At 44.8% G+C, this 1,082,585-nt stretch overlaps 1 protein-coding gene and 2 pseudogenes across 1 annotated transcript; 1 reads left to right on the top strand and 2 right to left on the bottom strand.

The window, feature by feature from the left end:
- Positions 1–157,292: 157,292 nt before the first annotated feature.
- On the top strand, positions 157,293–897,714 carry LOC147706607 (uncharacterized). Its single transcript, XM_086929638.1, is given in 21 exon segments — positions 157,293–157,311; positions 157,398–157,748; positions 190,829–191,107; positions 220,363–220,437; positions 222,187–222,368; positions 280,092–280,098; positions 593,818–594,093; positions 594,187–594,451; positions 634,610–634,746; positions 634,836–634,924; positions 654,031–654,618; positions 655,971–656,155; positions 660,841–660,873; positions 735,352–735,545; positions 795,182–795,532; positions 873,615–873,890; positions 873,986–874,250; positions 885,890–886,026; positions 886,129–886,217; positions 896,491–896,523; positions 897,667–897,714. Coding segments are annotated over 21 exon segments (3,879 nt in total).
- LOC147706608 (uncharacterized) lies at positions 268,317–269,180 on the bottom strand (annotated as a pseudogene).
- Positions 897,715–1,039,778: 142,064 nt separating the features above from the next.
- LOC147706606 (uncharacterized) lies at positions 1,039,779–1,041,827 on the bottom strand (annotated as a pseudogene).
- Between the last annotated feature and the right edge of the window lie 40,758 nt (positions 1,041,828–1,082,585).

The raw sequence follows: 1,082,585 nt of genomic DNA, 5'->3' as shown, positions 1-1,082,585 counted from the left end.
AGGTTGTTGCTTGCTTGTTACTTGCTTCTCCTTCATTCAAGCTTTAGCTTGTACCTTTATTCATTATTTAGCTTATGTTGTGCTGATTTTGATGTATTACACAACTTATATTAGCTTACATGCTGATTTTAATGTTACCATGCAGCTTATATTAACTTATGCCTTCTTGCCGATCTTTTGCTGATTTTAAATGTTCTTTGCCTTTTCTGGTCGCTATTCTGATCGTTATTTGGCTTCATTCACTGTGCCTTTCCCTTACTTTCTTACCCGTGGGTGGCACTGGCTTCCCCATTCCACCTCCCCTCCTAGGGACTTCCAATTTATGGTCGTCCCCCCTCTCACCTCCTTTAGGAGCCTTTTCTTCTCCTTTTCCCCCGTTCGCGCTTCCGCGCTGCTCCTTTCGTTAACTCTCCCATTTACCCGAGCTCCCTTCGCCGTTTCCTCACGGAGCCTCTAAATTAAAGGAAAGGACATTGGCAACACCCGCGTTGCGTGCCTCCTTTCCAAAGCAATTCAGAAAAGGGGGTGGTGATGGACAGAGCATCTGAATTAAGCAGACTACTCGTACCCAGTCAACAGATCAGGGCTTGATCCATCACCGTTTTTTAGCTCACTGCACCATCCCAGCTCAGAACTAGCCCTGGGCGTAGTGGGGCTTCGCGGAGCTACGTGAAGTGGGCGAGAAACTACGCCCACCTCCGCACTCCGCGTAGCCCCACTACGCACCACAGGCCTCCCTCCCGCCCTCCCTAAATACGTTAAATTATAAGTATAAAATAATTAAAAAGGCACTTACCTTGCCCGCCGCTGCCCGCCGCTGCCCGCCGCGTCCCCGGGGCTCGCTATTTTCTTTGTTGCCGTCTTGTTTACTAATGCGCATGCGCGGGCGGCCGCGCATGCGCATTTTCTCGTGAGAAATGCGCATGCGCGGCCACCCGCGCATGCGCGGCCACCCGCGCATGCGCATTAGTAAACAAGACGGCAGCAAAGAAGATAGCGAGCCCCGGGGACGCGGCGGGCAGTGTTTGGCAAGGTAAGTGCCTTTTAATTAATTTAAACGTTTAATTTAAAGTATTTAGGGAGGGCGGGAGGGAGGCGGGTGGCGGCCAGCTACGCTCCGTCTGCGGAGCGTGCGTAGTGCCGCCTGGCTACGCCCGCTACGCAAAATGCGGAGTAGGCGGCACTACGCACACTCCGTGCACGGAGCGTAGCTGGCCGCCCACCCCTACTCAGAACCTGGCTAAATGCAAATTAGTCTGTCCCTGGCCCAGTGCATCATGGGAACAGGGCAGACCAAACTACCAAGCCAATTCTTTAACTGGAAAGCAAACAAGCTTCCGGGGACCGGTTTCTGGCATTACAGCCGTCTTCGGCCCGGCTTGCTTGAATCCTGATGGTGCAGTGAGCAAGGGACTCACATCTGAAGCGACTTTCCTCTTCTCCGGCGGCTGGGCTCGAGCGTTCATCTTTTGACTTGTCAGTTGCTCCGCCTCAGCCGCCGGAGATACCTTACTTTGCTCGTTTTCTCACTATCTTAACCTAAAACGACCTAATCCCGATTACATTTCGGGCTGGCTCATTAGCTCATTAGCGTACTTGCTCATTAGCTCACTCCTCCACTAGGAGACTATATTAACTCCACCAGCTAGGAAAGTATATTCATTTCTCCCTATACTTTCCTCAACCTACCTTACATATGAAAAAAAAAAAGAGAGGAGCTCTTGGTTTATTTTGAATTTCGATATTTAATATATAAAAAAAAAAAGAGGACAGGGAGGAGTGATTTAAATACTTACCTTTTACTTTTAACTTTGTTTCATCCCCTTGATTTAAATCCCTTTATACCCCCGGGACATTTTATTCACCATGTCCGACATTGATTCAGATGACGCTACCGCAAGCTCTCCTGCGCCTATTGGCAATTCACTTAAAAAATTCCTTCAACAGGAGATTAAATCCTGTATGTTGTCATCCCTAAAAGAAGTCATGTCCTCTAAGAGATCCTCTGATTTACAAGACCTCCCTATTAACTCTACGAGGTCCAAAAAAACAAAACATTGCGAAAGCACTACAGGCCCTAGCGCCTCTCATAGTTCGGGAGGTCCTAGCACCTCACTTTGGATGGGAGGCCTCTGCGCCTCACTTGAAAGTGATGTCCCTCGGGCCACTCCCTTGATCGGTGTCCATGGCGGCACAAATATGAACGGTGTCCCTCGCGACACACTTTGCAGTAGTGCTAACTAAAAAAAGAATGTTGTATTGACTCCTCTTCCTCCTCCTATGATGGTGACTCCTCCAGAGATCCCTTAGATGAATTCATCTTTGACCTAGATGAGGTCCAGCATGACTTTAATTCTCAACCTGATTCAGAGCCCGCCTCTAAAAATACCATCCTTAACCCTATAGGAGAGGAAATGTTCTCTCCCCTTAATATCGCTCGCCCTAATAGCTCGAAGTGGTTCCCGCAGGAACATGTTTCCCAGTTCGTCACACGTTGGTTAAGGAACCTTCTAGATAGAGATACTAGAAACACAATGAGATCTGAAACTCCCAGACCCTCTATTGATGAAAAGGTCTGTCAGACTCCAAACTTAGATCCAGATCTTATTAAATTCCTATTTACATTAGGCAGAGACCCTAGAAAGGGCCTGGAGAGAGCTCTTAAGGGCTGCCAAGACAGACTTTTGGATTTCTTAGGTCCACTTGTTAGAATATTGGACATGGCGGAACAGTCCCACCTCTCCTTTACCCCTTTGGATGTCGATCTTATTCGAGGGTGGAGCCAAAGAGCCGTTGTTCTACTCGGCAATGCTAATTCAAGTTTAAACGTTGAAAGGAGGAGATCTATTTTGAATAAAATTAACCCCAAATGAGAAGACATAGCAGAGAGAGAACCCTCTCAAAACCCTAAGGGCCTCCTTTTCGGGGAAGATATTATCAAGGAGATTGGTAAATATGTCTCTACCTTCACTGCTCTCGATAGGGCTCAAAATAACCTAAGACGGGTATTTAACACCAACCTTTTGGTCAGGCCGGCAGAAGGGGTCGCTCTTCCGGCCGAGGCAACCAACGACCCTACTCATCATTCAGAGGAACTGGAAGAGGCTTCTACCCCCCTAGACAACCCTTCTTTCCCCAAAGAGGAAGGGGTCCAAGAAACCGTGGTTCCAGAGGTCGTGGTACTCCCAACACCTCCAATTCTACCAGTAAGTACTACTCCTTCTTCTTCTTTCCCTCCCATAGTAGGGGGCAGACTAAAACAGTTTTATCATGTTTGGAATTCAATCAGCCAAGATCCATGGGTTCTAGAAACCGTCATGGGCTTCAAGATAGACTTTTTACAGATCCCCTTCCAATAAAGCTTACCCCAACCCTTTGTCCTTTCACAGGATCAGGAAATGATCGTGGAGGAAGAAGTCATGTCTATGCTCAAAAAGGGCGCAATAGTGGAGGTTCCCTGGTCCGATGCAAGATTCATAAGCACACTTTTTCTTGTTCAGAAAAAGGACAAAGGGTGGAGACCGGTAATAAACCTTTGAGAAGTCAACAAATTTCTGGCTTATCGTCATTTCAAAATGGATGGTATCCACCTTCTAAGGGATCTCCTTCTCGAAGGAGTTTGGATGGTCAAGTTAGACCTGAAGGATGCCTACTTCACCATCCCTATGTACAAGGAACATCAAGCTTTCCTTCAATTTGCTTGGAAAGAACGTCTTTACCAATTCCAAGCTCTTCCCTTCGGCCTCTCTTCTGCCCCTTCGTGTTTTACCAAGATCATGAAGTGTATTGTTACAATTCTAAGAGAAAGGGGTATCCGTCTCATCATCCACCTGGACGATATTCTTATCATGTCCCAATCCCATTCAGACCCCTAAGAGATCTAAAAACTTCCATGAACTTAATAGAGAGTCTGGGATTCATCATCAACAAAGAGAAATCCATTCTCTCTCCCTGCAAGACCATAGATTTCCTTGGCTTCACTCTGGACACCATGAAATGTCTTCTCCTTCTTCCTACCAAGAAGATTGCCAAGATCCGGAAGGAGATCAGGTCCGTCTTGAAACAAGAGTCTTTAACGCTCCGCGAACTAGCCAGACTTCTTGGGCTTCTTTCTTCTTCCATCCAGGCCATTTTCCCCGGTCCTATGAATTACTGCACGCTTCAGAGAATTAAGAGAAAAGCGCTCCATTCAGGTCTATGGTATGGGGATCTTGTCTCTCTGGACCCAGATGCCAGAGCAGAGCTCTTTTTGGTGGCTGGAGAACATAGACGCCTGGAATGGCAAAGCTATCTTTGGCTCATCCCTGGATTTTGTCCTAGAATCAGACGCCAGTCTTCATGGCTGGGGTGCACGTTTGGAAGACCAGAACACCGGTGGGGTTTGGACCCTGACGGAATCTTCCCAACATATACATTTTCTGGAATTGACAGCTGGTTTATACGCTCTTATGAGCTTCAAACACTCCATTCAAGGGAGGTCTGTTGTTCTAAAAATGGACAACATTTCTGCTGTGGCCTATATCAATTGTCTTGGAGGAATGAGATCTGCAGATCTCTCCAATCTTGCCAGGAAACTTTGGATGTTCTGTCTGGAACACCAAATTTCCCTCAGGGCAGAATATCTTCCAGGGAAATCGAACATTTCTGCAGACTGGAATTCAAGATTCCTTCCTGACTTCTCAGACTGGAAACTCGATGTGAACATCTTCAATACCCTCTTCCACTTTTGGGGTCCCATAGATGTGGACTTATTTGCCAGCAGGCTTACCTTCCAGCTTCCCAACTACTTCAGTTGGATGCCAGACCAGGGCGCTCTTGCTGTGAACGCCTTTCTCCAACCATGGTCTCACTTCCTGGGTTATGCTTTCCCTCCTTTCGCCATGACTCAGAGGGTCCTTCAGAAAGTCAGATTGGAACAATGCCTTCTGATCCTAATTACTCCTTTTTGGCCGTCCCAAGCTTGGTTCCCGACAGCCCTGGAACTAGCATTCGACATTCCCTTTCTGATCCCAGCGTCTCCAGGCCTGGTCTCAAATGCAGACGGGGAAGATCATCATCTTATTCTCGAAGGGAATTTGAACCTTCTTGCTTGGAAAGTGTCAGGCAATGTAACAAATTGTCTGGACTTTCGTCGACAGCTCTCTCTCTTCTCAGAGAATCTTGGGCACCCGGAACACACCTTAGGTATAACAACATTTGGAAGAAATGGTTTCATTGGTGCCTGGAAAGGAGTCTCGATCCCGTGAAGGCTCCTGTCGACAATATCGTAAATTTTCTGGTCAAACAATTTGACAGAGGCCTATCCTATCGTTCTATTAATTGCTTTAGATCCGCAATCTCCGCGGGCCATTCCCCTATCAACGGTAAATCGGTAGGTAAAAATCCTAATATTTGTAGAGCCCTCAGGAGTATAAGGCTAAGGAGACCTCCTAGACCTAAGTATCAGACCTTTGGGATGTCAAGTGTATTTTAGACCTTTTTTGTTCCTGGCCAGATAACTCTTCCCTTAATAGAAAATTTTTCTCCTTCAAACTCGCCACTCTCTTGTGTTTAGTCTCCTGTAGGAGAGTATCTGACATCAAAAGCTTAGACATTTCTAATAGATGTTTTGATATTTTTGGTGTCAAGTTTGAATTACTAAGAAGAACTAAAACCATGTCAGATTTTATCTTTTATCCTCGTTTTGACACTTTCCCTAAACTTTGTGTGGTTGCTTTTATGAAAGAATATGACGCTAGGATGTCTCTCCTATGCCCTAGAGATGCAAATCAACTTTTAGAGTTTCTTTTGTGAAACCTTTTAAACCTGTTTCATTCACCTCCATAGCTAGATGGGTTAAGTCTACCATGAGCCTTGCTGGTATTGACCTCTCTAAGTTTTAAGCACATTCTATCAGAGGGGCTATGGCCAGTAAATCCTTCTGGTCAGGTGGTAAGTTGGATGATATCCTGAAAGCTGCTGACTGGTCAAATGCTAAAACCTTTGCTCGTCATTGTTGCAAACCTATCGAGCATATGTCTGATGTTGTCCTTCGGGGCTACGTACACGCATAATGTAACCTCCGGTCTTGTAATGAAATTGCGATTCTCCAATTAACATGACCAGAGAATCTGGATTTCATTAAAGACACGGAGGCTGACATTATCCCTCCCTCCTCCCTTTTACAACTTTTGATATGTCTTTATGATATCTTTTATGAACTTATTGATTGCTTCAATTGTTGTTAATCTATTATTATGCCTATGCTTCTGTTATCTTTCCGATTGTGATGAGGTCTTTAGCTCTCTAGGCTCTTGATTCTTAATCATTTCTTTCTTTCAGGCAATTCCGTTTAACCGGCTGTCTATTGAGATACTGAAGTTTGCTCCACGATGTTTTTCAAGCTCTTCTTGGATCTCTCCGTTTATGAAGTTCTTTCCTGCTGCGATTCTTTTAAACGAGGCAGATCATCTCTTAGATACATCCTTTGTTCACTGTGGATAACTCTAGAACTTTATCCTTTATGATGTAGTGCGGCTGTGTGAGTTGCTATTAAAGAATAATGCATAATGTCAGCCTCCCTGTCTTTAATGAAATCCAGATTCTCTGGTCATGTTAATAGGAGAATCGCAATTGTTCCAAAGGTTAATAGGTTGTTGCTTGCTCTTGGGGTATCACTCCCCAGTCCTGTAGAGTGTTAAACTGGTCAATCAACTTGAAGCACCCCCTAATAAGGGGATGTCCCTTAGGGCAGAGCGTTGGAGCCTAATAAGGCTTCTAGTTTATCTCTTTAAATTAAATAAAGGAAGAGTTCATAACCAAGAATTTGAATGCATATTTTAATAATGTTTGTATCTTCCAAACCTTCAAATTATTAATAAATCCATAAATCAATAATATTTCATTCTGAATTCAAAAACATTCCCGATGCATTTCGGGCATCTGTGTGCCGCCTCCCATTTGGCTGGTGTGGCAGATGGCCAAACTCAGAGCTGCTTAGAGGACTGTGTGCTGCTCCATCTATTATCTCCATAATCCCCCCACACATCCCAGGGGACCAGCACCTACCGGGGCTTAATTAATGTATAAGGGGGCCACTTGGCCTCACTCGTGGTTCTACAGAGGCACAAGATGGCTGCCAACACTTCCTGCTTTGGAGGGTTGACAGCCAATTAGAATACAGCTCGTGCACAGCAAGGTGCGCTTGGGATGCGCAGATCCTGCGCAGCCATAGATATATAATTACTTTTAAATTTCATTTTCTCAGGAACTACTGAACGGATTTACACCATTTAAGCAAAAAGCACGATTCTGAGCTAAAGACTACCTCTTTGCCAAATTTGGTGTTATTCTGTTCAGCACTTCGGGCTGTAGCTGCGGCTAATGGTCCCTATGGAAAATTGCATGGGGAATAAACATTTTGGGACCCCCTTTTTTCTCGGCCCCCTCTACACGAATCATCCCGAGACTTCCAGGATCGAAGCGGAATGGAGCGCCCCACCTGTTTTGATAATTTCGTGAAGATTCGCCAACCAGCGCTAAAGTTATTCCAAATAGAATGTTGCAGGTTTCCTATGGAAAATAGGTCTTAACTATAACTACCTACGGGCGACCCCCAGTAGGTAATAAATATATATATATATATATATATATACGTTGATATTGATCGCGCCAAGATTCTTGAAGAAATTTCAGCCCAGTATGAAGAATTAGAACCCATGGGTCCGGAGGATGAAAAAGAAAAATTACTAAAAGAAATGAAAATAGGATTAAAAAAAGAGGAAGAAAAAAAAATAGACCGAAAGACGTACAAGTTCCAAAGAGACCGCAAGGACTATGAACTGGGACAGATCTTTACATTTTCCAAACGGTATGATTCATTAGGCACAACTATGTCGGGAAAAGCACAACTAGCAATGCGGGAAAGGGGGACTCAAAATAAAGGCCGCAAGGATCAAACTGACTCAACAATGTCTGATTTCAGCTCGGAAGCAGGGAGCGGATCCGAGTCTGAACAAAGGGACGCAGCATCAAACGTAATGAGAAAAAGGCCCTCTCCTGGCGAAGAAATACGTTTTTTATGCCAGGACCGACTGCAGTCCCTAAGACCTGGGACGCAAAAAAACTACAACGAAAAAGGAAGAACTACATCGCAAGGAGGAGGCAGAGGACGAGGCAACGGAGGTCAGCCCAAATGGAGAGGTCGGGGCCAGTGGTCCAAGTAGCAGCAGCAATAACAGGTAAAACCATAATCAACCTCACCCCAATGAAACTAACAAATAGGGAAGAGGATATTTTGAAGTTGGGACTTTCGTTTGCGCCAAAAACCAACTTGAATTATGTGGCAGCACGTACTGATATCTATAAGGCAACGAGGAAGTTGAAACTGAAAAAATTCTATAAAATCAAAAATGCAAATAAGCGGACTGCTGACAGTGGTTTGAGTCAAGGAGTTCAGACATTGACCCTCTCACAGGAGTTGGCGGGTCTATGGGAAACCGAGGGGGCAGAACCAGTGGCACAGATGGAAAATGCGCTTACCTCGGAAAACAGGAATGAGAGTGGGATACTGTTAACACCCTTTAAGCCCCCTTCGACATTTTGTCCGATAATGCTGCGTGATGGATTGGATATCTTTCATGAAAATGTGACTATGGACTTAAAAGATTTACACAAAAGAATATGTAAAGGTCATTACAGGAATAACCAACTTACAATATATTATGAGCAACTGGTTACCAAACTTAATAAAGACAAGAACATCATAGTACGGCCCAGTGACAAAGGTGGTAATGTGGCCTTATTGACAAAGGTACTATATGAAAAGGAAGCATATGCACAGATTAATGATCGTAACCATTATGAAAGGGTAAATGCAACAACGATCAAGGGGATGCAAAATGAATATCATTCACTTTTAGCTAGATGGAAGAGCATGAAATTACTTTCTGATTGAGAATTTCAATACCTTGAAACAGATTATCCAGTAATGCCCTTTATATATTTCATCCCTAAAGTGCATAACAACCTCGAAAATCCCCCAGGTAGACCTATAATAAGTGCGAGGGGGGAATTACTTGAAAGTACATCAGTTTACATAGATTATTTTCTGCAAGCCCATGTACAATCTTTAGACTTCTATATTCAGGACTCAGGGGATTTCCGGTGTAAATTGAAAAATATCCAGTGGCAGCCAGGTGACTGAATGCTTGCCCTGGATGTTAGTGCCTTATACACTAGCATTCGCCACCAGGATGGGATCAATGCTGTTAGACATTATCTTCAAAGAAGGACTGATGCTTTTAAAGATCATAATGCCATGTTGATCAAGATGTTGACATATTGCCTGGAACATAAAGTGTTCATGTTCAATAAACTAATATACAGGCAGCAGCAGGGAGTGGCAATGGGGGCCAGTTTCTCCCCTAGCTTCGCATGTTTGCACATGGGGGCTTGGGAGGAACTGGTCCTCAAAACCGACTTCGAGAAAGAAATGAAAAGAAACGTCATTGCGTGGTACCGCTTTATTGACGATCTATTTGTGGTGTGGAGGGGCAGTCCTGAGGAAGCAGAGAAATTTGTGGAGGGCTTCGCATGTTTGCACATGGGGGCTTGGGAGGAACTGGTCCTCAAAACCGACTTCGAGAAAGAAATGAAAAGAAACGTCATTGCGTGGTACCGCTTTATTGACGATCTATTTGTGGTGTGGAGGGGCAGTCCTGAGGAAGCAGAGAAATTTGTGGAGGGCATTAACAAGAATGCGTACAACATCAACTTCACGGTCACGATGAGTCAGGAACCGGTCCCCTTCTTGGACATTGAAGTGTATGTCCATAACAATAGACTGGAAAGTAAATTATTCCGGAAAAGTACAGCAGGCAACACCACGCTACATGCGCGTAGCAACCACCCAGCACATCTAATACGAAGCATCCCGTATGGGGAGATGCTTAGTTTAAGAAGACTATGCAGTGAGGATGGGGAGTTAGCAATAGCTCAGGAAGCCAGCACAGATAGATTTTTGGAAAGGGGTTACCACATTAACACGATCAACCAGGCAAAACAGAAATCCATGGCTATGGATAGATCCAAACTACTTGCCCAATATGATGTCTCGGCCGAGACACAGAATCAGCAAATCACGGCAAGTAGCGGTGAAGTGGAGAAAATTGATCCTTTTCGGATAATTGTGGGCTATTGAAATCAACATAGGGAGATTCGCAAAATAATTGACAGGAATTGGCCAATAGTATGTAAAGATCCAATTATTGGCAAGACCTCCCTAGGAAAGCATCCATCACTTTCAGTAAAGCTCCCAATATGAAAGAGAGAGTGGTTGTCACATGCCCGGAAATACTGGACACTACATCATGGTTTAAAAACAATAGGGGGTTTTTCAGGTATAAAACCTGCAAAGCCTGCATCCATGGTATAAACAAACGGGTATACAAGGATGGCTTCAGTGATCGTGAACATCAGATCACTAAAGATTGAACCTGTAAAACAGAATATGCAATATACATCCTGGAATGCCCATGTAAGCTTAGATATGTGGGGAGCACTAAGCTCCCCGTCCATAGAAGAATACTTCAACATCTTAGGGCAATAACATCACAGTGTCGAATACAGGCCTCAGCCAGGCCTGTGAAAGCGAAAAGGGTTCTCCCTTCTGTACACAAGTCCTCAGACTACATAAGAAATTGGCACGGAAACTGGAAATACAAAGATATAGTTTAATAAACCTTTAAAGGTGGTACTACAACCCACACAACACCCTACAGCATTGTACAAGGTAGTACAAAGAACTCGAACATGTGGTCCCCTTTTATACAGAAAGAAGGGGCTCATAAGTGGGCGGTTACAGCTCAAGAGCATGATTTACAGCCATATATGGTCATTTCTCAAACATGATCAATACATGGGTGGAGTTAACGGTTCATGAAGCCCCCTAGAAGCACATTCCAATCCCCTCTAAACAGAAACAGATGTTGCACGTACTGGGCATGCGCTAGATAGGCTGGAACTATTTATAGCCTGTTGCTGGGAAAACTCCAGGGGTGGCAGTCAGTGAGGTAGGACTTGCCTCATGGAGAGCACGTGGCGGAGTGTAACATCTAAAATGGCCGCCAGAAAACAAGATGGAGTCCGGCCGCTTCGTCAAGTACGAGCGGGAAAACTATAACAAAGACATAATTGCATGTCTTCAGTAAATGCTTAACATTATCACTGTTTTATTTACAACAGACGACCCTTTCAGCATTTGCTGAAGACATTCGGTTTCCTGGGATAATCTAAATACTCATCGTTTATATTGATGCTCATCATATCTGCTATCTCTCTAGTTATAGTTTTCTTATGGGCGGCATCCGCAACAGTTTGTTTATTGGGTATGCAAAGTGAAACACATAACGAACATATCATAGGGCTACATTGAATACATATACAACAGGTGAATAATATGGCAACAACGATACATAGCCCAGTGAGGACCTTCCAACCCCATATAGAAATTAATGTCCAGAACCACCCAGAGAAAGTCCAAGACTCATTTTCTTGATGTATATCAGCTGCAATTTTATGCAACTTATTGATAGCCTTGTATACAGAAGGAGTATGGTCAGGTATAAAGACACAACAGCTACTTCCAATAATCCTACAAGCTCCACCTCTATCTGCTAACATAACATCTAGAACCATTCGGTTCTGTAATGCAACAACTCTAGTAATCTGTAGCTCTTCAGTAAGGTTTCAAAAAGCTGCTGCAGTTTGATTCGTAACATCCTCCACTACTCTTCTTAATCGCCGTATCTTTCTGCTGTTCAGAGCTGGTCCCACAAAGAAAAACAATCCTAAGTTGAAATCTATATATTGCTGTAGACTAGTGTCGGTTTGGTCCACATCATTTACAGTCAAAGTGCGTTTGAACCTATTTACAGTTACATTATTTAACAACTTCAAGTCTTTGTGATATGATGCTGGTGCCAGAAATACAGGTGGCAATATGAATGATACATAACATACTCCAGACCATCCGGCTGGTAATCGATAATAGCCCTTATTTCCACATACAAAATAAGTGGTATGCGAAGCAAGAAAAGTACTAATATTTAGGCCATCAATATTCAGAACGATAATACAATCACTAACACCTACAGGAATATGGCCTACACTTTGTACACATAAATCAGCTTGTGCTTGGGCCACTGAAATTACAAATGGCTCTTGCCCAACAGTGTCTCTAGTGTTCGTGAAAATATAAGGGGTTGACTCATTGTCCGGTCGATATTCTTCCCACTCCCATACAGTTCCATTGGCTTGTGGATAGCCGTCTTTATCCTGATGACATTCTTTATTCAATTTGAAAATCCATCGTCCTACTGTAGGCTTCCTTGTAGCGAAAAGCAAAGTGTACCATGCTCTACAAGAGCCATTATGCGAAAAGGGAAGTGGTATGAACGGTGTTCCCCCTTTCTTTTGATGTGCTGGCATCATCCCACATATCCAGCAGTCTGTAGCATTTGTAGCAACGTGGGTGTGATGCAGCATCTGAATAAAAGTGTTATTCAAATATGACTGTCGGTGTTTCAACTCTTGATATGGGAGTGTATAGAAAAAGTGCTCATCAGGGACTGGAGTAGAAACAATATACCGTTCACGGGCAGGAGTTTTCTCCTCAATAAACCACATGACTGTAGCAATGACTGCTATAACGAGAATGAACCCGATAGAACCAAAGACTTTTCTTCTTTCCATCTTAAACAAAGTACACAGTATCTTCCTGAAACTAAAGTGTTGTCAGAACTCTTACCCCATAGGTAGCCGTTGTTTTCTTCACCAGCGGGCCAAGACGGGTGTCACTACTCTAATGCATGGCTGATCCCCCCCCCTTGCCTCATCGGCTCTCCGTTTCACAAACCTAGGGACCGTTCTGACAACTTCTCATACAATTGCAGATTCTTTTCTTGATCGTAGATTATATCTTCTCGATGCAGGCGTTGTCTGGTCCGGGAAGAACTCCTCAGTATCGTCAGGTACCACAGCACGGCCTCTCTCCGTAGTCAAGATCTCTCGATGGTCAGTCAGTACAGCAGGCTCCACCAGATCAGGTTGCACCTTCCGGCAATGGATCGAATGGATCCAATTTTTCCGATTCGTCACCCGTACTGCTGTTCTCGTGGCCAGGAGGACTTGTTCAGGGCCACACCATCTCGGTTCCAGACTGTTCGACCTCTCAAAGGACCTTACGATGACAAAATCACCAGGTCGGAGGGCATGGCCTTCATCTGTGGACCGGTCAGGGAGTGCTTCTCGAACCTGTTGGTGAATAGAAACCAAACTATCAGTTAATTGTGCCAAATATTCATTCATTAAAACACAGGGTACATTATACACTGAACTCGGCTTGGGCATCCCCCATATATTCATGGGGCGCCCGAAAACTATCTCATAGGGCGTTAGGCCCGTCCGAGAGTGTGGTACCGATCTGATAGACAACAACGCCAGAGGCAGAGCATCTGGCCAAGTCAGAGAAGTAGAAGCCTGTATTTTCGCAAGTTTTAATTTGAGTGTGCCATTGTATCTTTCCACTAACCCTGCTGATTGAGGGTGAAATACTGCGTGGAACTTTTGCACAATGCCTAATCTATTCAGGACATACTTAATAACGTCCGCCACAAAATGGGGCCCGTTATCACTCCATAGCAATCTACAAACACCAAAACGAGGGAAAAGTAGTCATTGCAGTATTGTCCTTAGTAGGGTATGCTTCGATCCATTTACTGAATGCACAAACCACAACCAAGACGTACTTCAGATTATTACAGCGTTCCAGCTGAATATAATCCATTTGCAATACTTCAAAGGGTGCAGTTGGTGTTGCAAATCCTCCTGCTGGAGTTCGTGTCCCTTTTCCTGGATTATATTTAAGGCAAATCATGCAGGTCTGCACTACTCTTTTAGCCGTTCTAGCAATCTCTGGATGCTCCCATACTTGTGTAAGCAATTTCACAATCGTCGAAGCTCCAACATGTGCTAGCCCATGTGCCATCTGAACCATAGGTTGTACGAAGGCTGCGGGTAACTTCCATTTATCCATCTGCTTATTCCTCCAACAACCCTCATCGTCCAATTCTCCATCTGTGGACCATTGCTCTCGTTCTTTCTCAGTAGCAATCTTTTGCATTTCTAGCACTTTCTCCCTGGAATCATGCCATCGTTCAGCTTGTGACTTCACAACATACATAGAAGTGGAACCAGGCTGCATCGCAGTTTCACGTGCCACTCGATCTACAAAAGCATTTTCTTGTCCCACTTTGTCTGTCACTTTCTTGTGTGCACTACATTTCACTATAGCTATTCTCTTAGGGAGCGTCAATGCGATCAAAAGCTGGTGTACTAATTCTCCATACATTATCTGGGTTCCATGTGATGTCAAAAAGCCCCTTTCCTTCCAGAGCAGGCCAAAATCATGCGCTACTCCGAAAGCATAGCGGCTGTCAGTGTAAACATTCACACATAATCCTGTACTGAGCTCGCAAGCTCGTATCAACGCTATCAGTTCTGCCGCCTGAGCTGATTTCTGTGGTATGCGTGCTGTCTCCACTACCGTGTATAATGTGGTAATTGCATATGCTGCGGAAGTGGTTCCATCTGGTAATTTTAAACAGGACCCATCCACCCACAGTAAATCCACAGTAAATCCCCCATTGTAAATCAATGCGACCCTTTGTCTGTTCTTCGGTCACAAAGACACAGTCATGCGTCTCTTGTGCCTCAGGCTGAGTCACTGGGAAAGGCAACAATGTAGCTGGGTTCAGTGTTGCACATCTCTTCAAAGTTATGTGAGGAGCCAACAGTGTCAGATCGTATCCTGTCAGACGAGCACTAGTTAAATGCTGCGTCTTTGTCTGATTCAAAAGGGCATCAACAGCATGGGGGACCAACACCAACAACTTATGAGATAAGACTATCCCTTCACTCTGGTGTATTGACACAGCTGTCGCCGCAACTGAGCGAAAACACCCAGGCAACGCTCGAGCAACAGGGTCAAGTACTTCCGAGAAGTATGCACAAGGGCGTTGTTTATCGCCGTGCATCTGCACTAACACTGATAACACGCACCCATCTCTTTCATGCACATACAATGTAAAAAGTTTTGTGTAATCAGGGGTACCTAACACTGGTGCTGAACAAAGGGCCTGACGTAATTGGTGAAAAGCATTTTCACATTCATCTGTCCATGGAAGGGGAACTGGGATATCCTTTGTCAACAAACCCAACAGTGGTTTAACTATGTGTGAAAATCTTAATATCCATTGTCTACAAAAGGAGGTGAGGCCCAAAAAGGCTCGGACTTCTTTCTGCGTGGAGGGTACTGATGTATCTAAAATGGCTTGAATACGATCTGGTGTAAGTGCACGCCCCTCCTTAGACAAAAGGTGACCTAAGTATGTTACCTTTGGTCTACGATATTGAAGTTTTTTCTTCTATACTTTATGATTGTGGGATGCCAAAAATGTGAGTAAGGACAGAGTGCATTCTTCACATTGCGCAGGGGTGTCGGCGGCCAACAAGATGTCATTGACATATTGTATGAGCGCCACGCCATCAGGTAAAACAAAAGAATCTAGTTGTCGTTTCAGTGCTTGACTATAAATGCTAGGACTCTCAGTATAGCCTTGAGGAACTCTACAAAATCTGTATGATCTAGTATTCAAAGTGAATCCAAAAAGAAAGCGTTCTTCAAGTCTATAACAGAGAACGTAGTTGCAGTTGATGGGACCAAAGTAAGAAGTGTCGTAATATCCGAGACCACAGGATATTGAGGTATCACAATCTTATTAACCTCCCTCAAATCAATAATAAATCGATAAATCTTGGTGTCAGTGTCTTTCTTTAAAATTGGTAGGATAGGACTGTTGCACACATTATATGGAACCTCTTCAACCACTCCCGCCTTAATCAAATCCTGCACTATTTGTATAAGCGCCTCCTCCCCCTCCTGCGAAGTCCGATACTGAGGCAGGCGTGGCAGCACAGCTCCCTCCTTTACACTAATGTGCACTGGAGGAATAACCATCTGTCCCACGTCAGTATCAGACGTGGCCCACAAGGATTCAGGCAAAGAGGCCAATGCAGCTTCTACAGTAATCATGTATACCCTCTCCATTGATGGATAATTGATATTCAAAATAACACGTACTCCCTCAGGGGAGCACCGTATCGTGGCCCGAAAATATTTGAGCATATCCAGGCCGATAATATTATCAGGGGTGTTTGGGGAGAGTATGAATGGGCATGGTGCAGCAAACTGATCTACATAAAGTGAAAGGGGTTGTGACAATGGGCTAACAGAAGGAGTTCCATCGAACCCTATTGACGTAATCGATGAGCCAGACAGGGGAGCCCTCGGAACCAATTTTCTAGACAAAGCGCTACGAGTAGCTCCTGTATCAACCAGGAACCTATCAGTAGAGCCTAAAACATGTGCTGTAACATAAGTACCCCTCTGATCTACTGGCACTTCAACTGGTTCCTTACCCCATCCTACGCAATCCTACGCATACTGAGAATCATGTTGTTCGGGAGGTACATATTCAGACATTTGGTATTGGTTTCGTCGATCAAAAGCATTGGACCCCTCTCGGGATCGCACATTGGAGTCAAACCTAGCTCGATCATTCGTGTTATATCGAGGGCCTGAAAAATTTCCTCAACCCCTCACAGACCCTTGCCCACGCTCCTGACGATATGCACGTAACACCGGGCACTCGTTCGCCCAATGGCCTTTCTGTTTACAATACACACATTGATCCCGAGCCACATCAGTACGAATCAACAGAAGGGTAGAAAAATTCCTGCCACCCTGCTCGTTACCTCTAAGAGGCGGCCCATATACCTGTGCTAACATAACCTTCGTTTTTAAGTCTTTAGATTTCCTTTCCTCATTCCCTTTCGCTTCTAATTCCTGACGCTTGTAATACTGAGCCATCGTCAGGAGGGATGCTGGTGTCGACGTTGTCCAAGAACTTTCACTCGCTTTTAATCGAGCTGCTATACTTGGTAATAGATTTGAGACATATTTATCAACAAAGAGATGCCGACCCGTATCGTCCGTAAGCGACTGACCGCTAAAATCATGGAAAGTTTCCTCAAACCGCGTGAAGAAATCCAATACGGATTCATCTACTTTCTGTTTACAGGATGCTAACATAGTCCAATCAATCTTTTTAGGGGGTAAGCGTTTTCAATTTAACTAAAATAGCAGCAGGAAGATCTAGAATGGCCTGAGGTGGTTTCTGTGCTGGTTTCCTCTCCCTGTCCTCATCCTCAAGATCTTTCCATCGAACTTTAAATGCCTGGAGGTCATCTACCTTTCGGATTGATCTCCACATATCTGGAGGTAGTATAAGCCCAAAAAAAAAATCAATATCAGCCAGAGTCATAGTACAGGAATTCAAAGCCCCCTCAACTTCCTCATAAAAAGCTGCGGGATTCTTCCGGGGATCAGGTAGTGCTGCCTTCAATGCCATTTCATCCGCTCTATTCCAAGGAGTATACACCCAATTATAGATAAAATACACTTGAGCATCAGGTGATCCCCTATCCGTACTAGTACCCACTCTCTTAGGGGGAACATACAAAGGCGCTGCCTCCCGCATCGGTTTAGCATGCACTGCATCGATCTTATCTGAATAAAAGATGGGTGACTGCTTGACACCGCCACTCAGATTCAACTGGTCCTCGCCGGCCTTCTGTTTCCGTGCTTCGTCCCGTAGCCGAAACATCTCATCCCGTAACGCAAATAACCGTCGAACCGCAGCAGGGACCTGAGAAGAAGGAAAAAGACCTTTACGCAATTCTTTCGCATCAATTATCACTTCTTCTGGCTCAAGAACATCAGAATATTTTCGGAAAGCTGTTACTACTTCATCAGAGAGACTACCAACAAAATATAACTTCTCCCTATCTTCCCATGATTCTAGTTCTATCAACAAATCAGTGAGAGTAACCGAATCCTTATTAACCCGATAAACAATCTTACGAAGCTCAGCCATACGGTCAGTCTTTAACATAGACCGCGTATCCATTTTCTGGCCGGGTGGTGTAGAATCTTGATCTCCTCCACTCGGGGCTGACGGAGCGGCGTACGGTGGTGGTGAACGATCTAATAACGAAAAATCATCATCGGGTTTATTAAGGACAGGATAGAGAGGCTGGCGAACAGGGTACTGGCCAGATATTTGCAATCGACGTTCTTTCTCCTGTTTCTCTTCTAATTCCTTCGCTTCACGCTTTTTCGCTTCATGCGCCTTCTCACGCTCGCTCTTTCGCTGCTCTTTCTCAAGTAATGCTTGCTCACGCTTCTCACTCTCTCGCACCTCTTTCACCCACATTCGTATACATTCAAACATATCTTGCCTCACTCACCGCTTACACATACATTGCTCCACATACTCAATTTTTCTCAAATCAAACGAACCATACATAGGCCATCGCAACTCAGGATCCTTTTTGGTATATTTCCTCCACAACGTGCTGTACATTATGGGGGAAAGACCAAACTTTACATACATATCCCTATTCGGCATCCCCTCCGGGGGAGCCGGCTGTGATTCCTCAAGTACCAACCGGTCATTTCCAAAACAGCAGCACCACTTACAAAGTGCGCTAAAAACAGGCATGTCAATGAATAATGCAAAATATGCAATATTATAATTAAATGGCACTTAAAACATTGCGCCGCTCAAATTCATAGGTCAGGAGAAATATACCCACATTGCCCGCCTATATGGGTTGCAACTCATATATCACTCTCATAGGCTCACTCAAATATGACTAGTCATCATCACAAAACAAATTAGTCGGGGCAAGCGTATCCTAAAACTGCCTTGCCAGTCAAGACTATCAAAAGCTCGGAGCAAGTATCGTACAATGATTCTTACCAGTCAAGAGCGTCCAGATTCCAACTGCCAAGTTCTGAATTCGCCCAAACGGCCACTACGCGGCAAACAGACAGGCGAGATCTCAGTCGATGACCGGCGCCACCCAGATGGTCAGATCGGAAGGGAAGGAAGAATACCTCGGGATGCCAGGACTAAAGCGCCGCTGGCAGTGATCACGTCCCCGGCAAGGTTCCAATCCTTCGTCACGACCAATCCTTCGAGCATCCGAGTCGCCGATGAGCCCCACGTGACGGGCGCCAATTGTCGAATACAGGCCTCAGCCAGGCCCGTGAAAGCGAAAAGGGTTCGCCCTTTCGTACACAAGTCCTCAGACTACATAAGAAATTGGCACGGAAACTGGAAATACAAAGACATAGTTTATTTAACCTTTAAAGGTGGTACTACAAATCACACAACACCCTACAGCATTGTACAAGGTAGTACAAAGAACTCGAACATGTGGTCCCCTTTTATACAGAAAGAAGGGGCTCATAAGTGGGCGGTTACAGCTCAAGAGCATGATTTACAGCCATATATGGCCATTTCTCAAACATGATCAATACATGGGTGGAGTTAACGGTTCATGAAGCCCCCTAGAAGCACATTCCAATCCCCTCTAAACAGAAACAGATGTTGCATGTACTGGGCATGCGCTAGATAGGCTGGAACTATTTATAGCCTGTTGCTGGGCAAACTCCAGGGGTGGCAGTCAGTGAGGTAGGACTTGCCTCATGGAGAGCACGTGGCGGAGTGTAACATCTAAAATGGCCGCCAGAAAACAAGATGGAGTCCGGCCGCTTCGTCAAGTACGAGCGGGTAAACTATAACAGAGACATAATTGCATGTCTTCAGTAAATGCTTAACATTATCGCTGTTAAATACCTATCCGGTGGCACGCCACTTTGAAACGCATCATCAGAGTAACAACAAGGAACTAACATACTATGTAGTGGATGCCATTCTTGCAAGTAGAAGGGGAGGTAATAGGGAGGCCAAGTTACGTAAATTAGAAACCAACTACATATTGAAATTGAACAGCAAGCAGCCAGGGGGGTTGAACCTCACTGAGGATCTGTACACGTGTTTACATTAGGAGGAATAGTATTACAAATAATCAATTGCAGGTATTTGGTTTATTGAGGAATATACATATGGATGAAAACCAATGAACGTATTATTGTCTCTTATTTAATTGCATATTTTATGCTCTTTTTAGAGATTTTAGTATTTATTGTTTTAATTGTATAATATCAAAGGGTTAATATATATTCAACTGATGAATAGCCCAACTTAATACCAATAATTGTATTATTATCCAAACTTAATCCTCAGACTGGAACCACCTACATGTTGTATTATGAAGGAAATAGTATAGTCGGTTAGAACCACCCTATTATTGTTGTTGTTGACATTGCTAAACACAGGTAATCAATGATGATCAGCATGATTAAACATATGAGACTGTATTTCAGATAAGAAAGTAACTGGTGAATGGGAATGATCTATATAGGGTCTAAAAAAAATTCTACCTCGGGTTGATAATCAATAATAATATTCATAACTGTATTGAAACCTATTAGGGAACTCCAAGAGCATAATATGAACACAATGCAGAGGGAGAGGTCACTATAAGCAGTAACTAAGTAAATGATTGAAGGGTCTGGGCTCAGTCCAATTCAGTCATATCAAGTTACACATATTTTTAACAGCACAAAATGCACTTTTTTGCACATTTGCACATTTTGTCTTAGCTTAGTTGGTTGGGTAAGGGTCATAAAGTGATGGAGTGGAATTGTAATAGGATTTAACCCATCATTTGAACAAACACAATGATGAAAGCCATATCGGGAATAAACCTGTTATATTTTTTTAAATCATGAAAAGGTGTTTTAATCATGATTTTATACAAACATGAATGTATATGTATTTAACTGTATTATGCATTAATTCTGGTTACTTACATGATTAGAAATCATTGTGAGTCTTTCTTCAATATTCATGCAAATGATGAACCAATCAGGAAGTAGCACTGTGCACTTTAAATATTCATTGCATACGTTGATGCGCTGTCATGTGATCAAGGCTTTGTGCCGAAACATTATGGCGACAGCTGAATAAAAAATAACAGCATCCGAATTACCTGGTCCGTGTCTGTGTCTGAAAGGCGTAGTAGTGGGAGGACGATCGCGCAAAGGAGATGGAGGTTGTTCATATATATATATATATATATATATCCAAAGCTTTTGTTGCGCTCTGAACCCCTGCCCCTTGCAGCGGAGGGCCTGGACGGGGTAGCGACTCCCCAGAAATCCAAAAGTACAGTCCCACACAAGTAAAGAAGAAATGTCCAGGCCAGCTTTGCAGTTTAACAAGCTTTAATGCTTAGCTCCAACTCAACGCGTTTCGAGGAAATGTTCCTCTTGGTCACGAGCGTGAGTGAGGGTAACTCATTGGTTTAAGTATAGTCACATGGCTTACAGTGAAAATAGTGAAAAGACTCGTGAGAATAGTGAGTTGCTTTGCACGAGCTAATGGCAGTTCATGAGGTTAAATGCATTACATAATTACATGCATGTAAAGACATTACATGGCATGGAAGGTAACAAACAGAAACAAATGCGTTTTTCTCTTGCAAAATATAAACGGAGCCATTGCATTATAGTCTTCATTGGGCGCACCGAATCTTTGTGAGCTGGCTGAATGAGACTTAATTCCGTCACTTCCTTTGACACCCCGAGGCACATCACCCACATCCTAAAGCCACAATAATCATTTGTGCCTGACTCGCGCACAGTATTCTGATGCACTTGGGGCCGTGGCATGATGGGTGTAGGAATCTGCATGATGACCACAATGCATGTTTCCTCTCATATTTTAAAAAAACGTTATTGCTTTCGGTTAGTTATTATTCTAGCCATCAAGTGTCTTAACATGCGGTCAACAATAACCTTTGCCTGACACGCGCTAGATGCACGTGGGGCCGTTACATGATGGGTGCAGGAAGTTGCATGATGACTATAATGCAATGGCTCCGTTTATATTTTGCAAGAGAAAAACACATTTGTTTCTGTTTGTTACCTTCCATGCCATTTAATGTCTTTACATGCATGTAATTATGTAATGCATTTAACCTCATGAACTGCCATTAGCTCGTGCAAAGCAACTCACTATTCTCACGAGTCTTTTCACTATTTTCACTGTAAGCCATGTAACTATACTTAAACCAATGAGTTACCCTCACTCACGCTCGTGACCAAGAGGAACATTTCCTCGAAACGCGTTGAGTAGGAGCTAAGCATTAAAGCTCGTTAAACTGCAAAGCTGGCCTGGACATTCCTTCTTTACTTGTGTGGGACTGTACTTTTGGATATATATATATATATATATATATATATATATATATATATATATATATATATATATATATATATATATATATATATATATATATATTACCTACTGGCGGTCGCCAGTAGGTAGTTATAGTTAGGACCTAGTTTCCATAGGAAATCCGCAACCTTCTATTTGGATTAACTTTGGCGCCGGTGGACGAATCTTTGCAAATTTCTCAAAGAAGATGGCTCGCTCCGCTCCGCTCCTTCCCTGAAAGTTTTGGGGGGATTCGTCAAGTGGGGGCTGAGATAAAAGAGGGGTCCGAAAACGTGTTTTCCCCATGTTATTTTCCATAGGACGTTTAGACGCGGCTACAGCACGAACGGCTGAATGGAATTATAAGAAATTTGCCAAAAAGGTAGAGTCCGGCTCGCAGTTTACGCTTTTCTTTAAATTGTGTAAATCCGTTCAGTAGTTGCTGAGAAAATTAAAGTTGAAATCAACTATATATCTATAAGCGCGCACGGGTGCGCGCACCCGTGCGCGCACGCCTGTGCGCGAGCGGAATTCTGATTTGCTGTTTGACATCTGTCAACATACGATTCGGAGGAAATCAGGAAGTGTTGACTGCCATTTTGTCAGTGCGAGTCAACATATTGAAGAGAACAAAGGGGCAGAACATGTGAAGGGGACAATGTAGAGACTCCCTGACCCCCTAGGTTTTCTCAGGGGGTCCATTAAGGACCCCCAAGGCCCAAAAAAATATATATATTATTTTTACAAAATCGCGAGGTGCCCGCACCTTGCGTGCACCACGTTTTAGAAGACTGTGAAAAACTATAGTGGAGAGTGTGGAAAGGGTTTTTTTGCCCTTCGGGGTTCTTTAGGGACCCCCTGAGAAGCTCTAGGGGGTCAGGGAGTGTCTACCTTGCCTCCTTTTCACGTTTTGAAACTTTTATGTAAATCGGGCAAAACGCCATTTTCAAGCGTCGTGCGCAACCGGGTGCTTGCACCGCGTGCGCGTACCCGAGCGCGCACGTCAAGTCATGTGACTCGAAAACAACACTTTTCATTGGTTCATAGTAGTTTCTGTTCTAGAATCTTCAAAAACCCCACCCATTTCCCTCACTATTTGCTTTATTCTCCTGGAAGAAGGACTCTTTTTGGAGCTGGAGGCAGAAAAAACAACAGGATGGCAGAAAGACAGGAAACAACATCTTCTTCTTCTGACTCCCACATAGAATTTTTCCAGCAAGCCAAGAAGGGGAAATCTTCTTTAATTTGGAAGTTTTTCACTGTTCCTGAGGGACTAAAAAAGGTAAATTCCCCTAAAGTAACGTGTACCCTTTGTGGTACTGTTCTTTCAAGGGGAAACCCTCTTAAAAAATACTCTTTTTCAATCCATACTATGATAAGACATGTAAAAAGTGTGCACCCTGTGCAATATGCCCAAGCAGCCACAAGAGCTCTTTCTCAGCAGATTCCACCAGCTGTGGCCAGCACATCTACAGCTCCACCTCCATCGCCAGGAACAGCAAAAATGGACCTTAAGCCACATTTGGCGAATGTGCATATGCGATGCAACAAATGTTTCGATGTTATTGTATTTGGTAAACAGAGCCTGAATATAATTGAATGCAGCATTCAGAATCATAAATTCTCTGAAAGGAGATACATTCCACTCTAAAAAGAGTTATATTCCTAATACACTGTGTCGTTCATTTTTTTTAATGAAAGCGTAGTGCATAAATGAGTGATTGAAATGACTGAGTGAAGGGAAGGAAGGAACTAAGAGAAAGAGTGAGAAAAGGGGAGTATGGTGAGTGACAAAAGAGGAGTCGAAGAGTGAGTGAAAGAAGGAGACTATAGGTAGAGGAGTGAGTTAAGGGGAATGAAAAACTAAGTGAAGGGCAGTAAAGAAAGGAGAAAAAAAACTACTTTCAGTGTTTTAATGTTGTATTTATATTCATTACAAAAAAAAAGATTTACACACATATTTTATTTAGGGGTTAACATTTAAAAAACCTTGCAAATTCACTAAAAAAACATAGGCTTCACACACGTTATAGTTAGGAATTAGCATTTAAAAAACCTTGCGAATTCACTGAAAAAAGCATAGGTTTAACACATGTTATAGTTAGGAATTGGGTATATACGGGGGGTTTACCCAAACATAGTCACTGGGACCTGGGTGCAACAAGTACTGAGAGGAAGGGGTCCCAGTGTGGGTGTGAATTAATTTAGTACACTCAATCCAAATGAAAAACAAATTAATTAGGTCCACATTGTTTTAATCACAACGAGACTCAGTATAACAAATATACACAAGAATAAATCAATGGGTACAATCGGTTGTACAGTGCCCCGGGGGGGGGAGGAAGGGGGGTGGTGAGTGATCAAGTGAGGATCAGGTGGTGAAATAACGTGAGTGACAGTAGAATCAATGAATCGAGACAAAACTGTATTCGTGAATCAACTACAGTAAGGAAGACATAAAGTTCATAACAATGGTTCGGAAAATCATACTTCACATTTAACAATCAATGAAATTAGTAGTGGCGTGAAGTTGATGGATCAATGGGCAGTTGTCGACGTTTCGACCCTCTAAATGCAGGGTTGATTGTGCCCTTGCTGGGGGGTCTTCATCTGGACTGTAAGTAAGTAAGTAAAATATTTATTTGTATATGATTAATTAAAATCTTTACAAAATTGAAAAGTGTCCATAGTAATTTTTGCTTTAACGTAACAAACAAACAAAAAACAAAAAATAAGGTGCATAAAATTACAGTGATGTTAACAGTTATATGGTTAGCATCATAGGATTAAAAGTTCATATGGCATGGTTAAGTCTCTTTCTTATTAGGTCAAAGAACTTCACAACTTGACAGTTCAATTTAGTGTCGCTAGTAGAAAAGCACAATATGGCTGCCTGTCTGCAGGTCCGGACGGCATAAAGGTTAAAAAAAGGACGTAAGAGATTGAACCTCAGGTCCTTTATGCTAGGGCAGATGCAAATCACATGAATTATGTCTTCCTTGCCGGTTTTGCACATGCGACACTGTTGTGAAGGGTTATTTCTCTCCCAAGGTGGAAGATGTGGAAGTATGGGAATTACACCAAGTCGTAATTTTAGGAATTTTTCTTTAACATTTATTTTCATGCCGATACTGAAGTACGCTTGTGCCCGCAGTTTTTCATAGGCTCCCACCGTTAGCCATCCATGTGCTCGGTTTGCTAGGTCTTTCTTGTCTTCTATCGCTGAGATGATGCTAGCTGATTTTTTAGCTACTTTTTTAAAGGACAAGAGATCCATTGATGTTTCCCAGGTTTCAGTCAGGCCTAGAACTTTGAGCGATTCATATAAGTAGGCTCTCGGCGCGAGGACTGGACAGGGGGGCAGGCAACCTGAATATGACCTTTGATAAGTAGAAGGCATACGTCGTCCGACACTAGGAAAGAATCCAGAGGACGGTAACCTACAATCGTAATCTAATGCCGCACGTGGTTGCAGCAGATAGTGAATCAAGTTATTTAGAAAGCCGGTGTGTGGAGTATAATCGAGGACCAGCCAGTTTGATCGAATGTCCAGGAATTTCCGGTATGTGGAATAACGTCGGGGGCCGGCCAAATGGATCAGCGGTCCGGAGTATTTGTGATGTGCAGAGTTAATCGTGCATCGGACGCCACTCGGGGTAATTTCAATGGTTTTATATGAGTGAAATGTCCAGCTAACTATAACATGTGTTAAACCTATGATTTTTCAGTGAATTTCAAAGGTTTTGTAAATGCTATTTCCTAACTATAACGTGTGTAAAGCCTATGGTTTTTTCAGTGAATATATATATATATATATATATTACCTACTGGCCGTCATATGGAATATATATATATAAGGCACAGTGATGGCAATTACATATGACACAGACTGTTAGGAAGGTTGCCATTTACACAAGTACACTTTGACTTTGAGAATTCGAACCCACTTGGGCAAAATTGTGCACAGACTACGTCTCCCAGGAGGCCGTGAGGCCACGCCCAACCGGGCGGGGAGATGTTTAAAGAACAGGACGTGCCTTTAATCGTTTTCCCATTGCCTTCCAGATAAGCCACTGATGAAAGGACCTATTACCTGAAACGCGTCCGGCTTTAATCATTGGATGCTTTTGCCTGTCTGAAACTATGTTGTTGTCACACTGTCACTCTTGATTAAAACTGCTGCAAATGAAGTTGTCTCCGTAAGGCTCTTTCCAAAAGTTGGTTCTGCGAATGGTTTGATATATATATATATATATATATATATATATATATATATATATATATATATATATATATATATGTATATGTATATATATATATATATATATATATATATATATATATATATATATATATATATATATATATATATATATATATATATATATATATATATATATATATCTATATATAAATATATATATATATATATATATATATATATATATATATATATATATATATATATATATATAGATATATATAGATATAGATATAGATATATAGATATATATATATATATTCCATATGTAACTACCCTGCAATTGAGGCACCACACAGCAGCGTTTTTCGACTTTTTAATCTTTGTTTGACATGGAAAAACGGCATCTTCAGGCAGCAAAATCACAAATTCCACACGCGCTTCAGGCTTCTTCAGCCCTTGGTCACTGGATAGTTCAGGATGAAGGCAACTGGTTTTCGCTCCGTATTTGCAGCACTTTTTCATTGCTTCTCGCCGTGATGGGCGTGGCAGCTATTGCACTGTGGTTGTTGTAGTGTAGCTCTAGTAGCATACCTCCATACATCCTCTCATTATTAAAAAACCTCAAGTAGGTTTGCTGGCAATGTCAACACTGTGTCCCAGCCAGTATTCTCGAAAAGAAATGGTCACATTGCTATTTCCCATGCCGCAGTTGTTTCTGAAGCAGCATGCATGGTCTGCTCTTCCACGGCGGGGTGACTCTCAACCCGGGTTGGCCGCTAAATATTCCATATGTAACTACCCTGCAATTGAGGCACCACACAGCAGCATTTTCAATCTTTTAATCTTTGGGTGACAAGGAAAAACGGCATCTCCAGGCAGCAAAATCACAAATTCCATACGCGTTTCAGGCTTCCTCAGCCCTTGGTCACTGCTTAGTTCAGGATGAAGGCAACTGCTTTTCGCACCATATTTGCAGCACTTTTTTCATTGCTTCTCGCCGTGATGGGCGTGGGCGCATTTGCACTGTGGTTGTTGTAGTGTAGCTCTAGTAGCATGCCTCCATACATCCTCTCATTATTAAAAAACCTCAAGTAGGTATGCTGGCAATGTCAACACCGTGTCCCAACCAGTATTCTCCAAAAGAATCGGTCACTTTGCTCCTTCGCATGCCGCAGTTGTTTCTGAAGCAGCATGCATGGTCCGCTCTTCCGCGGCGGGCTGCCTCGCGACCCGGGTGGGCCGCTAAATATTCCATATGTAACTACCCTGCAATTGAGGCACCACACACCAGCACAGAATTTTTCGACCTTTTAATCTTTGGGTGACATGGAAAAACGGCATCTCCAGGCAGCAAAACCGCAAATTCCATACGCGTTTCAGGCTTCCTCAGCCCTTGGTCACTGGATAGTTCAGGATGAAGGCAACTATTGCTATTTCGCATGCCGCAGTTGTTTTTATATATATATATATATATATATATATATATATATATATATATATATATATATATATACATGGATATATATAAAACAATATTTGATGCTGCCCACTTGGGCTTTATTCAAAATGTTTTGATGTTGTGCACACCGTATCAGAGAGTGAGCAGAGCAACCTGTGATTAGTATGAATTGAGTAGGGGATTCAAATATGTTCCCACTTCACGTTACTAAAGTATTTATACAATTGTAAAAAGATAAAATGTGATACCAGGTTGTTTTTTTAAAATATTTAAATACTTATTTATTTATATATTTTTTATACCTTGTACGGTTGCACAAATGGAATGTATAATGCAATAGTATTTTTTGCATTCAAGCATGTGAAACAAAGTATTTTTTCCATGTTGTTTACTTCTTGTAAAAAATAACGCGCGCACTGGCACTTTAAATCTCGGCACTTGCTCTCAGCAACTCGCCATGTGACCAAGCTTTGCAAGAGGCGAAACGCGTAATGGCGGCGGCAGGCTTGCTGGAGAATAAACACTTCAATTGAGCACTTAATCTGGGTCTGTTCCTTCGTCATTTCAAGTTGTGTGCTGGGGCGGCTGCTTCAGCCAGTGTGACGAATTTACGTTCATTTATTTTACCGAAGAAAACTTCCACGGTACGAACAGAACCCCTCCTGACCTTTGGGCTATGCGGCAGGAAGTGAACCCTTGACTGGTTTCCGGACGAGGACCTACGTGACTCCTGGAGGAGTATGCTGCAATTGCCCCCGAGCCCCTGCCAGAGGTAATCTGCTGTAATAGCCCACATCGGAAGTGAAACGAACGCCGCTGGTGTTTGGATGATCGAGCGGCAGCGGATTTCAAACGGATTGCTCGGTAAGGAGTGTGCTGGTGTCTGAGACGGGTGATTGAGAGCTGACCGGACACCATATTGAAGTGGAGCGAGTTTTAGCTCCCAGCCTAAATTGCCAGAATGTCCGCTAACAAGTTGCGTGAGCGAGAGGAGGCAGCAGTGAATATGTTTCTTGACTCCCCGGCTGGGGGGTCGAATGCAGCTCCGCAGATGGCACAGACTATGACAGGGAATCCCACCACTCGAGATCTGTTAAAAAAACTAGAGAAGCTGATGCGCTCTGAGCAGTCGAAGTGGTGGGAGCACAGATCCCTTTCTCGGTACTTGGAGGTCAACAGCGTGCCGAGGGGGCTCAGAATAACTTTAGCCCCAAGCTATGAAAATCCCGACCCTGCAATGTTGAAAGACTGGGCGGAATCCTATCTAGAATCTTCGACAAAATTTATAAAAATCTTAGTTAAATATGCAGCAAGCGACCGCATAAAATTACAGGGCGAAATAGAGAAACTGGAAGAAGAAATCAGTGCCCTGGGCTCGAATGAGCAAGTCAAGAAGTTGCGTGATGATATGATGATTCAGCTAAATAAGGAGGAAGAGGTAATCAAGAAAAGAAAAGCATACAAATTTAAAAAGGGACAGACTTGATTACCTCAATGGCCAAATTTTCACCTTTGCCAGAAAATATGACGCTGTGAAAGCAAGAGTCAAGGGAACTCAAAATAGAAACCCTGTGCGACGTGAAACTTCAGTGTTTCTGGTTCGGATCTCAGTTCAAACATTGAGAGTGAGACAGAAGGTGATAATATTTCTGAACCAACCTTGGGGTTTACCAAATTGACTATGGCAGAGGAGGTAGACTGTCTCTGCCTAGATCGAAGGGATACGTTGCGCTCAAGAACCAAACAAACACCAGGCGCAACTACAGGCGGAGCCAACGCCGGAAAAGAAACCGGAGCCGCCAGAGGAAAACCAAGGGGAGCACCAAGGGGACGGTGGAACAGGTCTCAGAAACGCAACCCGGCACAAGGGGGAACAACTCAGTCATAAACCTTACAGGGACAGGTCTAACGAGGCAGGAAGAATCAATACTGTCCCTGGGGTTATCTTACTGCCCGCCATGCGATTTCAATTATGCGGACGCGAGAATGGACACTTACAGGTTTGTCCGCAAACTAAAATTAAATAAGTTTCATAGCACACAGTCCAAACAAAACCCTTCGAGTGTAAGCAGAAGTCCAACTCTATTAACTGTAGGGGACCAGGAAGCAATGAACGAGATATGGTCCCTACAGAAAGAAACCATTGGCAGTCAAACAGGAGAGAATAATTCAAACACTGATATTGCAGCAGCTGGTTTGACTCCATTTAAACCCAAGTCCACGTTCCAGCCAATCATGCTTCATGATAACATCGATGTATACCACGATCTCGTGGTTAAAGAATTGAAACAGCTATATTCTGTCACCAATGGACGGCGCAAACAAATGACGAAGCAGAATTGGAGTTATAATCAACTGGTCAAAAAAATAAGCACTGATGACAATATTGTGGTACGTCAGGCGGACAAGGGGGGTAATGTTGTTCTTTGGCCCCGGAAATTATACCTTGAGGAGGCCGAAAAACAATTGAATGACATTACTTGCTACAGGAAAAGCAACTGGCCCACCCTGAGGGCGACATGGGGAGATCAGAATGCAAAACTCCAGGCATGGAGGAGTGCGGGCATCATAACGGAGGATGAATTTAAATTCATGAGAAATGAGCATCCGGTGGTGCCTACGTTTTATCTGATCCCCAAAGTGCATAAGAACTGTGAAATACCACCGGGTCGCCCCATTATATCTGCCATTGGAAGTTCCCTGGAGAATGTGTCCAGGTATATACACTTTTTTTTACAGGACTGGGTAAAAGGGCTTGATTCTTATGTAAAGGATTCAACTGATTTTATTCAAAAAACGAAGAGACTAGAATGGAACCCAGAATTTCTATTCATGACCCTAGACGTATCGTCATTATATACATCAATAGGGCATAGAGATGGACTGAAGGCCATTGAATACTTTTTGAACAAACGTCCAATATACTTTGGGGTACACAACAAAATGTTGTTGGCAATGACTCAGATGTGTTTGGAGCAGAATTTCTCCCTATTCAACAACCAAATTTACCAAAAAATAAGGGGTGTTGCAATGAGGGCCTGTTTCTCCCCGAGTTACGCATGTTTGCACATGGGGCTTTGGGAGGAACAGGTCCTGTGGGGAGAACTGCGTACCACTATGGAACAGCATGTGGTAACATACCTAAGATATATAGATGATTTGTTCTTCATTTGGAGTGGAACGGAAGAGTTGGCGAAACAGTTTATTAACAATCTAAATGCTAACAGTTTAAACCTACATTTCACATCATGTATTAGTGCTACTTCTGTCAGTTTTTTGGATATGGAGGTCTATGTGGAAAACAATCGCATGCAGACCAAATTATTTAGAAAGCCCACAGCAGGCAACACCATCCTGCATGCCTCTAGCCACCATCCAAGCCACCTGATTCGCAGTATTCCCTATGGTGAGTTACTGCGGATCAGGCGGATCTGCAGCAGTGATGAGGAGTGCGAACTAGCGCAGGAAGCCAGTATGAACAGATTTCTGGCTAGGGGATACTCCAAAAGTGTACTTGAGAATGCCCAGAGGAGAACCAGGCTTGTATCCCGGGAAGTTGCACTATTACCGAGGGCTAAGGAAGTATACACATCCCAGGGTGGGGAGATAATTAGGCCCCGCATGATCATTGCATATAGCCGTCAGCATTCTGCCATCAAAAGAATTTTCAATCGTAACTGGAACTTGATACTAGGGGATCCGGTTATTGGCAACAAGGTTGTAAACAGACCACTCGTCACTTTTAGGAGATCAGTATCTATGGCTAGATCCCTAGTTAAAAACACTTTGGAACCACAGATGTCTAACACCTGGAAGTCTCTGGGGAGGAGTTTCAAAAAATGCTCGCAGTGTAAAGCATGCAAGCATGGGATCAACAAGACCAAATACACTGTCCCTTTCTCAGAAACCCCAAGAGAAATTTCTAAGCGCCTCAACTGCAAAACAGACTATGCAGTCTATGTGCTTGAGTGCAGTTGCGGGCTCAGGTATGTGGGTAGCACCCGCCTGCCGGTCCACCAACGTGTGCTCCAGCACATTAGAGCCATCAAAAACAAAGACCAGGCCTATCCGGTGGCGAGGCATTTTGAATCAGACCATAATTCCAATCCAGTTCATCTCACATATTTTGCAGTAGATACAGTTTGGCCCATGAAAAGAGGTGGCAATCGAGATGCGAGGCTTCGTTTACTCGAAACCAGATATATTCTGGAAATGAATAGCAAGCAACCGCATGGGCTAAACGCAACTGAAGATTTATACACATGTCTGTAAGTGATCAGAACCACTTTATATCTTTGAGCATATGCTTTATACTAGAAGGAAGAGAATCAACAACAAGACTGAAGGGTATGTTTAAAATGACAACCTGGTTTAGGATAGCATATAGCTCTGTAAGTTAGAAACATACTATCAGTAATGTCATAGAGAATGTGGTTACTATTACTTTGAAGCAGGGATTTTTCAAACATGAAATGTGAAAATACATATATATATATTTAATTTTTTGTTTGTGCTAACTGCTCTGTCTGCGAGAAATTCATTCTAAAGGAACATCTGGTTCAGCAATATATTCTGCCTTTTCTTACTGTATGTATTTTTGAGAGCAACATCATTCAAAGAGGGCAACCTTGGATGGCTATCCATGGAACTTTTGTTAAATCAATATCATATAGAATGACTATTTTTTAATCAGCACTTACACATGAAAAATAAGAAAAGAAAAAATATAATTATGCACTCACTGTTTTGTGCCGAGAATGTGACTAATAACCATAGAGTTCAGTTATGATTTTTACAATGAAGTTTATGCTCACATGAGCTCTATTCTTTCAAACAATATTTGATGCTGCCCACTTGGGCTTTATTCAAAATGTTTTGATGTTGTGCACACCGTATCAGAGAGTGAGCAGAGCAACCTGTGATTAGTATGAATTGAGTAGGGGATTCAAATATGTTCCCACTTCACGTTACTAAAGTATTTATACAATTGTAAAAAGATAAAATGTGATACCAGGTTGTTTTTTTAAAATATTTAAATACTTATTTATTTATATATTTTTTATACCTTGTACGGTTGCACAAATGGAATGTATAATGCAATTGTATTTCTTGCATTCAAGCATGTGAAACAAAGTATTTTTTCCATGTTGTTTACTTCTTGTAAAAAAATAACGCGCGCACTGGCACTTTAAATCTCGACACTTGCTCTCAGCAACTCACCATGTGACCAAGCTTTGCAAGAGGCAAAACGCGTAATGGCGGCGGCAGGCTTGCTGGAGAATAAACACTTCAATTGAGCACTTAATCTGGGTCTGTTCCTTCGTCATTTCAAGTTGTGTGCTGCTTCAGCCAGTGTGACGAATTTACGTTCATATATATATATATATATATATATTACCTACTGGCGGTCGCCAGTAGGTATATATAGTTAGGATTTTTTCTCTATGGGATTTTTGAAAATTCTATGTCTAATAACTTTGGCGTTTGTGGACGGAATTGGCTGAAATTTTCAGGAAAATGGAACATTTTGTTTCTGAGCAGCCCCTGACAATTTGGGGGGGTTTCATCAAGGGGGGGCCGAGAAAAAAGGGGGGTCCCAAAACGCGTTTTTCCCATGTTAATTTCCATAGGGCGGTTGGCCTCACTTTTAGCTCGAACGGCTGAATGGATTTGCACGAAACTTGGCAAAATTGTAGGGACTGTTAGCCCGATGTGCCTTTGCTAGGTCTCAATATATGTGCTCCAGTGGATTTTGATTAATTTAGGTTCAAAAAAAGATATATATCTGGGCGGAGCCTAACCACACATCTGATCTGATTGGCTGTCAGCACTTCATCCAAGAAGTGTTGGCAGCCATCTTGGGACCAATATACATGATAGCACCTCATTAAAAAGCATTGTAGTTAATAGAGGGTTTTAGGACTTTAGTTACATTATAAATCATTTGTTGATGGTACCATACTCGTTTTAGGAATTGTGGTGGGTTCTAAGGTGATTTTACCATGTGAAAAAACCTTCTGCTGTGATATCATGAATATTGTTTGAAAGAAAACTAATATCTCATGATTTTCCCACAGTGGTTTGGAAGGGGATCTATAAGCTAAACTGAAAGCATATTTTCTGTAAATTCACATTATCTTTCTCAGTCATGTGAAAATGAAGTCTGACATTCTCAGTAAAACATGTACATCCAACAAGGACAGAGACTGTCAGTTGATTCCTTTGTGTTCTACTGCAGCCTCCTAGAGTGTTCTAAAGAACAACTAGAGCGCTAACAGTCCTACTTATTACAAAGGTATGGCACACCTGAAGCCATCTTGATTGGAATAAAGTGGTAACTCTTAAAACATTTAATTTAAAAAGAAACAACATGAGGGGGTATATTTTGTCATAGAAAGTATGATTAGTGCTGCAGAATGAAAAATTAGGGCACATTTTGAGTGACTTCTCAAATCCTTTTCTATTTCATTAAAACATTCTGACATGCAGTCTCCCAAAATGGCCACCAGAGACAAAAGAGCCCAAATGTAGCCCAAATATCACCCAGATGTAGCCCAAGTATAGCCCAATGACAGAATGTCCCAGAGTGTTCTAAAGAACAACTAGAGCGCTAACAGTCCTACTTATTACAAAGGTATGGCACACCTGAAGCCATCTTGATTGGAATAAAGTGGTAACTCTTAAAACATTTAATTTAAAAAGAAACAACATGAGGGGGTATATTTTGCCATAGAAAGTATGATTAGTGCTGCAGAATGAAAAATTAGGGCACATTTTGAGTGACTTCTCAAATCCTTTTCTATTTCATTAAAACATTCTGACATGTAGTCTCCCAAAATGGCCACCAGAGACAAAAGAGCCCAAATGTAGCCCAAATATCACCCAGATGTAGCCCAAGTATAGCCCAATGACAGAATGTCCCAGAGTGTTCTAAAGAACAACTAGAGCGCTAACAGTCCTACTTATTACAAAGGTATAGCACACCTGGAGCCATCGTGATGGGAATAAAGTGGTAACTCTTAAAACATTTAATTTAAAAAGGAACAAAATGAGGGGGTATATTATGCAATAGAAGGTATTATTAGTGCTGCAGAAAGAAAAATTAGGGCACATTTTGAGTGACTTTTCAAATCCTCTTCTATTTCATTAAAAAATTCTGACATGCAGTCTCCCAAAATGGCCACCAGAGACAAAAGAGCCCAAATGTAGCCCAAATATCACCCAGATGTAGCCCAAGTATAGCCCAATGACAGAATGTCCCAGAGTGTTCTAAAGAACAACTAGAGCGCTAACAGTCCTACTTATTACAAAGGTATGGCACACCTGAAGCCATCTTGATTGGAATAAAGTGGTAACTCTTAAAACATTTAATTTAAAAAGGAACAAAATGAGGGGGTATATTTTGCCATATGAATTATGATTAGTGCTGAGGAAAGAAAAATTAGGGCACATTTTGAGTGACTTCTCAAACCCTCTTCAATTTCATTAAAAAATTCTGACATACAGTCTCCCAAGATGGCCACCAGAGACAAAAGAGCCTAAATGTAGCCCAAATATCACCCAGATGTACCCCAAGTATAGCCCAATGACAGAATGTCCCAGAGTGTTCTAAAGAACAACTAGAGCGCTAACAGTCTTACTTATGACAAAAGTATGGCACACCAGAAGCCATCTTGATTGGAATGAAGTGGTAAGTCTGAAAACACTCAATTTAAAAAGGAACAGCATGAGGGGGTTAATTTTGCCATAGAAAGTATGATTAGTGCTTCAGAAAGAAAAATTAGGGATCATTTTGAGTGACTTCTCAAATCCTCTTCTATTTCATTAAAAAAATTCTGACATGCAGACTGAAACATGCACTTTGAATACCAGCAGCAGACGTCCCTGGTGAGCAGTAGCTTTACTACAGTGATCTAATGTGCAACTAGAGTGCTAACATTCAGAATTTATGGCAAATGTGTGACACATCTGAATGCCTTCTTGATGGAACCAAAGTAAACAAGCATTGAAAATGCAATAGATCTCGCCCTCGTTTAAGTTAAAGCCATTCTGTTTGTAATGAGGTGGCTTTTTAGCTTTGCTTTTATTAGTGTTTTTTCAACTTTCATGTAAATAACATGCATCCGTATGCATACAAGTATATGTATGCATGCATTTATGTTTGTATTTATATAGATATACAGATGATATATGTTTATATATGTATGTATATATATATATTCACTGAAAAAACCATAGGCTATAGACCATATATAGTTAGGAATTAGCATTTACAAAACCTTGAAAATTCACTGAAAAAACCATAGGTTATAGACCATATATAGTTAGGAATTAGCATTTACAAAACCTTGAAAATTCACTGAAAAAACCATAGGTTATAGACCATATATAGTTAGGAATTCGCATTTACAAAACCTTATTTTACTCACACAAAACCATTGAAATTCCATATATAGTTAGTTGCACTAACTATATATCGCGCACCCGCAATCCACTGCTGATGATGTCACATATTACATCATTCATGACATGGTCAGTGACATCACTGATGACATCACTGATGACATCTCAAATGACATCACTGATGACATCACTGATGACAACATCCAGTGACTGTATGTTTCTGTAAAGTTAAAATATGTCTTACATATTGAAGAATGAGTGGATGTATAAGTGTCTGGATGAAGGATTTAGTAGGTGCATGACTGACTGTATGAGTGAGTGATTAAATGTGTCTCACTGAGTGCATGGGTTAGTGACTAAACTGTCTTAATTTGTGCATCATTATGTCTGTTGTTCTGTAAACTGTTGCATGTGTTGATAAGTAGCTATATGAGTAACTATATGGGTTATTGATTGGTTGCCCAAGTATTTGTATGGGAGACTGAGTGTGTGTGTGGGTGGCTGGGAGGTGTATGACTCTGTGCATAGATGTGTGAGCAGTTGATTCACTAGATGTATGGTTTCAAAAGTGCATGTGGAAACAGCTGTATGGGCGGTTGACTGTGTGCATGAGTGTATTGGTGAGTGAATGGATATCTCAGTGCTACATGTCAAAGTAAGTACATATGTAAAAAACATTACATGTGAGAGTTGACATATATAAATAACTGTGCATAAGAGCCAGTGAATGTGTGAGTGGCTGTATGGATCATTGTGAACTTGTATCAGGGATTGTCTAAGAGAGTAAATATGTGTTAGTATATGTTTGAATAAGTAAAGTTTGTATAACTGTATAGTTGAGGAAATGGAGGTGTGATTGATTATTTGCATGACTGACTAGGTGTGTGAGTAACTCCATGGATGAGTGACAGTCTGTGAGTGTCTGTTTACACTGATTGTATCTAAGGTTATATTAGAGTCTGAAGAGGTTCATCGTATTATCACATGAATGATATCATCAGTGATGTGATCAGTAATGTCAAATGAGATCTCATCAGTGATGTCATCAGTGATGTCATTTGAGATGTCATCAGTGATGTCATTTGAGATGTCATCAGTGATGTCATCAGTGATGTCACTGACCATGTCATGAATGATGTAATATGTGACATCATCAGCAGTGGATTGCGGGTGCGCGATATATAGTTAGTGCAACTAACTATATATGGAATTTCAATGGTTTTGTGTGAGTAAAATAAGGTTTTGTAAATGCGAATTCCTAACTGTATATGGTCTATAACCTATGGTTTTTTCAGTGAATATATATATATATATATATATATATATATATATATATATATGCAGAGCAAAACCTCAAACTTCCACGCCGACCGCGTAGCGAAAGAAGGAAGCAGACCCCACGACTTCAGGCAAGATGATTTTATTTAGGACCTTTCAAAATGACGCGTTTCGAGTACGATGTACTCTTGTTCACACACCGTTAGAACTGTCAGCCTGTTAATTTATATGCTTTCTTTCCCTGACCCTTCCTAAGGGCCACACCTCCTGTCGTACATCACATGACAGAGAAAATAAACATAGAAATGGGTGCTGGGTTGTGGGTGGGAAAACAGACGACTTTTCTGGTGTAATTACTTAATCACAACATTGCATGAAAAAAAATACAATATATACAACAAATTAATTTTGTTTATATAAAATGTATTGCGTCTTAAAATTTTAAAAATGTACATTATGACATTTATAAAATATATTCATTTCCTACCCTAAAACATTGCACAAATCTCATAAATGGCCTTAATACATATCTTGACTGCTTGAATGCAGATACCCAAAACAAGGGCTGTTTAAAGTGACTCGTGCTTAGTTATTACTGCTTGAATGCAGTTACCCAGAGGGATATAAAGTGCCTAATGCAAATTCATATAAACTGACGACCAATTTAGTACTATGCATTTAAAGCCTTGATTCACTTGGTCATGTGATGTAAACATATCCGTGACAACTCACTTTGTGATACCCACGAGCTAATGTATAAAATATTTATTAAAAATTCAAATTTCATGAATTTACATATATCATAAATATCAAGACCTATGTACAATTATATACAGAAAATTATATATGTAATATATAATGTGAAATAACCATTTGATTTGTGCTTATATGTACATGTGCAAAATGTGAGTGAGAAAAATTAAACAGTTTATTTTATAAGAAAATAAAACATTATATACAATCCTAAAAAAGAGAGAAGTTGCAAATTTCCAAAAACACACATATTGTCAAAATATCACCAGATGTATTTAAAGTGGTATATCTTTATTGTGTAAAATGGAATTATTAGCTCAATGGGCTATTTGGTGTTGGAATCGGATTGCACCATAAAACCAAGTCCCCCTGCCGGGGTGGCCAAGACTTACAAAATCCACTATCCAGAAAAACTCCACCTGCTAAGACAGTACTGAGGGAAACACTTATAAGAAATTATGTAAATCCTCTGTGGCGTTGAAACCGTATGGTTGTTTACTGTCCAACGCCATGATGTACTGGGTCTCCAACCTTCTGAGTATTTTGTCCCTGTCACCACCCTGTCTCAAAGGGGGCACTGCATCAATGACAAAATAACTCAGACACGCCAGATCCCTGGCGTGCACTGAGTCAAAGTGCCGTGCCACGGGGTAGGCTGAATCATGATTCACTATTGCACGGAGATGCTGCAATATCCTCACGTGCACCTGCGACCTGGTGCTACCTACATAGCTCAAGCCGCAGGTGCAGGTCAGGACATGAAAAGCAAACTCCGTGCGGCAGTTGTAATTGCCCTTTATTGCGGGCTTAGTGCCAGAGAACGGATTGTCATAATGGGTGGTGTTTTGCCCAAATTTGCATGCACGGCATGAACTACATTTAAAAAAAAACCTTCCTGGTGAGCCAGTCACTGCCACTGACTAGCTCAGGACTCGGTTTAACTAACTTGCTGTGCATGCTGTAGGCTTTTTTGAAAGTGACAATAGGTAAGTCTGAAACTCTTGAATTCAATACACCATCTGTTTTCAAAATGGGCCAATGCCGATTAATGATAGATTAGATTTTTCTTTGTTGGCGGCTATAGGTGATAATAAGCCTGGGTGTTTGGTCAGGATGTGCCACCTCTGGAGACTTTGGTGACAAAAGAGATGATCTGGACCTTTCCTGAGTTTTTGATAATGCCCTGGAAAGGGTAGTCTCACTGTAGCCCCTGGCCCTCAAACGTTCCATCATGGCTATTGCACCCTCATCAAATTTCTCCTCACTGTTGCAGATTCGTTTTAATTTCAAAAGTTCCCCCAACAGCATGCTATTAATCACATGCCGGGGGTGTCCACTGCTGGCATGTAGTATGCTGTTGCCAGCAGTGGATTTGCGATATAAAGAGGTCATGATGTTATTCCCAATGATGTCAATTTGGACATCTAAAAATTGGGCCGAATGTCTGCTTATATTGGAAGTGAAAAATAGATTACTGGTGTTAGTATTAGGAGCATCGACAAATTGTTGTGCACTTGAAATGTCACCTTGATATATACAGAAGACATCATCAATAAATCTCATCCAGTATAGAACATTGCTGTAACCTGGTGTTACTACAAGATCCCGCTCCTCCCACCAGCCCACGTGTAAACACGCGTAGCTGGGGGAGAAGCAGGATCCCATAGCAACACCTCGGATCTGTTTCCAAATGTCTTTGCCATACATGAAAAAATTGTTGTTGAGACACCAATATACTAGATCACATAGCATTTGATTATGACCATAGTACTCACAAGATTTCTGTCCTAAATAATGTTTAATGGCCTCCAAGCCCTTGCAATGTTCAATACATGTGTATAATGACTCGATGTCTAATGTGATTATACACCAGCCTGTATGCCATTGTATTGTGCCGAGTTTAGACAAGAAATCGCCGGTGTCTTTGATGTAACTGGCAAGACTTTGGACATGACTCTGCAAAAAATAATCAATATAACGAGAAACATTCTCACCCATACTTTTGATTGCAGAGATGATTGGTCTGCCTGGAGTTGGGTGGCGCATTTTGTGTACCTTTGGAATTAGGTATAAATGGGGCATCACCGGGTTTTCCACATGTAAAAATGTATATTCCTCAGATGATATTAATTGTTCCCATTTGTATGACAATAACCTGCGTTTTAAAGTATCCCGGGCTCGTTTGTACTCCATCCCGTTACTTGTAACATAACAGTTATTGTCACTCAATTGTCTTAATGCCTCAGTTACATCTTCTTTTCTTTGCCAAAGGACAATGTTCCCTCCTTTATCTGAGGAGTTAATCACTATGTCCTGATTTTTGCTGAGTTTCTCCATCAAATTATTGTACTGGACTGATTGGAATTTTTTTTCTTGACATGTTTCTGTCTCTGTATTTGTTTGTTTAGTGTTTTCAAATCTTCCACCACAAATTCGTGGAATATATCCACTGCATCCTTTGGCATGACCGGGACAAACTTACTTTTTGCTTTGAAGGGACTATCCCCTGCTCCTCTCTGTGTAATGTCAATAGCACGAAGCTGATCTTGGGTATTGGATACATTACTGTCATCATTTATGTTGGAGATAGATCCTGAACCCAAGTCACATAAAGTTAAAAGAGTTCTTGCGTCGCTTGCTGCTGCCAGTGAAGACTCGCCTGGCAAATATTTATGTTCAATACGATCAGTTTGTTTAATATTGGATTTGATTGCAAAGAATTTTTTAAGATTAAGTTTCCTGATGAAAAGGAATACATCAGCTCTCGTCCCTGTGTAGTTAAAGGAACTTTCCGGGCAATAATTTAGACCCAGAGACAGCAGCTGTTCTTCTGCCGTTGTTAAAGTGAGGTTCGATAAATTGGTAATAGTGCTTGCCATATCTACTGTTTTTTGTTGAAGTTTCTCTTTTTGTGCCAAGGCTTCTTTTGATTTGGCGGCTGATTTGGCGCGTTGCCTCCTTTCTTTGCGCCTGATATTGCGCCGCTTCCTGCGCCATTGTTGCGTGTTCTGGGTCGAAGTGTCCTGAGACGGTCCTCGACTAAAAAATCGATTTCCTCACCTAGGTCCAAAACTGCACGCATGTCGCTGTCCTGGTTGAGGCTTCCGACTGATCCCGCTGTGCTGCATGAACTGGATAGAGAAACAGTTTCCGGGTCTGAAACATTAGAGACTCCAGGCTCATTACTGGTACTAGATTGTAGCACAATTTTTGCTTGATTTGATAGTTGACGCTGTTTTCTGGCTTGGTCAAATTTTCGTGAGAAAATGTAGATACGACCCGCTTCATAATCCTCGAGGTCTCGTTGGAATTTATTGATTTTCCGTAATTTTATTTTCTCCTTGTGTTTTTTCAGTCTTTCCCCAATTTCTTTGCGGCTTTTTTTAATCATTATTTTATTGTCCGCCTCATCATAGTTATCCAATTCTTCATTTATTTTTCTAATTTCTTCCAGCAGAGTCGTTCTATCAAGTACTGCGTACTTGATTAGAATTCTGATCAGATTCATGGACGCAATGAGATTGCTCTCTCCCCACTCCTTTAACATAGCAGGATTAGGGTCCACAAAGCTAGGGGCAAGTAATATACGTAAGCCTCTTGGCACCCTCCCTGCTTCTTCGTATTTCATCAGGGACTTGTGCTCCCACCATTTTGTGACTTTGAACTTAGATTTTTTCTCTAAAGTTTTATATAATTGTTTTGCATCTTGATTCGCTGAGTTGGTAACCGTTACGGGCGTTTGCTTGTTTGATGCGCCCCGGGGCAAGTTACTATATAGTATCGCCGCTGCCGCCTCCCTCTCTTCATCGAGATTTGTAGACATTATTTTGCTGTGTTTGCGGTGTAAAATTGAAAGGGGTTGAATGTTTAAATCACAAAAAGTTGCCTCAAGGAAGAGCCACTCAGTAAGTGTTCATTACCATAGTTTATTCACGGAAGCTGTAGTCACATTGGGTGATGCTCTGATCATCTCGGTGTTCATGCCAGACGCGTTTCGGGTGTTAGCCCTTAATCATTGGTGAAGTGCAGGCAGCAACCGGAGAACATTCAACTTCCTTTTAACGTTATGCATCCTGCCCCAGTGGGCGTGGCCGCTTTTTGCGCAGCCTTCTGGGTGCCGTAGTTACAATGTTATTTACCTCCAGTGAGTTATCTGCACACATAAAAACAAGGTATTTCCCCAGTGGGATAATGTTCAGTTCAGCTCCACAACATGCTGCATTATGATGCCATCCGCGCTGGTACTTACTCCCGTAATTGAAGGCATCGGTTGATGTCTCCACGGGCCCACCCGAGTGGTGAGGCTCTCCCGCGGCTAGGCTAGCCGCTCAATCTAAATCACACAAAGTTGCCTCAAGGAAGAGCCACTCAGTAAGTGTTCATTACCATCGTTTATTCACGGAAGCTATAGTCACATTGGGCGATGCTCTAATCATCTCGGTGTTCACGCCAGACGCGTTTCGGGTGTCAGCCCTTAATCATTGGCGAAGTGCAGGCAGCAACCGGAGAACATTCAACTTCCTTTTAACGTTCTGGATCCTGCCCCAGTCGACCCGGCACCAGGGGAGCAGCGGTCAGAGATCACCGGCTGAGGAGAGAGTGGTGTGGGTCGTGGGCCACTCATACGTGAGGCGGGCCGGGGACGTATTCAAAGCAGGTGACGTGATTCACGCAGCTGGGGAATTCGGGTACAGAGTGACCTTCCATGGAAGGGGCGGGCTCTGTATTGACCAGTTTCAATGTTTTGTCGAGGAACTTTTAGGGCGGCAGAGGTCACCGCCCTCTGTAATCATAGTACACCTGGGGGGCAATGACTTGGTGACACTCGGTCGGCGAGTACCACTCGAGCGAGTTTTATCTACTGTTAGCTGGCTGGCGAGAAGGATCCCGGGGTGCACGATAGCATGGTCCCACATGATTCCCAGGAAGGTGTGGCGGGGGGGCCTCTCGGTGTCAGCACTGAACCATTCAGTGAAAAAGGTCAATAACAAACTTGGTAGGTTGTTTCGCTCGGCGCAGTTGCACTGTATTCCGCATGGATGTATTCGGGGGATCACATGTATCTCGATGATGGGGTCCATTTGTCCCGGGAGGGGAATGTCTTACTCATAGGAGACTTCATAGCATGGTTAAGGGGTTTGTAAAAGCATGACCTTTAGTAGGAGTTTGTGCGGGGGCCGGATAGCCGGTCAACTATCGGGCCTGTGGCGGTAAGGTCATGATCGGTGAGCAGTACTTTCAAGGTCCCTAGAGGGGGGCGCCACCCACTATGGATGGGAGCGCCCGGGGGGAGGTGCCATTGGCCCCTCCCACGGGGAGGCGGCACCCACTAAGTATGGGTCGCCTAGGGGGAGACGGCCAGAGGCCCCTTCCAGGGGAGGAGGCGGCTACATGCCCCTCCTACGAATTTCCCGGGGCCCAGATATCCGCGACGGCGGATGTGATAGACAGTGTGGGGTGGGAGGGGGAGTCCACGCTGCCTTCTTACAGACACCTCACACGGGTCCTCGGACGACCTTTAAGATGGCATCGAGTTAAAATAGGGGGCCCCCGCAAGACAAGGGAAATTGGAGTTGGCACAGAGGGTACAGTCCTCTGCGCGACCGCCCTCACACCGTTAGGGGGGAGAGTTTTGGTAGTAGGGATCTGACACCGGTTGCGACCTTGCCGTTGGCCCGTAATGCTAGGATGTACAATTTTAATTTAGAAAGTATGCATTTGCAGGATGTTAGACTCGGCTAGGAAAACCTTTGTACTAGAGATTTGTTAAGGTTAGCCAATGAACATGTCTTCATCAAAATGTAATAAATGAAAATTGTACATGATATGAAACTGTTATTTTAATGTTTTTAATTTTGTTTCATATTTTAATAAATACGGCCGGGAGGGTAACTCCCTCCCGCCTTCCAAAAATTCAGAACTGCGTCCGTCTTCCCATCCTTGGGGATTGTGTTGGGAGGGGGTGACAGGCATCCCGGCCATATGGAAAGGGGCGACCAATCGGTCCCCCCGAACGTATGGTTGGGGGCCCGGATCCTCCTGGGAAACCATTTTGGGCGGGGGCGTGTCACGGCTGGTATGCCCGAAGCGGCTTAGCCGGGGCGCGCCTTCTACCGCCCAAGAGGGGTTGTCCTAGACACCTACACCGATGGCCACGCCCAGTAGGCGTACCAGCGGAGGGTTCACGCCCTCCCGAAGAGGAATAAAGAGAGCAGGAATCCGAAGAAGCATCCTCTTGTTCCTGTGCTTGGAAGCTGCACCCACTCGTTGCACGTGAGCCCTCGACGGAACAAGGAGCAATTTTGACCCACCCACCAGCCCCTTATGGCAATGTTAGTACTGCAATAAAGTGATTTGCTTTGATAACATCTTCTTCCTTTGTTTAGCGGTTTATAACGGTCTAGTTTAGTGATATGACGAATGTCTGCAGGTACTGTTTCTGGTAGTATAGACAAATATTGCAAATAAACAGTATAATTTTCTCCCTTAGTAGGTAATCAAATGTCGTATTTATTTTTGGTCGGGCGGTAAGGTCATGATCGGTGAGTAGTAATTTCAAGGTCCCTAGAGGGGGGCGCCACCCACTATGGATGGGAGCGCCCGGGGGAGGCGGCCATTGGCCCCTCCCACGGGGAGGCGCCACCCACTAAGTATGGGTCGCCTAGGGGGAGATGGCCATAGGCCCCTTCCAGGGGAGGAGGCGGGTAGATGCCCCTCCTACGAATTTCCCGGGGCCCAGATATCCGCGACGGCGGATGTGATAGACAGTGTGGGGTGGGAGGGGGAGTCCACGCTGCCTTCTTACAGACACCTCACACGGGTCCTCGGACGACCTTTAAGATGGCGTCGAGTTAAAATAGGGGGCCCCCGCAAGACAAGGGAAATTGGAGTTGGCACAGAGGGTACAGTCCTCTGAGCGACCGCCCTCACACCGTGAGGGGGAGAGTTTTGGTAGTAGGGATCTGACACCGGTTGCGACCTTGCCGTTGGCCCGTAATGCTAGGATGTACAATTTTAATTTAGAAAGTATGCATTTGCAGGATGTTAGACTCGGCTAGGAAAACCTTTGTACTAGAGATTTGTTAAGGTTAGCCAATGAACATGTCTTCATCAAAATGTAATAAATGAAAATTGTACATGATATGAAACTGTTATTTTAATGTTTTTAATTTTGTTTCATATTTTAATAAATACGGCCGGCAGGGTAACTCCCTCCCGCTTCCAAAAATTCAGAACTGCGTCCGTCTTCCCATCCTTGGGGATTGTGTTGGGAGGGGGTGACAGGCATCCCGGCCATATTGAAGGCATCGGTTGATGTCTCCACGGGCCCACCCGAGTGGTGAGGCTCTCCCGCGGCTAGGCTAGCCGCTCAATCTAAATCACACAAAGTTGCCTCAAGGAAGAGCCACTCAGTAAGTGTTCATTACCATCGTTTATTCACGGAAGCTGTAGTCACATTGGGCGATGCTCTGATCATCTCGGTGTTCACGCCAGACGCGTTTCGGGTGTCAGCCCTTAATCATTGGCGAAGTGCAGGCAGCAACCGGAGAACATTCAACTTCCTTTTAACGTTCTGCATCCTGCCCCAGTGGGCGTGGCCGCTTTTTGTGCAGCCTTCTGGGTGCCGTAGTTACAATGTTATTTACCTCCAGTGAGTTATCTGCACACATAAAACATTAAAAGGAAGTTGAATGTTCTCCGGTTGCTGCCAAGAGGCTTAAGGATCTTCACATTACCAAATCACCCAGATACAAGCCCTGAAATGTTGGAGGAGTGGGGGCAAAACAACATGGAATGTTCCCAAACAATGATTCGAATTATCATCAAGTATGCCAAAAAAAGCGTGGATGAGCTATACATAAAAATTAAAGAATTGGAAGGCCAAATACAAGCTATGGGTGAAAGTGAAGAATCAGTTAAAAATTTACGAGCAACCATGGACAAAAACCTTGACATACAATAATGAAATTCAGGAGAGAACCAGCCGATGGAGTCCAAATAAAAGGAGTTAAGAACTTTGCTTGTGGAATCCTTTCTCAAGGGCAACCTTTTTTGAATTTATATATATTCACTGAAAAAAACCATAGGTTTCAGGCCTTATATAGTTAGGAATTAGCATTTAAAAAACCTTTAACATTCACTCAAAAAAATATAAGTTTTAGGGGTGTTAGAGTTAGCTGGACATTTCACTCATACAAAACCATTGAAATTGCTCCTATATAGTTAGTTGTACTAACTATATTTCGCGCACCCGTAATCCACTGCTGATGATGACACATATTACATCATTCATGACATGGTCAGTGACATCACTGATGCCATCTCAAATGACATCACTGATGACCTCACTGATGACATCATCCAGTGAATGTGGTTTGCTTCGTTATTTAAATATGCATTATATATAGCAATTTGCATTGAAGAATGAGTGAATATATAAAAATAAATATTTGGATGGAGGATTTAGTAGCAGTGTAATTGACTGTTTACTTGACCAATTTATAGTGTCTCACTAAATATAGTGGATAGTGACTAAACTGTTTGAATATCTGTATCACTTTGTCAGTTGTTGTGTAAACTGGCTCTCCAGTTGATTACTAGCTATGTGAAAGTCTATATTAGTTATTGATTAGTTAACTGAGTATTTGTATGGGAGACTGAATGTGTGTGTGGTTCGGTGGGGCGTGTGTGACTGCCCAAAGATGTGTAAATAGTTGATTCACTAAATATATGAAGTTAAAACTACATGTTCTAACAGTTGTTTGGGTGAGTGAATATCTTCATGGGTGTGGTGATGAGCAAATATATTTCTCAATGGTACATGTCCAACAAACTAGAAAAATAAAAGGCAGTGTATGTGTCAGTTGTTGTATATAAATAAGTATATATAAGACTCAATGATTGTGTGTGTGACTGTATGGATAACTTTATACTTGTAATAATGATTTTATAATTCACTAAGTATGACTTACTATCTAAATTAATAGATGGAGTTGTGTTTGTATAAGTGTGGTAGCTAAGTAAATATGTAAGTATGATCCATTGTTTGCATAAGTGAGTAGGATGACTTCATATGTGAATAGGATGTGTGCTGGTGTGTAATGTCGATTTAGGTGTATAAGTATTTTTGTTAGTGTTCTATTGTTCATTGACAGCATGTATGAGTGAATCTACAGGTAAGTGATTAGATGTGTGTATACATCTATGAATCACTGAGTGGGTTTTTAGATACTTGTATTGCTGTAACAATGGATTCAAATATGATACTCTGTATTTTACAAAGAGTGATGAAAGATTTTACTAGTGTACGAAAAGGTGTATGTGATTGTCATGTGGATGATGTCATCAGTGATGTCATCAGCGATGTCATTTGTGATGTCATCAGTGATGTCACTGACCATGTCATGAATGATGTAATATGTGACATCATCAGCAGTGGATTGCGGGTGCGCGAAATATAGTTAGTACAACTAACTATATAGGAGCAATTTCAATGGTTTTGTATGAGTGAAATGTCCAGCTAACTCTAACACCCCTAAAACTTATAGTTTTTTGAGTGAATTTCAAAGGTTTTTTAAATGCTAATTCCTAACTTTATAAGGCCTGAAACCTATGTTTTTTTCAGTGAATTTCAAAGGTTTTTTTAATGCTAATTCCTAACTATATAAGACCTGAAAGCCCACCAGGAATCTCCAGTATGCGTCAGGGGACTGCATTGCAGAGAGGTGTAATGAAGCCACGCCCCTTTTTACACCTCTCTGCAACGCAGTCCCCGTGCATGTTTGAAGAGGGGGAACTAATTCCCTTGCATACTGGGGGCCCATGGGGGCCAACTAGCCCACCTGGAACCTCCAGTATGCGCCAGGGGGCTACATTGCAGAGGTGTAATGAGGCCATGCCACTTGTTACACCTCTCTGCAACGCAGCCCCCTGGCGCGTTTGCAGAGGGGGAACTAATTCCCCTCATACTGGGGGTCCCTGGGGGCCAACTAGCCCACCAGGAGCCTCCAGTATGCGCCAGGGGGCTGCATTTCAGAGAGGTGTAATGAGGCCACACCCTTTTTTATACCTCTCTGCAACGCAGCCCCCGTGCATGTTTGAAGAGGGGGAACTAATTCCCCTTGCATACTAGGGGCCCCTGGGGGCCAACTAGCCCACCTGAAACCTCCAGTATGCGCCAGGGGGCTCCATTGCACAGAGGTGTAATGAGGCTATGCCCCTTTTTACAGCGCTCTGCAAAGGAGGCCTCTGGCGCGTTTGCAGAGGGGGACTAATTCCCCTTGCATACTAGGGGTCCCTGGGTCACATCTGCCCAAACGCCGATATTCCGAACGATTGAAAATGACTTTTCTTGAGAAACATTTGGATTTGGATTATCATGCCCTATACATTGGAATTTTTGCAAGACTGACTTTGAGGATGCTATAAATTACTCAAGTCTGCCCGAATTGCGTGGGTAAAATTGATACCTAGTCACTTTGAATAAGAATGTACTTACGTCTCGTCTAACATTTGGAAGAAATATCTAGTTATATGACAACAGGATACCGACATAACTTGAAGGAAATAAGAACGCCCTGAAGAAGTTCTGTTGTACAGTACAAAACGCGTCGGCTGGCTGTGGTACATAAACTTAAGGAAAATAAAAGCATTTGAATATACACCAAGATTCAGCGCTTCATTAAGGACTCTAAGTGATATGATTTGATTGTACTTATTTTACAAGTGGTGCTGTTCTCCACTACTCTCTACTACTCCACTACTCTGTAATACTCACTCTCTACTACTCATTCTCTACTACTCTACTACTCTCTCTCTACTACTCACTCCCTACTACTCACTATCTACTACTCTCTACTACTCACTCTCTACTACTCTCTCTCTACTACTCACTCTTTACTACTCACTCTCTACTACTCTCTACTACTCACTCTCTACTTCTCACTCTCTACTACTCTCTACTACACACTCTCTACTACTCTCTCTCTACTACTCTCTACTACTCACTCTCTACTACTCACTCTACTACTCACTCTCTACTACTCTCTACTACTCACTCCCTACTACTCTCTCTCTACTACTCACTCTCTACTACTCTCTACTATTCTCTCTCTCTGCTACTCACTCTCTACTACTCTCTACTACTCACTCTCTACTACTCACTCCCTACTTCTCTCTACTACTCACTCTTTACTACTCTCTACTACTCACTCTCTACTGCTCTCTACTACTCACTCTACTACTTAGTCTCTACTACTCACTCTCTACTACTCACTCTCTACTACTCTCAACTACTCACTCTACTATTCACTCTACTACTCTCTACTACTCACTCTCTGCTACTCTCTCTACTGCTCTCTACTACTCTCTACTACTCACTCTCAACTCTCTATTACTCACTCTCTACCTCGCTACCTCTCTCTACTTCTCTCTCTAATAGTCTCTACCTCTCTACTTTCACCTCTCCACCTCTACCTCTCTACCTCTCTCTACACGCACACATATACACATATATGTATGCATATACATTTATATATATGTATGTGTATATATATATATACATACATATATAAACATATATAATCTGCATATCTATATAAATACAAATATAAATGCATGCATACATACATATACATATATGCATACATATGCATGGTATTTACATGAAAGTTTTAAAAACACTAATAAAAGTAAAGCTAAAAAGCCACCTCATTACAAACAGAATGGCTTTAACTTAAACGAGGGCGAGATCTATTACATTTTCAATGCTTGTTTACTTTGGTTCCATCAAGAAGGCATTCAGATGTGTCACGCATTTGCCATAAATTCTAAATGTTAGCACTCTAGTTGCTCATTAGATCACTGTAGTAAAGCTACTGCTCACCAGGGAAGTCTGCTGCTGGTATTCAAAGTGCATGTTTCAGTCTGCATGTCATAATTTTTTTAATGAAATAGAAGAGGATTTGAGAAGTCACTCAAAATGTGCCCTAATTTTTCTTTCTGAAGCACTAATCATACTTTCTATGGCAAAATGAACCCCCTCATTTTGTTCCTTTTTAAATTAATTGTTTTCAGACTTACCACTTCATTCCAATCAAGATGGCTTCTGGTGTGCCATACTTTTATCATAAGTAAGACTGTTAGCGCTTTAGTTGTTCTTTAGAACACTCTGGGACATTCTGTCATTGGGCTATACTTGGGCTACATCTAGGTGATATTTGGGCTACATTTGGGCTCTTTTGTCTCTGATGGCCATCTTGGAAGGCTGCATGTCAGAATGTTTTAATGAAATTGAAGAGGATTTGAGAAGTCACTCAAAATGTGCCCTAATTTTTCTTTCTGCAGCACTAATCATACTTTCTATGGCAAAATATACCCCCTCATTTTGTTCCTTTTTAAATTAAATGTTTTAAGAGTTGCCACTTTATTCCAATCAAGATGGGTTCAGGTGTGCCATACTTTTGTCATAAGTAAGACTGTTAGCGCTCTAGTTGTTCTTTAGAACACTCTGGGACATTCTGTCATTGGGCTATACTTGGGCTACATCTGGGTGATATTTGGGCTTCATTTGGGCTCTTTTGTCTCTGGTAAGTATGGGCGAATTTTGCGAATCTCGCGTTCGCGAATTTTGCGGATTTGCAAACTCGCAATCTGCAAAATCCGCGAATTTTTGCGATTTTTTTTTTTTTGTGTTCGCAAGGATTTCTGCTAGTTTGCGAGGGTTTTGTACCAGTTCGCAATTGCGAACTTACATTTCGGCTCGCAACGGTCGCGATTATGTTGTTTCTACGTCTGGTTCATCATCACAGGTTCCCAGCACCCTCTGTTTCACCACTGCAACCCTCTGTTACATCAATGCCACCCTCTGGTTCATCATTACTGTAGATTATGGGGGGGAAAAGCAAGCACACCAGCCCTGTTTCAACTGAGATGAATTAATTTGGGGTTAGTTTATTAATGTGTCACTGTTTTAAAATTCCAGTCTGGCACCTGCTTCCTTATCTGTAATTTTGCTTTCTGTTGCAGTGCATTGTTTTCCCCAGGACCTTTGTGGCCTACTTGTAGCTATTCTATTAGCCTGCTGTGAGGGTCAGAGCAGGGTCATACAATTGTTGCAACTAGCAACTGAATTCTGGAGGGGCCCCAGTCAGGAAGCACTACAGGGAATTGTTACTAATGATGAGTTTGAACTCCTGCCCCTGCCGAGTGCTTTCAGTTTTGAAAAACTCGTTTTTCTGCAATTTCGCGGGGTTCGCGGGGCGCGAACACGCGCGAGATTGGATTCGGAAGCCGCAAATTCGTGCGAATATGCAATTTGTTTTTTTGCGGCGTGTTAGTTGGCAAGGTTTTGTGCGTTTGTGCGTTTTTGCGAGCCGCTCATAGCGCAAGGCGCGAAGTTATCCTCGCGGTCGTTCAAGGGCGCAGCCATCTTGTTTGCCTGACGTATTTCCGTTTCCGGGCGCGAAGTGTAATCTCGCAAAGTCTGCGGCTTGCCAGTACAGTTTCGCGTGTGTTCGCAAGGAAAATCTCGCGCGAACTTACCCGCGCGGTCGTGAACGGGCGCGGCCATCTTGTTTCTCATTCATTGCTAAGGTTCTGGGCATGGTCTTTGTATCCTCTGTCAATCTCTGCCATCCTTTGCTTGTTTGAAGTTTTTTTTGATCTATTTTACTTATTATCTATCCCTCTATTTTTCTAGCCCTATATTTTTGTGTTTACTGCTACTTTTGGTTAATTTTAAACTACTTTTGTAAACTCTTTTCTTTTCTTCTCTTCCCTATTCTATTTTCTTTATTCCTTTCCGCCCAGACCATGGTGAAGGGAGCCGGGAAGCATCCCGAGAAGGGGAAGGGTCCCGCACCCCGTGTCCGGCTCCCATGTGGGCGTTTGAGGGGGGAGGAGGTCATACCCAGGGAGATCTTTACCCCGGAGGAGGTGGGCCAACTCATTTTTTATGTTCAGCGCCGCCTCCCCAGGACCATCATGGGAGGCGGCAAGATCAGTGCCGGGTATGGGGCCCGGGAGCGCTGGAAGCGGTGGAAGAAGGTGTGCCAGGCCATTTACCACCACTCTCGGGTCTGGCGCACCTACAACCAGGCCACCCAGCGCTGGATGGATGTCCTGACCCGTGAGCGAGATCTGCTCGACCTCCTTGGCCTTGAGATCCCCGGGCTTGGTGAGTAGTAGTAGCTATGTCTTTACTACTATGTTTTCTCCTGCTGTGTTATTATATTGCAAATTTTTGTTTTTTACCAAGAGCAATTACATTGTAGGTAAATTATATTTCAAAATCTTCTGTGCATTTCAGGTACACTGCTCTCCTTCTTCTCAGTAGTGTTGCGACTATGCTTATTTGTTTTAGATTTTGTGTTCATTTCATTGGCCTGTGAAATTATGTATGAGTGTAGGTTAAAGAACTGCGTAATGCTACACACTAAGGTTCAGATTTTTAATTACCGGCTCATCCCTGCAAAGTAGCAGGGATGCGCCAGTAATTGTGCGTCACGCCACCATCACCCATGGTGCGCCGTATTTACAATGCGGCGCACCATGGGCCCAAAACGTCACCAAAGCGTTACGCATCTGTGCCGTAAAGGCGGCGCATTGCTGGAGTTGCGTCGCAACGATGGTGCAGCTCCATCAATGCTCTGGGGTGCCCTATCTCCCCAATGCTGCGTCAAGCCGTACGTGTGCTTCAAGCAGGCGCAGGGTTTGAGTCACGCGTCATTGTCCTCAAAGTGACTGATTGAAATCTTGTAGATTTCCCTCAGCCACTTTTAGGATGCGTTCCTGCGCAGGAATGCCCTCCCTGCGCCGGAACGCCCCCTATTGGCGCAGGGCTTTACAACGTGATGCATCTCCCATATGCGTCACGTTGTTAATATACGCTGGACCATTGCGCCTCTTTTGTGCTGTCGCTGCGTCACAAAAGTCACGCAACAATGGAGCAAAAGAGCCGCAAGGGCCTTCTAAATCAGCCCCTACAGACTCAAATCCAGTCCTTTCTTTGTACACATGGCGATAAGAAGAAATAGTGGTGGTGGATTAATAGTTTGAGTATTTTAATGACTGGTTAATGTAGTAGGAAACTTTAGTGTTGTCGCTGATCTTCAATCACGATGGACTTTGGCTGTCACTTTGCGTGCTGCGGACTGCTGCCTGCCAATCCTAGGCAAACCTTTTTAGTACTTTGTTTAGTGAGTTACATAGGGTAGTTTCCAATTCGACGGTCCGCAAATCAAGCAATACTAAAGTAATGACGTAGTCGACCACATGAGATTGGTCAATAATATATCCCGTGGAGTCGTTCCCTATTTGCTATTTCGCAAAAATATTTTGTTACTTTGTTAGTTCTTTTGAAATGTTTGATTTGGTTGAGAAATATCATCCATGTTTTCTGTTTTTCTTTCTTTCATGTTGTACATCAGCTTCCCCCAGGGGCAAGAGGAGGACACAGGAGGAGGAGGAGGGTGCTGTTGACGATGCAGGCCAGGACCGGGCAGGCGAGGGCTCCTTTGCTGGCCCCAGTAAGTTTTAATTTTAATATAGAGTACTTATTTTTTCCTAGCGTTCCTCATTCGATTTTTTCAAAATCGTCTTTGATCTTCTTGTAGACATGATCTAAATTCTTATCCTGCCTCAACTATGACTCCGTGTGGTATTACTAGATTATTCTTATTAGTCTGTCTGTGCAGCTAACTAAGATTGCACATTTGGCATTTCCATTGGACTCCCATTCTAGTCAGCAATAGCTCTATGCACTGAGTGCAGTCCTCTGGGATTGTCCATAATGTCTTTTCAAGTATTCTAAATGTTTATGCTTTGACCATTGCCAACAATAAAAAGGTGAATGACCACCAAGAAAGAATAAGATACTACTTTACTTTTGGTTTGGATAGGAGGACAATCCATTCTACTACTGTTGCAGGGACAAATCTGCACAAACAGAACTATGGACACTAAATAATGCATCGCTTCTTAGCTTATCAATTATAATAGGTGCTGTAACTGTTAGACTTTCCACATACCTCAGTGATAACAGACTTTGTAGTTGAACCCCCAATCTCCTTACTGACTAGATAGTGTGGCAGAGTCATTTAGCTCCCAAAGTCACCGATGGCGGAGGCACGGACTCATGCTTGCAAAAATTCGAAAACCTTTAGCTCATCCACTCTAGTCTGGAGGACCAAAAACCACAGAGTCTATTTAAGTTTAAAAGCTTTATTAAAAGTAAACACATTTTTTAAATTCAAGTTTGTCATAAAAGATGGAAAAGTGCTTAGTGCTGACGATTAATTGGACACATTTCTTGTGGTCGAGCCGAGCTCTCACCTGGTTTGAACTTGATCCTGCTCGTGTTCTTAGAAGTCAAGCTTCTGTCTGTTAGGAGAAAAAGTGGTGCGTGTTAAAAAGTAAAAAGCAAACATTCATCAGTTGTGCAAAAAGTGCAGCAAGACAGCAGCCTTCCCTGGAAAAAGGGACATTTTTACTCTAGAGTACACAGTCATAAATTATTAAATTGTATACTGTTTTTTTCACATTACTTTCTTCCTCCTAGACCAAATATTATATAGTAGTGAGTGGTGTATTCTAACATTATTAAATGCACTTTGTAGGTGGAACATCTGGAGACGGGGCCAGCGCGGAGGTGGTGGTGGCATTGGACGAGGAGGACAACTCTGGGGAGGAGGCGGTGCAAGTGCCGGACAAGGACATGCCTGTGAGGGTTCACACGGTGGTGGCGGGCAGAGGTAAGCTATACATTCCTTAGTCATTGAGATTGAAGACTGCAGAGTGTGCTTTCTGCACGGGTGTATTATAAAAAAAGCAGGTAGTAGCCTCCTCTAAATGTACTTCGACTTAGCTGTGAAGTTTTTGGCGAGAAGAATCCCAATCAGATCTGAGGTGAACTTGATGGATGGGATGAACGAAAAGCGAAAGAAGGGTGTAAGTAAGTGTGGAAGCACGAGAAATGTAATGATGACTGGCAAAGAAGAATGATATGTGTTTGCTTGGTCCCCGAGGTGGCTGGGAAGGTAAGAAAATGGTATGGTGCATGGCTGGGTGAATGATGAAGCAAGGATGGGTGGAAGGAGAACAGCCTGGGTGGGTGAGACAGAAACTGTATGTGTGCATATACTTTGAATGGATGGATGCCTGGATCATTCATGGTACTATCTGACTCTTATTATTATTATTATTATTATTATTACATTTCTTATATAGCGCCAGAATCGACCCCCGAAGGGGTATCTCCGCGCTTGCCTTGGGAACCCGTCCTGGTTTTTCCCTGTGAGATAGCCCCTACAGGGCATCCCCAAGGTAAAAGCCAGGCATCCCGCCGCGGGGGGGCCGTTGTGGAGATTAAGCAAGCTTAATGCCCAGAGTTGCAGAGTGTGAACCCATGATTAGGTCAGGCACCGAAGCGAGAATTATCGAGTCCGTGGACATTTGAGCTCAACACCCTGCCACGTCGGGAATTGAACCCTGGTCCCGGGTCTGACCTCTGCTTCAGGGTCTGCCTGCTCTAACTAGTGAGCCACACTTCTCCACTAGATAGCATATGTGTATCTAGAGAGAGTAGACGGTCACTGGATGTTACTTTGAAGAGCATGTAACACCGCACCCGCACGTCCGTTCCAGTGTAGGAAAGGCAAGGAAAAGAAGTTGTAACGTTGTCCAAATACTACCATGAATAGTAGCAGTAGTTTGTATTGCAACTGCAAGCACAGCATATATCCGGTTATTACGGTGGACACTCCCTACCTCTCTTAATAACTTTAGTTTAGTAGTAGTACGTCATTCATGTGTGGGGGTATCACTGTTCACTCAATAATAAGCAAAGCACCTAAAGTCATCCCATATGTCATCAAATACATCCCATGTGAAGTGATAGATAATCAGATAATTTAGCTTCTTCATTTTCTGGTGACAAAACGTACTTTGAAAGTAAAAGTAGGCCCAAGTACCCCCTTACCCACCGTGGATTGCATTCAAACCACTTGCAAGCAACCAAGCAAAAGTATCCATAGCCAGCATCGCTCCAAGACTCGAAACCCCCCCCACCCAAACACATGCAATAGAAATACTGCTAACCCTAACAAACCCTAAGTTAAGAATAGTGGCAAAGGCTTTCTTTAACTATGCCAAATCCCCCCTTTCCCACCATGGATTTTCTTCAAATGACTTGCAACCAAAATTACACATTCTCACGAGTGCTCTAAGACCCCAGAACTCAGTTGCAAAAATCTAGAACACCCCGAAACACATGCAATCCTGCTGCTAGGGCTAACCCTAACGAACCCTAAGTTACAAAAAGTGCCAAAAGGCTTTTCCGCGAGGATTTTGTCCCAACCACTTCTACCCGGTATTAGACCTTCCCAGGAATGCCCCAAGACCCGCCAACCCACCCGCCAAGAAGCATAACACCCCCAAACAGGCCAAAAGCAAAATCTCATACTTGCAATATTTCTCGGCCTTCGGTCCAAGCGCGCTGCGTAGCTAGGCCGTAAGTCGGGGTTGCCACCACGGATTTCCTGAAAAGCAAATGCAATCAAGATTAGAGTGTCCCAGCAGTGCTCCCAGACCCCGAAACTCACCCACAAACACCAGGAAGCCCCCCAAACAGGCCCCCGAAAACGCTACATTGAGCAAAATGTCAGAAATAGCAAAAAAAAAATCGACGTGGATTTTGTCCCAACCACTTTTATCCGGTATTAGAGCTTCCCAGCAATGGCCCCAGAGCCGTCAACCCAGGAGAAAACGAGTAGAAAACCCCCAAACAGCCAAAGAGCAAAAGTACAAAAATGGGGACTTTGTCATTTTTTTCCAAATTTCCCAAATCACTCCGCGCGCGCTCTGCAGCTAGGCCCTAACTCCCCTCTGCCACCATGGATTTGCTTCAAATCTCTTGCAAAGTAAAGTATATATAGCCAGCAGTGCGCCCAGACCCCGAAACCCACCCACAAACACCAGGAAGCCCCCCAAACAGGCCCCCGAAAACGCTACATTGAGCAAAATGTCAGAAATAGCAAAAAAAAAATCGGCCTGGATTTTGTCCCAACCACTTCTATCCGGTATTAGACCTTCCCAGGAATGCCCCAAGACCCGCCAACCCACCCGACAAGAAGCATAACACCCCCAAACAGGCCAAAAGCAAAATCTCATACTTGCAATATTTCTCGGCCTTCGGTCCAAACGCGCTGCGTAGCTAGGCCATAAGTCGGGGTTGCCACCACGGATTTCCTGAAAAGCAAATGCAATCAAGATTAGAGTGTCCCAGCAGTGCTCCGAGACCCCGAAACTCACCCACAAACACCAGGAAGCCCCCCAAACAGGCCCCCAAAAACGCTACATTGAGCAAAATGTCAGAAATAGCAAAAAAAAAATCGCCCTGGATTTTGTCCCAACCACTTCTACCCGGTATTAGACCTTCCCAGGAATGCCCCAAGACCCGCCAACCCACCCGCCAAGAAGCATAACACCCCCAAACAGGCCAAAAGTAAAAATCTCATACTTGCAATATTTCTCGGCCTTTGGTCCAAACGCGCTGCGTAGCTAGGCCATAAGTCGGGGTTGCCACCACGGATTTCCTGAAAAGCAAATGCAATCAAGATTAGAGTGTCCCAGCAGTGCTCAGAGACCCCGAAACTCACCCACAAACACCAGGAAGCCCCCCAAACAGGCCCCCGAAAACGCTACATTAAGCAAAATGTCAGAAATAGCAACAAAAAAAATCGGCCTGGATTTTGTCCCAACCACTTCTACCCGGTATTAGACCTTCCCAGGAATGCCCCAAGACCCGCCAACCCACCCGCCAAGAAGCATAACACCCCCAAACAGGCCAAAAGCAAAATCTCATACTTGCAATATTTCTCGGCCTTCGGTCCAAACGCGCTGCGTAGCTAGGCCATAAGTCGGGGTTGCCACCATGGATTTCCTGAAAAGCAAATGCAATCAAGATTAGAGTGTCCCAGCAGTGCTCCCAGACCCCGAAACTCACCCACAAACACTAGGAAGCCCCCCAAACAGGCCCCCGAAAACGCTACATTGAGCAAAATGTCAGAAATAGCAAAAACAAAATCGACGTGGATTTTGTCCCAACCACTTTTATCCGGTATTAGAGCTTCCCAGCAATGGCCCCAGAGCCGTCAACCCAGGAGAAAACGAGTAGAAGACCCCCAAACAACCAAAGAGCAAAAGTACAAAAATGGGGACTTTGTCATTTTTTTCCAAATTTCCCAAATCACTCCGCGCGCGCTCTGCAGCTAGGCCCTAACTCCCCTCTGCCACCATGGATTTGCTTCAAATCTCTTGCAAAGTAAAGTATATATAGCCAGCAGTGCGCCCAGACCCCGAAACCCACCCACAAACACCAGGAAGCCCCCCCAAACAGGCCCCCGAAAACGCTACATTGAGCAAAATGTCAGAAATAGCAAAAAATAAATCGGCCTGGATTTTGTCCCAACCACTTCTACCCGGTATTAGACCTTCCCAGGAATGCCCCAAGACCCGCCAACCCACCCGCCAAGAAGCATAACACCCCCAAACAGGCCAAAAGCAAAATCTCATACCTGCAATATTTCTCGGCCTTCGGTCCAAACGCGCTGCGTAGCTAGGCCATAAGTCGGGGTTGCCACCACGGATTTCCTGAAAAGCAAATGCAATCAAGATTAGAGTGTCCCAGCAGTGCTCCCAGACCCCGAAACTCACCCACAAACACCAGGAAGCCCCCCAAACAGGCCCCCGAAAACGCTACATTGAGCAAAATGTCAGAAATAGCAACAAAAAAAATCGGCCTGGATTTTGTCCCAACCACTTCTACCCGGTATTAGACCTTCCCAGGAATGCCCCAAGACCCGCCAACCCTCCCGCCAAGAAGCATAACACCCCCAAACAGGCCAAAAGCAAAATCTCATACTTGCAATATTTCTCGGCCTTCGGTCCAAACGCGCTGCGTAGCTAGGCCATAAGTCGGGGTTACCACAACGGATTTCCTGAAAAGCAAATGCAATCAAGATTAGAGTGTCCCAGCAGTGCTCCCAGACCCCGAATCTCACCCACAAACACCAGGAAGCCCCGCAAACAGGCCCCCGAAAACGCTACATTGAGCAAAATGTCAGAAATAGCAACAAAAAAAATCGACATGGATTTTGTCCCAACCACTTTTATCCGGTATTAGAGCTTCCCAGCAATGGCCCCAGAGCCGTCAACCCAGGAGAAAACGAGTAGAAGACCCCCAAACAGCCAAAGAGCAAAAGTACAAAAATGGGGACTTTGTCATTTTTTTCCAAATTTCCCAAATCACTCCGCGCGCGCTCTGCAGCTAGGCCCTAACTGCCCTCTGCCACCATGGATTTGCTTCAAATCTCTTGCAAAGTAAAGTATATATAGCCAGCAGTGCGCCCAGACCCCGAAACCCACCCACAAACACCAGGAAGCCCCCCAAACAGGCCCCCGAAAACGCTACATTGAGCAAAATGTCAGAAATAGCAAAAAATAAATCGGCCTGGATTTTGTCCCAACCACTTCTACCCGGTATTAGACCTTCCCAGGAATGCCCCAAGACCCGCCAACCCACCCGACAAGAAGCATAACACCCCCAAACAGGCCAAAAGCAAAATCTCATACTTGCAATATTTCTCGGCCTTCGGTCCAAACGCGCTGCGTAGCTAGGCCATAAGTCGGGGTTGCCACCACGGATTTCCTGAAAAGCAAATGCAATCAAGATTAGAGTGTCCCAGGAGTGCTCCCAGACCCTGAAACTCACCCACAAACACCAGGAAGCCCCCCAAACAGGCCCCCGAAAACACTACATTGAGCAAAATGTCAGAAATAGCAACAAAAAAAATCGGCCTGGATTTTGTCCCAACCACTTCTACCCGGTATTAGACCTTCCCAGGAATGCCCCAAGACCCGCCAACCCACCCGCCAAGAAGCATAACACCCCCAAACAGGCCAAAAGCAAAATCTCATACTTGCAATATTTCTCGGCCTTCGGTCCAAACGCGCTGCGTAGCTAGGCCATAAGTCGGGGTTACCACCACGGATTTCCTGAAAAGCAAATGCAATCAAGATTAGAGTGTCCCAGCAGTGCTCCCAGACCCCGAAACTCACCCACAAACACCAGGAAGCCCCGCAAACAGGCCCCCGAAAACGCTACATTGAGCAAAATGTCAGAAATAGCAAAAATAAAATCGACGTGGATTTTGTCCCAACCACTTTTATCCGGTATTAGAGCTTCCCAGCAATGGCCCCAGAGCCGTCAACCCAGGAGAAAACGAGTAGAAGACCCCCAAACAGCCAAAGAGCAAAAGTACAAAAATGGGGACTTTGTCATTTTTTTCCAAATTTCCCAAATCACTCCGCGCGCGCTCTGCAGCTAGGCCCTAACTGCCCTCTGCCACCATGGATTTGCTTCAAATCTCTTGCAAAGTAAAGTATATATAGCCAGCAGTGCGCCCAGACCCCGAAACCCACCCACAAACACCAGGAAGCCCCCCAAACAGGCCCCCGAAAACGCTACATTGAGCAAAATGTCAGAAATAGCAAAAAATAAATCGGCCTGGATTTTGTCCCAACCACTTCTACCCGGTATTAGACCTTCCCAGAAATGCCCCAAGACCCGCCAACCCACCCGACAAGAAGCATAACACCCCCAAACAGGCCAAAAGCAAAATCTCATACTTGCAATATTTCTCGGCCTTCGGTCCAAACGCGCTGCGTAGCTAGGCCATAAGTCGGGGTTACCACCACGGATTTCCTGAAAAGCAAATGCAATCAAGATTAGAGTGTCCCAGCAGTGCTCCCAGACCCCGAAACTCACCCACAAACACCAGGAAGCCCCGCAAACAGGCCCCCGAAAACGCTACATTGAGCAAAATGTCAGAAATAGCAAAAATAAAATCGACGTGGATTTTGTCCCAACCACTTTTATCCGGTATTAGAGCTTCCCAGCAATGGCCCCAGAGCCGTCAACCCAATTGAGAAAACGAGTAGAAGACCCCCAAACAGCCAAAGAGCAAAAGTACAAAAATGGGGACTTTGTCATTTTTTTCCAAATTTCCCAAATCACTCCGCGCGCGCTCTGCAGCTAGGCCCTAACTCCCCTCTGCCACCATGGATTTGCTTCAAATCTCTTACAAAGTAAAGTATATATAGCCAGCAGTGCGCCCAGACCCCGAAACCCACCCACAAACACCAGGAAGCCCCCCAAACAGGCCCCCGAAAACGCTACATTGAGCAAAATGTCAGAAATAGCAAAAAATAAATCGGCCTGGATTTTGTCCCAACCACTTCTACCCGGTATTAGACCTTCCCAGGAATGCCCCAAGACCCGCCAACCCACCCGCCAAGAAGCATAACACCCCCAAACAGGCCAAAAGCAAAATCTCATACTTGCAATATTTCTCGGCCTTCGGTCCAAACGCGCTGCGTAGCTAGGCCATAAGTCGGGGTTGCCACCACGGATTTCCTGAAAAGCAAATGCAATCAAGATTAGAGTGTCCCAGCAGTGCTCCCAGACCCCGAAACTCACCCACAAACACCAGGAAGCCCCCCAAACAGGCCCCCGAAAACGCTACATTGAGCAAAATGTCAGAAATAGAAAAAAAAAAATCGGCCTGGATTTTGTCCCAACCACTTCTACCCGGTATTAGACCTTCCCAGGAATGTCCCAAGACCCGCCAACCCACCCGCCAAGAAGCATAACACCCCCAAACAGGCCAAAAGCAAAATCTCATACTTGCAATATTTCTCAGCCTTCGGTCCAAACGCGCTGCGTAGCTAGGCCATAAGTCGGGGTTGCCACCACGGATTTCCTGAAAAGCAAATGCAATCAAGATTAGAGTGTCCCAGCAGTGCTCCCAGACCCCGAAACTCACCCACAAACACCAGGAAGCCCCCCAAACAGGCCCCCGAAAACGCTACATTGAGCAAAATGTCAGAAATAGCAACAAAAAAAATCGGCCTGGATTTTGTCCCAACCACTTCTACCCGGTATTAGACCTTCCCAGGAATGCCCCAAGACCCGCCAACCCACCCGCCAAGAAGCATAACACCCCCAAACAGGCCAAAAGCAAAATCTCATACTTGCAATATTTCTCGGCCTTCGGTCCAAACGCGCTGCGTAGCTAGGCCATAAGTCGGGGTTGCCACCACGGATTTCCTGAAAAGCAAATGCAATCAAGATTAGAGTGTCCCAGCAGTGCTCACAGACCCCGAAACTCACCCACAAACACCAGGAAGCCCCCCAAACAGGCCCCCGAAAACGCTACATTGAGCAAAATGTCAGAAATAGCAACAACAAAAAATCGGCCTGGATTTTGTCCCAACCACTTCTACCCGGTATTAGACCTTCCCAGGAATGCCCCAAGACCCGCCAACCCACCCGCCAAGAAGCATAACACCCCCAAACAGGCCAAAAGCAAAATCTCATACTTGCAATATTTCTTAGCCTTCGGTCCAAACGCGCTGCGTAGCTAGGCCATAAGTCGGGGTTGCCACCACGGATTTCCTGAAAAGCAAATGCAATCAAGATTAGAGTGTCCCAGCAGTGCTCCCAGACCCCGAAACTCACCCACAAACAGACGGAACCCCCCCTAAGAGCACCTCAAAGGCAAGCAAGTCAGCAAAAACACTAAAAAATTTGCGCCTCGGATTTGGTCCAAACCACTTTTATCCGGTATTAGAGCTTCCCAACAATGTTCTCAGAGCCGTCAACTCACCTGCAAAGAGGTAGAACAACACCCCCACAAGTGTTGAGTCTTTCTTCATTGGGCGTAAACCAGCCCTCTGGTTTGATGGAAATAGGAGTCTGAAGGAGGAGGATAGAGGAGCATGTTCTTCTGAACTTGTGAACCTGAGGAATGCAGACTGCGGCAACTTCAAATCAATTAGCAAACCAGTGAAGACAGTTCTGCTGATGGGCTTGTTTTTGTGATTATCTGATTAAAGTTTGAAATATATTAACTGTGCACAACAAAGAAAGACAGACACACAGGAATAAAAGTGAATAAGGACGAAAAAGAAAGTTATTGATTCGTTGTCTCATTTTCAGGGCTCGGTATCACGGTCCAGGAATGAGAATAAGGCTTCGTCATCATACCCTCCGAATTCAGGCAGGGTGAGCTCAGTGTCACCTGACAGAGTAGAAATTCCCTCATCTATGTTGCTGGCCACCTCGTCTTCATCCGGCGCGCTTTCTCGTACTCTGAAATCTGGTGGTATGAGGTGCTGATTCATCTTGATCATTGTTAACCTCTCCACATTTTTTGGGCGAGAGGCGGCTCCGTTTGGGAGTTACAATGCCACCAGCAGCACTGAAAACACGTTCAGAAGACACGCTTGCGAGTGGGCAAGACAAGTAGTTTAAAGCCAGGTTGGTGAGCTGTGGCCACAATTCTTTTTTCCCATGCCAATACGCCAATGGGTCAGAATTAACATAGACCTCTGTTGAGTCATTCAGATAGTCCTTCACCATCGACTCAAGGTCCTCATCCAAGGTTCCTCCACTTTGCTTAGCTCTTGCTGTGCCTCTGACCTTTTGAGAACCAAACCCACGCAGAGCTAGCCAATCCTCTTCAGCCTCCAATGTTTCTGTTGTGTCTGGTGCAGATGATCCGGTTGCCGGTGTCTTTAACGGCTGAGAGGTCACTTGTGCCACGGCCACAGGTGCAGAAGTGGATTGTTTTGACTGGGGATGGCCTGCTGATGTTTTGCCATTTCCTTCAATTTTCAGCCGTTCTCTTTCAAACCTCTTGGCTGACAAGGCTAGCCAATGTTTGTACTTTGGAACATGTTCATCATCAAAAGGAAAGAATGCTTGGCCTGCCAGCGCCTTTTTGTAGCGTGGATCCAGAATAGTAGCACAAATGTAATGCTCTTCTGAGTGGATCGCTTTAAGACGTTCATCACCTTGTAGGAGCTCTAATAATTTCTCAGCCAGAACAAAAGAGTCTTGGTTTTTTACATCTTTTTCAAACACAGAACACACCTCCTTCAGTTGGTCCTCCAGCATGTACAACAATGGGATAGCTTTTCCCAAATTACAGTCCTCCTTGCTGACTGCACGCGTGAAGAACTCAAAAGGACGAAGCATGCGTGTCAGGCTTTGAACTATGTTCCATTGCGCCGCACCCATCCTCAGGTCCTCTGTACCCTCTGTTAAGAAATATTGATCGAGTACCGTATACTGCTCATACAGACGCTCAAGCATGTAGAAGGTTGAGTTCCAACGTGTTACCACCTCCTGGATGAGTGCTTTCACTGGCATTTTACGTTGATATAGCAGGCTCCTCAGCTGCTTCCGGGCCTTAAAAGAATGGCTGAAATGGTTGCACATTTTTCGGCAGGTGTCCAATACTCTGTACGCTGCACTGCCTTTATTACCCAAAAATTTTTGGACAACCAGGTTTATACAGTGCCCAAAAACGGCACTCTGAAATAGCCACCCTGCCTCATGGCCTTAACTACATTGGCGCCATAGTCCGTGGAAACATAACCAACCTGGCGTTTTAGTGGGGACAGCCAGTTAAGGACCTTTGTGTTAAAGACATCCAAAATGTTTTCTGCTGTGTGACGTTTCTCCAAACCAAACATGGCTAGTGTTGCATGTTTCCGAGCAGCTTTAAAAACAATGTCCGTGTCAACACCTGTGTTTAGCTTTGCTTTAGCCCCTGAAAAAGAGACCCAGTGTGCAGTGATGCACATGTAATCAGCGCCTGCGCCACTGGTCCACATGTCTGTTGTCATATGTATAGTGTGAACAGCACTCTTCTGCAAAGCTGCCCCAATCACCTTCAGAACATCTTCATGTAGTGCTGGAACCGCAACTCGGGCAAAATAGAACCGGCTAGGAACCTTCCATTTAGGGCAGAGCGCTGCCACTAATTCTAGAAAACCAACCCCTTCTACAAAAGAAAAAGGGAGTAGGTCCAGAGCTAGCATTTTAGCCATCTTAGTGTTATACAGACGCGTCAGTGGGTGGTTGCGTTCATATTGCGCTTCTGTGAACAACATCTTTTTAATGTTGCCCTGGACCAAGGATTTACGGGATAATGATGATATCTTCGACCCAGTTACGCTCGCTGATGAACTTTTCCGCATTGATGTCTCACTCTCTCCCACACTCTTAGTGTGCCTCACATGGGGTGTGCTGCTGACAGGGGTACTGGGTGTAAGTGAAGTGTTTGAATCGTCTTCTTCCTCCTCGTCATCATCAGATGAAAAATCAACGTTTTCAGTACGTGCAATTCGGGCTTCCTTGACCGCCTCTAGGTGCGGAAACCATTGGACAGGGTGCGCTCTCCTCATATGACCTCTCTGGCCTCCGGTACCATAGTTGGTACCAAACTTACCACGACTAACTCGAAGCTTACAAATGCTACAAATGGCTACGTTTTCCATTCTTGGGCAAACACTAAAGAAGTCCCAAACTGGAGACTTGAAATGTCTTTGGGGGCCGGAGGAGGCGGCGATACTGGTGGTGGCGGTCCTGCTGCTAATGCCAGATGAAGTGGAGGATGTGGATTGCCGAACTTCAGTACGTTTTGCACTTTCACCACCACGAATTGAGGTCCAGATGGATGTAGGTCCCTTCTTGCGAGGAAGAAATATGGAAGCGGTAGGTGTTGGTGTACTAGTTAACTCCAAATCTAATGATTGTTGTGTTTCCATTTCCATTGCCTCCTCGTCGACATCATCATCACGCTCAGCAGCTTCTCGGGATAGGGTCAAAATGTCTCTTTGCTGCATGCCCGCTGGGGCTGCAGTGACATTTATGATGACTGGATCGTCGTCGTGAAGGGCTTCATCAGCAGCAGTATGCGTCACTTCTTGTTGAGCCTCATCACACTCCATAGGTATGAGTTTTTCGACGACCTTCCTTTTACGCTTAGGTATCTTTGTCAGATTATGGTGTGCCTCACTCTCAGACGGCCGTGGTGGTTTCCAATTTTCATCCAGATCATCAGAAGGAGGTGGGCTTGAAGAAGATGTAGACACCCCCCTTGATCTTTTCCTTGCTAGGGATGTGGAAGACAATGAATAATCATCAGGAGGAGTGGCTTCCAATGATACCTCGGCTTGATTGTCGATTTCCTGATGTGCCCCTACTTCGGGAGGGACAACTATTGTGGGAACTTGTTGTGACCCTCCATGCACCTCTACTTGCGCATCTCCTTGCGCTGCCTCTCCTTCCACATGTACTTGGGCTTGTAGTACATGCACATGTTGTTGTTGCGGCTGTGGTTGTTCAACACTTGTCAGATGAGTTACAACAACCTGTGTTGATTCTTGGACATTGCTGCTACTTTCTTGCGATGAGCCAACATCACTTGTCGATGGTGATTGGAGAAGTACACTGACTGCCTCTGAAGCACTCAAGGGCTTTGACTTAAGTTGGCGTGGTGGTGGAGGCACTGAACCCAATGGAGCGGGGGTGCTGCTCCCAGCTTGGTCCCCAGCAGATCCTGCTGCTGCAGGCGTACTTTTTTTTTTGCTCCCAAAAAACATGGCGGTTGGCACACCAGCCTCCTTGGTAACTTGCTTCTTCTGCTCCTTACTAGCAACTTTCTTGCTAGAGGAGCTATGGACACCTTTTTTTGGGGCCATCTTCTTCAGAGCAGGTCAGACAGCAGGCCGCAGTTGCACGAATCGTAGAGTTGTCTGAGGCCAGACGTGACGTCGCGTGACGTTATGCTGCACACACACACCGCTGCAGGACTTCTTCCTGGCACTGGTGGTTCTCTTGAGTCTTGTGCACCTAAAAACAATGGAAAACAGAGGAACATCAATTCAGTTATACACCCCAAAAAAATCGAAAAAAAACCCAGAAAAATCAGCACAATCCCATTCCATCCATGCCCTCCATGATGTTTAAGTTCAAGACACCCCACAGAAAGACTAGGCCCCTGCAAGACTCAATACCCCTGGTGAAAAGGACACAAGTACAGCCCCAAAAAGAGAAAATCACTGAAAAATCAGCACAATCCCATTCCATCCATGCCCTCCATGATGTTTAAATTCAAGACAACCCACAGGAAGACTAGGCCCATGCAAGACTGACTACCCCTGGGCATAAAGGTTGAAAAGTAGGCAAAATTGTTGCAGGCCTAACAACAATGCCTGCATTCAAAATGGCCACTTGCCTCCCAGCACATGGCCAGGGCCTGTAGCAGCACTCAAAATGGCCCCCAGCCACATGGCCTGTCCCTCCCCATGAACACCCCCAAAAATCGAAAAACACTGCAAAATCAGCACAATCCCATTCCATCCATGCCCTCCATGATGTTTAAGTTCAAGACACCCCACAGAAAGACTAGGCCCATGCTAGACTCAAATACCCCTGGTGAAAAGGCCACAAGTACAGCCCCAAAAAACGAAAATCACTGAAAAATCAGCACAATCCCATTCCATCCATGCCCTCCATGATGTTTACGTTCAAGACACCCCACAGAAAGACTAGGCCCATGCTAGACTCAAATACCCCTGGTGAAAAGGCCACAAGTACAGCCCCAAAAAACGAAAATCACTGAAAAATCAGCACAATCCCATTCCATCCATGCCCTCCATGATGTTTAAATTCAAGACAACCCACAGAAAGACTAGGCCCATGCAAGACTCACTACCCCTGAGCATAAAGGTTGACAAGTAGGCAAAATGGTTGCAGGCCTAACAGCAATGCCTGCATTCAAAATGGCCACTTGCCTCCCAGCACATGGCCAGGGCCTGTAGCAGCACTCAAAATGGCCCCCAGCCACATGGCCTGTCCCTCCCCATGAACACCCCCAAAAATCGTAAAAACACTGGGAAATCAGCACAATCCCATTCCATCCATGCCCTCCATGATGTTTACGTTCAAGACATCCCACAGAAAGACTAGGCCCATGCTAGACTCAAATACCCCTGGTGAAAAGGTCACAAGTACAGCCCCAAAAAACGAAAAACACTGCAAAATCAGCACAATCCCATTCCATCCATGCCCTCCATGATGTTTAAGTTCAAGACACCCCACAGAAAGACTAGGCCCATGCTAGACTCAAATACCCCTGGTGAAAAGGCCACAAGTACAGCCCCAAAAAACGAAAATCACTGAAAAATCAGCACAATCCCATTCCATCCATGCCCTCCATGATGTTTAAGTTCAAGACAGCCCACAGAAAGACTAGGCCCATGCTAGACTCAAATACCCCTGGTGAAAAGGCCAAAAGTGTAGTAATCAGGGTTCCCAAGGCCTACATGCTCCGTAGATAACCCACTTACATTCAAGAACTGTTGGCACGGAAACTGTAAAAGGCAAAGAACAAGTTTATTAAGACCCCATGGGGTGGTGGTACACTCATACAGCACCCTTCGGTAATGCAAGAGGTATCACACCGAACACCGGTGTGACCCCGACTGTTATACAGATTTGAGGTAATAAAAAGGTAGGCGGCACAAGTTACAACACATTTATGTACATATATGGTCATGTTTTGGAACACAGCCAGCTCATTGGAGGGGGCAGAACTCCGCTGGTCAGTTTGGCGCACATTCCTGAGGGGCAACTGGTCAGTGGGGACTGCGCATGCGCGAGCTTGACCAGTACTAAAAAAAGCCTGTTGCTGGGCAGACTGAAGTGGTCAGTGGTACGGACAACGGACTAAAGGGCACGCCAGCCACGAGGCCGCTTATGGTCTAAGATGGCCGCCGCAACATTCAAAACGGCATTTTCATGTATAGCCAAGTTAAGGAGGAAAACGTGTAGTTTCAGCTAATCGCTAACGCGGCCATGCCAATTACGACAGACGACCCTTTTAGCGTTTAGCTGAATCTACCTCATAGTGAACATAATCAGGATGTTCGTCCTCGATGTCTATTAACATTATTTGTGTCACCTCTTTATGAAGCATCATTTTGTCATGGGCAAGAGCTCGTCTTGATGATATACAAGCTGATAGGCACATAGAACATAAGGCCGGGCCACATTGGATACATAAACATACAAAAAACAGTGCCCCCACAATTATACATAGAATCGTTAACAGTTTCCAGCCCCAAGCAGTAAGCATTGACCAGAACCATCCTGAAAGTGTCCAAGTTCCATTGTCCGGATGTATCTCAGCAGCTATTTTATGGAGCTTTGATATGGCATCATAAACAGATGGAGAATTGTCAGGTATGTATACACAACAGCTACTTCCGATAATTCTGCATGCCCCCCCCCCCCCCCCCCCCCGGTCAGCTAAAACTACATCCAACACCATCCGATTTTGGAGCGTAACTATTCTAGAAATCTGGAGTTCCTCAGTGATATTTCCTAGGGCAATGGCAGTGTCATTCGCTACAGCCTCGACAACACGTGTCAATCGTCTTATTTTCCGGCTGTTCAACGCGGCCCCCATGAAGGAAAACAGTCCCAAATTGAAGTCCACATACTGTTGTAAGGCAGTATCAGTCTGGTCTATGTCATCCAGAACAACAGTCCGCTTGACTCTATTCAGGACAAAATCGTGATACAGGACGTAGTCATTGTGATACATTGGTGGGGCAATGAATACAGGAGGTAGCACAAACGATACATAACACGTGCCCAACCATCCCAATGGAAGCTGATGACAACCCTTCGTTCCACAAATGAAATACGTGTTTCGAGATGCTACAAACGAGATGCCATTCGGGCTATCAAAAGTAAGTGTGGTGTTGCATTCACTTTTCCCTACCGCAATCGAACCTTTATTTCTAATACACAAATCGGCTTTAGTAGCAATGACATTAATGACATGTGAGCTGGATACATTGATATTTCGTTGATTGCTGTACACACGCAGGGCAGATACATTGTCGGGCCTGTACTTTTCCCATTCAAATCGAGTACCCTCGGCCTGTGGAAACCCATCCTTGTCATGGGAGCATATTTTATTCAAACGGAAAAGCACCCCCCCTTTTGTTGGCCATCTCAAAGTAAAGAGGAGGGTGTACCAGGCATTGCATGATCCATTATGCGAGAACGGGAGTGGAATTAGTGGGGTGCCCCCTCTCTTCTGGTGCCCCGGTAACATCCCACACACCCAGCAATTGGAAGTATTGGTCATATTATGCGTGTGATGAAGAATCTGAATAAAACTGTTATTCAGATAAGTTTGCCGATGTCGTTCTTCATGGTAGGGTAAGGTAAAGTGAAAATGTTCAGATGGAGCCGGGGTAGTCGGCAGCAAATGTTCACGTGCAGGTACCACAAGTTCAACTACCCAGGCTATTACAGCTATCACCACAATAGTCAAAACAAAGAGAATGGCACCCAAGATTCGCTTATCTCGTGATGCTGATGATGCCATAGTTCAGAAAAGTTCTTGCAGAGTCTCAAATAGTTCAAATTGTTCACAAAGTCTCAAATACACATGCGTGTATACCTAAAAAAGAAAAATACGGTGCTGAACTCCGAGGTAGCCGTTGTTTTCTTCTCCGGGCCAAGACGGGTGTCGCTACAATGGCAGAACTGATCCACCCCCCCTTGGAATTCCCGGTTTCCGTTTCACAAACCTGGAGCGGTAACCAACCAGTCATATACAAAAAACCCAAAAAATCTTCTTATCGGGGACGCAGGTTGTAGTGCTCTCATCCAGCAACAGCGTGGTCCGGGAAGGCTCCCTCAACTTCGGCCGACGTCACAGCTGGGCTCTTTTCTTTCTCCAGAATCTCTTTGTAGTCAGTCAGCACAGCAGGAGTCACCAGATCCGGAGAGACACGGCGGCAGTGTGTCGAGTGCACCCACCGCTTCCTGTTGGTCACTCGTACAGCGGTCCGGGTCGCAAGGAGGACCTGTTCGGGGCCCTTCCACCTTGGCTCCAAACTGCTCGCTCTCTCAAACGATCGGATCATCACATGGTCGCCGGGGCGAAGATCATGGCCCTCTCCAGTAGAGTTGTCAGGGAGCGCTTCTCGAACCTGTTGATGAATAGAAAGCAAATCATTTGTTAATCGTGCCAAATAGTCGTTCATCATAACACAAGGCACATCATGTATTAATCGCTGCTTGGGCACCCCCCAGATATTCATGGGGCGCCCAAACACCACCTCATATGGTGTAAGGCCAGTTCGTGAATGGGGTACTGATCTAAGAGAGAGCAGTGCTAGCGCCAAAGCATCTGGCCACTTCAACGACGTAGATGCCACAATTTTGGCCAGTTTAAGTTTCAACGTAGCATTGAACCGCTCAACCAGACCTGCCGACTGAGGGTGGAACACAGCGTGGAACTTCTGCTGAATCCCTAACCCCTTCAGTACATACTCCACAATCTTCCCAACAAAATGAGGCCCATTATCGCTCCACAAAAATTTGCAAACTCCAAAGCGAGGAAAGAATTCCTTAAGCAACACCTTAGCTGTTGTTAGAGCTGTGTTGTCTTTCGTGGGGAAGGCCTCAACCCATTTGCTAAAGGCACATACCACCACTAGGACGTACTTCAGGTTGTTGCAGCGCTCGAGTTGGATGTAATCCATTTGGAGTACCTCAAATGGTGCAGAGGGTGAAACGAACCCTCCTTTCGGAGTATGGGTCCCCTTTCCAGGATTGTGTTGTAAACATACCAGGCAGGTCTGCACTACTCTCTTGGCTGTATTAGCAATCTCGGGATGTTCCCAGACTCGTGTTAACAGTCGAGTGATTGCAAGAGCTCCGACATGCGCCAATCCATGTGTCATCTGGACCATCGCCTGCAAATAAGCCGCAGGCAATTTCCATTTCTCCATGTCTTTGCTTCTCCAACAACCCTCATCATCTAGTACCCCATCTGCTGCCCACGCCGCAAGTTCTGATTCAGTAGCCGATTTTTGAATATCCAATATTTCTGCTCTAGCATCGCTCCATCGCTCAGCCTGCGATTGTGTCACATACATGGGGGAGCTAGTCCGGGACATAGCCGTTTGTCTCGCTATGCTGTCTGCGAAGGCATTTCCTTGGACCACTTTATCCGTAATCTTTTTGTGGGCTCTGCATTTTACTATCGCTACTTTCTTTGGGCAAAGCAACGCGTTTAGGAGATCACGCACTAGTTCTCCGTGCATAATGTGTTCTCCATGAGACGTCAAAAACCCACGCTCTCTCCAGAGTAGCCCGAAGTCATGTGCTACTCCGAAAGCGTACCGGCTGTCTGTGTATATGTTCACACATAGGCCAGCACTCAATTTGCAGGCTCTTGTTAAGGCTATCAGCTCTGCTGCCTGAGCCGATTTCTGTGGTATCCTAGCTGTTTCTACCACTGTCTTAAGTGTCGTGATCGCATAGGCTGCGGAAGTCGTGCCATCTGGCAGCCTCAAACACGATCCATCAACCCACAGTTCCCCCTCCACATCTGGAAGTGGCACATCCTGTAAGTCGACACGACCCTTTGTCTGTTCCTCGGTCAGGAAAACACAGTCGTGATGTTTTTCTTCCTGACCCTCCTCGACCGGATAGGGCAATAAAGTGGCGGGGTTCAGGGTAGCGCATCTTTTCAGTGTAATATGTGGCGCCAAAAGTGTCAGCTCATATCCTGTTAGCCGCGCACTCGTAAGGTATTGGGTCTTTGTTTGATTTAGCAGAGCATCTACTGCGTGAGGAACTAACACCAGCAGTTTATGTGATAACACTATTCCCTCACTCTGCCGTATGGCTACTGCTGTTGCTGCTACCGCTCGAAAACACCCAGGCAACCCTCGTGCTACAGGATCAAGAATGGCAGAGAAGTATGCACATGGTCTCTGCTTGTCCCCGTGTACTTGTACTAACACTGACAACGCGCACCCATCATTCTCGTGCACGTATAATGTGAAAAGTTTCGTGTAGTCTGGTGTGCCTAACACGGGTGCAGAACAAAGGGCCTGTCTCAACTGTTCAAAAGCCTTCTGACATTCATCTGTCCATTCAAGGGGCATTGGTGTAGCTTTGGACAGTAACGCTAGCAAAGGTTTTATGATGTGTGAAAAACCCATGATCCACTGTCTACAAAAGGACGTCAACCCTATGAAGGCACGTACATCTCTCTGCGTGCGGGGGACTGGTGTGTCTAAAATTGCTTGGATTCGATCAGATGTTAATGCACGCCCCTCCTTAGACAACAGATGACCGAGGTAGGTCACCTGAGGTCTACAGTATTGGAGCTTTTTCTTCGAAACCTTATGATTGTTCTGTGCCAAAAAGGAAAGCAACGCAATTGTACTTTCTTCACATTGTGCATAAGAGTCTGCAGCAAGCAGAAGGTCATCCACATACTGGATGAGGACAACGCCAGTCTGCAACTCAAAAGAATCTAGCTGTCTTTTCAAAGCCTGGCTGTAGATGCTCGGGCTCTCAGTATAACCTTGGGGAACACGACAAAATCTATACGATTTATTATTTAACGTGAAGCCAAACAAATATCTGCTATCAGGATGGACAGGGATGGAAAAGAACGCGTTTTTCAAATCAATAACACTAAATGTTGTGGCCGTCGGTGGTACCAATGTAAGCAAGGTCGTAATATCGGACACCACCGGGTATTGGAGAATGACAATTTTATTGATCTCTCGCAAGTCAATAATAAACCGATAGACCTTGTCGTCAGTATCTCTCTTAAGGATCGGAAGAATAGGACTGTTACAAACATTATAAGGAACCTCCTCCACCACCCCTGCAGCAATCAAATCCTGAACAATATGTGTCAATGCAACTTCACCTTCTCTCGAAATCTTATACTGTGGCACTCGTGGTAGAGGGGCCCCCTCCTTAACAGTAATGTGTATTGGTGGAATGTGTATTGGTGGAATACGCATCTCTCCCACATCCGTATCTGAGGTCGCCCATAACGTGTGCGGTAGAGAGGCCAGAGCTGGAATGTCTAAGATAGTGAAAAACCTATCTGGGTCAGGATAATTGTCATTCAAGATAACCCGCACTCCCTCAGGAGCGCACCGTATCGTTGCTCGAAAATATTTAAGCAAATCAATGCCCAGGATATTGTCTGGTGTATGGGGTGATAACAAAAATTGACCAAAACTGAAAAATTTATCAAGACATAGTGCAAGGGGCTTTGACAATGGGCTAGGGGAGGGTGTGCCATCGAACCCTACACATGTTATCATTTCGCCAGACAGGGGAGCCCTCGGAACCAAGTTTTTCGACAAAGCGCTACGAGTAGCCCCTGTGTCGACTAGAAATTGATCAGTAGAACCCAGAATACCCGCTGTTACGTATGGACCCTGCTGATCTACCGGCACTTCAATTGATTCCTTACCCCATCCTACGCAGTCCTATGCATGCACATAATCCTGGTGCTCCACATTCTCACCCTCCGAAATCTGATATTGATTCCGTCTATCAAACGTGTTTAGTTCATCCTGGCCACGGCCCCTTTCCTCAACCCTTCCACGATCACTTCCGCCACCTCTCGCTCCCGTATAACCTCCTCTCGACCTACCACCTCCTCGACCACGCTGACTACGCTGCTCACGAAGTACCGGACAATCATCAGCCCAATGCCCAAACTCCTTACAGTAGGCACACTGATCCTCCGCTATATCCGTACGACCATACGACGTATTCCCTCCACCTCGTCTACCTCTATCATTCCCTCTGCCCTGTGTTCCCCGAACCAGCGCCAACATCACCTTCATTTTCAATTCTTTCGCCTTTTTATCAACACTTTCTTTAGCCTCCAATTCCTGCCGCTCATAATACTGAGCCATAGTTAACAAAGACGCAGGGGTCGCCGTGGCCCAGGAACTTTCACTCGATTTCAATCGTTTTGCAATCTCCGGTAGGAGATTAGCCACATACTTATCGACGAACAAATGCCGACCCGTATCGTCTGTTAAAGATTGACCACTGTAATCATGGAATGCCTCCTCGAAGCGTGTAAAGAAATCTGAAACCGTTTCATCGGGCTTTTGTTTGCACGAAGCTAACATAGTCCAATCGATCTTTTTAGAAGGAACAAGCGTTTTTAATTTAATCAAGATAGCCGCCGGAAGGTCTAGAATCAACTGACAAGGCTTACATGCCGGTTCCCTATCTAAATCGGCAGCATTTATTTCTTTCCATGTCCCCCCAAGTATTGTTTCATCATTATTTTTACGAATTTGCCTCCACATATCAGGTGGAAGAATTAACCCAAAAAACAAATCTATATCAGCAAGAGTCATCACACAAGACGAAATAGCCCCTTCCACCCCTTCATAAAATGCCGCCGGATTTTTCCGAAGGTCAGGTAGAGAATTTTTCAATGCCATAACATCTGCTCTATTCCAAGGCGTATATACCCAGTTATATATAAAATATCCTTTTGCATCCTTTGACAATTTATCATCATCTGTACCTTCCCCTTTTGGTGGAACATACAAGGGTGCGGCTTCACGCATAGGCATAACATGCAATGCAGAACTCTTATCTGAACCCCGGAGAGAACACTCCTTAATCTGCTCGTTATTCTCCGGCTCGGACTCCTTTTGCTTCCTTTTCCGCTCCTCCCGCAATCTGGTTGTTTCATCTCGCAGATGGATCAGTTGCTTGAAAAGGTCGTCAACATCTGCAAGATCAAATAAACCTTTATCCAAATTCTCACGATGGACTGACACAGCTTTAGGTTCTAACGTATCTGAAAGTTGACGATACGCGGCAACAACTTCATCCGCCAAATTAGACAGAAAATACAGTAATTCAAGATCCGTCCACCTACTCCTCTCCGCAATCACCTCACCCTGAGAAACACAATTCTTATTCACTTTACGAGCCAAACTACGTAAATGTGCGGACCTCTCCGTAGTAAACCTGAGAGCGGATATACCCTTCTTTTCCGACTTATCCTGCCCATCATCTCCCGAATCTTCAGCTGGAGCCGTTGGCGAAACGTACGGGGGCGGTGACCGATCTAGCAATGAAAAATCATCAATTTCATTATTAAGGACAGGATAAAGCGGTCGGCGAATAGGAAATTGACCAGTCGTTTGCAATTTACGCTCCCGTTCCTCCCTCTCTCTTTTCTCCTGAGCCTCTTTTTCCTCAAGCTGTAAAGCCTTATCCCGAGCAGCCTTGCGCTGCTCTTTGTCCGCCAAGGCAACTTCACGTTTCATTCGCTCGCGCACCGCTTTCTCCCACATTCGCACACAATCAAACATGTTTTGTCTAGACCTGCGTTGAAACAAACATTGCTCCACAAACTGTACTTTACGTAAATCGAACGACCCATGTAGAGGCCATTGAAATTCAGGATCAGTTTTCGTGTAATGATGCCATATTTTGCTGTACATAATAGGGGGAAGGCCAAATTTAATATACATCTCCCTGTTCGGTGTTCCTTCTGGGGGAGCCGGCTGTGCTTCTGCTAACCTCATTGTGGTACCATTTCCAAGACAGCACATCCCTCGGAGTGTGCTGAAAACAGGCATGTTCAAAAAGTATCACGAAAGCGTGACACCGTATAAAATGGCACTTACAGTACTTCACACAAATGTGCCGCTCAGAGGAAAAAAACAAAGTTAGAGAAACATCTCTACATGCCTGCCTATGTGAAGTGCACTACACATATAAGTTCAAAGATCACAAATTCACAAACGTTAGCTAACTCGAATCAAATCATAGATCATAGGACTTCGGCAAGCGTCCGAAGACTACCTTACCGAACACAAATCTTACCCAAATTCTCAAATGTCCAGATTCCAACTGCCAAGGTCTTGTGATCAAATCAGCCAAACGGCACTTTCCCAGCAACGCAGACACTCGAAAACTCAGTCGGAGACCGGCGCCACCTGGAAGGTCAGATCGGAAGGAAAGGAAGAAACACCGTGGGAGCCAAGACTCGGGTCACTCAGTGGCAGCGCGCGTCCATGGCGAGTTTCCAAGCCTTCGTCACGACCTCTCCTTCGGGCATCCGAGTCGCCGATGAGTCCCTGGTCGTGGTCGCCAATTTGTAGTAATCAGGGTTCCCAAGGCCTACATGCTCCGTAGATAACCCACTTACATTCAAGAACTGTTGGCACGGAAACTGTAAAAGGCAAAGAACAAGTTTATTAAGACCCCATGGGGTGGTGGTACACTCATACAGCACCCTTCGGTAATGCAAGAGGTATCACACCGAACACCGGTGTGACCCCGACTTTTATACAGATTTGAGGTAATAAAAAGGTAGGCGGCACAAGTTACAACACATTTATGTACATATATGGTCATGTTTTGGAACACAGCCAGCTCATTGGAGGGGGCAGAACTCCGCTGGTCAGTTTGGCGCACATTCCTGAGGGGCAACTGGTCAGTGGGGACTGCGCATGCGCGAGCTTGACCAGTACTAAAAATAGCCTGTTGCTGGGCAGACTGAAGTGGTCAGTGGTACGGACAACGGACTAAAGGGCACGCCAGCCACGAGGCCGCTTATGGTCTAAGATGGCCGCCGCAACATTCAAAATGGCGTTTTCATGTATAGCCAAGTTAAGGAGGAAAACGTGTAGTTTCAGCTAATCGCTAACGCGGCCATGCCAAATACGACAAAAGTACGGCCCCAAAAAACGAAAATCACTGAAAAATCAGCACAATCCCATTCCATCCATGCCCTCCATGATGTTTAAATTCAAGACAACCCACAGAAAGACTAGGCCCATGCAAGACTCACTACCCCTGGGCATAAAGGTTGAAAAGTAGGCAAAATGGTTGTAGGCCTAACAACAATGCCTGCATTCAAAATGGCCACTTGCCTCCCAGCACATGGCCAGGGCCTGTAGCAGCACTCAAAATGGACCCCAGCCACATGGCCTGTCCCTCCCCATGAACACCCCCAAAAATCGAAAAACACTGCAAAATCAGCACAATCCCATTCCATCCATGCCCTCCATGATGTTTAAGTTCAAGACACCCCACAGAAAGACTAGGCCCATGCTAGACTCAAATACCCCTGGTGAAAAGGCCACAAGTACAGCCCCCAAAAACGAAAATCACTGAAAAATCAGCACAATCCCATTCCATCCATGCCCTCCATGATGTTTAAATTCAAGACAACCCACAGAAAGACTAGGCCCATGCAAGACTCACTACCCCTGGGCATAAAGTTTGAAAAGTAGGCAAAATGGTTGCAGGCCTAACAACAATGCCTGCATTCAAAATGGCCACTTGCCTCCCAGCACATGGCCAGGGCCTGTAGCAGCACTCAAAATGGCCTCCAGCCACATGGCCTGTCCCTCCCCATGAACACCCCCAAAAATCGAAAAACACTGCAAAATCAGCACAATCCCATTCCATCCATGCCCTCCATGATGTTTAAGTTCAAGACACCCCACAGAAAGACTAGGCCCATGCTAGACTCAAATACCCCTGGTGAAAAGGCCACAAGTACAGCCCCAAAAAACGAAAATCACTGAAAAATCAGCACAATCCCATTCCATCCATGCCCTCCATGATGTTTAAATTCAAGACAACCCACAGAAAGACTCAGTCCACCCACCACTGAGTACCCCTGGGCAAAAGGCCCCAAAACAGCCCAAAAATCGAAAATTCCAACATTTTAGTTGCAGCAACTGTAATGCCCCAAACAAACTTACTTGTAAAATTTCTAATCCAACAGTGATCCAAAGAAAGTCAAAAAGGCCTCAAATCCAAATATCCAGCAGCATCCACAAAAAGTAATCCTTCCAGCTCCAGATCCAAATGAAAAGTGACCAGGAGATGGACAAAGCACTGGGAGGAGCCTGCTGGACAGGAACAGGAAGTTGAAAACTGTGGGGCACTTCCTTCCTCCCACCCCCCTCCCCCCCTCCCCAAAATGGACTCCTCGCTAAAAAAGTGCAGGCAAATGTCAACCTAAGGAGTTATTCAGATTAAAATCATCATTTCAAGAAGGTTTATGCTGCTTGCTGGTGGATTTCTTGTGCAGAATTGCAAATTTTATATTTTCGCTTGTGCGAGATTGTTGCTGCTCGCCGCATCTCAAATCTCGCAATTGCGAAGTACCGCGAGACGTGATCTCGCCGTACTCGCGTTGACAAACTCTCGCTGTGCAAGTTGGCAAGTCGCGATGACGTAATCGCGCTCGCCAAATTCCCGCGGGATCACACAGAAAGATCCAAAATGGCGCAGCACTCGCAAAATATCGAGAAAAACAACTCGGCAAACGATGATAAACGCCGCGCGCCGCAAAAATTGTATCACCAACGCCGCGCGCCGCAAAAAAAATCTGCTGCGTGCAAATTTGAGGATTTTGCGGGAAATTCGCAAATCTCGCGGATTGCGAATTTACCGAAAATCCGCAAAATCCGCGAGCGTAACGGATTTTCCACCCATACTTAGTCTCTGGTGCCCATCTTGGAAGACTGCATGTCAGAATTTTTTACTGAAATAGAAGAGGATTTGAGAAGTCACTCAAAATGTGCCCTTATATTTCTTTCTGAAGCACTAATCATACTTTCTATGGCAAAATGAACCCCCTCATTTTGTTCCTATTTAAAATAATTGTTTTGAGACTTACCACTTCATTCCAATCAAGATGGCTTCTGGTGTACCATACTTTTGTAATAAGTAAGACTGTTAGCGCTCTAGTTGTTCTTTAGAACACTCTGGGACATTCTGTCATTGGGCTATACTTGGGCTACATCTGGGTGATATTTGGGCTACATTTGGGCTCTTTTGTCTCTGGTGGCCATCTTGGGAGACTGCATGTCAGAATTTTTTAATGAAATAGAAGAGGATTTGAGAAGTCACTCAAAATGTTACCTAATTTTTCTTTCTGCAGTACTAATCATACTTTCTATGGCAAAATATACCCCCTCATTTTGTTACTTTTTAAATTAAATGTTTTAAGAGTTACCACTTTATTCCAATCAAGATGGCTTCAGGTGTGCCATACCTTTGTAATAAGTAGGACTGTTAGCGCTCTAGTTGTTCTTTAGAACACTCTAGGAGGCTGCAGTAGAACACAAAGGAATCAACTGACAGTTTCTGTCCTTGTTAGATGTACATGTTTTACTGAGAATGTCAGACTTCATTCTCACATGACTGAGAAAGATAATGTGAATTTACAGAAAATATGCTTTCAGTTTAGCTTATAGATCCCCTTCCAAACCACTGTGGGAAAAGCATGAGATAATAGTTTTCTTTCAAACATGATTCGTGATATCCCAGCAGAAGGCTTTTTCACATGGTAAGATCACCTTAGAACACACCACAATTCCTAAAATTAGTATGGCACCATGAACAAATGATTTATAATGTAACTAAAGTCCTAAAACCCTCTATTAACTACAATGCTTTTTAATGAGGTGCTATCATGTATATTGGTCCCAAGATGGCTGCCAACACTTCTTGGATGAAGTGCTGACAGCCAATCAGATCTCACGATGAGATGTGTGGTTAGGCTCCGCCCAGATATATATGTGTTTTTGAAGATCATTTTCATAAAAACCACTGGAGCAATTTTCACCAAATATAGCAAAGGCACTTCTGCGTACCAGTCCCTACAATTTTGCCAAGTTTGGTGTAATTCCGTTCAGCGGTTCGGACTGTAGACTTGTCAGAACGTCCTATGGAAATTAACATGGGGAAAACACGTTTTGGGACCCCCCTTTTTTCTCAGCCCCCACTTCACGAATCCCCCCGAAACTCTCAGGGAAGGAGCGCAGCGGAGCTGGCCAAAATTATGGAAAATTACACGCAAATTCCTCAACCGGCGCCAAAGTTATTCCCAATAGAATGTTTCGGATTTCCTATGGTAGCTAGGTCCTAACTATATATAGTAGGTAATATATATATATATATATATATATATATATATATATATATATATATATATATATATATATATATATATATATATATATATATATATATATATATATATATATATATATATGTATATATTCACTGAAAAAACCAAAGGTTTCACACCAGTTATAGTTAGCTGGACATTTTACTGACATAAAACCATTGAAATTCCCACGTTATAGTTAGTTGGACTCACTATAACTTGCGCGTGCAATGCACTGCTGATGACGTCACATATTACATCACTCATGACATGGTCATGCGGGGGCCGAGATAAAAGGGGGGTCCCAAAACGTGTTTTCCCCATGTTAATTTCCATAGGGCGGTCAACCTCACTTTTAGCTCGAACGGCTGAATGGATTTCCACCAAACTTGGCAAAATTGTAGGGACTGGTAGCCCGATGTGCCTTTGCTATGTCTCAAGATATGTGCTCCAGTGGATTTTGAGTAATTTAGGTTAAAAAAAATATATATATCTGTAAGCGTGCCCCGGTACGCGCTTCGGGGAGCGCTCCGGGCGCGCCACGCGACTTGTGCGCAGAAAGCTGATTGGCTCTGGGTGTCTGTAAACATTCCAAACAGTCCGGAGCGGCCGCCATCTTGTGTCTCGGTAGGATCGAGACACAAGAGGTGGCCAAAACAAAGGGGGAAATGACCATAAGGGGGCAGGGTAGACCCACCCTGACCCCCTAGGTTTGATGTGGGGGCTATAAAAGGGCCTCGCGGGGCAAAAAAAAAAATTATTATTTTTTTCGATTGTCGCGGAGGGAGCGCCCGGTACGCGCACCGGGGAGCGCACCGGGAAGCGCTCAAAAGAGGAAAAAGAATGCCAGAGTTAAAAAAATTTGGCAATATTTTATAAATGGGAGGTAGTTCTGAAAATAACTTTTTTTAATTCTTTTTTTGTTTTATAATTTTTTTATTATTTTTCTGAACTTTTTTTATTTTTTTGTATTTTTGAACAATTTTATATTTTTGGGGGGTTTTTAAGGGGAACAAACAAAAAACAGGGAATTTGAAATGGCTCAACAGGAGCAAAAAAAAGAAAAGAATTACTGTTTTCTTTTCTTGCTGCATAGGTGGTTGTCTACAGCAATATTTATTAAGGGACGCTAAGTTCACCATAGCATAATGTTTTGCCACACAAAATGCAAACAAATTTGAGTTGGCCAAATTTTTGCTGAATATTTGGCACCATTTGGCGTTCTTCAGGACCAGAAAGTGGGGGTACAGAAGAGGAAGTGCTGGCCACAGGGGGTGGGTTATTTCGAAGTTCCTGGACTTCAGCGTGGGCTAAATTATTGGGATGCCACCTCTCCATGTGGCGGATCATGGTAAAATTACCAAAAGAATATTTCTTTTTGGGATTGCCCCTGGAGAGAACTTTGTCAGAAATAAGGTGACTTTGGGGGCGTTCACCTTTTTTTGGTCATCAGGAAAAGAGAAGAATTGCCAAATGAAGTGCACTTTATTGTGCCTTTGTCTTGGTTCTTCACGGAGGAAGCGCCTTGGTTGTTGATCCTCCTCCTCTTCTTCCTCCTCTTCTTCTTGTCCTCCAAGAAACTGTGGTGGTGGACCTTCTTGTCTTGGTGGTGGGGGTGGTGGTGGGGGTCCACCAGCTGCAGCAACAAGTGATGCCATTGTTTGCTAAAAAATAGCTCTTGCTCTCTCAATGAAGAAAGTAAGAATGAGGGAAAAAGGAGGGGGCTTTCATTATTTGGGGAAAAAAAATGATGAGAACCAATGAAAAGTATTATTTTCAAGTCACATGACCCGATGCGCTTACGTTACGCGCTCCGGCGCGCTTACGTTACGCGCTCCGTGCCGCGGAGCGCTTCCGGGTGCGTTTACGCAGCGCGTCATAAGACACATCGCGCGGCTACGCGATACGTCACGCTTACGCGACACGTCTCGATGTTGTTTTCGATCGCGACATTGGCGCTAACGGTACGCTTCCCGGTTCGCGCACCAGGGCGCTTCAAAATAATACGCTTTCCGGCGCGCTCACCGGTACGCGCACCGGGAGCGCTCCAGGGCACAAAAGTAAAAAATTTTTTTTTAAAAATGAACAATATACATACAAAAAATAGTATTACATAAATATACAATATAGGATTCATTATAAAAAATATTATATTTCATAGCTATGGAAATTTGCTATTAAAAAACCTTTGAAATTCACTGAAAAAACATAGGTTTAAGGCCCTATATATAGTTAGGAATTAGCATTTAAAAAAACCTATGAAATTCACTGAAAAAACCATAGGTTTCACACCAGTTATAGTTAGGAATTAGCATTTAAAAAACCTATTAAATTCACTGAGAAAACCATAGGTTTGACACCAGTTATAGTTAGCTGGAAATTTTACTGACATAAAACCATTAAAATTCCCACGTTATAGTTAGTTGGACTCACTATAACTTGCGCGCCTGAAATGCACTGCTGATGACGTCACATATTACATCACTCATGACATGGTCAGTGACATCACTCATGAGATCACTGATGACACCATCCTTGTGACAGAGTGACAGACCTCCTTTCACTGTAATGTAACCCTTGAAACACATATTCAAAAATAGAAACTAACATTTTCAAAAAAATGGAGATACCCATACCAGTTACAACAACCAATTCAGTAATTCCACCATCTGTATACACATCCACTCATTCACCAACAGTTCTATATAGTCACTCATACATATACTCACTCATCATATGGAGTGATACACCTATACATCCTGTTACACACCGACAGTCATCCAAAAGTTACTCACACACATACTCACACATGCAAATAAACTATTCAACATCCATTTATTTGCATATACAGCTATACACATACTACCACCTTACTTCTAAGGAAACTTACACATACTTACTCTCTTAAACAATCACTTATAGAAACACATACTTATTTAAACAGGAACTCTCACTCTCACACATACTCACTTATATACATCAATACTCACATATACTAGATTAAAACATATGTAGTTACTGACAGACACTAGTGAGACAGTCATTCACTCACTAACACACACATATACACACGCATCCACCCATACAGTCCTGCACATATGCGGTCTTCAAAACACATACCGTGAGTCAGTCATTGATGCATCTATGTGCTAAGTAATACCCCCACCAAACCATACAGACACTCATACTGATACTAAAAAAAACATCTAATAACCCATATACACACACATGTAGCTACTCACCAACCCATGCAGCCACTTATACACAAAGTGAAACACTGATACATATATTTAAATTTTTAAACATTATTCGCTAATATATGTATTCACTAATATACACTTAATAAGCCCGTTAACCAATCAATTTAAAAAAAAAACATTTAGACACTTATTTAAACATTTATTCTTCCATCAACCTTTACATATACATATATAAAACATATTTATTTTTCAGAAAGACACACATTCACTGGATGGTGTCATCAGTGATGCCATGAGTGATGTCACTGACCATGTCATGAGTGATGTAATATGTGACGTCATCAGCAGTGCATTTCAGGCGCGCAAGTTATAGTGAGTCCAACTAACTATAACGTGGGAATTTCAATGGTTTTATGTCAGTAAAATTTCCAGCTAACTATAACTGGTGTCAAACCTATGGTTTTTTCAGTGAATATATATATATATATATATATATATATATATTCACTTAAAAAACCATAGGTTATAGACCATATATAGTTAGGAATTCGCATTCACAAAACCTTATTTTACTCACACAAAACCATTGAAATTCCATATATAGTTAGTTGCACTAACTCTATATCGCGCACCCGCAATCCACTGCTGATGATGTCACATATTACATCATTCATGACATGGTCAGTGACATCACTGATGACATCACTGATGACATCTCAAATGACATCACTGATGACATCTCAAATGACATCACTGATGACATCACTGATGACATCTCATTTGACATTACTGATCACATCACTGATGATATCATTCATGTGATAATACGATGAACCTCTTCAGACTCTAATATAACCTTAGATACAATCAGTGTAAACAGACACTCACAGACTGTCACTCATCCATGGAGTTACTCACACACCTAGTCAGTCATGCAAAGAATCAATCACACCTCCATTTCCTCAACTATACAGTTATACAAACTTTACTTATTCAAACATATACTAACACATATTTACTCTCTTATACAATCCCTGATACAAGTTCACAATGATCCATACAGCCACTCACACATTCACTGGCTCTTATGCACAGTTATTTATATATGTCAACTCTCACATGTACTGTGTTTTACATATGTACTTACTTTGACATGTAGCACTGAGATATCCATTCACTCACCAATACACTCATGCACACAGTCAACCACCCATACAGCTGTTTCCACATGCACTTTTGAAACCATACATCTAGTGAATCAACTGCTCACACATCTATGCACAGAGTCATACACCTCCCAGCCACCCACACACACACTCAGTCTCCCATACAAATACTTGGGCAACCAATCAATAACCCATATAGTTACTCATATAGCTACTTATCAACACATGCAACAGTTTACAGAACAACAGACATAATGATGCACAAATTAAGACAGTTTAGTCACTAACTCATGCACTCAGTGAGACACATTTAATCACTCAATTATACAGTCAGTCATGCACCTACTAAATCCTTCATCCAGACACTTATACATCCACTCATTCTTCAATATGTAAGACATATTTTAACTTTACAGAAACATACAGTCACTGGATGTTGTAATCAGTGATGTCATCAGTGATGTCATTTGAGATGTCATCAGGGATGTCATCAGTGATGTCACTGACCATGTCATGAATGATGTAATATGTGACATCATCAGCAGTGGATTGCGGGTGCGCGATATATAGTTAGTGCAACTAACTATATATGGAATTTCAATGGTTTTGTGTGAGTAAAATAAGGTTTTGTAAATGCGAATTCCTAACTACATATGGTCTATAACCTATGGTTTTTTCAGTGAATTTTCTTGGTTTTGTAAATGCTAATTCCTAACTATATATGGTCTATAACCTATGGTTTTTTCAGTGAATTTTCAAGGTTTTGTAAATGCTAATTCCTAACAATATATGGTCTATAGCCTATGGTTTTTTCAGTGAATATATATATATACATACATATATAAACATATATCATCTGTATATCTATATAAATACAAACATAAATGCATGCATACATATACTTATATGCATACAGATGCATGTTATTTACATGAAAGTTGAAAAAACACTAATAAAAGCAAAGCTAAAAAGCCACCTCATTACAAACAGAATGGCTTTAACTTAAACGAGGGCGAGATCTATTGCATTTTCAATGCTTGTTTACTTTGGTTCCATCAAGAAGGCATTCAGATGTGTCACACATTTGCCATAAATTCTGAATGTTAGCACTCTAGTTGCACATTAGATCACTGTAGTAAAGCTACTGCTCACCAGGGACGTCTGCTGCTGGTATTCAAAATGCATGTTTCAGACTGCTTGTCAGAATTTTTTTAATGAAATAGAAGAGGATTTGAGAAGTCACTCAAAATGATCCCTAATTTTTTTTTCTGAAGCACTAATCATACTTTCTATGGCAAAATTAACCCCCTTATGTTGTTCCTTTTTAAATTGAGTGTTTTCAGACTTACCACTTCATTCCAATCAAGATGGCTTCTGGTGTGCCATACTTTTGTCATAAGTAAGACTGTTAGCGCTCTAGTTGTTCTTTAGAACACTCTGGGACATTCTGTCATTGGGCTATACTTGGGGTACATCTGGGTGATATTTGGGCTACATTTAGGCTCTTTTGTCTCTGGTGGCCATCTTGGGAGACTGTATGTCAGAATTTTTTAATGAAATTGAAGAGGGTTTGAGAAGTCACTCAAAATGTGCCCTAATTTTTCTTTCTGCAGCACTAATCATAATTCATATGGCAAAATATACCCCCTCATTTTGTTCCTTTTTAAATTAAATGTTTTAAGAGTTACCACTTTATTCCAATCAAGATGGCTTCAGGTGTGCCATACCTTTGTAATAAGTAGGACTGTTAGTGCTCTAGTTGTTCTTTAGAACACTCTGGGACATTCTGTCATTGGGCTATACTTGGGCTACATCTGGGTGATATTTGGGCTACATTTGGGCTCTTTTTGTCTCTGGTGGCCATTTTGGGAGACTCATTTCAGAATGTTTTAATGAAATAGAAGAGGATTTGAAAAGTCACTCAAAATGTGCCCTAATTTTTCTTTCTGCAGCACTAATAATACCTTCTATTGCATAATATACCCCCTCATTTTGTTCCTTTTTAAATTAAATGTTTTAAGAGTTACCACTTTATTCCCATCACGATGGCTCCAGGTGTGCTATACCTTTGTAATAAGTAGGACTGTTAGCGCTCTAGTTGTTCTTTAGAACACTCTGGGACATTCTGTCATTGGGCTATACTTGGGCTACATCTGGGTGATATTTGGGCTACATTTGGGCTCTTTTGTCTCTGGTGGCCATTTTGGGAGACTGCATGTCAGAATGTTTTAATGAAATAGAAAAGGATTTGAGAAGTCACTCAAAATGTGCCCTAATTTTTCATTCTGCAGCACTAATCATACTTTCTATGGCAAAATATACCCCCTCATGTTGTTTCTTTTTAAATTAAATGTTTTAAGAGTTACCACTTTATTCCAATCAAGATGGCTTCAGGTGTGCAATACCTTTGTAATAAGTAGGACTGTTAGCGCTCTAGTTGTTCTTTAGAACACTCTAGGGGGCTGCAGTAGAACACAAAGGAATCAACTGACAGTCTCTGTCCTTGTTGGATGTACATGTTTTACTGAGAATGTCAGACTTCATTTTCACATGACTGAGAAAGATAATGTGAATTTACAGAAAATATGCTTTCAGTTTAGCTTATAGATCCCCTTCCAAACCACTGTGGGAAAATCATGAGATATTAGTTTTCTTTCAAACAATATTCATGATATCACAGCAGAAGGTTTTTTCACATGGTAAAATCACCTTAGAACCCACCACAATTCCTAAAACGAGTATGGTACCATCAACAAATGATTTATAATGTAACTAAAGTCCTAAAACCCTCTATTAACTACAATGCTTTTTAATGAGGTGCTATCATGTATATTGGTCCCAAGATGGCTGCCAACACTTCTTGGATGAAGTGCTGACAGCCAATCAGATCAGATGTGTGGTTAGGCTCCGCCCAGATATATATCTTTATTTGAACCTAAATTACTCAAAATCCACTGGAGCACATATATTGAGACCTAGCAAAGGCACATCGGGCTAACAGTCCCTACAATTTTGCCAAGTTTCGTGCAAATCCATTCAGCCGTTCGAGCTAAAAGTGAGGCCAACCGCCCTATGGAAATTAACATGGGAAAAACGCGTTTTGGGACCCCCCTTTTTTCTCTGCCCCCCCTTGATGAAACCCCCCCAAATTGTCAGGGGCTGCTCAGAAACAAAATGTTCCATTTTCCTGAAAATTTCAGCCAATTCCGTCCACAAACGCCAAAGTTATTAGACATAGAATTTTCAAAAATCCCATAGAGAAAAAATCCTAACTATATATACCTACTGGCGACCGCCAGTAGGTAATATTACCTACTGGCGATAGCCAGTAGGTATATATAGTTAGGATTTTTTCTCTATGGAACTTTTGAAAATTCTATGTCTAATAACTTTGGCGTTTGTGGACGGAATCGGCTGAAATTTTCAGGAAAATGGCACATTTTGTTTCTGAGCAGCCCCTGAAAATTTGGGGGGGGTTCATCAAGGGGGGGCCGAGAAAAAAGGGGGGTCCCAAAACTCGTTTTTCCCATGTTAATTTACATAGGGCGTTTGGCCTCACTTTTAGCTCGAACGGCTGAATGGATTTGCACGAAACTTGGCAAAATTGTAGGGACTTTTAGCTTAATGTGCCTTTGCTGGGTCTCAATATATGTGCTCCAGTGGATTTTGAGAAATTAACGTTTTAAAAAATTTATATATCTGTGACAGCGTCCCAGATAGCGCTCCAGATCGCGTACTTTTCGCATCACGGAGCTTTGCGAAGCGATGCTGATTGGCTCTCCGGTGTCTGTCAACATTCTAAACAGTCCGGAGCGGCCGCCATCTTGTCTCTCAGTGGGATCGAGAGACAAGAAGAGGTGAAAAACGAAGGGGGAATTTAATGAAAGGGGGCAAGGTTGACCCCCTAGGAATGATGTTGGGGTTATTAAAGGGTCCCGTGGAGAAAATTGAACAAATGTGATTTTTCACAGTAGAAGCGTTTCTCGGTTCGCAAATTAACGGCTGAATGGATTTGCACGAAACTTGGCAAAATTATAGGGACTGTTAGCCCGATGTGCCTTTGCTGGGTCTCAATATATGTGCTCCAGTGGATTTTGAGAAATTAACGTTTAAAAAACAGGTATATCTGTGACAGCGTCCCAGATCGCGTACTTTTCGCGTAACGGAGCTTTGCGTAGCGAAGCTGATTGGCTCTCCGGTGTCTGTCAACATTCTAAACAGTCCGGTGCGGCCGCCATCTTGTCTGTCGGTAGGATCGAGAGACAAGAGGAGGAGAAAAACGAAGGGGGAATTTAATGAAAGGGGGCTAGGTAGACCTCTCTTGACCCCCTAGGAATGATGTTGGGGTTATTAAAGGGTCCCGTGGGGCAAATAATAAAAATTTGATTTTTCGAGGTAGAAGCGCTTCTCGGTTCGCAAACTGGTAGCGAAACGTGAATTCGCCATTTTGTGTTTCGATTTCATTAAATTACTAGGTATAAGGGGTACGGGAGACGTATACTGACCCCTTTTGTTTTCTGAGGGTGGCTGAGGAGGCTCATATATGTTGATACATGTCTTCCAGCGGCTGTGCGTGAGCGTTTTTTTTTGTTGCGTGACGTCTGTTAACGTTCGATTTGATGGAAATCAGGAAGTGTTGACCGCCATTTTGTCACTGCGAGTAAATATTTTGTTTTAAATAATTGTTATAAATTAATCCTTATTGATAAACATTGTCTGCGCGATCTTGTCTTTTTTGCAATGCCACACTTTTGTTGAGCACGGCAGCCATTTTAGATGCCTTGACCAGACCCACTCTCTGCACGCCGCCGATCCTCAGCATGGCTCCTCACCCTCGCAAGCATCTCCCCCACGCACTGGTCACCCCCGCTCTCTCTCTCATGCATGGGCCAGAAACCTCCTCCCATGTGCGCTGCTCTTCCCTGAGAATCACACCCTGTGCCCGCCCGACACCACCCTTTCACCCTATTCACTACCGCACCCTCTGACACTCTTCTTCCTCTGTGTCCGATTGTTCAGGCCGGTCCCAGGCTATCACCTAGCCCTGCAGATGTAGTTTATGGCCCCAGCTGTAGAGAATCACCCCTCTTCAAAGGAGTTACAGTAGATCTGTCACACCACACGCGTTCCTACTATCTGATAACCATCCTGTATTGTGCTTGGGGAGGGGATTCTCACTGTGAGGGTGTGTGGGACCGAGCCTGAAGCGGAAGATTCCAGGGATGCCTCTTTGTACATCAAAGTTTTTACAATTATGTGTCACATTATAAATATATAGTACTCCAACAAAGTAGGATTATAACACTTTAATAACTTTTAAATATATAGAACGCAACAAAAACAGTAAATACATTTAAACATTTTTTTGAAAAAAGAAGCAACAATGGTCAGTAGCTGTGTTTTGTGCGAATAGTCCCAAGGCAGCACAACGTGCTGAGTTCTGGAGGGCACCCAGGTGATGTTACCTGGGTGCCGCACTGGTTTTTGGTATCCTACAATGCAGCTCCGAAAAACGGCGTGGGGCGTCCCGGGGGGTGCGCGGGGAGGCCTCGTCAGTAGCGGTCTGTTGTGCGAATAGTCCCGAGGCAGCAGAACGCGCTGAGATGTGGATGGCACCCAGGTGATGTTCAGTAAGTTGTCGCACTGGTTTTGGCATCCTACAATGCTGCTCCGAAAAACGGTGTGGGGCGCCCCGGGGGGGGGGGAGGCGGCGTGAATGGGTCTCCCCAGGTGGAGGCTCGTCGGCTGTACTGGGGCGCCCCTTTACCATTTCAGTTGCCATTCCGCCCGCTTTTGCTACACTGTGCCTCATCCGCCATTCAGCTGTTTATCGGCCGCTCTTGCGGCTACAGCGTCTCGCTCACCATGTAGTTGAGTTGCACCCACTCTTGCGGTGCAGCGATAGGCGGCTGCCACAGGACTCTTAAAATGGCGGACGGCTCTTCGGATTTGGGCCTGGTCCACTAACATGGCCCTGGGACACCTTGGAACTCGGACATCCCCTGAGCCTTGAAGATTTTACAAAAGTCTTGGGGGCTCCCGACTCCTGCAGGCTTCCGGTGGGGAGCGGCTGCCATGATTGCTCGCGGAATGACCACGACGGAGCCACGAGATGGTGGTGCTCTCAGGCTGACACCAGCTTTAGTCTGAATCATCTAGAAACAAGGTGGGGCTTTCATCGTTTGGGAAAAAAAAATGTTTTAATCCAATGAAAAGTGATATTTTTAGGTCATATGATCAAGCCTTATATCATTAGGAAACCAAAAGTAAAATGAACCAATGAAAAGTTTTATAAAGAAGTCACATGACCTGTTATGCTTACGTTACGCGCTGCTATAAAAAGCGTAGAAAATCCGTTGGCACGTGAGGCGGCGTCAGTAGCGGACCGATGTGCGAATAGGCCGAAGGCAGCACAACACGCCGAGATCCGGATGGCACCGAGGTGGTGTCCAGCAAGTTGCACTGGTGTGGCCATCCTACAATGCTGCGCCGAAAGTCGGCGTGGGGTGCCTGGGGGGGGGGAGGTGGCGCAAACTGGCCTCTCTCGCCTCCCCAGGTGGAGGCACCTGATGTGCAGTGCGGCGCCCCTTATCTTTTCACTCGCCGTCCAGCAGAGTTGCGCCCGCACTTGCTGCTACAGTAGGCCGAAGGCAGCAAAACGCGCCAAGATCCGGATGGCACCGAGGTGGTGTCCAGCAAATTGCCGCACTGGTGTGGCCATCCTTCAATGCTGCGCTGAAATTCGGCGTGGGGCGCCCCGTTGGCCTGTGAGGTCGCGTCAGTCAGTGGGGGCTGTTTGAGAAAGCAATGTGATGCTGTGCGTCGCCCCCAGAGGCTCCTCGGCTGCAGTGGGGCGCCCCTTGGTGTTTCACTCGCTATCCAGCTGAGTTGCGTCCGCACTTGCGGCTACAGTAGGCAGAAGGAAGCACAACGCGCCGAGATCTGGATGCCACCGAGGTGGTGTCTAGCAAGTTGCCGCACTGGTGTGGCCATCCTACAATGCTGCGCCGAAAGTTCCATGGTCCGGCGGAACTTTTTACCTTTTCCTTTCTACATCTTGTCCCACAATCCGTTTAACCTTTAGACACGACCAGGTCCCTGAATGTGTGCAGGGGGACGCTATTGATTGAATCAAAATGGCGGCTTCACACAAAGCTGACTCAAGCGTTGCTGGTGATGCTATACAGACAAAAAATGGTTTTCAGTTTGTACATTCTTCAGGATTTTTCCATCCAAGTCTGCTTGAGAGTTTGTAGAACAATGGCTTTAGATCTTGCCCTCCCCTCTTTTGACTGTTGGTCTTGTTGCCTATGTCTTCTGTTGTCATTTAACTGAACCTTTTTTGACTGCCGAAAGGGGTTCTGGTCCGACCGCTGGTTGGTGGAGATATTTTGACTATATCCTGGACCTGCCCGGCCTCGCCCAAAATGGCGCCGGTATAAATGGGACTCGTACCTCCTTGTTGTGTACTGGTTGCACAACCTTGATATCACGAGATACGTATGCAGTTTTGAAGCACATGGTGGGCGGGAATGAGAATTGATTGAATATTTCGACATCCCTATTGATATTAAGTTCTGATGTGTTATTGATTACTGTACTATTGAAAGTTCGAATTAACGTCACCCATGGTACTTGCCCGCAAATGTATATCTAGATAATTTTATTGTAAGTGGCCCTGTCGTATTTTAATTACAAAATGTACGTCCACCGATTCCGCAACTGTTAGACACCTTAGTTCTTGCAACCTAATGGCCCGCTTGTTGCGTTCCTCTACAGTGTAAATGTCTCCTCATCATATACGATTCCAGTTTGCTCCGTGGCCGGCCCACGTGGTTATAGGCCCGTATGTGTATACTGACATTTTCACAATAAAGGTTTTTAACAAAACATGGTAGTAGTATTTACATTGGTAAAGTTTTTAATTTTAGTCACTGTTTTCGAATCAGTAAAAGGCAAGTGAAATAAAGCAGTCCAATTACATGACGGATAAAAGGTATAATACGCAGGAACGCAGTAAAGATAAATGGTCAAGGGCTGTTGTGTTTTTTACTCCTGCAACATAAAGTGATCGATAAGAATCTGATATTCGGGCGTATCGGCGACTAAGACAGCAGGCCGAGCATCTTTTGCTCAACGGCTCCATCATGGGACGAAGAAACGCCCTTTTGCTAGAAAAAGGAATATATTTTACTTGCAGGACAGTTGTAAATTTTCCGGGAAAATACATTAGCCTGGAACATTATAACATATATGTTTAAGAAAAAATAATGTTCGAAAGCAATAAAAAGCGTAATTTTTTTTAGGTCATATGACCAAGCCTTTCATCATTAGTATAACAAAAGTAAAATGAACCAATGAAAAGTTTTATTAACAAGTCACATGACCTGTTATGCTTACGTTACGCGGTGCGCGCCGCGCCCCGGATCCCTTCCGGGAAGCTGCGCTTCGCGCACTGGAGTACTTCCGGGTGCGCTAACGCGGCGTGTCATATAACGCATTACGCGACAACGTAGGTCCAGAATATAGTCAAAATGTCTCCACCAACCAGCGGTCGGAACACAACCCCTTTCAGCAGTCTAAAAAGTTCTGTTAAATGACAACAGAAGGGACAGGCAACAAGAACCATCAGTCAAAGAGGGGAGGGCAAGTTCTTCCCTACCGGGTCACGTCGGGGCGCTACCGGAACTGATCGAATTGGTAGTCTACAGTGTTTCTGGATGTTTCAGACTGAAGCTGGCGTTAGCATGAGAGCACCACCATCTCGTATCTCAGTCGTGGCCATTCCACGAGCAATCATGGCAGCCGCTCCCCACCAGAAGCCTGCGGGAGTCGGGGGCCCCCAAGACTTTTGTAGAATCTTCAAGGCTCAGTGGACGCTTTCGAGAATGGGGCCCAAGCCCTAGCAGACAAGCGTCCGAGTTCCAAGGTGTCCCATGGCCATTTTAGTGGACCACGCCCAAATCTGAAGAGGCGGCCGCCATTTTGAGAGTCCTGTGGCAGCCGCCTATTGATGCATCGCAAGAGCGGGAGCAACTCAACTACATGGTGAGCGAGACGCTGTAGTCGCAAGAGCGGGCGGTAAACAGCTGAATGGCGGAAGAGGCACAGTGTAGCAAAAGCGGGCGGAATGGCAACTGAAACGGTAAAGGGGCGCCCCACTACAGCGTGTCTTCAGGTCAAACGGATTGTGGGATAAGGTCCAGAATGGAAGAGTCATCAAAAGGCAAAAAGTTCCGCCGGACCCCGGGAGCCGGCCGCCTATGTCGGGGGCGATCTTAGGCCACGCCAGGGCAACACGACTTGGGGAGGGGGCAGAAGTCAAGTGCACCCTCCCAGTCCGCGCCACCACACCGTATGTTGAAAATCTGAAGCCATCGTTCTACAAACTCTCAACCAGCCTTGGATGAAAAATCTTGAAGAATGTACAAACTGAAAACCAGTTTTTGTTTGCATAGCATCAGCAGCAACGCTTGCTATCAGAATGCATGAGTTTCATGCTCGATCGATTGAGCTAGCCGGATCAGGCAACAAAAAGTATAAAATAGGTATGTAAATAGTTATTTAATAAAATGTTTTACCCTGTTACTTTGCTGGTGTGTTGTATATATTTATAATATTTGCATAGAGTTTATCGTTATTTAGGGCGGGGTGGGTGGCGGAGCCGAGCTGTCTTGCAGCCATCATGGTGTGGAGCTCAATTCATCTCACTAGTTTCGTATTTCTCATGAAGGGTTGTTCCTAATGTTTCTATTTTAGCGAGGTCAAAAAGAGATCCCATTAGTGGCCTACTGATTTTGCTCGATTATTATTTTTTTTTTTACACGATTTTTCACTATCTGCAAAGACTAAACAGAGTATTGCGGCTTTGTGCTTGTTAGTAAATAGAGAATGAACCAAAGAGAATAAATTCTAAAATAGTAAATGCTTGGATAACAATCAATCAAATGGAGAGACAAGCAGGCACGACGGATTACAACGGGGGCAAAGGCCTGCGTTAACTACCCTTCACTATCTGCAAAGAGAGAGTACTTCTAAGAGAAAAGAGGGGGGGGGGCAGCGTTCAAAGCACATCAGCGTGCATAAACACGAAAATGTTTTTACCTATCACGTACTTGACATTTGACAGCTTTTGATATTTGCTATTAAAAAACCATTGAAATTCAATGAAAAAACCATAGGTTTTAGCCCATATATAGTTAGGGATTAGCATTTACAAAACCTTGAAAATTCACTGAAAAAAACATAGGTTATAGACCATATATAGTTAGGGATTAGCTTTTACAAAACCTTATTTTACTCGCATAAAACCATTGAAATTCGCATATATAGTTAGTTGCGCTAACTATATATCGCGCACCCGCAATCCACTGCTGATGATGTCACATATTACATCATTCATGACATGGTCAGTGGCATCACTGATGACATCTCAAATGACATCACTGATGACATTACTGATGACATCTCAAATGACATCACTGATGACATCAATGATGACATCTTAAATGACATCACTGATGACATCACTGATGACATCTTATTTGACATTACTGATCACATCACTGATGACATCATTCATGTGATTATACGATGAACCTCTTCAGACTCTGATATAACCTTAGATACACTCAGTGTAAACAGACACTCACAGACTGTCACTCATCCATGGAGTTACTCACACACCTAGTCAGTCATGCAAAGAATCAATCACACCTCCATTTCCTCAACTATACAGTTATACACACCTTACTTATTCGAACATATACTAACACATATTTACTCTTTTATACAATCCCTGAGACAAGTTCACAATGATCCATACAGCCACTCACACATTCACTGGCTCTTATGCACAGTAATTTATATATGTGAACTCTCACATGTACTGTGTTTTACATATGTACTTACTTTGACATGTAGCACTGAGATATCCATTCACTCACCAATACACTCGTACACAGTCAACCACCCATACAGCTGTTTCCACATGCAGTTTTGAACCCATAGATCTAGTGAATCAACTGTTCACACATGTATGCACAGAGTCACACACCTCCCAGCCACCCCCACACACACACTCACTCTCCCATACAAATACTTGGACAACCAATCAATAACCCATACAGTTACTCATATAGCTACTGATCAACACATGCAGCAGTTTATAGAACAACAGATATAATGATGCACAAATTAAGACAGTTTAGTCACTAACCCATGCACTCAGTGAGACACATTTAATCACTCTCTCATACAGTCAGTCATGCACCTGCTAAATCCTTCATCCAGACACTTATACATCCACTCATTCTTCAATATGTAAGACATATTTTAACTTTACAGAAACAGACAGCCACTGGATGATGTCATCAGTGATGTCACTGACCATGTCATGAATGATGTAATATGTGACATCATCAGCAGTGGATTGCGGGTGCGCGATATATAGTTAGCGCAACTAATTATATATGCGAATTTCAATGGTTTTAAGCGAGTAAAATAAGGTTTTGTAAATGCTAATCCCTAACTATATGTGGCCTATAACCTATGTTTTTTTCAGTGAATTTTCAAGGTTTTGTAAATGCTAATCCCTAACTATATATGTGCTAAAACCTATGGTTTTTTCATTGAATATATATATATATATATATATATATATATATATATATATATATATATATATATATATATATATATATATATATATATATATATATATATATATATATATATCCTACTGCCAGTTGCCAGTAGGTAGTTATAGTTAGTTAGGACCTATTATCCATAAGAAAACCGCCACATTCTATGGTCGATACCTTTGGCGTCGATTGATGAATCTTCTTGAACAAGGCTGCGGTGACATTGCCGAAATGCGTCATGCTGGAGACGATGGAGAAATAAACCACCTTATTATAAATTTCCTGCGTATCTGTGGTCTGTACCTGGGAAGTCGTTGGTGATTGTGGCCGAGGTTCAGGATTCAGAAACTCTATATATATATATATATATATATATATATATATATATATATATATATATATATATATATATATATATATATATATATATAACCGACTGGCAGTCGCCAGTAGGTAGTTATAGTTAGTTAGGACCTATTATCCATAAGAAAACCGCCACATTCTATTGCCAATACCTTTTTGCGTTGATTGATGAATCTTCTTGAAATTTTCCAAACTATTGGCCAGCTCAGTTCCGCTCCTTCCCTGAAAGCTTAGGGGTGATTGGTGAAGCGGGGCCAAGAAAAAAGGGGGGTCCCAAAATGTTTTTTCCCTTATGCAATTTCCCGTAGGACCTTTAGCCACGGCTACAGCTCGAACGGCTGAACGGAATTACACTAAATTTGGCTGAGAGGTAGTCCTATGTTCAGACTTGTGCCTTTGGCATATCTGGTGTCAATCTGTTCAGTAGTTTCTTTGAAAGTTATGGTTAAAGTCATTTATATATATAAAGTTATCATTTCGCACAAAGAAAGACGAATAAAAAGTCTTATTTGAAAAAAACTCAACCACAACTCTTGGTAGACCAACATAATGTGGCGCAAAAAAGAGAACAATTTCTGATAAGACTTCAAAAGCATTTATACAAAAGATTACTAGACTGAGAAAAAAATTATCAATGTGCAAAGCAGTGAAAATGTTCCAAGCACAAGAAAAAGTGCAAAGAATAGGAAAGGCAAAAAAGACAATGTAAAAACAAAGGATACAACTTATCGTAAAAGAAGAGAAAATCAATATAGAGAAATCCGCCAAAAATTATTTTACAACAAAGTTGTGAATAACTTACTAAAAGACACAAAAAAATATAGAAAGAGAACACCATTTTATAAAAAGAAGAAGCATATTGAATCCATTGTTAAAAAGGCTTTTGAAGTAAAGAGAAACCTCGTCATTTTAGTACTTAAGAGAAATTGATCATTAGATAAACCAATACATTTAATGAACGCCAAAAGTAAGAGGAAAAGAGTAATTAACAAAACTAATTTTTGTGATTTTTTTTAGGACAATGGAAACAGTTCAAGTTCAGAGCCTTTTTTAAGGAAGAGAGTTATTTACGGAGAAATAATTTGTTGCATGCAGTTGACACCAGTGGTCGAGCTTATGAGGTTAGAGATGGTTGTCCAATTGAGAAAGAGCAAATGGTTCCTAGAAATGCAGAAGAAGTGATAGCTGATGATAGAATAGAATGCCTGCTAGAGCTGTGCATAATAATTTAGAGTTAGTAGCTATTCCTCCACAACTGTCAGATCTCAATACCTATGAGCCTATTCTCATTCAGTGTGTTCACCCGTGTCAGGCTATTGTTCGTATGGAGCCTAAAACAGGTAAATTGCTTCCTTCAGATTTACAAAGAGGATTAAAAGGAAGAGTGTTGTATTTACCGTTAGATTTAAAGAAAAATATTGAAACTATTGGTGTAGACAGTGTAGAAAGTGAACCTCTAGTTATTCTTGTTAATGGTGTGCCAACTAAGATGAAGAAAATCTGGCAGGAGTTAGTGGATGTTAGGAAAGTGCAAAAGGCAACATTCCTTTTGGACTTGACTTGACACATACCAGATGCGAGAGGCTGGTTGAGTCCGCTCTCGATTACGACGATGCCAGAAATGCCAGAACGCCAGAGTCGGCTGCTGCACGGCTCCTGAGGGGAGGGAGCTTTTCCTTTCCTTTGACCTCCCGGACGTCACAGACCCCGGACCTCAGAGACCTCCCGGACCCCCCCACGAGTCGCGTGAGCTCTGGAACAGCGATGGAGCGGAGGAGCCGAGGGAAGCAGTGGCGGGGGCCAAGGAGAGTAGCAGCAGGTACCGGAGGACCGGAGGAGAGCAGCTGCGGGAGCAGTAGGAGCCGCGAGTTGCGAGCGGAGGTGAGCAGCGGCTGGAGCCGCAGGTGAGCGGTCTCTTGTGCATTACAATCTCCCTCAGTGCACTTTCACCTCCCTCGCTGCGCGGGGGGCCCGGCAGGAGCCATGAGCTCCCCCACTCCTGTAGAGACAGCAGCAGTCTCTCTCCGCGGCGCTGAGTCACCCCTTCATGAGAGACGGAAGTGCTAGAACGTCACTCCAAGCCACACCAAGTCGGTCATACAGCTCATCACAGCAAACTGTCTGTCGGCATTTCATCATTGCTTGCTTGCTTGCCTGCTGTGAAAATCTTTCTGCCCTATAAGACCCCACGCCGGTGACCGCTGGAAGCTGCGGGAAACTGCAGAAGTCTACTGAGTCTCACCCGGTCCGCTGAAGCTGAAGCCGTAGAGGTTCCCCACGATATCTCCCCCTCCGCTGCTTCTGAACATCTGAAACCATCTGAAGCCACCTCAACTGAGCCGTGTGAGGGAAGGGGGGCCCGGTCCGGCCCCAGCAACCAACAACCAGCAACTACAGAGAAGCCGGGCCAACAGGGCTAATCGGGCTAACAGGCCACCGGCTTATAATATCGACAGTAAGGTCAAAGACAAGCGACCCATAGGACAGCCAGCACTATAATTCAGACCCCTTACTGCCTTGGTAGAGGTGCGTGACTACCTCTGACACCCTCGCAGAGGTTCAGCAGATTCAATATGAGGTCAGGCAAGAATAGGGTCCACCTCAAAAGCAAGCCGAAGTCCAAATTAAAATCTAAGTCAAAGACTAAGCTGGAGACCACATTGAGCATCAACGAAACAGAAATCAGCAAAGAAGTCAGTGGGAGTGGGACAGCCTCTCAAGGAGAACTTGGAGCGTCCAGCGATCGAGTCTCACCAATTGCGATCCCTCCTCCCAATCTTCGACAACCAAAAATCACATCTAAATTTAACTTCCTGAAAGATCCCTTCTCCACTATCTTTTCGTCCAGCGGCAAAATCCAGGGCTTCCAGTATTCACTTCTTCCCCTATCCCCGGGGGACCTGCAACCAGTTCAACCCTCGCAGCAAGTCAGCTGTACTCCAACTCTTGTTTCCACATCGCCCAGCCATCCAGCATTAAGTCCAGTGACAGTGGGTGCAACTGGGGCCTTGGCTGAAAGCAAGCTCTCCAAGCTCTCCAACAAGGCCACTTGCAGACCATCATCACACCTAGCAAGTGACTGAGGGGGCACGCCTGTCTTTCATCTACCCTCTTCTGTCACGGATCCAAATCCTCCACCGGCACCAGTAACCTCATCCCCATGTGCATTCAGTCAGTTACAAAATCATACCTTGCACCGCTTTCCCCCTAGCAGCGGCGCAGAGCTATATCAATGGCAAGAAGCCCCGAGCAGCGATGACACAGGCAATTCAAACAGCCTCCCGAATGCAGACAAAAAACATCTGGTCCAACTGGATAGTATAAGATCCCACTCTCAGCCCCCAGAGGGAGTAGTAAAAGATCAGTCCAATCACAGCAAGGAGGATTGGGGAAACATACCAAACCTTGGGAGCGACGGCTTCGCCAATACAACCTATTTGGGCTCACAAGAATGGGCCGATCTAGTTGCCGCATACATTCCATCTACACGCACGAATCCATCTTCGCCAATAGCGGAACCAACTAATAAAATCCAGGCCTCCAGACTGAGCCCAATCCGGGAGGGGGCTTTCTAAAATCCAATGGCCTTGCCGAACTCTTCACAGTTCTCAATTCCCAAAAAAGGGACCACCGACAAGGGGCTACCAACAGGACCACAAGCAACAGAAGCGTCAAACACGTGGGGCCTCCTGCTCAACACAATGCAACGAACTGTTGACACTCTCCATTTCCAAGCAGACAAAATGGACCTACAGTTGACTCTACTCGAGACCCAGGCTGTTTTTGTAGGGCGGATAGACGACAAACTCGGCTAATTAAATGCGCTAATCACTAGAGCCCAGCAGGAGGCAAAATTGGCATGCAGTTGCGGTCCCATTATTGACAAACTTGCAGCACTTCCAGAAATCATATCCTGCTTAATAGAAGGGCTGCCAAAAGGGACAAACGCATGGCCCCAGTGTACCAATCGGGGCGAAACAGCCTCCCACATAGCACCAATAGGAGGGTCAATTACACCAAGCACCTCCGACAAAGTCTCACTGCTGTCACCAATGGGGTGCCTGGCATCGGAATCGGTTCATACGACAACTTGTTCCACTTCTCCTCCAAAGGCCAGCAAGCTATCCCTTAATGCGAAAGGGCGGCGACAGCTAAAAAGGAAAGGCCGGAAAAAACAAACTATAATAAGTATGCCAGAAGTTTATCCACTCTTTCAGTCAGGAAAAACATCCGAGCAGCAGGTCAGGAGCCCTAATACAGCAAGCAATGTCAGAAGGGACCCAGCTCCTATGGGCCCCAGACTTTCCCCCAACGGAGTGTCCGCAAAGGCAAGCACAACAGCTTCCACGTTGGAGGACGGCAAAAACTCACTTGGCGGGAAGACTCGAATTCAACAAAAGTCGGATAAGCATGGCCTCTGCAAAGTGACTGATGAAAGCCCCCTTATTCTACTTCGAACATCAGAACCTGCAGCGGTACAGTTAACTCAGAACTCGGATCCTCCTCGGGACGAATAAACCACGTCCTCCTGTATAAGGCCCCGGCCGCAAGAACCGGCGGAACAACGGCTCCCGAGCCCTCAAACAAAGCTTCTACCCACCATTGCATGCATCACTGCAGCTCCTTCTGTGCCTGTTTCAATAACTTTCACCTCTGGAGAGAATCCTATGGAAATCCTGCCTCACTCTGACTATAACAATTCAAGGTCCCAAGTCCCAGACAATCAGCTAGTCCCTCTACCGTCCGATCCAAATGAGCTCCTACTAGCATCCTCTTTACTCCTGAGTATCAATCAAAGGGACCATTTGACATCCTGAACAGAGGGAACTTAATAGGGCTACTTAGCACCATACCAGCACTAAAGGACTTAACTTCAGCGGACCTTCTCTCCATAGAATTCATAAGAACTGACAGGTTGGATGGGAATGAGGCGACAAAAGCTACATGGATCTCCCCTGAAATAGCTAATAAAATTCTGGAAGAGAAAGGTCTCCTTAAAGCATGGGGGATCAATACAGCTGCCTACCACAACACAGGATACCCTTTGCCCTTGCTCGAGAGGCCCAAACAGCGGCCGCCCAATACAACCTCAATGACAAGGTCCGTGCTGAGGGGCACACTGGGTCGCTCTACTACAGCAGCCGAGGCAATTCCCATGGAAAACAATTCAAGGTTCACCAATATGCACCATACGATTGAACATCGGCTCTGTGAGAAGTTGGCCTTGTATATAATGCTCACTAGTTCTAGTGATCACTTTGTACCATGCCAAGCAAACCTTATGATGATTGGTTGTAAGTCAACCTTATAGACCAGTTATCCTAGTGGTAACGTGGACAAAGCAGTCTTAGGCTAAACTCTGAAAGGCATGTGAAGCCAGCTGTATTACCATACACAACCCCCTTGAATACCAAATGAAAGGACACCCCACAGATATATATTGAAAATATATATTGATTTATTAGCTATAAAATCCCCTGGACTCTTTATGAGCACAGAAGCACAAGCATTAAATCAGAAGAGAGTTTAAAATACACAAAAGTTGCACAATATGGATGAGCCCTCGGGGCCACCTAAACTATATACTCAGAAAGTGGTATAAGAGATACCAATGAGAACGGGAACAGGCCTAGGGCCTTGGGAATCGCTGGAGCTATTCGAGACTAGCAATGATTAAGTCGGGAAAGGCCCGCGGGACTCGGGTGCAGTGTCTAAAGTGCACGCACTTCTCAATGTAAAGTCTATGGTGCGTAAAAAGTACAAAGTTAGTTAGTTCGGAACCTTCCGAGTGACCTAGAATGCTGAAACTTAAGACACTGGCCCTTGAGATGTGTACCAGTGTAGGAACACCGGCGGAGCTGAGTTACCTCACCCACAGGAAGCGGGTGCACAGGGTCGAAGTAGAGTCGGGTTTCGTCACGCAGGTCGATGGTGCTTGGAGCTGAAGATGCTGCAGGCGGCTCGATGTGAAGAGTTCCGGTGGATCCAAGGGTGGATCTGAAGTTGTGAAGACCTGAAAGCAGAGGGGACAATGTTCAAAGTCACTAGCCAGTGACTACCGTGGAACCAGATTGGAACCAGGCGATATCATCCCCAGCTTTGTAGGGGGGCACAATCTTACTCAGGTTTCTTGTATCAAAAGACCTGTCTTTATCCTTTTGGATAGTGCTGCCACCAGTGGATCCTAATCCACTCTCTCTAGGCTGTCTTGCTCTAGCAAGTTTCTCTTGGGCCAGGGCAACTTCTAACTCTTGTCTCTGGATCCTCAATTCAGCCTCTCTCATTTTGGCCTCATGTTCCCTTCTCTGAGGGCTAGTCATCTCCCTTCTGGAGTGACCATGAGAACCTCTAGAAGCATGGGAGTTGTTAGAGTCACCTGAGTGAGTCCTTCTCCTCCTAGGCTTCTGGTTAAGTCCACCCGGGGGTCTGAATGGGTTGTTACCTGATTCAGTCCCAAATAGGCTTAAGTTAGCCTGGTTCAGTCTACTGACCAGCACCTGACTAGTTCTGTCATCCTCTGACTTACTGCTCCCCTCCTTCTGTCTCTTCTTCTTCCTCCTCTTCCTCCTCTGGATCTACCTGAGGAGCTCCAGTGATGGGAACTTCCTCATCTACTAGGATGATAGGGACAGGGGTGTCTACAGTGTCATCCTCAGAAGGATGGCCCCCATCAGCATCCCCTGTGGGGTCTGCCTTAGAGGTCTTTAGAGTCTCAGACTGATCCAAGATCAACAGAGACATTCCCAGTGGAACCCTCTGCTCCAGACATTGCTCTAGTGTGGGTGGATATGTTGCAATCTACCTACAATGGTGTTTACCTACTAAACCTATCTAGTAGTTGTAGTCAGGGTGTGCTACTCCCTTTGCTCTACAACAACTAAGTTCAGTAGAACTTAAGTATACTAGTCTTGTTTTATATGTACCTAGCAGGTACCTGTATGATATTTCAAATGATAATCTCAAAGATTGTAATGGTAAAACAACAGCAAGCTCAGATCCCAATCCGCTGCTCACCAATGTGAGAAGTTGGCCTGGTATATAATGCTCACTAGTTCTAGTGATCACTTTGTACCATGCCAAGCAACCCTTATGATGATTGGTTGTAAGTCAACCTTATAGACCAGTTATCCTAGTGGTAACGTGGACAAAGCAGTCTTAGGCTAAACTCTGAAAGGCATGTGAAGCCAGCTGTATTACCATACACAACCCCCTTGAATACCAAATGAAGGGACACCACACAGATATATATTGAAAATATATATTGATTTATTAACTATAAAATCCCCTGGACTTTTTATGAGCACAGAAGCACAAGCGTTAAATCACAAGACAGTTTAAAATACACAAAAGTTGCACAATATGGATGAGCCCTAGGGGCCACCTAAACCATATACTCAGAAAGTGGTATAAGAGATACCAATGAGAACGGGAACAGGCCTAGGGCCTTGGGAATCGCTGGAGCTATTCGAGACTAGCAATGATTAAGTCGGGAAAGGACCGCGGGACTCGGGTGCAGTGTCTAAAGTGCACGCACTTCTCAATGTAAAGTCTATGGTGCGTAAAAAGTACAAAGTTAGTTAGTTCGGAACCTTCTGAGTGACCTAGAACCCTGAAACTTAAGACACAGGCCCTTGAGATGTGTACCAGTGTAGGAACACCGGCGGAGCTGAGTTACCTCACCCACAGGAAGCGGGTGCACAGGGTCGAAGTAGTGTCGGGTTTCGTCACGCAGGTCGGTGGTGCTTGGAGCTGAAGATGCTGCAGGCGGCTCGATGTGAAGAGTTCCGGTGGATCTGAAGTTGTGAAGACCTGAAAGCAGAGGGGACAATGTTCAAAGTCACTAGCCAGTGACTACCGTGGAACCAGATTTGAACCAGGCGATGTCGGGTGCAAACATGCGTTGTCGGGTAGCTTCTCTCTGCAGCCCCGTGGACACCGGGGGTCGAGGACGTCCAGGAGTCGGTCACAAGCTGTCCCACGCAGGCTTCTCGCTGTTGGCGGTGTCGGCAACTTGATTGGAGCAAACAGGCCTTGGCTAATGCAAGCCACGCAGGAATCAAAAGATGCTTAATACTCGGACCAGCAAGGTCAGAGCAGGAGCTCCTTTTTACAGGAGCTAGGGCAAGTCTGGAGCAACCAAACCCGCAGTGTAGTTTGTCGGTTTTATTGCCAAGATGGGTGCTGACCACGTGGCTAGTGGCCGGGATGGCACGTCGAGTGGCACAATGCAAAAGGGCCCCACGCAGATCGTGGAGATGCTGGAGGGCTCTTCTTCGGTGCAAGGGCTGCTCGGTGGTGGGGGTTCACAGTCCCCACAGCACAACGTCGAGGATGCCTCAGATGCTGCGCAGTCAGCTTTTCAGGTGTCTTCCAAGAGGTCCAGTCCCACGTCACTCGGTGCCTCCACGGTAGGCATGGGCGGAAAATCCGTTCCGCTCGCGGATTTTGCGGATTTTCGGGAAATCCGCAATCCGCGAGATTTGCGAATTTCCTGCAAAATCCGCAAATCCGCGAGCAGCGGATTTTGCTCGCACTGCTCGCACTGTTCGCGTGAGTTCGCGCCCCGCGAATAAGTGCGAAATTGCAGAAATACGATTTAAGCAAAACTGAAAGTAACTACTTACCAGGTTCAAAAGTTCAGGCACATCATTAGTAGCCATTTCCTGTAGTGCTTCCTGAGGGGCCCCTCCAGAGTTCAGTTGCCAGTTGAAACTATTATGTGACCCTGCTCTGAACCTCAGAATAGTTACACATATGCCACAAAGGTCATGAATTACAGCTAAGGGAGACAAGCAGGAGCCAGGCTGGAAGTTAAAATCCATTAATCAGCCCCTAATTCATTATTGTCAGTTGGGGCAGGGCAGGTGTTGTAACTAATTTTGCAACAATGAAAGCACTTAGCAAGTGCAAAAGATCACTAATCAGGGCGCACTAAGGAAGCAGGTGCCAGCTAAAAAAATATTCTGTGACACATTAATCAGCCCCAAATTAATTCAGGTCACTTGAGGCAGGGAAGGTGTGCTTTGCTTTGCCGAAAATAATGTACACTGGACAACCAGAGGGTGTGGTGATGAAACAGAGGGTGGCATGGGTGGGCCAGAGGGTGGCATGAGTAGTCAGAGAGTGGCAGTGGTGACAGAGAGTGGCAGTGATGAAGAAGAGTGTCCCAAACAGGTTGGACACGTAGAAACAACAAGTTCGCAAAACTTGCGACCCGACAGGTAAGTTCGCAAATTGCGAAATTGTAAAAACCCTCGCGAACTGGCAGAAACACGGGCGAACACAAAAAAAAAAAAATCCGCAAATTCGCGGGAATTCGCGGATTTTGCGGATTGCGAGTTCGCAAATCCGCAAATTCGCGGATTGCCAATCCGCAAAATCCGCTCATGCTTACTCCACGGGTCCCTTCTTTGCAGGGACTGTGGATCGGGCGGTGAGAGGTCTGGGAGTCTGGTTCTTGTTGGGCTCTGGGCTCGGGCTCCGGCAGGAGGCAGCGTCAAAGCAGACATCGAGTTTTTGGTTGGTACCTGTATTCACAGGGTGGCCACTCCTAGGCCACAAGGGAGATTCTCTTCAGTCTTCTGAGCAGCAGAATGTCGAAGTCCAGTCTTCTTCTTAGTGTTAAGTTGATTCAGGATGATCTGCTGTGCAATGGCACTGCTCCCACTCTTATTCCCAATCTGAGGGGTGGATCACCTACTAGGTCCCTCCTCTGGGAGGAACCAGGAAGGGGGGCGGTTACACCCCCTTTCCTTTGTCCAGCTCCTCGCCAGGCCTGGGTCTGGAAAGTCCCAGGACCGGTTTGGACTGGCTTATGCACGGGGACACCTTGTGTGCCCCGGGCATGTCTGTTTCTATTCAGCCCTGCCCTACCCAATACACAAAACCCTGTCTGGGGTGGTGCTCGCACCTCCCAAGGCAGGAAACCCTTTGTCCAGGCCACCATCTGCCGAGTTTCGGTCAGCAGCAGGAGGCCAGACTCGTGTCTGTGGTGGCAGCATCCATTTTGTGATGCTGAGGCTCTGGTTAACTTTAACCGGGGTTAAGGCTACACACATGTCGTGTCCCTCTAGAAGGGTGGAATGCTATCCCCGTCGACAGAACTGTCGAGGGGATAGTATTCCAATTCGTATGACACCTTACTCAACATGTTTTGATAAAGCCAAACCAAAGATAGCAAATAACCGCGAGGATTATAATGCACTTAAGAGTATATGGTATGGCATTATCCCGGAACAGCTTAGGGAGTTGTTCCCGACAGCTGCAGACAGGCTCAGCTCATGCTAGAGCACCCTCTCACATGTAACCACGCACTCTGCCCCCAGGATTGCAGGGGCCTTCCATAGGAATGGCTTACAGGTTAACATGTGTCCAGTTTAAGGTTAGATATAGGGATACTATATCTAAGTAAGAGGTGATTACACCAACTTACCCCAGCTGAGTGATCAGCCAGTTGTGTCAAATATGGAGGCCAGGCCAGGGGTGGCACAATACATGCTGCAGCCCCTGGTAGGCCTTCGATGCACCTATGCCCTGGGTACCTATGGTACACTGTTACAGGGGCCTATAAGGTGAACCAGTTCCAATTATGTTATGCACCTAGGGTACATGGAGTCCATTTTAAGGAGAGAGCAATCGGCCTGGGGCCCTGAATAGCAGGATCCCAGGCCAACTAAGTAAAACACCAGCTAAACACCAGGCAAAAAGTTTGGGGGTAACCATAGTCAGATATCCACCTTCCTACAGGCTCTTCAGGATATTTAACTCTCAAACAAATCCTCAATGACAAGGATATCCAATAGAGCCAGTTATGTGCACGGAAGCACCGCACATGGAACTATGCTCATGGAATATCAACGGGCTTTACAATAAAGCAGCTGACACTGACTTCCAACAATACGTAAAATCGTTTGACATTATCCTCCTCCAGGAAACATGTCTGGAAGAGTCGATTCATCTAGAGGGCTACACCTGCCATCATTCTCCAGCTACAAGGAAAAGCAAGTTTGGTCGGCTGTCAGGAGGACTAGCAACTTACCTTAAAATATCAACTATCGGCTATGCGCGGGTTCTCACTACAAATTCCTCAGCCATAAACTCAGTAGAGTTATCACTTAACTTCGGGGGCAAGAAGAAAGAGTTCCAGCTGACCAACATCTACAGCAACCCTAAGAAGAAGAGGCAGGAGGGGAAACTCCTAATGGACCACTTACATTACGCTATGACAACTAGAATTCCACCAAAACTAATTTTGTCTGGTGATTTTAATCAATGCATCTTAGGGTCCTCCGTTAACAGTGACATTCAGGCCCAGTCATACTACTGGAATATACCATCCCAGTCATTTAGCAGCCAATGCAAGGCATTCAAGTCTGCAAAAGCGCTTCTGGAAGATCTGGAACACATGGGCCTAAGGGTCTTAAACGGAAGCTTCCCGGATGATTCACCATCTGTGGCCACATTCACCTCAGGCAAGACAACCTCGTCGATCGATTTCACGCTAGTCTCCTTCACGCTATTCCATCACGTTTTGGGCTTCAATCTAGGGGACAAGGGCGACAGCAACCATTGCCCTCAAGAAGTTAGTCTAGGTGCTCTTCCTGATACTATTCTTCCAAACGCAATAGGTCCACAGGATAGTCACACCATCAATCTTAAATGAATCAAAACTTCAGTAGCAAACACTGTGGAGGTACTTCAAGCTGCAAAAATCCAACTGAACTCCTCAAACTATCCTTCGGGCAACACAGTAACAGGTTGGGAACAATTCACGACGGAGTTTGCAAACAACCATTCAGCAACTGTACGGCATTTTCCGGCTCTTGCATCTGGTGTCACAAGGAAGTTCTCTGACACCCAGAAACTGGCCATGAAACCCCGCAAAAAAAGCGATTAATAAATCTTTAAGACTGTTGAAGAAAAGCCCGGGGGATGGAACTCTTCTAGCACAGCTCCATAAGCATCGTGCTGATCTCAAAAAACTGAAATGGGCAATCAAAAAAACAAATGAAGAAGACTTCTGGGCCAAACTCCATCATGCTTCCAAGGGCAATAATAGCGCCCAGTTTTGGTCGATTATAAACAAATTGTTAAATCCGAAAAACAATGGCATAACATCCTATATAACGAAATCGTCTTGGGAATCATTTCTTGACGAACACTTTAATCTTCAGGATGGCAAATCAAGTGAGCCTCATAATCTTTGGGATGGATGACAACCTCAAACAAGCTCACCACGTGAAGATGCCAAACTTGTACCTCCTGCGGCCCAAATTATGAAATTAATTTCCAAAGGTAGGAAAGACGGTGCAGCTGGGCCTAGCTGTATTCCGCCGGCCCTCTTTAAACTCGAACCGGAATACTGGGCTGACATGTTGATCCCCCTCTATTCGTCCGTCAACAAATCTGGGCGCCTTCCTGCCTCATGGAAGGGCTCAATCATTTCACCGATTTACAAGGCGGGGGATAGAACACTCCCAAAAAACTACCACCTGATTGCACTCCTTGACATTGAGGCTAAATACTTTGCAGGCCTCCTATTGATCCAGCTGCGAGAATGGGCTGCAAACCTAAGCTTTATACCATCCAGCCAAACAGGATTCTGTAAAGAGGCGCCGGGACGCCTCTTTGCTGGGGCAGCTGTTGCGCTTTATCAAATCCCTAACATAACATAAAGACATTACTCATTGACAAGGCTAGGGCGACCAAACAGGCTCTCCACCTCTGTTTTGTGGACTTCAAGGCGGCCTTTGACAATATCAACCGAGGAATCCTCTGGTGAAAACTGGCCTCCTGGGGGATCCCCTCGCCTTTACTAAGCCTCCTGATTGAATTGCACATGAACACATGGGTCCAGGTAAAGCTTGGGAACGGATCGCACCTCTCTGGGCGTATTCCTACCACAAAGGGCCTAAAGCAGGGGTGCGTGTTAGCTCCAACCCTTTTCAATCTATTCACAGCTGACCTGCCACCTCCCCTAGAGTCTTGCAATTCCCATGCCCCCCGGTTAGGGGGCAAAGTGCTGCCCAGCATATCCTACGTGGATGATGTGGTCCTGGTCAGCCACACGAAAGTTGGTCTTCAAAATCTTATTAACACGCTTCATGGTTATGCCGCCGAAAACCTGCTAGAAGTGAATATCAGCAAGACAAAAGTTCTATCCATAACTGGGAACAAAAAGTCGCTCACTTGGTCGCTTGGCACAAAAGTAATTTCAAACTGCTCTGAATATAAATATCTTGGGATCCTAGTCAACAAAGACGGCAGTTTCCTAAACCAACTAGAGGCCATCAAGAGGAAAGGCATGCTAATAACCACAGCACTGAAACAGCTCAAATCCAACTTGAGCGGTGAGACTCTACTGCCACTACTTCGAGTGGCTAAATTCAAAATAGAGTCATCAATTACGTATGGCAGCGAGGCCTTAAGAGGAACTGACGCAAAACTTCTGGACACAACTATTTCAAAGGCCTATAGACTTCTCTTCCATTTGCCATCCTATACTTCGCAAGCCCAGATTCGGCTAGAATTTGGCCTGACTTGCCAAACGCTTGCACGAAGAGGGTCATACATTAAGTGCTGGCATAAATTAAAGAACTCTTCGGAAAATACCTTGAACCGACAGCTCTGGCAAGACATGGTTAGTTCATCTAGAATGCCAGCGAAAAAATACCTAGAGGAGTCCCTGACCATCACAGGACTGAAAGAGCTATGGGAGAATCCTCTATCGCACGCGCAATTCAAGCACACAGTGAACAAGAGCTTAAAGAGACAGTTGCATGTCGAGGACAAAGCTGCTTTTTCTCAAAGGCACCATCCCTAGATGACCCTGTGCTCATATAAAACACCGGGGCTCCAAGCATATTTTGGCCTGGGGTATGGACGGAAAACTAAAGAAGCCTTTTTAAAATATAGGCTAGGGATCCTACCTGCCATCCCTCACCTACCACCGTGGCTGAGACTGAATCACGGGACCAAATGCCGGCTTTGCGGTACAGGGTCTGAAGACTTAGAACATCTACTATGCATTTGTTCGAGGATGAATGAGGAAAGAGTAGCCCTGTTGAAAACAGCCTTTAACAAACTAGGAGTACACACACGCAGACAAGCCAACCTCGCCTGTTTTGATCCTGGTCTCCCGCCACTAAACGGGAAGCTGGTGAAATTCCTGAAACTAGCAGAACAGAAACAAACAATCCAGGCACTTGGATAGGAGGAAACCTCAGGCTTACATCAAGCTACCATGACAACATGCCCCACCCGCATTTTTACTGTTTTTTACCTTTGTCATTCTTCTTAACCGAAATTCTTGCTTTTAAAGTTTTCTTTTAATATCTCTTATGGACACTTGTTTTTAAGTGCACTTTTTGTAACGGTTTTTATTAACCTAAAACAATAAAAATGTACTTACTTACTTAAAAAAAAGGCAACATTGTATTTGATAAAAAACAATACATACCATAAGAATGTTTATGTAGGAGAAGAAGAAATACTTTTAGAAGAACATACGGAAACGTCAAGTGGACAAATTGAAAAAGTGGACATGTTAAGATGTGCAGAAATCTATGAACATTATAGTGTGCATCCACTTCATTCAAAAGAAGTGATGAGAAACACAATTGATTTGTTCCAAATGAAAAAGGCAAAAGGAAGTCCCATGAGTGTATGGGAAGAGAGCTTGGAAGCTCGTTGTTTTCCACGGTTGTTCCCAACTGGAAAAGGAGGACCATATGATGAACGTCCGGTGCAGATTCCTGCATCTGAATATCGGACAACAACATTATATGCAAAATATCCAAGATTTGGACAATGTATCCCATATATGTTTCATCTTTTGTTTGAAAAGTGACTTGTCTGGACTTTCATATGCAGTCAACCATATTCTAAAATCTGGAATATATCTGCAAAATGTATCTGCAAAAGATTTTATGGATATAGTGCGCCAGAGAGATGATCATCTAGAATCTCACCTCATTAATTTGATGGCATGTAAGCGTGGGACTAATGAATATTGTACCGTCGTCATGGAGAACTGAAATGTATGTTACAGAACTTAGGAACTCCAACATGGTTCCTTACCCTGAGCTGTGCTGAGTACACTTGGGATGATTTACTAGAATTTCTTCGAGAGGCAAATTCGAATATAAAAAACATTGAATACAAGACACCAGGAGAATTGTACTCTTTGGATCCTGTTAATGTCTGCAGGTATTGCAATCATAGATTTGAGGCTATGATATCTTTTATCTGCAATAAAAAAATCCTCCTCTTTGAGAAGTTGTCGATTTCTTTTGGAGAAAGGAGTATCAGGCAAGAGGTGCTCCTCATATACATATGCTGTTATGGATTAAGGACGCTCTCAAATTGCGGATGATATTGTTTTGAGTTTTATTGAACAATATGCAACATGTGCTGTACCCAAAAGCACAGAAGAAAAGAACTTAAGAGCACAAGTGTTACGATTCCAAAGCCTCCGATGTGGAAATTACTGTCGATGAAAGTACAAATCTAAGGACAAGTTCTACACCAAATGTCGTTTTGCATTTCTACGACCTGTAATATCCAAAGGAAGAATGAACAGTTTTATGTCATCTTTACGACATACTATCACAAGAAAGTCTCCAAAAAATACCTACAACTTAAGAAGAAATGTGGAGGCAAAATACATAAATGACTACAACCCAGTCATTTTGTCCATGTGGAATGCTAACATGGATATTCAGTATGTTGCGGACAATTCCATTGCTGTTGCTCGATATGTAACATCTTATATTACAAAATCAGAAAAGACAGAATTGAAAGAAATGTGGGAAGAGATTTCTCATGAGAAGACTCTAAGTAAGAATTATACAGTTTCAGTTTGAAGATGTTATCGCATCGACAAATCAGAGCATATGAATGCTCGCATCGGTTATCATCGGCAAGTCTATACTCCAAATCTAGAAGAATCCTTTATGTGAGTCTAGGTCTTGCAGCAATGCAAAATCGGGTTCAAGAAATTTAATATTTAGCAGAAAAAGATTCAGAAAGTACAGATATTTTGAAAGTGAATATGTTGGACACATATTACCCAAACAGATGTCATCATCTTGAGAACATGTGTCTCTATGAAGTGCTGCAAAACTACACTTTTAAACAGAATACTACAAAGAACATCAATGATGGAAAATATGGAGTCATTGGTTCCGAAGAATGTTTGGTGAAACAAATGAAAGGAAATTTGATTAATCACAGGAAGCTGAGTTGTGACACTGCTGATTAAAGGGAATTTTACTATTTAGCTCTTTTACAACTATTCAAAACATGGCGTTCAGAACTGGAATTACTTGGAGATTTCCAGAGCTATGTAGATCCCTGAAATGCTTGTAAAGATAGCATACAATGCAGTGCTTTTGCAAATTATGTGAAAATGTTGAACAATGAAATTGATTAAGAAGCTATAATTGCAGCTGAGATTGCAAGCGACAGTACTCAAGACAGTCAATGTTCTGCTGCGCTGAGTCAAGATCCACTAGGACAACCAATTGTTGAAAACGAAGCAGCAATCGCCATGAATGAGGTGGAAACAGCAATGTATCAAGCTAAAGAAGATTTAACAAACTTAGGAAACTTGGAAGAACAACTAAATGTTGAGCAGAAAGAAATATATGAGCAAGTTAGACAACAGATTGGCCATGGGTTACTTCATGAAAAGAAAGAGTGCTCATGTACGTCATTTCGACCTATCCGAATGTACGTGAGTGAACAAACTGGAACATGAAAACGTTTTTCCATTAACGTAATTACAATTTATCTACAGAAAACAACTGAGTCGCATTTGTCTTGTGTTGTCACTGCTCCAACTGGGTTGGCAGCACACAACATTATAGGAATTACTTTACATTGTTTACTAATTCTACCAGTAGAGCATGAAAACAAATTGGAATACCACAAGCTATCTTGAGAAGCTTGCTGTGAAGTTTCAAGAGTCTTGACGAAAATTAAACTTCTCATTATTGATTAGGTAAGCATGCTCTCAAACTTAATGCTTGCCTTTGTGCATTTAAGAATGCATCAAATTCCTAAAACAGAGAATGACGTATTATTTGGAGGAAAACACGTCATAGTATTGGAGATCTACTGCAACTGACTCCTGTAAAAGGACAACATGAACATTTGGTCATATTTTGAATACAAAGAACTCATTACAAATATGCAACAGGTAAATGATGTTGATTATGGAACTATTCTCCAAGATATAAGAATTGGACTACTGACTACTGACTGAACATGGCAAACAAGCTTTGCAGACTCAATTACTTGTTTCCAAATGAAAAAGTAGTTCCTGAGAAAATATACATTAACACTGCAGATAAGAAATCTGTAATCTGCTTAATGCCAACACTGCATGAGTGTTCTATATTCAATGAACAACTTTTGAAACTGGAAAATGAAGAAATATTAAAAATGGAAGCCATCGATAAAATAGAAAATGAAGGAATCACTATTATTTTGACTGAAAAATTGAAGACAAAATTGGATTCTTTAGAAAAATCAATATCTACAACTGCTGGTTTAGAAAAGAATCTGTATGCATGTAGGAAGTGTTGGATAATATTAAGGCGTAATTTGGATGTAGAAAAAGGTTTAGTTAATGGAACAATGGGCAAAGTTGTGGATTTTGTTAATTATCAAAATAAAGATGGTATTGAATTCTTAAGGATTGCATTTGATCAGATTGAAGAAGTGAAACAAATTGGTCTTTATTCTTTTCGTTTTTTGCTTGTTAAAGATTTATATGCCCGTAGAAAATAGTTTCCATTTTCTCTGGCATATGCAGTGACTATTCATAAATCTCAAGGTTTAACTGTTGACAGTGCTTTGGTGAGCATTGGAAATTCTGTGTTTAAAGAAGGTAAGGCATATGCTGCTTTGTCCAGAGTCAGAACACTATCTGGTTTGTTTTTGATTGATTTTGATGATACCAAGATTACTGCAGATGCCAACTGTGTCAAAGAATACATTAGGTTAAGAGGTTAAGAGAACAAATACTCCTAATTTAGGTCAATACCCTGTATTTGAAAAGCGTGTGGTTGCTCGAAAAAGAAGGTATGAGAATATCTGTATTGAAGGTGTAGAGAAGGGAAAAAAACATGAAAATGTTGTGATTGCAGGCAAAAAGAAAAAGGACACTGTTGAAGAGATTGTTGGTTTTCAGTTTGAAAACAGTTCTGGTGTCAACTGCTATGCTAATGTAGTGGTCAATGTTGTTTTTTTTCTTGAATGTTTGCAACAGCAAATTATGGAGAATTGGGAAAAAAGATGTTGCTCCTTGTTACATTCTCTTTATGAAAAATTGAGAACAGATAAAAGTAAAATACAAAGCGTTTCTGATGTTCGTAATCTTTTAGATGTATGTTATGGTTCTACACACTATACACAAAATACCCAACAAGATGCTCAGGAGTTTCTAATGTATTTGCTTACAGAATTAGAAAATGAAGGTGTAGACATAGAGAATATTTTTGGCCTTTGTTATAAATGGCTACAAAACGGGGTGGCAATGGATGGAGCATCTGAACCAATCAAACACTCACACCCACTTGATCACTTTGCCACTGGTTTCAAGCAAGCCTGGCTGAAGACGGCTGGAATGCCAGAAACCAGTCCTAGAAGCTTGTTTCCGGTCCAGGGAAGGCATAGCTTGGCAGTTCGGGCTGGACTGTTCCCATGAGGCACAGGGTCAGACTGAATAGCATATTGCCATGGCTGAACTGGGGAGGCAGAGGGGGCCAAAGAACGGTGATGGATTAACCCCAGATCTGTTGACTAGGTGTAAGTGTTTGATTGGTTCAGATGCTTAGTCCATCCCCACCCCCTTTTGTACCACTTTGTTATAAATCGGAACATCAATGTGAACATTGTATGTATACATGTAGCACTAATGTAGACATGGAAAGATTTTCATATTTGACATTACTGTACTGTAAATCAGTGTCTTTCAGTAAATTAGTTAAAGCTGCAAACCAAAATATGGAGTGTAGGCAATGCAAATCAGAAATGTTATCAACATTATTTATCCAAAGACATGGAAAATATATCATTTTAATGATGCAACGTTGTACAGCTGATGGAAGAAAATTGGACACTTTAATAAAACATTTTGTTGCTACACAACTATCAATATCTTGAAGGACTTTTGTAGCAGTAGCAATAATTTTCCAAAATGGTCCTTCAATAACATCAGGACATTACACTGCATATCTCAAAAGTAAGAAAGGCTGGCGTCTTTGTAATGATGCTGAGTTGATTTTCAAACAAGGTTTCCCTTTCGAATTGCCAAATTACTATCTAATATTTTTAAAGCCAAAGTTTTGAGAAGATAAATCAGCCTCTGAGGAATTTATTGTTATCATTTTATAGGATTATCATTGGACAATTTACATAACAATTACTGCAAAAATACAATTTGGCCTCAAGGAAATGTATTTCTTTGAATTATGGACCTTTTGTTGCACATTGTCTCGGTGTATAATTTTAAGTGGCATTATTTATAGTGTTTATAAATTTAAGTTATAACATTTTCTCAGCAGTTATCATTTTATATACGTGTGATTTATATTATCTAGTATTTTACTATAGATGTATTATTGTTTTTTTTTAAACAATCTAATTAATTGTTTTTTTTGCCCGCTGTTATGTGGTGAGTACAATTGAAATCACTGTTTCTAGTGAAATTCAATATATTCTGACAACAGCAAAAAAGGCAAAGAAATTACTTTGTAAAATGTTAAAATTATGCTGTGCTGTTAAAAATGTATTATTACATATTATAACTATTTTTCTTTTTTTTACAGATCTTAATTTAAAAAAATCAAATTTACCACCATTTAGATTATAAAAAACAAGTGAATAAAATGTGTACTGTTTTTTACGTGTATTACTGTTGAGGTAAGTTTTAGTAAGTCTTAAAATGGAGAACGAACTGTGTTTCCACACAGTGGGAAGAAAAGGAACAAGGATGGACTAGATTTCTGTCGGAAAATTGCAATGCAAGAGCATATAAAATAGGGGACAGCTTCAGAACACCTGTCTGCAAGATATATGGTATACTACAGAATAGACTAATATGGTTCTTTTGCAGGTCTTGATAATTTCAGAATTAAAAGAAATGAAACTGTGTAATTTAAACCACATCAGTCAGTGTTTTTGCAAATGTCATATTATGTCGCATCTCTTCCCTTCAGTAATATATAAACATGTCCTATTGGTTCCCTAAAACGTAAGTAGTTGTAAATGTATCTTGTTCTCTGTTATCAGTACCAAAATTTACTCCTATAATAACAATTGGCCTAGCCATTAACTCTCTTTCATATTTAGAAGATGAGGAAAAGGCATTCTGTATACCTTTTCTTTTCCATTTAAATATAATCTCATTATACACAGTACTTTGCATTGAAAAGGTGTCCTACAGGTTTTGTTGTGCGTGTTTGCACAGAACACTCATAAAACAAGACACATTTCCAGATTTATCATAAATCATAAATCTGCATATGTTTGTGAATGTTACACCATCCTTCTATTGCTATAGCAAAGCACAATGAGGAAAATTGTTTTCACTTCTCATTTTTTCACTTTCAATATATGCTGGAATGCACAGCATATATTGAAGGAGAAAAATGCCTTTACTGATTGTTTTTGTGCAGGAAGGTGTTCCTTCTTGCACAAAGACAATCTCCACATGACACGGACATCCTTGCTCCATGGTGCAAGGGTGCTTGTGTCACCACATGCCTGCAGTTTCCGCAGCTGTGCAGAGAGAAGCACAGAGTTGCAAGATATTTATGTACATATGTTACATTCTTGTGCTTCGGAGGTACCACAGCTCGCTATAGTTAAACAGTTTACAGTGTCGTGCTGCAGCACTTCCTTATCATTCTGCACTTATGCATTCACCACACATCAGAAATTTATTTTTACAGTCAATTATGCACTACACATACATTCATCTCAACTTTCACACACTAGCATACTAGTTTAGATCTTTCTTTAACCAGAGTAGTTAGTTCTGAAAATAACTTTTGTTTTCTTTTTGTTGTTTTTTGGGGGGGGATTTTTTGAACGATCTAGATTTTTGTTTGTTTTTTTAAAACAGGGGAAAACATGAGAACTGGGAACAGAGAACTAAAAACTGGGAGGAGAGGAGAAAAGAAATCTAACAATGGTGGTGGTCATCAGCTCGACACACCAGATCCACGACTGCTCTCCATATGCTATCAGCCGTCCATATTTTACACAGCTCATTTTAAGTTTTCAAAATTGAGGACGAATATCGGGGTGTGCAGTAGAGGTTGATGGTGCTGGTCCACTCGTACTCGGGCCTTCTGATGAAGCAGGAAGAGCCTCTCTCAATCTCCTTAACTCCTCCTTTGCAAAGTTGACCAGATGCTTAGATTGCAAGTGCTTCTGCAGACTTGCAGTTCCGAATGAGTACTTTTTGTTGGGGTCTCCCCTTGAAAGCATTTCTTTGCATATTCGGCAAGTAACTTTTGTTGCAGCCCCCTTTTTTAAGCCTGGTGGAAAGGTGAAATATTTCCAGACAATGCTGGTATATTTGGGCTTTTGTGGAGGTTCAGAAACAAATTCTTGCTGTGATTAGTTCTCTGAATCAGAGGATGATGGTGGATTAGCAGCCATTGTATCTTTAAATGAATCTCTTCTCCAAAAAAGAAAGAGCAGCAGATCTTCTCAGGAGGTCTTTCACTCAGAAAAGTTTTAATAAGAGTGATTGGAATGGGTGGGGTCCTATAATAGTTACAATAGGAAGTGTAATAAACCAATCAAATCTCTGTTTTTAAAGTCACAAGGGGTGCGCGTAGGATGCGGGTAGGATGTGGACACTCAATACGCACCCTGCTTGTATCGTGCTCACGCCCAGCATGAGTTCGCGAAATTCCATTAAAAAGTGATGTACTTTTTAAGAAAGATAAAGAATATTATTTTATAATAACCTCAGAAAATCTCTTCTCTCAATATTTATATTAAATATATAGAAATAAGTTTATCAACATAAAAAAAAATGTGGAAGCAGTACACCCGCCGCGTCCGATACGCATATGATGTCACCGCGCGTCCGTCACGTTATACGTACATGTCGCGTATGCGCCAGGCGTCGCGCACAGGTCGCATAGCAACCGCGTTGGAGAAGTCGTACCTGTCGCACACCCTACTTGGATCCTACTCAACGACCGTAAAATGGCGGACACGTTTTGCGCAGTAAACGAGCAGGGTGTTCGTACGTTGCACACCTCCAAAAAAAATGAAAAAAATAAATACAAATAATGTAAGTATATTATGAACAATATATAATAATGAAAAAAAGATATGTTTATGTAAAAAATTGTAATAAAAAATGTGTAATGTAGTTTAAAAAATAACATCTAAAAATAAAATGATTAAGAAAAATATAGTTAGAAAACAATAAATATATTTTATTGGCACTAGGGTCGCGGGTTCCCACGTTTTTTTGTAATGAGACCTCTGGGTGGGGTAGGTCCCGGGGGTATTTGTTAAAAAAATATTAGCGGGAGCTTGCTGGGCCCCTGCAGGCCTAGGTCTTCACTTATATTGGGAGGGGTGTTCAGTAGGCTGTGGAAAACAACAATGCGTTGTATTGTGGCCTTCCTTTATTGTAATGCAGAATAATGTTTCCTTATTATGCAGTGTTCACTGTTATCACGGATAGAGTCACATTTATTAATATGTGGTAGGCAGTGTTCTGTATCCCAGCAGCATTTTTTTAAAAATATTAGCAGGGGCTCGCTGGGGCCTCCACGGCTGCTGGGCTTCACTCATGTTGGGAGGGGGATGCAGTAGGCTGTGGAAATTAAATTGGGAAAACAACAATGCGCCATATTGCGGCCTTTCTTTAATATAATTTGGAATAATGTTTATTTATAATGCAGTGTTCACTTTGATTACAGAGAGAGTCACTTTGTTACAGGAAATTAATTAATATGTGGGAGGGTGTGTTCTGTATGTGTACGTGGTACACAATTAACCTTTAATTGGCTGAGGTGTTCCAACAACAAGCTTAATGTTCATTGGCTGTGAACCATCGAAAGTAGAAGTGTTTCCTGCCATTCACTTCCCCTCTGCAGAGTAGCAAGGACATCTGATTGCTCAAATGTTGTAAGGAGGACCTTCCTGAGCCTATTGTTGATTGGTTGCAAACTATTGAAAGTAGAAGTGTTGCTAGGTATTCCCTTCTCCTCCGCAGAGTAGGAGGGCCATCTGATTGGCTGACGTTTTTTAAGGAGGAGCTTCCAGAGCTTCATGTTGGTTGTGTGCGAACTATTGAAAGTAGAAGTGTTGCCAGCCATTCACTTTCCCTCCGCGGAGTAGGAGGGACATCTGATTGGCTGACGTTGGAATATCAAGGTGTGATTGAAACGTGTGTGTCACCGATGAATAACCACCTTTTTACTGTAAAGAAGCCGGACGGCTCATATCGTTTGGTTTTGGATTATAGGCATTTGAACTTGCATTGCCGTAACTGTGCAGTACAGAATACTCACGGCTCTGCCCTAGTGAATAGTCTTGAGCGTAAACGGTTCAAAACCACGCTTGACATTTCCAATGGTTTTTATGCCCATAGATTGGATGGTCTAAGTTCCCAATGGACCTCCTTTACATGCGGCGGTGTGCAAAAAATGTTTCGGCGTCTCCCTATGGGCTATAAGAATAGTCCTGGAGTTTTTTCCGCGCGCATTGTCTTTCTTTTGGAGAGGATCGACCCAGTTGCTCGTTTGTATGTGGATGACATTTATCTCACAGACGACGAACTTGGGAGCATCTGTGTCGAGTTAATAGCATAATTTGTAACTTTGCAGACATGGGTTACAAGTTTAACTTTGCAAAATCGCACATTGCGGAGTACACAGTGTTGTTTCTGGGCTACGAGCTTAACAATGAAGGAGAGGGATTGGCTCCTCATTTCCTGGAGAAATGCGCCCAGTTGCGCTCTCCGACAACACTGAAAAAATTACAGTCTTTACTGGGCTTCTTAAATTTCGGGAGGACATACATTCCGGAATACGCCCAGCGTATCAACCCTTTGTATGCTTTGATACAACCATCTTTTTCCAAATCATGCTGGCTGCCTGAGCATTCAGCTATTCTACAATCTTTGCAAGCTGATTTGCTCACTTCTGAATATTTACAGACTCGTGATAACCAGACCAACCTGGTGATAAGGATTATCCCTGGGACAGTGGGTTTCACGTACCTAACTTTTAATGAAGGAGATACAGTACCTATTGCTTACAAGTCACACTTGTACACTTCGGCTGAAATGCGTTTTTCCACTGTGGAGAAAGTTTTGACGGCTGTGCAGATGGCAATTCTTAAGGTACGTGCCCTGTCACAGGGAAAGCGCACGTTGGTTGTTACCCCGTGTCCTGCCTTGGAGGCAGTTACGAAAGCCAGTGTACCAAATTCCAAAGCTTTACACCCTCGGTGGATTCAATGGGCTGCATCCTTGACATCCCAGGATGTCACGTTTATTTTTGACGCCACTTTACGATCGCAGGAGTATTTACAGTATGAGTTTGTTCATCCTGCTCCTTTAGCAATGCGGCCGTTGGAGGATTTCCATTGCATCATTTACACTGATGGTTCGGCGCAGGTTGCGCATGGCTCTAAACATGCCTACGTTTCCGCGTGCGCAATTGTGGTAGGTGCCATGGTGAACGATGAGTTCAAGTCCAGTGTTGTGCACACGCCGAAGCTTGGGGACTGCACCGCACAATTAGCAGAACTTTGTGCTCTGATGCTTGCATTGGAGTACGCTGATCCTTGTGTGACTACTTTAATCGTAAGTGATTCTTACTACTGTGTCCAGTCTTACAATGAGAACTTGTTCTTTTAGATTCAGAATGATTTCCGTGATTCCAAAGGTAGCACAATAAAACATAAAATGATCTCTGTCCGAGTGGCTGAACTTAAGGAAAAGTTACCACTCGTGTTTGTGATTTATACTCTTGGCCACCAGCGTGTGGGAGTCCACGCTGTCGGTAATTCTCTTGCTGATGAAGCGGCGAAGTCTGCAGTATCGAAATACTTTGTTGCAGCTGTTACACGGTCCAAAATTAAAATAGATGATGACATCTTGGCGGCTGTGGCTGCCACTGAGAAGGGAGGTAAATATCCTGCGGGGTTCCCTTCGAAGTACACATACAACTTAAGTCCCGATAAGGTTCCTTATGTGAAAATTCCTGGTGTTGGTGAACGTTTGATTCCCAACGAGGTTCGCAGAGCTACTTTGATTACAGTGGCGCATGAAGGTGTGGCGTCTGCGCATACGGGCGTCTCGGCCACTGTAACTCAGCTACAACAAAGGTTCCGGTGGCGGGGACTGTACAGACAGATGCGCGATTATGTCCTTCAATGTGACATTTGCCAGCAGAATAAGCCTTCCACTGCTGCGCGTCCGCCTCAGACACAGTTGTACATTTCTAATAAACCACTAGGTTGTGTTTATTTAGATCACTGCGGTCCTTTTTCTTCTGATACTGCGTATAAGTACATCTTAGTGGCAGTTGACTCATGCACACGCTTTGTGTGGGTATGGCCTCATCGCAGCGCTGATTCATGGACTGTCATAAGAGATTTGCGTGTCTTTGTAGGGATTTTTGCCTGTGGTACCTTCCATTCGGATCAGGGTCTGGCTTTCGCCTCTAAGGCATATAAGGATGCTATGGTTTCGTTGGGGGTCCAAGTCAAATTTTCGTCTCCGTACAGACCTGAGGGTAATAGTGTAGTGGAACGAATGAACCGTGACTTAAAGCAATCTTTGACAGCTCGAGTTATAGGCACTGGCAGAAACTGGTTGGCCCATCTCAATGGCGTGCAGCGTGCTCTTAATAATCTCCCTAGAAGGTCTCCGGGTGGGCGGACCCCATACGAAATGCTCTTTGGTATCAAGATGTATGTTCCTGACCTCGAAGGTCTAGACTGCAAGGCCCAGGCCGCGGCCTTTGACGTAAATGAACATTGCAATGTTTTACAGGATCTACAAAAGACCAGAAACAGTGTAGCTAAAGAAAATTTGCCCTCCACATTGGATGTTGCATTGCAGATCCCGGTAGTTGGCTGGCTACCACAAGTCGGAGAACTGGTTCGAGAGAAGATCGATAACAGGAAAGAATTTGGTCCTTCATATCGTGCACCGGTTCGGGTACTTGGAGTGAAGGGCACGAGAACAGTCATATTACCACCACTTCCAGGTCGTACGGAAAACAGATTTATCTCAATTGACAATGTCAAGACACACAGGGTGGCCGATTCTTCATAGCATGAGACCGGCAGTATCCTGTCCTTCCATGTTGAGACATTCTGTGTTGGCCATTACTTCTAGTGCTGAGCCAGTGGTGACCCTCGAGATGCCTGTTGTTTCCAGTCCTTTATTGAACACTTTTCCTATTAATGACGATGATGACCTGAATTATACCTGTCATACTGGTTTATCAATGCCCGATCTACAGACTCGTTTGGCCACAGAGTCCAGGTTCTCTTTTGACTCTACTTCAACACATTCGAAAAAACCCTCCCGTTTAGCAACATATGTCACCTTATTTAAAAAAAAAAATTGATTCCCCCTTGGACATATATTTGGCTGGTTCTTTTTTCAATTTATCTTTTCATGTCAATTGGTTTTGTGTTTTATTTTTTCCGTCTGATCGATGGACACTATGTCAAAGAGAGAACAGGAATCAGGCACCTTAATGGAACATTGGCCCCACTTTCCTCGTCACATTCAGCACACAGACTGAGAAGAGAGTTGAATACAGTTAACATCACTGCTTGGCCTGTCCTTGATGGGATTGTGTGGGATGCGGTTAGATTTCAAATCCATGGCCCCACTGAAGTGATTAATGTTCCTAATGTGCTTAGAGTGATTATGGGGGATGTAGTGAAACAAAACATCCGTTCTGATGATTGGGATATTCAGGCCGTGGAGGCATTATTCTCTAATTTGAAATATTATGCTGCCTTTGATGCTGAGGATTTATACTTAGATTCTGTTAATTATGGTGATTTGTTTTGCTTTCAACATTATGGTAATCATTTTCTGCATAAAACAAGTTCCAGGAGGGGTAATGTGAATTACACACAGTGGGAACATTGCCCAGCTCCATTACAAGGCAGCTCCAATATCTTTCTGGAAAAGTACACTTATTTTGCAGATTTTAATCAATCTAATCCTGAGTCTTTTTATTTTAAAATGACACAAAAGTCCATGTCCAAAGTTAGACTTACCGATACTAAATTGCTGTATTCGAAGTCCTTTCTAGACAAGTTAGCTGTAGATGGCTACGAGCTATGGAAGGAAGTAATTGACCTTAAATCGGTTTGGGGTACCAAAAATTGGCAGGTACAAGGCACTGAGGCTTTGCACCGTGCATGTCTCATCCCGAATCACATGTTGTTTCTAAATTCTACCATTTCACAAACAACATGCTTTGGATTGGCAACTTCTAAAAAATTAAATACACCAACCATCCCCGAATTGGAAGAATATTCAGGTTGGAGTAATTACACTAAATTGTCCATTCGTGATTTACAAGCACTATTGCACAATTCATCCTTTAATGTGTCCAGTTTGGATCCAAAGGGTTGGCCGATGTGGCACAGGAGCTCTGATTCTTGCCAACGTCGTTTTCTGGGTTTGTCTGAAGGTTTTACACAAATCAGACCTGATCCCCGTTTTGAGGCTGATCATTCCGTTACAACTTACTCAGTTGGCAAATTGTGTCAGAATTGGCTACAACATTCCACATTAGCTGCAGTTAAACTACATCTGTCCCAGTTGAGTGATAATGTAGATCTAAATGATTTTATAAAAGGCCCAGCTAAGGGTGGAACTAAACGTTGGATTTATGCCATTTACAATGAGATTTGGAAATTTTCACAGATTGAAGCTGCTAAGCGACTAAGGGCTATTGACCAAGCTAATTTGGAGAAAGTACTTGCAGTTGTCGATAACAGTATTAACATGCTTTCTTCCCGAATTTACACGTTAAATAATATTGTTTCTTCGGTTGTTGACATTGTGCATGATGAGGTGTCTGTATTATACCATGGTCAAAATCAATTGCGTTCTGTAATGCAGTTTGCATGGACACTACAGACTCTTAAGGCGGGCCGTGTGCCCTGGAGTTACATGAACGTGTCTTCCCACTCTGCACCATTTAATTTGACTGAAAAGCAGCGCATGCTATCAATGCGTGATGCATCATTTTCTATGTTACATATTGAAAAGTTAGAATCTTTACCGTTTTCTGTAGCTGAAGCCACTGCTGCAACGTGGCTTATCCATGAATTAATTACATTACCGTTTGCTTTGAACAAGTTCACTAATTGTATGCGGTATATTGCTATTGGCAGATATGAACCACTAGGCAGCGCATTCCTCCATGAGGCATGGTCTTTACCATACACATACAGATGTCTAAAAGATGGAAAAGAAGTGAATCTTAATGGTGAGGAATGCACGCAGTCGCCTGACCGCTCATTAATATGCCGACACATCCAGTTACATGGTTCTTGTAATCAGGATCGGCCTAATCTAGCCTGTGTTTTGAAAGGCACACCAGTTCCAGCGATAGTTCCCACATTTACATTATTGACAAATGGTAGTTATTTGCTTTTGAATAACGAGGAGTGTTGTGGTTTAATTATCGGTATCGCTTATGTGGTAACTGTATCGGAGCGTGTGGTGTGTTGCAAAAATGTTCTATATCCTCCCACACATGGGAATTGAGATGTTTCCATCTGGCCGCGCGTCCCAACCTTGAAAGCGGAGTTCAATGGTATGAGCAGAATAAGAGCCCTTTTGTCTCAAAAAGAAGTGGCCCTGAGCTCGGCCCGTGAAACCTATGTCCTTCACATAGCTAACACACGCACAGAGGTGCAGGCACTTTTAAAAACGGACTTGCCGTTTCATTTCTGTGAGCTAGTTCATTAAATCTTTAATGCCTCCTCCACGTCTGGCCTCGCACATTTTTTTAAATTAGTTAGCAGTGGTCTCGTGACTACCTTTGAAAAAATATTTGGTGTTATCCCCGCGTTCTTTCATTCTATATTTTCAAGTTTGTTTGGCGGATTCCCTGTTTTGCTGGCTTTGGCTGCAGGCGTTTTGATATTGTTTTGCTTTATAAAACATGGATGCCCGTCCTGCGCAAGAAGCCGTTCAACTGCTCCTGACACTGTTTCGTAACCGGATGCTTGATTACTATGGCACCCTGCCGCTTGCGACTTTAAGCACAGCTTTTGGATTATCGTTTCAATTTTCCTATTTTACATGTGTCCAGCCTGTGTTTCATTGCCTGAGCTGCGATTTTGACTGGGCCATTGATTTGTGTCTCTGCTTGACGACATCTCCTGACGTCGATTTTAATCACCTGATGAGCCCCGTAGTTGCTCACGAGTTGGTTTGTTCTGGCGAAAGGGTTATGGCATTGGCAGCCATGCATGGACTAATGGGTCAGTGGGACATACCCGCAGCGGCGCATGCCTTTCTTGCACATAGCGTTCTTGAGAACCCACCGAGTTGTCCTCTGATGTTGCTAGAGGATCCGGTGTTGGAGGAGCACGTATGTTCTTTCCCATTACTTAATTGGATGGCTGAACTGTTTTCGCATGATGACAGTGATTTCATGTTGGAAGCTGTTGCTGCATATTTTGCATATTCTGTCCAATCATGAGATGCCTTGGAGACTTTCGTTATTATGGCACGTGACTTTTATATTTTTTTGGGAAAAGTGCCCCTTTTTGTTATACACATTTGGATTTATATGGCCTAGTCCTATATCATTGTACTATAGAGGCCTTGCTTTGCAGTCTTTTGATAAAGTTTGTTTGGCCCCTTTAGGCGTTCATACATTTTTTTATATTTAGCTTAGCTCAATATTGTTGAACTCCGCTTTCATTTTATGCCTCTATTCTAGTATTGGCTTTGCTTTTTTGACCGTGCTCGGATCATTGGGGGGGTGTCATATAGATACTTCTTTATATATACTGTGTTAAGTTAGCATGAGCTTATTACATGTTTAAACACCATTTTTCCTTCGGCTTCAGTATGCACACGACACCTACTTGGTGTTGTAGCTTTCAACCTAGAAGGGCGATGTGATTTGAGAATAATATGTTATTACTCTGATATCAGTTTTGCTTGGTACACTGTCTGAACAGTGAGTGCTGAACCCTCTAAGAATAACTCGATACAAGGTTGCTGGGAGGTCTGATCTTCGCACCACATTAGACATAACATAACTACAGTTGCTGCCAACATTGGGCTATAAGCGGGTTTAAGATAGAGTTTCAGGGAATGCAAGAACACACTTGATGATGCTTCGCATGCAGAGAGCTGGTAGCTGATGATGTGATCCTCTCCTCTTGACATTTAGAGGTATGGGCCCGCCCTGATAAAACCCAAAAAGAGACCTTCATAATATAATATAATATGCTAAATAGGGAGGTGAGAAATAGGTGTTGTTAATTCCTATTCATTTCAGCATTATAATATGCTATCACCGTTTGCGTACTATGGACTAGTAACTATGCTGATAACTTTGATTCTTATAATCTGTTTGTTAGTATTGTACAAGATACTGCGTTTGAGAACATTGCATTGATTAATAAATATTTCAAATATGCACGTGCCCTCTTTACTCCAAGTTCTGGTTTGAAACGATCATAGAACGAAAGAGTGTTCATGTGTTCCACGATACCTGAGGTAACCTAACTTCATATTCTGGTTTGTCTAAGTCATTGGGAGTTTGATACGACCAATGAGACACTGTAGCTAGCTCGGTAAGGGGATTTTGGATACTGAGGTGAGTTTTGGGTCACCCTAATTCACTAAGGTTCTATATCTCTATGCACAGTTCTGTATGAGAACGGAATCCCTGCTACAATTCTAAGGAGGAGCTTCCAGAGCTTCATGTTGGTTGGTTGCGAACTTTTGAAAGTAGAAGTGTTGCCAGCCATTCACTTCCCCTCCGCGGAGTAGTAGGGACATCTGATTGGCTGACGTGTTCCAAGGACTACTTTCCAAAGCTTAATGTTGATTGGCTGTAAACCATTGAAAGTAGAAGTGTTGTCAGCAATTTCTTCCCTCTCCGCAGAGTATTAGGGACATTTCATTGGGTAACGTGATCCAAGCGGGATCTTCCGAAGCTTAATGTTCATTGGCTGTGAAGCATTAAAAGTAGAAGTGTTGGCAGGCATTCCCTCCTCCTCTGAGGAACACATGGACATTTTATTGGCTAAAGTGTTCCGAGTGCAAGTTTGCTCCTTATAGGGTGGGAACGGTTCACTGTTGTCAGTCATTTTGTGACGCACTTCCAAAGGAGTATGGGAAAACAAAGTAGTAGAGGGGAGGTAAGGAACATTATTAACTCTGTACATTTGTCACAAGGTGGTGGACAGGGATTGTGAAGATAAAAATAGTTTTTTATATGTTTTAAGGGCCATTTATATAATTGCTGTGGTGTGTACAAATCACAGCGGAAAAATGACAGTGTCTTGCGGTGTTTTTTTAATCAAATTTGCGGGTGGGATACTTCCCAGTAGCACTATTTACTTATAATGTGGTGTTTACTTTTCTGACGGAGGTGTGGTTGCGCAGCAAAAATTTCAGTCTAGGTTTGAAAGAGTTTTTATTTAGCAATTACAAATACACTTTCTTCGGAAACTGATGCTATATACTTCAAAGGGGTGACAAACAAAAATAGAATTTCAGAAAATATCAGTTAAGCATGGTGACACCCTCCTTTTTTCTGCTATTGTTTGTAAAAGTGTTGCCCCATATTCTTTTTAAAATAAGAGGGCATCAGTTACTTTTAGATAAAGTAGAATAGAAGTGCTACAACAAACACTCCCGCACTACATTATCAGAGGTCAGAAGAACAAGTAAAAAACTATTAAACACAAATGACTTCATATTAGATAGAAATGTATGCATTATAATTTTTCAAATTTGTATTTTGTAGAATTCGGGAACGTTCTGTCGTAGTGCTTAGAGGTGACACACTGTTCTGCTAACAAATCACATACTCATTTAAGAATATATAGGATAATACTAGTATAATATACAGTACTGGTCCTATATATTGTATAGGGAGAACATGAATAGGAACCGCAACTGAGAAGAATATAAATTAGAAAATAACATTCAGAAATGTTGGGTTTATCAAATATTTAAAGTATCAAAGTATGTATGAAAGCTATATTTTTTTATACTGCAATTTCATAAAATATGCTCACTGAAAAAATATTTGATAAAGTACGTTCTACTGTTTCGTAAGCTGTTTTACAGATGGGGCAGACAAAGCTCCAATTCCTCTTCTGTAACAATACGACAGTCTATTACACTATAACGAATGACATCATTATTACACAAAAGAGAAATGGAAAATAAAGCTATCTATAGAACAGAAGATACATAACAAAATACTTTCGAGCAGTAATTATTTTCTGAGCTTCTTTTCTCTGGGATGTCGAAAAGTTTGAACTTCGTGTCGATGGGTCATAAACTCCTCTGAGATCATTATGACTGTGAAAATTATAAGATACATATTCACAGTATATGACCAAAAGAGGGGAACAGACTAAAAACCAGAAGCTGGTGATGTTGGTTATTTATCTTTACTCTTTGTGCCGAAGGGTCATGACCTCCACTGAGATCACCATGACTGTTCATATTATAACATACATATTAACAGTATATGATCCTTAAGGAGAAAACAGACTAACAACTGGAAGGTGGTGACGTTGATTTGAAATGTTTAGGGTTTGCGCCGACGGGTCACCAACACCTCTGAGGTCAAGTACAGTGTCAATATTTTGTAAATTTATTATTAACTGTACAATTAATTAAAATCATTACAGTAAAAAGTGCTCATCATATTGCAGCTAGAACAAATAATTAAAAACTGTAATTTGTAACAGGGGTTTAAAATATGTTTTGATAAAAAAAGTTTGACTCCCCTCCCCAAGTTCCACCAAAGTCAATATTCGCCAGAGTTTGTGTTTATGGAGGTGATTCATTCCCCTTGGCCTCTAGACCAATAACAATGAAGGGGCTTTCCTGGACAGGATGTTGGAAGTGCAGACAAGCATCAATGCATGGACTAGGCCACCTCAACACCCTTGCGCTGGTTTTGTAATGTTCTTCTCCAGAGTTTTATTACGTTCATTTGCCAGTTTTAAGGCAGTCCTGATATGATGGATACATTTCCCCAGTCAAGCTAGGATCATCGTGCTGGTCTTGGAAAAACACATGGCTGACACTTAGCTACAGGATTTTGTTCCATTGGTGGAGCAAATCGGACACAGTAATCGCCTTCATTCCTTGATAAGATTGGGGCAACAACATAGAAGGTGGAGCCATGATTACCTCTTGTATGGGTAGAGTCTGCATTTAGTGGCTTCCCCTCTGCGTGCCCACGCAGGATTAAAATCTGCAATTCCTAGGGTGATTAGTTTCATGGACAGAATTTTACTTCGAGCTGATGGTGTAATAGCGTCACTTAAATAACCCTGGGCTTTGCCTGCTACAGTGTCAATATTATAATATACAAAGTCACAGTATATGAGCTCAAAGGAGTCAGAGAAGGAGCAATGTTTGCAGGAATCTGTCTGTTTCTGAAAACAAGCTGATGATGTTACAGAAAAAAAAGCCAAAAACATGGAATAACACTTTTTTCTACATATAAATGTTTAAATATTGACAAAAAGCTACGTAATATAAATATCTACAATGCCATAATCAAACAACTTACAACTCCGGAATATATTTTGTTGATGCAAAACAAGAATCCAATGCTAGAAAAAGGAACTTGCATCACAGATTGGGCACAGAGAAATAACTCGCGAAAACGAAACTAATCGCACAACAGGTGTGGTTTATATAGTTTTTGGTTGTTGAGCAGTCTATGGAATGAAGATGTGGCTCCGCCCATTTAGATTTCCATTGTAACAAGTATAAGGTCCTTAATATCTACATACGTTGGAGAGTTTAAAAAGTGTTACCCGGTAAACTGTGTCATTTGCATTCTCATGATTAAAAACATCTAAAAAGAAGACATAAAAAAAATGTGTTTACAATAGAAGAAAAAAAAACGTGCTAATATTTGTCATCGCTATGCTGTTAAATTAAAAAATTCCACCATTTGTAAAGCGTAAAGCTACCCCCGGAATGGTGTGCGGGTGCTCGGGGCGTTGGGAAGATTAAGCAAGGTGTTACCCACAGTGAGATGGTGGTGGGCTTAGATGCTGCTGGAGTCAGGAATCGAACTGTGAACGCTGTTGTTCGAAGTCAGGTATTATAGGTGCTGCGTCATACTTTTACTACACTTATATGGTAATTACTGCTAATAAAGTTGAAAACATTATTAAAATATAAGTAGGGCTACTTGTTTTCTGTTTTTATTGATTATTACAGATAAATACAGACAGAAAAGTCTTTATTTTCCTCTCTTTATTTATTTTAAAATGTAGATAAAAACTGAAATTGGGTTATTTTTTGAGCGATTCTAAATGCTGTCAATGATGAGTACCAGGCCAATAAGTCATTTTAATATCATGGTTGTGTATAGTTTATTTGACTGAAAATGGTCCGTCCTTCAGCCATGAGTACATATTTATCAGACAAATAAATGTGAAAATATACACATTTCAGAATAATTTTTTCACAAAACCCAAAATATATATGAGTAAATACAGATAAAATTATTTAAAAAAGTATGTGGATAAATACAGACGGAAATGCCCAAATAATAAATACCATAAAACCATGAGCCATAACTATAAGTTATAAAAGACTACTGTTAAGTTAGTTTTCCCTATAAAAAGTATACAAGTGTTTTTAAAATTTGCTTAAAAAACATCATAGGTTATAGGGATATTGTAGTTAGAAATTAGCATTTAAACAACCTTTGAAATTCACTGAAAAAACCATAGGTTTCGGGCCCGTTATAGTTAGAAATAAGCATTTAAAAAACCTTAGAAATTCACCTAAGAAACCATAGGTTTCAGGGGTGTTATAGTTAGCTGGACATTTCACTCATACAAAACCATAGAAAATTCACTGTTATAGTTAGTTCAGTTAACTATAGCTCGCGCCCCCGCATTGCACTGCTCATGACGCCACATTTTACATCCTTCATGGCATGGTCAGTGACATCACTGATGACATCTCAAATTACATCCCTGAAGACATCACTGATGACATCATCCATGTGATAATATGATGTACCGCCTCACACCCTAATATAACCTTTAAACACCCATTATAAAATACAGACTACCATTTTCGAAACCATAGACACCCCAATACCAGTTACTACATACCCACTCACTGATTCCTAGGTCTACGCACACATCTACTCATTCACCCATACAACCACTCATACATGCAGTCACTCATCAATACAACACTTTCATATGCAGTCATACACCTATTTAGACAGTCACATACCGCCACTCATCCATGGAGTTACTCACAGACCTAGATAGTCATGTAAAGAATCAAACACACTCCCATTTACTCACCTGTACAGTTATGCGCACACCACCTCACTAATTCATACATATATAATCAGTGATACAAGTACACACTCATTCATACAGCCACTTTCGTAATCACTCACTGTCACATATATTTACTTATATACACCATCGCTCATATAAACTGCCTTTTACATATGTAACTTCTTACATATAATAGTGAGATCTCCATTCACTCACAAACACACCCATGCATACACTTGCCCAGTCATAGAGCTGTTTCCAAATGCACTCTTGAACCCATACATCCAGTGAATCAACCAGTCGCACATCCATGCACAGAGTCACACACCTCCAACCCACCCACACACACACTCAGGCACGGCTACAAATACTCAGGTAAACAATCAATCACCCATATAAACTGTCATTTAGCTACTGACTAACCCATGTACTAGCTTACAAAACAACAGACACACTGATACAGACATTCACACAGTTTAGTCACTAATGCTTGCATTCAGTAAGACACATTTAATCAGTGACTTAGACAGTCACACACCTCGTAAATCCTTCATCCAAATACTTATACACCCACTGATTCGTCAATACACCTTGACATATATATAAAACATATTTAAGTTTTACAGAAATACACAGTCACTGGATGATGTCATCAGTGATGTCATTTGAGATGTCATCAGTGATGTAATCAGTGATGTCACCGACCATGCCATGAATGATGTAACATGTGACGTCATGAGCAGTACATTGCGGAGGCGCAAGTTATAGTTAGCTGAACTGACTATAACGGTGGAATTTCTATGGTTTTGTACGAGTGAAATGTCCAGCTCTCTATCTCTTTATCTATCAAATTCTTTATGTATAGGATTATCACAGTGCCTTCCATGCCAAAATAGGAAGGGACAAACACGCACTTGCATCAAGGCAGGATTTTGCGAGTCCTTAATTGCGATAATTAAGGAATCTCAATTAAGGACCCACAAAAGCCTATGCATGTAGGAATCGCTATGAAAATAGCGATTCCTACACATTCCTTATTTGCGACTCGCAAATTTCAAGTCGCAAATAAGGAATGGCTTCCCATTCATTCCTACGTGCCTACAGGCCCATAGGAATGAATGGGAAATTGCATGCACAATTTGCAAATACCAATAGGTCCTCGTAAATTGTGCATGCAATTTCAAGGTGCAAGGGTGTCAACAGGACACCCTGTTACACCCCTGAAATTGATCTGTGCATATATGTTGCGCACACACATGCCCCAAGGGCATGTGTGTGCACAACATGAAACTTTAAAAAATGCACAAAAGTGAATTTCTCAAAGTTTTTGCAATTTATCACGAAGTTCAACTTCAAGGTAATTTGCGCCCCCTATTAGTGAAATCACTATTCTCAATTGGTTCCTGCATTGCATTTAAGGAATCGCAAATTGAGATTCCTTATATGCAATCGCAATTTAAAAACTCGCAAATAATTGCGATTTTTTAAAGTGCGAGTGGCAAGTTGTTTCATGCATTGCAAAAGCTAATTTTGCAATTGCAAACGGCCGATTTTTGAGATTTGCACCGTTTGCGATTGCAAATAGCTTTGATGCATGTGCCTCTATGTCTTTGCACTTATGAAGCAATGTCTTTAAGCATAGGATTAGCACAGTGCTATCCATGCCTAGCTGTAAAGTGACAAAAGCCTTTTACTACTCCAGACACAGTGGGCCCCATGCATCAAACCAAAGACCGGTCGCCAACGGGCAGATTCTCAGAATCCGCCCCTTTGCCACCAGTATTTTTGCATTTGGGATACATCATCCAAACTGCAAAAATCGCATTTTAAGGAACCCCAAATTGAGATTCCTTAAATGCAATGCATTAAAGTTAAAAAATGAGTGATTTCGCTAATAGGAGTAGCAAATTACCTTGAAGTTGAACTTCAATGGAATTTGCAAAAACTTTGAAAAATGCACTTTTGTGCATTTTTGAAAGTTTCATGCTGCGCACTCACATGCCCTTAGGGCATGTGTGTGTGCAACATATGTGCAGAGATCAATTTCAGGGGTGCTACAGGGTATCATTTTGACACCCTTGCACCCTTGAAATTGCATGAGCAATTTGCGAGTACCTACTGGTACTCGCAAATTGCTCATGCAATCTCCAATTCATTCCTATGGGCCTGTAGGCCCATAGGAATGAATGGGACAGCATTCCTTTATTGCGACTAGCAATTTGCGAGTAGCAATTAAGGAATGTTTAGGAATCGCTATTTTTATAGCAATTCCTACATGCATAGGCTTTTGCGATTCCTTACAAATCGCTATTTAGGAATCGCAAAAGCCTACGTTGATGCATGTGCCACAGTATTACAGCTTTGGATTGGTAGAATGCCATCCAAGGCAATCTGAAATTAATAAAAGCAGTCCTTGACATGTGTTTTACTTTCATTAGAGATCTTCAGAGAGGTATATCTTTGCCCAGGCACAAGGGAGCACCCAGAATAAGTTAAAAAACACACTCTCGGGGCGTGGACGATCAACCGGGCAGCACAGACGTAAATCCCCAGAGCTCCACTCCGAGCCCAGGAGATTTATCCCCTGCAACACCCAAAAAGCGACTCACACCACACAAACCAATGCCCTATGATGTGCGGCATCTGCAGGGCACAGTGGAACTTGGAAGCACCCATTCTTTATTGCCTTTTGCCCCAGGGGAAAGACGGACCCATAAGGCAGAGCAGCTCCCAAGATAGCAGCAGACGAGGCTGCAGATTAAGAAAGACTGCAGACTTGGCGCACTTGGCCTAGCAGTAGCAGCTTAGACACGCCGCAAAACACTGAGTGCATCTACCACCTAACTGGCAACGGTATAGTCAAGGACCAGGGTGGTAAGGCGTGCTCCAACATTGACAGTCCCGGGATGCATGGCGGCTCCCAAGATGCCGGCTGCTATGTCATAGAGTAAAGGGAGACCTGAGCGGGGTGCGCTCGACAGCGTGGGGGGGTGCTGCACACCTCAATGCACATAGCACATCTCACCTTCATCTGGCCACACAAAGAAAAGGAGTAGGGCGGTGATGTGACCCACCATCAGAGGCCCCGCCAGATACCCCCTAATGCAAAGCCAACCACGGAGGTCCTGCTGCATCATGGCACTAAGGTAGTGGGCCTACATTGCAATGGAGTAAAGCGAAAAAGAAACCTGAATCCCCCAAGGAAAACTATTTTGGCGCTGCAAGAGTTTAAACCTAGGTCCTGCTGGTGATGCTTGATCTCAATATGGCACACAACAGAACCCTATCCTAACTAGAAACACTCAGGTGAACTGCTGAGCAGAGAAAACAAGGACCACAGTGCAACGCCCTGGGAGACGTCAGAAAAACAACAGCATGGTCTGCAAAGCAGTGGGACCCAGAGAAGAGAGAGTTTCTTCCACCTTAGTATAAGCAGCCAGGGGCGCACACTGGGGGCCAGGGAACCAGAAACATATTGGTTACCTGGGGACAACCCTCAGCACGTTGGTGGGGCCCCCTGCTATAACTGCGTTTAATTGAACAGAGGGCAGCTCCACGCAGTCAGAGGCCCACATCCATATGCCTCCAAAGAAAGCTCAAGACAATAGAGTTGCGAACTACTTCGTCCCATCGGATGCCTGGGTAGAAAAAGAGAACGATGAAGGAACAGGGAGAACAATGGCTTTCACTAGAGAAGAGCTAATGGCCTGACTTGGAGATTTAAAAATAAACTCCCGGAGGACATAAAATCTGACATAAACACCTCATTTGACGCATTCAGAACGGAGATAAGCACGAGGCTGGTGGCACTACAAGCCGATGTGGACTTGGTAGGAACTAGCACCCTTGACCCAGAAACAAAAGAACTAGAAGAGCGATTCGTATCTTTGGAGTAGAGATCAGTTACCTTGCACAACCAACTCTGTGGCACAACCCTCAATTGCGAAGACCTCGAGAAATGTTCTCATAGAGACAACACACAGGTGAGAGGCTTGGTGGAGGGAAGTGAAGGACCCAATTTAGATGCATTTATGGTGGGACTCTTATCCACACTACTGGGTGATGGCAGTCCAGAAGTTGAGTTAAAGCAGGTCCAGCGGGTTGGCTCATGACTGCAGAATGTCAACAGATAACCTAGAAACATTTTCCCCAAGTTCAGCTCTTTTAAAGTAAAAAAGATGGTCCTTCAAAAGACTAGAAGCAGTGACAAGGTCACCTTTCAGGGCGCGACAGGCTCTCTCTTTCAGGACGTTGCCCAGGCAACACTGGCCCAAAGACAACAATTTTGCCCGGTCACAGATGCTTTAAGGGGACACCAAATTAAATACAGATGGACTCATCCCTTTGGCATAGCATTTCTGTTCAATAACAAGCAACTCCACTTTACGGGTCTAGAGGAAGCAGTGGATCTGGTTGGCCTTAAGAACACTTCACCACAATGAGCAGCATCCTCCAGAGATGACAATGCCAATCAACCTTCGAACAGTGCTCACCAGAGCCTTGGTAGATGCCCAAGAGAGGTGACACAAAGGCAAAGGGGTGACAGTTGCTGTATTCGTAGCCCCCTGACATAAGACTCAAGATGAACACTGGGCATTATCCTTGCTTCTCCCTGAACATGACAAGGTAAAGCAAGGTCTGGGCAGAAAACCTATATGGGTGATCTCTGCATGCACCCGAACACTGTTAACTGTGGTGATGCTAAACCCTTAGCATGAGACTCAAAAAGTCCCCTAGGGGCTCCGGATGGTTTTCTTTGAATATGACAGAGTACAGAAAGGGGGGTGGGAATGAGGGAAACACTTTTTTCCTTGGGCTGAACTCTGCACACGCTTCAATGCTTTGGTCTCTAGCAGGGGTCATCAAGTACATTGGGTCCCATAAATAATCTCGTGAGGATGATCTCCTTCTGTTATCACTGGCGGGGGTTTTACGAGATTGCCTGTGCCCCATAGGGTACACTACTGGGGCTCTGGAAGCAGAAATGGGCTCACCCCTGGTGCAAATGTTTGTGAGGTTGCTCTATTTTCTTGGGAGCCTTTCATCTCAAATGGACTGTTTATATTTGTTGTTAATGCATTTTTCCATGGTGTCTCATGATGCAATTCTTATGCATGGTCTGATGGGGGTAGAGGGACTGGGGAGTGGAGGGAGTAATAGGGGCGGGCCTGGGGCTGCCTAGCCTGTGCAGAGACACGGGGTATCACACGCGCTATGGCGGTTAACTAAATGTCCCGGAATGTGAGAGGTCTTAACTCCCCCAATAAGAGGCAACGCCTGTGGAAATTCTTGGGAGATCACAATATTGGGATAGCAGTGCTGCAAGAAACACACCTGAAAAGACCTTTTCCTGAAACACAACACATATCTCTTTCGCTCCTTAACTACCATGAAACAGATGGGGGTTGCCCTTCTCTTCCACAACTCAGTTAACTTTCACCCCCACGACTGACAGATCAGGGAGGTTTGTTATGGTCGGGGGTGACTTGAGGGGTCGACCATGCACCGTAGCCATGGTATATGTGCCCAACACAGGGCAACTGGAATTCCAATCCACTTGTCTAGCAATACTAGTGGGATTTACCAAAGGCAACATAATTTTACTAGGAGACTTTAATCTTATATGGGATACATCAGTGGATACAACTCACACCCACACCTCAGCTGGAGGGGTTTTCAGCAAATCATTAAAAGCATCCCTGCAATGCATGGGCCAGGTGGACACTTAGAGGACCCAGAATACATGATCTCGGGATTTCTCATTTATCTCTCACTCCCACAGGACATAATTGATCACATCTTCATTAGTCAGGCGCTATCCCAAGCACTTCTAGGAACTCGTTTCCAACCGATATGCCTTTCAAATCATGCCCCATTGGAGATTTCGCCCAATTGGCCAGCCCGCGCACGAAACACGCTAGATGGTACTTACCCAACTCCCTTAGCAGAGATAGGATCCTCTGGGACGAACTTCAGGGTGCGATCAAAGAATTTTTTACCATAAACAATCCCATAGATACCTCCCATGCAAACAATTGGGACGCCTTAAAGGCGGTTATACTGGGAAATGCATATTCCTAAACACCACACTAAAGAAACAGCAGACTGAAGAGAGACTGATTTTAGAGAGGGACCCACAAAAAGAAGAAAGAGCACATAAAACTCCCCATCGGCACAGACCTTAAGGAAAATAACGGCAGTGACATCTCAAATGACATCACTGATGAGATCACTGATGACATCATCCACGTGACAATCAGATACAGCTCATCATACACTAGTATAGCCTTTCATCACTCACTGTAAAATACAGAGTACCATGTTGAACCCATTCACACAAATACAAGGTTCTAAAAAACCACTCAGTGATTCCTAGATCTACAAACACATCTAATCACTTACCTATAGATTCACTCATACATGCTGTCAATGATCAATAGAACACTATCAAATATATTTATACCCCTATATTGACATTACACACCAGCACACATCCTATTCACTTATGCAGTCATCCTACTCACTTATGCAAACAATGGTTTATACTTACATTTACTCAGCTACACACTTATACAAACACCTAAGTCATACTTAGTGTGTTATAAAATCACTATTACAAGTATATAGTTATCCATATAGTCACTCATGCAATCACCGAGTCTTATGTATACTTATTTATATACAACAAATGTCACATACACTGCCTTTTATTTTTCTACTTTGTCGGACATGTACCATTGAGGAATATATTTGCTCATTACCACACCCATAAAGATATTCACTCATTTAAACAACTATTATAACACGTAGTCTTAATGTCATATACCTACTGAATAAACTGCTCATATATCCTTGGGCAGTCACAGATCTCCCACCGAACCACACACACATTCACTCTCGCGTATAAATAGTCAGTTAACTAATCAATAACTAACATAGACTTTTACATAGCTAGTAACCACCTTATGCAGTAGTTTACACAACAACTGACCAAGTAATACAGATATTCATACAATATAGTCATTATCCAATATATTTAGTGAGACACTACAAATTACTCAAGTAAACAATCAATCACACTGCTACTAAATCCTCTAACCAGATATTTATGTATCCACTGATTCTTCAGTGCAGATTGCTGGATATATAATACATATTAAAATAACAAACCAAACCACATGTCATCAGTGATGTCTTTTGAGATCTCATCAGTGATGTCATTAGTGATGTGACTGACTGATTGATGTAATATGTGACATCATCAACAGTGGATTGTGGGCGCAAGAGTTACAGTTTGTGCAAATAACTATAACGGAGGAATTTCAATGGTTTTGTATGAGTGAAATGTCCAGCTAACTATAACACCCCTAAAACCTATGGTTTTTTCAGTGAATTTCTATGGTTTTTAAACGATAATTCCAAACTATAATCTGCTTGAAACCTATGGTTTTTTCAGTGAATTTCTATGGCTTTTAAAGTATAATACCTAACTATACCCTGCTTGAAAGCTATGTTTTTTTGTGTGAATTTCAATGGTTTTTTAAATGATAATTCCTAACTATAACCTACTTGAAACATATGTTTTTTCAGTGAATTTCTGAGGTTTTTTAAATTATAATTCCAAACTATAACCTGCCTGAAACCTATGTTTTTTTCAGTGAATTTCAAAGGTTTTTTAAAAGATAATTCCAAAGTATAACCTGCCTGAAACCCAAGCTTTTTTTCAGTGGTTTTGAAAGATGTATTCAGTAACAATTTTTAAATCTATTAATTGTCATATTTATTTCTTAGATACTGATTTACAATTTTTTTTTAAATATATTTATTTTTAGATATCTTATTTTTTTGATAACATTACTCATTTTTATTATATATATATATATATTTTTTAAATGTAATATACATATATTTTTTTTAAATATTTTCATATTTTCTTTTTATTACTATTTTTTGACCAGTCACACACCCAAAGCGCACCTCTCTCGATTGCGCGATGGGTGCGTATTTTCATGTGCGATTGCTATGCAACCCGTACATGTCATTGGTTACCTGTGGCCCAGAGGGTTCAATTGAAAATCTTGACCATGGCCCATAAAGCCTTGCATGACTCTGGACCTTCGTACATTAGGAAGCGCGTGGCTTTTTACAAGCCTTACCGCTCGCTACGCTCCTCCTCTCTTCGCCTACTGGCCATTCCTCGGTTTCGCCACTCTGGGATGGGCGGCCAATCGTGGTCAGTAAAAGAGGACATTGTATGGAACAGCCTTCCCGGCCTTTTGTGACATACTCAGGACCTCCGTATTTTTAAGAAGCTTCTTAAAACTCATCTTTTCAACCCCTCATTTAATTTCATTTGTACTCTTGAGTAGTTGTGCGCACTAAAAACTCATATATAACATAACATAACGTGACTTCAAGTGCATACGCAACATATACGTATCACGCCACACGCGCGCAAGCATTTTAGCATGATGTCATCTACGTGTTCAACGTGGTGGGTGCACGACTTCTGCGAAATTTTTCGATAAAAGAAAAGATATATATATATATATATATATGTATTTAAAATAATATTCTTTTAGTTTTCATAAACTTATATTACTTTTAAATGCAATTTGGAGAAGTCGCGCTAGATGCGTGCTGCGTGTACGCACCCAACGCGGATCCCATGTGACCAAAAAAAATAGATTTCATCGGTTTATAACACTTACTGTTCTAACTATTGAAGAACCCCACCCATTTCAATTACTCTTCTTAGACCTTCCTTAGGTGAAGACCTATCCTGAAAAAAACTGCACTTTTTGTTAATTGGAAACCTGAACTTCTTTTTTGGAGTAAAAAATGTCTACACCACTGCAAGAATCATCTGATTCTGATGATTTTGTTACTGAACAATTTCTACCAGAACCTCACCCTCCCAAAAGAAACACATCCATCGTATGGAATTTTTTACATTTTCCAGAGGGGCAAAAGAAATGTAATGCCATCAAAGTAACATGCAAGATTTGCCAGGCAGTACTGTCCAGAGGAGACCCAAACAAGAAATACTCCTGTGGCACTGCTAGTATGCGCAAGCAACTCCAGTCCATGCATCCTGTGAACTATGCTCACGAAGAATTTAGAAGACTGAGCCAAAATGCACCTCCACCACCAGCAATACCAAGTACCTCTGCGGCATCACCTTCAACATCACCACCAGACATAAGTCCCCAATTCATGAAAGTTAGAATGCACTGCGTGAAGTGCAATCGGTTAATTTGTTATGGGGATCAATCAGTAGACCTAGTTTGCAGAGCAATTGATAACCATCAATACTATTTTTTTTTATTCCCTCAAAGTTCATGGTTTTGTTCATCCTGTTGACTTTTTTTTCTTTAAAAAAAATAAAACTTTCTAAAAATCTAAAAATATATAAAAGTAAAAAAAACAAAAAAAAAAGTTATTTTCAGAACTTACTCCTCTGGTTAAACAAAGAGCTACATTTATATGCTAGTGTGTGAAAGTTTACATAAATGTATACGTACTGTAAAATTGACTAAAGAATGTATTTGTCATATATGGTGAATGTATAACTGCAGAATTATAAGGAAGTGCTGTACCATGACACTGTATGCTCTTTAGCTACAGCGTGCTGAGCTACTTCGGAAGCACAATATGTTGGAAGCCTGTCCTTCCCACTGCACTGCTGCTTAAACTGCAGGCATGTGGTGATACAGGCACCCGTGCACCATGGTGCAAGAATATCTGTGTCGTGTGGAGTTTGTTTTTGTGCAGGAAAACACACCTTCCTGCACAAAAACAATCAGTGAAGGCATTTTTCTCCTACAATGTATGCTGTGCATTGTAGCATATATTGGAAGAAAAAAATTAGGAGAAATGAAAACAATCCTGCAGCAGATTTACAAGCTCTCTGCGTCACCAGTACGACACTTTTTGTGACGTACTGGTTGCGCAAGTGGCTCCTCCATATTTACAAGGAGAAAAAAAGTTACTCTGCATGACTTTTCCATTCCTTCTAAATACGGCCCCTTCATATGCAGCTCTTTACGTATATATATTACATCATTCATGACATGGTTAGTGACATCACTGATCACATCACTGATGACATCTCATATGACATCACTTATGACATCACTGATAACAGCATCCAGTGAATGTGGTTTGGTTTGTTATTTAAATATGTATTATATATATAGCAATCTGCATCGCAGAATGAGTGGATATACAAACATTTGATTAACACCTTAATTGCTTCGAACGTTCAGCGCCAGTGTTGAACATTTGAAGAAACGGGTGGGACCGCGTCGGCTGTTGGACGTGCGCAGCACTACAAAGGTAGTGCTCGCAACGTCCAACGGCCGAAGGCAGCACTAAAGGGGTTAAAGGATTTAGTAGCAGTGTGATTGATTGTTTACTTAAGTAATTTATAGTGTCTCATTAAATATATTGGATAGTGACTAAAGTGTGTGAATATCTATATTACTTTGTCAGTTGTTCTGTACCCTGCTGCACCAGTTGGTTACTAGCTACATGAAAGTCTATATTACTTATTGATTAGTTAACTGAGTATTTGTATGGGAGACTGAATGTGTGTTTGGTTCGGTTGGGGGTGTCTGACTGCCCAAAGATGTGTGAATAGTTGATTCAGTAGGTATATGACATTAAGACTACATGTTATAACAATTTTTTGGGTGAGTTAATATCTTTATGGGTGTGGTGATGGACAAATATATCTCTCAATGGTACATGTGCAACACCGTACAAAAATAAAAGGCAGTATATGTGACATTTGTTGTATATAAAGAAGTATATATATGACTCAGTGATTGCATCAGTAACTGTATGGATGACACTATACTTGTAATAGTGATTTTATAACACTAACTATGAGTTACTATCTATATGAATAAATGAAGTGATGTTTGTATAAGTGTTAGGGGTAGTGTTTTAGGGTTTAGGGTAGTGTAGTGGTGTTTGTGTAGTGAACGGGTTGTGCTGGGGATAGATTTAGGGTTTAAGGTAGTGCATTGGTCTTTGTGTAGAGTAGGGGGTCGTTTTGGTGGTAGATTTAGGGTTTAGGGTAGTACACTGATGTTTGTGTAGTGTAGGGGGTCATGCTGAGGGTAGTGTTTTAGGGTTTAGGAAAGTGCAGTGGTGTTTGTCTACTGTAGGGGGTAGTGTTTTAGTGTTTACAGTAGTGCAGTGGTGTTTATGTAGTATAGAGGTTCATGCTGGGGGTAGTGTTTTAGGATTTAGGGTAGTGTAGTAGTGTTTGTGAAGTGTAGGGGTTATGCTGAGGGTATTAGCATTACACTATTACCACCCTAAGCACAATTATTAGTAGTAACCACCAAAAAATTCCAGGTGAAGTTATCAGCAGAATGCTAGGAAAACGTTTATCAATATTAAATGCTTCTAATCAAGTAAAATTCAAATCATCACATGCAGTGTGCCACAAATGGCATTACCACAGCAGTAAGTCTCCCCAACTTAGATTTAAAGTGGATAAACATGTTTCATGTGACAGACCCATAGGCCAACGCTACAGCTTCCACATGCTTCAACACCCTCCACATACTCAGCAAGACCTTCAAATAGACCCACTCCTGAATCAAGGAAGACCATCACCCAAGCACTCATCACCAGCAGTCTAGACTACTGGAATGCCCTCTATGCCGGAATCAACAAATGTCTACTCCACAAACTTCAGACTGTCCAGAACACCACAACCAGACTCATCCTCAGCATCCCACGACAAGACCACATTACCCAGCATAAACACGCACTCCACTTGCTCCCAGTCAAAAAGAGTGACCTTCAAGCTGCTCACACACACACCTATAAAGCCATCCACAACACCCGGCTCCAATACCTCAATCTCCTTCTACACCCCCAAAAGAAACCTCCACTCCCCTGACCAGGCCTTGGCCAAAATCCTCTGTATCCACAGAACGAGACAGGAGACACCCCCTTGTCCTACATCATGGCCAAGCCCTGGAATGAACTCCCCCTCAGCATCCGTTGAACCCCCACACTCAAAGCATTCAGGCAGAGCCATAAGACCTGGCTTTTCCAATGACCAAAGCTGCACAAATCCCCCTACATACTATCCCAGTGCCTGGAAACCCTTACAGGTGAATAGTGCTCTCTATACATCCCTTATTGATACGCCACCACAGTGTGTGTTTGAGTGTTATCGACAGGCCTTGCCATTTGGTTTGGCTGTCTGTAACTCTTAAGGGTAGTGAAATGAGCAGTACTACCTTCTTTAATATACGCAGAATCTCTGAGATTTACTTGGTTTGGTTTCACTCTGAGAGCTACTTTCAGGGTGCTGGTGAGCTATCAGTAGCTCCCGAGCTACTGGTTGGAGACCCCTGGTATGTATAGTGAGTGGGGAATTGTAGTCCTGTAGCACAAATGTGAAGGTTATTACACCACTACATGCATAATACCTAGCAGTTTGAATCACTCCATTACCTAAAGCCTGGCTCACTGCATGAGTACATGCTTACTGACTGAATGATTACATTACTATAAGTAAAGACACTGGGTGAATTCTTAATTGGGTGACTTTTACTTTAGTGAATGAATTACTACATGGTACTGAAAGAGTCATTTTGAAATTGCAACAGCAGTCACACTGTGTTTCCTGGAGTATATAGATAGTGGCTGGGGAATTGTAGGCCTGATTTACAAATGTGAAGGTGGTTACACCACTACATGCATAATGCATTGGAGTTTGAAGCACTGCATACCCTAAAGCCTGGCTTACTGCAAGAGTATATGTACTTATGTAAGTGCAAACACATCAACCAACCAAATCATTCTCTCTCAATTTTGCCAAATGGGCACTGATTTATAGTGTGATTCTAGACAAATAACAGTATCCCTTGCAGTGTATAAAGAAATATTAAAAACATTAGATAAATAAATGTATTAAAACTCGGAGTGATGGAATTAAATAAATTAATACTCGGATATAAATTAGAATACTCAAAGTTTAATAGAGAGTCTCTCTGGCATACGATGCAGGGAAAATAGGGGTTTAGGGTAATGAAGAATAATAAAAAAAGTTTTACAAAAAAATGGAAGTTACTAGAATAGTAAGTCGAGAAAAAAAGGGGAATGAATGTTAATACTCGTATTAAAAAAAAGTAACCTATAGAAATGCTTTAATAAGAAAAACAAGTTAAAATAAAGCATTTTAGAAATTATACGAAAGTTAAAAAGAATGGAAAAAGGCACGTTTACATAAACATGTGACACACTAAAACAGTGGAAATGAGAACACCTGTCAATTGAAAAACGTGAGTTAAAAGTGGGAGGAGCAATACATTGATCCAATAGAGTGTTAAGTAACCAAAAAGTATAAACCACAACCGTGGGATAATTAGTTTCGTTTCAGAGAATCAATATAGGCGAAGAAACTACGAGCAAGGTAATGATTCAGGGCTGCGGAAGCATCTTGAGAATATCTTTTATTTCCTCAGAGAGAACATATTGTTAATGTATATTTAAAAATACATAAAACATTACGTCCCCTCCAGAGGAGTTGGATGAATTTCGACGGAGGAAGGAAAGAATATCAAAGAGAGGTAAATTATCTGAATGGGTCTATGTTTGATATTTTTCAAAAAGAAAGCACAAATATTTAAATGATTATAGAATATGGTATGATTAAGTTTAAATGGAATATAATACCGAGTTGACGAAAGAACCATTACAAGAAATATAGGTTAATTAAGGAATTACTACGTGCAAAGTAATGATTAGGAGCGATGCCATCATCTTGAATTTAATTTTCACTTCCACAGAGGGATCATATTGTTAATGTATGTTTTAATTTATATATAACTTTATGATCCTTCAACTGGACTTGGATGACTTTCAACAGAGGATTTCAAACAATAATAAATAATATTTTTTTTAGTGTGCAAGTATTTCTTAATGATTGAAAAATGTAGTATAAATAAACTATCGATAAAAAAACGAAATACTTTTGAATGAAGGAGAATACTCTTTATCTTCTTGAGTGAAAATGGGCTAAAAGTATATATATTGAGTAGTGCTTTTACCAATTTCCACTCATGAAGAACAGGAGGATTATCTCTGCAAGCACTTTTTTGAAAAAAAATATATAATTGTGGCTTCAAATGTTAATAATTCTTTCCATTTTTAAAAATGATTGTTAAATGTAATAATAAAATGTACATAAAAAGAAAGATGAAGTAGTGAGGGAGTGTTTGTCGTAGCACTTCTATTCTACTTTATCTGAAAGTAAAAAAAGCCCAAACATTTAAATAAAGATGATGGGGCAACACTTATATAATGTAAACATAAGGAATGAGTGCTGATGATAAAATAAAAAAAATGTGGTCCAACGCATGAGACCAATGAACGAAAAAAAGATTTAGCATTTCACCCATGTGATGAATGTAAAAGACTCAATAGAAATATTTTGAAAACTTATGCATTTTTCTTTCAAGGATGGTTTGAAGAATTACACATGTAATGAAAGGACAAAGTACTCCACGCTAAAAGAGAAAAGTCAGCACAATTATGAAAATAGAATAATATTTTTAACTATCTTTACAGTCAACAAACTCGTAAGCAGAGTACAGAGTTTAAGTTAAAAACCCACTTCCACAACAAGTTTTTAAAACGCATTGTAAAATAAAGTGCGTCACAAAATGGGCTACGTACATGGTGAGGGTATCATAACGTCACATTGAAAAAACAAGCCAGTCAACGTTAGGATCAGAAAGGTAGAGTTAACCACACAACAGCCATACAAATTTTTTTCAAAATCTGCGCAAGGAAAGGGATTGGTTGGTAATACGTCTTCTTACAATGCTTCACAACCAATGAAAAAGAGGCGTAGAAAGTTTCTGTTTTTAACATTCGAGCAAATCAGATGACCTTGCAAGTACACGCGATGAGAGGCAATTATTAAAGATAACTTGCTTTCGCAAGACCCTAAAAGGCTTCTTGCAGAATAAGTACGCACTTATCTGCCAGACCCCATTTAATGATTAACCAGGCTCCCAAGCCTAAACACGTCGGAAATCATCTCTCGTCATTTTCTCTTCTTCCAGGTTCACTGTGAAAGTGCGTGTCTCCTTCTCCTTTAACTCTTCTTTTTCATAGTAATTGTTACTCATACACTATCCAGCAAATACCCCACAGATGTAACCCCCTGGATTTGCAATAGTAATTGTTACTCATACACTATCCAGCACATACCCTACAGATGCACCACCTTGGGGTTGGAATATTTTTTTTTACTGATACACTATCCAGCACATACCGTACAGATGCACCCCCCTGGAGTTAGACTAGTAATTGTTACCCCTACACTAACATGCACTTACCCTACAGATGCACCCTGCTCCCTCTTTAAAAATCCAAACCAGATTTACAACACCCTTGCACCACTTTAACGTCACTTTTCCCATCTTAAAAGTAATGCAATAGTAACGCAATGAACTTGTAAACCTACCCCTATCCACATTACGAGCAAAACAAGTACACAACTCATTCACTTCTTTATCGATCACAATTAGACAGTGTTTGTTATTTCACGATTCACAATGAACTTCAATAAATACGTCATGCCTATTTGAATGGAAGACGAGATTGTCGACATTTCAAAACTTAGTTGCCTATTTACAAAGACAGAGTTAAAATTGTTGTTGCTTTAACGCCTGCAAAGTACAACAAAAACACTGAAAATGGACTTCAAAATCCTTTGTTATCTTACGGGAAGATTTTCTCAACTTTGCTGTTTCCTATACAAGACTGAGAGTGACCCCCCTGAGCTGTAAAATAAATGATTGTGGGGGGCTCCAAGGCTCCCCCAGCAAAATTAGAAGTGTGGGGACAGACTGCGTGGCCCTCCGCCTGGAGCCCTCAAGGGCCCAGGGGACCACCATGCCCCAGGGTCAGCTCCTTCAGTGTCCTGGGGTGCCTACCCCCGGGACACTGCTGTTTGCTATGAGAGGGCAAGAGTCTCGCAGCTCCCGCCCTCCCATAGCAAACTTAGTTTGGATTTTGAAAGACACAGCAGTGAAATCTGTTCACACTTTCAAAATCCAAACCAGATTGCTTTTCCACATGCAACTTAGCATCTCCCCATGTGGAAAAGCAATTCGGGCTCTCGAAGGACGCGAGGAGTCGGCGGGACATTGGGGACATTGTGGCTCCCCCCACGGTCCCCAACATTTTTTATAAGACCCGGGGGATAGGGGATATTTTTTATGGTAAAATTAAAAGTTGCGCACCCAGCGCAGCGCTCAGTTGTGGTGTGCACGTGCAGGATGCACCACTCATGAACTGTAGGGTGCATGACTCCAGCGCCTTTGGTGCACAACTTCTATGCGTTTGGGAGCCGGCATTGCTTTTCCACATGGGGAGCTACTAACATGCAGCTCCCCATGTGGAAAAGCAATCTGATTTAGATTTTGAAAGAGAGAACAGATTTCCTTGCTATGGGAGGGCAAGATGGACACCCTGGGACACTGCAGGAACCCGCCCTCCCACAATACATAAAGCCCCGGGGAGTGGTGGTCCCCGGGGCTTTGGAGACATCACAGCCCCCCAACCATTTTTTTGTACCCCTGGGGGGTAACAGGCCCCTCGAGTGCTCCAGGAGGGGGACCACGCAGTCCCCCTCCCACAATACATAGAGCCCCAGGGGGTGGTAGTCCCCTCGATTTTGGGGACCTTGGACCTCTCCCCCCACCATTTTTTTCTTTTTAGCCCTGGGGGGTGATGATCCCTGGTACTGGGGGCCCCTCTGGGCCCCCTATTAAATTTAATAATTTTGCCACCGGGATTTACCCATCTGGGGGCTAATTATAAGGTCCCCCAATAAAATTTGATAATTTTGCCCCCGGTATTTACCCCCTGGCGGCTAAGTAGAAAAAAAGCTCTGTTTTATTTTATTTATTTTATGGCAGAGTCCATGCACCCTACACGGACCTGCCGGGTTTTTAACAAAAAAAAATTGTGGGACCCCCTAAGCAGGTCTAGAGGGTAAAAGTATTTCTACCCTGCCTTCTTTCTACGTTGTGCACACATATTCCACTGACTTCCTCATCCTCGCTTCTACAGAGGCACAAAATGGCTGCCAACAATTCCTGGTTTCGGATGTTGACAACCACTTGACAGCCAATTAGCAATCAGCACGTGATCGGAAGGGTGCGCTTATGGTACGATGACACTACGCGCAGACTCTGTGGATCCACTGCGCCCATAGATATATAATATGACTTTAACTGTCATTTCCTCAGGAACTACTGAACAGATTGACACCATTTAAGCAAAAGGCACAAATCTGATCTGAGGACTACCTCTTTCCTATGGGAAATTGGATGGGGAAAACAGGTTTTGGGACCCCCCCTTTTTCTCTGCCCCCACTTGACGAATCACCGTGAAACTTTAAGGATAGGAGCGTACTAGAGCTGGCCAAAAGTTTAAAAATTTCGCAAAGATTCATCAATCGGCACCAAAGGTATTGGGAATAGAATGTTGCGGATTTCCTATGCATAGTAGGTCCTAACTATAACGACCTATATATATATATGCAATATTTTAGGTGTCGATATTCTGTCGGTGAAGTGTTTCTACGCTTCAAAATGGCACCAAAACACTAACAGTACAAAGTACCACTGTCTGTCCTGAAATCAACAACTCGCACAGTCTCGAAATGCATAGCCTTAGGGGCAGCATTCTTAAGGAGGAGGAGAATATTTGTCTACCCCCACTTAGATGACTGACTCATAAAAATGTCCTTTCCGTCACAAATGCAAAGCCTTTATCAGATATACCTTAACACGCTGTACAATCTAGGTCTACAGATCACTTTCAAGAAATTGATAAACACACCAACTCAAAAACTAGCATTTTAATTTTTTATTCTCTGCATTAGTTCTTTGGCAGGGAATATTAGTATTTTTTTATCTTGATATATATCTACTTCTGGGTATTTCTGTGATAACCTATCTTGTATTCTAATGTTATTGGCACACAGTTGCAGCTGGCATGACTCGCTGGTGGGGGGAGGTGCGGGTAGGAATTCGCGCCTGGGTTCACGCAGGGGGTATTTAAAAATAAAAACGTACCTTACCTTATCGGGTCCGTGCCGCCTCCGCTCCTGGCTCCTGGCCCAGTCCTGCGTTTCCCTGCTCCTTTCCAGGAACAGGAAGAAAGAAGCCTCTCTCCCCTCCCCTAAGCCAATCATAACGCTGCAATGGCCGCATTGTGATCGATGAGGACGGGCTCCTATTGGTAGGCCATTTTCTATTATGTAGGCAGCATGCAACCTACATAGAGAAAATCCAGAGTGCACATGACCAAATGGTCAGGGCCCGTAACATTGGGCAAGCCACTCCTCCCTGATCCGCCCATCCGCCCGCCCCCAACCAGGCATACCATTCTGCTTTCTCGCAGTGCGAGAAGCAGTAACATAAAATGGTATTTTAAATACCATTTTATGTTTCTGCTTCACGCACTGCAAGAAAGCAGTGGGGCGACGCTCCTCCGCCCTAATGGAGGAGCCCCCCCATTGGTACACCAGTTGGTCTCTATTTTTATTTATTTATTTATTTGGAGCAAGACCCAATCCAGGTGACAGAGCGCTTTGCAGTAGTTTGCAAAGAAAGGAATATGAAATAAGGAAATATAGATTAAGTAATATTACAATGTATATATATTGATGAATACAAACTGACAAATGAATCAGTCATTCAATTTCCCAAGTTACACATTTCGAAAGCTAGTATTTCTTATATTTCCTATACTATACTTCATTACTAGTTACTCTCAATTCATCATGAGATTGGTGAATCCAACATTCCATGCAAAGAATAGGTGAAGCTTTTTTAATCATACTTGACAACTCTTCACGGTGAGAAATTTAGCCCTGTAGAAAGCAGTATATTTTACTCCATAATTTAGGCTCTCACGGCAGGAACATTTATGAATCACTCCCCAAACCAGACTTAACACAGGATGAAGAGGATGGTGAAGATGAATATAATACCTATATGAAATGAGAAAATCAGTTTGGGGACAAAATCATCATTGTTCTTGAACATCATACATTTTTCTGCTGCACTTAAGGCAAACACGAGTGTAAAAACTACATAGCTGCATTCAGAGAGGTGAGTAAATTGTACACCTTTGGAGAATCTAATGACTCATTAGAGACCAACAATACAAGAGAAGGTATTACAGACACAACCCAGTGTGACATTTGGGAAAAAAATAACAAGGAGTGAGAACAACTTTACATTATGTAGAACAGTTTTCCCTTCAACATGAATCATGGAGTTGTTGGTTTGCTGCTGTTGCTAAGCCCCTTATTCTACAAGAGAGTCATTGGATAGCCAATTTGGACAGGAAACTAGTCGGGGAGGAAAGCTAGAGGGCGGACATGGCAAAGGGGAACAGTTTGAGGGCAGTGACAACGAGAGTGTCAGCCTTCCGCACGAGGATAAAATAATGAGATCCATTAAAATGTGAGGGAAAGTACTGTGGTGATGTGTTTAGTGGAGAGGTCGCTCACCAGGTGGAGAATTTTGTGTTATTGTTTGTGATTATTTTTTAATGCCGTTTTGAAATTGTGGCAGAGAGTATTGTTTCATGTATTCCAGTTTGAGGGAAATGTAGTTATGCATGAGTAGCACTCAATACATTGGATCCCTGGTCCTTCAAGGTATGCAGTACAGGGCGAGAGTGTGTAGTGATCCTAGTCCTTCAAGGTAAGCAGTAGAGGGTGAGTGTGTGCAGTGTCCCTTGTTCTGCTAGGTATGCAGTAGAGGGTGGGTGTTGAGTTCCCCTCTCCTGCAAGAGTGTGCAGTAGGGGGTGAATGAGATGTCCTGCAACGTATGCAGTAGAGGGTGAATGTATAGTGTTCCTTGTTCTGCAAGGTACACAGTAGAGGGTGTGTGTTGAGTTTCCATGTCCTTCAAGAGTGTGCAGTAGGGGGTGAATGAGTTGTCATGCAAGGTATGCAGTGGAGGGTGAAGTTTGAGGTTCCTAGTCTTGCAAGAGTATACAGTAGGGGGAGAATTAGTTGTCCTGCAACATATGCAGTAGAAAGGGAAAGAAGACTTAGGGTAAGGTATAATGCTGAACTATTACCCTCCATAAACTAAGGATAAAATATAAAATGATTATTAGGAATAAAAAAAGAACCATTAAAGATAGTTGCTGGGCAAGCAGGATAGTCGTAATTGAGTCCAAGGATGTGAAAGGTTTTTGGAAGCTGGGCCAAGAAAGCTCCAGTAAAATATTAGGGTCTTTGCACTGTATGGTCCCCGAAGTTAACTGGGTGGGTTACTTAGGAGAAATTTATGGGAAATGGCCTATGCTGGAGAAAGTAAGTACAATATTATGCATAGGAGTGAGGGAGGATGTAAAGGAGCAATTTACCTCCAGTTATATTAGAAAAATAATATCTTGCCTAAGCAGGCCCAGATAATCTGCCGGCAGTGATTACAAAAAAGTAGCCCGAGTGGTGGGCAGAGTTTTTTGCAAAAATGCTTAACACAGGCATTGTGGCAGGAAACTGGAGAGGAGCTATCATAAGGCCAATCCATAAAAAAGGAGGTTTACAAGCCCCAAAGAATTTTAGATTTATAAATCTCCTTGATATAAGAGAAAAACTCTTTGTCAAAGTAATTTTAGGAATACTTAAAGACTTGGCAGAAGTAAATCGGATTGTTCCCCAGGGGGTTCAAAGAGAGACATTCAACGGTTGACCACTGTTTTGCCCTCTGGTCCATTGCACGGAAGTCAATTGAGCAGAGGGGAAGTCTGATCTGCTGCTTCGTGGACTTCCGGCCAGCATTTGATCTGGTGGACCCGGAGCAGCTGTGGGAGACTTTGACTGGATATAACATCCCAATGGATTTGTTAGGGCTGGTTCAAGCACTTCATACAGATAATTGGGCCCAGATAATTTTAGATGTAGAGGGGAGCTTATCTCAGAAAATCCAGAATGGCAACGGGCTGAGGCAGGGGTGCATATTTTCCCCCCTGCTTTTTTCCTTGTTCATTGCAGACTTGCCATCAACCCTAGGCAATGTAATTGGGGCAATCCCGAAGCAAGACAGGAAACATATCTTATGTCTACTATATGCGGACGATCTTGTAATTATGGATCAAATGGAGATTGGCCTGCAAAGAAAGCTAAACAGGTTCAATGAATGCTGCCATTTAAAAAAACTCGTTGTCAAAATGGATAAGACAAAGATCTTTTGTTTTTGTTGAAGGAAAATAGGGTTCACTTGGTTTCTGGGCTCGGGAATTTGGAAATGGTAGCAGAATATAGGTACCTCGGGATGTGGTTTGAGAGAAGTCTGCAATGGCATACTCACTTCGACGCACTAAAGCTGAGGGCAGTAGCATTGGTCAAGGGATTAAAAAGATTCAACTGTGCTTGTGGCGAAATGTCCGACAGGCCAGTCCTAAAAGCTTACTCAGCAGTGGTACCACCGCAATTTTTGTACTGTGCAGATTTGCTTTATTAGATTGGCAAAAACTGATGGGACATTGAGGAGGGAAACACTCTGAAAAATCTAATTTCATTGCCCAAGTCGTCAATAGTCCAGGCAGTGAGACTAGAATTGGGAATCACCTCATGGGGTATAACAGCTTGTATGGCCCGATTACGATTCTGGCAGTGCCTGGGATCGGGATAAGATTATAAAATCTCATAATGGTGCAAAAATGAGATTTTAAAGAGTGAGCTAATGTGGGCAAAACGGATCAGAGCTACCATCACTAAAGCCTGTTGCATGATGAAGGTTAGGCTGCGCCCCTGGACTCTCCAAATCGAGATCAATAAGAGGGAACTTAGGGCTCTGGGTAAAGAAATCTCTCGAGCACAGGATCGAGATTACCTCTTGAGGAAAATCTCTGTACGTTTCATGGCTTCTGAGTGGCAAAATGAACAACATTTCTCTTATATTGATAGGCTACCTAGCTGTCGGTTAAGAAGAACATAGCTAAGGCTAAGAATTGGGGTTAGCCTATGTTATGCGAATATCGGGGTAAAAAGATCTATGATAGACAGTAAGGGAAAATGCACCTGCACTTTGGGAACAACATGTGATATTTTACATACACCATTTGATTGTCAGAAGGTCTTAGTGATGCGAAGAGAGTTTTTATGTCTGATTTTTAAAAAGTACAATATTAAAAACACGGCTCTGGCAGGAAATCGTCTAACAGAAATGAGTGATTTAGACATAGCTTGTGCCATGGGGAAGTTCACCTAAAAGTCAAAGTATTTCTCAAATGTGATTAGAATTGATATGTTTATTTTATAGTTTTATGTCGCCAATGTTAAATGAAATGTTGAAAGGAAAGCTAAGTGTATATATGAATTTTTTATGAGGTGAAATAATGAACTTTGATTTTAGAAGTTTTATTAATGTCGTTTTTAAAACGTTTGAGGACCATCGATCTAAATAAACTTGTATTGAACTGAACTTAAGGGGAAGGGGAAACAAGAATGTACTGCTATAATGAAACAGGAAACATTGACAAAAATGCTGATTTTGTAGTCACTGTGTCTTGTTTTACAGAACTTCAATATTAAAAAAGCAGCAGATGAAACCCTTATAATCATTGCTCTCTCTTGACCCCACTTAAAATAGGAAACATGAAACTCCGAACTGCAGAATGCACAATACTGCGGTCTAGAATGTAGGCACTGGGTGACGACGCAGAGCCACTGGACAACTATAGACCCATGGCTCCGTACATTTTAACCATAATCTACATATTCAGTGTGGAAAGCTGTGTCTTGGCATTAACAACTCATAGGGAGAGAGGCATGATTTTACAACGCATGCCATTACAATGCATTTTTTAAAAACTATCATTACAACGCATACCATTACAACGCATACCATAACAACACATAACACCTTTAGGGTAGCAGTGGGCGAGGTGTTGGATAGTGTAGAGGTAAAAACTACTATTACCACTCCAGTGAGTGCAACAGTAGGGTCATTTTTGGATAATGTAGGGGTAAATATTACTATTTCTACTGCACTGAGTGCAACTTTAGGGAAAGTGTTGGATAGTGTAGTGGTTAAATTTACTATTCCCATGTACCTCAAAACACATACCCACCCAAAAACAAAAATACCTCTATTACTTACCCCATAATGTGTTGTAATGGCATGTGATGTAATGGTATGCGTTGTGATGGCATCTGTTGTAGTAACATATGTTGTAATGGCATGCGATGTAAAGGCAGTTGCAATATAACAGCTGCGTTGTAAAGGTAGTATGTTGTAATGACTGTGTTGTAATGGTTGTTTCCCCTCACAGTGACCTCTATTTGTCCCCTAGTGTCAGCTCTGGGAGAAGAGATCATAAAAAGGAAAGGTTGCTAAAGTCAGATAGTTTTTCTTGAAATGCTCTAAACTCAGTGAAAGGAGGGTGCATTCATGCCGTAGTTCACATGGTTCAGTCTGCTGACTAAGGGGTACTCAATTCTTTTTGTACTACTTACCTACTATGGGCCTCATTTATGAGGCTGTGCGTCACTTTTACGCAGCCGGTGCGTCACTTTTTGTGACGCACCAGTGGCGTAAAAAATGTGCCTTGTTGCGCCATATTTACAAAGTGACGTATCTAAGCAGATGTGTCACTTTGTAAACCCCTGCGCCACATTTTACCTATGCCAGGTATAATGTATGCAAGGGGGGCGTATTGACGCAAGAAAGGGTCATAGAAGTGACGCAGTGTAAATCTATGAGATTTCACTGCGCCACTTCTAGAACACAAATGCGTAAATTTCTTACGCCTGCCTCACAGCAGGTGTAAGACTGATGCAGGCCCCTTCACATGGGGCTTGCCCCATGCAAAAGGACACATTGCTGGAGTTGCGTCACTTTTGTGACACACTCCAGCAATGCGTCACTTTTGCGCCATTCAGCTACGTCAGAAATACTGACGTATCTGTAACTCCATGCGACATGTTGCGTCATATTAGAAATATGACGCATCCAGCATGTCGCAAGGAGGGCACAATGAAAAGTGACGCATCGCTGTTTTCAGGCAGCGATGCGCCACTTTTCATAAATGAGGCCCTATATACTCAAGGCTAGCTCCATCCTTTCTATAATTCTAGTGTCTCCTACTACCATGTTGTCTACCTCCTACTATCTTTGTGCCTCTTCTTTCTCTGGACGAATCATACTCACTGCAAAAAATGGGCTCCTTTGCCATTGGTAAAGAGGCAAGACTAATGTCTGAGTTTTTTTTTTTTTTACAAAACTATATTTTTAAACCCAGTGTCAACTCTCATTTCTCTCAGTCTGTCTCTGTGTCTGTGTTCAGCCGGCCTCTGCTCAGGGGGTAGCTGCAGAAGTGAAAAATGCCCAAGTGGGACAGACGGCCAACCTCACTTCCCCTGTCACTGCAAATATACTGGCGTTTGCCTGCTACAGAGGAAGAAAGGTGGCTAATCTACATCTGATCTTTGGTTATATCGTGTCACCACCAATACTGTTCGATGGCCCCCAATATACAGGTCGGGAGACTGGCAGCCCAGATGGGTCTTTGCAGATCAGAGATCTGCTGATGAACTTCACCGGAAATTACACTGTGAGGGTAACACCAAACTTTGCTCTCGTGAGGATAGCCACCAGAGAGCTGAGAGTCTATGGTAAGTGCATGATCTCTACCATGGAAGCCGATGTTTCCTCTTCCTCTGAGGGGAGGATTACATGTAACATTTTATCTTGGTTTATATAAGTTGTGGTTAGGTTGAACTGTTTATTGGATCATCAACAAGCTACATGATCCTCTCACATTACATCATTCTTTGCATTACTGATATTCTGGAATGGGGAACAAGATTAAATGCCAAAATATGCCCTGCAAGTCCCTCAGATATCTATACAACAACTTTGAATGTTAATAATGTTGCATGAGCTCAATCTCAACAAAGAAGACCCCATAACAGTCTAGTCCCAAACAAGAATTTTAAACACACTGCACCAGTAGTCCATAACTGAGAACATGCAAATTATGTGTACAGTAATCATCTATGAGTTATACCAGTAGCTTGCTGGGGTGTGGAGTTGGAGGGGGTTATTTGCTCTAACCTTTGAATGGAGGAGCTCAACATTGACATACTACAGGAAATTTAACTATTCCTGCTTCGCTTTCTCTTCTTAAGTTGAATATATTTGCATGCCTTGTAAATGTAAATGTAGGTATACTTATATAGCGCGACCTGTCACCACAAAGGGCATCCTGGCGCTTGCCTAGGGAACCCGTCCTGGTATTCCCCTGTGAGAGGCCCCGGCAGGGTATCCACAAGGTGAAAGCCAGGCATCCCGCCGCGAGGGGCCGTTGTGGAGATTAAGCAAGCTATTGCCCAGAGTCGCAGAGCGTGAACCCGTGAGTCGAGAAGGCACCGGAGCGAGAATAATCGAGACCGTGGAATTTTTAGCCCAAGACCCGCCAAGGCGGGGAATTGAACCCTGGTCCAGGGCCGATCTCAGCTTCCGGGTCTGCCGCCTCTAACCCCTGAGCCACACTTCTCTTTTAATTTACTTACAACACTTCAAAGAATGCTCCCATGTTCTGTTTAAAAGACTTTATTAAATTCAATATATACTGCATAACAATAACAGAATTAGATCAACAATAATGATCAGAAGTGCATATACGGTATTAAAAACAATCAAGAAAGCCATAAAAGTCTTTATAATTATAAGTGATAGAGGAAGAAAAGGGGAGGAAGGGAAGGGGAGGGAGGGTGAAATGGAGATCTTAGAACAAATCATAGGTGTTTTATAGAAACAACAACAAATTGCCTCAAATTTAAACCTTATAAGGTAAACATTATATCTATAAGCATATCATAAAAGTTACTAAAATATAAAAGAACAGAAAGAGAAATTCATGGAGGATGGAAAATCAGTACAGAAACAGTACATGATACACAACTATCAACTTGATTAAGATATGAACTAAGATGTAGCCATAACAGTTGTGGATTTTGCAAATAAGTACTTTGTATAGCAGGATACCCAAATTAAGCCTTTATCCTTCCAAGTATGCCAAAAAAGCCTATTGTTTATCTTGAGTAAGAGTTATACCATATGGGCATTTTCAAAAGCAAGGCTGTATCTAGAGTATTTGGAGGAAAAGTGGATTTGAGCGTTGATACTGTGTTACGTAATCAAGCGGAATGAAGAAGCGACGTCCTAGCAGTAAGAGATAGGACCTCTCTAAAGCTAGAGGGGAGAAGAGAAATAAGCTCAATATCTAGCTATTATGGAGAAAAGGACGAAGGTAAATCATGAGTCCAAAGAGCCGCTTGGCGCAAAGAAAGCAAAAGCTTTATGATAATCATATAAATGTGGAACATTAGCCCCCGCCAATTTCGGCTTTTGTAAACTGACTATTGCTACACTTGATTTTTTTCTGTTTCCATAGAAATTTAAGGAGTAGCGTATTGATATATTTTTTTAACTGTTTGAGAATGTGAACTGGCAAAATAGAAGGAATAACAGGAAGGGAGAAATCATCATTTTAATAGAGTCCAAATGGCCCCACCATAATAAGAATAGAGGATTCCAAAAGGAGAGAATCTTATCAATTCTGATACTAAGTTCCATAAAATTGATTTTAACCATGTCAGGGATAGAATTTGTGAATAATACACCTAAATGTTTAATTTTTGCAGAAGTGGGCCACTGATAACCAGTAAGAGAATAACAATTACTGAATGTGTATGCAGGAGAATTTCCGTTTTATCCTTATTTTATATCCAGAGGTAGTAGAAAATAGAGAAATTTCTTGTAATGGAGAAGGCAGTGAATCCTCAGGAGAAGAAATGATGAAAAACAGGACATTTTAACGCCTTCCATGCTGCCGGCGGCCATTGGCCGACGAGAGCACTACCTCGCTGGTGCTGCCTTCAGCCAATGGCCGACGAGGCCCCGCCCGTTTTGCGGAAGTGCCGCACTTCTGAAAAATCAGCGGCGCACCCAACGGGTTAAATGCTGATCTCCACATGGAAAGCCAAAAATAGAAGGATTAAGATGGATCAAAGAAAGAAAGGGCTTAAGAACTAAAACAAATAGTAAAGGAGAAAGTGGGCAACCTTGTCTGACTTCCCTATTAAGAGGAAAATATGCCATTAACCATTACTGATGCCTGGGGTGCATGATATAAGAAAGAGATGAGAGCTATAATTTTAGACCCAAACCCATACCATTTTAAAGAATAAAATGAAAAAATCTCAGTTTCCTCTATCAAATGCCTTTTCAGCATCAATCGTTATGGCGACTAGAGAAAAATTAAAAAGAAGGGGCTTTACTGAGAACATTCAAAAGGAATCTCGATTTATCTGATATAAACCTTCCCTTGATAAACCCTGATTATTCTTTACCTATACGGTGGGGAAGAAAAGATTATAACCAAAGACCTAATAGCTTAGCAAAGATTTCATAATCAACGTTCAATAAATAGATAGGCATATAAGTTTTACATTCACGAGGGTCTTTACCATTCTTATGAATATATAGCTTCTTGCAGAGTGCCAGAAGTAGAAGAACATTCAGTAAGTGATTAAGTGATTAAATAAACAATACATATAACCGCAATACATATAACCGCAACACCACCACCCTGCTGGACAAACTCGCCAACCTGGGACTCAAGCAGCTGGTGACCACCCCCACCCACTACGCCGGACACACACTCGACCCCGTCTTCTCATCCAGCAAGGACATCGCCTTCAGCCACGCCACCGGACGCCACTGGACGGACCACAGCTGCGTCCACTTCAGCTTCGGACGGACCACGATCCACCACCACCAGCAACTGGTTGCACGCAGGAGCTGGAACAAGATCACAGCCAACCAGCTCGCGACCTTCCTGAACATGAACCCTCCCACCAGCACAACGAACCCTAGCCAGGCGGCCACCAACCTCACAAAGTGGATCAGCAACTGCGCAGACGAGCTCGCCCCCCTGAGGACCCCGCCCAGCAGACCCGGTAGCAAGAAAGCCCCATGGTTCACCGACAAACTCAAGAGCTCCAAGAAGAACTGCCAGCCCTCGAGAGAACCTGGCGCAGAGACCCAACACCGGACAACATGACTGCCCTCTAGCTCGCCACCCGAAAACACCACCAACTCATCCACGCCACCAAGAAAACTGCATTCAGGGAACGACTGGACAACAACGCACACAACAGCAAGGAACTCTTCAACATCGTCAAAGAGCTCTCCTACCCCAACGCCGGAAACAACAACATCACCCCTTCGCAAAACCTCTGCAACTCCCTCGCCTCCTACTTCCACAACAAGATCGCGGACATACACAACAGCTTCAGCACTCAACCGACGCTCGCCACGACCGAACCACCGCCCCCCACCACCACCCTCCGTGCCTGGACTCCGATCAGCACCGAAGACACCGTTCGCACGATGAACTCCATCCACTCCGGATCTCCGACCGACCCCTGCCCTCACCACGTCTTCAACAAGGCCGATGCTGCCATCGCACCCCACCTGCGGGACATCATCAATACCTCCTTCGACACCGCTACCTTCCCGGAGAGCTGGAAGCACGCCAAACTCAGCGCCCTACTCAAGAAGCCATCGGCCGACCCCACCAACCTCAAGAACTACCGCCCCATCTCGCTGCTCCCATTTCCTGCAAAAGTCATCGAGAAGACCGTCAACAAGCAGCTGGCCGCCTTCCTCGAGACGAACGGATCCCTCGACCCCTCGCTGTCTGGCTTCCGGGCCAACCACAGCACTGAGACCGCCCTGATCGCAGCCACCGATGACATCCGAGCGCTGCTCGACAACGGAGAAACAGCGGCCCTCATCCTCCTCGACCTCTCCGCGGCCTTAGACACTGTCTGCCACCGTACCCTAGTACAACGCCTCAGCAACATCGGAGTCCAGGAGAAGGCACTGGAGTGGATCATCTCCTTCCTCGCCGGAAGGACACAGAGAGTCCGTCTCCCTCCGTTCAGATCTGAAGCCACCGAAGTCATCTGTGGCGTCCCTCAGGGCTCCTCGCTCAGTCCAACCCTCTTCAATGTCTACATGAGCCCCCTCGCAGAAATCGCACGCCAGCACAACCTCAACATCATCTCCTACGCCGACGACACCCAGCTGATCCTCTCCCTTACCAACGACCCCGCCACCGCCAGAGCCAACCTTCATGAAGGGATGAAAGAGGTAGCCGAACGGATGAAGAACAGCCGCCTGAAACTGAATTCGGACAAGACGGAAGTCCTCATCCTGGGATCCTCACCCGCCGCTTGGGATGACTCCTGGTGGCCCCCCGCCCTAGGCAGCGCACCCAAACCAACAGACCACGCACGCAACCTGGGCTTCATCCAGGACTCCTCCCTCTCCATGACCAGACAAGTCAACGCCGTCTCCTCGTGGTGCTTCAACATCCTGCGCATGCTACGTAAGATCTTCCGGTGGATCCCCACCGAGACCAGGAAGACGGTCACCCAGGCCCTCGTCACCAGCTGTCTGGACTACAGCAACTCCCTCTACGCCGGAACCACCGCCAAACTTCGGAAGAGACTCCAGCGGATCCAGAACGCCTCAGCACGACTCATCCTGGACATCCCCCGTCGCAGCCACATCTCCGGACACCTGAGAAACCTGCACTGGCTCCCGGTCAACAAGAGAATTACCTTCCGTCTCCTCACCCACGCACACAAAGCCCTACACAACCAAGGCCCAGGATACCTCAACAGCCGCCTCAACTTCTACGCTCCCAAACACCAGCTTCGATCGACCAGCCACGCCCTCGCCGCCGTCCCCCGCATCCGAAGAGCCACCACAGGGGGACGGTCCTTCTCCCATCTCGCCGCCAAGACATGGAACTCCCTCCCCACCCACCTCTGCCTGACCCAGGACCACCTCGCCTTCAGGAAGCAACTCAAGACCTGGCTGTTCGAGCAGTAGCGCACCCCCCTCCCCCAGCGCCTTGAGACCCTCTGGGTGAGTAGCGCGCTATACAAATGCGATTGATTGATTGATTGATTGATTGAGGAAGACTAATTTTGGAGAATTGAAGATAGAATTCCAATGTGAAACCGTCTGGACCAGGCGTTTTCCCTAATTTAAGCGCTCCTAAGGCTGAAGCAATTTCTTCAGTAGTAGAGGTCGATCTCTAAAGAATCAAAGCCTAAATCAGGAGCAACTGAATGAGGGGTATGGCGTAAATACTCCACAATTGTGGTAGAAGGAGGAATTGATTCAGGTGTATGAAGAGATTTGTAAAACATAACAAAAATTCTAAAATAGCCTGATGACTAGTAAATAGACTTACAAGTCAATGTGGAAATTGAACCAATAATGTGCCGCTCTTTTCTTCCCCTGAGATAATTTGCTAATAACTTGCCAGCTTTATTTCTCCCTCCATAGTAACAGGCATTTATCCGAAGAAGCAAAGACGAGGCTTCTTCAGTAGAAATAGAACTAATTTGCAATTTGGCTTTAAGCAGGGCATTAAGGTCGGAGGGCAGTTTAGTGGGGAAATACGTCCTTTCTATAGATTTAATCGATGAGAGAAGTCCAGTATGCTCTTTTAACTGCGTCTTCTTTTATCTAGAGACATAGTTTAAAATGAATTCACTTGCGGAGGCCTTGACTGTATCCCAGAAGTAACGAGTGAAACATCTGTATTATCATTAAAGGAGATAAAGTCTGTAACAAAAGCTATAAATGAACTAGAGAATTGAGCCAGGTGTGATAAATAATTTTTGAATTTTCATCGATGCAAAGGGGGACGGGGAGGAACCAAATCGAAGTCTGTGATAACCATAGTGTGGTCGGGAAGCACAATTGGAGAAATATGTGACTATGATAAACTGTGCAAGGGACATAGAAATAAATATATATATTCCAGTCATGAAAGTGAACCATGAGAAGCAGAGTAAAAAGAAAACTCTCGGGCAGTTGGGTTAGACAATCTCCAAGAGTCCATCCAAGGCTTCCTTATGAATAACATAGTGAAATTGCTTAATCAATCAATCAATCAAAGACATTTATAGAGCGCACTACTTACCCGTAGGGTCTCAAGGCGCTTGGGGGGGAGGGGGGGGTGCCGTTACTGCTCAAACAGCCAGGTCTTGAGCTTCTTCCTGAAGGAGAGGTGGTCTTGGGTCAAGCGCAGGTCGGGAGGGAGGGAGTTCCAGGTCTTAGCGGCCAGGTAGGAGAAGGACTTTCCTCCTGTTGTCGCTCTTCGGATGCGGGGGACGGCGGCGAGGGCGTGGCTGGCTGATCGGAGGTGGCTTTGGGAGCGTAGAAGTTGATTCGGTTGTTGAGGTAGCTCGGGCCTTGATCGTGTAGGGCTTTGTGTGCGTGGGTGAGGAGACGGAAGGTGATTCTTTTGTTGACGGGGAGCCAATGTAGGTCTCTCAGATGTCCGGAGATGTGGCTGTTTCGTGGGATGTCGAGGATGAGTCTGACTGAGGCGTTCTGGATCCACTGGAGTCTCTTCTGGAGCTTGGCGGTGGTTCCGGCGTAGAGGGCGTTGCCGTAGTCCAGTCGGCTGGTGACGAGGGCCTGGGTGACAGTCTTCCTGGTCTCGGTGGGGATCCACCAGAAGATCTTCCGTAGCATGCGCAGGATGTTGAAGCACGACGAGGAGACGGCGTTGACTTGTCTGGTCATGGAGAGGGAGGAGTCCAGGATGAAGCCCAGGTTGCGTGCGTGGTCCGTCGGTTTGGGTGCGGTGCCCAGGGCGGGGGGCCACCAGGCGTGGCCCCAGTCGGAGGGCGAGGAGCCCAGGATGAGGACCTCCGTCTTGTCTGAGTTCAGTTTCAGGCGGCTGGTCGTCATCCACTCGGCTACATCTTTCATCCCTTCGTGCAGGTTGGCTCTGGCGGCGGCGGGGTCGTTGGTCAGGGAGAGGATCAGCTGGGTGTCGTCGGCGTAGGAGATTATGTTGAGGTTGTGTTGGCGTGCGATGGCCGCGAGGGGGCTCATGTAGACGTTGAAGAGGGTGGGGCTCAGCGAGGATCTTTGAGGGACGCCGCAGATGACTTCGGTGGCTTCTGACTTGTACGGTGGTAGGCAGACTCTCTGTGTTCTTCCGTCGAGGAAGGAGACGATCCATTCCAGTGCCTTCTCCTGGATTCCGACGTTGCTGAGGCGCTGCACTAGGGTGCGGTGGCAGACAGTGTTGAATGCCGCGGAGAGGTCTAGGAGGATGAGGGCCGCTGTTTCTCAGTTGTCCATCAGGGCTCGGATGTCGTCGGTGGCGGCGATGAGGGCGGTCTCGGTGCTGTGGTTGGCTCGGAAGCCAGACTGTGAGGGGTCGAGGGATCCTTTCGTCTCGAGGAAGGCGGCCAGCTGTTTGTTGACGGTCTTCTCGATGACTTTGGCTGGAAACGGGAGGAGCGAGATGGGGCGGTAATTCTTGAGTTCGGTGGGGTCCGCTGTAGGTTTCTCGAGTAGAGCGCTGAGTTCGGCGTGCTTCCAGCTCTCAGGGAAGGTGGCGGTGTCGAAGGAGGTGTTGATAATGTCCCGCAGGTGGGGTGCGATGACAGCGTCGGCCCTGTTGAAAACGTGGTGAGGGCAGGGGTCGGTCGGAGATCCGGAGTGGACGGAGTTCATCATGCGGACGGTGTCTTCGGTGCTGATCGGAGTCCAGGCATGGAGGGTGGTGGTGGGCGGCGTTGCTGTGGTCGTAGCGTGCGTCGGTTGAATGCTGAAGCTGTTGTGCATGTCCGCGATCTTGTTGTGGAAGTAGGAGGCGAGGGAGTTGCAGAGGTCTTGCGATGGGGTGATGTCGTTGTTTCCGGCGTTGGGGTTGGCGAGCTCTTTCACGATGTTGAAGAGTTCCTTGCAGTTGTGCGCGTTGTTGTCCAGCCGGTCCTTGAATGCAGTTTTCTTGGTGGCGCGGATCAGTTGGTGGTGCTTCCGGGTGGCACGCTTGAGGGTGGTCATGTTGTCCGGTGTTGGTTCCCTTCTCCAGACTTTCTCGAGGGCTCGGCAGTTCTTCTTGGAGCTCTTGAGTTCGTCGGTGAACCATGGGGCTTTCTTGCTGGCGGGTCTGCTGGGCGGGGTCCTCAGAGGGGCGAGTTCGTCTGCGCAGTTGCTGATCCACTTCGTGAGGTTGTCGGCGGCCTGGCTGGGGTTCGCTGAGCTGGCAGGAGGGTGCTGGCTCAGGGAAGCGGCGAGCTGGTCGGCTGTGATCTTGTTCCAGCTTCTTCGGGCAACCTGTTGCTGGTGGTGGTGGATCGTCGTTCTTTTGAAGGTGAAGTGGACGCAGCTGTGGTCCGTCCAGTGGAGTCCTGTGGCGTGGCTGAAGGCGATGTCTTTGCTGGATGAGAAGACGGCGTCGAGTGTGTGTCCGGCGAGGTGGGTGGGGGTGGACACCAGCTGCTTGAGTCCGAGGTTGGCGAGGTTGTCGAGCAGGGTGATGGTGTTGCGGTCGCTGTTGTTCTCCAGGTGGAAGTTGAGGTCCCCCAGGAGGATGTAGTCAGCGGAGGGGAGGGCATGCGGGCTGATGAAGTCGGCGATGTCCTTGCTGAATTGTGTGCGTGGTCCCGAGGGTCGGTAGATCAGGGTGCCTCTGAGGGTGGTCTTCGGGTCGGTGTGGATCTGGAAGTGCAGGTGTTCGGCGGTTGTCAGGGTGTCGTCGGTGTTGGTCGTGATGCAGATGGTGTCCCTGTGGATGACGGCGATGCCTCCTCCCATCTGGTTGGCGGAGCGGTCCCTTCGGGTGATCTTGTATCCCTCTGGGATGGCGATGGCGATGTCGGGTGCTGAGGAGGCGTTCATCCAGGTCTCCGTGAGGAAGGCAACATCCGGGGATGTGGTGTCGAGGAGTTCGATGGCGTGTCTGTGGACGGAGCGGGTGTTGAGCAGGATGCACTTGAGGTGGTTGCTGCTGGTGTTCGGCTTGGCGGGTGCTGGTGCAGGGCAGGTCCGGATGCAGGTGAACTTGCAGGCGTGGCAGCTGAAGGGTCCGTGGGTGCGTCGTGGGGTGGCTCGGTAGCATCCTGGGATTCGGCCGGTGTTGAGAGCGTTGAGGGTGGCGGCGGTGTACGTCAGGCGGGTGGGCAGGGGTCCTCGAGGGCCAGGGGTCCTGGCACTGGGCGCAGTCCAGGCGCGGACGGGCGCAGACGGGCTTACCTTTGGCGCGCCTTCGGCGAACAATCGGCGCGCCCGCTGCGCGTGACCGCTGCGCGTTCGCACGGTCACCATATATGGCAAAGTGCGAGGGGGGGCGGAGCAGCTGGGAGGCGGGAGCGGGGAGGGTACAGAATGAAGAAAGGGGCGGGGTTAGCGGCGGTGGCCGGAAGCGGGGAGCGGGGAGGGAGGAGACGGGGGCAACCAAGAAAAAACAGGCAATCAGGCAATTGAGGGGGACAAAATTACAATTTACAACACTTTACAATTCAAACAAAAACAGTGGTACAAGGCAGGATAGCGAGCACAGACCACGCCGCTCGATGGCAGGGGGCGTGGTCACGCGGCGGCAGCCGGAGCAGTGAGGCAGGCAGGCGGGGAGGCACACGCAGCAGCTGGTGGCCGTGCGGCGCGGGGGGTGTCCTAAACTAGGTCCTCGCTCCTGCCTCGAGTGGTCGCTCCCCTGCCTGCTTGCTGCTGAAAGGCGATATCGTACTGCAAAGCTGCTTTTGACGAAGTGTTGCTCATTTATTTATTTATTTAAACAGCGCCAGAACTCCATAGCGCTTCAGTGCTGTTTACTTTCTATTTCCATAGCGCAAAGATCCTATAGCGTTTCAGCGTTTATTTATTAATTTAAACAGCGCCAGGACTCATTAGCGTTTTTCACCGCCTGGTCACTGCCTTACTGGATGCTTGCTTGCTCGCTCCAATATTTACCTGCGCATTGTGAAATTGACCTCGTGTGTTATCCCCCGGCGCCCTGCTCTGCCCTCCCCTCCATTTTGATTCTGTTGTTGTTGTTGTTCCCTTGAGCCCGCCACGCCTCCCAGCTGAGCCGCCCTCGCCCCTCCCCCCTCCACTTTCCATATATGACAGGAGTTCCCGCGTGCAGCGTTCACGCGCAGCGACCGCGCCTAATCCGCGCCGAAGGTGCGCCAAAGGTAAGCCCGTCTACGCCCGTCCGCGCCTGGACCGCGCCCAGCGCCAGACCCCCTGCCCCTCGCGCTGCCCAGCCCTCCCGCATTACCTACGATGCCGCCACCCTCCTAGCCCTTAACCCCGGTCGCGCCCCCAACTGCGTCCAAGCCGCTTCTGGACACACCCATGGACCTTTCTCCTGCTACTCCTGCATATTCAGCGGCACCGACAACATCTCCGCTACGACCACACCACAGATTCCCGACCCCAACCACCTACAATGCATCCTTCTCAACACCCGCTCGGTCCACAGACACGCCATTGACCTATGGAATCTACTAGACACCATCTCTCCGGACGTCGCCTTCCTAACAGAAACATGGATGAACGCTTCCTCCGCCCCTGACATCACCATTGCCATCCCGGAAGGCTATAAGATCACTCGCAAGGACCGTACCGGCCACACAGGAGGAGGAATCGCCATCGTCCATAAGAATTCCATCCGAATCTCAACCAGCTCTGACGCCAACCTCGCCAACTCCGAACACCTTCACTTCCAGATCCACATCGACCCCAAGACCACACTCAGAGGCACCCGCCTCTACAGACCACCAGGACCCCGCGCAAAATTTAGTGAAGACATCACGGACTTCATCACTCCTCACGCGCTCCCCTCCAAAGACTACATCCTTCTGGGTGACCTCAACTTTCACCTTGAAAAGATCAACGACCGCAACACCACCACCCTCTTGGACAACCTCGCCAACCTCGGACTTAAACAACTGGTCACTTCCCCCACCCACATCGCAGGTCACACACTCGACCCCATCTTCACCTCCAGCAATCATGTCTCCAGCCACACTACGGACCTCCTCTGGACTGACCACAGCTGCGTTCACTTCACCTACAACAAGCCAAAACCCATCAACCACCTCCAACCAACTCTGCAAAGAAACTGGAACAAAATCACCATCGACCAAATCTCGTCATCGCTCCTTCTAAACACCCCAGCCCACTCTTCTAACCCAGACCAAGCCGCCGCCAACTTCACCCTATGGTTATCCAACACCGCCGACACCTTAGCACCACTGAAAAAACGTCAAAGCAAACCTGGCAACAAGAAGGCCTCATGGTTCAACGATGATCTCAAGAAGTCCAAGAAACTCTGCCGCTCCCTTGAAAAGGCCTGGAAAAAAGACCCAACCACTAGCACCAAGGACGCCTTCAAAAACGCCACCCGCACTCACCACCAACTAATCCGAAAGGCCAAGAAAACAGCATTCAAGGATCGACTTGACAACAACGCCCACAACAGCAAGGAACTTTTCAACATCGTCAAGGAATTTTCCAATCCCTCGGCCAACTCCAACGACATCACCCCCTCTCAAGCCCTCTGCGACTCCCTAGCCTCATTCTTCCACAACAAGATTGCAGACATCCACAACAGCTTCGACAACCAACCCGGAGACCTACCCACCCAACCATATGCTGAACACTCTCCCTCCGTGAACACCCTTAACGACTGGAACCCAATCTCCACTGAGGACACCATCCGCCTGATGAACTCCATCCACTCAGGATCCCCCACAGACCCATGTCCTCACCACATCTTCAACAAAGCAGACTCCGTCATAGCACCGCACCTCCGAGACGTCATCAACTGCTCCTTCAACTCCGCCACCTTCCCGGAAATCTGGAAACACGCTGAACTCACCGCCCTTCTGAAAAAACCCACAGCGGACCCCACCGAACTCAAAAATTACCGCCCCATTTCGCTCCTTCCATTCCCGGCCAAAGTAATCGAGAAAGCTGTCAACAACCAGCTCGCCACTTTCCTCGAAGCCAACAAATCCCTCGACTCCTCACAATCTGGCTTCCGAGCAAAACACAGCACTGAGACCGCCCTCATCGCAGCAACAGACGACATTCGAACTCTACTGGACAATGGAGACACAGTCGCCCTCATCCTCCTCGACCTCTCTGCAGCATTCGACACAGTCTGCCACAGCACCCTTTTACAACGCCTCAGTAACATCGGAATACAAGGAAAAGCACTTGAATGGATCACCTCGTTCCTCACCGGAAGAACCCAGAGAGTCCGCCTTCCACCATTCAAGTCCGAGGCCACTGAAGTCATCTGTGGCGTACCACAAGGATCCTCACTCAGCCCCACCCTCTTCAACGTATACATGAGCCCCCTCGCGGCCATCGCCCGCCAACACAACCTCAACATCATCTCTTACGCGGATGACACTCAACTAATCCTTTCTCTCACCAATGACCCCAGCACCGCCAAAACTAACCTACACGAAGGAATGAAAGAAGTTGCCGAATGGATGAAACACAGCCGCCTGAAACTGAACTCAGATAAAACAGAAGTCCTCATCTTATGTACATCCCCCTCTGCATGGGACGACTCTTGGTGGCCGGAAGCCCTTGGAAAAGCACCCATCCCGACAGACCACGCACGGAACCTAGGCGTCATCCTGGATTCTTCACTCTCAATGAACAGACAAGTCAGCGCCGTATCCTCATCCTGCTTCAATATTCTTCGCATGCTCAAAAAAACATTTCGCTGGATCCCCACCGAAACTAGGAAAACTGTCACCCATGCTCTCGTCACGAGCCGACTGGACTACGGAAACACCCTCTACGCAGGTACCACCGCTAAACTCCAGAAGAAACTCCAACGAATGCAAAACGCCTCAGCCAGGATCATATTAGACATCCCACGCAATGAACACATCTCTGGTCACCTGAAGGACCTCCACTGGCTACCCGTCAATAAGAGAATCACCTTCCGACTGCTAACCCACGCACACAAATCACTCTACGACATCGGACCAGAATGCCTTAACTCACGACTGTCCTTCTACACCCCCTCCCGCCAACTACGTTCTTCCAGCCAAGCCCTCGCCACTGTACCTCGCATCAACAAGACCACCATGGGAGGCAGATCCTTCTCATACCTGGCTGCTAGAACATGGAACTCACTCCCCACTTACCTTCGCCTTACCCAGAACCACCTAGCATTCAGAAAGCAACTTAAAACATGGATATTTGACAAGTAATCCTCCTCCCCTTCCTAAGCGCCTTGAGACCCTCTGGGTATGTAGTGCGCTATATAAATTTTCTGACTTGACTTGACTTGACACTCACCTGCGTCGCACGGTCGCCATATATGGCCAAGTGCGAGGGGGGGCGGAGCAGCTGGGAGGCGGGAGCGGGGAGGGTACAAAATGAAGAAAGGGACGGGGTTAGCGGCAGTGGCGGGAAGCGGGGAGCGGGGAGGGAAGAGACGGGGCAACCAAGAAAAAACAGGCAATCAGGCAATAGAGGGGGACAAAATTACAATTTACAACACTTTACAATTCAAACAAAAACAGTGGTACAAGGCAGGATAGCGAGCACATGGGATGAGAAATGGACTGAGAATTATCTATCTAAAAATGGGTCCATTATTTGATTACAGTCTCCTCCTAGAATAGAGTAAGAGTCATGAAATTGTGTACATTTCTGTGCAATGGAGGGCCAACAAGCTGTCTCAGGTTGCATTGGGGCATAAACATTCATATTAGTAAGGGGGACATTATCTATAATGAGTCTATGATAATCCACCTACCCATATCATCTATTTGTTGAGAAACCAAATTAACATTAATGGATTGTTTACCCAGTATCATAACCCCATTCTTCTTATTTACCTATGGGGAAACAAACACATAACCAACCCAGGCTCGCTCAAATTTCAAAGCTTCAGAATGTGTAAGTTGAGTGTCCTGGAGAAGAACCAGATCAGGATTAGATTTCCTTAGATGGGATAGCACTGTCTGTTGTTTGATCAGATTAAGCGATCCTTTAGTGTTCCATGTGATTACTCTGAATTATATACAACAGAGAAAATAGTATTGGATAACAAAAAAGAGAAAGAGCAATGTAGAAGTGAGACAAGAAGGAGAGGAGGGAGGGAAAGGATGAAAGGAAACACAGGAAAAGGAAAGGTAGAAGGGAAAAGGGAAAAAAAGCCAAAAGAGGAGATAGTACATTTCCATAAAGGATGACTGAAAGAACATACCTGATAAAACAAAATATATCAGGGGTGGTGACGACACAAAAAACAATGACACTTCTAAGGGAAAGGAAGGACAAGCCACACCAGGATCAAGAAAACATAGGAAAATTAACCAAACATACGGAATTACATCAGACAAACCTGCAAGGAGATTAAAAACCAGCATAAGACTTATCATATACAGAATTTATTTTTAACCTTGGCTGCAGAAAGAACCAACACGTCAGTAAAGTTGAGTAAGAGAATGATAACCCCTATGGGTTTAACCAAAGACGTAGAAAGCGGAGGACGAGGTCCAAGCCTATGGGCTCTCTGAATATTGAGCGAGCTTGATGGAGGCATATCCAGTAGTTTAGGCAGAAAAGAGGTGAAAAAGGAGACAGAGTCATCTGCATCCAAAGCTTCCGGTAGGTCATAAATGCTAGACCTCTTTTCCAAATCCTCTGTATGTTGATGAAAGCTTGCACACCTCTTTTTCCAAGGAGTAAATTTTATGAGTTTCATTCTGGACCACCAGAAGTTGTTGCTCCATCACAAATACATGATTTTCCATTGATGACCATTTGTCATCCAGCTGCTGTATTCTATTATTAGTTTCTTCCATGAATGGGGGTAATGCTTGAATTTCTTCTAGCAACAGCTCTAAGGAGATAGGGAATCCTGATTTGTCAGATGAGGGCGGGTTTTGTTTCAGCCGTTTAGATGCAAAAGAGTGCTATGAGGCCTTGTTAACGACAGAATGTAGCGAGGAACTGCAAGCAGAAGCCGAGGTAGCCATTTCACCAGCAGCTGGGTATTTAATTCCTATTGACGAATAGAATGCCCCCATTTTTCTGACTGTTACATTAGCTCACAGTATGCACCTAATTCCTGGAGTGAAACAAATGCTTTGCATTTACTGGAAGGGAAGAGGAGTCTGCTGGTGGTAACAGGAATGTGGGGACAGAGGATTAGCCAGGGGGGCCGTACCATGCTGGCATCAAGCTGGACATAAATATTCACACTGAGGAAAGGCCGTCCAGTTGGGAATGGAGGCAGCATCACCATTGTTTTTAAACAGGAGCTGGACTACACCTCTTTCACACAAGACATTGTAGAGGGTGCAGAATGTCTGAGTTTCCACTGTATTTTATCACCCTGTCAATGCATTGGTGGATCCTGATTTAGAGATCCCAGGGGACGCCTGGCAATTTCCTCATGTCCCAAAATGAAAACATAATCTATCTCCCCCTCAGATACAACCATCTTCTCATCTTGGGGGACCTCAACTTACACATAGATAAACCTTTGGATTCTCATGTTACAGCTTTGTCCGAAATAACGGCAGCATGCAACTTTGTCCCTTTCACTTCCTCACCCACAAATAATTTGGGTCATACTCTGGATCATATCTTTTGTAATGTGGAGTTGGAAACCGATCCTCTGACCACCGTCACTTGATCAAATCACTTCCTCATTAACTTCAGCATAGGGAATGATATCCCACCCAATGTGAAAACAACAGAACATAACTAAAGAGCTTTCAACAAAATACCCCTGCCGGTTCTGGTGGTTGTTTTAGATTCTTCCGCCTGTTTGCTATCTGAAAATCCTGAAGTAGATGCATGTGCTCTAGAATGCTGACTCAGGATAAATGTTGATGCAGTAGCCCCTCTGACCTCCCGCAACTCCAGAAAGATTAGTTGCTCTGCCCCCTGGTTCAACGAATCCCTGAGCACTAGCAAAAGTAAATGCAAATGTCCAGAAAGAAAGTGGAGTAAACACTATACACTGGAACATAAGATGATCTAAGAGGCTGCTCTAAAATCTCAGTATCTGCATGTGAAAGAGGCCAAGAAAAGCCATCTGCAGACCAAAATTGTGTTCACTAATAATAGATCATTAGCATTGTAAAGTCTTTCACTTCTCCTAAGGCCCTAGGAAGGAAGCCCTGCACTTGGCCAAATGGACAAGCCAGCTTGCCCTATCCTTTGTAACAAGATTGTTACGATCCATCGGTCTTTCTCTAGGGAGACAAAGGGGGACCTTTCATTACATTTCTGATGGAAAAGCCAGGTCCCAGTCTCCCCTGGCACAATTACAATTCCCGGGTATAAAACTGGACAAATCACTTATATACCTGAAGGACCTTAAGTCAGGTTCCTCGGTGGATGCATGCCCAGCAAAATTATTGCCCTCCCTAGCCCCTTCTAGAAATCTCATAGTGAATAAGGTGCTAAACTCATCACTTTCCACTGGCACTGTGCCATCCATTTGGAAGCAGGCAAATATTCTGCCACTCCTTAAAAAATCAACTGCGGACCCGAAAGTTTCCGCAAACTATAGGCCGATTTCTCTCCTCCCGGCTTTCTCCAAGGTACTTGAGAAACATGTCAACAGAGTAATCTAGGAATACGTAGAAAGTCACAATCATTGACTCAATCGGGCTTTAGGGCAAATTACAGCACCAAGACAGCTCTGTTGGAAGTGACGAAGCACGTTAAGAAAAAGCTTGACCTGGGGGGCAGAGCTATTCTCATATTACTTGATCTTTCGGCGGTGTTTGACATGGTCCCACACAAGATACTCCTCAATAGACTAAGGAACATATGCATTGTGGTTTGCACTAGCCTGGAGAACATCTTTCCTGAAGGATAGAAATCAAGAAAATATGGATGCCCCTTTTTTCAGCCCCCATGCCCAAAATGAATGTAGGAGTCCCTCAGGGCTCCAACCTGAGCCCAACTATTTTTAGCTTGTATATGTCTCCCCTTGCATCCCTGGTGGAGGCCAACGGTGCTAAGATAATACCTTTTGATGATCATACACAGCTGATCTTTTCCTGTGAGAAGGGGGGCAGACTTTGATGGGGATGCAATTGGATCTTGTCTCATGAAGGTTTTTAATTGAATCAAGGCAAACCAGCTTAAATGCAACCCTGGCAAATCAGAGATTGTCTTTTTTGGACTGCCTTCCGTGAGCAATTGGAGTCATTGGTGGCCGGAGGAGCTACCCCCCTAATCTCAGCCCAAACCACTGTTAAGAACCTTGGTATCTAATTAGATGATGTCCTCTCTATGGGATCCCAAGTCCAGGCTCTGGTGGGTACCTGTTTTGGCATGCTTTCAATGCTTAAAAGATTCCTCCTGTTCCTTCCACCTGATTCCAATAAGATAGTGGTTTAGGCTCTAGTGACATCTAGATTAGACTATGCTAATGTCTTATCCTTGAGCCTGCTGGGCTACCTCTTCCAGTGCCTTCAGGTGGTGCAAAACTCAGCAGCCAGGGCGATCATTAGACTGAAACCCAGGTCGCACACGGCCCCTCACATCAAGGCTTTACACTGGCTTCCAGTGAAGGAAAGGATAAAGTTTAATGCCCTGGTGATATTCTTCAAAGCCCTCCATGGCAAGGGGGCGGGATACCTCAAAAGGTGTGCTAGCCACTATGCACCCATCAGACCCTTAAGATCATCCTCCTCAGACCTTGAATGCATCCCCAAAGTACGCTAGGTACACATGGGTGGCAGATCTTTCCGTTTCTTTGGTGCTCAAGCATGGAACCAACTACCTGCCACACTGAGAGTCACAACTGATTTGATGTCCTTTAAGAAACACCTGAAAACCTGGCTCTTTAAGAGCTAGTCGTGCCTTGTGTTAGCGCCTTGAGACCCTCCGGGTGAGTAGTGCGCTATATAAATGCTTTGATTGATTGATTGCCTCTGAGTGCTGTCATGCATGAACGCCCAGCACCGGGACACTCTTGTTGAGTAGCTGTGTGCTTTATAAGCTCACTTCATTTCATTTCATTCATTCATTCATTCACTGCACAGGTTTGAAAATACAGAGCAGCATCTCTACAAAAAACAACCTTTTCTTTTTGCTGAACAAGATATGCTGGATAATACACCATACTAAATCAGTGAAAGAGTTACAAATTGTTCAAATAAATTAGGAAAATTATGAATTCCAGTATATTTCCCCTTGTTTTATGTTATGTTATGTGTATCTGTAAAGAGCACTATGACCGACGGGAGTATCCTGGTACTACCCAGGTGCTTGTACCTACCTTGCCTGTGGTAGGCCGGTTAATTAATAAGACAAGTCTTCAGCTTCTTGTAGAGTCCAGGAAGAGAAGAAGAGGTTCTGATGTGGAGAGGGAGATCGCTACCCGCTTGTAAGCGATGTAAGACAATGCTCATCCTCCTGACCTGATTCTGTGTATGCAAGGGATGATATTGGATCAGAGATATGTAGGTTCTGCCCTTTATCTGTCACAAATATGCAATTATTTACTCATAACTGACATTATACTCACTGTGTTCCTTAACTTCATTACCATGTGTGAAGCACTTAAATGTTTTAACAAACTGTAATCATTGTAGGGATTAGAGATTTATATTGAAGTGTACTAATGTACATCTGAAACATGCAATCATGTACTCTTTTACTCAAATTTTACACTTATTCTTAAAGTTATAATTGTGTATGTATAACCATGTATTCAAAGTTCATATTAACTGCAGAATTAACTACAGGCCTCAAGTAAAGTGCATTTAGCCTTGCAGCATATTTTTTTTTTCGCCGGTGCATTATGAATGAATGAGGGAGTTACACAGTGCACAGCTATTCCAAGGAGTGTATTGACACTTATCATGCTTCTATTTAGTTAGAGAAAAACATATTATTTGCATTAGATTGCCGATAGTGAGGCCTGGAGGGAATAACTTGGCAGTAATCGTGGAGAACTAATGGTCGAAAGATGCCTTCTGTTCAACTTGTACCAGGACGGAGAAATGGTCACAGCTGTGAATTACTGTACAAGTTTCAATTACATGGGATACCTAAACGATGCTGAAGATGCTCCTCTCGAATAACAATTTATTTGGTTCCTAGAGTGAAAGGAGATTAGGAAGTTTCTAAATCGTCTGTTATTTTAATGGGTGTTCTCACAGTTAGAAGGCAGCTTCCCTTTAGACTTGTAGAGAGACAGACCTCATTGCCTGTTTATGTTCTTGCAAGTGTGAAGTTACAGGCTGAACAATTATTTCCTTTTCGAAGACTTTAGCAGAAGTCTATATCATGCTGACATCTTTTATGTCCCTTAAATAGAAACCCGGGGAACGTGGACCTGCAGTCGATCTATGTTTAGAAGAAGAAGGGGATTTTCTTTATGGAACTTAGAACAACAAACTTTCCCTTATGTGCCGTACTAATGACCAAAAGAAGAATACACTGATTCAAGTCCACTCAATCAAATGATACGTATCTAACAGTTCTCTTCTAGCAAAATGTATTTATTTCATGCAGCACATGAACAATTCCAGACAATTATATTATTAAAAATGTGTTAAAAATATGTAAAAAATATAATGAAGCAGTTCATCAAATTATCCACATTTCACATTTGTAAACAGATCTACTTGTCTATATCCAGAGTCCTACACAAAAACTATTTATTTCAGAACTTTTCTTAAAAAATTAGCAATTTTCTTATTGCAAAGTCCATTTCATTAGCATAGAAAAATTGTGCCATAGAACATTTTGTTGACGCAGCGTTTCGGCGGATATTTTGTTTTCTCTTCACCTTTTTCAGGACTTATTCAAAATTCACAACGTTTTCATGAAAATAATAAAAATCAGACATTAAATCTAAAAGTAAAAAAGATAAAATTCCATTTTTTTCTTCTATCAAACATTATCTCTGTTGGTTCAGTTCACATTCGAAAGTCAAATAATTATTTTAAATGTAAATATCATTTTAGTTATGAAAAATAGATTGGGATCGTTTTAAACTAGGAGACCTTAGTCAAAGCATGTATCTTTATACAATTTAAAATTAAAAATGGAATCTCACCTAGACAAACTTTAGCGGAGAAATTCCCAACATGCAAACCTTTTAAAATACTGTGCCCATTTTCAAGGGGATCTTATCTTCAATGAATATCCTTCATAGTATCCTATGAATATTAAACCCATTATTAGTATTCTCTTACTGTCAATCCATTTTCAAAATTGAGTGTCCCTTCATATAACTTACTTAGGAAAAGTGGATTTCACAGAATTAGCAGGACCCCTCTGAGTATTATTTCATGTGAATGAAGGATGATTATCTAATAAAGAAAATCCTATTGAGACAAAGTTATATTCTTATTATTATTTATTATCTTGAAAACAATGAGTCCATAGGAAAGGAAAATTTATTTTATTGGAAGTATTCGAGATACAAGACCGATATGTGTTCCTTTTTTCTATAGCCATTACCAGTCATTAAAATTGCGTCTCCATGTGTTATTCTATTTCACTTCCACCTACTCTCTTTGAAATTCATTCTCAGTTGTCTTTGTCTTTGTATTTAGTGGAGAACAGGGTATTAGACAATCTCATAGTGTAGTGTAGTGTAGTTCCGATAGTTCCCTTTCATGCAGGATCTATGCTGTTTACGGATAACATATTCTGTGGACTTGGTGGCAAAATGAGTCTGTAGACCCCCACCGAATATGTCAGCCTATGTTTTCACATTAGCTAGCTCGCAGTGCCACTAGAATCTCCTTTTATCAGAGAGATTAGTTTTTGGCAACCTCAGAACATAATATCCTCAGACTCATGGAAACAATATACTATTTTTCACCCAGTCACTAGTGCTTGCTTGTTTTACTCTCCGTGAGATACACAGAAGAAATACTTGAGCGTGTTTACAATAAGAATTTATTGTACCGTTGTTCTTCTCATGTAATATAAGTAAGGCTCCCTGTTTTATGGTATTTATTGTTTTCACATTTCCGTCTGTATTTATCCATATTTATTTTTTGGTAATTTTATCTGTATTTATCCACATTTATTTTTGACGCAAGAAAAAAAAACGCTAAAGCTAGTATTTTTCCACATTTATTTAAGTTGGCATGCACACTTGCACTAGGTTGTTATAGCTTGTTAAAGCACATTAACCTTGCAGAATTATATCTCATGGATGCGTCCACATCACTTCTGGGCCTCTCTCTGTCCCCATGGCACCGCACTTCCTCTGCAGCTGTTTCACTTTTGGAACAACGCTCCCTGAAGCTTTCTCTCCCATTGCACTTCACCCTCTGCACCTCTCTCTCTCCCAAAACACATCATTGCTTGCAACAAACCCAGCCTCTGGGGACATTCTAGCCAGCAGATGTCTCTACCAAGTCACCTCATACATGCAGTTCTCTATCTCTGCCCACATACCAGCAAGCATGCCTCTCACTCCTCCACTGAGCGCAACACTGCATGCAGCTTTCTCCCATACCAGCCACTCCATCCTCCATCAAGGAGCAAATTGCTGTCTCTGAACGACCCTCCCCCAATCCTATTACTGCTTTTAGAGCTCGCTCTTGTATCATATTCACCTTGCACAACTCTCTCCAACTATTTAGCACAACAGTGCATATTTTCCAAGACATATTTATTTGCAAATTGGTCCCAGTGCACATCGCAGTTCCTAAGAATCTCTTGCCTACGGCATATGTAAACCCCTGTGGATGTTTCTCCCTTGGCACATTCCCCCATGCGGCTCTAGCTCCCAATCTCTGCTTCAAATGGCAAGGCCCTAACTTTGCTCTTCCGAGCCTCTACTTCCTATGTGCCACAACACTTCGCTTATGTCCCCAGGCCTCCGTTTACATGTGACCCTCCTTTCTTATGTTTAAATGCAGTGCCCCTCCCTAGCTACAGTTTAGATTACATCGACTACACCCACGGCCACCTCTTTCAAAAAACGTCCTGCCTTTCATTAATCAAGCCACCCTTCTCACCGGCCCACTCCGATTTGTGGCAAAATACTCCCAATTCCAGTTGTGCCCTCAATCCTCCACACGAAGTGGCAGCTGGTGACTTTTGAAAGTGTTGTGGTGGAAACTAAACTAAAAATCTGTGCTTAGCATAGTGTGCCCTCCGCCTGGTGTTTTACTGCTTCTGTCATCGCATCCAGTTACATAATACAACAAGTAACAAGCCAGGACTATTGGCTTTGTCAATGTTAGTTAGTTGCATTAAATAACTAAGCAACAACTATGGCTTCGTTGCATATTTTGAAAATGCATCAGCTCTGAAATGATGAGGTTATTTTTTTTTTGTAAGGATACGCAAATGAAAAAAGATTCATATTTCCAATGGTTATTTAAATGCTTGATGTGAATAAAAGTGACATCAGAGTTTATTTTTTAATTTACGTGTGAAACAAGCATTTTTTTTTATGGAGTAGCTGACTTTGTAAAATTTTAAAACGTAGCCGAGAAGTGAGCAATTCCCGGATTTTAGTCAACAGCAAGCACACTTTGTATGCTTGGGTTTGGAAACTGTTAATAGCAAAACTACGTGCCCCGCAATGCACCAAGCTGGTGTTTTGAAGGGGAAAAAAAACGATGATGAATCCTCGGTCCTAAGGAAGAGGCGAGCTGGGAAATGCAAACTAAGCCTAGTGGGGAAGAGGCCAGACATCCTTTGCAGTCCAGATACATGTGAGGCTCTCACTGTTAATCGGCTCCTATAACACTCTTCACGGAGCCTGCAATGTGCGTCATTTACCAATACAATGCCAGCAGCAGTTCAATGTGTCTAAAATCACTCAGACAGGAAATATGTCCAGTCAACACTACCCGGAAATGTTCTCAGCATAGAACGTGGTGGGATTAAGGTGGCGTGGGATGTTTAAAGCACAACAGTGACGCCACACGTGAGACCTAAAAAAAACAAAAGGTTGCTGGAACTGCAGCCGATGTCCTGTGGTGTTTTCACACCTCTTAATGGACATCGGCTGCTTGCACTGCTACAATCATTGGATTGTGTGAGGGGTGCTGGAGTGTCTCTGCAGACACAGCGCTGCCAGTTCCCCCCGTCTCTGGAGCAGTTTCGGGGCAGCAGTTTCCCATTTATTTTGGCTGACACTGCTCACCTCTGACTCGATTTCACAGCACAAAGAGGCAGGAGGAGCATTGGTTTTATTAGTATTTTCCTGTTTTTATATATAAATACAGACAAAAACCAAAAAGCTTTCTGTCTGTATTTATATGTAAAAATCTGTTTAAACGGAGAACCGAGGGGCATATTACCAAGGGCCTTATCGCCGCTTTAGCGGGAATCTTTCCCGCTAAAGCGGCGATAATTTTATCGCCCTATTTCCTAGCTGTCGCTAACACCAGTTAGCGACAGCTTTAAGGAGATAGCGATCATCTTGGGGCCCACTTTGCACGTCAGCGATAATTATCGCTAATGACATGCAAAGTGGGCGTGCCAAGATGTTAGCGACTGGAAACAGTCGCTAACATCGCTATCTCCTATTATCTACTTTTGGAAATATTCGCGCTAAGCGCGAATATTTCCAAAAGCTAACGCCTGCCCTGAGCAGTTCTTAGCCATGTTATCCAATGGTAGATGGATAACATGGCTAAGAGCATTGTCACGATAATGCATGAATATCGCTGATTTTCCAGCGATATTCATGCATTTCGCAGGATTTTTACCACTTTTGAGATAAACCTTGATAATATCAAGGTATCTCAGCGGTAAAAATCGTCGGTGTGCGGCGATATAATTTTCCCGCCAACCAAGCAATAGCAATAATTATCGCTATTGCTTTGTAATATGCCCCCGAGACCCTTACATATAAGTGGCTGCTACAACTGATACACAGTAGCAGAGATATAGAACCAGCAGTACAGTGAAGGAATAGTATTGTTCTACCATTTTACAATAGTCATGAACACATACATGAATATGAAATGCATTTGTAAAAATAAAGTGTGTCCTCCTAAGATGCCTGTCTAGATGTACGTAAGTGTACCTAGCATGTGGGTAGGTACAAAAGAGCCTAAGCGTAAGAATCTAAGTCTAAGATCCTAAGTCTGAGAGCCAAGAATCCCATTAGGATTTAGTTAAACCCCATACCTGAATAGTGAGAGTGTGGGACTTCGTCCTGGACTTGAGCTGGATATCCCGCAAGGGATCGGCAGACCACTGTCAGCTGGAGCGATGGCATGCCGGAGCTGCAGCGTCTCTGGTCAGTGTGTCGGCCATGAAGTCTCGGTTCCCTCCAGCTTTCTGATAGCATGAGGTGCTTTATTTATACAGTCTATGTGCATGTGTTGACCATTGTTCAGTATGAGGATGACATTGGGGATTAAACCTTGTGCGTCGATGGTAGAGGTGAAGTGTACATCCTGGAGAGTATACTCATAAATTATTCATATGTGCTAAGGATGACGTCTTAGCAATATCGATTGGGAAAAAACCACCCTCCGCATGGAACCAGGTGAAAGGTTCAGTCCATAAAAGGCTATAGTCTTTATAAGCCGTTATGTCCATACAAGGCAGTCTGTCCTTATTTGGAGTTATGTCCCTATAACCCTGATATGAAATGACGGGGAGATGATGTAGGGAAAGTGTACAATGTTCCATGTACCTATATCAGGGTACCGATATGAAATATAACAATAGCACAGGAAGCATGGTCACAAGCATTGGGGATGACCTGCAGCTTCCATGCTCTCTCCAGCTTACTGAAAAGATTGAATGCAATAGGCATTGCAGCCTGGCCCTGAAGTGGCTCAGCTCCTTCTTGTCACACAGAACCAAGTCTTTCAGAGTCCTTCAGCTTGAATCGATCAGGCAGGGCTCCTTCTTAAGTCCACCCTTTTCAACCTCTATCCATCTCCTTCAGCCCTGCTTGTCCCCTTCTTTGGTTTCAACTTCTTGTCTTATGCTGATAATACTAAAATTCTGATCTCTATTCTAGAGGACCACAACCATTTTCTAACCATCTTCTAATCACTTGCCAGTTGGATGCAGAATATGTCTCAAGTTCAACAGAGACAAAATGGAGATTCTCAATTTCTGCAACAAGTCTCATGCTTGGATCGCTTCTGGGTGGCTGTTGAGGTTAGTCTTGCCTCCATTTTCTTTTCGTCTTGGTCAAAGACCTAGGCTTCGCCATTAATAATCAACTTACTTTTGGGAAACAAATTAATCCGGTATCTCGAAAATGCTGAGCACATATGTCTGCTCCTTCCACTTACCTCCCATAAAACTATGAATCATGGATTATTCATCTCCAAACTTGATTGCTGAAATCCTGTCTATTTATTGATTCCAGACTATTTCAGGTTATTTAGAACTCGGCCTAAACTCATCTTTAGAAATCGGTCATATCTCTCCTGCTTCTGAAAACTCAAAGCACTTCATGGGGTTTAAATTAAGAAGCCTACAAGCTTCAAAGAGCTTATATATTCCCTAAAGTTATCAGCATTGCAGGTCAAGGCTAGGTGAGACATACATTCACTCCACACCTTCTCTTTCACACGCTGTGGCAGTGGCGTAATGTGAAATGAAGGGCCACAGCTGCAGAATGTGATGAAGGGCTCCATCCGGAGTCTCTGATACCTTACAGATATCCATACATTGGCCTTGGGTAGTCCCCTTGGGGGCTGCATAATTGGGGGGCTGCTGAAGGGTTCAGGCCCCTTATGCCTCAAGGGCTGTAGGGGCATGTGTTACGCCCCTGCTCTTTGGTCTGCCTCTGCCGAGAGACTGCTGATCATCATTTAGTCAGCCCCTGAACTGAAGGCCACTCCTATCTGGAAGCCAAACTCTGGAATGATCCGCCCCTCACTCTTAAATCAATCAGCTGTCCTTCAAAGTACAGGCATAATCATAAAACTCACCTTTTCAGATAATTTTCTTCGCCTCTTGGTCATCTGATTCTTGATGCTTACATTCCCCTTTCTCTGGCCTCACTCTTCCTACAGCATTTGGGCCCCTCTGGGAATGTGTTACTCTATATACATGTATTGCCATAACCTCTCACATTGGTTAGTCTTGCATGACCTGGTTGATTATGGGATGTCTCCCTGGGGATTGATGCAGTGTGCCACCTCCTTCACATTGCTTTGTTTCTATTGGACAATTGATTGAGGCTGGTATTGTATGAGGATGCTTTGGCAGTGGTGACGAGGAGACAGAGTGTATATTGGAATTTATTTTAGTAAAACGCTTCTGTCTGTGGCTTTGATCCTTCTTCGATAATTGTTTTGTTTTATTTTACTTTTCCTCAAAATAAACAAATCAAGCCATTTACAACACTGTACATTGTCATTTATTGAAGCTGTGAGAGGTCCTCTGAGATAATTGTCCAACTGCACCTGGTGATTTGAATTTTTTTTTGATCAAATATGTTTTATTGAGTTCCACAGAGCAACAACATACAGCAGGAGAAGACAAAAAATAAAGGCAGTGCGAGTAAGACTATAATGCAAGTGCTACAAAAATAGGCATGTCCCCGGAAAGTCCAGCCAGTGAATAAACTGTTCGTCCATGTGAAATCGTACGGCAAGAAACAAGCCCAATGCCTAGTGCAAGAACTCTTTTCTACCCACCCCCCCAAAACTGTGCCCCCCCCCGCCCGGACCCCCAATCAACTCCCGTCCCCCAACAGAACCCTCCTCCCCCCCCTACCCCCCCCGGTGTGTTCCTAAGCACGTCCGGTGGAGGCCGAGCGAGGGCCAGATTAAACCTTACGTTCCGCCTTGGTCGTCCCACTGCGGAAGTCCTCCGCCAGCTTCAGGACCCTAAGGTACTTCGGGCAGGTGAGCTCCGTGAATTCCTGAGACAGTAAAGAGAGGAGTGGTTGCCATGTCTCGCGAAAAGCGTCTGAGGCCTGTGTGAGCGAGGCCTGGATCCTTTCCATCCCCATGATGTACCATAACCTGTGTAGCCACCCTGTATGTGTGGGTTTCCTCGGTGTGCCCCATAATTATAAGATGTGGTGAGTCGCCGCCCCCTTCGCCAGCCCCATCTGCCGTCCCCGCAGTGATTTGAGAGGGAACATGAGTTTATTGGGGAGCCCCAGGATCGCATACGCCGGGAAGCGTGGGATGTCAGTTTCAAAATAAGTGTCAATGTCCCTCAGCACCACCTCCCAGTACTCTTTAACTGCATCGCACTCCCACAGTATGTGTAGCATGGTCCCAGTGTGTCCGCACCCCCTCCAGCAAGTGGGGTCTTTGCTTGGGTTTCCCTGGTGTAGGCGCTCAGGGGTCAGGTGCCAGTAGTAGGCGATTTTCAACGCCGCCTCCCTGCTGGCTGTGTTCCTCGCAGTGTGGTGGGCCCTGTAAAATATGTCCCGCCACTCTTTATCCGACAGTGTGCGCCCCAACTGCCTCTCCCAGCGTTTCTGGCCTACAGATCTCTCCTCAGGAGGGGGTGGGGACAGCAAGAGGTACAGTTCGGTAATGGACCCAGAGTCAGACTTTTTAGTCATGAGCCATCTCTCGTACGGGGTCAGTGGGCGGCTGACCAGCGGAGCTACCTCAGGATGTGTCAGCCAGTGGCGGAGTTGGAAATACTGGAAGCGGTGTGGCTTGTCGAGAGCATAGTCAGCCACCACCACGTCCCACGGAAGGAAGCCTTCTGTGTCAAACAAGTTGCCCGCCGAGCGGCATTCGGAAGGCCGCCATTGGGGAAACGAGCCCGGCGGTAACCCCGGGGGAAAGGCCGGGTTGTCCAGCAAAGGTGTCATGGGTGATGGGAAAGTCGTGAGGCCCCTCGGGACAGCGGTGGCATTCCAGACCTGCATAAGGGTCCTGGTGATAGGGGATTTCTTCAGATATGCCGGCCTGTCCGGGCGCGCCAGGAAAGGGACCTTCCACAGTGACATGCCTGCCATGGCCCTGTCCTGGAACAACCAGTGTTTTTCGGAGGTGGGCCTGGACCACTCCAGCAGATACCGAAGTTGTGCCGCTTGGAAATAGCGCCGCAGGTCCGGAACTCCCAGGCCCCCTTCAGCTGTCACCCGCATAGCGAGGTCACGCCGAAGTCGGGGTCGCTTGCCCGCCCACACATAGTGGTTCAGGGCGTCCTGAAGTTTCTTGATCATCCCCAGTGGGGGGGGGTGACCGGGAGAGTTTGAAAGAGGTAGAGGATCTTGGGGAGAAGTGTCATCTTAACGGCCGCCACGCGACCCAACCAGGAGAGCGGCTTTTGCCTCCACCTAGCGATGTCCCCCTGAACCCGCGAGAGGAGTTTAGTGTAATTAAGGTCGATCGTCTGAGCAGTTGCGGGAGTCAAATCTATCCCCAGGTATGGTAAAGCAGTGCTGACCTCTAGCCCACCTATGCGAAGCGAGGATCTGTTAGCCGGCTTGGTGTTGCGACCCAGTGGGAGAACCACTGATTTCTGTACATTCATTTTAAAACCCGACACCGCGGCAAATGCCTCCATTTCGGACAGGAAGGCAGGCAGGGAAATCGTAGGGTTGTCCACCGCGACCAAGATGTCATCCGCGTACAGGCTCATCGTCTGTTCCACCCCACCGAACTTGACACCGGTGATAGTCCTGTTGTCCCGGACACGTTGAGCAAATGGCTCGATATAGAGGGCGAACAAGAGCGGGCAGCCCTGCTGCGTGCCACGCCAGATATCAAACGGCTTTGAGCTAATCCCATTCACCTTGATTGACGCCCTGGGTGCCGCATAGCATCCTGCTATCCAGGAGCGAAAACGAGGGCCAACCCCGAATTTCGCCAGTGTGTGGTCTAGAAATCGCAAATCCACTCTGTCAAACGCCTTCTCGGCGTCCACTGAGAGCAGCGCGGCATCCGAGGTGTTAAAGTGGGCTTTGTCGATGACATGTAGTATGCGTCGGGTGGGGACAAAGCCTGCCTGGTCGGGTTCAATAATGCCCGGAAGGCACGGGCCAAGGCGCGAAGCCAAGATGCCCATGAAGAGCTTCAGGTCGATATTGAGCAGCGATATCGGCCTGTATGCTGCACACTTCTTGGGGTCTTTACCTGGCTTCGGCAGGACCACGACGTCCGCCTCCAGCAACTCCGCTGGGATCGAACCCGGGCCCCCAAAGGAGTTAAAGAGCCTCGTAAGAACCAGCGTCAGGAGGTGGCAGAAGGTCTTGTAGAAAACTGCGGAAAAACCGTCGGGGCCTGGGGCCTTCAGGGGTTTAAGTTTGGCAATGGCCGACACAACCTCCTCCAGACTGATGGGGCTGTCCAAGGCGCTGGCGTTGGTCTCATTTAGAGCGGTGACGTCCACAGTCTAGAGGTAGGCCTGTCTAGCCTCACCCTCGATGGCCGGGTCTGCGGCGTGGAGTTGGGCATAGAAGGCTCGGAAAGCTTCTGCTATGCTAGTATCATCCCGGAGTTCCTCGCCGCCCTCCCCGTGTATAACGGGGACCCTAGAGCGGACTGTTTTAGCTTTGAGTGTGCTAGCCAGAAGGCGACCCGTTTTGTCGCCACCCACGTAATAAGTGTGGCGGAGGCGAAGCGCCGCGTATTCTGCCCTGTCAAGATCTAAGCTCGCCAGTTGGGCTCTGGCCGCTTTGAGTTTGCGCCAAATGCGAGGGGCGCCCGTGCGGCAGTGGACCCTCTCTAGCTCCATTACCTGCTCCTTCCGCCGTTCCTTGCGCTCCCTGTTGTCTGCCGCCGCAATTGCTATAATATCGCCCCTGACCACCGCCTTGAGTGCCCCCCATAGCGTCGCGTGGGCCACCTCCCCCGTGTCGTTCGCCCCTAGATAATCAGTGATGGTCTGGGAAAGCCGCTGTACCGCCCCCTGCCGAGACAGTAAGCTTTCCCTAAGCCGCCATCTACCCTTGTGTGGGGGTGTGTGAGAGACTGTCAACTGAAGGATCACCGCCTCGTGGTCCGACAGTGCCGCTGGTGTAGTGTCCATGTCTCTAAGTATGGGGACAAGGTCAGTGGAGCTCAAGAAGTGGTCTATTCTGGCATAGGTGCGGTGTACTGCGGAATAAAAAGTGTACCCCGGGGCAGTGTGATGTAGTTCCCGCCAGGCATCAACCAACCCCCTGTCTGTCAGCCATTGCTTCCCCGCTGTCGAAAGCGCCCCTGAGTCCCCAAACCTCTTTCCGGATCTATCCATTTCATTGTCCATGACAAGATTCAGGTCCCCCCCAATCAAGACATGCCTCAGGTCGCCCGATAGCGCCTCTGACAAGGCCCCCCGAAGGAAGGCCTCCTGGCGAGCGTTAGGCGCGTAGATCGAGCCAAGCGTGAAGGAGAGTGTGCCTATGTGGACAGTGTGTGCCAGGAGCCTACCCTTGATTTCGGCTACCTTGCTTCCCACCTGCCCCTTAAAATGCCTAGTTACCAGCAGGGCCACCCCCGCTTTCTTCTCAGAGGTCGCCGAGAAAAATTGTTGTGGGAAGGGCCTAGCTTTCGTGCGGTGCCAATCCTTTGCCAACAAATGTGTCTCCTGCAGCAAGCAGAGCTCAGCCCCAGAATGTTCTAGAAAGGAGAGAACTGCCCTCCGCTTGATCGGGTTGTTAAGCCCCTTCACGTTAAGGGATAAAACACGGATGCCATCAGCGGCCATGGGAAAGTGTGAAGATAGACTGCTGGAGACCTGGCCCCGTCCCGCCCCCCCCACATCTGGCTGTCGTCAACCCATACTGAACACACCGAATACCCAGCCCCGACCCCAAACACCCCCCCCACCCACCCTGAGCCCCAACCAACAATCCCCAACAAGAAAACATTGCCCGGGGCCTATCCGGCAATAGTCCAGGCCCCTGGTGAAGTCTCTGAAAGCGGGAAAACGTGGCAATGGTGGGCCCGGAGCCCCCCGTCCCGCCCCCCACACAACGTGCTGGTCGTTAGTCTACCTCTGTGCTCGTGGCTCTTCAAGGCCCAGCCGCAGTGTCCGTGGTGACCATCTGAATCGCTGCCGCATGTTCAGTCGTGATCTCCGTAGGGTCCGGCCTGAACCCTTTCTTAGGCGTGCGACGACTCCTCACAGTCTGCCAGCCATCCGCTTGGGAGCGGGGAGACCGTGTCTGGGAAGGCTCGAGGTCCGCGGCGTCTCCCTGGCCCTCCTCCTCCGTGGTGAGGCCCAGCACTGCACAAGTGTCTCGTAGGGACCGCAGCTGATGAAGTGTCCCATTCCACTTAAAGATCAGTCTAAAGGGGTGACCCCAGGAGTACGGGACACCTTTGTCTCGAAGGAAAGTGGTCGCCACCTTGAATGTCCGCCGCTTTTGCAGAGTGATCGCGGACAAATCTTGGAAAAGCTTGATGGTGTGATCCCTGAAGTGGAGAGGTTGTTTTTGGCGCGCCGCCTTCAGGATGCGTTCTTTGAGAGGGTAGTCCGGCAAGAAGGCCAAGATGTCGGGGGGGGGGGCTGGCGCCCTGCGTGCTAGGCCCACCCTGTGGGCCCTGTCAATTCGGATGTCGAAGTCATCCCCCTCTCCCAGGACCTCTCGGAACAAGTCCCGTAAATAGGCGGCAATGTCACCTCCTTCTGCCTTAAGCGGCACGTTCCGCACCCTGATGTTATTTCTCCTGTACCGGTTTTCCAGGTCTTCAGCATGGGCCTGGAGCTGTGTCTGTTGGTCGTGAAGCCGGAGGATTTCTTGCTGCAACTGTTCCACCTCTGCGCTCCTGGCCTGGTCTGAGGTCTCGACGGCCGCCACCCGTTCACCAATATCGTCGACATCGCGGCAGAGTTCCTTGTAGTCCCCCGCCATGTCTTGCCGGAGGGTCAAGATGTCCGCCTTAAGGGAGGAGAACAGCTCCTCCATGAAAGCTTTGGTGGCCGGGGCGTCTCCCTCATCTCGCTCCTTGACTTTAGGCGGAGGGACCGTCACCGGCTTATCAGGGCTCTTGTCCCCCTTGGAGGCCCCCTTCGCCAGCATATCGGGGATAGTGCGGCCCCCACTGCGATTGTTAGAGGACATGTCCCGGCCGACCCGGGGGCACACAGTTCGCGCCTTCCACCGGGCCTCGTGGAAAATGGCCGCCTAACGGCCGACAATTAGCGTCCTCAGTCTCAGGGCCCAAGCTGTGGTGAGCGCGGGGCTGGCTCACCGCCGCCTCCCCGCCGTCGGAGCTGCGAGCGGGGGCTCCGGGGGCTCGACCGTCTGCCCCCGAGGATTGGCGTCCCACGCCGGCGGCGCCCTGCTCCTCACCTCCTTGCCAAGCGATGGGGGAAAGGCCCAAGTCGGGCCTCGCATAGATTGTCAGGCCGCCACTGCTCTCTCCTCCGCCAGGCGCTTCACGGGGCCAACTCGGGGCCACCGACGCGGGTCACCACTTCCAGCGCTGCTCCTCCGATCAGACCTCGTCACCTTCCGGCGCCCGGCACTGCTCCGGTGGGCCCGGCCCCGCTGCTCTGCCCCTGGCTTCTCCGTCCTCTCCGGCGCTGTCGGGCTCGGGTCTGCTGCGCGCCAACGACGGAGGGGTCCGTCCGGGGCTTCCGGGGCTGAATCAGCGGACAAACGGCCGCGCCCTAGACTCTCTGAGCTTGGGGTGTCGTGGTCACCAAAATTGGGGTAGTTGCTGTAGCGTGGCTATGTAATGGGGGGATCGGGACGAGGAGCTCCGCGAAAACGCGTCCTATCAGACCGCCATCTAAGCCACGCCCCCCGTGATTTGAATTTTAAGAGGTGATTTAATGTATGTTGTAAAGAAGAGAGATTTGTATACAAATGAATGTAAATGGTGAGTGCAAAACCTAGTAGAAGTTGTTTGAAAAAAGAGATACTCTGGAGTTGGAAAAAGGTTGGTGGAATATTGTGGCAGGACGGAGAGATCCTGTATGGAGAAATGCATCTGAGAAATTGATATTTGCACCCTTTTCTTCTCTACAGAAAGGGTTCCTATCCCTGTTATTCAAGCTGTGACTCAGAACCCGGTAGAGAACGGATCACTGGTTCTGGTCTGCAATGCATTGGGTACAGACATCACCTATCAGTGGAACCATGATAACAAATTGATTACTTCTGGAGGAAGGATTACTATCACTAATAACAGCAAGACCCTCACTCTTTCACCCTGCACCAGGACTGACTCAGGAACCAGCTTCAGCTGCAGGGCGTCCAACGCTGTCAGTCATTCCACCAGCATCCAATACACTCTCACCGTCAGCTGAAAGTATGACCAGTAAACCTGCTTTTTTTGTAGAGTATAAAATTTGTAGCAACTTCAAATCTTGATTTTATCTGATTAAACTTTAGACTTTAATAAAAAGGATCTAAAGATAGATGCTGTATTATCAAGTTACTTCAACACATCTTGGAACATTAAAAGTAGGCTGGAAACCACAGCGTGCTGATAGAAGACCTCGACCCTCATTACAAATGGCCTCTTAATTCCTTGGTAACTCCTCATTTTTTATTGCTCCCTCTTGATGCAGCTGATAATGAGCGAACCACAGGAGTTAAAGATATCTGTGGTATCTGGCCTCCATGGGGAAATTCTGTCCCATTTAAGGCTGTAGTATTACCTTTAATGGGCAGTCATTTTGCAACTTTACTGGACCATTAGCAGTTTTGGTCTTGAATGAGGAATGTCACACAGGGGGTGAAAATACTGCACTCTTTCCTGCTTGTTTTTCCAAAATGTAGTGCTCCTTTGGGGCAGGAAGTCCAATAAAGCCACTTGTAATTCCCTTCTTGCTGATGGGGCCTAAAGATTTTTACTTTTAGTTTATAACTAAGCATGAGAAATCTCAGGGTTCCTTTTAAACAAATCACATTGATAACACATTACACACAAACAATGTTCAGAATCACAGAACTTTAAAAAGCTAATTACTGGATAGCCCATTTTCCGTGTGTATTCACCCAGTGATTGTAATCCAGACAGAGCTGAGTTTGACCTCCACCTCTGTATTTCATCTCCACTGTAACAGGGATTCTGCACAAACACAGAACTGTGCACAGAGACTTAGGACCTCAGTGAATTAGGGTGTGCCAAAACTCACCTTAGTACCCGAAATCCCCTACAAGACTAGCAATCAGTGTCACATTAGCTCTTCGTCCTATAGCAAAGAAACCAATGATTAGACAACCTAGAACATGCGACTTAGGACCATCTCAGGAATGGCGGGAAGTGAGAACACTCTTTTGTTATACGTTCATACCAGTCCACAGCAGGAGTAAAATAGAGACACAGTAAGGTTAAAATGTTTATTTTAATGACGTGATCTCAAGCGCAGTATTTTAATCAACATAAGCATACATATTATTAAGAATAATACTGTCAGCATGGTTACAATTACATAGACTACAAAAGGAGGAATCATATTACAATGATAGTGCAAACAGGTGATGAAAGTGCCTATGTAAAGCACCCTCCCTATCTAGGAACTATGTATTATAAAACTTTAGAAGGTCTCTAGATCTTTCTTAGGGGGACCCCATTTACCTGTCTGCTCAGTAAGTGTAAATTACATCAGGATCGGTTATTCTCTCTGCATGCCTGGAATCTTTCAAGTGGGTTCAATTCTGGCAAGTGTGCTATGATAAAGGGGCCAGAATCCTACTCGGCTTGCAGCTGCCAAATTGTTGTGTCTAGAATGTGTTACACGGACACGCCAATAAACAGGTTTGCACGTTATGATAACCTTGGCATCTCAGCACTCACTGTACAGACTGGGGACACGGTGTATGTCTAGAGATGTTGAAAAACAAACCTTTTCTCATGTATAGACCTTCGTGAAAGCTAACGCAGCAAAAACAGCTAAGCAGTGTCGTGCGCAAAAAGCAGCAAAAAGGAAAGATGGCGTTTAAACTTCTAATAAGCCATGCTAACTTAACATGCACGCAGAAAGAGGCCCACAAACCACACTACACCACTTTACTCATTTTCTCTGTCCATCTTATTGAAGGTAAGGCTGGTCTTTTTGCTCTTGATATTTCTAATAAGAGGTTAAATCCCCTTTTCAGTGTCTTTTCTTGGAAGGCCCTTGATTGTATACTCTTAAAAGCTTCTTACATTACCCTGTAATTTCCTTCTTGCCCTTATAGATGCAGTTACAGCCTGATGGTAGGACTTGTTGCCCAGGTCCTTAATCATTCCGGTCCACTACTTCCACTCTTCACAGTAACTTCTCAGCATATGTTACCAGTTGGACAAGCTTTGTATTATAGGCACAAAACAGCACCAACCTGACATTTATTGATAATATGGATTCATGTACACATAACCATACTTTTCCCAGGCTTAAAGAATCTCTTCATACTCTCTGATTGTATTTCCATGGGCTATTTCTGAATGCTCATTTGTGCATTAGTTTCAGATCCAATCTTTAACCAACAGTAGCATGTTAAGAACGTGGTTCACGAAGCAATCCACAACAGGTAAGCCTTCAATATGTGCTTTATTTAGGGAATAAGTACACTGTATAAGGGAGTTATGCCAGTTTGCTAACAGCCCTTCAACTGCTCACAGCCAACTGAAAACCCAAGAATCCACACAACATTCTGGTTCTCCCCTAACATTTTCTTACCTTCCTAAAATACTGAAACCAACATCCCACACATCTTCCCTCTAAAATATCATATAAGAAGAGGGTAAAGTTATTAAAAGGAAATGTAAGATTTAGCACTTAAGACACTCACAAAGTACAATATTTGGCTAACACAATCCTGATAGTACACATGGTGGAAATACAAATTATACATAACGCAATCTCACTGATGCAGAATGGAGAAAATGTCATCCCACCATATAACCCTGGAGATAACCAAGTAAGTGTTCTCCCTCGGACTGTGACAAACTTGTACCTCCAGGTTTTCTTGGACTTTCTCAACGGCTACTTCTTAGTCAATTTCTTAACTCCCCATACCTCTCCTGCACACCTCAGCTACATGTCCCAAAGTCCCAAGTTTGACATCTGGGCATGCATTATCACCCTCGTGTAACCATTCATGTCACCACTTGCACAACTCTTGCCACACAACTAATACCAGCATTATCACAATGTACACAATGTAGTTTCCAAACCTTCCTGTCCTCACACTTAACCCCTCCCAAAACCTTCACAATATTCAAGGTTTCGACCAAGGCGATCCCCTCTCTACACAAAGCCTAGTTTCTTCACTCGCACATGCTGACCTACACATATGTTGTGCTTCTTCCTATTAGTAATATGCCACGTATGGTTTGTGTTTCTTAAGCGTCCACTCTCCTTCTCATCTAATGATCACCATTCATTCCAAATATCACCTCCTTCTTGTTTCTCAACCACTAAGAAACCAATTTGGAGGAACACTTCCTTCCCCGTAAAAGCTCAAATGGCATCCTGCCAGTAACTAAATGAGGGGTGATCCTTTAATACAACAACATTTTCTGAAGAAACGTTTTCCAAGGTGAATCAGATTTTAATGCCAATTGAATGAATTCCTTTATGACTCAATTGAAGCGCTCAACCTGGCCATTAACATCAGGATTGTAATATAACACTCTCAGATGCTTAACATCACAGTCCCTTAAGAATGACAGAATTTTACTTGACGTCTGCTGCACTCCGTTATCTGAAACCAAAACGTTTGGAATGCCTTTCCTGGAGAAAAAATCTTCTAGGAATTCGATAACCCCTTCGGTGATAATGTTATCTAATTTGCATAATTCTGGCCATTTAGAATAATAATCAATGAGCACTATGAGATGCTCTTCCCTAGAAGGCAAGGTGGGAAAGGGCCCAATAAATACATAGGCTAATGTCCGCCTTGCATAGTTTGTAATGGTACAACCACAGGTTTAGCTTCTTTGTCACTTGTGCTACAAGCATCCAAACTCCTTACCCACTGGTCCATCATGGCAAGCACCGCGTCCTTTTCTATTTCCTGCATCAACGTCACTTCAGATAACTGTGGTCCATATTCAGATTCCACACTTATACCCAAAACAATATCATCATATGTGAAGGCCATATCACATTCACCTTCATAAATTACTCAGTTTTAGAAATTGGGTTTCTGGTTGTCAGAGGCATGCACCCTGACCAAGCAGTGACCACAATCTTGGTCAGGCTAAATGAGACACACACCCTAAATTAACCAGTGCTCACACTCGGTTAGCTTGGCACAGAGCAGTGAGGCTTAACCTAAGAGACAATGTGTAAAGTTTTTGTGCTATTATAACACACACTATGTACGTGGATGGGTGTGAGAAGAAGGAACTGCTCAAGCAAAAATGGAGAACTGCACTTTTTAGGACGTGAACCATCACTCACCCAAAGGTGGCACGCTTCATCATTGGATTCATTCCTCTCACTGGGACCAGTGTGGGCTACGACTTCCTTAGGGGAGGAGTGGAGGTTTGTTTGTTATAAAGATGAGCAATGTCAATGTATAGGAGTGAGGAGCAGAGTCCATGATTCATGAGAGAATAGTAAGAATAAGTGTGATCTAAAACTATCTCACGGTGGATGAAAATTGTACTTTATTCTGATGCCCCAGTTGGATACAGTGAAGATTAATGGATAGGGTTTTCTATAAATGCCCTATCTCATGTGGTCAACATGTTTCTGCCACAGAAAGTCAGTAATGTGGGCAGTGGACCTAAAAAACAAACAGCACCCAAACCATTGATCACCTTTACTGTTTGTGACCAAAAAGTACGTTCTTGTGTGCAAATCTTCCAAATGCACCCCGTGCCTGAAGATGCCTCTCTTCAAAAAAGGGAGAATAGAACAACAATGCCCAATAGGAGCTGACACACAAATAAATAGAAAAAAATTCAAAGGAACACAATCCAATGGGACACTTTCTTATGAATAACAGTGTCTAAACAGTTCATGGGTATCGTTTCTTCCTTTATTATGTTATATTACATTCATAAAAAACAATCAGCCAACATGCTTCATCCATTTAAACATTGGACTTCTTCAGGGTAGCTAAGACGTTAATCAACTATGCGAATCTAAAGGCTATGCACCAATGGTCAAGGCGCAATTCCATTACCAGTGCCGGAATAAGGCAAAAGTAGAAAAGGGATTCGAAGAACTCAGGCATAGAAATGCATGGTCAAAATACAATCCAAAGTTCGGCCACAAGCACATGGACAGCACCATTGCACAAGTTTACAGTAATTATTTGAACAAATCAGTGTCAAGGTGCTAAAGTCTTTAGCACATTGATACTGATTGGTTCAAATAACTACTGAGTTCTTAGAATAATATTTTCTTCTTTATGTCTTGAATACTGTCCCACGTTCTTTTTTAAAATTCATGATGGAAATAAAAGTATTTAATTTCCTGTTTCTTTATTGTATCACTTTGTTGACCTTTGTCTTTTGTCTATGTTGTAAGGGGCAATTGTTCCTGTATAACTAATTGTACCCTAGGTCCCTCCCTGATTACTTGAGTGCTCTTGTGCTTTGCAAAATATAACTTTCTAAAAGTGGCATTTTCAGATTTGCTACTTAAAATCAACTTCACCATAAATTGTGATTTCAAATTGTAAGTCCACACTTGAAATATCTATCTTTTCCTAATTGGAAATTATACTCATAAAATGTAATAAGGTAAGGCCATTGTTAACCTATGAGAGCGACAGGCCTGGCAAGAGTGAAAAGTGAATTTAAGAGTTTTTCACTATCGGAATAAGTAAAACTTAAGAGTACATGTCCTACTTTATAAATACACTAGCAGCCCGTCCCGACGTTGTCCGGGTATGAATTGCTGCCGGCCAGTAGTACATTGTTTTGTAGGATTTCGTTTTGATAGCATTTCTTATCTGTGACAGGCCTGTGAAACGCTCCGATTCACAGTGCACTGCTGATGCACTTAAGAGTGCGCGTTCAGTAGTGTGTGAACTCAAGTTTTCCTACTTTATTTTTCCTTGCAATATTATATAGCGCGAACTCGACAACATGGCATGAGCACAATTTACATTACAGAAAAACACATTAATTTGTGGTAGGCACGGGGAGACAAAGCGATTTGCCTGGAATCACAGGATGTTGAGCTGATGGCGAGATTCAAACGTAGCTCCCCAGCTCTAAAGTTCGCAATTCTAGAACTTGTGGCGGGAGGTGTGTCTAAAAGTTTATGTTGGTGCTGGCCATCAGTGCATTTTTCAAAAGGGTGGTGAAAAAATATGAGTATGTTACTGGAGATGTGGGCCGCCGTGCCACCAATGTACTTACCGGGGAAGGGTAAACACCCAGTATTCCGCAACTTTCTTTCCGCATACCATCACTCCGCATACTTTCATTACGAAAGTACCATGACTCTGCAATGCCATTATAACGCATGGCATTACATTTTATATGCTTTTACCACGCATACATTTACAACGAAATTTGTTGTAAATGCATGAATGGTAAAAGCATGTTTTTTTTTAAATGTTTGGATAAGGTAAGTATGGGGTATATGTTTTGGGGTACTGAGGTATAAGTTTTGGGATCTTTGGGTATTTTAAGGGTTCAGATATAGTTTTGGGTTATGGGGTACAGGGGTAGTTTTAGGGTTTAGGGATAGGTATGGGTTTTGGGGTACAAGGGTATTTTTAGGGTTCAGGGCTGGGTTTGGGTTTTGGGGTATAGGGGTATTTTTAGGGTTCAGGGGTCGGTTTGAGTTTTGGGGGACAGGGGTATCTTAAGGGTTCAGGGCTAGGTTTGAGTTTTGGGGTACAGGGCTATTTTTAGGGTTCAGGGCTAGGTTTGGGTTTTGGGGTACAGGGGTATTTTAGGGTTCAGGGGTAGGTTGGGGGTACAGGGTTTTTTTAGGGTTCAGGGCTAGATTTGGGTTTTGGGGTACAGGGGTATTTTTAGGGTTCAGGGCTAGGTTTGGGTTTGGGTTTTGAGGTACAGGGGTATTTATAGGGTTCAGGACTAGGTTTGGGTTTTGGGGTACAGGGTTATTCTTAGGGTTTAGGGATAGGTTTGGGTTTTGGGGTACAGGGTAAATTTATAGGGTTAAAATGGATTAGTGTTTAAGGGTGTTGAGGTATTTTAAGGAGTAAGGGTGGGTTATGATTATGGGGTGCAGGGGTATTTAAAGGGAGCAGGGTGGTATTAGCACACATTATGAGACATGGCATGAAGGGCGGAACGCCCCCAGCACACGCCCACAGTACAACGCAGACACGCCCACAAGGGACTACTTTGCTGGCACAGTTCTTTTACCTTTTAAATGTATATGGTGGGCCTCTGCATAGTCTATGTCCTTCTCCTGCAACTGCCCTTTCCAAAGCTGTATTGGGTGTTGTGATTGGTGCTGTGGTTCCTGAGATTACCCGCCTCAAAGGTTTGGGCTCTCTCTTTATTATATTAGTATGGATTACGCCCTGCTCTTAGGGCTGTCTTGGGCCAACCTTAGGGGTGACGTATATGTATTAAAAAGGGAAGGTTTGGGCCTAAGAGGGTTAACTTGCCCGGCGACATGGTCAACATGGCAGTTTACAACTGCACACATAGGCTCTGCAAAGGCAGGCCTGAGACACATTTAGAAGGCTACTTAAGCACGTGGCGCAATCAGTGCTGTAGGCCCACTGATATCATTTATTTACAGGTCCAGGGCACTTGTAGTGCATTTTACTAGGGACTGGTATGCAAATCAAATATGCCAATTTTGGACAAGCCAATGTTACCATGTTTTAAAGACAGAACACTTGCACGTTAGCATTGCTTTGCAGTGGTGAAGTGCCCAGAGCACAAAAGCCAGCAAAAATAAAGTCAGCAAAACAGGAGGTCAGAAGACAAAAAGTCAGGGGAAACCATGCCAATGATGCCAGGTTTAACACTGAAATTCAACAACAGGAGAGAGAGGGAAAAGTACACTCTCAGCCCCCCAGTTAAATATGTTTCAATCAACAGAAGAGTGTCAGTTTTTTATGTGTATAAGCACAGACACATGAGAAAGGTTAGGAAGAAATAAATCACATTGGATTTTTACAGGAAGCCCTCACTCACCACCCTGGTTGGTGACATGCTTCATCATTGGGCCCACCAGGAGAAGCCGAATGCCTCCCTGGTGTGCTGCAACGCCAGGTTACTGCAGAGCAGGTTTTTTTGTGACAATAGTGTGAAAAAGGTGATTTCAAAAATGTCAAGGTTGAATACCACACACAAAAACTTTATTCAGTGGTCAACTTGACATATTAAAATATGTGTGGGGAAATTACCAAGTAGATTGTTTGGATATTTCCACTTAATGTGGGGTCGACATGTTTCTGCCCTTTATGTGTGATTTACTGGGCTTTCTTCAGGACCATGGGGAGTGTACCTCGGCGTTTAACACTGAGCCATTACTGATTTTCAACAATACGCACCATAAATCATCTGCAACACAGTTATCGTTCCACGGAACATACACAATGTCGGAATGGTATATTTGCAGTTTCGAAACCAAACATGCCAATCGTGGAGTAACATTTTTCCGACCACCTTGTTTCAAAATATTTACCAATGGTTTGTGCTCAGTACAGATTTTAAATTTCCTCCACCATCCATACATTCTAAACTGTTCCACAGACCATGTGGTTGCCTGTAACTCCTTTTCAATCATGGAATAATTCCCTTCATTCTGTGTCAAAGTTCAAAATGCATACTCCACAATCCATTCAGTGCCATTCTTCCTTTGAGATAAAAGTGCACCAACATCATACACACTGGCAACCACCAATATTATGCAATCCACTCCCAAACGAAATTATTTAAAAAATGGAGCACACTATATATTTTTTTCTGATTGCAGTAAAACGTTCTGCTTGTTCCTGGCCCCAACAATATTTAAACATTTTCCTCAATAAGAACCATAAATGCTTTACTTTGGTAGTATCATTTTCTACATAGCGTGAATAAAATTCATTTAGCCCTTAAAAGGACATCAGTTTTTCCATACATGTAGGTTCAGAGACATTGATAATTGATTCGACTTGGCTAACTTTGGACAGATACCATCTTTCAATATCACATGACCCATGTATTCTACTTGCTGTTTCCCAAAATTACATTTCTCCCCTTCAAACTTAAATCCTTATGAATAAGAACCATTCACTCTTGTCATAAATTACCATCATGCTCACTTTTGTCCTTCCCAAATATTAAAATGTCATCCTGAAATTCCCTTGCTCTTTTACATTCTGTAAAATCCTAGACATTACTCTCTGGAAGACAGAAGAGGTACTTGCAAGACTAAAAGGCATCCAATTATACTGTAGCAGTCCTTCGAGTGTTATAAATGCTGTTCAATGCCTTGATTCATCATCCAATTCTTTTTGGTGGTACACACTAGTAAGATCAATTGTTGAGAAAACAGCAGTATCATCAATGGACAACACTAGCTCTTGTAAATTAGGTAACAGAAATTCATTAAGACAGATGGCTTCATTCAAACATCTCAAGTCTACACATTTTCTTAAATCCCCATTAGACTTCATCATCATCATCATTATTTTCCTTTATTTCAGCTCAGTTGAACTATCGAAGGGTACAAGATAAAACATTCTTTAAAAAATATAATAAAAGCAAACAAATTAAATACACAGAGGGACTACATAAGTCATTACAATGCAGTTTCTTTCAGTAATTGGATTATTCAATACAAATCGTTGTCAAAATGCAAATTTCCAAGAAGATTTATGTACACAAATGCTCATTCCCCTAAAAGAATGGCATCCTAAAAGGTCTGAATATGACAAAACTTAAAAACAAGGCAAAACAGTAAAAACGTGGCAATGAAAAAGGGTAATATCATGATTTAAAAAGATGACCCAGGCTACGTAAAATAGCCCATGTGCAAAAAAATAGACTTGCGTCTTATTTTTGTGCATTCTTCCTAATATGTCATTTTTGAAGACAAGTAACTCCAGATTGATTTTACATATTCTTGAAGCAGTATGGCGATCACTAAAACCAAAGAGTCGACAAAGCGGAATAGTACAATATGAGCGTTGTTTTCCATAGGCCGTACAAAAAAATAAAACATGTTCATCATTCACAACTATTTGGTAACCCATGGAATAAGTGTTGGATATAGTTTCTTTTTTGTTCTAAGAACAAGTGTAGGATCCCTAATCTGAAATTGATATAAAGTGCTTGTGTAACTGGAATAATAATAAAGTTAATCAATTACTCAAAATCAGGTAAGCAACATGCAGGAATCTACAAGGCTGTTCAAGGAGACAGCAGATATTTTAGCTTCTGTGACAAAATTCCAGTATCTCATTTTTAGTTTCTCATGAGCATCTCTAGCCAATTATGTAACCAAAAATCATTCAAACCCAGCTTAGGAACCTCGTTGTTTTATGTGATAGCCAGAAATGCTGTTAACGGATTGCCCATCTAGTAGAGCTCTAACACAATCGCTTTAGGTACCCAAAGCCTCCGTTGTCCACAACTTAATCCAGTATTGGATTGGCCTCAGGGTGGTAATATCAGAAACGGAGCTAAGATTCAAATCGAATCTTACTGGGGGAGTAGGGTGTTTTAGCGGGGAGTCTCAAGAGAGATGTTTCAAAAGCATTTTCAGCCTTTTTAGAGCATCAAGGTTTCAATGGGCCCACAAATCTGCCTCGTACAAGGCTTCCCACAAATGTGGATCTTCTATATCTCAATGGGGAGTGCGATGACAAAAGCAGACACCCTTTTGGTGAATCTTATAAATGCTCTTTGTTTTAAATATAACACAGTATTCTCAATCTGGGGCAGCCATCTGTGTGAATAATTCAATCGTGCACTCAAATTTTCAAATTATTCAACCTTACCCAATATCTGACCCTCTAGAATGACCTTACCCTTGGTTATTTTGCAGGCACTAAATACCAAATATTTGGTTTTATTACTATAAATCTCTAAGCCGGAGGGCGTGGCCACGGAGGCGACCAAGATGGCCGCTTCTGCCTGAAGCTCCGCCGGTCGGGCGCGTTTGCTTCTGTTTTGCCCGATGTAGGAGCGATCTGACTCTGCCGGTCACTGCCCATCCGTGCCCGGGGGTATGCGGTGCTCGGTTCCATGGCTGGAGGAGTGGCGTGACTTGCTCAGAGGGATCTCTGATGTCCGAGGTGCCCGGGACGATGCTGCGGCCTGATCCGTAAGTTTGCGGCGCTGCCGGGGGTGTAGAGAGCCTGCGCCCATTGCTGCCCTGTAGGCGGCCTTGCTGCCTGTCTCTGCCTTCGGCCCCCCTGCCGTTGCCCGCTCCCCGGCTGTCGCCCTCTCCGGTCTGGTCCCTGGGCCTGGGGTGGGCCTCGGGCCTCTGCTGCCTAGTGCACGCCTCGGAGCCGGGGCCTTGATTTCTGGGGCCGGCGGATCGGGGGATGGGTCCGCCGGAGGGTTGGGTCACGGGTTGGGGGTGGGTGCCTGGGGCTGCACTGTGGCGGCTAAGGCTGTCTGGGCTTCCACCCTCGGTGCCCGGGGGGCTACCTGCTGCCTTCGGTGTGTTGGGGCCCACACTAGGGGTCCCCCCTGATGCATTGGGTCCTGTTACCGTTTTGGTTGTGGGACTCCCTAGGGGCGCTTGCAACGGTGGTGCTTGAACTGGGTCCCATGCTGCCACCTCTTCACTGCCCGCTCCTGCCCTGCTGCTGTTGGCTGGCCTGCCTGCATCCCCGGGCCCCGGTCCCTGCCTGCAGTGACAATACCTCTGCTTTTGACTGGACATTGTTGGTGTCTCCTGCTTTATCTGCGGCCCTCTGGGCCTGGCGTATATGCCTGTGCTATGCCCGGTCCGTGCCTGGTCCTCCTTCTGTTGCTTTGTTTTGGGGCCCGCACCTGGACGATCTCTCTTAGCCTTGACCTGGTCGCTGTCACCTGCATCACTTCCTGTCGCCCACTGATTTGGTCTGCCAACCATCGATGGCTATAGCTGGGCTGCTTCGCTGTGGTGTATGGAGGCGGCTGCTCACCTCCTTCTGGATTCAATTCTTTACCTTTCTCTCCACGCGAGGCGACTGGCGGAGCCCCCTTTTTCCGCCCGCTTGGTTCACCTACGCTCATCGGGAGGCCTGCGCTGCAGAGCACTTATTGTTGGGTCCAGTGTTTCCTACTCCCCACTTTCTGTGACAATGGTGAAAAAGGACCCCAAGCAGCCCAAGCTCCAATTTGATAAAACCTTGGGCGCTGCGCTGGAGGCCCTGGCTGATCAATCTGCGGAGGTCACGCTTCCCCAGGATGCAGAGGGCTCATCCCCCTTGTTGCAGCCATGTTGGCAGAAATGAGAGAGGGGTTTAAGACTCTGGAGGGCCGGTTTGACGATATGGACACCAAGTTGGCTGGGATGAATACGAAAATCCAGGCTCATGACCGTAGATTGGATGTGGTGGCATCCAGGCTCTCGAACGTCGAGGACAGGGCTTCCTCCTCCTTAAAGCGGCTGGAACGGGTGGAGAAGGTCCTCAAAGAGGTCGCCATTAAAAACGAGGATTTGGAGGCCAGGAGTCGCCGCAACAATATTCGCATTCTTGGCATACCGGAGTCTACAGCCACTGGCCGCATGGACTCGTTTGTGGAACAACTACTCTCGGACCTCTTTGGCAGGGAATCTTTCACCCAGGGCTTTGTGGTCGAGCGTGCTCATAGATTGTTGGGCCCACGTCCCAGACCTGGTCTACCTCGAAGGCCCATCATCACCAGGCTCATGAACTTTCGAGATCGTGACACTGCCCTGCGCGCGGTTCGTGATCTGGGAGAGGTCCAGTGGCAAGGGAGCAGACTCTCATTTTTCCCGGATTTTACCATCATGGTGCAGGAGGCCAGGCGTAAATTCCAGGGGGTTAAGGCAACGGCGAAGAACTTGGGACTGCACTACAACATGCTTTATCCAGCTTGACTGAAGGTGGACATAAATGGCAGATCACAGGTGTTCCACACTCCAGCTGAGGCGCAGGAATTCTTCTGTGATTACAAGAAAGATCATATGACTGAGTCTGGGGGACCGAGGCCGTCTTCCCCACAGACACAAGTATCGCAGTCAAGTGTGGACCTCTTCTCCCAACCCGGGACTGGCTGATTACTTTTCATGTTTTCGTGCTACTTTGATGTGTCCTATCAATGTTTCTTCTTTAATATGTTCGCTCCGCAACACAAAGTATTTGATTGCTGCTTAGCCCGACCGGCGTGGCGTTGTCATGCCCCATGGTGTACACCACTGTGGTTTTCCTTATTGTTTGTATGTTGCGTGTGTTTCTGTTGCTCCTCTCGATTTGCTTAGATTTCCGTCACAATAGTGCAGAGTTAGCTATGTTTGGGTCTGCCTCTTTTTGGTGTGTAAGAGGTGGGGTGGGGGGTGGTGGTGGGTTAGTTCTTTGTTTAGTAATGGTTTTTGCAGCTTGCAGGTGTCGATCAATATTTTATGGTATGTATCAGATGCACGTAAAGTTTTGATTGTTTTGATGCAATTTTGATGGTATAGCGAGGGAATGTTCCCGGTCCTTCCGGGCTTTCACTGATGACATGGAATGTACGTGGACTAAATGACACCAGAAAGCGCAGACAAGTACTTATTTATGTAGCTCGACACAAGGTTGATGTAATTTTTATGCAAGAAAATCACCTGTCTGGTACAGACGGAGTCCCGATTGCCTCTAGCTGGGACCCCCATAGGTTCTTCTCCAAATACAGTAGATACACTCGAGGGGTTTGCATCTTTATACACAGAAGAGTTCAGTTCGCACTCTAAAACATGCATCAGGAGTAAGCATGGGCGAACTTTGCGAATTCGCGATCCGCGAATTTGCGGATTTGCAAATTCGCGATACGCAAAATTCGCGAATTTGTGCGAATTTGCGGATTTTTGGTTTTTTTGCATGTTCGCGGGGTTTTTTGCGTGTTCGCGGGGATTTTTGCGTCTTCGCGAGCCGCTTGCATAGCGAAGTTACCCATGCAGTCGTTTATGGGAGAGGGAGAGAGAGAGAGATAGATAGATAGATAGATAGATAGATAGATCGATAGATAGATAGATAGAGAGAGAAAGAGATGGAAAGAGAGAGGGAGAGAGAGAACGAGAGAAAGAAAGAGAGGCCGGATCTCTGAAGGGCCAGATTCCTGAGTTGCCCCTACAGAACATACAGCTTTTTATTTTTAGCAAAATGCATATGAAAATTGTGCTGTAAAGGTCTCTTTTAGTTTAACCCCTCCTGACAACTCAAAATGGGTGTATTTGCCATCCTCTCCCTTCTTCCTGTTTTTTATATCTGTAAGTGCTTCCTGATGAGGGTTAATTCCTTGGACAAGCGCCTCGTTGCCTACTTGTAACTATTCTCTGACCCTGCTTCAAGGGTCAGAGCAGGGTCAGAGAATAGTTGCAAGTAGGCAACGAGGTGCCAGGAAGCAATTAGCAGCAGGTGTCCAAGTTGAAGTTAATTTGTTTGTAACCCTTTTGTAAAAGGTTACAAAGAAATTAGGTTCAACTTTTGCACCTGCTGCTGTAACCCTTGCTTGGCTGAAAATTCGTCCCCGCTGATTCGCGCATTTTACCGCGATTTCGCGAGATTCGCGGATCGCGAAATCGTGGAAAATCCGCAAATTCACCCGCGAAACTGATTTTACGCGCACCCTTAATCAGGACCCCGTGGGCCGCTTTTTAATTGTTTCTGGAATGATGATGGGGCATAGGGTTACCTTGGTGGGAATATATGGCCCGAACACTGGCTCCCCTTCCTTTTTCCAGTCCTTATTGACTCGCCTCCTCTCGATAGATACCATGCTTTTTGCTCAAGGCAGGGGACTTTAATCTTCTGATGGACCCTACTAGGGTCAGCACCGCCACATCCCCAGACACCAAACCTCGTGCCCGACAGGCCCTCAGGGAAATTTGTGCGCAGTATTCCTTAGTTGACGTGGAACTCTAAATACATGCTAACCTCCCCGCCTGCACCCATTATTCTGGGTTCCACAACACTTGGACGAAGATTGACTATTGGTTGATTTCCCCTGGGGTGGCGGACTGGATTGGGACAGTCCTGACTCTCCCCCGCACCCTCTCTGACCATTCCCCGGTGGTCCTGCAGTTGCATATTCCCAGAGCTAGGGGCTATGAGAGGCAGTGGCGATTCCATGGCCGAGCCTTGATGGATCCCGTTTTTAGCGAAGAGATTAGACAGGCTATTGAAGATTATTTTGACTTGAACACCAGGTCGTTTGACACATGGGCGGTTTTATGGGAGGGCTTCAAGGCTTACATCAGAGGGGTTTGCATCTCGAAACACGCTGGTGTCCTGCGCGATCTCCGTTCCACTTTAAACAGTGTCAAGCGTGATATTTAGATCGCAAGTCGCTTACCGCGCCCTCTGAATCCATTGGGGTACGACGGTTGGAGTTGTTCGTGGAATTTAGAGAAGCCGCCGAAAGAGAGCTGTTGTTTCTTAGCAGGCATCATGTAGCACGGCGTTATGGCGAAGGCGAGTGCCCAGGTAGGCTCTTGGCCAACACATTGCGTTCTCCTCGTAGTTCCACCTATATCACTTCTATGGTAGGCCCTGATGGCACCCCTTTACACTCCACCCCGGAGGTGTGTGACCTATTTTTCTCCTATTACAAGTCCCTTTATAGTTCTCGACTGTCCGGTGATTTAAGCGACCAAGAAAATTATTTATCAGAGATCGCTTTGGTTTATTTGGAGCGTTATATACAGGACAGGCACTTGAAGTCGGTGTCCTCCCCCCTACGTTTCGGGAGGCGGTAATTATTCTTTTGCCCAAACCCGGGAAGGACCCCAAGCTCTGTGGACCCTACAGGCCATTATCCCCATTGAATCTGGACTATAAAATCCTGGCCAAGGTCGTCGCCATCAGGTTGTCACTATTGATGGAATTCATTATTTCTCCGATGCAGTCGGGTTTCGTCCCACATAGGTCCACCTCTCTTAACCTCCAGACATTGTTTACAGTGTTACACAGAATTGAGCCCTACACCCCAGCTGCTGCTATCCTTCTCGACGCAGAAAAGGTGTTCGACTCTCTTGACTGGCCCTTTTATCTTTCGGTCATGCGTCGTATGGGCATGCCAGAGTGCTTTGTCGCTACGGTTGCTTTATTATATACTAAACCCACAACTAGACTGCACCTTAATGGCTCTCTTTCTGATCCTTTCCCCTTGTCGCGTGGCATGAGGCAGGGCTGCCCCCTATCTCTTTTCATTTTGGCCACGGACCCTTTAGCTCGTCAATTCCAAGAAAAACACCTACAATGCGGCTTGCAAATTCGCACTGGTCCCCTATTATTATCCATGTATGCTGATGATACTCTTCTTTATGTCCGAATGCCTCAAATCTATCTCGCCCCTTTAATTTTGGAAATTGTTCGGTTCGGAGGGTTTTCTGGACTCAGTATTAATTGGCATAAATCTGTTATTTTCCCCCTTACGACGGGGACCACGGCCTGGCAGTGCGAGTTCCCATTGGAATGGTGGGATGACGCGATTAAATACCTCGGAGTCCACATTCATCTTGACACCGTCACTATGATCCGCCTTAATTATGGTAGAGCGATTACAGGTCGCGAAATGGTTACGTCTACCTCTGTCCATAGCAGGCAGAGTCGCCATTATCAAAATGGTCGTCCTGCCCTGTTTTTTTTACCTCTTTAATAATATTCCCATTCCTCTTACCAGGGCCTTTTTTTCGAAGCTGCGCTCCCTATTGTTACGTTTGGTATGGGGGGACAAGACTCCCCGGGTCAGCTGGTCTCACTTTGCCACCGGACGGAGGTGGGCTCGTGTCCCGGATTTTTATTTTTATTATTTGGTGGCGCAGTGTTGAAACGAGTTTGCTTGGTTCCACCCGGATGTACGTATCCCATATTTGAAGCCGGAGGCTGATCTTGTACTCCCACGCCAGCTTCTTACAATCCTTCCCTCTGGCTTCCCCCGAGACCCACGGGATGTTCAAACAGTCTCTACCACATGCAGGGGTTTGGACAGGCTACGCAGACTCTTGGGGTTAGACTTATTATACTCCCCTGCCCTACCTTTGCCTAACTCTTCCTTTTTCCCGATTACTGGGGAAACCTTGGTCAATCGCACTTTGGAGGAGTTCCAAGTGCACACGCTCGGGGACCTGTTCCCTGACGGGCATGCATTTTCAATGACGGAAGAGCCCCGCTTTAGTGAACGTACATTTATGGACTCATTTATCCTGACCCGGGTGCGATCCGCTCTCAGGGCCAGGTTTCCCTCTTTTCCTGCCGCCCCTGATGATGCTCCTTCCCTTACGCTGCTGATTCAGAGCCCGAATGGGGCGCATCTGAATTCCAAAATATACAGGCAATGTGGTGCGATCAGGCACGTGGATGATTCCAGGGTTCGGGTGGCCTGGGAGGCTGACTTGGGCAAATCTATCTCAGACGACCAGTGGGAGCAGTGCTGCAGGGCCACTAGTGAGGTCTCCTTGAACAGCCGACACAAACTACTTAATTTTAAGTTTCTCCGCCGGATGTATTTCACCCCGCCCATTCCCATAGAATTGACAATTCCAGACCACACCACCGTCAGAAATGCTCATCTCCCTTTGCGGACTTTGCACACCTTACTTGGACATGTCCTAAGATTCATCAATACTGGACGAGTGTGCACGTTGGGAGACATATTGTCCATGCAACTTCTGCCTACTCCTGAGATTGCATTATTAGGTTATGTGGTTAACTTCCCTAGGAAGGCTCGTAAGCTAGCTGCACTGGGTTTCCTTTTGGCCAAACGGGAGATTGCACTGCTGTGGGGCAGCAGACGCGCCCCCACACTACACTCCTGGTTGAAAAGCCTTGCGTTCTGTAATGTCAATTGTGAGGAATTCAGCACTCTGCTCCCCAGCTCATCCAGACTGATAGATATTTGGGGTCCATATAAGGACTACCTTTCCCGGTGTAGGGCAGCACAAGACTCACGGGTGCTGGCCGGCATTACTCCTGAGGGGGTGGGTTAGATCCTCGCTGTCACTGGGGTGAGATATGCATAGGATATACTCTTTGTTCCCAGAAGATGTGCTATTGTCCGAGTGGATTTCTCCCTCTGGTTCTTGGGCGATGTATTTTTATTTGTCTAATCATTGTGCTATGCTCTGTTTTTGTGCTTGGGTGTGTTTTATATTCTCTGACCACGATAAATTACCCTCAGCTGTTATTTTATGTGCCTTTGTTTTTTCTGATCTGCCATAATGCCATTTCACAACTGCTGATTCATTCCACTGCATTGTATCATTGCTGTTTTGTTTTTGTACAAAACCGAAAAATAAAGTAAATAAAAATAATAATAATTCTAAGCCATTCTCCTCACAAAAATAGAATTTTTCTAAGAGAATATCTAGACCCTTCGCAGTTTTAGACAGCAACGTGGTATCATCTGCAAAAAAAAGACCCCCAGTATTTTTTGTCCCACAATTTTGGGACAGTGATTTTTGCAGTCTAGATGGTAGGAGATGTATCCATTTATATATAAGAGAAAGAGTGCTTGGGCCTAAACGCACCCTTGTCTAAATCCTCTTCTGATGGGAATATCCTCTGTCAATTACCCTGTCAATTCCCCTGTTGGACCCCATCTAACTCTTGCAAAATTCTCTGTGTACAAGGCCCCTATTACAAACAAAAAACCGATAGGGAACCATGACCTCTCCAAGACCTCCCAAGTTTTGCCCTCGGGACAAGGTTACAAGTGGCATGGAGGTCCACAAAGGCAACAAATCGCCACCCATCGATCAATGTCTACAGTCTTCCATTTAATGGACAGAAACCATATAATCTGATCAATTTTAGGTTTTTTTGGGTCTGCATCCCACCTGAAAATGAGGAAGCACTTGTCCAGTGGAGATCCAATCCCACAAACTTGTTAAAATGTGAATGCTGTAAACATTTTGCATATTATCAATTAAGCTTAATGGTCTATAATCTACCTAGCAAGTTTATCTCTCTTTTTACATTTTTACATATAGGGATTGTTTATACCCTTTTCTAGGAGCTCAGGAGAGGTGCTTCTACCAGTAAGGTATATGACAAAGAAGTCACAAATGACCCAAACTTAAAGCTCTTTGCGTAATAATTTGGCTGAGATTCTATCCAAGCCAGGTACGTACCCAGGATTCAGGGCTTTTATAGCAGCATTTACTCTTTTGTCAATGGGCTTATCACATCTCCGGAGAATTCAGTAGGGGCGGTTGGGGAAATACCTATTTTGCCTTCACTTGGCTTTTTACCTGCATTGAGAACTGAAACATATTCGACCCAATCCTCCGTGGCAATGTGGTAGTCAGGGTGGGCTTTATCTTTGCGTTCATTATGCATAGGCAAGTGCCAGAAACACCTATTGCCCCCCTTGTTTAGATGCATCTAGCAGGTCATCTCAAATGCTAAAGACACACACGGAAAGACAATGAGTCAGAGCAAGACCACTGACTCATTGTCAGTGAAATTGCTCTCCCACCCTCGCAGCTCCACCATTAAGTGAGGTGCCCCTGCCCCTGCACTCTTGAGTGTTAGTGATCGAGGCCCTCCTCCACCCGCAGGTTTCCCTGCGCCTCATCCCTGGTGGTCCAGTGGACCTCTGTCTCCTTTCTCTCACTCTGCTCCTTCACTCGTTTTTCTACCCTTTCTATCGTTCACCTTTCTGCACCTTTCTGCTTCTCTGCTCTTTTGTGGCTTATTTCTGCCCATTTTCCCTTTCTCTCCCTCTGCTCCTTCACTCGTTTTCACTCGTTTTTCTACCCTTTCTATATTTCACCTTTCTGCACCTCTGCTCTTTTGTGCCTTATTTCTGCCCATTTTCCCTTTCTCTCCCTCTGCTCCTTCACTCGTTTTCACTCGTTTTTCTACCCTTTCCATCTTTCACCTTTCTGCCCTTTTCTGCATCTCTGCTCTTTTGTACCTTATTTCTGCTTATTTTCCCTTTTTTTTCTTTATCCCTTCTTTCCTCCCTTTACCTTTCCCCGCCGCTGCTGCCCCCGCGGCCCCTCCCCCCCAGCGCGACCGGCCCAATCCAGCTCCTCTCCCGCTCCCGCCTCCCAGCTGTCCAGCCCTCCCCGACCCCTACTTAATGGTGTGCACGCCGCTGGTGCATCGAAGGCGCATCAAAGGCAAGCACATCTGCGCCCAGCACCAGGAACCCTGGACCTCCGCCCCGCCAACGCTATGACCCAGCAGCACTCCACGCACTCAACTAAGGCTGCAACAACAACTGCAAGCTAGCATCACCAGCCGACACCCATGGACCCTTCAGCTGTCACCGCTGCCGGCACACCTGCAGCACCGCCAAGAACACGGATCCAGCACAACCCGCCCACAAGAACACAACCGAACCGAAGACCCTGCAATGCATCCTCCTCAACGTCTGATCCCTCCACAAACACGCCACAGAAATCTGGGACCTCCTCCACAGCACCACCCCGGACGTAGCATTCTTCACCGAAACCTGGACCAACGCCACCTCTGGACCAGACATTGCCATCGCCATCCCCCAAGGATACAAGCTCTACAGGAAGGACCGCCCCACCCACCCAGGAGGCGGAATCGCCAACGTCCACAAATCCAGCCTCCGCCTGAGCACACTCCCTGACGAGTCCACAGAACTGATGGAACACCTTCACTTCAAGATACTGGCCAGCCCCACTGCCGCCCTCCGAGGAACCCTCCTCTACTGACCCCCTGGACCCCGCGGACCCTTCGCCAACTCCATCACGGACATTATCTCCCCGCAGGCCATTGCATCCACCAACTACACCCTGCTGGGAGACCTCAACTTCCACCTCGACAATCAACTGGACCCCAACACCACATGCCTCCTGGACAACCTCCACAACATTGGACTCTGCCAGATCGTGACCGAGCCCATGCACTCAGCAGGACACACCCTCGACCCCCTCTTCACTACAGGAAACTCCATCACCTTCAGCCACACCACCGAACTCCCATGGACCGACCATCGTTGCGTCCACTACACCTTCAGAACACCCACCATCCACAGACACCAGCACCTGCTTCCACAAAGAAACTGGACCAAATCACCGACGACCAGCTCATCTCCTCACTAAACAACTCCACCCCAACCATCGTGGAAAACGACGACCCCAACACCGCAGCCCGAACCCTGCATAGATGGATCTCGGACAGCACCAACAGCATAGCCCCCCTAAAGAAAAACAACAATACCCGTGCCAAGAAAGCCAGATGGTTCACCACCGAACTTCGAGAGTCCAGGCGCACATGCCGCCGCCTCGAAAAGGCCTGGAGAAACACCAAATCCACAGAAGCCCACAACAACTTCAGAGCCGCCACCAACGCTCACCATCAACTCATCAGAGAAACGAGGAAAAAAGCGATTGAAGACAGAATCTCCACCCACACACACAACAGCAAGGTACTCTTCAGCATCATCAAGGAGTTCGCCCAATCCACCAGCGAGTCTACCGACATCCCTCCCTCACAAGACCTCTGCGACAAACTCAGCACCTTTTCCCACCACAAAATCAAGAGCATCTACAACAACTTTGACGAAGATAACCAACACACTGAACCCTCACCAACCATCCCCGACACCCGGAAACCAGCGATTGATGACTGGACAGCCCTCACCACCAAAGACACACTGAAGACAATGAAGTCAATCCATTCAGGGGCCCCCAAGGACCCCTGCCCCCACCACATCTTCAACAGAGGCGCTGAAACCATTACACCCATGCTCTGCCACACCATCAACCGCTCCCTGGCGACCGCCTCATTCCCCGACGACTGGAAACACGCCGAGGTCAACCCCCTCCTAAAGAAACTCCCAGCGGACCCCACCGACCTCAAAAACTACAGACCCATCTCCCTGCTCCCTTTCCCAGCGATAGTCATTGAGAAAGCCATCAACAGCCAACTCGCCACATTCATTGAAGAACACAACATCCTCGACTCCTCCCAATCGGCTTCAGAAAAACCACAGTACAGAAACTGCCCTCCTCGCCGCAACAGACGACATCCGCACCCTACTGGACAAAGGAGAAACAGTAGCCCTCATCCTCCTAGACCTATCAGCGGCGTTCGACACAGTCTCCCACCGCACCCTAATACGCAGACTCTACGACCCAGGAATCCAGGACAAGGCCCTCGACTGGATCTGCTCCTTCCTCTCTGGCAGGACGCAACGGGTCAGACTCCCCCCTTTCCTCTCAGACCCCACACCTACCACCTGCGGAGTCCCCCAGGGCTCCTCCCTCAGCCTGACGCTCTTCAACGTCTACATGGCTCCACTTGCCCCCATCATCAGAACCTACGGACTCAACATCGTGTCATACGCAGACGACACCAGCTCATCCTCTGCCTATCCAACGAGCCCAACACCGCCAGACGCAACTTTCGAGAAGGCATGGAAGCCGTCGCCAAATGGATGAAAAACAGCTGCCTACAACTAAACACCAACAAAACAGAAGTACTCATCATGGGCCCAAACCCCGACGCCTGGAGCGACACCTGGTGGCCCACCGCCCTCGGAAACCCGCCAACCCCCACAGACCACGCACGCAACCTGGGAATCATCCTGGACTCCGAGCTCAAAATGGACCGCCAGATCAACTCTGTCTCATCTTCCTGCTTCCACACCCTCCGCCTCCTTCGTAAGACCTTCAAATGGATCCCCCTCGAACACCGAAAGACAGTCACTCACGCCCTGATCACCAGCAGACTCGACTACGGCAACGCACTCTACGCCGGAATAAACAAAAACCTCATCCGCAAGCTACAGAACATCCAGAACGCTGCTGCAAGACTGGTCCTCAACCTGCCAAAACACTGCCACATCTCCCAGCGCCTGCGCACACTCCACTGGCTCCCCGTCGAGGCGATAATCACCTTTAAGATGCTCACCCACGCACACCAGGCCCTCCACGGCACCGGACCAGCATACCTGAACAGCCGGCTCAAATTACACGTACCCCAAAGGACCCTACGATCAGCCCAGCTCTCCTACGCCGAGGTCCCCCGCACCAGAAAGACCAGATCGGGAGGCCGCTCCTTCTCCTTCCTCGTGGCCAAAGCATGGAACGCCCTCCCGCTCCACCTCAGACAGACAACATCGCTCCCCATCTTCGCAAGAAACCTCAAAACCTGGCTCTTCGACAGACCCCCTTCTTGATGGAATGGAACCTGCACCCCCCCAACCCTAGCGCCTTGAGACCCTTACGGGTGAGTAGTTGCGCTTTAACAAACTCCTGATTGATTGATTGACAGGTGATTGACAAAATGCAAAGCAAATAAAGCATTCACCCCCAGTCAAAAGATCTGGGTTAAATCCATTGTTCTTTTGCTCACCATGCCACCCCAGTTTAGACCCAGCCATATGAAAATCAGTCCTGACCCTGTGCCTCATGGGAACAGCCCAGACCCAACTGCCAAGCCAGGTCTTCCCTGGACCAGAAACAAGCATCCTGGGACTGGAATCGGGGCATCACCCCTTATCAGCCAGGCTAACTTGAATCCAGTGGCACAGTGAGCTTGGGACCCAGTCTGGGCATACCCGGCACACTTAGCGAGAAAACAAAAAACACAGTGAGCTTTACTAAACTTGATGGTCTTATCATATTTTTATTTTGCTTCTCTGTTTTATGTTTACTCTTTAAGGCATTTTGATAGATCATATCAGAGTAAACAATCGAATGCTGTTGCCTGATGTGTCTGATCCAATGCAGAACCTTATTTTTCAAAGAATCGCTGTTTGAAAGAGTCAAGTGACAGCTTCGAGGCATTTAACTTGAAGGCTGGGTAGAATGTCTGATAGACAGGACTCTTCTGCATTCTCCTTGAGGGGACTATCACTAGAGCTTAAGGGAGTAGTATGATTGGGTACCAAACAAGCAATAAGTGAGTGCGGAGCAGGTCTAATGTCCAAACCTCGACCCAAACTACCATGGTGATTATTCCATTGACTATGAACAGATGTTTGAGGGATGGAAACAGATTCAACTGAAGCCACTGGTAGACTCGTAGTCTAAGTACATCTAATCTCCCACGGGGATTTGTGGAGCCTCTATGTTTAATCGCTAGTTGTTGATCACTCTGCGTTGTTTAGCGTGACGAAAGGAGTTGCTAAGGGAAGTCATCTTAAGCTTTACCCTTACCTCCCAAGTCGTCCCTGTAGATCTACCCATTTAAACTAGCGATTAAACATAGAGGCACCACAAATCCCTGTGGGAGATTAAATGTACTTAGACTAACTGACGAGTTTTAGTCATGATGCTGTATATAATAGAGGGCATTTTAGGGGGTAAAAGTGAGTAACGAACAGGAATTTGTAAGGGGGTTACAATCATTTAACAAATTGCAATGAGTATATCTAAAGGGTACGCCTTGGGAGGTAAAGACAAAGTTCAAGACCATTTTCCTCAATAAAAAACAATTTTTGTCACTCAAAGCAACGCTGTGTGACCAACAACTAGCGACCAAATATAGAGGCTCTATAAATCCTCGTGAGAGATCAGATAACGGGTGAGGGGTTTAGAACTTTGACTGAACAACTAGTTCCATTTATGATGTTGCACATAACAGAAGGCATCCTTGGGGGTATAAGCGAGTAACTAATAGGAATTTTTGTTTCACCCTCCTCATTGTCTCAACAATGATATAGCCACAAGCAACGACTACCCTGTGTGGGAAAAAAGATCAGGAAATACCGGCCCCCTACAAACCAGGTGAGACCTAATCCCAGCAAGGATTTGGTAGTTTTTTACGTTTGAAGACCCAATAATTAAATAAATAAATTGCCACAAGGATAGGCGGGGTTCTAGACTGATTTATATTTACATTCTTCTTTTCTTAAAGGTTTGGTGTTAAGCACCAGAGAATAATAATTTGTTTTATATGAAGAAAGAAAGGGTGAAGTGAGAGACACCTTAACTCAAGGTAATTGTTATAGCGTTGTGGGGACAAGAAACAATGTATTTTCGTTTGTAAAATCTATAGGATTAAAAATAATCCATTTCCTAACAGGGGCCAACCGGACTTTTTCAGGTCATAGTGTGACAGGGTACTACGCAAAATTGAGCCACGGTTTCCCAGATTATCAACTAATCCCGTAGGAATTATTTAGACCACTGAGAAATATGATAACTTCTAAAAATGGCTTGATTTATTACAACTTGCCCCATTGTGGTTTACTAGCTGTATTTTAATATATTTGACAGCTTTGGTCACAACTTCATTGACGAGCGGAACTCAAATAAGAGCCTCACCGATGTGCGATCGCACAAGTGAGTTGTTCCTTACTTATAAAAGAGGGATAAGTATGATTGAGTACTATTGTAATGTATGGTGTGTAGCAGTAGTAGTAAGGCGTGTAATAGATGGATGTGAGTGAAACATTTACAATGTAAAAATATGTACTCTAGGGAACAATTGACCCTTGTTTTGGTGATTAATGTGAAAACAATACAATTGTTCATTTAGCTAAAAAGTGATGTTGTAGAAAAGGCAACATGGAATTGTCACCAATATGTCAAAAAAATATGTATGTACTTTTGTATTGATAGGTAAGAATAACGTATCCACAATGTCTTGATAGAAGAAGAAGAAGAAGGAGAAGTGTGGCTCAGTGGAGAAGTGTGGCTCAGGGGTTAGAGGCGGCAGACCCGGAAGCTGAGATTGGCCCTGGACCGGGGTTCAATTCCCCGCCTCGGCGGGTCTTGGGCTAAAAATTCCACGGACTTGATAATTCTCGCTCCGGTGCCTTCTCGACTCACGGGTTCACACTCTGCGACTCTGGGCAATAGCTTGATTAATCTCCACAACGGCCCCTCGCGGCGGGATGCCTGGCTTTCACCTTGTGGATACCCTGCTGGGGGTATCTCACAGGGGAATACCAGGACGGGTTCCCTAAGCAAGCGCCGGGAAACCCACTGCGGGTAGCTGTGCGCTATATAAGCTCAAATACATTTACATTTAAAAAAAAAATGAAATATGCATAGAGTAAACATATTTATGAGGTAAAGATACGTCTTTATAAGGTCACACGATGGATGTGGAGAAATAATTACTTATTTTCCTGAAGAAGGTGGCTATAACCAACGAAAGCCTCCGAAACGCATCAACGCTTTACATATGTGTTAAATTTGGAGTGGTCAACAAGTGAAGGAGTAGAGGGGAAGGGGAGCCCAACCCTGTGTTGCCCAGATAGAGTCCAAATTAGCAGTGATAAGACAAGGTTGATTGTCTTTCCCTTTCTAGTGTGTAGTTTTATGATTTTTTATTGGAATTCAGTTTTTTAATATATGAATGTTTTATATTGAGTGTATATTCAGTGGAATGTTTTTTTAACATGATAATAAACAGTCTGGTTTGATATAATTGATGTTTTTCTTTGTAAGTGTTTCACAGTAGGGATTGGTTGGATTGAACCCCATGAGGAGAGTGATTCTGACCAAGTGTACTGACTGAATGAGCTTGATGTTGATGACATACGATTCACCCAAAGGGAAAACATTTTTTTTACTTTACAGTAATTTGGTTCTCCATTCCCTTTTGGTTGCAAAAGAGACCCTCTCATTTGTTTAAGATGACATCAGTTACAGCCAAATCCATTCCAGGCCACAACTTATCAAACATATCTTTGCTCATAAAGGTATGCCAAGCGTACAAATTCACCGTAACCTCCACCTGCACCCCATCAATACTTAACACACAACAATTTGTATTTTTGTATGTGTACTTAGAGCGTATCAATCATCCCGAGGAACATCACGGCACTTGGACGGATTAGAGTGCAGTGCAATTTGGTTCTTTGGTAGGTTCAGAGCCTAGGGAACAGGGTGGTTTTCAGTTTTTTCCTGAACAGCAGGTAATCGTCTGTCAGGCGAAGATCAGGGGGAAGCTTGTTCCAAAGGACCGCGGCTGATTTGGAAAAGGACTGGTCGCCCATTGGAACCCTGGATGTGCGCTTGACTGAGGCAAGAGCTTGATGGCATGATCTCAAGTTGCGTGAAGGGACGTGGAATTGTAACTTGTCTGGCAAAATGTGTGGTCCTTTTTTATGCAAGGATTTATGTGAAAAACAAAGGAGCTTGAAACTGTCTCTCTGGCGGACTGGTAGCCAATCTACTTCCTTCAAGCAGTGGGAAGCAGATCTGTATTTTGTAATGCATATTAATTTAGTTGCAGCATTCTGGACCACCTGAAGTCTGGAGAAAACATAGTCAGCCACGGCAACACAAAGGGCAGTGCCGTAGTCAAGTCTGCTCAGGAGCAAAGCCTGTGTTACCATTTGTCTGCACTTTAGTGGTACCCAGGGAAAGAGTCGTCTTATAAGTTTCAGTGTGGTAAAGGCTTTTCCGCACAGAGTGCATACTTGGTCTTGCATAGATAGGGTATTATCAAAGATGATGCCCATACTTTTTGCTGCTCGCTTAGATTCTGGGGCCGTGCCTAGTGCTTGGGGCCACCAGCTATTGTCCCAAATTGCCTGGGCACTCCCAAACAGCAGAATTTCAGACTTCCCGGCATTTAGTTTTAAGCTGTTCTGCAACATCCAGTCCGCGAGTTCAGTGAGACAATTTATTAAGTTGTTCTTAGTCTCAGTGTTGGTCCATCTGTTTATCAAGGGATCACCAATTGCGTGTCATCAGTGTATGAGCAGATGTCAAAACCCCATTTCCTACTGATATCTACCAGGGAAGAAACATATGCGTAAAAAAGGGTGGGACTTAAAGTTGCTCCTTGCGGAACTCCATACTTAATGGTCTTTGAGGTGGAGGTACAGGATCCCATTTGAATTGTTTGGGTTCGATCTTTCAAAAATGAGGCAAACCATGAAGGGCTTTAGAACAAATACCTTTTTGTGTAGGATGTGGAGAAGTTTATTGCGTGATACCGTATTGAAGGCCGCGGAAAGATCTAGTACAACCAGTGCTACGGCTCTGTCTTGATCCACTAGTGATCTAATATTGTCAGACACAGCCAGTAAAGTTGCCTCAGTGCTGTTATTAGTCCTAAAGCCAGTTTGAGAAAGGCAAACAAAATATTAGATTTGAGGAAGGTGGTAAGTTGCTTATTGACTAAGCACTCCAGAACTTTGGATACATAAGGAAATTGAGAAATGGGGCGATAATTGGCTGGATCATATATTCCAAGTCCTGCTTTCTTTAAATGGGGAAAAAACACTGTTTTTTTTCCAAATGTCTGGGAATGAGGCTTGCTCCAGAGATTGGTTGAGGATTTTGGTGACGTGAGGAGATAAAACTGGCACTAGTCTGGTAAAGATAAAATGCGGGCCAGGATCAAGTGGGGATCCTGCCTTGACCGCACTCATAGCTTTGGCCACCTCTTCCTCTCAGAAAGGAGTCACAGTGTCAAGGTGCATTTTTGTGCAGAGGGATGAGGTGCCAAGTTTTCCCAGTTAATATTAGCGTCTTCATCAGGGTTGTCGAAAGAAGCGTAGATATTTGTCACTTTGTCAGTGAAAAAATTATTAATTAGTTCACAGTTCTCTGTCGTGGGAGCAATGGCTTGTGATAGACTGGTGGGTTCACAAAGTATGCTAATAAAAGTTCCTTGGATGAGCTGCCGTTATATTCAATCCTTCTTGTATAATAGTTTGTTTTGGCATTTTTTATAGCATGATGGTAATTTTTAAGTTCGGCTAAGTAGCTTTGTCTATCTATGCTGTCCTTTGACAGTCTCCATTTATGCTTCAAAGTTCGGCATTTTCGTTTATTTGTTCTACTGCCCTTTCTCCCCATTCACAAAATCATTCTGTATACTCAAAACCACTGCTTGCATACTCAAATCATCTTCCTAAGCATACTCAGCAATACAATTAATTTGCCTCTCAGCACTCTTTCATACTCTGCTGCAATGCCCCTTCTTCTTGCAGGCCCTACACTTCTTGCTTACATCAGGACACATTTAAGAATTTGCAAGATGGCTACTCGACCCGCATCTGTAACATGACATCCCTGTGAAATTACTACTTGTTCACATTACTTCATACTTTCTCTTTTTCCTTTGTGTTCTTACCACTTCCAAAAGTACAGACAGACCCAGTCCTTTCATTCTCCTTCCTAACTACTGGTACGCATTTTTCTGATCCCTCAGTACTTCTCACAACATTCACCACTGCCTTCAATGACAATTCACCACGTGACTATAATTTTTACTGTATCTTCTTAGATTTACTTTTCATTAATAATTTGTCCCTTAACACTTGATCATATGACATATGCTCACAAGCATGTCACACTAACCCTCTTAAGGGTGCAATACATTGATCAATTGTGTCAATTGTAGGAAAAAACAGCACCAGCCTGATGGTTCACTGATAAAAGAGGTTCATGTGAAAAAAACATAATTTTCTCAGGCCAAAAGAATGTATACATACAGTCTTTTGTATATACTATTTTAAAATACTTATTTGTACGATTGTTTCAGATTGAAACTTTAATGAACACTAGCAACAGTCAGGATAGAAACAATTTGTTCTGTTGTTCTAAAATGTTCATTCAATGTGTTTGCTTCAGATGGACCGGACACTCCAGTGATCTCTGCCAGTCCTGAGAAGGCGGTCTACCAGGCCGGCTCGGCTCTAATTATTATTATTATTATTATTCTGAGTTTTGTATAGCGCCTGGTTACCAATAGGCATTCCCGCGCTTATCAGAACATAACACTACTAAAAGAATGAAGAGATTAAACAGAGAACAAAAAAGTTTTTAAAAGTTTACGGAACCTGAGAAGACTGGCTTCGGAGCGCAGTTGTAGGGGCAGTGAGTTCCACAAGGAGGCCACATTTATTGAAAACCTTCTGCCACCAGTTCTTGCCTTTTTCACCCTGCCAACCTGAAGGAGATGTTGGTGGTCAGAGCGAAGGGAACGAGAGGCCTTGTAGGGCTGGACCATCTCCTCCAGAATAGGTGGACCTACCCCGTGCAGAACTTTGTGGGCGATGCAGAGTGACTTGAATTTCACCCTGTCCCTCACAGGGAGCCAGTGCAGTGCCCTCAACGCCGGGCGGGCAGATTGACGCCTAGGGAGACCCGTCAAAAGCCTGGCACCCGCGTTCTGCACTTGCTGCAGTCTGTTCAGGGTAGATTCGGGTGCGCCCAGGAATAGCGCATTGCTGAAATCCAGTTGCGAGATGATAAGTCCCTGGATGAGAAGCCTTCGAGTGGCCACTGGGAGCAAGGGCAGAATCTTCTGGGCTGAACGGAGCAGGCCAAAGCACACGCCAGCAGTCTTTTTGGCGTGGGTTTTAAACAATAGGTCCTGCTCCAGCCATACCCCTAAGCTCTTGATCTCCTGCTTGGGGGGGGGCATCGGTCCCAAACAGTCTGGCCAGCTGCTGGGGGACAAAGATGGAGAGGAGTTCCCCAGCAGCATCAGATCCGTTTTGGAGCCATTTAACTTTAGGGCTGAGCTGCACATCCACGTGTAGATCTTTTCAAGACACGTGTGCAGCCGGTCGGGATGGTACGCCGACTGGGAAAGGCCTACCACCAGCTGAGTATCATCAGCGTAACTGATGATTTTGATACCCAGCGGCCGTACCACATTCTCCAGGGGGGCCATGTAAACGTTGAATAAGGTAGGGCTCAATGAAGAGCCCTGTGGCACACCGCACTGGAGAGGGGTAGAAGATGATTTTTCCTGGCCTTCCCACACCTCAAATGTACGACCTTCCAGGAAGGAGGCGAACCATTTGAGGGCCAAACCCGTGACCCCCACCCCCGACAGCCGTTGGAGAAGCACCTGATGGTCCACGGTGTCAAAAGCAGCGCTGAGGTCCAGGAGGATCACTGCCACTGATCCCCCCGAATCCAGCATGCTCCTCGCATTCTCCACGACCGCCAGCAGGGCGGTGTCGGTCCCCTGACCGGGGCGAAAACCCGTTTGGGAGTCGCCCAGGAGGGAATTGGCTTCCAAGAAGTTGGAAAGGCGGCTATTCACCAGCTTCTCAGCCACCTTACTGATACCCGGCAGCAAAGAGATAGGCCGAAAGTTGGCGAGATCGGCGGGATCGAGGTTAGGCTTTTTCAAAAGAGCCTTAACCACCGCCCCTTTCCAACTGGGGGGGACCACCCCATGGGCGAGGGGCAGGTTTATCAAGTCCGTCACAGGGCCGACGATAGTGGATGACACCTGTTTAAGATATTTAATAGGTGCTGGGTCTTTCGGGGAGCCGCTCTTCATAGATCTCAGCACCGACAAGACTTCCTCCTTAGTGACTGGACCGAGGGAGGCCAGCTCCACCAATTGTAACTCAAGTTGAGAGCTGGGATTGTCCTCCAAAGAGGAGATCTCACCTAGCCGGGGAAGGGAAGCCAATATGTTGTCGATTTTGCTCTATTGCATGGCTGCATCTCACCATCCTGCACTGTACACCTCGCTTCTCAATGGGCAATCCTAATCAAAATCAGGACCTGAACTACGCTTTGATTCTCTAACTCAGACTGACTCTGGAAACTATACTTGTAACACATATAACAATGTAACACACCTTTCTAATCAAGCGACCCGGGGGATCCACGTCCAGGTTGAGTAAACTTCTGCAGATTCCCTGAAGAGGTGGCAGATCTTCCCTCATATAGATGGTGCTGGAGATGGGCTTTTTCAACGGTTGTCTTTCAGTTTATGGATCTTTTCTTTTTTTCCCTATTGTCTTCTCCGCAAGTAGCTTCTTTAATTTACTCTTGGATATAATGTGCAATATTTAAGTTAGGTGAAAATTCCAAATTTTTAAGGTGCTAGTGTTTTTTGAGAACTACCTTATAAAAGTACTTTGGTAATCCACTAGCTAAATTGAGATGTTAAACAAGTTTTTGAAAATGAATAATTATACAACACCTTTGATCAGAGCATATTCGATAATGTGTGTTAGTACTGTTCCTCTAACTAAACAAAAAAGTGAGCTTAGTATCCTTTACACAACAGTTGTGTCCTACTCAGCGGTAGTGATGTATTCTTTACACAACATTTGTGTTCTTCTAAGTGGTAGTAAGGTATCCTTTACACAACAGTTGTGTCCTACTCAGTGGTAGTGATGTATTCTTTACACAACAGTTGTGTCCTACTAAGTGGTAGTAAGGTATCCTTTACACAACAGTTGTGTCCTACTCAGTGGAAGTAATTTATCCTGTACATAACAGTTATGTCCTACTCAGTGATAATAATGTATCCTTTACTCAACAGTTCCATCTTAATCAGTGCTAGTAATGCATCATTTATACAACAGTTGTGTCCTACTCAGTGTTAGTAATGCAGTGTTAGTAATGCACCATTTACATTTATTTTGCATATATAAATCAAGATTGGCAAATTGTATTTTTGCATTTAGACAAATATATTTTGCAAATCTAAACATTTCAAAAAACTGTGTAGAGAAACGTTTATTATAAATGATTACAAGTTGAATCAAGCTTTACTTTCTACATTGTGCAAATCTTTAATTCAACTCAGCTAGCAACAACAGCCATAAAGATAAACTGAATGTTACAAGAGATGACATCACTAAGGGCTTAAGACTCCAATATAAAGACACCACCAAAGGTTCTACCTTCTTTCTTGCTGTGATGTAAACATAAAAGGTGAAAACAGTGAAGATTACATTGGCTGCATTGAACTTAGCAACTTAGAGATGGGAAGATCAGAAATGTGAAGTCTAGCTAATGTGAATTTAAGAACAAGCAGCTGCAAATTAGAACAACAAAGACCAAAACACAAAAAGTGGAACCAATTAAAATGGATAAACTTTGCCTCTGTCTTTTTCTTACAATTAAGACTTCCTACCTGATAAGAGGAAATGTAGATTTTACTTCCAGCCAATGATGGTAACGTTATGCATTATGTACTGCTTGTACCTCTACCAATAGGAGCAAAAGGTTTTCAAGGTAGAACCATAACGCTAGGCTTGCACTTGTAGGGCGTCAGATGGACTGCCCGCTAAGAGGAAGACTATAAGTAACTGTGCCACAGGGAAAATGTGCAGCAAAGTGACCTCTCTCTAAACAAGCCTTTTGGAAGACACTGCACAGCCAGTGCTGAGACCTTCTGCAGATCTCACTCCCTTGCAGGCAAACCTGTGAGAAGACATACAACACAACTGACATCCACAAAGAGATGTAACAAACAGAAGGGTCATTCTAACTAACACTATTTAAAAGGTGACACATTACAACTTCCCACAGGTATACAGTCAGCCAGAAGGTGACCATTAGAAGCATCAGACTTCTAAAAATATATATATATATTTATAAAAAGTATGTGTTCACAATTGAATATTGAAATTAATGTTAGTAGACAGGGGCGTTACCAACTAACTTAAAACCATGTGGATAAAAAAAAAAATCCCCAGTACAGCCAGCTACGTGTTCACTAAAGGACAAGAGTGAATTGTTTTTCATATCTATAATCTATGCTTATTACTGGATGTAAAATAATTGGCAAAAGACCATCTTTCCATTTAGACAACGATTATGATTTGCATGGTAGGGGTGGGCTGAAAACTCCACACTTGTAACTACCAGTACTGTTCAGTAACACAAGCCAGATCTGTGCAATTATGTGTAAATACTCATGGGATGAGTTATAACTGTGTAGAAATGGATTTACTCGCATGAATTCCGCAAGAAATCCCAATACTGCAGGGTGTAACGAAGACATTTACCACTTGCTCTGAGCAGGAGGTTGTGGTTCATGTTCGAAGGAGTCATGTACAGAGCAGGAGGAAGCCATGGGGGGTGGGGGGGGGGGTGCTCCAGGGGAGGTACAAATACTAGAGGAGGATGCCAAGTCATCGATTTTGAAACAAGCAAATTTGAGTGCTAGTTAATCAAAGCAACAGTTAGCGATAGCTGGGCTGCAAGTCCAGTGTAAATTCACAATAGGCCTTTTGAAACCAGACAGCTAGCACTTTCTAAAAACAGGTGTGGTTTATAAAATCCATAGGATACCTATACAGTGGTGTAGATTACCAATTTTCTTGGTTGTTCATAGAACATTCCAACTACAACTGGTGTAACGTACGTCTATCGGTAAGAAGATGTGTATTTATGAAAAATTTAAACTTTTTATTTCTAGTTCTTAAACCATTTGTAGAACACATCTTTTCTCTCCACACATACTCCTGTGAAAACTTCTGTAATTAGTCAACTCTGCTATGCTTCCAGCATATATCATTAATTAACTGTGATAAAAATGTGCGAACTTTATATGCACATGCTTAGAAATACCCAATAAGTTACATCTCAGTGTGGGTGTTTATAATATTAGATAGAATGTCCTTGGTTGCCCCCTTAGTACACAGCTGAACACCTAAAAAAAATGTGTTTGTTAAGAAAGAGTAGATGTGCATTTTATCAATTTGGGAAATGGTTATTTTTAGCAAGTCTGTGACTTTGTTAAACAACGTGTTGTATTTTGTTGCTGTAATGAGGTGTTGTTTTAGTATGTTGTTACTTTATGTTGGGACTGTACTGCACTGCTAATGTATTATTCAGGTGTAGTGTTAAGCTGTTGTGGAATTGTGTTTAAGCGCTGCACAATCAATCAATCTGGTTTAATATAAAGTGTGGCTACTCGCTCTTAAGGGTCTCAAGGCGCTGGGTGGGGGGGTCTGCTGTTAAATCAAAGAGTCGGGTCTTGAGGTCCTTCCTGAATTGCGACAGTGATGGTGATTGGCTGATTTGCAGAGGCAGGGATGTCCAGGTCTTCGCAGTGAGGTAGGAGAAGGATCTTCCTCCAGCTGTGGTCTTGTGGATATGTGGGATGGTGGTCAGGGCCAAATGGGCGGGCAGAGATGTCTGGTGCAAGTGTAGAAGGAGAGGCGGTGGTTGAGGTATGCAGGTCCGATGTTGTCGAAGCATGTGTGAAGAGTTTGAAGGTAATTCTTTTGTTGACAGGTGGCCAGTGAAGGTCTCTCATGTGGCCAGTGATGTGGATGCAGCGTTGTAAGTTTAGGATGAGTCTGGGGCAGGCATTCAGGATGTTCTCCCACTACCACATGCTCACTAGGCACGGTGAAGGCTTTTAGGTGGCAGGGATGTATGGTGCTTAGGGGTGGGGAGTGATTAGTAAATTAAAAGCATCCAAAGTAATTGATTAACAACGTAAAATAAATAAATCCTAAATAATGTCCTTAGAAGTAAAGCTCTGAAATAAACACCTCTGTCAAAACTGTTTCTAAAAGTAAGACCTGTAGCCATTGCTTTTACACCTTAAAAACAATCATGCAAAGGCCAATTTAAAATCAAACACAAATATTCTAGGAATTGGTTTCTGGGGAATGGGCATTGCAGAGCTCTCTGTTGTGGCCAAGCCTTGCGTAGCCTTGCCTAGCCTTGCCGAGCCGAGTGGAGTAGAGACGCACGCAGTCCAGCTAATCGAGCGCAGAGGAGCGCTGAACATCGTGGATTGTGTGTGCCGTGAAACAGGAACCCCCTTTTCTGAATCGTTTTTGGCCACTATATGTGTGGCAGGGTATACTCAGACATGAGTCCCGTTCTCACTGCACCATCAGGATTCAAGCAAGCCGGGCCGAAGACGGCTGAAATGCCAGAAACCGGCCCCCGGTAGCTTGTCTCCTTTCTGGTGAAGAATTGGCTTGGTAGTTTAGTCTGCCCTGTTCCCATGATGCACTGGGCCAGGGACAGACTGATTTGCATATAGCCACGTTCTGAGCTGGGATGGTGCAGTGAGATAAATAATGGTGATGTATCAAGCCCTGATCTTTGGACTGGATAAGAGTGGTCTGCTTAATTCAGACACTCTGTTCATCACCACCCCCTTTTCTGAATCGTTTTTGGCCACTATAGGTGTGGCAGGGTATACTCAGACATGAGTCCCTTTCTCACTGCACCATCAGGATTCAAGCAAGCCGGGCCGAAGACGGCTGAAATGCCAGAAACCGGTCCCCGGTAGCTTGTCTCCTTTCTGGTGAAGAATTGGCTTGGTAGTTTAGTCTGCCCTGTTCCCATGATGCACTGGGCCAGGGACAGACTGATTTGCATATAGCCAGGCTCTGAGCTGGGATGGTGCAGTGAGATAAATAATGGTGATGGATCAAGCCCTGATCTTTGGACTGGGTAAGAGTGGTCTGCTTAATTCAGACACTCTGTTCATCACCACCCCCTTTTCTGAATCGTTTTTGGCCACTATAGGTGTGGCAGGGTATACTCAGACATGAGTCCCTTTCTCACTGCACCATCAGGATTCAAGCAAGCCGGGCCGAAGACGGCTGAAATGCCAGAAACCGGTCCCCGGTAGCTTGTCTCCTTTCTGGTGAAGAATTGGCTTGGTAGTTTAGTCTGCCCTGTTCCCATGATGCACTGGGCCAGGGACAGACTGATTTGCATATAGCCAGGTTCTGAGCTGGGATGGTGCAGTGAGATAAATAATGGTGATGGATCAAGCCCTGATCTTTGGACTGGGTAAGAGTGGTCTGCTTAATTCAGACACTCTGTTCATCACCACCCCCTTTTCTGAATCGTTTTTAGCCACTATAGGTGTGGCAGGGTATACTCAGACATGAGTCCCTTTCTCACTGCACCATCAGGATTCAAGCAAGCCGGGCCGAAGACGGCTGAAATGCCAGAAACCGGTCCCCAGTAGCTTGTCTCCTTTCTGGTGAAGAATTGGCTTGGTAGTTTAGTCTGCCCTGTTCCCATGATTCACTGGGCCAGGGACAGACTGATTTGCATATAGCCAGGTCCTGAGCTGGGATGGTGCAGTGAGATAAATAATGGTGATGGATCAAGCCCTGATCTTTGGACTGGGTAAGAGTGGTCTGCTTAATTCAGACACTCTGTTCATCACCACCCCCTTTTCTGAATCGTTTTTGGCCACTATAGGTGTGGCAGGGTATACTCAGACATGAGTCCCTTTCTCACTGCACCATCAGGATTCAAGCAAGCCGGGCCGAAGACGGCTGAAATGCCAGAAACCGGTCCCGAGTAGCTTGTCTCCTTTCTGGTGAAGAATTGGCTTGGTAGTTTAGTCTGCCCTGTTCCCATGATTCACTGGGCCAGGGACAGACTGATTTGCATATAGCCAGGTTCTGAGCTGGGATGGTGCAGTGAGATAAATAATGGTGATGGATCAAGCCCTGATCTTTGGACTGGGTAAGAGTGGTCTGCTTAATTCAGACACTCTGTTCATCACCACCCCCTTTTCTGAATCGTGAAACAGGAGCGGCACAGAAGAGCGGCGGGGGAGCGGACCTAACCCCTATCCTAACCCCGTGTTTCTCATTAAGCCAAAGCCCGCACAGACAACGTAAGCCCCACGGGAGCCCCAGCTCCAGCCGGGACGACCCAGCAGGGTGTGGCGCAACGGATCGGTGGGCGCAGAGGAGGACGCCGAGGAGCAGGAGCTCGTGGGACCCCGTAGCCGGGGCGGAGGCGGGTGCGGCTAGCCATAAGGAAGCTGCCGTAGTTTGGTGTGGCAGAATCGGCACAAACGAGCAAATGAGTGGCTAAAACCCAGCCCAGCTCACCTATAAAATATCAGGATACCCCAGCCTAGGGGCAGAAGACTATAAAGGGAGGTTACAGCTGAGAGATACCATTAACATGGAAAAAGAGGAGGAAGGATTTTTCCCTTCAATTTCTGGCAAGGCAGGCTGGCGGATAGGGGCACAACAGAGGTAAGTGAGCAGGAGTGCACGTAAAAAAAAGAAAATGGAGTGTATTAGCAGTATCCTTTTACCATATTTGATCTTATTGGAAAGTAAGGGGGAGCTGCAGAGATAAGTCAGGAACTCCCTCAGTTTAATATCAGCAAAAGGACATGGCCCCAAAACGCAAGCAAAAATCACGGAAGGAAGCTGAAGAAAACAGCCCGGAAATGAGCGAGATATTGGCAGGATCAAGGTCATGGGAAGAGAGCCAGGAAAGTCAGGTCTCCCATGAGGACAGAACTGAGGGGCGACGTAAGAAAGGGAAATGTAAAAAAGGAACTAAACAGGCCCCGCAAGCAAAAAAGGGGGGTACGTCAATACCAGATTACTGCTTCTTCTAATCCCGTAAAGGACTTTGTAGGTAAACATTACAAAGTCCAAAATGTATCTGCAATAAACATGGAATCTGAAGAGGATCCCCGCCCCGAGAACACAATAAGTACAGAGACAGAAGATGTGCTCCAGGTGGAGAAAAGCAAGAGGGGAGCGCCAGAAAAGGAATTGGAGGATGAGTTAGAGGACCCCTTGTTAATAAATCTATCCCTCCAGAGTCAAAACTCAAAAATGGTGGCACCGCGGCTTTCTTCATCCCCAAAACATTTTTCCCAGCAAACGTCGGGACATGAAGGGCAATTGAGAAGGGAAAGCCTCGAGCCTAGTTTTATTTGGGAGGCACCTGCTAACCAAGTGTTATATAGCCACAAGGATAAAAATAATTCAAAACAGCAGGATCAAGGAAGGACTGAAAGCCAAGTAACCCTAGAGAGAAATAGCCCACAGGACTCGGATTTGTCAGCAGCACCAACTTCGTCTATTATGGACCTATTATTAATGTTACAGAAAACCCTTCAGGGAATCCTAGAAGTATCACTGCTGAACAATGGTGTATTAAATACCCAAAAGTCATTCCTTAAAAAGATAGAAGATGAGCTGACAGGAATCAAAGGACAAATGCCTCTCATGCTAAGACCAGTAGGGTCCCCACAAACTATTGATCAAAGTATAAGAAGTGAACTGGAAGAGCCATTAGATAATGTGTATATATCTAGGCACCCGATGCTGGTAAAAAGGAGGTGTGAACATGTAAGGGTTTGTACTAAAGGCAGGGCAGGCAAAAAGCAGATACCACAGGTAGTGACAAGGGAAAATAGGAAGAAAAAGAAAGATGGGGGAACACTACATGTCTCGGCCCAGTCCTTTTTACCTATCGGACCCCCGGCAACGGAGGCCATAAGAAATGTGCAAAATACACAAAAGAAGTCTCAGAGTAGTAAGGACCCAAAAGAAAAAGTACTAAAAACCAAACCTATAAAGCAGAGATTAATTCCATCGCTGAAAACCCCAATTGCAGACCCCCCTGAGGCATTGCAACCTGGAGGGAACACCACAGCCACATGAGCCAGAAGTAGGAACCACAGGGAGGGAAGAGACTAGACAGATAAACCTAGCTTCACCAGAGAAAGGATGTGAGTGGGGGAACAATAAATGGGTCTTTTTGGAACCAGCAGAAGCAGGTCAATGGGGTAAGAAATCAAGGAAAATGAAGCCCTTAAATAGGGAACAAGTTCTGTCAGTCTTCTCCAAATGTATTAGCCTGAGTGGGATTGGTACAAAAGATTTGAGACAGGTGTGCTTCATAGAAAGTACAACAGGAAGGGAAGTAACAAAAGTACTACTATACTCGGACCTGGTAAAAGTGGCAATCATGAAAGCAGCCAGCGAGATACTCAAAGGGGGAGTAAGGGTGATCACAAAAAAAGATCTAAGGGGCGAATTACAACCTGGAAGGAATTTCCTAAAGTGCCATGCTGGACTGAGTAGGAGACAGGTAAAGCTACAAAAGGTTAACGAAGAAGAGTGTAGCCGCCTGAAGGTAGTAATAAACAACACTGTAAAAGAGGACCTGTGGGGTAACTGGAGCCAAGCAAGCTATCTAGAAGACCCCTCAGAGAGATATTTGGATGGAATGGGGGAAGCTGGTGGATTAAGTGAGATAGAATAGGAGGGAGGGGTGCCGCATAGCCTAAGTCTCATATTGTGGAATGTAAATGGGTTAGGCAATGAGTTAAAACAAGAACATATAAAGAGACAAGTAAACAAAGTAGCGATTGCCTTCCTACAAGAGACCTGGACATGCGGCGAAACCCCTAATTTCGAGGGTTATTACCAACTAAAACGATTAGCCAAGAGGCAAAGATTCGGCCGACCATCGGGGGGAGTCATGACACTTATCTCAACAAAAATACTAAGTAATGTAGTACTGTTAAAAGTAAAGTGTAAATGGCTACTGGCTTGCAGGTTAAAACATCTGACCCAGGATAAGACATGTGAAATGATGATCGTCATAAATGTCTATATGCAGTGGGACAATGTGGGTGATTATGTAATTGAGATGGGGAATTTTAAACAGGATATAGATGCTATTTTTGAAATGTATGCTTCAGATGTAATGTTAATTTTGAGGGATTTTAACCACAAGTTGCAACCAATAAAGGCAGATTGCTGGTATACAGAACTATTGGATACCTATGGAATTAATTATGCCAGCTTCCCAGTATGTGTGTCCTCGAAACAAGATTTGGACTTGGTCAACTATTTAGGGGAAAAGGGCCTTTTCTGCTTAAATGGCAGGTTTAAAACAGACTGCCCAGCCAAGAAGACCTTTAAAAAAGGCTCACAAAATTCCCCAATTGACTATGCCTTCATGCTAGCCTGGAACTTCCCCTTAGTGCGGGAATTTAAGGTACATCAAAATGAGAGTAGTGACCACAACCCGCTCCAATTGATATTAAAGGGGGGAAGGTTGGAACCAAGAGAAAAGGCGATCCCACAAGAGGTGGATTACCCAAAACGGGCGACAACAAGATTAACAGACGAGTACCAGGAAAAGCTAAAATCCTTTCAACTAAAGGTAGAACTAGTAAACCACGAGAGGGAAAACTTGGAGTGGTACGAGGAGAAAAGCCCAAGTAGTCCAGTGCCTTAGAATAGAATTAAAAAAGGCTAAAAGAAAAGGTACAATAAACCCGGTCAGTCGTCGGAAATGGTTCTCAATGGACTGCCAAAGCAAAAAATGAGAGATAAGGGCAGAAGCTAGAAAGCAAAGGAAAGAGTTCAACCAAGAGAGAAAAAACTATATTATTAAATTAAAAGCTGAGTTTAAAAAGATGGTCTCCGACGCAAAAAGGGTTTATAAAGAGAAATGCTGGAGTGAGCTGCGTGATATCAATCGAGGCTAAGAACTTGAGACAATTCTGGAAATTGATAAAATCAGCATCGTCCCCCCCAGCTGGAGAAATGTCATGCGTCGTAAGTGAGGCCGCCTGGGATAAATACCTAAGGGAACTGTATGGAGCCCGAATACCTTCGGCAGATACAGTACCCCAAGGTTGGCAAGAAATCTCAGAAGAATTCAAATTGGATTTTACTGAAGAGCGAGTGGAAGATACGATTAAGAAGCTGAACCTAACCCGGGCCGCAGGTACCAGATAATCTCCCAGCGATAATATTAAAGTCTCAAACAAAGTGGTGGGCAAGATTCCTCTCCCAATTATTCCAAGCAATTTTAACAGAAGGTAAAATTCCACTAAACTGGAAGGGTGCAATAATAAGACCTATCCACAAAAAGGGCAGTATGGGGGAACCTCAAAACTACAGACTGATAAACCTTCTGGCCATAAGGGAAAAGGTATTTTCAAAACTAGTCTTAAATAGACTAAACGATTGAGTCAAGGAGTATTCAATAGTTCCCATTGAACAGGGAGGTTTCAGAGAGGGACATTCGACAATAGACCACTGCTTCTCTTTATGGACAATGGCAAGGAAGTCAACGGAGCAGAACGGAAAGCTCTCTTGCTGCTTCGTCGACCTCCGAGCCGCATTCGACTCAATGGATAGGGGCTGTCTCTGGGAAACATTAATTAAAAAAAATATCCCAAGAGATTTGCTGACTATACTAAAAGAATTGTACCGAGACAACTGGGCCCAAGTAATTAGGGACACCGAGGGCTCATTGACGCCAAAAATACCCATAGAAAATGGTCTTAGACAAGGCTGTGTACTGGCCCCACAGTTATTTTCCATATTTCTATCGGAACTACCGGCTTGGCTAGAAGTGAAGGGTAGTGCCAGTCCAAGAATGAATGGCAAAAAGGTGCTGTGTCTGCTATACGCGGACGATCTCGTAATAGTGGATCAGACAGAAATATGCCTTCAAAGGAAGCTGAATTCTTTTAATGAATATTGTACAAAGAAATTTTTAACGGTAAATTTAGACAAGACAAAAATCCTATGCTTTGGGAAAAAAGCGACTACATTTAATTGGTTTTTAGGGGATCTTAAATTAGAATCTGTAAACGAATACCGCTACCGAGGGGTGTGGTTCGACAGAAGATTAAACTGGCTAACACACCTTGAAGCCCAAAAAGCGAAGGCACAAACATCAATCGCTGGTTTAAAAATGTTTAATCGTGATTATGGGGATAAGTCCCATCGATCACTATTAAAAGCTTTCAGTGCAATGATTCCACCGCAAGTACTCTATGGAGCAGAAATCCTTTATTTGAGCGGTAAGGGAGCCTGGGACCTAGAGGAAGGAAAATGCCTGAAAAATCTTTTATCCCTGCCCTCATCAGCAATGGTGCACGCAATAAGAACAGAACTAGGCACAACAGCTTGGGGGGTACAATCACAAGTAGCAGTGATTAGATTTTGGAAACGCCTTGAAAATGAAAAAGGACAAAAAGTTGGACAATGGTGTCGGAAAGAGACACAACTAAGTAGCTTTAATTGGGCAAAAATGTGCAGGAAGAAAATGGTACAGGCCTGCGAGAACATGAAAGTGGACATATGCCGAGTCTCCCTAATAGTAGAGTGTACAAAGAATGAGTTAAAGTTCAATGGACAAGTAGCTACTAGAAGTGCGGATAAGGAATACCTCGGTAAGAAAATATCAGTAGAGTTCATGATGACCTCATGGGCAAAGGAAAACTGGTTCCCCTACCTGGACACCTTACCAAACCTGTGGTTTAGGAAAGAGATCCTAAGGCTGCGCACTGGGATTAACCCATGGCTAATAAATAAAGAAAGTAAAACCTAAATGTTGGATCCTATTGGGTGTTGTAAATGTAGGCTGGGCACAAAAGGGGACGCCTTGCACATTTTGCTAGACTGTATAAACATCTTAGATCAGCGTAAAGTTTGGCTGCGCCCTATATTTGTAAAATATGGTATAAGAACTCGGGCGCACGCAATTGAGCTGATCACAGAATTACCTAGTATCGACATTGCAATTGCCCTGGGGAAATTCATAAAGGTAGTACAAAGTTTTATAATAAGTCAGAAATAATATTTTAAAATTGTATAATGAGGAATTTGAATCTTGTCTAGAGTTAGCTGTTTTTATCAATTTTAATAGGATAGGAACTAAATAAAGGAATCAATTATATGAGCACCCATTTTTAAATGTCATGTATCTAGGAGGAGATCATTTTATAACCAATGGTAGAAGATTTTAACTTTTAACCTGCTTGAGAGATTGTTGGGGAATATTTTAAATCTATAATTAATTGCTATGTTTTTGTTTAAAGATTATGATCTAAATAAACATACCTTTTGACTTGACTTGACTTTAAACTTAGCGATGGAAAGATCAGAAATGTGAAGTCTAGCTAATGTGAATTTAAGAACAAGCAGCTGCAAATTAGAACAAAAAAGACCAAAACATGAAAAGTGGAACCAATTAAAATGGATAAACTTTGCCTCTGTCTTTTTCTTACAATTAAGATTCCTACCTGATAAGAGGAAATGTAGATTTTACTTCCAGCCCATGATTGTAACTTTATGCATTATGTACTGCTTGTACCTCTACCAATAGGAGCAAGAGGTTTTCAAGGTGGAACCATAACGCTAGGCTTGCACTTTTAGGGCGTCAGATGGACTGCCCGCTAAGAGGAAGACTATAAGTAACTGTGCCACAGGGAAAATGTGCAGCAAAGTGACCTCTCTCTAAACAAGCCTTTTGGAAGACACTGCACAGCCAGTGCTGAGACCTTCTTCAGATCTCACTCCCTTGCAGGCAAACCTGTGAGAAGACATACAACACAACTGACATCCACAAAGAGATGTAACAAGCAGAAGGGTCATTCTAACTAACACTATTTAAAAGGTGACACATTACAACTTCCCACAGGTATACAGTCAGCCAGAAGGTGACCATTAGAAGCATCAGACTTCTAAAAATATATATATATATTTATAAAAAGTATGTGTTCACAATTGAATATTGAAATTAATGTTAGTAGAAAGGGGCGTTACCAACTAACTTAAAACCATGTGGATAAAAAAAACATCCTCAGTACAGCCAGCTACGTGTTCACTAAAGGGCAAGAGTGCATTGTTTTTCATATCTATAATCTATGCTTATTACTGGATGTAAAAAAATTGGCAAAAGACCATCTTTCCATTTAGGCAAGGATTATGATTTGCATGGTAAGGGTGGGCTGAAAACTCCACACTTGTAATTACTAGTACTGTTCAGTAACACAAGCCAGATCTGTGAAATTATGAGTAAATACTCATGGGATGAGTTATAACTGTGTAGAACTGGATTTACTCGCATGAATTCTGCAAGAAATCCCAATACTGCAGGGTGTAACGAAGACATTTACCACTTGCTCTGAGCAGGAGGTTGTGGTCGATGTTTGAAGGAGTCATGTACAGAGCAGGAGGAAGCCATGGGGGGTGTGTGTGGGGGGGTGGGGGGAGTGTGCTCCAGGGGAGGTACAAATACAAGAGGAGGATTCCAAGTCATCGATTTTGAAACAAGCAAATTTGAGTGCCAGTTAAACAAAGCAACAGTTAGCGATAGCTGGGCTGCAGGTCCAGTGTAAATTCACAATAGGCCTTTTGAAACCAGACAGCTAGCACTGTCTAAACACAGGTGTGGTTTATAAAATCCATAAAATACCTATACAGTGGTGTAGATTACCAATTTTCTTGGTTGTTCATAGAACATTCGAACTACAACTGGTGTAACGTACGTCTATCGGTAAGAAGATGTGTATTTATGAAAAATTGAAACTTTTTATTTCTAGTTCTTAAACCATTTGTAGAACACATCTTTTCTTTCCACACATACTCCTGTGAAAACTTCTGCAATTAGTCAACTCTGCTATGCTTCCAGCATATATCATTAACTAACTGTGATAAAAATGTGCGAACTTTATATGCACATGCTTAGAAATACCCAATAAGTTACATCTCAGTGTGGGTGTTTATAATATTAGCTAGAATGTCCTTGGTGGCCCCCCTAGTACACACCTGGGGGCACATGCATCAACCTATTTAGGAAGTGCAAACGGTGCGAATCGGTAAATTTGGCCGTTTGCACTTCCTAAATACGTTTTTGGGATGCATGAAACATTTTTTCAAAATTCGTTTTTTTTTGCATTTCCTAAAAATGCGAATGCATCTAAGGAATCGCATTTGTGCGATTCCTTAAATGCAATGCATCATTTATAAAAAAAATGCGAATTTTGAAATAGGAAGTGCAAATTAACACGAGGTTGACCCTCGTGTTAATTTGCGAAATTGTTTCAAAAAGCACAAAAATGCATTTTGAAAAGTGTTATGTTACAGACACACATGTCCTTAGGACATGTGTGTGTGAAACATGCACTTTAAAATACATTTCAGGGGTGCAGAGGGGGGTCCTTTGGACCCCCCTCTGCACCCTTGCAATGCATCAACAAATTGCGATTTCCTAAAAAAAGAAATGCAAAACAGCATTGATTCCTATGGGCATCTAGGCCCATAGGAATCAATGTAATGCCATTCCTTAATTGCAATTCGCAATTAAGGAATCGCAAATTCCGAAATGTAAGAAATCCTAAACATTTTTAGGATTTCTTGATGCATAGGATTTTGCAATTCCTAAATAGCGATTCCTTAATTTTCGCTATTTAGGAAATGCAAAATCCTAGATTGATGCATGTGCCCCCTGAACACCTAAAAAAATGTTGTTTGTTAAGAAAGAGTAGATGTGCATTTTATCAATTTGGGAAATAGTTATTTAAAGCAAGTCTGTGACTTTGTTAAACAACGTGTTGTATTTTGTTGTTGTAGTGAGGTGTTGTTTTGGTATGTTGTTACTTTATGCTGGGACAGTACTGCACTGCTAACGTATTATTCAGGTGTTGTGTTAAGCTGTTGTGGTATTGTGTTTAAGCGCTGCACAATCAATCAATCAGGTTTAATATAAAGTGCGGCTACTCGCCCTTAAGTGTCTCAAGGCGCTGGGTGGGGGGGTCTGCCGTTAAATCAAAGAGTCGGGTCTTGAGGTCCTTCCTGAATTGCAACAGTGATGGTGATTGGCTGAGGTGCAGAGGCAGGGATGTCCAGGTCTTCGCAGTGAGGTAGGAGAAGGATCTTCCTCCAGCTGTGGTCTTGTGGATATGTGGGATGGTGGTCAGGGCCAATTGGGCGGGCAGAGATGTCTGGTGCAAGTGTAGAAGGAGAGGCGGTGGTTGAGGTATGCAGGTCCGATGTTGTCGAAGAATTAGTAGGCATGTGTGAGGAGTTTGGAGGTAATTCTTTTGTTGATAGGTGGCCAGTGAAGGTCTCTCATGTGGCCGGTGATGTGGATGCAGCGTTGTAAGTTTAGGATGAGTCTGGGGCAGGCATTCAGGATGTTCTCCCACTACCACATGCTCACTAGGCATGGTGAAGGCTTTTTAGGTGGCAGGGATGTATGGTGCTTAGGGGTGGGGAGTGATTAGTAAATTAAAAGCATCCAAAGTAATTGATTAACAACGTAAAATAAATAAATCCAAAATAATGTCCTTAGAAGTAAAGCTCTGAAATAAACACCTCTGTCAAAACTGTTTCTAAAAGTAAGACCTGTAGCCATTGCTTTTACACCTTAAAAACAATCATGCAAAGGCCAATTTAAAAGCAAACACAAATATTCTAGGAATTGGTTTCTGGGGAATGGTCATTGCCAATAATCTTGCAAATTTGTAATGAACAGTTTGGGTGAAAAGATTTCTCAGTAATGATATTCCATGAAGTTGTTTATCGATGAAATCACGTTCGACCAGTTTGGAGCAACTTGATGTTCTGCTGTGAGAAGCTTAGTTAAAGTGAGCTGATCTTGAAGATAGATCATGTAGGATTCAGAGTTTCTCCTCCTCTCCTCGTCTCTACTGATCTTACAGGGATGGTTGTTTTCCATGTTGCTCTAGTTGCATATTTCCTTGCTCTTTAGTCATGTCATACTTTCAGTGTTAAAGAATAGCGTCTGATTCTGTATGCACCTGCAAGTATCAATGCAGGCTTTATAGTAAGGGATTTGCTTTTAGTACAGATTAAAATTATTTAACTTACCCCATGCAGAGTTTGAACATATATGCACAATTGATAGCTATCAGAGAAAGAAATATGCAGTAGCACCAATTTTAGCACATCTATTCCACATAATTCAAATGTGTATTGCAGCTGTGAGGATGACCCAAACAACAAATGTGTAGACAGTATATTCCTGAAGGGGGCCACCATTGGTTGGCAACATATATTTATTATATTGATTCTGCCATCCATTTGTTATAGTCGGAATTCATAGAGAGACTTAAACAATGTAAGAAAACGACTTGTGCTTGTGAACATATGTGTATATATTAATCAAGCTTATTTATTCACTAAAAAAAGGGGAGTATGTATTTTTATCTCCAACCAATGACCATGAACATAAATCATCATTGAATGGGTATTATGAAAAAAGAAAATAGAAAATGAATTGATTCAGATGTGTGACAAGAACCTATAGTGTATTTACGTTTGGATACTGCATATGATAGAACACTTGTTTTATCTTGGACACATCTAGAAACAATTGTCGTTTCATCATGGCTTCATCCAACCTTCGTGATACCATCACTCTACAATTTATAGTTATGTAAAATTTGACTCTATTTTGTTTCAAACACTTTTCATTTATGAAAATACATTTACCTTGAAAACATGAACATTTAGGGCTCAATTCCAATCCGGTAAAAAGCGCTTCGATTTTCCGTCCGAAGCGTTTTTCCCCGTACGAATCGAACCCGTAAACGTCTCCTTACGAATCTGCAAGTACGATCCCAATCCGAAGCGTCACTCCGTACGACTCGTAAAAATCTCCATACAAATCGAAAGTCCATACGAATGGCATTCGGCATACGCTTCACGCTACGTCCGAACGTAAATACACCGCGTCATCCGTACCAGGAAGTACGATCCATGTCGAAGACACTCCGTACGGCTCTTTTGCTATGAAAGTCAAAAACTGCCGTAAATACAGAGTCCGGCCCGACCCGCACCCCGGTAGGCGACAAACAAGACATGAACCCCATCGTCCGTGTCATACCAGTCCTGTACGCCCACCACCGCGTACATAGAAACCGGCGACGGCGCAGACGGTGAGTATAACAAAGTCAAACATACCTGTACGTTTTGGTATACGCGCACATCCCTATCAAACGCCAGAAATGTTAGGGTACGTAGCGACACACGCCACCGCATATCACTGGTGTGATATTCAGACGTGCCGCACCTATGTCATCAATCTAGGGGTACGGTATGCTGCCGCATATCACCGGTGTGATAGTCAGACGTGCCGCACCTACGTCATCGATCTAGGGGTATGGTACGCTACCGCATATCACCAGTGTAACAGTCAGATGTGCCGCACCTACGTCATCGATCTAGGGGTATGGTACGCTACCGCATATCACCAGTGTAACAGTCAGACGTGCTGCACCTACGTCATCGATCTAAGGGTACGGTATGCTACCGCATATCACCAGTGTAACAGTCAGACGTGCCGCACCTACGTCATCGATCTAGGGGTACGGTACGCTACCGCATATCACCAGTGTAACAGTCAGACGTGCCGCACCTACATCATCGATCTAGGGGTACGGTACGCTACCGCATATCACCAGTGTAACAGTCAGACGTGCCGCACCTACGTCATCGATCTAGGGGTACGGTACGCTACCGCATATCACCAGTGTAACAGTCAGATGTGCCGCACCTACGTCATCGATCTATGGGTACGGTACGCTACCGCATATCACCAATTTAACAGTCAGACGTGCCGCACCTACGTCATCGATCTAGGGGTACGGTACGCTACCGCATATCACCAGTGTAACAGTCAGACGTGCCGCACCTACTTCATCGATCTCAGGGTACAGTACGCGACCGCATTTCACCAGTGAAATAGTCAGACGTGTGGGACATAAGTCTGCAGTCTCAGTGCTAGTGTAAGTGATGTGTACAAAACATACCCACCAGTGCCCAGCATAACAGTGTGTGTGTGTGGCTAAGACCCCCACCAGTGCCTACCAGTACCCAGCATAACAGTGTGTGTGTGTGGCTAAGAGCCCCACCAGTGCCCAGCAGTGCCCAGCATAACAGTGTGTGTGTGTGGCTAAGACCCCCACCAGTGCCCAGCAGTGCCCAGCATAACGGCTTGGGAGGACAGTGGCAGTGTCTCCCCAATCCGCTTGGCGGCAGCTAGCGACCACAAGGGTAATTTTAACTGGACTAAGCATTTATGTTTGCAATTGGGATCTGATGTTTTAAATATTGCACAATTCAAAAAGTTTTAATAACAAATTTGTAGCGCCATTTTTAATAACGATCTCTCGTGTTACTGGGTGTCAGTAGGATAAATAATACTTGCTCATACTTGCTTATATTGAAGGAAGTCTGCTCGATGTTGTAGCCTGCCTGCCCCGGTCCGACTCGGCAATTAGCGCCGTAGAGCGGAGGGGGGACAGGTAAGAGCGAGACACTCACTCAATTTCCGCTTACACGCAGCAGGTAGCGGTCTAGTTGTTCAGAAAGAGGAGCTACTTAGGCAGCGAGGAGCTGCCGGCTGACCGCGGCTTGGGAGGACAGTGGCAGTGTCTCCCCAATCCGCTTGGCGGCAGCTAGCAACCACAAGGGTAATTTTAACTGGACTAAGCATTTATGTTTGCAATTGGGATCTGATGTTTTAAATATTGCACAATTCAAAAGGTTTTAATAACAAATTTGTAGCGCCGTTTTTAATAACGATCTCTCGCGTTACTGGGTGTCAGTAGGATAAATAATACTTGCTCATACTTGCTTATATTGAAGGAAGTCTGCTCGATGTTGTAGCCTGCCCGCCCCGGTCCGACTCGGCAATTAGCGCCGTAGAGCAGAGGGCGGACAGGTAAGAGCGAGACACTCACTCCATTTCCGCTTACACGCAGCGGGTAGCGGTCTAGTTGTTCACAAGGAGGGGCTACTTAGGCAGCGAGGAGCTGTCGGCTGACCGCGGCTTGGGAGGACAGTGGCAGTGTCTCCCCGATCCGCTTGGCAGCAGCTAGCGACCACAAGGGTAATTTTAACTGGACTAAGCATTTATATTTGCAATTGGGATCTGATGTTTTAAATATTGCACAATTCAAAAGGTTTAAATAACAAATTTGTAGCGCCGTTTTTAATAACGATCTCTCGCGATACTGGGTGTCAGTAGGATAAATAATACTTGCTCATACTTGCTTATATTGAAGGAAGTCTGCTCGATGTTGTAGCCTGCCCGCCCCTGTCCGACTCGGCAATTAGCACCGTAGAGTGGAGGGCGGACAGGTAAGAGCGAGACACTCACTCCATTTCCGCTTACACGCAGCGGGTAGCGGTCTAGTTGTTCACAAGGAGGGGTTACTTAGGCAGCGAGCAGCGGCCGGCTGACCGCGGCTTGGGAGGACAGTGGCAGTGTCTCCCCAATCCGCTTGGCGGCAGCTAGCGACCACAAGGGTAATTTTAACTGGACTAAGCATTTATGTTTGCAATTGGGATCTGATGTTTTAAATATTGCACAATTCAAAAGGTTTTAATTCCAAATTTGTAGCGCTGTTTTTAATAACGATCTCTCGCGTTACTGGGTATCAGTCGGATAAATAATACTTGCTCATACTGGCTTATATTGAAGGAAGTCTGCTCGATGTTTTAGCCTGCCCGCCCCGGTCCGACTCGGCAATTAGCGCCGTAGAGCGGAGGGCGGACAGGTAAGAGCGAGACACTCACTCGATTTCCGCTTACACGCAGCGGGTAGCGGTCTAGTTGTTCACAAGGAGGGGCTACTTAGGCAGCGAGGAGCTGCCGGCTGACCGCGGCTTGGGAGGACAGTGGCAGTGTCTCCCCGATCCGCTTGGCGGCAGCTAGCGACCTCAAAGGTAATTTTAACTGGACTAAGCATTTATGTTTGCAATTGGGATCTGATGTTTTAAATATTGCACAATTCAAAAGGTTTTAATAACAAATTTATAGTGCCGTTTTTAATAACGATCTCTCGCGTTACTGGGTGTCAGTAGGATAAATAATACTTGCTCATACTTGCTTATATTGAAGGAAGTCTGCTCGATGTTGTAGCCTGCCCGCCCCGGTCCGACTCGGCAATTAGCGCCGTAGAGTGGAGGGCGGACAGGTAAGAGCGAGATACTCACTCCATTTCCACTTACACGCAGTGGGTAGTGGTCTATTTGTTCACAAGGAGGGGCTACTTAGGCAGCGAGGAGCTGCCGGCTGACCGCGGCTTGGGAGGACAGTGGCAGTATCTCCCCAATCCGCTTGGCGGCAGCTAGCGACCACAAGGGTAATTTTAACTGGACTAAGCATTTATGTTTGCAATTGGGATCTGATGTTTTAAATATTGCACAATTCAAAAGGTTTTAATAACAAATTTGTAGCGCCGTTTTTAATAACGATGTCTCGCGTTACTGGGTGTCAGTAGGATAAATAATACTTGCTCATACTTGCTTATATTGAAGGAAGTCTGCTAGATGTTGTAGCCTGCCCGCCCCGGTCCGACTCGGCAATTAGCGCCGTAGAGCGGAGGGCGGACAGGTAAGAGCGAGACACTCACTGCATTTCCACTTACACGCAGCGTGTAGCGGTCTAGTTGTTCACAAGGAGGGGCTACTTAGCCCTCTCGTCGCTCTGAACGCGCAGCGGTCGCGCGCAGGGGAGCGCCTGAGGACGTGCCTGAGACAAGCCAGAGAGAAGCCCGTCTGCGCCCGTCCGCAACTGGACGGGGCCAGGGGCCATGGCATTAACATCTACTGGAGTAAGTGACCCAACTAAGGTTAGGGTGAGCTATTCTTCTCAGGCTTTGATGTATTTAAGGGTGAACCCACAGATAACTTGTGGGTTAGTAGAACATACCCCTCCCGAAGGGCCATTCTCGTGTAGGCAATGCCATTTTCAGGCTGCATGTAACCCAACCCCCCGGACTACAAATCCATCCCAATGTAAGATCACACATATGGTCACTGAAACCACTCAGGGTGGCAAGAACTTGCTATGTAATATAAGGTCTCTTCCCAAACACTATATTGAGGTTTGGGACCTTATCTCTATGCACAAACCTGATCTCTGTTTCCTCACAGAGACATGGCTCAAATCCCACTCGATCCCTGTTATTACACTTGGGATCCCGGAAGGGTATAAGGTCATTAGATTGGATCAACCGAAGAAAGCAGGAGGGGGCATAGCGATTGTACATAAATGTGGCATAGCTGTCTCTATTGTAGACCAATGTTGCAATTCCGCTTTCGAAATGATGGTTTTTAAAATTGGCACGTCTGCTAAATATAGCAGGAAGGGAGCGTTAGTGTATCGCCCTCCTGGCCCTATGGAAAAAGTTTCTAGTTCTCTGGTGGAAGCACTGGCCCCTTATATTGAAACTGACAAAGACTTTTTATTGGTTGGAGATTTCAATATCCACAGCGAGATAAAAGATAACATGGAGGCTCAATCTTTCCTGAATGATATCTCCCTGTTAGGGTTAAAACAGTGTAATAGTGGACCCACCCACTTGGCGGGACATACTTTGGACTTGATTTTCTCCAATTTTCCTGATATTGAGTGCTATGCGCCCAGACAGACAAACTGGACTGATCATTTTATTTTGGAGTTTTCAATGCCCTTTTACAGATTCCGGTGCGGCGGAGGCAATGGCATAAAATATCCCATGAAACCTTCAAGGAGGTATATACTGCCCCGAAAATCCAGCCTACTCAAGACATCGATACTGCTCTACTTAATTATGAATGTGCTATACACACCGCAGTAGAGCAGATTGCCCCACTTAAAATATTTAAGAGCCGCACTGCGAAAAAACAGGAAGTCTGGTATTCTGAAGAGTTGCGGTGTCTTAAGCGAACCGCCAGGAAATATGAGAAAATCTGGAGAAAGTCGCACTTGGAGGTGGATAAATCTAGCTACCAGATGGCAATAAGGACCTACCATAAAGCCATCCGAGCTGCACGTAAGAGCTATGTTACCTCACAACTGGAGGCGGCAGGCAATGCTCCTAAAGTGCTATGTCATATTCTAAACACCTTTTTAAAACCGGTGGCGTGTGAAAGCGCGGATATGTCGTCTCAACAACTATGTGACGACATTTAAGGTTTTTCACTGATAAGATTGACGTTATCTATGGAAAAATTGAGGCATCTATGGTACCTATACGTAATCATGGTATTCACATGCCGGTAGTAGGTGCTAATCCTGACATGTTTCTTAGATTTTTGAATATCTCCTTGTTAGAGGTAGAGATGTTGATCGATAGCATCAAACGTGGGAGCCCTTCAGATCAATTACCAGCAAGAACAATGGGAGTGGTGGGTAGAGTGTTGGGTCCGGAAATTCAGAACCTTGTGAACCTCTCACTAAACACGGGATGAGTCTCACGAGAGTGGAAGAAGGCTCTAGTTAGACCCATCCGGAAGAACATCTCCGTTCCATGGACTAATTTGTCCAATCTCAGACCCATTTCCCTGCTGCCCTTCTTGGGTAAAATCATCGAAAAGCATACTAATAAGCATTTGTCTAACTTCCTGGAACAATTTGGAAGCCTCGATCCCTCACAGTCTGGTTTCAGGCCGAAATATAGTACTGAAACGGCCTTGCTGTCGATAACTGATGATCTCCGTATGTACCAGGACAGGGGTGTTTCTGTTGTCCTGGTACTACTGGATTTATCGGCAGCGTTCAATACCATTTCTCATAGGATCTTGATCGAACGACTGACTGTGAATGGATTGGGTGGCAGGGCATTGGACTGGATAAAGAGCTTTCTCTCCGACCTCACTCAATGTGTCACCATGGGTGAATTCCGGTCGGATGAGGTTAAGATCACCAAGGGGGTGCCACAGGGCTCATGTTTGAGCCCAACTCTTTTTAACACCTATGTGGCCCCCCTGGCAAATATAACGAGAGCCTTTGGTTTCTGTCCAGTGTCTTACGCTGATGATACCCAGCTGCTTTTTCCATTTAAATCTTTGACCCCGGAGGTTAAACAATCTTTCTCCACGGGGATGAAAGCAGTATCCCAGTGGATGTCTTCCAACTTTCTACAGTGTAATGTTGGTAAGACTGAGGTGATGCTTTTCGATGAGGCCAGGATATCATGGTCCCCTGATTTGTGGCCTTTAGATATGGGGCCAGTTCCTGAACCAAAACAAGTAATTAAGAACCTTGGGATTCGCCTGGAGCCAGAGCTGACTCTGAAACAACATGGAAATAATACGGTGGGGTCCTGTTTTCATGTGATAGGACTCCTCCGTAAGGTATTCCCGCTCCTTCGGGACTCCATTAGAAAGACTTTGGTTCAGGCTTTAGTAATCAGCCGACTTGATTACTGTAATGGTCTCCTGGTGTCTGCTAACGAAGAGGTGCTGGACCGACTACAGGTGATACAGAACACCCCAGCCAGGTTGGTCCTCAATGCTCCCCCCAGGTCTCCATCCAAACCTCTGCTGGAAAAACTTCATTGGTTATCTGTTCGCCAAAGAGTGAAATTTAAGACATGCTGTATAGTACATAAAGGACTGCATAACCTAGGACCTTCCTATTTGGCAAAAAAATGTGTTCCCTATGTTCCCACACGTACCCTCAGGTCAAGTGATCAGTTGCTTCTAAGGGTCCCTAAGATTAGCAGGACTAGACAGGGTGGCAAGGCTCTGTCAGTGATGGGCCCTATTTTGTGGAACAGTCTTCCCCTTCAACTCAGGCAATGTTTAGATCACCTTGCCTTTAGAAAAAAACTGAAAACGTTTATGTTTCAGGTCTAACTAGTTAGGTTAAGAGGTCGCCAAATATAATTATTTGTCCTGTATTACTACTGCCCTGGTTTTTGCTTTGCTGTCCCTGAGCGCGGAGATACTCCTTTGGGAGTTTATTCAAGCACTTTATAAACACGCAAATAAATAAATAAATAACAGTGTGTGTGTGTGTGTGTGTGTGGTTAAGAACCCCACCAGTGCCCAGCAGTGCCCAGCATAACAGTGTGTGTGTGTGTGGCTAAGACCCCCACCAGTGCCCAGCAGTGCCCAGCATAACAGTGTGTGTGTGTGGCTAAGACCCCCACCAGTGCCCAGCATAACAGTGTGTGTGTGTGGCTAAGACCCCCACCAGTAAAAGCCGGAACATACCATTGTTAACCTCATTACCATCAGGAAATAGACACATGTTACTATACCCAAATTTCAACATCACGCCAGCTCCCAGCCACACAGCAGTCAAAGACATTAACAGACAAACTAAAGGACAGAAGCAAAAATAAAAAGCTTTATTCAGCAGGATCCTAAAATAAAATGCTAATAAGAGTCCTTGCTCTTTGAAGGTCAATGGCCAGTCCAAACAAGTGAGAAAAACAGATTGGGCCACAATGGATGTTGACACACCCAAACTTGCCTGCACATGGAGTTCAATCCGCAGTGGCAACAGTGGGGGTATCATCTGTGGAATACACCGGCACCGCAGGGACAGGAGAGGGAAGGACAGGTGTAGTGGGTGCAGGTGGATTCATCCACAACGCTGGTGCATTGCAGAAAGTCGCAATATAAACTTGGCTGCAAACTTCAGCCAGTTCTGTGAAACTACCACCTGAACCCGGGGACACATTGGGGGTGGAGGTAGAGGGATGTGAGTCTGTGGTTGTGGGTATGTGGATGCGTGTGTGATGTCTGTCCCCTCTCCCTGTGGGTGTGCCTACATCCCCTTGAGATTGGGTGCGTGGTGATTTGAGTTTTTTCTGCCGTGTGGGTGTGCTGGGTGTGTCTGTTGTTGTGTCTGACCTGTGGCGTCTGCGTGTACTTTTGGAAGGTATGGGAGAGGCTGAGGTGGATGGGTCAGAAGGAGGATGGGCAGATGCTGCTGGGTGGACAGAGCTGCCGTCAGTGTTGACTCTATGGCAGCCACACTCCGACGTAGATCAGAAATGCCAGATGACATGCCCTCCATGAACGACACCAACTGTGTAATGAGTTGTTTATGTCCATGGAGGACAGTCAACATGGATGTCTGACCTACTACAACCTGCCGGAGTAGGTCCACAGACTCAGCACTGAGGGCAGTAGGGGACACAGGGGCAGGTGCTGCGGTGCCGGGTCCAAAGGAGACACGGGGGCTACCACGGACCCTAGGGACCCTAACAACTGGGAGGGTGGAGATGGTAATGGAGGAGGAGAGGCCAGCCAAAGATGATGAAGATGCCATTTCTGCATATTCCCCCTCCTCCTGAGAGTCTGATGTTGAGCCGTCCGCATTGTAGGAGGTGTCGGTCACATGGGGTCCGGCTCGCAGACTCTCCTCACCCTCCCTGCCACTGCCTCCCTCCGACTCCTCAAAGCAGGTGGCACTGTCGCTGGGTCCCTCTGTGTGGTCCGTGTCCGTGTCTCCTCCAGATGGTGGTGATGATGCTGTTGGCAAGGAGCTGCTGGCTGGGGGCTGATTGTTATCGCGGGTTCCCAGCGGCAGCGGGCGCCATCTTTGCTTGGGCTTACCTTCAGCATAGTGTATCCCTGACACTCCACCCTCGTTCCGCCCCTATTTAGGAGCGTGAATCGCCCCTCGCTTAGTGTTTGCAGGCAGCCTGGTGGCAGTGGGCTGGCTTGTGGACATTGAGAGGGCTGAGAGAGAGAGAGAGCTTCTCTTACGCATTTCCTGCATTTCGCCCCGCTGATTGCGAGCGGTGGCGTTTTTATGTAACGCATTGTTTTTTAAATTGCATTCTCACCCTACCTTTTGTTATGCAGGTCACTAACTTTGTTCTTTAGTTCCAGAGGTGAGCTGCTGGCTGGGGGCTGATTGTTATCGCGGGTTCCCAGCGGCAGCGGGCGCCATCTTTGCTTGGGCTTACCTTCAGCATAGTGTATCCCTGACACTCCACCCTCGTTCCGCCCCTATTTAAATGGCTACTATGTGTCAGCGCAGCGGACGAGCACAGCGGGCGCGACGTAGGCGCGCCGGAGTTGCGCCTGAGTTAAGCCCGTCTGCGCCCGTCCGCAGCCGACTGGGGCATGGGGCATGTCACTCTGCCTCACTCCTCACGTATCCCCGTTCATCCCTCATTTCATTTCACGATCCTGCACTTCCCCATCCTGAGTCCTCCCCCAGGCTTGCACTATTCGGCCTGCTTACGGCCAGAAAACCTTTCCCTGAGATTACTTCCCTACCACCTACCTCCAGGCCTCCTGCCCTGGGTCCCAAGATCTGTATTTCTCCATTGGCAAGAGCTCCTAATCCTCCTCTATCTGTGATGTACCTTAACACCCGGTCTCTGGTCAGCCACCAGTCAGACATTTTCTATCTCCTGGGTTCGGAACAGCCTGACATCTTGTTTCTGACCGAGACCTGGCTCACAGATGACTCTTCTCCTGATATCCTGGCAGCCATCCCTTCGGGATATTTATTTTTATTTTATTTATTTTATTTATTTATTTAATTTATATGGCGCGTTATAACCACAGGGGTCTCTAAGCGCTGTCTGTCCAGATTTACGTGATGAGATATTACATTCACTTGAAACTAACTGTGCACCTAAGATCTGCTCCATGCTTGTTTAAACAATACAGTTTTTAGTTTTTTTCTGAAGAAAAGTAAGTTACTTTCCTTCCTGAGCTCTGGATCCAGTTTGTTCCATAAAGCTGGGAGCGTGTTGGAAAACGCCATATTACATATTGCAAGTTAACCGCCCCTCTGGCAAAGCTGGTGGCGGGGTTGCAGCCATCATTAGGCACTCCATTCGTTTCTCCCCAGTGCCCACTCCTAGCATCCCTATGACTGACTGCCTTGTACTCAGATTGGAGCAGCCTGGGTCTTCACTCATATGTGTCTTAATTTATCGCCCCCCCCCAATCTATGCCTAGTTTCTCAGTCCAGTTCGGCGACCTTATCTCCCAGCTTACCATCAACAACGCTAACGTTTTGGTCCTGGGCGACTTCAATTACTGGCCGTCGGACACCCATGAAACTTCTGACTCATTGGCCTTTTCAGACCTCATGTCGGGTTTAAACTGTATCCAACATATACACTCACCCACGCATGTTAAAGGCCATATTTTGGACCAGGTTTGGACCTCTTCCCTAGACATTTCTGCACCCCTCATACTTCCTTGCCTCTGGTCAGACCACTTTTTAATCACTTTTACTTTAGCCATGCCCTCCCCCGTCACTACCGTTCGAGAATCCAACTTCCTGGCACGCAATTGGAACAAGGCTGATCTCAATAAATTCACTTCCCTTCTTAGTTCATCTGCCCCACTCACTATGGGACCTACTATTTCCGCTGATTCTCAGTCAGAGAACCTCACCCAATGGCTTATCTCCGCTGCTGACTCGGTGGCACCTTTAAAACCAGTCAAGACGAGGCGCAGTCATGACGCCCAAAGGTGGTTCACCGAGGATCTCAGAGCATTAAAACTCAGTCTCCTTCAGGCAGAAAGGCGCTGGCGTCGGGGATACTCTCCCGAGACAAAAGAGATTTTTTCCTCTCCGCTGAGAGAGTATAAGTCAGCAATAACTCTGGCTAAATCTCGCTATTTCTCTAATAAAATCCTGGACTCCTCAAACAAGTCCAAAGACATATTTTCAATTGTTGAGGAATTGTCCAACCCGGCGAGAGTTACCATTGCTCCCCTCCCTTCCCAGTCCTTGTGTGACTCCCTGAACCAATTTTTTGTGGACAAGATCATTAAGATTAAAACTAGCATTTCTACCCAAGCCTCACCTGTCCCCCCCCCCCGCCCAGTGCCCCCTGCCACTCCAACACTCACACCTTAACCCAGATCCCCCCTATCTCAAAGGTTAATTTTCTCTCACTTCTGCATAAAGTCTCCTCTGGCTACCCTAGCGATTGCTGCCCCCCCTCGGCCCTTCGGGAAGCCTTCACTTCCTGTCCTGAACCCCCCCTAGCCCTCTTAAACAACTCTTTGACTACTGGGGAGGTCCCTGGATCTTTCAAACGGGCCGAGGTGGTTGCCATTCTGAAAAAACCTTCGGCAGACCCGTCCATCATGAGCAACTATCGCCCAATTTCCCTCCTCCCTTTCCTTAGCAAAGTTCTGGAGTCGCATGTCACTCAAACCCTCAGCACCTTTGTGGAAGACTCATGCGTCTTGGACCCCCAGCAGGCTGGGTTTAGACCTGCGCATTCCACAGAAGCAGTTATCCTTTCTGTGATGGACGAATTGCGCAGGGGGGCCGACTCTAACACCTGTCAAGCCCTGGTCCTCCTGGACCTGTCGGCCGCCTTTGACACGGTCGACCATGACATCTTGGTCGACCGTGTCAGAGAGGCTGGCATCCAGGGCACCGCCCTGGACTGGGTTCCGTCTTTCTTGACTAAACGCCATCAAGCAGTCAGGCTGTCCCAGTTCTCCGCTACTCAAGTCGAGCTGACTTGCGGTGTCCCACAGGGCTCTTCCTTATCCCCCCTCCTTTTTAATTTGTACCTGGCCCCGTTATCCCGTTCCCTCTGTAGGTTTAATGTCTCCGCGTTCAATTACGCGGATGACATCCAACTGGTTTTTACCATCGACTCCTCTGATGAATCTATCACCACTTTTCAAAATACCCTCTGTTTCATCAGTAATTGGATGGTCTCAAACCACCTGAAGCTCAACCCCGACAAGACCGAGCTGGTTCTTGTCGGGGGACCCTCCAATCCCTGGCACCCCTCCTTCTGGCCTGCAAGCCTTGGCAGTCCCCCCCGCCCTGTCAATTCAGCCAAAAGTCTGGGAGTCGTCATTAGCAGTGACCTCTCTATGACGCCCCAGATAAGCGCCGTAGTATCCTCAAGCCACTTCCAACTCAGGAAAATACGTAAAATCTCTCGCCTACTCACCACCGATGCCCTCATTCTGGCCCTGCTTGCGTTAGTCATGTCTAGGCTTGACTACGCAAATGCACTATATGTAGGCATTCCTGCTCATCAACTCAGGAGACTCCAGTTGATCCAAAATCAGGCCGCCCGCCTGATTCACCACCAACCCAGAGATCAACATGTTCGCCCCCTTTTAAAAAGTCTCCATTGGCTTCCGGTATCTGCCCGCTGCAAATTCAAGCTTGGCTGCATTATCTCTAAATCTCTTGCAGGTCACAGCCCCCTCTTCATCTCCTCCCTGCTTCACCTGTATGCCCCTCCTCGAACCCTTCGGTCATCCCAGATGGCCCTGTTATCAGTTCCCAGATTCAAGAGGAAGAAACATGGTGGTCTCAGGTTTTCATTTTTAGCCCCGTCTTTTTGGAACTCCCTACCCCTTCCTCTTAGGTTGCCCTCTCCTTACTCCAAGTTTAGATCCTCCCTTAAAACGTTCCTCTTCACTGAGTCTTATAATTAGCTGCTATTTTATGTCTCTCGTCCCTGCTCCCTCAGCAAAGCGCCAAGGAACCTAATGGTGTTAGTTGCGCTCAAAAAGTTTATTTAACATTTAACATAACAATAGGAAATGCATTTCAGTCACCTGTACACATCAGACAAATCAGCTAGAAAAAATTTGCAAACATTTCTAAACATGGCATGCATAATGAGTCCAAATCCACTGAACTATGCACAATGCCAAGTTCTTGGCAATCTGAAGAGAAACTACGTTCAATGTAAAGTAGGGTAGAAGTAACAGGCAAGGCAACAACTTGTATGAGAGAGACACATTGATGACCGACTGCCTGACAACCGGATAGCTGATGATCAGTCACTGTTCATTTTTCCTCCCTGACATACAAAACCAGACCTGGTGATGGTCGAATTGCTGCGACCCTGTGACACATGCTAAAAGTCCCTCATGAACTGCCATGTGATGCCATCCTGGGACATGGAGTCAAGTCTACCATCACCTCACACTGGCATGACAGATGTCTACACCCAAAGTCACATTGTCTGGTTGACCATCTATAAGAATTACTAGCAACATGCAACATATTTTGAGTATATGCACACACACACTGCACAGTGTGAATAGGCACAAGCCAAAATTATTATACATGTACAGTGTGCTCCTGTAGCTAAGACATTACAATTAGAAAGTACACCATGGACAAAGGCCCCTGAGGCTGACTCGTGCAGAAAATACATGTTGAGACTCCAGATCAGTGCAAAAACATGTAGAAGGGCAGACTCAGTGCACATGTGGTGCCACATGTAAGGTAACAAAAGGTGTCACAGACCTCCCTCCAACATGATGATGTGCTAAGGAATATGCATAGTAACACATAGCACCTTAGGAGTACCTGTGAAAGAAAAAGTGTTGGCACAGAGCTGGGCAAATGTTGAGTAGGGCAAGGCATGTAAAAAGCATCTGCTGCAACTTGGCCATTCTCATGCCAATGCATGAAGTGGCTGTCTGACAACACCACTGCAACTGTGGGAGTGTTAGCATGCCTGGGAGCACTGCAGGTAGCATGTGACACACATGACAACAAACAGACATGTACCTACCCCCTTCTTGCTGCTGTCTCCCCTGCAACTGCCTATGGGAACACCACTTCCAGGACCCGGAGCATGTGGGGGGGTGAGGTGGCGGGTGCCGCCATGCCGGCGTGGAGCTTCCAGCTTCAGCTGTACTCTTGCGATGCGGCGGGTCCAGCACCGGATGTCCTGCCACCTCTTCTTGATGTTTCTGAGCCTCCTGCGAGGCCCTCCCTCTCTCCTGACAGCCTTGGCGATGTCCAGCCAGATGTCACCCTTCTCATAGGCAGACACCTGTCACGAATGTAAAGATAAAGAACATCAGTACACCTGGTCCATGTTCCTAAGACACACATATGCACCAAAAATAGAGGACAACAGGGCATAGGATGATGAACACACTTGCATCAAGGTCCAGGACTATGTGGCCTGTGAGCAAACAGAAATGCACCACATGCCATTGAAAGGCTACAGATGGCATAAGGGGTGCAAAACACTCATTCAGCATGGCACTCACTGAGCAATATCTGCCACATCAGGGTGCACTGCAGCACGTGACATGCAGTCACACACCCCAATTCAACAAATAACCCTCTTCAGACAATTCTGTGCACATCCGCACTCACTCCAAACAACATTGCATCTCTCAGAAACATACATACACAATGGCTGTAGTGTCACACACACAACAGGTGCACACTCCAAGGTAATGCACACATCACTCACCTGATCCTCTGGTCTCCCATACAGCGTGCTGTAGTTGGGCAGGAGGGCATCCAGCAGGGCCTTGTTCTCACCATCACTGAATGCAGATGCCCTCTCCATGGTCAGCTAATCAGGGTCCAGAGGATACAGAGACAGCAGCTGTGTTTACCACTCCAATTGTGTGCATGCAAGTGCCCTCCCTCAGCCACATGCTGCCTTATATGTGCGCTGCTGAGGGTCTGTGAGTGCAAGGAGTAGTGTGTGATAGGCCAGAATAGTTAGCATCGAATGTTCCATCCAATCCGATGACACATAAGGCCATGACACACATATGCATGGTTTGAAAAGTGAGCCAGAGCTGAACAACAACTTTTGCAACATTGTATACTTTTGCCCAACTGAATTTTCATGATCACCTGTGGGACACTCTCAAATCTCTGTAACCATGACAACCTGGCTGCATTCTAATCCTACCACTATTTCTCTAGATGTTCTGTATGTAAATTTTTTGAATAAACACACAAGTACGGTGGGATTTCCATTGCAAATGCAATTCATTCAATGGGGAAGCGAGGCGTACACACGCACGTACCATTGGGGTATGCTCTTCTCGCGTACGTCTACAATGCATTGGGGAAACGAGGCATACACACGCACGTACCATTGGGGTACGCTCAGCTCGTGTATGTCTACAATGCATTGGGGAAACAAGGCGCACACACGCACGTACCCTTGGGGTACGCTCTGCTCACGTACGTCTACAATGCATTGGGGAAATGAGGCGTACACACGCACGTACCATTGGGGTACGCTCTGCTCGCGTATTTCTACAATGCATTGGGGAAACGAGGCGTACACACGCACGTACCATTGGGGTACGCTCTGCTCGCGTACGTCTACAATGCATTGGGGAAACAAGGCGTACACACGCACGTACCATTGGGGTACGCTCTGCTCGCGTATGTCTACAATGCATTGGGGAAACGAGGCATACACACGCACGTACCATTGGGGTACGCTTTGCTCGCGTACGTCTACAATGCATTGGGGAAACGAGGCGTACACATGCACGTACCATTTGGGTACGCTCTGCTCGCGTATGTCTACAATGCATTGGGGAAACGAGTGGTACACACGCACGTACCATTGGGGTACAGTGCGTCAGACATGCCAAAGTGAATGGTTGTGTAGGCTGCGTCCATTACCTCATTCATGTCAACATTGAGAGAGTGAACCTAGCAAATCACATGGCAGGGATGTAGTGTACACTCATGCTGACCATGTGGATGTATACATCAGCATGGCATCCTTCCATGAGCAGGCCCTAGGCGTGGCAGACAGTGATGAAGCACAGGAAATGACATCTTGTGGATCAGTTGATGTGTGAAGAGCTGTTGAGACATGTCAATTATCATGGTGCACATGTGTTTCACATACATACAACACGTATCACCAGAGTAACGTCTGCTACATATTGTGATGCACATCAACACTGGAAGGGCACACCATTCAGTACATGGAACTGTCACATCATGACATTGACATGCCCACTGTCACAGAAGTGAAATTGAAGCACAGCATGACCCTGTGTGACCGCGTCATGTGTGTGCCATGTGCGACATTGTGCATGCTGATAGCATATGAAATGAACAGGTCAGTATAATATTCCTCCCCTTACAATATCCACAAGCGTCAGACTGGTTCTGAAAATTTGTGCTTAGCAGTACCCATGAGCGTCGGTAGGGGACGTCTGTGGCTTTGCGTGTGTCGTCGGCGTCGTGTGCGCAGTAATGACGTTGTCTGAGTACTCCGACTCCGCCTATGTGTGCTGATGTCAGGTCCAATTTTTTCACACCAGCAGCGCAGTGCTGGTATAAGTGTCACCTAAGTTATTTAAAATCAAAACTTTGTACAATCACTTTTGCTGATGTTACTTGAATTTTCAACTCTGGACTGTGGCAATAGGGATGTCTGGTGTGAAGCCTGTGAGGATAGCAACCGATTGATGTTGGTGACTGACCCTCACCGTCGGTGTCTCCACTGTCTCCACTGTCTCCACGTCAACCACGACAACAAAAGCTGCTCCGACTGCCGGGCTCTGACTTTGGAGGCTAGGCAGGAGTGGTCCCGCAAGCGGCTCCGACTCCAGCAGTTGGCCTGCACTGCAAGAGGCCAGTGTCTGGACGGAGGTCGGGGGACCGGGCGTGGGGTTTGAGCCATCAGAGCTCCGGGAGTCAACATCACTCCTCTGTGGCAAAGACGTCAGCAAAACACAAGAAGTCAGAGAGGCCATCGCTCTTCCAAATCCCCACGATGCACGTGCAATGTGGCAGGGGATTTGTGTGACACCGCCCACACGGCTCCGGCAGAGTTGGGTGCATCGTAGCCTGCCCCACAACATCCGGTCCTGGGGCAGCATGCAACGCAGGATGAGTTTGAGCGCTTCCTCATGGCCATGATGTCCCTCACTCGTCCAAAAGGCAATGCCGCGGCTTTGGGCCCAGCGGATACGTCTGGGGTCCCTAGTGGGTCTGGTGCATCTGGACCAATTCCGACTGGTGCTTTGGCTCAGACGACGCCGGCGCATTCAGGCCTGGACCACTTGGCCACACTGGATCCATAACTTGATTCTGGTCCTCGCTGGTTGACCTCACACACTCACCGTCTACAGTCCCCCAGGTTTCACCCTTGGTGCCGTCCTCGGGTGGTGCCATCCCCATACCACACTCTTAACGGCTCTGGCGTGGGAACAACGCAGCCAAACGCCGCATTAGATGCCGCATGGGGAGTATAAATTAGACTAGCCGGCCACATCTGTTGACAACCCTGATAATCATGGAATTGGTGATAAGGAGTATTGGGATTGGTCTGAAGACCCACTGACACATGAGTGTCAGTCCCAAGACGAATGGACAGGTGGACTTGGGGATGCGAGTGGTCTGCACACCTTGTCACACACTGGTTTTGTCACAAATCCAACCGTGGCTTTGGAGGAGGGGCCAACCTACAGTGTGGTGTTGACGCAGGCGGCCAAAGCCTTGCCCCTTCGTCTCACTGTCGCGGCCGTGAGGATCAACCTACTCACTGAGGTACTTAAAGTGCAGTCACGCTCGGCTGAGCCTCTGCAGCCGTGTAATGAGGCATTGACTGATGCTATTTTGGGCACCTGGTCCAGGCTCGATACAGGTTTGGCTGTAGATAGGCACGTGGGCAGATGCCAACACCCGCCCCCGGCGGCCCATGTGTCCTGTCCTCCCACCCCACCCCAGAGAGCCTGGGCATCCAGGTCTACAATTCAGAGATCGCATTCCCATAGGCTCCGCCGGACAGGGTATCCAAGAGGTATGAGCAGTATGGCAAGATGGTATCATCCTCCCTGAGTCGGGAACTGCGGTCTTCCAACATCAACTGCCTCTTTGTCCGCTACACCCACTCTTCGCGGGACACGGTTGCGGAACTGCTGTCCGTTGTCGGTACGGGCAAAACTTGACCAAGCCCTTGTGGAAGGGCAATCTGTGGCATGGCATTTGATCCGGTGTGGGCTGGATCGCATCTACTCACTGAGCAGGGCGATGGCAACCACGGAGGCAATTTGTAGCAAAGCCTGGTTGAAGTCCGCCCAATTTGTACCCGATGTCCAGAGTACACTCATGGACATGCCGTTTGATGTTTGTTGCCTTTTTGGCAAAAAAGGCAGACCATGCGCTGGAGCACATTAAGGACTCCAGGGCTACGGGCAGGTCCATGGGCCTGTTGCCCCTGCACCAGCAAACTGGTACCTTTTGTTATTTTTGTGGCCAAGGAAGTGGCACACACACATGTGCTGGTAGCCACACAACGCTGACTAACATCCAACGTGGTGGCGGGGAAGGTAACTGCTGTGGCGGCGGTCGGGGCCAACGGGGAGGTCAGTCCACACCTCCCCTGCAACATCTGCCTACACAACCCCTACTCTGTACTGTCAGGTCCATGTGACACCAGTGGGGGGCATGGTATGCCAACACCTCCACCACTGGCGCACTGTCACATTTGATAGGTGGGTGCAGAAAATCATCCAAAGTGGCTATTCCCTCACCCTTGATGCAACCACTGAAGCCATGCCACCGCAATACAAAAGCGTATCTGGAGATCATTGGCAAGTGCAGCATGCAGAAGTTTCAGCCCTCTTGGGCAAGGGGCCATCATGCCCGTTCCTGTGGCCAAAATAGGGTGTGTTTGCTACTCCAACTACTTACTGCTACCCAAGAATGGCAATGGGGGCCTACCAACTATCTTGGACACATGGAAGGTCAATGGCTTCCTCCGGAAGGAGACGATCAAAATGCTGAGAGTGGCTCAGGTCCTACCTGCCCTGGACCAAGGAGACTGGATGGTTGCACTGGACTAGCAGGATGTTTATTTCTGCATCCCCATCCTGCCGGCCCACCGGCCCTACCTGCGGTTCACATTAGGCCACTAGCACTTACAGTCTCCCAGCTCCACTTTGGCCTTAGCAGCGCACCACGGATGTACATGTAGGTACTGGTATCCCGAGTTTGCATTATGTCAGTTGACCACCCGGTTCACCTGCCTCTTCTGGAGGACCTTATGTTGCAGCAGCAGAGGATGTCCCGCCACCAGTACCTATACACTCTCCACCTCCATGCTTGGAGATTGAGTGGTGACAGTAGAGGCCATTTGACTTTCATCCTCAAGTCTGTGATATCATCCGTGCTGACAGGCGTCCCTCCAGAAAGTTGGTATACGCCTGCAGGTGGAGCAGATTTGTGGCATGGTGTACACCAAAGGCTGTGGACCCTCTTTCTGCACGTCTTCATGAATTTCATCTCTTCCTTCTTCCTCATGCACAGCAGGGCTCTGCTCTGGGCACTATCAAGGCATCGTTCATGCCCTTTCACCCATACTAAGGCTACCTGATCAACCTTCTTTGTACTACTCCCCTATTGAGACTTGTATTCTGTAAGGCATCAGACACACATTTCATCATGTTCCGTATGTGATGACTCAGTGGGACTTCAACCTGGTTATTACATTTCTGATGTGTGCTCCCTTTGAGCAACTTCACTATTTACTTCTCCACCTTCTTACTCAGAAGACTGCTTTTCTCTTTGCCATCACCACTGCCAGGCGAGTGACTGAGCTCCAGGCTCTTTCTCCATAACCTCCTCACCTTTCAGTCCATCCGGACAAGTTTGCATTGCAGAAAACACCCTATTACCGGCACCAGTTTGACACGGACTACCACTTCAGGCACTCTTTCACCTTTTCCACCTTATTTCCCCCTACGCATCCCCCAAAGGAGATGGAGCAGCTACACCATCTGGACCCAAAATGTGTAGGGAGGACGGTGAGAGTGTCTCCCGACCCGCTGACAGCCTGGTATCCAGAAATGAATGATGCAGCACGTGTTTTAAAGGCATTGTGATAGATGTAGTTCAGTCCTGTGAATTAGTACAGCACGCTGAATATATCGATAATTTTAATAGCGCCGCACTGTATTTTAATAATTGTTTAATATTGCTGAAAGCGCTACTCGCTACTGTGTTACTCTGACGATAACATCTACTTACTTAGCCTGGGCTCGAATCTCCGCCCTGCCCGCCCCGGTCCGACGCGGCAACCAGTGCCGTTGAGCGGAGGGCGGGTCAGGCAGAGCCAGGACACTTCCGTGTAGTCAGAGCAGTCAGCGCTCTAGTTGCTGCACCTTCAGGGGTATTTCTCCCCCTCGTCACAGCAGGCGCGCAGCGGTTGCGCGCAGCGTCGCGCCTGAGACGCGCCAGAGACAAGCCCGTCTGCGCCCGTCCGCGACAGGACGTGGCTAAGGGCTATGGAGGAGTCTCTGGCCGATACTGATCAACCTAGGCGGGTCTACTCCTCACAGTCCTTACGGCACTTACGATACAACCTGTTAACATCACATTGTAAGTTATCCTTTAACTATCCTCCGGAAGGGCCATTTTCATGTAGGTTGTGCCGAACTCAATTTACAATAGAAAAACAATACTTCCGACCGGATTTAAGAAATCTTTCGGGTGTTAACACTCAGGGAGGAATTCTTTTAAATATTTTGCTGTGCAATGTAAGATCACTAGTCAAGCATTCCTTTGAGGTTTGGGATCTTATCTCCACTTATAAACCTGATCTTTGTTTTGTAACGGAGACCTGGCTTAAACCACATTCTACTCCCGCTATCACACTTGGTATACCGGAGGGTTATAAAATTGTCAGGTTAGATCGACCAATAAAAACTGGTGGAGGGATTGCAATTGTTTTTAAACAAGAGATCTCCATATCGGTTATCGATCAACATTCTAATTCATCTTTTGAAATGCTGATTTTTAGGATTGGCTCCTCTCCCAAATATAGTAGGAAAGGTGCCTTAGTTTATCGGCCTCCAGGTCCTTTAAAAAATATGTCCAAGGAATTAGTGGAAGCACTGGCCCCTCATGTGTGCCACAATAAAGAATTCCTGTTACTTGGTGATTTCAATCTCCATAGTGAGGATAAGCTCAATAGTGAGACTCAGTCCTTCCTCACTGACATTTCCTTGTTAGGATTACAACAATGTAATAGTGGACCAACGCATCAAGCAGGACATACTCTGGATATGATTATATCTAACTTTCCCGGTATAAAATGTAGTGCTCCTAGCCAACATCCTTGGACCGACCATTTTGTGCTTGCGTTCTCCATGCAAATGAATGACCCACGTCCCACTCCTTGTATCCATATCCAACCTAAACGCAGACAGTGGCATAAAGTTAATGTTGCTAATTTTGCACCTAAATACTCTTCATCTTTAATTGATGGCTCAGATGATATTGACACTGCCCTTTTGAATTGGGAGCATGCAGTTGATGCTGCAGTACAGCATATTGCCCCGATAAAAACTTTTAAACCTAGACTTGCCAGAAAACAGGAGGTCTGGTATTCAGAGGAATTACGTAATCTTAAACGCTTGGCTAGAAAGTCCGAAAAAACATGGAGAAAATCTGCCAGGGAGGAAGACAAAAACCATTATAGAATCAACCTCAACATCTATCACAAAGCCTTAAGGCTAGCACGGAAAAACCATATTACTACTCAGTTAGATGCTGCTGGTACTGATTCTAAAGTTTTATATCAAATTGTCAACACGTTCATAAAACCAACAGCTTGTGAAAGTGCTGACATGGCTTCACAACCCCTGTGTGACAGTATTTCCTGTTTTTTCTCAGAGAAAATTGATGCTATTTATGATAAAATAAAAGCACTAGGTCCTGACTCAACCAGCCCAGATAGTTGGACCCCCATCATGACAACTCCTATTAATACTTGTGCCTTTAACGAATTCCCTGAAATATCACTGCTGGAAGTTCAGAAATTATTTTCTGATATTAAAAGTGGAAGCCCGGCTGACTTACTACCAGCCAGACTTATGGGTCCGCTGGGGAGTTTACTAGGTCCTGATGTGCAGAGACTGGTAAACCTATCACTTGCATCTGGAGTGGTCCCATTGGCCTGGAAAAAAGCCTTAGTTAGACCTATTAGGAAGAATACATCTATTCCTTGGTCTAACATGTCCAACTTGAGGCCTATTTCCCTTTTACCTTTCCTAGGGAAAATCATCGAAAAGCACACCAATAAGCACCTATCTACCTACCTAGAACACTCTGGTAGTCTCGATCCCTCGCAGTCAGGTTTCAGACCCAAATTTAGTACTGAAACAGCTTTAATGTCGGTAACTGACGATCTACGGTTATACCAGGACAGAGGCTATTCTGTTGTCCTGGTGTTACTGGATTTATCGGCAGCGTTCGATACTATTTCCCACACCATCTTGATCGAACGACTGTCTGCGAGTGGAATCGGCGGAAGGGCACTGGACTGGATCAGAAGCTTTCTCTCCAATCGCACCCAATCCGTCACCATGGGTGACTTTAAATCGGAGGAAGTTAGCATTTCCAAGGGGGTTCCACAGGGCTCATGTTTGAGCCCAACGCTATTTAACACCTATGTGGCCCCCTTGGCGGATGTTACTAGAGCTTTTGGTTTTTGTCCAGTGTCCTACGCAGACGACACGCAACTGCTCTTCCCTTTTAAAACTCTTACCCCGGATATTTTACAATCTTTTTCCGATGGGATGAAGGCAGTTGCAAGGTGGATGTCATCCAACTTTTTACAATGCAATGTTGGAAAAACAGAGGTGATGCTCTTTGGTGAATCCAGGATTCAATGGTCCCCTGAATGGTGGCCCTCTGAATTGGGGCCGGTCCCTGTGCCAAAAACTATAGTCAAGAACTTGGGTGTCAGACTTGAACCAGAGCTAACCATGAAGCAAAACGTTAACATCACTGTAGGAGCGTGCTTTCATGTGATTGGCCTTCTTCATAAAATCTTCCCTTTCCTCCCTGATTCTCATAGGAAAACACTGGTTCAGGCTCTGATCATTAGTCGGCTTGACTATTGTAACGGGCTTCTGGTAGGTGCAAACGAGGAGGTTTTGGACCGTTTGCAGGTGGTGCAAAACACGGCAGCTAGGCTGGTGCTAAATGCACCCCCTAGATCTCCCTCCAGACCGTTACTTCATGAGCTTCACTGGTTGCCAATACGTCAACGAGTGAAGTTTAAAACTTGCTGTACTATACACAAGGGCCTCAACCAATTGGGACCTGAGTATTTGGCGAACAAATTTATTCCTTATGTTCCCATCCGTGCCCTTAGATCTAGTGACCAATTGCTACTAAATGTTCCTAAGATCACGAAAACCAGGTTGGGTGGAAGAGCATTATCTGTTGCGGGTCCCAAATTGTGGAACTCACTTCCACTGTCATTAAGGCAATGTAATGACCACTGTCAATTCAGAAAACATTTAAAAACGTTTTTGTTTGGTTCATTTTAAATTGCTCCTTGTTCACAGTACTTTTAACTATGTGCTCCCTTTTTCAGCTCTGCACCGGCAGTTACAGCGCCGAGATACTCCCTTGGGAGTTTATTCATAGCGCTATATAAGCCCATAAATAAATAAAAATAAAAAATAAATACTATCTGCATCGCACACACCAGTTCCAGGTGCATGAACAACTCTTAGTCTGTCACGTGTTTGCTGAAAAGTGATGGCCGGTACACGAGCAGACCATCTCTCTGTGTGTTGTGTGGTGTATGAAGGCTAGGTACCCCTTCACAAATACTTAGACTCCTGTTGGGCTGAGGGCCCATTCCACTCGGGCCACAGTGGCTACTACTGCCCTGGGTCGGGGAGTCCCCTTGCAGAACATTTGTCATGCAGCTTCGTGGGCCTCGATGCACACGTTTGGAAAAAACTACTGCCTGGACTGCCAAGTCCTGAGGGATGTCTCATTGGGCCGTTCTGTCCTCCTGGATTTTCTTGTGTAATTATTGGTTTCGATACCCACCACAGGCACTGGTCTTGCTGGGGTATGTATTCCAAGGTAGGAATCTGATACAGACTACTGTTTCTTACAGATTCTTCGTTAGAAAAGGTAAGTAACTTGTTCATACTGTTATGTATATCTTCTGTAGGAGCAAAGATGATGTGTCCTTGCTGTGATGAGTGGATTTCCCCTGTACGCACACCATGCCACTTGTGCTAAGGATCCACCCATATGTGTGATGGCATCATACACAAATGTGCACTAAAATAAATTAATGCTGTCTGATGATGTCCATGTTTGACTAATGGAAATGTCACACGGCAAAGAGAGAGATGTCTGATCAGTGCAAATGATGGCACATGTGATGTGGGTGTGTGCATTGCTGTCAGCTGTCTGGAGGTGCAGACAACCTCATAATGAAATTTACCTGACGTGTGTGACTGACGTCATACATTGTCCTGCTCACTCAGACCTTCCCATCAGATCTTTTGTATGCATGTCATATCCATTCCACAAACCACAGGTCTTGTACTTTTCATGGAGGAGTGGCTGCCAGCTGTCACATGTTTCCTGTGTGTGTAGCCCACGCCACACTCACAATTTCATTGATGTGTTGAGCAGTGTTGCTTGTGCCATGAACATTGTACATTTCTTTGTCTGACAGTTGTACACAATTTTTCTCCTGAATATGTTTTGCAGGGCACCCCCTCTGCCGAGGCCGTTGCCAGACTTGGATGCCATGAGGGAACGTGATTGCATACGGCGTTACCGCTTCGCAGGAGAGTTGATTCAGGACCTGACGGACAGACTGGAAGCACACCTGCAACCACGGCACAGGTATCCAACTGCGCTGACACCCAAGGTAAAGGTGATGGCGGTACTACATTTCTTTGCCACAGGTACGTTCCAATTTACCATAGCTGATGTAGGAGGGATGTCACAGACTATGTTCAGCCGGGTATTAAGTGATGTATTGGATGCAATGTTGCTGCACATTGATGAATTCATTACATTCCCTACTCCTGAACAGTTGACAGATGTCAAGGGGGAATTCTATGCACTGGGACGCATGCCACATGTAATTGGTGCAATTGATGGTACACATGTTACTCTGGTGCCACCACAGGCTCAGGAGCAAGCGTACCGCAACAGGAAACACTACCACTCGATAAAAGCCCTGGTGGTGTGTCTTGCCAACATGCTTATCTCACATGTTTGTGCTCGTTTTCCAGGATCGTGCCACGATGCATTCAACATGAGGCATAGCAGGATACCACAGATGATGATGCAGCTGCACTACCATCGGGCATGTCTAATTGGTGGGTATACTCTGTTAGCCATGTATGTCAGTATGTCATTACTTCATGAACTGCATCATATTACACTCCTTTCCATGATGTCAACTTGCAGGAGACGCAGGATATCCAAACATGCCGTGGCTAATGACTCCCCTACGCAATCCCAGGACAGCTGCAGACCAGCGGTACAGCAATGCTCATGGGAAGACCAGGCGGGTGATCGAGCGAACATTTGGACTCCTGAAGAGCAGGTTCAGGTGCCTGGACAAGACAGGCGGAGCACTCCAATACACCCCACTCAAGGTGTGTAACATCTTCATTGTGTGCTGCATGCTACACAACCTGGCAGTGGAGAAGGCTGTGCCACTCATCCTAGATCCTGATGAGCAGGAACATCCGCCCGTTGAGGATGAAGGGCTTGGACAGGATGCGAGCGACGATGAGGTTGAAGATAATATCCGGAGTCACCTCATCCGCAACTTCTTTTCATGACGGTGAGTCCTAGGTGAATTTTGACCAAATCTCAACTATAGAGTTGCATGGGTAGCATGCTGTGTATGCAGCTGACTGTATGCAATGTCACTTTGATGTTTGATGTGCAGTGTCACACAGGTGCAGATGTAATGCAACACACATACGTGCTATGTATGTACTTGGAATGTACAAGTGTACTACAACATCAGGCTACTTAACATGAGTATGTCAGAATGACATTCAACAGGACTTGACCCTTTGTGTGCCTCTCATCCCCAGCTCGCCCTGCCTGCTGTCCGCTGGTGCCATCTTGGTCAGCCTGCTATTGCTCATTATGATTGCAACGTCAGCCGAATCAACGGAGCATGCATGGACATGTGGAAAAGTCAATTTGGGTAAGCACTCATATGAGGCTGTTTATCGTTGGTATGTTTTCAAATGTGTGGTACATGTTCTTGCGCATGTTGTTTGACCATGCATACATGTTACAACATCATGTTTGCTATTACATGTAGGGCCACTCCCACAACAGGATACTCACCCCACCTGGCAGTCATCTGTAGTTGTTTTACACTCTGATGGAAGCATCAATGTGGATTGACATTGACACTGAGACATTGCATATACCATGGTTTGACATTGTGTGGGAGGTCACAACCACAGACTCTGTGGGAGTTTGCAGCCTCACTGTGTGCATTACAATGTATCTAGTTTATCACCTCCAACTTGTGGGCCAGTCCAGTTTGGTTCATAGCAACCATGTTGTGTAGGTGTGGCCCAGTGTATGTTCCACATGTTAAGACAACTGTCCTGTGATTCAGTTCGCATGGATGCATTACCCCTTGTTGCAATATGTCATGTTGCTGTTGTGTCGTTACCTCACTGCAGGTTGTGAATACCGCTACACCAGCCTTCACTGTGAGTATGAGTTCTGTTTACATTGACCTGATGCCATGTATGTTGGGCTGATGACATCACAATGGTGTGCTGATGCACATGTTAAATATTCAGTGCCACCAGTGGGGTGCGGTCATCCACATGATTCTCTTGTCCCGTCGGCATTTCTGTGCGACGGTCGGGTTCTTTATGTGGCTTGGCTCCTCATTGATTGGTGTTGACTATTATTCCAACAGCTTGTCATGTTTACCATGGTGAGGCACAGTTGCTAGAGCAAAATACTGGCTACAGAGTGCCTGTATTGCAATTAGGTAATTATATTCCTCATCATATGTGATGCTGACAGCTGTTGTGGGTGATGTACAGTTTGCCATCAAGGCCCTTACGGGTACACATCAACATATACAGATGTTACACTTTGCGTAAGTACTGATGTGGCACTAGAGGATCTCTAGTGTCATCCCTTACCGGGCACACAAATATATTTGTCTTCCCACACAAAGAAGACTTTCAATCCAGTGTTTCAATTGTTCATGAAATTTATTTTATATTTGTAGAAAAATTTATCATCATCATTTTATGTTGTTCGTTCAATATAATTCTCATGTTTGTGAATCAGACATTGTCATAATAAGGCATCCAATGCATTTCGGGCATTATATAGCATGCCCTTCATCAGGGAAATAGACACTGTAAAACAAGGAATAATAAAATCATATCATCAAAAAGGTTCTGTGTGAGTCTTATTAACATCAGTCATAACATAAACAATACAAGGTCTACTTGATGTGTGCTTATAAATCAATATGAACTGTGTGTGAATCACATGCTGTGGTTAGTATAAGTGAAAAAACAGAAAGAATCTTCTCAAAGAAAAATGCTCTAACTCACATGGCTGGGTCTCTAACAATACTTGTAGTTCTGCAAATCAAAAATAAAGCAGTGTTACAAAAACGGCCTCAAGTGGTGGGGCAGTTCAAAAAAGCATTCTAACATCCAGGCTGATGTTCTATAAAGTCCCTCACAACTAACCTTGCTCAAGAATAGGCGCGCGATTACGTCCTTCTCTCCTCGTGCTCCGCGATGGCTCAATGAAGTGCCAATCGCGTTCACCTATTTAACCTGAATTCTGGTCATGTGACTAGTCACATGGCATGGCCATAGAAGAAAGACTCATTATCGAGGGTAGCAGAATATGCTGTCTTAAGTAATACCTGAGACATTGATCTGAATGCTGGTTATCATGATGGGTGGCCTAAAGAGCCGGTTATGAAAGAATTCTAGAAAATGATTGAAAGGATATATATAAGCAAACGAGATTAAAAAAATATATTAGGTAAAAAAATGGAAAATGGTTAAAAAGAAATACCGGGAATCGAACTAATCACTACTGAGATGTTAGATGAGCTGTTCTATGGTTAGTGCTATTGTAGAAAGTGAAGAAATAGAAAAGAATATAAGAGGTGTAAGTGTCAGATGTGTATATGAACTCACATAGTATACACAAGGAACAGTCAGGGGAGCAATTCATTATAGGTAACATGCAAATTCAATTCTTTCATTTAACCCCGATGGTTTCTGGCAGGATAAATTTTGTATCCAATAGTTCTCTCTCTGCAGAAGGTATTTGGAATTGTCTCTGCCTTCTACTTTCTGGACCATTTCAAGGATGATGAATTTGATCTGGGAGATGTTATGATGTTCTTCAACAAAATGGGAGGATAATGCAGATTTCATATTTTTCAAACGAATGTTGGACTTGTGTTCAGTTAAACGTACTTTGATTCGACGTTCCGTCTTACCAACATACATTTTGCCACAAGGACATCTGATTCCATAAATGACATTACTCGATTCACAGGTGGCATTCACCTTTAGTTTAATGGGGTAACCTTTTGAAGGATGACAGAATGTGTTACCACGGATTACATTGTTGCAACTTCCACAGTTAAGACAAGGTTTCGTGCCAGAGAATTTCGTTGCAGATGTTGAGGTTGTACATATTTTGTATTGAAGAATTTCTCCAAGATTCTTTGATCTAGTGTAAGCAAAGATGGGAGGTTGATTAAACGACTGTTTAAAATCGGGTTCAAGATTCAGTATAGACCAATGTTTTAAAATGGTTTGTTTGTATTTCCTGCTGGATGTAGAATATCTAGATACCACCACTGTCCGTGTTTGCACCAAAAAAACGACTAACTGTTGAACTTTGAGAGATAACAAATCGCTGTGCATTTATCCAATTCCAAATATTGTAACACTTTGCGTAAGTACCACTTCCATATGTTTAAATGTGTTTGCAGGGGACACATCATCATACACTTTGGACAGAGTTACCTTGTCAGCACCACAGCAGCACACCTCGCCTTCCTTACAGTGACGTGGCAGTACACTACCTTGGCACACCTATTGAACATTTCCCTCACAGCCAGTGGAGTAGCCACTGGGTACTCACACTATAACCACGTCTCTTGGGTGTGGTGTGATGTGGCCGTTGTGGTGAAGAAAATTGTCACACATGGCTAGGTGTTCTGTAGGCGTTGCACACATCACATCAGTTGTGTACTTGTAACTCCATAGGGGGAGGTCACATGATCAGGTGTGCTTGTGAAGACTGATACAGCCCATAGCCCACAGTCTGTGCTGCCACCCGCCTGTGCACCATTCATCACATTCACAGTACTGCAGCATGCTGATGATAGTTCACATACCTGAGGACACAGTTGTACGTACTCCCAACGTGGCCACCTAGCTTTATAGCCCTGATCTATACACCTCCAAGTGACTCTCCTGTGCCTGTCAGTAATTGCAGTTTTGTGAGGCAAACCCCTCCAGCATTTACTAACCATCACCGGTGTGTGTTTCCATCCATGTATCTAGTTGTAAGAATATTGTTACCTATGTGTGTCCTCATCCAGACTCAGATCCAAGTGTGTAGATGGCTACAGTTTGTTGCGTACTCTTGCATTTCATACATTTGCACACACATATTCTTTATACTGTGGGTACAGGATGACTACACAAATGCGTGTGATGAAAATTATATTTATTAGGTGATCTTGTGCAGGAAACGTGAGTAGGTGCTGTACAGGTAGGGGGGGGAATCCAAAGTTCACTGCTGGAGATGAGATGCCTTACAGTTGAAGTCAACCGAGTCCAGCACACAGTGCTTGGCATCATTGGTCAGATAGTGACCAGCAAGTCCATGTGGGAGAGTGTGATGGGTGATGCTGTTGCACCCAAGGGCAATATGCCAGGCTAGGTGTCCTGGGAGTTGTGCATGACCCACTGCCTCTCAACGTCTTAGCCGTGGACGACCTTTCTTCCTTGGGGGGCCCTCACGTGCAGGCCTGGATGATGCATGGGACGCTATGTCAGACAGTTCCTCCTCCTCCTCCTCCCTCCCTGTGGCTGTTGTTGCACTTTGCCTTGATGTTTCTGGCCTGGTGACACAGGGAGGGTGCTGCATGTTGCCAGCAATCTGACGTAGTGATTGGCTCATGTCCCGATGCACCTTCAAGAGCTCAGCCAGTGTAGCCTCCACCCGTCCATAATGTAGTTGTTGCCTGGCATGTTGCTCAGCCTGCTGTTGTTTGAGCTCGGTGAGGGCCTCCACTACCTGGCTAACCTCCCTGGTGTCCCGCCGGTATGCCTCCAGGATGGTAGTCAGTTCAGTCATACCGGGGCCTGCAGCTGACTGGAAAGAATCTCGCCTCCGCCTTGCGCCACTCCCACCACCCTGACCCACACGAGCACGACCTGCGCTTGTGGGCACATCCGATCGACGAGACCCCTGAGTGCTGGCAGGGTGGATGTTGTCTGCCACCTCAAGGGTGCCCATCAAAGAATGTCCCTCATTTTCAGACTGACTCTCTGGTGGATCATGGGCAGGGCTCTGACCTGTCTGCTAGGATGTGGTGGGAATGGGTCCGATGGTTGGCACAGATGTAGCTGGTACAGTTGCTGCAGGTGGTTGGGATCCAGAGGGGCCAGGTTGGTTGGGGTCATCCACAGTGCGTTAAGTGGCGTCGCTGTCGGTGGGGTCAGGGTCCTGCTGAGCCTGGGACTGGGATCCTTCGCCCCCCTGGTTGGGGTGGTTTCCACATGTTGCCCTGTGTGTGTGAGAGACAGACACAGTTAATGCACTATCAGAAAACATATTTATTTCTTATCCATTATCAGCATCACAGTTCCACAACCTTGACATTGTTGTCATTGTTCAGTTGTGTATGTAGTGGTAGCAAATAGACATGTACTCATGGATTATTTCCTTCTTCTATTCTCTTGACAATGAGTGACACAGCCATTGCTGTGTCTTGTAATGCCAGCACAACACATATACAGCAATGCTCTGTGTCACGCAACATTCAGGATACAGTGTCAATCCTTATGCCTGCGTCAAGCATGCACAGGGTTTAGATGCAGCAGGTTCATGTAAGAGACAGATTTGATTTTTTACTGATAAATTCCAGTACCTTGGATATTTGTTACTGCTCCGTGATGGGCAAGCCATGCCAAGTGGCCTGGACCTGTACACCCACTTCTAGATCATGGCTTTAGGACGTGCCACTTGTCCTAGACGCATCACCTTGGCAATAGCCATGTCCATGTTGGTACTTAAGTGCATGCACAACGTCCATATGATGGGGCAAGTGCTTTGTGTGAGAGGCACAATGGACTTGAGCAACTGCACGGTGCATGTTCTAGTTGTATGTGTATTCATATGTGAACGTGTTTATTTGTGGTACATGACCATTGTGACAGTGTAGCACTCCATTGCCTGTCCCCATGGGATTATTTTCTGTACGTGGTGTGTGTGACAGGCCATGCTAGTAGTTAGTATGTGATTTCCAAGCTTCCATCCTTTGTGGTTTGGCTGTGCCTCATGAGACATGCTACCTTGTTCGTGGTTGAGGGTTCCTGCACAGGATGTCTGACCTTGTCCTGGTATTTTTGTTAGCAATGTTCACAGGAGTGCCTTGTTCTGCCTACACCAGGGCCCATTGTCTGCTACAGTGCTTTACAAACTGTGTGTCCTGAGACAGTACTGTGCCACCTGCAAAAGCTGGGTGTGTTGCAGGCAGTTGGCACATTACTGCTGGTAATTGAGTAACATCCATAGACACTCTGGTCTATGGTCTTTAATGGACCTATGAAGTGCTCGGGTGTGACTGTGTGTGCCCAGGTCGCTGGGGTGAGTTGACCGTGGGAGGATTACTGAAGGTGGAATACAGAGGGAGGAGGGTGGCAGGGTGTGTAAGCCAGACCTAGGTAGGGAGACAGACAGAGGGAGAGTGAGGGGGACGGAGATAGAGGGGGACGGAGACAGAGGGTCGGAGACAGAGGTTGCCAGACACAGGGAGACTGTCAGAGGGAGGGAGACAGACAGATGGAGGAGGGCAACAGAGGGATGGAGACAAGTGGTTTGGCCTCGCTCACTTGCTACACTGCCTTACTGTGTCACCAAATGATGCTTCTCCAAAACGTGTCTCAACAACATGAAAAGATTAGATTTCTGTGGTCCACTATCTTGTATGTACTTTCTCACTCCATGTGTGTGTACCTGGGACATATGGGATGAGAGCAGCCTCCTGCCCTACACCTTCCACCCTTTCAGCCTCCCCCTTGCAAATACCCCCATACAGTTTGGCACTGCTGGGACTCATGGCCACCCACCCCCATACTCCTGGGCACTGTTGTCATTTCACCCATGTTACATGTGTTAGTTGTGTACTCACCAGGCTCAATGACTCCTTCTATTCCGTGTACTCCCACCGGTGGCAGCAGGGTCATGAGTTTCTCCTCCCAGGGATGGTATACTGGAGGTCTGCGCGGACCAGCACCGCCAGTGTGGTGTGCAGTGGCATAGTCCTGGTCCATCTTCTTCTTGACCATCCTCTGCAGATCATACCACCTGGCCTGGCATTCAAGCCTGGTGCGCCTGATGGGTGCAACTGCATTGACCTTGTCAACGATCCTCTCCCACATGCAAGTTTTGTCAGCCATGCTGGTCTGTCTGACCAATGCGTGGCTCAACTCGGATGACTTCATCTGTAAGGATCTCATTTTTGGGGTTAGTATGTGATTGAGAGGGTGATGGTGTGTATGTAAGAGGGTGTGTGGGTCTGATTGTGAAGGGGGTGGTGTGGGTGTAGATGTGATGGGTTGTATGTGTGCAGGTTAATAGGTGCAGTTGGTGATGTGCTGGCAGGCTCTTCTTTTTGCATGTAGGTATGTTGCAAAGGATGTTGGGTTGTATGTGTGTACCCTTTTATTGGTCGATTTGTGGGTGTGGCTTAGTTTGAAATGTTGGTGTGTGTGTTATATGGGGTGGGTGTGACTTGTGCCCTCTGTTTGGCTGTTTGGATGTGGCCAGTAGTTTGTCTGTCAATGGTGTGTACACAGTAGACATGTTTAGTGGTGTTGTGCGACTCGTTTGAATGTTCCTTGTGCTGGTTTAGGGGTTTGCGTTATGTGTGCGTGTCGGACTTTTGCGTGCGGGTGACTTGTACGGGCCGTTGGGGGTGTGGGGGGGTTCGCGTTTGCTTGAGGGGGGTGTGCGTGTTGGACTTGTGCATGCGGGTAACTTGTACGGGCCGTTGGGGGTGTGGGGGGTTCGCATTCGCTTGAGAGGGGGGGTGCTTGTTGGACTTGTGCGTGCGGGTGACTTGTACGGGCCGTTGGGGGTGTGGGGGGTCCGCATTCGCTTGAGGCTGGGTGTGCGTGTCAGACTTGTGCTTGCGAGTGACTTGTACGGGCCATTGGGGTGTGGGGGGGTTCGCGTTTGCTTGAGGGGCGGTGTGCGTGTCAGACTTGTGCGTGCGGGTGACTTGTACGGGCCGTTGGGGGTGTGGGGGGGTTCGCGTTCGCTTGCGGGGGGTGTGCATGTCAGACTTGTGCGTGCGGGTGACTTTTATGGGCCATTGGGTGTGTGGGGGGTTCGCGTTCGCTTGAGGGGGGTGTGCGTGTCGGATTTGTGCATGCGGGTGACTTGTACGGGCCGTTGGGGCTGTGGGGGGTCGCGTACGCTTCATCAAGGGGTACACGGTTGGTATGTTTCGCTGCCGCTTGCTGTTAGGAGATGTTTCCGTACGAATCTTTCTTCATGCGCAACGACTTTGGCCCGTACGAATCGCGTACAGGCTTTCCGCACCGGATCGTACTAGTGTGGTTGTACGGCATGTTTACTAATCGTACGGAAGGATTTCCGAATCTAATTCGTACGGGTCTCCGACTTCGAATCGTACGGTTCGAGGATTTTCGTACGGTAATCGTCGGAAATGAATCGTACAAGGCAGGTCGGATGATACTTTCCCATTCGTACGGATTCGGGTACGAATTCGATTCGTAAGGCGGAATTTTTTACCGGATCGGAATGGGCCCCTTAGTCTCACAGCTAGTTCCATGTAAGAAACTGTGAAGTATAAATGATCAAAATGTTTAAAATGCCTATGCTCTTTGTAGGAAATCAGAAACCCGTACTATTTATTTGCATTCATTCATTTGCTAGCACATGGCTTCAATGTCTGTTTTTGCAATAGGAAAAGAGGGAAAATATGAGAAGAAGGACAAAGGAAGAATGGAGCTTTTTTGGTTAATCTCTTTCAAACACATTGTTTTTAATGTCTTTTAATTATATCTTGTCATATATTGTATTACAGCTGTCTGAGCATGGGGTTTTACTGTCACTTACTAATTAATCATGAGACTATCGTACAGGTCAATGGATCTTTGATGTCAACAGAGATGTAAGGAGCTGAAGTCAAAATAAAACATTATCAATTATTTAGAAAATGTGGTTATCTTGTTGGCAGAGGTATGCACCCTGTCCAAGCAGGAACCATAATCCTAATCATGGTAAGTCAGATGCTCACCATAAATTAACCTGTGCTCAACCTTTGATAGCTTGACACAGAGCATGCAGGCTTAAATTAGGAGGAAATGTCAAGTCAAGTCAAGTCAAAACATTTATATAGCGCACTACATACCCAGAGGGTTTCAAGGCGCTTAGGAAGGGGAGGAGGATTATTTGTCAAATATCCACGTTTTAAGCTGCTTTCTGAACGCTAGGTGATTCTGGGTGAGGCGAAGGTAAGCTGGGAGTGAGTTCCATGTTTTGGCAGCCAGGTATGAGAAGGATCTGCCTCCCATGGAGGTCTTGTTGATGCGAGGTACAGTGGCGAAGGCTTGGCTGGAAGAGCGAAGTTGGCGGGAGGGGGTATAAAAGGACAGTCGAGAGTTGAGGCACTCTGGTCCGATGTCGTAGAGTGATTTGTGTGCGTGGGTAAGCAGTCGGAAAGTAATCCTCTTATTGACGGGTAGCCAGTGGAGGTCTTTAATGGCAGTAACACAATGAAAATATAACAAGACCAAAACAACAAAAAGCCAATAAGTAGAAGTTTAGATATTTTTTTTTTAATTAAATGTAAAAATAGCCCTTAGAAGCAATAAGCGCTTATGGGCATTATCTGGCTGTGCTAGACCGAGTCAAAATCAAGAGTTGAAGCCAAGTGCGATGTAGCTCCGGCTGGATACAGGAGCCACAAAAGGCCTGCTGATCAAAGTGACTTGATCCTGGTTGCAAAAGTGTAATGTGGGATACAGCTGAGCGGTGCATTGTTGTTGATCTCGCAGTCGAGGTGATGCATCGATTTTCTTCACGCTGTCGTGGCAATACGCTGGTTCCCAAGACCATATGGTAAACTTAGAGGCAGTGGTTCCGTAGATTATGGTCTGGGTTTTTCCACATAGTTGAGGGAATTCATCGATCTTCCCACACTGCAGAGGCAACGCAGCAGATATGACTCATTGGGTCTTTTAGGCAATGCGCTGATTCTGAGTGCAATTTGATGATTCTGCTCTCGCTAAAGTGACAATGCGTTGGTTCTGCTTCCCGTAGATAGGAAATGCACCAGCTTGATTAGAGCAAGCACTTAGGTCCACTTGCAGTGGACCAGGCACAGGAGCAGGTGGTGAGACTGTCGTGTTCTATCTAAGACCCCGATCAATATCATGACCTTATTCCCCTATACGGCTATAATCAATAAATATCCCTACAATGGCATAATATCCTGAACCTTATTTCAGAAACTCGTCTCTGGCATAAACGATCAGAGCCACATTTCAGAACCTCGCCTCTGCAGCTCATTACAGTGGATGACACAGCAGAAGCCACTATCTTAGTTTCCTAGATTACACTCTGAGTTCTTCAACAAAATAAAACCTCCAGGAACCTGGGAAAACCCCGCTTGCTTTGTTTTTATTAGTAATAGAACTCTAATGAGCACTGTAAGAACGATCACTTCCTAGTGACATCTTTATTGACGTCTTATGTCCAAAAACTTACGTCAAACAAGGCACCTTTCAGGTATAAATATTACCAACGTTGCCTTAAGCAAACAGCGATGGTGTGGTGAATACAGGAGCAGAACAGCTGTCCCTTGCAGAGCCCAACAGATGCAAGCAGCCCACTGACGCTGCCCCTCCTCCTCCTTGACGCGCTGAGAAAGACGCTGTCTTTTCTCCTGCCGAGAAAATCCAGCTCCGGCGTTTCCAGCCTACTCTTGCGATTGACTGGGATATCGAGTCCTGGAAGGAGATACAAGCCCTCCAACATTCTATTCCAGAGGTATGGTGTTGACTAAACCCTTAGAGAGAATTCTTGAAGCAAACCTTGGCAAAACCAACTTAACTTAAACTGTTACTTACTCCCTTCCAAGTGTTAGGCTTAGGTCAGGTACACTGGGGTAGGCGTAGTTAGAAGCACCAGTTGAGTACGTTAGCAAAATGTATATATGAATGTATATATTTTATTCATTTTAACCATTGTATGGCTAAGAAACCATATCAATGCTTTTACAATATTATTTCGCAATACTGATCTTACTGTACGCACTTTTTATAATAACAAGTCTTGCAATTGTGGCAATTCATTTCTCTTGTATGAGAAGAAAGACTGTTCAATAAATAAAACCTTTTATTAAAGACGCCCGTCTCTCTATTCTCTGCATCTTGGTGAAAGTAATCTGCACAATTGACTGAGTAAAATAACTGTCTAATGTTTCACACGACTCTAGAGATTGACTCCTATTCTAAGGAGCAAAGTTGTCATGTTTATGCGGTTGTTGGAAAACTGAATCCCTTCTTGTCTGTGCCTGGGGAGCTGATCACTTCCTCTTCAGTCAAGAAAGTTTCCAGTGACCTCTGAGCTAGTTGGTACAAACCCAATTAGGTTTAGCATAGTCAGTAGAGACCTGGAAGACCGCACTTCTACGTCTACACTGCTGTTTATGTTATTACAGTGCGCAGGGCCTATAGGGAAAATAGGAACTACACTACATGGCGCCCAACGTTTGGTAAGGCGGTAAAACTAACGCAAGACGTTAGAGTAACTCAGTCGTGCTTTTTCACACAGACCCTTTCTCCCGTAAATACTCCAATAGACGTCTGGAGTGGGTGAAAGGCTAAAATCCGCCCGAACTTAGTAGGAAGAGATTCCTATGTAAAGCTCTGGTTTATTCAACGTTGAAGGATACAGTGTTCCAAAATATTGTGCACCTAATCTTTGTCTCCTTGGAGACCTGCTCTGCAAAACTTGCATTTATACAATGGCAACCAACGGAACTGAAGCCGCAGTAAATGCGACTCAGCAGACTCCCGATGATTCAGGAATTACTGAACCGGGTGCAATAGACATCCCGGTCAACATAAGAAAAACTATAACGTTAAAACTTATAGAAAACGGACTGACCACACAAGGTGGCACAGTCGTCTTCGTGATAGAGGCACACGAATATCGGCAGACAGAGGTATTCTATTCATGGATAAAATTTCCAGCGGCAAAAGCTGCAACACACGAGTTCCACTACTACATAGTAGGGGATCCACCGGATGAGTACGCTCCTTTCGAGGAGATTGAAATCCCATTAAAATACCAGGAGCACTGGTTCAAAGGCGCCCTAAAACATAATGATCATATTACCAGGCTCGGTCCACTAGGTAGACCAGGAGCAACGTGGCCGGTTCTAGCCAGCTACACACCACATCCGGATATTGCAAAAATGTCAAAAGAAGAGCTATTAGCACAGCTAAAAACCTTAATTAAAATACATAGACAGTTTGTCCAATATGTAATGCGGACTGCAACAGTCCAAACAGCTGCTAATGTCCCACAGCTGACCCCTCATCAGGGGAACACAAATAAAATTACACCACCGAACATACAATCATGTCTTGGTAAAACACCCATAAAACGGGAACAAATTCCTTTCTGGTTAGCGCAGAAAATTACTCAAATAGAGGCAGTATTTCCTAATACTACTCCTATTGAGAAACACAGAATTCTGACCATCTGCCTTCCAATGGGGGTCGCACCACACGTGGAGGACTGTGACACTTGGGGTACAGTCTTTGCTTCCATTTACACAAAAACACATGGTGTTCCGTCAATGGCGGTAATACCAGATGTGCTAAAACAGATTCAAAATGAATACGGTCCAGAACCTGCTTTAACTCTTGGTATGAAATTACTGAAAGACTTCAGGCAGGTCTCAGCTATATTACTAGCAAATATTAAAGGAGAAGCAGCATCTGTGGTGATCCGCCAGAAGTTGAAGGAAACAGATATAACAGATCAAACAATTGAGCTTGCCAGAATTATAGAAAATTGTTATGAAGAATTAGGTAGAGACAGCTTGGGTGGGAAACCAGTTAAACCCAAACTGCTCGAAAATCCTGAAAGATTATTTATTAAAAATAATTCAAACACTCCTAAAAAGAGCTGGGATGGAAATAAACAATCCACTCCCAAGGAAAAAGTTTTCCAGTCCAGAGGAAGGTCTCCTCGACGGAGGGAAGGAACTCCGACTCGAGAACACCAGTCTCCCGAAAGGGAGCCCTCTGAGAAAAGATATAACCTTAGAAATAGGGATAACTTGAAAAAGCCTGATAGATATCAAAGTATTGATACACGTCCCTCTCGATCTTTTTCGCAGAAATCGGAAAGAAGAGGACGATCAGACCCAGGAGAGCACACCAAGTCCAAAGACAAGGAACCTGCTCAAAATACAAAATCACAATTTCCAAGAAAGAAGGTAGCCAGTATTAGAGTAATCGAACATGCCGAGAATACTGAGGACACAGTTGAAAAACGGGGAGTGGGCTCAGACAAAGCTAGACAGTGCAGCAGAAATCAGCATAGCTCGCAAGATCCTGATGAGTCATCTGGAGACAGGGGACACGAATGAATACATTCAAGTTGAAACTGCCGACACCAGAGTTAGCGAACCTCATAAGATATACGAAATAACACTGCGTATAGAGGGAGATAAGACTAGAAAAATAAGGGGTCTATTTTGGGATAACCTCTCAAAAGGCTATGACATCCTGTTAGCTGAGAAAGATTGGCCCCCATAGTTTGTCAGGGAGTGCCCTTGTGGCGAAGAAATGATTATGCCTGCCTTCTCGAATCACATTCTGATTCACAAGAAATATACTTATGCAAGGAAATGGGCAGTTGCTCAAGCACCTGCATTGTATAAGAATCATGTAGGATGGGATGAGGACTCTCCTCCTCACAAAATCCAGTTAAAAAATCAACCGACTGCACAAAGGCAGCATCCCATTAAGCAAGAAGCTAATAAACAAGTCAGGGAGATTTTAGATCAACTTGAATATCAGGGGGTGATTGAAACATGCACCTCTCAAATGAACAATCCTTTGTTTCCTGTCTCCAAACCAGACAATTCATATCATCTAGTCTTGGACTACAGACACCTTAACTCATGTTGCAAAACATTTGAAGTGCAAAATTCGCATAGTGCTGCACTAATGAATAACATAGTTCGCAATAAATATAAAACTACATTAGATATATCTAATGGTTTCTTTTGTCAAAATATTGCACCAGAAAGCAGGTACTTGACCGCTTTATCAATAATGGGGTCGCAGAAAAATTTCTGTAGGCTCCCACAGGGGTTCAAGAACAGCCCAGGATTATTTTCAGCCAGAGTAACAGAGTTACTACAAATATATGATGATGAGGCATTGTCTTATGTCGATGACATCTATCTTACAGACGACGACTTGGATACTCATTTGAAAAGAGTGAACACCATATTACTTGGGTTCGCAGCAGAGGGTTACAAATTCAACTTTAAAAAGTCTCGAATTGCCCATCTGACAGTCTTATTTTTAGGATACAAACTATCAAGTGAAGGAAAAAGCCTAGCGGACAACTTCTTAGAGAAGTGCGCTGTACTCCAAGCACCAAAAACGCTGAAGAACTTACAATCGATTCTAGGCTTCCTGAATTTCGGAAGAACTTACATTCTAAATTATGCGGAGAGGGTTAAACCTCTCTACGAACTAATTAAACCTGATTTTAAACCAATCAACTGAACTCAAAAACACACAGAAATTTTGAGGTCACTGCAAACAGACATGTTAGCAAAAACGAAATTAGACACACGTGACAGCACACGCAATCTTGTAATCCGAGTCATCCCAGGAAGATGCGGATTCACGTACCTAACCTCTAATGAGGGAGAAACGGTACCAATTGCTTACAAATCACACTTGTACACACAAGCAGAAAAAACATTCAGTCTCACAGAAAATACTGTGAAAGCGGTACAGACTGCTATAGCTATAGAACGAGAACTAGCACATGGCAAAAGGATCAATGTCCTTACACCGGAATCTGCCTTCGAGGCGCTATTCAGCCCAGTAAACATGCCTACAGTGTCACTGGATCTGAAATGGATACAGTGGGTTAATTCTCTTGCTGCGGATGACGTGAAATACTATTTTGCTCCACAATTTGAAAAACTGAATGATTTAAAATATGAAAAAGAATATCCTCTGCCATTCGAAATTCTGTCTCTCCATCAGTACTCTTGTATAATCTATACAGACAGATTTGTACAGCACTACAATGTAGAAAACAAATCCTACGCTGCAGCATGCGCGATTGTTAAAGGTCGCTGGTTGTGTGGTAAATTCAGACCAAAGATAACAAAAACTGAATCAGTGAGAATCTGTTCGGCTCAGAGAACTGAAATCAGATCTTTAAAGATGGCGCTTGAAAATGCAGAACGTGAATTCCCGACACTAATCGTGTGCGATTCGCATTTTTGCGTCAACTCTTACAATAATAAATTACAGAGCTGGGTTAGAAATAATTACAAAGATGACACAGGTGCCACAATCAAGCATAAAATGCTTTGAAAACAAGTAGTTCTTTTACAGAAGGAACTACAAAAGACTCACGTGATACACACTCTGAGTCATCAACGTGATGGCGTTCACGTTGCAGGGAATTCATTGGCTAATACAGCCACAGCGGAAGCAACTAAACCGGCTTCCGTAGCCACAAAAAAGCGTTCAGAAAAATACATAGACGGGGAAACCATGCTGGCAGTGAAAACGTCCGTAAAAGGCGACTGTGCAGCACTACCCGTGAACTATTCACACAATTATGCATACGTAATTGATGCAAACTCCGTTCCTTTTGCTCGAATCCCTGGAGTGGGGGATAGAGTAATTCCAAACACGAACAGGAGAAAGTTATTAATAGCAGACGCACACATGGGTGAAGGTCCAAGGCACAATCAGATGAAGGAATCTCTGACTGAATTACAATCAGTATACTGGTGGCCGGGGATGAGCCTGCACCACTATAAATATGTAAAGAACTGTCCCGACTGCGACAGAGATCGCAGCAGCGAATCAAGCGGAGTAATGCCATGGCCTGGTATGTAGGTAACGTAATGCTGTCTATATGCAACCCAGCGTCCTATTAATAGTTTAAGACTAGAATTCACTTAAAAAAATGTGGCCCCAGCGCTCGGCTGACGCCAAAACGGTTATAAAAGATCTGCGAGTCTTTATCGGCACATACGCAATTGCCATGTTCCATTCTGACCAGGGTCCTGCTTTCAGCTCTCGAGCTTATAAGGAGGCCATGGCCAGCATGGGCGTTGAATTGCGATACTCTTGTCCTTCACACCCTGAGGGGAACAGTGTGGTTGAAAGAAAAAACTGAGACATAAAGCAATCTATAACTGCGAAGGTATTAGGTTCGGGTGATGGGTGGGTCAAACATTTAATAAGTGTCCAACTTAGTCTAAATAATTTGCCAAGAATTCTCTAAAAGGTTTCAGCCCATACGAACTATTGTTCGGAACTAGAATGCATGTTAAGGACCTCGACAGTCAGGCATCAGTGGTAAAAGATAAGAATAAAGAATTTGAAATCAAAGATCGTTTGGCTGTTTTACAGGACTTGAATGAAACAAGAAAATCCTTAAGCAACATAAAGTTAAAGCAACAGCCAACTACCACTGAAGAGGCACCACCAGCCCCAGCAAGGCCTGTCTGGATTCCAAAGATTGGGGATCTAGTCAGAGAGAAAATAGCGGTGAAGAAGGAATTTGGGCCTTCTTACAGAAAAGCAGTACCTGTCTTGGCAATCAACGGAACAAGATCAGTAGTACTACCTCCCCTTGCTGGTAAAAAGGAGAACCAAGCTGTATCAATCGACCTGGTAAAACCACAAACATGTGGCCTATAATCAACAGTAGGCCCAGTGGACTCCCGAGAAACAACATAATACCCAAACTAGCTTCAATCCAAGAGGTTCAAACTGAAAGACTAATCACATTTGATAAACCTGCAGTGCACAGAGAGGGACTATGCAATAATGCCATGGAACTCGTGCCTCTTGAAACACAGATTGAAACAGTTCGTCGTGAATCACCGATCTACAATGATGTGGCATCAGAATGTGCTACTGAAAGACAAATTGAGAAAACAATTCCAACAATTGACAGAACTGCCTCTGGCTACTTCATCAACTTCGATACCTTTTCTGAAGATCCAAGCATCCCTGAAGTAACGCCAGAACAAAAGACTTTTAAGGAAAAAACAACAGAACTCTTTCATCAACTAAACGAAATCTACCTCATTTCTCCATGGTTAGAGTTTTGGTTTGGGCTAGGTATGCTTTTCCTCCTGCTTTGGCTCATCATGGTACTTTGTTTGGGAAAATTCATTGAGGGAAAATACAGTTCAATGGACACAGCAAGTCAGAACATCAACTTAGTCCTGAAACCACACAGATCATCTCACGTGAAGAAAAGAGAACTATCCTCAGTAAATGTCACAGCCATTCCAGTACCCGGCGGGGTAGTATGGGACAAGACTGACTATGAAATATATGGCCCGGTCGAGATCTTAAAGTAACCTCACCAATTCAAGGTTTCATTAAGTGACTTTGTAAAACCAAGTACATTTTCGGATGATTGGGATTTTGAAAGTATAAATAATATGATGTCTGATTTAGTGTTGTCAGCAAGATTTACAGAACATAATTATTTACAAGGTTCGTCTAATTATGAACATATGTATTGCTTCTCACATTACGGAGACCATTACTTACATAAATCTGCACAACCTAGAAATGTTTTTAAATATAATCAATGGGAACATTGTGCTACTCCACCTAAAAGTAGTTTGAAAACATTCTATGAGAAATTCCAGTACTTCTCAGGGTTTAACATAAGTGATGCAGAAACGTTTTATTATAAACTGTTGGATAAAACAGGGATGAAAACAATGTTGACAAATACTAAATTGATATATTCAGAAGCATTTTATGAAAAAATTATGACATTTGGTTTTGATTTTTGGAAAAATAACATTGAAACAAAAACCATCTGGGGTACAAAAGATTGGCAGGTACAAGGCCTAGAAGCATTATTTCGAGCCTGCATGATCCCAGAGCAAATAATGTTCTTAAATTACACAATTCACCAAACAACCTGTCTTGGCCTAGCTAAGATTAAAGAACTTAACAAACTGTCTATTCCAAAGCCAATACCTGATAATGCAACCACAGATATTGAAATAGACGTATCTAAAATTTTACATCTAAACAGAACACATCCTGATTGGAAAAAGTGGTTAATCTGGCCTATTGACACGAATAACTGTCAAGATAGATTCCTGAATAAAACACAGGGGTTAACAATGACCAGACCCGACCCTAGATACTCCCAGAGACAACATCCAGGGATAGTAACAACATACAGTGTATGGAAACTGTGCCTTGAATGGCTAGAAACATCCACACTGGCAGAAATTAAGCAACACTTATCTTTACTGAAAGATGGTGCTGATTTGCGCAATTTCATACTGGGACCACGCAAACAGCGTCAAAAACGTTTCATAGCGACCAGTACCTATGCAGCTTACAACGAGGCTTGGAAAGTAACACAAATTGAAACAGCTGAAAAAATACGAGAAATTGATTGTATTAATTTGGAAAAATCACTTTCGGTTGTGGACAATGGGTTAATGACTCTGTCCTCCAGAATATATTCTCTGGACAGTATTGTATCTTCTGCCATAGATATAATAGACAAAGACTTGCTAATGTTACAGCATGGCCAGTCACAATTGCGTTCTATTGTACAGTTAGGCTGGACGCTGCAAAATCTTCGTTCAGGCTGTGTGCCATGGCGTTTAATCAACACAACGTCATTGTTTTCCATCTTTAACCTTACTGATAAACAAATCAGCTTGACACAGAAAGGAGCAGACTATACAATCCTGAGCATCGAAAAACTTGAGAGATTACCATTGACAATGTCAGAAAGTCCTGTCATTGAATGGATAATACACGGGATTATCGCAATTCCGATAACAACTTTCCGATTTAGAAAGTGCCTTGAATATATACTGACTGGCCAGTATGAACGTTTGGGTAAAGGGTACATTAAGTCAACATGGAAATTACCATATACACACACTTGCTATAGTGACAGCAACAAAAATGCATTTCTTAGTGGTGAAAATTGCAAACATTCACTAAGCGGTATACTTTTGTGCCAGGGTATTAATTTACACGGGGCCTGTGAAGGAAGTTCAAACAACCTTTCATGCCACCAACATGTCACACCTGCAACGCAGATAGAGCCTTTCTTTAAGCAGCTCTCTAACGGGAGGTACATTCTAATAACGGATCACAGCTGTTGTGGCCTCTTGCCAGGGAAAGCATATCTCGTCCATGTAACTTCCATGGTCACTTGTTGTATGCAAGCTTTGTTTCCAAACGGCCGTGAAGTCTCCGAGACTCCTTTATGGCCTCGTCTGAATTTCTCTTCTATACGAATTGATACTTTAAGCAGAATGAAGTCTGTGCTTCTACAGACAACAGTGCCCGTCACGTCATCAAAAGAGACGTATGATCTCCTAGTTGCAAGGACGGCTTCGGAGATACATGACCTTTTATCAACAAATTGCCTCGTGCATTTCACAGAAATGCTTAGCCAAATTCTAAACATGTCAGATGCCATAGGCATCCCAGGCGTATTTAAGACGATTTTTACGGGACTACTAACACCATTCAAAGCAATTCTGGGCATCATTCCCAATTTTGTCCATTCTGTCTTTGGAGGCATCCCCCTTATTTTGGGACTTGTAGCAGGCATTTTATTTTTGACCCTCCTGCTCCGATATGGCAAGCCAAGACACAGACATGACTCCGGCGGGGATGGAAGAAACGATCCTAGCAGTGCGCTACCGGGACCGGATAACTAGAGTCCTTGGATTAGCCAGACTGAGAGATCTGAACATGACCTGGTTTCTTTCATTCAGACCTATATGGCAGACCTGCATCTTACCTGTGCTTCGATGTATGCTATGCGGAGATGAATACGAGTTAGACACCTGTCTTGCACTTCCATCAGCAGTACCAATGGATATCGATACTTTGCTAAGTCCTGTAACGGCTCATGCATTGTGTTGTCGCCAGCGGCTACCAATCCTGATGACGGCATTCGTTGAGACTCCTTTGCTACGACTAGGTGGTGACAGTGGAGTGAGAAATAAAAGCAACATCACTCAGGTACGACCTTCTGTGAGCATTGCTGATCCAGACTTTGATGATAGCAATCATTCTCACACCTGCCAAGTTACAGCGTTATCGAACTTGGTCGAACTGTCACCTGATTTTGTAGACCAGTTCTTTGAGAGCCTGTCTGATATGATGTTCTCCCCAGGACAGAAACAATAATTTTGGGAAAACATTCCGACACACAGCGTTCGCATGAACTCTGAATTCGGCCTTCGGTTTTGATCAACAAAACTACTGAAAAACGTTGGAACTCTATTCCCCCGTTCACCATGAAAAAAATTTTGGGGGATTGAACTTTTTCAAAATATTTACTTTTTTTGGCACAAATTCTTTGCTTAAAGTAGACCTATTCATAAAAAACAGACATCTATTTTTAGTAAATCTAGAGACAAAATAACTTTAACTCAGCCTCTAGCACATTACAGCAAATGCATTTATATGTGATGAAATTATCTCGCCCTTCTTGTCTGTATAAAGAGATATTTCATGTGTAAATTCTTTCTAGCAAAATCGTTCAACTGCTTACATATGCTATACTTTTTGAATGATTTCTATGCTTAATGACGTACAGTAACTTTATTTTGATGTATTTCAAAAACACCATTTCAAATGCAGTATGATGTTACACGCGCATCTTATTGCTTTAGTTTTTAGTAATTTGATGGACATAAAATCGTGGAGTGGGTGTCGTGTTCTATCTAGGACCCCGATCAATATCATGACCTTATGCCCCTATATGGCTATAATCGATAAATATCCCTATAATGGCATAATATCCTGAACCTTATTTCAGAAACTCGTCTCTGGCATAAACGATCAGAGCCACATTTCAGAACCTCGCCTCTGCAGCTCATTACAGTGGATGACACAGCAGAAGCCACTATCTTAGATTCCTAGATTACACTCCGAGTTCTTCAACAAGATAAAACCTCCAGCAACCTGGGAAAACCCCGCTTGCTTTGTTTTTATTAGTAATAGAACTCTAATGAGCACTGTAAGAACGATCACTTCCTAGTGACATCTTTATTGACGTCTTATGTCCAAAAACTTACGTCAAACAAGGCACCTTTCAGGTATAAATATTACCAACATTGCCTTAAGCAAACAGCGATGGTGTGGTGAATACAGGAGCAGAACAGCTGTCCCTTGCAGAGCCCAGCAGATGCAAGCAGCCCACGGACGCTGCCCCTCCTCCTCCTTGACGCGCTGAGAAAGACGCTGTCTTTTCTCCTGCCGAGAAAATCCAGCTCCGGCGTTTCCAGCCTACTCTTGCGAGTGACTGGGATATCGAGTCCTGGAAGGAGATACAAGCCCTCCAACATTCTATTCCAGAGGTATGGTGTTGACTAAACCCTTAGAGAGAATTCTTGAAGCAAACCTTGGCAAAACCAACTTAACTTAAACTGTTACTTACTCCCTTCCAAGTGTTAGGCTTAGGTCAGGTACACTGGGGTAGGCGTAGTTAGAAGCACCAGTTGAGTACGTTAGCCAAATGTATATATGAATGTATATATTTTATTAATTTTAACCATTGTATGGCTAAGAAACCATATCAATGCTTTTACAGTATTATTTCGCAATACTGATCTTACTGTACGCACTTTTTATAATAACAAGTCTTGCAATTGTGGCAATTCATTTCTCTTGTATGAGAAGAAAGACTGTTCAATAAATAAAACCTTTTATTGAAGACACCCGTCTCTCTATTCTCTGCATCTTGGTGAAAGTAATCTGCACAAGTGACTGAGTAAAATAACTGTCTAATGTTTCATACGACTCTACAGATTGACTCTTATTCTAAGGAGCAAAGTTGTCATGTTTATGCGGTTGTTGAAAAACTGAATCCCTTCTTGTCTGTGCCTGGGGAGCTGATCACTTCCTATTCAGTCAAGAAAGTTTCCAGTGACCTCTGAGCTAGTTGGTACAAACCCAATTAAGTTTAGCATGGTCAGTAGAGACCTGGAAGACCGCACTTCTACGTCTACACTGCTGTTTATGTTATTCCAATGCGCAGGGCCTATAGGGAAAATAGGAACTACACTACAAGACTATGTTTTCCCTAAGTATCAAAAGCAAAAACCAACCCAGCAAGGCCTTGGAGATCGCTCTGGGTTCAAACAGAGTCCAGTTCTTCCTCAGCAAGGGCAGAGAGTAGCAGACAGCAAGGCAGTACAGCCTTATAGTGCAGAATTCCAGCAGAGCGACAATCCTTCTAGTGGCACAACAGTCCTTCTTCCTGACAGAGTTCCTTTACAATACCAGAAGTGTCTGATTTGGTGGGGTAAGAGACCCAGTACTTTTACCAAGTTGTGCATTTGAAGTGGGAGTGACTTCAAAGAAGAAGTGTCTTTGAAATGTGCAGAGGACCTTTAGTCCTAGCCCTGGCTCCAGACTCACTACAGGGGGATAATACCCATTCAGGTGTGTGTGTAAGTGGTTCTCTTCCATCCTGCCCAGGGTGAGCCATCAGGATGCAGATGGGCACATCTAACCTTCTTTTGTGTGTTGCTCTCTAGAGGAAATGCACAAAGTCTAGCTGTCACCGACCGAGACATGTATGGGAGAAAGGCTGCAGGCACAGAGAGCTTTAAGAACAGAGAAATACCAACTCCCTAAAAGAGGTATTTCTAAAATAGTAGTGTTTATAATTACCATTCCAATGATATGAAACATGACATAGCTACTCGTTCTTAATCAGGAATTACATGTTAAGCGTGTAATATGGAATTCACAATGCTATCCTATGAGATGAGTTGGCCTCACAGTAGTAAAGAATGAATGTGCGTGTTTTTCACTACCAGGACATGCACATAATAGAAATACATGTCCTACATTTTACATAAACAAGCACCCTGCCCTATGGGCTACCTAAGGCCTTCCTTAGGGGTGACGTATGAGTAATGAGAAGGGAGGCCTTGCAAGACATTTTAAATGCCAAGTCGACGTGGCTGTAAACTGCACATACAGGCTCTGCAGTGACAGTCCTGAGACATATTTAAAGTGTTACGTTCATGAGTTGCACAGTCAGTGGCATTGGCTCACTAGTAGCATTTAATTTGCAGGCCCTGGGCACAGGTAGGGCACTCTATCAGGAACATAAAAATAGATTTAATATCCCAATGGTGTATAAACCAATGTTACCATCTGTAGGGGAGAAGCACATGCACTTTCGCACTCGTCAGCAGTTGTAAAGTGTTCAGAGTCTTAAAGCCAACAAAAAGAATCAGCAAAAAGAGGAGGTAAGGAGGCAAAAGACTTGGGGGAAGACCACCCTAATGCTCACAGGTCCAAAACATGCCCCCCCCCAGCTGAGAGTTATCTTCATGTAGTTCCTCAGTGGCGAAGTTTACAAGTACTTCTCCAAGCTGACAGAATCCCACCCATCCTATTTAGGTATACAGGCTGAACCACCTTCTGCATTGACAGAGTGTTTCTCATCTCATCAATGGTTTGCCACTATCAATGCAGTAAGCATAGCTGTTGGCTAACATTACTCTATTGCTGCCAGGGTGGTGGGATTGCACCGAGTCCATTGATATTTCACAGTTGTGTTGGCAGTGATATAGCGGCAGGTTGCTGATGGAGGGATTTTGTTGAGAGACACAGCCAACATTGGACTAGTCCTGTAGTTGTAGGATGGATGTTTGCATCACACTTGGTATGTGTTTTGCCGAATTGTTGCACATGCATACCACCCAATAAATTACACTCAGACCGTGATCCTCTGCTGTTCCAGCACAGCACAACATTTTCCTGGAGAAGTTTGTGCTAGAGTATTCTGGGTTTATTTTTTGCTCCCTCTGTTACCTGTGCATTTTACATTTTATTGTATTTTACTTGTGGGTATAAAGAATCATTCAATGTAATTACATTATAATAGCAGGGAAGAGAAAAACTAATGTTACCACAATTGTTTGGAGCCCAAATTCAAAATAAAACCATATCTCAGAAGAGGAAAATGTGGGACAGAATAGTTGACGGAGTGAATGCTGTAGCAAATACCCTGCGCACATGAGGAAATTAGGACAAGGTGGAATGACCTTCGTGGGACAGTACATTTACTACTCTCCAATCATCACCTGGATGCCCAGGTTCTCCCAGCCCCACCTCCTTACAACATTTGCACTGGAAGGAGAAGGTCATGCAGATCCTACTTCCTGAAGGCTTTGCAGAAATCCCTGGAGTGAAGACTGGAAAATTAGACCTTTGAATGTACCACTAAACCTAAATCTCACTTTGCATTTCTATTTAGCTGTTGCTAAGTGTTTTGAACTTTTGTTAAACAAATAAACCAAGATATATCAGTATAATATTTTTTGTCTTGTTTGTTGGTTTGAATGTGTTGGGTTGTAATTAAGACTACAGGTTTCAATCTCTATTGCAGTTGACATAATGCAAGGTTTTTTTACACCAAATAACATATTTTATGTATGTGGTTTGTATTATAAATGTCAGTTTTTTGCTTTTTCTGCTTATTTTCACTAGGTATGTTTAACTTGCAGCTTTGCACTGTTGTGCATGTGTAGTTGAAATTACTACAGTTAACATGATGCCTTGTTTGTTATGTGAAAATGATATTACAATATTATTTTGCTCTTTCTTTTTTTTCAGTCAAATTTTCACATATGTTGAAGAATTTTGTAGTTGATATATCTTTATTTCATGCTATGTTTTTAGGTGTGCTTGTGTTTAATGTTCTATGTTGTCCTATCCTTGGCATCTCATTGAATTTATAGCGTTACTTTCACAAATCAATGATTTCTGACCTAAAAACGTGAAGGTATTGTATTTGTGTATTTGTGTACGCAGAATATCAGTTGGTTTTTTTTAAACACTTTTTTAAAATAAATGTACTCTGCAATGTGTATATGATGAGTATTGATACATATCCCCCTAAGTTGGGTAATTTTTAGAATGTTTGGTCTCGTTTCTGTCACATTTCTCCTCTCTTCAGTGTTGCATTGAATCTTTGGTATATCTTATGTAGACTTTCTAAATTCTTTTAATTTCATGTCATCTTTTTACCTGCTATTCTGAAGTTGTTTTATGTGTAATTTATTATAATACCACTGACTGAAAGGTAGATTCTGTATATTATTTAACTTTTTCCTTTGAATGTTCTTCAGTTTTAGCTTAAAAATCATTTGACATATAATCCAGACTTTCACAACTTTTACATTCATTATTGGCCTAACTCACAGATTTCTGGGCTGACTCCACTCATGATAGTCCGGATGATGAGAAGCATCCTTGTCCATCTGGTCTACCTGGGCAGGCAGCTCCAATGAGTCACACTCGGCCCACACCAACACCCCCCACCCCAGCTGTTACCATACCTGAGCCTATGGATACCTCCACTTACTGTATTCAAACTAACATCACCCCAATCTTGTGCCCCCCAGTCCTGGCTGCAGTTGAACAAACACCTCACCACCTCTCTTTTAGCCAGGAACCAGTGGGATGGGGCACTGTGGGTCAAGGCACATGGTAGGGGTATAGGGGTTGTGAGAGGGAATCTGTGGGCCAGCAAAGTGAGGCCACTGGGTTCACTGTCACCCAGGCCACCATCAACCAAGTCTTGAGATCCCTCCATCAGTCCAAAGACATGATAGCTTAGATCCTTACAAAGCTACGGGAGATGAAGCAGTTGCAGAAGGAGCACAATGTACAGATGGAGAATCCGATCTCCAATTTGAGCTCCCCGACTGGGGTGCTACAAGACATTCACACCCTTATGTGCAAGTCTTTTCCAGCAACATCTTCCGTTTTCTGTTGTCAAACATGATCTAACTACAAATGTCTCAGCCACAGAAAGGGAGGCCCTGCCAAAAGAGGCAACACCTGCACCTATCTCAGTCTCTGCTACTGTGGATCCACAAGCCCCCCGCAGGAGCACATGTTTATCTGGACCACCAGGGGAGGATAGCAAGACCACCATTAAGAGACGCAGAGCCTAGTTTTCCACAGTGTGTAACTACCATTGACTCTGTGGACTATTTTCTAGATACATGTGCCTTTCTGATGCCAATTGTATTTTTGACATTGTATTCCAAACATGTTTGGCTCGTCAATATTAGTTTCATTCACCAAGATTGATTTTTATCATTGTTTTAGCTTTTTTGTGTACATCCTGTTTTAGTTTAGTTGGATTTGGTGAATGAAAACAAAATTAACAAAGTCAAAGACTGCTAATGTATTTTGTTTCTCAATTTACTTATAATTTTTCCCTTACATCACACATCGTAAAATGTAAATAATGCTTGTTTATTCATAAATAAGTGCTTTGTAGCTAATGTTTCTCACAATTACCAAAACAAACTAATAGCACTAACCTAACCGATGGCTGTTATTACATTGTTAGAATTAAATGTTTGTCATTGTTTACAAAACCATTACAACCCATGCTGTATCCCAATTATCAGTGCCAGTTTAACATGTACAGTTCCAGACATTGCCAGCATAGAAGACTGTAATATAATCCAAAACTCAATAGACACACGTTCATTGATTTATATCATCACCTGGAGCCTGATCTTCTGAGAATAGTAATCAAACATCAATAACACCAGTAGAAATTACTGGCATTACTCCATTTTGTGGCCACAGGATCATTCCAAGACACTGTTGCAGTATCTGGTGCCATGTCACAAGCAACTTTAATTGGTGTGATACAAGAGTTTTTTTCTACAATGATGAGACACATCAGCAGCTTCATACACTTCACACAAATGAGGATTTAGCCAATGTGAAGGGAGATTAGCATGCTTTGGGTTGCAAACCTCATGTGGTTAGAGCAATTCAAGCACCACATATTTGCATGGTGGCACCATCCAACAGAAAGAAAATGTCTACTGAAATCCGAATAACTTCAAATCAATAACTGCAAGTTGGTTTTGTACAAAATATGTACACCTAAAGTGTGTGTCTTTCATAGAAACAATCCATGTTCACTTTGTACTTTGCAACAGCAGCATATTCCTGCAATTATCACAACTTTAAAACGTCCAAATGAAAATGACATGTTGAAGGGTCCTAAAACAGATTAAAAACAAAAAGATTCATTGAATTACATTGCAAAATAGACACCTTGCAAATAAATAATATTAAGGACACCTTTTGTGTTGATGATGATGCAGTAAAGGGGAAAAGAACAAGCTAATCACAAGCATAAATGTTTAAGTTATAACTGGACATCACACATATAATCAAACAACATAGTGCTTACATATTATCAAAAAATATATTTTTTATTTTTATTTTGTTTTACATTATATTTTGTCATTTTCTTATAGAATATTGAAAAATATATAAGTCTGTATGTTTCAAAATCACAATGCATCAACACATATTATGACATATGAGACATAATCAGGTGAATAAGGGATTGGAACTTAGAAAGGAGGGTCGGTATGGAACTACACACGTTTTGGCAAGATGCCTTCGTCAGGACACCGTCTCAACTTTTACTATTATTATGTCTGGGTACTCTTAAATCAATCAATCAAAAGCATTTATAGAGTGCGCTACTCACCCGTGAGGGTCTCAAGGTGCTGAAGGGGGGGGGGAGGGGAGCTGCTACTGTTCGAGGGCCAGGTCTTGCTGCTGCTACTGCTCGAAGAGCCAGGTCTTGAGGTGTTTCCTGAAGGTGAGATGGTCCTGGGTAGTTCGTAGGTGTGTGGGGAGGGAGTTCCATGTTTTGGCTGCTAGGTAGGAGAATGCTCTTCCTCCGGTGGTGGTTCTCTGAATCCGTGGGATGGTGGTGAGGGCTAGGCTGGAGGAGCGGAGTTGGCGTGTGGGAGTGTAGAATGAGAGGCAGTTGTTGAGGTATTCGGGCCTATGTTGTGGAGTGCTTTGTGTGCGTGGGTGAGGAGCCTGAACATGATCCTCTTGTTGACAAGGAGCCAGTGCAGGTTTCTCAGGTGGCCGGATATGTGGCTGTGGCAAGGGATGTTGAGGATGAGTCGTGCGGAGGCGTTTTGTATGCGTTGTAGTCGGTTCTGAAGTTTGGTGGTGGTTCCTGCGTATAGGGCATTTTCGTAGTCCAGTCAGCTGGTGACGAGGGCCTGGGTGATGGTCTTTCTGGTTTCGGTGGGGATCCATCTGAAGATCTTTCGGAGCATGCGCAGGGTGTTGAAGCAGGAGGACGAGACGGCGTTGACTTGCTTGGTCTCAAATGTCCCAAGGACAGTACCCGCTCCAATACAGGGTCTCACTCAACCATCTGTTATTACCCCTACTGTTATTACCCCAACTGTCAATCAACCACATAAGACGATGCCTCCCTTAGTTAATTTACCCCCGGAATCAATCCCTTATACAGTCATTTTAACAGGGGTCCCTGAACTTGGAAAAATGCTAGGGAGTCTAATTCAGACCTAAGAAGTAAGGTTCTCTTCTGGCTCAATAAGCATAGGAGTTTACCTCAGGGTATGAGGACTGACATCATGGCTGTAAGAAGGGTCCCCTGGGTGGGGCATAGCTCCAAGGATCTTGAGGGTGACTGCGTGATTGTCAACCTTCAGGATCCTTGGGCAGTTGAATTTATTTGTAAGACACCTAGGCTTGCTCGTGCAGGGGACATACAGTCTATTAGTTTGCATTACTTTTACCCCTATGTGAATAATAACCATTCACGATTGCCAAAGACCCCTTCATGGGGTAGTTGGCCTGGCCTAAATGGTGCAGGGAGGGTGCAGCATCACTTTTCTTATCTACATTTTCCACATTTCCTGCCTCTACGAAACCGGTTTGATCCCCTTATGGGCCTGGAAGGAGTGGACTGACTCCATAAGCCCTGTTCTATTAGTAGGGGGTTTAAAAGTCAAACGGAGAACGCTATTACAGTCACTATGGTTAATGGAAATGTGGATAAAGTAGTGTCTCAGCAGCAGGTTGGGGCTAGGAATACAGAAATTCTATACATAAATGAGGCTGAAGGAAAGACCATAATACGGAATGAGGCTGTGCATGATCTGGTTCATATAAGTAGGGAGTTTGTTGGACACATGAATATTAAAGCAACTATGAAAGTGTTGAAAACTCCGAATTAGAGTCGGTTAAGGTTGTCAACCCTGTAGTTTTGAGGGAGGGCGACCAAATCCCATTGGGGAAAATGTCTATACCAGGGAATGTGTACAAACGGGTAGAAAACGAAAGTGTTCGTCTGATTTCCTGAAATATAGCAGGTCTATCACGGAGATTACAAGACCCTGCATGGTTGAAATTTATTGAATCTTTTGATTTGGTGTGTCTACAGGAAACGTGGTCCACTGGTATAGCAAGTTTTGATGGTTTCCAATCATGGAACGTTCAGGCAGAACCCTCGCAGTCAGGGAGGGCAAAGGGGGGACTCCTTTCTGCCATCTCTGTAAAAATGAACCAAATACAGGTGAAACAATTAGCCGAATCCACTTGGTATCAATTGCTTATGGTTAGTGGTATATTCTTTCCCCCTATCCTTCTGATAAATTGGTATTATAATGTGTTTAATCACCATGAAACGTCTGTTATGGAAATGTTACAGGAGGAGATTGTTAAATTAACAAATACAGTTTTCCCACTTTTTATTACTTGATTTGGTTGGGTGATTTCAATTGTACCCTCTGCAAGCTCAGTGGATCAAATGCATGTGGGTTGTTTGATAATAGGGATCAGCCTTTGGCCCACTTTACTCACTCAAGTCAAGGGAATGCTTTAAATAATATTATTGTTAATAATGACCTATGCATTCTGGAAATGTCCAGTTTTTCAACTAAAACATGTATTCCAACATTTCAGAGGCTAGGGGATCGAGTCAGTATAATTGATTTTATTATTGTATCTATGGGTTATGTAGATTTGGTGACTGATTTTAAGGTTGAGGCAAACCCAGCTAGTGACCATAATCCTTTAATTGTGAGCTTTGCCCCTGCCCCCAGAAAAAATCGGCGTATTCATCATACGGATCATCAAATAAAATATACCAAAAATCAGGGGGTCCCGCTAAGATGGGATAAAGTAAATGTGGATAAACTAGAGTCGGATGTTTTTAAGGAAAACATCGGAGTGATAGAATTGTGTTTGAACCCCAAGACTGACCCTGAGTGTATTATTAAGAATTTTGAAACTCTCCTGGGTAATGTAGCTACACACCTAGTGAAGAAGGCAGGTAGGAGTAAAGGGAAGGGTTTTAAATGGTTTGACGCAGAATGTTCGGCTTCCCAAACCAGCCTAGCAAAAGCCTTACGAAAAGTGCCAGTTGACAGAGACTTGGTTAGAGCGGCCAGGAAAAAGTACAAGGCGGCACTAAACAGACGAAAAAAGGAGTTAAAATCAAAAGCTTGGGAAGATTTGAAGAAAGCAGCAGACATGAGGGATAATACCCTGTTTTGGAAAGTAATAAATCAACCATTTTTAAAAACCCAGGATAGCGAGTTAATGCAGGTGCAAATATCAGAAGATGAATGGGTTGCCCATTACAGTAAAATTTTTAATCCAAAAGATGTGTCCCTAGGAGCCTTACAGGGAATAGAGGATTTTGATAGTGAATCAGCTAAAGAGTTAGGGGCGTCCCTCACTCTTTCTGAGGTGAAGATGGCTCTGACAAGGGGTTCTGCCTTAAAAGCGCCTGGCTCTGATGCGGTACCGCTAGATTTCTTTAAATGCAATATGGATGTTTGGGTACCTGTCTTATTAAACGTCTTTAGAGCTATAGTTGTGGGAGTTATTCCTAGATCCTGGAAAGATGCAGTAGTGGTACCAATCTTTAAGAAGGGCAAAAAATCAGATCTGTGCTGTTACAGGCCGATCTCTCTAATTGATGCAACCTGTAATGGGCAGAATTATTTTGGCGCGCCTTGAAACTTGGGCAGATTCAGTTGGCATCATTGTTGACTCCCAATATGGATTTAGACGGGGTAGGGGAACCACCGAGCAGTGCCTGAATTTAGCACTAATTATGGGTAAGTACATGGGTGCCAAACATAGTTCCATCCATTTGGCATTCATGGACTTATCCAGTGCCTTTGACACCGTATGTAGGGACAAGCTGTGGCATATGATGGGGTCGATGGGGTTTGAGGAGCAATTGGTGTCCCTGCTCCGTAGACTACATGCTGCAACTACAGTAAGTGTGCATTATGACCCTGGGGGAGAAAGAACTAATCCTATCCCGTCCACTGAGGGTGTCCGGCAAGGATGCATTTTAGCTCCCTTTTTGTTTTTAGTTTACACGAATGGCCTAGAAATTTTTTTGTTGCAATGTGGGGCTGATTTCCCAAAGGCAAATGATAGAAGGATCCCTATGCTGTCATATGCGGATGATACGGTTTTAATGACTCTCACTGCAAATGGCATGCAGCTTTATCTGGATGCTTTTGATTTGTTTATGGGGGACTTGGATTTAAAAGTTAATTTTACCAAATCCTTTGTTATGACTTGCGGTCCTAAAAATGCAAAAACACGTACCTATAGGGTTAAGGACTGCATCATATTGAAAGTGGACAATTTTAATTTTTTGGGAAACCTTTTTAGCAAAAAATTGATTTGGGAACCATTAATTGCATTACGGGCCCAAAAAGTATCAAATATAGCGGAGGGCCTTTTTCGCTTTGCGAGTAAATTAGGTCAAAAACTATTACCCACATTAATAGCTCTATATAACGCCAAATGTGTTTCGGTAGCAACTTATGGTGCTGGCGTGTGGGGCACACACAATTGTGAAACACTGCAGCTGCAGGAAAATAAATTTATTAAGCGTCTCCTAGCTGTTCCGACAGGCACTTCAAACACCTTTTGCCACGCGGAGGTGGGCATGGAGTTTCTCAGTGATATTATACATCTGGCCCCCTTATTGCTATGGATTAAAGTTTGGCAATCTGAAGAATTAAAATTGACCCATGAAATTTTACAGGATTGCCTCAAGCTGGACCATACTAGGGAGATACCTTGGATTCAATATGTAAAGGATAACTTTTATAACATTGGTTTAAGCGATATTTTCGATTACCCTGAGTTAATTGGCAAGGATTCAAAAACAAAGACCAAAATTGCTTTCCGTAATACTCTGGGCACTTTAATTCATAGCAAGCATGCAATGTATGTAAGGGGTAAACTACAAAGGCCCCTCTACCAAACCTACATCATTCACACACAATGGCGTTTTTATTTGACACGTTTCCGTATTAATACTTTACATTTTCTTTTTGCTTTCCCAAAACAAGGTGGGTGGTGTAAGAACCTACCGCCATGTCCCTGTAATAATATAGTTACTCAGACTACTGTGCATCTAACCCTTTTTTGTGCTTTGTATAAAGTTCCTAGAAGCAGATTTATTAGACCAGTGTTGGTCTCCTTTGGATCCCGTTGTTACAGAGAATGTTATGAGCACTTATTATCTTTGTCAACCTCTCCCATTTGCAATGCAGTGCTGAATTTTATTAGATCAGCCCTTGTGATTAGAAACCGATATTAAATATAAAAAAGGGAATAGGATATTAGGTAAGGGGAATTTTTCTCTTGTCAATGAAATGAGTTCAGTGATGATCCAAAATGTCTTTTAATATATCTTGTTTTAACTGTAGATATCAACTGTGAATGTTGTTTAATTTTTTTTTTATTATGCATGTATACTTTTATGACTCCTGCTTGGAATCGAAATAAAGTTATTTGAATTTGAATTTGACTTGCTTGGTCATCGTGAGGGATGTGTCCAGGATGAATACCAGGTTGCGTGCGGGGTCCGCTGCTGCTGGGGCCAAGCCCAGTGCTGTGGGCCACCAGGAGTCATCCCAGGCGGAAGGGGATTGTCCGAGGTTGAGGACCTCCATCTTGTCTGAGTTCATCTTCAGGTGACTGAGTTTCATCCATTCTGCGACGTCTTTCATTCCTTCCTGTAGGTTGTTTTGGCGGTGGCTGGGTCTTTGGTGAGGGAAAGTATCAGTTGGGTGTTGTCGGCGTAGGAGATGATGTTGATGTTGTGTTTGCGTGCGATGGTGGCGAGGGGGCTCATGTAGATGTTGAAGAGGGTTGGGCTGAGCGAGGAGCCCTGGGGTACGCCGCAGATGATCTCAGTGGCCTTTGATCGGAAGGGAGGGAGGCGGACTCTCTGGGTTCTGTCGGAGAGGAACGAGGTGATCCAGTCCAGGGCCTTTCCTTGGATCCCGGTGTTGGAGAGGCGGGTTATTAGGGTGTGGTGGCAGACGGTATTGAAGGCTGCCGAGAGGTCCAGGAGGATGAGGGCGGTTGTTTCTCCATTGTCCATCACGGTCCTGATGTCGTCGGTGGCTGCGATGAGGGCAGTCTTGGTGCTGTGGTTGGCTCGAAATCCGGACTGGGGCGGGTCGAGCAGGTTGTTAGCCTCGAGGAAGGCAGTCAGCTGTTTGTTTACGGTCTTCTCAATGACTTTGGCCGGGAAGGGAAGAAGAGAGATGGGGGCGGAAGTTCTTGAGGTCTTTGGGGTCCACCGTGGGTTTCTTCAGAAGGGCGTTGATTTCTGCATGTTTCCAGCTCTCGGGGATGGTAGCTGACGTGAACTAGCTGTTTATGACGTTCCGGAGATGGGGTGTGATGATTGTGTCGGCTTTGTTGAAGATATGATAGGGGCAAGGGTCAGAGGGGGAGCCGGAGTGGATTGAGTTCATGATGCTGGTGGTGTCTTCAGTGCTGATAGGGGTCCAGGCGCTGAGGGTGGAGGCGGGGGTCGCTGGTTTGGTGGCTGCAGGCGTAGTCAGGGGTCCAAAGCTGTTGTGTATATCTGCGATCTTGCGGTGGAAGAACGTGGCGAGGGAGTTGCCGAGTTCTTGTGATGGTGTGATGTCGTTGTTGCTGGTGCTGGGGTTGGAGAGCTCTTTGACGATGCTGAAGAGTTCCTTGCTGTTGCGGGTGTTGTTGTCTAGTCGCTCTTTGAATGATGTCCTTTTGGTGGTTCGGATAAGCTGGTGGTGCTCGCGGGTGGTGTTCTTGAGGGCTGTCATGTTCTCTGTAGTTCGTTCGTGGCGCCAGGTTTTTTCAAGGGTTCGGCAGGATTTCTTGGATTTTTTAAGTGCGTCTGTGAACCATGGGGTTTTCCTGTTGCCGGTCCAGTCTGGGGGGTTCTTCAGTGGTGCGAGGTCGTCGGCTCAGTTGGTGATCTACTGTGCGAAGTTGCGGGCTGCGTCATTGGTGTCAGTGGTGTTGGCCAGCGGGTTCTGGTTTAGTGATGAGAGCAGTTGGTCTGTGGTAATTTTGCTCCAGCATCTGCGGGGGGTCTGTTGTGTACGGTGGTGGGATGTGTTCTTTTTGAAGGTGAAGTGGGTACATATGTGGTCGGTCCAGTGTAGTCCTGTGGAGTGGCTGAAGGAGACGTGGTTGCTGGCGGAGAAGATGGAGTCGAGTGTGTGGCAGGCGAGGTAGGTGGGTGTGTCAACCAGTTGTTTGAGTCCGAGGTTGGCCAGGTTGTAGAGCAGGGTCGTGGTGTTGTTGTCGCTGTTTTTCTCCAGGTGTAAGTTCAGGTCCCCTAGGAGAATGTATTCTGGTGAGGCTAGGGCGTGCGGGCTGATGAAGTCGGCGATGGTTTCCCTGAATTGTGTGCGTGGTCCTGGGGGTCTGTAGATGAGCGTTCCTCTGAGGGTGGTTTTGGGTCGGTGTGGATCTGGAAGTATAGGTGTTTGGCGGCGGGGAGCGTGTCTTCGGTGGCGGTTGTGATGTCGATGGTGTTCTTGTGGACGATGGCGATTCCTCCTCCGGTTTGATTGACGCGGTCCTTCCGGGTGATCTTGTAGCCGTCCGGGATGGCTGTGGCGATGTCAGGGGCCGAGGAGGCGTTCATCCAGGTTTCCGTGAGGAAGGGGACGTCTGGTGCTGTTGTGTTGAGGAGGTCCCACAGTTCGATGGCGTGCTTGTGGACAGAGCGGGTGTTGAGGAGGATGCACTTGAGGTGGTTGTTGTTGTTGTTGTTGCAGGGTTTGGAGGGTGTTGGGCGGGTTCGGGGGCAGGTGAATTTGCAGTGGCTCGGTAGCAGGCAGGTGGTCGGTCGGTGTTGAGTGCGGGAGGGCCGCGGAGTCGTATCTCAGTCGTGTCCTCTGGATCTGGTGGGGGCCAGGGTTTCTGGCGCTGGGCATGGTCCAGGCGTGGACGGGCGCAGGCGGGCTTGCCTTTGGCGCGCCTTCGGCACGCAATCGGCACGCCCGCTGCGCGTTGCCGCTGGGCGTGCGCATGGTCTCCACCATAAATGGCGAAGTGGGAGGGAGGAGCAGCTGGGAGGCGGGAGTGGGGCGGCGAATCGGAGGGGGGAGAGGGTACAGAAGAGAAAAGGGGGTGGGCCGCAGGGGAGCAGCGACGGGGAGCGGGGGGGTGCACAAAGCGGGAAAAGACGGTCGCAAAAGGGCGGTGAAGGAGCAAAAATACACAATTAGAGTGACAGGGGCACAGTACAATGACAGGGCACAAAATACAGCAGAAAGTACAAAATACTCAGCACAGGGATAGCGGCCAACTCGTGGCAGCAGCGGTGATCAGTTGGGCGCACTCACGGGGAGCCGTGCGGTGCGTGGAGTGACTGGCCCTGCGAGTAGGGTCAGAGGTCACAGCTCACCACCGCGCGGTCTCTGCCATAAATGGCCAAGTGGGAGGGAGGAGCAGCTGGGAGGCGGGAGCGGGGCAGCGAATCAGAGGTGGGAGAGGGTACAAAAGAGAAAAAGGGGTGGGGCCGCAGGGGAGCAGCGGCGGGGAGCGGGGATATGCACAGAGCGGGAAAAGACGGTCGCGAAAGGGTGGCGAAGGAGCAAAAATACACAATTACAGTGACAGTGGCACAGTACAATTACAGGGCACAAAATACAGCAGAAAGTACAAAATACTCAGCACAGGGATAGCAGCAAACTTGTGGCAGCAGCGGTGATCACTTGGGCGCACTCACGGGGAGCCGTGGGGTGCGTGGAGCGACCGGCCCTGCGAGCAGGGTCAGAGGTCCAAAGAGTTGGTTCCAGTTACAAAGTGTCACGCTGATAAAATGCACAGAGTCCCTGAGTTTTATTGAATGAACGTCAGCAAGTTAGTCTGATCAGTAGATTGTCTCAAGTTTTGTTATTTTATTCCAAAACTCTACAAGCCTGGACTAGAGGATTTAGTCCAGTTGCAATACATAACTGTAGTCGGTCCCTATATGGACAAGGGTTCCTGATGGTTGGTTTTCTGTGTGCTCAGGGCATCGTAGAGAAGCAATTGGGGTCTAGGTCTGATAGTGTGTCGGTAACATAACATAACAGGTGAATTTGTAAAGCGCACGATTACCCGTAGGTGTCCTGGCAGTGAATAACAGATGTTTATTGTTACCCAACTCAATGGTACTCATTTTATCGACCTCAGATGAATGAAAGGCTCAGTGAGTGGGAGTGCCGTGTTTTGAACCTGTGACCATGAGGTCTAACATAGGCCCCTGCAGTGGCTGCTTTAGTCCACTGAGCCACCAGACCTGGAAATATATAACTGTAGTCGGTCCCTATATGGCCAAGGGTTTCTGATGGTTGGTGTTCAGTGTGCTCAGGGCATCTTACAGCAGCAATTGAGGTCTAGTTCTGATAGCGTGCCGGTACCCCGGATGATGATGCAGTAGTCACTGTGTCAAAACTTTGACCGACAAAGATCTTTGCTCTGGACTTCACTTAAATTGGCCTTTCTAAAAGAAATGTCCAGCACAGCTATTTATCATTATTACATTACACGTTGGTTTGCAAATGACATCTAGATGTGCGTCAATTCCTTACTCTTCACAAGTATCATCTTCATTTGGCATTTCAATAATATCGCCCGGTGGCTCTTCATGGTCTCCTTCATCTGCAATGTATGGGATATTCTGTCTCAAGGCTATGTTGTGTAAAATGCAGCAGGCCATGGTGATTTTGTACACTGTGTGAGGTAAAGGAGGTCTCCAGCAATCTTATCCAGACATCAAAATCTGGCCTAAAGGAGCCCAAATTGAAACGGGCTTTCCCTGGAATTATTGGATTCCTCAATGTTGCTGACAACCATGGTTGGTTAGGATACGCTGAGTCTCCTATATAGAAAATGTTAGATCATTACACTTTAAATTAACCAAACAATATTATAACAGATCATACTTACCAACACACTGACCCTCTCAGGTCCAGGGTGTGACATTTGTTGGGAAATGCTGCTGTTCCGTTGTACAAAGGAATCATGGGTTGATCCGGGTAAACGTGCACATACACTTCAGTGGCAGGGAGTGTGAGGGGACTAGCCTGGAGGCCACCAGCTGTACATCATCTTCTGAGGTCTCCACAAGAGACCAGTCCCTTGTGGTGGCAGGCCCTACAGAGACTGTTCCATCTGCATCCTAGTCTGTCACCCAGAGGCGCATATCCACCCTCCCTGTTGCTCAGTTAAAAAGGCTGGGGTCTCCTTCTCAGCAGGCACTTCCCTCCTTGCCCTTGTCCAGCCAGCTGTACTGAGTGACGAGGTGAATGACCACCTATGCAGAATCTCTTTAGGCCAGACTGCACTCCTGAGATCCATCCAGGGCCTTAGTGGTCAAATTCAACAAATAGTAGCATACCTGGTAGGCTTTCATAGTGCTAAGTCTGGCCTGCAGAGATCATTTACAGGACTAGCCTCCTTACTGACCACAGCCACCCAATCAGATCAACCTTGAGCCCAAACTCATGCTCCATTCCAATGCCAATTCCCAACCATGCTCTCTCCTTTCCATGCACTGACTCCAACAGACACATGCAGCACACCCACACATAAACACATCAAGAAATACAAGCACACACCCAAACAACATACAGATACCACACCCAAACCCACCACCGCAACCACCGCCATGAGCAAACCCACAAGCACCACCGCCGGCACACCAACAAGCACAACACCCACCACCACACCCACAAGCTCCACTATCACACCAACCACTTCAACAGCACACTCATCCAAACACACACCTATATGCAAAACAACAGCTACCAAAAACAAATGCAGACACTCACCTGACCAACATACACCTGTCAAGAAATGAACACCCAAATGTTCACAACATATACCAGACACACATGCAACTACAACAGACCTCACATCACCCGCTGCAGATCTCTCAACCTCCCAAACCCAATCCTCTACCACCCATCCTGCCCTTTCTCCTCCTTCCAATTTTTTATTACTCTGGCCTTGACCCCTTCCAAACCTACCCCTCCGTGCGTGCAAGTTTTATGCTATTTTGGGCAAACCTAGGGTGTTTTGTTGTCTTTGTGCATGTCTGGATAGTCCTCACCATACATAGGGACTGTATATGCACAAGGCCATTTCTTTGGCGAGTTTTACCTCTGTTATATTATGCTGTGTTTTGACAATCAAAGAAAGACATTTAGACTATGGTGTGTGGCACACTGACGTTTCTGTTCTGTAACTCTACATAGGGCTTGTGTCTGAGTGTTTCAGAGGCATAGAAGCAAACACCTTCAATCTGGAGCAACATCCCTGTGTCTCTATGAACTGCCTCCAACCTGCTCTTATTTAGAAAGAGATGAAAATTCACACCGTGAGGCAGCTAAGGCTGTATGCGTCTACAAACGACCTACCCCTCCTATCACACGGTCACTTTGTCTTTTCCTTTGAACCTGTACAGCTTTCTGCTACCTTCCAGCTAGGTTTGCATTTTATAAATATACATACACATACATATGATGCAAATGTGTAAACATTTCTTGCAATGCAGCACAGCAAGTGGTATTGCTGAGTTGTGTGAAAGCACTAGCGTTGGGGCACTTCTGCATCATGTTGTTAGGGTGCCTGCATTATTAATATAAAAATCTTGTACAGTGCGTAGCTACCCAAGCAGAGTTTCCCGCGCTATTAACAACAGGTGGGGCAGCTCAGTCTAATGGCAGATTAAAACTGCCATGTTTTCAGGAAGGTGCAACTTCTCAGGGGCTCAGGGAGGGTATTCCACAGCTTGGGGCCAACATAGGAAAAGGAACAACGATCCATCTGAACATGTATGACTTTCGGGACGGTGTAGAACGATTGATTGCTTGAGCACAGCACGTGGGACGGATAGTAAGAAACTACCGGTTCTTGCATGAACCGTGGTCCATTGTAGGATCTGGTGTTATACATAAAGCATAGTGCCTTGACCTTGATCCACTGTGTGCCAGTGAAGGTTGCGGAGAAGACCTGGCACAAGGGTGTGTTTTGCTACGAGGAACCGAAGCTTGGTGGCAGTGTTCTGGACCACTTGAAGGCATCTCATGAAGGACATATCTGCTCCAAGATACAGAATATTTCCATAGTCCAACTTTGATAAGATCAGGGCCTGAATAAATACCCTTTGGCTGAAAAAGGGAGCATCCACATGATCTTTTCTAGCCACTTCATAACGGCAAAAAAGATAAAAACCACCTTGGCTGCCTGCAGTTTCATAGGTTGAAATCCAGCCTGCAGCCTAGGTTCCTTACCTTGAGGGCTGGTTCTGGAAGAGGTCTCAGGCCAGTGCTGAGGTCCCCAGAGCAGTGGATTCTTACTCAGCACCATTACATTGGTCTTATTGCCATTTAGTTTTAGAGAGCTGGGGTTCACCCAGCTGTCGACAAGAGCCAGGCAGGAGTTCATAGCCCCTGGTTTGTAATCCTGAGCAGACAAGAAGGAGGAGATGATTTGGGTATCATCTGCATTGGAAAAAAAGTGAGAACGCAGCTTTCCACAAAGTCTGCTTGTCGGTGGACATAGATGGAAAATAACATTGAGCTAAGGGTAGGAACTTTCTGAAGTCAGAGCATGTGGACGGTATGCCACTCTAGCCGAGAAACCTTGGAAGGTATGATTTGCCAGAAAAGAAGTCCGCCACAATACAGCTGCCTCTTGAAGACTCATAGCTGCCAGGTTTCACAAATGCCATGTGTGGCATTTTTATAATTTCAGTGTTATGATGAATTACATTTCAACAAGTATGAGTGACACTTTCTTGTGAGAAAAATCAAGCAATGAAGACGAGGGAAACATATAAATATAACAAATTACAAGCTTTTGCAGAACACTAAACTCTAATACAACTTAATGCTGACACAGGGTAGAAAGGCAAAGGGAAGTCACACCAAAAAATTGTCACACATAAATGAGGCATAAAGGTATGGGTGAATTGGCACTGACCATTACAAACACACAGTACATAGACAAAAATTGAAACTTAGAAAGACAGAAAATGAGATAAAAGCTTTACAAAATGAATGTGACCTTGTGTAATGTAACATGTGCTCAGTGGCACTTACCCCAACAAGGCATAGTGGATGCCACTGCTCCCCTCATGGCAAGTTACAGTTTCACTCATGGCTGTCGCAGCACATTGCTGGCTCATGGATCCACTACAGGTGAGTGTGATGCCCCCCAACTCTTCTCCACAATCGCCAATCACGCTGGTACTTGCCAGGACTGTGTTGTGTCACTGCTTACTGATTAGCAGCGAGGACCTATTGATGGTCAAGGAGCATGGAAGAAGGGCGCAGCCGCGATGTGCTGCAGGTAGTGTTGTCCAGGAGGATAGTACTATAGCGACTTGCACGACTGCATTCTCGCTTGGCTGTACTGGATGGCAGTGGCAGGGTGGCCAGGCTGCTGAGGTACTGGCCACTACTCTGTGGGGGCTGCAGTCCCCATTGACAGCAGATAGTGTGCAGCAACACTGTTTGGCTTCAAGCCCCAACCTCAAGGGAAGCTTCCAGGTAAGTAGGGAATACATACAGACTGTCCAAAGTATTCTGCTGACCCACTGGGACCCAGCGGTACAATAGGGGGTGGTGATGATGGACGGAGCATCTGAACCAGTCAAACACTCACACCCAGTCAACAGATCTGGGTTTGATTCATCCCTGTTCTTTAGCCCACTCTGCCACCCCAGTTCAGACATGGTCATATGGAAATCAGTCTGACCCTGTGCCTCATGGGAACAGTCTAGCCCGAACTGCCAAGCCATGCCTTCCCTGGACCGGAAACAAGCTTCCTAGGACCGGTTTCTGGCATTTCAGCCGTCTTCAGCCAGGCTTGCTTGAATCCAGTGGCAAAGTGAGCAAGGGACTCACGTCTGATCATACCCTTCCAACTTATGGCAAACAAAGCGGTACACAAGGGGGTGGTGATGGACGGAGCATCTGAACCAATCAAACACTCACACCCAGTCAACAGATCTAGGTTTGATCCATCCCTGTTCTTTAGCCCAGTCTGCGACCCCAGTTCAGACATGGCCATATGCAAATCTGCCTGACCCTGTGCCTCATGTGAACAGTCCAGCCCGAACTGCCAAGCCATGCCTTCCCTGGACCGGAAACAAGCTTCCTAGGACCGGTTTCTGGCATTTCAGCCGTCTTCAGCCACGCTTGCTTGAATCCAGTGGCATAGTGAACAAGGGACTCACGTCTGATCATACCCTGCCAACTTATGGCGAACAAAGCGGTACAAAAGGGGGTGGTGATGGACGGAGCAACTGATCCAATCAAACACTCACACCCAGTCAACAGATCTGGGTTTGATCCATCCCTGTTCTTTAGCCCACTCTGCCACCCCCGTTCAGACATGGCCATATGCAAATCAGTCTGACCCTGTGCCTCATGGGAACAGTCCAGCCCGAACTGCCAAGCCATGCCTTACCTGGACCGGAAACAAGCTTCCTAGGACCGGTTTCTGGCATTTCAGCCATCCTCAGCCAGGCTTGCTTGAATCCAGTGGCATAGTGAGCAAGGGACTCACGTCTGAGCATACCCTGCCAACTTATGGCGAACAAAGTGGTACAAAAGGGGGTGGTGATGGACGGAGCATCTGAACCAATCAAACACTCACACCCAGTCAACAGATCTGGGTTTGATCGATCACCGTTATTTAGCCCACTCTGCCACCCCAGTTCAGACATGGCCATATACAAATCAGTCTGACTCTGTGCCTCATGGGAAATGTCCAGCCCGAACGGCCAAGCCATGCCTTCCCTGGACCGGAAAAAAGATTCCTAGGACCGGTTTCTGGCATTTCAGCCGTCATCAGCCAGGCTTGCTTGAATCCAATGGCAAAGTGAGCAAGGGACTCACGTCTGAGCATACCCTGCCAACTTATGGCAAACAAAGCGGTACAAAAGGGGGTGGTGATGGACGGAGCATCTGAACCAATCAAACACTCACACCCAGTCAACAGATCTGGGTTTGATCCATCACCGTTCTTTAGCCCACTCTGCCACCCCAGTTCAGACATGGCCATATGCAAATCAGTCTGACCCTGTGCCTCATGGGAACAGTCCAGCCCGAACTGCCCACCTGGACCCTGCAGTGATACTCCTCTCTTCACAATAGCCCTCTATGGAAAGAGAGGATAGTCCTGGTGAGCGTGGTCACCAGGTTCTTCCACCTCTATCTGAATGGCAGATATGCCGGTCTTTGACAGGCAGCAGCTGCTTGTGTAACAGAGAGAGGGAGATCTGCTTGGTGAAGTGACCCTACTTTGTGGGATCAGTGGCAGGTGGACGACTGTCCAGACTGTCTCTGAATCATTACGCTGCTGGTCCCAGTCCTAGTCACCCGGCACAATGCAGTGAAAACTGCAGAGGCAGGCTCCCGCCTAAGCTACCTCAAGCTGGCTCACTCCACACTTAAATGTAGCGCGCCCACCTGTTTGTGTCACACTGTCTGCTGTTGCGATTGACAGGCAAGCCAAGTGCCATGCATCATTATTGGGGAACTGATCACATTAACTGACTCTCATGACAGGTATTGGGTGAAACACTGCAGCCAGCTGAGCCCAGAGCGAGCTGAGCAAGCCCCCAAACATTGCTTGCTGGCTGCAATCAGCACGGATGCGCATTCTCATATAAGAGCTGTGCTTATAATGTGGTGTTAATTAGCAGCGCTCCAGCGCTTGCAGAGGGGGTGCTATGAATGTATGACAATGCATATCAGTGCGGTGATGCGTGTCACCACACTGAAATGCGTTACTCTAACGCCTGTTGCATGGTACTTGGCAGACCGGGAGACCCAGATTAGAGATTCTATACATAAAAATGGAATGTGACACAGTATTGAATGCTGCGCTGAGATCAAGTCAAATCAGGGCAGCTGCACTGCATTTATCACTGAGCCATCTCAGGTGTTCCATGACTCACAGAAGGGCAGATTCCGCACTGTGTCCTGCTCTAAAGCCTGACTGTGAGGGATGTAGGACACCTTTGGACTCCACAAAAGTGGTCAGCTGCTTGTTAACATGTTTCTCCAAGACTTTTGGAGAGAATAGGCAGCATCAAGATTGATCTTAAGTTAGAATTATTGGAGGGATCCTGGTCAGGTTTCTTAAGTAACACCAGTATCATGGCTTACTTTTATGCTTGGGGAATGAGTCTGATGTGTAAATATGAAATCAAAAGTTCAACCAGAAGTTGTAAAAGGTGTGGACTCAAGGTACTCAGCTTAGTTGGAGGGAGTGGATCGCATGGCGAGCCTGACTTATTTGACGATAGTAGGGTCAAACTGAAAGAGGTGTCCAAAGAGACCAGTGACTTCATTATTTTAGTTGTTGGGCCTGATCCAGAAGGATTATCTTCACTGGTTGGGGGTTGTGTCCTTAAGCTGGTAATCAAGGTGTTGTCCTCCAGCTGGGATTTGTCCATCCATGCTGTTGTTAGGGAGTACTAAATGTGCATCACCTTACTGATGAATTAAAATGTCCTCATATTGTGACGACAAAAGGGGTGAAACTATGTTACCAGGGTCAGAGAGTTCTTGGACTGCTTGGACTGTGAGCCATATAAAGTATATCAGAATAAAATGTAGCTGGGGAATTTCTGCAGTGCATGTGATAGTGTTTTAGAGCTATTTTATATTTGAGTCTTTTCATTTTCGTCATATAACTTCCACCTGTATCTTTCCACATCATAAAATGCATTTAGGGTGATAGAAATTTTTTAAAAATAGATAAAAAATCCTGGTGTAAAACAATTTCATATCCCTTAAAAATACAAGATAAAAACATAGAAATTCATGATTCAATCATTGCTGGGCATCTTAATTTTCTGATCCGAACAGCAGCTACAAAATAGTTTGCGATGTTAAAAATATTCCAGGGGTTATTCAATAATTGCAGATATAATAGGGCGGGTTTAGCCTGTAGAAATGCCTTTCCTCTTAAAAGTGGAATTATAAACTTATTTCTAATATCAGTATAATAATCACAAAAAAATATAAAGTGCATAGTATCTTGAATTGAGCTGCTGTCACAATTACAGAGTGCTGCCTCCTTTGGTTTGCTCCATCCTTAAAAGTTTCCCAATAAAAGGTGAATCTGATTGAAGCGGAATCTGGTCAGTAACCAGCGATGATATGGCCTTGTGACTAACTTTAGATAGGGCTCAATAGATGGTGATGTAACTAATAAAAAATGGTCCCTAACCAGAGGTTTTTTTAATTCCTCACCCTCCCGTTCCTGGGCCCTTAAAGTCAGGAAATGTTCTTTAACCCATCTAATATCGCCTTTAACAATAACCTCTGGTGTTTCGAAAATGTCTGGGCGCCCAAGCTTCAAGAACATGGACTTAATATAGAAGAGCCACTGAATTTCATTCCCCCTTTCTAAAGAGACACATTCTTTTAAGATTTGGCGATTTAACGTAAGTTATGGGTTAAGCCATGTTTTTAACCAACAGATTAGGAGCGCCATGCTGAACAGGTCACTAACATACCCCATCCCCAGCTCCTGATGGGTAGCAAATGTTGGAGTAGATTGGGGGATAGACAAGACAGAGCGAAAAAAAATATGTTTGACCTTCTGGACCTGTTCCACTTGCTTATCCCCCTTATTGCTGCACCATATAACGCTATTGCCAAATATTTTGCCTTGTATATAGAGAGAATCGCCTTACAGGGCTTTCCCCCTAATCATTGGGCAAAACTTAATAGTGCTGATGACGATCTACCTAAGGTATTCTTTTTTGCTAAGCGCTGGGGGGCCCAGGAGCATCTGTCATCAAGCAGAACCCCCAGATACGTAAAGACCTTCACCCTTGTGACCTCGGCCCCCTTGCAATAAAAGGTCCTAACTTTGTTCTTACGTAATCCCATGGACATAACATGCGATTTAGCAATGTTCACTACCAGATCCAGAGAGTTCATGAACTCCCCAAAGGAGTTCAGTAGTCTCTGAAGACTAAGCGGGGTGTGAGCTAGTAGGACGGCATCGTCCGTGTGTAGGAGAACCGGGATGGTACTGTTCCCGGAACATCCAAAGTAGCAATATCCAGGGATTTATCTATGGCGTTAATATACAGTGTAAAAAGTAGAGGGGCCAGAATGCACCCTTGTCTCACCCCTCTGCCAGATTTAAAGTGTCTCGTGCAAATACCCTCCTGTGTCATCCTGACAGACGCAAGTAAATCTCTGTGGAGATCCGCTAAAAAAAATACCAAACAGGGATCAATCCCTAAATCTAGTTGAAGGGTCCACAGCTTTTATCTGTTCACCAAATCAAAGGCTGTGGATATGTCCATGAAGCCTAAATAAATAGACCCCTTAGAGGCTACAGTGTACTTATTTGTTAGTAAATACAAATTAAAACACTGATCTACGGTACTTCTGCCGGATCTAAATCCATAGTGGAGATCAGACAGAATCCCACTCTGACACCTTAGTCAAGATAACTTTTCCCAGGATTTTGACAGAAGAATCTATTAAAGAAATGAGCCTGTAACACCTAGGGTCCTCTCTCTGCCTTTTTTGAATACAGGAATGATAATAGAGTGGAACCATGAAGCAGGAAACCCATGGGAAACAGTAGAATTAAAAACATTTTAGCCTAAAGTTTAACATTGCCCTTATAGAGATTGGCAGGGACGCCGTCTGGGCCAGGAACCTTATTACTTGCCGATTCATCTATTGACCTCTCCACATCCTCAACATTAAACACTAGTGTGGGCAATGGAGAACTGCTGGCGGGAGCAACAAAAGGATCAAACACCTCGTTACTCGCATAGATACCTACAAAGTGAGTCAACCAATCAACTTCTGGGATATTAATTTCCAGTACACCATTCTCCTCACCCGAGAGCAGTGGGTTGTTTACAATAGACCAGAACTTCGAGCTATCCTTTAAGACTTCTTCCGACATTAAAGCGTCCCAAGCCTCTGATTTAATTTCGTTTTTACGTTTCTGGATATTTAGTTTGTATTCTTTTCTGAGGCTGGCTATAAGGGCCTTATCCCTAGCTATGATTTTTAGTGATTTTAATAGGTTTTGGTGGGCCCTAGAGCAATTAGAATCAAACCATCTTTTTTCTTGTTTTCGTTTAGGCCTAGAGGTAATAGTTAGATCTAAAGCAACTTGTTTACAAATTACTTCGAAAGCTGTGATAATTTCCCCCTCCGGAGTAGAGCAGTCAGCACATTTTGTAATATCTTCTTTAACCTTCATACTCGGGCTATCAAAAAAGTGCTCTGAAACTATTTTTGCCCTTTTTAACCTCCTCCCTTGGTCTTGAGTTATCACACTACTAGGCCCCTTGGTGTTAGCTGTAGCATCTATAAGGCAGAGGCCTTTGTCCAGAACTAAAATGACCGGATTATGATCACTGAAGGAAAAACTTAAGGCATTATAAAAAAATACATGCCCTAACAATGCAGGGGATAAAAATATATAATCAATAATCGTCTCGCTTTCCCTAGCTTTAAACGTTACAACCCTCTCATTGATATAAAAAAACTTGGCTCATAGAGGTCAGCATATGACAGAAGTTCTTCGAGGGGCTCCCCCTTAGAGGTATGTTCAAAGTGAGGTGGCGACACGAAGGAAGGATCATGAATTTCATTAATTCGGCAGTTAGAATTGCACAAATGAATATTAAAATCACCCAAAAGAATAATATAAACATAAGTGGTTTGTTGCGCTTTATATGTTTCTAAAAACTGTGTCAGGTAGCAAAGATGTTCGTTGCAATACTCTCTTTCCCCAGAATTATACAAATTTATTATCAGTGTTTTAGGGTTATTCGGGGTAGTGAGCTCCGCTATTAGACAATTAGGGGAAGCAGAGTCTAAGATCGTTACTGAGCCCTTCAATCTCACAGAGAGTAGGAGCATCAACCCTCCCTTCGCTCTGCAAGCTGGTGTTGGGCGGGCTGGCTGGAAATAGGATTTAAAGCCATCCACCCAGAAGTTATTGTCCTTGTCCCAGGTCTCTTGAAGGGCTATTACATCACAGGCTCTAATAAGCTTTAACCAATTCCGGTCCCCCCTTTTTGACTGAAGCCCTGCAATGTTCCAGCTCATTAGCCTAAAATTAACACCTACCTCTGTAATGATGTCAGGCTCAGGGGTAGGGAGTCGAGGAGTCGTAAGTAAAGGCCTTAGTCAATCGCTCTCACTTAACCGAGACAAAGGGGAAAATCTATTAGATAGAACTAAAGTACCCTTACCCTTGGTTACCTGAGTGCTTAGTGCTTTAAGGGGAAAAGTAACTCTAGAACTACCCCCGCCAGAGAGATGTTCCCTGTTTATGGAGTTATAGGGAAGCCGACCTAGACTCCCATGGGTATGTTGTAGATGAGGTCTTATATCACCTTTTACCCATCTAATGGGGGGGGTAAAAAAAAATGATAATGCCCTAATGCTTCCTTCCTCTCTCTCCAGATCTGAGGCATCCCACAACAGACGGGGGACAACGTGAGGATTATTAAAATTAACGATAACACAATCCCCTTTAACAACCTTTTGGGAGCTGCCTAAACAACCAACCCGCCTGGCCATTATAATGCTTGAGGAAATTTCAGTATCCCCCAAGCAATTATAGTCACACCATTTTTTAGTAACTGCTAATAGAGCATCTGTTGATTCAACCTCTCCCTCCACCAATGGAGGGACCCTTACAAGGACTACAACCAGCGGAGTTGCTTCAGGGGGAAGATTAATATTAGGTTGAATAAAAATGTTGCTCCTAGGTTGTTGATCCATTTCTTTCCCCCTGCACCTAGATGGAGCTAAATCGCTTCGCCTCTCTAAATTACTTACTGGGCTCCTCTGTGATTCACCAACCTCAATATGATCATTACAACCCCTAGTTATACCAGATCCGGATGTAGGGTTCTCAACCAATAGGGGGCTCACTGACCTATACCCTTCACCTTGCCCCATGTTTTTCTCAGTGCCTGACTTGGGGTGACATTTAGGGGGCCCAGATATCCGAACCGAACCAGGTACACAATTAGGTAAATTTAAAAACGCATTAATTTGATCACATTTTTCTAATAAACTGGCGACACAAGTGTTCAAAGTGTCAATAATGTCCTTGGCAATACTGGTTAGAGCCAACTTCAGCCGAGAGGTAAAAATGTCCTCCACCATGTTCCGTACAGTGGTCTCTATTTTATTAGTTGTGACTGGTCCTTGTATCACTATAGCACTTTTTGGCTCTTTATCCCGCTTATTGGTTCTCTTCGGGACTTTCTTTGACACAGTTCTCTGCTTCTTAGACTGACCTTTGGTAATCGGCGTCTGACTGGGGGATTTACTAGGGGTATTACTTATAGGTCGTGGAGCACTCTCCTCAGAGACAACATTAGGTGCCTCCTGTGGACAAGGTGGAAGGTTAATATTTACACGAGGCTCCAGGGGGATAGGGTTTTCCGTGCTAATAACCATGGGGGGGGGGTTCCCGCCACTTGAGCGGCGGCCAAATCCAGCCCAAGTTCCCTCTCTGCATTTTCAATTTCAGATGTCAACACGCCCACCGCCGAAGTTAGATAGGAAATGATAGACGTTGATTTCTAGGGACTTTGGCCTTAACCCCCCCGGTCTTGAGAAGTATGTAGTTTCCGCTTACCCATAGTAGAGTTCACGATAAAGACTGATGGGCCTGCCCGGCCTCTTCTGGCCCCTGACAGCCACAGATGGCCTGCCCTTTGCACGGGCTTAGCGTGGCACCACCTGCACGCATCCTGCGGGGCTGGAATGAGGTGATGATTATATCCTCCCCGATGTCATGGGGGTGGGACTGCTGGGCCGCTGCTTGCAGTCTCCTGGGACAGGTAGTCCTGCTGCATACCCCTCTCTCCCCAAACAAACTGCTACCTTCCAAACGATGATCTACCGCGAAGCGGGAGGTGCAAGGAGTATTTCAAGATCCCCGATGTCCTGGGGGTGGGGCTGCTGGGTCGCTGCTTGCAGCCTGCTGGGACAGGTAGTCCTGTGGCGTCCCCCGCTCTCCCCAAACAAACTGGTGCCTTCCAAACGATGTGTCTCCCGCGAAGCGGGAGGGGCGAGGAGTATTTCAAGATCCCCGATGTCCTGGGGGTGGGGCTGCTGGGCCGCTGCTTGCAGCCTCCTGCGACAGGTAGTCCTGCGGCGTCCCCCCTCTCCCCAAACAAACTGCTGCCTTTCAAATGATGCGTCTCCCGCGAAGCCGGAGGCGCGAGGAGTATTTCAAGATCCCCGATGTCCTGGGGGTGGGGCTGCTAGGCCGCTGCTTGCAGCCTCCTGGGACAGGAGCGTCCCCCGCTCTCCCCAAACAAACTGCTGCCTTCCAAATGATGCGTCTCCCCCTGAGGGTATATGTGCCCAATCCAAAGCATATGTTGCAGAACATGTCCTAGAGAATTACATTCTTCAGGTGCACCAGTATTGGCATGGAAAGCTATGTCATTGGCCGGAGTTCGCAAATTGGGTACTGGCTGTTTTGGCATTACCAATGTTGAGAGGGCCTTTTCACAGATAAACGTTTACATGGGAAGGAAAGAGCAAGCACGCATGACCAAAAACTCACTAAAGAAGTCTTGTATGGTGCACTACAATAAGTTTGATTTGTAAAAATGTATTTGGACCTCATATACACTGTGCACATGCACTATCAGTGCAGAAAGAAAGCAATAATGAAAAATAAATTAAAATTCCATAAACACCGGAAAAACACTATTTCTGTTGTTTTTAATGGCGCGAAAATATGTAACCACTATTTTTTAAGGTATTGCAAAAACTGAAAAGACCCCACCAGAATTGACCAAAAATAGAAACTGAAAACAGTAAAGCCTACTTATAGGCAAGCTTAATGTTGCTGCCAGGGTAATCCCAGCGGGCAGGGCATTTGCCAGACGTTGGACCCAATTGAGTGGCTCACCCAGAAACACCACCAAGTTAGGCTTGGGGCAGAAGTTAGGAAATTTCTAAAGGTGTGGGATACATTCCTGTCAAATCTCAATGGCATTCTGATTTGGAGGGAAGGCTGGGTGACTAACAAGCAGATCGCGCTGTACACAGACGCGTCCGGGAGCACAGGCTTCGGGGCTATACTGGGCAAGAAATGGTGTGCTGGGCAGTGGCTCCAGAGCTGGCACAAGGCAGGCATTACCAGCAACATCACCTTCATAGTCTCACACTAGGTCTGAAAGCAGCAGCTACAAAACATGAAGCTGAGATTATGGTCTGATAACAAGGGGGTAGTGCAGGCAATTAACAAGGGAACAGCCAGGTGCCCTGACACACTACGACTAATGCGCAGATTTGTTACCTTGCAGCTGGAAGGCAACATAGACCTCCGAGCATGCCACTTACCAGGGGTGGACAACGAAGTGGCGGATGCCCTTTCCAGAGCAAAGATGGAGAAGTTCAGGGAGTTGGCGCATTGCGCATAGCAGCAAATTACCCTTTTCCCGGGCCAGCTGTGGAACCCCGTAGGTTAGATTTTATGGAGCTGGTCAGCCATGCCCTGGCCCCGGAAGCCGCTAGACGATATAAAACATACATCGGCACGGTAATGCGGGCATATAGTCTCTAGGCGACATGGGGGCCACATGCAGAGCAGTTCATACTCTGGGCATTTAATTTCCATAGGTCCAGGTCATGGACACAGGCTCACCTGACCGCCGTGGCATAATATGCCAAGCTAGAGACCGGGTCAGACCCTGTGGCAACACACTACATCAAGGCGGCAATGAAAGGGTGGAAGCGCATGGAAGGCACAAGGAAGGACAGCAGGCGCCCAATAGGCTACACAAAGTTGAGTTCATTGCTGGGAGCACTGCAGAGCATCACGAAGGACAACTTTGAGCACCTCCTGCTCAGGGCAGCATTTTCCACCGCCTTCTTCGGGGCTTTCCGCATTAGCGAGCTAGTGGCACTATCAAGGGCAGGTCTAGCAACGCAGTGCCTGCAGGCTGGCGATATCACATCAAAAACAGGGGGGTTGGAGATCCTACTAAGGCGCTGAAAAACAGATCAGACCGGCAGAGGGGCGGTAGTGAGGCTTCGTTGTATTGAGGACCAGAGCTGCTGCGCAGTATGCTGCTTGCTCGCCTTCATGTCATTGCAGCCGGCCGGGGATGGGCCCCTGTTCAAGCACAGAGACGGCTCTCAACTTACCAGATTCCAGTTTACTGTGATCATGCACCTCTCCCTCAGCAAAGCAGGGCTGCCACCGGCAGGCTTCGGGTCCCATTCATTCAGGATCGGGCCGCCACGACGACTGCGCAGCATGGGATATCTGAGGCCAGAATACAGGCTGTGGGGAGATGGCGGTCACAGGCATACCAGACCTATGGAAGGCCTCAGCTACTTTGAACCACAGAACCTGCTGGGAGGGGAAGGGGGGATACAAATAATCTTTGTGAACCAAGCAGCAATGTGACATGTTATCCTTGTCCTGGCAGGACAGAGACCACGCTTGGTGTGGGTGGTGGGCCACTCATTCATAACGCGGATACAAGCCTGGTGGCGGCAGAAGGGGCACAAGCAGGAAGTACGACCGGTGGACACCTGCATATGGTGGTTTGGCCAACCAGGAATTAAATGGGAGCAGCAGCCGGAAACCCTTGCAAAGTTACAAGCGGAGGTGGCATGGCACCCGAATATTCTGTTGTATAGGATTTTAGGACCCTGGTGTAATTTTCCCGATTCAAGCCGTTATATAGGTATAAATCACCCTATCCTTATATAGGCATAGAAATCATAACCATATTTAGACATAGCTCATGCAGACCAAATATGGCATGGCGACTTCCACTAGTTCCGAAAATCCACCGCGATTTCTTGAAAAACTCGCCTTCAGCAGTCAGGGACTTACCCTTGCTTGAATATTGATTTGTCCAAGAACTCATGGAGTTTTTTAAGAACTGAGACTCTTTGATGACGTTATTATGTCCAACCTTACGTCAAACTCAGCACCTTCAAAGTATAAATATGCCCACACTTGCCCTACCAAACACACGGGGGTTTGGAGCAGGTCGACTATCTACTTGCCCGACGCATCTCGCTGCAGCAAGTGCCGAAGGAAGCCGACCCTCCAGCAGACTCACTGAGAGAGACGCTGTCTTTTCTCTTGCCGAGAAATCCAGCTCCATTGTTTTCAAGCTACCCTTGCGGGTATTTGGGTAATCAAGCCCTGAGACAGAGAGATACCAGACCTCCTTCATTCTAAACCAAGGTACGGAGCTGATAGAGCCTAAGAGAAATCTTGGATAGATTTTTGGCAAAAAGAATACTAAATCTATGCTACATATCACTAACTTCTTCCCTCGTACTAGACCTAGGTTAGGTACATCGGGGGAGGCGTATTTTACAAGCACCAGTTGAGTACTTTTGGTCCCTATTTATTTAATGTATGTATTCTATGTATTTTATGGCTTATAAACCATACCATGCTTTTACAGTATTATTTTATAATACTCTTCTTGCTGTACGCATTATACTTTATAGCCAGTATTACGATTGTAGAAGTTCATTTCTTCTGCATGAGAAAGAAGACTGATAAATACTTTTTATTGAAAACTCCCGTCTCTCTATTTCTCTGCACCTCTGGTGAAACGAAGCATGCACGACTGACTGAGTGAAATATCTACAGTTTATCAAAAGGAGATAGGACACTTGTGACCACTTATTCCAAGAGATTTGAAAAAGCCCTCATAAACGCTGCGTATCTCGAGAAGCGGTATATCTTATTCTCCGCCCCACGCAAGCGTTATGGCAACAGTCATTGGGCTTATTCAGTCAGTGTCTTGCCAGCCTCACCCGAGGCGATCTCTGGTTATTTCGTGGCAGTATCCAGAGAAAAGCGAGTTACCCCACTGAAGCTGAGTGATAGATAAAAAGTGAGCAGGTGATTATAGGTTTTATTCAGTTCACTTGACCACTTATTAAAAGATACTCGGTATGCTCTGGGGATTGTTAGGAATCCTTAGCATAAGTCATTTTGGACAAAAAAATAACGTCGACATGTTTCTGCTCTATCGGCCCGAGGGTCTAAGAGCTTTCGTCAGGACAAATAAACAGGAAAACACACAGTAAGTAAAAACTAATGTCACAATTTTGACATGAAGGGTCTCTATTATTTAATAGTCTTACCCTTGAAGGTTTTCAAATACCTAGGGATTTGAGAGAAAAAAAATGAAAAATGGGGGTAACTTATGGCCATTTGACAATTTCATATTAGAAGAGTGGTCTTTATAACATGCATTGTGTCGATATGCATATTGCATAATTTTTACAAACATTTGTGCAATTATAAGAAACACACAACAATAGTGACATTATGGTGAGTTAAAATAAGGGGAGGAAACGGCGATATCACAGCAGTGCACAGTTGACTTTATGGTATGTAGATTCATACCTCTGAATTTTGGCTTTATAACACGATTAGTTTACTTAGAGCGCTTCGATAGAAAGGGGCGGTGGTAATGCAAAGTCGCTCTTATACAGGTGTTGGTATTGTACCTCGTGAGGAGGTCTTACCTTGAAAAGAAATCATCCGCATTTCAGCAGGAGAGTCAGGCTGCAGAAACATCAAAACGGGGTTATGATTAAGCTGTGTGCCGGTAACTAATGCACGGCGGTGGAGATGGAAACACTCACCCGCTGTCGAAGCGTATTCCGCGTCTTGTGCTGGCTCTGCCTCCTGGACGCTAGGAGCACGCTTTCGATGGCGTTTTCACCATGTTCAGTCATGGAGAAAGAAAGCGGACAGATGTTGTGTTACAAACGGGGCACTTTCAGAATCATAAAAATGCAGTCAGCTCCCTTTAATATGACAAGAAATGATTTTTGGGTGATTAGCATGAATTATCTAAAATTACCACAACTTAAAAAAAGGTATTTATTATTTAAAGGATTTTTGAGAAATCGGCGAAAAAATTGCCGAACGAGGTGGTTTACATACTATTTGTTTTTCACTTTAGTTTAATGTATCTCTTTCATGTGTGGGGCTTGCAATTAGGTTATTAGGGCTCATATTTTGCAGGACTTCTGTTGTGCTTATAGGTTCAGCGTACAAAGTGATGCCATGAGATCTCGTCATTCAAACCAAACTTATTGGTTTTAAGACGGTCCACCCAACGTTGTTCTTTCTCATATAGTATTTTTTCTGCGTTGGGTGTTGCTTCCGATATCTTTTCTATTACCGTCCATCTAAGGTCTCCAATGCTGTGGTTTTGTTCAATGAAGTGGGAGCAAAGTTTGGTTGTATTCTTCTTGAGGCGAATGTTACTTTTGTGTTCCCCTATACGTAGTTTCACCTTCCTGCAAGTCATCCCAATATATTTTTTATCGCATGGGCAAGTGACCATATAGATCACATGGGATTAATTGCAGTTGCTGTGTTGTTTCTGTGTCCATTTGAGTGTAGGGGACAGTTGTAAGGTTTTTGTACTAGTGGTAGATTTGCAGGCCAAACAGGAACCGCATGGGTAGTGTCCTGTTACTGGAACCATGTGGGCATTTATTGTGGATTTTGCCATGGTTGTTTTTCTTGGGCGCGTGTGTACCAACATATCCCGTAAATTCTTTGTGCGTTTGTTTGCCATACGGGGTTTTGGCCATTTGAATTTTCCGGTATTGACAATATGCCAGTTTTTGTGGATGAGTTTATTCACCTGGTATGAAGCTGGGCAAAAGGTGGTTACGCATGTCATGAGATCCACAGTTTCACTTTTTTCAAAAGTTGTTAAAAGATTGTCTCTAGGTTGATTCATTGCTCTTTTTCTGCATTTTGCTATGGTCGATGTCTTGTACTCCCTTTGAAGCAATCTAATGCTTAGTTCTTTTGATTGTGCCAGGTAGTCCATTTTTTGGCTGCAGTTCCTTTTCAACCGTAAAAATTGACTATATGGTAAATTGTCCCTTAACGGTTGAGGATGATAGCTCTTGTAGGACAATAAACTGTTCTTGGCTGTTGATTTCCTGAATGATTTGGTTTCCTCTTAATATGGCATAACAACCAAGATCTAAAAATATTTGTGGAATGGCTGAATACCCGTGATCCATGGCTTCGCTTCACATATACGGCTGATAAAAAAAGCATTGACTTCCTGGACCTGACTATATACTCGAAAGAGCTGAAAATAGAAACCAAATCATTCAGGAAATCAACAGCCAAGAACAGTTTATTGTCCTACAAGAGCTATCATCCTCAACCGTTAAGGGACAATTTACCATATAGTCAATTTTTACGGTTGAAAAGGAACTGCAGCCAAAAAATGGACTACCTGGCACAATCAAAAGAACTAAGCATTAGATTGCTTCAAAGGGAGTACAAGACATCGACCATAGCAAAATGCAGAAAAAGAGCAATGAATCAACCTAGAGACAATCTTTTAACAACTTTTGAAAAAAGTGAAACTGTGGATCTCATGACATGCGTAACCACCTTTTGCCCAGCTTCATACCAGGTGAATAAACTCATCCACAAAAACTGGCATATTGTCAATACCGGAAAATTCAAATGGCCAAAACCCCGTATGGCAAACAAACGCACAAAGAATTTACGGGATATGTTGGTACACACGCGCCCAAGAAAAACAACCATGGCAAAATCCACAATAAATGCCCACATGGTTCCAGTAACAGGACACTACCCATGCGGTTCCTGTTTGGCCTGCAAATCTACCACTAGTACAAAAACCTTACAACTGTCCCCTACACTCAAATGGACACAGAAACAACACAGCAACTGCAATTCATCCCATGTGATCTATATGGTCACTTGCCCATGCGATAAAAAATATATTGGGATGACTTGCAGTTGCAGGAAGGTGAAACTACGTATAGGGGAACACAAAAGTAACATTCGCCTCAAGAAGAATACAACCAAACTTTGCTCCCACTTCATTGAACAAAACCACAGCATTGGAGACCTTAGATGGACGGTAATAGAAAAGATATCGGAAGCAACACCCAACGCAGAAAAAATACTATATGAGAAAGAACAACGTTGGGTGGACCGTCTTAAAACCAATAAGTTTGGTTTGAATGACGAGATCTCATGGCATCACTTTGTACGCTGAACCTATAAGCACAACAGAAGTCCTGCAAAATATGAGCCCTAATAACCTAATTGCAAGCCCCACACATGAAAGAGATACATTAAACTAAAGTGAAAAACAAATAGTATGTAAACCACCTCGTTCGGCAATTTTTTCGCCGATTTCTCAAAAATCCTTTAAATAATAAATACCTTTTTTTAAGTTGTGGTAATTTTAGATAATTCATGCTAATCACCCAAAAATCATTTCTTGTCATATTAAAGGGAGCTGACTGCATTTTTATGATTCTGAAAGTGCCCCGTTTGTTACACAACATCTGTCCGCTTTCTTTCTCCATGACTGAACATGGTGAAAACGCCATCGAAAGCATGCTCCTAGCGTCCAGGAGGCAGAGCCAGCACAAGACGCGGAATACGCTTCGACAGCGGGTGAGTGTTTCCATCTCCACCGCCGTGCATTAGTTACCGGCACACAGCTTAATCATAACCCCGTTTTGATGTTTCTGCAGCCTGACTCTCCTGCTGAAATGCGGATGATTTCTTTTCAAGGTAAGACCTCCTCACGAGGTACAATACCAACACCTGTATAAGAGCGACTTTGCATTTCCACCGCCCCTTTCTATCGAAGCGCTCTAAGTAAACTAATCGTGTTATAAAGCCAAAATTCAGAGGTATGAATCTACATACCATAAAGTCAACTGTGCACTGCTGTGATATCACCGTTTCCTCCCCTTATTTTAACTCACCATAATGTCACTATTTTTGTGTGTTTCTTATAATTGCACAAATGTTTGTAAAAATTATGCAATATGCATATCGACACAATGCATGTTATAAAGACCACTCTTCTAATATGAAATTGTCAAATGGCCATAAGTTACCCCCATTTTTCATTTTTTTTCTCTCAAATCCCTAGGTATTTGAAAACCTTCAAGGGTAAGACTATTAAATAATAGAGACCCTTCATGTCAAAATTGTGACATTAATTTTTACTTACTGTGTGTTTTCCTGTTTATTTGTCCTGACGAAAGCTCTTAGACCCTCGGGCCGATAGAGCAGAAACATGTCGACGTTATTTTTTTGTCCAAAATGACTTATGCTAAGGATTCCTAACAATCCCCAGAGCATACCGAGTATCTTTTAATAAGTGGTCAAGTGAACTGAATAAAACCTATAATCACCTGCTCACTTTTTATCTATCACTCAGCTTCAGTGGGGTAACTCGCTTTTCTCTGGATACTGCCACGAAATAACCAGAGATCGCCTCGGGTGAGGCTGGCAAGACACTGACTGAATAAGCCCAATGACTGTTGCCATAACGCTTGCGTGGGGCGGAGAATAAGATATACCGCTTCTCGAGATATGCAGCGTTTATGAGGGCTTTTTCAAATCTCTTGGAATAAGTGGTCACAAGTGTCCTATCTCCTTTTGATAAACTGTACCTTGTTTCGGGGAACCGATAGGACAGCCATTCCTCCTTCCTCCTATTGATAACTAAGTGAGTGAAATATCTATCTATTGTTTCCACGACTCTGAAGATACGTTTAATCTTGGGGAAAAAAAGTTGTCATGTTTATGCGGTTGTCAGAAACTAATCCCGTCTTGTTTATTCAAGAAAGTTTCTAGTGAACTCTGAGCTTGCTGGCACTCACAATTGAGTCTAATATATTCAATCTAGTGGACATAAGTCCTACGTCACATCTATAGGATATATTATTCCAATGCTCAGAGCCTTTTGGGAATATAGGAACTACACTACATGGCGCCAAACGTTTGGTAAGGCACTAATTTAACGCTAGATACTAGAGTAACTCAGTCGTGCTTTTCACACAGACCCCTTTTTCCCGTAAAAACTCCAATAGACATATGGAGTGGGTGAAAGGATAAAAAATCCGCCATAACTAAGTAGGACGAAAAATTCTATGTATTAGTTTTTGGTTAGTTCAACGTTGAAGAATACAGTGTTCCAAAATATTGTGCACCTTATCTTTGTTTCCTTGAAACTTGCTCTGCAAACTTTCAGTCAAACAAATGACTGAAAATGAAGCCCGTGGAGCCGCAACTGCAGCTCGACCAGGTTTTTACACTACAGGGTTTAATTAAGACGACGTGGATGCTATAATCATCCCGGAAAAAGTAAGGAAAATAATCACTATAAAGCTCATAACACATGGCGTATCATCGAGAGGTGGTAGAGTAATCTTTGTTATAGAGGCACATGAATATCGGCAGACAGAGGTATTCTATTCATGGATTCTGTTTCCTACAGCAAATCCAGTAACACATGAGTTCCACTACTACAAAATAGAGGAACCTCCTGCGGAATACGTTCCTTTCGAGGACATTGAAATTCCACTAACAAACCAAGAGCATCAGCTCTGGTTTAGAGGCGCCCTACAACATCAAAATCACATTACCTGGCTCAGTCCATTAGGAAGACCAGTAGCAATATGGCCGGTACTAGCCAGCTATACACCACAGCCTGACATTGAAAGAATGACAGATGTAGAACTATTAGCTCAGCTAAAACAATTAATAAAAATACATAGACAATTGGTTCAATATGTCATGCGGACTCTAACAGTCCAACCTGCTATAAGAATTCCACAGCACATCCCTCACCAGGGGAACACAAACAAAATTACACCACAAACTATACAATCAGTCATTGGTAAATTGCCTGCAAAAAGGGAACAAATTCCATTCTGGTTAGCTCAAAAAATTACTCAAATAGAGGCAGTATTTCCCATTAGTACACCTCATGAGAAACACAGGATTCTAACAATCTGTTTACCAATGGGGATAGCACCACACGTGGAGGACTGTGACACTTGGGGTACAGTCTTTGCTTCAACCTCAAAAACAGATGGTGTTCCGTCTATGGCGGTAATACCAGATGTCCTGAAACAGATTCAAAATGAATATGGACCAGAGCCTGCCTTGAATCTTGGTATTTTAAACAGGTCTCGGCTATATTATTAGCTAACGTTAAAGGTGAAGCAGCATCCATGGCAATCCGCCAAAAATTAAAAGAACTTGATATTACTGAGCAATCATATAAACTTGCCAGAATTATTGAAAAATCATATGAAGAACTAGGAAGCGATAGTTTGGGTGGGAAACCAGTAAAACCTGAACTGACAGAAAATCCTGAAAAAGTTTTTATCAAAAACAATCTCACTACTCCTAAAAAGAAGTGGGAAAATACTAGACAGTCACTTCCTAAAGAGAAGCGTTCTCAATCCAGATGTAGATCTCCTCAAAAGGAGCACTTGGAAAAGAGATATAACCTTAGAAATAGGGATAATTTGAGAAAACTTGATAGATATCAAGATACTGATACACGTTCCTCTCGTACCTTTCAGACTTCCTTGCAGAAATCCGAAAGAAGAGGACGATCAGAAAACAAAGAAGAACGCGTGAAGACGATCAGCATGTTCCAAAAAATTAGAAACAACAATTCACCAAAAAGAAGGTTGCAGGTCTAAAAATCAGACATGCCGAGGATCTTGAGGACACAACTCAAGAACGGGGAGTGGGCCCAGACAATGCTGGACAGCGCAGCAGAAATTACCATAGCTCGCAAGATCCTGAAGGATCATCTGGAGACAGTGGACTTGAATGAATGCAATCAGGTTGAAACTGCCAATACCAGGGTTAGTGTACCCCATAAGTTATATAAAGTAACGTTCCGGATGGAGGGGGACATAACTAGGAAAATAAAAGCGCTCTTTTGGGAGAAGCTCTCTAAGGGTCGTGACATTCTTCTAGCTGAAAAAGACTGGCCACCAGAATTTGTCAGGGAGTGCCCACACGGCGAAGACATCATTATGCCAGCCTTCTCAAATCATATTCCAATTCATAAAAAATACACCTATGCCAGAAAATGGGCTTTGGCCCAAGCTCCAGCATTATATAAAAATCATGTTGGATGGTATGGGGATTCTCCTCATCATAAGATCCAGTTGAAAACTCAACCAACAATGCAAAGGCAGTATCCAGTTAAGCAGGAAGCTAAAAAACAGGTCAGGGAGATCTTAGATCAACTTTAATACCAAGGGGTGATTGGAACATGCACCTCGTCCATGAACAATCCTTTGTTTCCTATCTCCAAACCAGACAATATGTATTGTCTAGTTTTGGACTACAGACACTTAAACTCTTGTTGCCAAACTTTTGCAGTACACAGTGCAGCACTGATGAATAACATCGTGTGCAAAAAATATAAAACCACATTAGATATTTCTAATGGTTTCTTCTGTCAACAAATTGCACCTGAAAGCAGGTACTTGACCGCTTTCTCAATCATGGGGACAAACCGTCATTTTTGCCGTCTCCGCCAAGGATTCAAGAATAGTACAGGGTTATTTTCAACCAGAGTAACAGAGTTACTACAAACGTAGGATGATGAGGCATTATCTTATATCGATGACATCTATCTTACAGACTATGACTTGGATGTGCACTTGAAAAGAGTGAACACCATAATACTTGAGTTCGCTTCTGAAGGGTACAAATTCAATTTTAAAAAATCACGAATTGCCCACCTCAACGTCCTATTCTTAGGGTACGAACTTTCAAGTGAAGGCAAAAGCCTAGCAGCTAACTTTCTAGAGAAATATGCGCTGCTCCAACCTCCAAAGACGCTGAAAACCTTACAGTCAATTCTAGGTTTCCTGAATTTTGGAAGAACTCACATTCTAAATTACGCAGAAAGGGTTAAACCTCGCTACAAATTAATCAAACCTGATTTCAAATCAACCAATTGGATTAAAAAACACACAGAAATTTTGCGTTCAGTGCAAACAGACATATTTGCAAAAAAACATTTACAGACACGCAACAATGTACGCAATCTTGTAATCCGAATCATCCCAGGGAGATGCAGATTCACATACCTAACCTTTAATGAAGGTGAAAAGGTACCAATAGCTTGCAAATCACACTTGTACACACAAGCTCAAATGAAATTCACTTCTACAGAAAAAATTCTGACAGCGGTTCAAACTGCAGTAGTAAAAGAGAGAGCTCTTGCGCAGGGTAAACACATAATGGTCATTACGCCTGTACCTGCCTTAGAGGCAGTGACAAAAGCGAGCATTCCAAATACAAAAGCTTTACATCCGAAATGGAAACAATGGGTTAACTCTGCAACAGACGTTGAATTCGTTTTTGACCCCTACTTGAAAACACAAGAATTTCTACAATACGAACAAGAATGTCCTCTGCCCATTGAGAGTCTGCCTCTAGAACATTATGGCTGTATTATATATACACAGACGGATCAGCACAGCCTGCTATTGGGGGAAAACAAGCTTATAGTGCTGCCTGCGTGATTGTTAAAGGTCGCTGGCGCGATGGTCAATTCAGACCTATGGTCACAAAAACTCAATCACTAGGAGACTGTACAGTTCAGCGAGCTGAACTCCAAGCATTCAAGATGGTACTTGAAAATACTGATCGTGAATTCCCAACACTCATAGTGTGCGATTAGTATTACTGCATTCAATCTTACAATGAATACTTGCGGAACTGGGCTCAAAACTGTTTCAAAGACGCAAAATGTGGCATAATTAAGCATAAGTTGCTTTGGGAACAAGTAATTCTTTTATAGAAAGAACTACAAAAGACTCACGTGATCCATACACTGAGTCATCAGCATGATGGCGTTCATGTTGCAGGGAATCATTGGCTGATGAAGCCTCGAAGGCAGTTGTGCAAATGGCTTTCGTAGCTGCAATCACTCATTCAAAAACAAAACTAGACAGCGAAATAATGCAAGCTGTCACTGCCTCAGTAAAAGACAGTGGTAAAACAGTTCCAAAAGGCTTTCCACTCAAATACTCATATATAACTGATGCAAATAATGTTCCCTTTGCTTGAATCCCCGGAGTGAGGGATAGAGTAATTCCAAACATGGAACTTAGATTAGGACTAATTTTAGCAGCACATGAAGGACTCACCTCTGCACACGCAGGTGTTTCCGCCACAGTGTCATTATTAAAACAAAGATACTGGTGGACGCGCATGAGGAAAAAAACTAGAAACTATGTTCTAGAATGTGAAATATGCCAAAAAATGAAAGTTTCAATTGTGAAACGTCCTGCGCAGACTCCCCTTCTTATTTCAGATAAAACACTAGCGTGTGTTTACCTGGACCACTGTGGTCCCTTACAAAGGGATGGTAACTATAAATATATCATGGTCGCAGTGGATTCATGCTCAAGATTCATTTGGATGTGGCCTCAGCGCTCGGCTAACGCCCGAACTGTTATAAAAGATTTGTGAGTCTTTATTGGCACATACGCAATCGGCATGCTACATTCTGACCAGGGTCCTGCGTTTAGCTCTCAAGCTTACAAAGAAGCCATGGCCAGCTTGGGCGTTGCATTGTGGTACTCAAGTCCATTCCATCCTGAGGGAAATGCGGTAGTGGAAAGAAAAAACCGAGACATAAAGCAATCTATAAAAGCTAGGGTATTAGGCTCGGGAGACGGGTGGGTCAAACATTTAATAAGTATCCAAAGTAGTCTTAACCTCTTGGCTGCTAAGGCAATATTTTACTATTCATTGAATTTCCATTGAAATCAATGAAAAGTGCATGACGAGTTACCCTTGTCATTAGCAGCCAAGAGGTTAACAATGTGCCAAGAAATTCTCTGGGTGGAATACCTCCATATGAAATACGTTTTGGTACTAGAATACTTTTGCAGGATCTTGATCGTCACACTTCAGTGTGGAACAAAAACCCTTTGATATCAAAGACCGTTTGTCTGTTTTGCAGGACTTAAATGAAACACGAAGAAGTCTGAGCAACACAATACAGAAGCCAATGACCACAGAAGAAAAAACACCTGTCCCAGCAAGACCTGCCTGGATTCCAAAGATTGGGGCTCTATTCAGGGAAAAGATCGAGGTCAAGAAGGAATTTGGGCCTTCTTACAGAAAACCAGTACCTGTCTTAGCAATCCACGGAACAAGATCAGTGTTACTGCCGCCCCTTGCTGGAAGAAAGGAGAACAGAGTTGTGTTCATCGACCTGGTCAAACCACAGCATGTGGCCGATAATAAGTTGTAGGCCCAGTGGACTCCAAAGATGTAGCAGACAACCAAATCTGGCTACAATCCAAGAGGTTCAAACTGAGAGACTCATCGCCTTTGAAGAATATGCAGTGCGAAAAGAAGGACTATGCAACAAAGTCATGGAACTTGTGGCTCTTGAGACCCAAATAACAGTTTGTCAAGTCACTCCTGTCTACAATGATATAGCATCTGACTATACTAATATGACAAGGGAACAAGCAGCTACAGCGAATTCAAGTAATCCGGTTGCAATACCAACAATTGAAAGAACTGCCTCTGGCTATTTTATCAAGTTTGATACGTTTTCTGAGGATCCCAGTGAGCCCGAAACGACACCAGTAAAAAAAACTTTCAAAGAAAAAATAACAGAACTCTTTCATCAACTTGAAAATACATATCTGGTTTCACCATGGGTTGAATTTTGGATTGTGTTAGGTCTACTTTTTCGTCTACTTTGGCTCATTCTTGTTTTAAGTTTGGGAAAGCTGATAAATAGAAAATACAGTAAAATGGACACAGCAAGTAAGAACATCAACCTACTCCTGAAACCTCACAAATCATCTCATTGTGAACAAAGAGACCTGTCATCAGTAAACATCACAGCCATTCCTATACCTGGTGGTATAGCATGGGACACAACTGATTATGACATTTATGGCCCGGTGGAGCTGTTGAACATTCCTCACCAATTTAAGGTTTTTTTGAGTGCCTTTGTATCACCCAGTACATTTTCTGATGATTAGGACTTTGAGACTGTTAATAACATGATGGCAGACTTAGAAATGTCAGGAAAATGTGAAAAACATGAATGCTTAGAAAGTTCATCAGATTATGAACAAATGTATTGTTTTAATCAGTTTGGTCATCATTATTTGCACATATCTGCAAACCCTAGAAATGTTTTTACTTATAATCAATGGGAACATTGTCCAACGCCACCAAAGGGTAGCTCAAAAACATTTTATGAGAAATTTCCATACTTTTCAGGTTTTAATGTCACAAATCCAGAAACGTTTTATTTTAAAAATGTTAATAAGGCAGGAATTAAAAGTATGTTGACCAATACTAAGCAAATTTATTCTGCGGCCTTTTATGCTCAATTGTCCACATTAGGTTTTACTTTTGGAAAGACAACATTGAGACAAAAACTGTCTGGGGCACAAAAGACTGGCAGGTGCAAGGTTTAGAAGACTTATTTAGAGCCAGCATCATCCCAGAACAAATAATGAAACTGTTCAACAGACATCTTGTCTTGGCCTGGCTAAGAGAAAAGATTTAAACAAACCGTCCATACCTTAGCCCACGCCTGATAGTAATAGTACTACAGATGAGGAGGTAGAGGTAAATTATATTTTACAACAGAACAGAACTGATCCTGATTGTAAAAAATGGTTAATCTCGCCCACAGACACAAATAACTGTCAAGATAGATTCCTGAATAAAACACAAGGGTTCACATTCACTAGGCCAGATCCGAGATATATCCAGAGAAAACATCCAGGGATTATAACAACTTACAGTGTAGGAAAATATGCCTTGAGTGGCTACATAAATCCACACTTCCAGAAATAAAACAACACTTAACTTTACTTAAAGAAGGCTTTGATTTGAGAGACTTCTTACTAGGACCTCGCAAACCACGTCAAAAACGTTTCATATACACCGGTATATACGCTGCTTATAATGAAGCTTGGAAAATCACGCAAATAGAAACTGCAGAAAGATTATGAGAAATTGATTGTATTAATTTAGAGAAAGAACTCTCTGTAGTTGACAATGGGTTAACGACTCTGTCATCCAGAATTTGTTCTTTCTTTGGGCAGTATTGTATCATCTGCCATAGACATAATGGAACAGGACTTGCTAATGTTACAACATGGCCAGTCTCAATTGCGTTCTATAATGCTGCTAGGCTGGACGTTACAAAATCTTCGTTCAGGCTATGTGCCTTGGCGTCTAATCAACACCACGTCATTGTTTACTGGATTTAACCTTACAGATAAACAAATCTATTTGGCACAGAGGGGAGCAGACTATACGGTGCTGGGCATAGAAAAACTGGAAAGATTACCATAACCGTTTCTGAGAAACCAACAGTGGAATGGATAATACATGGCACCATCACTATACCAGTGATGATTTTCCAGTTTCAGTATTGCTTGAAACACATACCAGAAGGCGTGTATGAAAGGTTGGGTAAAGAATACATTAAGTCGACCTGGGATTTGCCATACACACACAAATGTTGGAGTGGGGGAAAGGAAATATTTCTTATTGGTAATAATCGCAAACATTCACTAAGCAGTACACTTTTGTGTCAAGGTATTAATTTACATGGAGCCTGTGAGAGTTCTTCAAATAACCTTTCTTGCCACCTGCAGGGTTCACCGGCAGCAGTGATAGATCCAATTTTGAGGCAGCTCTCTAATGGTGGCTACATAATGTTGAACGATCACAGCTGTTGTGGAATGATGTCAGGAATTGCCTATCTAGTTAGTGTGTCAGCCAGGGTCACATGTTGTATGCAAGTATTGTTTCCTAAAAGTAAGACAGACGGGGAGTCGCCGCTCTGGCCTTCACTGAACATCTCTTCTATACAAATTGATACTTTAAGCAGAATGAAAGCCATTCTTTTGCAAAAAACTGTGCGACTGACCTCGTCCAAAAAGACGTATGATCTGCAAGTTGCAAGGTCCTCTGCGGAGATACATGCCCTATTATCAACAAACTGTCCCATACATTTCGCAGAAATGTTAGGTCGTATCTTAAACATGTCTGATACCAGTCTTATTGTACATGTATTTCAGGCAGTTTTTTCGGGACTGTTAGCACCCTTTGAAGCAGTCCTAGGCATTTTTCCAAACTTTGTGCACTCTGTGTTCGGCGGCCTGCCTCTCATCTTGGGACTCGTAGCAGGGATACTATTTTATTTTTTCTGCTTCGATATGGCAAGTCCAGTCACCAGTGATATCCAGATTACCATGGAAAATGCTCTTCTGGCGATGCAGTATCGTGACCGAATAACAGATTCTTGGCTTGGCTCGTTTGAGAGATCTGAATGCCATATGGTTCCTATCATTCAGACCAATCTGGCAAGATTGCATCTTACCTGTTCTACGATGCCTGCTTTGTGGATAGGAATGCGTGTTAGATATCTGTCTGACACTTCCATCAGCACTGCCAACGGATGTTGATGCTTTGCTTGGATCGGTAACGGCTCATGCATTGTGTTGTCCCCAACGGCTACCAATCCTGATGACGGCCTGCATTGAGGTCTCACCGGCAATTCCAGCTGAGGGTGAGATATGCAGACCAACAGGCACACAGGTACCATCAATTTCGAACATTGCTAATGCGGATGACACTGACGGCGATGCTTCTCATCTGTGTACAATTGATCTACTTAATGAAGTGGTTCAACTTTCACCTACTGTGGTAGACAATTTTTTTGCCAGCTTAGACGACTTAATGTTTTCTCCTGACACCGAGAATAACTTTTGAAATTTACACACAGCGTTCTATCAACTGTGAATTCGACCTTCATTTTTCAAAACAAAAAAACGTTTAGCTTTAGAATTCTATTTTTCTACTATTTGATTTGACTTTTCGCAAAACTTAAACACTTTTTGGCACAAAGTAATCTGCTTAAAGTAGAACTATTCTTAGAAAACAAGAAATTATTTTGAACACTTCCAAGAGACAATATTTAGCCTTGTCCTCAAAACAATAACAGTTTATATATTCTGCTATGGAATGGTCTCGACCTTTTCTTCTGTAACTTAGAGACATTTCATGAATGTTATTTCATGATTTATTCAGATAGCATTTCCAATATAATAAACATATGCTTTGAATGACAATTATTGCTTTTAGAATGTGTGCAGTACAAATACTTATTTTATGTGTGCAACCATTTTTAGATACATTTATGTATTTCTGGGTGGGATTGTAAACACATGCTTTAGATATGTTTTAGATGCTTATGGTTTAGTAATGTCGAACATAATAAAGTGGAGTGGGTGTTGTATAGGATTTTAGGACCCTAGTGTAATTTTCCCGATTCATGCTCTTATAAAGGTATAAATCAGCCTATACTTATTTAGGCATAGTAATCATACCCATATTTAGACATAGCTCATTCAGTCCAAATACTGCATGGCTACTTCCACTAGTTCCAAAAATCCACAATGATTTCTTGGAAAACTAGCCTTCAGCAGTCAGGGACTTCCCCTTGCTTGAATATTGATTTGTCCAAGAACTCATGGAGTTTTCGAGAGACGCTGTCTTTTCTCTTGCCGGGAAATCCAGCTCCAGTGTTTTTAAGCTACCCTTGCGGGTTGTTGGGAAATCGAGTCCTGAGACAGAGAGATACCAGGCCTCCTTCATTCTTTTTTTCTTTTTTTATATTTTTATTTTCATTGCAAGAGAAAGACAAAAAAATGAAAAATTCATTCAATTTAAACAGAATATTACGCAACTCATAGTAAATTAACAATACAGAGGTATCCTTTATAACAATAATTTCATAGGATAAAAAAAGCAGTTAGCCTAATTGCCTAATTGTACTAGTCTTAACAAAGTCATAGATTCAAATAAACATTCCCCAAATTCTCTCTCGTTTTTTCAAGGAGTGTGAGCCCCTTATTTTTGCGAGTGCTAATTCCATGGCATGAATTTCGTTGACTAAAGTCAACCACTCCATAACATGCGGGGGGTTCGGAGAAATCCAAGCCCTAGCTATTATCAATCTTCCACAAGCAAATAAAATAATGTTTAAATCTTATTGTGGGCTATTTACATCCTGTAAGTTTAATAAGATCAAGTGTGCTGAAAGGGGCGGGAAAATAATTTGATTCTTGATAAGAACCCTTCAATTCCTTTCCAGAACTCTACCAAAGCAGGACAAGAAAAAAGCATGTGCTCCAAGTCGGCAGCCACCAAATTGCATTTGGGACATTTAATACGATCACTAGAGTGGTTATTTGGTAGCCAACTGGAAATTCTTTGAGGAGTGTGATATAATTGACAGACGGTTCTATATGATAGAAGTCTTAAACTGGGGGATTGAACCACCTGGTTAATTTGACAAAGAAACGCAGAGATCTGATTTGGTGTTATGTTTAATCCCATTCTAGTGGTCCATTTTGCAGCTAATTTACCACAATCATCCTCTTTCACATGGATTAGGTGTTTATAGCCTTCACTAATCAGTGATTTAATCTGGTCAGAATAGAGACAATTTAAAATATCAGAATGGCCAACTTCGTTAATTTTCATTTTCCGGACTAAAAAGTCTCGAATTTGAATATATTTAAAGTACATACCGTCATTTATTATGTAGAGAGATTTAAGTGATGTAAAATCCAATAAACCTTCAGGACCATAAAGATCACCAAGAGTGTTAACACCACAGCTAGTCCAAAAAATTCCTGCACCGTCCGAAAAGATTCCGGGAAGTCCCGGATTGCCACAAAGTTGTAAATCTGCATGAAAGAAATTAATTTTACCATAAGTCATAATTTGATTCCAAATTCTAATGATATCCCTGGGAGTCTTAAACTTAACCCGCTTGTAATAGTTTGGGTCATTGACTCTAGCCAGGAATTGATTTCAATCAGGGCTCAACATAAACTGAAAAAAATAACACATTTTCTGTTTTAAGCAAACTTCAGAGACAGACAAAAAAAGTAGCAAAAAAGTATAATTTAAAATCTGGGAAGGTCAACCCTCCTTTTTCAATTGGAAGTTTCAACAGCTGAATCAATCTACGAGCTTTGTTGTACCCCCAAATATAGCTACTGCATATCCCATCAAGTTTTTTGAAAAAAAGACTATTGAGGCATAGGGGACCTGATCTAAATAAATAAAGAAATTTAGGAACTATTTTCATTTTAATTAAATTGATCTATCAGACTAAGTGGTATCTTATGCCATTTTTTTTAATGAGAGAGTTACTTCTATCAATTATGAGTTGTAATTAAGTGCAATTAATTCATCATTCATCAATATTTGCAGATAGTTTCACTCCCAAGTATACAGCATTTGTGCATATGCCTTGTACTGGGTCGGATGGTTTATAATTAACAATAATCTGTGTTTTATTTAGGTTTAATTTGTAGCCAGAAATACCCCCAAACCTTTTTGCTTCTCTAATTATCCCTGGCATAGATTTAACTACATCAGCAGTGAAGATCGCAATATAATCCGCGTACGTGGTTATTTTTAGAGTATTCCTACCATTTTGAAAGGGGATGATATCACCTTGAGAGAGAAGCGCATTTAAAAATGGTTCCATAGAGAGAGCAAACAACAAGGGTGACAAAGGACACCCTTGCCGAGTGCCCCTCGCTATTGGAAATTTAGATGAACTCATGCCTGCATAGCTAATTATAGCAGTCGGTTGATCATACAGTGGCCTAATCCAACCAAGATATTGTCCCTGAAACCCAAAAGCCTTGAGTGTTGCCCATAAATAGTCCCACCCCACTCGGTCAAATGCTTTCTCAGCATCAAGCATGACTATTCCGAGTGGGGTGGAGTTAATTGATGCAACATCAAAGGCAGTAATAGCCATATTGCCATGAGCGGTGGTATCTCTCCCAGTGACAAATCCATGCTGTTGTATATTAACCAGCTCAGGCATAAGGGGGGCTAGTCAAGTAGCCAAAATTTTCGTGAATGCCTAGGCGTCGGCATTTTTTAATGAAATGGGTCTATATGACCCACATTCATCTGCAGGCTTTTGTTTTGTAAGAAAAAATATGATTTTAGTGACCTCCTTCATTCTAAACCAAGGTACGAAGCTGATTAGACCTTAAGAGAACTCTTGGATAGATTTTTGCAAAAAGAATACTAAACCTATGCTACACATCACTACTTCTTCCCTCGTACTAGACCTAGGTTAGGTACATTGGGGTAGGCGTATTTTAGAAGCACCAGTTGAGCACTTTTAGTCCTTATTTATTTAATGTATGTATTCTATGTATTTTATGGCTTAGAAACCATACCATGCTTTTACAGTATTATTTTATAATACTCTTCTTGCTGTACGCATTATACTTTACAGCCAGTATTACGATTGTAGCAGTTCATTTCTTCTGCATGAGAATGAAGACTGTTCAATAAATACTTTTTATTGAAAACGCCTGTCTCTCTTTTTCTCTGCACCTCTGGTGAAACGAAGCATGCATGATTGACTGAGTGAAATATCTATCTATTGTTTCCACGACTCTGAAGATAGCTTTTATCTTGGGGAAACAAAGTTGTCATGTTTATGCGGTTGTCAGAAACGAATCCCTTCTTGTTTATACGAGAAAGTTAAGTCTAATATATTCGATAGAGACCATGTAGACATAAATCCTACCTCACATCTATAGGATATGTTAATCCAATGCACAGAGCCTATTGGGAATATAGGAACTACACTAAAATTCTAATTGTGCATCTGGGAGGGAACGACTTGGCCAGCCGAGGGAGGAGGGACCTACTGCAGGATATACAGAAGGACCTGTCGGAGGCAAGCAAGGTCTTTGGGGGCACTGCCATCATCTCGTCAGAGGTGATCAGCAAAAGCGAGTGGGGCGGGGCTCATTCGCTAAAAGCAGTGGAGAACTCCCAAAAAAAGTTGAACCTCACTGTCAGCAAGTTCTGCAGAACCAACAGCCTTGAAACAGTTAGGCATAGGCTCATCCGCATGGGTCACCCTGAGTTCTATGCAAATGATGGGGTGCACTTGTTCGAGGAGGGCATGGGTGTCTTCTGGAACAACCTGTGGGGCACGATGTCTTTGGCAGGCTGCAGTTGAAATACGCCCAGGACGGAGAAAAGGAGGGGGCCGCAGGAAGACGGAAGCCATCCTGGTGGCGTGGTGAGAAACTACGTGGATAATGGTTGGTACGAAGGCACACCGGAGGGTGGTGTACCGGAATAGGACCACTCACCTTGGGATGCCATACAGCTGGGAGAGCTGGACTAAGAGCGGAGTGCAGGACCACTCACTTTGGGATGCCTTACAGCTAGGTGAGTTGGCCTACCACAATGGGGGTAGCAAACAGAGATGGCGCTTGTGGCCCTGCCCCCGCCGGATGGCAGGGCACAACAAGAGTTGGACAAGGTAGCGAATTGTGGCCTAACTCTAAGACCAAAGCTACACCCCCTGCGCAAAGAGAAAGAGAACACAATCAACGTGCCAGTAGGGCCAAAAGACAATGCAAGCTGCAAATAACCTATGCAAACGAACTATCAGGATAACCTGCTATTGGACAAAGTACATTTGTTTATGCAAATGCAGTGTGTGATGTGATGCAAATAAGGCACAACGCAGATGACAGTTCACCAATAATGATTTACGGCATGATATACAAATGCAGACAAGATATATACGTGTATTCTTAATAAAACTGCGGCCAACAAATGACCTCCACAAGACAAAAAGAGTATGTTGGCTTATTTATGATAAGGAATGCATTGTTGGGAAATTTTGGAGTGGGCAAAGTGCGGGGGTTAGTGCACTAGGCGTGGGAAAGAACCTGGCTCCTGACCCGGCTCCTGACCCGGTCAGCGGCCATCTTAGGTTGGCCCCACTAGCTTTTAATTGGTTAATGTGTTGCTTTCTCACAATTTATTTTCCATTTTAGTTTTAATTGTAATTTTAGTCCCTGGTAGCTCCATCTGGTAGGGGAGCCTACCAGGTTAGTGCGGAGCATCAGGGCTTCAGTGTGTGTGTTGTTGCCTCCTCCGATTTCTTGGGATTTTAGCCACGCGCTCTCCAGAGACAGGCTATAAACACAAGGTAGATGCGCAGACCCGGTGGATTTGACAGTGTTAGAGAACCTGCCATGCTTACCTTGCTGCTCATCTTAGGAGTGTCTTTGATCCTGAAATATTAATTTCCTTGTATGCGCACTAGGTGCGGCAAGGTGCCTGACCCCAGCAGCTATTAATCGGTTTATTTTATTCAAATTTTTATTTTAATTGTCATTTTATTTCCTGGCAGCTCTACCTGGGAGGGGAGCCTACCAGGTTGGTGCGGAGCATCAGGGCTCCAGTTTGTGGTTTGCTGCCCCCCTAATTTCTTCATGTTTTAGCCACGTCCTCTACAGAGACGTGCTTTAAATGCATGGCAGCTGTGCAGACGCCAAGGACAAGTTCATCTGTGGCCTGGGCGTTAAACACCAGTTGCACTACACTACTTGGAAGCTGAACTGCGCTCTTGATCTGGGAATCAAGGTGAGTTGCAGACACTCTGTCAATCTGTTTACTGACCAGGCCGTATGAGGTGAATGTCACTTCACGGTGCCCACGGTACCCAATACAGAGTTGGATGGAAAGGACCATCCATGATAGCTTGGGGTCGGCTCAGTGTTTTTTACTGAATTGCCATTCCCTCGCCAAACACAGAATTGAAATAGCTGAATTCATGTCTCTCCACCAACCAACCACACTTTTCTTAACAGAAACACAGTTTCATGCACAGTCCGCCCCAAATATTCTGGATGCCATCCCTATGGGCTATGCACTTCTTAGGCTAGAGAGATCTAACAGGAGGAGAGGCGGGCTGGCAGTGGTCTTTAGACAACATCTTGGCTGTAACCTCATAGAAGGACAGATTAATGACTGTGAGGCAGCTTTCTTCTCCGTATCATTGACAAACAGTTGTCTTCTTACAGGTTTACTGATATATTGCCCTCCCTGGCCAGGCACAAATTCCCAACTGCTTTGTTGGACACCACACCATCTTTTATCCTGCACTATTCTAACTTTTTAATTTTAGGCGTTAGTAACTTGCATTTTGATGACCCGGCCGGCAACAGTGCTGCACACCTTAGTGTGGATCTGGTGTCAATCAATCTTCCTCATTTTTACGGGCCGCAACCCATACTCAGGGCCATACTCTTTACCCTATATTTGCTCAGGTAAAAGTTGCCTCTCCAATTCCTATTGTGTGGGCTCACCACTTTTTGATCCCTTTCCAGATTTATGGCTTACAACCTAAGCCGGGGTCACCTCCATCCCACCAGATCAAAACCTGCAGATGTTCGTTGATTACGTCATCTGCTTTCACAGCTGCCCTGAATCTCTTTCCCCCTCTCCTAGACATCTGTCCATAGGCTGTCAATCAGCAAGCGACAGCCTGTATGAATGAGGCCTTAGACTTCTTAGCCACTTGGAAAACCCAGAACATCACCAGCACTAGACCTACTGCAGAATAGTACACAGACGATCTCCTTCTTAAGAAAAAGGCTTGCAAGCGTCTTGAACGGCAATGCTGAAAGAGCTATCAGGCCACAGATAATAATTCCTATCTAAACGCGCTCAACAAGTAACAGAAAAGATCAGATGCTCCAGAACACAATTTTGTGCTTAGATTGAAGGGCCAAAAAAACTCCTCTAGAGAGATTTTTAGAATAGTTAAATCTCTCACATCACTAGAACGTGTCTCAGCTTCTGGGCCGCCGGTCATATTTATGCTTCTATTCTGAATCGATTGGCTACTCTAAGATACAGAAGTGTTTATTCACAAAGGTAAACATATACATATGTAATTTTGATGTCTCCACAATACGTTTTGGGACCTTCACTGCCGCGGGCACTGAGCACACCCACGGAAGTGAGTCCTAGGGGAATGGTGGGTGGTAGGAAAGTTTGTGGATGGACACAGATTCCAGAACTTTCCATTTGAGGTTTGCAGGGGATTCTGGGTAGGAAACTGTTGGGGGATCCATGCAAGCCATACCTCCCTGGACTCCCCAGGGTGTCTAGTTTTCAGAAATGTCTGGTTTTAGTAGGTTTCCCTAGATGGCCGCCGAGACCAGGGGCAAATACCTAGGTAGCTCCCCTTGCAAAACCAGGTCTTTTTGTGATAGGTAATTAGATGTCTCCACAATATGTTTTGGGCCCTTCAATGTTCCTGGCACTTATACCACCCACATAAGTGAGGTACCATTGCCCCTATCTGCCACCAGGGGGAGCAGAAAGACTGTGGCTAATTTTTATGGGGAGTGGGGGCATTGGCATGCCCATTTTGGGCAGTCCCCGCCCCTACGTATAATTAAGAAAATAATTCCTGCTGCCAAATGGGCTTTCTGGGGGCAGATAAGGCACTATTGACCCCATCTGCCTCCTGGGTGTGGCAGAAAGACTGTGGACATTTTGCTGGGGAGGTTGGAGCATTGGCAAGCCAAATCTGGATAGATGGCTCCTCACGTCCGATGCATCGAATGGGTTAACATCCAAATATAGCAATAGAGTAACAGAAAAATTATCAGGCCAGCTTTGCAAAGGGCCTTCCACTGCGCGGTAATATGTGTTGTTGCATTCTTGGTCACTTTTGAACTGTTTGAGCTCTAGAAACAATGTTTTTGGGTTAAAATCTGCAGAGTATGCGGCAGATGATGGATTAAGTGGCCAATTTGGCAAATCTATGATTATGCTAAAATCGCTGTGGCTTCACAGTCACATAATTGCAATGACCTTGACAGTAATATAAATAGAATATTACAGTATTAAACCTAATTAAAGTTACAAATGTAATTATTTTGAATATTTTGTTGAAATATTGTTTTTTAAAGATTACATTTTTTTAAAAACAGCTAAAGTAATGCTAGCATTATTTTTAGGGTAGGTTGTTGCAGTTCCAGTGGTTGGCCATGTGTGGTGATGAACATACACCAGCTGTGAGCTAGAGTACATCTACAACTGTAATGAGTCTCCTTGTGCTCCAGTAACTATATAAGGGCTGTTTGAGAATAGCAATAGGTCTATCTTTTGCAGGTGGGTGCATGTCCCTCCCTAAATCCCTCCTTAAGCTACTCTAACCCTCTCCATATTTCTCTCTTGACCCTTCCGCTTCAGTCATATGTATACCCCATTCTATATCCGCTCCCCTCTGTCTCTTCTTTATTTACTGTTGAAATCTCCACATTTGGAGTATAGATCTACTCACTGAGAAGATAGAAGAGGTGGGGACCTCCCCATGTAGGTATACGACTACCAGTTTGAAGTATGTTGGAAGTGCATTTGTAGTAATACTAAATGCACTACAAAATACAGCCTTGAATAGCCCCCATAGAGTTTCTCTCTCACTGCTCGGTCCTAAAACTTCCCTGCAAAAGTAATAGGTCCATTATGATCTCCTTAGTGAACCCCATTGTAGCACTTGTCCCTCACAGGGTAGTAAAGCACTGGAGATTTGAGGTTGTCTGTAAGATAAGCAGGGGTGCAGGTCATCGTCTCCAAACTATCTCTGTAGGATCATGCAACCAATCTACGTAAGTCCTATGTTTTGCCAACTCATTCCCTAATTAACCATTTCTGATACTAATAGATTAAGAACTGCTGTTTGGTCAGTCATTCAAGCTGAAATCATTTGTGAGAATTCTATCTTTGTAGGTCCCTCTAGAGTTCCCTCAACCTATAGAGCTATGTGCTACCTTCTGCATGGCAAGACCTCAAATCAACCACCTCTCAAAATGTCCTGATATAATGCAAAATCTATGCACCAAAGACATCTCACTTGCAAACAATACATACAACCTCTTCTTTGCAATGAATATTACACTGCAGGAAATCTATCCTCAATACATAATCCCCTGTGAGTCAAAACAGCATCTCTGAACTTTGTTTCTCTAATAGTCATTTAGAATGCTTCTAAAACCGAGAGACTACCTCTAACCATCGTGTAACCATGCTTATTCTCCCCACAGATCATGTTAACCAACTTGCTTCCCTTTTACATTTTTGCATGTAGGGTTACATGATTAAATATTGATGACCAAATAACCATATAGTATAAATGGGCAAAAAACATATTGAGAACACATATTTTAGCTTTATATCTTTTGGGGCATATTTATTATGGTTTTTCATCACCCTTGCACCATGCAAGGGGGTGCAAGATTGACAAAAAATCTAGAATGACATTTAACAAGCCAAGCAAGACCATTTTGCGTGGCCTTGAGTGGCTCGGTAAATGTGGAGTAACACAAGTCATTGCCTTATGTTACTAAACCACAGGAGATTTACTATGGATGGAACATGAGTGTTTTCACACATCCGCCTGTGGGTTTGGAGCATTACCAGGTTTATCATTAGTCGTAGACCTGGGACTGCATCAAAATACTACGCCTCCCCAGTCGAGGCGTAACAATGATAAGTATGCTTAATTCTCCCGTTATATGTGTGGTGCATTCCTTAACACATACAGGAAGCCTCACAGGATTGTTTTGTGTAGGAACAAGTACCTTCCTGCACAAAAACAATCCTGCCTACAATGTTGACACCCTTGCACCATGGTGCAAGGGTACATGTGTTGGCCCTAGTGAGCAGTTTGTGCGACAGAGAATGCAGAGGGCTGAAATGTGCCATTGGGTAAGGTCCAAATGGAATCTCGCTGCAGTTTTCTAAACTGTCTCCCCAGGAGTTGGGTGGTGATTCCTCGTAGAAATTGTTGCAGTAGCTCAGCAGACTGGTAACTAGAGCTTGAGTGATAATTGTTCTTGTGTTGACAGGGATCCAACTAAAGAGCTTTTGTAGCATGCAAAGGTGACTGTATTTATCTAGTATTTCATGGTAAGATGGCTGTCCAGGATGATGCTGAGGTAGCAGGTGTGGTCTGTCGGTGTGGGTGTAGGTCCGAGTTCAGAGAGCCACAAGTTGTCGTTCCACAGAGAGGTGTTGTTCCCAAAGATCAGCACTTACATCTTGCCTGGGTTGAGCTGCTGCTTGGTTCTGATAGCTTTGGGCCCTCCATGTGACAGGCTTCTGGGATAAGAAGAGGCTCTTGAAGTTAACTCTGGCATTAATGAGGAGTCAGTTTATAAGTGTGGTTTCCATGGAGGTGGTGGCAGGGAGATAGGGAGACAAGCACCTGGAGACCTTTTGTCTCTCTTACACACAGCAAGTGGACAAGAATTGTGTGCAAACAGAGAAGAAGTTCTGAGGGTTGTGTCAGTGGAGCTCAGTCCATAAATTCAGGATGATATTGCCTAAAATAATCCTGGAACTGAGTGCTTTCATTTTGGTATTTCCAAAATAATCCGCAGGCTGGTGGGCATATTTTATTATTAGCTTGAACTCAGATGTATATACCACATGTGTAAGGATGTAAGAACAATGAACTAGATGTAAATGTTCAAGAATGTGTTTCTCTTTTTGTGCTCTGACTGGTCCTTCTCACGATACTGCGCAAGATTAGGTCTTTCAGAAGGTTTTTCATGATCAATAGTATTGTAATGGTGCACCGCTGAACTTCTTTTCCCAGAATATATAATATATGGACAACAGTTCTTTATTTTGTTTCTCATTTTTTCAAATGATATCAATGCACAAACTCCAGCCAACACGTTTCGTTCAATTGACATTGAACTTCTATAGGGCTTCATTAGTACCGTTTATCTGAGAAGGAGGATCCAACACTACAAGTGTAAGGTTTTGCACTCCGCAGGATCCACGTGCAGCAACAATGCTCCACCTCCGGACCGACTGAACACCCTGAAGTATAAACACAGGGTGCTCAGACGATACGGCGAGGGAAAAAACCCCAAAAGGGGAAACACCCAGAAAGAATAAGGAGAAGAAGGAAGGGGCAGCAGGGATAAAGAAACTGGAAGACAAAAATACACAGGTTAATACATTACTTAATCCTACTCTCATTAGGTTTTACTAACACCATACCCACATGTATTCACCTGAAAACGATTGACTCTACACCACCCTTTTGCTGTATCTCCCGTCTTCCTTCCTGATCAATACAAGAGAAAGGTATTACCAACAAGCCTGGTTGTAATGAGTAAAAGCCTTAAAAGCTGACTTAAACATACCCCACTGAGATAACAAAGGAGTTTGTAAAGGAATCCAAAAAGTACAATGAAAAGGCACTTCCTGTGCTTCAAAGATAAACGATACTTCACACTGTTATTTGTTTTGAAAGGACACAGATGTGTTCCTTATTTCGTTGCACTCTCAAGAATACCCAAACACGGCAGTGTGTAGTTCCTTTACTACCACACTCCGCTTTGGTATTTATTCCACAAGTTACACGTTCAAAGTTAACTGTACCCTTGATGTAAAACCAAACACGGCAGTGCGTAGTTCCTTCACTACCACACTCCGCTTTGGTAATTGCCTTGCCACAAATTACACTCTGAATGAACCCTATACCATGGGTTCGTGACAGCAGTGCGAAGGTCCTACAATCCCCCCCTGCACTCCGCCACTTGAAGGTTCTTAGTAACACCAAAACACTCACACTCCATTGAGCTTCTTATCAATAGAGCGAAGCGCTCAAAATCCCACATGTTTCCTCGCAGCCGCGAGGCGAAAATTCAAACATCAACTGTCTCCGTGATTTCGAGATCGGAAATCACCCATTGTCAAAACATCGCTTAGCACGCTAGCCAGCGCACTATCAAGGAACAGAACAAACGGCTCCTGCAAATACCGGTCAATCAGGAACACAAGGAGCCTCTGAAAATAGCGCCGATCCGAGGAGCAGCCGCCGCCTCCGAATCCAGGAAGAATCACTGACACCGGACTTCCTGGTTGGCCCAATGATATCCCAGAATCCCCGCCGGGAATTCTGGGTAATGTAGTCCCGCGCCCAGGACAGTCGGATGATGTAGTTATTTGGGCAGGCGCATTGGGCTAGATCCCGACAACAAGCCCCAACTAGGCTTGAGGTCCTCAGGACAATCCCTCATGTTCATCCCCAACTTGCCCGCTCTCGGGCAGGGTGCCGCTCCTTTCAAGTTTTGGCAGGTCGTCTGTGGGATGATCTGCCTTTGCATCTTAGACAGGTCCAGGACTAACTGCTCTCTAAAAGATGGCTGAAAACATGGTTGTCTAAGCAAGAGTACCCTGGTAGGCAAGGTTTGAGCTCGTCTTGTTTGTGGTTTCTGGGGGTTTAGTGCCGGGACACTCTATGTGAGTAGCCGTGCGGTTTACAAATCCCTATTTTCATTTAATTTCATTTTCAAAAGTAAAATAAGGCAAGAACCCAATTTGGGGTTTGATTCCGAACTGACTGGAGACAGGACGCCACAATAACGTGGCTAAGGTATTGATGATGGTCCTACTCATCTGAGCCCTATCATGGAACTGTTCTGTATTTGATTCTAGCAGCTCTGGTTTTTATACATGAAACCAGGGGAGATAAAGCGAGGTGGGGCTTTGTCGCTGCTCCATCACTCCTGCCCCTAGTCCCAGGCTTCGGGCCTCACTCGTCAGCAGGTCTCCAGTGCTGATGGGTCTCCTAGTCACAGCCCTCCTCCACCTTGAGGGCTGCATGCTGACTGCCAAAATCAGGGCTGTTCATTGCTCTGGACATGGGGGTCCAGAGGGCTTCCATAGGTGCTTACCGGTGCTCCCTGGGCCCTTATCCCATGCAAGATTGCATTGGGTAGGGGACTCCGGCAGTAGCTGACCCTGTGAACCTCCCACCAGAGCACCAGAAGCTGTAGACCGCCAAGGGGCTGTGTGCACAGCACATAGTGCACAACCTATTCATCTGAACCTCCTTTAGTATTTCACTGCCATTTTGAAACAACATAAAATACGAGGTCTGGGCACAAGACACCTGACAACAAGGAACGTGAAAGCGGAAAGAGTCCACCACCAGCTCCACCTGGATAGCAGCAGGTCATCCCAATCACCCAGGAAGGAAAGAGTGAGTTACTCACCCGGGATGTGGATCCCTCACATTGCGTGCTTAGAGAGATGCGTGACACTGTTAGAGGAGGTACAATTGCAGTGTCAAGAGTCAGTCATAGTTTGAGAGTTAATGACCAGCTCAGATCCAGTATTCACTAAGGAGTGCCTGATTAGAAGCCATGTGTACAGTGCAGGAGGATGAGATGTAGCTGTGCAAGAGAGAGTGAGAACTGAGCTGGCTGCATAAGCTGACTCCTTGTGGCTGACAGAGATCATCAGAGTGTCTGAAGTAAACAAAGTAAATTAACATTTTATAACAATTTAAACCAACTAAGACAATAGTTGTGTTCCAGGAGGGTTTGTGTTCATCAATGCTGTGTATCTTGGAGATACATGATGTAATGAGAGTGCACAACCCACTCTTTTAGTCTGAGCAAAGTATGACACTGTTCAATGAACAGAATTAAAGAACTGGTCATCTTGTGTAAGCTGCTGTGTTTCTTCACTCCAGTAGCATGTAGTGAGCTGTAACAAAGAAATAGTGAAAGAAGAAATGCTTGAATTAATATCAGCAAATGCAGATTGCTTGGCCACACTCCCAGACCAGTTATGGCACCTACCTCAACCTCAGCTGAGTAGTGTGCATGAAGCCCACATCTGGACATACACATTGCACTTAGGGCATCAACTGCAACAAGCAACAAGGTGATTGAAGGGTTTCTTGATTTAATCTCAACCAGTGGTGAGAGCTCAAGGGTGTATCTCAGTCCATACTTTTTTACCCATTGTCATATTTCACACAGTGACCACCTGTATGCCAATCCGCCCTGGTCCTGCTCTAATAGGAAGAGTCCATACCTAACTGCCTGAGCAGGTAACCTCTAGAAGAGAAGACAAGTGACCAGAACCCAGAGACATTTCACAAGCATTCCACCCACCACTTTGTGTTGTCCTCAGTGAGTGGATGTGCGCAGACATGTTCCCGTGCTCACTGTGCCGCTGGGCTCATGTTCTATCTCCTTTACAAGTCCTATACAGGCCCAACCCAGTCTGTGTTTGTTTGTGCTCCCTTTCAGAGGGGACCTGGATTGGTAGTTAGAACCTGACTGCTCCTACTGGAGCAGGAACAAGGCTGATTTGCATGCAGCTGACCTCCTTCCACAACGGCACAATGGTTGAAAAATAATGGACTGGTAAGAGGCCCTAGCACAGACTTTTGATAAGTATTCCACCCATCATGTTTGGGTCATGTGAATGCGGTACAGGACTAGATGCATTCAGTTTGAGAAATTGGGGTTATGCTAAGTTAAATCATTTCTTTATCACATCATTAAAAAAAATGATGTTCCATGCACATAATGTGGATTGCTAGTAGCCCTCAGGGCATTTTTCACACAAGTGTGTAATAAAACCATACGAAATACTGTCACATGGTTACTATAGACGTTATCAACATTGTTAAGTTAGCATGAGCCCAGTAGTCATGATGCTACTTTTGCACACAACACTGCATGTCTTTATATTGCATAACTTTGTTTATGCTTTTCACATGAGAACTCTCTGCTGTGCTCGTTCTCTGCCTGTTCCTGAAGTTTAGCCTGAAGTTGCATAGTGTGCAAGGTCGATAAAACACTGACTGTTCTGGTCAGGCCCAGGCACTGAGACAAAACTTACCAACGCAGCTGTGTTTGCTGGAGAATTGTACTTGCATATTATGGGGATGCATGTTTAGGTAACACACACTTGGAGAGTGATCTTTCCAGGGAGAAGAGCAAAGCACACCTTTCATGTAGAAATACGATCTATGTCCTGAGGTGTGGGGTCTGCTGACAAAGCCTAGAGATCTTCTATTATATAATAATACTTCTGGTTACCAAGGGGAGGGGTGGTTAGGCCTTATAGCCCTTTATCCACTGTCTTTATAAAATTATATCTCCCTTTATGATGTATGGCCTTGCAGCAATGCTTACTGTATTGACATTATGCAATTTGCTGTTGGTGGTGGTTCGTATACTGCATTCCAGAGCACGTTAGTTAAAATAAATATTTTAAAGTATTCTCATGTCTCTGTCAGATCTTATTGTGGACAAGTACGAGAATGTGAGCAAAAAGGTGTGTCTTGTTACCATGATTCCTGCGAGATACGGGAGTGATGTGTTCTGGGCTGTCAAATCATTGGTTTCTCCATTTGTGATTAGGAGAGTGAAATAGCTAGTGGGTCCTGGTTTTGTGAGCACTAAGGTGGTGGAAAGGCTTAGCCCCTATACACAGAGGTCCCATTTTGCTGCGCCTATTTCTGTGTATGTGCAGAATCCCTGCAACAATACTTGCAGGAGCCTGGTGAGATATTTCCTTCATGAGCCAGTCTTTCATAGGCAAAACTCTCTAATGTTAAGGGTTTTTTGGTTCTTAATTTCCCATAATGGCAAATTTAAATTTTTTGCAAATTTCCCCTGCATAATTAACATTTTACACGGGGTTAATAATGAGGATTCACCGCAACAGGTATAAAAAATATACAGATAACTGCGTAATGTGAAATTTAGAAATGTTTGGTGAGCTTCCCGTAATCAAAATATGAGAATTTTGTGAATTTTGCCTGCATAATTAGTATTTCACCCTATCTTAACTAAGCGCAGAAACTGGCAAGGGAGGCGCTGCGTGGGACAGCACAGGGACAAGTCCTTCACCTGCTGTCCTCCTCGCATTCACAAGCTAAACTGTTTTGTAAGCAGACGTATGATGTGATGTTTGGAAAAGGCACACGGACCCAGGGAATGAAAGAGTTGGTAACAATTAAAATGATAAGGGTTTTGGCAATAGTAACTCAAATACCATATAGACTGTGACAAATGTATTTTAATTGTGCCAGCAGTGTGGAATGTGGTGTGTGGTTGGAGAGACTGTTAATGAGGATTATTAGAGCCCGATAATTTTGAATGAATAAGCACATTAAATATGGTTATTATGTATATATCATTCAAACCATGTTTAGGGGAGTGAGTACAGGCACTTTTGCACTGGTTAGCAGTGGTAAAGTGTACAGAGGTTAAAGGCCTGCATGAAGTGAAATCCAGCAAAAACTGGAGGTAAGTAGGCAAATAGCTTGGGGAAATACCACCCTAAGGCTGACATGTCTAACAAAATGTGTAGAGTGTTTATGCAGCACGTCAAACAGTATTAAAGTGAAAACACCACATAAAAAAACACACAACTTTGGAAGAATAAAGTGAAATGTGCTAAATGATATGAGAACAAAACAACAAATATCCAATCAGTACAACTGGAGATATGCAATTTCAAGTTTTTAAGTAAAAATGGTGCCTAGAAGCACAATTCGCCAACTGTGGTTATCTAGTCGCGCTAGACTGGGACAAAGTCACATGCTCAGGCCATCCATGATGGAGCATGGAATGGATACAGGGACCAAGTTTGGCTGCCTGAACCAAGTCCCTTAAATCCTGGTTTGGGCAGTGTAGCAAGATTCTGCGTTGAGGTTGCGTCACACATCAGCGGTTCTATGGAGCCGGAGTGCTTTGATGGCGAGGCCTCCTTCATAGTCGAGGATGCTGTCAGTGAAGAGCATGTGATTCAGAGTCCTGTGACAAGAATGCGTCACACAGTGATGGTTCTGAGGAAGGTGTGGGCTGGGATGTGGAGTCCTGCTTCAGGGATGCATCACACAGGGACAGTTTTGATGCGGTTGAGAGGAGATGCATTGTGCTGCTTGGTTCTGCTCACCGAACCACAACGGGCTGACAGAACACCTTCAAACCCACTTCCAAGGATCTAGGACTGGAGTGGCATCACTTGTGGGGTAGGCTTCAAAACAGACAGAGCCCAGTTCCTAGCTTTAAGGTGGTTAGAGCCTTTTATATCCCTGAGATTCTGATTAGGAGGCCAGACAACTAGCTCTTGGAGACACTCTAGTGGTCGTGGGTTCAAGATTGGACCCAGGAATTGATACGCTCTGCCCCTCCCGCAGACCCTGACCCCGTAAAAGCAGACGAAAACTTCACTAGATGGCTCACCTCTACCCTTGATGTAGTCGCTCCCAAGAGAAATCTAAAGAAAAAAAGCATGACCTTCAAATCCCCATGGTATTCCCAAGAACTAAGGAACCTTAGAAAATTGTGTAAAATCCAAGAGCGGAAATGGAGGAAAAACTGGGACCCCCTCATCAAAGATGAATACAAAAAAGCAATGAGGACCTACAAATTAGCCCGAAAAACAGCCCAAGCTTCCTTCTTCGAAGAAAAAATTAAAAATGCATCTAATTCATCCAGGGAGACTTATAAAATAGTCAAAGAGCTACTCAAAATTCCCAATCCTCCTTCCACTCAGCAACCTACAGTCACTAGATGCAATCAAATAGCAGCCTTTTTTCAGAATAAAATTACAAACATTCTACAAACCCTCCCACCTAAACCTGATAACAAACTCCCCTTCGAATTGGTACCCTCCACAATCGGCCCGACTCTAGACAGTTTTCACCAGCTGTCCAACGAAGACTTTTTGAAAACTCTTTCAGGCATGAAAAGTGGTTCACCCACTGACCCAGCCCCCATTCGTATACTTAAACAAGTCGGACCAACCATCTCATACCTGGCAACAAATCTTATTATTGCTACTCTTAGCCAAGGAGTGGTGCCCCCTAACTGGAAACATGCAATAGTCAAAGCTCTACAAAAAAAACCAGGTCAGGACCCTTCAGACCTTTCCAACCTTCGCCCAATCTCTCTCTTACCAGGCATGAGTAAGATCGCAGATAAGTTGGTCAACCAGCAACTGTCGGCTTTCCTTGAAACCAACAATCTCCTTCGCCCCTCGCAAACAGGTTTTCGTCCTGGGCAGGGGACCGAGACCGCTCTTCTGAAAGTAGTCGAGGAAGCCAGATGCATCTTGGATTCAGGGGGATCGGTTTTACTGATCCTCCTGGATCTAAGCGCTGCATTCGACACGGTTGACCATTAGATCCTGATCCAGCGACTACTCAACCTAGGAGTGAGGAACAAGGCGCTCGGTTGGCTCTCATCCTGTGGAAAATTAATACAGTTAGGTGAACATTATCTACGCCATCTTGCCTTTTTCCCGATGCCACACTTTTCGTCATGCACATCCGCCATATTTTAGCTGCTCTGATCAGAACCACTCTCTGCGCGCCCCTGACCCCCAACACGGACCTTTACCCTCACCAACACCCCCATGCACTGATCACTCCCGCTCCCAGATGCCTTGAGCGTAAGCGGCAGCCATTTTAAGCACCATGGCCTCCCTGCCCTTCCCTGATAGCCAGCGCGTCTCTCTCTCTCCTATCCTCGCAGGTATCCCCCCGCACGCTGACAACCCCCTCGCTCTCACATGCCTTGGGCCATAAACCCCTCTTCAGCGCAGCTCCACCACAGAATCCCATCCTGTTCCCAGCGCGACACCTCCCCTCATTCCTTTCATGGTCTCAGATCCTTTTTGATGCAAACCCCCCTTTCCCTGTGTCCCCGTTTGTCTTCCTTGTTCCCAGGCCGCCACCTGGCCCTGCGGATACTGTTTATTACACCGTACAGTAGGAAGCTTCCCCTCCCCATCAAAAGACCCTCGAGCCGATCAAAGCCCCCACCCTATGAGATCCGATCAACTCCACGCATTCCGTGAATCGGCGGAATGCCCTGCTGCGCGACAATCATCACCTGTTGTGACCGGGGTGGGGAATTCAACTGTAAATGTATGTGGGAACGGGCCTGAAGGGGAGATTCCGAGGATGTTCTTTCACATATCAAAGTGTTGCGAGAATGTGTTACGTGTAATAAAGGTCATAAACCCTAGTATAAGAGGCCAGGCCTCAGAGATGTGGTTAGAGCACCTCGTGACGATACTTGCTGTCCGAATTGATGTGTTCTCCTCCGGAGAGAATAAAATCCTCGTTTCCTGCCTTCCAGTCTCCAGCGCCTGCTTCTTCATTGATTAATATTGGTGGGTCATAGAGGCGATACCGCCGGGCAACATAAAGGGGTCTTTGGTTACTGGTTGTCTTTGAACCCCTTTTAACAATTGGCGTCCCAAGCGTGGGGCCCATCAGCGACTCGTGGATCCAGTGGGAGAGGTCCTGACGACAGAGTGAACGACTGCAACGATCGGAAGGTACCCTGTCCGATAGACCCTCGTCTGACAGCCGATCATCCGAACTTCACTGGTTCCGAACAGACCTCTCTCGAGCGATCTGCGGTCCTGACTGGGAACCATCAGGAGTGCCGCAAGGAGTACGAAGAGAAGAAGACGATCGGGCGCTGGATTCGGAAGGCAAGAAACTGTCCATGCGGTCCGGGTAAGGTCGTGTAAACACGACGAATTGCGAAAGTGATTGATAATTGATGAGAAAATACTAGTATTACTTTTTGTTAATTTATTTGGAGATTCACTGTCTGCAAACGGAGAAACAACAGGCTCTCCCTTTATAAACAGTGAAGGATAGGTACGCACCCGTCGGACCTATCTTTCTCCCCCACTGAACAATTGCCCCTCCCCCCATTGATTAACTGTTATAGATTGTTTTCTGGAGATTCTCTGTCTGCAAACAGGGAAGAATAGGTCCCCTCTTTGCAGATAGTGAAAGGGTAGGTGACGCGGACCTTTGCGAGCCTACTTATTCTCCCCATTGACCATATTGATTTTTTATTTTTGACCTAACATTGATTGCTCGAGATTGGTTCATGAGGTATTCACTGCCTGCAAACAACGTAGAATAGAAATATTCTGTCTAGTCTTTGCATGCAGTGATAAGATAGGTAGTGCTGACTATTATCCCCATTGTGATCCGTCATGCCTGTCTTCTCCCCACTGGTTAGTAGCCTGTTTTGCCCGGACTGCTTATTAGAGATGAACCATCCGGCTCCGCTGGAAGGCACCCCTAATAAGGACATGTTCATGAAGCATGGATTAATCGCTATAGCCTATAGCCAACTGTGGCATAAATATACGAAAAGGGATCGAGAAAGTCAGTGGCCACTGATAGGATCCTTCGATCTTGACAAAATAGAAACGGTAGAAATAGCCCTTCGTAGGAATGAAACAACACCTATTATGCTCGATAGTCTCGGTATGTGGCGCAAAGAAGCTGCACGACGAAAGGAAAGCGATGAAGTCAGAAAGGGTGAAGAGACACGACGGACAACCCTCCAAACGTCTAGTAGGCAAAGGGAAGGGCCAGCGATGGCGCAGTTCCGAGGAGTAGACATGCAAAGGGAACGGTGTAAAGGGATGTGCCGACAGGGCAACCCCGGGACACAACGACCCGAAAGTAATCCCCCGACACTATGCACAGGACGAACAGATTTAAAACAAAACCAATGTGCTTTCTGTAGATGCCTCGGGCACTGGAAAGCCCAATGCCCGACTCTACAGAGCATAGGTAAGAGCGGTGGGTCGACAGAAAGAACTGGCCGACAGAAAGGGAAAAGGCGCGAGATAAAAACCAATCAGACTAGCACGGACAGGACGGATAGAACCACCACGTTTGATTATGCTCGATGGCACAGATTTCGTCAGACCAATTTTAACGACATGTTAGAGTTCTGGGACTGATTGCCCTCTGTTGCTCCCCCACTCTGAAATACAAAAAACAATTACAGGCCAGTATAGACAACCCCCGTTAGAGAAAGGACTCAAGGAAGCCAAGCATCTGTTATATAATTTAGGATTTAATTACGGTAAAGATAAACACACAACCAACGGTAAATAGAATAAACTAGTAAAACACTCTCTAAAGCAAACTGTACTGATAGGAGAAACACAAAACATATTACGCTCACTCCGGAAGTCCTCAAAATGTAACAGTTCGACGGTCCCGCCCACCCGAAACACATAGCACGTGTGGGGCGGGGCCTGCCAACAGCCATAGGCCAAAAGAGATCGCCGGCGAGAAGGTACAGGAGTCTCCACAAAGCAGGCAATGAAATGGTCTTTCCATACTACCCTTCCAGGGATGGCGTCCCCCGGGCCACGAGTAGGGAGGGGGCGGATGCAAATGACCCCCTCCCTCGTACCTCCTGGTCCGGCCATCACGAATTCCTCCATCGAACTGATGCTGGGTGGGCTGGGAGGGAGAGGCGACGCGGACGAGCCTCTCCCACCTCCACAGGTAGGAGGTTTCCCAGCCCTGGCCCGGCGCCGATGTCCTCCAGCCGGGCGACGGCCATATATTTCCGCAGCACAGGACATACAATGTCCGACGGCCATATATTTCCGCAGCACAGGACATACAATGTCCGACGGGCATATACTTGCGCAGCACCGGACGTACAATGGTCCCCCAAGAGTCGGAATCAGGGGTGTAGGGTGGTCATCATGTGCACCCCTGATTCAACGGGACGGCGTGGGATGCGCCGGGAGAGGGAGGCGGCACGGACGAGCCTCCCTCACCTCCCCAGATGAAGGCTCCGCTGCTGCACCCTGGCGCCCCGAACCAAAATGTCCTGCTCCAACAGCATGATGTTCTGTCTTTTGTCGCCACAAGAAGTTTCTTCCACTCCTGAAGGATACGACGAAGGGCGGCAGCTGCAGGATCTCAAAATGGCGCCTGGGCCCTCTGGAAGGCGGGTCTAGGCCGCTGGAGTAACTTTGTCCGAAATTGCAACTCGGGCACTTGCCCACCTGGGCGCAAGCCCCCACCATCGACAAACATCCCCTCGACTTTGAAGATTCTACCAAAGTCCCAAGAGCCCTCAGCCCCTTCAGGCTTCCGGCGGGGAGCAGCTGCATTGATCACAAATGAAATAACCACGGCACAACGACAAGATGGCGGTGCTCTCGTGTCTGCATCAGCTTCCGTCTGGACCACCCAGGAACATTATGGGCTTACGAACTCGAGTAAGTTCCGGCTGAACATCAACATGACCCGGTAAGAAAGACTCTACCTCCCTCCCTCTTTTTGATTGACGGTCCACACCACCAGCCCCTCTGTTAGCACAGGTTTTTGAACTGCCGAAAGGGACCCTGGTCCAACCGCCAATCGTCGGAGACATTTTTTGCCCCTGATGCTACTTCCGGACTAGACCGGCCTCGCCCAAAATGGCGCCGGTATCAATAGGAACTAACGGATGCCTCGTGGTGTTCCTTAGCTAATGAAACTTGATGTACTAAGATTTATATATGAACCTGTGCGCACTTGATGAAAAAGGGAGGAGGGTTCACTTGGCAAACATTTGAAAGGGGTCCCGTAAAAATGTTGATTTCGATGAACGATTTGTTTTGATATTTATTGTAACTGGTACATAACGTCGCTTATGATGCCCACCCACGGTATACATCTAGGAAATGTGATTACAATGAGCTTAACTGTGTTTCCATTCATGAACTGAAATGCCCCTGATCCCTCATCACGCAATGAAACGTTTTTACTTGCAAATAATTAATTAGGCCTTTTTAACATGTTCTTGTGCCGCAAAATAACCCCCTACTGTATGTGCTTCCATCGTCGACATGTCCGGCCAAAATATGATTGCACTCTCACATTTTACGTACTGAACGATTATGCAAATAAAGGTTTTCCAAACTATGAATAGGCATCACATGCTTTTGTAAATGTAGGGATTGGTGGGAGGGCTTTTTCTGTGCGCAACCGTTCTGCTCTCTTTTTAAGGTTATCTGAAAAGAAAAATGGTTGTTCGGCCCTGGATGGATGATCGAATCAAAGGTATGATACGCTGCCTCCAAAATATGCGACTAAGCTCAGGAACTAACGTATGAAGAAGGACCTCGACTTCTGAGAATGGGTAAAGTAAAGCGGTGTGATTGATAGGATGTTATAAAGGTATGGTGGTCGAAGGTACTAAGGGGCAGGGTTGACCGAAGAACTGATATGCCTTAGAACATCACAGCTTTAGGAATGATTTAAGGATCCCGATGGCCAGATACTTCTACAAAACCAGGTACCTTGCGCTAGGCACCTCTGATTCCTCTTTTTTTTAGCGTTTCCCTACACACGATCCATAATGCCACCCTCGAACCCCCCATGAACCACCTATCACGCTGCCCGCCCCCTTGACTTCAGAAACCAAGACCCTAGGGATTATATCCCGAGGAGATAAGTACGAGTATGTGGTAAGTAAAGGTCTTTCGTGCCCGTACATTTGGTGTGTTCGGATGTTGTTCCCCCTCCCTTTTCCTCCTTTTTCCCTCTGCAGGTTACATTGGAGTCCCGATTAGGGTACCGTAAAGGATCTGGAGCCACGTCACGCCCGATGCAGGAAAACGGACTAACGCTGCAAGACGACACAAAAAGACACCCTACTCAATGCGCGACCTTTTTGTACCTGACCTAATGCTCTTCCGTCCCAAAACTGCATGCTTTCTACATCCTAACACAGACCCGAAACGTCTAACGTTGGGTAATGCACCGAATAGCCCAAACAATACACGGTCATTCTCCGTGTCACACGTGTACTATTTGGCCTATTGTTACTCTCTCTCTCTCTCTCTCTCTCTCTCTCTCTCTCTCTCTTTCTCTCTTTCACCCCTCCACACTTTCCCTCTTCCTAGCGACTGGCACCTAATTGGCGAACCTGGTGCACCTCCTGATTGGCCCCAAATACCACGAGTATTTGCACAAATTCATCCTAAATAAATTCATATCGATACCACGTTACTACCTCTCCTTTTCTGCTAAATATGGATGAAAATTAAATTGGCCAAAAGGAAAGGGACAGGTAAGACGACTAAGGTTCCCTAAATTTGACCCACAGTCAGGGAACTATTTGTCAGTGGCTTCTATGATAATGTCTGTGGTAACACGACCTTCCCCATTCCAAGTTGTCTCCATGCCCCAAACAGTAAAAAAAATGATCGAGACACCCCCGTCTTCCCAAAATGCCCCCCAGTTTGGTATCAGCTGCCCTGAACGAGAATCTGAAAAACGCCCCTTGCTCCAATTCACTGTGTTCCTAGTTGTTTTCCATAAGACCCCACCCACCCCAAGGATAAGTTTGATAATTATCGCAAGCCCCCCCGAGTTTTTGGTAGTAGCCAGGTTGCGAGAAACTATATAGAAAATTAGAAAGATGTGTGCAAAGTTAAAATTAGATCGAAATCTGAAGGAACTTGTTGCAGTAAACCTGTTGAAAATAAAATGTTTAGCAGAAAGATAAGGTGCAATGGTATAATGAAAAATCGTTTTAGCCTGTGTTCATCCCTCAGAAAGATACCTATCAGATTATGGTGAATAGCACGTTGCACTTTTTCATAAAATGCAAAGCCCTGAAGACCGATCTAGTCTTGCAAAGACTTGTACTAGGGAAATAGGTCTCTGCCAGAAGAACTGACATGACTGTAATAAACGAATGCAATAAATGGGTATCAGACCTCGTACCACGACAAATGAATGTAATGATCAACAAAACACCAAAGAAATAGCCACAAAGGAAAATTTTTGGGAATCCAGCGAGCCTATCATCAATTGTTTGCAAACCTCAATGTAGCGGATGTTTACCCCAGTTGCTTGGTGTTGGGAGAGAAATAGATTTATGTGATTACTTTCCTCTGCAAAATCTCTAAAGACTGTCTTTTCAAACTCATTCAAGGGTACCACTGTCGGAGGAGAAAGAGACCGGATGTGGGAGCACGCGGCCTGTCCGAAGATCGTGGACCATCAGCGACGGTGACCAAGGCGAGACTGTAACAGTAAGGAGTCGCAGGACGAGGCATTATTTCTGACAAAACGAAAGAAAGGGGCTGACCTGAGGCCCCTGCTCTATGATCGACGTATGCCGAGAAGTCCCCGCTCTCCGAAACTGGTTATGGACCCGTCTGTCTCAAATTCTCCGTCCCCCTGATCTGTTCCAGACTTGGCCCTGCTCCATCCCCTCCTCCTCCGACCTACCATAAGGACTGTTCACACACACACCTTTCCACCTGAACTTTCAAAATCCTCCAAATCCTATTGAGCTATCCAGAATGAGGTATTTCCTGCGTCTAAAGGGGGGAAGCTCCGACTAAGTAGACCACGAACTATGTTAATCTCAGAGCGGTGACCTAAACTCCACCAAGGGTCACCCCAAAGAGAAGATGTACGAAGTATGTGGTTCTGCCCGCTGCTGAACGCCTCGAAGATGACGGAAACAACAAGAAATACCCACCACAGAGACTCAAGAAACAAACAGACCCCACCACTCAAAGACAATTGCACTTTTTTTCACAATCCTTTCTGCCTCCTAATAACTATGCTCTGAGTTACGGAAGGAAAATGCACGTGCTCCGGAACCATGATGCATCCCTCTCAAGAGGTCTGGCGAAACAAAACAAAGATGCACTCCCGCCCGCAGACCTCCAACGACTCAATCCACATGAACATTCCTGTTGACAGAACGAATTGTAATCCAGGTGCTTAACAGTGCCAACAGAAGACGACAAAGACACTGAGACCTCTGATATTTACTATATCTCATTTCTCTCCCAACCACCATTGGACTGACTATGCTCCCGCCGAGTACAAAAAGGACTTACTTATATGATAACTTACCAGTTCCTATTCCAAATGACTATAAGTATCTATGATCTGTACCCAACGCCTTCGCTACATAATTCTAGTCTGATATTGCATTACTATGATTTTTTCTGCAACCAACTTAACGATGAACCCGCCTACTAGATGAAGAGATTTTTCAATGTGATGTTTATGTACAGTTCTTTTGCCTAAGTCCCCTCTCCCTTACTTATGACCGCTGCAATAGGTATAGATAGGAAATAGGCCAGCAAGATGTCTTGGAAATGTTAAAGTGAGGACTGTGGAAAATTAATACAGTTAGGTGAACATTATCTACGCCATCTTGCCTTTTTCCCGATGCCACACTTTTCGTCATGCACATCCGCCATATTTTAGCTGCTCTGATCAGAACCACTCTCTGCGCGCCCCTGACCCCCAACACGGACCTTCACCCTCACCAACACCCCCATGCACTGATCACTCCCGCTCCCAGATGCCTTGAGCGTAAGCGGCAGCCATTTTAAGCACCATGGCCTCCCTGCCCTTCCCTGATAGCCAGCGCGTCTCTCTCTCTCCTATCCTCGCAGGTATCCCCCCGCACGCTGACAACCCCCTCGCTCTCACATGCCTTGGGCCATAAACCCCTCTTCAGCGCAGCTCCACCACAGAATCCCATCCTGTTCCCAGCGCGACACCTCCCCTCATTCCTTTCATGGTCTCAGATCCTTTTTGATGCAAACCCCCCTTTCCCTGTGTCCCCGTTTGTCTTCCTTGTTCCCAGGCCGCCACCTGGCCCTGCGGATACTGTTTATTACACCGTACAGTAGGAAGCTTCCCCTCCCCATCAAAAGACCCTCGAGCCGATCAAAGCCCCCACCCTATGAGATCCGATCAACTCCACGCATTCCATGAATCGGCGGAATGCCCTGCTGCACGACAATCATCACCTGTTGTGACCGGGGTGGGGAATTCAACTGTAAATGTATGTGGGAACGGGCCTGAAGGGGAGATTCCGAGGATGTTCTTTCACATATCAAAGTGTTGCGAGAATGTGTTACGTGTAATAAAGGTCATAAACCCTAGTATAAGAGGCCAGGCCTCAGAGATGTGGTTAGAGCACCTCGTGACGATACTTGCTGTCCGAATTGATGTGTTCTCCTCCGGAGAGAATAAAATCCTCGTTTCCTGCCTTCCAGTCTCCAGCGCCTGCTTCTTCATTGATTAATATTGGTGGGTCATAGAGGCGATACCGCCGGGCAACATAAAGGGGTCTTTGGTTACTGGTTGTCTTTGAACCCCTTTTAACAATCCTTCCTGAAGGACAGAACCTTCCAGGTCTGTGAAGGGAATATGCGATCGGACCTTTTCCCCCTCCAGTGTGGGGTTCCCCAGGGCTCTTCATTGAGCCCTACACTATTTAACACATACATGGCCCCCCTGGAGGATGTGGTCACTCCCTTTGGGATAAAAGCCGTCACATACGCTGATGACACCCAAATGGTTGTGTCCTTTTCCCTTGAAGGCGAAAAGCTAAAAAACCTCCATGACTGTCTGGAAGGAATCCATGACTGGATGTCCAACTCAAGGCTGAAACTTAATGGCTCCAAAACCGAGCTTATGCTGCTGGGACATCAAATATCACCTCTTCCCTCCTCCATGTGGCCATCATGCTTAGGTCCCCTTCCTCAGCCCAAGACGGAACTCAAGAGTTTAGGCTTCTGGCTAGAACAAGATCTATCTCTGAAAACACAGGCAAAAAAAACAGCTGGTACCTGTGTGGGTTTACTTCGTTCAGCCAGGAAGATTCTCCCACTACTCCCCGCACAATCACAAAAAATGCTTATTCAAGGTCTAATATTATCTAGATTAGACTACAGCAACGCCCTCTTCCTGGCGGCCCCAGAAGCCACCATTAATGTTCTTCAGAGAACACAAAATGCCGCTGCAAGGATTCTGACAGGAACCCCTCGAAGAGCATCAGCCAAACCAGCCCTAAAGGCACTTCATTGGTTGCTGATCCAAGAAAGGGTCAAATTCAAGGCCCTATGCACCACCCATAGAGCCATGCAAAACCTAGGGCCTCCGATGCTGAAGACCATGCTCTACCCATACAAACCCAACAGGTCCCTTCGTTCCTCCCAAAGTAACCTGGCCACTGTCCACAGAGTAAAGAAAGCCCGCACTGGAGGGCGCTGCTTCGCTGTTACAGCTGCAACTCTATGGAACGCCCTGCCAACCCAGCTACGTGCCGAACCTAACCACATGAAATTCCGGAAGCTACTCAAGACTTACCTTTTCCCACAATAATTCTGTCCCTTCCCCCTCTGCCCCCCCCCACCCTCAGTTGTATATGCAATCTCAGCGCTGGGACGCTCCCGGGCAGCCATGCGCTATATAAATCCTGCTTTCATTTCATTTCATTTCATTTCATTTCATTCAGGTGCAGTCTATTTCACTGAGGCAGCAGGGCAGCAGAATACTAGCCTTTCTTGCAGAAAATCACAGCAGTCATTCTGACTTTTCCACAGGTCCAGAGGTGCACTGAAGAGTTGGGTACAGAGGTCCATTGTTTATACCTGGTGCCCACCATGAAGTAGGAAATGTTCTGGAGGTTTCCACCCCTGGAGGTGTCTTGAGTTTCCTGCCTTCCTCCCATAGGCCCAGCTTGTTTGGGATCACAAATGACTAGTGGCAAACCCTTTGTGAGTGTGGTCAGGGAGAGGCTTTGTGATGTGCAGGTGGGGTAGGTGAAAGCTCCTCACACTCATCAACTCAGAGATGGCCCAACCAGTCAAAACCTATACCCCCTTTATCTCAGTATCTGGGAGAAATTCACACAGATCAACTGCCAGCTACGCTTACTCACGCACCAAATGGTTAGGACAAGAACAGGCCAAATTGTGAAAAATAGCATTTTCAGAGTTGTGGCTTCAAATTCTACTTTACTATTAAAGAGGGTTTGAAATTACAATTCCATCAATACCAAACTCAGCATTAATTTCCTATCTGCTTCCAATTGAAAGTTTCCCCTTATTGGATGTAATAAGAGAACCCAATGATATCCTACGGAATTGGTAGTCCTTACAGTAGTGAAACACAAGTTTAGGAGTTTGTCACTACCAGGATATGTAATACGTAAAGGTACATGTCCAACCTTTTAAATACACTGTACCCTACCCTCTGGCCTGTGTAGGGCCTACCCTAGGGCGGACATATATGTGTTAAAAATGTAGATTTGGGCCTTGCAAGGAGTTTATCACGTCTGGTTGAGATGCCAGTTTGAAACAGCACACACAGGCTGCAGTGGCAGGCCAAGGGCATGTTTAAAGGGCTAGTTAAGTGTGTGGCACAATAAGTGGTTCAAGCCCAATAGTAGTTTTTAATTTACAGGAACTCTGTACAGGTACAACCACTTTGCTAGGGACTTACAAGTAAAAACAAATTGACAATTGGGTGTAAGCCAGTGTCACCATGAAGAGGAGAGAACAAATACTTTAGTACTGGTTAGCAGTGGTAAAGTATGCAGAATCCCAAGGTCTGCAAAGAGAAAGTCAGCAAAAACAAGAGGGTTGAAGGCAAAATGTTGGAAGTAAAGCATGCCAAGGTCAAATAGTCTTATAGAAATTAATCAACTGATTTGTCGTTGTCCATCGCAGTAACCACCTGCTCCTCAATGGCACGCAGTCTGGATTCAGGCCCAAGTGCAGTACAGAAACATCCCTCACTGCCACCACAGATGACATTCACATGAACCGTGAAAGATGAGACATGGCAGCCCTCATTTCCTTGGAGCTCTCTGCAGCATTTGACTCAGTCTCCCCCCATCCTCACGAGGTGCCTGCCCGAGATTGGCATCCATCGACCTGCTCCCCAATGGATCTGCTCTTTCCTAATGAATAGAACACAAGCTGTTAGCCTGGCACCTTTCTCCGTGAACGCCCGCACACTCATCTGCATAGTGCCTCAAGATTCATAGCTCAGTCTCACCCTCTTTAACAACATCAATACCCTCTCCTAAGCGGATGAAACACAACTCATGTTCTCTCTCGGACAGGACTCCCAATACAGGAAACAAGTTTGCTGCATGCATTACCTAAGTAACTAACTGAATGAAAGCCAACTGTCTCAAGCTTAATACCGACAAGATAGAATTAGTGATCACCATGGGACTCTACCTGGTGGCCCGCCAAATTCGAACCCACACCAGGAACCTTGAAATAACCATCAACAGCAAACTGGACATGACCACACAAGTCAACAACATCACTACATCCAGCTTCCAAACTCTGAAGATACTGACAAAGATCATCAAAGGACTCCCAAGCACCACTAAAAAACTATTGCTCATGTCCTTTTCACAAGCAAGTTGCACTACATGGACACCATCTACCCTGGGATCCCCAAGCAAGTCACTAGAAGACCCCAAACCATCCAGAACTTGCCAGCCAGACTCATACTGAACCTCCCATACAGGTTCCCAATACAAAATTGCAATCATTTAGAACTACTCAAGCACACATTGAAGGTACTATACAACTTAGGTCCCACCTACCTGAACAGTAGCATCGCCTTACAACAACTATACAGACAACTCCACTCCATATGACTCCTACTCTCCCACATCCAACGCATACACAGAACCAGAGCAGGAGGGCAGCTGTTCTCTTACATTGCTCCTAAAGTGTGTCATGAACTTCCAATTGACCTTTTTGAACTGGTAATCTTTGACTCAGCTATTTTCTGGTTCACATTATTTCTTTCAGAGAGTAATACTTGGTGATCCCACCTGCCTTCAAACACCGAGCCCCTATACATCACTACATCCACAAATATGTACTACTTAAATTGATCATCTACTCACTGTCCTTGCATACATGTGTTCACCCTACATTCATACTCAGACGGCAAACAAGTATCGTTTACAGTTTGCAAGAATCCATCCAGGTTTTGACAAGATGTCAAGTACACATGCTCAAAAACTAAAATGATGCTACAGGGACCAGTAACAAAACAACAAAGTAACATCTTCATCCAACCCCACTGCTAACGTTGAGCCCATTCAAATGCAGTAACTAACTAAAAGCAATATCAAATACTAATACTGTAGATGGGTAGGTAATTTTTTTTAAAATCTATCTATATCTATACTACTATTATAAAGAGAGAACTTGCACCTTTGAGCCAGGTAAACTCGAAAACTACACCACCAATCTGAACACCCAAGACATCTTAGAAAACCTCAGGGCAAGCAGAAGGGCATAGGCAACATAAAAATAAAAAAAAACGTTGTTTAAAATATTTACAAATAAAAATAAAGTAGTCCCTTGCAAGTAGCGCCGGCCGCGACGTATGCGTGAGGGGAGTAGCGTCGTTCACGAGCAACAGGAAGAGCGTCTGCGTGAGGGGAGGAGTGGAGTTCACCAGCAACAGGTAGACGGGAGAACATGAGCGCCGGGAGGAGCTGCGGAGCGGTGAGAAGCGGAGGAGCAGTGGCAGCGCGGGGAGGAGCAGCGGATGAGGTAAGTCGGAACCTAAAGCCGGGGCGGGAGGCTCAAGGCGCGAGGCGGGAGGCGAGCAGAATGATTAAATCCTTGTAAACATAAAACATCGCTGCGCATATAAGCACGTTAAAACTGACCCGCGCTGGAATAGAGAATTCTATTTACACCACACACAGAAATCTGCTGCTACGAACAAAAGAATGCGTGGTCTAGCGCTTCGCGAGCCATGTTGAGTGGAGGAAGCTGAAGTTCCTCGATGTGGTCAGCCGAGGGCAGGATTGTCCTGTAATGAATTTGAGGTTACAGCGCCTCCCAGCTCCACTAGGAACGTTGTTCGGTCAGGATAAGGGAGCGAGCGCCCAACATACAATCTCCTCCAGGGCGGCAGGCCGGGCTTTTGGAATCATGGGGGTAGTATTGGGGGCTGTGGAATGGTTAACAACTTCCGGGTGTTCCGCACTAGCTAATATGGACCCAGTCCTTTCCATACCGGAGTAAATACCGCAAACTTGGGGCTCTCCAGGGTATATTCCTATGAATGTGTATATACTAGGATAAGAGTGCAAGAAATGTAATGCAGAGTTGATGTCTTCTTACGTAACAAAAAGAAACTAACTTTTAAACAATTCATATGTAAATGAGACTGTCAAATGAAAGGCGCTCTGACCCCAATAGCCTTATAACTCACCTATGCTAAGCACCAAGGACCTGGTGTACTAACCATTCTCAAAAAATGTGCAGTTTGCACACGAGTGGTTTGTGAATGGAGATGCAATTTGCAATTAGAAATATGCACGGATAGGCCAAACTGCAAATTGTCCATTCACAGGAGGTCACAAAACATCCTTCCTAATGAATATTAATTGGAGAATGAGAAGGGGAGGGGGTGTCGATACGGCCCCTGGATCACAGCCAAAGCCTGGAATAGGCTTCCCATGGAGCTCCGATCACAAAGAACTACTTTCTTTTAGACGTCAACTAAAGCTTTTTCTCGGCATCCATAAGATCAGACTTCATTGCTGTGCCTCTTCCTGAGGAGCATTAACCCCCATCAAGAGGAACATTTCTTAGTGCTTCTGCAGGAAATACCTGCTTAGCGCTCAATAAAAGCATTAATCAATCAATCATTATTTCTGCAGGTCGCATTTGTGATCCTTGGCCAATTGCTGCTAATGGAGTGAGCGTCAGCAGGCCCATTGATTCCCGGCACTTTCCCACTGCAACGTCAAAGGCAGTCGCAAACTATTGATACCTCCCAAATCCTGAAAAGGAATGGGCCATTTTCTGTGTAATTCAGAAGTAGGAGTTGGTAGCCGAGCCTTAGGCAACACTGTTCGCCGTAATGGCCGGGACACTTTGAACATGTTCAGGAGAAGCACTCCCAGGTACCACCTTCTCCTAATGAACACAAAGAAACACATACAAAGATACATTCCGTCCCTCGACTTAAGGAGTATTTTGAAAAACCGTGACTCACCTGAGATAAGAAAGTGCTATAAAATCACATGTTAAAGGCAGGCACTATTTCACTATAACGTTTTGATAAACGAGCATTTATGTACAAGCCACATTTGAAACACTTATTTTATAAACTAGCTCAAGAATGAAGCCTTGTCACGCTGGTCACAAACAGCTATAACAACTGCTGGAAATCATTCAACAGACACAATAAACAGCAGAATGGCAAACGTTTCATTATTTCTGTGTATTTAGTGCAAGTTTGTCAAACCTGGGGCCTCATTTATGAGGCCGTGCGTCACTTTTACGCCGCCGGTGCGTCACTTTTTGTGACGCATCGGTGGCGTAAAACATGCTTCCTGTTGCGCACTATTTACAAAGTGACGCATCTAAGCAGATGCGTCACTTTGTAAACCCCTGCGCTACATTATACCTGCGTCAGGTATAATGTATGCAGAAGGGGTGTTCCCCCGCAAAAAGCCTCGTAATAGTGACGCAGTGAAATCTATGAGATTTCATTGCGTCACTTTTAGGATGCTGTTGCGTCAAAATCTTGCGCCTGCCTCACAGCAGGCGTAAGACTGACAGAAGCCCTTTCACATGGGGCTTTCCCCATGTGAAAGGACGCATTGCTGGAGTTGCGTCACTTTTGTGACACACTCCAGCAATGCGTCACTTTTGCGCTTACAGATACTACAGAAATATTGACGTATCTGTAATTCCTTGCGCAATGATGAGTCATATTTACAATATGACGCATCATTGGGGTCGCAAGGAGCTCACAATGAAAAGTGACGCATCGCTGTTTTCTCGCAGCGATGCGTCACTTTTCATAAATGAGGCTCCTGTTCTTTAGCAGATTAGCATGGGCGCGCATTTGTGTCCCGCACTTCATGCCATTCACAGGATTCAGACCTGAAACTAAAATGTCATCACCGGATTATTGCTGTCCTGGTTGCTAGAGTGTTCAAGGACAGCATGACGCCACGACAATGTGTCACATTTTAGAGTTCTCGCGGGAGTGGTCACAATGAGCATTTTGTAAATGTTCTAGGCACAGAACTGGAGAATCGGACACCTAGAAATGCTAATTTGAATTTTTGGGATTCTTTGGGTTGCACTCCAGACCCCAGTATACTGTTCTCCTCGGACTCAGATCCTTACATAGGGTTGGTCCTATAAAAAGTGCAAAAAATGCCCCACCCTGAATAGGTTTTGTTTTGCAGTAGCGCCAAGGCAAACAACCTTTGGCATCAAAATACGACATTTTAACAAAAAATCCTACTCCAGTGCGTTAGACTCCTTGAAGGTATATTTCACCGTTGAGGTTGAACAAATGCAAAATCACATTTCTAGATGTGCAGTGCCTACTTAGTGAGACACAACTGAGTTGCTCGCGCATGATCTCTCATACATTGGCCAACAGGAGGAACAATTTGCTACTCAATTCTCCTGTGAAGGCAGAGTTTGGTACCAAGTGTGTGAAATAAGAAAATCTCAAGGATGGGTGGGAGGCCATCCAGATAACAAGCCTATGCACAACACATGCGTTTAAATCCAGTGCCTAGCTGAAGACGTGTTTCTGTGCTGGCGTTTAACAGCTTTTCAGGGCAGCACCCAGTATGGAAACCAATTCATATAATAGCTGAATGAGCCAGGCTTTTATGTTTCAGGCTTGTATCTTCCAAGACTTGGGCCCATTTCCAATTGTTGCAATCAGAAGCAAAACATGACACTGAACCTGAAACTGAAGAAGCAAAAAGGTAGTGTGAAGGACTTTCGACATTCTTTACTTCATTAGCTACAAACCTGCAGCCTCTTTTCATGAAGACAGAGCCCCATAGACCAACATTGGGCACCCAATGCTGTATTGCACGTCTTCACCGGGGTGCCCTAGTGCCACTCTGTGTGACCTCTTGGTACTGCGTTGGACCTTGCCTGCCCTATACTCACCTTAAGTCCAGGGGAATGGTCTTGTAGGTCGTTGTATTTTACCTGTATGCTGTATTTGTTTTTCCTCCCTTAGGATAACATTGCAGCTTCTGAAAATTACACAAAGTGTTGACCTCTGAAAACTTGAACTATTTCTATCTCGAAACGTACTTACTGGATTGTATTGATTCTGCTGCATATATGTGTGTATATGTATATCTATACTACTATTATAAAGAGAGAACTTGCACCTTTTGGTCAGGTAAACTCGGGAACCACAGCGCCAATCTACACACCCGATACATCTATGAAAATGTCAGGGTGTTGTAGATGGACATAGGCTATATAAATTTTAAAAAAAAAGTAAATTAAAAAAATTACGTCTGTAAACAAAGTAGTCCCCTGAAAGTAGCGCCGGCCGGAACCTAGCGCTGGGCACGACGCGACGTGCATGATGACGACAAGGAGGAGGGCGGTGCAGTGACGAGTGGCTGTGCAGTGAGGAGCGGCGGCACAGGTAAGGAAAGGGAAAGTGAGACTGTGATGCAGGGGGAGGAAAGAAGGAGGCAGCAGTAAATGAAAATGTCGGGGCGGGAGGGGGGCGCAAGTGAGTCTGGCCGGGAGGGGGGCGCGAGTGAGTCGGGGCAGGAGGAAGTCGGTGCGCGAGGGGGTCGGGGCGGGAGCGGGTGTACTGCCCCCAGCCCCTTTCTGCCCCAGGCAACGCTGGGGCGGGCTGCTAGTGTACTTATAAAAGTGCATACAGTCACCCAGAGAGTATCATGGCTGGGAGAACATAAAACTAATATAACAGCAGCGCAGCTCTTAAAAGGAAGCAAGCCTTACCTGCCTAATCACATTCACATAATCTTGAAAAAGAGCCAAGTATTCAGGGTCTTGCTAAATGTACGAAAATTTGACTTGTGCAAGAGATTGGGAGTTCCATTTAATGGCCGCCACTACCAAGAAAGCTTGATTGTTGATAGCCTTCTAGGTACTCCTCAGCACTTTCAAGAGGAATTGATTTTAAGATCTTGGAACTCATCATGGATGATACTTTTTTAAAAGTAGGCACAGTGAGAAAGATCTTAACACATATACTCTTTTATGGACAATACCAAGATTTCCAAAGAATACATCCCTTAACTGGAAACCATTGCCGAGACATAGCCCGACATTCAGCTTGAGACTGAGGGCATATTACAGTAGAAGTGACGGAGCACAGCGTTAGCCTCAGTCACTTTAGAAACATAGGGCTGCAATTTATTTACAACATTACGGTGCAGCCCTGCGCTGGTGATACATTTAGCAGCCTAGCACCAAAGCAGGCACCCTAGTGCAAGGGTGTCTGCGTTGAAGGGAGCGATTGTTTATGTGCAGGAAGGTGTCCCACATAATAGCTTTTTGTAACTTCTATGAGTGATGTTTAATGCAGCACACATAGAAGTTGCAAAACATCATTTCTGCACATAAACAATCAAGGGTGTTTTGCTGATTCCATCTGTGCATGGAAACAGCAACAACGAGGAGAAATTAAACATTTCTCCTTGTTTCACCAGGGTAAGACACATTTTTTTTGGTCTTAATTATGGTGCTTCTCCATATTTACGCCACCCTTGTAAAAAGTGGGCTTAACCCTGCCTTGTAAATAAGGCCAGCCCCTATTGCCAACACAATGTCAATAAAAGTGATAGGGGCTTGTAAATATGCCACAGAGATTTTTCACACAAGACAGGGATAGGTTTGGGACCGAAAGACAAAGGAGAGTACGGTAACTCCCAGCAGGGGGTGGGGGGGCCTGATGGGACACAGTACTATCACAGTTGTGTCATCATTGAGCTTCAGGGTATAGAAGGACATGCTGTTTCCAAAAAAAAGAACAAAACCAAAAATGTTGACTAGTGTGAGCTTAAAGAGATCATGGAAAGACTATAAAGCAAAGGAGAGAGCGGGGATCTCCACATGTCAAAACCTCCATTAGACATGTAAAGATGGTTAGAGTCAACTGATACGTACTATCAGATACAAACTCAGAAAACCAGGTAAGAGAAGTGTTCTTCATACCCAGTACCTCCTGCCTGGGAAGCAAGGATTGGTGGTCCCCCTTGCCAAATACCAGCGAGAAATCTAATAAAAGTAGGCAGCAGGGATGATTCTCACTGCACTGTCACAGACCAGCCACCTCCCTCTCTGCGCTAAACCCCAGACAAAAGCCACCTTACAGGGCATGGAAGAGCTGATCATATTCAACATACCCAGATAACCTGAAGAAATAAGAATAAAAGAAAGATGAGAAATAGGGCGCTACCAAATTGTCAGGATCCATGGTGGATATATTCATCATCATCAATAAAACTTTATTTCGGTTTTGTTTGAAAACCATAAAAGCACAGGTACAGTAATATAAGATTCATTGTTCTTTTAAAAAAATAGACCATATCAGGATAGAGAAAGTACAATATACACAAGTACATATACACAGCAAAAAGAATACGTTATTTTACCTAAATCTAATAAATACAACCTCAGAAAAATTTGATTAAAAAGTCATTACAAGTCCTCGCATTTTCTATACTTAACAGTTGATTTTAAGAATTCAAGTACATGGAGAATACTGTCACTATGTAATAGTTGTAAATACATCATAGCTTGTCTAATCTGACAAAAATTAAGTTTTCTTAAAAGTGACACCAAATAGCGTTTGCGGGGATATTCATAAGATCTACATAAAAACATAAAATGCAGCATGTCCTGCGGAGACTTTCCGTCGCAGCCGCAGGGAGCTGCTTCTTTACTAAAAATACCAGTTCTTGGCCTATCAAGCAAATTATAAAATAGATTTAGCCAAAATCTGGTAAGTAAAAAATTTTCATGTGAGGTCTGAGCGCCCATTAAATAAGGCTCAATATATGCAGATGTTTTTACATGACATATTTTCTGACACTCGGTTTCTGAATCTCAATGGCTTCCCTCTGAATCTTTCTTTCAATGAGGAGAGCCAGTTTTATTGCCTCCGGGTCCTTCTTGGTAATGCAGTCAGGAGTATCAAACAACTCACTACGCCCTAATCTGAGGAAACTTGTCTTCAGATATTTCAACCATGGTATAGCGAGTGCATTATCCTGAGACAAGCAGTCTTTTACAATTAAGTGCGTAAGAGGGATATCAGGATTCAGCCATATATTTAACCAGCAGGTCAGTGGGCGTAAGGAGAAAATATCACTGACATATTGTGTCCCCAGTTCTTCATGGACAGCTAGATTAGATTTGCCCGGGGGGACACACAGAAGACGTTTCAAAAACGAATTCTCCACAATCTGGAGTTGCTCTCCCGCAATATACCCCCAAATTTCACTACCATATACTGCTGTAGCCACTGATTTGGCATTATATAATTGCAGCATGGCACCAGTAGGTTTTTTCCCCAGTTTGGATGCAAAGTTGAATATCGATGCGTTCACCCTAGCAACATCCCCTTTCTTTTTAAGAATATGCGGGCCCCAGTTTAGTTTGTTATCAAAAAGGACCCCAAGATAGGAGAACGTGTTGGATGTGGGAATTGTTGCATCACCAACTTTGAATAAAAAGTTCCTTCTTGGTTGCTGACCTACCTGCATGATAAATGATTTAGAGTTATAAATCGTTAAATCCCTATATGTCATGAAGGACTTAAAAGCAGTTAAAAGAGCTTGATATGAGGACTGCATCGTCTTGAGGTTCCGTGACGGTTCCGTGACAACTTGAACCCGTGTTTTCAAGTTTGTCGGAAATACATAGAAATGGTATCAGTGAACCGCAAATGATCCATTTCATATATCCTAGTGTTTTCGCTACGCTACGAGCAAGAGCACTCCTTCCATTGACATATTTCTGATATACCCACGGCATCCATCTTAGATCGTGGCCGCCATTTTGTGGTTCCTTGCCCTCACATATGCAATAGCCTCTGATCATTTCATTCACTTCACTTTGATTAAGGACACGTAGCCTTAGCCGGAGATTCACCTCTTACATGACACGTGCACCTTAAACCAGATCACGCTGAAGCTGCATGACTCGACAAAGGCTGCCTCCTCTGCCCGAGGCCAGCCCACCTGAACTGGTTTTCCTGTCCATTGTACCTGATCATGATTAGGCGGCCGAAGCCGGTAGCCTTGCCCATTTACAACCCACAAACATCTCTTATCCCGTTTTCTATCTTCTGCACCTGGCTCTGCTCCTTTCCTTCTGGGCCTTTATTAGGGGGAGGTAACGAACTTTACGATGAGGCGGTCCGGGTCTTGAATGCAATATTGACAAGGGATTGTGATGGACTGGTGGGAACCCCTCTTCGTGATGTTTGGTATCAGATATTATCGACAGTTCCTGTGTAACGCCAAATATTTATTGTTTAGAGACACAAAAGGTTTGGGAATGTACCGACATGTGAAATATTTGCCTAGAGCACAATTTTTAGTATATAAGGAGCAACCCACTTTATACAAATCGAACAGTCTCCTAGATTCTGCCCGTGTGTAGATTCTGTGACTTCTGTGTCCCTGCAGTAATAAACCTTTGGTCTTTGACGCCACCATCGAGAAGCCCGTGTTTCTGTTTATTTGTGCACCAAGGCAGGTGGGACTCCGGGGTCTTTGGGTGTTGTACCCTGACACCTCTGGACGGAACCAAAAAGTCCAGAACTCCAATTGGCGCCCAACGTGGGGCGACGTCATTCGGTACCGGTCCAAAAGCCTGAAGAGTTCGAGAAGCTTCGTGTGAAGATTCCTGAGGGAGGCGCCCCACTTCATCGATCCCGGCATATCGCAAAAGTGGCCCTGAAGTTCTCTTCCACGAGGGTTCCCGTTCAGGACGGCTGCAGTGGGCCGTTGCCTTGACCGTCGCCCTGTCTTGGACCCGAAGTGGTGCAGTCCTTAGTACGGCGAAACGTGACGGGTTTCTCCTTGGTGACGTCTTCAGTGCCTCAGTTAAGTATTTAGTGATAGCTAGCTGGTTACTTTTGTGAGGATTGTTAAAAATCCTTGATCGGTTCTTGGTTTGGTTTGGTTTTGTAAGATTATCACTAGTTGTTCTGGTTACGATAATCTATTTGGTTCAGTTTTGGGTATCGATACATCAGTTCGTTTTTGGTAGGCCTAAGTTCTTGGTTCAAGTGCACAATTTGTTTCGTGTTTTGTTTGTTTTGTGTTCCGGACTGAGAATGGTAAGTCGGAAAATGTTGTCTTGTTTTAGTTGCAACAGTGACTCACAATTAGAGGATTCCTGTCTGGTTCCTCCGATTGGGACTCCCCTATATGACCTATATTGTAAGTATGGTGTGGGTCCCATAACTTATAATGAGATATGGGTCCGTTATTGTAAGAAGGATGGTGTCCTTAGTTGGCCACTGCATGGTAGTTTTGAACAAGAGATTCTCGACAATTTAGAAGCGAAATTGTTTAGGAAGAAAGCCCGGCCGGCAATGTTTGACTCTTTTCGTTATTGGCGGAAAGAATCCAAACAGAGAGAAATGAAAAGGTTGAAAAAAGAGCAAAAAGAACTAGAAGAGTTAACTCTAGAGCAAGCGACTAAGCAGTTGCAGGCTAACGAGTGTGAGAAAGCCATAGATGTAGCCACTAGAGAGCGTAACTTAGCGATTGACAAGTGCTATCCTGCCTTGCCATCGAAAATGGCTAAGATACTGGAGGATTCCGAAAACGATCCTCTGCTATCTTATCTGTTACGGTCGCCTCCACCGTATGCACAAGGTGCTGCGGCTCCACTTATACCGGATGTTCAATTGCCGGTTGCTGGACAACCTGGTGCTCTTGTTCCTCAGAATCAAGCTCCTGTACTTCCTGTGGTGAATGTAAATGTTCCTACAGCTCCTCCTCTTCCTGCACTGCCCGCTCCTATACCTACCACTGTACCTATCGGTCCTCAAACTATTTTCCTCGATACTCCTACTGTTTCGTCATCTATTCCTACCTCTACTGCGTTCTCTATGTCTGCGAGTGTACTAACTCCACTTTCTGTTCGTCGAAGAATTACTGATTCTGTTACTAATATGCTGTCTCCTATATATAAAACCTTGATTAAGACTCCTACTCCTGACTCTGTTCAGAGACGGAGTCAGCTTCCAAGTACTGAGGAACGGGGAGTTTTAGACTCCACGGCTCTCAGATGGATTACAAAAGTTAGAAGATATAGTACGAAAGATGTGTTAGAGACATTTATGCAATGGGGAGAGCCAACACAGCGATACGTCTTCGACGAGATGTGCTCGTTGTTGCGTGAGGAAATAGAAGAAGACGATGTCGAATCAGATTTGGAAGATTTAATTAAGATTCAAAAAGAGTTTGCTGCTGGAATGATAGTGGGCGATAATATAAAGGAAGCGATGGAACTCATTTTGAGTTTTAGGAATGATCCATCTCTTCGTTCCCCGAGAGATTTAGAGAAAGGTAGAATGAAGCTAAGTCGCCAATATCCTATGAGGGAAGTTCCTCCAATTTGGCGCGAAGCAGTACAACGTGATGATAATGCGGGTATTGCAGCTGCTCCAGCACAGTTCCAAAGAGTATGGATACATATTCCGTGGAAGCGAGCAGAAGTGTTAGCAGTGAAACAGGCCTTGCCAGATCCACGTAAGAATCCAGCCGGATATTACAAGGAATTGACACAGACAGTTGAGGCTTGTATAATGAACTTAGCCGACATTGATATGTTGTTTGGTAATGTAGTTCCACAACCAGTGTGGGCTAAAATTCGTAGAGAGGATCATCAGGCTGCTTTAGGTGGTGATTGGGCAGCTATCACTGCAGCAGATGCTCAACAAATAGGTGGTGCGAAACCCGAACCCCTAATTGCTAATCTTCCTGGCAGAATAATAGATTTAATGAAGACTCTGATGCCAGCATTGCGTGTTAATTGGGATAAATTATCCGCATGCAAGCAGAAGAAAGACGAAAGTGTCTCCGACTTCTTCACGAGGTTCGAAGAGACTTTTGTAGACCATAGTGGTCAGGATATGAGCACTGAAGGAGGACAGAGATTGTTTGTCGATAAATTTGTGCATAATTTGTTACCCGAATTATGCAATAAATTGAAAGACTCAGAAAGTGCGTGGGCTGTATCTACGACAGCGCAAATACTTGCGACTGCACAGTACTATGAAAATAGGGATAAAGAGGAAAAGGAGAAATCAGAGAAGAAAACGAAAGATTTAAAGACTAAAGTTCTTTTACAGCAGGCGTATCCGCCTCGCATGAATCAGACTAATATGCAACAGAATTCGTATCAAAAGACAGATTATAATTCGACCAGGCCTCAATACCAGTGGAATCAGTGTGCGTACTGTAAGAAAGAGGGTCACTATAAAAATGATTGTCAGATTTTAGCGCAAAATAATGCGGCAGCAGCTCAGAGAGGTCGTGGTGGTTTTGCACAGAATTCTAGAGGTCGAGGACGAGGTGCTATGCCTCCACAAACTAATGATCGTCCTTCTAATCACTTTGATCAGCGAAATGTACAGTCAGCTCAACAGAATAGATCTCAGCAATATCTTGTTGAGGATTATTGTGAAGTTGAAGAGGGATTTCAACAAAATGGGTACTAGGACAGCCATAGACAGAGAGAGGGAGTAGTATCAGTTCCAGTGGATCAGAGTGGGCCTTATGTCGCAGTAGCAACATCAGGTGTAGTCGAACCGTTTCTGTTGGATACTGGTGCCGCAAAAAGTTCTATCATGCATGCGAAACTCCCTGGCGCACCTTTGTCTGGCTCAACAAATGTTTCCGTAGGTTTTTCAGGCGCCCCTGTGTACAACCCGATATCTGGTCCTTTGTCTATTTCTGTTGGACCGTGTCAATTGAAAGCACCCCTGATTTTGACGACAGGTTGTAATGAAAATCTGCTTGGTTTAGATTTGTTAAAACGACTATATGCGACATTGTACTGTTCTCCGGAAGGAGTACAGCTTACTTTGGGTAAAAGACTCACCTCTCCGATGTACTTGTCAATGGACAAACTCCCGCCGGAGCTACGTTCACTCCCTGATTCTCTTTGGGCGACTGGTCCCAACGATGTAGGTCTACTAGAGATTCCACCGTATGTAGTAACTTTGAAAGCGAATGTGAAATTTCCAAGAATTCCTCAATATAAAATATCGAATGAAGGTGAGCGTGCACTCTTATTGATTGTGCAAGATTTGATTAAAAAAGGTGTGGTTGAAGAAACGCGAGGAAATGTTTGTAATAGTCCTGTATTGCCGATTTTGAAACGAACAGATCCTACAAAGCCTCCAGTCTATAGGTTTGTCATAGACCTTAGAGAAGTTAATAAGATTGTAATTCCGCAGTTTCCTGTAGTGCCAGACATTACTGCTTTGTTAACATTGATTCCCGCTACAGCTACATGGTTCTCAGTTATCGACTTGAAGAATGCCTTTTTCAGCATTCCGATAGCCGAGGAAAGCAGAGATATTTTTGGCTTCTGTTTAGGAGGTCGCAGTTTCAGATTTAAACGCGCTCCACAAGGCTACTGTGAAAGTCCATCTATTTACAGTCAAGCTTTAAAAAGCCAGTTAGATTCTTTTGTCCTTCCTCCAGGTTCTGCCCTAGTACAATACGTAGATGATCTTTTGGTGGCTGCCGATGACAAGGAAACTTGCAAAGCAGCTACAATTTCACTATTGCATCATTTGTCTAATTTGAATCATAAGGTGTCACCTTCCAAAATGCAATATTGCTGCCAAGAAGTAACCTACTTAGGTCATCTCTTGTCAAAGGAGGGAAGGAAGTTGACCCCAGAAAGAATAAAAGCAATTATGCAAATGAGTGTTCCACGCACACAGAGGGAAGTACGTGCCTTTCTAGGTATTACCTCTTACTGTAGGCAATGGATCCCAAATTTTTCACTTTTAGCAAAACCGTTGGTAGCTTTGACTGGGAAAAATGTTCCGAGTCCGGTGCCATGGTCTGATGAATGTCAAGAGAGTTTTGCTGAATTACGAAAAGCTTTGTGTTCAGCTCCTGTATTGGGCACACCTGATTACAGTAAGCCATTCACGCTCTACGTTCACGAAAGAGAAGGTTGCGCGTTGAGTGTCTTGACACAGAAGTTTGGTGATAAACAACGCCCTTGTGCGTATTTCTCATCAACATTAGATCCGGTAGCTAGAGCATTGCCTAGTTGTTTGAGGGCTACAGCGGCAGCTGCAGCTTCCATTCGGCAATCTGCTGGTTTGGTGATGAACAATATGCTAGTGGTCATGGTTCCTCATGCAGTGGACACACTCATGAACCGAACGAAGACACAACACCTTACTAGTGCGAGATTATCTGGTTACGAGCTGACGTTATTAGCGAGTCATATTCAGATCAAAAGATGCAATGTATTGAACCCAGCAACATTGTTGCCGACTGATCAAGAGTCGAGTGATTCTGAGCCACATGACTGTTATTTCAAAACGGAGGAAGAGACAAAAGGTCGTATCGACTTGAGAGATACTCCTCTATCCGACCCAGATGGTACGCTGTATGTGGACGGGTCATGTTTTAAATTGGAGAATGGTGATGTGACTGCTGCCTACGCGGTAACGACTTTGAAGACGATTGTGGAGACTGCAAGAGTGAGTCAGAATTCTGCCCAAGCTGCAGAGTTAATAGCTCTTACGAGAGCGTGTGTTTTAGCTGAGGGAAAGAGAGTGAATGTGTTTACAGATAGTCAGTACGCATTTGGCGTAGCCCATAGTTTTGGCCGGTTGTGGAGAGAAAGGGGTTTCATTACGTCCCATGGGACTAAGATTCAACATGGTCAGCTAGTTAACGACTTGTTAGAATCTCTAACCTTACCGACTGAAGTTGCGATTGTGAAGTGCAGTGCTCATAAAGCAATCACGGATGATGTTGGTCGGGGAAATGCCTTTGCTGATGAAACCGCTAAACAGACAGCTAGAGATATGATGAGTAGAATGTATGTTGCTACGTCTGCAAGATGGATTGCTGAGTCTGGAATGTGTGAGGACACAATGGAAAGTGTGAAAGAGATTCAGAAAGAAGCGACTGAGGAAGAGAAACGCGTATGGAGAGAAAGTACGGGCAAATTGGACTCGAATGGATGTTGGATCGATTTGACAGAACAGCAGCGTTGGATGTTGCCTGATGCGTATGTGCTTGCAGTAGTGACGATGGCGCATGGAGTGGCGCACATAAGTTCTAAAGGGATATGTAAGATGTTAGCTCCGGTTTGGAAGAATGAGGGAATCAGTAAGTGTGCAGAGAGAGTGGTGAAAAATTGTATGGTGTGCTTGATGCATAATCCTGGCAAGGGAACTCCAACTCCAGCTGGTCATTTTGCTCCTCCTTCCTGTCCCTTTGAAGTAATACAGTTAGACTTCATTCACATGGAACGCTGCAACAATTTAAAATACGTCCTGGTGGTGGTTTGTGCTTTTTCTAGGTGGATAGAAGCATACCCACTAAAGGACAACACTGCTTTATCAACTGCCAAAATTCTTCTCAAAGAATTTTTCCCTAGGTTTGGAATGCCACGGATTGTATGGTCAGATAACGGAAGTGAGTTTATAGGGAAAGTTATGCAGAGTGTGTGTGCTGGTCTAGGATTGAAACAAAAATTTCATAGTGCGAACCATCCCCAGTCTGCTGGTTTAGTCGAGGGTTACAATGGCACCCTCAAGCTTAAAATAGCCAAAATTCAAGCATCCACAGGTTTGGCTTGGCCAGACGCACTTCCTTTGGCCTTGTTATCAACGAGAGCAACAGTGCATTCTAGAATAGGGCTTTCTCCATATGAGATTGTATTTGGCCGCCCGGCAAATGTCTGGGGTGTGCCAAGGCCTAAACAATTCTGCTCCATTGAATATCCTATGTTGATAGACTACCTTTACGACTTGACTGCTAAATTAAGTCTTATTCATCAACAGGTCTTTGATGCTTTGCCAAAACCTCCGGAGAGTCCAGGGCATCAGCTGAAACCCGGCGACCACGTGGTGGTCAGAAATTTTGCGAGGACAAAGAATCTTCAGCCTCGCTACATCGGCCCCTTCCAAATCCTGCTGGCGACGAGGACAGCTGTACGTGTTGCTGGTCGCAAGCACTGGATCCACGCTTCTCACGTAAAGCGTGTTCCACTGCCGCTGCCCTACGACGACTGGGTGAAGAAGGGAATTGGTGCCTCCGAATATGAAAAAACTCCAAAATTTGTCCCTTTCAGCGATGCCGATTTGATTTCTGACACTTTGAAACGTGACTCTCCTCTTGAAAAGACTGCTTTGAACATTGAACATTTGTCTCCAGCATCAGAAGAAACTTTGCCATCTGCGAACGTAAACTCTGCAACAGCTGCTAGTGATACACTATTTTCCGATCAAACAGTACCAGCGAAGAAAAGATACCACCTTAGAAGCCATAAAACGAACTTATAAAGCAGGCAACTGCATATTGTGATTTTGATATTTATATACATTGGACTTTTTTTTGCCTTCAGCCAGGAAGTTTGCTATTGTTTATTGTTTTTAATAAATTGCCTTGCCGTCTGGGTAGCCGTAGGGTCGTGGCTGTGTGCCTAGTTTGAATTTGCAGGGGTCTGACACAAGGTCGATCTTTCTGTTAGTACTGGGAACTCCCAGGGCTGACAGAGGCATTTTCATCTACGTACACATCATCAGTGGTCGCGAGCGGATTGTAGAAGATGGAACTTCCTGCGCTGCAACGAGAAAATGTGATTTACGTTCGCAGAAACAGACTAAATAGAATTCTTCATAGCAAATGTTTCTTGATGCAATGTGCCATTACATTTTTGATTGTTTTAGCAACACTGGTGGGTGGAATTGTCTTTAGCATAAATTTGATTTTTGTGCCAGTATCTACAGTACCTCCCCTTGATCCTGCTATTTCTACTGTTTCTTCTATACACTCTTTTCACTCGTTTCCGGAACATGAGCAAGCTCGACGCTCAGAATTCATTAATAATACTTTTGTACAGCTCTTGCACCAACACCAACTGGTAGTTAACACGACAGACTGTTGGGTATGTGGCTTGATACCCCACACTATGGATAAAGGTATTCCCTATCTGGTTTTGCCTTTCAGCTACAATGGATCATTTCAGGCCCTTCAAACCATCTTTGCTTATGCTCTTGAGACCTATCCTCCACGTCCACCACGTTCCACTAAATATAACTCTGCCAACAAAGCTTTAGTCCAGGGAATTATTGACATGATCAAAGACGTCAATAATACTCCATCATACCCTAGAGACGAATTACGAGTATATTTAAGTTGGAATACTTCAGAGTATCGCCTTAGTTTAGGAGAAAGCAAGCGTAAAAGCTCAACTCCAATCTGGGTCGTACCTCACCGAGGTCAGGTCTGTTTGCAAGGTAATGGGAGAAATCCGAGAGCTCAGCTAGGGAGGAGTGAGTGCGTAGAGACTTATGTGTTTCCGGCTAACTCTTCCCCTGCCTTTCTTACTGCTAGGGGTACCTATTTCATTTGTCGAGACAGAGCTTATACATGGTTGCCTGCCGACTTCTCAGGATCATGTTATATTGCTCGATTATTGCCTCCGACATACACTGCTTCACCTGATTACCACAGAACAAGAGTAGCGAGAGGTGTCTTCAGCAAGGAAGATACAGCTGGTCAGGAAGCTGGAGACTTCTTCAAAGGCTTCCTTCCGTTCTGGGGGCCTATGGCCAATAGTAGAAACATACGTCAGCTAACACGGGTAGTTGAATCTACTATTACTGAAACTGCTGGTGCCCTTAGCAATCTGACAGCTGAGCTTCAGGCGGATAGGCTCATGACATTGCAGAACCGTATGGTTCTAGATGTTATACTTGCAGATCGAGGTGGGGTATGCAGAATGATCCAATCGAGCTGCTGTGTCTTTATTCCTAATAATGCTCCAACAGTCTACGAGGCGATCTCTAAGTTGCACAAGATTTCGGACTCCATACATGTAGATGAGGGAAACTGGTCCTTTATGGAGTGGGTTTGGACTCTGATCTCAGCGTGGGGATGGAAGGTTCTAATGGTCATTGGTGTCATCTTAGTATTCCTATTCTCATGTTGTCTGATTATCCAGTGTGGTCCTGCTCTGTGTAGTCTTTGTGCTACAACCTGTTTTAGGAAACCACCTGCATTTGGAGAAAAGACACGAGAAAGGATGATGATACAACAACATGTCACTGACCTGATGAGCATAGAACTAGATTCAGACATAGATTGAGTAATTGCCTATGTAAGGGCAAAAGGAGGGTCTGAGGTTCCGTGACGGTTCCGTGACAACTTGAACCCGTGTTTTCAAGTTTGTCGGAAATACATAAAAATGGTATCAGTGAACCGCAAATGATCCATTTCATATATCCTAGTGTTTTCGCTACGCTACGAGCAAGAGCACTCCTTCCATTGACATATTTCTGATATACCCACGGCATCCATCTTAGATCGTGGCCGCCATTTTGTGGTTCCTTGCCCTCACATATGCAATAGCCTCTGATCATTTCATTCACTTCACTTTGATTAAGGACACGTAGCCTTAGCCGGAGATTCACCTCTTACATGACACGTGCACCTTAAACCAGATCACGCTGAAGCTGCATGACTCGACAAAGGCTGCCTCCTCTGCCCGAGGCCAGCCCACCTGAACTGGTTTTCCTGTCCATTGTACCTGATCATGATTAGGCGGCCGAAGCCGGTAGCCTTGCCCATTTACAACCCACAAACATCTCTTATCCCGTTTTCTATCTTCTGCACCTGGCTCTGCTCCTTTCCTTCTGGGCCTTTATTAGGGGGAGGTAACGAACTTTACGATGAGGCGGTCCGGGTCTTGAATGCAATATTGACAAGGGATTGTGATGGACTGGTGGGAACCCCTCTTCGTGATGTTTGGTATCAGATATTATCGACAGTTCCTGTGTAACGCCAAATATTTATTGTTTAGAGACACAAAAGGTTTGGGAATGTACCGACATGTGAAATATTTGCCTAGAGCACAATTTTTAGTATATAAGGAGCAACCCACTTTATACAAATCGAACAGTCTCCTAGATTCTGCCCGTGTGTAGATTCTGTGACTTCTGTGTCCCTGCAGTAATAAACCTTTGGTCTTTGACGCCACCATCGAGAAGCCCGTGTTTCTGTTTATTTGTGCACCAAGGCAGGTGGGACTCCGGGGTCTTTGGGTGTTGTACCCTGACACCTCTGGACGGAACCAAAAAGTCCAGAACTCCAGTCTGCATATAAAAGGACCGGAATTCCCCGGCGTCCGACTCTAGGACAGTCAGCCGACACCTCCTGAAGAGCGCTGTCTTGGTCATTAATATAAAAATTATACAAAACAGGAGCCAGAATACATCCTTGTCGGACTCCTCTTTTAATATTAAAATTCTTTGTCACACTCAGATCTTGGGAGAATCTAACATTCGCTCTGGTATTGCTGTGAAGATCTACTAGAAAGTCTACAATATCACCATCAACCCCTTCACCCTCATGGACTGCCACAACTTCCTTCTGTTCACACAGTCAAAGGCAGAAGACAAGTCCATGAAGGCGAGGTGGATGGTTCCCCTATGTGCCACTGTATATTTGCTTAGTATTAAAAAAAGATTGAGACATTGGGTTGTCGTTGAACGACCTCTGCAGAAGCCGTATTGGGAGATAGACATAATGTTGTTATCCTCAACCCAGGTTGTAAGTCTTTGCAACAGTACCCTTCCCATTACTTTCACCATAGAGTCTATGAGTGAAAGAGGTCTGTAACAATGTGCACTACGTTTATCCCCTTTTTTAAAAACAGGTACAATTGTGGAAACCCCCCAGGATTGAGGACATCCGCTATGTGCTGCAGCATTAAAAACTGACTTTAAAATTGGGGCCCAAAAAGAAGGCTCAGACTTACATAAATCAGGGGGGATCCCGTCTGGACCAGGTGCTTTCTCGGCTGTTAGTCCTAAAATTCCTTCAAGGATTTCGCCCCTTTCAAATATGATTTTGTTATCACTACAAAGGTGCCAGGCTATCAGTTTGTTCCAGGGGCAAACATACAAATGAACCAAGAACAACAGGAGAGAAAGGGTTTGGATGTTCACTCTTACACCCCTTTTCCTACTATTATTAAACAACAGAAGAGTGACAAATAAGTAAAGGACAACCTCGAGGTAAAACACGAAGTGTCTAGAAAAGTAAAAAGAAAACTCAGAGGGAAGGGACAATACAAAAGAAGTTTTTAAGAACCCTCACTCACCAACCTAGTGGTGACATACTTCATCACTGGGTTCCCACTGAAAAGACCTAATGTCTTTCCAGTGTGCTTCAACGCCTGTTTACAGCGGAGCTGGTTTTGTGTGTGTTAAGGGTGTTTTGTGAAGCCAAATAAAGCTAAGTGAGTGCCAAGAAATAGAAAAAAGTTAAAAAGTGCAAGTACGTGACTTTCAACTATTTTATTACTAGTCTGATTTGCACTGATAAAAAACAAGTGTGAATGGACCCATAGGTGTGGCCTCAATTATGATAGACCCCTAGTCCATACAAGTAAATTTGGTCGACATGTTTCTGCTTATGGCAAGCCCGAGTCGCTCAGATTTCTTCAGGACCTTAAAAATGTGATCCTCCGGTGGTGTACACGCCCTAAGGTGCACCCTGCCGTGAGGAATTTGTGTGAAAAAAGGATATATTTTCTTTTTGCCAAAAAAGTATGTTTATACTTACGGCTGTGAAGCCGTTTTAGACCCACGCAGCAATTTTGCTGGAGTCGTGTACCTGTGGGGAAGGAAAATTCCAGTAATTAGAGAGAAATATCCCCAGTAGGTACAGTGTTACACCAAGTTATTATTGGTATGTCCCATCACCCAAACAGGAGAAACACCTATATAGTGAACTAGTCATAATAAGTGTTTAATAGCCTTGGTCGCATTACATTAGTAGGCATAAGGTATCATTCCAGCCTATACGTGATTGTAAGCGCCACTGTGTCCCAAATTTCATGTGACATCATTATTCTACTCAGAAAATTACATAGATGGGTCTAAATTTAGTGTGTCCTCAAGACTCATGAGACGACAATTTCAGCCCAACAATTCAAAAATTGACGGTGAGTGAAATAAAAATTAACAACAACTACAATTTATAAAGCTGCACTAATCTCATCTTGCGCAGGAAACGGAATATTTACACACTCCGTGGTTTAAAAAGATGTCAAAACCACACCAACCACAGAACAAATGGAAAAACAGAGGTCCCTCTTAAAACTCACAGGAGGCACATCAATGCAAGACCTCATGGGCACATAACGCGGTGTGGGGTAATCTTCACGCTGCAAACTGTGCAAACGGAAAACAAACCGAAACGCTCTGATTATATACCGCCTGAAATTCGCATGGGGTCATAATGGCATTTTTAAGTATGGGCGTACAAGGCTCCCCCGGTTACTTACATTTTTGCCAGCGACTCCCCTCTCTGTACCTGATCAAGCACCACCGCGGCCCGGACTGAACGCCGAGATGCCAGTGTTCTCGGTATTAGTTCTTCCTGGTCTTACCACGTGACCTCAAGGGTCACGTGGTCTATCACAACAGAGTGCTAGAATTTTAAAGGAGACGCGTGCGATTACCATGCTTCTGATGTTCGTCTGATGATGCCTTACTGCGTATAAAGGGTGAATGAAATCCTATAATGTGACACCGACCCGGTTGATGACCAGGATTATCGACGAACTCTTCATTCCTAAATAACTTCTGAATATATTTGAGATGGCTTATAAGTCACGTTATATAATCTGTTTCCCGATTCGCAGGACGAACATCAGAAGCATGGTAATCGCACGCGTCTCCTTTAAAATTCTAGCACTCTGTTGTGATAGACCACGTGACCCTTGAGGTCACGTGGTAAGACCAGGAAGAACTAACACCGAGAACACCGGCATCTCGGCGTTCAGTCCGGGCCGCGGTGGTGCTTGATCAGGTACAGAGAGGGGAGTCGCTGGCAAAAATGTAAGTAACCGGGGGAGCCTTGTACGCCCATACTTAAAAATGCCATTATGACCCCATGCGAATTTCGGGCGGTATATAATCAGAGCGTTTCGGTTTGTTTTCCATTTGCACAGTTTGCAGCGTGAAGATTACCCCACACCGCGTTATGTGCCCATGAGGTCTTGCATTGATGTGCCTCCTGTGAGTTTTAAGAGGGACCTCTGTTTTTCCATTTGTTCTGTGGTTGGTGTGGTTTTGACATCTTTTTAAACCACGGAGTGTGTAAATATTCCGTTTCCTGCGCAAGATGAGATTAGTGCAGCTTTATAAATTGTAGTTGTTGTTAATTTTTATTTCACTCACCGTCAATTTTTGAATTGTTGGGCTGAAATTGTCGTCTCATGAGTCTTGAGGACACACTAAATTTAGACCCATCTATGTAATTTTCTGAGTAGAATAATGATGTCACATGAAATTTGGGACACAGTGGCGCTTACAATCACGTATAGGCTGGAATGATACCTTATGCCTACTAATGTAATGCGACCAAGGCTATTAAAAACTTATTATGACTAGTTCACTATATAGGTGTTTCTCCTGTTTGGGTGATGGGACATACCAATAATAACTTGGTGTAACACTGTACCTACTGGGGATATTTCTCTCTAATTACTGGAATTTTCCTTCCCCACAGGTACACGACTCCAGCAAAATTGCTGCGTGGGTCTAAAACGGCTTCACAGCCGTAAGTATAAACATACTTTTTTGGCAAAAAGAAAATATATCCTTTTTTCACACAAATTCCTCACGGCAGGGTGCACCTTAGGGCGTGTACACCACCGGAGGATCACATTTTTAAGGTCCTGAAGAAATCTGAGCGACTCGGGCTCGCCATAAGCAGAAACATGTCGACCAAATTTACTTGTATGGACTAGGGGTCTATCATAATTGAGGCCACACCTATGGGTCCATTCACACTTGTTTTTTATCAGTGCAAATCAGACTAGTAATAAAATAGTTGAAAGTCACGTACTTGCACTTTTTAACTTTTTTCTATTTCTTTGCACTCACTTAGCTTTATTTGGCTTCACAAAACACCCTCAACACACACAAAACCAGCTCCGCTGTAAACAGGCGTTGAAGCACACTGGAAAGACATTAGGTTCTTTTCAGTGGGAACCCAGTGATGAAGTATGTCACCACTAGGTTGGTGAGTGAGGGTTCTTAAAAACTTCTTTTGTATTGTCCCTTCCCTCTGAGTTTTCTTTTTACTTTTCTAGACACTTCGTGTTTTACCTCGAGGTTGTCCTTTACTTATTTGTCACTCTTCTGTTGTTTAATAATAGCAAACATACAAATGCTCAAAGTGGACTTCCCAGTCCTCCTTAGGTATGTGGCATTCAAGACCGTCTCCGGTCTCCTAGACAAGAAATGGCTTTTTTATTGTACCCCAAACTTAGAGCTATTCTTGAGAGTTTCAGGGTCCAGCAAGTCATTCCATGCCTCATCCCTTAAGGTCTCCTTGCGTTTGGCTAACACTGTCTTATAGTCCTTCCGACATGTTTTTACGAATCTCTGACAGAATATCGAGAGACAGGATATCGACAGACAGAATATCGATGCTGGAATATCGAAGGCAAGTATATCGACACCCTATCTACAACATGGTAAGTACAAAAATATTGAAACTAAAATATCAATGTTAAAAATATCGTAATTAAAAATATTGTTATTTTTTATGTAAAAAAAAAGAAATATAAAATAAATAATACTATTAAATAATTAAAACTTATGAAAAAATATTTTAGAATGTTTAAAATGAGTAAATAATACATATTTAATATTAAACATTTAATAAAAATTAAACATACAATATGTAATATATATTTAATTAATTATAACATTTATTCTCTTTTTTAATTAATTTAAAAATATTAACAAATACTATAAATTACAAATACATCAACACTCATAAAATAATAGCATAAATAAAAATAAATAATTAAATTTAATACATAAAAACAATTAAATATACTTTCAATATTAAAAAAATTAATCAAATACAACATTATGTAACATAATAAAATAATTATAAAATACATAAATAAATATAAATTATATTGGTTAGCGTAAGGGTAAAAATTACTATTCAAACTCCAGAGGGTGCAACAGTAGGGAAAGCGTTGGATAGCGTAAGGGTAAAAATTACTATTCCAACTTCAAAGGTTGCTACAGTAGGGATATTATTGGATAGCGTAGGGTAAAAATTACTATTCCCACTCCAGAGAGTGCAACAGTAGGGAAAGCGTTGGATAGCGCACAGGTAAAATTTACTATTCCCACTCCAGTGGATGCAACAGTAGGGAAAGTGTTGGATAGCGGATAGGCAAAAATTACTATTCTCACTCCAATGAATGCAACATTATGGAAAGCGTTGGATAGCGTAAGGGTAAAAATTACTATTCCAACTCCAAAGGGTGAAAAAGTAGGGAAAGTGTTGGATAGTGTAGGCGGTAAAATTAGTATTCCCACTCCAGAGAGTGCAACAGTAGGGAAAGCGTTGGATAGCGGGTGGGTAAAAATTACTATTCCCACTCCAGTGAGTGCAACAGTAGGGAAAGCGTTGGATAGAGTACGGGTAAAAATTACTATTCCAACTCCAAAGGAGGCAACAGTAGGGAAAGCGTTGGATAGTGTAGGGGGTAAAATTACTATTCCCACTCCAGAGAGTGCAACAGTAGGGAAAGCGTTGGATAGAGGGTGGGTAAAAATTACTATTCACACTCCAGTGAGTGCAACAGTAGGGAAAGCGTTGGATAGCGTACGGGTAAAAATTACTATTCCCACTCAAGTGGGTGCAACAGTAGGGAAAGTGTTGGATAGCGGATAGGTAAAAATTACTATTCCCACTCCAATGAGTGCAACATTAGGGAAAGCGTTGGATAGCGTAAGGGTAAAAATTACTATTACCACTTCAGTGGGTGCAACAGTAGGGAAAGTGTTGGATAGCGGATGGGTAGAAAATGGCTATTCCCACTCCAATGAGTGCAACATTAGGGAAAGCGTTAGATAGCGTACGGGTAAAAATTACGATTACTTCTCCAGTGGGTGCAACAGTAGGGAAAGTGTTGGATAGCGGGTAGATAAAAATGACTATTCCCACTCCAATGAGTGCAACACTAGGGAAAGCGTTGGATAGCATAAGGGTAAAAATTACTATTCCAACTCCAAAGGGTGCAACAGAAGGGAAAACATTGGATAGAGTAGGGAGAAAAATTACTATTCACACTCCAGAGAGTGCAACAGTATAGAAAACATTGGATAGCGGGTGGGTAGAAATAAGTATTCCAACTCCAAAGGGTGCAACAGTAGGGAAAGCATTTAATAACAAAGAATTTTATTTTAACATACTTCTAAATAATGTTTATATTTGAAATAATGTATAATTAATTTTTAAAATACATCAACATCAATAAAAACAAGTAATAATTAATAAAACCAATTACTTTTGAATAATTAATTGACAATAAATTAACAACAAACACCAATAAATAATAATAATTAAATATTACTCAACAAATAATAAATATAAAAGAATAAAATATTGATCAATACAAAAAAATATTATTTAAATTTTAATCACTATTAAAAATTAATAAACATTATACAAATTAAAAAAAAATTTTAAAAATGTTTAACAATTAAATAATTAATTTTTCTAGTTAATAAAAAAATATTTACAAATTAAAAATTGTTATTGACAATTAACAAAAATAATTATTTACCAATTAATAATAATTAATACATTAATTATCCATAACAAAAAATGTATAAATAAATAAATATTTACAATTAAATTACTTCCCACCAATACCCCTATAAACCCACAACACGCTCCGGTACTAAAACATAACATTTAATTAAAATTAACATTAATTACCAATTAAATAATTAATTTATCAATTAAAATAATTAATTGACAATTATTAATTAATTACAAAATAAATTATACATATAGAAATAATTTATTAATTACAATTAAATTACTTCCTACCCTATTCCCCTATAAACCCACAACCCACTCCGGTACTAAAACATTACATTTACTTAAAAATAACATTAATTACCAATTCAATAATTAATTTATCAATTAAACTAATTAATTGCCAATTAATAATTAATTAAAAAATTATTTATACATAAAAACATTATTAATTAATTACAATTAATTTACTTCCCATCCTATTCCCCTATAAACCCACAACATGCTCCAGTACTAAAACATAACATTTCATTAAAATTAACATTAATTACCAATCAAATAATTAATTTATCAATTAAAATAATGAATTGACAATTAATTGTAATTAATTAAAAAATTAATTATACATAAAAAAATAATTTATTAATTACAATTAAATTACTTCCCACCCTATTCCCCTATAAAACCACAACCCGCTCCGGTACTAAAATATAACATTTAATTAAAATTAACATTAATTACCAATTAATTAATTAATTTATCAATTAATATAATTATTTGCCAATTAATAATTAATTACAAAATAAATTATACATACAAAAATAATTTATTAATTACAATTAAACTACTTCCCACCATATTCCCCTATAAACCCACAACCCGCTCCGGTACTAAAACATATAATTTACTTATCAATAAATGTATTAATATATAAAAGTAATACACATATATTATAAATTAATTTAAATACATAACAAAAACATATAACACATACATAATAAAAAACATAAAAATAATATAAATATCGATATTAGTGTCATCGAAATTAGTTACATCGATATATATGCTATCGATATTACTAACTTCGATATTACTTACATCGATATAAAGAAATTCGATATTACTTACCTTAGGGTCGATATTCTGTCCAACAATATTCTTGACATCGATATTCTGCACCTTCGAAATTTCAAACACGATATTTTGGTAGGTCGAAATTTAAAACTCGATATTTTGACTGTGTACCGTTTTTACCTTAGCCTGCACTCTTGGTTTGGAAGCTAAGGCTACCCTTAAGTTCTTAGCTGCTTTTGAGCAGTGGTGATCAAACCACTTGGGGCCCTCGTTAGTCTGTTTTCTAATTGCCACAGACAACAGCTCCATAACCTTATCAGAGATCGTCTGAAATGCCAATAGCACCTTCGTATGCTGGTGCCCCCCCCCCCTGTGTGCAGGTAACAATTTCATCTGCACAAAGCGTTTTAATGTCTTTGTAAAATAATTCAGGAGTAACTTGGGTCCATTTAAGTCTGCGCTTTCCATCAGTTGTGCTTAATATCCCCTGTCTGGGATTTGACCCCACTTTTGCAGTCCAGGGTCCTGTTAAACACAGAGAGAGAGGATTATGGTCGCTAAATTCACTCTCCTCAATTAAAAAAGAATCAACGAATATCTGCATGGGGGATGAGATCAACGCATAATCGATAAAAGTCCCCTTCCCGTGGCCCTTAAAAGTAGGTACCCCAAATCTAGTATACGGGTCCATCAGAGCCATGGTGGGTGTCATATCACAATCATTCAACATATCATTGAGCAACTCCCCCTCAACCGAATGCTCAAAATGCAAACCATGGATTAGAGGGCAACTCAGTTCAGAAATACATGTGAGTAGGGGGTCGCCACAAGGATGTATGTTAAAATCACCCATGCCCACGAGGTTGTGCAGACTGTGACTCATGGACGAGTTAATAAAAGCATTCAATGCATATGTATGTCTATGATCCCAGCGTGAAAACAATGAATTATAAAAATTTACCAGGGCAGCTATACAATTCTCTCCCTTTAAAATTAGAGCAAGAATACCCGGGTTAGAGGACGACACTGTGCGTACTGTGCAAGACAACACTACGGAAATATAAAAACAAATCCCCCATTTGGTCTTCCCCTATTGGAGGCAGTTGCTGGGACAAAGTATGCCTTATATCCTTCAAGGAGATGGTTACATTCAACCGACCATGTTTCTTGGAAACAAATTATCAGGTACTGCTTAATATAGGTGATCCTGCTAGGATCATCCATTTTAGCAGCTAATCCTGCAATATTCCAGGAAACAACATTATTAAAACTCCCCTTATGTGGTCTGTCCTCCATGGCTCCCAGGTCATTCAGCCTCCCTCCTCCCTGATTGTCAGGTACCTTGAGTCAGTCGCAGGCTTCCAGACCGCATAGAGGTTCAAATCTGTTATGAACTGGAAGTTCGTGCCCATTCCTAATTGGGTCGCTGAAGGTATTCTGTTGTAACCTCGGGAGAGAACAGTCAGCGTGAAATCTCACCCTTGCCTGATCTCCCATGTGCCAGTTTCCACCCTGATGGGATCTTATCATACCCCTCCCACTCGTGGGCCTATAAAAAAACCCTAGGGGTAATAGTTCAATTGCCGCACCTGTCATCCGCTGGTGGCATTGACCACTAAGTAATAGCCGACCAGCGATGAGAGAGTTATCAAAATTAACAATGATACAGTCCCTACTACCTGTCTTGTTTGATCTGCCTTTACAGCTGACCCTGCGTACCATAATTATATTGTTAGAGATATTCATCCCACCTGAGGTATTTTGACTGAGCCAAAACGTAGTTTTATTCCATAATTGTTCATAGCTCTCAGTCTCTCCTGGAGGGAGAGCAGGAGCAAGGCCCTGTATGACCACATATGGGGTAACTTCTGGAGGGAGATCAATACCTACGGGTGCCACACTTGGTCCCTCACCAGTCCTTTGATGAGAACCAGGTGTAGGTGTTTTCCTCCCTGTGCTTGGAGGATGTAATGTGGGGGCATTCCTCTCGTGTTTCCACTGGGGTTACTGTCACCATCTGTATCCATAGGGCTTAGGTTACTTGGTGCAGGATCAGTCACCTTAGTACTATTACCGTCTGTCCTATTCTTCCTACTTGGAGGGGGGGTGTTTTTTGCATTTATATGTGTTGTGTCTATCGCTTTCAGGCAGTTCACCACTGAGGACTCCAAGAACGAAAGCCTTGACTCTACCCCACTTAGTTTTAACATGATAGGTTCCAATAGGGTTTGCATCATGCCTTCTAATTTCCCCCAGAAATCTCCCCACCATAACTGCAGTTCATTAATCCTCCATCGCACCGGACATTGGCAGTTGTGCTTCTATCATCTTTTTTTCCAGTGTCATGTATTTCCGCCATGGTTACCACCTTACAGCCTGCATCTGTGTGGTTCTGTTTAGTTACTCTACCTTTTTTAAAGTAATGGTGTTTTTTTTTGAAGGGTTAAGAGCTAGCTTTTGTTTCAATCCTCTAGCCCGTAGTCTAGACTTTACTGGGCTAGGTGCAAGCTCTGGCGACCCAGAACTCATACTGTTACTTACTGAGGAGATGTTGTCTTCTACCTGGGCAACCGTTGTTTGGCCTGGAGGGGGAGTAGTTTATAAGTGGTTATTAATTGGGGCAGGAGTAGCTGATATTCTACCAAATGTGGGGTCCATAGAGAGCCTACATTCTGTCAGAATGATTTCCTTGTTAACGGCTGACTCAGCCCTAGTCAAATAAGCATCTAGGGTCCCAGCCATCCCTGAAGCACCTGCATCTTTCCGTCGTGCCATTGCAGGATGCTCGTTAGTCAGGGTATCCTATTTAAAACAGAGGGCTAACCTGAAGTAAGGAAGTGAGCCTAAAGGATGGTAACGGTATTGTTAACACCACCTATTTAGCTCAACGCAACCATTTCTGATTGAAAATTAATATATAAACACAAATATAACCTGATACACAATAAGTAATATTACGACCAGTAAAAATAAAATATTATCTTTTTGTACAGTCAAACAGTATAAAAATATTCACTTAATGCTGAGTAGCTACAGTTCGCATTTTCCACGCAATGTCTTCAAGTCAGTACCTTACAAATGAATAAACTATCCTAGGTACTATGCAGTTACTCACAATGTTTGTGGCAAATTTTAGGGGGGTGGCCCGGCCTGGCCTCCTCTGGCCCCTGACGGCCACAGACGGCCCGCCCTTTGCCCGGGCTTAGCCCGCGCGCGTCGCGCGCTGCGGGAGGGCCGCTGATGTTTTATGCGCCGCATGGCGCAGCTGGTGAGGTAAAGTGAGCGCGCCCCGGGGACTCTGGGTGTTGTAGTCCCGGCGTGCTCAGTGTGCTGCTGACCCCACGTGCAGGCAGAGGGTGTCCCATGACTTCCTGAGGCAGAAGGCAGATGGTGGTAAGTGGTGGCAGTAAGGGTCCAGACGTGCCCCCAGTGAACATGCAAGTGTGCTTTCAGGCACGTCCAGTGCTGCGGGAGGGCCGCTGATGTTTTATGCGCCGCCCGGCGCAGCTTTTGAGGTAATCTGAGCGCGCCCCTGGGGTTCTGGGTGTTGTAGTCCCGGCGCGCTCAGTGTGCTGCTGACCCCACGTGCAGGCACAGGGTGCCCCAAGACTTCCCGAGGCAGAAGGCAGATCGCGGTAAGTGGCGGCAGTAAGGGTCCAGACTTGCCCCCAGTGAACAGGCAAGTGTGCTTTCAGGCGCGTCCCATGCTGCGGGAGGGTCGTTGATGTTTTATGCGCCACCCGGCGCAGCTGGTGAGGTAATCTGAGCGCGCCCCGGGGACTCTGGGTGTTGTAGTCCCGGCACGCTCAGTGTGCTGCTGACCCCACGTGCAGGCAGAGGGTGTCCCAAGACATCCCGAGGCAGAAGGCAGATTGCGGTAAGTGGCGGCAGTAAGGGTCCAGACTTGCCCCGATTGAACAGGCAAGTGTGCTATTAGGCGCGTCCCCTAGCAGGAAATTGGGTTGTTGGTTGAGGGGGGTAAAACCCTTCCCAAGCAGTAACCACAATTCTTCTGAGGGTGAAATCACAAACAAGCACTAAATTAACCTGTGCCCACCCCTCGGGTAACATGGCCCAGAGCACTCAGGATTAGCTCAGAGGCAATGTGTAAAGTATTTGTGCAACACCTCAAACATTAACACAGTCAAAACACACCAGAAACGGTGCCCACAACAGAGTTAGAAAAATAGAGTAGTTTATTATAAATAAAACTAAACCAAAATGGCAAAAATTGAATGTTAAGAAACAGAGATATCCATTTTTAAATATATTAGTAAAAATAGCGCCAAAAGTGGTTAAGCACCCACTGTGGATATCTGGTTGTGCTGGACTGAGAAAAAGTCACATGTTCAGGCCGACCACGATGGCGCGCAGGCCAGCTTCAGGGAACCAGTTAGGCCTGCTGAAAAAGTACAATCAATCCTGGTTTAGAGGCTCATTGCGAGGATCCGTGTCAAAGGTTGAGTCGTGCAGCCAAATTGATGCGTAGGTTCTGAGATGCAGAGAGACTGCGGTGCGAGGTCCTGATGCATCATCATCAAAGATCCCGTTGATGAGGGCTTGTGATGCAAATCCCGGAGTTGGGGATATGATGTGCAGTCAGGGCAATGCGTTGGTTCTGAAGAGCTGAGAAGCTCTGATGCAGAGTGTGGCATCATTGTTGAGGCTGCTGTTGATGACATATGCAAGGGCATGTGCTGAAGATGCATCACGCAGCAGCAGTTCTGTTGTGGCGACGAGCTGCGATGAAGGTCTTTGCAGCAGTTCTGATCCATGAAGCAGCAGCGATGCATAGGTTCCTGCTCAGGGTTGTGCCGTGCAACAGGAGATGTGTACATTCCGCTGGATCCACAGACGCTGGTAGAGCATCTTAGGCTCACTTTCAAGTGTCCAGGACTAGGGTGGCACAAATTAGCAAGTTAGACTTGCACATGGCTGAATCAAGGTGAAGCTGCAAGGTTATTGCAGTCTTCTGTCCCTGATGTTCGAATCAGGAGACCAGCAAACTAGCACCTGGAATCACTTTGGAGTTCTCAGTTCAAGGGCATTAGGTCCAGTCCTTCTCACCCAGGCAGGACGGAAGTGGGCAGACAGTCAGCACAACACAGCAGCAGAACAGCAAGGCAGTAGTCCATCAAAGTGCAGAGTAGCAGTCCTTCAGCAGCACTACAGTTCTGCTCACTGGCAGAGTATCCACGGGTCTAGAACAGCACTTAGGTGGCGGTGTCCGAGGTCGAGTATCTATAACCAGTTCTCCTCTGAAGTGGGAGAGAAGCTTCTAGAGGTTTCCCTTTGATGTCCCAAGGAATCCTGCCTCCCCTGACCTGGCTCCAGACTAACTACAGGGAGTATGCAGCCCTTTGTGTGGAGGCAGGACACAGCCCATTCAAGTGTAAGTGGGGCTATACCCAGCTCCTCCCTCCATCCTGTAAGTAATGGCCCATCCAGGCACACCTCAGCTCCCTATTGTACGTGGCTGTCTGGGAGGAATACACAAAGCTCAACTGTCATCTTCACCCAGTCATGTGACTCAGGTACAGGCTGCAGGCACATAATTGCTAAGGCAAGAAAAGATCAACTTTCAAAAAGTGGCATTTTCAAAATTGCAATGTAATTCCGACTCCACCATGAGATAGGTTTTTAAATTCCAATTCCAGAGATACCAAACATGAAATGGTTATCTAATCTCATTTAGAAATTAGACTTAAAAAATATAAGAAGGTAGTGTAACTCAAATGTTAACCTATTGGAGAGGTAGATTTTGCAGTAGTGAAAAACAAATAGAAGAGTTTTCACTGCCAAGATATCCAAAAACTTAAAAGTGCATGTCTATCATTTTACCCTGCCCTCTGGGCGGTCTAGGGCTTACCCTGTGGGTGACTTATATATATTAAAGAGGAAGGTTTGGGCCTGACATGGCAGGTCTCAGACATGTTTAAAGTGCGACTTAAGTAGGTCGCACATTCAGTGCTGCAGGTCCAATAGTAGCTTTTAATTTACAGGACCCAGACACATGTAGTACCACTTTACTTTGGACTTATAAGTAAATTAAATATACCTAATGGGTATAATCCAATGTTACCGTGTTTAGAAATGAGATCACAAGCACTTTAACACTGGTTAGAAGTGGTAAAATGTACAGACTCCTAAGGTCAATAAAAACAAATTCAGGAAAAATGGAGGAGTGAAGGCAAAGAGTCTGTGGATAAACCTGCAGAGAGGGCCAGGTCGAACATCCTCTTAGGGACAGAACCAGATTTCAACCTTAATAACAGCTTTAAGTAAGGAATGTTAGAACAGGAGAAGATTCTTTAAATTGTGGTGGAAGAAGGTCAGTGGCTGAAGCCAAGATTTTACAGTTAGGAACCAGCATGGAGAATTCTATCAAACTAAGAGAAGAGAAAATGGTACAAATGCACCACTGGGCTGGTCAAAGAGGGAATCAAAGAGGAAGAGGAAACAGGTAAATTATTTACGTTCATTTAATGAAAAAAAGATGGAGCTAGCTAGATAGAACTAAGGTTACATTAATAATTTGGGAAAGACACATCCACGTGTCTGGAAGGATCTCATAAGACCTCATTAATGCAAAATCAGCTGCTGCCAAATTAGTGGCATTGAAAACCTTATCAGCCACAACACTCCCCCTTCATTTCTAATAGCAAGGCTGTATGTGTGATTAAGTTGTAACCATTCCAGTTTCACTGAGGACTCATAGTCAGCAAGTCAAAAGCATTGTAGTCTACTCAGAGACCATTCAAGCTCTGCAAGGATTACAAAAAACAAGCACTGACAAAGCCAATTGATTTCGCCTTTGCGGCCTACTGACTTTGCCAAATGTCATCAGTGATGCTGGACAATATCCGCTGATGCTGTGCAGCCTGTCTAAAGAAAAAGAAGGAGCCTGTGACATGGTCAACCATGTCATTGTGTAGACATACGCATGACACATGCTCATGACTACACAACAACATGGGTACTTTTTCTTTCTTTTTAACTATACATTCAAGTTGGATCAGTACATAAAAATTAAAAAATAGGCTAAGGCATTTTTTTCCAAACTAGCATGAGGCACAACACGGGGATGCAGAAGCAATAGAGTGGGCCACAGAAGCAACAGGGAGGGCCGGTAGCAACATCTTGGGAACTTGGATGAGTTTGAAGCAACCTGGTGGGCACGGAGGAAGAACGCAAACAGGTGAGAGGAATAGTAATGTAGAGTTGGGGGTATAAACATACAGGCATGAAAGCATCGCAGGCAGAACCATGGGAGGACAAGCACAATGTGAAAGAGAGAAGCACAGGGGAGAGAGAGAGAGAGCAGTGCGTAGAGGGAAAGAGAAGCACTTAAGGGAGACAGCTGGAAAACACATGCACTCTTGAGGCGTGCTTTCGGTAAAAGAAAAATGAAGGACCCCAAAAGTGAGCATAGGGAACACAGAAGCTAGCCAATCAAAGAGATGGTAACAAGGCTGTACTCCATGGGAGAGAAAACACAAGAAAGACAAGGCAAGGCACTGGTCAAGAAGGGGGCAAGTGAGTGTGATAGGATGGCCAACAAATGGTAAGCAATGGTTGGGCTCCAAACCTCTGTAAACTCTTGGTAAATGCACAATATGTCTCTCATCAGGAGGGGCAAGCTCAATCTAATGAGGCCACAAGAGGGGTGAGCTCCTTTAGATATCTTTTTCTTTTTTTTGTGCTAACTTGACCAGTTTGGTAATTGTAGTCATCCAAAAGCTCCCGGGGATCAGCAACCTGCTCATTTGCAGCCATAGTGGGATGCGGAACCAAAGGGTCAGTGGAGACAAAACTAGCCTGCTGAACGTGACAAGAGTAAGGGACACTGAAATGGTCCAACCAGGAGACCAGAAAGAGAAGGTGAGGCTGACACAGCTCAGTGTTGGACAAATCAAATCTAAAACACACCCTATGTGGTGCAAAGGATGGGGGTATTCAGAGCAAAACTGAGAGCTAATTAACTTAGCTGTATGCTCCTTACTTGAATTCCATAAACACTCGATTTGCAGGATACTAGATGACTCCTCTCTGCAGCGGACTCTGACCGGTAATTGAAAGTCTCCTCGACAAGGCTTCCCGAGACTGCTCTCTTCGTGATCAAGGAATCCACGTCCCCTGTGCAGTCGCAACCAGGGAGTGCCGATCACCCTAACGCCTAGCGGTATGGCTTGCACGCGGAAAACGCTGAAACGCCTCCCGCACCCAGTTCCCCCTGCAAGATAACCGGGGATGGGTTTGGACAGGCGCGATCGGGCAACACCTATCAGATCCGTTGAGCGCCACATTGGAAGTTGGCGGTGCGCTCCAGTGCACCGTTCCCTGCGAGGACCACCTTCGCCTGACTCCCTTTTTCGTCAGCGGGCCTCGGACGGAGGTTTAATCCCTGGGCACGCCTTCAACGAGCTGTGGGAACATCCCAACACCCTGCCTCGGACTTCTGCTTAAGTACTTTTATTTGGACAGCCTGGTTACCCTCTCCACTCGGCCCGGCGCGATCTCTCAGCTGCATCCCCCACCTCATGTATACTCCCTCCTCCCCCTACCCCCTAACCCTCCCTGCTGTACTCTTCTCCACTTTCCTGCTACTGACCTTTGCCCTCACTTGTCCTGGCCCTTAGCCCCCACCCTGTCTATCTGTGAATTTTCCCTTGCCAATTTGAGACCTAGCTATTTTGTCTAATGCCCGATGGAGCTACCTGGTTTAGCTATAGGGGAGACAGATTGGGCATTTCCCTCCTTGGACGTCACCTACCCAGTCGGTCTTTAGACAGACTTCCTTTCGTCTCTCCTGTCGTCTCTTCCTGCATCCTCCCTCAATCTATGTCTCTCCTTCCCTCCTCTCTCAATGTAGTGAGACTGAGCTATTTTGTCTGATGCCCGATGGAGCTACCTGGTTTAGCTATAGGGGAGATGGGCCGTGGATTCCCTCCTTGGTCGTCACCTACCCAGTCGGTTTTTAGACAGACTTCCTTTCGTCTCTCCCCTTATCCTCCCTTTCCTATCTCCCCTGCACCCTCCACTACTTTTCTCTCTCCTTTCTCTCCTCTCCTAATGTATTGCCTATTTTTTGATGTATTTTGAAATTGTTGATCTTTTTCTGTTACATTGTTGATTTTCATGTAAAGCGCTCTGAAACCTTCGGGTCTAGCCAGTGCTATATAAAACTCTTTAAATAAATAAATAAATAAATAAATAAATAAAAGTGGAAAGAAACCATTATAATTGGTCGATATTAAAGAAAGGCTATCAAAGTGAAGGTTAAGGTCTGCTAAAATAACTAAATGGGTAGAATTCGGGTTCACTTGTGCAAGAGCAGCAGCTAGGAGCTCACAGGCCTACAGGCCCCCCTGAGGCCATCTATAAATTTTAAAAGGACCAGTGGGAGTCTTCATAGTCTGAGACTCGAAAATAATCATGTTTACAACAGAAAGAGGGCAGGCATCTACCTATAACATTGCAACCATTGTCTAACAGTAACCACAAGGCCCCCACCTTATGTATGGGCTTGTAGATTGCTAACACTGTGTAGTAAGGAGGAGTGTGGTTATTCAGGGTACCACATCTGTCCTTCTTTAGTCATGCCTCAGTCAAGATGAAAATAGCAACACTATCCTCCAAGACCTCATCCCTAATCGAGGTACAGTTCTTGTCTGCAGAAACATCAATAGTTGATAGGCCCAAAAGAAACAAACTGGGCCTAAGGGAAGGTTTGTAAGTAAACATACTTGAGGCAGCTTTATCAACAAGCGGTTGAGTGGGCCTACCATGCTATCACAGGCAGGTGACAGTGACAGGAAAAGAGAAAAGAGATTTATTCAAAAATCACATCTGTATCTCCTTGGGTGGCGGGTGTATTCCAGGTTTGGGCTCTGCACACGGTCATAAGGGATGACATTATAAAATCTTCTTCTGTGATACCGCTCCTCTCAATTATGAGAATGTGATAGCATCACAAATTATCTGAGAAACATCATCCCATCATCAGAAGCAAATGTGAATATTTCATTCTCCCCTAACACATTCATGGCAGGTAATGCAAAACATTTCAGCCCGAATGAATACTACAATAAGATATTGCAATTATTAACCAATACACTTCTAATCAAACTCAAGGTGTGTGGTCTAACCAGTGGCATACTAAGTCAAGCTTAGCTGCACAACGTTGCTGTGGTGTTGCAGCCTAGCCTTTTTCCCATATGTCATGCGCTCACTGTGCATTGTGGGGGAATGTGATACCGAGGCACTGGAGAGCCACTACTGGCTAGAGAGGATGTAAGCCCTATCTCTCCAATAAAAACAAGCATTGGCAAAGCCAATAGGTCTCGCCTTTGGGACCTTATACGTGTTTAATTATCCAGCACAATATCCTTGGTGCAACAACATCAACTGTTGCATGGCTAAACACTTATAAAGTCCCAAATGCGAGACCTATTGGCTATGCCAATGCTTGCTATTTAAGGAGCCAGGTGCCTTTCTTTACTTTTTGCACAGTGCGCACTGACTCATGCACACATTATGGTGCTTCACTGCCGGCCGCCTACCGCTGTACTTTTAAAGTTGCTTTATGCCACTGCGCGTCGGAGATGGAGATGCTCCCTCCCTGCTTCAAGGCCGCCGCAGCGCTTTCATCACACTGGATCGGATCCAAGGCGCCGGAGCAATGTGCTTCCTTAAAGAATTTTTTTTATAAAGTGCCCCGTGCCGCGCTTTTACTTTAAAGGCTATCACTTTTAATAATGCTCCCCCCCTCCCCGCTGCACGGAAACCGACGCTATGTTATTTTAAAAAAATCTGCAGGCACCATTGTTCTCCCTCCTCCATCGATCTACCTCAACTCCAGTTGCAGCCCAACTAACACCTTCGCCATTTTCAGGTACGCAGCCTGGCCATGGTCGAGGGGGAGCAGGAAGGATGCGTGGCCCGCCCGAGCTTGGGAAAGCACGCTCAACTACTGCACAGCGGGCTGAGTCCTCACGCACCAGGAGATCTCAGCGCTGTCTGCAGGACAGTGGAGCAAGCTATGGATTCTTGTAGACAAACAAGAATACCCGTAACTTTCAGGCTTCATTTTGGAAACTGCCGTGGGCCGAGTGCACGCAAAACATTCGCTTCTTTTATGTGTGAAAAGTAAACCCTATCCGAATACACTACTAAGTTAAATAAATACATATAGCCTGGATATTCATTACAATATTTTTTTTATGTGTTTATGCTTCTAGTTAGCATTATCTGTTGCATGTTTTTCAGTAGTAGATTACAGGAATGACTTTTGTTTCAGAAAGTGAGAGAGTGTACAGGTCAGCATATATTGCGTATAACTTATTTTTAGGAGTGATGCATCACCCCTTTAAAGAAAACCATGGTGTCTGTGATCGGACGGGAGGCTACGTCCTGATTCGTTAGCGGTTGTTCTCTCCAGTCTTTGGGTCGCCGGGTCACCCGGCGTCTGCAGGACTCTCTATATTTGGAGGCTTGGTTTTTTTTTTGTTACAAACTATTGTTATCTAAATGTCCATCTGGTTCCTCCAACTGAGCCAAAATGACAACTCCCAGAATGCATAGGTTCGGTTGTCAAATGAAACTTCAGGATTGAATACATGAGCCCGCGGAAATAGAGTGGACACCATTTAACCAGATTAAATAACCAGTTAGGTGGTGGGGGATAAAATAGTTTACATGTAGCTTTTAAAATGTTTAATCATTCCAGGAAGGGTTTAGAGTTGTAATAGCATTATTGTTGGCCCTACTTAGGGACCGGTATATTGTTAGAGTCTTGAACCAAGAACTTCACCAAGGCCACTGTAATTATGTGACAGTGGAAGATCAAAGTATGCCAGTCAATCAGAAAGCTTTATTATCGGTTAAAAACCATAAAAGCGAACAATACAAAGTTACATAAATCGGCCCTTTAACCAACAGTAGGCCACAATACAATATAGATGGTTAAACAATACACCTAAACCAATACATAAGTAACATTTAAAACAGATAAAAACAGGTAAAAACTGTTAAAAAAAACAGGCCACTCGCAAATAGTAATACAATTCCCTCGATTTTACGGGGAGGTGCTAGAACAGTTATAGCGGCTTACTTCTTGATTTTGGCTCCCCTGGTACACCACATGGAAAACAGGTATCTAGAGGTTGCAAACACAGTCAAGGGGGAAGAGTCGTATTTCAACAATCTAAACACATCCCTGTAATCCCTAAAACCCCTGGACTTGCATAACTGTAAGATCCATTTGGCTCTAGCCTAGGAGTACAAAGGGCAGAAGAGCAGAGCGTGCAGATCCGTCTCTTCAGCGTGTTCACACCCCGGGCATAGGCTTGGTGCATGATGAGCCATTGCCCACTTATTTGTTACTGCCCTCACTGGGAGGTATCCGTGTCTAAATTGGACGTATAATTCCTTCGCCATTGGGGGCTGAATATCGTCCAAGAATTTCTCGAATTGATACCTATCCTTGACTTCAAGGAAATTACTGACCAGCATCCTCCCAGGAGTCAAGGCAGAGGAGGGTCCCTTCCCCAAGGCCTGACATAGCTGTTTAATGTGCTTTAGCCAAGGGATTTTTCCCACACCCCTAACGATAATATGTGACTAAGCTCCTCCCGGTAGCTTGAAAGCTCAGGTGTAGACCAGAGTCTCCTCCAATACAGTAAGGGTCGATTAGGGATGACTTCATGAATGGGGACCAGACCCGAGTCAAGGCATAGCGGGATCAAGGGTGTGCTCTGTGGGCGTCTCATTAGGCGCCTGGTAAAGCTATTCTCAGTAATAGAGAGCGAGGAGGTGTTGGCGTGGCCCCATAGCTCTACACCATAGAGCGCCCCACCTCACGCCTGTGCTTTATACATTTCTACTGGTGGTCCCGAGATTTTACATGAGCACTCATTATGAACCTTTAGAATACCTCCCACGGCTTGGGCCAACTTCATATTTGCCTTGGCTATTTGGGTCCACCATTCCATCTTATCATTCAGAGTTACCCCTAAGTATTCAAAGGTGGAGGCTCTTTCGAGCACCATACCATCCAGATGAGGGAGGGGGCAGTTGGACGATTTGGAATTAAAAAACATAAATTTGGTTTGGGAGAGGTTAATCTCCAAATTTCTTAGCCTGCAAAAGGAGCAAAAGGCTTCCAATGTTCGCTGGATGCCGTTGAAGATTTTGATAACAAAAGGGTATCATCAGCGAACATCAGGGCAGGTATCTTATGAGCTGCCAAGCTGGGGGAGTCTAGATCCAGAGATGTTTGATCAGACCATTAAGGAACTGAGAGAAGAGCGTTTGGGCTAACGCGCACCCCTGCCTCACGCCCTTTTCCACCGGAAAAGCGGCCGATAGCTCCCCATTGCTCCCATACCTCACTCTTGCAAAGTATGCAGCAAGATTGATTGAATTATACAAGAAAATGCTAATTATTATGATGATTCAAAAGGGGGTGGTGATGGACAGAGTGTCTGAATTAAGCAGAATACTCCTACCCAGTCAACAGATCAGGGCTTGATCCATCACGTTTTTTAGCTCACTGCACCATCCCAGTTCAGAACCTGGCTACATGCAAATTAGTCTGTCCCTGGCCCAGTGCATCATGGGAACAGGGCAAACCAAACTACCAAGCCAATTCCTATACTGGGAAGGAAACAAGCTTCCGGGGTCCGGTTTCTGGCATTTCAGCCGTCTTCGGCCCGGCTTGCTTGAATCCTGATGGTGCAATGAGCAAGGGACTCACATCTGAGTATACCCTTCCACGCTTATGGTGGACAAAATGATTCAGAAAAGGGGGTGGTGATGGACAGAGTTTCTGAATTAAGCAGAATACTCCTACCCAGTCAACAGATCAGGGCTTGATCCATCACCGTTTTTTAGCTCACTGCACCATCCCAGCTCAGAACCTGGCTACATGCAAATTAGTCTGTCCCTGGTCCAGTGCATCATGGGAACAGGGCAGACCAAACTACCAAGCCAATTCTTTCACTGGGAAGGAAACAAGCTTCCGGGGACCGGTTTCTGGCATTACAGCCGTCTTCGGCCCGGCTTGCTTGAATCCTGATGGTGCAGTTAATTATTATGATGAGGCATACAATGGTACATTCTGCAGCAGTATTGCATTGTGGATTTATCATTTTAACAGCTATTGTTCCTGTGTGGGCAAAGTTCAACACAATAGCACCAGTTTACCACGTGCAATTAGCAATCCACTACTGAAAGGTAACCCGTTATCCTTTGGAAGGGATCAGTCACTATGTGGAGCTAGGATTCCCTTAAGTAACCTTTGATTTGTTTGAGCTAGAAACATTGTGTTTTTTTTGTGTGAAATCTGCAGTTTATGCAGTAACTACAGCTGGAAAACGCCGCAGCCACAGAAGCACTTAATTCATTTCTTTTTCGTCTCCGTGACTTGTAGTCATAATTTAGTTATAAAAATAAAATTAATAATAACTTACTTGTATATAATGCTGCATGACACATGTTGTTCCATATCTAAACACTTGTAAATACTATGTGTCACTGTTATCTGATTAAAAACGGCTTAGGTACCTTCACATCACGCACGTTTCAGCGAAAAACGTTCAACTCACTGAGCCATCTTTCCAGTTTAAAATGAAGTACCACAATCCAGTGAATAAAACAGTTAGGCATGCTTTTCACACGTATCATGGGCAACCCAAGAGGTATGAAAAAACAAAAACTGAATTATTTTGCCACCTTTGATTGAGGGTTTTATTACTACCTAACTCAGGACTACTTAATTGAGCGGTCTCTGCCCTTCAGCAGTTAAAACTCAGAACCTTCCGGCAGCAGGCATATCTCTACAGCAGTCCCTGAACCCTCTGTGCTATTCTGTTGTTTAAATCGACCTCAAGTTCAGTGGCTTTGCTGTAACGTGTTCGTGACTGCAGTTCCTTTTGACCTACCCCATGAGTCCAAGCCCCTATGAAACTCTTCATCCCGGTATTGTGTAAACGTCTGCAATTGGCCGATGTAGTACTGGTTAACACGGTGTTTTATAACTAGCCTGTATGAAGTACAAAAGGGGACAACAAAATGACATGTTTTATAAAGTGGTTTCTGCCACGTCCTTCCGGCTTTACAGCACAGTGACTCATAGGTGCTGTTGAACTACAACACAGTGATGCACTTGGTATCGGCTTCGGAAGGATAAGTGTCTGATTTGCCCTGCTCTGGATTCGCATGTGCAGGCTGCACAAGGATCTCAGCAGCAGATGCATAAACCCGTTGGGCTATTACTTTATTGTTTTAAAGTTAGCACTTTGTAAGAGGAGGGGTGAAAATCTGCCTGTGGTTTAAATATTAACCCCTTCAGTGCTGATGACAAAGCCAGCTCGTCATGGGCTTTACCTGCCCTGTGCTTATGACGAGCTGGCTTTGTCATGAACAATGGGATCTCAAAGGATCCAGCACCCAGCGGGAAAACCCCTAGCAGCCAAGGTGTTAAACAGCCCTTTTATTGTGGTCTGGCGTGACAGTGCAGCTATCGCCAGAAATTTGTGTGCATCAAGAGACAGGGGCTTTCCCTTTGCCCACATGTTAGGAGGCAGGAGTGCATGTTTTGATTGGGCAGAAGTTGTATTTTTCCACAAAAAAAAAGTGCATGGCCCCAATGCAACAGTGATCATTTTGTTTACTCAGCCAGCTGTCAACTCTGAAAGTCAATGCTCAGACATGTGCATGTCATGTCACCCTGTTTGTAAAAACAGGATCCATAACGGGCCAGAGGATGCTAAAGTGGTACTATCAAAGGCACTGGTACCTTAACACATGTCAGTAAATTGTCACAGGGGGGAGGGGGGAGAGGAACAAGGGGAACGAGGGGCGCAGAAGACTTCCACTTCGCTACTGCCCGTTTGGCCAGAGGAAGCGCATGGTCTGTGAATGGGGTCACTATATCCATGTTACTAAGTGTATACCGTATCGTATTGAGTGCAGGGTGTGCAGTAATGGGGTCAAGGCTTCTGACACCCCAGTGCTGGTACAGCATCAGCCGTTGGACCCCATAGGTGAAGAGGGCCCCCTCGTGTAATCCGTGGAGGCCCCAGAGCTCCTGGAAAGATATCAGCGTGCCCTCCACAGACAGATCGGCCTCGCATTTGTGAAAGTCAGAACTAATGGCGTTGTAAATGACAATTTTTTTTACAGAGTGGGACAGCGGTAGAAGGGGGGTTTGGGGGCAGCCGAGCAGCGCGAGGTCTGCCCCCGGGCAGATTTGGGAGGGTGAGGGGTGCGATCAAAGGCAGCCATTTTGCTGCTTTGGGATGCCTTGGGAATAGCCCAAGGGCAGCCCAAATTTGCATATTATAGCCCAAAAGTCAGTTATCTGGGGTCTCCGCGCTGGCCCAGCCACCATTTTAGGTTTTGGTAACCTGGTGGCTGGGAGTGCAGGACAGGTGTCTGTTTTTGCTGTGGGGTGTTTTGTGCAGTTTGGCTGTGTGGATATGGCACAAGAGGATATCCGAGTGCTCGAGGCCATCCGCCTGCTGAGTGAGGCAGAGCGGATGGACCTCCTGGTGGGACCCCAGGCGCGCCCGGTGAGGCGCGCATCTGCGGGGTGACGGCGGCCGTGTTGGCCTGCTCGCCGCCTCGTAAGGCAGCGCGCAGCCAGGTAAGAGTGCCGGGCTCAGCGGTAGGGGAGGGCGCAGCCCTGCAGGTGGCGCCGAAGAAATGCGTGGGTGGCAGAGGTGGCCCGAGTGGTCGGTGGGGGGGGCGCCTCCCATGGCCCCCCGCCGGTGACTCACCATGACTGTGCAGTGGGAGGGTCCAGGGACGTAAATATGCAGGTGGTGGGGGAGCGGGCTGGGAGCGCTGCCGGCGGCTCCCAGCCGCGCTTTGAAATGAGGCAGGGAGAGGCCCGCCCAGCTCCGGAAGGCGGGTCGCGGAGCACCGCGGAGCGCTGCTCGGGCCTCCTCTGAGTTGCTCGGGGGCCCGAGCAGCATGTGCAGCAGGGGAAGCGAGGGGATGCCTGAGGCGACGGCGAGTGTGTCCCTGCGGGCTGGCCGCCCGGGCAGTGGAGGGCCAACCGGGGGAGAGGAGATAAGTTCCCAAGGGGGGCGGGACGGAGGAGAACAGGAGGTGGACCCAAGGGAGGATAGCTTAGGAAGCAGGAGGCGGTGGAGGGAGAGCCCCTCCCCTCCTGGCAGAGCGAAGGTGGCAGTGGGGGCCAGGGGGTGGCGGGGAGCCGGGGGGGCGGGGATGGTGGCACAGGGGGTGGATTGGGGGGCACAGGTGGATGGGCGGGATGTGGGAGCCAGAGGGGGAGTTTTGGGAGGGGCAGGGTGAGGGGGGGTCGGGGATGGGATAGTGGAAGTAGATGAGACGCAGGTGGGGGATGGATATATGTCCCCTTTGTTGTTAGAGTCCGGCGAGAGTGAGGTAGAGTTGGAGGTGGGGGAGGGCGGAATGGAGGTGGGGGGAGCTCCTCTGGGGCGGGGGTGGACCGGCGGGTTTGGTAGGGTTGGGGGGGCTGAGCGGAGGAGGAAGCGGGGCCTTCCGGGCGGGGGACGGCATGGGGGAGGTTTTCGGGGAAGATGGGGGGGCAGGGGAGGGAGGTTTGGTGGGGAGGAAGAGAGCGGGAGTGACTGGGAAGGTCGGGAGCGGGGGGTTTGAGGGAGGGGAGGATTGCGTGAGGACGGCGTGGTGTTTGGCGCAGCGCAGCTTGAGGGACCCAGCACACCGGACCTGCCTTTTCTTTTTCAGGAGGAAGGCCGGCGAGGGGCTCCGGACTTGGCAGGGTTTGGGGCGACCACTCAGTGCCAAGGCGCAGGGAGGGTCAGGCCTCCCACGGCAGTCTCAGTGTTAGCGAGGGATCATGGCGCGGTTGGCACACGAAGGCCCGGCACGGGCTCGCTGACCCCACCACCCACAGGGCCGCTTTGAAATGAGGCAGGGAGAGGCCCGCCCAGCTCCGGAAGGCGGGTCGCGGAGCACCGCGGAGCGCTGCTCGGGCCTCCTCTGAGTTGCTCGGGGGCCCGAGCAGCATGTGCAGCAGGGGAAGCGAGGGGATGCCTGAGGCGACGGCGAGTGTGTCCCTGCGGGCTGGCCGCCCGGGCAGTGGAGGGCCAACCGGGGGAGAGGAGATAAGTTCCCAAGGGGGGCGGGACGGAGGAGAACAGGAGGTGGACCCAAGGGAGGATAGCTTAGGAAGCAGGAGGCGGAGGAGGGAGAGCCCCTCCCCTCCTGGCTTGGGGGACAAAAAAGGAAGAAGAGCAGCGCATCACAAGTTTTTATTGATATGGACAGGGCGAGGGACCCGTGGAGCGTGCATAGCAGGGTGCAGTCGGCTCCGCCGGCCAGGAAGTTTTCTGTGCTGGAAGGGGTACAGGTGATCAGGGCTGATGAGAGTTTAGAGGAAGGGGAAGTGAGAGAGGGCGGAAGGGGTCCGCTAATGATGTTGGTGTTTTCCAGGTGTCACGGGGCCCACGTGCGTGGACGGCCCGGACATCCTATGCGACAGCGGGGACATCGGCGAATCGGAGAACGGAGGAGCGACGGGCGTCGTCATTGACTCCAGGTAACCGAGGGGCGCACATGGTGTCTGTGGGGGTTGGGGGGATGGGGGGACTAGGGGGGTTGCTTGAGGAAGGGGAAGTACGTGGTGGGTAAAGGTGTGGGCCCTGACCCGGATGATGGATGGAAGGGGGGTAGGGGGGTTCTGAGTGTGGGAGCAGCGAGGCGGCTGGTAGCGCAGCGTCTGGAACTGGCGCAGGGGCGAGTGGGTCTGAGGGGGTGAGCGGGACGACAGCTGCGGATGGGGTGGCGAAGCCAGAGGGTAAGGAATTGAAAATTAAGAGGCTTCCATACATGGGTGTTACGAAACCTTTGGGGGCGCATCTGATGCTGGCGACCAAGGAGCGGATCTGGAAGGGGGAATACGTGGAGTTGCTCAAACTGCTGCATCAGGAGGTACGGGCGAAGGAGAGGTCTAAAGAGGAGGAGTACGAGCTCCAGAAGTGGCCTATAGTGCCCCTCACGATTGAAAACTGGGCGGCAGCGTTTTTAATTTTTTCCAGCGTGTACTGTGAGAAATTTCCGGAGCGATCGGTGTCCTAGTTTAAGTACATGGACGTGATTCGGAAGGCTTAGATCACGGGAGGAGGTTACGCGTGGGCCCAGTACGATGAGGAGTTCCGGGCTTGAATGGCTTGGGACCCGGAGGCTAAGTGGGGCGAGTTGGACTGCGACCATTGGCAGCACACGATGGGCTTGGCTGGGTCCGGGAAGACCATTTTGATGGCCAGCGGGCTGCCATAATTTATCAGCCCTTTCAGAGCCGACCCACCTGGGGAGGGGTGGGGGCAGGGGCAAAACCCCAGACGGGAGTGGTGGGACCGTGCTGGGATTTCAACAAGGAGGCTTGCGCTAGGGAACACTGTTGTTTCAAACATGAGTGTTCGGGCTGCGGGAAGTACGGACACCCAGTCCTGCGGTGCTGGGCATCGGTGGGACCACCCCAGGGGTCCATGCAGGGGCAACCTGGGGGAGAACGTTCAGGGGCGGGGCTGCAGCCGGGCGGCACTAGAGGAGGTCTGGGCCCAAGGGCTCGTACTCCAATTTAGGAGGACCGGCTGTGCGCGGCCCTGCAGGACTACCCGGACGGGGGGGCCGCCGAGCGTTTGTGGGGCGGGTTTCGGGGCGGTTTTCGGTTAAGCTATGAGGGACCACGGAGGAGGCACTGGGCAGACAACTTGAGGTCCACCAGGGATCACCCGGAGGTGGTGCAAGAGAAGCTTGAAAAGGAAGTCAGCGCGGGTCTGATGGCAGGGCCTTTTGACACTTGGCCTTTGGAGGACCTGATGGTGTCTCCTATCGGGGTGGTGCCGAAGAAGGAGGCGGGACAGTTTCGCCTCATTCAGCATTTGTCGTGGCCGGCCGGGGGTTCAGTCAACGACTACATCGACGAGCGGGAGGCGACGGTGTCATACTCGTCGGCCGACGCCGCCATGGCTTTGGTGGTGGCGGAGGGAGCCGGCTATTGCCTGTTCACACAGACGACTGGGGCCTGCTGGGAGTCCAGTTTCGCGGCCGCTGGTATGTGGACAAGGCATTGCCGATGGGCTGCTCGATATCATGTGAACTTTTTGAGTGCTTTAGTACGTTCCTGCAGTGGTTTTTCACGGAACGGACGGGTCACCAGGGAGTTACTCACTACTTGGATGACTTTTTTTTGGTCGGGGCACCAGGCTCCATGGATTGCCAGGTGGCACTGTACAGGTTTCAGGAGCTGATGGAATATTTGGGTGTCCCGTTGGCACCGGAAAAGACAGTGGGACCAGGCACGGTGCTGTCTTTCCTGGGAATTGAGCTGGATTCGGGGGCCATGGAGGCACGTTTTTCCAGCAGACAAAAAGCAGCAGATGTTGGGCTTGCTGGCGGCCATGGTGGCGAAGCACAAGGTGGCGGTATTGGAGATTCAGGTGTTTTTGGGGCACCTGAATTTTGCTTGCAGAGTGGTGGGTGTGGGGCGAACTTTTTGCAGGAGGTTGGGAAGAGCGTTGGTGGGGAAAAGGCCGCCGCACCACCACGTGCGTTTATCCGCGGGTGTTCGCGAGGATTTGTGAATGAGGCCGTTTTTTCTGGAGCACTTCAATGGCGTCCCAATGCAGAGGGGGGACGTCATGGTCTGAGAAGTGCAGATCTTTTCGGATGCGGCGGGCAGCAACGAGTTTGGTCTGTACTGGCAGGGGCGGTGGTGCACGAAGAAGTGGCCGTCGGAGTGGGCGGAGGGCGCAGGAGCATTGCGTTCTTGGAGCTGGTCCCACTGGTTGTGGCGATTGAGCTGTGGGGGGCGGTGCTGTCCCACAGGCGGGTGACTTTTAACGTGGACAACATGGCGGTGGTGCAGGTGGTGAATCGCCAGTCAGCAAGAGATGAGCAGGTGTTGAAACTGTTGCGGGTGTTTGTGTTGGGTTGCATGCGCCATGACATTGCCTTCCTCGCGGTGCACGTCCCGGGGATCAATAATGACATTGCGGATGCTTTATCTCGTTCGCAGTGGGAGAGATTCCGTGGGTTAGCCAAGGGGGCAGACCCGGAACCGATGGCCATGGCCCGGAAGCTGTGGGAAGTCGGCAACACAGGATGTTGCAGCTGGTTCTAGGGTCTTTGGCGTAATCAACGCGCTCTACGTATGTGTCTGCATGGGGGGAGTTTCTGGCATCCGGGGCGCGATGGCGAGCCCAGGGACAGGAGAGAAATGAGGATGTGGTACAGTTCACACTGTCTTTGATAGACAAGGGCCTCACGCGGGTTACCACCTCGGGCAAGTTGGCGGGCGTTGCATTCATGGGAAAATTGTTGTGGGGTTACGCATCGTCGGCGGGAGAGCTTGGGGCCAGGATGTTGGAGGGGTGGGCTCGCGTGTGTGGGGGTGCGGGTTGGGTGCGGCTCCCAGTATCAAGGGCATTGCTGGGGAGGGTTGTGGGGGTACTGTCGGATGTTTGCCGGGACGAGAGGGAGGCCTGTTTGTTTGCCACTTTGATGATTTGGATGTTTGCAGGAGCCTTTCAGGTGTCAGAGTTGCTGGGCGGCCGGGGGGGCAGTGGTTTGTTGTGGTCGGAAGTGCAATTTGGGGCGGAGGAGGTACGGTTGTGGCTGCGGAAGTCGAAAATGGATCAGAGGAGCGTGGGGAGGTGGGTCCCCTTGGGTGGCGGTGATGGGGAGGGGGTGTGCCCTTTCCGCTGGGGGCTGCGCTGGAGGGCGATGGGGGAGGGGGATGGTTTGTTTTTTCGGCATGCGTGTGGGGCGGGGGCGAGGGGGCCTCAATTGTTGGCAATACTGCGGGAGGCGCTGGTGCAGTTGGGGGTGGATGGTAAGAAGTTTGAGACGCACTCGTTCCGCATTTGCGCAGCGTCTGAGGCACATAGGCGAGGATGGGGGCGGGAGGACATCATCCATCTGGGGCGTTGGGCTTCCGATTGCTATAAACGCTATGTGCGCAGCGAGGAGCAATGCTTAAGCGGTATTGTGGTGGGCAATGTGTGACTCAGTTTACTCATTCCAGGTTCGGTGGCTGGCCCTCTCGTTCGCGATATGGCTATATGGATAGTGGGTCACTCATTTGTCAGGAGAGAACAACTTCAGGCTTAGGATAGCTACTTCGGGGAAAATTTGGGTTTTAATCCCGAGGTTTTTAAAGTGCGCTGGCCCGGGAGAGGGGGGATGCGCTGGAAGGAGTTGGTGGGTATTCTGAACGGGATGGTGGTGGGAGGCAGGTGAAGTACCGGATGTGCTGGTACTTCACGTGGGGGAGAATGACATGGTCCAGGAAACGGGTTTGGTTCTCATGCGGGCCATGAGGAAGGATTTGGAAGAGATACGGAGGAAATGGGCAGGTTGTACGGTCGTGTGGACTGAGTTTGTTCCGCGGTGGGTGTAGAGAGGGGGGTTGAAACCCCAGGCAGTGGATAAGGCCTGGCGCAAAATCAACGTGGAAATGGTGTGGTTTTGCAGGCATTTGGGATTTGCAAGGGTTTGGCACCGGGACTTGAAGTACGACGGGCCGGAATTGCTAAGAGGCGACGGGGTTCACCTTACGCGTTTGGGGATGGACCTTTACCTTTTGGAGTTGAGAGAGGTGTTGTCCTGTTTTTTGGGAGTGCGTCAGGAGTAGGAGGCGGTTTTGCGCGGTTTTGCACAGTCGGGGCATTGTTGTTGTTGGCACAGAGGGGGGGTGGGGACAGGAAAAGGTGGAGGCGGTGTAATCACCTACCATCCACCTTTTCCTGGGTGGCGGAGTTGTTGTTGAAGTTGGCCAAGGTTGGCTGGAGTTTGGCAGTTATCGTAAGTTGGGGACTTGGTGAGCGGGAGCGGGGAAACGTTAAGGGTTACATTAGAGGGCGTTTGTTACAGTTGCAGGAAGGCAATAGGTTTGTAGGTCTTAGGCGGGTAACAGTTATTGGTAGGTGGGAAGATGGTGAAATATTTAATGTACTGCAATTTATGTTTGGATGATGCAGGGTGGCGGGTTTTTACCATGTGGGTATCGTAGGGGTGGGGGGAGGAAATGTAAAGGTGGTTAGGTAATTCGATATTTAGAGAGGTGTTAGTTTTGAAAGGCAAAATTGCCAGTTTAATAAAGTGTGATGTGCACCTGTTTCAATAAAGCAACCGTTTACACACAAAATGGGTGTCAGTGTTGCTTGCCCCCCTTTCCTCCCTCCCAAGACAGCATATGGCTTACACAGAAATGGAAATCACGAAAAGTATTTAGTGCAGAAAGGGAAGTCTCTTTGAGGGCCACTGACAGAAGCCCAGCATTTCCCCAAGGTGCTTGAGGTGGGAACGAGGGGTTGAGAGAATGAGAGCGGCCGAAGCTCTTCGGGACAAAAGAGCTCTGGAGATGCTAGACAGGACTAGGTGAAAGGGCTGTCAGCAACGTCATGCACTCACCAAACCGGAACAGCCTATACTGGAAATCTCTGCATGCAGACACACACAATCTGCAAAGTTATTTCACCACAAGTGCGCATATGCTTTTAAATAAAAAAAAGAGTGTCAGCTTGTTTTGTGGTGACAGGATTTAAAGCAAAGAGCACACATTTGTGCCTGCACCAAACAGTACCACACACATTTTAAAGACTAGAGTAAAGAGGGGGCATACTTCTCCGCACTGTCTCGATCATCGCACACAGCTCGTACATCTAGGGTGCCTCGCACGCATTAAGAGAGTTGGGCGCCAACTCTACTTGTCAGCCCAGTGCGACCCGCGGGCTACCAGACACAACAAACTAGCATCTGTAAGTTAAAACAGTACACGTGCTAGCTGTAATACCTTTTTGTGGGTGTTTGTCTGACTGCTTTAACACACAGAACTTTCTCTGGTCCTTTGTCCCGGAGCGGTAAGTGAGGCGGTGAATTTAAAAGAATTGGCGCCCACCATGTGAAAAGATGAAGCGCACTGTGTCAACAGCAACCAGATGAGAACAAACGTGAACAAGAATGAGTGGAGAGGCTATGGCGCTGCTGACTTGAGCGTGGGAGATCCCTTGGCAGCGGAGCCCCGAAAGTGAAAGACACACACAATGTGCAAAGTTATTTCACCCCAAGTGCGCATATACAACGTGCTGACCGTGATAAGCCTGCTTTGCAAAGGAAACTGCTGCACACTTCAGAGAGGGAGTCCGGGGGCAGGGCTACCGGTGAAAACAAGAGCTACTGCTGGAGGCAGGGTGTGCTGTGAGAGGATGGGCGCCAGAGGGCGCTGGAAACGGTCTCTGCGCACAGCACCGAGCTACTGCTGTCATCTGCCCATAATGAAAGAAAACGCGCATACAAAGTAAACGCAAACACAGCCAGGCCTCACAACAACAGAAACAACAGTTAGATGGGTATACATACAGATATGAAAATGCACAATACACACACATACAGGGCAAAGCCGCACAATCACTGCAAGCACATTAAGAGCAACAAGCATTGTTGAAAGTGGCAGCAGGGGGAACCGGCATGGGTGATTTCCTTTCGGGAGGTGCCACTATATGGCGCCGCATGCTCCCGAAAGGAAATCACCAAGATGTGCACTGGTGTGCAGAGGTCATTAAATGGGCACAAGCGGAAAGCACAGCAAGAGGAAAAGGAGTGTTACATAAATTCCCCCTAGCACCTTGATGGGAAATGATCCTACATGACTTCAAGTCTCAGACCAGAGTGGCAAAGAGTGTAGTTGTGTAGTTGAGTGGGGTGGGGTAGAGAGCATAAGCATATAGTAGAGTGGGGCATAGTAGAGTAGAGCGACGTCTAACATACGCTTATCGCTTTTATTGCAGATAGAATAAACCAAACATGTTTTTTCCCTTGCATGTATTCACAGGAGGTCATCCTCTGGTACTATGAAAGGCACTGGTACCTTAACACATGTCAGTAAATTGTGACGGGGGGGGGGGGGGGGAGATAGGAACAATGGAAGTAAGGAATGCATAACATATAGGGGAGTCACGTATCATATTCTTTGTATCTTTTTGGTAGAACTACTGCCCTGCCTGTGCGGGGACTTTAATACAAACTTGTGACCAGCGGCGGGAACTGGGAAGTGTGGTTTAACCATATGGCGTCGCGCGCTCCTGAAAGGAAATCGCCAAGATGTGCACGCGTTGCATTGCAAGCAATGCAACGCGTGCACTTCTTTGCCGAAAAAGCTCTGCCGATGGCTTTAGGCCCCCTCCTATGCAACGCATGTACGTTGCGTAGGACGAGACCTAAATACAACTTTCAGCTACTGACTCTGTGTAGTTTGGCAGCTGGCGCTTCCAGCATGCATCAGGCTGTCACTTGGTGTTAACCACTAGAACGATAAACTACATATCTCCTCCCTTTAATCAAATCATAACAACATGAACTGTAGCTCATACAGTGGTGCTAAAGAGGTACTATCAAAGGCACTGGTACCTTAACACATGTCAGTAAATTGTGCCGGGGGGGGGGGGGGGAGATAGGAACAATGGAAGTAAGGAATGCATAACATATAGGGTAGTCACGTATCATATTCTCTGTATCTTTTTGGTAGAACTACTGCCCTGCCTGTGCGGGGACTTTAATACAAACTTGTGTCCAGCGGCGGGAACTTGGAAGTGTGGTTTAACTCTGGAGGACGATGATCCACCATTTCATTTCCAACACACCATCAAGGGTGAGTTTCTCAATGAAGTCATGTTTAAGCACGATCTGGGATTTTCAAATCGCCTGCACACCCCCTGTGGATTTCGGTCATACATTCATAGGGAGAGGTGCTAATTCTACTATTGATTTTATTATCATCCCAAATCGATTTGTCAGCCACATAAAAGCCTATGATATCCACTCTAACGCTATGAGTGACCACTTGGCCCTTAGTGTGAACATAACTGTCCTAAGCGGGGTGTTGAATAGAAATGGCAACAAATTAGCTTGGTTGCTGGATATCGAATTGGGAAGGAAGAATGGTTACCCTGTCCGCTGGGGAAGCAGCGGTCCTAAGACATTGAGTACAGAAATTGTGGTAAAGGCATTAGACCCAATATTAATATGCTTATATGATAGCCCTACGCATGAGGAAGTTTTAACTGATTTTAACAGTATCACGGAAATTGTTAGAAATACTCTGCTTAGCCCCTTCCGTGTGGGGCTGTTTCCCCCGCTGTGCTGGGGGCGGGGGGTGCGCACAGCGCCCCGGTGCTCATGACGAACTCAGCTCGTCATGAGTCACGGCGCTCCGGTGCTCATGACGAGCTCGTCATGGCCACTCCCGTTCCCATGGAATGCTCAGCACAGCAGGGGAATCAGCCCAGCGTTCCATTTAACAGGCGTGGTCATGACGTGCTGAGCTCGTCATGATCACCGGAGCGCCGTGGCTCATGACGAGCCGAGCTCATCATGAGCACTCAAGGAGTTAAAGAATCTAAAGGCTCGTCGAAAACAAAGAAAGGCTGGTTTGATAAAAATTGCACACTAAGTTATACAAATTTTAAAACTGCATTACAGTGCGAGGTGAGAGACATGTTCAAGATAAGGGCATGTAGAAAAATGTATTATGAAGTAAGGAAACATAGGATTTCAGAACTGAAAGATAAGGCATGGAAGGATCTCAGTGTAGCTGCTGAGTCCAACAATAGCGCGAAATTTTGGGCAGCAGTAAATGCACCTTTTCTTGCAAATATAATCGATGTACCAGCCATCGAGGTAGCGATATGTGAAAAGACCTGGATCAATTTTTTCTCTGGTGTATATGCAAAACAGAAGTCCAATGAGGGTACTCCCGAGAGGCAAGAGTCAGCGAATGCTGATCGACTATTTATTCCTATTAAACTCGATATCTCGCTCAAGGACGTAAACCCGCAGTTATTGCTAGCTAGAGCGGGATACCGATCGACCTCTACAAGTCAAACTTGGTGGTCTAGGGTCCTTTTTTAACCAGGGGATTGCAGGGATGCTGTGAGAAAGGATTTATCAAAACATGGTCGAATCTATCAATGTGCCCATTTTTAAAAAGGGCGATCGGGATAATCCTGCCTGCTATTGCCCGATATCCTTGTTGATGAAGGCGGCAGGCAGGATTATCCTAGATCGATTGCAGGTATGGACCGAAGAAAACAAAGTTTTAAGTGACGTCCAAAATGGTTTTAGGACTGGCTTAGGCACAAACGAGCAGATTTTAAACTTATGCATTTTAATTGGTAAATATTCTAAGGCAAAATCTGGGCAGTTTTATCTGGCCTTCGTGGACCTCTCCACGGCTTTTGATTGCGTAGTTCACGAAAAGCTATGGGGGTCCTAAAGGAACTAAAAGTTGACCCTGTTTTAATTCAATTTTTAAGACATCTATATACTGGGGCCACCGCAAAGTTCCGCTATGGAACTAAGGGCGAGTGCATTGCCCCATTTAAAATAGAACAAGGTGTAAGGCAGGGATGTGTGTTGGCACCACTCCTGTTCTCCCTATACACTAATGCTTTGGAACAGGAGTTGGTGTCACATACTAGGGATCCGCCATATGCAAATTCCCGCCCGATCGCATCCCTCCTTTACGCCGACGATGCCGTCCTCATGGCCCGAACCCAAGTCAGCTTACAGAGGGCCCTTTCTTTTTATTCTATCTTTATGGATAGGCTTGGCCTGAGATTGAATGCTAAGAAAAGCTTTGTGATGTCGTGTGGGTCAACGAAGAAGAAGATAAGAAAATTTCAGGCGGGGAGAGCGACGTTGAAACCATTGACTCATTTAGTTATTTGGGCGTGCTCTTTGACAGGACAGGTTGCTGGGCACCAGCTGTTAAGGCCAGGTGTTTACTATATCTGAAGTCTATAGTAGCTCGTTAAAATATTTCAAAAAAATTGGGGAAATCATGCTAAAGATATATATCGCACAAAATGCGTGAGTACAGTTCTTTACGGGGCAGGAATCTGGGGATTCCAAGATTGTACACTAATTCAGCGTACGGAAAACGCCTTTTTGAGGTCCCTCTTAAGTGTTCCAAATAGTGCATCAGTTTTTAATTGTCACTCTAAGCTGGGAGTCACACATATTTCTGACCTGATCAGGATCCAGCCAGTTCTTTTATGGCACAGAATTTGGACACAGAGAGTGCCGCCCTTAACAGGGATATAATGAGGGATGCCATGAAATTAGATAACACCCATAAAATCCTATGGCTGAAATATGTTGAGGACTTTATGCAGGACATTGGTTATCCTGAATATTTTAACCTGCTTAGTTGGTAGTGCCCCAAGGCGTATTGCTAGCAATTTCCTTTTTAGATGAGCAGAATATGTTATGTCCAAATAAGCCGCTGGTTGTAAAATCGTATAGGATTGCAGTACCATCCAGGCATGGGAGCACTTACTAAATATATATTTGTCCTCCGTTAACGAGTGTCTTTTGTCTGCTTTATTTATTCGCCGAAATGTTGTTAATGGTAGATTCAAGTTCCATAACTCTGACACATTTGTTAACTTTATTGATAGCTGCAAATATTTGTGATAAACTGATTGTGGATTACTGTTATATCCTAAGATGTACATTCTTATGTGAATCAGCCTAGGTCTTCCTAGCTGCTCAGCCAGACTGAGAGTTGGTGACGGAATGTTGGTGTGACTGTGATGAATGGAATGCCTGGGTGCCTGTGTGGATGAGTGTGTGACAGTTGGAGATGGGCTGAGCAGCTAGGTAGGCTGCTCCTGGTGGGGCTGGCATAGGAGTTATTAGAGCTGGATTAAGAGCTGTACCTGGATGATCCCTGTTTGATATTACAACACATGGATTAATAAAGAAGACTTTAAGAAACGTACAACCTGTCTATCAGTGTCTTCCTATATAAAGTACAACAATTACTGTCTTGAGCTTCCCAAATGGGGATATTAAGCAGATTCTGGCAGCTTGACGAATTTCATACCACAGTTTTATTGTCTCATACATTCTTGCTAGATGTTGCTGCAGTAGGCCAAACTCTAGGCAAATCTGCGCAGGGGAAGAATTTCTCGGTAGAGCAATTACTGTTCTATCAGCCTGATTCATCAAAAGGCCCATAGGAATGAATGGGGAGTATTCCTTATTTGCGATTAGCAATTTGCTAATCGCAAATGAGATAGCGATTTAAAGGGTGCCAGGGATGTCCAGAGGACACCCTGTAGCACCCCTTAAATGGTAATTCAAACAGGTGTTGCGCACACACATGTCCAAAGGACATGTGTGTGTGCAATATGCAACTCAGAAAAATGCTTTTAAAAGCATTTTTCTGAGTTTTCGCTATTTACCACGAGGTTTGACCTCGCGGTAAATAGCGGCCCGAAATTGCGAATTCGCAATTTTTAAATGGATGATGAATTGCATTTAAGGAATCTCAAATAGAGATTCCTTAAATGTAATTCCTCACAAATTTGCGAAATCGCTATTACCGATTTTTGCATTTGGGATGATGAATCCCAAATGCAAAAATCGCACTCGCAAAGGGCCAGATTCTCAGAATCTGGCCCTTTGCGACCGCAATTCAGCTTGATGAATCAGGCTGTATATGCCTTAATTTGCATTCTTTCAAGAACTGCTACTTCCTTGCCATGTTGAACTTCAGTAGCATAGGCTAAAGTTGGCAAGAGCTTTGCTTTAACAACAGCCAGTAATGGTTTGAACTATAGACCGCTTAAACTCTTCGATATAGAGCAAAAAGCATATATCAATCCATTTCCTTTCTTCATTAAACCATCATTATGTGTTTTAAAGTTAAACCTGCTATCAATACTAAGGCCTTAAGGTATTTATAATTTGTGACTCCCTCCAAATTCACTTTGCCTAGTTTGAATTGTTGTTGTGCCTGCAGGCAGTTACTTATTGTCATGACCTTCTTTTTCGCTATGCTTATTTCTAATAGATTATCCTTTGCACAATTGTTCAATATGTCAATCCCTCTTTGAAGCCCTACTTTCTTCTGACTTAGCAACACTATATCGTCCGCATAGGATAGATGTGTTATTTGCAGGAGACCTAGCCCTGGCGGATGCAAGTTTGCCTGGTCCAGCTTGGGGGAAAGATCAGCCATAAATAAGTTAAGCAGGTGAGGGGCTAAAACACAACCTTGTTTTAGGCCATTTTCTGTTTGTATTTTCCTCGTTAGTCTGGAGCCATCTGCTAATTTAACTTGCATCCAGGTGTTTGTGTACAACTGCATTATGGCTCAAAGGATGTTGGTTGGAAGCCCCCACTGCCTCAATTTGTTACATTGAATACCTCTCTCTACACGATCGAATACAGCTTTGATGTCTACAAAGCATACATATAGGCTTTTCCGCTGTTGTTTGATCTTATCTGCTATTAAGCCTAGGGGTAGGATGTTTGTAATTGTGCCCGAACCCTTACAAAATCCAGACTGATTTATTGGGATTATATTATTTGTTTCCGACCAATGTACCAAATCGCTGAGAATTAGAGAGACATAATATTTAGCTTCTGTGTCCATTGAAGAAATCAATCTGTAATTTGCTGGATCTTCCAAATTACCTCCTTTATGTACAGGGTTGATTATTGTGCCCCTCCAGCTTTCAGGTAAAATACCAGAGCTGCTCACCTCATTGAACAAATGCATCATAGGTGCAGCCCAAAAATCTGAGTCCAGTTTGAAGATTGTCTGTGGGATGCCATCGGGTCCTGGGGCACCATCCATTCTACTTGCCCTTATTGTTTTAAGAACGTCATCTTTTGTGAATTGCAAAATGGAGTTTTCAATCATGCTGTCTGCTGTTGCATTTACATCATAGAATATTCCCGATGTCTTGCCAGCAATATAAGATGATTTAATCGGCACAGTTTGACTATGTAAAATTGGTTGGATAGTGTCCCTTGGCATTAATTCTAAAATTGCGTTGTCATCCTTTGTTGGCAGATGTCTAAGGATGTTTGTAGCTTCTTTTCTCATTGTATCTACCTTCCCAAAGGTATTTATTAAATGCTGCATCCAAACCTGTTCTGAGAGGCAAGGAGTATTAAGTATTTTTTTAGGTCTCACGAGGCAATTGACCTGTTCCCAGAGTGCTTTTACATTTGCCTGTTTTGCATTAAAATGCAGCTTGGACCAGAAATGATCTGTTTGTATCTTTCTGTTCTCCCAAATTTCCTTTTTATACTGTTTTTTAAGAGATTTTATTTTTTCCCAGGTACTGTTGGAGACAGTTTTTGCCTTTGTAGATTTTACCAATGCTCTCAATTCTTTCCTTGTATTCCAAGCTTTATTCCCCATATATGTCTGCTATATGTGCACATAAAGCATTCATTGTGTAAGAATTATTCTGTTGTCATTTGTCAGCTGCACCTCCCTGAGTCAGTGGCGCTGGTGACTTTTCAAAGAAGTGAAGCGAGCAAGATCGACTATTGTGAAGGGAATTAAGTTGGTTTTTCCCTGTGAGAAATGTTTTGCAAATGGGGCATTTTGAAGCTAACTTCAATAAAGAATTTTGTGAGACGAGGTTAATGAAACAATTATAAAACCTGTAGTCTTGAATTATTACATTATTTAAAAGCATTAAAGACTGCCTCGTACCTTAGTGCATTAAATATGTTCAACAGTTACTCTAGTGTCCAACTGCACAATGTCCCAACTAAGGTTTTTAATTGCCATGTTTGGATGTTTTTTTCTGCATCTTTAACTTGCTTTCATGCAGGACATATTGAGAACGCCTCTTTTTTGTTTAGAAAAAACTGATCTATTGTTTAATATAAAAACTGACAAGGGCTATTTTAAAAGCAAACAAAGCTAGTATTATCCCCACTCTATTTGTCTTGTCCTGTTTATACTCCAGCGAACAAAACCATATCACAACCCCTCTGAACAGGAACATAACCAAAAAAGACATTTGGCATAGGCTTTCTTTGGCCTGGTCAGAGCAGTTTTGCGGTGACACATCTCTACACACTGCACATTGCACATGTATCGTCATGAGAAATTCTGTACTGTGGTTTATGTTCAGGAACAGAAAGTTCACAGGGCTACCCACCTACATTAACCTACCATATCTGCATGCACATATTACCTACTGGAGGTCGCCAGTAGGTAGTTATAGTTAGGATTTTTTTCAATGCAAAATCTCAAAATTCTATTTGGAATAAATTTGGAAAAAAGAATGACAGACTTTAAAAAAAATGTAGACTTTTTTTATAAATTGGAGGTAGTTCTAAAAAGAACAGTTTTTTTAATTCTTTTTGTTGTTTTATATTTTTTTATTGTTTTTTTGAACATTTTTTTACTTTTTGTGGCTTTTATGAACAGTTTTATATTTTTTTTGTATTTTTTATAGGGAAAAACAAAAAACAGGGATTTGGAAACGGCTCAACTGGAGCAAAAAATAAAACAGGAAAAAATTAAGGTTTCTTTGTGCATTTGTGGTTATCACCAGCAAGCATGGTGAGTGCAATGCTCTGCTCACCATAAGTGATTAATTTCCCACAATGTACACAAACAATTTTGTATCCCCCAAACTTTGGTTAGATACTTGAAATCAACTGACTTGCTTCTGGATCCGATGGAGTGGGTTCTTTGGTTGTTGAGGTTGTGCCAGATGATTGGGGTAGGTTTTTGCAGGGTTCTCTCATCTCTGCTACTGAAAAGTTAATAGGGTGCAAACGCTGCATATGCCGAATTATTGTATGATTCCCAAAGGAATATTTTTTTGTAGGGTTCCCCCTGGATAGCACAGCACCACAGATGAGACAGGTCACCTTTGCAGCGTTTACTTTTTTTAAACCAGTTGGGATTTAAAAAAACTCCCATATGAAGTGCTCCTTAGGTTTGTATGGTGGAGTGTTTTCTTGTCGGAACTGCCTTGTCCCTTCCTCCTCTTCCTCCTCCTCCTCCTCTTCTTCTTGACCACCAATGAGATGTTCTGGTGGTCCTTGTGGTGGTGGTGGTGGTGGGGCAGGTGATCCAGCTGCTGCTGCTACTGTAGCCATTTCTGAGTAGAAATAGGTAGTAATAGCTCTGGAAACAGGTCATCCTCACACAAAGTACAAAGTGAGAATGAGGAAAAAAGGTGGGGGCTTTCATCATTTGGAAAAAAAAACTGTTCTGAACCAATGAAAAGTGTTATTTTCAGGTCACAGGACCAGGGGTTTCATCATTATGAAACCAAAACTTTTATGAACCAATTAAAAGTGTTATTTTCAGGTCACATGACCCGACGCGCTTACGCTACGCGCCCCGGGGCGCTTACATAGCGCGTACGTATGCGCGTGGGTGCTTCCGGGCACGCTTACGCCGTGCGTATCACGCGGACGCAGCTACGCGATACGTCATGATGATGTTTTTGTTCGCTCCAATAGCACTAACTTGACGCTCACCGGTACGCGCCCCAGGGCGCGCGGCAAAATTGCGCTGAAAGGGCGCTCCCCGGTACGCGCCCCGGGAGCGCACCAGGGCAAAAAAATAAATAAAAAATAAACAAAAATAATAAAATAGTATTATATAAATATACAATATAGGATTCATTATAAAACATTTCATAGGTTTGAGGTCCTATATATAGTTAGGAATTAGCATTTAAAAAACCTATGAAATTCACTGAAAAATCCATAGGTTTCACAACAGTTATAGTTAGGAATTAGCATTTAAAAAACCTATGAAATTCACTGAAAAATCCATAGGTTTCACAACAGTTATAGTTAGGAATTAGCATTTAAAAAACCTATTAAATTCACTGAAAAAACCATAGGTTTCACACCAGTTATAGTTAGCTGGAAATTTTACTGACATGAAACCATTGAAATTCCCACGTTATAGTTAGTTGGACTCACTATAACTTGCGCGCCTGCAATGCACTGCTGATGACGTCACGTATTACATCACTCATGACATGGTCAGTGACATCACTCATGACATCACTGATGACACCATCCTTGTGACAGAGTGACAGACCTCCTTTCAGTGTAATGTAACCCTTGAAACACATATTCAAAAATAGAAACTAACATTTTCAAAAAAATAGAGATACCATACCAGTTACAACAACCAATTCAGTAATACCACCATCTATATACACATCCACTCATTCACCAACAGTTCTATATAGTCACTCATACATATACTCACTCATCATATGTAGTGATACACCTATACATCCTTTTACACACCGGCAGTCATCCAAACATTACTCACACACATACTCACACATGCAAATAAACTATTGAACATCCATTTATTTGCATATACAACTATACACACACTAGCACCTTACTTCTAAAGAAAATTACACATACTTACTCTCTTAAACAATCACTTATAGAAACACATACTTATTTAAACAGGAACTCTTTCAATCTCTCACTCTCACAAATACTCACTTATATACATCAATACTCACATATACTAGATTAAAACATATGTAGTTACTGATAAAGACACTAGTGAGACAGTCATTCACTCACTAACACACACATATAAAAAAACATACACTAAGACACTTATTTCAACATTTATTTTTCCATCGACCTTTACATATACATATAAAAAACATATTTATTTTTCAGAAAGACACACATTCACTGGATGGTGTCATCAGTGATGTCATGAGTGATGTCACTGACCATGTCATGAGTGATGTAATATGTGACGTCATCAGCAGTGCATTGCAGGCGCGCGAGTTATAGTGAGTCCAACTAACTATAACGTGGGAATTTCAATGGTTTTATGTCAGCAACTATAACTGGTGTGAAACCTATGGTTTTTTCAGTGAATATACATATATTTACAATTTTAGACTGCGCATTCATGATCTGGAGGTCTTGGAGCACTTTAAAAGAACATGTTACATTGAAAGAGGTCTGATCTATGCACAGGTTGAGCTAACACTGTGACTTGATCTTTGCTCTACTGTTCATAAGAGGCCGCTGGGGATGTCACGCTAAACCCTACCACTCAGCCCTGTGTGTGTGTACACTCTCTAACTGGCAGAACAGCAGGTACCCCATGAAACTGCACATGTTAGTATTACTTTTCAATTCAGTTGCTGTTCAGCACCCACAGTAGCTGTAAATGTGTGACGGACGCCAGCTGGAGCATTCTTCATCTTATTGATTTTATTGCCTAATTTACCCAGCACCTCTCTGCCCGGTTTCTTGCTCCGTTAGGATGGCAATGGGGAAAACGCAGATGCTAATAAAATATTTTTGTTATTCCAGTTATGAAAAATGCTTCAATGTTTTTCCACCATCGCTCGAGCAACATTTCTTTGCAGTTTCTTTGATAAATATAACCTCTTTTGTGTGTCCCACTCGCTTACGCCGATTTTACAGAGGGTCACCAACTTTGCCAAGCCTCTGATGAACGTACATTATAGGCTCCTTTTTGGCAGGCCCTATAATTTGCTCTGCATTTCGAATATCGCCTACGTTTATTATAGTGGATACTTCCTGCCTGCCACTCTGTACCGGCGGTAAAACGACCTTAAAGCGGCCTCGAACACACCCAACCCCCATCATCTCCCAGGGCCTTTATGCACCGGGTAAATTGAGGTGAGCACAGGTGGTACAGCACAGAAAGTGATTTCACATCTGATGCCCTGACTTACGCCGCAGGCCCATTGCACGTGCTCACTGATCTCTTCCATTTGAAAAGCACGTTGTTTGTCCTTTAATAATGTATTTCACAATGCACATGACGACAGACAGACAAAGTTATGGTTTCGATTCAAGCGCTTAAACAAGAAAGTGTGATGCGAGTCTTACGAATACTGGGCCATATTATCAAGCCCCAGCGATAATTATCGCTAAGCGCACTTAGCGCTAGGATAATTATCGCAGGGTAGCATGGATTTTTATCACTGAGATAGCGTGCTATTAGCAAGGTTTATCTCAGAAGTGATAAAAATCCTCGCCGTAAATTGCCAAATGAGAGATTATCGCGGGAAAACCAACGATAACCTCTCGAAGTTTGGCGTTACCTTAATGATAGGGGCTCACAAACTTAGCCATGATATCCACCTTCCATAGGATATCATGCCTAAGTCAGGAAAAAAAATGTCAAGGAAAATACCAGGTGTAAAAAAAGCAGCGCTAACCACGGTTAGCGCTGCTTTTTTTTATCACTAACAGGGTTAGCGGTATCCTTGATAATAGGAGAAATGTCGCTTAACAGCATTTCTCCTAATATTTTTCTCTGGAACGCCCCCTTTGCATCTCATTAGAGATGCAAGGGGAAGCGTAGAGAAAAAGGGTGCTAACATGCAAATTTGCGTGTTAGCACCCTGTTGCTGATAAGGAGATAATTTTATCTCCGCTTTCTTGGCTTTTAAAGCCAAAAAAGCAGAGATAAATCCCTTGATAATATGCCCCACTGTCTGCCAACGGGTCTGTGTCTCCTGGTGATGCGAGGGTGTCCATTCCACAGACCATTTCCGAGGAGAAGGCACCAAAACATGCATGCTTCCACACAGGCCTACTTGTGATGAATAAATAACAAAGAGAAAGTGCCAGTACTGATACCAAAACGTGATTTATGAATATTTTAACACAGCACATGAAAAGATTCATTCAAGACTGGAAGCTCATTAGTAGCCTTTATTATTCTTTTATGACTTTTATCAGAAAGAACGGAATTTATTTTCATGTAAAAAGGTTGTCTCGAAAAATGAATACATGCTAGGAGCAAGGTTTTGAAAATCATTCATCAAATCAGACATATCACAGGCATACAACAATCAGACATTCAAAAGTAAAGAGGAATAACCAAACTAGAAAAAACTGTACAGGTGCATATCATACAATATTTACAATAAAGTTGAGAGAGCCACAGTCTGCATAGGAGTTTTCAAAATGATGTTACTTGGGGAGTTATTTAAACAAAAGGTACATTTCCAAAAAATGCAAGCATTCACAAAGTTTGATTCAATTGAAAGATAATGTACACAGGGTAACAATAAGCAGCCTTAAACTTAATAGATCCGCTTATAACCCAGGCAGACTGCAGTGTGGCTGGGGCCTACGCGTTTCGAATCCCACTGGTCTCGGGGGATTCTCCTCAGGGCCTCGGTCCTCTCTAGGAAAAAAGGAAGGGGAACAAAATTATAAACACTAAGCACGGGGATTTAATCAACATTCAATAGATCAACATCAGACTTCTCCTTCAGATCGCACCCACTCCTCGACAGACTTACCAAAAAGGCAGATATGCTAATTTTTGGTGGAAAATTCAACACATTAGCTGGGGGGATTATAGATCTAAAATAGGAACAGTCAAGACAGAGAAAAATTAGTTAACCGACTAAGTGAGGTGGCTGGGAGGTCGATGATCTTAGAGTTAAATATTACCTACCTCAGAGTTCAAAAATGAGCATTTAGGATTAAGGCCAGTACGGGGCGACTGTCAAAGATAATACCTGTAGTGTAAAGAATAAGCCTGGTGTCAGAATAAGGACCCTCTTGGTGATGGTAAGAGTAGGCTATAGTGCAAGAAACTTACCCAAAAGGGTTACAACATAGATTTTCAAGTTAAGTTTTCAAGGGTTGCCGCCGCAAAAAATATACGAATCTTCACAAAGGGTCTATTTTGAAATGGCAAGAGAAAAGTTTTTTTCAGTATATTGAAACAACACCGAATACCTATGGTAACTGAGGATAATCACTGTTATTTCTTACCAGGGTGAAAATACGGAACTTATTTAAATGCAGTTGCGCAAGGACGAGTCTTCGTGGCTTACAAAACGGTTCTGAAATAAACCAACAAATGCCCATACAATTAGAATGGAACTGCGGGACATTAGTCGTTTGGCAAGTAAACGGAAACTGCCGGGGCGGCTTACCGGGAAGGATTCATGGGGGACGTGGTCCACGGGTTGCCGTTACACGGGAGCAATCAATCAACCTGCAATAACAAAACCTCAATGTTACCGTGGTGTGGTTTATCACGGGTAACTCGTAAGAACGGGGCGTATTCTAAGCATCTTACCGGCATGGCGGCGGTACACGCTGTTAGCGTGTAAAAACTTCTTACTGGAAAAGGGAAAGGGAGAACACGGTGGAAATTACTTTCAAAGAAGACGGGCGCTATAAGTCAAACCGGGGGTTTCTGCCTAATAATACTTACAGCAACTGCACTGTCAGAGACCTTCAATCGGCGGCGTTCAAACGGGCACTGCACACTTGCACATGCGCGATAGTTGGCAAAAAAAGTGGCTGTTGAGCCTATATATATAGAACGGTCACCAGAGGGAGCACACCTATACTGAGACTAAGTAGGCTGTTTAGACAAAAACCAGGACTGGAGTTTGCAGCCCAACCCAGGCAACAGGATGATAATACACATAGTTATAGCTTGAAAATTTCGCTTAATTCATTTAATCCAGATACTGCAGTATCAAATTTGACTATGAGAAGGGCTTCTCGTTTTGATAATGCCAAATTTTGATCACCACCTCGAGGGTTTTTTTCAACTTTAGAAATCACTGTCCATTTCAGGTCACTTACTGTATGTTGCATCCGCGTCCAGTGCAGCACCAAGGGAGCGTTTTCAACCTTCCTTTTCAGCCTGGATTTATGTTGCGTGATCCGCTGGCGGATCTCCTGATTGGTTTTTCCTATATATAGTAGATGGCACGGGCATGTAATGCCATAAACTACGAACTTGCTTTTACAGTTACTGAAGGTGTCATGTTTCCAAGATATGCCATTATGTTGGAAAAGTGAACCCTCAGAGGTAGACTCGCAGCAGAGACACATCCCACATTTGTGGTGGCCAAGGATGGGAGGCATTCCCATCATTTGGCGTAGCGTCGCAGGTTTTGAAGTTGGCATGGCCGCTCGGACTATGTGGTTAGCGATGTTATTCTCCTTTTTAAAGGCGAATAAAGGCACAGATAAAAGGCTCGCATCCAGATCTTTTACTAGATGCCAATTTTGTTTGATGACCTTTTTCAGGTAGTTGGCATTGGGGCAGTACGTAGTGACACAAACTTGTCGTTTTTGATCAGATTTGATTTTACGTTCAAGAAGTGTTTCTCGTGGGGTCCATTGGGCTCTTTTCATGCAACTCTTGACGAGTTTCTTAGGGTACCCCCTATCGCAAAGTTTAGTTGTTAATTTTTCAGAATGGTATTTGAAATCTTCTTTAAAGGTACAATTCCTGCGTACCCGCAAGAACTGACCATAGGGTAGATTTTCTTTTAGATTTCTGGGATGGTTACTAGTAAACAACAATGACTTGTTTCGATCGGTAGGTTTGCTGTATAGGGTGGTGGCCAACTTTCCTTCTGATGGAAAGACCTCCACGTCCAAGAATGAAATCTTCTTCGTTGAAGTAGAAATGCTGAATTTTATATCGGCAGTTCTATTATTCAACCATTGGTAAAATTGGTTTAGGGTGTCACCGTCTCCTGTCCAAACCATAAAAATGTCATCAATAAATCGGAGCCAAGCTCCAATGTATTGATCGAATGGATTGTTGTTATAAATGTACTCGTTCTCATACATCGCCATAAATAGTACTGCCAATTCCGGAGCAAAGGGGCAGCCCATGGCTACCCCCTTGACCTGGAAATAGCACTCACCGTTGAAACAGAAATAGTTCTTTTTCAGGGCAAAAGCTGCTAGGTCGACGATGAATTTAGTGGGCACTCGCATAGGTCTAGCTCTGGAGTCAAGGTAGTGCGTCAGTACTGCTACAGCCTCATCTTGAGGGATCTGAGTATATAGCGCAGTTACGTCTAAGGTAACTAGTCTGTCTCTGTTTTCGCAGTAGTCGATGTTTTCCAACTTTTTAATAAAGTCGGTGGTATCCTGGAGGTAGGATTTGACATGAATCATAAATTCCTTCAGAAAGCAATCTACGTATTTTGCCGCTGGTTCTAGCACTGAACCACATCCTGCCACGATGGGTCTACCAGGCGGATGATTGGGATCTTTGTGAAGTTTCGGCAGTACGTAAAACATCGGTACTTTAGGATGTTTGATTTTCAGGTATTCGAGTTCTTTTGGGCCAACGAAACCTAAATCAAAACCTTCTTGCACTATGGCAAAGAGTTGGTTTTGAAGGTCAGTAGTAGGATCTTTATTAATCTTGCGGTAACAGCTATTATCTTCAAGCTGTTTCATGACCTCATTGGTGTAGTCGTTGATGTCCCATACTACAATCGCACCACCTTTGTCAGCCTGCTTAATTATCACAGAGCTGTCAGTTTTAAGATTATTTAAGGCTTCCATTTGTCTTTTGGTGGTATTGAATTTCACATATTTCTTTTCTTTTTCCATAGCTGATATGGCAGACAGTACACTTTTTTCAAAGGTCAAAAGGTTTTTGGGGACTTTGCTAGCTGGGGGGCAAAAAGTGGACTTATTTCTAAGGCCAGTGGCCTCCATCTGCTGATTAGTGGGATTTTCATTGAAGAACAGTGTCAATCGTAATTTTCGGCAAAATTCGATAAATTCAGACTTCATTTTTACAAAGTCGGTTTTTTTTGAAGGAACAAACGACAGTCCTTTAGCCAAAATGCTTTCCTCGTCAGATGTTAAAACTTTCTTAGATAAATTGAAAATTGGCGACACGTCTAGTTTTTGTAATGTTGTCGTCTGGTTTTCATCTCCCATGGGATGTTGTTTCTCACTCGACCTCTGGGGGGTGCCTGACCTCTCCCTAAAAAATGGGGGTTAGACGATTGGTTTGGTTGTTGCTGGTTGGCGTTCCAATTACGGTTCCTATTAGGGCGGTTATAATTGCCTGTGGAATCACTGTCAGTTCCAGAAGACGATGTATCTGAAAAAGAAATAAACTGTCTACGTGATCTTCCCGGGTTTCCTTGGAGGAATCGTCGAGATTCCGCTTTGGAATAAAAGTCAGCTTGCAGGTAAGGATATGTGTTGTCTAATGAAAAACCTTTTTTATCCTTCTCAAATTGGTTTGATTTTTGAGAAGGATAAAAAAGGTTTAAAAGGTTAAAGCAACAACCAAACCAATCGTCTAACCCCCATTTTTTAGGGAGAGGTCAGGCACCCCCCAGAGGTCGAGTGAGAAACAACATCCCATGGGAGATGAAAACCAGACGACAACATTACAAAAACTAGACGTGTCGCCAATTTTCAATTTATCTAAGAAAGTTTTAACATCTGACGAGGAAAGCATTTTGGCTAAAGGACTGTCGTTTGTTCCTTCAAAAAAAACCGACTTTGTAAAAATGAAGTCTGAATTTATCGAATTTTGCCGAAAATTACGATTGACACTGTTCTTCAATGAAAATCCCACTAATCAGCAGATGGAGGCCACTGGCCTTAGAAATAAGTCCACTTTTTGCCCCCCAGCTAGCAAAGTCCCCAAAAACCTTTTGACCTTTGAAAAAAGTGTACTGTCTGCCATATCAGCTATGGAAAAAGAAAAGAAATATGTGAAATTCAATACCACCAAAAGACAAATGGAAGCCTTAAATAATCTTAAAACTGACAGCTCTGTGATAATTAAGCAGGCTGACAAAGGTGGTGCGATTGTAGTATGGGACATCAACGACTACACCAATGAGGTCATGAAACAGCTTGAAGATAATAGCTGTTACCGCAAGATTAATAAAGATCCTACTACTGACCTTCAAAACCAACTCTTTGCCATAGTGCAAGAAGGTTTTGATTTAGGTTTCGTTGGCCCAAAAGAACTCGAATACCTGAAAATCAAACATCCTAAAGTACCGATGTTTTACGTACTGCCGAAACTTCACAAAGATCCCAATCATCCGCCTGGTAGACCCATCGTGGCAGGATGTGGTTCAGTGCTAGAACCAGCGGCAAAATACGTAGATTGCTTTCTGAAGGAATTTATGATTCATGTCAAATCCTACCTCCAGGATACCACCGACTTTATTAAAAAGTTGGAAAACATCGACTACTGCGAAAACAGAGACAGACTAGTTACCTTAGACGTAACTGCGCTATATACTCAGATCCCTCAAGATGAGGCTGTAGCAGTACTGACGCACTACCTTGACTCCAGAGCTAGACCTATGCGAGTGCCCACTAAATTCATCGTCGACCTAGCAGCTTTTGCCCTGAAAAAGAACTATTTCTGTTTCAACGGTGAGTGCTATTTCCAGGTCAAGGGGGTAGCCATGGGCTGCCCCTTTGCTCCGGAATTGGCAGTACTATTTATGGCGATGTATGAGAACGAGTACATTTATAACAACAATCCATTCGATCAATACATTGGAGCTTGGCTCCGATTTATTGATGACATTTTTATGGTTTGGACAGGAGACGGTGACACCCTAAACCAATTTTACCAATGGTTGAATAATAGAACTGCCGATATAAAATTCAGCATTTCTACTTCAACGAAGAAGATTTCATTCTTGGACGTGGAGGTCTTTCCATCAGAAGGAAAGTTGGCCACCACCCTATACAGCAAACCTACCGATCGAAACAAGTCATTGTTGTTTACTAGTAACCATCCCAGAAATCTAAAAGAAAATCTACCCTATGGTCAGTTCTTGCGGGTACGCAGGAATTGTACCTTTAAAGAAGATTTCAAATACCATTCTGAAAAATTAACAACTAAACTTTGCGATAGGGGGTACCCTAAGAAACTCGTCAAGAGTTGCATGAAAAGAGCCCAATGGACCCCACGAGAAACACTTCTTGAACGTAAAATCAAATCTGATCAAAAACGACAAGTTTGTGTCACTACGTACTGCCCCAATGCCAACTACCTGAAAAAGGTCATCAAACAAAATTGGCATCTAGTAAAAGATCTGGATGCGAGCCTTGTATCTGTGCCTTTATTCGCCTTTAAAAAGGAGAATAACATCGCTAACCACATAGTCCGAGCGGCCATGCCAACTTCAAAACCTGCGACGCTACGCCAAATGATGGGAATGCCTCCCATCCTTGGCCACCACAAATGTGGGATGTGTCTCTGCTGCGAGTCTACCTCTGAGGGTTCACTTTTCCAACATAATGGCATATCTTGGAAACATGACACCTTCAGTAACTGTAAAAGCAAGTTCGTAGTTTATGGCATTACATGCCCGTGCCATCTACTATATATAGGAAAAACCAATCAGGAGATCCGCCAGCGGATCACGCAACATAAATCCAGGCTGAAAAGGAAGGTTGAAAACGCTCCCTTGGTGCTGCACTGGACGCGGATGCAACATACAGTAAGTGACCTGAAATGGACAGTGATTTCTAAAGTTGAAAAAAACCCTCGAGGTGGTGATCAAAATTTGGCATTATCAAAACGAGACGCCCTTCTCATAGTCAAATTTGATACTGCAGTATCTGGATTAAATGAATTAAGCGAAATTTTCAAGCTATAACTATGTGTATTATCATCCTGTTGCCTGGGTTGGGCTGCAAACTCCAGTCCTGGTTTTTGTCTAAACAGCCTACTTAGTCTCAGTATAGGTGTGCTCCCTCTGGTGACCGTTCTATATATATAGGCTCAACAGCCACTTTTTTTGCCAACTATCGCGCATGTGCAAGTGTGCAGTGCCCGTTTGAACGCCGCCGATTGAAGGTCTCTGACAGTGCAGTTGCTGTAAGTATTATTAGGCAGAAACCCCCGGTTTGACTTATAGCGCCCGTCTTCTTTGAAAGTAATTTCCACCGTGTTCTCCCTTTCCCTTTTCCAGTAAGAAGTTTTTACACGCTAACAGCGTGTACCGCCGCCATGCCGGTAAGATGCTTAGAATACGCCCCGTTCTTACGAGTTACCCGTGATAAACCACACCACGGTAACATTGAGGTTTTGTTATTGCAGGTTGATTGATTGCTCCCGTGTAACGGCAACCCGTGGACCACGTCCCCCATGAATCCTTCCCGGTAAGCCGCCCCGGCAGTTTCCGTTTACTTGCCAAACGACTAATGTCCCGCAGTTCCATTCTAATTGTATGGGCATTTGTTGGTTTATTTCAGAACCGTTTTGTAAGCCACGAAGACTCGTCCTTGCGCAACTGCATTTAAATAAGTTCCGTATTTTCACCCTGGTAAGAAATAACAGTGATTATCCTCAGTTACCATAGGTATTCGGTGTTGTTTCAATATACTGAAAAAAACTTTTCTCTTGCCATTTCAAAATAGACCCTTTGTGAAGATTCGTATATTTTTTGCGGCGGCAACCCTTGAAAACTTAACTTGAAAATCTATGTTGTAACCCTTTTGGGTAAGTTTCTTGCACTATAGCCTACTCTTACCATCACCAAGAGGGTCCTTATTCTGACACCAGGCTTATTCTTTACACTACAGGTATTATCTTTGACAGTCGCCCCGTACTGGCCTTAATCCTAAATGCTCATTTTTGAACTCTGAGGTAGGTAATATTTAACTCTAAGATCATCGACCTCCCAGCCACCTCACTTAGTCGGTTAACTAATTTTTCTCTGTCTTGACTGTTCCTATTTTAGATCTATAATCCCCCCAGCTAATGTGTTGAATTTTCCACCAAAAATTAGCATATCTGCCTTTTTGGTAAGTCTGTCGAGGAGTGGGTGCGATCTGAAGGAGAAGTCTGATGTTGATCTATTGAATGTTGATTAAATCCCCGTGCTTAGTGTTTATAATTTTGTTCCCCTTCCTTTTTTCCTAGAGAGGACCGAGGCCCTGAGGAGAATCCCCCGAGACCAGTGGGATTCGAAACGCGTAGGCCCCAGCCACACTGCAGTCTGCCTGGGTTATAAGCGGATCTATTAAGTTTAAGGCTGCTTATTGTTACCCTGTGTACATTATCTTTCAATTGAATCAAACTTTGTGAATGCTTGCATTTTTTGGAAATGTACCTTTTGTTTAAATAACTCCCCAAGTAACATCATTTTGAAAACTCCTATGCAGACTGTGGCTCTCTCAACTTTATTGTAAATATTGTATGATATGCACCTGTACAGTTTTTTCTAGTTTGGTTATTCCTCTTTACTTTTGAATGTCTGATTGTTGTATGCCTGTGATATGTCTGATTTGATGAATGATTTTCAAAACCTTGCTCCTAGCATGTATTCATTTTTCGAGACAACCTTTTTACATGAAAATAAATTCCGTTCTTTCTGATAAAAGTCATAAAAGAATAATAAAGGCTACTAATGAGCTTCCAGTCTTGAATGAATCTTTTCATGTGCTGTGTTAAAATATTCATAAATCACGTTTTGGTATCAGTACTGGCACTTTCTCTTTGTTATTTAGTTATTGGCTCAGCCTTACTGATTAGAGCCTTCCCTTAGTTGTTTTTTGGTACTTGTGATGAATAGCAGGAGGATCTATGCTTGAGAATGACTGATCGGATGGCTGCTCTCATGTAGGGAGGGAGACTCCAACGCCCCAAACCATGACGCGAATAGCGTCACTGGCCTAAAGAGAACACTCAATAAAGCTGTCCCTTGATTCAATTAGACTCAGAAGGAGTGCAAGTGTATATGAATTGTCTAAAGAGAACACTGCCATAGGCTACAATGGCCATGATTATTATGAAGGGCTTCAGAGCCGCAAGCCCTGCGTCGTGCGTCACAGTTAAGAAAGTTCATTTACTGGCTGGATTCCATCTCCTGCTTCAGAGCAAGGAGGGGCAGGCAGCCAGAGACACACAGCCCAAACTTTAAACACCAATTTGTTTAGAGATATGATCTTATCTCTAAATAAATCAATGTATTTAATATTAGCATCGGAACCTGAAGGAATATCAGGGGGGCGCAGCCCCACAGCCCTAATGAAGAATCCAGCCCTGCCTTGAGTGCCATACCCCACATGATGCACATAAAGCAGTTACATCTGTATGTTTTGTTGTTGTTATTGTTGCTCTTTCTTATTCTTCCTGAGTGTATACCATGAAAGTTTATGTTAGTGTAGTTTTCTGTTTTATGGATGGAAACACTGTATTGTTCATTATTTATAATTAATAACTTAAATTAAAAACCACACTAAATGATATTGTTTGTTTGCACTACTACTACTTGAACTGCAACAATTCCACGCTTCACAAATGTTTTATTTTTTGCTTGTTTGCTTTTAGGTGTACAAGAGAAGAGACATCATCATCCACAGTACTGCCAGACAGAAGGCCTGTGCACGGCGTGACACGTGACTGACTACACAACATGGTCATCTCTTCAGCTTGTTGTGAAGCTAAGTGTCACTGCCAACTGACAAGTTCATGAGGATGTATGTCTTGACAATGTGGGCGTTACCCCGCGCTGCCATTATGACGCATCCATTACAATGCAAGTCGTTACAACGACTTGCGCTGTAGGCGCTGGATTGTGGAATAGATTAATTTACTATTCCAACTCCAGCCCAATTTAACAGTAGGGAAGGTGTTGGAATAGAAAAAAAAACTACTCCTTTACCAAGAGCGCCATCCAGTGCAAGTCGTTGTAACGACTTGAGTTGTGAAAGCAGCGTCGTAATGGCAGCGCGGTGTAAAGCCCGCGTTGTCATGGCTGTCTCCCGCTTCGAGATGGCCCTAAAGAAAGGTACTGCCAAGAAAGTGTCTAGTGGGGAGCAGAAGATGCATATTTCCACCACTGTTGTGCCAACCACAACCTTTTTCTGTAAAGCTTTGCCTGCTGCACCAGAATCTGGCAAGCCAGCTAAGAGCAGCACTCTTGCTTCAACAGCATCACCCAACCAACATAAGCCCAGATCCATGTTGTCAGTGAGGCAGCCAGTGCAATCATGTCGACACCAATGAGTATTGATGTTGAATTGGATTTGTCCCTTTCGCAAAGTTGTACACAATATTTTGAGGAAACACAGCATAGGGGACAGCATCTAAAGCCAGCATTGATACATTAGTCTGTTGTTGGAGCAGTTGTGCCTCCTCTTTTAGAATCATTGACTCCCACAGCTCCAGTAAGGAAAAGGAAGGATGCTACAGCACCATCTTCTCTAAGCACAACTTTGGATGATGATGTTAGGGACATGGAGTGGTCCCTGACAGACACTTGGAGACAAAAGGAGCAGCAAGAGAAAAGAAAAGCTCCAGAAAGACTTGGACTTGTGGAAGGGGAGGAAGAGGAGGATGACGATGATGAGGTAGTCATGGTGGAAGGTGGCACATAGGAATCTGATATTGCTATTCAGCCAGCTCCAAGGGATGTCGTGCAGGTAGCAACACCACCAGATCTCATATTTGCAAAGCTCCATCTGAGACCTGCACCAACCTCTGCTTCAGGAGAAGCAGATAGGCAATCGACGATGACATGCCCACCTACCACTAGATCTTCTTCAGGCAGTGGCAGTGGCCTGGTAAAAAAGTACTCCTTCCCAGTTTGGGACTTTTTTACAGTTAGCAAAGGAGCACATTCGAGTAGGCACCATTTTCCCCACAAATGTTCATTAAGGTCAGGCTGGTACACATTATGGTACTGGAGACCAAACAACCCATATGATAAAACACCACACAATCAAGTGAGATTAGCACCTTAAAAAAAATTCTGAACGTGGTTGTGGTGGTGAGGAGAGCTGGGGAGCATCATCTTTAAGTCCAAATACGGGGGAAGGTGATGATGGTGAGGAAAAAGATGGTGACCTCTTAACGCATAGCAGCCCTGTCCCCAGCAGTATGCCAGCAGATTCACCAATCTCATTGACTTCACGGAGGCACAAGAAGACTCAGAGCGACTCTGCGTCACTTTTGCGCTGCTGTTGCGTCACTTTTTGTAATGCAGTGGCAGATTAAAATATGCTCCTATTTGCAAAGTGACATGCTGGCAGAGACATCACTTTGTAAAGCCCTGCGCCACATTATACCTGCATCAGGCATAAGGTATGCATGGTGGGCATTACCCCGCAAGTAAGCCTCGTAGAAGTGGCGAAGTGTAATCTATGAGATTTCACTGCGCCACTGTGAGGATGCCAATGCGCCAAAACTTTACACCTGGCTATTAGCAGGTGTATGGTTGACGCAGCACCATAGGCATAGGCTTACCCCATGCATTGTTGGAGTTGCGTCATTCTTACAATGCTACTCCAGCAATGAGTGGGTTTTCCACTGACAGCGGCAACAGAATTTCAGACGCATCTGTCTTTCCTTGCGACATGGAGCGCCGTTCATTAAATACACTGCATCCATCCTGTGGCAAGGAGGGTGATGAGAAACTGATGCCACAATGACGATGCATATGTTTCTCATAAATAAGGCCCACTGTGTCTACCAGTAGCATCTTATACTTCTCAAAAGATGCCTGTGTCAGTGCCACAAGAAAAAAAGAAAATCGGGGCTATTATTACGGGCATGTTTAAGTAAGAGGGGCCCAACGTGCAAAACCACCATAACCGCACATTTGCACAATGGGAAGCTGGAAAACATGTTAGCACTGGACCTCCTCCCTTTTTTTCTTTTATGGAAAGAGTGGGATTCTTAGAATTTGAGGCAGCCATCTGTCCAAAATTGAAGATACTAAGTAGGATCTATTTTGCCAGAGTGGCTGCTTCAGCGCTGTATCACGATGGGCTGCAGTTGGTTGGACAAGTTTTGCAGAAAAGTGTTGTTCAAACCGTCCACCTGATGACAGACATGTGGACAAGTTGTCAGGTGAAAGCAAAAGATATCTTTAGGTCTTGACCCTGAAGAAAGTTTTAAGAGCGTTTGGCGCCATACAACAGTGGCCATGTACGCAGTGGAGAAATCCCATGCAGCTGTAAACATCTTCGAGGAATTTAACCACATGGTGTATGAATGGCTTTGACCCAGAGGGCTTAGAATTGGATTTGTTGCCACAGACAATGGCAGTAACATAGTCAAGGCCATGTCAGACAGAGGCTATTTCGGGGTCCTGTCGTTGGCCCATTGCAACAACCTGGTGGTGCAAGACTTCGTCAAAAAGGAAGAGATTGTCAGCAATATACTGACCTCCTGCAGAAGAATCTGCACCCATTTCAGACATTCTCTTCAAGCCTGGAAGCAGCTGATTATTCAACGTAATAATAGAGAACCAGTTAAAACCCTGATACAGGAGGAGCCAAAATATTGGAACTCCACTTTTTACATGCTGTAACATCTGTTGTACCGCTTTGCTCACCATAAGTTGGCAGGGTATGCTCAGACGTGAGTCCCTTGCTCACTTTGCCACTGGATTCAAGCAAAAAAAAAGGGAAGGCATGGCTTGGCAGTTCAGGCAGGACTGTTCCCACAAGGCACAGGGTCAGACTGATTTGCATATGGCCATGTCTAAACTGGAGTGGCAGAGTGGGCTAAAGAATGGTGATGGATTAAACCCAGATCTGTTGACTGGGTGTGAGTGTTCGATTGGTTCAGATGCTCCGTCCATCACCACCCCCTCTTGTACCGCGTAACGTCTGTTTGAGCAGTACAAACAGAACAATGACTAAGTTATTCAAAGAGGAGGGGTTGCAGTTGGGAAAACTAACAATGGATGCCGTAAAATGGCGCCTAGTGAAATGCCTGACACGTATGCTACTCCCTAAGTATGGGCAAAATTTGCGAATTAGTGGTACGCGAATTCACGAGAAATTCGCAGTCCGCAAAATCCGCGAATTTGTGCGAACTTGCAGATTTTTTCATTTTTGCGTGTTCGCAGAGTTTTATTTGCAGCGCGGCCAACGCGAACTTACTCATGCATTGTTTTTGGGCGCGGCCATCTTGTTCGCAGGAGGAAAACAACTCGGCAAACTCAGAATCAAGGTAAGTCAACGCAGCGGGCGCGAGATTGTATTTTTGAAGCGCGAACAAGCAAAAAAAATTTGCGAACTTGCGAATTGCGGATTGTTTGGCAATTTCACGCGAGATGCGGAATGCGAAATTGCCCAAAATCCGCAAATTCCACGAGCGGAATGAATTTTCAGCCCAATTTTACTACTCCATTTTGAGGTTTTGACACAGGAGGTTAGCAAGGAGGACAGTACATTGGGCCACGCTATTCCGTTGTTGCATCTCCTACAAAATCAGGGAAAGAAGGCTTTTGAAAGGTTTGCCCTTGCAGGTATGAATGAAAACATAGAAGCATATGCCTTGGTTGAGACCTTGTCCTGCGCTTGGCTTCTAATAGAAGGCTGCAACAAGACAGCATTGAGTACAAAGAGTACATATGCGCCATACCACTTAATCCAGAGTACAAAAGAATTCTGCCCACTTTCATTCCTTTTTCTAAAGGGGTTGTTTTAAAATACAAGCAGTGGATTGTAGAGCAAGACCGGGACCTGGAAGAAGAACGGCTGGAACTTCGGGTCCCACCCCGCAGTTCTGGGGTACTGCCTTCAACTTCCAGAGAGGGCAGTCTTGTCTCACATGAGCCAAACACACCATCAACCAGAACACCAGCAACAACAGCAAAAAAGAAGGACCCAACCCAACATTTGCATTGTGTTGGTTTCAATTGGCAGGGCTCAAGCCCAATGCAGAGGTGATGGCAAAACAGGCTGAGCAAGTGGCAATACCAATGACCATCCACTGGATGTTCCAGGAGTATCTGGATGATCCAGAAGAGGTCTATGAGGATCAAAATCCATGGATGTATTGGTATGGGAAGATGCCCCAAATACCAGAGGTTAGCCGGCTGGCAATTAAGTGTCTGGCTTGTCCTGTTGCCAGTGTGTCTGCTGAATGTGTGTTCAGTGCAGCTGGTGCGGTCATCACTGTAACAAGGACCAGTCTCTCGCCTCAAAATGTGGAGAGTTTTACTATGATCAAAATGACCCAACATTTTATACCACTCAATCACACTGTTCCTAAAACAGCAGCACATAAAGAGGAAGAGGGTGATTGGTCTGAAATTGAATCAAATGTGTTAGCTGACCAACTTCTGGGTGAACTACCTGAGATTGAGGAGGAACTTACTTCCCGGACTAAGTATGCCTGTATCCCCATAGAAGATTTACATTTTTTCTCGTTGAACTTAGTTCTTTCTTTGTAAAAAAGCAAAAGAAATAAAATAGCTAGAGGAACATTATTATTTTAGTGTAAAATTGATGCTGCCCCACCTTTTTTATTAGTCACTATGCTGCCCCACCTTTTTTATTAGTCACATGTATATTGCTGGATTGCAGTTGGACCATTGTGCATTGAAGAAGCCTCCACAAATCCTTTATGACATTGTGGACAATGCCTTCCCCCCTTGCGTGCCTATTGCCTAATGCCTATTCCTTTTTGCATCACTTAGCACTAGAATGGCTGCCCCATAACATTATTTATTATCTACAAGTCTGCCTGCCAATACCAAATTCCAATGTGTTGCCTTCATCAAAGATGAGGAATACGTATCTGAACTACCGGTGCTTGGACTGGATGAGGCAACTTCAACTATTGCAAAAGTAAGTGACAGGTTGCATGCGTGATGATTTAAGTTGATTGATGATTCATGTGGTGGCAGACACTGAGGAGGCTGTGTGTTGAATTGGAATATAAGAAATTTCTTGAGATGATTATTGATTTGCATTGTTTGGGGCTTGAGTGATGGGCGCTAATTATTTTCCCTGTAGGTGATGATCAGCCATTTCACACTTAGCCAGATTTAATTAATTGTAGGTTGTTTTCCTTTTTTCCTTTTTTCTGGTACTTCAGATACCAGAACAGTCACTTTAGTAAACAAACAAAAAGCTATGAAAAATACTGTAATTCTGTTTCATTCTCTACTTGTTCTTCAATAGCAGTGCAATGCGCTTCATGTCTATCTTACTCAGGTCATTGTCAATCATGATGATGATGATGAATGGACTGGAACTTGAGAAGTATCATGGAAGAACTCAGGCTCGGAGCTGCAGGAGTTCCGATGCAGCCAGACTAGGTACGGAGGCGGGTCCCTGATCTTGAAGAAAGTGTGACAATAAGTCAGGCCCCAACACGGAACTCATGGGCATTTTCCAGAAATTCTCTGAGAATGCGCAGCTAGAGGAAACTATCCTCTATCACATAACGCACCTTAGCGAGTGCGCCACATTGATGGTCTCTAATACACCCAGTTTTAGACCACCCTTTTAATTATCACACACATAAGGTCCTGAAGAAAGCCAGCCTAGTATTGAGAGTCTGGCTGAAACATGTTGACCGCAGAGGATATTGGAGCCACCTGCTGCCAGCATACAGGGGAGGTGGCGCTGCGCAAAAAAACTAGTGCTGCCACCTCATCATCTCCAAAGATTGCCTGGGGCTGTACACATGGGCAGTGGCCTACCCACAAGGAAGACGTACCTCTGCCATGGCACAGGGTGAAGTAGAAAAGAAGGAAAAGGAAAGAGGTAATAAGGAAGTAAGGAGAAACAATAAACGAAATACAAAAAGTCACGAAAACAAGAACAAATTTCCCAAAACATAAAACACACAGACACAAAGACACACTATTTTAAAAATTAAAAACAATGGGTAGATAAGGTTTAAAGTAGGAGATTACAGCGATTAAGATTTAGGCCCAGCACCATAACAGAGAGCAGAAAATCAAGATGGCCGCGCCCATGTGGACCGTGTGATGCTGTTCGCACATATTTTAGAACATGACAACATACTTCAGGACTATGTCGTGCTGTTCACACAGGATTTTGTAGTGCATGGATTCACTCCACGTTCCCAACTCAAGGCGAAAGGGCGTGCTGGCAAACTCCGGCCAAATACGTAACTCTGCATAGCGGTGCACAGTTTTTTGCGACTCAGAGGAATTACACATAGTAGGTCTCCGCATACTCCACCCTCCCCAAAAAAGCCTGGCTTTCAGTTTGCTCAGGGAGTCAAATTTAATGTCGGAAACATTTATTGAAGGCCATAGTAGAGCCTCTCTAAATGTGCAGGCAGGTGGAAACAGTATTTGTGTACAACAAATGACTATGGAATTACCCGTCACTAGACACGCGATGCCTGGTTCCATTCTGCAGAAACCTTAATCATTCAGCATCAACTAGCACCCATTCAAGAGCAGCCTAAACACAGGATGAATCACGGCAGCAGGGGAACCCTTCAGATAACAAGTCAAGTTCGCCATTGAAGCATTGCATGCTCCATGGAGAAAAATGTCCTTGCAAACCAAGGAACCACTTAATATAGCCATGTCTGAACTGGGGTGGCAGAGTGGGCTAAAGAACGGTGATGGATTAAACCCAGATATTTTGACTGGGTGTGAGTGTTTGATTGGTTCAGATGCTCCATCCATCACCACCCCCTTTTGTACCGCTTTTGGCCGCCATAAGTGTGGCAGGGTATGCTCAGACGTGAGTCCCTTGCTCACTTTGCCACTGGATTCAAGCAAGCCAGGCTGAAGACGGTTGTAATGCCAGAAACCGGTCCTCGGAAGCTTGTTTCCGGTCCAGGGAAGGCATGGCTTGGCAGTTCGGGCTGGACTGTTCCCATGAGGCACAGGGTCAGACTGATTTGCATATAGCCATGTCTGAACTGGGGTGGCAGAGTGGGCTAAAGAACGGTGATGGATTAAACCCAGATCTTTTGACTGGGTATGAGTGTTTGATTGGTTCAGATGCTCCGTCCATCACCACCCCCTTTTGTACCGCTTTTGGCCGCCATAAGTGTGGCAGGGTATGCTCAGACGTGAGTCCCTTGCTCACTTTGCCACTGGATTCAAGCAAGCCGGGCTGAAGACGGCTGTAATGCCAGAAACCGGTCCTCGGAAGCTTGTTTCTGGCCCAGGGAAGGCATGGCTTGGAATTTCAGGCTGGACTGTTCCCATGAGGCACAGGGTCAGACTGATTTGCATATAGCCATGTCTGAACTGGGGTGGCAGAGTGGGCTAAAAGAACGGTGATGGATTAAACCCAGATCTTTTGACTGGGTGTGAGTGTTTGATTGGTTCAGATGCTCCGTCCATCACCACCCCCTTTTGTACTGCAAGGAACCACTTAATGCATCTTCACAGTCAGAGCCACTAAGAAAAACGTCTGTGTCCCCATTCCTGCATCTGCACCTGAATGGTAATTCCCAATACTCATGCACATATCTTTCCCCACCGATTCATATCTGCCTGCCTGTTGGTATTAGAGACAATATAGCAATTGAAAGGTTGTGACCTGTAGGGTAATGTAACAATGGATTATCCAGTCAGTGGACGGTGACTCGGACATGGTGAAAGGTAATTGGTCTAATTTTTCAATGTGCAATATGGAATATTTTGCATCTCTACGTGCTCTTGTCATCTGTCTTTCTGTTAGATCGTATGACGAAAGCAGACTTGTACTGCTGATGTACCGCCATGGCATGTGGCGAGAATGTAATGTTTGTAATGTCCAGCTCATTATCAATATTGACCGTAATTGTGACTGTCCATGTTATAATATAGACATGTCTTGTTGTATTATGTCATTTGTGGAAGACACTATGTTATACAGTGAATATTTCCAGATGATAACGAGGTCATACCATTGTCAACCACAACCAAAGCCTTTCCTAAATTAATCCTATCCATCTCAAGCGACCTCTCAGCAGCTTCCTGTTGAGAAATCTTCCACAGCTCATTGTATATTCTGTACTAAAAGCGCTTTTGGCGTGGATTCTGGGAACCTAGAAAAAAAATCAGTGAGATCTATTTCATCAGAAAAAGGGACAAGTGTTGCTTCACCTGGGAAAGTGTAGAGGTTTTCAGCCAATCATGTCACAACTTCCCAACACTATATGACGTCGTCACGTGACCAACCGAATGCTGTTTGTACATATCGTTGTCGAGTCCTATTGATTTTAAACCATTTGGTGTTACCCAGGAATCTAGATTGACACGTGTTTGTGTCCATGGGCCAAACCAACCATCCCTTCCAATTGGGACTTGATGAAAGAACCTTTAGGTATCATGGTATCTAGTGTATCCTCACTGAATCGTGTAAACTGCTGCCAATTCTCAAAGAGTGAGAATGTGGACACACGTGTTGTGTTCATATCATTTACTTTAGCTGTACCAAGACATGAAGTTTGTTGCATCGTCTTGTTGAGGACATTTATTTGATGAGGTATCAGGCATACTCTAAATCAGGCCTCCTTTCCCTGAACTTGCCACTCCTTTGTCCCCATATAGATTTTGTGTCTATAGTGTCTTTCCAAAAGTTGAAACCTTGTATAGAAAGTTCCAAAATCAAGGAAGCATAGCATGTCAGCTTTGTGTTTGTTAGCATATTTGTCTTTGCAGGTGTAATTGCAAGCCTATAGTAATGTGAGGCTGGGCCTGATGTCTCAAAACCTGAAAAATAAGCAAACCAAACTTCTGTGCAAAAGACTTTGAACTATCTTTCGGTGGTGTTGAACAGTGTCCCTATTGTGTAGGATTATAAACAGTGTGTGGGATACGCGCTTTGAGTAGACAATGGTGACCATAATGCAGGAAATAGGACATGTCCTCAAATTTACTTGTACCATCAAAGAATTCATCATTTGAAATTGACGCTGATTGATCTAAGTCTGAAAGCAAATTATGCAGTTTCAATGTCCCAATCATCAGTGAAAGTACCAGAGGTGATGATGTAATTTAAAGAAATTTTGAACAAATAAGGAATTTTCAAATATTCAGTAGGACCATATATATCATACAATACCCTGTCCTATACAATTCCCCAGAAACTGGAACTGCTGTAACTGTTTACCAGGGACAAGTCCTGTAGTTCACGGTGCGATGATGCATGTGGTTTGAGAACCAAGTTCAGGAGTTTTATTGCAGAGGTTTCTGGAAGAAAGTCTCCATTTAGAAGTAGGAAAAAGAGAGTTACTATAACAATCCAAAGTACCAGGGAAAGTAATCCAATTGTATTCCAGAGATGTATCCAGGGAACAACATAGTAAGTCTTTTTCAGCCAGAGATAGAAAGCACAAACTCGAAGCTTAAAAGGCAGAGGCGGTGTCGTCACCTTAGGTTAACTTGGATCTGATGAGAAGTTGTCATAATGCACAAAGTTGCCAGATACCATATGGCCTATCCTTGGCAGCTCAGCAGGTTTTTTCGAACTGGTTGATCTGTGGCATGTTGACATAAATGTCGTCAATTTTCCAAATTGAAATTTCTGTACTTGTTGATTGAACAGTTATAGTTGTTTCAATTGGGAGAAGCATCATTTAATTGTGGTTCACTCCTTCGCTTTGGAAAATGGATTCTTCAGTTGTTATTAAAGCTTCCATCTGAACTTCATGTATAGTAGCAAGAGGAGTGTGGCGGCTACCCAGGAACCCATGTGGCCTTCTGTTTAGAAGTGTGGTTTGATCAGATCAATTGAGACAAACCTCTTGTCTCGACGTCTGGCAAGGGGCAGACGAAGGACATTTCTAGTTTCTTCGACAGCTAGGACAAGTACAGGCACTCTATAAGATAGCCCAAATTCTTTTTGTCCACATTTTTCTCTCTGACCAGGTCCCAAATCTTCCACAGTGGTGGTGAGTTTTACTTGGACATTGCATTTAAAGCTATGTATTCTTCAAGGTCCTGTAAAAGATCCAAATGGTCATTGAGGTTAAATTGTGTTTCAGCCACAACAATGCTGATACTATTGAGGTTGGGTATCCACATTCTTACCCGAAAAAGGAGCTCATAAGGTATACGACACCCTCAGTGATTTTCTTGGCATGCCGTTAAGTGCCCTCTGGACTCCATATAGGTGATGGACCCAACTGCCACCTGAGCCTAATACCCTTGCTGTTAAGGATTGCTTAAAGTCACAATTTTTCCTCCTAACTACCAAATTTCTCTCAGGATGAAAGGGGGAGGAGTACGACAAGACCCCACCCAAACTTCCCGTGGCTTCTTTGTAAGCCCAAGAGCTAAACGCCAGGTCCTGGTCGGAATGTAGTGTGCCTTATGTGTATGTGCCGATAAAGACTTGCAAATCCTTTATAACAGTTCGAGCGGCAACCAACCGCTTGGGCCAAACACACAGGAATCTAGAGCATGAATCTACTGCCACCAAGATGTACTTGTAAGCCCCGTCTGAGTGCAAGGGTCTGCAGTGATCCAAATAGACACATGTGGGAGATCTGTCTAAGATCAATAAAGGTGTTTGCGGTGGACATGCTACGGTGAAGCCCTTCATCTGCTGGCAGATGTCACTTTTGGGGACAAAGTCCTTTGTCTGCTTCGTAAGACCTGGCCACCAATAGTGGTGCATCAGTAATGAAACTGTAGTAGTGATCCCTGCATGAGCTGAACCCGGACTCTTATTTGCTGCTAGAATGAATCCCAATCTGTGATCAGTGTTTGGCATTACTCTATCCCTCACTCCTGGAATCTGAGCATGCAGAATGTTTTGTGCATCTAACTTGTAGGAGTACTAGTGGAAATCCTTTTGGCAGGGCTGAGCTGTAGAGCGAGGCAATGACAGTTATCATAGTTGTTCCGTCTACCCTTGTACTGGAGCGAGTTACGGCAGCAGTGTGTACTGTAACTGTTGCGTTGGCTTTTTTATCCGTCATTGAATTCCCTTCAACTTGAACACCAGCACAATGATGACTCAACGTATGGATAACATGAGCCCTTGGCAGGCCTTCTTTCAGCTTTGCCACTTGTTCCCAGAGCATCTTCTGCTTTACCTTACAACTTTTATAATCCCTTATCCCATTCTGGCCCCAATAATGTAAATATTCGTTATAAGACTGGACACTGTAAAATTAATTACACAATATGAGTGTGGGGAATTCATGATACACATTTTGTAGTGCCAGTATCAGAGCTTTTAGTTCAGCCAGCTGCGCCGTCCAGTCTTCTAGAAACTGTGTGTTTTTTCAGGAAGAAACTTTCAGTCTTCTATGCGCCCTTTTACCATTGTGCATGATGCAGAATATTGCTGTTTCGTACCTACAGCCGACTGGGCAGATCCATCGGTATAAATAATACATTCATATCAATCTAGAGGCATTATTTTATCATTTCGCATTGGATATTCTTGCTCGTATTGCAGGAATGCTTGTGTTAGTAATGTAGAGTAATATCTGTCATCTACATCTGTTGCAGTGAGAGAGTTAGCCCATTGAATCCACCTTGGATGTAAGGCTTTAGCATCCGGGATGCATGCTTTCTTAACAACCTCTAGGGTTGGTAGTGGGGTCATGACAATTATGCGTTTTCCCTGTGCTAGTGCTTTCTCTCTCACTACAAAAAACACAGTTGATGGACAGAATGTAGAACAATGTCATACATTCACCCCAGTACAAGGATCTGGGCCTAAATCCATCTATATTTTGCACTCCACACCACCCTGGGTTAGACACTGGCTAAATGCAAATCAGCTCTGACCCTGTGCCTCATGGGAACAGTCCAGTCCGAACTACCAAGCCAAGTCTTTCCCAGACAGGAATCAAGCATCCAAGGACCGGTTTCTGGCTATCAGTCTTCATCAGACTGGATAGCTTGACTCCAGTGGTATGGAGAGCCTGGGACTCACGTCTGAGTATACCCATCACACTTGGGGTGAAATTTGCAAAAAACACAGTTAATGGACAGAATGTAGAACAATGTCATACATTCACCCCAGTACAAGGATCTGGGCCTAAATCCATAGTTTTTTGCACTCCACACCACACTGGGTTAGACACTGGCTAAATCCAAATCAGCTCTGACCCTGTGCCTCATGGGCACAGTCCAGTCCGAACTACCAAGCCAAGTCTTTCCCAGACCGGAATCAAGCATCCAAGGACCGGTTTCTGGCTATCAGCCTTATTCAGCCTGGATAGCTTGACTCCAGTGGTGTGGAGAGCCTGGGACTCACGTCTGAGTATACCCATCACACTTGGGGTGAAATTTGCAAAAAACACAGTTGATGGACAGAATGTAGAACAATGTCATACATTCACCCCAGTACAAGGATCTGGGCCTAAATCCATCGTTTTTTGTACTCCACACCACACTGGGTTAGACACTGGCTAAATGTAAATCCGCTCTGACCCTGTGCCTCATGGGAACAGTCAAGTCCGAACTACCAAGCCAAGTCTTTCCCAGACCGGAATCAAGCATCCAAGGACCGGTTTCTGGCTATCAGCCTTCATCAGCCTGGATAGCTTGACTCCAGTGGTGTGGAGAGCCTGGGACTCACGTCTGAGTATACCCAGCACACTCGGGGTGAAAATAGCAAAAAACACAATTGATGGACAGAATGTAGAACAATGTCATACATTTACCCCAGTACAAGGATCTGGGCCTAAATCCATCGTTTTTTTGCACTCCACGCCAACCTGGGTTAGACACTGGCTAAATGTAAATCAGCTCTGACCCTATGCCTCATGGGAACAGTGCAGTTCGAACTACCAAGCCAAGTCTTTCCCAGACCGGAATCAAGCACCCAAGGACCGGTTTCTGGCTATCAGCCTTCATCAGCCTGGATAGCTTGGCTCCAGTGGTGTGGAGAGCCTGGGACTCACGTCTGAGTATACCCAGCACACTCGGGGTGAAAATTGCAAAAACACAGTTGATGGACAGAATGTAGAACAATGTCATACATTCACCCCAGTACAAGGATCTGGGCCTAAATCCATCATTTTTTGCACTCCACACCACCCTGGGTTAGACACTGGCTAAATGCAAATCAGCTCTGACCCTGTGCCTCATGGGAACAGTCCAGTCCGAACTACCAAGCCAAGTCTTTCCCAGACCGGAATCAAGCATCCAAGGACCGGTTTCTGGCTATCAGCCTTCATCAGCCTGGATAGCTTGACTCCAGTGGTGTGGAGAGCCTGGGACTCACGTCTGAGTATACCCAGCACACTCGGGGTGAAAATTGCAAAAAACACAGTTGATGGACAGAATGTAGAACAATGTCATACATTTACCCCAGTACAAGGATCTGGGCCTAAATCCATCGTTTTTTTGCACTCCACACCACCCTGGGTTAGACACTGACTAAATGCAAATCAGCTCTGACCCTGTGCCTCATGGGAACAGACCAGTCCGAACTACCAAGCCAGGGAAGGCATGGCTTGGCAGTTCGGGCTGGACTGTTCCCATGAGTCACAGGGTCAGACTGATTTGCATATAGCCATGTCTGAACTGGGGTGGCAGAGTGGGCTAAAGAACGGTGATGGATTAAACCCAGATCTTTTGACTGGGTGTGAGTGTTTGATTGGTTCAGATGCTCCGTCTATCACCACCCCCTTTTGTACCGCTTTTGGCCGCCATAAGTGTGGCAGGGTATGCTCAGACGTGAGTCCCTTGCTCACTTTGCCACTGAATTCAAGCAAGCCGGGCTGAAGACGGCTGTAATGCCAGAAACCGGTCCTCGGAAGCTTGTTTCTGGCCCAGGGAAGGCATGGCTTGGCAGTTCAGGCTGGACTGTTCCCATGAGGCACAGGGTCAGACTGATTTGCATATAGCCATGTCTGAACTGGGGTGGCAGAGTGGGCTAAAAGAACGGTGATGGATTAAACCCAGATCTTTTGACTGGGTGTGAGTGTTTGATTGGTTCAGATGCTCCGTCCATCACCACCCCCTTTTGTACCGCAAGGAACCACTTAATGCATCTTCACAGTCAGAGCCACTAAGAAAAACGTCTGTGTCCCCATTCCTGCATCTGCACCTGAATGGTAATTCCCAATACTCATGCACATATCTTTCCCCACCGATTCATATCTGCCTGCCTGTTGGTATTAGAGACAATATAGCAATTGAAAGGTTCTGACCTGTAGGGTAATGTAACAATGGATTATCCAGTCAGTGGACGGTGACTCGGACATGGTGAAAGGTAATTGGTCTAATTTTTCATTGTGCAATATGGAATATTTTGTATCTCTACGTGCTCTTGTCATCTGTCTTTCTGTTAGATCGTATGACGAAAGCAGACTTGTACTGCTGATGTACTGCCATGGCATGTGGCGAGAATGTAATGTTTGTAATGTCCAGCTCATTATCAATATTGACCGTAATTGTGACTGTCCATGTTATAATATAGACATGTCTTGTTGTATTATGTCATTTGTGGAAGACACTATGTTATACAGTGAATATTTCCAGATGATAACGAGGTCATACCATTGTCAACCACAACCAAAGCCTTTCCTAAATTAATCCTATCCATCTCAAGCAACCTCTCAGAAGCTTCCTGTTGAGAAATCTTCCACAGCTCATTGTATATTCTGTACTAAAAGCGCTTTTGGCGTGGATTCTGGGAACCTAGAAAAAAAATCAGTGAGATCTATTTCATCAGAAAAAGGGACAAGTGTTGCTTCACCTGGGAAAGTGTAGAGGTTTTCAGCCAATCATGTCACAACTTCCGAACACTATATGACGTCGTCACGCGACCAACCGAATGCTGTTTGTACATATCGTTGTCGAGTCCTATTGATTTTAAACCATTTGGTGTTACCCAGGAATCTAGATTGACACGTGTTTGTGTCCATGAGCCAAACCAACCATCCCTTCCAATTGGGACTTGATGAAAGAACCTTTAGGTATCATGGTATCTAGTGTATCCTCACTGAATCGTGTAAACTGCTGCCAATTCTCAAAGAGTGAGAATGTGGACACACGTGGTGTGTTCATATCATTTACTTTAGCTGTACCAAGACATGAAGTTTGTTGCATCGTCTTGTTCAGGAAATTTATTTGATGAGGTATCAGGCATCCTCCTAATCAGGCCTCCTTTCCCTGAACTTGCCACTCCTTTGTCCCCATATAGATTTTGTGTCTATAGTGTCTTTCCAAAAGTTGAAACCTTGTATAGAAAGTTCCAAAATCAAGGAAGCATAGCATGTCAGCTTTGTGTTTGTTAGCATATTTGTCTTTGCAGGTGTAATTGCAAGCCTATAGTAATGTGAGGCTGGGTCTGATGTCTCAAAACCTGAAAAATAAGCAAACCAAACTTCTGTGCAAAAGACTTTGAACTATCTTTCGGTGGTGTTGAACAGTGTCCCTATTGTGTAGGATTATAAACAGTGTGTGGGATACGCGCTTTGAGTAGACAATGGTGACCATAATGCAGGAAATAGGACATGTCCTCAAATTTACTTGTACCATCAAAGAATTCATCATTTGAAATTGATGCTGATTGATCTAAATCTGAAAGCAAATTATGCAGTTTCAATGTCCCAATCATCAGTGAAAGTACAAGAGGTGATGATGTAATTTAAAGAAATTTTGAACAAATAAGGAATTTTCAAATATTCAGTAGGACCATATATATCATACAATACCCTGTCCTATACAAGTCCCCAGAAACTGGAACTGCTGTAATGTTTACCAGGGACAAGTCCTGTAGTTCACGGTGCGATGATGCATGTGGTTTGAGAACTAAGTTCAGGAGTTTTATTGCAGAGGGTTCTGGAAGAAAGTCTCCATTCAGAAGTAGGAAAAAGAGAGTTACTATAACAATCCAAAGTACCAGGGAAAGTAATCCAATTGTATTCCAGAGATGTATCCAGGGAACAACATAGTAAGTCTTTTTCAGCCAGAGATAGAAAGCACAAACTCGAAGCTTAAAAGGCAGAGGCGGTGTCGGCACCTTAGGTTAGCTTGGATCTGATGAGAAGTTGTCATAATGCACAAAGTTGCCAGATACCATATGGCCTATCCTTGGCAGCTCAGCAGGTTTTTTGGAACTGGTTGATCTGTGGCATGTTGACATAAATGTCGTCAATTTTCCAAATTGAAATTTCTGTACTTGTTGATTGAACAGTTATAGTTGTTTCAATTGGGAGAAGCATCATTTAATTATGGTTCACTCCTTCGCTTTGGAAAGTGGAGTCTTCAGTTTTTATTAAAGCTTCCATCTGAACTTCATGTATAGTAGCAAGAGGAGTGTGGCGGCTACCCAGGAACCCATGTGGCCTTCTGTGTAGAAGTGTGGTTTGATCAGATCAATTGAGACAAACCTTTTGTCTCGACGTCTGGCAAGGGGCAGACGAAGGACATTTCTAGTTTCTTCGACAGCTAGGACAAGTACAGGCACTCTATAAGATAGCCCAAATTCTTTTTTGTCCACATTTTTCTCTCTGACCAGGTCCCAAATCTTCCCCAGTGGTGGTGAGTTTTACTTGGACATTGCATTTAAAGCTATGTATTCTTCAAGGTCCTGTAAAAGATCCAAATGGTCATTGAGGTCAAATTGTGTTTCAGCCACAACAATGCTGATACTATTGAGGTTGGGTATCCACATTCTTACCCGAAAAAGGAGCTCATAAGGTATACGACCCCCTCAGTGATTTTCTTGGCATGTCGTTAAGTGCCCTCTGGACTCCATATAGGTGATGGACCCAACTGCCACCTGAGCCTAATACCCTTGCTGTTAAGGATTGCTTAAAGTCACAATGTTTCCTCCTAACTACCAAATTTCTCTCAGGATGAAAGGGGGAGGAGTACGACAAGACCACACCCAAACTTCCCTTGGCTTCTTTGTAAGCCCAAGAGCTAAACGCCAGGTCCTGGTCGTAATGTAGTGTGCCTTATGTGTATGTGCCGATAAAGACTTGCAAATCCTTTATAACAGTTTGAGCGGCAACCAACCGCTTGGGCCAAACCCACAGGAATCTAGAGCATGAATCTACTGCCACCAAGATGTACTTGTAAGAACCGTCTGAGTGCAAGGGTCTGCAGTGATCCAAATAGACACATGTGAGAGATCTGTCTGAGATCAATAAAGGTGTTTGCGGTGGACATGCTACGGTGAAGCCCTTCATCTGCTGGCAGATGTCACTTTTGAGGACAAAGTCCTTTGTCTGCTTCGTAAGACCTGGCCACCAATAGTGGTGCATCAGTAATGAAACTGTAGTAGTGATCCCTGCATGAGCTGAACCCGGACTCTTATTTGCTGCTAGAATGAATCCCAATCTGTGATCAGTGTTTGGCATTACTCTATCCCTCACTCCTGGAATCTGAGCATGCAGAATGTTTTGTGCATCTAACTTGTAGGAGTACTAGTGGAAATCCTTTTGGCAGGGCTGAGCTGTAGAGCGAGGCAGTGACAGTTATCATAGTTGTTCCGTCTACCCTTGTACTGGAGCGAGTTACGGCAGCAGTGTGTACTGTAACTGTTGCATTGGCTTTTTTATCCGTCATTGAATTCCCTTCAACTTGAACACCAGCACAATGATGACTCAACGTATGGATAACATGAGCCCTTGGCAGGCCTTCTTTCAGCTTTGCCACTTGTTCCCAGAGCATCTTCTGCTTTACCTTACAACTTTTATAATCCCTTATCCCATTCTGGCCCCAATAATGTAAATATTCGTTATAAGACTGGACACTGTAAAATTAATTACACAATATGAGTGTGGGGAATTCATGATACACATTTTGTAGTGCCAGTATCAGAGCTTTTAGTTCAGCCAGCTGCGCCGTCCAGTCTTCTAGAAACTGTGTGTTTTTTCAGGAAGAAACTTTCAGTCTTCTATGCGCCCTTTTACCATTGTGCATGATGCAGAATATTGCTGTTTCGTACCTTCAGCCGACTGGGCAGATCCATCGGTATAAATAATACATTCATATCAATCTAGAGGCATTATTTTATCATTTCGCATTGGATATTCTTGCTCGTATTGCAGGAATGCTTGTGTTAGTAATGTAGAGTAATATCTGTCATCTACATCTGTTGCAGTGAGAGAGTTAGCCCATTGAATCCACCTTGGATGTAAGGTTTTAGCATCCGGGATGCATGCTTTCTTAACAACCTCTAGGGTTGGTAGTGGGGTCATGACAATTATGCGTTTTCCCTGTGCTAGTGCTTTCTCTCTCACTACAAAAAACACAGTTGATGGACAGAATGTAGAACAATGTCATACATTCACCCCAGTACAAGGATCTGGGCCTAAATCCATCTATATTTTGCAATCCACACCACCCTGGGTTAGACACTGGCTAAATGCAAATCAGCTCTGACCCTGTGCCTCATGGGAACAGTCCAGTCCGAACTACCAAGCCAAGTCTTTCCCAGACAGGAATCAAGCATCCAAGGACCGGTTTCTGGCTATCAGTCTTCATCAGACTGGATAGCTTGACTCCAGTGGTGTGGAGAGCCTGGGACTCACGTCTGAGTATACCCATCACACTTGGGGTGAAATTTGCAAAAAACACAGTTGATGGACAGAATGTAGAACAATCGTATCGTATCGTATCGTAGGGGGAACTTATAAAGCGCGCTGACACCATGGGTTTCCTGGCGCTGGTAAAGAGTACAGAAAGCAGAGAGACTAGACAGATTGGGGAAAGAGCCAGGTTTTTAAAGACTTGCGAAAGAGGGTTAGGGAGTTGGAAATTTTGAGGGGGAGAGGGAAAGAGTTCCAAAGCTTGGGGGCCAGGTGAGCAAATCTCCGGCCTCCAGATCTACAGAGCTTGAAGGAAGGAACAGTCAGAAGGTGAAGGTGAGAAGATCTCAAGGTACGGGATGGGCAATAGGGACTGATGAGGGATTTGACAAAAGCAGGGCAGGGGCCGAGTAGTGACTTAAAGACGAGGCAGCCGGTCTTGAAGGCTGCCCTGGAGACGACAGGGAGCCAGTGGAGTTTGACAAGGAGGGGCCTGGCAGATTGCCACTTCGGAATCCCTAGAGCTAGTCTCGCCGCCTGATTTTGGACCACTTGTAGTCTAGCCATCGATGTTTTGGGCAGGCCGTGGTAGATCGAATTAGAAAAATCTAGGCGGGAGAGGACGAGGGCCATGATGACGTGCAGGAGGGCATCAGGTGTGAAGAGGTATGCCACTTTCCAGATCCTGCGCAGTTGGTAAATGCAGTACGAGACCACGGTCCCTACCTGCGGCCCTAGGGATAAGGCGGAGTCAATGGTGACCCCCAAACTCTTCACCGAAGCTGCAGGGGTGGGAGGGGGGCCCATGTCCACCGGCCAAAATTGAGGCCCCCAAAAGGAGGCACTCTTGCCGGGGAGGAGAAGCTCCGTCTTTCCGGGATTCAGTTTTAACTGATTGTGGCCCATCCACTGGAGAATGTGGGACATGACTGCTTGAAAGTTGGGGATAGCAGAGGGGGAGTTAAGAGGAAAGATGAGTTGCAGGTCGTCCGCGTAGTTAAACACGGTGACGTCCCACTGCCTCAGAGAAAAAAGAAGAGGACGAAGATAAAGATTGAAAAGAAGAGGGGACAAAGAAGAGCCCTGGGGAACCCCGCAGAGCGAATGCTCTCTGGGAGCTCTGAAGGAGCCCAGGCTGAGGGTCTGGGACCTGCCTGTCAGAAAGGATCTGACCCAGGCCAGCGCCAGGCCCTGGATGCCGGCCTGTTCGACACGGTGGAGAAGGATGTTATGGTCCACCGTGTCGAAGGCGGCTGACAGATCTAGTAGTACCAGGGCCTGGGGAGCAGCATTGTCCACACCGTCTCTCAGGGCATCCACCACGGCCAGGATCACTGTCTCCGTAGAGTGGCCAGGTCTGAAGCCTGCCTGATTGGTCTCGAGGAAGTTGGATTTCTCGATGAACAGGGAGAGACAGGAGGTGACGTGGGCTTCCAGGAGCTTTGAAAAGAAAGGTAGGAGGGAAATAGGGCGGTAGTTGGCCGGGACAGCGGGGTCAGCCCCCGGTTTCTTCAGGAGGGGCACCAGCACGGCCTCCTTGAATGAACCCGGCACCATACCAGAAGAAAGAGAGGAGTTTAGCAGAGGGAGGACGCAGTCGGGTAAAGAATGGCAGATGTCCCGGAGTATTGAGGGAGGGCAGCAGTCGTCTGGAGATCCCGACTTAACGCGGGTGGCGAGAGTCGCCAGAGATGTAGAATCTAAGAAGGGAAATTGAGTAAAAGAGGAGGAGTTGTGAGGAGGGGAGACAGATCCAGCGCCAGGAATCATGATGGGTATGGTGTTCTTGATTGATACGATTTTATCGATAAAAAAGGTGCTAAGAGTGTTGCATGCTTCCTGTGTGGGGGCCTGAGTGGGGAGCGTTCTGGGGTCGGAAGTGAATTCGGTAAGCACCTTAAAGATTTCCTTGGACTGACAGGGGGCAGACAGGATTTTTCCAGAAGCATAACAATGTCATACATTCACCCCAGTACAAGGATCTGGGCCTAAATCCATAGTTTTTTGCACTCCACACCACACTGGGTTAGACACTGGCTAAATGCAAATCAGGTCTGACCCTGTGCCTCATGGGCACAGTCCAGTCCGAACTACCAAGCCAAGTCTTTCCCAGACCGGAATCAAGCATCCAAGGACCGGTTTCTGGCTATCAGCCTTATTCAGCCTGGATAGCTTGACTCCAGTGGTGTGGAGAGCCTGGGACTCACGTCTGAGTATACCCATTACACTTGGGGTGAAATTTGCAAAAAACACAGTTGATGGACAGAATGTAGAACAATGTCATACATTCACCCCAGTACAAGGATCTGGGCCTAAATCCATCGTTTTTTGCACTCCACACCACACTGGGTTAGACACTGGCTAAATGCAAATCAGCTCTGACCCTGTGCCTCATGGGAACAGTCAAGTCCGAACTACCAAGCCAAGTCTTTCCCAGACCGGAATCAAGCATCCAAGGACCGGTTTCTGGCTATCAGCCTTAATCAGCCTGGATAGCTTGACTCCAGTGGTGTGGAGAGCCTGGGACTCACGTCTGAGTATACCCAGCACACTCGGGGTGAAAATTGCCAAAAACACAGTTGATGGACAGAATGTAGAACAATGTCATACATTCACCCCAGTACAAGGATCTGGGCCTAAATCCATCAATTTCTTGCACTCCACACCACCCTGGGTTAGACACTGGCTAAATGCAAATCAGCTCTGACCCTGTGCCTCATGGGAACAGTCCAGTCCGAACTACCAAACCAAGTCTTTCCCAGACCGGAATCAAGCATCCAAGGACCGGTTTCTGGCTATCAGCCTTCATCAGCCTGGATAGCTTGACTCCAGTGGTGTGGAGAGCCTGGGACTCACGTCTGAGTATAGCCAGCACACTCGGGGTGAAAATTGCAAAAAACACAGTTGATGGACAGAATGTAGAACAATGTCATACATTCACCCCAGTACAAGGATCTGGGCCTAAATCCATCGTTTTTTTGCACTCCACACCACCCTGGGTTAGACACTGGCTAAATGCAAATCAGCTCTGACCCTGTGCCTCATGGGAACAGTCCAGTCCGAAGTACCAAGCCAAGTCTTTCCCAGACCGGAATCAAGCATCCAAGGACCGGTTTCTGGCTATCAGCCTTCATCAGCCTGGATAGCTTGACTCCAGTGGTGTGGAGAGCCTGGGACTCACGTCTGAGTATACCCAGCACACTCGGGGTGAAAATAGCAAAAAACACAGTTGATGGACAGAATGTAGAACAATGTCATACATTTACCCCAGTACAAGGATCTGGGCCTAAATCCATCGTTTTTTTGCACTCCACGCCACCCTGGGTTAGACACTGGCTAAATGTAAATCAGCTCTGACCCTATGCCTCATGGGAACAGTGCAGTCCGAACTACCAAGCCAAGTCTTTCCCAGACCGGAATCAAGCATCCAAGGACCGGTTTCTGGCTATCAGCCTTCATCAGCCTGGATAGCTTGGCTCGTGTGGTGTGGAGAGCCTGGAACTCACGTCTGAGTATACCCAGCACACTCGGGGTGAAAATTGCAAAAACACAGTTGATGGACAGAATGTAGAACAATGTCATACATTCACCCCAGTACAAGGATCTGGGACTAAATCCATGGTTTTTTTGCACTCCACACCACCCTGGGTTAGACACTGGCTAAATGCAAATCAGCTCTGACCCTGTGCCTCATGGGAACAGTCCAGTCCGAAGTACCAAGCCAAGTCTTTCCCAGACCGGAATCAAGCATCCAAGGACCGGTTTCTGGCTATCAGCCTTCATCAGCCTGGATAGCTTGACTCCAGTGGTGTGGAGAGCCTGGGACTCACGTCTGAGTATACCCAGCACACTCGGGGTGAAAATTGCAAAAAACACAGTTGATGGACAGAATGTAGAACAATGTCATACATTTACCCCAGTACAAGGATCTCGGCCTAAATCCATCGTTTTTTTGCACTCCACACTACCCTGGGTTAGACACTGGCTAAATGCAAATCAGCTCTGACCCTGTGCCTCATGGGAACAGTCCAGTCCAAACTACCAAGCCAGGGAAGGCATGGCTTGGCAGTTCGGGCTGGACTGTTCCCATGAGGCACAGGGTCAGACTGATTTGCATATAGCCATGTCTGAACTGGGGTGGCAGAGTGGGCTAAAGAACGGTGATGGATTAAACCCAGATCTTTTGACTGGGTGTGAGTGTTTGATTGGTTCAGATGCTCCGTCCATCACCACCCCCTTTTGTACCGCTTTTGGCCGCCATAAGTGTGGCAGGGTATGCTCAGACGTGAGTCCCTTGCTCACTTTGCCACTGGATTCAAGCAAGCCGGGCTGAAGACGGCTGTAATGCCAGAAACCGGTCCTCGGAAGCTTGTTTCTGGCCCAGGGAAGGCATGGCTTGGCAGTTCAGGCTGGACTGTTCCCATGAGGCACAGGGTCAGACTGATTTGCATATAGCCATGTCTGAACTGGGGTGGCAGAGTGGGCTAAAAGAACGGTGATGGATTAAACCCAGATCTTTTGACTGGGTGTGAGTGTTTGATTGGTTCAGATGCTCCGTCTATCACCACCCCCTTTTGTACCGCAAGGAACCACTTAATGCATCTTCACAGTCACAGCCACTAAGAAAAACGTCTGTGTCCCCATTCCTGCATCTGCACCTGAATGGTAATTCCCAATACTCATGCACATATCTTTCCCCACCGATTCATATCTGCCTGCCTGTTGGTATTAGAGACAATATAGCAATTGAAAGGTTGTGACCTGTAGGGTAATGTAACAATGGATTATCCAGTCAGTGGACGGTGACTCGGACATGGTGAAAGGTAATTGGTCTAATTTTTCAATGTGCAATATGGAATATTTTGCATCTCTACGTGCTCTTGTCATCTGTCTTACTGTTAGATCGTATGACGAAAGCAGACTTGTACTGCTGATGTACTGCCATGGCATGTGGCGAGAATGTAATGTTTGTAATGTCCAGCTCATTATCAATATTGACCGTAATTGTGACTGTCCATGTTATAATATAGACATGTCTTGTTGTATTATGTCATTTGTGGAAGACACTATGTTATATAGTGAATATTTCCAGATGATAACGAGGTCATACCATTGTCAACCACAACCAAAGCCTTTCCTAAATTAATCCTATCCATCTCAAGCAACCTCTCAGCAGCTTCCTGTTGAGAAATCTTCCACAGCTCATTGTATATTCTGTACTAAAAGCGCTTTTGGCGTGGATTCTGGGAACCTAGAAAAAAAATCAGTGAGATCTATTTCATCAGAAAAAGGGACAAGTGTTGCTTCACCTGGGAAAGTGTAGAGGTTTTCAGCCAATCATGTCACAACTTCCCAACACTATATGACGTCGTCACGTGACCAACCGAATGCTGTTTGTACATATCGTTGTCGAGTCCTATTGATTTTAAACCATTTGGTGTTACCCAGGAATCTAGATTGACACGTGTTTGTGTCCATGGGCCAAACCAACCATCCCTTCCAATTGGGACTTGATGAAAGAACCTTTAGGTATCATGGTATCTAGTGTATCCTCACTGAATCGTGTAAACTGCTGCCAATTCTCAAAGAGTGAGAATGTGGACACACGTGGTGTGTTCATATCATTTACTTTAGCTGTACCAAGACATGAAGTTTGTTGCATCGTCTTGTTCAGGAAATTTATTTGATGAGGTATCAGGCATCCTCTAAATCAGGCCTCCTTTCCCTGAACTTGCCACTCCTTTGTCCCCATATAGATTTTGTGTCTATAGTGTCTTTCCAAAAGTTGAAACCTTGTATAGAAAGTTCCAAAATCAAGGAAGCATAGCATGTCAGCTTTGTGTTTGTTAGCATATTTGTCTTTGCAGGTGTAATTGCAAGCCTATAGTAATGTGAGGCTGGGTCTGATGTCTCAAAACCTGAAAAATAAGCAAACCAAACTTCTGTGCAAAAGACTTTGAACTATCTTTCGGTGGTGTTGAACAGTGTCCCTATTGTGTAGGATTATAAACAGTGTGTGGGATTCGCGCTTTGAGTAGACAATGGTGACCATAATGCAGGAAATAGGACATGTCCTCAAATTTACTTGTACCATCAAAGAATTCATCATTTGAAATTGACGCTGATTGATCTAAATCTGAAAGCAAATTATGCAGTTTCAATGTCCCAATCATCAGTGAAAGTACAAGAGGTGATGATGTAATTTAAAGAAATTTTGAACAAATAAGGAATTTTCAAATATTCAGTAGGACCATATATATCATACAATACCCTGTCCTATACAAGTCCCCAGAAACTGGAACTGCTGTAATGTTTACCAGGGACAAGTCCTGTAGTTCACGGTGCGATGATGCATGTGGTTTGAGAACTAAGTTCAGGAGTTTTATTGCAGAGGGTTCTGGAAGAAAGTCTCCATTTAGAAGTAGGAAAAAGAAAGTTACTATAACAATCCAAAGTACCAGGGAAAGTAATCCAATTGTATTCCAGAGATGTATCCAGGGAACAACATAGTAAGTCTTTTTCAGCCAGAGATAGAAAGCACAAACTCGAAGCTTAAAAGGCAGAGGCGGTGTCGGCACCTTAGGTTAACTTGGATCTGATGAGAAGTTGTCATAAGGCACAAAGTTGCCAGATACCATATGGCCTATCCTTGGCAGCTCAGCAGGTTTTTTAGAACTGGTTGATCTGTGGCATGTTGACATAAATGTCGTCAATTTTCCAAATTGAAATTCCTGTACTTGTTGATTGAACAGTTATAGTTGTTTCAATTGGGAGAAGCATCATTTAATTGTGGTTCACTCCTTCGCTTTGGAAAGTGGAGTCTTCAGTTTTTATTAAAGCTTCCATCTGAACTTCATGTATAGTAGCAAGAGGAGTGTGGCGGCTACCCAGGAACCCATGTGGCCTTCTGTGTAGAAGTGTGGTTTGATCAGATCAATTGAGACAAACCTTTTGTCTCGACGTCTGGCATGGTGCAGACGAAGGACATTTCTAGTTTCTTCGACAGCTAGGACAAGTACAGGCACTCTATAAGATAGCCCAAATTCTTTTTTGTCCACATTTTTCTCTCTGACCAGGTCCCAAATCTTCCCCAGTGGTGGTGAGTTTTACTTGGACATTGGATTTAAAGCTATGTATTTTTCAAGGTCCTGTAAAAGATCCAAATGGTCATTGAGGTCAAATTGTGTTTCAGCCACAACAATGCTGATACTATTGAGGTTGGGTATCCACATTCTTACCCGAAAAAGGAGCTCATAAGGTATACGACCCCCTCAGTGATTTTCTTGGCATGTCGTTAAGTGCCCTCTGGACTCCATATAGGTGATGGACCCAACTGCCACCTGAGCCTAATACCCTTGCTGTTAAGGATTGCTTAAAGTCACAATGTTTCCTCCTAACTACCAAATTTCTCTCAGGATGAAAGGGGGAGGAGTATGACAAGACCACACCCAAACTTCCCTTGGCTTCTTTGTAAGCCCAAGAGCTAAACGCCAGGTCCTGGTCGGAATGTAGTGTGCCTTATAAGTATGTGCCGATAAAGACTTGCAAATCCTTTATAACAGTTTGAGCGGCAACCAACCGCTTGGGCCAAACCCACAGGAATCTAGAGCATGAATCTACTGCCACCAAGATGTACTTGTAAGCCCCGTCTGAGTGCAAGGGTCTGCAGTGATCCAAATAGACACATGTGAGAGATCTGTCTGAGATCAATAAAGGTGTTTGCGGTGGACATGCTACGGTGAAGCCCTTCATCTGCTGGCAGATGTCACTTTTGAGGACAAAGTCATTTGTCTGCTTCGTAAGACCTGGCCACCAATAGTGGTGCATCAGTAATGAAACTGTAGTAGTGATCCCTGCATGAGCTGAACCCGGACTCTTATTTGCTGCTAGAATAAATCCCAATCTGTGATCAGTGTTTGGCATTACTCTATCCCTCACTACTGGAATCTGAGCATGCAGAATGTTTTGTGCATCTAACTTGTAGGAGTACTAGTGGAAATCCTTTTGGCAGGGCTGAGCTGTAGAGCGAGGCAATGACAGTTATCATAGTTGTTCCGTCTACCCTTGTACTGGAGCGAGTTACGGCAGCAGTGTGTACTGTAACTGTTGCGTTGGCTTTTTTATCCGTCATTGAATTCCCTTCAACTTGAACACCAGCACAATGATGACTCAACGTATGGATAACATGAGCCCTTGGCAGGCCTTCTTTCAGCTTTGCCACTTGTTCCCAGAGCATCTTCTGCTTTACCTTACAACTTTTATAATCCCTTATCCCATTCTGGCCCCAATAATGTAAATATTCGTTATAAGACTGGACACTGTAAAATTAATTACACAATATGAGTGTGGGGAATTCATGATACACATTTTGTAGTGCCAGTATCAGAGCTTTTAGTTCAGCCAGCTGCGCCGTCCAGTCTTCTAGAAACTGTGTGTTTTTTCAGGAAGAAACTTTCAGTCTTCTATGCGCCCTTTTACCATTGTGCATGATGCAGAATATTGCTGTTTCGTACCTACAGCCGACTGGGCAGATCCATCGGTATAAATAATACATTCATATCAATCTAGAGGCATTATTATATCATTTGGCATTGGATATTCTTGCTCGTATTGCAGGAATGCTTGTGTTAGTAATGTAGAGTAATATCTGTCATCTACATCTGTTGCAGTGAGAGAGTTAGCCCATTGAATCCACCTTGGATGTAAGGCTTTAGCATCCGGGATGCATGCTTTCTTAACAACCTCTAGGGTTGGTAGTGGGGTCATGACAATTATGCGTTTCCCCTGTGCTAGTGCTTTCTCTCTCACTACAAAAAACACAGTTGATGGACAGAATGTAGAACAATGTCATACATTCACCCCAGTACAAGGATCTGGGCCTAAATCCATCTATATTTTGCACTCCACACCACCCTGGGTTAGACACTGGCTAAATGCAAATCAGCTCTGACCCTGTGCCTCATGGGAACAGTCCAGTCCGAACTACCAAGCCAAGTCTTTCCCAGACCGGAATCAAGCATCCAAGGACCGGTTTCTGGCTATCAGTCTTCATCAGACTGGATACCTTGACTCCAGTGGTGTGGAGAGTTTGGGACTCACGTCCGAGTATACCCAGCTCACGAGGGGTGAAAATTGCAAAAAACACAGTTGGTGGACAGAATGTAGAACAATGTCATACATTCACCCCAGTACAAGGATCTGGGCCTAAATCCATAGTTTTTTTGCACTCCACACCACACTGGGTTAGACACTGGCTAAATGCAAATCAGCTCTGACCCTGTGCCTCATGGGCACAGTCCAGTCCGAACTACCAAGCCAAGTCTTTCCCAGACCGGAATCAAGCATCCAAGGACCGGTTTCTGGCTATCAGTGAAGTAGTGTGGCTCACTGGTTAGAGGCGGCAGACCCGAGAGCAGAGGACGGCCCGGGACCAGGGTTCGATTCCCGACGCGGCAGGTTTCTGGACCAGGGTCAGTGGACTCGATAATTCTCTCGCCTCGGTGCCCACTCTGATCAGCGATCACACTCGGCAACTCTGGGCACTAGCTTGCCTCATCTTCACTAACGGCCCCACCAGACCGCCGGGGATGCCTGGTCTCACCCTGGAGATACCCATTAAGGGACCATCTCTCAGGGAAGCCAGGAAGGGTTTGCAGCGGTCGAAGCGCGGAGGTACCCCTTCGGGAGTGATTTCATTCGCTATATAAGCACACAATTAATTAATTAATTAATTATTCTGCCTTAATCAGCCTGGATAGCTTGACTCCAGTGGTGTGGAGAGCCTGGGACTCACGTCTGAGTATACCCATCACACTTGGGGTGAAATTTGCAAAAAACACAGTTGATGGACAGAATGTAAAACAATGTCATACATTCACCCAAGTACAAGGATCTGGGCCTAAATCCATCGTTTTTTTGCACTCCACACCACCCTGGGTTAGACACTGGCTAAATGCAAATCAGCTCTGACCCTGTGCCTCATGGGAACAGTCAAGTCCGAACTACCAAGCCAAGTCTTTCCCAGACCGGAATCAAGCATCCAAGGACCGGTTTCTGGCTATCAGCCTTAATCAGCCTGGATAGCTTGACTCCAGTGGTGCGGAGAGCCTGGGACTCATGTCTGAGTATTCCCAGCACACTCGGGGTGAAAATTGCAAAAAACACAGTTGATGGACAGAATTTAGAACAATGTCATACATTCACCCCAGTACAAGGATCTGGGCCTAAATCCATCAATTTCTTGCACTCCACACCACCCTGAGTTAGACACTGGCTAAATGCAAATCAGCTCTGACCCTGTGCCTCATGGGAACAGTCCAGTCCGAACTACCAAGCCAAGTCTTTCCCAGACCGGAATCAAGCATCCAAGGACCGGTTTCTGGCTATCAGCCTTCATCAGCCTGGATAGCTTGACTCCAGTGGTGTGGAGAGCCTGGGACTCACGTCTGAGTATGCCCAGCACACTCGGGGTGAAAATAGCAAAAAACACAGTTGATGGACAGAATGTAGAACAATGTCATACATTCACCCCAGTACAATGATCTGGGCCTAAATCCACCGTTTGTTTGCACTCCACACCACCCTGGGTTAGACACTGGCTATATGCAATTCAGCTCTGACCCTGTGCCTCATGGGAACAGTGCAGTCCGAACTACCAAGCCATGTCTTTCCCAGACCGGAATCAAGCATCCAAGGACCGGTTTCTGGCTATCAGCCTTCATCAGCCTGGATAGCTTGACTCCACTGGTGTGGAGAGCCTGGGACTCACGTCTGAGTATACCCAGCACACTCGGGGTGAAAATTGCAAAAAACACAGTTGATGGACAGAATGTAGAACAATGTCATACATTCACCCCAGTACAATGCTCTGGGCCTAAATCCACCATTTTTTTTGCACTCCACACCACCCTGGGTTAGACACTGGCTATATGCAAATCAGCTCTGACCCTGTGCCTCATGGGAACAGTCCAGTCCGAAGTACCAAGCCATGTCTTTCCCAGACCGGAATGAAGCATCCAAGGACCAGCTTCTGGCTATCAGCCTTCATCAGCCTGGATAGCTTGACTCCAGTGGTGTGGAGAGCCTGGGACTCACATCTGAGTATACCCAGCACACTCGGGTGAAAATTGCAAAAAACACAGTTGATGGACAGAATGTAGAACAATGTCATACATTCACCCCAGTACAAGGAACTGGGCCTAAATCCACTGTTTTTTTGCACTCCACAGCACCCTGGGTTAGACACTGGCTATATGCAAATCAGCTCTGACCCTGTGTCTCATGGGAACAGTCCAGTCCGAACTACCAAGCCATGTCTTTCCCAGTCCGGAATCAAGCATCCAAAGACCGGTTTCTGGCTATCAGCCTTCATCAGCCTGGATAGCTTGACTCCAGTGGTGTGGAGAGCCGGGGACTCACGTCTGAGTATACCCAGCACACTCGAGGTGAAAATTGCAAAAAACACAGTTGATGGACAGAATGTAGAACAACGTCATACATTCACCCCAGTACAAGAATCTGGGCCTAAATCCACCGTTTTTTTGCACTCCACACTACCCTGGGTTAGACACTGGTTATATCTGCAATTCAGCTCTGACCCTGTGCCTTATGGGAACATTCCAGTCCGAACTACCAAGCCATGTCATTCCCAGACCGGAATCAAGCATCCAAGGACCGGTTTCTGGCTATCAGCCTTCATCAGCCTGGATAGCTTGACTCCAGTGCTGTGGAGAGCCTGGGACTCACGTCTGAGTATACCCAGCACACTCGGGGTGAAAATTGCAAAAACCACAGTTGATGGACAGAATGTAGAACAATGTCATACATTCACCCCAGTACAAGGATCTGGGCCTAAATCCACAGTTTCTTTACACTCCACACCACCTTGGGTTAGACACTGGCTATATGCAATTCAGCTCTGACCCTGTGCCTCATGGGAACAGTCCAGTCCGAACTACCAAGCCATGTCTTTCCCAGACCAAAATCAAGCATCCAAGGACCGGTTTCTGGCTATCAGCCTTCATCAGCCTGGATAGCTTGACTCCAGTGGTGTGGAGAGCCTGGGAATCACGTCTGAGAATACCAAGCACACTCGGGTGAAAATTGCAAAAAACACAGTTGATGGACAGAATGTAGAACAATGTCATACATTCACCCCAGTACAAGGATCTGGGCCTAAATCCACCGTTTTTTTGCACTCCACACCACCCTGGGTTAGACACTGGCTATATGCAAATCAGCTCTGACCCTGTGCCTCATGGGAACAGTCCAGTCCGAACTACCAAGCCATGTCTTTCCCAGACCGGAATCAAGCATCCAAGGACCGGTTTCTGGCTATCAGCCTTCATCAGCCTGGATAGCTTGACTCCAGTGGTGTGGAGAGCCTGGGACTCACGTCTGAGTATACCCAGCACACTCGGGGTGAAAATTGCAAAAAACACAGTTGATGGACAGAATGTAGAACAATGTCATACATTCACCCCAGTACAAGGATCTGGGCCTAAATCCACCGTTTTTTTGTTCTCCACACCACCCTGGGTTAGACACTGGCTATATGCAAATCAGCTCTGACCCTGTGCCTCATGGGAACAGTCCAGTACGAACTACCAAGCCATGTCTTTCCCAGACCGGAATCAAGCATCCAACGACCGGTTTCTGGCTATCAGCCTTCCTCAGCCTGGATAGCTTGACTCAAGTGGTGTGGAGAGCCTGGGACTCACGTCTGAGAATACCCAGCACACTCGGGGTGAAAATTGCAAAAAACACAGTTGATGGACAGAATGTAGAACAATGTCATACATTCACCCCTGTACAAGGATCTGGGCCTAAATCCACCATTTTTTTGCACTCCACACCACCCTGGGTTAGACACCAGGGTGGTGTGGAGTGCAAAAAAAGATGGATTTAGACCCAGATCCTTATACTGTGGTGAATTTATGACATTGTTCTACATTCTGTCCATCAACTGTGTTTTTTGCAATTTTCACCCCAAGTGTGCTGGGTATACTCAGACGTGAGTCCCAGGCTCTCCACACCACTGGAATCAAGCTATCCAGGCTGATGAAGGCTGATAGCCAGAAACCGGTCGTTGGATGCTTGATTCCGGTCTGGGAAAGACTTGGCTTAGTAGTTCGGACTGGACTGTTCCCATGAGGCATAGGGTCAGAGCTGATTTGCATTTAGCCATGTCTAACCCAGGGTGGTGTGGAGTGCAAACAAACGATGGATTTAGGCCCGGATCCTTGTACTGGGGTGAATGTATGACATTGTTCTACATTCTGTCCATCAACTGTGTTTTTTCCAATTTTCACCCCGAGTGTGCTGGGTATACTCAGACGTGAGTCCCACGCTCTCCACACCACTGGAGTCAAGCTATCCAGGCTGATGAAGGCTGATAGCCAGAAACCGGTCCTTGGATGCTTGATTCCGGTCTGGGAAAGACATGGCTTGGTAGTTCAGACTGGACTGTTCCCATGAGGCACAGGGTCAGAGCTGATTTGCATATAGCCAGTGTCTAACCCAGGGTGGTGTGGAGTGCAAAAAAAACGGTGGATTTAGGCCCAGATCCTTGTACAGGGTGAATGTATGACATTGTTCTACATTCTGTCCATCAACTGTGTTTTTTGCAATTTTCACCCCGAGTGTGCTGGGTATACTCAGACGTGAGTCCCAGGCTCTCCACGCCACTGGAGTCAAGCTATCCAGGCTGATGAAGGCTGATAACCAGAAACCTGTCCTTGGATGCTTGATTCCGGTCTGGGAAAGACATGGCTTGGTAGTTCGGACTGGACTGTTCCCATGAGGCACAGCGTCAGAGCTGATTTGCATATAGCCAGTGTCTAACCCAAAGGTGTGGACTGCAAAAAAACGGTGGATTTAGGCCCAGATCCTTGTACTGGGGTGAATGTATGACATTGTTCTACATTCTGTCCATCAACTGTGTTTTTTGCAATTTTCACCCCGAGTCTGCTGGGTATACTCAGACGTGAGTCCCAGGCTCTCCACACCAGTGGAGTCAAGCTATCCAGGCTGATGAAGGCTGATAGCCAGAAACCGGTCCTTGGATGCTTGATTCCGGTCTGGGAAAGACATGGCTTGGTAGTTCGGACTGGACTGTTCCCATGAGGCACAGGGTCAGAGCTGATTTGCATATAGCCAGTGTCTAACCCACGGTGGTGTGGAGTGCAAAAAAACGGTGGATTTAGGCCCAGATCCTTGTACTGGGGTGAATGTATGACATTGTTCTACATTCTGTCCATCAACTGTGTTATTTGCAATTTTCACCCCGAGTGTGCTGGGTATACACAGACGTGAGTCCCAGGCTCTCTACACCACTGGAGTCAAGCTATCCAGGCTGATGAAGGCTGATAGCCAGAAACCGGTCCTTGGATGCTTGATTCCGGTCTGGGAAAGACATGGCTTGGTAGTTCGGACTGGACTGTTCCCATGAGGCACAGGGTCAGAGCTGAATTGCATAAAGCCAGTGTCTAACCCAAGGTGGTGGGGAGAGCAAAAAAACTGTGGATTTAGGCCCAAATCCTTGTACTGGGGTGAATGTATGACATTGTTCTACATTCTGTCCATCAACTGTGTTTTTTGCAATTTTCACCCCGAGTGTGCTGGGTATACTCAGACGTGAGTCCCAGGCTCTCCACACCACTGGAGTCAAGCTATCCAGGCTGATGAAGGCTGATCGCCAGAAACCGGTCCTTGGATGCTTGATTCCGGTCTGGGAAAGACATGGCTTGGTAGTTCGGACTGGACTGTTCCCATGAGGCACAGGGTCAGAGCTGAATTGCATATAACCAGTGTCTATCCCAGGGTGGTGTGGAGTGCAAAAAAACGGTGGATTTAGGCCCAGATTCTTGTACTGGGGTGAATGTATGACATTGTTCTACATTCTGTCCATCAACTGTGTTTTTTGCAATTTTCACCCCGAGTGTGCTGGGTATACTCAGATGTGAGTCCCAGGCTCTCCACACCACTGGAGTCAAGCTATTCAGGCTGATGAAGGCTGATAGCCAGAAGCTGGTCCTTGGATGCTTGATTCCGGTCTGGGAAAGACATGGCTTGGTAGTTCGGACTGGACTGTTCCCATGAGGCACAGGGTCAGAGCTGATTTGCATATAGCCAGTGTCTAACCCAGGGTGGTGTGGAGTGCAAAAAAACTGTGGATTTAGGCCCAGATCCTTGTACTGGGGTGAATGTATGACATTGTTCTACATTCTGTCCATCAACTGTGTTTTTTGCAATTTTCACCCCGAGTGTGCTGGGTATACTCAGACGTGAGTCCCAGGCTCTCCACACCACTGGAGTCAAGCTATTCAGGCTGATGAAGGCTGATAGCCAGAAACCGGTCCTTGGATGCTTGATTCCGGTCTGGGAAAGACATGGCTTGGTAGTTCGGACTGGACTGTTCCCATGAGGCACAGGGTCAGAGATGATTTGCATATAGCCAGTGTCTAACCCAGGGAGGTGTGGAGTGCAATAAAATGGTGGATTTAGGCCCAGATCCTTGTACTGGGGTGAATGTATGACATTGTTCAACATTCTGTCCATCAACTGTGTTTTTTGCAATTTTCACCCCGAGTGTGCTGGGTATACTCAGACGTGAGTCCCAGGCTCTCCACACCACTGGAGTCAAGCTATCCAGGCTGATGAAGGCTTATAGCCAGAAACCGGTCCTTGGATGCTTGATTCCGGTCTGGGAAAGACATGGCTTGGTAGTTCGTACCGGACTGTTCCCATGAGGCACAGGGTCAGAGCTGAATTGCATATAGCCAGTGTCTAACCCATGGTGGTGTGGAGTGCAAAAAACGGTGGATTTAGGCCCAGATCCTTGTACTGGGGTGAATGTATGACATTATTCTACATTCTGTCCATCAACTGTGTTTTTTGAAATTTTCACCCCGAGTGTGCTGGGTATACTCAGACGTGAGTCCCAGGCTCTCCACACCACTGGAGTCAAGCTATCCAGGCTGATGAAGGCTGATAGCCAGAAACCGGTCCTTGGATGCTTGATTCCGGTCTGGGAAAGACATGGCTTTGTAGTTCGGACTGGACTGTTCCCATGAGGCACAGGGTCAGAGCTGAATTGCATATAGCCAGTGTCTAACCCAAGGTGGTGTGGAGTGCAAAAAACGGTGGATTTAGGCCCAGATCCTTGTACTGGGGTGAATGTATGACATTGTTCTACATTCTGTCCATCAACTGTGTTTTTTGCAATTTTCACCCCGAGTGTGCTGGGTATACTCAGACGTGAGTCCCAGGCTCTCCACACCACTGGAGTCAAGCTATCCAGGCTGATGAAGGCTGATAGCCAGAAACCGGTCCTTGGATGCTTGATTCTGGTCTGGGAAAGACATGGCGTGGTAGTTCGGACTGGACTGTTCCCATGAGGCACAGGGTCAGAGCTGAATTGCATATAGCCAGTGTCTAACCCAAGGTGGTGTGGAGTGCAAAAAAACGGTGGATTTAGGCCCAGATCCTTGTACTGGGGTGAATGTATGACATTGTTCTACATTCTGTCCATCAACTGTGTTTTTTGCAATTTTCACCACGAGTGTGCTGGGTATACTCAGATGTGAGTCCCAGGCTCTCCACACCACTGGAGTCAAGCTATCCAGGCTGATGAAGGCTGATAGCCAGAAACCGGTCCTTGGATGCTTGATTCTGGTCTGGGAAAGACATGGCGTGGTAGTTCCGACTGGACTGTTCCCATGAGGCACAGGGTCAGAGCTGATTTGCATATAGCCAGTGTCTAACCGAGGGTGGTGTGGAGTGCAAAAAAACGGTGGATTTAGGCCCAGATCCTTGTACTGGGGTGAATGTATGACATTGTTCTACATTCTGTCCATCAACTGTGTTTTTTACAATTTTCACCACGAGTGTGCTGGGTATACTCAGACGTGAGTCCCAGGCTCTCCACACCACTGGAGTCAAGGTTTCCAGGCTGATGAAGGCTGATAGCCAGAAACCGGTCCTTGGATTCTTGATTCCGGTCAGGGAAAGACATGGCTTGGTAGTTCGGACTGGACTGTTCCCATGAGGCACATGGTCAGAGCTGAATTGCATATAGCCAGTGTCTAACCCAAGGTGGTATGGAGTGCAAAAAAACGGTGGATTTAGGCCCAGATCCTTGTACTGGGGTGAATGTATGACATTGTTCTACATTCTGTCCATCAACTGTGTTTTTTGCAATTTTCACCCCGAGTGTGCTGGGTATACTCAGACGTGAGTCCCAGGCTCTCCACACCACTGGAGTCAAGCTATCCAGGCTGATGAAGGCTGATAGTCAGAAACCGGTCCTTGGATGCTTGATTCCGGTCTGGGAAAGACATGGCTTGGTAGTTCGGACTGGACTATTCCCATGAGACACAGGGTCAGAGCTGATTTGCATATAGCCAGTGTCTAACCCAGGGTGGTGTGGAGTGCAAAAAACGGTGGATTTAGGCCCAGATCCTTGTACTGGGGTGAATGTATGACATTGTTTTACATTCTGTCCATCAACTGTGTTTTTTGCAATTTTCACCCCGAGTGTGCTGGGTATACTCAGACGTGAGTCCCAGGCTCTCCACACCACTGGAGTCAAGCTATCCAGGCTGATGAAGGCTGATAGCCAGAAACCGGTCCTTGGATGCTTGATTCCGGTCTGGGAAAGACATGGCTTGGTAGTTCGGACTGGACTGTTCCCATGAGGCACAGGGTCAAGGCTGATTTGCATATAGCCAGTGTCTAACCCAGGGTGGTGTGGAGTGCAAAGAAACGGTGGATTTAGGCCCAGATCCTTGTACTGGGGTGAATGTATGACATTGTTCTACATTCTGTCCATCAATTGTGTTTTTTGCAATTTTCACCCCGAGTGTGCTGGGTATACTCAGACGTGAGTCCCAGGCTCTCCACACCACTGGAGTCAAGCTATCCAGGCTGATGAAGGCTGATAGCCAGAAACCGGTCCTTGGATGCTTGATTCCGGTCTGGGAAAGACATGGCTTGGTAGTTCGGACTGGACTGTTCCCATGAGGCACAGCGTCAGAGCTGATTTGCATATAGCCAGTGTCTAACTCAAAGGTGTGGAGTGCAAAAAAACTGTGGATTTAGGCCCAGATCCTTGTACTGGGGTGAATGTATGACATTGTTTTACATTCTGTCCATCAACTGTGTTTTTTGCAATTTTCACCCTGAGTGTGCTGGGTATACTCAGACGTGAGTCCCAGGCTCTCCACACCACTGGAGTCAAGCTATCCAGGCTGATGAAGGCTGATAGCCAGAAACCGGTCCTTGGATGCTTGATTCCGGTCTGGGAAAGACATGCCTTGGTAGTTCGGACTGGACTGTTCCCATGAGGCACAGGGTCAGAGCTGATTTGCATATAGCCAGTGTCTGACCAAGGGTGGTGTGGAGTGCAAAAAAATGGTGGATTTAGGCCCAGATCCTTGTACTGGGATGAATGTAGGACATTGTTCTACATTCTGTCCATCAACTGTGTTTTTTGCAATTTTCACCCCGAGTGTGCTGGGTATACTCAGACTGAGTCCCAGGCTCTCCACACCACTGGAGTCAAGCTATCCAGGCTGATGAAGGCTGATAGCCAGAAACCGGTCCTTGGATGCTTGATTCCGGTCTGGGAAAGACATGGCTTGGTAGTTCGGACTGGACTGTTCCCATGAGGCACAGGGTCAGAGATGATTTGCATATAGCCAGTGTCTAACCCAGGGTGGTGTGGAGTGCAAAAAAATGGTGGATTTAGGCCCAGATCCTTGTACTTGGGTGAATGTATGACATTGTTCTACATTCTGTCCATCAACTGTGTTTTTTGCCATTTTCACCCCAAGTGTGCTGGGTATACTCAGACGTGAGTCCCAGGCTCTCCGCACCACTGGAGTCAAGCTATCCAGGCTGATGAAGGCTGATCGCCAGAAACCGGTCCTTGGATGCTTGATTCCGGTCTGGGAAAGACATGGCTTGGTAGTTCGGACTGGACTGTTCCCATGAGGCACAGGGTCAGAGCTGATTTGCATATAGCCAGTGTCTAACCCAGGGTGGTGTGGAGTGCAAAAAAACGGTGGATTTAGGCCCAGATCCTTGTACTGGGGTGAATGTATGCTGTGTTCTACATTCTGTCCATCAACTGTGTTTTTTGCAATTTTCACCCCAAGTGTACTGGGTATACTCAGACGTTAGTCCCAGGCTCTCCACACCACTGGAGTCAAGCTATCCAGGCTGATGAAGGCTGATAGCAAGAAACCGGTCCTTGGATGCTTGATTCCGGTCTGGGAAAGACATGGCTTGGTAGTTCGGACTGGACTGATCCCATGAGGCACAGGGTCAGAGCTGAATTGCATATAGCCAGTGTCAAACCCAGGGTGGTGTGGAGTGCAAAAAAACGGTGGATTTAGGCCCAGATCCTTGTACTGGGGTGAATGTATGACATTGTTCTACATTCTGTCCATCAACTGTTTTTTTTTCAATTTTCACCCCGAGTGTGCTGGGTATACTCAGACGTGAGTCCCAGGCTCTCCACACCACTGGAGTCAAGCTATCCAGGCTGATGAAGGCTGATAGCCAGAAACCGGTCCTTGGATGCTTGATTCCGGTCTGGGAAAGACATGCCTTGGTAGTTCGGACTGGACTGTTCCCATGAGGCACAGGGTCAGAGCTGATTTGCATATAGGCAGTGTCTGACCCAGGGTGGTGTGGAGTGCAAAAAAATGGTGGATTTAGGCCCAGATCCTTGTACTGGGATGAATGTAGGACATTGTTCTACATTCTGTCCATCAACTGTGTTTTTTGCAATTTTCACCCCGAGTGTGCTGGGTATACTCAGACTGAGTCCCAGGCTCTCCACACCACTGGAGTCAAGCTATCCAGGCTGATGAAGGCTGATAGCCAGAAACCGGTCCTTGGATGCTTGATTCCGGTCTGGGAAAGACATGGCTTGGTAGTTCGGACTGGACTGTTCCCATGAGGCACAGGGTCAGAGATGATTTGCATATAGCCAGTGTCTAACCCAGGGTGGTGTGGAGTGCAGAAAAATTGTGGATTTAGGCCCAGATCCTTGTACTTGGGTGAATGTATGACATTGTTCTACATTCTGTCCATCAACTGTGTTTTTTGCCATTTTCACCCCAAGTGTGCTGGGTATACTCAGACGTGAGTCCCAGGCTCTCCGCACCACTGGAGTCAAGCTATCCAGGCTGATGAAGGCTGATCGCCAGAAACCGGTCCTTGGATGCTTGATTCCGGTCTGGGAAAGACATGGCTTGGTAGTTCGGACTGGACTGTTCCCATGAGGCACAGGGTCAGAGCTGATTTGCATATAGCCAGTGTCTAACCCAGGGTGGTGTGGAGTGCAAAAAAACGGTGGATTTAGGCCCAGATCCTTGTACTGGGGTGAATGTATGCTGTGTTCTACATTCTGTCCATCAACTGTGTTTTTTGCAATTTTCACCCCAAGTGTACTGGGTATACTCAGACGTTAGTCCCAGGCTCTCCACACCACTGGAGTCAAGCTATCCAGGCTGATGAAGGCTGATAGCAAGAAACCGGTCCTTGGATGCTTGATTCCGGTCTGGGAAAGACATGGCTTGGTAGTTCGGACTGGACTGTTCCCATGAGGCACAGGGTCAGAGCTGAATTGCATATAGCCAGTGTCTAACCCAGGGTGGTGTGGAGTGCAAAAAAACGGTGGATTTAGGCCCAGATCCTTGTACTGGGGTGAATGTATGACATTGTTCTACATTCTGTCCATCAACTGTTTTTTTTGCAATTTTCACCCCGAGTGTGCTGGGTATACTCAGACGTGAGTCCCAGGCTCTCCACACCACTGGAGTCAAGCTATCCAGGCTGATGAAGGCTGATAGCCAGAAACCGGTCCTTGGATGCTTGATTCCGGTCTGGGAAAGATATGGCTTGGTAGTTCGGACTGGACTGTTCCCATGAGGCAGAGGGTCAGAGCTGATTTGCATATAGCCAGTGTCTAACCCAGGGTGGTGTGGAGTGCAAAGAAACGGTGGATTTAGGCCCAGATCCTTGTACTGGGGTGAATGTATGACATCGTTCTACATTCTGTCCATCAACTGTGTTTTTTGCAATTTTCACCCCGAGTGTGCTGGGTATACTCAGACGTGAGTCCCAGGCTCTCCACACCACTGGAGTCAAGCTATCCAGGCTGATAGCCACAAACCGGTCCTTGGAGGCTTGATTCCGGTATGGGAAAGACATGGCTTGGTAGTTCGGACTGGACTGTTCCCATGAGGCACAGGGTCAGAGCTGATTTGCATATAGCCAGTGTCTAACCCAGGGTGGTGTGGAGTGCAAAAAAACGGTGGATTTAGGCCCAGATCCTTGTACTGGGTGAATGTATGACATTGTTGTACATTCTGTCCATCAACTGTGTTTTTTGCAATTTTCACCCCGAGTGTGCTGGGTATACTCAGACGTGAGTCCCAGGCTCTCCACACCACTGGAGTCAAGCTATCCAGGCTGATGAAGGCTGATAGCCAGAAACCGGTCCTTGGATGCTTGATTCCGGTCTGGGAAAGACATGGCTTGGTAGTTCGGACTGGACTGTTCCCATGAGGCACAGGGTCAGAGCTGATTTGCATATAGCCAGTGTCTAACCCAGGGTGGTGTGGAGTGCAAAAAAATGGTGGATGTAGGCCCAGATCCTTGTACTGGGGTGAATGTATGACATTGTTCTACATTCTGTCCATCAACTGTGTTTTTTGCAATTTTCACCCCGAGTGTGCTGGGTATACTCAGACGTGAGTCCCAGGCTCTCCACACCACTGGAGTCAAGCTATCCAGGCTGATGAAGGCTGATAGCCAGAAACCGGTTCTTGGATGCTTGATTCCGGTCTGGGAAAGACATGGCTTGGTAGTTCGGACTGGACTGTTCCCATGAGGCACAGGGTCAGAGCTGATTTGCATATAGCCAGTGTCTAACCCAGGGTGGTGTGGAGTGCAAAAAAACTGTGGATTTAGGCCCAGATCCTTGTACTGGGGTGAATGTATGACATTGTTCTACATTCTGTCCATCAACTGTGTTTTTTGCTCTCTCTCACTACAGCAGTCTGCCCTTACTCAATCTGAATCTGTTTCAATACATGTATAACTGCTATTGAAGGAGTGCCATGTGTTCTGGCATAAATGGCAGCGAAGATAGTACCCCAAGTGCCACAGTCTTCTAACTGGGGAACCATCCCCATTGGCAAGCAAATTGCCAGTATTCTGTGTTTTTCCTGTGGGAAAAACTGCTTCAAGTCGTGCTGTTTTTATGCTATCCATAACAGGATTTGCTCCCAGATGGTGGGAACCTTTCCCATAATGGTGTTCAGCGTTTGTGGGCTAATACCTGTAGTAGCTATGTAAGGTTGTGGTGCCTGATCATTTATTGTGTTAAATTTCTGTAAATCTTTTCTAAGGCTCTGTAACGTTTACGCATTCCTACTGCTTCTAAAGCGGTGATGTTTGGATGCGGTGTGTATGAAGCTAAGACCGTGAAAAACTCAATTTAACAGAGGGTCCAAGGGGAGAAACAAGATTAGAGACCAAGTAGTGTCCTATCCCCCAACCTAACTATATCAATAACATAAATGGGTACTACTGGTCTGGTGACATGCAGCTAAAGATGGATAAGTAGTGGCACAACGTGTGTTGTAAAAGCTGAATGTGTTGCTATACAAGGAATGGAAAGAAACCCATCAGCCCACCCAATGGCGGAGCATCATCATCTGGGATTTTGTGAAAAAACTGGTATCTAGTAGGTGTCTCACTTGATATTATCGTGAGATGTCCTAGTATATATTGTATTGTATTGTATGTTGCTCTTATATAGCACAAACTGCCACCCTACGGGTATCCTGGCGCTTTTAGAAAATCCTAGTCAGATGGAAACGGCAAAAATGGGCTGAGTAATGGCGCCGGAGCCTTAGATTTGAGCAAATAGCCAGGCCTTTAGACTCCTTCTGAAACATATCAGAGAGTCAGCTTGCCTGATGTTGTGGGGCAGCTCGTTCCACAGCCGGGATGCTGTTGTGCAGAAAGCCCTGCCTCCCATCCTAGATTTATTGAATCTGGTAGTTGTTGCCAGACTCGCACTGGAGGAACGAAGGAGCCTAGTGGGCTTGTACCATTTAAATCTTTCCTGCATTGGTAGGGGGCCCGTACTGTGCAGTGCTCTATAGACAATGCACAGTGATTTGAATGTAACTCTGTCCCTTACCGACAGCCAATGGAGATCTCTCAAAGCCATTGTGGTAGAGGAGTTGCGTGGTCTGTTGAGTGCCAGCTTGGCCGCTAAAGACTGGACTCTTTGCAGCCCTTGCAGAATATATGAAGGGGCACCTAAATATAGGGAGTTACAGTAATCCAGTCTGCACAAGATTATACTCCTTACAACCAGGGGTCTAGCCTCATTGGGAAGGAGAGGAAGACTCTGCCTAAGAGCTTTTATCAGGCCAAAGCATACGCTGATAGTTTTGTTGGTTAGCGAAACCATTTGAAGATTTTCGTCAAACAGTACTCCCAGATTACACACTGTTTTAACTGGGACGCAAATGTCGGCCCCCGGGGAGAACCTAAGCTCACATGCTATTTGCTGATTCAATTTAGCCGTCAAGCAATAGACTACCTCGGTTTTCCCCTCGTTAAATTGTAGAGAGTTTGCATTAAGCCAGCCGGAGACCCGACACATGCATTCCTGGAAGGTGTCCATAGACACCGCATGTTTTTTTCAATGGAAAACATCAATTGGGTGTCGTCAGCGTAATTGATCAGGTCGATCCCATAAGATTTTATAATAGGGATCAGGGGCCGCAGATATATATTAAAAAGGATAGGACTGATCCGCCAGTGATGAAAAAAAGGCCATGAATTTGAATTCAGTGGTGCTGAAAAATAATTTGCAGCGATTAAATGTGAAAATAAATCATAAGTGTAAAGATAAGATTAACTATTATGACGCCGAAAACTATTTTATTATGCGGTTATCATAAAGTCAAGATTAAAAACAGTGTGTTGATAATATGAAAAAATGGTAACTATCATCTGATGATTAAGGAGGTCGACATGTTTCAGCCAAGCACAGGTCGGTAGGTAGACCGATGGCTTTCTTCAGGACCAAATTTGTACACTACTGCTAAGTACGAAAAGTGAAAAAGTAAATAAAATACGTCCTACCATGTATCAAATTCCAAAGTGTAGGAGTAATGTCTCTGGAAATGGATTCTTTCCTGAAAAATAACCATATATATATACACAAACACAGACAGTACGTTTCAACAACACATAATAGCTGCAAAGTGTTCTGTAAATCTTGGTGGACTTGTATGTATTATGTTAGGCTTAAACTCACTAGGTTCTTATTTCATGAGTCTACTTAGAAAGGCGTGTAATTTTACCTGTACAATATATAATGGTATTTAGCCCAGAAATATTATGTAAAGGCAAAGCCCTCGCAGTTTGAAATAACTGAAATCTAGCGAGCTCATTCCCAAGTGCAAAGGATTCCAATAAAGCACCCAGTATTTAAAAGATCGGCTCATCAGTGGCCTGTTAGAAAAGATGTGTAGCTCAAAGCAGGCCGCCGGGAAAGACAGGATCCCAAAGAAACCATCATAGCGCATCGCCGCCATATCTGTCCGTCGGTACCCCAGGCTATTCCTAAGCTGAGGGGGAGGTACCGGACGGAACAGGAAGGCATCTTTATATATCCTGTTCCCGCTCGACCAATTAAAACTGTGCGGACCAGAGAGGAGCCCACCAACAACCGGAAACTCACACCATGTTTCCTGTTTCCTCACAATCTAATTGGAGGACTCGAAAAGGAGTGCGCGCTCCGCTGAAGTTTGTGACTCGTTACGTATGTCTGCCGGACCTGAAAGGGAGCCACTCAAGTTGATTTACACTGCGCATTTCTACCTGGACTATCCAATCAGATTTTGAATAAATCCGCAGAAGCACAAAGTGCTCACGCAAACCTAAAAAGGTAGCCACAGTTTGTGATTCATTACGTATTTCTAACGAACAGTCCTACATATGTCTATGACAGCCTTATACTGTATTGTGAAGTGTTGTTTTTATTTAAAGGGAGCAGGGTGAATACACAAATATACAAACATATATCTGATGTTTTAATAATGTACTTTTACAATGTATATGACTTTACCACACATGCATTTGCGTTATATTGGCATGCGTGATGAAGTCATATGCGTTGTAAATGTTTTAGAAATTATGTTTTTGCGGAGTTATAGCCCTGCGTTATAAAAATTGCGGAGTGATGGTATGCGAGATGTTGGTTTGCAGAATATCATCACATATTCCCGGGGGAGGAATAGTCCCTTACTTGCTATTTCCTTGGAGGTGGGCCTTGTGTCCGGATGTGCGTGGCGCGAGGCCTGTGCGCAACAGAAGTGGAAAATCTCCAGTGTGCGCTTCAGGGGTCACCGGAAGTTAAGGCGAGATTACATTTCCTGCACAATGGCCCGTGTTTGCGCTCCTTCCGGCCCTTGGGAATAGTGCCATGCCTGACCTCCATACAGTAAAGCAGGTGCACGTCACTGGGAGCGCGGGGCAAGCACACCCGGAGCTGGAATGTACAGAACCGGGGAAGAAAAAACAATGAAATATTGGGCACAACGCTCTCTTTTTTTTCCATAATGCTGTGCCCGCACACGCCCACGCCCCAGCACACGCCCACAGCACACGAAATGAGACATGGCATGAAGGGCGGAATGTACCACACGCCCCCAGCACACGCCCACAGCACAACGCAGACACGCCCACAAGGGACTAATTTGCTGCCACAGTTCTTTTACCTTTTAAATGTATATGGTGGGCGTCTGCATAGCCTATGTCCTTCTGCTGCAACTGCCCTTTCCAACGCTGTATTGGGTGTTGTGATTGGTGCTGTGGTTCTTGAGATTACCCGCCTCAAAAGTTTGGGCTCCCTCTTTATTATATTAGAATAGATTAGAAGTGCCAAATATTATTACTCTTTTGTCATTGCTTTCATTATCATGAATGACAAATGGCTGTTTGTTTAAGCTTATACTTTGTTTAGGACTTAGAATGACTACGCTATGTGTCCTCGGAATTGGAGTGGTAGTAGTAGTGTTTTTTTCAGTTCGTGAAATAGTTCTTTTTAGTGAAGCTACACTTGGCATTTGTGTGGTGGCTCTTTTGGGGATTTTGGGAATTTATTCTTTTAAGATGACACTTGTTGGTTTCTGGGAACCTGTGCTAGCATCTTTTATATTTTCCAAAGCAGATCTTACTTCAATTTCTGTTACGATCGGTGGGTGGTTTTGCTCCCTAGTATAAAGTACAGTTGTTTCTCTCCCGTAACATTTATTTGAGTAATATTTACAACATTTTCAGTTGACTTTTAACCCAAATTGTTTTTCTTCTGTATAAATGTACCTCATATAACAAAGTAACATTTTTCCCTTCTGGCTTGTTATGAATTCAGCTCCTTCAGTCATTTTGTTGTATGTTAATCTATAAAAAATATATCTTATAGTTATTTAAAATATTGTTATATGCATTTAAATTTAAATATACAAACATTTTTATATTATATACTTACATTGATGGTAATTCTGTTTTTGAATTTGCTGGTGTTTTTCTTTTTGTTCGGTATTTTCTTTCTCTGAAAAATAAAAGTACATTTGTTTGCATTTTTTGTTCTTATATTTTTTATAGTTGACAATTAGCGTTTTTTATTTTACTTTTAACTTTGGCTGATTTATCTATTGTTTTCTAATGGTTTGGTAAATACTTACTTTGTTATTTGTATCCTTTTTTTTGTTTAATTGTTGTTGGTTGTTGTTTGTAGATTTTTCTGTAGTGGGAAGAAATTTTTAAGAGAAAACATTCATTACTATTTAGATAATTTTTGTGCTTTTTAAACATTCTGCCTCTGCATAAAAAACAGACGGGGACCCTAACGAGCAATCAAATTATAGGCCAATATCTCTAGTGTAGGCTCTGCCTAAGATACTGGAAAAGTTCGTAAACCAGCAGCTCTCTAAGTACCTCAAAACTATTGACCTGTTAATTTTAGCCTGCACGGCTTCAGATCTAATTTCAGTACAGAGACAGCATTGATGGAAGTCATTGTTCTGATAATGCTACATCTTTCTGCAGTCCTTCAACATGGTCATGAACTTCAGGATGCTAGCCAGTTTCCAATCCTTTTTGAAGGATAGAAGTCAGGAAGTATGGGTACCTCCTTTTTCCACAAGATCACAAATGAGCTGACAGAGGGAGTGCCATGGGCTCTGCCATTAGCCTCACAATAATTAACGTGTACCTCGCTCCTTTAGTCCAGCTAGCAGAGGTCTTAGGGGCAAAGGTGATCTCATAGGCTGATGACACTCAGCTGTTGTTTACTTGTGTGAAAGGAGAGGAGTTTGCAGAAGAGACCATCAAAAAATGCCCTTCATATAACATGCCTGATCCTCTAGTGTTATTGCGGGAGAGATGGGCGGGTGACATAGGTGCCCTGGAAGACGATGATTGGCAAGACGCACTGCAGAGCCCCCTCAAAATGACAATTCATGCTAGGTTCTGATTGCTGCAGTTAAAATTTCTACATCGAGTATATTACCCCCGGACTCACCTATTTGCCTGGGTAAAAAGCCAATCGCCCCTCTGTGTAAGGGGATATCGGGGGGAGGGCACAGTCTACCATATAATATAGGAATGCCCAGAGATAGTGCCCTTCTGGATTAAAGTGGGTGACACAAAAGCAGCTGTAGTGGTTTCACTGGTCCCGTTAGAGCCCAGGTGGTTATTACTGATGACTAAAGGAGCCATAGACTGGTCCAGCTATAACGAGATCTGGATAGCAATGGCAGCCGGGGTGGCAGAACGTAACATAGCCTGTGGCTGGGGGGCGCAGGCGCCGCCGCAGTGGGACCAATGGTTGCGGGATCTAGATTGGTGTCAGAGAGCCGAAGAAACCATTTACAAGTACAGGGGTTGCATAAGGGAATGGAAGAAGGTCTGGGGGCCTTGGCAGAAATACAGGGCACTGAGGGGTGGATGAGGGCCAGGTGCATGTGTTAACAGTCCTACATATGTCTACGACAGCCTTATACTGTATTGTGAAGTGTTGTTTTACTACATGCTACATGAACACTGTCTTGTACTGTTTGATACTATGAGCACAGTTAATAAAAAGAGTAAAACAAAAAAATGCCCTTCTTCTGTGTTCCATTGGATGGCCACTCACCAACTTAAAAGCAGTGCAGACAAGACCAAAATATTGTTCTTTGACTCTAATGCACCGGATTCATGACACTCCCTATGGCTGAAATCGCCCCACATCCTGGTACTCTGGAGGGAATAGTTAAGAACTTGGGCATCAAATTTGAGAGTGCTCCCTCTGTTCAGACACAAATTAAATTAGTGACTGGCACATGTTTTGGGATTCTGCTTTCTCTAATCAAAAAATTCTTGCAGTTCTTATCCTTCTCTGCAAAAAATATGGTTATCCAGGCACTCGGAAAGTCCAGATTGGATGCCTTGTACCTGGGACTTCCAGACTATCGGCTTAATAAGATTCAGGTGGTCCAGAATGCGGCAGCCCGCATCCTCCTTAACCTGCTTGCATGAACTCATGTGTCTGTACACCTGCTGCCCTTTTACTGGTTTCCAATAAAAAAACGAACTTTCTTTTCAACACCAGTCCTGGCCCATAAAGCACTGCCCGTCACAGGCGCAGGCTATCTCAGGGATAGAATTAAACATTATGCCCCCTCCAGAAACCTGCGGTCAGCCAACAGCCTGATGGCGAGCATTCATATAATTCACCGAATGAGAACTGCAGGTCGGACTGTCTCCGACCTCGGTCCAGTGGCTTGCACTAAGCACCCTTTTGAGATAGCTCTGTGGCTGTTGTATCTGTATTCAAGAAACAGCTGAAGACCTGGCTATTCCAACAATAGTAATTCCACGGTGAGCTGCAGCAACTAACTAAATGGCCTAGTGCTGGGACACTCCAGGGAGTAGCCTTGTGCTCTACAAATCTATTTAGGTCATATCATATCATAATCATTTTTGACAGAAGAACCTTTTAACCAGAATTAGCTCAGATATATTGATTAGCCAATGTGTGTTTATTTTTTTTATTTTTGCAAAAACATTTTTTTCATTGTTTGTATTACTTGTACACTTTCAATGTCTTTTGCATATAAAAAGAAATGCAGGCAGGCTGAGGCCAAACCTATTGTTATTGCCTGGGCTTGTTTTTGAAGATGATATGCAAAAGCTATTCAAGTGTGGAAAGCATTTGAATCTGCGTTTGTTTGTTTCACCTGGTTCAATAACCGGGCATTATGAGCTTGAGTAAATGTGTGTTTTCTTTGTCAACAACCTCCCCTCCCCACTACCGCCTGCTGTGGTATTGGTCAGAGTACCAGGAAGTTAAGTCTCATAGATGGCCAGAGTTTTATTTAGAGCTCAAAGGCTGGTGCCAGGGAGGGAGTGCCTAGATGTCAGCTCTGTTAACTTCCTTACTCTGAGGCAGAGAAGTGGAAACAATCCACCTGGAGAGGATTCAAAGCAGAGTGGGTGGAATTCTGAGCAGAGAAAGACATCTTCCTCCTCGACAAATCCGCTCTCAGCTTGCAGGAGTAAAAAGTGACCTGGTGAGTGACAGAGAGCCACTCTCAGACAGCTAAAAGGATTTGGTTAACAACAGAGCCACTCTCAGACAGCTGAAAGAACAGGTTAAAGAACAGAGCTACTCTCTGACAGCTGAAAGGAAAGGTTAAAGCACAGACCAACTCTCGGACAGCTGAAAGAACAGAGCCACTCTCAGCAAGTTGAAAGAACAGGTTAAAGAACAGAGCCGCTCTCAGACAGCTAAAAGGAAAGGTTAAAAACAGGGCCACTCTCAAACAGCTGAAAGAACAGAGCCACTCTCAGACAGCCGAAGGAACAGGACAAAGAACAGAGCCACTCTCAGCAAGCTAAAAGAACAGGACAAAGAACAGAGCCACTCTCAGACAGCTAAAAGGAAAGGTTAAAAACAGGGCCACTCTCAAACAGCTGAAAGAACAGAGCCCCTCTCAGAAAGCTGAAAGAACAGAGCCACTCTCAGAAAGCTGAAAGAACAGAGCCACTCTCAGAAAGCTGAAAGAACAAAGCCACTCTCAGAAAGCTGAAAGAACAGAGCCACTCTCAGAAAGCTGAAAGAACAGGTTTAAGGACAGAGCCACTCTCAGACATGTGGAGGAAAAAGGGATCTAGTGCTTTCTAACAGTCAAAGAGACAGGTTAGAGGACAGAGTCACTCTCAGACAGCCGAAGGAACAGGTTAAAGGACAGAGCCACTCTCAGACATGTGGAGGAAAAAGGGATCTAGTGCTTTCTGACAGTCAAAGAGACAGGTTAGAGGACAGAGTCATTCTCAGGCAGCTGAAGGGATGAGCTGCTCTCAAGAGAGCCAAGGAGTGTTATTAGTGTGAAGTGGTCAGCAGAAACCAGCATTCAGCTGCTCAGTATAAACATAATGTTTTAATATTTTATGCACAGTGATGTATTAAGGCATGGGCCAACTGGGCTGTGGCCCAGAGCCCCTGCCTTTCAGGGGGCCCGACAGAGCCAGCTCTCTTCTGTAGAGGCTTGCCCAAATGACCTTGAATAATTCTTAAACAGATTGTTATCAGTTCTATTTCTCTTTAATTTATTTATTGATGTAAGTGATGTGTAAAAGTCCATTGCAGACAATTTACAGAGAAATGTTATGTTTGTTTCATGCAACAACAATAAATAAAGTTTCATATGGATCAAAACAGAACCTCACATATGAGAAATGGGAAGGATTATTTGCCGTAATATTAGTGAGCTGCTGCTGTGCTGCAAGTTTGAAAACACACATCACTACCCGTGAATATTAGATGTAAAAAAAGAATTTAGCAGAGTGGGCCTGTGCACTATCAGTGACCTGGCCGAGGGGGTACGAAAAAGCTGAAACTGGATCATAGAATCAAAATTGTTTGGCACAGGGGCCCCCAAAATACACTAGGGTCAGGCCCCCAAAATCTTTGAAATGTCCCTGTTAACGCAACATCATTTGAGAATATTATCAGCATGCCTTCCTCCACTGAGACCAGTGTTTCCCCTAACTCACCCCCTTTAAATCTTCCATGTCCGACATATAGGACAAATTTTATTAATCTGTAGAAAAAAAATCTGCATTGTTATGTTATGTTTTGTATTGGTTTGTATAAGGAACTATTCTACCGAGAGGCCCTTGGGCAGCTGTGCACGGATGTGGTCCCCAAGGCGCATATACGAAGAGTCAGGTCTTCAGCTGCGTGTGGAACTCAAGAAGTGAGGAGGAGCCTCTGATGTGTTGAAGGACGTGTTCCATGTCTTTGGTGCGATGTAGGAGAATGAGCAACCTCCAGTTTTGCTTTTATGGATATGGGGAATGTGTTTGAGTGAGAGTGGGCAGAGCATAGGTGTCTGGTGGGTTGGTGAAAGTGTTCAGGTGTTCTGGTCCTGTGTTGTGTAGGGCTTTGCATGTGTATCTCAGAAGTTCTAATTGGCTGCAATTGTGAATGGGGAGCCAGTGAAGCTTCCTGAGGTGGGGTGTGATGTTGGTGTGCTGTGTCAGGTCGCGTGCGAGTCTTGCAGCAATGTTCTGGAAGGTCTGGGGTCTTTTTAGGAGTTGTTTAGAGATTCTGGTTAAGAAGTATAGTCCAGCCTGCTGGTGTTGTGTGCTTGTGTGACTGTCCATCTGGTGTTCTGAGGCAAACATTTGAAGATCTTCTGTTGCATGCATATTATGTGGAAGCAGGAGGTGCACATTGCGTTGACTGTGTTGACTTGCGCTGTCATGTTGAACTTGTTCTCTAGGATGATCCCTAGATTTCTAGAATGGCCTGTGACTGTTGGTCCTAGCTCCACCAGCCATCAGGTGGAGTCCCATGGGGAGGTCTTGTGTCAAAGACTAGTACTTCAGTCTACTCTGAGTTGAGCTGCAGGCAGTTGGTTCACATCCAGTCTGCTACCATGGTCATGCCGTTGGTGATGTTGATTCTGGTACTGGTTGTCTTGTCCGTCGGAGAGGATGATTTGCGTGTGTCTTGTGATCCGATGATGTTGGCGAGCAGTGTCATGTATATGTTGAAAAGGGTGGGCTGAGTGACAATTCCTGTGGGACTTGCATATCAATTTTATGGTCTCTGATGTCAATGTTGGCAGCCAGCAGCATTAAACCAGGAGGATGAGAGGTGCCACCCGTACTGGTAGAAAAGTAAACACTGGGAGCCAGATTCATTAAAAAATGACTCAGTGCAATGCTGCAAGATAACTTGCTGCCCTGTTTGACAGGGAGAGAGCAAGAATGCCCCCTCTATCTCAAGATAAGATGCGTTGCGACTCTCTCCCTGGGCTGGTGCAGTGAGTGCAGCCTTGTCCTAAGGCAGACACTCTTGCACCTTGGTACAAGGGTGCCTACATTACAGGATGTAGTTGTTTGTGCAGGAAGGGAACCTCAGAGCCATTTACCTCTTTCTACTTATGCTGCAGAATGCAAGCCATCAAATTCTTCTTCTAGCTTAGCTAGGATACGATACGATACGTATACGATACAGACATGTCTGTAGAGTTCAAAAGTCGAAGACCTACCTTGGATCCTTACCCTGGAGGACACACAAGTGCACTCTGAGAAGGAATAAACAAAAGAAGGACAGAGTTTCCATCTCCTGACAGTTCAAAAGGAGGCTTTGCAAAGTCTTTCAAAGAGACCTTGTTTGAAGGTGGGCCCAGACACCCTCCTGTCGGCAGGATACACATCCGATCGAAGGGTCCGATTCATAGAACTAACTTAAGACAAAATCCTAAACTTACTACCAATTTTGTTATTCACAGAAGGCACTTACTCATTTCGGTATTCACAGAAGTTAGGAGTCCTAACATTAGGACTCTTAAATGCCTTCTGTGAATACCGAAAGTCTTAAAGTTAGGATTTTTCTCATTTTAGGAGTCCTATCTTTACTACTCCTAAACTGAGAAAAATCCTAACTTTAAGACTTTCGGTATTCACAGAAGGCATTTCAAAGTCCTAAAGTTAGGAGTCCTAACTTTTGTGAATACTGAAATGAGTAATTGCCTTCTGTGAATACCAAAATGGTAGTAAGTTTAGGATTTTGTCTTAAGTTAGTTCTTTGAATCGGGCCCCAAGTTTGAAGGGTTTAATGCAGAGCAGTTCTAGGGCATGGTCACAGTCAGCAATTGCCTAACCCCCCCACATTGCAGTCCCCTCAGTAAAGCGATTCCTGTGGGTCATATCATTGATTTATTTTCCTGGTACGCCTGCCATGTTTATGTGTTCTAAGTCATTTACAAGCAATTAAATGAAAAAAAATAGTTTTTGTCTCTTTTCTTCTTCTTATCGTGTCTACCTGACCACCTCTTTACCTCTCTATCTTACTCTTGCTGCTGGTAAAGGTTTTCCCGGGTGCACATCTTAGTGTGAATAAAAAGTATTAATTATATTACAGAATATGATCGCAACCTATGTACTGCTAGTTTTGGTCTTGAAAAAATCATAAAGCCTGCATTAGAAATGTGTTTATAATGTGTTGTACTTAGGCCACATTTTGCATTCACGTTTAAAATGGACTCTGTATTTGGGAACTTTCCATGCAGCTCAGAATGCTGCATGAACTGCTCCTGTTTCACACCCTCTCCTCCCATCAGGAGAAGCATTACAAGACTCACCCATCATGCACTCTTTATTTTACAGACTCTGCATAGCACATGCTATGAATGAAACCTGTTTCAAGATGCTCCCTATTAGAAACATAATGCAGCTTTAGCAGTGTATTTCTGTAGAGCTTCATAGGGGACCTGTTCTGTAGTAACATTGTATGTGCTGCCTCTGGATGAATATAATGTAGTCGTTGCTAGCAGCAGTAGGAAGATGGGTTAGTGTTAAGGAAGCTTCCGATGATGTTGCTTCTCTGATTCATTCAATATAGGCTCATTTCACAGTAAGGTGTTATTTCTGCTTATCAACTATGCACAAATGGGTATAAAGATTCCTGTTTTAGGGATGAGCCCGAGCTTCCGTGAGATTGTCCCAAGACTCTTGGAATATTGGGGAATATTGGAATTTTTCTGTGCTCTGTTAAGCATTGTCTACATGACAACTATTTAATATGTTTCACCTTTTCTAAAGTCCATAATAAACCTTTAAAATTTCCCGTGGACTAGAACCCGGTATTCAAGTGATATATTGATGTTATTTGGTGTCCCCCACGGTGACATTAGAAGTGTCTCCAAATCTAGATAAAGGGGGCTGGAGTGGAACCATTTGAGATCATTTGTGGTGTCCTGAAATATTGGGGTATGGTGAAACACTGGAGTTCTGCTCCCACAATTTGGAGGAGAATGGGGGCAGAATATAGTGCCCCAATACATATGGGTGACCCTAAATGGTCTCATATAGGTTTCCTGTCCTTCATGACCAGTTTGAGGGAGAGAGAACATGTTGGAACTTAGCCAAGTGTTGCAATGATCATGACCTCTGCACTGTATCAAGCTGAGCGTTCCTGAGTGATTTGGAGTGCAAGAATGAATAGGGATTCAAAGAATGTGTGAGATGGATATGTTTTGTGTTTGAATTGTCTGGATACCTGTTTATGATGGATGGTGCTGTTGGTGGACTGATTACCATTGTGGGGATGTAATATCCATATTTGTAATGCATTTGATACTGAATTGATTTTGTTGATGTATTTGTCTTGATTTGGATTGGTTATTGGATTTGTCCATGATCTCAAGATAATATAGATTACTTGTATGCATTGTGGTACTTGTTTGTCTGTATTGTGGTTCACCACATATACATCTATAGGGATTCTGAATGAATGACTTTCTTTTTCAGGATTCCAAGTTTACCTTGAGTTATTGTGCTTATCTTGAGTACACAGGGTGGAGTACATTAGCTCAAAGTAGATTTCTGCCGGTCGTAGTTTTGCCAATCAAGGGTTTTGCTGGTTGTTGTGATCTATTCCTTCCCTGTGTTGCTAATTTTGATTTCACATTCTCTTCGTACTTGAGTTTCTGTTGTTTGCTATTGGAATATTTGATTGTATACACTGACTTTTATTTCATTTCTAGTGTAAACAGAACAGGTGTATTGATTTTATGTGGTTTAATGTGGTTCCATAATTGTTTTCTGTTCACAAAGAAATTGCACTCTAATTGGTTGCTCAGTTTGAGAGCTGCCCTGGGATGTTGCTGAAAGAATAATCCCAGAAGAAGGTTTGCACACCTATCTTCCAAGGAATCCCATATTATGGGATACAAATTCCCTCACCCACTCAATCGTGGCATGCTTCATCGTCAGACTGCTTCAACATTCTCTGTATTACCTTTAACAGGGGTGGAGCAAAGATGCAGTGTGCTACATGGCTTTTGGAAACCCATCTGGGACCAGTGGGGGCGGAGATCAGGGTGTCCAACCACTGCCCGTCTGCTTGGTCCTACTACAGGACAACTCCGACCTACCTACTATGACTTAGCATGTCAATAGATAGCGCTCCACCTGGCCATCCTGTGACTTTTTAAAACAACCCACATTCCTTCCTTCCAGTCATGGCTGGAAACTATGGGGTATATTCTCAACAACATGCGATAATCATCGCCAAAATAGGTTAATGCAATTTTGCACATCACTGTCCATCGCGGGAAAATAACTCTGTGTTAACATAGTATTCACAACACGGCAGTGACATGCAATAGTTTCCCGATAACGCTTCAAATGTAGATGATAAAATTACCGGGACAGCGATAAAAATCCAAAGCTGAACGTGAAAAAAGTTGTGATGGGCCCAACCGCAATAAGAAAATCTGCGACAAGCCGCGCCAGTCCTGCAATTCACACACGTCAGGCGGGAAAAATCACTATAAAAGCAGGGGAAAAAAACACAAACAAAACCTAAACAACTACAAAACACAATGGATGTAGCCGGAGCAAGAACAGAGGACAATCAGAACCCCACGGAGGAACAGCGTGGGACCTCCGGGTCAGGGAAGGGCAAGGAGAAGAGGAAGACGCGGTTCAGTCAGCAGGAAAAAGGGAATCCTGATAACGGAGGTGATAGAACGCCATCAACAACTGTTCATCACATCCACTGTGTCAATGGCAACTAATAATGGAATATGGCAGTCCATCATGGACAAGGTGAATGCAGTTGGAGTGCTGAGGAGGATAATGGACCAGGTCAAGAGGCGCTGGAATGATGTTAAGCGCAAAACCAAGGAGAAACTCGGCAACAATCAGAAGGCAGCAATGCAGACTGGAGGTGGGAGTCCAGCACCACAGGAGGAGCTGGATGAGATGGAGGAAATGGTGTCCACAGACATCAGTGTGGAGACGGTGCAGGATTTGGGGGACCGAACACTGCGCAACATGACCTGACACAACAGCAACAGGGTGAGTAACAACTAGGGATTGGGGAGACGAGGGGGAGACGGGCAAAATGGCACACATGCACAATTAAGTATAGCACAGTGCTCACCCACAATGACTCTAAGTCACGTCCCTGATTCCCTTGGCACACTGCAGCACACCTAGAAACAGCAAGTAGGCCCTCGTCGACTATGTTCCCAGAGGGGGCCCATCCCACACATCACCAATTTCACAACCAACCTATGTATATGTGCCAAACCCAGCAATGCGGCGTGTCTGTGACCCACACTGACAATGCAAGTGACACTGCATGACGAATAGCATGGCTGCAGTCAGTATATCATGACATGTTGCACGCAACAACACTAAGGTGGCTGAGTGTGGACTACATCAGTAAAGGAGCAGGTCACACTCTGTCACATTCACGTACACAAACAACCCCTGACGTCAACAACACATATGTGGACAAACCATGCCTCAGAGTCCCAACTCCCACCAGTAGCCACATTTACCAAGTATGCAACATCTCAGCACTGTATAAGCACAGAAGTCAAAGGCACACCGCCTGAAAGGGATAAGGGGCAGCCAAATCTGAGCTGCAGGTGCGACTCCCCCAAAATGCAGCACACACACAAAACATACAAAGCACATCAGCAATGACAACAATGTGGTACAAATTGCAACAGGTTCACAACAGAACAGATGATAAATCTGGTGCCGCTTGTGTGTAGAAACTGGCTAATCACATGTGGCATAGCAGGTTAATGTGAATCGTACAAGTACAAACACACATTTGTGATGTTGTCAAAATGGTCACTGTCCCGCATCAAATAAGCAGCTCCTTCCAAACAGTCTCAATGTACATTGTCATGCATTCTGTATGTAAACTTGTACAATGCACCAACATACATGGAAACAAAATGTTGAACTACATGTCCCCTTCACACTGCAGAGGGAATATCAACACCTCCTGCAGAGCAGACCGAACCTCTCTTCACTGATGATGAAGAGGACCACCACACCTTAGACACAGACGCCCTACAAGACTTCTTGGCCAGCTACGGCCCGCCTCCAGGAGCAGGGCAGCCCAGCTGCATCGAGGCTACCCCACCCCCTGAACAGAACACACAGCATGAAGCACCCACCACCATACCTGTCTCCCAGGACCCCCACGAACCACCCACAGCATTCCAACGCCATGTGTTAGAAGTCCAGAAGGAGATGGCTGAACAGGTGCGGGTGGGGTTCAACCTCGTGACAGCCAAACTAGATGCCATACCTGGGTGTTTAAGTCCCATCAAAAACCACTTAAAGTCCGTAATGGACAACCACAGTCCGTTGCATGCTCTCCAAAGATCCATGGCTGACATTGCTGGAGTCCTGACTCTGAGACAAGAACAACTGTCTAGTCAGAGTGGCTCTAGCGTTGTCAGCCGGGAGTTGGGACACATGCGGACGATCATGGAGAACAATGAGCGGATGCAGGCAGAAAGAATGGCTGCAGACCATAATCATGGCATTGCTGCCACAAGGCCTGGCGTAGATCAATGCTGCTGCTACTACTCCATCCACATCTCCGCCCCTGATGTGCCAGTGCCTCACAGTGCGGCATACATTCCAGCTCCGGTTCCCGATGTTTCTGTGACACACAGTGCTGCAGACAATCCACCTCCGGCCACTGATATGCCACTGCCACACAGTGATGCAGACAAAGCAACAACACCAACATGTGAGGCACATGAAACATCAGAGGACGAAGATGTGGAGGGTTCTGACTTAGTGTTAAAAAGGAAGCCGTAGCATTCTCCGCCATATGAATTGTTTCTCCTTGGTTCTGCCCTCTGCATCATCACCTTCCACTGTCCCCCAATACACTCCGCAATGCTTACCTTGGACCTCGAAATGGACTGCCATATTCTGTTTGGTTACCAAGGACACAGCAATCAGACTGGGGACTGAACACTACCTCTTCCGATGAACTTGTCAATCTCTAAAAGACTCTGGCTGGCCCTCCATGGGACAAATATGTAAAGTGGGGTTTGCATGGCCCTATACTGCTCCAGTTTTAACACCCCACCGAATGTGAATAAAACTTTCTAATTAACAAAGATGGGTCATGTCTATGATCAATCAAGTATGAAAGTATGGATGAATGTAGGGTCAGTGATTACCTCATACGTCCATATTGCTCTTGTTGTGTGACTTGAGTCACAGGGTGCAACATTGCTGATTGTGGTCCGGGTGGCGCAGACACTACAACAGAGACACACGAATTAGTCACTTCCTTGTCCAGCCTGGAACTGAACCACACCCAGAGACCCGGCCTCATTGTTCACACCCCTACACTGGACTGTCATACGCCAGTCTAGCCCACTCCGCTTAAGCTACATGTCCCAGGTGTTCCCTGTAGTGATCTGCTGATCACTGGTCTAGTTGCCAGCATGCCACAGCCACTCTCTGAGGGCTGGTTTATACCCACACCACACCCATCCAGCACAGGCATCACAGGACATGGGACCCTGCCAATAAAAGGGGTGTACAACATCACATTCCCCACTGCCGGAGGTGACAAGATGGCGTCCGCACCACGAGACTCAATCATAGTGGTTCCATGACTTGCATGGCACTGAGTTGGTGGCTCCAGATACACTGCGGCCGGCATAGGCCTACCACCATGTGGCGTTGACTTGCGTTGCACATAGTTGGTGGCATCCCATGCACTGCTGCCGGCCTAGGCCTACCGCCAGGTGACCTTCACTTGTGTTGCACAGAGTTGGTGGCACCTGAGGCACTGCGTCTGGCCCGGGCTTATCGCCACTTGGCGTTGACTTGTGGTGCAGTGAGGCAGGCCCACATGAAGAGCTGAGCGGGTGTGCAGCCTGTGATGATGCGTAGGCCTCGATATGCCATCCTGCAAATCAAGATTCAATTAGAATTGAGAGCCCTGCTGGACCACAGAGTAAGTCAAAGGCAGCAGTCAGCACACATATGACTCCACGGTGCAGTGCTGAAGGGTGCGCTGGGGGCTTGTGGCGCAGAATCCATTGATCGGTTGATGTGGCCGAACCGGCACGGGGTGGGCCCTCTTGGAGACACACCAGTGGCGGCAGGTGAGCATTGAAGCCTGGGTGCGCAGTGGCGGCCAGTCATCACTGGGCGACAGAGGGGTCTGGGGACCAGGGCTGGGGTGCTTGCGGAAGATGTAGGAACCATGCACACTGCCTGGTAATTTTGCAACGACATTGGTGTACATGCCCCGGTGGTCCACCTTTGCCTGCACATTGATGGACTGCGTATTGTGTCTGTTGCAGTGATTGTGTGCAGTGTCGGCAGGAGGCACAAGTAGTACATGTGTGCAGTCAATTTCCCTCAACACGTGCGAGAAGCCAGCTATGGCATGGGTCCTTTGCTTAGTCTCCAGCTCTTCCTGTGCAGTGTGGGGGAAGTGTAAGTGTGGGGGTATCAAGCTGATACAAACCTTGATGCTTACATGTTTGATAATCCTGCATTATAAGACCTTAACAGTAGTTTGTGGGGTCGTAACCTTCCTTTTCTTTCCTACGAAGGTTACAACCACACAAACTTCAGTTACGGTCTTTTTATGCAGGATTTTTCATACCTGTAGAATTTCTGGTTTGTCCATGTGCAATACACTGTACGTTTGTGAGCATAAGGATGCTTGACCATGTCACCATTTATCCAACACATTTCTGAATACCGTCTTTCAGATAATGGAATTGTATTGTGGAGATCCCGAGGCATATTCAGTTAATTGGATCCACTGGATGCCCTGCTGAAGTTCCCCGTTGTGAATGGAAAATGTTGGCTCAGTTTTCTGTATTGTTGATGTTTGTTTTATTAATAAAGAACTGTTTTTACACTACTTTTGACTACTGGGCTTCATTACCTGGCGCACCCCCATTTCTGAAAGTACAATCTTGGATCTGGAGCACAGAGGTGCCAAGCAACGACTGTTGTTGGGGTTAGTTGTGCATGCACAGTACATATTGGGACTAGCGTTTGGTGCGGATACGAGGGCCCGACGCTATTGTGGACATGCATCCAGGACATGTGTGAGGAAGTTTGATAGGGCTGGCTGTGAGACTCCTCAGACTCTGGCAGTTGTTGTTTGGAAGGTAGCAGAAGCCAAAGGGGCAGCACAGCCAGTAGCTTTGTCTGCGGAGGGATGTTGGTTGTCTGCTGTGTTGGTACCATCAGCCTGTGGCCAATGTGGGGCAGGATGCGGAGGATGGTTGTCCTTTCGACCCTGTAATAGGCAATGGCATCCTCTGGCGTTGAGTCTCTGAGGCTGGTGCATTTTAGGAACGTCCGTTGTCTTGTTCTGCGCTGCCTAGGTGGTAGTCCAGTGGGGTGGTGGACAGGGGGACAGGGTCCTGGGGGGTGGTTGTGGGCGTTGTGGCCCTCTTGAGTCTCTGAGCTGCATGATCATTAGCTCCATAACATGTGTTGGTCTTCAGATATGGCTCTGGGCTGGGCTCCCTTTCTTACTGCAGGTTTTTGTTCTGCTTAACACCAGTAAAAGGCATGTGTTAAATTCCTGCTGCTAACGCGCCTTTTTGCCAGTTTTTGTTTTGCATCGCCAATCTGGCTGGACATTGAGGATATCGCAAAGTGGTGTCTTTGTGTGTTTTTGCAAGGGAAAGCCTACTCTGTATTTCATTAGCGTTATTTGTCGCTCTCATTCGTGGCGATGTTTTTTGCAGCTGCTATTGCAGGATAACTGGCAATATTGGCAGTTTGTACCAGCTTAAGAATAGTACGATAAATCTATTGCCACTTTTGCGCTGCTAAAGTCTGCGATATCTCATTGAGAATATGCCCATTTGTACGATATGGGCTAATTTAGAGACTAATTTGTAAGCTAAATGACAAGCTGCAGACTTTTGTGGACTTTTGGGGAACCTTCCTCAAGGGGTAATGTCAATGAAAAATCATCCATTGCATGTTTGTTACCTGCACGCCACCCTGCCTTTGGTCTTTGGGTGACCCAAACTTACTGTATACCACTCTTAGGATGTTATCTCTATGTAACTGCACATGGTACTGTGGCAGATGGCAGTTGTTCTTTGTTCCTCCATTGAAGGTTTCATTGTAGAATGGTTGCAAAACGACAGGGACTCCTGATGTTGTCTTCACTACGAGTCCCCTAGACTGGGTGGTTCATTGTGTGGGAATTATTCCTCTCCTTACCTAGCAGGCTTCATTTAAATTGTAATTTTCATTATCATGGTCAGTTTGCTGTTCATGTTGGTCTATCTGGACGTTACTGAATGAAATTTGTCCTGGTCATTTTTTTCGATACTAAGCACAACCGTTATCCTGAAATTCTTGTAGTATTCTTAACTCAGGCTGAGCAAAACTAATAATGAATTTGGGGTTAGACGTACGAAAATAGGAATTACAATTAGGAAATTGCTATTCCTACAGTATGAAATTCTTTTGAGTTTCATTAGCGGTTCGTAGTGGGTCACAAATTGACCAGCCTCATGCATATTTATTTATTTATTTATTTTGTTTATTCCATTTATAAAGCGCTCTATCACCTGACGGCATCCTGGCATGGGCAAACTCAAAGTACATGGCAAAAAGACCAGCGACAGAGCAACAAGGACGAAACTAACTCAGGGCAGTGCAGCACCTAAGTTTTCGGAAACAGCAGTGTTTTTAATCTTCTTCTAAAAAGATGGAGATCACTGACCTGTCTCAATTCCAGAGGAAGCCCGTTCCACAACCTGGCCGCAGCAACCGTAATGGTTCTGCCACCTGTTCTAACTTTCCTAAACCTCGCGATCTTAACTAATCTAGCCGAGGCGGAACGAAGGTTTCGGGCTGGAACATACCACTCAAATTTCCTCTGCAACAAGACAGGCCCCAACCCATGCAGGACTTTAAACACTAGACAGATGGACTTAAACTGAATTCTCTGTCCCACCGGTTGCCAATGCAATTCTGCCAAGGCCTGGGAGGACATAGATCCTCTAGGCCAGCCCAAAGCAAGTTTATCTACGGTCGACTGAATTCTGAGAAGTCTGTCCAAAAGAGACTTAGGAGATTCAAGCAGAAGGGCATTACAATAGTCCAGTCTGCTCCAAACTGTACTCTGTACAACTAATGCCCGTGCTTCAGGGGGTAGTAAAGGAAGAATTTTACGTAAGGATCTGATAATCGCAAGGCAGCTACCCACCGTTCTGGAGACCTGAGCTTCCATGGTCAGCTTGTTAATAAACATGATGCCCAGGTTGCGAACCTTATTCACTGGTCTCACTGCTGTTGACATATCGCTAGGCCAGAAGTTACTTAGCAGCACTGAAGGAACCCTATCCACAGAGCAGAAGAGCACCTCCATTTTGCCGGCATTAAATTGTAGTGAGTTGCCCTTCAGCCACTGACCCATCTCACGCAAGCAGCAGTGGAACTCCTCAATGAGAAAATGACCTGCGTGTCGTCGGCGTAATTTGTGATGTTAATCCTGTGCTCTTTGACAACTGAAATCAGAGGTTTCATATATATAATAAAAAGAATCGGGCTGATTGCCGAGCCCTATGGCACCCCATGTGTGATGTTAATCAGATCAGACCGATAAGGAGGAAGAGACACTGCCTGCGTTCGACCCGTGAGGAAAGATTGGAACCATTGAAGAGCACAGCCCTTCACCCCCACCTTCTCCAGCCTGCTCAACAGAGTCCCATGGTTGACCGTGTCGAACGCGGCAGACAGTTCGAGCAGAATAAGAACCGCTGCCTGATCCCTGTCTGCCCGCGACCGAAGTTCATCCATCACGGTCACCAGGGCCGACTCCGTACCATGAGCAGGCCGAAAGCCGAACTGAGCCTCCTCCAGCAATTTGTGCTGCTCCAGGTGATTGGAGAGCGTCCTACTGACCACTTTCTCCATAATTTTGGCTGGAAAGGGTAGGAGAGAGATTGGCCTGTAGTTCTTGGGACATTCTGGAACCAGAGAGGCCTTTTTGAGCAGAGGGATTACCAAAGCTTGTTTCCACTGCAAAGACACTGCACCGCTGTTGAGGGATTGATTACAAATTAACCGCAGAGTAGGAAACAATTCTGTCTCAAAAGTCTTCCAAATTTTATGAGGTACGGGGTCTAAAGGGGAGCCAGATGAAATGCCCTGTGCTAGTTTACAAAATTCTTCCAAGGTCAAAGGCGCAAACTCGGTTAAATAGTTATAATTTTTTATCTCTGAGTAGAAGATAGGAACATCCTTAACCTTCTTCTCCTTATCACCAATACCCACGGAGTCAGTGGTTCCAAGCATCGCGTGCTCATTCTCCTCTCCTAAGTCATCAATAATAGTTTTGATCTTAAGATGAAAAAAGTTAGCTAGATGGTTACACAATTCATGGGAGGGGGGTATCTGCTTTTTTGTGAATTCGGGGTTAGTGAGACTGTTCAGAATATTAAGAATACTTTTAAAAGTATTGGGGGCATTAAGGATCATATTAGAGAAATATTCTGCCTTGACCCTCTTAATCTCCTTTTTATAGCACATGATCTTGGATTTCCATATTTGTTTATCCAAATCTGAGTAGCCCCTTCTCCACCTCTTCTCTGCACTTCTACAATCCAATTTCATGGTTTTTAAGTTATCATTGAACCATGGAACCAAAGGTCTACCTCTGGTTCAATGATTTTTTAACGGTACCAATGCATCTAGGTCTACCGTAATCTTTGCGCAGAGTGAAGTATAATTTTCGCCTACTGGCTTACTTACAGAAAAGCAATCATCTACCGCAAACAGAGGGGCTAAACCTCGCTTGCGTAAGAGCCCCTTCCAGTCTCTGCCTACATAATTTTTCCTGACCCCAGTTACTCGGTGATTCTTTTTAGCCATGTCCACTACAAATGTAATTAAAAAATGGTCTGACCAGACCAAAGGCAAGAATTCCATAATAGTAAGATGATACTCTTCAGAGAAAATCAAATCGAGTATATGGCCTCCCTTGTGGGTTGCTTCTTCCACCCGCTGAAAAAGGCAGAGACCCTCACACGAATGAAGAACATTAAGATACCCTGAATCAAGGGAACCCTTCAACCAAAGATTAAAATCTCCCAATATAACCAATCTCTGATGTACGGCATCCAAGTTAGGAAAGGTCTCCAGTAATAGCTGCTGTTGAAGCACCGTAAAGACCCCAGGGGCCTATAACAAATAATCCCTGTTAAAGCATAAGCGTGGACATTTTTAATAGCAAAGCCTAAAAGTTTGATTCCCTCAATCTCATCAATATCAATAGTGACCAGATCCCAGGAGTCTTTATAGACCACCCCAATCCCCCCCTCTCCCACTCAGTCTGGGTTTGTGACAGAATTTATAGACGGGCGGACAAGCCACACCCAAATCAACATCACAGTCTGGGCGAGTCCATGTTTCCGTCATGAACAGAACCTCCAAACCATTATGCTCCAGCAGCAATTACGTTTCTACACAGTGTTTAGGCAAAGATCTTACATTGAAAAGTCCGCAGGACAGCAGGTTTTTACTCACAAAGCCTGAGATCAGTAAAGCTGTTTCTGCAAATCTAATACTCCCCGTACCTTTACCCTGGTCCCCTATATTGCGTAGCTCATCACCAGTAGACCTTATGGTGCACCCGCCTACCACAGCTCCGGAATTCCCAATAGGAGGGGCAGCGTGGCTGGCGCTGAGCGCGTCATTAAGCCGGACGGGCGCAGACAGGCTTGCCTTTGGCGCGCCATCAGCACGCCCGCTGCGCGTTCGCGTCGTCATCAGTTTTTATGCCCCACCAGCGTCGAAAGCTGAACCAATAACTCCAAAGATGGCGGGTCCGCTCGCACGGACGGGCCCGCACTCAGGAGAGCGGTAATGGAGCTGATCGTATGGGAGGGAGATCACCCCCTAAGCCTTCCTGGTGTAAGTAAATTTAAAAGTAAGTTCAAGCACTTAGAATACAATTAAAAACAGTATGAACAAATAATTAAAACGGCCGTAGTTACCCCTTTTTGTCTGCAACACCGCGCCACGTACTCACAGAGCTTAATTAATTATTAAGATGTAGCTCATAATTTGCAATCCACTACGATTCGCTGTCATCGCAGGGATCGTGGTCTGTTGGGCTCAGCTGACCACCATGTCTGTAATTGCTTTTAATTAAAGCAATCTTTTTTTCTTTTTTAAATGCAGGCCATTTTCCATAATGAAAAATGGGATGCGTTTACAAAAAACAAAATTAAACTTTGACGTTTCTTTTTTTAAGAGCAGGCATTGGTCCCTCTAAATTAAATCGCAAATTGCACTTAGCATTACATCACAAAATAATTTTTGCAATCACAAACGGATTGATTTTCAGAATCGGGCCCTTTGGCTACTCAAAAATACTTAGTACATTTCACCCTAAGATACAAAGAAAATACATCGGCAGGTACTGCACATAGCTGTCCTACTCTGATCTGCCTCAGTATTTATAGCACAGAGCCATATCCTTAAAGCCTTACCTGAAAATGACTTTCCATTCACAGTATTTCCTTCTCCTCCCACACAGGAATGTAAGCAGATTGGAGGACTCCATTTACTTCAATACCAAGCGACCTGGTAAAAGACTGAAACTTACCTTTAATTCAACAATATGCTACCAAGTGAGCTATGGCCAAATAGGAACCAAAGGCTATGGAGATCCATTCTAACAGGTAAGAGAAACTTGCGAGAGGAAACATTAGAAGGGTTTGGTGTCAAATTCATATCATGAATGTTGAGTTTTTAAGGATCTTTGTCTCTTGAGGACAGGCAACTATTGTTGCTGTTTTTGGATTTGGTCAACCTGATATATGTGAACATGGACGTCAATTCACCAAAATGTCAAGTGTAGCGGAAGTGACATTTTGTGCCCTTTGACCCAAATGGCATCACAGGAAGTGACATTTTATGACCTTTGAACCAATAGTATTTGAGGAAGTGAGGTCATATGATATATGTGCAAGGTTGATAAAAGGAAAGCATTACAAAAGCACCTACATTTCTTTTTAAACTAGAATGCCGCCAAGACATGTCAGAGGCACAACCATCTCCTAATCGTGTATAACCATAGTGTACCATAAGAGGGGTACAGCAGGTCTGGCTCAAGCAGAGTGTCTTAACACTCATCCCTTCATCACGATCCCAGTCGCTCTATCTTCCTTTTATTCTGTGCTTTCCTTGCCTGTCTTCTAAAACAGTGTGTCCCACGCCAAGGGCACTGCATGTAAGGCTTTTTTCTAATTGCTGGACCTACTGAAAGCATGAAAACCTGGTCAATGCTGCTATCTATGGTTAAACTCTTACCATATAATGTTATTTGTCTGCACCCCTTTTGTTTCTCACCTACCACTTTTATCACCTTGTTGTCTCTGCTATCCTTCTCATGTGTTTCTGTCTTTATCATCTCTCCCACTTTCCTCGCCTTCTCTTGCCTGGTACAAGATCCTTTTCAGACACTCACCCCCAGTCAGAGATCTGAGTTGAATCTATCATTGTTCTTTATCTCACTTCGCCACCCCAGTTCAGACCCAGTTATGACTGGCAGTGAGTGTCTGAAAAGTTTAAGTGCTCCGTCCATCATCTCCTTGTGTTTGTTTTGTTCGCCCTAAGTTGGCAGGGTATGCCGAGACGAGGGTCCTTTGCATACTTTGCCACTGGATTCAAGCTAGCCTGGCCCATGAGGGGTGTTACCCTAAAACTGGTCCCAGGATGCTTTTTTCTGGTCCAGGGAGGGCCTGGCCTGGCAGTTCGGGCTGGACTGTTCACATGAGGCACAGGGTCAAGAATGATTTGCATATAGCTAGGTCCAAACTGGGGTGGCAAAGTGAGCTAAAGAAAGATGATGGATTCAACCCAGATCTGTGAGTATCGGAAAAGTTTCAGCACTCTGTCCATCATCTCCTTGTGTTTGCTTTGTTCGCCTTATGTTGGCAGGGTATGCCCAGACGTGGGTCCCTTGCTCACTTTGCCACTGGATGCAAGGTAGTCTGGCTGATGAGGGGTGTTACCCCAAAACCCGTCCTAGGATGCTTGTTTTCGGTCAAAGGAGGACCTGGCTGGGTGCTGATTACCTTTTCAATGACTTTGGTAGCAAAAGGAAGCAGTGAGATGGGTTTGAAGTTCTTGATGTCCATCAGGTCTTCAGAGGGCTTCATTGAGAGGGGATTGACTTTGTCATGCTTCAAGTTGTTGGGGGAATGTGGCTGTCTCAAGAGAGCAGTTGATAGTATGGTGTAGCTCTGGTGGGATCAGTGGTGGCCCTGTGGAAGATGTGCAGCGGGCAGGTGTCAGAAGGTTCTCCGGAGTGGATGCTTTTCATTGTCTTTGAAGGGGTCCAGGTGAGAAAGGCCTGTTGGGTGGCGTTGTTGGGGGTGGGGGTTGGAGCGGTGCAGTGGTCTTGGTCGTCGAAGTTGTCATAGAGCATCTTGACCTTGAGGTCAAAGAAGGAGCTGAGTTTGTTGCAGAGGTCTTGGGAGGGAGGGACATCGATTGTTTTGCTGTTGGGTTGGGCAAATTCCTGTATGACGGCAAAAAAGGTCCTTGGAGTTGTGGATGTTGGAGAGGATTCTGTCTTGATGGAAGATTATCTTTGTTTATTTGACGAGTTGGTGCTGTGTTGAGATGGCTGTTTTGTAGTAGGAGTATGCTTCTGGGGTTTTGCTGTTTCTCCACGTCTTCTACAGTCATTGGCAGGAGCGCTTGAATTCTTGGAGATCCGTGGTGAACGAGTTGGCTTTCTTGTTGTGTGGTCTTTTGGTGTTCTGGAGGGGGTCTTGAGTGTTGGTGCAGTTGGTGATCCAATGGTGGAGGATGCTTGCTGCTGTGTTGGCGTCTGTCTTAATTGGGGGTGGAGTGCAGGTGAGGGGGGAGGTGAGGTGTTCTTTTGAAACTTTGTTCCAGCTGAGACTTTCATTTTGTTCTTACAGTATTTTATGGTTTCAATCTTTTATTCTTTCCCTGTGGGACCCATGGACCAAAACACAATCCTAGTCAGGGTCACAACACATCCTAAATTATATTGTGTTCACCATCATGTAGCTTGGTATGGAGCAGTCATGCTTAACTTAAGAGGCAATGTGTGAAGTGTTTGTGCAACATTTCAAACAGTACCACAGTGAAAACACCACCAGGATAGAAAATAAAGAATAATTTTATAATTAAAACAAAACCGCAATGACAAAAATTGAAAAGGTAGAAGTTGAGGTATGAATTTTTACAGAAAAAGGTAAAATAGCACTTCTTAGACACAATAAGTACTTAAACGGGATATGTGGTCGCATTGGACTGAGACAAAGTAAAAAGTTCATGTCGATCACAATGGAGCGCAGGCCAGATACAGAGACCCACTTGGTACCCCTGAACCAAAGTACCTTGATCTGGAATGCGTCGTCGACAAAGATGAGAGGTGCACCAAAAGTGATGCATCAGTGTCGACATGCAACTGCGGTGATGTGGCAGTTCCGAGTCCCATGTGCTTGTTCCGAATGTGATGCGTGGCTGCTGTTCCTGCAGTAAGCAATGCGTTGATTTCAAGGACGATGAGCTAATTTTGAAGGCAATGCGCCGGGTCTGCTTTAAGCAATAACGAGGATGCGCTGGTTCCAATTCACACAAAGGCAGAGATGCGCCAGTTCTGATGAGGACATGTGGGTTCTGCAGTACTTTATACCCACTTCCAAGGGTCCAGGACTGGGTTGGAACCACTTGGCAAGGCAAGAATTGCAGCAAGCAAAGTTCAGGTGTAGTAGCAAGATGAGCTGAAGTCTTTCATGTCACTGAGACTTAGAACAGGGGGCAAGCCAGCAAGCCTTTTGTTATATTCCTAGGTTAGGCCCATGTAGCGAAGCAGCTTATTTCTTACATAGTCCTCACAAATAACATTTTCGGCCCTGACTTTTTGTACATATTTGCATGCACGACAATGCTGGATTAGTTTCTCTGAAACACAACTTTTTACACTTCTAGCTTCACACAACATTATCACAATGCCCTGAACATCGTGTACACGGTCTCGTTTTTGCACTACATACAAATGTTATCATTACCTTCATGCACGGGGCGCTAGGGGTATCCACATATCCATAACATTGCCAATATATACGCACATTGCAAGATTGCTTTTTATTATAAATGATGAGCATCCCAATAAATTGGCAGAGGATGCACTTGCATGCTGAGAAATCACCACGTAGCGGTCTGACGTCTCGTGAGGGGTGTCCAGTTCGTGACCAAGACGGTTCCTTCACATATTCCCATGAGGTAATGGAGTTGGATCGTCCATTGGGGGGAATCTTGGCTTTTTACCTTCATGCACTCTAGGTACATTCCGAGTAGGGCTTGCATCGTAGTAGTACGCTCGATTACTATCTTGTTTTATACGCTCACATTTATACACAGTCTTGGCACCATGCTACAACTATATCTACTATTTATGCTTTTGGTGCTTGTAATCACGTTTATCTGCTTCTGTCTATTGATAACTGCAGCATGCGTATTTTATGCAAGAATAACGGTTCAATACAATTTATTGAACACATCCCACTGTGTAGTCTCTATGTAGTTCTCCAAGAGTAAGTAAGCGCGAGTGACTTAGCGAAAGATTGTGCACTGTTTCCACTATCCATGAAGGGATGGGTTTGTCATGTTCAGGGGTTGCCAAAAACCATTCGGTCCAGGTTAGGTTAGGAGGCTTATGGTGGCATTGTGAGCTAGCTGGTCCGTAGGCCAACATATCCTGTGGGGTTTTCCGGTCTCGACACCAAACCCCTAGTTTATGTTGTCCAAATAATGCACAGATCCTAGAGATTAGTAGGAACTACATGACATGGCGCCGCCAATGTTTGTTAGGCATTTATTTAATGGGAAAATCTGAGTAGTGCAGTTGTGCTTTCTTAGAGACCCTTACTTGCATTTTTTTGGGAGACGTTCGTAGTGGGAAGGGAAACAAATCTGTTTCAGCTGAGTAGGTGTACACTATGTATTGGCTTAGGTTAATCAAGCTTGGTGGATTTGAAGTTCTCACATTTGTTAAACCATATCTCTATTAAGTCATTTAATTAAGTACCTTTTGCTTAACCGTGACTTAACAAGCTAAGGACATTGAGAAGCAGGAATTTGCTCTAAAAATTCCAGAAAATTGCAGACAGGAAGTTACCATGAAATTGTTACAACATGGCCTCATGGCATTGGGTGGTGATGTTACCTTTGTGGTTGAGGCACACAAAGCATTCAAAACAGAGGTATTATATTCTTGGGTCAAATTCCCACCTGCAGATGCACACACACAGTTTCTTCATAAATATATTGAAGACAAACAACCTGATGAGTATATTGCATATGTGGACGTAGAAGTCCTTTGTGGTTGAGGCCCACAAAGCATTCAAAATAGAGGTATTATATTCTTGGGTCAAATTTCCACCTGCAGATGCACACACACAGTTTCTTCATAAATACATTGAAGATGAACAACCTTATGAGTATATTGCATATGTGAACGTAGAAGTCTGGTTACCTTACCAAGAGCACATTCATTGGTTTAAAGGCACCCTACCCCACACCACACCACAGAACATGTAAGACTTGGTCCGCACAGCAGGAAAGGAGCAACGTGGCTGGTCTTAGCTTCATACATACCGCATCCAGACGTCACCGCTTTAGAAGCAGTAGGAATGCGTAAATGTTACAGAGCCTTAGAAAAAATGTACAGAAATTTAACACAATACATGATCAGGCTACACAACCTTACATAGCTACTATAGGTATTAGCCCACAAACGCTGAACACCATTATGGTAAAGGTTCCCACCATCTGGGAGCAAATCCTGTTATGGATAGCATAAAAACAGCATGACTTGAAGCAGTTTTTCCCACAGGAAAAACACAGAATAATGGCAATTTGCTTGCTGATGGGGATGGCTCCCCAGTTAGAAGACTGGCACTTGGGGTACTATCTTCACTGCCATTTATGCCAGAACACATGGCACTCCTTCAATAGCAGTTATACATGTATTGAAACAGATTCAGAATGAGTAAGGCCAGACTGCTGTAGTGAGAGAAAGACCACTAGCACAGGGGAAACGCATAATTGTCATGACCCCAGTACCAACCATAGAGGTCGTTAAGAAAGCATGCATCCCGGATGCTAAAGCCTTACATCCAAGGTGGATTTAATGGGCTAACTCTCTCACTGCAACAGATGTAGATGACAGATTTGACTCTACATTACTAACACAAGCATTCCTGCAATACGAGCACGAATATCCAATGCCGCCAAATGATATAATAATGCCTCTAGATTGATATGAATGTATTATTTATACCGATGGATCTGCCCAGTCGGCTCTAGGTACGAAACAGCAATATTCTGCATCATGCACAATTGTAAAAGGGCGCATAGAAGACCGAAAGTTTCTTCCTGAAAAAACAAACACACAGTTTCTAGAAGACTGGATGGCGCAGCTGGCTGAACTAAAGCTCTGATACTGGCACTACAAAATGTGTATCATGAATTCCCCACACTCATATTGTGTAATTCATTTTACAGTGTCCAGTCATATAACGAATATTTACATTATTGGGGCAAGAATGGATTAAGGGATTCCAAAAGTTGTAAGGTAAAGCAGAAGATGCTCTGGGAACAAGTGGCAAAGCTGAAAGAAGGCCTGCCAAGGGCTCATGTTATCCATACATTGAGTCATCATCGTGCTGGTGTTCAAGTTGAAGGGAATTCAATGATGGATGAAGAAGCCAACGCAACAGTTACAGTACACACTGCTGCCATTGCTGCAGTAACTCGCTCCAGTACAAGGGTAGACGGAACAACTATGATAACTGTCAATGCCTCACTCAACAGCTCAGCCCAGCCAAAAGGATTTCCACTAGTACTCCTACAAGTTAGATGCACAAAACATTCTGCATGCTCAGATTCCAGGAGTGAGGGATAGAGTAATGCCAAACACTGATCACAGATTGGGATTCATTCTAGCAGCAAATAAGGGTCTGGGTTCAGCTCATGCAGGGATCACTACTACAGTTTCATTACTGAAGCAGCACTATTGGTGGCCAGGTCTTATGAAGCAGACCAAGGACTTTGTCCTCAAAAGTGACATCTGCCAGCAGATGAAGGGCCTCACCGTACCACGTCCACCGCAAACACCTTTATTGATCTCAGACAGACCTCTCACAAGTGTCTATTTGGATCACTGCAGACCCTTGCACTCAGACGGGGCTTACAAGTACATCTTGGTGGCAGTAGATTCATGCTCTAGATTCCTGTGGGTTTGGCCCTAGCGTTTGGCTGTCGCTCGAACTGTTATAAAGGATTTGCAAGTCTTTATTGGCACATACGCATAAAGCATACTACATTCCGACCAGGACTTGGCGTTTAGCTCTTGGGCTTACAAAGAAGCCAAGGAAAGTTTGGGTGTGGTCTTGTAATACTCTTCCCCCTTTCATCCTGAGGGAAATTTGGTAGTTAGGAGGAAAAACTGTGACTTTAAGCAATCCTTAACAGCAAGGGTATTAGACTCAGGTGGCAGTTGGGTCCATCACCTATTTGGGGTCCGGAGGGCACTTAACGACATGCCAATAAAATCACTGAGGGGGTCGTATACCTTATGAGCTCCTGTTTCGGGTAAGAATATGGATACCCAACCTCAATAGTATCAGCATTGTTGCGGCTGAAACACCATTTGACCTCAATGACCATTTGGATCTTTTACAGGACCTTAAAGAATACATAGCTTTAAATGCAATGTCCAAGTAAAACGCACCACCACTGGGAAAGATTTGGGACCTGGTCAGAAAGAAAATTGTGGACAAAAAAGAATTTGGGCTATCTTATAGAATGCCTGTACTTGTCCTAGCTGTCGAAGAAACGAGAAATGTCCTTCGTCTGCCCCTTGCCAGACGTCGAGACAAAAGGTTTGTCTCAATTGATCTGATCAAACCACACTTCTAAACAGAAGGCCACATGTGTTCCTGGGTAGCCACCGCACTCCTCTTGCTACTATACATGAAGTTCAGATGGAAGCTTTAATAACAACTGAAGACTCCACTCTCCAAAGCGAAGGAGTGAACCACAATTAAATGATGCTTCTCCCAATTGAAACAACTATAACTGTTCAATCAACAAGTACAGAAATATCAATTTGGAAAATTGACGACATTTATGTCAACATGCCACAGATCAACCAGTTCTAAAAAACCTGCTGAGCTGCAAAGGATAGGCCATATGGTATCTGGCAACTTTGTGCATTATGACAACTTCTCATCAGATCCAAGTGAACCTAAGGTGCCAACACCGCCTCTGCCTTTTAAGCTTTGAGTTTGTGCTGTCTATCTCTGGCTGAAAAAGACTTAATATGTTGTGCCCTGGATACATCTCTGGATTACAATTGGATTACTTTCCCTGGTACTTTGGATTGTTATAGTAACTGTCTTTTTCCTACTTCTAAATGGAGACTTTCTTCCAGAACCCTCCGCAGTAAAACTCCTGAACTTGGTTCTCAAACCACATGCATCGCGCCGTGAACTACAGGACTTGTCCCTGGTGAACATTACAGCATTTCCAGTTTCTGGGGAATAGTATAGGACAGGGTAATGTATAGGCATGGGCGAATTTCGTGGATCCACGATCCGCGAATTTGCGGATTTGCGGATTTGCGGATCCGCAAAATCGTCTAATTTGCGGATTCGCGATTTTTTCGGATCATAGTGGGTAAAGGGCGGGAAAACGGTGCACATCACTAGTGTGAGGGGCAGGGCCAAACGGGCGAGGCTTATATGCAAGTTCACATGCCTCTTGTGTGCATAAAAGGACAGGCACGGATCAGAAAAGCTCGTGGTCACAGGAACTGCACAGGGATTGAGCTCGTGAAAGTCAATAATGCAAACGCCTCCATCAAGCATCAAAGCTAATTTTCGACAATAGATATGGGGAGAACGCACACCTGCCCAGCCTCGACAAAACTCAAATTTTTGGGGGGGCTGATTAACTTTGCCATCACACCGAAGAGCACCGGGGTCCCTCGAGTGAGCTGTCCTTCATAGTGGGTAAAGGGTGGGAAAACGGTGCACATCGCTAGTGTGAGGGGCAGGGCCAAACGGGCGAGCCTTATATGCGAGTTCACATGCCTCTTGTGTGCATAAAAGGACAGGCACGGATCAGAGAAGCTCGTGGTCACAGGAACTGCACAGGGATTGAGCTTGTGAAAGTCAATAATGCAAAGGCCTCCATCAAGCATCAATGCTAATTTTCGACGATAGATATGGGGAGAACGCACACCTGCCCAGCCTCGACAAAACTCACATTTTTGGGGGGGCTGATTAACTTTGCCATCACACCGAAGAGCGCAGGGGTCCCTTGAGTGAGCAGCCTGCCAGTGCCCATCATCCTGTAACTATTTTAGGATGGCGCTGGCAAGCTGCCAGCGCCATCCTAAAATAGTTACTAAATTAGCTTCATCAGGAAGCACTAATAGATAAAATAAAGCAGGTGCTCGAGCACCTGCTTTATTTTATCTATTAGTGCTTCCTGTTGATGTTAACTTAGTAACTATTTTAGGATGGCGCTGGCAGCTTGCCGGCGCCATCCTAAAATAGTTACAAGTTCAACAGGCTTGAACTTTTGCCCCTCAAATCCGCCGCTCGCGGATATCGCGGATTTTCGGTAAATTCACGGGAGTTCGCGGATTGCGGATTTACCAAAAATCCGCGAACGGAGAGGATTTTGCGCTCACCCATAGTAATGTATGATATATATGGTCCTACTGAATATTTGAAAATACCTTATTTGTTCAAAATTTCTTCAAATTACATCATCACCTCTGGTACTTTCACTGATGATTGGGACATTGAAACTGCATAAATTGCTATCAGATTTAGATCAATCAGCTTCAATTTCAAATGATGAATTCTTTGATGGTACAAGTAAATTTGAGGACATGTCCTATTTCCTCTATTATGGTCACCATTGTCTACTCAAAGCTAGTATCCCACACACTGTTTATAATCCTACACAATAAGGACACTGTTCAACACCACCGAAAGATAGTTCAAAGTCTTTTGCACAGAAGTTTGCTTATTTTTCAGGTTTTGAGACATCAGGCCCAGCCTCATATTACAATAGGCTTGCAATTACACCTGCAAAGACAAATATGCTAACAAACACAAAGCTGACATACTCTGCTTCCTTGATTTTGGAACTTTCTATACAAGGTTTCAACTTTTGGAAAGACACTATAGACACAAAATCTATATAGGGACAAAGGAGTGGCAAGTTCAGGGAAAGGAGGCCTGATTTAGAGCATGCCTGATACCAAATGAATTTCCTGAACAAGACGATGAAACAAACTTCATGTCTTGGTACAGCTAAAGTAAATGATATGAACACACCACGTGTGTCCACATTCTCACTCTTTGCAGTTTACACGATTCAATGAGGATACACTAGAAACCATGATACCTAATGGTTCTTTCATGAAGTCCCAATTGGAAGGGATGGTTGGTTTGGCCCATGGACACAAACAAGTGTCAATCTAGATTCCTGGTAAAACCACATGCTTTAAAATCAATAGGCTTCGACAACGATATGTACAAACACGTCATATAGTGTTGGGAAGTTGTGACTTCATTGGCTGAAAACCTCTACACTTTCCCAGGTGAAGCAACACTTGTCCCTTTTTCTGATGGTATCACCTCATTATCATCTGGAAATATTCACTGTATAACATAGTGTCTTCCACAAATGACATAGTACAACAAGACATGTCTATATTATAACATGGACAGTCACAATTACGGTCAATATTGATAATGAGCTGGACATTACAAACGTTACATTCTCGCCACATGCCATGGCGGTACATCAGCAGTACAAGTCTGCTTTCGTCATACGATGTAACAGAAAGATAGATGACAATGGCACGTAGAGATGCAAAATATTCCATATTGCACATTGGAAAAATTAGACCAATTACCTTTCACCATGTCCGAGTCACCATCCACTGACTGGATAATCCATTGTTTCATTACCCTACAGGTCAGAACCTTTCAATTGCAATATTGTCTCTAATACGAACAGGTAGGCAGATATGAATTGCTGGGGAAAGATATGTGCATGAGTATTGGGAATTACCATTCAGGTTTAGATGCAGGAATGGGGACACAGACGTTTTTCTTAGTGGCTCTGACTGTGAAGATGCCTTAAGTGGTTCCTTGGTTTGCAAGGACATTTCTCTCCATGGAGCATGCAATGCTTCAATGGCAAACTTGTCTTGTTATCTGAAGGGTTCCCCTGCTGCAGTGATTCATCCTGTGTTCAGGCTGCTCTTGAAAGGGTGCTAGTGGATGCTGAATGATTAAGATTTCTGCAGAATGGAACCAGGCATCGCGTGTCTAGTGACGGGTAATTCCATAGTCATTTGTTGTACACAAGTACTGTTTCCACCTGCCTGCACATTTAGAGAGGCGCCGCTATGGCCTTCAATAAATGTTTCCGACATTAAATTTGACTCCCTGAGCAAACTGAAAGCCATGCTTTTTTTGGGGAGGGTGGAGTTCGCAGAGACCTACTACGTGTAATTCCTCTGAGTCGCAAAAAAACTGTGCACCGCTACGCAGAGTTACGTATTTGGGCGGAGTTTGCCAGCATGCCCTTTCGCGTTGAGTTGGGAACGTGGAGTAAATCCATGCACTACAAAATCCTGTGTGAACAGCACGACATAGTCCTCAAGTATGTAGTAACGTTCTAAAATATGTGCGAACAGCATCACTCGGTCCACATGGGCGCGGCAATCTTGATTTTCTGCTCTCTGTTATGGTGCTGGGCCTAAATCTTAATCGCTGTAATCCTCCTTCTTTAAACTTTATCTACCCATTGTTTTTAATTTTTAGGTCGAGGACCGTAAGGCTGCGCTTGCGCAGTCTTCGGTGGGAGATTTAATTTTTTTAGGTATGGGGGCTTGAACCCGCCTCTCTCCTCCTTTGGCTGGCTTCCTAAACGGAGGCCAGCCATTGGAGGAGAGGGGCGTCACTCAGTTCAAGCCCCATCTCTTTCAGATTTGGGGGTGTGTTTTTTGCGTTCTTTCGCCCTGTGTTCTCATCCGTCATTCAGAACGCAAAAAACACGCTCCAGATTCCGAAATTTTCGGAGCTTTGCAGCCATCCCAAACAATTGATCATTCCCTTTTAATCTTAATGGGACCATCATTTTAAATGCCTCAATTCACAAGCAAGCAAGAGATTGGCAAGTATGTGTTGCACCATTTGCTTTGTTAAATATTTTTGTTTAAATTGTCATGCAGTTTCACAAGTGGTGCATGTAAATGTCATACACAGGCATACTACAAAGATTGGAAATGCCACACATATGCTTACTGAAAACATGGGCAACTATGATATTAGTGACTGTCTTCTGTGTGGCCGCCTCCTTGTGTCTGTCTCACGGACATTTCCTTAATACGGGCGCTGTTTTTCTGTAGGACATCTTTTTAGCCCAATAGCGTTGGGAACGTGCCTACTCTACGCCAATAATACCTAGGCTCTAGTTTCTGGCCAATCCTGTTTCTGTATGACTTACCTTAAACTCCGCACATTCGGCTTTACTGAGTGAAGCGCTCAGGGCCCGCCTCACCATCCCTTCTTGACCCCGCCCCCTCTCTTTCCTCCTGCCGTGCCCTCGCCGCTCTCTCCTCTCTCTGCTGTTGCCATGTTGGGGTCTGTAGGTCGCTGCTCCGCCAGGGCCCTGAGAGGCCTGGCCCCGTTGCTGAAGGGCGGTCCTGTGGCGGCATGTGCCTGTGAGTATTAAGTAGGAAGGTTAGGGTGGAAGAAAATGATACTTATGTTCTGGGCCCTTATCGTCTTCATGACCTACAACTGTCATTAATTTCCGCGTAGGCCTTGCACAGACCCTATTTGCACTTGGGGCCATTTCCCGAACGGAGCGGCAAATTATAAGTTATAGCTGTCATATTGCCTTTCCTGTGCTGGTTTCAACGTCTTAGTCACCTGCGCCTTCCCGACAGGAAAACGACTAGTGTACGCGCCCGGCCTCCCTGCTAACCCCCTCCACTATCCGGAAAGTGGTCATGTCTGTCACTTGTGTATGATTGTTTTAGTGGCGTTATGTGCATATAGTGCAGGATGAATGGGGGCAGTTTTACATAGGTAGAGGAGATGTGCAAGTTACGGAAGCAGTGGTTCTTTTAACTATAAGTTGCAAATTGTGACCGCTCGGTGCCGTCTTTTTGGTGTAGAGTGGGCGATTGGGGATTGCGGGAAGGGAATTCCCCTGCCTCTCGCTGTGCTTGCTCTCATGCCCCCTCACTGTGCTTGCTCTCCTGCCGCCCTCGCTGTGCTTGCTCTCCTGTGTGTGTGTATGTGGCTCTGGGTGTGTATTGCTCCCCTGCCCCCTGGCTGTGCTTGCTCCCCTGTCCCTGGCTGTGATTGCTCCCCTGCCCCCTGGTTCTCCTGCCCCCTGGCTGTGCTTGCTCTCCTGCCCCCTGGCTGTGCTTGCTCTCCTGCCCCCTGGCTGTGCTTGCTCTCCTGCCCCCTGGCTGTGCTTGCTCTCCTGTGTGTATATGTGGCTCTGGGTGTGTATGTGGCTCTGGGTGTGTGTGTGGCTCTGGGTGTGTGTCTGGCTCTGGGTGTGTGTGGCTCTAGGTGTGACTGTGGCTCTGGGGTGTGTGTGGCTCTGGGTGTGTGTGTGGCTCTGGGTGTGTGTGTGGCTCTGGGTGTGTGAAAATGCAGTAGGTCATACATTTGTGAGCGATTAAGCAATTGGCATTGTAAATGACAATGCCATTTATTTAACGATTAAGCTATTGGCAATGTAAATGATAATGCCATTTATTTATGATTTAAAAAAATATATATTTCACGATCAATGCCAATAGCTCTACCTTTAATAATGCAGAGACCATTGCATTGTAAATGCTTGTTTAAATAGTATGTGTCTTTGTGTCTGTGTATTTTATGTTTTGGGGAATTTTTTCTTGTTTTTGTGACTTTCTGTATTTTGTTTATTGTTTCTCCTTACTTCCTTATTACTTCTTTCCTTTTCCTTCTTTTCTACTTCACCCTGTGCCATGGCAGAGGTATGTCTTCTTTGTGGGTAGGCCACTACCCATGTGTGCAGCCCTAGGCAATCTTTGGAGATGAGGAGGTGGCAGCACTAGTTTTTTTGTGCAGCGCCACCTCCCCTGTATGCTGGCAGCAGGTGGCTCCAATATCCTCTGCGGTCAACATTTTTCAGCCAGACTCTTAATACTAGTCTGGCTTTCTTCAGGACCTTATGTGTGTGATAATTAAAAGGGTGGTCTAAAACTGGGTGTATTAGAGATCATCAATGTGGCGCACTCACTCGCTGAGGTGCGTTATGTGAAAGAGGATAGTTTCCTCTAGCTGCGCATTCTCAGAGAATTTCTGGAAAATGCCCCGTGAGTTCTGTGTTGGGGCCCGACTTATTGTCACACTTTCTTCAAGATCAGGGACCCGCCTCCGTACCTAGTCTGGCTGCACCGGAATTCCTGCAGCTCAGAGCCTGAGTTCTTCCATGATACTTCTCCAGTCCCAGTCCATTCATCATCATCATCATGATTGACAATGACCTGAGCAAGATAGACATGAAGCGCAGTACACTGCTATTGAAGAACAAGTAGAGAATAAAACAGAATTGCAGTATTTTTCATAGCTTTTTGTTTGTTAACTAAACTGACTGTTCTGGTACCTGGAGAACCAGAAAAAAGGAAAAAGGCAAAACAACCTACAATTAATTAAATCTGGCTAAGTGTGAAATGGCTGATCATCACCCACAGGGAAAAAAATTAGCTCCCATCACTCAAGCCCCAAACAATACAAATGAATAATCATCTCAAGAAATTTCCCATATTCCAATTCAACACACAGCCTCCTCAGTGTCTGCCACCACATGAATCATCAATCAACTTAAATCATCACACATGCAACCAGTCACTTACCGTTGCAATAGTTGAAGTTGCCTCATCCAGTCCAAGCACCGGTAGTTCAGATACGTATTCCTCATCTTTGATGAAGGTAACTCATTGGAATTTGGTATTGGCAGGCAGACTTGTAGATAATAAATAATGTTATGGGGCAGCCCTTCTAGTGCTAAGTGATGCAAAAATGAATAGGCATTAGGCAATAGGCACGCGAGGGGGGGCAGGCATTGTCCCCAATGTCATAAAGGAATTGCGGAGGCTTCTTTAATGCACAATGGTCCAACTGCAATCCAGCAATATATATGTGACTAATAAAAAAGGTGGGGCAGCATAGTGACTAATAAAAAAGGTGGGGCTGCATAAATATTACATTAAAATATTAATGTTTCTCTAGCTATTTTATTTCTTTTGTTTTTTTGCAAAGAAAGAACTAAGTTCAACGAGAAAAAATGTAAATGTTCTATGGGGATACAGGCATACTTAGTCCGGGAAGTAAGTTCCTCCTCAATCTCAGGTAGTTCACCCATAAGTTGGTCAGCTAACACATTTGATTCCATTTCAGACCAATCACCCTCTTCCTCTTCCTGTGCTGCTGTTTCAGGAACAGTGTAATTGAGTGGTATAAACTGTTGGGTCATTTTGATCATAGTCAAACTCTCCACATTTTGAGGCGAGAGACTGGTCCTTGTTACTGTGACAACTGCACCAGCTGCACTGAACACACATTCAGCAGACACACTGGCGACAGGACAAGCCAGATACTTAATTGCCAGCCGGCTAATCTCTAGCCTTTGGGGCATCGTCCCATACCAATACATCCATGGATTCTGATCCTCATAGACCTCTTCTGGATCATCCAGATACTCCTGGAACATCCAGTGGATGGTCATTGGTATTGCCACTTGCTCAACCTGTTTTGTAATCACCTCTGCATTGGGCTTCAGCCCTGCCAATTGAAACCAACACAATGCAAATGTTGGGTTGGGTCCTTCTTTTGCTGTTGATGCCGGTGTTCTGGTTCATGGTGTAGTTGGATCATGTGAGACAAAACTGCCCTCTCTGGAAGTTGAAGGCAGCACCCCAGAACTGCGTGGTGGGACCCGAAGTTCCAGCCGTTCTTCTTCCAGGTCCCAGTCTTGCTCTACAATCCACTGCATGTATTTTAAAACAACCCCTTCAGAAAAAGGAATGAAAGTGGGCAGAATTATTTTGTACTGTGGATCAAGTAGTATGGCGCATATGTACTCTTTGTACTCAATGATGTCTTGTTGCAGCCTTCTATTAGAAGCCAAGCACAGGACAAGGTCTCAACCAAGGCATATGCTTCTGTGTTTTTATTCATACCTGCAGGGGCGAACCTTTCAAAAGCCTTCTTTACCTGGTTTTGTAGGAGATGCAACAACGGGATAGCTTGGCCCAATGTACTGTCCTCCTTGCTAACCTCCTGTGTGAAAACCTCAAAAGGAGTAGTAAAATTAGGCTGAAAACTCATTCCGCTCGTGGAATTTACGGATTTTTGGCAATTTCGCGTTACGCGAACCGTGTGAAATTGCCAAACAATCCGCAATTCGCAAGTCGCAAATTTGTTTTGCTTGTTCGCGCTTCAAAAATACAATGTTGCGCCCGCTGCGTTGACTTACCTTGATTCTGAGTTTGCTGAGTTGTTTTCCTCCCGTGAGCAAGATGGCCGCGCCCAAAAACAACCGCATGAGTAAGTTGGCGTTGGCGGCGCTGCAAAAAAACTCTGGGAACACGCAAAAATAAAAAAATCCGCAAGTTTGCACAAATTCGTGGATTTTGCCGACTGCGAATTCGCATGAATTCGCGTACTGCGAATTTGCAAATTTCGCCCATACTTAGGGAGTAGCATCCGTGTCAGGCATTTCATTAGGCCCCATTTTACTGCATCCATTGTATAGCTTTCCCAACGGCACCCCCTCCTTGTACTGCTCAAACAGACGTTAAGCGGTACAAAAGGGGGTGGTGATGGACGGAGCATCTGAACCAATCAAACACTCACACCCAGTCAACAGATCTGGGTTTAATCCATCACCGTTCTTTAGCCCACTCTGTCACCCCAGTTCAGACATGGCCATATGCAAATCAGTCTGACCCTGTGCCTCGTGGGAACAGTCCAGCCCGAACTGCCAAGCCATACCTTCCCCTTTTTTTTTGCTTGAATCCAGTGGCAAAGTGAGCAAGGGACTCTCGTCTGAGCATACCCTGCCAACTTATGGCGAGCAAAGCGGTACAAAATACGTTACAGCATGTAAAAAGTGGAGTTCCAATATTTTGGCTCCTCCTGTATCAGGGCTTTTACTGGTTCTCTATTATTACTTTGAATAATCAGCAGTTGCTTCCAGGCTTTAGGAGAATGTCTGAAATGGGTGCTGATTCTTCTGCAGGAGGTCAGTATATTGCTGACAATGTCTTCTTTTGTGAGGAAGTCTTGCACCACCAGTTTGATGCAATTGGCCAAAGACAGGACCCTGAAATAGCCTCTGTCTAACATGGTCTTAACTATGTTACTGCCATTGTCTGTGGCAACAAATCCAAATCTAAGCCCTCTGGGTCGAAGCCATTCATACACCATGTGGGTAAATTTCTCGAAGATGTTTACAGCTGCATGTGATTTCTCCACTGCGTACATGGCCACTGTTGTATGGCGCCAAAAGCTCTTAAAACTTTCTTCAGGGTCAAGACCTGAAGCTATCTTTTGCTTTCACCTGACAACTTGTCCACATGTCTGTCATCAGGTGGACGGTATGAACAACACTTTTCTGCAAAACCTGTCCAACCAACTGCAGCCCATCGTGATACAGCGCTGAGGCAGCCACTCTGGCAAAATAGATCCTACTTAGTATCTTCCATTTTGGGCAGATGGCTGCCTCAAATTCTAAGAATTCCACTCTTTCCATAAAAGAAAAAAAGGGTAGAGCTCCAGTGCTAACATGTTTTCCAGCTTCCCGTTGTGCAAATGTGCGGTTATGGTGGTTATGCACGTTCGGCCCCTCTTACTTAAACATGCCCGTAATAATAGCCTGGATTTTCTTTTTTTCTTGTGGCACTGACACAGGCATCTTTTGAGAAGTAGTAGATGCTAGTGGTAGACACAGTGGGCCTTATTTATAAGAAACGTATGCATCGTCATTGTGGCATCAGTTTCTCATCACCCTCCTTGCAACAGGATGGATGCGGTCTATTTAATGTACGGCGCTCCATGTCGCAAGGAAACACGGATGCGTCTGAAATTCTGTCGCAGCTGTCAGTGCAAAACCCACTCATTGCTAGAGTAGCATTGTAAGAATAACGCAACTCCAGCAATGCATGGGGTAAGCCTATGCGCTGCATCAGCCATACACCTGCTATGAGGCAGGCGTAAAGTTTTGGTGCATTGGCATCCTCACAGTGGCTCAGTGAAATCTCATAGATTTCACTTCGCCACTTCTACGAGGCTTACTTGGGGTGTAATGCCCACCATGCATACCTTATGCCTGATGCAGGTATAATGTGGTGCAGGGCTTTACAAAGTGATGTATCTGCCAGCATGTCACTTTGCAAATAGGAGTATATTTTACTCTGCCACTGCATTACAGAAAGTGACGCAACAGCAGCGCAAAAGTGACGCAGAGTCGCTCTGAGTCTTTTTGTGCCTCTGTGAAGTCAATGAGGTTGGTGAATCTGCTGGCATACTACTGGGGACAAGGCTGCTATGCGTTAAGGTGTCACCCTCTTTTTCCTCATCATCATCACCTTCCCCCGTAGTTGGACTTGAAACTGATATTCCCCAGCTCTCCTAACCACCACAACCACGTTCAGAATTTTATTTAAGGTGCTCATCTCACTTGATTGTGTGGTGTTTTATCATATGGGTTGTTTGGTCTGCAGAACCATAATGTGTACCAGCCTGACCTCAATGAACATTTGTGTGGTAAATGGTGCATACTCAAATGTGCCCCTTCCTCCCCTACCAGCAGGGCAGCGGAGGACTAATATAGGTAACCAGCCTTTCCACCACGAAGGAACTAATATGGTTGAGTAGTGGGGATACCTCCTCCCGCCCTCCGATGAAAAAAGACGGCCGAATAGTAGTCTTTTTTATTTTTTCTGACTCGCCCAACGAGGCTAGAGTCCCTTTCACCACTTAGCGATTTTTGCTAATTTGGGTTGCAGAGAACGAGGATTGGGTGTGCCTTTTAGGGGGTACATACCGTCCAGTTCCCTGTTTAAACGGTCCTGATGAAAACCTGGTATATCCCACCTTCGGTTGAAACATGTAGACCAGCACACATATAAGAGATACTTTTGGCCTTAATACACCCTCACAGTATCTTGCCTCACCTTTTTAACATTGTCCAGTTACTTGTAAATAAAATGTATCCTCCCACTAAGTAAAACCAGGACAATTCTTTACACACTTTTTTCTGCACTTACACTCACGACCTGCTCCACTGTACTTCAGGTGTTGTAGCACACCCTGGTGACGCTAGGCCACCAGGGTGGACCCCGATGATGAAGCATGTCACCACTAGGCTGGCGAGTGAGGGGTTTTTAACAAAAGGATAAATTCTTTCCTTTTTTCAGTTTACCACCACATTAGGAATCTCTTTTGACCTTCCAATGATGGTACTCCTCTTTTTGTTTATTTAGTACTTCCACAGGGGAACAGGAGTACTCTCCGTTCACTTTCTGTGAACACGATCCCTTGCTCTCTACTTTGTTAGCATATGAGCAAATTATAGGGCCTGCCAAAAAGGAGCCTATAATGTACGTTCATCAGAGGCTTGGCAAAGTTGGTGACCCTCTGTAAAATCGGCGTAAGCGAGTGGGACACACAAAAGAGGTTATATTTATCAAAGAAACTGCAAAGAAATGTTGCTCGAGCGATGGTGGAAAAACATTGAAGCATTTTTCATAACTGGAATAACAAAAATATTTTATTAGCATCTGCGTTTTCCCCATTGCCATCATAATGGAGCAAGAAACCGGGCAGAGAGGTGCTGGGTAAATTAGGCAATAAAATCAATAAGATGAAGAATGCTCCAGCTGGCGTCCGTCACACATTTACAGCTACTGTGGGTGCTGAACAGCAACTGAATTGAAAAGTAATACTAACATGTGCAGTTTCATGAAGTACCTGTTGTTCTGCCAGTTAGAGAGTGTACACACACACAGGGCTGAGTGGTAGGGTTTAGCGTGACATCCCCAGCGGCCTCTTATGAACAGTAGAGCAAAGATCAAGTCACAGTGTTAGCTCAACCTGTGCATAGATCAGACCTCTTTCAATGTAACATGTTCTTTTAAAGTGCTCCAATACCTCCCGATCATGAATGCACAGTCTAAAATTGTAAATATATGTATATATGTGCTTGCAGATATGGTAGGTTATTGTAGGTAGGTAACCCTGTGAACTTTCTGTTCCTGAACATAAACCACGGTGCAGAATTTCTCATGACGATACATGTGCAATGTGCAGTGTGTAGAGATGTGTCACCACAAAACTGCTCTGACCAGGCCAAAGAAAGCCTATGCCAAATGTCTTTTTTGCTTATGTTCCTGTTCAGAGAGGTTGTGATATGATTGAGTTTGCTGGAGTGCAAACAGGACAAGGGAAATAGAGTGTGGATAATACTAGCTTTGTTTGCTTTTAAAATAGCCCTTGTCAGTTTTTATATTAAACAATAGATCAGTTTTTTCTAAACAAAAAAGAGGCGTCTTCAAGATGTCCTGCATGAAAGCAAGTTAAAGATGCAGAAAAAAACATCCAAACATGGCAATTAAAAACCTTAGTTGTGACACTGTGCAGTTGGACACTAGAGTAACTGTTGAACATATTTAATGCACTAAGGTACGAGGCAGTCTTTAATGCTTTTAAATAATGTAATAATTCAAGACTACAGGTTTATAATTGTTTTATTAACCTCGTCTCACAAAATTCTTTATTGAAATTAGCTTCAGAATGCCCCATTTGCAAAACATTTCTCACAGGGAGAAACCAAGTTAATTCCCTTCACTATAGTCGATCTTGCTCGCTTCACTTGTTACGTAAAACTCATCCCTGACTTTTACTCCCACTACTTTGAAAAGTCACCAGCGCCACTGACTCAGGGAGGTGCAGCTGACAAATGACAACAGAATAATTCTTACACAATTAATGCTTTTTGCACCTATAGCAGACATGGGGTTGATTTATTGATGCCAGATGTTATGAAAATGATTAAAAAATCATCTAAAAATAAAATAAATTCAAAAACAAAAAAAGTTGTAAAAAATAATTCAAAAATGTGAAATGAAAACTTAAAAATATAAATAAGTGGCATTATCCTCCAGCATATCCTTCTAATTTATCAAACTGCTATCTCGTTGCTCAAACATCCATGCAAGCATATTGCAAAGGGCCACATTAGCTGGACACATAAAATGGCTGCGTGCCTTTGCCACATGGTCATCAGCAACAACAAGACTGAGCAAAAAGGCATTCATTTGGAACAAAGAGAAGACATGCACCCCTACGGAAAAAGCACATTGGCTACCTAAACAAAATGGCCACCGACCGACCACATGGTGAACCTGCAAGCATGGAGGCATGGCCACAACATAATGATAGAACAATACCACATGGAGTCCTATGGCAAAAGCACACTCACTGGCTACACAAAATGGCCACCAGCTTCATGGTCAGAATAACAACAACCAGCAAGGAGGCATGGTCACAAACAAAGAAGACATGCAGGCCTATGGCAAAATCACACTGGCTGGCTACACAAAATGGCTGCAAGCCACATGGTCAGAACAACAACAACCAGCAAGGAGCCATGGCCACAAACAAAGAAGACAAGCTGGCCTATGGCAAAAGCACACTGGCTGGCTACACAAAATGACAACCAACCACATGGTCAGAACAACAACAACCAGAAAGGAGGCATGGTCACAAACAGAAAAGACATGCAGGCCTATGACAAAAGCACACTGGCTGGCTACATGCAATGGCCGCCAGCCACATGGTGAGAACACCGACAACCAGCAAGGAGGCATGGTCACAAACAAAGAAGACATGCAGGCCTATGACAAAAGCACACTGGCTGGCTATACAAAATGGCTGCCAGCCATATGGACAGAACAACAACAACCAGCAAGGAGCCATGGCCACAAACAAAGAAGACAAGCGGGCCTATGGCAAAAGCACACTGGCTGGCTACACAAAATGACAACCAACCACATGGTCAGAACAACAACAACCAGAAAGGAGGCATGGTCACAAACAGAAAAGACATGCAGGCCTATGACAAAAGCACACTGGCTGGCTATACAAAATGGCTGCCAGCCATATGGTCAGAACAACAACAACCAGCAGGGAGGCATGGCCACAAACAAAGAAGACAAGCTGGCCTATGGCAAAAGCACACTGGCTGGCTACACAAAATGACAACCAACCACATGGTTAGAACAACAACAACCAGAAAGGAGGCATGGTCACAAACAGAAAAGACATGCAGGCAAATGGCAAAAGCACACTGTCTGGCTTCACAAAATGGCCACCAGCCACATGGTCCGAACAACAACAATCAGCAAGGAGGCATGGCCACAAACAAAGAAGACATGCAGGCCTATGGCAAAAGCACACTGGCTGGTTACACAGAATGGCTGCCAGCCACATGGTCACTTACAACAAGCAAGAGGCCTGGAAAACAAAAACACATGTAGGCTTAGGGTGGACACTGACTATACAAAATGGCCCCTGGCCACATGGCATAATGATGAACAGCAAAGGCAAATGGTGGCCTAGGTTAAACACACATACACACACACTGGCCAGACGAAAGAGGCATTGTAACAAAGAAAACTCAGCTTTAATTCAGTAATGCCAAAAACAAAAGTTAACAGGGCTAAAAAATGTTCACAACAACACACATCCTCTAAAGGCATTACTCCACCTAAACCCTGTTTGCAAGGGGAAAAAAACGTAAAATACCACAAAAACACATTTAGTATTTTTTTATCCAATGCCATCCATGACCTAAATGATGTTTCAATTCAACAGACATGTGTTTATGTGCTTCTAATGGAGAATTAGTTGCATCCCCTTATGCACACCTATGTCTCCTTGGTGCAGTCCCAGGGATTCCGTTGAAAAAAAGTAAATCACTCTTTTGTGTATTTTCAACTTTCCATTCTTTATTTGGTTCCCTTTTTTTATCTTTTTTTTTCATCATTGAATATTCATGAAATTATTTCCATTTCATTATCAGTATATGGCATCATTGCTTCATTTCCTATGCATTTCGGGCATGTCGCCCTTCATCAGGGAGCATCGCTATGAAATCAGAAAAGAATATCCTTAAACACTATATTATAAACATGATATCATTGCTGTTCATGATAAGTAGTTCATGCATTGTGATTGTGACCCCAGTGAACGTATGTAAAAAAACTAATGTGCTGTGTGTTTAGTGTTGCGAATTTGTGTCACAGGTGCAAGCGAAAAAGAAGAAGAACTAATCTGTTCCACTTACATGCCAATGTGGAGTGTCCTCCACTCTATGGGAAAAACTTGTACGGACCGTATCCCGAGTTAATGAAAATGTGGGCTGTTGGAAAAGAGAGAACAATATCTCAATCGTATTCCTCTCACAAAATACTTTTCAACTTGAAAACAAGCCGCTGGTCGAGTCACTTACATGTCAGACGCGTAGCGTCCTTCTGCTTTCGTCCCTCTCACCTCCGGAGTTAGTGTGTTGTGAGCTTTCTCCATCTAGCGGTTCATAACTTCCTTGTATTGGCGTATGCGACGTTCTGATTGGACGTCATCGCCGATCACGTGATTGTGTAGAGCTAAAGGAAAGACTGTGTCGTGTGTTCCTGTTGTTACCGCGAAAAAATACTATACAAATGGGTGAAGTAAAAGTCTGAAATGACCGAAATACTAAAAAATGTGTAGAGCAGAAATACTAGAATAGACCTCAGAAAAATAACTCACCCATTTAAATAGGGGTTTCAAAAAATCTAAACCAGTATTGGTGGAACCATTAAAAACAAGCATTGGAAATGCAATAGGTCTCGCAAATGCTTGAGATACAGCTATTGGCGTTGTAAATGACAATGTTTTTATCCCATGTGTTATGGAGTGTGTGTATGTATGTGGCATGTAAAGTAAATATGTGGGTTGTATTGGAATTGTAGATTGTGGAATTGGGTGGTCTGTAGTGGAATTATTTGGTATGGTGTGCAGTGGAAGTATGCGGATAGCAACGGTGCAATTATGCAAATTGAGCTGGAAATTGGTATACTCAGAAGAAATGACTTTAAGCAGAACTTAAAATGGCTGCCTGTGCTGGAAGAAGATATTTGTGTTGAGAGAGTTTAATCACTTGGCCTCATTTTCTTACAAAACAATACATTCTATTATGTTCTGCTTGATGTTTCCATGTTAAAAATGTGCTTTAAGTAAAGGTAGAAACAATTAACGGGTTGGTGTGTTTGCACTTATTTTATTCCAAGATTGACTTAAAAGGCATTTTATCTTTTTGGTGTTGTTACAGTGATTACTACTGTGACAGCTTTAACCAGCAACACAAGGGAGGAGGGAGGAATGTTGGTGGGAATTAAAGCTGGATGGGGTGGGGTGGGAAAGCAAGCGGAAATAGCTGGGATGAGGCCAGAGAGGCCAACATAAGCACCGGAGCAGCATTGGTAGGGGTGAATAAAGGATTGCAGAGACATGTTAAAGGTAAATAACATTAAAGTGCCTCGTGAAAAAAAGCATAATTTTAAAAGGTTTTGGAATCTGCAAAACATAAACCACTGGTGTAGGTATTTACCAAATGTACTACAAAGCCTTATTAACCATTTCCTATGGGATGTAAATGGTCACAGAGCCCACAGTAGCACAAAGGGAGTAGGAGGGGGATGGGGCATGTCCTGGAAACTGCATCAGCCTGGGCTGAGACGCACATGGGGGCTGCTAAAGCCTGCTGTGGGGAGATATCATACTCCCCAAACAGAAGCAAGATGACAAACTGCCAGACACTGGAGCAGTGGCTCTGAGCATGAGTTCAATCCACAACAGTTATATTTACTGAACCAAATGAGGAGTGGCTATCTGTAAATCTAAAACCTGTGGCAGATTAAAGTGATTAGTTGTGTGAGCAGCTATTTCATGAAATTACAAAGATACAAGAGTTTGTAATACAATACAATAGGTAAAGATATTGATGAAGCTTATAGCATGAAGAATCAATAAACAACCTGACATGTTTTCGTCTGTTGCAGCAGCTGGTGTTTTCTGAGGAAACAAGGCTGTTTTTATGTTACCCTCGATGGTTTCTCTTGTCCTTTTTAGGTCGCGCCTGAGCCAGCGCGCATGCACCGCTCTGACGATCTGATGTAGTTCAGTACAGAGGAGAAGTTCCGCCCACTACCCGCCCATATTTTTCATTGGTTGTGTCTTAGCACACACACAGACACTACACGTCCACCTCCTAGGGCCCTACACACGCACTCACCAAACGGCAAGGATAAAAGATCTCCGCAAAGAGCCCCCACTGAGGATGCCCGTCAGGGATTGCACCGCCTCCCCGACGAGGAGCAAGCCCAATAATGAAGCATGACACCTAGCGGGCTGGGTGTGTGAGGGCATTATATCCGAAAAAACGAATTCCCTTTCCTCCTTTCTGGGCTACTGTACATCTGCCAGCTTTTTTCATATCAGTCACTTTCGTTCTTTGTTAGGAACTGCATACCTCTTTTTTGTTGCTTTCAGAAAACAGAAGTAGCCTGCTGAATTTCAGTATGCTTGCAGTGCATAAACACCATGAGAAGGTAATGTGGTATGCCTGTTCTATATTAAAGTGAATTTATTGATACCATGAAATTGTGGAAAGAACAATTTAAACGCAGCATCCGTGAAGCATGTGCTGTAGAGATTTGAAAGTGAAAGTGTGGCGTCCACATGAAAGGCTCTGCAGGTAGAGAGGGAGATAGGTGGCACGAACAGTTGGACCCTCCTGTGGCAAGAGGACATCTGCTCGGTGCAGCAGGCTGCCCCTCCCCCCACAACAGTTTGTAGGAAAGCAGCATGGAGGAGTTGTGGGGGAATTCACGTTAAACACCTCCACTACACTTCTCATCAAAGTCTGCTTCCCAGTGCAATAAACACCACATAGCCCCATTGAGAGCCAGGACTCCTAATGCGATACAAAAGGGGATGATGGACGGAGCGTTTGAGCAAATCAAACACTCACCCCCAGTCAATTGATCTGGGTTTAATCCATCACCATTCTTTAGCTCACTCAGCCACCCAAGTTCAGACATGGCCATATGCAAATCAGTCTGACCCTGTGCCTCATGGGAACAGTCCAGCCCGAACTGCCAAGCCAAAATATTGGAACTCCACTTTTTACATGCTGTAACAACTGTTGTACCACTTTGCTCACCATAAGTTGGCAGGTTATGCTCAGACGTGAGTCCCTTGCTCACTTTGCCACTGGATTCAAGCAAAAAAAAAGGGAAGGCATGGCTTGGCAGTTCGGGCTGGACTGTTCCCATGAGGCACAGGGTCAGACTGATTTGCATATGGCCTTTACTGAACTGGGGTGGCAGAGTGAGCTACAGAATGGTGATGGATTAAACCCAGATCAGTTCACTGGGGGTGAGTGTTTGATTTGCTCAAACGCTCCGCCCATCATCCCCTTTTGTATCAGGACTCCTAATGCAGCAGCACTCTGCAAAATTACACAAAATTATTTTGCAGCGAGGTTTCTGAAGACATATTGGTGTGAGTGTCGGCAAATAGAAACCGCGTGCTACGACACCGGGGGTGGAGGGCTGAAGCGAGAAGAGGCCCCTGAGGGGCTACTAGGAGTCTGCAAATAACAATAAAAGAGGCGACTAAGCGCCACCGGGACCTGTTGAGGCTAGTGCCCATGAGTTTAGCACTTACAAAGTGCAAGCTGTACATTTGTGCCATATTGGAGCCGGGAGACCCCCAGGAGTTAGGTCAGAGGTCAGACAGCAGCAAATGTTGCCAGGAGTGTGTTGTGGAGCTTTATTTTATGCTAATAATAATACTAATTTGTTGGTACAAGAAATCATGGCTTCTGTACTACAGATGCATTACCTGAATGCCCTGTAAAACAAAACACCAGCACTTGGTTACAGAAAGACGACATATGGTTGCCATTTTAGATTAACAACACAGGTGCACATCGGCCACAGCCCCCTCCAGCCATGCCTTAATTGACCTTTAAAAATGAACTGTGCCCCGTGTTGTTGATCTAAAAGGGCAATTTTCCTGAAGTCTACAGGTAACTTAAATTAGAACAACAAGAATAAGGCACATGGTTAAAGAAAAAACATTTATTTACTTACACTCTGCAAACAACAACCAAAACAAGAAGTGCATTTAAACAAAGAGTTCTCCCAATCAGCACAATAGGAATTCACGGTTAAGTATACTTGTACCGACCAAAACAACGGAAGTGAGGTATCGGCATTTGAACCAATTAGAAAGCAGCAAAGGAGACCAAAAATCGACTCAGCCAATAGGAAGCAGCAGGCGGTATTCCATGCTGCTGAGTGAAGTAGTGTGGCTCACTGGTTAGAGGCGGCAGACCCGAGAGCAGAGGACGGCCCGGGACCAGGGTTCGATTCCCGGCGCGGCAGGTTTCTGGACCAGGGTCAGCGGACTCGATAATTCTCTCGCCTCGGTGCCCACTCTGATCAGCGATCACACTCGGCAACTCTGGGCATTAGCTTGCCTCATCTTCACTAACGGCCCCACCAGACCGCCGGGGATGCCTGGTCTCACCCTGGAGATACCCATTAAGGGACCATCTCTCAGGGAAGCCAGGAAGGGTTTCGCAGCGGTCGAAGCGCCTTGGGACCCTACGGGTAAGTAGTGCGCTATATAAATGCCAATACATTTACATTTATAGCAGCTACAACAGGTCTTGCAGACAGCGCATGAGCCCTGATGCTCGACCTAAAAAGGTAAGTTCATTACTTGCCAGGAGGCGCAGCCTCTGGAAGCACGAGCTGCACTCAGAGACATCCATGCATCTTTATTGATACCCTTTTCCTATCTGCGAGCGTCCTCTTAAATGCCAACCACAAGAACATAAATTCTCTGAATTTCTAGGTGCTCCCTTTAATGTATTAATGAGGTCAGGGTATGCTTTGGAACAAAATGTGTCAATCAACCAGGAGAATGTAGAGCATGGCAACTCACCAGTGAGTGTCTCAAGGTGCTAAGGGGGGGGACTGCTGATCCACCTGGGCGTGGATGTTCATTCGAAGAGCCAGGCCATGAGATCCTTCCTGAATTGGGTCAGCCACGGGGATTGCCTGAGGTGGCAGGGCTCTGCATTGCCGCCCAGGCAATCCATACAAAAGGGACCCCTCTACCTCAAGTTCTGTTTCAAGTTGCCTTCTCTGGCCTGCTCACTGCAATCTAACAATCTGAAATAGTTTCACACGCCTCACATATATAAGACCAGAAGAGGAGGCAGATCTTTCGCCCCTCTGGCAGCCAGACTTTGGAATGGGCTTTCACTTGCTTTGAGAAGCAGCTCTTCTGAAATGACATTTAGAAAAGGTTTAAAAACCTTACTTTTTGATTATGCTAAAAACATCTCCTGACCATGTTTTCTTTCTTGATATTGTGGGTGATCATTTCGCCAGCACTGGGTCCTGGGATGCCTCTTGAGGTAGCTGTGTGCTTTAGAAAATGCAATGTATTAAATTGTATACAGCGACTGTGTTACCTGACAGTGGATCAACCAGCAGACAGACTTACTTATCTGCAAAGTTCCTTTTCAGCAGGATATTGTTGTATTTCGTCTGCCACCAGAGGGGGTAAAGTTGAATGTCTTTGAGGCAAAGGGGCGCAGAAAACATATGATATTGATACAGACAAAAGGCTGTGATAACTGAAACATTATCAAACACCATAAAATCCACAAAACCTCTCAAAAATATCAGAGGAAAATAGCATGAAGTTGATGGTACTTAACAAATACTACTAGTAACCTTTGGCCTGTAAGTGAGTGAGTTAGTAGTGATATGGGAAGCAAACTTCAAATGGTACTTAACCCGAGGAGAATTTAGGGCATCATCATGTACAGTGTGCATAAAGTGTGAGAATGTAAATAGCCATGTGATATGCCAGTAGATAAATAAATAAATATATTATAGATAAATATATAGATACATACATTGAAATCCCCCATCCAGGCTATTAAGAATGGGCTGGAAGTGCAGTTCACAATCGCCCTGCTCAGTGCTGTGATAATATCAATATTATTAGACTCAAATTTATTATTAAAAAATGAATGAACAAAACCTCTTTGGGTTTACAATTGAGTCAAAGAACTTCAAAATATGGATTGGCCAACTAACCCAGGCTAATTGTGCCAGAAAAAGTAACTGAAACCAAAGTGAGTAGTGCACGCTTAGCTTTTCCTGAATTTGATGCAGTAGCCAGAGTATGGAACAAGGTATAGACATATATGCAACGAGGAAGAGTTGCCAGCTGTTTTGTATCAAAGCTGTTGATGAAACCGATCTAATCTAGCTGAGCACCTAAACCTGCAATGTTCAAAGAGGCACGTTTTTGGGCTACTGGCAAAGAAATAACCTCGGTAATGTAGTGGGATATGGAAATGGGGTCGATGACATCAGTGGGAACCTCTAAAGATACATGGGAAGATAGTGTCAACTGAGGCTGGACTAAAATGGAAATTCCAGTTTTGGCCTCCCAGATTACACTGTAGATACATTTGAGAAAGTATGAGCTGATTTATTAAAAGATAGATTTAATCAGGACCCAGGTGATGTGTCAGTTAAGTTCATTAAACTTTATTTCGATTCGTCAACAGAATCACAAAAGTTTACACAGAATTATCTAAATTCCATATTAAAATGTTACAGTCAATCAAAGGAAAGAGAAGGCCATACACAATTAAAATGAAAAAGTGCTTGTGGAATTAAACAGCAGGGACTAAGTTTAACACATTAGCTCTGCAAAGTTTAACAATCAAAATTAACTACTACATTTGTAGACAAAATCATCTGCTGCTTTAGTTATCAAAATAGGCATAGAGGGTTTCCATTAATGTTGCTCAATATCGTCTTCTAATAGTGAGTGCTAGCCTAATAAAGCTAAGCACAGCACTGCATATAGCTGCAGTGGACAATGACATCAAATACTTATATCCCTCCCTGTAAACACATGGTCGAATATCCAGTAAAACAGGTTTAATAAACTGATTTCTTGGTTCCTTATACAAAGTACAAAAAAGAACAAGATGCAGAGTGCATTGTGAAACCTTATTATTACAAGGACAAGGGGCTATCCTCTCACACCAACCCCCTTGTTTCGGAAATGCGAACAAAAAATGCAATGTATTTAAACAAAATCTTATCAAATAAAAGCACCATTGGGTGCGCATAGTGAAGGATAAATAAAACTGATGCTGCAATTTACACCTATTGTATGATGTTTGTTCAATATCTTTTAGCATGCCCAGGGTAATACGCTAAGCATTTTTAATTGTCGACTTTATATCCTTCTGAATAGATTCTGGATTTTCATAAATATGTCCCAGGCCAATCTTATGGAAAGTTTCCCTCACATATAGCAGCCATGGGATCTGCATGGCATGTTCAAGTTTAGTGCAGTATTCTAAGATTTCTTTTGAAAGTTGTAAATCTTCAGACTGCCAAATTTTCCCCCATAAAAGTAAAGGGGAAACGTGAATGATGTCACTCACAAATTCTATACCCATCTCTGAATGACAAAAAATATTTGATGAACCGGATGGGATTGATAAAAGACGCTTTAGGAACTTATTTTCCATAATTTGGATCTTGGTGCATTTATGTATACCCCCCCCCCCCGCCCCATATGTTGCAACTGGCACGCATTTGGCTTTATACAGGGTCTTTAATTCAGCAATCAGTTTTTGGCCCAACTTGCTGGAAAAACGAAAAAGGGCCTCTATAGATCGAGTTGTCTTCCGCACACGTGCTGATATTAAAGGGTCCCAACTCAGAGTTCTGTTAAATAAATTTACCAGATAATTAAAATTATCAACTTTTTCAATGGTCACATAATTTACTACATACCTGCGAGATTTTGTCCCTTTCGGGCCACAAACCATCGCAAAGGACTTTGTGAAGTTGACCCTAAGATCCAAGTCTGACATGAAATCATTAAAAGCTTTTAAACAAGCTTGCATGCTATTTGCAGTAAGGGTCATTAACACGGTATCGTCCGCGTAGGATAGCATAGGTATCCGTTTGCCATTTACTTTAGGGAAATCTGAGCAGTTTTCCAACAAATAATTTTCCAACCCATTTGTGTAGACTAAAAACAAGAAAGGAGCCAGAATACAGCCCTGGCGTACCCCTTCAGTAGATGGGATGGGTTTTGTCTTCTCGACCACCGGGCCAAATCTAATCCTCACAGTAGTGGCAGCATGCAATCTATGAAGCAGGGTAACCAGCGGCTCCTCAAACCCCATGGACTCCATCATCCACCATAGCTTATCTCTACAGACAGTGTCAAAGGCACTGGATAATTCCATGAAGGCGAGGTGAATACAAGCTCCCCTGGCCCTCATGTACTTACCCATAATTAAAGCCAAATTTAGACACTGCTCCGTGGTCCCCTTACCTCGTCTGAAACCATACTGTGAGTCCACAATAGTACCAGATGATTCAGCCCATGCTTCCAGGCGGGCCAGTATAACCCTACCCATCCGCTTACATGATGCATCTATTAACGAAATTGGCCTATAACAGCACGGGTCACTTTTATTACCCTTCTTAAAAATCGGTACAACTTCCGCCTCTTTCCATGAAGTTGGGATACGCCCAACCACTATCGCTCTAAATACATTGAGCAACAAAGGTGCCCACACCTCAACATTATATTTAAAAAGATCTAAAGGGACTGCATCAGGCCCTGGGGCCTTTAACAAGATGCCTTTCCTTAAAGCTTCCACGACCTCACGAAGAGAGAGTGAAAGACTAAGTGTTAATGCTCAATCTAAATGAAGATCCCTATTCGCCTCAGTAACAGGTGCCAAACAAATCCCTTTTGGATTAAATTTTTTTGCATAATGTGCCTACCAAATATCTCCTGGTATATGTGTCACCATGTTGCCTTTTTCCTCGCTGATGAGGAAGGGAGGATTTATTACTTCCCAGAATAGCCTACTATCCCTCAAATCTGAGGCTTTTTCCAGGTCATCCCAGGCCTTTTTTTTTAAATCTAGTTTACGCCTATCAATAGTGTCCCTATATAATTTCCTTGCGCTTTTAACCGACTCCTTATCCCGTGGTACTTGGTGTAATGCCTTTGTTAAAGTTGTTTGAGCTGCAGAACATTCAGCATCAAACCCTTTACACTCTCTTAATTTTTTCTTGCCCATGGTTTTAAGGAGATACGGTGCAACATTACCACACAGTGCCTCAAAGTTCTTAATTACAATTTCAGGAAGGAAGAGAGAGTTAGACAAATTTCTATCAATGCGCTATTTTCTCTCAAAATCTCTCCCTCCAATTTTCGTGCATCGACCTTGTCCCACTTAAGGCTTACCCCTTGATTCTGACTATATTTTATTGGCTGTTCGAAGGTCTGAATCTTCTCAGTCATAGGGCTTAAGTACAGGACTAGAGGGTTATGATCACTAACAGGATTCGCTTCAACCAGAAAGTTATTGACAAAATGGATATACCTGTTAGAGACCAAGATGAAGTCAATTACACTCGTTTGGCCCCCCATCCCTTGAAAAGTCGGTATTTCCAGCGATTTTGAGAAGGTTGGCATATCCAATACGCAAAGATCATTTATCACAATGATATTGTTCAAGGCGTCACCTTGCGGTGAATGCTTAAAGTGCACCATTGGTTGATCATTAGGATCTACCACACCACAAACCCTAGACCCACTAAACTTACACAAGGCACAATTGAAGTCCCCTACCCACATAATAAACAGTGAGGAGGAGGTATTAGTCACTTTAGCTTTCTCCTCCTGCAATTTATCGATAACAAATGTGGCAAAGGGGTCGAAGATATTATAGTACCAGTTGATTAAAAGCAGGGGCACTGGAAACAAATCTGTAATCAGGATCAATTGGAACCAAGGAGAATCCGTCAACATCAGTGTCTTAACGGTGGCATACTTTACAGAAATATCGGTCAGTATACCGCCCTTAGCCCTTCCCGCTTGTGAGGGCTCAGCATACACGTTAAAGGATTGATAACCATCTAATCTTTGGTCCTCTCTGCTCCAGGTTTCTATATATTTTAACCATAACTCATCCTGTAACCTATGAGCAAAGCCTGCTATATTCCAGGAAATCAAACTAAAAAGACGCCCTCCTAGTTGACTATTTAGTGAAGCTAAATGTGTGACTTCCACACACAATGAAATCCTTAATTCCAATTGGGTATCATCTCCCCCACCCTGGTCAACATCTGCATGAGCCATCAGTATAGTAACATCTAAATTTGTATGACTGATGGACTCCATCCCATCTAAGGACCATTCCCTCTCCCTATCCTTACAGAGCTACCAGCCATTTCTTCCGCTACAATATTCCGGACAGGGGATTCCCGGAGTCAGTCCACCCCCTTCTACCCCATCAGTGGATCAAATCTGTTTCTCAATGGCAGGGACTGTATTGCCCAATCCAGTTGAGTCTCATCAAAAGGTCCCCCCTACTGTGATTATGTAATAGGTGAGGTCGCGCAAGGTTCACATATGGATAAAAATAATCTAAGCCTAAAGATTGGATATCGCCTATTCTAGCAAACCTTGCCTCTCGTCGGATGTAATCTACAACCCAAGGATTTCTAAAATTAATGATGATACAATCACCCTCAAGATCCTTGGAGCTCCGGCCCAGCCAGGCCACCCTTCTTACAATCTCTATATCAGAACCGGGGGGTAGTCTTCTATTTTTATTATGCCAAAAAAGACTTTATTCTTCAGCTCTCTATGTGATTCCAATGATTCTATCCTAATGCCCGGTACCCCTTTCAATATGATTGTGAATGGTGCAGATTCCGGGGGAAGATTGACACATGGGAGCCTTTTTTCCAGAAGCTTCTCTGCCCTGGGGAACATTGCCCAATGGTTGTTTAACCACTTGTTTTAAATGGGATGCCTGCTGGGAAGCAGCCACCAACTCTGCCTCGGAACCCCCATCACTTGTGGTTACTACAAGATTACCTTCTGTAGCTGTTTTTGGGTTCTGAATTGCAGGGGTTACTTTGTTAACCAGTTGCACGCCTCTAGTAGGCTTTGTAGTTCCAGGCGCTGCAATGCCAGGGGTTTTAACACTTTTACCCTTCAAGCCTTTTGCCAATTCATCAAGTGTGGCGGTATTCCCTGTTACCAACAGTTCCAATTGATCCAGTTTTGCATTAATTATTTTCGTTCTTTCCACCAGGGGCAATAACAAGGACCTCAGTAGTATTTCCATTTTACCAAGAAGTTTCTCATTAAGGTTTAATGGAGTCGATAATCGAGCAGCTTCAGGAAGTGCACCACTTAAGCTAGGAGACTGGGCTCTAACTGGTGGATCCTCGTTCATAATATGAGTTTTTGTCAATTTTGCACAACCACACTTCCTATGTCCACCCCCTCTTCTCCTTTTACTTGATTTCGATGTCACTGTAGGATTTTTACCTACCCCCGGTACCAAGTTTTGTTCTTTAAGGGGCGGAGGAATTTGTGCCATACTAAGGCTACTAGAGACACTACTGGATGAAGTTGGGCTTAAATTAGAGCATGACACTGAGTCATCCGGGCCCACCAACAGAGAGTAAGAAATTGGGCTAATAACAAACCAAGGGATCAGGCCTACTACATTGAACTGGAGTTGCCACTGACCCAATCAATCCTAAAGAAGACCGTTTCCCCGTTAAAAGGTCAATAGACAAACGTTTTTCAGTGAGGGCTATTTCCTTTTCTAAAATACCAGTAGCCCGGGTTATAAATTGATCCAGGGTCCCAGTGGCTACCCCACCATTAGTATTAAGGGTAACCTTTATGCCCCTCCCTGAACGTAAGGCCATTACGCAAAAATTAACAGATAGCACTTGTACTAACAGAAGGTAAATATGCAATAATTACAAACAGTTTAAAAAGGACAGGATATACCGAGTAAATACCCGAATTTCAAAGAGGGTGGCCCTGCCCCGCCTCGGTCAGCCTCGGTCAGCCTCGGACGGCCTCGGACGGCCCGCCCTTTGCCCGGGCTTAGTCCGGCTAGTCCTGCGCACGTCCCGCGATACGCGGGAGAGACTACAAATATATACAGGGAGGAGGGGGCGGGAAGAGGCCCCAGCTGTGGCGTTGATGGTGGCGCTGTGCAGGCTGGTCCTCGCAGTCCCGCCCGCGATGTAGCAATGCTCCTCTGCCCCAAATCGGCGTTGGTTTCCAAATGTCAGCAAGTCCTCACAAACAAGATTATAATGTAGGTGATTGCCCGGGAATTATCAGGAGCCAAGGAAAGTTCGACCTCAGATACGGCTGCGAGCGGCATTACTCAAGCATTAGCAGAGAAGGGCTCCAAGTGGATTTCATGGCTTATTTGAGTATTAACAGTTTGCAGTCTGCTTCACCAAGCACAGCCAATTGGAGCATTGTTGAAATTGGAGTAATAGTGGAAGGGGGTGAAAACCCATTCCAAATATTAAACACTACCCTTGTAAGGGTGCACCACTGACGTCACTAAATACCCTGTGTTTAACCTTCTGGTGGCATGGAATAAAGCTGTCAGGCTTCACTTAGAGACAATTTGTAAGGTATTTAGAAACGTCTATGGAGAAAAAAAAATAGTTCACAAGTTGGTGGGGCAAGCTAGAGCCGAAGTGAGGCTGAATGATGGCAGGCTGCTGGCAAAGCGTCAATGAGGGTGGCAAACCTCTGAGAGGGCAAAGTGTGAATTCAGTGCCCAAGAAAGGCCTTGATGCTGAATGAATGCTCCTCAGCATCAGTCCTGGTGTAGCTCTCAATGTACCGACGTTAACACTTTTCTGGATATCGAGTACCCCACAGTGGGGCACACCAACTAGTTGAAGCTGACCAGTACTTTGACTTCGAAGGCTGTTCTCCAGTGAAGCCTGTTTATTGAAAAGTGGCATCATGCAATTCCCATGTTTGCAACCAACAAAAATATCTGAGTTTTTGCAGTCACTGTCTCCATAACAGTACCCCAGGGGAAACACCTTTATTTTGCAACTAGCAGCCCGCCCCAGCGTTGCCTGGGGCAGAAAGGGGCTTGGGGCAGTACACCCGCTCCCACCCCGACCCCCTCCCGCACCAACTCCCTCCTGCCCCGACTCACTCGCGCCCCCCTCCCGCCCAGACTCACTTGCGCCCCCGTCCTGCCCAGACTCACTCGCGCCCCCCTCCCGGCCAGACTCACTTGCGCCCCCCTCCCGGCCAGACTCACTCGCGCCCCCCTCCCGCCCGACATTTTCATTTACAGCTGCCTCCTTCTTTCCTCCCCCTGCATCACAGTCTCACTTTTCCTTTCCTTACCTGTGCCGCCGCTCCTCACTGCACAGCCACTCGTCACTGCACTGCCCTCCTCCTTGTCGTCATCACGCACGTTGCGTCGTGCCCAGCGCTAGGTCCCGGACGGCGCTACTTTCAGGGGACTACTTTGTTTACAAACGTAAATTTTTTAATTTACTTTTTTTTTTTAAATTTATATAGCCTATGTCCATCTACACACCCTGACATTTTCATAGATGTATCAGGTGTGTAGATTGGCGCTGTGGTTCCCGAGTTTACCTGGCCAAAAGGTGCAAGTTCTCTCTTTATAATAGTAGTATAGATATACATATACACACATATATGCAGCAGAATCAATACAATCCAGTAAGTACGTTTCGAGATAGAAATAGTTCAAGTTTACAGAGGTCAACACTTTGTGTAATTTTCAGAAGCTGCAATGTTATCCTATGGGAGGAAAAACAAATACAGCATACAGGTAAAGTACAACGACCTACAAGACCATTCCCCTGGACTTAAGGTGAGTATAGGGCAAGGTCCAACGCAGTACCAAGAGGTCACACAGAGTGGCACTAGAGCACCCTGTGAAGACGTGCAATACAGCATTGGGTGCCCAATGTTGGTCTATGGGGCTCTGTCTTCATGAAAAGAGGCTGCAGGTTTGTAGCTAATGAAGTAAAGAATGTCGAAAGTCCTTCACACTACCTTTTTGCTTCTTCAGTTTCAGGTTCAGTGTCATGTTTTGCTTCTGGTTGCAACAATTGGAAATGGGCCCAAGTCTTGGAAGATACAAGCCTGAAACATAAAAGCCTGGCTCATTCAGCTATTATATGAATTGGTTTCCATAATGGGTGCTGCCCTGAAAAGCTGTTAAACGCCAGCACAGAAACTCGTCTTCAGCTAGGCACTGGATTAAAACGCATGTGTTGTGCATAGGCTTGTTATCTGGATGGCCTCGTACCCATCCTTGAGATTTTCTTATTTCACACACTTGGTACCAAACTCTGCCTTCACAGGAGAATTGAGTAGCAAATTGTTCCTCCTGTTGGCCAATGTATGAGAGATCATGCGCGAGCAACTCAGTTGTGTCTCACTAAGTAGGCACTGCACATCTAGAAATGTGATTTTGCATTTGTTCAACCTCAACGGTGAAATATACCTTCAAGGAGTCTAACGCACTGGAGTAGGATTTTTTGTTAAAATGTCGTATTTTGATGCCAAAGGTTGTTTGCCTTGGCGCTACTGCAAAACAAAACCTATTCAGGGTGGTGCATTTTTTGCACTTTTTATAGGACCAACCTTATGTAAGGATATGAGTCCGAGGAGAACAGTATACTGGGGTCTGGAGTGCAACCCAAAGAATCCCAAAAATTCAAATTAGCATTTCTAGGTGTCCGATTCTCCAGTTCTGTGCCTAGAACATTTACAAAATGCTCATTGTGACCACTCCCGCGAGAACTCTAAAATGTGACACATTGTCGTGGCGTCATGCTGTCCTTGAACACTCTAGTAACCAGGACAGCAATAATCCGGTGATGACATTTTAGTTTCAGGTCTGAATCCTGTGAATGGCATGAAGGGCGGGACACAAATGCGCGCCCATGCTAATCTGCTAAAGATCAGGAGCCTCATTTATGAAAAGTGACGCATCGCTGCGAGAAAACAGCGATGCGTCACTTTTCATTGCGACCTCCTTGCGACCCCAATGATGCGTCATATTGTAAATATGATGCATCATTGCGCAAGGAATTACAGATACGTCAATATTTCTGACGTATCTGTAAGCGCAAAAGTGACGCATTGCTGGAGTGTGTTACAAAAGTGACGCAACTCCAGCAATGCGTCCTTTCACATGGGGAAAGCCCCATGTAAAAAGGGCTTGCGTCAGTCTTACGCCTGCTGTGAGGCAGGCGCAAGATTTTGACGCAACAGCATCCTAAAAGTGATGCAGTGAAATCTCATAGATTTCACTGCGTCACTATTACGAGGCTTTTTGCGGGGGAACACCCCTTCTGCATACATTATACCTGACGCAGGTATAATGTAGCGCAGGGGTTTACAAAGTGACGCATCTGCTTAGATGCGTCACTTTGTAAATAGTGCGCAACAGGAAGCATGTTTTACGCCACCGATGCGTCACAAAAAGTGACGCACCGGCGGCGTAAAAGTGACGCACGGCCTCATAAATGAGGCCCCAGGTTTGACAAACTTGCACTAAATACACAGAAATAATGAAACGTTTGCCATTCTGCTGTTTATTGTGTCTGTTGAATGATTTCCAGCAGTTGTTATAGCTGTTTGTGACCAGCGTGACAAGGCTTCATTCTTGAGCTAGTTTATAAAATAAGTGTTTCAAATGTGGCTTGTACATAAATGCTCGTTTATCAAAACGTTATAGTGAAATAGTGCCTGCCTTTAACATGTGATTTTATAGCACTTTCTTATCTCAGGTGAGTCACGGTTTTTCAAAATACTCCTTAAGTCGAGGGACGGAATGTATCTTTGTATGTGTTTCTTTGTGTTCATTAGGAGAAGGTGGTACCTGGGAGTGCTTCTCCTGAACATGTTCAAAGTGTCCCGGCCATTACGGCGAACAGTGTTGCCTAAGGCTCGGCTACCAACTCCTACTTCTGAATTACACAGAAAATGGCCCATTCCTTTTCAGGATTTGGGAGGTATCAATAGTTTGCGACTGCCTTTGACGTTGCAGTGGGAAAGTGCCGGGAATCAATGGACCTGCTGACGCTCACTCCATTAGCAGCAATTGGCCAAGGATCACAAATGCGACCTGCAGAAATAATGATTGATTGATTAATGCTTTTATTGAGCACTAATCAGGTATTTCCTGCAGAAGCACTAAGAAATGTTCCTCTTGATGGGGGTTAATGCTCCTCAGGAAGAGGCACAGCAATGAAGTCTGATCTTATGGATGCCGAGAAAAAGGTTTAGTTGACGTCTAAAAGAAAGTAGTTCTTTTGATCGGAGCTCCATGGGAAGCCTATTCCAGGCTTTGGCTGTGATCCAGGGGCCGTATCGACACCCCCTCCCCTTCTCATTCTCCAATTAATATTCATTAGGAAGGATGTTTTGTGACCTCCTGTGAATGGACAATTTGCAGTTTGGCCTATCCGTGCATATTTCTAATTGCAAATTGCATCTCCATTCACAAACCACTCGTGTGCAAACTGCACATTTTTTGTTAATGGTTAGTACACCAGGTCCTTGGTGCTTAGCATAGGTGAGTTATAAGGCTATTGGGGTCAGAGCGCCTTTCATTTGACAGTCTCATTTACATATGAATTGTTTAAAAGTTAGTTTCTTTTTGTTACGTAAGAAGACATCAACTCTGCATTACATTTCTTGCGCTCTTATCCTAGTATATACACATTCATAGGAATATACCCTGGAGAGCCCCAAGTTTGCGGTATTTACTCCGGTATGGAAAGGACTGGGTCCATATTAGCTAGTGCGGAACACCCGGAAGTTGTTAACCATTCCACAGCCCCCAATACTACCCCCATGATTCCAAAAGCCCGGCCTGACGCCCTGGAAGAGATTGTATGTTGGGCGCTCGCTCCCTTATCCTGACCGAACAACGTTCCTAGTGGAGCTGGGAGGCGCTGTAACCTCAAATTCATTACAGGACAATCCTGCCCTCGGCTGACCGCATCAAGGAACTTCAGCTTCCTCCACTCAACATGGCTCGCGAAGCGCTAGACCACGCATTCTTTTGTTCGTAGCAGCAGATTTCTGTGTGTGGTGTAAATAGAATTCTCTATTCCAGCGCGGGTCAGTTTTAACGTGCTTATATGCGCAGCGATGTTTTATCTTTACAAGGATTTAATCATTCTGGTCGCCTCCCGCCTCGCGCCTTGAGCCTCCCGCCCCGGCTTTAGGTTCCGACTTACCTCATCCGCTGCTCCTCCCCGCGCTGCCACTGCTCCTCCGCTTCTCACCGCTCTGCAGCTCCTCCCGGCGCTCATGTTCTCCCGTCTACCTGTTGCTGGTGAACTCCACTCCTCCCCTCACGCAGACGCTCTTCCTGTTGCTCGTGAACGATGCTACTCCCCTCACGCATACGTCGCAGCCGGCGCTACTTGCAAGGGACTACTTTATTTTTATTTGTAAATATTTTAAACAACATTTATTTTTTATTTTTATGTTGCCTATGTCCTTCTGCTTGCCCTGAGGTTTTCTAAGATGTCTTGGGTGTTCAGATTGGTGGTGTAGTTTTCGAGTTTACCTGGCTCAAAGGTGCAAGTTCTCTCTTTATAATAGTAGTATAGATAACCTAGAAAATGAGAATTAAGCTGACTGAATGGGTTATTAAGAATATTTGACTTTTTGTAAGTTCTCACAACACAGTTGTTAATGTCAGACTTTGGTCCATTTCCAATCCATGGAATTCACAATCCATATTATTTTAATTAGGAAGGAATCAGTATCACCTAATCTCTACCTAATCCAATCAGTGTCATCATTTAGGGGAGGATCATGCCTTTCAGTCTGGAATGGCCTTAGCACTGGAACTTCTTTAACCACAACTAGCAGCCCGTCCCGACGTTGTCTGGGAGCAAAAGGCTGCTTCAGGGCCGCAGCCCGTCCCGACGTTGTCCGGGAGCAAAAGGCTGCTTCAGAGCCGCAGCCCGTCCCGACGTTGTCCACCTTCAGGGCCCCCAATCAGCCGAACCGCCACCTTCATGGCCCCCAATCATCCGCACACAGTTCACTGGCACATACCGCTCTCTAAACCCATTTTCTGCTAAAGATTTATTTTATTCAGTATTCTTCAAAGCAATGTTCCCCTGCTAGTATTGAAAAAGCATAATGCATCAAGTGGAAAGTTATTGTCAGCCAGGAAACAGGAGCTCTTTACAATGGAGGCGTTTTTAACAGGGACTGGTAATCTAGTGAGTGCAGGGATTCTGTTAACATAGACAGATTTGAGCTATTGATTTTGTCATAAGATGTTCTACTTATAAGAATGCATTAAGATTTAAATTAAGAGGCGGCCATTTCATTGCTACACGAGGGTCTGCAGCCTAATTATTTCTGAAGAGGCAAGAATACACCGGCAATTGGAACCATCCAAGGAAAATGAAAATATACTTACACCTAAGCGTCTGCTCCTTATCTTCACATATCCTTGCCTGACGACGTCATTAAAATTAGAAGCCATCCTTTAAAAGCATATGGAGAACGTAATTCGCAATCGTAAAAGTTCAGGTAATCCGTGGTTTCCGATATCATTCGCAAATTGGCATCAATGCCGTCCTTTCGACAACGCGAAGAGCAGCATGTTTCCTTTGTTGTTTTTTTTTTTTTTTACAGGTGCTTTTTTATTTATTGTATTTACTGTTTGAAATATGTACAGATGAGGGCTAAAAATAACATCATTAGATGATTTTACTTATTTTTGTACTTGCCAGGATACTAAAATACCAGTGGTGCCGGTAGAAAGCCGGTCAGTTGGCAACCCTCGCACTACAGGGTTGAAAATAGCTTAAGGATGCTGTCAGGCCGACTGTGCATGTCGCTTTTAGGGCTCTGAGCAGGAAGTTGAGCTCCGTTTCGATTTCCTGCTTCTTCCAGACAGGCGCTCTTAGTCAATGGCGTTCTTCTCAGTGACTGCTGTTACGTGTAGCCTTCCACTCAGTTTTCAGGCCTCTTTAAAAAGCATTTTCATGGAAAAATTAATTAAAGCCCCAGTCTCGCCTCCGTGCGCCACGCACTTCATTCCCTTCCTGCAGAGTGTAAACATTTCTTCGGGATCTCATTAATTCTCAACTGTAGTCACTTTTGTTCCATTAAACTATATTTCATGCCTAAAACCTATTTCACAAAGGATTCTCCTTGTTCGCCTGCTCATGACATTTTTTTTAACACATACAAGTTTCAGTTTCTGCAGTTGTTTTGTGGCTTGGAGATTGTACTTGTGTGCCTGGCCAGTGTTTTAAATGGGCAGGTACCATCCGGTACCGAGTACCTTCTGTTTTGAAATGATTTAAATAGTGATTACCTGTACATCTGTATTTCCATTTGAAGCACTGGTCAGCGCTAAAGCAGACCTGCCAACTCACACGTGGTGCCGCACATGTCACACGATTTCAGCTCTCATATTACACGGTCACACGGTGAGAAGCCAAAATCACACAGTGGCAGGGAAAAGGAACTGAAAACCACTATAAAAAGTGGATTTCCAGCAGCTGATGTCCATAAAAAGGTGTGAAAACACGCTTTTTTCAGCAACAGCATAGATGACCCTTTTGTTTCTTTTTTTTGCCGACAGAGTAAGGGAGCTGCGGGGGAAAAATGCAGAAAATGAAAGCGCAAGAAGTAATGAGACTGAAGCCGCATCAGCTGAGAGGACTACATAGTGGAATGCACCACTCCGCTGAAGAGGGTTGTTATGCTGCAGGGAGAAGCCTTTCTGTTCAGCACCGATGGCTCACCCTGAAAAGCAGATGCACATGCATTCACCCAAGCTGCCTAACAATTCCAGGAGTTCACCGCTCCTCCCCGCGCTAGATGATGTCAGCACGTCCACGTTGTTAGCGCACACGGCCGGCGCTACTTCTTAGGGACTACTTTTTTTTTATTGTTTATTTTTTTAATAACGTTTATTTTATTATTTTTTATAGCCTATGCCCATCTACTGGACCCCCCCTTTCCAACGCTGTATTGGGTGTTGCGATTGGTGGTGTACTTTTCGAGTTTACCTGGCTCAAAGGACACAGTTCTCTCTTTATAATAGTAGTATAGATAGCAAAAGGGGAGGCTACTGGTGGTTACAGGGGGAAAGGAGATTTCTCCTTGGGCACTTGACTATGGGCTTCAGGGACAGGGGGATTAACAAGCAACCAGGGGGTCAGAGTCAGACACATTAGAGGATGTGCAGCTGAACAGTCAAACTGAAGTATGTGAGCAGTGTGTTTCCTGCCACTGCTGCATGTGAGAGTAGAGCTTAGTCTTAGTACAGCTACTTGAGGGGAGCTCCCACAACTAATTTTGAGTTAGTATTTAGGGATAGAAGCTTGTGCTGAACTATTGAAGAAACACAAGAAAACTCAACCCACTGATTGGTTAGCTAATTTTTTATTCAGCTAAGTTGTTATCTCCACAATTCTAGTCTGAATTTGGTTAAGTACAATGCAGCACTGCAACATTGATTTAAATACGCTATTGACTTACTCAAACTAGATTTTTGAATAATGAAGCAGCCAGATGTGTAAATGAAGTACACAATTTGCCAAAGGAGTTAACTGATAAATTACAGGTTGACATAAGCCAAATGAAAATGTTAGACACAATTACAAAATGGATGTGACTCATGATGAAATTTTAAAAAATGGTCTTCATTACATTGAGAGCTCATAAGAAGTATTTAATTGAGAAAGCAAGAGAATTGAGTGATTTAAAGAAATATTGAGAAAGATTGAAGAAAGGGGTAAATATTAGAAAATCAAAGGGAATTGATGGTGCAAAGAGAGGGCAAGTAATACAGAGGCAATGGAAGGAATGGTTTTAGAATTCCCGTTGAGAGAAGTTCATGGAGGGAATCTTGTGCATTTTCCGTGGTCAAAATGCTTTTCCTCATATTTTCCCGAAATTGCGAGAGGATCCAAGAAAGTGGTATCATGAGGTACATAAATTGACACACATTCCACAATGGTCGTAAACAACTTTAAATCAATTGTTTGAGATTGTGGTTTCCAGTGATTTGTGGATAAAGTGTTCCACTGTATCTGGATGGTCGGCACAAGAACCAGCTAAAATGGATGCAAATAGTGTACTGACATTGTTCTACATTCTGTCCCTCCACTGTTCTTTTTGCATTTGTCACCCTGAGTGGGACGGGTATGCTCAGACGTGAGTCCCGTGCTCTCCATGCGACTGGAAACAAGCTATCCTGGCTGAAGAGGGGCAAAACCCCGAAACCGGTCCTAGGATGCTTGTTTCTAGTCCAGGGAGGACCTGGCTTGGCAGTTCGGGTTGCACTGTTCACATGAGGCACAGGGTCAAAATTGATTTCCATATGACTGGGTTCAAACTAGAATGGCATGGAGAGCAAAAAAACAATGGATTTAGACACTGATCTCTGTACTGGGGTGAATGTATGACATTGTTCTGCATTCTGTCCATCAACTGTTGTTTTTAAATAATATATACACATACATATTTTAGGAAGCATAGCGGAGTCACCTATCCCAAGAAAGATGGAGCCAGTTGTTTTGTGACTGTTTTTGTGTTGGGGTTGAGACCATAAATTAGTAATCACATTAAACAGACTGAATTATGTTACCAGATTAAAGGCATAGATGAGATCTTGAAGCACCCTAAAAATAGTAGTGACTATTCTGGTGTAAAGCATGAAATAATTAAAGAAAAGCTGATGATTGCTAAGACCAAGTAGTTTTAGAAAGGGGCAAAAAATCAGGTGAAGTCACATATGAATTTTTTACTGCATGGTATGATTGGATGAATAAAACACATGTTGAACAAATAGGTAATGGAATGGTGCCACAAGTTGATGAAAGAGGAAGGATGAATAATGATGGAATAAACATGAGTGTTGAAATGATGAACAATAATACTGTACGTCACTTCTACGGGAAGATTGGGCATTGGAAGAGGGAATGCTGACATAATCCTAGTCTGGTGCAGGGTAATTTAGAAGTTGTTCCACAGTTGCTGAGAAATGCATTATATATGCAAATGTTGAGCAGAATGTACAGGGTCAGAAATCATTTAAAATAGCAATGTCTACTGCTCCAGTGATGCAGCAAAACCTTAGGAATAAAATGTCCTATAATGCAGAGTATCAGCAGAATCCATTCATTCTGAGTGATGAGGTCAGATGAAGTATTTCAGAACGACAGTGCCTGAGGGGGAGGAGAATTGGGTCTTGGTGCAGTCCTAGAGGCAGACCAAAGTGGCCTATATATTGACAAAGAAGTCAATGGCCTCTCATATAACACCTCATTGATACAGGGAATACCAGAACTACAGTTTGGTATGTGGATATCCCAAACCTACCTCTCTCTGGAAGAGAAATCCAAGTTGTTGGAATCAGTAAGAAACACATTGATAATTAGGTTTCAGCAGATGTTCCAGTTCAAATTGATGAAATGGAAAATAAGTATCAATTTATTTTGTGTGACTCAAGTCCTGTGAACTTGTTTGGTAGGGACTTACTAAGCAAAATGAATTGTGTAAGTTATTGTATGTGGTTGGTGTTGCAATTGAGACACATTCTTCTCAATAGATTTGCATGAGGAGTCAAAGTTACTCTTTTTAATCCAATTTAATATTAATGTTGTGTGGTGCAGAATCCCCCAAGGGTATACAGAGAGTCTTTCAATCTTCTCACAAATTTGGATACAGAGCATTAGGTTACCATGAAATTTAGAATTGGCTCAGTATATATATTCACTGAAAAAACCATGGTTTTCAGACATGTTATAGTTAGGAATTAACATTTAAAAAACCTTAGCAATTCACTGAAAAAACCATAGGTTTCAGGGGTGTTATAGTTAGCTCAAGATTTCACTCGTACAAAATCATTGAAATTCCTCCATTATAGTTAGTTCTACTAACTATAACTCGCGCACCCGGAATCCACTGCTGATGATGTCACACATTACATCATTCATGACATGGTCAGTGACATCACTGATGACATCTCAAATGACATCACTGATGACATCATCCTGTGAATGTGGTTTGGTTCGTTATTTAAATATGTATTATATATAGCAATCTGAATTGAAGAATGAGTGGATATATGAATATCAATATCTGGATGGAGGATTTAGTATCAGTGTGATTGACAGTTTACTTGAATAATTTATAGTGTCTCACTAATATATTGGATTGTGACTAAACTATGTAAATATCTGGATCACTTTGTCAGTTGTTATGTAAACTGCTGCACCAGTTGGTTACTAGCTATGTGAAAATCTATATTAGTTATTGATTAGTTAACTGAGTATTTGTATGGGAGAGTGAATGTGTGTGTGGTTCGGTGGGGTGTGTGTGGCTGCCCAAAGATGTGTGAATAGTGAAGGTATAAGAGGTTAAGACTACATGTTATAACAGTTGTTTGGGTGAGTGAATATCTTAATGGATGTGGTGATGAGCAAATATATCTCTCAATGGTACATGTCCAACAAAGTAGAAAAATATAAGGCAGTGTATGTGATAGCTGTTGTATATAAATAAGTATATATAAGATTCAGTGATTGTATGAGTGACTGTATGGATAACTGTATACTTGTAATAGTGATTGTATAACACACTAAGTATGAGTTACTATCTATATGAATAAATGAAGTGGTGTTTGTATAAGTGTGTAGCTGAGTAAATGTAAGTATGATCCATTGTTTGCATAAGTGAGTAGGATGACTGCATAAGTGAATAGGATGTGTGCTGGTGTGTAATGTTGATATAGGTGTATAAGTATATTTGATAGTGTTCTATTGATCATTGATAACATGTATGAGTGAATCTATAGGTAAGTGATTAGATGTGTGTGTAGATCAAGTAATCACTGAGTGGGTTTTTAGAAAACTTGTATTGGTGTATCAATGGTTTCAAATATGCTACTCAATATTTTATAATGAGTGTTGAAATGTTATACTAGTGTATGATGAGGTGTATCAGATTGTCACGTGGATGATGTAATCATTGATGTCATTTGAGATGTCGTCAGTGATGTCGTCAGTGATGTCACTGACCATGTCATGAATGATGTAATATGTGACATCATCAGCAGTGGATTGCGGGTGCATTGGTTATAGTTAGTAGAACTAGCTATATCGGAGGAATTTCAATGGTTTTGTACAAGTGAAATGTCCCGCTAACTATAACACCCCAGAAACCTATGTTTTTTTCAGTGAAATTGTAAGGTTTTTTAAATGCTAATTTCTAACTATAACATTTCTGAAACCTATGTTTTTTTTCAGTGAATTTCGAAGGTTTTTTAAAGGCTAACTTTTAAATGTATTAATTGTTACATTTATTTTTTTGATACTGATTTACTACATTTTTTAAAACTATTTATTTTTAGATATTTTGTTTTTTAAATCACTTTATAATTACATTATACATTACATTACAAAATATACTTTCTCAGAATGAATTACTTTAGTTTAAATACTTTGCAAATAGGCAATAGACTTTTAGGTACAATAGTTACAGTTGTTGCAATGGGCAACACAATTTCAAACACAATGCAACATTGAGATCAATGGGGATTTCTAGTTAAATGCATTTAGTTACTTTATGGATTAGTTTTCTAACCACAGGACTGGATCCTAGATTCAGTCCTGTTACATCTCCTGTAAACAGTTGAGTAAAAGCGTGTTGGTTACAGTGGTGATTTTTAAGGAATATTACTGTATTTTAAAACTTGACACTTAGAAACTTTTTCACATAGAATCACCAATGTTATCCTACGGGAGGAAATTCACTTAGCAGGTAAGTAGTGTTATAGTTTCTTTTTCTTACTCAGTGGTGGATCCTGGATCCAGCACTGATGCATCTCCTGTAAACAGTTGAAAGAATGCGTTTAAGTCATACAGGCGATGTTTAAGCAATATTTGTATTTTTTTAAAATAGGCAGAAACTTTTCTGGTGAAAACTAGACAATGGATTCCTATGGAAGGAAATACAAGTTACTTGTAAGTATGGTTAGAATTACTTTACAGGGGCAGTGCGGGGCTAAAAGATGCAGCACTAGGTTCTCTCCTGATAACAGGTGAGTAAATCGGAATTCGTTGTTCGGATCATTTTAGGTGAATATTTTAAAGTGGCAAAACTCCACACGTAGAAGAAATTCCAAGTGAAACCAATCAATGTTAGCCTATGGAAGGTCAGGTCAAGTCAAATGTTTTTATTGAGTAATCTAGCCAAAGAAGGGTTGGAGCAAGATGCCTGCACCTGTCGTAGTCAGTGACTCTTGAGTAGTGTGATGGTGCTTGGGAAACCTAGGAACACAACCCTATAAGTTCCTTTTAAGGACAGAGTCCTAAACAAACAACATAAGCTGTGGAATCAGCACCCATCAACAATGTACAATTGCAAATAATGTCCTTTAGAACAATGGTAAGCATCCGTATCAAATGAACAGGTCCGAGCTTGACAATCGTATATTTTCAATCCTTTATTTTGATTTCACAGTAGAAAAATGATCCAATTCATAATGGATTTTCTTTTTTTCTAGCCAACGCGTTTCGTCTCTACAACTGAGACTTCTTCAGGGCTCAAACATCTGTCTTTATGGTATGTAGTATGAGCTGGCGAGTTCTTAATATGCTTGAAAAACTTGTGAGAGATCTGTCATGTCCTATGAATATTCAGAAATGACTTGGAAGCGGCATGGTGACCAGCTGAAACGAACGGCACGGATTCAAAAGTAGCAAATCGTTTTTATTGAGTGCAACTTATCACCGCAAGGTCTCAAGCCGCTTGGGCAGAGAAAAACAGTTGAACAGTGCCGACAAGATGTTCCAGGCAACGGCAAGCCTCATTTCGGGAACAGCCAGGTTTTAAGACTAGCACGGAAGAGTTTGTGTTCAGAAATGGATAAAAGGTGGGGGGCAGTTTATTCCACAGCTGAGGGGCAAGATAAGAAAAAGAGCGGTGGCCATTTCGAGAGGTACGGACATGGGCTGGATCAGAAATGATTTATTGCTGACTCTTAGTGATCTATTTGGTGCATACCAGTTGAGCTTCTTTCGGAGGTAGTTAGGACCAGAGTTATGCAAGATGGCATGCGTGAGACTCAGAAACTTAAAGTGGCTTCTCTGACGATTGGGAAGCCAATGGAGTTTTTTCAAAGTGGGGGCGGAAGGGGTTCTAGGCGGAAGGTCGAGAGTCAGTCTGGCCGCCGCATTCTGCAGGGTCTGCAGTTTGGAAAGAAGGTTTTCGTTGAGTCCAAAAAACAGAGCATTGCCATAATCGAGCTGGCTGATGACCAAGCCCTGCACCAAAGGCTTCCCGGCTTCGATAGGAAGCCGTTTGAAGAGATTATGCATAATCCCGTAGCAAATGTCGATTACCTGGCTGACATGATTTTTCATGGACAGGGCATGATCTATTGTTGCCCATAGGAAGCGAATTGCAGGTTTAGGCCGGGGGGGCAGGAGCCCAGTTCCGGCGGTCACCATTCATGTGACCAAAATTCCTCTGCCTTGCCAAACAGAATGATGTCCGTTTTACTGCTGTTTAGTTGTAGTTTGTTGCTGCTCATCCAGTTACTTATATCAATCATGCAGTTTTTGAAGCGGAGACGAGTGTCAGCGAAGTCTGAGCCGCATGTAATAAGTAACTGGGTGTCGTCAGCGTACCATACGGTTTGAAGCCATACGATTTAATAACCTTGGCCAACGGGGTTAAGTATACATTGAACAGCATAGGACTTGGGATAGATCCTTGGGGTACCCCCACAATGACTGGACGGCTGCTGGAGGTCAGGGAGTCAACTTGAACTGTAGTGGAGCGGTCAGTAAGATAGTTACCCAACCAGTCAAGGGCTTTTCCTCTGATACCCATCTCACACAATCGATGTTCCAGAATGGAGTGGGAGATGGTATGAAAAGCTGCTGATAGGTCCAGAAGGACCAGAATTGCTTACTCCCCTTTGTCCAACGTAAGCCTGATATTATCCACAATCTCCAGGACTGCGGTCTCTGTACCGTGGGCAGCACGGAAACCTGATTGGGACGGATCTAAAATCCTGTGTGCCTCCACAAATGTAGTGAGCCGTTTGTTCACTAAGTATTCCAATACTTTCCCAAAGTAAGGTAGTAGAGAAATGGGCCAGTAGTTAACCAATAAGATAGGGTCATTTGAAGTTTTTTTTAGGATAGGCCTGACTAGGGCATGTTTCCATTTAGTTGGTACCCTGGCTTGATCTAATGAAGAGTTAAAATTATTCATGAGTGGATCAGCCAGTAGTGGTATGATTTTGGCGCAAGAACGGGGAGGGAGGGGATCCGTTGGGGAGCCAGATTTTACTTTGTGTAGCCCTCAAGTACATTGGTAATTGTTATCGGATCGAATTGAGTTAAGCAAGGAGTGGCCGTGTGTGCATCCACGGCGGGATTTTCCCAAGTTTTGTTGGTTAGCTGGGATTGAACTGAATCCATGTTCGGAAAGGAAGAGTAGATTGTTTTAATTTTGTTCTCGAAGAAAATGGACATCAAGTCCACCCATTCTTGGTTAGGCACGAAATGAGACTGTTCGGCCCGGGGCGAGGTAAATTCTTTTACTATTTTGTAGAGTTCTTTGCTAGAATGGGCTGCATTATTTACCCGTAGAGTTAGGAAGGTCTTTTTAGCCGTTTTGATATTTGCTAAGTAGAGCAAATGCAGTAGCTTATAGCTCTTTCTGTCCTCCTCAGTTTTAGATTTACACCATTGGCGTTCAGCCGCTCGGCAAGATTGTTTGTCAACTTTTAAGGCAGCGGTGAACCATTGAGATGCAATAAATTTCATATTGACATTTGTCCTTGGGATGACCTTGTCAAAAAATTTTCAAATGGCGGAGTCTAAGTTGGTTGCCATTTGTTCCACAGGTGTTTCCAGGTGTGTTTGTTGCAATTTAAAATGTGCTTGGAAGACTTCCGGGGTCAGTTTACGCCAACGGCGAATGGGGACTCTTTTTTAATTGTCGGAAGTGAACTCAGGGGGTGACAGGATGCTGAACTTTAGGAGGTGATGATCAGTCCATAGCATGGGAAGCGGGTCCCATTTCTAATTTTAGGTGAGTTGGTGAAGATTAAGTCGAGTGTATGACCCGCTCGATGGGTAGGGCGGGTGACCCATTGGATCAGTCCCAAGGTTTCTATTGTGCGATCAGATGGATTGTTTCCGGGTCTGACAAAACTTCGGCATGATAGTTAAAGTTTCCAAGCAGAATAAAGTTTTCAGTTGCTAGAACATGGGAGTCTATTAATTCTAAGAGAGAGTTCACAAAATTGGATTTGGAGCCAGGGGGTCTATAGACAAGGGCAACTTGCTGGGTTTCCGCACAAGAAACTTTGATGTTAGCGATCATAATTTCAACGGTGGAGTTGGAAACAGATTCAAGTTACTGGTAAGTATGGTTAGAATTACTTTCCAGGATCAGTACTGGGCTCAAAGATGCAGCACTGAAGTCTCTCCTGATAATAGGTGAGTAAATTGGAATTCGCAGTTCGGCTGATTTTAGAGGAATGATTTGTAAGTTCCAAAACTCCACATTCAGAAGAATTTCCAAGTGAAACCAGTCAATGTTAGCCTATGGAAGGAAAAACATTTAGCAGGTAAGTAGTGTTATCGTTACTTAATCTTACTCAGTGGTGGATCCTGGATCCAGCTCTGGTGCATCTCCTGTAAACAGTTGAAAGAATGCGTTTAAGTCATACAGGTGATTTTTAAGGAATATTTGTAGTTTGTGAAAATAGACAGAAACTTTTCTGGTGAAAACTAGATAATAGATTCCTATGGTCGAAAATTCAAGTTACTGGTAAGTACGATTAGAATTACTTTTTAGGGTTAGTACTGGGCTAACAGCTGCAGCACAAGCTTCTCTCCTGATAACAGGTGAATAAATCGGAATTCTTTGTTCGGATGATTTTAGGTGAATATTTTAAAGTTCCAAAACTCCACACTTAGAAGAATTTCCAATTGAAACTAGTCAATGTTAGCCTATGGAACGAAATTCAAGTTACTGGTAAGTACGGTTAGAATTACTTTTCCGGATCAGTACTGGGCTCAAAGATGCAGCACTGAAGTCTATCCTGATAGCAGGTGAGTAAATAACTTTTTTCGTTTAGCTGATTTTACTTTGGGCCACTATATATGGTGCCACTTTCCTACACCATCCCCTCCCTTCACCACTGTGTAAACACGCCCTGTGTCCATTTTAATATGGGAGATTAGGTCCCCTTGAATACTGAGGGTCCCTGGGGTCCTAGTAGCCCACTAGGTACCTCCAGTAAGCGCCACAGAGCTGCATTGCAGAGAGGTGTAAAAAGGGGCACAGCCTGGGCCACCTCTCTGCAATGCAGCGCAGTGGCGCTTACTGTAAGCACCTGGTGGGCTAGCTAGCCCCCAAGGGCCCTCAGGATTGAAGGGGAATTATTTTCCCAACTTAAAACACGCCACAGGGCGTGTTTGCACATGTCACCTTAGGTCCCGCCCCTCCCTTTGCCCCTGTGTAAACGCGCCTTGTGTCCGTTTTAAGTTGGGAGATTAAGTCCCCTTGAATCCTGAGGGTCCCTACGGTCCAACTAGCCCACTAGGTACCTCCAATAAGCGCAACAGAGCTGCATTGCAAAGAGGTGTAAAAAGGAGCATGTCCTCTGAACACCTCTCTGCAATGCAGCTCCCTGGCTCATACTGGAGGTACCTGGTGGGCTAGTTGGCCTCCAGGGACCCTCAAGATTGAAGATGAATTAATTCCTCAACTTAAAACGCACCATAGGGCACGTTTACACAATGGTGAATGAAGGGGGTGGGGTCTGAGGTGACACGTGTGCAAACACGCCCTGCGGCAAGTTTAAAGTTGGTGAATTAATTCCTCTTCAATCCTGAGGTCCCCTGGGGACCAACTAGCCCACCAGGTACCTCAAGTATGCGCCAGGGAACTGCGTTGCAGTGAGGTGTTCAGAGGCCATGCCCCTTTTTACAACACTCTGCAGCACAGCTCAGTGGCGCTTATTGGAGGCACCTGGTGGGCTAGTTGTCCCCCAGGGGACCTCAGAATTGAAGAGGGATTAATTCCCCAACTTAAAATGCGCCATAGGGCGTGTTTGCACACATATCACCTCAGGCCCCGTCCCCTACCTTCACCACTGTGCAAATGCTCGCTGTGGTGCGTTTTAAGTTGGGGGATTAAGTCCCCTTGAATCCTGAGGTCCCCTGGGGGCCAACTAGTCCACTAGGTACCTCCAGTAAGTGCTGCGGAGCTGCGTTGCAGAGAGTTGTAAAAAGGGGCGTAGCCTCACAATACCTCTCTGCAACGCAGCCCCCTGGCGCATACTGGAGGTTCTGGGTAGGCTAGTTGGCCCCCAGGGACCCCCAGTATTCAAGGGGAATTCGTTCCTCATCTGCAAATGGCCAGGGGTGCATTTGCAGAGTGGTGCAAGGAGGGGGAGTGGCCTCCGGTGCGATCTCGTTTTTTTTTTTTAAGAAGGGGGGCTGTGTAGCTCCCCTCCGTTTTCTTATTTATTGGCCCTGGAGACCCAATTCCCCAGGGCCTGCCCCCAATTTTTTTTATTTCCCTTTGAAATCGGGAATGGGGCCGCATGGCCCCCCTCCCGAGGCCATCATATGCCCTGGGGACCCCATCCCCAGGGGCATGGCCCTTTTTGAAAAATTATAATTATTTTGGAGGGGCGCTGCCTTGCCCCCCCTCCTGTGGCCACTTATGTCCACGGGGGGCCCATCCCTCGGGCCGGCCTTTTTTTTAATTCATTTTTTTTGAGGGAGGAGGGGTGCCGCGTGGACCCCCTCCCGGGCCACTAATAGCCCCGGGGACCCATCCCCAGGGCTGGCCCTCTCCATTGAGGGCTGTAGGGGTTCCCCAATCCCCCCACGGTCCCAGCCGGCTTCCCACGTCCTGCGGATGCCGGCATTGCTTTTCCACATGGGGAGCAGCTAACATGATGCTCCCCATGTGGAAAAGCAATCTGCTTTGCTATTTGGAAGAGAGAGCAGGTTTCCTGCTCTCTCTTCCAAATAGCAAAGCAGTTTGCGATGACAGGGTGGGAGATGCGAGGCTCCCGCCCTGTCATTGTAAACTACAGTGTCCCGGGGGTGGTCACCCCGGGAAACTTCAGGAGCCGGGCCTGGGGGGGTGGTTGTCCCCAGGGCCTTGACAAGACTCCAAGAGGGGGGCCGGGCCCCCTCCCACATTTTACAAAGCCCTGGGGGTGGTGGGGCCTGAGAGCCCCACAACTAATTTCCATAAGCCCCGGGGGTGGTGGGCCCCGGGGCTGGGGTGCCTCAGAGCCCCCCCCACCAAATTTTAAGAAGCCCCAGGGGTGGCGGTCCCCAGGGCTGGTGTGGCCTGAGAGACCCCCCACACCAAATTTTAATAAGCCCCAGGGGGTGGTGGTCCCCGGGCTGGGGGAGCCTGAGAGCCCCCCACCCAATTTAAAGAAGCCCTGGGGGTGGTGGTCCCCGGGGCTACAGGGGGGGCTGGAGCCCCCAAAACACACGCCCCCCGCCTATATTCTGTTAAAGCCCCAAGGGTGGCGGTCCCTGGGCAGTGTGGGGATTGGGCCCCCCCACACTTCTTTTCACCGGGCCCCCGGGATTTTGCCCCCCCGGGGGCTAATTAGCATTGAAGCACGGGAGCCCTTTTTTTTGATCGGCAGGATCTACGCATCCTGCGTGGATTTTGCGATTTAAAAAAAATGTGGGGGGGCCTTGGGGGTCCTTGTGGGACCCCCTGAACAGGCCAAGGGGGCACAAGATGGCTGCCAACACTTCATGATTTGGAGTGTTGACAGACAATTAGAATACAGCTCGTGCACACCAGGGTTTGCTTAGGGTGCGCAAATCCAACGCGGCCAAAGATATATATATATATGCTTTTAATTGTCATTTTCTCAGGAACTACTGAACGGACTTACACCATTTAAGCAAAAGGCATGAGTCTGAACCAATAATTACCTCTTTGCAAAATTTGGTGTAATTCCATTCAGCAGTTCGGGCTGTAGCCGCAATGAACCGTTTATATGAAAAATTGCATGGGGAAAACACATTTTGGGAACTTCCTTTTTTCTCAGCCCCTGCTTGACGAATCACCCCGAGACTTTCACGATAGGAGCTGACCGAAGCTGGCCATTAGTTTTTAACATTTTTGCGAAGATTCGTCAACCGGGGCCAAAGTTATTCCAAATAGAATGTTGTGGATTTCCTATAGAAAATAGGTCCTAGCTATAACTACCTACTGGCGACCGTAATGATCTCTTTATCATAAACAAAGGAACACTGTAAAAAAGATACAATTGTGCTGTAGACTAATTTGACTAAAAGTGGATATAAAGTTTCGACAACTAAAAATGCAGTCCTCTAAAATGGAGTGGATTTATCTGAAACACCATATTGAAAGGTGTGTGACAAAAGTCTCAAAATAACGTTCCTGCAATTCTGAAATTGAGTCTTCTGACTACCCGGAAGAAGGTTCAGATGTTTGTCAGAACTGTTGGCTACTGTTATCAGTGGTTACCAAACCTTTCATTGATTACAAAACCTTCAGCAAAGTTGACTTGCAGTGAAGTTTAAGGTTTGGCATCACTTGATAAAGAATGCAGCGATGTACTTGAAACTCTGCAAGAGAGTTTGTGTTGCATGCGTTCGTCGGGATGCTAGATTGCAACTTGGCATCTTCTTATTTCATCATGAAAGAGATGAATGTGCACTCTCAATTCTTACACAGAAAAATGAAAATCTCATGCACCCAGTGATCTATTTGTCAATTGCTTTAATTTTATATGTCCCACACTTAGTGGAAGTTTTGCTGACACTTCATTTAACTAAGAGTAGGCCGACACCTTATGAGCTGGTGATACTCGCTGCTGAAACCATCTCTATTAACAGATGCAACCTATTGAACCCTTGAAGCACTGCTTTCTCAGAGATTGGGAAGATAGGGAAAATTATGAGATGGAAACTGAACCGGAGCATATTTGTCTCAAGGTGACTGAGAGGTGGACAAAATCAAGACCAGATATAAAAGAAACTCCTTTGGAAATGGCCAATCTAATATTATTTGTTGATGGTTCTTGTTTGAGATATCAATATTGTGCACTGTTTCTGAGACCTTGAAAGCTTCTTCATTGCCGAATGTAACTTCAGCACAAGTGGAAGAGTTAATTACATTGACACAATCGTTTTGTTTGTTAGAGAATTTGGGTGTGACAATTGATACAGACAACCAATGCGGATTTGGAGTTGTGCATGACTTTCACCACCTGTGGTCACGTTGGAGTTTTACGGCATATTGTGGGACTACTGTAAAGAACATTGTTTATATTTTGGATTTGTTAAAAGCAATAATGAAGCCAAAAGGAAATGCTGTAATGAGATTTGGTAGGAAAAAACAGGGGTTATGCCCAAATTACCCTCCTATACATGAGCAAAATACATAAAAAGATGTGTATAAATAAGAAAAAGTACAAAGGGATCGATTCAATATTTATTTACATACTGGGATAAACTAAATACCCTGATGTTTCAAAATGATATTTTTTAGATCAATTATATTCACAGTTCACAACACCATATGTACGTATCAAGTGACAAGGTGGGGCACAGAAAAAATATATACAAAAATTAATACATATATACTAAGGACTATGCAACAATGAAACACCCTAGTTTGCATTCATCTCTATGTACAGTACAAAATATATACATCACATGTACAATATATACAATACATATACAAAACATATATACCCTAAAGAAACACAAGCAATTGTCACAGTGTACACTCTTAAATCAAAGTGATACACTTCTAGGAAGTCCTAAACAGCGTCAGAGTTACAACACCCCTAACGAATTATTTATAAAGGCGCTTATATTGGAAAATGAACCAACTTAAACTTTATAGAGGACTCCTTCTTAAAGTGTCTACGCAGTCGTGGTCGCGTTTCAGCCAGTCGTTTCTATTGGCTTCATCAGCACAAGCGCATGAATACACTTATACAATAGTGCAAGAGCACTCTCCGATCCCTTATTGTCCAGGAACGGGTCAATCTAGGCACTCAATCCAAGGGTACCTCAAGGGACAAAAACCCTTTATGTGCCCACTTTAATGTTCACGAGGTCGCTTCTAACTTTATGTATCTCTCTCGCAACTCTCCTCCTCCTTACACGGAGATTCCAAATGCTTCGGATCCTCACACAGGTCTTCGAACTTCCGCCATAGCATGCAGAGGAATGAGATTTGGTGACACTTGGCAATAGTTATGCTAATTGTTAGAAATTGGGTCTCTAGTTGGCAGAGGCATGTACCCTGTTCAAGTAGGGACCACAATCCTAATCAGGGTAAGCTAGATACACACTAAAAGATAACCTGTGCTCACCCTCTAATAGTTTGACACAGAACAGGCATGTGTATCTCAAGAGGCAATGTGTAAGTATGTATGTAATACACACAGTAACACAATGGTAGCACCAAAAAATACTCCATACAGGTTTAGAACACTAGAGAATATTTTTATGAGAAAATCAAGAACAATATGTGAAAAATTCAATAAGTAGAACCAGAGTGATGACTGTTAAAGAATAAACCAAAAATAGTGCTTAGAAGTAAATAACACTAAAAAGTTACTTGAAGTTGCTCCAGACCGCTGTAAATCCAAAGTTCAGGCGAACAGCGATGGAGGGCAGGCTGGGGACAGGTCCTGCTAATAAAGTACCCTGGATGGAGCAAGTGTTGATGTCGAAGTCTCGCTGTGAGGAGTCGAGGGGGCCCTGCATCATCGTCAATCCGGTGGATGGGGCTGAGGCATCAGTGCCAATCTGCGCTGTCAATGAAGTCTTCAGTGCCAAAACCTTTTACTACCAGGTGCTGCGTAGTCGTCGAGCTGCACTGTCCTGCTCAGCCCGTCTAGGTGATGTCATTGACCAGCTCCTGTGTCGGCATTGAAGGGGAATGTGCCAGTTCCGTTGTCACAAAGTCATTACTGCGTCTACATCTGTAATTCTGGACAGCAAAAATAACCTTCAAGGGCCCACAATGGGATTGGCACCAATAGGCAAGGCAGGACATACAGATGGCAGAGCAGAACAGTCAGTCAAGCAGAGTGGCATTCTTTATAGCACAGTAGTCTTTACTCCTGGCAGAGTTCTTCACAGGCCCAGTAGTGTACTGTCGTGGTAGGGTTAGAGCCCCAGTACTTATAACCAAATATGCCTTTGAAGTGGAGGTGACTTCAAAGCAGACCCTTGAAGTACTCCAGCCCCCTTTAATCCCAGCCTTGTCTGCCAGACTATCTGTACGTAGTATTCAACCCATTGTGGGGGACACAGAAACTGTCTATTCAGAAGTAAATGTCGGCTCCCACTTCCTGCCCAGGAAGAGCTATCAGAATGCAGATGAATGTAGATGAGTTCTCTGTCACACCCACCCTTCCTGTGTTTATGACTGCCTAGAGGGAATGCACAAATCGTAGCTGTTACCCAATCCAGACATGTATAGATGACAGCGTGCAGGCACACAGAGCTAAGTTAAGAACAGAGAAATATCTACTTTCTAAAAGTGGCATTTCTAAAATAGTAATGCAAAATCCAACTTTACCACTAACGAGAATTTCTCATTATTATTCCACAGATATGAAACATGATATAGCTACTCCTTTCTAATCAAGAGTTACAGCTTAATTTTGTTTAAAGTAATTCCCAATGCTAGCCTTTGAGAGCCTCACAGTAGTGAAACACAATTTAGCTGTTATTCGCTACTAGAACACGTAAAACTTAAAAATACATGTCCCACCTTTTAGTTAAACATCACCCTTCCCTTAGGGCTACCTGGGGTCTAATGTAGGGGCGACCTATGTGTAATAAAATGGGAGTTTGAGGCTTGGCAAGGGATTTTAAATGCCAAGTCAAAGTGGCAGTAAACTGCATACAGTTCGTACAATAGCAGGCCTGTCACAGGTTTGAAAGGCTACTTGTGTGGGTGACACAACCAGTGCTACAGGCTCACTAGGAACATTTACATTACAGGCCTTAGGTATAAGTTATACCACTTTAAATCTGGAAGTGAGTGCTAAGCAGTTATGGCCTCAACTTCTTCCGACCCCAGACCACCGTTAAAGCTCTCTCTCTATAGCACTCCCCCTCTGTTTTCTGAGAAGTTTCCTCCTAGAGATGAAGGCTACTGGTTGGCCCAGGCACTCCTTATTTGGTTATGATGAAACTGCCCCTATGCCATGTTCTGAGGCATCTATTTGAACAATAAATTCCTTGAAGAAGTCAGGGGCCCTGAGCACAGGGGCTGTGCACATGGCCTGCTTCAGGGAGTTAAATGCAGTTTGGCATGCTTTTATCCGAATTGCTGTTCTAGGCTGCTTCTTAGAATTCAGCTCTATCAAGGGGGCAACAATAGTGCCATATAGCTTGACAAACTTCCTGTAATACCAGTGCGGCCCAAGAATGCTCTGCCCTCAGTTTGCGTTTTTGGGGTCTCTCAGGACATGATAGTCTCTATCTTGGTCTGCAGGGACTGCACCTTATCCCTGCCCATCAGGCGTCCCAAGTACACCACAAACCCTTGCCCTATCTAGCACTTATTGGCCTTGATATTCAGGCCTGCCTGTTGCAGAACTTGAAGCACTTCCTGGAAGTAAAAGAGGTGCTCCTTTCAACTGCTGAAGACAGCAATGTGATCGATATAGGTAGCTGAGAAGACCTTCATACCAGCAAGTACTTTGATCACCTACCTGTGGAGGAGGCATGTGCATTCTTGAGTCCAAAGGGCATCACACAAAATTGGAAGTGGCTATCTGCAGTGGGGAAGGCTGAACTCTCCTTGGCACCTTCTACGATCTGCCAGTGCCCTGATGTGACATCAAAGGTACTTAACAATCGGGCAACCTGTAGTGTAGTTCCTATATTACCAATAGGTTCTGCGCATTGGAATAACATAAACGATAGTTTAGACGTAGACTTAGGTCGACTAGGTCTCTATTGAATATGTTAGACTTAATTATGAATGCCAGCTAGCTCACAGGTCACTAGAAACTTTCTCGAATTCACAAGAAGGGATTAGTTTCTGACAAACGCATAAACATGACAACTTTGCTCCCCTAGAACAAGGAGTATATCTCCAGAGTCGCGGAAACAATAGATAGCTATTTTACTCAGTCAATCGTGCATGCTTAGTTTCACCAGAAGTGCAGAGAAACAGAGAGACAGGCGTTTTCAATAAAAGTGGTTATTTATCGAGCAGTCTTCTTTCTCATGCAAGAGAAATGAATTGTGACAATTGCAATACTTGTCATGAAGTAAAGTGTGTACAGTAAAAGGAGTATTATGAAATAATACTGTAAAAGCATTTATATGGTTTCTAAGCCATAAGATACTTAAAACGGATAAAATACATACAATGATAAAATAATGACTAAACGTACTCAACTGGTGCTTCTAAGATACGCCTACCCCGGTGTACCTAACCTAAGCCTAGTACATGGGACGGAGTAAATGAGTTTTAGTTTGAGTTAAGATAGTTTCTGCCAAGAATCTGAATCAAGAATTCTCTACGGGTCTAATCAGCTCCGTACCTTGGTTATAGAATGAAGGAGGTCTTGTATCTCTCTCTCAGGACTCTATGTCCCAGCAACCCACAAGGGTGACAGGGAAACACTGGAGTAGGATTTCTCGGCAGGAGAAAAGACAGCGTCTCTCTCAGTGCGTCAATGGGAGGGTCGGCTTCCTTCGGCACTTGCTTCAGCAGGGCGTCGGGCAAGTAGATAGTCGATCTGCTCCAAACCACTGTGTGTCTTGCTAGGGCAGATGCTGGTATATTTATACTGTAGTGTAGTTCCTATTTTCCCAATAGGCCCTGCGCATTGGAATAACATAAACAGTAGTATCGACGTAGAAGTGCGGATCTTCCAGGCCTCCACTGACTATGCTAAACTTAATTGGGTTTGTTACCAACTAGCTCAGAGGTCACTGGAAACTTTCTTCTCTGAAATAGGAAGTGATCAGCTTCCCTGGCACAGACAAGAAGGGATTCAGTTTTCCAACAACCGTGCAACATGACAACTTTGCTCCTCAGATCAAGAGTCAATCTCTAGGGTCGTGTGAAACAATAGACAGTTATTTTACTCAGTCAGTGGTTGTGCAGTTTACTTTCACAATATGTAGAGAATAGAGAGACGGGCGTTTGTCAATAAAAGGTAACATTTATTGAACAGTCTTTCTTCTCGTACAAGAGAAATGAATTGCCACAATTGCAAGACTTGTAATTATAAAAAGTACGTACAGTAAGATAAGTATTGCGAAATAATACTGTAAAAGCATTGATATTTTTTCTTAGCCATACAATGGTTTAAAAGGAATAAAACATATATACATTCATATATACATTAGGCTAAAATACTCAACTGGTGCTTCTAACTACGCCTACCCCAGTGTACCTGACCTAAGCCTAATACTTGGGAGGGGAGTAAGTAAGTAGCTTTAAGTTAAGTTGGTTTTGCCAAGGTTTGCTTCAAGAATTCTCTATAAGGGTTTAGTCAACACCATACCTCTGGAATAGAATGATGGAGGTCTGGTATCTCCCTCAGGGCTCGATATCCCAGTCACCCGCAAGGGTAGACCAGAAACGCCGGAGCTGGATTTCTCTGCAGGAGAAAGGCAGCGTCTCTTCTTCAGCGTGTCGAGGAGGAGGAGGGGCAGCGTCCGCGGGCAGCTTGCATCTGCTGGGCTCTTGCAGGGGACGGCTGTTCAGCTCCTAAGTTCACCACACCATTGTTCGCTAGTTAGCAGCGATAGCAGTAGCGATAGCAGCTATGGTATCATCAGCATGACAGCTTCTTCAGCTTCAGCGAAGATAGCAGCGATGGCATTGAGGCAGCTAGCTTCAGCGAAACAGCAACGAGACAGCAACACAGCGTTTGCTTAAGGCAACGTTGGTAATATTTATACCTGAAGGTGCCTTGTTTGACGTAAGTTTGCTGGACATAAGACGTCAATAAAGATGTCACTAGGAAGTGATCGTCTATCAGTGCTCATTAGAGTTCTATTACTAATCAAAACACAGCAAGCGGGGATTTCCAGGTTTGCTGAGTTTTTATCTTGTTGAAGAACTCAGAGTGTTAAGCTAGGAATCTCAGATAGTAACTTCTGCTCTGTCATTGCACTAATTGGTTGCAAAGGAAGTGGCAGAGAAAGATATTCTGGAATGTGGCTCTGTTCGTGTGAGGCCAGAGATGGGTTTCTGAATATTGCACTTGAACGGTTATGCCAATATAGGGAATAAATGGATTTATAGCCGAATAGGGGCATAAGGTCATAGTATCGATCAGGATCCTAGATTAGAACGCGACACCCACTCCACGAATTCTTGTCCATCAAATTACTAAAACTAGAGCAATAAGATGCATGTGTAACATTGCCCACCCCAAAATACATATATGCATTTGAAATAGGCGTATTTGCAATACGTGAAAATGTAGGTACTGTACGTTTTTGGAGCATAGAAATCATTCAAAAATTATAGCATATGAAATCAATGAACGATTATGCAAAAAGAATTACACATGAAATATCTCTGAAACAGAAGAAGGGCGAGATAATTTCATCACATATAAATGCATTGCAATAAATGTGCTAGAGGCTGGTGTAAAGTTATTATGTCTCTAGATGTATGTAGAAATAGAAGTTTGAAGCTTCTGTTCTCTATGAATAGTTTTACTTTAAGCAAAGAATTTTTCGTGCCAAAAAAAGGGTGAATATTAAAAAGTGTTCAGTTCAAAAGAATTATTGCCTGAACGGGGAAATTTAGAGTTCCAACGCTTTTAGCAGTTTTTGTTGTTCAAAACTGAAGGCCGAATTCAGAGTTCATGGGAACGCTGTGTGTCGGAAAGCTTCTCCAAAGTGATTGTTTCTGTCCGGGTGAGAACATCATATCAGACAGGCTCTCAAAGAACTGGTCTACCAAATCAGGTGACAGTTTGACCAAATTCGATAGTGCTGTAACTTGGCAAGTGTGAGAATGATTGCTGTCATCATAGTCGGGATCAGCAATGCTCACAGAAGGTCGTACCTGGGTGATGTTGCTTTTGTCACTCGCTCCACTGTTACCACCTAGTCGTAGTACAGGAGTCTCAACGAATGCCGTCATCAGGATTGGTAGCCGCTGGGGACAACACAATGCGTGAGCCATTATCGGACTTAGCAAAGTATCGATATCCATTGGTACTGGTGATGGAAGTGAAAGACAGATGTCCAACACGCACTCATCTCCGCATAGCATACATCGAAGTACAGGTAAGATGCAGGATTGCCATATCGGTCTGAATGAAAGGAACCAGGTCATGTTTAGATCTCTCAGCCTGGCCAATCCAAGGACTCTAGTTATTCTGTCCCGGTAGCGCATTGCTAGGATTGTCTCTTCCATTCCCATTGGAGCTATGTCTGAGCTTTGGCTTGCCATAACGAAGCAGGACGGTCAAAAATAAAATCCCTGCTACAAGTCCCAAAATTAGGGGTATGCCGCCAAAAACAGAGTGGACAAAATTTGGAACGATTCCCAGAATTGCTTGAAATGGTGTCAGCAGTCCCGTAAAAATTGTCTTAAATATGCCTGGGATGCCTGTGGCACTAGACATGTTAAGGAGTTGGCTCAACATTTCTACGAAATGCACAGGGCAATTTGTTGATAAAAGGTCATGAACCTCCATAGCTGTCCTTGCAACTAGAAGATCATACGTCTCTTTTGATGACGTTATGGGCACTGTTGTCTGCAAAAGCACAGACTTCATTTTGCTTAAAGTATCAATTCGTATAGAAGAGAAATGCAGACGAGGCCAGATGGGAGTCTCTATGTCTCCAGGCCCGCTCGGAAACAATGCTTGCATACAGCATTTGACCATGGATGTTACGCTTACGAGATAACTTCTCCCTGGAACAAGGCCACAACATCTGTGATCCGTTCTAAGAATGTAACTCCCATTCGCGAGTTGCATAAAGAAGGGCTCTATCTGAGTTGCAGGTGTGACAAGCTGGTGGCATGAAAGGTTGTTAGAATTACCTTCACAGGCTCTGTGTAAATTAATACCCTGGCACAAAAGTATACCGCTTAGTGAACGTTTACAGTTTTCACCACTAAGAAATACATTTTTGTCGCTGTCACTATAGCATGAATGTGTGTATGGTAATTTCCATTCTGATTTAACATAACCTTTACCCAATCGTTCATACTGGCCAGTAGGTATGTATTCAAGGCACTTTTTAAATCGGAAAGTTGTTATCGGAATAGTGATAATTCCGTGTATTATCCATTCAATGACAGGACTTTCTGACATTGTCAATGGTAATCTCTCAAGTTTTTCGATGCTCAAGATTGTATAGTCTGCTCCTTTCTGTGCCAAACTGATTTGTTTATCAGTAAGGTTAAAAATGGAAAACAATGACGTTGTGTTGATTAAACGCCAAGGCACATAGCCTGAACGAAGATTTTGCAGCGTCCAGCCTAATTGTACAATAGAACGTAATTGAGATTGGCCATGCTGTAACATTAGCAAGTCTCTGTCTATTATGTCAAAGGCAGAAGATACAATATTGTCCAACGAATATATTCTGGAGGACAGAGTCATTAACCCATTGTCCACTACAGAAAGTGATTTTTCCAAATTAATACGATCAATTTCTCGTATTTTTTCTGCTGTTTCAATTTGTGTGACTTTCCAAGCCTCGTTGTACGCAGCATAGATACTGGTCGCTATGAAACGCTTTTGACGCTGTTTGCGTGGTCCCATAATAAAATCGCGCAAATCAGCACCATCTTTAAGTAAAGATAAGTGTTGCTTAATTTCAGCCAGTGTGGATGTTCCTAGCCATTCGAGGCAGAGTTTCCCTACACTGTATGTTGTTACTATCCCTGGATGTTGTCTCTGGGAGTATCTAGGGTCTTGTCTGGTCATTTTTAACCCCTGTGTTTTGTTCAGGAATCTATCTTGACAGTTGTTTGTGTCAGTAGGCCAGATTAACCACTTTTTCCAATCAGGATGTGTTCTATTAAAATGTAAAATTTTAGTTACGTCTATCTCAATATCTGTTGTTGTATTCTCAGGTATTGGCTTTGGAATAGACGGTTTGTTTAGGTATTTGATCTTAGCTAGGCCAAGACAGGATGTTTGGTGAATTGTGTCATTTAAAAACATCATTTGTTCTGGTATCATGCAGGTTCTGAATAGTGCTTCTAGACCTTGTACCTGCCAATCTTTTGTACCCCAAATGGTTTTTGTTTCAATGTTATTTTTCCAATAATCAAAACCAAATGTCATAATTTTTTCATAAAATGCTTCTGAATATATCAATTTAGAATTTGTCAGCATTGTTTTCATTCCAGTTTTATCTAACAGTTTGTAATAAGACGTTTCTGCATCACTGGTGTTAAACCCTGAGAAGTATTTGAATTTCTCAAAAAATGCTTTAGAACTGCTTTTAGGTGGTGTAGCACAATGTTCCCATTGATTATACTTAAAAACATTTCTAGGCTGTGCAGATTTATGCAAATAATGATCGCCATAATGTGTGTAGCAGAATGTCTGCTCATAACTAGATGAACCTTGTAAATAATCATGTTCTGTGAATCTAGCTGACATTACTAAATCAGACATCATGTCATTAATACTGTTAAAGTCCCAATCATCAGAGAATGTACTAGGTTTTACAAAGTCACTTAAGGAAACCTTCAGTTGATGAGGATACTTCAGGATCTCGACCGGACCATAGATCTCATAGTCAGTTTTTTCCCATACTACCCCACCAGGTATTGGAACGGCTGTGACATTTACTGTTGACAGTTCTCTTTTCTTCACGTGGGATGATCTGTGTGGTTTCAGGACTAGGTTGATGTTCTGACTTGCTGTGTCCATTGTACTATATTTTCCCTCAATGAATTTTCCCAAACAAAGTACCATGATGAGCCAAAGCAGGAGGAAAAATACACCTAGACAGAACCAGAACTCTAACCAAGGGGAAATAAGGTAGATTTCCTTCAGTTGATGAAAGAGTTCCGTTGCTTTTTCTTTAAAAGTCTTTTTAGTTTCTGGCATCACTTCGGGGTCATTTTGATCTTCAGAGAAGTTGTTGAAGTTGATGAAATAACCAGAGGCAGTTCTGTCAATTGTTGGGATTGTTCTTTCAGTCTGTCTTTCGGTAGCACTTTCTGATGCCACATTATTGTAGACTGGTGTTTCTTGATGAACTGTTTCAATCTGTGTCTCAAGAGGCACGAGTTCCATGGCATTATTACATAGTCCTTCTCTGTGCACTGCAGGCTGATCGAATGTGATTAGTCTTTCAGTTTGAACCTCTTGGATTGTTGCAAGTTGGGGTATTCTGTTGTTTCTTGGGAGTCCACTGGGCCTACTGTTGATTATAGGCCACATGGTTGTGGTTTTACCAGGTCGATAGACACGACTCTGTTCTCCTTTTTACCAGCAAGGGGCGGTAGTACTACTGATCTTGTTCCGGTGACTGCCAAGACAGGTACTGCTTTTCTGTAAGAAGGCCCAAATTCCTTCTTTACCACGATTTTTTCTCTGACTAGATCCCCAATTTTTGGAATCCAGACAGGCCTTGCTGGGGCTGTTGCTTGTGGTGCCTCGTCAATGGTATCTGGCTGTTGCTTTAACTTGATGTTGCTTAAGGATTTTCTTGTTTCATTCAGTTCCTGTAACACAGCCAAACGATCTTTGATGTCAAAGTCTGTTTTCTCATCTTGTACCACTGATACTAGACTATCTAAGTCCTGAATTGTCATTCTAATTCCGAACAATAGTTCGTATTGGGCTGAAACCTTTTAGAGATTTTCTTGGCAAATTGTTAAGACTGGTCTGGACACTTATTAAATGTTTGACCCACCCATCGCCTGAACCTAATACCTTCGCTGTTACAGATCGCTTTATGTCTCGCTTTTTTCTTTCTACCACAATATTCCCTTCGGGGTGCGACGGACAAGAATACCGCAACCCAATTCCCAGGCTGGCCATGGCCTTCTTATAAGCTCGAGAGCTGAAAGCAGGACCCTGGTCAGAATGGAACGTGGTAATTGCGTATGTGCCGATAAAGACTCGCAGATCTTTTATAACCGTTCTAGCGTCAGCCGAGCGCTGGGGCCACATTTTTTAAGTGTGTTTAGCCTTAACTGATTAATAGGATGCTGAATGACTTGCGGACATCATTACCCTTTCTATAAATGGTAACTGTGCAACAGGCAGGTCCGGTTCATTACTGCGATCCCTGTCACAGTCCGGACAGTTCTTTACATATATCTGATGTTGCACGCTCATCCCCGGCCACCAGTATACTGATTGCAATTCAGTCAGAGATTCCCTCATCTGAATGTGCCTTGGACCTTCACCCATGTGTGCATCTGCTATTAATAATATCCTCCGGTTCGTGTTTGGAATTACCCTATCCCCCACTCCAGGGATTCGAGCAAAAGGAACGGAGTTTGCATCAATTACGTATGCATAATTGAGTGGATAGTTCACGGGTAGTGCTGCGCAGTCGCTTTTTACGGTCGTTTTTACTGCCAGCATGGTTTCCCCGTCTATGTATTTTTCTGTACGCTTTTTTGTGGCTACGGAAGCCGGTTTAGCTGCTTCTGATGTGGCTGTATTAGTCAATGAATTCCCTGCAACGTGAACGCCATCACGTTGAAGACTCTGTGCGTGTATCACATGAGTCTTTTGTAGTTCTTTTTGTAAAAGAGCTACTTGTTTCCAGAGCAATTTATGTTTTATTGTGGCACCTGTGTCATCTTTGTAATCGTTTTCAATCCAACTCTGCAGTTTATTATTGTAAGAGTTGACGCATAAATGAGAATCGCACACGATTAGTGTGGGGAATTCACGTTCTGCATTTTCAAGCGCCATCTTTAAAGATCTGATTTCAGCTCTCTGAGCCGAACAGTTTCTTACTGATTCAGTTTTTGTTACTTTCGGTCTGAATTTACCGCACAGCCAACGACCTTTAACAATCGCACAGGCTGCATCGTAGGATTTGCTCTCTACGTTGAAATGTTGTACAAATCTATCTGTATAGATTATACAGGCATATTGTGGGAGAGGCAGAAGTTCGATTGGCAGAGGATATTCTTCTTCATATTCTAAATCATTCAGTTCTTCAAATTGCGGGGCGAAGTAGTATTTCACATCTTCCGCTCCTAGAGAATCTACATACTGTATCCATTTCGGATCCAGTGACAATGTAGGCAGGTTTACTGGGCTGAATAGTGCCTCGAAGGCGGATTCTGCTGTGAGGATATTTATCCGTGTACCATGTGCTAGTTCTCGTTCATTTGCTAATGCAATTTGCACTGCTTTCACAGTATTTTCTGTGTGACTGAATGTTTTTTCTGCTTGTGTGTACAAGTGAGATTTAATTGAAATTGGTACCTTTTCTCCCTCATTAGAGGTCAGGTACGTGAATCCGCATCTTCCTGGGATGACTCGGATTACAAGATTGCGTGTGTTGTCACGTGTATCTAATTTTGTTTTTGCTAACATGTCTGTTTGCAGTGATCTCAAAATTTCTGTCTGTTTTTGAGTCCAATTGATTTGTTTAAAATCAGGTTTAATTAGTTCGTAGAGAGGTTTAACCCTCTCTGCGTAATTTAGGATGTAAGTTCTTCCGAAATTCAGAAAACCTAGTATGGATTGTAAATTCTTCAGCGTTTTTGGAGCTTGGAGTACAGCGCCCTTCTCTAAGAAGTTGTCCGCTAGGCTTTTTCCTTCACTTGATAATTCGTACCCTAAAAATAGTACTGTCAGATGGGCAATTTGAGACTTTTTAAAGTTGAATTTGTAACCCTCTGCTGCGAACCCAAGTATAATGGTGTTCACTCTTTTCAAGTGAGTATCCAGGTCGTCGTCTGTGAGATAAATATCATCTACGTAGGATAATGCCTCATCATCATATATTTGGAGTAACTCTGTTACCCTAGCTGAGAATAGTCCTGGGCTGTTCTTGAACCCCTGTGGGAGTCTACAGAATTTTTTCTGTGACCCAAATGCTGAGAAAGCGGTCAAATATCTGCTTTCTGGTGCAATGTTTTGACAAAAGAAACCATTAGATATGTCTAATGTCGTTTTATATTTTTTCCTAACTATGTTATTCATTAGGGCTGCACTATGCGAGTTTTGTACTGCAAATGTTTTGCAACGTGCATTAAGGTGTCTGTAGTCCAAAACTAGACGATATGAATTGTCTGGCTTGGAGACAGGAAACAAAGGATTGTTCATTTGAGAGGTGCATGTTTCAATCACCCCCTGGTATTCAAGTTGATCTAAGATCTCCCTGACTTGTTTTTTAGCTTCTTGCTTAATGGGATACTGCCGTTGGGCAGTTGGTTCACTTTTTAACTGGATTTTGTGAGGAGGTGAGTCCTCATCCCATCCTACATGATTTTTATATAATGCCGGTGCCTGGGCTACTCCCCATTTCCTTGCATAAGTATATTTTTTGTGAATCGGAATGTGATTCGAGAAGGCAGGCATAATCATTTCTTCGCAACGAGGGCACTCCCTGACAAACTCTGGGGGCCAATCTTTTTCCGCTAACAGAATATCATAGCCTTTTGAGAGTTTATCCCAAAATAGACCCTTTATTTTCCTAGTCTTATCACCCTCTATACGCAATGTTATTTCATATATTTTATGGGGCTCGCTAAGTCTGGTGTCGGCAGTTTCAACCTGAATGTATTCATTCGTGTCCACTGTCTCCAGATGACTCATCAAGATCTTGCGGGCTATACTGATTTCTGCTGCACTGTCCAACATTGTCTGTGCCCACTCCCCGTTTTTCAACTGTGTCCTCAGTATTCTCGGCATGGTTGATTACTCTAATACTGGCTACCTTCTTTTTTGGAAATTGAGATTTTTTACTCTGAGCAGGTTCCTTGTCTTTAGACTTGGTGTGCTCTCCTGGGTCTGACCGTCCTCTTCTTTCCGATTTCTGCGAAAAAGATCGAGAGGGACGTGTATCAATACTTTGATATCTATCAGGTTTTTTCAAATTATCCCTATTTCTAAGGTTGTATCTTTTTTCAGAGGGCTCCCTCTGGGGAGACTGGTGTTCTCGAGTCGGAGTTCTTTCCCTCTGTCGAGGAGACCTTCCTCTGGACTGGAAAACTTTTTCCTTGGGAGTGGATTGTTTATTTCCATCCCAGCTCTTTTTAGGAGTGTTTGAATTATTTTTAATAAATAATCTTTCAGGATTTTCGAGCAGTTGGGGCTTTACTGGTTTCCCACCCAAGCTGTCTCTACCTAATTCTTCACGTATGCATAATTGAGTGGATAGTTCACGGGTAGTGCTGCGCAGTCGCTTTTTACGGTCGTTTTTACTGCCAGCATGGTTTCCCCGTCTATGTATTTTTCTGTACGCTTTTTTGTGGCTACGGAAGCCGGTTTAGCTGCTTCCGATGTGGCTGTATTAGTCAATGAATTCCCTGCAACGTGAACGCCATCACGTTGAAGACTCTGTGCGTGTATCACGTGAGTCTTTTGTAGTTCTTTTTGTAAAAGAGCTACTTGTTTCCAGAGCAATTTATGCTTTATTGTGGCACCTGTGTCATCTTTGTAATCGTTTTCAATCCAACTCTGCAGTTTATTATTGTAAGAGTTGACGCATAAATGAGAATCGCACACGATTAGTGTGGGGAATTCACGTTCTGCATTTTCAAGCGCCATCTTTAAAGATCTGATTTCAGCTCTCTGAGCCGAACAGTTTCTTACTGATTCAGTTTTTGTTACTTTCGGTCTGAATTTACCGCACAGCCAACGACCTTTAACAATCGCACAGGCTGCATCGTAGGATTTGCTCTCTACGTTGAAATGTTGTACAAATCTATCTGTATAGATTATACAGGCATATTGTGGGAGAGGCAGAAGTTCGATTGGCAGAGGATATTCTTCTTCATATTCTAAATCATTCAGTTCTTCGAATTGCGGGGCGAAGTAGTATTTCACATCTTCCGCTCCTAGAGAATCTACATACTGTATCCATTTCGGATCCAGTGACACTGTAGGCAGGTTTACTGGGCTGAATAGTGCCTCGAAGGCGGATTCTGCTGTGAGGATATTTATCCGTTTACCATGTGCTAGTTCTCGTTCATTTGCTAATGCAATTTGCACTGCTTTCACAGTATTTTCTGTGTGACTGAATGTTTTTTCTGCTTGTGTGTACAAGTGAGATTTAATTGAAATTGGTACCTTTTCTCCCTCATTAGAGGTCAGGTACGTGAATCCGCATCTTCCTGGGATGACTCGGATTACAAGATTGCGTGTGTTGTCACGTGTATCTAATTTTGTTTTTGCTAACATGTCTGTTTGCAGTGATCTCAAAATTTCTGTCTGTTTTTGAGTCCAATTGATTTGTTTAAAATCAGGTTTAATTAGTTCGTAGAGAGGTTTAACCCTCTCTGCGTAATTTAGTATGTAAGTTCTTCCGAAATTCAGAAAACCTAGTATGGATTGTAAATTCTTCAGCGTTTTTGGAGCTTGGAGTACAGCGCCCTTCTCTAAGAAGTTGTCCGCTAGGCTTTTTCCTTCACTTGATAATTCGTACCCTAAAAATAGTACTGTCAGATGGGCAATTCGAGACTTTTTAAAGTTGAATTTGTAACCCTCTGCTGCGAACCCAAGTATAATGGTGTTCACTCTTTTCAAGTGAGTATCCAGGTCGTCGTCTGTGAGATAAATATCATCTACGTAGGATAATGCCTCATCATCATATATTTGGAGTAACTCTGTTACCCTAGCTGAGAATAGTCCTGGGCTGTTCTTGAACCCCTGTGGGAGTCTACAGAATTTTTTCTGTGACCCAAATGCTGAGAAAGCGGTCAAATATCTGCTTTCTGGTGCAATGTTTTGACAAAAGAAACCATTAGATATGTCTAATGTCGTTTTATATTGTTTCCTAACTATATTATTCATTAGGGCTGCACTATGCGAGTTTTGTACTGCAAATGTTTTGCAACGTGCATTAAGGTGTCTGTAGTCCAAAACTAGACGATATGAATTGTCTGGCTTGGAGACAGGAAACAAAGGATTGTTCATTTGAGAGGTGCATGTTTCAATCACCCCCTGGTATTCAAGTTGATCTAAGATCTCCCTGACTTGTTTTTTAGCTTCTTGCTTAATGGGATACTGCCGTTGGGCAGTTGGTTCACTTTTTAACTGGATTTTGTGAGGAGGTGAGTCCTCATCCCATCCTACATGATTTTTATATAATGCCGGTGCCTGGGCTACTCCCCATTTCCTTGCATAAGTATATTTTTTGTGAATCGGAATGTGATTCGAGAAGGCAGGCATATCATTTCTTCGCAACGAGGGCACTCCCTGACAAACTCTGGGGGCCAATCTTTTTCCGCTAACAGAATATCATAGCCTTTTGAGAGTTTATCCCAAAATAGACCCTTTATTTTCCTAGTCTTATCACCCTCTATACGCAATGTTATTTCGTATATTTTATGGGGCTCGCTAAGTCTGGTGTCGGCAGTTTCAACCTGAATGTATTCATTCGTGTCCACTGTCTCCAGATGACTCATCAAGATCTTGCGGGCTATACTGATTTCTGCTGCACTGTCCAACATTGTCTGTGCCCACTCCCCGTTTTTCAACTGTGTCCTCAGTATTCTCGGCATGGTTGATTACTCTAATACTGGCTACCTTCTTTTTTGGAAATTGACATTTTTTACTCTGAGCAGGTTCCTTGTCTTTAGACTTGGTGTGCTCTCCTGGGTCTGACCGTCCTCTTCTTTCCGATTTCTGCGAAAAAGATCGAGAGGGACGTGTGTCAATACTTTGATATCTATCAGGTTTTTTCAAATTATCCCTATTTCTAAGGTTGTATCTTTTTTCAGAGGGCTCCCTCTGGGGAGACTGGTGTTCTCGAGTCGGAGTTCTTTCCCTCTGTCGAGGAGACCTTCCTCTGGACTGGAAAACTTTTTCCATGGGAGTGGATTGTTTATTTCCATCCCAGCTCTTTTTAGGAGTGTTTGAATTATTTTTAATAAATAATCTTTCAGGATTTTCGAGCAGTTGGGGCTTTACTGGTTTCCCACCCAAGCTGTCTCTACCTAATTCTTCATAGCATTTCTCTATGATTTTGGCAAGCTCAACTGGCTGATCTGTTATATCTGTTTCCTACAACTTCTGGCGGATCGCCACAGATGCTGCTTCTCCTTTTATGTTGGCTAATAATATAGCCGAGACCTGCTTGAAGTCTTTCAGTAATTTCATACCAAGATTTAAAGCTGGCTCTGGACCGTATTAATTTTGAATCTGTTTTAGCACTTCTGGTGTTACTGCCATAGACGGAACACCATGTGTTTTTGTGTAAATGGAAGCAAAGACTGTACCCCAAGTGTCGCAGTCCTCTATGTGTGGTTCGATTCCCATAGGAAGGCAGATGGTCAAGATTCTGTGTTTCTCTATAGGGGTAGTATCAGGAAATACTGCCTCTATTTGAGTGATTTTCTGTGCTAACCAGAAAGGAATTTGTTCCCGTTTTCTGGGTGTTTTACCAAGACATGACTATATGTTCTGTGGCGTAATTTTATTAGTGTTCCCCTGATGAGGGGTCAGCTGTGTTACATTAACAGCTGGCTGGACTGTTGCAGTCCGCATTACATATTGCACTAATTGCCTATGTATTTTTATAAGTGTTTTTAGCTGTACTAACAGCTCTTCTCTAGACATTTTTGCAATGTCCGGATGTGGTGTGTAGCTGGCTAGAACCGGCCACGTTGCTCCTGGTCTACCTAGTGGACCGAGCCTGGTAATATGATCATTATGTTTTAGGGCGCCATTAAACCAGAGCAGGTGCTCTTGGAATTTTAGTGGGATTTCAATCTCCTCGAAAGGAGCGTACTCTTCCGGTGGATCCTCTACTTTGTAATAGTGGAACTCTTGTGTTGCAGCGTTTGCCGCTGGAAATTTTATCCATGAATAGAATACCTCTGTCTGCCGATATTCGTGTGCCTCTATCACGAAAATTACTGTACCACCTTGTGGTGTCAGTCCGTTTTCTATAAGTTTTAACGTTATAGATTTTCTTAAATGTGCCGGGATGATAATTGCATCCGGGTCAATGTCGTCGGGACCTTGCTGAGTCGCATCTGCTGCGGCATCAGTGGTTCCGTTTACCCCTGGCATTGTATAAATGCAAGGTTTTTGCAGAGTAGGTCTCCAAGGAGACAAAGATTAGGTGCACAATATTTTGGAACACTGTATCCTTCAACGTTGAATAAACCAGAGCTTTACATAGCAATCTCTTCCTACTAAGGTCGGGCGGATTTTAACCTTTCACCCACTCCAGACGTCTATTGGAGTATTTATGGGAGAAAGGGGTCTGTGTGAAATATGCACGACTGAGTTACTCTAACGTCTTGCGTTAGTTTATCGCCTTACCAAACGTTTGGGCGCCATGTAGTGTAGTTCCTATTTTCCCAATAGGCCCTGCGCATTGGAATAACATAAACAGTAGTATCGACGTAGAAGTGCGGATCTTCCAGGCCTCCACTGACTATGCTAAACTTAATTGGGTTTGTTACCAACTAGCTCAGAGGTCACTGGAAACTTTCTTCTCTGAAATAGGAAGTGATCAGCTTCCCTGGCACAGACAAGAAGGGATTCAGTTTTCCAACAACCGTGCAACATGACAACTTTGCTCCTCAGATCAAGAGTCAATCTCTAGGGTCGTGTGAAACAATAGACAGTTATTTTACTCAGTCAGTGGTTGTGCAGTTTACTTTCACAATATGTAGAGAATAGAGAGACGGGCGTTTGTCAATAAAAGGTAACATTTATTGAACAGTCTTTCTTCTCGTACAAGAGAAATGAATTGCCACAATTGCAAGACTTGTTATTATAAAAAGTACGTACAGTAAGATAAGTATTGCGAAATAATACTGTAAAAGCATTGATATGGTTTCTTAGCCATACAATGGTTTAAAAGGAATAAAACATATATACATTCATATATACATTAGGCTAAAATACTCAACTGGTGCTTCTAACTACGCCTACCCCAGTGTACCTGACCTAAGCCTAATACTTGGGAGGGGAGTAAGTAAGTAGCTTTAAGTTAAGTTGGTTTTGCCAAGGTTTGCTTCAAGAATTCTCTATAAGGGTTTAGTCAACACCATACCTCTGGAATAGAATGATGGAGGTCTGGTATCTCCTTCAGGGCTCGATATCCCAGTCACCCGCAAGGGTAGACCAGAAACGCCGGAGCTGGATTTCTCTGCAGGAGAAAGGCAGCGTCTCTTCTTCAGCGCGTCGAGGAGGAGGAGGAGCAGCGTCCGCGGGCAGCTTGCATCTGCTGGGCTCTTGCAGGGGACGGCTGTTCAGCTCCTAAGTTCACCACACCATCGTTCGCTAGTTAGCAGCGATAGCAGTAGCGATAGCAGCTATGGTATCATCAGCATGACAGCTTCTTCAGCTTCAGCGAAGATAGCAGCGATGGCATTAAGGCAGCTAGCTTCAGCGAAACAGCAACGAGACAGCAACACAGCGTTTGCTTAAGGCAACGTTGGTAATATTTATACCTGAAAGGTGCCTTGTTTGACGTAAGTTTGCTGGACATAAGACGTCAATAAAGATGTCACTAGGAAGTGATGGTCTATCAGTGCTCATTAGAGTTCTATTACTAATCAAAACACAGCAAGCGGGGATTTCCAGGTTTGCTGAGTTTTTATCTTGTTGAAGAACTCAGAGTGTTAATCTAGGAATCTCAGATAGTAACTTCTGCTCTGTCATTGCACTAATTGGTTGCAAAGGAAGTGGCAGAGAAAGCTATTCTGGAATGTGGCTCTGTTCGTGTGAGGCCAGAGATGGGTTTCTGAATATTGCACTTGAACGGTTATGCCAATATGGAGAAGTGTGGCTCAGGGGTTAGAGGTGGCAGACCCGGAAGCAGAGATCGGCCCTGGACCAGGGTTCAATTCCCCGCCTCGGCGGGTCTTGGGCTCAAAAATTCCACGGACTCGATAATTCTCGCTCTGGTGCCTTCTCAACTCACAGGTTCACACTCTGCGACTCTGGGCAATAGCTTGCTTAATCTCCACAATGGCCCCTCGCGGCGGGATGCCTGGCTTTCACCTTGTGGATACCCTGCCAGGGTTATCTCACAGGGGAATACCAGGACGGGTTCCCTAAGCAAGCGCCGGGAAACCCTTTGTGGGTAGCTGTGCGCTATATAAGCTTAAATACATTTACATTACATTTACATATAGGGAATAAATGGATTTATAGCCGAATAGGGGCATAAGGTCACAGTATCGATCAGGATCCTAGATTAGAACGCGACAATACTTGGAAGGTGCCGAGTTTGACGTAAGGTTGGACATAAGACGTCACTAAGAACTCGCAGTTCTTTCAGGACTCCAGGAGTTCTAGGACAAATCAATACAGGTGCAGGGGGAATTCCCGGGCTGCTGGAGGCTTTGTTTGTTTAAGAACCCTTTGTGCTTTCTAGGAGTCTATGGGAGTGGCCTTGCCGTATTTGGACTGCATTGGCTATGTCTTAATATGGGTATGATTCTTATGCCTATATAGGGATATGATTTAATATAACCACATAAGGGCATAAATCGGGAATATTAACTAGAGTCCTAGATTCGTCTACAACAAACCCTAACCTGCCATTAAGCTTCTCAACTTGGGGAATGGGATGAGCATCAGTCTTTGTCAAAGAGTTTAGCCATCTGTAATACATACAGAACCTCAGTTCAGTGCGGTGCTTGGTGGAATCGATTTTGATACCAGAACCACATGACTGCACCAAGGGCTACTGGATGGTTCTATCTCACACAACTCCAGCATTTTAGAGATTTCAATTTTAATGCTGGCCCATATTTTATCAGACAACCTGTAAGATAAATTCTTAACAGGAAGGTTGTTTCCTCTGTCCACATCATAGGTACATAGGTGGGTAGTCCCAGGAATAAGGGCGAGAAGAAAGGCATACTATCCCAATACTTGGTGACGGTCCCTCTGCTGTTCAGGATATAGACTGGGAGAAAGGGTTACTTCCTTCACAGACCCATCTTTCTCCTTGGAGTCCAAGAGGTCAGGAAGAGGTCCACTCTCCTCATTCTTCTATCCATCTGTCACCAATTTCATGGTGATCTTAGACCTCTCAAAGTGGGGTTTGAGGCGATTGATGTGAAGCAACATGTGGGGTTGCCGGGAGGCATAATGTCAATCGTGTAAGTGGTCTTACCATTCTTCTCAAATACATCATAGGGCCCCGTACAATGGTCCTGTAGTGCCCTGTGTTCCACAAGTTCCATAACCCACTCTTTCTGTCCAGGCTGCAATCCCTCAATGGTAGAATTTTAGTAATACCACTCTTTAATCGCAGCCTGACTGTCTTATAAATTGTCAGAAGCTTGCTTTCACAACTTAGCCATTTGGTTCCCGAAGGCCAGCATGTAGCTCACTACATCCTGGGGAATCGTCCTTGATCAAACTCAGTGGTCCTCTAATAGGGTGACCATACAGAAACTTAAAGGGGCTGAAGCCTACTCCTTTCTGTGGTACCTCCCTGTAGGCCAATAACAGGCATGGCAAGAGGATGCCCCAGTTATTCCCCAAGGCCTCAGGTAGACCTCTAGTCATGCCCTTCAGGGTCTTGTTGAATCTCTCAACAAGACCATTTGTTTGTAGATGGTAAGGAATGGAGAATATGTAGGTTACCTAATACTTCTTCCATATTGACTGCAAGTATGTAGATATGACGTTTGTGATTCTGTCAGACACAAATACCATGGGGAAACCTACTAGGGTAAAAATTTCCATCAGAGCCTTTGCCATTGCAGGTGTAGTCACGGTCCACTGAGGGATTGCCTTTGGGTACCTAGTAGCATGATCCACCAGGAAATACCTGTTGCCTGATTCAGTCTGGGGATCCATAGGCCAAACAATTTTGATGACCACCCGCTCAAAGGGTGTACCAACGACAGGAAAAGGATTATGGGGGCTTTTAAGCTCTGCCCTGTCTTCCCACCGGCCTGACAGGTTACACAAGTCCGATAGAATACATCTGAGAATTCTTGATTATGAGCCAATAAAAGTGTGGGACAAGCCTTGCAAAGGTCTTGTCTTGGCCGAGGTGTCCAGCCAAGAGAATTTCATGAGCCAGCTCAAGTAAGAATGCAGTGTAGCATTGGGGGACCACCATGCCCTTCTTGTCCCATGCACAGGTGACTTAAACTCACTGTAAAGGAGGTTGTCTTCTCAGTAAATGTGATAACTCCCAGAGACATCGCCTGCTGCTTGGGCTTTAGCATTTTTCCTCAAGCCCTCCAGGGTTATACACTCCCTTTGTGCCCTACAGAACTCCTTCTTGATGGGTCCTCATTCTACATGCCATCCAGAAAGTGTAGGCAGGTCACCAAGAGAAGCAGGGTCCCATCCCTATGGGCTCTGAGGCGGTCAGTGCAAGTGCTCCATCCACCTCACTGGGAAGACACATAATGGCTGGTTTACCATGCCCTCTGCCTTTCCCCTTTTTAGCAGCTGACTGGGCCATTATTCCATGTTCAGGCCATTGACTCCATCATTGGCAGTGCATCGGAAATAATTACTTTTTGGATCTACCCCACTTTCACAACCAATGTTACACAATAGCTTTCCACGCATGTGAATAGTGTGCAAGATATTCTTTTCCTTTCAGTCATCAAATTATTAACTTATTATTTGTCTCATCCCCTTTTTCCTACTCCCTTACCTATTTTACATTTCTTCTCTCTCCTTATTTCCTCCCCACTCTTTCTTTTTCCTTCCCCCTCTTCCCTTGTTGTTCTTTTTTCCTTGTGACAGGCTTTTCTTTCCTCAGGCATACATTATAAGCGCTGATGATGATCCCCATATTTCAATGAGGGATCTAAACATTGTTGACTGTAAAGCACCAAGACTTTTACAAATGTTTTACTGAGATATAAATAGTATGGGCATGATACAGCATGATGTGGCTCTAATTTAATATTTATGGCACCTTCCTGTCTGAGTTCTTTATATGTATATAATTTGTTTAGTTCTTCCTGATCTTTTCTTCAGCTGCCCTCTGGCTTTGTGCTTTTTTTTTAAACATTCATTCATTAAAAATCATTATTATTATGACCCTATTCTAGGCTGCTATAGAACATTTTTTGTGTTCAATAAAGAACATTGTGTCCGTTTCTCTGGGAAGGGACCTCTTGCTCCTTTATAAGTAACTCTCCCTGTCATGCAGCACAGCAAAGCCCAGCAAGATATCTTGCTGCTGAATTTTTATTAAAACTGTCCATAAGTGTTTCCTACTGCCATGGCCTCTCCCTTCCTACTATTTCTGCATATCTCTGCACACATCATATTACTGCACAAATGGGATCCTTTTCTATGAGTACAAAAGACAAGACTAATGTCTGTAGTTGAGTAATTTTACGAGATTAAAATGATGTTTTTGAACTGTAGATTCAAGCCTTCCTTTATCTTTCAGTCTGTCTCGTTGTCTGGACCCAGCCGACCTCAACTCAGGGGGCCGCTGCAGAAGTGGTTAATGCCACAGTGGGACAGACGGCCACCCTCACTGCCCCGGTCAATGTGAATCTACTGACGTTTGCCTGGTACAGAGGGGCAGAAGTGGCTGAGTCACAGCGGATCTACAATTACTCTGGGCGCGAGACTTGTCAATCAGACGGATCTTTGGTGATCAGGGACCTGCTGACAAACTACACCGGAAATTACACCGTGAGTGTGACAGCGAGGGGTGCACTTACGGTAAAAGCCACCAGACAGCTGAGGGTCTACGGTGAGTGCTCAATCTACGCCATCAAAGTCAATGTTTCTTCTTCCTCTGGGGGGGAGGATTGTATGTTCATTGTACCTTGGTTAATCCAATGACTTTCTGTAACATATGTGGTTAGGTTGAACCATTTGATCATTGACATGCTACATGGCCCTCTCACATGACGTCATTCTGTACATGGGTGACATTCTTTCTTCTGGAATAGGGAACAAGGTTAACTTTCAATGTCATAAAATCACAGCAGATCACAAATAATGTTCCCTTTGTAGATCTCGTTAGAGACAGCTTTAGCTGTCTCCACACGCTTATGATATCAATGCCAAAAATACAAAATAAAGCATGCAGAGAAAGGGGCTTTGTGGCATCCAACTTCAGCCATTTCTCTATTGAGTCATCCCTCACATTCTGGAAGAGCCCACTTGGCAGCAAATATAGAATGGACAATGCTGCAGCCTCTTTCACCCATTGGTACAGTTGCTAATGTAATTCCCATTTAGGTCAACCTACAGGACAGACATTCTGGCCATATGTATGGAGATTGTAGCACCCTGCAGTGCAGCAAGTTATCTTGCAGCAATGCCATGCATCACAGGGAAAGGGCAGGAAAGCAGTGTATTTATCTAATACAGCCCATTCCTGTCATGTCCCCATCGGTGCATGAAGGGGCACCTTCCTTCACAAAAATAACCCTCAGAGGTGTTTTCCCCTTTCTATGTGTGCTGCAGAAAAACCAAGGAGTTATCTCCTCATTATGCCTCACCTGGGCAGGTGTAAGATTTTGGAGCATTTCCAGGTTTACAAGTCCTTGTAAGTCTGGGAATGCATCAAAAACCGTTGGAATTGCATGAGAACACCAGCCTCATCACCCATGTAACACCTTGTGAGAAAGTGCCCTCTTTCTGCATGTTTGCCCACACTTTTTGCTGAATTGCTGATGTTCTTGAACTAAGTGTGACCTGGGCTCCTGCTAATCAGGTACCCAGGGCCTATGTTCTATCCCTAAAACTGCATTGAAGCCTAAACCCAATTGTCATCTCTGGCCACAGGTCAGCCCCTGGTAAATGGTACCCCAGGTACCCATGGCACTGTAACCAGAGAAGGCCACTATGGGCTGCTTCACTTATTATGCCACCTTAGAGACCCTGCACCTTTTCACTCACATACTGCCTTTGCAGGCTGAGTATCTTGGTGCAGAACAAAGTGAAGAGTCGACTTTCGAGACCACTTGAATTTGGGGCACCAAAGGAGCAGCTTGGGTAGACTCGAAGGTTTACTGGGGTCGATATATCGACGACTGCCTACTCATCTGGTCCGGTACACACTCTGAACTCAAAGCCTTTTTCAACCATCTCAACACCAACGATATGGACATGAGATTCACATGCAATTAAAGTACGAACAAAATCACTTTTCTTGACTTAGAAATCTACATAATGGACAACACACTACATACAAAACTCTTCCGTAAAGAAACATCATGTAACTCAATTCTCCGAGCTGACAGCTCACACCCCAAACATCAGATCGACACCATACCCTATGGAGTAAGTATGGGCGAAATTTGCGAATTCGCGGTCCGCGAATTTGTGCAAAATTGCAAAAAAAGTCTGCGAGTTCGTGGATTTTCCCGCGAACTTGCGGATTTTTGTGCCATTTGCACAAATATGTGACTACGTGTGCCTGTAACTTTGCCAGCGCCCCAAAAGGCGCCGAGGTCCCTTGAGTGAGCTGGCCATTATAGTGGGGACAGGCGGGAAGACGTTTCATACCGCTACTGTGTGGTAGATGGGGCCAAACGGGCGGGGCTTCTCTGCGAGTTCACATGCATCTAGTTTATAAAGGGTCAGAGACCGAGCAGAGCAGCAGATGAGGAGAAAGCAGCCTCCTGGTCACAGGAGTTACACGGGGATGGGGTTCGGGAAATTCATGGATGCAAAAATACGTTTGGCACAGGACCCCAGAATCCTTCAGATGTCCAAGATAGCTCTGCTGCGCGTGTTGGTACAAAGCCATTTTGATCCTGCTCAGTGGGTTCAGGGGCATGCAGCTGCTGCTGCTGGACAATGTCCCATCTCATACTAAACTGCCCCGTACAGCCATATGCTGGCACTGGGCAGTAGGGTGCAGTGGCATGCGGGTGCTCCACGCCTGGTACATGCACATACCGGTGCCAGGGGGGACACGTGTTTATTGGTGCTGTGTAGCAAGTTATGACTTTACATTTTGACTGCACCAGACGGTGGTACCACCTACATGGATCAGGAGCATCCAGGCACCAGACTTCATGGTGCAAGAGCATAATGGTGCTGTGCGGTATGGGTATATGTACTGGGGGCAGGGGGACACTTAGCACAATGTGTGCTCACACCCAGAGGGCTCCCAGGCAATTGAGCATAAATTATTTTCACACTGAGAGGGCTCCGGGGCAGTTCAGCAGCACGGGGGCTCACACCCACTGGGCCCCGGGGTAGTTCAGTAGCGTGTGGGCTCACAACCCCTGGGCAGCTCAGCAGCGCAGGGGCTCACACCCACAGGGCTCCAGGGCAGTTTAGAAGCGCTGCCCTCTGGTTCATCACTGCCACCCTCTGGTTCATCACTGCCACCCTCTGGTTCACCACTGCCACCCTCTGGTTCACCACTGCCACCTTCTGGTTCACCACTGTCACCCTCTGGTTTATCACTATCACCCTCTGGTTTATCACTGCCACCCTCTGGTTTATCACAGCACCCTCTGGTTCACCACTGCCACCCTTTGGTTTATCACTGTCACCCTCTGGTTCATCACTGCCACCCTCTGGTTCATCACTGCCACCCTCTGGTTCCCCACTGCCACCCTCTGGTTCATCACTGTCACCCTCTGGTTCATCACTGTCACCCTCTGGTTCATCACTGCCACCCTCTGGTTCATCACAGCACCCTCTGGTTCACCACTGCCACCCTCTGGTTCATCACCGCCACCCTATGGTTCATCACTGCCACCCTCTGGTTCATTACTGCCACCCTCTGGTTCGCCACTGCCACCCTCTGGATCATCACTGCCACCCTCTGGTTTGCCACTGCCCTCCTCAGGATCATCACTGCCACCCTCTGGTTCATCACAGCACCCTCTGGTTCACAAGTGCCACCCTCTGGTTGATCACTGCCATCCTCTTGTTCATCACAGCACCCTCTGGTTCACCACTGTCACCCTCTGGTTCATCACTGCCACACTCTGGTTCATCACAGCTCCCTCTGGTTCACCACTGCCACCCTCTGTTTCATCACTGCCTCCCTCTGTTTCATCACAGTACCCTCTGGTTCACCACTGCCACCCTCTGGTTCATCACTGCCACCCTCTAGTTCATCACTGCCACCCTCTGGTTCACCACTGCCACCATCTGGATCATCACTGTCACCCTCTGGTTCATCACTGCCACCCTCTGGTTCATCACTGCCACCCTCTGTTTCATCACAGCACCCTCTGGTTCACCACTGCCACCAGCTGCTTCACCACTGCCACCCTCTGGTTCATCACTGCCACCCTCTAGTTCATCACAGCACCCTCTGGTTCACCACTGCCATCATCTGGATCATCACTGTCACCCTCTGGTTCATCACTGCCACCCTCTGGTTCATCACTGCCACCCTCTGGTTCATCACAGCACCCTCTGGTTCACCACTGCCACCCGCTGCTTCACCACTGCTACCCTCTGGTTCATCACAGCACCCTCTGGTTCACAACTGCACCTTCTGGTTCATTACAGCACCCTCTGGTTCACCACTGTAGATCAGGGGGAGAAAGCACACCTGCCCAGCCTCAACCGGGGGCTGGTTAATGTGTTACTGAATTTGAGCTTCAAGTCCGGCAGCTGCTTCCTTATCTGTAAGTGCTTCCTGTTGTGGTTTAATTTTTGTGACAGCCTGGAGCATTGTGCCATACTGGTAACTATTCTCTGACCCTGCTTTGAGGGTCAGAGCAGGGTCAAAGAATAGTTGCAAGTAGGCAACGGGGCGCCTCAGGAAGCACTTACAGGGTTACAGCAGGTGCCCAAGTTGAAGTTAATTTCTTTGTAACCATTTTGTAAATGGTTACAAAGACATTAGCTTCAACTTGGGCTCCTGCTGTAACCCTGCAAGTGCTTCATGTACTTCAGTTTTTTTGAAAATCCGTCCCGAACGCGATTTCGCGGATTTTTCTGCAATTTTGCCAGATTCGCGGACCGCGAAATTGCAGAAAATCCGCAAATTCCGCGAACTGAACGGATTTTACGCCCATGCTTACTATGGAGAACTATTCAGAGCACGGAGAAACTGCAGTGATGACACATTATTCAACAAATGTATTGAAGACATGCGAAACAGGTTCCGTAAACGTGGCTACAACAACACAGTAGTCAACAAAGCAGTCAGAAGAGTCAAACTACTTGACCGCAAAAGTACTTTACTACTCAAAAACATACCTGTCTCAAATGCTCCCAAAACCAGGCTAATCATGGATTACAATGATCTCAGCCCAGGGGTCAGAAAAGGCATCAGTAGACAATGGAACATACTACTGGCAGATAAAACCCAGTCTCCCAACATCAGCTCCAAACCACAAATCACATACAGGCGAGGAAAAACGCTACGTACCAGACTGAGCCCCACTGTCCTTCCGACAACCGATTCCGCCAACTGGCTGACTCCACACACAAGGGGATTCCACAAATGTGGTTGTTGTGGCGTATACAAATGGGCTAGGAACAATACTAAATACTTTCAAGGCCACCACAAACAAAGATATGAGATCAACAACAACATAAACTGTAACACCAGGTGTGTTGTGTATGTCTTGGAATGTACATGCGACAGTCAATATGTGGGCAGCACAATCAGGCCACTCAAAGACCGCATCAGTGAGCATGCTAGAGCCTTGCCCCAACAGGATCCTCGTTATCCCATGGCCCTGCATATAGCCACATGCAAAAGCCAAGACACACACAAAAAACTGGAATTCTATGGAATAGATGTAGCCAAACCAAACGTATGCGGAGGCAACCGGGAACTCCGACTGCGGCGTTTGGAAGCGACCTGGATCATGCGTCTCCAGACGGTCAAGTACGGCCAAAATATCAACCCTGAGCTCCAATACTTTCTAGACCCTTGAAACCTGTTATTTCCATTATGGAATCCTCTTTCTGTTCTAGACTGCCACTCAGAACAGCTAAACCCAGGCCCAATCACGTTACCTCTCTTCCAGATTAACTTGCTATCTGTATCTCTTAGTGCTTTTCCACAATGTGTTTGACTTAATGTAGCAACTCACTATGAGACCTTTTGGGACATTCACATGCTTGTCCGCTCACATCATACTTCCATGATGTCTTTTGATATTTAGAACTGTATTTAGCGCTCAAATCTTTAGCCATGTCTTTATTCATGTTTTTCTTTTTGTTTTCATGTTAATATTCTCTGTCCACCTTTTAAGATACTTCTTTGCACAAGCATGATCCCTCCATTATCTCACCTCTACTATACGTCACCACTTTTGAGGTCAGCGGTCTAGCCATCGGCTCTGCTACACTCTCCCATTTCCGGGTTTTGCCGGCACGCGCATGCGTGTACAATACCAGGAAGTTACTAAACACCAGTGCTCCCATACTTCGATCCCAGACCCATGTGTACCCACAGCACCGCCGTGACCCATCACCCCATGGTAAGAAACTTGTCATGCCAGAGATGCGGTCTCGACTCAAGATCCCACCGCCTTTTATTCCCCACCTGCCTAACTCCCTGGACCATTCCTGAGTCATCCCACACCCTTTCTCTCCCACTGGTCGCGGCTGCGCAGACGAACCCGACTGCGTTCCCTCCTGTTATTTCTTGCCTCTTACTTACGACCCCTAACTACCCTTGACTGGGTTGGAAATATCACCGGTCCTTGGGTGAGTTGTCCTGAACCCACCGTTACCCCGTGAGTTCTCCTCACCGTTTGTACTGTCTCTCTGTCTCTGTTAACCTAGTTGATCAGCTCATACCTTTGATATTTCCACAGATTCTGAGCCACGCCATTTCAGGTAAAACAAGATTGCTGGTCCTTTTCTTTGCAAGAGCATTTCTGACCTCCACATCACCCTTGTACAGCACGTCTCACTCCAACACCCCTCCCGCGACCACGGCAACCGCACACACTCTTGTAGAGTTTTACATGGGATCATGTTTTAGATTAAGGCACAACTCGCCTGTTTGTTGTGAAAATTGTTGATGTAGATTACCTCACCAATTTGAATAATTATGCATTCTAAGCCGTTGTTTATACAATACTCATTTCGCATGTGCTAATCAATTTTGTGAATCGTGTCACCGCCCTGAGAAATTTCGAAGTCAATATATATATCATTTTGCGTGTTAATACATTTACATAGTGCTTTGATATCATGTTATGATGTTCCACGATTCATTTCTTTTGGGCACTTTTAGTCACAGCTTGTTTGTTATAGACCGTTACTTAAACATCACTGCGATATCTCCGTTTTAGACTACCTATCACCTTTCGAGTAAGAATCCCTTGCAGTCTTTATTCTCTGACTTTATTTAAAGCATCACAATGACGACATCTCTGTGCTTCCCAGCATGCTGATCAAGCACATTAGCCCATTTTTACACTTGCATGTGCACCTTAGTGCCATTTTCCGTTTTAACCTGGCTCCTTGAGCTTCACCACACACGGTTTGTCGCGGAACGTTTACCGTCTCGTCTATCTGCACCTCGCCCCCTCTCTCACTCGACAGGTCTCCAGGCCTTGTTAGATCCCTTCACCCATGTTTTGAGCCGTTCGGATCTCCTCACTATCATATCCCATCACTCCTCCACCTCGGATTTTGACTGTTTATTTCTCTGCACGCGTGTTATAATTTTGTTTTTTTCACCCATTTTGCATTTTGATTTTATATTTCCCTTCGGGGTTGCTGCTCTTGTACCACCTTAAGATATACAGCAACAGACAGTATCCACCAACTGTCATGTTAATGTCATGATGTATTTTCACAGCCTTGATGAGTCACAGGTATCGCCCTGTTGATGAAACACGTGTCGGCTGGCGTTGTAAAATCTGAACAAAAGATCTACATAAAGCTAACGTGTTGTTTTTACCATATCACAGTTGTCAATCGACCTTGTTTTTTACTGTTGTGTTATCAGAACTGTTGACTATACGTGTGCCCAGTACCTGTTGTGTATTTGTATGGTGCCAAGGCCTCTCACGCCTGGCTCCTCAAAGAGGTTTTAGGGTTCCCCTCTATACTGGCAGCACCGTCCCATTATTTTCACGATCATATCCATCGCCCCCCCACTACAAACTGCACTGCTTGAGCGCTCCTGTTCTTCCGACTACAAAACCCACAGCTGACCGCATAAAAGTGGAGAGTCGACATGGCACACATCCCTGTGTGCTATGCCTACAACTCGCTGTCTTGGCATAGATTGGTCACCCCTCTAGCTGGGTATACTATGCCAGTGGTGAGGGTACAGGTGCATGAACCCTGTACCCCTACAGTGTCTAAGTCCATTCCTAGACATTGTAAGTGCAGTGCTGCCATTAAGAGTATAGGGTGCTGGAATTTTGTCATTACGAACTCAACAGCACCATAAAGGCTACACGGAAAGCTGGGACGTTTGGTATCAAACTTCTCAGCACATTAAACCCACTCCGATGCCAGGGTGGGATTTAACCCCTTGCATGCAGCGTGAATTTTCGTGCTGTGCGGGCGATTTGAATAGTGGACAGGATTCGACGGTCCCCGGCCGTCCTCCGCACACGCCCACCATGATGCATGACTGCCTGGGGCAGTCATGAGCAAGCAAGGGGTTAATGTAAAATGCACACAGAGGGCATCTTAAAGATGCCCCCTGAAAAACAACTAACTACTAGTGTCCAGACTGAGTGGCTGCTTTCAGCTGCTACCACCAGACATGTTTCTGGACCCCAGGGTCGAGAGCCTGCTACTCTCTGGGATCTGAAACAATGCACATCCTGGGATGAGGTGCTAAGCCTCCTCCCCCAGGATGGGCAGGGTCCACGAAAGGGAAGCTTCATAGGCCAGCCACCTTTGTGAGCTTCTCCAGGCTTCTTGTTTAAGAAACCAACACCTTGGATATGGACATCTTCTTGTGTGCTCACTGTTTGGACACTGCTTGTTAAAATTATTGAAAGTGCTGAACCTTTTTGTGCTTTATAATTTGCAGAGTCGTCATTTTGAAAGTCAGATGGACCAAGAAATGGTTGAGACTTTTTAACTAGAAACAGGATTGTATAGTATCTGTGACCCAACTCATGCGGAAGCAGGGCTACAATTGTTGTTTTGGGCAGGAGATATTGGATTCCATCCTGAAGTGCACGTCACCACTGGGGATGCTTTGGAAGAACAGTTGGCCTGACAAAATAAGTTTGAGGCTTAGAAATGTCCTGACTGTAACTCTGAAACTACCTTGACTGCCCATTGATCTGGAACCAATTATTTCTAAGCAGGTACTGATGATAGTCATGCTTTGAAGGGGGACGGTTAGCAGAGGCAGACTCGGACCAGGGTATTTAAGAACTTAGAGTGCACTGGCCATGACCCCTTCGTCGAAATGACCCTTTTGGCCATTTTGCATTTCCTGGTGGAATAGCAGATCTGATACCAAAAGCTCTACCTCTAGGTTTCACTGGGTTTTTGTTCTCTCCGCTGAATTCTTGACCATATTCTCTGATTGTAGATCAGCAAGGGAGGAAACTTCTAAAGGGTATTTCAGAAGCACAACTTCTGGTCAGCATCTGCCTTCCAAGACCTCATCTATATATGTTGGCAAACAGAAATATCAGCTCCTGAGGCTCAGGTACATAGATTATCAAAAGATAGATCAGAGAGAAATTGGGCCTGTTCCTCCATACGACTGTGAAGTGAAGAATAGTCCAAGCCCTCCGACATGCAATCAGGCAGAATGTGAAGGTCTTTCAAGAGCAATTGCACTGTACAAGTTTCTTTATGTGATGGCTCTAATAAAAAATTTAGATGCAGCATAAGACCGCATCACTGGTCCATCCACCAATGTATTTGTAAAGCGCATGTTCACCCCCAAAGTGGCATCTTGGCGCTGAATCACAGATGTTTATTGTTACCCAACTCAATGGTAAGGATGAGCGGCTGAGTGAACCTGCTGGGATTTGATCCTGTGACCATGAGGTTGAACACAGGCCCCTGCAGTGGATGCTTCAGTCCACTAACCACCAGACCGGTCATTACCATCTTATCCACTGGATCTTCTGGGGGTGCATCGTACGGAATTACATTTCCCTGAGAAGACGTACTGGCCATCAGAGTGTCTACTTTCAGCAAAGCAGGAAAATCCTCTGATAACTTATTCACTGGATAACGCTTTGCAAGGAACCTGGGAAAAATGATCTTATCACTATCCTTCCATTCATGCCCTAACCCCGCATAATGGCACTATGCAGAAGGACTGATTCAGGTTCTCTTTTATGATATTGTTATCGTTCCCAGGAGTGTTATCAGGAGCATGAAGGTTTACATTTTCCTGAAAGTATTGAAGGATTTCGGAAAGTTCTGGGCTTTGAATAAAATGCCCTTTCTTGCTTTCATCATCCATATCCAGGTTAGGATCCACATCAAGAGCGTCCTGACTCCGCAACTATGGTAGACGTTCTGCTGGATGCACTCCAAGTGGCTGGCGAATGATCAGGCTTCAGAACAGCCGATCCCGAGGCTCCCTCCAGTACTCTAGCCATTGACAAAGGGACTTCAAAAGTAAGTGGGAGCGAGGATAAGCAGAGTCCTCATTCTGAAATGGATCCCACCTCACAGCAAGTTAAAGCTTTCCAACTCATGCAAGTAACAATGATTATCTAGTTGAAACTGGGTGAAGTGCTACTCTTGATAGTGAGTCTGGTGGGGCGATCTGCCTCAATGGACGGGCTTCCTGTAGAGGATAAAATACAGCTAAAGCTACTACTCCTGGGCTGATAGTAGCAGGTACAGGTAGTAGCAGCCAGAGGACCTACTGAAGACTAAGCCTAGGACCTCAGTGCAGCATCAGATTCAACTGTAATATCAGACGCAGGGTCAGAAACCCATGTGGGTCAGGAGCAAGGTGTAATTCGGGTGTCTCCCAAGACAGGAGAGTTTGCAGGAAAGAAACAGAGCAAGGCAAAAGCACTGAGAAGCCAAGGTGGTAATAAGAAAAATACTGAGGGGTATCACAGTGAGTATGGTAGTAACCCAGCCCCAACGCACTTGAAATGATTCTCCAAAGACAGCCCACTAGGAAAATGGGTCACAGCTAAAGGCGAATTTAAGGTCATAATCTCTCGGCTATCTAGCTTTGGCTTTGCTGCTTAGCCTAACACGACTGTCTCTGGCGCTGCTACATCTTCAGTCTCAATTATGGATTTTATCTTAGCTGATACTCCTAGCTCAATACTGCTTGAAAGCCGGATGCTTTCACTGGCTCCCCTGGGAGTATGTTATTTGGGCCTTCACCGACGGAATAGAATTGGGTATTAATACTCTGCATCTGGCATAGACATCTGAGTGGGAAAAACCCTCTGTATCTACTATCCATCCATTTTTGTGGATGCAATGTACGAAGGCCCAGTAACACTATGCACCAGTCAACACAGACAGGATGGTTCTACAGCAATCACTAACAGAAGTACAGAGTAAAGTCGCAGCAGTCTCCTCAGAAGTGATGGAACTCCATTAGTGAGTAGTCAGGACTGAGGAAGTCTGTTCAGTCACCCTGAAATCAATCAGGGCACAAAAGGGACAGTTGGCGCTGATCCAAAGTAAAGTTGAAGATTTAGAAAATTGGCAGTGGCGAAACAACTTGAGGTTGTTTGGTATACCAAAAGGGAAGGAAGGAGATGACCCCAGGGCCTTCATTGTCAACCTATTCCTGCAGGCTTTTCCAGATCTGGCAGACTGGGATCTGGACTCTCATATTCAGCAGGCTCATAGACTGGCCGTCTTCATAGGGCAATCCGCTCAGTTAAAGTACTCATAACCTCGGGCTATGCTCATATTGGTAGCCAATTTTCTTCTTCTGCAGGTTATTTTTCTGGAAGCCGGCCCGGCCGCACCCATAGTAGTGGAATCCCTGTCAATTTGTGTGCAGTCAGTTCTGTGTTAAGATACTATGGATAGGCGGTGGAGATTATGTCAGGAAATGGATCCACTAAATTCTGTTGGAGCACAGGTCTTTCTGCAGGAGCTGGCACGTTTCAAAGTGGTTAAAAACGGTCGCTATCAGTTCTTTTACACAGATCAGGATGTTTTGCTTGCTCTTAATCAGTGGCAACCTGCCTCTCTGTATGCTTAGCATTCACTTCTGGCTGGTCTATGTTGAATATTCAAAGTCTCCCCCGTGAAATACTTACGAGTATTCTGGGTGCTGATAATAATTGTTTTTCTTCTGTTCTCTTTCTTTCCTTATCTTTTCTCATCTTTCTTTTTTTTATCTCAGAACTCTGAAAAATATGAATGGGGAGGGATGCCTTTTCATTAGAAGGTGGAGGGCTGGTGATGGAAGTATCCTAATCGAGCGCTCCCATTAGGCTGTCACACTATAGATAGTCAAGGGGGGGTTGATTCCTTTTCCAGGAACCGGAGAGGCTTGGGCTGGTGTGGTGGTGACCCAGGATCACAAGATTGGTGATTATACTTTTGCTGTCAAGCGAAGATGGGAGTCAGTGGGCTTTGGATGTGGCAAATATGATTCAAAAGTTGTGAGTTTGTTGCATTCAAGGAGTAAATGCAGGGAGGAATTAGTAAAACTATGCAGCCTCTGTAAACAATGCCTATATTGAAAAATATGTTTTGGAATGTGGAAGATCTGAATCAGGCCAAAAAGCAACAATTAGTCAAAGAAGAATTGAAAGTTTATAAACCGAATATCCTAGGAGTAACTGAAACCCATCTTTCATACAGGGGCCGAGCTTTAGTAAAGCAGTTAAGGTATGACATCATTGTCTGTCCATCACAATCAATGTCAATTCAGGCATGGCCATAATGAAATCTAAAAACATGTATGTCAATATAATGAAAACTACAGCAGATTCAAAGGTAAGGTGGGCAATAGCCAGGTGGCATTTCTAGGGCGTAAGGTTACTATTTGTGTAGTTTACGGTCCAAATATGGATGATCCCGATTTATTTGATTACCTAAGTCTGGATTTATTGGATTATACTAGTGAGCGAATGGTAATGGGATTTTTTATTTGTATAATGGATTACGACATTGATACCACAAATCAACAAGTGCATATGAGAATGGTAAAAACAGGCAGAACCATTTATTATAGGAGAACTCCCAATACATCCATGGCAGGAGGTGGTACTAGATATACTAGGTCCAATACATAGTGAAGGCCATGAAAGCTATGCAACTGTAGCTATTGATATGTATTCTCATTGGCCTGAAATACGTGTCACACAAGCTATTAAGACAAAACATGTGATACAATTCTTGAAACAGGTTTTTGGAAAAGAAGGGTTGCCACATGTCTTTATAAATGTGTGTAGGGATTCTGCACAAACACAGAACTATGCACATGATAATGGTACCTTGTTGTATAGGGACTGGGTCGTCCTATTACCGGAGTGCCCTCGAGCCCAGGACTGACTATCTATAGTGTCTCACTTGCTCTCCTACTCACTCACAGAAAGGCAAATGATTAATGTGAAATGTAAATGTAAATGTACAGGAATTTATATAGCGCAAATCACCAAGCGGTTTCTAAGCGCTTGCTTAGGGAACCCGTCCTGGTATTTCCCTATGAGATAACCCCGGCAGGGTATCCGCAAGGTGAAAAGCCAGGCATCCCGCCGCGAGGGGCCGTTGTGGAGATTAAGCAACCTATTGCCCAGAGTCGCAGAGTGTGAACCCGTGAATCGAGTAGGCACCGGAGCGAGAATTGTCAAGTCCATGGACATATTTAGGACTCAAGACCCCGCCGAGCCGGGAATTGAGCCCTGGTCCCGGGCTGACCTCTGCTTCCAGGTCTGCCTCCTCTAACCAGTGAGCCACACCCCAGACCATAATACTCAGAGATCTCTCAGGGATCACGGAAACAAGACACACCCTTTTGCTCGCACTCTTGTACTCATCCACAATAAGATCTGACAGAGACACAAAATATTTTAAAATATTTATTTGAACTAATATGCCCTAACAAACAGTATACGTGCCACAACAATCAGGAAAATGCATAGTAGAAAAACAGTCAGCATTGCAGCTAGTCCATAAATCATGAAGGGAGATGTTATCATATGTTAGAAGATCCCTGGGCTTTGTCAGCAGACCCTATACCTTAGCCTACAGATTGTGGATCTACATCATAGGTGCTGTCTCACTCTTCTCCCTGGAAAGGTCCCTCTCCAAGTGTGTCTTACCTATTTGTGTACCCCACTAAAAATCAAAAGACCTTGTCCGAACAACAGCTGCATCAGTATGTTTAGTTCAAGGCTAAGGTCTGGCCAGAACAAAATAAGAAGGGGCATTGTTGTTCGGCCTTGCACATAATGTTCAGTCAAAATCCCAGGAACAAGCAGATTGTGAACACAGCAAAGAGTTCTCATGTGAAAGCAGTCATTGAAATGTTGCAAAAATAAAGACATGTAGTAACATGCACAAAAGCAGCAGGCAAGCTGCAACGTTCTCATGCTAAGTTAGTGAAAAAAGACAATGTCACTATCGGCCATGTGACGATGGGGTGCAATTGGTGTTCCATGAAATGGAGAATTTTTGCAGGAAAATGGCATAAAACATAAGAAATGTATGCTTTATCATCCTGAAAAAAATTGGATGGTAGAGCTCTTCAACTGAGTTTTAAAGCAGATCATAAACATGGCCAAAAACAATGGCCTAAAGTGGGAAGAGGAATGTGACAAAACGGTGTGAGTGTATAGATTTACACCACACTCCACCACTGGGAAATTTCCCTTTGAATTATGTCATAGTAGACGATATAATACTTGAGTGATTCCAGGTTGGGTGAATGATTTGATGAAGGTTTTGGACACATTTTGAATAAGTGATGATTGGAAAATGAAAGAAGAAAATAAAGTTGTGCTGCGTAAGGAAAATTTTGACAAAAGGAAATCAGTGAAGGAAACAGTGGTAACAGTGAGTTATTGGTTAATGATCAAAAAAACATGTGGCAAAGAAAAAGGTGTAAAACTTTCTAAACCTTTAACAGTCCTTAAACTATTTACCAATGCTATGAAAACAGATGGCTCTCGTATATGGAACTGAAACAGAATGCTTCCATATAAAGGGAAAATGAATTTCTTTGAAACAGTGAGTTCACGAGGTTCATCTAAACAGGGGGAAGTGAAAAACTCAAATTGAGTAGGCGGAAAAGACAATACGGTGTTGATAAAACTGGCAGCAAAAGACCACAGAGAGAAACAAAGTCACTAACATATTTGAAAGAGTATGTGCAATAAATTGGTGGTGTATGATCTGACATAAAACACTGCATGTCGAGCTCATACAACTGTTTGCTTATGTATCTTTTGAATCTTAAATTTAAATAAATGTTTACTCTTATATGTTTTTGTATTTTTATTTACTTAAACAATATAGCAGAAATAAGATTGTTGAATATTATGTTGTAAGGGTGAGGTATGTACCTTAGTGTAGTAATAGATTACGCAAACACAAGGAGATGACCGGTTTCAGGGTAACACCCCTCATCAGCCAGGCTAGCTTGAATCCAGTGGCAAAGTGAGCAAGGGACCGACGTCTGGGCATACCTTGCCAACTTAGGGCAAATAAAGCAAACACAAGGGGGTAAATTCACAGAACTAATTGGAGATAAAATCCTAAACTTACTACTTTTGGTATTCACAGAAGGCATTTAGTAGTAGTAAAGTTAGGACTCCTAACTTTACTACTACTAAACTTAGACAAAATCCTAACTTTACGACTTCCGGTATTCACCAAAGGTATTGAGTAGTAGTAAAGTTATGAGTCCTAACTTTACTACTACTCAATGCCTTCTGTGAATACCAAAAGTAGTAAGTTTAGGATTTTATCTCAGTTTAGTAGTGGAAAAAGTTACGAGTCCTAACTTTACTACTAGTAAATGCCTTCAGTGAATACCAAAAGTAGTAAGTTTAGGATTTTATCTCAGATTAGTTCTGTGAATTGGCCACAAGGAGATGATGGGCAGAGCGCTGAAACTTTTCAGACACTACAGCCCGGACTGCCAAACCAGGTCTTCCATGGACCACGAACAAGCATCCTGGACCGGTTTTGTGGTAACACCCTCATCAGCCAGGCTAGCTTAAATCCAGTGGCAAAGTGAGCAAGTTAGGGCTAGACTGTTCCCATGAGGCACAGGGTCAAGACTGATTTGCATATAGCTGTGTCTGAACTGGGGAGTTGAAGTGAGCTAAAGAACGATGATGGAGTCAATGGAAATCTGTGACTGGGGGTGAGTGTATGAAAAGTTTCAACGCTCCATCCATCATCTCCTTTCGTTTGCTTTGTTCGCGCAAGTTGGCAGGGTATGCCCAGACGTGGGGCTCTTTGTCAATGGATTCAAGCTAGCCTGGCTGATGGTGGGTGGGACCTCAAAACTGGTCCCAGGATGCTTGTTTCCAGTTCAGGAAAGACCTGGCATGACAGTTCGGGCTGGACTGTTCCCATGAGGCATGAGTCAAGACTGATTTGCATATAGCTGGGTCTGAGCTGAGGTGGCAAAGTGAGCTAAAGAATGATGATGGATTTTCCCCAGATCTGTGACTAGGGGGAGTGTCTGAAAAGTTTCATTGCTCTCTCCATCATCTCCTTGTGTTTGCTTAGTAATAGATTATGCCTTAGACTGGGTGTGAACAATGGTCGGGGAGTGGAATGTGGTGAGGTCATAGTTACTTCAAGGAGCAGGGATGACAGTTGGAGAGGCAAGCTGAAGGAGATGAGATACGTATATTCATCCAACACTACAGTCTGATGCTGTCCGTATTGTGGGTCCCTTGTCACACGAGGCTTAATAGCGAAAGGGCAAGAGTGAGATGTGCAGAATAAGAAGCAAAAAAAACACAGTACAGAGAGTGAAAATAATCAGGACATGAGACAGAAAAAGACAGCAAGCAACAGGGGGTAAATTGTGGTAGAAATGGGCCAAACATTTCCAGGAGTCAAGGGGTACAACTAGGCCTCAGTGATATGTGGCTGGCATAGTTAAAATTACAGACAAACAGTTCTATGTGTCACTAAGGACAAGGGATATTGGGCTTCAATTAGGAATGGGTCATGTGAATTATGGACTGTGGTCGCCTTATTCTGGAGATTATGTCACCATTAATATGAACACAAAACCTATTTGAGATTTGTGGGAAATAAGCTGACAAGGTTTTGTCCTCCCCTTGTTCTTTACCATTCTTTTCCCTGATGCATCCTTAAGTAGATACATAGGGCACTGCTTACAATATAATCCTGTCTCTTTAATCTTGTTGTAGAGATGGTGACTAAGCCCACAGTGACTTCTGAGCCCTCACAGCTGGTGGAGAATCGAGGTCCTGTGATGATAACCTGCGGAAGCTCGAGCGCAGCCACTACAATCCTCTGGAACTTTAATAGCACTTCGACTCTACCTGGAAATGTCATTCAGTCTCCAGACAACAGAAACCTGACCATCACCAATGTGTCCCGGGGGTATTCAGGGGTCTACCAGTGCGAGGCCCTGAACCCCGTCAGCAGCAGTACGAGTGACCCCCAGACGCTGATTGTCGCCTGTAAGTGGACCGAGTTCCCTCTCTATCGTCTCCCATCCCTTTCTCTGGTAAAGACAATCTGAACTCACAGACCCTCTCTCTGTTTCATTACAGATGGGCCGAAGGACGTAAAGATTGATCCACCAGGCTCTCAGTGGTTACAAGGGGGGGATAAATGTTCTTTATCTTGCACTGCCGGGTCCTTTCCAGCACCAGAGTACCAGTGGCTTCTCAATGGTACTGATCTAAAGAGACCTGGTAGCACATACATCATTGAAAAGGTATCTTCTCAAGATAATGGGAACTACACATGTATGGCTGACAACACAGTCACCGGCCTCTCTGCACAGGCTTCTGTCTCTGTAACTGTAAATTGTAAGTACTCAAGGAATTAGTAGACTCCAAGCCTCCTTATTCCAGGTTTAAACCATTTCTGAAATTGGAGATACGAATTTAGCATCTTTCAACTTCCTTCCTCCTTCGTAGTCTATGTCTCCTCCATTTTCTGATTTACTGCAATGTCTTGTTCCTCTAAGTGCCCTTCTTCTCTCTCTTCTCACTTTGCTTCATTCGTTCCTTTGCCCTTATTCAGACAATGCTCTGAGAGGGATAGCTCCATCCCAGTTCTTTAAAACAGGACATCTGATTAGAATCTTAATGTATGTATTCTCATTCATGTCGTATGGGTTCAGCATTTCTCCAGCTGGAGGATCTGTGCAGTGCGAGGCATCAAAATGAGAGAACAGAAAAGAGCAATTGTCAAAATGCATATTTCCTCTAAAAACAAAGTGTATTCTTCAAAAATATCGTTAGACATACATGATGTCAAAAATATTGTAATGACAAAAATATCATGTGATAGAATATAGAAGGCAAAAATATTGTTTTGGGGGGCGTGGCTTAGCGGCTGAACATGGCGGTCGCATAGCTCTAGGGCTCCGTGAGTGAGGCAATGACCCCACTACAATCCGACCATTTATCCGGAATAAAACAACCTCTGAGCGGAGGAACCCGGCTCCAGGACTGAGCGGGAATCACCCGGAGGCGAAACGGCCGAAATCGAATGCCGGGAGGTGGACTTACGACATCCGTCGTCAGGGGGCCTGCATCGATCCTGCATCACCGGGCTCCGGTGGGATTAGAGGCCAGGCGGAAGTGAGTGCGGCACGGCAGAGGGCGACCGGAAGAGCGCACTACCCGGCGCCCCCCCCCCAGTGACACACCGAGACCTTTGGCCGGAACGCTCCCCTGGCACCCCCGAGTGCCTGTGTTCCCGATCGGCCGCAGGAGGGAGGTGGCAACAACCGGCAGCAGCGAAGAAACAGCATTGGCGCACAACATCAAGCCCCCCTGCAGTGCGCAATACAAACGGTGAGGAGAGGGCGGGGTGCCCGTTCGGCAAGGGCCCCTACGCGACGGCTCGCTGTCTGACCCCCCCCCCCCCCCCCCCCCTGGGAATACAGGGGGCTGCACACACGCGACTCGCGGCACTGCCGCTGCAGGCAGAACTCTTGCGCTAATTTGGAAACGCAGCGCATTTAGATAGGAGGCGGACGTCGCCCTGACACGGCTGAGGGGAGAGAGAAGAGCTGGGGTGCTGCAGAAGGGGGTGCGAGGGCCAGAGTAAAACGGAGGTACGGGCAGGAAGCCCCAACAACGGCATGAAGACTCATAATCTGCCAGTGGCCAGGGAGAGACTTTGATTCTAAACCACTCAGGCACAGAAGGCACTAGAGTTGTGATCTGGCAAAGCGCCACCAGACAACGCGATCGCAGCGGAAGGCAGCGACAGAGGACAGGGTGGAACAAAGAGTGTCAGGCAGGCTGCACGGTGCATTGGGGCGGACTCGGTCTGACTGCCCATTCATCAAGTGTTGGCAGTGGGTGAACAACGCCACTGGGGCCCACCTTTAACCTGTTGGACACAGACACCCCCCTCCTGGGATCACTTGCCACAGTAAAGGTAGAAATCAAGGGTACCGGGAAGAATCATGGCTGGCAGGGGCCCGAAAAACGCCACGTCGCAGTCTAGACTGGAGAAATTTGCGTATGACAGGCAAGCGCACTCCCAGGCAGAACCGCGCACATCGACGGGGAAGACACCAGAGCCCGAGGGGGGAAAAAAAAAAGCAACACTTGAAGACGTGATGACGGCGCTGGCACAAGTGCAGGCAACAGTGGGGTCCACGGCCACTGAAGTCTCTCTCCTTAGGGCAGACTTCCAGAAAATGGGAGAAAGAGTAAAACAGGTCGAGGTGGTAACTAAATCTCTGATTGAAGACGTATCGGATCTACAACTGGCGATGGAACGAGTGGCGGCGGAGAATAAGACACTGAAAGAGAAGCTGGATGACCAGGAGGGGCGCTCCAGGCGCAACAACGTCAGAATTCTTGGGGTCCCGGAATCGGAAGGAACTAGAGCCATGGATCTGTATGTGGAGGACCTGATCAAGACACAGCTCAAGCCCAAGGGGTTGTCGCAATTTTTCTCCGTTGAAAGGGCGCACAGAGTTCCGGGGGGACAGCCCAAGCCTGGAGCCCCCCCTAGACCCATACTAGCGAGACTCTTTAACTTTCGGGACCGGGATGCGATCCTACAGGCTGCGAGGAGGGCTGCGCCGCTGCAGGTTCAAAACTCCACGGTAGCCTTTTTCCCGGACTATACGGCGGAGGTGGCGCGCCGGAGGAGGACCTTCCTGGATGTCAAGAGGGAACTGAGAGCTAAGGAACTGCCGTACTCTATGCTGTTCCCAGCCCGGCTGCGAGTAGTCGCGGACAGTAAGGTTTGGTTTTTCGACACGCCAGAGTCGGCGCGCGAATGGTTGGATGGATGGCGACAAGTAGGACAACCCCGCCGCTCTCATAGAACACACCAGAGCCAACGTGGAGACAGCCAACCGAGATCTCAAGCATCAGGTGGAATTGATTCGACGCACTCCCAGGCACAGGACGACCCCAACGCACTGGAAGACGTGGAGGAATAGTCGCCCGGCAGCAAACGAAATGAACACTGACATGGCTTCGTGGGTGAGACCCGGCTTGGACACTGTCCCGGGGGAGACCGGAGAGGGCAGGGGTTCTGTCTACTCCGGAGGACACTTCACCCCAGCAAGCAAGTACTGTTTATGGGATGGGTAAAGCACTCTGCTGAGTTGGGGTGGCGGGCAGTTCGGAGCCCGTCTGGCAGGGAGGCAGGGAGGGGGGAGGAGTGGGGGGGTTGTTTGAATGTTCATTGCAAATCGCAAACTGTAACAGGCTACACATTTCTCCGGGTCCAGATTGGGAAGGGAGAAGAGAAGTTAGTTGAGTTTTTCAGGGTTCTACAGGATTGGTTGGGTTGTACGGGCTGGTGCCCGCGCTGTTTCCCTGGTAGGGTGTGGAGGGATACTGTGACCGCAGGACACACTGGACACATGGACATATACACAACAGACTATGGCAGATTGCTCACGACGTAGGCGGGAAGAAGGCGCACCTAGATCCCAGGGAGCACCCCTTCGCATACTAACATGGAACGTACGGGGCCTGGGAGACAAGGTCAAACGAGGGCTGGTACTCACTGCACTGAAAAGACAGGGGCCGGCTCTAGCACTCCTTCAAGAAACTCATTTACAGGGTGGGACTGCCAAGGCGCTTGATAGGAGAGGCTATAAAATGATGGCGCATTCAGAGTTCACATCAGGATCTAGAGGGACTGGAATTTTACTTAAGAAATCCTCACAGTTTATACCACTGAGTACGAAGATTGATGGGCAGGGTTGCTTTGCGGCCCTACATGGACAGTGGGAAGGAAGGCTTATTACTGTGGTCTCGGTGTATATCCCACCGGCGCTTCATTCGGTCATGCTTCCAGCTCTGGGCGAGTTCCTACTGGCCCTTCCAGAGGGAGACATCATACTTGGGGGGGATTTTAATGCCACTATAGACGGTACACTTGACAGGTTCCCGGCCACAGGCTCAACTGGGGGTCCCTCACGCTTCCAACGCTTCCTGACCGCTATGGGCCTAGTGGATATATGGCGGCATGCCCACCCTAACATGAATCAATACACTTTCCACTCTGCTGTTCACAACAGTCTTTCGAGGATAGATTACTTCTTGGCACTGGGAGAATGCATACAACGCGTAGATACCATAGACATTCAACCCAGAGGCATATCAGACCACTCCCCGATTCTCTTAACACTCTCTGCCCGGGAGAAAACACGCAAACGACTTTACCCCATACAGGCAGCATACCTCAAGGCGCCCAAAGTCAGGAAAGCACTCAAGACGGCGACAAAGCATTACTTCGAAGAGAATCTAGAGTCAGTGCAATCGGCAGCAACCCTATGGGAAGCATACAAGACAGTGTTAAGGGGGCAAGCAATAACCACACTTGCAGGCTATAGGAGGGAAAAAGCGCTCGAATTGGCCGAAATAGAGCTGGCGCTGCGAGAAGCGACAATAAGGCACGAGACACACCCCACACAGGACACGGCCCACACACTGCACCTCCAACAACTCTCATATACGGAATATTTGCGGCACCAAGTCAAAGGGCAGATAACGGAAACAAAGAACAGAATTTATGATATTGGAGATAAAGCGGGCAGGATGTTGGCCTGGTTAGACAAGAAGGGAGGGAGCTCTAGGGGTATCCGACAAGTGAAAGACAGGAGAGGTACACTGCACACGAGCCCGGAGCAAATCGTAGAAATACTCGCTGATCATTTTGAGGGGGTTTACACGTCTGACAGGGAGGTGACAATAGAAATGGCCAGGGTGGCACTAGAGCCTATCCACACACCGAGGCTACGGCCGGAGGCATCAGCGGAACTAGAGGCGGATCTAACCATGGACGAAATCCACATAGCGATACGGGCGATAAAACCCGGTAAGGCGATCGGCCCAAATGGCATCCCGATAGAGTGGTACCAGGCCACGTCGGAACGGCTCAGTAAACACCTACTGGCCATGTATACGGATTGCCTGTCAAAGGGCGAGCTCCCTCCAGACCAAAGAGTAGCGACCATCATCGCGATACCCAAACCCGGGAAACCACCGGAAGATTGCAATTCCTATCGCCCTATATCCCTGCTCAATGCAGAAGTTAAAATACTAGCCAAACTCCTGGCTACCCGACTACTGACACACCTGCCGGACCTCATACATCCCGATCAGTCCGGGTTCATGCCGCACAGAAACACGGCACTGAATCTACGAAGAGTGCACGGAGTGTTGGCGAGAGCGGATTCGATTCTCGAACCAGCGGTTATATTGGCCCTCGATGCGAAAATGGCATTCGACCTGGTCGAATGGACATACCTGTTCGAGGTCCTGGCGCACTTAGGGTTTGGACCCAAATTCATAGCATGGGTCAGATTGTTATATGCGAGACCGGTGGCACAGGTGGTAGCAAATGGCCATATCTCGCACACGTTTCCCTTGGGAAGAGGTACTCGACAGGGTTGCCCCCTGTCGCCACTGCTTTTCGCGATCGCCCTAGAACCATTAGCACACCTGATACGATCTACCCCACTGATTAGAGGGATTTCCTGGGCTGGGGAAGGGGAGGACCGCGTCTCCCTATACGCAGACGACATGCTAGTTTACCTCACCGACCCGGAACATAGCATTCCAGCGCTTCTGACTCTGTGTGATGACCACGGAAAAGTCTCGGGATATACACTGAACTGGAATAAGTCGGAACTATACGTTCTGAAGGGACCGAGCCCGACACTGAGTGCTCATTGCCCCTTGACCGAAGCCGGTTCATCCTTTAAATACCTGGGCATACATGTCACCAAGGACCCGGTAGAATTTGCGCAAAAAAACCTGAAGCCACCTATAGAACGGCTTAAACAGGACGTTGGGTTCTGGGCCGGACTGCCCCTCACGATGCTGGGTAAGGCAGCATTGTACAAAATGATGTCACTGCCCCGTTTCTTATACGTCCTGGAGAATACGCCGTACCCGGTGGAACCAGGTTACTTTAGGAAAGTGTCTGCGTTGGTGGCGAGTCTCCTGTGGAGTAACCGCCCGGCCCGCATTGCGCAGGCCAAACTGCACAAAGGATGGTATGACGGAGGGATTGCACTGCCAGACCTGAAAGTGTATTACTGGGCAGCGCAGCTGAAAATCATAAATCAATGGATCCACGCCCCCCAAGATGACCCAGCATTCAGAGCAGACAGGACACAGTTAGGAGCCAGTACCCTACTGGCCCCCTTGTACGACCAACGGGTGGTACGCACACTGAAGGGACCCACAAGACTAACAGCGGCGATATGGCACAGGGCGTTGACGGCACTGGGATGGAAAGGGAGAATAACTAAACTTACTTCCCTGTGGGACTCCCGGGTGCTCGGGAACTTACGGAATAGCAAGGGCTTCTCCCATTGGGATGCGATAGGCCTGTCCACGGTGGGAGACTTGTGGGAACAGGGCACGGTGCTTCCATTTGCACGACTGAGGGAACAATATGAGCTAGGGCCACGAGAAGAATTCCGTTATGCTCAGATTCGGCACGCGCTGCTTACAGCCATCCCCCCGGAGACGGAGGTGCCTGAGGCCTCACCGCTTGAAGATCGCCTCCTTACGGACTATATGCCAGAGCGAGCAACCTCGCTCACATACCGTAAGTTAAGCAACAATTTGCCGGATCCCATGGTCAAACTTAAGGAAAAGTGGGAGGGGGACGTGGCAGCTATGGACGAAACCGAGTGGAATGAAGCAGTGGCTTCACCCAAAGAAGTAGGTATCTCAGCTAAATTCCGGCTCATACAGCTCAAAATCCTGCATAGAGTATATTATACTAGAACGACACTACACCTCATACACCGCGCGCAACACCCATTTTGTCTCCGAGGGTGTGGGGAGGAAGGGACTTTCTTCCACACATTATGGGACTGCCCACGCATTCAAGAATACTGGAGACGTATATTACGCACGATATCACAGACTGTGGGGACCTCCCTGATCCCTGAACCTCGTAAATGCTTACTTAATGTGTGGGAGCCCAATGATTTGTCCAGACATGGTCTACAATGGGTCACCTTGGGCATGGTCGTAGCTAAAAGGGACATAGCACAGAAGTGGGGGGCGATAGAGGTGCCGACGAGAACACAATGGTGTGAGAATATGGACAGGGTCATGGTCACGGAAAGAGAGGTGTATGCTAGCAGGGCCTGCCCGAGAAAATGGAATAAGATATGGACACCGTGGAACACATACCGGGGTGACATTTGCGAACCCTTACCAGAGGACGAACCAATTTCATCTGATGAGGAAGGGGGGGATGATTAGCGTTCCCAAGGAGAGGTTGAGTGGGGGCAGGGGTAAGGACGGTGGGAGACCGTGGGAGTCGGGAGGGATGAAGCGGAGGGGCAGACAAGGCCAGTACCCTGTAGGAATTTCCATGTACACCTATCGTTAATACTAACTAGTATGTGGGACCTTGCAGACCTAAATGCGGAGTACTTTATAGGAAACTTTGCACGGCACAATGTATGCGGATTCACTTCAGCACGTGACGACCTACCTGTGATTTCTTTGTTGATTTTTTACGTTGTTTATTGTTGAAAAAACAAAAGCCAAACCTATTCAAATTAGAACATTACTTATGAACAATGCGCCTTCACTAAAGTGCGAAATAACTAAAACACGGAATCAGCAACCAGTATACAGACTTTTCCATTAATGAGGCTATTTCAGAAATGGTGTAGCGGCCGGCCCGTTGGGTTGTAGGCCAGATGCTGTGTACGACTACAAGGAGCAATAAAGGTTTTGGAAAAAAAAAAAAAAAAAAAAAATATTGTTTTGTAAGTATTTTATATTTTTCAAATATAGTTGTCAACATTTTTTTTGTAATGACATTTTTTTAGATTCTGTGTTATACATAATTTTGTAATCTAAATAGTTTTTTAATAGTTATAGAGTGATTTTATTTTTGTTAAATTGGTAATACATTTTAGGTTTTTTCTATGTGCTTTCTTTTTGGCAGGTAGTGGAGTCTGTAGTGGAATGGGGGGGGGGAGTGTTCTAACTATTTGTATTTTAATTGAGTTTACATTTTTTCCATACATGTACATTTGTTACTTTTTTAAAAATATTTTTTATTGAAATTTTTTGTCAGCACACAGAACACACAGAATACAATTTAAATACATAAACTACAATGAATAAACAGACGTATAATCATACCAGAACAGAAAAAAACAGCCAGCACAAATAGAAATAGAAATATAAGGTCCTAGATCATTCAAATTGATACGGTCACTAGGTCTTGTCGTGTGTTTGTACAAATAGTCACATTGGCCAATACTAAGATCCCAACCAGGTAGCTATTGGTTCCCATAACTGGCTTCCTTGCCTTTTTTTCCTAATGCCCTTTGTTCTATAGAGCGCCATCTCCAAACAATATATTGAGAGCAGCCTAGTTTGCCAATTGACAAAGGATGGAGGATTAGTATCTAGCCATTGTGATGTAATGCACAAACGATACAAGGCCATACATATGAATATCAAACCCTCCTCAGCAGCCGGCAGCACATTTCCTTGCCATCCAAAGATTACCATTGTCGCAGTAAGCTGCACTGGAATACCCAAACTGCCCGAGATAAAAGTCTGAATTTCGCTTACAAAGTTGCTGAGTTTAGGGCAGTTGAAAAACATATGAGGAGCGTCAGCAGCGTACTGTCCACAAAGATTACAGCTAGTTCCCCGGCCAGTATTCCGTTTTGCCAATTTCCCCGGAGTGTAATAGAGCTCAAAGATTGCCATATAATGCTGGCTCTTCAGAGGGCCATTGAACAATACATTAATTGCAATTTCAGTACTTCTAGTCAGTATACGCCTATGCGGATGATATCGCCGTGGTTACTGCTAACATTGCAGAGGCGCTTCCTCGAATTATTTAGGCGGCCGAAGCTTTTGGGCTTTGTTTCGGGTATAAATTAAACGTTGCAAAAACTCAGGTGATTCATTCACCTGTTGGCCGACCTGCGAATATTGTTTTCAATTCAGAGGTAACGTACTTAGGTATAAAGATTACAGCAAACGTTGAGCATATAGTTGCTAAAAATCTCGATCCGATTATTTCCTCTTCTGATAAAACACTGCAAAGAATTAATATTCTCCATCTCTCCCTCTTTGGCCGTAGTAATGTTATTAAAATGCTTATGTTTCCGAAATTTTTATATGTTTTCCGGGCTATCCCTTTTTTAATACCTGTGGCCTTTTTTCTTGCATAGAGAGAATGTGTTCAAGGCTCCTTTGGAGTTACCATCGTGTACGGCGTGCCATGAATAGGTATATTTTGCCCCGAGAAAGAGGTGGTTGGGGGATCCCTGATTTCCAATTATATCATTGGATCTCAATTTTACAAAACATGGGGGTGTTATTGTTACCTATAGACCCAACTCCTGATTTGTCGGCCCTTCAATTTATGAGATGCTCTTGGGGCAAGAATCTAAGCAGTGTATAAATCGCATTATCGAGCCCAGCTATTTCAAAAAAATTAGCTTTAAGCCGGTGCTAGCCGCATATGTAATATGGAGGAAAACATAAAAGAGGTTGGGTATCGCCCCGAATCTGAATATTTATACCCCACTCCAGAATTGTACTCTGTTACCTACAATTTTTGTTGACACTGTGATGAAAAGATGGTATAGTTTGGGAATTTGCTTCCTAGGGGATTTATTTTTGGGATCACAATTTATTTCTTTTGAAAGTCTACAAAGCAAATATAAGGTACCTCAAGGGGATTTTTTCAAATACTTGCAGCTGCGTAGCTATTGTGAGCAGAAAAAAAATCAAAATGCAATTACTTTACAAAAAATCGAGATCATTGAGCTACTTAAGTCCAGAAGTAAAATGTACCCCCTCTACCACTTATTCTTGAATAAGATAAAAGACGATTTAGAATTCCAGGAGACAAAATGGGCTAATAAACTAGGCATTGAAGGGGTCAATCGGGTTCAGATGCTCCGTCCATCACCACCCCTTTTTGTACCGCTTTGTTCGCCATAAGTTTGCAGGGTATGCTCAGACGTAAGTCCCTTGCTCACTTTGCCACTGGATTCAAGCAAGCCTGGCTGAAGACAGCTGTAATGCCAGAAACTGGTCCTAGGAAGCTTATTTCCGGTCCAGGGAAGGCATGGCTTGGCAGTTCGGGCTGGACTGTTCCCATGAAGCACAGGGTCAGACTGATTTGCATATGGCCATGTCTGAACTGGGATGGCAGAGGGGGCTAAAGAACGGTGATGGATTAAACCCAGATCTCTTGACTGGGTGTGAGTGTTTGAATGGGTCAGATGCTTCGTCCATCACCCCCCCCCCCCTTTTGTACTGCTTTGTTCGCCATAAGTTGGCAGGGTATGCTCAGACGTGAGTCCCTTGCTCACTTTGCCACTGGATTCAAGCAAGCCTATCTGAAGACGGTAGTAATGCCAGAAACCGGTCCTAGGAAGCTTGTTTCTGACCCAGGGAAGGCATGGCTTGGCAGTTCGGGCTGGACTGTTCCCATGAGGCACAGGGTCTGACTGATTTCCATATGGCCATGTCTGAACTGGGGTGGCAGAGTGGGCTAAAGAATAGTGATGGATTAAACCCAGATCTCTTGACTGGGTGTGAGTATTTGATTGGTTCAGATGCTCCATCCATCACCACCCCCTTTTGTACCGCTTTGTTCACCATAAGTTGGCAGGGTATGCTCAGACGTGAGTCCCTTGCTCACTTTGCCACTGGATTCAAGCAAGCCTGGCTGAAGACGGCTGTAATGGCAGAAACCGGTCCTAGGAAGCTTGTTTCCCATCCAGGGAAGGCACGGCTTGGCAGTTCGGGCTGGACTGTTCCCATGAGGCACAGGGTCAGACTGATTTCCATATGGCCATGTCTGAACTGGGGTGGCAGAGTGGGCTAAAGAACAGTGATGGATTAAACCCAGATCTCTTGACTGGGTGTGAGTGTTTGAATGGTTCAGATGCTTCGTCCATCACCCCCCCCCCTTTTGTACTGCTTTGTTCGCCATAAGTTGGCAGGGTATGCTCAGACGTGAGTCCCTTGCTCACTTTGCCACTGGATTCAAGCAAGCCTATCTGAAGACGGTAGTAATGCCAGAAACCGGTCCTAGGAAGCTTGTTTCTGACCCAGGGAAGGCATGGCTTGGCAGTTCGGGCTGGACTGTTCCCATGAGGCACAGGGTCTGACTGATTTGTATATGGCCATGTCTGAACTGGGGTGGCAGAGTGGGCTAATGAACGGTGATGGATTAAACCCAGATTTCTTGACTGAGTGTGACTGTTTGATTGGTACAAATGCTCCGGCCATCACTATAGGAGAGTAGGATCTGCTATCCTATGGTCACCCCAAATTTTTGTTTTTTGCTTCACTGGTTTATGACTTAATGTGGCTGTTGGCCTGCTAATCAGACCCACAGCCTGCTGTTCTCTCTCTAAATTGTTACAAATGCACTCTAGGTGCATTACGAATTGGATACTGGTTCACCTTATAGGCCCCTGTAACAGTGTACCATAGGTACCCAGGGCATAGGTGCATCCAAGGCCTACCAGGGGCTGCAGCATGTATTGTGCCACCCCTGGCCTGGCCTCCATATTTGACACAACAGGCTGATCACTCAGCTGGGGTAAGTTGGTGTAATCACCTCTTACTTAGATATAGTATCCCTATAACTAACCTTAACTGGACACATGTTAACCTGTAAGCCATTCCTATGGAAGGCCCCTGCAATCCTGGGGGCAGAGTGCGTGGTTACATGTGAGATGGTGCTCTAGCATGAGCTGAGCCTGTCTGCAGCTGTCGGGAACCACTCCCTTAGCTGTTCTGGGATATTGCCATACCATATACTCTTAAGTGCATTATAATCCTCGCGGTTATATGCTAACTTTGGTTTGGCTTTATCAAAACATGTTGAGTAAGGTGTCATACAATTTGGAATACTATCCCCTCGACAGTTCTGTCGACGGGGATAGCATTCCACCCTTCTAGAGGGACACGACATGTGTGCAGCCTTAACCCCGGTTAAAGTTAACCAGAGCCTCAGCATCACAAAATGGATGCTGCCACCACAGACACAAGTCTGACCTCCTGCTGCTGGGAGTCCTTCCAGCGAGAGAGGCTTGGACAAAGGGTTTCCTGCCTTGGGAGGTGCGAGCACCACCCCAGACAGAGTTTTGTGTATTGGGTAGGACAGGGCTGAATAGATTGAGACATGCCCGGGGCACACAAGGTGTCCCCGTGCATAAGCCAGTCCAAACCGGTCCTGGGACTTTCCAGACCCAGGCCTGGCAAGGAGCTGGACAAAGGAAAGGGGGTGTAACCGCCCCCCTTCCTGGTTCCACCCAGAGGAAGGACCTAGTAGGTGATCCACCCCTCAGATTGGGAATAAGAGTGGGAGCAGTGCCATTGCACTGCAGATCATCCTGATTCAACTTGAAACTAAGAAGACGACTGGACTTTGACATTCTGCTGCACAGAAGACTGAAGAGCATCTCCCTTGTGGCCTAGGAGTGGCCACCCTGTGAACACAGAAAAGGGGGTGGTGATGGACAGAGTATCTGAATTAAGCAGACTACTCCTACCCAGTCCAAAGATCAGGGCTTGATCCATCACCGTTTTTTAGCTCACTGCACCATCCCAGCTCAGAACCTGGCTATATGCAAATTAGTCTGTCCCTGGCCCAGTGCATCATGGGAACAGGGCAGACCAAACTACCAAGCCAATTCTTATACTGGGAAGGAAACAAGCTTCCGGGGACCGGTTTCTGGCATTACAGCTGTCTTCGGCCCGGCTTGCTTGAATCCTGATGGTGCAATGAGCAAGGGACTCAAATCTGAGTATACCCTTCCACGCTTATGGTGGACAAAATGATTCAGAAAAGGGGGTGGTGATGGAAAGGGTATCTGAATTAAGCAGACTACTCCTACCCAGTCCAAAGATCAGGGCTTGATCCATCACCGTTTACTCAGACATGAGTCCCTTGCTGACTGCACCATCAGGATTCAAGCAAGCCGGGCCGACGACGGCTGAAATGCCAGAAACCGGTCCCCGGAAGCTTGTCTCCTTTCTGGTGAAGAATTGGCTTGGTAGTTTAGTCTGCCCTGTTCCCATGATGCACTGGGCCAGGGACAGACTGATTTGCATATAGCCAGGTTCTGAGCTGGGATGGTGCAGTGAGCTAAATAACGGTGATGGATCAAGCCCTGATCTTTGGACTGGGTAAGAGTGGTCTGCCTAATTCAGACACTCTGTTCATCACCACCCCCTTTTCTGAATCGTTTTTGGCCACTATAGGTGTGGCAGGGTATACTCAGACATGAGTCCCTTGCTCACTGCACCATCAGGATTCAAGCAAGCCGGGCCGACGACGGCTGAAATGCCAGAAACTGGTCCCCGGAAGCTTGTCTCCTTTCTAGTGAATAATTGGCTTGGTAGTTAAGTCTGCCCTGTTCCCATGATGCACTGGGCCAGGGACAGACTGATTTGCATATAGCCAGGTTCTGAGCTGGGATGGTGCAGTGAGCTAAATAACGGTGATGAATCAAACCCTGATCTTTGGACTGGGTAAGAGTGGTCTGCTTAATTCAGACACTCTGTTCATCACCACCCCCTTTTCTGAATCGTTTTTGGCCACTATAGGTGTGGCAGGGTATACTCAGACATGAGTCCCTTCCTCACTGCACCATCAGGATTCAAGCAAGCCGGGCCGACGACGGCTGAAATGCCAGAAACCGGTCCCCGGAAGCTTGTCTCCTTTCTGGTGAAGAATTGGCTTGGTAGTTTAGTCTGCCCTGTTCCCATGATGCACTGGGCCAGGGACAGACTGATTTGCATATAGCCAGGTTCTGAGCTGGGATGGTGCAGTGAGCTAAATAACGATGATGGATCAAGCCCTGATCTTTAGACTGGGTAAGAGTGGTCTGCTTAATTCAGACACTCTGTTCATCACCACCCCCTTTTCTGAATCGTTTTTGGCCACTATAGGTGTGGCAGGGTATACTCAGACATGAGTCCCTTGCTCACTGCACCATCAGGATTCAAGCAAGCCGGGCCGACGACGGCTGAAATGCCAGAAACCGGTCCCCGGAAGCTTGTCTCCTTTCTGGTGAAGAATTGGCTTGGTAGTTTCGTCTGCCCTGTTCCCATGATGCACTGGGCCAGGGACAGACTGATTTGCATATAGCCAGGTTCTGAGCTGGGATGGTGCAGTGAGCTAAATAACGGTGATGGATCAAGCCCTGATCTTTGGACTGTGTAAGAGTGGTCTGCTTAATTCAGACACTCTGTTCATCACCACCCCCTTTTCTGAATCGTTTTTGGCCACTATAGGTGTGGCAGGGTATACTCAGACATGAGTCCCTTGCTCACTGCACCATCAGGATTCAAGCAAGCCGGGCCGACGACGGCTGAAATGCCAGAAACTGGTCCCCGGAAGCTTGTCTCCTTTCTGGTGAAGAATTGGCTTGGTAGTTTAGTCTGCCCTGTTCCCATGATGCACTGGGCCAGGGACAGACTGATTTGCATATAGCCAGGTTCTGAGCTGGGATGGTGCAGTGAGCTAAATAACGGTGATGGATCAAGCCCTGATCTTTGGACTGGGTAAGAGTGGTCTGCTTAATTCAGACACTCTGTTCATCACCACCCCCTTTTCTGAATCGTTTTTGGCCACTATAGGTGTGGCAGGGTATACTCAGACATGAGTCCCTTGCTCACTGCACCATCAGGATTCAAGCAAGCCGGGCCGACGACGGCTGAAATGCCAGAAACCGGTCCCCGGAAGCTTGTCTCCTTTCTGGTGAAGAATTGGCTTGGTAGTTTAGTCTGCCCTGTTCCCATGATGCACTGGGCCAGGGACAGACTGATTTGCATATAGCCAGGTTCTGAGCTGGGATTGTGCAGTGAGCTAAATAACGGTGATGGATCAAGCCCTGATCTTTGGACTGGGTAAGAGTGGTCTGCTTAATTCAGACACTCTGTTCATCACCACCCCCTTTTCTGAATCGTTTTTGGCCACTATAGGTGTGGCAGGGTATACTCAGACATGAGTCCCTTGCTCACTGCACCATCAGGATTCAAGCAAGCTGGGCCGACGACGGCTGAAATGCCAGAAACTGGTCCCCGGAAGCTTGTCTCCTTTCTGGTGAAGAATTGGCTTGGTAGTTTAGTCTGCCCTGTTCCCATGATGCACTGGGCCAGGGACAGACTGATTTGCATATAGCCAGGTTCTGAGCTGGGATGGTGCAGTGAGCTAAATAACGGTGATGGATCAAGCCCTGATCTTTGGACTGGGTAAGAGGTGTCTGCTTAATTCAGACACTCTGTTCATCACCACCCCCTTTTCTGAATCGTTTTTGGCCACTATAGGTGTGGCAGGGTATACTCAGACATGAGTCCCTTGCTCACTGCACCATCAGGATTCAAGCAAGCCGGGCAGACGACGGCTGAAATGCCAGAAACCGGTCCCCGGAAGCTTGTCTCCTTTCTGGTGAGGAATTGGCTTGGTAGTTTAGTCTGCCCTGTTCCTATGATGCACTGGGCCAGGGGCAAACTGATTTGCATATAGCCAGGTTCTGAGCTGGGATGGTGCAGTGAGCTAAATAATGGTGATGGATCAAGCCCTGATCTTTGGACTGGGTAAGAGTGGTCTGCTTAATTCAGACACTCTGTTCATCACCACCCCCTTTTCTGAATCACCCTGTGAACACAGGCACCAACCAGCGAATCGATGTCTGCTTTGCCGCCGCCTCCCGCCGGAGCTCGAACCCAGAGCCTGACAAAACCCAGACTCCCAAACTTCTCACAGCCCGATCCACAGTCCCTGCAAAGAAGGGACCCGTGGAGGCACCGAGAGACGTGGGACCGGACCTCTTGAAAGACACCCGAAAAGCTGACAGCGCAGCATCCAAGGCACCCTCGACGTTGTGCTTTGGGGACTGAGAACCCTCACCACCGAGCAGCCCTTGCACCGAAGATCAGCCCCCCAGCATCTCCACGATCTGCGTGGGGCCCTTTTGCATTGTGCCACTCGACGCGCCATCCCGGCCACTAGCCACGTGGTCAGCGGCCATCTTGGCGATGAAACCGAAGAACTACACTGTGGGTCATGTTGCTCCAGACTTGCCCTAGCTCCTGTAAAAAGGAGCACCCGCTCTGACCTTGCTGATCCGAGTACAAGCCTTTTTTGATTCCTGCGTGGCTTGCATTAGCCAAGGCCTGTTTGCTTCAATCAAGTTGTCGACACCGCCAACAGCGAGAAGCCTGCGTGGGACAGCGCGTGACCGACTCCTTGATGTTCTCGACCCCCGGTGTCCACGTGGCTGCAGAGAGAAGCTACACCTCAACGCCTGTTTGCACCCGACATCGCCTGGTTCCAATCCGGTTCCACGGTAGTCACTGACTAGTGACTTTGAACATTGTCCCCTTTGCTTTCAGGTCTTCACATCTTCAGATCCACCCTTGGATCCACCGGAACTCTTCACGTTGAGCCGCCTGCAGCATCTTCAGCTCCAAGCACCATCGACCAGCGTGACGAAACCCGACACTACTTCGACCCTGTGCACCCGCGTCCTGTGGGTGAGGTAACTCAACAACGCCAGGGTTCCCACACTGGTACACACTCCCAGGGCCTGTGTCTTAAGTTTCAGCTTTCTAGGTCACCCGGAAGGTTCCTAACTAACTAGCTTTGTACTTTTTACGCACCATAGACTTTGCATTGGTGAGTGCGTGCACTTTAAACACTGCACCCGAGTCCCGCGGGCCTTTCCCGACTTAGTCACTGCTAGTCCCGATCAGCTCCAGCGATGCCCTAGGCCTACTTCCTCTCCGATTGGTATCTCTTATACCACTTTCTTAGTATATGGTTTAGGTGGCCCCTAGGGCTCATCCATATTGTGCAACTTTTGTGTATTTTAAACTGTCTTGTGTTTAACGCTTGTGCTTCTGTGCTCATAAAGAGTCCAGTGGATATTTGTAGTTAATAAATCTATATATATTTTCAATATATATCTGTGTGGTGTCCTTTCATTTGGTATTCAAGGGGGTTGTTTATGGTAATACAGCTGGCTTCACATGCCTTTCAGAGTTTAGCCTAAGACTGCTTTGTCCACGTTACCACTAGGATAACTGGTCTATAAGGTTTACTTACAACCAATCATCATAAGGGTTGCTTGGCATGATACAAGGTGGTCACTAGAACTAGTGAACATCATATATCAGGCCAACTTCTCACAATCACCACCCCCTTTTGTATCGCTTTGTCTCATTTGTAGCAGGTAAGAGTTCCAAAGCTTTGGGGAAAAGAACAACCCCAGGCTCTCTTAATTCTGGGTACCTTGAGTAGCAGCTGATTTGTGGAATATAGCAACCTCACTGGGCTGTAAAGGGTAATAATGTCCTGGATCAAATTAGAATTTCTTTGTGGGTACCTTTATGTACAAGGCATAGAGTCTTAAAATTAGTTATCCTGTCCACAGGGAGCCAGTGTATGGTGACCAGTGAAGTCCTTGCTGTTTGGTGCTTGAGTATTTTTAAGAGGATACGTGCTGCGCATTTTGTATGACCTGCATTCTTTTCAAGACTGACTTAGGGCTTCCAAGGTATAAGGAGTCTCCGTAGTCCAGTCGTGAAATTACCAGGTCTTGTATTACCACTCTGTGAGTTACGTCTGGTAGCCATCTCTGAAGTCTTCTTAGAGTACCTAGCCTTAAACAAGCCAAGCCTAGCCTTAAACAAGCCTTTTTTTTACCTGAGTTTCCGTTGTCAGTTTTCAACCTCTGTTTTGTGGGTAGGGTGGCTACCCAGGGCAGCTGGCTAGTTCATTTCCATCCACCTAGTGGGATGTTACCCACTAACATCACCTCTGTCTTCAAGCTTCTAGCTACCATTCAGTCTACTATGTGTTTAAGACAATAGTTAGGAAGAGAAGAGGTCTATTCTATTTGATCAGAAAGGCGTATAATAATTTGCGTGTCATTCTCAAAGGAGATTGATGTAATATCATAGGACTTTTTAATCTCTGCTAGAGGGACGACACACAAATTGAATAGGGTGGAGATCAGGAATGAGCCCTGCATAACACCGCACTTGAGGGAAAAATTGTTAGATTGCTTATCTTCAACCTGTATTTGAAAGGTGTGATTGCGAAGAACAGAGGTAAGCCATTTCAGAGCTGTGCTCCCAATGCCATCTTTTTTTTTTCAAATAAATTTTTATTGTTGCTCTAGACGTATCATCTGAAAAATATATGAGGACATGGGCTGGCTTCAACATTCAGCCAGTATCCGTCGGTTCCGCAACTTTTCTTTTGCTCAATAGGATTACATACATATCAAAAACGACTGTACAGTTTAATCAAAGCTAGTTACTGATGCAAATAAACAAGAGAAAACAACCCCTAGAAAACAGCTCCCATCATGCCCGCCCACCTCCCCCCACCCCGAAGTCCGTCTACCCTTTGCTGATATTTTCACATCCACCGGATGAGAGCAGGGTTTTACTGTGAGACAATGGACAGGTCCAACCCCAGTCACCACCTGTAGGTGTGCTCCAAACATCAAGTGTGACAAAGTTCCCCTTCAGCACCCCTATGAGGTCACTCTAGTCCGTGGTATTGCCTCCACTTAGTCCATATTCTCCGGAACTTTTTGGGGCACCCCCTGGCTTTGTATGTCACTCTCTCAGCCGCCATATAGAGGTCAAGCCCTCTTCTCCATTCCTCCAAGTCCGGCGGTTCAACCGCTCCCCAGTGCCGGGCAATGTCTCTCTTGGCCACCACCAGTGCCAGCCCTAGGAATATGACCAAGGGGCGGGCCGAATCAACTTCGGTCGTTAACCCCAACAGAGCTAATTTTGGGTCACGTGGTAGAGTGGTTCCCAGGACCTCCTCCAATTCCCCAAATATGTTCTCCCAGTATTCCTGTATGATGTCACAGCCTCAGAGTATGTGGTAGAAATTCCCCTCTGGTTGGCGGCACCTAAGGCATGCAGTGTCCATGACCTTCCCCATTTTGTATAGGCGCACCCTGTCATAGTAGGCTCTGTGCAACACCTTCAGCTGTATGAGGCGGAGTCTGGACTTAATCGCAACCTCGCAAGGGTGCATAAGAACCATCTCCCAGTCCAGGTCTTCCATCACTCCCGTGTCTGCCTCCCATTTGTTTCTCAAGTCTTGTAGGGTACCCAGTGTATTGTTGGTCAGTGTTCTGTATGTGAGGGAGACCGCACCCCTCCCTATTTGCTCCTGCAGCAACCTACCTTCCAAAGGGGCGTATTCTGGGATGTCTGCCACATTAATGTTCTGAGCCCTCCAGGCGTGCCGTAGCCTTGTATATCTGTAATACTGAGTGTTGTGTAGGCCAAAGTCCCCCTGTAAGGCGTGGAATGTTTTCAGGTCTCCCCTAGCAATTGCGTCCCCTATGGTCGAAATGCCGATGTCGTCCCACTGCCTGAAGCCTGTCAATTTGTGAAGTTCACCCAGCCACTTACAGTGCCACAGTGGCGTCTGTCTGGTGGGTCGTTTGTCCCAACCCATACGTTTGGTTGCCCTGTTCCATGCCGTCAGCATGATCCTAGTGGCCGGCAGGAGTTGTTTCCCTCGTGGACCCCCGTACAAGTAATACAGAACGTGTGTATGAGACCATTTTGATCGTTCTAGCGCATAAGTAGGGTGGTCTATGGCTGCATGCAACCATTCATTTATCGGGGTAAGGTGCTCTGCCCAATAGTATGCCTCTAGGTTGCGAAGGGAGATCCCACCACTGTACTGGTGGCGTTGCAGTGTGACTAGGGCTACTCTCGGGTGTTTCCCCAACCATAGGAAAGCTCGCAGGTCCGCGTGGATTTTAGGCAAGATTGTAGGGGGGAGTGGGTAATATTCATTTTGCAGTGCATAGAGGAATTTCGGCAGCAAAACCATTTTATACAGAGCTGCGCGCCCCAGTAGGGTGAGCGGGAGCTGCCTCCACCGGTCCATTTCCAATTTCGCATTAGTCATGATGCGGGTCATGTTAGTAGTAAGGGATAGTGACTCATCCAGCGTTATGAATACTCCCAGGTACTGGAACCCCTCTGTGGTGTGAATGAGGAGGTCCGGTAGGCAGTCCCTCCGGTCTCGGCCCTGTGGGTCATATAGGATCGATTTATGCCAGTTAATTGTATGGCCAGATCTGGCCCAGAAGTCAGCCAACTCTTTGAACAGGACCGGGATAGTGGTATCCGGTTCCGTCACAAACAGCAGGACGTCGTCCGCATACAATGAGATTTTTTCCTGAGTGGCTTCCGAGTCTCCCCAGGTGAACCCCCTAATACCCTGATTCTGCCGGACCCGGATTGCTAGTATTTCTATCGTCAATGTGAATAGAAGGGGGGATAGAGGGCACCCCTGGCGCGTTCCTCTGTGAATGTGGAATTCGCGTGATAGTCTTCCATTGACCCTCACACGTGCCTTTGGGGCAGCATATAAGAGACTTATCCATTGTAAGAATTTAGGGCCAAAGCCGAACTTCCGTAGCGTCTCAAACAAGAAGGGCCAGTGAACTGCATCGAAGGCCTTCTCTGCATCTAATGAGAGGAACCAATGGTGCTCGCTCCTTCCTCCGACTTCCTGTAGCCAGTTGTGTTTGCGGCGGAGGTTTAGTTTGGTTGCCCTGTCTGGAAGGAACCCAGACTGGTCCGTATGCACTAACTCAGAAATCACCCTCCGCAGGCGCTTAGCGAGGACTGTGGCCAGAATCTTCATCTCCATATTGAGGAGAGATATCGGGCGATAGGAGGCACATACATCTTTGGGTTTACCCTCCTTGTGTATAGGGACAATTGTGGCCGTCTCCAGATCAGGTGGCAGGCTCGCCGTTTGGAGTGCCTCCACAAAGAGGTTTTTAATATGTCGTTGGAGCAGGTCTGCCGTTCGTTTGAAGAACTCCGCCGGGAAGCCGTTGGGTCCCGGCATCTTCCCCGGCTTTAGGGATGCTATCGCCTCTGCTATTTCTTCAAGTGAGATGTCTGTCTCCAGGTCCGTGGCGTCCTCCGGGGACAGCGTCGGGACCTCCATGTCGCATAGATAGCGGCTGGCTTCAACCTCGCCCCCCAAATTTCTAGCTCTGTAAAAGTCCTCATAGTACGCGGCAAAGGCCTCTGCTATGGCCTCATCCGCACAGGCCAATCCTTTTCCCGGCACGTCAATAATGTCTACCCAACATGTCGCCCTCTCTCTTTTGCTCAGCCATGCCAGAAGTTTACCAGATTTATCACCCACGTCGTATAGGCGGTGGAGTGTCGCCAGTGCCTGTGTGCGTGCCTCCCCAGTGACCAGTTCTTTATAGTGTCTTTGTGTGTCAAGCAATTTTCTAAGTATCTTTTCTTCCTTCCCATGGTGATATACTGCTTCGAGGGCTAATATCGAGACCTCCTCGGTTGCGACCGCCTGCTGTAGCTCCCTTCTGGCCGCCACCCGTCTGCTGTTCATGCGATCTCTAAGAACTGGTTTGAGTGCTTCCCAGAGTGTGATCCCCGATTTTACAGACCCCTCATTCTCAGCCACATACACCTTGATGTCTGCTCTAATTCCCTTCAATAGATCCGGTGTTTGCAGGTCCCATGCCGCTAGGTGCCATTCCATAGCCTTCCCCCTCCTCCCCCGCCCCAAGTGTACAAACAGGGGGGAGTGGTCCGAGATTCCCCGTGCTTTATAGTCCGCTAAGTCATGTACCGTAATTTCTTGCCTGGAGGTAAATATATAATCCAGTCTGGAAAAGACCTCTTTTTTTTTTTGGTGCAAGACGTTTATTAAGTACTGTCAAGTGTACACAGCGCTCTGCCACAACCCGGAGGCCGGCTGCCATAGTGCAAATCAACAAGAAAAGAAGAAGACAATCAAGAGGCCTTGTAAGCAGTGCTGTAGAAACGGCTCATCAATTCATTAACAGTACATAGATATTAAAAGCAAATCAATTCGTCTCACTTTTGTCATTTTATAAGAAACAAACAGAACAAAAAAACAAAAACAAAAAAAACTAAGCATGTGCAAGAAACCATTCGCCGAGGGGTGAGTTCTATGCGGCATCCGAGCGGTTGGTGGACAGACACAGTTCATAGTAGGATGGGGATAGCAAGGGAGGAGTAGCAATGACAAACAATATAAGTAATAAAGTGCTTCATCGGGTCACAGTAATCACCTCAGGCCTCTGTGACATCTCCACATCCCCCCCCGGTCAGTTTCCACAATACATCAGCACAGTAACGCCATCTTACACATCATCGACAAATGGAGAGTCTGTTATCAAATAGCATTGTAATGGGGCCCATATATCAGTGGGCCTTGAGGAGGGCGGCAGCAGTTCAGCATATGTATTCAGTTGTTCCTGGCAGTATACCAGGTCCCTCATCCACTCCTTAAATTTGGGTGCCCGTCCCATCCCCCACCTACAAGCCACTCTTCGCTTGGCCAACAACAGAGCCATCGCCACATATTTGCGGTGGGCCACCTGAAGAGGTTCAACATAACCTAACAGAGCCATTATTGGGGAGGGCTCCACCGCCGTGTGTATCATTTTGGAGAGAGCCTGAAACACTTGGTCCCAGTAGTGATATACTCGTGCACAGCTCCATGCAAGGTGTAAAAAATCAGCCCCAGGAGCCCCACACCTGTCACAGGCGTCATTGTCCCGCAGCCGGAATCTGTGCAAGCGAGCCAGCGTATAATACAACCTATGTATGAATTTGTAATGAATGACCCTGTACCTACTGCTGGATGAAATGCGTTCTGTCTGCTGTAAGCAAAAAGACCACTGTCTATCAGTAAGGGGCACGGTCAGTTCCCTATCCCACTTCTCCCTTGCAGGCAGCTCAGTGTACTCCACATTGATGCGGACCAACTTATATAATGTAGACACAAGTTTGCTGGGGTTCTCAAATTGGAGTATGTGTTGCAAGGGGAGTAGTACAGGAGGCTCTTGTGGGAAATCCGGCGTAATCGCTTGCAGCCCATGTCTCAATCTCATATAATAAAAGAGTTCTAGGGGTGTCGGGTGTATCCCCTCATAGAGGTGATCTTTGGTGCGGAATGTGCCATTGCTATACAGATCCCCCCATGTGCACACATGAATTTTTGTCAACAAGCTCTGAAATCCAGTCTCCTGCAGCAGCGGCAGTTGTGGGTGATATACCAGGGGCAGGAGGGGTGCGTATATCAACTGCAGGCCCAGCATCTCGCTAATTCGCGACCAGGCCGTGACTGTACTGGACACTGTGTTTGGGGTCTTATCTCTGCCTTCCACTAGTGAGTAGATCGCTCCCTCTATTGGCGTGGGGTGTGCCAGCCAGTGCTCGGCCGCCAGCTGAGGCATGTACCTAGGTTGTCTCACCCAGAAATAGGCAAAATGCACCTGGGCCGCCCGGTAATATAGTTCGAAATCAGGTACTCCAAACCCACCCTGCGCATAAGGCCTGGTCAGCACCTCCCACCGAAGCCTGGGCGTTTCCCCCCCCCCCCCACACCAACTTGAGCATTTCTGAGCGCAGCAGCTTAAAAAAATATGCTCCCGGATGAAAGGGTATATTGAGGAACAAATACAGCAGTTTAGGGAGCACAACCATCTTAACAATGGAGGCCCTCCCTGCCATAGAGAGGGGAAGAGTTATCCACCGTGAGACATTGCCACTAATCTTATCCATTGCCGTTCCATAATGGGCCCGCAGGAGCGCCTCCCTGTCTTTCTCAATGTGTATATCCAAGTATTTGAAGTCTCCTTCGCACCATGTAAGTGGATAGTCAAGAGGGAATGCGCGCGTGGAAGCAGTGAGGGGGAAAATACAAGACTTGGTCCAATTAATCTGTACCCCTGAGAGGGCCCCAAACCTAATGAATTCCTTAAGGATAGGATGCAGATTGTCGCCCGGGTGCCTAACATATAGCGTGATATCGTCTGCATACATGGAAATGAGGATCTGCCTCTGAAAGCAACGCAGCGCACTATCTCTGTGGTGTTGTCGCAGTTTAGCAGCGAGGGGTTCTGTGGCTATGGCGAATAGAAGGGGGGATAGGGGGCAACCCTGTCTAGTCCCCCTAGAGACAGGGAATTCCGGGGAGAGCTGCCCATTAATAAGGACCCTGGCCATAGGGCGCGTATATAACAACCTGATCCACGAGATGAAAATTGCCGGAAATCCCATGCGTCCTAGCACATCAAAGACATAATCCCACTCCAGCGAGTCAAACGCTTTAGTGGCGTTTAGGAAGATGGCTGCCATGGGTAAATCCTCGTGAACCGAGTCATACACTGAGAAGAAGGTTCGAAGGTTGTGTGATGTCGCCCTGCCTGGGACAAAGCCAGCTTGGTCGGGAAGGATAAGGTTCGGCAGCAGGAGACTAATGCGCGTTGCGATGAGCTTGGCAAGAATCTTCACATCACATGTCAGCAACGAGAGGGGCCTATAGGAATCACAGTGCGAAGCAGGTTTCCCAGGTTTAAGCAGGGAGATAATGAGCGCGGTTCTCATGGATGCGGGGAGGTGACCCACTTCCAATGCATCTTCGTACACCTCTCGCAGTACCGGAGCCATGAAGTCTATATATGTTTTATAAAATTCAATGGGGATGCCATCCTGCCCCGTAGCTTTCCCTGAGTGCATGTGCATGATGGCTTCCCTGACCTCATCCAGCTCAAACGGGGCACTCAAAAAGGCCCTCTGAGAGTCGCTCAACCACCCCAGTGACACATCAGCAAGGTAGTCATCTAGGGAAAGTCTCTCCGCCCTCACCGAGGTGTACAGTGTACTATAATGGTGAACAAATTCATTCAGTATCTGCGTGGTATCTCTGAGAAGCAGCCCCTCAGCAGTTTCCAATTCCAGAATGACGGTGGGCGTGCGCATAAGCCTAACTGTAGTGGCCAGGGCCTTCCCAGGTCTCTCGCCCTCCCCATATCTTCGTGGCACCCAATACTTGTGCCTGAACTTCGCCTCTCGTGCAGCCTCATCCGAGTATTCTGATATCAGATCTCGCACCTCAGCAAGCGTGTCGCCATCCGGGTTTACACGGAGGGCCTCCTCCGCTCGCCCCAGCCTAGATTCCAGTGCCTCTATCCTATTCAGGATAGCCTTGAGGACCCCGGAGCCCTTCGCAATGCAGAAGCCTTGCAGCGTAACTTTAAATGCATCCCATATGGTCTCCACATCTCGCACAGAGTCCTTATTTCGTTTAAAAAAATCTAGACATTCCTCTCTCAGTTCCTCCTGAAATTCCACATCCAGAAGCATCGAAGGCTGCATACGCCACGCCTTGACAGGGGGGCCTAATTCTGTCCCTTTCAGGGTAACAAGGACCGGGGCATGATCAGAATACGTCCTGGGGAGGTGTCGCGCATGTGTCAGGGAGGTGTAGAGTTGCGCTGTTAAAAAGACATAGTCAAGCCTAGCCCAGGATTTCGCCTGCGCAGTGAAGTGTGTGCCCTCCCCCTTCGGCCCACAGTGGGAGCGCCATGCGTCTATCAGGTGGTTGCCTTCCACAATGCCACGCAGGACCTCACGCTCTTTTGTGTAGTGATGCGGGGCCGGGTGTGATCGGTTCAGAGTTGGGTTTATGGCCACATTAAAATCCCCGCCCCATATGATATGTTGCGACCCCGCCTCCACTATAGCAGCCCACAGAGATTCAAAGTAACGCGGGTCATCCACGTTAGGCCCATAACAGCAGGCGAGGGTCACCGTCAGGCGCCCCAGTCTGCCCCACATCAAACAATACCTCCCCTGTGGATCCACTTTTGAGCCAGCCATATAAAAGGGTGTAGACCTCTTAACCAGAATCGTCGTACCTCGGGCATAAGAGGAGTATGAAGAAAATGCAGTGTATGAGGCCCACCTGCTGCCAAACGTATGTGATCTGTTAGATGCGAAGTGTGTTTCTTGTAAAAAGGCAATGTGGATTTTATGTCGGTCTAGATAACCCAGGATTTGCCTTCTCTTTCTGTGGTCTCCCAGCCCTCTCACGTTCCACGTGAGCACATTCAGGTACGTGTCACCCATGAGCGCAGCCCAGGACATAGATGAAAAAGCAAGACATCCCCCAAGTGGAAAGGACAGTCCGTGTGTCCCTCGATACGTGCAGCGTGTGCCATCCACTTAAACCATTCCCTTCGGCCAGCAAGGCCATCCCCCTCGTGTACGCCAATGAACCACCTCACCTTGGAACACTTAGGCGGTCTCTCAAGTATTAGTGCACATGCTAAGTAACAAAACCAAATTAACGTCTCAGAACGAGCCCATGTCCCCCACCTGCTTATGCATAGAGACGATCCTCCAGCAAACAACTCATCCAACATACACCAAGCATAAACAGGGCATCCAAAAAGTACCCCTTCCCACCCCCCCTCAGTACAGCCCAACAGTAGGACTAGGTAGATAACATTTTCAAACATAGCGAACAGCCCAGGCGTAGTTCCCAACCGCTCAGTGCCGCATCCGCAATCCAGTCCGCCGCAGCTTCAGTACCTGCGTTCAGGGTCCCACGCCTCCCACCCACCTCCCACTGAAGCATCCCCAACTTGCCAGCAGCCCACTCCCACCCCCCACCCCTAGAAAACCCACAACAATAGAACACCAAAAGGCTAATATGCAAGGTCTGTGGGGTACACCCATTTGGGGTCATCAGAGGTGCACTTCCTTCCACCCCCAGTCCTCCCACTCCATTCAAGTCCACCCTTAGTGTCTCTGTCCAGGCGCGAGAGGGAGTATGGGGGTGGGGGCCTGGCATACATTGCCACCTGCAGATCCACACCCGTCCTGGGCCCCACAGGAGTGAGCTGCAATCATCGCATATCAACCATCAGTCGTCCCTGAATCGTAGAAGGGCATGGTAGCTCAATGCAAGTGTTATTCATTCCGACCCAGAGTCATGCCTGCCTTCCGCATTCGCAGCCCTTCAATCACGTTTAGGCAGAGTTTTAATGTAGTCCTCAACTTGCTGTGGGTTCAGAAAGAAATGTTGCGTGCCTTGGTGTGTTATTCGTAGCTTGGCCGGGTACAAAAGTGCATAATCAATATTCAGGTCTCTCAGTTTCCTCTTCACAGCCAGGAATTTCCGTCGTTGCTCTTGGACCACCGGGGTAAAATCAGGGTAGATAGAGAAAGACACTCCTTCATAGGCAAGGTTTTGGTTCGCCCTGGCCGCTCGCAGCGCCGCATCTCGGTCACGATAGTTGAGTAGGCGCGCAATGATGGGCCGCGGCGGGGCACCTGGCTGGGGTTGGGGTCCAAGTGAGCGATGGGCCCGTTCCACAATAAATTGTTTCGAGAGGACCTACACGCCAACAGTCGCTGTGAGAAGTTTTTCAATATAAAGCTCCATCCTCCCTGTGTTGGTCGATTCCGGAATGCCCGTGACTCATATGTTGTTCCGCCTACTCCTCGCTTCCAACTCCTCGTTTTTGGCGGCTATCACCCTAAGCACATTGTCCATTCGGGAAAGCCGCGAAGCATGAGCCGCTGTGGCATCATCATTTTCGGATATTCGGCGCTCCACCTCCGTCAGGCGCTCTTCATGAATGTCCATTTTTTGGACGATGCCATCCATTCTGGCGGACAGCCGATCTACCTTGTCCACCACCGTGGCAAGGCCCTGTCGCATCTCCTGCAGCATCGTGGCGATATCCGGGGCCGTGTGGGACGCCTCCGCTGCCGGGCTCCTAGGCTGAGCAACCTCTCCCGTCTGCCTAGTCGCCTTCTTCTGCGCCGCCGGTTCAAATTGTAGCTTGGGCTGTCGGTTATCTGGCTTCCCCATGCTGGGACGGCGGTGAGCGTTTGAAGGAAATGTGGTACTCGAGTTGCGCCGTGAATATGAGCAGTGCGGGCAGGCTCGGGCTGGCAAATCTCTCAAGGAGGTAGCGGCATGCCGGTGTCTCACCACCGAGTCCGGTACTGTCGGATCGCCACCACAGGGCTCCCACCCGTCCTCGCACTGTGTCGTGCCAGCGGCCTCCCGAGAACAACCAGGTCTGGCGCCTCCGCCAGTGAACAGCCTGCGCGCCACGTGGCGATCCGGGGCGTCGCGTGAATTCCGAAGCCGCCGCCAGTGAGGTCACAACCAGTGCGCACCACCGCTGCTGTTTCAGCTCGCTCTATCTCAGCAACCGCAGGTCGCAGGGTCCCCAAACTTGGACAGAGTGGGCAGCAGTACTTGTCGCCTCTCCCAGGGTCTTTTCAGGCGGGTGGGCGCAGAACTGAAAGGATTACAGCAGGATGAGAATGCCAGGCTGCCGGAGCCTCACTAAGGTGCGGCCATTCAGCTTGTGCGCCCTCTAGCGCCCCCCAGTCTGGAAAAGACCTTGTGTGCCCTGGAGTAGTAGGAGTAGGCCTCCTGTGTGGGGTGGAGCCATCTCCAGACATCAGTGAGTCCCAGAGTGTGCATTTGCCGGGCCAGTGCCGTGTCGTGTCCTGCTGCACGTGGGGTCCCCGATCTGTCCCTTGTGGCACACAATACATCATTGAAGTCCCCCCCCACTATCTGAATTGTGTCTGCCGTGTCTAGAAGGATAGCAGTGACTGCTGTGAGGGTGCGCGCCTGGAGCTTTGGGGGGGCATAAACTGAGATGAGTGTGTACCTGCGCCTCCTCCATGTGCCCTGTACCCCTGCATACGTCCCCTGAGGGTCCAACCACGTACGAGTGACAGTGAATGGCGTGGATTTTTTAATGAGTATTGCAGCCCCCCTGGAGTCCGCCGTATAACCGGAGTGCGCTATCACCACGTGCCTGCCTCTGGCTATAAAAGCGCAGTGCGTGCCTCTTAGGTAGGTTTCCTGGAGTAATATAATGTCCGGCGCTAGCCGTTTTAGATATGCATTTACTAGGCCCCGTTTGATCTTAGACCCAAGGCCATTCACATTCCAAGACAATATTGTGACGCCTGTGTCACCCATGGGGGTGTGATCTAGTGGATCTGCCATTGTGTATTCCCTTCAAATTTCCAGGTAGGGCTCCCGAGGTGATGTGGTGTGAGGTGCGTAGTGGCCTGTGGTCGCTGCTTCTCAACATGTGTCCCCCTCCCTTCCCAAGTCCCCTGTTCCCCCCGCTCCCAATTGTAAGAAAACCGTGTAAGCCCAACCTCCCCCACCCCACCTCCCTCCCCTTCCAGTCGCACCCCTTCCAGGGACTCAACCATCCGCGGGAGAAGGCCTGTCGCCCTCCCACATTTCCCTCCCATCATACACCAACCAACTGAAAGAACAAGAAAAACAACATATAAAGGCGTGCCAACTTGCGTGTTCCCGGCACCGGGCTGCTATCTCATTGTCCTCCAGACGTCCATGGTCATGAGCGCGAATCTTGGGTGTCTGCTGCAGGGCCCTGACCCGATGAGTCCTGTTCCATCAGCTGTATTTAGGCGACCAGGGGGTGGACTGATTCGACACGACTGTTCACTCCATCATCCCCGGATTCACGCCCCTCAGAGTCCTCCTCTTCGTCGCCCTCGAATCTGATACCATTTCGTAGACTGCTGAACCTGGAGCCCGGCGTAGAGTTGTTGTTGGTCGGGGACGTCGACCTGCCCCCTCTCCTGCCGCCGGTACAGCAGGTCTGATAGGGTGTCGCTGGTTTACGCCCTTTGTTCTTTCCGGATATTCTTCTCTGTGGCTTCGGCTGTTCCCAACGCATCCTTTCCCTCAGCGATCTGTCCATGGCGTCTCGTCCCGCAGTCTCCCTACTGTTCAATATGGGGTGTTCCTCAAGCCAGTGCCAAGCTTCTTCCGGGCACATGAAGAAAACGGTTTTGTCCTTATAGATTACTTTAAGTTTCACCGGGAAAAGGAGCATGTAGTCCAGTTTCAAGGCACGTAATTTCATCTTCACCGAGTCGAAGGAGCGGCGCTGTTTTGATACCTCCTGGCTCTAGTCAGGGAAGATCATAATTGTAGCATTTTCGAATCGGATCTCCCCCAACTTCCTGGCTTCCCTAAGGATTAAGTCTCTGTTGGCATAGTTTAGAAATCTCGCAATGACCGGTCTCGGTCTCGCGCCCTCCGGCGGCCTGGCCAACAGCGCCCTGTGGGCCCTCTCGATAACGAAGCAGGTGGAGAACTGGGCCGCCGGGAAGGTAGTCTTCAGCCATGCGTGGAGGAAGGAGGCCATATCCCTCCCCTCAAGTCTTTCCCTAAAACCCACAAAACGGAGGTTGTTTCGGCGGAATCTATTTTCAGCATCGTCCACCTTCCATTGCAGGTGGCGATGCGAAGCCTGTAGCTCTGCCATGTCTTTCTTTAATGCTGTGATCGAGGACTCATTGTCTGTGACTCTGTTTTCGGCTGTTGTTACTCTCTCTGATAGATTGCGGAAGTCTTGGCGTAGCAGGGTGATCTCCGATCCTACTTCTCCGATCTTTACCTCCAATGCGGCCCACGATTCCTGGATGTCACTTCTGGACGCCTGGATGGCCGCCAGGAGCGTTGCCGTTTCGGTGAGCGGTCCCGGGGCGTCCGGCCGCTGATCTCCGTTTTGTCTGGGTGCAGCAAAGTTGTCCATGGGGCCTTGCTTTGTTGGTTTGGGGATCGTGTCTCGCTTCCCCATGACTGCCCTCTCCGTGGGACCGACTGCGGTTTTGACACAGCCTCTGCTGTCGACTCGTAGTAGATGTGCGCTGGTATTCCTGACGCTGACCCCAGGACGTTAATGCCCTCATTTCTCACGTGCAGTCGCTAGTCCGTGTGGATCTCCGAGGTGGGGGGAGGGAGGGGGGTGAGTGTCGTTCGGCCGCTGGTTTTCCCCCCACGTTTCCCGTTAAGGGTCCTCAATCCGTCTCCTCCCTGCCGATTCGTTGTAAATGTGCGCCGTTATCCCTGACGCTGACTCCAGGGATGTGAGGCCTTCGGTTCTCAGGTGCAGTTGCCAGTCCGTGTGCAACTCCGAGGTGGTGAGCGCGAGGGAGGGCGAGCGTCGTTTGGCCGCTGGTTCGCCCCCCACGGTTCCCGTTGAGGGTCCTCAATCCGTCTCCTTCCAGCCGCCAGGAGAGCTTCAATGGCAGGTGCTGACCCCCGGGTGTTCTGGGTGGCGTGCCCTCTATGGTGCCTGGGGCAGCCGAGTCGCCTTCTCAAGCCCGTGGGGGACCGTTGTGGGGTACCTACTGGGGAGTTGCGCCTCTGGCCGCCCTCTGGAGAGTGCCTAGTCCTCCTCGCACCTCCCGCAGTGTTATGCCTTGCGTCTGGCCCGTGTGGCTGAGCTGCCCTCGATATCCACCGGTCACCCCCTGCCCCAGCTCTCCTGCCTCTCCCTCAAACGTGTGCTCTGCCAGACGCAGCTCCCTCCTGTAGGCGGTGACTCGTTATCGGTGTCTGCAGTCCGCCGCCGGTCCCCGGTGCTCCCCTGCGTGTCTGGTGGGTTGGGGCTGGCAGAGGGGGGGGGAAGGGCGCCGCTCGCAGCGCAGACGGCTGGGTCCCGAGTCTGATAGAATCGCCGGCCCCCACCGCCAGATCACAGCACCTTCCGCCCTCCGCAATCCGGGCTCCCCTCCGCTCAGGCCGCACTCCGCTCCAGTGCACGGGGGTGATGGCGCTTCCTCGCGCCGGCAGTCTGCGCTTCACACCCACCGGCCGTGGGGGGGGGGAGGGGGGAAGCAGGTCCGGACGCCTCCCGCTTGCAGCCCCAGGCCGCTGCACCCCGCTGATGTTCGCCGGCTCGATCTGCCCCGCTCCTCCAGGATCGCTCACCGGCTCAGTCCGCTGGCGGCCCCGCATCTTGGTGAAGGCGGTCGGGGCTCGATCTCGGGATCCCGGTAGTGCGCTGTCCCCACTTGTCCGCCCCAGGGCGCGGGTCCTGTCCCAGCCCTTCCGCTCCGCCGCCTGCTCTCCTCCCGCACCTTGTCAGGGTTCCACCGCCTGCCGTTCTCGACCACGGTGGAACCCTATGCCGCCGCGGCCATCTTGCGTGGTCGAGCCGACCTGATGCCGATTACTGCAGGTTTAGGGACGATCTACACCACATTCGGCGCCACGAAGTGTGCCCCTGATGCAGCGCTCAGGTATGCAGTGTCTGATGAGCGAATCTCCGTCTGATGTAGGGTATAAATGTCGGATTACTGGGCAGCCCCGCCGGAGCTCCGGCCAGACACGTCTTAGCCTGCCATGCTGCTAGCCACGCCCCCCTCCCAATGCCATCTTCAACTAGCCTTTTGACCAGTGTCGGGTGCAGTACCTTGTAAAATGTGGCACTTAGATTAAATAAGATTAAGTAAAATCAAGGCTGTGGTGCCAACTATGTCTAAAATTGCCCTCATTTCTCCGGTAGCAGCTAGAAGGGCGGTCCCAGTACTGCTCCCCGTTCTAAAGCCTGTTAGGTTGGAGTGAGGTATTCCATTGGACTCTAGGAATGGTAAAAGGGAGATTAGCTCTTACATAATAATGAGTCAGCCATTATTTTTTTCAAAAGTGGTCTGACTGTGGCCTGTTTCCACATTGGTGGGACCTCACCAGTTTTTAATGACTGATTGAACATTATAGTCAATATGGTGACAACTGGCTATCCTCCCTTAGGGCCCAATTCACAGAACTAACTTAAGACAAAATCCTAAACTTACTACCATTTTGGTATTCACAGAAGGCACTTACTCATTTTGGTATTCACAGAAGGCACTTACTGATTTTGGTATTCAGAGAAGGCACTTACTCATTTTGGTATTCACAGAAGTTATGACTCCTAACTTTAGGACTCCTAAATACCTTCTGTGAATACCAAAAGCCTTAATGTTGGGATTTTTCTCAGTTTAGGAGTCCTAAATTTAGGAGTCCTAACTTTACTACTCCTAAAGTAAGAAAAATCCAAACTTTCAGACTTTCGGTATTCACAGAAGGCATTTAGGAGTCCTAAAGTTAGGACTCCTAACTTCTGTGAATACCGAAATGAGTAAGTGCCTTCTGTGAATACCAAAATGAGTATGTGCCTTCTGTGAATATCAAAATGGTAGTAAGTGTAGGATTTTGTCTTAAGTTAGTTCTATGAATCAGGCCCTTGGACCTGGTGCCCGGGGGTGATGGTTCCTGAAGGGAGCCTGATTTGAGAGATGACACAATTTGAGAGATGACGCAATAGCTTGAGTATCTTCAACGGTCATCTCAGGGAAGTGTTCATCTTTTCATCTCCCTTTTCTAGGGGTATGATAGTTTCCTCATGCTCTCCTAGAGTGTGGAGGATAGTATTTACCTTTCTTTTCTAGGAAGAAATTGGCCAATTATTGCAATGTGCTTCTGAGGGGGGTGGGGGTGGGAGGTGTCTGAATTTGTGAATGTGGAATGCATCAAACTATTCACCAATATTGTATAGCAAAGTAATTGACTCCTGCTTCCCTGATAGCATAGTAGTACATCTTAATAGCTTTTTTAAAGCTATTTTTGCCTGTGCATTCATAGTTTTTTCTCCATACTCTTTTTTTTCTTTTTTTTAGTTCTTAAAGCTCATTTGCTTTCCCTCTTGTGCATGTAGATATTTGTTGTTTCACAGGCACATGGAGATTAGCAGCATTCAGGATCCATGCTTTAAAACTATTTTATCTTTTAGTTATGTCTCCGGCCATTACAGGAATTGACTTGGATAGCGTATTTTCCCATTCTTTTTTAACCAATTCTGCCCAGTTGTGACAAACTCTGGGGGTGGTATTCAACTCTGCTGTGTGGCTGAGTTTAGTCAGCTGAAACAGAATCATTCTATGGTCAGAGCATATAATATATAAGGATTTACCAATGATTAAATCAGATATATTAGAAAAGATGGGATTGAGTAAATGCCATTGATTATGAGTAGGGCCATTGACTCGCTGAGTTAGTTGAACTGCCATAAGGCTCATTAGGAAGTTACTAACCATTCTGTACGTCTTGTCTTCCAAGTGAAGATTGAGCTCCCCTAATACTAAAAAAGTGACTGTTGTAGAACTGTATTCTGCCACAACATCTGGTAGCGCTTGTATACATTGTATGGAGGATCCTGGTGGTTGACAAATTTGTAATCCTGAGAAGGTGTTAATTCCAAAGGGTAAAGTGACACTTCACACCCAGCAAGTGATATTGGGTGAGTTTTAACTTTCATTCCTTTTATGTGTATAATTGTGCCCCTCTCCCTCTCTTTTCTCCTTCTATTTTCTTCTCACAATAGCATATCTCGTGAGGAGTGTCATGGGTATGTCGGGCAATGAGTCTTGCTGAAGCCAGCTGTCCATAAAAAACTTGGTTTCTGAACTTTCTTCCTATAATAACGTAAATAGATCTAAATAGACCTAGACTATGTTTAGATAGGGATCTGCAGTTGATTAAGAACATCTGCCAGTGTAGGTTTTTAAATTTCCCCATTATGGGCCCGATTCCGATCTGGCTCGGATAGCTCTCCGACCGAGCCGGATCAGGAATGTTTTCCGACCGAGTCAGACTCCTGCAATCTGGACAAGCAAGTAAGATGTGGCTGCATGCTGCCAGACTCGGTTCGGTCGGACTCCCATAGAAGTCAATGGGAGCCGATCGTACAACGTGTACATGGGCTCCCATTGACTGAATGGGTACGTCTTGCACAAGGGCACCCCCTACAGTGGGTACACGTCGGTACCATCTGCACCGTACATGCCTGTGTTGGGGAGTGCCTTGGGTCTCCCCCTGTGTCTGGGTCGTAAGGCTGCGGGTGACGGGGTGTCCGACGCGGACCCCTAAAGGCAGCTACCCAGACGTTCTGTGAGCCGCAAACTTCGTCTCGATCCAGCTGTCTGACATGTGCATCATACTGGCTCGGTCAGAATTCTCCTCCATTGCACAGCACGGTTTGCCTACGGACAAGGCGTACGCAGTGGTTTGGACCCGGAAACAATTCGGTCGGTGACATGGCCTAACCTGATAGCACTTGTTTAACTTAGTTACAATAGCAGCAATATCCCAATCAGTAACAACAGTCCCCAAGTCAAACCCTCCACAGCAATCAGCGTTTTAAAGTGCAGGTGCTAGTTCAATTTAAAACATAAAACAGTAATTAACCCTTTTAAAAATTGCCAGTGAAATACAAAATAAAAACTAATAAAGTAACACAGCAGCAGTTACCTGTGCCTCTTTCATGAACCGTATTGGACTTATACAGTGCATTTCAACTCGCTGCCTGCGCTGGTACACAAACTGCTGCCTAGCCCCATACTCAGGCCCCACTGCACCATGGTGCAGGGGTGTCTGTTTTGTAGACAAGAATGGTTTTCTGCAGGTAGGGACACCTTCCTACTCAAGAAAATCCTCTGAGGCTTTTTTCCTCTCTCTGTTTGTTCCAGACTGCAGCGCACTTAGAAAGAGGAATAAAAGGAGAAATAAGCACAATTATACTCGTTACCCCTCCCATGGGGAAGTATGGCATTTTGACACATTCCCATGTCTACCACTAATGGAAAAGCTGGGTATGCGCCAAAACCCATGGGTGACTGCATGGGAACACCCATCTCCACCCATAGAACGCCTCCCTGACTTGCGCTGCCTTGCGTTTCTCCGCATTTACCAATCCACACAGGGGCACTCAAGGTGGCCTTTTGTGGCTTGGTAAATGTCATTTTAGGTTTTGCATCACATTTCTGTTCCTTTGCGTGGTGCAAGGGCAATGCAAAACCATGATAAAAATGCCCCAAAGTATATGAAGTCAATATCTTTACCCTCAACATTTTTTGCTGTTATATTTGCACTTGGTTATTTTGTATGAGAAATGGTTAATTTGGGAAGGGAGTTCACTTGGGTGAAACATAGAACATGCTTAGATTAACTGCATGATCTTGCAGAGACAGTTTGGAGGTGGCAACCTGCACCCCTGCTTATCGTATAGACAACCTAACTATCTCTGGAGCTTAACTACTCTGAGAGGGACAAGTGCTACAAAGGGGTGCATGGTTCCCACAAAGGAGACAACTATGGACCATAGTATTTCTGCAGGACAGTTTAAGGACCGAGTTGTAGCAAGCCACTAACTTGAACTGAATCATAAAGATGTGGATATGACCAAGGAGGTCCTTGAGAAGTTGACCTCTAACCCTAGACATCCATAAGAAGTTGTTCACGCATGAATAGAGATGGGTGTACCGTCTGAGGACATGAGGAAAAAGGTCTGAATGAGGAAATCCCATGGTTACAACTGGTAGGGGCTGATTATCCCCCCAGGCTAGTGGGAGTCCACTCACCTTTTTCAAGGATCTGATTATGGTGCTCATCGACTGTGTCCATCCTTGAAGAGCTATAGGGGCCATGACCTGCAGTTTTCCTCCCTTCTCTTCTCTGTCCCCTCCCTGGGTGTGAAGTGCTGACAAGGAAAAATAGGCAGGCCCAAAAGTTTGCTCTTTCTATAATCATTCTTACCCAGTATTATTAAACCCAGAACTTGTGTAGGGAAAGTGCTGCCTATAGTAGACTACAGCTTTAATTGAGTCTGTGACTCATGTGCCCGCCTAGGACTGGCCTCCCACATGGGATGCTCTGATTATGTCCCCCGACGCTCCTCGGCCTTGTAAGGAAGGAAAGCTTCTTTAAAAAGGAAACCTCAGCCACCATAAACCGGATGCACAGGCGCCAGTCCGGGATTGCCTTGATGGTGTCACATGACGCTTCTGTGGCGTGCAGGGAGGACATCACCCCTGGCCGAGGGCTTCCAATGTATCAGCCATCTCGAGGGGTCAACATCCTTGAGTTAAAGAGGCTACAGCTGCATATGGGGATGTAATGGTAACAGTACCGTGCTATAAATTACCGACTACGCCCCCACTCCCTTGCACATCGGGAGGAAGGAGTGGACGCAGTCAGGTCTACAGACAGGAACGCACTTTGATGAAGTAAGAGGTAGTATTTGTATAGGGATATTGATCCTATTTTGTATTATTGATAATGAGAACAGGCATTTGATTTTCTAAAAATAAAACAACTCTTCTCTCCTCCACCCCCCCCCCCCCCCCCTTCAGAGTGTGACTGCAGGGTTTTGTGAGCCCTCCCTCCATGGGACCGGGATGACCCAATCAGGGGGTAAGATTGTGAGCTGGTCTCACAGCCTGATGTATATGAAAACAATGTTTTTTCACGTGTGCAGTGTCACTTTCTCACCAAGCATGCAAATGTTTCATGCTGATGGTCAACTCTATATATCCCTGACCTACCTAGTTTGATTATTTGAGAGATCTCAAATATATATTATAGTTCTGTTACAGGCACTTAGAGGCCTGGTACTGTAAGGGTTGACAAAGGTCAACCTTACTGTGATTAGTGGTTCAAGCATGTGCAGCTGCCACGCTTGAATCCTATGTTTCTGTCCTGAAGAAGGCCATGGTCTTGCAGTTCCCCTTATCTCATCATTTTTTTTAATACAAAGTGATATCACCTTTGAATATAAAGGCCTGTTTAGAATATGACTTTATTTTTAATCTTCCTAGTCCAAGGGTCCTCTCTTAGGTAGAAGTGCCTCGCTGAATTGAGGTGTTCACCCGCTCTCCATCAAACCAGGTTTTTGGAGAGCGTGGGGAGTTCTTTTTTGAAGCTTGGTCTCATACATCCACCTGCCGTCTAAAGACACTGGTCCAATTCCTTAGTCCATGTTCGATGACTCCCTCTTCCCTTCAATGGCAGCATCCCGGCTCCCTTCAGTTGTCTTTATTCACCATTGGTGATTCGCTCTCTTTCAATATCCAATTACGCGCCGATGTCATCATTGACTGCTAGTGTATGTAGATTGTCAGCATATCTCACAATAAGTAGAAATGGGTCTCAGTACTTGTTGTCTCTTCATTGTCACTGTAGTACTTGCAATGTGAGGGGACATGTATTGATATTTCATGAGATAACATTCTTGCCATAGGATTAACGCTGCTTGATGAGCTTGAGGGTGTGTTATAGGTTTTATCTGTGTCCTGTAGTCATCTCTCATGTATGTGGATTGGTCACTAATGCCTAGCTATGGGAGATGCTGGGAAGTGTAGTCCAACCAGCCGTTACGCGCCATATCGGCTCACTTCTACAGGATGTGTGTTATAGATTTGCTATTTGTCACATTGTCATCATCATAATGATCCATGTTTCCGGATTGGTTATGGTGGATGCTGTAGTGATCAGAAGATAATCCAATGGGAGTCTGACAATGATGATATTACAACAGACGGTGTTCCTCTTCCTAGCATGAATAAAATGGTCTAGATGTTGATTGGTGGCAAGTGCTTCTAAAAGTTATATTTGAACAGTACTTACCAACAGATCAGATTACATCTGACATCAGAATCAGCGTTCGACACGGTCTGCCACCACACCCTAGTGCAGCGCCTCAGCAACATCGGTATCCAGGAGAAACCACTTGAGGGAATCATATCCTTCCTCGCCGGAAGAACCCAGAGAGTCCACCTCCCCCCCCGTTCAGATCAGAAGCCACCGAAGTCATCTGTGGCATACCACAAGGATCATCGCTCAGCCCCACGCTGTTCAACATCTACATGAGCCCCCTCGCGGCCATCTCACGCCAACACAACTTCAACATCATCTCATACGCCGACGACACCCAGCTGATCCTCTCCCTCACCAACGACCCCGCAACCGACAGAACCAACCTACACGAAGGGATGAAAGACGTAGCCGAGTGGATGATGAACAGCCGCCTGAAACTGAACTCGGATAAGACGGAAGTCCTCATCCTGGGATCATCACCCTCCGCCTGGGACGACTCCTGGTGGCCCCCTGCCCTGGGCAGCGCACCCAAACCAACAGACAACGCACGCAACCTGGGCTAAATCCTGGACTCCTCACTCTCGATGACCAAACAAGTCAACGCTGTCTCCTCGTCATGCTTCAACATCCTACGCATGCTACAGAAGATCTTCCGGTGGATCCCCACCGAAACCAGGAAGACGGTCACCCAGGCGCTCGTCACCAGCCGACTGGACTACGGTAACTCCCTCTACGCCGGAACCACAGCCAAACTTCAGAAAAGACTCCAGTGCATTCAGAACGCCTCAGCACAACTCATCCTGGACATCCCCCGACACAGCCACATCTCCGGATACCTGAGAGACCTGCACTGGCTCCCCATCAGCAAGAGAATCACGTTCCGACTCCTCACCCATGCACACAAAGCTCTCCACAACCAAGGCCCCAGATACCTCAAAGACCGCCTGACCTTCTACACTCCCACCCGCCAGCTACGATCAACCAGCCACGCCCTCGCCGCCGTCCCCCGCATCCGAAGAGCCACAACGGGTGGAAGATCCTTCTCTTACCTGGCGGCCAAGACGTGGAACTCCCTCCCCATCCACCTCCACCAGACCCAAGACCACCTCTCCTTCAGGAAGCAACTCAAGACCTGGCTGTTCGAGCAGTAGCGGACCCCCAAATTATTAGAGCAGGAAATAGACTTTCTGGGATATATCTATTCAGCAAAAGGGGTGAGGCTGATATCGGAGTTAGTAAATCATTGTCAATGAAGCCATTCCAATTAACAAAGATTAGCTTTCATGGTTCATGGTTTGTGTTGGATTACCCAGAAAAACCTGAACATTTGAGACTTCTGTCAATGAAGGAGAATCAATATGTATAGAGTGAAGATGAACAAAGCGTATGCGATGATGTAAAAGGAGCTATTGCTCGACCAGGTGTAGGGCCTATGTTCAATGTTGGTTTAAAAACAATTGTCAGAGTGAATGCCAGTGCCATGACCCGACGGGGATGCTCTCTTGCAGGTATGTGAAGGAGGAGAGAAAGCCGTCACTTTTGCTAGCCGCTCTTTGTCTAGCATGGTTAGGAATCACTCGGTAATTGAACGAGAGGCATTAGCAGCATTCTAATCCTTCTAGTCCTAAGCAGATCTTGCAAGATATGTAGCAGTGGGTTGTTGATCTGCATTCTAAGTCAGAAGAGCTCTTATTCATGAGTACTATGACCATACACTCTACCATTGGGGCATTGAGGGCAATTGTTAGTAAGGAAGGGATTCTGTCTTGTTTGGTCCTCTTTGGAAAAGAAGAACATTTTGGAAGGATGAACGCACACCTCCTGGTACATTCCCCAGGGTAGGTGGGAAGGATAATCTGATTAGGTAAGGCACCATGGAAATGGCAGTTTAACTCAGGCAGTTGAGAGGGCACTGGGGGACATCTTGTGGGAACACTATACTACAATTAATAGTGTCATGGCTAAATCCCCTTTTGAGATTATTTGAAATGGACTAGCTTGTACAAAGTTGACTACAAGATGGTTGCAAAACATTTATGAGGTTGAGGTTAAGGCCCAACTCTTCCCATGCCGAGTTGTTGTATTTGATAATTTAGATGCACAAAGACTGACATTACCTTACCACACAATTTAGCCATATACTTATGAAAATGTATTTCTCTTCTCAGTGCCCATGTGCTCTTGCTCATGTGTGTCCATTTAGTAGACCCACTGTTCTATCACAATCCCTAAATCTTTAGAGAGATGGCGTTATTGGCCAGCAACCCACTCTAAACATTGTCACAGCTCCACTGCAGGTGCTCTGACCCAGTGCATATACTCAAGACACTCACTGGCTGCTTTCATTCTGCTTCCTCCCATAGGCAGACCTTGCCCCACCTCTGGCAACTGTTGGCAGATCACCCTGGGCGTGGCCTGTGGCGTTCTCCTCGGTGCTGCAGTCATTGTGGCAGTGATGGCGGTTCATTATGAGAGACGTCTGAAACAAAAGGACATAAACAAAGGTAAACTGATCGTTAATTTATCTTCTGTATATTATATACTCTGCATATGTGAAACAGAACAGTAATGATTCCATCCCTCTTTGTCTCAGATGAAAATGTCTACCAAAATCCCAGCATTATCAAAAATGCTGATACCCAATATGAGAATGAGCAAAAAGAGCGTGAGGAACAGTCAGCGGTGAGTAGCAGGCAGCGATGAAGTTATGTAAATAATGCTTCATAATAGCAAATCCATTGTACTCATATTTTTATTGGTTTGAAACCGTGTGGAACAAAGTGTATAGGCCTTTCGTCCTGTGCAGGAAGAGCATAGATTGGGGGTGGGAGGGTGTTGGTTTAGGCTATGTCTGGCAGATACACTGCCTCCTATTCTGCAGAGTTACCCCATGAGGTGTCCTGCTGTGACAGTCTGGGAGGAACTACTGTCAGCTGAAGATGCTGCAGGAAATCTTCCTTCCTTCATTAGGGGGGGTATCTCTTAACTCTTTAGTACATTTAATTTCAGTAAATGTAGGTGAGCTGCCTGTGCTGTGCCTGAATGGTGAGACCCCTGCCTGGCTTGAGTATACATGACGATGGCAATACACCTTCCTACATATGTTGTCGCTGCCCACATACCTAGTCTCCTACATATAATGTGTGTTGGGAGGGTCTTTCCTATAACTTTATGAAAGTAATACACACCTTTTTCAAACTCTGGTATGTTTTCATGGTGGAGCAAGGTGTGCTGCACATGCTGGCAGATTGTGCCCTGAAAATGGGTTGTGGCAATACCTCCACCAGGGGTTGAGTTGGCACTGTTTGTAAGCAAACCAGCCTTGGCAACAAAGGGGTCTCTCCCAGGGGAACATTCTCCAAGTAAAACACTCCAAATTGGATGATTAGCACAAGGAAATGTGTTGCTAGTTGGGGGGGGGGGGGATTCATGTGAGTGCTGTCTAATTAAAGAAATCCACAATCTTGTCAAATCAAACACAACGTTTAATAAGTAATCCTGGTCCCAACAACGTGTAGTCATATCATGGAGAAGCCATGCTAACTGAAAATGATTTAGCAATACCATAACAGCTACAAAGTCAAAATAAAACATAATAAAAGTCCCGCAGCTAAATTCTAAAATTAATAAATATGTAGTAAGAAAAATTACACAACAATGATTAAAATGGAAATATGTGTTTGTAAAATTAAGCACCAGGAAACACCAAAGCATCCATAGGTGCAATAGACCAGGACCCAGGCTCAAGTTGAGGTCAACCATGATGCCTCACAAGTAGAAATTCCTCCTCTCCTGACCCCACCAAAAAATCCACTAAATACATCATGGGTTATAATTTGGCAAAACTTCCCAATACCCTACATTAGGAGTTCCTCCATTGCAGGGGTTGTAATAGACAAGGATAGGTGTGTGTCATCCAATGACAATCAATCTTTGTGAAAGTAGGAAGGTCCTCACGAGAGCCACCACTAACGACTTGTTGAATTTGGCTAGCAAACGGCTGAATCTGTCATCGTCTGCACATTTCCTGTGCATGAAGGCAAATCCACCATTTCTAGATCTACGATAACTGTGAAGGCTAAGTAAACAATGACTGCACAAGCAAAAACCTGCAATATCATTTAAGGCCCTATAACAGAATGGCATGTGGAGCAAAAAGACTATTGACTTAGGGCCAGTTCTCTGTACTGGGGTGAATTTAATGCATTGTTTTGCATTTTGTCTATCAATTGCTCTTTTTAGGTTGAGCCTAATCAGCGCTTGCGCTGTTAAGCGATCTGTTGTCTGTACTTTGTGGGGGCTGACTCCTGCCACGCTTTGGATTTGATTGTGTGTATGTCTGTTAAAAATCGTAGCCTGCAAATGGCTACTGGTGGGTGCACCACTCCTGAAAAGTTTAGTCCCAAGGAGTATTGCCGCGGGAGCAAGCAGCTGTGGGCACGAAGTCTCCACGTGCAGTGCAGCCAATGAGTGCTGGTTTGTCACTGGTTCCTCTTCTTCCCCTTATGCATTCGTACACATTTTGTCAGCCCGGCTCTCCCTCTCCCTTGATCACTTTCAAATATGCTCTGGTTTCTCATTCTCTCTTCTCAAGGTGAAAAAGCCTGTGCCTGGAGACGATTTAATTGTTAACACGTACGTAAAGTCCAAGCAGCACACAAGGAGGCAGCAGTATATCGTGTACTTCCCAGTTCCAGGGTCGTCTGCTTGTGGTCGCCTCTCTGTGTTGCTATTTTTACCATTTGTACAGTTGAATGTCTGTCAGACCACAGGCATGATCATACCCTCTGAGCAAGGACTGCGGCTGCTGCTTCTCTGCCTGGCGGCTGCCCATGCTGTTTACAAATGTGTTTTGCTTTCTGAGCAATATTCTCCTGAGCCAGGCGTGGCTCTTTATTGAATGTTTGCACTTTTTCGTAAGCAGGCTCACACAAATCCATGTCCTCTTTTAAAGCATTGAAACAATTTCGACATCCTATTTTTGTGCTTTCGTCAAGCGTCGCTTGCCAGATTTGACATTATAACACCGCACAAAATGGAGGCCCTTCTTGTTTTTTCAAGTATGAGTTGCGCACATTTAGGTTCAGTTGAGTTCTTATACTGTACCACTTCAGGTTAGGTGCTCTATATTACCTCATAACTGGTCTGTTCTCAATTTCAGGTAGTGTTAGCTTTTCAAATTAAATTAATATGGTCTTCCGTGCCCATATGGACATCCATAATACTTTTTTTTTGCGGATATTATATAGCGCAAACTCGACCCGAAGGTATTAGGTATCAAAGTGCTTCACATGAGCACCAGTTATGTTACACAAGGAGACATTCATTGTTGGAAGGCAAGGGGACATTACGTTACTTGCCAAGAATCACAGGATGCTGAGCCGAAGCTCGAACCTGGTTCCCCAGCTCCAAAGTCAGCAAGTTTCTATATTGGTGAAAATACAGTTATAACTGCGAGGTAGCCTGTCATATGTGTGTTGATGACGTATTGCCACTTTGGTGGGAAATTTGGTATTACAAAATGCATACACCCCCTCAGCCAGAGTGATGCCTTATGGCTACATTCTTGAGGATGTCTTGGTGGGGGAGTGCAGGGTTCATTCGGGTGGTTCCGCTTCTAGTGACCCATGACCCTCCTGGTAGGTCGCTCCCCCACCACGTAGCTCCGACTGTGTGCTCCTGCTGCCACTGCGGCTGGTAAGTGTCCTCCGTCCCTTTTGCTTCTGTGCCACTGTCTCCCTCTCTTGTGCCTCGTTTTCTTCTCTGTGCCACTGTCTCCCCCTATTGTGCCTCGTTTTCTGCCCTCTGTTCCATCCGTTTTTCCTTAGTTTTTTGTGCCTTTCTGCCCTCTGTTCCACCCGTTTTTCCCTCGTTGTTTGTGCCTTTCTGCCCTCTGTTCCATCCGTTTTTCCTTTGTTTTTGTGCCTTTCTGCCTTCTGTTCCACCTGTTTTTCCTTCGGTTTTTGTGCCTTTCTGCCCTCTGTTCCACCCGTTTTTCCCTCGTTTTTTCTGCCTTTCTGCCCACTGTTCCACTCGTTTTTTGTGCCCTTCTGCCCTCTGTGCCACTTGTTTTTACCTCGTTTTTTGTTCCCTTCAGCCCTCTGTTCCACTCGTTTTTTTGTGCCCCTCTTGTCTTCTGTTGCACTTGTTTCCCCCTCCACTGTGCCCCCTACAGCCCTGCCCCCTGACTGCCCACTGCCCAATCGCTGCTCCCGCCTCCCAGCTGCTCCTCCCTCCCACCTCCCCATATATGCCGGATGCTGTGCGGTGAGGTGAGAGACCCCTGACCCTCCTGGTAGGTTGCTCCCCCTCCACGCAGCTCCGACTGTGTGCTCCTGCTGCCGCTGCCGCTGGTAAGTGTCCTCCGTCCTTTTTGCTTCTGTGCCACTGTCTCCCCCTCTTGTGCCTCGTTTTCTGCTCTGTGTCACTCGTTTCCCCTCCTTGTGCCTCATTTTGCCTTCTGTACCACTGTTTCCCCCTCTTCATGCCTCGTTTTCTGCTCTGTGCCACTCGTTTCCCCCCCTTGTGCCCCATTTTGCATTCTGTACAACTGTTTCCCCGCCGCTGTGCCCCCTGCGGCCCCGCCCCTGCCCACTCGCTGCTCCCGCCTCCCAGCTGCTCCTCCCGCCCACCTCCCCATAAATGCCGGATGCTTCACAGCCGTGCAGCGGACACGCGCAGCAGGCGTGCTGCTGGCATGCCGAAGGCGCGCCTAAGGCAAACCCGTCTGCACCCGTCCACGCCTGGACCGCGCCCAGCTCCAGATCCCCTGGACCCCGCGAACGCCACAACACCAGACTCCACTACGACGCCAGCACCCTCCACGCACTCAACGCCGGCCAAAACCACACCTGCTTCCATGCCACCCCGAAACTGACCCACAGACCCTTCTCCTGCCGCACCTGCCGTTTCACCTGCGACAGAGCCACCAAACCTCCAAGGACTGGACCCAACCACCTCCGCTGCATACTCCTCAACACCCGCTCCAGACGCAAACACACCGTCAAGCTCTGGGATCTGCTCAACACCTCCGCCCCAGACGTGGCATTCCTGACTGAGACCTGGTGGAATGACTCCTCGGTGCCCGACATCGCCATAGCCATCCCGGATGGCAACAATATCACCCGCAGGGATCGCGCCAACAGAATCGGAGGAGGAATAGCCATTGTCCACAAGTCCATCCTCAAGGTCGCCACCCACACAGACAACACCCTGAACACCGCCGAACACCTCCACTTCCGGATCCACACCAACCCCAACACCACCTTCAGAGGAACACTCATCTACAGACCCCCTGGACCCTGGGCTCAGTTCAGCGACTCCATCGCCGACCTCGCCAGCACCCACACACTCGCCTCCACGGACTACATCCTCCTCGGGGACCTGAACTTCCACCTCAAGAACAACAACGATGCCAACTCTGCCACCCTGATCGACAACCTCGCCTACCTTGGCCTCAGACAACTCGTCACCGCACCCACCCACGCCGCCGGCCACATGCTGGACCCTGTCTTCTCCACAGGCACCCACGTCGCCTTCGACCACACCACCGAACTCCACTGGACCGACCACTGCGGCATCCATTTCACCTTCAAGAAACCAACCACGCACCACCGCACCCAACAGCTGCCTTGCCGCTGCTGGAGCAAAGTCACGAAGACCAGCTGATCACCACCCTCGCCCAGAACCCACCGCTGACCCCACCAACCCTGACGCCGCAGCCTGCAACCTCAGACAGTGGATCGACGACTGCGCCAACACCGTCGCTCCGCTCAAGAAACCCTCCAACAGCCACACCAGCAAGAGAGCCACCTGGTTCACCAACGAGTTCCAGACCTCCAAACGTGCATGCCGGAAACTGGAGAAGATATGGCTCCACGAACGCACACTGGACAACCACGCAGCCCACAAGGGCGCCACCCGCAGACATCACCACCTCATCAGATTAGCCAAGAGATCCTCCTTCAAAGACCGCTTGGATAACAACGCACACGACAGCAAGGAGCTCATCAACATCGTAAAGGAACTCTCCAACCCCAGTGCCAACGCCAACGACATCCCACCCTCACAAGAACTGTGCGACTCACTAGCCATCTTCTTCCACTGCAAGATCACTGACATCCACAACAGCTTCACCACCACGACCACCCCAACTACGTCAGACTCGACCTCCTCTGTAAACACTAGCAGCGCCAACCGCCTGATCTCCTGGTCCAACTTCAACGACGATGAGACACCCAAGGTCATGAACTCCATCCACTCAGGATCTCCGTCAGACCCGTGCCACACCACGTATTCAACAAAGCAGACGCAGCCATCGCACCCCAACTACGGAAGGACATCAGCATCTCCTTTTAAACAGCGACATTCCCGGAAAGCTGGAAGCACGCCGAAATCAACGCCCTCCTCAAGAAGCCCAAGGCGGACCCCAAGGAACTCAATAACTTCCAGCCCATCTCCCTGCTCCCATTCCCGGCAAAGGTCATCGAGAAAATCTTCAACATGCAATTGGCCCGCCACCTGGAAGACAACAACATCTTGGACCCGTCCCAGTCCGGATTTGGACAAAACCAAAGCACCGAGACAGCCCTCATCGCCGCCACAGACGACATCAGGCACCAACTAGACAACAGCGAAACATCAGCCCTTATCCTCCTGGACCTGTCAGCCGCCTTCGATACGGTCTGCCATCGCACTCTAAAGACACGCCTCCTAGAAGCCGGAATCCAAGAGAAGGCCCTTGATTGGACCACGTCCTTCCTCTCCGGCAGAACCCAGATCATCCGCCTCCCACCCTTCCGATCCGAAGCCACCGACATCATCTGCGGCATCCCCCAGGGCTCATCTCTCAGCCCGACGCTGTTCAATGTCTATATGGACCCCCTCGCACAAGTGGCCCGCCATCACAAACTCAACATCATCTCCTACGCCGACGACGCCCAACTCATCCTCTCTCTCACCAAGGACCCACACACCGCCAACACCAACCTCCACGAGGGAATGAAGGCCGTCGCCGACTGGATGAGGAGCAGCCGTCTGAAGCTGAACTCGGACAAGACGGAGGTCCTCATCCTCGGAACCACCCCCTCAGCCTGGGATGACTCCTGGTGGCCGACCACACTGGGAACAGCACCAACACCCACTGACCATGCATGCAACCTAGGATTCATCCTCGACTCCTCCCTCTCCATGTCTAAGCAGGTCAACGCCGTCTCCTCCTCCTGCTACAACACCCTCCGCATGCTCCACAGGATCCACAAGTGGATCCCGACCGAAACAAGAAGAACAGTGACACAGGCCCTCGTCAGCACAAGACTGGACTACGGCAACGCACTCTCTGCAGGAATCCCAGCCAAACACCTACGACAACTACAACGCATCCAAAACGCCTCCGCCCGACTGATCGTAAACGTACCACGCCACAGCCACATCACCCCCCACCTGAGAGACCTACACTGGCTCCCCGTCGACAAGAGGATCACCTTCAAGCTCCTCACTCACGCACACAAAGCACTCCACAACGCCGGACCAGCCTACCTGAACAGCAGACTCAGCTTCTACACCCCCACCCGCCAGCTCCGCTCCACCAGCCTCGCCCTCACCGCTGTCCCCTGCATACAATGAACGACCTCCGGCGGCAGATCCTTCTCCTACCTCGCCGCCAAGACCTGGAACATCCCCCCTACCCACATACTGCAGACCCACGACCTACTCGCCTTCAGAAGACTCCTCAAGACCTGGCTCTTCGAGCAGTAGCAGCACCCCCTCTCCCCATAGCGCCTTGAGACCCTCACGGGTAAGAAGCGCGCTTTACAAGTATTCTGATTGATTGATTGATTTGTATTTGTGTTTATATAGCGCATAAATCACCCGTATGTCTCAGGGCGCTTGGCAGATGCTTGAAGAGAGTAACCAGTAGCCAGATAGCTAGAAAAGCCATGTTTTTAAGAGTCTTCGAAATCTCAGGTGGTTGGGTTCGGTCCTGATGTATAGGGGTAGGGCATTCCAGGCTCTGTGGCTATTTTGGAGAGAGACCTATCGCCATTCCTGACAGTGCGAACTTTGGGGTCGTTAGGAGAGACTTGTTAGTAGACTGAAGAGTTCTGGCCGTACAATGGTTTGTGTCATAGTGACAGTTTCAGGGCACATGCCACTGACGCACACAGCCCGTCTTCATGCTGCCAGAATAGCTCACCTGGGAACCAAAGGACTGCAGACACCTGTGTTAAGGCTGAAGGTTACAGGTGGACTCAACAGTAGGTCTGACTCAACCCTACTTTGTAGCGAGGTCTATAAAGTGAGTTCCTGTTAACATTGTGTTATTAGTAGTAATTAACAAGTGCCTGGTACAACGCTTCCAAACCACAAGGCTATGTGTTTTTGACCACGCCAACAAGTGTGGAAAAATTGTGCTAAAAATCAAAACAGATTTGGTGGCGTTGACAATTGGTCTTGGCATGACGAGCAATGCCAACAGTCGAGCTCTATACAGTACTTCTAGGCACTGTCAGCCATGTAAGAAAGTTTGAGGATTCTTCGGGGAGCCGGCCAATCAGTGAATGATGAGGAAGAGAGGTTGATTGTGTTATAAAAATGGCTGAATTAAAGGAAGATTGATACTAGATGGATTGAAGGACAATGTGATTGCATTATTTAGATATTTATATGACAAGAATATGCACAAAGATATGATGAATATTTCTTCAATTCTTGGATGACCCCAATCATATTTTACAACTGAAAAATGGGAGAATGAATGAATGATGCATTCTTGGTGTCTTGATGGCCAAATGAATGGACGAGTGAAGAGTTGGTTGTAGTATATGAATGGGAGAGTGATGAATGACCGAATGAAAAGAAGTGGAAGGCAGAGGGGTAGATGAATGAAAGGATTACATTGTATGAACAAGAGAATGATGAATGGTCAAATAAAAGGACGATGAATGCCTGATGAATGCATGGATAGCATAAAATGGAATTGGATGGTCGATTATTGTTGATGATTTGATGGATTAGACTTGTATATTGTATGGATCGGTACTGGTAGGAAGATGAATGAATGCTTGATGAGTTGGAATGAGCAAATTGTTGTATAAGAAAGAAAGGTAGATATAAGGTTGTGTTATATGAACCTTAGAAGTTTTAATAGGTGATTGAATTGAATCCAAATGCTTCATAAATGGGTTCAAGGAAAACACCGTCAAATGACTTTTTCTTGAGATTCCTGGTATTGATACATGGCAATGAGGACAGTAGTGTCACCCTTTTCTGCACTTGGCAGACAAGAGGATGTTTTCTTCAAAGTGGTGTGATCACAGGTGGACCGGTAGGACACTACTCCTTGGGCAGTGGGGTGGTGCTTGCAATGGCCACTTGCTGCTAAGGCCAGATTGCCCCACAAACAAGCATTTGCAATGCAGTAGATCTCGCATTTGCAAGAGTTTGAGCAATGACAATGCCTTTTATTTATGTGTTTTGGAAACCTGCAAGAATTGTGCAAACACACACTTTGTACTTATAGTCTTTGGTTATGAGAAGCAAGGCTGGCAGTAATTGTGCCTATTTTACTACCAGCCTTGCATCTTGTAAGGAAGAACAACTTTTTCAAAACACATAAATAAAGCGCATTCTCACTTGCAATGCCAATAGTTCAAACTGTCGCAAATGCGAGACCTATTGCTATGCAAATGCTAGTTGCATTTGTCATCCGAGTGGGACCGGAATGCCCAGAGGTGGATCCCATGCTTTCCATGTCACTGAAGTAAGGCTAGCCTGTTTTTGAGCGGTGAAACCCCAAAACCGGTCCTAGGATGCTTGTTTCCAGTCCAACGAGGACCTGGCATGGCAGTTTGGGCTGGACAGTTCCCATAGGGAGCAGGGTCAAGACTGATTTGCATATGGCTGGGTTCAAACTGGAATAGTATGGGGAGCAAAAAAACAAAGGATTTAGGCCCAGATCTCTGTACTGGGGTACATGTATGACATTGTTCCGCATTCTGTCCATCACTGGATTTTTTTTGCAGCCTCTCTTGGGTCACATGACTAGGTGTATCTGACAGAAAGACTTTGTGAATTCCTTCCAGAGGAGTACAAAGTAGAGAGATTCGGTGTGCATGAACAGGCTGTCTGCTGGTAGGAAGATGGTCAGAGCTTACCTTATTTGAAGTTGAAAAGGCTACTCTCTGCCTTCACACAAAGGACTTATCATTTCTACTTTTTCACTGCAGCAATCTTGGAGCTAAGACAGGGGAGTTAGGACATTCCAAGAACTTCAACCTTGAAACCTCTAGAAACATCTCCCAACTTCAAAGGCAGAATTTGGCATAAAAATAATGCCCTCTGACCCACTCTTTAGTTCATTTATATGGACCACAGAAGGACTTTCAGAGACCTGCCTGCTGCTGTGACATTCTGTTCACACTCCAAGAATGCTTTGCTGTACCTGGAAGGAGTGTTTTGCTGCCTGGAGCCTTCTTTGAACCCTCAGAGGTCCATCTTCACCTGAATCCATGACTACAATAGTAACTCCAAGGGCTAGTTTGCTGGCCTCCTTATCAGAGCTGCAGGGACACAAAAGTCTCCCACTACCATGAACCTGCACCTGGACCCATCATAAGTGAGTATTGAACTCCCAAGAGAAGTACCAACAGTCCTGGACCCCTGGTGGTGGCATTAAAGGTACCCAGATGGCTAAAATCCATAACTGAGCCTAAAAACTGCTTTGAGAAACGAGTAGAGACAGGGACCAACCTGCTCATCTATCCACCCAAGGTGCATTGTTGGGTGACCTGACTTCGCTGCTGCATTCTTCTCCACAGCAGCAAATCATGTTCAGCTGTCCTTTACCAAAAGAGGAGTCTTTAAAATTGTCACCCGCTACAGCCTCCTGTCTTATCCCACTGGAGGTTTTTGAACTCTCAAAAAGAGATTAAGTCCAAATGTTGAAATCTTCACCACTGCTTTGACCCAAGCATCTCCGACGATGTTGCATCTTTTCTCAGAAACAGCCTGCAGCATTGACCTACTGAACTTTACCTTTTCAGAACATTTTGCTTGAAATTCTTCCAAGTCTGAAGGTAAGTGTTGACAAGGCCCAATTCTCTTTTTGTATCCGAACAATGCTCCAGCACGGTTGGACATATTTTTTTTAGTTTGTAGCAGTCATGCATGACTAGATGTGTGGAGTTGGCGCCTTGATCCTTTCAGCACGACTTGTTTGAAAAAAACATTACAAATTCATAACTATGTTTCTACTGGTTGGATTTTTGACATTTTGTCATAAATGTATTACATTTTACTCTATTTTTCCAAATTGGTGTGGGATATTTCTTGTGTTGTGTTTTCACTTTCTTACTGTTTGTTTGCGGCATAAATACTTTGAACATTGCAGAGCTCACATCCCAGTCTATCAACCACCCAATTTCTCACAGGTAACCACTGGGTCGCTTTACAACAAAATGTCCCTTTTGTTTTAGGTCCTCTCCAATGTCTGTTTACGAGGCTTGTTTATTATCGGCTGTACTGCACATCCTGAGAGTGGAGACCATTGTGTAGGATTTAGAAACCTATTCTGGGACCCAAGTAAGGCTCATCCGGTAACACAAGGATCTTTAATAAGCCTCATTCTCATGTAGGTGAGCATATCTACTGCGGTAAGATATCATCTAGTCTTGTATTAGTCTAGTGTGAGAAACTTCCCCTGTACATGGATATGATCCAATTGAGTTAAAGCTGTCCTGGTCAGTACCAGTATCAGCATCTGTTCAGCGGTGAGCATTATGTGCCAGAGGTCTTGCCAGTGAATAAATAAACAGGTTGCTGGATTTTAGGTTCAGAGCCATCCAATCCCAGCACATGGCTGCAATGATGAGAATCAATGAGGGTCACTGATGTCCTAGGTAAATAGACATATCAAGGTGGTGGTGCCTGCTTGCTTTCTCTCTGGGATGATATAAGGGAACCCATGGACTGGATGATACCAATGTCATGCGAAATGGCAGTGGTCTGCTAGATAATACATTTCTAGGGCTGGGACCTCAAACTCACCTCTCTCATAAAAGAGCATCAGAGGTTGTTTATCTGTTCACACTCACCTGCTCAACAATGTTTTAAGTTTGTGAATAACTTTTTGCTCAGATGTATAGGTATGTTCATAAACAGGTAAAGATCCTTTGGGAGCCCTACTAACCAAGCCAGCCAAGGAAAAATACAGTTTTATCCAGGGGTTTATCAGGTTTGTCAGTGTGTACACAGCTGGACTGTAACTCAGTCTGACGAGGACCACAATGCCTCTGTGAAGCATTACCACAAGATGTCTGACTGGTTCTTCCATCCATCAGAATGAAAATTGTAACTCAATATTGGTTGTTTTACCATTTAAGAGAAGCAGTTCAGTTTGACTCATTTAATAGATAAGCAGAAAAGTCTTAGATCTTCTCATCGCTGTTATCCCAGGGTGCACTCGCTGCAATCTGCCGCATAGAATTAGTGCAATTTGAACTGAGATTAGCTTGAATAATACTCAAGCTACCTGATTTTTGTGGCACCGGACTCCTGATGGCATTTAGATTATGACACACGCACAACAGGAAAAAAATATGCATAACATGAATAATCCCTGATGACGTCTTGGGGCAAGAGCAAGACACCGCATCAACGAAACATGGAACTTGGAAGTGAGCAAAGGAGCCATAAAGTTTGGACATATGACATCCATGAACTTTGAAATTTGAGAAATAATTTTCATATTATTCCATACAATTGTATGTGCTTAAAGATTTTGGTGTTAGAGCTTATCACCTCCCTTATCAAAAAGAAAAGTATAGTAGTACAAGAGTGTGAGTAACTTCTATAAGTGTTTCTAATCCTTCCGCGTGTGGCCATCAAAAATGGCGACTCTAGAGAATCACATGCTTTTCTGGATACAGAAGCACCACCATGACATGTAATTTGGGATTTAGGTAATGTAGTCTGGCAATCCACCAGACCCCTTTAAAAAAAACTTCACTAGCTCCCCATTCCCCAGCGCATGGCCTTCAAGACTGGTTGTATCATCTTCAAGTGCCTCCACAGCCCTGAGCCCTACATTTATTAAATGTCTCTTACCCAGGTACACCCCTTCCCGCAACCTCCGTTCCACCCACCTTCAACTTCTGACCACCACTACCTTCAAGCTAAAACGTCAGGGAGGTTGCAGGTTCGCTGCCTTGGCTCCCAGACCATGGAATTCCTCTCCACTAGTGATTCGAATATGTACCAAACTGCTGAGCTTCAGGAAAATTCTCAAGACATGGTTGTTTACGTAGGCCAACGCTTAACTCCTTCCATTGGTCCCGGCACACTCTAGAGCCAGCACCATGAAACCTTCTGGTGTACGTGTGCTATATAAGATATTGCTAACATAACATAATGTAGTACTGAACCACAGTGTGCAGAATAACAGAAGAGAATCTGTGTGAGACAAATCCGATTGCACAGTGAGGAATGTCTTCCATCAGTATGGACAGGGGCTTGTCAATGACCTTTGCTGGTATCCTATTGTGACAATGTGCGGTAGGATGCATATTTGCTTGGATCCTTACCTGGTTTAGGAAGCAATGAAATGGAAGCTTCTCATAACGAGGAAGGTGTCTCTCTCTCTCTGGTATGACTCATTCCCCAACATGTTCTTGATGGATATGCTCCAAGCAAGGAAGGTGGCTTGCCGTGTCCAAAATGCACGACATCGACCTCAAGTTGATGTGGTGCAAAATTGTTTTTATAGGCTGTATAAAACTCACACGATAGACTGTGGGAGACTGGAGCATTGGCTCCACCCAAAACTCTCAGTAGTGCCTTTAATCTCTTCCATCAATAGTGGCTCACTCAGGAGCTGCCTATGGCAGGTTGCCAAACAAACCAAGGTTATCTCATCGAGACGTTTCTCCTTTCGGTTGGGGGTCTCACCTACTCATGTTATGTTATGTTATGTTATGTTGTGTTATGTTATGTTAAGGCAACAGCTGCCCCAGCAAAGAGGCTTCCCGGCACTGCTAGATCTAAAAAGACAGATACCTGAGGCTAGCCAGAACATAGACGGGAGATCCTATGATGATGAAAAAAGAAAAGTTTTAATGGCTTTCCGAAAAGCCAGCAGGTTCTCTACTCTGCGGATATGGGCCAGCAGGGAGTTCCAAAGTTTAGCCGCCAACACCCGGAAAGAGCGACCGCCCATATGGCATAGTTTTGTTCGTGGCACACTCACCAGGTGTTGTCCCGATGAGCGCAAGCTACGCCGGGGAGCATACAAGGTCAGCAAAGGGCGCAACAAAGCTGGTCTCCCGGTTTTAAGGATTTTAAACGCCATGACAAGGGCTTTAAACTGGATCCGAGATGCGATCGGAAGCCAATGAAGCCTTCCAATCATTGCTCTGACAGCGCATCTACGAGGGAGCCCAATCAGAGTTCTCGCTGCCAAGTTTTGGACCCGTTGGAGTCGAAGGACCTCAGCTTTGTTGGCACCCATGAGCAGCACGCTGGCATAGTCCAAATGAGAGATAATCATGGCTGGAACAATGAGCTGACGTACTGTTGGCTCAAAATACTTTAGGATGGGTTTTAGGCCTCTTAACAGGCCCACACAAGTAGCTCATGAAGTGTATAGTCACAAATAGCAGTTGACACATTCTCAAATTATATCCTCACTGGGCATGAGTGTCTCTTCCGCTCTCCGTCTCTTTTTAATAAATGTTTACTGTGCCTCTCTCTCGTCAACAACCGAGCAAGGGTCTTACAAAATCTTTCACATTCACCCTCACCATACAGTCTCATCAATAATGATTTACCCATGTTTGCCACCTCGCTGTAAGCCACATCATGGTATTTCTGCAATAAATAATTCATTTCCTGACCATACACATCATGAACTATTCCTCCCATCCTTAGATACCAAAATCTTAATCCTGGTTTAGAGTTTGGTGGACGGGTTACTTCATCACAAATATGCCGGATATCCTGCCCCCCTCCCCCTTATTATGAGAGAGAATCAATGTAATTAAGCAGGGGAACCCCAAGTACATCCCTCCAGGGGCAAGTAGAAAGGACTAGAAATGGTGTCTCACAATCAGCCTGCCAATGGGGGTCACACACTACAGCACCATTGAAGAACCTCATGGCTCACCACACACCTCAGGAGCAGAATCAACTGGGGGAGTCATCTGTGTCTGCCCAACTCGGCAGGCGGGCTGTGGAGATGACCTAAGTCTCACTGGTGGCCCCTGTCATGGCCAGGCCTCCAAGGCTCAGTCATATGCATTTGCTACTTTGAGGCTTTACAACAGTGGTCCCTTCCAGTTCAGGTGGCTGTTGCCGGATAGTGAGTGAGGATGCGGCGCTCCAAGGTATACCACCATCTTGACTGCAGGTGAAAGCATGAGCCCTAATGTAAAATGTATATTAGGATTGTGAAGTGGTGATGCAAATATGAACATGCACTGGGGATCAGTCAGAAATTAGACAAATAAGCAAATTCAAAAAGGATTGTCAAGAGATTGTGAAAATCTGAACAATCACTAAATTAACAGTTAAGCTACAAGAACATAGACATGTCACATCGACACCAGCAGGGTGCCGGACAAACTGAAAAAGAAGTCTCTTGCATGCAGTCTCGTGGACTCTTCTATGCAGTGTCTGTCCTGCCCTAAGTCTTCTGTCTGCACCTTTGGATGCACAATCCGGCCACCTCTGCTGCAGCTGGGGCTCCTGAGCTCTGCTATACCTTGTGTTTCTGCACAGGTTTTACCTGCGCAATTGGGCGACAGACACGTTTTATTTTTACATTTGAATTCTGGAAACTCAAGGAAGGTTCTCGCAGTTTGCCAAAGACCTCTCCCATAATTCATGTCCTGAAATGTAGCCTAAACAAGAAGGCTACATTCATATTTATTCAATGATGCTTTACCTAACCATCATGGCTATCATTGTCTTCAGTTTCTGTAAGTAATTTTCTGTTTTCATAGTTATCTGAAGTGCAGGTCAGAATCTATTCTCATGTGGCAGTGCCATTGGAGCTCCTTCTTCTGCTGTGTTTGCAGTCACAGCTACAGATTGTATCCTCTCTATAGACATCTGGTCCTTTCATGTACCATAGTGTGGGATTAAGGTGGCTACCAAGGGCTCAAGAACCAAGGGACCAGATCTTCATGCCCACCTCCTGACCAGAGCTCATAGTCTGATACGCTAGTTATTATTCTTTACTGGTGTGGGACTCATTTTAATATTTTGTTACTGTCACTTCCTGCAAGGATATTCCTGATAGTGAGGGACAGAAAAAAATGATTCAAAAATAGGGTGGAGGGTCGGATTGCCCAAACCCCTGCAGACCGAGGGAGGAAGAGTTATGTCAATGGAGGTGATTTTACTCTGTCACCATAAAGTTGGTAGCCTGCTTGACTCAAAAGTGGACGGGTGACCCTAGAGTTTGGCAGACAGGGTACTCTGTACTCCCTGGCTGTTGCCACTGAGTACCTAAATCAGGCCATTTGTATCTAAGTTGCTGAACTTGGAACCGTACGACCTGGGTTCTCCGCTTAGCATTGGTACTTGGACAGCTTTGTTTATCTCTCTCTGCTTGAAATAGTAACAATGTGTTAAGGCAGAAAGGTCAAATGTTATTATGTGTATGTAAATTACAAGTAATACACTGTCATTAAGTTGTTTCACTATTTAAAAATCACCTTCATCACTACTTGATGGATTTATAATAATAATAATCCTGTATTTGTCAAGTGCACAGCTACCCATAAGTTTCCCGGTGCTGGGGGCCGTCTGGAAGATTGAGCAAGCTATTGCCCAGAATCACATGGTGCTTGGCAGACCCCTGCCGCCGACGTCGGGGATTGAACCATGATCCCCAGCGTCCAGTGTCAGTCGCTCCTGCCACTGGTATAAGTGGATTAGGGGCTGGAGAGAACGACTCTCTCTATGGTGCCCCCTCCACAGAGAGGAAGATAGTAGAATGTGGGGGGCATATTATCAAGGGGCAGCGATAATATTATCGCCGCTTTAGAGTCAGTTTTCGGGCGAAAAGTGGCAATAGTTTTATTGCATTAGCAAAAAGGACACGCTAGCGCGTGTTTCCTTGCCTGCGCACCAGTTATCAGCATGCCTCGCATCGCATCGTTAATGAGATGCAAAGGAGGCGTGCCTGACAAAACTTAATGGGAAAATATCGCTAACCCAGCTTCGCGATATTATCAACGAGGGGTTGCGATATTTGAAATCACATTAACTATGCCTTAACGCAGGTATTTAACGTCTGTTAAATTCCTAACTAAGGCATACCTAACATGGGAGGTGGATTGTGGGGCTAAAGCCACAGGGACTTATCATCAAGTTATCGCCGTTTTCCATGGGACATCCTTGGAAAACCAGCGATGTTCCATGGAAAACCCCGCTATCACTGGAATATTTATCGCCATAGCGCTAAGCGTCGATAATACAGCGCTAGCTTGGCAATATATTCCAGCGATAGCCGGTTATAATTTAAACTGCGCTAAGCGCGCTCACCGATAATTATCGCTGGGGCTTCATAATATTCCCCCACGTCATCTCTTCGCCAGCGAGAGAGGCAATCTTATAACAGAACTCCTATCCAAAGGATGCAGCCCTGTAGAACAAAGTTTAAGAAGAAACTGCTGGGGCGTGGCTTACCAGGCGATGTGAGCAGACGTGATCTGGTGGGGCTCCCGCTGTCACCCACCATCAATAGCAATTTAAGCGGAGCTGAGGGGCCCTGAAATCGCCCCCCGGGAATCACCGAGGCTGTCGGTGTGACAGGAGGCAGCGGACGAGTTGAAATCCCCTTGGGAGGCAGCTGGTCCACGAAGATCGGCGGAGCTGGGTGACAGGCCTGGTGCAGCGACCCACCATCTTGGGAGCCCCTGGCAGAGCAGGGCCCGCGCTTGGCGATCGGACGGCGAGCCCTGGTGAGTGCGTGACGAGTGCGGGCCCCGGGGCGCATTACGAAGATCTGGCTGTCGGGTGCCCGTGGATGCACCCTGGACCCCCCGAAGAGTTGCCGGTGAGCGGGGATTGCGGAGCCCGGTCGTGGGCCTGAGAAGGTATCCCGCCATTTTATACGCCTCGGAGGAGTGAGACCTGTAACGGAGGGCTGAGCTCCTAGGCCCTCCTATAACGGGAGCAGCGACCCTCCCTGAGGCATGGCGAGGCAAGGAAACTGCCCCGGATTGTGTGGCAGTGAGCCAATTGTGGCAAGACCAGCGGAGGAATCATTCCAGTGCCCTGAAATCCTCTACAGTGCAAAGCAGGGTCCGCGACCTGCGGGCAGTTGGCGGGGGCGCTTGTAGTGCATGCAGAATCCGCCTCATTCCGGCAAAGTGGAGAGGAGGGGGTTAAAATCCAGGGAAGCAACCCAGAACTTCGGAGAAGGCGACCCGGTCCCGGGGGCCTGGGATCCAGAAACAGACGCGACCCGCCATTTTGAGGGCTAACGGGCGAGGAGCACGCGTGTCGGGGGGCAGCCTATGGACAGTGGCCCGAGGTGTGGCCCTGAAAGTGCGTGGTGGCTGGGCAGTCGGCCCCCCGCCACCGGGATACCTTGAGGCCTGGAAGGAGGCGGGCCTCAGAGGGGCTGATGGTGCGGCCTGAAGGAGCTTTCTCTGGGTGGTGAGCGACTGGTCCGCCCCTGGGATATCAAAGGCTGCCTACGGGTCGCAGTGAAGAGACTCGGCGGCGCAACCAACAAAGCGGCCCTCGACAGGACTGGGCCTGAGATTTGAGGCGGCAGGCATATGCTGTGGGCGAGGCCCGGCTCTCCGGTGAGACACTGAAGCGGGTAACAGACTTGGCACAGCACCAGACTCCAGGGTGAGCGGAACTGGTCCGGGGAGCAGGGCGGCAGTGGAAAGCGCAGCCCGCCATTTTTTGGATGTGGGGATTGCCGTGAGAGGCCCAGCGCTGTGAGCAACGGACCTTTGGGTGGGGAGGGTGTGGACAGCCTTTCACCCTTTATGTGTACCCCCTGCGCCTTGGGTGGCTAGCTGGACAGTAGGGTGCTTGGTGCGGTGTGGGGGCTTGCTGTAGGGGCCTGGAATACTTATTCAGACAACTTCGCTTCTCCCACCATTTGAGATTTGCGCGCCCACAGTGGAGTTTGGCGCGACGGCTTGAGGAAATAGCGGCGTGGACTGCAGTTTAAAAGTAGGGGTGTGCTAACTTTCGACTGGGTGCCTTTGAAGGGGACATTGCTGGTGAAGCCGCGGAGGCCTTCTTTAGCTGTGTAGTGGCCGGTCTAAGCTCACAATTGCCCTTGAATACCCCTGGGTTAGACGGCGACAGGGGAGGGGCGTGTTCTTGTGCTCCAGGGCAGGCATTAACGTCAGTGTTCTGTGCTGTACCCCAGCCCCTGCCCTCACAATGTTGATAGCCCAGGCTCCTGAAAGCAGAACTGGTGATCCCAGCACGTAGCCTTGAGCCCCGTGGGTGGATGGGAGGATATGTTTGGGTACTATAGAGTGGAGGAGCTAGGGAGCGAGTGCAGGCCTTCGCTTGGTTCTTTGACTGGCGCCCCGTGACCTGGCCCACTCCCCGTGGTGTTGTGGAGATCACTCGTAACTCTTGGCTGGGAGTGAGTGAAGCTGGCAATGACGCGCTTCAACAAAGGGAACAAAGCCGACCCGACTGCAGCCCCCAGGGACAATACTGTCGTGGCAATGTGGGGAAAGGTGGGGGCGCCTGCTGCAGGTGAAAGTTCATCCCAGACCGCTGGAGACTCCCCACCGGTCACTCAGACATTTATGACCACTTTCATGTCGGAACTGAAAATGAAAATAGGATCTCTGCGGACCGAGGTGGACACATGTGTGAAAGAACTGCGGAAGGAGGTCACGGACCTTGGGGACCGAGTAGATGGGCTGGAAAGGACGATGGACACGCGCACGGAGGACCAGGAACACCTATGGCAGCGTCTGGCGGCGCTTGAGGAGCAGAATATTGAGATCCAAGTAAAGCAGGAGGACTTAGAGAACAGAAGCCACTGCAATAAACTCCGTACTCGGGGGGTTCCTCTTGGAGAAGAAGGGGAGGACATCATAGGATATGTGGCACAGCTCCTGCACGAGGTCTGGGGGGATGAGAATGCCTCTCCACCGGCTTTGGATCGGGCCCATCGTGTATCCGGACCCGCGGGTAGGCCGGGGCTCCTACCGGACATTTGGACTAGGGTCCATTTCTTCGCCGAAAAGGAGGCAATCTGGAAAAAAGGGCGAGACAAACCGGACCTGCGATACAAGGGGCACAAGATTCAGATGTTTCAAGATCTGGCGCCCAGCACCCTGAAGAGGAGACAAGCGTTTCGACCAGTGACAAAAAACTGCGCAGTAAGGGCATCGCCTACCAATGGGGTTATCCATTTGCGCTCATATTTCAGTGGGAATCCAAGCGCTGAATCATACGGTCCTATACGGATGCGGCGCAACTCATCCGCCTATCAGCAACACCGCCGGCGAGCCCATCTCAGCCCCGTAGGCAGGAAAGGATACCGGCTGGACCATCCTGGACTACAGTGCATAGGCAGCATTGTATGTCTCCCAAGACTGAGCGTTCACCCTCTCAGACCAAACAGGACATCATAGCTCATATCCGATCCCTTGAAGGGGATAAAGAAGAGTCCGGCGGGTGATCCCCATACCATGAAATACGGGGTGTCTGCTTATTACCTCCTGGAGGGGAGGCTTCACACCTTGCGAGTGCATGCCCACTGTGAGTGTGCGGGATGACTATTAAGAGGGCGCGGATGACTCACGACAAGACCCTAGCATAGCAGTAAACACGCCTGGCCCTTTGAAGGTCCTAACGCTCAACTTGAAGGGCCTTAACTCACCCAATAAGCGTAAGCAGGCGTGGCACTATCTCCTTCAACAGAACCCAGACATCATATTCCTACAAGAGACGCATCTCTTGCAAGCTGACACCGCGCGCATGGCACATCCTAGGTACCCTCTTCAGTTGTGGGCTGCAGCGGACACAAAGACAGCAGGAGTGGCGATACTGTGTAGGGCTGGCATCAGGCGGGGAAGCAACAGGCCCTTTAGAGGTGGTGATGGGCGCTTCCGTAGAGTGGGTGTGGAGGTTGGGCGCCGCCGCTTCACTCTGTGTAATATTTATGCCCCTAACCAGGCGCAAGACCGCTACCTTCGAGACCTTTTAAGGGAGCGGGTGCCACGGGGAGGCCCCTCGCTCATCCTAGGGGGGGACCTTAACCTGGTCTGGAGCCCTGAGATGGACCGGAGTGAGGGCTCCTTCAGTGGTGCGGGAGCAATGTTCTCAGCGCTGCGCCAGCAGATAACGGATTTAGGGCTGTTTGATGTGTGGCGTTACTTCTCCCCAGACAAGAGGGAGTACTTGTTCTACTCACATGCACACCGATCCTATTCTCTCATCGATTATTTATTTATCTCTCATGATCTCTTCCGCGATGCCCTCGGGGTCACTATGTCCGATATCTTGCTCTCCGATCACGCCCATGTTGAGTTACTCCTGCAGGACCCGGCCGCTTGCCCTGCGGAGGTGGTGTCTGCCGCCGAGTATCCTTCGGGATGCGGCAGACATGGAAGACATCAGGGGGGCCATTGTCTCCTATTTCAAGTGTAATGGCCTGCCTGAGACGCCCTTTCCAGTGGTCTGGGACGCCTTCAAGGCCACGATACGGGGGCACATTACTTCCCTCTAGATCTCGCGGACACGCGAGGCACGAGCGATGGAGGACAAGCTGACGGGAGACATAAAGAAGGCGGAGCTGAAGGATCAGGACTGTCCTACCCTGCGGTCGAGACGGCAGCTGGCTAATCTTAGAGGGCAGCTCCGGATGTTACGCACAAATAGAGCGGAGAAATCCCTCTTGACATTAAAGCAGAGGTACTTCGAGGGAGGGGACAAGGTGGGGAGGCTACTGGCGAGGAGGCTGAGAGCCCGTGCCGCTAAAGCGCATATAGCCAACGTTCAATTGCCGAATGGGAATAGAGTCATGGCAGAGAAGGATAAATGTCAGGCTTTCAGGGACTATTATGTGGCACTGTATAAGGAGGAGTAACCGCCTCCGGAGCTGGTGGAGGAAGTGTTAGGTCAGTATGGTGGAACGACGCTACATCCCCATTATGCGAGGCTAATGGAGGAACCGATCACACAGGAGGAGGTAGCATCAGCCATCCGAGAGCCCCCCTGGGGAAAACTCCGGGACCTGATGAGCTCCATCTCTCCTTCTATCGCATGTTTCAGGCGCAGCGCGGACCCCACCTTCTCCGGCTCTATAACTCCTTTACGGATGAGAAGGGACCGTCCCGTGATATGGGATTGGCGGAAATCGCCTTAATCCTAAAGCCTGGGAAAGACCCTAAAATGTGAGAGTCCTACCACCCGATTGCTTTACTAAACACTGACTTAAAAATATACACCAAGTTCCTGGCGAAGCGATTGAATCCCCATATGCCGGGCTTGATAGACCCAGACCAGGTGGGTTTCATCCGCAACCGACAGGGGGCAGACAACGTGCGCAGGGTTGCACACCTTGTGGGGTAGGCTCACCACTGGAGGACCCCAGCCTGCCTTCTCTCGTTAGACGCGGAAAAGGCGTTCAACCGGGTGGACTGGTCCTTCCTAAGGGCGGTGCTACATAAGATAGGTCTCGGCCAGAAGATGATCACTAGGATCAAGGCGCCGTACCTAGCGCCACAGGCCAGAATCCGAGTCAACGGGCAGCTCACGGAGCCGTTCAACATCGGTAGGGGAACCAGACAGGGCTGCCCGCTCTCGCCCCAATTATTTGCCCTAGCAATAGAGCCGCTAGCGGATATGGTTCGTCGGACCCCTAACATCCATGGTATCCCCCTAGGCGGCCAAGATCACAAAGTAGCGCTCTTTGCGGATGGCCTTATCCTTACACTCACAAAGCCCCGAGAATCCCTGCCGGCAGTGCACTCAGCCTTGTGCCTCTTTGAGCGTGTCTCTGGCCTGAGAATCAACCACAATAAGTCCTGGGCCCTCAACCTTACCATCCCGAAGACAGAAATCCCTCATCTGGAGCAGATAGCCCCCTACCGGTGGATGGCCCAGCATATCCAATATCTTGGCCTCCAGCTGACCCCCTCGCTGGACGACTGGACGCAAGTCAACTGGAGGGAATGCCGACGATCGGTCCTTGAAGATCTGCGGCGGTGGAAGCTGCTCGTGCAGTCATGGCTGGGCAGAATCAATGCAATTAAGATGTCCATTCTACCCAAAATCTTATATTTATTCCAGTGTCTCCCCACTCCCAAACCGCTGCATAACATAAGAGGTTTGCAGCGTGACCTTACCAACTTTATCTGGGGGGGAGGAGGCCCCGCTTCTCCCAAGCTCTTCTGTTGGCGCCACGAGATCGGGGGGGACTGGCCTGTCCTAACCTGGTGGAGTACTATTGGGCAGCGCATCTTCGTTTTATAGTAGAATGGGGCGTAACTGAGAGCGAGAAGGGGTGGTTACACATGGACAGAGCTGTGACTAGGCGCACCATCTGGGATGTGGCGTGGAAATCTAAAATGGGGCATTCTCCGAGTGCATACTTGGCGGTGCTCACGAAAACGATGCTGGAGATTTGGGACAAAATAGCTGTACGCAGGGGCCTCACGACCTTCCCCTCGCCACACACCCCAATTGAGGGGAATCCGAGCTTCCCTCCGGCCCATCGCACTAGGGCCTTCCATAAGTGGTCACAGGGCAACTGTAGAGTACTTACGGATTTATTTGATGGGGGTTCTCTCAAGATCTTCTCCCACTGCCGGGAGGAATTCCGAGTACCGCCCGAGGCTGGGATGCAATATGCTCAACTTAGGCATTGGGTGTTGGCAGAGGACACATATCAGGTGGCCATGCGCGCTTTCACTCCGTTCGAGCGGCTAGCTCGCTCATTTACTGAATCGAAGGGCCTGATCTCAAAATTCTATCAGATCCTACAGCACCCTCACACGCCGCCCTCCCATCCGTACCAGCAGCATTGGCACTCCATCTCAGACACAGACATCACCTCGGCACAGTGGTGCCATCTGTGGCGAGACATACCAAAATTATATCATAGCATACCACAACTGGAGAATGCATATAAAATAATGACCCAGTGGTGCTACACGCCACAGCGTCTACACAAAATGTTCCCGGCCTCTTCCCCTGAGTGCTGGAGGTGTCGGTCTGCGACTGGAGATTTTCTACACATATGGTGGACCTGCTCTTCGCTGACCCTCTTCTGGAAGGAGGTCTTAAGCCACATCAGGGGGGTACTGGGGTTTCCTCTGCCTGAAGCCACTAGCACGCTACTACTGGGGGTCAAATCTGCTGGCCTGAAGGCTCTAACCCGGAGCGACTGGACATTGGCGCTTCAAATGCTAGGGGCAACTAAGCAGCTCATTGCTTTATATTGGAAAAAGACGGAAGCGCCGCCTATTGCTGCGTGGTTTGTGCGACCATGGCATGTCATAACAATGGAACTTTTCACAGCTAGATTACAGGCTCGCGACACGCGCTTTAAGGTGGTGTGGCAACCCCTGGTGAAATGTTTGTGTGCAGTAGAACATGTGCGACACATGCCTCCCAAGCTCCGGGCGCTACGGCTAGTAGAAGACGCTGTGGTCCCCCCTGAACCGGGCAGGCTGCTACCATAGAAACCCCAGTGCGTGAGGCCTAGAACAATGTAGGTGCTACATGATGGCCAGCTGACCGGCGCGCTGCGCTCCCCCCTTCCCCCCCACCCTCTTCGATGCGCTCTGCGCCCTCTTTCTTTTCTAGACTTATCTCCTTACTTATTCCTACTGTCTACTCTGATCTGCTGTCATCCCTTTTGACACTCTGTTGAAGTTCGGACCCCATTGGTCTAATTGTTCTAACCTTTCTGGTTTACTGGTTACATTTGGACCTAGGGACCGGGCTATCTCAGGCAGTGACTGCCTGGCGTAGATTGGGTGACATATGACGCGGCCGGCCCGGTTGGGTTGTAGGCGAAACGCTGTGTACAATGTTGAGTACGAGAACTTTCAATGTTATTTATTGCATCATGTCCTGACGCGGCCGGCCCTGAGCGGGTTGTAGGCTTAACGCTGTGTAACAGTCAGTGTCTTGCTTACTCCCTGTTTCAGGGGTGAAATTAAAAAAGATTTGACTTTAAGAAGAAACTGCTACAGTGGCCTGTGCCTCATGGTAATGGCAGGTTCCACGGTGCCCTTTCACTTTCCCTTCCTCTCCAGTGGCCTGGATATGTGAGAGAGGATGGGAAGCAAATAAGATGGTTTGAGAGAATGGAGGGTGGACAAGAAATAGAAACAACAGGTAGAAGAGCGATAAACTGCGATTTACAAATCCAGCTTACATAACACAGCATAACAAGAGTTGAGAAGCAAGCAGTTTGGGGGAAGACCACCCTAAGGCTGACAGGTCTAACACAATGGAGCTTATTTATAAGCCCCTTGCACCACCTTTGGTGCAGGACACTGCTCCATATTTACGAGGCCGCACTAAGCCACTTCTTTTGGCGTAATGCTGCCTTGTAAATATTGTTCCCTTTAATGCAGTTTTCTATGTTAAAGGGGTGTGCAGTGGGTGTTGCTGGGGTCTTTCTCAGCAACATCCAGGGCTTTTTGACACTGCCCCAGATTTACGAGAAATCATAACTTTGAGACAGCACCAAAAACGTACGCCTCTGCAGAGGCCTAGGGGAGGCACAATGAGAGGAAATATCTTTATTCAGAAAGGGATTTACGAACAGTATCTTCATATATGGAGAATCTCTCCACATAAACAGATAGGTCTGGTGCGGAGTGGTCTCACACCAACCAACCATGCAAGAAACCTAGAGATGACAAACTCAACATGGCAGCACAGTTAAACGTAGTAAGCTCCTTGTGCTTCCATATACTCCTCATGCTTCGAAAAAAACTTCAAATGGATTCCCAAGAACTCCTGACGCAACATCACTCAAGGCTTCAAAACAAGTAGACTAGACTATGGCAAAGGATAATATGCCGGAATCTCTAACCGACTTCAGACCCTGAAGAACGCCACAGCAAGACTCATCCTAAACCTCCCATATCATCCTCCTCCTCAAAGAGCTCCCCTGGCTTCTTATACACGAATGCTGCCAATTCAAACTCCTCACACTCGCATAGACGGCACTGCACAACATAGGACCAGGATACCTTAATAGTCACCTTCACTTCACACCAACCTACCAGACACCTGCCCTCAGTCTCACTCGTACCCCCCCCCCCCCCGTATCCGCAAAACAGGAGGTCTAGCTTTCTCACCCATCACATCCAACACATTAGGGCTTCCTCTTTGCTTTTTGAATTCCACAAGAAGCTGGAAACCTTGCTCATCAACTAACGACCAATGGCCATCTCACTTACGACATGTAGTAAAGTATAAGTGATGATACAGAGGTGAAAGTCAGTTTATTCCTGTACTATCCTTCCAGCCGTAGGACCGCCAGGACAGGAGGCTTTATTGATGTCAGATGCTCTCTTCCTGTTTTATACTTAAATTTTTAAATGTGCTAAGTCTTTTCCTTCTCTTTCTTGCAGAATCCAGGCTCAGCTGCAGACTCAACGTACATGGTAAGTACATTACACAGTACAAGGATCAGACCTTGTGACATCACAAGACTAATACCTTAGAGTGATTATTGTATTTCCCCTTAGAGACAGGAAGCAGATCCCTGGCACAGGAAGTGAAGATGCTTTTACTGTGGGGAGGAGACATGTCTGCCTGAGGGACAGAGAAACAGGAAACAGAGGCAGGGCAGATGTTCTTGGTCCTCAACTTTGAAGGTTTCAGAGGGAGATGAGGAGCCTCAGGGAGGAGAACATCAGCAGAGCTTAGATCAAGAGCTGATTCAAACTAACCGACAGGAGCCAGGGAGAGATGATTTGCAATAATAACAACAGTAGTTATTATTATAATTATTGATGTTCATAGAATTCTTCATGGTGCACTTCTCCAATTCATAGCAGATGTCAGTATAAGTATTTACTCTTAATTATGGGTGTCAGAAGGATAAATGACAGACTTTGCTGAATGCAAAGTCATGATCTGCAGACATCAGCAGGGGATTTTTTGTAAACCCTAATAATTCATAGTCCTCAGATTTACTGAGCACTGATCAATCAATCAATCAATCAGAAAATTTGTAGAGCGCGCTACTCACCCGTTAGGGTCTCAAGGCGCTGGGAGGGAGGGGAGTCGCTACTGCTCGAACAGCCAGGTCTTGAGTTGTTTCCTGAAGGAGAGATGGTCCTGGGTCAGCCATAGGGGGTTGGGGAAGGAGTTCCATGTCTTGGCCGCCAGGTAGGAGAAGGATCTTCCTCCGGCGGTGGCTTTGCGAATTCGTGGAACGGAGGCGAGAGCGAGGCTGGCGGATCGGAGCTGGCGGGTGGGTGTGTAGAATGTGAGGCGGCTGTTGAGGTATTTGGGGCCCATGTCGTGGAGAGCCTTGTGTGCGTGGGTGAGGAGTCTGAACGTGATCCTCTTGCTGACGGGGACCCATGGCAGGTCTTACAGATGGGCAGAGATGTGGCTGTGATGGGGGATGTCCAGGATGAGTCGTGCAGAGGCGTTCTGTATGCGCTGGAGTCTTTTCTGGAGTTTGGCTGTGGTTACAGCGTAGAGGGTGTTCCCGTAGTCCAGTCGGCTGGTGACGAGGGCCTGGGTGACCGTCTTCCTGGTGTCAGTGGGGATCCACCGGAAGATCTTTCGGAGCATGCGCAGGGTGTTGAAACAGGATGACAAGACGGCGTTGACTTGCTTGGTCATCGTGAGGGATGAGTCCAGGATGAAGCCCAGGTTGCGTGCATGGTCAGTGGACTTGGGGGCGTTGCCCAGCGCGGAAGGCCACCAGGAGTCGTCCCAGGCAGAGGGGGATGGTCCCAAGATGAGGACTTCCGTCTTGTCTGAGTTCAGTTTCAGACTGCTGACCTTCATCTATTCCGCGACGTCTTTCATTCCTTCCTGGAGGTTGGCTCTGGTGGTGCCGGGGTCGTTGGTAAGGGAGAGGATCAGCTGGGTGTTGTCAGCGTAGGAGATGATGTTAAGGTTGTGTTGGCGTGCGATGGCAGCGAGAGGGCTCATGTAGACGTTGAAGAGGGTGGGGCTGAGCGAGGATCCTTGAGGAATGCCGCATATGACTTCGGTAGCCGTGGATCGGAAGGGGGGGGGGGACTCTATGGGTTCTTCCGGCGAGGAACGACATGATCCATTCCAGGGCCGTTCCTTGGATTCCGGAGTTGCTGAGGCGTCGTATCAGGGTGCGGTGGCATACGGTGTCGAAGGCTGCTGAGAGGTCCAGGCGGCTGTTTCCCCATTGTCGAGCAGGGACCTGATGTCTTCGGTAGCTGCGATGAGGGCGGTTTCGGTGCTGTGGTTTGCTCGGAAGCCGTACTGGGAGGGGTCGAGGGATCCGTTAGTATTGAGGAAGGTGGAGAGTTGCTTGTTGACGGTCTTCTCGATGACTTTGGCCGGAAAAGGGAGGAGCGAGATGGGGCGGAATTTCTTGAGGTCCATGGGGTCCGCGGTGGGTTTCTTCAGGAGGGCGCTGAGCTTGGCATGTTTCCAGCTCTCCGGGAAGGTGGCAGATGCGAAGGAGCATTTAATGATGTTCCGGAGTTGGGGTGCGATGATGGAGTCAGCTTTGTTAAAGATGTGGTGTGGACAGGGGTCGGTTGGGGAGCCGGAGTGGATGGTGTTCATCATGCGGGTGGTGTCTTCGGTGCTGACCGGGGTCCAGGTCCAGAGGGTGGCGGTGGGGGGCGCTGGTTCGGTGGTAGGGTGCGTGGTCTGTTCGCCGAAGCTGTTGTGTATTTCGACGATCTTGCGGTGGAAGAACGAGGCGAGTGAGTCGCAGAGGTCTTGCGAGGGTGTGATGTCGTTGTTGCAGGCGCTGGGGTTGGAGAACTCTTTAACGATGCTGAAGAGTTCCTTGCTGTTGTGGGTGTTGTTGTCCAATCGTTCTTTGAATGTTGTCCTTTTGGTGGTGCAGATCAGCTGGTGATGTTTGCCGGTGGCGTCCTTGAGGCCTGTCATGTTTTCTGCTGTCTGGTCGCGGCACCAGGCTTTCTCGAGGGTGCGGCAGGTTTTTTCTTGGAGTATTTGAGGTCGTTGGTGAACCACGAGGTTTTCTTGCTGCCGGAGAAGATGGGGTCAAGCGTGTGGCGGGCGTAGTGGGTGGGGGTGTTCACCAGTTGCTTGAGTCCGAGGTTGTCGAGGTTGTCCAGCAGGGCGGCGGTATTGCTGTCATTGTTGTTCTCCAGGTGGAAGTTGAGGTCCCCTAGGAGGATGTAGTCAGAGGAGGTGATGGCGTGCGGGAGTGAATGAGTGAGTGTCCAGCTGACGGACGGCTAGTGAGCACCACATTTGCTTCTCAATGAGGACTTGTCTGTTGTGTCATTGTGCCACGGGTTCTTGAAACAAAAGCTTGGATGTTCCTGACCCACTCGGGGTTTCTTACAAATGCACTGGGCAAGGAGCATAGCTAACATTGATGCATCAGGTGCAGTGGCACCAGGGCCCATAGCTCCAAGAGGTTTTTTGATGCCTGACAATGCTGCATTTTACTACCCTAACAGCAGCCTAAAGGGCATATTTCTTGCTTGCACCGGGGCCCATGACATCCTTGCTGTGCTCCTGGCGTAGGGGAGATTGTTTTTCCCCAAATCCATGGCTCTCTGGGTTCTTACATCGGAGCCGACAGATGGTTTTGGGTTCACGCCTCTATATGAGACCATGTAGAAGGTGGTCAAGCTGTCCACCAATTGCTGGTGGATACAGCCCCCTTCAAGCTGTTCCATACTATTGTCGGACTGTGCCCTCTTTTATAATTGAAACATATACACACCTGATGCGGACCTAGAACAAAAGTATTCTAGTAAATTATTTGTATTTCTAATGCTTGATTCTTTTGATTCCAGGAGTTGAAGCATGGAGACCAAGCAACTTACGAGCAGATAAAAAGGTAAAAGATGAAATATTCCATTGAAATGTATAATTGTTTCTTTATTTTAAGCGAGGTCTGGGTAATATATTAAAGACGTTCTCTTCTGGTGGTCATTTAGACCCTTGACCGGAAAGGGTGACCTCCTCCTGTTAGAAGATCTCTGTGGCCTTCAATGCATTAGCCTGTGAAGTGGTTGTAGTGAAGCTTTGTCGAACAGGAGAAAATGTTGTTTTTGTCTAACTTGCCAACTTGTTTTAGTTTTCTACAATAAACTCCCACGGAAGGATTTTGTTTTTGAAAAGAAGTTGCGGGGGGCTTCACTCTGCCGATTGGTAATTGATTCACTTCTATTCCTGGTGCTACCACAACTCAAAGTGAGGTGTGTGACCGAGAAAGCTTGAGGCATTCATTACGACCCAGTGAAGGTCTGACTGGGGGTCGCGTCCGGAGGGCTGTATACATATACATATGTTAGAATATTGTGTGCTAAAATATCATCCATCAGATTAATCATTATCACATAATAATTTGTCAGAATGACATTGTGACACACAGTATTGCACATATAACCTCTCTTCACACTCTCTCTGCTGTTGTACTGGTGAGGGAAGTGTGGAATGTTTTATGTCATAATGGGGTTTGGAATGACGTTTGGGGGAATTTATAATGTGTGGTGACAGAAGGAACATTGTTCAAGAGGAGTGACCTCAACTGCTTGATGCGTTCATCTTGAGGGCTTTATAGTAATTATGCAATATAAATAAATTATAGTATATTTTAAACAGTACAATTTGGGGATGATCTGTGCACCATCCCAGAAGAAGGATTCCAGGGTGGGTCCACCAAGAAAGGCTGCTTTCAGGGACATGAGTATTTTCAGCGGTCTAATTAGGTCAACTGTTGCTTTTTACGAAGTGCCTGAATGATGAAACACATGTACTTGTGTCTTTATGCGCAGAAGCGCAGGGATCAGCGCTAGTTACCTATTCTGGCTTGCCGTTGAGACCAGCATTGTATGTGTGGCAGTTGGCATGATTGGCCCTTGGCAGGCGTTTCCAGACACTGTCATGCGATTTTGAAAACGCAAGCATAGCGCTTGAGACATTGCCATCAAACAATGAAGCATATGCATCATCGCGAGCCTGTCGTTGCCTAGAGCTTAATGTAGTAAAGAATGACACGCTGGTATTATGTACTCCAAGTAGGTTCATTCATATAAGTAGACAAGCAGTATAAATCCTCAGTAAGTCCATTTAAACAAGTATACAAGTCCTGTAGGGCAGCCTGTAGGTCATCATTAAGAACCCCACTAGGAGCAGCCTGCTAGCTGCTCAGCCCCTCCCACCAACTAACTGTCATTACTCATCCGGTCACACGGGCATTCCACACATAGCCCACACACCAACATTAAATACAGAACACAGACACACAGGCTGAGCAGCTAGGACAAGGTAGCATAGGAGATAACAGGAAATGAAACATAATGCAAGAATACTACATATCTCTTCCCTAATGAACAGAAGAACAACAAAAGCAAAACAATAAAACTATAAACATGAAAGTACAGCAATAGTACATAGACCCCAACCCAAGGATGAGGGAAACACCACCCACATCACAAAAAGGATAGGAACTAAAACACTGAGAGTCAAAAGCCCAAACCAAGGGATGACGGAGGCACCGCATCACGAGAGGGTAAGGAACTAAAGGCAAGAAGGAAAGATGAATAAAGAATACCCATCCCCCTCCTCTAATATCCAAAATAAACATCAAAATGTAAGCTCTTCAAGGAAGGAGACTAGTCATGTGGACCAAAGGGACTAAAACCCAATATCCTGCCCCCACATTTAATAGGGGACAACCTGTAAAAAACAATATATTCTCTCCGTGTGAGGAGACATGTCATGTGGACTAAAGGGACTGGAACCCAATGTCCTGCCCCCACCATTAAACAAATAACAACATGTACGGTAGAATGTGCTCTTCATGTAAGGAATCAAATCATGTGGACTAGAGGGACTGAAAACCCAATGCCTGCTCCCACCATCCACAAGGGACAGCATGTAAAAACATAAGTGCTCTCCATGTGAGGAGGCAAACAAGGTCTAAACCATGCACGCAGGGAACCCAACCCTGCATTGAAACTGATTAAGTGGCACAAGGTGTCTTACGCACGCAAGGAAAGTGTCACCTTGCAACGAAAGGGAAACCAAACCCCTTTATGTCAACCCTCATGTAAGGGCACACAAACTCCCAATGTAGATATGGTAACTGTACCCATACACTTCAAAACATGTAGACATTTTCTACATAAGTAGGGTAGACTGTGGCATCATTGTAACAAATAAACTGTACAGATTCAGTGAACTTTTGGAGACATCGCAGGAGAAAAGAAGCAGGTAAGACTGGGAACGCAGTAAAGGTTGAATGCCTCTTTCAAACTGGACCGCTTCGGTAAAACTGTCAGGGGGCTGCCAGGGACATTATTAAAACATAAAATGGACTCACCAATGTAGCCAGAAACTTTCTGCCATCAGGAAAATCATATCCACATATGTGGCAAGTAGAAATGCATTCAGAAAGGATCAAGTTCACTGAAATGCCAAAAAGAAAACGTTGCACTCAAATCCAAAGTCTGCCATTGACGTCCACAAACATAACAGACCATACCTGTAGTCAAATACATGGAGCTTGATAGGCTAGGACAAGGTTACATAGGAGATAACATAATGCAAGAATACTACACATAAGCTCCCCCACGAGCAGGGACCACGTTTGGTGTATTCTGCGGCTGAAAGCGCGGGTGGCCAACTTGGAAAACCAGCTTATTAACATTGCAACTGGTACCTGCACTGTGATTTGCACACCAATTTGAAAACTCTGTCAGTAACCATTTTGTGTTTACAGTTCTAATGGTGTTTTAAATTGGAATTTATTGCAGTATCAACTATGTCAAGCAGACAGGGCCATCCAGTGTTTACTGCTGGAACTTCATTTATTAATGTATCAATTACAACATCTGTTGGCACACTTTTATTTAACGAAAGTGTCACAAAGCTTAACCTGTACTGCATGATTTATAGAGCTAATTAAAGCAGCAATTAGCACATGTTAATTTAGTATAGTCTACAACAGCGATCAACAAGCTAGTATTGCCATGTATTTTACTGAAAATTAAAAAGTAGAGTGTGTTCTATTATTATTGTTAATATAACATTCCTCTACAAGTTATTGATCAACATACCTAATTCCAATATTTGCAGTCAACCGCCACAATGTTTTCTGTCATCAGGGAAACATTGAGATGGAAAAATCGGCACAAGTCATTTGAAAACTATTTAATTGTTAAGGATGACAAAAAGCCCTGTTGGGGATGCAGGTAAAGGGTTTTTTGATAACCTACCAGAGATTGAAGTAGGTCATTTGTACCTTTAAATGAATACGAGGAGGCAGTAAAAAGGATGCAAAAACTGTTTATTGAAGCACCAAATCTCATGGTGGAAAGGCATGTCTTGAATATGAGAAAACAACAGGAAAAAGAAAGTATTGAAGAGTACATTGCAGGTTTTTGTATTTTTAGCAGCTTCATGTGAATATGGAGACATGATGGGTAGATATTTGAGAAATCTTTTTGATTTCACTGTTATTCTACAAAAATACAAGAAAGACTTTTGTCCTGTCAAAATCCGACACTTATTCAAGTCACAGACATAGTCAAAGGTATTGAAAGATCTCTATTATCCACAAATATGTTACCATCTGGAAATACACAAAATCAATCAGTTTGTTTTGTCCACAAAAAGAAAGCAAACTCAAAAAGTGGAGGAACTTCTACGACTGTACAGGAGAAACAAAGTCAGGCACATTCTTTGTAAAAAAGCCTTTTAATACATCATCATCATAAAATCTTCATTCAGATTTGCATTAATCCATAAACGCATCAAATTTAAGAACATTACATAACAAACCATAATTTCACATTGCATTTAAAACATTGCTGGATATATTCTAAGATTTGTTAAAGATACATATACAGACATTGCTAGTGACATCATCATTTAAGATCTTAAATGTTCTAATCTGCAATTCAACATTTCATGCTTAATGCTGTGACATAAAACAGGCTAATTGGTAATATCCCAGTTTACTTCATCTCAAGGCTTAAGCTTAGATAATACTGTAGTCAGCTGAGCTATAAGCCTCATGAACCTGTTCATGTTTCTTTCTAAGTGCTATGCTTTTCTTTAAGAAGTTAAGAACTGTTCAACAAATATCTTCATTTCCCAGGCGCTGTATGCAACCTAGACCTTCAAGATGGAGTCTAAAATTCAATTTATGTTAATTGGGTATTGAAAGGTCTTGCCTTGGGGCCTCGTATGAAGAGCAGACCAGGAGGAAATTGCAAGTAATTTTGTGCAGATGTTTGATCACACCGACACAGTGGTAGTTTGTGGGACCAGCAGTTTTTAGTAGGTAAGGTTCATAGAAAGTGGATTATGCAAAATCTAAAACGAGATAGGTACCGCCTATAGACAGGGTTCTTTACACAGATTAAATATGGTTCTGTATCATTTCTTGTCAGCAGTGACACATATCTTACAGGTGCTGGCATACTCTGTGCTTCCCTTAGACTATTATAAGTTTAATAAGTAAAAAAGTTACATTATACTATATCTTTTGTGTTTGCCATATTAGTAGATGGATTGTTATGCAACTCTTTCATGTCCAACAATTCGAAAAGGCTTCTTTAGAAAAATCAGCCAGGGGATGTCAACTATCCTTGATAGGCCCAAGCACTCGGATATGCGTGCACACACCTAAGAAGCCTCAGAACTAGACTCTGACTTAACCTATAAAAATAAAAGTCTTTTAATTGTTTTAGATGTGGCTCAAACAATCACTTAGGAAATCATTAAGGTTGTAGCGTTATTGGAGAAATATGTATGAAGTGCGAAAAAGTGGGTTTTTTGGGGCTGTTTATAGAAATACCATGCCAGCTAGCAAAGTAAATATGAATTCAGGACATGATTTAGATGAGGAAATGTGTTCCAACATTGTACTTACTGTTGACTCAAAACAAAGAAAATGGAAAGGTCCATTAGGTAATGGCTGATTCAGGTTCTCTAATTTCAATTTTGGCTGATCGTACATTTTATAGATTGTGGAAGAATGTGAAATTGATACGTTCAGATGACAATCCAAAAGCATGTGATAATTTGACATTGAAATGCTAGAATACATTAATGACACCTAAATTCAAAGGACCTTCCATAAAAACAAAATGTATGTGGCCGTAACAAGAATAGATATAGTAGAATGGCAAGATCTTGGTAAACTTCGTATTTTGCTCAGACCTGGTTCTGAGAAATCCACACTGTTCAAAGATATGCCTATTCTCAGTGTAGAACTGAAAGAGCAGGAGTTGGTACTTGAGGTGTTGGAAAAACATTATAAGGTATTTTCCACATCTAATTGTTGCGTAAAAGGATTTGAGGATCATATCAGATTATAAGAAAATACCATACCAGTGACTCATAATGTACAACATGCACCACTTCCAGTCAGAAAGAACTGAAAGAAATATTCAGTACACTCTGTAAAGATGGTGGAATAGAACCTAATGACTCATCAGAATGGGTTTCAGCAATATTGATTACAAAGAAGACAAATAGTGAACATATACTTTGTGCAGTTGTAAAATCATTAAGTAAAAGCATCATAGTGGATTGTCATTCACTTCCGAAAATACAGAAGAGACGTAAATCAGTCAGTGGTGCAAAATATTTTTCAATTATTGATTTATCATCAAGTGAAGTTATTTGAAAGTTCAAAAGATGTAACCACTTTTATTACACCTTTTGAAGCGTATCTCTATATCTGTCTGCCTTTTGGTCTGGCATCAGCTTCTAGTGTGTTCCAAACATTAATAGACTATCTTTTTGAGGGTATGCAAGCTGTTCAGACTTTCTAAGATGGCATTTTGATTCATGCTAAGACTGTGTCAGAACATAAGGACATTTTAACAAGGTATTAAAGATACTTGAAAATAGATGTTTGACTGTCACTAAATCTAAATGTAAATTTTGAAAACAGTTGTCGAATTTGTGGGACATACTGTATCTTTCGCAGGTATAAAAGCCAAAAGTTGATTTAATAAAAGCCTACACCCATCAACAAAGATGCGTTAAAGTAATTTCTTGGAATTAGTGAATATTATGCACTTTTAATTAAAGGTTACATAATGTTAGTTGAACCATTAAGGGCAGACCAGGAGGAAATTGCAAGTAATTTTGTGCAGATGTTTGATCACACCGACACAGTGGTAGTTTGTGGGACCAGCAGTTTTTAGTAGGTAAGGTTCATAGAAAGTGGATTATGCAAAATCTAAAACGAGATAGGTACCGCCTATAGACAGGGTTCTTTACACAGATTAAATATGGTTCTGTATCATTTCTTGTCAGCAGTGACACATATCTTACAGGTGCTGGCATACTCTGTGCTTCCCTTAGACTATTATAAGTTTAATAAGTAAAAAAGTTACATTATACTATATCTTTTGTGTTTGCCATATTAGTAGATGGATTGTTATGCAACTCTTTCATGTCCAACAATTCGAAAAGGCTTCTTTAGAAAAATCAGCCAGGGGATGTCAACTATCCTTGATAGGCCCAAGCACTCGGATATGCGTGCACACACCTAAGAAGCCTCAGAACTAGACTCTGACTTAACCTATAAAAATAAAAGTCTTTTAATTGTTTTAGATGTGGCTCAAACAATCACTTAGGAAATCATTAAGGTTGTAGCGTTATTGGAGAAATATGTATGAAGTGCGAAAAAGTGGGTTTTTTGGGGCTGTTTATAGAAATACCATGCCAGCTAGCAAAGTAAATATGAATTCAGGACATGATTTAGATGAGGAAATGTGTTCCAACATTGTACTTACTGTTGACTCAAAACAAAGAAAATGGAAAGGTCCATTAGGTAATGGCTGATTCAGGTTCTCTAATTTCAATTTTGGCTGATCGTACATTTTATAGATTGTGGAAGAATGTGAAATTGATACGTTCAGATGACAATCCAAAAGCATGTGATAATTTGACATTGAAATGCTAGAATACATTAATGACACCTAAATTCAAAGGACCTTCCATAAAAACAAAATGTATGTGGCCGTAACAAGAATAGATATAGTAGAATGGCAAGATCTTGGTAAACTTCGTATTTTGCTCAGACCTGGTTCTGAGAAATCCACACTGTTCAAAGATATGCCTATTCTCAGTGTAGAACTGAAAGAGCAGGAGTTGGTACTTGAGGTGTTGGAAAAACATTATAAGGTATTTTCCACATCTAATTGTTGCGTAAAAGGATTTGAGGATCATATCAGATTATAATAAAATACCATACCAGTGACTCATAATGTACAACATGCACCACTTCCAGTCAGAAAGAACTGAAAGAAATATTCAGTACACTCTGTAAAGATGGTGGAATAGAACCTAATGACTCATCAGAATGGGTTTCAGCAATATTGATTACAAAGAAGACAAATAGTGAACATATACTTTGTGCAGTTGTAAAATCATTAAGTAAAAGCATCATAGTGGATTGTCATTCACTTCCGAAAATACAGAAGAGACGTAAATCAGTCAGTGGTGCAAAATATTTTTCAATTATTGATTTATCATCAAGTGAAGTTATTTGAAAGTTCAAAAGATGTAACCACTTTTATTACACCTTTTGAAGCGTATCTCTATATCTGTCTGCCTTTTGGTCTGGCATCAGCTTCCAGTGTGTTCCAAACATTAATAGACTATCTTTTTGAGGGTATGCAAGCTGTTCAGACTTTCTAAGATGGCATTTTGATTCATGCTAAGACTGTGTCAGAACATAAGGACATTTTAACAAGGTATTAAAGATACTTGAAAATAGATGTTTGACTGTCACTAAATCTAAATGTAAATTTTGAAAACAGTTGTCGAATTTGTGGGACATACTGTATCTTTCGCAGGTATAAAAGCCAAAAGTTGATTTAATAAAAGCCTACACCCATCAACAAAGATGCGTTAAAGTAATTTCTTGGAATTAGTGAATATTATGCACTTTTAATTAAAGGTTACATAATGTTAGTTGAACCATTAAGGAGATTACTTTAAAAAAAAAAGTAAAAAGGGCTAGATTGGAAAAAAAAAGACTAGATTGGAACGGAGTTCAGAGCAAGAGAAAGATTTTCAGGACATCAAACAGGTTATTATAATAGCATCTGCACTTAAATCATATGATCCCAATGGAAGAAAAATCTTCACAGTAGATGCCAGTGGTTTAGAAGCTGCTGTGAGGGTTAAAAGATGCAGCAAGAAGTACAGTACTATTGAGAAAGAAGTCTTTACCAGTGGGTGGGCTGTACAAAAGTTGAAAAGCTAGTTATGGGGGAAAGATTTTGAAATAGTAACAGTTCATGATGTCTGGGTTTGATGGTTGTGGTAGGAGAACTGCAACTGCTTCTTCAGAATTGATAAGGTTGATGTCTAGATTACAGGAATATCATTTTGTATATATATACATATCTGGAGGATTGAACAGAATATCTGGAGGATTGAACAGAAGGGGTTGTGTAGATTACCAATTAGAGATCTGGATGAACATAGTAATATGTCAGACTAGGCGTGCTTTGTGTCTGTTTTTAATGCCATTGGTGGTTGTGAGGTGTCTATCTCTAATAATGAATGTATGAAAGCTAGCAACAAGGATATTGTTTCGAATCTGATTTACGAGTATGTGACGAATTGTTGACCACCAATCAGTAATTTGAATAACACAATAAAAGTTTATAAACAAATCGCTAATTATTTTGACCATTGAAGGAGAATTGGGCATGAGACATGATGTATTTGTACCACCATGTATACTAATAGATTACAAAGGAGGCATCTATGGTTTACACAGGAGGTATCAATGGTTTACAAAGAAGGCATCAATGGTTTACAAAGGAGGCATCAATGGTTTACAAAGGAGGCATCAATGGTTTACAAAGGAGGTATCAATGGTTTACAAAGGAGGCATCAATGGTTTACAAAGAAGGCATCAATGCTTTAAAAAGGAAGCATTACTGGTTTACACAGGAGGCGTCAATGCTTTACAAAGGAGGCATTGTTGTTTTAAAAAAGGCATCAATGGTTTACCAAGGTGGCATCAATGCTTTTCAAAGGAGGTATCAATGGTTTACAAAGGTGGCATTAATGCTTTACAAAGGAGGCATCAGTAGTTTACAAAGGAAGTATCCTTTAGGTGACTCTCTAGAGAACTCACAAAATTGCAGAGGAGTTAAGCTCTGTGCTACCATAAGCAGGAAAATGTTAATTTACACAATTACAAGCTGATTCAGAGTGTGACTGGAGCTTCAACCCTTTCTAGGAATTGTCATGAATATGATAATGGTTATGAGTATTATTATTATTAGTAGTAGTATGAGTAAGAGTACGAGTAGTATAAGGAGGATTAGTAGTAATATTTATAAGACTGGTAAAGTTGCATTTTATACTATACCTAAAAATGAAAACAGTACAGACCACAGTTTCCATCATCGAGAGTCTTACCTGAGATTGAAGAAGACAAGATTTCCATTTGAAAATATTAATCTATAATTGTTTTCTTGTTTTAGGCCCTGATGCTTTGGCTGAGAGGACTCAGTGTGTTGGAGAAGAAACTTTAGTACTCTTAAGCACCAGAAGATGACCTCTTGCATAAGATTTATTTAATAATTGAAATTCTTTGGTAACAATGTGTTCAGCTTCAAATGTGACCACTTATATTCAGACTGATTTCAGATAATTTCTGTGACTTGTGACAATTATGAATTTTGTTACAGAAGCCATTATATTTTGTAGTTAAACATCAAATTGATTATTTTTTTACTTTTAAGACTTGAAATAACATGTTTAGTTCCTGTAACAAATTCATTACGGTAAGTAAAATTATAAACAAACATAATTAGTGGTATATTGAACAAAAATTCGAGCAGTTTTGACTAATGGTGATTTAACCTATAAAGAAACCAGGGCAATGTACAAAGTAGACGTTGAAATAATGGAGACATAACCATTATGAGAAGAGGGAGAAATTAGACCCACTATTATTAAAGACATTTGCTAGCAGTTTAGTTTTTCAGAGTATAACAAGAATAGTTTGGTTACCGAACAGCATCTTTCAATGTCCAACTGTACCCACTTTTGTGTGGAGTAAATGCCAAAGGCCTCCTCTTCTCTACCAACTGGACATAAGTGTTTCCATCTCCACTGCATCAAAAACAGTACAGACGTCAAGGAAGCGACAGCCATTCGCATAATGACCTTAATGCCAAGTGCCACTGGGTAGAATCCGTGGTCCATAGTGTTGCACCCTGCCCTACATCTGTTCTGTTGATAAAGAATAGACCCGTCATCCTGGATCTATCTTTTAACTAACTAGCACAGTTTTAAAAAGCCTCGTGTTCAGCAGCAATACCATCAGCATCTATACTGACAGCTTTTTATGGTCTAGTTTGTGAGAATTGCCAGAACAGGGGCTTTGGCTTCAATGCATGTTGGGAGCCATGTATATACAATTACATTAGGCATACTAAAAGAATGATTGTATTGCACTTCCAATGGCTGTTGGAGGGTTCCCACTGACTTCACCCTGTACTAAAATGTGATGTCAACAACATGCAAGGGAAACCCTTGCTAATGCTGCATGTGCCTTGATTTACGCATGCAGAGTTCCTGATGAACGCCTGTGCGGACCTCTGAGCACACCCATATTATTAGATGCTAGTGTAGACTACTGCTATTGGATGAGTCGTCAAACAGGGCCCACCCATCCCCTGTTAATCACGTGAACTCTATTTGGAGCAGCAGTAGCTCCACTTAACAGCCAGTAGAAGACATAAGGTGTGGGATGGAAAAGGCCATAAAGCAACTAGAAGGTGTTTAGAGGGATGTGGCCTCTGTAATGAAGGGTGTGGCCTAATAGAAGGGAATTGAATCCTGTGTGCTCTAATTCTTAAACAGTGTGGATAAGATTTATTAAAGGAAAAAAATTGTCTTTTCTAAAACTGACGCATTTTATGAGCTAGTTATCAGGGGCTGCCTATTTTCATACTCTGCATATAAAAGTCTAACAGATATTATTTGGGTTAGTTTTATTTATTAGTGAATGGAGCAGAAATGTCACTTTTCAATTTGAAAACATAATGCAGAGATATGATGCCTAATAGCTATATATCATTCTGAAAGTCTTGACAGCCATGGGAAAGTGAGGAACCAGTAGTACTTATTCAAGAGCTAAAAAAACTCCACGAAGGACCACCAGCAATGACTGTGAGCCCCCAGGGTGCAGGCAGCCAGAGAGACAAAGCAGCTTTGTGACAGCAGAGTTTGCTAGGCTAGGAATGTCCTGTTGGTTAGAGTTTCAGTGAAGCTAGATGTTAGAGTCCAAAGTTAATGACAAGACAGAGATATTCTTCATTCTGTTCTAATACCCAGGGAAGGTGAAGAATAAACAGACAACTGGCAACATTAGAAGAGGTAGCAGAGATGGCTGGAGGGCAGTTAGCAATGCAGTCACAAAATGAGGATGGATAAGAAAAGAAAAAGTGAAGTAAGTACCCTCTGTAAATGCTGCGCTTCAAAACTGTAATTGCAAAAGCCGATTGTGTCAGTGCAGAGGTATGCCATCATTAGGGTGACCAGATTTTCAAAACAAAAATCCAGGACAAGAATTGATATAAAAATAGTAATAAATCTTACCACTGGTCAATGCAGTGTCACAATTTAGTCCTATTTTTATATTTCTGTCTATATTACCTACTGGCGGTCGCCAGTAGGTATATATAGTTAGGATTTTTTCTCTATGGGATTTTTGAAAATTCTATGTCTAATAACTTTGGCGTTTGTGGACGGAATTGGCTGAAATTTTCAGGAAAATTGAACATTTTGTTTCTGAGCAGCACCTGACAATTTGGGGGGGTTTCATCTAGGGGGGGGCCGAGAAAAAAGGGGGGTCCCAAAACACGTTTTTCCCATGTTAATTTCCATAGGGCGGTTGGCCTCACTTTTAGCTCGAACGGCTGAATGGATTTGCACGAAACTTGGAAAAATTGTAGGGACTGTTAGCCCGATGTGCCTTTGCTAGGTCTCAATATATGTGCTCCAGTGGATTTTGAGTAATTTAGGTTCAAAAAAAGATATATATCTGGGCGGAGCCTAACCACACATCTGATCTGATTGGCTGTCAGCACTTCATCCAAGAAGTGTTGGCAGCCATCTTGGGACCAATATACATGATAGCACCTCATTAAAAAGCATTGTAGTTAATAGAGGGTTTTAGGACTTTAGTTACATTATAAAACATTTGTTGATGGTACCATACTCGATTTAGAAATTGTGGTGGGTTCTAAGGTGATTTTACCATGTGAAAAAACCTTCTGCTGTGATATCATGAATATTGTTTGAAAGAAAACTAATATCTCATGATTTTCCCACAGTGGTTTGGAAGGGGATCTATAAGCTAAACTGAAAGCATATTTTCTGTAAATTCACATTATCTTTCTCAGTCATGTGAAAATGAAGTCTGACATTCTCAGTAAAACATGTACATCCAACAAGGACAGAGACTGTCAGTTGATTCCTTTGTGTTCTACTGCAGCCTCCTAGAGTGTTCTAAAGAACAACTAGAGCGCTAACAGTCCTACTTATTACAAAGGTATGGCACACCTGAAGCCATCTTGATTGGAATAAAGTGGTAACTCTTAAAACATTTAATTTAAAAAGAAACAACATGAGGGGGTATATTTTGCCATAGAAAGTATGATTAGTGCTGCAGAATGAAAAATTAGGGCACATTTTGAGTGACTTCTCAAATCCTTTTCTATTTCATTAAAACATTCTGACATGCAGTCTCCCAAAATGGCCACCAGAGACAAAAGAGCCCAAATGTAGCCCAAATATCACCCAGATGAAGCCCAAGTATAGCCCAATGACAGAATGTCCCAGAGTGTTCTAAAGAACAACTAGAGCGCTAACAGTCCTACTTATTACAAAGGTATAGCACACCTGGAGCCATCGTGATGGGAATAAAGTGGTAACTCTTAAAACATTTAATTTAAAAAGGAACAAAATGAGGGGGTATATTATGCAATAGAAGGTATTATTAGTGCTGCAGAAAGAAAAATTAGGGCACATTTTGAGTGACTTTTCAAATCCTCTTCTATTTCATTAAAAAATTCTGACATGCAGTCTCCCAAAATGGCCACCAGAGACAAAAGAGCCCAAATGTAGCCCAAATATCACCCAGATGTAGCCCAAGTATAGCCCAATGACAGAATGTCCCAGAGTGTTCTAAAGAACAACTAGAGCACTAACAGTCCTACTTATTACAAAGGTATGGCACACCTGAAGCCATCTTGATTGGAATAAAGTGGTAACTCTTAAAACATTTAATTTAAAAAGGAACAAAATGAGGGGGTATATTTTGCCATATGAATTATGATTAGTGCTGCAGAAAGAAAAATTAGGGCACATTTTGAGTGACTTCTCAAACCCTCTTCAATTTCATTAAAAAATTCTGACATACAGTCTCCCAAGATGGCCACCAGAGACAAAAGAGCCTAAATGTAGCCCAAATATCACCCAGATGTACCCCAAGTATAGCCCAATGACAGAATGTCCCAGAGTGTTCTAAAGAACAACTCGAGCACTAACAGTCTTACTTATGACAAAAGTATGGCACACCAGAAGCCATCTTGATTGGAATGAAGTGGTAAGTCTGAAAACACTCAATTTAAAAAGGAACAACATGAGGGGGTTAATTTTGCCATAGAAAGTATGATTAGTGCTTCAGAAAGAAAAATTAGGGATCATTTTGAGTGACTTCTCAAATCCTCTTCTATTTCATTAAAAAAATTCTGACATGCAGACTGAAACATGCACTTTGAATACCAGCAGCAGACGTCCCTGGTGAGCAGTAGCTTTACTACAGTGATCTAATGTGCAACTAGAGTGCTAACATTCAGAATTTATGGCAAATGTGTGACACATCTGAATGCCTTCTTGATGGAACCAAAGTAAACAAGCATTGAAAATGCAAGAGATCTCGCTCTCGTTTAAGTTAAAGCCATTCTGTTTGTAATGAGGTGGCTTTTTAGCTTTGCTTTTATTAGTGTTTTTTCAACTTTCATGTAAATAACATGCATCTGTATGCATATAAGTATATGTATGCATGCATTTATGTTTGTATTTATATAGATATACAGATGATATATGTTTATATATGTATGTATATATATATTCACTGAAAAAACCATAGGCTATAGACCATATATAGTTAGGAATTAGCATTTACAAAACCTTGAAAATTCACTGAAAAAACCATAGGTTATAGACCATATATAGTTAGGAATTAGCATTTACAAAACCTTGAAAATTCACTGAAAAAACCATAGGTTATAGACCATATATAGTTAGGAATTCGCATTTACAAAACCTTATTTTACTCACACAAAACCATTGAAATTCCATATATAGTTAGTTGCACTAACTATATATCGCGCACCCGCAATCCACTGCTGATGATGTCACATATTACATCATTCATGACATGGTCAGTGACATCACTGATGACATCACTGATGACATCTCAAATGACATCACTGATGACATCTCAAATGACATCACTGATGACATCACTGATGACATCTCATTTGACATTACTGATCACATCACTGATGATATCATTCATGTGATAATACGATGAACCTCTTCAGACTCTAATATAACCTTAGATACAATCAGTGTAAACAGACACTCACAGACTGTCACTCATCCATGGAGTTACTCACACACCTAGTCAGTCATGCAAAGAATCAATCACACCTCCATTTCCTCAACTATACAGTTATACAAACTTTACTTATTCAAACATATACTAACACATATTTACTCTCTTATACAATCCCTGATACAAGTTCACAATGATCCATACAGCCACTCACACATTCACTGGCTCTTATGCACAGTTATTTATATATGTCAACTCTCACATGTACTGTGTTTTCCATATGTACTTACTTTGACATGTAGCACTGAGATATCCATTCACTCACCAATACACTCATGCACACAGTCAACCGCCCATACAGCTGTTTCCACATGCACTTTTGAAACCATACATCTAGTGAATCAACTGCTCACACATCTATGCACAGAGTCATACACCTCCCAGCCACCCACACACACACTCAGTCTCCCATACAAATACTTGGGCAACCAATCAATAACCCATATAGTTACTCATATAGCTACTTATCAACACATGCAACAGTTTACAGAACAACAGACATAATGATGCACAAATTAAGACAGTTTAGTCACTAACCCATGCACTCAGTGAGACACATTTAATCACTCACTCATACAGTCAGTCATGCACCTACTAAATCCTTCATCCAGACACTTATACATCCACTCATTCTTCAATATGTAAGACATATTTTAACTTTACAGAAACATACAATCACTGGATGTTGTCATCAGTGATGTCATTTGAGATGTCATCAGTGATGTCATCAGTGATGTCACTGACCATGTCATGAATGATGTAATATGTGACATCATCAGCAGTGGATTGCGGGTGCGCGATGTATAGTTAGTGCAACTAACTATATATGGAATTTCAATGGTTTTGTGTGAGTAAAATAAGGTTTTGTAAATGCGAATTCCTAACTATATATGGTCTATAACCTATGGTTTTTTCAGTGAATATATATATATATATATATATATATATATATATATATATATATATATATATATATCAATCCAACGAGGTTGCCCCTGTAGAAACGCCACAAACAGACAGCTTAACACCTTTATTTTGTAGGTTTGCGAGCAGAAACAACTCCCTCCTCCTCGTACACATGTAACGGCCAAACGCGTTTCAGGCAGCACTCTGCCCTTGTTCACTGGCAAAACAAAGTCCCGCCTGCCATGAGGAGCACCTGATAAAGTTCCTGGGTCCCGCCCCAGTGGGCGTGTGCAAAGAGCATCTTGGTCCTCGTAGTTCCTCATTTGTCAACCACATTGTGTGGCGCTGAGTCTTTCTTGAATAAAGTTCATGAAAGTCTTACCCAAGTGGGTTACTTGAAGGAGGTAAAACCTTGCTTGTGCTGCAATATTACTCCCATAAAAACGGACTGTCTGTCCACATCAGCGGCAGAGGTCTGGCGCTGGAGGTCCGCTTTGCGAGCAGCTGGGCGTTTCCGTGGCTGGGCCAGCCACAACAAAATCAATCCAACGAGGTTGCCCCTGTAGAAACGCCAGAAACAGACAGCTTAACACCTTTATTTTGTTGGTTTGCTAGAGGGGCAACCTCGTTAGATATATATATATATATATTCAATGAAAAAACCATTGGTTTTAGGCCATATATAGTTAGGGATTTGCATTTACAAAACCTTATTTTACTCGCATAAAACCATTGAAATTCCATATATAGTTATAAGCGCTAACTATATATCGCGCACCCGCAATCCACTGCTGATGATGTCACATATTACATCATTCATGACATGGTTAGTGACATCACTGATGACATCACTGATGACATCTCAAATGACATCACTGATGACATCACTGATGACAACATGCAGTGACTGTATGTTTCTGTAAAGTTAAAATATCTCTTACATATTGAAGAATGAGTGGATATATAAGTGTCTGGAAGAATGATTTAGTAGGTGCATGACTGACTGTATGAGTGAGTGATTAAATGTGTCTCACTGAGTGCATGGGTTAGTGACTAAACTGTCTTAATTTGTGCATCATTATGTCTGTTGTTCTGTAAACTGTTGCATGTGTTGATAAGTAGCTATATGAGTAACTATATGGGTTATTGATTGGTTGCCCAAGTATTTGTATGGGATACTGAGTGTGTGTGTAGGTGGCTGGGAGGTGTATGACTCTGTGCATAGATGTGTGAGCAGTTGATTCACTAGATGTATGGTTTCAAAAGTGCATGTGGAAACAGCTGTATGGGCGGTTGACTGTGTGCATGAGTGCATTGGTGAGTGAATGGATATCTCAGTGCTACATGTCAAAGTAAGTACATATGTAAAACACAGTACATGTGAGAGTAGACATATATAAATAACTGTGCATAAGAGCCAGTGAATGTGTGAGTGGCTGTATGGATCATTGTGAACTTGTATCAGGGATTGTATAATAGAGTAAATATGTGTTAGTATATGTTTGAATAAGTAAAGTTTGTATAACTGTATAGTTGAGGAAATGGAGGTGTGATTGATTCATTGCATGACTGACTAGGTGTGTGAGTAACTCCATGGATGAGTGACAGTCTGTGAGTGTCTGTTTACACTGATTGTATCTAAGGTTATATTAGAGTCTGAAGAGGTTCATCGTATTATCACATGAATGATATCATCAGTGATGTTATCAGTCATGTCAAATGAGATGTTTTCAGTGATGTCATCAGTGATGTCATTTGAGATGTCATCAGTGATGTCATCAGTGATGTCACTAACCATGTCATGAATGATGTAATATGTGACATCATCAGCAGTGGATTGCGGGTGCGCGATATATAGTTAGCGCTTATAACTATATATGGAATTTCAATGGTTTTATGCGAGTAAAATAAGGTTTTGTAAATGCAAATCCCTAACTATATATGGCCTAAAACCAATGGTTTTTTCATTGAATTTTCAAGGTTTTGTAAATGCAAATTCCTAACTATATATCCACTATAACCTATGGTTTTTTCTGTGAATTTCATTGGTTTTTTAATAGCAAATATGAAAAGCTTTAAAATGTCAAGTACGTGATAGATAAAAACATTTTCGTATTTATGCACGCTGATGTGCTTTGAACGCTGCACCCCCCCCCCCCCTCCCCTCTTTTGTCTTAGTAGTACTCTCTCTTTGCAGATACTGAAGGGTAGTTAACGCAGGCCTTTACCCCCGTTGTAATCCGTCGTGCCTCCTTGTCTCTCCATTTGATTGATTGTTGTCCAAGCATTTACTGTTTTAGAATTGGTTCTCTTTGGATCATTCTCTATTTACAAACAAGCACAAAGGCGCAATACTCTGTTTAGTCTTTGCAGATAGTGAAAAATCGTGTAAAAAAATAAAAGTAATCGAGCAAAATCAGTAGGCCACTAATTGGATCTCTTTTTGACCTCGCTAAAATAGAAATATTAGGAACAACCCTTCATGAGAAATACGAAAATAGTGAGATGAACTGAGCTCCACACCATGAGGGCTGCAAGACAGCTCGGCTCCATCACCCATCCCGCACAAAATAACGACAAACCCTATGCAAATATTAAAAATGTAGACAACACACCAGCAAAGAAACAGGGTAAAACATTTTATTAAAAAACTATTTACATAACGTTGGTTTATAAGATGATGTCAGTAGTGGACCGATGTGTGAATAGAACGAAAACAGCACAAGGCTCCAAGATCCGGATGGCAAGCTCCTGGATGTTGGGTGCCATAGTTTAGAGTTCTGAATTTCAGCCTTTTTCAATGCCTGTGCTTTGTTGAATCAAAATGGCGGCTTGACACAAAGCTGACTCAAGCGTTGCTACTGATGCTATGCAGACCAAAACTGGTTTTCAGTTTGTACATTTTTCTAGATTTTTCAATCCAAGTTTGGTTGACTTTGTAGAACGATGGCTTCAGATTTTCAACATACGGTGTGGTGGCGCTGACTGGGAGGGGGCGCTTCGCTCCTGCCCCCTCCCCAAGTAAGATTTTCATACGTGAAAGTACGTTAATGGTTTTGGTCCCTGAGATGCTTCGATGTCACTACCATTCTCAAATAGCATAAGTTCTGGATGTTGGGTGCCATAGTTAAGAGTTCTGAGCAGTGCTTGTAACACTGTCTGAAGCTTATTTCCACCTACTGCAGCTTCACTATTCTCAAAGTAAGTGAGTGTCGTTTGTGGACCTGACTGCATTAGAAAACAATGTGATATGTTACCTTCCTAAACAGCTTGACGGAGGCCCCTGAGGGGCGGTGTGATGGCCATGGACTCGGAGAAGACGCTTGGCTCCGACACCCTCCCCAAGTCTTATAGCACTGGTGTAGCCTGAGATCGCCCCCGACATAGGCGGCCGGCTCCCGGGGTCCGGCGGAACTTTTTGCCTTTTGATGACTCTTCAATTCTGGACCTTGTCCCACAATCCGTTTGACCTGAAGACAAGCTGTAGTGGGGCGCCCCTTTATCGTTTTAGTTGCCATTCCGCCCGCTTTTGCTACACTGTGCCTCTTCCGCCATTCAGCTGTTTACCGCCCGCTCTTGCGACTACAGCGTCTCGCTCACCATGTAGTTGAGATGCGCCCGCTCTTGCGGTGCAGCGATAGGCGGCTGCCACAGGACTCTCAAAATGGCGGGCGGCTCTTCGGTTTTGGGCCTGGTCCACTAAAATGGCCCTGGGACACCTTGGAACTCGGACGCTTGTCTGCTAGGGCTTGGGTCCCATTCTCGAAAAGCGTCCCCTCAGCCGTGAAGATTCTACAAAAGTCTTGGGGGCCTCCGACTCCCGCAGGCTTCTGGTGGGGAGCGGCTGCCATGATTGCTCGTGGAATGGCCACGACGGAGCTACGAGATGGTAGTGGTCTCATGCTGACGCCAGCTTTAGTCTGAAACATCCAGAAACACTATAGACTACCAATTCGATCAGTTCCGGTAGCGCCCCAACATGAACCGGAAGAGAAGAACTTGCCCTCCCCTCTTTGACTGATGGTTCTTGTTGCCTGTCCCCTCTGTTGTCATTTAACAGAACTTTTTGGACTGCTGAAAGGGGTTGTGTTCTGAACGCTGGTTGGTGGAGACATTTAGACTATATTCTTGACCTACGTTGTCGCGTAATGCGTTTTATGACACGCCGCGTTAGCGCACCCGGAAGTGATCCGAGGCGCGGCGCGCAGCGCGTAACGTAAGCATAACAGGTCATGTGACTTGTTAATAAAACTTTTCATTGGTTCATTTTACTTTTGTTAATTTAATGATGAAAAGCTTGGTCATATGACCTAAAAATTACGCTTTTTATTATTTTCAAACAATATTTTTTTTTCAAACATATGTTATAATATTCCAGGCTAATGTACTTTCCCGGAAAATTTACAACTGTCTTGCAAGTAAAATATATTCCTTTTTCGAGAAAAAGGGCGTTTCTTCCTTCCATGACGGAGCCGTTGAGTAAAAGAGATTCGGCCTGCTGTCTTAGTCGCCGATACGCCTGATTATCAGATTCTTATCGATCACTTTATGTTGCAGACATGAAAAACACAACTGCCCTTGACCATTTATCTTTACTGCGTTCCTACATATTATACCTTTTATCCGTCATGTAATTGGACTGCTTTATTTCACTTGCCTTTTACTGATTCGAAAACAGTCACTAAAAGTAAAAACTTTACAAATGTAAATACTACTACCGTGTTTTGTTTTAAAAACCTTTATTGTGAAAATGTCAGTATACAAATACGGGCCTATAACCACGTGGGCCGGCCACGGAGCAAACTGAAATCGTATATGATGAGGAGACATTTACACTGTAGAAGAACGTAACGAGCGGGCCATTAGGTGACAAGAACAAAGGTGTCTAACAGTTGCGGAATCGGTGGAAGTACATTTTGTAATTAAAATACGATAGGGCCACTTACAATAACATTTTCTAGATATACATTTGCGGGCAAGGAGTTACGAGTCCCATTTATACCGGCGCCATTTTGGGCGAGGCCGGGCAGGTCCAAGATATAGTCAAAATGTCTCCACCAACCATCGGCCAGACCAGAACCCCTTTCGGCCCTTTATGCTACAAGATGGTGTCTTCCATTCAGAAAATATTGGTGGCAGCATTTTGAAAAGAAACAGAAACAGCCGTTCTCCTAGTGAGTTTCACATTGTTACATTTAGGAAGAATGTTGAAGAGTAGTATGTGGAAAATCTGAAGCCATTTTTCTACAAACTCTCAATCAGACTTGGATGGAAAAAAAAAACCTGAAGAATGTACAAACTGAAAACCAATTTTTGTCTGTATAGCACCAACAGTAACGCTTGAGTCAGCTTTGTGTCAAGCCGCCATTTTCATTCAATCAATAGCGTCCCCCTGCACACATTCAGGGACCTGGTCGTGTCTTCAGATGAAACGCATTGTAGGAAAAGAAGCAGAAAGGAAAAGGAAAAAAGTTCCGCCGGACCTCGGGAGCCGGCCGCCTATGTCATGTGCCACCTTTGGCCACACCAGGGCAATAGTGAAGCTGCAGCAGGTGCAAATAAGCTTCAGACAGTCCTACAAGCACTGCTCAGAAATCTCAACTGAGGCACTCAACATCCAGGACTTGCCATTCGGATCTTGGCGCCTTGTGCTGGTTCCGACCTATTCACACATCAGTCCACTACTGACATCACCTCATAAGCCAACGGGGCACCCCACGCCGACTTTCGGCGCAGCATTGTAGGATGGCCACACCAGTGCGGCCACTTGCTGGACACCACCTCGGTGCCATCCGGATCTCGGCGCGTTCGAGTCACTGTGCCGGAAGAGTGACCGGAACTCAGCTGAACACGCCGTCTTTCGGCGCAGCATTGTAGGATGGCCACACCAGTACGGCAATTTGCTGGACACCACCTCGGTGCCATCCGGATCTCGGCGCGTTCGAGTCACTGTACCGCAACAGTGACCGCAATTCAGCTGGACAGGCCGTCTTTCGGCGCAGCATTGTAGGATGGCCACACCAGTGCGGCAATTTGCTGGACACCACCTCGGTGCCATCCGGATCTCGGCGCGTTCGAGTCACTGTACCGCAACAGTGACCGCAATTCAGCTGGACACGCCGTCTTTCGGCGCAGCATTGTAGGATGGCCACACCAGTGCGGCAATTTGCTGGACACCACCTCGGTACCATCCGGATCTCGGCCCGTTGTGCTGCCTTCGGCCTATTCGCACATCGGTCCGCTACTGACGCCGCCTCACGTGCCAACGGATTTTCTACGCTTTTTGTAGCCCTATGCCGCATAACAGGTCATGTGACTTGTTTATAAAACTTTTCATTGGTTCATTTTACTTTTGGTTTCCTAAAGATGGAAGGCTTGGTCATATGACCTAAAAATAACACTTTTCATTGGTTTAGAACATTTTTTTTTCCCAAACGATGAAAGCCCCACCTTGTTTCTGGATCATTCAGACTGAAGCTGGCGTCAGCATGAGAGCACCACCATCTCGTGGCTCCGTCGTGGTCATTCCGCGAGCAATCATGGCAGCCGCTCCCCACCGGAAGCCTGCGGGAGTCGGGGGCCCCCAAGACTTTTATACAATCTTCACGGCTGAGGGGACGCTTTTCGAGAATGGAGCCCAAGCCCTAGCAGGCAAGCGTCCGACTTCCAAAGTGTCCCAGGGCCATTTCAGTGGACCAGGCCTAAAACCGAGGAGCTGTCCGCCATTTTAAGAGCCATGTGGCAGCCGCCTATCGCTGCACTGCAAGAGTGGGAGCAACTCAACAACATGGTGAGCGAGACGCTGTGGCCGCAAGAGCGAGCGCAACTCAGCTAGATGGCCGCCACCTGGGGAGGCCCGTTCACGCCGGCTCCCCCACGCCCCCCCCCCCGGGCCGCCGCACGCCAATTTTCGGAGCAGCATTGTAGGATACCAAAACCAGTGCGGCAGTTTACTGGACATCACCTGGGTGCCTGTCGTACATGTTGTGTCAGCCATGTGACACTGGACACAGACCGCTACTGACGAGGCCTCCCCCCGCACCACCCGGGACGCCCCACGCTGTTTTTCTGTGCTGCATTGTAGGATCCCTAAACCAGTGCGGCACCCAGGCGACATCACCTGGGTGCCGTCCAGAACTCTGCACGTTGTGCTGCCTTGGGACTATTCGCACAACAGACCGCTACTGACGAGGCCTCCCCCCGCCCCACCCGGGACGCCCCACGCCAATTTTCGGAGCAGCATTGTAGGATCCCTAAACCAGTGCGGCACCCAGGCGACATCACCTGGGTGCCGTCCAGAACTCTGCACGTTGTGCTGCCTTGGGACTATTCGCACAAAAGACAGCTTCTAACCATTGTTGCTTTTTGTGTTGAGAAATGTTTAAATGTTTTTAGTTTTTGTTCCGTTCGTTAAAGTTAGTAGTTAATAAAGTTTTATAACCTTACTTTGTTGGAGTGTTATCTATTTTTTTAAAAACGGGTGAATGGGGCCTTGAATCGGGTTATTGTCATGTGTGGGCTTTGGAAGTGTGCTGCTGCAGGATCGGACATTTCAAACTCAAATGCACGTTCTTTTTCTTACCTTTCCGAAGCATGGAGCGCAATAGCAGGCAGAGAAAGGGTGATGCACGTGTTGAACACTACCTGACCTGGCAAGTTGCTGGCAGTGCCCCCCCGCCCGCTCCTGAAAGAGGGCACACACACACCGCCGCCCCGAGTACTTCACAAATCTTTAAAAGACCATGCGCTTGTTCATGAGGCTTAAATGGTTTATCACCTCTTCTAGAACCCCTGCATCGACCCTCTGACGTTTCATGGAAAAATTACCATGTAACACAATACCAAGCCCTGTCAGCTGAAACCCCAAGGAATCGTGGGGCATATTATCAAGGGGGTTTATCTCCGCTTTTTTGGCTTTAAAAGCCATGAAAGCGGAGATAAAATTATTTCCCTATTACCAAGCTGTCGCTAACACCAGTTAGTGACAGCTAAAAGGAGATAGCGACCATCTTGGGCCCCGCTTTGCATGTCAGTGATACTTATCACTAATGACATGCAAAGTGGCGTGCCAAGATGTTAGCGACTGGAAACAGTCCCTAACATCGCTACCTTCTATTACCAACTTTTGGAGATATTCGCGCTAAGCGCGAATATCTCCAAAATCTAACACCTGCCCTGAGCAGTTCTTAGCCATGTTATCCAATGGGAGGTGGATAACATGGCTAAGAGCATTAGGTCGATAATACATGAATATCGCTGACTTTTCTGCGATAATAGCAAGGTTTATCTGCGATAAAAATCGCCGATGTGCGGCGATAATTTTTGTCTATAAACAAGTTAGAGACAAAAATTATCGCTAGTTGTTCGTAATATGCCCCCGGGTTTTTGCTTGCAGAAATCGGGAGGCGGGAGACTAGCACTGAAATCAGTAGTCACACGCCCGAATCAGGAGGATTGGCATGTCTGAATTCTCTACAGCTGGGGCCATAAACTACATCCGCAGAATTAGGTGATAGCCTGGGACCAGCCTGGCATCTAAAATGGCTGCCGTGCACGACAAAATTGTGGCATTCGAAAAAAGGCAAGATGGCGCAGCCGCTGGAAGAGATGTATCAACATATATCAGCCTCCTCAGCCACCCTCAGGAAACATAAGGGATTAGGATACGTCTCCCGCACCCCCTTATACCTAGTACTTTAATTAACGAAGCACAAAATGGCGAATTCCCGTTTCGCTACCAGTTTGCGGCCCAGTTCGCGGCCCGTGAAGCGCTTCTACCGTGAAAAATCATTTTTTTTTATTTTCCCCACGGGACCCTTTAATAACCCCAACAACATTCCTAGGGGGTCAAGAGGGGGATACCTTGCCCCCTTTCATTAAATTCCCCCTTAGTTTTTCACCTTTTCTTCTCTCTCGATCCTACCGAGAGACAAGATGGCGGCCGCTCCGGACTGTCACGCAGCAAAAAAAAAAAAAAGCTCACGCACAGCCGCTGGAAGAGATGTATCAACATATATCAGCCTCCTCAGCCACCCTCAGAAAACATAGGGGATTAGGATACGTCTCCCGCACCCACTTATAACTAGTAATTTAATTAACGAAGCACAAAATAGCGAATTCCCGTTTCGCTACCAGTTCGCGGCCGCGCTTCTACCGTGAAAAATCATTTTTTTTTTATTTTCCCCACGGGACCCTTTAATAACCCCAACAACATTCCTAGGGGGTCAAGAGGGGGATACCTTGCCCCCTTTCATTAAATTCCCCTTTCGTTTTCCACCTCTTCTTCTCTCTCGATCCTACCGAGAGACAAGATGGCGTCCGCTCCGGACTGTTTAGAATGTTGACAGACACCGGAGAGCCAATCAGCTTTCTGCGCGCAAAGTTCCGATAAGCGAAAAGTAAGCGGACCGGATCGCTGCCCAGAGCGCTGTTACAGATATATATCTTGGTTTGAACGTTAATTTCTCAAAAACTACTGGAGCACATATATTGAGACCTAGCAAAGGCACATCGGGCTAACAGTCCCTACAATTTTGCCAAGTTTCGTGCAAATCCATTCAGCCGTTCGAGCTAAAAGTGAGTCCAACCGCCCTATGGAAATTAACATGGGAAAAACGCGTTTTGGGACCCCCCTTTTTTCTCGGCCCCCCCTTGACGAAACCCCCCCAAATTTTCAGGGGCTGCTCAGAAACAAAATGTGCCATTTTCCTGAAAATTTCAGCCGATTCCGTCCACAAACGCCAAAGTTATTAGACATAGAATTTTCAAAAGTCCCATAGAGAAAAAATTCTAACTATATATACCTACTGGCTATCGCCAGTAGGTAATATATATATATATATATATATATATATATATATATATTAATATTGCCTTATGGCGGTCGCCAGTAAGTAGTTATAGTTGGGATCAAAGTTTGCATAGGCAAAGCATTTATTGTTTTGCCAATTACTTTGGCGCCGCTTGAAGAATCTTCATTACATTTTCATAAAATGTCATCTTTTTGGTTCAGCTGCTGCGTTGAAAGTTTCTGGGTGATCCGTCAAGCTGGGGCAGAGTAAAAATGGAGATCCCAAAAAGCGTTTTCCCCGTGTTATGACTATGCAGATTTTTTATTTTCTGAACACGACTACAGACCGAGCCACTGAACGGAAGCTAGATGTTGGTCTGGAAAGTGTTCTTTGTGTAATTTGGTTTAAATTCCTTCAGTAGTTTCCTAGACATTTAAGTAAAAAAATATAGATGTCTGGGAGCCCAAATTTCTACTAAAACCGTACTGAAATTTTATTGGCTGCCAACACTTAAATCACTGAATCCAACTATGAGAAAAGAATATTGCAATAATAATGATTGACAGCAGTAAAGATATGTATTCGACGTAACAAGTTGGATCAGGATTGTGACAGTACTTTTTTAGCTGTGCAATAGGGTCTCCCTGTTAGGTCTCTATACTCTTTTCCATTGCATACTTCTGTATAAAATGTCTTTATGTTATAACTGATACTTTTTTTTAATGGTTTATATGTGTGTCACATCAAAATATAATGAGTTGGTTTTAAGTGTATATTGGATTTATTGTTCTCAGTTTGAACTTTTTTTAATGTTTATCAGAATTATTGTTTTTTTAGAATTGTAATACAATTTAGGCTTTTAAATGAAAATTGTGATGTTTACAATAGGAGCCTGATTTTTATATATGAATAAAGCCTCTGCCGCTATATCCTTGGGCTTCGTGATGTTTTAGCTGAAAGATTCCAGTATATGTGCACTCCCCGCTGTTTAGGGTCTATGAGAATGATTGAAGTTGTATCTGTGTGAATTTGAGTTTGTTTTCCCTCTCCAAAGGACATATTGTTTTCTCACTGCCAACACTTACACCAGGAAGTATTTGCAGTCATCTTGGGACTTAGTTAAACTGGCTACCACAAACAATGTAAACAAAAAAGTGGGGACAGGGTAAAAACACCATGACGCCCTAGCCCTCTTGGGGGGGCCACACAGGGACTCTGCAGGGCCAGGAAAAGTATATATTTATAAATGTGTCAGGATCGACAGATCCGGCCAAAAATGTTTAAAAAAACAAAGCGCAGTCTCCTGTGCTTCTTTCATTATCGGCCTCTGGGTGTGCCAGGTCCTGGGAGCATTATGGAAAGAAGGAGGTGTGCCCCCCCTCCTGTGGCTTATTATGCCCCAGGCCTGTATGGCTTCCCTCGCTGCCCCTGGGACCACTACCTCCCGGGGCTTTATTGTAAATAGACTTGGGGGCTGAATAGACCCCCCCTGCTGCCACAGGGATTGCCACAGCTCAGGGGCATAAGTTTAAATTGAAGGTGGGGCGGCACGGTACCACCCGTAGCCCCGGGACCACAACCTCCCCTGGGCAAATTAGAAGATTGGAGGGGAGCCCATGGCCCCCTCTCCTGGAAGCCTGGTGGCCCTGGAGACCTTCACCCGCCAGAGGCGGATCTTTCAGTGTCTCAGGGTGCCCACTCCCTGCACATTGCAGGTTACTTTGGCTTGGCAGGAGCACGGCTCCCGCCGAGTCGTAGCAAAGGCTGCTCCGCTTTTAGTAAGCAACAGCAGAAAATGCTCTTGCTTACTAAAGGCAGAGCAGAATTGCTTTAACAACCAGGGAGCTGAATGTTAGCAGCTCTCTATGTGTAAAAGCAATGTCCATTTCCACAGGAAGCATGGAGCCAGCAGGGAAAGGGAGGGCCTTAAGGCTCCCTGTTGTCTCTAACATTTAAAAATTAGGTGCCCGGGGTGTGATCAGGGCTCCCGCACTGCAGGCCACTCAAGAAACCCACTCCACAATCCACACTCCACAATCCACACTCCACACTCCAGAATACCCCCCTCCACCACCCATCAGAAGAAGCATGTCTCACCATTTCCCCAAATCTGACCAACCCTCGACCCCCCTGTCCCAACCTACACCCTCAGCTGAATCAGCCCCCAACACCTCCCCTCCCCCACATCTTACCAACCCTCAACCCTCCTGCCCCAACCAACACCCTCTTTCGGATCTGCCCCTCAACCCCTCCCCTCACCCCAAACCCAGAGTCAATGGCAGAACTAACTGAATGCCTCACACGTATAGAAAATGAACTCAACACTCTCTATCCAATGACCCCTACGCACGTCACAACCATAACTGAAAACCTTTGCCTTCTCCACAACCAAATCAACGTTATCACACAGGGCATAAACAAAATCCTTCTTAACACCAATACGCCCCCTCCCCGCCCAACACTCAATATTCCCCTCCCTCATAAACATCAGGGAGCCACCTCAACTACCCAAATCAGAAAATGACCAGGTGGCACCCCACTGCTCGCAGCACCCAATCTCTCACAGCAAGGAGAGCGAACAACACTTGCCAAATCCCAAGACCCCAGAACAACCCAATCCCCCCTCCAACATACAGGTAATCACGGGAAAAGGTAGAGCCAGCAATCAACCTGGGTCAACAAGACTGCCCTCCCAATGCACCACCATTCCTCAACCTCCCCCTTACCCCAAAAACCATTCCAACAGCGACAAGGTAAACTGCATGCTTATAAACTGCAGATCCGTAGTCAAGCACGCAATAGAGCTGGCTGATGCCATACTGAATCACAACATTGACATTGCGTTCCTCACCGAAACCTGGATCAATGAAACATCATATTCCCTCATTGACCTTCTAGTCCCCCTGGGCTTCTCTATCATCAAAAAAGATAGAATAGACCAACGCGGTGGCGGCATTGCCATCATCCATAAGAACAACATTAATATAGTTGAAATCAAAACACACTAATTTTCTACCTTCGAGTACCTCAACACCAAAATAACACGTCAAAACAACAAAGTAACAAAATGCCATCTTATCTACCACCCCCCAGGAAATATGCCTGCATTCAGAGAACAAATATCGGACCTACTTACACATTGCTCCTTAGTCAACACCGACAACATCATCCTGGGTGACTTCAACCTCCCCTGGCATAATGAAAAGGACACTGTTATACAGTCTCTAAATGAACTCCTCCTAAAAAATGAACTCCCCCAACACTGCAAGGGTCAAACTTACAACAAGGGCTCTTCCCTAGATGCAATCATAGCCAGAAATGAAACAATAACCATCAATGACATTCTCCCAATCGACTGGTCAGACAACCACATCATTAGATTCAACATCAATCAAACCACAGCCCCACCAGTCAAAACACAAATTACCCATCGAAGGAGCCGAAACCTCAAGTTCATCCCCCTCCCTGTCCTCAAAGAAACCATAGCATCACTTCTCCCACCCTCCACAGACAACCTGAACACAGTCGAGCTCACAACACTGTACAACACTGTCTTGACCAACAAGCCCCCTTGAAACTGAAAAGAGTCAGAGAGATCCCCTCCCGAGCCTGGTTCAACAAGGACCTCAACTCAGAAAGGAGAAATGTAAGAGCTGTGTAGTGACTCTGGAGAGGTAACCCATCCTCAGCCAACCTCTTTCAGCTCAGAAAAGAACGCAGTAACTGCAAAAATCACATAATCAAGGAAAAACCCTCTTTCTTCCGGAGTGCACTAGACAAAGCCAAAAGTGCCCAAAAGAACGTTTCGACATCTGTAAACAGACCTCCTGCCTCCAACCTTCAGTGCAACAACCTGGCCAAATTCTTCAATGACAGAATCACCAATATTGAGCTCTCCCTAGACCACCACCCTCAATCCCAACACAGCAAATCCTCACCCATAACGAGACTTAACCCAACCCTAGTTCATGACTCTCTCCCAGAAGCTGAGACCACCAAAATATGCATTCACCAAGACCACCATCTTCCCCCAAGTGTTGGAAGGACTTAAAACCTCTCTCCCAAGAGGACATTTCCAAGGTGATTGCTAACTCCAAGCCCTCCAACCACTATGCAGACCCTCTCCCCGCCTCCCTGGCGAAGAACCTCAACCCCACCCTAACCCCATTGTGGACAAAGATCATCAACAGCTCCCTAATCAACAGTCTGATGCCCAACTGCCTCAAGTCACCCCCCTTCTAAAAAAAACAGATGTTGATCCAAATGACCTCAAAAACGTTAGGCCCGTCACCAACCTCCCTTTCCTATCTAAAATCCTAGAGAAATGCGTTCTCGCCCAACTGAACTAACACCTGGTATCTAAAAACCTACTTCACTCACACCAATCTGGGGTCAGAAAGGGATGCAGCACAGAAATCGTTATACTGAGCATAACCAATGACATTCTCAACTCCCTTGACTCTAACAAATGCTGCCTACTTGTCCTCCTCGACCTATCTGCTGCTTTTGACACGGTTGATCACACTCTACTCCTAGACGCCCTACAAAAGTGTATCGGAGCAGATGGCAATGTCCTAAAATGGTTCTCCTCATTTCTGCATAACCGCTCCCAAATCATAAAGATCAAAAACTCGATGTCCGACACCTCCCCCTCAACTCGAGGTATCCCTGAAGGCTCAGTCCTCTCCTCACACTCTTCAAAATTTACATGGAACTGCTCACTACCATTCTAAAATAAGCAAACATCACCTACCACCTCTATGCTGAAGACACCCAGCTGTACCTCGAGGTATCATCCCTCGAAGACATCCTTCGACTGAACTCCACACTTTCTAAAGTAGAAACTTGGCTAACACTCAACCAAGAAAAAAACGAAATCCTTATCTTCTCCAATCATGAACAACACTATCAGATCCAAGAATGGATACACAACCTTGACTCTCTAAACTGCAAACTTACTCCAGCGAAATCACCTAATCACTGGGGATCTCTCTAGACACTAATCTCAACATGAGCTCCCACTTAAACTCCACAGCAATAGGCGCCTTCTACAACCTAAAACTTCTCAACAAAATCAAACCTTTCATACCCCCAATGACCTAAAAAGTGCAACTTAATCTCTAGTTCTGTCCAGACTTGACTATGGAAATGCCACACTAACTGGGACACCTAAAAAAAGCATAGCCCCCATGAGAACCACCCTAAACACAGGAGCAAGAATGGTCACAGGTACCAAGAAATAGGACCACATCACCCCTACAATACAGACCTTAAAATGGCTACCCATCGAAGCACGCTGCACTTTCAAAACTGCCAGTCTCACCCCTAAAGCCTTACACACAGGAAAACTGGACTACCTCAAAGCCAAACTCACAAAAGCTTGACAATCAAGAAACCTAAGAAGCTCCAACTCACTCCTCTTAATTCCCCCCAAAAGACAAAAACAAAAAGCCCTCTCCCGCTCTTTCTCAGGGAATGCCCCAAAAATCTGGAACTCTCTCCCTACCCACATCAGAACCAATCCCTCCTTCACGACCTTCAAGAAACTATAGGACCTCCAGCACTCTGATGATACTCACTGTATTCTAATGTTTATGTTTCTTTACATGTATTCTGAAAAGCGGTCTAATACCCCTTTGGGTCCTGTAAGCACTATATAAATCTCCAAAAATAAAAATAAAATGTCTTCCCTAGACAGGAAACAAGCATCCCGGGACTGGTTTCAGGCTAACAGCCCTCATCAGCCAGGCAGTGGCAAAGTGAGCAAACGACCCATGTCCGGGCATACCCTGCGAACAAAGCAAACACAAGGAGATGATGGACAGAGCACTGAAACTTTTAAGACTCTTACCCCCAGTCACAGATCTGGGTTGAATCCATCATTGTTCTTTAGCTCACTTTGCCACTCCAGTTCAGACACAGCTATATGCAAATCACTCTTGACACTGAGCCTCATGATTACAGTCCAGACCGAACTGCCAAGCCATGTCTTCCCTGGACAGGAAACAAGCATCCTGGGACCGGTTGTGGGCTAACAGCCCTCATCAGCGAGGCTAGTTTGAATCCAGTGGCAAAGTGAGCAAGGGGTCCATGTCTGGGATCACCCTGCCAACTTAGGACGACCAAAACGAACTCAAGGAGATGATGGAAGAGAGTTCATCATGGCCTGACCCTTTCTCTACCATTATGCAAATACTCCTCCTGGCGCTCTACTAGTTTGGGGACGAAGTCCCCTTGGCTGCTGAGGGTCCTTATGGACGAACATCCCCTCCTGTTACCACCAGTAATTCTCACACAGACTGATTGTTAAGAGATATTCGGAGGCCATGTCCCCTTTCTCCACCACTCTACAAACACGTCTCCCGGTGCACTACTGTTTTTGGGGAATGACGTCCTCTTGGATGCTGAGGTACCTTGGGAGCCAAGAAGCCCTCCTTGTACTTTCTGTAAGTCCTACATAGTGGGATTCCTAAGATCTGGTCAGAGGCCTCGCCCCCTTTCTCCAACACTCTGCACCACCATTACTGCTTAAAAAACTATAGACATTCACTGAAAAAACAGAGGTTACAGGACGCTATTGATAGTAATTAGCATTTAAAAAATCTTTGAAATTCATTGAAAAAAACAAAGGTTACAGGGATGTTATAGTTAGGAAATAGAATAAAAATTACCTTAGAAACTCCCTAAAAAACAAATGTACAGGAATTTTACAGTAAGACTTAATTTTCCCTCATACAATACTAATGAAATTTAGCAGTTATAGTTAGCTGAGCTAACTACAAATCACGCCCCCGCAATGCACTGCTTATGACCTCACAATATACCATGTCACTGACCATGTCATAAGGGATGTAATAAGTGAAGTCATAAGCAGTGAATTGCGGGGGTCATTAATTACAGTTAGCTCAGCTAACTATAACTTCTGAATTTCACGGGTTCTATGCAAATGAAATCTGAGCATAACTAGAATGTCCCTCTAACCTTAGTTTTTTTCAGTGAATTTGTGTGGGGTGTCTAATTACATTTCCTAATTTTAACATCCCTGTAACCTTTGTATTTTTTAGTGAATATGTATTGATTTAATAAGCTTTGAATCGCTCAAACCTCCCTTCACTTCCTCGCTGCCTGGACCACCCTCAGCCGAGTATCGACGCTGAGGAGTTGGTCCCGGGTAACAAAATCACGGCAGACATATTGGGTGTGTTTTCGCGCTCTGACGCGCTCTAGTTGCGCATAAAATGAGCATCTTATAGCCCTGCGCTTGATTAAGCTGTGTGTCCGTGTCCTCTTGAGGCGGAAGCCGAGAGGTTTTGTTTTTATTATTTTCGTGACTCTTGTGATTTCAAAACTTAAACTGTGAAACTGCTTGATTTAATAAGCTTTGAATCGCTCAAACCTCCCCTCACTTCCTCGCTGCCTGGGCCACCCTCAGCCGAGTATCGACGCTGAGGAGTTGGTCCCGGGTAACAAAATCACGGCAGACATATTGGGTGTGTTTTTGCGCTCTGACGCGCTCTAGTTGCGCATAAAAGGGGCATCTTAGAGCCTTGCGCTTGATTAAGCTGTGTGTCCGTGTCCTCTTGAGGCGGAAGCCGAGAGGTTTTGTTTTAATTATTTTCGTGACTCTTGTGATTTTAAAACTTAAACTGTGAAACTGCTTGATTTAATAAGCTTTGAATCGCTCAAACCTCCCCTCACTTCCTCGCTGCCTGGGCCACCCTCAGCCGAGTATCGACGCTGTGGAGTTGGTCCCGGGTAACAAAATCACGGCAGACATATTGGGTGTGTTTTCGCGCTCTGACGCGCTCTAGTTGCGCATAAAAGGGGCATCCTAGAGCCCTGCGCTTGATTAAGCTGTGTGTCCATGTCCTCTTGAGGCGGAAGCCGAGAGGTTTTGTTTTTATTATTTTCGTGACTCTTGTGATTTTAAAACTTAAACTGTGAAACTGCTTGAGATAATAAGCTTTGAATCGCTCAAACCTCCCCTCACTTCCTCGATGCCTGGGCCACCCTCAGCCGAGTATCGACACTGAGGAGTTGGTCCCGGGTAACAAAATCACGGCAGACATATTGGGTGTGTTTTCGCGCTCTGAAGCGCTCTAGTTGCGCATAAAAGGGGACGGTCATGCCTCCGCGCGGCGGACGCGATCAGCGGCTGCGCCGGACTCGCGCCGGAGTCGTGCCAGAGTCCTGCCCGTCTGCGCCCGTCCGCGCTGAGGACGCGCTGCAGGACGGGTTGGACGGTCTCCCCTGCTCTCTCACCAATCAAGACTTAGGTTTTCTTACCACTCTGCTGTCACTAAGACCGCCACCACTGCCATGTCATCACACATTACCTCCAGAAGGTATATCTCTCACCAAATGTGGCTGTAACTCCTCCCCACTCGCCCGTTCTAAACCTTCTAAAAAACGTCACACCAAGGCTAAATCCTCTTAACATCTGGAAAATTTAACTGGCTTTCTTATCAATGCCAGATCCCTGATTAAAAACAAAATCGCTTTTAATGATTTTGTGATACAAAGGAAACCTTCCTGGGTCTTCATTACAGAGACCTGGGGATCTACCTCGACCGGCCCTGATCTAGTAGAGGCTATTCTCGATGGCTATGCCCTGACTAGAATGGACCGTGTCGATCGTAGGGGTGGAGGACTGGGAATATTGTGCAAAGATCGCTTTACCTGCCGTATCGACCCCCTCTCATCCCCCAAGGAGAATTATTAGGCATTACATTTCACCATTTAGCTAGCTCCCTCTGTTTCCTTTGCTGGTATCCTTTGCTATAGGCCCCCAGGTCCAAGGCCTAATTTCTGTCATAATTAACTTACCTTACTAGAACCTTTTATTAGCAAGCCCAAGTTCACTCTCCTAGGTGATTTCAATTTCCATCTGGAACTACTAGAGGATAACAACACTAAAGTTTTAAAAGAGGGTCTTACTTCCTGTGGACTTAACCAACTAGTCGATGGTCCTACTCACGCCGCTGGACACACCCTAGATGGCATTTTCTCCAACGATACCAGACTGGGGATCAGTAGTCCGATTCCCCTGTCCTGGTTGGACCATTCGGCTATTCCCTTCCATCTCACCATCACTCCTTCTTGTTCTGACCCAACCAATAAAAAAGGATGGGAGACTAGGAGGAACTATAATAACATATCTAATACTACACTCGCTCCCTTCCTGACAGACTTTCATCCCCTCTCTCGGCCTGATGCAAACGAGGCTGCTATGGCTCTGTCGGTTGCTCTTACTAATGCCCTGGATTTGCTAGCACCCTTAAAAAACACTACTCGGCCAGGAAGAGCCCCTCGTCACCCTGGTTCTCTGAACATCTAAGATCATTGCGGCAGAAATGCAGACAGAAGGAAAGAGCTTGGTATGCCCACCCGGACTCCCTGAGGAAAAACTCACATAAGTCCGCCTTGAGAGAATACAAAAAAGCTATTGATAAAGAAAAAAGAACTACTTTAACAAAATTACCACCTCATTGAAATCCTCTAGGGAACTTTTTAAAATTATTGACACCTTGGCCACTCCCGAAACGATTGAATCAGTGAATGAGTCGCAAGAGCTCTGCGATGACATCGCCGGATTCTTCCACTCTAAAATCTCTGATATTTACATTTCTCTCAAATCCCTTAATACCTCACTAGATGTCAATAGTACATTCCTGCCCTCTCCCTTCTCCCACCTCATGCACGGAAACCACTGATTCTGATTCCCTTCTAAATTTCTCCGGCTTCCCTCACTTGTCGCATGAGGTTCTAAATCACCTTCTCGATGCCACTAAATCTTGCTCTCCTCTCGATCCCTGCCCTTTAAAACTCTTGAAAGCCTGCAGAGAGTCTGTCCTCCCTCCACTCCTGCAAGTTATGAATATGGCCATTGATGAGGGATCTTTTCCTATCCCTTGGAAATCGGCAGTTGTAAAGCCCCTTCTAAAGAAACCTTCGCTCAATCCAGAAGTCTTAAAAAACTTCCGGCCAATATCTCTGCTCCCAGCCCCAGCAAAGATGCTTGAGGCCCACCTTAACTCCCATCTGACCACATATCTAGAGAAATCGGGTCTTTTTGACATCTCCCAGCATGGGTTCCGTGCTGCTCACAGCACCGAGTCCGCCCTCCCTGTCGTGGCAAATAACATCCGCACTGAGGTCGACAGAGGGCGGACAACCCTACTGGTGCTCCTCGATCTTACGGCAGCTTTTGATACCCTTTCCCCTTCGATCCTGGTCGACCGGCTGAAGGGGATAGGGGTGAGGGGAAGTGCCCGGAGTCTCCTGTCTTCTTTTCTTTCGCAGAGACAGCAAAGGGTCCAACTTGGTGGCTTTCTGTCCTCCTCCCATAATGTGCAATGTGGGGTACCTCAGGGCTCTGCCCTGAGTCCCCTGTTATTCAACATCTATGTAACCCCACTTGCCGAGGTGATAAGATCCTTTGGGTACCAAATTTTGTCTTATGCAGACGATACCCAAATTATCATCTCTACTACCTCACCGACCACTGAGGCCGCTTTCAAATTTCGAACTTGTATGGAGGCGGTCTCTCAGTGGATGGTGCGCAATTACTTGAAGCTCAACGGTGAGAAGACGGAGGTCCTAGTCTTTGGAGGAAATCCGACATCTGGTCCAAGGACTGGTGGCCTCCTTCTTTGGGAGATTGTCCCCAACCCACCAATTCCTTGGAGTTCTTTTTGACTCGGCCCTCTCCTTTGACTTCCAGGTAAATAGAACTGTATCTACCTGCTGCAATACCATCCGCACGCTAAAAAAGATTGCTCCCTACTTGTCATCTGACACTCCCAAGCAGTCTACTGTTGCCCTGGTATCTTCCAGGCTTGACTATTGCAATGCGCTGTATGGGGGCATTAACAAGAAAGCCCTCCATCGTCTTCAGATGGTTCAAAACTCTGCTGCTAGGATGGTTCTAAACCTTTCAAGGTGATCATCCGCAACTCAGGCCAGAAAGGATCTCCATTGGCTACCCATACATGCCAGGATTTCCTTTAAGCTTATATGTCTGGCCCACAGAGCCGTGTTCGGCTCTGGCTCCGATGGTATAAAGGCTCTGGTCAGTCCCTACTCTCCCAAGAGAACCCTTCGATCATCCTGAAGAAATCTGCTTGCGGTCCCCAGATTTAAAAAGGCGAAATAGGGAGGAAGAGCCTTTTCCACTCTGGCCCCCAAATTGTGGAATAACCTCCCCCACGAGCTTTCCAACCAACCTTCCCTGACTACGTTCCGGAAGCTCTTGAAGACTTGGCTCTTTTCTGAGGCCTATTATTAAACCTTTAAACTCACTGTCATTATTGTCTGTTTATGTATTTTTATATATATACTCTATGATTTAGTCTGCGCCTTGATGCCCTTTGGGCTAAGTTCGCGCATTATAAATTATCCTTCATTCATTCCTTCATTCATTATATATAAATATATACCCATTCACACACCGATTCACACCCTCATATACCAAATCACTCTCATTGACACACATACACACACCCTCTCATACACCCATTCTCACCCCTCACTCTCACTCTCACAAAACCACTACAGCACATCCTCACAGATCTACACAGCCACTCATACACCCACTCGCACACCTATTCACATACTCACACACTCAGTCATAGACCTACTACCACACTGACTCCCAGAAAGATACAGCCACTCACACATTTACAAACTCATAAACCCTTTCACAGACACAACTCACACTCCCAATGAGACCCTCAAACACATACTCATATACTCATCCACACACTCACACTCCCACAAAACCACTATCACTCCTTCTCAGACCCACACAGACACTTGCACACCCACCCACACACCCATTCACATACCCACTCACCCACCCTTTCACAGACTCATACACCTACTCACAGAGTCACACAACAACTAACACACACCCACACAACCACTCACAGACCCCCAAAACCTTTATTGCACCCACTGACAGACCCACAGTCACTCACGCAACAACTCACACACCCACTCACAGTGACATATAGGTAGGCATATGGTAAATGTTATTCATACATAGACAATTAACCACATAGCACATTGGTTTTCTTTCTTTAAACCAAATAGAACATTCTAAAAAGAACAATTTTGGGGAGTTTTAGGAACTGTTTTTTTTCCTGTTTTCTTTTTTTTTACAACCAACTATAGCTATAAAAAATAAATTAGAAAAATGCACAGAACGTGTGCAAATAGTGTTTAAAAAACAAAGAATGAACATGACACCCTCCACAAATGTTGCCATGAACTGTCCTCCCATACTAACGATTGTATAGGGCATTTAGCAATAAAATGCAATGTTTAGCTTGTGGGGTACCATTGCAGAAATATTTGCAGTTACAGCAGCAGGAAACAGGTCTACAGGAGAAAGTTGAGCAGCGGCACTTTATGCGTCTGGCACACCAGTTTCTTACTTAAAGGCTCCCTCGAACCGCTTTGTGCTGACAAGCTCGTGGAGAGGCACCTGCGCGCCTGGAGAGATACTGTGTTCCAAGAATACTGCAGCCTGCTCAGCAACCTCAAATAATTTTGACTAATCTCTGCTGATCACGGATAATAATCCAAAAACACGTGTCCAGAGATGGCCAGCACTAATCTGCACCCACCTGGTGAAACACTCAAATCTTTCCAAGTGTACTCGCTTGTCGATCTGAACTGCATCCACCATGATGCCCAGGGGCGACTCTGATGGGAGGTGAAGCAGTGTGCTCCCACACCAGTTTGTTACTTAAAGGCTCCCTCGAGCCGCTTTGAGCTGACGAGCTTGTGGAGAGGCACCTGCGTGCCTGGAGAGATACTGTGTTCCAAGAATACGGCAGCCTGCTCAGCAACCCCAAATAATTTCACCTAATTTCTGTTGATGGCTGATAATAATCCAGAAAGACGTGTCCAGAGATGGCCCGCACTAATCTGCACCCACCTGGTGAAACACTCAAGACTTTCCAAGTGTACTCGCTTGTCGATCTGAACTGCATCTACCATGATGCCCAGGGGCGACTCTGCTGGGAGGTGAAGCAGTGTGCTCCCACACCAGTTTCTTACTTAAAGGCTCCCTCGAACCGCTTGGAGCTGGCGAGCTCGTGGAGAGGCACCTGCGCGCCTGGAGAGATACTGTGTTCCAAGAATACGGCAGCCTGCTCAGCCACCCCAAATAATTTTGCCTAATCTCTGATAATGACGGATAATAATCCAGAAACACGTGTCCAGTGAGGGCCAGCACTAATCTGCACCCACCTGGTGAAACACTCAAGACTTTCCAAGTGTACTCGCTTGTCGATCTAAACTGCATTTACCATGATGCCCAGGGGCGACTCTGCTGAGAGGTGAAGCAGTGTGCTCCCACACCAGTTTCTTACTTAAAGGTTCCCTCGAGCCGCTTTGAGCTGACGAGCTCATGGAGAGGCACCTGCGCACCTGGAGAGATACTTTGTTCCAAGAATATGGCAGCCTGCTCAGCAACCCCAAATAATTTTGCCTAATCTCTGCTGATGACGGATAATAATCCAGAAACACGTGTCCAGAGATGGCCAGCACTAATCTGCACCCACCTGGTGAAACACTCAAGACTTTCCAAGTGTACTGGCTTGTCGATCTGAAATGCATCTACCATGATGCCCAGGGGCGACTCTGCTGGGAGGTGAAGCAGTGTGCTCCCACACCAGTTTCTTACTTAAAGGCTCCCTCGAGCCGCTTTGAGCTGACGAGCTTGTGGAGAGGCACCTGCACGCCTGGAGAGATACTGCATTCCAAGAATACGGCAGCCTGCTCAGCAACCCCAAATAATATTGACTAATCTCTGCTGATCATGGATAATAATCCAAAAACACGTGTCCAGAGATGGCCAGCACTAATCTGCACCCACCTGGTAAAACACTCAAGACTTTCCAAGTGTACTCGCTTGTCGATCTGAACTGCATCTACCATGATGCCCAGGGGCGACTCTGCTGGGAGGTGAAGCAGTGTGCTCCCACACCAGTTTCCTACTTAAAGGCTCCCTCGAGCCGCTTTGAGCTGACGAGCACGTGGAGAGGCACCTGCGCGCCTGGAGAGATACTGTGTTCCAAGAATACGGCAGCCTGCTCAGCAACCCCAAATAATTTCACCTAATTTCTGTTGATGGCTGATAATAATCCAGAAAGACGTGTCCAGAGATGGCCCGCACTAATCTGCACCCACCTGGTGAAACACTCAAGACTTTCCAAGTGTACTCGCTTGTCGACCTGAACTGCATCTACCATGATGCCCAGGGGCGACTCTGCTGGGAGGTGAAGCAGTGTGCTCCCACACCAGTTTCTTACTTAAAGGCTCCCTCGAACCGCTTGGAGCTGGCGAGCTCGTGGAGAGGCACCTGCGCGCCTGGAGAGATACTGTGTTCCAAGAATACGGCAGCCTGCTCAGCCACCCCAAATAATTTTGCCTAATCTCTGATAATGACGGATAATAATCCAGAAACACGTGTCCAGAGAGGGCCAGCACTAATCTGCACCCACCTGGTGAAACACTCAAGACTTTCCAAGTGTACTCGCTTGTCGATCTAAACTGCATTTACCATGATGCCCAGGGGCGACTCTGCTGAGAGGTGAAGCAGTGTGCTCCCACACCAGTTTCTTACTTAAAGGTTCCCTCGAGCCGCTTTGAGCTGACGAGCTCACGGAGAGGCACCTGCGCACCTGGAGAGATACTTTGTTCCAAGAATATGGCAGCCTGCTCAGCAACCCCAAATAATTTTGCCTAATCTCTGCTGATGACGGATAATAATCCAGAAACACGTGTCCAGAGATGGCCAGCACTAATCTGCACCCACCTGGTGAAACACTCAAGACTTTCCAAGTGTACTGGCTTGTCGATCTGAAATGCATCTACCATGATGCCCAGGGGCGACTCTGCTGGGAGGTGAAGCAGTGTGCTCCCACACCAGTTTCTTACTTAAAGGCTCCCTCGAGCCGCTTTGAGCTGACGAGCTTGTGGAGAGGCACCTGCACGCCTGGAGAGATACTGCATTCCAAGAAGACGGCAGCCTGCTCAGCAACCCCAAATAATATTGACTAATCTCTGCTGATCATGGATAATAATCCAAAAACACGTGTCCAGAGATGGCCAGCACTAATCTGCACCCACCTGGTAAAACACTCAAGACTTTCCAAGTGTACTCGCTTGTCGATCTGAACTGCATCTACCATGATGCCCAGGGGCGACTCTGCTGGGAGGTGAAGCAGTGTGCTCCCACACCAGTTTCCTACTTAAAGGCTCCCTCGAGCCGCTTTGAGCTGACGAGCTCGTGGAGAGGCACCTGCGCGCCTGGAGAGATACTGCGTTCCAAAAATACGGCAGCCTGCTCAGCAACCCCAAATAATTTTGCCTAATCTTTGCTGATGACGGATAATAATCCAGAAACACGTGTCCAGAGATGGCCAGCACTAATCTGCATCCTCCTGGTGAAACACTCAAGACTTTCCAAGTGTACTCGCTTGTCAATCTGAACTGCATCTACCATAATGCCCAGGGGTGACTCTGCTGGGAGGTGAAGCAGTGTGCTCCCACACCAGTTTCTTACTTAAAGGCTCCCTCGAGCCGCTTTGAGCTGACAAGCTTGTGGAGAGGCACCTGCACGCCTGGAGAGATACTGCGTTCCAAGAATACGGCAGCATGCTCAGCAACCCCGAATAATTTTGCCTAATCTCTGCTGAAGACGGATAATAATCCAAAAACACGTGTCCAGAGATGGCCAGCACTAAACTTCACCCACCTGGTGAAATACTCAAGACTTTCCAAGTGTACTCGCTTGTCGATCTGAACTGCATCTACCATGATGCCCAGGGGCGACTCTGCTGGGAGGTGAAGCAGTGTGCTCCCACACCAGTTTCTTACTTAAAGGCTCCCTCAAGCCCCTTTGAGCTGACGAGCTCATGGAGAGGCACCTGCGCGCCTGGAGAGATACTGCGTTCCAAGAATACGGCAGCCTGCTCAGCAACTCCAAATAATTTTGCCTAATCTCTGCTGACGACGGATAATAATCCAGAAACACGTGTCCAGAGATGGCCAGCACTAATCTGCACCCACCTGGTGAAACACTCAAGACTTTCCAAATGTACTCGCTTGTCGATCTGAACTGCATCTACCATGATGCCCAGGGGCGACTCTGCTGGGAGGTGAAGCAGTGTGCTCCCACACCAGTTTCTTATTTAAAGGCTTCCTCGAGCCGCTTTGAGCTGACAAGCTCGTGGAGAGGCACCTGTGTGCCTGGAGAGATACTGCTGATGTATAGATATACTGTATGCTGTGTTAAGTTGGCATGAACTTTTTAGGGGTTTAAATGCCATTTTACCTTTCTGCTGCTTTTGCACACGACACATAGTTGTTGCTTTAGCTTTGAGCCTAGTAGAATGTTTTTGATTCATACGAGAATATTATGTTGTTACACTGATATCAGCCTTGCTTGGCGAGCTGTGTCTGTACAGTAAGTGCTGAAACCTTCAAGGATATCTCAACACAGTGGTTGTTGTGAGCACTGATCTTCGCACGTTCCTAGACATAACATACATGCAGTTGCAGCCAAGTTCTGGCTTTAGGCACATTTTATATTGCTTTGCACGAGAGCATACAAACACACTTGATGGTGCTTCACATGCAGAAGAGCTGGTTGCTAATGATGTGATCCCTTACCACTAGGATCTTGAGGTATGGGGCCGCTCTGCTAAAACCCAAAGAGACCTTCTTAGATATTATATAATATACTAGCTAGGGGGGGTGAGAATTAGGTTTTGTTAAACCCTATTCATTTTAGCATAATATCATGCTTTCGCCGTTTGTGTTCTATGGATTAGTGACTATGCTGATTACTTTGTTTCTTATAATATGTTTTCTTGTATTAGCTAAGATACTGCGTTTGAGAACACTGCATTAGTGAATAAACATTTCAAATATGCACGTGTCCTCTTTTACTCCTTGTTCTGGATTGAAATCATTGTATAACAAAAGAGTGTTAATGTGTTCCACGTTACCTGAGGTGTACTAAGTCCATGTTCTGGTTTGTCGAAGCATTGGGAGTTTATGATGACCAATGAGACACTGTAGCTAGTCTGGTAGGGGATTTCTGGGTACTAAGGTAAGTTTTGGCACACCCTAATTCACTGAGGTTCCAAGCCTCTATGCACAGTTCTGTCTGAGCACGGAATCCCTGCGACATGGCGCCCAATCGTTGGTGGTCTTATTGCATGATACTTGAGTAGTGCATCATTCGGTCCTTAACACCTTCACTATTGTTTCCGGTTAACAGTGGTGTCGGACAAACCTACCTGTATGCGTATAGGTCCTTTCAAGCTTGAATCTTTCTAAAACGGTTTCATGAATTACTAACCAGTTGTGCTACAAAGTTTTCTTTGTACCTTTTTTCTTTCTGTGTCACTATGGCTGCGGTGGACATTGCGCAACATAGCCGCATTGCGGTGCGCAATCATTTGCAGATTAATAATGTCCCCGAAGATGGTATGGCCGTGATCATGGTAGCGAGTGCAGAGGTGGCTTACCCGTATGAGATTTTCTACTCATGGGTGACCTTCCCAGCTATGAATGCAAATACTTGTGTGTTCGACACGTACACTCCCACGGCTGTGCCAGCAGAATATGCACCATATAGGACCCAGGAGATTCCTATTGATACTTGGCAGCATCGAGTTTGGTTTAATGGCGCCCTACCCCATACTTTAGCAGCTCCGAGGTTAGATCCTTTGTCCATTCCAGGCGCAACTTGGCTGGATTTACGCCTCATCCTCTGCACGGAGCATGTAACGTAGCTGAGTTAAGACGACTACATGCAGTCACAATTAGCGTGATTAGGTCGTTAGTGCAATACATTACCCGCAATCTCCCGGGCGGGGCCCGGGTGGTGCGGCGTTTCCTGCCGGACAGGGTGGTATGAAGCTCAGTCCCGTTATGGTAAACGCTGTGATGGGCAAGCGTCCTCAAGAACAGGATGAATTTCCTTTCTGGCTTGCCGAGAAGTTTTACCAGCTGGAAGCGGTATTTCCTAACACGTCTCCTGGTGAAAAACACAGGATTCTGACAATTAGCTTACCGAAGGACTTGACCCAAGAAATCGGTGACTGTGAGACCTGGGGAAAAACATTTGCGGCAGTCTACGCGAGGTGTTACAGCCCTCTGTCTATGACTGTCCTGCCGACGATCCTTAAGCTTGTTCAGGATGAACACGGACCAGAGGCTGCGGTTGAGTTGGGTATGCGTCTCTGTGGCACCTTTGATGTGGTTTCCGATCTCATACTTGCTAATGTCAAGGGAGATGCGGTAAACTTTCAGGTTTCCAATTGTTTGCAGGCGATTCCCGAAGCTGAAAAACACCGGCAGTTGGCGAGGATTATTGTGGCGCCTTATAAAACCGTGGGCTGCAATAGTAGGGGTCTCAAGCCTTTTTCTACTAAAGAGAAAAAACAACCCAATGGCAGAAGTCGGAAACCGACAACCAGCCCAATTCCCAAAAACTAAATTGGCCTAAGAAACAAAAACAGGGAAAACAACAGCAACAACAGAAACAGAGTCCCGTCCTGCATCTCCATTGCCTGCGCCCACAGAACGTGTTTATGACTTGCGCGATCGCGCAGTGATAAAATCACCTGATTGTTTTCAGGTTTCTGATCAACGCTCTCCTCGTTCTTTTCGGGAGTCATCAGCCTTTTCGTCCGGTGGTGGAGGAGGCGGAAGGGGTCGGGGTGGCCAGCAAGAATGCGACCAGCCCCGCCCGAAAGACAGTAAAAGCAAGCAGGACGATTCTACACCGAAGAGACCCCAGTTTCAGAAAAAGAAAGTCGCTGCTTTAACAGCACACAGATATGCCACAGATAGTGAGTACCCAGCTTCGGAATCAGACATGGGCTCTGACCTTGCTGGACAGCACAGCGGAGATTACCATAGTGCGAGAGGCCCTGTGTCCACTACTGAAGGTGACAGCGACTGACCGTTATGTTGTTGTGGAGACAGCTAACACTAGAGTAGCTCCCCCTGACAGACTCTATGAAATAGTCTTATTCATTGAGGGTGACATTCAACGTACCATAGAAGGGGTATTTTGGGAGAATCTTACGACTACCTATGACATTTTGTTAGCTGAGGCTGACTGGCCCCCACCTTTAGTGCTCGCAGCTCCGAGAGGGGAGGAGGTAATCCTCCCTAGTTTCGCGCACACAGTCTCGAAGGAGCATGCGCTGAATTTTGCAGAAGAGTGGGCTAAAGCCCTTGCTCTGTACCGTACTCACTGTGGATGGGATAAATTTTCCCCTCACCACGAGATTCCTTTGCGGTCTATGCCTCAGCCTCAACCTCAATATCCCATAAAGCGCGAAGCGAAGGATTCCGTTGCGGAAATCCTTGAACAATTGGAATATCAGGGTGTTATTGAGACTTGTGTGTCACCAATGAATAACCCTCTTTTTACTGTAACCAAGCCTGACGGACATATTGTTTGGTATTGGCTTACCGGCATTTAAACTCGCATTGCCGTACCTGTGCAGTACAGAATACACACGGCTCTGCTTTAGTGGATAGTCTCGTGCGTAAGCGGTTTAAAACCACGCTTGATATTTCCAACGGTTTTTATGCCCACCATTTGGATGGTCTAAGTTCCCAATGGACCTCCTTTACTTGCGGCGGTGTGCAAAACATTTCAAACGTTTACCGATGGGCTACAAGAATAGCCCTGGAGTGTTTGCTGCCCGCATTGTCTCTCTCTTAGAGAGAGTTGACCCAGATGCTTGTTCATATGTGGATGACATTTATCTCACGGATGATGAACTGTGGGAGCATCTGTGTCGACTTGACCACTTAATTTGTAGCTTTGCGGACTTTGGTTACAATTTCAATTTTGCAAAATCGCACATTGCAGAGTACCCGTTGCTGGGCTACGAGCTCAACAATGAAGGACGAGGATTGGCTCCTCACTTCTTGGAGAAATGCGCACAATTGCGCGCTCCGACAACTCTGAAAAAATTACAGTCCTTGCTGGGATTTTTTAATTTTGGGAGAACATACATACCTGAATATGCCCAGCGTATCAAGCCCTTGTATGCTTTGATACAACCAAATTTTACTAAATCAAACTGGCTGCCTGAGCACTCGGCTATACTGCAGTCTTTGCACGCTGATCTGCTCGCTTCTAAATACTTATTGACTCATGATAATCACACCAACCTGGTGATACGAATCATCCCTGGGACGGTGGGTTTCACATAGCTTACTTTTAACGAAGGAGATACAGTACCTATTGCTTGCAAGTCACACTTGTACACTTCGGCTGAAATGCAATTTTCCACTGTGGAGAAAGTTTTGACGGCTGTGCAGATGGCGATTCTAAAGGTACGCGCTCTGTCACAGGGAAAACGCATGTTGGTTGTTACCCCGTGTCCTGCTTTGGAAGCAGTTACGAAAGCCAGTGTACCGAATTCTAAAGCTTTGCACCCTCGGTGGATACAATGAGCTGCATCATTGACATCTCCGGATGTCACGTTCCTTTTTGATGCCTCCTTACGCTCGCAGGAGTTTTTGCAGTATGGGTTTGTTCATCCTGCACCTTTGGCTATGCGGCCTTTGGAGGATTTCCATTGCATCATATACACTGATGGTTCGGCGCAGGTCGCGCATGGTTCTAAACACGCCTACGTTTCTGCTTGCGCCATTGTGGTAGGTGCCATGGTGAACGATGAGTTCAAGTCCAGAGTCGTGCGCACGCAGACTCTAGGGGACTGCACCGCACAATTAGCAGAGCTTCGTGCTCTGATGCTTGCATTGGAGTATCCTGATCCTAGTGTGACAATACTTATCGTAAGTGATTCTTACAACTGTGTCCAGTCTTACAATGAGAACTTGTACTTTTGGATTCAGAATGACTTTCGTGATTCCAAGGGTAGCGCAATAAAACATAAAATGATCTGGGTCTGAGTGGCTGAGCTTAAAGAGCAGTTGCCACTCATGTTTGTAATTCATACTCTCGGTCACCAGCGCGTTGGAGTCCACGCTGTCGGCAACTCACTTGCTGATGAAGCAGCGAAATCAGCGGTATCGACATATTTAGTTGCAGCAGTCACACGGTCCAAACGTAAGATTGATGAGGATATCTTGGCAGCTGTTGCTGCCACTGAGAAGGGAGATAATTATCCTGCGGGGTTCCCTTCGAAGTACACATACCACTTAAGTCCCGATAAGGTTCCTTATGTGAAAATACCTGAAGTTGGGGAGAGGTTGATTCCCAACTCGGATTGCAGCCCTTTACTGATCACAGCAGCCCATGAAGGGGTTGCGTCTGCGCATGCGGGCGTTTCAGCTACTGTGTCTCAGTTGCAACAACGTTTTTGGTGGCGGGGATGGTTCAAACAGACGCGTGACTATGTCCTTCAATGTGACATTTGCCAGCAGATTAAGCCTTCAACTGCTTCGCGTCCGCCCCAAACACAGTTGTTAATTTCTAATAAACCATTCAGTTGTGTTTATTTAGATCACTGCGGTCCTTTTTCTTCTGATACTGCGTATAAGTACATCTTAGTAGCAGTGATTCATGCACACGCTTTGTTTGGGTCTGGCCTCATCGCAGCGCTGATTCACGGACTGTCATCAGGGATTTGCGTGTCTTTGTAGGGATTTTTGCCTGTGGTACCTTCCATTCGGATCAGGGTCCTGCTTTCACATCTAAGGCTTATAAGAATGCCATGGCTTCGATGGGGGTCCAAGTCAAGTTTTCGTCTCCATACCAACCTGAGGGTAATAGTGTTGTGGAATGAATGAACCGTGACTTAAAGCGATCACTGACAGCTCAAGTTATAGGCACTGACAGAAATTGGCTGGCCCATCTCAATGGCGTGCAGCGTGCTCTTAATAATCTCCCTAGAAGGTCTCTGGGTGGGCGGACCCCATACGAAATGCTCTTTGGTATAAAGATGTATGTCCCGGACCTTGACCATCTAGACTCGGTCGGTTCGGCGCCTCCTTTGACGTAGATAAACATTGCAATGATTTACAGACTCTACAAGAGACAAGAGACAGTCTTGCAAAGGAACATTTGCCCTCCAACTCGGATGATGCGTTGCAGATCCCGGTAGTTGGCTGGCTACCCCAAGTTGGAGAACTGGTTCGGGAGAAGATCGATAACAAAAAGGAATTTGGTCAATTCAATTTTATTTATAATGTTTTGGCTCTCAAAGAGGACCACATAAAATATACAGAATTTAACACACAACAGTTACAACGCAACAGTTACATATATATCCTTAAAACATCCTAAGGTTAATACGAGACTGACATATAGATCAAAAACTACATAAGTCGGACAGTCAAGATACATCTCCAGAGACATATTAATAAATAGCTAAAAACCCTTTAAAAAAGTTAAAAATATGAAAGCAGAACATTTCATTGGGAGGGCAATAAAGTGCAAACAGGAAATCGTTCAAAGTGACAATGCCAGGATCCAGACAGATAACTTTTATCCATCTAAAGCGCAATTTACGAAGCGCGGGGCAAATCAGCAACACATGCATACAGTCCTGGATATTTACTTTACAAAAATTACACATAGGAGAGGAGCCATTCCATTTAGATAACAGTCGGTTTAACGGTAATAAATCATAACGTAAAAGAAACCAAAATCTACGGATACCATGTGGTAGGTTCCATCTTACATAGGGTTGAGGGAGTTTCCACAGATAGGAATCAAGGAGATGATCTACCTTCCTTTTTCCACAAATTACTTTTTTATCCGTCTGGAAACAAGTCCCATGAAGCTGCTTTTAAAACAAGTTTTAACTGTAAAGAAGAATACAAAAACAAAGCAGTTTCATCTAATTTTAGGAGGATTACAGCTTTTCTAAAATTACGCACAAGTTGAGAAAACTCATTAAAATTACCTCGGCGGCCAGCAGTACATGTGCTGACTTGGAGGCTCTCCAACTTTTTCAATTAGTTCGACATAATACGCACATTGGTGGTCATATCCTAGATCCTTTTTTTACTTCCATAACATCGGCCAAAGTACTGCCCCCTAGACCTATGGCCTGGACAGACCACCACCTAATTGAATGCCATCTGCTACTTGAGGATCATCCTGTAGTCGCCTCTACTCCCGCCATTCTCAGGCGCCCTTGGAAAAAGTTAAAAATCAATGATTTTCATCAGCTGCTAGACGAAGTCCCTTTGGCCCCTTTTACAGATGTAGAATCCGGTTACAACTCTTACTGTAGCTGGCTTACCAATGCGCTAGACAAGCTTATTCCTCTTGCCCTGTCCAAACAACAGCGCACTCATTCCAGCCCCTGGTATGACGACACTCTTCGGCTACAAAAAAAATCGTGTAAACAAGCCGAAAGATTGTGGCGCAAGTCTTATGATCCGGCCAAGAAAGCCTTGTACCGCGCCACCACCAAGAAATATCACAGAGCTATTTGTAGGGCCCGAGCCTCCCACTTCTCTCGTGAGTTCAATGCTAGCAACAACCCTAGCAAACTTATCTTTAAAGCATTGAAAGACCTTGCCACCTGCAGAACCTCTACTACTGTGATCTGCTCTCCCTCCCATTGTGAGGATTTGGCCACTTTTTTTGTTGACAAAGTGGAAGGTATTTATCGCGCCTTTCCCAATTCTACTGACCCTCGCCACAGTACCACAGCTACTTCTAAAACCCCTATGTCATTATCCCATCTCTCAGAGCTCTCCATGGAGGAGTTTGATAAACTTGTTATCAGGGTGAAATCAGGCTCTCCTAAAGACCCCCTGCGGCCTGCACAATTCAGAGATTCCCCTTCCTTTTGTCTCCCTCCTCTTCGTGAACTTATCAATCTGTCCTTGACTTCGGGTTCGGTACCCCTTGCCTGGAAACAGGCTCAGGTGGTCCCTATTCTGAAGAAACCTGCTCTGGACCCCAAAAAAGCAGAAAACTATCGCCCCATTTTGCTCCTCCCGTGGGCTGCCAAATTGACTGAGGCTCATGTCAATACCATTCTAGCTAACCATCTCCATTCTGCGAACATTTTAGATCCTACGCAGAATGGTTTTAGGCCCGGTCACAGTACTGAGACTGCGCTCCTGTACATGGCTGAACACCTTCGTATGTTGGTGGATTCTGGTCATACGGCGGCACTTGTGCTTCTCGATCTAAGTGCCGCCTTTGACACTGTCTCCCATGACATCCTACTCCAACGTCTGGTTGAGGCTGGGGTGGACAAGTTGGCTCTTGATTGGTTCAGCTCTTTTCTATCTGATCGCTCCTTCAGGGTCACTACTCCCCCCTTCGAATCCAAACCACATGTGATTGCCCAGGGAGATCCACAGGGATCGGCTTTAAGCCCCACCTTATTTAATCTTTATGTCCAGCCGCTAGCTGATGTCGCCATGCGTGGGAACCTTTCCATCGTGTCCTACGCAGACGACACTCAGCTGGCGGTTGCACTTAGTGGGGCTTCCGATCTCGAGGCAGCCAAGTTCCGCGAGGGACTTATATCCGTGGCCCAGTGGATGAATGACAATTTCCTGCAATTGAACGCTAAGAAAACCGAGGTGCTCATTGTGGGAAAACAAATTCATCTGTAGGGTGATAGCTGGTGGCCTCAAGAGCTCGGCTCCACTCCTACCCCCGTTACTGAAGTAAAAAACCTCGGGGTGTGGTTTGACTCCCAGTTGAGTTTTTCCACCCATACTAAAAAGACTGCTGCATCTTGTTTTGGGATTCTGCGTCAGCTTCGGTCCACTTTTAAATTTTTTGACGCTCCCACCCGCCAACTTATCGTGCAAGCCATGATCTTGTCCAAATTGGACTACGCCAACTCCCTTTTTCTTGGAGTCAACCAGGCTGAGCTCTCCCGCCTCCAACGTGTTCAGAACGCTGCCGCCAGGGCTCTGGTTGGCTTGCCCAAATTCTGCTCAGCTAGGAGAACTATCTATAACCTCCATTGGCTCCCAGTGGCACAGAGAATTAAATTTAAAACTTTGATTTTGATTTTTAAAATCCTTAAATTCTCTTCCCCTCCTATTCTCCAGCAACTCATCTCTCCCTATGTGCCTACTCGCACTCTGAGGTCCTCTGCTTTACATCTTGCCACAATTCCCCGCTTTAAGAGATCCAGGGCTGGCGGACGTTCCTTTCAAGTCCTTGCTGCTAAGCTATGGAATTCATTGCCTGTCCATATCCGGGCCATCGAGGGGCTCCTCGCTTTCTGGAAGGCGGTAAAAACCTTCCTTTTCCCCTTGGCACCCTAGTTCTGTTGTTGTTGTGTTTTCTTAGGTTCGGTCCCCTGGTTTTTGTCCTCGCGCCAGGACGCCCCTTTGCTGGGGCAGCTGCGCGCGTAATAAATACAGTTAACATAACATAACATAACATAACATTCACTTTTGAGGATAGCTCTCATTGTCCCTACCTCAGCTCTTGCAAGGCAGGCCACCCATCTAACAAGGGCCGATAGTCCCTGTACCCAGCTACTCCTAAGGCCGAAATCCAGCCTACAGGCAGCTAAAGGGCACGCAGTGTTTAGGGAAGAGAGAGATCTTAGGAGTTTACCCTCTATCTTATGGCAAAAGTCCCACTTTTTCACGTCTATGAGTTCAATACCATACAATATTGTTGCGGGGATTTTAGATCTATACACTTCCAATAAAATCGGAAAGTGCCGTTTCCCCGTTGCATGGTAAAGAGAGTTTAGACCTTTGCCGTGGGCAATAGCTTTGCGTGTACAGTGCTCTATGTGGAGTTTCTCACTCAAATTAGCCATGATAATTTTCCCCAAAAAAGTATAGGACTTTACCACCTCAAGTTTTTGGCCCCCTATAAACCAACCAAAATTAACAGAGCGGCACCTCTTCTTACCAGCTATACACATAACTTTACTTTCAGTGATGTTGATCTTCATATGATGTGACACAGCAAACATATGAAGCGCATTTAGCCGATTTGCAAGTCCTTTAGGGGATAAATCAAAAATAAGAACATCATCGGCGTACATCAGGCAAGATATAGGGGACCCCCCGAGCACCGGGGCAATGCCCTCACTAGAAGAAAGAGATTTACAAAAGGGGGTGGTGATGAACAGAGTGTCTGAATTGAGCAGACCACTCTTACCCAGTCCAAAGATCAGGGCTTGATCCATCACCGTTATTTATCTCACTGCCCCATCCCAGCTCAGAATCTGGCTATATGCAAATCAGTCTGTCCCTGGCCCAGTGCATCATGGGAACAGGGCAGACTAAACTACCAAGCCAATTCTTTACCAGAAAGGAGACAAGCTACCGGGGACCGGTTTCTGGCATTTCAGCCTCTTCGGCCCGGCTTGCTTGAATCCTGATGGAGCAGTGAGAAAGGGACTCATGTCTGAGTATACCCTGCCACACCTATAGTGGCCAAAATCGATTTACAAAAGGGGGTGGTGATGAACAGAGTGTCTGAATTGAGCAGACCACTCTTACCCAGTCCAAAGATCAGGGCTTGATCCATCACCATTATTTATCTCACTGCCCCATCCCAGCTCAGAATCTGGCTATATGCAAATCAGTCTGTCCCTGGCCCAGTGCATCATGGGAACAGGGCAGACTAAACTACCAAGCCAATTCTTTACCAGAAAGGAGACAAGCTACCGGGGACCGGTTTCTGGCATTTCAGCCTCTTCGGCCCGGCTTGCTTGAATCCTGATGGAGCAGTGAGAAAGGGACTCATGTCTGAGTATACCCTGCCACACCTATAGTGGCCAAAATCGATTTACAAAAGGGGGTGGTGATGAACAGAGTGTCTGAATTGAGCAGACCACTCTTACCCAGTCCAAAGATCAGGGCTTGATCCATCACCGTTATTTATCTCACTGCCCCATCCCAGCTCAGAATCTGGCTATATGCAAATCAGTCTGTCCCTGGCCCAGTGCATCATGGGAACAGGGCAGACTAAACTACCAAGCCAATTCTTTACCAGAAAGGAGACAAGCTACCGGGGACCGGTTTCTGGCATTTCAGCCTCTTCGGCCCGGCTTGCTTGAATCCTGATGGAGCAGTGAGAAAGGGACTCATGTCTGAGTATACCCTGCCACACCTATAGTGGCCAAAATCGATTTACAAAAGGGGGTGGTGATGAACAGAGTGTCTGAATTGAGCAGACCACTCTTACCCAGTCCAAAGATCAGGGCTTGATCCATCACCGTTATTTATCTCACTGCCCCATCCCAGCTCAGAATCTGGCTATATGCAAATCAGTCTGTCCCTGGCCCAGTGCATCATGGGAACAGGGCAGACTAAACTACCAAGCCAATTCTTTACCAGAAAGGAGACAAGCTACCGGGGACCGGTTTCTGGCATTTCAGCCTCTTCGGCCCGGCTTGCTTGAATCCTGATGGAGCAGTGAGAAAGGGACTCATGTCTGAGTGTACCCTGCCACACCTATAGTGGCCAAAATCGATTTACAAAAGGGGGTGGTGATGAACAGAGTGTCTGAATTGAGCAGACCACTCTTACCCAGTCCAAAGATCAGGGCTTGATCCATCACCGTTATTTATCTCACTGCCCCATCCCAGCTCAGAATCTGGCTATATGCAAATCAGTCTGTCCCTGGCCCAGTGCATCATGGGAACAGGGCAGACTAAACTACCAAGCCAATTCTTTACCAGAAAGGAGACAAGCTACCGGGGGCCGGTTTCTGGCATTTCAGCCTCTTCGGCCCGGCTTGCTTGAATCCTGATGGAGCAGTGAGAAAGGGACTCATGTCTGAGTATACCCTGCCACACCTATAGTGGCCAAAATCGATTTACAAAAGGGGGTGGTGATGAACAGAGTGTCTGAATTGAGCAGACCACTCTTACCCAGTCCAAAGATCAGGGCTTGATCCATCACCGTTATTTATCTCACTGCCCCATCCCAGCTCAGAATCTGGCTATATGCAAATCAGTCTGTCCCTGGCCCAGTGCATCATGGGAACAGGGCAGACTAAACTACCAAGCCAATTCTTTACCAGAAAGGAGACAAGCTACCGGGGACCGGTTTCTGGCATTTCAGCCTCTTCGGCCCGGCTTGCTTGAATCCTGATGGAGCAGTGAGAAAGGGACTCATGTCTGAGTGTACCCTGCCACACCTATAGTGGCCAAAATCGATTTACAAAAGGGGGTGGTGATGAACAGAGTGTCTGAATTGAGCAGACCACTCTTACCCAGTCCAAAGATCACTAGAAGAAAGGGCAGCGGGGAGGTCCACCGTGTACAGGGAAAACAAAAGGGGGGCCAACAAACAACCTTGCTTAAGGCCATTCAAAGAAGGAATTATATCCGATAAACCCCTTTCGCCCCCCATCAACACCCTACACCAGGTCTCTGTATGTAGAGCCCGCACCAGCTCCAATAGATAGGATGGCAGACCAAGCACTGCCAATTTTCTCCACAGCGTTCCGCGGTCCACTTTATCGAACGCTGTGAAGAAATCGATAAAGGCAGCATACACCACCCCACCTCTCACCTGAACATACTTATCAGTAACCACATGAAGGGCGGTAAGGTTATCTAACGTACCGTGGTCCCTACGAAAACCAGTCTGTTCTAGCGGCAAAATATTATTCTCCTCTACCCAACCGGAGAGGGCTTTTAGTAAACATTTCGCAAACACTTTTCCGATGGAGTCGAGGAGAGCAATCAGCCGATAATTACTGGGGCTGTCCCTAACTCCCTTCCTAAAAATAGGGACCAGGATACTACCCCTCCACGAATCAGGGACCATTTTCGTCATAAAACATGCTTTGAACAGGGGAAACAGAATTTTACTCCACCTTACAGGATCAGATTTCAGGACCCTCATAGGGAGTTCATCGGGTCCCATTGCCCCGGAGACCCGCATGCTTTTTATCGCCATCTCAATTTCCTTCTCAACGGGGTAGTTAGTAGGACCCAGGGGAGTAACACTAATGGCGATATCATTGCCTAAATTAACACTAGTGTCAATATCGTCACTTAAAATCCCATTCCCTGCATAGAGTTCCCGAATATAAGATATCCAATCCTCTTCAGCTATAGGGATAGGGGAGGGGCCTAGTCTAGACCCACACCCCTTACCAATTATTGTCCAAAAATCTCTAGTCCTACCATGGACCACCGATTCCCTCAAATTAATCCATACATTGTCCTCCCTTACTTTTTTTAATTTTAACTGGACTCTGCTTCTCTTTCTTTTTAACCTTGATATTTCTTTACCACGATCCATGACTCTATCAAGATATTGTTTGCGAACCAGTTTGTTTATTTCCTTATTCAGGCAACGCAGTATACTCGGGACCGCTACCCTATTTCTTGGTCGAAAATTTTTTTTGGCATAAGAAGTAATATTACGTACAAATTCTTCAAAATATGCTATTTCATTCCCATGCCACTCATTTAAGGTTAGTAGGGTCTCGTCTAGAAAATCCTGTACCCCACTAATGGCGGTGGGATTCCAATAGCACCTTCCCGAGGAAGCGTGGAAGGCAACATCACTACTCTTAAGAGACCAAGGTGCCATTGTCAGAGGCTTTAAGGAAATAGTAACAAGCAATATACTATGGTCGCTCAAAGGAGTAAATATTATCTTAATATCCTGAACAAGAGGAAACAAACCGTAGTCTGAAATAACATAATCCAAGATGGAGGACCCAAACGGAGACTTGTGAGTAACTTTTGCAGGCACGTCAGACGGAAATCTCCCATTTAATATAAGTCCATCGACGGCCTCTAATTCATTTAGCAGGATCTTCCCTCTTTTATTTGTCACTAATTTATCAGGGAAGAGTGCCTGCGGAACAAGATACGCCTCTTCTTTAGGTTTATTCCTAAATAAATTCAGGCTAAAATTAGAAATTTTACAATTCAGGTCTCCTACCAACAAAATGTCCGGGGGGGATGGGACATTTTTGATTAGGTCAATGTATCGAAATACCTGCTTTAAAAGCACATTAAAACACTCTTCCGGAGGAATATAAACATTCAAAATTACAATAGGGGATTTTATCCCATTATTAAACAAATTGTCGATAGTTATAGCATGGAACAATTTACTAGGATCCATGTAATGGCTGAATTTCCAATGTAAAGGAATTTGGTCCCTCATACCGTGCTCCGGTTCCCGTGCTTGGAGTGAAGGGCACAAGAACAGTCATTTTACCACCACTTCCAGGTCGTAAAGAGAACAGGTATATCTCCATTGGCAATTTCAAAATACACAGAGTGGCTGATTCTTCTTAGCATGACACCGGCAGTCTCATGTCCTTCAATAGTGAGAAATTCTGTTTTGACCACTGCTTCGGATCGCGCACCGAAGGTGGCCCTTGAGATGCCAGCAGTTTCAAGTCCTTTATTGAGTGCTTTGCCTGGTACTCACCTTGATGATACAGGTTACACCTACCCAACTGACTTATCGATGCCTGATTTGCAAACTTGTTTAGCCACAGAATCCAGATTTTCATTTGACACTATTTCACGTACTTCAGGGAAGCCCTCTGGGCTGAGAGCCTATGCGACATTGTTTAAAAAACATTTTTTAATTCCCCCTTGGACTTACATTTGGCTGGGGCTTTTTGCTCTCTATCTTTTTATGTCAATTGGTTTTGTGTTTTATTTTTCCCGGTTTGTCAATGGGCATTATGTCGAGGAGAGAACATGCATTAGACATCTAAATGGAACATTGGCTCCCCACTCCTCATCACATTCAGCACACAGATTGAAAAGAGACTTGGCCTTTGTTAACATCACCGCGTGGTCTGTCCTGGATGGAATAGTCTGGGATGCAGTTACATTTCAAATCCATGGACCGACTGAAGTTATTAATGTTCCTAATGTGCTTAGAGTTAACATGGGGGATGTGGTTCAACAAAACATATGTTCTGATGATAGGGTTGTTCAGGCCGTAGAGGCTTTGTTTGCTGATTTGAAATATTATGCTGCCTTTGATGCTGAAGATTTATATTTAGAATCTGCTAATTATGATGATTTGTTTTGTTTCAAGTACTGTGAATTATACCCAGTGGGAACATTGCCCAGCTCCTTTAAGAGGCAGCTCAAACACATGTTTGAAAAAGTACACTTATTTTACTGACTTTAATCAGTCCAACCCCGCTTCATTTTATTTTAAAATGTCAGATAAATCCATGTCCAAGGTTAGACTTACCGATACTAAGTAGTTGTATTCGAAGTACTTTCTGTGGGTGGCTACGAGTTGTGGAAGGAAACAATTGACCTTAAATCAGTTTGGGGTTCTAAAAGTTGGCAGGTACGAGGCACTGAGGCTTTGTACCGTACATGGCTCATCCCAAATCATATGTTGTTTTTGAATTCTACTATCTCCCAGACAACATGCTTTTGATTGGCTACTTCTAAAAAACTGAATACTCCTTCTTTCCCTGATTTGGAAGAATATTCGGGTTGGGAAAATTCAACAAAATTTTCGATTAGAGAGTTGCAGACCCTTTTGCTAAATTCATCCTTTAACATATCCAGTTTGGATCCCAGGGGTTGATTGCTGTGGCAAAGAAGTGCAGATTCGTGCCAGCATCATTTTTTGGGCCTAGCTGAGGGTTTTACACAAGTCAGAGTAGATCCCCGTTTTGAGAGTGATCATTCTGTTACCACTTATTCTGTAGGCAAATTATGTCAGAATTGGCTCAAGCACTCAACATTGGCGTCAGTAAAATTACATTTATCTAAACTGACCGACGAGGTTGACTTGAATTACTTCATTAAGGGCCCGGCTAAAGGTAGATCTAAAAGATGGATCTATGCCATTTATAATGAACTATGAAAAACATCACAGATTGAAGCGGCTACTCGCCTTAGGTCAATTGATCAGGCTAATTTCGAAAAAGTGCTTTCAGTTGTGGATAACAGTATTAACACCCTTTCCTCCCGAATTTACACATTAGATAATATTGTGTCATCTGTTGTTGAAATTGTACAGGATGAAGTGTCTGTTTTATACCATGGTCAAAATAAATTGTGTTCTATTATGCAGTTTGCGTGGACCCTGCAGACACTAAAAAACGGAAAAGTGCCTTGGAATTACATTAATGTCACATCTCTGTTTGCACCTTTTAATTTAACTGAAAAGCAACGTTTGCTTTCAATGAGAGATGCTTCTTTTTCCATGTTACACATTGAACGCTTGTAGTCTTTGCCCTTTTCGGTGGCAGAGGTCACGGCTGCAACGTGGCTTATCCACTGGTTAATAACTTTGCCTTTTGTGCTTTTCCAGTTTACAAATTGCATGAAATATTTTGCCATCGGCAGATACGAGCCACTTGGTAGCTCATATTTACATGAAGCCTGGTCTCTCCTTTTCACTTACAGATGCCTTAGGGACAGAAAGGAGGTTTATCTGAAAGGGGAAGAGTGTACAGAAACACCAGATCACTCATTAATGTGTAGACACATCCAATTGCATGGCTCCTGTAACCAAGACCGCCCTAATTTAGCATGTGTTTTGAAAGGTATACCGGTGCCTGCTATTGTCCCAACTTTTACTTTATTAGCAAACAGGAGTCATTTACTTTTAAATAATGAAGGTTGCTGTAGAGTATGAATCACTCATAAAATTGGATTTAAAATAAGTTTATTCGTGGAAAAGGAAGCACCACCAGCAACACATCCTGCGGCACCGGTCAGCGCACAACAACTGACTTAACCTTATGTCCACAGTAGAACAGCCCGATAACAGATCGTGCCGTGGCATGAGACATACACATTTGAAAGAATACAAATACTAGATTGCACAAGAATTAGCACGTGAGAAAGGCGCGTGAGAAAGGCGCGTGTAGAAATAACAATTGCTGTGGGTTATTGAAAGGCATAGCTTATGTTGTAACAGTCAGTGAGCGTGTGGTTTGGTGTAAAAATGTGCTGTATCCACCCCGCATGGGAACCTGGGGGCATATTACCAACAACTAGCGATAATTATCGCTATGTTGGCTTAGCGGCAATATTTGTATCGCCGAGCTGCGGCGATTTTTATCGCTTAGGAACCTTGCTATTATCGAGGTTTATCTCCTAAGTGATAAAAATCGACCGAAATGCATGAATATCGCTGAAAAGTCAGCGATATTCATGCATTACCGAGCTAATGCTCTTAGCCATGTTATCCACCTACCATTGGATAACATGGTTAAGAACTGCTCAGGGGCAGGTGTTAGCTTTTGGAGATATTCGCGCTTAGCGCGAATATCTCCAAAAGTTGGTAATAGGAGATAGCGATGTTAGTGACTGTTTCCAGTCGCTAACATCTTGGTGCGCCCACTTTGCATGTCATTAGTGATAAATTTCACTGACATGCAAAGCGGGGCCCAAGATGGTCGCTATCTCCAACTAGCTGTTGCTAACTGGTGTTAGTGACAGCTTGGTAATAGGGAGATCATTTTATCTCGGCTTTCTTGGCTTTTAAAGCCCAAAAATCGGAGATAAACCCCCTTGATAATATGCCCCCTGGATGTTTCCATCTGACCGAGAATTCCGACCTTGAAGTCAGAGTTCAATAAGATGAGCAGAATAAGAGCATTATTGTCACAAAAAGAAGTTGGCCTGACATCTACTCGCGAAACATTTGTCCTTCACGTAGCTCACACCCGCACAGAAGTGCATGCTTTATTAAATATTGACCTTCCTTTACATTTTGGTGAGCTGATTCATACAATCTTTAACGCGTCCTCCACTTCGGGGCTGGCTCACTTTTTTTAAAGTAGTGAGCAGTGGTCTAGTGACTTTTTTCCAAAAGATATTTGGAGTCAATTCTGCTTTCTTCCATTCGATTTTTTCCAGCCTATTTGGTGGATTTCCCGTTTTACTGGCGCTGGCTGCTGGCTTTTTGTTGCTATTTTGTTTAATTCAAAATGGATGCCCGTCCTGTGTTCACAAACAAGCAGGAGCAGTTAGCTCTGTTTTGCAACAGGATGCTTGAGTACTATGTTGCTCTGTCCCTTGCCACCTATGGATTATCGTTCGATTTTCCTATTTCACCTGTGTCCAGCCTGTCTTTCATTGCCTGAGCTGTGATTTCGAATGGGCCCTGGATTTGTGTCTCTGCAATTTGGTGTCTCCTGAAGTGGGTTATAATCATCTCATGAGTCCCTTAGTTACTCATGAATTGCTTTGTTCAGACGGAGGGATTATGGCCTTTGCAGCGATGCATGGAGTTCTGGGTCGTTAGAATATATTCGCAGCGGCGCAAGATTTCTTGGCACACAGCTTCGTTGAGAACCCACTGAGTTGTCCTCTGATGGTACTAGAGGCTCCGGTAATTGAAGAGCATGTATGTTCTTTCTCACTATTAAATTGGATGCCTGAGTTATTTTCGGATGATAACAGTGACTTCTTTTTGGAAGCGGTTGCTGCTTATTTCGCTTACTCAGTTTAAGGCTGACTCCTATTGAGGCCTTTGATGTCATGATTTTTTTCTTTCTCTCAAAAAAATTTCCGAATTATGATGGCCATTATTTTTTTTAATCAGACCTATTGGATTTACTAACAGTGGACATTACAATGTCATGCTGGTGAGATTTTGGATTTTTGGGCGGACTACATTATTTTTCCTCACCTACTCGATTTCGAACTGAACGTTTTATTGAACTCTGCTTTCAACAATTGAGTCCCCTATCTTATCTTATCTTATCTTATCTTATCTTATCTTACCTGATACGTGCTCGGATCAAGGGAGCGTGATGTATAGATATATATAGCCTTATGCTGTGTTAAGTTCGCATGAGCTTTTTAGGGGTTTAAACGCCATTTTACCTTTCTGCTGCTTTTGCACACGACACATAGTTGTTACTTTAGCTTTGAGCCTAGTAGAATGTTTTTGATTCATACGAGAATAATATGTTGTTACACTGATATATAACAAAAGAGTGTTCATGTGTTCCACGTTACCTGAGGTGTACTAAGTCCATGTTCTGCTTTGTCTAAGCATTGGGAGTTTATGATGACCAATGAGACACTGTAGCTAGTCTGGTAGGGGATTTTTGGGTACTAAGGTGAGTTTAGGCACACCCTAATTCACTAAAGTTCCAAGCCTCTATGCACAGTTCTGTCTGAGCACGGAATCCCTGTGACACTGCGTTCCAAGATAACGGCAGCCTGCTCAGCAACCCCAAATAATTTTGCCTAATCTTTGCTGATGACAGATAATAACCAGAAACACGTGTCCAAAGATGGCCAGCACTAATCTGCACCCACCTGGTGAAATACTCAAGACTTTCCAAGTGTACTCGCTTGTCGATCTGAACTGCATCTACCATGATGCCCAGGGGCGACTCTGCTGGGAGGTGAAGCAGTGTGCTCCCACACCAGTTTCAAACAATACGATATATCGCATATATACAGTCAAAAATTTGATAATAAACACAAACACATATATACAACATCAAGCATATTGGCAGCAGAAAAAAGGCACATTAGAGAAACAGATCTAGAAGATTCACATAAATGCATGGCATCTTAATAATACAGAGCATAGCAGCACTTGACACCCTATATAAGGGGAATATATGTTCTATGCTTACCACAGAACTGATATTGATACTAGTCATATCCTCTATGGAGTCAGAGAAAATGGTGCATCTCTCCATCTGTATTATGGCCTAAACTGGTAGCCCTCAAGCACCATATCCACCTGGATTCCTTCTGTCTTAGTAACAACTCCCTGTTGCCCCCCCTGGTTGGCACAGGTACATGATCAATGGAATGAAACCAGAATGATAGATCCTCAAAATGTTCTTTAGTATAGTGGTTCATTATTGGATACCTGTCATCTTTAGATCAAATTGCTCGTCTATGTTCCTGTATCCTTAGCTTCAGAGAACGTATAGCGCTACCAACATATATGGTACCACATTTGCAGCCCAGAATGTATACCACATGTGTAGTATTGCAATTCATGAAGTAATCATTTTTATATCTCTTTGTTGTGTTATAACTGAAATCCAGGGTTCTATTCTTGCCCGAGGGACAGATGTTACCCGTCCCACAGGTAAAAACGCCTTTTGGCTTAGCTTGTAACCAGGTCTGTGTTTCTTTTAGAGATGTCACATAGCTTGGACATAAGGTGTTTCTCAGACCTACTCCTTTCCGATATGTAATCTGAGGTCTATTTTCAATAGAATCCTTCTACCCCGGGACCTCAGTCAACAAGTGCCAGTGTTTACGGAAGTAATTAAAAATAACCCTACTATGTGCAGTGTATTGAGTTATGAATCTTGCTTTCTTGTTTGATTTGTCTGAAATCGGTTTATCCTGCAGAGTAACATCGATACTCACATTATTAATCCTAGATTCAGCTTTTTGCAAGATGTCCTGTCTATATCCTATTACTGTCCTGCCCCTTCCCATGGTCTCCATTGCCCTGATGAAGATGCAGCCCTATTAGGCCCAGCATCGAAATGCGCGTTGGCGTGACTTACTTGGATGGCACCTATGCAGCACGAGCTTTGATATACCATCCACTGCACCGTGCCTCCATGTTATTATTGCAGCCTATAGGGGCCATTGTTCAAATCCTTCCCCAGACTGCTATGTATCAATTTAAAAGAGGATTATGAATGAGCTGACTGTCTGAAGCTGTGAATGAGAATACATGTGTTGAGTGACTGAGGGAATATGTGGGAATTGAAATAATGTCTTCCAAAAAAAATGTTTTGCACTTATGACATTTTATGACTTCTTGCTCATTTAGAATGTATATGTTTTTGACTTATTGTAAATAAAATATATATATATTTTTCCAAGAAAGTGGATTGAATCTCAAATTAATACCTACACTGCTCAGATAGGTGTCCCTTGTCACCCGTTATTCCTATGTAAGGATCCTCCTGTGGGACCTTCTAATTGACCCTGGCAGGGTGTTCGTTATTCTATTCAGCCGATCATTTCATTGTAATCATAAAAGCAAGCATCATCTCTGTCCAAAAATGATTGTACTGCTCTGATCCCCATTTCTTTGTCTATACACCTGTAGAGACTTTCTACATCAAGTGTAACAAACAGTAGTTCGACCGACCATTCAAAATCCTTGAGTTTCATAGGTATATCTTTACTGTCCCTAACATAGGATGGTAGGTTAGGGACATATTTCTGCAGATTCAAGTCCACAAATTGTGAGATCTTCTCAGTAGGAGAACCCACACCAGAAATAATGGGCCTTTGAGGTGGAAACTGCCCGCCCTTATGTATCTTAGGAAGTACATAGATGCATTGAAAGGACGGGCAATCAACCCAGAGAAACCTACACTCATCTTCACTCAGTAGGCCGGTTTCCCTCCATTCTACCAACTTAGCATTAATCATGCCCGTGCTGGTTGGAATGGGGTTGTTTTTGATCTCTCGATAGTATAGACCATTACTCAGTTGTCTATTAATTTCCTGTAAGTAATTATTTTTGTTCATTACAACGATGTTCCTGCCCCTGTCCGCCTCTCGTATTACGATATTATGGTCACTATTGAGTCTTTTATGGGCTAACTTTTCAGCCATCGAGATTTTATGTGTAATTTTTGCTGTAAACCTCTTAGGAGCTTCCAAAGTGTATAAATCATCCATGACCTTAACGTGAAAAATTTAAATATTGCGATGATATGTGAAAAATGGCAAAATCCCACAGGGTCTAGGAATACTGATTTTCCCCACATTTGAAAACCTGAGTGGGGACTTATTAAAGGAATGGGAATGTAACCTAGAGGGGGCTTCCACCATCATGATGCAGATTCTAGTTAAACATGCTCCAGAGAAAGGGGAAAAGTTACAATCTGGGATAGAAATATTAGAAGAAGAAATTAATAGCATGCCACAAAAGGAATTGATTGAAAAAAACTATGTAGTACTAAAGCAGGTGGTAGCTCTGAGAAACACCTTATGTCCAAGCTATGTGACATCTCCTAAAGAAACACAGACCTGGTTACCAGCTAAGCCAAGAGGCTTTTTTACCTGTGGGACGTGTAACATCTGTCCCTCGGGCAAGAATAGAACCATGGATTTCAATTATAACACACCAAAGAGATATAAAATTGATTACTTCAAGAATTGCAATGCTACACATGTGGTATACATTCTGGGCTGCAAATGTGGTACCAAATATGTTGGTAGCACTATTCGTTCCCTGAAGCTAAGGATACACGAACATAGTCAAGCTATTCGAACTAAAGATGACAGGTATCCAATAACAAACCACTATACTAAAGAACAACCTGAGGATCTATCATTCTGGTTTCATGCCATTGATCATGTACCTGTGCCAACCAGGGGGGGCAATATGGAGTTGTTACTAAGACAGAAGGAATCCAGGTGGATTTGTTTCTTGAGGACGTCCAGTTTAGGCCATAATACAGATAAGGAGATGCACTATTTCCTCTGACTCCATAGAGGATATGACTAGTATCAATATCAGTTCTGGGGTAAGCATAGAACATATATTCCCCGTATTAGGGTGTCAAGTGCTGCTATGCTCTGTATTAATAAGATGCCATGTATTTATGTGAATCTTCTACATGTGTTTCTCCAATGTGCCTTTTTTCTGCTGCCAATATGCTTGATGTTGTATATATATGTTTGTGTTTATTATCAAATTTTTGACTGTATGTAGGCGATATATCGTTCTATTGTTTGTTTGTTTTTTTGTTATACTTTTCCTTATCTTCACTGATTCCCTCTTTTTAATTTCTCTTTTCTTCGCTTTGTTCTATTGATATATTGTTGTGGGTCATCCACATATATCTCTTTCTTCTTAATGGTCATTACATATATCTGTACACACTCCCCAAGCACATATAAAGTGGGATCGGGCATTTGGCTTTGTTGACTATGTCCATAGTCTTGATTTTAGCTTTTCGTGAATATACGACGTCTGATACTATACTTTCAGAAGGGTTGATACACTGTTTTTGGTGCCATAAACAATTGATTGTTAAGTAATTCAAACATGTTAATAATTATTAGCGAAAACATGCTACATTTTAGGTATGCATAGGCTTTGTAAAAACAAAGAGTGAGTGGCGTCTAACACACGTGACTAGTGGCTTATTGCTACTAGTGCATGGCTCGACATAAGGGTGAAGTTTAGCATAGATTGAATGAATGGACATTCTTCTGTGGATTGATTTATAATTCTAAATACCAGTGTAGTACCGGAAAGGCCCGATGTATTTTATCTAGTTTAAATTTTCTAATAGGGGATCAAGCTATAATCAACATAGTTTTGTTTTTCTTTGTCTATCACCCCTTTCTAATATGACGCGGGTGAGTAGCGTCTAAGACACAAGTGACTAGTGGCTTGACACTGCTCGCGCATGGCCCGATGCAAATGTGAGGTCTGATATAGATATAATTATCGGACACTTTTTCGTGATTTGTTCTAAAAAAATCATTTAGTATAACAGTGTGATATTAGATGTAGTGAAACATTTTGTTTGGCTGTAATCTAACTAATAGCCGATTACGCTGCCTTTCTCTAAGATTGGGTATTTGTAAATTACTCTTGTCCAATATGGCGCGTGGAAATAATGTTGGGCACACGTGATTAGGGGACGACGCAATGCGAAAAGCCAGACATAGGGGTCCATTAGGATGGCGGACGGATCGCCACCGCCATGCAGGTGGTGGCGATCCGTTCGCCATCCTTGCCCGTCCGCCACCTTTCTTCCCCCTGCCATATTACAATGGCGGGGGGACGTGGCAGAGGGGAAGACCGTCCGCCGCTTTTCCGCTGCGGTCGCCTTGCGACGCAGGCGGAAAAGGCCTGATATGGTGGCAGTGTCTATCAGACACCGCCAGCCATATTAGGTTGGCCTGGGAGGAATGCCTTTGCGTGGCGGCAATGCCGTCACGAAAAGGCATACGGTTCCTACTTTGGGGGCCTGTTGCGGGCCCCCAGGGTGTAGGGGGGTGGGTAGTGCGCATGGGGGGTACCTATGGTACCCCCCTGCATTTCACAGCACAACATTGCAGGCACCGTGCGGTGCCTGTCATGATGTGCTGTGAAACGCACTACAAGCATTTTTCACATTGCGGCGGCAGGTGCTTTAAGCATCGTCCGCCGCAATGTTAAAAATGCCGGATGCACCCGCCACTGTGGTGGGTGCATCCTAATTGGGGGCACGGTTCCTCTGCCCTTGTGGCAGACGGTACCTGCCCCCGAAAGGATGGCGGACGGACTTTATCCGTCCGCCATCCTAATGGACCCCATAATTAGGATTCTCTCTATATATTCTAGGAGAGACATGGCGCCCGGTTTGAATGACCGGCTTCTAGGATCGCGTCCATGTTACACAGGTAATTGACTCCCGCTGCTCTTAATCCGTTTTTGCCTTCGCTCCGTAAGAGTTGTAGATCTTGGTCTCTTATTAGGGCAGTGCACGTTATTGTTTGGGGATTTGCATGTTAGGCGTCTATATATTACTCGGTTCATGTTCTTTGCATTTTGTTGTCAACAGAGACTATGGGGCGGTTTTTAATATATAGATCGCTCCAATACTGTACTGAATAATAATGTTGAGTGGCCACAGGATGGGCCTCTAGGCTAAACTAGCAGTATATGTGATATGACTAGCATAATCGAATGTGGGCACTAAAACTACTTTTAGTTTGAGGTTTCATTAAGACTTTTTCCTAAATAGCAATTAGGAGGTTGATTGGGATAGGTTTGGCCAATTGTTACTGTTGCAATAGTAGATACTGATATGTATTGCAGGTACCTACTTGTTTCACTGGAGATGCTGGTGGTTGGAGATAGTGGATTACTATACATTGTTACTCTCCTTCGTATTCTAGGACGGTGGGCTATTACTTTGGTAACACCTTTGAAATCTACACGTTGGGGCAATTGTTACCCCTATGATTATATTTCTGGAGGTAAAGGCATTTTTTGCATCTTTGGTTTTAACTGTACTGGGAATGATGTTTTAAGCATTTAAGTGGGGGCCAACCAATGATATAGACATCGGTTCTAGCCCTCTAAAAACGAGCTAGGCACCTCTAGCACTTTGATCCACTTTATTCGGTGCTCGGCTGCTGGCTTCATATATGTTGGAACGAAGCTCAAAAGTAGCTTTTTGTTTTTAATATGAGCAGACACCCCGCAGCGAATAAAGTGGATCACAGTGCTAGAAGTTTGTTTCACTATTTAGTTGAGCACGTTACCTGCACATTTGTTTTAGTGGGAAGGTGCTGATGATGATAAGTGGATTATACTGATGAGTACCGGTCAGCAGTTCCCAGGTGGCTGTTTTCGTGAGGTCCCGTCCCACTTTTCACACAATTCTTTTTCACAACACTTTTTAAGTAGAGATGGTGTTTGGAATTGGTGTTGGAGACACAGCCACAGACAGTATTTTAAGAAGAAGATAGGAACACCCTGTTAGTACTGCAGAAGCGTTGCATACTATAAGTATTCTCACCAGTAAGGGAGGCAGGTGATGTCCAAGATACCCTATCAGACATGGGGCAGGCTTCTGTTGATAGACTTGCTTCAGGATTGGCAGCAGTGTAGGCTGGGAACCAGTGCCTTCAAGAGAGGGGCCGACTATTTCGACGTGGTGGAGGGCAGCAGCTATGTTTTTATTTTTTCCTTTGAGCTCCCTCATCCCACTTTACAACCCCAACCCAACCCACCCCCGCCCACCCCACCTCTTTTTTTTTACATGAACCACACCTGGGTAGACCTGCATAGGTTACTGTTTTAGAAAATAAGGTGCAATTCCAGAATGTATTAGGGCAAATATTATTCTAGAGACTTTAGGAAAAATAAACATGGTTTTCAAAGATTTATCTCCTTCCTGGGGACCCCGCCACCACTGCCACCACCATCATCCAAGTTGCAGACTGCAAATCATTGGCTGTAGGAGGGAGAGAAGGAATCTGAAACCATTTTGTGTGCACTTAAAATATAGAATTTAATATCCTTTTAGCATGCTCCTAAGGGTAAACTCAGTGCCAGGTTGCCTGGAAACTGCTGGCTGTGAAAACAGATGCCAAGCAGCAGCAACAGCTGAGCCGGAGTTCTGATGGAGTCCAGCCAAAAGCAGAAATCAAGTCAGAGCAGTCCAGGGCGGATCTCGGCAACCTCCCCAATGACCACTCGCAATGACTATCTGCCTGCTAGGTCTGCAATCTCATGCTTCTAATGAATAACAAAGCCCCTGGCTCCCCTAGCAAAGCTGTGGGAGTTAAGCTGCAGGGAGCTCTACTCTCTCAGTGAATCTCCGGGGGAAGCACTGCCCTTCCCAGCTCCCCATGAAGGTGGCAACTGCAGCTATGGTCATGGAGCGCTTGCAGATCAATGGAGTCCCGATCACCAACCCAGACACTGCTGCAACCTCTCCACCTCCGTTCAATTACCAAGCGCTGGCCGGTGTGCAAACACAAGACAAATATGAGCAACTCTCAGAGTGACACAAAAACTCCACAAAACAACAGGTAGTAAAGACCCCCCCACCTCGAGGTCCTAAAATGTCCCAGAGGTGAGGTGAGGAGGAGTAGGTGGAGGTGAGGAGACCCAGCTAAGTCAAAGAAAGAGCTTGAACTATACATGTCGGTGGGCACGAGCACAGAGCAGTGGCAGGGAGAAGCATGATCCAGGCACTAGTCCTCACTAGTGGTGCAACAAGTGGATTAGTCCAGTTGAAAAATATGGAAGTCCAAGTTCAAAAACTTCCCTATTAAAAAATGATTATATTTGAGCTGAAAACCTCTTGGCGCGGTTCAAAGCTGAGATTGTAGCTGCCACCATGGTACCACAGGTGAGATACTGGAAACACGTCAGTCCCACTAATGCTCTTGAGGTTTCCCATTTTTGTGCGGAGATCTACAAACAGGACAAAGGTGTAATTCTATCCCATCCTACAGGTCAACTCGCAGGTCACCAGCTGGAGGTCCAGTCCTCTTCTGTTCATCGTCAGAGCTTGAAAGTTTTCTGCTGGGGTTCCTTGCTGTACCACATTTATGCCTAGCACTTGCTAGTGGGTAGGGTATCTCCTGGGCACTCCCTAATCAATGGCGTAAAAGTTCCCAGGGGCAACCCTACCCACTTTTTAGTAGTTCCAGCTGCCTTACTGCAAACAGTGAACCCCTGAGGAAGGGATTATAACAGCCCAAAATGCATTGGGAAAAATATGATTAATGACTAATAGAGATCATCCATTAAGGATAAATTATGTATGGCTCATGCGACAGAAAAAAGCCTGGAAAGGCACATCTGCCGGATTAGAAACTGTTTTTACATAATGTGCCTCAAATGTAACAGATGTAAAGAAGATGAACTTTGGAAAATTTGGAATAAAAATTAATTAAATATGGATAAATTGGTGGTATTTTTGTAAGGAAATTTCAAGGATGCTGTGTGTCCGGTCTTGGAGTGAAACTTCACTTCAGCTTTGCTGTGTACATTAGCACGTGGAACCAGGGAGGACCACAGTTCCGGGCTGCACGCAATAATCTCCAAAACTTAAGGAGACAAGCATAATTGACAAATTTGAAAACATAGGTGTGCACTTGTTCTACTCTCTTTCTTACTGCAAACAGGCCACAAATGTCATGTATTAGAGCATATTAAAGATAGTGAAAGAATTTTGCCACACTAAACCTGGACCCTGAGGGTTGTGGGTGTGTAGGGGAGTGCACTGTGCTAATCCTAAGTATCTCCCCATTATTGCACTAAAATTCAGTTGGTAGCAGACCCTGTACCCACAACAAATTAGGGACAGAGACGTCTGGTAGGACAAAGGCATGGTCCTAATGCAGCAAAGCAGGAAATACCACAAAAATTGTCCTGGCATCCTGTCTCCCTGTAAGTGTTGCATGCGGCTCAAACAGATTGGTCAGGCAGGATTGGTCGATATCAACCCACTAGGGGAAACCTAGGGACATATTAGCAAGAACCTCGTTAAAATTATCGCAGTTTTAGCGGCAGAAAACTGCCGCTAAAAAGGCAATAATGAGCTTGCTAATATGCGTTATAGAATTCCAATTCAAGCCCAGGTTAGATGTCCTGCACATCTAAACTGGGCTTCTATTGGAATTCTATACCGCATATTTGCAAGCTCATTATTGCCGTTTTAGTGGCAGTTTCCTGTCGCTAAAATGGAGATAATTTTAACGAGGTTCTTGCTAATATGCCCCACATTGTGTAGTTTCTGGCAGAAATGTCATTACTCGTTCACACTTTATTCAGGGCTGAGGACATGCTCGGAGGTAACAGAGGCTAGTATGAATTATCGTTCTGATATTTCAGGCAGGTAACAGGGTAACTTTCTAAAATGTATTTGTCCTTAATATTTACTAACATCCAACTCCACCATTGAATTTGACTGTTAAAGCCTATATAAAAATCGTGGTTTTATTATTTTTGTAGCTGGTCCCATCCCAGAGTTAGCAGTATTAGATTTTTGCTACAGTGGAAATAGCTTTTTGGGCCTTGTCACTGAAGAGCATAATAACGTTCTATCTGTCCCACATTTACATACGGTGCACCCTGTTGTTGTGCGTTTCCAAGCCTACATTTGGTGACTTACTAATATTTAAAATGTCAAAAAGGATTATTTTGACCAATTTAACTGTTTTAAAGTAGAGCACAGGCCCTTTACTCCTGGTTAACAGGGGTATTGTGCACAGGGACCTAAAGCCCGCATAAAAAAATCTCAGAAAAGGCAAAAAAACTGGGGTGATGACACAGAAGAGACAGATATCCTAAATCACTGATCAACGTTGCAAATAACAGTTGCTCAAAGTAATGCTTTGGTATAGTTCCAAACACTTAATGTTTTTGCTCTATCCTACATCATTCGCTGTCTAGCAAGAGACATTGTCATTACACAAGACACACAAACAGCACACAACATGCACATACATTCAGATACACAAAGGGGGTTTTGGACACACATTTTCAGCTGCATGCTACTGCGGTTCAGCTATATTCAGTGCATGGCGTTTGGTGGATGTGAACAGACACATTGATATTAATTCCTTCTTTATTTAGTTTTTTACCCAAAGGGCTTCATCCCCTGCACTTACCCCCCTTATACCCACTGATGCTCCCTGGTGTTTTCAAAACCTTCTCTGTCCTGCTCCCTGGGTATTGTTCTTTGCCCTAACAGCTTTTAAGTGCTATGTAGCCTCTTTCTTTCTTTTTTCTCTTGCACACTTACTTTTTTTATTTACATTTACTGAAAATGCCATTGTCATGTTGGAACAATAACTAGAAAAATAGACAACATAGCCACCAATGAGTCACAACACATGCTTTGTGCACATTTGAGCACACAGTGGCTATTTTGGATTTTTTAACCCCAGCATGCAGTGGCTAAGCTATGGAAAAAAAGGGATAAAATTGCAGCAGCTGAAGCAGCAGTGCTGAACATTACACAGATGGGAATCACCACAGTTGTCCCTGAAATTATTTTAAATGTCGCCTCTCATTTCTATGGCCCTTGAATATCTGCATCAACAGTGAACTCCCCTGTGACTTGCAATATCCCTATAGAGTGTTCTTTTCTCTAATCCAATTATATTCTGCATCTCCAGGCAACCAGAAAGGCACTGCTTACCTTGCCTGTGCTCCACATGGCTCTGCTTTGAGTGCACCACTGCATCCTCACTCCAAGAAGAGAGGCTTGCATCAGAGAAGGACAGTGAAATTCCATCAGAGATGTTGGTCATCTTCTCATCCAAGGTCTCTCCTAGGCGTAAACAAATCCTCTGTGGATGGATGCTCATAGGTAAGAGAAACTGGAACTGCTATAGATTAGCAATATCTGCATTTAAGATGAGAGATAATGTATGTGACTATACCATCTTGGTGCTGCCAGCTGTACCAGTAATACACCACTCCAGTGCTGCCAGGTGTACCTGTAGCTATCTTACATCATTGGGTATAACTTATTATTAAGCAATAGTTCACATTAATACTTGCAAACATGTATGTGTTGCGGAATTAGATGCCAAAAATAGATTCTAATCTGTTGACAGCATAAGGGGGCTGCTAATTTTTCGTGTACTTTCAGTGACTAGAATTGCCAATTACATGGATGATTGATAAGCATTGAGCAAAACTGAGGAGAGCATGCAGTATAATTGTCGAAGACTGGAAAGAAAATTCATATTTTAGTAAGATATTTGTTTCCATACATTTAGTCTAGCTTTCTAGTTAAGATGAAGTTTGTTGTTTGTTAATGCATCTAACTTCTAACTTTCCAATGTAATGGAACTATTTTTTTCAGAAATGTTTTATAATTTGAAGGAGTTCTAGCAATACATTTACAAAGTATTTTAGTAGTTCTTTCTTGCCATTTATAACTAATGCTACTATATTTTTGACCCCGCATTGACAATGAAATCAGACACCTACAGTCCAGTCCACAGATGCCGGAGTGTACTGAATCATTGGCCTGAGGGTCCAATATTTATACCTGGTGCTAGCTTTGAAGTGGGAGAAACGTCTAGACATACTCACCACATCTGGTTCTGGAATTTCTATACCTCCCCTTTCTAGGCTATTTACAGTGACGACAGCCTGATCTCAAGTTCTTTGTAAGTGCGCTGAGGCAGCTCCTTTGAAATGTAACTGGGACATAGAACAGTTCCGTCCTTCGCATCCTGCCAGGATGGCCCATCCTGACAACTTCTAGTCCTCTTACGTCTCACTGTCTGGGAGAATGAACACAATGGCCAACTGCCATCTACGCCTTGTCATGGGACCCAGGGTACAGCATGCAGATACCAAACGGTTAGGACAAAAAAATGCCAACTTTCAGATAATTTAAAGTATACAAAAAAGTGATTGAATGCTTAAATTAATCTCAGTCACTGGGAATTACCCGAGGTTGCATAATAATCCATTGTTAATTTGTACCACAAGTCACCTAAATTCAGACCAAGCTGTATGCAAATCAGTCTTGACACTGCTCTAATTGGAATTGTTCAACCCATACGGCCAAGCCAGGTCCTCCCAGTACCAGGACACAAGCATCCAGGACCAGGTTTGCCCTTGTTGTGAGCTCATCAGCCAGGGAAAGATGTGGTTCAAGTGACAGTGTGCACTGCACCCACACCTCGGCATTCCTGTCCCACTTAGGGTAACATTCTAAAGTGAAAAAAAAGTGATGGATGGATTGCTTGAGCCACTGGTAATTACTCGGGCTGCATCCCAGTCTGTTGTTACTTTGCATTTTGAGGTGGCATGGTGTGCAAAAATAAAGATGGACTGTTAGGCGTCCCAAGTCAGCAGCTATCCATGCAGAGCCCTTTTTGCGTCAGGCTATCTGTGTGCAATTACCAGGCTGTGCGTCACAGTAGTATCAAATGCAAGGGCACACTTATTCACGTGTAACCAGCCCAGTGCCCGCACACCTAGCTGCTCCACAGTGGCCTTATCTTAAAAGGCAGACACCAGTGGGTAACATGCTCATATCAATTATTGTGAATGGGAATCAGATAGTGAGACTCACCTAAACTAAAGGTGCAAAAACGATGTGATCAAAAGTGAAAATTCCTGGCCGACTAAATGGGTGGAATCCATTTGCAACATATGCAGCTTTCAGCTGAAACTAGGGGAACAACTAACCATTGCTCATGGGTACTCTTGCCTAGTCATCTGTAACTAGTGGCAATGGGTTCTGACCATTTGCTGGTTTTCTGCCCCCACAGAGTTCTTACGTTGGCATTCCAACACCAACATCACCCACCTAAATCAGCAATAAGAACACTTCCCTCCACAGGGAACCTAGACTGCACTAATAACCCTCCTGGTGCTATGTCTGATGTATCCCTAGGATTTTAGGAGCCTACATGGCCAGAGAAGTTCTAGGCAAACCCTTGCCCGGAGTCATGAAACATTGCTCTTACCACGCTCTTCCTGGCAAGAGTAAGTGCCTCTACTCTGAAGCCCTCACTAAAACATGTCCCCTGGGTCACCTGCTGTTCTCCTTAAGGAAAATACACAGCCCACTAACTTTACTAATGCAGGTCACTACACCCTAAAGATGAAGACACAGGTCCTTCACTGGACCCGTTGACCCTCACCCACAGCAGTTACACAAGGGTCTATAGCTGCCACCATCCTTGCAGAATAACTGTGCCTTCTAAGGAAACAACAGCCCACTCAACAGGTAGTACTCCACTGACAGAGTCAGCTCAGGGTTTTCCAGCCACGGAACCACCCCAGGAACCCTAACCAACCTGTCCTTTGTGAGAAGAGGGTTCATGTCCCCCACTTGTGCTCTCACAAGCCCCACCGGGTCAACTGGATGTGCCAGTGGGCTCTGTGTAGGTCATGCCTCACCCATGCCCAAATTTGGGCCACTTCCCAGCCTCTAAGCAGTCAAGCTGAAAATCAACAAGGGACCCTGAAGATCCCCCAGTGAAATGTGAAATGTGAAATGTCACACTGAAAGCACACAGTGCCTCCCTCCACTTCCCTCAGCTGAGCGGCCGCCCTTACCTGCTGTGTCCATGCCTGGCAAACCAGGACTTCCGAGGAGCCTTATGGTCAAACCCTATGACTGGTACACCTAACGTGCACCAGGCAGGAGTCTGCTAAAGAGCCTCTGCAGTCTGCCCTTCTGACAGCTCAGAGTGGAAGTCCCAACAATTAATGTCTAGCACCAACCTGTACTCATGCAAAAGGTCCCTTTACTCAGAATGGCACCACCCTGTCACCTAGTTGTGCCACTGCGGGCACACCTGCCATCTATACCATCATGCCGATGGCTGTATCCTCCAGCAAAACCAATATCTGGCAAGCCAGGACTTCAAGGGGACTCAGTGATGCACATCAAGACCATTACACCTAAAATGAATGAGGCAGAAGTCTGCCACGGAAGACCCTCTGCAGCTTGGCCTTCTGACAGCTCGGACAATCTCTAACAGACATGCTTCCCTCCCTCCGGATTGATGCTCAGGGTCCTCTCTAAGATTCTGCACCAACTGCCCACATGGCTAGGTCTTGGTTGCACCTCCACATCCTCCATCTACATAGCCTCTGTCCCCTGTCCTGGGGTCTGATCTCACAGGATCTACCTGATGGTACACCAGGCTGGGCATTAGACTTTTCAGTGGGCATTGCCACAGCCATCACTTCAAGTTCTGGGTAAAAACTGTCTCTAGGTTGGCATCCTTCACTGTACTTGGGCAATCGACACTCAACGCTGATAATTTAGGATCCACCACTAACCCATCCATGGAATATAGTGAATCTTCAACCTCTCTCATGTCTCCTCAGGTGAAGCCAGTGGACAACCTAGAGAAACTAGGGTACTCACTACCCACCCTATGTCTCCTTAATGGCTATCAATACAACTCTTACCTCAGGAACAATCCCCTTACTCGGCCACCCACCACTATCGGCCACTCTTGGGCCATTCTGGGACAGCTCCCCCTCTCCAACAGATAACCTATGGAGACAATGGGAACCAAATCTCTTTGTTGCACCACCCAACACCACTGGAGAATTTCTCAGGAACCACCCTATCCTCATGGTTGGACCTCCTAGGGGTTGCCACTGTCACCTGGGTACTCTCCCGTCCTGGTAGAGGGACCTACAATTACATAGATAAGGATAAGGTGTTCTTTTCTAGTAAATCTGGGTAGAAGACCGACAGAGTGCTTACACAAATGGGAAAAGAGTTGTGTAGTTCCTAGGAATCCCCCAGGACCTGACGTTTTGGATAGCCTAAACTGAGGGCTTGGTGGCCCAACTGCATCCTGACACCGCCACAGGATATGTCAGCCATTAGACCAGCTAGCTCTACAGTGCCAATACACCCCCCTGTATTCTTCATTGATGTAGGTAGTCTCTGGCAACCACTGAACATGACAACCCTGATTTCTCAGGGATCGTGTAGAACAATACAGTATGTTTCACTCAGAAAATACATAGGTTGGCAATTAGGACATTTCAATATGAATGTATTGGTCCAGCGACAGCCTCGTGTAAAACATATGTGCTGCGACAATTAGGAGACAGAAGCATACGAAAGAGATTGCTAGTACCAATTTAGTAAATAGTAGATACATTTCTACCATAGTGCTAATAAGATGAACAGAAGCAGTACAGATAAAAACAGTATCACTTGCTTATTCCTAAAATGCACCCTATATAATTTTGCTAAAATGTACCTAGCCTAACCAGGATGTGTCGGTGTATGTGTAGATAGCCATGTGTATCTGTTGTCAAGAAACCCCTACGGAAGAACTAGCCCCCTCACCTGATGCTTGGAAATGCAGGACCCCATCTCTGCTTCAAGGATGACAGCCAAAAGGGATGCCAGACTGCTGCGTGTCGGAGATTCAGCATGCAGGACCCTTGTCTCAGCTTGGAAGGAATTCTCCTCTAATTTGTCAGGGGTTAGTGAGGTTCTTTTATACTAAAGTAGTCACTCCAGGTTTTTTTCTAAAATTGATATGTTTTAAAAAAAAATTATGGGCGAAAACAATGATAAATGTTTTGAAAGCAATCACCAGTGATTTTCCAAACAAGTGTGATCATGCACAGCTGGCTGTTGGCAAAGGATGAAAAAAGTGGAGTGCCTGGGGACATGTTTATGTACCTCAGGTGCAGCAATTGTGATATAGTACCAAGAGCCTAGTGTCGAAGAGACAGGAGCAAGCTGATCCAGCTGTAATTTCACAGTAATTTCTCAATGCAAAACCTAATTTACCTCTATTTTACAGCTGAAAAGGTGTTTAGACCCTTGACATCATGTATTACCTCCAGGAGACTTTACATAAACATGAAAAATCAAAACAAAAATAATATTTAAGCCAATAAAGAGAGTTGGTGAGTATTTTAAAGGGTTTTATGTTCTAGTTAAAAGTTAAGGTTCTCTGAACCCTTTATTCATTAGTCAAATATCTATCAGGTTACAGAATTTCGAAAACAGGAATATATAATGAATACAGAGCATAGTATAGGTTGGATACAAAGCATTCTATGAAAGAAGGGAATGAGGCAATCAAATGTCAATCAGAATTCTTAAAAAAAGTTCAGGAAAATATGATTCAAGCGTGAATTATTCAAGGCTGATTAATAATTAATAATTGACAAAATCTCCCATTAAGAGAAATAAAGACACAAGACAAATACATCTTTTCAAAACGAATTCATTAGTCAAAGCATGAACTTAGAGTTTTAGCATCTAAATCTAAACCTGTTCTGTCCAGCTCCACTCTCTGCCCTGGTCTGTTCAATATGAGAGAGGCTGCTTCACAAGGAGCGAGACAGCCGGCCCTTCACAAGACCAAAGAGGAATGTGGTCTGCCTTGCCAAATATATGACGTGCAAAGACTTCTCTGAAAAAATATGAGCAAGAACCCCCACCTCCCTCTATCTCTCTAGGGAGCAATCTCATCCCAGACTGTACCCTCGACGTTCACGTACCTAACCCATATGATGTCTGATCTCATCTGCTTCTTCTCTTCTTCTCCCTCTCAGACAGAGGCCCTGTGAGGCTCAAGGCTTAAAAAGTGAGCAAACACACCCCCTAAGAGGTCACTATTTATACTCTAATTCTTCGCTGACTATACTACTAATGTTGCAGTTATCAGTAAAGCTTGTAACTTGATTAGTTGGCATAGATGACATGAGGGTCTCACCATCCTGTTCTCATTGGCAAATCCAACCCATACCAGTTTTAACAAAGGAAGCGTTAATGCTTAATACAGTCTTCTGTTTCACAATCAATAATGAAAAAATATGCAACATTAAGGCAGAAATATATCAGTCGCATGTGGGAATGATTACTTTCCACAACACTGGTACACTGGCATGAAAACAAGAATGTACAGTTCACAGTGGCCTTGACTCCTTTGGCTCTTTGCTTGAGGCAAGCTGGTTCTGCGCATGCGTCTCTTATTCAGCACAACTCCCAGCCAGGCTGGATTCCCAGGCAGCCATTTTATGGCGGGCCCATAAACAAAAACAAACACAAAGAGTATTAATTTATTACATTTAACCCATTATGTTTACCTCCCCCAGATTAATACCCTCTATTAGTTATTACCTAGCAAAAGCTATTAGTTTAAAGCAGCTTTTCTATCATTTGTGCAAACATGCAAAAAAAGTACAATGTACAACATAGCATAATCATGCACTAATGCAAATTTTCAAAGTGCACACGGGTAATACATACTCAGCTCTAATGTTTTAGACAGCTTTTTATGCAAAATGTGTTTGCCCCGTGCAGTGTTGGTGCATGGTTAATTAATAGACATTATAAGAAGATGTGTTATGAACTGAATATGCATTGTCTAAATATGCAACACATCCAAAGTCTCTTAAAACAGGAACAGGGAGTGTAGATTACAAGGAAAATGAGCTGGGAAGAAAGAACACATTCCATGAATATTTTCAAAGCTAAAAAGGTCACTGAAATCACTAGTTTTCTCTACACTGCACAAACACATGTTAATTTAGCACAATCATTTCAGACTGACTAGGCCTCATTTTAAGTCTTTCACGTTGCTTGCACCAAAAGTGCCCCTTTTAAAAGCATTGACTAGGCCTCAATTCATATTTCATGTGCCATGTGTTTCCCACTTGCACCAAAATCTGCATAATTTTAAATGCAGTCTGTCTGAAGCACAATAATAAAGCAATGCCTGACTCCAGATGAAATCTGAGCTACATCACCAGCAACCAGAGTAATGATGTTACACCTGCAGCCAGTGTAGTGAGGTCACACCGGCACCCATTGCAATGATGTCATAACTGGCAGCCAGTGCAGTGAAGTCACACCGTAGGCCAGTATAGTAATGTCATACCTGCAGCCATTGTATGATGTCACACCGGCAGCCAATGCATGATGTCACACCGGCAGCCAGAGTTGTGATGTAACACCATTAGCCATTGCAGTGATGTCACCGCCAGCCAGTGTAGTGATGTCACACCAACAACCAGTGTGGCGATGTCACACTAGCAGCCATTGTAGTGATTTCACACCGGCAGCCAGTGCAGTGATGATAAAATGGCAGCCAGTGTAGTGATATTACCCGGCAGCCAGTGTAGTGATGTCACACCAGAGGCCAGTGTATTGATGTCACACCGGCAGCCAGTGTAGTGATGTCAAAGCAGCAACCAGAGTAATAATGTGACAGCGGAAGCCATTGCAGTGGTTTCAAACCAGCAGCCAGTGTAGTGATGTCACACTGTAGTTATGGCACTGCGGCAGCCAGTGTATTGATATCTACTCCGGCAGCCAATGCAGTGATGCCACACCAACAACTAGTGTGACATTGTCACACCGGCAGCCAGTGTAGTGATGTCCCAGCAGCCTTCAGAGAAATAATTTGACACCGGCAACCATTGAAGTGATTTCAAACCAGGAGCCAGTGTAGTGATGTCACACCAACAACCAGTGAGGCAATGTCACACTAGCAGCCATCGTAGTGATTTCACACTGGCAGCCAGTGCAGTGATATCGCCTGGCTGCCAGTGCAGTGACGTCACACCAACAGCCAGTGCAGTGATGTGACACCGGCAGCCATTGCAGTGATATGACACTGGCAGCCAGTTCAGTGATGTCACCCGGCAGCCAGTGTAGTGATGTCAGATCAGCAGCCAGTGTAGTGCTGTCAAACCGGCACCCAGTGTATTAATGTCACACCGACACCCAGTGTAGTGATGTCACACCAACAACCAGTGTACTGATTTAACACCAGCAGCCAGTGTAGTGATGTCACACCAGCAGTCAGTGCAGTGGTGTCAACAGGCAGTCGGTGTAGTGATGTCATACCGACAGCCAGTATAGTGATGTCACACCAGCAGCCATTGTAGGATGTCACACTGGCAGCCAGTGTAGTGATGTCACACCGGCAACCAGTGTAATTATTTGACTTTGTAGGATGTCACACTGGAACCCAGTATAGTGATGTCACAATTGCAGCCAGTGTAATGATATCCCACTGGTGGTCAGTATAGTAATGTCATGCCCACAGCCAGTGTATGATGTTATACCGGCAGCCAGTGTTGTGATATTACACCAGTAGCAATTGTAGTGATGTCACATCAGCAGCAATTGTAGTGATTTCTCACCAGCAGCCAGTGTATTGATGTCACACCGGAAGCCAGTGTAGTAATATCACCAGGCAGCCAGTGTAGTTATGTCACACTGGCAGCCATTGCAGTGATTTCAAACCAGCTGCCAGTGTAGCGATGTCACCCGGCAGCTAGTTTAGTGATGACACACCAGCAGCCAGTGGATCTATGTCACCCGGCAGCTAGTGTAGTGATGTCACACTGGCACCCAGTGTAGTGATGTCACACTGGCAGCCAGTGTAGTGATGTCACACCAGCAGTCAGTGTAGTGGTGTCACTAGGCAGCTGGTGAAGTGACGCCATACTGGCTGCCAGGGTACTGATGTCACTTGGCAGCCAGTGTAGTGATGTCACACTGGCACCCCGGATAGTGATGTCAGAGCAGCAGTCAGTGTAGTGATTTCACAACGGCAACCAGAGTAATGATTTGACACCGGCAGCCGTTGCAGTGAAATTACACTGGCAGCCAGTGTAGTGATGTCACACCGGCACCCAGTATAGTGATGTCACAATGGCAGCCAGTGTAAAGATATCACACAGGTGGCCAGTATAGTAATGTCATACCAGCAGCCAGTGTTGTGATGTTATACCGGCAGCCAGTGTTGTGATGTCATACCAGTACCAAATGTAGTGATGTTTTTCCTTACCTCAGCGTCCAGGGAGTATTATTCACAGTTAGCGTAATAAGAAAAGAAAACATGGAAAGTGGAACCCTAATTTCCATTGTGTTCCTGGCACTGATTTTGCCACCTCTGTAGCCATAGGTCACAAAGGCAGTGCCAGCAGTTGCAAGGGGCTAGCCAGGGGTCACAGCTGCAACCACTGGCTACCCCAAATGACGTCCATGCTTTGCACCTTCAGCAAACTCCTAAAGGCCCACCTCTTTTAATAACACCTAAATTAGTACCTTTTGCAGAGAACAGTCCGCCTGATGTCGGCCTGCACTGATATGTTACAATACCATCGTCCCGGTGTCTCTCAAACTTCCCTTTTGAATTACCTTTTACTTACCTTCTAATTGAAATGTAGACTTACATGTTGTGCTTAATGTAAAGCGCCCTATCATGGGGCCTGGTAGCTCCATTAATAATCTAAATAATAATTAAAATAAATTATAGTGGCTGAAACTCACTTTTCATGTAAAATGCCAATTGTAGGTGTAGGTATGTTTTTTCAGTTCAAGGATATAATGCTTCATCCTTCTCTTATATCCTCAGCCGCAGGGTAGCCACAACACAGCTAAATGTTTTGTAAAATGCACGCTTTGCATTATGGATCGAAACAAAGTTCATTGTAGTTAATTGACAAGTGGGCAAAGCAAAAGAGGACGTGCCTTGTAGTTATGACATATACATTACTGTAACTGTAATAGAGGCAAGGGCATGATGCACAAAACTTTTTTTTGAAAGGCGCCTGGCGAGACATTGTCCACAAACATAAAAATAAATGAGAGATAATATTACAAAGAGAGCTACAAGAGGGGGTAACGTCTGCATCAAGGAGAATGGAGATGGGATACTTTAACCTTTTAACCTTTAGATCCTTTTCTAAGAAACATAGCCGGTACCAACCATGAGCCCACAGATACAAGGAAGTAATTTCCCTGTTTTGACCAACCACAAAAAATATATATATATATTGCATTTTCCAAATTTCGCGGGCAGTTTTGTAAAAATCGCGGCCTTTTGACAAAATTGCAGACTTTACGATTTTTTTACAAATCGCGAAATCGCTAAATCCTGGAGGGTATGACCTTTGCCATGAATGCCCTGGTATATGGTTAGTTGGTGTGCATCTCTGCCATGAATGCCCTGGTATATGGTTATATGGTGTGTACCTCTGCCATGAATGCCCTGGTATATGGTTAGTTGGTGTGCACCTCTGCCATGAATGCCCCTGTGTATGGTTAGTAGGTGTCCACCTCTGTCTTGAAAGCCCCTCTGTATGATTAGTAGGTGTGTACTTCTGCTATGAATGCCATCATGTATGGTTCGAAGGTGTGCACCGCTTTCATTAATGCCCCTGTGTATGGTTAGTAGGTGCTCACCTCTGCCATGAATGCCCACCATGTATGGTTTGCAGGTGTGTACCTCTGCCATAAATGCCCAGGTGTATGGTTAGTCGGTGTGCACCTCTGCCATGAATGTCCCGGTGTACTGTTAGTAGGTGCCCACACATCTGTCATAAATACCCCTGTGTACGGTTAGTAGGTGCCCACCTCTGTCAAAAATGTCTCATGTATTGTTACTAGGTGTGCACCCCTTTCATGAATGCCCCTAGGTATGATTAGTAGGTGTGCACCTCCGCCATGAATGCCCACCATGTATGGTTCGCAGGTGTGTACCTCTGCCATGAATGCCCCTGTGTATGGTTAATGACACCTACTTTTGGGCAGCCTCACCTTGAAAAACCAATAAAATGCAGGAAGTTAGAAATTGCAAGCTGTGCAGTAGTAAAGGCTTCCTTCAAGAGAAAATCTAAATAATAACTGGGTCATGCCCTTGTGTATAATTAATAGGTTCGTAACTCTGCTATAAATGCCACCATGTATTGTTCAAAGGTGTGCACCTCTGCCATGAATGCCCCTATGTATGGTTAGTAGGCGTGTACCTCTGCCATGAATGCCGCTGTGCATGCTTAGTAGGTGTGTACCTCTGTCATTAATACCCCATGTATGGTTAGTAGGTGTGCAAATATGCCATTAAGGCCTCATGTACTGTTAATAGGTGTGCACCTCTGCCCTGAACACCCCCATGTATGGTCTCAAGGTGTGCACCTCTGCCCTGAAAGCCCCTGTGTATGGTTTGAAGGTGTGCACCTCTGTCATGAATGCCCTTGTGTACAGTTAGAAGGTGCGTAACACTGCCATGAATGCCCCTGTTTACTGTTGTTGGTGCCCACCCTTGCCATGAATGCCCCTGTGTATGGTTTGAAGGTTTGCACCTCCTCAATGAATTCCCCTGTGTATGTTTAGTAGGTGTGCACCGTTGTCATGATTGCCCATGTGTATGGTTAGTACCTGTGCACCTCTGCCATGAATGCCCCTGTGTACGGTTTGAAGGTGGACACCCCTTCTATAAATCCCCCTGTGTATGGTAAGTAGGTGTGCACCACTGCCATGAATGCCCATGTTTATGGTCAGTTGGTGTGCACCCCTTCTATGAATGCCATTGTGTATGGTTAGTAGGTGTCCAACTTTGCCATGAATGTCCCGCGGTATGGTTAGTAGGTGTGTACCTCTCTGTCATGAGTGTCCCTGTCTACAGTCAGTAGGTGTGCACCTCTGCCATGAATGCCCTTCTCTATAGTTAGTAGGTGTGCACCTCTGGCATGAATGCCCCAATGTGGGGTTAGTAGGTTTGCACCTTTGCCAAAAATTGACCCGCTGTATGGTTAGTAGGTGTGAACCTCTGCCATGAATGCCCTCATGTATGGTTAGTAGGTGTGCACCTCTCCCATGAATGCCCCTATGTGTGGTTAGTAGGTGTGCACCTCTGCTATGAATGCCCCTTGTATGGTTAGTAGGAGTGCACCTCTGCCATGAATGCCCCTCAGTATGGTTAGTAGGTGTGTACTTTTGATATGAATACCCCTGTATATGGTTAGTAGGTGTGCACCCCTGCTATGAGCGCCCCAGTGTATCGTTAGTATGTATGTAACTCTTCCATGAACGCCCCATGTACGGTTAGTAGGTGTGCACCTCTGCCATGAATGCCCCTCTGTACAGTTAGTAGGTGTCCACCTCTGCAATGAAAGCCCCTCTGTACAGTTAATAGGTGTCCACCTCTGCCATGAAAGCCCCTCTGTACGGTTAGTAAGTTTGTACCTCTGCCATTATTGCCCCTCTGTACGGTTAGTAGGTCCCCACATCTGCCATGAATGCCCCTCTGTACGGTTAATATGTTTTTACCTCTGCCATTAATTCCCCTCTGTACGCTTAGTAGGTCCCCACATCTGCCATGAATGCCCCTCTGTACTGTTAATACGTTTTTACCTCTGCCATTAATGCCCCTCTGTACGCTTAGTGGGTGCCCACCTCTACTTTGAATGCCCCTCTGTACGGTTAGTAGGTGTGCACCTCTTCTTTGAATGCCCCAGCGTATGCTTAGTAGGTGTGCACCTCTTCTATGATTGCCCATGTGTATGGTAGTAGGTGTGATCCACTGCCATGAACGACCCTGTGTATGGTTAGTAGGTGTGTAACTCTGCCATGAATGCCCCCATGTATGGTTAGTAGGTGTGCACCTCTTTAATGAATGCCCCATGTACTGTAAGTAGGTGTGCACCTCTACCATGAATGCCCATGTGTATGGTTAGTAGGTGTGATCCACTGCCATGAATGACCCCGTGTATGGTTAGTAGGTGTTATCTTCTGCCATGAACGACCCGTGTATGGTTAGTAGGTGTGTAACTCTGCTATGAATGCCCCCATGTATGGTTAGTAGATGTGCACATCTGCCATGAACGCCCCTCTGTACGGTTAGTAGGTGCCCCCCTCTGCCATGAATGCCCCTCTGTATGGTAGTAGGTGCGTACGTCTGCCCCAAAGGCCCCTGTGTACGCTCAGTAGGTGTACTCCTCTGCCATGAAGGTCCCTGTGTATGGTTAATAGGCATGTACCTCTGACATGAATGCCCCTCTGTACGGTTAGTAGGTGCCCACCTTTGCCATGAATGCCCCACTGTATGGTTAGTAGGTGTGCATCTCAACCATGAATACCCAGGTGCACGGTGGGTAGTTGTGCATCTCTGGCCTCAAAGACCCTTGAAGGTGTGGGTCATGAATGCCCCTGTGTATGGTTAGTAGGCGTGGACCTCTGCCATGAATGCATCTGTGAAACATTGGTAGATGTGCACCTCTGTCATTAATGCTCTGTGTCTGGTTAGTAGGGGTGCATCTCTGTCATGAATGCGCCGTGTTTGGTTAGTATTTGTGCACTCCTGCCATGAATGCCCCGTGCACTGTTAGTAGGTGTGCACCTCTGCTATGAACGTCCCCATGTATGGTTCAAAGGTGTGTACCTGTGTCATGAATGCTCCCATATACGGTTAGTAGGTGCGCACCTCTGCCATGAATGCCCCCAACTATGTTTCAAAGGTGTTTTCCTGTGCCATGAATGACCCCGTGTATGATTAGTAGGTGTGCATCTCTGCCATAAATGGCCCTGTGTACAGTTAGAAGGTGTCCACCTCTGCCATGAATGCCTCTGTGTACGAGTAGTAAGTGCGCACCTCTGCCATGAACGCCCCCATGTATGGTTTTTTGGTGTGCTCCTACGTCATGAATGCCACCATGTATGGTTCGATTGTGTGCCCCTCTGCTAAGAATGCCCCAGTGTATGGTTAGTAGGTGTGATCCTCTGCCATGAATGCCCCTGTGTACCGTTAGCAGGCGCCCACCTCAGCTATGAATGCCCCTGTGTACAGTTAGTACATGTGCTCCTGTGCCATGAATGCCCCCGAGTAAGGTTAGTAGGCGTGCACCTTTCCATGTATGACCCAGTGTATGGTTAGTAAGTGTGCACCTCTTCCATGAATGCCCCCATGTATGTTTAGAAGGTGTGCACCTCTGCAATGAACATCTTGTATCCTGTTATTCTGCTTGGCTTTGTGAGCATGCTAATTTAGCATACAAACAGAAGGCTACGGTTGTCTTGGACCTGAAAGGCTCCACCAATTGTGCCCATACAATTGGGCAAATTCTACTGTCCATACCCTGGTGGAATCGCATAAAGTGGTGGTGGTACTGTGCGCTGTTAATGTTTCATGTGATCAGACCTTTTTTTCTACGTCACAGAGAGTGAGGTCTACTGACCTCTCATGTACATTGATGTTGTATTGTGAACCAACTGAACTTTGCACTGACACTCCATATACATGTAGAGTGCATGTGTGAAGTGAATTCATAGCATGTGTATGGTACTAGAGCTCTGTGTGTAGTATCATTGTGAGTACTGCGACCAGTGGGATCCATTTTGGTACAAGATGGAGGATGAGAACCGCTCTCTCAAGACAGTCGAACTGTGGCGCCGGCATTCCTGCACATGGAGGGTGAAGTCTAAGACACTAAACTGAAGAAAGATGGAAACAGAGCTCCCCTTAGGAATTAGGAGGCATATTTATGAGTGGTTTGAATCGCACTTTCACCATGCAACGTGGTGCCTGTGCGACGCAAGCCCAAAATGTGATTTATGAATTCCTGCATTGCGTTACTCTTCCCTGGGAAGGCGTTACGTGGGTGTTCCCCTCCCTGAGCCTTGTTAGGCCTTAGGAACCCATCGCCGAGGACCATTTCTCAAAGTTAAGGGTATGGAGTCTGCACAACCTCTCTCCATGAGCCTCGTATGACCCTGGGGACCCCAACCCAAGGGCCTTATTTTAAGAAAGGGGCAGGGGCCTGCATGGCGCCCCTCCCTGAAACTTAAGAGGCCCTGGAGACCTCATTCCCTGGGCATTTCTTTTTAAATAAAAGGAACGGGGCACTATTAGGGCTTGAAGACCCCATCCCCGAGGCCTAATAATGCTTTTTTCTTAATAAAGGCGATGCAGGGGAACGTGTTTTCCCTCTCCATGCCTTGTTTGGCCCTAAGGATCCCATTTCACTGGGCAATTAAAAAAAATTAAGGGGAGAGGGCAACATGGCTCTCCCCTCCCTGAGGTGTATTAGGACTTGGGGACCTCATCCCCTAGGGCCATTTCTTAAAATTAGTGGAGGGACCGCATAGCACCTCTCCATGAGCCACTATTTGCCCAAGGACCTCATCCCCAGAGCCATGTATTTTTAAAAGGGGGGGGCCTGGTGAACACCCAGGGCACCTACCATATACTTGTTTTGGGGCAGCTGAGAAAGCCCCAAGGTCCCTGTGGCCCCAGCGCAACTTGGCATGGCTCCCACCCTGAGCTAGCAGCTCCTAATGCTGCTCCGTCTGGGCGGAAGCAACATTTTGATCTGTTTCCAAATTTTTCAAGCTCCCACCATCGTATTACGAATGCATTATATCCTCTGGCACTTGTAATGCAGTGGCGGGATATCTTGGTGGATGGGATACTCAGACACAACCATGACGAATATCCTATTACAAGTGCATTATATCCTATGGCACTTCTAATACGGCGGGCGGGATATCTTGGCGGATGGGATACTCCATCTCAAACATGACAATTATCCTGTTGCAAGTGCATTATATGCTAAGGCACTTCTAATACGGCAGATGGGAAATTTGTCACGTTTGTGATGGTGTATCACATCCACCAAGATCTAAATCAGGCCCAAAGGCAAAATATGGCGAGCGGAGCTGTGGCTGTAAGTCCTCCGTCAGCAACGTTTAGGCAAATCTCTAGTCAAGAGAGAAGTCCGAGAGCATTGGAGATGGAGCAGGTATGATGGAGCTTTGTCAGTATTACTGCTAACTTATAACTTGGGTGGGTTGACAGTCACGAGAGCGGACGGATGCACCATCCATTCTTGACGGTTCATACGCATCCAACAAGATATAATTCGGGCCCTATGTTTGGAGCTAGATGCCAGGACGAGTGACGCCAGTAGAGGACGCGCTGCTGAAACGCGGAGTGGGTACATGTAATGCATGTGAATTGACCACCACGTGCTGTGCGAGAAGAGTGGTGCGCTCACTCCCTATTATCCATGTCCATAGTTTCCTCCAGTAACAAGCAAGGATCCCACCCCAGTCCCATGGCGGCCAAGTGTACAGTTTAGGTATGTGTGACGTGTCCATGTTTTCTGTGTACTTATGTACATTTTAAATCCTATGTGTGACAATTTGAGTGTCACTACATCAAAAATGATTCTGAGAGGTTATGTCCATGAAATGAGAAATAAATCAGAAATATCCCAGTTTGTGCAATAAAATGTATTAGAAGTGGTTTTAAAACAGCCTGGAATGCAGAGGGATCTAGGGTAAAATTCAGGCGAGACCAAGGGAGGCAGAGACCCACTACATGGAACATCTTGCCAGCATGTTAGGGGCTCTCTCCACCCCCCTCCTGGATGTGCATGCCCCCGTACCCAGAATTTGAAATAATATGAATTGATTTTGTTTAGGTTTGGTCTTGCAAAATAATGGGGCTGTAAGCATACATTTTGTATCAGAAAAACATTGCAATCCAGTGGGATAGTTGCTCAAATGTTGAGAACCAAAAATTAAAATTATTCCCAGACTGCACTATGGAGTTCAGCGACTACTACAACAGACTGGGACATGGATTTTGCAGATGTAATGTGATCTGTGAACTCATAATCAACTGCATCTGTCATCTTCCCATCTGGGTCTCATCTGGCACACAGACTGTTCATGCACCAGTGAACTCGTAAACACTTTCCCAGGGAAAAATGCCAGGTCTTTGTTTACGGTTTTGTAGCGCACTGTTGTCTGAGAATGAATGTTCCCAAGGCCTCTCTATTAGGTGTTAGAATAATATGATTTTATAAATGTATCGCTATTCTCTTAACCAGAGTGTGAGACCTCTGAACAAATGTTTTGTGTTATATTTCTCTTTGCATTTTGCATTATATAGGAAGCCATTTTTTAACTTATTGGGCTCACTTTTCATGATCTTTAGGAGGCAAAACTCCATCAGTCTGACCTCTGATTTGTGACATATTATTTCAGCTGAAGCATTCTGTTATGTCATGGTATGTTATTTGTATTTGTAATGTGCACTATCACCCGCATGGGTATCCTGGAGATGAGCAGGTGTGTTTGACTAGTCCTGCCTATGGTAGGTTGGTTAACTGAAAAGCCAGTTCTTCAGAAGAGGACAGGAGGCTCTGAGGTGGAGTGGGAGGCCGTTCCATGCTTTAGGACCGATGAAAGACAATGACTGCTCCCCTGATCTGGTTCTGTGCATGCATGAAATGTGTTTAAGTAGGAAGCCTGAGGAGCAGGAGGGGTTTAGGTGGTTGGTGAGAGGAGAGGTCTCAGTTCATGATAGGTGGGCACAGGTGTTATACCCCCACATGCATCAACCTATTTAGGAAGTGCAAACGGTGCGAATCGGTAAATTCGGCCATTTGCACTTCCTAAATACGTTTTTGGGATGCATCATTGTGAAATTCGCTATTTTTAGCGATTTCCAAAAATGCAATTGCTTTTAAGGAATCGCAAATTTGCGAATCCTTAAAAGCAATGCATGATTGTTTTTCTAATTGCGAATTAGCAATTAGGAGGTGCAAATTACCACGAGGTTGAACCTCGTGGTAATTTGCGAAAAGTTTTGAAAATGCTCAAAAATTCATTTTTTAAACTTTCATGTTTCAGATACACATGTCCTTAGGACATGTGTGAGTGTGAAACATGCACTTCAAATTACATTTCTGGGGGGCAGGGGGGGGGGTCCTTTGGACCCCCCTCTGCACCCTTGGAATGCATTAACAAATTGCGATTTTCAAAAAGAAAATTGCAATTTGTTAAAGCCTTCCCATTGATCCCTATGGGCCTTTTGGCCCATAGGAATCAATGGGAATTGCGAATTTGCACTTTGGAATTCGCATAATATTTGCGATTCGGTAAAAATTGCGATTTTTACCGAATCGCAAATATTTTGCGAAAATATACATGCATCCCATTTTGCGAATTCCAAATTGCGATTCCCTATTTTTCGCAATTTGGAATTCGCAAAAGGCCGGGATGATGCATGTGGCGAATAGTGCCTTGAACGTGTTTCTGAGGAGTTTGAAATGAGCTTGTTTTTGTATCGGGAGCCAGTAGAGCTTCCTGAGGAGTGGTATGTTGTGAGTTCTCTGTGGAAGGTTGAGGATGAGTTTGGCCAGTATGTTCTGGATTGTTTGTAGTCTTCTAGTTAGCGGCTTGGTGACCCTGGTTTAGACGTTGTTCCTGTATTCCAACATGCTAGTAACGGGGGCTGGTGTTACTTGGAGCAATTTGAAGTTTTCAGCACCATCTTCAGGGTGTTGAAGAAGGATATAATGACGGCATTGACTTGTGCGGTGATGTCCATTTTGCTTTCAATGATTATTACGAGGTATGGATGTGGGTCCGAGTTTGGCTGTCTACAAGTTGGAGTCTCATGTGAAGTGTCCTGTTAAAAAATTAAAAAAAACTTTTTTATCGATGTTGTGCTTAAGACAGCTGACCTTAATCCAGTTACTGACTTTGGTTATACAGTTGGGGAAATAGTTTCATATTTTGGGGGTCTTGTCTGAAATAGAGAGTATGAGTTGTGTTTCATCACCGTAGGAGAGGATGTTGATGCTATGTGTAAGGGTGACCTTGGCTATTGTGATCATGTATGCTCTGAAGAGGGTGGTGGCTGAGTGAAGATCCTTGAGGCTCTCTACAGATGAGTTTGCTGGTGTCTGAGGTGTTAGATGCCAGGCTGACAGCTCTTGTTCTACTCGTTAAGAAGGAGCGGATCCAACAGAGAGTGGGTCTTTGGATGCCAATCTCATGCAGGTACCTGCTGAACATGGGGCGGGATACCAAGTCAAATGCTTCAGAAAGGTCTCGGAAAATTAGGTTTGCAGTGTCTTTTCTGTGAATGAATATGTTGATGATGTCTGTGTTTGTGATGAGTGCTGTTGCTTTCCTGTGGTTGGGCTTGAATCTGGAATGCAAGATGAAGAGGAGCTGGTGGTTGCTCAGGTGTTTGGTGAGTATTTTCGTAGGTTAGTTTTTCTAAGACCTTTGCTAGGTATGGTAAGAGGAAAATTCATCTGTAGTTGGAAAGTGTGGCTAGGTCAGCGGATGGTTTATTGAGCAGTGATGTGACAGTGGCATGTGTCCAAGTGCAGGACTGGACTGGGAACGCAAACCGTCCCGAGCTATTAAGTCTGACCGGCCGCCGGGGGTAGGGAGAGGATGGTGGCGGGAAACACTGCTGCTGCGTTTGGTACAGGGAGCCAATATTGCAGCACTGCTGAAAAACGGCCGCTCAGTAACAAAAATGGTCCCCATAGGTCCAAACCCACCCCCCAACCTTTCAGTCTACCGGGACTACACCTGGTGCCCGATACAGCCAGTCCGGCCCTGTGAAGGTGTCCGAGAATGTGACTTAGTTGAAGGGTGTTGTGGATGGGTGGTATTGCTTTGTCAATCAGTAGGAGTCCTTTGGTGAATGCATGTGGGGGCAAGGGTCGGTTGGGCCCTCCGAGTGGATGATCTTCATGACAGCAGTGTTTACAATAGTGGTGATTGGGCCACAAGGTCTGGGTTGGTTGTTCAGCTGTGTGGGGAAGTTGGGTTATGATGGTAAGGAGGCCCAGTCGAGGACTGAATTTGCTGTATACGGAGGTGATTTTGTTACAGACTAATTCAGAGAGCTTGTTGCAAAGGTCTTGTGAGGGGGTGATGTTGCTGGAAGTTGCAGGAGGTGCAGTGAAATTTATTTTATTTATTATTAATCTTATAGAGCGCGACAGCTACCCGTAAGGGTTTCCTGGCGCTGATTGACAGTGATAGCATAGTAAATCCAGGAAAAAAGTTATTGGGCAAAAAGCCAGGTCTTTATGGCTTTACGGAAGCGGAGATGACAGTGTTCCACCCGTAAGTCCAGGGGAAGAGAATTCCAGAGTTTGGGTCCTAATACAGCAAAGGAACGACCACCCACTCTGGAAAGCCTGAACTTAGGCACACAGAACAGATGTTGGGAAGAAGAACGGAGAGAATGTGCGGGTACATAAGGTTTGACGAGTGATTGGAGATAAGTGGGGGCGGCTTCAATTTTAATCTTATGCATAAAGCATAGTGCCTTAAATTTTACCCGATTGTCAAGATTAAGCCAATGTAGTTGCTTGATGCGTTCAGTAATTGGATCATATTTCCGGCATCCACAGAACTAGTTGGAGACGGCGTATGACCGCCCTGGTAGCCCCCAGATAGAGCACGTTACCGTAGTCCAATCTAGAGGTCACCAGGGCCGTCACGACAGATCTCTGGGTGTCGGAAGGCAGAATACAGAAGATTTTTCTCAGCCATCTTAGAATAGTAAAGCAGGTGGCTGCGACTTTATTGGCCTGGTCTTTCATCGATAGATCCCTATCGATAAGAACCCCAAGATTTCTCGCTCGTTCCGATGGAGTGGGTAAGTCGCCCATGGTCGACGGCCAGTGTCTCGAACTCCATAGATCAGGCTTGTTACCAAAGACAAGCACCTCCGTCTTGTCGCTGTTTAGCTTGAGAAAATTGCGGCTCATCCAACAGGAAATATCACTAAGACCTGTTTGCAAAGAAGAAGGTGAGGAAGGATCGGCTTGGGATAGGGAAAACACAATCTGGGAATCATCAGCGTAAGTAAAGAGATTAAGACCAGAGTGATGTGCAACATGAGCCAGAGGAACAACATAGAGATTGAAAAGAAGAGGACTAAGGATAGAACCCTGGGGTACACCATGTGGAGAAAGATAAGTGTTGGAAGTGGAAGTGTTGGAAAAGATTTGAAAAGTCCGGTCAGTGAGAAAAGACGAGAGCCAGTGTAGGGCTTTATCACATATGCCAAAAGAGGCAAGGCTACTGAGAAGGATACTGTGCGAGACAGTATCGAAGGCTGCACTGAGGTCAAGCAATATCAGTGCAGCCGTTTCACCTCGGTCAAGTAGTAGGCGAAGATTCTCGGTTACTCCTAATAGAGTGGTTTCAGTGGAGAAGCCTTGACGAAAGCCTGACTGGGAGGGGTGAAGGAGATTGTGAGTGGTGATAAAGCATGATAGATGTAAATGAATGTGCCTTTCCAAAATTTTCGAAAAAGCCGGCAACAGTGAAATGGGACGAAAGTTGGCGGCAACATTTGGATCCGCAGTGGGTTTCTTAAGAAGCGGGGTCACCATTGCATGCTTCCAGCTGTTGGGGACCGTGGCTGAGTCAAGAGAAGCATTTAGTAAAGTACAGATCACACTGAGTTGAGAAAACTCAAGTTTACGTAAAATAGAAATAGGTAGGGGGTCCATGGGTGAACTGGATTTGATATTGTTTAAAATTTCCAAGAGGGTAGCAGGTACGAGGTCAGGCCAAGTCGTCAATGAAGCCGAAGGAGGGCAAGAAGTAGTGGGGGATGGACAAGGACTGGCATTAGATTTCTCATGGGCTGCTATGTCTTTGTAAATTTTATCAATTTTGGACGTGAAGTACTGGGCAAGTTCATCACATTTCTTGCTGGAAAGAGGAGGGGGTATAGCAGCGGTCTGTGAGCCAGCAAGATCTTTTGCTACCTTAAATAAGACATGGACTTATTCATGGCTTCTGTGATCAGGTTATTGACATAAGTGGCTCTGGTGTGAGCACAGGCCTTGTGGTAAAGTTTCAATTCTGCTTTGTACGTAAGCCCAGCAGTGATGGAGTAGTCTTTCCACCAGGCACGCTCTAGTCTTTTGCATTGAGATTTATGTAAACGGAGGGTTTCATTGTACCAAGGGGCAGGAGATTTATGGACATTATTTTTCCTATTTGTCTCAACGAGCCAGGAATTCACCGAGTTGGCAGCTGCATTCATGTCGTCCAGGTTGAGTGGATATTTAGGCATGAGATCACACAAGTTTTTATTAAAAGCTGCAATGTCCAAATTTTTCCAGACTCTCTTCTTGATATTCATAGAGGGATTGGATATGGTCTGTGTTTTATTGTTTGTTACAGTGAATTTAACAAGGAAATGATCAGACCAAGAGACTGGCAAGGCAGGAAAACATGTTATTTGTAAGGAATTAGAAAAAATAGGATCTAAAAGATGCCCACCCTTGTGGGTTGGACCCTTGTTGTGTAAAATTAAGTTCATAGCGGCAAGATCAGTAATGCAGTTTCCTGCTAAATTATCATTTGGGTTGTCTAAGTGTAAATTTAGCTCACCAATGATAAAGAAATTGCTGGAAGCAATGAGCACCGATGCAATATAATCCAAGAATTGGGTATACCAAGAGTTTACAGTGCCCAGGGGACAGTACATTAGGAGCCCTGTAAGAGTGTTATTGGGATTTAGAGTAAGCTTGAAGTGCAGTGCATCACATCCGCTCAAGGTGATAGGGTCCGAGTGACATTGATATTTTTTATTGAATATAATTGCCACACCACCCCCCGTCCTTCTAGGATGGTCATTTCGGACAATGGCATAGTCAATAGGCAACGCTTCGGCGATGTCAGGGCCGGAGCTATCATGAAGCCAGGATTCTGTGATGAATAGCGCATCCGGCGTTTCATCAATAAGCAAGTCAAAGATGTTACGTTTATGTTTGGGCAGAGAGCGACAATTGTGACTTATAAATGCGAATCCAGGAAGAGAAGGAGTAGTAGTTATTTGTTGTTGACTGTTGCAAAAAAGAGGAGTATTTAACGAAAATGGGCAGTCAGGGCAGTGCTGAGGAAAACGGTCAAGCATGTCAAGAGAACGCATGACATGCGTGCTGGAAGGTCTTAAATCGAGTAATTGTTTGCTAGTGTATGGGCGATGTACTATAGGAGAAGGTCCAGGGGTTCTGGCCCCAGGGCCCGGTTGGGCGCGGACGGGCGCAGACGGGCACGCCTTTGGTGCGCCCGCTGCGCCCGCCCGCTGCGCCCGCCCGCTGCGCGGACGGGAAATGACACACATTTATACAGGAGGAGGGTGGGAGGGTCTGAAAGCCTAGACCGCGATCCCTGCACCTCTCTAAGATGGCAGCTGATCCCCGGCTCAAGCCGCGACAGCGTTAAATCGGCTGTGCGGTCCGAGGTGGTAGTCGGAAATGAGTGGAGTGAGCTAAAGAATGGTGATGGATTAAACCCAGATCAGTTGACTGGGAGTCAGTGTTTGATTTGTTCAAACGCTCCGTCCATCATCCCCTTTGGTACTGCTTTGTTCACCCGGAGTTGGCAGGGTATGCCCAGACGTGGGTCCCTTGCTCACTCTACCACTGGATTCAAGATAGCTTGGCTGATGAGGATTATTAATCCGAAACCGTTCCCAGGATGCTTGTTTCCGGTCCAGGGAACACATGGCTTGGCAGTTCGGGCTGGAAAGTTCCCATGAGGCACAGGGTCAGACTGATTTGCATATGGCCATATCTGAACTGGGGTGGTGGAGTGAGCTAAAGAATGGTGATGGATTAGACCCAGATCAGTTGACCGGGGTGAGTGTTTGATTTGTTCAAACGCTCCGCCCATCATCCCCTTTGTAATTATGATTGTAATTTAAATTTGTAACGCGCCTTATCACCCAGATGTCTCTAAATGCTGTCAGAGGGAGCACCTGGACTAGGTGGAGAGAGGGGGGGAAAGGCTGCTAAATCTTACCCCATACTTCCAGTAAGAGCACAGCTTTAAGCTTCTTCCTGAAGGGAAGGAGATTCACTTCATTGCGTAGGCTCACTGGAGGGCTATTCCAGGCCAGGGGGATCGCAGTTGAGAACGCTCACCCTCCCATGGAGGACAGTTTGAAGTGGGGGCAGACCAGAAGGGTGGCCTCTGCTGACCGCAATGTCCTACTGGGGACATAGGAGACAATGCTGTCCTTGATATAGCTTGGGGCTTGGTTGTACAGAGTTTTGTGTTTAATGTAGAGACCCTTAAATTGAATTCTCTGCATGATTGGGAACCAATGGAGAACGCGTAGCAGGGGTATGGCGTGCGTCCATCTTGGTTTTTAAAAATTAGTCTTGCTGCGTCGTTAATGACGATTTGTAATCTGGCCAACAGTTGTTTAGGGAGACCAGCGTACAAATAGTTGCCATAGTCCAGACGCAACAGGATCATTGCTGAAACCGGCCGTCTGAGAGTGGCCAAGGTAAGGAATGGAGAAAATGTTCGCAGTTGTCTCAGGAGGCCAACACAAGTACCTACGACTGCCGAGACTTGTTGTGCCATAGAAAGTTTTGCATCGATTTTGATTCCCATGCTTTTCAGGAAAAGGCCCAAGTTCTTTTGGCCAGAAGAAGTCATTCCATGGACTGGGGTTTATTTTTAATGAGTTGACTGTCATCTAATTAACCGTGAATTTTAATATGTTTTGCATTCTTACATATGCTGTTGGAAAGCTGTCAATTTGGATAATGATTTGAGTGTCGTCCGGCACTCCATCTGGTTCAGTGCAGAGATCAAGGGCTGTAGATAGGAATTAAAGAGAAGGGGTGAAAGTGCTGAGCCTTGGGGAACTCCGCATAAGAGAGCTGCTGGGTTGGATACCAGATTTGCCCGTTGAACTCTCTGAGAGCGTATTTTTAGAAGTGAAGTGAGCCAGGCATGGGCTGTGCCAGTGGGAGAACAGAACTTAACCCCTAGTACATTAGCACCCTCAATGCTTTCTGAGCAGAGAGTTTCTGTTTTATAGGAACAGTTCAAGAGGAAGGCAACCCCCTCTCCCTTTGTGATACCTGCTCTGTTGTGATGGAGGGCCGCAAAGTTAGGTGGCAGAGATGCAATCAGATCTGTGGTAGAGGACTCTTCCAGCCACGTTTCTGTGACCCCTAGAATGTCGAGGCGATCTTCCTGAAGTAGCGAGAAGACCTCGAGATTGTGCTTCTGTAGTTAGCGTGTATTGAGCAGCGCAAAGCTGCATCCTTGTGGGATTGCAGACTTTATGGCGGTATTTTGTCTTTCCGTTTTGTTGAGCTAGGTTGTGACTTTAGCAGCCCTTCTCGCCAGAGCCTGGTGGTTAGTGCGTGATGTGGCTGCGATGCTCCGTGATTTAATGATAGGTGTTCTCCTTTGGTATCGCTTTGAGCCTCAGTGAGCCTCTCTCTGAGAGGGAGGAGAAGAGGAGAAGCAGATGAGATCAGACATCATATGGGTTAGGTACGAGAACGTTGCAGGTACAGTCTGGGAGGAGATTGCATCCGAGGAGAGATAGAGGGGGGTGGGGGTCCTTGCTCATATTTTTTCAGAGAAGTCCTTGCACGTCATATTTTTGGCAAGGCAGATCATATTCCTCTGTGGTTTTGTAAAGGGCAGGTTGCCTTGCTCCTTGTGAAGCAGCCTCTCTCGAGATAAACAGACCAGGGCAGAGAGTGAAACTGGATAGAACAGGTTTAGATTTAGATGCTAAAACTCTAAGTTCATGCTTTGACTAATTAATTCGTTTTGAAAAGATTTCTTTCTCTTATGCATTTATTTCTATTTATGGGAGATTTTTGCCAATTATTAATTATTGATTAGCTTTGCATAATTCACTCTTGAATCATATTTTCCTGAACTTTTTTTTAAGAATTCTGATTGACATTTGATTGCCTCATTCCCTTCCTTTATGGAATGCTTTGTATGCAACCTATAATATGTTCTGTATTAATTCTATATTTCCTGTTTTCCAAATTCTGTAATCTGATTGATATTTGACTAATGGATAAAGGGTCAGAGAACATTAACTATTAGCTAGAAAATAAAACCCTTTAAAATACTCACCAACTCTCTTTATTGGCTTAAATATCATTTTCATTTTTATTTTTCATATTTATGTAAAGTCTCCTGAAGGTAATACATGGTGTCAAGGGTCCAACACCTTTTTAGCAGTAAAATAGAGGTGTATGAGGTTTTTCATTGAGAAATTACTGTGAAATTACCACTGGATCAGTTTCTGGTAGCAGAGGATGGTTATTATCAATTAGTTTGGTGATTAAGGATTATTAATATCACCATTAACTATTTGACTAATAGTTCATTAACCTTAGAAGGAAAGTTAATCTGTGAAAGTTATTTTGGATATTGACTAATACAGATCAAAGTGAAGAAAAACCCCAACCCACAAGATCAGTTTCTAGTAGAGATAAATGAGGTTTTGCATTGAGAAATTACAGTTAAATGACCTCTGGATCACTGGTGTGACATCACTACACTGGCTGCCGGTGTGACAACAATACACCAATACACTGGCTGTTGGTGTGACATCACTGCACTGGCAGCCAGGTGATATCACTGCACTGGATCAAGTGTTGCATCACTATACTGGCAGCCAGTGTGAAATAACTACAATGGCTGATGGTGTGACATCGCCACACTGAATATTGGTGTGACATCACTGCATTGGCTGCCCGTTGAGATATCAATACACTGGCTGCCCGAGTGCCATAACTACAGTGGCTGCCCAAGTGACATCACTACACTGGCTGCCAGTGTGATATCACTATACTGGCTGCTGGTTTGAAATCACTGCAATGGCTGCCGGTGTCACATTATTACTCTAGTTGCTGCTGTGACATCATTATACTGGATACCGGTGTGATATCAATACACAGGCTGCCAGTGTTCCATCACTACACTGGCTGCCGGGTAATATCACTACACTGGCTGCTATTGTATCATCACTATACTGGGTGCCGGTGTGACATCATTACACTGGCTGCTGGTGTAATATCACTGCAATGGCTGCTAGTGTCACATCATTACCCTGGTTGCCGGTGTGTCATCACTGCATTGGCTGTGGTTTGACATCATACAATGGGTGCCAGTGTGATATCTCTACACTGGGTGCCAGTTTGAGATCACTACACTGACTGCTGGTCTGACATCACTACACTGGCTTCAGGGTGACATCACTGCAATGGCTACTGTTGTGGCATCACAACACTGGCTGCCGGTGTGACATCATGCACTGGTTGCCTGTATGACATTACTACACTGGCCACCGGAGTAACATCACTACACTGGCTGCCAGTGTGACATCTGTACACTTGGTGCCCGTGTGATGCCATACTGGCTGCTGGTGTGACATCACTACACTGGCTGCTGGTGTGACATCACTGCAATGGCTGCCAGTGTGACATCACAACACTGGCTGTTGGTGTGACATCACTACACTGGCTGCTGGTGTGACATCAATACACTGGCTGCTTGTGTTACGTCACTGCAATGGCTGCCGGAGTCACATCATCACTCTGGTTGCTGGTGTGACATCACTACACTGGCTGCTGGTGTGACATCACTACACTTGCTGCTGGTGTGACATCAATACACTCGCTGCCGGTGTGACATCAATACACTGGCTGCTGGTGTGACATCACTGCAATAGCTGCCGGTGTGACATCAATACACTGGCTGCCAGTGTGACATCACTACACTTGCTGTCAGTGTGACATCAATACACTGGCTGCTGGTGGGACATCACTGCAATGCCTGCCAGTATCACATCACTACTCTAGTTACTATTGTGACATCACAACACAGGCTGCTGGTGTGACATCACTACACTGGGTGCCGATGTGACATCATTACACTGGGTTCCGATGTGACATCAATATACTGGCTGCTGGTGTGACATCCCTGCAATGCCTGCCGGTATTACATTATTACTCTAGGTGCTGTTGTGACATCACTACACAGGCTGCTGGTGTGACATCACTACACCAGATGGCGGTGTGACATCACTACACTGGCTGCTGGTGTGATATCACTGCAATGCCTGCCAGTATGACATCATTACTCTAGTTGCTGTTGTGACATCACTACACAGGCTGCTTTTGTGACATCACTACACTGGGTGCCGATGTGGCATCACTACACTGGGTTCCGATGTGAAATCAATATACTGGCTGCTGGTGTGACATCCCTGCAATGCCTGCTGGTATTACATTATTACTCTAGGTGCTGTTGTGACATCACTACACAGGCTGCTGGTGTGACATCACTACACCGGATGGCGGTGTGACATCACTACACTGGCTGCTGGTGTGATATCACTGCAATGCCTGCCAGTATGACATCATTACTCTAGTTGCTGTTGTGACATCACTACACTGGGTGCCGATGTGACATCACTACACTGGGTGCCGGTGTGACATCAATACCCTGCCTGCTGGTGTGACATCACTATAAAGGCTGCAGGTGTGACATCATGCACTGGGTGCCGGTGTAACATCACCACACTGGCTGCCAGTGTGACATTAATACATTGGCTGACGGTGTGACATAACTACACTGGCTACCTGTGTGACATCACTACACTGCCTGCGGGTTTGACATCACTACAATGACTGCCGGTGTCACTTCATTATTCTGTTTTCAACTTTCAAATCATAACCCTAACTGACAGTGTATAACTTTGAAGACCCTAAATATCCTCTCAGCTGCCCCCTACATACCCATCTGTCCAGAGGAGTTGGTATATTCCCATTCCCATCCTCTGACATCAGGTATATTCCCATACCCATCAGTCCAGAGCAGGTGGTATATTCCCATTCCCATCCTCTGACATCAGGTATATTCCCACCCCCATCCTCTGACAGAAAAAATGACAGCAGTAGCAGTAGTATGTCAATGTACATATAAACACAAGTCAGAGTAGAATCTTGATTCTTTTATTTTCTTTTGTGGCTTCTTCAGATTTGTATGCCAGATCGAAAGCCAACAGGTGTTTCGTCCCTTCTGTTTTGTATATGCATGCAACTTTTTCAAGGCTTTACTGTCTTTAAATCCAAGTTTTGACATGTGGTGATAATTCCAACCCACAAGTTTCGGCGGGAGGGCTGCTGACACTGCGAAGGACACATGCACATGCACATGACTCAAACCACATTATAGAGGAAACAAACATAGAGATTGTGGTCCCTGACAATTATGTTTCCCCACGCCAAAGAAACTTGTGGGTTGGAATTATCACATGTCAAAAATTGGATTTAAAGACAGTTAAGCCTTGAAAAAGTAGCAATTATATACAAAAGAGAAGCAACGAAACGTGTGTTGGCTTTGGCTTTCGATCTGGCTTACAAATCTGAAGAGGCCACAAAAGAAAATAAAAGAATCAAGATTCTACTGTGACTTGAATCTGCGGAACAGTTCAGAAACTGCCTCCTAAGCATAAAGAGTTGGATGAACAAGAACTTCTTAAAACGGAACACCGAAAAAACTGACGTGATTAAGTTCGGACATAAAACCTCCATCTGGAGCCAACTCTGGTGGCCTCTAGAGGCTGGCACCTGCCCCGTGCCGGCACAAAAATTTAGAAACTTAGGTTTCTGGATTGATAAAGATCTCACTCTCACCTCACAAGTCAATCAAGTGACATTGGCTTGCTTCTTCACTATCAAAATTCTAAGAAAAATACTGCCCTTGATCCCGCCCACGCTAAGGAAAACGGTGGTCGGTGCTCTAGTTCTTTTCCGCATCGACTGCTGTAATGCTATGTAGCTAGGAATGGGTGAAAGGCAGCTCTCCAAACTACAGTCACTGCAAAATGCCTCAGCAAGAATACTGCTGGATCTTCCAAAGCGCCACCCAACATCTAAGGGCATACGCAAGCTCCACTGGCTCCCAGTCCGTCAAAGAGAACAGTTCAAGGCCAATCAATCAATCAATCAAGAAATTTATATAGCGTGCTACTCACCCGGAAGGTCTCAAGGCGCTTGGGGGAGGGGAGTCTGCTACTGCTCGAACAGCCAGGTCTGGAGTTGCTTCCTGAAGGAGAGGTGGTCTTGGGTCTGACGAAGGTGGATGGGGAGGGAGTTCCATGTCTTGGCTGCCAGGTAGGAGAAGGATCTTCCTCCCACGGTGGCTCTTCAGATGCGTGGAACGGCGGCGAGGGCGTGGTTGGTCAAACGAAGCTGGCGGGTGGGAGTGTAGAAGGTCAGGCGGTTGTTGAGGTACTTGGGGCCCAGGTCGTGGAGGGCCTTGTGTGCGTGGGTGAGGAGTCTGAACGTAATTCTCTTGTTGACGGGGAGCCAGTGCAGGTCTCTCAGGTGTCCGGAGATGTGGCTGTGACGGGGGATGTCCAGGATGAGTCGTGCGGAGGCGTTCTGGATGCGTTGGAGTCTCTTCTGTAGTTTGGCTGTGGTTCCGGTGTAGAGGGTGTTACCGTAGTCCAGTCGGCTGGTGACGAGTGCCCATGTAACCGTCTTCTTGGTTTCGTGGGGATCCATCGGAAGATCTTCCGGAGCATGCGTAGGATGTTGAAGCGCGAGGACGAGGCCCTCTATCTAGTTCACAAAAAGATAATTGGAGTAGGAGCCGAGGACATGAAAGCTCTCTTTCCTCGCTATGCCCCAAGCCTAACACTAAGATCTGGCGGCTTGGGCCTGATCAGCATTGCCAGAATAAAGAAAGCACGCTGGGGGGGCAAGTCTTTCTCTCACCAGGCAGCTAAGCTATGGAACACCACGCCCATCAAGCTTCGCCTAGAAACAAATAAGAGCTGTTTCAGAAAGGCATTAAAGACCTTGCTTTTCATCACAGCTTAGTCACCCAGTAGCAGCCATACCCTCCTCGCAGCGCCAAGACACCACGGCATAAGTGCGCTTAACAAATATTTCAGTCAGTCAGTCAGTATATTCCCATCCCCATCCTCTGACACCAGGTATATTCCCATCCCCATCATATGACCTGAGGTATATTCCCATCCCTATACTCTGACATGAGGTATATTCCCATCCCTATACTCTGACATGAGGTATATTTCCATCTCCATCATCTGACCTGAGGTATATTCCCATCCTTATTCTCTGCCATGAGGTATATTGCTGTCCCCATCCTCTGACATCAGGTATATTCCCATCTCCATCTTCTGAGATGAGGTATATTTACATCCCCGTCCTCTGACATCAGGTACATTCCCATCCCCATCCTCTGACCTGTAATGTAATGTAATGTATGTATACTTGTAAAGCGCATTGTTACCTCGTTACGTGGCGTCCTGGCGCTGTATACCGCTCGGGAACCCGTCCTGGCTTTCCCTGTGAGAGGGCACCCCCAAGGTGAAGCCAGGCATCCCCGGCGCTGCTGGGACCTGAGGTATATTCCCATCCCTATCCCCTGAAATTAGGTATATTCCCATCCCTATCCCTATCCCCTGAAATGAGGTATATTCCCATCCCTATACTTTGACATAAGGTTTATTCCCATCCCAATCCTCTAATATGAGATATATTCCCATCCCCATCCATTGACCTGAGGTATATTCCTATCCCTATCCCCTGAAATGAGGTATATTCCCATCCCTATACTTTGACATGAGGTATATTCCCATCCCAATCCCCTGACATGAGGTTTATTCCCATCCCAATCCTCTAATATGAGATATATTCCCATCCCCATCCATTGACCTGAGGTATATTCCCATCCCAATCCCCTGACATGAGGTTTATTCCCATCCCCATCCTCTGACATGAGATATATTCCCATCCATATACTCTGACATCAGGTATATTCCCAACCTCTCACATGAGGTATATTCCTATCCCCATCCTCTGACCTGAGGTATATTCCCATCCCCTTCCTCTGACATCAGGTATATTCCCTTCCTCTGACCTGAGGTATATTCCCATCCCCATCCTCTGACATCAGGTATAATCCCATTGCCATCATATGACCTGAGGTATATTCCAATCCCTATACTCTGACATGAGGTATATTTCCATCCCCATCATCTGACCTGAGGTATATTCCCATCCTTATTCTCTGCCATGAGGTATATTGCTGTCCCCATCCTCTGACATCAGGTATATTCCCATCTCCATCTTCTGAGATGAGGTATATTTCCATCCCCGTCCTCTGACATCAGGTACATTCCCATCCCCATCCTCTGACCTGTAATGTAATGTAATGTATGTATACTTGTAAAGCGCATTGTTACCTTGTTACGTGGCGTCCTGGCGCTGTATACCGCGCGGGAACCCGTCCTGGCTTTCCCTGTGAGAGGGCACCCCCAAGGTGAAGCCAGGCATCCCCGGCGCTGCTGGGACCTGAGGTATATTCCCATCCCTATCCCCTGAAATTAGGTATATTCCCATCCCTATACTTTGGCATGAGGTTTATTCCCATCCCAATCCTCTAATATGAGATATATTCCCATCCCCATCCATTGACCTGAGGTATATTCCTATCCCTATCCCCTGAAATGAGGTATATTCCCATCCCTATACTTTGACATGAGGTATATTCCCATCCCAATCCCCTGACATGAGGTTTATTCCCATCCCCATCCTCTGACATGAGATATATTCCCATCCATATACTCTGACATCAGGTATATTCCCAACCTCTCACATGAGGTATATTCCTATCCCCATCCTCTGACCTGAGGTATATTCCTATCCCCATCCTCTGACCTGAGGTATATTCCCATCCCCTTCCTCTGACATCAGGTATATTCCCATCCTCTGACCTGAGGTATATTCCCATCCCCATCCTCTGACATCAGGTATAATCCCATTGCCATCATATGACCTGAGGTATATTCCCATCCCTATACTCTGACATGAGGTATATTTCCATCCCCATCATCTGACCTGAGGTATATTCCCATCCTTATTCTCTGCCACAAGGTATATTGCTGTCCCCATCCTCTGACATCAGGTATATTCCCATCCCCATCCTCTGATATGAGGTATATTCCCATCCCCATCTTTTGACATGAGGTATATTTCCATCCCCATCCTCTGACATCAGGTATATTCCCATCCCCATCCTCTGACCTGAGGTATATTCCCATCCCTATCTCCTGAAATGAGGTATATTCCCATCCCTATACTTTGACATGAGGTATATTCCTATCCCAATCCCCTGACATGAGGTTTATTCCCATCCCCATCCTCTTGTAGTGTAGTTCCTAGTTTCCCACTAGGCCCTGCGCATTGGAATAACATAAACAGTAGTATCGACGTGGAACTGCTTATATTCCAGGCCTCCACTGACTACGCTAAACTTAATTGGGTGTGTTACCAACTAGCTCAGAGGTCACTGGAAACTTTCTTCTCTGCATAGGAAGTGATCAGCTTCCTTGGCACAGACAAGAAGGGATTCAGCTTTCCAACAACCGTGCAACATGACAACTTTGCTCCTCAGATCAAGAGTCAATCTCTAGGGTCGTGTGAAACAATAGACATGTATTTCACTCAGTCAGTCTAGTGCAGTTTACTTTCACGAGATGTAGAGAATAGAAAGACGGGCGTTTGTCAATAAAGGTGAACATTTATTGAACAGTCTTTCTTCTCGTACAAGAGAAATGTATTGCCACAATTGCAATAATTGTTATTATAAAAAGTACGTACAGTAAGATAAGGATTGCGAAATAGAACTGTAAAAGCATTGATATGGTTTCTTAGCCATACAATGGTTTAAAAGTAATAAAACATATATACATTCATATATACATTAGGCTAACATACTCAACTGGTGCTTCTAACTAAGCCTACCCCAGTGTGCCTGACCTAAGCCTAACACGTGGAAGGGGAGTAAGTAAGTAGCTTTAAGTTAAGTTGGTTTTGCCAAGGTTTGTTTCAAGAATTCTCATCTAAGGGTTTAGTCAACACCATACCTCTGAATAGAATGATGGAGGATTGGTATCTCCTTCAGGGGTCAATCTCGATTTCCCAGTCACCCGCGAAGGTAGACCGGAAACGCCTGAGCTGGATTTCTCTGCACGAGAAAGGCAACGGGTCTCTTCAGCGCGTCGAGGAAGGAGGGGGGACAGCGTCCGCGGGCAGCTGGAATCTGCTGGATGTCTTCGCAGAGGGACGGCTGTTCAACTCCTAAGCGTACTGCACCATCGTTCGCGCTTTAGCAGCGATAATGGTATCAGCAGCTTCACCACCACAGGGACAGCAGGCTGCAGCGACAGGGTGCTAGAGTCACCAACACGGGGTCGTGCAGACAGCTTGCATCAGTAGCTCGTACAACAGCAGGCAACAGCTCTTTTGCTTAAGGCAATGTTGGTAATATTTATACCTGACAGGTGCCGGGTTTGACGCAAGTTTGCTGGACATAAGACGTCAATTAAAGATGTCACTAGGAAGTGATAGTTATCAGTTGCTCATTAGAGTTCCATTACTAATCAAAACATAGCAAGCGGGGATTTCCAGGTTTGCTGAGTTTTTATCTTGTTGAAGAACTCGGAGTGTTATCTAGGAATATCAGATAGTGACTACTGCTCTGTCATTGCACTAATTGGTCGCAAAGGAAGTGGCAGAGAGAACTATGCTGGAATGTGGCTCTGTTCGTGTGAGGCCAGAGATGACTTTTCAGAAAATCGCACTTGAACGGTTATGCCAATATAGGGAATAAATGGATTTATAGCCGAATAGGGGCATAAGGTCACAGTATCGATCAGGAACCTAGATAAACACGCAACACCCACTCCACGGGTTAATGTCCATCAAAATTACTAAAACTAAAGCAATTAGATGCATGTGTAACATTGCCCACCCCAAAATACATAAATGCATTCGAAATAGGCGTACTCGAAATACATGAAATTTAGGTACTGTACGTTTTTTAAAGCATAGTAATCATTCAAAAAATGATTGCATATGAAATCAATGAACGATTATGCAAAAAGAATTACACATGAAGTATCTCTGACAGAAGAAAAGCGAGATAAATCATCACATAAAAATGCATTGTAATAACATGTGTGCTAGAGGCTGGTGTAATATTGTTATGTCTCTAGATGTGGTTAGAAATAGAAGTGTGAAGCTTCTGTTCTCTAAGAATAGTTTTTACGCTAAGCAAAGAATTGTTCGTGCCAAAAAATGGTCAATATTAAAAATGTCCAATTCAAAAGAATTAATGCTTGAGCGGGGAAACAGAGTTCCAAAGCTTATTGACGTTTGTGTTGATCAAAACTGAAGGCCGAATTCAGAGTTCATGGGAACGCTGTGTGTCGAAAAGCTTCTTAAAAGTTATTGTTTCTCTACGGGTGAGAACATCGTATCAGACAGGCTCTCAAAAAATTGGTCTACAAAATCAGGTGACAGTTCAACCAAATTAGATAGCGTTGTAACTTGGCAGGTGTGAGAATGATTGCTGTCATCGTATTCAGGAGCATCAATGCTCACAGATGGCCGTACCTGGGTGATGCTGCTTTTGTCGCTTGCTCCACTGTTACCACCTAGTCGTAGCACAGGAGTCTCCACAAATGCCGTCATCAGGATTGGTAGCCGCTGGGGACAACACAATGCGTGAGCCGTTATTGGACTGAGCAAAGTATCGACGTCCATTGGTACTGCTGATGGAAGTGAAAGACAGATGTCCAACACGCATTCATCTCCGCAAAGCATACATCTTAGTACCGGTAAGACACAGTTCTGCCATATAGGTCTGAATGAAAGGAACCAGGTCATGTTTAGATCTCTCAGCCTGGCCAATCCGAGGACGTTAGTTATCCTGTCCCGGTAGCGCATTGCTAGGATTGTCTCTTCCATTCCCATGGGAGCTATGTCTGAGTTTCGGCTTGCCATAACGAAGCAGGAGGGTCAAAAATAAAATCCCTGCTACAAGTCCCAAAAATAATGGTATTCCGCCAAAAACAGAGTGTACAAAATTAGGAACGATTCCCAAAATTGCCTGGAAGGGTGTTAGCAGTCCCGTAAAGACTGTCTTAAATATGCCTGGGATGCTTGTGGCACTAGACATGTTAAGGAGTTGGTCGAGCATTTGTACGAAATGCACGGGGCAATTTGTTGATAAAAGGTCGTGAACTTCAGTAGCTGTCCTTGCAACTAGAAGATCATACGTCTCTTTTGATGACGTTATAGGCACTGTTGTCTGTAAAAGTACAGATTTCATTTTGCTTAATGTATCAATTCATATAGAATAGAGATTCAGACAAGGCCAGATGGGAGTCACTGTGTCTGAAGGCCCACTTGGAAACAATGCTTGCATACAGCATTTGACCATGGATGTTACTTCTACTAGATAACTTTTCCCTGGCACGAGGCCACAACATCTGTGATCCGTTCTAAGAATGTAACTCCCGTTCGAAAGTTGCATAAAGAAGGGCTCTATCTGAGTTGCAGGTGTGACTAGCTGGTGGCATGAAAGGTTGTTAGAATTTCCATCACATGCTCCGTGTAAATTAATACCCTGACACAAAAGTATACCGCTTAGTGAATGTTTACAGTTGTCACCACTAAGAAATACATTTTTGTCGCTGTCACTATAGCAAGAATGAGTGTATGGTTATTTCCATTCAGATTTTACATATCCTTTACCCAATTGTTCATACTGGCCAGCAGGTATGTATTCAAGGCACTTTTTAAATCGGAAAGTTGTTATCGGAATTGTGATAATTCCGTGTATTATCCATTCAATGACAGGACTCTCTGACATTGTCAATGGTAATCTCTCGAGTTTTTCGATGCTCAGGATTGTATAGTCTGCTCCTTTCTGTGCCAAACTGATCTGTTTATCAGTAAGGTTAAAAATGGAAAATAATGACGTTGTGTTGATTAAACGCCAAGGCACATAGCCTGAACGAAGATTTTGCAGCGTCCAGCCTAATTCTATAATAGAACGTAATCGAGATTGGCCATGTTGTAACATTAGCAAGTCTCTGTCTATCACATCAAAGGCAGATGATACAATATTGCCCAACGAATATATTCTGGAAGACAGAGTCATTAACCCATTGTCTACCACGGAAAGTGATTTCTCCAAATTAATACGATCAATTTCTCGTATTTTTTCAGCAGTTTCAATTTGCTTTACTTTCCAAGCCTCGTTGTAAGCAGCATAGATGCTGGTCGCTATGAAACGCTTCTGACGCTGTTTGCGTGGTCCAAGAATGAAATCGCGCAAATCACCACCATCTTTTAGTAAAGACAAGTGTTGCTTAATTTCAGCCAGTGTGGATGATGTTAGCCATTCAAGGCAGAGTTTCCCTACACTGTATGTTGTTATTATTCCTGGATGCTGTCTCTGGGAATATCTTGAGTCTTATCTGGTCATTTTTAAACCCTGTGTTTTATTCAGGAATCTATCTTGACAGCTATTTGTGTCTGTAGGCCAGATTAACCACTTTTTCCAATCAGGATGTGTTCTGTTGAAATGTAAAATTTGTGACACGTGTAACTCAAATATCTGTGGTTGCATTTTCAGGTATTGGCTTTGGAATAGACGGTGTTTTAAGGTCTTTGTTCTTAGCTAGGCCAAGACAAGATGTTTGGTGTACTGTGTCATTTAAAAATAACATTTGTTCTGGTATCATGCAGGTTCTAAATAGTGCTTCAATGCCTTGCACCTGCCAATCTTTTGTACCCCAAATTGTTTTCGTTTCAATATTATTTTTCCAATAATCAAAACCAAATGTCATCATTTTGTCATAAAATGCTTCTGAATATATCAATTTAGAATTTGTCAGCATTGTTTTCATTCCTGTTTTATCTAACAGTTTGTAATAAAACGTTTCTGCATTACTGGTGTTAAACCCTGAGAAGTATTTGAATTTCTCAAAAAATGCTTTAGAACTGCTTTTAGGTGGTGTAGAACAATGTTCCCATTGATTATACATAAAAACATTTCTAGGCTGTGCAGATTTATGCAAGTAATGATCCCCATAGTGGGTGTAACAGAATAACTGCTCATAACTAGATGAACCTTGTAAATAATCATGATCTGTGAATCTAGCTGACATTACTAAATCAGACATCATGTCATTAATACTGTTAAAGTCCCAATCATCAGAGAATGTACTAGGTGTTATAAAGTCACTTAAGGAAACCTTTAGTTGATGAGGATACTTCAGGATTTCGACCGGACCATGGATCTCATAGTCTGTTTTCTCCCATACTACCCCACCAGGTATTGGAATTGCTGTGACATTTACTGTTGACAGTTCTCTTTTCTTCACGTGGGATGATCTGTGTGGTTTCAGGACTAGGTTGATGTTCTGACTTGCTGTGTCCATTGTAATATATTTTCCTTCAATGAATTTTCCCAAACACAGTACCATGATGAGCCAAAGCAGGAGGAAAAATACACCTAGACCGAACCAGAACTCTAGCCAAGGGGAAATAAGGTAGATTTCCTTCAGTTGATGAAAGAGTTCCGTTGCTTTTTCTTTAAAAGACTTTTTTGTTTCTGGCATCACTTCGGGGTCATTTTGATCTTCAGAGAAGTTGTCGAAGTTGATGAAATAACCAGAGGCAGTTCTGTCAATTGATGGGATTGTTCTTTCAATCTGTCTCTTGGTAGCACTTTCTGATGCCACATTAGTGTAGACTGGTGTTGTTTCTTGACGAACTGTTTCAATCTGTGTTTCAAGAGGCACGAGTTCCATGGCATTATTGCATAGTCCTTCATTGTGCACTGCAGGCTGATCGAATGTGATTAGTCTTTCAGTTTGAACCTCTTGGATTGTTGCAAGTTTGGGTATTCTGTTGTTTCTTGGGAGTCCACTGGGCCTACTGTTGATTATAGGCCACATGCTTGTGGTTTTACCAGGTCGATGGACACAACTCTGTTCTCCTTTTTACCAGCAAGGGGCGGTAGCACAACTGATCTTGTTCCGGTGACTGCCAAGACAGGTACTGCTTTTCTGTAAGAAGGCCCAAATTCCTTCTTAACCGCGATCTTTTCTCTGACTAGATTCCCAATCTTTGGAATCCAGACAGGCCTTGCTGGGGCAGTTGCTGGTGGTGCCTCGTCAGTGGTACTTCGCTGTTGCTTTAACTTTATGTTGCTTAATGATTTTCTTGTTTCATTCAGTTCCTGTAAAACAGCCAAACGATCCTTTACATCAAAGTTTGTTGCTTTTTCTTGTACCACTGACATCTGACTATCGAGGTCCTGAACACGCATTCTAATTCCGAACAATAGTTCGTATGGGCTGAAACCTTTTAGAGAATTTCTTGGCATGTTGTTAAGACTAGTCTGGACACTTATTAAATGTTTGACCCACCCAGCGCCTGAACCTAATACCTTCGCTGTTATAGATTGCTTTATGTCACGGTTTTTTCTTTCTACCACACTATTCCCTTCGGGGTGCGACGGACAAGAATACCGCAACCCAATTCCCATGCTAGCCATGGCCTCCCTATAAGCTCGAGAGCTGAAAGCAGGACCCTGGTCAGAATGGAACGTGGTAATTGCGTATGTGCCGATAAAGACTCGCAAATCTTTTATAACCGTTCTAGCGTCAGCCGAGCGCTGGAGGCCTCATTATTTAAGTGCTTAGCCTTAACTGTTAATAGGACGCAGGATGGGGTGTAGGCAGCGTTACGCTCTTTCTGACTGGTAGCCGGTAGCAAGGTTCGCTACTGCGATCCCTATTGCAGTTCTCATAGTTGTTTGCATATATTTGGTGTTCTACACTCATTCCCGGCCACCAGAATACTGATTGCAATTCAGTCAGTGATTCCTTGATCTCTCTGTGCCTAGGACCCAAACCCATATGCGCGTCTGCTATTAAAAATATTCTCCTGTTCGTGTTTGGAATTACTCTGTCCCCCACTCCAGGGATTCGAGCAAAAGGAACGGAGTTTGCATCGATTATGTATGCATAATTGAGTGGATATTTTACGGGTAATGCTGCACAGTCGCCTTTTACGGTCGTTTTTACTGCCAGCATGGTTTCCCCGTCTATGTATTTATCTGTACGCTTTTTTGTGGCTACGGAAGCCGGTTTAGTTGCTTCCGCTGTGGCTGTATTAGCCAATGAATTCCCTGCAACGTGAACGCCATCACGTTGAAGACTCTGTGCGTGAATCACGTGAGTCTTTTGTAGTTCTTTGTGTAAAAGAGCTACCTGTTTCCAGAGCAATTTATGCTTTATTGTGGCACCTGTGTCATCTTTGTAGTCGTTTTCGATCCAACTCTGCAGTTTATTGTTGTAAGAGTTGACGCAAAAATGAGAATCGCACACTATAAGTGTCGGGAATTCACGTTCTGCATTTTCGAGCGCCATCTTTAAAGATCTGATTTCAGTTCTCTGTACCGAACAGTTTCTTACAGATTCAGTTTTTGTTACTTTCGGTCTGAATTTACCGCACAGCCAACGACCTTTAATGATCGCACATGCTGCATTGTAGGATTTGCTCTCTACATTAAAATGCTGTATAAAACTATCTGTATAGATTATACATGCGTATTGTGGGAGAGGCAGAATTTCGATTGGCAGAGGATATTCTTCTTCATATTCTAAATCATTCAGTTCTTTGAATTGCGGGGCGAAATAGTATTTCACGTCTTCCGCTCCTAGAGAATCTATACACTGTATCCATTTCGGATCCAGTGACACTGTAGGCAGGTTTACTGGGCTGAATAGCGCTTCGAAGGCGGATTCCGCTGTAAGGATATTAATCCGTTTGCCGTGTGCTAGTTCTCGTTCATTTGCTAATGCGATTTGCACTGCTTTCACAGTTCTTTCTGTGTGACTGAATGTTTTTTCTGCTTGTGTGTACAAGTGAGATTTAATAGAAATTGGTACCTTTTCTCCCTCATTAGAGGTTACGTACGTGAATCCGCATCTTCCTGGGATGACTCGGATTACAAGATCGATCGTGTTGTCACGTGTATCTAATTTTGTTTTTGCTAACATGTCTGTTTGCAGTGATCTCAAAATTTCTGTGTGTTTTTGAGTCCAATTGATTTGTTTAAAATCAGGTTTAATTAGTTCGTAGAGAGGTTTAACCCTCTCTGCGTAATTTAAGATGTAAGTTCTTCCGAAATTCAGAAAACCTAGAATGGATTGTAAATTCTTCAGCGTTTTTGGAGCTTGGAGTACAGCGCACTTCTCTAAGAAGTTGTCCGCTAGGCTTTTCCCTTCACTTGATAATTCGTACCCTAAAAACATTACTGTCAGATGGGCAATTCGGGACTTTTAAAGTTGAATTTGTAACCCTCTGCTGCGAACCCAAGTATAATGGTGTTGACTCTTTTCAAATGAGTATCCAAGTCGTCGTCTGTGAGATAAATATCATCTACGTAAGATAATGCTTCATCATCATAGATTTGTAGTAACTCTGTTACCCTAGCTGAGAATAGTCCTGGGCTGTTCTTGAACCCCTGTGGGAGTCGACAGAATTTTTTCTGCGACCCAAATGCAGAGAAAGCGGTCAAATATCTGCTTTCTGGTGCAATGTTTTGACAAAAGAAACCATTAGATATGTCTAATGTCGTTTTATATTTTTTCCTAACTATATTATTCATTAGGGCTGCACTATGCGAGTTTTGTACTGCAAAAGTTTTGCAACGTGTATTAAGGTGTCTGTAGTCCAAAACTAGACGATATGAATTGTCTGGCTTGGAGACAGGAAACAAAGGATTGTTCATTTGAGAGGTGCATGTTTCAATCACCCCCTGGTACTCAAGTTGATCTAAGATCTCCCTGACCTGTTTTTTAGCTTCTTGCTTTATGGGATACTGCCGTTGGGCAGTTGGTTCACTTTTTAGTTGGATTTTGTGAGGAGGTGAATCCTTATCCCATCCTACATGATTTTTATATAATGCAGGTGCCTGGGCTACTGCCCATTTCCTTGCATAGGTATATTTTTTGTGAATCGGAATGTGATTCGAGAAGGCTGGCATAATCACTTCTTCGCCACGAGGGCACTCCCTGACAAACTCTGGGGGCCAATCTTTTTCAGCTAACAGAATATCATAGCCTTTTGAGAGCTTATCCCAAAATAGACCCTTAATTTTCCTAGTCTTATCACCCTCTATACGCAATGTTATTTCGTATATTTTATGGGGCTCGCTAAGTCTGGTGTCGGCAGTTTCAACCTGAATGTATTCATTCGTGCCCACTGTCTCCAGATGACTCATCAAGATCTTGCGCGCTATACTGATTTCTGCTGCACTGTCCAACATTGTCAATGCCCACTCCCCGTTTTTCAACTGTGTCCTCAGTATTCTCGGCATGGTTGATTACTCTAATACTGGCTACCTTCTTTTTCTGAAATTGAGATTTCTTATTTTGAGCAGGTTCCTTGTCTTTGGACTTGGCGTGCTCTCCTGGGTCTGACCGTCCTCTTCTTTCCGAATTCTGTGGAGAAGATCGAGAGGGACGTGTATCAATACTTTGATATCTATCAGGTTTTTTCAGATTATCCCTATTTCTAAGGTTATATCTTTTCTCAGAGGGCTCCCGTTGGGGAGACTGGCGTTCTCGAGTCGGAGTTCTTTCCCTCCGTCGAGGAGACCTTCCTCTGGACTGGAAAACTTTTTCCTTGGGAGTGGATTGTTTATTTCCATCCCAGCTCTTTTTAGGAGTGTTTAAATTATTTTTAACAAATAATTTTTCAGGATTTTCGAGCAGTTGGGGCTTAACTGGTTTCCCACCCAAGCTGTCTCTACCTAATTCTTCATAGCATTTTTCTATGATTTTTGCAAGCTCAACAGGATCTTTTATATCTGTTTCCTTCAACTTCTGGCGGATCGCCACAGATGCTGCTTCTCCTCCTATATTGGCTAATAATATAGCCGAGACCTGCTTGAAGTCTTTCAGTAATTTCATACCTAGATTTAAAGCGGGCTCTGGACCGAATTCATTTTGAATCTGTTTTAGCACTTCTGGGATTACCGCCATAGACGGAACACCGTGTGTTTTTGTGTAAATGGAAGCAAAGACTGTACCCCAAGTGTCGCAGTCCTCCACGTGTGGTGCGATTCCCATAGGAAGGCAGATGGTCAAGATTCTGTGTTTCTCAATAGGGGTAGTATCAGGAAATACTGCCTCTATTTGAGTGATTTTCTGTGCTAACCAGAAAGGAATTTGTTCCCATTTTACGGGTGTTTTACCAAGACATGACTGTATGTTCTGTGGTGTAATTTTATTTGTATTCCCCTGATGAGGGGTCAGCTGTGGTACATTAACAGCTGGCTGGACCGTAGCAATCCACATTACATATTGGACTAATTGCCTATGTATTTTTATTAATGTGTTTAGCTGTACTAACAGCTCATCTCTAGACATTTTTACAATGTCCGGATGTGGTGTGTAGCTGGCTAGAACCGGCCACATTGCTCCTGGTCTACCTAGTGGACCGAGCCTAGTTATGTGATCATTGTGTTTTAGGGCGCCATTAAACCAGAGCAGGTGCTCTTGAAATTTAAGTGGAATTTCAATCTCCTCGAAAGGAGCGTACTCTTCCGGAGGTTTCTCTATTTTGTAATAGTGAAACTCTTTTGTTATAGCGTTTACCGCTGGAAAGTTTATCCATGAATAGAATACCTCTGTCTGCCGATACTCGTGAGCCTCTATCACGAAGACTACTGTACCACCTTGAGGTGTCAGTCCGTTTTCTATAAGTTTTAGAGTTATAGATCTTCTTAAGTGTGCCGGGATGATTACTGCACCCGGTACCATATCGTCGGAATCCTGCTGAGTCGCATTTACTGTGGCCCCAGTGGTTCCGTTATTTTCTGGCATTGTAAAAAATGCAAGGTTTGCAGAGTAGGTCTCCAAGGAGACAAAGATTAGGTGCACAATATTTTGGAACACTGTATCCTTCAACGTTGAATAAACCAGAGCTTTACATAGGAATCTCTTCCTACTGAGTTCGGGCGGATTTTAACCTTTCACCCACTCCAGACGTCTATTGGAGTATTTACGGGAGAAAGGGGTGTGAAATATGCACGACTGAGTTACTCTAAAAAGTCTTGCGTTAGTTTATCGCCTTACCAAACGTTAGGGTGCCATGTAGTGTAGTTCCTAGTTTCCCACTAGGCCCTGCGCATTGGAATAACATAAACAGTAGTATCGACGTGGAACTGCTTATATTCCAGGCCTCCACTGACTATGCTAAACTTAATTGGGTGTGTTACCAACTAGCTCAGAGGTCACTGGAAACTTTCTTCTCTGCATAAGAAGTGATCAGCTTCCTTGGCACAGACAAGAAGGGATTCAGCTTTCCAACAACCGTGCAACATGACAACTTTGCTCCTCAGATCAAGAGTCAATCTCTAGGGTCGTGTGAAACAATAGACATGTATTTCACTCAGTCAGTCTAGTGCAGTTTACTTTCACGAGATGTAGAGAATAGAGAGAAGGGCGTTTGTCAATAAAGGTGAACATTTATTGAACAGTCTTTCTTCTCGTACAAGAGAAATGTATTGCCACAATTGCAATAATTGTTATTATAAAAAGTACGTACAGTAAGATAAGGATTGCGAAATAGAACTGTAAAAGCATTGATATGGTTTCTTAGCCATACAATGGTTTAAAAGTAATAAAACATATATACATTCATATATACATTAGGCTAACATACTCAACTGGTGCTTCTAACTAAGCCTACCCCAGTGTGCCTGACCTAAGCCTAACACGTGGAAGGGGAGTAAGTAAGTAGCTTTAAGTTAAGTTGGTTTTGCCAAGGTTTGTTTCAAGAATTCTCATCTAAGGGTTTAGTCAACACCATACCTCTGAATAGAATGATGGAGGATTGGTATCTCCTTCAGGGGTCAATCTCGATATCCCAGTCACCCGCGAAGGTAGACCGGAAACGCCGGAGCTGGATTTCTCTGCACGAGAAAGGCAGCGGGTCTCTTCAGCGCGTCGAGGAAGGAGGGGGGACAGCGTCCGTGGGCAGCTGGAATCTGCTGGATGTCTTCGCAGAGGGACGGCTGTTCAACTCCTAAGCGTACTGCACCATCGTTCGCGCTTTAGCAGCGATAATGGTATCAGCAGCTTCACCACCACAGGGACAGCAGGCTGCAGCGACAGGGTGCTAGAGTCACCAACACGGGGTCGTGCAGACAGCTTGCATCAGTAGCTCGTACAACAGCAGGCAACAGCTCTTTTGCTTAAGGCAACGTTGGTAATATTTATACCTGACAGGTGCCGGGTTTGACGCAAGTTTGCTGGACATAAGACGTCAATTAAAGATGTCACCAGGAAGTGATAGTTATCAGTTGCTCATTAGAGTTCCATTACTAATCAAAACATAGCAAGCGGGGATTTCCAGGTTTGCTGAGTTTTTATCTTGTTGAAGAACTCGGAGTATTATCTAGGAATATCAGATAGTGACTACTGCTCTGTCATTGCACTAATTGGTCGCAAAGGAAGTGGCAGAGAGAACTATGCTGGAATGTGGCTCTGTTCGTGTGAGGCCAGAGATGACTTTTCAGAAAATCGCACTTGAACGGTTATGCCAATATAGGGAATAAATGGATTTATAGCCGAATAGGGGCATAAGGTCACAGTATCGATCAGGAACCTAGATAAACACGCAACACCCACTCCACGGGTTAATGTCCATCAAAATTACTAAAACTAAAGCAATTAGATGCATGTGTAACATTGCCCACCCCAAAATACATAAATGCATTCGAAATAGGCGTACTCGAAATACATGAAATTTAGGTACTGTACGTTTTTTAAAGCATAGTAATTATTCAAAAAATTATTGCATATGAAATCAATGAACGATTATGCAAAATGAATTACACATGAAGTATCTCTGACAGAAGAAAAGCGAGATAAATCATCACATAAAAATGCATTGTAATAACATGTGTGCTAGAGGCTGGTGTAATATTGTTATGTCTCTAGATGTGGTTAGAAATAGAAGTGTGAAGCTTCTGTTCTCTAAGAATAGTTTTTACGTTAAGCAAAGAATTGTTCGTGCCAAAAAATGGACAATATTAAAAATGTCCAATTCAAAAGAATTAATGCTTGAGCGGGGAAACAGAGTTCCAAAGCTTATTGCAGTTTTTGTTGATCAAAACTGAAGGCCGAATTCAGAGTTCATGGGAACGCTGTGTGTCGAAAAGCTTCTTAAAAGTTATTGTTTCTCTACGGGTGAGAACATCGTATCAGACAGGCTCTCAAAAAATTGGTCTACAAAATCAGGTGACAGTTCAACCAAATTAGATAGCGTTGTAACTTGGCAGGTGTGAGAATGATTGCTGTCATCGTATTCAGGAGCAGCAATGCTCACAGATGGCCGTACCTGGGTGATGCTGCTTTTGTCGCTTGCTCCACTGTTACCACCTAGTCGTAGCACAGGAGTCTCCACAAATGCCGTCATCAGGATTGGTAGCCGCTGGGGACAACACAATGCGTGAGCCGTTATTGGACTGAGCAAAGTATCGACGTCCATTGGTACTGCTGATGGAAGTGAAAGACAGATGTCCAACACGCATTCATCTCCGCAAAGCATACATCTTAGTACCGGTAAGACACAGTTCTGCCATATAGGTCTGAATGAAAGGAACCAGGTCATGTTTAGATCTCTCAGCCTGGCCAATCCGAGGACGTTAGTTATCCTGTCCCGTTAGCGCATTGCTTGGATTGTCTCTTCCATTCCCATGGGAGCTATGTCTGAGTTTCGGCTTGCCATAACGAAGCAGGAGGGTCAAAAATAAAATCCCTGCTACAAGTCCCAAAAATAATGGTATTCCGCCAAAAACAGAGTGTACAAAATTAGGAACGATTCCCAAAATTGCCTGGAAGGGTGTTAGCAGTCCCGTAAAGACTGTCTTAAATATGCCTGGGATGCTTGTGGCACTAGACATGTTAAGGAGTTGGTCGAGCATTTGTACGAAATGCACGGGGCAATTTGTTGATAAAAGGTCGTGAACTTCAGTAGCTGTCCTTGCAACTAGAAGATCATACGTCTCTTTTGATGACGTTATAGGCACTGTTGCCTGTAAAAGTACAGATTTCATTTTGCTTAATGTATCAATTCGTATAGAATAGAGATTCAGACAAGGCCAGATGGGAGTCACTGTGTCTGAAGGCCCACTTGGAAACAATGCTTGCATACAGCATTTGACCATGGATGTTACTTTTACTAGATAACTTCTCCATGGCACGAGGCCACAACATCTGTGATCCGTTCTAAGAATGTAACTCCCGTTCGAAAGTTGCATAAAGAAGGGCTCTATCTGAGTTGCAGGTGTGACTAGCTGGTGGCATGAAAGGTTGTTAGAATTTCCATCACATGCTCCGTGTAAATTAATACCCTGACACAAAAGTATACAGCTTAGTGAATGTTTACAGTTGTCACCACTAAGAAATACATTTTGTCGCTGTCACTATAGCAAGAATGAGTGTATGGTAATTTCCATTCAGATTTTACATATCCTTTACCCAATTGTTCATACTGGCCAGCAGGTATGTATTCAAGGCACTTTTTAAATCGGAAAGTTGTTATCGGAATTGTGATAATTCCGTGTATTATCCATTCAATGACAGGACTCTCTGACATTGTCAATGGTAATCTCTCGAGTTTTTCGATGCTCAGGATTGTATAGTCTGCTCCTTTCTGTGCCAAACTGATCTGTTTATCAGTAAGGTTAAAAATGGAAAATAATGACGTTGTGTTGATTAATCGCCAAGGCACATAGCCTGAACGAAGATTTTGCAGCGTCCAGCCTAATTCTATAATAGTATTTACAACAAGGGGTGGTGAGGGACAGAGTCTCTGAATTAAGCAGAAAGCTCTCACCCAGTCAAGAGATCAGGGCTAGATCCAACACCGTTTTTTAGCTCACTGCACCATCCCAGTTTCAGAACCTGGCTGTATGCAAATTAGTCTGTTCCTGTCCCAGTGCATGATGGGAACAGGGCAAACCAAACTACAAAAGCCAATTCTTACACTGGGAAGAAAACAAGCTCCCGGGGACCGGTTTCTGGCATTACAGCCGTCTTCGGCCCGGTTTGCTTGAATCCTGATGGTGCAATGAGCAAGGGTCTCACATCTGAGAATACCCTTCCACGCTTAGGGTGGACAAAAATATTTACAACAAGGGGTGGTGAGGGACAGAGTCTCTGAATTAAGCAGAAAGCTCTCACCCAGTCAAGAGATCAGGGCTAGATCCAACACCGTTTTTTAGCTCACTGCACCATCCCAGTTTCAGAACCTGGCTGTATGCAAATTAGTCTGTTCCTGTCCCAGTGCATGATGGGAACAGGGCAAACCAAACTACAAAAGCCAATTCTTACACTGGGAAGGAAACAAGCTCCCGGGGACCGGTTTCTGGCATTACAGCCGTCTTTGGCCCGGTTTGCTTGAATCCTGATGGTGCAATGAGCAAGGGTCTCACATCTGAGAATACCCTTCCACGCTTAGGGTGGACAAAAATATTTACAACAAGGGGTGGTGAGGGACAGAGTCTCTGAATTAAGCAGAAAGCTCTCACCCAGTCAAGAGATCAGGGCTAGATCCAACACCGTTTTTTAGCTCACTGCACCATCCCAGTTTCAGAACCTGGCTGTATGCAAATTAGTCTGTTCCTGTCCCAGTGCATGATGGGAACAGGGCAAACCAAACTACAAAAGCCAATTCTTAAACTGGGAAGGAAACAAGCTCCCGGGGACTGGTTTCTGGCATTACAGCCGTCTTCGGCCCGGTTTGCTTGAATCCTGATGGTGCAATGAGCAAGGGTCTCACATCTGAGAATACCCTTCCACGCTTAGGGTGGACAAAAATATATTTACAACAAGGGGTGGTGAGGGACAGAGTCTCTGAATTAAGCAGAAAGCTCTCACCCAGTCAAGAGATCAGGGCTAGATCCAACACCGTTTTTTAGCTCACTGCACCATCCCAGTTTCAGAACCTGGCTGTATGCAAATTAGTCTGTTCCTGTCCCAGTGCATGATGGGAACAGGGCAAACCAAATTACAAAAGCCAATTCTTACACTGGGAAGGAAACAAGCTCCCGGGGACCGGTTTCTGGCATTACAGCCGTCTTCGGCCCGGTTTGCTTGAATCCTGATGGTGCAATGAGCAAGGGTCTCACATCTGAGAATACCCTTCCACGCTTAGGGTGGACAAAAATATTTACAACAAGGGGTGGTGAGGGACAGAGTCTCTGAATTAAGCAGAAAGCTCTCACCCAGTCAAGAGATCAGGGCAGGATCCAACACCGTTTTTTAGCTCACTGCACCATCCCAGTTTCAGAACCTGGCTGTATGCAAATTAGTCTGTTCCTGTCCCAGTGCATGATGGGAACAGGGCAAACCAAACTACAAAAGCCAATTCTTACACTGGGAAGGAAACAAGCTCCCGGGGACCGGTTTCTGGCATTACAGCCGTCTTCGGCCCGGTTTGCTTGAATCCTGATGGTGCAGTGAGCAAGGGTCTCACATCTGAGAATACCCTTCCACGCTTAGGGTGGACAAAAATATTTACAACAAGGGGTGGTGAGGGACAGAGTCTCTGAATTAAGCAGAAAGCTCTCACCCAGTCAAGAGATCAGGGCTAGATCCAACACTGTTTTTTAGCTCACTGCACCATCAGGATTCAAGCAAGCCGGGCCGAAGAAGGCTGAAATGCCAGAAACCGGTCCCCGGTAGCTTGTCTCCTTTCTGGTGAAGAATTGGCTTGGTAGTTTAGTCTGCCCTGTTCCCATGATGCACTGGGCCAGGGACAGACTGATTTGCATATAGCCAGGTTCTGAGCTGGGATGGGGCAGTGAGATAAATAACGGTGATGGATCAAGCCCTGATCTTTGGACTGGGTAAGAGTGGTCTGTTTAACTCAGACACTCTGTTCATCACCACCCCCTTTTCTAAATCGTTTTTGGCCACTATAGGTGTGGCAGGGTATACTCAGACATGAGTCCCTTTCTCACTGCTCCATCACGATTCAAGCAAGCCGGGCCGAAGAAGGCTGAAATGCCAGAAACCGGTCCCCGGTAGCTTGTCTCCTTTCTGGTGAAGAATTGGCTTGGTAGTTTAGTCTGCCCTGTTCCCATGATGCACTGGGCCAGGGACAGACTGATTTGCATATAGCCAGGTTCTGAGCTGGGATGGGGCAGTGAGATAAATAACGGTGATGGATCAAGCCCTGATCTTTGGACTGGGTAAGAGTGGTTTGTTTAACTCAGACACTCTGTTCATCACCACCCCCTTTTCTAAATCGTTTTTGGCCACTATAGGTGTGGCAGGGTATACTCAGACATGAGTCCCTTTCTCACTGCTCCATCAGGATTCAAGCAAGCCGGGCCGAAGAAGGCTGAAATGCCAGAAACCGGTCCCCGGTAGCTTGTCTCCTTTCTGGTGAAGAATTGGCTTGGTAGTTTAGTCTGCCCTGTTCCCATGATGCACTGGGCCAGGGACAGACTGATTCTTATTTGCATATAGCCAGGTTCTGAGCTGGGATGGGGCAGTGAGATAAATAACGGTGATGGATCAAGCCCTGATCTTTGGACTGGGTAAGAGTGGTCTGTTTAACTCAGACACTCTGTTCATCACCACCCCCTTTTCTAAATCGTTTTTGGCCACTATAGGTGTGGCAGGGTATACTCAGACATGAGTCCCTTTCTCACTGCTCCATCAGGATTCAAGCAAGCCGGGCCGAAGAAAGCTGAAATGCCAGAAACCGGTCCCCGGTAGCTTGTCTCCTTTCTGGTGAAGAATTGGCTTGGTAGTTTAGTCTGCCCTGTTCCCATGATGCACTGGGCCAGGGACAGACTGATTTGCATATAGCCAGGTTCTGAGCTGGGATGGGGCAGTGAGATAAATAACGGTGATGGATCAAGCCCTGATCTTTGGACTGGGTAAGAGTGGTCTGTTTAACTCAGACACTCTGTTCATCACCACCCCCTTTTCTAAATCGTTTTTGGCCACTATAGGTGTGGCAGGGTATACTCAGACATGAGTCCCTTTCTCACTGCTCCATCAGGATTCAAGCAAGCTGGGCCGAAGAAGGCTGAAATGCCAGAAACCGGTCCCCGGTAGCTTGTCTCCTTTCTGGTGAAGAATTGGCTTGGTAGTTTAGTCTGCCCTGTTCCCATGATGCACTGGGCCAGGGACAGACTGATTTGCATATAGCCAGGTTCTGAGCTGGGATGGGGCAGTGAGATAAATAACGGTGATGGATCAAGCCCTGATCTTTGGACTGGGTAAGAGTGGTCTGTTTAACTCAGACACTCTGTTCATCACCACCCCCTTTTCTAAATCGTAATTCTATAATAGAACGTAATTGAGATTGGCCATGTTGTAACATTAGCAAGTCTCTGTCTATCACATCAAAGGCAGATGATACAATATTGTCCAACGAATATATTCTGGAAGACAGAGTCATTAACCCATTGTCTACCACGGAAAGTGATTTCTCCAAATTAATACGATCAATTTCTCGTATTTTTTCAGCAGTTTCAATTTGCTTTACTTTCCAAGCCTCGTTGTAAGCAGCATAGATGCTGGTCGCTATGAAACGCTTCTGACGCTGTTTGCGTGGTCCAAGAATGAAATCGCGCAAATCAGCACCATCTTTTAGTAAAGACAAGTGTTGCTTAATTTCAGCCAGTGTGGATGATGTTAGCCATTCAAGGCAGAGTTTCCCTACACTGTATGTTGTTATTATTCCTGGATGCTGTCTCTGGGAATATCTTGAGTCTAATCTGGTCATTTTTAAACCCTGTGTTTTATTCAGGAATCTATCTTGACAGCTATTTGTGTCTGTAGGCCCGATTAACCACTTTTTCCAATCAGGATGTGTTCTGTTGAAATGTAAAATTTGTGACACGTCTAACTCAATATCTGTGGTTGCATTTTCAGGTATTGGCTTTGGAATAGACGGTGTTTTAAGGTCTTTGTTCTTAGCTAGGCCAAGACAAGATGTTTGGTGTACTGTGTCATTTAAAAATAACATTTGTTCTGGTATCATGCAGGTTCTAAATAGTGCTTCAATGCCTTGCACCTGCCAATCTTTTGTACCCCAAATTGTTTTCGTTTCAATATTATTTTTCCAATAATCAAAACCAAATGTCATCATTTTGTCATAAAATGCTTCTGAATATATCAATTTAGAATTTGTCAGCATTGTTTTTATTCCTGTTTTATCTAACAGTTTGTAATAAAACGTTTCTGCATTACTGGTGTTAAACCCTGAGAAGTATTTGAATTTCTCAAAAAATGCTTTAGAACTGCTTTTAGGTGGTGTAGAACAATGTTCCCATTGATTATACATAAAAACATTTCTAGGCTGTGCAGATTTATGCAAGTAATGATCCCCATAGTGGGTGTAACAGAATAACTGCTCATAACTAGATGAACCTTGTAAATAATCATGATCTGTGTATCTAGCTGACATTACTAAATCAGACATCATGTCATTAATACTGTTAAAGTCCCAATCATCAGAGAATGTACTAGGTGTTATAAAGTCACTTAAGGAAACCTTTAGTTGATGAGGATACTTCAGGATTTCGACCGGACCATAGATCTCATAGTCTGTTTTCTCCCATACTACCCCACCAGGTATTGGAATTGCTGTGACATTTACTGTTGACAGTTCTCTTTTCTTCACGTGGGATGATCTGTGTGGTTTCAGGACTAGGTTGATGTTCTGACTTGCTGTGTCCATTGTAATATATTTTCCTTCAATGAATTTTCCCAAACACAGTACCATGATGAGCCAAAGCAGGAGGAAAAATACACCTAGACCGAACCAGAACTCTACCCAAGGGGAAATAAGGTAGATTTCCTTCAGTTGATGAAAGAGTTCCGTTGCTTTTTCTTTAAAAGACTTTTTTGTTTCTGGCATCACTTCGGGGTCATTTTGATCTTCAGAGAAGTTGTCGAAGTTGATGAAATAACCAGAGGCAGTTCTGTCAATTGATGGGATTGTTCTTTCAATCTGTCTCTCGGTAGCACTTTCTGATGCCACATTAGTGTAGACTGGTGTTGTTTCTTGACGAACTGTTTCAATCTGTGTTTCAAGAGGCACGAGTTCCATGGCATTATTGCATAGTCCTTCATTGTGCACTGCAGGCAGATCGAATGTGATTAGTCTTTCAGTTTGAACCTCTTGGATTGTTGCAAGTTTGGGTATTCTGTTGTTTCTTGGGAGTCCACTGGGCCTACTGTTGATTATAGGCCACATGCTTGTGGTTTTACCAGGTCGATGGACACGACTCTGTTCTCCTTTTTACCAGCAAGGGGCGGTAGCACAACTGATCTTGTTCCGGTGACTGCCAAGACAGGTACTGCTTTTTAGTAGGAAGGCCCAAATTCCTTCTTAACCGCGATCCTTTCTCTGACTAGATCCCCAATCTTTGGAATCCAGACAGGCCTTGCTGGGGCTGTTGCTGGTGGTGCCTCGTCAGTGGTACTTGGCTGTTGCTTTAACTTTATGTTGCTTAATGATTTTCTTGTTTCATTCAGTTCCTGTAAAACAGCCAAACGATCCTTTACATCAAAGTTTGTTGCTTTTTCTTGTACCACTGACATCTGACTATCGAGGTCCTGAACACGCATTCTAATTCCGAACAATAGTTCGTATGGGCTGAAACCTTTTAGAGAATTTCTTGGCATGTTGTTAAGACTAGTCTGGACACTTATTAAATGTTTGACCCACCCAGCGCCTGAACCTAATACCTTCGCTGTTATAGATTGCTTTATGTCACGGTTTTTTCTTTCTACCACACTATTCCCTTCGGGGTGCGACGGACAAGAATACCGCAACCCAATTCCCATGCTAGCCATGGCCTCCCTATAAGCTCGAGAGCTGAAAGCAGGACCCTGGTCAGAATGGAACGTGGTAATTGCGTATGTGCCGATAAAGACTCGCAAATCTTTTATAACCGTTCTAGCGTCAGCCGAGCGCTGGAGGCCTCATTATTTAAGTGCTTAGCCTTAACTGTTAATAGGACGCAGGATGGGGTGTAGGCAGCGTTACGCTCTTTCTGACTGGTAGCCGGTAGCAAGGTTCGCTACTGCGATCCCTATTGCAGTTTTCACAGTTGTTTGCATATATTTAGTGTTCTACACTCATTCCCGGCCACCAGAATACTGATTGCAATTCAGTCAGTGATTCCTTGATCTCTCTGTGCCTAGGACCCAAACCCATATGTGCGTCTGCTATTAAAAATATTCTCCTGTTCGTGTTTGGAATTACTCTGTCCCCCACTCCAGGGATTCGAGCAAAAGGAACGGAGTTTGCATCGATTATGTATGCATAATTGAGTGGATAGTTTACGGGTAATGCTGCACAGTCGCCTTTTACGGTCGTTTTTACTGCCAGCATGGTTTCCCCGTCTATGTATTTATCTGTAAGCTTTTTTGTGGCTACGGAAGCCGGTTTAGTTGCTTCCGCTGTGGCTGTATTAGCCAATGAATTCCCTGCAACGTGAACGCCATCACGTTGAAGACTCTGTGCGTGAATCACGTGAGTCTTTTGTAGTTCTTTGTGTAAAAGAGCTACCTGTTTCCAGAGCAATTTATGCTTTATTGTGGCACCTGTGTCATCTTTGTAGTCGTTTTCGATCCAACTCTGCAGTTTATTGTTGTAAGAGTTGACGCAAAAATGAGAATCGCACACTATAAGTGTCGGGAATTCACGTTCTGCATTTTCGAGCGCCATCTTTAAAGATCTGATTTCAGTTCTCTGAACCGAACAGTTTCTTACAGATTCAGTTTTTGTTACTTTCGGTCTGAATTTACCGCACAGCCAACGACCTTTAATGATCGCACATGCTGCATTGTAGGATTTGCTCTCTACATTAAAATGCTGTATAAAACTATCTGTATAGATTATACATGCGTATTGTGGGAGAGGCAGAATTTCGATTGGCAGAGGATATTCTTCTTCATATTCTAAATCATTCAGTTCTTCGAATTGCGGGGCGAAATAGTATTTCACGTCTTCCGCTCCTAGAGAATCTATACACTGTATCCATTTCGGATCCAGTGACACTGTAGGCAGGTTTACTGGGCTGAATAGCGCTTCGAAGGCGGATTCCGCTGTAAGGATATTAATCCGTTTGCCGTGTGCTAGTTCTCGTTCATTTGCTAATGCGATTTGCACTGCTTTCACAGTTCTTTCTGTGTGACTGAATGATTTTTCTGCTTGTGTGTACAAGTGAGATTTAATAGAAATTGGTACCTTTTCTCCCTCATTAGAGGTTACGTACGTGAATCCGCATCTTCCTGGGATGACTCGGATTACAAGATCGATCGTGTTGTCACGTGTATCTAATTTTGTTTTTGCTAACATGTCTGTTTGCAGTGATCTCAAAATTTCTGTGTGTTTTTGAGTCCAATTGATTTGTTTAAAATCAGGTTTAATTAGTTCGTAGAGAGGTTTAACCCTCTCTGTGTAATTTAAGATGTAAGTTCTTCCGAAATTCAGAAAACCTAGAATGGATTGTAAATTCTTCAGCGTTTTTGGAGCTTGGAGTACAGCGCACTTCTCTAAGAAGTTGTCCGCTAGGCTTTTCCCTTCACTTGATAATTCGTACCCTAAAAACAGTACTGTCAGATGGGCAATTCGGGACTTTTTAAAGTTGAATTTGTAACCCTCTGCTGCGAACCCAAGTATAATGGTGTTCACTCTTTTCAAATGAGTATCCAAGTCGTCGTCTGTGAGATAAATATCATCTACGTAAGATAATGCTTCATCATCATAGATTTGTAGTAACTCTGTTACCCTAGCTGAGAATAGTCCTGGGCTGTTCTTGAACCCCTGTGGGAGTCGACAGAATTTTTTCTGCGACCCAAATGCAGAGAAAGCGGTCAAATATCTGCTTTCTGGTGCAATGTTTTGACAAAAGAAACCATTAGATATGTCTAATGTTGTTTTATATTTTTTCCTAACTATATTATTCATTAGGGCTGCACTATGCGAGTTTTGTACTGCAAAAGTTTTGCAACATGTATTAAGGTGTCTGTAGTCCAAAACTAGACGATATGAATTGTCTGGCTTGGAGACAGGGAACAAAGGATTGTTCATTTGAGAGGTACATGTTTCAATCACCCCCTGGTACTCAAGTTGATCTAAGATCTCCCTGACCTGTTTTTTAGCTTCTTGCTTTATGGGATACTGCCGTTGGGCAGTTGGTTCACTTTTTAGTTGGATTTTGTGAGGAGGTGAATCCTCATCCCATCCTACATGATTTTTATATAATGCAGGTGCCTGGGCTACTGCCCATTTCCTTGCATAGGTATATTTTTTGTGAATCGGAATGTGATTCGAGAAGGCTGGCATAATCACTTCTTCGCCACGAGGGCACTCCCTGACAAACTCTGGGGGCCAATCTTTTTCAGCTAACAGAATATCATAGCCTTTTGAGAGCTTATCCCAAAATAGACTCTTAATTTTCCTAGTCTTATCACCCTCTATACGCAATGTTATTTCGTATATTTTATGGGGCTCGCTAAGTCTGGTGTCGGCAGTTTCAACCTGAATGTATTCATTCGTGTCCACTGTCTCCAGATGACTCATCAAGATCTTGCGCGCTATAATGATTTCTGCTGCACTGTCCAACATTGTCAATGCCCACTCCCCGTTTTTCAACTGTGTCCTCAGTATTCTCGGCATGGTTGATTACTCTAATACTGGCTACCTTCTTTTTCTGAAATTGAGATTTCTTATTTTGAGCAGGTTCCTTGTCTTTGGACTTGGTGTGCTCTCCTGGGTATATTCCTATCTCCATCCTTTGACATCAGGTACATTTCCACCCTCTGACCTGAGGTAAATTTCTATCCCCATCCTCTGACCTGAGGTATATTCCCATCCCCATCCTCTGACCTGAGGTATATTCCTATCTCCATCCTTTGACATCAGGTACATTTCCACCCTCTGACCTGAGGTATATTCCTATCCCCTTCCTCTGACCTGAGGTATATTCCTATCCCCATCCTCTGACCTGAGGTATATTCCTATCTCCATCCTTTGACATCAGGTACATTTCCACCCTCTGACCTGAGGTATATTCCCATCCCCATCCTCTGACATGAGGTATATTCCTATTTCCATCCTTTGACATCAGGTACATTTCCACCCTCTGACCTGAGGTATATTCCCATCCCCATCCTCTGACATGAGGTATATTCCTATCCCCTTCCTCTGACCTGAGGTATATTCCTATCCCCATCCTCTGACCTGAGGTATATTCCCATCCCCATCCTCTGACATAAGGTACATTTCCACCCTCTGACCTGAGGTATATTCCCATCCCCATCCTCTGACGTAAGGTATGTTCCCAACCCCATCCGCTGACATGAACATAAAAGGCAAAGCTCACCCTTTGTCCCTTTAAAACAATCTGGCCAAGAGGAGAACAGGGTCATTGATCAGTGCCGGTCCCATGGATTAGACTAGAGAGCAGGGAGGAAGAGTAGGGGTAAGGAAGGTGTCAGAGAGCGAGAGAGATAGAGAGATAGTGAGAGAGCAAAAGAAGGAAGAGAGAGAGTAGACAGAGACAGGAAAATAGAAAGTGAGATAGGGAGAGAGAGCCCGAGAGACAGATACAGACTGAGGTAGTGAGAAAGATAGAGAGAGTGAGTGACATAGAGTAAAAGAGACCGAATAAGAAAGGAAAGAGAGCCTGTAAGTGACATGAGGAGACAGCCAGCAAGACTAAAAGAGAGAGAACCAGTAAGAATGGAAAGAGGATGGGTTGCTCTGGACATGTGTGTCTCGGGGGCTTTCACCTCACAGTTCGATTTTAGGGTCATTGTCCCGGATCTTCAGTCAATCATTCAATCAGTATTTCTTCACTGTGGCTTATCACCAGTGAGGGTGTCCTGAACTCTTCAGGTAACCTATGAACTTCAGGAAGGTGCTGGAGAGAGTCTGTGATTGGCCAGGCCTTCCTTAAGATGAGTGTGAGACCCCTAAGTGAGGTGGGTGAGTCAAATGCAGATTGTCAGTCAGGACAGAGGTTCAGTGACCAGGTGTCTGCAGCCTCAGAAGAAGGAGGAGAGCTGGGGACGCTTCCCTTCTTGTAAAAACCTAGGGCCACATTTATGAGGCTTTGCGACAGCTTTGCACTTCCGTTGCGTCACTTTTTGTGACGCATCGGCGGCGTGAAACATGCCCCCTGTTACTCACTATTTACAGAGTGACGCATCTAAGCAGATGCGTCACTTTTAAAACCCCTGCGCTACATTATACCTGCATCAGGTATAATGTATGCTGGGGGGCGTTCCCCTGCAAAACGCCTCGTTGAAGTGACGCAGTGAAATCTATGAGATTTCACTGCGTCACTTCTAGGACGCCATTGCATCAAAATCTTGCGACTGCCTCACAGCAGGCGTAAGACTGACGCAGGCCCTTTCACATGGGGCTTGCCCCATTTGAAAGGACGCATTGCTGGAGTTGCGTCACTTTTGTGACAGACTCCAGCAATGCGTCACTTTTGCGCTTACAGATACGTCAGAAATACTGACGTTTCTGTAACTCCTTGCGACATGATGCATCATACAGTAAATATGACGCATCAGGTATGTCGCCAGGAGTGCGCACTGAGAAGTGTTGCATCGCTGCTTTCACACAGCGATGCATCACTTCTCATAAATGAGTCCCCTAGAAGGGAAGGCTGGTGTTAGTGCAGGTGATGTGTCTGCCTTGGCTGGAGGGGACAGGGTGGGGTCTAATTCTGAGTAATGCAATAATTTCCGATATTTGACCTCTCCCTCCAGCACATTCATCTCATCGCTTCTCTCCTCTCCTCTCCTCTCCTCTCCTCTCCTCTCCTCTCCTCTCCTCTCCTCTCCTCTCCTCTCCTCTCCTCTCCTCTCCTCTTCTCTCCTCTCCTCTCCTCTGCTCTCCTCTCCTCTCCTCTTCTTTTCTCTTCTCATCTCATCTCATCTCATCTCGTCTCTTCTCTCTCATCTCTTCTCTCTCATCTCATTTCATCTCTCCTCTTCCCCCTCCCCCTCTCCTCTCTCCTCCTCTTCTCATTGCTTCTCTTCTCATCTCATCTTTACTCTTATTTTCTCTTCTCATCTCTTCTTATCTCTTCTCTTCTCCTCTCTTCTTGCCTCTTCTCTTCTTGTCTCGCCTCTTCTCTTCTCATCTCTTCTATGCTCCTCTCCTCTCCTCTCCTCTCCTCTCCTCTCCTCTCCTCTCCTCTCTTCTCTTCTCTTCTCTTTGTCTTGTTTCTTCTTCTCTTCTCTTCTCTTTCTCTCCTCCTTCTCTTCTTTTCTCTTCTCCTTTCTTCTCCTTTCTACTCTTCCCTTCTCTGCTCCTCTCCTCTCCGCTTCTCTTCTCATCTCATCTCTCCTCCTCTCCTTCCCCTCCCCCCTCCTCCTCTCCTCTCCTCTCCTCTCCTATTCTCTCCTCTCCTATTCTCTCCTCTCCTCTCCTCTCCTCTTCTCTCCTCTCCCCTCCTCTGCTCTCCTCTCCTCCCCTCTCCTCCCCTTTCCTCTCCTCTCCTCTCCTCTCCTCTCCTCTCCTCTCCTCTTCTCTTCTCTTCTCATCTCATCTCTTCTTGTCTCTTCTCATCTCTTCTCATCTCACATCTCATCTCTGCTCCTCCTCCCCCTCCCCCTCGTCTCTTCTCTCCTCTCCTTTCCTCTTTTCTTCTCGTCCCTTCCATTCTCATCTCATCTCTTCTCTTCCTTTCTCTTCTCTTGTGCTGTCTTCTCTTTTTCTTCTCTTCTCTTTTTATCTATTCTCATCTCTTCTCTTCTCTTCTTGCCGTGTATCTTCTCTTCGTGTCTCTTCTCTTCTCTTCTCTTCTCTTATCTTCTCTTCTCTTCTCTTCTCTTCTCTTCTCTTATCTTCTCTTCTCTTCTCTTCTCTTCTCTTCTCTTCTCTTCTCTTCTCTTCTCTTCTCTTCTCTTCTCTTCTCTTCTCCTTTCTTCTCCTTTCTTCTCTTGTCTTCTCTTTTCTTCTCTTCTCATCTCTTCTCTGCTCCTCTTCTCTTCTCTTCTCTTCTCTTCTCTTCTCTTCTCTTCTCTTCTCTTCTCTTCTCTTCTCTTCTCTTCTCTTCTCTTCTCTTCTCTTCTCTTCTCTTCTCTTCTCTTGTTTTCTCTTCCCCTCCCCTCCTCTCCGCTCCTCTTCTCTCCTCCCTTCCAGCCTGGCTCGGTGTCTGGACCCAGCGGACCAGCGGGAAGGGGCTCTGCGCAGAGGTGGCCAATGCTGCGGAGGGACAGACGGCGGCCCTCTATGCCCCGATCTCTACGGATGTACTGGACTTTACCTGGTGCGCAGGGATAGAGGCGGATACGTCACAAATGATCATGGGCTACTTTGCGCCAACTTCTTCACAGACCACTGGCCCCCTGTACACGGGGCGGGAGAGTGTGAGCTCCGACGGGACCCTGTTCATCCGAGACCTGCGGACGAACGACACCGGGAACTACACAGTGTATGTGTCACCAAATAATGCATCACCAAGAATATTCTCCTGCCAGCTGCGAGTGTACGGTGAGTGCCACACTGCACAGGGTATTTACTTCCTTCCTCCTCCTCCCGGCGACAGCCCGAGAGGAGATCAGTGTCTGACGAGGCCTCGGGTGGTAGGTGTACTCGTCCCCACCGTCCACCAACCATCTCACACCATCCCCACGCTGGGACCAGTGGGCGGGGTGTCTCTACTTTTGTATACCTGGGGCGAGTCACAGCCACTATTCTAAAAGTGCACAAAGAGCTTGAAAGTACTTTTAGACTTTGTGATGCTTCAGAAATGTTCGCGTCAATGGTGCTGCACCAGGAGTAGGTTTCGATGCGCACACCTGGGGATGTCATGCCAGATGTTTTAAATGATGTCTTTTCCCCACTTTCGAATTGTACCCACTGTACACACACAAGGGGAAATGACATCAGGTGTAAAAACACTTTTTTTCTCTTCATATTATTTCTCCATACAAACTTACTTTCCCATTGGTAAAACCTCTTACCTGACGTAGCCGCCAAGCTGCAGGGAGAACCCTTTGCTTGCTAAATATAGATCATTTCCAGAGTGAGAACGGGCTGGATCATATTTGGAGAATGCCCACAAACATGCATTTTAGGGTACCTTCCCCAAGACTAACTGCACCCTGTTCAGGACCATAGGAAATAATAATAACTTAAACTATTGGGGTATCATGCCGGACATGGGAGTACAACCATATCTTTGTTATCAGCTTAAACGCCTCCATGAGGGAACATTCGCAAGAGTAAGGATTGACAAGAACGGGCACCTAACGGCTTCTTTCCACATTGGCAAGGGGGTAAGGCAGGGTTGTCTACTTGCACCAACCCTCTTCTCCCTCTTCCTTAATGGGTTAATTGAAGATTTACTTGCCGTTAAGGATATAGACTCTCCAAAACTGGAACGCTGCAAATTTCCTGGATTAATGTTTGCGGATGACACCCTGCTCCTCTCGAAATCACCAATGGGGATGCAGCATGTGTTAAAGAAATTTAGCCAGTTTTGTAAAAAGAGGAACTTGGTGGTAAACATTAAGAAGACAAAATACATGGTCTTCAACGCCAACTCTATAAACTGCCCGCATCCAAGAATGGATGATAGACCATTGGAGAGGGTCCCTATCTTTGATTATGTGGGTCTCACTTTAAATGACAAAATGGGGTGGGGACCCCAAATCAATAAGGCTAACGTGAAGTTAACCCAGGCTATTGAGGGGATTTTAAAAGTCCATAAGAGTTGTGCTTTAAAGGGTATAAGCCCGCCGCTAGAAATCTGTAAAGTCCAAGCTAGGGCAGCTACCTTATACGGGGCAGAACTGTGGTGGCATAGCCCATCCAATGCCCTCACTGTAACTGAAAACAATTGTATAAGACAAATTCTGGCCCTGCCTAAAAATACATCCCTAGTACCACTAAGGATGGATCTGGATATCCTCCCAATTGCGGACCTAATCTCTTTACGCCCATTGCTATATTGGCGACGGCTGTGGAGTACCCCAGAGTTAGGTCACTATAGGGAGGTATTAAAAGTGGTAATGTCAACCCTGGGGCTGGCAGTTTACCCTAGCTGTCCTTTGTTAGGGATTATTTTCATGCAATAGGAAGGGAGGATCTATGGACCATACCTGAGGAATCTTGCCTAGCTATCTCTAGCTAGTGGAGTGAAAGAGTACAAATTGACAAGTATTTTACAGGCAGTCAACCCTTTTAGTGTAACTCATTGCTTTTTGGATTTTAAATTCCAATATAAATTTGAGCCGGTGTTGGACTCAATCCAACCGGTATTAGCTAAGAAGTTGTTTTTGCAATTCAGATATGGGACACTCCCGCTTCACGTCTTAACCAACAAGTGGGCGGGTGCAAACCCCGCCTGTGTCCTGGATGCCTAGTGGAGGAAGAAACAGTAATGTTCTTCTGCTCGGCATATAAGCAGGCTAGGTCTAAGTGGGTTATACAACTTTGCACAAATCTGGGTATTAGGAACTACCGATAATTCTTTAGGATCCTAAAATCTGACACTAATCCAGTTCAAGTTGTTGCAATTTCGAAATTTCTATTTGCTATGTGGTGTAAACGAAGGCACTTACAAAAAAATGTGATATGACAACAAGTAATACCAGCTCCTACCTGTCATCTGCTGTGATTATCTACTCTGTAATAACTAAGCCTGTAAGTCTCAGTATTTGCTGATTAATTTATGTGAGAGATAGAAATACCTGCGAACTGGCTGGTACTTCGATACTGGGCTTTATAAAAACATTCTATGTGAGCCATTCTTTTTTTTATATATTTTTAGTATAAATTATATTCTTAATGTATGTTTTAATTGCTCACATTTCCCATAATGATGATCTTTGTGTTCCTACTTCCTAATGGAGGATCCTATATTCCCATGTTCATAACCCAGTGTTCCTTTTGATTTTGTACCTTTTTTCTGACTTGGATTGTATTATCTTGTAAACTTAAATGTGCTTTTATGGCTGTAATAGCCGAAATAAAGTTTCTTTGATGATGATGATGATTTTTTTTTTAAAGTTACAAATATAAGTACATATAATTTATTGTTAACAACAGTACATATTTTTGATTTTATTCTCAATACACTGTATTATATATAAACAAATTACTTTTAATTAATTCTATAACTCACTTTTATTATTTAATGCATACAAATATATTTTGACTTTGGTGGGAATTTATTTTTTATGTAAATTTGGGGCCACTAATTTAAATGCATTTAATTTTGTTATCAAAATTGTGGGAATAGTGCTGTAGCATGCTTCCTCAGTTTTACATTCAAAATAAATAAATGAAATAATTTACAAATAATATTTAAGATAAAAAAAATATTTTAACATACTTTTCCAAGTTGAATAAACTTTTTTTTACTTTCCCCTATACTTTACTATAGAGATATTCAACAGTCAGGGTGGATATCTCAACATGGTAAAATATGTGCAAAAGTTCACCATACTTTTTTTCATCCCCATTGTCAAAAATGTCTTCTTGACATAGTGAAAAGTAAAAAAAGTTTATACGAATATTTTAATGTTCAATAGTAATGTAAAATAATGTTACATATGTCTGATAAATGTAAATATATAAAATGACATTGAAAACCAGGACAAGGCGCAAAGAGATAGCCCTTAACCAGGACAAGGAGCAAAGAGATAGCAATTACCGGAGTGACCCTGAGTCCTTGAGTGGACACTGCGCCTGTTCGTGAGAAGGGAAGGACGCCAAGCACCGCCACCAGTCGCACCGCCGCCTCGGGACTGCAAATCCCGACAAGCTCAGCGGCGGCGCGTTCCCCGACGCGTCATACGCGCCGGGAGGGGCACCATAAAGCCGGAAGCCCTCGGTGGAGCGGGGGGAGCCCTTAACCAGGACAAGGAGCAAAGAGATAGCAATTACCGGAGTGACCCTAAGTCCTTGAGTGGACACTGCGCCTGTTCGTGAGAAGGGAAGGACGCCAAGCACCGCCACCAGTCGCGCCGCCGCCTCGGGACTCCAAATCCCGACAAGCTCAGCGGCGGCGCGTTCCCCGACGCGTCATACGCGCCGGGAGGGGCACCATAAAGCCGGAAGCCCTCGGTGGAGCGGGGGGAGCCCTTAACCAGGACAAGGAGCAAAGAGATAGCAATTACCGGAGTGACCCTGAGTCCTTGAGTGGACACTGCGCCTGTTCGTGAGAAGGGAAGGACGCCAAGCACCGCCACCAGTCGCGCCGCCGCCTCGGGACTCCAAATCCCGACAAGCTCAGCGGCGGCGCGTTCCCCGACGCGTCATACGCGCCGGGAGGGGCACCATAAAGCCGGAAGCCCTCGGTGGAGCGGGGGGAGCCCTTAACCAGGACAAGGAGCAAAGAGATAGCAATTACCGGAGTGACCCTGAGTCCTTGAGTGGACACTGCGCCTGTTCGTGAGAAGGGAAGGACGCCAAGCACCGCCACCAGTCGCGCCGCCGCCTCGGGACTCCAAATCCCGACAAGCTCAGCGGCGGCGCGTTCCCCGACGCGTCATACGCGCCGGGAGGGGCACCATAAAGCCGGAAGCCCTCGGTGGAGCGGGGGGAGCCCTTAACCAGGACAAGGAGCAAAGAGATAGCAATTACCAGAGTGACCCTGAGTCCTTGAGTGGACACTGCGCCTGTTCGTGAGAAGGGAAGGACGCCAAGCACCGCCACCAGTCGCGCCGCCGCCTCGGGACTCCAAATCCCGACAAGCTCAGTGGCGGCGCGTTCCCCGACGCGTCATACGCGCCGGGAGGGGCACCATAAAGCCGGAAGCCCTCGGTGGAGCGGGGGGAGGCCTTAACTAGGACAAGGAGCAAAGAGATAGCAATTACCGGAGTGACCCTGAGTCCTTGAGTGGACACTGCGCCTGTTCGTGAGAAGGGAAGGACGCCAAGCACCGCCACCAGTCGCACCGCCGCCTCGGGACTCCAAATCCTGACAAGCTCAGCGGCGGCGCGTTCCCCGACGCGTCATACGCGCCGGGAGGGGCACCATAAAGCCGGAAGCCCTCGGTGGAGCGGGGGGAGCCCTTAACCAGGACAAGGAGCAAAGAGATAGCAATTACCGGAGTGACCCTGAGTCCTTGAGTGGACACTGCGCCTGTTCGTGAGAAGGGAAGGACGCCAAGCACCGCCACCAGTCGCGCCGCCGCCTCGGGACTCCAAATCCCGACAAGCTCAGCGGCGGCGCGTTCCCCGACGCGTCATACGCGCCGGGAGGGGCACCATAAAGCCAGAAGCCCTCGGTGGAGCGGGGGGAGCCCTTAACCAGGACAAGGAGCAAAGAGATAGCAATTACCGGAGTGACCCTGAGTCCTTGAGTGGACACTGCGCCTGTTCGTGAGAAGGGAAGGACGCCAAGCACCGCCACCAGTCGCGCCGCCGCCTCGGGACTCCAAATCCCGACAAGCTCAGCGGCGGCGCGTTCCCCGACGCGTCATACGCGCCGGGAGGGGCACCATAAAGCCGGAAGCCCTCGGTGGAGCGGGGGGAGCCCTTAACCAGGACAAGGAGCAAAGAGATAGCAATTACCGGAGTGACCCTGAGTCCTTGAGTGGACACTGCGCCTGTTCGTGAGAAGGGAAGGACGCCAAGCACCGCCACCAGTCGCGCCGCCGCCTCGGGACTCCAAATCCCGACAAGCTCAGCGGCGGCGCGTTCCCCGACGCGTCATACGCGCCGGGAGGGGCACCATAAAGCCGGAAGCCCTCAGCGTCGCGGGACGCGAGCGGGACGCCCGGAGCTAAGCCCGGGCAAAGGGCGGGCCCTCTACGGCCCTCCAAGGCCTGACTAGGCCGGGCCGGGCCACCCCTATAACCTGCGTCCTCGTCCAAAAGACATACAACTATGGCGAAATCTGGATGCGAAGCTCAACCTATGGGTGAAGGGAGCTTAATCTGTGGCCCTCTGGACAAGTTCTTCTCCAAAGTAAAGGGCGAAATTGATAGAGATCTGGCCTTGACAGAGAGGCGCATTGCAAGGAGACAATCTATTGAGCAACTTAAAAATAACATTCTCATACCAGTCCCCTCACCTACTCTTGAGCCCAGCCCACTTAATTCCACCTTAAAAACCACGGTAGAGGATTTAATGAATACTGATAATGTGCCCTCAGTTTTTCAATCCTACTTCCCGTCAAATAATGGATCCCTGCTCCCATCCCCTTTAAAAATTGTTAATCTTATACCCACGGCATCCGACGACCTCATAGACTTGGTTACACCAAATCTGCCAAAGACTGCGGAGTTCGTGGGGCCGGATATCATAGAAATTCCATCCTCCCAGGCCACACAAAAGATTTCTATGTTCCACCCTTCCCCAGTGGTAGTAAAGTCAGGTAAAGAGACTAAAGGGAAACAGAAACCCCAAAAAAATCAGCCTATTATTCGATCCCCGCCCAAAAAACGAAGGAAAAAATTACCAACGAAAAATACCCCTAAAACTCTAACCTCGGCTAAGGACATACTCACAAAAGAATTGCTACAAATTGTAGAAGGAATACCAAAACCACCACGGGAAACATTAAATTCCTGCGTCCCTCCCACAATTAAAGACTTTGTGGACGCCATGGAACATCTTGTGAAGGCATTATTATCACCAATACTCGAGAGAGTGAAAAGAATAGCTACTGAACTGCACACTCTCTCGGAGACCCTGACCCAAGCCCAAGTAGCAAATCCTGACTCCATGTTAAAATCTGGCGACAAATCTAAACAGGAAGCAAAAATCACAACCACCACAGGTAATCCCACTATCACGAAAATTTGGGGGGGAAACCTAGTTGTGAAAAATCGATAAAAGAACAGATCCCTATCAAGCAAACCCCGGTATCAAACCAGAACAAAACTCAACCGTTAGTCTCCACAAAGACGCCACTAACCACTCAAAAACCAGCTGCTCCTTCAAAAGCGCCTCCTCACACGCAGGCAAATTCGACACAAATCAACTCTCTCATTGCCTCAGCAAAAATGGGAAATCCCCCTCCAACCCGGGAAAAAACCCACCCTCCCGTGATACAGGATAAACGGCCAGATAAAAGATATGTCGACCTACCCCCGGCAGCTTCCAAAAACGTTATCATACTAACGGGGGTCGCACCACTTTCAAGTACAGGAGGATACGAAAATCATCACAGTTTAAAAAACAAGGTGATTTTCTGGCTCAGGGAAAATAGGCCCCTACCCCCTCATATAAATGGGGACATAATAATGGTGAGAAGAACTGACTGGGTTGGTATTCGCCCCAAAGACATAGAAGGGGATGTGGTCATTGTCACCTTTAAAGATCCGAGGGTCATTGCACATATTGCAGACTGGTTCTCGGGACTCCATAGGGGACCAATTCTGCCAAAACCCTTAGCCTATTTTTACCCTGAAGCGTTAATGTCCTATAAGCAACACAAATCTCACTATCCTAAACATTCATTTGCGCAGTACGAAAATAACCACCTTACCCAGGGAGTAAGAAACCAGATATCCTTCCCCTCAAACGATCTCTTTCTACCGCCAACTCCACAGTTTTACCCACAGGGTAATGTCAAACGCCCCTCCTTCTTCCACCCAAATTGGAATATACCTTGTTATAACTTCTTTGAGCCACTCTGCGGTATGGAAGACGTAGAATGACTCGCTCAAGAGAAGCAAGTAAATGATGGCTGCAGGAGATCTGAGAGTACCATCGCTCACTCCAATCATAAGCAGGTTAATCATGAAAAGGGCCTAAATAAAAACTCCCCACATTACGGGGTAAATAATAGAGCCCAAACCACTGACAGGGGCAAAGAAAATAGTCTAAGTTGTCTTCCCTTTAGTACAAAAGCCGATTCACACTCTAACAACAAGGCAGACAAGAACAAAACTGGCAACTTACAGTTCCTCTCGTGGAATCTAGCAGGACTCTCTTCTAAAACTATTCTACCGGATTGGATAAAGGTGGTAAATCAGTATTCGATCCTGTGCTTTCAGGAAACTTGGGCGATCTCTCCCATCCACCTTCAAGGCTTTAAGACATTCCATTCACCGGCTGCTGCGACTAAATGGGGCAGACACAAGGGGGGTCTATGCACCTACATTAGTGTAACAGTCGGTCAGAAGATTAGGAAAACATTACTGAGAGATTCCTTTCAGATAATTGTACTGGACATCGCCCCGTCATTGTCACTGCTAATTATAAATTTTTACAATAACCTACCTGCAGACCAATTGGAGAAAGTCATGGATAATTTACATCCTTCCGTCCTTCCGTAAATCTTTAAAAACTCACTTGTTTCGTCTTGCTCACGGCTAGCTGCCTACACCCCCCCACGCCATAGCCCACTGTCTTTGAGCGCCAAGAAACCAATTGGTGTATGTGCGCGGTATTAAATTCTTATTAACATAACATAACATAACATCAAGCCATGCTTACGATTAAAGAAAACTTGGGTGGAGAGTGTGCAATTCTCCTTGCGGGCGATTTAAACTGCCATATCTGCCCAAACACAGAAAGAGATGGGTGTGACATTTATGATACATATGCCTCAGACCCTGGTTTTTCCACCCCCAGCCATTTTTTGCATACAAAGACAGGGGATCTTTTTAACACTTTCGTGATCTCTTTTAACTTACATTTGGTAAATGAGCTCCTGCAGACCCCATGCCCCCCTAAACCAACCTTTCATGGCAGAGGCAGGAACACCATCATAGACTTCCTATTATTCTCTAAAGCACATGCTTTGTTAATACAAGATTGGAACACACTCGACCATCCACACAGTGATCACTATCCTCTGTCCATGACTATAGACTTACCGGGACCATCGCTGTGCCGGAACTCAAATATAGATTCCTATGAACAACCAATTATCTTGGGAGCAAATAATGGATATTGTGTCAAATGGGATAAAATCAACCCAAAAAACCTCCTCAAACACCTAGTCAACAAAAGGAGGGAGGAGATCCATACTTGTCTTTCTAATAAGGACAATCCCGATGTTATCTGTAATGCTTTCATTAAAATTCAGGGCACCTTGAAAGAACTCCTGACGAGACAGTTTAAAACAGGTACACTGGTTCAAAATGGGTGGTTTGATTCAAAATGTACGAAGGCATTGAATTCCTTAAAGAATTTGCTGCGTGTCCAACCTAAACCTCAATTAGAAATACGCCAGGCCAGAAACCAATATCGTCTAGCCATAAAACAGAGAAAAAAGGAACTGAAACAGGAAGCATGGCAGAAATTGGTGGAAACATCGGAGATGGGGGATATCTCAGCTTTTTGGAGACTTATTAATTCCCCCTTGCCATGGGTAAAAATGCCCGAGAGGAACCTGGACATGGCAATAAATGGAGAGATGTGGGCGGCGCACTTCCAGAAGCTCTACACTAAACCCGCATGTTTAAATAACCCTAACCCGGATCCATATTCCATAAACTCAACCCGGGATACTCCATGCCAAATCCTTTTTTCACTTGAGGAGGTGGAATCAGCCATTAAAGAAAGCCCGCCTGGGAAGGCCCCCGGACCGGATGCAATCCCTGCAGATGTTTATAAGGCAGAGATTGAATTCTGGGTTCCCCTATTGACTTCTGTCCTTAACTCTATAAGCATCACAAAGCTCCTGCCAACTTGGGGAGAGGCTATAGTAATACCAATCTTTAAAAAGGGAGACAGACACCTGCCATCGTGCTACAGGCCCATATCTCTCCTCGACACCTTAATGAAAATTGTTGGACGTATAATCCTGAAAAGACTAACCACCTGGATAGAGGAAAAAGATATCCTCTCGAAACTACAATATGGTTTCCGGTCAGGTAGAGGTACCACCGAACAGGTCCTCAATTTACACCTAATCAAGTCAAAATACATCGACATCAAAGGGCACAGTCTGTATATAACATACATAGATCTCACCTCAGCATTCGACTGTGTCCTGCATGACCAACTATGGGATATCTTAACCCACTTCGGGATGGATCCATCAATCCTTCTTTTCATTAAGGCTTTGTACCGTGATGCAGGAGCCAGAGTGAGATATGGACTGAGGGGAGAGTGCTCGCCACGTTTCAACATCAACAGAGGGGTTAGACAGGGGTGCATTCTGGCTCCCCTGCTTTTCTCCCTTTATATAAACGCGATCGGCGAGCATCTCAAAACCATCGAGTGTGACTTCCCCAAAATAGGAGGACAACCGGTTCCAATTCTGCTATATGCAGATGACGCTGCAATTCTATCCCAGACCAGAATGGGCCTACAAAAGGCAGTATCAGCTTTCACGACTTTTATGAATGACAGGGGCCTCAAAGTCAACATAGCAAAATCGTACACCATGCTATGTAACAAAAAACAAAAAATCCCATGCCCCATCTTTATCGAGGACCAAAGATTGGAGACAGTGGAGACATTTACATATCTGGGAATCTGCCTACATAGAAAGTTACTCTGGAAAGCAGCAATAGAGAAGAGGAAACTCGCTTTTTTGAGAGCAATTGGAGGTCTCCGGGATTTTGCAGGAAAGATAGGGGGCAGACCAGTTAAACAACTAATAACTATATATAAAGCAAAATGTGCATCTACCGCTATCTACGGGGCTGGCCTTTGGGGAGTAGATAAAAGCATCTCAATGATACAAACTCTGGAAAATCAATTTCTAAGGTATCTTCTCGCTGCCTCAAAGGCAACCTCTGTATATAAAATGCACATTGAGCTGGATCTCCCGTACATAACAGATACCATAAAAACTGAACCCCCCCTTCTCTGGCACAAAATTTGGACTACCCCTGAGACTGCTTTTAATAGAGAGGTGCTACAAGACATTTTTAAATTGGAAGGGGCCAAACCCTCCAACCAATCGAATTGGTTGAACTATGTTAGAAATTTCTTTTTTGAGATCGGGCACCAAGAGTGGTTTACAGATCCATCGTCACTGGAAAATATTTCGCGAAAACATCTGAGAACGATTTTAATGGCGCACTTGGAATCAGTCAGATGGAATAAACAAAAATTTTCTGACACCATCCTGGCATATCAAAGGGTAACACCTCAGAAGGGCCTCCAACCATACCTATCATCAGATTTTCCGTGCTACTCAAGGATGTTACTCACCAGATTCAGAATGGGCTCTTTTCATCGATACGTAACATTCCCAAAATGCAACGACTGGTCACGGATCACCTGTCCCTGTCCCTGTGATACTACTTCACAACAATCTAACATTCACACCGTCCTCTTCTGCAAGTATTACGGGATTCTGAGAAAAGCCCTATTATTACCCCTACTAAAGAGATGGAATATCAGGACATGTAAAACTGCTTTTGAGCGTTTACAGGAACTTGAGGATAAGGAGGTGACAACCAAAATGGAACAGTTTTTAAAATTAGTGATAAAATTTAGGAAAACCTTAGATTGAGATTGGAGATAGCGATTACTCCTCTCTGTTTTTAATCTCCCTTTTTTAAACGTAGACTTTTAATTTTTTCCGAAGCTTTGTATGAAATTTTAAACTGAGACATTTTCAATCATTTGTTATATAATTGCATTTTAAATCATGTATATGAAGGTATGCTTATATGATATTTGTCTAAATATCGAATAAAGCTTATTTTGAACCTTTGAACCTTTTGACATTGAAAATATTTTATCCTGTTTAAATAAAAATACTTTGTAACCAAAACAACAAATGATGTGCATTAATAATAAAGTGATTGTACATAAATAATTACTAGTGATTGTTGACTTTTTAAAATAATTTATTTTAAATTAACATTATTTAATAGGGCTTTACATTTAAGTCCACTTTTCCATTCTGTTCTATGGTGCGGTTTTTTACTTGTAGGTGTTGGTCATGTGTGGTGGTACTACTGTTTCTTTTTTTGGAGGGATTCACTTATGTAAGTTAGGCTCCTCCTCTTTTTTCAGGAGGTGGATACTTGCAAGCCTACACTTTTGAGTAACTTGACACTCAGATTTTGTGAATAGCAGGCAGTTGTAAAGTTACTCAACAGTGTAAGATTAAGGGGCCCATTAGGATATCGGGCGGTGGCAGCACCGCGCTGGTGGCGGGGCAGAAAAACAGCCTTTTCCGCCCGTGAGCAGAAGAAATCACGTCCCCTATATTAGTATAACAAAACGTAGGTCATTTCCTGTCCGCCCCGGAGCGCCGTGCACCGCCATCAAAGTGCATCAGCCACCGCAGCGGTGGAAGCCACTCGAGACTCACCGCCGTGCAGAATGACGTCCGCTCCCCTCCACAAACTAGGATGGCCCAATCAAGCAGACGCACCACAGCGGAGACACTGTACAACCAGAGATGGCGGAAAGTGGACAGCGGAGCGCGATCCCTGAGACCCGTTCATGAATGCCATGGACCCAGCCCTCCATATGCATCCGGTGATGTACCTCCTACAACACTACCATCAGATGGGCCGCCGCGGACGCCGCCGCAGGTACGGAACTACACAAATACAACACACAACACACAGGCTGACACAGGGTCCAATCACCACACAGAGACCCTGCTGGGGGTCACAACACATCCACAAGGGCACCCACACATGACCCACCTGACAACAGGGCACCCCTCTGCATCTGGGAAACACATCGACCGCCAACCAGCAGCAACGTCCCGGTCACGTCCCTGCTGCGGTTAACACATGCGCACTATGCAGAAGGCAGGGACACTCCAAGGCATGGGCAGGGCACAAACGCCACAGGGACACACCACCCCCAACCAGACATCAACACACACCAGCAAGTCACAGGCCAGCTGCCCATCCTGTGCACCCCCATGCACAGCAACAAGCACTGCAACAAACAAGCACAATACACACCCTGCACCACACAACACACAACCAGTGAGACAGCCACTGCAGGAGTGACTGACAAGGAACACACAACACCAGTGCCACACACACTCAAGGCTGACAATACTTTCCAGCACATACACACACCCTGGGTGTAGCCACAGACACAACACACACACAGGGAGCCCCAATAGATGCCTGCACAAAACAACACACACACACTACAGGAACACACACTGAACCCCAACAGAAACAGACATACCCTGTCAGCCAAACTGGTGAAAGGCAATGGGAGCACAGACACAACAGGAGTGCACATCCGCATCACTCAGGAACCAAAAACACACTCCATAACACAAATCACATGAAAGGGGTGCACCAGCAGAGACCCACACTGACACATCAAACCAACTACAGATGCACATGACATCCTAATCAACAAACACCACAGGACATCATGCCCTGATAATGCCAAGGCCACATACACACAGCACTGTATGCACAACAAGCAGTGTGTGCACAACAAGCACAACAGCCACAGACAGACATACATGACACAACCTCAACACCCACACCACAAACCAGCACTGCACAAATACAACAGCACACCCAGGAAGTGAAGCAATACCACAGCCAACACACATACATTCCAACACAACAACAACACATGCACCACTCTGGGATACAAGAGCCCAGCCACCCCAACCAGAGCACTGGGCAGCACACACAGCTGGAGTGCACTTGACCAATCCTGAATGACTAATGGCACAAGAACAGCACACATAAACCATTGGGGTAATGTCTAGAGTGCAATATCACTCTTGGCCCAAGAACTGCACCACAAAGCACACTCACACAAATGAAGTCATTGGGAGGACACACACATGGAAACCAAGGGGACAGCTGACATCAAAGTGAACTACCCTGCATGTCAGTAGTAGACATGTAAGGGGTGTACCACACACAAATAGAGGGAAGGCAGACCCACAATGTCCAGGCACAAGTGGCACACATAGGGGATGGCTGCACACCACACACACCATGCCATACAGGAGGAGAAAAGGCACCATGTGTCTGGAATGCTTGACAAACACAAACACAATGGCAGTGTGGAGCAGCAGGCCCACACAGTCTACACAAACACACCCAAGACACATTGAGGATCAAACAAACACAACACTGATGTGCAAGTCACACACTTTGCACACTAAGTTATGAAAAACAACAAGGAGGAGTCACACAGAACAGCATGGACATACCAACACACAGCACAGTGCACAACAAACACCTCACACAAGTGCATACAATCTCCTACAAAGGGCAACACAAAACAAACAATAGGCACACCACTCCTGGGTGACACATGTGTGTCTCTCACAATCCAGGGGCACACACACATCCACTACAAACTTACACCCTTCACCCTGTACACCTCTGCTACACCCAAGACAACGCATCTCATGTAGGCCATGGAACCAGGACAAGGGCCAACACAAGATGACCATGCACATACATGGCTGGGCACACAGAAAGGAATCCACACACATACATCATGACCTTTCCCACCCTGCATGCAAACCTGTGCACAGCATCACACCCTGTGCTGGCAGTGTCCCCCAACCTGACATGTGAACAGTGTAGCCAACCATAGCAAATCACTAAAAACTTGACTGCATGGCAGGTAAAATAGCCATCACAGATAACACTAGTATCAGGGTCTGAATGGACTGCAGACCCTGTCACTCCTGTCTGAAAATCTGATGTGGGCAAAGAGCTTAGCAATATTGAAGTGATACATAGAGCTTGGGGAACAGGCAATCAAATGCAAACACCAAAATAACTTCAATCAGCAAGGGCACTGACAAAACACACAACAGGAGTAACTGTATTTATTGACATATTGCACAGATGTGACAGTAGAACAAACGTAGACAGCAGCAAGGCACAAAATGATGAGCATATGCAACAGAATCTGCACAGGTTAAATACAAAGTGGAAGGCCAGTGTCCATAGCACAGGTGGCACAGCAAGAATGAATGAATGAATGAAAAAAATCTTACACCGCGCAACTTAGCCCAAGGGCATCAAGGCGTTAGAACAGGTCATCCAACACATCATCAGACAAAGTCGGCTTTACATATACGCTTCAGAAAAAAAACAGGTCTTTAAGGCCCTACGGAACAAAGCGAGTGAGGGTTGCCTTACGAGCTCAGGGGGGAGAGAATTCCACAATCTGGGTGCTACAGAGGAGAATGCTGTACCTCCCCATTTCGCCTTTACAAATCTGGGGACCTCAAGAAGGTTTTTATAGGAGGAAGAAAGAAATCTGCTAGGGGAATAGCGATGAACAAGAGACTTGATCCCTTCTGGGCCAGTACCGTGGAAAGCTCCATGAGATAAACAAAGAGTTTTAAAATTTATACTAGAGTGTATAGGGAGCCAATGTAGATTCTCCCGTGCTGCAGAAGCTGAGGCCTATCTGGGGAGGCTCAAAACCATCTTTGCCGCAGCATTCTGGACCATTTGGAAACGATGGATGAGACCCTTGTTAATGCCCAAATAAAGGGTGTTACAATAGTCCAGCCTAGAGGAGACTAATGCTACCATAGCCTGTTTCTGAGCATCTGGGGAGAGATAATGGGCGATCTTTCTAATAACCCTAATGATGCCACAACAAGTGGAAACAGTCCTATTGACCTAAAGGTCGAAGGAAAGGGCATTGTCCATTAGCACGCCTAAGTTCTTAGCATACTGGCGAGGGGGGGACTTTCCCCGAGTAAGGGCGGCCACCAATCCCTTGACCAGATATCCTGATTACCCCCAAAGATCAGAACATCCGTTTCTCCCTGTTCAATTTCAGGAAATTCTGCACCATCCACTGAGAGACAGCCTCTATACAATTCCTAATATTCTGGGCAGAGTCCTTCACGGAATGAGTAAGGGAAACCATTATTTTGGTGTCGTCAGCATAGAACAGCACATCCAGCCCAAAAGATCTAACCACCCTGGCAAATGGGGCCACATAGATGTTAAACAATGTGGGGCTCATTGAAGAGCCCTGACGGACCCCACAATGCACAGGTTTAGGGGCAGACAGAAACTGGCCCAGTTTCTCTCTCTTTTCCCTTTCTTTAAGGAAGGAAGCAAGAAGGCTCAAGGCAGAGCCTCCGACCCCTATCTCTCTAAGGCGAGACACCAATATAGATGGAGACAGAGTGTCGAAGGCTGCCGTAAGGTCTAACAGGACCAAGAGTGTAGTATGGCCCTCGTCGACCTGAGAGCGAATGTTGTTGACAACAGCAGTAAGAGCAGTTTCAGTGCTGTGATGTTTCCTAAAGCCATGCTGAGAGACATCCAAGAGGGCAGAGTCCCTAAGATAAGAGCTAGGATGGAAATTAGGATGAGACTCCAGCATCTTTGCGGGGGCAGGAAGAAGAGAAATGGGACGGAAATTTTTCAAAACTGCAGGGTCCAAAGCAGGTTTCTTCAGAAGAGGTTTTACAACCGCCATCTTCCATGAGGAGGGAAAAATTCCCTCCAAGATGGCACGGTTCATAACATTCATGAGAGGTGGAGTAACCACTTCTCTGCAGGCTTTCAAACCTTTAAGCGGACAAGAATCCAAGGGAGAGCCCGATTTAGTGTTGTTCAGGAGCTGGACCGTCACCTCTGGAGTTAGAAGAGGGAAAGACAGAAGACTTGGGAGCTGCTCACCAGGCGGGCTCCCGGCCTCAAAGGAGGCAGGGGGAATAGAAGATCTCATGCCCAAGTTTAAAGATTCAAGCGTGCCATAAATGTCCACGATCTTAGTATGGAAAAAGGCAGAGATGTTATCACACAGCTGTTGAGATTCCACTATAGAGTCAGCTACCTGGGGAGAGGATAGGAAGTCTATGATTTTGAAAAGATCTCTTGGAGAGTTAAGGGAAGCAGTAACCTTAGAGAAATAGGCCCTCTTTTCCTCCACAATGGCTAGCTTGTATTCCTTTAAGCAGAGTTTATGTTGTTCCTTCTCCACGGGGTCGAGATGAACCCGCCAGAGCCTCTCCTGTTTTCAACACCCCTGTCTCAACTGCCTAAGTTTGTCTGTGTACCAGGGGGCCGAGGGACTCTTCCTTGCTGAATAATGCTGTTTAAGCGAGGCCAAGGTATCCAATGCCCCTGAAAAAGCATCCGCGAATTTGAGAGCAGTCGAGTTAACATCCTGCAAATGAGCAGGCGCCAGCCCATTCAGAAAGGGAAAAAGTACCTTGTTATTAATAGATTTAAAATTTCTTTTGAGTTCCCACTTCTTGGCATCTGGCAGAGAGGGGGCTGTTTCCTGGTAGGACAAGAGTAGGGGTACAGCAAAGTGGTCAGACCAGGCTAAAGGGACCAAAGGTCCCAGCTTTAGCCTGGGGTCATTGGAAAAGACTCCATCAAGCATATGCCCTGCTAGATGGGTGGGGCCAGCCACCAGCTGAGCCAAACCGCAAGAGTCCAAAGTTTCCAGGAGCGCCTGAGTATCCCCAGAGCCCACATTCTCTAAATGGAAATTGAAATCGCCAAGAAGAGTAATATTGAGCCTCTCGATAAACGGCTCTAGCAATTTAGTAATATCCTGGCTAAAAGAGGATCTGGGTCCCGGCTGTCTATAGAACAAGAGGCCAGAAAAATAAACAAAGGGACAGGAATTAATAGAAAAGTAGAAAGCCTGAAAAGGATGTGAGGGAGTAGAGAGAGACTCTGTGCAACAGATAAGAGAGTCCTTATAGAGGATTCAAACTCCTCCTCCTCCGCGACCAACTCTGTCCATTCTGGACAGAGCATAGCCGGTGGGAATGGCATATACCAGATCAGGTCCCAAAGCATTCGTTGCCCAGGTCTCTGTAATAAACACCCAAGAAGGGTTCCTAGCAGAGACAAAGTCTCTAAAAGCAAAATTGTTTTAAAGTAAGGACCACGCATTAATGAGAAACCCCATTTTAGTTGTCAGATTTGGAGCATGCCTGGATACAGTAGGGGTCAACTGTAACTTCAATATTTCCCCGTTTCCAAGATCACACCTCTGGCACCCATCAACCAATTTCTTCAAGAGAGCCTCTGGGTCAATAGTATGGTAATAAGACTTGACTGAAGGCCTAAGTTCAAGCAGGAACTTTCTGTTATAACAAAGCCTTACTTGAGGGCGGATGGGCGGTAGGGCAGCCTCCCTGGCCCTTGGCGCGATCTTGGCGTGGACGGGCGCAGAAGGGCTTGCCGCCTGCACGCCCGCTGCGCGCGTCCGCTACTCACGGGACAGGGCATGTGAGTTAAGTAGGGTGGCGCCGGAAGGCAGTACTAGCGCGTGACCCTCGCTCCCCAATCAGGGAGACAACAGCAATTTGTGCCGGCGCCCTCCATAGCAAGTGGGAAAACCCGTGGTGGAACTGGGCACTGGCGAGCAACTAACAAACACAGGGAGCCTGGCTCAGAGATAAGGTATGAACACAATACAATTTAAAATAATGAATTTTAAAACGAAACAAACAGAAGTGCAACAACAGTGACTTTTAAAATATCAGAGACCGCTACGCGTGGAACAGGTCATGTGAGTTAAGTAGGGTGGTGCCAGGAGGCAGAACTAGAGCGTGACCCTCGCTCCTCAATCAGGGAGACAACAGCAATCTTGCCGGGGCCCTCCACAGCAAGCGGGAAAATCCGTGGTGGAATGGGGCGCTGGCGACCAACTAACAAGCACAGGGAGCCTGGCTCAGAGATAAGGTAGGAACACAATACAATTTAAAATAATGAATTTTAAAAAGAAACGAACAGAAGTGCAACAACAGTGACTTTTAAAATATCAGGGACCGCTCAGCAAGTACATGAGAGGCTGCACAGGGGAGAGTCCAGCACAGCAGAGCAACAGGGCCAGTGTCCGAAGCACAGGTGGCACAGCAAGTACATGAGAGGCTGCACAGGGGAGAGTACAGCACAGCAGAGCAACAAGGCCAGTGTCCATAGCACAGGTGGCATAGCAAGTACATGTGAGGCTGCACAAGGGAGAGTACAGCACAGCAGAGCAACAGGGCCAGTGTCCATAGCACAGTGGAGAGGCCAACACATCAGAGCAACAGGGCCAGTGTCCATAGGACAGGTGGCACAGCAAGTACATGAGAGGCTGCACAGGGGAGAGCACAGCAGAGCAACTGGGCCAGCAACACACCCTGGCTGTAAACAATGTAGAGGAATAGCACACTTGTCTGAGAGACAGGCATATGGGGGGATGTCCACTCACTCCTGGCTGTCATGCGGACTTGGACCTGGCAGTGTGTCGGGGACAGCAGGCCCACTTGAGTGGGGTGACAGAGCCTCAGGTGATGTAGGGCTATCAGTGGCTTGGCAAGCTGGAGGGCTGTGTGAACCAGGTGGCATAGTGGCACGTGGATGTGGAGTCATGGCCACCTCTGACACAGTGTGGGTGGGAGAGCTTTGAGGGGTGCCCTTTCACTTTTTCGAAATATGAAATGGCTTCCCTGTCTTGGGGTTGATAGGAAGTTGTGATGACACAACAGGCACACACACCAACTGTCCCACATCAGGTGCAGACACTGGCACAACCTCTGGTGATGTGCTGGATCCTGCGGAACGCTTTGTCTGGCTATGCCTCTGGACCACCCTCCCAGTGCCCTCCTTTGCCTTTTCCTCAGGGGTTCTCTTGACAGTGCCCTCCCTTGCCTTTTTCTCAGGAATGTTTTTTACAGTGCCCTCCTTTGCCTTTTTTCCAGGGGCGCTCTTGACAGTGCCCTCCTTTGCTTTTTTCTCAGGGGAGGTCTAAACAGTGCCCTCCTTTGCCTTTTTCTCAGGGGTGGTCTTTAAAGTGCCCTCCTTTGCCTTTTTCTCAGGGGTGGTTTTTACAGTGCCCTTTTTTGCCTTTTTCTCAGGGGTGCTATCTACAGTGCCCTCCTTTGCCTTTTTTCTCAGGGGTGCTATCTACTGTGCCCTCCTTTGCCTTTTTCTCAGGGGTACTATCTACAGTGCCCTCCTTTGCCTTTTTCTCCGGGTGGTCTTTAGAGTGCCCTCCTCCACCAGCTCCACTGGGCTCGGAATTGGGGTTGATGTGGTGGGTGGATGTGTCCCTGTGCTCTTCCTAGGTGTACCCTGCATATACAACACCTCCTCAGTGGGCACAGACACTGCATGGCTAGGTGTGCATGAAGTTTTAGTGACAGAAGAGTCTTTTGCTGGTGATGCCTCTGCGGCATGGGAGCCGATTGTCTGCCTCATTGCTCTTCTGGCCTTGCTCTTCCCTGACTGGCTCTTGTCTGTGCATTCTGGGGTGGCCCTGCTCTTCTGTGGTGATGGTGTCTGTTGGCGGGAGTGCTTGGTTTGTGTCTGTTGTGTGCTCCTTGTGCTGTATCGTTTCTGTGACGCAGCCAAACCATGATCTCTGTCATTTGATGTGGCCACTGACTGTGGGGTGGACAAAGGCACCTGAGGTTGAATGGGAGCATGTGCCTGTTGAAGGGCTACAAAAGGGGGTGGTGATGGACGGAGCATCTGAACCAATCAAACACTCACACCCAGTCAACAGATCTGGGTTTAATCCATCACCGTTCTTTAGCCCACTCTGCCACCCCAGTTCAGACATGGCCATATGCAAATCAGTCTGACCCTGTGCCTCATGGGAACAGTCCAGTCCGAACCGCCAAGCCATGCCTTCCCTGGACCGGAAACAAGCTTCCGAGGACCGGTTTCTGGCATTTCAGCTGTCTTCAGCCCGGCTTTCCTGAATCCAGTGGCAAAGTAAGCAAGGGACTCACGTCTGAGCATACCCTGCCAACTTATGGCGAACAAAGAGGTACAAAAGGGGGTGGTGATGGACGGAGCATCTGAACCAATCAAACACTCACTCCCAGTCAACAGATCTGGGTTTAATCCATCACCGTTCTTTAGCCCACTCTGCCACCCCAGATCAGACATTGCCATATGCAAATAAGTCTGACCCTGTGCCTCATGGGAACAGTCCAGCCCGAACCGCTAAGCCAGCCTTCCTTGAACCTGAAACAAGCTTCCGAGGACCGCTTTCTGGCATTTCAGATCTGTTGACTGGGTGTGAGTCTATGATTGGTTCAGATGCTCCGTCCATCACCACCCCCTTTTGTACCGCTTTGTTGAAGGGCAGACGTCACTGCGGATGACAACGGCTGGACTATACAGTGTAGCCCACCCACGTCAGAGTGTATGTCCTCCATATATGCAACCACCTGACCTAATTTCTTGTCATGGTCGCTGAAGGCATTGAGCAGGGCGGTCTGGCCCACACAAAGCTGGTGCAGGAGCTCAACAGACTCTGCACTGAGGGCAGCAGAGGGGAAAGGTGCAGGGGCAGCGGTGCCAGGTGTAAATGTCACTCATCCCCTCTTACTGACATGGATACGGGCAGCACCAGAGGAAGTGGATGGGAGGCTGGGCACTGGCTGCTAGGTGGTAGATGATGATGATGCAGACTCCCCATCCCCTATGCCTGCGAACATGGTTGCATCACCACTGGCATCAGGTGATGTACTACTCTGTGTCTCAGCCACGGATTCCTCCTGCATACTTCTGTCCCCCTCAGATGCGCTGGTGGGCTCTATGTCACTGGCCTCCGGTGCAGCTGTAGTGCCACTCTCGCCACCACTGGTGTCTGGCTCCAGTTCCTCTGTGGTCTCTTGCGAATCTGCATGAGAGAGGGATACAGGGTTGTGTAAGTGTCATCATCTGGCCACACGAATTACAATCAATGCAGTACAGGAGAGGCCCAAACCAACATGGTAACCACATTGCAGCAACACACAACATAGACCACAACAGTGCCTGTAACGCTGAATATCTGCCATGACTGAGCCATGATGATGCCACACAGCACTAAACCCTGCCCGTAGATGAAGTGTACCACACACACACACCTTGGCCTGCCCACACCTTGGGACATGAAGAGGGTACAACACTTATTATGACCGACAGACCTTCAGGGAACGGGAGGGGACAACACACACACCTATTAGGACATGACAGTCCACAATGCCAAGTGGGCCATACCAAGCACCATTTGTTACTCTGGGGCACATTGTTGGCAGATTTGTGGGCCTTAACGATCATGGTGCATGCAAACAGGCATACATGAAGTCACACTCAGTAAGTATACACTGCTTTTCACCACCTAATAGATTCCCCAATGCTGAATGGCCATGTGGAGCCTAACATATCTGGCACTGAGAAAGTACAGCAGGGAGGATCAGCTTAGTAAGGCCAGGGTGGCCCAATGTCTGATACTAGCACACATCTCAGCAGCCACTCGCATGACACAGCACAGCAACACATGCATATCACATGGGTCACCACACCCACATGTCCTGTACACATGCATCAACTCCCAACCAAAGTCACCCTCCCCAAATACTCACCACCCCTGCCTGCCTGCTGATGCTCCTTCAGATGTGCATCGAGTTCTGGATGAGTCACTGCCAAGATGCGGCCCATCAGTGGAGTCATGCTGCGCCGTGCCAAACCCCATGTGCGTGGTAGCATCCCCAAGGTCATCTCTGCCACTTGCTTTGCCAGCCGGCTGATGTCGTCCCACCTCTTGTGGCAATGGGTGCGTCGTCGGTTGGATACCCCCAGTGCGCGCACCTTTGCTGCAATGGACCTGCACACGGCCTTACGCTGGTGTACCTTGAGCTGTAGGTATGAGAGAAAAGAAGGGTGAATGACCAGTTACACAGTGTCATGTACCAACATGTATCAGTACAGTAGCAAGACACAGAGTCAGGACCAATTGTAACATCCCTCCAAACAAAACTGGGGGTCCCTTCGCAAGGGCACTCTGCATGGCTCAAACAGATGTGATTGCATGCACACATTGGGGTGTAGACGGTCCCTGATAATCTCACACACAGGCAGGATGCACATTCACAATATGCATCAACAGAAGTGTGTTAGTGTGCAAGTATACAGGACACAGATGGGGCATATCTACTATTCAGTGTGAAGGGACTGGAACAAGGAGCATGTACGTTTGGTGATGTTTCATTGTTTGTGATTTGGACTGGCTCAGAAGAAACCTTGAATTCATTCCACCTCTGGCTGAATCAACGAAGTACTGATATTCAATTTACCATGCAGTCACATCGAGAAAAAGTTGACTTCCTTGATATTACTATCTTCCATGAAGAGGGTCAACTGTCCACAACACTGTATCGGAAACCTGCTGAACGCAATTCGCTCTTACTATATAATAGCCATCATCCTAGAGGCCTGAGGGACAACCTGCCGGTTGGTCAATTTTTCAGGATAAGACGAAATTGTTCCAAAAAAGATGATTATTTTTTGCAGTCCGATGTCCTAACGGTGAAATTGTTGGAAAGGGGATATCCGAAAAGACTCGTGAAGAGAGCACAGAAACGGGCATGGTATAGTCCCAGAGATGAATTACTCACTCCGCACATCAGAAACGACAACATTAATGATCGGATGATTTGTGTTACCACATATAACACACAAAGTAACAACATAAAGAAAATTGTCAATAAATATTGGCCTCTGGTGTCAGATGAGATTGGTCAACCACAGCAACCCATGCACTCGTTTAAGAAATCTAGGAATATCAAGGATCAAGTGGTTAGCTCCTACCTAGCGACACCTGAGCCACCCACCCTGCAAACTTTGTGGAATTTGCCATCAGTGCTCGGCCATTATAGATGTGGCCAGTGTAAAGCTTGTCCAATGTGTGCACAAACAAAACAGTTCAAATACAAACAGCAATGTGTAGATTTAAAATCATTTACAAATTGCAATACAACCTGTGTGATTTACTGTATTAAATGCCCATGTGGCCTGGCCTACGTAGGCCAAACACAACAGAAAATTAAGGTCCGAATTTTGCAACATCAAAGCAGGATCAGATGTGAGGTAGTGGGGGCACCACTCGTAGACCACTACAGGAGGTTTGGCCATACAGTAGATGAGCTAGAGTGGGTGGCCCTTGAAAAGGTGACCCTGGGACCCCGCGGAGGGAGTATATCATCCATCCTCACTGTAAGAGAAAGCAAATGGATGCACCGTTTGGACACTATAGTGCATGGTCTCAATGAACAAGAGAATAATTATGCCCAATTGGCATGCTTATAGTGTCAGATCCAATGTAATGTCATGCCATGATTATCTGATGTGACATATAATTGTCAGTGCTAAGATTGTAACACCAACTGTGATGTGCCGGTTTTTTTGTAATTCAACTGAGATAAGATGCTTTTTATTATTGTTTACATGTGTCTAATTATTACATGTCTGCAACTTCTGTAAGCCTCCACATTTTTGAAATGTAATAGGATTGGTGGGTAGAACGTTGTCTTTAACATACTGAATTCCCTTGGGTGTTTTGTCCTGATAAACATCTCGTCACAATAATCCAGACGCGTTCAGGAGCAGATTTACTAAATATAAATAGTTGATGTCTGTGCGCCTTTTAGGACAATCTGTTTTTGTGCTTAAATATGGCTCGGAATCACTAACGCGGTAAAACGTTAGACGAGCATCTCATCACCCCAATCCAGATGCGTTAGGAAGCAGACTTTGTAATAGATGTCTGTGCGCCCTCGCAGTTATACTATGTATATTGGTGTGCTAATAATAGAATCACCAACGCGGTAAAAACGACAACCCATGCATTTTCCCTGCTTAATTTCAACCGGGGTCGAGTCTGTTCACCATTGCAAGTGTGCGCCTATTGGCTGCATTAAAAGCACTGACATCTAGCTGCTACCCGTTTTCCCATTACCGCTCCTGGCCTCGCGGTGAGTCACTCGAGTAAACGGAGTGATGTGCTGATGAGTAGCGAGTTTTCTTTCCCGCTTGCATTTCTCCATTCTTCGGGTAAGCCTCAGATGAATCATTAATCATCCCCCTTTCCATGCGGAGTTTGCCAGTGTTTATTCTAAAACGCTCCTCCTATCGATTTTGTCCCACAGGGACGCAGGAAAAACCAGAGAGGAAATTTCTAGCGCCTTTGAAGAGGCAGCATTTCCAAGCAATAATTTTGAAGGGAAAAGCCATTGCGAGCGTAAACGCTTGTTGCACTCTTTAATGGTGAGTAAAATAACGAAATAGTGGCTTTAGATGCCATTGTGATATGAGAGATATGTTTTTTGATAAAACAGTATTTTCTCGCTCTTTTGTTAATTACAGATGAGACATTTTTCAACAGTAGAAGCTGTTTTCCATATAAAATAACACCTAGGAGCGCCGCAGCGTGAATAGGTGAGCCTTTGACTAGTGTTACACTGCTTGGTTTTGAATAAGGAATGTCAGGAATGATTAAGGCCAGCCCTGAGGTTGGCAGGTTTGGTTGGTTCTCCGGTGTGTGTTTTGTCAATTTATGTGTTTTTAACCCGGCTGGGTAGTGTTTGATGTTCTATTAATTCAGACACTTGTGCTTATATTAATTAAGGTTTTGGGTGGATTATAGCCAATACAGTCCACTGTCTTACAAATGCCTAATTTACTTTTAGGATCACGCTCTCTTGACATTAGGAGCCCTTGGCCCAACAACGGTATCAGACGGAGCCATTAGAATCATCGTGCTTCGTGTAGGTAATTTGGTTTGGCTTTAATGAGCCTCCATCTCTTCCTTTAAGAATATATTAATTCTAATTAAGTCTCTCCTTTATAGGTGCCCTTGTATACTACCCCCACACCCCACTATCACCCGTCCTGAGGAAGACCCCGCTGTAGGGCAATAGCGTCGCCTGCTCAACTGGGGTCGAAACGTCGACATACTGTTATCTGCTCTTACCTGTTGGCAAACTGTTCATTTGTGACTGTGCCAGCCATTAACAGGATAGGATTGTTTTATTTTATGAGTTGATACATGACAATGTGTAAATGTCTAATGTGGTACTACATGTGCAAATACTGATGAGACCGCATACTATGTTATTTCTCTATGACTAATTTGAACCTATGTTGCACAAATTTCCTTCCTTCACTCCCCCCTTCACGCTTTTCTCTGGGCTTATCATGAAATGCTTTAAATTATATTATTGTAAAAAACTTGGTAATTAGTTTTCAAAGAAGGATGTATATTAAATAACATTCTTTGAAATTCATATTGATGAAGTGAATTTTGTCAAACTGTTGATTTTCTATGTTCTAATTTGTTCCATCTGGGACCCCTCCTCATATATCATTGATTACCCAGGTCCCAGTACTAGTGGGTGGACCCATTTATTATAACATCATTGTTTGTGTGGGCAGGCACTGGGACTAGTGTATAGGTCACACAGAGTCAGACAACAGGGGCACACAGAAACATTCACACAAGCAATTACTGTCCTGGCACCTACATGGCTAACATCCGGTGGCTTTTTATGGCTGACAATGTAACACACCCCACTCACACATACAAGTGCAGGCAGGGAAAAGAGTGACATTGGGAAACACACACTCGCTCGCCCTGGATAGAGCTTGTCTGTCAGTGCTTGACACAACCCCACACCCTCAGAAATATACTGCAGCAGCACAACTACATGTCTGACACCCCCATTCCCTACAGCTACCTTCATGGTGACTTACCACTACATTGGGACCACCAAACAGCCTTGGGTACTGTGCCAGCACCTCGTCCACAAGGACCTCCAGCTCCTCGGTTGTGAATGGACTGGCACGGATATTCTCTGTCCTTGCCATCCCTGTGGACATGGAACACCTGTGGTGGAAGTAAGTGGCAAGGGGTCCCAGGCAGCAGGCACTTCAGGCAGCAGCGGGAGAGGGTCCCAGGCAGCAGGCTCTTCAGGCAGCAGCAGGAGAGGGTCCCAGGCAGCAGGCTCTTCAGGCAGCAACAGGAGAGGGTCCCAGGCAGCAGGCTCTTCAGGCAGCAGGCTCTGTGAGCAGTGGAAATTTGAGGCTCACTCCCACTGATTTATAGCCCCCTGGGGTCGTTTGTAAGGTGCAAATATGCTACAATTGGTTGTCCAGGTCTGCCTCCTTCAAATGCATCCAATGACCGCCTCCGCGGTGGCGAAGCACGCCTTCTGCAATTTTCAAATGTGCATCATGCCACCGCAGACATCGCTCCCATTGGCTGTAGGCAATGTCACATGGCGTTGATGCACCGCCGTGGCCAGGCGGTAGCTACCGCCATTTGGCTGGCGGAGCATGCCCACAGACGTATACACATGTCTACATGCCAATGGCTACCGCACTTGTGAAGCGGGTGGGGCTGGTGTCACACGGCCCTGGCCAGGCGGTAGCTACCGCCATTTGGCTGGCAGAGCATGCCCACAGCCATATACACATGTCTACATGTCAATGGCTACCGCACTTGTGAAGCGGGTGGGGCTGGTGTCACACCGCCCTGGCCAGGCGGTAGCTACCGCCATTTGTGTAACATGTAATGGCTATGTACTTTGTTAACACTACATCAGTGCGCCGCAACAACATGTTGAGGGACACATCATTGTGCACACAATGCCATTCCTCCATATATTCCACAGGTGGACGCACGTTATGTGTGACGCACTTTGGTGTGAGGTCCCTGCCATGTCACTTATGCATTTGATGGTTGATGATGCTTGACAGTCTTAAGCTGGTGTCCCTGATGTGTAACAGATCAATGTCTTGTGGGCCAGTGCTGACCTTGGCATGGCTTGTCTCACTGTATGGTATCGTACCAGACTGGTGCTTTCAAATCAGCTCATGCACACAAGTGACAGTATTCCAGCTACTGTGATTATTGTGGTGTGGATGTGTGCAAGGTTAACATGATGCACTGAGGTGTGACTGGTACAGCAGATGGGTATGATACAGTCAGGGTCATTTTGGACACATTGGCGGATGGTACAGCACCAGGCGTGCACATGTGAAATGTGTAGTTCAGTATGTGAGCATTCACATTGACCAATGTGTTGTTAGCAGCACTTGTGTATTGTTAATGGAGAGGTGTGCCTTCTGTGTGTCTCAAATGGCCACCCATCTAACCTGGTGTACCACGCATCTCTTAGGGAAGTCGTTGTTTTTCCATGACATCGTTGATGGTATGTGCTGTGGCCATATCATGATGGTTGTCATTGACATTTGTCAGTTTACATCTGTACTAGGAGGAGGCCTAATCTCCTACATCACCTGACAGTGTTGGTGGACATGCAGGATAATGAAATAATTCGGAAATTCCGCCTCGACAGACCAACACTTAAGATCCTGTTTGATCTGTTGGAGCCTCACCTGCAGCCTCACCACCACTACACAACAGCATTCACACCCACATACAAGGTGATGACAGGACTCCACTTTTTTGCAACTGGTTCCTTCCAGGAGACCGTGGCCAGCGCTGCAGGGATGTCGCAGCCCATGTTCAGCCTGGTGCTGAGGGATATTCTTGCTGCCATGATGTTATATAAAAATCGCTACATTCATTTCCCCCAGGGAGCAGAACTGGCCGGTGTGAAGGGTGACTTCTATTCCCTTGTTATAAGGAAAATGGCCAGCAAGGGGTTTTGTTGTTTTCTTATTTCTCAGCACTGTTAGGACCTGTTTTGAATAATCAAAGTACCTCAACCTGAGTTTAATCAGTGGCTGTCCTGTGTTATTGATTTTTAGGAAAAGTCCCACAAAGTCAGAGCAAAAAGTGTTACCACACTAACACCATAAATATAATAAATATTCAAGGTATTAGTTATTTCCCCTTTGACATATCCAAATATTAAGTCCAGACTGCTTAAGCACAGAAGTTAATTGATTTCAACTTATAATCAGAAGAAAATCAAACGATTACATGAAACAAAAAGTGCAGAGTTGGACTAGAATAGTTGACGTTTCGATCTTTTTTTGAAGTTTTCATAAGACCATCATCAGGACAAAACTAGCTGTATATACAATTGATGACCCTCTGTAAAGAAAACAACATTGTGTTATAATATGTACATATATGTTCTAATACCTGGTTTACAAATATAAGCACAATTTTTATATAGAATATAAAGCTATACATATTTACATTTATAGTGTTTACATTTTTATATGCCTAATAGTGAATTATTTAAAAAAGTCGGTGTGGCGACTAGAAAATATAGGCAAAACTAATTTAAAGGAAAAAAAATAATGGTCAAGGATCCAAGTAAAACAGTCTCTAGGGCAATTGATGATTACAGATCAAAAGAGATGCAGTCAGTAGTGACTTGAACTCACTTTTACTTTGTTAGAAAGCACGTCAATTAAAGTTCAAGACGGCAGCAGCACTTTCAATGTTGGCGTAGATGTGGGGCAAAGAAATAAATCTTGTATGCCCAGATTTCACTGTAAGAGATGGAAGTGATTGGTAGTCTCTTACCGCTATGATTTCAGACATAGACTTTAACATGAACTGTCAATATAGACAAGAAGAAATGTTGGTGATTTACCTCGTATTGGATACAGGAGTGCAGTCTACAATTTCTGACGGAATTGTCCAAATTCGATCAATTTTAAATCACTTGTATATTTCTGATTGAAAAAAAGATATATATATACGTATTTTTAAGTTGGTTATCGGTTTGGAGAATTGTTACTCAATGACTATTTTCAACAGAGGTAAACTGTTGGATTATTTGGAACAATAAAGCCAGTTTGCAGGGGATAGTAAGAATAATGCTAGTGTCAAATTGGAATTATAGCATTACAAATGACTATAGGTGAACATATTACGTCATACCTATTGTATTTAAGAAAAATGGTTGAAGCAATCATAGGCGTTAGATTGGAAAGTTTAACTAGTGGCGTTCAAAGTGACTAACGGCGCCATACTTAGAAATCGAGTGGGTGCCGATTTAGCCCAAGTGACGGTAGTTGAATGTCTATCGGTTTAAGCCAAAATAAAAAAGAGACTGTACCGTATAGGTAACAGAGCAATGCTGAATTATGGGACAGGACGAGTCAAACTAAGGAATTACAGACGGTCGCTATAAACGAAAGTAGCGGTAGAACGAGTCTTAGATTAGGGTGACTTACTTTCAATCTCGCGCCAAACAACGTCAAACGAATCCGGTTGAGGCTAGTAACAAAGTTTCAGTATCGCTGTATTTATAACGCTACCAGGCTGACAGCGAGTTGCGTGTTCTTGCGATATTACGCTATGATAACAAGAGCCTTGTTCATTACTGTGAATTATTATTGTGAACAGGGCGGCCATCTTAGCATAGATATTTAGCCTTCAGCAAAGTAATAGTTTGCATCAAAAAATAAAACATCGCTTTTTTTGGAATTCAAATCGTGATGGTTGTAAATGTTAAGTGAATGGTTTAAAAAGGGCGGGCGAACCAAAAGAATTTTAAAAGCTGTCCTTACATATAAATTTTACATTTGGATCGCTTAATTTACACATTAATTTTCAAAGAAATTGTAAGTGTTGTATACTTAAACAAAAATGATTTTCTCAGAGATGGACAAGAATCCATCATATTATGACAAGTTTACCACACGGCTGATGATCCTGTCGCCAACAAGACGCTCACAGTCTTAGAAGTTGTGGTCATGGAATCCTTTCTTACAGTCTAGGTAGTTCCAATGCATATCTGAAAATACAATTCACCCAACATTATATTTATAGCATATCGATTATAGAATGGATACGTATCATTGAAAATCTAACACAAAGTTAGACTACACTGTACAAAGAGAGGTGCGGAAAATTCAAGTCAAGCAGGCCAGGGTATGCCATTCAGTGCACAAATCAAACCGGATTCGTTTGACGTTGTTTGGCGCGAGATTGAAAAAATATACAAGTGATTTAAAATTGATCGAATTTGGACAATTCCATCAGAAATTGGAGACTGCACTCCTGTATCCAATATGAGTGAAATCTGGGCATACAAGATTTATTTCTTTGCCCCACATCTACGCCAACATTGAAAGTGCTGCTGCCGTCTTGAACTTTAATTGACGTGCTTTCTAACAAAGTAAAAAGGGTCATCAATTGTATATACAACTAGTTTTGTCCTGATGACGGTCTTATGAAAACTTCAAAAAAAGACCGAAACGTCGACTATTCTAGTCCAACTCTGCACTTTTTGTTTCATGTCATCGTTTGATTTTCTTCTGATTATAAGTTGAAATCAATTAACTACTGTGCCTAAGCAGTCTGGACTTAATATTTGGATATGTCAAAGGGGAAATAACTAATACCTTGAATATCTAAATAATATCCATGTATGTACCCTATTCTACATGAATGCTCATTTTTTGTATATAAATTCTGTCTTGAAAACAAATAATAACTTTCAGACAACACAAAATCCTAGTTTTTTTGTATTTTATTGATCATTTATTGTATATATGGTGTTAGTGTGGTAACACTTTTTGCTCTGACTTTGTGGGACTTTTCCTAAAAATCAATAACACAGGACAGCCACTGATTAAACTCAGGTTGAGGTACTTTGATTATTCAAAACAGGTCCTAACAGTGCTGAGAAATAAGAAAACAACAACACCCCTTGCTGGCCATTTTCCTTATAACAAGTTTTGCCCGAGCCCGCAAGGGTATATTGGGTCGCTCACCTCCATAGCCAGTATATTTGCGCAGATAACCTCTGCTGTGAGCCATTTTTTCAAGTGGTAAAACTGTTATTTAACAGTTTATTGGGTCAGTTTGACCTTTCCTTTTTTGACCAATAGTTCTGCCTATATGTCTGAAGCAGAGACCCTGACATATACTGATGACTATATTCTTAAAATCGCCTCTGGACCATCTTTGCTAGGTAACAGAGGCACACCAGTTAATTCACCAGTAGAATCTGACTTAAACCAACTAGAAGGTCTAAAGAAAAAATTTGTCAGAACTGAACTACATGCTAAGTTCTTGACAGATTGTCTCAGCGCGAATATTATTCCTACTGGCTTACAGATTCGTAACATCCCTATTATCTTCACTGAAGACGGGGAATTTAAAATTGGATTTAGCCACGCAGCCAACAAGTGCTCACGCACCTGGATGGTGCTGAGCATTGAGACTGCGGCCAAACAGATTAAACTACTCCTAAAAGAGATTGAGACACTAGAAAACAAAATCAATAGTGACTCCAGCATCACCAACGCTAAAGCTCTTTTAGACAAAATAACACAAACGATAAAAGAATTTGAGGAATTTAACTCTATAAAAAAAACAGACAAACTTCAAAAGGACATTCGTAAATACAATAAAGAAATAACATACCCATATCTAAATAAAGATTTTTACCAGGCCCAAAACAATCCTAGAGGCCCCAATCCTAATCAGCAACAGCAAAAACGAACAACATTTTCAGAAACAGGCTCTGAATCTGACGGTGATCAAATACCAACAGGTCACTTCAGACCCTCCTTTGACCAACAGCCATCAACCTCACGCCAGATTTTTTTAGGCCAGGACAACAGGAGAGGGAGGGCTCAGCCTTAGAAACCCAGGGGAGCGAAACGAGGTTGGTACAGAAACCAATATACCCCAGGCCAACAACAGACTCGCAATCAGTTTTACCAATGGTAAACAATATGTCCACCATTCCGATATTCAATCTGTCTAAACATATTTTGACTGAAGCTGAAACATCTGTCCTAACTTCAGGTCTATCTTTTGTTCCAACTTATAGGAATAATCAATTTCTAACTAAATGTGAACTTTACAGATTCTTCAGAGCAATAAGACTAAAAAACTTTTTTGCTTCAAGAGAGGACATATCAGAAAAGAATGTGACAGGTCTCCATCCGCCTTCAACGTTCTTTCCCCAAAACAATATGGTTTCAAAAAATATCTTAACCTTTGAAAATGCTGTTCTTATTGAAACAGAAACAGTATTTACCCAACAAATTTTTTGTAGGAATAACCGTAACAAAGAAGAACATCTGGCACTGAAAAATCTTGAAACCCTAAAAGACACGGTAATTAAACCTGCCGATAAGGGGGGTGGCCTAGTACTATGGGATCGTGAAGCATACAGACAAGAAATGTTAGAACAACTATCTGTAACTGACAACTATATATTACTAAGAACAGATCCCACTCCATCAATAGAAAAGGAAATTAAACTACTCAGTGATTAAGTGGCGTATTTGTATAGCGCGAACAGTGACCCGGAGGCATCCCGGCGCTTGTACTCCTACCACAAGGGAACCCCTCCTGGCTTTTCCTTGTGGGGTGTCCACTCCTGGGCATCCCATGGTGAAACCAGGCATCCCTTGTGCATCGGGGGCCTTTGTGGAGACTAAGCAAGCTATTGCCCAGAGTTGCAGCGTGGGACCCATGCTTAGAATCGGCACTGAGGCGAGAATATCAGAAGAATTTAAGCCCGAACCCCACCGAGGCGGGAATTGAACCCTGGTCCCTGGCCAGCGTTCTGCATCAAGGTCTGCCGCTCTAAGCATTGAGCCACACTTCTCCACATCAAGGACTTGAGGGAGGATGGCTAAGTAATAAAGAAGCTGCCTTTCTGATTAACAAATCACCAACTGTGCCAGCCATATACATCCTCCCTAAAATCCACAAGCATGCCACGAAACCACCAGGGAGACCAATTGTCGCTGGTTGTAATTCCATCCTAAAACCACTTGCTCAGTACGCAGATTTTTTCATTAGACCTTTTGTAACTGAAGCAGACACATATATCAGGGACACGACTGCTGTGATAACTAAACTGGAAAACCATGAATACAACTCGGAACAGGAATATCTAGTGACTATGGGCATCAATAGTCTATATACAAACATTCCGCAAGATGAAGTTCTCACACTTATTAAAAATCTTCTAGACAGTCGTGAGAGACCACACTCTGTCCCTAGTGAATTTATAGTGGAATGCATCAGGATTTACATGTGCCAAAACTTTTTCCTTTTTGAAAAAAAGTTTTATCAACAACTGAAAGGCGTGGCAATGGGGGCAGTCTATGCCCCCAATATAGCCAATATTTATGTTAACAACTTTGAGAAGGAGTTCATCTATAATAACCTGAATCCATTCTTAGCCAACATATCATGTTGGCTAAGATATATAGATGACGTGTTCCTTATATGGAAAGGCACCCAAGAACTACTGAAGCAATTCCATGAATGGCTAAACAAAAGAAATCCACATTTACAGTTCACCTTAGATTACCATGCACATGAAATGAATTTTCTTGACCTAACCATTAGAGTCAGTGAGGAGAATACCATCTATACAACCTTGTATACGAAACCCACCACACGTAACACCCTGCTCAAATATAATAGTCACCATCCGAAATCTCTACGTGATGGGTTACCCTTTGGACAGTTTCTACGATTACGTAGAAACTGTTTCAAACGGTGTGACTATTTCCATGATGCGAAAATTTTGAAAAACAAATTACTTGAGAGAGGATATCCCAACAAGCTCCTCAAGAACTCCATGAAACGTGCATGGTACAATAATCGAGAAGCTTTGCTCCAAACCAAACCCAAAAATAACCAGGCACCATTAGTTTGTGTGACTACCTTTGGAACATATAGCCAGCAACTCAAGAAGATTGTAACAAAAAACTGGTCCCTTTTGAAAGAACTACTTGAACTGAGAGAAAAACCAATGTTCTCATTCAAACGTGGGCCCAATTTAAGAGACCGCCTTGTACATGCGTACGAAAGACAGGATGTCAACACTGTTGATAATATGAAACAGCTGTCTCCAATACAAGGCCATTACAAATGCAATAACTGTATGGCCTGCAATACCACCAAAAACATCAAAACCTTTGAGATCAATGAACGTAAATTCACCATCAAACATTTCTCTAATTGCCGAACTATGAGTGTAATCTACTGCATAAAGTGCCCATGTGGTCAAACATATATAGGTAAAACCACACAGATGATCAAGCAGCGAATCCTCCAACACCAGTCACGGATCCGCTGTAAAGTGGAAAATGCCCCATTAGTAGAACACTACTCTTCTGCTAAACATTCTGAAAAAGAAATGACTTGGTGGGTAATTGATGTTGTAAAACCATCTATCAGACAAAAAAACTGCGACAAAAGTCTGATCATCAAAGAAAACCGCTGGATTGAGATTGCTAACAGTGTGAAAAATGGATTAAATTCGTGCACTGAATGGCATACCCTGGCCTGCTTGACTTGAATTTTCCGCACCTCTCTTTGTACAGTGTAGTCTAACTTTGTGTTAGATTTTCAATGATACGTATCCATTCTATAATCGATATAATGTTGGGTGAATTGTATTTTCAGATATGCATTGGAACTACCTAGACTGAAAGAAAGGATTCCATGACCACAACTTCTAAGACTGTGAGCGTCTTGTTGGCGACAGGATCATCAGCCGTGTGGTAAACTTGTCATAATATGATGGATTCTTGTCCATCTCTGAGAAAATCATTTTTGTTTAAGTATACAACACTTACAATTTCTTTGAAAATTAATGTGTAAATTGAGCGATCCAAATGTAAAATTTATATGTAAGGACAGCTTTTAAAATTCTTTTGGTTCGCCTGCCCTATTTAAACCATTCACTTAACATTTACAACCATCACGATTTGAATTCCAAAAAAAGCGATGTTTTATTTTTTGATGCAAACTATTACTTTGCTGAAGGCTAAATATCTATGCTAAGATGGCCGCCCTGTTCACAATAATAATTCACAGTAATGAACAAGGCTCTTGTTATCATCGCGTAATATCGCGAGAACACGCAACTCGCTGTCAGCCTGGTAGCGTTATAAATACAGCGATACTGAAACTTTGTTACTAGCCTCAACCGGATTCGTTTGACGTTGTTTGGCGCGAGATTGAAAGTAAATCACCCTAATCTAAGACTCGTTCTACCGCTACTTTCGTTTATAGCGACCGTCTGTAATTCCTTAGTTTGACTCGTCCTGTCCCATAATTCAGCATTGCTCTGTTACCTATACGGTACAGCCTCTTTTTTATTTTGGCTTAAACCGATAGACATTCAACTACCGTCACTTGGGCTAAATCGGCACCCACTCGATTTCTAAGTATGGCGCCGTTAGTCACTTTGAACGCCACTAGTTAAACTTTCCAATCTAATGCCTATGATTGCTTCACTTTTCTTTGTGAACCATTTTTCTTAAATACAATAGGTATGACGTAATATGTTCACCTATAGTCATTTGTAATGCTATAATTCCAATTTGACACTAGCATTATTCTTACTATCCCTTGCAAACTGGCTTTATTGTTCCAAATAATCCAACAATTTACCTCTGTTGAAAATAGTCATTGAGTAACAATTCTCCAAACCGACAACCAACTTAAAAATACGTATATATATCTTTTTTTCAATCAGAAATATACAAGTGATTTAAAATTGATCGAATTTGGACAATTCCGTCAGAAATTGTAGACTGCACTCCTGTATCCAATACGAGGTAAATCACCAACATTTCTTCTTGTCTATATTGACAGTTCATGTTAAAGTCTATGTCTGAAATCATAGCGGTAAGAGACTACCAATCACTTCCATCTCTTACAGTGAAATCTGGGCATACAAGATTTATTTCTTTGCCCCACATCTATGCCAACATTGAAAGTGCTGCTGCCGTCTTGAACTTTAATTGACGTGCTTTCTAACAAAGTAAAAGTGAGTTCAAGTCACTACTGACTGCATCTCTTTTGATCTGTAACCATCAATTGCCCTAGAGACTGTTTTACTTGGATCCTTGACCATTAATTTTTTTCCTTTAAATTAGTTTTGCCTATATTTTCTAGTCACCACACCGACTTTTTTAAATAATTCACTATTAGGCATATAAAAATGTAAACACTATAAATGTAAATATGTATAGCTTTATATTCTAAATAAAAATTGTGCTTAGATTTGTAAACCAGGTATTAGAACATATATGTACATATTATAACACAATGTTGTTTTCTTTACAGAGGGTCATCAATTGTATATACAACTAGTTTTGTCCTGATGATGGTCTTATGAAAACTTCAAAAAAAGACCGAAACTTCGACTATTCTAGTCCAACTCTGCACTTTTTGTTTCATGTCATCGTTTGATTTTCTTCTGATTATAAGTTGAAATCAATTAACTACTGCGCCTAAGCAGTCTGGACTTAATATTTGGATATGTCAAAGGGGAAATAACTAATACCTTGAATATCTAAATAATATCCATGTATGTACCCTATTCTACATATATGCTCATTTTGTGTATATAAATTCTGTCTTGAAAACAAATAATAACTTTCAGACAACACAATATCCAGTTCTATTCCCTTGGGCGCATCCCCCATGTTGTAGGTGCCATTGAATGAACCCATGTAGGTCTGGTGCCACCACAGGCAACTGAGCACATTTTTAGAAATTGGAAACATTACCATTCTATTAATGTGCAAGTGGTGTGCCTTGCAGACATGACCATCTCCCATGTGTGTGCAAGATTTCCTGGATCTGCCCATGATTCGTACATCATGAGGAACAGCATGGTGCGCCCGGATGATGGAAAATCTGCATCCCGTGCGTGCTAGGATTGTGGGTGAGTATGCCTAGTGATAAGGGGTGCTGTGTGTTACCTGCTGCCCTCTGGCTGTGAAACATTCCAATGTTTTTTTGTAATTCATAGGTGACTCTACATATCCCAGCCTGCCATATGAGCCAGCTAAGGAATCCCAGGACCCCGGCTGACATCAGGTACAATGAGGCCCATGGCAGGACCCGACGTGCAATCGAGCGGACTTTTGTTGTGCTGAAGTCAAGATTCCGCTGTCTTGACCGGACTGGAGGAGCACTGGCATACTCGCCTGGGAAGGTCTGAAAGATCGTTGTGGCATGCTGTATGCTGCACAACATGGCCATCCACAAGGGTATCCCCCAGGTCATGGATGATGGTGAGGAGCCAAGGCCACCGCCTGCTCAGGGACCTGAGTCCAGTGATGAGGAAAGTGGAGAGGAGGAAGGAGATGACCTGCGTCAACAGCTCATCGACCGCTACTTCACTTGAAGGTGGGTAACAAGGTACAACTTGTACATTGTCTGGTGTGGTTGCAGTTGTTCTGAAGGGCTATGCGCAGATGTTACAGACAGGCACATGTGGAGTCACCTGTGTGTGGAAATGTAGCAGTGAGATTTCACATGTGAGCATAAGCAGGACTATATTTGTTGAATATTGCTGCATATTGTGTTGCCTGACTGTACTGTTATGTTGATGTTTGGTGTAGTGTTATGTCTGTGTTACCATCTGTGATACCACACTGATGCCAGTGACTGTTGTTCAGTTGTGTCTCCCTAGGTGCATCATAGTCATCCTGGCCTACATAATGTACATCTTTTGGATACATCGTGGACATTTTGGACACTGTAAATATTGCACTAAAGACAAGACAGCACAAATTGTAGTGTGTAAGGTGTTTTATTTACAAAGTTGAAATATGAGGGGTGCGGGCATTTCCACATGTAGGTGGTGATGGAGCAGTGAGTTGACAGTCATAGTAGATGAGATGCAAGAGTAGAGAACACATGGATGTGGTGACCCAGTCCAACAGACATGTGCCATTGACAAGGCAGTGTGGGGAAGGACAGTCCATAGAGTAAATGCAGTGGGGAAGAGCGTTGCCATCAGGGCTGGCTCTGTTAGTGGTGTGTGGCAGGTGCTTTGCCTCCGGAGACTCCCAGGATCTTCTTTGGATGCCCCCTAGATCTTTTTGGCGGTGGGGGGCCTGCTGACTGGCCAGCAGCGCAGAGGACTCGCCCCTCTCTGTTGGCGCTGGGGAGGATGGTGCACTGTCATCCTGCATCACAACAGGAGGGTGCGGAGGTGTTGGTTGGGACACAGGCCTGTCCCTCTGCAATGCCGCTTGCTGGCCCATGAGGTCCACCATCTGGCCAAGGCGGTTGTCGATGGACCTCATCAGCAGGATGAGCTCCTGCAATAGTTCATCAGACCGGCCACTTTGTCCCTGGACCTGTTGGTATGCCTCGACAACTCGAGTGAAGTGATCCAGGGATGGTGTCCACTCCTCCTGAGGTCTGCTGGTGACCTTGGCCCTCCCACCTGATCTGCTGCCACAGACCTGTTGCCTCACCACTGGAGGTGCACGCACACTCTCCCTGCCCTCCACAGTTGTTGGTGTGGCCTGGACATCCCTGGGACAGGGAGGGTGCTGCAGGTGGCCCTGGTGGTACTGGTGGTACAAGTGGTACTGGTGGGGTGGTGGTAGCGGTGGTGGCAGCGGTGGAGGCAGAGGCCGTGACTGCAGGGGTCTGCTGTGGTGTTGTTGCAGCAGACATGGTGGTGGGGAGGATGGGGACCTGTTGGTCTGTGGCACACCAGATGGGCCGGCCTGGAGCTCAATGTCCAAGCTGTCCTGGGAGCCAACATCCGAGAGTCGATTTTCCGGGGTTGGAGACTGGCTCTGCTGTTCGTTGTGGTGGTCCTCAGCAGTGAGTTCTTCATCACCTGTGGATTAGATGAGGAATGGTCAGTGTTGTGCACTGTGCAAGTATTGTGTCAGCTGCGTGTCAACGACTGTCTGTACACTACACAATTGTGAAGTATCCACTAGTATTATTCATTGCAACACTGTGTGTACTTTCATGGTGCAGAGTTACATAATTTACTCATACTTGTCGGGTGTCAATGCATTGCATGCAATTGTTGCTGTGTGTAGGGATGCAGGTCTCCCACACACACACATCCAGAACAGTAAAGATGGCTACCTACCTGTTAAGTGGGGGAGAACAGTGCAATGGCTGAGACTTGCTCCTGGGTGGGGGAGGCCTCAATCCTGCTCAGCTGTGGGACAGGGGGCATGGTGGGAGTGGTAGTGCAGGCCTCCCTCCCCCAAACACCCTCCCAGTGAAGATGGCTATCTAGCTGTAAGTTTGTTTGTTGAACAGTGCAATGGCTGAGACTTGCTCCTGGGTGGAGGGGGCTCTATCCTGCTCAGCTGTGGGACAGGGGGCATGGTGGGAGTGGTAGTGCAGGCCTCCCTCCAACAGACAGACATCACAAGCAAGATAGCTACCTACCTGTTAAGTGAGGGAGAACAGTGCAATGGCTGAGACTTGCTACTGGGTGGGGGAAGCCTCTATCCTGCTCAGTGGGACAGGGTGCATGGTGGGAGTGGTAGTGCAGGCCTCCCTCCAACAGACAGACATCACAAGCAAGATAGCTAACTACCTGTTAAGTGAGGGATGTCATATAGATACTTCATTATATATATACTCTGTTAAGTTAGCATGAGCTTATTACATGTTTAAACGCCATTTTTCCTTCGGCTTCAGCTTTGCACACGACACTTACTTGTTGTTGTAGCTTTCAACCTAGAAGCGCGCTGTGATTTATTTGAGAATAATATGTTATTACTCTGATATCAGTTTTGCTTGGTACACTGTCTGAACAGTGAGTGCTAAAACCTCTAAGAATAACTCGATACAAGGTTGCTTGGAGGTATGATCTTCGCACCACATTAGACATAACATAAATACAGTTGCTGCCAACATTGAGCTGTACGCGGGTTTAAGATAGAGTTACAGGAAATTCAAGACACACTTGAAGATGCTTCGCATGCAGAGAGCTGGTTGCTGATGATGTGATCCTCTCCTACTGATATTAGAGGTATGGGCCCGCCCTGCTAAAACCCAAAAGAGACCTTCATAATATAATATAATATGCTAAATAGGGAGGTGAGAAATAGGTGATGCTTATTCCTATTCATTTCAGTATTATAACATGCTATCACCGTTTGCGTACTATGGACTAGTAACTATGCTGATAACTTTGATTCTAATAAGCTGTTTGTTAGTATTGTACAAGATACTGCATTTGAGAACATTGCATTGATTAATAAATATTTCAAATATGCAAGTGTCCTCTTTACTCCTTGTTCTGGTTTGAACTGATTATAGAACGAAAGAGTGTTCATGTGTTCCACGATACCTGAGGTAATCTAAGTTCATGTTCTGGTTTGTCTAAGTCATTGGGAGTTTGTTATGACCAATGAGACACTGTAGCTAGCTCGGTAAGGGGATTTCTGATACTAAGGTGAGTTTTGGGTCATCCTAATTAACTAAGGTTCTAGATCTCTGTGCACAGTTCTGTGGGAGAACGGAAACCCTGCTACATGGCGCCCATACGTTGGTGGTCTTATATCATGACACTCGAGTAGTATATCATTCAAACCTTAACCCCTTCATTCCCGTTTCGGGAAAACGGTGGTGTCGGAAAAAACCTACCTATTTTTGAAATAGGTCTTTTCAAGCTTGAATCTATCTAAAAACGGTTTCCTTGAATTACTACCTAGTTGTGCTACAAAGTACTCTTTTTTTTTTCACGTTCCTGTGCAGTCATGGCGCAAGCCGTGGACATTCCGCTACATAGTCGCATTGCGGTGCGGGACCATTTGCGGGCTTATGATGTTCCTTTGGAAGGCTTGGCTGTGGTTATGGTGGTGAGTGCGGAACATGCTTACCCATACAAATTGTTTTACTCGTGGGTGACATTTCCTGCAGTGGACGCAAATTCTGGAGTGTTCCATTCGTACACTCCCTCAGCTGTACCTGCTGAATATGCTCCGTACAGGGCACAGGAAGTACCTATTGATGTTTGGCAGCATGGAGTTTGGTTTGGTGGCGCCCTACCCCATTCTTTGACGGCTCCGAGGTTAGGTACTTTGTCCATTCCGGGAACAAATTGGCCCGCTTTGGCCGGATTTACTCCTCACCCTCTACATGGCAATTGTAACCTGGCTGAACTTAGACAACTTCATGTTGTCGCGATTGCCGTGATTAGAGCGCTAGTACATTACACAAGTCGTAATGTTCATGGCGCAGCCCCTAGAGGTGCGCAGCTTCAGGCGGGACAGGCTGGTTTGAAAATCAGTCCTGTCATGGTGAATTCCGTTATGGGCAAGAAGCCCCAGGATAAGGATGATTTTCCTTTCTGGCTTGCCGAGAAATTCGACCAACTGGAGGCTGTGTTTCCTAATACGTCTCCTGGTGAAAAACACCGGATTCTAACGCTCAGTTTACCGAAAGATCTGGCCCCTGAGCTTGTTGACTGTGAGTCCTGTGGTAAGACTTTTGCAGCGGTCTATTCGAAATGCTTTGGCACCCCGTCTATGTCCAATCTGTCTACGGTCCTCAAACGTGTTCAAGATGATCACGGACCGGAGTCTGCGGTTGAGTTGGGTATGCGCCTGTGTGGCACCTTTGATGTAATTTGCAATCTGATCCTTGCGAATGTCAAGGGGGATGCAGTGAACTTTCAGGTGGCTAACGCTGTGGCGGTAATTCCCGATGCCGAGAAACCCCGACAGTTAGCAAGGATAATTGTGGCGGCTTATAAAACGGTTGGCCGCAATGCTAAGGGACTTAAGCCTTTTTCTAATAAAGACAAGAAGCAGCCCCAGGGACAGGCTTCGGAAACGGACGTTCCGCCCAAGACCAAGAAACAAAATTGGCCTAAAAAACAGAAACAGGGTCAGCAACGGCAGCAACAACAAACACAGGTCTCTGTTCCTGCGTCTCCGTTGCCTGCGCAGTTGGATAGAGTTTATGATTTGCGCGATGGCGCGATGATTAAGTCACCTGAACGTTTTCAGGCTTCTGACCAACGCTCTCCTCGTTCCTTTCAGGACACATCGGCTTCAACTACCGGTGGAGGAGGGGGCGGCAGGGGCCGGGGTGGACAACAAGGACGTGGTCAGCCCCGCCCGCGCAACGGTGGAGAGCAGCAGGAAAGCATTTCCCCCAAGAGACAGCAGTTTGCCAAGAAGAAAGTCGCCGCCCTGACAGCGCATCGATATGCCCCAGATAGTGAGAACGCGGCTTCGAAATCTGACGTGGGCTCTGACCTTGCTGGACAGCCGGCGGAGATTACCATAGTGAGAGAGGCCCTCCGTCCACTGTTGAAGGTGACAGCGACTGACACTTATGTTGTGATTGAGACAGCTGATACACATGTTGCTCCCCCTGAAAGACTTTTTGAAATTGTCCTGTTAACAGAAGGTGACATGCAGCGAACTGTAAAAGGGGTATTTTGGGAAAATCTTTCGTCTACATATGATATCTTGCTTTCGGAGGCTGACTGGCCCCTGCCTTTTGCTCTCGCAGCTCCGCGAGGGGTGGAGGTGATCCGCCCCAGTTTCGCGCATACTGTATTGAGAGTGGAAGCTCTGCATTTTGCAGAAGAGTGGGCTCTGGCGCTTGCGCCGGCTGTGTACCGAAATCAGTGTGGCTGGGATAAATTGTCCCCAATCCACAAAATTCCCTTATGGTCTCAGCCGCAGCCTCAACCTCAATATCCCATACAGCGTGAAGCTAAAGTTTCAGTCGCGGCTATCCTTGAACAATTGGAATATCAAGGTGTAATTGAAACGTGTGTGTCACCGATGAATAATCCTCTTTTTACTGTGAACGAGCCGGACGGCTCGTATAGTTTGGTTTTGGATTACCGGCATTTAAACTCGCATTGCCGTAACTGTGCAGTACAGAATACTCACGGCTCTGCCCTAGTGAATAGTCTTGAGCGTAAAAGGTTCAAAACCACGCTTGACATTTCCAATGGTTTTTATGCCCATCGATTGGATGGTCTAAGTTCCCAATGGACCTCCTTTACATTCGGCGGTGTGCAAAAAATGTTTCGGCGTCTCCCGATGGGCTATAAGAATAGTCCTGGAGTATTTTCCGCGCGCATTGTCTCTCTCTTGGAGAGGATCGACCCAGTTGCTTGTTCGTATGTGGATGACCCAGTTGCTTGTTTGTATGTGGATGACATTTATCTCACAGACGACGAACTTTGGGAGCATCTGTGTCGAGTAAATAGCATAATTTGTAACTTTGCAGACATGGGTTACAAGTTTAACTTTGCAAAATCACACATTGCAGAGTACACAGTGTTGTTTCTAGGCTACGAGCTTAGCAATGAAGGAAAGGGATTAGCTCCTCATTTCCTGGAGAAATGCGCACAGTTGCGCTCTCCGACAACACTGAAAAAATTACAATCTTTACTGGGCTTTTTAAATTTTGGGAGGACATACATTCCAGAATACGCCCAGCGTATCAAGCCTTTGTATGCTTTGATACAACCAACTTTTTCCAAATCATGCTGGCTGCCTGAGCATTCAGCAATTCTGCAGTCCTTGCAAGCTGATTTACTTGCTTCTGAATATTTACAGACTCGTGATAACCAGACCAACCTGGTGATAAGAATTATCCCTGGGACGGTGGGTTTCACTTACCTGACTTTTAATGAAGGAGATACAGTACCTATTGCTTACAAGTCGCACTTGTACACTTCGGCTGAAATGCGATTTTCCACTGTGGAGAAAGTTTTAACGCTGTGCAGATGGCAATTCTTAAGGAACGTGCTCTGTCACAGGGAAAGCGCATGTTGGTTGTTACCCCGTGTCCTGCCTTGGAGGCAGTTACGAAGGCCAGTGTACCTAATTCCAAAGCTTTGCACCCTCGGTGGATTCAATGGGCTGCATCCTTGACATCCCAGGATGTCACGTTTATTTTTGACGCCACTTTACGGTCGCAGGAGTACTTACAGTATGAATTTGTTCATCCTGCTCCTCTAGCAATGCGGCTGTCGGAGGATTTCCTTTGCATCATTTACACTGATGGTTCGGCGCAGGTTGCGCATGGCTCTAAACACGCCTACGTTTCCGCATGCGCCATTGTGGTCGGTGCCATGGTGAACGATGAGTTCAAGTCCAGTGTCGTGCACACGCAGACACTTGGGGACTGCACTGCACAACTGGCAGAGCTTCGTGCTTTGATGCTTGCATTGGAATATGCAGACCCTTCTGTGACGATTTTGATCGTAAGTGACTCTTACTACTGTCTCCAGTCTTACAATGAAAACTTGTTCTTTTGGATTCAGAATGATTTTCGTGATTCCAAAGGTAGCACAATAAAACATAAAATGATCTGGGTCCGAGTGGCGGAGCTTAATGAAAAGTTGTCACTCGTGTTTGTGATTCATACTCTCGGCCATCAGCGCGTAGGGGTTCACGCTGTCGGTAATTCGCTTGCTGATGAAGCGGAGAAGTCAGCAGTATCAAAATACTTTGTTGCAGCTGTTACCAGGTCCAAAATTAAAATAGATGATGACATCTTGGCGGCTGTAGCTGCCACGGAGAAGGGAGGTAAATATCCTGCGGGGTTCCCTTCGAAGTACACATACCACTTAAGTCCCGACAAGGTTCCATATGTGAAAATTCCTGATGTTGGTGATCGATTAGTTCCCAACTCGGATCGCAGAGCTACTCTGATTACAGCGGCTCATGAAGGTGTGGCGTCTGCGCATGCGGGCGTCTCAGCCACTGTAACTCAGTTACAACAGAGGTTCTGGTGGCGGGGACTGTACAAACAGACGCGTGATTCTGTCCTTCAATGTGACATTTGCCAGCAGATCAAGCCTTCGACTGCTGCGCGTCCGCCACAGACACAGTTGTACATTTCTAATAAACCACTAGGATGCGTTTATCTAGATCTATGCGGTCCTTTTTCTTCTGATACTGCGTATAAGTACATCTTAGTAGCAGTTGATTCATGCACACGCTTTGTGTGGGTATGGCCCCATCGCAGCGCTGATTCACGGACTGTCATAAGAGATTTGCGTGTCTTTGTAGGGATTTTTGCCTGTGGTACCTTCCATTCGGATCAAGGTCCGGCTTTCTCCTCTAAGGCGTATAAGGATGCTATGGTTTCGTTGGGGGTCCAAGTCAAGTTTTCGTCTCCGTACAGACCCAAGGGAAACAGTGTAGTGGAACGAATGAACCGTGACTTAAAGCAATCTTTGACAGCTCGAGTTATAGGCACTGGCAGAAACTGGCTAGCCCACCTTAATGGCGTGCAGCGTGCTCTTAATAATCTCCCTAGAAGGTCTCTGGGTGGGCGGACCCCATACGAAATGCTCTTTGGTATCAAGATGTATGTTCCTGACCTCGGCGGGCTAGACTGCAAAGCCCAGGCCACGGCCTTTGACGTAGATGAACATTGCAATGTTTTACAGAATCTACAAAAGACCAGAGACAGTCTTGCTAAGGAACATTTGCCCTCCACATCAGATGATGTGTTGCAGATCCCGGTAGTTGGCTGGCTACCCCAAGTTGGAGAACTGGTTCGAGAGAAGATCGATAACAAGAAAGAATTTGGTCCTTCGTATCGTGCACCGGTTCGTGTTCTTGGAGTGAAGGGCACGAGAACAGTCATTTTACCACCACTACCAGGTCGTAAGGAAAACAGATTTATCTCAATTGACAATGTCAAGACACACAGGATGGCCGATTCTTCATAGCATGACACCAGCAGTATCCTGTCCTTCCATGGTGAGACATTCTGTGTTGGCCATTACTTCCAGTGCTGAGCCACTGCACACAGACTGAAAAGAGAACTGACTACTGTTAACATCACTGCTTGGCCTGTCCTTGATGGGATTGTGTGGGATGCGGTTAGATTTCAAATACATGGCCCCACTGAAGTAATTAATGTTCCTAATGTGCTTAGAGTGAATATGGGGGATGTAGTGAAACAAAACATACGTTCTGTTGATTGGGATATTCAGGCTGTTGAAGCATTATTTTCTGATTTGAAATATTATGAAATATTATGCTGCCTTTGATGCTGAGGATTTATACTTAGATTCTGTTAATTATGGTGATTTATTTTGCTTTCAACATTATGGAAATCATTTTCTGCATAAAACAAGTTCCAGGAGGGTTAATGTAAATTACACACAGTGGGAACATTGCCCAGCTCCATTACAGGGAAGCTCCAGTACGTTTCTGGAAAAATACACTTATTTTACAGACTTTAATCGATCAAATCCTGAGTCGTTTTATTTAATAATGACTCAAAAGTCCAGGTCCAAAGTTAGACTTACCGATACTAAATTACTGTATTCGAAGTCCTTCCTAGACAAGTTAGCTGTGGATGGCTACGAGCTATGGAAGGAGGTTATTGACCTTAAATCGGTTTGGGGTACCAAAAATTGGCAGGTACAAGGCACTGAGGCTTTGCATCGTGCATGTCTCATCCCGAATCACATGCTGTTTCTAAATTCTACCATTTCTCAAACAACATGCTTTGGATTGGCTACTACTAAAAAATTAAATACACCAACTATCCCCGAATTGGAAGAATATTCAGGTTGGAGTAACTACACTAAATTGTCCATTTGTGAATTACAAACACTAATGCACAATTCATCCTTTAATGTATCCGGTTTGGATCCAAAGGGTTGGCTGATGTGGCATAGAAGCTCTGATTCTTGCCAACGTCGTTTTCTGGGTTTTTCTGAAGGTTTTACACAAGTCAGACCTGATCCCCGTTTTGAAACTGATCACACTGTCACAACTTACTCAGTAGGAAAATTGTGCCAAAATTGGCTACAACATTCCACATTAGCTGCAGTTAAACTACATCTATCCCAATTGAGTGATAATGTGGATTTAAATGATTTTATAAAAGGCCCAGCTAAAGGTAGAACTAAACGCTGGCTTTATGCGGTTTACAATGAAATTTGGAAATTTTCACAAATTGAAGCTGCTAAACGTCTAAGGGCTATTGACCAAGCCAATTTGGAAAAAGTTCTTGCAGTTGTCGATAACAGTATTAATATGCTTTCTTCCAGAATTTATACGTTGAATATTATTGTTTCTTCTGTTGTTGACATTGTGCATGATGATGTTTCTGTATTATACCATGGTCAAAATCAATTGCGTTCCGTAATGCAGTTTGCATGGACCCTACAGACACTTAAGGCAGGTTGCGTGCCCTGGAGCTACATGAACGTGTCTTCCCTTTTTGCCCCATTTAATTTGACTGACAAACAGCGCATGCTATCAATGTGTGATGCATCATTTTCTATGTTACATATTGAAAGGTTAGAATCTTTGGCCTTTTCTGTAGCTGAAGCCACTGCTGCAACGTGGCTTATTCATGGATTGATTACATTACCATTTGCTTTGTACAAATTCACAAATTGTATGCAATATATTGCAATAGGCCGATATAAACCACTAGGCAGTGCGTTCCTCCATGAGGCATGGTCTTTACCATACACTTACAGATGTTTAAAGGATGGAAAGGAAGTGAATCTTAATGGTGAAGAGTGCACGCAGTCGCCTGACCGCTCATAGATATGCAGACACATCCAGTTACACGGTTCTTGTAATCAGGACCGGCCTAATTTAGCCTGTGTTTTAAAAGGTACACCAGTTCCAGCAATAATTCCCACGTTTACATTATTGACAAATGGTAGTTATTTGCTTTTGAATAACGAGGAGTGTTGTGGTTTAATTATCGGTATCGCTTAAGTGGTAACTGTGTTGCAAAAATGTTCTGTATCCTCCCACACATGGGAATTCAGATGTTTCCATCTGGCCGCGCATCCCAACCTTGAAAGCGGAGTTCAATGGTATGAGTCGAATAAGAGTAAGGGTGGGCGTAAAATCCGTTTCGCGGGCGAATTTGCGGATTTTCCGCGATTTCGCGATCCGCGAATCTCGCGAAATCGCGGTAAAATCCGCGAATCAGCGGGGACGAATTTTCAGCCAAGCAAGGGTTACAGCAGCAGGTGCAAAAGTTGAACCTAATTTCTTTGTAACCTTTTACAAAAGGGTTACAAACAAATTAACTTCAACTTGGACACCTGCTGCTAATTGCTTCCTGGCTCCTCGTTGCCTACTTGCAACTATTCTCTGACCCTGCTCTGACCCTTGAAGCAGGGTCAGAGAATAGTTACAAGTAGGCAACGAGGCACCTGTCCAAGGAATTAAACCTCATCAGGAAGCACTTACAGATATAAAAAACAGGAAGAAGGGAGAGGATGGCAAATACACCCATTTTGAGTTGTCAGGAGGGGTTAAACTAAAAGAGACCTTTACAGCACAATTTTCATATGCATTTTGCTAAAAATAAAAAGCTGTATGTTCTGTAGGGGCAACTCAGGAATCTGGCCCTTCAGAGATCCGGCCTCTCTTTCTTTCTCTCGTTCTCTCTCTCCCTCTCTCTTTCCCTCTCTTTGTCTCTCTTTCTGTCTATCTATCCATCTATCTATCTATCTCTCTCTCCCTCTCCCATAAACGACTGCATTGATAACTTTGCTATGCAAGCGGCTCGCGAAGACGCAAAGATCCCCGCGAACACGCAAAAAACCCAGCGAACCCGCAAAAAACCCCGCGAACACACAAAAAAACAAAAATCCGCAAATTCGCACAAATTCGCGAATTTTGCGGATCGCGAATTCGCAAATCCACAAATTCGCGGATCGCGAATTCGCAAAATTCGCCCATGCTTAAATAAGAGCCCTTTTGTCTCAAAAAGAAGTGGCCCTTAGCTCGGCCCGTGAAACTTATTTTTTATTTATTTATTTATTTATTTTTAAAATTTCTAGAGCGCACAAATACCTTCCGGTGTCTCGGCGCTAGTGCATACAGATTACATGGTTGTTAAAGGATGTTACTGGTTAAAAAGCCATGTTTTAAGGTGTTTTCGAAAGGAAAACAACGAGGTATGTTCCTTGATCTGAGATGGAATCTGGTTCCACAGTTTGGATGCAGCCACTACAAATCGTCTATCTCCCCCTATGTCCTTCACATAGCTAACACACGCACAGAGGTGCAGGCACTTTTAAATACTGACTTGCCGTTTCATTTCTGCGAGCTGGTTCATCAAATCTTTAATGCCTCCTCCACGTCTGGGCTCGCACATTTTTTTAAATTGGTTAGCAGTGGTCTCGTGACTACTTTTGAAAAAGTATTTGGTGTTATCCCCGCGTTCTTCCATTCTATATTTTCGACTCTGTTTGGCGGATTCCCTGTTTTGCTGGCTTTAGCTGCAGGCATTTTGATTTTGTTTTGCTTTATAAAATATGGATGCCCATCATGCTCAAAAAGCCATTCAAAGGCTCCTGACACTGTTTCGTAATCGGATGCTTGATTACTATGGCACCCTGCCGCTTGCGACTTTAAGCACGGCTTTTGGATTATCATTTCGATTTTCCCACTTCACATGTGTCCAGCCTGTGTTTAATTGCCTGAGCTGCGATTTCAACTGGGCCATTGATTTGTGTCTATGCTTGAAGACCTCTCCTGACGTCGATTTTAATCAGCTGATGAGCCCCGTAGTTGCTCACGAGTTGGTTTGTTCTGGCGAAAGGGTTATGGCCTTGGCAGCGATGCATGGACTAATGGGTCAGTGGGACATACCCGCAGCGGCGCATGACTTTCTGGCACATAGCGTTCTTGAGAGCCCACCGAGTTGTCCTCTGATGTTGCAAGAGGATCCGGTGCTGGAGGAGCATATGGCCGAGATACCCGCCACCCCCTCTCAACACAACCCCAATGATTGGGAAACTGAAACGTTCTGAACTTTTGGAAGGCGGTGAGGGAGTGACCCTCACCGGCCGTATTTATTAAAATATGAAACAAAATTAAAAACGTTAAAAATAACAGTTTCATATCACATGTACAATTTCATATCCACATTTGATCATTGGCTAACCTTAACTAATACAAGGTTCTCCTAGCCGATCTAACATCAACAAACTTTACATTGAAATTGTACATCCTAACGTTAAGGGCCGACGGCAAGATCATAACCGGTGTCAAGATCCCTAAACCAGACATGTCCCCCTCACTTGTGAGGGGCGACCGCACCGAGGCTTACCTCAAGTGCACTTACCAATTTCCCTTGTCTTGACGGGGGCACTAATAGACTCGGCGCCACTTAAAGGTCGTCGAGAACTCGTGTGAGGTGTCTAGAAGGTAGCGTAGACCCCCTCCCAAACCCCACACAACTTACCGCATCTGCCGTCGCAGATGACCTGGCCCCAGGAAATTACCCAGGAGGGGGTTGTAACCCCTCCTACCCAAGGAAGGGGCCTTGACCGCCTTTCCTTAACTTACGGCGGCCCATCCTTAGACGGGACCGCCCACCGTTGAGGGGCCGATGGCCACCTCCTTCGAACGCTCCCATCCGTAATGGGTGACGCCCACACCAAGGGATCTTCCAATTATTGCTCACCGATCATGACCTTACCGCCTACCAGAATAAATACGACAATTCTAACTAAATGACTTAAATCCCTAATTCCTAATGCCAGTAATACATGTACGGTTTATAGCGTCGTGATTACCGGACAACAGCTGTTCATTTACCACTTTATTACGAAACGAACATCAAAACTTATCATCTTTATTGCAAAACAAAAACATTCGCAGTTATCCCTTTACTTGAACGGAAAAATCAAAATTTCTATCCATCTTTATTGCATAATTCAAAATGCATCACAATACAACCTACAACCTGCAAAACAAAAACGGTGTTAGACATCAACTTTATTCTAACCACTTGCTGTCCTCAGGGGCTGGTGGGTGGGTCAAAAAATGGCTCTTCGTTCCGTCTCGAGCTCACGTGCAGCGAGGGGTGCAGCTTCAGAGCATAGGAACAAGAGGATGCTTCCTTGGCTTGTTGCTCCTTTTATCCGTCTTCAGGGCGGGAGTAAACCCGCCCCTGCCTGCCTCCGGGGGCGTGGCCGGCCGCGTCAGTGTCTAGGCCAGCCCACTCCAGGGCGGGAAAAGGCGCGCCCCGGCTACGCCGCTTCGGGCATACCAGCCGAGGCCCGCCCTCCCGCCCAAGATGGCTTCCCGGGGGGATCGTGGTACTCTGCCATACGTTCGGGGGGACCGAATGGTCGCCCCTTTCCATATGGCCGAGATACCCGCCACCCCCTCTCAACACAACCCCAATGATTGGGAAACTGAAACGTTCTGAACTTTTGGAAGGCGGTGAGGGAGTGACCCTCACCGGCCGTATTTATTAAAATATGAAACAAAATTAAAAACGTTAAAAATAACAGTTTCATATCACATGTACAATTTCATATCCACATTTGATCATTGGCTAACCTTAACTAATACAAGGTTCTCCTAGCCGATCTAACATCAACAAACTTTACATTGAAATTGTACATCCTAACGTTAAGGGCCGACGGCAAGATCATAACCGGTGTCAAGATCCCTAAACCAGACATGTCCCCCTCACTTGTGAGGGGCGACCGCACCGAGGCTTACCTCAAGTGCACTTACCAATTTCCCTTGTCTTGACGGGGGCACTAATAGACTCGGCGCCACTTAAAGGTCGTCGAGAACTCGTGTGAGGTGTCTAGAAGGTAGCGTAGACCCCCTCCCAAACCCCACACAACTTACCGCATCTGCCGTCGCAGATGACCTGGCCCCAGGAAATTACCCAGGAGGGGGTTGTAACCCCTCCTACCCAAGGAAGGGGCCTTGACCGCCTTTCCTTAACTTACGGCGGCCCATCCTTAGACGGGACCGCCCACCGTTGAGGGGCCGATGGCCACCTCCTTCGAACGCTCCCATCCGTAATGGGTGACGCCCACACCAAGGGATCTTCCAATTATTGCTCACCGATCATGACCTTACCGCCACAGGCCGGATAGTTGACCGGCTATCCGGACCCCCCACAATACTCCTACCTAAAGGTCATGTCGTAAAGTCCGCAACCAAGCTATCAGGTCTCCTATGAGTAACTCATTTCCCACCCGGGACAAATGAACTCCATCCCCCAAATACATACTGTCCCCTTTAATACAACCATGCGGGATCGAATGCAGAGTACTAGAACGGAACAGTCTACTCACTTTATTGTTAATTTTTCTAACAGAGTGGTTCAGAGCAGAAACTGAAAGAGCATCTCGCCACACTCTTCGTGGGATCATGTGAGACCAAGCAATTGTGCACCCTGGAACTCTCCTCGCTAACCAACTTACAGTGGAAAGCATCGCCTCAAGAAGAAGTCGTCTACCAGTGGTCACTAAATCGTTGCCCCCAAGATGTACTATGACTATAGATGGCGGTGACCTCGTCCGCCCTAACAAACCCTCGAAAAATGATCGAAATTGGTCAATACAGAGTCCGCCCTTACCATAGAAGGACACCCTGTACCCGTATTCCCCGGCAACGTGAATCATATCACCTGCTTTGAATACGTCCGCGGCACGCCTCACGTATGAGTGGCCCACGACCCACACCTCCTTTTTCGCAGCCGGTGATGTCTGACCGCTGGCCCCGTGTTGGATCAACTGCACAGTTCGCCCCGCCTCGCAGGCTTGCGTAACTGAAAACCAAAGAAACAAGAAGCATGAGTATCTCAATATCACTTCACAACATGTGCAAACGCACATACCTTTTATAACAATTGGAGGACCAACGCCCCACACGTTTAATCTGTTCAACATTCAGACCCCTGGCCGTAGCTTCAGTAGCGGCCCCTATCCGAAAGGAATGGGTCCCGAACTCGCCGGGGTTTAAGCCCGCGGCTGAAATCGACATCGCAAGCACCCGCTGGAACTGAAACCTTGTCAGTGGGGTGGCGTCAGCGTGTCTCAACAAGGTCCCCCCCCATGATGCCACCCTTTGTGCTAAATATTCCTCAACGCACTTTACCGGGCACATGGATGACTCGGGGATCCTTTGTATCAGGGTGCAGTCCCCTACCGCTCCCTGGTCAGTTTTGGACCTGACAAACGAGACAGTCATCGTCTCCCCCCTGACCTGGATGTGGTCTACACACAATCCCCCCAGGGTATCCTGTTTATTCCTCGCCACTAACTCGCTTACGCGCATCGCCCCATGGAATGCTAGCACAAAAGCGGCTCGGAACAAGACTGTCTCATAAGGGGACGCACATGTTGTAGGCAGAACAGCTAACAATAAGGCCAACCTATCCAGACCTATCGGGCGCCTATCATCTAATTTGCGACCCTCAAGGCGTTGCCACCCACGTAACGCTTTTTGAACAATAAAGGTTGTAGTTGGGTCCTGGATCCCATGCGCCTTAGCCATAAAGGAGATGGCGGCCCGATGCCTATGGGCTGTGGCCACTGATTTGCCTGCCCGGTGTAATGACAACAGGAATTCAACTACTAATTCCTCCTGACCCCAAAGCTCTTTTCTAGCCTCCCCCACAAAGGCCCAATAGGATCGAAACGCCCCTTGATATGCCTTTCTTGTCCTGGGGGCTAAACTCTCTCCCACGAGGTGCTGTAGCTCGGGGCACCGAGTGACCAGAGAGCTTCGGGAAAGGGTGCCGCTACTGGGTCCGCAGTGGGAAGGAAACCCCAGAAAGCCTGCATATGAAAACGAGAAAGTGCATCAGCTGCTTTGTTCATTACCCCTGGCACATGTCGCGCTCTGAACAAGACATTCAACTTCATGCACAATAACACAATTTCTTTGAGTAATCTCAGAACCCATTTGCAGCGTGCTGCCTGACTGTTGATACACTCAACCACGGTCATGTTGTCGGACCAGAATACCACAGAGTGATCTCTAAACCCCTCGGGCCAAGTTTTCAAGGCCACCAGAATAGGAAATAATTCCAAAAAGGCAATGTTCCTCGTTAGGCCGGACTCATGCCACTCTAACGGCCATCTTTGGGCCGACCATTGTGTGCCAAAAATGGCGCCAAAACCAGTACTCCCCGCCGAATCAGTCCACAGCCCCAGTTCCTCAGAGGACACCGCAGGTTTACTCCAGACCACTCGACCGTTGAAATCCGCCAGGAATGCCAACCAAATGCGCATGTCCTGACGCACCTCGGCCGACAGCCTCGTGCGGTGATGGCCCTCTTTCAGGCCGACCATGGCTTGCGAGATCGAGCGGGAAAAGGGGCGGGCCATCGGCATGACTCTTAGGGCGAAATTCAGCTGTCCCACCAATTGCTGCAACTGATGCAATTTGACTTTGGGCCCCCTAATACATGTTTCTAATGTCCCCCTGAATTTCGCCACTTTTTCATTAGGTAACCTGAAACAACCATCCACGGAATCGAGCTCGATCCCTAGGAACTCGAGGCAAGTTGAGGGTCCGACAGTCTTACCTGGTGCCAACGGCACACCGAAATGCTTCATTAAGGAACAGAAATCCTTCAAAGCCTGACCACATTCGGGACCCCCAGCCGCCCCCAAGAACAAAAAGTCATCGAGATAATGCATGACATGTTGGAACCCTGTCTTCCTTGTGAAGACCCACTGCAAAAAACAACTAAACATTTCAAAATAAGCACAAGAAATAGAGCAACCCATTGGCATACATCTGTCCATGTAATATTGACCCTGAAACGTGAAACCAAGGAGACGCTGATCGTCTAGATGTACCGGGAGCAACCGGAACGCTGACTCGATATCTGACTTTGCCATCAGCGCTCCGGGCCCTAGGCGATTCAACATGGCGACGGCCTCATCGAAGGATGCGTACCGCACCGAACATACTTCCTGATCTATTGCATCATTCACAGACCGACCATGCGGGGCTGACAAATTATGTATCAGTCTGAACTCGCCCGGGTCCTTCTTAGGAACCACCCCCAACGGAGAACAGACAAAATCATCACATGGTAGATTGCAAAATGGCCCGGCCACTCGGCCTCGGGCTACCTCCTTCGCAATTTTTTCCTGCACGACAGTCGTATGTCTCAAGGCTGATACTTGATTTTTACAATTGCTTACCCCCCGGAATTCCCCCACTGGGATGCGGAAACCATACGAGAAACCGTTCCGTAGCACCCCAGCGGAAGCGTGATCCGGGTATTCGCTGAGCCAAGGAATCATTGCCATAGTATCAACCGGGGTAGGTAAAGGCGCCCCTCGGCCAGTTTTAGACCTGTTTGGCGCCTCCTCTACCCCCGTTATCACCCGTTTTGGCTCTGCACATGGACTCAGGATGCGATGACTGCCCGCACCCCCCACATTCATGGCGGAACTTGCATGTCCCCTGAGGCCTCGAACATTTGCTTCTGTTGAAATTCCAACAAACACCCTTTTTACTTGTGTTGCCGCTCGGCTTCGAGGGATACTCGTTACCTGAACCTGTTCGAAAGGGAGTCCCGATGTTTTGGCGGGAGGGTTCCCCCCGATCGCTCCCAACCAATGGCACCTTCAACATGCCAGTACTTTTGATTTTTGACCATGATACGGGGTCGAAACTATCCCACGTTAGGTTTTTATCCTGTTCTTTAGCTTTCCTAAAGATATTATCATAACAAAACCACTGGGTGCCCGCATACGCTACAGAATATTCCATGATCCTTGTCTGATAGATCGGCAATTCATGCAGCAGTTCTGGTCTACGTTCGCCTAGGATGGCTGTAAAGATCCCCCAGGCCTTACCCCAGTTACCAATATGTTCATCCACCTTAAAGGAGGCCATCTTTGCGCGCCAAACACTCGGATGCATGAGCTCCTTCTGGCTCCTAACATGCTCCAACTCGTAGTGGTCGGTTAGCAGTGAAAAAATGTTAATATATTCGTCTGCCCAGATCTTTTGTTTTATCTCTAAAGGAACATGTTGCCCCACTCTCTCCCTTCGTGAAGGTGCAGACTCGTCTCTTGCAATCGGCAAAGGCCGCTTACCTGAACCCGATGCTCCCGGGGTTTTCTCAATCGCCGCAATCGGCGCGACAACTGGCGGTGCCTTCGCCGCTTCCTTGGATTCACGCACCTGCTTAGCAAATGCTCGTGCGTCGTCAGCCGTGGTGCCCTCACCATCTTTTCCCAACCACGCTGCTAGTTGGGCTGCCAGCTCAGGAGGCATCTCCTCCGCAGGCACGGGGGTAACTACCACTGGAATCGGAGTACCCTCTGTCGGGACCGGAGTCGTCTCCTCAGGCGGAGGACGGGGAAGCGGGACGTCCCCCCCAGCTGCTCCTCTTCTGGGCCTTTTGCCCTTGCCTCCCGGAGCTGCTCCCTCCAAAGGACGTTTCGGCCCTTCTCCCGCTTCTTTGTCGTCCATCCGCTTTTTCATCTCGGCCATTTCTTTCATTAGCTGCCGCAGCATCTGGTCGGTAGTCATTCGCTTCACGACTTTCTTAGGCATTCTCCAGTAGAGTTCCTACAAGACAAAGAGAAAAGATTACCACGCTCAAAAAATGGCTCTTCGTTCCGTCTCGAGCTCACGTGCAGCGAGGGGTGCAGCTTCAGAGCATAGGAACAAGAGGATGCTTCCTTGGCTTGTTGCTCCTTTTATCCGTCTTCAGGGCGGGAGTAAACCCGCCCCTGCCTGCCTCCGGGGGCGTGGCCGGCCGCGTCAGTGTCTAGGCCAGCCCACTCCAGGGCGGGAAAAGGCGCGCCCCGGCTACGCCGCTTCGGGCATACCAGCCGAGGCCCGCCCTCCCGCCCAAGATGGCTTCCCGGGGGGATCGTGGTACTCTGCCATACGTTCGGGGGGACCGAATGGTCGCCCCTTTCCACGTATGTTCTTTCCCATTGCTTAATTGGATTGCTGAACTGTTTTCGGATGATGACAGTGATTTCATGTTGGAGGCTGTTGCTGATTATTTTGCATATACTGTCCAATCATGAGATGCCTTGGAGACTTTCATTATTATGGCACGTGATTTTGATTTTTGAAAAGTGCCTCTTTTCTTACAAACATTTGAATTTATACGGCCTAGTCCTATATCATTGTACTTTGGAGGCCTTGTATCTGTTACATTTTAATAATATTTGTTTGGCCACTATAGGCATTCATACATATGCATTCATACATATTTTTGTTTTTAGCTTAGCTCAATATTGTTGAACTCTGCTTTCATATTATGCCTTTATTCTAGTATTGGCTTTCCTTTTTTGACCGTGCTCGGATCATTGGGGGCGTGTCATATAGATAGTTTATTATATATATACTGTGTTAAGTTAGCATGAGCTTATTACATGTTTAAACGCCATTTTTCCTTCGGCTTCAGCTTTGCACACGACACTTACTTGTTGTTGTAGCTTTCAACCTAGAAGCGCGCTGTGATTTATTTGAGAATAATATGTTATTACTCTGATATCAGTTTTGCTTGGTACACTGTCTGAACAGTGAGTGCTAAAACCTCTAAGAATAACTCGATACAAGGTTGCTAGGAGGTATGATCTTCGCACCACATTAGACATAACATAAATACAGTTGCTGCCAACATTGAGCTGTACGCGGGTTTAAGATAGAGTTACAGGAAATGCAAGACACACTTGAAGATGCTTCGCATGCAGAGAGCTGGTTGCTGATGATGTGATCCTCTCCTACTGATATTAGAGGTATGGGCCAGCCCTGCTAAAACCCAAAAGAGACCTTCATAATATAATATAATATGCTAAATAGGGAGGTGAGAAATAGGTGATGCTAATTCCTATTCATTTCGGTATTATAACATGCTATCACCGTTTGCGTACTATGGACTAGTAACTATGCTGATAACTTTGATTCTAATAATCTGTTTGTTAGTATTGTACAAGATACTGCGTTTGAGAACATTGCATTGATTAATAAATATTTCAAATATGCAAGTGTCCTCTTTACTCCTTGTTCTGGTTTGAACTGATTATAGAACGAAAGAGTGTTCATGTGTTCCACGATACCTGAGGTAATCTAAGTTCATGTTCTGGTTTGTCTAAGTCATTGGGAGTTTGTTATGACCAATGAGACACTGTAGCTAGCTCGGTAAGGGGATTTCTGATACTAAGGTGAGTTTTGGGTCATCCTAATTCACTAAGGTTCTAGATCTCTGTGCACAGTTCTGTGGGAGAACGGAAACCCTGCTACAGGGAGAACAGGGCAATGGCTGAGACTTGCTCCTGGGTGGGGGAGGTCTCAATCCTGCTCAGCTGTGGGACAGGGGGCATGGTGAGAGTGGTAGGGCAGGCCTTCCTCCCCCAAACACCCTCCCAGTGAAGATGGCTACCTACCTGTAAGTTTGTTTGTTGAACAGTGCAATGGCTAACACATGTTTCTGGGTGGTGTTGGGGAGGGATCCATCTTGGTAGGCTGTGGTACAGGGGGTATGGTGTTGTACAGACCTCCCTCCCTCATACAGGCCTCCAGAGCAAGATGGCTAGCTACCTGTTGGGTGAGGGTGGACAGTGTAATGGTGTTTGGGTTGTTCAAGGAAGTACTTCTCAGTGTGTTGGTTGCCATTTCTTTGTACTTACCAACCTCCGTTCCCCCGGCTACTCCTGTGAGACTCTCAGGATGCAGTATGGCAAGCACCTACTACTCCCATGGTGTGAATGTTTTCGGTGGGATAGCAGGGCCACTGCCAGTCTGGTTAGCCAGCGTCCAGTTCTTGCTCCTCCTCTCCTTGACAACCCTCTTGAGATCATGTCACCGCTTCATGATCTCCTCTTGGATCGCGGGGTGGTCCCTACTGCATTGACCCTTTGTACTATCCTTTCCCACGTTTGTGTCCTTGTGGTTAATGGTGTCTGTTGGACCAGGCTACCAAACAGTTGTGGCTCCACTCTCACTATCTCATTGACCATGACTGTCAACTCACTCTGTGAATTTGGGCATTTTCTGTGATGTCATGGTGATGTGGTGGTTGAAGTGTTTGTGAGTGCAGGTGTGTGGGTGGTGGGTGTGGTGTTGGTGTTTGAGGTGTGTTTTGTGCTGGGGGATTGTTGGTGCTGGTGTAATGGTGGTAGTGATGGTGGTGGTGGTGTGTGTGTGCTGTGCTCTTTTGCCTCTCCTGTTGGATGTGGTGTATGGCCGTCTCTTCTGGACTATTGGATTGTGGTCAGTGAAGGGGCTGTTTTCATACTCAGCTATGTGGGTGTGTCCAAGTGGGATTTGGCTGTCAGGTGAGTTGTGGGAGTTGTCCTGGGCTTTTGTTTTTATTTTGAATTTATACATTTCATTTGTATGTGTTTTATGTTTTTTGAGGGCATGGCTACTTTGATTTGTGCAATGTTTGGCATCACTGCGGTGTTTTGGCAATGTCCGCCATGTTTTTCATGTCCTGTCCGCTGCGGTGGCTATGCTGCAGCTCTTCCGCTATCTCTCCCATTCACTGTTGTGTGTGACCGCAGTGGTCGGAAACAGCCGGTCCGACCGCGGAACCTTCGGGGATATCCTCATTTCCTGTGCGGTGTCCCCGCTTTGCTTGCGGCGGGTTGTTGCTTTTCTGCTGCTTTTCCGACTGACGCGGTCGTTTTTTCGCCGTCACCGCCCGCGTCGGGCGGTTTAGGTTGGCCCGCTACCGACGCGGTCGGTCTTTATTGGCGGTTGATCCTAATTTGCCCGCCGGTTTGCCCGCGGCCCCGGAGGGCTGTTGTTTCCCACCTCCATGGCGGTCGGGGGTGGATTTCTGCCTGCTATCCTAATGGGGGCCTTAGTGTATATGTGTAAATTATCCACAAGTGTAACTCCCTTCTGTGAATGGTCCTTATTCTTTTTGGCACCATATAATTGCATATCAAAAATGTGACACTCCTATCCATAACCACTGGAACTGACAAAATGATTCAGAAAATTGTGAAATAATGGCCGAGAGGTCCAGATGAGAAGGGAAACCTCTGTGTAACTGCAGGGCTGAAAATAGGCACACACGGGCTCCGGCAATGTTGAGTGGTCAGGATTGGTCAATGGCAATGTAGGTATGATAGCATTATGCACCCCCAAATGTTACACCTCAAAAGCATGCCCACAGGTGGTAGATCGGAGATCTTTTTAAACCTCCACTTTGTGTGGCAATGTGTCTCAGAGACAAGGTACAACACAGTAATTCAAAATACAGCCAATAAAGAAAGGACTGACTCAGTACGTGAGTTCCTGATGGGAATTTTGAAAAACCAGAAGGTTTATTACAAAATTCAAAAGAGTACAATTGAGAAATAATGACACGCAAACGCTGCTGGTTTACATAAAATCTATCCATAAAAGTTCTCAATGCCGAATAATACAAAATATTGACCCAAAAATCTGAGAAATGCTTTAAGGCCCATAAGTGCAGCTAAATCAGTAAGAAATTGGTCAACATCCCTAGAAGAACCCAGAGATCACCCATTTCACCCAAATTCTAGGGTTTATACAGTAAACTCCAGTATAGAGAAATATGGAAAGTGCATCACTGTGATCCGAGTGAAATACTTTTGAACAAATGAGAATAAAGACTTTTTAATCAGCTTACGGCCTTACTAGGAATGAATAATGATTCAGCCCTTCTGACCCAATGTCATCTAGTGGTGTCAGAATAAGTTAGTCACATAAACAAAAGAGAACCATTGTGAATAAATACAATACTGTGTGCAAGCAGAAGATCCTTGGAAAACTGTCACAAAAGTTAGCCCCGGCTAGCAAGTCTTCTTTGAGAAGAGTGCCATTTGAAAATAAACACATCTATAGTTTGCTTCAGTACATGCAGCAGAAACAATAACAAGGCATGAACATGATGAGACATCCATTGTGGGCAAGATGCTGTTGAGTCCTAACTGAGGAGTAGTTGGAATTATCCCAATAAACACTGTTAGAGATGGGGATCTCTAGTTGGCAGATGTAGGTACCTTTGACCAAATAGGGACCCTTGCTTCTAGTCAGGGTAAGGGGCAAACACTTCTAAAATAACCCCATCTCACCCCTTGGTAGCTTGGCACGAGCAGACAGGCTTACCTTAGAGGCAGTGTGTAAAGCATTTGTGAATACATACAGTAATATGGTGAAACCACTACAAATGGACACCACACCAGTTTAGAAAAAGAAGTAATCCTTATCTAAATGAAACAAGACCCAAAACTACAAAAATCCACAATACAGTAATAGAAATATGACCTTCAATAAAAACAGAGCAGCCTGGTTGATCCTCCCAGTAGCATATGCTTGTTTCAAAGAGTAAGCCATGCACATGTAAGTACACATGGCCGGTACAGTAAAACTGCGAATGGCTCATTTAATCAGTTATGATTCCTTTGATCGGCTGGTCTACTCAACACGGTTTATGATATGTTCAAATTAAATTGTGATTAAATAAGAAGGAGGACTTGAAGAACAACTTTGAACGCAGACTTTGTATTTTTGTAACATTGTTCATAAGGTGGTGCACGATTTGCTCTGTTTTTGAAAAACTTTCTTAAGTCCAGTTGAGGACTGTACCGAGACAGTGGGTGCTTATACTGTGTGCACACAGATTTGAAATATTTGCCTTTATTTATATAATTTGGGGATAGCAGGTTAGGTGCTAGCTTCTGCAGGGTTCCTCTGTCAACTATTGCATGGTAGACATAGTTCAGTTCAAAGCAAATCGCAAATGCAACACTTGTGTGCAACGCATCCCAGTACCTTCGATGCATTGCACACACAAACAAAAAAAGTTGCATGGAAGGTGATGCATTGGTTCCTTACACTCAGGGAAGGTAATGAGTAGGTTCCGTGCTCCAGGGTAGGTGATACATTGGTTTCGTACTGGTGCGCAGAGGAGGTGATGCGTTGGTTCCTTACCGGAGAGGAGGTGATGCGTCGGTTTCTTACTGCATGGGGAGGTGATGCATTGGTTTCTTACTGCATCCCCCAACGAATTAACAGACTTGGCGTTTCGATGCAATGCAGCGATCCAGGATGATGCGTGGCTTCTTGCAGCCGCACAGCAGGGCTTGCATAGGAATCACTGCGTGATCTAGGACTTCACAGACCGGTGCACTCGATGCAGCGTGTGTCGATTTCTCGAGCCACGGGCAGATGCTACGTCAGTTTCTTCGGCGATGCATCAGAAACAGGTACGCATGCATCAGACTTCTTGTTGCTGCATTGCTTTTCCAGCTCCCAACTGCCAGAACAACCTCCAGATGTCCAGAACAGCTACAGATGCCCCTTGGCAGGTCAGTACTCCCAGCAGGGAATTTCAGGGGAGCTGGTGGTGAAGACTTTGTGTCCCTGAGACTTCAGAACAGGAGGCAAGCTCTTCTTCAAGCCCTTAGAGATCTTCCTCAAGCAGGGGACACAGTAAAGTCCTTTTCCCTTTCCTTGGCAGAAAGTAGCCACTGCAGGCCATCCCGGGACAGCAAACAGCACAGGGGTAGTATTCCTCCTCAGCTTATCCAGCTATTCTCCTTGGCAAAGGTTCCTCTTGATTACCAGAAATGATCTAAAAGTCGGGGGCCTGGGCCCCTCTTTTTATACTGCAAAATCCTTTGTTCTCTTGTGGCAGAGAAGTCCTGTGCTCAGTCAAAAACAGTTTTGTCCTCTCAGGTGCAGCTTCCTGGCTGGAGGTGGAGACAGCAGTGTGGAAGGCAGACCAGCCCCATTCAGGTGAAAGGAAATCCCCTTCCCCTTCTCTAAATGCAGCCCAGGTCTATTCACCCCAGCTCTGATTCATACAGACTCCCTGCATCCACTTCACCTCCCCAGCCCCTTTCACCCCAAAGCCAGACAGTCAATACACATCCTAGCAGAGGTGCACTGGATGGTTAAGCAAGCAAGAAAATACCTACTTTCTAAAAGGGGTATCAATCAATCAATCAATCAGTACTTTATAGAGTGCACTACTCATCCATGAGGGTCTCAAGGCGCTGGGGAGGAACAGCTCTGCGTCAGTCGTAGAGCCAGGTCTTGAGGTCCTTCCTGAACATGTGGAGGGTTGGGGAGCATCTGATGTTGATCAGGAGCTTGTTCCAGGTTTTGGCGGTAATGTAGGAGAAAGCTCTCCCGCTAGCTCTGTTTTTGTGGATGCGGGGGACCTCTGCCAGGGCGAGGTCGGCGGAGCGGTTGTGTCTTTTGGGTACTTGGAAACATACTCGGTTGTTGAGGTATTTGGGTCCAATGTTGTTGATCAATTTGTAGGGGTGAGTGAGGAGTTTGAACGGGACCCTATTCTCGACGGGGAGCCAGTGGAGGCATTGGAGGTGTTGGGTCATATGTTCGTGGCGCGGTGTCCCTAGGACGAGCCTGGCTGCGGCTTTCTGTATGGTTTGGAGCGTGCATAGAAGAGTTTTGTTGATTCCGGCATAGAGGGCATTGCCGTAGTCTAGTCTGCTGGTAATGAGTGCGTGGGTGATGGTTTTTCTGCGGTCGGGGGATTCATCTGAAGGTCTTACGGAGGATGCGGAGGCAGTTGAAACTGGTGGAGGAGAAGGTGTTGATCTGGCGGTTCATGGAGAGGGAGGAGTCGAGGATTATGCCGAGGTTCCGAGTCTGATCTGTCGGGGTGGGCGGCCTTCGGAGGGCAGGGGACCACCATGTGTTTTCCCAGGCAGGGGTGCAGGGCCCGAGGATGAGGACCTCGGTCTTCTCGGAGTTGAGCTTTAGGCAGCTGTCCTTCATCCCGGCTGCCACGTTCTTCATTCCTTCCTGGAAGCAGAGTTTGATGTCTTTGGGATTCTTTGTGAGTGAAAGGATGAGCTGGGTGTTGTCGGCGTAGGATACGATGCTAAGCCCGTGATGTCTGACGATGGCGGCGATGGGGGCCATGTAGATATTGAAGAGTGTCAGGCTTAGTGAAGATCCCTGGGGTACTCCGCAGATGATGTCAGTGGGGTCAGACAGGAAGGGGGGAGTCTGATCCTCTGGGTTCTGCCGGAGAGGAAGGATTGGATCCAGTCGAGGGCGGTTCCCTCTATTCCTGCGTTGTTGAGTCTGGTATCTAGTGTGCGATTTGAGACAGTGTCGAAGGCTGCAGAGAGGTCTAGGAGGATGAGGGCCGTGGTGTGTCCCTGGTCTAGCAGCATGCAGATGTCATCGGTGGCTGAGAGGACGGTGGTCTTGGTGCTGTTGTTGTTGCGGAAGCCAGACTGGTAGGGATCTAGGATGCGGTTTTCTTCGATGAAGGCAGTTAGCTGGGTGTTCATGAGTCTTTCAGTGACTTTATCGACCGCTGAGCCTTCTCCAAGGCGAGGTCGCCCCCACTCCGCTGCTACTGCCTGCCACCTGCCCGAGCCTCGCTCCGAGGCCCCACTGCTGCCTACTGCCTTCTGAGCGCTGCTCCGCCGCCTTCTGAGCACTGCTCCGCCGCCCGCAGCGGCTTGGACATATTCCCCCTCCTGCTGCCCCCGCTGCTGCCTACCTCGTTTTTCCGTTTTTTGCCGCTCCTTTACCCGTCCTGCTGCCCTGTGCTACCCTTCCCCCCTCCGCTGCCCTCCCCCCTGGTCTCCTATGCCGACCGCCCTGAGTGCCCCCTCCCGCCTCTGACCCCCGCTGACTCCGCCCCCCCCGCCCATAGGTCGCCCCGCTCCCACCACCCAGCTGACCCGCCCTCCCGGCTCCTCTCTTAAGGGGTCTGCGTGCAGGGTCAGGGAGCGACCGCTGAGCCTTCTCCAAGGCGAGGTCGCCCCCACTCCGCTGCTACTGCCTGCCACCTGCCCGAGCCTCGCTCCGAGGCCCCACTGCTGCCTACTACCTTCTGAGCGCTGCTCCGCCGCCTTCTGAGCACTGCTCCGCCGCCCGCAGCCCGCAGCTGCTTGGACATATTCCCCCCTCCTGCTGCCCCCGCTGCTGCCTACCTCGTTTTTCCGTTTTTTGCCGCTCCTTTACCCGTCCTGCTGCCCTGTGCTACCCTTCCCCCCTCCGCTGCCCTCCCCCCTGGTCTCCTACGCCGACCGCCCTGAGTGCCCCCTCCCGCCTCTGACCCCCGCCGACTCCGCCCCCCCTGCCCATAGGTCGCCCCGCTCCCGCCACCCAGCTGACCCGCCCTCCCGGCTCCTCTCTTATGACGCCCCATGAGCGACCGTGCAGCGGACGCGCGCAGCGGGAGCACCGATTGAGCGCCGAAGGTGCGCCAAAGGTAAGCCCGTCTGCGCCCGTCCGCGCCTGGACCGCGCCCAGTGCCAGGACCCCTGGCCCCCACAGACCCCAGCCCACCCGCCGGACGTACGACGCCGCCACCCTCAACGCACTCAACACCGGCCGAATCCCGGGATGCTACCGAGCCACCCCGAGACGAACCCAAGGACCCTTCAGCTGTCACGCCTGAAAGTTCTCCTGCATCCGGACCTGCCCCACACCAGCACCCGCCAAGCCGAACACCAGCAGCAACCACCTCAAGTGCATCCTACTCAACACCCGCTCCGTCCACAGACACACCATCGAACTCTGGAACCTCCTCGACACCACAGCCCCTGACGTCGCCTTCCTCACAGAAACCTGGATGAACGACTCCTCAGCGCCCGACATCGCCATCGCCATCCCAGAGGGCTCAAGATCACCCGAAGAGACCGAGACCGAGGCAACCAGACTGGAGGAGGCATCGCCATCATCTACAGGGACACCATCCGCATCACGACCAACACCGACGACACCCTGACAACCGCCAAACACCTGCACCTCCAGATCCACACGGACCCCAAAACCACCCTCAGAGGCACCCTCATCTACCGACCCCCGGGACCACGCACACAATTCAGCGAAGACATCGCCGACTTCATCAGCCCGCACGCCCTCCCCTCTGCTGACTACATCCTCCTGGGGGACATCAACTTCCACCTGGAGAACAACAACGACCGCAACACCACCACCCTGCTTGACAACCTCGCCAACCTCGGACTCAAGCAGCTGGTGACCACCCCCACCCACCTCGCCGGACACACACTTGACGATGTCTTCTCATCCAGCAAGGACATCGTCTTCAGCCACGCCACCGAACTCCACTGGACGGACCACAGCTGCGTCCACTTCAGCTTCAGAAGATCCACGATCCACCACCACCAGCAACAGGTTGCTCGAAGAAACTGGAACAAGATCACAGCAGACCAGCTCGCCGCTTCCCTGAGCCAGCACCCTCCCGCCAGCTCAGCGAACCCCAGCCAGGCCGCCGACAACCTCACAAAGTGGATCAGCAACTGCGCAGACGACCTCGCCCCACTGAGGACCCCGCCTAGCAGACCCGGCAGCAAGAAGGCCCCATGGTTCACCGACGAACTCAAGAGCTCCAAGAAGAAATGCCGAGCCCTTGAGAAAGCCTGGAGAAGGGAGCCAACACCGGACAACATGACCACCCTCAAGCTTGCCACCCGGAAGCACCATCAACTGATCTACGCCACCAAGAAAACAGCATTCAAGGACCGGCTGGACAACAACGCACACAACTGCAAGGAACTCTTCAACATCGTGAAAGAGCTCTCCAACCCCAACGCCGGAAACAACGACATCACCCCATTGCAAGACCTCTGCAACTCCCTCGCCTCCTACTTCCACAACAAGATCGCTGACATACACAACAGCTTCAGCCCACAAACAACGCTCCCAACGACCGCACCAGCGCCCCCCACCACCACCCTCAGCGCCTGGACCCAGATCAACACGGAAGACACCATATGCACGATGAACTCTATCCACTCCGGATCTCCGACCGACCCCTGCCCCCACCACGTCTTCAACAAGGCCGACGCTGTCATCACACCCCACCTGCGGGACATCATCAACACCTCCTTCGACACCGCCACCTTCCCTGAGAGCTGGAAGCACGCCGAACTCAGCGCTCTTCTAAAGAAACCAACAGCGGACCCCACCGAACTCAAGAATTACCTCCCCATCTCCCTCCTCCCGTTCCCAGCCAAAGTCATCGAGAAGACCGTCAACAAGCAGCTGGCCGCCTTCCTCGCGACAAATGGATCCCTCGACCCCTCACAGTCTGGCTTCCGAGCCAACCACGGCACCGAGACCGCCCTCATCGCTGCCACCGATGACATCCGAGCCCTGCTGGACAACGGTGAAACAGCAGCCCTCATCCTCCTAGACCTCTCTGCGGCGTTCGACACTGTCTGCCACCGCACCCTAGTGCAGCGCCTCAGCAACATCGGAATCCAGGAGAAGGCCCTGGAGTGGATCATCTCCTTCCTCGCCGGAAGGACACAGAGAGTCCGCCTACCACCGTTCAGATCTGCAGCCACGGAAGTCATCTGCGGCGTTCCTCAGGGCTCCTCGCTCAGCCCCACCCTCTTCAACGTCTACATGAGCCCCCTTGCGGCCATCGCACGCCAACATAACCTCAACATCATCTCCTACGCCGACGACACCCAGCTGATCCTCTCCTTGACCAACGACCCCGCCGCCGCCAGAACCAACCTCCACGAAGGGATGAAAGACGTAGCCGAGTAGATGATGACCAGCCGCCTGAAACTGAACTCAGACAAGACGGAAGTCCTCATCCTGGGCTCCTCGCACTCCGCCTGGGACGACTCCTGGTGGCCCCCCGCCCTGGGCACCGCACCCAAACCGACAGACCACGCACGCAACCTGGGCTTCATCCTGGACTCCTCCCTCTCCATGACCAGACAAGTCAACGCCGTCTCCGCGTCCTGTTTCAACATCCTGCGCATGCTACGGAAGATCTTCCGGTGGATCCCCACCGAGACCAGGAAGACGGTCACCCAGGCCCTCGTCACCAGCCGACTGGACTACGGCAACGCCCTCTACGCCGGAACCACTGCCAAGCTCCAGAAGAGACTCCAGCGGATCCAGAACGCCTCAGCCAGACTCATCCTCGACATCCCCCGACGCAGCCACATCTCCGGACATCTGAGAGACCTGCACTGGCTCCCCGTCAACAAGAGAATCACCTTCCGTCTCCTCACCCACGCACACAAAGCCCTACACGACCAAGGCCCGAGCTACCTCAACAACCGCCTCAACTTCTACGCTCCCAAACGCCCCCTCCGATCGCCCAACCACGCCCTTGCCGCCGTCCCCCGCATCCGAAGAGCGACAACAGGAGGAAGATCCTTCTCCTACCTGGCCGCCAAGACCTGGAACAGCCTCCCAACCGACCTCCGCCTGACCCAAGACCACCTCTCCTTCAGGAAGAAACTCAAGACCTGGCTGTTCGAGCAGTAGCGGAACCCCATCCCCCCCCCCCCAAGCGCCTTGAGACCCTCCGGGTGAGTAGTGCGCTCTATAAATGCCTTGATTGATTGATTGATTATCTGTGAAAGGGAGGAGAGAGATGGGCCGGTAATTTTTCAGGTCAGTTGGGTCGGCCGTTGGTTTTTTGAAGAGGGGATTCACCTCCGCGCACTTCCAATTGTCTGGGCAGATGCTGGATATGAGGGAGGAGTTGATTGTTTGTCCTAGTTCGGGTGCGATGACAGCGGCGGCCCTGTGGAAGATGTGAGGGGGGCAGGGGTCCGTTGGGGCTCCTAAGTGCATCTTCTTCATGGTTGAGGAGATGAGAACAGGTAGCCTTGCAATAATGAACAAGCATTGGCATAGCCAATAAGTCTATCCTTTGGGATTTTACAAGTAAAAATAAATAAAACTGCGGTTATAAGACTTCACATTTATCACGGCATGATGGAGTTAGGATACAATTGGTAAAGAAAAGGGAGGTAAACGGGTCAATGCAGACAGGAAGGGATTTCTAACATTTGAATAAAGCCTGCAAGTGAGGTGAATTGGTATTGTTACTTTCTGTCCTGGCACTGAACTAAGAATGTTTCTTTTTGTTAGCTGCTGTGTGCAGCTTCCTTACAGTGCTCTGTGGATGACTCATGCTTCCTGCACTCAGCAGATAATTACTGTGCAAGTTCCGGACTCTACTGGAGGCACAGTGATTATAGCTGCCTTTAAAAATTCCGAGGCATTAGAAGCAGACCGGATGGCTGAGACACTCTTGGTTTCTCAGCGAGTCTGTTTTATTTTGCAACATTTATTTTGTCAGCCTGTTAATTCTTAAGTACATAAAGACAAGGGGGGGACAGATATGATTCTTCCTGTTTCTCTTGCAAAATCAGTGAAAAATAACCCTACAGAGCACCCCGGCTCTACCCCTCCCCCTCCTACAATGTCCGGATCATGGCTTAGCAAGGGAAACACGAAGAATCTTACCATCCTCCTTGTCATCATGTGTTTGTGAATTAACAGGCTTACAGAAGAAATGTTGAAATTGAAACAGACTCGCTGAGTAACCAAGAGTGTCTCAGCCTGCTGGTCTGCTTCTGACGTCTCTGTACAGTATTAGCAGAACAGAGGTTTGGGCTACTTTTTGGTGCCTGGGATCTCCGAGAACAAAGGAGAGACAGTGTACCTGGCTCTATCTGCTCCCTCCTCCAATGGCCGAACCGCAGAGCCCGAGAGGCAACTGAGGAGCAGAGCAGCCTAAAGCGCTCAGTGAGGCTTGTGCCTTTTTTTTCAAAAAATATAAAGGAGCAGTTGGTGCTCCGATGTGTACAAGGCCAGCTTCATACACTACTGCAGTGTGTGAGCTTCTTGAAGGGAATCCAGAAGAAAAAGAAGCCGTGTACCAGCCAGCAGAGAGGGCAGTAAGGAACAGTAGTGCAGGTCAAGAGAACATATGGCCCAAATTGAAAGGATCGGTGTAGCAGGGATGGACTCTGGGGTGGAAAGGAAATACCCACAAGGTGGTACAAATGTCTACTATACACCAACCAACAATGTGAAATTACTGAAAGCCGACAAAGCAACTAATTCAAAGTGGTGGGCTGTCATGGGTGTGTGCCATCTCAACATATGGATTACAAAATGCCTCGCAGTGCAGCGCATGCACGCTGTCTCTAGGCTCGACCTAAGAACACAATTGGCAGTATTTCACTATCAGGCAAGACATGCCACACACACTAAGGCATGACCTACCTTTCACTGACACTGCACCCTGCCCACATGGGTACCTTGGACCTAACTTAGGGGTGACTAACATGTAAGAAAAGGGAAGGTTAGGGCCTTGCAAGTCGATGCACTTCGATGTCTGTAAGACCTTACACCGTGTAAGGTTGAATCTCAAGCACTCCTGTGGGTGACGTGGTCGCTGTTTCAGTGAACGTAAGGAAAATGGAAACTTTTTTTCTCTAATTTGATGTCAATATTTAATTCAATCGTTGGTTTACATCATATTGCATCATATGACCAAACATCCAAGCCGTGTCAATCTGGTATAAGACATCAATAGGAATTATTTTCAATTGTCCATCATTATTGCAAAGTTACATTATGACTTATATTCCCTATGCATTTCGAGCACAGCTCTTCTTCAGGGGTAAGTCCTGCAAGAAAAACAAACGAAAATCCGTGTATTGCTGACCCGGGAGGGAGGGAATGCATCAAGTCATAAGTTAAATGGTGGCTCATACTTTAATATGTGCGGAAAAGTAAACGGGCCACATGGGTGGTTTTAAAAGCACGTGATGAAGTCAAAAAGTGGCTGAGGAACCAACTGGAAATGTTAATGAAAGATAAACTTAAAATGGAGTGGTGCTTGTGAACTTCCTCGCAAGTCTGGTGATTACAAGGGTGACAGGAACTGGTGAAAATGCAGAGAGTGGCGATGAAAATCATTAGAGACACCAGGTGCCTGTGAGAACGATGGAAAGACGAGTGGATAAATTCGGTGAATAATCATGATAACTGCGTCCTGAGGGAACCGAGGGGAATAGAGAGTGAGGAAAGGTCCTAAAATAAAGTGCGGCTAAATGCGTGGTCGAGAGTGAGGCCATTGTGAATGGAAATAAAATGTCGTGCTATAAGGTGCCGAAAATCACTCGGTGCCGGTAAAGGTGATGCAACAAAAATAAATAAGACACGTGGTGTATTGGAAGCTAGTTGACAGCGCTTACCGTAACGTGAAGCAATAGTGGCGTACTGGAGTACGAAAGAATGACCAGCTCTATGTGCGTACGATCAGCGTGTTCTTGCAAGACTCGGAAGACGCAAGGAAAATAAACAGGGAACTAAAATAGAGAGAGGACTACACTCATGATCTCGAATGTGAGAAACTAAAACTAAAGGAAGGGCTGCGCACAAGTGGTCCCTGAGTAAAGTGCAATGGTCTAAGCGAGGAAACTAATGAACAGAGAAAGAAAGAGAAAAGACAGGTAATAGAATACAGGTTGAAAGCAGGAAATGGAATGTAGGATGGAAATAGAAATAAAAATAAAGATGAATACATGAAAAAAAGAGAGTGTGTAAATGTGAAACTAAGGACACAGAAAAAAAATCTTATGTGAATGAAAGCGGGTTGGGAAAACATGTTACAAATAATAAAACCGGCAAGTCAAGATCAGAAAAATAATGAAAGAGATAGATACTGAGATGAAAGCAACTGCTTAAGACACAGGGACAGGGAGAAATCATGTCAGGGTTGAAACTCTGTGATGAGTTATAGAAAAAAACTATATTCAAGTCTCTCATTGAGCCCTTTCGGGTGTAGGGCATTAAGTTTGTGCATCCAGTACAGTTCTCGCTGTAATAAGAACTTTTTAAGTGGGTGCACTTTCCAAGTCAACATGGCAGTACCAAACTGCTCAAAGGCTCTGTAGTGGCCGGCCTGAGTTACATTTACAGGCTGCTTACGTGGGTGCAGGCCCACCAGCAGCATTTGATTTGCATGCCCTGGGAACACAGTGCACTGTACTAGAGACTGACAAGTAAATCAAATCAGCCAATTATTGAAACACCAATCTGTACATACAATTTATAGGGAGAACATATGCACTTTAGCACCGATCAGCAGAGGTAAAGTGCCCAGAGTCATAAGAGCAACAAAAACAGGTTAGAAACAAAACTCCACAAAGCAATAAATTAGGGGATAAACCTGTGCTAAAAGCCAGGTCTAACACAACCCCCTTCCAGCCTAAAGCCAGGGTAGACTAATCAATCCCTTGATTGCTTCCCTGGTTGAGGCGGTTGAGGCGATAGAACCTAGACCTGGCCCACAACAGCACATTCTGTTCTACGCCTTTCTGAACCCAGTTGGATCCCTCTGTCCATACTCTCAGGGCCCACTAAGATAATCCATGAAGAACCCTTCTCACCTGTGGACACCATCTATAGTTTACTCACAGGTGTGTCCCAACAGGCAGACAGTACCCACATGGACAACACAATTGTGTGTCCCAGTCCACCCCCGGGTTGTGATCCTGTCCCTCCCCCACAACAGGACCCACTCTGTCCAACAGGACAGCAAGCCACAGTGGCTACTGACAGTTGTCAGAGATGAGACCCAGGCCTTATGCCTCTCTGGGTTCACTTCTCAAACCTCTGTGGCATCAGTGAGTGGGGGTCAGTAGCCCCAGGTGCCTGGCACCCTTTGTCCACTCTCCTTCGTGTCAGGTAAGGGATGGCCTCCTGACACTGACCCGCCAGCCCTTGGACTGTACCCGGTGGATGGACAGGAGACTGGGATGGGCTTTCCCTCAGCTCAATTGACAGCTTGGGATCCCCACAGGGAATGGGCACCCGGTACAAACTAGGCCCCCCTCCTGGTGTTCCTTCATGGAACCAACCAGGCCTTCAGACTGGCTTTTAGGCATCTTGGCACACAGCCCACTCCCATACCTTCTCCTCTGAGACAGGATATAAGACCCTATACTCTTCCCACTACTCTGGGTCCTATCTGGGCCATCACAACCCTCCCCTTCCTCACTTGGATGGGGAACACCTGAGCCACCTCTCTCAGGATTTAAGATAAAATTAAAAAAGTAAGCAACATACATTTCTTACACTTTCAAATATTTTACACATCAAAACATTAATAATTATATATATTATAATTTTAAACAAGCAAAAAATATAATAATATATATTGTGTCAATATAAAATACATTATATAATTTTACATTTGAAACATATACTATTCCCACAATCTTTTATTCAAAAGTAAGCAAATTGCACTACTAAAGATGTAAACAATTTACTACTCCCACTTCAAATGCAACATTAGGGAAACTATTACAACAAACGGGTACGATGTGCTATTCCCACACCAGTTAAGACAGCAGTAGGGAAAATGTTGGAATGGAAAAACTTTTTACACTCCAATGTGTGCAACAGTAGGGAAAGTGTTTGATAATGGACGGGTCAAATTTACTATTCCCTCTATATTCATTGCAACAGTGGGGTAATTTTGTATTGCGGAGGGGTCCAATTTACTATTCCCACTCGAGTCAATGCAACAGTAGAGAAACTGCTAGATGAAGGAGGGGTAACATTTACCATTTCAACTCCAATAACTTCAACAGCAGAAATGGTGTTGGATTGCGGAGGGGTAACGTTTAGTATTACCACTTCAGTCAATGGAACAGATGGGAAAGTGTTGGATTGCTGAGGGATACAATTTACTATTCCTACTCCTGTCTTTGAAATAGTAGGGAAAGTGTTGGATTGCGGCGGGGTAAAATGTACTATTCCCTCCCCAGTCAATTGAACATTAGAAACAAACAAATTCTCTGCAACACAATGAAATAATTGCAAAAAATTGTAAACAAACAAAAATATATAAATAAAATACATTCATATGACAATGTTAAATACATTTCATAAATAACTACAAATATTATTATAATTAACATTTAAAAAATGATTTAAATATGGTACTATGAGCTATATAAATAAAAAGAATTAAAAAAATGATTTAAATAAATAATTGTATTTAAAAATAATGTATTTGCAAACAATGTATTAAATAATTTTATTTTAGTTACTTCCCACCCTGTGCCCCTTCAAAACTCACCACCCGCACCAAGAACTTAACTGTAAAAAACTAATTATTTGCACTGTTAACATAAATATTTTTCAATAAACTAATTATCATTAATTACATATTAATTATGATTCAGTTATGATATATTTACTGTCCAAAATGTGCCACCACAAAACGGACAACACACTCCTAAACGTATTTTAACAAAAAATGTACTAGATAATTAAAATAATTTATTATTAACTTAAATAAAATTAACGTAGTTCCCGCCCTATATCCCTACCAAACCCACAACCCAACACTCTTCACAAATATATGTGGTAACTCCCCAGTAAGCCCATGTACACATCATTTACATGCTCCTGAAAGACCTAAGCATGTGCAGTACAGTGCAAAGGACCACTCAGATCACAAAAAGAGAAACATAAACAAATATTTTCATCTAGTCATTGGTCTTACACATTTGGAATGTACATCTGACTTAACAATAAAATATGTCCACCAGCCTTTCAGATTATTTGGGAAATACAAAAATGAAAGGAATGGCCCATCCATCTCTGAGCTCCAGGGTAATTTTAGTGAACATCATGAGGAATTTGTAGACTGACTCCACTGACACAACCCTTTAACCGTCTTCTCTGTTACCACACAATACTTGTCCACTTACTGTTTTCAAGAGAGTCACAACATCCCCAGGTTCTTCTCTCTCTATCTCCCTGCCACCACCTCCGTGAAAACACTACACTTATGAACTAACTCATCATTAATGCAAGAGTCAACTTCAGGACCCTCTTCTTATCCCACAAACCTGTCACATGGTGGGCCCAAAGCTCCTTAGAATCAAACAGCACAGCCTCCTTGCGCATTGTCTGCACTCACATAACCCTGGCATTCAGCAGACCTCCCTAGACACTGTCTGCACTCACACAACTCAGGCATGCAGCAGACCTCCCTAGACACTGTCTGCACTCGCACAACCCTGGCATGCAGCAGAACTCCTGAGACACTGTCTGCACTCACACAACCCTGGCATGCAGCAGATCTCCCTAGACACTGTCTGCACTCACACAACATTGGCATGCAGCTGACCTCCCTAGACACTGTCTGCACTCACACAACTCAGGCATGCAGCAGAACTCCTGAGACACTGTCTGCACTCACACAACCCTGGCATGCAGCAGATCTCCCTAGACACTGTCTGCACTCACACAACATTGGCATGCAGCTGACCTTCCTAGACACTGTCTGCACTCACACAACCCGGGCATGCAGCAGATCTCCCTAGACACTGTCTGTGCTCACACAACTCAGGCATGCAGCAGACCTCCCTAGACACTGTCTGCACTCACACAACCCTGGCATGCAGCAGACCTCCCTAGACACTGTCTGTACTCACACAACCCAGGCATGCAGCGGATCTCCCTAGACACTGTCCGCACTCACACAACCCTGGCATGCAGCAGACCTCACTAGACACTGTCTGCACTCACACAACTCTAGCCTGCAGCAGACCTCCCAAGACACTGTCTGCACTCACACAACTCAGGCATGCAGCAGACCTCTCTAGACACTGCCTGCACTCACACAACCGTGGCATGCAGCAGACCTCCCTAGACACTGTCTGTACTCACACAGCCCAGGCATGCAGCAAATCTCCCTATACACTGTCTGCACTCACACAACCTTGGCATACAGCAGATCTCCCTAGACACTGTCTGCACTCACACAACCCAGGCATGCAGCAGATCTCCCTAGACACTGTCTGTACTCACACAACCCAGGCATGCAGAAGATCTCCCTAGACACTGCAGCAGGAAAGAGGTGAAGTTTCTCACAGTTTATGGGGGCTCCCCGTGAGCTTCTACAATAGACCCCACCACCTCTTCTTCAGAATAACATTGAATACTCCTCTGAGTCCTACATGCAAGCTTTCACATCAGGTTTGGATCAGAAGTCAAGTCATTGTTTGTCAATCCTCAAATACTCCATATTAAAACTGCATACTCTTGTAACCCATATATACGAGGAAATGGCAGAACATGGGGCTGCAGCAAGTTTTGCAGTGTTACTCTCCACCATTTCCAAAATGCAGGGATGTGCTCCTTTTACAACAATACTGTGCATTCCTGTGTTTTCCCTAGTGCTAGATCTTAAAATAGCTGCCTAGGGCCAACACAGACACCCTTGCGCCATAGTGCAAGTGTGCCTGCGTTGTATGGAATGATTGTTTATGTGCACGAAGGGCTACCTTCCTGCACATAAACAATCCATAATGGTGGTTAGTTACTTCAATGTGTGGGGCATTCTGCAGCACACATTGAGTTAGAAAATTGCCATTATTTAATGTTTGTTCATATGCAGGAAGAGACGCCTTTCTATACATCAACAATCATTTATGGCATGTTGCCCTTTCTGTGTGTGGTGCAGAATGCAGCACACAAAGAAAAACCAGAAACGAGGAAAAATAAAGGTATTTCTCCTCACACCATTCTAACTCCTGCTATTGCATGGCGCTCCCTCAGATGTATATGTCCTTGTAAATCTGGGGAAGAGTCAAAAAGTAATGAGTGTTGCAGTGGAACATCCACAGCAACACCCATTGCATTCCCCTTTCACACACAAAACTATGTGAAAGGGTTCACAAAACGGTATGATGCCAAAAAAATTGCTTATCGCCACTTTGCAAATATAGAACAGGAATGTCGGTAAAATCGGCGTTCCTGTGACGCAATCCCCTTGTAAAAAATCCCCCCCAATGCCTTGACTGTCAGTAACTCCCATACTGGCTCTCCTAATGCCACGCGGCTTCTAAACATTTAATAAAACAAATAATACATTTTTTATATTGATTCTGTCCTGATTCTAAAAGCAGCTTACACTTCACTAAGGTGGGCAGAGGACAACAAAACACAAAAGTATCAATGGGTCTATAAATGAAAGTCTACATGTGTCACATTCAACCTAGCCGTCCTGTGGCATCCTGCCTAAAAACAGTGGAAAACAAGAAAACTGAAAAGTACCCTGATCTCAATGTGATCTAAAAGGATACCCATCAGTCACCACATGGAACGGCCCTTCATCATTTGGGATTCCTTGAAGACCAACCTCTTGGAAAACTACCTGTACATATGGAAGCTCGGATCTAATTACTTCCAATGAACCTGGTAGTAACCAGTATGGTCTAAGTATAGATGGTACTAGCTTGTGAGTAAATGTGTGACTGATTTGCAGTGCATGTGAGAAGAAATAGTGAATAGTGGTGGAAATAAAATTGGGTGAGGGAGCAATATGAAATTTTATTCTGTGTTCTGCTCACTCCTCCAATGTTAAAAAAGCAGCAAAGGTAGTCTTAACAAATACCTACCTCGATGGAAAAGGTGGTCGACATGTTTCAGCAAAAATGTATGACAAATGTGTCCATTGCCTTCATCAGGACCTAAATATAAATTATGCTACTGCAATAAGATAGTGCAACGATGAAAAAGGTACAGTGACTGCATGGGTGTCATGCTATGACATAGAAAGAGATCACCTGATTTTCTAGGTGTTTTCTTAACCTGTAGCGGTTATGCCAGCATGTCATTGGTAGGAAGACAAAAACACAGACAGACAATAGGTATAAACACTAGACACACACACAGAAAATGTGAAGTGGTTAGCAAAACCATTGATTTTACATAATATTTTTCTTAAAAAGTGGGCAAGACCCCACAGTTTTTAGAGGCAGTTCAGACACTCCCCTTATACTGTTGACATGGCACCCTATCTTTTTTCAAGATGTGCTTGGTACATACAGCTATATATACATATGGGCCAATATCTTCTTATGTTAAAGCTGCCTATCTTCACTTTCTTTCATTTTACCATCCTGTCCCCTTCAAATTCCCAGTGGTGTCTTATGACTGAGAATCCACTGTTCCACCATACTCCATCCATCATCCAGAGGTCTGAAGGGACTTCCATTTAGTTCCTTCCAGACCCCCAATGCCAGGGTGAGATCTGTTTCTCATGGATTAAACTTCTTTCACTGGTCAAGCGAGGCTCTGCCTTGATTTCTGCTGAATTGTGTGACGACCACACTCAGTTTACTTCTTCTCCTCATACTGTCTAGTTGTTTATGCCCTTGAGTAAAGTGTTTTGATTAAAGGCAGCACAACATGCTCCTGGAGAATGCTTGGTTAGAGCTGTAATGTCAGGCTTGAGGGTGTTATTGTGCTGTTAATGGTCTGATGTCCTTATGCCAGTCTTCGAGGACAAACTGTTACGGTGCGCAGCAAAGCAGCTTTACCTGGGCTATGATCAGTGAATGGTGGGTTCACTCTTGGAAGGGGTGTTTGAAATCCTGGGTCCCTCTGTCTCTCAATATATGCATTAGTTTGGGCCAGGTAGCAAGAGATGTGAGAGCAGGGCTTTAATGAGGCTTTAGTGTCATTCACCTAAGGCTCATTCCTGTTTCCAACAAGGACAGGAAACGTCTCTTCGGATTAAGGCACCCATAATATATAATTGAATCCATTTAATAAAGCGCTGGACCTATGTGAGATTGGGGGAAATCCCTGGGAAGTGTTGTCTTTCTATTGACCTTCACAATTCCTTTTCCTGATCTATCCTAAAGGAGATGCATAGTACACTTCTCACAATATAATCCTGTCTCTTTATTCTGGTTGCAGAGCCGGTGACTAAACCCACAGTGAAATATATCAGCTCACAGCTAGTGGAGAACCAAGGTCCTGCAGAGATAGCCTGTGACACCTCGACCGCGGCTATCACAATCCTCTGGCACTTTAATAGCACTTCGGCTCTACCTGGAAATATAATTCAGTCTCCAAACAACAGAACTCTTACCATGTTCAACATATCCCGGGGGGATTCGTGGATCTACCAGTGCCAGGCCCTGAACTCCGTCAGCAGCAGCACCAGTGACCCCCAGACTCTTACTATCGCCTGTAAGTAACCCCAGGGTTGTCTCTCTCCTGTCTCCCATCCCTTTCTCTGGTAAAGACACTCAGAGCTCACAGACCCTCTCTCTGTGCCATTACAGATGGACCGGAGGACGTGAAGATTGATCCACCAGGTTCTCAGTGGTTACAAGTGGGGACAAAACTCTCTGTATCCTGCACTGCGGACTCCTTCCCGGGACCAGGGTTCCAGTGGCTTCTCAATGGTACTGATCTAAAGAGACCTGGTAGCACATACACCATTGAGAAGGTGTCTTCACAAGATGATGGGAACTACACATGTGTGGCTGAGAACACAGTCACCGGCCTGTCTGTGGAGGCTTCTGTCTTTATAACTGCAATTGGTAAGTAGTCCAGGAATAAATAGACCACTTCTGAAATTGAAGATGTGAATTTAGCACAGTCGGAGCCACCCTCCACTACCCGGCAGTGACATTATACAGCTTGGGGTGGAATGGCTTTATGGGGGAGCGACCCTTGACCCTGACTCAGACATGTCACTCCCCATGCTGCACAGCACCACCTGTTGTGCCTGTGTACCTTGCTCCCTACCATCGCTGTTGCTTCGAGTTCGAGGCCCTCCCCCACCTGCAGGCTACCACCTGCGCCTCATCCCTGATGGCCAGTGGGTAGCCATAAGTTTCTGTGTGCCCCTTATGATTGACTGCCTGCCTTCTGTTTTTTCTTCTGTACCTTTGTTGCCAGTGTAATTTCGTTTTGCCCCCTGTGCCCCTATTACTGTCTGCCTTCTGTTTTTTCTTCTGTACCTTCATTGCCAGTGTAATTTAGTTTTGTCCCCTTCTGCTTGATTTTGTTGTATTGTTCTTTTTCCATTTTTAGCCAGTATTGTGCCCTGCGTTGTTTCCGCCTGTCTCCGCTCTCCCTTCCCATCGCTAGGTCCCCTGCAGCCCCGCCACCGCACACCAATTCGTCCCTCTCACCCTCCCAGCTGCTTCTCCCTCCCACCTCCCCTTCTTAAGGCAGCCGCTGTGCCTAAGGCAAGCCCGTCTGCACCTGTCCGCACCTGGGCCATGCCTAGTGCCTGACCCCTGGTCCCCGCGACCGCCACAACGAACAACGCCCCTATGATACAAGCACCCTCCAGGCACTCAACACCGGACGATCACACACCTTCTTCCTGGCCGCCCCGAAGCACACCCAAGGACCCTTCTCCTGCCAGAACTGCAGCTTTACCAGCCTCCGAGCCACCAAACCATCCGCCGAGAATGGATGCAACCAACTCAGATACATCCCACTCAACACCCGCTCCGCACGCAAACACGCCGTCGAACTCTCGGATCTGATCGACACCTCCACCCCAGATGTCACCTTCCTGACAGAGACTTAGATGAACGCCTCCTCTGTGCCCGACATCACCATAGCCATCCTGGACGGCTACAAGATCACCCGCAGGGAATGCACCAACGGAGTAGGAGGTGGAATCGCTATAGTCCACAAGAACACCCTCAGGGTTTCTACCAGTACCGACGACACCCTCAGCACCGCCGAACACCTGCACTTCCAGATCCACATGGACCCCAACACCACCCTCAAAGGAATGCTTGTTTACAGACCCCCGGACCCTGGCCTCAGTTCAGTGACTCCATCGCCAACTTCGTCAGCATGCACGAACTGGCCTCCACAGACTACATCCTGCCTGGAGACCTGAACTTCCACCTCTAGAATACCAACCGCACCAACTTCACCACCCTGATCGACAACCTCGTTAACCTTGGACTCAGACATCTCATCACAACGCCCACCCACTCTGCTGCCACACGCTCGACCCCATCTTATCCGCAAGCTCCCACATTTCTTTCAGTCACAACACCAAACTCCACTGGACTGACCATCGCAGCATCCACTTCACCTTCTGGAAACCCCCAACGCACCACTGCACTCAACAGATATGCTGCCACAGCTAGAGCAAAGTCACTGATGTCCAGCTTAACACCACCCTCACCCGGAGCCCACCCGCCGACCCTACCGACACCGACAGCACCGCCAGCGACTTCAGGCAATGGATCGACGATTGTACCAAAACTCTTGCCACGATCAAGAAACACTCCAACAGACACATTGACAAGAAAGCCTGCTGGTTCACCGCAGACCTCCAGGCCTCCAAGCAAATCTGCCAGAAACTAGAGAAAAAATAGCAGCGCGTACAGACACATGACAGCCATGAGGCCAACAAGAATGCCATCCGCAGGCACCATTACCTCATCAGAACCACCAAAAGGGCCTCCTTCAAGGACCGCCTCGACAACAACCCAAACAACAGCAAAGAGCTCTTCAACATCGTGAAGGAACTCCCCGATCCCAGCTCCAACGCCAATGACATCCCACCATCGCAAGACCTGTGCGACCCCCTTGCCACCTTCTTCCACCGCAAGATCTCAGATATCCACAACAGTTTGAACAACCTGGCCGCCTTGATAGCCAACGACACCTCGGACCCCCCGGCCACCATCCGCATCGACCCCATGCTCACCTGGACCAACATGAACAAAAACTATACCATCAAAATCATGAACACCATCCACACCGGCTCTCCGTCAGACCCGTGCCCACACCACATCTTCAACCAAGCTAGTGCCACCATTGCACCCCATCTCTGCAAAGTCATCAACATCTCCTTCGAGACTGCGACCTTTGCGGAGGGCTGGATGCACGCAGAGATCAACGCCTTACTCAAGAAACCCAAGGCGGATCTGAGAAGCCTCATGGACTTCCGGCCCATCTCCCTGCTCCCATTCCCGGCGAAGATCATCGAGAAGATCGTCAACAGACAACTGACCTGCTACCTCGCGGAGAACTACATCCTGGACCCATCCCAGTCAAGGTTCCACAGCAACCACAGTACCAAAACTGCCCTCATCGCCGCCACCGATGACTTCAGGACCCTGCTGGACAATGGTGAAACCGCAGTTATCATCCTCCTGGACCTCTCAGCGGCCTTTGACACGGTCTGCCTATGCATACGCCTCCACAATGCAGAAATCCGAGACAAAGCTCTGGATGGAACGACCTCCTTCCTCTCCTGCAGAACCCAGAGCGCCCGCCTCCCCCATTCCATTCCAAAGCCTCACCGCCACCGACAACATCGGCTACCTCCTCGATCACGGCAAAATGGCAGCACTCATCCTCCTGGACCTCTTGGCTGCATTCAACACCGTCTCCCACCACACCCTAGCCAAAGACTCCATGATACCAGCATCTGCGTCAAGGCCTTCGACTGGATCTGCTCCTTACTCACCGGCAGAACTCAGTTGGTCAGCCTCCCTCCCTACCTCTCAGTACTGACAGAAACCTACCCAAGGGCTCCTCTCTCAGCCTCACCCTCTTCAACATCTACATGCTCCCCATGCAACCATGATCAGGAATGATGGGTTCAATATCTTCTCATATGCCGACGACACCCAGCTGATAATCTCCCTTCCCAATGTACCCAATATCACAAGACACGACCGGCAAGAAACAATGAAAGCTGTTGCTACCTGGATGAAGAACAGCTGCCTGAGACTGAACTCATAAAAGACAGAATTCCTCATCCTTGGCACTACCTCTTCTGCATGGAATGACTGTTAGTGGCCCTCTGCCATTGGAAATCCCCCGACCCTGATGGACCAAGCACAAAACCTCGGCATCGTACTAGACTCATCACTCACAATGAACCGCCAGATCAATGCTGTCTCCTTCACCTGCTTCAATAGCCTCCACATGCTTTGAAAGACCTTTTGATGGATCACAACCAAATCCTGAAAAACTGTCACGCATACATTTATCAGCATCAGACTGGACTACGGCAATGCTGTCTACGCCAGAATCAACAAGAAACTCCTTCACCAACTCCAGACTGTCCAGAACGCCACAGCCATACTGATCCTCTGCCTCCCCATTTGCAGTCACATCATCCAACACCTCCGTGATTTCCAATGGCTTCCAGTCAAAAGAAGAATAACCTTCAAACTCCTCACCCATGCATATAAGGCCCTTCACAACATCGGACATGCATACCTGAACACCTGCATCTTCTTCCACGCACCCAAAAGACACTTCAGATCAGCCCAGCTCTCACTGGCCACATTCACATGTATAAGCAGGACAAGAAGAATAGGAAAGGTCTTCTCCAACCTCACAGCCAAAGCCTAGAACACCATCCCCCTCCATCTCCGGCAATCTCCCACATTGACCCAGTTAAAGGGAAGACCTCAAGACCTGGCCCTAGGGTGACACCAGCACACAACTGAGCCATCCCCCAGCACCTTGAGACCCTCACGGGTGAGTAGTTGCACTTTACCAACCCTCATTGATAGGACTTGCTTAGATTAGCTACATGATCTTGCTTATCTTACAGACAACCTCACCTTCTCTGGTGCTTCACTACACTGAGAGGGACAAGTGTTATAATGGGTACACTATGGAGACAGATATGGACCTATTACTTGTGCAAGACAGTTTTAGGACTGAGTAGTGATAGAGAAACTCTATGCATGGTATTCAGATCTGTAAGTTGTAGTACATTTAGTACTACTACAAGAGCACTTCCAACATGCTTCAAACTGGCAGTAATATACCTACATGGGGATGTCACCACCTTTTCTATCTTATCTGTGAGGAGATCTCTACCCTAATTGTGGAGATTCCCACAGTAAATTTGGGAGAGACAGCTAGGAGTGGATAGAAAATAGGGTACACTTATTAAAAGAGAGGAAGGTTTAAGAGAGGACTAAGGAGGAGGTTAGATAAGGTGAGGGAGGGATTTAGGGAGGGGCATGCACTTCTCCACAAAAACATAGGCCTCTTTCTATTCTCATACTGCTCTTCTACAGTTATTGCAGCCAAAGGAGACCCATTACAGTTCTAAGTGTACTCCAGCTGAAGGAAGTGGCCCTTAGGGGCCACCCGGGTTACTTACAACCACCTGCTATTGCCTTCCCAAAAATGAAGAGTCAGTCAGACAGTAGAGAATACAAACTTACATCTTTATTAGCAATACCATCTTAACCTGTCCCTTAAGATGTCTGCCGAGGGACTGGCGTCCCGACAACCTGCAGTGAGTAATCATTCCTCTCGAGAAGCCTCCAACCACGTCCACAATGGTAACTATCGGCCTGGGCCAAACATGAACAAAGACGAACAGTAGGTTGAGCTAACCAGACGGGTACATGTTATTAGGGATTCAAGGCTACGGTGCTGGGTCTCAGCATCTCCTAATGTGGGAGCAGAAACTACGAGGGCAGAATAGCCTATTCTTTAACAAGTCGAGAAACAGCCTTGACAGAAGAGAAAATAATAAGGAAATACAGTGTTCTGCTGAGGCAAGCAATACGAGTAATACGGCCTAGTTCAGGCACAGTCTAATCAGCCTTTTATGAGGTATAAAATGCAAAATGGAGTCATGCTCACTAACTGAAGGCTGCACATTAGGGGTATAACTCTATGGGTTGCACCCCGTGAATACAAATGGCATCTATTTAGCCACACACTGCTGACCTAATATAGCATGAAACGAGTGCGTTGCAGGGATGGAAATAACAAACCTAACACAGCTCACAGCTGGTGTAAAGTTCATCACCACACATGGCCAACCACTGGAACTGCAACAACTTCCCCTAAAAAATAATGCAGATATTACTTTAGCGTTTTTTTAATTTAATCTTTAAACAAATATATTGATTTTCAATATTTTCAAAATAATTACATTTGTGACTTTAGCTTATTAATACTGTAATATTTTCTTTATAACATTCTCAGGGTCACAGGTACACGATTGTGCGGCCATGGCAGTTTTCACATAATTATAGATGTGCCGCATTTGCCACATAAGGCATCATCAGCCACACACTGGAGATTTTAACAAAACACTATTTTGTTTCTATTTCAAATGGTTCAAAAGTTACCAAAAACGCGACAGCACATGTTACCACTCAGTGGAAGGAGGCCCTTTACAAAGCTGGGCTGATCACCTTTCTGTTGTTCTATTGCTATATTTGGGTGTTAAACTGTAACCAATGAGGTGTAAGCAATGGCCACAGAGTGTTACTAAGTTTAACAATTATGAGAAAACGAAGTACCACTATGACAAAATGTGCTGCTTAATGTTGCCTTTTCTTGCCGCATAGTTTACTCAACCCTGCCACATGATTTGTACCTCTGCAGCCACATAATTCCAGTGGCCCTGATTATTCTACATTTAAAATAATATACAACTTCCATTATCATTAACATTTAACATTAGAATAGTTTAAAAAACTTTTCCTATACAACACCAAAGATGGATTTCCACCCCAGTGGCAGACAGAAACCTCATCCTTCTTGTATAAAGTTAGGTTGTAATAGTAAGCTTATACTTTTAAATTTGGCTCAACCCCCTGAATGTTTGGCGCTTAGACTTGTAATTCTTCACTTTGCAGCCAATTTACTTCCGTAAATGGTGAATTGCCAAAAGTAGAGTAAACTTACATGTGTAGATGTACTCATGTGTAAGTTTACCTTTGTGAATTGCCCTTTCTGTGTCTTAGAGTAACCAATCAATTTAGGATGGATGCATAAATATAACTAGTAATGTATAATAAAATCAGAGCAACTGATCAAGGGATTAGATTTTTCAGAAATTTGGAAAGGTATTTGAGGATAGGCTGGGTTTGGCTAAGGAATATGTTCACACAATTCTATTGCAAAATAGAGCCTTGCCTTTTGGGCACAGTGTTAGGAGAATTCCTGTGGCCATAAGAACTAAAGTGAAAGTTTTATTAGACCAGATGGTCACTGAAGGAGTCATGAGACCAGTAGAAAAAGCTGAGTGCCTTTCTCCTATAGGCATTAAAATATGGTGCATTCTCACTCACCATACATTACAAATTGATTCATATTGGAGAGCAACATGCAGAATGTACTCATCTTGTTGCTAAAACGTATTTATGATAACAGTTAATTACATTCCTTAAAACAATACCAGAGATAATTGATATATAACTTGAAAAAAACATCAAATACAGATCAAAAAACAAATTTGTAAATTATGGACAATTGTTTGAGAAACACAAACAAAATATCACAGACACCTATTTGATCCCACATACCCAATTAATCGATGCATGACATATATTAAATGTACATGAATTCCACAATATGCATTTGTATACTGAAAAAGAGTTCACATATTATTGTCCTATACAGATGTATTCTCAGTGTTCGATAATTAAGTTGTTGTCAGATTGAATTATGTTGATTGAAAGCTCATATAAATGTCACCAAGGTACTCCGCGTTTACGCCTACTTGCTTCGATCTCTGTTGGGGTGACTCCAATACAATGAGATCTTCTTCAGGGCTATTCCAAGGCAGCTCAGGTATGTCTCAAGAAAATTTGATAGGAATCAGAAATACTGAACTGCCTGAATAAATATTTTTTATGCACCTTGTTAGAAATGGGGGGCTCTAGTTGGCAATGGTATACACATTTGTCTACATTGGGACCCTTGTTTCTAGTCAGGGAAAGGGGGATGCACTCCTGAATAACCCCTGCTTACCCGCTTGGCAGCTTGGCACGTGCAGACAGGCTTATCTCAGAGGCAGTGTGTAAAGCACGTACAGTAATACAGTGAAAACACTACAAAAGGACACCACACCAGTTTAGAAAAATAAGTAATCTTTACTGGACCTAACACAAGACAAAACAACAAAGATCCACAATACTGTAATAAAAATATGACTTATAAATGGTAGAAATAGCTTAGTTCAATGTAGGTGGTAAATGCAACACTTTACTCTCAAAGTACCATGGATGCGTCACCAAAACAAACAAAAGGGTCGCAGGGAAGGTAATGCATTGGTTCCTTTCTTTGGGGGAGGTGATATGTCGGTTCCCTCTGCAGTGCAGGGGAGGTGATGCATCGGTTCCTTACCAGCGAGGTGGTGATGTGTCGGTTTCTTACTGTGATCCGGTGCAATGCGAGAAGTTGGCTCCTCGATGCGATACAATGATTCGGTGCGAAAAAATTGAGTCTTTGATGAGATGCGACAACGTGGATGCGATGCGTGCACTCCCGACGGCCGCGCGGCGAAATCAATAATCTTTGGAGCTGCAACAGGCTTTGAAAAACGCTTCTCCGGTGATGCAACAGCAACCTCTGTGGTGGCGGCACACTTCTACAGTGATCCAACATGCTTCATCGGTGATGTGAGGGCGAACAGCTGCGGCGGCTGCTCGCTTCTTCGGCGATGCGATGGCAACTGCTGCGGTGGCGACAAGCTTCTACTCGTTGCTTTGTGCTTTGAGTTCCCAGTGACAAACAGTCTCTAGAGGTCCTAAAGAGTTGCCTGCACCTCTCTGGAGTTTAGAATTCCCAGCAAGGAAATTCAGGGGTAGCTGGTGGTGAAGTCTTTGTGTCCCTGATACTTCAGAAACGAGGCAAGCTCAGTTCATACCCTTGGAGATCTTCCTCAAGATGACAAAGCAAACAGCAAAGTCCTTTTTGCCTTTCCTTGGCAACAACTAACCACTGCAGGCCAACCCTAGACAGCAAACAGCACAGGGGCAGTAATCCTCCTTCAGCTTCTCCGCTTTCTTCTCCTTGTTAACGGTTCCTCTTGATTTCCCGGAAGTTCAGGGGTCTGGGTCCCCCTTTTTATACACACAAATCCTTTGTCTCTGAAGGTCTATTCAGACTAGTGCTGACTCACCCTGTCTTCTGGAACCACCCCACCCCCTGTCACTCACCAACCAGACATGGAATACACAAACCTAGCAGAGGTTAGGCAAGAAAATACCTACTTTCTAAAAGTGGTATTTTCAAACACAGAATGTTTTACCCAACTTTACTAAAATATGTATTTTATCATTCTGAGTTCAGGCATACTAACAGGTAAACGTGCAATAGTGAAAAAAAAAATTGGCTGTAATTCACTATCAGGAGATGCCACACACATCAGGGCATGTCCTACTTTTTACATACAATGCACCCTGCCCATGGGGGTACCTTGGGCCTACCTTAGGGGTGACTATAATGTAGAAAAGGGAAGGTTTAGGGACTGGCAAGTTGGTGCACTTGCCAAGTCGACATGGCAGCCCCAGGTTGCACACAGGCTCTGCAATGGCAGGCCTGAGTCAAATTTTACAAGCTGCTTCTGTGGGTGGCACCATCAGCGCTGCAAGCCAATCATGGAATCACTAATCCATTACATTATTTTACAATAGCGAGCACTTGCACTTTTGCACTGATAAGCAGTGGTAAAGTGCCCAGTGTCATAAAGCCACCATCAACAGGTCAGAAAAAATACTGAAGAAGGCAAAAAGTTCAGGGATGACCCGGCAAAAAGAGCCCAGTTCAACACACCTCAAATAAAGTTAAATCTTAGGCATGCCCAAGGTTCCCTGTTTGTGCATTTTTGAAGAAAGATAAAAAAGGGGAAACAATTATTGGTACAAACTCTATTCATATTCCATTCATCTTCAACCTCTGTCAGTCACCTTGTGTTCTCAACTGCTGTCACTAATCCATGATTGGAAGGTAGCTACAGGGATAGAGACCTCATGTAAATGTGGTTTGCTTCTTTATAAATGTTTCCTGAAATTACATGTTAGTTGGTTACATTCACTTCAAAGGATTTACTTTGTTTATTCCTAGCACATGGGCACTTCACTGGTACATTCTGACCTCGTTTGTCAAATGTCCTGTAGCATGGGTGTGACATGTGTAGTAGCGAACATATTCCTTTTTTTTGTTAACACCTTGCTCATAATGCAGCCTGAGCACGTTCTTTGGTTGATCTTTTGTGTAGGTATATTGTGCTTGATCTCATACACCCACCTGCTTTACAAAGAAGACACTGGTCTAGTTGCTTAGTCCACGTTCAATGTCTCCCTCTTCCATTCGATGGCAGTGTCCGGGCTTCCTTCAGTTTTCCTCATTCACCATTGGTGATTCTCTCTCTTTCAGAATTCAATTACACACTGATGTCATCATTACCTGCTCGGATATGTATCTTGTCTGCCTTTCTCATACTAATTTGAAATGGCCCTAAATACCTGTATTTTCCTTGTCATTGTAGAACTTGTAGTTTAAGGTGACACTAATAGATATTTTGTAAGATATTCTTTCAATAGGATCAACGTTAGTTTATAGGGTTGAGGGTGTGTCATAGGTATAATATGTTTCACATTGTCTTCATCCTTGTATGTGGATTGGTCACTAATGCCTGGCCATGGTAGATGCTGGGAAATGTAGTCCAACCCGCCATTACGCAACATATTGACTTACTTCTAAATGATGTGTGTTATAGATTTACTAAGTGTCCCATAGTCATTATCATAATTATCCATGCTTGTGGATTGGTTATGATGGATGCTGCAGTCATCACAAAATAATCCAATAGGAGACTGAAAATGATAATACTACAACAGACTGTGTTCCTCTTCCTAGCAGGAACAAAATGGTTTTGATGTTGAAAGATGGTGAGGACTTCTCAAACTTATATTTACCAACAGATCAGGTTAGACAACTTATAAACTTCAGGATTAACACTTTATACAAAAAATACATATATTTGGAGAAGGAGACTTGCTGATGAAGGAGAATCCATATGTGTGGGGTGAAGATGAATAATGTGTGTAAGGATGTAAAAGGAGCTATTGCTGGACCAGGTATAATGTCTATGTTTAAGGTGATTTTAAATACTGATAATAATCCAATACTCAAAGCTTTGATTTTGAGAGGACAAGCAGCCAAGATGAAATTTTACTATTGCAGGATAGAAAATGGTCCCGGATGAAAGAACTGTTTCGCTGACTGTCTCACTGTCAGGAGGTGCTTATGAGATACACAAAGGAGAACAAATGTGTGTGATACCATGGAGGACTCCTAAGTAAGGAGTCCTAACTTTACTACTCCTATACTGAGAAAAATCCTAACTTTAGGACTTTCGGTATTCACAGAAGACATTTAGGAGTCCTAAAGTTAGGACTCCTAACTTCTGTGAATACCAAAGTGAGTAAGTGCCTTCTGTGAATACCAAAATGAGTAAATGCCTTCTGTGAATACCAAAATGGTAGTAAGTTTAGGATTTTGTCTTATGTTAGTTCTGTGAATCGGGCCCACTGACTTTACTAGACAATTTAGTCATATATTTATGAAAATGTATTTCAAAATGTGCCACTCAAATCTTCGCAATACCCATATTCTCTTGCTCATGTGTGTCCCTTTAGTACACACACTCTTCTATCACAACCCCTAAGGGCCGAATTATGAGTGTGGCAGTCCATAAGACCGTCAAACTTGCGATGGAGGTGCGGTGGCAGTTGGGGAGCTCCGCACCAGTGGTCTAACCGCCTTATTATGAGTACAGCAGTCGGACCATTAGGGATTGGCGCAGCAGCCAGGAATCCACGATCCCAGGTGCTGGTGCGGCATTCTTGAGGATGGAATATTATGTTTGGCGGTGCTGCTGTGTCCTGCCAAGCATATTACAAGTTTCCTCACTGTGTCCCTAATCACGGTGGTGAGACCGCATTAGAAAGGGTGGCGGTGAGGGAACAAATGGGGCCCTCCAGGGCCTCCTGGTGCCTCAGGCTCTAGGGATGCTTGCAGGGGGCCCATGCTGTGCCTCGCTGTGTGCATTCACCCCCTTCCTTCATGGCATGAACTTCACAATCCATGCCGTGCAGGAACGGGCTTTGACATTCCCTTTGCGGTGCCTTTTTAAAAGGCATTGCTGTGGGAACGCCAGAGGACCACCTTCCAGGCTACAAGGAAATGTGTAATCTGGCAGCCGACCGGCAGTCGCATTTGGCAGTGCGGCGCAGTGATGTGCCGCCCTGCTCCCGCACCGTCAAACTCGCAATCAAGCCCTAGGATTACTGAAATGACATGATTGGCCAGCACCTCCACTCTCAAAATTGTTACAGCTCCACTGCATGTTCTTAGACCAAGTGTAAATAATCAAGACACTCACTGGCGGCTTTCATTCTGCTTCCTCCTCCAGGCAGCCCTTGCCCCACCCCTGGCTCCTGCTGGCAGACCACAGTGGGCGTGGCCTGTGGAGTTCTCCTCGGTGCTGCAGTCATTGTGACAGTGATGGCGGTTCATTATGAGAGACGTCTGAAACAGAAGGACAAAAACAAAGGTAAAGTCCATAATATGACCTTTCTTTTATCTCTCTGTATTACATACTATATACTCTGCATATGTGACACAACAGTAATGCTTCCATCACTCTTTGCCTCAGATGAAAACGTGTCCCAGAATCCCAGCGTTATTAAAGACGCTGACACCCAATATGAGAACATGAGAAAAGAGCGCGAAGAACAGTCAGCGGTGAGTAGCAGCCAGTGATGAAGTCAAGTAAATAATGTCTCATAGTAACAAATCCATGGTATTCAAATTGTTTTTGTTTTCAGTTTTCATACTGTATGGAGAAACATGCATAGGCCCTCTGCTCTGTTCTTTAGGAGCACAGATTGAGGGCTCGGTTGGAGCCCTGATGCATACTAGACAGTTAGCTATGTCTGCCACATAAACTGCCTCCAACCCTCTGGAGTGACCCCTGAGGTGGCCTGCTGTGACAGTCTGTGAGTGGCTAATGTCAACAGAAGATGCTGAAGGAAATCTTCCTTCCTTCATTAGGGGGGCCTTTGTTACCTCTTCAGTACATTTAATTATAATTATTGTAGAGTAGCTCCCTGCAGTGAGCAGGAGGGTGCGACCCTTGCCTGGCTCTTGAGCCTTCATGATGCTGGCAATACACCTCTCTACATACATTGTTAGTGCCCACATACATAGTCTCCATAATATAATATGTGTATCACTTTATGAAACACATGTTGGCAGATTGTATACTGTAAACAGATTAGTGGGATTAATGGGTTGGTGGATTGGCCTCCACTGTGGATTGACTTAGCGCTGCAAACCAATCCAGGAAACAAAGGGGTCCCTACCAAGGAAACCTCCTCCAAGTAAGACTGCTCAAACTTGGATGATTAGCATAAGGACGTGGGTTATTAGATGGGGGGTTTGAGCTTTATTTGAGTAAGAAGTTCACAGTCTTGTCAGGCCAAGGTATACTAAATAATTCTGGTCTCACCCCCTCACGTTATGGCACAGAGAAGCCAGGCTAAATGTAGAAGAAATATGAAAATTAGGTAGCAGTACCAAAAAAGGTACAAAGACAAAACAAAACAAAAGAAACTCACAACTAAATTCTAAAAATTAAGAAAAATGTATTAAGTAAAATGACACAAAAATGATTAAAATGGAAACATATATTTTTTAATTTTTTAGGTCAAAAAGCACCAGGAAACAATACAGCATCCATAGGTGCAATAGACCGGGACCTAAGCTCAGGTTGAGGTCACCTGTGAGGCTTCACCACTAGGCCTAGGTGAAGTTCTGCTATACTGAACTCTGGAAAGTGCTGTAAAAAGTCTTGCTGATTTTTTGTGCAGGGAGTTTGTCCCATACTCTAACATCAGCACAAAAGGCAAATCATGCACCATAAGAGGGCTTTTTTCCGCTCAAGTAGATGTTCTACTCCAGTGGCAGCTTCCTCAAAGCGAGCGGCAGGTTTCTCAATGCTAGCGGCACCGAACAGCTAAGACTGCGCTGCATTGAGAAATGACACCCTGGGAGGTGGTATAACATATGATTTTTCTCACTTATGCTCACCGATTTAACATTGGGGAGCCATGCAAGAGAAAAACCTCCATGCGCTTTGCCAGGTTTTTTACAACTCCATTGGTAGAGCAGAATTCATTGCTCATGCCTAACCACAACCAGAAAATCACCCTCTCCTAACCCCACCCAAAAAATCTACTAAATGCAATATGGGTTCTCTGAAAGCTTGCATACACAAAGAGATGATGGATGGAGTGCTGAAACTTTTCAAACACTCAGCCCCAGTGACAGATCTGGGTTGAATCCATAATCATTCTGCAAAATACAAAAGAAAAAATGCAAACTGTGCCACTGGATTCAAGCTAGCCTGGCTGATGAAGGGTAAAACCCAGAAACTGATACCAGGATGTTTGTTTCCCTGTCTGGGGAGGACCTGGCCTGGCAGTTCGGCTGGACTGTTCCCATGAGGCACAGGGTCAAGACTGATTTGCATATGGCTGGGTTCAAACTGGAATGGCATATTGTGCAAAAATAAACAATGGATATTGGCCCAGATATCTGTACTGGGGTGAATGTATGACATTGCTCTGCCTTTTGTCTATCAACTGTTGTTTTTGCATTTGTCACCCTGAGTGAGACGGGTATGCCCAGACGTGGGTCCCGTGCTCTCCATGCCACTGGAATCAAGCTATCCTGGCTGAAGAGGGTTGAAACCCCGAAACTGGCCCTAGGATGCTTGTTGTCAGTCCAGGGAGGACCTGGCCTGGCAGTTTGGGCTGGACTGTTCCCATGAGGCACAGTATCAAGACTGATTTGCATATGGCTGGGTTCAAACTAGAATGGCATGGTTAGCAAACAAACAATGGATTTAGGCCCAGATCTCTCTACTGGAGGGAATGTATGACATTGCTCTTCATTCAGTCCATCAACTATTGTTTTTGCATTCTCTGAAAGCTTGCCAATGCCTCTCACTATGGGCTCTTCAATTGCAGGGTGGTAATGTAGGAAGGTCCTTATGGGGGTTTTTTGGGATTTTGCTAGCAACTGGCTTAATCTGTCATCATCAGCAGCTTCTTCTGCATGCAGGAAAAAAACACCCTTCCTAGAGCTACTATGGAGTGTAGCTAAGTAAACAACATTTGCAAGAGCTTCTACTTTGAACCCTTCAACAGAGTGTAAGATCCTCCACCTACCCGAGAGTTCATTCTCCACTCTATAAGTCAGCAAATTGACCCAAAATGTAGGTTAAAATGTATACAAAGGACCTCTAAACTTTATGTAGGTATTCGAAACACATTCTTAAAGGCAACTGTTGTGCTCAGAGTATATAGTAAAGAACATGTGTCATGGCCAGGGAACAGTTTCAGCAACTTTATCAGGGCAAGAGAAGCATACTGTCACCCAACCATAGACCACACCACCTTTGGTGGTGAAGGTCAACCAGTGGTCAAGCGGTTCAAACACTGCTCAAATAAGTTGAACCCCCTTCTGTGCTGAAAGTAAACAGTCCCTGTCCAGGTGCACCGGAGGTCGAGTAAGCCTAGTGAGTTGACCCAGTCAGAGATTTAACTTTCTCACTTAGGGGCCATTAGGATGGCGGACGGATTGACCCCGCTAGGCTGGCGGTGGCGGGGGCAATCCGCCTGCCATCCTAACCAGATTGACCCCCAGCCATATTAGCATTGCTTGGGGGTCGCGGGCGGATGGAAAGAGTGTCCGCCGCTTTTCCACCCCGGTCAAAAGGTTTAATATGGTGGCGGTGTCAATCAGACATAGCCAGCCATAATAGTATGGGCTGCAGGCGGTCTTCACTTCAGGGGCCCCCTGCGGGCCCCCGGAGTGAAGGCGAGGTGGGGGTGCACACAGGGGGTACCTGTGGTACCCCCCAGCATTTGCATACACAAAGCGGCAGGCACAGCGTGGTGCCTGCCGCTTTATGTATGCAAATGCATACATGCGTTTTTAGCGTTGTGGCGGGCGATGCTGAGAGCACCGCCCACCACAATGTTAAAAATGCAGGATGCGCCCGCCACTGTGGCGGGCGCATCCTAATACCCCCCACAGGACCACCGCCCTTATGGCAGGCGGTCCCAAGTACCGTGAGGATGGCGGGCGGGCAAAGTCCGCCCGCCATCCTACTGGCCCCCTTAGTCTTTTTTCTGTGAGCTGCCAAAACATGGAACTCACTCCCCGCGTACCTTCGCCTTACCCAGAACCACCTAGCATTCAGAAAGCAACTTAAAACGTGGATAATTGACAAGTAACCCTCCTCCCCTTCCTAAGCGCTTTGAAACCCTCTGGGTATGTAGTGCGCTATACAAATTACCTGACTTGACTTGACTTGACTCCAGCTAGGCATTGTTGAGATATGCGTTGAATGAGGTCTCACTAAAGCCAATGATTTCTCAAGAAAAGCTGCAATTCTCAAATTTCTTGCCCTCGGAAGTCCTGTTATCAGTCCCGTACCTGAAGCGTCTCTACTCAGTCAAGTGTTCTACATTGGGACATAGTCAGGGCCGTAGCCACGGGGTGCATTTGAGGGCCGGGCCAGCCCATAACAATAATAAGCAATACAAATTCTGTAATATTTTTTTTTCTTATTACATTTGCTGCGTGTTTCAAGACAGGTTAAATGTCAGGCCATGTCTTCTGACAAATTGCTGCTTATTTTTTTAACATGGAGATGTTTACTTATCTTAAGTCAGAGAACTTTGTAGATTGAACTGTGTGACAATCTTCCTGGGGTACAGACAGGGATAATAGAGTAATGAGGCAGGGAAGGCCTAAAATATGCAGCAATGTTGACTACAATTTGGGGTAAGAAAACACAAATTATGTGGGTTCATGCAGCTCACATTTACAAATCAGCACTTTCTGGGCAAAGGTTTCACTTTATTAGTACCAGTTCGACATCCAAATACAGCTGCAAGTAACTGAAAGGTGACCAGCCAACCTTCCACTGAACGACAGCATTCAGTGAGCACTTTTTGTAACATTTGATCGGTTACAGAATCTGCAGATTATGCAGAAGATCGATTATGTGGCAAATGTTGCAAGGTCATAATCATGCAGAAAATGCTGTAGCCACAGAATTGCCTAATTCTGGAGGCATTGCGTACAGGGAATGGGAAAAGAAATAGTGTAGGATGTTAATTTGTTTCTAATTCATAAAAATGTTCAAATACCTGTAAGTGAACCGCACAAATATTTTGATCCTATGTGGGAAGTGTTTTTATGCCATCCGCGATGACCACCGTGGTGCGGTGGTCCTATTATGAGACACCGAGCGTACCAGTGTGGTGGATGGTGAGATCTGAGAGACACAGACGCGCAGTTTATGGTTTGCAGTACTATATAAGCTTTGAACAGCTCTGCACGCCCTTTTATGGTATTTCTTATGATTATAGTCTGCTTAGCTGGTTACTGCACTGGGTTGTCCAGTTAGAAAGTTGGGGTAGATTTGCTTTCAAGTAATGCAAGCAGCAAGGCAATTAGCTGTGCGGCATTGGGTAAAAGGCAGACAGCATAAAGGCATTTAGTCACAAAGATAATGCATATTGCTTCTGTCTCCTAGCCTTGGCACACAATATGCTGGGTAGCACCATTGCAAACACACTTGCGCCGTGGTGCAAAGGTACCTGCGTTACAGGCAGGTTTGGTTTTCCGCCGGTCGGATTGCCGGCTGGGCAGAAAAGGCACACAATACGGTGGCGGAGGCTTGCAGGCACCGCCATCCATATTTTGATGCATGTGGTGCGTGCGCCTTTCACATGACGGAGACTCCACCATGGAAAGGCATACGATAAATGGCTTTGGGGGCCCGTGTGACCTTGGGGGTTGTGGGGGTGGGTGGCTGCACTTGGCATGCACAATGTGCCAGACAGCGCATGGTGCCTGTCACCTGGTGCATGCCAATGCACAACATGCAACTTTTACATTGTGGCGGGTGCAGCTTACAGCACCACCCGCCGCAATGTAAACGATGCGGGGTGCAACCGCCAGGGTGGTGGTTGCAGCCTAATTGGCCTCATGCACCACAGCACCTCTAGCGGTCAGTCCCATTTCCCGTTACTGTCCGCACACCATCATAATGAGGCCCAAAGTATTTAGTAAACTACTCATAGTGGCTTTGTATGTTTTAGTAAATACTGAAAATGATTTTGCATATTGGCTGTTCCAAAAAAGGTGATGTAACAACAAAGCAAAATCTTAGTGAATATGCCCCAGTGTTTAGTTCTGAGTCAGAGCTGGCATTGACGGAGGGAGAGTGAAGTGGAGATATCTGCTTGGATGTGTATTATTACTATAATTTCATATCTAAAAGTCACTGTCAGATTTAAAGAAGCAGCCATAATGTATAGATATTTGGGGCCCGCAGTCATGGATTAGATTAAAGTCCTTCAATTAACCCATAGATCTGTTCAAATATTTCATGAATGTTCATTTAGTGCTGGCTGGTTTATTGGCTGCACAGAACTGGTGATGGACAACCATCATAGCATATGTGCCTCAATTGAATGTAAGAGGTCTATGTTACATTTGGTTGCTGACTGTTGAGAGTTATGATATTAGTATTTGTGTGGACCAGAAATGTTATGCATGAACTTCCTTAACTATGTAATACCCTGGAGAAGCATAGGTCAACTCTCCTTAACTTACATGCCTATTAAAGTCGTTTGCTAGTTGGGTTCCTTCCAGTCTGTGGATTTTAAGCAAACGATTGAGCTTGAGAGTGCAACTGTCTTTCCAGGTTTGGTTGCCGAGTTGTGTGGTGGTGTAGCTGTCTTGGAAATAGCCATGTTTTCAACTGTCTTTGCTCCTGGGTTTCTGGAATGCTGGCCAGTAGCATGTTTGAGAGCTTGGTGGCATGTACTGAGAAAGCAGTGCCTCCTAAGGATTTCTTAAACTAAGGTGGTTGTGGTGCAAGACTGGAGCGTTGCATCCTGATTTCTTTGTTTTGCTCGTATTCAGGGCGTAGCTATAGCAGTCCTTTCCTAGGGACGCTCAGTGAACAACGCATACTCCCTTGAACATTGCTATTCTTGCTATAGGTAGCCAGAGGAGTGATTGTGAGACTGGATTTATGTGTTCTCTTGGCTGAAGACGGAGAACAAGTCTTTGAATGAGTTGTATTTTGTGTATGATGAATGCGGGTGCTCCATGGTATAGGGTGTTGCATAGTTAACTGTGAAGATTACAAGTGTGACAATGGCTTGTAGTTTCTGTTGCATCCAGGGCATGGGATTGTGCATTGTGGTGTTTCATTGCATAGACGACACTTAGTTTTACATTTATAACATGGATCAAACATAGGCTCAAATCCATGGTTATCCCAATGTTTCTGGCTTCTCCTAATATTGTTGGGGGACCTCATGCTCCTTAGGCCATATGGCAGTAAACAGTTTTTTTATCACTGTCTGCAGATCATGCGTTCTAGCTTTGCGGTATTTAGCTTTAGATGGTAATTCATCATCAATTAGTTTGTGGCCCGAAGGCAGTCATCATGTTTTAAATTGTAGAGGTCTTCCAGGCCATCCATATTAAAAATGATTAGTTGTCATCCACAGAGCTGAAACAGTGAGGTTATTTAATCAGGTTTGGTAAAGATTTTAGGTAAATGTTGAATAATAGAGGGGATATGGTGGACCCCATGTGATGCTGCAGTGTTGTGTGTGAGGAGTTCATATGAAAGGTATTATCAACACTACTTTGCTGTCAGTGCTGCGAGGCCAAAAGGCTAATGGGCACTAGCCGAACTCCCTTCTAAACTTTCACATCTGGTCTGTCAAACAAGAATTTCCTATGTGAACTGTGCATTAAATTGATAAATGTGTTCTTAAGCCAGCAACACACATGACATTTCCTAGTCCTAATACAGAAGTGGTTGTCACTGCCTAAACCTACCATTCATTCAGATATGCTGTCCAATCACGAAACTCCTAGATTCCAGTCTGGCACAGTGCTTTGATTAGCCTATAAAGCTGGGGTACAGTTATAACAAGTCAGGTACAAAACTTATATTTGACTGACATCACTGTAGCCTACTGTTGTGGAATACACCCTGGTGAGATAATGCATTTGCCTTATAGTTCTTTATTTGGTTTGCAGAAGCCAGATAGTGTGTTAGGTTAATATGCCAGCAGCAAAGGGCTGCAAATACTTTAACTAGCAGTAGTATTACTTTGAAATAACACAATCTAGCCTGTCATGTCACAAAGGGCTGTTATAACAGACTATTTTTCAAATATGGTTTAATATCTAGATAACCTGGTTTAATATCTAGATAACCTGCCATTTAAAATGACATTTACATTTTATTTAGTATTCGCCATTTTTGCATCCCTAAATTGTTAAAGAAAACACTGTCCGACCCTAAGTTCAGAAAATATTCTTGATGGATATACTCCAAACTCTCTCTAAGGTTATTATAAATTAGAGGAGAGGTAAATTAGTGGGGAGGTAAATTCAAACTTCACTTACGGAGTTGGTTGGTATTAGGAAACTCCACACGTTTTGAAGCAGATAAAGTTTCCAAAGTTTCTATAAGGTAAGGTTTATCTTTTCAGGAATTCCGGGTGTGATGATTTCTTCATTCAGAACGTCCCCAGTAGGACATCTTCCAGCACACTTTTGATTGTGGATGCAGGACAGTTATCACCGGATGATGAGAGAGCGCTGAGCTGAGGCCTTCTTATTTTTTTAAATAAAGAATTTGATAAGCTTTGCATTGCACAAAGCTTGAACAGATTAGACAATACATAAAGTGGGGAGTCAGACTACTTTTCAACTTTACACACGTCTACTTTAAATTTAATCTAAATGATAGGATTTAAACTTGGATTGTTAAAATCTGATAGAATGTGCTTTTAATATGTACAATAAAAAATTCATACATTTATTCACATAGAATTACATGGTGTGCACCTAAATATCGAAACCAGAATATCAATGGCACAGAATGTCTGAGACAGAATATCAAATCCAAAGTATCAACAGATAAGTATAGATTTTCTATGCTCTACTCCACATAAATGTTACTAGGCAATGTGTATATCTTCAAGGTAAGTAGATGTGGAGTTCACAATTAGTAAATCTACACCTTCCTGAATGCACTTACCTTTCAATATTCTGTCCTCGATATTCTTGTACCATGCCAAACCACAAACCTGCCAAATCAACGCGGTATCCTCATCTTGCTTGCTCACGCTCTGCCTGCTTTGAAAGATATTCAGATGGATCCCCACAGAACACAGAAAGGTGGTCCCCCATGCACTCATCACCAGCAGACTTGACCTAGCAACGCAATCGACGCCGGCATCACCCAGCAACAGCTCAGGAAATTACAGTACATCCAAAACGCCTTGGCCAGACTGGTCCTCGACATCCCCACCGCAGCCACATAACGCCTGAGACAACTCCACTGGCTCCCATTCAACAGGAAAATACCCTCCTACCTGCCTACAAAGCTCGCCACGACACAGGAAGAGCATATCCGAACCACCGCCTTGCATTCCACGTACCCATCAGACAACTCTGCTCCATCGACATGCCCTAGCCACCGTCCCACAGATCCACAAGACAAGAACCGAAGGAAGATCCTTCTCCTACCTCGTTGTCAAGATCTGAAACAAAGGGCATCCCCGTCCCTGACCCAATCCAAGAAGCATCTCAAGACCTGGCTCTTTGACTGAACCTCCATGCCCAGACAGATCAGCAGCCGCCCCTCCCTCCTCAGCGCCTTGACACCCTCACGTGTGAGTAGTTGCGGTATACACACTCCTGATTGATTGAAGCTATTCTGGAGGTTGTCATTTAGTAGTACAGCCAGTATTTGGGAAAGAATGCATGTATAGAGCGCAGCTTTAATGTTTGTTTATAGCTGAGTGCCATACCCCCTTAAAAATGTACTTCTGGCGATGGAATTGGATATAGTCTCCTTTTCTTGGAGCTTGAAAACCTCGAAAGGAAACTGAAGCTGGGCATGATGCACCTAAGCCAGATACCTTAGCTCCGTGCATCTGCTGAAGTCTTCTTTGACCTACTAAAAAAGTTAGAACAAACCTTTATTTATTTTATTTATTTATTATATTTATATAGCGCATTATCACCGATTGGTCTCTAAGCACCTGAAGTTATTCCAGAAGAGGACTTTGATTATCTAGAGGTGTCAGCTCCCATGATCAGTTCTTCACCAGGTGATGGCTTATAAGAGGTTCTAGGGGCCGGTCATTTAGCAGAACACCCTGATTCCAGTGTAGTTGTGGGCACTAATGATATGGTGGAGGATAATTTAGGTCTGGTGACTAGAGCACCATATAATGAGAATGACACTCTCTCCCAGGAGAGAAAGAAAGCCTCCAAGTTGGTTAAAGGATTGCATTGTGGAGAGAACGGAGCTAGGGATTGTGTAGGATTAATTTTGTATGGTTTTGAGTGAAGGAGTGTTTGGTTTTGGTTTGCTTGATGGAGTGATTCATAGTGGTAGAATTGTTTAATTTCTTGATAGTATTGAAAGTATTTAGGTTTTTTAAAGGTTTTTTTTGTATAGTTTTATTCTTCCGGATTGTTAGGTTTTATTGCAAGGCAAATCAAATGTATATAAGGAAGGGAGGATGTGTTCTAATTAGTTTGCATTTTTAGGGTAATCAATTATATATCAGGAAGAGGTTGTTGGCTGATGTAACAGACTCTAGTTTTGATTGTAGCCTCTTGTGATGCATGGAGTGCTCTGTGGTAGCACTGAAGACTGCAGGCTGAAGGGATGTAGGCCAACCTTCCATTAATTTCATACATATTTTAAATAAATAATCTTCAAAAGTATACGAAGCAGAGTGATTTCTTACACAACACAATCCCTTCCTGTGCTTTCCTTCCAGCCATAGGACCTCCAGGACAGGATGCTCTGTTGATGTCAGATGCTCCCTTCCTGTTTTATAAGTGTTACATGTGCTACGTCTTTTCCTTCTCTCTCCTGCAGAATCCCGGCTCCGCTGCAGACCCAGCGTACATGGTAAGTACATAACACAGTACAAGGATCAGACCATCTGACATCACAAGACATTTAAATTACAGTCATTATTGTATTTCACCTTAGAGACAGGAAGCAGATCCCTGGCACAGGAAGTGAAGATGCCTTTCCTGTGAGGAGGAGACTTGTCTGCCTGAGGGACAAAGAAACAGGAAACAGAGGCCGGGCAGATGTTCTTGGTCCTCAACTTTGAAGGTTTCAGAGGGAGTTGAGGAGTCTCAGGGAGGAGAACATCAGCAGAGCTTAGATCAAGAGCTGATTCAAACTAACCGATAGGAGCCAGGGAGAAATAAATTGCAATAATAATAATATTATTATTTATTATTATTATTTGTGCTAATTGAATTCTTCATAGTACGCCTCTTCCATTTGATAGTAGATGTTGGTTTCAGTATTTGTATTTGATTTATGGGGGTCGGAAGGATAAATGGCAGACTTTGCTGAATTCAAACTCATGATCTGGCGACGTCAGCGGATAAAAAGGTACACTTAAACAATTTATAGTCGTCAGATTTACTGAACGCTGATAGAGTGAGTGTCCACCTAACAGAAGGCAGTGAGCACAAGAGTCGCTGCTCAAAGCGGACCTGCCCGTTGGGTCAACGTGTCCGGTATTTCTTTTTAATTTTTGTAAAACAAAAGCTTGAATGTTCCTGGCACACATGCGGAGTACCTACCACTGATGTATCAGGTGCAGTGGCACCAGGGCCCAGAACCCTGAGAAGTTCATTGATCCCTGACAATGCTGTATTTTACTACCCTAGCAGTAGCCCCAGGGGCCATGTTCCTTGCTAGCGCCAGAGCCCTTGGCACCCCTGCTGTGTCCTTTCACAGGGGACATTGTTTGTTTCAGGTCCATGGAGTGTGTGTCTCTCTGGATTCTGACATCTGAGCTGACAGATGTTTGTGCATTCACACCACTACCTGAGACGAGGAACCATGAAGAAGGTGGGCGAGCTATCCACCGATTGCTGGTGGATACAGCCGCCTCCAAGCTGTGCCATACTGTTGACGCATTGTGCCCACTACTATAAATAAAACATATACACACCTGATGCTGACCTAAAACAAAAGGAATCTACTAAATTCTTTTTTATTTCTAATGGTTGATTCTTTTGTTTCCAGGAGTAGAAACATGGAGACCGAGCAACTCAAGAGCAGATCAAAAGGTAAAAGATGAAATATTCCGTTTAAATGTATTATTGTTTACTTATCTTAAGCAAGGTCTGGTTAATATATTAAAGGAGGTTTGTAGAGGTCATTTTAGAAGATCTCTGTGGCCTTCAATACATTGGTCAGTGACGTGGTTGTAGTGCTTTGTCAAACAAGAGACAATGTTGTTTTTGTCTAACTTGTCAGTTTTGTTTTAAGTTTTATATAGTAAACTCCCACAGCAGGACTTTGTTTTTGAAAACAAAGATGCAGGGACCCTTCACTCTGCTGATTGTAAATTGATTCACTTCTCTGCCTGGTACTGCCACACCTCTCAGTGAGCTCTGTGGCAGTGAAGTCTGGAGGCAGTCATTATCACCCAGGGACTGGGGGTTTCGTCATCAGGCCTATGTACATGTTTATATGTTAGAATATTATGTGCTAAAATATAGTTAATCAGATTAATCGTTATAATATGATAATTTAGCAGAACAACATTTTGTTGCACAATATTGCACTTATTGAAATTATGGTATATAAATAAAAAATTAATATTTAAATATCCTAATGAGTTCCAGTATGTTTTAAAAATTACAAGTTGGCAACGATCTGTGCACCAACCCAGACGATGGATTCCAAGGCCAACCAAGAAAGGATGATTTCAGGAACAGCAGTATTTTCAAGCATTCTAACAAGGTCAACTTTTTGTCATTTACAATGTGACCGAATGACAAAACGTATGTACTTTTGTCTATTTGCGCAGACGTGCAGGGTTTTGCGATTTACACGCTTCTATATAAAGAAAGTGTTGCAAAGGTTCAACTGTACTGGTTGATTTATGGTGTCAATTAAAACAGCGATGTGCACACTTTAATTCAGTGGAGTCTACAACAGCGATCTATACGCTAGCGTTATAGTGTATTTTGCTGAAATCTATAGACTAGAGTGTGTTCTAATATTATTGCCATTATTGCATTCATCTACAAGTTATTGGTCAGCAAGGCTTATTCAAGGATTTTCAATCAACCACCACTATTTCTTCAGTCACCAGGGAAACCAAAATAAACAGCAAGAAATAAGCAGATCCAGTCTTAGGCAGTTCCCTGTATGCTAGCCTGGTGGAGTCAGGCAGCCAGAGTGCAATGGGAGATGGTTTTGAAGGCTGAGGAGAGGTCTAGCAGGATAGGGCCACTATGTGGCCTTGGTTGAGGAGCGTGCAATGTCATCAGTGGCGGCAAGGAGGGTGGTCTCAATGCTGTGGTTGCTGCGGAATCCGGACTAGGAGGAGTCAAGGATGGCGTTTTCTTTGTTGAAGGTGGTTAACTGGGCGTTGACGATTTTCGCAGTGGCTTTGGATGTAAAGGGAACAAAAGAGATGGGACAGTAGTTCTTAAGGTCGGTGGGGTCGGCAGAGGGTTTCTTGAGGAGGGGCTTGACCTCTTTCTGCTTCCAGTCATCAGGGAAAATGCTGGATTCGAAGGTGGCATTGATGGTGCGGCGAAGTTTGGGTGCTATGGCGGCGGCGGCTCCGTGGAAGATGTGAGGGGACAGGGATCCATAGGGGCTCCTGAGTGGTGGTCTTCATGGCTGTGGTATCTTCTTTGGTGACAGGGGCCCAGGCGGTGATGGTGTGCTGGCTGTCATTGCTGGAGGGGATTGTAGTTTCTGGAGTCTGTTCGCTGAAGTTGCTGATGAGATATGATGTATCTGTACCATCTTGTAAACTAATGGTTTACAAAGGAGGTATCAATGAGTTACAAAGGAAGCATCAATAGTTTACACAGGACGCATTATTGATTTACAAACGAGGCATCAATGGGTTACACAGGATGCATCTGTGGTATCGGGTTCCCAAGGCCTACATGCTCCGTAGATAACCCACTTACACTGAAAGAACTGTTGGCTCGGAAACTGAAAAGTACAAAGAACAAGTTTATTAAGACCCCATGGGGTGGTGGTACATTCCTACAGCACCCTTCGGTAATGCAAGAAGTATCACACCGAACGTTGGTGTGAGTCCCTCTTTTTTACAATTTACAAGCAATAAAAAGATAGGCGGCACAAGGTTTACAGAGTTTATGTACATATATGGTCATTTTTGGAACACAGCCAACTCATGGGAGGGGTTACAACCCCACTGGTCAGTTTGCCGGCACATTCCTGAGGGGTGACTGGTCAGTTGGAACTGCGCATGTACAGGCTTGACCGTTGCTAATAATAGCCTGTTGCTGGGCAAAGTCGAGTGGTCAGTGGTACGGACAACGGACTAAAAGGCATGCTGACCACGAGGCCGCTCATTCTCTAAAATGGCCGCCGCAATACACAAAATGGCGTTTTCGAGTATAGTCAAGTTAAGGGGAAAAACGTGTAGCACAGCTAAGCGCTAACTCGGCCACTGTCAAATTACGACAGACGACCCTTTTAGCGTTTAGCTGAAGCTACCTCATAGTGGACGTAATCGAGATGTTCATCTTCCATATCAATTAGCATTATTTGAGCTACTTCTTTATGAAGCATCATTTTGTTTTGAGCAAGAGCTCGTCTTGATGGTATGCAAGCCGATAAACACATGGAACATAAAGCTGGGCCACATTGTATACATAAACATACAAAAAACAGTATCCCAACAATGATACATAAAATCGTTAGCAGTTTCCAACCCCAAGTGGTAAGCATTGACCAGAACCACCCTGAAAGAGTCCAAGTTCCATTGTCCGGGTGTATTTCAGCTGCTATTTTGTGCAATTTCGAGATGGCATCGTAAACAGATGGCGAATTATCAGGTACGTATACACAGCAGCTACTTCCGATGATTCTACATGCCCCCCCACGGTCAGCTAGAACCACATCTAGAACCATGCGATTTTGAAGCGTAACAATCCTAGACATTTGGAGTTCTTCTGTTATGTTCCCCAATGCAATAGCAGTATCATTGGCTACAGCTCAACAACTCTGGTCAATCGTCGCATTTTCTGACTATTCAAAGCAGCCCCCACAAAGGAGAACAGTCCCAAATTAAAGTCCACATATTGCTGCAATGCGGTATCAGTCTGGTCGATATCGTCCAAAACAACAGTACGTTTAACACGGTTTAACAAGAAGTCGTGGTAAAGTACATAGTCATTATAATATTAATAATAATAATAAAGCCATTTTTAAAGCGCCTGGTTACACCTATGACGGTGTGTCCCCGCGCTGAAATGCTACTACTCCCAGATGAGACAGAAAGTACCAGAGTACTATTTATTTGGGGAAGAGATAAGTTTTTAAATATTGTCTGAATCTTGTTATGATACATTGGTGGGGCAATGAATACAGGGGGCAATACAAAGGATACGTAGCAAGTGCCTAACCATCCCAACGGAAGCTGATGATAGCCCTTAGTTCCACAAATAAAATAAGTATTACGAGATGCCACAAACGATATGCCATTCGGGCTGTCAAACGCAAGTGTAGTGTTGCATTCACTTTTTCGAACCGGGATTGTACCTTTATTACGTATGCACAAATCAGCTTTAGTTGCAATAACATTAATAACATGCAAACTGGATACATTAATGTTCCTTTGGTTGCTGTAAGTACGGGGTGCAGATGCATTGTCGGGGCGGTATTCCTCCCATTCAAATCGAGTACCCTCAGCTCGTGGGTACCCATCCCGGTCATGGTAGCAAATCTTATTCAAACGGAAAAGCACCCCCCCTTTCGTTGGCCATCGCAAAGTGAATAGAAGAGTGTACCAGGCATTGCAAGACCCATTATGTGAAAACGGGAGTGGAATGAGTGGAGTGCCCCCTTTCTTCTGATGCCCAGGCAACATCCCACACACCCAACAATTGGAAGTATTTGTCATGTTAAGAGTATGATGCAGGATCTGAATAAAGCTATTGTTCAAATAGGTCTGCCGGTGCCGTTCTTCATGGTAGGGCAATGTGAAGTGAAAATGCTCAGATGGAGCCGGGGTAGTCGGCAACAAATGTTCACGTGCATGCACCACGAGTTCAACTACCCAAGCTATAACTGCTATTACCACAATTGTCAAAACGAATAAGATGGCACCAAGTATTCTTTTGTCTCGCGATGTAGTGGACGCCATAGTTTAAAGAGTTCACAAAGTCTCAAAGAGTTCAAAAAGTTCACAAAGTCTCAAATGTACATATATATATATATAAAAAAAAGAAAAATACGGTGCTGAGCTCCGAGGTAGCCGCTGTTTTCTTCTCCGGGGTCAAGACGGGTGTCGCTACTCTTGGCAGAACTGATCCCCCCCCCTTGAGATTCCCGGCTTCCGTTTCACAAACCCCAGAGCGGTAACCAACCAGTCTCGAAAACCAAAAAATCTTCTTATCGTGGCCGCAGATTGTAACGCTGTTGTCCAGAAACAGTGTGGTCCGGGTAGGCTCCCTCAACTTCGGCCAATGTCACAGCTGGGCTCTTCTCTTTATCCAGAATCTCCTTGTAGTCAGTCAGTACGGCAGGATTCACCAGATCGGGAGACACACGTCGGCAGTGAGTTGAGTGCACCCACCGTTTTCTGTTGGTCACTCGTACAGCTGTTCGAGTAGCCAGGAGGACCTGCTCGGGGCCACGCCACCTCGGTTCCAAGCTGTTCGCACTCTCAAACGACCTCACCATGACAAAGTCACCAGGTCGAAGATTGTGAGCCTCTCCAGTAGAGTTGTCAGGGAGCGCTTCTCGAACCTGTTGATGAATAGAAAGCAAATCATTTGTTAATCGTGCCAAATAATCGTTCATCATTATACAAGGCACATCATGTATCAATCGCGGCTTAGGCACTCCCCAAATATTCATAGGCCTTCCAAACACCACTTCATATGGTGTGAGGCCTGTTCGAGAGTGGGGCACTGATCTGAGGGAGAGCAATGCTAACGGTAAAGCATCCGGCCACTTCAATGACGTAGATGCTACAATCTTAGCCAGTTTTAGTTTCAACGTGGCATTGTACCGCTCGACAAGACCTGCTGACTGAGGGTGGAACACAGCATGAAACTTCTGCTGGATCCCCAACCCCTTCAGCACATACTCCACAATTTTCCCGACAAAATGAGGCCCATTATCGCTCCACAAAAATTTGCAAACTCCAAATCGAGGGAAGTACTCCTTGAGCAACACCTTAGCTGTTGTTAAAGCTGTATTATCTTTCGTGGGGAAGGCCTCAACCCATTTGCTAAAAGCACACACCACCACTAGGACATACTTAAGGTTATTGCAGCGCTCGAGCTGGATGTAATCCATTTGGAGTACCTCAAATGGTGCAGATGGTGGAACGAACCCTCCTTTCGGAGTATGGGTCCCTTTCGCAGGATTGTGTTGTAAACATATCAGACAGGTCTGCACTACTCTCTTGGCAGTATTGGCAATCTCGGGATGCTCCCAAACTCGTGATAACAGTCGAGTAATCGCAAGAGCTCCCACATGTGCTAATCCGTGTATCATCTGAACCATCGCTTGCAAGTAAGCTGCAGGCAATTTCCATTTCTCCATGTATTTACTTCTCCAACAGCCCTCATCATCTAGCACCCCATCTGCTGCCCATGCCGCAAGTTCTGCTTCAGTCGCTGATTTTTGGATATCTAGTATCTCCGCTCTAGCGTCGTACCATCGCTCAGCTTGTGATTTTGTTACGTACATGGGGAAGTCAGTTCGGGACATAGCTGTTTGTCTCGCTATGCTGTCGGCAAAAGCATTTCCTTGACCCACTTTATCAGTGATCTTTTTATGGGCACTACATTTAATTATCGCTACTTTCTTTGGGCAAAGCAACGCGTTTAGGAGATCACGCACCAGTTCTCCATGCATAATGTGTACTCCATGAGAAGTTAAAAACCCACGTTCTCTCCAGAGTAGCCCGAAGTCATGTGCTACTCCGAAGGCGTACCGGCTGTCTGTGTATATGTTCACACATAGGCCAGCACTCAATTCGCAGGCTCTTGTCAAAGCTATCAGCTCTGCTGCCTGAGCCGATTTTTGTGGTATTCGTGCTGTTTCTACCACTGTCTTAAGTGTCGTGATCGCATATGCTGCGGAAGTCGTGCCATCTGGCAGCCTCAAACACGATCCGTCAACCCACAGTTCCCCATCCACTTCTGGAAGTGGCATATCCTGTAGGTCAACACGACCCTTTGTCTGTTCCTCAGTCAGGAAAACACAATCATGGTGTTTTTCTTCCTGACCCTCCTCAACCGGATAGGGCAATAAAGTGGCAGGGTTCAGGGTAGCACATCTTTTCAGTGTGATATGTGGCGCCAAAAGTGTAAGCTCATATCCTGTTAACCATGCACTGGTAAGATATTGAGTCTTTGTTTGATTTAACAGGGCATCTACTGCATGGGGAACTAGCACCAATAGTTTGTGCGATAATACTATTCCCTCACTCTGTCGTATAGCTACTGCTGTTGCTGCAACTGCTCGAAAACACCCAGGTAATCCTCGTGCTACAGGGTCAAGAATAGCTGAAAAATATGCGCATGGCCTCTGCTTATCCCCGTGTGCTTGCACTAACACTGATAACGCGCACCCATCTTTCTCGTGCACGTACAATGTGAAAATCTTTGAATAGTCTGGTGTACCTAACACGGGTGCAGAGCAAAGGGCATGTCTCAAGTGTTCGAAAGCATTTTGACATTCATCTGTCCATTCAAGGGGCATTGGTGTAGTTTTGGACAGCAACACTAACAAAGGTTTGATAATGTGTGAAAACCCCATGATCCACTGTCTACAAAAGGACGTTAATCCTATGAAGGCACGTACATCTCTCTGTGTGCGGGGTACTGGTGTATCTAGAATCGCCTGAATTCGATCCGATGTTAATGCACGCCCCTCCTTAGACAAAAGATGACCGAGGTAGGTCACCTTGGGTCTACAGTATTGGAGCTTTTTCTTCGAAACTTTGTGATTATTCTGAGCCAGAAAAGAGAGCAAAGCAAGCGTACTCTCCTCACATTGTGCATAGGTGTCTGCAGCTAACAAAAGGTCATCGACATATTGGATAAGAGCAACACCAGATTGCAATTGAAAAGAATCAAGCTGTCATTTTAAAGCCTGGCTGTAAATACTCGGACTCTCAGTATACCCTTGAGGAACACGACAAAACCTATACGATTTATTATTTAACGTAAAACCAAATAAATATCTGCTATCAGGATGGATGGGGATGGAAAAGAACGCATTTTTCAGGTCGATGACACTAAAGGTCGTCGCCGTTGGGGGGACCAATGTGAGCAATGTCGTGATATCAGACACCACCGGGTATTGGGGGATGACAATTTTGTTAATTTCTCTCAAATCAATAATAAATCGATAGACCTTGTCGTCAGTATCTTTCTTAAGGATTGGAAGAATAGGGCTATTGCAAACATTATAGGGGACTTCCTCCACTACCCCTGCAATGATCAAATCTTGGACAATGTGTGTCAGAGCAATTTCACCTTCCCTGGAGATCTTATACTGCGGTACACGTGGCAAAAGCACTCCCTCCTTTACAGTAATGCGAATAGGTGGAATAAGCATCTGTCCCACATCCGTATCTGAGGTTGCCCATAAAGTGTGAGGGAGAGAAGCTAATGCTTCACATTCTTGTATAGTACAAAACCTGTCAGAATCGGGATAATTATCATTCAAAATGACTCGTACTCCCTCCGGAGCACACCGTATCGTTGCTCGAAAATATTTGAGCAAATCAATGCCCAGAATATTATCCGGGGTATAAGGTGACAGTAAAAATTGACCAAAACTGAAAAATTTATCAAGACAAAGTGCAAGAGGCTTCGATAATGGGCTAGGAGTGGGTGTGCCATCAAACCCTATACATGTTATCAGGTCGCCAGACAGGGGAGCCCTCGGAACCAAGTTTTTAGACAAAGCGCTACGAGTAGCTCCTGTGTCGACTAGAAACTGATCAGTAGAACCCAAAATGCCCGCTGATACATATGGACCACTCTGATCTACTGGCACTTCAACTGATTCCGTACCCCATCCTACGCAATCCTATGCATGAACATAATCCTGATGCTCCATATTCTCACCTTCCGATATCTGATACTGGTTCCGTCTATCAAATGTATTACGCTCATCCTGGCCACGGCCCCTCTCCTCAAACCTGCTACGATCACCTCCGCTACCTCTCGCCCCGAGTAACTTCCCCTCGACCATCCCCCTCCTCGACCACGCTGACTACGCTGCTCACGGAGTACCGGACAATCATCAGCCCAATGCCCAAACTCCTTACAGTAAGCACATTGATCCTCCGCTATATCCGTACGCCCGTACGACGCATTACCCCCTCCTCGTCTGCCTCTATCATTCCCTCTAGATTGCGTTCCACGAACCTGTGCCAACATCACCTTCGTTTTCAATTCCTTCGCTTTCTTATCAACACTTTCTTTAGCCTCCAATTCCTGCCGCTCATAATACTGAGCCATAGTTAACAAAGACGCAGGGGTCGCCGTGGCCCAGGAACTTTCACTCAATTTTAATCGTTTTGCAATCTCCGGTAGGAGATTAGCCACATACTTATCTACAAACAAATGCCTACCCATATCATCTATTAATGATTGACCACTGTAATCATGAAAAGCCTCTTCGAAGCGTGTAAAGAAATCTGAAACCGTTTCATCTGACTTTTGTTTGCACAAAGCTAACATGGTCCAATCGATCTTTTTAGAAGGAACAAGTGTTTTTAATTTAATCAAAATAGCCGCCGGGAGGTTTAAAATCAATTCACATGGCTTACATGCAGGCTCCCTATCTAAATCTGCTTCATTTATTTCTTTCCACGTTCCCCCAAGTATTGTTTCATCATTATTTTTACGAATTAATCTCCACATGTCAGGCGGAAGAATTAACCCAAAAAACAAATCTATATCCACCAGAGTCATAACACAGGATGAAATAGCCCCTTCCACCCCTTCATAAAACGCTGCCGGGTTTTTACGAAGATCAGGCAAAGAATTTTTCAATGCCATAACATCTGCTCTATTCCAAGGCGTATACACCCAATTGTATATAAAATACCCCTTCGCATCCTTCGATGTTTTATCATCGTCTGTACCATCCCCTTTAGTTGGAACATACAAAGGCGCAGCTTCACGCATAGGCATAACATGCACTTTAGAACTCTTATCTGAACCCAGGAGAGAACACTCCTTAGACTGCCCAGTGGACTCCGGCCCGGACTCCTTATTCTTTTTCCGCTCGTCCCGCAATCTGGAAGTCTCATCCCGCAGCTGGATCAGTTGCTTGAAAAATGTATCAACATCTGCAAGAACAAATATACCTTTATCCATATTCTCATGATGAACCGATACAGCCTTAGGTTCTAACATATCCGAATATTTACGAAACGCGGTAACAACTTCATCAGCCAGAGTGGACAAAAAAACACATCAATTCTTGTTCCGTCCAGTTACCCCTCTCGGCAATAACTTCAGCCACAGTTACAAAATTTGTATTCAATTTACGGGCCCCACTACGCAAATCCGCAGCTCTTTCCCCAGATAACCTGACACTCGACTTGCTCCCTTTTCCTGACTTATCCTGTCCGTCATCGTCCGAGTCCACAGTCGGAGCCGTAGGTGGAACGTACGGAGGCGGCGATCGATCTAGTAACGAAAAATCATCAATTTCATTAGTAAGGACAGGATAAAGCGGTCGACGAATAGGGAATTGACCAGTCGTTTGCAATTTACGTTCCCGTTCCTCCCTCCCTCTGTTTTCCTGAGCTTCCTTTTCCTCAAGCTGTAAAGCCTTATCTCGAGCAGCCTTGCGCTGCTCTTTGTCCGCCAAGGCAACCTCACGTTTCATGCGTTCACGCACCGCTTTCTCCCACATTCGCACACAATCAAACATGTTCTGTCTAGACCTACGTTGAAACAAACACTGCTCCACAAACTGAACCTTTCGCAAATCGAACGACCCATGTAGTGGCCATTGCAATTCAGGATCGGTTTTGGTGTATTTATGCCATAATTTACTGTACATTATAGGGGGAAGGCCAAATTTAATGTACATTTCACGGTTTGGAGTTCCTTCTGGGGGAGCCGGTTGTGATTACGCTAACCTAATTGTGGTACCATTCCCAAGACAGCACATCCCTCGGAGTGTGCTTAAAACAGGCATGTTCAAAAAGTTTCACGAAAGCGTGATACCGTATAAAATGGCACTTACAGTACTTCACACAAATGTGCCGCTCAAAGTAGAAAACAAGATTAGAGAAACATCTCTACATGCCTGCCTATGTGAAGTGCACTACACATATGATTCAAAGGTCACAAAGTCACAAAGTCACAAATGTTAGCTAACTCAAATCATAGACACAAATCATAGAACTTCGGCAAGCGTCCGAAGACTACCTTACCGATCGCAAATCATAGAACTTCAGTAAGCGTCCGCAGACTACCTTACCGATCACAAATCTTACCCAAATCTCAAAGGTCCAGATTCCAACTGCCAAGGTCTTTAATCGAATCAGCCAAACGGCACTTATCCAGCAACGCAGACGATCAAGAACTCAGTCGGAGACCGGCGCCACCTGGAAGGTCAGATCGGAAGGAAAGGAAGAAACACCGTGGGTGCCAAGACTCGGGTCACTCGGTGGCAGCGTACGCGTCCATGGCGAGTGTCCAATCCTTCGTCACGACCTCTCCTTCGGGCATCCGAGTCGCCGATGAGTCCCTTCGTGGTCGCCAATTTGTGGTATCGGGTTCCCAAGGCCTACATGCTCCGTAGATAACCCACTTACACTGAAAAAACTGTTGGCACGGAAACTGAAAAGTACAAAGAACAAGATAATTAAGACCCCATGGGGTGGTGGTACATTCCTACAGCACCCTTCGGTAATGCAAGAAGTATCACACCGAACGTTGGTGTGAGTCCCTCTTTTATACAATTTACAAGCAATAAAAAGATAGGCGGCACAAGGTTTACAGAGTTTATGTACATATATGGTCATTTTTGGAACACAGCCAACTCATGGGAGGGGTTACAACCCCACTGGTCTGTTTGGCGGCACATTCCTGAGGGGTGACTGGTCAGTTGGAACTGCGCATGTACAGGCTTGACTGTTGCTAATAATAGTCTGTTGCTGGGCAAAGTCGAGTGGTCAGTGGTACGGACAACGGACTAAAGGGCATGCTGACCACGAGGCCGCTCATTCTCTAAAATGGCCGCCGCAATACACAAAATGGCGTTTTCGAGTATAGTCAAGTTAAGGGGAAAAACGTGTAGCACAGCTAAGCGCTAACTCGGCCATTGTCAAATTACGACACATCAATGGTTTAGGAAGGAAGTATCACTGGTTTGCAAAGGAGACATTGATTGATTACAAAGAAGGCGTCAATGGTTTACAATGAAAGCATCAATGGTTTACAAAGGAGACATCAATGGTGTACAAAGGAGACATCAATAGTTTACACAGGAGACATCAGTAGTTTACAAAGGAGGCATCAATGATTTACACAGGAGGCACCAATGATTTACAGAGGAGACATCAGTGGATTACACAGGAGGCATCAATAGTTAACAAAGGAGGCATCAATGGTTTACAAAGGAGGCATCAGTAGTGTTATGTATTATTTTAGGACCCTATTGCAAGTTTCCCGATTCATGCCCTTATATAGATATAAATCACCATATCCTTATATAGGCATAGAAATCATAACCATATTTAGGCACAGCTCATGCAGTCCAAATACGGCAGGGCTACTTCCACTAGTTACGAAAATCCACAACGATTTCTTGGAAAAACCTGCTTTCAGCAGTCAGGGACTTCCCCTTGCTTGAGTACTGATTTATCCAAGAACTCATGGAGTTTTCAAAGAACTGAGACTCTTTGATGACGTTGTTATGTCCAACCATACGTCAAACCCGGCACCTTCAAGGTATAAATATGCCCACATTTGCCCAAGCAAACACGGGGTGGTTTGGAGCAGTTCGACTATCTACTTGCCCGACGTGCCCTGCTACAGCAAGTGCCGAAGGAAGCCGACCCTCCAACAGACGCACTGAGAGAGATGCTGAATGAATTGAATTGATAACAAAGTTTATTTAGACAATAGTCTATAAACCATACATAGAACAATGGATCCACACAGTGATAAAATAGTTAAGACCACAATTCATTTTACACATCTATAAAACTTATAAAACCATAAGACATAAAATTGGGATACTCTGTAAATTTTAAACACTCCCACCCTCCTTTGTTACCTGCGTTACACATTCTCTTATCGCTTTCAGAAACTTCCCCAACGCAATTGTAATATTAAAAAATGACATTTCTGTAAGGAGGTCAATGGCATCAGCACGTGAGTTCACCTCATATTTTAAAAAAATTGGACGTAAAAATACTTTCCGAACTGCTAAAATCCATGTACAGTCAAGCAGTATATGTAAAATATCATTTCTTACTCCTAAACCACATTTACAAGTACCGTCTGGTTGGGTCAGGGCCACTCTTATTTTTCTTTCAATCTTCCGTGGATTTAGGCCCACCCGAACCTTCAAGATTTCGTGTCTTAGCCATCTATTGGGCAACAAATCCAAGTATGGGAACCGGGCCTCCTTTTCCCATTCATTCTTTACCCAGTTAACCGATTTTTTTTGCCTCAGATAGTCCATGTCTTGTGATCTAGAGTATTCGAGCCCTTGGTCTCTTAGCATTTTCTTAGTACAAACTATATTCAACGAAGGTGGGGAGAGGCTCAATTTTAAGTGCGCGGCTACAGTCTGGAGGGTTTTCCTCACATCTCGTGCTCAGCGTAAGCTGCTTACTTGAATTTCCTCTCTGCACCAAATTGGGACCTTCTGGTCACCACCAGGCTCCTGTCGGTTCCAAAATCTTATTAAGGACATTTGAGTCTTTACATCCCATGCAGTCCCACCTCCATTCTAATAGCTTGGATCATGGAGCTATTTGGTAAGGACAGCAGCATTTTCAGAATCTTACCTTCTTCCCGATCCCACCCCCTTTTGCCACTCAGGTAAGGCACTTCTGCTCCATAAAGCACTTGTGATGGGATCATAACTTCAAAAGCCTTTAAAATTAGTCTGTGTGACATATCACCATAATCTTTATTACATTTTTTCAAACCACAGACCGATGAATAAGCCTTTGCAGTTCGCTGTCTTTTCTCCTGCTGAGAAATCCAGCTCCAGTGTTTCCAAGCTTCCCCTTGCGGGTTGCTGGGAAATTGAGTCCCGAGACCAGCCTTCTTCTTTCTAAACTAAGGTACGGAGCTGATTATACCCTTAGAGAAATCTTGGACAGATTTTTGGCAAAAGAATACTATATTTATGCTACACATCACTTACTTCTTTCCTCGTACTAAGCTTAGGTTAGGTACATTGGGGTAGGCGTATTTTAGATGCACCCGTTGAGTACTTTTAGCCTCTGTTATTTATGTATGTATGTATCTATGGTTTGGGAACCATACAATGCTCTTACAGTATTATTTTATTCTACTATTTCTACTGTATGCATTATATTTTACAACCAGTGTTACGAATGTAGCAGTTCATTTCTTATGCTTGAGAAAGAAGACTGTTCAATAAATCCTTTTATTGAAAATGCCCGACTATCTATTTCTCTGCACCTCTGGTAAAACAAAGCATGCAGGATTGACTGAGTAAAATATCTATCTATTGTTTCCACGACTCTGAAGATACGTTTTATCTTGGGGAAACAAAGTTGTCATGTTTATGCGGTTGTCAGAGACTAATCCCTTCTTGTGAATTCAAGAAAGTTTCTAGTGACCTCTGAGCTAGCTGGTACACTCAATTAAGTGTAGTATGTTCGATAGAGACCTAAGCGACCTCAGTCCTACGTCTAATCTATAGGATACATTATTCCAATGCGCAGAGCCTATTGGGAATATAGGAACTACACTGCATGGCGCCCAATGTTTGGTAAGGTACTAATTTAATGGTAGATATTAGAGAACTCAGTCGTGCTTTTCACAGAGACCCCTTTTTCCCGTAAAATACTCCAATAGACGTCTGGAGTGGATTAAAGGATAAAATATCCGCCTTAAACTGAGTAGGACGAAAAATCCTATGTGTTTTTGGTTTGTTCAACGTTGAAGGATACAGTGTTCCAAAATCTTGTGCACCTTTTCTTTATTTCCTTGAAACTTGCCTTGCAAACCTTCATAAAAAATGACGGAGAGTGACAAAGAATTGGCTAGAGCTGCAGCAGCAGCACTTGCACCAAACCTAGACATTACAGGTTTCCAACAAAATGACCCGGATGCTATAATCATCCCGGCAAATGTAAAAAAAATTATAACTTACAAACTCATAAATAATTGAGTATCATCGAGAGGTAGTAAAGTAATATTTGTGATAGAGGCACATGAATATCGGCAGACAGAGGTATTCTATTCATGGATTGTCTTTCCACAAGCAAATCCAGTAACACCTGAGTTCCACTACTATAAAATGGAGGAACCTTCAGCGGAATACGTTCCTTTCGAGGACGTTGAAATTCCACTAACTTACCAAGAGCATCAGCTCTGGTTTAATGGTGCCCTACAACATCAAAATCACATTACCAGGCTCGGTCCACTAGGTAGACCAGGAGCTACATGGTCGGTATTAGCCAGCTATACACCACATCCTGATATTGAAAGAATGACAGGTCCAGAATTTTTAGCTCAGCTAAAACAATTCATTAAAATACATAGACAATTGGTTCAATATGTCATGCAGACTTTAACAGTCCAACCAGCTATGAGAGTTCCACAGCACACCCCTAATCAGGGAACACAAACAAAATCACACCACAGACTATACAATCAGTCATTGGTAAATTACCCGCAAAACGGGAACAAATTCCGTTCTGGTTAACTAAAAAATTACCCAAATAGAGGCAGTATTTCCCGATGGTACACCTAATGAGAAACACAGGATTTTAACAATCTGTTTACCTATGGGGATTGCACCACATGTAGAGGACTGCGAAACTTGGGGTACACAAAAACACATGGTATCCCGTCTATGGCGGTACTACCAGACGTTCTGAGACAGATTCAAAATGAATACGGTCCAGAACCAGCCTTGAATCTCGGTATGAAATTACTGAAAGATTTCAAACAGGTCTCAGCTATCTTATTAGCTAACATTAAAGGTGAAGCTGCATCAGTGGCAATCTGCCAAAAGCTAAAAGAAATAGATGTAACTGAGCAACCGTATGAACTTGTCAAAATTATTGAAAAATCCTATGAAGATCTAGGTAGAGATAGTTTGGGAGGGAAACCAGTAAAACCTAAACTAACAGAAAATCCTGAAAAAGTTTTTATCAAAAATACTCTAACTATTTCTAAAAAGAAATGGGAAAATACTAGACAGTCACTTCCTAAAGAGAAGCGTTCTCAGTCCAGAGGTAGATCTCCTCGAAAGGAGCACTCTGAAAAAAGATATAACCTTAGAAATAGGGATAATATAAAAAAACCTGATAGATATCAAGATACTGATACACGATCCTCTCGTACCTTTCAGACTTCCTCGCAGAAATCCGAAAGAAGAGGACGATCAGAACAAAAAGAAGAACGCGTAAAGTCCAAAGACGATCAACACGTTCCAAAAAATAAGAAAACTCAATTCTCCAAAAAGAAGGTAGCAAGTATTAAAATCAGACATGCCGTTAATCCTGAGGACACAGCTCAAGAACGGGGAGTGGGCCCAGACAATGCTGGACAGCGCAGCAGAGGTCACCATAGCTCGCAGGATCCTGAAAGATCATCTGGAGACAGTGGATCTGAATGAATACATTCAGGTTGAAACTGCAGACACCAGGGTTAGTGTACCCCACAAGTTATATGAAGCACTCCAAATAGAGGGGGATATAACTAGGAAAATAAAAGCACTCTTTTGGGAAAAACTATCCAAGGGTTATGACATCTTTCTAGCTGAAAAAGACTGGCCACCTCAATTTGTCAGGAAGTGCCCACATGGTGAAGAGATCATTATGCCAGCCTTCTCTAATCATATTCATATTCATAAAAAATACACCTATGCCAGATTTCAAATAATCAGGATGCAATACCAACAATTGACATAAGTGCCTCTGACTATTTTATCAACTTTGATAACTTTTCTGAGGATCCCAGTGAACCTGAAACTATGCCAGCAAATACATCTTTCAAGGAAAAAGTAAAGGAACTTGGTCAAGAGCATACAAATACATATCTTGTTTCACCATGGGTTGAACTTTGGATTGTGTTAGGTGTACTTTAACTCCTGCTATGGCTCATTCTTGTTTTAAGTTTGGGAAAGCTGATAGATGGAAAGCACATTAAAATGGACACAGCAAGTAAGAACATCAACTTGCTCCTGAAGCCACACAAATCATCTCATCGTGAACAATGAGACCTGTCATCAGTGAACATCACAGCGGTCCCACTACCTGGTGGAATAGCATGGGATAGAACTGATGATGACATTTATGGCTCTGTTGAGCTGCTAAAGTTTACTCATCAATTTAAGGTTTCTTTGAGTGATTTTGTCTCACCTAGCACATTTTCTGACGATTGGGACTTTGAGACTGTTAATAGCATGATGGCAGACTTAGAAATGTCAGCAAAATTTACAAAGCATGTATACTTAGAAGGTTCATCAAATGATGAAGAAATATATTGTTTTAATCATTTTTGCCATCATTACTTGCATAAATCTGAAAACCATAGAAATGTTTTAAGTTATAATCATTGGGAACATTGTCCAACACCTCCAAAATGTAGTTCTACAATGTTTCTTATAACATTTCCATATTTTCTAGGTTTTAATGTTACAAACCCGGAAAGTTTTTACAATAAAAATGTGAATCAGACAGGCATGAAAAGTATGTTGACAAATACTAAACAAATTTATTCTGCTGCCTTTTATGACCAATTGTCCACCTTAGGCTTTGACATTTAGAAAGACAACATTGAAACAAAAACTGTTTGGGGCACAAAAGACTGGCAGGTACAAGGTTTAGAAGCATTGTTTAGAGCCTGCATCATCCCAGAACAAATTATGTTCTTAAATGACACTGTTCAACAGACATCTTGTCTTGGCCTAGCTAAGATAAAAGATTTAAACAAACCGTCCATACCTAAACCCACACCTGTTAGTAACTTAACTTCAGGTGAGGAGGTAGACGTAAATTATATTTTACAACAGAACAGAACAAATCCTGAATGGAAAAAATGGTTAATCTGGCCCACAGACACGAATAACTGTCAAGATAATAACTCAGAAGTTGTGTAACTCTCTGAATGAATACTTCAGAGAGAAAATTGTAACTATAAAACGCAACATTGCTAGTTCTCCTAAATCTTCTCCTTTGGATGATATTTTTAACAACCCTACTACATTAGATGCCCTTCCTGCTATAGACCCTAAACCCTTTTCCACTCTCCTGGCACGGGTCAAGTCTGGCTCACCCGACGACATCTGCCCACCCCACATTTTCACAGAGATAGTGCACTCCATCCCTCATGGGATCCTTCCTCTGCTTAATGACTCACTTGAGCAGGGAAAGGTACCTGCAGGGTTTAAACATACTCTACTGATTCCCTTGATTAAAAAACCCGGTCTTGATCCTCACGATCCATCTAACTATCGCCCGATATCCTTGTTGCCATTCCTTTCAAAAATTCTGGAGGCTGGTACAAATAAAGCTGTCACACACAAACTTCAGATGGTACAACATGCAGCTGCGAGGTTGGTTTTAAAGTGGCCGAAAAAATCATCTGCAACCAAAGCCCTTAAGGCATTACACTGGCTGCCTATTACAAAAAGGGTCTTGTTCAAAATACTGCTAATTACTTTTAGAGCTGTCCACAACTTAGGCCCATCTTACCTGAGGAAAAAATTCAGCAGATACTGCCCAACCAGAGCACTGCGTTCTTCAACGGCCAACCTGCTTACCGTTCCAAGTTTCAGACTTAAAACTCGAGGGGGTAAATCCCTGGTGGTACTGGGAGCAAAAGCATGGAATACCCTTCCCCCCAGTTGAGATCACTGGATAAAGAAATAGATTTCCGTAAACACCTAAAAACCTGGATCTTTAATCTACAAGATACGACTGCCAAAAGCCTAGTGTAATTCGGGTCTCGGTCAAGTAAGCATAGGAACTACCTAACATCTGGTGGTCCCTTCTGGGCGCCTAGATGCTCCTTGGAGCGATTGTCGCGCGTTATAAATTGGTATTTACATTACATTACATTACACGTTGCTAGCTGTCTCTCTAGCTTCGTTGAAACTACTGGATACCTAGAGCCTAATCAAGCAGGGTTTCGACCGGGGCATTCTACCGAGATGGTGACACTGGCGGTCCAGAATGTACTAAGATGCAATGCAGACAAGGACATTCACCAAGCACTGGTACTTCTTGACCTGTCGGCCGCATTCGACACGGTCGACTACACCATCTTGGTCGACCGTGTCGAACAGGCAGGCCTGAGAGGCTCGGCACTGAGATGGCTGAAGTCATTTATCTCGGAACGCACCCAGGCAGTGAGACTAGGAACCTTTACGGCCCCTAAAATCAAAAACGAATGCGGAGTCCCTCGGGGCTCGTCCCTCTCCCCACTTTTATTTAATTTGTACTTACGACCCCTGTTATTTTCATTAAAAAAGTTTAGAGCCTTAATTTTCAATTATGCAGATGATCTGCAACTGATCTTCTGTTTGGACTCCCCTGGTGCGGCCACCGAATTTCGGGAGGCCATGGTCCACATTCAAAGATGGATGGGCCTAAATCACCTGAAACTCAACCCAGGCAAAACTGAATTGATTTTGCCTGGGAAGAGTGAACTGTACTGGGGGCCACATTTTTGGCCTCCAGAAATGGGAAACCCTCCAGCTAAGTCCCAAACAGTAAAAAGCCTAGGAATCACTTTCAACGAAGATCTTTCGCTTAAAAGTCAGGTAGGGACCGTGGTATCTGCAAGTTTCTTCCAACTTCGTAAGATTAAGAAGATCGCCCACCTATTAACCCACCCTGCTCTGATTCAGGTCATTATTGCTCTTGTGCTGTCCCGCCTGGACTACTCCAATAGCTTGTATTTGGGTCTACCAGCGGGGCAGCTCAAGAGACTTCAACTGGTTCAGAACCAAGCGGCCAGGTTGATTTGTAAGATTCCCAAGTGGCAGTCCATCAGACCGGGACTGGCCAGTCTCCACTGGCTGCCAGTAGTGCAGAGAGCAGCATTTAAAGCGGGATGCATTATCTTCAAGGCTCTACAAGGTAAGGGCCCTGGATTCATTAGCAGCCTGCTTGTCAGTTACACCCCCTCTCGTGCTCTCCGCTCAGGTCAAAAGAACTTGTTAGTGGTGCCTCGGATCAGGAAACAACGCCAGGGAGGCGGATCCTTCCACTTCTTGGCCTCCTCCCTGTGGAACTCTCTGCCACTGACGCTAAGGCTTCATGAAGACCTGTTAGCCTTTAGACAGGCTTTTAAAACTTGGCTCTTTAAGCAAGCTTACCCTTAGTTAACTTCGTTTCTTTCTGCTACATGTTATGTTTTGCCAGTCTTCCACAGCGCCATGAAGCCTACGGGCGTACGTGCGCTCAATAAATTTAATTTAACATAACATAACATAACAAGATAGATTCCTGAACAAGACACAAGGGTTTACAGTAACTCGGCCAGATCCAAGATATATCCAGAGACAACATCCAGGGATAATAACCACCTATAGTGTAGGAAAGCTATGCCTTAAATGGCTGCAGAAATCCACACTTCCAGAAATAAAAAAACACTTATCTTTGCTTAAAGATGGCGTTGATTTACGAGACTTCTTACTAGGACCTCGTAATCCACGTCATAAACGTTTCATATACGCCGGTATATACCCTTCTTACAATGAAGCTTGGAAAGTCACGCAAATGGAAACTGCTGAAATAATACGAGAAATTGCTTTTATTAATTTAGAGAAATCACTCTCTGTATTTGACAATGGGTTAACAACTCTGTTGTCCAGAATTAATTCTCTGGACAGCATTGTATACTCTGCTATAGACATAATGGAACAGGATTTTCTAATGTTACAACATGGCCAGTCTCAGTTACGTTCTATAATGCTGTTAGGCAGGACGTTGCAAAACCTTCGTTCTGGCTATGTGCCTTGGCGTCTAATGAACACTACGTCACTGTTTACTATATTTAACCTCACAGATAAACAAATCTTATTGGCACAGAGGGGAGCAGACTATACGGTGCTGAGCATAGAAAAACTGGAGAGATTACCATTGGCTGTTTCTGAGAAACCATCATTTGAATGGATAATACATGGTAGCATCACAATACAAGTGACGACTTTCCAGTTTCAGTATTGCTTAAAACATATACCAGCAGGCCTGTATGAAAGGTTGGGTAAAGAATACATTAAGTCAACCTGGGATTTACCATACACACAAAAATGTTGGAGTAGGGGAACGGAAGTATTTCTTAGTGGTAAAAATTGTGAAAACTCACTAAGCGGTACACTATTGTTTCAGGGTATTAATTTACACGGAGCCTGTGAAGTTTCTTCATATAACCTTTCTTGTCACCTGCAGTGTTCACCCACAGCGGTGATAGATCCAATTTTCAGGCAGCTTTCCAAAGGCAGCTACGTTATGCTCAATGATCACAGCTGTTGTGGAATAGTGCCAGGAATAAGCTATCTCGTTACTGTGTCCGCCAGGCTCACCTGTTGTATGCAAGTATTGTTTCCTAAAATCAAGACAGACGGGGAGTCGGCTCTATGGCCTTCACTGAACATCTCTTCTATACGAATTGATACTTTAAGCAGAATGAAAGCCATTCTTTTACAAAAAACTGTGCCACTGACCTCGTCCAGAGAGACGTATGATCTGCAAGTTGCAAGGTCCTCTGCAGACATACATGCATTATTATCAACAAACTGCCCAGCTCATTTCGCAGAAATGTTAGGTCGTATCTTTAACATGTCTGATACCAGTGGTATTGTACATGTGTTTAAGATGATTTTTTCGGGACAGTTAGCACCCTTTGAAGCAGTCCTGGGTATTTTTCCTAACTTCGTCCACTCTGTGTTAAGCGGCCTGCCTCTCATATTGGGACTCGTAGCAGGGATCTTATTTTTATTCCTCTTGCTCCGTTATGGCACATCTGGCCACCAGCGATACCCAATCCAGCATGGAAAATGCGCTGCAGGCAATGAGGTACTGTGACAGAATAACACAGTTCCTTGGCTTGGCTCGTTTGAGAGATCTGAATACCACATGGTTCCTGTCATTCATACCAATCTGGCAAGATTGCATCTTACCTGTTCTACGATGCCTGCTTTGTGGAGAGGAATGCGTGTTAGATATCTGTCTAACACTAACATCGGTTTTGCCAATAGATGGAGACGCATTACTGGGTCCAGTAACGGCTCATGTGTTGTGTTGCCCCCAACGGCTACCAATCCTGATGACGGCATTCATTGAGGTCTCACCGGCTAATCCAACTTGAGGTGAGATACGCGGATCAACAGGCACACAGGTACCATCTGCTATGAACATTACTAATGCGGCAACTGACGCTGATGGCAGTGCTTCACATATGTGCACAATTGTCCTTCTTAATGAAGTGGTTGAACTTTCACCTACAGTGGTAGACGATTTCTTTGCCAGCATTGATGACTTAATGTTTTCTCCTGACAACGTGAATTACTTTTGAACTTAGCACACAGCGTTCTTTCGAACTCTGAAATTCAACCTTCACTTTTTCAAAACAAAAGTTACCAAGTTTGGAACTCTATTTTTATGACAGATTTTATTTCAAATTTTTTCCAAAAAACAAAACTGAACTTTGGCACAAAAGTAATCTGCTTAAACTATTCTTAAAGAACAAGAATTCCTTGAACACTTCCAAGAAGCAATATTAGCGTAATCCACAAAGAACAACAATTTGTATATTCTGCTATGGGATTGTCTCGACCTTTTTCTTCTGTGACTAAGAGCCATTTCATAAATGTAAATTTCGTGATTCATTCAGTTAGCATTGCTAATATCATATCAATGAAATAATTTCCTTTAAATATGTACTATACAAAATGCTAATTTTATTGTGTACAACCATTTCAAATGCATTTTATATGATTTTTTTGGGGGGTTGTAAACACATGCTCTAGATTATATGTTTTTAGTGCTTGAACTTAGATTAACATAATAGGATGGAGTGGGTGTTATGTATTATTTTAGGACCCTATTGTAAGTTTCCCGATTCATGCCCTTATACAGATATATATCACCATATCCTTATATCGGCATAGAAATCATAACCATATTTAGGCATAGCTCATGCAGTCCAAATACGGCAGGGCTACTTCCACTAGTTCCGAAAATCCACAACGATTTCTTGGAAAAGCCCGCCTTCAGCAGTCAGGGACTTCCCCTTGCTTGAGTACTGATTTATCCAAGAATTCATGGAGTTTTCAAAGAACTGAGACTCTTTGATGACGTTATTATGTCCAACCATACGTCAAACCCGGCACCTTCAAGGTATAAATATGCCCACATTTGCCCAAGCAAACACGCGGTGGTTTGGAGCAGTTTGACTATCTACTTGCCTGACGCGCCCTGCTACAGCAAGTGCCAAAGGAAGCCGACCCTCCAACAGATGCACTGGGAGAAACGCTGTTTTTTTTTCCTGCCAAGAAACCCAGCTCCAGTGTTTCCAAGCTACCCTTGTGGATTGCTGAGAAATCGAGTCCCGAGACTAGCCTTCTTCTTTCTAAACTAAGGTACGGAGCTGATTAGACCCTTAGAGAAATCTTGGACAGATTCTTGGCAAACGAATACTACATTTATGCTACACCTAACTTACTTCTTCCCTCGTACTAAGCTTAGGTTAGGTACATTGGGGTAGGCGTATTTTAGATGCACCAGTTGAGTACTTTTAGCCTCTGTTATTTATGTATTTATTTATCTATGGTTTAGGAACCATACAATGCTCATACAGTATTATTTTATTCTACTATTTCTACTGTATGCATTATATTTTACAACCAGTGTGACGATTGTAGCAGTTCATTTCTTATGCTTGAGAAAGAAGACTGTTCAATAAATCCTTTTCATTGAAAACGCCCGTCTATCTATTTCTCTGCACCTCTGGTGAAACGAAGCATGCACGATTGACTGAGTGAAATATCTATCTATTGTTTCCTCGACTCTGAAGATACGTTTTATCTTGGGGAAATAAAGTTGTCACAAATGGTTTACAAAGGAGGCCTCAATGGTTTACACAGGAGGCATCAATGCTTCACACAAGAGGTGTGAATTGCTTACAAAGGAAGCACACATGGTTTACAAAGAAGACATCAATGGTTTACAAAGGAGGCATCAATGGTTTACAAAGGAAGCACCCATGGTTTATCCACATCAGCGCGGCGCAGATTCCTGCGCTGTGCTGAACGTTCTAATGAGCCAACGGGCTCATGACGGAACGGTTCCGTCATGAGCCCAGGCCAACCGACGCTCATGACGGAACCGTTCCGTCATGAGCATCGAAGGGGTTAAAAAGGTGACCTCAATGGGTTACAAAGGAGGCATCAATGGTTTACCATGGAGGAATCCATAGATTGGAAAGGAGGCACAGATGGTTTACAAAGGAGGCATCAATACTTTACTTAGGAGGCACCAATGGTTTACAAATGAGACAGCAATGGTTTACAATCAGTCAATCAATCAGAGTACATGTAAAGCGCACTACTTACCCGTGAGGGTCTCAAGGCGATGAGGGGCAGGGGTGCTGCTACTGCTCAAAGAGCCAGGTCTTGAGGAGTCTTCTGAAGGCGAGTAGGTCTTGAGTCATCCGTAGGTGGGTAGGGAGGGTGTTCCGAGGTCTTGGCAGCAAGGTAGGAGAAGGATCTGCTGTTGGAGGTTGTTCGTTGGATGCGGGGGACAGCGGTGAGGGGTAGGTGGGTGGAGCGGAGCTGGCGGGTGGGGTGTAGAAGCTGAGTCTGCTGTTCAGGTAGGCTGGTCCGGTGTTGTGGAGTGCTTTGTGTGCGTGGGTGAGGAGCTTGATGGTGACATCAATGGTTTAAAAAGGAGGCATTAATGGTTTACAAAAGAGGCATCAATGGTTTACAAAAGAGGCTTTAATGGGTCACAAAGGAGACATCAATGGTTTACAAAGGAGGCATCATTGGTTTATAAAGGAGGCATCAACGGTTTACAAAGGATGCATCCATGGTTTTCAAAGGAGACATTGTTTACAAATTAAGTGTCAATGGTTTACAATGGAGGCATCAATGGTTTACAAAGGAGGCATCAATGGTTTACAAAGGAGACATCAGTGCTTTACACAGGAGGCATCAAAAGTTACATAGGAGGCATCAATGGTTAATACAAGAAGCATCAATGATTTACAAAGGTGGCATCAATGGTTTACAAAAGAGGCATAGATGGTTTACAAAAGAGGCATCAATGGTTCACAAAGGAGATGTCAATCATTTACAAAGGAGGCATCAATGGTTTCCAGCATCAATGGGTTTCACAGAAGGCATTAATGGTTAACGAAGGAGGAATCAATGGTTTATAAATGAGGCCTGTGTGTTTTGCAAAGGAGGCCTCAATGGTTTACAAAGGAGGCCTCAATGGTTTACAAAGGAGGCATCTATGGTTTACAAAGGCGGCATCAATGATTTACAGAGAAGACATCAAAGGTTTAAACAGGTACCATCAAGGGTGCACACAGGAGGCATCAATGGTTTACAGAGGTGGCATCAATGGTTTACAAAGGAGATATTAATGGTGTACAAACGAGAAATCAATGGTTTACAAAGCAGGCCTCTGTGGTTTACAAAGGGGGCCTCAATAGTTTACAAAGGAGGCATCAATGGTTTACAAAGGAGGAATCAAATGTTTACACAGAAAGCATCACTGGTTTATACATGTAGTGTAGTTACTATATCTCTGATAGGCTCTGCGCATTGGAATAATATAACCCTATAGTTTTGACATAGGACTGAGGTCAGTATGTCTCTATTGAGTACATTAAACTTAATTACTTGTGTGTGCCAGCTAACTCAGAGTTCACTAGAAACTTTTTGAATAAACAAGAAGGGATTCGTTTCAGAAACCGCATAAACATGACAACTTTGTTTCCCTTAGAATCAGAACAGTCTCAGAATCGTGGAAACAATAGATAACAGTTTCACTCAGTCAATCGTGCATGCTTCGTGTCTACATGTACACAGAAATAGATAGACGAGCGTTTCAATAAAAAGGGTTTATTGATCAGTCTTATTTCTGGTGCCAAAGATATGAACTGCTACAATCGTAAGACAGAATGCAAAGTTTAATACGTACAGCGTTAGCAGTAGAATAAAATAATACTGCAATACCATGGTTTGTAGCTATGACATATATTCATAAAAATACCTACATAAATAACACAGGTTAAAATGTGAATACTCATCTGGTACTTCTAGCTAGTTCTACCCGAGTGTACCTATCCTAAGTGTAGTACGAGGTAAGATGTAGGTGCTGTTTTCTAAAGTATAGCTAGCTATAGTTTAGTTTTGCTAAGAGTTGCCAAGAGTTTCTCTAGGTTCAAGTCTGATCCATACCTTAGAATGAGGGAGGTTGGAATCTCTTTCTGGGTCTCGATCTCTAACACCCCGCAAGGGGAGTCAGAAACACTGGAGCTGGATTCTCTGTGAGGAGGATGACATAATCTGGTCGGGAAACATCCTAAACAACGAACATCAAACAACGACTTACCTGAACAACGATGTCTGAACAACGAAGAATCTCATACCACGAAGTCCAGAACCACGGATTTTCGGAACAACGAAGTGGCACGTTATCTTAATGTATGTTGCTAAAAAAGGTTCAGAATGTATTTACCTTTTTATGCCAGTAGATGGCAGTGTTGGTTTGTATTTCACTCTGCTGAAGCCTTTCTCTTCTCACCGTGAGTAAAACTCTATGGCTGTCACAGTTGAAAATGGCATCAAAATGGAGGTTGTCCGTTTTTTAAAAGCTTTATTGTTGATTAATTATTTTGAGAATGAAATTATTTCTGCAATCCTTTTTTAAAATAATGTTTACTTATGTGTGAATGTGATTAATGTCGTTGATTTAAAAAGTGCTTTTCTTTTCCTATTTCAGTTCGTTATGCAAAGGGCATTTTAGTGATCAATGCAGACAGCTGTGTAAAAATAGATAATGTAATTTTAATATTGTGAATCTATGTGTGAATTATTGACTTTTCAATTAGTGCGGAGTTTAAAAGTATGTCTTTCCTTTGGAAAATATGTTAATATAAGGAATATTCACAATATATATATATATATAAAATAATCATATATTAATTAAAAAAAAATTTTTAAAAAGCACATGCTACATTTCTATCAGCCTTGAAAAGTCTACTGTCCTTGATTGTGCTTGAGCAGAGGGGCACACTTTAATCAGATAAGCAGATAAGCACAGCCTTTCATCTCACTCTGCTTGATGGTGCTCGCTGATGGGCACAGCTTGAACATGTTTATTTAAAAGAACATACTGGCGTCAATTAGTAATGGGCAATTTAAAGTATTTTCATGGTTAAGGAATTCGTTGTAAAAAAAGTAGTTGTTAAGCATTATTCGTTGTTTAGCTTTCGTGGATTAAGGAGTCGTGGTTCAGGCAGTAGTTGTTTAGTCATAGAATCAATCTGGTCAGTGCGTCAGGAGGGGACTCGACTTCCTTCCGAACTTGCTGGGGCGAGCGGTGCAAGTATGCAGCTGAATCGTTCTGTGCTTTGCCTTGGTAAGTGAAGGTATATTTATACCTTGAAAGTGTTTAGGAATGCCAGTATTGAGGTAAAAGTCGGGCAGAGGAACGTCATTATTGAACCCCTAAGGAATAGATAATCATGCATAATAAATGATTTCATGGAGAAATCAACAATCCAAGCAAGGGGATATCTTAAAGGCTTAACAGTCTGGTTTTCCAAGAACTCGTTGTGACATGTATAGACGGATGTAGGTGACAATGCCTGTATTTGGTTAGCATGGATAATGACTAAATAAGGGTAGGATTTCTATGCTTAAATAAGGGCAATGTGAATTGTGCCTATATAAGGACATACATCGGGAAATCTATACACGGTATCTAAATCAACACACAACACCCACTTCAGTTTGGTATGAATGACATTAAAAAATCTTAAACATGTTAGACATATCTAAAATAGAGTTTTGCATGGTTTGCTAAAACATGTCTAAAAACATATTTCTAAAAAATGCATTTAAAAGTGTTGCTATGCATAAAATGCAGTGGTGCTGTATGTATTTAAAGCAATGTTTCATTCCAAGCATATATTTACAGTGAATGCATAATGAATGAACATACATACATATACTCATGTTGAAATGGCTCTTAAATACAGAAGAAAAATGTCCAAAACCATTTCATGTCAAGTTACGTAAAACAATTGTTATTGACAAGGTGACATATTGTTGCTGGAAGTTTTTCAAAGAATTCTGTTCTCTATGAATAGTTCTACTATAAGCAGATTACTTTGCCCAAAAAATGAAAAATCTAATTTGGAAAAAAATATGAATCATAGGAAAAAGTTCCAAGTTTTTAGTCTTTGTTTAGATAAATGAAGGTCAAAGTCAGAGTTTCTCAGTACACTGTGTGCTGAATCAAAAGCCAGTGAATGGGGATGGAGAAAACATTAAATCTTCTAATCCTGCAGACAAAAAGTCGTCAACTGTTGTAGGTGAAAGTTGGATTACCTCGTTTAGAAGATTAACCACACAAAGATGTGAACTATCGCCTTCAGCATTGGAATCATCAGCAATGTGCGAATTGGATGTTACCTGCGTGCCTGTTGTTTCCTCTTGTACCTCAGAAGTAGTAATTTGCGTTTCTGCTATCCCAATGAATGCCGTCATCAGGATTGGTAGCCTCTGGGGACAACACACATCATGGCCCGTTACTGGGTCCAGCAGAGTATCGATATCCGTAGGCATGACTGCTGGGAGTGTTAAACAGATGTCTAGAACACATTCTTCTCCACAAAGCAGGCAGCGTAGAACAGGTAAGATACAATCTTGCCAGATTGGTCTGAATGACAGAATCCATGTGGTATCTAATTCTATTAGACGAGGTAACTCCAAAATTTGGACAATGCGCTCACAATACTCTCTCTATGGTACTTGGAGCGACGCTGGTGATTTGGCTTGCCATATCGCAGCAGTAGGAGCAAAAATGAGTGCTAAAAGTAGTGGCAGTCCGCTAAACACAGAGTGCACGACTTTGGGAATTATTCTGAGGACTGCTTGAGAAGGTGCTAACAGTCCTGAACATACGTTCTTAAATACATGTACAATACTGCTCGTATCAGACATGTTCAAGATACGTTCTGAGAAATATATAGGGCAGATTGTATTCTAAAGGGCATGTATCTCAGCAGAAGTCCTTGCGACTTGTAGATCATAGGTTTCTTTGGCCGAGGTCAGTGGCACTGTTTGTTGCAAAAGAAGGGCTTTCATTCTGCTTGGAGTATAAATTCGTATAGAAGAGATTTTCAGTGAAGGCCATAAAAGCGACTCCCTGACTGTGTCTACTTGTGGAAACTAGACTTGCATGCAGATAGTGACCCTGGATGTAACCATTACTAGATATGGGATACATTGGCAACATGCCACAGCAGCTGTGATCCTTTAACATGAGGTAACTTCCATTTGAAAGTTGTCCAACAATGTGATTAATCACTGCAGCTGTTGAGCCTTGCAGGTGACAGGATAGGTTTGTAGTAGGAAAAGAGAAAACCCCTTAGTGCGTTTTCACAGTTAGTACTGCTAAGAAACACTTTTTTTTGCAGAGTTTTATATAGCGCGAACTAGACCCGAACCGAATCGGGTATCAGAGCGCTTTACATAGCACCCGTTACGTTACATGAGGACACACATTCATTTTAGGCACGGGGAGATTAAGTTATTTGCCCAGAATCACAGTAGGTTTTTGGCGTCGTACCGAGACTCAAACTCAGATCCCCAGGTCCGAGGTCGAGCGCCCTAGCCGTTAGGGTGCTCGACCTAGCCAGGATGCAGAAGGCCCGCCTTCACAACAGCCAGTCATTGAGGTAGAGTAAGACTGGTATCCCAAACCACGGAAAATGAGCTGGGACCACCCCCATCATTTCCGTGAACACCTGAAGTGCACTTGTGAAGCCATAAGAGAGACTTGCGACCTGAAAATGCTCTTGGCCCACTAAACTGAAGGCAGCACTTTTGGGCCTGCAGGATAGGGGTATGTAAATTATTGTCTGGTGATCCAACGTCCCCATTTAGGATCTAGGGCAGACATCACCTGGGCTAGTGTGAGCATTTCAAAGTTGTCCCTCTGTAGGAAGGCATTGACGGTGCAGAAATCAAGAATAGGATGAAGGCCTCCATCCTCCTTCCGCACCAGGGAAGTAGCTGGAGTAACACCCTTATCCCACATCCAAAGATACAACCCTCTATGCGGCCTTTTGGCCAAAATGACACAATGCAACATGGACAGATGTTCCTCTATCAACCGCCCTGATAGTGTTGGAAGGTGCAGAGGTGTGAAAAGAAATTGGAAGGCCTATCGCCTAACCCCAACATAACATTTGGAGAACTCACTTGTCTGAGGTGACGACTTACAACCCCTGGAGGAAATAGCGGATCCTGCCTCAGACAGCGTGGCTGTGTGCCAGTAAGGACACTACAATGTGGTTTTGCAGCTGCGGTAGAGGGACAGGGCTGAGAAGCTTGTTGTGCCCACTGCCCTGGCTGTTGTCTTTGTGAGCTGCAGACTAAGCTATGAAAATGCAGACATGCTTGTCGAGGGGGTCTGACGATTGCACCATTGAAAGCTCCTACCATAGTGCCAGGGGATAGTGGGGGAAGGAGGGTGGATGGGTCAATTTGATTGTGGAATTGTCTGGTGGGAGCAGAAAAACCCAAGGAATGTGCTGTATGAAAAAAGTTACTTACCTGTAACTTTGGTTCCCCAGTATTGGTAACTATCATAGACTCCCATGCCCTGCACCACTCCCCGTCATCGGAACAGGAGCCCCGGCAAATAAAAAAACATCAGAACCATAGGTACAAAAGAGAAAACCAGGCCCAGGCCCAGGCCCCACCCCACCCCGCAGCACACCACCCCCGTGCAATAGAGCCCAAATCTCCGCAAGAACCAACCAGAACAGCCCCACCCCACAGAACCCTCCAGAGAGAGCCTCAGAGCCCCAGACCCTCGAAGGCGTTGTGCCAACAGCCACTATCTCAGTAAAAAAAGGCAGAGCTTTCCCAGGGGAGGAGGGTGGGAGCCTGGGAATCTATGAAAGTTACCAATGCTGGGGAACCAAAGTTACAGGTAAGTAACTTGTTTTCTTACCCCAGTATTGGAACTTTCATAGATTCCCATGATTTGTATCAGAATAGCTAGCAGTAAGTCACCAAAGCACACATTGTTACATAAATATTATTGCATGACACCATAGCAATGCTCAAAGTAACAATGAAGAAATGTTATCATAGAAAAAGAAGCATCACTGATACAAAATGTGCTACACAGGAAGGCGGGATTGTAGGGAAAGCTCACCTCTCATTGAAAAAGATTCCTGAGGACTGCTTGTCCAACAGCAGCGTCGTCCTGTCCTGAAGACTCCAGGCAGTAATGCTTCGTGAAGGTATGTGTACTGCTCCACGTCGCTGCCCTGCAGATGTCTCAGATGTCTCACTCCAACATCTGTGTGTATGATAAATTCCTGGATGTCTTGATGTATTCTTTACCCAAACGTTCATATTTACCTGCTGGTATATGTTTTAGCCAATACTGAACATGGAAAGTTGTAACAGGGAGAGTAATGTTACAATGTATGATTCACTCAGTAGTTGGTCTTTCTGTCACTGTGAATGGTCATTTTTCCAGTTTTTCAATGCTCAGCACCGTATAGTCTGCTCCCTTCATGCCAGTTTGATCTGTTTATCAGTGAGATTGAATTCTGAAAACAGTGATGTAGTGTTGATTAAACGCCAAGGCACATAGCCTGCATGCAAGTTTAGTAGCGTCCAGCCTAATAGCATTATAGAACGTAATTGAGACTGACCATGTTGCAACATGACCAAGTCTTGTTCCATGATATCTAAGGTAGAAGACACAATGATGGCCAATGAATATATCCTGGACGACAGAGTCGTTAACCCATTTTTTACTACAGAGAGAGATTTCTCTAAATTAATACGATCAAGTTCTCATATTCGTTCTGCAGTCTCTGCTTGGGTAATCATCCATATTTCATTATAAGCAGCTTACATACCGGCATTTATGAAATCTTTTTGACCTGGTTTCCTTAGTCCTAGCAAGAATTCCCTAAGGTCTGTGCCTTCTTTAAGTAAAGATAAGTGTTGTTTTATATCCTCTAGTGTAGCTTTGCGTAGCCAATCAAGGCAAAGTTTCCCTACACTGTATGTTGTTACTACCCATATATACTGTCTTTGAACATAGCGTAGGTATGGCCTATTGATTGTAAAACCTTGTGTTTTGTTCAGGAATCGATCTTGAAAGTTGTCTGTGTCTGTGGGCCAGAGCAACCATTTGTTCCAATCTGGATCAGATCTGTTGTGATGCAAAATAGTTTTTGCGCCGACCTCCCCCTGTGTAGTGCTATTACTTGCAGGTGCAGATATGGACGGAGTGTTCATGTTTTTGATCTTGGCTATCCCAAGGCAAGACATTTGTTGGACAGTGTCATTCAAAAACATAATTTGCTCAGGGATGATACAGGCTCTAAACAAAACGTCTACCCCCTGCACTTGCCAATCTTTTGTACCCAAGACAGATGTTGTCTTTCCAAAAGTCGAAACCCTGTCTAGACATTTGGGCAATTAATGCTACAGAATAAATCTGTTTTGTATTGGTTATCATATTTTTCGTTCTTGTCTTGTTCACATTACTAAAGTAAAACGATTCTGCATCTGACAAGTTGAACCCTCAAAAATAAGGAAACTTCTTTACAAACGTTTTTGAGCTACCCTTTGGAGGTGCAGGACAATGTTCCCATTGGTTATACATGAATAGATTTCTAGGTGACGCCGATTTGTGCGACTCGTCATAATTTCAGTACATATAAAAGGGGGGTCCCCGTAAGGATAGTGTATTGTAGACATACACTGAAGCAAAATTAACAGAGAAACAATCGAACAAACATAGATAACAATTTGGGATTTGATATACGTGATTTATTATCAAAACGCAGCGTGATTGCTGATAACAATGAATGAATTAACTTATGCAAATTAACAAGCCCCAAGAGAAAGGGAAGGGAGGAAGTGCTCAGGGAGGAGAAAGACAGTAAGGAATGTTACTAATAGTATAAAAAGGGAAAACATCCAAATTCAATGACAGTACAAATCAATTATAATACAAATGCCAAAAAATATTTAAGGCAAAATTCCAAACATAGTCAGTACATCATATTCAACGGTCACAGCTGATTACTTAATGGATCGGGGGTGTGCCGGAATCTCAAGAGAAGAAAGTCGACGTTTCGACCCCTATAAGTAGGCTAGTTAAAGTCCTTAGACGGGGTCTTCATCAGGACGACATACTGAAGAGGTGGGAGGGAAGGGGCAGATCTGTGTGAAGAATAATAAGACGTTAATACATTATAAGGACGACCACAGTTCATCCTATCTATTAGGGAAGAAATTTAAGTAAATTACCATTGGGTACGGCCCGGCTGGGCTCTGTACAAATTAAGGCCGCCACACCAAAGAGTCGTGGTCAGTCCAACAAGGTGGGAACATCAGCTACAGAGGAGACAAACGTGACTGTAAGATAATGTAATGGACACTTTTAGGGAGAAAGCTGCTGTCCTAAGGAGTTGGATATCACTCAGGCTCATGAGGGAACCTGGTTAAGGGATATATCATAATAGGCAGTGTTGGAAATTACCTTTAAATGCTGTTTTGTTGCCTGTCAAGCATATCTTTAATACCAGGAATTAATTAATAAATGGCGCTGCTTCGATCTCCAATAATCAACTGGAAGGAGAGAGTGGATTGCTAAGTGAAACATGCATAATAAATTCCACTTAGTCACGAGTATATAAACAACGAGCAAGTCTCGTGTTTCAAACATTGAAATCGCTAATACTCACACGAAAAATAAGGCGTGATGCCTATATACACTCTATTTAGTCAATCTCCATCAGGTCAAAGGAGCGGAGTTGTAAACACACTGATTTAGGCAAAGCGAGGTTGCGCCAGCGGCGCTCGCGTGTTGGTTCTAAAATAAGAGATACATTTGTTTCGCCTTAGAGTCAAGCAGATACAAAGTCGTGTGCTTGCCTAACATTGAGATTCTAAATTACTCACAAAAAGTCGAAGCAGGCAGCGCCGTCTCGGAACGCGGGGTTGAATCTCGGCGTTAGTTTGTTTATCCTGCAGGCAAAGATACAATTGTATCGTTTTAGGGCTACGGTCACGGCACAATTCAGTTAGAGCAGTAGCTGAGGGGAGGATTACTCACAGAAAAAGATGCAGCGTGGTCTGTACCGATGTGGTCATGAACTCCGCACCTGCATGAATGCGGAGTATGGCGGAGTGGCCACGTGGGAAGTGAGTCATAGAAATAAAAGAGTTACTCAGTGAAGTGAAGAAAAGTGGAAAATGACTCACTCTCCCCACCAGGGATCTATCCAGCAGTTTGCATAATAAAGCAGCAAAGGAAATTGACAGCCAATCTGTAAAATTAAAAGACATCTTTATTATAATTAATTATGAGGCTTCGTCGTCCAACCGTAGTTTTACAATTGAAAGAGGGAGCCTGCCTGAGCTTTCTCAGGCAGGCCTTTTATACAAAAAGTTTGGCCCTAGGCTCACATTCTTGCTGACACACATCATTGTAGGTCGCTCCCATGGTACCATAACAAAGCAGGCTATAATTATGAATTCCATTCTACTTGCCCAAACTGACCAACCCATCTTCCATCATGAACATATGTCAAACTTCACATATTTTCCTGTGCAGGCCGGAGAAGCTCACCATAGAACTGGTTTCCTCCCCATCATATAAACAGTCACCTCCCCATTGTAAAAGCCCAGAAGCAGAGAAACAGAGCCAGGTGTGGAAGATAGAAATGTAGGATAAGGGATGCTTGTGGGTCATAAACAGGCATGGCTACTGTATTCGGCCTTCTAATCTTGCTCAGGCCAATGTACACAACAAGTTGCTCAGATCTTTAATATAGATTGACTAGAGGGCATGGACTGGTTTGGTGAGGCCAACATCACGTAGGCAGATTCAGCCTGTTCAGGTCAAATGGGAGTCAGGAAGAACTCAAGCTAAGGAATACGTGTCCTTTAAGAATCATTGGCTCATGTATATGCCTATGTAAAGGGCAACAACTAAAATGGACGCTTGTTCACAACCTAGAGCCTGTGGGCTCAGAATGAATTTGCCAATAACTCCTGCATGCATCATTGTATCGTGATGAAAATACACAGGCATAATGTCCTGATCATTACCGGTCTATTGATACCAAATTCGTCGTGGTATGATGATATTTTCTGCACAAGTGTTTAGGCCTTGGTACACCATTATGGCAGGGTCCGGAATTTTCAGAACCACAGACGCCCCTTTTGCCCTTTATATAGGCAATAACCTAAACCCATGTCAGTCTGAATCTAGGTCTATACTTATCAGATCATCAAGGGGTTGCTGTAGTATTATCTTACTATTTAGCAACTCTCTCGGGACAAGTCTTCTTACACACGTAGTGGTACAAAGGCCATATATGGCAGGACCAAATAGTGAACACCTCTATCTGTAGTATGTGGTATAAGATCACCCACCCAACAATTAGTGATGTTCTAGTGTTGATGTAGAAGCTGTACAGAAGGGTCTATCAGTAAACTCTGGCCTAACCAATGTATGTTCAGGTAAAACATGAAAGTCATGTGAAAAAAACAGTGAAGAAAGAAAGAGTATGTTGGGAAGTTGGTGCAGACGTCAATTGTGTAGAAGAAACAAACCAAAATATAGTAGCCAATAAAATACATAAAAGTATTAAAATAGATAGAGCTATACCGCACTTAGAGAACAATATTCTATAATGTCGGTTTTTCATCTCTTGCTTTTTATCGTCATTCCTCAATACAATCTCCATTTTCTAATGTCGCTCACGCGATCTTGATAGAGTACTTCAGCTGTGATTATTAGCAGGTCATAGGGACACTGCAAGTCCTGCAGGCCTACTGCCACTACTCAGGTCACAAACTGAACCGTTGGTACTCCTACGTGACCCTGCAACTGGCAAATGGTAACCAATCAAAAATTTAACAAAAAACCATAATACAATTTCAGAAAAAGCAAGAGAAAAAGAAAAACAAAAGTCAAATGCAAAATACTTGCACAATCCTAAACAAAAAGCAAATCCTAGAATTTAATAACATTTTATGTAGCTTCCTATGCATTTCAGTAATCTATTATATGTTCAAGTGAAACAGTGGCGTTCCTGATCAATGCTCTCAGATGAAAAAGGGATACACTTCCACAGAGAGACTTCATTCTGCTTTTACTAAACAGAATAGTACTTTAAAACAAATGCCAGCAAAGCAGCAAAAATTAGTTTCCAAACTCCAATTCTATGCAAGCTCACAGAAAATACCCAGAGTCCGCCAAAGCCTCTCATTGCAGGCTTCTATTGTCCATCAAATCCGCTTCCAGTGTCTTCTTCGCGTTGGGCCTCTTCAATTCAGGCTTTTTCATGAGAAGACAATACTGTTTAGTACGAGTGCCCTCCGGGCAAACACTCACAGCTCACTCGAAAGTCTCAATGTTCAAAACAATGCACTAGTGTCTCTTCTTAGTGGCAGACACTACAAATGATGTGCTGTTCATTGATCAAGGGCACAAAGCATCTCGTGCAGATCCAAGCACTACTTAGCAAAATCAGCAAGGTCAGCAGCACTTTCAGACTCCAACACTCATCATTTAGTGTCAGAGGACGCTCAAGCTGCTCTCTTATGGGCACCAGAATGTAGTGCCGTTTTCCAAACGTGGATGCTTGGGTGCACCGCCGTTCCGCTGGTGCAAAGCAAAAGAGGTGTGGGTGAGGCCAAAACTCGGGCCAAGGGGTCAGGGGACCGCGCGCTGTCAGAGGTTCAAGCACATGACAGTTTGAACAAATTGCACAAAGTGGATGACAGTCCTGCCATCAAAAGCAGGGATCCTTCGCATCTTTGCACTGAACTTCTGAGGCAAAACAGAAAATCAGCTCCTTTTTTCTTTTCTTTTCACAACGCCTTCTGATGAAACAAATGACTTGCTTAGGAGGTACCACTGGAGGCACGCTGATGATCGCTGTCCATGCTGATGACCGCTGCCCACGCTGCTGATTGCTGTTCACGCTGCTGATTGCTGTTCACGCTGCTGATTGCTGTCACGCTGCTGATTGCTGTTCATGCTGCTGATTGCTGTCACGCTGCTGATTGCTGTTCATGCTGCTGATTGCTGTCAGGAATTGCAAGGCCAAGAAGTCTGTAGTCGTCTGCCATGTTTACTGATGGGGACCAGGCTTTTTTTGATTACCGGTCTGCAGGGTAACATTCTTCCTTTTTGACTCTGGAAGATTCCCGCAGAACCTAGTGGTATAGGAAGTGTAACACAATTGTTAGTTTCCTTCAAGTCAGATATAAAAACAGTTCATGGGTTGGCTTTTTGACAAGAGGGCTGCAAGCAAGTGGCCTGCAATCTGCAAAGGAGTGGCAATTCGTCATGGCAACCTAAATGGATGCCCTCATACAGTGGCATTATCTAATAGGATACATTATTTAATGGGGTAAATACATATTCTCCTTAATGATGAAGCCTAGGTGTTCCTAAACTCCTTATCTAGAACATCTCAAATAGAGCAATGGCATAATACACATTATCAAGGACATGAAGAAAAGTCCCTTTTTAAAACAATGTGCATCAAGTGCGCTATGTAATACAAAGGCTAATGATCAACTGTGCAGACAAGAGGACAAGAACTAGAGAGTCCTGGTATCTGCATGATTAGAACACATCTTATTAAAAAATTGAAACAGCAGAAACAGAAGGGAACTGAAAAATTAAAAATAGACATAAAAATATGCCGTACTAAAAAGAATGTAAACTTGAGATATCTCCTATTGAGATGGAAAACTTGTATTGGGTCATTTAACCAGGCTATCACTATCCTGACAGTCAGTCTGAAAAAGACATTTGAAGTGGGCCTAAAGAAAATTCTCGAAAACTAGTCTGGTCACACAAAAGGGAATGGTATGTAGCATAATAGGGGTTCCTAATACATCACTGCAGTCTAAAAGTGTGAACATGAACAATACACCCATAATAATAAATGGGCTGACTGGTGAAAGGAAGATGGAGAAGGGAAAAAATGGAAGTAGGACACAACTAAAATCTTCAATAACTAAACATGATGCAACATTTGTCAGGGAAGAAGCAAAAAGAAAAATCTATAGGAAGGACAAGAGTTTGCTTGGGTGGCCTAAGGCATGTGACACAGCACCAAGAGCACGGGGATACATGAAAAGACCAATGTTACAGAATTTTAACTCTACCGCTGACAATCTATACCCTACACGATAATTCTAACTAATGTTCAGTTGTCTCTTCAGCGAAAAAAAATGAATCCATAGGCTTATTCAGGAATCAAAAAATGCGATCAAAAAAATGCGATATCAAAATTAGGCCACCTTTAGTCACGGATCTATAATTCCATCCTTAGGCCCAATCAAGGATACATAAATGCAGAGCTGCCTGTCCTTAAGGAAAAAGGCAGTTAAGTGACTAACAACGGATGGCAATCTATGATCCAGTATATCATTTTAGTTTTCTTAAAAAAATTATTACAGCCAAATTTAGGCGTGCACTGGAAAAACTGCTGCCTTACTGCTCACAGTATGAGATCCATATCTGTGAAATTTATCTTAATACAAATTCATCCAAATTATTGTGAAACAATGCATATCGTCATATGTGTCCTTTCACAACACAGAGAAACTTGTAATTCAAAGTAGCACCATAGAACAGAACATACACACAAAAAATTAAAAAAAATACACATATCAAGCTATCAGATATACTTGCTGTATATAAAACACAAAGAAAAACAGCCCAGACATAATTCCATGGCACATGCCCTTCTTTTGACAGCAGGGCATCAGGTAATTGATACTCTGCTGTAAAATATAGTGTCGCTGTGTCAAATAACGCGTTTCAGTGGACCAAATGTATAAATGAAACATAAACACACACATTTTTTCTTAAAGAGGTTACGCAAAAAAAAAACATTTCTCTTCACCCAGCCAACTCACGTGTCTTGTGAATTAATCCATGAATTATCTGTAGGAAGAAGCAGAAAAGATACACAACACACACATTTTGCATAACAACATCAATTATAACCCTTTTTATCAGACTACAAAACATGACACAACGTGACATACAAAAACTTTTCATTACTTACCTGTAACCTATTTTCCATGTACCTTGCAAAAACGCGCATTCTCACTCAGGCCTAAGGCCTTTAAGTTGCAGAATTTTGGGGAAGGGCTTCTACTTATTGCCTATCTAAAACTCAATGTAACACTTCGTTTTTCTTTTTGTCAAATAAACTTAACTAAAAAAATTCGTTCCTAGCATGGAGACACACATATACCAGTTCTACAGATCATTTAGCAGAATGTTTGATATTTGTCTTCTCAAAGAAATCACTTTTGCATTTGCCCTTTTTAAATCATGTTCCTTCATTTTACACAGTGCTTAATTTGTAAGACATGAAGTGCAGGTGCTACAATTTTGCATGAGGAATACCTTTCCTATTTGTTTATTATCTCAGATGTGCGCTTTTAACGCAGATGTAATGTGAATGCGGCAAATGAGAACAAGCCAGCCTGCAATGAATGAAGGTTACAGATTTAAATCATATACAATCAACTACATCTCATATAAAGCGCTTGTGTGCAGCATTTTGAAAGCAACTGGGAGCTATGCAAACCACGTGTGGTGTTCCTTTTATTATTATTAGCGGGATGCAATGCTGTGTCAGCACATATCTAATTGAAAATGAATGTGTTGGTGACATAATTTACCAAACAACAAGCGTTTTGTGGGAACATGCTGGAGCTATTATTTATTCTTTGGCTAAAATGCAATCATCATTGCTGTACATATGCCTTGCATCCTCTGCTCATTTTAGTTCAAAAAAACAAAAACCCCATCCCAGCTAATGTCAAATTTGTAACACTTTAAGAAGACACTTTTAAACAAGTCAGGCTATTCAAGTGACCTCAGGTCAGGACCGTGGCATGGGCAGGGATTTAAATACAAAGAGGCAGCTGATGCATGCTTAACCATGTCATGCTGCATTCCACAGGCAAGGCCCTAATTAAAAGGTCACAAATGTCAACAAGACAGCCTTACAAGATAACATCTCGGCTGCTACTGCTGGAACATGTTATACAGGTTCTGCCAGTCCCCTGCTCGTGGTAACTGAAGCTGACAAGGCCAGTAGGTTTAACCACTTCCACATAACCTGCAATATTTCACTATATTTAAAACAATAATTTCTCTCTTTTTTTTGTAATTCTATGACACATTGACTTGCTGAATCATAAGAAGGCACAACCTGCAAACATATATATTAAGGTCTAAATGTATGCATTTACTAAAGAGACGCTTTAAAAAAAAAAAGGCCCTGAAACCATTCAAAACAGTCTATTCATGTGAAAATCGACTTTTGTATTCTGGATACTAAGAAATAAATATTCTATAATTTTATTGGTTAATGGGTATTACTAGAATGTCTACTACCCAATTTACGAGAAATGCTTTTGAAAATACTAAGTTATACCTTATATAAATGAGCTTGTTTGCGCCTGGGGTAAGGGACATTGCGCACAGAAGTGTTTGGTCATTTTCGTGGTACAACATAACTTAAATCAAACATTTTAATGCTAGGGGGTCATAGCATGAGTGTTAAGCTTCACAAATATTAAAAAACGATTTTTGTAGCACTTTGTTTTTAATAATTATTTTTCATAATTAATAAAAAAAAAATTCTAATGAAGCCTAATTATTGCTATTTGTGACTGTTCTACATATAAAATGCTCACTACATCCCTTGCCTATTATTTAGATACATATTAACACACAAGCCTAGGCGCAGCTGCCTAACTGGGAATGCGTGAGATGATTGCGCCACATTTATTTAAAAAGGACTGTTTGCAAAATTCCACCACCCGTGTTTAACTAGAGAGGTGCTGGCTGAATGATTAGATATACTGCAGCTGAAAAGACTTGGCTGTGAACATCTAACACTGTGCGTCTAAAGAACAGGCAATTTCGTTTTTTCATTTTTTTCTTTGGAGCCTTATTTACATCTATTGAAGGTGACCCATACACATACATACATTGAGCTCATTCCAGACACAAAACAGAAGGGGGGTCAAACACTCAGGACACACAAAGCAGCGCGCTCTAAACATTTCTTGTAAATCGCGCAGTCGCAATTTACAACAAAACCCACAAACAACATAGACATTTAAACACACATTTTAACCCATAGGTCAACACTTAGGACAGGAACAAGGAACAGCCTACGGACTGTCTTCAAAAATAACCTGCCAAAACTAGTTGTAAACCATATTTACAACAAAAACGTTTTAGTTCCTATTTTTTTTTAAATTCTTCAACAGATTTCCAGAAGGCTGCAAAAGAGACAGCCTCACAGACCTTTAAAGAGAGCTCATAAATTGGAGTTCCAACTGGAGGTATCCGACGCGAATCCTCCAACCGGGAATCCTTTGTTGCAACCTAGTCAATACTAATACCAAACAAAATACCGCGACCAGGCATCTGCGCTCACTAGTCGGGTTTCAAACTTCATGGGGCTATCTCCAACGATATACACGCAAATGTACGTGACCCACGGTTTTTGAATACTGCAGTGTTCAAATAAAACCAAGGAACCAATACTGAGGAAGATTATCCAACGATAATCTGAACCACAGCAACCAAAAGGCCTACCAAACTGAACCAAATGTACCGGTACCCAAACCAAAACGTCACATTTCTGCGACCAATAAATAACCAAGGACTGCGTCACATTTCTGCGACCAATAAATAACCAAGGACTGCGTCACATTTCTGCGACCAATAAATAACCAAGGACTGGGAGCGACCCATTTTTATTCTTCAACTAAAACAGATGGAGAAAATATCTCTTCAACTGCCTATACAAATTGCAATTTGCATATACACAAATATTTGTCCAAATTATATAACTGTCAATTCCCCACTGCACTAACAGTCTGTTAAAAAATACTTACAGCAAAAAAAAGAATGGGTTCCTTAGTCAGGAGTGACATCTTTAGGAGAGTTTTAAGTCAGAAAAATCAAAAAAACGTACTGTGCCATAGAGACAGATAATCCCCCAGAAAACCCTGTGCCCAGAGTACCTCTTTTTGGTAGAATTCTGTCCTGCCTCCAGTAGTTTTTCCATCCTTTGACAAAACACTCCTGCAGATAACCACTCCATGATAAGGCCCCGAGTTGGGCAGCCAACTGAAGAAAAGTGGAAAATGACTCACTCTCCCCACCAGGGATCTATCCAGCAGTTTGCATAATAAAGCAGCAAAGGAAATTGACAGCCAATCTGTAAAATTAAAAGACATCTTTATTATAATTAATTATGAGGCTTCGTCGTCCAACCGTAGTTTTACAATTGAAAGAGGGAGCCTGCCTGAGCTTTCTCAGGCAGGCCTTTTATACAAAAAGTTTGGCCCTAGGCTCACATTCTTGCTGACACACATCATTGTAGGTCGCTCCCATGGTACCATAACAAAGCAGGCTATAATTATGAATTCCATTCTACTTGCCCAAACTGACCAACCCATCTTCCATCATGAACATATGTCAAACTTCACATATTTTCCTGTGCAGGCCGGAGAAGCTCACCATAGAACTGGTTTCCTCCCCATCATATAAACAGTCACCTCCCCATTGTAAAAGCCCAGAAGCAGAGAAACAGAGCCAGGTGTGGAAGATAGAAATGTAGGATAAGGGATGCTTGTGGGTCATAAACAGGCATGGCTACTGTATTCGGCCTTCTAATCTTGCTCAGGCCAATGTACACAACAAGTTGCTCAGATCTTTAATATAGATTGACTAGAGGGCATGGACTGGTTTGGTGAGGCCAACATCACGTAGGCAGATTCAGCCTGTTCAGGTCAAATGGGAGTCAGGAAGAACTCAAGCTAAGGAATACGTGTCCTTTAAGAATCATTGGCTCATGTATATGCCTATGTAAAGGGCAACAACTAAAATGGACGCTTGTTCACAACCTAGAGCCTGTGGGCTCAGAATGAATTTGCCAATAACTCCTGCATGCATCATTGTATCGTGATGAAAATGCACAGGCATAATGTCCTGATCATTACCGGTCTATTGATACCAAATTCGTCGTGGTATGATGATATTTTCTGCACAAGTGTTTAGGCCTTGGTACACCATTATGGCAGGGTCCGGAATTTTCAGAACCACAGAAGCTCGGTCTGAGTCAAAGTTTGATTGTTCAAAACAACCTTTTAAGGTGTATTATAGTGATAACAAACCCTGATGCATCTCTCACACAGGAGGATGAAGACCAAGGGGCCCGATGATGAGGGCGCAATTGTTAAAAACGACTTCTATTCTATGGCATATTTATAGATGACATTACTCATGAAAAAAAGTTAGCTGGTGTAGCTCACACGCAGGGGGATAAAACCAGACCACAATTAATTGAGGATCGATAGCTCAGAAGTTAGAAAACAGTCTATTGTAAATATGTACTAGGGAGGGAATCACATGACTCTCAGCACAAGCGGTCAAGGTGGAAATTATGTTGCAGAAATAACAAACTCTAGTGCATCTCTCACACAGGAGGATGAAGACCAGAGGGCCCGATATAGAGGGCGCAATTGTAAAAGTAAACTTATACTGCATGGCATATTTCAATTATGGGTGACATCGCTTATTGAAAGAACATTAGCCGGTGTATCTAACACACAGGAGGATAAACCGACCACAACCAATTGAGGATCAGTGAATCAAGAGTACGATAACAAACAACCAGCCTACCAGGAAGTAATTCTAGGTGGATGCCAGTCGAAGGTGGGTTAACGCTGTCCAAGGGCTGCTAACTGTGCTAAACTACTGTCCTGTTCATTCAGGCCATTGTGAATGGAGTCCAGAAGGGACATCCATTTGGACTCACGTGTGTTTAGTATTGCTGGAAAATTCCCTCCTCTTCTCCCTAAGGTAACCTTCTCAATCACAAGCCAGCGTAGGTCTGTGACTGAGTGTCCTGCTGTTAACCAATGGTCAACCAAAGGGGCCCCTGTCACCTTACATCTTACTCTGCTACAATGGGAAGGGATCCTTGATTTGATTTTTTGTTGGGTTTGGCCTACATATAAGAGGCTGCATGGGCACCGAATGATGTATATGACTCCGGCCGAGTTGCAGTTCGTGTAGTGTTTGAGCTGGTACGTTCTACCGCCATGGTCAAAAGTTTTAGTCTGGATGGTTAAATCACAGGCGGTGCAGGATCCACATCTGTGATGGCCGAGCACCGGGGGCAGGTTCCAGAGCGAAGTTAAAGTTGGTTGGCTTGCTGGTTCTAGGTAAGAATGGACCACCATGTCTCTTAAGTTCTTGGCTCTTTTGAAGGAGTGTAGAGGTAGCTCAGTTTGGTTAATGACCTCAGCCACCAAAGGCCAGTTGTGGTTGATGTTCTTTTTAATGTCATTACTCCGTGTTGAAAAGGTAGTTACACAGATGACAAGCTCAGTTGCTCCACGTGGTAAGTTTTCGGGATTGAGTAGTGAGTCCCGGGGATTATACCAGGCTCGTTTTCTGGCTCGTTTTACCATCCTGGAAGGATAGCCTCGTGAGATGAGGCGTTGACTTAGGACCTCCGACTCTTTGAGGTAGTTGGCTCTCGTGGAACAATTTCTCCGAATCCGTAGGAATTGTCCTACCGGCAGGTTGTCCTTGAGCCCCCTGGGATGATGACTCTGATATTGTAGTAGAGAATTGCGCTCTGTCGGCTTTCTAAACAGTGTTGTTTGTAGATGATCTGATTCTACATAAATCGAGATGTCTAGGAAGGGTATGGTCGTGTTACTGGATTCCATCGTAAACTGGATATGAGGGTTCCGTGTGTTTAGCCAATCATGAAAAATTTGAAGTTGGTCCTGATTTCCCTCCCAGATGCACAGAACGTCATCGATATATCTGACCCAAAGGGCCAGATGGGCTTTGAAAGGATTGGTTGCTGGAAAGATATGTTGATGTTCAAAGTGATCCATATAGATTATTGCCAAATTCGGAGCAAAAGTAGCCCCCATGGCTACCCCCTTAGTCTGTAAATAAAAATTGTCTTGGAAAATGAAAAAGTTATGCATCATGGCAATCTCCAATAGTTCAATTATAAATTGTGTAGGAACTTGAAAAGGCGCAATTCGGGTATCGAGTGCCTCTCGCATTACTTCCAAAGCATCTTGCTGCGGGATGCTGGTGTAGAGTGATATAATATCACAAGTGACTAAAAATGTCTTTTGGGAGTCAAAGGGTCTTTCGTCTATCAGGTTAATCACCTGAGTGGTGTCTCGTAGATAAGCCTTAGTGTTGAGAGCAATAGGCTTAAGAAAGAAATCCACATATTGGCACAGAGGTTCCAACAGTGATCCGCAGCCAGATACAATTGGGCGTCCTGGGGGTTGGTTGAGGTTCTTGTGCACCTTTGGAAGAGTATAAATTGTGGCTAGTCTTGGAAACTTCTGGTTGAGGAACTCGAATTCTTGTTTGTTCAAAAAACCGGTGTCCAGTCCTTTCTGTGTGACTCTCAGGATAGTAGTGGCCAGTTCCCGCGAGGGGTCACCGGGTAACAAGCGGTAACTGATGCCATCAGATAATTGTCTGTAGATCTCTGCCTTGTAGTCTGAAAGATCCTGTACCACAATTGCACCGCCTTTATCCGCGGGTTTGATGACTACATCCTTATTATTGCTTAAGGAAGTCAGGGCCTTCTTCTCAGTTTCAGGTAGATTGTGCCTCAAAAATTTGTGCTGTTTTAGAGATTGGTCTATAGATGAGGTAACAATTTCCTCAAAAGCAAGAATTCGGGGGTTCATGGCATACGTTGGTGGGAAGAAGGTGGACGGTATCCGAAGACCAGTGGCTGATGTCTGTGGTCTGGAGGTCTGATTTCGAAAGAAATATCGTAACCTTATCTTCCTAAAGAAGCTGTATAATTCAGTTTTAAGCATAAATTTGTTCACCGAAGCAGTGGGAACGTACGAGAGTCCTCGGCCGAGGACCTTGAGTTCTTCTTCCTGGAGGGTATATTTAGAGATGTTAATCACAGGACTGGTGGTCGACATGGTGGAGTCATGTCTAGTGTCAGTATCTACCACTGGTATGTGTTCCTGCGGGTCGAAATCTCCCCGTGTACCTCCGGACGGAAGGTCACCTGTTTCTGCTGCTTGCCTCGTCCGGCATCCCATCCCGCCTGATTCTGTTGCTGTCCTCTTGTTTGGCCGCGGGGCCAGTTGTTGCCACGGCCCCGTGGAGGGCGCCATTGTCCCCGGCCTCGATCTAAAAAATGAGGTGGGAATTTGGAGGGTATTGTTGGTAGAAAGAGTCTTGAGGGGGGTAGGGTGGGTAGGAATAGGAAGTGCTAGGTCCAGCCTCTCCGTCACTGCCCGAACTGTAGGAGGAGTCAGAAAAGGTAGTAAAATTCCTTCGTCCTCTGTACCCTCCGCGGCCGCGGTTGGTAAAACGGCCCTGATTGTCCTGTTTATAATAATCTGGCTGTAGATATGGGTAGACTGATTTTTTGTCAAACAATCTAAGATCTCGTGCCAACTTCTCAAGCTTCTTGGTTTGAGCTGTAGTATCAAAGTCTTTGATAGTGACTTCCAAATTATCTATTGCTTCTTTGGCCTTGGTCAGTGTGGTATCTCCCAGGATTTCAGCCTTGAGGTCTGCGATTTCTTTACTAATAGAGACAACTTGTTCCGCAGCTGTCTCTACTCCCAGCACCTGCCTGCTTCGACTTTTTGTGAGTAATTTAGAATCTCAATGTTAGGCAAGCACACGACTTTGTATCTGTTTGACTCTAAGGCGAAACAAATGTATCTCTTATTTTAGAACCAACACGCGAGCGCCGCTGGCGCAACCTCGCTTTGCCTAAATCAGTGTGTTTACAACTCCGCTCCTTTGACCTGATGGAGATTGACTAAATAGAGTGTATATAGGCATCACGCCTTATTTTTCGTGTGAGTATTAGCGATTTCAATATTTGAAACACGAGACTTGCTCGTTGTTTATATACTCGTGACTAAGTGGAATTTATTATGCATGTTTCACTTAGCAATCCACTCTCTCCTTCCAGTTGATTATTGGAGATCGAAGCAGCGCCATTTATTAATTAATTCCTGGTATTAAAGATATGCTTGACAGGCAACAAAACAGCATTTAAAGGTAATTTCCAACACTGCCTATTATGATATATCCCTTAACCAGGTTCCCTCATGAGCCTGAGTGATATCCAACTCCTTAGGACAGCAGCTTTCTCCCTAAAAGTGTCCATTACATTATCTTACAGTCACGTTTGTCTCCTCTGTAGCTGATGTTCCCACCTTGTTGGACTGACCACGACTCTTTGGTGTGGCGGCCTTAATTTGTACAGAGCCCAGCCGGGCCGTACCCCATGGTAATTTACTTAAATGTCTTCCCTAATAGATAGGATGAACTGTGGTCGTCCTTATAATGTATTAAAGTCTTATTATTCTTCACACAGATCTGCCCCTTCCCTCCCACCTCTTCAGTATGTCGTCCTGATGAAGACCCCGTCTAAGGACTTTAACTAGCCTACTTATAGGGGTCGAAACGTCGACTTTCTTCTCTTGAGATTCCGGCACACCCCCGATCCATTAAGTAATCAGCTGTGACCGTTGAATATGATGTACTGACTATGTTTGGAATTTTGCCTTAAATATTTTTTGGCATTTGTATTATAATTGATTTGTACTGTCATTGAATTTGGATGTTTTCCCTTTTTATACTATTAGTAACATTCCTTACTGTCTTTCTCCTCCCTGAGCACTTCCTCCCTTCCCTTTCTCTTGGGGCTTGTTAATTTGCATAAGTTAATTCATTCATTGTTATCAGCAATCACGCTGCGTTTTGATAATAAATCACGTATATCAAATCCCAAATTGTTATCTATGTTTGTTCGATTGTTTCTCTGTTAATTTTGCTTCAGTGTATGTCTACAATACACTATCCTTACGGGGACCCCCCTTTTATATGTACTACATAACGCCCAGGTCCCCGTGACTGCATGGGTCCAACCCCTTTTATGTAACATATTCTGAGCAGGTGCTGACCTGCGAGGTTTTCCTTAAATTAAATTTACCCATACCATGGTGGAATCAGAGCTTCTGTCTTATACAGAGGAGTACATTAATCAACTCACTAAAGATTTGGCCACTACTTTTTTATCCACATCTGTCCCGACTATTGACATCACTCTAAATGATAAGATCTCCCGTTTAGAGAGATTAGAGAAGAAGCTTATTCGAACCCGGCTTCATGGGCACCTTTTCACGAGATACCTGCAAGAGAATATCATACCTGTTGGGCTGCAAATTAAAATTGAGCCTGTGATTTTCGTGGATGTACCCAAGTTCAAAGAGGGGTTCAGTTACGTGGCTAACAACTGCTCCCGGCACTGGATGGTGCTGGGAGTAGAGACAGCTGCGGAACAAGTTGTCTCTATTAGTAAAGAAATCGCAGACCTCAAGGCTGAAATCCTGGGAGATACCACACTGACCAAGGCCAAAGAAGCAATAGATAATTTGGAAGTCACTATCAAAGACTTTGATACTACAGCTCAAACCAAGAAGCTTGAGAAGTTGGCACGAGATCTTAGATTGTTTGACAAAAAATCAGTCTACCCATATCTACAGCCAGATTATTATAAACAGGACAATCAGGGCCGTTTTACCAACCGCAGCCGCGGAGGGTACAGAGGACGAAGGAATTTTACTACCTTTTCTGACTCCTCCTACAGTTCGGGCAGTGACGGAGAGGCTGGACCTAGCACTTCCTATTCCTACCCACCCTACCCCCCTCAAGACTCTTTCTACCAACAATACCCTCCACAATTCCCACCTCATTTTTTAGATCGAGGCCGGGGACAATGGCGCCCTCCACGGGGCCGTGGCAACAACTGGCCCCGCAGCCAAACAAGAGGACAGCAACAGAATCAGGCGGGATGGGATGCCGGACGAGGCAAGCAGCAGAAACAGGTGACCTTCCGTCCGGAGGTACACGGGGAGATTTCGACCCGCAGGAACACATACCGGTGGTAGATACTGACACTAGACATGACTCCACCATGTCGACCACGTGTCCTGTGATTAACATCTCTAAATATACCCTCCAGGAAGAAGAACTCAAGGTCCTCGGCCGAGGACTCTCATACGTTCCCACTGCTTCGGTGAACAAATGTATGCTTAAAACTGAATTATACAGCTTCTTTAGGAAGATAAGGTTACAATATTTCTTTCGAAATCAGACCTCCAGACCACAGACATCAGCCACTGGTCTTCGGATACCGTCCACCTTCTTCCCACCAACGTATGCCATGAACCCCCGAATTCTTGCTTTTGAGGAAATTGTTACCTCATCTATAGACCAATCTCTAAAACAGCACAAATTTTTGAGGCACAATCTACCTGAAACTGAGAAGAAGGCCCTGACTTCCTTAAGCAATAATAAGGATGTAGTCATCAAACCCGCGGATAAAGGCGGTGCAATTGTGGTACAGGATCTTTCAGACTACAAGGCAGAGATCTACAGACAATTATCTGATGGCATCAGTTACCGCTTGTTACCCGGTGACCCCTGGCGGGAACTGGCCACTACTATCCTGAGAGTCACACAGAAAGGACTGGACACCGGTTTTTTGAACAAACAAGAATTCGAGTTCCTCAACCAGAAGTTTCCAAGACTAGCCACAATTTATACTCTTCCAAAGGTGCACAAGAACCTCAACCAACGCCCAGGACGCCCAATTGTATCTGGCTGCGGATCACTGTTGGAACCTCTGTGCCAATATGTGGATTTCTTTCTTAAGCCTATTGCTCTCAACACTAAGGCTTATCTACGAGACACCACTCAGGTGATTAACCTGATAGACGAAAGACCCTTTGACTCCCAAAAGACATTTTTAGTCACTTGTGATATTATATCACTCTACACCAGCATCCCGCAGCAAGATGCTTTGGAAGTAATGCGAGAGGCACTCTATACCCGAATTGCGCCTGTTCAAGTTCCTACACAATTTATAATTGAACTATTGGAGATTGCCATGATGCATAACTTTTTCATTTTCCAAGACGATTTTTATTTACAGACTAAGGGGGTAGCCATGGGGGCTACTTTTGCTCCGAATTTGGCAATAATCTATATGGATCACTTTGAACATCAACATATCTTTCCAGAAACCAATCCTTTCAAAGCCCATCTGGCCCTTTGGGTCAGATATATCGATGACGTTCTGTGCATCTGGGAGGGAAATCAGGACCAACTTCAAATTTTTCATGATTGGCTAAACACACGGAACCCTCATATCCAGTTTACGATGGAATCCAGTAACACGACCATACCCTTCCTAGACATCTCGATTTATGTAGAATCAGATCATCTACAAACAACACTGTTTAGAAAGCCGACAGAGCGCAATTCTCTACTACAATATCAGAGTCATCATCCCAGGGGGCTCAAGGACAACCTGCCGGTAGGACAATTCCTACGGATTCGGAGAAATTGTTCCACGAGAGCCAACTACCTCAAAGAGTCGGAGGTCCTAAGTCAACGCCTCATCTCACGAGGCTATCCTTCCAGGATGGTAAAACGAGCCAGAAAACGAGCCTGGTATAATCCCCGGGACTCACTACTCAATCCCGAAAACTTATCACGTGGAGCAACTGAGCTTGTCATCTGTGTAACTACCTTTTCAACACGGAGTAATGACATTAAAAAGATCATCAACCACAACTGGCCTTTGGTGGCTGAGGTCATTAACCAAACTGAGCTACCTCTACACTCCTTCAAAAGAGCCAAGAACTTAAGAGACATGGTGGTCCATTCTTACCTAGAACCAGCAAGCCAACCAACTTTAACTTCGCTCTGGAACCTGCCCCCGTTGCTCGGCCATCACAGATGTGGATCCTGCACCGCCTGTGATTTAACCATCCAGACTAAAACTTTTGACCATGGCGGTAGAACGTACCAGCTCAAACACTACACGAACTGCAACTCGGCCGGAGTCATATACATCATTCGGTGCCCATGCAGCCTCTTATATGTAGGCCAAACCCAACAAAAAATCAAATCAAGGATCTCTTCCCATTGTAGCAGAGTAAGATGTAAGGTGACAGGGGCCCCTTTGGTTGACCATTGGTTAACAGCAGGACACTCAGTCACAGACCTACGCTGGCTTGTGATTGAGAAGGTTACCTTAGGGAGAAGAGGAGGGAATTTTCCAGCAATACTAAACACACGTGAGTCCAAATGGATGTCCCTTCTGGACTCCATTCACAATGGCCTGAATGAACAGGACAGTAGTTTAGCACAGTTAGCAGCCCTTGGACAGCGTTAACCCACCTTCGACTGGCATCCACCTAGAATTACTTCCTGGTAGGCTGGTTGTTTGTTATCGTACTCTTGATTCACTGATCCTCAATTGGTTGTGGTCGGTTTATCCTCCTGTGTGTTAGATACACCGGCTAATGTTCTTTCAATAAGCGATGTCACCCATAATTGAAATATGCCATGCAGTATAAGTTTACTTTTACAATTGCGCCCTCTATATCGGGCCCTCTGGTCTTCATCCTCCTGTGTGAGAGATGCACTAGAGTTTGTTATTTCTGCAACATAATTTCCACCTTGACCGCTTGTGCTGAGAGTCATGTGATTCCCTCCCTAGTACATATTTACAATAGACTGTTTTCTAACTTCTGAGCTATCGATCCTCAATTAATTGTGGTCTGGTTTTATCCCCCTGCGTGTGAGATACACCAGCTAACTTTTTTTCATGAGTAATGTCATCTATAAATATGCCATAGAATAGAAGTCGTTTTTAACAATTGCGCCCTCATCATCGGGCCCCTTGGTCTTCATCCTCCTGTGTGAGAGATGCATCAGGGTTTGTTATCACTATAATACACCTTAAAAGGTTGTTTTGAACAATCAAACTTTGACTCAGACCGAGCTTCACTGAGTAACTCTTTTATTTCTATGACTCACTTCCCACGTGGCCACTCCGCCATACTCCGCATTCATGCAGGTGCGGAGTTCATGACCACATCGGTACAGACCACGCTGCATCTTTTTCTGTGAGTAATCCTCCCCTTAGCTACTGCTCTAACTGAATTGTGCCGTGACCGTAGCCCTAAAACGATACAATTGTATCTTTGCCTGCAGGATTAACAAACTAACGCCGGAGATTCAACCCCGCGTTCCGAGACGGCGCTGCCTGCTTCGACTTTTTGTGAGTAATTTAGAATCTCAATGTTAGGCAAGCACACGACTTTGTATCTGCTTGACTCTAAGTCGAAACAAATGTATCTCTTATTTCAGAACCAACACGCGAGCGCCGCTGGCGCAACCTCGCTTTGCCTAAATCAGTGTGTTTACAACTCCGCTCCTTTGACCTGATGGAGATTGACTAAATAGAGTGTATATAGGCATCACGCCTTATTTTTCGTGTGAGTATTAGCGATTTCAATATTTGAAACACGAGACTTGCTCGTTGTTTATATACTCGTGACTAAGTGGAATTTATTATGCATGTTTCACTTAGCAATCCACTCTCTCCTTCCAGTTGATTATTGGAGATCGAAGCAGCGCCATTTATTAATTAATTCCTGGTATTAAAGATATGCTTGACAGGCAACAAAACAGCATTTAAAGGTAATTTCCAACACTGCCTATTATGATATATCCCTTAACCAGGTTCCCCCATGAGCCTGAGTGATATCCAACTCCTTAGGACAGCAGCTTTCTCCCTAAAAGTGTCCATTACATTATCTTACAGTCACGTTTGTCTCCTCTGTAGCTGATGTTCCCACCTTGTTGGACTGACCACGACTCTTTGGTGTGGCGGCCTTAATTTGTACAGAGCCCAGCCGGGCCGTACCCCATGGTAATTTACTTAAATTTCTTCCCTAATAGATAGGATGAACTGTGGTCGTCCTTATAATGTATTAAAGTCTTATTATTCTTCACACAGATCTGCCCCTTCCCTCCCACCTCTTCAGTATGTCGTCCTGATGAAGACCCCGTCTAAGGACTTTAACTAGCCTACTTATAGGGGTCGAAACGTCGACTTTCTTCTCTTGAGATTCCGGCACACCCCCGATCCATTAAGTAATCAGCTGTGACCGTTGAATATGATGTACTGACTATGTTTGGAATTTTGCCTTAAATATTTTTTGGCATTTGTATTATAATTGATTTGTACTGTCATTGAATTTGGATGTTTTCCCTTTTTATACTATTAGTAACATTCCTTACTGTCTTTCTCCTCCCTGAGCACTTCCTCCCTTCCCTTTCTCTTGGGGCTTGTTAATTTGCATAAGTTAATTCATTCATTGTTATCAGCAATCACGCTGCGTTTTGATAATAAATCACGTATATCAAATCCCAAATTGTTATCTATGTTTGTTCGATTGTTTCTCTGTTAATTTTGCTTCAGTGTATGTCTACAATACACTATCCTTACGGGGACCCCCCTTTTATATGTACTACATAACGCCCAGGTCCCCGTGACTGCATGGGTCCAACCCCTTTTATGTAACATCGTCATAATTTCAGGCGCTTGCATGTTGCAGTATCGGCCAGTGGGCGGCTTGGGGAGCCAGCAGAGTTACTGTTGGCTGACATGGACAGAGCCTTTGATTCCCTGAGCTGGGTGTACCTTTTTACCTTGCTGATGAAACTGAATTTTGGTCCGCGCTTCCTGGCCTATCGGCAGCTGCTCTACACTGATCTCACAGCGTCGGTGCGGGTGGGAGAGGGCGATTTCTCGCTCATTCCCCATCTGGCGAGACACGCGCCAGGGCTGCCCCCTCTCCCCTTATTTTTTTGCACTAGCCATGGAGCCGCTGGCAACCTGGGTCCGCATCAATGCCCAACTTCGGGGGTTTGAGTGGGCACTGGGTTTCATGGACAAAATAGCACTGTACGCAGATGACGTTTTGTTCTTTCTTACTGCTCTGGACAGGTCGGGCCACGGTTTTTGCATATCCTACAGATCTTCGGGGAGACCTCTGGATTGTACATGAACCCACGTAAGTCTACGCTGTGGGTTCTGGGGGGTGCGTCAAGGGTGGGAGCATGGGCCTCTTCCCTTCAACTGGTGACGGGGGAGCTGAAGTATTTTGGGGGTGTTTTTGTCGGATATACCAGCAGTGTCCAGGGAACGCAATCTGGTCCTGGTGTGGGATCAAACGCGGGAAGACCTTAAGGTGTGGTCCTGCATGCCCTTGACCATATACTGTAGATTGGCCATCTTCAAGATGGTGGCCCTTCCCTGTCTTTTATATCAATTACATAACCATCCCTACCAGATTTCACCTCAATGGTTCCAGCAGGTGAACTCACTACTGGGTGGGTTCATGTGGGAGGGGGGCGCGGTCAGGGTGGCCCTGCATACTTGTTTTCTATCTACCTACACTGGTGGTCTTGCTACCTCAGATGTTCTCTCCTATTACCAAGCTGCGCATTTGTTAGTCCTTAACGAGCGGTGGTACGGGGACAGGGGGGACCCAGTCTATGCGGTAGAGCGGCAGCTTATGGGCCCTAACTCTCTGCACATGCTACTATATTCGGCCCCACTTTTGAAGCTCTTGCCCCCGGCCACGTGTGTGGTGTTTCATATCTGGAGGCAGGTCCAGGGAAGGATGGGGTGGTGGAATGTCTTGACCCGGGAGACTCCTCTTTTTGGCAATGTCGTTTGCCTCAGTTGGCGGCCTTGCAGGGTTTCAGGGGATGGGACTCTATAGGAATTTCGGTCCTGGGGGACGTTATGACAGACCAGACACTGAAATCATTTCAGGAGTTACAGGACATATATGGGATGCCACGATCCCAGTTCTTCCGATACTTACAGTTTCATCATGCTCTGGCACCAAGCCTGGAGGGCCTGGAGTCTCTCCCCGAGTTCAGCCCCATAGAAGCGAAGGTCTTTATGGGGGAACTACCAGACAACAAGATATCTCGCATATACCAAACTCTGGTTATTCCCTGCTTCACAAACCTGCAGAGGTTAAAGACAGCATGGGAGGAGGATGTAGGTGAACTGGGGGAGGATGACTGGGCAAAGGCATTAGCAAGTCCATGGGGGGTGGCAATAACCCCCCGCCTGCGACTGATACAGTTGAAATACTTGCACAGGGTGTATTACACCAGACTATGGCTGTGGAGAGAAGGAATGATTGGATCACCCGAGTATCTCCGCTGTCAGCGGTAGGAGGGTGCGTTTTTGCACATTGTCTGAAGTTGCCTCTCATTGTCTCACTTCTGGAGGGGGTTGTTCTCCTGCTTGTCAGAGGTATTGGGCTGGGAGCTTCCCTCCACGCCGCGTCTGGTCCTACTACATGTTCTAGAGGGAGTCAGGGGCAATAGGTATAAGCGTCACCTCCTGTTACTAGGTCTCACGTTGGCTAAGAGGGATATTGCCAGGGCTTGGAAGGCGCCCTGGGCCCCGTCACTGGCTGCCTGGAGAAATGGGATGGATTTTTATATGGGGCTCGAGCAGCCTGTCTTCATTGCTAGGGGGTGGAAAAGGTGGGCAGACTACCGGGGATAAGATTTAGATCCCCCGCCGGAAGGGGATGTTCACTTGCCGGATTGATGGGTGTGTGAACTTTGGGCTGTGTTGGGTGGGTGATGGGCTTGTTGTTTCGCTCCTGGGGTATTGTACTTTTCTCTGGTGACGTGAGGGCAATCGGGGGTGTTGGGGTAGGGGGATTTGTTTTATTGTGGTTCATTCATTCTCAGAAATGTCAATGTCATTCTTTTTGCATCACTGATGTGTGCAGCAGTCTCCGGGATGCAGAGCTATGCAGTATATGTGAACCATGACAAATAACACCTCTTTTAAAGAAAAAAATTCTGACGGGCCAAAAATGTCATATTCCCTTTTGTCCCAAACTATACCATCTGGTATAGGAACGGCTGTGATGTTCACTGCTGACAAGTCTCTCGCTTCACGATGGGATGATTTGTGTGGCTGGAGAAGTAAGTTCACTATTTTACTTCCTGAGTCCATTTCAATATATCTTCCATTTATCAACATACCCAGAGTTCTTACTAGAGCTAACCAAAGTAGAAAGAAAAATATACCCAAAACAATCCATAGTTCAATCCATGGTGAAACCAGATAAGTCTTTTTCAGGAGATTAAAAAAATCTGTTGCTTGTTCTTTGTGCTGGCGTCATTTCAGGTTCGATCAGATCCTCATAGAATGTATCAAAGTTAATGAAATAGCCAGAGGCAGTTCTGTCAATGGTTGAAATTGCATCAGGATTTGTTGAAATCCCTGGAACCAGTTGATCACTTGTTACTTCGTTGTAGACAGGTGTATCAGGACGAACTGTTATTCGGGTCTCAAAAAGAACAAGTTCCATAGCTTTGTTGCTTAGTCCTTCACTTCTCGCTGTAGAATCTTCAAAGGTGATGAGTATCTCAGTTTGAACTTCTTGGATTGCAGCTAGAGGAGTGCGTCTGCTACATTGTCGGAGTCCACTTGGCCTACTGCTTAGTGTCGGCCACATAGTGTGGTTTTATCAGGTCGATAGACACAAATCTTTTCTCCTTTTTACCAGCAAGGGGCGGCAGTAGTACTGTTCTTTATAAGTGATTGCTAGGACAGTTACTGGTTGGCTGTAAGAAGGCCCAAATTAGTTCTTATCTGCGATCTTTTCTCTGAATAGATCCCCAAGCTTTGGGATCCAGACAGGCCATGCTGGGACGGCTGGGTTTTCCCCAGTGGTGGTTGGCTTCAGGAACACGTTGCTGTGTTTCGATCTTAGTTCATTTAAGTCCTGTAAAACAGCCAAACGATCTTTGATATCAAATTGCTTATTTTCCACCACTGTTCAATAACAATCAAGGTCTGGTACCAACAATCTAGTCCCAAATAAGACCTCATATGGAGTGACACCCCCTAGAGAACCTCTTGGCCAATTATTTAATGAGCGTTGGACCCCATAAAGATATTTGAGCCACACATCAGCCGAACCTAATACCCTAGCTGTTATAGACTACTTCATGTCCCTGTTTTTTCTTTCCACAACAGAATTTCCCTCAGGATGGAATGGAGAAGAATACTTCAATGCTACGCCCAAACTGGCCATGGCTTCTTTGTAAGCTCAAGAGTTAAACGCAGGGTCAGAGTGTAGTGTGCCAATTGCGTATGTGCCGATAAAGACTCACAAATCTTTCAAAACAGTTCGAGCGCCATCACCACCGACATCCCACCCTCACAAGGCCTATGCGACTCACTGGATACCTTCTTCCATCGCAAGATCACGACATTCACGACATTTTTAACTCTCCGTCCGCTCCAACCCCGACAGACCCCACCCTGAACACCACCTGCACCAACCAGCTGACCTCTTGGGCCCACGTCAATGACGACGAGACACGCAAGGTCATGAACTCCATATGCAAAGGATCGCAGTCAGACCCCTGCCCGCACCATGTGTTCAACAAATCAGACTCTACCATCGCACCCCAACTACGGAAGGTCATCAACATCTCCTTCAACACAGCGACATTCCCGGAAAGCTGGAAAGACGCCGAAATCAATGCCCTCCTCAAGAAGCCCAAGGTGGACCTCAAGAATTTCCGGCCTATCACCCTGCTCCACTTCCCGGCGAAGGTCATCGAGAAAATCACCAACATACAGTTGACCTGCCACCTCGAGGACAACAACATCCTAGACCCATCGCAGTCCGGTTTCAGATGAAACCACAGCACCGAGACGTCCCTCATTGCCGCCACAGACAACATCCGGCGCCAACTAGACAGCGGCAAAACCTTAGCCCTCATCCTCCTGGACCTGTCAGCCGCCTTTGACACGGTCTGCCAACGCACACTAAGAACACGCCTCCAAGAAGCAGGAATCCTCCCACCCTTTGGATCCGAAGCCACTAACCTCATCTGCGGCGTACCCCAGGGCTCATCCCTCAGCCCGACCCTGTGGCCCGCCAGCACGACCTGAACATCATCTCCTACGCCGACGACAACCATCTCATCCTCTCCCCCACCAAGGAGCCTCACACCACCAAAACCAACCTCCACGAGGGAATGAAGGCGATCGCCGAGTGGATGAGGAACAGCCGCCTGAAACTGAACTCGGACAAGACGAAAGTCCTCATCCTCGGCCCCACCCCTTTTGCCTGGGATGACTCTTGGTGGCCAACCACACTGGGAACAGGACCGACACCCATGAACCACGCACGCAACCTAGGATTCATCCTCGACTCCTCCCTCTCCATGGCGAAGGAGGTCAATGCCGTCTCCTCCTCCTGCTACAACACCCTCTGCATGCTTCGCAGGATCTACAATTGGATCCCAACCAAAACCAGAAGAACGGTGACCCAAGCCCTCGTCAGCAGCAGACTGGACTATGGCAACACACTCTATGCAGGAATCCCGACCAAACAACTACAACGACTGCAATGCATCCAGAACGCCTCTGCCTGCCTGATCCTCAACATCCCTCGACGCAGCCGCATCACCTCCCACCTAAGAGACCTGCACTGGCTCCCCGTTGACAAGAGGATCACCTTCAAGCTCCTCACCCACGCACACAAATCTCTCCACAACACCGGACCAGCCTACCTGAACAATAGACTCAACTTCTAGACCCCCGCCCGCCAACTCCGCACTACCAGCCTCGCCCTTGTTGCCGTCCGGCGCATCCAACGGACAACCCCCGGCGGCAGAACCTTCTCTTTCCTCACCGCCAAGACCTGAAACACCCTCCCCACCCTCCCCACCCACCTGCGACAGACCCAGGACCTGCTCACCTTCAGGAAGCTCCTCAAGACCTAGCTCTTCGAGCAGTAGCAGCACCCCCTCCCCTCAGCGCCTTGAGACCCTCACCGGTAAGTTGCACGCTTGACAAATTCAGTGATTTATTGATTGATAGTGTTTGTGGGACTACATTCGTCAAAAAGGAAACCTGCACGCAGACAGTCTAAGGCTGTCTAACAATGGTTTCTGTACTGGACTGGCTACGATGTAGTCAGGTGTCCGGTGGCGTTCTGTACTGAGCTCTCTATTGCAGTCAATGTAGTTATTGATGAAGATGTGAATCAGTGTTTTAACACCAGTACATCTCTTTTAGTTTTAAATTTTTTTTAGAGATCCCTGATATGTCAGACCTTCTCCCAGATGTGCTTCGTAAATCAAAGCTGCTCTTCATTCCATGTTTGGTATTACCCAATGCCCCACTCCAGGGATTCGAGCAAACGGAATGCATCAACTATGTATTTGTATTTGAGTGGAAACTTTTTAGGTAATGCTGCACCACTGCCTTTGCTTCATGCATTGACAGACAGTATTATTTCACTGTCTATTTTTGTTATTGAACGAGTGATTGCAGCATTGGAAGCCATTTGCACAGCCCCCTTTGTGGCTTCATCAGCCAATTAATTCCCTTCAACTTGAACACCATCACTCAGAGTGTGTATCACGTGAGTGTTTTGCAGTCTGTTTCGCAACAGAACTATTTGTTCCCAAAGCGTTGTATGCTTGATTGTGCCACCTTTGCATCTTTGAAACTGTTTTGAAGCCAATTCTGTAAATATTCATAGTAAGATTGAACACAGTAAAAGGATTCACACACTATGAGTGTGGGGAATTCGCGATCTGTATTTTTTTTAAGTGCCATCATGAATGCTTGTAGTTCAGCTCGCTGAGCTGTACAATCTCCTAGAGATTGCGTTTTTGTGACCATTGAACTGAATTTGCCATCGCGCATACGACCTTTAACGATCGCGCATGCTGCACTATAAGCTTGCTTACCCCCGTAGCGGGTTTTGCAGATCCGTTAGGATGAATTATAAATTCGTACTGATCAAGAGGGAGAATTTCAGTAGGCAGAGGACATTCGTGTTCATATTAAAGGAATGCTTGTGTTTTCAAATAAGGATCAAAAACATATTCAACAAATGTGAATTAACCCATTGTATCCATCTTGGATGTAAAGCTTTTGCATTCAGAATGCTCGCTTTTGTAATTGCCTCTAAGGCTCGTACAGGAGTTACAACCAAAATGCTTTCCCTCTGCTAGGACTCCATCTTTTGCTACAGCAGTTTAAACTGCTTTCAGAATTTTTTCGGTCGATGTAAATTTCATTTCTGATTGTATGTACAAATGTAATTTGTACGCAATTGTTACTTTTTCACCTTTGTTAATAGTTAAGTAGGTGAATCCGCATTGACCCGGAATGATTCGGATCACTAAGTTGCGTACGTTTCCACGTGTTTGAAAGTGTTTTGTTGCTAACATGTCTGCTTGAAGTGAACGTAAGATTTCTGTGTGTTCTTGTGTCCAAGTTATGATTTTGAAATCAGGTTTGATTAATTCATAGAGAGGTTTAACCCTTTTTGCGTAATTTGAATGTATGTTCTTCCAACATTTAGGAAACCTAGAATCGACTGTAAGTTTTTCCAAGTTTTTGAAGGTTAAGGCAGCGTGCACTTTTCTAAAAAGTTGGCTGCCAGGCTTTTGCCTTCACTTGACAGTTCATATCCTAGAAAAAAAAGACGTTGAGATGGGCAATTCTTCATTTTTTTTTTTATTGAATTTATAACCCTCAGAGGCGAAGCCCAGTATAATGGTGTTCACCCTGTTCAAGTGCCTGTCCAGGTCATCGTCTGTCAGATAGATATCATCGACATATGACAATGCCTCGTCATCATAAATTTGTATTAACTCTAAAACCTTTGCTGAGAATAACCCCTGGCTGTTTTTGAATCCCTGTGAGAGTCGACAAAATTGACCCTGGGGCCCCATTATTGAGAAAGCTGTCAAATACTTGCTTTCAGGTGCTATGTTTTGACAAAAGAAACCGTTTGAAATATCTAATGTGGCTTTATATTTTTTTACCACAATGTTATTCAATAATGATGTACTGTGTGCATTTTGCACTGCAAATGTTTTACAACAGAGTTTAGGTGTCTGTAATCCAAAACCAGACGATATGTATTGTCTGGTTTGGAAACAGGAAACAAAGGATTGTTCATTGATGAGGTGCATATTTCAATCACACCATGGTATTCAAGTTGATCTAAGATCTCCCTGACCTTTTTTTAGCTTCTTGCTTAACTGGGCACTGCCTTTGCGCAGTTGGTTGATATTTTAACTGGATCTTATGATGAAGTGAATACTCATCCCATCCTACATGATTTTTGTATATGCTGGGGCCTGAGCAAATGCCCACTTCTTGGCATAAGTATATTTTAAATGTACTGGAACATGGTTGGAGAAGGCTGGCATAATGATGGCACTCGATGACAAATTCTGGTGGCCAGTCTTGTTCTGCTAGAAGTATATCATAACCCTTTGAAAGCTGCTCCCAAAAGAGTGCTTTCACTTTTGTTGGTATATCTCCCTCCATACTGAGTGTTATTTCATATAACCTATGTGGAGAACTAACCCTGGTGTCTGCAGTCTCAACTTGAATGTCCTCATTCAAGTCCACTGTCTCCAGAAGTCCCTTCAGGTTCTGGCAAGCTATTGTTACTTCTGCTGCACTGTCCAGCATTGTCTGAGCCCATATTCCGTTCTTGAGTTGTGTTCTCAGAATCCTCGGCATGTCTGATCTTCAGACCTGCTACCTTCTTCCTTGTGAATTGAAGATTTTGTTTGTTTTTAAGAACGTGTTGATCGTCTTTGGACTTCACGCGTTCTTTTTTTAGTTCTGACCGTCCTCTTCTTTCGGATGTCTGTGACAATATCTGAAAGGTACGAGAGGAACGTATATCAGTATCTTGATATCTCTCAGGTTTTCTCAAATTATCCCTATTCCTGAGGTTGTGCAACCTTTCAAAGGGCTATTTTTGAGAAGATCTACCTCGGAATTGAGAACGTTTCTCTATGGAATGTTGTTTGTTATTCTCCCACTTCTTTTTAGGTGAGGTGGGATTGTGTTTGATAGAGTCCTTTCCAGAACTTTCAGACAGTTATGGATTAACTGTATAATTCTATCAACTTTTGTATGTTATTAAGTAATTCCTTGTCCGACATTGATTCAATGTCAGGGTCAAGTGTGTAACCAGCTAAAATTGGCCATGTTGCTCCTGGTCTACTTAGAGGACCGAGCATAGTAATGTGATTTTTGGTGTTTTAGGGCACCTTTAAACCAGAGATCATGCTACTGGTATGTGAGTAGAATTTCAATATCCTCGAAAGGAATATATTCCTCAGGTGGTTCATCTTCTTTGTAGAAGTGAAAAGTTTTAGTTACTGGATGTGATTCTGGGAATATTATCCATGAGTAGAATACCTCTGTCTGGTGAGATTTGTGTGCCTCTATCACAAAAACTGCTCCACCACCTCTTGGTGTTAGGCCATGTTTTACACATTTTAGAGTGAAGGCTCTCCTTAAATTAAGAGGGATGATTATTGCATTCTCATTGGTTTCATTAAAGTCTGTGTAATCAAAAGCTACCGCGACATTGTCGGGTACAGCTCCACCGGATTCGGTGTTATTGCCTTTATTAGACATTGTTTAATGAAAGATGCAGAGCAAGTTTCAAGGGAACAAAGATAAGGTGCACAATATTTTGGAACACTGTATCCTTCAACGTTGACTAAATCAAAAAGTTAATAGAAAGGATTTTCGTCATACTCAGCTATGGCGGATATTATCCCAACCCACTCCAGACGTCTGATGGAGTTTTATGAGTAGGGGTCTGAGAAAAGCTCGACTGAGTTACTTCAGTATCTAGTGTTAAATTAGTGCCTCACCAAACCATTGGGCACCATGTGGTATAGTTCCTATATCTCTGATAGGCTCTGTGCATTGGAATAATATAGACTATAGTTTTGACATAGGACTGAGATCAGTATGTCTCTATCGAGTACATTAAACTTAATTACTTGTGTGTGCCAGCTAACTCAGACGTCACTAGAAACTTCTCGAATAAACAAGAGGGGATTCATTTCTGACAACCGCATAAACAAGAAAACTTTATTTCCCTTTGAATCGGAACAGTCTCAGAATCGTGGAAACAATAGATAACAGTTTCACTCAGTCAGTCGTGCATGCATCGTTTCTACAGAGTTACACAGAAATAGATAGACGGGTGTTTCAATAAAGAAGGGTTTATTGAACAGTCTTATTTCTTGTGCAAGAGATATGAACTGTACAGTCGTAAGAACTGCTACAGTCGTAAGAATGCAAAGTATAATACGTACAGCGTTAGCAGTAGAATAGAATAATACTGCAATAGCATGGTTTGTCGCTATGACATATATTCATAAAAATACATACATAAATAACAGAGGCTAAAATGTGAATTGATCTGGTGCTTCTAGCTTGTTATACCCCAGTGTACCTAACCGAAGAGTAGTACGAGGTTAGAAGTAGGTGCTGTTTACTAAAGTATAGCTAGCTATAGTTTAGTTTTGCTAAGAGTTGCTCTAGGTTGTAGTCTGCTCCATACCTTAGAATGAGAGAGGTTAGAATCTTTTTCCGGGTCTCGATTTCTAACACCCCGCAAAGGGAGTCAGAAACACTGGAGCTGGATTCTCTGAGAGGAGGATGACAGCGTCTGGTCAGTGCGTCAAGAGGGGACTCGACTTCCTTCCGAACTTGCCGTGGTGAGCTGTGCAAGTATGCAGCTGAATCGTGCTGTGCTTTGCCTTGGCAAGTGAAGGTATATTTATACCTTAAAGGTGTTTAGGAATATCAGTATTGACGTAAAAGTCGGGCAGAGGAATGTTACGAATGAACCCCTAAGGAATAGACGTTCATGCATAATAAATGAGTTCTTGGGGAAATCAATAATCCAAGCAAGGGGAAGTCTTAAAGACTTAAGAGTCTGTTTCCAAGAACTTGTTGTGACTTGGAAAGAAGGATGTAGGTGACCATGCCTGTATTTGGTTAGCATGGATAATACCTGAATAATGGTAGGATTTCTAGGTATAATGAGGGCAATGTGAATTGTGCCTATATAAGGACATAAATCGGTTAACCTATATACAGTATCTAAATCGACACACAACAGGAGGGAGCAATGGGTTACAATGAAGGCATCAATGTTTTACAATGGAGGCATCCATGGTTCACAAAGGAGGTGTCAATGCTTCACAAAGGAGGCATCTTTGGATTACAAAGGAGGCATCAATGGGTTACAGAGGAGTGTTGAATTCTTTACAAAGGAGGCATCACTGGTTTACAAAGGAGGCATCAACGGGTTACATTGAAGGTATCAATGGCTTACAAAGGATCTTTTATGTGACTTGTCTGAGAAAGCTTCCAAAATTGCAGAGCAGTCAAGCTCTGTGCTCCATAAGCAGAACAATGTTCATTTACACATGTTCCCTGACACCCCAAAGGACTGATGCAAATAGTGAATGACATTGGGACCAAGGTTAATGGCTGAAGGAGGCCGACCCCTTGAAGCCTCCATGGATGCTAATTACAGGCGGATTCAGAATGTGACTGGAGATTCGGGAACCAACCCTTTCTAGGAATTGTTATAATTAGGATTATGGTTATGTGTATGATGATTATTAATAATATTAGTAGGAGTAATAGTAGTAGTAGTAAGAGTAGTAGTTTTAATAAAATTAGTAATAGAAAGAGTAGTACTAGAAGGAGTAAAAGTAGTAATAGTAGCAGTTGGAACAACAGCAGTAATATTAGTAGTAAGAATAGTAGTAGGTGTATCAGCAGTAGAAGCAGTAGTAGTAGGAATAGCAGTAGTAGTAGTAGTAATATTTAGGAGGCCGGTAAGACTGCATTTTATGCCAGACCTAACAATAAAAGAACCCATACACCACAGTTTCCATCATCGAAAGTCTTAATCAAGATTGAAGAACACAAGTTTGCCATTTGAAAATCTTAATCTATAACTGTTTGCTTATTCTAGGCCCTGATGCTTTGGCTGAGAGGATTCTGTGCACTGGAGAAGAAACCTTGATGCTATTAACAACCTGACATTCACCATTTACATCAATGTGCAGAAAGACAAAGCTTATATTTGAAATGTTTTGGCAATAATATGTTCAGCTTCACATGATTTTGTTTGATAAGTGCTGCAAATGTGACCTCTTATATTCACACTTATTTTGGTTCATTTCTGTGACGTGTGACAATTATACATTTTGTTACAGTAAGGATTATATTTTGTAATTAAACATCATGTTCATTAATTTTTACATTTTAGACTGGAAATAACATGTTTATTTCCTATAACTAATCTATTCTAAAAGGCAAAAATAAAAAAACATAATTATCAATACATTGAATGAAAAGTGCAACAATTTTAACAAATGGTGATTTGCCCTATAAAATAGAAAGGGCAATGCACAAAGAAGAAGTTGAAATAATGGAGACATAGGCATTATAAGAAGAGGGAGAAAATAGAAACAGTATTATGAAAGACATTTGCTACCAGTTAAATTGTACGGAGTGTAAATAGATGAGATTGGTTACCGGGCAGCATCTTTCAATGTCCACCGCCGGTACCCACTGAGTGGAGTAAATGTCATTGGCCTCCTCATCTCTTCCAAGTGGATGTAAGGGTTGCAATCTCCACCGCATCAAAAAAAGCACAGACGTCAAGGAAGCGACAGCCATTTATATAATGACCTTCATGCCAAATGCCACTGGGTGGATGTCGGGGGTGGGGGTCACGGGTTTGGCCCTCAAATGGTTCGCCTCCTTTCTGGAAGGTCGTACATTTGAGGTGTGGGAAGGCCAGGAAAAATCATCTTCTACCCTTCTCCAGTGTGGTGTGCCACAGGGCTCTTCATTGAGCCCTACCCTATTCAACGTTTACATGGCCCCCCTGGAGAATGTGGTACGGCCGCTGGGTATCAAAATTATCAGTTACGCTGATGATACTCAGCTGGTGGTAGGCCTCTCCCAGTCGGCGTACCATCCCGACCGGCTGCACACGTGTCTTGAAAAAATCTACACGTGGATGTGCAGCTCAGCCCTAAAGTTAAATGGCTCCAAAACGGAACTGATGCTGCTGGGGAACTCCTCTCCATCTTTGCCCCCCAGCAGCTGGCCAGACTGTTTGGGACCGATGCCCCCCCCAAGCAGGAGATCAAGAGCTTGGGGGTATGGCTGGAGCAGGACCTATCATTTAAAACCCATGCCAAAAAGACTGCTGGCGTGTGCTTTGGCCTGCTCCGTTCAGCCCAGAAGATTCTGCCCTTGCTCCCAGTGGCCACTCGAAGGCTTCTCATCCAGGGACTTATCATCTCGCGGCTGGATTTCAGCAATGCGCTATTCCTGGGCGCACCCGAATCTACCCTGAACAGACTGCAGCAAGTGCAGAACGCGGCTGCCAGGCTTTTGACGGGTCTCCCTAGGCGGCAATCTGCCCGCCCGGCGTTGAGGGCACTGCACTGGCTCCCTGTGAGGGACCGGGTGAAATTCAAGTCACTCTGCATCGCCCACAAAGTCCTGCACGGGGTGGGTCCACCTATTCTTGAGGAGATGGTCCAGCCCTATAAGGCCTCTCGTTCCCTCCGCTCTGACCACCAACATCTCCTTCAGGTTGGCAGGGTGAAAAAGGCAAGAACTGGTGGCAGAAGGTTTTCAATAAATGTGGCCTCCTTGTGGAACTCACTGCCCCTACAACTGCGCTCCGAAGCCAGTCTCTTCAGGTTTCGTAAACTTTTAAAAACTTTTTTGTTCTCTGTTTAATCCTTGCATTCTTGTAGCGTTGTTATGTTCTGATAAGCGCGGGGATGCCTATTGGTAACCAGGCGCTATACAAAACTCGGAATAATAATAATAATAATCCCTGGTCCATAGTGTTGCATCCAGCTCTGCATCAATCCTGTTGATAACAAATAGACTTGTGACACTGGTTCCATATCTTTTAACTCACTGGCACAGTGTTAAAAAGCCTCAGTAATCATTTATTTATTTATATCGTTTTTTATAACGTAAACAAGATCCTGAGGGATAACAGAGCACTTTATAATATGATGGTAGGAGGGACAAAAACAATATCTGTAACAATATCCATAAGAGAAAGGGAGAGAAAAAACCAACTAGGCGGGTAATACAATAAAACCAGTGAAGGCGGGTAACAAGAGTGAAACACAGTGTTCAAGGGGGAGCTGTATCAAAAGTAAGAAAAAAAGTCAGCAGGTGCAATGTCAATGAGCCTGTGAGAAAACCCTATTAGGGTACGAATTTGTTCATTAGGAATCATTTGGCTTTCACTTTGAAAGCCGTCAATGAGGAGATACTGCGACCTTCCGGTTGGAGAGAGTTCCAAATCTTAGGGGGAGCTCCGGAGAAAGCTCTTGGCAACTTCTATTTTTCACAAGGAAAGGCGGTTTTCAGGAGAAGGGAAGAGGCACTTCTTGAAGCTCTTACGCCACATAATAAAGTAAGTTTTTCTCCAAGGTACGTAGGAGTATTTAGGTGAAGGGCGTTGTGTGTGAGAACAGAAATCTTTAATTGAATTTGTGCTTCGAAGGGCAGCCAATTGAAGGATTTTAGGACTGGGGATATAGGATCTTTTCGCTTGGTATCCATAACCAGTCTAGCAGCTGAGTTAAGTGCTGCCCTTCATGGAGCCAGAGTGTATTTGGGAAGGCCACAGAGGATAGCAATGCCGTAGTCTAGCCTCGGCAAGACAAGCGCTTTATCCACCTGCTTGAAATCATTTGGAGGAAGGAAAGGTTTGATATTTCTTAGAGATCTCAATAAGTGGTTGGCTCCGTTGCATACATTGCTGATGTGACCTTTCATGTTCAGGTGGTTGTCCATGGTTATACTTGGCTGTCTCTATGATAAGAGCCGTACAGTTGAAGGCAGTGAGCTGGCTCAACCAGAGATCTAGCTTGGGGATGAGTTTCGAGGGGGAGATAAGGAACAATTCCGTTTTAGAGGTGTTGAGGAGTAGATGATTCACTGTTAACCAGTTTTGAGTAAACATTAGGGTAGTGTTGAGTGAGATGATGTTTTCAGATATAATTGCGTGTTGTCCAAATACATGTGGAAGAGAATGTTCCTGGAATTTAGAGAATGCGCAAGAGGTTCCAGGAAAAGATTGAAGAGGATAGGAGATAGAGCGGATCCTTGGGGGACCCCCATGAGTACGGGAGATGGCTGGGAGAGAGAGTGTTTTGCCTTGACTCTTTGAGTTCCTTGCTGGAGGAAGGAGGAGAACCATAGTAACACCTGATCAGAGAAACCCATTCTATTTTGCAGGATGGATAGCAGGTTGTCATGATTAACAGTGTCAAATGTGGAGGAAAGGTCAATGAGGATCATGAGGCAGGATTCATTTTGGTCGAGCATAATTAAGATTTCATCAAAAACGTGAGTGAGAGCCGATTCAGTGCTGTGCCACTTCCTAGAGCCTGATTGGTGCTGGTCTAGGAGTTGGTAGTTCTCTATGTGGGCACAAAGTTGAGATTGTATTAAGGGTGGGCGGCCAGCTATGCTCCGTGCACGGAGTGCGCGTAGTGCCGTCTCCTACGCATTTTGCGTAGCGGGCGTAGCCAGGCGGCACTACGCGCGCTCCGCAGACGGTGCGTAGCCGGCCGCCACCCGTCTCCCTCCCGCCCTCCCTAAATACTTAAATAAAAGGATAGAAAGCTTTTAAAAACACTTACCTTGTCCGCCGCGTCCCCGGGGCTCCCTCTCGCCATCCCTGGATTCGCGCCGCTATTTCGGATACTAATGCGCATGCGCATTAGTATCTGAATCGGTGGTGGCGCGAATCGCGTCTAGGAGGAGATCCTAGGTGTGACCAATTTGTAAAAATAAGGTAATTTGAGACTTTGGAAGCAGCTTTTAAACCAATGTCGAATTTACATATACATCTAATGTAAATGAACCCTGAAAAGCAGTATTGCTTTTAAAATACCTGCAGGTAACACAGTAGTGCACACTTAAGTGCATGAAGTCTACTGGGCCTCTAAGCATACCAGCCCTATAATATACTAAGCTGTCAGTACCAATTGTAATTACACCTAATTACCATATCTATACTACTATTATAAAGGAAGAACTTTGCACCTTTGAGGTGGGTAAACTCGGGAACCACAGCGCCAATCCACACACCCGATATATCATTGTAATCGTCAGGGTGTGCAGATGGACATAGGCTATATAAAGTATAAAAATTTGCGTTATTTAAAAAATTAACATTAAAAAAAGTAGTCCCTTCGAAGGAGCGCCTGCCGCGACCTGCGTGCTGACGTCAGGAGCGCGGGGAGGTGCGGCGTCCAGGAACGCGAGGAGGAGCGGCGGACATGGTGTGGGGGAGGAGCGGCGACGAACGGCGGAATGGCGGTGAGGACCGGCGGACAGGCGGTAGGAGCGGTAAGCGGCAAGGAGCGGCGGAGCGGTGAAATGAGGAGCGCGGGGGAGGAGCGGCAGCTGAGGTAAGGCTCCGGGCAGGCGGGGGTCGGGGCAGGTGGGGGCCCGGGCTGCTTGACAATGTCGGGGCGGGCAGGGGGCCCGGCTGCTGCACAATGTGGGGTGAAATGAGGAGCGCGGGTGAGGAGCGGCGGCTGAGATAAGGCTCTGGGCAGGCGGGGTTTGGGGCAGGCGGGGGATGGGGCGGGCGGGGGCCCGGGCTCCTTGACAATGTCGGGGTGGGCGGGGGGCCGGGCTGCGGCACAATATCGGGGCGGGCGGGGGCGGGGAAGCCTGATTGCTCCCGGACAAGGTTGGGACGGGCTGCTAGTACCTTATAATCGTAGCAGTGGCCCAAGGTCTGTTAAGTAGAGCCCAGGGTACAGTCCGGGTCAGTTACCACCAGGATGAATAAAAAAACGTGGGTGATCAGGGCAAAAGGATGACTTTTTCACAGGCTGCATATGTTTTCCAGGTCCGTTCTTTGGATTGCACAATAGGTGCTGCAGTCCAGAGGTGGCTTTTACCTTCAGGCTGTGGGTGCATTTCCTAAACCATACAGTAGGGACTTATTAGCAAGGTAAATATGTCAAACAGAGGTAAAGCCATTTAACAATCTTTAAAGGGGGAACACAGGCGCTACACTACTGTTCAGCAGGGGTAAGAGTGCAGAGTTCTGAGTCCAGCAAAAATAGTCCGAAGAAGACAGTTATGAGGTTACTTACTCCGAGTAATAGAAAATATGCAATCCGAAGTTGCAGCCCTAGGAGCATGTATCCACTGACGCACGTGCAAGCTGTATGGCTGTCTGCAGCACAGTGCATCTCAAGAGTACTGAGAAAAAGACTGATGGAGCTTCAGAACAGCTTTTATAAAAGACATTTTGTTTCTAAGCTTTACCGTTTTTCATATCCCCAAGGAGCAATGACCTCGGTCTGAGAAAGGAAGCTAATTCCAGGCGACTCTCAACACATAGGGGCATAGTTACTAGAAAGTGCCAGAGCGTTGGGTTAGCCTCCTTTTACTTAAAGCTGTACTGCACCACTGTCAAAATGCAGGACTGCACCGTATTTACAAGGATATGGTGCACCCCTGCCTTTCCCCTAGCACAGGGGCTGAGTTCAGCTGCCTAGCACCAACGCAGCCATTCTTGCGCCATAGTGCAAGGGTGTCTGCATTGCAGGGGAAGATTGTTTATGTGCAGAAAGGTCCCCCTTCCTGCACCTAAGCAATTGGAATGCCATTTTGATTGTTTATATGCAGGAAGGGTCACCTTCACAAAAAACAATCAATAGCCTTTTATGGTTCTATGTGTGTTGCTGAAGGCAGCACACATGGATCCACCAACAAAAGAGGAGAAATTAAACATTTCTCCTAGTTACGCCTGTTTAAGACCAGGTTTTCCCTGGTCTTACTTTTGGCGTTGCCCCATTTTTATGCCACCCTTGTACATAGGGGGCAGCGTCAAAATCAATGGGTGTTGCGGTTGAACGTCCACTGCAACTCCCATTGCTCACCCCTTTCACGCTAAGTATAATGTGAAAGGGGGCCTCATTCACAAAGCGGCGTTAAGCCACATTAAGTGGCTTAACTGCCTTGTGAATAAGGTGAACCCCTATTGCCACCACAATGTTAGAAAAAGTGATGTTGTGGTGGAGACAAGGGCTTGTACATACGCCCCAGGGTGTCACAGTAAGTGAGCTGTGCTACTCTGTTGTTGAGCACAATGATGACAAAACACACGTGTTTTAGTTTGAAAAAGGACAGATAATAATACCTTGAACAGAAGGGAATTACTTTGTGTGGGGACATGATCCCTGTGAAAGGGCAACATTCCATATCTTGCATTGAGGTTAGAGATTGGCTGAATGGAGTGTGCCAACACACTCCCCAATGAGGTAAACAGTAGGGGGAAAAATAAACAAATGAATGACACATAACCAGACCAATTGATGAAACACCGGCTGAAAGCCCCTACAAGTATCAAATATATATTTTACTAAAACATCTTGCTTATTTCCATACCTAAAAACCAAATTAATATATTTTTAAAGCATTGTACCCTCATTTAGATTTTATTCGATGTGTCCATTAGAGTTTTGAGACATATTAGCACGAGGTTATTGTGTGTGTTGATTATTAGTTGTGGAGGGTTAATATGATCCAACTGGACATTTCGAGTGAATTCACACTCCATTGCACATTTGCGAGAACCCATGGAACAGGGGTTAAATTGGAAATTCATAACACCAATTCCTCAAAAACACTCAAACTTCCAATGGTCATAGTCCCGTTCCCACTCCTCTTACACTCACCCCCAAATTGTCCTTTATGGACACATACTGGGTCACCAATCTGCCAATGTTCAGCCACACATACTCTCTGTCAAACTACCCGGGGCTTGAGCACGGGTTAATTTAGGGTTGCTTGTGACTTCACCCTAAGAAGGATTGTGGTTGCTGCTTGAGAAGAGTTACACCCCCCTCAACTAGTAAACAAATTTTGTACACCCATGCATGTATTACTAACATATTTTTAACCACTTCAATGTTAAGTCATTTTGTCATTACAATTTGAAGCTGTTTTTGAGACATTTGCAGCAGGGATCAGGTAAGCCTTCATACTCAACAGAACAATTCTCAAGATACCCAGGGGAAAAAAAAGTATGCAGAGGAAACGTAGAAAAAAGCTAGCATCTGGAAGAATTCTGGGTTTTGTTTGGAAAAAAATGCTGTGCAAGACAGTGGTTTACTATGCTAAGATTTCCCTATTCCCAGCTTTGAGAAGCTGGCTGGGTTGTACAAAATCAATCTTCTCACCTTAAATTTTGCATGTGTGTAAGTGGTTGTCAATATTTTCTATTTTTGTGGGTTTTCCCTATTTGTAGTTGTACAGGAAGGAGGTGTGAAATCTATGACTGAACCTCAAATGCTTTGGGCTTCTGAAAGGTAGGTAACATTCTAGCTTCAAAAAGGGGTCTTTTGTCTAATTCACTAATGTTTTTAATATAATCACAGAAATCTATATAACTGTGAAAGTAAGGCAGGTATAATAGAAATGGTAAAACCAAAAGGGATGATGGACAGAGTGTTGAACATTGCAAGAACTCACCCCCAGTCAACTGATCTGGGTTTAATTCATCATCATTCTTTAGTTTACTCCGCCACCCTAATTCAGAAATGGCTATATGCAAATCAGGCTGACCCTGTGCCTCATGGGAACAGTCCAGCCCGAACTGCCAAACCATGTCTTACCTGGACCGGAAAAAAGCATCCTGGGACCGATTTCTGGCTAATCAGCCGTCATCAGCCAGTCTAGCTTGAATCCAGTGGCAAAGTGAGCAAGGGACCCATGTCTGGGCATACCCTGCCTGCTTAGGGTGAACAACGCAAAACCAAAGGGGATGATGGACGGAGTGTTGAACATTGCAAGCACTCACCCCCAGTTAATTGATCTGGGTATAATCCATCATCATTCTTTAGCTCACTCCGTGACCCCAGTTCAGACATGGCCATGTGCAAATCAGCATGACCCTTTGCCTCATGGAAACAGTCCAGCCCGAACTGCCAAACTATGTCTTCCCTGGACCGGAAACAAGCATTCAGGGACCGGTTTCTGGCTAATCAGCCATCATCAGCAGGGCTAGCTTGAATCCAGTGGCAAAGTAAACAAGGGACCCACGTCTGGGCATACCATGCCAACTTAGGACAAACCAAGGAAAACCAAAGGGTAAGATGGACGTAGTGTTGAACATTGCAAGCACTCACCCCCAGTCAACTGATCTGGGTTTAATCCATCATCATTCTTTAGCTCAATCTGCCACCCAAGTTCAGACATGGCCATATGCAAACCAGTCTGACCCTGTGCCTCATGGAACAGTCCAACCCAAACTGCCAAGCCATGTCTTCCCTGTACCGGAAACAAGCATTCTGGGACCAGTTTCTGGCTAATCAGCCATCATCAGCCAGGCTAGCTTGAATCCAGTGACAAAGTGAGCAAGGGACACATGTCTGGGCCTACCCTGCCTGCTTAGGGTGAACAAAGCAAAACCAAAGGGGATGATGGACGGAGTGTTGAACATTGCAAGCACTCACTCCCAGTTAACTGATCTGGGTTTAATCCATCATCATTCTTTAGCTCACTCCGTGACCCCAGTGCAGACATGGCCATGTGCAAAGCAGCACGACCCTGTGCCTCGTGGAAACAGTCCAGCTGCCAAACTATATCTTCCCTGGACCGGAAACAGGTTGTATGACGTTACAACGTATACTTTTACAATGCATGCCTTTACAACGCATTTTTTACAAAGCAACATCCATTACAACGCATTCCATTACAACGATTTTCCTAAAACTACCAATAAAAACGCATTCCATTACAACACATACTACCTTTACAATGCATACCATTACAATGCATATTTGGTAAGTATTGGAAAGTATAGGGGTAAATATTACTATTCAAACTCCAGGGGTTGCAACAGTAGGGTAAGTGTTGTATAGTGTAGGGGTAAAAATGACTATTCTAACTCCAGGGGGTGCAACAGTAGGGTAAGTGTTGGATAGTGTAAGGGTACTATGCGTTGTAATGGTATGCGTTGTAATGGTATGCGTTATAATGGTATGCATTGTAATGACATGAGTTGTAATGGTGTGCATTGTAGTGTCATGCGTTGTATTGGTTGCGTTGTAATGACATGCGTTGTAATGGATGTTGCTTTGTAAAAGTATCGTTGTAATGGAAGTGAATTGTAAAAGTTGCGTTGTAAAGGTTGTTCCCCCCGGAAACAAGCATCCGGGGACCGGTTTCTGGCTAATCAGCCATCATCAGCCGGGCTAGCTTGAATCCAGTGGCAAAGTGAACAAGGGACCCACGTCTGGCATACCATGCCAACTTAGGGCAAACAAAGGAAAACCAAAGAGTATGATGGACGGAGTGATGAACATTGCAAGCACTCGCCCTCAGTCAACTGATCTGGGTTTAATCCATCATCATTCTTTAGCTCACTCCGCCACCCTAGTTCAGACTTGGCCATATGCAAATAAGTCTGACCCTGTGCCTCACGGGAACAGTCCAACCCAAACTGCCAAGCCATGTCATCCCTGGACCGAAAACAAGCATCCTGGGACCGACCTGTTCCTGGCTAATCAGCCGTCATCAGCCAGGCTAGCTTGAATCTAGTGGCAAAGTGAGCAAGGGACCCACGTCTGGGCATACCCTGCCAACTTAGGATGAACAAAGCAAAACCAAAGAGGATGATGGATGGAGTGTTGAACATTGCAAGCACTCACCCCCAGTCAACTGATCTAGGTTTAATCCATCATCATTCTTTTGCTCACTCCGCCACCCCAGTTCAGACATGGCCATACGCAAATCAGTCTGACCCTGTGCCTCATGTGAACAGTCTAGCCTGAACAGTCAAGCCATGTCTTCCCTGGACGGGAAACAAGCACCAATGTTCCGGTTTCTGGGTAATCAGCTGTCATCAGCCAGGCTAGCTTGAATTCAGTGGCAAAGTCAGCAAGGTACCCATGTCTGGGCATACCCTGCCAGGTTAGGGTGAACAAAGCAAAACTAAAGGGGATGATGGATGGAGTGTTGAACATTGCAAACAATCTCCCCCAGTCAACTGATCTGGGTTTAATCCATCATCATTCTTTAGTTCACTCCGCCACCCCAGTTCAGAAATGGCCACATGCAAATGAGTCTGACCATGTGCCTCATGGGAGCAGTCAAGCCCGAACTGCCAAGCCATGTCTTCCTTGGACCGGTAAAAGCATCCTGGGACAGGTTTCTGGCTAATCAGCCATCATAAGCCAGGCTAGTTTGAATTCAGTGGCACAGTGTGCAAGGGACCCACATCTGGGCATACCCTGCCAACTTAGGGCAAACAAAGGAAAACAAAAGGGTATGATGGACGGAGTGTTGAACATTGCAAGCACTCACCCCCAGTCAACTGATCTGGGTTTAATCCATCCTCATTCTTTAGCTCACTCCACCACCCAAGTTCAGACATGGCCATATGCAAACCAGTCTGACCCTGTGCCTCATGGGAACAGTCCAGCCCGAACTACCAAGCCATGTCTTCCCCGGCCTGGAAGCAAGCATCCTGGGACCGGTTTCTGGCTAATCAGCCATCATCAGCCAGGCTAACTTGAATCCAGCGGCAAAGTGAACAAGGGACCCACGTCAGGCCATACCATGCTAACGTAGGGCAAACAAAGGAAAACCAAAGGGTATGATGGACAGAGTGTTGAACATTGCAAGCACTCACCCCCAGTCAACTGATCTGGGTTTAATCCATCATCATTTTTTAGCTCACTCCGCCACCCAAGTTCAGACATGGCCATATGCAAACCAGTCTGACCCTGTGCCTCATGGGAACAGTCCAACCCAAACTGACGAGCCATGTCTTCCCTGGACCGGAAACAAGCATTCTGGGACCAGATTCTGGCTAATCAGCCGTCATCAGCCAGGCTAGCTTGAATCCAGTGGCAAAGTGAGCAAGGGACCCACGTCTGGGCATACCCTGCCAACTTAGGGCAAACAAAGCAAAACCAAAGGGATGATGGATGGAGTGTTAAACATTGCAAGCACTCACCCCCAGTCAACTGATCGGGGTATAATCCATCATCATTCTTTAGCTCACTCCGTGACCCCAGTTCGGACATGGCCATGTGCAAATCAGCTTGACCCTGTGCCTCATGGAAACAGTCCAACCCGAACTGCCAAACTATATCTTCCCTGGACCGGAAACAAGCATTCGCGGACCGGTTTCTGGCTAATCAGCCATCAGCAGCCGGGCTAGCTTGAATCCAGTGGCAAAGTAAACAAGGGACCCACGTCTGGGCATACCATGCCAACTTAGGGCAAACAAAGGAAAACCAAAGGGTATGATGGACGGAGTGTTGAACCTTGCAAGCACTCACCCCCAGTCAACTGATCTGGGTTTAATCCATCATCATTCTTTAGCTCACTCCGCCACCCAAGTTCAGACATGTCCATATGCAAACCAGTCTGACCCTGTGTCTCATGGAACAGTCCAACCCAAACAGCCAAGCCATGTCTTCCCTGTACCGGAAACAAGCATTCTGGGACCAGTTTCTGGCTAATCAGCCGTCATCAGCCAGGCTAGCTTGAATCCAGCGGCAAAGTGATCAAGGGACACATGTCTGGGCATACCCTGCCTGCTTAGGGTGAACAAAGCAAAACCAAAGGGGATGATGGACGGAGTGTTGAACATTGCAAGCACTCACTCCCAGTTAACTGATCTGGGTTTAATCCATCATCATTCTTTAGCTCACTCGCGACCCCAGTTCAGACATGGCCATGTGCAAAGCAGCACAACTCTGTGCCTCATGGAAACAGTCCAGCTGCCAAACTATGTCTTCCCTGGACCGGAAACAGGTTGTATGACGTTACAACGCATACTTTTACAACGCATGCCTTTACAACGCATTTTTTACAACGCAACATCCATTACAACGCATGCCATTACAACGAATTTCCTAAAACTACCAATAAAAACGCATTCCATTACAACACATACTACCTTTACAACGCATACCATTACAACGCATACCATTACAACGCATACCATTGCAACACATATTTGGTAAGTATTGGAAATTATAGGGGTAAAAATCACTATTCTAACTCCAGGGGGGGCAACAGTAGGGTAAGTGTTGGATAGTGTAGGGGTAAAAATTACTATTCTAACTCCTGGGGGTGCAACAGTAGGGTAAGTGTTGGATAGTGTAAGGGTACTATGCGTTGTAATGGTATGCGTTGTAATGGTATGCGTTGTAATGGTATGCATTGTAAGGACATGAGTTGTAATGGTATGCATTGTAGTGTCATGCGTTGTAATGGTTGCGTTGTAATGACATGCGTTGTAATGGATGTTGCGTTGTAAAAGTATTGTTGTAATGGAAGTGCGTTGTAAAAGTTGCGTTCTAAAGGTTGTTCCCCCCAGAAACAAGCATCCGGGTACCAGTTTCTGGCTAATCAGCCATCATCAGCCGGTGCTAGCTTGAATCCAATTGCAAAGTGAACAAGGGACCCACGTCTGGCATACCATGCCAACTTAGGGCAAACAAAGGAAAATTAAAGGGTATGATGGATGGAGTGATGAACATTGCAAGCACTCGCCCTCAGTCAACTGATCTGGGTTTAATCCATCATCATTCTTTAGCTCACTCCGCAACCCTAGTTCAGACATGGCCATTTGCAAATAAGTCTGACCCTGTGCCTCATGGGAACAGTCCAACCCAAACTGCCAAGCCATTTCTTTCCTGGACCGAAAACAAGCATCCTGGGACCGATCTGTTCCTGGCTAATCAGCCGTCATCAGCCAGGCTAGCTTGAATCCAGTGACAAAGTGAGCAAGGGACCCACGTCTCGGCATACCCTGCCAACTTAGGACGAACAAAGCAAAACCAAAGAGGATGATGGATGGAGTGTTGAACATTGCAAGCACTCACCCTGTGGTACTGAAAATTCTGGACCAGTGTCATGAAAAATCGTCGTATCATGACGAATTTGGTATCAGCAGACTGGAAATGACGAGTATACTATGCACGATCATTTTCGTCGCATTCGGGTGAAGAAAGCACCCTGAAATCAGAGTTTCCGTCTTGAACCCTCGGGTTCCATTTTGTGAATAGCAGCCATTTTGTGGATTGCCCTTACAGTAGGCCTTCACTGTTGCAGTACAGGTATTCAAGGACATAACCTTAGCATGGGTTTCTCTGACTCTGAATGAACTGCAGAGAGAGTAACCCTTTTTCACCTGGAACTGACCTTTTGCAAAACCAGTTTCGTTAGCTGATTGTTGTCTGAGTTTTCAATTACTATTCAGGACCTTGTTAGCCATTAGTTTTCTTGCGCATGTTATCTTAAACAATATCTAAATGGTTTCTTTCCTTAAAGACTTTCTCTTCTGAAACTTGGGTTTTTGTTATGTGTCGTGACTGCCATCTAGTGTTACTTTTATGTAGGTTTTCAGAAGTTAGTTTGTGAGCAAAGCAGTCTGACCTGTTGTGAATCATATATACACATTACCCAGGGATTTCTTCGTGCGCTGGAGTTAATTTTAGAAGCTGGCCTTTCCTTGCCAAACCTGTTCCTTCCCTTTAGTTGATCAAGATTATAGATCAGAGCACAGGACATTGTAAAGATTTACTACACACAAACGTGCCTATCTTACTTCCATCTGTTCTTGTTCCTGCCTCCACGAGGTATTTATGATGTGGGTTGCGGGCATTTTCATTATGGGTCTTGTCCAGCTTGTCTAAAGAAGAATGTTTATCATGGGTTTGTTTGATGATTAATTATGACCTGGACTTATCTTGAAAGTGGGTTTGTACAGTGCTTTGTGCACGTCCTGGGAGTGACCAATAATAATGTACTTTAAAGAGAACATGTGTGCCTAGGGCATAATAACTAGTATAAAAGGTCTGTGCGGAGACCATACAGCAGGCTGCCTCCTTCAGTTGCTTTAGGTGTGACTGGGTGACGTAGCCTCACAATTAATTGTAATAAAGATGTCTTTTCATATTTCAGATTCTCTGTTTATTTCTTTGCCACTTTTGAATGGATTGCTTATTGGTAAGACCCCTGAGAAGGAGTTTGTGGATTTCTGGAACCACAACCCCCAGTCAACTGATCTAGGTTTAATCCATCATCATTCTTTAGCTCACTCCTCCACCCCAGTTCAGACATGGCCATACGCAAATCAGTCTGACCCTGTGCCTCATGGGAACAGTCTAGCCTGAACAGTCAAGACATGTCTTCCCTGGGCTGGAAACAAGCATCAATGTTTCTGTTTCTGGCTAATCAGCTGTCATCATCCAGTCTAGCTTGAATTCAGTGGCAAAGTCAGCAAGGTACCCATGTCTGGGCATACCCTGCCAGGTTAGGGTGAACAAAGCAAAAACAAAGGGGATGATGGACGGAGTGTTGAACATTGCAAGCAATCACCCCCAGTCAACTGATCTGGGTTTAATCCATCATCATTCTTTAGTTCACTCCGCCACCCCAGTTCAGAAATGGCCATATGTAAATGAGTCTGACCATGTGCCTCATGGGAGCATTCCAGCCCCAACTGCCAAGCCATGTCTTCCTTGGACCGGTAACAATCATCCTGGGACTGGTTTCTGGCTAATCAGCCATCATCAGCCAGGCTAGCTTGAATCCAGGACGGAGTGTTGAACATTGCAAGCACTCACCCCCAGTCAACTGATCTGGGTGTAATCCATCATCATTCTTTAGCTCACTCCACCACTCCAGTTTGCCAAAATGTGAAGGAGCGAATTCTATCATCTATGATGCGAACTAGCAATCGCTAGTGCAAAGATCATTTTCATTTAATGATTGTACTCCTTTCTTGTTACCTTTGTCTTCCATTTTTTGGAATAGATAGTGTATATAATTGTGATGTTTTGTTTTATTTAAAAGTTTCTTTGGGATGTATGATGTATTTCTTGTATTCTTTTGATTGAACATCGATATTTATATCTGTGTAAATTGTACTGTATATTAGTGTAAATAGAGTAGTGTACAGTAGTTCTATTTATCTGCATAATTGTTTCTCTATTTTTGCTGGACTGAATTAAATATATATACAGGCGCGCAACACCTATTAGACTCACCGGGCTTCAGCTTCTCAAAAGAAAATATATAAAAGAATGGTATGAATAAAAATACCTGGTCAAACTAAAGAAGTTGTGGTCTGACCTTTACAAGTAAGAGCAGCTATAAATGAGGGTGGTGGAGGCGAATTTTTGTGTTTCTAGGGTTACATAGTCAGCATAAGACCAAGGGGCAGTCCTGGCTCATGTAAGCATGCAAAATGACTAATATGGACATGCATGATCTGCTTGCTTAACAAAGTGGGAGGAGCTAACAGTTGCTAATTTTGGTGAACACATCCTGACATTTCCAGACTAGGAACAGTTGCAAGGACAGCTGCAAGCTCAACTGAGCATGCACGAAGGTGGAAGATGCTAAATATAGTTCGCTTCTAAGCAGATTACAAGAGCAGTCAACACTGAGGGAGGACAGAGCACATGGCAAGCACGTGGCAGCACATGGCAAACAAGATGCCTGCAGGAAATACAAAATGGCTTTCAGCTCATACTAACAAATCCCTGCAATATTTAACAGATAGTCCTTTTAGCATGAGCTAAATACATTCCTATGATCCAGTAGGAATATAGAAAATATTTGCACATTCATTTTCGTAAATGTATCAATATCCTAATTTATTGCTAGGTGGGCATTTTCCATTCTAAACATTTCATTAAGCGGGTATATGTGAAGAATAAGCAGAAATACAAAGGGAACAGAGCATCGGGTCATCATTAACATACAGATAGCAGGAGAAAGTAATGACCTCTAGTAAACATTTTCAGTGCTCCTATGCATTTCAGTGACTATTCATTTCAGTTTCAGAGTAGCTAACAGGACATTTCTAATAAAAACATTTTCCAATTGACTGTTACATTTTCCTTTTATGAGGTCTAGAACATCAATTGAATACATTCAAGGAAAGGGCAAAGTCACATTTTTCAATTGCTCTGAAAAATATTTTTTGTGCATAATAAGTATAACTAATGGAAATATTAAAGCTACTAAACAGATTATTACAAAAACAATCCTGGCTCCAAGGGACCAGGAGGAGCACACAGGGGCATAGGAATTAGGACAAAGAGCTGCAAAGGGCTGCTCCTCCTTAAAAACGGAACATCCAAAGGGGTACATTATTAACAAGAAAAAGAAGTCCTTGAGGAAATTGAAGTTGCTGTACAACCAAGCCAGAGGGGAGTCTTCTCCCTGTGTCCATTTGAGCCTCACAGGCAGGCTCTTGTTTTTTCCACGGTGGAGCTGCACAACTCGCAACTCGAGAATCACAGTCCAGTTTCAAGGGAAAAGTCTCTTCTTTCAGGATAGGGCAGTCACCCACCAGGGCAAATGCTCTTAACGATCCTGTCCAGTGTCTCAGGCAGTGCACCAGTTTTCTTCACTTCAATCTAACAGGCACCAGAGACACAGCACCCGTACCCTAAACTCAAGTCCTTCCCTAACTCCTGCGTTGCTCTGCTGGCGCACTGCTCATTCGTTGGGGCCACACATTGCATCCAGTGTGCTCAGGTATCTCTTGACCAACAAACAAAGGTGCAAACTTGCATTCACTTTGGGACCAGGATTCAGAGGCCTGATGCTAGGTTCTCTGAAGCAACCCTTGTTTCAAAAGGGGTCATCTCAAGCAAAGCCTCCTCGCCATTCTGGTCGGTCTGTGACTCACAGCTGGGCATTAAATACTTGATCCATAATTTCTCCTTTCTGATTTGTGAACCCGTCTTACACCCAAGACAGTGGCAGGGGTACACAATTGATCACAGGGCTTCCGCCTTCACTGAGGTCCTAGTTGCCAGCAATGCCTGTGCTGGTTACCTTCACTTTGGCTTCAAGCTGGACTGGTGCTGATGCTGACTCCCCAGGCTGAATCTGATGTCCGGGCCCCTCTGGCAGTGGTTGTAAGGCAGCAGCTATCTATTGGTGGACAGAACAAAGGGTCTTGAGACAAGGCACAGAAACAGTCTATCAACTGAGAGGATAGTCTCAGAATACTTCCTAATCTTGGGATGCCCCCTCTATTACCAAGGCACCCAAGAACCACTTTCATCTATCTATGAGAGAGTAAAAAAAAACAACAGCCTGGCAAGTATAAAAGGAACTCTTTGGTGAACTGACAAGAGTAATACATCACCCAATCCCAAGCAGCCAAGGAAGTCTGTATTCATTTATTAAATTGTGAGGAAAAGAGAAAAACAACACAGACATACTCTAAATCCTTACATTGGTGTATTCCTGGGTACTAATCTGAAAACCCTCAAAAAAAGGAAATGTTCTACACTTTTTTTTTTTTTTTTTTTTAATCCTCATATTGCGGTTGAGAGAAAAGAATGACAGGCATTTGGGAGACCAGCATCCAACGAGCCAAGTGTTTAAACTTGGGCTGCCCCTGATCATCTAACGGGAGGTGCAAGGGGTAGGCCTCGTTCTTGGTCTGATCCGTTCTCCACTGCATACCTCCATCTTTTTCAATAATTCCATCGTTTCGGTAGATCTTTGACCCATTAGATAATTGGCAGACTTTAAGTCATACCAGGAATTATTGTCCGCTTAATCATTGGAATCAAAAAGGAAAAAAAAAAAGAAAAAGAAAAAAGAAAAAGAAAAAAAAAAAAAAGAAAAAACACAGCAAAGGGGCCTCTGGTAAAGAAAGATGAGTTATTGTCTAGATTCGATATACTTTTCCAAGATCTCCCAGTATTTCATATTTTTGTTTTGTTTCCTTTTTCTATCTAGGTTAATAATTCTTATTGCAGTGTTTAACCAGCTTTCATGTGTTGGGGGAGATGGTTTTATCCAATTAATACATATCTCTCTACGTGCTAAGAGAATCATAACAAATAATAAATTTTCTTGATGTTTATCTAGCTTTGTCTGGTTAAATTGAGTATTGCAGTGTATCCCAAAAATAATTAAAGTAATACTCACAGTTATTGGAGTTGCCAGCATTGCAGTTAGAGTCTTACCAATTTCTTGCCAATATGGTATAAGCGAAGGGCACCCACCGAACATATGTATATCATCCGCTTTTTCCTCTCCACATTTACTGCATGATTTTACTGTAGCTCCTCTGAACTTTGACAGCTTTTTAGGAGTCCAGTACGCTCTATGTATGCAGAAAAGGTGGTTTCTTTTTAATGGAGCGGCCTTTACACATGACCAACATTTTTCTACTGATTTGTTCCAAAGTTGGCAAAGATCTGAAACTTCGTTTTGCAAGTCTTTCTTCCATGTCTTTTCAACGGTTGTTTGGTCTTCTTTTTCTGTTTCAATTAGTGCCCAATACCATTTTGATACTTCTTTCTTTATTGCCGTTTCGCTAATCATTTCTGATTCTAAATTCTCCGGGTCTAAATCTCCTTTTGGAATGGTGCTTGCCCAACTACTCAATTGGTAATATTTAAACCTCGAAATTTTATGATCTGCGATTATTTGTAAGTGGTCCCATGATAACAAGGAATTCCCAGATAGAAGTTGTCCCCATTTTTCAATTCCAGCTTGCCTAATTGGTTTTGATAAAGAATCTTTTAAACAATCAGGGGTGCCTGGGGAGTCCCATATTGGAGCCAAGTTACTATAGTATGGAATCTGTGTGGTTGATCTTATTTGATTCCAGATCTTAACAGCATTGTTCAGAACCTTTAGTTTGACTTTTTTGAAAAATTTCGGATGGCCGAATTTGAAGAGGAAATGATCCTCCCCCTTTGTCAAATGAAGCAAGTGTGTTGGATATGCTTGATGTGCTTTTAGTAAGACTCTAATGTTTTTGAATTGAAAGGATCTGTAATATTCATATATATCCGGACTTGCAATGCCCCCTTTTTCCTTCTTTCTCCTAAGTTTATTCCATGAGATTCTTGTGCTCTTGGATGCCCAAATAAAGCTAGCTATTTCTCCTTGTACCTTTTTTAGGCCTTCCTTTTTAAATTCTAATGGAATATTGTTAAAAAGATATGTGAATTTTGGAATGATTGACATTTTGATTATATTGGATTTACCTAAGAAGCTTAATGGTCGACCTGACCAGATTTTCAAAAATTTTCTCGTTTCATTCATAACACATGTGAGGTTTGTTTCAACTAGTTTTCCAAGATCTTGTGTTATGATGATTCCTAAATATTTTATTTTTTCCTTCAAGAGTGGTGAAATTAATTGTGAGTTCCAGCTCATTATTTCCGTTTTATCGATATTAACCAGATATCCAGATACTTTACCAAATTTATTCATCTCTTCCTCAATTGCCAGATTAGAATTATTATAGTTATCTGTGAGCACCATTAAATCGTCTGCATAGAGCGCTACTTTTCTTGTCCATTGTGAGTATCTAAAAGGTGTGATGCTTGTATTATTTCTGATAGAACATGCCAAGGGTTCAATATATAGATTAAAAAGTAGCGGAGATAGGGGACATCCCTGACGTGTACCTCTTTGGATCTCAATATTTTCCGTAAGATTGCCATTAACAGCTACCTTTGCTCTTGGGCTTAAGTATATTTCACTTACCATGTGATTAAAATTAATCCCGAAGTTACTTTTCTCTATGCTTTTGGTTAGAAAAGCCCAGTTAACCCGGTGGAAAGCTTTAGCAGCATCATAAGTAAGGAGTGTAAGGGGAAGATGTTCCTGTACAGCTATATCAATTGTTGCTATAAGCTCATGTGTAATTTCTTGTATCTGTCTTCCCTTAATAAAACCTTTTTGGTCCGTATCAATTAATTTAGCCATAACCTTAGATACTCTTTTCGCTATTATATTCATGAAGATCTTGTAATCACAATTTAGGAGCGATATTGGTCTATAAGAAGCGCAGTTCTTCGAGTTTTTACCTGGTTTTAATAATATGCTTATTGTAGCGTCGTTCCATGAGTCTGGGAGCCTTTCATGTTCTATATATGTTTTATTAATTGTTTCAGTTAAAGGTTCGATTAATGTTTCTTCCAATGCGATATAAAATTCATTGAGCAAAGCATCTGGGCCTGCAGCTTTTCCCTTCTTTAGATGACTTATGGCGCTCCTTACTTCTTCCACTGTTATTTCGGAATTCACCGATTCCGCTTCTACCTCTGTCAGACACGGGAGTTGAATCTTCTCGAGATAATTTTTGATTTCTTCCTCCGTAGGATTTGTGTCTTCCTTGTATATTGAGGTGAAGAAATTAAAGAATTCCGTTCTAATTGCACCATCATCTGAGAGAATGGATGATTGATCTTGGTTATATATATTTAGTATATTGTTTCTGGATTGATCTGTTTTCATTTTCCACGCTAGAAGTTTTCCGCATCCTTCACCATACTCATGGTTTGCTAATTTACTGCTCTCCCATTTCTCTTTGACTATATTCTCTAGATAAACTGTCAAATTTTCTTTTGAATTACGAAGTTTTTCTTCCAGATTTTCCTTTTGTATTTGTGGAACATCACATTCCAAGTGTAATTCATCTTCTTTGATTTCTGTTTCCAATTTTTTAATTTCCTGTTTTTTTTGTTTGTGTTTATGAGCGCCTAGACTAAGCAATTTTCCTCTGATTACCGCTTTATAAGCATCCCATATCGTTCTTTTTGCTGTGCTGTTTGCGCTATCTTGGAAGTATTGTTGGGTAGTTATTATAAGTTCCTCCACGCATCGGTCGTCTCTTAAGATTGTGCGGTCAACTGTCCACCTGCTAGGCATTTGTAGTTGCGGTAATGTTATATTTAATTGAACGGCAGAATGGTCCGATAAGTGAGCGGGTAAATGTTCGATACTTTTAACTTTATCTCTCAAATTTTTGTTTAATAGAAAAAAATCTATTCGTGATTTATGCCCTAATTTTTTATTGTGGAAAGTATATGGGTAGTTTTTTATTCCTTTTAATTTCCACATGTCTTCAAGCAGTAAGTCTTTTTTGTAGAACCCTAACCACTCCCTCATCTTCGGTAAGTTCCATTGTTTTGTTGGTGGGGATCTATCAATATTAGGATCTCCTATGAGATTAAAATCTCCTCCCATTATAATTGGAGCTGGGTATGTTAAAAGCTCGGAATAAAGATTTTGAAGTGGCTCTGCGTCGTCCCTATTAGGACCATACACTTTTGCTCATAAACTTTACATTACTTATACAGGACTGCAGACATTTTTAAAATGATTCTTCTTAATAAAAGCACCTACATTGTACGCTTAGGACCATGCTCTCATGTTTTAGGAGCAACAGGAATCTAAAACTTCTAATTTAACAGGGGTTCTTATCTATTAAGCAACATTTCCTTCAAAACATTTTTTTTTGCTAAGGATCACATGGGCATCTTCCCTGCGTTCTACATTTAATGATCCAAACTATGCAACATCAGCTCTAATAAGGACTGTCAGTTTATTTACACAGACTAGCTATTAAAAAAAACCAACAATGGCCTTGCAAAACTATGTAGCATGGAATAACATACAATAATGGTGTTATCACCTTAAAACTTGTAGAACAAAAACTACCCACATCTAGTACTCCTTAAAGATCAAAATAAGGGAACAACAATCTCGACTATTTATCCTGTCATAATTTCATCAAACAGAATGGGCAGTAACATAACATATATACTAATTCATTTTAATAATGCTAACCATGTTTAAAACAGTATTACTGAATAGCCAATTAAATGCCTCATTGCTAAAAAAAAAAAAAAAAAAAATTACCTAGCCATAATTTGTAGATGAGCTAGCCTCCTTCCCCCATTTTGACAGTAGGAAAACTGAAACAGGTTTCACTTCTGTCAACACTATAAACCCCTATTTGCAGCAACTGGCCATAAACAAAGTTATAGGAGATACACAGCACTTTTGAGAGAACTAAAAAAAACACATGACACCCAAACCCTAATCTCTTTTAACAAATGTACAAGTGAAACATGAGGGCACATGAAGTCAAATACATTTAATTGCCTCAGCTTTTAAGCATTAGTGCTGTATAAATATGGCAAAGCTTATCTGTTAATCAATGTTCACATATACCATTATATCGTTTTCTATCATCTATACTACTATTATAAAGAGAGAACTGGGAACCTTTGAGTCGGGTAAACTCGGGAACTACAGCGCCAATCCAAACACCCGATACATCATTTTAAATGTCAGGGTCTGCAGATGGACATAGGCTATATAAAAAACAAAAATATACGTTCTTTAAAAAATTTACGATTAAAAAAAAGTAGTCCCTTGGAAGTAGCGCCGGCCGCGACCTGCGTGGTGACATCAGGTGCGCGGGGAGGAGCAAAGTTCTTCTTTCATGGCCACAATCGAGCGTACAGCAGCGCTAGACCAACACAAAGTAATGCAATGCTGTGCTGTTTGCATTTGAATAGCGCCTACCACGGTGTGTGCGGTCGTTCCATAGCGCTTTAGGATCAGAGAGTACCCTATGTAGGTAAGGGCTCACTTACAACGAGAACACGCTGCTCATGTTAGTGCGGTGCTACTGAGAGCCACCCCAGAATACTTAAACAGACTCGCTGAACTCCGCCGAGCCACGTGCTCATTCACACACTCTCAGTACTCGCCCCTCTGTACTCACAGTCTCTGAACACCATGGCGGAGTCTCTGTGAGGGAGCACCTGGGCCACTACCAGCTGCAGGGACTCCAGTGTCCGGTCCATCTCGCTGCTGCGTGCTCCCGCGCGCACACGCACAGTGTCCTCAATCCTGGGTCCCTCCACTTCTTGGCTCAATTTGTGCAGTTCATTGATGCTCCGGATTACCAAGGAATCCTTTAACATCTGCCAATCAGACATCGCCCGGAAACTAAAGAGCCCCCAGGGGTCCCCTTCCCCACTCGCTTATCTTTGTTGTGCGCGGAGCTAATTAGCTCTCGGGCCGGCTGACAGGCTCGCTCCTACCGCTCCCTCCTGTTGAACACACCCACCCACAGACCCGCAGCGGCTAATCATGTGAAAGGCATTCATTCCCCGCTCCCTCAGACTTTCCCCGAGTGTGCGGACGCCGCAGCTCTGCTGGCTTGAGTTGAAATAAGAACACAATAAGAGCAGTTTCTGCCTGCGGTTGCTATTGAAACAATAACTCGAGCTGTGAGTGGCTTTATGTCCATAAACCGAATATCGAAGACATGCATGTTTATCACATAAGTAACTAAATACACCAAAATGCATCGGGACATAAAAAAGGGTGCTTTTGAAACCTGTGATTTGGATGCAAGAGACAAGGCATGAAATATAAAACTGCAAGCTCCACAATGCAGTGGGAAGCCAGAAAGCGAGGAAGGACTCCCTAATCACTTATAAATTTGCACTGCTTGACTGAGTACTCTCATAGGTTGAAATCTAAAACTTTGAAATTTGCAGTCAGTGAAAGATAAATGCCTCACTGGATATCCTGCGACTCTCAGAAGGCTACACAGACTTCTAACCCTTCTCTGAAAACATAGCTGTTAACTCAATCGTAAGTCAAGTGTTTATTTTCTAGAGGGGCAGTTTTCTTTCTGTGTTGTTAGCAACAAGATGCCTCTCGAGGTGGCTGACAGGCTCGCTCCTACCGCTCCCTCCTGTTGAACACACCCACCCACAGACCCGCAGCGACAATTCATGTGAAAGGCATTCATTCCTCGCTCCCTCAGACTTTCCCCGCTCTGCTGGCTTGAGTTGAAATAAGAACACAATAACAGCAATTTCTGCCTGCGGTTGCTATTGAAACAATAACTCGAGCTGTGAGTGTCTTTATGTCCATAAACCGAATATCGAAGACATGCATGTTTATCACATAAGTAACTAAATACACCAAAATGCATCGGGACATAAAAAAGGGTGCTTTTGAAACCTGTGATTTGGATGCAAAAGACAAGGTATGAAATAAAAAACTGCAAGCTCCACAATGCAATGGGAAGCCAGAAAGCGAGGAAGAACTATCATACATGATAGTTTGTTGGAGTGGTCACACGTTTTTGGACTGACACCTTAGCTACCTATTAGCTGATGTCTACACGCTGCATTAGATTTTCCTTAACAACACTATCGACCAGGTACTAAATCATTATGCTTTATGAATACCTAATCTATACTACTATCTATACTACTATAATAAAGGAAGAACTTTGCACCTTTGAGGCGGGTAAACTCGGGAACCACAGCGCCAATCCACACACCCGATACATCATTGTAATCGGCAGGGTGTGCAAATGGACATAGGCTATATAAATAAAAAAAATATACGTTATTTAAAACAATTTCAATAAAAAAAAGTAGTCCCTTGCAAGTAGCGCCGGCCGTGACCTGCGTGGTGACATCAGGAGCGTGGGGAGGAGCGGCGTGCAGGAGCGGAAGAGGAGCGGCGGACATGGCGCGGGGGAGGAGCGGTGACGAACGGCGGAATGGCGTTGAGGACAGGCGGGAGGAGCGGTAAGCGGCGAGGAGCAGCGGAGCGGTGAAATGAGGAGCCCGGCGGAGGAGCGGCGGCTGAGGTAAGGCTCCGGGCAGGCAGGGGTCAGGGCAGGCAGGGGTTGGGGCAGGCGGGGGACGGGGCAGGCGGGGCCCGGGCTGCTTGACAATGTCGGGGCAGGCGGGGGTCCGGGAAGCCTGATTGCTCCCGGACAAGGTCGGGACGGGCTGCTAGTATGAGTACATAAAGTGCTTGCTTTTGCCTAAAAAAGTAAAACTTCTCCTTCTCTCCCCTGTCGTCTTTCAAAAAGTTTGAGAGGTCAAAATGTCAAAGCAGACCTTGCTCTGTTAGTCCTGCCAGGCTTCTAAATATAGAACTGGCATTTAACTCTTCCCAGCTGTCCTATTCTGTGTGAGATTGCACCCCCATTCCCTTGTTTGTCAGTTTAGAGTTAGGAAAATAACCTGCTCATTTTTTATACATATTTTCAATTATAAGCAGTGTGCAGTATACTTGTCTAACAATATAGAAGTCAGCTGTTTGTATTATACCTAAATGTATGCATTTACTGAGGCATTTTAAAAGCTGCTCTGAATGCATAATCTGTTTTTAAATGAGTGAATTTTGCCCAATTTCGACTTTGATATTTGGGGCACTTAAAAATAAATATCCTATATTTTTTTTGTAAAATAGTCATCTTCAGAATGTTCTCTACTTAGCCCAGGAATGAAAAATCAAAAATACATCATATATACCCTTATAAAAATGAGTTTTTTACGCCTGTGCGGAGTTATATTTCATATGCAAATTACCTCATTATGTGGTACAACACAACTTAAAATAAATGTTAATGCTAGGAGGTCACAGTATGAGTATTAAGCTTTATAAATATTAAAAAACTAAATTAAAAGCACTTATTTTTTAATAATTTATTCATAATTAATATATATATATATATATATTTTTATAAAACCTATCATTTTGATAATTCCACATAGGAAAAGCATGCTTCATTCCTTACCTATCATATTTAGATGCATTCATTCATAAGCCTAAGCACAGAAGCCTAACTTGAAACATGAAACATTTGGCGCCACTTTTTAAAAGGACTGTCATTATTTATTTTCAGAACCAACAATGTGCTTATGTAAACAGGCCTTAAGAAAGGAAATCCCTACTTTAAATGTTTTCCTGTTATCCAACATAATGAACCAGATTTTTGTAACTTTTTAAAACAGCAGTCTGAAATGCAGGATTTTACCCCGTGTTTAACTGAAAAAATCCTGGCTGAGTCAACATTCCTGTCTCTCTGTGGCCTACAATCAAAACAACAGCTCTTCCTCAGGGGCAGTTAAAACACAGCTGTTGGAAAGCTTTTTTCAGTGTTGAAATGGAAGCACGGTGACTGTCTATTTAAAACTGAGGCATTTCAATGCATGTTCTATAATATGTGTTTTAGATCAACAACATCCAATTTACTCAGATGATGTGTTTGCCTGTTTATAGCTAACACAATGTATCTAAGGAAAAAGTTGTAACATTTTATAATTATTTATTTATTGCAAAAACACACAATTTCATTTGTTTTTTTATGGCTATTTTATTCCTATTCAATGTGAATTCTAATTTTATTTTTTAAGCATTAGCAGTTTTTACATGCGCATAGTTGCTTACTCTATATATTTAATAGTAACATGCAGTTATTTAGAATATCATATGGTTAATTTCTGGATTTTTATTTAACTTTTATTTAATATTAATTAAATGAAATTTTGCATAACAGACTGATGACAGCAAGAAAACACAAACAAACACATTGAGCTCATTCCAGACATATACAGAAGGGATCATACACTCAGAACAAATTATACAGCGTGCTTAAGACCCATTATTTCACAAATAGCGCAATCGCTATTTACTTACAGGAGTTCCAATGTAAAACCGCAAACCACATAGACATTTAAACACATGATTAACCCACAGATCAACACTCAGGACAGAAACAAAGGACAGCCCACAGACTGTACTCAAACCAAACCATTTGTAAATTTCAGTTGTAAGTTATATTTACAAAAAGCGCTTCTCAATAGTATTCCAAAAGACTGCAAAAAAAACAGCCCAACAAACTCTTTTATTTCCAAGAAGCCAAAATACACTCAATTCACTAGCTTTAGCTGGCAGAACACCAAAGAATCGCTCTACATTTCTCAAAAGTGCACTGAAAAGGATCCTTGTTTGTATTATTCTCATATTTTAATTCCCTGGGGCTACGGAATGACCAAGGAAGAAATATGTTTTTATACCTAAACCTATTTCGGTATTCCCTTAGGGGAGCCGGCTAATTCACTTCACATCTCACTATAGTACATCTAAAAAGCAACACATTCTCCGATGTGTGCTTGAAACAGAAATGCCAAAAACATTGCAAAATATGCAAATATTATAATCAAAGTAGCGCTTAAGGTACTCTTCGTACGTTGCACCGTTCAAACAAATTCAAACAGAGAAAAATCTCCTCATTACCTGCCTACATAAATTGCAATTTACAATTACATACATACAAATACAAGTATTGGCCAATCATACTAATCCAAAGCCACAGTAAGCGTTACTAAACTACCTTACCAATCCAAGGCATCAAAAACCAACATCAAGCGCTGCAGAACGACTCTTACGAAAGAAATGGTTGTCCAAATTCTAACGGCCAAGTTCTGAATGACCTAACGGTCTTTTTTAGAATACTCACGCCAAAAAGGTTCTCAGTCAGGAGTGACATCATGTGGAGGATCAAAATCAGGAAGATCAGAAATATACTGGGCTCCAGAGACAGAGAATCTCCAGAATCTCCGTGCACAGAGTACCTCCTTAGTAGAGTCCTGTCCTGTCCTCCACAGCAGATTTCTGTCTCCTGACAAGATCACTCCTTAGATAGCCACTACTCTGATGAGGTCCAAGTTGGAGCGCCATTTGTAGAAAATAGAAACCTTCTCAGGGGTCCCACTGATACTTGGTCCTTTTAAACCAACAAAGAAGAAATTGGCACAGAAGCTGAAATATAAAAGTAACATCTTTATTAACCTCAAATGAGGGAGACTACGTCACACAGAAGCCTTAGCAACTGAATGAGGCAGTCTGAGGAGTACAGAAAACCGAGGCCTTGTATATGCTTGGGGTTACATAGTCAGCATAAGACCAAGGGGCAGTCCTGGCTCATGTAAGCATGCTAAATGACTAATATCGGCTGAGAGATGGGAGGGAGAGGGACATGGAGAGATGGGAGGGAGAGGGACAGTGAGAGATGGTGAGCAGCCATCACAACGCGGGCATTACCTCGCACTGCCATTACGACGCTGCTTTTACAACGCAAGTCGTTTCAACGACTTGCGCTGGAGGGTGCTGTTGGAAAAGGAATAGTTTAATTTTCTATTCCAACACCTTCCCTACTGTAACGTGGGCTGGAGTTGGAATAGAAAATTAAACTATTCCACTATCCAGCGCTTACAGCGCAAGTCGTTGTAACGACTTGCGTTGTAAAAACAGCGTCGTAATGGCACGCGGGGTAAAAGCCTGCATTGTATTGTCATACAACCGTGAAAGATAGAAGGGAGAGGGATGATGTGAGGGAGCGGGACGCTGAAAGATGGGAGGGAGAGGGATGGTGTGAGAAGGGAAGGAGAGGGATGGTGATAGATGGCAGGGAGAGGGATGGTGTGAGATGGGAGGGAGAGGGATGATGATAGATGCGAAGAAGATGGACGATGTGAGATGGGAGGGAGAGAGATGATGATAGATGGGAAGGAGATGGATGATGTGAGATGGGAGGGAGAGGGATGATGATAGATGGGAAGGAGATGGATGATGTGAGATGGGAGGGAGAGGGATGGTGTGAGATGGGAGGGAGATAATGAGAGACGGGAGGGAGAGGGTTGGTGATAGTTGGGGAGGAGAGGGGTGGTGTGTCACCTTCTGAAGGCACTTTTCTACATTGAAAGTTTGCTGACACCAGTGTCCAGCTGTATAGAACTCAACTACGGCCCCTTCTATGCCTGCATGTACCTCAGTTACCGCCCCCATTTCACCAACCCACTCTGGTGCATCTCCTACCTTCACTCCATCTTCTCACAGAGAGAAACCTCAAGTAAGGCAGACTTATCTGCCTTTTGACAATCTCTCTATAACAACTTCCTAGCTTTCAATCCACAACATGCAGGACTACAAGCTGGCCATCTCAGATGTCAATACATAAGAGCTGCCCTCTGTAAGGATGAGTTCTTTTGACAACAGTCCTCTGTACAGTGGGAAGGGGCTGCATGCATGTACAACATTTCTAACTCCCTGGAAGAGCTCCCAAAAATGATGGAAAGAAAGACTTAGTACATGGAGAACGGTCAGGATGCGAAGCAGTAAGCCACGGACATTCCTCTCATACAGCCACTCAGGGTCCCTCCCAAGCTGCAGGACGTCATCAGGCTACTCGCACAATCAGGAGTCAACAACCACTTGCACAGAATACCCCCACCTGCTTCCAGTGCATGACTTGAGCTTCAACCCTTTCTCTGCCTAGGTTTGTATAAATGGGAATGCAAATGAATCCCTAGGAGCATGGACAGAAGCCACACTCTCATGCACATTTTTAGTGCCGACCCATATTCGCCTCTCCCTTACCTTTCTGTTATCTCTTCCCTACACAGAATATCTATGGAAAAAGCCTAATTTGCTAATAGATTTACAGCTAATAGATTTACAGAAACACTAATATGACCTCATTTCCATCTATCTGTTAGTTCATGTGTGATCTCATCTGTGCCAAGTCCTAAAGACAGGTGAATGCAAGTAATATCATGGAACGTGCTACAGTCGTGCCATTCACCCATGCCTCAACGCGTTATTCTACAGACATGCCCACACTACCTTAAAAAATGAAATGGGGACTGGGCAAGAAAGATGGGCTTTAGACTTATGAATTACACTGTCCTTGGAGAGAGGCAGAAAGATGAAACTAACCAAATGGGGGCGTTGTTTGAGAGTCAATGAGAATGAGAAGCAGAACAAACACATTGGGAACACCGTAGGAATTGTCTCCACACTCTGCAATGAGGAAAATTAAGGAAGCCAAGGGCCATATGTATCAAGCAGAATTGAATTCGCAAACGCCGGAATTTGCAGAATTTCTGCGTTTGCGATCGCAATTTTGCCAAATGGTATGTATAAGGCAAATCTGCGTGCAAAATAAGGAATCGCAAAGTTGCAATTCCTTACTTTGCGATTGCATTTAAGGAATCGCAAATTTTGCAAGTCTTTAACTGCAATGCAAGAAGCATCAAAAAAGTGCAATTCGGCCCTAAGGAATCGCTAATTACCACCAACTTCAAGTTGGTGGTAATTTGCGATTTCTTTGAAAAATGCACTTTTTTGCATTTTTCAAAGTGCTATGTGTAGCACATACATGCCCTTAGGGCATGTATGTGCGCCACATGTGCACCCATGCTTATTTCAGGGGTGAAACCGGGTGTCCTTTTGGCACCCCTGCACCCTTGAAATTGCATTCTCAATTTGCGATTCGTTAATTGCTAATCGCAAATTGGGAATGTCTTCCCATTCATTCCTATGGGCCTTTAGGCCCATTGGAATGAATGGGGAGGTATTCCTTAATTGTGAATCGCAATTTGAGATTCACAATTAAGGAATATGTCGGATTCGCAAAATTTATTGCAAATCCTACATACATAGCATTTTGCGATTCTCAAATAGAGAATCGCAAATGGAGATGTTGATACATATGGCCCAAAATTCCTAAAGAAAAAGTCCTACTAAATGTCATAAAGGATTGCGTGTCAGAATATTGTCTAAAGAAATATGATCTGTATAATTCTAGTGTATCAATAGTGCGGATTTTCCATTATCAACTCCACAGAGGTATTTTTTTTGTAGATATTATTTATGATACAATATCTATGCCAGCAATATTCTGACAATGATATTCTAGTACCCCTCCTCAAAATTTTCTAAAGTAATACAAAGATCATTTCAAGCTAGTCCACCAGGGCAGACACATGGCTTCACTTAAAGTTTGGCAATTGGGATGGTCCATTACAAAAGCAATATATTTTGATGTATTGTGAGTACAATAGGGAATAATATACTTGTAATTTGACAGGCAGGATATCCGTCAGCTTTTGGTGAACTATTTAATCTGCTAAACTCTGTATCTACCCAAATTTCTCCTCACTGCTGTACTTGCTTGAGTTTCAGACCCTCCTTTCCTATTAGGCAGGCATTGTGGAATGGGGGACAGGACAGGCACCTCCAGATTAGTATCATATGTCAAGTACTTATTTATTATGAAGGGCTGAATTGACCCAAAAACAACTGGCACAAGAAAGACCTCACAATCATTGAGACACACAACAACATTAATTTCCCAAGAAGAATGTTATGATGTCCAAAATCAAATTCATTCAGTATTTCAAAGACTTTTTTTATTCTTTTACTTTATTAAACTGTTGTCATACTTGATATAGTTAAAAAAAATTATCTTTATTCCATCCTGTAATTTAATTCTGAAATCGGGACATAGCAAGTAAACACATTTCATGATTATAACCATAGTTCTACTGCTCATGACTAAACTATGTTATTTATCTATCTGGAGAAAAAGATTATGTACAAAAACAACAATATTAAAAAATGATATTAAAAGAAAAAGAAACAAAATATAATCATCATACAATCCATGAACAATACAAAATAAACAATTATCAAACAGAAACAGAGAACAAAAAAGAAAACAAAGAAAAAGGTTAGTACAATTACTTTATGAAACAAAACTCAATGTTAGAATCCAGTATATTAATCATTACAAATTGGTGGCTACTAACAATAATTATTATAACATATTTTATTGTACAGAGTATTAAAATCGTTCACATTCTCATGCTCAAATTGTAGAAAATCAAATGCCAAGAAGGCTAACAACACTCTTAGTCACTTTAGAAACAAAGGGCTGCACCATATTCACTAGAATATGGTGCAGCCCTGCATTTCCTGCTGTGCTAGCTCTAAATTAAGCTGCCTCTCCCCAACACAGGCACCATGGTACAAGGGTGCCTGTGTTGATGTGAAGATGTGTTTATTTACTTGCACATAAACAATATTTAAATGGTGTTTTGCATCTTCTATTTGTGCTGCTTAATGAGGCATACATAGAAGCTGCAAAACTGTTTTGTTTTAACTGACCTTCCTGCATATAAACAAGCATTGGTGTTTTGCCCAAAGCAGCACACATGGAGACAGCAAACGTTTAAGATAAGGTTTTCCCTGGTCTTAACTTTGGCGCTGGGTCCTACTTACTGCTGCTCTTGTAAATAGAGGGGAGCGTCAAAATCAATAGGTGTTGTGGTGAAACACCCACCACAACACCCATTGCCTGCCCCTTCCTTTCACACTAAGGGCCCCATCAGGATGTCGGGTGGATCGCCACTGCCATGTAGGCGGTGGCGATCCATCCAACATCCTTCCCCGCCCACCGCCCATTTCCCCCGCCATATTCCTATGGCGGGGGGGACCGCGGCGGATGGAAAGATTGTCCGCCGCTTTTCCACCCAGTCAAGGAGTTGACCAGGCGGGAAAGGGTTTCATATGGTGGCGGTGTCTGTTAGACACCGCCGTCCATATTAGGGCGAAGGCGGTGACATGCTTTTCCGTGGTGGCAACACCGCCGCGGAAAGGCATGCGGGAATGTCTTGTGTGGGCCCGTTGCGGGCCCCCAGGGACTCCGGGGGGGGGGGGGGGGGGGGTGGTGCACATGGGGGGTACCCTCCTGCACTTCACTGTAAAACGTGACAGGCGCCACACGGGGCCTGTCACTTTGTGCATTGAAGTGCACAATATACTTTTTTAGCATTGCGCTGGGTTGTGCTTTCAAGCTGCCCGCCGCAATGTTAAAAATGCGAGATGCGCCCGTCAGTGTGGCGGGCGCATCCAAATGTCCCCCATGGGACCGCCGCGCATATGGCGAGCAGTCCCGTTTTACGTTGGGATGGCGGGCGGATCCTAATGGACCCCTAAGTGTAGAGCGAAAGGGTGACTTATTTACAAGGCAGCGTTACGCCACGTTCATTGGCTTAACGCTGTCTTGTAAATAAGGCAAAGCTCCTATCGCCATCACAACGTCACTAAAAGTGACATTGTGGCAGCGATAGGGGCTTGTAAATATGCCCCAATGTGTGCTGATTGAGTGTCCATTGCTGTTGTTAGTAGTCCTTTGTGAATTCAAATGGAATACTTCTTGGTAGAATGATACAACAAGCATCCAATTGTATGTGATAAATACTTCTCCTTTTAGAACTGAGTCCTATTTGTTTTGCAAATGCCTGTTCAATAGGAGATTCACTGTGTCTGGAGATTGTGTGAACCAAGGAAAGACAGAGACCCTTCTAAATAATAACTCAGAAATGATTTGTCTCCACAGTGGCTTTTTCCTTCCTGTCTGCTAAATCAATCAACAGGTGCATCCTGATCCTTTTTTTCTTTTTGTGGACAATAAAAACGCATGCAATGTTTGGGGGTTGGTCACAGCCAAATAATTCACTGGTGGTAAGACCAGAGCCTTTTTGTACATGTAGCTTTAAATTGCATTGACATCTTTTTATTGCACTTAGACCCAGATGTACAAAGCTTCCCGTTTGCATTTCTCTAGAATTGCAAAAGGATGAGTACTAAATCTGCGATTCCCTAATAGCAATTCCTACAAAGTAGGAATCACATTCAGGGAATTGCAAATAGGAAATGCCATTGCATTCCTGCCTATGGGTAAAGTAGGATATGTGTTATATCCTAAGTATTACATTTATGTGTAATCAGCCCGAGTCCTCCTAGCTGCTCAGCCAGTTTCAGAGTTGGTTATGGGATGTTGGTGTGACTGTGATGCGTGGAATGCCTGGGTGCCTGAGTGGAAGTGTGGATGACAGTGGAAGATGGGCTGAGCAGCTAGGCAGGCTGCTCCTGGTGGGGCTGGTGTATGGCTGGAACATGGCTAGTACCTGACTAGAGCTGGCTGGACTAAGATTGTTAATATCCTGACTTAGATCTAATAAAGAAGACTTAAAATTACACTACAAGGCTACTAGTGTCTCTTATGCAGGGTATAGCAATATGGTTTGCATTTCCTAAATGTCATAATAGGAAATCACAATTTAGGAAATGCAAAGCTAAGGGTGCCTCAGGGCTTAAGGCCCCCCCTGGAGGCATCCCGAATTTCTAAGTGCACATATGTCCTAGGGGCATATGTGCGCTTCATGTAACATAAAAAAATCTATTTTAAAGGCATTTTTTTATTTTCACATGGTGACCATCGACTTCAAGTCGATGGTAATAGCATTGCCTAAATGCCCGATATGCATTTAGGAAATGCTACGTATGTGTGCTTTAGAAATCACAAATAGGTATTTCCCATTTACGATTCCTAAATCGCAATTGCAACCAGGTAGAAATCGCAAATTGTGACCGTTTTTTCCCTTTATACATCTAAAAAGCCCATTTAGCATTTCTTAACCGGCCAAAATAGTGATTCGGCCCGATGCTAAATGGCTTCGTTGATCTGGACCTGACTGCGGTCAAAATCAATGGGCGATCTCCTGACAATTGCTGCACTTTCTCTATTACAACTAAAAGGACCTGAAATGTATCATTTATAAAATGATACAAAAGATTCATGATCAATTTTGAGAAAGGTGTAAGGAATATGAATCATTTCAACAGTGGCATAAAAACCTGAAACTAATTAATTATACATTCATCTATAACTCTTGCTAAATAGAGCAGCAAACAATACTGTCTTAGAGGTTATGCATCTGTATTTGCATAACCAAAAAGCTGCACAACAAGAGACACTGGCTTGTATTCACAAACATTAGACAGCACATAATATTTGTAATCCCAGACCACAGAAAATCAAGCCAACAACAAGGGATATGTAGAAGCAAAATATTATAGGTTTCAAATTACAGAACAAACTATGTAAACCTTTGCCAAATATGTGCTGGTAGTGTAAACAAAGACATATTTTTGATCACTTATTTGTGCATTAGTACAATGTGCTTTAACATAATGCAAACATTCTACCAGAGATTTAAACCTGATTGATATTTGAAAGGTTTTTGATAAACAAAAGAAGACGGCCAACAGTAGCCTACTGTCTGACATTTGTGATAAAGTGGCACCTCATAGGTTTGTTAATAAAACCCTCACACACCAACCTGGTTGGTGTCATGCTTCATCATTGGGTTCCAGCCAGGCAGCCGAATGCTACCTGGCTGTGCTGCGACACCTGGTTTACAGTGGAGCAGGTTGTTTTTTTAGGTGGTGTGATGTGCAATTATGTGTGTGAGTTTACTATGAAAAATACCTTCAATGTACTACCATTTATTTTTATTCTTGGAGCCCTGGGGTATGATTAAAATAACAATAGAGAGTGGACAGTATATTCCAGTTACTATGTGTAGCTGCGAATAGTGTCAGTTGGTCGACATGTTTCAGCACTATGAAAAAATGGGCGGGCTTTCTTCAGGACCTCTCCAAAAAGTGACTATAAGTGCAGGAATTAGTGAGTGGTAAAAAATTACTACGTGTATGGCATATTCACATTCGCGCTAAGGAGTGTAAATCTGCTTAGAGGACTGCCCGTTTAGTGTCCTCTAAAAATGTGTAATACCTGTAAGGCAAAATACAGATTTAAAAACAATTACATTCATTGTAATACCAAAAGGTATCTATTATCACCAGTGCTAGCTATTGATATCCAGTGACCAAACACATTCATGCTGTGGATATCGACTGTACTGGTGGTAAATTGTAGGTGCAGCGTAAATATCACTGAGTCAGACTACGTGGTGTCTATTTGAGACATAACATGCCGTGCACACTGACAGACAAACATACACATGCTTAATTGTATAAAGATCAAAGGTTCATGCTTGTGTCTAGTGGTATCCATTTTCAGCGTGGAATACAATGTGTGCCTATACCTATATATACAGACACTTGTGCTGGTCCTTTGTATTATGGCCAGGAAAGTATGTGGTTTAAAATGTCCACATGAAAGCATGTGCAAACTGTCATACTGCATGCATCTGTAAAAAGAAAATAATCACACACGTAATTACATATGTCCAGTGATAGATTTTCTAATCTTGTCCCGGTGTGTGGGGGAGTAACGGAGGGGTAAAGTTGCATCCTAGTAACAATCTCTATAAAAGGACAAGCATTTGCAATGCAATAGGTCTCGCATTAGGAAAGTTTGAGCTATTGGTCTTGTAACTGACAATTTTTTTTATTTATGTGTTGGTTTTGAAAATAGCGAAATTAATAGCTTTGTCCTTTACAATGTCAATAGTCATACCTTTCGCAAATGTAACACCTATAGCATTTGTAATGCAATATGTGTTGTATTTACGTGAGTTAGATGTATTAATATTACAAATAAAAATGGTTTTTATTTCTTTTAAATAATTAATACTTAAATAAAGTTATTGTAATTTATAATGGCAATAGCTTAACTTTTGTAAATAACTTTTGTGAAGATTATGTTCAGTGTATTTTATTGTGACGAAAATCCAAGAACAGAAGTGAAATATTAACTTTATTTGTGACATTTGTAATAAAGCTTGAAACATTGAGAGAACATATTTGAACCAGTTGTTGTTGAATGGTTGCACAGATTGATGCTGTGGTTGCGCTGAGTGATGTTGTGGTGACGAGTGGGGGCTAATGTGTGAGGGGGCAGTGTGTGAGGGTGCAGTGTGTGAGGGTACGGGTGTGATTGTGCTGTGTGCCCTAAAGTAGTGTGAGTGAGCAATGTGTGAGGGGGCAGAGTGTGAGTGGGCAGAGTGTGAGTGGGCAGAGTGTGAGTGGGCAGTGTGTGAATGGGCAGAGTGTGAGTGGGAAGAGTGTGAGGGAGCAGTTTGGAGTGGTCAGTGTGTAAGGGGGCAGCCCTATAATACTGAGGTCTAAAGTAACTATTGTTTAGATGTACTACAGTTTATTTATAGTAGTAATTATTAGTTATTTATATTATCAAATACTTAACATTATGTTAGGACTGTCCAAAATAATATTTCAGCCCAATACTTTTCTATAGCGAGTTTTATTGGAGCCTCTTTACAACGTTGGCACGTTTAGCTATCAACAGTGCCCGACCCCTTCTCTTGTGCAGTGATCTCACCAGCATGCCAATTATTGAAAAGGAAGCCTCGTCACCACTGCAAACATCCGACAATTTCTATGCCAACTACCATCCAAGAGACATGTGACGCATCACAGACTTGCAGTAGAGGCTATCATTCAGCTACTCCAGAAGAGGGAACCCCTGTATCCGATTAACATGACAGCAGGACCTCGGGACACTTAATGACAGCTGTGGAATCTTACATCCGATTACAAAAGAGGAAGTAGTTGTGGTGCTTTAGACCCACTTCAGTTAAATTTTTTCTTATTAAGGACCCAATGCATGTGTAACATCGTAAGCCAGGTCTGCCATGCATTGCATCTCACCTCCTTAATAAGCGCGAGCCGGCAGTCCGGGGCCCACGCCCCCCACTTGCAGTCTTCATCCGGCCAGTACTTCGCAGCGCTAGAGCCCGGCCTTGGGCCCCTACACTCACATCCACGGAGCACAGCGCAGCAGCAGTTTCAGGACACGTTTCCAGGTACATTCCTGCCTCTTCCTCTATCAGTCACCCCCGCCCCAGAGCGAGAGACCAGCCTATGTTCCCTCTTTTGTGTTGTTCAAGACAGTATAGCCTAGAAGGGAAATTTCTTTTTTTTGTAGCAAAAAATACTTATACCCTACGTCTGCGACAGAATAACAACTTTTAATAACAGATGTAAGGATGTAAAGTAAACATACGTGTTTAATTTACGGATATTTACTCTGGAACAAATGTGCCTGGGGGCATAACCCAATAGTTGTAGCGCCTCATGCGATACGGTCACACACTGGCACTGGAGCACGTCTAAAGAGGTCTGCAGCAGTTTCATGATGCTCAGGTAAAACCAAAATTATTCACAAGCCTTTGCACAAGAGCCACTTGAAATGGAGAAGGCCTCTGCAGATGTGAGTCAGTGCAAATGGATCACTGAAATAATATAGACTGCCAAAATATCGACCTGCAAAAATATCGTTGCCAAAATATCGACAGACAAAATATCGACTTTCTATCTACAAACAGGTAAGTACAAAAATATCGAGTACAAAATATCGTTAACAATAATATAGATGTAAAAAATATCGACTTTATTAAAAACAGTGTTAAATTAAATTAATATTAAATTTAAATGACTAAAATATACTTAAAAATACTTAAATTAAATTATAATAATAAAATAATAAATGAAAATAATAAATAAAAAAATTTACAATCTTATTTGTTGACCCTGAACCCTAAAATATACCCCTTTACCCAAAAACCCAAAACTGACCCTGAACCCTAAAAATACCCCTTTACCCAAAAACTAAAAACTGACCCTGAACCCTAAAAATGCCCCTTTACCCAAAAACTGAAAACTGACCCTGAACCCTAAAAATGCCCCTTTACCCAAAAACTGAAAACTGACCCTGAACCCTAAAAATGCCCCTTTACCCAAAAACTGAAAACTGACCATGAACCCTAAAAATGCCCCTTTACCCAAAAACTGAAAACTGACCCTGAACCCTAAAAATACCCCTTTACCCAAAAACTGAAAACTGACCCTGAACCCTAAAAATGCCCCTTTACCCAAAAACTGAAAACTGACCCTGAACCCTAAAAATGCCCCTTTACCCAAAAACTGAAAACTGACCCTGAACCCTAAAAATGCCCCTTTACCCAAAAACTGAAAACTGACCCTGAACCCTAAAAATGCCCCTTTACCCAAAAACTAAAAACTGACCCTGAACCCTAAAAATACTCCTTTACCCAAAATGTATCAATATTATTTAATTACCAATTAATTATTAATTAACAATAACAATAAAGTAAATATATTAGCACATTAGCTGTAATTATTTTAATAATTAATATTATTTTTTCCCAATTAATTACTTAAGAATAACACAAAATTATATATATTAAAATGTACTCTAATTAATGTAATTAACTAATTACAATTAATCAATTACCAATTAATTACTAATTCAAAATATGTACAAAATTATATTAATTAATTAACTAATTATTATTAATTATCAATTAATTATTAATTATAAATATTTACAAACATATATTAATTAATTAATTATTATTAAATTACTTCCCACCCTATTCCCCTATAAACCCACAACCCGCTACAGAATTACATAACGCAATTATTAAAAAAACTAATTCCATTTAATAAAATATTTTATAACATTAATACACACTTTTCACACATATTATTACATAAAAATACACTATAAAATATTATATATTATTAAAAATTCGATATTTTTCTATCTATATTTTAAACAGTCGATATTACTTCACTTACCTGAAAAACGATATTTTTGTAGTCGATATTATGTCCAGTCGATATTTTGTCCAGTCTATATTTAAAACTCGATATTATGTCCAGTCGATATTTTGGAGTCGATATTTTGTCTGTTCACCAGTGCAAATCAATGTGAACATGGAACAAAACGGTGACCGTGCCAGTGGGCCGCTCTCAGAGTGTAATGGGCCCATGTTTTGCGTTTCCTCGGGTCCGATGGTGTCTATTGGGGTCAGCTGGTATTGTATAATTTCTACTCAGTAGCGTTCTTGTTGCATTATGATGGTACGGTAATATAGTTCAAGGTCCAAAAAACGCACGTGTCACACCTGTGAAATTGGTCAGTTGTAATTTCCAGCGGAGTCTTCAGCAAATTACGAGCGGTACAAATCGCAGATTATCGCGGACCACGAGCATCTGCGATTTGTACCATAATAAAACATATTTTACTCTATTAAATCTGCTGGGCTGTATAATTACATATCAAACGAACCCTAATGAAAAATATAGCACGAGAAACTAAAATCAAAACGATTAAATGAAAAGACAATGACATAAGTTGTCACTTAGGAGCACTGGGGTTAGCGATGAAAGGGGCATAGCAGGCACATTACCTACCACTGCTGACATCAGCTGATTCGTGCATCAGGTGCCAGTCCTGGCATCTCCCTTCCCAATGCACGGGAATTCCTGTTTTTACTTCCGGGAGAGGGCATAGAAGGGGCAATTGGAGTGCGTGGTCTGGCATAGAAAAGAAAAACCCTGCACCGACAGCTGTCTTATAAACCAATCTGCACTGGCACGGGGGAGGGTGGGGGGGGGGAAGATGGGAGGTGGTAGCAGGAAGTTAGAGGTAGTAGGGTGGGCTTGGATAAAAAAGGCTGCTGCATTAAAAGCACACACACAACTCGAGGCACTTGTCTTTATGTTCAAACGGCTTGGAGTGTTTGTCATCACCGATTAGTTGTATATGACTTCATCTTAAACACATTCTTTTGTGGAGAAAGCTGGGACGACTGTACTATGCTCACGTTCAACCGTGTTTCACAAGAATTTGCTCAAATGCGTTCTAAACGTACCAAAGCATGTTTAGAATATACAATAACCTCTGAGCACACTAAAATAATTCCTATTTGTAACACTAGCAAATATCTGGCAAGACGCCAGGACCGGGCGACGTTGAAGAAGATAGGAGGCACTACGGCTGCACATTGTATAGGAGGTCGTGGAACCGAACACTACGAAGGATTTGCCGCAACTAGATAATTTAAGACGATAACGACCCCGAGCCGAGATAGTTACTTTTAGACCGTGGAAATTGAATTTATGGATCAATCATTTTGAGGAGGGACTCTGAGAATAAATAGACCCACCGCGTAGGAACCTTCTACTTTATTTGGAGATCTTGTGATATATTCACAGACTCAGTGTATGAGGACGTGTGTGATAAGGATAAGAGAAGCTTCGAATACGACATTGCAATTAGCCCAGACAATAGAAACTGGTGGACGCTGTTAGAGGATTGAACTGGACATGATCTGTTAATGCCTATATGGAATTTGCAAGATAGTGAAGATTGAGAATTTAATATACGTTTTGGATTACCTATTTGTAGCTTGAGGCAACTGCTAAATTTAGAGCCCTGAAGAAGTCGAGGTGTAATATTGTACACGACGAAACACGTGTTGGCTGTATAATCAAAATTTTGTGAATATTTGAAGATACACGGAGAAAAGGAAAGAAATAAACTACAACGATTACTACTTTTGGAACTTTGATTATTTATCATTGACTTTGCGAGACTGAATATACTGATTTCACTTTTCAAGATAAAAGACACTTGCCAGATATTTGCTAGTGTTACAAATAGGAATTATTTTAGTGTGCTCAGAGGTTATTGTATATATTGTCGCTCCCTTTTGGGAGTTAGTGATGTAGAATACTCATCATTTCTCTAGAGGCACCAGTACATTAATTTTCTTACTATTGGACCCTGATAATATTTGGGTTGTGCGCCCACTGTTTTGTTGGTATCCATACTGTAGATTACCAAAGCATGTTTAGATTTGTTCCAGTGGAAATCCTTTTGATTCTGTTATACACATTAGCGGGTGGGTAGCAATAGGGTGCTCCGGACAAGTGTTAAGTGCTCCAGTAGAAATGTATGCTCCCTCTGTCTTCAAATATTCGTAACCCCACACTGCATGGAAGCTCTTATTAGTTTGTCTTTTGTGGGATGGGTGCTTGGGGGTATGTGTTCTTGTGTGACGTGTGCCTGTGGGATGTGTTCTTGTGTGATGTGCACTTGTGTGAAGTGTGTTCGTGGCATGTGTGCTCGCGTGTCCTGCTCTATGATGGCCCTCTGCAGACATGTGGTGTAACACGCGCCTCTCCCTCCTGTCGCCCCACACAAGCCCCTATGCCGTGCTCACCAAGGACACCATGCCACAGACCTACAAGTGGAAGCGCTCCTGGTCCCGCGCTGTCTTCTCCAACCTGCAGCGGAAGTGCCAGGAGAAGCGCTTCGAGATCCAGAAATACGTCACCAAGCCGGACCGGAAGTAGCTGGCCGCTATGCTGGGGCTCACCGACGCGCAGGTGAGAGATTCTTGCTGCGTGGGGCGACCTGCGTGTGCCACACTGGAGAGAACGAGGGCCTTGCAAAAGTGACGCACTTTCTCTTTGGCCTTAGCACGCCACACCCCCGGCCGAGGATGAGCTCTGCCGCCAGAGCCGGAGCTGCTCGCGCCGCTTCCCCAGACTCCCGCACCCCGGGCTCCCGCACCCCGGTGCCGCCTCCGCTGCTCCCCGGCCCCAGCATGGTGATGGCCGAGCCCCCGTGGCACCCCCAGCGCGGCCTGGTGTGGGTGGCCTTCTACAACATCGAGAGCACGCTGGGGAAGGGCAGCTTCGCCTTTGTGAAGCTAGCGAGACACGCATCACCAAGAGCGAGGTGAGTGCCTGTGAGGACCTAGAGAGGGATTCCTATGCAAGCCGGGCCCCTGGATCACCGAGAGGGAGGGGAGTACACGTGGGGAGCGAAAGAAACAAAAACAAAAGCGGACACTTTGGGGGAAATTAATAAACATGTGTGAAAGTTGCAGGAGGTGTGTGTGCGTGCGCGTGTGTGTGCGCATGTGCGTGTCTGCATGTGCGCGTGTGTGTGCTTGCCTTCGGCTGGCCTGCGTCAGCGCGTCCACAGACCCTGGTCGGCTCGTGAACTGCTCTATCTCCCTTCAGAGCGAACTCGGCGACAATAGGTCTCGAGAGCGAGAACTAAAAAAAGGGGTCATGGTCGATTCTAGAGAAGAGACAAATTACGATGAAAAGCCATTATTTCAATCAGTGTCCATGCGGCGGTAAAAACCGCTGTCCATCAAGGCAGAGTCTTACTTGTGCATTGAAACGCTCCCGCTGTATAACCTGTTTGGCTTCCCCGTGGCGAGGCAGGTAAGCGCTGGCTGCCGGTCGGGTGTTATATTCAGCAATCTCTTCCGTATTTGCCGAAAGCGTCATCACGCAGAGGGCGTGTGACTCGGGGCAGTACTGAAACACTGAAACACTAGAATGGCCGAACGTACCATTCCCAGCATGATGGAACATGCGTTGTTTATTCATGCTCCAAAAGTGTGATCTCCACCGGGTGGTGGACGAACACGGCGGATGCAGGATGAGGGTATGATTACTAGCGGTTGTATGTATATATGATGTATGACACCAGCGGTTGCCTTTGGCTAATGCCAGATGCAGAGTCGTTATAATAAAAATTATATACAAAAGTTATTTATATATATAAAAATAGCGCTGGTGGTAATGACGGGATGTCCAGGTCATTGATGGGGCATTGCTAAATGACCAAGAAGGGGGGGAGGGCTTCTACTCCACATCAATACTGTGTAGACAGGAGGTGATGGTAGCAAAGTGGTAGACATGTCAAAACCAACACAGAGGTTTACAGGTTTGAAATGACGGGAGACCTATTCAGACACAGAATGTGAGTCGGAAATAGCAGGCACTTGCTATCACATGAATAGCTATGTGGTGGTGGTATGTTATTCCAACATTAGTATGAAACAGTTGTTTTTGTATACATACTCAAAATAAAAATAAAAATGAATATGATTGAAATCGGAATTAAAGTAGCCCAACAACAATGGTAAGGTTACTGCAGTCCTGGAGATTTTATCTTTGATTCAGAGAATTCCAAGGTATGTTGTCGATGAGTCCTTCAATATGTGTGAACAGACGGTATATCCATCTTTGTTCCTTGTCAAACAGAGCCTGTTGGATGTTGTTAGTGTTACGTAGTAATTGTTCAATGATCACCCAACGCATGTCGTAGGGGGTATGACATTTTTCAAGGAAATGGTTAGTCAAACGGGAGATGTCCCGCTTACATCGGATGTTGCTTCTGTGCTCAACGATCCTGGTTCTCACTTTACAGGTTGTCATTCCCACATACCTGATGTTGCAGGGGCGGGTTATTAGGTAAATGACGTTTTGGGAGTTGCAGTTGGTATGCTTGCGTATCTCCCAAATTCTGTCCCTTTCTAGGTTGAGTGATTTTGTTGTTACTGTCAAATGGCACACGCTGCAATCTCCACATTGGTAGTGTCCGGTGATTTTGGGTAGGCCCCACGAGCTGGTTATAGTATTCTCTGTGGTGAGGAGTTTGGGTGGTCTAGTGTGGACCAAGGTGTCTTTTAAACTTTTCCCTCTCCGGTATGAAAATAGTCGTTTCTCCCAATTTAGGGTCCCAGAATTGAGTATTGACCAATGTTTTTGGATGATTCTTGAAAATTGGTTCGATACTTGATTGTATGTTGTGACACATGTCAATGGGACTATTTCTTGCCCTGGTGTTTTTGGTTCCAGAATACCTTCCCAATTTTGGTTGCGTGCTCTTTTTTCTGCTTTCTTGGTTCCTGTTTGGGGAAAAACGCTCTTAGTTTCAGCTTTATGAAAAAATCCGCCATCTCGCAATGAAGGCGAAACTTATCAAGTCGTGGTGTGGGGACAAACCCCAATCCTTTGTTTAGGAGATCCATTTCTGTTTGGTCAATTGGATGTTGTGTGTAGTTGGTCACAAAGTTTTGTTGTTGCTCGGTCCTGCTCGTTGTTCCTGGTTCTTGCTCCTCGTTTGTGCTCCCATTTGTGTATCATCCTCCCAGTGGACCTGAGATTGCCTTCTTTGTTTTCCACTTCCCCTCTGGCCATTCCCTAAAAAAGGAAACCTCTGGTTGGGGTTTGTGTAGGGGATTTGTGGTGGAGGGAACAGGGAATTCCAACCGTACATCATTTGAGGTGGCATTGGGTGATATTGTGGGTAGGGCATGTGGCCTGTTGGTTGTCCATGGTTCCATACTGTTGCCATTTGTTGGTTCTCCCTCTTCCTCTGGACCTTTGCTGGCCACTTCCTGTACTTGAGCCGCTGCTGTTGGAAGCCGTAAAGTCTGAGCTATTTGTCTTGTCCCGGCTCTTTGGAGGTTCATATTCTGGTTCGGAGTAGGGGTATGATTTGGCATAAGAGAACTTTTTCAAATCCTTTTGGAAATTCTGGATTTTGGATTGTGTTAGGTTCTCCTTGTGTTCATGTATTTCTTTGTTGACCTTGTCTAATTTGTTCTTATATGCAGTTAGCGTGGTTCTGAAATGATTCTCTGTTGTCTGGATCCCTATTAGGTAGGCATCACCCAGTCTCTTTGATGTCTGGAAAATGAGCACAATCCAGTCTCTTGTACATCTCCATGCAATTTTCGCCAAATCCCTTTTTGAAAGGTATCATTAAGTAAATGATAATAATAATTTTTTCAAAGCAGCAAATTTCAAACTTATTTTCATTAGAGTGTTGCAAGATTTAAGCAAGACACACATAATCTGGCTTCAGCTTAGATTTAAGGGATTTAAAAAATATGATGTGTGGTACATTTGCTGGTTTTAATGTAATCTGACTAAATAATTTTCATTTAATATTGCCATGAAATACATAATACAACAAGTCATTATTTACTAATCACATTTATTTTTATATTTTGCAGTGATTGCGCAGAAAAACCTTAGTGGGGGTTATGATCTTTTCCTTAAAAGAGTCAGGAGCCCATAAGGGCATTTGAAAATTAGGACAGAAGTACCTGGTGGCAAACTGGTAGTGATCCATTATAACAACTGTTGTACAAACATCTGTGATATCAAACTCATTGAAGTAGATATTTGGAAAACCTAAGAGGGTTGTGACTACAACATTTCTCTTTGTGATGGAGTAGAAATGGATCATAGGACTAGGAGCAGTAACTCATTGTCACATTGTTAACATTGAAATGCATGCATTTTTAGGATAAGTACTGGTTAAAATTATGGGATCATTTTTGTTACTATTGCCATGGAAATAGTTCCTTTTAAGTGCTTAGATTGCTGATGATAAGGCAAGCGATATTTTCTTTCTATATTAATGATTTATTCATAGCCTCATACATTACTGTTAGATCAGTCATCCTTAGGGTGGTCTTACCCCAAACATTTTGCTTTTGGCCTCCACGTTTTGCAGTATCTTGTTGCTGACCTTAGGATTCTGAGCACTGCTGACCAGTGCTAAAGTGCTTGAGCTTCTCCCCTAAAACATGGTGACATTGGTGTATACCTTATTGCCATAATTGATTTAATAAAAAGTCACTTGAAAATGTGTTACAACATATACGCATCGCCTTTAAGTCAAATGCTACCAGTGGTCCTGCAGCCTTAATAGTGCCACCCACATAAGTAGCCTTTCCAACCTGTCTCATGCCCGCCATTGCAGTGTCTGTGTGTGCCATTACTGCCACTTTGCCCTGCTATTTAAAACCACTTTCCAAACCATAAACTCCCATTTTTGCCCTAATGGCAGGGTGCTATGTAAGTAAAAGGTAGGGCATGTACTTTTATGTTTTTCATGTCCTGGTAGTAACAAACAGCTACAATTGTTTTTCACTACTGAGAGGTCTACTCCTCACATAGGTTAGCATTGGGAATTCCCTTATACACTATTCCTAATTGGGAAAGAGTATTTACGTCATATTCTATATCTTTGGAATGGTACTGATAAATGCTCCTTAATGGTGAAGTTAGATTTCACATCAGTGTTTTAGAAAGTGGACGTGTCTCTGCACTTACTTCTCTGTGTGCCTTGAAGCCTGTCTCTAATACATGTCTGGGGTAGTTGACAGCTACACTCTGTGCATTCCCTCCAGACAGCCACAACATGGGAAGGATAGGTGTGTCTGTGTACCTATCTACATACATCTGCATTCCGGTGGCCTTGCCTGGGCAGGATGGAAGAGAACGACTGACATTTCACTTATATAGGTAGTGCCCTCTCCCCACACAAAGGACTGATTACCCCCCACAGATAGCCTTACAGAAAGGACTTGGTTGAAAGGGATATTTGTGCACTTCAGAGAGTTATTTTGAAGACGTCACCACATCAAAGGCACTTTTGAATATAGGAACTGGGTCAATGACGTCATAGAATTGGACATTGCTGGACTTGTAACTGAAGCTCTGCCAGAAGAACTGCTGTGCTGCTTAAAGGACTCAACTAGACTGCTGATCTGGAAGGCCTGCTTTTCTTTTTTGTTGCCCAGCTGCCTGCTCCTCTCTGCTAATGGAGAACGGGACTCCGCCTACACTCCAAATGATCTCCAAGGGCTTGTTGGCTTGCCTATTGTTTCATGAGACTCAGGAATATCAAAGTCTCTACCCCTGCTCCTGTGCCTGGCTCAGTGGAAGTGGGTGAGATACTTGTAACATGGATATTGATGCATCTCCTGTCTCCATGTAGCAGAACTGATGCATCAACATAGTTGCGAGAGTAGAATCAGCACATCGCATCGGAACTAGCATTTTGTCTCCTAAGATCGATGCATCAGAGAGCGTATCACCGCTGCTGCAGCTTGTTGGGATCAACGCATCCCCTCAACTGTATGGCAAAATCTGGCATATCGCTCGACTCCGCTCGACCCTGGAACCAATGCATCACCTTCACTGCCTGGAGAAGATCGACGCATGTGATTTTCCATGAACATTTATCACACCTGGGACACAGCACTCCACGATGCTTAAACCTTTGATAAAAGCTATTTGCTGAAACACGTCAGGTGCATCGTGCCTGAGGCTGCCTGCGCTGATTGAAATAAAGCTTACATATCCGGATCGGGACTCTGGCGCATTTCTTTGTAAGCTGTTACTTGGCGGTAAGCGCTGTCTCCCGGCCTTAGTCAGAGCCGCCCTGCATGGGTCGGAGGTCACTGACTACAGCATCTTTTTGGAATAGTATTGATGGGGGACATGACCCGCCCGTCCTGCAGCAAGCTTTGTGGATTTCCGGGCGATCATTGCAGTACTGGATGGGAAAGGGAGCCGAGGGAGATGACTCTCCGCTTGGCAGGCTCAGGACAAAGCGCTTATGGACATTTGTGTGGCAGCAATACAGACTTTGTGTGCACCAGCTTTTTGTTCTGCCATACTTACCTGCAACAACATCTCTGGTTTGCATGTAATAAAACTTCATTGAGATTACACAGGTATTGAACAGCGGCCCAAGATGAATTATGGGATATGTAGTATGGGAGCCATCAGTCATGTGATTTTTCACGAACATATATCACACCTGAGACACAGCACTCCACGATGCTTAAACCGTTGATAAAAGCTATTTTCTGAAACGCGTCAAGTGCATCGTGCCCGAGGCTGCCTGCGCTGATTGAAATAAAGCTTACATATCCGGATCAGGGCTCTGGAGCATTTCTTTGTAAGATATATACATATATATATATATATTTCCTACTGGCGGTCGCCAGTAGGTAGGTTATAGTTAGGATTATTTTCAATACAAAATCTCAACATTCTATTGTGAATAACTTTGGCGCCGGTTGAGGAATCTGCCTGAAAATGTCCTCAAATTTGCCTCGTGGCACCCCAGTCCTTCCCTGAAAGTTTGGGGGGGGGGATTTGTCAAGCGGGGGCCGAGATAAAAGGGGGGTCCCAAAACGTGTTTTCCCCATGTTAATTTCCATAGGGCGGTCGACCTCACTTTTAGCCCGAACGGCTGAATGGATTTCCACCAAAGTTGGCAAAATTGTAGGGACTGGTAGCACGATGTGCCTTTGCTATGTCTCAAGATATGTTCTCCAGTGGTTTTTGAGTAATTTAGGTTCAAAAAATATATATATCTGGGCGGAGCCTAACCACACACACACGACTTCCATTGGCGCATCTTGGAGAAAATAAGGACACCTGACAGTAAAGGTGGATGTGCCATTAGGAAGAAAAGCAAAGTCTACTGGATTTTTGTTTTGAATACTTTTAAAAAAGGATTAAACAGTGAAATTCCGTGGGAGAACGCTATACTGTAGCTATCCCCCCATGGAGTTTTCATTTATCTTCCCAATACCTGCCTTGTCCTATCAATATGTTGTTCATTACATGTTGGCCAGTAGTTTTTGCAATTGACCGGTTAACTGTCCTTATTCTACTGATATGTTGTAGAACTAGTAGTATGAGACAGTTGTAATTGTATCGCGTTATACATTTTTTATAGACAATAAGGCCCATTAAGTACACCTAATAAGCATGTTATATAGAAACAAATTTATTTAGGTAGAGTACCAATTCACAATATATATGGATGTGGCTCAAGTTATGTTTTAGCCGCACTTTTTAATTCTAATCGTCACTGACTATTAATTTCCATTATTTGCATGGCAAATTACTGTTGCTAATGCTCTCGCACACAGGCTCTGTACCATTATTATGAAGGAGATCGAGTATGGCATATTAGTTTGGCTGCCAATTCAAGGCATGGTTCTAATACTATTGCGAGATTATAAAAACCATTGCAAGTTTATAAATACATGGTTCTCTCGCATAATATTTTAAAAAAGAAACGATTCTCCCCTTTTTTTTACCGCATTTCGTATTCAGAAGCGGTTCCCTTTAAGAATTCACGTTAACGTTTTGCGTGAACCTCACAGGTGACATCTCGATGTTGCGTATAAAGGTGGGCCCGTAATTGCAACAGGTGATACTATTTCTAACGCCGCGGGACGCCAGCAGCTATCTTTTGCAGCGCCCGGGCGTTCATAGATGCAGCACCCGGTTCTTCCTATCGGTAAGGATATCTTTGCGCTCTCAGCTAACTTTTCTGATTATTTCAGAGTCTCCGTATCTTTTTAGCTAATGAGGCGATCCCTGTTTTTGAATAGTATGTATTTTGTTCTATATCTAGATTCTTGTCGAGTGAATTGAAGTTTAACGATGAAGGAGATACAGTAACTACCTGTTACGACGTTTTAGCTTTGCTGGAGCCAGCCTTTAATAATTTTAACGGTAAGGACGACTCCATGACCTTCATGACACGCTATAGCTCTGAGACCTAATTTTGGCATATTAAGCGCTTTTTTGAATATCGCAAATTATGTTTTTCCACTCAGAAACCGATCGAGTGCAACCGAAATAGGAAAGTGAAACCATTAAGTGAAGTAATTATTTGAAGTATATACGGAAGATTGATACCCGTTTTTATGAACAACTAGTCCTTCTAGCGCCGAGCAAACTGGGTTGTCAGCTTAGGCCACAACTAGTACGTTTACATGTAAGTTCTACCTACGTATTGACTAATATGATATGTATCGGCTCGTAAACACTGTTTGCACTAATAGGAGTATACTCGTTAGTTTTGTAGCTGATGCCTTGCCCTTTCTCTCCCCTTCTATATGATCACATTAATGACAGAAATCGAACGTGAGAGAAAGAAAAAGAAGGCGTTGTTTTTAGCTTGAATCCTATAGTACATCGATCGCCTTAACGTTAGTACTAGGTAAGTGGCTGTCTGTTAAGAGCCCTTAGCCATAAGCTAGGTAGGAGCTGATCTGTTAAGTAGAAAGAATTATTAGTCTCTCAATCTATGGTGTGAGGTTTAAAATTGAATACTAAGAATGTTACTACATGTCTCGAATTGATTAATAAAGATATTCAATGGCCACTAAACACGAATATCGCCAATGCAGTTTCAAACATGTAATCCTTCAAAGGTTCATCCAATGAGTCTTTCTCTATATCTATTTTTATAAAAGGCTGGATTTAAAAGGAGAATGTACTAAAATACAACAGAATATGCCTGTGGTTCTAATATATAAAACATCCCCCTTGACTTGAAAAATCGAGACATCCATTGGGTACTGAACATAAATATCGTTAAAAAGGTTTTTAACATGTAATCTGCAGGGGTTTTTCTAGGGGCGTTTTCTGTACCTAAGAAATGGATTTAAAATGAAACTGTACAATAAAATATACCAGTGATTCCATTGTACACTCCCTATTGGATAGATCTTGTATATTTCCTATGAATTGCTATGATAGCCCAATATCTAAAGGAAAATGTGTTTGTTGCAGACATTGGGTAGAGATTGTTATAGTAGGTATACCCCTCTCTCAATATATGACTACATTTAAATATATTCAGTATCTTCCTATTATCTCCTATTATTGAGAAGTTACCAAAATAAGTGACCTAATGGTCTTGGCTCTTTAGGTGTACCGATCTAGTGGGTACCATCTTAGTTTAGTTTATTCACAACTGCTCAAATATATAAATATCAGTTTTGTACCTTGTTTGGCAATAACTATATTGCTACAGCAAGTAGGGAAGGAGTGCTATTTAGGGACTTGTTTTGAATGGGCTGTATAAACTGTTTTTGATTTTTTACATATGACACATTGTTAGTGAAAATTTCTTTTTTATATTCATGTTACTGATATTGTCTTTATATTTTTTAACTATTCGTTTCAGACAGAAATTGTGGCTCCTGAAGAAGGCGTTCCTTGTAACGCCGAAACGCGCGTCAGAAAATATTGATTGCCACTGTTTTACTTTTTATTATCATATGATTGTATTGTATTGAAATTGAATAATTTGTCTTTTTATTAATTGTTGTCCTAATTTATGTCACATTAGTGTTTATGATGTTTGGTTTTTAACATGAATACTTATTAAATGAAACAAAGTTGTTTATATTCTCTTGATTTTGTGGTTCCTTTATGTATTTACCTTCCCTTGTGTCTTGCTAAAATTATGCCATAATATTCACACATCCTAACGTGGACGACGCAGAGTTTTACAATGATGTTTGGAGGAGAATAGGTAACATCTTTGCACATGTGGTGATATGGGGTGGAGCTCTCAATGTACATTTAGACTCTCGTTTGGACCGTTTGTCCTCCTCAATGGCCCATAATAAACAGACCGGCAGAGTACTTAGGGAAATAATTCAGGCTGAAGGCCTGGTAGATGTGTGGAGAAGCTGCAACCCAACGTCCCAAAAGGGAACCTATGGGTCGACATTTCATGGCTCCTGGTCTAGACTTGACTACTGGCTGATATCTAATAAAGTGAGCGTATGGACCAAAGGAGTTAAGCACCTGGCAAAAACATCGTCAGACCACTCTCCGGTATTACTGGAATTTTAAATTTCCACATGCACTAGGCCGCCATTCCAATGGAGACTGCTGCTGTATGAGCTGCCGGATCAATTATTTTGCCCTACAGTGGGCACAGCCATCGTAAACTTCTTTTCATAAAATGAAGGCTCCGTAAGTGAAGCTGGGACACTGTAGGAGGACTTCAAGGTTACTATTCAGGGAGAATGCATAGGGGGTCATGCAGGAATTCTGAAAGCACTACGCAGAACCATACAGGGGGTGGAAGATAAGATACATTCACTAGAGCGAAAAGAGTTGAATTCAGAACACACAAAGCTGACAGAACAGGAAGTGCACCACAGATCATGAAGATGACGGGGCAGAGCGTTCAGGGAGTGAGGCAGGCCAGGTAGGTCCCTTGCAAACAAATTGGCAGAGCTGAGAGAACAAGCACACATAGTAGAAATGGCAGATCATACATCAGTAACACACTACACAACACCAGAGATCCTGAAAGTCTTTACTGGCTTATACTCTAAATTATATGGGCGTAGGAATACGGCAGCGGAGAGTGACTTAAACCGATACTTCAAAGACATCACTCTGGGCTGGCTGTCACCAGGAAAAAGAGAATATCTGCTCCAGCCCTTGCCTGTCAAAGATGTAAAGGAGGCTACAAACTCCTTACCCAAATGAAAGGCGGCCGGAATCTACGGCTTGCACGGGGTATTGTATAAGACGTATGCAGACAGCGTGGCCCCTAAACTACTATACATCGAAGCTTGTGAGAAAGCCATCCTGCCGCCCACCCTGTGAGAAGCACTGATAGTGATGCTCCTAAAATCAGAAAAGGAGGCTAACTGCTGTGAATCGTGTAGACCGCTACCATCAATAAATATAGACACCAAAATACTCGCCAAAATTATCGCCAAAAGACTACAGCCCCTAGTACCGAACCTGATACTGTCGGACCTGTCAGGGTTCGTACCCAGAGGTCAACATCACACAATCTGCGCACCCTGTTTGCAGTGCTGCACCAACTGAACCTGGAGCTGAAGGCAGCAGCACTGCTGCTAGACTTGGCTAAGGCATTTGACTTGGTGCAGTAGGGCTACACGTTTGCAGTGCTGCGGTGCATGGGAATGACACAGGCATTCCGAAAATGAGTGAAACTGCTATACACGCTCCCAATAGCTAGAGTTCGAATTAATAAGACAGTCTCAGGTCCCATACAAATATACAGTGGAACTAGGCAGGGATGCCCTCTCTCTCCCATGTTGTTCTCTCTGGCACTTGAATCCCTAGCATGCAAGATAAGGCAAAGACATGCTCAGGTTAACGGCTAGTGGCGAAGCACTGGTGAGGGACAGAGACACAATGGCTGAAAGAGATGGCGTATGGCAGGGATCAATTAAATACTTATGCAGAGGGACTACCAATGGCCTCCAGGACCAAAGACTTCTAGGCGCCACGGACTGGGTACCTACTGGTGCACTCACAATTGTCATGATGCCTTGTGTAAAAGCAGGCCAGAGAGTACTCACCTGAGAACATATGTAAGAATCGAGATAAATGGGGGATACACGTCCACTGGCTGCTATGTTAACATATAGCATGAAAATAATATATGTACTGCAAAAATTGGATGTTATATGTTTGCTCAATGAGCTTCTATTTATATTTGTATTGGGTATTTGTAAAGCGCATGCTGTCGCTCTGAAAGGAGCATCCTGGGGCTGAAATAATGTTTCATGCAGTGATGGAAACTAGATAGAGGCCATTACAAAGACATCGGATAGATTAAAAATCCATGTTTTCAGTTGTTTCCTAAAAGCATTCTCATGGGCTAAGAGTCTGAGTTCTTTAGGCATGACATTCCAAGCCTTTGATGCCAACACGGAAAGAGTCTTTCCCCCTTTTGTTTTATAATGGAATCTGGGGATGGTAATCAGATTTCCGCCTGAGGATCTTAGACTTCTTGGGGGATCATAACGGGTGTAGCGTCTTGAGAGGTACTTAGGTCCTGTCTTATTAAGGGCTCTAAATGTTGTTAAAAGGATTTTGAATAAAATCCTCTTATGCAAAGGCAGCCAATGTAGAATCTTAAGTGCAGCCGAGGCAGAGGACCTTCTTGGTAATTTAAGTACCAGTCTGGCCGCTGCATGTTGCACACTCTGTAATTTTTTCAATGTGGATTTTTTAATCCCGGCCATCAGGCCGTTGCAATAATCTAAACGTGAAAGAATGAGGGCCACTGCCACCTTCTTTCTCGAATCAGTCAGTGGGCAGGACATCGAAAAATTTCTTCAGGGATTTAATGATACTAAAGCAACTCCCTGCCACATTCCTTAAATGTTGGTCAAAAGAAAGAGTGAAGTCAAACAAGACTCCCAGATTTCTAGCTGTTTCAACTGAGTGAGGAGAGGCGGGCGAGTGCTCCAGCCACCAATCCTTAGGGCAGAAATGGACATCTTTACCTACCGGTAAAATCTCTGTCTTATTGGCGTTGCACTTTAGGTGATTATTGTCCATCCATTTAAAGACTTCTGTCAAACAACTCTTTAAGTTTTGTTCTGCGTTGGTAGAGTACTTATCCATGGATACAATCAACTGAGTGTCATTGGCATATGATGTCACAAGTATGCCGTATGATTCTATCAGTGCAATGAGGGGGACCATATAAACGTTGAACAATAATGAACTCAAAATAGAGCCTTGTGGGACTCCAGATGACACCCTTTTTTCCCTAGAACGAAAAGGACCCAGTGAAATCGTTTGGGATCTGTCTGACAAGAATGATATTATCCAGGCCAAAGCAGTTCCTGTTATGCCTATGTGTCTCAACCTTTCAATCAGGATTTCGTGCGAGATGGTATCGAACGCTGCTGTGAGGTCCAATAAAATCAAAACAGCGTTCCTACCCTCACCCTGCAAGAATTTGATGGAGTCAGTGAGTTCCATAAGGTCTGTTTCGGTTGAGTGTCTGGGCCGGAAGCCTGACTGCTGAGGGTGGAGGATGTTATAAGTTTCAACAAAGTTTTTTAATTCTAAATATACCATCTGCTCCGTTATCTTCCCCAAAACCGGAAGGAGAGAAATTGGCCGGAGATTGGAAAGATCAGTGAGGGATTTATTAGTTTTTTTCATTAAGGGTTTAACGGTTGCTTTTTTCCACTCAAGAGGCACTACCCCCTGACTAAGTGAAGCATTGACAATCGCATTGATGAGGGGGTTAACTACATCAATTATCAGATGTAGTATCCGTGGGTGCTCCTGATTTACAGGCCAGAATGATCTCCCGAGTTTGAAAGAGGGAGACAGGTTGGAAGGTACTTAAGGTATGACCCTTAGTCTCTAGCCAATCCTGATGACTAAGTAGGGAAGAGGAGGAGGGAGTTGGAAAATCCCTCTGTAAAAGCTCAATTTTCTCTTCAAATAAATCGGCAATCTGATTGCAGAAAACTAAGGATGGCGGAATTTCTTGCTGGAGCATTTTAGGGTGGGTGAAGGACTTCACTATGGAGAATACCATTCTCTGCTTTTGCTGAGCCTCATTAATAGCGTTCACATAGTAATCCCTCTTGGCCATTTTAATACTGGCTAGGTAGGATTTCCTATGCTGTATGTACAGAGTTTTAGCTGTTTGATCATACGATTTCCTCCATTTACGTTCACTCTTTTTGTATAATAAATGCTTATCAGCCAGCGTCTGGGAGTACCAGGGGGGCATTAATTTTTCCCCTTTTACCCTTACTCGGGGGGTGTTTGGGAGGGGCGCAGTCTGTAATGACTTGTTGCATCCAGGAATGGAAATCTGTAGAGTCCTGGGTCACATCACCGGATAAACTAGGCGCCTGTGAGTGCCACGGTGGATTAAGCTTGATATTATCAGCGACACCTCTCCAATTTGGATTGGTTACGAGTTGCTGGCTGACCCTAGTTCTTTTCCCTAGGCAAGAGACACAGATATTGAAAGGGATCAAACAGTGATCTGTCCAGATTTGCGGTACAGGGAAGTAAGTTTTCAAAGGAGTAAAGTTGGAACATATCCCATCCAGGGTATGCCCGGCAAAATGAGTAGGTTGCATCACATGTTGATGCAAACCGAAGATGTCCAGAGTCTGGTGGAAATTGATCACGGATGTGTCGGTTTTAGATTCCAACTGAAGGTTGAAATCACCCAAAAGTGTAAACTGAGGATATTGCAACAGAAGCTGTTATAAGCTTTCACTGAGGGAATCTAGAAATGTGGAAGCACTCCCTGGAGGGCGATAGACCAAACCCCCCGAAAAAGAAGAGGATGAGTTTAACATAGAAACCCATTCCTTCCGCTCCCTTCAGGGGCCCGAGGTCAAATATGTGGCACTTCAAAGAGCTTTAAAGGATTAGAGCCACCCCTCCACCTCTTCCATTCTGTCTATCCTGCCTCAAAATGGTAAAGCCCAAAGGAAGGGCAGACACTAGGTCTGGATTGCAGGTGTCGTTTAGCCACGTTTCCGTTATGAAGAGAACATCCAGGTCACGATCCAGGATTAAGTCACTAATATCCTGGCTGTGACAGCCCAACGAACGCTCATTGATCAGCCCTCCCTTAAATTGAGTGGAGCCTATCCCAATATTGTCTTTCCCAGAAACGAACTCTAGGGTGGGCCAAGGCGTGGTCCATCTGCAGGTTCTACAGGTGAAAGGACCCCAGATCTGCACCATGGGAGAGCCGCAAGGACACTTACCAAGAGTCTTGAGCTTATGCAGGTCGTTGCCCGCATAAGTTAAAATGGTAGGCCCAAAGTGAGCGGCGTGTCCTGCGCCTATCGCTGACTTAGCGCGGACGGCTTGCCCTTGGCGCGCCTTTGGCGCGCCCCCGCTGCGCCCGTCCGCTGCGTTGCCTAGGTCGAGAACTCACTTTATAGTAGATGAGGAGGGCGGGAGGCAGCGACCAACTAGAGCGCTATTGATCTTTTGTTTGGAATTGATATGCAACAACTGTGCCTGTAACATTGCTGGAGAAGAAAATGTACTGCATAAGGTTGTATGCCACAAATTAATAAAATAAAATAAAAATAAAAAATCTTTGCTGCAGAATCTTTTAGTTGCAGATATCTGGTCAGCGCTGTAGTTTACAGCACTATCTGGAAATCTTGGTCACTCTGTCGAGCAGACTTCCAACAAAGCAATAGGATTTGCCATATGGTTATTGGGTTGAGGGCTGGGGTGACCCTTCTGAACCCAAAAGAATCCATTCCAATGTTACAAATGCAGCAGTGGACTGCAGTGTGTGTGCATGGAATGCAGCAGTGGACTGTAGGGTAATGGGACCCCTTGACACTGCCAGGATGGCCTATATTAAACCAAATTACCAGCAAAGTTACATACTTTGTGAAATGGTGGCCTAGGGTAGAATTCAGGTTTTCCAACTCTATTAAACAATGTAATCTGGGCAGAAGCAGTGTACGTCTTGGTGCTCAATTCACTTCTCTGCCCAAATTATTGGAATGCATGAATTTAAACTGACCCAACCTATGATGTGAGTGTCTGTCTTCCTCACAATCCCACCTGCTCCAAAATATACTGCAAGCCCATTTTCACATCAAATTACAATTGGTTGTAAGCTGCACTGGGCGTACATGCCCCTAAGTAGTTCAAGTTCAAAAATGCTTTATTCGGTATATATAAATATACTAGCAGCCCGTCCCAACCTTGTCTGGGAGCAATCAGGCTTCAGGGCCCACGCCCGCCCCGACGTTGTCCGTGGGTCCCCCGGATCCTTCCTTCATATATTGCAGTATTATATCTCTATGTTTCCTTTGTATACTTTTGTAACCTGCACACGTCACTTTTGCCTTATGTCATGCACCGTTTGGTAGCTCTTGTATTTTGTTGGCTCACGATTCTCACTTTTGTAATGCACTCACTTTTGTAATGTCCGTGGGTCCCCCGGAGCCTTCCTTCCTATATTGCAGTATTATACCTCTGTTTCATTTGTACGCTTTTGTAACCTGCACACGTCACTTTTTCCTCATGTAATGCACCGTTTGCTAGCTCTTGTATTTTGTTGGCTCACGATTCTCACTTTTGTAATGCACTCACTTTTGTAATGCACGGTTTGCTACCTCTTTTGCTTCATTTAATTCTCACCACTCCTCCCCGCCTGTATTTCAACTACGCTCATCGCTCCTCCCCGCCACTTTTTCCTCATGTAATGCACTGTTTGTTAAATCTTGTATGTTGTTGGCTCACGATTCTCACTTTTGTAATGCACTCCTTTTTGCCGTTTGCTACCTCTTTTGCTTCATTTAATGCTCACCGCTCATCCCTGCCTGTATTTCACCTACGCTCACTGCTCCTCCCGCCTGTATTTCACCTACGCTCACCGCTCGCCCCCCCCTCTGTATTTCACTTACGCTCACCGCTCCTCCCCGCCTGTAGCTTTTATATTTCACCTACCTCATATGCCGTTCACCGCTCCTCGCCGCCTGTCCGCCGCTCCTCCCCGCCTGTCCGCCGCTCCTCCCAGCGCTCATGTCCGCCGCTCCTCCTCGCGTACGCTGCTCCTCCCTGGCTCCTGATGTCAGCACGCACATCGCGGCCGGCCTGCGCTACTTCCAAGGGACTACTTTTTTTTTAGGTAAATATTTTAAATAACGTATATTTTTTTATTTTATATAGCCTATGTCCATCTACAGGCCCTGCCAATTACAACGATGTATCGGGTGTTTGGATTGGCGCTGTGGTTCCCGAGTTAACCCGCCTCAAAGGTTCAAAGTTCTTCCTTTATAATAGTAGTATAGATAACCATATAGCAACAAAATAACAAAACATAAAATAGTACATATACAGAATGTATATTCAGCCCATAAATATCAACAACAGTTCCTAAATCTTCGAATGCAAATGCATCATAAAGTGCAGTTTTATCTTTAGAGCATGTGCAATTTGCAATAAAGTGATACATGCTAACAATCGATAAAAAAAATGTGCAAAATTAGCATTCTAAAAAAGCATTAATCTTCTTTTGGTTTGTGTGCAAAACTAGCAATAGTAAAATGCATAGAAATTGGAACACAGGTTCAAAAAAGATTAAAATGCTAAATCGCTATTACAACAATGCACCAGGAATAAAATGAGCTTAAGACATAAATCTAAGATACATGGTATCGCTAGTGCAAATACATAATAAAGTGCAAAAATTATTCCTTTATAAAATATGTACAAAATTTGCAATAAAGTGACACGTGTTAGAGTTTTGTAGAAATATGTGCAAGATTAGCATTCGGAAAGTGCAATTGTCATCTTCCAATTAATGTGCAAAGCTAGCAATGATAAAATACATGAGAATTAGAACACAGTTGCAATAATGCTCCCGAGATAGAATAAACTTAAAACACAACGCTAAAATTCATGCTGTAACCGATACACTAGACGCATAGTATTGCAGGGGTTATTATTGTCTATCCCTGTTATATTAATATGTACGACTTTTAATTCAATTTATTCATAGAATCATTGATTTCCGTACAAATATACATTTTAAAATGTATGTTGCTATGCAGAAACATATATCTGGACTCTGTAGGTTGAACATTACCTGCATGGCTGTCTTAGTGCATCGTAATTTATTAGATAAAAAGATGGGTTTTAAATAAAATTTCCTCATTGGAGTATAAAATTTGCAAAACTGCATAAAATGACAGCTACTCTGTTTCGATGTCCCATCACAGGGACAGGGAGAAGTACTATGCTGGTTAATCAGGGGGAATGCCACTAGGTGATGTACGATGCCCAGGCGAAAGCGAGTTAATACAAAATGGTGTGAGCTTTTCGTAGCTGATGTTAAATATGGTTGAAAGCCTTCGCTAACGCTATACTCTTGGTAAAGGGTGAAAGTTTTTTGTTTCGAGCATTCAATGAATCTAATTTTTTCCATGTGATTTAAAAAGGATACTGCAAGCTATTTTTTAGATATACAGGCCGCTGATTCAGGTTCATGAAAAACATTGATTTCATAAAGTGTTTTATACCAATATTTAATATGGGCAACCCATGGTATGCGTGAGCAGTGGTCGAGCCTTAAACAGTCAGTTGTCACATCCTGGGTAAATTTGGTTTCTGTTTTTGACCAGATTGATCGCCATAGGGCCAGTGGGCGCAAGGATGTTAAGTCCTTGACATGTTTTAGGCCCACTTCCCTATGGATAATCACAATAGAAGCCGAAGCCGGGGCACATAATAGGCGTTTCAGGAATAAGTTCTCCTCCCTCTGAATTAGGTTGCCACTTTGGTTATTGTAACCCCAGACGCCAGCCCCATATAAGGCTGATGACAGACACCTTGAAGTATAGATCGACACCATCTCCTTTATTCTCTGGCCCCCTAATTTAGCAGCAAATCTAAAAACACTACTGGTGTTCCTAACCATTTTAAAACGTACACTTTCCTGTTCACTGCCCCACCTTCCATCCCCTGAAAATGTGATGCCAAGGTAACAGAACCTTTTAACGGTTTCTAATTTATCTCCCACTAAATAAAAGGTCTTATTTTTCCTAATCTTCTTCCCACAGGACATTACAAACGTTTTACTTTTATTTATTATTAATTTCCTACTGTTTATGAAGGTCTGAAATGTATTAATCAAGCATTGCAGACCATTTTGGGTACGGGACAGGAGGACATCGTCGTCCGCGTACAACAGTTTCGGGATGGGGTTGCTGTTAATCGTAGGTGCATCGGCTGGGATTAATCTAAGGGTTTGGTCAATTTGGTTTATAAATAAAGAAAATAAAAGGGGTGCCAAAACGCATCCTTGCCGAATGCCTCTGTTAATCTTAAAAAAAGGGGTACATTCGCCAGCTGGACCAAATCTAACTTTACTAGATACATTTTCGTACAGTCTCGCCAGGAAGTGGATGATCTCGGCGGGTGCCCCCATATCTAATAAAACTGGCCATAAAAGAGAGTGTTCAACTCGATAAAAAGCAGAGCTCAAATCTGCAAAACATAAAAATAGGTTGCCTTCTTTGGCTTTTGTATATTTACTGACTATGAGCTCGAGGTTCACGCACTGCTCCATTGTTCCCAACCCCCTTCTGAATCCGTAGTGCACTAGGGATAAAATGTCATTGTCAGTTTCTAGTCTCTCTAAGAGAACTCTACTGAGAACCTTAATTGACGAGTCCAGAAGGGAGATGGGACGATAATTGCACGCCTCTGACTTCGAGCCTTTCTTAAATAGGGGAACAATGATCGACTGACCCCATGTCAGTGGTAACCTATTTTCGACAGCAGCATTGAATAGACATGTCAATATGGGTGCCCATAGGTCCATTTCATGCTTGTAGAGGTCCACAGGTACCCTATCGGGGCCCGGGGCTTTACCGCCCTTACTTTTTCTGAGTCCCTCGTGTAACTCATTCATGCTAATATTTCACTGCATTCTCTGCCATTTCGATTCATTTTCTTTGGATGTGTCTAAAATTAGCCCATCTGAATTAAAAATTTCGGAAAAATGAACTATCCAGGCGCTACAACTTACATGGGAGGTTATTTCGGGAATATCTTCATTTTTTAGAAAAGGGCAATTAACTGTTCCCAAAACAGCTTGTGATTTTTGGTGGAGGTCGCCATATTCAGGTTAGACCATGCCTCGTCTTGTAGCTCCTTTTTTCACCTAGCTAGCGAGGTCTTATAGTTGTGGCGCTCTTCCCTGATTTTTATTATATCTCTAGACTTGGCATCTAGAGACAATTTCAATTTAGTTAATGCCAAGACACAGTTTTTGTCAAACCAGGCCACCTTAAGTTTTCCTGGTCTCCGGCTCCTAGCAGTCAATAGCCCTTCAATTACCACATTTATTTTTATAAAATTGGTGATAAGACTAGCAGAATACACCTCAATACCTAAACAGTAGTTTATTTCTACGGCACATTTATGGTGAACATCCATAATAAGTTGGTCAGGGTTAGTATTGACCCATTTTATTCTCATGCCATTCGGTCTTTCGGCTGAGATCCCTTGAATATATCTCCCGTCAGAATTGGTTTTGCGCCCCCAGCCGTATAATGCGAGTGAAATGCTGTTATGGTCACTCACAGTTTGTTCGACCACCCATAAATTAGAATAGACCGAGCCACAGGACACCAAGACATGATCAATGTTAGAATGAGCATCCCTTCCTTTAAATGATGGACATTTCCGAAAAGGGTGTGAGGAAAGTTATTATATGGAGTGCCGACACTACTGTCCTGTTCGCCTAGATGGCCACAGATCCCCTTTTGTGCATATTTACAGGCTTGTATATTAAAGTCGCCTGCCCACACAATAACTGGTGGGTCTCTAGATTGTAATAGGGTTCCTTCTATTTCACTCCCTATGTCTTGTAATATCAATTCTTGGTTAACTCCCAGAATGTTATTGTAGAAATGTATTATAACCAGGTCCCTACCTTTTCCATGTTCTAGACGCAATATCTGTGCATACGGGGCAACCTCAGAACAACTCCCAAATTTAAACTCAGTAAGCTTGGTTGATACCAAGGTTAAAAGCCCACCTTTGCCCTACCTGCTACAGATGTTACTGCAGCTACATGATGTGATATGTACCCCACCACATTAATTTGTTCTCTGATCCATGTCTCCTGGAGACAAATGATATCATGCCCTTGATTAATAAAGTTCTTCCAGAATGGGGTAGTAAGTTTGCCGGCATTTCCCGCAATATTCCAAGTGGTAATGTTGAGATCCACATCTTTGGTATTGTTTGCAATAATGTGGGATAGGGCTACTACTGAGCTATCTATTAGATTTGCATCTGTATCTGGAATTATGTTGTGTTGAACTGTTGTTACAGAAGAATGCATGCCACCTCTCATGGTCTCTTCCTCAATATCCATAACCTCTTTATTTAATTCGGCAACTTCGAGGTCAGTACCAGATCTCAACAAAGGCTCCTTGGGGGGTGTTGCACATCCATGAAGGGCCTTTCCCATACTATCAGTTTTTCCGGTAACTATATGTAAGAATTCTGGTTGCTCGCTAAGTCAATCTATCTCGTCTATTGAGTCAAATACCTGAAATCTATTGTAGGTGGGAATAGTGAAGTTATCTCTGAACATCGGTAAGGTAGTGAAGTTATGGGCTATATTATGGAGGTTAACTCTGGGATGATCAATCATTCGTACTTTGTGTTGCTTGCCTGATTGGCCCCTATAAAAATAATCTAGCGGGAGTAGAGTGGTATTATATTCCCAATTAGAGTGCAGTGGCGCATTTAAAATTGAGTCCCTGGCCCATTCTGGTGTTCTGAAATTGATAACGATACAGTCGCCATCAATTTCCTTTTTACTGGGGCCTAACCAGCCCACTCTCTGAACCATTACTATCTGGTTTGCCCCATGCATGGGGAAACCACAGTTTCTAGAAAGCCAGTGTAATGTCTTGTTTTTGAGCGTTGCTTGATTTTCAAATTGGGTGGGCTTAATTTTTGGAATGTTAGCAAGAATCGCTACATAAGCGCTGCATTCAGGTGGTAGATGTATAACCGCTGGAATGATTTTACATGTTTTTTGCATTGGGACTGCCTTACTTGAATTATTAAGTTCTGGGCTAGCTTTCTTAGGTTTTTCTGCAATGGCTGGTTGCCCTGTAGTTACAGTACGGCCATTCGGTGCTACGTTTCCCGGGGTAATGACTGGTTTAATTGGTGCGGTATGATTTTTTACTCTCGGTCCACCAATAGCCGGTTTGTTCGAGTGTTTTTCCTTTGGGGCAGTATCCTGGGCTGAATTGATGGGTATATTCATATTTTCAAGCATGTCAGAGTGGACTATGCCTAGCTTTTCTAGGTTCCCTACATTGTCTACTAAAACCTTTAGTCTTTCTACTATTGGTAGGGTAAGTGACGTAATTAACTGCTCGAGTTGGGTCATAAGATCTGCCACAATTAGGGATGCTGTTTCCTGTTGGATGGTGCACCTGTCTTCATTGGGCTGCAAGTCGGAACTGTTTGGAGTCTTGCTCTTATCACCCTTTGGTTTTAAGAAAAGGGGTACTATTTTCTTCTGTCTACCCCTTGGTTTCCCCCGGAATTTATGTGCAATCAGCAATTTTCTATTGGGTGCAAGTCTACCTTTAGAGCCTCTGCCACCTATATTTGGGGGGATTCACATTATCTATCTTATCTATTGAGTTAGTGTTGACATTACTGCATTCATTCAACCTCCCCAGATCATCAGATACATTAATTGCAATAGGAGACTCCTCGTCTGTTCGTAAATTAGCAGTTACTGACAATCTGTTTTCTCGACGTTGAAAGTCAATGGGGGATGATTGTTGCGGTATACTAACACAGTTATGATCTTTCCCTGGAAAATCTGCATATGATTCCATTAGGATAGAGTCCTGACAATACACAGTAGTTACAGATGTATTTATATGAGTATTCCCATCGTGGGTGGATAGATTAGATAGGCACAAGCTTGGTGGTAATGACATCCGTCTCTCGGTATTTTCTATTGCTGTGACGACGACCCCAATAGTTTTTTGTAGCATTCTATCTATCGCCGTCAAGCTTGGTAGTGGAGTAGTAACTAGTTCTTTTTTCCTTGATGTTGAGCGTGTTGACATAGGGGTATTTAAGCTAATTTTAGACTTAGTCGCCATTGCCATTGTTAATAATGATGTATAAGTAACTAGGATAATTTGGTATTGTTCAACACAATTTACCTGGTAGAAAATGTCCCGGATTGTGAATCCAGGAGTGGTGGCCCTGCCCTGCCTCCTCCAGCCCCGGACGACCACAGACGGCCCGCCCTCTGCCCGGGCTCACCACTGCGCGTCCCGCTCGCGTCCTTGCGGGACGAGATAGCGCGCTGATCTTTAAGCGCCTCCTGGCCCAGGATGATGACAACAGTGGCGGCGTCCTGGGGTGGGGCTGCTGGGAATCCTAGTCCTGCCCAGCGGAGCAAAACCCGGCCAAACAGGACAGCAGTGGGGGTAGGTCGCTCGGTGGAGCAAAGCCCGGCCGCTACACCCAACAAGTAAGGTGAGCCTCAAACGCCTCACGGGAGCAAAGCCCGGCCGGCGTGAGACCCTCGCAGAGCAGCACAGGGTCCTCGAGAGCGCGCTGATCTTTAAGCGCCTCCTGGCGCAGGATGATGACAACAGTGGCGGCATCCTGGGGTGGGGCTGCTGGAAAACGTAGTCCTGCCCAGCGGAGCAAAACCCGGCCAGACAGGAGAGCAGTGGGGGTAGGTCGCTCGGCGGAGCGAAGCCCGGCCGCTACACCCAACAAGTAAGGTGAGCCTCAAACGCCTCAGCGGAGCAAAGCCCGGCCTGCGTGAGACCCTCTCAGAGCAGCACAGGGTCCTCGAGAGCGGGCTGATCTTTAAGCGCCTCCTGGCGCAGGATGATGACAACAGTGGCGGCGTCTTGGGGTGGGGCTGCTGGGAATCGTAGTCCTGCCCAGCGGAGCAAAGCCTGGCCAGACAGGAGAGCAGTGGAGGTAGGTCCCTCGGCGGAGGGAAGCCCGGCCGCTACACCCAACAAGTAAGGTGAGCCTCAAACGCCTCAGCGGAGCAAAGCCCGGCCGGCGTGAGACCCTCTCAGAGCAGCACCAAGTAGTTGAATTTGAGACAATCATCCTGTCACATAGTAATATTATACACAGTAAATGGAGGGTACATCAATAAAATGAGTCACCATGCTGTTGTTCAACTTTTACCTGACTCAATTGCAATCCCAGCTTTTTTCCAACCACATACAAAGTCACTTTACAGAAGCTTCCTAACTTCGTAACAATATGGCTCAAAATACTAAGATTTTACATCAGGATGTATCACGTTTTTGGGACAGCCCTAACACAACATTTTTTTTGCATGGCTTTGTAAAGCAAGGTCAGGTAGGCAAAGATTTGTAAACATGAATTTGCACCGGAATTATGCAGCTACCCAAGGCTGGCTTAACAAGAGGAAATATCTGCATTCAGCAGCACACATACAGAGAGGACCTTGCCCTCTCTGCAGGCTCACTTTTTGCTTTACCTTCTTTCTACTTTTTTGCTAAGTTCATATTTGTTGGTCCTAGGACTGCAACCAGTGCTAAAGTGATTGTGCTATCTCCTCTAAACACCCAATTGACATATTTAATTTACATGTAAGTCCCTAGTAAAGTGGTACTACAGGGCCTATAAAGTAAGTGTTGCTAGTGGGCCTGCAGCACTTGTTGTGGCAGCCACATAGTTAGCTCTGCATATCTGTCTCAGTCCTTCCACTGCAGCCTTTGTGTTCAGTTTTAAACTGCCATTTCGACCTGCAACATAAACCTCTTGCCAGGCCCAAACATTTTAAGACATATACGTCCCCCCTAGGATAGGACCTGGACAGCCCCAAGGGAAGAGTACAGTGTGTTTAAGAAGTTGGAAAAACATATTTTTTCGTTTTACCTGTCCTGGTAGTTAATAATTTTAAAATTCATTTTTCACTACTGTAAAGTCTGCCTCTCTCATAGTTGAAAACCTCTAAATGTTTCTCCCAATTTTAATGAAGGCCTAGGTATAACTATTGGACCAAGACACGAACTCTTCTGTACACTTCTGGACCTTTCGATACTTTGCCATGAAGATGGACTGCTGTGCTGCTGAAAGGACTGCCACTCTGCTGCACTGCTTCTCTGGAGGACCGCTACCCTGCTGCGCTGACCTGCTGACTCTTGCTTCAATAAGAAGTTCTGGGTCAGCATCTTTTGAACCGAGAACCCCAAAGTGACTCCAAGGGCTAGTTGGTTGGACCCCTGATTAGACCCTCAAGGACAGAAGATTCCAATAACCTTGAGCCCAGCATCTGAACTCTGCCTTCTGTGAGTCTACCCTGCCAATGGGAGCCAGCCCAGTCCTGAACCCTTGGAGTGGGCCTGAAGTAGTTCTGCCAGCCTATGGGTGGATCCAGCAGAACAAATGCATCCCCTCTGCTGTGTGGCATAATCCCAAGCAGAACTGATACATGGCCTCTGCTTTGAGGTTTCTCTCAGAGAAAGCACCCTGCATCGACCTCGCTCCGTGTATTGTAACTGCTGCTGTGAGAAATTTCCCAATGCAGTCTCTCACATTGCAAATCTCTCATCGACGGCAGCCTCTACTACGACACAGGTTCTCGCATCCCACCCTCACTGCTCCTCTGAATGGATGCATTGACTCAACTGTGCAATGCATCCTCAACACCTGACTTGACATCACAAGCCCCCGTTAACAGCATCCTCGGTGATGATGCAAGACCTCGTATCGCTGCTTCAACGCTCCTTAGAACCCACACATTGCTTCAGATGTGCAAAAAATTCTTGGTGCGGTACCTGGCACTGCTCCACAACCAGAAATTAAGGTACTCTTGTTTAGTGGGTCTAACTGGGTACCTGTAGCTGGCTGTCAGAAGGCTCACTCCAAGTCCATCGAAGCCGACGATGCTCCCAATGCCTCACCACCTCAGTGACGGCCAGAAAACACTAAGCCACCTCTGAAGTAGCAGGGAAAGGGGAAGTGGACAGAAAAAGAGAGACAGCCTGGTTGAAGAATATTCTTCTCTGGTCTTCGGCCAACGTAGTAGATAACACTGGCACCTGCAGTAAAACACGCACTTAATCTTCTCTGAAAAACTCTTAACAATTTTAAAGAACTACAATTCTACTATTACTATTTTTACCTGGAAGACCTGGCTATTTGCTTCTCTCTTATATGTTGAGTGGCTTACTGCTACTATTTGTTCTGACTGCACTGTGTCTGAAAAAACATATATGCACATGTATTAGCTTTTGTTCACTATGGCATTTAATGTAGTCTCACTGCCACTAAAATGAGTGATGTACCTGAACCCTTACTCACCAATTCAATATGTAGCGGCCACTTAATAACCAGGACGTTTTAGATAGTTCCTTGTTATACTTCAACTGAAAAATGAAAGTCCAGAGAATAAACTGATGCTCAGAAGAAATGATGAACTAGATACGCCACACCAAGTTCTGGCGTTATGTCAGTAAATTTGACTATGTCCAAAAACACCTTTAACTTTTGAATGTTCCTTCGGAAGAAATACCAATGCAAGTCTTTAACTAAACTGTCTTTCACTAAAGTACCTGAAGATGGCACTAACCTCCTGTGCCTCAAAACTGGTTTTGAAAACGTCTTACTTGACTCTGCACTGCTGCGGTTGGTGCTCCCTCATAGCGCATGCGACTTGATTGAAGTTAATCCTGATGGCTGTAGAAAACTCCGTCAGCTGAAAGGACTTGACGAGAACAAATTCGAGAAAACGGCGGACTTCACAGGTAACGCACCCGTCGCGGTGCGAGTTCAGTTGAAGTGCGTCATTCCGAAGTTCCAATCAACCCCTCAGCTGAATCACCAGCGCGAGCTCTCAAACGCTAGACCGCTGGCGCTGGACAGCAATCACGGAACTTCAGGCGGCCATGCTGATGTGGGTTGCATAATGCCTGTAAACATAGTTTCCACATCAGCTTAGACACCAGGAATCTTTTCTTTCCTCGTGGAACTGCTGGTACCTTCCTGTACCGAATTGGCTTGGCTACTGATTTTGACCCAGAGCCCTGAACAGTGCCCATAATCCTGACAGTACCTCCCTCCAAAGGGGTCCCTCCCAATTTTTGCTTCAATGGATTTGTCTGGTGAAATTGTCTAACTAACTTAGGTGCATGGACATTACTGCAAGGCTCCCATGATCTCTCCTCAGGACCAAAACCCTTCCAATCCACTAGATAGAACAATTTTTTCCTGGAGATTTTAGAATCTAAGATTCTACTGACCTCAAATTCCTCTTCTGACTCTATTCTGATTGGGGTGGGTTTATTTTTGTGTCGAACCTTAGGAGGATTTTTCTTTAGTAAAGATAGATGAAATGCTGGATGTATTTTTAGACTGCGGGGAAGCTGCAATTTAACTACCACTGGGTTTATCTTTTTCTGTATTTTAAAAGGGCCAATAAACCTAGGTTGAAACTTTCGGTTACCTTTCAATCTAAGATGTCTAGTAGATAACCAAACCCGATCGCCTACCTCAAAATTTTCTTCTGCCCTTCTCTTTTTATCTGCCTGCCGTTTATATGAAATCTTAGCTTTGGTGAGATTTAGCTGAGCCTGTTGATAAGATTTTTTCAAGTTAGCTATCCACTCAACCACAGTTGGATTATCCTCAATGATTTTCCCCACAGTTATCTTAGGGTGACGGCCATAATTTAAATAGAATGGGGTAAAACCAGTAGAGGCATGAACTGCGTTATTATAAGCGAACTCAGCCGACCAAAGCAGGTCTGACCAATTGCCTTCTTGCTCCATTAGATATAACCTCAGGTATTGCTCCAACTCTTGGTTAACTCGCTCAGTCTGTCCATCGGTCTCTGGATGGAAACTGGTTGAGTACCGAGTGTCAATGCCCAAACTGTGCATGTAATTCCTCCAGAATCGAGACACAAACTGAGCACCTCTGTCCGAGATTAGAATCTGAGGAATACCGTGAGCTCGCACCACATGTTGGTTAAATAATTTAACCAACAGTGGGGCAGATGGAACCTTTTCCAAAGGTACAAAATGACCCATTTTGGAAAAAGTGTCCACTAACACCAAAATGGCTGTGTACCCCTGACTAAGTGGTAAGTCTACAATTAGGTCTAATGATACTGTATGCCAAGGACCTGGAGCATTGGGGAGAGGTTGTAATAACCCCTGTGGACTCTGTCTAGAGGGCTTCCCTTTTATACACAGTTCACAGGTTGCAACATACTGTCCCACTTGAGCTGCCATACCTGGCCACCAAAAATACCTCTGTAACAACTGCAAGGTCTTCTTACTTCCCTTGTGACCGGCCAGCGGATCGTCATGACAACTAGCCATTGCCTTTTCCTGCAAATCCCTGGTGGGCAAATACAAAGCTTCTTCATAGTATGGTAACGAGTGCCTTATAGATTTTTTCTCATCGTCCGCTGCCCATTTTCCCGATTCCAACGGTGAACATTTTTCCAATATCTCCTTGGTAAAGTCTTCTAACTGAATAACTCCAACTATTCTTTCTTGTGAAATGATTGGTTCATCTCCAGGAATTCTTTTCTCTTCAAAGCAATTCATTCGTGATAAAGCATCAGCTTTACCGTTCTTCACTCCTGGTTTGAAAGTTATGACAAAATCAAACTCTGAAAAATATAACGACCATCTCAATTGACGAGGAGTCAAGGTCTTGGCAGATTTTAAAAATTGCAAATTTCGATGATCTGTGTACACCGTTATCTTGTGCTTGGCCACAAGCAGATAATGACGCCAATCCTGAAAAGCTTCCTTCACTGCTAATAACTCCTTATCAGAAATAGTGTAATTAAACTCTGTTTCAGACAATTTTCTCGATCAATAAGCCACTGGATGGAGTTGTCCAGTAAGCTTGTTTCTTTGTGACAAAATTCCCCCCCGTAGCAAAATCGGAAGCATCTGTTGCCACAAAAAATTCCTGCGTAGGGTCTGGATGCATCAAAATAGGTGCGGTGACAAATGACCTCTTAAGAAACTGAAAAGCCTCTTCAGCTTCAGGAGACTAAAAGAACTCCCTCCCTTTCTTGAGGAGTTGAGTAATGGGTTGAACCTTGGCCGAAAAATTTGGAATAAACCTTCTGTAGAAATTGGAGAAACCTAAGAAACTCTGTATTTCCTTGACGCTCTTTGGAGATGACCAATCCTGAATGGCTTGTACCTTGGAAGGGTCCATGGCCACCCCTTCAGCCGACAAAATGAATCCAAGGAATTCCACTTTCTCCACATGAAAAGAACACTTCTCCAGCTTAACATACAACTGGTTTTCTAACAATTTTTTTAAAATTGCTCGCACCTGGAGAACATGATCCTCAATGCTGTCCGAAAAAATTAGGATGTCATCAATGTAGACGACGGCTACTCGGTCCAAAAATTCCCTCAGAACGTCGTTCACGAAATGTTGGAATGCTGCCGGAGCATTGCTTAATCCAAAAGGCATTACTTGGTATTCGTACAGACCATACTTAGTGAGAAAGGCTGTCTTCCACTCCTCACCCTCAGCGACTCTAACAAGATGGTATGCCCCTCGGAGGTCCAATTTGGTATATATTTTCGCTCCCTTCACTTGGTCTAGTAGCTGCGAGATGAGTGGTAATGGATAACGATTTTTTACTGTCACTGAATTCAAAGCTCTGTAGTCTATGCATGTGCGCAATGTACCATCCTTCTTCGGCCGGAAGAACAGAGGCGAAGAAACGGGTGATTGGGAGGGTCTTATAAAACCAATTTTTAAATAGTCATCCAGATACTTTTTTAAGAACTTATTCTCTGCTTCGGTGAGGGCGTAGATTCGACTGCACGGCAATCTGGCTCCAGGTTCGAGTTCAATTTTGCAATCGTACTCGCGATGAGGTGGAAGTTTTTCGGCATTCCCTTTGTCGAACACACTAGCCAAATCCTGATACTCCGGAGGAATTTCCGTGGTTTCCAGCGCACATACCTGATGTGTGAGTTGAGCCAATTCCCAAGCTGGTGAACCCACAATTTCCTGATGAGAAGGGGCAAAGCAAAACCGACGACAATGTTCTGATGTCATTTCCACTGATCTCTGTTCCCAATTGATTTTGGGATTATGCTCGGTGAGCCAGGGCAATCCCAATATTAATTGAAATTGTGGAGCATCTATTAGATTGAAACGCAGATATACCCGATGACCCTGCAATCCCACCAACTCCAAAGTTTCCGTCTCCTTAGTGATAGGGCCCGAAGTGAGGTTGGTGCCATCCACTGCCTTAACCACCTCCGGTTGTCTCTTATTCACAGCTTGAATGCCCATTTCTTTGGCATAAGACAAGTCACAAAAGTTACCAGTTGCTCCGGAGTCTATCATGACTGATACCCCTACAATTTCCTTAGTGCCAAATCTTACAACGAAAGAAGCTGTCAAATGTGGAGCTGCCGACTGCAGAGTGTTTATAACCTGCTGCACCTCTGGAGTTGAATTCTGTTCTTTTCCCACCAGGACAACTCCTTCTACTGATGGGATTTGGCTTTTAAACTTACACCAACCTTGGGTTTTTTCAAACAATCTCTTACGAAATGACCCGACACTCCACAGTACAAGCATAAATTGTTGGCTCGCCTTTTTTCTTTTTCTTCTTTAGACAATGGTCCCCTGATGGAGCCAATCTGCATAGGTTCCTCTCCTGAACTGCTTTCAGATCGACTGGTTTCGCTCTTAACCCGGTCGAGACGTGGAAAATAGGTTCGAAAGTCTTTTTTCTTCTCTGACTTCCTTTCTGAAAGGCGGTGTTCCAGTTGTAAGACCAGGTCTATTAATTCAGATATCTCACGAGGTCTCTTGGGTATCTGCGCCAATGCATCTTTTAGCTCGTCCCTCAAGCCTCTGTAGAAAATGGCAGATCACTTACTTTCTGGCCACTCAGTTTCAACAATTAGTTTATTAAATTGAGCTATATAAGCAATTAGCTCCCGGTTCCCTTGCTTGAGGTCTAAGAGTTCATTGTCTGTGGCCTGCTCTGCAGTTCTGCGGTCAAAAATTCGCAAAAATTCTCTTTTAAAAACATCAAAGTTATACAGGGCTGGATCATCTCTTGAGATTAACGGCATTGACCATGCTGCTGCATCGCCACTCATGTAGGACAGCATGAACGCAACCTTCACTTTATCATCCTTGAACACTACTGGTCGACAAAGAAAATGCAGCGAACACTGCGTAAGGAATATCTGGCCCTTGTGTGGGTCCCCCCCAAATCTCTCTGGATTAGCCAATGGAACCACTGGCGCAATGGAATGAATTACCTGGGTAGCAGCTTCTGAAGCTGAATTTCTACTAGAACCCGAAGACCCACCGGCTTGAAGTTCCTCCATTTTTGACCTAATTACATGGTTCTCTTGTTGGGACCTTTTTATTTCTTCTCTTAAAGACCTATTATCTTCGACGGACTGAGTCAACTGATTTTGCAGTCCGTCCAAAATTCCTGCCAGAGTTTTCAAATCTAAACCCTCTGCCATCGTGGCTCAGATGGAAAGTTGGCACTTCAATCTGTCAGAAGGCTCACTCCAAGTCCATCGAAGCCGACGATGCTCCCAATGCCTCACCACCTCAGTGACGGCCAGAAAACACTAAGCCACCTCTGAAGTAGCAGGGAAAGGGGAAGTGGACAGAAAAAGAGAGACAGCCTGGTTGAAGAATATTCTTCTCTGGTCTTCGGCCAACGTAGTAGATAACACTGGCACCTGCAGTAAAACACGCACTTAATCTTCTCTGAAAAACTCTTAACAATTTTAAAGAACTACAATTCTACTATTACTATTTTTACCTGGAAGACCTGGCTATTTGCTTCTCTCTTATATGTTGAGTGGCTTACTGCTACTATTTGTTCTGACTGCACTGTGTCTGAAAAAACATATATGCACAGTGTGGCTCACTGGTTAGAGCAGGCAGACCCAGAAGCAGAGGTCAGACCCGGGACCAGGGTTCAATTCCCGACACGGCAGGGTCTTGAGCTCAAATGTCCATGGACTCGATAATTCTCGCTTTGGTGCCTGACCTAATCATGGGTTCACACTCTGCAACTCTGGGCATTAAGCTTGCTTAATCTCCACAACGGCCCCCTGCGGCGGGATGCCTGGCTTTCACCTTGGAGATGCCCTGTAGGGGCTATCTCACAGGGAAAAGCCAGGACAGGTTCCCAAGGCAAGCGCGGAGATACCCCTTCGGGGGTCGAATCTGGCGCTATATAAGAATATAATAATAATAATGTATTAGCTTTTGTTCACTATGGCATTTAATGTAGTCTCACTGCCACTAAAATGAGTGATGTACCTGAACCCTTACTCACCAATTCAATATGTAGCGGCCACTTAATAACCAGGAAGTTTTAGATAGTTCCTTGTTATACTTCAACTGAAAAATGAAAGTCCAGAGAATAAACTGATGCTCAGAAGAAATGATGAACTAGATACGCCACACCAAGTTCTGGCGTTATGTCAGTAAATTTGACTATGTCCAAAAACACCTTTAACTTTTGAATGTTCCTTCGGAAGAAATACCAATGCAAGTCTTTAACTAAACTGTCTTTCACTAAAGTACCTGAAGATGGCACTAACCTCCTGTGCCTCAAAACTGGTTTTGAAAACGTCTTACTTGACTCTGCACTGCTGCGGTTGGTGCTCCCTCGTAGCGCATGCGACTTGATTGAAGTTAATCCTGATGGCTGTAGAAAACTCCGTCAGCTGAAAGGACTTGACGAGAACAAATTCGAGAAAACGGCGGACTTCACAGGTAACGCACCCGTCGCGGTGCGAGTTCAGTTGAAGTGCGTCATTCCGAAGTTCCAATCAACCCCTCAGCTGAATCACCAGCGCGAGCTCTCAAACGCTAGACCGCTGGCGCTGGACAGCGATCACGGAGCTTCAGGCGGCCATGCTGATGTGGGTTGCATAATGCCTGTAAACATAGTTTCCACATCAGCTTAGACACCAGGAATCTTTTCTTTCCTCGTGGAACTGCTGGTACCTTCCTGTACCGAATTGGCTTGGCTACTGATTTTGACCCAGAGCCCTGAACAGTGCCCATAATCCTGACACTGGCCCGTTCTCCATCAGGGTCAGCCAGAAATTATGACTTTATTGTGGTCCGGCGCGACCAGATATCACCAGTTTGCGCTTTTTGATGCTATTTTCACTGAAGTCAATAAAACTGCGTATCACCTATTCCACTTATTGGATTTTTGTCATTTTGATCTTGATTTATTTTTTACAGTATACTCTAATTGTGTAAATTTGTGTAGGATTGTTCTTGTGTCATGTTCTCACTTTATTACTGTTTGAAGTGCTGCATAAATACTTTACATATTGCCTCTATGTTAAACCTCAGTGCTCTGTGCAAGCTACCAGAGGGTTGAGCACAGGTTCATTTGAGGTTTGATTGCGCCTCACCATGACAAGGATTGTGGGTGCTATATGAGTAGGGTTTCACCCCCTCAGCCAGTAACCCAATTTCTTACAGGAGAAATAAGTCTTAAATGTGCAAGTTGGGATCCCTTGCTGTATAAAAACTATCCTGACCTTAATGATGGAAACATGGCTGCATGAGGCCTCTTCACCTGATGTCATTGCTGCATTGTCAGAAGGGATCATAAGGGTAAGTCAGGAGATGGGATACCTATTGTCTTTAGACACAACCATCACTGTAAAATACAGGAGTTCTTCATCTTTTCATGTGAAGTTTTCTTTTTCTCTCTGTGCCTTACTCCTAACTTCACAGTATCCAGTGCTCTCATCTACTGGCCTCCTCGTTATGTGGGGAATTGGTGCTCGACAATCCCAGACTTGCTCTCTCCCTAAATACTTAAGAGTGCCAACTTTACTCTGCTTGGAGACCTTAATATTTATTAGGAAGACCCCACCTGCAAAACAGACCAGGCTATCATTGAGGATATGGGAGCTCTAAGCCCCAATCTAATTGACATTGTAGCCACACACAAGGGGGGGGGGGTCACCTCTTAGACTCCATTTTCAAACATTTAAGATCTTATTATGTACCCTCAGCTATCATTACTTTGGTCAGACCACTTTGCAGTGCCTTTCTCCATTCCAAATTACTCTTCACCTTCTGTGGTGGCGGCCAGGCCACAAATAATTTCCAAATTACTAAATTTGACATCACCTCTTTGAATACTCGATTATTGAACACACTATCGAACCTGGTGCAGAAGATTGACTTAGACCGAACCAAGAATGATGACTGGATTCAAGACTCTCAATGCAATTCTGTCAGCCAAACTCAATTCCTCGTCCACGCTTCACCCCTCTCCCCCATAGTTCAATGAGGCCTTATGTGAAGAGAATAAACTATGTAAGGGACTGGAAAGATCCGGGAGGAAGTCATATGACGAAAATCAAAAAACTCAAATATAAAATAGCTCTCAAACTATAATATGCACTGGAGAAATACCCCAGCCATATTTTATTCTGATATAATTTTTATGGCTCAAAACTGTCCAAAACACTTTTTAAAGTGGTCGGAGAACTCTCCGACCGCGGTAACCTAGTTTCACCCCTTTTGTCGTCACAATATGAGGAACTTTTAATTCATCAGTAAGGTGATGAACATTCAACACTCCCTAACATCAGCACGGATAGACAAATCCCAGCTGTAGGACAACATCTTGACTACCAGCTTAAGGACACAACCCCCAATCAGTGAAGCTAACCCTTCTGCTTCAGGCTCAACCACTCAAATGATAAAGTCATTGTTCCTCTTTGGATACCCCTCTCCTTTTGAGCCTACTGCCGTCAAATAAGTCTGGCTCGCCATGTGAACCAATCCCTCCGAATAAGCTGAGTACCTCGAGTCCACACCTTTTACAACTTTTGGTTGAACTTTTGAATTCTTCTTTACACATGGTACTCATTCCCCAAGCCTAAAAGCATGCCATGAGACTGGTGTTACTTAAGAAACCTGACCAGGATCCCTCCAATAATTCTAACTTAAGATCAATCTTGATGCTGCCTATTCTCTTCAAGGTCTTAGAGAAACATGTTAACAAGCAGCTGACCACATTTATAAAGTCCAAAGGTGTCCTACATCCCTCACAGTCAGGCTTTAGAGCAGGACACAGTACTGAATCTGCCCTTCTGTAAGTCATGGAACATCTGAGATGGGTCCTTGATAAATGCAGTGCCCCTGCCCTGATTTGACTTGATCTCAGCGCAGCATTCAATACTGTGTCACATTCCATTTTTTTTTGTATAGACTCTCTCATCTGGGTCTCCAGGTCAGCCAAGTACCATGCAACAGGTGTTAGAGTAACCTGTTTCAGAGTGGTGGCATGCATCACCGCACTCATATGCATTGTCATGCATTCATAGCACCTCCTCTGCAAGCGCCGGAGCGCTGCTAATTAACACCACATTATAAGCACAGCTCTTATATGAGAATGCGCATCCGTGCTGTTTTCAGCCAGCAAGCAAGGTTTGGGGGCTTGCTCCGCTCGCTCTGGGCTCAGCTGACTGCAGTGTTTCACCCAATACCTGTCATGAGAGTCAGTAAATGTGAACAGTTCCCCAATAATGATGCGTGGCACTTGGCAGGCCTGTCAATCGCAACAGCAGACAGTGTGACACAAACCGGCGGGTGTGATACATTTAAGGGAGGAGTGAGCCAGCTTGAGGTAGCTCAGGCGGGAGCCTGCCTATGCAGTTTTCACTGCGTTGTGCCAGGTGACTAGGACTGGGACCAGCAGATGGTCTGGACAGTTGTCCACCTGCCACTGACCCTACAAAGTAACTGTTGATACTACTCCTCGATGGCCTTCGTGTGCAAGGTCGATGATGCCTTGCCGTAGTTGATTGGGAACCAAGATTCGTTGACCTCGTAGTATTATTCCATCTGTGGTAGCAGACAGTTCGTCACAGACGTGTCGGAATGCTTGCATCTCCTGCTTGACAGCCGGGTCATTGTCTTCTTCTTGAGGATCATGTCTCCACCGGTTGGTTTGAATCCTTCAGAGTACTTTCTTCAGGATAACATCTTGCGCCGTGACTTCTCGGATGACTTCCATGGGAATGGCAGGTGGCAATGCTTGGTCGGCCACGAAGTGGATGTACTCCTCGGCAATGGAAGGGTTGGAGTCCGATGACGCATGAGGATGACGGGACATATAGTCAGCCGGGTTTTCTGCCTTCCCGGGTTTGTGGACAATGGTAAAAGTATATTCCTGAAGTCTCAGGCCCCACCTCTCAATCCTCTGAGGCATTTTGGATCTGGGGTTGCCGTAGATGGTGACTAGCGCCTGATGATCGGTGATCAAAGTAAAGTGCTTGCCGTAGATAAAAACATGAAAATGTTCACATGCCCAGACCACCGCAAGACTCTCTTTCTCGGGTTGCGAGTATGCCCTTTCGGGATCGGACAAACTGCGACTGGCGTAGGGAGCAATGCGCCTCCGGTCAGAGTCGTTGTCATACTGTGCTAAGATAGCCCCCAGCCCTACAGGGCTGGCATCCACAGTGATTTCAGTCTTCCGCCTAGGATTGAAGTACGAGAGGTTGTCAGCAGATTCCACTGCACGCTTGATCTCTCTGAACGCCTGTTCACACTGGGGCGTCCAGTCGAATGGTTGGCCTTGTTTGGTGAGGATGCGAAGAGGATGGCTGATGGTCGCATAGTCTCTGATGTAACGGGCACAGTAGCTGGCCATCCCCAGGAAAGATCTTAGTTCACTGACATCCTGAGGACTCTTGGTGTTGTTCAGAGTCACTATCTTGTCCGGGTCAGGTTTCATCCCTGCACCCGAGAAAATGTGACCAAAGAATTTTAAAATGGACTGGTGGAATTCGCACTTGTCTTTGTTGAATGTCAGGTTCGCATCTAACAAACGCGATCAAGTGCTATGTCGTGTTCACGGACATCACAGCTATACACAAGGATGTTGTCGCTGTAATTTAGAGTGTTAGGGATGTGTTGAATGATTTGCCGGATCGCCTCCTGAAAAATTTCCGCGCCTGATGAGACACCAAAACTCAGTCTCTTGTATCTGAAGAGTCCTAAGTGGGTTGCAAATGTTGTAATGTAACGGGACTTGACATCCAACTCCAGCTGGTGATAGCCTTTGTTTAAATCCAGCTTCGAGAACACCCTCGCCCCGTTCAAAGCAGAGATCATGTCGCTCAGATGCGGCCCAGGATGGCGTTCCCTTTCAATCGCAGTGTTGGGCAAACGCATGTCGACACACAGTCTCACCTTGCTAGTGGTGCCTTTCTTGGGTACGATGACCACTGGCGATGCCCATGTGGTCGGACCATCCGTCCGTTCAATGATGTCTGCTGACAGGAGGTCATGAAGTTCCTCCTCGACGGCTTTCTGGAGATGGAATGGCACACGTCGAGGGTGCTGTGCCACAGGCCTGATCTGTTCATTGATGTGTAGATGTATTTGACAACCCTTCATTTTCCCTAGTCCTTGAAACAGCCTGGGAAACTTGCTGACAATGTCTTGGTCATCGTTGACCTTAAAGAGGATCTCAACAAGGCGGAGACGCTCTGCAGTTGGTAGGCTGAGTAGACAGTCAGCCTCTGGGCCCTTGATGACGTGTATGACCGCCAGTATGGTGATGGTGTCGTGTTTGAGTGTTGTTGGGAATTTTCCCAGGCATTGAAGTGGTCTCTTGGACATCCAAGTGAAAACTCGGACTGGTGCATACGTTAATGGAGGCTTAGGGCTCATCCTCTCATATTCTGTGACTGGGATATAGTTCAGCGAAGCCCCGCTATCCAGCACAAATTTAGTATCATGGTTCCCTACTTTTACGTCCAAACATGGATATTTTTTGAGTTGGTCGGGGTCTGCAATCATGTTCACATATTCAACTGTGTATTCAGAATCTCTAGATGATCTGGAGTCCCGGGACGGTGCCCTACGCTCCCATCGAGATCTGCGCGACTCTCGACTGGAGTGTGACGAGCCTGAGGATATTGTAGTCTTTCCTTGAACAGCTCTTATGTGATGCTTTCTGGTGTCGGAACGAGACGATCACTTCGCCTCTCTTTGTGATAATCCCCACAGATCGCTTCGAAGTGGTTCGTCCGCCCACATTTCCTACACCTCTGACCCATGGCAGGGCAAGCATCCGCATGAGGGTAGTCATATCCACACCTGTAGCATTTCTTTGTCCTCTCTGGTCTCTTTTCCCTCCGCCCAGGTTCTCGCCTCCTGTGCTCTGAATATCTTTGATGAGACAACGGTTGTGATCTCCACTGCTTGTCTTTCGAGCTTCTTCGACTGCTGCCTTTGGCTTGGACGCGGCGCACTTGTTTGTGACTCACGTTGCGCCCTGTTTCAATGTTAGTGGCATGTTCCTCGGCCTGATCATAGACACGAGTCATTTCTTCAATGTTGTCTAATCCATGAGGCTTTCTTAACAGCCGCCTCCTTAGAGTTTCTGAGTGACATCCATCTATGATTTGCAATTTTATGGCGGCATCTGTTGAAAAGGTGTCAAATTCAGTGTCTTGATAGCCTTCTCAGTTGGGTGATGAATGCGCTCATCCCCTCGTCCTTTCCTTGACGCGCTTCATGAAACGCATGACGCTCATAGTCCACATTTCTTTTATGGGGGAATTTTTTGTTCAGCGCTTCACGTACTTTGTCATAGGTTCCAGCATCGGCAAGGGGAAGATCTTTGATTATTTTGCTTATCTCTCGACCTGCCAGGTTGCGGAGAGCGATCAATTTCTCTTTATCAACAGTCACTTTGGATCCCTCAATGTAGTCTTCGAAATCTTCAAGCCACTCTTGCCACTTGGGACCCATGCTCCCTCCTGTGGTCAGTGTTAAAGGTTCCGGGGCCCGCAGGTGCGATCCTCCTGCAATGATGGGCTTGACTTCGTTTCGCTGTGGGGATGTCTCGGGGGTCACCATCTTAGTGACGTGTGCTTCCCGCCTTTTCTGCCTCTGATTGACCTGTTCGCAGGTGCCTGGATAGGTTAATTATGGTCGTTTCTCTTTCAATGTTTATTTAACTTTGCTCGTGCTTGTTTATTCTTGGTTGCTTGTGTTATCTCACACTTGTTATGTTTCTTTTTTGCAGCTCGTGCGTGTCGTTTTCACTGGCCAACACTATGCCTGACCTTAAGATGGCTGCCCCACAATGGCCAATGGGTCTGTCCTTAAAGCTGCCTGACTTCAAGATGGCCGCCGTTGCTATCTGCACACAAGGCTATCTTCCTGCTCATTCAGCCCACATTTGCTTCAATCGGGACTCACCGGCAGTCGAGTTCAGGAGGCAGCACACTTCAGGTTTCAGATCTTCTCAGCAGCTGCCACAGTCAGGTGAGGTTGGGGTGGGCTTCCACCTTGCTTCGCCAGGTCCCGCGCTCACTCAGCGACAACGTACCGAAACTCACGCATCGGGAGTGAGGTTCCGATGCCGGGGGCCGCTCAGGCTCCGTTTTCAACGCGCTCGATGGCGCTTACCAGTAGACCTTCTGGAGGGTAGCGTCCTCCGCCAGGGGCACTTTTCACCACTTTGGAGTGCTAGGCAGAGTCGGAGTGGGCTCCCGACTTCTGCTCTTTCTGCGCACGCCAACTTGCACGCATCCGGCGTGAGTCGCGTTTTGGCGCGAACGGTTTCCTTTTCTCGAGCGTTTCAGCGCTCGTTGCTTCGGCCCCTCTTGGCTCCCTCGCAGTCACTGGAAGGACAGGGTCACCTGCTGCTGGCCTCTCTCTGGAGAAGTGTGGCTCACTGGTTAGAGGAGGCAGACCTGGAAGCAGAGGTCAGCCCGGGACCAGGGTTCAATTCCCGGCTCGGCGGGGTCTTGAGTCCTAAAAATGTCCATGGACTCGACAATTCTCGCTCCGGTGCCTACTCGATTCACGGGTTCACACTCTGCGACTCTGGGCAATAGCTTGCTTAATCTCTACAACGGCCCCTCGCAGCGGGATGCCTGGCTTTTACCTTGCGGATACCCTGCCGGGGTTATCTCACAAGGGAATACCAGGACGGGTTCCCTAAGCAAGCGCTTAGAAACCGCTCGGTGATTTGCGCTATATAAATTCCTGTACATTTACATTTACATTTACATTTCTTCAGGCGGCAGCTCCGCTTCATATAGCAGCGTTCTTCTTTTCTGGACGCTGCATGGGACAGGACACTCTTGCAGGGTTCTGTGGGCAATGGACATGCCAATCCCACCCTTGTCGCCAGTTGTCGTATCTTGGTAATGACCACAGACAATTATAAATATATTTGTATAGGAGCTTTATTCATTACCTCCTTCTGTGTCCCTGTCCCTACTCTAACCAACCCCATCCTGTCCACGCTCCTCCTCTTCCCTTCCACCCCACTGGCTCCACCCACCCATCTACTAGACCGCTGACCACATAACACCCATGGTTATTCCTTGCAGTGGCAATAGATTTTCCCTGAGGGGTTTTTAAAACAGTTAGGGGCAGATCTACAAGAAAGCCCTTTGACTGCTGCACTTTCAGAGCACAGGAATGCAACATAGCTACAATGATATGTCGCATTCCTGTGCTCTCCCCTGCGCTGGCGCAGAAACAGCTGCCATGCGCCGGCGCAGGCACCCTTGCATCGTAGTGCAAGGATGCCTGCGCCATGGGGATATTGCTTTTGTGAAGGAAGGGGCCCCTTACTACACAAAAGTAATCACTGCAGGCGTTTTCCACTTTCAATGTGTGCTGTAGAATGCAGCATGATTTAAAAGAGGAAAAAACAATGAGAAATGAAAACATTACTCCTTGTTTCTCTTGGCTACGCGACCCCTATGGTGGCGCAGCAAACTGACGCATTTCCAGGTTTACGATTTCTCGTAAATCTGGAAATGCATCAGTGGACAGGGGTGTTGCGTGGGAACACCCACAGCAACACTCATGTCCCACCCCTAACACGCAAGGTATTGCATGAACAGAGGAGATATTCACAAGCACAGGTTAAGTCATGCAGGGTGACTTTACCTGTGCTTGTAAATATCCCTTAGCCGGCTGCTCCACCTGTGTGTCACGCAACGTGATGCAAAGGCGGCGCATGGGGCTTGTAAATCTGCCCCTCAATATGTAATCAAGGGGAAGCCTTTGAGACTTGTCTGGATGAAAACGCACACCCAAATACTATAATTAATGCCTTTTTGGCAATAACGAAGGGGGTAAAGGAGAGTCTCCTTAAGACCAGGAAACAAAAAAGAAAAATATGGATGGCTTGATTCGGTATGTACCAAGGACAACAAGAGCCTGAAGGATGAATTACACAAAACCCCAAGATGCAATTCTGAGGTCAGGCCGGCAGACTTGCGTATAAACAGGGAGTGAAACATAGGAAACTACGGCTGAGAGAAGCAGCTTGGGAAGCCCTGCATCGAGCAAGGATTAATAATGATAACAACGCATTCTGGAGGGTAGGTCATTCCGCACCTCTGAGAGCAGATAAGGGCCCTGGGATAGTGGTTTCTATACCGGATGAAGACTGAATAAAACAATACATTTATTCCGTTTTAAGCCCTAAGTCGGAACATGAGCAGGCCTACAAACATAATGACATTTTATCTTTAACTCAATCACCCCCGAATCCTTCCATTTAGTTTGGAGGAAGTCAACAGCGCAATTTCTGCTAGTAGAGGTGGAAAAGCACCCGGCCCTGATGCTATCCCAGTAGACCTGTATAAAGCTAATATTGCTTTATTGGGACCCCCTATTAAGTGCTGCATAAAGTGAAACTGGGCGGAGTTCGCGAACTCCGCAAAGTGCAAAAAAACTCAGCCGCGCTACGCGGAGATCCATGAGCAGCAGAGTGCATTAGATACATGCTGTATGCAGTGATTTTCAGTGTCAGGTGCTTCTCCACACTGTGCCATCATCGCCAATGGCAACATGCGCAGCACAAGCAGGTGCTGCTTCCTTTCTGCCACTCAAGTAGATTTTTACTCGAGATGCAGCTTTCTCAGTGGGAATGGATGGTCTCTCAATGTGAGCCGTTGCGAGCATACGCGACCACTCACAATCTGAAATCTGACTACCCGCATTGAGAAATCTTGCCAGGAGGTTGATTTTCCACTCTCGGTGGGGTGGGTTTGGAAGGGGTCAAGGCCAGAGCAATAAATAATTGGAAGGAGGAGAAAGAACAGGATGGGTGGCAGAGGATTAGGTTTGGGAGGTTGAGAGATCTGCAGCGGGTGATGTGAGGTCTGTTGTAGTTGCATGTGTGTCTGGTATATGTTGTGAACATTTGGGTGTTCGTTTCTTGACAGGTGTATGTTGGTCAGGTGAGTGTCTGCATTTGTGTTTGGTAGCCGTTGTTATGCATATAGGTGTGTGTTTGGATGAGTGTGCTGGTGAAGTGGTTGGTGTGATAGTTGTGCTTGTGGATGTGGTGGTGGGTGTTGTGCTTGTTGGTGTGCTGGCGGTGGTGCTTGTGGGTTTGCTCATGGCAGTGGTTGCTGTTGTGGGTTTGGGTGTGGTATCTGTATGTTGTTTGGGTGTGTGCTTGTATTTTTTCATGTGTTTATGTGTGGGTATGCTGCTTCTGTATGTTGGAGTCAGTGCATCCAAAGGAGTGAGTATGGGTGGGAATTGGGATGGAAATGGAGCCTGAGTTGAGGCTCAAGGTTGGGCTGGTTGGGAGGCTGTTGTCAGTAAGGAGGCTAGTCCTGTAAATGATCTCTGCAGGCCAGACATAGCACTATAAAAGACTACCAGGTATGCTACTATTTGTTGAATTTGACCACTAAGGCCCTGGATGAATCTCAGGAGTGCAGTCTGGCCTACAGAGATGATGCATAGGTGGTCAGGCACCTCCTCACTCAGTGAAGCTGGCTGGACAAGGGTAGGGAGTGTAGTGCCTGCAGAGAAGGAGACCCCAGCCTTTTTAATGGAGCCACAGAGAGGGTGGATATGCGTCTCTGGGTGATAGACTAGGATGCAGGTGGAGCAGTCGCTGTAGGGTCTGCCACCACTAGGGACTGGTCTCTTGCGGAGGCCTCAGAAGATGATGTAGAGCTGGTGGCCTCCATGCTAGTCCCCTCACACTCCCTGTCGCTGAAGTGTATGTGCACGTTTACCCTGAACAACCCATGATTCCTTTTTACTACGGAACAGCAGCATTTCCCAGCAAATGTCACAACCTGGACCTGAGAGGTGAGGTTCTGAACCATTTGTCTAATGTCCAGAGGTGTCAGGGAAACAACACCCAAAGACCCCTGAGTTCCTTTCTGTCTCGGTGCACAAATAAACAGAGACACGGGCTTCTCGATGGTGGCGTTAGAGACCAAGGTTTATTTACTGCAGGGATACAGAAGTCACAGGAACCACACAAAGGCAGATTCTAGGAGACTGTTCAAATTGCACAAAGTGGGTCGCTCCTTATATACACGGAAAAGGACTTTAGGCAACATTGTTAAAATATCTTTCATGCCTAGCCCGGTATCCCAAACAAACAATAAACATATACCAAACGATAACTATTTGCAAGTCTCCAGTATTCGATCAAGTCTTCATGTCAGTTTTCTATTCATAGATCGATCCGCCTCATCGTAAAAAATGTTTCCTCCCCATAGTAAAAGCCCAGAAGGAAAGGAGCAGAGCCAGGTGTAGAAGATAGAGAAGCAGGATAAGAAATGCTTGTAGGTCATAAACCGGGCACGGCTACTGTCTTCGGCCTCCTAATCGTGATCAGGCCAACGAACACGAGAACTAGTATAGCAGGACTGGCCTCAGGCAAGGGAGGCAGCTTCTGCCAAGTCACGCAGCATCAGTTTTCTTGAACTAAAGCCTACGTGTCCCTAACAAGGGAATTCAGCCGGGGTCAACGTTTGTCCTTTGACTATGTGAGGGCAAGAAACAAGATGGACGCCGTATCTAAAATGGATGCCGTGTGTTTTCAACAGAAAGCCCTGTTTCTCAGTGAATCTGTGCTTGTAGCACAGCGAAAACACTGCCACATACTAAATGGATCATTTACGGTTCACTGGTACCAAAATCGTGTCAGTACTAAGATACCGAAAACACGGGTTCGGATCGCTACAGAACCTCAGACCGTCCTTTTGCCCTTACATAGGCAATAATAACTCACTCCATGTCAGAGCCTATCTCTATATTCATCAAATCACTGATATGGTGTTGGAGCATCATTCTATCTCGTAACGTCTTTCCCAAAACAGGTGGCCTTCTTACACATGTTGCAGCACAGAGGCCACATAAGGCAGGACCACACTGAACAATGAGACAGCATGAGAAAAGGGACACCAACACAACACCAATGACCATCAGAACCTTCATCCCCATGCAGATAACAGATTCCAAAGCCATCCCATCAGCGACCAATCACCTTTATCTACGTGAATAGAGTCAGCGATCTTGTGTAACTTAGAAATGGCCTCGTACACTGTTGGAGCATTATTAGGAATAAAAACACAGCAACTCAATTGGATCACCTTACATACTCCACCTCGGTCTGCAAGTATTACGTCAAGAACCATACGGTTCTGCAACGTCATGAGGCGATCCGCCTGGAGCTCAGCTGTCAGGTTACTAAGGGCACCGGCAGTTTCAGCAACAGTGGATTCAACTACCCGTGTTAGTTGACGCAAGTTCCTACTATTGGCCATGGGCCCCCAGAACGGAAGGAAACCCTTGAAAAAGTCTCTTGCTTCTTGGCCAGCAGTATCTACCTTGTCAAAGACATCTCTCACAACTCTAGTCTTGTGATAATCCGGTGCGGCAGTGTATGTCGGAGGTAACAGTCGGGCAATATAACATGAGCCTGAAAAGTCAGCAGGCAGCCATGTATATGCTCTGTCTTGGCAGACAAAATAGGTACCCTTAGCAGCTAAGAATGCAGGGGAAGACTGTGATGGAAAAACGTACGTTTCAGTACAGTCGCTCTTCCCTAGCCGAGCTCTCGGATTTCTCCCATTCCCTTGCAAACAGACTTGACCTTGGTGAGGTACGACCCAAATCGGATTCGGGCTCTTGCGCTTGTTCTCTCCCAAACTAATGCCATACTCCGTAGCATTCCAACCCATATAAACTCGCAACTCATCCTTGGGAATAAACGGAGTGTTATTGACATCTCTAACCATGTCAGTAATTCCCTTTACCAAGGCCCTATTGGTGGAGTTATACCTGGTGGAACGCGGAGGTCGCGGGGGATAGGTCTCAAGAGCATAAACGAACCTGGTCTGAAATGCCCAAAATGATCCATTATAACTAAAGGGCAGAACCAGATAGGGGATACCCTTGTCCATGGTATGTGGTATCAGACCACACACCCAGCAGTTCGTTGTATTTACTACCAGTTGGTGTCGGTGCAAGAGCTGAATGAAAGTGTTATTTATAAACTCAGAGCGTCGAGCTTGCTCATGTGCAGGAAAAGGGTGGAAAGAATGAAGAGAAACAATAGTCGGAGAAATAGAAACATGGGGAGGTACTGTAGATGTAACAGGTGCAAAAATTAACTGGATACCGAAAACAATTCCGCCCACCAAAGTTATTAAAACAGTCAAAAATGTCAGAGCACATTGCATTATGAAACATTTGCTATGCAGAATTTTGTATAGTTTTGTCTTACGAGTATTGATAACGTTAACTCGTCGCAGTTCAGGAAGCTCCATCTTCTACAACCGTTTGCAATCGGATGATTTGTACCTGTTAAAAACTGCCTCTGTCTACCCTGGGAGTTCCCAAAATAAACAGAAGAAACCGACCTTGTGTCTGGCCCCCTGCAAGTTAAAACTAGGCACACGTTGCGACCCTACGGCAACCCAGTTGGCAAGGTTAAGAGAAACAAAACAAAAAATTATTGAGCAAAACTTCCTGACTGAAAAGAAAATGGTAAGATCGATCAGTTTTCAAATAGAAAAGTGCTTATGCAATGTTATTGGTTCATAAAATGAGAACACAAGTTGTAACACAATTTTTCAGGTTGTGTCTGATCTCGAAACAACGGATCTGAAGATGCGGCAATGTTCCAATCCACAGGTGGCAAATGTTCACTTTGTACAATGCTCTGTTCAGGGTTCAAAGAGAAAGTTCCTGGTGCAGTGTCAGAGTTCTGTGTTTCAGTTTGTCTGTCCGTTATATACTCTGCATCGCTGAAAGGGACAAGCCTAGGAACAGGTTCTGTCTCGGAATCACCAACTCCCCGTCTAACCCAACTGTCATAGGGGAGTGGGAGAGGCACACGCTTTGTATGGGTAGCGTGCACCCACTTTTTCCTGCCGGCTAGGCGTACAGCAGTTCCTGTGGCCAGGAGCACTTGAAAAGGACCAACAAATCTCGGCTGAAGGTTTCAGGTTCGTCCAAAATTCCTTACGAGGACAAAGTCCCCGGGTTTCAGTGCGTGTCCTGGACCCTCTGGCGGCTTAGGCAAGGATTCAAATACCTGTTGATGAATAAGACTCAATTTAGCAGTCAGGTCAAAAAGGTAATCAATCAACATTGGATATTCGATCTGTTTGAATTCCTTGGGCCTAGGAACTCCCCAAACATTAGCAGGGCGACCAAACACAATCTCATATGGGCTAAGCCCTACTCGAGAGTGTACAGTCGCTCTGGTAGACAGTAAGGCCAAAGGCAGTGCGTCTGGCCAAGATAGACCAGTGGAAGCTTGAATTTTAGCAAGTTTCAGCTTCAAGGTACCATTGTACCCCTCAACCAAACCAGCTGACTGTGGATGATTCGCACTGTGGAATTTTCGCTTAATTCCTAAACCTGCACACACACTTTGCATAACTTTCCCTACGAACTCACTTCCATTGTCCGACCATACAATCTGTGGCATGCCGTACCTAGGGAAATACTCTTTGAGGAGGATTTTGGCAGTGGACAGGGCAGTGTTATCCTTTAACGGATAAGCTTCAATCCATCTCGAAAATGCACAGACTACCACTAGGACATATTTGAGGTTGTTACACCTGTCCATGTGGATAAAATCTAACTGAATCACTTCAAAGGGACAAGAAGGGGGAGCAAAGTGACCAGCTGGGGTTGGGGTTCCCTTACCAGGATTATGCATCAGGCATACCATGCAATTTTTCACCACTCTCTCCGCACTCTTAGCAATTCCATCATTCTTCCATACGGGAGCTAACATCTTACTGATGCCTTTCGTACTGATGTGCGCTATTCCATGAGCCATTGTAACCACTGCAAGTACGTACGCATCAGGCAACATCCATCGCTGATGCTCTGACAAATCAATCCAGCATCCATTCGAATCCAATTTACCCATTTTCTCCTTCCATGCATTCTTCTCACTTTCAGTGGCTTCATTCTGGATTGCCTTTACACTTTCAATCGTATTCTCGCACATCCCTGATTCAGCAATCCATCTTCCAGACATTGCGACATACATTCGACTCATCATATTCTTGGCCGTCTCCTTAGCGACCTCATCTGCGAACGCATTCCCACGACCAACGTCATCCGTAACCTTTCGATGGGCACTGCATTTCACAATCGCAACTTCCTTCGGTAAGGTCAGAGATTCCAACAGGTCATTGACTAACTGTCCATGTTGGATCTTAGTCCCATGGGACGTAAAGAAACCTCTTTCTTTCCACAAACGACCAAAACTGTGTGCTACGCCGAAGGCATATTGACTATCAGTAAACACATTCACTCTCTTTCCCTCAGCTAAAACACACGCTCTCGTCAATGCAATTAATTCTGCAGCTTGGGCAGAATTCTGACTCACTCTTGCAGTCTCAACAATCGTGCTCAAAGTCGTAACTGCGTACGCACTAGTCACATCACCATTCTGGAGTTTAAAACATGATCCGTCCACATACAAAATACCATCTGGGTCTAGTAATGGAGTATCTTTTAAATCAATCTGTCCTTTTGTCTCTTCCTCAGTTCTGAAACAACAATCATGGGGTTCCAAATCACTCGACTCCTGAGTAGTCGGCAACAGTGTTGCTGGATTCAATATGCTACATCTTTTAATCTGAATGTGACTTGCCAAAAGCATCAGCTCATAGCCTGATAGTCTAGCACTGGTGAGGTGTTGAGTTTTCGTTCGATTCATGAGTGTATCCACGGCATGTGGAACCATGACTACTAACATATTGTTCATGACCAATCCAGCAGACTGCCGAATAGACACTGCAGCTGCTGCTGTAGCTCTCAAACAACTTGGCAACGCTCTGGCTACCGGATCTAATGTTGATGAGAAATACGCACAAGGTCGTTGCTTGTCACCGAATTGTTGCGTCAAAACACTCAACGCGCAACCCTCTCTTTCGTGGACATATAGCGTAAACGGCTTACTGTAGTCAGGAGTACCCAACACAGGAGCTGAACACAACGCATCACGCAAATCAGAGAAACTCTGCTGACATTCATCAGACCATGGCAAATGACTCGGAACCCCTTTTCCAGTCAGAGCCACCAATGGTTTTGCCATAAGAGAAAAATTTGGGATCCATTGTCTGCAATATGACGTAATACCCAAAAACGCACGCACTTCTCTCTGTGTGCTTGGTACCGTCATCTGCAAAATTGCTTTAATTCTCTCTGGGGTCAACCTTCTTCCCTCCTTTGACAAAAGATGACCTAAATAGGTCACTTCTTGGCAACAATAATGCAGTTTAGAAGGTGACCCCTTGTGATGTAAGTCTGATAAATGATGCAGCAAAGAAATTGTAGCTGTTTTGCAAGTTTCCTCGTCATCAGCAGCCACTAAGAGATCGTCTACATATTGGATGAGAGCAGCATCAGGAGGAAGCACAAAAGTATCTAAATGACTTTTTAATACTTGGCTGTAAATCGAAGGGCTCTCACAATAGCCTTGTGGAGCGTGTTTGAATCTAAAACTACGACCACCTAAGGAGAAACCAAAAATATCTCTACTTTCTTCGGCTATCGGAATGCTGAAGAAGGCATTCTTCAAGTCAATCACTGAAAACCATGTAGCTGAGGCAGGAATCAATGTCAGTAATGCAGTGATATCCGGGACCACAGGAAACTGCGGAACCACAATTTTATTAACCTCTCTAAGGTCAATCACAAATCTGTAGACTGGAGGTTTGGAAGGATCAGTGCGTTTCAAAATCGGCAAAACAGGACTGTTGCATATATTTCCTCTAGTTTCTTCTATCACATCTTTCTGTATCAAATCCTGTACGATCAGTAAAAGCGCACGTTCACCTTCATTTGAAATCCGATACTGTGGGATTCGTGGAAATCTAACATTCGCCTTCAAACTCACCACATTAGGAGGAATTTCCAAAAGACCTACATCATTAGGACCGGTTGCCCAAAGAGTATCAGGGAGAGAACGTAGCTCCGGTGGGAGCTTATCCATTGACAAATACATTGGAGAGATCACTCTCTTACCCAACGTGAGCTGTACTCCTGAAGGAGAGCAGTACAATGTCGCATGCAGGCGTTTTAACAGATCTAGACCAAGCAGATTCTCATTACAACCAGTCGTTAGAATAAGGGGTGCTTCTAGATGACATGGCCCAACAGAAATGGACAAAGGACCAGAAACAGGGTTGTGAACAGGGGCGCCTGAGAATCCTACCGAAATGTTTGTTAAGCCAGACAAAGGTGCGCCAGGGAGTTTCGCATGCATAATTGAACTTTTAGCCGCACCAGTATCCAACAGAAACAGTTCAATCACACCTGATGTAGCTACTGTGACACAAGGTCCACTCTGATCGACTGGAACTGATACTACTCCCTCTCTTTGCCTATGGCTGTCCTAGTACTCACTTTGCTGAACTTCTCCATTACCCTCATAATATTCTTCAACATGGTATTGTTGAGATCTACCCAATGGCACATTCTGCTGATCAAAATTATTAGAGGAACGATCAGTCTGTGGAGACACAGCACCGCGTCCTCTGCCTCTAGGAGCTTGCCTAAAACCACCACGGCCTCTCGGAGCTGGGACACCACTAGTTTGTGGATGCAGAACTGGACACTCATTCTTATAATGACCCTCCTTTTTACAATAGGCACACTGATTCCATGCTAACTGTTGCCGTGGAATACCATAATCAAACCTTTGGGACATTCCTTGCTGGAACTGTGGCTGTTGCTGAAACTGGGGTCGCTGCTGTGAATCTGACTGATTCGAGCGAGGCGGATACGCCTGTTGCAAAAGAACTTTAGTTTTCAAGTCTTTTGTCTTCTTCTCTGACTTTTCCTTCTATTCTTTTTCTCTATTTTCGTAATACTGAGCAGTTGCAAGTATCTGTTCGGTCGTCGATACCGCCCATGCACTCTCAGAATCCTTCAACTTATTACTTAACTCATGCAATAAATTAAACACAAACTTGTCGACAAACAATCTCTGGCCTCCCTCAGTACTCATATCTTGACCACTATGGTCTACGAAAGTCTCTTCAAATCTGGTGAAGAAATCAGAGACACTTTCATCCTTCTTTTGCTTGCATGCTGATAATTTATCCCAGTTGACACGTAACGCTGGCATCAGAGTTTTCATCAAATCGATTATTCTGCCAGGCAAAGCAGCAATCAAGGGCTCAGGTTTAGCACCACCAATTTGTTGTGCATCTGCCGCTACAATAGCTGGCCAATCACCTCCTAAGGCAACTTGATGATCCTCATGGCGAATTTGGGCCCAAATAGGCTGTGGTACTACATTGCCAAATAGCATCTCAATGTCTGCCAAATTCATGACACAAGCTTGAACTGTCTGGGTCAACTCTTTATAATAGCCAGCAGGATTCTTACGCGGGTCTGGCAATGCCTGTTTTACTGCTAAAACTTCAGCCCGTTTCCACGGAATGTGTATCCACACTCTCTGAAACTGTGCTGGGGCAGCTTGAATACCCAGATTCGCATTAGCTTGAACTGCTTCACGCCATATCGGCGGAACTTCCCTCATCAGATACTGACCTCGCTTCTTCCTAGTAATCGGAGAACCATCTGAGTCCCTTGATGATCGAAGAGGAGAATCAGACCTGTATGCTAAAATTCTATCGCTTCCTTTACGTCCAGACCTACTATCATTCCTGCAGCGAACCTTCGCTGAGTATGTATCAAATCAGCGGGAACTGAATCCAAGTCATCATCATCCCATTCCTCACGCAAAAGGGAACACATCACATCAAATACGTATCTCTGAGTTGGTTCATTCCATTGCATAAACGTATCCAACACTCTTTGTGCATCATATTTCACAGTTCTCGAAATCCACCTAAGAGCTGTCGAATCTAGCATTTCTCGTTCCTGGGGACCAGGAAGCTGACTACGTCTCTGTGTAGAGTCAGAAACGGGGGTCTTAATTAAAGACCTGTAAAAAGGAGTTAAAATATTAGTTACAGAGTCAGTTATTTTCCGACGAACAGAAAGCGGAGTCAGAATGTTTACAGAGGTCAGGGACAAGGAAGCTGGAGCAGATGAAGTTGTAAGGGTAGGAGTAGTAGGCAAAGCAGTTTGCGAAACGACAGGCACAGGCGGAATAGGCAACCCAGGGAGAGGGGTTGCCGGAGGAACATTAACCACTGGAAGGACAGGAGCTTGGATCAAAAGAGAAGGAACAACTATTCCAGGCTGACCCACAGCCGGTTGTACAACAGGTGGTAACTGAGGTGCCGTAACACCTTGTGCATACGGTGGAGGTGATCTCAAAAGATAAGACAACAGGGGATCCTTTTCAGGGTCCTCTACTGGCTTAGCAGGACACGATGGCAAGGCAGGGAAGCACTTGTCAATCGCCAGATTATGCTCTCTATTCGCTACCTCTATCGCTTTTTCAGTTTCGTTGACATGCAACTGCCTAGCAGACTGCATTAAAGTCAACTCTTTCTCTTTCTGTTCCTTTTTTATTTTTCTTATTTCTCTCTGTCTGGCTTCCTTACGCCAAAAACGGAAAGAATCAAACATTGCCGGCCGGGCTTTCTTCTTAAATAATTTCACTTCCAGATTATCTAGAATTTCAGTTTCGAAGCTACCATGTGGTGGCCAACTAAGGACACCATCTTTCCTGGTGTATCGGACCTACACTTCATTATAAGTGATAGGACCCACACCATGTTTACAGTAGAGCTCATACGTTGGAGTTCCAATCGGAGGAACCGGACACGAGTCCTCCAACCGGGAATCCCTGTTGCAACTTAACCAGGACAGGAAACAATTACTACGGCTAGCCATTGCAAACTAAGGACAAAATTCTAACCAAATGTGCAAAGAACTTAGGCCTACCACGAGTATCCAAATGAACCAATACCAAACACCAAAGATTATCTTGACAAGAGCAACCGGTGATAATCTATAAATCCAAAACAAGCGTATCCAGAAAACAAAAGGATTATCCGTACAAGAGCAACCAATGATAGATACAAGAGCAACCAAACTGGGTGTAACCCACTTAATACTTAACTGAAATGTCGAAGACGTCACCAAGGAGAACCCGTCTACGTCTCGCCGTACTAAGGTCTGCACCTCAGGTCCAAGACAGGGCGACAGTCAGGGCAGCGGCCCTCGTGGAAGAGATCGTCGGGCCACTTTTACGACATGCAGTTATCGATGAAGCGGGGTACCTCCCTCCGGAATCTTCACATGAAGCTCCTCGAAATCTTCAGGCTTTGGACCGGTACAAGTTGACGTCGCCCTGACGTTGGGCGCCAATTGAGGTTCTGGACCATTTGTCTAATGTCCAGAGGTGTCAGGGAAACAACATCCAAAGACCCCTGAGTTCCTTCCTGTCTCGGTGCACAAATAAACAGAGACACGGGCTTCTCGATGGTGGCGTCAGAGACCAAGGTTTATTTACTGCAGGGATACAGAAGTCACAGGAACCACACAAAGGCAGATTCTAGGAGACTGTTCAAATTGCACAAAGTGGGTCGCTCCTTATATACATGGAAAATGACTTTAGGCAACATTGTTAAAATATCTTTCATGCCTAGCCCAGTATCCCAAACAAACAATAAACATATACCAAACGAAAATTATTTGCAAGTCTCCAGTATTCGATCAAGTCTTTATGTCAGTTTTCTATTCATAAATCGATCCGCCTCATCGTAAAAAATGTTTCCTCCCCATAGTAAAAGCCCAGAAGGAAAGGAGCAGAGCCAGGTGTAGAAAATAGAGAAGCAGGATAAGAAATGCTTGTGGGTCATAAACTGGGCACGGCTACTGTCTTCGGCCTCCTAATCGTGATCAGGCCAATGAACACTAGAACCAGTATAGCAGGACTGGCCTCAGGCAAGGGAGGCAGCTTCTGCCAAGTCACGCAGCATCAGTTTTCTTGAACTAAAGCCTACGTGTCCCTAACAAGGTGATTCAGCCGGGGTCAACGTTCGTCCATTGACTATGTGAGGGCAAGAAACAAGATGGACGCCGTATCTAAAATGGATGCCGTGTGTTTTCAACAGAAAGCCCTGTTTCTCGGTGAATCCGTGCTTGTAGCACAGCGAAAACACTGCCACATACTAAATGGATCATTTACGGTTCACTGGTACCAAAATCGTGTCAGTACTACGATACCGAAAACACGGGTTCGGATCGCTACAGAACCTCAGAGGGTCAGTGTGTTGGTAAGTACACTCTATCATAATATTGCTTGGTTAATTTAAAGTGTAATGATCTAACCTTTTCTATATAGGAGACTCAGCGTGTCCTAACCAACCATGGTTGTCAGCAACATTGAGGAATCCAATAATTCCAGGGGAAGCCCGTTTCAATTTGGGCTCCTAAAGGCCAGATTTAGATGTCTGGATAAGATTGCTGGAGACCTCCTTTGACTCACACGGAGTGCAAAATCACCATTGCCTGCTGCATTTTACACAACATAGCCTTGAGACAGAATATCCCATACATTGCAGATGAAGGAGACCATGAAGAGCCATCGGGCAATAATATTGAAATGTCAAATGAAGATGATAGTGGTGAAGCGTAAGGAATTGACGCACATCTATATGTCATTTGCAAACCAACTTGTAAGGTAATAATGATAAATAGCTGTGATGGACATTTTTTTTAGAAAGGCCAAGTTAAGTGAAATCCAGAGCAAAGATCTTTGTCGGTCAAAGTTTTGACACAGTGACTACTGCATCATCATCCGGGGTACCGGCACGCTATCAGACCTAGACCTCAATTGCTGCTCTACGATGCCCTGAGCACACAGAACACCAACCATCAGGAACCCATGGCCATATAGGGACCGACTACAGTTATATGTTGCCAGGTCGGGTGGCTCAATGGACTAAAGCAGCCACTGCAGGGGCCTGTGTTCGACCTCATGGTCAGAGGTTCAAATCCCGGTGGGCCCATTCTGCCTTATATTCATCTGAGGTCGATAAAATGAGTACTGTTGGGTAACAATAAACATCTGTTATTCAGGGCCAGGACACCTACGGGTAATCGTGTGCCTTACAAATACACCTGTTATGTTATGTTACCGGCACGCTATCAGACCTAGACCCCAATTGCTGCTCTACGATGCACACAGAACACCAACCATCAGGAACCCTTATCCATATAGGGACCGACTACAGATATGTATTGCAACTGGACTGAATCCTCTAGTCCAGGCTAGTAGAGTGTTGGAATAAAATAACAAAACTTGAGACAATCTACTGGTCAGACTAACTTGCTGACGTTCATTCAATAAGACTCGGGAACTCTGCATTTTATCTGCGTTTCCTTTTGCAACTGGAATCAACCCTTTAAGAGTGCCCAGACATAAAAATAGTGAAAGTTGGGATGGTGTCCTGACGAAGGCAACTTGCTGAAACGTGTATAGTTCCATCTACCACTGACCCTCCTTTCTATGTTCCAATCTCTTATTCACCTGATTATGTCTCATATGTCATAATATGTGTTGATGCATTGTGATTTTAAAACATACAGAATTATATATTTTTTGATATTTTGATATTCTGGAAGAAAACGACAAAATATAACGTAAAACAAAATAAAAATGAAAAATATATTTTTTGATAATATTTAAGCACCATGTTGTTTGATTATATGTATGATGTCCAGTTATAACTTAAACAATTCTGCTTGTGATTAGCTTGTCCTTTTCCCCTTTAGTGCATCATCATCTACACAAAAGGTGTCCATAAAATTATTGATTTTTAAGGTGTCTATTTTGCAATGTAATTCAATGAATCTTTTTGTTTTTAATCTGTTTTAGGACCTTTCACCATGTCATTTTCATTTGGACATTTTAAAGTTGTGATAATTGCAGGAATATGCTGCTGTTGCAAAGGACAAAGTGTACATGGATTGTTCCTATGAAAGACACTCACTTTGAAAGTACATTTTTTGTACAAAACCAACTTGCAGTTATTTATTTGAAGTTATTCGAATTTCAGTAGACATTTTGTTTCTGTTGGATGGTGCCACCATTCCAATATATGGTGCTTGAATTGCTCTAACCACATGTGGTATGCAACCCAAAACATGCTAATCTCCCTTCACATTGGCTCAATCCTCATTTGTGTTAATTGTATGAATCTGCTGATGTGTCTCATCATTGTAGAAAAAACCTCTTCTATCACACCACTTAAAGTTGGTTGTGACATTGCACTAGATAATGCCACAGTGTCTTGGAATGATCCCGTGGCCACAAAATGGAGTAATGCCAGGAATTTCACTACTGGTGGTATTGATGTTTGATTACTATTCTCAGAAGATCAGGCTCCAGCTGATGATATAAATCAATGAACGTGTGTCTATTGAGTTTTGGATGATATTACAGTCTTCTAAGCTGGCAATGTCTGGAACTGTAAATGTTAAACTGGCACTGATAATTGGGATACAGCATGGGTTGTAATGTTTTTGTAAACAATGACAAACATTTCATTCTAACAATGTAATAACAGCCATCGGTTAGGTTAGTGCTATTAGTTTGTTTTGGTAATTGTGAGAAACATTAGTTACAAAGCACTTATTTATGAATAAACAAGCATTATTTACATTTTACTATGTGTGATGTAAGGGAAAAATGATAGGTACATTGAGAAACAAAATACATTAGCAGCCTTTGACTTTGTTAATTTTGTTTTCATTCACCAAATCCAACTAAACTAAAACAGGATGTACACAAAAAAGGTAAAACAATGATAACAATCAATCTTGGTGAATGAAACTAATATTGACGAGCCAAAGATGTTTGGAATACAATGTCAAAAATACAACTGGCATCAGAAAGGCACATGTGTCCAGAAAATAGTCCACAGGGTCAATGGTAGTCACACACTGGGGAAAACTAGGCTCTGCGTCTCTTGGTGGTGGTCTTGCTATCCTCTCCTGGTGGTCCAGATAAGCATGTGCTCCTGCGGGGGGCTTGTGGATTCACAGTTGCAGAGACTGAGGTGGGTGCAGGTGTTGCCTCTTTTGGCAGGGCCTCCCTTTCTGTGGCTGAGGCTTTTGTAGTTAGATCATGTTTGACAAAAAAAAGGGAAGATGCTGCTGGGAAAACTCTGCACATAAGGGTGTGAATGTCTTGTAGCACCCCAGTCGTGGAGCTCAAATTGGAGATCAGATTCTCCATCTGTACATTGTGTCAATTTAACCAGCGAGGAATACGCTCACGAAGACAAGCAGTTCTTGCCTGCTTTGCACCCAACGACCCGCAGTTGAACTGTAGTTTTGTGAAGTTTATGAAGGTGGTGGAAAAGAAGATGTCAAAACTTGACCCATCATTAACTCTCAGATAACATTAAATTACAAGTTGAATCTCATTTAATAATGATCGTCTAAAGTTTTTAAAATTTTATGATTTTAAATGGGAAATCTGAAACAGAATATATACTATTTTATTTATGCAGATGCAATTTTATGCTTGTAGTGAGAAATGTTTTGTGTGCAGACGTAATTTTAAATGGTTGTATTGCAATGGTTTTAATTGACTATGCAAATAAAATTTACTTACTTACCATCTGTACATTGTGCTCCTTCTGCAACTGCTTCATCTCCCGGAGCTTTGTAAGAACCTAGGCTATCATGTCTTTGGACTGATGGAGGGATACCAAGACTTGGTTGATGGTGGCCTGGGTGACAGTGAACCCAGTGGCCTCACGTTGCTGGCCCACAGATTCCCTCTCACAACCCCTATACCCCTGCCATGTGCCTTGACCCACAGTGCCCCATCGCACTGATTCTTGGCTAAAAGAGAGGTGGTGAGGTGTTTGTTCGACTGCAGCCACGACTGGGGGGCACAGGATTGGGGTGATGTTAGTTTGAATTCAGTAAGTGGAGGTATCCATAGGCTCAGGTATGGTAACAGCTGGGGTGGGGGGTGTTGGTGTGGGCCGAGTGTGACTCATTGGAGCTGCCTGCCCAGGTAGACCAGATGGACAAGGATGCTTCTCATCATCCGTACTATCATAAGTGGAGTCAGCCCAGAAATCTGTGAGTTAGACCAATAATGAATGTAAAAGTTGTAAAAGTCTGGATTATATGTCAAATGAGTTTTAAGCTAAAAATGAAGACGATTCAAAGGAAAAAGTTAAATAATATACTGAATCTACCTTTCAGTCAGTGGTATTACAATAAATTACACACAAAACAACTTCAGAATAGCAGGTAAAAAAATGTCATGAAATTAAAAGAAATTAGAAAGTCTACATAAGATAGACCAAAGATTCAATGCAACACTGAAGAGAGGAGAAATGTGGCAGAAACGAGACTAGGGCACTTCAGACAAACATTCTAAAAATTACCCAACTTAGGAGGATATGTATCAATACTCATCATATAAAAATTGCAGAGTACATTTATTTAAAGAAAAAAAGGCAACTGATATTCTGCATACACAAATACACAAATACAATACCTTCACATTTCTAGGTCAGAAATTTTTTATTTGCGAAACTAACGCTATCAATTCAATGAGATACCAAGGATAGGACAACATACAACATTAAACACAAGCACACCAAAAACATAGCATGAAATAAAGATATATCAACTACAAAATTCTTCAACATATGTGAAAATTTGACAGAAAAGAAAGAAAGAGCAAAATAATATTGCAATATCTTTTTCACATAACAAAGAAGGCATCATGTTAATTGTAGTAATTTCAACTACACATGCACAACAGTTGCAAAGCTGCAAGGTAAACATACCTATTGAAAATAAGCAGAAGAAGCAAAAAACTGACATTTATAATACAAACCACATACATAAAATATATTATTTGGTGTAAAATAACCATTGCATCATGTCAACTGTAATAGAGATTGAAACCTGTAGTCTTAATAACAACCCAATACATTCAAACCAACAAACAAGACAAAACATATTATACTGCTATATCTCGGTTTATTTGTTTAACAAAAGTTCAAAACACTTAGCCACAGCTAAATAAAAATGCAAAGTGAGATTTAGGTTCAGTGGTACATTCAAAGGTCTAATTTTCCAGTCTTCACTCCAGTGATTTCTGCAAAGCCTTCAGGAAGTAGGATTTGCCTGACCTTCTCCTTCCAGTGCAAATGTTGTAAGGAGGTGGGGCGGGGAGAACCTGGGCATCCAGGTGATGATTGGAGAGTAGGAAATGTACTGTACCACGAAGGTCATTCCACCTTGTCCTAATTTCCACATGTGCGCAGGGTGTTTGCTACAGCATTCACTCTGTCAACTATTCTGGCCCACATTTTCCTCTTCCGAGATATGGTTGTATTTTGAATTTGGGCTCCAAACAATTGTGGTAAAATTAGTTTTTCTCTTCCCTGCTATTATATTGTAATTACATTGAATGATTCTTTATACCCACAAGTAAAATACAATAAAATGTAAAATGCACAGGTAACACAGGGAGCAAAAAATAAACCCAGAATACTCTAGCACAAACATCTCCAGGAAAATGTTGTGCTGTGCTGGAATAGCAGAGGATCATGGTCTGAATGTACTTTATAGGGTGGTATGCATGTGCAACAATTAGGCAAAACACATAAGATGTGTGATGCAAACATCCATCCTACAACGTTCGTCCATTGACTATGTGAGGGCAAGAAACAAGATGGACGCCGTATCTAAAATGGATGCCGTGTGTTTTCAACAGAAAGCCCTGTTTCTCGGTGAATCCGTGCTTGTAGCACAGCGAAAACAGTGCCACATACTAAATGTATCATTTACGGTTCACTGGTACCAAAACCGTGTCAGTACTACGATACCGAAAACACGGGTTCGGATCGCTACAGAACCTCAGAGGGTCAGTGTGTTGGTAAGTACACTCTATCATAATATTGCTTGGTTAATTTAAAGTGTAATGATCTAACCTTTTCTATATAGGAGACTCAGTGTATCCTAACCAACCATGCCCGTTTCAATTTTGGCTCCTAAAGGCCAGATTTTGATGTCTGGATAAGATTGCTGGAGACCTCCTTTGACTCACACGGTGTGCAAAATCACCATTGCCTGCTGCATTTTACACAACATAGCCTTGAGACAGAATATCCCATACATTGCAGATGAAGGAGACCATGAAGAGCCATCGGGCAATAATATTGAAATGTCAAATGAAGATGATAGTGGTGAAGAGTAAGGAATTGACGCACATCTCTATGTCATTTGCAAACCAACTTGTAAGGTAATAATGATATATAGCTGTGATGAACATTTTTTTTAGAAAGGCCAAGTTAAGTGAAATCCAGAGCAAAGATCTTTGTTGGTTAAAGTTTTGACACATTGACTACTGCATCATCATCCCGGTTACCGGCACGCTATCAGACCTAGACATCAATTGCTGCTCTACGATGCCCTGAGCACACAGAACACCAACCATCAGGAACCCTTGGCCATATAGGGACCGACTACAGTTATTTGTTGCCAGGTCGGGTGGCTCAATGGACTAAAGCAGCCACTGCAGGGGCCTGTGTTCGACCTCATGGTCAGAGGTTCAAATCCCGGTGGGTCCATTCTGCCTTATATTCATCTGAGGTCGATAAAATGAGTACTGTTGGGTAACAATAAACATCTGTTATTCAGGGCCAGGACACCTACGGGTAATCGTGTGCCTTACAAATACACCTGTTATGTTATGTTACCGGCACGCTATCAGACCTAGACCCCAATTGCTGCTCTACGATGCACACAGAACACCAACCATCAGGAACCCTTATCCATATAGGGACCGACTACAGATATGTATTGCAACTGGACTGAATCCTCTAGTCCAGGCTAGTAGAGTGTTGGAATAAAATAACAAAACTTGAGACAATCTACTGGTCAGACTAACTTGCTGACGTTCATTCAATAAGACTCGGGGACTCTGTGCATTTTATCTGCGTTTCCTTTTGCAACTGGAATCAACCCTTTAAGAGTGCCCAGACATAAAAATAGTGAAAGTTGAGATGGTGTCCTGACGAAGGCAACTTGCTGAAACGTGTGTAGTTCCATCTACCACTGACCCTCCTTTCTATGTTCCAATCTCTTATTCACCTGTTTATGTCTCATATGTCATAATATGTGTTGATGCATTGTGATTTTAAAACATACAGAATTATATATTTTTTGATATTTTGATATTCTGGAAGAAAACGACAAAATATAATGTAAAACAAAATAAAAATGAAAAATATATTTTTTGATAATATTTAAGCACTATGTTGTTTGATTATATGGCTGAGATACCCGCCACCCCCTCTCAACACAATCCCCAAGGATGGGAAACCGGAAACAGTTCTGAACTTTTGGAAGACGGGAGGGAGTGACCCTCCCGGCCGTATTTATTAAAATATGAAACAAAATTAAAACATTAAAATAACAGTTTCATATTATGTACAATTTCATTACCACATTGCGATGTTTGGCTAACCTTAACATATTCTCTAATACAAAGGTTCTCCTAGCCGAACTAACATCCTACAAAACATTTTACTTGAAATTTTGAAATTGTACATCCTAACGTTTAAGGGCCAACGGCAAGGTCGTAACCGGTGTCAAGATCCCTAAACCAGAAATATCCCCCTCACTTGTGAGGGGCGACCGCACAGAGGTGTACCTCGAGTGCAACTACCAATTTCCCTTGACTTGACGGGGGCCCCAATAAACTCGACGCCACTTAAAGGTCGTCCGAGGACTCGTGTGAGGTATCTAGAAGGTAGCGTAGACCCCCCCCCAAACCCCCACACAACTTACCGCATCTGCCGTCGCAGATTACCTGGCCCCGGGAAATTCTCCAGGAGGGGGCTGTAGCCCCTCCTACCCAGGAAGGGGCCTTGACCGCCTTTCCTTTCCTTTCGGCGGCCCATCCTTAGAAGGGACCGCCTACCCCGTTGAGGGGCCAATGGCCACCTCCCTCGAGCGCTCCCATCCGTAATGGGTGACGCCCACTCATAGGGATCTTCCAATTAGTGCTCACCGATCATGACCTTACCGCCCGACCAAAATAAATACGACAGTTCTAAACTAAAAATGACTAAATTACTTAAAAAAACAGTTAAAAGCAACCACTTTATTAAAAGCATGCTACTGATCAACACTAGAGCAGGATTACTTTATTTGCAAAACATACCACAATTGACCATTTCTTTATTGCATATCAAAGTTATCACGATAATAATCCGGTACCTGCAAAAACAAAAGAGTTATCACCTCAAACTTTATTCAAAAACCACTTGCTGTCCTCAGGGGCTGGTGGGTGGGTCAAAATTGGCTCTTCGTTCCGTCTCGAGCTCACGTGCAGCGAGGTGGTGCAGCTTCAGAGCACAGGAACAAGAGGATGCTTCCTTGGCTTGTTGCTCCTTTTATCCGTCTTCAGGGCGGGCGTAAACCCGTCCCGGCCTGCCCCGAGGGTGTGGCCCGGCCTCGTCAGTGTCTAGGCCAGCCCACTCCAGGGCGGGAAAAAGGCGCGCCCCGGCTACGCCGCTTCGGGCATACCAGCCGAGACTCGCCTCCCGCCCAAGATGGCTTCCCGGGGGGATCGTGGTACTCTGCCATACGTTCGGGGGGACCGAATGGTCGCCCCTTTCCATATGGCTGAGATACCCGCCACCCCCTCTCAACACAATCCCCAAGGATGGGAAACCGGAAACAGTTCTGAACTTTTGGAAGACGGGAGGGAGTGACCCTCCCGGCCGTATTTATTAAAATATGAAACAAAATTAAAACATTAAAATAACAGTTTCATATTATGTACAATTTCATTACCACATTGCGATGTTTGGCTAACCATAACATATTCTCTAATACAAAGGTTCTCCTAGCCGAACTAACATCCTACAAAACATTTTACTTGAAATTTTGAAATTGTACATCCTAACGTTTAAGGGCCAACGGCAAGGTCGTAACCGGTGTCAAGATCCCTAAACCAGAAATATCCCCCTCACTTGTGAGGGGCGACCGCACAGAGGTGTACCTCGAGTGCAACTACCAATTTCCCTTGACTTGACGGGGGCCCCAATAAACTCGACGCCACTTAAAGGTCGTCCGAGGACTCGTGTGAGGTATCTAGAAGGTAGCGTAGACCCCCCCCCAAACCCCCACACAACTTACCGCATCTGCCGTCGCAGATGACCTGGCCCCGGGAAATTCTCCAGGAGGGGGCTGTAGCCCCTCCTACCCAGGAAGGGGCCTTGACCGCCTTTCCTTTCCTTTCGGCGGCCCATCCTTAGAAGGGACCGCCTACCCCGTTGAGGGGCCAATGGCCACCTCCCTCGAGCGCTCCCATCCGTAATGGGTGACGCCCACTCATAGGGATCTTCCAATTAGTGCTCACCGATCATGACCTTACCGCCACAGGCCGGATAGTTGACCGGCTATCCGGACCCCCCACAACACTCCTACCTAAAGGTCATGTCTTAAAGTCTTCAACCAAGCTATACAGTCCCCTATAAGTAACTCGTTCCCCACCCGGGACAAATGAACACCATCCACCAAATACATACTGTCACCAGTAATACAACCATGCGAAATAGAATGCAGTGTATTGGAACGGAACAATCTACGCACTTTGTTATTAATTTTCCTTACTGAATGATTCAAAGCAGAAACAGAAATAGCCCCCCGCCATACTTTTCGCGGGATCATATGTGACCATGCAATCGTGCACCCTGGAACTCTCCTCGCCAACCAACTTACAGTGGAAAGCATCGCCTCAAGGAGAAGTCGTCTACCAGTAGTGACCAAATCATTGCCCCCAAGATGTACTATTATTATAAACGGCGGTGACCTCGTCCGCCCTAACAAACCCTCAAAAAATGATTGAAACTGGTCAATACAGAGTCCGCCCTTTCCGTAGAAGGACACCCTGTACCCGTATTCCCCAGCCACGTGAATCATGTCACCTGCTTTGAATACGTCCACGGCACGCCTCACGTATGAGTGGCCCACGACCCACACCTCCTTTTTCACAGCCGGTGAAGTCTGACCGCTGGCCCGGTGTTGGGTCGACTTCATAGTCCGCCCCGCCTCGTAGGCTTGCGCAACTGAAACCAAACAAAAACAAGAAGCGTGAGTACATCATTACAGCTTCACAACATGTGCAACCGCACATACCTCTTATAACAATTGGAGGACCAACGCCCCATACGTTTAACTTGTTCGACATTCAGACCCCTGGCTGTAGCCTCTGTAGCAGCCCCTATCCGAAAGGAATGGGTCCCAAACTCGCCCGGGTTCAAGCCCGCAGCAGTAATCGACATCGCAAGCACCCGCTGAAACTGAAACCTCGTCAGTGGGGTGGTGTCAGCGTGTCTCAACAAGGACCCCCCCCATGATGCCACCCTTTGTGCCAAATATTCCTCCACACAACTCACCGGGCACATGGAGGACCCGGGGATCCTTTGTATGATTATGCAATCACCCATCGCATCCTGATCGGTCTTGGACCTGACAAACGAGAGAGTCATCGTCTCCCCTCTGATCTGAACGTGCTCTCGGCACAGTCCCCCCATCACGTCCTGCTTGTTCCTCGCCACTAGTTCGCTTACTCGCATAGCCCCATGGAATGCCAGCGTAAAAGCGGCTCGGAATAACACCGTTTCATACTGGGATGAACATGTTGCAGGGAGTCTAGATAATAACAGGGCCAACCTATCCAAACCTATTGGGCGCCTTTCATCTACTCTGCGACCCTCAAGGCGTTGCCACCCACGTAGCGCTTTCTGCACAACGAAAGACGCTGTCGGGTCCTGGATCCCATGAGCCCTAGCCACAAAGGAAATGGCGGCCCGATGCCTCTGGGCCGTAGCCACTGATTTGCCTGCCTTACGTAAAGACAGCAGGAATTTCACTACCAACTCCTCCTGGCCCCAAAGCTCCCCTCTAGCTGCCCCCAAAAAGGCCCAATAGGAACGAAACGCCCCTTCATATGCTTTCCTCGTCCTGGGTGCTAAACTCTCTCCCACGAGGTTCTGTAGTTCTGGGCACCGAGAGACCAGAGAGCTTCGGGAAAGGGTGCTGCCACCGGGTCCGCTGTGGGCAGAAAACCCCAGAAGGCCTGCATATGAAAACGAGAAAGCGCATCAGCCGCCTGGTTCATCACCCCCGGGACATGTCTTGCCCTAAATAGTACATTCAATTGCATACACAATAACACAATTTCCTTGAGCAATCTCAGAATCCATTTGCATCGTGCTGCCTGGCTATTGATACACTCAACAACGGTCATGTTATCAGACCAGAATACGACAGAGTGATCTCTGAACCCCTCAGGCCAAGTTCTCAGGGCCACCAGTATGGGAAAAAGTTCTAGGAAAGCAATGTTGCTTGTCAGACCACTATCATGCCACCATGACGGCCATTTTTGTGCCGACCACTGAGTGCCGAATATGGCACCAAAACCAATGCTCCCTGCCGAATCTGTCCACAGCCCTAGCTCCTCAGAGGACACGGCCGGTTTGTTCCAGACAATTCGACAATTGAAATCCGCCAGAAATGCCAACCAAATGCGCATGTCCTGACGAACCTCTGCCGAGAGCCTTGTGCGATGATGACCCTCCCTCAGGCCGACCATGGCTTGAGCGATCGAGCGAGAAAAGGGGCGAGCCATCGGTATAACTCTTAGGGCAAAATGTAACTGTCCCACCAATTGCTGTAATTGATGTAGCTTCACCTTAGACTCACTTATACTTGTTTGCAAGGATGCCCTGAATCTTAAAACTTTGTCATCTGGTAAACGAAAACAACCTTCCTCGGAATCAAGCTCGATCCCCAGAAACTCAAGGCAAGTCGATGGACCCACAAACTTACCTGGTGCCAATGGCACGCCAAACTGATTCATCAAGACACAAAATGCAGTTAACGCCTGTCCACATTCTGTATCCCCGGCCGCCCCCAGAAACAAAAAGTCATCGAGATAATGCATAACATGTTTAAACCCCGTCTTCCTTGTGAAGACCCATTGCAGGAAGCAACTGAATTTTTCGAAATAGGCACACGATATAGAGCACCCCATCGGCATACACCTATCCATGTAATAGTGACCCTGAAACATGAAACCAAGAAGACGCTGGTCGTCTGGATGTACCGGGAGCAACCGGAACGCTGACTCGATATCAGATTTTCCCATCAGCGCTCCGGGCCCCAGGCGATTCAACATGGCTACGGCCTCATCGAAGGATGCGTACCGCACCGAACACACTTCCGGGTCTATTGCCTCGTTTACGGAAAGACCACGTGGGGCTGATAAATTATGTATCAGCCGAAACTCACCCGGGTCCTTCTTGGGGACCACCCCTAAAGGGGAACAAACAAAGTTAGCAACTGGTGGCACATTAAATGGACCGGCGACTCGACCTCGAGCCACCTCTTTCCCGATCTTTTCCTGTACCACGGTCGTATGCTGTAAGACCGATATCTGGTTTTTACATTTTGCTATACCCAGAAAATCCCCCACTGGGATGCGGAAACCATACGAAAATCCGTCCCGTAACACCCCAGCGGAAGTGTGATCCGGGTATTCACTGAGCCAGGGAATCATTGCCATGGTATCAATCGGAGTAGGTAAAGGCGCCCCTCGGACTATGTCAGACCTGTTTGGCGCCTCCTCTACCCCCGTTATCACCCGTTTTGGCTCTGCACATGGACTCAGGATGGGATGATTGCCCGCACCCCCCACATTCGTGCCTAAATTTGCATGACCCCTGGGGCCTAGTACATTTCCCCCTGTTAAAGTTCCAACAAACCCCCCTTTTACCTGTGTTGCCGATTGGGCTCGAGTGATTTTCGTTACTCGTACCTGATCGAAAGGGCGTCCCCGCATATTGGTGGGAGGATTCACCCACGTTACTCCCTACCAATGGCACTTTCAACATACCAGAATCCTCCATTTTGGACCAGGACACAGAATCATAAAAATCCCAAGTTAAGTTTTTATCATGCTCTTTTGCTTTTCTGAAAATATTGTCGTAACAAAACCAATGGTTGCCCTCGTGAGATACAGAATACCCCATGATCCGTGATTGATAAATCGGCAATTCGGGCAGCAATTCGGGCCTACGTTCCCCCAAGATGGATGTAAAAACCCCCCATGCTTTGCCCCAATTACCAATGTTTTCATTTACTTTAAAGGCGGCCATCTTAGCGCGCCAAACACTCGGATACATGAGCTCCTTTTGACTCTTAACATGCTCCATCTCATAATGATCGGTAAGCAACGAGAAGATGTTTATATACTCCCCTGCCCATATCTTCTCCTTGATAGCCAGAGGGACATGCTGACCCAACTTTTCCCTTCGAGAGGGTGCCGACTCATCCCTCGCAATCGGCAATGGCCGCTTACCTGAACCGGAAGCTGTATCTGCGACTGGGCCTGACCCCGGTGGTTTCTCTACTGCCGCATCCGGCGATGGTGCCTTTGTCGCTTCCCTTGTATCCCGCAGCTGTTTCATCAACACCTGCGCGTCGGCAGCCGTGGCGCCCTTGCTACCTTTTCCCAACCACGCTGCTAATTGTGCTGCCAGTTCGGGCGGCATTTCCTCCCCGGACACGGGGGTGACCACTACGGGAATCGGATTCCCTTCCTCTGGGACCGGAGTGGGAGCTTCGAGCGGGGTACAGGGAACTGGGACGTCTCCCCCAGCTGTTCCCCTCCTGGGCCTCTTGCCTTTTCCTCCTGGAGCTGTTCCCGCCAGAGGACGTTTCGGCCCCCCTTCCTCGTCTTTCTCCGCCATTCGCTTCTTTAGTTCGGTCACCTCTTTCATGAGAACACGCAGCATCTGCTCGGTAGTCATTCGCTTTCCCGCCTTCTTAGGCATTCTCCGACAGAGTATCTGCAAAACAAACAAGAAGATTATAACGCTCCAAATTGGCTCTTCGTTCCGTCTCGAGCTCACGTGCAGCGAGGTGGTGCAGCTTCAGAGCACAGGAACAAGAGGATGCTTCCTTGGCTTGTTGCTCCTTTTATCCGTCTTCAGGGCGGGCGTAAACCCGTCCCGGCCTGCCCCGAGGGCGTGGCCCGGCCTCGTCAGTGTCTAGGCCAGCCCACTCCAGGGCGGGAAAAAGGCGCGCCCCGGCTACGCCGCTTCGGGCATACCAGCCGAGACTCGCCTCCCGCCCAAGATGGCTTCCCGGGGGGATCGTGGTACTCTGCCATACGTTCGGGGGGACCGAATGGTCGCCCCTTTCCATATGTATGATGTCCAGTTATAACTTGAACAATTCTGCTTGTGATTAGCTTGTCCTTTTCCCCTTTAGTGCATCATCATCTACACAAAAGGTGTCCTTAAAATATTGATTTTTAAGGTGTCTATTTTGCAATGTAATTCAACGAATCTTTTTGTTTTTAATCTGTTTTAGGACCCTTCACCATGTCATTTTCATTTGGACATTTTAAAGTTGTGATAATTGCAGGAATATGCTGCTGTTGCAAAGGACAAAGTGTACATGGATTGTTCCTATGAAAGACACTCACTTTGAAAGTACATATTTTGTACAAAACCAACTTGCAGTTATTTATTTGAAGTTATTCGAATTTCAGTAGACATTTTGTTTCTGTTGGATGGTGCCACCATTCCAATATATGGGCTTGAATTGCTCTAACCACATGTGGTATACAACCCAAAGCATACTAATCTCCCTTCACATTGGCTCAATCCTCATTTGTGTTAATTGTATGAATCTGCTGATGTGTCTCATCATTGTAGAAAAAACCTCTTCTATCACACCACTTAAAGATGGTTGTGACATTGCACCAGATACTGCCACAGTGTCCTGGTATGATCCTGTGGCCACAAAATGGAGTAATGCCAGGAATTACACTACTGGTGTTATTGATGTTTGATTACTATTCTCAGAAGATCAGGCTCCAGCTGATGATATAAATCAATGAACGTGTGTCTATTGATTTTGGATTATATTACAGTCTTCTATGCTGGCAATGTCTGGAACTGTAAATGTTAAACTGGCACTGATAATTGGGATACAGCATGGGTTGTAATGTTTTTGTAAACAATGACAAACATTTCATTCTAACAATGTTATAACAGCCATCGATTAGGTTAGTGCTATTAGTTTGTTTTGGAAATTGTGAGAAACATTAGCTACAAAGCACTTATTTATGAATAAACAAGCATTATTTACATTTTACTATGTGTGATGTAAGGGAAAAATGATAGGTAAATTGAGAAACAAAATACATTAGCAGTCTTTGCCTTTGGTAATTTTGTTTTCATTCACCAAATCCAACTAAACTAAAACAGGATGTACACAAAAAAGGTAAAACAATGATAAAAATCGATCTTGGTGAATGAAACTAATATTGACGAGCCAAACATGTTTGGAATACAATGTCAAAAATACAACTGGCATCAGAAAGGCACATGTGTCCAGAGAATAGTCCACAGGGTCAATGGTAGTCACACACTGGGGAAAACTAGGCTCTGCGTCTCTTGGTGGTGGTCTTGCTATCCTCTCCTGGTGGTCCAGATAAGCATGTGCTCCTGCGGGGGCTTGTGGATCCACAGTTGCAGAGACTGAGGTGGGTGCAGGTGTTGCCTCTTTTGGCAGGGCCTCCCTTTCTGTGGCTGAGGCTTTTGTAGTTAGATCATGTTTGACAAAAAAAAGGGAAGATGCTGCTGGGAAAACTCTGCACATAAGGGTGTGAATGTCTTGCAGCACCCCAGTCGTGGAGCTCAAATTGGAGATCAGATTCTCCATCTGTACATTGTACGTTTGTTAAAATTTCAATTTAACCAGCGAGGAATACGCTCACGAAGACAAGCAGTTCTTGCCTGCTTTGCACCCAACGACCCGCAGTTGAACTGTAGTTTTGTGAAGTTTATGAAGGTGGTGGAAAAGAAGATGTCAAAACTTGACCCATCATTAACTCTCAGATAACATTAAATTACAAGTTGAATCTCATTTAATAATGATCGTCTAAAGTTTTTAAAATTTTATGATTTTAAATGGGAAATCTGAAACAGAATATATACTATTTTTGTTTATGCAGATGCAATTTTATGCTTGTAGTGAGAAATGTTTTGTGTGTAGACGTAATTTTAAATGGTTGTATTGCAATGGTTTTAATTGACTATGCAAATAAAATTTACTTACTTACCATCTGTACATTGTGCTCCTTCTGCAACTGCTTCATCTCCCGGAGCTTTGTAAGAACCTAGGCTATCATGTCTTTGGACTGATGGAGGGATACCAAGACTTGGTTGATGGTGGCCTGGGTGACAGTGAACCCAGTGGCCTCACGTTGCTGGCCCACAGATTCCCTCTCACAACCCCTATACCCCTACCATGTGCCTTGACCCACAGTGCCCCATCGCACTGATTCTTGGCTAAAAGAGAGGTGGTGTGGTGTTTGTTCGACTGCAGCCACGACTGGGGGGCACAGGATTGGGGTGATGTTAGTTTGAATTCAGTAAGTGGAGGTATCCATAGGCTCAGGTATGGTAACAGCTGGGGTGGGGGGTGTTGGTGTGGGCCAAGTGTGACTCATTGGAGCTGCCTGCCCAGGTAGACCAGATGGACAAGGATGCTTCTCATCATCCGTACTATCATGAGTGGAGTCAGCCCAGAAATCTGTGAGTCAGACCAATAATGAATGTAAAAGTTGTAAAAGTCTGGATTATATGTCAAATGAGCTTTAAGCTAAAAATGAAGATGATTCAAAGGAAAAAGTTAAATAATATACTGAATCTACCTTTCAGTCAGTGGTATTACAATAAATTACACACAAAACAACTTCAGAATAGCAGGTAAAAAAATGACATGAAATTAAAAGAAATTAGAAAGTCTACATAAGATATACCAAAGATTCAATGCAACACTGAAGAGAGGAGAAATGTGGCAGAAACGAGACCAGGGCACTTCAGACAAACATTCTAAAAATTACCCAACTTAGGAGGATATGTATCAATACTCATCATATAAAAATTGCAGAGTACATTTATTTAAAGAAAAAGGCAACTGATATTCTGCATACACAAATACACAAATACAATACCTTCACATTTCTAGGTCAGAAATCTTTGATTTGCGAAACTAACGCTATCAATTCAATGAGATACCAAGGATAGGACAACATAGAACATTAAACACAAGCACATCTAAAAACATAGCATGAAATAAAGATATATCAACTACAAAATTCTTCAACATATGTGAAAATTTGACAGAAAAGAAAGAAAGAGCAAAATAATATTGCAATATCATTTTCACATAACAAAGAAGGCATCATGTTAATTGTAGTAATTTCAACTACACATGCACAACAGTTGCAAAGCTGCAAGGTAAACATACCTAGTGAAAATAAGCAGAAAAAGCAAAAAACTGACATTTATAATACAAACCACATACATAAAATATATTATTTGGTGTAAAATAACCATTGCATCATGTCAACTGTAATAGAGATTGAAACCTGTAGTCTTAATAACAACCCAATACATTCAAACCAACAAACAAGACAAAACATATTATACTGCTATATCTCGGTTTATTTGTTTAACAAAAGTTCAAAACACTTAGCCACAGCTAAATAAAAATGCAAAGTGAGATATAGGTTCAGTGGTACATTCAAAGGTCTAATTTTTCAGTCTTCACTCCAGTGATTTCTGCAAAGCCTTCAGGAAGTAGGATTTGCCTGAACTTCTCCTTCCAGTGCAAATGTTGTAAGGAGGTGGGGCTGGGAGAACCTGGTTATCCAGGTGATGATTGGAGAGTAGGAAATGTACTGTCCCACGAAGGTCATTCCACCTTGTCCTAATTTCCTCATGTGCGCAGGGTGTTTTCTACAGCATTCACTCTGTCAACTATTCTGGCCCACATTTTCCTCTTCCGAGATATGGTTGTATTTTGAATTTGGGCTCCAAACAATTGTGGTAAAATTAGTTTTTCTCTTCCCTGCTATTATATTGTAATTACATTGAATGATTCTTTATACCCACAAGTAAAATACAATAAAATGTAAAATGCACAGGTAACACAGGGAGCAAAAAATAAACCCAGAATACTCTAGCACAAACATCTCCAGGAAAATGTTGTGCTGTGCTGGAATAGCAGAGGATCCTGGTCTGAATGTACTTTATAGGGTGGTATGCATGTGCAACAATTAGGCAAAACACATAAGATGTGTGATGCAAACATCCATCCTACAACTACAGGACTAGTCCAATGTTGACTGTGTCCCTCAACAGAATCCCTCCATCAGCAACCTGCCGTTATAGCACTGCCAACACAACTGTGAAATTTCAATAGACTCGGTGCAATCCCACCACCCTGGCGGCAATAGAGTAATGTTAGCCAACAGCTATGCTTACGGCGTCGATAGTGGGAAACAACCAATGTGTAGACAGTATATCCCTGAGGGGGTCACCATTGGCTTGCAACATATATTTATTTTATTAATTCTGCCATCCATTTGTTTTAATCAGAATTCATAGAGAGACTTCATCAATGTAAGAAAACGACTTGTGCTGATGAAAATATGTGTATATATTAATCAAGCTTATTTATTCACTAATGTGATGAGAAACACTCTGTCGATGCAGAAGGTGGCTCAGCCTGTACACCTAAATAGGATGGGTGGGATTCTGTCAGCTTGGAGAAGTACTTGTAAACTTCGCCACTGAAGAACTACATGAAGAGAACTCTCTAGAGGCTGGGTAGCTCTACCTGCTATCACGTGGGGGTGATGGGGCATGTTTTGGACTTGTGATCCTTAGGGTGGTCTTCCCCCAAGTCTTTTGCCTGCTTACCTCCTCTTTTTGCTGATTCTTTCTGTTGGTTTTAAGACTCTGAACTCTTTACAACTGCTGGCGAGTGCGAAAGTGCATGTGCTTCTCCCCTGCAGATGGTAACATTGGTTTATACACCATTGGGATATTTAATCTATTTGTAAGTCCCTGATAAAGTGCTCTACCTGTGCCCAGGGACTGTAAATTAAATGCTATTAGTGAGCCAACGGCACTGACTGTGCAACCCAAGAAAGTAACACTTTAAATATGTCTCAGAACTGTCACTGCAGAGCCTGTATGTGCAGTTTACTGCCATGTCGACTTGGCATTTAAAATCTCTTGCCAGGCCTCCCTTCTCATTACTCATAAGTCACCCCTAAGGAAGGCCTTAGGTAGCCCATAGGGCAGGGTGCTTGTTTATGTAAAAGGTAGGACATGTATTTCTATTGTGTGCATGTCCTGGTAGTGAAAAACACACAAATTCATTATTTACTACTGTGAGGCCTACTCATCTCATAGGGTAACATTGTGAATTCCATATTACACTTTTAAACTGTAATTCCTGATTAAGAAGGAGTAGCTATGTCATGTTTCATATCATTGGCATTTGTTGTTAGAGCTGTAAAACGTTGGGAAAAGAAAAGTCAGCATTTCTTTTGCCGGTCGGCGCAGACATCACCCTGTAATAAAAACTCAAGCGGCCACCGGCCCCCCTCCGCAAGGCCTACATGGACACAGCATTCAGCTCCCCAAAACCAGCTGTCATATTGATTTATTTCCCCTATTTAAACTTTTTTAAAACCACTCTGTGACTGCCATGTTATTTAACAAGACGATCTGTAAAAGTTAAACGCACATTCGGACATTTTGTAAATGTTATTCAATTTTACTGCTAGACTATTGCACTGCTGTTGTACTAATCTAAGTTCATCTTTCGCTCCTTTTTAAATTCATATATGTATACGTGAGTCAAATGGTTTTAACGTTTTGTAATGATTTTAAGTAATCAAGCAATTAACTTGAAATTTGAAATATATCATTGGAATGGTAAGTATAAACATTACTATTTTAGAAATACCTCTTTTAGGGAGTTGGTATTTCTCTGTTCTTAACCACTTGGATGCTATGCTACTTCTGGAACTTCAATGTAATTTCCATTGAAATCAATATAAAGTACATGACGAGTTACCCTTGTCATTAGCGGCGAAGAGGTTAAAGCTCTCTGTGCCTGCAGCCTGTCTCCAATACATGTCTGGGTGGGTGACAGCTTGACTTTGTGCATTTCCTCTAGAGAGTAACACACAAAAGAAGGTTAGATGTGCATGATTGCCCATCTGCATCCTGATGGCTCATCCTGGGCATGATGGAAGATAACCACTTAGACACACACCTGAATAGGCAGTGTCCTGTCCCCACACAAAGGGTTTATTAGCCCCCTGAAGTGAGTCTGGAGCCAGGGTAGGACTAAAGACACTTCTTCTTTGAAGTCACTCCCACTTCAAAGGCACAACTGGAATTGTAAAGGAACTCTGTCAGGAAGAAGGACTGTTGTGCCACTAGAAGGATTGTTGCTTTGCTGAAATTCTGCACTAAAAGGCTGTACTGCCTTTCTGTCTGCTACTCTCTGCCCCTGCTGAGGAATAACTGGACTCTGTTTGAACCCGGAGCGATCTCCAAGGGCTTGCTGGATTGATTTTTGCTTTTGAGACTTAGGGAAAACAAAGTCTCACCACTTGCTCATGTGCCTGGTCCACTGCAAGTGGACCTAAGTGCTTGCTCTAATCAAGCTGGACGCAGAACCGACGCATTGTCACTTTAGCGAGAGCAGAATCATCAAATTGCACTCAGAATCAGCACATCGCCTAAAAGACCCAATGAATCGCATCTGCTGCATTGCCTCTGCAGTGTGGGAAGATCGACAAATTCCCTCTACTACGTGGAAAAACCCAGACCATAATCTATGGAACCACTGCCTCTAAGCTTGCCATATGGTGTTGGGAACCAGCGTATTTCCACCACATCGTGAAGAAAATCGATGCATCACCTTGACTGCGAGATCAACAACAATGCACCGCTCGGCTGTAACCCAAATTGCACTTTTGCGACCAGGATCAAGGCACTTTGTTCAGCAGGCCTTTTGTGGCCCCTGTATCCAGCCTGAGCTCCATCGCAGTTGGCTTCAACTCTTGACTTTGACCCGGTCTAGCGCAGCCAGATAGCGCCCATAAGAGCTTATTGCTTCCAAGGGCTATTTTTACATTTTTGATCCCAATGGTGATATCCTAGTCTCTATGGATATAGAGAGCTTATACACCAATATTCCCCGAATTGAAGTACTATACCTCCTTCACAAACTGCTAGACTCAAGACCTCGACCACATTCAGTGCCAACGACATTCATTATGGAATGCATTAGAATATCCCTTTGTGAAAATTTCTTTCTCTTTCAAAATTGCTATTTCCAGCAACTTAAGGGAGTAGCGATGGGAGCAGTTTACACTCCTGACATCGCTAACATTTATGTCTCCTCTTTTGAGGATGAACATGTTCTCAATGTAGCGAATCCATTTGTCGATCATATACGCAAGTGGATTCGTTACATTGATGATGTTTTTATGATATGGCATGGTAACATTGAAGAACTCCAATCATTTCACCTTTGGCTTAATTCCAGAAATGTCAACTTAAAGTTCACCCTAGACCACAGTCCAACTGAAATGCCCTTCTTGGACATCACGATAAAAATAGATGAGAAGAACAATCTTTACACAACTCTCTACACAAAGAAAACTGCTAGGAATACTTTGCTCAGCTATAAAAGCCATCATCCCCAAGCCCTCAAAGATGGCCTCCCTTTTGGACAGTTTCTCCGCTTGCGGAGAAATTGCACCTTTAAAAATGACTATTTCTCAGAGGCCAACAAACTTAAATTGAAACTCATGGCACGTGGCTACCCTTCGCGGTTACTTCGCAAAGCTATGAAACGAGCTTGGTATTACAACCGGGAAGCTTTGCTTAGCACTCGTGAGCGCCAAACTAAAAATGACTTGGTGTGTGTGTCCACCTTTGGCACACACTCGAATAACATCAAGAAAATAATTTCGAAAAATTGGAATTTACTCACATCGATTCCCGAGCTAGCACAGAAACCGTTGTTTGCCTTTAAAAGAGGCACCAATATTAGAGACAGATTGGTTCATGCCTATGAGGAACCTGTGGTAAAGAATTCTTTGACTAATATGTTACAAACTACTCCTGTCGTAGGGCATTTTAAATGCAATAACTGTACAGCTTGTTCCACAACTCTTACAGTCAAATCATGTGAAATTAATGGTATCAAATTTACAGCGAAGAGCTTATCAAACTGCAACACTACCACTGTAGTATACTGTATTCAATGCCCGTGTAAACTGTACTACATCGGGAAAACAGTCCAACCGGTCAAAAAAAGGATCCTACAGCATCAGTCACGGATCAGATGTAGGAAGGATAATGCACCCTTAGTTGAGCATTATCTTAGTGTGGGCCACTAAGAAACCGACATGACCTGGTGGGTTTTGGAGGTCATTAAAGCCAACAAAAGACAAAATAACATGGACAGAATTCTCTCTTTAAGAGAGGGCAAATTGATATGTATTACGGACACTGTAAACAAAGGACTTAACTCCTCTACGGAGTGGCACTCGTTGGCATGCCTACCATGAAGTCCCTGTGTCGATAACCGTTCTTTCACTTTGAAATTGAAGAGGTGAAACTACGTAATGGTATCTGTTGCAATTTGAGAATACTGACCAACTTATTCTGTTTATGAGATTGTAAACATATACTGTATGTGGTTATGAATGCAATTTGATATTCTCCGTTCTAAAGGGCACATTTATATTAACTAATGTCATTGTTTAAGCTGTGTAACAACATCCACTTTTCAGCACACTGCTGTATGAGCGGTTTAAAAATTAACAGATTGTCTAGCATCGCAGTAGACGTGATCTTTATGGTCATGATCCTTTCAAGATCAATAGCCTCTTAAGATATATAGGCCTTCGACATATATGAATTATTTAATGATCGATATTGCGATATATTTTAACATTTAAACTTTCTGTAAATATAATGGATTCTTACAGAAAACAATAAAGTTTTCCGTTTGGCCATCGATTCACTTGACACTGTTCAAAGATGGCGCTCAAAAACATGAGCGCAGTCCTCTTTCGATCTCCAAACACTGTGAGCTTATAAACCCGAGCCTCTGCACATGCAGGTTCGTGCTTGCAGAGTGACGATTGATGCCCCGCGACTACAGCTCTCAACTTTCACGCACGTAAATGCCTTTTACCGATAAGCTGAGTCCTTGTGACTCACGTGCGGTTAGCTAACTAACGTGGTTAAGCTAGAAATGGGTTGTAATTTCTCGCCCATTTTTATTTCCTTAGATCGGATATTTGTGACGATCTCTTGGCACACTGTGATCAATTTCGACGAATGTGCATTGAATGACTTATTTAGAGTGGAACTTTGGTCACTCAACTTGGTACATCCATTAAGGTAAAATAACGCTAGCTTAAACTAGAACGTTTAAAATAACTGTAACTGATTCCGGACATTAATACCATTTCCTCAAATGTTACAGACTAATCCTTGACTCATCGCCCGATTTGTCCAAATCATCACGTTCTGACCATACTGAATGACGGTTACAGAACCAAGGTACGCATTTATGATATTAAATAGACTGACCTCTAAGCTTTAGTTAATGACTGTGATGATATCGGAAATCACTTTAAAATGTAATATTTACAGATCTGGTATGAAGCAACATTTCTGATGCCCATAGAGCTTAACGTTCTCGATCCTCTTGTGAGCCTTTCGTTTTTGGGTATGTTTTGATCTCTTAATCAATAGACATGCGTGGAATAGCCACTGAGCCTAACACTCAATCGTTCAATGTATTTTTAGTTATATTTGCTTTTTGAATTAATATACTTGGAGTGAATAGATCGTATGTTTATATACATCTGAGTAAATAGGGCACTCTAGAAAATGTTTGTTGTCTGAATTAATAGATTTGTGTGGAACAGACTTTGTATATATGTATATAAGGTAACAGGGCACCTTAGAAAACCTTGTTTCGATTCTAATTTAACGTCCACTATCTAGTGTGGTCTTAGGCAGATCTCCTCAACTAGCCCTTTATTTAAACTCTTGAAATTATTTTATGAATTCACCCTCATGAGTTGAACTACTAAAATGAATTGTGTTTTTCTGTTTATCAATTGTAAATATTGTCTTTTTGTATTGTATTAAGTGAAGTGCATTCATGTTTTGATAGACTTTTAACAGAGTTTTGATGTTTATTTTTGTAATGATGTGTATAGTGCATACATGATGTTTGATCAAGTCTTCATGTTTTAGTAAAAAACGTTTCATTTATTTTCATTAGGGAGTTACAATATTATTACTCTTCTGTCCTGATGATGGTCTTATAGAATTACTCAGACAAGACCGAAACGTCGACTTCCTGCTTGATCCAAAGGAGAACTCAGACATCTGTTTTTGGATAGGCGGTTAACAGGCCCTACAGAGATTTTGTGATTTATTTTCATACATTTGTCCTGTATTCCTGTTTACAATTCTTTTGTATTGTATTTTCCCGTTTTGATTTAAATTTGATAAAATCTATCACTTTGCCTATACACATGTCTATTGGTTATTGTTTATGTTGAGTATTGTCATGTCTATTTAGTGTTGTTTACATATGTGTTCATTCGATTGATTTAATTAATTTTTTCAGGACGATTAAGTTACCTGTAGTAAATTAATTTACGGAAGTTATTGAATTTATCTACCAAAACAAACTCCTTTGGAGGCAACTTTACCCATCTCATTACGTTTTACCCAAGCCCCCAAAGGTTCATTGGGTTGCTCACTCTATTGACTATAGCTTTGATTAACTGGCACTCAAATTTGCTTGTTTCAAAATCGATGACTTGGCATCCTCCTCGAGTATTTGTACCTCCCCCGGAGCACACTCCCCCCACCCCCCCATGGCTTCCTCCTGCTCTGTACATGACTCCTTCGAACATGGATCACAACCTCCTGCTCAGAGCAAGTGGTAAATGTCATTGTTGCACCCTGCAGTATTGGGATTTCTTGCAAAATTCATGCGAGTAAGTCACATTCTACAGTTATTACTCATTCCATGAGTATTTACTCATAATTGCACAGATATGGCTTGTGTTACTGAACAGTACTAGTAGTTACAAGTGTGGAGTTTTCAGCCCACCCTTACCATGCAAATCATAATCGTTGCCTAAATGGAAAGATGGTCTTTGTCCAATTTTTTTACATCCAGTATTAAGCATAGATTATAGATATGAAAAACAATGCACTCTTGCCCTTTAGCGAAGAGGTAGCTGGCTGTACTGGGGATGTTTTTTTTAACCACATGATTTTAAGTTAGTTGGTAACGCCCCTTTCTACTAACATTAATTTCAATATTTAATTGTGAACACATACTTTTTATAAATATATATATATTTTTAGAAGTCTGATGCTTCTAATGGTCACCTTCTGGCTGACTGTATATCTGTGGGAAGTTGTAATGTATCACCTTTTAAATAGTGTTAGTTAGAATGATCCTTCTGCTTGTTACATCTCTTTGTGGATGTCAGTTGTGTTGTATGTCTTCTCACAGGTTTGCCTGCAAGGGAGTGAGATCTGCAGAAGGTCTCAGCACTGGCTGTGCAGTGTCCTCCAAAAGGCTTGTTTAGAGAGAGGTCACTTTGCTGCACATTTTCCCTGTGGCACAGTTACTTATAGAGTCTTCCTCCTAGCGGGCAGTCCATCTGACGCCCTACAAGTGCAAGCCTAGCGTTATGGTTCCACCTTGAAAGCCTTTTGCTCCTATCGGTAGAGATACAAGCAGTACATAATGCATAAAGTTACCATCATTGGCTGGAAGTAAAATCTACATTTCCTCTTATCAGGTAGAAAGTCTTAATTGTAAGAAAAAGACAGGGGCAAAGTTTATCCATTTTAATTGGTTCCACTTTTCATGTTTTGGTCTTTTTTGTTCTAATTTGCAGCTGCTTGTTCTTAAATTCACATTAGCTAGACTTCACATTTCTGGTCTTCCCATCTCTAAGTTGCTATGTTCAATGCAGCCAATATAATCTTCACTGTTTTCATCTTTTATATTTACATCACAGCAAGAAAGAAGATAGAACCTTTGGTGGTGTCTTTATATTGGAGTCTTAAACCCTTAGTGATGTCATCTCTTGTAACATTCAGTTTATCTTTATGGCTGTTGTTGCTAGCTGAGTTGAATTAAAGATTTGCACAAAGTAGAAAGTAAGGCTTGATTCAACTTGCAATCGCTTATAATAAATTTTTCTCTACACAGTTTTTTGAAATGTTTAGATTTGCAAAATATATTTGTATAAATGCAAAAATACAATTTGCCAATCTTGATTTATATATGCAAAATAAATGTAAATGGTGCATTACTAACACTGAGTAGGACACAACTGTTGTATAAATGATGCATTACTAGCACTAATTAGGATGCAACTGTTGAGTAAAGGATACATTATTATCACTGAGTAGG

The sequence above is a fragment of the Lissotriton vulgaris genome, chromosome 7, assembly GCF_964263255.1.
Source record: "Lissotriton vulgaris chromosome 7, aLisVul1.2, whole genome shotgun sequence".
NCBI classification, from domain to species: Eukaryota; Metazoa; Chordata; class Amphibia; order Caudata; family Salamandridae; genus Lissotriton; species Lissotriton vulgaris.
Note: the sequence above shows the minus strand (reverse complement) of the source record. Positions and strands in the feature narration are given on the sequence as shown.